This window comes from Homalodisca vitripennis, chromosome 7, assembly GCF_021130785.1.
Source record: "Homalodisca vitripennis isolate AUS2020 chromosome 7, UT_GWSS_2.1, whole genome shotgun sequence".
Taxonomy (NCBI): domain Eukaryota; kingdom Metazoa; phylum Arthropoda; class Insecta; order Hemiptera; family Cicadellidae; genus Homalodisca; species Homalodisca vitripennis.
This window is the reverse complement of record NC_060213.1, coordinates 38368008-39521440: the sequence shown is the minus strand read 5'-3', so window position 1 is coordinate 39521440 and position 1153433 is coordinate 38368008.

Here is a 1153433-nt window from a genome sequence, read left to right as displayed (position 1 = left end):
CGGAGTCTATAATCTAGAAATTATGACAATCTAGTATTGCACATTCCCTTTACCCTCAATGCCGCACAGTACTATTGGATTGTATTATATTCTTATTATAAATTAAAAGCGTATTTAAATTAAATGAAATCTATGAAGTTTAATATCTCTCTATACTATGCCATTCTTTGCCCGTTAATTACAACCTATTTTCTACATAGCACAAGGCTTGGATTTCCGTGTTGGAACTTCGCTAATTCAATAACAAATTTTCGCAGCTATTGTTTTGGGCATATTCCCGTTTCTAAGTGTATGGTAGAATTTGAACGCGTGACATTTGTATATGACATTTGTAACGTACCTAACTTTAACAAAATTTGTTACAGCCAATGACAAATTTGACTTATAAAATTTTTACAATACAGACCTCAAACAAAATATAAGATGAAATAATGTTTAGTTAAACAGCAGAAAAAACGTCGTCAATGACCTAGAAAACAACTGCACATTTTTTAGAAGACTAATAGATTACTGAAATACCAAAAGTAATCTAGTTCAATTGACGATTATTTGTTCACGATTGTGATTAATAATAAATTTCAGCCGTTGCAATGAAATACATAAGAAAAGAACATCCGTTGAATAAAACTACACAACCAGGTTTTAAAAAGTTGGACCAGTGTCAATTCCTGAGGCTTTCATTCCTTTTCAGCAGAAATGTGACGTTATGATAAACTTTCAGTAAGGAAAGGAAGTATGGCAATATATATAAGTACGAAGAGTATATATATATATATATATATATATATATATATATATATATATATATATGTGCATGTATGTATTTATTGTTCTCATATAATATTTATAGTCAATATGTGTGACAGTTACTATAAAAGTTACAAACACAGATCAGAGTTTACTCCGTTACTATGACACAACTGTTCACTCATAAGTTGACATCATTCTTGTTTATGTAACCTTGTGACTGAGGAAGCAACTGACGAAGTCAAGCTGAAGACTAATGCACTTTTCCTGTCACTGTGTTTTTATCAGATCCTCCAATTCCCTTCTGAGCTGATCGTAAATGTATTGAGACAAATGGCAGCTTCACATGTCAGTTCTTACGTCAGCACATACTTACTTTATTCCTCATAAATCAAATATAAAATATAAGTAAAAATATAAGCGTTTTAGGAAAATTATACTGCAGTAACCACTAATAATAAACAGTTTTATATTCGTCATGTTATAGAAACTAACTATAAAAACAGACCTGTAATATGAGATAAAACATAACATAATGTTGTATTAATGTGATAATCCAGCTAAATACAAAGTAATAATAAGTATGTTATGCAATTAATGCAACAATATTGCAGGTTAAATTATTCTTATAACTTTTCAAGGTATCAAATGTGAAAAATGTATAACCATTATTAATGCCACTATTGTAGAATAATAATTTATATTCTTCCTTAAAATACAATTAATTGTAAAACACTTATCAGATATAAAACACGAAAAAATACGTAATTTTATTTCATTCCGTATCATGATGAAAGAAAATTTTACCAAGGTTGGAAAAGGGACCTCATAAACTATTAACTAAAACATTTTCTTCAGCAAAAACTTTTGCATTTATACATTTATAACCAGTTACAGCCTTCCTCGTAAAAACCACTTTATAAACAGATATTACATATTCATTTTATGGTTTATTATATAAATTTCATTTATTTTCATGTTGTATAAATTTTATAGTTTTATTTTATAAATTTCAATTAATTTCATTTTGTAGGGAAATTAATGCTAAATGAGATGGAAAAGATGCAAAAACCATTATATCACGCCAAATTATGATTTTTGTAATAATTATAACCATATATTAAAATTGCTTTGGTTTAATTTATACTAATATTATCATTGTAGCATAACATATTATTGTACAGGGTTTCATCATGTGAGCATTACATTTTACTTTATAAGTGACTGTTTGTTTAGTGGTTTGATAGAACAGTTTGATGTACCGCAGTTGTACAAATAAATAAATTCATATTACGAGTCACTGGCGGAGCAGTATATATATATATATGTATATATCGCATTTGTCTATCGATTGGTAAACACGTTATAATATATATATATATATATATATATATATATATATATATATATATATTTACTGTGTTGTAATAATGATAGTATCTCTTAAACTGATAACTTCCCGTCTGCTGCTGGACTTTTTTGACAGTACAATAACTCACAACAGTTTATTGTTAACTATGGCACTATACTAAATTAAATGGTTTACTCCTCACCTGCCTCTTTTACTTACGTCAGTGTCTCACTCCAAAATATTTAACTAATTAAATTGGTTCTACGAATTTAGTGTAATTCAACTAAGTAATTCCAATTAACAATATTGAGTTGGAACCTGAGGTTTACTGAACTAAAATGGCCCAACTAACTTAGGGGTGGTAATCCCCATGTTATCCCCAAACTGCATTAGTTTACTAACCCGCTTGGCTTCACACCACCACTTCACCTAATATAGGTTCACTATTATGTAATTATATGTTCCTAACATTCCAATATAAGTATCCCACATTAAAAAATTTTGACTTGACTCCCAACCCCCCAATTTGGGTTGAGGGCCTAAGTTTTCATGTAGCGCAAAAATCATCATTTGGCATTATATAACTACCCCCCAAAGGATATTGGTTTGTTTAATTCCGTTCAAAAGTTAGAAGGGGGTGGGACTTTTGGGACATCTGGTATAAGCTCCTAAAGGTACAAGCAAAATAAGAAAGTAACGAATATTGTGTCATATTTAATTTTAAGTTATTATTGTGTTTTTTATTAAATAATAGTGGTGATTAATTTAATTTAGTAATGATTAAATCAAAGAAAAAGTTGAATATAATGTATCTAATGTTCGATCTTCGTGGGTATTCATTAAGTAATTCAATTCAAACCTTTTGAGTTCTACTATTATACTAGATAGTATTGAATGAGTTTCTCGAGAGCATCTTTAATCAAACCTTGCTCTTCCGGAATATTATCTCACGCCTTATTTCTAGGAAATTCTTTTAACGTATCAAATATTATTAAATTCAATCTAATAAATAAGGTTTTACAGTAAAGAAGCTTTAATATTAAACATTGTTTACAGTAATCATATTTAGATTAGTTATAAACTAGTTTATGTGTACTAGGTTTGTGAAAACCTACCTAATATTCTTTCTTATAACAACTGATTAAGTTAGGAGGAAAGAATTACGTTACGTACCACATTTTAATAGATTTCTATGCATTAATTTTAGGCGTTGTAGTATGTGATTTTTCTACATATTGCTTTAAAATAGTTCATACAGACTTTTACTTCATGAATTATATTTTAATATATTATAAAATTGTAAACAAAACTAAGGAAGTATTGGATATAATATTTACAGAATCTTTAAGAAAAGTGTTGATAATGGTTTTAGTTGACAGAATTTAGACAATTAGTTTTTTTAACTCAGAGAACTAAAATTAATGACATACTACTCAAGAAATCTTAATTAAATTTATAACCGATAAAACAAACCGATTTATATCCCTTTTTGAAGGTGTATCCATACAGAATAAGTATTTATAAAATAGTTGTCAATAAATTTAAATATAATTTATAACCGATTACACACAACGATTTAATTTATTAAAAAAAGCGAACGTAATGCCTCTTATGCGAAGATTATTTAGCTCTAGATTATTCTAAACTAGATTATTTACATTAGATTATTCAGTACTTGCAGTTTACAAAACCATAACACATTATCTATTTTAAAAATTCTTTTAATGAACTTTGTGCTCAAAGCTTTAGAAAGAACGTAAACTTAAGAAAATTTGTTGAACTTAAAAATATGGCACATTTGACAACGTCGCAGGTCATTAAAATCAATAGTAATTTTCACCTATGCAAGTATTCGGTTGTTATAGTAAATTTTATTGGAAGTCTCATTTTGAAAATCATACAGTAATATTAAAAGTTTCGGAAATAGTTTATTATATATTAAGCATATATTTATGTTCAATTTTATGTGTATATGTTTGAATATAAAAAAAATCAAATTCCGGACTCTCCCCTAAAGTGGTAGTTTTTTACACAATACTTTTAATGAAGAGACTATGGAAAAAAGAAGAGTGATTCACGAGTGAACGGCAGGTAGTTTTACAACTTCCTTTAACGAAGAAAGGAGGTAGTTTCCATAATACCCAGTGGGAGAGAGAGGATGGACAGCCGCAATTATTGGAAACACATAAAACTCTTTGTCAGACTACATCAGGTGAGGGAAAATCGGTTTGGCTTTGACAATTAACCGGACTTTTTTGCGCCCACGTGGATATTTGTTTGATTCCAGTTTATACACGTACATTGATAGTTTCAGTTTTGTAATTAGAAGTATTAATTGGATTATAATTTATTGGAAGTTGGATTATACTTTAGATTTATTTCAAGTAGCAAGTTTTTCGGGAATAAATTAGAAATATTATAGAAAATCCCTTCATTCAGATATGTGAGCAATAATTAAAAAAAAATGTATATCTTAACCTTGTAAAGATTGTATTAGCAAAGTACTTAATATTACTAATAAAATTGCAAATTTCCACATAAATAAAATGTATAAGCTGTTTAACGTCCTTCTTGACATTAAGCCGACACATAACCGTACATCCTAGTAACGATAAAATCATCGGATACGGATGACGAGAATGTCATGTAAAAATACCCGACTAGACTAAATCCAAATATAATGTGTAGAGTAATTTTCGATTGGAAACATTTTTATGGGGGAAACATTCTAATTTAGAACCTATTACATGGGTTTCGGCTGAAATCATTATCCGGCTTGAAAACATTAAGATGCTATATGTAGACTCGTTATATTTATGCTCGCTATATTTAGGCTCGACCATTTCCGTTTGGAAACATTTCTATGCTCTATTTTACCCAGATTCTCCTTAATTTATAAGGGACTTACTTGGCTATATCTGGACGCCCGGAAATATAATACAAATTTTTAAATAAGGTATGAATATTTTGGTGATAAAATTTCAACGAGACAAAATCTCGTTTTTATTATACATATATGCAATGTCGGCAACTGCATTATTTACAGTGTAATTTCCTTCTCTTTATTCTTTTAAATTACATCTAAAACTTTTATCAACATAACTGTATGTCAAATAGAAAATGTATATAATTCCTTTTTTTAATGCGTTGTTAATTTTTTAATTGCGATATTTTTTTGAATTCTAGTAACATCTTGTAGGATGTGATATGAGTTTTAAATGAAAATAATTACGTGTCAGATTTAATCACTGCACTGTTTATAATCTTTGAATAAGTTGAAAAATTTGGTAAACTTGAGTCCGTAAAACTTTGAAGAGTGTCATTAGGTTGAGATTACATTACAGCGGATGTTATGAAGTCACCAGATGGTAAAGTTAAAGTACCTTGGTAATTTTAATTTGAACTGATGGGATTTTCCTAAGGTAAGTATTTTACTAGTTCTTGTATCGTTTATGTGGTCCTATGCTGAAATGTATTTGCACTTTCTATTTTTGATTATATTATCGTTACATTGAACACGAACAATCGGTTCAACATCATGATTCATTTCCACCTAAACCAAATATTGTTGAAGTCTTCTATTCTAAACTGGCTATCATTTCAAAATACTTTTTTACACGGTTAAAAAATGAAAACTACAACGAAAAAATTCAAATCCGTTTCATACCCAATCTGATACCGAGGACAAACACAATTGAATAAACAATAATTTTCATACTATAAAATGTATTCTATTTTAAGAACGAACGTCCCATTGTATATTTTTATTGAACTCGTGGAATGATTGCTTATTGCTTAAATAGTGTTGTAGTAGTAATAAAAAACAACATAGAAGCAGGAAGTCTAGCTGTAAAGAATGGTATGTTTATTCAAAATTTGGAGGGTAGTGAATAATTGCTAGTTTGGAATCATCAGAAGTAAAATCAATTTCATTTATTACCACTTCTCTGCAAGTATTCACATTAGAGTTGAAAGCAAAGTATCGCTTAAAATGTCAGCGTTTCAATTTTTAATATTGGGACAAAAATTAAATTTAAGTTAAACCTTTTAAACATTAACAGATTCATGAAGAAAGATGTTATAATTACATTTACAAGAATTAGTAATATATGCCTAGTTGGATAGTTTGCATTAGATATAATGAATATGTCAAAGAACTTACAATCTAATTAGTTTTATATCAAAGAAGTTACATGTTGCGAAGTACGTATCATTATTGTTATGTACTGGCAAATACATAGGCTGTAATTGGGTTAATTAACCATCTATACAGGTTTTTATATGGATATTACTGTTTTTATAAAAAAATTAATTTCTTCATTCTAATATTTAATATTAATTATGATCTTTAACGGATTAATTTATTTTTGGTTCACTCTGTAGCAAAACCTATAAGATAATCTTGATAATAATTAGACATTTCAGTCTATTGTAACGTTGTAATATTTCCATGAATTGTTAAAATTTTGAATTCATGTTATATTTTATTAAGTGTAATGCCCACGTTTAATATTTTATTTTTCAGTAAAACCAACTATGACTGAGGAATATGACTGGAATATGTGGAATAAAAGCAAATAGCGTTTGTTAAAATGTGTTTCTGATTCAATATTTGTTGGACATAAAAATAAGTTCTAATATATAGGTATCAGTTACACGACAAACATTTCCAAATTAAAAACTTTCATTAAAAAACTAATAAAACTTCAAATTTCTAAAAATACATTCCTGGAATATAACGTAGGTTTAAATACCGGTTTGTATGTTGCTGTTCAAAACCTAAAGAGGCTGACTGAATAATCTAGTCATAATAACCACACTTCATTGTGTGCTTTAAATATAACAGGAGAACTAACTAACAAATACCTGAAGTAAAAGTACTTATCAGCTGAGAATTGTCTCGTGATTTAGTATATTTCACCAGAATGAATGACTAATATAATTCATATTTTGAATGAAACTTCCTTTCAGGCAACATTGTTTTGGTAGATTATGGTGCGTTCCACTCCTTAGCATTTGGCTGAGCATTAGCAAAGCCTATAACTCGATAATAACAATAAGAACAAATTGAACTATAAAATTTTTTTTTAATTTTGCTTAGCTTCGCTCTTCTTTTTGTCTGTGTATCTGCTTGTGTTTTCAGCTGTGTATGTTACGAAATAATTACTGTAAAACAAGTACATGTTAATCTATGGAAAGTTTACATGTAACTTCATTCCTACATAGACAAGAATGAGTTCATGTTACTGGTCATAAAGTTTGGCTGAGAGACATTGAAGCCTATCACTCATTAGCCTGGCTGTATCCTCTGTCTACCTGGAAGCAGTATTATTTTTATTTTTGTTCGTCCAGAGTCCTGTCAAGTTTAACATGAGTTTTAGACTTAAAATTTCGCATGCAACTTTAATGGGGGTGGTAATGTGACTGTTGGGATTTCTCCAATACTACAAACTTTTTCACACACAAATATAAATATTAACTACATCCTGTCTTTTGAATTTCAGCAAAACTGCAGAATTAATTTTTTTACTGTTGAAATAGTAAGTCACCGCATGATTTAGGTACATTTTAAACGTAATATCTGATTGTATTTAAATCATAATAATTACAAAAACATTCTAAACGGATTATAGTTTGTCCATTAATAAAAACGTATAGTGCTATGAAACTTAAAATTAGATCTATTCTCCACTAAACTATATAGAAGTACATAGACCCGCACTGGAGTAGTATAGAAAAAGTAAATTAAAGTAGTGTCTTATTTTACCAGGTACATTTAATGCTAAGGAGGCCTATATAACAATCAACCTGGAGACCAAAGTATTAAAAGTTACTTCCAAAATACCACTCAATGGCCAGTAGATGTGTAATAATGTGTAATATTCAAAAGGAAATTTTCTCCTGCTATTTTTAAGTGTAACAAAAAAAAAAAATTATAAAAATTAAAAGACAATTAAAAAGATAATTGACTAATATATAATACGCTATTTTTACTATTTTCAGCGATAAAACGCCAACAGCTCAGGGAACAGAACATCGGTATAACGCGATCCTTGACTCATTCATTCTGTTTGTGTTTATTCAGACAATATTGTAATTAAACGTCTCTTTATACCGTAATAGTACGCCGTACAGTACCATTATTGTATAGTTTGTGTATTATGGAGAAATTAAAATTACAATTTCAGACATTGGTCTAACAATCACAATCAAACTATTTCTAACATAGGCGGTGAATCATCACTGTCCATTTTACGACCTATGGACGATTACCACTTACACGTTACGATATTATCACCTTCGAATATACATTTTCTGATATTTCTGTGAGTTTCTGGACTTAATAAATATTTTATAACTACTGCTATCATATTTTGAGTTACATAAGTACTATGATGAAAGTGTCTCTGAAATTGTTTTAGATTATACTTTTTCATTGTCAATTCAGTTAAAATAGGAAATCTCATATTGAAACTGTAAAAAATACACTAATGCCATAGAGTATTTATTAACAGTAACGCATCAGTATATGCTGATATAAATTCCGAATGTTATATGCTTTTCTATATTTCCTCCGGGAGCAATATTACTAATAAGTAAGACAGCGAGATTGTCACGAGTGTACGGGGTATCCCCTAGTGACGTTTATAATTAAACACGGGATATACATTCTAACATACTTTACTCTCCCAGCGTCAAGTTAATGCTCATTTATACTTTTACTTTTTAACTATAATGAGGAAAAAGTTTTCTAATTCCATATTCGTACGGAGATTTATTTACAATGTATCCAGCAATAGCATTATAGGACTTGCTTAAGATGTCCAGGTTATTTCGGAATTTGGTGTACCATACATCTGTTACAAAACACAAGTATGCATACAAAAGGATTTGTTTGTATAAAAGAGAACTAAAATCGAAGAACGATTTTCAAATACATATCACTATAGAATTTACTTTTTTTCAATTTTTCTATTGTTCTTATGAGCATTCCATCTTCAAACAAAAGTTATGAAATAAGAAACGTAACTAAAAGTGTATTGCGTTTTCAAGTGAAAACTAATTATTCTTTCCTAGAATAAATTACATTTTATATTTTTAATGTTAGTATACCACTAATACCCTAATGCTGTGTTTTTCTGACAGAAGTTAAACTGTTTCATAATACATAATTAAAAATTATAGTGCCAATACAAAGTAAAGTAACAAAAGTATAATGGGAATTGTAGGAGAGGTTAATTGCTGAATACGGAAGATGAACAAGCTACAGATAATCTACACGAGGTTGTGACTATAAGGGGGGGGGAATCATTTGATAGAGGGGAAATCCCAAGTGGGAACGTTAATCTGATAGAAAATTTTGATAAGAGTTAGGAACTACTTGAGAAAAACAAAGGGTTTTTGGTAGACGAAACATTTTCATAGCATTATTTGTACAAAATTCTATATAGGTATAACCAAGTACATGTACAGTAGAATATGTTCAGGATGTTTATCTTGAAAAAATACTGTAGATTTTGTACATTGTAAATTTGAGCAAAACCCAGTGTTGAACATTTCTAACGAACACTGTTACAATGGCTGTTTGATTAAAGTACGAGTTCGATATCACGATGTGCAGTTTATCAAAGAAAAGTTCTTAAGTATTTCCAATATGATATAGGCTGTTAAAGGGTTAAAGGGTTCAATATTAAAATTTGTTAAAGGGTTGTGAAAATGAAATATAGATTATACAGGCCGAAAACACTAACCAATAGAACAAATCTAGTGCAAGGGAATCATAATTCCCAGCACGAATGTCATTGTCAGGAGTTGAAGAAGGTTCATAAAAAAGTACGGGTATGGGAATGTATTTGAAGGAAACTCGTAAATAGGGAAGAAGCCCGTTGAATACAACTTCCAGTCTGTGTCAATTGTAAGGAAGGTACTCGCCCCTCTTTCTCAATAGTCATATTGTGAGGCTGTTTCTTGAAGGAATTTGAAAAGGAAAAGGGTTGGTTCTAAGTTGAAAATATGATTTGATGATTATAGCATTCAATAGTTATATAAGTTTTAGGTTTTACGGTTATAGAATTGGCATATGTCATATTGAAAGAATTTTTTATTGTGCTAAGAAGATGAAAATACCTGTAATATTGTATTATCTCATACCTCTTAAAGTGCCGTAACTTTTGTAGGTCCTAAATGAGGTCTCTAATAAGTTAAGAATGTCAAAAAATACAACATTAAAATTGCTAGGCATCAAACACTAACGACTTTTAGAGAGTTCAAAAGTGGAATTACCAAAGTTATAACTAGATACAAGCTGCACTGTGCCTAGGTGTAGAATATAAATAGGCTTGACACACAACATTATAGAATTCCAGTTGCTTCTGATGATTAGATATAAAGTTTAAGTTATCCTAGAAAGAACTGTGTTGCAAAATCTTGAATACATTGAGCTAACTCATGTATAGCATTAAAAGCAATAGTGCGATACAAATTAAAATACTTCTACTATACAATAATTTATTGTATTTAACATATCTAGTTTTTATGCTTACCTTCACAAAGCGATTTCATACAATAATGTATTGTTATACACTCATCATCTAACGACTGATTGTTAAGATTATATAACAGGCTTTATTATTTTATATTAGGTGTTATTTAACACATTTCAATTACAGAGATGATGTTATCATTAAATCACTTTCCTGGAGGAACAATATGGACGCATTTTGTTTCTTATCTATCCTTGTTGCATTTAACTGGCGTGATAGCTCTTATTTTAAACATCCAAAATAAGATCAGTAGAAACTCATTGATTTTGAAACTTCACGTTAGTAGACTAAAAGCAAAGGCAGAGTTTTAAACAGTAAACTGAGTAAAATAATGGGAAAGAATCTCATAGTATTCGCATAACTTTCTTCAATTATGATAAAGCAATAAAATATTTATTATTGTTTAATACTACATAGTTCTAACGTTATATAACATGACCTCCATACTCAAAGATTATATCATTAGTTCAGGCTCTTTCTCAGTTTTAAATAAGTCAATTATTATACTTCGTTGAGGAGGTGACTTATATAAGGTTTTGGATGTTTAATATACAACTTAGTTTTGATAAGAACAGTCTGCTTTCTCTTTAAATATTGGTTATGTGATCAAGTTAAATTTACAAAAGTTTTATTATACTAGATATACGTGTCAAGTAATACGTGATCTATAAATAAGGTTTAGCTCCAGCTTTTAGCCGAATGTCTAACAAGCCACTTAAAATTGCTTGATGTATACCTTTATTATTTTAATATTACATGAAAACCAATGCATTATCAAAGTTTGTATGATAATATCGAGAAATATTGCATACTTAAATATTAAACTTTGTATAAAACAACAATGAATGATTTTTGAAAAAGGAAACTTTATTTCAACAAAAATAAGTTTATAATAATTCTTGTGTCACATTTTTTGTATAATTATCTGTCTGTCCAACCGTCTTAATAGTATGTCAGGAACAAAATGAGCTATGTATTTGAAATTTGCATGCAGCCCCAGTGAAGCATGTTACGATACGTAGAGTGACGAACTTCCACCTTGTTTACGCATTAACGCATTATAAAATTATATTATCAGCCAAGAGAAAAAAAGGGTAGCAAAAAATGTATGAATATATATTTTGTTTATATATAAAAAAAACTAGTATATATAGTATAAGTATATAGTATAGTAGTATAAACTCTTTATCAGATCCTCGGACTTGAAATCTGAGTTAGAGAACAAAAATTTTCAACTCAGTTTAAAACTATAAACTATGCACTCTTTTCAGGAACTTGAACCTTGTAGTGTACTGATATACATATTAGTTTGTTAGAAATGTTGGCTAAAAGAGGTATGATATCTTTTTAAAAAAAGGTAATAATGTTTGCAGTGTCCGGAAACACATAGTTTAAAAACAGGGAGAACAATGCTTGAAACTAAAATCGAAAATATTAAAATACAGCTAAATAGGGCTATAAAAATTATTAATTAACAAAACTCTGCCTTAATCTTTACTATCCATACCATCCCAGACCTTCTCCTCATCCTTATTAGAAAAGAAGCTGGCATGTAGTAGGTAAGGAAGTCGGGCTCTCAACACCCGTGGACGTCTGTGGGAAAACCCCCTTAATGAATAAAATTCTCGTTTGTTTTTCATTTCTAACCTATAGGTCAAACGGATTTGTTCTATATTAAGGCCTTAAATTTGAAGTGTTTTTTACAGTTTATATTATTTGAATATTTCATGAAATTTTAAATCGTATTTTTAATTAGTTTCTACTTTGAAACCGATACTAGTAGTAACAAGTATCTCTCACAGTTTACAATTTGCCAACATAACTTTATTTACACTGTTAAATTCTGGACATGGTTATTAATTTCAGTTGTTCCAACCGAGTAAACCTTTTAAATTTGACAGATTTATATACTTTGTCACGATTTGTATTCATATTAAGAGCAATATCTATGTTAAGTTACATTTAAATTAAACAAGGAAAATAAGTCGATTGAAAAATATTTCTGTAGTGAAATATGCACGTGTTGATTTAACCAAACTTTCATTATCCCTTCTGTGATTAAAAATGTGTTTAAACCCTTAGACCACTAAAGTGGTCAAATGGTCTGTTAATACGATTACACAAGAATGTAAGAGGAATAAACATAAAACTTTATCAAAAAGCAACCAACTTCCATTGAAACCGTTTTTTATCCTCCATTAATATACATCGTAGCATAGTTCATTAATGGTTAAATATATGTTAAGTAACTTTCTCCCGTTAAACTGTACCATTCTGATTAGACGTGTCTCAGGAGTTTCTTCTAACACAAAGGTCACGTGGGAGTGTTAAGAGGATGTAACATAAACTGCAGTTCTACAGTTTGTTCCTGCAGCAGATGTTAAATACTAGAGTTTCATACTGACTCGGTGCACATGTAGCAGAAGAGTTTCAAAACTTCCTCACTTCTCTGACTATTCTAACTACTTCAGAAGTATATAAAAGGCATACTGAAAATTTAACAATACCAGTTTGAATAAGCAACAAGTTTAAAGTGAGTTTTTTACAATGGAATGATTGTAGATGCAACAGAATTTTGTTATTTTTTCAGAACTGGTAACCAAAGTTGCCCAATTTCAACTTATAATTGGCTAATCTGTTGTTTTCCATTTTAATATATGAAACCTCAATTTTTTTATAAATGAGGTTCATGATGTATTATATTAGCTCTATCGCAATTAATACGATGGTCTTTGTTCAAATAATGATATGCAACTTTTAAATTTTCTGTTATCCTTTCTTTTCTTTTCATTGTTTCCTATGAATTCCATATTGCAACTAAATTTTATTCTGTAAATGCGTTTTTTTTTAATACTGTGTCCCATGTTCTGATTTGTAAGCGACTTAATCTAAGATTAAGTCTAAGAAAAAGTTTCGTAAACTCAAAACCAATAAATATCACCTAGAATTCTAAATACTGTGCTAACATTACAAAGTGTAGTTGAAATAGGGAATTCACAGGCGAGAAGAAAGGAAAATAAAAGTAAGTATGAAGAGACACAAGGAAACACGAGAAAAGGTCCAATAGAAAATAAAAAAACATGCACGTCAGCCACTCCGTTAGATTTTCTTGTTGTTGAAAAATTGCATTAAATATGTGATATATATCAATTTCCACACCCATTTGCCACAACGTATTATTATTTACAACTTTTCAGGTAGGAAAAGTCAAAGAGCTACTCCAACTTTCTAAAATCCATCCTCGATCAATATGTATAATCAATTTTTCACTAAATCTGCTTGTAAATATAATAATGTACAGATAATTAGGATAATATCCTTTTTTGAAATTAGGATAATACATTATATTATTTCTTGCAAAATAATTTAGGAGAGTGTATGGATAGCTGTTACCTTTTTACACATACTCTTAGTTTTGCAATCTTCGAAAAAACATATCAAACTGATTTTTTTCAACCTGCCAGTGTATTTCTTAATTTATATCTGTTTTAAAGGCTATTCGTTGGGATTTTCAGCTAGTTAGCTCAATAAGTTTATCTGTATGAAAATTGAGTAGCTAAAATAGATTTGCCATTTAATACCTAAAATATATATGAATTGTGCAGTTGTGATACTTAGTCACTTTTAATTTTACCGTAATTATTTTATACATATTCATATTATTCATATAATTGTAATAAGGAATTTTCTGAATGTTGAAGTCTGATTTGATCACTACATAAAAGTCACTCGTTTAATCTTCCTAACTGATTCTATGTTATCAGAACTGTGTAACGGAATAATCTTCTCCTCTGGGAAGTTGCGACAAGGCACTTTGTGGTTTAATCTCCTTTTTAGTTGATGAACATACACCTTATTATTTTATTTAATGCGCTATTGCGGTTCCTTGTTTTATTACCCGTCTCCCACATAGCGTTGTTTATATTAATGAAATAAATTATTATTGATGTGGCTTTATTATTTCATGTTTAACACGTTTATTTGAATTTAAAATTCGTGAGTTCCCATGTTCCATAAACACTCTAAAATACTCTATTGTTTCCTAAGTTTAAAACTAAGAAAGATGATATGTCAATTTAAACAAACTCTCCAATAATATAAGTTTTATTTTTGTGAGGCCTTTCGTACTCAATAAGAACATCTTCGGACCCACACAACTAAATAACATTACTTTTTGTTTCAGTTGATGTACTTTGTTGAGCTGAGAGGACATGAGTGTCGATGAATACATTCTTGAAGCTCTTTTTTTATTGGAAATTATATATTATTTTAAACAAACTCTCTACTTTTTTGTGGGTCCGAAGATGTTCTCATTGAGTAAGAAAGGCCTCACAAAAATAAAACTTATATTAATGGAGAGTTTGTTTTAAATTAATATATATATATATATATATATATATATATATATATATATATATATATATATATATATATATAATTTCCAATAAGAAAGGAGCTTCAAGAATCTAAGAAAAATGTGTTAAAAGTATATTTTTATTTGAGTTCAGATAATCTAGTTTTAAATGCTAATTGTTTTACGATAGTAACTCAACAGCAAACTGAACCTCTTTCTAATGCTAAATAGTATTTTAGTAGGGAGAGACATCGTGGAACAAACACTCGGATCTCTCACACATAAGTGGAGGGATTGAGACTGGTCTAGTTTCTGCTCTATTAATCACCTAGTTTACTTTTTCAAACAAGAAGTATGTGTAAAATAAAAATGTCTCAGTCAATATAAAAATCGAAATTACAAATGTAATGCAGTGAAACCAAAACTTGTATGTAAATATATTTCATTCGGTTTTACTGAAGGGTAATCTGCATATTTAGTGAAGCAGTTCTCTGGGGAATTTAGAACAATGCTGTGACTCGTAAATTTACCTGCCTCGCCACAAGATAAATATCCATGATTTTTCTGGACTTTATCGCAGCAAATTATAAAAGAATTGTAAACAATACGGAAGTAATACACTGTTAGTTCTTAAGTATAACTAGGAGTATTATTATTTCTTCGTATTACTTACTGTTTATTACATCTATAGATGAGGTAATTTTTCAGCTCATTTTCAATAAAGAGAGTATATTCTAGTTGAAAGATAACATAATACTTTACTGTACACTCTACAAATCTTATATAATTCTATTACACATGCCTAAAACTTTTGTCTACTTCAAAAGGTTCATCTGTGGCACATTTTAAACTGTCAATAAAAGAATTAAACTTAGTAAATTAATGGTAGATAGCAATCTTTTGTAAATAGAAGGCAATGAGCGTATGATGACTAATAAGTTTAACGAATTTTTTACAAATATTGTGTCGGATTTGAGATCAAAAGAATTTGGATATGACCTATTCCTTGAGGATCAGTCCGAGTATAACTGTTTTTTTTTCTCAAAATTTGATTTAATCGAAGAAGAAGTATTATTCAATACCATATTTAAAATGAAAAATAAACCTAGCTATGGCATTGACGGAATGAATATTATAACTATTAAAGAGAATATTGACGTCTTTGGTCCTTTACTTTGTAATATATATATATATATAGAAAATATTTTTTGCAAAAAACGGTTCCAGACGATTTCAAGATAGCTTCTGTGACACCCGTCCTAAGGTCTGGTGACCCGACAGAGGTGTCGTCGTACTGGCCGATCTCAGTCATCAATACTGTAGCAAATATATTTTAAACAATCGCTAAAAATAAGTAGTTGGACAAAATGTGTGTATGTGTGTTTGTGTGTAGCCTTTAGATGTATTTCCTACAACTAATAAAGTATAATACATTATGAAAGGATTATTTTATAGCTTATTAAATGGTTTTAAATGCTACAAAAATGTTTTTGTTCGTTTTGCCAAGACAACTACGTAATTTGTTTAAATACAAAGTCCAATTTAATACGTTAGCTAATCTTATAAAAGGTGATTTATAAGTGATCTCTGTGGTGTAGTTAATAAGTTAATCAAAGAGAGTATTTGTTAATTACAACTGAGCAAGTAAACAAAGATCCAGTCCTCGAGCATGGTAACTATTAATCTTGGGGCTCTACATTTCTGTCTGTTGTCAACTGCAAAAGCAGTTCTTGGGTTTGAACAGTAACTGAATGCTTGAAAACTTCATTGTGTCCGTTTTTAAATGTCTTGTTAAGCTGTACCGATTGTATTAAATAGTAACTTTGGGGTAACTGGATTACCGGTGGAAGGAATAGGCCCAGAAGAATGATAACGACTGGACAGTACAAAAACGCCTTCTGTCAGCGAGGCGCGCATCGTAGATGGGAGAGTTTGGTAACGAAATTGAGAGGTGGGGTGAGGTAGACGTGCCGTACCTCCCGTCTCAGTTGATCGGAAGTAGTAGTAACGAGTATAGTCTTTGAAAGTGCTTAGAGTTATTTTTTTGCTAATCGTCATCGAACCTGCGGATGCTTTCAGCAATATAAAAAATTCTAACACTGAAAAGAAGTAATATTTAAAGTAAAGTAAAGAAAATTAGTAACAAAATAAAATTGAATTTTGAAGATAAATTAAAGTGAAGAATTGCCAGATCAGATTAGAGTGTGAACGTTTTGAATTTTGAAAATTGAATAAAAGACAAGCTGTATGAACTTTGTACATTTTTGAGTGACGAATATATTACAAGTTTGAATTTAAAAGTCATCAAGAAGTTTTTATTTTTATTTTAAATCCAGTAATTATTTTAGTTTGAACTTTATTTATTTCAGAAAATTTTCTTTTCCTTTTTGAACCTTCACAAAAAATTTAAATTACAAAGGTAACCCCTCATGTGCCAGTAAAACGGTACAAAGCTTTATGAATTTCAGGTGGTGAATATAAGACAATTGTTTGAAACTTATTTTACCTAAAATATTATCAACAAAATACTACAATATCAATAACTTCGATGATAGTCGTATGTAAAAGAAAAACACCACCCAGAAGAACACTAATGCTACCTGGCGGACGGCATGATAGGCTACCAAAGAAGATGGCTTGGAGGCATTTAGTCCTGCAGACGAGATATGTGTTTAAGGCGATGCTATCGAAAATTTTGATGGGCTATGCAGAAATTATGAAGCAACAAGTGAACGTAACAAATCAATAAGTTGAGTAACACACATAGTGAGAATTTCGCTCACTTATAGAGTTACATAGGGATCAAACTACACAAACGTAGGAAACATTCAAACAAAACACAAAACAGAAACAAAACAAACGTTCTGACCTACGTAGGACGACCATTATCTAAAAGGTGTTACTTGTTCTTAATCGTGAATAGCCTCAATCGAGGAATGATTAATCCTAGTTGCAAAGTTGGAAAGATACTGAAAGACTTGGGGTTTTGAAACAAGTTTTAATCGAAGGGACATTAGAAAATCTGTATTATTTGTCTATATACTAATATAAACTGATGTAACAAACATCTATACTTGGTTGGATAATTTTAGGTTCAATAGAATATAAAACACAATTACTTGCATTGTAGTTATATTCAAATTAACCTATTGAGTGGGAAAATATTCTGGCTCTGAGATAAAATATTATTAAAGAAATAAACTAATGCAACGCAGCATCAAAAGGCCCCAAAGAGGATAACAGAAGAGGCTTGACTCTGACAGACAGAAATATGAATGGACTGACCTTTCCCTTAGGTACTCTTCGTAGGACCATGAGAGTTCTATGCACCAACTTTTGTGAGAGATCCTTGATATTTAAAAGGATCTGACAAAGGATTCTTTATCTGCGGATAATTGCATGAAACCCGCTTACTATGAAGAGGTTCAAATCAGTAAAGTTCAAAGCTCTTCTAAACTACATGATGAATACTATTAATTTAATGATATAGCTAAAATAATAAAAAATTGTTACCTATTAAATATAAATATTAACCTTAACTAATACTAATCGTTTATTCGACAAATGTAACGGTACGACAAATGTATTAAAGAAAAGGTATATTTAATACCATTTATTACAAAATTACATTTGTAATTACCTCTTTGACGTGATAATTTAAAATTCCAATCAGACATGCAATTGACCTTGCATCAGCAGTACCAAGACAACTTGAGAACTCAGTTGAAAAGAAAAATTTTAATCAGCAGTAATGGATCTAAGACCTGAAATGGATTTTAGAGTGATGCTCTTTGAATAGAAAATGAGAAGCGCTCTCACCACTTTTCTAATCACCCGAACTGCCCTACGCACTGTGTTCCATATTTAAATTATACACTATTTATTTAATTTTCATTTTTATATAATTTTTTTGTTTAAGCTATCCAAAATTATCATAACTATACCTAGACCAAAACAATTGCATTACGTAATACAAAAATAAACGTGGATTGCTTAGAGAAGCAATCTATGAAACCAAATCAGGTTCGTATTATACTGTTTAGAAAAAAACAGAACTGATGGAAGTAATTAATTAAAATTTCATAATTTTCTGAATTTTGTAAGTATGGTATTTCTTGAGATACACTGCACATTTCTATGATATACTCACTTTTCTCCATTTCAATTCCTTCCAAAAGGTTGATTTTTTTACTAAAACCAGGAATGGATAAAACAGCTATTTTACAAAAGCCTCTTTTGTTTACACTTTTCAAGGTTCTTTACTATAAATTGTCTTTTGGTTTTTTAGTTCTCACTTTTACGCTCCAGAAAAGTATCTCTATATTTTTTATTTTAATGCCAACCAGATTTTCCTTTAATTTAATTTAATCTTGAGGGTTAATACCGTACTATAGTTGACTCATTAATTACACATTATTTGATACGGTATACTAGTCAATTATAGTAGACATATTATTTGTATGTTCAATAATGATATATTTTGGTGATAATTTTTCCAAAATTGCTTTTAGATCTATTGAGGGAACACAACATATTCCACATTTGTTAATCTGTAAAAGTATCGTGTAACAATTATTAACTGTCAGGCTAGAACATGTAGGAAAATAGGTAATGTAGAAACTTATTATCACACGTTCATAGTCTATCCTGTGTAAATCATTGATTATCCAACAATAACCTTTTTGTGCCATCTTTGATTCTTCCAGCTGTACGTTGTGAGTACTTAAGTTTAAGAACCCTTGAAAACGATGTTGTATCTGGCAATAGCTATTCCAAGTACGATGAATAATGATTCAGATACAACCAGAGGAGCAATCATCATTTGCAGAGCATCAAAGTTTATTGTAACCGAGCTCTAGTGCAGGTGATATTTTAAATATACAAGCAATTATATATTACACTCACATTCGTTTGAAATGCATAACATACATGAGTAACCGCTGGTGAGACATAAAAATCCTCCAATGTTTTTTATAATCTCATCTTATAATAAATTGCATTCGTTCTGAAATAAAAAATAAAATATTTGACTTAAAGTTTTCTTTACACAAGCTACTTTAGATTATGCACCGAGGATAATAGAATTATAACTAACAACGAAAAGGAGCACGATGTGGAAATGAAATTGCATTATCAAGAGTTGTATTGTGTTATCCAAGAAGTTGAATTAAGTACAATTCATAAGTAGAGGTTAATATGCATAATAGCTCTATGAGAACTTTATAAAATGTTTACCAGATTTGATAAGTTAACCTGTAAGTATATTTAGGCAATGTAAATATACAGAGCCAAGTCTAACGATCTGACAGTCTGTGTAAGCAGACATTCAAGTCGGCTGCCAACTCCAGCAAGGCGTGGCGACAAGGAAGGTAATTTCCCTGTTGAATTGCCAAGATGTGACGTCACTTGGCAAGGATGAACACAATAATCTCCGCTTACTATACAGCTTATCAAGCTCTGTTGCAGATCGATAATTTTTTATAACCCGTTACTTTTATCTGAATATATTGAATAAAATCATACAGCTAGAGAGAACTCAGTCAGCATATTAATCTATTTCGTGTTGTACTCTCTAAGATGTTGGAATTTTTGGAGATATATTTTTAATACTAACTACATGGTTATGATGGCTTTGATGAACTTATATAGAATATATAGAGAATATAGAGAGTGTCTTTCTTGAATATTTAAACTTTTTGTTGCTAGATTGAAAAAAAATATTATTGTATTTTTGTCTTTGCCTTATAAAAACTGGCATCACTACTGGTTACGTAGCCAGTCAATTTCCAGGTTTTGTATTTGTAATTTCTGTTGTATGTTGCTGATGGAAATAAATCATTTATTTATTGACTTTAAACTTGTCACAAAATACGCTCTTCTTTGATCTTAAAATTAATAATTTCCTGATTTGTCCTATGCATGTTTATATACTTTTTAGTGTCTAGACATTTTTTTAAAGGCTAGATTAGTTTAAATAAGACAATATTACTTACCTATTTCCCTTTAATTTGTAGCAGTAGTTTCCAGTTTGGAAATCTTAGCAGGACGTAAGTATTTTACCTATAATACCAATGTAAATATGTACCTATAAATTGAGATTAAGAAAATGCAAATAAATTTACAATACCTAAGCCAACAATATCTTTTTACACTAGAACATATAATTTTATCGCACCAAAGATTTTTAACCAAATACCTGATTATATTAAATATTCATACAACAAAAATAATTTTTTGAATAGACTAAAATCATGGCTCTTTCATTTGGAAGATATTGAGTTTTTGTTTAATATTATACAATAGCTTACTTATTCAGATGATCAGTGTTTATCAGTAATGTATGGTTAATATTTGTATGTAAATATTTATTTATTGTTAATATAGTTGTGAAGTCAATATTTTTGTTTTTATTATGTATCTGTAGTCTATGTTCTGCTTCCTTGTGGATGGTGGTGCGGGAAGTCAGGTGTTGTTATTTTCTCTTGTGGCAAGTTGCATTTGTTTATTTTGTTAACTGTGGATAAATTTTTTGCTAAGGCACAACATGTTTGTTTTTTTGAGACCATCTTTGTCAATTTTCTTAAAAAATAATTTTTTTTGAGTGCTATTGTTTTTTTGTAAGTACTGTAAAGGAACCTCTGAACAGGCTTGCCTTAGAGGCCCTAGATTTTTCTTAAATTTCCTTCTTGTGTCAATATTTACCTACTGTAATATGTACATACTGTATATTGTAATAGTTAAGGCTGTTTTCAATGCAAAACTACTGAGTTAAGTAATAAAATAATGGTCAGCCTGACAAGAGAATTATTAAATGTTGAGATAAAAGTGTACATTTTGTTAACTGTTGAAATTTAAGAAAATAAAATTCTTTATTCTTTCTTTATTTATCAGAGCCTACTTTACGACATAATTTTTTTTAACTGAAACAAATTTGAAGTATGGCGAGAAGTAAGGCATTAATAAATAATGTAAATAAATGAGAATGAATGAGTATTAATTTATAATCAGTTTAAATATGCTTGTTAATATGTGAGGGAACACAGCAATAGTGCTACGACGCGACGGTCATAACGACAGTTCCAGTTTAATGTTTAGACTACTCTAAATCAATTTATTTTCTATATATATATATATATATATAAGGATTTGAGACTAGCAATATAAATTTAAGGACGATTTTCACATAGGTGCTAATCTTATTATTTTAAACATTTAAACGTTAGGGGACATATTTGAACTTTACCATTAGCAACTTTAGCTGATAAAACTAGCGATTGGTTTCCAGTTCAGGTTTGTTGCTGAAACTTGAGCAAACACTTCTAAGAGGTCAATAGTGTAGAAGTGAAACTAGATTATAATTGTATAACTGAAAATCACAATGTAGAAATTATATGACATTGATAATGTGTTAGGACTTTTAAGGTCTCTTAAAAATCTCATTGCCATAACGTACCAGTTCATCTGCCAGCATCACACATTCATAGTCTTAAATATAATGCACTAATTAGATTGATCAAATTGACATACATTTGCAAAATACTGTCACTTATTTGCAGAATAATATTTGAGTACTTACTTTCTATTGAATCACTGTCAACAAGCGAAAAGGGGTTCTCAGAACCACCTTTGAGCGATGGTGTAAACAATTTCTGTGTATGCAGACTGTTTGTGTATGGTTATTATAAACTTTACTTGCCAGAAGAGAAGTCAAACAACTAACTATTCATTAGTTAATGACTTGAGGCACATATTATTAATGGTTGTTTGTATTTGATTTTTATATTATAAAATATATATATATATATATAAAATAATAAACCATTTAATTTTTATATACTGTAAAAACCTTTAGTTTCAGATAATAGAAATATTAAATTGCACAAGTAGTAGATATTATAATTGTTGTAATATCAATCGTAAGGAACTTCAATACTATACTGTATAAGTCTTGGGTAGCAAAAATATAATGTAGTAAAACACACATACCGCTTTTCCTTTATTCATAATCTAAATAATGTAGTCAAATATAAGGCTATCAGATCAAATACATTGTCGAGATGGTATCTCACACGGTTCAATAATAGCCATTTCACTGTTTATAAATTTATAGTAATTTTTGTAGGATCGTGAAATTAGTTCAATCTTCCTTACAAAAGAGTACTATAACTAAATAAAACGTAAGAAAGAAGTAAACAAAAACTGTTTACCAAAATTTAAACAAGACGTGTACCCAGTTAATATAAAAATGGACTAATTATACGAGCATATACTTGCAAATCCAACTCGCTAATATTTGGTTTCTATTTATATTGTTATCAATCTAAAGGGCGGAGTTGTTATTTTTAACACACATAATATGTATTCTTTTTCATATTCAAAGTAATCTACGCTAAATATGAGGCTATTATATCGAATATATCGTCGACATGAAATCTTAAAGGTTTCAAACTAGCCATTTTATTTGTATTAATTACTATACCTAAATATAAAGTAAGAAGGAAATGCAAAACTTAAGTTTAACAAATTAAATCTAGACGTGTACCATATTATAATATACAAATAGACTAATTATTCTATACTTGGAAATAAAGCTCGCTAATATTTGGTTTCTTTACATATTATTATCAATTAAAAGCGTCAGTTTTTTTATCAGGGCTTTTAAAAAACAAGTCTTCAAAATCAATAGAATTTCCGAAAATAATTGGATTAAATATATTAAAACTTCAAATTCAAAACTTTCTTTAATGAAATTGAATCATGATTGTAATAACATGTTCCAAATTACTTTAATAAGTTAGCCTATTAAAAAAAACTCTTCAATAATATACAATAGTAAACAATAGTACTCTATATTAATTTAAACAAATACTCCAAACTATTGGAGTATTTGTTTTTAAATAATATCCAATTTCTAAAAAGAAAAGAGCTTCAAGATTGTAATAGTACTAAATTTCGTAAAGTAACAAACAACAATAAATATTTTAAAAAGTGACAAATAAAAGTAATACATTTTCTTAATGAAATAAATACATGTTTAGAGAAATATATAACTTTTTCAACAAAATTAAAAACTAAACTGTGCAAAAGTATCTAATGAAAAATTAATAAACATGCCCTAACACATTTGTCCAGCTATTTCAACCTCAATATATTAACTTACTAACAAGTTCATAATTGGCTGGTAGGAAAGAGTTGGTTATACAATGATTGAGGATAAAGAAATTTTAACAAACAGGGAAATGAAGTGAACTTATCCTTAGATTTAGAGTCAGTTTTATTGAGATACTGCGACCTCTAATGGCCCCTGCATCCGAGCGAACAGATACTAATCACTAAATGACTTAGATTACAATTGAGCCAGAATGGTAAGTAGCTTACCGTCTTGTCTGGGCTGAAATGAATGGGGACTATAAATGTCTTTTCTTTGTATCAATTTTTTTTGCCATATCCCTTAGCCCATCCTGAATGTTTTCCTCCTCAGCGTCACCTGCTCGGCTACAGTGTATTACCAAGTTTATTCTTTTCTCATTTTTATATAGTTATACAACTTGTTTCAATGCTTTGCACAGGACTTTAATTCTCTTGAGCCTTATTCCTTAGTTGGCTTATTTATTTTTAACAGCATGTTCCTTTATCACCACTCATTTAGTTTGACATTAAATTATTAGACCTTTAAATACTGCGTAAAACATTTTTCATACCAAGAAAAAGGTTACTTTATCTATTATAGGCTTTTATATTCCTAGACAACTAACCTCAAAACCAGGTGCAAATGATGTAGGCAAGGCCACTCGGAGGTATCAGTAATATGAGGTGTATTCGTTCTAGAAGACCTTCCGTATACTTTACCTCTACATGCTCGTCAGTTTAATTTATCTTTTGCAAGTTTGCTCATATTCTTTCATGTTCCAGGCTGGAAAGGCCAAGCATCAAATTGGTAACATAAATAGCTTGCTCTGCAAGTAGCATGGTTACTACGTGTTGGAAGTTCCTTTACACATTTGTCACTTAATTTATACCAAAATGGACTCTTCCTTGCCCGTAAGACTTAATTTAAAGGTTAAAATAAGCGCAACCAAATATTTACATAAATTCAGCTAGCTAAAATGAGTTATATATGCAGATAGTTAACTAGGAGCCACCAGAGTGTTGGTTTTATATCAATTATGTCAAATTATGTCGGTGCCAAAGAATAGCCGACATCGATTTTCGTGATAGTATCCCACTTTCCATTGAGCCGATGTGATGTTGATATTGTGTTTCGCTTACTCGAGACTTGTGCTCGGGACTTGCTTTCTCTGCTGTTACAACGCCTGGACTAGACTCAAAGCAGCTTTTGGCTATGTTTGAACCCCTTTATTTCCCTTCTTTTCTTCGTTCTGTTCTCTATTTTTGTATGTACTAAGACGTCCACCGCCTGACGAAGAGGATAAATTTCAATCTTCGAAACGTATTTTTATACCTTTTGTAACCGTAGCAATGTCAATTGTCCGAAATCCTGTTATTATGTCAGAGTGTTGGTTTGTAACATTACATATATGGTGGTAAAGAAACAGTTTTTATTATTGTTTACACTTGAGCATTGAACATCACATTTACAATTTTAATAACGGTTTATATTTAATTTAACTCCTATTTACTTAATAAATCTATAATATATTTTATTGAATACTTGATAATCACGAGCTTATACATCAGTACTGCTAATTACTTTAGAATACATGACAAATAAGTGCTGTTAAATGACAATAAAATGGTGTGGTTTTCAAAGCAATCTTATATTCGCCGATATTAAATAAAAATGTATGTCATTCAACAGAGAATTGTAAAGTACCAGTGGGTTGTATAGTTAATGCTACAACGGTTGGGGACAGAAAGCTTTTAGCAGACCACAGTTTAAACACTGGCCATACATTGTTGATGTAGTGTCCGGCACGTGATGTGTTGAATGGATGGCCATCGTCAGTCTTTGTCCCATGTGAATAAATGTGATGAATAATTCTACCATGGTTATAGTGAGGTTACCTTGTCCAAGGCTACCCATCAGTCCAAAGAGTCAACCAATTTACGCTCCTAAATATTTTTTTCGTTTGATATGTCGTATAAGCAAAAAAATTATGACAAATTACCACCATCTTCATGACATCAATAAATAAACTTTTTCCTACAAAATTCATTTACCTTTAGACACGCAAATTTTCTTGGAAGTTAAAATGAAAAAATATCAAATGGGTTAAAAATGTGACTGAACAATTTTTCTCAGTTTATATTTCCTCAATTTATACGCTATAAATTAACCATTAGACATATAAATCAATTTGAAATCAGCATCAACAACATATATTCAATTCTATAAAAAAGGGGATATTCATTGTCTATATCTGGTTGTCTGACGATGATATTACTATAATTATATGTGCTTCTTTGTTTTAAGAGTATCAAGCTAGAAACAATGTAATAAATGAAATCATTTTCGTTTTATATATTTACCCCTTTCTGAACCCTCCAAATACACCGTAGCTTACAATTAATTGGTTTATTACCTAGGATATATATTATTATATATTTTATAATCTTAAGGAAAAATCAAGCTATAGTCTCCTACACTACATGTTTTATGATTTTCTTTAGAAAAATGTATTCACATGTTTAGTATCAAAATTTTAAAATTAAAATTATTTTTATAAATACAGTAAAGTAATGTACTTGTATATGCACAAAATATTACACTGTACGAACAACTTTGACGAATATAAAACTATTTTTCTAAAAGTCACATACGGAAATACAATTGGAACTCAAAACCATTTGGGAGATTTTCCTTGGAGTTATTGTCTTGACTTTATATCCTGTACCTTTTCTAAAATGTATAGTGCCTAATGACACACTGTTTACATTATATCTATTATGACCCCTATAATTCTTGGAATAAATATATGAGTTGAAATAAAACTCATGATTCTCTTATCATAGACGATGATGTGGTAAATATTTATTTTTAAATAAAAAGAATTGACTAGGTTGACCTCAAATGGTTACTTACGTGCTGCTCATGGAGAGGCAATATCAAAAGAACTGGTGGCAGTGCTATACTGATTTCCTAGCAATTACAGTGTGTTTCATTTGGTATTAGAGGTTGCAGAGAAAGGGCAGTTCGGACTGTTTTTTTTTTCTATTATAGTGCATTTGTAATGTAAGCTTCTTAAGTGTAGTGTGAAAAATGGGGGCCAAAAACCTATCATTTATTTTAATATAAATGGCATTCATTAAAGACCGTATGGTTATTTCGCTTGAAAAATGCAAGTATACAAATTCATGTAGCATGCAAACTTATGGAAATAAGAAAAATGAGGTAGAATATTAACACTTTTTCGACGTATTTAACTATTGGAAAGCATAATAAATTTAAAATAATCTTTAAATATATCAACCTTATTAAAAATAGTCTACGAATTCGTATTAGTTAACACATTATAAACCATGAAAGCCATATTGGTTGTATATACTGTAATTACGTTAATTTTTATCTATTTTAGCACAAATGTGTAAAAAATTCTGATTTAATCTATTAAAAAACAATTAAAGATACATGCAAATATGGTGGGGCAAAAAATATAAATTGTAGATCCTGTTACCTCTGTTCGGAGGGAATGAAGTACGACATATTAAGATAACGTGTTAAATCGTGCAATGAGAATTAAAACAGCTCCGTAACTGAAATAAAATCTATTAATTGTTCATGTAAATAATAAAAAAATTTAAAATTTGAGATAAAAGTCTTTTTTTTATTTAAATGATGCAATTTTGTTTTGTTTTTATATAATTTTATTTAGCGAATTACGTAAGACACATTAAATAATATCTCCAACAAAGAAAACTATGAAATTGCACGGAACCACGTAAACTATAAACTTCTTAACAGTGGGATCACACAAATAGATAATTAGAAAATCAAAGCTGTGTGCTTTGTTAAGAGCAAACAATGGGTTACTGGTAGACCCAGTAATGACCCTAAAAAAGGGATTATAGAATGGAAAAAAATTTAACCTACCAGACGCAATAAGTTTCATTTACATTCATTGCTTTCTATCTCTGAAATAAATATTTTGTGGTATTGAATTTAAGTTTTTTGGGATCTAATAATAAATCTAATAATAAACGTTTGAAGTAGAATTTACAATTATTTATATATATATATACAAAGAAATCCTGATTGGCTGACTGACTGATTCATCAACGCCCATAATGACAAAGACACGAAATTTATTATTTATTATAAGTTTATTCTGTGCCCTATAAGTGCACTAAGGAATTATTTTTCCTTACAAACTTAAGGCTCCACCTCATTAGCCCCTAAATTTGAGAAAGGTCCCATAAAAAGTGCACTGCATAAAACACGTGGTATTATTTGAGCTTGTTATAATGCAATCAACTTTTTTAATTATTATTATTAACAAATACTAAGGCTTTCTAGACCTAAGTATCTATATTTTTCTTGTTTGGAACATGAACGCAAAGTCAACAATGAAACAGGAAATACTTTACACCAGAATTTTATTACTTTAAGAGCTCCTTCACACTGGCATTAAATAGTTAGAAAATATTTTAAAATATGCTACAAAATACCAATTAATATTGGAGAGAAATACAATTTAATTCACAGGTACTTATAAGAAAATCTCAATCTTTGCTTCAAGGACCTACAACACTACTCTTTAATCTAAAATGGATAATATATTCGAATATCTTTCAGAGACTATCACACGTGATTAGAATGTGAATTTAAAAGAATATGCCCAAGGGATTCTTGTTTTTCAGCCGAAGAATTTAGTGTGAAGACGCGGGTAGCTGCTAGTTTACAGTGAATTGTGATATATGTTTCAAATACGCATACAGTTTACTTTTTCTGTAGCTTCTTGAATCTGTAAATGAAACAATACTAATATTGTCCGTGTCCTCAACATCATAACACTGTTCTAAAATAACTTTCAAAATTTCTCAGTTTTATGTATTGTAATAAACAACTTACAAACGTAGGTAACCGTAAACTTAAAAACTTATATTGAATAAGTGTGTCTGATTAACTACTCTACAGCATTTTGAGCACTATGTCTATACCTAATTTAGTACGAACTAAAACACTCCGGTAGTTATTGATTTAAAACGGCCAAATTATAGTGTTTAGCTCAATATATAAAATTCTTTAGATAGGATAATATTTTGTTCTAGGCAAATAATCAATAGATAGTGCAGTTATTTTCTGTAATTTCTGGACTGATTGTAATTGAAATAGACTTTTCGTTTTTAGTAAAGGTCAGATGTATCAGACCCGTTGATATATTGTATAACAGACTAAAATTAATTAAAAGATTTTTAATTTGGTAGATGCAAAATTCCACGGGTAAATAAGTTTAAGAGACAGCTCAAGTAGACGGCAAAAGCATACAGGTGCAACTTAGTGAGGAGAGGTGAGGCTATATTTTAGCCAGAGTTTTATAGTTGTGGCCCTGAGCCAAATGGTACTCAGCCTGCAGCTGGAGTTACCCGAGGTACGGTATTGTGACTCAATACACATTCATGTTTTTAAACCGTGAACATTACAATATATTATTAAATTTCATCTTTTTTTTACTTGTTAACGCAATCATTTTGTAAAATAGGATTATATTTGGCTTTAGGTATAAGGTATTTTTATACTAAATCCGGCTATTGCAATAGTCCTCTTGGTAACGCTTAACGGAAGTGTCTGCATAACTTCGCTGAGCATGACTATCAGTGTCTTAAAACAGCCGCTGTTCAAAGGTTTATACGTATATTTGACTTAAAATATCTTAGCTAAGCTCGTTGGCCAACTTGATACATCATTTCGTTTTCAGCGAACATTAAAACTTTATAACATTTCAACACTTCATTATTTATAAACTAGAAAATATACAAAGTCTTCTGGAATGCTTATATCAATTCCTAAACATTTTGTACGTACTTTTTATTGTATCGCAAAACATTTCCGAGATATTGAGTAATTGATAATTTCATATGAATAAATAATTACTACTCCCATTTAAGTTGTCATAATTCTTTTCGTCTTCGAATTGACTGGAAGGACTATTCCTAACGTATTTATATTTCAAACAATTCTAAAATATACGAAATTTTGACACGCATATTAAACGCCTGATTAAAAGAAATGGATAAATGTCAAAAATATGTTCCTATAGTTAAACGTTGCCAGCCTATATACTCCCTGAACCATTATGTGTATAGCCTACTCGCACTATAGAGTAGAACGTTTAATATCAGCAGAACGAGAAAACCTCTTAGAATTCATATGTTTTTCACAATATACGAGGGGGTACCCAAAAGTAACCGGAATTGTATTGCTGGCAGCCGGCAGCGTGTAGTACACATTTCTGCCGCTAGGCGTGTGTCGCGCAACCCATTGCGAGCTCAGTGACCCCAGTTCCGTTGTCCTAGTGCATTCTGTTCGTTCGTAGTGACTGTTTTCGCTAACCCTGTTTTGTTCTTGTTTCGTTTTTTGTCATGGCAAGTTTAAGTGAACAACGTGCAGCTGTGAAATTTTGTTTTTTACTTGGTAAAAATGCTGCAGAAACTATTTTAATGTTGAATACAGCTTACAAAGATGATGCTATGAGGAAAACTCAGGTCTCGTATGTTATCTAAGTTTGCAATAAAATGTTTCATTAATGGATGGCTACGTTTTCGATTCATATAATACTATTAGACCATAACACATATGTAAAGAGCTAATTACACTTTGCAAATCAGCCAGGAAAGATTGTCCAGTGAAAACCGCAGCAGAGTGGTGTGCTATTCATGAAGGCTGATTAGTGCCGCTCTGTGACTGGTTAATGTGAGAGGGTCACATTTATTGGTGGTTTAGAGCACTTTACTGGGGTCAGAAATTCGTTTAGTAGAATGCAATTCAGTTCAGCATATTACAGAAACTTCATGCCTATTTAAGATTAATCGTTTGAAAATATTCATTTACATTTACAGTAAATTTAAACAAAAATAACAAATTCAAGTACGATTTTTTTTAGAATTGACGTTCAAAAACGCTAATACTTTGAACGTATGCATACAAACTTGGTTCGTTATTTGGAAGAAAACAACAGTTTAAAGGCAAACCAAAATTTACGAGTAGTTTGTAAGCACAACTATGATACAATTAAATAGGCCGGTCCACTGTAGGGTCTACATGATATAATTGTTAACGTCACCATTTAAAATATTAAGAAGTGTTCTTAAGGTATGTACCAACTTTCTATCCAGTATTTTAAAACCATTTCAAACCGTTCCGAAAACACAGCAAACAGGCGAAGCAATTTCAAATAACGTTTCAGCTACTTTTTCTCATATTTATACCCGCAAAATCTCTTAAATATAGGATCCGTTATCAGTGGCCACCTTTAAAAGCACACAATAAGAACTATTTTGGTAATTTTATACCTAAGATTAGTTATCCAAAGTCGTTATCAATAAAATATATTTAACTTGAAGAAAAATGTAAATTATAGACTTCTTTTCTTCTTGGGTTTTAATTTATATACGATTGAGTTATGCCTATTTACCCATCATCATCGCCGAATTTGTTCCCAAACTAAGCAAAAAAATAATTAAATTATTTGGTTTTAATAGTTTTGGTTTAAGCTATTCAAAATTTTCATAATTTATTAAACCTAGACCAAAACAGTTGCATTACGTAATACAAAAATAAATTTGGATTGTTTATAGAAACAATATATGAAACCAAATCAGGTTTGTATTATACTGTTTAAAAATAAAACAGAACTGATGGAAGTAATAAATTAAAATTTCTTAATTTCCTGAGTTTTGTAAGTATGGTATTTCTTGAGATACACTGCACATTTCTGTGATATACTCACTTTTCTCCATTTCAATTCCTTCCAAAAGGTTGATTTTTTTTACTAAAACCAGGAATGGATAAAAAATATATTTTACAAAAGCCTCTTTTGTTTACACTTTTCAAGGTTCTTTACTATAAATTGTCTTTTGGTTTTTTAGTTCTCACTTTTACGCTCCACAAAAGTATCTCTATATTTTTATTTTAATGCCAACCAGATTTTCCTTTAATTTAATTTAATCTTGAGGGTTAATACCGTACTATAGTTGACTCATTAATTACACATTATTTGATACGGTATACTAGTCAATTATAGTAGACATATTATTTGTATGTTCAATAATGATATATTTTGGTGATAATTTTTCCAAAATTGCTTTTAGATCTATTGAGGGAACACAACATATTCCACATTTGTTAATCTGTAAAAGTATCGTGTAACAATTATTAACTGTCAGGCTAGAACATGTAGGAAAATAGGTAATGTAGAAACTTATTATCACACGTTCATAGTCTATCCTGTGTAAATCATTGATTATCCAACAATAACCTTTTTGTGCCATCTTTGATTCTTCCAGCTGTACGTTGTGAGTACTTAAGTTTCAGAACCCTTGAAAACGATGTTGTATCTGGCAATAGCTATTCCAAGTACGATAAATAATGATTCAGATACAACCAGAGGAGCAATCATCATTTGCAGAGCATCAAAGTTTATTGTAACCGAGTTCTAGTGCAGGTGATATTTTAAATATACAAGCAACTATATATTACACTCACATTAGTTTGAAATGCATAACATACATGAGTAACCGCTGGTGAGACATAAAAATCCTCCAATGTTTTTTATAATCTCATCTTATAATAAATTTCATTCGTTCTGAAATAAAAAAAAAATATTTGACTTAAAGTTTTCTTTACACAAGCTGCTTTAGATTATGCACCGAGGATAATATAATTATAACTAACAACGAAAAGGAGCACGATGTAGAAATGAAATTGCATTATAAAGAGTTGTATTGTGTTATCCCAGAAGTTGAATTAATTACAATTCATAAGTAGAGGTTAATATGCATAATAGCTCTATTAGAACTTTATAAAATGTTTACCAGGTTTGATAAGTTAACCTGTAAGTATATTTAGGCAATGTAAATATACAGAACCAAGTCTAACGATCTGACAGTCTGTGTAAGCAGACATTCAAGTCGGCAGCCAACTCCAGCAAGGCGTGGCGACAAGGAAGGTAATTTCCCTGTTGAATTGTCGAGATGTGACGTCACTTGACAAGGATGAACACAATAATCTCCGCTTACTATACAGCTTATCAAGCTCTGTTGCAGATCGATAATTTTTTATAACCCGTTACTTTTATCTGAATATATTGAATAAAATCATACAGCTAGAGAGATCTCAGTCAGCATATTAATCTATTTCGTGTTGTACTCTCTTAAATGTTGGAATTTTTGGAGATATATTTTTAATACTAACTACATGTTTATGATGGCTTTGATGAACTGTAAACTTGTCACAAAGCCTTTGATCTTAAAATTAATAATTTCCTGATTTGTCCTACGCATGTTTATATGGTTTTTAGTGTCTAGACATTTTTTAAAAGGCTAGATTAGTTTAAATAAGACAATATTACTTACCTATTTCCCTTTAATTTGTAGCAGTAGTTTCCAGTTTGGAAATCTTAGCAGGACGTTAGTATTTATCACAGCCTACTTTACGACTTTTTTTTTTAACTGAAAGAAATTTGAAGTATGGCGAGAAGTAAGGCATTAATAAATAATGTAAATAAATGAGAATGAATGAGTATTAATTTATAATCAGTTTAAATATGCTTGTTAATATGTGAGGGAACACAGCAATAGTGCTACGACGCGACGGTCATAACGACAGTTCCAGTTGAATGTTTAGAGTACTCTAAATCAATTTATTTTATATATATATATATATATATATATATATATATATATATATATATATAAGTATTTGAGACTAGCAATATAAATTTAAGGACGATTTTCACATAGGTGCTAATCTTATTATTTTAAACATTTAAACGTTAGGGGACATATTTGAACTTTACCATTAGCAATTTTAGCTGATAAAACTAGCGATTGGTTTCCAGTTCAGGTTTGTTGCTGAAACTTGAGCAAACACTTCTAAGAGTTCAATAGTGTAGAAGTGAAACTAGATTATAATTGTCTAACTGAAAATCACAATGTAGAAATTATATGACATTGATAATGTGTTAGGACTTTTAAGGTCTCTTAAAAATCTCATTGCCATAACGTACCAGTTCATCTGCCAGTATCACAAAATCATAGTCGTAAATATAATACACTAATTAGATTGATCAAATTGACATACATTAGCAAAATACTGTCACTTATTTGCAGAATAATATTTGAGTACTTACTTTCGATTGAATCACTGTCAACAAGCAAAAAGGGGTCCTCTGAACCACCTTTGAGCGATGGTGTAAACAATTTCTGTGTATGCAAACTGTTTGTGTATGGTAATTATAAACTTTACTTGCCAGAAGAGAAGTCAAACAACTAACTATTCATTAGTTAATGACTTGAGGCACATATTATTAATGGTTGTTTGTATTTGATTTTTATATTATAAAATATATATATATATATATATATAAAATAATAAACCATTTAATTTTTATATACTGTAAAACCTTTAGTTTCAGATAATAGAAATATTAAATTGCACAAGTAGTAGATATTATAATTGTTGTAATATCAATCGTAAGGAACTTCAATACTATACTGTATAAGTCTTGGGTAGCAAAAATATAATGTAGTAAAACACACATACCGCTTTTCCTTTATTCATAATCTAAATAATGTAGTTAAATATAAGGCTATCAGATCAAATACATTGTCGAGATGGTATCTCACACGGTTCAATAATAGCCATTTCACTATTTATAAATTTATAGTAATTTTTGTAGGATCGTGAAATTAGTTCAATCTTCCTTACAAAAGAGTACTATAACTAAATAAAACGTAAGAAAGAAGTAAACAAAAACTGTTTACCAAAATTTAAACAAGACGTGTACCCAGTTAATATAAAAATGGACTAATTATACGAGCATATACTTGCAAATCCAGCTCGCTAATATTTGGTTTCTATTTATATTGTTATCAATCTAAAGGGCGGAGTTGTTCATTTTTATCAAGGCTTTTAACACACATAATATGTATTCTTTTTCATATTCAAAGTAATCTACGCTAAATATGAGGCTATTATATCGAATATATCGTCGAAATGAAATCTTACAGGTTTCAAACCAGTCATTTTATTTTTATTAATTACTATACCTAAATATAAAGTAAGAAGGAAGTGCAAAACTTAAGTTTAACAAATTAAATCTAGACGTGTACCATATTATAATATATAAATAGACTAATTATTCTATACTTGGAAATAAAGCTCGCTAATATTTGGTTTCTTTACATATTATTATCAATTAAAAGCGTCAGTTTTTTTATCAGGGCTTTTAAAAAACAAGTCTTCAAAATCAATAGAATTTCCGAAAATAATTTGATTAAATATATTAAAACTTCAAATTCAAAACTCTCTTTAATGAAATTGAATCATGATTGTAATAACATGTTCCAAATTACTGTAATAAGTTAGCCTATTAAAAAAAACTATTCAATAATATACAATAATAAACAATAGTACTCAATATTAATTTAAACAAATACCTCAAACTATTAGAGTATTTGTTTTAAAATAATATCCAATTTCTAAAAAGAAAAGAGCTTCAAGATTGTAATAGTACTAAATTTCGTAAAGTAACAAACAACAATAAATATTTTTAAAAGTGAAAAATAAAAGTAATACATTTTCTTAGTGAAATAAATACATGTTTAGAGAAATATATAACTTTTTCAACAAAATTAAAAACTAAACTGTGCAAAAGTATCTAATAATAAATTAAACATGCCCTAACACATTTGTCCAGCTATTTCAACCTCAATATATTAACTTACTAACAAGTTCATAACTGGCTGGTAGGAAATAGTTGGTTATACAATGATTGAGGATAAAGAAATTTTAACAAACAGGGACATAAAGTGAACTTATCCTCATATTTACAGTCAGTTTTATTGAGATACTGCGACCTCTAATGGCCCCTGCATCCGAGCGAACAGATACTAATCACTAAATGACTTAGATTACAATTGAGCCAGAATGGTAAGTAGCTTACCGTCTTGTCTGGGCTGAAATGAATGGGGACTATAAATGTCTTTTCTTTGTATCAATTTTTTTTGCCATATCCCTTAGCCCATCCTGAATGTTTTCCTCCGCAGCGTCACCTGCTCGGCTACAGTGTATTACCTAGTTTATTCTTTTCTCATTTTTATATAGTTATACAACTTGTTTCAATGCTTTGCACAGGACTTAAATTCTCTTGAGCCTTATTCCTTAGTTGGCTTATTTATTTTTAACAGCATGTTCCTTTATCACCACTCATTTAGTTTGACATTAAATTATTAGACCTTTAAATACTGCGTAAAACATTTTTCATACCAAGAAAAAGGTTACTTTATCTATTATAGGCTTTTATATTCCTAGACAACTAACCTCAAAACCAGGTGCAAATGATGTAGGCAAGGCCACTCGGAGGTATCAGTAATATGAGGTGTATTCGTTCTAGAAGACCTTCCGTATACTTTACCTTTACATGCTCGTCAGTTTAATTTATCTTTTGCAAGTTTGCTCATATTCTTTCATGTTCCAGGCTGGAAAGGTCAAGCATCAAATTGGTAACATAAATAGCTTGCTCTGCAAGTAGCATGGTTACTACGTGTTGGAAGTTCCTTTACACATTTGTCACTTAATTTATACCAAAATGGACTCTTTCTTGCCCGTAAGACTTAATTTAAAGGGTTAAAATAAGCGCAACCAAATATTTACATAAATTCAGCTAGCTAAATGAGTTATATATGCAGATAGTTAACTAGGAGCCACCACAGTGTTGGTTTTATAACAATTATGTCAAATTATGTCGGTGCCAAAGAATAGCCGACATCGATTTTCGTGATAGTATCCCACTTTCCATTGAGCCGGTGTGATGTGTGATTGTGTTTCGCTTACTCGAGACTTGTGCTCGGGACTTGCTTTCTCTGCAGTTACAACGCCTGGACTAGACTCAAAGCAGCTTTTGGCTATGTTTGAACCCCTTTATTTCCCTTCTTTTCTTCGTTCTGTTCTCTATTTTTGTATGTACTAAGACGTCCACCGCCTGACGAAGAGGATAAATTTCAATCTTCGAAACGTATTTTTATACCTTTCGTAACCGTAGCAATGTCAATTGTCCGAAATCCTGTTATTATGTCAGAGTGTTGGTTTGTAACATTACATATATGGTGGTAAAGAAACAGTTTTTATTATTGTTTACACTTGAGCATTGAACATCACATTTACAATTTTAATTACGGTTTATATTTCATTTAACTCCTATTTACTTAATAAATCTATAATATATTTATTGAATACTTGTTAATCACGAGCTTATACATCAGTACTGCTAATTACTTTAGAGTACATGACAAATAAGTGCTGTTAAATGGCAATAAAAAGGTGTGGTTTTCAAAGCAATCTTATATTCACCAATATTAAATAAAAATGTATGTCATTCAACAGAGAATTGTAAAGTACCAGTGGGTTGAATGGTTAATGCAACAACGGTTGGGGACAGAAAGCTTTTAGCAGACCACAGTTTAAACACTGGTCATACATTGTTGATGTAGTGTCCGGCACGTGATATGTTGTATGGATGGCCATCCTCATTCTTTGTCCCATATGAATAAATGTGATGAATAATTCTACAATGGTTAATACAACAAAGGTTGGCGACAGAAAGCTTTTAGCAGACCACAGTTTAAACACTGGCCATACATTGTTGATGTAGTGTCCGGCACATGATGTGTTGAATGGTTGGCCAACCTCAGTCTTTGTCCCATGTGAATAAATGTGATGAATAATTCTACCATGGTTAATACAAAAACGGTTGGGTACAGAAAGCTTTTAGCAGACCACAGTTTAAACACTGACCATACATTGTTGATGTAGTGTCCGGCACATGATGTTTCGAATGGTTGTCCATCCACAGTCTTTGCCACATGTGAATAAATGTGATGAATAATTCTACAATGGTTAATACAACAACGTTTGGGGACAGAAAGCTTTCAGCAGACCACTGTTTAAACACTGGCCATACATTGTTGATGTAGTGTCCGGCACGTGATGTTTCGAATGGTTGTCCATCCACAGTCTTTGCCACATGTGAATAAATGTGATGAATAATTCTACAATGGTTAATACAACAACGTTTGGGGACAGAAAGCTTTCAGCAGACCACTGATTAAACACTGGCCATACATTGTTGATGTAGTGTCCGGCACGTGATGTGATGTGTCGAATGGTTGGCCATCCTCAGTCTTTGTCCCATCTGAATAAATGTGATGAATAATTCTACCATGGTTATAGTGAGGTTACCTTGTCCAAGGCTACCCATCAGTCCAAAGAGTCAACCAATTTACGCTCCTAAATATTTTTTTCGTTTGATATGTCGTATAAGCAAGAAAATTACGACAAATTACCACCATCTTCATGACATCAGTAAATAAAATTTTCCTACAAAATTCATTTACCTTTAGACACGCAAATTTTCTTGGAAGTTAAAATGAATAAATATCAAATGGGTTAAAAATGTGACTGAACAAATTTTTTCAGTTTATATTTCCTCAATTTATACGCTATAAATTAACCATTAGAAATATAAATCAATGTGAAATCAGCATCAACAAAATATATTCAATTCCATAAAAAGGGGATATTCATTGTCTATATCTGGTTGTCTGACGATGATATTACTATATTATATGTGCTTCTTTGTTTTAAGAGTATCAAGCTAGAAACAATGTAATTAATGAAATCATTTTCGTTTTATATATTTTACCCCTTTCTGAACCCTCCAAATACACCGTAGCTTACAATTAATTGGTTTATTACCTAGGATATATTATATATTTTATAATCTTAAGGAAAAATCAAGCTATAGTCTCCTACACTACATGTTTTATGATTTTCTTTAGAAAATTGTATTAAATACTCACATTTTTAGTATCAAAATTTTAAAATTAAAATTATTTTTATAAATACAGTAAAGTAATGTACTTGTATATGCACAAAATATTACACTGTACGAACAACTTTGACGAATATAAAACTATTTTTCTAAAAGTCACATACGGAAATACAATTGGAACTCAAAACCATTTGGGAGATGTTCCCTTGAGTTATTGTCTTGACTTTATATCCTGTACCTTTTCTAAAATGTATAGTGCCTAATGACACACTGTTTACATTATATCTATTATGACCCCTATAATTCTTGGAATAAATATATGAGTTGAAATAAAACTCATGATTCTCTTATCATAGACGATGATGTGGTAAATATTTATTTTTAAATAAAAAGAACTGACTAGGTTGACCTCAAATGGTTACTTACGTGTTGCTCATGGAGAGGCAGTATCAAAAGAACTGATGGCAATGCTATACTGATTTCCTAGCAATTACAGTGTGTTTGATTTGGTATTAGAGGTTGCAGAGAAAGGGCAGTTCGGACTGTTCTTTTTTCTAATATAGTGCATTTTTAATGATCGTAAGTGTAGTCTGAAAAATGGGGGCCAAAAACCTATCATTTATTTTAATATAAATGGCATTCATTAAAGACCGTATGGTTATTTCGCTTGAAAAATGCAAGTATACAAATTCATGTTGCATGCAAACTTATGGAAATAAGAAAAATGAGGTAGAATATTAACACTTTTTTGACGTATTTAACTATTGGAAAGCATAATAAGTTAAAAATAATCTTTAAATATATCAACACTATTAAAAAAGTCTACGAATTCGTATTAGTTAACACATTTTAAACCCTGAAAGCCATATTGGTTGTATATACTGTAATAACGTTAATTTTGATCTATTTTAGCACAAATGTGTAAAAAATTCTAATTTAATCTATTAAAAACAATTTTATTAAACACACATGCAAATATGGTGGGGCAAAAATATAAATTGTAGATCCTGTTAACTCTGTTCGGAGGGAATGAAGTACGACATATTGAGATAATGTGTTAAATCGTGCAATGAGAATTAAAACAGCTCCGTAACTGAAATAAAACCTATTAATTGTTCATATAAATAATAAAAAAATTTAAAATTTGAGATAAAAGTAATTTTTTTATTTAAATGATGCAAATTTTTGTTTTGTTTTTATAATTATATTTAGCGAATTACGTAAGACACATTAAATAATATCTCCAACAAAGAAAACTATGAAATTGCACGGAACCACGTAAACTATAAACTTCTTAACAGTGGGATCACACAAATAGATAATTAGAAAATCAAAGCTGTGTGGTTTGTTAAGACCAAACAATGGGTTACTGGTAGACCCAGTAATGACCCTAAAAAAGGGATTATAGAATGGAAAAAAAATGTTAACCTACCAGACGCAATAAGTTTCATTTACATTCATTGCTTTATATCTCTGAAATAAATATTTTTGTGGTATTGAATTTAAGTTTTTTGGGATCTAATAATAAATCTAATAATAAACGTTTATTATTAGATTTGAAGTAAAATTTACAATTATTTATATATATATACAAAGAAATCCTGATTGGCTGACTGACTGATTCATCAACGCCCATAATGACAAAGACACGAAATTTATTATTTATTATAAGTTTATCCTGTGCCCTATAAGTGCACTAAGGAATTATTTTTCCTTACAAACTTAAGGCTCCACCTCATTAGCCCCTAAATTTGAGAAAGGTCCCATAAAAAGTGCACTGCATAAAACACGTGGTATTATTTGAGCTTGTTATAATGCAATCAACTTTTTTAATTATTATTATTAACAAATACTAAGGCTTTCTAGACCTAAGTATCTATATTTTTCTTGTTTGGAACATGAACGCAAAGTCAACAATGAAACAGGAAATACTTTACACCAGAAGTTTATTACTTTAAGAGCTCCTTCACACTGGCATTAAATAGTTAGAAAATATTTTAAAATATGCTACAAAATACCAATTAATATTGGAGAGAAATACAATTTCATTCACAGGTACTTATAAGAAAATCTCAATCTTTGCTTCAAGGACCTACAACACTACTCTTTTTTCTAAAATGGATAATATATTCGAATATCTTTCAGAGACTATCACACGTGATTAGAATGTGAATTTAAAAGAATATGCCCAAGGGATTCTTGTTTTTCAGCGGAAAAATTTAGTGTGAAGACGCGGGTAGCTGCTAGTTTACAGTTAATTGTGATATATGTTTCAAATACGCATACAGTTTACTTTTTCTGTAGCTTCTTGAATCTGTAAATAAAACAATACTAATATTGTCCGTGTCCTCAACATCATAACACTGTTCTAAAATAACTTTCAAAATTTCTCAGTTTTATATATTGTAATAAACAACTTACAAACGTAGGTAACCGTAAACTTAAAAACTTATATTGAATAAGTGTGTCTGATTAACTACTCTACAGCATTTTGAGCACTATGTCTATACCTACTTTAGTACGAACTAAAACACTCCGGTAGTTATTGATTTAAAACGGCCAAATTATAGTGTTTAGCTCAATATATAAAATTCTTTAGATAGGATAATATTTTGTTCTAGGCAAATAATCAGTAGATAGTGCAGTTATTTTCTGTAATTTCTGGACTGATTGTAATTGAAATATACGTTTCGTTTTTAGTAAAGGTCAGATGTATCAGACCCGTTGATATATCGTATAACAGACTAAAATTAATTAAAAGATTTTTCATTTTGTAGATAAAAAATGCCACGGGTAAATAAGTTTAAGAGACAGCTCAAGTAGACGGCAAAAGCATACAGCTGCAACTTAGTGAGGAGAGGTGAGGCTATATTTTAGCCAGAGTTTATAGTTGTGGCCCTGAGCCAAATGGTACTCAGCCTGCAGCTGGAGTTACCCGAGGTCACGGTATTGTGACTCAATACACATTCATGTTTTTAAACCGTGAACATTACAAATTATTATTAAATTTCATCTTTTTTTCATTTGTTAACGCAATCATTTTGTAAAATAGGATTATATTTGGCTTTAGGTATAAGGTATTTTTATACTAAATCCGGCTATTGCAATAGTCCTCTTGGTAGCGCTTAACGGAAGTGTCTGCATAACTTCGCTGAGCATGACTATCAGTGTCTTAAAACAGCCGCTGTTCAAAGGTTTACATATATTTGTCTTAAAAATATCTTAACTAAGCTCGTTGGCCAACTTGATACATCATTTCGTTTTCAGCGAACATTAAAACTTTATAACATTTCAACACTTCATTATTTATAAACCTAGAAAATATACAAAGTGTTCTGGAATGCTTATACCAATTCCTAAACATTTTGTATGTACTTTTTATTGTATCGCAAAACATTTTCGAGATATTGAGTAATTGATAATTCCATAGGAATAAATAATTACTACTCCCATTTAAGTTGTCATACTTTCGTCTTCGAATTGACTGGAAGGACTATTCCTAATGTATTTATATTTCAAACAATTCTAAAATATACGAAATTTTGACACACATACTAAACGCCTGATTAAAAGAAATGGATAAATGTCAAAAATATGTTCCTATAGTTAAACGTTGCCAGCCTGTATACTACCTGAACCATTATGTGTATAGCCTACTCGCACTACAGAGTAGAACGTTTAATATCAGCAGAACGAGAAAACCTCTTAGAATTCATATGTTTTTACAGATTTATAAACATTTTATCACTTTTCACAATATATGTTATCTAAGTTTGCAATAAAGTGTTTCATTAATGTATGGCTACGTTTTCGTTTCATATAATACTATTAAACCATAACACGTATCTAAAGAGTAACTACACTTTGCAAATCAGCCAGGAAGGAGTGTCCAGTGTAAAACCGCAGCAGAGTGGTGTGCTATTCATGAAGGCTGATTAGTGCCGCTCTGTGACTGGTTAATGTGAGAGGGTCACATTTATTGGTGGTTTAGAACACTTACTGGGGTCAGAAATTCGTTTAGTAGAATGCAATTCAGTTCAGTTAGCATATTACAGAACTTTCATGCCTGTTTAAGATTAATCGTTTGAAAAATATTCATTTATATTTACAGTAAATTTAAACAAAATAACAAAGTCAAGTACGATTTTTTTAGAATTGACGTTCAAAAACGCTAATACTTTGAACGTATGCATACGAACTTGGTTCGTTATTGAAACAAACAACAGTTTAAAAGGCAAACCAATATGTACGAGTAGTTTGTAAGCACACTATGATACAATTAAATAGGCCGGTCCACTATAGGATCTACATGATATAATTGTTATTGTCACAATTTAAAATATTAAGAAGTGTTCTTAAGGTATGTACCAACTTTCTATCCAGTATTTTAAAATCATTTCAAACCGTTCCGAAAACACAACAAACAGGCACAGCATTTTCAGATAACGTTTCAGCTACTCAGCTACTTTTTCTCATATTTATACCCGCCATATCCCTGAAATATAGGATCCGTTATCAGTGGCAACCTTTAAAAGCACACGATAAGAACTATTTTGGTAATTTTATACCTAAGATAAGTTATCCAAAGTCGTTATCAATAAAATATATTTCCCTTGAAGAAAAATGTAAATTATAGACTTGTAGTAGCTTTTCTTTTCTTCTTGGGTTTTAATTTATATACGATTGAGTTATGCCTATTTACCCATCATCATCGCCGAATTTTTTCCCAAACTAAGCAAAAACCTAATTAAATATTTCTGCTATACAAAATACCTCATAACGCATAATTCAGGATCTCATATAATAGCAAAGTAACATGAGCAATCGAAGCGTTTACTGAAACACTCCATTCACCTTTGTCCAGCATTTAAGTTAGCAATGCTCTTAGCAATGCTAAAAGCGTTTTCCACTCTGTGTTTCGGCAAACATTCTGAGATATTTTAAATATGCTTCTTAGGATGAACATAACCAAAATATTCCATATTATTTAAATTCAGATTTTCGGCATATTAAGTGAGTTGTCGGCACAAGTTACATATGCTCGACACCACTGCAGCATACAAAATGCTTGTTTCAGTATTTTTCCACTGCAAATCCCAAGGCATTTGCTTGGAACTGTGATTATTTTAAAGTGCATCCATGAAGAAGGAATAAGGTGAATTAAAATTATGTTCTTGTTTTGATATTTTCTTGTTTATATTTAAATCATATTTTACACAAGCTAAAAAAATAGCAAACTAGCCAACTTAAAATTGACAATTTGACTATTGACAATTAAATATATTATTTAGATCTGATTATTAAAAAAAATTTATATTAGATATTTATACATACTTTGTTGTATAAAGTGGTCCAATAATAAATACGTTTGTCGTATACAATTGGTTACATTAAACAACACAATTGAAAAGACAATATAGTACAGTAGTAAAAATGTAAAGTTTTATCTCACTGACGTTTCTGACATTCTCATCTAGAGATATTTGACCAAAAATGTCATAATATATGTCAGAGTATACCCCTTACGTGGGTCGCATACCTTGAGATGTATCACACGGCCTGGAATTTTGTTGATGTAATGCTGTTTCATATTTCGTCTTGAATTTTTCCAAATATTATTCTATTATTTTATGATATTTCCTGTATTATGTGATATTATTCCTGTGATATAAGAAAGTCTTTGAATTGGTATATAAAATTTTAAAAATTATGTTATTTACAAATATTGTAAAAAATATCATTTATATAAACAATTATAAAAGACAGTATTAATTATTTATAAATAATTACATACAGTCGTTATTCTTTGTCGTTGATGATTATAGGAACAAATCACTGCAACATACTGCTCGATTTTAGTTTTACGAGCTGCATTTATCTATTGTAATTAGAAGTGTATATTACGAAAGTTTAATTGTAGCCATTTTTTAGTTCACTTAAGGCCAGTTAATTTAAATAATGAAATACTGAGTTAGTAAAACCAGAATGGAGGTTTACATTTCCGCCACATGGTTTGTCCAATTGGTTTAGTTCTTATTCTAGAACTAAATGAGATATTTATATTATTTTTTCAAAATTTTCAGACCATGTTTTCCGTAACTATATACAATGACATGAATAATAACGTGACCAATTAATTAAAAAATGTAACTCACGACTATTTTTTAATTTTAGTTTTAGCTTACAGCTATATAAAATATGATTGAGTAACAACTGTCTTTTTTCACTTGGGATGAGATTTTTCATAAATAAATAAATTATTAATACCTTTATTAAGTTAAGTTTGTAGAGATTCCAAATAATCCACGAAATTCTATAGATAATTAAGTGCAGTTTCACATTTATTTACAGCATTAGAACTAAAATAAAGTTGACACAAGTAGAGAACTCACGACTGATAGTTATCAAGCTCAGGTCCTTGTTTACTTACTAAGCTATTATTACTGTTCCAGTACTAGAACTAGAAACAAATTTGACAAAAGAGAAGAACTCTCAAACACTCTCTTTTAATGGATCCATTACTATTTCGGTTAAACTGCACCGCAGTCGAGCAATTAAAACAAACGCTTGTGTTACTTTAAAAGTTTATCTTATTTGCACTTGCTTTCTAGTTGAATAAATAAATAAATATATTATATAATATATATATATATATATATATATTATATATATATATATATAATATATATATATATATAATATATATATATATATTATTACTACGTAATAGATGTTTGACTATTCCGATATACTAAATAGAAAGTTTCTTGCCATCTGTTCATAGTTATGGATATTACATATTTTCATGTTAAATAAGTCAATTATAAACTCATTTCCAATACAAAGAATTTGGTATATTCACTATTTTATTTAATACAACGTATAGTGGCACTTCCGTAACAGTATTATTACATATAAATTTCACCATCCTATTCTATTTATTGGTATAGTTTTAATTATATTATTATACCTATGTAGTTCAGAATATGTTTTTGCTATACGGCCTTCGAAAAGTTATAATCTGAAATAATTATCGCTCCAAAATCTATTATTGATGACAGTTGATGATCTATCGATTTGTTCAATGCTCGCATTTGAGCATTTAAAAACATTTTTAAAGCGAAAATTGAACTTTTGTAATAATTTTTCAATCTTACTGATTTTCTACGGCGATATCTCATTAAATTCGCTTGTGCTATCGCACATTTTCATAATGCCACAGATGTGTGATTATCAAACATAGTCCCTGGAATGTTCCGGTGTAATTGTAGTGTAAAAGTATTAATCGTATAAGTCTCAGGCGCCTTCTGTTTGGCTCCATTATAATTATGAAAGTCTCACTAAATTTCACATTACTCGTCATTCCTTTATAAAATTTTAGATAAAAAAAACTTTCAATGTAGTCTCTAGAAAACGATATCTTTTTCCTTGTTGCCATTACTTTCTTTATTAAAGAGTTTCTGATTCAGAATGAATTCACGCTGTATAAAGCACAATTAGCAGTTTTAGCATAAAAGTTAAAACTCTGTGGAGAAAATTGTGTTTCATTGAGTACGAACATCATATTAATTAACACTTTTAAATTCTTTCTAAATATTAACTTCAGTTCAGAATTAGTGTAATGCGTTCGATTTTGATGATCAAAGATTATATTATAATTACATAGGCTACGTTTGTTAGAAGTTTTATTTAATTTCAGTTATAGTTATCTGATTATTTAGGGAAATTCTAATAAAATGGAAGTTCTTTTATTTTGGAATTCAAAGGAAATTTTGCGATATTAGAAGGGGTGTGCTCATGACTAGTAGTAAGACTACATGTCATGTCAAGGTAAGGACCATTTTGAAGAAATAAATTAGATGTATTAACAAAAATAAACCACCTTTAACAATATTATTATTATTTATTTGTAATATTTATAGTTTGAATTCAGTGACTTTATCATCTGGTATATTAGTAGGTTAAGGTAAGTTTAATTAAAAATAAAAACAAATAATGGAACTAAATTATTATGGGTTACAGCTGCCTTCATGACTAAATTTGTTACTTAAATTATGTGTGATTAATGTCTAATTTTGTAAAGATGTATAAAATTATACATTATTGTTTGAACATTTTCCCATTCAATGGGAAACCAGGATTAATTTCGAATAAAATTGTATACATTTCAATACATTTCAAAGTTGATATTTCTTGTCTAAAAAGGTAACCTCTCTTGTCTCGTTTGTAGGCTTATAGATTTATTATAACATTTCTTGTAATTTTGGCAAGTATTAAATTATTTACAAGGCATAATATGTGCTAAATATGAGTTAGGCATAATAAATTACTATTTTATGCCCTGAAAGCCTGAAGTTTTCTTTTATTACTGAATCCCCCTTGTGAAATTTAAATTCTTCACAAGAGCACGTATTTTAGATTTCCTTGAAGACGAATCTATGCTAGATTCTACATGAGACTACAAAGTAGTTTTTTTATGTTACGTAACAAATGAACAAGAATAAATATTTAACGGTTTTAAGGTGTTTCTTTATTTAGTACAGACAAGCACACATACGTGGAAAGTATAATACCTGGTTTGGAGTTAAACTTAATTTATTTTATTTTTTTTATTAAATATACGTAACGAGACGTCCTAAAATAAAAAAAAAAAACATAGATATGGAAATGTGACACTCGTTAAGTACAAACATCTTCTCCGGATTTTATCTGATATCACTTTCTTACTAACAACGTGCCTGAAATACCCTCAAGTTCAATGTTTGTGACCACATGAACTTTCCTATATCAGGATACGAACTTCTGACTGTGGTTAGCAACAGATATGAGATCTACGTAGGGTTTGTGGTCGTCTTCCATGTACTCGATTTGTATTTGTTTTTAAGAAAATTTCTGGTTCAGTCATTAATGAATTCTAGAATGATGTAATATAATTAAATATCTCAGAAGAAATGGATATTATCAAACAGAACAAGAGGGAGAGTCACTATAGTTCAGTGTTATCAGTACTGATTTGAAATGCAACTGCCACATTCAGGATGTGAAATTGCGCTATCTCTAACTCTGATCCAAAGACCACCCGGCTTCCGGCACTCTTACAATTAGTCTGAAGGGGAAAAAGTGTCTCTCTACTTAGTATAAGATGCTCTAACACATTTTTTGGTGCTGCAGAGATAGATGTTAAATAAAGATATTACATTACATTTTATCAATAGGTATGCAATCTAATAAAAATATAAATACGGTAACTTCATTCCTAATTTTAATATATTGCAATATAATGAATATCCACTTAAGGGGTGATATAAAAGAGGTAAAACTCTATAACACCTAGATATCATTAGTTAATTTCTTAAGTATACTCTATCCGAAGTCATAGAAACCTTAAACTCCCTAAATAAAATACCGAGTATACGTAATACATAACCAAGCAGGGATCACTTCTCGCTAGTTTAATACCATCCAGTAGAAACTACCACAGGCCACAGCAAAATCCGATGCGTCACTTAAATCTGGGCAACCTTATGGATTTCCAGGAGCAAAATATCACTAACCGCAAAAGTCGAGATTCTGGGATTCAAGGGTAATTGGATAGGTCTAGTCTACGGCGGAAGATGACTGATGGGTTTGGTGGAGTTCGTTCCCTAAGTGTCAGAGGTTCTTGCTAGCCTCAACAAGAGTGTGCCACCCCCTAACTAAATTAACTGGAGAGGCTGTTTCAGAGCTGACCTGACCTTCTTTCGAGGGGACATGACTTTGAGATTAGTACACTAAATCTTTCCTTATGGATCACGATAGGAGGCGGCCCCTACCCCAAACTTACCCACACTGAATATCCTGTCACTCCGGAAGCAGCGCAAGAGTATAGGACAAAGGTGCGATGCATAAGCTCCTTGTCATAAGATAATAAAACAAAACAAAAATGTATAATACATTTTTTTAGTTTTAATATAATATAATATGACCGTACAACCGTTTGCTTATGAGTTGAAAATAAATTAGAACACATTCAGAATATTTTGAGTACCTTTATATTATTTCAATTAAGAAAAGGTTTTGATGTATTATTGCGACTAAACTTGTAATGGCTGATATGGTGGTTTAAAAGAAAAGTTAATTAGAAGAAAGTATTTGAATTTCTAATTAAAGAAAGTGATTCAAAATTATAAATTTAAATTAGAGCTGTGCATTTCGATGAGAAATAGCTTTTTAAATTAAAATCCGTAATTAGGGACTGTGTTAAAAACAATATAGTTTTGTTAATATTACTTAAACTGTATTTCAAAATTAATCGACTTTTTAGAACATCATTACTGTGATTTGAATTATTCAGTTTAATTAACTGTAAGAGTTATAATCTGAATTTATTTTATCAAACAGCTCTTTTTAAAAGGGAGAACTAATTATAATTTATATCTTTTGAACAAGTAGGTATGTTATTTTAATGTTCTACATTTATGATACAAATCAACTTTAATTTAATTAAGTTTGGATTTATTGATAATTTTAAGTTAATTCGTTTATACAGAAATTCGTTTATGTAGAATTCAATGCTACTAAAATTTATGTTATTTTACCTACATAATTAATAACATTTATAAACTTCTTCAAACTGTTGTCTGGTTGTTTAATGTTTTACAAGCATGAGGTATACAAAACTGTTATTGACTATATCATTAATAAACTGTAACTATACATAAAGAATAATTTTTAATTTGCAATGTATCTATCACAATGCATTGACACATTCTGATTAATTTCTGTAATTCCTGTATTTTGTTAGTTTGATGAAATTCCTATCATCTGTGACCCCTTGTTGAACACTACGCGTAATCTTTTATATTTTCCATATCTTATATACTGATGTCCTCACATACGCATCATATAACATCACTTAGGCCCCTCCTGCAATGTATGACAGAACTGTACACCAGAGTATGTCCTCACATATTAAGGACATCAATTCATACATGCTTAGTTTTTATTTTTCGCTAAATCTAACCATCATATACAACATCAAATTAATCATTCTGTTATTTTTTAAGTTTTCAAATTGTACTATGTACTAAATGTATATATGTACTCGTATTATACATTCTCAATACTGCAACTGTATGTTTAGAACGATTGCGTGTGGTAGTACGGGTAAGTTTGGCAAGCAATTCTACAATAAGTCAAAGAGAATATTTTTAAGGAGTTGCCGGTCTCCTCTCGAGGCTTATTCTCTCATCCCCATGGGTCATTGGCCTGTACGAGAATTGATTAAAACGGAATTAAGGGAAAATTGTATACAGTACAAAGTCAAACATACACGATTTGAACAAGGTTATCTCTAGGATCCGACATAATAAAACCGCTCGGACACCGGCTCATCAATAACAATGGCCGAACCCATCATTAAAAATAACAGTCCATTGGTTGTCGTAACGATGACCGTGAAACATTATTCATTTTACTGAATGGTACTCTAAATTTAATAAATCAAATGTAAAATATTTCACCAGTAATTTCAGCTATGAAGCGTAAGACAGGCAACATTAAGTCATAAATGTTTAACCTATTGGTTTTACTTTGTGAATTTAGCTAATAATATTATTGAAATAATAAACAATATGATATTAAAACTGTGGAACCAACCCAATGTATGTCATAAGAAACTATTATCAATGTTATAAATTGTATACAAATAGAACCTTCCAAACTAATTCACCTCTCCTTCATGAATATTAAAATTTGTGATTTGGTTTGTTTTCTGTTTTATAATGATATTAAAATAGAATAATTCTATTACGTATAAATCTTGATAAGAAAATACTTATTTCACCATTTTATTGTAAGTGGTATTTTTTTAATTATATATAACAAATATTAAAATCAATTTGGTGAAATACAATGAAATGGACTCTAGCTATTATCAAGGAGTGTTAAAACGACAACAAAGAGCTGTTTCAGTTGTTCTGAGAATCATTTCCTTTACTACTCCTTTCATAAAGTTAACATTAAAATGTTCATCTAAATAGAAATAATATCGCACAACTACTATTGCGTAGTGTAAACAAGGATAGTAATCTTTTAGTGTGAACTACCACAAGTACTTACTACAATATTGCGTGGGTTAGTGCAAAATCTGGTCACACACGACATTCATATCTCGGTAATCGCTGCTCTCAAATTCCTACTGTTTAATTGCAACGCCACCACTCGAGATACTAGAGACACCCCTTTATACCTCACTGCCATACACTGTTCTCTACTTCTTATGTAGTACAACTGTCCGACACTGGTTGCGGCAATGTTTGCGAGAGCTCTCGATCGTTTAGAATAGCAAATGTTACTGTCGAACACAGGATTTGCGCAACTTCTTGTCGGTGTAAACGACACTGTTTGCGGCAATGTTTGCGAGAGCTCTCGATCGTTTAGAATAGCAAATGTTACTGTCGAACACAGGATTTGCGCAACTTCTTGTCGGTGTAAACGACACTGTTTGCGGCAATGTTTGCGAGAGCTCTCGATCGTTTAGAATAGCAAATGTTACTGTCGAACACAGGATTTGCGCAACTTCTTGTCGGTGTAAACGACACTGTTTGCGGCAATGTTTGCGAGAGCTCTCGATCGTTTAGAATAGCAAATGTTACTGTCGAACACAGGATTTGCGCAACTTCTTGTCGGTGTAAACGCAGCTTAGTACGTGACCATTACAACACCTTAGTGGGAGAGCGGTATGTCAGCACCGCCTCGATGCCATCGGACTTTTTTTGTGTGCTTTACAACAATAGTTTAGGTAAATAGTAATTTGAGGCTTGTATCTTAAGTTTGCGTCATATATCTCGCGTTATTATATCACATCATTCAGGGGTGCTGTACCGTCATTCTAATTGTTTTAGTAACAAAATGTTGAAAGGTATTTTTTATCAAGATTTAATTGTAATAGAATTATTTTATTTTAATATAATGATAAAACAGAAAACAAACCAAATCACAATTTTTAATATTCATGAAGGAGAGGTGAATTAGTTTGGAAGTTTCTATTTGTATACAATTTATAACATTTATAATAGTTTCTTATCAGTAAGTTAGGTTATCTTATACAAAAAAAATTATAGTTGCCTGTAAAGTCGGTTTTACGGGCGAAGATTTTATGTGACAACGTCTTTTTCTCGGTAGAATATTTATTGATATGAATATTATTAAATTGCACAATAGGAACAAGGAATTGAATGAAAATAAGAATTGCACAAATTTTAACTATAGAAATATATTTTGTTTACTAAAACATTGTACATAATTTGAAATTAATTAAAATTTGTTATTGTAAATGGTAAAGTTGAATAAAACATTTACTAAAATTGGAATTTGAAATTTATTCTTGCTAAACAAAGTTAAATTCTAACTCCGCGCGTGGTGATTGGTCGGTTTAGTTCGTTTGTTTGGACGCACTGTTATGACAGGTTAGAGGTTATAATTTGTTATTTTAAATGTTTGACTAGCAATACGCGCTGTTTCTTCTCAATCGACTGAATTACGATTGATTGCATAGTGATTTAAACTAATAATTTACTTAACACTATCAACATTTGTCAATAGTATGACATAACCTATAAACTCAGTTTCTCAACTTTTGTGTCAATCTAACAATTAATCAATCAATCATAGTTTACGATAATGAAATACCAGTGTACAATTATTTACCTTTATTGTTGTAGTTGTTGTAAATGACGAATCTAAGCACTCCACATTTTTCACGAATAAACATAGTTATCTGCTTTATCCCGTGCGGCGGACCCACAGTTATCTGCTTTATCCCGTGCGGATCCCGTGCGGCGGACTCACTGACGGGCATCGTAACGTTACCGGGCGTTACACTTTTTCATGAGTGACTCCGAGCCGCAACCTAATTTAAGACGTTTGTCACGTCAAAAAATGATTCACTAAATATGTTTCTAAGCGCTAATGTCGATAACAATTTTGATTTGTATTCGATTCATTACAAAGAATGTTTATAAAAATTAACTGATTGATCGGAAAAGTTTTTCGGAACACTATTGCATTTTAAAAACTTATGGTAATATTTAGGTTTTGCAATGCAAATTTAACTGATTCTAAACAGCCGTTGACACATTTAAACTTTCTTTGCTGTTTCAGCTGAAGTTCGTCTAAGAAAATGAAACATCTGTTTATATTTTAATATTAGACTATAAAATATCAAGTACGTAGTGATGATATCTGTATATGTATATATATATATATATATATATATATATGTGTGTGTGTGTGTGTGTGTGTGCTGTGTGTGAGTGTGTGTGTGTGTGTATGTATATATGTGTATATATATGTGTGTGTGTGTGTGTGTGTGTGTATGTATTTAACAAAGCAAACTACTTAGCTGTGGTGTTGGAAATATAATTTTGTGGAATCAGAATTGCTCGTTTACTCTCATAACCTGATATAAAAGCCAGTATGAGTAACGGTTCGTTAACATCTGATCGTATTATCAGACTGAAATGACAAATTAAATACCTAATATATTCCTCATTATTTTAGAAAAATAGCATAAAGCACAATCATTATACATATAAGTGGTTCAACTACATATTTCGAGTTTTTTTTTTTTTAATTGCGTGACAAACGCGGGTAACAACTAGCAATACAATAATCATGCAAAATTAAAAACCTCCGACATAAACCTTTTTTTAAAGTTTTGATAAGGAATCATTAGCTCTGACAAAATGCATAGCAATATAAGAGTGTACATTGCGCTATACAAACATCTCTTATAATATGTTCCTTAATGTTCATTAATTATCTAGTGAAGTTTGATGCAGTAATTTCAGAACACTCTGTATAGTGTGCGGAACAACCTACATTCTCCTTGAAAAAATCGTAATTAGGGTGCTTCAAATTGAAGTCAAGAAAGCAATTAGAGTATTGGAAATTCTATTATTTTTTAGAAGATAGGTACACTATCTAGTTATATTGATATAAACACTCAAGCGTGAAAGAGTTTATAATTTAAAAAATCTGTACACTGCATTATTGCATATATCTTGTTCCATAAATGCAAAAAAGTACTATTAAAGTGTTATCACATTCCTAATATAAATCGACATTTTATTTAAATTAAATGAAATCTATAAAGTTTAATATCACTTTCTACTCTGGCATTGTTTACACATTAACTAAATGCTAGTTAAAAAATTAAACAAGGCTCTTTTATAATATCTCGGTGTGCGTCAATAACTAAAAATAATAAATTAAATTTGGATAGCTTAAACTTTTGTCATCTATACATTTTCTAACCATTATATGACAGAATCTATAAAATGTAAACTTTTTTCGTATAAGTAACCTAAGAGTAACAGAAGTATCGTTCGGTCTAAATGCTACTTAACAATAAATTATTTTAGACGAGTATCGATAAAAAACAAACAATAACAACAAAGAAGAAAAAAGCACAGTAACATAGTATAATTGCTGCTATTAACAACTAATCTAACAAACTACGCATTAATATAATGATAAAGATAATGTGAAAGAGATATCTTGTTATTGATGTATGAACAATTTACCTTAGCAATAAGCAACTGAATTCAATAACAGTCGATTTTAGATTTTTTAGATATAAATGTTCTGATTATATTCCTTACACTAATAAACGAAGTGACGGGTAAATAACTTTTTATTTTATTCTTCTGTTATTTCTTATTCTTCAGCTTGGAAGACAGTTTCTATCATAGTTATATTGGTTTTAAGTAATTAATCATTAAACAAGTTGTAAGATTTATTTTTTGAGTTGCAATATCTTTTATCTCTTTCATTGACAAATTCAGGTCTGCTTCTGACCATTAAATCGTGATAAAATTGCTCACAACCCATTTTATAGTTAGCTGTAGCACTAAACTAAATTAAATGCTTTACCCCCTCTCCTAACTCTTACCTTACGTCACTGTCTCACTCCAAATCATTGAAGTATTAAATTTGCTCCATCTAAAGTTTAATGAAACTAAGTTACCCAATTGACAATATTTAATTTTAATACCTGAGGTTCACCGAACTAAAATGGCCCTACTTACTTAGGGGGGGGGGGGGGTTGTGGTAATCTCCATGTTATCCCAAACTGCATTTACTAACCTGCTTGGTGTCATACCAGCACTTTACTCAATATAGGTTCACTATTATGTAAGTAATTATATTTTACTAATCCCAAATTAATGCATACATATATATATATATATATATATATATATATATATATATTTATTTATTTAATTTAATATATATATATATATATATACCTATTTTCTTTTTTTTATTCGTGTTTTCTATTCGGTTTCCACTTTTAAAAATCCTAGAAGCAAAAGATTTGAAAAAAGATTTGTAAAAGCAAACTTTAATTTATTCTTTATTTGAACTGATAAAACGTAAAGAGGTGTCTTGTGTTGCCTGGTAAAGACAATATTAGGGGAAAATCTGAATACTGTACAAAACGAGCTGTTTAAAGGCCGTTTATCGATTATCGATCAGATATTACAGTTATCGATCGCTATTACCGATGGATAAGCAGGAGGACGGTTTGCGAAGAGTAAAGGTGCTCGTTTATCGTATAACAACCACCGAACCCACTAAGCTAATAAGTGAGCCATTTTACATATCATTCTGATATATTAGTTGTTTAATATCCTTAATATCATTTCTTCTTTTAACTTATCGAAAATGAGTCTCTGCAAAAGCTTATAGATTTGTATTAATAATTATCATTAGGTGAATGGGCGTAATATAATTTAAAAACAACAATTTCGTCTTACTATCGTGCTGACATATCATATTTTCCAATTATGAATTTTATGATGGTATTATTTTAACGGGTTGTTAATAAAATGTGGTATTTGGGAAATTACCATTTTAACTTTGGTAGTAATAGTTCAAATATGAATTAATACATAAAAAGTCAACATAAACGTTTTAATATAAGAAGCAAGTTAATAAAATATTGTTACTCTTTAGCAGTCCATATGAGAATAATCTCATGATTTTAGCGACTAGGTTTCAGTGATCAGGTTTTCTTGCATGGACAATGAACCTTTTCACTTATCTACAGAAACATATTTTCACCTAATTTCACTTTTTCTTATATATGTAAATATTCATTTCTATACTATTCCCCGTTTTGAAGAAAAAATTATCAAGTTCCTTCTTTTATACAAAATGAAAAATATCTTGTATATTTCATTTTTTATAATTTTTTTTTTTTAAATATAATGAAAATATAATGATACACTATATAATTGTGTATTCGAAATGGTTCAGTACCTAAACGACTTGAATTAATAGTACTTAACAAGTTAGGTTATTGAATATACAATAAATCTCACAACAGTTTGAGATTCAAACCAATATTCGGAATTGACTTTGGGAGGACATAAGTATCACATCAGTACCACAGTAATGGGGCATACCACGTGTAGCGAACGTGCTTGCCAACTTTAGTGAGTATCTGATCTAGTCTACGTGCCTCTACCCTAAACTGGTCTACAGACTCGTGTGTGGTTAATGGCAAAAACAAAGAATAGATATTGAATATGGCATCAGTATTGGTCTGTAAATTTCTGCTTTCCCAGGAAAGTAATTTGTCATAACGTAAATGTGATGGTCACAGTGTTCGAAATCTTTAATACAACAGTCGTCCCTCAATAAAAATTACACATTATGTGGAGTTGCCCTGCAATCTTATCGGGACAAAAGTTAATTTTATGAGAAACTATTACTGTTTTATGAAATTTATGAAAAACAACCAAGTTTATAGCAATGAATGAGACTAAAATACAAATATATGTAAACGACACGTATTCTGCTGTGACTGGTAAATGTTAAATTTTATGTTTAAACTATATTGAAATTAACATTATTGTATGCCAAGACGTAATAATAGTTTTTATTAAAGATTTACACTAACGATTCTGTCTTTTCATTAATGGTGCATAATATACTGTGTCAATCATGTGAAAAATCTGCATAATTCCTAATATTGATAAATACAACTTATTAACAATGTCACTGGCGAGGAAGTAAACTATCATAATTACGTTTTGTAATGACCAATTGTAGAAAAGGCCTTCAAAAATATCCTTGTAATATCCTAAGGCAGAAGTAGGCCACGTCTCGAACTTGATTTTGCTTATATGGAGGTGAAGCCTCTCGTAACATTTCAAGTATAGAGTATAGAGAATAATGCATTCTTTAGGTATGGTGTGAACAGATTGCAGCCTCTTGAATGATAGCCTCAATTAAATATCAAATACGACGTATTATCACTACTTAAGTATGTAATTTTAATCCTTTCTTTAAATACTTACTTCATAAACCATAAACTCCAATAAAAGCTCTAGTTGGTGTGAACAAATGAGGAAGTGCGCTGATTGCAAGAGATGCCAACTCAGCACTTGTTAAGTTTTAGCTGACGCAGTTGTTCTTATTTAAACTTATGAGGTTGTAGTACTAGAACTGTTTTCACTGTAATTGTTACTTCACTTCAATAGATTGTAAAATAGTTATCACATTTTACTTTAAAGGTCTTTACAGTCTTAATTTATTACAAATATTTTCATAGCCTTAATATAAGTTATGGATCTCATTCCTCATTAAGTAGGTTTAGTGATGAAATTACAGTTTACGTTTGGTAAAAATATGGAATTTAAGTTATTAATTGATTTGTTAAGTAAAACAAAATATATATGCAATTATTGAAACAAAAGTGTATGGCAATGTAGTTCAGTTAAATAACGTTATAAATAATTTCTAATGAGGCATATGTTTTGTTCAGATTAGATAGGCGTTAGCAAATATTATTTCTAGGTATTTCTATAGTATAGGTTATTTTTAGGTAACAAACTGAATCATTTGAAATTTTAAAGAGTTCATCTGCTGACTTTAAAGTTTCATGAAATTTATTTTTTACAAACTCAGGAATGTGTTCTATGATGCTGGGATTTGACCGAGTATTGTACAGTAGGCTGGCTCAATTAGCTTTGAGTCTGCCGGGGAGCTGCGCACATCGAGATGCTGCCAGCCTGCTACCAGTGGAGTCCGTCTGCAGGATGTTGACTTGCTCATTGGTCCACAAGGTCCTATCACACCAGGTACCGCAGTACCTGAGCGAGCGGTTGTTGTTCCGGGAGGGGGTCTCGCAACGCAGTACCCGCCATGGCTACCTTCTTGACTTTCGAAAAGTCAGGCATGAAGTCGGGAGGAAAGTTTTTCGTATTTCGGCCCTAAATTGTACAATGACCTCCCCATTAGCCTTAAGCAATACAGTTGCAATTCTTTTAAATTAAAACTTAAGGACTACATATGTGTTGATAAATAACGTATTTAAGTTGTTAGTGTATAAGTTTTAGTATTTAGTATAATTCAATGTTGTTCCTTTTATCACAAGTCTTTGTTATTTAGTATTTAAGGCCATTAAATGACTTGAGTTGTTCTGCAAAACAGTGTATGTACTGAGAAACGCTTGTAAATAAAGGCATTTTGATTTGATTTGATTTGATTTGATTTGATCTTTTTCTATATGATTGGTTTTCTGTCTGTCCGCAGGTCGTTTCTAAATGAAATAGACCTGCAATTAATAATGCGCTATAGCGCATCCTACTCATGCCTTATTGTAAATAATCCCGATCAGTGACTTTATTAGTAGCAGTGCTATAATCTTATATGTAAACAATTATTCTTACATATATAATGAAAGAACAGTCAAACTAAACCTTTGGATGCGGAATAAACGTACAAAGGCTTGACATTTTCACTGAATAATTAGATTCCTTCTTCAGTTCACGCAGTGTGCTCATTTCTATAGGAAATTACAAATGTCAGGCCTTTTGGCAAGGAGATTATTTTACACGTAATTCTCATTATATACAGGAAACTCAAAGGAAACAAAGCAAATTTACATTGAACATGTCAGAGAACGGAAAGTTTACAAAATTGTTTGCTGCTAATACCTCAATTTCATCGGTAATATCCTGTATTGAAGCGGAATATTTATTATGTGGAACAGTAACAATTACATAGCAAATTTTTCAAATAAGATAGCAAATAGCAATAAGATTCCGTGTCCTTTTGATACTTCAATTATTAGATTTTACGTTCGCTTTTAGCCTCGTATTTAGAATAATCATAAAAGAGAATTAAAAACACGTGTTAAAAAATAAAATCCCATTATAATTTAGTAATTATAATTAAAGCCTCTTTTAATTTACACGGAGCAGTTAACCGCCACAATAGTCGATACTGGTCAAACCAAAACCCACATTGGATGATTGAAAACCACACCCAACATCCTGAGAACTTAAGTGTCTGGGCAGGAAGTTTAGAGAATTATGTTGTAGGACCAGTTTTTATTGATGGACTTTGAACAGCCCACAATTTTTAGAAATTTTGCAACGTAACCTTGTTCCTGCCATATAAAACATAACGCAAGGCATTTACGATCCTTTTTCCAACAGGACGGCGCCGTTAGAACATTCATGGACCAGGTGTTTCCTGAGAGATGGATAGGTCGACGGGGTGCTGTAGAGTGGCCAGCTTGCTCACCCGATCTTACTCCCCTAGACTTTTATTTTGGAGATTTTTGAAAATAAATGTGTACGAGACCAAACCTCAGAACCTTGATGAGTTAAGGATGCGGATTGAAAACGCTTGCCGACTTTTCACACCAGAAATGTTGGAAAAAGTAAGGCATTCATTTAAATCAAGACTTTATTTTTGCCAAGAAGTAAATGGGGGCCATTTTGAGCATTTACTTTGAGTTTAAAAAAAGGGTGAGGTAAGATTTCAACGGTAAGTTTTAATTTTAATTATTTTAAGTTTAATTTAGCACTACTTAGTATTAAGAATAAGTCTGAACAGATGAGTTAAGAAAAATAGTGTTTCTTAGCGTAACTTTTCAATAAAATCTTGACAAGCCGTTGTTTCGTACTGGATTGAGATAGATCCCTCTAGTATGTGGCATTGTTCTTCTTTTATAAAGACCTTTAAAATGAAGTGTCATTTGATGGGGGTTTGCATTTAAAGATTTTGACTTGACCCCCCAACCCCATTTTGGGTTGAGGGGCTAAGTTCTCATGTAGCGAAAAAATCATAATTTGTCATTATATAACTACCCCCCAAAGGATATTGGTTTGTTTAATTCCGTTCAAAAGTTAAAAGGGGGGGGGGTGGGACTTTTGGGACACCCGGTATAGTTATTATAATATGTTATTTATTGTGTTATAGACTAGCTTAATAGTTTTTAATTATTTATGTAACCTGATTAAGCTTCATGAATCTATGGTGGATCTGGTTGCCCTATTATAGATAAAATCAGATTCAGTGTAAATTATATATTTTTGCTGCAAATCCTAACATAATATTGTCAGTTGTTTGTGCTTAAAATATTAGGTGTGATAATGGGATTGTTGTTAAGAAATTGTTATAGATATATTTATAAAACATAGCCTATATTTTTGATGTTGTTAATAATATATAAGTTGTACTTGTCAAAGTTTGTTAGTTTAATTATCATACTTTTTAATATAAACACATACCAAATATAACACATGAATTTTATCAATTCTAGCAATAAACTGTTTGCTAGTGTTTGCCATTGGTGTGAGAGACTAGACTAAAGAGGGAAAGGGCTTCAGTTTGTGGTGGTGGCCGCGTACTATACTGCAGTAATAGAGGTTAGGGAACGGAAATTCGTTACATATGACTAGACAATATGCAATATGATATAACTTACATTTTGGAAGGAGTAGGAAAATGAATTATTATCGACATGAATACGTCAAAACACAATACAATAACACATGCACAATAGCACATACACAACAACACAATACCAAAACACAATTAGGTTAGCACAGGGATAAAACAAACACATATCACGGACTAAATAGGCAAACAGACACGTAGAAATATATTTTGAATGCTGTAAATGTTACACATGGGTGAAATCAATTAACACATTTATTTATTTATTTATTGATAATCTAAAAAACTGAACTTTATTAATTAGAGCAAAATTTATGCTAGATTTGCACGTGCATTGCAATTGCAGAAATAAACACTGGTAGTGGCGGAACAAGGAACACCTGATGGGAGGGGGTATTTATTCTTGTATCATACCGATTGGAATTGGGTAGGACATCTACTGCTTCTGAATCGAAATCATACATATGACAATCACACTATATGACCAGTGCAAATTTGTTAGTTAATAACATGAACTTAATTTTAAGAGTTAAGAGACTGGTTTTAGCAGTGTTTATAATTTGAAATGTAAAGAGAACAAACATGTATGCTGTTATTTTTGCTTGTAAACTTTAACAAAATAATAAGTGCAAATTTTGATACGTAGTTTAATAAATACATTGTATGGTTTAGTTAAAATAGTTTGATTTGGACCCCGCTGACAAGTGCTGTACTTAGCGGGGCCATTGAAATGTAAGATTTTGGAAATAAACCAATTCAATATATATATATATATATATATATATATATATTATATATATATATATATATATATATCAGCTTTGGAACAAAAATACTAAGACGGAAGTAAATTTTAATTTACATATTTTTTATCGTGACAAACATATACGTGACTTGTTGAAACTATAAATATCCAATATAGTCCCCTTTTGAAACTTTATACAAACCTAATCTTATAAATATCTTGGTTAGTCATTGGGCAACTTGGTACAGAACATAATTTTAATACCGTAATCTTTAAAAAAATTAAAACTCTGTTGTTTATAAGAATAGCGGAAAACTTAAATTTTATGAAATTCTTTTATCTATTCCAAAATATTTTGATTTAATTTTTTTTCTTGAATTTGTTTTAGAGATATTGATAAAAATGTAACTTCCATGAACATCCGTCTAAAGCCAGAAGGACAAATTAATTCATGTTTACCAAGCAACACCACATATAGTATATTTCACATGAGTTTAAAACCTTTTTGCAGTTTACCTTAAATTATTAAAGGCTATTTGTCAATAACGCACACTCCTCCGATGTATACATAATTTTAAAAGAGTTTGTAAACATAATATAATATTAAATGTCTGAGATGTTATAATATGTTATTACTTTACATAAAATGATTGCATCAAAATAAAGAACCATTCATTCATAATATTCATCCAGAAAATATCCAGCGCTTTTTAATATCTCTTTTAATCTTACTGTATTTGTGACCATTGAATAGCAATAATTTAATAATAGAATTCATTTTAGTTAAAATAAAAACTCTTGAAAACCTAGAATATTAATGCATCTTGTGTTCGATCTTATTGGATGTTCATTACTTAGTTCAATCCGAACACTTCGAGTTCCGTAATAATTATTATACTAGATAGTACTAACCTATTTTCTTGAGAGCGTCTTTATTCACACCCTACTCGCCCGGAATATTATCTCACCTTATTACTGAAAGGTTTTTAACATCTAAATTCTTACTTAATCCATTTTACTAAATTATGTTTAACGGTAAAACAGTCTTGATGTTTTAAATTTGTTACTGTAGACATATTTATTTTAGCTATGCATAAGTATATGTCAGTCCATATTTAATATATACATACGTAAATATATATATATATATAATTACTTTTTTATATATATATATATATATATAAAATAAGTACTTTTTTGATGCAATGTTTGTTGAAATTATATATATATATATATATATATATATATATATATATATATATATATATATATATATATATAATTTCAACAAACATTGCATCAAAAAAGTACTTATACAATTAAATATATAAAGTCACACAGTAAGCGAGACTGTGGCTTTCTAACGATATGTCATGGTTTCTATTTACTTTGAAGTCATAAAAGAATTTAAAATGGGTATTGATCGTTTTAATAATAAAAATACTATAATAAACTGACGTATATACACCCCTTAAAACGATTCTCGCATTCCTTTTCATTATCTATTGCCAGTATAATCCATATGTATGTGTTTTTACCTTAACTATTTGTTTTAACAGCACTTAGTTGTATCTTATGGTTATGTGTTGTTTAAAGAACAACCATTACAAAAATATATTGTTAATTTAGGTTTTCTGGAAAGTTGTAGTTTAGACCCTTATTTTCTTAAATTTCTGATTGACTATGAACGCTCATCTGTAAAAATACTTTTATTATTGTATCTTATTATTGTATGCTGATGATTATTGAGAAACGCTTACGAATCAAGAGGAAAGGCATTTTCAATACGACTCGTATTGTATTTGGGAATGGAGTACTAAAAAGTAATGCCTCATTCAACGCTAACTAATAAAAACGGCTCTCCATTAACACGACACGATGAAATGAATATTTAGGTGTATATTTCATTGCACAATGTCGTATTTTACGTACATTCCCAAATCAGTAAATAAAACACAAACACATAAATAAAGCACTGTAAATAGGATACATAAACTTAGTCTATAAGTATGAAAGTCTACAATTTGTCAATCTGAGTCAACTTTAAAAATTAACGGTCGGATTTGAGGTATGCATGCTTTGTTTACTTTCTTAGCTATTGAAAAAATAGAAATCAAATTATTGAGATTTTCATATTACAAAGAAACCGGTCATAATCAGTACGCAGTACCTTATACAGAGTATCTAAGCTATTCCAAGTGGAAAATCTACAGAATAGAATACTCTAATTAAATTATTTCATTAACATAAAATCTTACATTATGAAGTTGATGACTCTTTTTGTCTTATATGAAATAAATTTTAATGCTTTAACTTCTCAAACCTGATCAGAGACTCTGTTCTCGATACCATTCTGTCGTACTTCGTATGTTTTAATTCCCATAATACTATGTTACATGTATACATGTCAATGTCGGGAAGTGTTGATAGTTTAGCAAATAAAGAATCACGTTTTCTGTTAAAAATAGGCCTGCATTTTTCTAATTGATAATTTAAACACAACACTACTTGTTATCAATAAAAATGACCACCTTCACGTGTCTGCCTTATTTCAAATAGCTCACTACTACATATACATTCTTTAATTATATATCCATGGTACTTCTTAGCTCTTCAAGCTTGACTTAAAATAAAACATCCTTTACCTTTTACACTCGTGTTAGAAACAAAACCTCAATGCCAGTATGTCACGGCATGATGTTGGTTAAGTCATCGCTTAACTTTGGAATGACGAACTCTGCAAAGTAGTTTAAAATTATAATGGTGTAGTTGAGGCATTTACTTTGGTTGGCTGAGAAAATGACACGGCTGCTGCAGTGTGCGCTATGATTCTAGTTAAGATGTAACACAACTTTTGAATAATGAACTGATCAAGTTGTTAATACTGGTGTTCAGTTGAGCCATATACTTAGGACGGCTGAGTCATTGAAAGACCTCAATTGGGACTTTACCGCCTTGATTACTTTTCCTCTGTAAAATGGAACCCTACTGTTGTTTTAAAAGAACTATAAACTACAAACATATAAACATAAAACATAAAAACATAAAACATAGAAACTACAAAACCCTGATAAAATTTATTCTGAAAGAAACATTTTTACATGTACTTGTTCAACTTTAAAGTGAAAGTATCTGTAGTATTCTGTATTCTCCGATGTTTTGTGGTTAGATGGAATGTGATGAAATTTCAGTGTTCTTCTATAAACTATGCAGGGGACTGTCGGGATAACTTAAACATCAACACAAAAGTGCCATATTACAACAGGTGATTCTAAGTTTGTAGTTCTAACTCATTAATATGTGCAATAACTTACATATACTTCCTTAATATATTCCCCTTGAATATTTCAGTATTTCCTTTCACACAAGCCTTTTGTTTTAAGAACTTGTATACTAGTGGGATAAGATTGCAGAGATATTATTTACAGAAATCGCCATATAATGCTTATATCGCTGGAATATTTAACACTATATTCTTAGCTATATAAATTAAAAGCATTTAACTAGTTGTTTTATCCCATTAAATTATCGTTATTACTGAAATGGTTATCAAGAAATTAGAATTTATTTTAAAACCGATAACACTGAAAAATCTTACATATTTAAATAAAAGTGAAATTCATTGCCTAAACGCTGATATTGTTATATGTTTATCACTAAGAACTGTTAAAACAATAAAACTGTTCCATTCTAACCAATTTCGTAATCAATATTTTTCGTGATCGTAGGGTTTGATCCTGGAATTGCGCTTCGAGTTTATCATTTGGTGAAGAATTGCATATGATTCTGAACGTATTTTATTATACTGCTGTTACTTTGTCGTCATCGGGTGGATGCTTTGGTGTTTATTTGGCTGTTTTTTTTTTACCAGTGTTATTGATGTTTATTCTAGGAACTGTATTTGCACAAAGTATTGTAAAATTACACTATTTATTTATTGTATAATTGTTTACTTATATTTTGTTGTAGTTTATTACGTTTTTGATCGTTTTGTTGATTCTGAAATTTATAGTAACTACTTCTTTACATGCTCTCCTTTGAGGCTGTGTTTTAGATTTAGATGGTAAGTTATTATTGTATATGCTGAGTTTAGTTCAGTAAGGTCAGCTCAGTGATGTTCCTTACCAGAGTTTTCTTAAAATATAATAAAATAAAATCATTTTCTCTCTTACTGTGATGCAGGCAAGGACGCTTGTAGGATGATTTCGTGTTAGACTAGATTATGCTTAAGCATGTTGCACTTGCATGTTGTAATTTATGAATTTAAATTATGAACAGAAATTAAGAATAAAGTTGTAAAATGTATAAATGGCACTGGCCGTTAAAAAATAAATAACAAATATTTTACTGAGATTTTGTAAAAAATATGAATTTAAAATCATTTACGAAGGAATAAAAATAAAAACACATGTCGTAAAAATATGTTACAGCTGAGAATATTGCTGATTATATAAATTTAACAGTATTTGTTACTACCAGTTGTTACTATCTGTATTACACTATTGTAGTAACGTTTGGAGATACTATATTACATTTTTAAGCAAATAATGAAGTTAAATTATACATATATTAGTTTGATATTTTACAAAAGGACAATTTGATCACCCCTCTATACCATTATTGGAGAGATTATAGACAGCAAAACAAATTCTTCACGAGTGAACGGCAGGTAGTTTTACAATTTCTTTTAACGAAGAAAGGAGGTAGTTTCCCTAATTCCCAATGGGAGAGAGAGGATGGACAGCCGCAATTATTGGAAACACATAAAACTCTTTGTCGGACTACAGTAAGTGACAGGAAATAGGTTTGGCCTCGACAAGTAACCGGACTTTTCTGCATCCACGTGGATCTTTTGTTTGCTTCAGATGTATAAGCGAAGGTATCAGTTAATTAGTGACAAGTATAATCTGGTTTTATTGTAAATTAATAATTATTCACAAAATTAGAAATATCACAGCAAACCGACCATTTTATTCAAAAAGGTTAGCACTAAATAAATAATATTATTTATTTATCTCAAACATTTACAAATTTTTAGAATGACGGAGGTTTTGGGTTTGGCAATAAATGCTATATAACTCTTTGCAGGTTAGGGTCATAGTGGTCATCATGTTTAAAATTACTTGAAAAGTAAATTTGCTATTTTAAGGTCAGTTTATTTTTTGAACTAAACAATTTTACAAGTTTTTTATATAAAAACAAAACAACACACAATATTATTTTGGCTTCAAAGTGCAAAAATGTTATATATTAGAGTACAAAGCTGAAAAGGTTAGTAGTATAAAGGTAACTGTATCCCTTGTTAGGTTCAAGACCACGTCGAGTCTGCCATCCATCGTGGTCTCGAACAGAGAAGCGATAGAAAATATAAATAGAACAATTATTTTATGAATGGCTTGGAACTTTTCTGATCTGAGTAAAATTGCGAATGGAACTATAGTTTTCTGATATTTGATCTCGTTCTACTAGGGTATGTTTGTTATTTTTCTATAAAGTCCTGCAATGCCTCGAATTTTCATGGAGAATATAGGTGTAACAAATCCGATGTGTATCTAAGAATAGAGATCAGTTTACTGGTCCAAAAATACTTAGTAATTTCAATATTTTAATAATTTCTTTGGCAAGTTCTTATGAAGCGTGAAAAAGAAAGTAAGCTTTGAAGACATACTCTCATTTTCAGTTTGTATTTAGTAAACCCTTATTACTCTCAAAAGTATCATTCGTACTTCTAGGCTCTAGACAGTCATTTTATTGTTCTATAAAGTTTTACACTTTGAATGGCTATAGCTAGGGGTACGATCCGTTAGGAGTGAGTAATAGTCTTACTAAAAAAGTAATTAAAGTATAAATTAACTGTTAATGAAAGTCTTGCTCTTCATCTTAAATGAAATAACGTCTGTGAAAATATTATCTTGCATTCGAATTTGTTGGCACATTTCTAAACGTTCAAGCCAGATATTCACTAAATGGCAGAATAAGAAAATAATGGCGACTAAAGAGTCAAAAAATGTAAAAAGAATTTCTTACTAAATCCAAAAGTAACATGACTTGTTGAAAAAGTTATATTATGCAGACTTCTGATCCAAAAAGATAAAAATCAAATATTTAAGTTAGTATTTTAAATTATTTTAGTTTTTGACACGTGTTTCGGAAATATTTAGAAAACAAAAAAATAAGGAGTAATATTAATTAATTTAAAGATAAAATAGTTTATTGGTTTAGATATGTTGATAATATCTTATGCCTTTTCAACCGAGATGAGGACCAAACAGAACAGTTTTTAACATTTCTAAATTCTATATCACCTATTACCTATTCTATTTAAGTTAAATTAAAAAAAAAATCTAAATTAACTTTCTCGATATAACCATTTCTAATCCTAATTTAAATCACTCAATTGTTAAATGTATATAAAAACAACCCAAACAGATCTTGTAATACCATCGCCCTCTAACCATCCATGAAAAAACTAATTAGCAGCATTTCACTCAATGGTAAACAGAATGTTGAATATACCAATGAATAATGAGAGCCAAAGGAAATAAACAAAATAATAAAACATGTAGCTGTCAAAAATGGATATCAACCCCATATTGTACACACAATGACTAAGAATAAAACAAGGAAAATCAATAAAGCCAACACAATACGATCTATAATAATAGTAATAATGAAATTCAGAAACATATATGTGTAACTTTTAATCCTAAAATAAACAAAGCTGTTCGAAAAACCTTTCAAAATGTTCTATTAGTTACCAAACAAGAAGTAATATATTTAAATATATTGAAAACAAAGTAAACCAAAAAGATGACAAACAAAAAATATACAAACAATCTGGAGTATACAAAATTAACTTTAGTGACTGTGAAATCTATTGTATTGGAGAAAACTGTTAGAAATTGTAATAAAAGGTTTAAAGAACATACAGGCTTTGAAAACAAATAACGTGTCTACAATAAAATCAAATTTCGCTGAACATTTATTAGATTCTAATCATAACTACACAAATATTGAAAGAACATGGGAATTTTAGATATCGAAAGGAAAAGAGAAAAATTAAACACGAAAGAAGCATAACGTATCTATATTAATTATAATAAAGATCCTCATCACATTTTAAATAGCAATCTGAAAAATAAGACAAACTCAATAAAAAATTTAAAATATTAAATACTGAATACTAATAAAAATTACAACTGTGCCATATAAATTTAACATCTGTTTAAATGGTCCACATATTTATACTTAGTTGTTTATTACTTATTTAGAGGTTAATGAGTGACGAAGGTTGAATACCGAAACACAAAGTTAAAGTTGTGCTTAAAATGTATTAATATTTGATTTCTTGAACTTTTTATCCGCAAAACAGGTACCACCTCGTAAGCCTTGCCCGTAAGTAAAATTTACGTATTAAATTGTGTGTATTATAAATTAACCCTTCCATAAGAGTCATCTGTTTTTAATATAATATAAGGATATTCGAAAACCTAAGCGAAGATTGGATACGAGGTAATTCAATTATGTATTACAATACGACACTTACCTTAACACTATTAAGAAAAATAATTAAATTGTCATTATGTGCTGAATTTAAGATATCTGCCGGTATAGTCGTCTTTTAAATACATATAGGCAATTTCTAAAAGTATTCTTCATACTTTTACTTGTTTATATATATATATATATATATATATATATATATATATATATATATATACTCGCCTTCGCCTCGTTGGGGGCTACGCCCCCGGCCAACAGAGTCAGTGCCTTAAATTTGGGGATAAGAGGGATTTTGTTATTGGTTAAATTCGGACATGAGGTTTTCAAGTTTCGTCTTCCCTACTGTATCCTTTCTCGTGGGTTGTAATGCTTCGCTGACGCTCAGCCAAATGATGATGATGATATATATAAAAATAACTAATGGATTTCGTCGAAAAATTAGGTGACGTGTTAACAAATTTATGAGACGAATGAATTGGGTGATAACTAAAATCCGAGATTAGGTTTTCCAGGAAGTGGAAAATAGAGTGTTTAGTTTTTAACCACACTTTTGAGATAGAGTGCGTTTTGTAGCTTAAACGTTGCAGATAAAACAAAAAGTGACTGGACCTTTTTTGTCGTAAATTTAATTTTGAAGGAGGATATTGTCCTCTGATTTGAGCTACGACCTCTGGTGCAGCCGGTGCAGAGCATGGAAGAAAATCACTGGTCAGCTATCGTGATTTTGTTTGTATAAATATAATAAAAACTGATCTTAAGTCAGTATTTTTAAGTTGTTTAGGGGGTTTAATCTGCTCAGGAGTTTATCTAGTCATGCCAGGAAATTCCCAGGGGGGTTCATGTTACCGGGGGTTAAGACATCAGGGGGTTTAATTTATTCAGTAATTTATCTGGTCATACAAGAAAACTCCAGGGAGGGGGTTAATGTTACCGGGTGTTAAGAAATCAGGGGGTTTAATTTACTCAGGAGGTTATCTGGTCATACAAGAAAACTCCAGGGGGGGTTAATGTTACCGTGGGTTAAGACATCAGGGGGTTTAATTTACTCAGGAGGTTATCCGGTCATACAAGAAAATTCCAGGGTGGGGGTTAATGTTACCGGGGGTTAAGACATCAGGAGGTTTAATTTACTCAGGAGGTTATCTGGTCATACAAGAAAACTCCAGGGGGGGGTTATTGTTACCGTGGGTTAAGACATCAGGGGGTTTAATTTACTCAGGAGGTTATCCGGTCATACAAGAAAATTCCAGGGTGGGGGTTAATGTTACCGGGGGTTAAGACATCAGGAGGTTTAATTTACTCAGGAGGTTATCTAGTCATACAAGGAAATTCCGGGGGGATTAATGTTACCGGGGGTTATGAGACACGTGGGTCTCTTTCGGAGGGTGTTGTGTTTGAGAGCGTAAATACAATTCACTCTGTCCCTAATTACTATTGACTTTCGCTAATTCTCAGCCAATTGCCGAGGGGGTTTCGTCAGCCAGTCACTCGGTAACGTAGTAATATATATTAAATTAAGAACCAGAATTAATTGAACAAATAATAGTAGCAAAACATTTAAAACACCCAAAATGTGCAGTTGTTTTTAGGTGTTCAATAAACACGATAAATATTTTACCATTGAAAGCGATTTTCAGGCTTACTAAAGGATATAAGACAATAAGTTACAATAAGACACAAGATATTCACGTAAAAATCCAAAAATATTTTCATTTTATCACGTTTTACGGCCGAACCATTGAAGATAGGGCAAAACATTACTGAACCTTTTTTGTAGACCACAAGATTTTATAAATCCTGTATCCAGTATGTTTTCAGCTACAACAAATTATTTCGTTGCTATTGGGCTCGGTATCTAAATTATCACAAGAAAATTACAACAAATTTGCACATAATCGCGTTTTTTGGCTTAAGTAATGGAGATAGGGCCAAAAGTTACTAAACCTTTTTTGTATATCACGTCATTTCCTAAATCCCACTTTCGTTTTGTTTTAACCTCCGACTAATAGTTTGGCCGCTATTGACCCCGAAATCTAAATTCTCACGTGAAAATTACAAAATATTTGCACTTAAACGTGTTTTTTGGCCAAACCAATAGAGATAGGCCAAAAAGTCAGTTGACTTTTTTCTGTAGATTGCGCAATTGGCTAATTTGATAGGTCAATCAGATTTGAGCTACGACCAACGGTTCGGCCGCTATCGGGCTCGAAACATTATTTTTAATGAAAAAATCTCTGGAATGTCAAATATTTGAACGTTTTGTCGCTTAACCATGGAAGATAGGACAAAAAGTCACTAGACCTTTTTTCGTAGTTCACTTCATTCCTGACTAGCGAATTTTCGTCAGATCCGAGCTAGCTCCAATGGTTCGACCGCTATCGGGCTTACAAAAAAAGCCTGCAAGGGTAAAAAATGCGCGTTTGTTTGCGAAATTCTTTGAGGGGTTTAAAATTAAACATTCCTGGTTTTCAGACTTTTCCTGTTGGTTACACGGCAAAAGGTACCTCCGTGCCAAATTTCAAGTTTCTAGCACTTCTAGAAGTAGGTTATAACTTGTATACATATATCAGTCAGTATAAAACTGTGAAATCTATTGTATTGGACAAACCTTCAAAAATTTTAATAAAAGTTTTAAAGAACATACAGGCTTTGAAAACTAATGACATGTCAACAATAAAATCAAATTTCGCTGAACACACACACACACACACACACACACACACACACACACACACACACACACACACATATATATATATATATATATATATATATATATATATATATATATATATATATATATATAATATCAATAAACATTCAATCACAAAAAGTACTTGCTCCGCAGGGACTCGAACCCGGATCTCTCACTTGCCGGGTTTATATATACACACACTGTTTATATATAAACACACACACACACACTAAATAACCATATAAAAGAACATAAGTGAGAGTCTAACAGAAAAGTAAAACATTGCATACCATTGCTGGTTTGAAGACCATCAAAAGAACAACAACTGGGATAAAGACAACATGATACAGCGGGAACCTCGTTTCTTTAAAAGAAAATTTATTGAGGCTATATGCATTAAATTGGCAGACCAACCAATCAATCAACCATCAGTCAATGTCAGGCCACTTTGGTTTCCAATTCTAAAAAATGAACTAAAAAGAAAACCAAAAGTATCCAACAGATCAGATATTTATAATAAACCAATGCAAGATTCACAGTATGCTTTTAAGCGTCTAACATGAACCAATAATAAAAAAGGCCCACTCTTGTTCCCTTATGTTTCCGACGTGACGATTGCAATTTACTATTAGCCTCTGGTCATTCGTAGGTGGTTGGTCTTAGAATGCAGACCTATTGTGGCCTGCATTCTGTAGTTCAGTTGTAATAATTAGTGATGTGATTAGTTTTTCATTGAGTGCATGTTTTAGAGCTAATGAAGTTGACACACAACATGGTGGTTGTAATTCATGATTTACGCTTGTCACAACGCTCTGGTATAATTTGTTTATTTTATCGTAGTTTGTAATTATGTGTCAGGTTAGTTATTTACCTGAAGAATAGATAATACGGCAGATCTTGAAACGTAGTGTTACTGATTTGTATCACTGAACGGTGGTAAATTTCTGGAAAAATCCTTTTTCATTCACTATCCTTCTATCGTCAAAAACAAACTTCAAACAAAATACAACCGCTTAGATTGTAAAAAAATTAAAAATAAATCAGGCTGCGTTAATTAAAATAGTATGTTACTAAGAAACAATTTAAAATTTTGCATAATATCCATAGAAACGTAGTTTATTATTAACCGTAAAATACACGAAAACGCTGAAACCATTTGTATTATTAAATTATAGCATTTTGTGTGGAAGGAGTCCGCTGGTGCTAATTAAATACAAGCAGCACGGGATGGGTTATATTAAACAATTATGAGAAGCTTCAAATTCTCCATGAATGTCCCACCACGGGGTTGTGGTTACACATGGGGAATCAGCATTCATTATGCTCTTGTTTTATTCATGTTATAACTGAGGAAATCTGCGCTGTCAAATTTCATCCTGGTACTTTAATATGGTGTTTGTATAGTAGTAATGTATTTTGCATTACTAACATAATGTAATATAACATTAATTTATATTTTGAGAAGCAAAACCAATTTCCTTACTGATATAATCAAATACTATACAAAAAAATATATTAAATGCCACTAAACAATTTGCTGCATATTGCACTAAACCTATAAATCTCAATAATGGTTAGTTCAGAGTATAAAATAAATAAATTTACTATTAAATACCAATTTCAATCTATTGATCATTAGCATTATATTTTGGCTGATGATGAATAGATTATGCTTATTAGAAGAGAGTTTAATCGACCCAGCTCAACCCAATTTAACAATAAATGTAATCTGACCCTTGTTTTTCCTCAAGTATCTGGTAATTCGTTGATGTACTAAATGCCTTTAATACATATACAGGTCCAACGTGATGCCAAGAATGAGTTTTAATATTAGGATTATTACAGATGATGGCTCTACACCTAGAGGCAACGCCACCAAGCCTGAAAACAAGCGCGATAAAGGTATTAGCAGTAAAAACATCTCGCAGGTTATTAGATTTTAGAGGATCCCCGGATCTACAATTGACTGAAGGTTCTCACACGTTGCCTACTCCAAGGCAGTGAAACAGGTGTTGTTGGTTAGACATACGGATACAAGGGTATAACAGAACTATTCTAGTATCTGCTGATTTTAACACCACCAAACAAACTATCATATGTACTGAAACAATAAAAATGTATCTTAATATAAGATGATTTTATAATATTTAATTCAGTTAGGTTACCTTAGAAGTAGCCTTAACGATATAACTAACAAGAAGTCCCCTACATAATTCATCATCAGTTTCTTCAAACCATGAATTACGTACTTTTTAAACCACGAAGATGATTAAATGATGTAATGATCTCAGTTTAGCACAATTGAGTAAAAATTTAATATCTGTGTCATCTCATAGTTTCCTTGGAGCGTTAATTAATTGCTCTCCAAGCTTCTGCGGTTCGGGACATCATCGGACGTCCTATTGATTTATTGATTTATTTATTTAACGGCATTGCCATTTTTACAGTGTTTACAAAGTGTGATGCACAACAATACTATATGGTATTACAATACTGTTTACATGCCTAAAACAATATCAGATAATAAATAATAAATGCTCCAGTATCCATACATACATACATATATAACCAAATAATAATAATAATAGATAATAATATATAGATAAATATAGATATATAAATATAAATAATAATATATAGATGGATATACCCGTAATATATAGATAATAAATAAATACAATATGTATATGTATATACTTACATACGTAACTAAACAACCAACAATAATCAATATTGAATAGATAATGCGCATAACAACAACTACTACTACTACTAGAACAATAACAAGAACAACAACAACAATAATAAATAGTAATAAATAACAATAAATTAAACTCCACAATGCAATACCTAAAAACAGAAACATTTTAACCTAGACATAATAAACTAAACAACAAAATAATAAATGTACAAAATTACAATCATAACAAGTAAATAGTGAAAATAATCGATTACTCAGTTGTGGTTGGGACAAATTCTGTATCCCATCTCACTTCACCAGGGCTTCCGACGTGGGTGTCCTCTGAAACTATTACACGTAGATAACATCTATGTACGACACCCTGTTACAGATAATGACTAGACCAGGTTCACATGTGATGTGTAGCCTGAATCGTTTTTTCATGTGAGAAATCAAAATGGAACTTACATGGGTGTCGCCTACTATCATTACTCATATAGAATAAATCCATATATTACATCTAGGGCCACCATATATCCTTGGGAGAAACTACTTGCCACATCCTATCTCGGTTTTCCCCAGGACAAAAATCGGGGAGGTTTTTGTGTGGGTGTTACTGGAAGCCCTTAACTGGAAATTAATAATAATAAACTTTAATACATCTTTAATGAAAGAGTATTTAACCGATTGGCAATTAATATAACATTAATTCTTGTTGTACAATAAATTTGTATGATATGTATAGTTGCATTATTTACAGAATAATTAACCTCTGTATATTTCTTGGAATTATATATCAAACTATTAAAATCCGAACTGTATTTTAGGTGCCCCATGAATAAAAAAACCGTTAAATTCCTTCCTCAGATGCTTTATAAAGTTTATTAGATTATTTTTTTACGGAATTCGAACTGTATATTATAGCCTATAACATATGACAATAAATAGTGAGGTAAATATCATCACCGCAGTGCTTATGACGTTTTAATAAGTCGGATAACTTGCTAAAGTTAAGGCCGTAAAACTTTGGAAGAGAGTCATTGGGATGAGATTACATTATCTTGGCTATATATTTTACCAGCTTCTTCTTATTGGAAACTAAATGTTTAATTTATGAACAAACACTCCAATAAATGACAAATTTATATTTTTGTGAGGCCTTTCGTGCTCAATGAACACATCGTCAGACCCCCACCATTTCAATGTTTGTTCGTAAATTAAGCGTTATCTTGGCTGTTATAAAGTCACCTAACGGTAAAGATAGAATACCTGGTTAACTTTGTTTGGAACCCCTGGGGTATTCGCTACTGTATGTTTTTAAAACAAACAGCAATGAATTTTGTTGCAATGCACATATTTTATTAGTTTATATTTATAACGCAATGAAAAGCGAATATAAGTTTTAGGATGATAACCGTGATTCGCTGCCACCTAAAACGAATAAAGCTAAGCTATATCCAGGCTGCGAGAGCGAATTACACATGTGTATACCGGGGTTAGTTTAGTACTATGATCAGAGACTATTATCTATAGTTTGTGCTGTGATTGTTACACAATTAAACCAGGTTTTATTGGCTTAGTGCTAGCGAAACCTATCACTAAAGGGACTAAACAAATTGTATTTCTGCTAGTCGGCCAAGCTCACCCGATGCCTCGAGAACGAAAATGTATAGTCCTACATAATATTTTACTTAGTTCGTTTCTAAAAAGACAGCACCAAGTTTAATTATTGTGCATGTCACTAACATAAAGTTTTACCGAAGGTCTTTACATTAGTCTTCTTGGGAGCAATGATGGCTACGTGAAAATTTTAAAATTAACTAATTTTTACTAAATAGTGAGAAAAATAATATGATATTTTAAAACTTGACATAGTAACGCGTGTAACATAATTTTCCTAAAACATACAGCATGATTACTTCGTGATTTCGTGTATATGGTTTTGTTTTCTGTGCTACGAAACCCTACTTATTTTGAATGACATCTCAAGACTGAAGTTATACACTAAGCGATAGTCTGTCTGTCTGCCTGAATGTCTGCTTGTCCTGGGTATGTATTAGAAACTAAGTGAATTTTGGACTTGAAAGTTTCATCTAACTTAATTACCACATAGTCAACGTCGTGATAGATAAGAGTTGAAATTTGACTGAGAGTTTACATAGCCTACAAGAAGGATATCTTCAGAACGATTTTATCTTTACACTTCCATCGTACCATAAATCTTCATTTTTACATAGAAGAAGTCCGCAAATCCAACTAGCCGAGTGTCACCGAAACATATTACCTAGTTGGTGGACCAATTGTATCTTTTGTCTACTTTTGACCAGTAAAAGTTTTCTCTTATGTCTGATTTTCTGCCTAAGCACAGGAAATTAAGAAATTTAAATAAGCTAATAACTTGAAATAGTATGCAATTTAAACGAAACTGTTTCGGGACATATGGTCTAGCGTACACCTAACTTCTAATATAAGAGATTAATTACCACTAAACTGCCGTGGTGCCTCGGTATGTCCTTCGAGAGTAAAGGTGTTGGGATTTTAAATACGTCTATTTCTACATTGTTTAACGTTTCTGTGTTTCTCTCTTCACACTTGAATAATAATAACAACTCCACACGTCTGTTTGTGTAAATGAAGTTTGTGTAAAATTGATGGTTTTGAATATTATAAACGGCTTTAGTGGTAAAACACCTGTGAATTAAACATATTTTAAACTCAACGTCTCGTTGTATTTAAATTCAGATAACTTAAATAAACTTTATATACGGATTATTAGCCATCAATTTAACAATATTTCCAGTAGTGTAACTCGAAAATTTAAGATTAGATCTATTCTCCACAAAACTTCATAGAAAAGTGTAAACAAGCACTGGACCCTCGTAGTTGGAAGATTGTTGAATAAAAAGACTGAAATATTCTTCTTATGTTTTAAGAGTCAATTTTAATATTAGAAACTCAAAATCCAATTAAAAAGATAACATAGGTAAATAAAATGTAAACTATTTCCAGTAAAGGAAATCCCAGCAGCGCTTAGAACAGCACATATGGTGTTAGACACATATTGTGTTTAGTCAGGCAATATTGTAACCGCAACTTAGTTAAACGTATTTTTATACCGTAATAAGGCTCTGTAAACGACCATTTTTGTGGACTTTGCGTAAAATCGACTAAATTATAATTCTAATGACTGCCATCATTCCAACAATCACGATGCGAGTATTCCTAACTATGCCAAGGAAACAACTAGCACTGTACATATTACTATTTAATAAACCATTGTTACTTTCAAGTTACGTCATTAAAGAGTTCTAAAATAAATTTTATGATATTTAATAAGATCTCCACTACTTAATAACGATATCAAAATAGCTGTTATAATCTATTATTCTTTTAAAGGACTGTGATGGAACTTTTCTGAGATTATCTTAGACTATACATTTCCATACTCAATTCAATTCAAATATTAAACCCTGACTTGAAATGGTAAAAATATCTATACCGTAAAATATTTAGTGAAAATACTTATTGGTATATGCTGAGCGAAACTATGAATGGTATATATTTCATACGGGAGTAATATTACTAATAAGTAAGACAGCGAGACTGTCATGAGGGTGCGGTTATCCCCTAGTGACGTTTATAGTTAAACATGAGATATGCATTACATCAAACCAGTCCAATATAATACTCATTCACGCTTTTACCTTTATAATGTAGAAGGGTCGTTTTACTTATTTGTTTATACAAGGGTGTACTTTAATAACTCCTGTCATAACATAGGAACTGTTTAGTAGCAAATTCTACATTGACATTACTCTACAGAATCACAAGAGCATACCAGTGCAGTCATTTTTCTAAGCTCTGAAATGGGAAAACCAGAGGTTGGAGCTCAAATGCAGCAAAAAAGTCCAAGACTAAATTAAATTTTGAACAAGAAAGATTCCGTTACTTGTTGTCGATTTTTAACGTTTAAGTTACCAAACGCCCTCAAACCCAAAAGTTTGGTTAAATCCGGAAAATTAAACAAACTATGGTCTACTTTTACTCCCTAACAAACCTAATCTCGGACTTTAATATTTACAAACCTTTCTTCTCTCCAAATTTTTCTAAGACATCACTAAATTGTCTCAATTGTCTTTGAATTCCATTGATTATTTTTATATATCACACATCAATAGGCTAAGCGTTAGCGAAGCAACATGAACGAATACATAACTATTCCCAAGAACGGATTCAGCTGTGACCACGAAATTTGGAAACCTCATGTCGATATTACCCAATTATCAATTCCTTCTAATCCCTGAATTTGGGAGGAACTATTTGTGGGGTCTGGGCCGTAGCCCCCAGCGAGCCGAAGGCGAGTTTTTGTATATAATACATAATGGGCTATCTGTTTGCTTCCATAATTACTGATGTGAAGAATTTTGTGATTGGTCAGGATATTTGACTAATCCCTCTAGCTAATAACATCACGTCACCAGTCGCACTGATTTAATTAGTTGGCTTGACCGACATTTCAAAATGTAACTTTTAAGTGTGTTCACTTTTCTGGTGAGTGTCGGTGCTCGTTTTGGAGGTAAACACATGTCTGTAGCCCTTCCTTTCCTTAAGATTAAGTGATTATAATGCACCTAAAGTGAGGGTATAAATACCCTCTATAAATAAAACTCCATGGTTACTTTTTAAATATAATTTCGAAATCAGGACTGCGTGGATCTCAATTGCTCCATTTGGGCTGGGACGATGTCGCTTGAATGACGATGCATGACATTCTGTGGGATAGAACTGAACGTTGGCTGAACTTTTTTAATCGTTTTAATAGTATACATGTGCAGCAATTTAATCGAACATTACATACATTTTATACTAAATGAATGTTATAATGTGATGTAGGCTAATGTAATGAGAAGAATATTAAAAACTTTGCAAGCAACCTCATCGAATCATCTAACACGACACACAGGTGGATTATCCATACATTTTAATAGCACTATTTCGGTTATGCATATATTCATTGGTTGATGTATCCTACAACGTAACATCTTGATTTGTTCCTAATAAAGTAGTTTCATCTTCAAATTACAAACAAGAAATCCAATACTTCTTGGTCCTTACAAGAAGACTCTATATAGAGATAAACTCGGTAGCAACATAACAATAACGACAGAGCTCGTCGACCGTAATGGAGAAGCGAAAGGAAAGAGTATCTAATGGAGCGTAGGTCGTTGTTGTCGTACATTTCACCTCGAAATCTCATGTTAATCGAGCTTCCAGTGAAGTCTTCTTCAATTATGTCACTCAATTATTGTTCCATTTATTTCTATGATTTCAAATATTGACAGCTATTCCTCAGTTCTGAATAGAGTGTAATTATTTGTTTACATTTCTTTTTTATGATGAAAGGATTGTGAAGAAAACTGGATTTTGCTTCACACTTAGTTCCATTCTTTTTAATGGCACTAAATTTCACTCTTTTTAGTGAAAAAAAAAACAGTAAAAATACTTTTCGAGATCCGCAATCTGATCTCTTCATCAGTTGAATAACAAATCTAACACATAACATTTTCTAGATGTAGAACAGTTTCTCATTATAATTTTCCTTTGTACAAGACTCTTCGGTTTCTTAATTTAAACCAATTAATTTTTGATATTTTTAATGATAATTTGGAAAATATTTTAAAGATATGCAGCAACCTTTTATTTTGATTTAATTTATTGTTTATTGTAGAAGTGTATGTGTACAATGTAGCAAGTTGTTATTTTTATTTAAATTGTATAGAGTTCATTTATTTATGTTGTGTAAAGAAATTTAAATATTAATTTGTGTAACTGCCAGCAGTTTAGTTTAGTTTGTTATGTAAAGTTCATATTAAGAGTACATTAATTTTAGTTAGGATGGCTGTTTTGGGAATAATTGAACGTTTGGTACTTTGTTTGTGTTATATCTATGGTATCATGTCCTGTAGCTGTCATGTAAAATTGAAAAATAAATAAATAAATAAATAACTCCAATATAGGCCATAACAATAAAATCATTGAATATAAAAACTATCTGGGCTCCATGTTTCAAAGCGGCGTCTCTTTTACGAAATAGACGAGCACATAAACCTCGGCTTCGCTTCCAATTTCTATGCATCAATCTTTGTATTTGATAGAATAGCTCTCACGATTTTAGTATTGCTTGAATTATTTTCAATATAGAGGAAAACCAAAGCCGAGGTTCATAGTTTTATTAGTGTGATCACTTTTTATTTAATACGAGGGGCCTATGATATTTTTAAAACGGAATTAGTCATATTTCATTAGAATTTCATTAGTCATCAGGTACCCATTTTCAATGTTTATGATTAATAGCACTAGAGGTTGTGCCAAACTACGAGTGAGTTAGTTCTTATTTTATGTTTTATAGTTCTAGGTCAAATTAATTATATTTATAACGAGAGTTTGAAATTTTACGCCAAGGAAAATTTATATGTACGTGTGTCTAAAAAGCCTCAGGATGGGTAAATATTTTTCAAATAATTTAAGGTAAAGCTAGAAAACTTGGTACATACTTACTTTAAAAAAATTTCAAATTTCAAGTATATCCAGTGACCCGCTACCACCTATGGGATTCGACTTGTAAATATTAAGAAAAAAATTTTAAATATAAGCATAGGTTGGTATGCACATAAAATAAAAGAACTTTATTAGTAAAGTAAAATTCCTCAAATTTTACCTCAGACGAAAATATCAGCTGTTAAAGATGGCTGGAATTTTCAAAATTAGGCAAATGTAACCAGGGTCATGGTAGTTACATTAATGTATTCACAGGCAAAGCTAAAGTATTTGATGATTACTGAATCCTATTACCATGTGCATAATCTAGGGATGAAATGGCATTGATTTAAGCATCAGTAGGTTATTATTTACATTTCTTAACTGAAAATTCAAGCCATCATGAACGGGTTACTCTTGTCAGCTCATTTGCCCATTTGAGATCAGGTTTGCATTGTTGTACTCTACTAATAAAGACCTTTGATTCGATGAGGATAACGACTTATGCTTACATTTAAAATCTTTATTTGACTCCTTGTGGGCCATATCTCTAATGAAGTAGCACGTCACTGAGTATGTGTAAAATTAGATTTTTAGCCTGTAAGTCTGTCCCAGGATTTTAGTTCTATAATAAATTGTTTCTAAAATATTTAACCTTTCCAGGACCTTTTGGGACACGTTGCATGTACTTCTGTAATTTCGTTAGAATTAAAAAAGTACAGTATTTTATTGTATATTTATTGTATGGATAATAGATATAGTTACTAAAAACTAAAATAATAACTGTAATACTAATACATTTCAATACTTACATTGTGACAGTCATTATATATATGTAAATATAGATACATCACGATATAGCAAATTTCTTGCTTCCCAATCCATATTCACTATACCATTATATTTCCCTGGTCCAGTCTAGGAACTATATCAGTATTTATATGCTTAATCAGCACCGTACGCCTCGTCAGTAAGAAATGGATGCTATATCCTCTCAACGATTTTGTTATCATAAAAATTATTGCATTTAGATTATTATTGTATTCCTTTATGATTTCACCTTACTATAATTAAGGACTCGTTGCCCTCACTCATTCCTTTAATTCGTAGTCACGGAGCGAATGGTTTGTTGAATCATGTTAATGCCTAGTTCATCCTTTTTGTTCCTTCAGCTACTGTAAAATTCCTGTTGTTTCCGTTCTCACAAGAAACTCTAGTGGGCAGTCTGTGCCCTATCGATAGTTATTAGTTGATTCATTTCTTTTTGTTTTAAATCGATTTAATTAGTGACAAATTGGTTTGTCGTACATCAGTAATTATACATGATTTATTATTACGTCTTTAAGAGTAAAGGTTAAGTTTTTATTAAAGCAAATTTTAATGTTCTGGAAATGATAGCAATTAAAACTAACAGAAATTTTGTGCTTAAGTACAATAACAGTAATAGGACTTTCTGGTTTTGGCACTTCCAATTGAGGATTTACAACACAAATCTGTTTTCCTTCACCATAAAAATTAGCAGGAAAATTTAAAATTTAATGACTTTTTTGAAAAATAGCTCATTACATTCAGTAATATGACATGATAGAGGAAAAGAGCGTAATTCCATAGGTGAGTGAAAAGTATCAGTTGTCTCAAAAGTATCGTAAAATAAATACAAAATTTAAGAGTAAAAAAGGAGTAAAGACATCTTTGATGTATATGTATATATATAAATGCGAATGTTTGTTTGTATGTTCCGTTATAACTCTGGAACCAATGCAGGAAACATCGTGAAATTTTGTATAGTGATTCTACACGTTCCTGGAAGTAACATAGGCATACATACTAGAGTAAATTTGGTCCAATTTAAATAGTTTATTTAATTAATTTGTTAATTATAAATCGTTGTTGATGTTAGAGTGTTTTATATTGGATCCGACAGACTGCGCTACGACACATAATACAAAGCGAACTGATACTTAACAGCTGTTAATACCTTCAGCTGAAGTTCATCAAAGAGGCAGAAAAATTTTTTTACATTATTTTAAAATTTAGAAAATTTTTATTGTAAAGTGCTTGATCAGTAGTGTAATGCTGGTTGTATAGAAGACGTCATTGCCTAATTTTAAATTCAGATTGCACCAATGATCAATAATAATATACAAAAATGAATGTTAGTGTGTTTGTCCTTTATAGACTCAGAAACTATTGGACCGATCACTATGAAAATTTTTATTTATTTGTATTTTTCTATGTAGAAGGTTTATATGCAATGCCCATTGATGTAACTCACCACACGGCTGTACTGCAATATATAAAAGTTATCAAAGCGCCTGCACATTATAAACTGCAATTACGACACAGTTACGTATATTAAATAGCCAAACGCTATTTGAAGGCAAAGAAATATACGGGCAAAGCTTAAGAGACACGTGTGAAGCCGCGGGAAACAGCTAGTGAAAATCTAAAGATACTGGAGACACAGATGCGAATATGATTAAAAACTAGTGAGGCTCAGTAGCACAAGGGAAGAATATAAGATGAGTAGTAGGAGGCTATAATGCAGGACACGGAAGATGTGCAAGAGACAGATAATCTATTAGGAAAGGCACTATAATGAATGCAAGAATGAGTGTAAGAGAAATAGAAAAAGAAGCCAAGTAAAAACAACAAATAAGAATGTAATGAAGAGTTTGAAAAAAAGCATTCAGTAGGTATAAACGTATAAAATGGGAAGAAATGTGGTTAAGAATCTCCATCTGTTGTTCGAATGTTGGGACAATATGAGAAATACTTAGAACGGATTTCTTAGAACGATGGGACTTTTTCTTAAAATTCTAAGGGAATACGTATACCTAACCAAATGCTATATGTTTTTATTATTCACAAACTTCCATTAACTAATGCTGTACTGTTATGTATGAGAAATTTAAGTAAAACTCAGTGTTTAAAAAGTTTTTTAAAGATTGCCATAACAAAGTATGTGGTGGAAATCAGGATGCGCATATAATCAAAGAGAAAATCTCAAATATTACCAAAAAGAAGTTACCATTTTTTAGCTAATTTAAAGGTTTTAGAGAGACAAAATAAAACAATCGATTATGGATTATAATATCCGAAAAAGCTAACACATAGATAGAACAAAAATAATAATTGAAAGAGGTGGAAATTATGGCTGCAAGTACTAATGGATTTTCGAGGATTGAAGATGTGAGTTTCACAGAGATTGAAATGTAATTTAGGGCAACCCGGAACAGGAAGGAAAGAGACTTTGTGTGTACAACTTCCGGCTTGTGTCAATTGTTGAGGAAGGAACTCGTCTCTCTTTTGCTCTTGTACTATCGTGAGGCTTTTTTAAACAAGTATAAATATTTCACGATAGATATTCAGAATAAAATAAAGGAGATAGGTTTCAAATGAATTAATTATTTAATTCTCACAGCATTTAGTAATCATATATAGTTTTAGAATTATATAATTGGAAAGATGTTGTACTGAAAAAGGTGTCACGTAAAATAAGAGAAAAATATCTGCAATTAATAATCATTCTGTTTCATCTAACAGTGAAATAGCTTAGTATTTTTCGCTCTATGCGAGATATTTAATAAGTAAAGAATGTAAGGAAACTCAAATTTAAAACTGCTGTGCTTCATGCACTAACTACTTGCCGAGAGTTTCCAAGTGAAATTAGTAAAGTTTTAACTAGATGCAAACTGCACTGAGCCTAGCTATAGGGTGTAAATATATTTATCACACAATATGATTGAGCTCGTGCTGCCTCTGATGACAAGAAGCAATATTTAAGTTATCCTAGAATGACCTATTTTGTAAAAACTTGAATATAATGAGCCAACTCGTGTATTACATTTCTGGCAATACTTTTAATTAAATGAAAATACATCTAAAAGTATACTATAATGCACTTACTTATACAGGTGTAGTTTTAATGCTCACCATCACAAATAGATTTACCGTAGATATGTAGTGCTATTCACTCCTTATCTATAAATATTTTATTGCAGGGTTAAACAATATTTTTGTTAGGTGATGTTGAGCATATCGTGCTGACAGAGATGAGATTTTTATTTTTATTCCAAGAGAACCAAGACAGAAGGCTCTTTAGATTATATATTCTTGTTGCTCTTAAATAGCTTGATTGAACTATTATAAACGACTAAAATAGAGTGAGTGGAAATTGGTTGGTTAACTCCGAGTTAGCAGTCTATACACACACGCAGAGCTAGGTTTAATAATGTAGTATAATAATGGAAACAAATCCCATAGTACAACGGTGACAAAGCTGTAATAGCGTTAATTATTTGAAAAATATTTCTTAATTGTGTAGTAATACACAATTATCACGTCATACCCAATGACGCCAAGTCTATAATTCTTCACGATTTTTTAACGCTCGTCCTCTATTAACTCCTACTTCATCCACTATGTTTTATGTAGCGCAGCGTCTTGTGACTTCTTAAAGCGTTTAGGTTGACAATAGACAACTTAATTGGATAGCAACGAAAGTTATTTGTGGTTGCATACTTTAACCGGACGGGTTATAAGCCATAATTTAATTTTGTATACAGGTTATTGCATATAATTTAAATTAAAGTTCAGAATATTTTATTTCCATTACAGTGTTAGGTTGGCTTAGTACAAATAATACTAACAGCCAAGTGAGCAACACGCATGGATTAAAACAAATAACTTAACTCATACTGTAAAATATAAAACAAAAAACATTTTTGAGTCACTTTTATTTGCAATATTACATTAATAGTACACAAATAAATCATCGTAAAAACAACTTTCCAAATTATATTGGTCGAAGTAATAAAATAATTAAGAGTTAGTCTGCCAAATCAATATGATTAGTTTGTTAATATGTAATATGTTGCACCTGGGATCTACGTTAGAGAACAAGCAAGTTCAATAACAGCGCTTTCTGTGACAGTAGCTCTTTTTCAGGTCTAATAACCTTTTAATGATCTTCCTGACATTCTGTTTCATAACATGCTCGCACAGGCCTGCGACATTTTGTACAGACAGAATATAGCTAAAAGGTTATTGGCCTCTTTTAAAAAGAGGTAATATTAACAGTCTTATACGTTTTTAAGTTAAGCACCGATTTTATACCATATTAGGTGTTTCTACATTTTATCTTGTCTAAATATTTCGTGAAATCTCAAGACTAATAGCGAGATAGCTTTCATTCTAAACCACCTTACTAGTAAATACTAGTATTTAAAGATGTTCCCCTTTAAAACAACGTCAAAACTTTGCTAACAATATTAAATTCTTGAACTAATTTTAGTGTTAAAGTTTAATGGCTCCAGACAAATTAGCCATATTCATTTTATAATATTGATATTCTTTTATGAAACAAGGACAAAAGTTGTAATCTTACGACAAACATGTCTAATTTACGTTAAATTTTTAATCTAAAAATAGAAAAGAGATGATCGCCAAATATTTCTGTATGACAAATTACACTTTTACTATTAGCAGTTGTACAATATTTTGAATATTGGGTAAAAATTTCGAGATATCTTGTATATCTCATCATTATCATAAAAATCAACAATTTTTATTATTCTGCTCGTTAGTGAAAATATTTTTTTGGCCTCAAACTGATACCATGATGGTCCAACGGTCTGTTTCAAGTAATAACTAAAAATATTAGAAACAACATTGCAGTAATAGCAAAGTTCATTACTTAATAAATATATGTTAAGTCAATGTCGTCCCTCGCTAATCTGTTCCATTCTAATTAGACGAGAAACTTCAGAAGTTTCTTCGAACACAAAGGTCACGTGGGAGTGTTAAGAGGATGTAACATAAACTGCAGTTCTACAGTTTGTTCCTGCAGCAGATGTTAAATACAGAAGTTTCCTATTGACTCAGTGCACATGTAGCAAAACAGTTTTCAAAACGAATGACTTGCTTTCTAGTTGGTTTAAGTCCTTCAGAAGTTTCGACGAAGGAAAATCCAAGTTTTAAATACTCTAGTCCGATAAGCAAACAAGTTTCAATTATATACCGTTATTACTAGAAGGTATTATTCATATACTGTTTGTTTAAACGAGGTTATGATTTATTAATATAATCGTTTTAGTTCTGTGCGTCTGCATGGTCAAGTCAACTGTGTAACGCAAAGTCAAAGTACAAATTCGTAGTATCACTATTAAACCGAAGTTAAGGCTTTATGTATTCGTTAAAATTGATACATTTAACGTGATAGTGATCCAAAACTGGTAAATACAAATGATCCTTTACTACACTTTTACTGGCTGTTGTGGAGCAATTATCGGTAGCGGGGAAATCACACAACTTTGCCTGACTTAGCGTCTAAACATGTTTTGTTATCTTTAAATTAACTGCCAGTTTTGTTTGCAGTATTTATTACGTTTGTGTAAATTATTATTGATAGAACGCAATTACTTATCCTACGCATTTAATTAGTATGGTTTATTCGTTATTTGTGCCAAGCTTGCACTACATTTGCATGGCATTGACACGTTTTTCAAATCACGTATAACATTATTAATTAGTTATTATGAATAAGCCCTAATATACTGAACTTACAGCTATTTCCATAAAGTAGATAGAACGGAAAACAACTAAAACAAAACTTTGGTTGATGGTTTGTACAATAAGTTAATCGAGCATATTAACATATTATAAGATTAACTTGACTCTCAGCCCAGTTGCAGCGCCTCGATCTGTATTGTGTCTTCCGAGACCATCAAGGATTTTGCTAAATTCTCAAGTAACATTGTTGGTCAATATTTTCTATACGCCCAGCTACCGGCAATCAATCTCTTCTGTCATGTTATTTCGTTGAGTTTTTGTATTAAATTTATGAAAAACTTGCCATTTCCACATCCATTTAACACAAGCTATTATCATTCCCAGCTATAAGATTTGGAAAGATTAAAGTTACTATTCCACCATTTCCAGTATTAATACTCGTTTAATCTAAACAGTTAAATGTTCACTAAATATAAATCAATTTCGAAATTTCCTTTTATAAACTATGATGACGGAGATGGCGTTTTGTAAAGTTGGGCTAGTATATAAAAATGTTTTGGCATAGTCTTTTATTAGGAGTGTTTAGACGGCTTTCATATATTTCTACAAAAAAAAAAAACGTTTATCCATATCCCCAAATAAAAGACAAGATCATTTTTTTCCAATTCTCTCAGAGTATTTTCCATTTAATTTATGTTTTATGAAGTTGGTCAAAAGGAAGAAGTTAAATCCAAGCCCATTCTTCAAATATAAAAAGTAGTAAGTAAGTAAATAGTAAGAAAAATAGTGTATGGTACTTACCTAATTTAAAAGAATATATAGCATAGGGCGATAAAAATTACCTAACTTTGATACTTTTTGTAGAGGTGAGGGGTTACAGCAAATTTCTTTGCTTAACAATTATTAGCTATAATAAGTCAGTTATTTGATGCAATGTTCATATGCATGTGCAGTTATGACAGTCACATTTTTACTGTGACTGCTCTTTATTTTATAAATATTTATATTATTCACAGTCTTAATTTTGACGGCGAATTTTCCCTATGATTATAAATACCCCCTGTGGATACTGAATAACCCAAGCTCGGCCTATCTTGCTCATAAACGTATGTCAGTACTGCTCATCAGTACTGTGTAAAGAAGATAATCTTCTGTCGTGGAAGTAATTTTATGGTTTCATCTCCTTTGTTAACTAGTGTGTACCGAACAAATTTATATTTTATGTAATGCATATTGAGCCCACTCGTTTTATTACCTGCCTCGCATAGCGCTGTGAGTATTTTTGAAATAAATTATAATTTGATATTTTACATTCAACAAATCAGGTTTAATTTTAAAATCATCAGTTATCGCGACCTATCAACTCATTAAATGAAATAATGAAAAATAAAACCAAGAAGGATGACTGTGATCATATGAAACAGGATCGTATTTTTAAAGTCGTTTCAGATAATCTGGTTTCCAATGCTAAATCCAACGTTGTTAGCTCAAAATCATCTTGAATTTCTTTCGAATACTAAATATTATTACAAAGATATAATCAATTAGAGAGTACGGCTGATCACGGGTAGTTTCATGGGATTCACTGATTCACGGGAAGGCAAAGCCTCCACTCAATCATCGCTAATTCTCCAACTTCTCGATATCACATAAAGTTTGAATTTTGTACGCTTTTTCCTTATAGGCATAATAAAAATAGTAATAAATAGTAAAACTAGTGCGTTTTCATAAAGAACAAATGTCCATAAGGTTAAAAACTCTAAATAATTATAATAACTTTTACAACTTCCATATTACTAAGAGCAATAAATGAATTTGAAATATACATACTCTCAAAATACAAAGTAAACATTTTCCAATACAAACAACCACTCATATAGATTTATAGGTTGCACCCCCTACAAGAACTATACTTATGATGATATTTGAGATACACTTGCCTTATAACTTCCAAACAAAAACAAACAAACAAAGAGACATAATGCTAGTCAAGATCAAAATCTCATAGACGCTGAGATATGATTGCAATCCTTAGAAGAATTATAATTCGTTTTCAAATTTGGACTGTACTAGAACGGTGTAATTTGATATTCAGTATTTTTGGTTCTCAACAGACTACCTAACTGGAAATGGCCTTCGCTTTCACACAAGTTTTTTGCTTTGTGAAAAATTTTTAAATACCTGGTTTACTATTGAAATAAAATAAAAGGGATATTGGATATATTATTTACAGAGATCGCTACATAATGTTTAGGAATGTTTTAGCACCATATTCTTAGTTCTTTTAATTGACAGCATTAATTATTTGTCCTATCCCCTTTTCCCCATTCCCATTTGAACCTATTTAACAAAACATTTCTACGAACTTATTTGTTCTCTACTAGGGCTAAAAGTAAGTCAAGTTTTATCGAAATTGTTATAATATGAAAATATTATGGAGTTTTGAAGAGAAATTCCAGTATTTAATTGTTCTTTACATCAACTGGTTCACTCTGCAACGTTAGAGTCTCAAAAATTTGTCTTTATCTTAGTGTCTAATTATTCTGAAATGAATCCGACGAATGGAATATTTTGTAGTAATCATAAATTAATTTCAGAAACGTTTGGATATGCCTATTATATAAGTGTTTTTTAATACAACATCGAGTGCATAGTCACTGGTAACTGCTTCACAGCAACTATATGTTTTAAAGGAGATGAAATGTGGCGTTTCAGATCAATAATAATAATTGTAACTGCTAAACAGTTAACGTTAATCTCTCAAGGAGCACCATAGCTGTGGACAGTATCAGGCTCTGGACAAACAGCAAAACAACAATATTACGGTAATGATACAATACCTCTCACTCATCATAAATGTCTACGCTATATCAACCAATATTATATGTATACGATGCAATATTGATCACTATAAGTTGTTTCTCTTAAAAATGTGCAATGTTCGAAATTATCCCGTTACCTTCACAAAACCTGTAATTTAAATAGGAACAGTTCACTTTGATTCTTGAACTTTATTTACATAAATCTCACAATTCAAAGGCGAAATAAAACTACTTTCTGAAAGTTAAATAATTTAAAATAATAAAAAATATTGCCGCAGTTAACGTAAAAATCTAAATTATAAAACATATTGCAGTGACAGCTAAATAAATATGTAAATTTATTCCACCCGGTTTAGTGAAGTTAAAAATATCTGTTTTACTCAAGGGTCATCTGCATATTTAGTGAGACTGTTCTCTGGGGAGTTTAGTACAATGTTGCGGCTCGTATATTTAACTGCCTCGCCACAAGATGGACAATTAAGCTTTTCTGGGTAAATTGTAACGAATGTTTTAAATAATTCACTGATTCACGGGAAGGCAAAACCTCAACTCAATCATCACTAATTCTCCAACTTCTCGATATCGTACAAAATTCAAATTTCTTACACGTTTTCCTTATAAGCAAACGAATGTTTTAAATACTAATACGAGAACCGGTTACTGGTAATATAGAGATGTAATAACATCTATATATGCACTCATTGTTCAGCTTATTCTCAAAACTGATAATAATGTCATTCTTGTCAATATATTTTTATTGAACACTGTGCTACAAAATTACTCTATTCATTAGCAATAAAATCCTAAAACTAAAATTATAAAAACTAAACAAAAATCTATATGTTATGCTGTAGACTAGATGTTCACTGTATTAATTTTAAATTACCTAGTTATATAGAGTATTACAACTAAAATAAATAACAAAAGCATGAATAACAATAAACACCGGCACAAAACCACAATAATGTAATGCTTACTTAAAATCCGTTTAAATCCACTGCACGTTCGAATAATAAAGACAATGAAACCTGGAAATTATGATAAATTGGACATTATAGTCTACCGATTGTTTGTAAAAGCCAGAAGTAAGGGAATTAAACTTTCAAGGCCGATAATAATGACTAAAGTTGTTTAATTTAACAACACACTTGACGGCTACTCGTATTTTAAAGCAAGCATTCATTGCTTTAACAAGTTTAAATTTCGTAATTTTATTCGTCAACTTGACATCACCGGAGAAAATCTCAGCACTCAGAAAAACTTTTCTATTAAAAGAGTATTTAATTTCTTTACGCTCCAAAATACATTACATTACAGTGCTGTCTCTATAATCCGGCCGTGCGCTAATACGGCACGTCCAGTAATCCGGCACTGAGCGAGCGATGACTGGTCTGGTCAATGCCCTTCGGTTCATTTCACTGCAAGCACGGATGACTCACCGGCCCGCCGCGCCGTCATTAGTCACTCGTCAGTCGTCAGTTGCTTGCCTACTTGCGCTCTGGCTACAGTACTACTGTATACAGCTTCGTTCCGTTGACGTGATTGCTTGTGTTTGTGTTTCGTTGACGTGTATGCTCGTGTGTGTTATTACGATATTTTATAATAGTTGAGTGCGATGTCGGAAAACGTAAACATGTGACATTAACAACCGATAAAAAAGTACGAAATTCTAAAACGTTTAGAGAAAGGTGATAAGTTGTCTCATTTGGCCAAAGAATACAACATTGGTCGTGCAACAATACACGACATTAAAAACAAAAAGGACAAAATTGAATCGTTCTTCAAAAGTAGGCCTAGTGAAAAATCTGCTGTTGCAAGAAAAACCTTGAAATCAGGTGAGTTCCTCAAGTTGAAGATGCACTTTTTGCATGGTTCATGCAAGAAAGAAGCAGGCATACACTCATTTCAGTTGATACCCTTATGGAAAAAGCCAATTGTACTTTTGCGTTCTACTTATGTTAAACTATGCTTTAACTGGTTTCTAATAAATTTAAATGTACATTTGTATGTTTTTCGTACGTTTTTACCCATACATCCATTAATCCGGCAGTTTCGGTAATCCGACACTACCAATTCCGATATACTGCCGGATTAGCGAGATTTCACTGTACTGTGAGCGTAATATCTGTTTATTATATGATTGATTGAGATCAAGTTTTGAAGGAATAATACACAGTTTCTGTCATCCGTATATTCGCTCAACCTTCACGATCTGTTGCTTACCGATTCACATTAATAATACTAGATTACTCAATACAGACTCATTACTTATCTAAATTGTCATTTTAACTATTCTTTAATGACTGGAACTGCATAGATCACCTAAGTTGTACAATTATTTATAATGTTCCAGAATAACAAACGTTTATGTCACGTTGAGAAAATTCTGTATAAAATAATTGCTACAGGAAATGTTAAAAACTATCCATAGACAGCAGCAGGTCAGCCTTTCGTAGCTTCAGCAATATTCTTACACGTTATTTTTACCCTCTGTACTGCTCTTAAGTGTTGGACTTATTGCATCAGTGAGAGAAACGAGAAATAATTCCTGCCTAGAATTACATTTACAAATATTTCAAGTTTCGAAACGGAACAAATTTTATTGACAGTGCAATTTACAGTTCATTCTAACGCCGACTAAGTGATAATTAACTGTGCTTGCGTTGTATTCTCTAAAGTTATGATGAGGTCTGTCTAAATCACCACATTGAAAGTTATTTTGAAATGTTTAAGGGTACCCTAAATCTGTAGATATTTCAAGTCCCATTAGCAGAGTTCATAATTTATTACTTTGATTACAACTATACATGTAAGACAGTTACTTGTTTTACCGAATAAGAATAGTTATCATGAATGTGTTGAGAGGTAGCGTGTTAGCTATGGAAGAATACAGTCCCCGAATTCCCTCAAAATGACTCATGTCATCAAGTAACGATATATTCAGGACGTGAGCAGGATATCTCACCGCGTGCTGGCCCTCTCTGATATGTCGAATGTAATATTTCAATTGGATTCCGTGATACATTTACAATATGCATTAGTTTAAGATATAACTTAACTTTTCCCTAAAGCCGAATTCAACAATTTAAAGTGACACAACAGTTTTAAAAATGTGGTAGTAACATTATGTTTTTAAGTTTCATATTTTGTCTATTGAAACCTTTTTTGCCTTTTCGGCTGTTTCGCAACTTGCTTGTGATACAAATGTAAAGCAACAGATGCAAGATTCAAACAGAATAAGAGACCTCAGCTACAATATTGAAACAAACGTAAAACTTCTACTGCCATATTTTGTAGATAAAGAATACGAGTATGTTAAATTCATATTTTGAAATACTACTATTATTATTTTTCATAGTACAAATATATGTGTGAACCAGAACATATTAATAGTCTATAAATGTATCTAATTTTATCTACTACTTATCAAATCTTCACTTTTACAAGCCGTCTGACTATCTCATTATTGCGGCCTTCGTTGTAGAAACATTTGAGTTTGGGACGATGAAGTCTGGAAAAGCCCAGGATAGTAATATACGGACAAGACAGGAACAGTAGCATATTACCGATTCCGGGACGATGAAGTATTTATTTATGTATTTATTTCCAACGGTTCCACCATTTATACATGAGTTTACTTAACTAACGATAAACTAATCAAGATGGCATACAATGACTAATAACTGTGGTAACAACAATCCTAGTAATAACACACAAAAGTCAATTCAATAATAAATCATATAACAAAACAACAATAACATAACAAAACTAGTAATGATAACAGACAACACAAGGAAGACATGATACAATAATTTATAACAATACACAGCAATCATACCAAATAACGCAGGAGCAACTAGCAAAGAGAAACAGAACAATGTAGCAATTATGATAATAATAACTTAACAATGAGATAAATATATAAAAACATGCAACGATATAGATATATTAGAATGTAACAATGAGATAAATATGTAACAGTATAAAAATGATAAAAGTATATGTAACAGAATAATAAACAGATAAATAATAACAATTTTACATACTGAAGATGAGGTGTAATTGACTGTGTGTGTGTGGGGGGGGGGGGTAAGTGTGTGATTGTGAGGGTGGATATTCATGCAAAACTACTACCCAATCATGGTTTGCTGCATAACTTCCTTCGCACGGCGTGTACAGTATCGGCGAAGAAGTTAATATGGGTATTATTGGACAATGCCTGGACTGTATGGACAATCTAGGAATAGTGAAGTTTTATGGAAATGTTTTGGGGAAGGGGATATCGAGTTACTAATATTTGCATTACATTTAGTGTGCACAAATTAAAGAGATTTTACCTAAAATTATAATGGTTGTTCGAGGACAGACATTTTATATCATTAGTTTTGTACGATATTGGTACCCCAGACAGAAGGAAAGTTGGCCAGATTTAGTTAAGCTTAAGCTTAAGTTAAGTTAAGCGATATAGCTCTGGAACAAATCTAGCCATAACTTTAGAGTAACTCAACCCAATGTCCATGATAAAAAGCTATAATTGAGTCAACTTATATGTATGCATAAACTTTTGTCTTTATTACTTAACTTTATTAGTTTCAAAATCTCCGCGCTTTATTAAAGAGCTTTACTTAAATATTTATATATATATATATATATATATATATATATATATATATATATAATATAACCATAAATCGTAGGGCAATAATTAGCAGGAAAATATTTCTAGATCATAAAGGACGACCCCAAGGCCTTTCCAGTTGCTTGTAAACAGACCTTTCCTGGTACTCTAGGTAGAGGAACATTTGGTCCGGTCAAATGTCTGCGACGGACTGCCTAAATGTCGGGCTGGGCCTCCGGCCTCCGCCAGCACGACGTACACCTGCCCATGAGCGCTCACCATGTACAGTTAGTTAATCGATAAGCGTGAAGGCTATATACAAGAAAGGGTCAGCGAATTAAGACGGAATCACCCGAAAACTGACGACAGATACCGAAGTGTTCACCGCGACATTTTATAACCCTTATTGGTTCCTACGTATGTTTAACTGTGATTTGCCTCTCGTAATTGTGTTACTGCATGTACATACTATTCATAATGATAATTTCCTTGATTTTGAGTTAACGGCCATGCATTACTGGTAAATACTGTTGCTTGGTTACGTTTTTATTATGCACTTATAGATTAATTAAAAATAAGCTCTATCAACTAATGTACCTACCACGTAATCTTCTAATTGTAACCTTCGACAATCTAATCTTAGATGGATAGTATTTGTACTGTTTTGTAATATGTGCGTAACTGCAAGCGAGAACTGTTATACCCGCTGTTCTAAGTATTTTCACACTTTCACTATCACGCCAGGAAGGGTTATTAATCAGAGGATTAGTTTAAAAAATTCTTGGTAAAGTCCACCGTCACATAAACCCCAGCGGTTATACAACGCTCCCGAGAAGCGCGGGTTTTGCGTCTTGGAACTCAAAATTGCGCAACGAGGACTATGACCCATTACCATGACTCATGGAGTTCTACCGTTAGACATCAATTTCCGCGCTTTGCTTCGCATATTTTACAACCACTTCAGTCATAATTCATACAAACTTTCCAGGCAATACATAAGAAAACAAGTACACAAGAAATCATTTTATATTATGTTAAAATTTTTATGCTAATATCCACGGCCAGGAACGACATGTATGTGAAAGCGTGGTAAACAGAACTACGCATTTTCATTTGTTAGTAGCAGGGAATCTGAATTTCAGTTGATAACAGTACATATTAGAAAAGCAGGGGGTAAAATTCAGAATCTCAGAATTTTTCTTCTAAAACTAATTACTGTGCAAAATAGATCTACTGTCTGACTGATTCTAGATCGAACAACAAAAACAATGGAAGGAGCAATGAAGCGAGAATGTCAGTGAGACGGACCACATTTAAAAGTGGGGTACAGAAGCCCCGGTGACCCTGTTGTGGCCGGCTAGTACCCTCTCTCAACTCTAGCCCCTTGACCATCTACTCCGCCTTGTACAACCCCAGACTCCGCACATTGAAAAGTATGAAGTACTTATTACAGAAAATACAATCCACAGTTTAGGAGCTGTTTACAGGTATAAACTGTGTATGCTGATTATTTCGAATAGTTTGTTAGAGCAGTCATGCAGTGAAAATTCGTTTTAGTTGGAAGGATATAAATATTAATTCTTACATTTTTCACTGAGATTATATATTTAAGCTTTACTTTTATTTCAAACTTTGTTTACAAACAAAAGAATTTAAATTGTAATTAGTAATTACAAGCACTGTATTAATAAAGTTAAAACATTTTACAGTGCGACGAAGTTAAAATTAACCTGTTACTAGTGGATACTATCTGCCTGGATATAAAAATACCTACTCATCCATAATATATCTGGGAATATTTGGAAATAAATATATAAAGATTATGTATTTAGTTTCACTGAATACCTCACAAAAACGATTAATCGACTATTGGTAGTATGAGACTAAGTCTAAATAGAAATTCTGTATATTATGTAATATTCCAGATATAAACACTTAAATCTAGAAACGTGTGAGATCCTTTAAAAGATTAATAATTTACTACATTTTCATCCGTTATGCTGTGAACATATTCCATATGTGAATATTGTTACTGGAAGTTTTGAAAACTACCGATGGATAGCAGCAAGTGCATCTTTTGATAGCTTTAGTAATTTTTACTTGTAGTAGCCCGAGATATCTTTGGACTATTGGGTGTTCTTTGCGTGGTTTGTGGTGTCTAACTACACGTTTCTGCACGATTCAGCATGAACTGGTTTAAGTAAAATAATACAAATACTCTGCTGTTTAGGGGATCTGAGATAATTAAATAATATATCACCAATTTTTACAAATACAAAAATTACATAATGAATTTAAAATATCAAAATTTAGTAATATCATTATTTTGTTTCCTTAATGTCAGTAATATTAACTTATTTGTGTTAGGGTGTCAGTCCCTCAGAGTCTCAAAGATTTTAGAGCATCTTTTAGTGACATTCCTTTTAAACACCTAGTTTCCAGATGTCAGGAACTCTCAAAAGCCAGTTCTCAGAGAAAGGGATAATCTCAGGATCAGGGAGCTATCAGAGAAGTGGCAGAAGTTCTAAAGCATGAAAGCTTAAGGAGGAGAAGTTTTTTCAGAGAATGGTCACTCCTGGGTACTAGATTCCTTTGTATTCCTTGGCCTCATAGACTACACGAAAACACGGCGACCACTGCAATAGACCATGCAAGCATTAAAAAAATTTAATAATTATTATAATAATTATTCTCATAAATTAAATCAAAGATCTAAAACTTGGCCTTGTGTTGTATAATTAACAAATACATAACTAATGAAATAAAGTCATGGAACTTCAAAACATGAATAAAGCTATTACTTTTGGATTGTTACTTCGCCTTATGATACAGTTTGCTGTGTTTATCTATTCTGTCATTGTTGGAAAGAAAATGACATTGCTTTTTCTTTTGGTTTATTGTTCAGAGGAAACTACGAACATTACTATTGTTAATTTTTGAGGTTCGTATTAACCTGTGTCCTTCCTGAAAATATTACAGTTATAAAAATACAGGTTTATATTAGACTATACTGTATGAAAGGAATGTTACAGAAGGTTTTGAAATCTAGACATAAATAGCAGCAGGTGTACCTTTTCGTAGGTTCAGTGATTCTCCTGCCAGTAAGTTCTCCCTGTACTGTTATTCATTTGGGAGCTTTGTTATATAATTGAGTGACATGACAGAATGATATTCCTTAGGGTTAGTGAAGGCAAGTAAGTCTTTTTGTGCATAGACTTGTGTTTCAAGTGATCGGCTTTAGGAATAGTTATCTATTTTATACGTGTTATTGCTTACAAAGTTTGTTATTATAAAAGAATTAAATTTTAAAATTTTAACCATGTAAAACCAACTAAATTAGCCATTACTTTATAAGTAAAGGTAAAACCGTTAAGTCTACATAATTTTAATAATAATAATAGTAATGTTGAATCACTGTATATGTTAATAAAACTCCTAGAATATACAACAATCGTGGAGATTGCACAGGACCATGGAGATTAAAAGTGAACTTGACATCTACACAACTGTTTGAGTTGTACATAATATGTAACTTTTTAGCTCTAATTTAGCATTAGTAAAACTATATATCCTTTAACTTTTCTGCATACAATTGCAACATTTATTTGTACGATGACTAGTATTACTTGGTTTCTGTACCCTGCACTTTACTGAAACATTCCATTAACTTTTCAAATACGAAACTGCAAGTGAGTTTCGGAAGTTTAGTTCATATGTCGTGAAAATTTCTAAGTTTGGAAAGACGTCAGAAAAGTTTATTTCCATGTTGGGTTGCGGAAATGTGTTTACCTTTCCACAACATTGAACTTAACCGAACCGAATGTCAACCACCTTGCTGTTGAAATAATTATTCCCCAGAAAAACTATTTAGAGAGTTTAGATTCCAGAAGAAAACCATTACAATTATTTCAAGATTAAATTTCAGAAAGTCATGTAAAGATGTTTGCTGACATTACCCAGCCTCTAGATTCTCAAGACTATACTATAATGCTTCTCAAAGTGTACTTTGGTGATGGGTATGAAGGAACAACTATCGAGTACACTACAGAACAACAGCTTGATCTTACTCCACAACCAAATTGGTGTTAGTCTAATTAACGGGTTTCCGGAATCTTTAAAAATGTCAAAGATTAAAAAAACACATTTTGGTTCCTGGTGTATTTTATTCTGTTAATGAGTTTATGATGCGCACCGCTACGCTGGGACAGTTAGAAGTCCCTATAAAATCTGTATCAGATAATAGGGCAATAACTCAGTTAATCTTCTTATCACGTATGATTTAATTAATAGGAATTATTTATGTCAATATAAAACATATTCTTATATGTATATTTAAATGCTGGATGCAATACAATTTAAATTGTTTAACGCAATACACTATTGTTGTACTCTTACAAATTCGTTTGTTTCTTTATTTGTCACTGGGAACATATGTGTAAATTTTCAACATTGTGTGTTGGTGTGTGTACATAGGGATGTTGGCAAACAGATTTATATATATATATATATATATATGTGTGTGTGTGTGTGTGTGTGTGTGTGTGTGTGTGTGTGTGTGTGTGTGTGTGTGTATTATTCTAGGATTTCCCACCCCCATTTCAACTCTACATGGTGTTTGATCTCAATGAAAAGTCTCTAGTTTTTCTATTTAAATTATGAGGCATATTAAGCGATGAGTACGTGTGGGGTTTGACTTATATATAGAGAAAGTTATGGCACCAACATCAGAAGTCACATGATGTTCATAGGTAGGACATTAAGCATATATAGGATTAGTGCAATACCTAAAACCATATTTTCTAATATTCTAAATGTGATATACTATGTATATTAAAAAAACCAGTTGATTATTATTTTTACTGAATTTTAGAGGAAAATATTTAAAAATTATTGCTTAGGGTTACATGAATTCAAGAAATGTCACCTTCTTAACTTTAAAGCAGTCTCATGATAAAGTCTAGAATCTTAGAATAAAGTAATAATTAACTCTCTCGCGTTGAAAATAAAATCGTGTTATATTTTGTGGGGCTTTAAAAGTCCCAGTAATAAAAATTAAAAAATATATAAGAATTAATTATTATTTAAATTTGAAATATTCAGTTAAGTTTTACTGGCACAAGTGTCTAATGCAGTAAAAGGTTTTATAGAAGTGTGTATAAAACTGCAATATGTATGGAAATGTGTTCCATTCAGTTTATTGCCGTTAAACTGACCATTTTACTCCAACGGTCAGCTGCATATTGTTGTGTGGGATCTCTGAGGAATTATGAAGTCTCTATTTTCAGCAAGGTATTCTATGTATTTATTTTAATATTTAAAAATATACGTTCAAATAATGTACCTGGAAATTTTGCTCCCGAATCATATTAATAATTGTCTATAATTGGATTTGTAAAATAAGGAATTTTTACATTGTCCTGTACAAAAGGGACGTGGCTTTATCTAGTTGTTTGGAGATGAGTTACTTCAAATTAGATCGAGGTCGGTTACAGTGTAGAGAAAAGTTCTTCAAAACATGTTAGCGAATATTTTATGACGAATTGCATAAGTCCAGTTCGAGACTGGCATTAACTTATTTTGACGTGTAGGCATAGACTGTTCCTTAATAATAATATAAAAACAATGACCAGCGAAGAAATAAAAAAAACATATAACAGTTAAATTAATCGCTTTGCTTGTATCTCTTGATCATCAGGAGTCCATTTAGAAATAGAAGTGTTAAAGTACACGGCAGTTTATATAATCTGTTATTTGTGCTCACCCCCGGAATTGTAGCTGCTGTTGTTAATGAATTCATTAAAGAGAGTGTTTGTTAATTGTAACTCAGCAAGTAAAGAAGGATTCAGACCTAAGACGTGATAATTATCAATTGCGGAGAATCCCGCCTCTTTCATTTGTTATTTTGATGGTAATCTAAGTGGAAATTACGTTAACTGTATTTTAGTAATGTATCTTGAAATCTTCCTGCTTATACAAAATGTTCTGTTTTTTATCAAATACTTATGCTCTACCTCCATAGATGATTCAAAAATAAAATTTAAATTAAATTAGTAATATCAAGAGTTATCATGAGGTAGAAAAATTGCTTTTTATATTTCCATGAGTAGTTAAAGGATATTTTAACTTGATATATAGTTCAATTTATTTAAATTACATAGCTCACGATAAGCAATGGCATGGATTGGTGTAGGTCACATATGCAACGTAAATATGCCAGATCTCAGTTTACTTACGCTAAATATTATACGCTTAATCTTTGAAAGTGATAAACGATGTAAATATTTTGACTGCTACAGCTTAAAAAATCTGGCATCTAGATGTATAAAATAACTTTTGGAGAATATTTTTCATCTCTTACAATAAAACAAAACAGGAGTACACAACACCAAAAATTGCGTAACAGGCTTCTCTAATATCGCATATACTATTTTACATTCATATACCGTTTCATAAATGAGATTTCCTGCGAACAGATGGACAGACATTAAAATACAAAAACGTTTTGGTTTATACTCATTTAAAATGAGACAGTAAACAGCGAATCTATTTCTTGTAAACTAACTGTGTTCAGTTTACTTTAAAATTCGGTGCACCTAGATTCTGAATAAAATATGCGGCCTTGTTGTCAAACACTTTATATACAACCAATATTGCAATATTGATAACCACAATATTTGACACCCTACAAGTAAAAACCTTCGTATTAAATGTTTCGTCCAAAACAACAATCACTATAAAATTAATTAACAACGTGAAAATTTAGAGCTATAAACTTCTAAAATTAATTTCAAAACCAAAAACATAATGTTTTTCATTCTTAAAATATTATATAATTAGTGCGGAATAGAATAGAATAGAAGGTGCACTATTTAATGTAATAATTCGATTTAATTTAATAAACTCAATATATGGCTAACACTCACACTAAATTTGACATATTTATACAACTGCCTATATCTAACTAATATTATGGGACGCACTGCAAAGTTACAGCTACGTTGGATAAACCATATGCTTCGCAAGCCGCAATATAAACAATAACATGAACTGGTTTCAGGAACTAATAGCAACTCAAACACAGGAGATGACGTTACTCAAACATACAAATTAAATGTTTGGTTTACGAAATGAGCTTAGACGATACACGCTCAGATTTAGTTGGATCAGATCTTTGAAAGTATTTCAGGGCGTAACTGTAAGTGGGAAGATAGTTCGTCAGAACCCATGTAAAATCTCTAATTGGAATACTCACGTGCTATATAACAAATATATAGTCCTCTGTCACAAAATGTTATTTCACCACATGTGTAGTCCAGGAGCCTAGAGCCAATTTACACTGTATAAGCACTCAACCTGGTGGTCCTTGAAATCTACAATAAAAATTTCCTGAGTAAGGAATCGATCCTTAAACACCCATGTTTGAAAAGGTTGCAAGTTTGAAGCAATATTAATTCCTCAATTTATATTTGTCCTGGCTTGATGCACAGAAAGCCGACTGTCCGACACACAAGTAACAGTTATCACCGTCAACTTCCACAGGCCTGCCAACGGGTTGGTTCATTTCTGATGAATTAAATATTTAGGAAAAACTGAAATCTGTAGTATCAAGTGTTACGAATTTCTTAATACAAATGGTGAGGGAGGTCACCACCTTGTTTTAAATTGTTTAATTTTTATATATTTTAGGCTTGAGTAAGATCGTTAGAATTACCAGACTGAGAAGTAAACCTGCTTATGGATAACATGCCGGATTTTGAAGTGAGAGTTTTTCTTGTTACAGAGCCAAGATGTGAAGTAGATTTTAGTTTCAATTGAACAACACGGTATTGCTAACCTTGGGTGATGGTTTTTCCTTCTTTGTAAAAATTAGCACAACTGTAGCTGTATTACATAAGTATCTTCCCTACTGGTATTTTTCCATTAGTATTCTGAAGCATCTTCCTCATTTTATTTCATTTATGTTTTTTTCAAATTTTTATCTTGATGGATTCTTCAATGAGTGAACGCAATGCTACACTGCAGTTTCACTCAAACGATTTTAAAAGCTCCTATTAGGAAGGTGCACAATCAATTTTGTTTGCCACTTGTAAAATCAAGTAAAATGTGTTTGTGTATTATCAGAAAATTCTAAAAATTACACCTACACCAACTAAAGCGTTTTTTTTTAGATTATTGGAACATTATCCACGGTAAAACTATTAGAATATTGTAAGTTGTACACTATATTTTAATACTTAATTCAGTGTAAGAATCAAACAAATACTCAAATAAATGTTCACAGATTGATATTTTATTACATAAATTCCGGAATTCCTTTAAATTTGGAGCTCATTACACAATCCAATGGCCAATTCTCTAATAAAAAATGGTATAACTTTTCATAATCTTTAAAATTCCTCAAGGTTGACACGAGTATAATAAATTTGGGATACAAGTCAGGTGTAGATTTACAGGTTTTGTTGTATATCCAACAGATCCTAAAAATAGAAGGGACTTGGTCACGTGAATTCAGGTAACTTCACATGCGGACTAAAGTACCATTTGGCTCAGGTCCACAACGATAAGCTCTGGCAAATATTTCACCGCCCTCTAGTAATTTTTGTACCCTTGCAGCCATTTATCCACCTGATAGATACTTCAGTCCAGTTTCAAGTTACTAGCATTTTTAAATAGTTATTATTTTTACCAATGAATTTAAATCTATTATGTAAAATTAGGAGGTTTATATATAGATGTTTTTATTTATAACAACGAGAAGTGTTTAATATTTCAGCCAATACAGTGCTTTAAGTTTAAATTGGCTGAGTGTTAGCGAAGTTTATCCCTCGAGGGGCTGGAAAATTTTAATCTCTGTCTGTCCGCACGATATCTTAAAAATAACTTGACGTAGGGGCTTGACATTTTGCATGAAAACTCTATATGTACAACGTCAAATTTGAGATAGTGCATGTCACTGGGATTTGGCTGAGCGTTAGCATAACCGTTTATATTGGTCTTATGGGTAAACTATCGTAACGAAAAATTCTCGTAAAATTAAAGGCTACGTAGTGTATTGTGCTTATTGAAATAAAATTGGGCTATTGCCATTTATACAGATTTAAATAATGTAGATAACAGTCGTTTGGCAGGTATTTGGTCTTCCCATCATATGTTAGTTTGGTTATTTAAAACATATGTGACAGATACGGCCAAATACAAAATAATAAAATTGTAAAAATTAAGGGCTCTGTGGTGTTGTAGTATCACATTCACCCGGAAAGTGAGAGATCCGGGCTCGGGTCCGGTGGAGAGCAAGTATTTTTGTGATTGAATGTTTATTAAAATTATATATATATATATATATATATATATATATATATATATATATATATATATATATAGAGTATTATTATTGTCTGATAGTAAGTTACCAAAAGTATATTTATTTATTTAACCAGAAATAATTTAAAATATGAAACTTAGTTTACTTGAAGATCAGTTCTTATTCTGTTACTAATAATTTAACAACCGGTTATTAATAAACCCATACTACCACCTGTTTGTAAAGTGAGTAAAACAGAAAGAATTGGGAATCAGCCTTATCTATGACTTGTAGAGAGGATACTTCTTTAATCTCAACATAGAAGATTATCTTGAGCATAATAGTTGGAGCATTTCGGCCTGTATTGTGTCTTCATGCACTATTATGGATTTTTCCAAGTTCGCAAGGGACATCGTTGGTCGCTGTTACACACCCAGTTACCGGCGCTCAACCTTTTCTAGTCTAAGTGTAAATTTCGTTGAATGTATATACTAAATTTGTGAAAGACTTGCCATTTATATAACCATGTATCCCATATTTACCTATTTCCATTACCATCTCCGGTGGTATGTCCATATCCAGTATTGTCCCATAGCATATCATAGTAACATAGCTGGTTAAATAGTAATGTATCACCATACAACACGACAGTTAGAAAGGTACTACATACAACACGAGACAGCTATTGTGTAACACCGCCAGTATGTCCATGTCCAATACTGTCCTAACACCGAGCTATCGCCATTACTCTAGGTATAATGGTTTAGTATGCTTACAACAGAGCTGCAGTAAACTATCCCTGGAAAGAGAATTAAAAGGCAGTAAATAAATTGCAAAAATAAACCAGCAGTGTGAAAAAAACCCTTTAAGACCAATACGTTTAAAAGTAATCGATTCGTAAAATAATTATGATTAATAATGTATCTGTATGTTAAATTAAGTTTTTTTTTTCGACACCAAAAAGTCGATCCAGCCCCGCTACTATAGTCAGACTCACTTTATACAGTACACTGATACATTTATCAGTTGATTTAGTTTTATGTAGTTGGCTATTCTGCTTGACAGTTGTATTCACTGTCAGTTTCTGTAGCTTCTGCTTCAATCTGCTGTGTTCTTTGTGATTGCTTTGTTTACAAAGTTTTGTTTCAATAGTAACGTGCAACATAATAGTGTAAATATTTTTAGTGTTACTGTAGTAGTGTTAGTACAGATTTGGTTAAGCCTACATTATGGGAAACAAAAAGAAACAAGGAAGATACAGTGTTTATAGGAAGAAGATTACTGCTCAAATGAAAACAAATAAACCTAGGCCCTACCCACACTCCAGAAGCTGTAGATAAACCTATAACAACTTCTAGCTCTAAGGTAAAGTTACAATACAACTTTGACTACTATGATAGTAAAACTGAAAATATGCAGTAATGATGTCATTGATCTGAGTGTTTTCTTAACAATACATTGAAGGATATAGCAGCCTGTAATATATGCAAAGGAGTTCTAAACATTACAAGAAAATCCATTGTTAGGCCTAGCAATTGAAATCAGCATTGCATGTAGTAATTGTGATAACAATAAAACTTTTACCAATTGTAAATATATTTGTAGACAGGAAACAAACACCAAGTTAGGTCTGAAAACTACCCAAAACTTCTTTGATTTAAATATTAGGTTAGCCTATGGCATGAGGGTAATCGGAAAAGGATATACTTCCGCTCAGAGTTTATGCGGCATCTTGAATATCCCTTCTCCACCAACTAAGTATAGAAAACATGAAATGTTTATTAGCCATCACATTGAATTATTGTGTAAAGAGTCTATGACATTTACTGTAGATGAGGCAGTTGCTGAGTGTGAGGAGCCTAATGACAGACATTTATGTGTGGCAGTAGACGGATCCTGGCAGAAACGGGGCCATACTTCCCTAAATGGAATAGTTTCCAGTAATGTCTAAGTATTGCCCAATGCCCAGACAGGACCCAAAATATGCATATTGATTCGTGTACTGCGAACTATTTAGGCACTAACGGAGGGATGGAGGTGAAAGGAGCGATTGATATTTTTGCGCGTTCTGTGTCTTTGTACGATGTAAAGTACACAGAATATATTGGCGACGGGGACACAAATGCATTCAAAGCTGTTTCTGAAAGCCAACCCTATGGCCCACTTACTAATATTAGTAAATTAGAGTGTGTGGGTCATGTCCAAAAAATAATGGGAACAAGGTTGCGCAAAACTAAAAGAAAGGTCGAAGAAAACGTTATTGTCTGATGGAAAACCACTTTCTGGCAAAAACAGACTGACAGATGCTGCTATACAAAAAAATACAAATATTTTATGGTTTGGCTATTTGCAGGAACATTAAAAACCTGGTTGCCATGAAGCAAGATGTATGGGCAAACTTATTTTCATCTTTTGTCCAGCAATGAAACTGCTAGACACGAACTCTGCCCTAAAAACCCGATGACACTTGGTGCAAATTTGTAAAAAGCAAACCGGTGAAAATGATACCTATGACCACACCAAGCACTTCCATTTGCCTGAGGTGATGCTTCAAGAGATCAAAACCTATATTCAGGGATCTTGCCAAGCCAGAACTGTTGCAAAAATTTCTCAGAGGTAAATCCCAAAAACCCCAATGAATCTTTGAACAATGTTATCTGGAGTAAAATACCTAAAAGAATATTTGTAAATCTTGAAACCCTGAAATTTGGTGTATTTGAAGCTGTTTTGACATTCAACAGTGGACACTTAGCTAAAGTAAAATTAATGGAACACTTAGGCCTACAAATTGGAAGGAATTTACTTCAAACTGCAAGACGTCTCGATTTCGACCGTGTTTCCGAAGCTGAAAAAAGCTGTTTCCGATTTGGAAAAAAAATTAGACAGTCAAGAAATGTTGCCAATAGGAAGTTAGAGACTTGTATGAGGCAGAATATGATCCAGGACAATCCTAGTTTCTGTGCTAGACATTATTATAAGTAAGAAAATTTATTTATTACATATATTTTTTTGTTTTTTGCTGTTTACCGAAACTTAAAATTTTTTTAAACTGTATGCTGCATAAAACCTACACCGATTGAGATATCTTAATGGAATTTTTATCACACATTCCTTGGCTAAAATACTAGTGCCCTAAGAGAGGGTTTTTGGGATATAATTATCCTAATTTGATTTTAAAATATTTATATATTAAAATTTAAAAAACACAAAAATTGTAAAAATTCATAATTTATTTATTAAAAACAAAAACTAAAAACCTCTCCTAGGGCACTAGAAAATTGCATGATCTTCAAAATAAAACCAAAATCAGTAAGCTATGCAACATATAGTTAACATTGCGTTCTTATGGGAGTCGTACTCCCCTTAAACGTAAGCCTTTATCAATAATGTAAGAGATTAAATTTTGTTAGGGATAAAAAGCAAAATACACGGACAATGTATTTTTTTTAATACTCTGCATCAGTATTTGCATATCTTAAAAAATCTTTACATGTTAGTTTTTAGTTTTTTAATTCAAAAAAGGATACAAATATATTCATTATATATTCAAATGTTAGGATAAATATAAACCGAGTTGCATATTGTAATGATCCACTATAAATTGAGCTGCAGTACCAAATGTCAGCGACTAAACAAAATGACGAGTTAATGTCAGAACTGTAACACCAGCCGTGACATTCCCACAATTCTGGAATTTTTACTAACTGTGGTATCATTACAATATTTTAAATTTACTTAATTTATTTCGTAACTATTAATTAGTGTAATTCTGAAATATATGTAGCACGTACAAATGCTTTTACGCCATTTATATGTATAACAAGAAGTAGTGAATACACGAATGGTACACAGTTGAAACTGTTTTTTAAAGAAAGTAAAGAGTATCGTTTTGTCAATCTATATTTATAAAGAGCAAACATTCCACTAGCAGGGTTGATAAGAATATATCAAATAGTTTTCTTTCATCTAACATTTCCCAACCAAAGACCATTGAAAAGTCCCTGCAATATCGTTAGACTTTGCTATTAGTTGCAGATAAAATAAAGCTGTCAAGCGAATACTGAATGAAAACACACCAGTGTTACGTAAACATCACATATATGAGTATCTATATTTGTTTTAGTTGAGTTATTTGCAATGTCAGGTGTTATTATTTACAGTGGCATCTGTATTTATGACGGACCTTTTATTGCAGTATGTGTTACTTACTAGTGGTAAATCATTACTAAGTAATGTAGAACATTTTGTATTTACAACTAGCTAATATATATATACTGTAGTTAAAGTTCGAGTTGTTTTAGTTACTAATAAATAAATGGTTAGAAATAACCTGTTATTATGAATATGTCTTAAACTATTTGCTTAGTGTAAAGTTATTTAAGCACTGATTTCGACAATGTGTTTGTGCATGTTTGTGTTTTTGTGGGCAGTCTAGTGGGAATATGGATATAATACAGGTACTTTTATTCAACAACGAAAAACGAATTAATTTTTTACAAATATACATATATATTTTTAAGTAACTGTTTCACTTTATGAAAATCATCTTAAACTTAAGAGCTGATAATTATTAATTTATTATAACCCTGTTATGTGCTGATGTGTTTTCTTAGGCAAATATTACTGAGTGGCATACAGCTTTTACAAAATAATGTTCCTAACCCCTATACATTACCTTTACAAAAACGAAAAATTTTCAAATAATGTTTTAATAAAATAAACCACTAAACTTAAAGATCATAAACTTGACTCCACAAACTAAGGATGGTTTCAATATGTGTCGACCACGAAATAATTGATGCCTTGAATCCTTCATCACGAAATTCTTGACCACAAACCCGCATAAAATTGTACCGTTTTACTGGCACATGAGGGGTTAGCTTTGAAATTTAAATTTTTGTGAAGGTTCAAAAAAAAGGATAAGAAAATCTTCTGAAATAAATAAAGTTCAAACTAAAATAAAACTTCTTCTTGAAAATAATTACTGAATTTAAAATTAAAATAAAAACTTCTTGATGACTTTTAAATTCAAACTTGTAATATATTCGTCACTCAAAATGTTCAAAGTTCTTCCAGCCTGTCTTTTATTCAATTTTCATAATTCAAAACTTTCACACTCTGATCTGATCTGGCAATTCTTCACTTTAATTTATCTTCAAAATTCAGTTTTATTTTGTTACTAATTGTCTTGACTTTACTTTAAATATTATTTCTTTTCAGTGTTAGAATTTATATTATTGCTGAAAGCATCTGTAACATCCACAAAACTGTTTTAGTACTTACATAAAATTTCGTATACATGTGCTCACTGCACCAACAAGTTTTATATTGCACAGATCGTAAGGACAAGTTCCTAAATTCCCATAAAATTTAATTTTTACACTATTTCTTTTCCCAAAATTATTCAAAATAACTAAGAATGAATAATGAATGGACTCAAGTTAAAAGGTTCACTTACCCGCAGGTTCGATGATGAATAGCAAAAAGATAACTCTAAGCACTTTCAAAGACTACTCGTTACTACTATTTCCGATCAACTGAGACGGGAGGTACGGCACGTCTACCTCACCCCACCACTCAATTTCGTTATCAAACATTTCCATCTGCGATGCGCGCCTCGCTGACAGCAGCCTCTTTTGTACTGTCCAGTCCTTATCATTCTTCTGGGCCTACTCCTTCCACCGGTAATCCAGTTACCCAAGAATTACAATTTAATACAATCGGTACATCACCCACGCTCAAAACTGGCATTATCGTGGAAGAGTCATACCAAAAGAAAATTTCTTGTTCGTTACTTTAAACACATACAACTACAAACACATTCACACTTTACTATTATATACAATTTTTATGAATCTTAAATCTAACGAAGCTCCAGATGATGCTGAGTGGAACCATAGTAGGATGCTGACACCCCGAGTGCCCCACTCGGTTCGCCCCTGGGTGCGCCGCTCGGTACGCCCCTGGCTTTATCTCAGGAGGCAACAGCTGGCCCATTGTTTGATTTCCTGATGGCACAGGAATTCTTCTAGCCAGTATATCTACCTGCAGTCGAGACTGAAGTCGATATCATCCTAAACCATATACTCCTCCGAGGAGAGCATTAATTACAAAGTATTAAGTATGTGCACTACATTTGAGAATAAAGTAATTATACAGATACTTGTTCTTCTTCCGCGACATCAACCATCTAGTGAGTGTGCTGTGTCTTGTGCCTATTTGGATTACATATCAATCTTTTATATTCACTGTAAATAAAGATAGCTGTTATTTTAATTTCAAGCCAGAAAATAAGATAGAGCTATTTGAAAATGCCACTATACTCAATAGTAATGTAAGTACAAAAATAAAAATTGGTTGCCATTAAGCTAGTGAAGGTGTGAAGAAATTATTGAAAGATTTTCCTGAAGTTTTCACAACAAAAATAGGTAAGGCTATTGACTATGAAGTTACACTGGAGGTAAGTGATGGAGAACCAGTTAGAGAGAGACCCTATCCTATGTCACCACCTAAATTAAATGAATTAAGAGGCATTATTAATTACCTGTTAAAGCAAAATATAATTAGGCCTAGTGAATCAAACCATGCTAGTCCTACATTTTTAGTAAATAAACCAGGCACTAATAAATCAAGAATGGTTGTAAACTATTCAAAGTTAAATGCAAAATTGAAGAGAGTTGAGTACCCGATAGGTGATGTGCAAGAAACTTATCATTATTTTCAAGATGCAAGTGTGTACAGTACATTTGACCTAACAAATAGTTTTACCAATTAAAAATCAGTGAGGAAAGTAAGCACTTGACAGGTTTTGTGACTCCATTTGCTAGCTATAACGTATAACGTCAGGAGTAAATATACTCGTATCTTTCCTTTTTTAGGCAATGCTGATTGTCGAGTGGTCTAAGACGTCGGTCTTTGGGTCTGAGTTAGATAAAATCCATCCCCAAGTCCTGTCTGTGACCGTATCACTTTATCAGTACCAGGAACCATGTACTTTACCGACTCTTCCATTTATTCCGCTTGATAAGATGGGCCCGCATGCCATTGGCCCATGATGACGGACTGATTGAGGCTTAAAATAGACTCGCTTTCTCCTTAAACAAATTAATATGAGAATTTGATAACGGCAATTATAATCATAACCTGTACCTTAAAGTACTGTATCCGAAATATCAGAGTGGAAAGGTTTTTACATGAAAAATTTGATATGTACTATGAATAAATATACATAATTTTGATATATAAACAACCTCTAAAATGGAGTTTTAAATAATATCTCTAGATATGGAAGTTCGTATATTATTTATTATTTTTGAACTTAACTAATGCTAAATATTTTATTATAATAAAATTATCTTCCAACACCTTGTGACTTCGTCAGTAGAAAGCTAATTAAAATATGAAATTCCACCAGGCCTTAAAACAACTGGATCAGAAAAGAAAACCATTCTTTATGTAATTTACTGATTGAAATTTACAGAGAAAGAGTCTTCATTTCTGTTATAATCAACCTTTGTTATATTCTGTTGTAAATAAATAGTCAGAGGATTAATAATCAAGTTAATGTTTATTAATTAGCAAATATACACATTAAGCACACCGACAATGTAACACGTGGAAGACGTACGGAAAAGAATAATAATAATATTTATCTATAACAGCTGTTGTAAAAGTTGGCGCATGCGCACGTTGATTTCTTTGCTGTCGTAGTGTGTGTCTGTGTGAACCACCAATACACGCGGGTATTGTCAATTATTTATAACACCCCTCCTCAATATCTGCGTGGATCGGTTACTTCAGACCCAAGGTCCCACAATGTTGCCAGTGTTTGATTGATGGTAGTGATTTCGTGAAAATATCGGCTACCATTTCGTCCGTCGGTATATGTTCCACCTTGATCTGGCCTTCTTGCACTTTCTCTCGGATGAAGTGATGACGAATGTCTATATGTTTTGTCCGGGGGTGAAACATAGCATTTTCTGACATCATTTTGGCACTCTGATTGTCGCAAAGAATTGTGCCGTCGATTGACTCCGTTGCTCCCAATTCAACCAGTAGACGATTCAGGAATATTGATTCCTTTGCAGCCTCGCCCAGAGCCATGTATTCGGCTTCGGCAGTTGATTGTGCCACTGTTTTTTGTTTTCTGGCTTGCCAGCTTATGGCTGCGCCGCCCAACAAGAAGGTGTATCCTGTGTATGACCTTCTGTCCAGTGTACATGCACCCCAATTCGCATCAGCGTAGCCTGTCAATTTTCGGATATTTCCATCAAAATGCAGGGAATGATTGGCTGTCCCTTTGAGGTATCTCAAAACCTTTTTAGCCGAACCCCAGTGATGATCGGATGATTTGTCGTTGAATTGTGCGAGCACACTCACGGTGTATGCTATATCCGGCCTCGTACATACCGCCAAGTACATCAATGAGCCTACCAGCTCTTTGTACGGATGATTATTTGAAGATTTTCCTTGGTCTTCTGCTGTTCCCTCGATTTTTGTACTTGGACTTGCTGGTATTTCCACCGGGTTACAGGAATCCATTCCAAATTTCTTCAAAATTTCCAGAACGTATCCTCTTTGTCCCATTTTGATCCCGTTTTGTTGATCAATTTCGATGCCTAAGAAATATTTGGCTTCTCCAAGGTCTTTGATGCCTATTTCTTTATTTATTTCATGTTTTACGTGATCCAGCAGCGCCTCATTGTCCGCAAATACCAACATATCATCTATCCAGACAGCAATTACGATGATATATTATTTTCGTGCTTTGCAGTGAATAAACACGGGTCTGATACCGTCGGTTGCAATCCAATTTTTCTTAAAATGTTTGTTAAATGGTCGTACCACATTTTCCCTGATTGCTTTAACCCGTAGATAGCCTTCTTCAAACTGCATACTTGGTTCTTTTTCTTCAATGCTTTCTGCATCTCCATAGCTGCTTTGTATGTCTTCGAATCACGTCTTTCAGTTCGTACGATGTCATTCACGGCCTCAGCTAGCCCCTCAGGCAGTTCCATGTACAGCTCTTCCTTGAGCTCACTGTTCAAATATGCCGTCTTGACATCCCAATGCTGAACTTTGGTATTCAACCCTGCTGCTAATGCCATCGCAGTTCTAATCGACTCGAATCTTGCCACCGGAGCAAATGTATCGTCGTAATCAAATCCTGGTCGTTGAGTAAACCCTCGTGCGACGATGCGCGCCTTTCTGCGCTCGATTGTACCGTCTGGATTTAATTTATTCTTGAGTACAGTTCGTGTACCGATGACGTTCTTGTTTTCCGGCCTTGGCACTACTTTCCAAGTCCCATATTCGAGATGTGACTTCACCTCGTCCATGATAGCACGCTTCCACAGCTCAGCGTCATCTCCAGTTAATGCTTTATCTGTTTGCACGTCGGCATTGAACACTAACTCCTCGAAGATGTGCCTATCTTCGTTGTTGCATTCATCAGAATCGCAGGAGTCTTTTTGCTCGCGGTGTCTCTTTCCAACTTGCACAAAGGATGATTCTAACGGCCTTTTAAAAACACGACCTTGCTCGTCGTCAATGAATACGTCGTCGTCACCAGTATCCATATCTTTTCCGCGGCCTGATCCAATGCTAGAGACACTTTCGGGTCTACGATACTTTCGTGGACGGCCTCGGCTGCCGGTCCGTATCTTAGGCGGTCTGCCGACTCTTTTTCTACTGATGATGAAGATCTCCCCGTTTTCCTGCTCGTTGATGATTTCTTTTTCTTCTTCTTCTTCGAATTCAAGTGGATCCAATTCGACCTTCGCGTAGATTATCTCTGGCTTGTCCTGAATTTTCGATTGTTGATTCTCAAAATTTTAATTTTTTATCGACTCTTCCAGTGGATCAACGTTGGCTCTCGATGACCCCATATTCTCGTCAAAACGTACATCTCGGGTCACGACCGTTTTTCCAGTATCCAGCCGCACTCTGTACGCTTTTGATTCCAGGTTGTATCCTATAAATCTACCTGCAGCAGCTCTCGGGTCCATTTTTCCAAGTCCGACTGTTTTATCTAACACGTACGCTCTCGAACCAAATATACGCATGTGTTTGAGGTCCGGCAACTTGCCATGCCAAATCTCGTACGGGGTTTTTCCACCGATACATGTACTTGGACAGCGATTCCTGATATAATTCGCCGTCGCAATGGCTTCAGCCCAAAATGATTCTGGCATCCCGGTCTCGATCAGCATGCATCTGGCTGTATCCAGTAGCGTTCGGTTCTTCCTCTCCGCTACACCGTTCTGCTCAGGTGTGTATGGCGCTGACAGTCTTCTCTGGATCCCCTCCTGCTTCAGATACTCGTCGAAATCTCCATTTCGGTATTCCCGACCGTTGTCCGACTGTAAAAATTTAATTTTTCGGCCAGTAAATGTCTCAACAAAAATTTTTATATTCTTTGAACTTACCGAGTACTTCGGATTTCTTCTTCAAGAAATACACCTCGCACCACGTACTGTAGTCATCGGCAAACGTCACCATGTACTTCGATCCGCCGTTGGAATTTGCCCTCATTGGCCCGCAAACGTCGGTATGTACAATCTCTAGTGGCACTCTACTCCTGTCAACCCTTTCTGTGAACGGTCTGGCAGCCTGCTTACCGCGACAGCAAACGTCGCATACTGTTGCTTTGCCCTTGAACGACAAATTTATCCCGGTTGCCAGCTGCTCATCAAATAATTTATTGACTGCATCCATGTGTATATGCCCAAGTCTCCTGTGCCAAATTTTCGGTGAAATTTTTGCCCCTCTCCTAAAAGGTTTTTGACTTGACGTGTCCTCAGAATTTGCTTGCGCTCGCGTAACCACCTGCGCATGTTCAGTATTTTCTTCTCTTACAAAGTACAGGTCTCCCACTCTATCGGCGATAATCACGGTTTTTGCCATCTGTATTACGTACCTCAGCTAATTTGTCATTGAAGATTACTGTATTACCTTTGTCAGTAATCTTCGATACCGACATCAGATTAGTTCTTAATTCCGGTACATACAGCGTGCCATGCAAGTTCGCGGTTGAAATAACTCCACCACTTACATTTATCTTGGCTACGCCCTTTATATTTGCATTTGTCGATGCTTCTGTTGCTAACTTGAACTTGAGCACCGAATCGCACGTCACCGAATATCTTCAAGAATATCCTCGTCCCGCACATGTGAGTTGTGCATCCACTATCCAAACACCACTTGGATTGGCTATGACCTTGAACCTTGTTAACCTCTTCTCGGTTCAGTTCCGAGATGTAAAAATCCTGTGCTACCCTAGCACTTCCTTGTGTTGATCTTCCATCCTCCTTTTCGGGACAATTTTTGGCGAAATGGCTAACCTTGCCGCATTTGAAACATTTTCCCTTGAAATTTCCTTTTTCGCCGCTGCCGCCACGTCTACCAAAATTACGTGTTCTGGATCTGGCCATGAATGCTTTGTCTTCGGCGTCTTGTGAATCGCCTACCCTGGCCAAACATTAATTTAAAATTTTTATCTTGAGCTCTTCCGGCTTCGGCAATTGATCACGACTCTCGATTACGCATCTAAAATTCTCAAAACTTGGTGGCAAACCGTGCAGTATCATAGTAGTTAACAGATCTTCATGAATCTCGATATCCATTTCCGCCAATTTGTCAACTATGTCGAAGAAGTTGTCCAGGTACTGGTGTATACTTTCCCCCTCCTTCACCTTGTGCACGAACAGCGACTTCAATAACGTGGCTTTCCTTGCCGGCCCTTTTGATGCGTAGATCGCTTCAAGTTTCAGCCACAGCTCACGAGTTGTCTTACAATTTTTAATATTTTTCAACTCTGATGGCGCCATCGCCAAAATGATGCTTGCCTGAGCTGATTGATCTCCATCTTCCCACTTGACTATAGCGCTTCCATTTTCAACACTTTCTGCCGGTTTCTGGAGACTTCCATCGGCATACGGCCATAATTTCTCTTCTGAATCAGCAATGCCCGAATCTGAATTTTCCATGTGTCGTAATTGTCCTTCGACAGTGCTTGTATATTGCTACTTGTACCAGCCATCCTTTTTAGGTTATACAAACCACTTTTTAACACAACGTGATACACACACTTAATTTCACTTTTACTGACATTTATTAACTTTTAATGCCCAACGCTATCACACAAACGTTACTGGGCCCATAACCTGTTGTAAATAAATAGTCAGAGGATTAATAATCAAGTTAATGTTTATTAATTAGCAAATATACACATTAAGCACACCGACAATGTAACACGTGGAAGACGTACGGAAAAGAATAATAATAATATTTATCTATAACAGCTGTTGTAAAAGTTGGCGCATGCGCACGTTGATTTCTTTGCTGTCGTAGTGTGTGTGTCTGTGTGAACCACCAATACACGCGGGTATTGTCAATTATTTATAACATATTCGATGCATAGAAGCTTACCGATCCCTACCCTTTATACACGAACTAAAACATGGTTCTCGCTCGACCACAATAACGACGTTCATTTTCGTCACTTAACTTCGTGATTGTTTGATGACACGTATAATTATTGTTCCCAAACATCGAGTTTGCAACAGAACTATACGTTTATTTCCTGGCAAAGTGAATTCGTGTTAGATCGACAGCTTAGTTTTTATATTCACATACCTGTTAAATATGAATTGAGCTAACAAAACTTTAAACTACCAGTGGATTGTATGGTTATGACAATAACCGTCGGGGAAAGCGAGCTTTTAGCGAACCGCTAACACCAACCATGCATTGTTGATGTGGTGTCTATGACCGATGTTGTTGAATATCACCTGTTGCATTGTTTATTGCTTTTGTCAATTCCTGGATACCAACTGTTAAAAGCTATAAAATTCTATTGTAGGATCTATAAGAATACAAAGTAGGAAGTTAACTTCACTGCTAAATAGTGACAAAATAAAATACAAATAGGTTTGTGTTAGCTGCGCTTACGTGGTGTAAACTGGAAAAGAGTAAGTTGTTATTTTACTATTAAATTAGGAAGAGACAAACTTTGAACTCTTGAAATGAAAGCTGGTACTAAAACCACTACCATTATATTAGAAGGAGGCAGAGACTAAGAGGAAATCATTAAATGTTTCCGCTACACTTCATTGCTGACTAAAGCGTTGAACTCGACATTTGTAAAGCTTGGAAACTATTACATTCCGTTTTAATACTATGAAATAACGTTGATGTGAAACTAATAAATTCTTGAATATGAAATACTTTTACTATCTAAAAATTACATTATATGCGACACGTGACCCTCTCCACCATTCAGTTGTAATCGGTGGTTTAGCAGTAGAATATGTTTTATCAAATTATTGTCGCAAAAATTTTATAAGGATAATTTTTTTAAATAAAATGTTATGAATTTATTCCTTTTTACTGAGCAAATCTATAATTTATAGCTGGAACAGTAGTTTAATTCAGATTTTTACATTGTTTAAACACCATATGTACAAGTTTGTGTGAATTGAATTTATAAATGAAACCCCAAGTTATAGACATTTTGCTCTTATTTGTGAAAATAAACTACCATTGTTTCACCTTAACTTGTAATTTTAGCACAGCAAGAACTAAAATTCCCTGAAGTTTATCTTTATATTCGATAATAGTATGAAGTAATACCACGATTTCCAGAGTAAACATTTATAAAAACTCCAAACTACCCGAATTTTTTCGGGTAGATTGTATAACCTCTAAATGGAGTGTTTATTCATGACAGATTAACTGGAATACTGTTATAAACAGCATGTTGTAGAAGACACAGCAGGGAGTACACTATACTATCCATATACAACATTTGAAGTGGGTGATAACGAGGCCCAACGCTGTTATCGTTAACTTGATGGCTCATTGTCACTGCAAACAATGCGGGGGCATCGCGTTGCGTTGGGTTAGGAGGAGCGCCTAATTTTATGGTCTTGGAGATAACATTTTTAACTATGTGCATTTACAAAGGCATTGAATCAATTATCTGTATTAATGTATAGATATCAAGACAAAAATACAGTTTATACAGTTCTTGTACAACTCCTCAAGAAAATAACTCTTCAAGTTTGTGTTTAACATAAATGTGTTATATAAAAAATATAATAAACATATACAATATTTTTAAACTGTTCCAGCTTTAAAGTCAAAAGGCAATAATTTACGTTTAGCAATTCGTCTCTCCTTTGAAATGTTGAAAAATTAAAAACGCAATTAACACAATTATTTGTCATCGTTGTAATAAAAACGTTAGACTGGTAAACGACATTTTGAGAACAAATCCAAAATGTCCAAGGGCTGGGGACTCTTACAGGACAGGACCTCCAAATTTGTAGAGGCTTTGAGAGATCAAAATCGAGTATTGGAGTTTCTAGAGGTTTTATGCTTCTGGAGGTCCTTTGTAAAAATTAATGCCATTCGTCTATTTAACATTATTATGCGCATTTAGAAAAATACATGAATATGCAAAGGAATCATAATATTAAAACTATTGAAAGAAGCTCAAAAGGGGTTGGTATTGACATAAATGGGTATACTGTTGGTGAACTATTACCTAGACTTTGATTCAGATTCACCAATTCGTTATTATAGCTTGAATAAAGATTCACAACCAATATCAACAAGTATTTTTCACTGTTATATGGAAATGGTTCTAGATTATTATTGTTTTGTTATTTGAACTTTTAATATTGAATTGTTAAGGGTTTTCATTTAACGAAGAATTTAATTGTTAAGTTGAATATTGCTGAATGTAAACAATTGAATGAATGATTATTAATTATTAAAATATGAAAATGTCTTCTACACATAACACAACTATGCTGGGTACGGTTTAGTCAATGCGTTGTAGAGTTTAGATTCAGTTCGCATTCCTCTTACGTTCAGCATATGAAATCTGATGCTGTCGCAGACTTGACTCCTCAAATCTAGATAATCAGATTTTTTAGGGTAAGTGCCTCTGATGTCGAATATGAATCCATATTTCAGGAGTCAAGCTGCGACAACATCAGATGTAAGATGCTGAACGTAAGAGGAATGTGAACCGGATCTAAACTCAACATTCGCATTATAATGTCAAATTAAACATTAAATATGTCCATTGAATAGATTTGGTATAGATGATATGTATATAGTTTTTCTTAATATTTCTTATTTTTAGATTTAGGACCTGACTCTAATTAAAAAATATTTAATTTCTTTGTGAGCAAGTTATTTAACCGAGTAAGAAGATAACGAAGGAGGTATTATACGAAGCTATCACGTCGGGATACAGCTTTAACACGATAATGTCTCCTTAGCGAGGGAATTATCTCGGCATTTGTGGTCCAGCCCTCTTTACCGTGATAATGTAGTGTTTAGCCGAAACAAGGTTGTTGCTAGAATATTCTACACTGGTATACAGGGTTATATTTCCATAGTATCTAAACGTGTCTGTTCAATAATTAACTGAAATGTTCATTAAATTTACATAACTGGAATAGTGTTTGTAATTTGTCATCTTTATTGATCTAGATCTTTCTCATTACCTCTCTTATATGCAATATATCTGGCTTATTTAACGTAATAAAAGGTTAAATATATTTTCCATGTTTTAGGAATGACAGGAATTTGATAGTAGTGGCGTTAGATTTTACAATGTAGAACAAAACTAGACAATTAAAGAAAAACAGTAACGAGTTGGCCAGAGTCTAGAACGACTTCACCCCACCAAGCCCTAAACATAAATATCCTTACTTACTGTTTGATTACAAGTACCTTCCACAACAGAATCTCCTCATCCACGTAGTTTTTGCTCTACTCTTGAGAAATTCCACATCTTCAGAAATGTTTTACCTGATTTACTATGTGATATGATGATTATTGTTTACTTGAACAAAATCTAGGAAGCAGATGTTGCCAAAACTAAAATAACCTAACAATGGTCCGATGAGCGATAAAAGCTTGCTTTATATGTACATGAACGTGTAATTAGTTTACTACATTGGTTACTATCGTTTTTCATGAACGAAAGCAAAGTTCGATAATACATTTTCATTATGATCTAAAATACAGAATACAGAATAGATACACAATACAGTGCAGCAATACCACACTCTATCAAGTGCCAGGAGCTAGAGTGATGCATGTTAATTATAGAGCGCTCACGCTGATTGCAATTAGCTCAACTGCTCGGCCTAGCTGTAATAACTAACCGGCTCCTACTCTCCTATCCTGGTCCTAGGGCTAACGTCTACTATTGTTACTGATATCAATTACAGTATCTCAAATTGCTACATACATAGTTTACATATATAGATTCCACTGTTCTTAAAATTCTAACAGTTAAATATGTTCATGTGATATTTTTACATACCTTCATGCATACTATTACTAAGAGTGAGCAATTGAAAATATATTACTATCGCAATTTCTGTAGATATAAAAATATTTTATCAGTATCATAATCATAGATACATGCATATATATATATATATATATATATATATATATATATATATATATGTATATATATACAATAAATATGAACGTTAATGAACTACAAACTTAAGACATGTGAAACTGTCGAAACTCAGGGTTATAATAAAGACATAAGAACTTAGACATAAAACATGATGACATATGAATACAATAGGTGAGAAACAATGGGCAAAAAGAGTCATGAAGTATATTCCAACAGAGAGAAGGAGAAGAGAACGATCCTTTTTATTAAAAAAAAAAAAAAAACAACTTTAGGCCTTTTTATTAAAAATAGAGGACTAAAGGAATGCAATTAAATGGATAGAAAAAAGAAATGATTTGAAATTCGGGAAGGTGCAAGTGCCGCTTAGTGGCAAAAAAACATGGGGTTTCTAGCAAAAATTATTAATCTTAGTTTGCTATAAGATAAATGTAAGTCAGACTATACATAGGCTACCAACATTTATTTTTTTTATTTTTTTTTTATACCAATAAAATGTAAGTAATGATTTAATTCTTATTATTTTATCATAACATGGTGTATTTAATATATCAAATGCGAAGGTTGGATAAGGAAATATTTTCAACTAAATCTTTACTACTGTTACTTTGCAATATTTAGTTAAAAACTATTTCAATGACGTGGTTGAAGTTTTTTTGAAAGATTAAGCATCCAACGATTTTGTTTTTGTTTTGATCTTCAAAATACATTAGTGCAATTTGTCCATTAATAAATTGTAATACTATTTCTTCTCATACCATCACAAAAAAGTTTTTAATCCTTCGATTATAAACTGTTATGTCATTTCGCAAAGCTATTTCTAGTAATATTAGTTTTCATTTGTTATCAATTAAATAAGAATGTCAGGATGAAAAATATTTTTTTAATGATAATCTTATTATTTCTTAAATCTACAAGCAGTTTTAAATGTGTACATAAATTCATTGTACTCATTTATAAAAACTTAAACTTACATAAAATTGACTTTTTGCCACCTTTGTCCTATAATTTACGACATACTCTTTTACTGAAAATTTACATTGAAAAGTACAAACAATTATTGTTGGATTGAGTAATAAAATTTTTTATCCATCAACACTCGATAAGAGTGCTTTAACTTGTGGGATATTTATTATTTCTAACATAATTAATTACACTTCTATATTTACTATATGTATGTAACGGAATGGCAGCAATGATGTTAACTGTATTAAACAATTATAAGCTAATTTTCCATACATCAGGCTTTTATTAAACTTACTGATATATACTATAAGACTATAATTGAGAATTAAAAAAAAATTAAATATTATAATTACTGTTGAATATATAAACACTGTTACTAAAGCAACGGTCTTCATGTGTTTAAATAAACAAATACATAGCATTAATACGTTTCTGTTGACAATTCCAGTATATCAAAAGGGCCTAATTCACATGAATTTGTTTCTTTCATTGTACATAGAATTTTATCGGTCGAAACTTAAACGAAAGCCCAGCTATAGTCGAACAAGTAGGAAGCTGTGCAGACTGTAAATGCTGGCTCAACAATAATTAGGTTTTTGTCGACGTAGTGGATCCAATTTAAAATTTATGAGGTTTCTTGGATAAGTTTTCTTTTTATTTCACTCATTAACTTTGCTTAAAAGGATCACGAAAGAGGCCATATAAAGTAATTATTGGTTTCAGAAAGTTGTGCGTCATCGAAAAGGTTACATATTTAATGTTTCAAATATTCAACTTATACAGTGTAACAATGTTTAGAGTAAAGTTTTATAGCATATTGTCTTAAACTTGTAACCTAAGCTTTACCTATATTCCCACAGAATAGATGCTACACCGTAGATTCTCTTTTATATATATTAACTTCATTCCTGAAACAAGTACAATTGTGGTATATAGTAAATAAAATAATAAACTGTATCATTAAAACATATGCACGAACATATTTAAAATATCTTCCTGAATTTTCAATAGTTCAAATAGCTCAATGGTTCGTAAAGGTTTTTAACTGCTATTAAAATTAGTACATATTTTGAAACAAGGCCGTAAATTTAAATAGGAAATGTAAATAAAAGAAGCTAATTATTACAAATTTAGGGAAATAAGTACTAAAATTAAACCATGTGAACTAACAAAACTACCGTAGGGATATAAAGAATATATTCATTTAAATGATCGATTTACACATCAATATTTATATTATTTATCTGAGTAATTTAAATTCAGTTATCTTTTTTTGTAAGTAATTAAAATTGTCAATATACCAGCTACAGTTACATTTATGTCAATAAGAGCTAAACACACATTTTCTTTTGTTATTCTCTATAATTCGATCAAAGGGAACTATATAAGATTATTTTCAACTTTAAAATTAGCCTCACGATGGCCTAACTCGCAATGAGGTGAGGAGTTTTGAGAAATTATACGTATATTTTTAAAAAACTTTTATTCGTTAGAATATACTTATACATTGTATTTTTCTAAAAAATAACATATTTATAAATTAATGTTGACATAACATTGTCACCTTCAACTGTACTGTAGTGTAACAACCTATTATAGCCGTGTTATGATTAAAAATTTAAACTATTGGTAGCTAAAATTTTAGGCTAATTTTCATCGATGATGGTATCAAACAATGAAAACTTTCACGTACAAAGATATTAGATAGAGCATTCCAGACTAGCAGGGTTTTTATTACAGACGCAGAAGACAGGTTAAGTTAATAACATAGAATAGAATAGTTTACCCTTAAATAGAGACTGTATAAACAGATGAACACCTAGGAAGATTAACACATTAAAGTACGTAAAGAGCCCCTATAACCTTGGAAGCAGATTATACCATTTTAATACAGTGCTGTGTATGTTTGATACAACAATAACATTTTTCTCTTACGTTAAACTTTCACGAGATAATTAACTCAGAGAGGACACCATGACGTCGTTTTGGTCGTACATTGCCTATTTACTTTAAACAGTTTTGGCTGATATATTTATGATATGTTACTGAACTATTCTAATCAAATTGTTTTTAAAAACGTCGAATTTAATACGATATTCTCAGTGGGATCCACTGGTTTGCAGAAATATATGTTTTACTTACATCTGAAGAACCGAATGCATGTGCAGGAGTGGAAATCACTAACGGTAAATGGTGAGATATTCGGATATAAGATTTAAACGATACCTTCAGTTCACTAAGTAGGCAGGCGAGCTACTTGCAGAGACAGGATTGCTCAGCGGTCACTCATCCAAGCAGCAACTACGCTCCAAATAGCTTGAGTCGGTTATCTTGCGATAACCGCCGAAGGTGACACAGAAAAACTCTCCTTGCCCCAGGCGTCATGACTACCTGCACAATTCCTCCTCATGGTGGCTGTGTTGAGAGATCCTGGCATAATTTGGTCTCAATCCTCCATCCTTAACACTTAGTGTAAGTACATGTAACTACAAAAATATATCTCTTTCTTCCCTAGTCCCTAATTCAAATATCTCTCTTTCCATTTAAAAAAGTTAAATTCTTCCATAGAAAAAAACTTAAATTTTTGTAACAGTTACTCCCCATACTAGTCAGTTATCATAGTCTATTTGCTTACAAAACTTTTTTCTCTCCATAGAGGATGTTTTAACTGCCTAAATTAATGAAAAACGTACAACATCTATAGAAGTTAAGAAAATGTGAGTATATATATATATTACATATACATGAGAAATCAGCGATCACGAAACGTCTCTGCCCCTTAACCCTTTGTATAAGCGAATATATATTAGTAGACGATTACACCTACTGACTTAAGATGAACGTTCTCAGCGAGGCACCAATATTTCAAGGCCTTCATTATAATAAGAATGTTTGCACCAGAAAACTTATTTGTATTCTAAAACTTTGCAGCATAAAGCTAAAGTCCCAGATTATATATTCCAGGTTGGTATGTTTCAAGCTGTCAACTAATGGTTCAAGTGAAATAATCCACACATTAATAAAAAAGTCTGATACAAATATCTACCAATAATGTACATAGCAAACATTGCTATCATACATTACAATAAGCTGAAATGCAGTATAACATTTCTAGAAGGTATTAATTCTGTCATTTGAAACAATATGATATATTTTAAATTTTCTTTTAAATCTGACCAGTCGTAGATGGTTAGTAGACAAATGCAGACGTAGACAATGACCTGTATTCTGTAGTTCAGATTTAATGATTACTGTTGTGTATAATTTTTTATTAAGTACATGTTTTTAGAGTTAGTGAAGTTGACAAACAACATGGTAGTTGTGATTCATGACTTAGACGTGCCACAACGCTTTGGTATGATTTCTTTATTTTAACCTACTTTGTAATTATGTATTAGGTTAGTTATACTTGAAGAAGAGATCAGATTGCAGATCTAAAATAATAAATATTAAGAAAAACTATATACATGTTATCTATACCAAATCAAATCATTGGGCATATTTAAACGTTTAATTTGACATTCTAATGCGAATGTTAAGTTTAGATCCAGTTCACATTCCTCTTACGTTCAGCTTCTGAAAACTGATGTTTTCGTAGACTTGACTCCTGAAATATGGATTCATATTCGACATCAGAGGCACTTACCCTACAAAAGTTAGTGCAATCTAAGTGAAGAGGTATTCTTCTCAACAGATGCACAATTGAGTGCACTACGATGATAACTTACACCTTCCCAAACACGGCGGAGTAGCCGAGGCTTCTATACATAACGCAACTTCGGAGGGAAAGATCGATTCAATGCGAATCTTGATTTTAATTTCAGTTCACCTTCCTCTCATGTAAAACATCTGAAATCTGATTCTCTAGATTTCAGGAGTCAAGTCTGCGACAGCATCAGATTTCAGATGCTGAACGTAAGAGGAATGCGAACTGAATCTAAACTCTACAACTCATTGAATAAACCGTACCCAGCATAGCTGTGTTATGTGTAGAAGACATTTTCGTATTTTAATAATTAAAAACCGTTCATTCAATTATTTATATTCAGCAATATTCAACTTAACAATTAAATTCTTCGTTACATGAAAACCCATAACAATTCAAGATCAAAAGTTCAAATAACAAAACAATAATAATCTAGAACCATTTCCATATAACAGTGAAAAATACTTGTTGATATTGGTTGTGAATCTTTATTCAGCCATAATAACTAATTGGTGAATCTGAATTAATCTTTAGGTAATATTTCACCAAAAGTATACCCATTTATGTAAATACCAACCCCTTTTGACCTTCTTTAAATAATTTGCATATTATGATTCCTTTGCATATTCATGTTCTATTGTAAATGCGCATATTAGTGTTAAATATACGAATGGCATTGATTTTTACAAAGGACCTCCAGAAGCCTACAACCTCTAGAAACTCCAAGACTCGATTTTGATCTCTCGAAGCCTCTAAAAAATGGAGGTCCTGTCCTGTGAGAGTCCCCAGTCTCTTGGATATTTTGGATTTGTTCTGAAAATGTCATTTACCAGTCTAACGTTTTTATTACAACGATGACAAATAATTGTGTTGATTGCGTTTTTAATTTTTCAACATTTCAAAGGAGAGACGAATTGCTAAACGTAAATTATTGCCTGTAGACTTTAAAGCTGGAACAGTTTAAAAATATTGTATATGTTTATATAACACATTTATGTTAAACACAAAATTGAAGAGATATTTTCTTGAGTACAAGAACTGTATGAACTGTATTTTTGTCTTGATATCCATACATTAATACAAATAATTGATTCAATGCCTTTGTAAATGCACATAGTTAAAAATGTTATCTCCAAGACCATAAAATTAGGCGCTCCTCCTAACCCAACGCAACGCGATGCCCCGCATCGTTTGCAGTGACAATGAGCCATCGTGCTAACGATAACACCGTTGGGCCTCGTTATCACCTACTTGAAATGTTGTATATGGATAGTATAGTGTACTCCCTGTTGTGTCTTCTACAACATGCTGTTTATAAGAGTAATCCAGTTAATCTGTCATGAATAAATACTCCATTTTGAGGTTATACAACTACCCGACAAAATTCGGGTAATTTGGATTTTTTATAAATGTTTACTCTGGAAATCGTGGTATTACTTCATACTATTATCGAATATAAAGATAAACTTCAGGGAATTTTTAGTTCTTGCTGTGCTAAAATTACAAGTTAAGATGAAACAATGGTAGTTTATTTTCACAAATAGGAGCAAAATGTCTATAACTTGGGGTTTCATTTATAAATTCAATTCACATAAACTTGTACATATGGTGTTTAAACAATGTAAATATCTGAATTAAACTACTGTTCCAACTATAAGTTATAGATTTGCTCAGTAAAAAGGAATAAAATCATAAAATTTTATTACAAAAATTATCCTTATAAAATTTTTGCGACAATACTTTGATAAAACATATTCTACTGCTAAACCACCGATTACAACTCAATGGTGGAGGGGGTCACGTGTCGCATATAATGTAATTTTTAGATAGTAAAAATATTTCATATTCAAGAATTTATTAGTTTCACATCAACGATTATTTCTTAGTATTAAAACGGAATGTAATAGTTTCCAAGCTTTACAAAGGTCGAGTTCAACGCTTTAGTCAGCAAGGAAGTGTAGCGGAACAATTTAATGATTTCCTCTTTGTCTCTGCCTCCTTCTAATATAATGGTAGTGGTTTTAGTACCAGCTTTCATTTCAAGAGTTCAAAGTTTGTCTCTTCCTAATTTAATAGTAGAAGAACAACTTACAACTCTTTTCCAGTTTACACCACGTAAGCGCAGCTAACACAAACCTATTTGTATTTTATTTTGTCACTATTTAGCAGTGAAGTTAACTTCCTACTTTGTATTCTTATAGAGCCTACAATAGAATTTTATAGCTTTTAACAGTTGGTATCCAGGAATTGACAAAAGCAATAAACAATGCAACAGGTGATATTCAACAACATCGGTCATAGACACCACATCAACAATGCATGGTTGGTGTTAGCGGTTCGCTAAAAGCTCGCTTTCCCCGACGGTTATTGTCATAACCATACAATCCACTGGTAGTTTAAAGTTTTGTTAGCTTAATTCATATTTAACAGGTATGTGAATATAAAAACTAAGTTGTCGATCTAACACGAATTCACGATGTTAGGGAACAATAATTGTACGTTTCATCACACAATCACTTAACGAAGTTAAGTGACGAAAATGAACGTCGTTATTGTGGACGAGAGAACCATGTTTTAGTTCTTGTATAAAGTATAGGGAGCGGGTAGCTTCTAAGCAACGAATGTAACAAAGCTGTAAATTTCAATCAGTAAATTACATAAAGAATGGTTTTCTTTTCTGATCCAGTTGTTTTAAGGCCTGGTGGAATTTCATATTTTAATCAGCTTTCTACTTACCATCCAACCCTATTGACGAAGTCACGAGGTGTTGGAAGATAATTTTATTATAATAAAATATTTAGCATTAGGTAAGTTCAAAAATAATAAATAATATACGAACTTCTATATCTAGAGATATTATTTAAAACTCCATTTTAGAGGTTGTATATATGAGGACCCTAGAAGTAAAGGGGTATAAGTGACATTTTTTTTAATATTAAGATAACTGCATCACTGAACTGGAAATAAATTATTCTATTTGGTAGTAAAGAGATCTAAGTGATGAGTCTAACAAGTGCTGCTATCTAGCAGCAAATCACTTAACCTCCAAGCCAACTATGAGTAGGGCTTGGAAGAGAAGAGGTACAAGTGCACTTGTACCCCTGTTCCACTGTGTCAGACTGTCAATTGAGTTTGTTTTTCATTGTAAATGGGTAATGGTATTGCTGCTCTAAAGCAATATTATGATTTTATTTTATTTTTACTTGAAAATATACGTAAGGCGGAAGCCGTAAGAACAGCAAAATAAGAGTGTCATAAGCTAAAGGATGATAACAGAGTTGCGATGATCTTTGACTTGCAAAAGACTATGCAAACTCCTAATGTATCGACTAGCATATTACTTAGGCAACTATGGACTTTTAACGTAGGTGTTCATAACCTACAGACTGGAACAACCCATTTCTTTATGTGGCACGAAGGTCAGGCGTCACGTGGATGTCAGAAAATATCATCTTGTCTCCTAAAATATATCAGAAGCCTTCCGCCATCTGTGAAACACATAACTGCATTTAGTGACAACTGTGGGGGCCAAAATAAAAGTCATCTGACAGTACAATTTTGGCTCTACATTGTCAGAAACACTAATATTAAAAACTGTAGATCATAGATTTTTTGTAAGTGGCCATTCTTATAACGAGTGTGACTAAGCCTTTGGTTTAATAGAGTTGAAAAAGAAAAAACCCAAAAGGACCTGTATGTGCCTCAACATTGGATGGAGCTAGTTACTTCTACAAGTAGAAAGTTCTTTACAGTACAGATGGAAAATGACGATTTTTTAGACTTTCACACACTTGCGCCATTCTTCAAGAAAAGCGTAAATGGAATACAGAGTATGAAGTGGTCACATTTCCAACAGGACAAGCCTTTCACCCTGTTTTACAAGAAGACAGCTGCAAGTGACTTGGAAGAGTTTAATGAGCTATCTATGAAGTCCACTCGAGCTGGCAAAATCCCTGCCATTCTGCTAAATCTGTTGCCAGTACCGATTGAAAAAAGGCCTCGTATTAAGCAAGCTAAATATTCAAATCTACAGCAGTTGCTGAACTATGTACCTCCAATTTACCATGAGTTTACATAACTCTCCGACATGATGGTCAACATGATGAAGAACGAACAAACATAGAAGAGGCTGAACAAGGAGAAGGCCAAACTGAACAGGAAGAAGACCAAATTGAAGATCACAATTATGACACTGATGATGAATCATAGATCAATGACGTTAATTATGTATTAGTTTTATTGTAAATAATACATTTTCACTCAAACTTTATAATCTCTTCACGTTTTTTGGCTTTTATCTTAGAAGTAAAAGGGTACAAGTGCTGCTTAGCAATATAAAAATAGCTTCAAAATGAGTAATATTAATAAAATCATGAGTTTGTTGTACTAATAATATTAGTAATGACTACAGTTACTAAACTGGAGAAGAAAAACTATCATTTAAACATCGTGGCAATTACAGTGAAGGCTCAACTTTAAACAGCGTTTACTCAAATTTAGCTTTTTGTCACTTATACCCCTTTACTTCTAGGGTCCTCATATATCAAAATTATGTATATTTATTCATAGTACATATCAAATTTTTCATGTAAAACCTTTCCACTCTATTTTGGATACAATACTTTAAGGTACAGGTTACGATGTTTATAATTGTCGTTATAAAGTTCTCATATTAATTTGTTTAAGGAGAAAGCGAGCCTATTTTAAGCCTCAATCAGTCCGTCATCATGGGCCAATGGCATGCGGGAGGATCTTAATCAAGCGGAATAAATGGAAGAGTCGGTAAAGTACATGGTTCCTGGTACTGATAAAGTGATACGGTCACAGACAGGACTTGGGGATGGGTTTTATCTAACTCAGACCCAAAGAACGACGTCTTAGACCACTCGACAATCAGCATTGCCTCAAAAAGGAAAGATACGAGTATATTTTCTCCTGGCGTTATACGTTATAGCAAGCAAATGGAGTCACAAAACCTGTCAAGTGCTTACTTTCCTCACTGATTTTTTAATTGGTAAAAACTATTTGTTAGGTCCAATGTACTGTACACACTTGCACCTTCCAAATAATGATAAGTTTCTTGCACATCACGCCCTGGTATCGGGTACTCAACTCTATTCAATTTTGCATTTAACTTTGAATAGTTTACAACCATTCTTGATTTATTAGTGCCTGGTTTATTTACCAAAAATGTAGGACTAGGATAGTTTGATTCACTAGGCCTAATTATATTTTGCTTTAACAGGTCATTAATAATGCCTCTTAATTCATTTAATTTAGGTGGTGACATAGGATAGGGTGTCTCTCTCACTGGTTCTTCATCACTTACCTACAGTGTAACTTCATAGTCAATAGCCTTACTTATTTTTGTTGTGAAGACTTCAGGAAAACCTTTCAATAATTTCTTTACACCTTCACTAGCTTGATGGCAACCAATTTTTATTTTTATATTTACATTACTATTGAGTATAGTGGCGTTTTCAAATAGATCTATCTTATTTTCTGGCTTGAAATTAAAGTAACAGCTATCTTTACTTACAGTGAATATAAAAGATTGATATGTAATCCAAACAGGCACAAGACTCAGCACAATCACTAGATGGTTGATGTCGCGGAAGAAGAACTAGTACTTGCATAATTACTTTATTCTCAAATGTAGTGCACATACTTAATACTTTGTAATTAATGCTCTCCTCGGAGGAGTATATGGTTTAGGATAATATCGACTGCAGGTAGATATACTGGCTAGAAGAATTCCTGTGCCACCAGGAAATCAAACAATGGGCCAGCTGTTTTGTCCTGAGATAAAGCCAGGGGCATACCGAGCGGGGCACTCGGGGGTGTCAGCACCCTACTATGGATCCACTCAGCATCATCTGGAGCTTCGTTAGTTTTAAGATTCATAAAAATTGTATATAATAGTAAAGTGTGAATGTGTTTGTAGTTGTATGTGTTTAAAGTAACGAACAAGAAATTTTCTTTTGGTATGACTCTTCCACGATAATGCCAGTTTTGAGCGTGGGTGATGTACCGATTGTATTAAATTGTAATTCTTGGGTAACTGGATTACCGGTGGAAGGAGTAGGCCCAGAAGAATGATAAGGACTGGACAGTACAAAAGAGGCTGCTGTCAGAGAGGCGCGCATCGCAGATGGCAATGTTTGATAACAAAATTGAGAGGTGGGGTAAGGTAGACGTGCCGTACCTCCCGTCTTAGTTGATCGGAAATAGTAGTAACGAGTAGTCTTTGAAAGTGCTTAGAGTTATCATTTTGCTAATCGTCATCGAACCTGCGGGTAAGTGAACCTTTTAACTTGAGTCCAGTCAATATTCATTCTTAGTTATTTTGAATATTTTGGGAAAGAAATATTGTAAAAATTAAATTTAATGGGAAATTAGGAACTTGTCCTTTTGATTTGTGCAATATAAGACTTGTTGTTAGAGTGGGCACATGTATATAAAATTTTATGTAAAAATACTAAAAGAGTTTTGTGTTGTTACACATTCTTTCAGCAATAATATTTAAATTCTAAAACTAAAAAGAAATAATATTTAAAGTAAAGTCAAGAAAATTAGTAACAAAATAAAATTGAATTTTGAAGAGAAATTAAAGTGGAGAATTGCCAGATCAGATTAGAGTGTGAAGATGAGATTAAAGTTTTGAATTATGAAAATTAAATAAAAGACACGCTGTAAGAACTTTGTATATTTTGAGTGACGAATATATTACAAGTTTGAATTTAAAAGTCATCAAGAAGTTTTTATTTTAATTTTAAATCCAGTAATTATTTCAAGAAAAGTTTTATTTTAGTTTGAACTTTATTTATTTCAGAATATTTTCTTTTCCTTTTTTTTTAACCTTCACAAAAATTTAAATTTCAAAGCTAACCCCTCATGTGCCAGTAAAACGGAACAATTTTATGCGGGTTTGTGGTCAAGAATTTCGTGATAAAGGATTCAAGGCATCAATTATTTCGTGGTCGACACATATTGAAACCATCCTTATTTAGTAGAGTCAAGTTTATGATCTTTAAGTTTAGGGGTTTATTTTATTAAAACATTCTTTGGAAATTTTTCGTTCTCGTAAAGGAAGTGTACAGGGGTTAGGAACATTATTTTGTAAAAGCTGTATGCCACTCGGTAATATTTGCCTAAGGAAACACATCAGCACATTACAGGGTTATAATAAATTAATAATTATCAGCTCTTAAGTTTAAGATTTAAAGATTTTCATAAAGTGATACAGTTACTTAAAAATATATATGAATATTTGTAAAAAATTTATTCGTTTTTCGTTGTTGAATAAAAGTACCTGAATTATATCCATACTCCCACTAGACTGCCCAAAAAAACACAAACATGCACAAACACACATTGTCGAAATCAGTACTTAAATAACTTTACACTAAGCAAATAGTTTAAGACATATTCATAATAACAGGTTATTTCTAACCATTTATTTATTAGGAACTAAAACAACTCGAACTTTAACTACAGTACATATTAGCTAGTTGTAAATACAAAATGTTCTACATCACGTAGTACTTATTTACCACCAGTAATTAACACATACTGCAATAGAAGATCCGTCATAAATACAGATGCCACTGTAAATAATAACACCTGACATTGCAAATAGCTCAACTAAAACAAATATAGATACTCATATACGTGATGTTTACGTAACACTGGTGTGTTTTCATTCACTATTCGCTTGACAACTTTATTTTATCTGTAACTAATAGCAAAGTCTAACGATATTGCAGGGATTTTTCAATGGTCTTTTGTTGGGAAATGTTAGATGAAAGAAAACTATTAGATAGATTCTCATCAACTCTGCTAGTGGAATGTTTGCTCTTTATAAATATAGAACGACAAAACAATACTCTTTACTTTCTTTCAAAAACAGATTCAACTGTGTATCATTCGTGTATTCACTACTTCTTGTTATACATATAAATGGCGTAAAAGCATTTGTACGTGCTACATATATTTCAGAATTACACTAATTAAAATTTACGAAATAAATTAAGTAAATTTAAATTATTGTAACGATACCACAGTTAGTAAAAATCCAGAATTGGGGGAATGTCACGGCTGGTGTTACAGTTCTGACATTAACTCGTCATTTTGTTTAGTCGCTGACATTTGGAACTGCAGCTCAATTTATAGTGGATCATTACAATATGCAACTCGGTTTATATTTATCCTAATATTTGAATATATAATGCATATATTTGTATCCTTTTTTGAATTAAAAAACTAAAAACTAACATGTAAAGATTTTTCAAGATATCCAAATACTGATGAAGAGTATTAAAAAAATACATTGTCTTGTATTCTGCTTTTTATTCCAAACAAAATTTAATCTATTACATTATTGATAAAGGCTTACGTAAAGAATGTTAAAAAAAGCATGCCATGAACTCATGTATGTTGACAGACAAAGCTTGATTTAACATACCGATACATTATTACTCATAATTATTTTACGAATCGTTTTTTTCACACTGCTGGTTTATTTTTGAAATTTATTTACTGCCTTTTAATTCTATTTCCAGGCATAGTTTACTGCAGCTCTGTTGTAAGCATACTAAACCATTATACCTAGAGTAATGGCGATAGCTCGGTGTTAGGACAGTATTGGACATGGACATACTGGCGGTGTTACACAATAGCTGTCACGTGTTGTATGTAGTACCTTTCTAACACTGTCGTGTTGTATGGTGATACATTACTATTTAACCAGGTCCAGGTATGTTACTATGATATGCTATGGGACAATACTGGATATGGACATACCACCGGAGATGGTAATGGAAATAGGTAAATTTGGGATACATGGTTGTATAAATGGCAAGTCTTTCACAAATTTAGTATATGCATTCAACGAAATTTACACTTAGACTAGAAAATGTTGAGCACCGGTAACTGGGTGTGTAACAGCGACCAACGATGTCCCTTTGCGAACTCGGAAAAATCCATAATAATTTTTTTTATTTCCCCACACTCTATATGAGTGCTCTAACTTGTGGGATATTTATTATTTCGAGCAGAATTAATTACACTTCCATATTAAGTAAAAAGCGTCTTGTTTAATAAATATTGTTCTGTTAACTATATTGATTGAATTTACTATATGTATGTAACGGAATGGCAGCAATGAGATTATGTCTAACCTAACGAACTTTTTTTAACTGTATTAAACAATTATAAGCTAATTTTCCATAGAACAGATTTTTATTTAAAGCGTACTGAAAATACTATAAAACTATCATTTATAATTTAACACCAAAAATTAAATATTATAATTACTTTTGAATGTATAAGTAATGGTTTTAAAGCAACGGTCTTCATGTGCTTAAATTTTTATTAAATAAACAAATATATAGCATTAATACGTTTCTGTTAACAATTCCAGTATATCAAAAGGGCCTAATTCACATGAATTTGTTTCTTTCATTGTACATAGAATTTTATCGGTCGAAACTTAAACGAAAGCCCAGCTATAGTTGAACAAGTAAGAAGCTGTGCAGATTGTAAATGCTGGCTCAACAATAATTAAGTTTTTGCCGACGTATTGGTTCCAAATTAAAATTTATGAGGTTTCTTGGATAAGTTTTCTTTTTATTTCACTCATTGACTTTGCTTAAAAGGATCACGAAAGAGGCCATATAAAGTAATTATTGGTTTCAGAAAGTTGTGCGTCATCGAAAAGGTTACATATTTAATGTTGCAAATATTCAGCTTGTACAGTGTAACAATGCTTAGAGTAAAGTTTTTTATATTGTCTTAAACTTGTAACCTTGGCTTTACCTATATTCCCAAAGAATAGATGCTACACCATAGATTCTCTTTTATATATATTAACTTAATTCCTGATACAAGTACAATTGTGGTATATAGTAAATAAAATAATAAACTGTACCATTAAAACATATGCACGAACATATTTAATATATCTTCCTGAATTTTCAATAGTTCAAATAGCTCAATGGTTCGTAAAGGTTTTCAACTTCTATTACAATTAGTACATATTTTGCAACAAGGCCGTAAATTTAATTTGGAAATTTAAATAATAGAAGCTAATTATTACACAATTAGGGAAATAAGTACTAAAATTAAACCATGTGAACTAAGAACCGTATCATAGACATATAACGAAAATATTCATTTAAAAATCAATTTACTCATTATTTATATTATTGATCTGAGTAATTTAAATTCAGTTACCTTTTTTTGTAAGTTATTAAAATATTCAATATACCAGCAACAGTTACATGTATGTAAATAAGAGCTAAACGCACATTTTCTTTTGTTATACTCTATAATTGGATCAAAGGGAACTAAATAAAATTATCTTTAACTTTAAAATTGGCTTCACGATGGCCTAATTCGCAATGAGGTGAGGAGTTTTGAGAAATTATATGTATACATTAAAAAAAATTGTATTCGTTAGAATATACTTACCCATTGTATTTTTCTAAAAAATAAGATATTTATAAGTTAATGTTGAAATAACATTGTCGCCTTCAACCGTACTGTAACAACCTTTTATAGCCGTGGTATGATTAAAAATTGAAACTATTGGTAGCTAAAATGTTAATTTTCATCGATGATTGTATCAAACAATGAAAACTGTCACGTACAAAGATATTAGATAGAGCATTCCAGACTAGCAGGGTTTTGACTACAGACACAGAAGACAGGTTAGGTTAATAACATAGAATTGAATAGTTTACCCTTAAATAGAGACTGTATAAACAGATGAACTCCTACGAAGATTAACACATTAAAGTACGTAAAGAGCTCCTATATCCTTGGAAGCAGGTTATACCATTTTAATACAGTGCTGTGTAAGTTTGATACAACAATAACATTTTTCTCTTACGTTAAATATACACGAGATCATTAACCCACAGAGGACACCATGACGTCGTTTTGGTCGTACATTGCTTTATTACTTAGAAACGTTTTGGCTGATATCATTATGATATTTTACTGATTTAATCTAATCAAATTGTTTTTAAAAACGACGTTTTTAAAAATTTAATACGAATTCTCAGTGGGATCCACTGGTTTGCAGAAATATGTGTTATTTACATTTGGAGAAACCAATGCATGTGCAGGAGCGGGAATCACTAACGGTAAACGGTAACATATTCAGATATAAGATTTATACGATATCTTCAGTTCACTGTGGAGAATAATAGTGGGTGTGGCTTTCACTCCTTTAGTGATCCTGTAGTGAAGGTTTTACAAGCCCTTACATAAGGGAATACCATACTGGTATAGGTAAAGAAAGTCTTAATTTTCAAGGATAATTTAGGGCTATAAAGCATCTTGGGGTCCAACAGCTTAAAGCTGATTTACGAACCACCAACAATAGCCGGATGGTCCACCCATCCAAGCAGCAACTACGCTCCACATTGCTTGACTCGGTTATCTTGCGATAACCAACATATCCGTTATACTACGCCACTGACAATAACACAGAAGGTGACACAGAAAAAACTCTACTTGCCCCAGGTGTCATGACTACTTGCACAATTCCTCCTCATGGTGGCTGTGTTGAGGGATCCTGGCATAATTTGGTCTCAATCCTCCATCCTTAACACTTAGTGTAAGTACATATAACTAAAAAAATATATCTATTTCTTCCCTAGTCCCTAATTCAAATATCTCTCTTTCCATTTAAAAAAGTTAAATTCTTCCATAGAAAATAAAACTTAAATTTTTGTAACAGTTACTCCCCTTACAAGTCAGTTATCATAGTCCATTTGCTTACAAAACTTTTTTCTCGACATAGACATCCTCTGCCTAAATTAATGAAAAACGTACAATATCTATAGAAGTTAAGAAAATGTGAATATATATATATATATATTACATATACATTATACATGAGAAATCAGCGATCACGAAACGTCTCTGCCCCTTAACTCTTTTGTATAAGCGAATATATATTAGTATACGATTACACCTACTGACTTAAGATGAACGTTCTCAGCGAGGCACCAATATTTCAAGGCCTTCATTATAATAAGAATGTTTGCACCAGAAAACTTATTTGTATTCTAAAACTTTGCAGCATAAAGCTAAAGTCCCAGATTATATATTCCAGGTTGGTATGTTTCAAGCTGTCAACTAATGGTTCAAGTGAAATAATCCACACATTAATATAAAAAGTCTGATACAAATATCTACCAATAATGTACATAGCAAACATTGCTATCATACATTACAATAAGCTGAAATGCAGTATAACATTTCTAGAAGGTATTAATTCTGTCATTTGAAACAATATGATATATTTTAAATTTTCTTTTAAATCTGACCAGTCGTAGATGGTTAGTAGACAAATGCAGACGTAGACAATGACCTGTATTCTGTAGTTCAGATTTAATGATTACTGTTGTGTATAATTTTTTATTAAGTACATGTTTTTAGAGTTAGTGAAGTTGACAAACAACATGGTAGTTGTGATTCATGACTTAGACGTGCCACAATGCTTTGGTATGATTTCTTTATTTTAACCTACTTTGTAATTATGTATTAGGTTAGTTATACTTGAAGAAGAGATCAGATTGCAGATCTCGAAACGTAGAGTTACTGATTTCTTGTTTCACTTAACGATGGCAAATGTCGGAAAAATCATGTTTCCTTCTCAGGGTAGTGTAGTAGAATATTGCTAGTTTACATCTTATAACATAGACACTATGAAAGTTTTTTTAAATATGATATTAGAGAAGGATGAACTCTTTAATATTTTATGAAAAGCTTAAAATTAATGGTGGTTTCAAAAGTCTTCATAATAATATGATTGTTTATGCTCCATTTACTAGGAATATGGTCGATTTAGTATTATACATATATATATATATATATATATATATATATATATATATATATACATAATTTGATAAAAAAATCTACATATAAACAGTATAAAAATAAAAGACTTTCAGGTTATAATTTATATGTATAAATTATATGTATAGAATATGTATACTCGCTATGTAGGTACTTAGATACTGCTGGTTGCTGTGAAACTTCAAAAATATAATTATGACAAAATCAGGGATAACTTATTTGAAAATAAAGGCTAAACCTTAATAACACTTAAAAGTTGGTAATAATTAATTTCAACACTCGTTAATACATTACAGTATCAAGATTACGAAATTTGATACTTTAGCTTCAATTCTACCATCCGAATTCCCGTACTTACGTTGCTAATAGTACATATAAGTGTATATTACCAATTTAAATGCTCCATTCCTAAACTAAGGTCTTGTTTAAAACCTTTCTAACCTCTATTGTAAGTCAAACTACAATTAAAGTTTTTTAAGTATTTTTTCCTCTATTGAGTTATTTTTCCGAAATTTTAGTTTAAAAATTTTAACAAATCACTATTTTACTTATTTGTATACATACACTTCAACTGGGCTTCTCGCTACCTGAAAACATAAACTAAATGATGCAAACTGGAAATATAATGATCAGTTGTGTCACTATCAGCTGGCACATATTGTGTATCCAAGATGGCGGCCATTGTGTCACCCTTTGTGTCCCTTTAGTTCGTCCAGTTGTCCGAGAGTCTTGAAGATTTCTGATTTTGTGTCCTCGCAACTTTTTGTAACTTTACTCTACTAACATTCGTGAAGGTTTCGTTGTATAAAAAAACAATTAGTTCTTCTACAGTAAATCTAGGAGTATACTTAGCATTTAGCTTTCATCGATAATTTAAAATATTTAGCCTTTGTTGTGACAAAATATGTGGACCAGCACCAATGTATGATCAGAGTATCATATTGATTTGATATAATTCAAACTTTATATCTGTATATTATTTCCCAACTGTGTTCCTATTGAGCTTAAAGTCCGTCGCTGAAATTGTTAATTAATTCTGTAACTTTGGGTGAACAAATAGAATCCATTTCTTATTCCAATTCAAGAATTCAGGGAAAGGTAACGAACCAGCATCTCCTAAGCTAATTATTATTTGTTTCTCTGGATTACGTAAATTCTTTACGGAATCCTTCATAGCTCCTCGGAAGGCTCCTTAAATTAGGCAATTATCAGAGTTTTTGTAAAAAAGTTATTATGAGTATTACTCACGTCTGTATGGTTAAATATTAATATGAAATGTAATTGTTTTATTATTTTTATTGTCAATGGTTATACTTCGATAGTGATTAACGTATTCTGATTTTTAATTTATATCTCTGCATTTCAGTAGGCTACACATATTTTAAACCTCATTTACAAGAAATATATCATAAAATATAATTTGAGAATATAAATTTTTCAACTTAACAATTTCATTTTAATGTACAGTTGTTTTATAGCTATACTAATTTGCATGTTGAATGACCAAATAAAATATCATTAACACTAATATTTTGTTTTCCGAAATTATATTTATCATGATAGAAACATTTGTTGTATAACTTAATATATCTGCAATACTAACTTTTAATTAGTGACGTAATATTATAGTACAATTATATATTATAGCAACATTTAAGAAATCTGACGCCATGTGATGTGTTTAATAAGGTATGTGACGCTTCCAGGTCTCCATATGTTCCACCACGGAGTTGTGGTTACACATGGGAGAACCCCTATCAAATATTATTTCATTCATTATAAACTGTAAAATTAAAAATCTGCATTATAAGTTTGAATTAAAAAATGTGTTATATATTTTATAAGTTATTTATAATAAATATGTATAAACCATATTTATTTACAGTTGCTTCTACCATATTTCTATTCTTCACATAAATATTATTTACATTAAACCCTTTAAGCCGCTCCCCTCCGAATTCCCATTTTGTGGAATTGGGAAAAGTTCTAACAGTGACTAGAAAGTTCACAATTATTTCCTAGAAAAATTGTTTTATCTCACACTGTAAAAACAGCGTCAAAATGTATTTGTTTAAGAGCTATTATTTATAATTTGTAAGATGGTCTATTAATATTTAAATCAGCATATCAATTTCTAAACATTAAACATACGCTATTCTGTAAATAAATATGATATTAGTGTTTCTAAAATGATAATACATTATTTCTAGCCACTATATAAATATGAACGTAACTGTTAAATCAATATACTATTATAAAACATGTAATGATTTATTTTACTACCATGAGCAAACATGTACTGTTATATATTATTATACCCAAGTTCAAATATTTATGTTTTATATTAAGTTACGAATAATAATATACTTCTGCAGAAACAGTTAAAAACATGAAACTTAATTATTTAATCAGTAACCCTTATTACATTTCTCATTAAAAATTATTTCTTAAGCGATTATTGATTAACCAAAAAATGGTTATTTACCAACTGTTTGTATGTGTGATTAAAACAGAAAACAACCAAACTAAAACATTTCAGAAACAGTCTTAAACATGCATGACCTGTAGAATGACTAGTTCTTTAATATAAACATAAAGTATTACCTGGAGTTCATTTGGAGTTGGAGGATATTATGTCTTCCTGTACTATCAAGGACTTTGGTATTTCCAAAGGACATCGTTGGTCAATGTTTTCCACGTCCACCTATCGGCGCTCAACCTCTTCTAGTATAGGTGTTATTTCGTTGAAGCTCTGTATTAAATTGGACTTACCATATAAAGAAAGATACAGTTTCTATTCCACACTCTTCAGTTTTAATTCTATATTAATACATACATAGTTAATTTTTTACAGAATATTAACGTTTGTAAATTTATTTAACTCCATAACTAAATGTACCTGTAACATTTTGTTATATGTATATATAATTTTGTTCTTTGCATAATTTGTTTCGAGTGCCATTACCCTTTTCTACACAGAGAATATTGACACTTTGCCAGTAACTGCAATAAAACATAGTAAATGTTTTTAAATAAAAGTCTGTCACTGTATTTCCTAATTAAATTTAATTTGATGAGGGTGGGTGGAGGAAGAAAATAAAATCACACCCCATTCGTTTAATATAATTAGTGGTGAAAATATTAGTTTATAGAACGTACAATTCGTTAGAAAACCATAAAAAATTTTTACATGCTTCATAAAGGACCTGTTTTGAAAGCAACTTTGGAGAGTTTTTGGGGATAGAGCTAATTTCTTTGCACGAGAATAAAAAAACTAAACTATATTTTCTATTTCTAGTTTAAAATGCATATATACATTGTGCACAGTACTTATAATTATGAATCGTTATGAAATTCGCATTTATAATTTTAAAGACGAATCTTCCTACTGATTATAAAGCCTTATATGGCTTAAATAAACCACGCTCATTTAATCTTCCTTACATATTCTATGCTATCACAGCTGTGTACCAAAGTTAATCTTCTATATAAAGCTGTGGCGAGGCATTTTGTGGTTTAATCTCCTTTGTTAGCTGATATTGTACCGTAAACCTTTATATCTTATGTAATATAATAATGCGGTTACTTGTTTTATTAGAGTCTCTTACCTGGATTTTTGTATACTTTACAAATAAATTAAAACAAGCACCGTTTTTATAATTTCTGTTTTCACCAATCTGGTTAAATCAGAAAATCTCCAAATCAGCAAATTTCCATAAAATAATATTAACTATCATGATGTTTTAAACCTTAGCGACTTATAACCCATTTTATTTTAATACTATTATCAACTAGTGAGTGTGGCATTCTCAATCAAAAACGGGGTTTTTGATTTATGGAAGAACCCGAAAGTGAATATAAAGTAAATTATATATAGATTATAAATACTCATAGAATAAAAATAAGGCTAACCAACATACAAAAAACCAAACTTTTCACTTCGAGATCAAGGTCACATAAAATTAATATTTTCTTTTCCGTGAGAATGCCAGTAGGAGACGGAAATTGATAGGTACCGAGCGGGCTGCCCTAACTGAGTATTCGTGCTCGTGCCTGTGAGGGTGCGTGCGTGTGAAGTGACTTGCCCTGACCCTTTAGCCGCACTCCCTAATTGATAATGCTATAGTTCTTAAGTCATGTCATGTGAGACAGATTCATTGAAACCAACTTACCAATGCCTCAAACATTCTTCAAAATCCGACCTACGATTACTAACTAAAGATTTTAGCTTAATTCCTGAAATTGAGAAGAAGATTGTGGAATATTATTGATTCCTATTAATGACATAAACTAAAATATTTAAATTTCTGAAATCATCATATCAATTTTTAATTTTTATCAATTTTCAAGAAAACAACTTGAGATAAATATGTTATAACTAAGGATGGAATGAAGTGTATAGAACCATAAAAAAATGAAGAATTCTAAATTTTTCTAACATTTGTTGTAGTTTTATGATAAACGTAATCTCTATATATAAAAGGCAAAAATCTCACTCACTCATAACTAACAGATTAACTTACGATATATAAGAAATTTGAAATTTGGTAAACGTTTATATGAAGTATAGAAAAAGAAGAAATAGGAAAAATAAATATAAAATGTCTACAAAGGAGTCAATATGTTGTTGACACTCCACGATTAATGATAATTTCTTTTACAATTTCTCGATGGTCTTGAACCACTAATTTTATAAAAGTACCTCATGTTTTAAATATAAAAAGTAAGGATTGTTCAAGTAAAACAACCACCTATGAATCTACATATAAGGTTGAATCCTCTAGAAGGACTATATTTTTGATAAAATTTTAATTACACAACCATACCACATGATGATGGTATAAATGCTGCTAAACATTTTCTCAACAGCAGACCCATTGACTCTAAACCTTCTACAAATTTCTTACTAAAACTTATACATTTTGTTTTAACAATGAACTGTTTTAGATTTCACAATAAATTTTATCTACAAGTCAAAGGCACAGCCATGGAAACAGGGATGGCTCCCTCTTTTGCCAATTTATTCATGGGATTATTGGAAGAAAAATTCCTAAATTCTCAGAACCATCTTCCTTTAGTTTGGTTTCGTTTTATTGATGATGTATTTTTTCTGTGGGATCATGGTGAAGAACTCCTTCAAGAATTTCTACATGCATTGAACACGTTTTCAACCCTCAAATTTACTTGGAAATTTTCTCATGAAATTCTTACTTTCTTGGACGTAGATGTTTTTATAGAGTCTGGTTTGTTAAAAACTAAAATACATGTAAAAGACACAAATACTATGCAGTATTTGAAGTACAATAGTTGTCACCCCACTTACATGAAAAAAGTATTCCGAAGAGTCTTTCAATTCGTGCGAAAAATCTTTGCAGTAATGAGGACGATTTTATTAATTATATCAGTAAATTAATTTGTGGTTTTAGAAAATTAGGATATCCCGATAAAGTTATCAAGAACAATTTGAATCAACCATCAAACAAAAATAATAATCCTTCTCCCAAAAACGATCCGAAATTCATAACAAAATTTTATTCTGGCCTTCACAAAATCAACGCAATCATAAAGACAGCCTTTAACCTACTTCAAAATTCTCAAGAAACTAAAGACTTATATTAAAAATCTCCAAGAGTTGTATTCAAAAAGCCCGCCAAGATTAAACAGATGTTGGTCTGTACTGATCCTCTAAAAAAGGAAAATAAGGAATCACAGTCCTTTGGTTGTAAACCTTGCAAAAGACCCCGTTGTGGAACCTGTAAGATCATGTCTACAAGTAAAAATTTCAAAACTAATGTAACCAATTATGTATATCCTATCAAAGGAACTATCAACTGTGACACAAAAAATTTTATTTACCAATTTGACTGTAAATTTTGTGAAAAACAATACGTCGGCCAAACATTGAATCCTTTACGGATACGAGTAACTGGCCATCGATTTGACATTGTCCATAGCGGTATAGAAAAACCTTTAGCCAGTCACGCTATCAATGTCCATAAACAAAATCAGATAGAAAATTGCTACACCATCAAAGGCATAAATAAGATCCCTGAAGATTCAAACGAAAACCTTAATAGATTTAAATTGAAAAAAAGTGAAACTGCACACCAATTGGTGCTTCAGACAAGACATCCAAGGGGTCTTAATTTAAGATAAATTTAGTTTTCGTCAACTTATTCCAACACGTCATACCATGGCCCATCAGCTGCTGATCTGCTGTATTTATTTGTAATGTTTGTTTTTCTTGTTTGAGTTATAACCTAATGTTTTTTCAATTTATGTAAATATTTACACATGTATATTTATCTGAAGAAGTGTACCTAGATACACGAAAATTTATAAATGTTTCAAACCAATATACCGTGGTTTATTTCTTAAGAAGAGAATAATCTGTTTCTGTAAATATATATATATATATATATATATATATATATATATATATATATATACGTATATATTCAATCATGAGTTTTGTAATTATACGTTAGTAATATTATGTTTTTATATAAGAAATTAGCCTGGTTAAATAGTAATGTATCGACCATATAACACGACTGTTACAATGATACCGTATATAACACCGTGACAGCCAATGTGTGTCACCGGCCGTATGACCATATCTAATACAGTTCTATAGCCTACCGTATTAACATATCAGATAAAATAGTAATTTATCGACCATACAACACGACAGTTATAAAGGTACTACATATAACACTCTAACAGCTATTGTGTAAAACCGCCAGTATGTTCATGTCCAATACTGTCGCATAGCATACCGTAGTATCATACCTGGGTAATAAGTGATTTATCAACCATAAAACCGAACATTTAGAAAGGTGCCACATATAACACTGTAACAGCTATTGTGTAAAACCGCCAGTATGTTCATGTCCAATACTGTCGCATAGCATACCGTAGTATCATACCTGGGTAATAAGTGATTTATTAACCATACAACCCAACATTTAGAAAGGTGCCACATATAACACTGTAACAGCTATTGTGTAAAACCGCCAGTATGTTCATGTCCAATACTGTCGCATAGCATACCGTAGTATCATACCTGGGTAATAAGTGATTTATTAACCATACAACCCAACATTTAGAAAGGTGCCACATATAACACTGTAACAGCTATTGTGTAAAACCGCCAGTATGTTCATGTCCAATACTGTCGCATAGCATACCGTAGTATCATACCTGGGTAATAAGTGATTTATCAACAATACAACCCAACATTTAGAAAGGTGCCACATATAACACTGTAACAGCTATTGTGTAAACCGCCAGTATGTTCATTTCCAATACTGTCGCATAGCATACCGTAGTATCATACCTGGGTAATAAGTGATTTATCAACAATACAACCGAACATTTAGAAAGGTGCCACATATAACACTGTAACAGCTATTGTGTAAAACCGCCAGTATGTTCATGTCCAATACTGTCGCATAGCATACCGTAGTATCATACCTGGGTAATAAGTGATTTATCAACCATACAACCCAACATTTAGAAAGGTGCCACATATAACACTGTAACAGCTATTGTGTAAAACCGCCAGTATGTTCATGTCCAATACTGTCGCATAGCATACCGTAGTATCATACCTGGGTAATAAGTGATTTATCAACCATACAACCCAACATTTAGAAAGGTGCCACATATAACACTGTAACAGCTATTGTGTAAAACCGCCAGTATGTTCATGTCCAATACTGTCGCATAGCATACCGTAGTATCACACCTGGGTAATAAGTGATTTATCAACAATACAACCCAACATTTAGAAAGGTGCCACATATAACACTGTAACAGCTATTGTGTAAAACCGCCAGTATGTTCATGTCGAATACTGTCCCAATACATAAATATCATCATTACTCTAAGTATAATGGTTTTTTTTTTATGCATTCCACTGAGCTGCAGGTAACTATAACTGGGAAGAGAATTGAAAATCAGTAAATAAATTCAAAAAATACATCAGCAGTAAAATAAAACCTTTTATACCAATAATTTTAAGAGTAAATGATTCGTACATCACGCAATTTTAGCATAAATGTAATGTAACGTCGAACCACTTTATGCCTGACATGAGTTCTTTGAAAGCTTTTGAACATTCATAATGTATGCTTTTATGAATAATGTAATAGATTACACTTTCTTAGGAACACCAAACATAATACTCAGGAAATTTATTAATTTAAAATACTCTACACCAGTATTTTCATGTCTTGAAAAATCTTTAAATGATAGTTTTTATTTGGTTAATTAATAAAGGATACAAATATATTGGTTAAGAAAGAAATTTTTAATTGTAGGATAGATGTAAACTTGGTTTTTTTTATTCTAATGATCTCTATTAATTGACCTGCATTTCCAACTGTAATCGACTAAAAATTAAATAATGATGAGTTAATGTTTGAAGTGTAACACCAGCTCTAACGTTTCCACACTTCTGGAACTGTATTCTCGTTACAATATGTTAAATTTATGTAGTTTATTGTTTGTTTGAATTTATATTAATTATATAATTATCTTTTCTTTCATAGCAGTGTTTCTGAGACTCACTGAATCAATAATATCAATAGCTAACAAATATTTACCAAGCAAAAGATGCATAACAATACAGTTATATTACAATAAAACAATAACAGTTGTTGATTTTAGAATGAAGTTAGTGAACTGCTGTTTTTAACTACGGCTGATATTGTTCTCGTTTCTAACAACATCCATAGAATCCAAATGAAGTATTGTTTTCAAATATTGCAAAATTGTTTTACTAAATTATTGTACCGATTCAAGTTTGGTTAAAGTAAACTAATTAGAATGAAACTAAAAAAAATTATTTTTATGGAATAGACTCAAGGTAAAGTAGACCTCCAAAGAATATCAGTTTAAGAACCTCATTACGGAACTGGGAAATGTACCTTTTAGAAAATGAAACTGTAACATATCTATTTTATTTCTAATTAAGGTAAGCCCTAACATTTATATTAACAATACATAAATATAAACTAAATTATTCAGTATTAACAATTAACGTATTTTGAAATGGATACTGATTTTGATACTTTAGTATTAAAATTTAACGCATTTTGAAAGCGTAATTGTTATGTTTAAACGGACATCTGATACGTTTTACAGTTTACACGACGTCAGCAAACGGAAGTTTAATCTAAATCCCACAAATAATCACAACATTAATCTTGTCCAAATATACGGATTATTGAATATTCAATTAGTCGTGCTGCCTAAATCTCTGATAAACCAACAAGAAATGACATGAGATTGGTGTACACTCAAAGCCTAGGAAGGTAGACTTTGGAAGATTAACATTGAAATCACAGCTAGATTCCACGTAGATAACAGTTGTAGTCGCATTTTGATCAAGAAAGCTTTTCAGGCCCTTACGAAATTTTAAAATGCTATAAACAGGATGAATGTGAATCTTGTAAGCATGTTTGTCTTAAGCAATATTTATTCGCAAAAAACTATTTGAGAATTTTGCAGACTAACAGGCAATGCTATTTATGAAATACCACACATTGTTACTACCATCGGGGTTCCTCGTGTGTCCTATATACACGTTCAAATGCAAGTTTTTAAATTTTCTATACAATGGATATTGATATTTTAAAGATGAATTTAATAGGTATAGAAAACGATTACTTAGACAAATAATGTCATGGTACTCGGCAATACCGACATTTAAACCACGGTATTTTGGACCTGGTGCATTGGGAAGAGTAAGGGTGCGAAAACGGTGACTTATTTTAAATACATCCCAAATATAAGCGATTGGGAACAGGTTGAGTCGGTCATGAAATCCACAACTTCGTGGTCTCTAGGTTGCGATTGGTAACATTTTACCCTCCAACACTTGAGTAATAGTGACTATTACAGTTCCATGTTTCTTATGGGAATTCTGTTACAACAAGTTATCGTAATTGCCTTATTGACATATGCAAATGTGTGACATATCTGGTGCACATATTTCTAACTCTGCGATGGGAGCTTAATTAATATTACGTGAGACAGCGACGATGTAGCGGGCGTTAGTTCTATTCCCTTGCGACTGTAATAATTAAACCCAATATACAGTTGCGTAGTAATTCCTTTACTACGCAGTCTCTAATTCCTACACTCATTTGCAGTTATTAAATTTTCTTTAAATAGATTTATTCAACGTATAAACAAACAGACATATATTTTTAAAACTATTTGAAAAACTTTGATAAAAGTCTGTATAACATAAAATAAATTTATTTATTAACGAAAGTAAACTATTTTTAACAAACTATTAAAAATCTTTGTAATACGCATGTAATGGAAGTCAATAAATTAAAACTATTATTCACTAAATAATTTAGCTCATCTTTCAAAGCTTTTAATATAATAACATTGTTAATATCAAATATATCTTAAGTTAATTTACTTGTAAATGCAAACATATTTAAACTAGTACAAAGCACATACATTTCTCGTTCTTGTATATAATATATATTGTTTAATAAAATGAATCACTCGGTATTTAATTTCAGGATAAACAATTTTGTGTTTGAATTTAATATTGTAAATAAAAATTAATCCCTTTGAATAATTGTAAAGGTTCAGTAAGAAGTAAGGCGAGGTTTATATGTTCCCCTTATATCGAGGAATAAGATATAAAAGGGTTTGATAAAATGTATTATTTAATATGATTTGTAGGTTCAATGTGTTGCAAAGTCACACTCAGTTTGACTATAGTTAAACTTCAACTAATTTATTAATTTGTAAATTCCTCGAATTTTAAGTAGTTAGTTTAAGAGAGGAAGTTAATTTTCGTTTTATCAATTTCACTGAGGAGTTAAAGATAGTGATTACCTTAATTTTTTATCGTTCAAATTTTTTGTAAGGTCGGTTTAAATTTTTTTTTAAGTTTAAGATCCATAAAGTACTGAAAATAAATAAAATATTTTAATTAAGTTTTGCGAACAAAAATATCTTATAAATTAGCGGGAAAACTAACTAGCCAAAGTAATTATGTAATATATATATATATATAATACTATATACATTTGTGATTTATTTTAAAAAATAAGTTATTTTAACACAGTCAAGATGATATAGTGCCAAATAAAATGTTGTGATCCGTTAATTGATATTCAAAACAAGGATGATAGTTAATTTTTTGTCTCATAAAACTAACATTACTGCCTTACTTGTACCTGTGGATTTTATTAAGTGTTTGTTTCTTACTTGCACCTGTATAAACCATTTCTAATACATCGCATGGGGTTAGCGGTCATTAATAATATACTATTATTTAACATCTAATATATTGTGGACGATTTACAGTACAGATTTAATGTTATTAATTTTTACAGTAAATAGTTTACACTAATAAAAACCACATATTATATGTCAACTTCATCTTGCCATTAAAAAATATTAAAGGAACATTTTTCTTATAAGATTTTCCTTCATACCTAACATATTATGTAAAGACTGGAATGTTTTATAAGAGCTAATTATGACTATAGATAAGTAGATTCCAGTGAAGAGTCTAGAGTACTGTATAATACTTACGAAGTACTACTAAACCTACTACTGAGCGAAGTAACTTTAAACCTACTTAGCTCAATATGTTCGAGGTAACTAACTACTTGAAAAGTTGTCAAGGGGAATTACAGAACTTGCGAAGTAACTGCTATGTGCCAAGTGTAGAATGTAGATAGAATTGTTGTGTAGCGTAATGCATCTTGTACTGTTTAAATGATAAAGTTGTGTATCATGATCTAACATTATATTCTGTAAAAGACTATACTTAACGTCTGTTGCATGTCAAGGATTTCCAATATAATTTTCAATTTCAAGTGAAACTAGGAACGAACATGCGTAAAAGATATAAATTTGTAATACGTGTAATTACATGTAAAAGAATTGCTTACCACGCTGGAACTATATTGTCTCCAGCAGCTAACGAGTGGGTGTGGTGCAATTACAGAAAAATATAGGTGGAAGTGGGAATTTATTACGAGTGACCATGCCTAACATCGATAATATTTTCTCATCACAGTGATATTTGGTTAAATTTTCATCAAGATGACAATTTCTTGTGATACCGTACACAAGACTCTTTACTAGCAATACCTTTCTAATGCTAGCCACTTCTACCAATAATTACACTCAAATAACAATAATCTTCTATCGGCATCTTACCACTTGCACTCTACTACCAATATCTTTCTGTAGAAAACTAATAATACCTCGATAATAATTTCTTTATAATTTAGCGTCATCCTAGTAATAATACTAAAAATACTTTCTAATCAAATTATATACTGCTAAAGATACTCATTAATGATAATTTACCAACAATACCCTTCTAATCCACAGAGCTCCTACTAATGATACCCTACTAAAAATACATGTCCAACGATAGCCTACAAATGATATCCAACTTACTAAAAATAAATACCAATCTAATTCACAAAACCTCATGTCGATGATGCCCTAATAACAATACATATCCAACGATACTCTGTTATTCATGCTAAAGTAAGAATACCTCTAGAACTTTAGCCTATTAAAGATAACTTTCTACAATACCCTTCTAAGCCAATGCATATAGTTTACTCACAATACACTTCTAATCTAACAAAAGCCTACTTATTATATCATCCTTAAAACAGTTTTCTATCAACATTTATTTTATTATTCATAATAAACGAGAAACACTACCTAATCGGATAATAAATCTTCCTGTAAGACAGTTCAAGGAAACCCGGCCAGCATAATTATAGCTATGTATTTTACAGAATAGAAAGATGTCCTAGATAAAAAAGATAACATCCCAAACTAATTTATCGTATACACATTCACTTATTTAGGCCATTATAGAGTCATATACAAAATCATTATTGTCTGACAGTTAGTGAAGCCTTTCACTCGGAGAGCTAAAAAACATTTCAATTTTGTCTCTCTATACGTTAGTCCGTCTACAAGTTATCTCTACAAACATTTGATCTATATACTTGAAATTCTTCTCAAATCTTTACATATATATAAGAAATATTGAGTTCAATGATGTGCTTGTCACTCCATGGAATATGACTGAGCATTAGTGAACATTGTTACGTTGGTCTTACAGGTTACACGATTGCAACTAAATAATTTCAGAATAAATATTTTTGAAACGACAGACTGAATACAGTTATATGGAATTGTAACACGTGATATGGTAAAACATGTAACACAGCCTAATTCTCATATGAAATGAGCTACAGATTTTAAATGTTACCAGTAACTTCAGCAATACTTGGAGTATCGTAAATCTACTTTCTATTCAGAGAAACTGGGCAAGTGAAACAGTTAATGTTTATTAAACCTGTATATTTCATACCATTTTAATTATTATTATTATTATTAATATTTATGATATATTATTTTGAGGCATCATCCTAATTAGTATAAGTACACTTTAGCATGTGTCATTTTGCAGCATTCACTTGCATGCAAAATTTCAAATCTATTTCATTTCATTCTCGAAATGTCCTGTGGTCAGATAGACAGGCAGATATCATACAGAATAGGAATTCTTACACCTCCAAAGCATATAAAAGAGATATTGTGTCAACTTCCTTAATGACTACTTTAATGACGATCATCTCCATGATTGGACATGATCATCATAGAACTTATTATTGTCTATGTAGAAAGTTTTTAAAGTCTGCAGATGAATTATATATTAGATTTCTTGCCACATGGTAGATCATGATAGAACTTATTATTGTCTATGTAGAAAGTTTTTAAAGTCTGCAGATGAATTATATATTAGATTTCTTGCCACATGGTACGTTTTGTTAATTAAATTATTTTTATAGCAATGATCAAAAAATAAAAGATCCGGTGATCCATGGAGAGTAGCACTAAAACGCAAGATATCGCTGAAAACAAATCTTGTCACCGATTTTAAAATCGAAATTCCAATATATTATTTTCCTTTTTATTCCATTAATAAAATGTCACATGTTGAAAGCTCAAATTATTGCACTTAGTTTGCTTACAAATCTATTTATTGAGATTTTTTTTCTTAGCTATGATGGTTACCGACAAGACCAATACAAATGTATTAAATAATGCTGAGCCAAATCCCACAGAAGGACATGCACCACATTTGAACTCCGAGTTTCCTTTATAGAAATGAAGCTTAATGCAAAATTTCAAATACGTAGGCCAGTTTGATTTTTTATATCGTGTGGAGAGACAGATAGACAGAACTAAAAACTTTCTGTTCCCTTGAGAGATATGCTTTACTAATGGTCTGCCAATTATTGTGATAATTGGGATAATAGGTTTATAAATAAAAATTAAAGATTTCTTGTTGGCAGGTTTTATCAGATTACGAGTACTTTTGCAATCAATTTACTGAAATTGCTTCGATTATTTGCCGATTGACTCTAACATTTTGGTCTTTGAATTTAAAATGTATAAAAATGTATATTACATTTTATTTCATTTTTATGTAATAATACAAAGTAAAAAATGAGCATAATATTATAGAGTTATACCATTTTACCCCGAAGAGCGCTTTTTCTCAACAAAACATTATTCTGTAACAAGTAAATGTGCTGAAGTCATTTATATCAATAAATGTCCGCGTAGGAGTGTTGAAATATAACAAATAAAGTGCAGTTCCACAGTTTCCTCGCTGCAACAGATGGTTAATACATGAGAGTATCTGTTGGCGTAGGCACAATGTCACCACAAGTTCGACTTACTTTTCAGATACTTGGTTATATATTTATGGCTTATGGTAAAACACTTTATATAAATTCAGCACACACAAATTGTGCTCAATAACATGTAAATAACCCTATTATCCTAGAGTAAAAATGGTTTTACATATGAAAATTTATATTGTTTAGGGTTCAAATACCTTTGGATGAATGCGACTCTGACCACCTCAGAACATATAAAATCTCTATATGTTTATCATTTTTACCATTAAAGTAAATGCTTCTTAGTTTCTGTATGTGCATCATTTGTTATCCTGCACTTTGAAAAACCTTCTGATTCTCCCTTCTTATATTATTTTTACAACAATTTTAACAACGTAAATACAAATACTAAATAAAAATGCGGGATGACATAACAAAATAAAAAAATGCTCGATACGTCGTGTCTCGGCTGCTCGTGCTGGGAATCAATCATCTGATATGACAATGTGACGACATTACATCAGAGGTGAGGATAGAACAGTGTTACCTTTGATTTTAAGGTTTCATCACAGTGAAAACTTTAAAGTAATATAACTTCTAACCCTTACGAAGATCAAGTTCATAACTATGGTTCTGAACCGTTCGCGAACAGTTTGGTCCGTATGTCTGGACGCACCTTTAACGTGGAAGGTGAAAGCCTCGTAAAGGTCCTGGCCGATTAAGAAATTTGGAAATTATAAAAGATAATATTATTTTAATTAATTACCTTTGAAAAACTCAATAAACCCCCTACAAATGTCCCGCTTTACTCTTAATAAACTCAGAATGAAAACATAGCAGAAAACTGATTCAATCAGCAGAAACAATGTTATTGATATTACAGCAGATACAATCAAGGGAGTTATTTAACTTATGCAGTGGGAAATCAATGATATTAAATTAACTGATTTTTTTACTTACTATTTTAGAAAATATATAAGTGAAGAAATAACTACTACTAGTTTATCTTTGCAAACAAAAAATTGTATGTCACCAAATTTACACCATCGTTGAGTTCAGGAAACTCATGAATGGAAATATTATGGAATTTCATAGTTTCTATTTCAGTTTTATAAAAGCCAAGGTACAAAATATTTATTATGCCATTTGGGGGAAAATGGCATTTCAATCATGACGAAAATCGGTTTTTAAAAAAAAACCCTAAATAGTGTCAGATACTGTATTGTTTGGAAAAAACTTAATGGGGTAACTTTTTTTTTAAATTACAAAGCTATTCTTAGTACTGCTCGTTACCTTTAATTAAAAGATTTCATCGCAGTGGAAACATGCAAAGTAATAACTTCTAAACTTTACAAAGGTCAAGTTCATCGCTCTAGACAGAGAGGAAATGTAGTGGAAACATTTAACGACTTCCTTCTTTGTCTCTGCATCCCTACAATGCAATAGTGGTGGTTTGAGTCGCGGCTTTCATTTCGACATTGTATAATTTATCTCATCCTGCCTTACTTTGGAAATGTTAAACAATCATGTTTTTGAAGGATTCTAAGACCATTATATTTGGACCCTTATTTTTGTCATTATTTTTAATTGAAGGATACTTTTTATTTTTACTATAAAGAACCTATTATCAAAAAAAATCATTTCAAGAAGTTTTTTACAAAGTTATCAATGAATACTGTAAAGATTGCATGACCTGTGGCAGTAATCAGTTATAAATATTTTTTGGCATCATCGTCTATTACATTTACCATACATTTTCACCATGAAGAAGACATCAGATTGAAGATATGGAAAGGTTCTCATTCTGTTTAATTCACTTAACTATAACAACTGTCCGAACAAATCGTGTCATCCTCACTACAATCCATTTAGACAAATGTATTTTGGCTGAATTGTCTTCAGTTATATCTTCTAAGGATGTGGATATAGCAAGAAGTTTTAGTATTATGTAGCGAGAAATCACGTACATATAAGATAATCAATTTCTAGAGAACATTCCAAAAAGTGATTATTCCTTAGTAATTGAACGTGAAATGTATATGAGATGCATACCGTACCGGAAGTCAACTTTAGAATAATCATACCATGCGAAAATCATTTTGCATTTCGCACAGCCTTTCTTGCTATCTCAAATCAGACTTCATTGCTTAGCCCTATTTGCCTTTAAACTTATTGGGTTTTATTCAGGTATCAATGAATTAATATGACGTATTCTCATCTCACATCAAACCGTAATAGACTAGTGTAGCCATGTGGATACATCACTATGAACAATATTTACACACGAGTGTGCTACGCTTTAAAATTTGGAATATTAAGGGTGATCTTACTTACTCGCTGCTCATTGAGAATCATTTTTCTGTTTGGAACTGAAATATTAACCTGTTCGAAGAATGCCGGTGATAGTTCGTTAGTTTCACAACCTAAGAGAAGGATTTACTTTTCGACAGGATGCCTCTATCCATTTATGGCGTAATAAAATATGGGTTTAGTGTTAAATAATAGATCTCTTGAATATGCTAGAAAAAAATATATATTGAGCAGATACATTTTTAACTGGGCCTCTACAAATTATTAAAGTTTAGAAGACTATGTGGCAACTTCTTATAAATCTACAGTTACTTAAATATTTTTAAATGTGAATTCTGTCCTGTCTTCTTTACTGAATACAGAGTGAAATTAGTACTTCAAAGCTCACAGCCAAATATATAATGTATAGAGCTATGTTCGGGTGGAAATTGAATTGAATGGAATCTGAAAATGTGTGTCAGTCCCTTTTATAATGATATTAATGACTTGAGGAAGAAAAATTTCGATAATTGTGAAATTGTAATCCAATGTGGCAAAGAGATTGCACTTGATAACTTATTTAATCAACACTGCGTCAATGACCTATATAATTCCGTATGTATAAACTGTATGCTACCTATGATTTATCAACACATTTTCGCTACTAATTAAACTGGTAAAGTAAAAGTCAGTAAACAAATAAAATACATTTTCAACATTGATTCGTTAAAAAATAAATAAAGGACGTTGGTCAGAATCACAGTCAAGGGATTTCTTTCAATTCTGTAATGAGAAAGCATTGATACAAAATAAACTACATTTGTTTTTTACTTTAGGTTTTTAGACAATATACATGTGACCATATAATTACTATTAGATTACAAAACAAATTGCACGTCGCCATTATTTTAGTGTTTATAACAGCTCAAGATTAGTCATCATTTCAGATTATTTTTCTACCCAATGCTATATTTTAGAAAGAATTCACCTAAAATAAAACTAGTTACAAAAGTGTGATTTTGAAAATGAATCATGCTTATTTAAAGTCTATTCTAATAATTTTACAGATAATTAGAACAACTGAATTATTTTAATACTGATTGTAACGATTATTTAGTGTAGTACTACAATAGTATATTTAGCACGAAAACATGCTTTTACGCAATTTGTATGTATAGCAACAGATCCCACTCTAATACTGAGTACTCGAATGGTACACAGTTGAAATTGTTTTTAAAAGAAAGAAGTAAGTATTGTTTTGTCGTTCTATATTTACAAAGAGCAAACACTCCACTAGCAGAGTTGAGGAAGAAATATCAAATAGTTTCCTTTCATTTACCTTTTCCCAACAAAAACCCATTGAAAATTCGCTGCAATATCGTTAGAACTAGCTATTGGTTGTAGATAAAATAATGCAGTCAAGCGAATATTGAAGGTAAACACACCAGGGCTACGTAAACATCAAGTATATGAGTAACTCTATTAGTTTTAGTTGAGCTGTAGTTTGCAGGGTTAGATATTATTATTTAAATTGGCACATTTATTTATGACGGAAATTTTATTGTAATATGTGTTACATATTACAATAAATGAATTATTACATATTACATGTTACGGTGGTGAATAAATGCTAACTGATAAAGAACATTTTGGATTTACAACTCGCTAATATATAATATAGTTAAAGTTAGAATTCTTTTAGTTACTAATAAATATATGGTTTCAAATAAGATGCTATTAATGAATATGGCTTAAATTTTGTGCTTTTTGGGACAGTCAAGTAGGAATAATAACCTTTTATTTTGAGTATTAGATTCTCCTGAAACGATGTTTCAAAAAAACAAATATACAATTAAAAAACGTGGGTTGTTGTATGTATCCTGCTTAATACTTTTATATGATTCAGATATAACAAACCATTTAACATTTTTTAGATATATATTTTTAAGTAACTTTAAGACTTTGAAAATGAATATACACAAATACAACTTCAATTAAAGTATGCACACAAATACAACTTCAATTAAAGGATGCACAAAAATAAATAAATCTTAGTCTTCAGAGCTGACTTACATAGATTTTACAAAAGGATATTCCTCAGCTCTGAACACTTACTTCCTTGAAGACAACGAAACGTGCCCCAATAATTTTCTTAAATAAGTACTTAACTTTAACTTGTCGATCATAACCCTGGCTCCACAAAGTAAGAATAATTTCCATACGTGTCGACCACAAAATAACTGCTGCTTTAAATTCGTTATCACGAAATCCTTAAACACGAACCCGCCTTAATAACTGTAAAATATTTAGCTTTAAGCTAATTAATCAATAAAATAAAAACAGCTTCACCGTAAGGGTAAGCACGTGCGACTTCATTAGTGGATTTAATCATAAAAAGCAAAAAGGCAAAAACTTAATTACTTTCATAATTTACTGTAAAATACGTAAATATTAATATTTCAAATCAGTGTTTGGCTTGGTAACTATTATTAATACAAATTTAATACTTACTGACACTGCTCACAGAATTTTTATTGTGGTTTAGACATACCAATAAAGTCTAACGGAAATGATTGCACTTATGCCGGAAGTGGGTGTTCAACTCAGCTACGTAAAAAGACGCATTAATGATCAATGTTTTATTTTACTGTCAAAAAATTTTATATATGGTATAAAATATAATTCCAGAAAAAAATATACTCGTATCTTTAATTTTTTTGGAATACCCATAGCAGATTGGTGTAAGACGTCGGATTTTGGATCTGAGTTAGACATAACGCAAGCCCAAGTCCTGTGTGACCGTATCACTATATGAGTAACAGCAATCATGAACTTAATAGACTCTCTCCTCTTTAATCTGCTTGATTAAGATCCTCGCACAGGCCAGTGGTCCATGAGGATGGGCAGATTGAGGCTTACAAAGGGATCGGTTTCTCCTTAAAAAAACATTTACTTAACAATTTTAAAGCGAAAACTATGAACATCATAACCCTTATCATAATGTTTTATTATCAAAAATATCAACATGTAAGATATTTTACATAAAGCAATTGACATATATTAAATAAAAATACACAAGTGTGCTACATAAATGTAATACATATGTATGCTTACTCTTTTGAATCAACGCAGAAGTTATAACGCATGATATTTTATAAAAATGAAGTTATCTTCCAATGCCTTGTGACTTTCTGCAGATATTGTCTCTACTCACTTTGTTAAAAAGGTTGACTGTTGAGTATAAATCTGATTAAAAATATAAAGAAACTCGACCAGGTCTTAACAACTACATAAAAGCATCAGCAAAAACGCCATTATTGATATAATTTACTGATTACAATGTTCGTGTCCTCATCTCTATTATAAGCGACCTTTGTTATATTCGTTGCTTACAAGATTACTGCTTCCTACGCTTTATACACGAAACTAAAATATGTTCTCACTCGTCCACAATAACGACGTTCACTTTCTTCTGTTAAATTTGCGATAGCTCGAAAAACGTATAGTTATTTCCTATAATATCATGTTTGGAACAGAACTATATGTTTATTTCCTAGCAAAGAGAATTCGTGCTAGATCGTCAGCTGTGTTTTTATATTCACAAACCTGGTAAATATGAATTACACTAACAAAACGTTAAACCCCCAGTGGACTGTATGGTTATGACAATAACCGTCGGAGAAAGCGAGCTTTTAGCGAACCGCTAACACCAACCATGCATTGTTGATGTGGTGTTTGTGACCAATTTTGTTGAATATCACCTGTTGCATTGTTTATTGCTTTTGTCAATTCGGGATGTCAACTATAAAAAGCCATAAAATTTTAATGTAGGCTCTATAAGAATAAAAAGTAGAGATAATTTTTCTTTGACTTTACTACCAAACACTGACAAAATAACATACAAATAAATTTGTGTTTGCTGTGTTTACGTGATGTAAACCGGAAACAATTTGTAAGTTGTTTTTTCTACTCGTACTATTAAAATTGTTTATTGCTTTTGTCGATTCGGGATTTGTGTTTGCTGTGTTTACGTGATGTAAACCGGAAACAATTTGTAAGTTGTTTTTTCTACTCGTACTATTAAAATTGTTTATTGCTTTTGTCGATTCGGGATTTGTGTTCGCTGTGTTTACGTGATGTAAACCGGAAACAATTTGTAAGTTGTTTTTCTACTCGTACTATTAAAATTGTTTATTGCTTTTGTCGATTCGGGATTTGTGTTCGCTGTGTTTACGTGATGTAAACCGGAAACAATTTGTAAGTTGTTTTTCTACTCGTACTATTAAAATTGTTTATTGCTTTTGTCGATTCGGGATTTGTGTTCGCTGTGTTTACGTGATGTAAACCGGAAACAATTTGTAAGTTGTTTTTCTACTCGTACTATTAAAATTGTTTATTGCTTTTGTCGATTCGGGATTTGTGTTCGCTGTGTTTACGTGATGTAAACCGGAAACAATTTGTAAGTTGTTTTTCTACTCGTACTATTAAAATTGTTTATTGCTTTTGTCGATTCGGGATTTGTGTTCGCTGTGTTTACGTGATGTAAACCGGAAACAATTTGTAGGGTGTTTTTCTATTATTAAAATAGGAAGAGATAAACTTTGAACTCTTGAAATGAAAGCTGGTACTAAAACCACTACCATTGTATTAGAAGAAGGCAGAGACAAAGAAGGAAATCATTAAATGTTTCCGCTCCAATTCCTTGCTGACTAAAGCGATGAACTCGACCTTTGTACAGATTTGAAACTATTGCATTTCGTTTTAAAACTGTAAAGTAATCATTTAAGTGAAAATAATAAGCTTTTAAATTTTGAATAGATTTACTATGTAAAAATTATATTATATGCGACACGTGACCTGCCCTCTACCCCAATTGTGATCTACTCGTTGGTTTAGCAGTAGGATATGTTTGATCAAAGTACTATCGCAAAGTTGCTTCTTAAAATGATACTCTGATTGCATTATCTCATTAGTATTTTACCCTGACGCGATAGTAGATTATAATCACCACCATTCTTGCTTGCTTTGCCAGAAGCTTAAGTAAGTTTCTTAAGGCAATTATGACTTGAAAATACTTTCGTTAAAAGTGTTACCTTCAAGTAATCTAATGTCAGCGTTGATACAGAACGGATATCTAATCTATAGAGGATCTAATATTTAATTTTTTAATCCTTATAAATATACAATTTTGATTATTTTAAAATGGATGACGCATTTTGATCACCTTCCTAGCTTTAATGAAATGACAATTTATTTGATTTAGTACCTGATACAACAGTAAAATTTAATATTGGGTTCAATAAAAGTGAGCAATGATTGTATTTTAGTAACCATTTCTACAAGAAAAGAGGGCTAATATAAACAAAGAAGATCTTTTAGAAATATACTAAGAATGGTGATAGAGAATTTACAAATTCCGTACCAATACATTTAGATTATGTTACTGAAAAAAACTGACACATTTTATACCCTATTCTTAATGTATGGACTACTTCAATTACTAGAAACTGCGTGAACTATCTATAGCTGGTTAATAAAAAAAGTCCTAGGAGGAAGCTTTCGATGTCCAATGGAATGGAAAGGATCTTTTGAGAATAAAACAATCGTAAAAATTCCGTAAAAGGGATACTTGTCATTGTTTGGAACCAAAAGGAAAATTTGTGTAGGAAACAAACTTTAAAACAATAAAGATAAAGAAAGGTTTCCAAGAAAACTATTCATATTTCCCTAACAGCGAGATCCAATACTACAGAGTGAGTGGAGGTGACAGTGAAGCCTGTAATGAAGCCCAGTTAGATGTCTCAGCCACTCCAAGTGTCTGACTCAACTATGCTACCGAAGTTAACAGCCACTTGGAAACTTCATCTGGCCCAAAGTTCATTAAAGTTCACCAAATATCCCTGCTGTACCTAGTGCAGTATCAATGTTACATTAGCTACGAAATCCCATGAGCTACTGAACTGCTATCTAATTGATATTTAAATAATGTCCCAACTATTATTATTTTATTTTCTGTGTGACTTATTCATCCTCTTCAGTATAATATGGTGTCTTTTCAGCAGAGCATGAGTAAATTCATTATATTTTTCATTATCATAATCAAAATATATTAGTAGAGTAATAATTAAGTTGGTATGGAAGATGTACTTTGGTCAAAAAGAGACTACTTCCGGTCGATGTAATCTACTTCTGGTGCCAGTAGTGTTTGAGAACGTAATAAAAATGTGTTTCAATTTTAGTGGTTCTAGGCCTTTTAAAAGTTGGAAACCAATAACATAGTTTAACAGATGTTGCAAACTCTTTTGATCCACTATGGTTTAACCTATATAAATATTCTCTGGTTTTCTTATTTAAACCTAATGTCACGTGTGTTTGTGTCATATTTCATCTTTATAGATCAACGAAAAGTTAAATAACAAATCATAGATCTTCTAAAGGTTGCTATCCTATATCAGACTCCAATAGGTTGATCTTAATGAAAATCTTCACTTTGTCTATTAAGTGCCTAAGGCAAGTTTATTTTCAATTTCCGTCTTTCTGATATACAATTCGTAACAACAAAGTTTGTATTTTCAATATTTTAAAGTTCTATTAGAACGTCTTCCAGAACATTATTAAGGAATTTTTACTTTAAAACCAATGAGAATATGAAGTCTGAATCTATGTGTAAACAACCTAAGGATTTATATTATTTCAAGTTTTTTTGTAGGATACAATACTCGTATATCTATCTTGTATTTTTTGAAAATTATAAATTGAGAAAATATTTACTTGGAACCAAGTGCGAATGTCCTTTTCCTTGAAAAATTTCAATATAGTAACACATAATTTGGACGACTAAAATTATATTTTTCGATGTTCGCCTGTGAAGTATATTTAATGCAAATATATCGGCATAGCTGGGTTCAGGTTTTTTAGAGTTTCTGTTTGTTTTCAGCTAAATCTCACTCAATAACGACCCAAAAGGTTGTCTAATTCCTTGTTCTTTATAGTTTAATCTTCCAGATTATAAGTTCAAGACGAATAACCCTATCACTCCCCCTGGACATGCCTTTTAAAAACAGCAGTCCAGATCATTGTATCTCTTCAGACGAACATGTCTATGAAACCGTTAGATTCCATATGCCGCACTAATAGGAAGGTGAAATGGAGCTAAACTCAAAATTCTCATCGAATAAACCCTTCTCACAATAGGTACGTTATGTGTAAAGCTAAAACACAAAACTTCAACTATGTATAGATATTTAATGTGCCTTTTGTACTATATCAACAATTTTGCCGCAATTGTTTTTTAACCATAAGTAACTGTGACATTAAAGTCGATGACCTTAACGCCCTATGTCACCGACCTGTCACGAAACAATGGCGGAGCTCCAACACCACATGCGCTTGTCACACGCTTCAATATATGTCTATTCGATTAGTATATCTCTGTTAATTGTATTAAGGTTTTTTTATTGAAGTTAATTAATAATACTTTCCTTTTTACAAAAAATACAAACTACTCTGATCTTAAAACTCTATACGTGGGATGATTTTTTAATGATACTAGTTTTATCTGTAATAACAACTACGATACAATGAGGACTATTCCTTTATGGAAATTTTTAATATAATATATAGTGCTAGTATATGTCTGAAAATATACCTAATAAGAGTCTGAAATTTGTGTGACTAATACAATAGCATTTAGAATCATTGTCGGATGCATTTATTACCTAAATTAAAATTAATGAATAATAATTAATTAAACGTACCAAAAATAAATTACAATAGAAATTGCAAACTGAAAACAATGGTCTAAAGTTATTATAGTATATAAACTTGTTAGCTTCTCAGTTCTAATTCTAAAAGACTAAAAATGGAGGAAAATATATTTGAGTTATAATAAACAACTGTAATTAATTATTAAGTTTATCAATATAACATAATATTTAAACAAGTTGTTTATTCATTTCCACAAGGCAAAACTTTACTTTGCTACATATTTACATTTAAAAACTACACACATCTTCTAAAACCATACAAATCTTATCTAAATATTATGCTGTCTTAGATCTTTAATGTATTATAAATCTTTTATGCATATTTATTAAAAAAATAAAGTTATGGAACCTTAATGGTGCTTAATCTGGTACTTGAAGGTATAATCAACAACGCTGCACTAAGATGAAGGTGATTTGGAACTAAATTTAACACAGTTAATGAAATCTTCCCACCATAGCTTTGTTGTGTACAAAACACTCAGTTGCTCCTGTCGCTTTGATATCTTGTCTAAAACGTCTTAATATACTCAGCTTTGCACCTGATGCTACAATGAGAACTCCTCTTCATCTAGACTACATTAGAAGTCTGCTTACTGATCCAGATAGTCCACTTTTGTAGTCAAAGTTTCTCTGATGTCGAAACTATGCAGTGAGTTCGTTTTCAGAGTCAAGATTGTAAGTCGAGTCGGAGACAGGTTCATATTTCAGGCTTTGTGCAAAGGAAGGTGAAATGGAGCTAAATTCAACACTCACACAATTCAAGATATACACAAAGCCAGTACGTGTATCATTTTGACTTAATAAATGTTTTGGGATCTAGGTGTAAATTATAATTACATGATAGTTAAACGACCTCCATAATTTACTTTTGTCTTATTAATATTTCTTTAGCAAGCCCTTTTTCATTCAAAGAGACCTCAATTAACAACAAAGCGTTTTATTTCATTGATTTTAGAGCATTGAATTCCATGTCTTACCATGCAAAGGCAGGTGGCAAAACTTCTTTACAGCCTTACTGAAAGGTCAAATTCTTCAAAGGATGTAGACGATGTGTTGGTTAGGATGGTTTTTGGAGGATAGAGGACGTACGACTCTACAGTATTTTTTATTATATATGCAAAATATTTTCAGTTTATTAGCTTTTTAGGTTAATTTCTAAGACTGGACTTTAATGCCCTAACCTTGTTATTTAGTAAATTATTTCCATACAGAGTCATTTTTTCCTTTTGTCACTGAAACTTATAAAAATAAAACACATAAATAAATATGTGTTTATTTATATATCCCAGCTAAATTGGTTGTCTAAAATTGACCGCATGACGTAAATATGAATAAGATATCGTTTATTACCTAAAGTAGTAGCTAGAGCACTAAAGTGTTACTCTGAGACTGAAAATAAAATAATATTTCTTTTAAAAAATTAATATAATTCAGGCTACATTAGTATTTTTTATCTTAAAATTAATTATGATATGCTCCAATTTATTGCATTAGCCAGTGTCACTCAGTTACGGATTTCTGTTATAAATTGTAGCAATATAAAAATTTATTTTTTTACAATTTCACAGGAATTAAATAAAACCTAGCAAATGCCTAGCAAATAAAACGTACTCTCGTAGTATTACATGCTTAGTATTCTTTTCAGTATGGGCATCCAGTGCTAATGATAAAATATTTCCCACAAGTTCCTCATTTTTGTCTCCCGCCTGTTTAATTGATAGAACACAAAGTTATTATTACGCTTGGATAACACACGTTACCTTAATAAACATTACCTTAATGAATATTTCTGTTGAGGAACATGTACTAGGTACGTTATACAATATTATAAATAATTTAATTATTAGATTCAAAACAATGGTAAAATTTTTTTATCATTACCTAGATTTTAGATATATAGTAGGTCAGTTATTTAACTGAGGAAGAGACTATGCAGCAAATACTACAATGCTGTTTACTGAAATTTTGCATCGCTTTCGTTGACGCCCATAAAAATATACTAACACTCACATAGCCTTATGATTTAAAATATGAAGATTGGTTTATTATTCAAGAGCTAGAAAAAAATAGCATACATATTCTTAAAGCATTTTAAAAAAGACCAGGCACATATACACTAAACCACTCACAAGGATATCTGCTTTTATTATTATTAGTAATGAGATTTGTCACTTCATTCAGTGATCTAATAATCCCGCCATTTAGCAGTAGAATAGAGAACTAGGTACAATCTATTACTATTTATTTATTGCCAGTGAGAAGACAAATGCTGCTATCTATGAATCGTTCGCAATACAGTATTTTCACAAAGTGACAGAAACATTCTTTTTCTGGAAATATAACATAATAATGTAATAAACAATTGCAATTGAATACAGTTTCATTAATATATGTCGTCATTAATGGCAACTATTTCCCAACTAATGATTCTATGATATGAACATAGTTAAATATTAAAAGTTCTTTGTTGGTTTTATAGTTTTACGGAATAAAATGTCTAATACAAGAAAAAACAACTAAAAAACTATACATAGACGGTTTGGCACTAAAATTATAGGATTTGTATTATTACTGTATTCTCATCAGTATCGCTGATGTCACACATAACACATTGGAATATACTCAATGGCTTTGATAGTTTTTAATATGCTATATTAAGAAACTATAAGATTTTTACATGGACTATTTTGTTATAAAATTGTATTATATATATATATATATATATATATATATATATATATATATGTATTCCTTTTCAGGAAACAAATTTATAACTTTTACCTGCATCAGTTGTTTAATACTGATTTTTATAATGTTTGATTGCCCATTTTTACTAGTTTATTTGAACCAAATTAACCAATTCAACCTCATGTTATAGACATTTTGCTCCTATTTAAGAAAAATAAACTATAATTGTTTACCTTCAACTTTAGCACGAAAAATTAAAAACTAAAATTTACCTGAATTTTGTCTATATATTCGAAAATAGTGTGAAGTAATGCCACAATTTGAAGAGTAAACGTTAAAAAAAACTCCAAAACTACCCAAATTTTGTCATTATGCCCACGAAATAAAGTATTTGTTCCTGTCAGATTGACTAGACTAATCATATAAACAGATTGTTATATAAGACACAACAGGGAGTGTACTATAATATCCTTATACAACATTTCAAGTGGGTGATAACGAGGCCCAACGCTGTTATCGTTAACGCAGTGGCTCATTGTCACCCCCAACGACGCAGGGACATCGCGTTGCGTTGGGTTAGGGAAGCGAGCCTAACTTTATGGTCTTTGAGATAACAAAGTATTTGTATTAATGTGTAAGTATCAAGACAACAATACAATAAATATGATATAGTCCTTGTATAAATGTTCAAGAAAATAATTTTTAAATTTGTTGCATATAAATGTGTTATAAATAAAATATAATAAAAATAAAATATATTTTTAAATCCATCCCAAATTTAAAGTTTACAGGCAATAATTTACTTTAGCAATTCATCATCCCTTTGAAATTTTGGGAATAAAACACGCAATTAACACATTTATTGGCCATTGTTGTAATAGAAAAATTAGACTGGTAAACAAAGTTTTCAAAACAAACTCCAAAATCTTCAAGGCTACGGGTTCTCCTAGGACCTGTGGGAGCTTCTAGCGATCAAAATGGAGTCTTGGATTTTCTGGAGGTTGTAGGCTTCTAGATATTTTTTTAAAAAGCAATGCCGTTAGTCTACTTAAGTAAGTAAATTAATAACTAATACCAACAAGTATTTTTCTCTGTTACATAGAAATCGTTCGAAATTATTATGGTTTTTTATTTCAACTTTTAATTATTATATTTTATTATTCGAATTATTATAGGTTTTCATGCTATGATGAATATAATTGTATAAGTTAAATATTGCTCAAAATAAAAGATTGAGTAAAATGATTATCACTGATTAAAACATTACGGTGTTTTTCACAGATATTGCAGCCGTTGTAGGAAGGGTTTATTTAATGCGAATGTTGAATTTAGCTCATGTTAATATTCCTCTTACGTTCAGCATCTGACATCCGATGCTGTCGCAGACTTGACTCCTGAAATCCGGAGAATCAGAGTATACATTCTACACGTGAGAAGAAGGTGAACGGGAGCTAAACTTATCATTAAGTATAGAATGTCAAATTAAACATTTAAATATGCCCAATGAATAGATTTGGCATAGACGAAATATATATATTTTATTTAATACGAGTATTTCATATTTTTAGATTTAAGACCTTACTCTAATAAAAAAACAATTACTTTCTTTGTGAGCAAGTTATTTAACTGAGTAAGAAGATAACGAAAGAGGTATTATACGAGGCTATCATGTCTGGATAAAGCTTTAACACGATAATGTCTCCTTAGCCAAGGAATTATCTTGGCTTTTGTGGTTCAGCCCTCTTTACCATGATAATGCAGTGTTTAGCCAAAACAAGGTTGTTGCTCGAGTACTCTAAAGTGGTATACAGGTTTAAATTTCCATAATATCTAAACGTCTTATTTCGATAATTAACTATAAATGTTCAATATGTTAAATAACTGAAATATTATTTGTAATCAGGTATACAACTAAACCTAAGGTACAGTTCTTTTGATGAAAACACAGGTCATAGATCTTTATTATTACCTCTCTTATGTGCCGATATCTTGTTTATTTAACGGAATAAAAGTTATATTATATTTACCTGTTTTAGGAATGAAAGGAATTCAATCGTAGTCACGTTATATTTTACTATCTTATAGCAAAGTACCGCAACACTTTTCGCTTTATTGTAAGAGTAGAAATTAATATTATAAGGTAGTTTATCAATATAATTTTAACTACATTTCATTTAATTATTATAATATTAATTATAATACTATTTCAAAAATATTAAATATGTATTAATTATTTTATATTTAACTACATATTAATTTTACTATACGAATTACCAATGGTAATTTATTATTAATAGTTCTGGTATGTTTTTTTTTTACTCTAATTAAAAATTATCATTGTTTATACAGACATACATATGGTAGAAATTATTTAGTCAATGACAACAAACATAATATAATTCCAGTTCTCTGCTTCATTTAGATATTTAAAAGTATAATAGGATATTAATCACCATTGCATGTAATAAATATATATGTATGCTTTTGTAAAATATAAAAATTATAATTTTCCGAAATCCTATTATTATTTCAAATCATCCAACCTCAATTATACACTTTAAACAAATATTTACTTCTATTGTCGCTGCCCACCAAGGCCATGTTATATTTGTCAATAAAACTCTGTTCTAATTTTATTGGTAAAATAATATGTTTGAAAAAGTATTTTAAAATTCACTTGAAATTATATTTTATTGTATATACTCAAATAAACCCTTAAAATACTTGGTTGAAACGTATAAATTGAACCATGATTCGCAAAAACTAACAATTTACACTGAAACATTTAATAATTACCCTGTGGTATGTTCATAACTTCTTAATATAATTGATTCTATATATTTTACTATATTATAAGACCATCCTCAATTTAGATACCATTAACAGTCTCTTAGAACGTGTGTAAAATTTTTTTTTTAAAAGCAACTTGTTTTCACTATCTTTTTTCAAAACCTGAACTTGCGGCTACTTTTAGTAGTATGCATTACTTATAAAAAAATAAATTCTATATTGGTCTTGATTTTAACTATTCATCCCTGGAGTTTTTTCGTCATTCAGTAAAAATGTTGTTTCTAAAGTAACGCAGGAATATGACTAATTGTATATTTGTTTTTATAAACAGGGTTACAAATAAGTTTAACTTTCATTGCAATTGTGGGGAGCAGGTCGATGAAAATTTAAAAAAATTAGAAAAATTTTTTATTGCATATTTTAATAGTTTAAAGTGTGTATTTTAAAAATATGTAAGTATTAATGCTCAAATAAATTTTATAAATTACCAAAAAAAGTTCACAAACAAAAGATGTTCACTAGTTTTTTGCAGCAGTTCGTAAGATGTTGGCTGACACAATCATATATATCATGTGTGTTAGTTATAAGTATGTTATGGCTTTGCTCTGTTGGTCAACCTTGGTACTGACAACTGGGAATACAGATGACAGAAAGAATATTGCTTTATTTGTTTTGATATGCTTAGGAGGTTATGTTATATGTGTTTGTGTCGGATAATTGTGTTTTACTAAAAGTGTTGCACTTTATTCATAGTTAGTGGTAGATTAGGAGTGTGTATTGTTTCTTGAAGTGTTTTACAACTTCTTATAACCATGCCAAGAGCAAAGGTTAGTTACAAAACTAAATCTAAACGTGAGTTTAGAGGAAACAAGTACCGTAAGTTGGACTCTAAATCTAGGCCTACCCAAACAGATTCTGCTAGCCCTAGCCCTAGGCCTACTACTAATGCAAACATTAGCTCTGCTTCTAAAAAACTGTCCTTTGATAAATATGACAATTATGAAGGAACTGGAATGTGGTAGTGTTATTTTGGATCTTAGTTATTTAGTGAGCAAATAATAAAATTTGTTAAAATGTAAATTCTGCGATAGCGAAAGACTGCATAGAACTTTGTACTACGGATAAGAAAAGATTTGGATTGGCTGTGAATATTGAACTGAAATGTTGTGTTTGTTTGGAATCAACTAATTTTTACAACTCTAAAAAAAAAATGAGAATGGAAAATATGAGGTAAACTTGAAATTTATTTACGGCATGAGAACGATCGGAAAAGGTATCAGTGCAGGTAACATTCTGTGTTCATTATTAGACTTACCTTTACCACCTCAAAAAATAGGACCTTGTAGTAACATAATATATCAGGCTGTTGAAAATTGTGCTAGTGAAAGTATGAAGCAGGCAATTGAGGAAGCTGTGTCTGTAAATGAGTGTGAAGAAACGTCAAAAAGAGATTTGACGGTTTGTTTAGATGGGTTCTTGGCAAAGGAGGGGACACAAAGTCACTGAATGGGGTTGTCAGCGTAACATCATTAGATACTGGCAAGGTGTTGGATGTTTCCATAAGTCCAAATACTGTCAAATCTGCACTGTACATGAAAATAAAAAAAAATAGTACCTGATCATATATGTTCCAAAACTACGAAGGGTCAAGTGGCGGCATGGAAGTTCCGGGTGCCCTAGATGTTTTCCGAAAGTCCAGAGATCGAAATGTACGGTATGTACGATACTTAGGAGATGGTGACAGCAATGGTTTTAAAAAGGTGGTTGACGATAAAGCCATATGGAGATGAAGTAGAAGTAAGAAAACTGGAATGCGTCAATCATGTCAAGAAGAGAATGGGGAGCAGACTAAGGGAATTGAAGAAACGGTTGGGGAAAACAAAACTAAAAGATAATAGAGCAATAGGGGGCAAGAATAGGCTAACAAATAATGACATAGACAAGCTGCAAGAATATTATGGCCTAGCTATAAAAAGAGGTGGATCAGATCTTCAAACAAATGGTTTAAAAATGTGTGGGCAACTTATTTCCACAAAAATCGAATGATGACACTCCGCAACATGGCCTATGTCCAAAGGGGGCCGGAGTCGTGGTGCGGTTATAATAAAGCCGAAGCCCTACATCAGACTTTCAGCCATAAGTCACACAATTTGCCATATGAAGTGATGGTACAGATCAAACAAAATTTATAGAGATTTAGCCAATCCGGATCTTCTAAAAAATGCCTTGACCGAAAGACTCAAAACCAGAACGAAAGTTTCAACAATGCCGTCTGGTCTAAGGTGCCTAAAAATGTTTTTTGTAAGGCTAAACACTCTAAAATTTGGCATATATGATGCAGTTTTAACTTTTAATAATGGATTCACCAGCAAATTGGATGTGTATAACAAGCTAGGAATCAAAACTGAGCGAGAAGTCTGTTGCCGCATTGCGAAATTTTGATACAATACGATTGAAAGAGGCAGAAAAATCTGCTTTAGACATGACCAAGGAGGCTAGAGTTGCTAGGAGGAAAAGAAAACTTGCATTAGAAGAGGAAAATGAAGACCCAGATGACCCTGAGTACGGAGCTGGGATGTTTTAGCAGCAAAAGGTTAGTTTAGCAGTCATTTTTGCCTTTACCGGACATTTCCCGGAAACTTGGTTTTTTTCATATAAAGGTACATGTATCTCAAAAACTATAAATGCTAGAGAATTGAAATTTGGTATGCATATAGAACAGTGCAATTCCAAATGGTGTTGCATCTTTTATAATTCTATATAAAAAAACAAAATGAGAAAAAAAAATCTTTTGGTATAAAAAAATAATTTTTTTTTACACACAATATTTAAAAATTCCTAAAAAAAAATTTTTTAAAGAATTTTTTTACTAAAGTTGCAAGAGATGTTTATAAAGGAGTACTCTTTGCCTACAAAAAATTTGAAGGTTGTAACTTACTTAGTTTTGACAATACATGTACCTAAAGTTTGTAAAATTTAACATGCGCGGGATAGGAACGACCCGCTCCCCTTAAATGTTACATTATAGTATTACTACATATTGTGGATCCAGCCATTTAAAACGATTTAATTAGTATATAATTACTGAAAATAATTATAAATAAACGAAAAGGTTTATTTTACATACGAACATGGTAATCTAATTAAATATGATATAAAGGGTGCATTATAATGATAGTGATTCTACCGGAGAAAGAGGGAACAAAAAGAACACTGAGGACATAATCTCACTCTTTTTACGTGACACTCTGAAACATTTGTGGCTGCAGTAATTTAACAAAGTTAACCATCCAACCCCTGCTTACAGCGGACGCTTTTACAACTTAAAATGTCCTGTGTTGCTAAAAGTTTCTAGTCTATATAACGCTCTGGTTATCAGTTTTTTCTGTAAATTGTAGATAATGATATTATACGCAAACATGAAAACAATAGATTTCCAGGTTTTAATTTAATTAGAATAGAATAGGATATATTGATTTCCTTAAAATAAAATAAACATTTACAAGTTATTCATTTTTACATAGAAAATTTCAAAACTAAAACTAAAACTCAAATGTCTTGTTGCCAGGTTTTTTAGGCTACATAAGTCCTACTTAAAAATAAACTTAAATTGAATTAAATACCAGTCCCTTTGAGTGCCACAGCCGTCGCTAATTTTGACGGTACGAAAAGTGCATAAAAGTGCCAGCGTCGCCAATTTTGACGTTTCGTATTTCGATAATATTTTATATAGTACAAGATTATTTTGGCCAAATAATCAGACGGCTGTATTCAATAGGATCCAAACTATCATAAATACGAGTTTTATGTTGTTTCTCTACTTATTTTATCTGTGAAACGTATGTTGTTTGGGTACCTTATCAAGAAGCCACTATTTTTGGACGAGTTTTCCTTATCGGGGACAAAATAAATTACAGTATTAAAAACAAGTGACTTTATTTAACCTATTTTGGAATTTACAAGTTATTACGACAATCAATTAAATAAAAAACTATAAGAACAACGTTTCATTATTCGAAAATGTCAGGTCATTCGTGTGTCTATTTGGAGCCGATTGGAGATAGGAAGTATGACTCATCGAGTATTTCCAGATTCATCTATGGAAGAAGGAACGTATAAGGAAGTTTATTTTTGATCTCTGATAAGGAAAACTCGTCCAAAAATAGTGGGCTTGTGATAAGTACCTGTACGATGATTCTGTCTTCTAGTCACGCGACGTAGCGGACGAGTACCGTGTTGCGTAACGGCATTTCTTGTTGTTTATGCGCCGATAACCAAGCATTTGAGTAAATACAAAATAAAAATATTAACTTATACAGTATTTTACTGTATATCTTTACAAAAGTAATGTATGATTTGAGTTGTGTTCAAGCGAAAAACGTGAATTTTCAGTGGAAATATTATTAGGGTTATTGTTTAGTAAATGTAAAGTTTTATGTAAATATGTTAGCAAGTATTTGTTTTCTAAATTTACTAATCATATTTATTTGCGTTATATTAATGTTTTATTAGATTTATTGGGAAAACTACATCATTACTAAGTACTCTGACAAATGAAGTACAGTTTATAAAATGTCGGTACCGGGCAGCATTTTGTTAATACATATAATGCCATGTTTTTAAAATTCTAGAATAAGATATTACACATGGGTTTTATTTAGAATCATATGGCCTTTATCATGGTATAATGAAAAAATCTTAAAAATTCCGTATACACATAAATTAGGTCGAAAACTTAACTTTCTATACAAAAGTAAAAAACTTGTTTTATAAATACCGAAATTTTTATATTTTTATAAATCAAATTTTATTTGTAACGATATGTATCACATTCTGCATTTATAAGAAAAAAAACAACAACAAAATAATAGAAATCTGTTTGGTAGTTATTTTACAACAGCTTTTTTCCCAAAAGCTTACAAATATGCGAAAAAACAGAGTGGCACTTTATGCATATTGCCTTCGGAAAATACCCGTGGCACTCAAAGGGTTTTATAGTTTTAAAACAAAATAAAAATATGATATTAATATATATGAGGAAATAATAGGGCCTCCAAGACTAAGCCTGTTTGGAGGTTCCATCAATGTATTTTTACAAATGGTTTATCCAGCTTCATAATTACAAAAACATAAAATTCAACTTCTCACTCATAAACAAACAAAACAAAACACGCATCTATTTAATATGGTTAAATTGTGCCATATAATGTAAAATAAAATATAACTCCTTGTAAAATATACATTCACACACATATCCATATATACATACATACATACATACATTACATATATATACATATAACAATAAAATAATATTAATACAGCTACTACGAATATTGAAATATAAGAAATCGAACAATTAAATAACAATACCCTGTTGCAATTTTTGCTAACTACAACTTTAATTTACTTATCCAGGAATCTCGAGCAGTTTTTTAATCTATTTTATACTAAATAACCAATTTTTTAAGTCTTTTTACGAATATATTTACATTTTTAGAAGTTTTAATACTATCCGGTAATTTATTATAAATCCTAGGTGCAACAAAAAAATATAGGATTTTGTAAAAAAGGTTGTACAAGGTTTTGGGACAAAAAATGCATTTCTAATGCAGTCTAGTCTTGTATACATTATTATCACGAGGCATGCTACCATTCTTTTTATAGAAAAGTTTCATTACATTATAGACAAACAAGTAATGGAAGTGTTTTTAAATGTTCAAAAAGAGGACGTGAAAACTCAGTTCTATTTTAAAGGATATTAATCTTATGAAATGTTTTTGCAGAATGTATAATGGCTTAATGTTTGAAAAATATGTCCCTCCCCAAAAAACTATTCCATATTCTAAATCTACTTTGGACCATAGCAAAATATAACATTCGTAACAATGTTTCATTACACATTTCTCGTAAAAAATAAAAGTATCGCAAAATATTGTTTAAATTGATTTTTTTAATTTATTAATATGAATTTTCCAGTAATTCTTTTGTCAAGATGAATTCCTAAATACTTAATGTATTCCGCTCTTTCCACAACAGCACATTTACCCGTCCCACAAACTCCCTGGTAAATAAGACAGTTAGCACACTTATATTCCAGATTAATAATGTTCTTCTTTACATTAAATTTACGTACTTGGTTTTTCTCTGCACTTAACAGCATATTATTATTGGTAAACCACCATTGAATTGCCTTAAAGATCGTTTTGCATTGACGATTGAACCAGATCCCAACTTCTACCAACATAGCAAAGGGCAGGGTCATCGGCAAATGATGTAACTTTTCCTTGAAATCTGGCATTACATAGATCATTTATAGAAATTATGAAATGGGTTTGCTCCCAGAACAGAGCCCTGAGGAACCCTTGCTTTATTATACCCATTTTCACTGATGTACGAATTTATTTTAACACACTGTTTTCTTTCTAGTAAATAACTCCTAAACCATTTAAGACTAACACCCCTTATTTCCACTTTTATAAAATTTGTCTAACAGAATACCATGATCAACAGTGTCGAAAGCCTTTCTTATTCTAAAAAACAACCCACTGACACACATTTGTTTTCATTGATTCCATTATAGGTATCAGTTATAAAATTTGACACAGCACTTTCAGTATTCATCCCTTCCCTGAAACCAAATTGATTCATGCTAAAAAAATTTTTGTTTTCTAAAAACCAATCTTTGCTTCATAATCTTTTCGTATACTTTAGAAAAACATGAAAGCAAAGATATATAGGCCTGAAGTTGCTGCATTTTTTATTCGAGCCTGTTTTGTATATGGGTATGACTAATGCAGTTTTCAGACGCTCAGGAAAAAACTCCAGTCTGAAAACTTAAATTAATTAAATAAGTTAGAATTTGTAATATATTACAAGAAACCTGTTTTAATAAAAAAGAACTAATTCCATCAATTCCTGGAGCTGTATTATTTTTTAGAGATTTTATTACACTTTCAACATTCTGTGGTAAGACGGGATAGATAAATATTGAACTTAGTTGATTGGTTACCGGAAAATAGTCTTTCAATATCAGCGAAGAGAACCCAATAGGCGGAGTATTGCCTAAATCGAGATTGTCTACTATATTGAGAAAATAAGAATTAAATTCGTTTGCCACTATTCTACAGTCTTGTTCAATCCTATCGCCCACCTCTAAACACACTATCCTATTATTTCCTATCTTTTGCCCAGTTACTTCATTAACAATATTCCAAGTAGCTCTAGAATTACCCTTACATTTAATCAAAATTTATTAGAATAATATTCGTTTTTTACTTTTCTAATTTCCTTTTGCAAATCATTCCTAAATCTTAAGTAATATTTATGTAATTTTTTCGTTACTATCGGATGTCTTTTTAAAATTTTAAAAAGTAAATTTCCTTCTCTTTAATTTTGAAGCAGAGTGATGCATTTATCCAAGGCTTAAGTTTCTTATTCTTAGTTTGATTCTGTATAGGATTTTACATTGAGAATAATAAAACAAACGAAAGTGTGAAAGAAAACAATCGAAAGCAGATGATGCATCTGATTGGCGATACACATCAGCCCAGTCCGCACAGACCAACAGACGATTGAGCTTATCGTAATCAGTTCTATAAGCCAGGGCGAGGGCGGGGGAGGCAAGGCCACCGCCACCGTCTCTAGCCTCACACACTCCCACACACACACGCGCACTAAAGAGTGATCAGTTATGCCTGCATGTTCAACGTCTGCCTCCACAGACATCATGTTCTACACGTGAAACCCTCGCAAAGACATGATCGATGTATGTTGCTGTATCTGCTGTTATTCTCGTTGGATCATTTAACAGACATTCAAAAACCATTTACCACCATTACCATTTTATAACTGTCTGTTGCAACTGTGTTCTCTAAAATATTAATATTTAAATCCTCTACAATTAACATGTTTTCTTAGTTTTACTACAATCCCTTAAATAAGATGTTAAATCAGTAATAAAAGAGTCCACTGATAAAAATTGCAATCTGTATAGCGCTAAAATATGGATATCTGTATTGAAGTGTGTTATAACTATACCTACTGCATCAGCTGACGTGAAATGCACCTCAGTTGTATTGAAACTTATGCCATTCATTACATAAATAACTACACCACCCGCTCTATAATAATTATTGCATTTCGCTATCATTGTAAAGTCAGGAATTTCGTATAAATTTATTTCATTAGAATTTATCCATATTTCAGATAGTATAATTATATCCGGTATGTTACCTTTAGCAATCAAGTCTACAATGAATAGGTCAAAATTTGTCCTTATACTTCTAATGTTTTGATGAATTATACTATAATACTTAATAGCTTTAGTTTAAAATATTAAAAAAATAGTAATGAGTAAATTAATTTTTCCCAATGGCAGTATTATAGAATATTTAAAATATTTGTGTTTTGAAAAGAGATCTACTAATATAAGAATATTTTCATATGCATTCACATACACACACGGATAAATATAAATATTTATAATTATCTGTCTGTTTGAAAATTACTACGCTGTATTATGTTTATACATCTGAGCACTAATGGACACTATTTTAACATGATAATTAAGCTGTATTAAGATTAATAATGCAATTTTTAATAATATCTAAATCCTATCCAAGTCCGCCTGGCAAGTCACCTGAAACACCGGCGCCATCTCTTCCTTTCTGAGAAAAATCTTTCCACCTCGAACCCATAGATACTTGAAGCTCTTTTTCTTTCTTGACTTGTCGCGCCGCCGCTAGCAGACGCCTTCTCGCCTGTGATAGAGCCTCATTTATATAAATGGGCTGGTCCATGCTGAGGTTCATGTGTCTGGTGGAGAAGTTGCTCTTGACACGGCGCTTCCTCAGCAGTTCCTCTTTGTCCAGACGTCGAACGAATTTGACCACAATTCCTGGTTTGCGGACTGTTCGGGCCAGGTCCTCCTTCCCAAGCGATGACAGTTGTCAATCATCGAGTCTCCAAGTCGAGCGCCTTTCCAACTTCCTTTACGACCGCCACTACGTCTACGTTCTTCTGTTGAGGGATGCCATGTATCTCCACAGAATTTACTGTAGAGTATTGTTCCAAGTCGTCCGATACGCATCTCCAGACTGCTCACTTTCTCTCGAAGGTTTCTGTTTTCCGCAGCCCAGCTCGTCAATCATCCTGAGGCACTTTTCAAGGGAAGCAGTTTGCTCTTTGACAGCTTTCGTGTTGTCTTTCAGTTTATCTCTCAAAGCTTCATATGATGTATTAACATTTTTTTTCAGCTTGTTTTTGATTTTCAAAAATTTCCGCCACCTTTTTCATTACATCTTCCAGTGTAAGTTTTCCTTCCGTCATTTCAGAGTCGAATCTCATGCTCTTACGTCTCGTCTGAGCACAAGCCTGACACCTCCAGGTTTTTTTTTTTACTCATCCGGAGACAACTGCCGTGAAATTCCTTCTCACAATCACGACATTGTAGCTTTACTTGCTTTTGAAGTTATTGACTTTAGACATACTTCACAGCTTGACATCTCTAATAGTCGAATATATCGAATTGCAGTTAAAAATATTTATTTGCAAAATAAAACTCCGGCAAAATGTTTACTTTTTATATCTGGCACGCACTTATGGACGCGAAATTAATACTCGCGAGCGAGACCGGAGCGTTATCTACTAGATCCGTCTTATCTGAGTGCTGGCTCATCACTGTTATTAGTGTTTATAGGCAAAAATTGGTGTTATGAGTTTTAAAACACACCTTAAATTTTGGAAAACTGTTTTGAATGGTGATGAAATGTTAAGAGCTGATATAGTGAAACAACCCTGAGATCTTTTACGCCCTTACCGTAGCGTTATAGGAAATACCTAATTTTACCAATATAGCTAATACAAATGTAAATACATCGTAATTTTTCTTTAATTGTATACTTTAAGAACATTTTAGAAGATGACGTGTCTTGATGAGTCTACTTCGTAATTTTTCTTGATTTGTATACTTTTTGAACATTTTAGAAGATGAAGTGTCTTGATGAGTCGGAAAGTATGTTTTTAAATTAGATTTAATTACTTTATGTGCTTTTAATATCTCTCAAGACAGTAATAGTTAAAAGTTGGAACGTTTTTATGTTAGATACTATCCAGGGTGTCCCAAAATTACAGGACCAAACTTCACCAAATTGTTTCAGGAGGTCAAACTGAACGAAAAATTTTATAAAATGTATGGTCCTATCTTGCTTCGTTTTTTTGTAGTATTCTAAACATTTTTTTATAAAACCGTTGGTTTTCAAGTTATTTAAGTTTTAATATTTAAAATGGCCGCCATTTTGAAAATACACATAAGATTTTTTTTATAAATTTTTTACAACTTATGTTAATGTTTATAATATTTATGCCAAGTTTCAACAAAATCAGTAAACCCGTATTGGAAATAAAATTAATTGTATAAAAAAAAACAAAATGGCCGATCTAAGGTAAACGAAGCAAGATAGGACTATACATTATATAACATTTTTCGTTCAGTTTGACCTCCTGAACAATTTGGTGAAGTTTGGTCCTGTAATTTTGGGGCACCCTGTATATCAAAATAGAAAGACGGGTTATAGTTGTTAGACGTTTTATAAGAATGTTTGATCTTACACGTGTACTGTAGTACAGGGGATGAACAATACACTAATAAATAAATCTTAGCTCCTCTGGCTGGTAGTACTGTTTTATGTTTACACTCTAATGTAAGATACTGACGTCTTGTCTGGGAAAAATATCACTGACTGACCTTTGAAAAGATTTATTGTCCTGAGCCCGGAAAATTTCGATTATAATATTGCAAACTTAACCAAAAGTTTCCTAATAACAATATTCTCCTTCGATCTTGGCTACACGACAATCTTCAATAATTTCGTTTTTGAAACATCAGATTGTCTTAGTAGGTTTTGAGTATGAAAATGTAGCGTTTATTGCCATTACTTTTCTGAACCTTTCGCGTAGGTGATGTAGGTCAGACATCTGAATGTCAAATCAACTCCGAACTTCGATAATTGTTGTGTTTAGTGCTCAAAATAGGTTATTTTGTTGTATAGAATTAAGAATAGTATGAAGACAAAGCCCTCAGTTTATACCTGGACAATAAACGTAATTATGTCTGGTCTTTTAAATAATTTAAATTGGCGTTCACGTTTATAAAAACACCCACGAGCACAGTGGTCTCAAAGTGGTTTTCATTTCTAAGAAAGTTAAACAAATCAACACTTAAACCAAGTAAATTTATAAGAAATCAGTTGTCCTATTTACATTTAAAACGTAAAATAGACATTTTCCTCACATGTTTATTGAAAACGTGTCGCATAATAGGCTTCGCTGACGCTGTGTGCAAGGTTTAAAGACCATAGCTAAATGTGTGATATTGTACAACATTTTAAAATATGATTGTACTCAGTTTATTTACAAATTTATTATTTCTAAAATGTTATTTCCATCGTGGTTACAAGTAAGACAGATGTAAAAAAAGTTCACTAACGCTTAGCCAAGTCCTGTGAGTAACACGTTCCACCACCAAAATGATGTTTCCATATAAATTAATCTTCATGCGAAATACTTTTACTTCATTATCGAAATATCGTGCGGACAATAAAACAAGTATTTATTTAGAAATGGTGTTTTTCTGTCTCTCTAGTATCCACTAGCTCTCAGCCAATCTTGTCATTCAAATATACGTTTAAAAAATTCATCCAGAATATATCCTAATTTAAAGCTTTTAAAAAAAATTGCATGTAAGAATAATAAATAAAGCTTTTGCATTAACAAGTTGTATACTGATATTATATCTCGTATTTATGGAAGATTTCGTTACTAGTAAAAGATGTTTTGTTTACCACCATATATTCCTTTAGGAGGCGTTAAGTTATTTACATAATGGATGTACACTTGAGTTGTCATTCTATCAGCAGTGCCACAATATTCCTGCCGGAAGTCTTCCTTCCTACCGCCATCTCACACACAATCAGGTGGTATTCATATGACACTCAAGGGCTCTTGTGTCACTTGCGGAGTATATTATCATAATTTATATGGGAAGGGTTTCTGTCCCAACACTAAACACGCGTTATTCTCAGGTTTCCATGATTATATGATTTACACAAAACAGACTTTTTTCTAAACAGTTGTGAGTGAAATGATAAGTGGGAAGTTCACCTATGTTTATTATTTAGAGGTATACAAGATTTATCATGGAAATTAAGGTTTCAGTAGACTTATACAAACCCATAGCTTAAATAAACTTTAACTAAGTATACAATAGCTCTCACAACTTGGCTGATTGAGTATTGTTCTGCTTTTGAATCATTCTACAGAATACAGTGTACAAGGCTGCTTCAGCTTTCTATCTATCAGGCTGTGTCCGTAAATTATCAAACTTTGGCATTATATTGGTAAGATCTAAATAAGTAAGAAAGCTCTTAAAGAATAATGGTACATGTTTCTTAGTTTGTTGTCCAAAGCCGTATATTCAAACTTTACAACAATTTTAGTTTGCCCAGGACCTATTCATTAACAAGTTTTATAAATATTGTAAAGGTTTAAAATTGAGGAACATATTTGTTAAACTCAAAAATATATTTTATGGGAAATGTGTGGCATAACTGAAATATAGGTTATGCTTAAATGAGCATGTTTATTTCGCTATAAGGGAGTAAAGGGTTTACTGAGAATATTTTAAAGCATTCATATATACAAATCAAGTTAATAATGTTGTTTAGGTTCAAAATAATAACCAGTTAAATTTTTCATTCGACAGCTGAACTAATTATCTCATTGTTCTTTTTATTCAACTTGAAATGTTTTTGATGCATTATAATTTCTTTAGTTGTTTGGCAAATAAAATAACTTATAATTATTTGTTTTAAGTAAATACAACTTTAAAACACAATTAATTAGTTTAGACCTTAATATTTATTTTTAACTTAGTAAATGCAATCTAGTAATCTAGTAAATGCAATGTAAATCCACCTTATATTGTGGATTTAAAATTCAACAAATAATAGAAAACTAAATTAATGAAAGCAATAATAATTGACATTATTGAGTAAGTTCAAATAAAAATTATTTACTACTAACGTTGTACAAACCGTTTAACTATGGAACTTTTCTTCAAATTTTACATATCGCAAATAATAAACTACTAAAAGTACTTTGGTCAAAAGAGTTAATGGAATAAGTAATACACGCCTCATAGAAATTACGTAAACTGAACCTACATATAAAATTTACTTTGGCCCTAAAAAGAATCGTTTTGATTTTTGCAGCAGCTGAACCAGTGTACCACAGTATTGCAGCGTCGCAGTAGAGCCTGAAAAGTTATTTCTTTATGACAACCCGGGGAGTACTTACACCGTAAAGACTGCTGTGGTCAAAAAAGCACTAAACCAAGCTTTAAACTTAATAAATCTTATTTTTGTAAAGATTTTCATAAAAAAAATTAAAATATTAAAAACTACTAATCAATAAAAATTAAAACATTAAACAATCGTTTTATTTGTGCACATCGTTTCCTTTTTATGTCATTTGTTTTTTAAACAAATCTGTATTTCATAACCTTTGCCTTTGGCCCATATCGGATAACTAAACTCGACATATCATGTCATTAATTATTACCTCAAAAACAGTTCTTCAATTTCTTAGTACATGTAAAGGAAAAAATAATGATATTTTCGCTCTTTCTTTTAAGCTACATGCATGTTCGGTCCCTGGATCTATTTACATCACGAATGTTTTTGGTTAACATTATATTATTTACTCCACTATTAGGAGTAAAGGCACTCCAAGGTCAAGCGGTTCACCTCTTGCTCCTCGCGGAAGTGAACACCACTGCTGTAGCGAATAAATGTGACGACTTATACAATAACTGCAGCCTGGTTAGCACCAATCTAGGGATAATAAAACTCACATATTTTGACGATTACCCGAGTTCGGAATACTCTGCTTTTAGACTTACAATTTATGTTAATATTAATATAAAAACTTAATATAATTATGTAGGTACTTTAACTAATATGAACCATATATCTTCAGAGACTCACAAAATTGCATTTCAGCCTGTCTTTACGCACGATTTATAAAAAAATGAACTGACCTCTGGACTTTAAATATTGCATAAACCTTCATTTATATACAACTATTTCGATGATATTTCATGTTAATCCATGGGATTTGGTTGAAGATGAGTGAATATTTTAAAATTAGCTTTATGGTTAACCATGATGGCAAGTAGAATATAGCAGAATGGAAAAATATGTAAACAAACTAATTACAGCTATACGAGATTTAAAAATGGTACCTAATAACACATATAGCCTAGCGACGTCAACAGCTATTACATCATTCTTGGTGACTTGGTTTGTACACATTTATTAATTTAAAAACTGCTATGAAACCCAATGTAATAAACAGAAATGTAAATGTATCATGTGGTAAGATGTTTAAAGGAAAATGTCATATGTATATTTTATACTTTGCATTAAACTTCAATTCAATATAGACATGAGAGAGTTGGAAGCCATGTTCATGGAATTTGGCTAGGCGTTATTGAAGCCTATTTCTCAATAGGCTGAAAAACGTTCTTTTTTGTCTGCCAAACGATGTACAAATTAATTTCATAATTGTGTTTATGTCTGTCTCTGCACTGAACAACTCCAGGATGAAATGAACTAAAGACTTTACATTTTGTATGCTACCTCAGCTATTTATGTAGTTTGGAGAACTCATAATTTGTTTAGATTGATATCAATTAAAATATTGTAGACTTTTGAGTTAACCATAAAAATGGGTTTCGTTACTTCTATTGTAGGTGGTGCAATCACATCCAAATATTACTATTAAAACAAATACTGTACTTCATGTTAACATTTTATACTAATATTATTGTTTATTTAACATGAATATTAAGTATACTTGAAAATTTATTTACGCAAGGATATAAAACATGTGTAATTAAAAGTACATAAGGAAAATTACAATATAACGTCTAAGTTTGATTGTGGAAAACATAATTATACTCTACAAACTCCCTCTGCCGTGATTTGGGCAACATGGTTTATGCATTACAAAGTTACCACAGTAAACAAAGTTATGTTAATTAGATCAATAACGGATATTCTAGGATCAAGTGAATAGCAAATAGGATTAGTAATTACATGAGCCGTGGTTGCATGAGTGTTAAATAGTAATCATAGTGTTACATGAGCTGTGGTTAAATGAGTCTTGCATAATAATTACAGTGTTACATTAGATTGGTTGCATGCGTGTTAAATAATGGTAGTGTTACATGAGCTGTGGTTAAATGAGTCTTGCATAATAATTACAGTGTTACATTAGATTGGTTGCGTGCGTGTTAAATAATGGTAGTGTAACATGAACTACAGTTAATGGAGGATACGTAAAAATGATAGTGTTACATCAGGTGTGGTTAGAAGAGTGCCTCATAATAACAATAGTATTCCATGTGTTATTTTACTGTGTGCTGTAACATATTGTTTAAACCGAATTACATTACTGTGATAGGAGGTGTAGAGTCAACTAGTGTAGAATTACTTTGGGTTCTAATACAGGATATTTACGTTTTCCTCTCTCAGTACAGATGTCGTGATGCACGAAGTAGGGATTTGTTGGGAAGTATTCGAGGGATGAATAATCGCGTGATATTGGTCAATATTAAGGAATCTATTACTTTTGAGATACATATATCAGTCTAAAAACACGAATCAAAAACTTATATTGGAACGGATTAATTTTCCTTTAAATCGGGCCAGATATCTACCTAAACTTTCCCGTTCCAATAAAACTAATGCCTTATGCAAATCAAGAGTCCATTATTCTGGGGAACAATAGAGATCGTGACTTACTTACAATTTTCCACAATAATTGTACAGGTTAGAATGTGTATTGCATTCGTCCCTTAAATACCATCAGATTAGTACGAGTTCCCTATTTAACGAGAATATACCAAGTGCAGGAGTATACATCCAGGATTACTCTCATTTTCAATCTACTCTTTCAAGTAACATTTAATTTAATACTTAATCTTGCTATCTGAACTATATGGTTACAATATCTTATAATGTATTGTAGGTTGAACAAATTTGTCATGTGCATTCTGCATATTATAACAAACTAGGATTGGAGAACGCGGCTATCAGGATCTGTAATGTTGTTACCCACAAATCACGAAGTGCTGATGTTAATAGTCTGCCGAGGGCAATTACACTCAGTAATAAATTGCTCTGATTGCGGCAAGGTAATTATCGGCATTAATACGCCGTGCGTTAAGTATTGGATTTATAGTTTTACCAGCACATACCCGCTGCAAACGCCTGCAATGTCTGTTGAACATTCCGTGTATTTTTATTGAATAGTTCCCATGATTTCAGTAACACTTGGAACTATTTTAAACCAATGTGGAGAAACTTCTAAGTCGAAGTAGTATAGCTTTCTTGGTGAAAATACTTACTAAGTACCTATTTTCAGTGTTCATGGTTTAGAAGATCAGAGGGTAAGCAAAATAGCGGGTAGGTTTTATTTTGGGTTTTTGCGGGTTTTAAGAGGGTTTTTAGTTTCAATTATATATATTTCAGACGCCAAATTGGAGTTTGCTATTTCCCCCTCCCACAAGAAAGAATAATTTTAGATCTATACCTAATTTTGTAGTGGAATTCAATTAACAATTACTGGTTTATAAATTTTATAGACAGACATTGATATCAAAAATTTAAAAGTAAAATTAACATAAATAATATTAAAACAATTTTAATAGTTACATTATGACACCCATTTCATACTACGATGGAGACCAGTTATATTTTTTTTAAAGTTATTTCCTTATTCAAGATTTTGAGAAACAATAAGAAATAATAAATGTTTGGATATCATAAACATTATATTTTTTACCAACTGTTATCCTAATAATATTATGAATGTGGAAGTCCCTTGGTTTGTTTGTTTTACTTTTAGGCATAAGCTATTAAACCGATTATACTGAAGTTTTACATCGTCAATTTTTGGGTCTCTGGGATGAATATCGCCTATTTTTATTTCTGAAATTCCTTTAGGCTGCGCCCTACTGGTGTCTGAATCAGCAAAACTCCCAACTTGCTCACCAAAGTAGTGAAATATGAATTGAAGGAGCCTGTTAAATGTTGACTGTTTTGTTTAAACAATTTATTATGACAGAAAAAATATTGGTTTAATTAAATAAACCAATATTTTTCAATTTGTTTATTATAATAAATTAATTGGTAGATTTTAGTTAATGAAGTGTCTACACTTAAGGTATTGAATTTTAAGATTTCCTAAGATTGTGGCATGGTATATTTACAGCAGATGAAGGAACAAAAATGGAGGATTTGGGCATTAGCTTGATTCAACACACAATTCGCTCCACGACAACTGTTAGAGGTAATAAGAGACTGCAGTGATTCCGTGATTACAGCAAGTAGGACAACAAAGAAATACACGAAATCAAAAGAAGCGAATAAAGGCAATTTAAGGTTTATAATATTATTAGGACATTCAAAACCATCCAAATATCTTTAAAATCAGTTTTTTATGTTGTTTAAGAATAAAAAGTCTAATTTTACAATTTGTAACTTTAATACGTGGAGGTAAATACACACACCAAACTATGAACTTAAATATTGAAAGAAGTATACTTAGATTTGTTATTTATTCAATTCTTCTTTTAAGGATTATAATTTACTAGCCGTGACCAGCAGCTTCACACGTAATGTCACAGTTTGCACGTGTATGAGGAATTCTGGTTCTAGTGAATTACATTTCCGGCTCCAATGTTGAGTTTGCCTTGATGCTACGACCAAGAAAATTTTGCAAAAAATTAATATTAAGGCCATTGTAATTTACTCCCGCGTTAGTATTTTTGGTAAATATTTGATTTTTTTCTTGTTTCCTGATCGAAAAAATCCATACACGGAACTTAAGAACCTACTTATTTAAAAATAACAGCTAAGGTGGGATTTTACCAAAAGTCTTTAAATTTATAGTAAAAGTTAGATAGTAGCTTAGTCTATTATATCTAATATTTAATATTTGCTAAATAATTTAATAATGTAATTTAATAAAAAAATGTTTTATTATGATATTTTCTTACTCCATGTTCAAGAGCGGATGCAGAAAAGGTTGAAACAAGACGTTTCGTTAGTATCAAGCTTATTTTATGCTTTCACACTAAATTTAAATACGTTGAAAACAATTGTTATTGACTCTGCCTAAAGAGTTATTAACATTCAGTTCCAACATTAAATAGCAAATACCACAGCAACAATCACAAGTCCGTTTGCAGCGAACAAAACAAACATTACAGCATGCATAAACCACATCATTAATATTCAGTATGGTGTGGACAGTGTTGGGGTATTTATATGACGATAAACAACAACAGTCCATCCTACATGACACAAATGCTGTGCTGTTACAGTGGAAATCTCCTCTGTATGTTACCGTAGAAACCATAATTTAAAACATGTTAAAATGTCTAAGTAATATATTTTATTCCTCAGTATATCATAAAAAAGTATTATTACAAACTATTTGTAAAAGAGTTCTGAGTATTTTTACCTTGATATCTAAGTTGCCTTCATTCATTGCTAGTTAGTTACGCATGCGCTCGTGCTTTATCAGTATTTCTAAGCTGAATATTAGTTTCCTCAATTTCCTTGACAATGTAAGCTTATCTAGTGGGAATAAACCTGCAATAGATAATTTTACCGAACGTAGTGTAGATCTATAGGCAGTAGGCTTACACGTCTAAAAACAACCTTAGTCATTCAGCACAATTTTAGAGACTGCGGGTTCACATGCAGTTTAATATTGAAAACCAGGGAGCTCATGCTTTTTAAATGGCATCTCGAACAATGCTGGGATATGTTATAATCTTTAAAAGATATTAAGTATTAAGACGGGGTCATGAAGTCGCAGAACAAAAATGTTTTTAAAAGTACATATGACTTTTTTTAAGTCTTCAAATATTTAACAATGTTTTATTTCAGAGTTACGCTTTTTGTCACAATACGGGCCAGTGTGGAGTTATCCTGTCTTAAGGTAGACTAAAGAAGTCTTGAGCTTTTAAGTAAACACACTTATGGCGCACTTTACTGCTGCTGATTACAAAAGAACTAGCAAATAAAAGCTCCTTCACTCAAAAAGGCATTTTTAAAATGGTACTGATGTACACATATAAACAACAACAAAGATTTACTAAAATTGTATAAATTATAGTACTTATTATTCTTGACTTTGACGGATGGTAAAAATACTATTTACTATATACTTATTAAGCCATGTAGGCTACATAAATGGAGTTTTAAGACCAGTGAGATGCACCCCAGAACTATTTCCAAAATAAGAATAGGTTTGTATGTCAACCAGTGACCATAAGAGTGCCCAGGTAATATCCGGTAGTTCTTCCAGTAGTGATTTCGTGATTCAGTAATAAACACATAAACACACAAATATCAACTATTAAATTTATATATTGTAGTATATTTGGATATGATTCTGATTGTCCTAAATAAATGAATATTTATTGAAAAAGTTGTGACAAAAGAATATTATAAATAAGAAAGACACAAAGACGATTAATTAATTAGTATTTTGGTTGTTGATTACTTGACAGATTACTGAAATATAATTTTATATGTGAAGTATTATAGTTTAAAACTTAATTGGATTTATTAAATGTATACAGTACGGTAACATTATAATTTCACAACATATATGTACATTTTGTGAGATTATATCTATTATATTACAAAGTCAAAGTCAAAGTCAAAATCTCTTTATTTACAATTTTCATTGAGAAGTGTAATGGCGTCAAAAGTTACAATGGTTATGGATAAAGTAAAGGTACAATACATCATTCGTTTCGGTGTAGAAATTCTTCCAAGGTGTAGAAAGGTCTGGTCACCATCCATCTGTTCAGTGATGTCTTCAAATTCTTCCTCTTCTGAGCCTTGATGTCGACTGGTAGAGCATTGAACAGCTTTCGTCCCATGTAAGATGGCTTCTTTCCATACAGTGACAGATGGTGCGCTGGCAGGATGAAGTTACCAGCATGTCGAGTGTTATGGTGGTGTACATATGCTCCTCGAGGGAGTTCATTCCTGTCGGCGAAAAGGACCACTTCCTGTATGTATAGAGCCACAACCGTCATGATTCCAAGATCTTTGAAGCCCTCACGACAGTTGTCCCTGGGCCCCAGACCCTTGAGAGCTCTTATAACTTGTTTCTGAGCAACAAGAACTCTTTGTAAGTTGCTAACAGTTGTGCCTCCCCATACAGCAGTTCCGTATCTGAGGTGGGATTCGAAAAGGGCATAATAAGCTGTTTTTGCTGTGTTTATGTCGCTGATGTGGTGAATTCCTTTGGTGACAAAGAGGCCGGTGTTTAACTTCTTGCACAAATTATCAACGTGGTGAGTCCATGAGAGAGTTTTCATCTATTGTCAGTCCAAGGAATGTTGTGTGTGATTCTATGTCAACCTCTGGCAATGCTGCAACTTCATCCTTTCTTCTACCGAATGCCATTTGCTTAGTCTTGGTCATGTTGACCAATAAGTCGTTTAAGTGACAGTACTGATAAGCTATGTTTAGTGCTGTGTAAGAGCTCATAGCTAGGTCATCTGTAGAATTTCCAGCAAAGCAGAAGTGTTGTGTCGTCAGCATACATTAAAGTGGAGCAGTGGGTACTCAGGTAATGTGGCAAATCATTAGTAAATTGTTTTACTAACACAATTATAACGCCATATGATGTTGGCAACACTGATTGCCTGAAGAATACAATCATAATTATGTGTCTGAAATTTTATTGATTAAGAGTGGTTTTTTACTCACTGTTGGGTGTTGTATTCGTGCTGTCTGGAACTGGTTATTTATGCACGATCGAAATCTGCTTTAACGTCGATCGGAGGAACTGTGAGTAGTTGGTGCATATTGACTTTGCTGATGGTTGTCTTACGACATTATCACCGATCTGCATGCAGTAGACGGTAGCTGGTATGTTGATCGGCGAAACTGATCTGTGGCGCATGCGCCGCGGTGAACCACTGCTGCCACGCTCGGCCTGACCTGTACCTGCTCAACTCACGGCTGGCGGAACGGAGCATTTACTGCTGCGCCTGCCGCTGACTGAATACGTCCCGCCTGACATCGCTGCCTGCGCCGTGCATCGCCCCGCATCGGGCGACATGGTGATTCATACCCGTTCAACTTTAGCGCAGCTTTCATTAATTGAGGCTGTTCTAAATGACGCAACGGGTTTTGACGACGCTACTGAGTGCGTGATTACTCGTATTTGTACGCAATTAAAAAGATTGCGAGTAAATTTTCCCAACGTAGATTTTAAAGAGCTCGAAACTGATTTTTGCGAATTATTAAAAAAGCTGAATGACTCAAAATATTTTGAGTCAAACCTTACTTTCTGAAAATGAACATTTAAAGTTGCATACTGGTGCCTTGGAAAAAAACTCCAATATGAGAAATGTCAAAGACGTTCTGAGCTGAATGACTCCTTGAACGATCAAGATGTGATTTTAGAAGAGAAAGACGCTATTTTAAGTGAGAACTTAATGTTAAAAACTAGTTCTAGTAAACTTAGGTCTAAGTTAGATGAAACTTATGAATGATTATTCATGTGTAAATGCATTGCAGTCCGAAAAAAGATATGTTAATTAAACAACTTAATTGTAACATTGATGAGTTAAACAGAAAGCACGCAGATTTATCCTCTTTGGTAAATACATTGAAAAATCAACTAAAATCGGCAGAAGCCGGTACGTGGCTAATGAATAGATGGGTAGACGATAGAGTCCTAGACTCATACTTTGAAACATTTGCAAAAGCCTTTTCTGATCTACCTTGGAAAATCTTATTTTTGGGCCCAACTCTTGTTCAGATGGTAAAATTGGGGGCAGAAGATGATGCTAAGGCGCTTCTGTCGCAGGTGTCCCTTTCATCTTCGCATTATGTTTTCTGTTGTGTTAGTAACAACGTCGCGACCCTGAAAGACGACTCAGGGACGCACTGGAGTTTGTTATTTGTGGATGTTCTAAGCTGAGGGAGCAGCTTATCATTTTGATTCCCTAAACCAGTCAAATAATTTATCTGCCAAGTTAACGGCCTCAAAGTTGGGGGTGGAAGAATGTAACTTTACTGAAATTAGCTGTATGCAACAAAAGAACAGTTTTGAATGCGGTATAAGTGTGCTAGTGAACACTAGACTTGTAAACTGAGGGGTTTTGTGCTCGGGGGCCCACGTCTCAATGTTCTTTCATGGACTGGTACAGGAACTTCTTTACGCCGGACTTTACTGCTGACGGGGAGTCTAGTGACAGACTGTCTGATGGTTCTTTAGTGCTACCCCTGCTGAGTTGTGCAAGCCCTAGCAAGGTTGAATCATTGCCTGTAAATAATGTAAATAGAACTGTAGATTTAAGTAAAACACGACCTGAATGTAAAAATAGCCAAAACTATGAGTCATACAATTTAGATCCCAGTGAATGGAATGTTGTCAAACGAAAGCGAAATAAGACTACTAGTCATAAATCCCAAACATACTGTGTAAAAAAGAGGCCTGGGCCGCTATGTAGAAATCGTTATCATGTTTTAGATGGTTCAAATAATATAGCATGTGAAAATGATATTAGAGTTATAAAAAATGTATCAGGTGTATGGAGAGAAAAACCTAAACAGAAATCGCAGTCTAGAAATAGTTTTATAAGCGAATAAAACGACTGAGGGCAAATGTAGTAACAGAGTCAACCGAAAAGCCGGCTTCACCCTATGCATGTTCTGTAATGGGATCAAACGGTGAACACCAACAATTACTTGTAAGTGAGGCTTGTACTCCTGAGCGGTCGCGGGGCACTGATCGGCAGGTTGGCGGGTGGGACATTAAAGAATGTCTTGGTCATCGGTGACTCATTGTTGCGATATGCTGGGAATCTCTGCTTGAAAAATGGGGCCACCTTAGATATCAATCCAGGTGCAAAAATTGAGCATATTAAGCAAAAGCTTTTGAAGTATGTGCCAAACCAGCCAAAAATTATTTATATTCATGTTGGCACCAATAATCTTTTTGATGGTTATAACGGACGACCTGGGTACAATGGCGGTTGGGGGAAGCGCGCGGCACTTCATAGCATGGCGGACCTGTTGAGTACCGCAAAAAAAACACTTTCTAATTTCTGACATTATGTTGAGTAGTGTTTTAAACTAGGCGAGACATTGCACCACTACCACTTTGTAATTTTAATGAACAGCTAGAAGTTATGTGCATTAATTTTAATGTCACTTATGTTGACGCGAACCGCCTGGTGAGGGGGTATCACCTTGCTCGTGATGGTCGTCACTTAAATAGGGCAGGAAATTTCTGGTTCGGGAATTTTATTTTCAGGTGTTTGCACGAGAGAAAAAACTTTTCCGGGTGGATGTTCGCCGGTTTCCGCAGTTCCTGGCGACTTTAGAGCTGTTCCTGAGGTGTCACAGGCTTCTGTTCAGCATAAGGAGTCGGGAAACGGCATCAGAGGGGCGAGTTGTTTTCCAGAGTAGGGCACTTAAATGTGAGATCAATGAACACAGGTTTCCAGGAGCTGTGTGCGGTTATTGATGATTTCAAATTTGACATTCTTGGTCTCTCGGAGACGTGGTTGACTCCAGATGTTTCCTCAGATTGTTTCATTGTAGATGGCTACTCTTTATGGCGCAAGGACAGACAGGGCGCTGAGGGTCTCCCGGGAGCCGCTGGTGGAGGAGTGGCACTCCTGGTTGCAAATCATCTGCAAATGACGCAGGTTTATTTGAACAATGTTGATAGTCGCTTAGAATATATCTGTGGCAAGTTTAGTTTGAGAAACAAGAAGCTGTGTGTGTGCGTGGTATATAAACCACCCTGTGTTATATATTCCACCCTGAGTTCTATTTTGTATTCTTTGTTTATTGATCAGATGTTGGATGTTGATGATGTTGTTTTGTTGGGTGACATTAATGTAAATTTTATGGATACTGGTAAGGCCGATTGTAGATTCCTGAAAAACCTGTATGAATCGTTAGGGTTGGTATAACTCATAACAGAGCCCACTCGTGTCACCGAGAGCTCTTCGACATTGATCGACCATATTGTTGTGAATAAAGGTCTAGACATAGTCAAAGTTGGTTTAGTGGATACGTCCAAAATTCTTGATTCAAGACGTAAACAAATTACGGACCACCACCTGGTATATTGTGATCTCAGGTATGGCAACTATAGGCCAAAGGAGAAATTTATAACTTATCGAAATTTTTCAAATTTCGATGTGTCTCTTTATGTTTCTTTATTGTCACGTATTGACTGGGATGATATTGAGACAAAGACCTCGGTCGAGGAAGTTAGTCAATTGTTAACTACTTACATTGTCCAACTGCTTGACACCTGCGTACCGTTAACAAGAAAGCGAGTCACCAAGAAGAAAGCCCCATGGCGGAGTGACGAGATAAGAGAGCTCACAAAAGAAAAAAATGATTTCAAACGCAGACTGCATGATAGTGATGTTTCGGCTGCTAGAACGTTGTACTGTAAGGCACGAAATAAATTGAACTGCGCCATCAGAAGAGCAAAACGAAATTACTTTCACGACAAGCTGAATTGTAAGGACTCTAAATCATTGTGGGGTGTTTTACGGTCCGGTGGAGTGCTGGAAAATGACCGTAATAGTGACGATATAAGATTCTCAGCTGATGACCTCAACAGGTACTTTGCAGGCATGGGTGGTGGAAGCGCGATTAGCCTCGAGAAACTGAATTTCTACAGAAACAATGTTTGTGAGGATCTAGCGCATGGTTTCAATTTTGTGCCAGTTACTGAGGGTGAGATCAAATGCATAATGAATAACATTACGTCAGTGGCTGTGGGGACTGATGGAATATCTATCAGGCTAGTGAAAGCCATGAGCCCATATTGCTTGGGAGCTATTACGCATTTGGTTAACCTGTCCCTTGCTTCTGGGTGTTTTCCATCATGCTGGAAGCAAAGTCTTGTCACGCCCATACCCAAAATAAAGAATCCAAGTGTGATTTCCCAATTTAGGCCGATATCGATCCTTCCGGCCATGTCAAAAATCCATGAGAATGTAGTGGTGAATCAGTTGACAGCTTTCATTGAGGCTGAAAATATTCTTCCTGTACATCAGTCTGATTTTAGGAAGTCTTTCAGCACTACCTCCGCCTTGATAAACATTATGGATGAGCTGCATGTAGCGAAAGATAAAGGTTTTGGAAGTATTTTGGCGACGCTTGATTTCTCTGAAGCGTTCGACTCAGTGAATTATGAACTGTTTCTTGCCAAATTAAATTTCTATAGGTTTAATGAAATCGCTATAAAATGGTTTGGCTCATATTTGAGCGGACGGAGTCAGGTGACGAAGGTAAAAGAAAACTGCTCTTCCTCGCTGTCGAAGGATACAGGGGTTCCTCAAGGGTCATGTTTAGGGCCTGTTATGTTCATTTTATATACTGCTGATCTTGAACTTGCATTGTCCTCGTGTTCACTCTACTCCTATGCGGATGACTCTCAGATGCTTCTAACATATCCCCTCCAGGTGTCCATGAAGCGGTGCAGTGTTTCAATGCTGATCTGCGTAGGGTTAAAGAGTGGTCGGAGGGACATGGCCTAAAGTTGAATGCAGATAAGTGTTCTGTGGTGCATTTTTGCTCACCATCCATTAAAGAGACCATGAACAGGAGTATTCTCTCTGTTTCTGTTGAGGGTATTTGTTTGGAGGATCGTGTTTTTGTTAAAGTCCTGGGAGTTATAATTGACAATCAGCTAAACTTTCTTAAACATGTTGAATTGATTTCTCAACGTGCAATGTGTAAATTGAGAGTTTTGAATAGATACAGAGCGTTAATTCCAATGCTTTCAAAGGTGCATATTGTAAATTCTCTGGTATTTCCATCAACATATTACGCCCTTCCAGTGTTTGGTAGCTGCTTAACTCAAGAGGCAAATGTCATCCTTGCACGGATACAGAACAGTGCGCTAAGGTTTGTTTATAATCTAAAAAAATTTGACCACATCTCACCTTATCGCAAAAGAGCAAAATTTACACTCTGTTCAAGATATTTGTTGGCTCCAAACTGTGACGACAAGCTGCAACTGCCGCGTGTGCGGTTGGAGGCTACAAAAAGGTCCTTCTCGTACTTTGGGCCCCAGGAGTACAATGCCTTACCACCAGTTATAAAGACTTTGTCTGTTAAAACTTTCAAAAAGGAAGTTAAAACTGTATAGGTACCTTAATGATGTATTGTTGTTTAAGTATGAATTTTCTATGTAAATTACCAGCACGCAATATTTGGGTGTCACAGTTTTAAAATACGAATTGTACTGTTATGACTAGTTTTGACGTGAGTCGATTTGTAAAACAGATTGTAAACTGAAATCCGCTCAAGAATAAAGGCCTTATTTATTTATTTATTTAAATAATATAAATAGAATAGGGCCTAAGACTGATCCCTGAGGCACACCCATATCAGCAGTTAGGGGCCGAGATCTGATGTTCTGTGTTAGTCCTTTGTCATTATGTCTTATTTCCACCACTTGGCTGCGTTCTTCCAGATAACTCTTAAACCATTTGTAGGCGAGGTCACTGATGCCTAGGTTTTTGAGTTTTTGCAAAAACAAGGTCGTGCCCCAGACAGTCAAATGCCTTACTGAAGTCAAGCATTACACCAGTCACGAGTTTACCCACTTCCAGTTGGTCACATATGAATTCTGCTAGTTCGGCAATTGCATATATAAAAGTTTATTAATATATACGTAAAAGTCAGTTAAAACGAAATATCTGTCCTATTTATTTGTCAAAAGGTAGACTGTCCTAAGAAATAGGATATTCAGTATGAAGTCAGCGTTTAGTGTAGAAAGAAATAGACCCCAGGATAAACATCGGTACAGTCTGGTGCAGGATGATCTATGCAAGTCACGTGAACACTCGTAATGCCCCTGGATGACGTATGTTATAACTACATTGTATATCATCTTTATTCTCCAACATGCCTCATATATTTTAATCTTCCTCCAATTTTCTGAATTGCTTGTACAATTTTAAGCAAAAGCTTCTAATACTGAGCTAAATGAAAAATTAAAGCAGTAATATATTATATATTAGAAGTAAAAAATGTTGGATGATTTCGGATTGAGAAACAAATTTTATAGAAGTATATAAACATTTAAGGCGAAATCTTCTTAGACATAGAACTCTTTTTTATTTTGGTTTCTTTTCTTTAAACTCTTAAAAAAAATTGATAACTGGTTTAAAGATTTGTTATATATTTTGTTTCAGTTTTGTTATTGTTATTTGGATTTGTTGATATTTCTATATGTGTTGTTAACTATATTCAATTAATATATTTGTTTATTATACAACGTTACATTATTTATTATAGAACATTTATTTACATTGTTTGTCATAGAGAGTTACAGTTTACATGTTTTAATATAAATAAATTGGTAACTGGTTAAAGTTTTGTTGTATAATTTGTTAAGTTTTGTTATTGTTGTTTAGATTTGTTGATTTTTATATATGTGTTGTTAACTATATTTAATTAATTTAATTTATTCATTATACAACATTTATTTACATTATTTATTATGTATTATTATTATTATTATTATTTATTATACAACAGTTATTTACATTATTTATTATATTTATCTATGTGCACAAGCCCGAAGATATTATGTGTCAACTTGAGGTAGACTGAATAATTAGTTTTTTCATTTTTGTTGCCTAACCATCGATACTGGATAATGATGGTTAGTGGAATTCCGAGACGAAAATGTATTTCTAATTTGTATGTACTTACGGAATAAATATCATTATTCATCATTATTATTATTCATATTCCCCAATAACACAACAGTACAATATTTATAAAAGGAGAATAAATATTACACACACATATTTTTAGATGAAGGGTCCATTTATAACCTGCATATTTGTGACTTTACACGGACCGGATTACTGTGCCCGTGAGAACAGCACATACACTTACACTTAATATATTTCAAAGGCTACCCATTCTACTTCCTTCTGCATACCTCTAAACAAGCACCACATGGACACATTTAACCTATTTTTTTAGTGTTTTCATTACTTGATTAATATTAATTGAATATTGATTTTTAATGATAAAGTATAAAAGAAATGCCCAATGAAGTACGGTATTCTCTAGTACAATTTTCTGTTTAACTGCCTAGTTGTATTTTTATAAATAACATATATTTAGATAAACTCATAATGTGTGTTCTGAAAGTCATTCCAACAAAACAAAAATTCAAAGCACAATTCAGAGATAGTTTACTGTCAAGAATATGCTACACTCAGTTGAATACTATGACAGGGCTCAAGGATAAAGATAAAAATTAATTTAATCGATCCTCTTACACTGATATAAAAAGTGGCAAGAATGTATTAGGGGAATATTGTGGAAGAGAAATAATTGTAATTTCATATGTAATTAGAAACTTTTCTTTGTAGTTCACTATGAAAATGCAATTATTCAAAATGTTAAAATTGACACTGTTGGAAATATATTAGAAGTATTAGTTTTAAAAACATTATATATCTTATGAATTATTTTCTTCTCATACCTAGTTTTACTTTAAAATTTAGAGTTTTTTCTATGTATCCTTTTGAATGAATATGTTTTTAAGTACATGATTACTAACTCGTTCTAATTAAAAAGATTTGATACTTTAACTGTGTATAAAATTCTTTAATTTTTTAATTGTTTAAACCTATATATATATATATATATATATATATATATATATATATATATATTAATAACCTAAACCTAACTATTATAGCAATGGACTGCTACTAAAAAAAGAAAAACGAGGGATATGAATTGACAACTGTTTCGAGTAAAGACAGGAAAAAGTGAAGATAACTTTGGTCCTTTAAAGTTTTAAGAGGTGAACAAGTGCTAAAGAGGAGAAATTAAAAATAAACTTTGAAAACATACCATGATTGTACGCAGTTTGTTTACAAATTTATTTTCTCGTTGTGGTCATTGTTACACATAAGACCAACTTTAAAAATATTTTCTTACACTCAGCCAATGATATTTGACCATAATTGATGCTTATATACAAATGCAAAATTTTAAGTCTGCTACATTTAAATATATCGTACGCACAGACAGACATACAGAAATTGAGTTTATTAAGCATCTAGGGTGATAGGTCTCGCCAAAGCTCATTCAATTAAAATACTGAATATATTAAGATATACTGCCACATTTGTCTTAAAAGTCAATTATTATAAAAGCGGAATATCCTTTCTCGTACTTCATATGAAAATTTGCTTAATTTACTGTGATATATTAAGTAAATTAATTTTATTAGGATACATTATTAAATATATGAGTCTTTACAACATTTCCTTAGAGTGAATGTGCCTGTTGCATGGTACAATATTTTTATTATTTAGTATATGGCAAATGTGATTATATGTGTGGACAATAGTCTATATCATTCACTAAAGTTGCATTTATTGATTGATATCTAAAGATTTACAGAATAATTATTATAAATATAGGTATGATATTCATATGAATTTCTTTGATGATATTCTCCTATTGCTTTTAAACAAAACGTTTTTGAGGAAATTGTAATATATTTTAAATTTTTATCACATAATACTTTAAATTATCTCCAACAATAATCTAAATGTTACATATAAAGCTCCTACACAAATGGTGAGGATAACTGGCATCACATTTTATGACGTTTCCTCGGTCCAATAAAACTTGAGACATTAAGTCTGTACGTTCCTGTAACTTCGGACTAAACTTTTATTTCACAAAAAGTTTTAGGCCTTCTACAATGTTACCAGTTACCTGTCTTAACTCATCTATGAGATTACCAAATTCACAATAGAGACAAAGTGAATACCATTGTATTATAAATAACAAATAGTATTGTTTAGTGTTTTTTTTTTTAAATCCTACTATATTTTCTTCATACGATGAGAGAACAGCAAACTTAAAAGATCAAAACTATTCTGATTAATTAATTAATTTATAATGAAAAGTTTTAAAAGGATTGGACTCGATGACTACGGAGATTACAGTAATACAGAACTGTAATGAATAACAACTGTAGGAAACAAAGATCATCTGTGTCAAGGACAACAGTACAATAAGTATGAAAGCAGAATAAATATGACATGCACATGTTTGTAGCTGAAGGATCCATTTCTTATCTACACACATGTAACTGTACCCAGAGAGAATTACTATGTCTGTGAAAAAACAGCTCAAATACTTACACTTTACATATTTCTAAAAGCTGGTAATTTAACTTTGTCTGCATATCTACAAATATAACTTCTTGGACGGATTTTTAGCTGTTTTCGGAATACAAAAGTTGAACTTTCATTAAATCATCAATATTCGTACAATATTGAATTTTTTTCATTTTATAAATATCACATATTTATATAACCCAAAAATGTATGTTTGAAAATAATTTTAAGGAACCAGCAAATTTAATGCCCAATTTAGTCGTTTTTAATGTTTGATTTTCCAGTTTCTTGAAATTTTGTTTTTATATACACAGTAATGGGTCCAAGGATGCTGGGATATGACCAAGTGTCATTATAACATATATTCAGTAGGCTGGCTCAATTACCATTGTGTCTTCCGGGGAGCTGAACACATCTTTTTCTGTATGATTGGCCGTCTGTCTGTCCGCAGGATATTTAAAAATTAAACTTCAGTAAAGGCTGTTACACAACATGTGCTACAGCGCGGCGTACTCGAACCTTGTTGTAAGTCGTCAGGATCAGGGAATTTATTACGAGCAGTACTAGAGTATTTTATCCAAACAAGTCATCTCACATACGAAATGATAGAATATTCAACCAAAGCTTTGGATGAGGAGTAAACATACAAAGACTTTCAATTTTCACAGAATAATTAGATTCCTTCTTCAGTTCATGAAGTGTGATTATTTCTATAGGAAATTACAGATGTCAGGGCTTTCGGCAAGAAGACAATTTTACGCGTAATTCTCATTATATAGGTATAGGAAAACCAAAGCAATTTTACATTAAACTTGTCAGTGGACAAAAATTGTGCAAAATGATTAACATCTGAATGCCATCATTAATATCCTGTGTTGAAGCTCAATATTTATAAAATTCGTAACAGTTACAATTACATAGCAAGACATTTTATATCCGATCAAGTAATAACATTTTCCTTTTAATGGCTAAAAATTTAAATTTTACCTTACGCTTTAGCCTCGTATTTCCTATAACCATTAAATTAAACACAATTAAAAACTAAAATCCCATTACCATTTTACAAGTTTGGCTCAGAAAATATTACCATACTTATTTCCGTGACTTTTTTTAAAACGACATGAGGGCATAATCGACGGAAGGGCACCTTCTCCCTTAACAGACCCTGCGTACGTTGTTGTCAGAGACTGAAATATTTCGTCTAAACCATTTGATTTCATTTAAAGGCTAGTATATAGCATATCAGACTCTTCACATGATTCAGTAGAACATCTTGTCTTGTTCCCCTAATTAAATAATTTAATAGCTTAAAAGTTCAAAGAAAATTATACCTTTTCTCATATGTACGTATTTAATAGTACAATTTATAACTAGTTATTAATTTTACATATTATTAGGAAGATTCTGTATAAGAAATTAGGTTATTGCAACAAGTACTTATAGTATTTTATGAGATTCTTTTATAAATTCCAATATATTTTGATTTTACATTATTTATCTCGAATGTTTTTGAGATATTGATAAATATGTAACTGCCAAGACGATAAATCAATATTTCAGATATCACAAAATGTACCTACTTCTTCCGTCTTAGCCAAAAGGACTATTTGTTTAATATTTATCAATCACAACCACATATATTGTACAAGATTGTAAAAAATTGTGTCAGTTCACCTCGAATAATTAAAAGCTGTTTGTCAATAAACCACACTCGCCGCATTTATGCATTATATTTACTGACACGTTGAATTTATAAACATTTTATCACGTTACATTTCTAAGATGTATATTACAATTAAATTTCAGTGTTATTTTATTACTTTCCAGAAAATAAAAATGATTACACAAAACTAAGAAACCATTTACAAACAAGCTATTGGAGGCCGCATAACCGCAATGTATAGTACTGAAATCAACCGCTAAAAGCCCCATTTATGTGTTTTCATATTCCATCTTAACTGCAGCTATTCACTCCAAAGCATTACACCCAGGTAATAGAGTCCACAGGATCCTAACATTCTCTATCTGCTTTCCTGTAGACTGTTGAATAGCATTTAAATAGGTCTCAACCAGACCATTCTAGTTTATGTCTTTTCACGTTTTCATTCCAACTTTAACACAACAACTTGTCTTCACTCCCCAAGCCTTACAACGCAGTTACAAGAACACAGAAGTTCCCAATGTTCTATCTCTGATTTCCTGTTGTTTTTTTTAATAACATTGAAAAATCATACCCAGATCACTCCAGGTTTATTCCAAATAGCTCAAAGCGAAATTATTGCATCTTTTCGATATTAGACACCTACACTACAAAATATAGTTTAATCTATGTAAAGAGGTATTCCCACTGACCCATAAGCTTGTGCACCTATTAGGACGATAAGAGTACCTAACCTCGGTAAATTATGTTCAAAATAGAAATAATAAACTACTAAATTTTATGAACAAGCTCCGTACAGTACACGCTGCATGAAAAATTATGTAGTTCTTTTTTATAGTTCTTTTAAGTCTTATTGTATTTGTGACCATAGAATATCAGCAATATAGATAAATATAATGAAATTTAAATCAAATGAAAAGTAGTGAAAATCTAGAATATTAATGCATCATGTGTTCGATCTTACTGAATGTTAATTACTTCGTTCAATTCAAACACTTCGAGTTCCACTGTTATACTAGATATTACTAACCCAGTTTCTTGAGAGCGTCTTTAATCACACCCTACTCGCCCGGGATATTATCTCACCTTATTTCTGAAAGGTTCTTTTACACTTGTACAGTCTCAAGTTATTCAAAAGTTATTTTCCAGTCTCAAATCTTATTAAATCGAAAGTAATAAATACAGTTTCACAGACAAAACTGTCTTGCTGTTACAGTGAATTTGTTACTGTAGACATATTGATTTTAGTTATGCCTAAGTATATACTATTGGATATTTAATGTATGTAAATGAATTGTCCATACATAATTAAAGTAATGAACTCTATACACTCTAATGAACCTAGTTTAATTATATATTTCATGTGTATATATATATATATATATATAATTTAAATAAGAATTTATTCCCAAAAGGTACTTATGTATAATACATTTAAATAGATAAAGTCACACAGTAGTCTAAGAGCAACGCTGTGAATTTCTAACGATAGGTCATGATTCCGCTTAACAGGGAAGTCATAAAATAATTTAAAATGGGTGTGTGGATCGTTATAACAAATTTATGATAAAATGCAAAGACTCTTGCATTCATTTTAATAATTTATTGCCAGTATAATTAATATATATTCCTTATGCATTAACTATTTATGTTTAATTTGTGCTTAATTTTATCTTATGGTTATGTGTTGTAATGAGCAACTATTAAAAAGATATATTGTAAATTTAGGTTTTCCGGAAGGTTTTAATCCAGACTTTTATTTTTAAATTTCTGATTGACTATGAGTGCTTGTGTTTAAGAACACTCTATTTTATTATTGTATTCTGATGATTTATTGAGAATCGCTTACAAATTAAGACGAAAGGCTTTTGCAGTAGGTCTTGGACTGTATTGAGGAACGGAGTAAAAAGAATAATCCCCTCATTCAACGTTGAAAAATAAAAACGACTTTTCACTAAAACGACACGATGAAATGAATATTTAAGTGTGTTATGTCATTGCACATTGTCGTTCCCTAAGCAAATTCCAACATCAGTAAATAAAACACAAAGACTTGGTAAACAAAATTCAAAAACGTGGTCTGTGAGCATAAAAGTCTACTAAAATCTTTCGATCTGAGTCAACTGTGTAGAGTGCGGTATGATGTTGGTTAAGTCATCGCTTACCTTTGGAATGACGAACTCTGCAAAGTACTGTAGTTACAAAAATATAATGCAATAGATGGAAAATTTACTTTGGCTAGGAAATGACACGGCTGCTTCAGAGTGCGGTATGGTGTTGGTTAAGTCATCTCTTACCTTTGAATGACGAACTCTGCAAAGTCGTTACAAAAACCTAATACAATAGTAGGGCCATTTAATTTGGCTAGGAAATGAGACGGCTGCTTCAGAGTACGGCATGATGTTGGTTACTAGTCCGGTTCTAAGTTATGACTTTACCTTAGAATAATGAACTCAGCAAGTTGTTAATACTGGTGTTAAGTTGAGCCATATACTTGGGATAGCTGAGTAATTGAAAGGCCTTAATTGCGGCTTTACCGCCTTCATTACTTTTCCTCCGTATACTGGAGCCCCACTGTTCTGGAAATAATACATTGGATATTTTTGTTTTTAAAGGCACGAAAAAATATTTAATCCTACCACATATATTTTGGAAAAAAGAATTGTTCTTGTACTTGTTCAACTTTCATATTAAAATATCTGAAACGATTTAGTATTCTCAGATATTGTGTGGCTAGATGGAATGTGATGCATTTTTAGTGTTCTCCTATAAATTCCGCAATGGATTATCGGGATAGCTTAGGCATATCGCCATCAACACAAAAGTGTCCTATTACAACAGGTGATTCTACGTTTGTAGTTACTGAATGTGTAATAACATACTTGCACTTCCTTAATATATTCCCTTGACTATTCTAGTATGTTCCTTCCCACAAGTTTTTTGTTTGAGGATAATTTGTAAGATCTTGTATTATACTAGTAAATTAGGATTAAAGAGATATTATTATTTATAAAAATTCGCCATATAATGCTTAAGAATATTTTAGCACTATATTCTTTGCTCTAAACATTAACAGCACAAATTAGTTGTAATATCCCATTAAATTACTGAAATGGTTGTCAAGAAATTGGAATTGATTTTAAAACCGATAACAATGAACAAGCTTACATCTTTAAATCAAAAGTGAATGGTCATTGCCTAAATATGAAATTAGGCGTTTATTTCTAAAAACATTAGAACAATAAAACTATTCCATTCTAACTAATTTCTTAATCAATATTTCACTGACATTTGATAAAATAACACGAATTTAAAATAATTTAGGAAGGGATAAAAAGTGAGAATATATATCATAAAAATAGGTTACATCTGAGAGTATTGCTGAGTTTTAAAAGTAACATTATTTTTTTATTGAAAATTTTATGAGACTGTTTACACGTTGCTTTGAACAACTTTTGGTGATAAATTGTTACATTTTTAGGCAAATAATGAAGTTAAATTATACATAAATTGGTTTGACATTTTTCAAAAAGAACAGTTTAATTGTATCTCAATACAATAATTATTCGGGAGATAATTGAAAGCCAAACAGATGCTTCACGAAGTGAACGACAGGTAGTTGTAATTTATTTTAACGAAGAAAGGAGGTATTTGCCCTAATTCCCAGAGGGTGGATTGCTGAAATTATTGGAAACAAATAAAAAAAACTGTGTTTAGACTACAGCAGGTGATACGCAATTGTCTGGGCTTCGACATCCACGTGGATCTTTTGTTTTCTTCAGATGTATAAACTAAGGTATCAGTTAATTAATGTTAAGTATAATCTGGTTTTATTGTAAATTAAAAATTATTCACAAAATTAGAAATATCACAGCTAATCGACGCTTCCATTTTAAAAGGTTAGCACTAAATAAAACAATTAGTATGATTCAATTATTTATTTTCTTTATTTATTTATCTCAAAACATGGGATTTTTCAAATGCTTCAAATGTTGGAGGTTTTGGATTTGGCTAAGTGTGTAGTGTACAAGACGATAATACTAATAAATACCGTGTAACTACTTGCAGGTTTGGATCATAGTGGTCATCATTAACCCAGCAGGAGTTCACTTCTGGCTGGTTTATACCTTACAGTTGAACCTACCACTGGACACAGCAAAAACCGATGAGTCACTTAAATCTGGGCAAACGTATGGATGTCCAGGAACAGCACATCACTAACCGCAAATGTCGAGATTCTGTGGTGCAATGGTAATTCAATAGGTCTAGTCTACTGCGGGAGATGACTGTTTTAGTTTCGGTGGGGTTCGTTCCATAACTATCAGAGGTTCTTGCTATCCTCAACAAGGGTGTGCCACCCCCTGCTTTGAATGGAGAGGCTGGTTCAGAGTTGGCCCCCCCTTCCTCCAGGGGGACATGACTTTGAGATTAGTACACTAATTCTTCCTCATGTATCTCAATAGGAGGCGGGCGGCCACTACCTCCTAACCTTACCCATTCTCAATATCATGTCACTCCGCAAGCAGCGCTAAGGTTATTACAGAACTAAGTGTAATTTATAAGCTTTTACTTGAAAACTAAATTTCTTATTTTAAGGCAAGTTTATTTGTGGACCAAACAATTTTTACACGTATTTTATATTTAAACAAAATAACACACAATATTATTTTGGCTTCTAAATTCAAAAACGTTATATACCAGAGTACAAAGCTAAAAAGGTTTGGTAGTATAAAGTTAACTGTATCCCTTGTTAGGTTCAAGACCACCTCTAGTCTGCCATCCATCGTGGTTTCGAACAGTCAATCAATAGAAAATACAAATAGAACAATTATTTCTGTGGTTTGTAACTCGTTCTAATGAGGTATATGTGTTGTTTTTCTTGAGGTCTGCAATGCCTCCACTTTTCATGGAGAATATAGGTATAACAGTTCCGATGTGTACGGATGGAAGATCCGTTTATTGGTCCAAAAACCCTTAGTTATTATAATATTTTAATAAGTTCTTTCGCAAGTTCCTATAAAGCGTGAAGAAGAAAGTGAGCTTTGAAGACATGCTCTCATTTTGACTCTGTGTTTAGTAAAACCTTGTTACATTCAAAAGTGTCATTCTTGCAACTAAGCTCTAGACAGCCATTTTATTTTTCTAGAAAGTTCCACTATGCTATGGCTTTAGGAGTGAGTAAGAGCTTTGCTGAAAAGTAATTAAAGAATAAATTAACTGTGAGTACACGTCTTGCTCTTCATATTAAGTGAAAAAATGCCTGTAAAAATGTTATCTTCTATTTGAATTTGTTGCCACATTTCTAAACACTCAAGCGAAACATTCACTAAATTGCTCAACAAGAAAATAATCTAAATAGTCAAAAAATTTAAAAAGAGTTTCTTACTAAATCCAAAAGTATCATCACTTGGTGAAAAATTTATATTCTGCAGACTTCGGGTCCAAAAAGATTAAAAATCTAATATTTCTCTTAGTATAATGAATGGTTAACTGAAACCATTTTTTTATTGTTTTATTTTTGACGCGTGTTTCAGAAATATTTAGAAAACAACAAAATAAGGAGTGATAATAATCATCCACTTAAAGCTAAAACTAATTGATTGGTTTAGATATGTTGCTGATATCTTATGTCTTTTCAACCGATATGAGGACAAAGCAGAACAGTTTTTAACATTCTTAAATTCGATATCACCAACAATTAAATTTTCAAAAAAAGTTTCAAAATTAACTTTCTTGATATAAACATTTCAAATTTCAATTGAAATCACTCATTTGTTAAATGTATAGAAAAACAATCAAAACAGATCTTGTAATACCATCATCCTCTAACCATCCATAAAAAAAAAACAAATCAGCAGCATTTCACTCAACGATAAACAGAATTTTGAAAACCAATGATTAATGAGAACAAAAATAAATAAATAGAATAATAAAATACGTAGCTGTCAAAAATGGATTTCAACCCCATATTGCAGACAAAATGATAATACGATCTAATTATATTAATAATTAAATCCAAAAACATATATGCGTACCTTTCAATTCTAAAATAAATAAAGCTGTTCGAAAAACTTTCAAATTTCAAAATTTTCCATTAGTTACCAAATAAGAAATAATACATTTAAACTTATTGAAAACAAAATAAAACGAAAAGATGACAAACAAGAATTATACAAACAATCTGGAGTATACAAAATTAACTGTAGTGACTGTTAAATCTATTATATAAAAAAAAGTGGTAATAAAATGTTGAAAGAATATATACAGCCGTTGAAAACAAATAACGTGTCTACAATAAAATCAAATTTTGCTGAACATTTATTAGAAACTAACCATAACTACACAAATATTGAAATAACATGGGAAAAGAGAAAAACTAAACACGAAAGAAGAATTACATATCTAGCTAAATTACAATAAAGATCCACATCATATTTTTAAATAGCAATCTGAAAAATAAGACAAACCCGATAAAAAGAATATTAAAAGCTAAATACTAATCAAAATTACAACTGTGTATTATAAATTTAACATCTGTTTAAATGGTCCACATGTTTATATTTAGTTGTTTATTATTCATTTAGAGGTTAATGTACACACTTATGATAGTTGAATACCGAAACACGAAGTTAAAGTTGTAATTGAATAGTATTATTATTTTATCCCTTGAACGTTGTAGCCGTAAGACCAGTACCCATCCTCACATAACCTTGTCCGTAAGTAAAACTTACGTATTTTCATTTTGTTTTACTATTAATTAGCCCTTTCATAAAAGTCATTTATTTTGAATATAGTATAAAGTATATTCTAAAACCTAAAAAAATTTTGGATACGAGATAATTAAATTCTTACAATATGATATTTATCTTAACCACGCTACGAAAGATATGGTTTTAAAAGTGTTTTATTGTAATTTAAAATGTTATATTGTAAGAATTTAATTAACTCGCATTTAAACTTTGCTTAGGTTTTGAAATTTTTTACCAATTATTTAAAAATGTCTTAAATATGTGTACTTTTTCTATTTAATACTAAAATATTACCCAATTTGCAAAAACAATCCAACAAGTGTTTGCATTCATATAATTGTTATCTTAAAAAAGGAAACTCTCACATTTCAGTGGTAAAAATAAGGAACGAACTTTTTTACTTTGTTCTCATAAGTTAAAACGTAAAAAAAATTATATTACAACCAGCTCTCACAATATTAAATGAAAATATTATTACACAGTTTCGAGTCCAAACATTTTCAATTATATAACTAAAAATAATAACCTAATGACAGACACAAGAACAGTAATGATCGGTTGTGTCACTCTCAGTTGGCACATTGTTGTGTATCCAAGATGGCGTCCACTGCGTCACCCTTTGTGTCCCTTTTATTGTTTCCAGCTGTCCAAGAGCTCTAATAGAAAGGGGTGAAGAGTTCCTGATTTTCTGTGAAAGTAATTTTTGTAATTACCTTCGCCCACGATTTCTAACAAGTGCTTCGTAAAACATGTAACGACAGCACTGTATTGTTGTTGTAGATGCCTAACGAATGTAATTGATAGTAATTACTATTCAGTTTGTATATTCCAAGTCAATTGAATTTTAAGAACTTGTAATCAAACGTATTATTTCAACTCATGGTGTTTCAGAATTGAAAAGCAATCAATTTTAAGGAGAGATAATAACGTTTATTCTTTGGTTTGTAGAATTGTGCCACACAACTCCAGAACAATCAAAAGTAAGTAAGGATCATCGTTGTTATTTTTTAGTATAAATATTACCGTCATCTTTATTTAAAATACTCTAACTCTAGAATATTTTCTTAAACCAGAAATCTTTCTAATTCTATACAAGTAGAAACTCTTTAATAAATAAATGTACACGAACAAGAAGAATCATTTCTGAGTCAGAAAAACCGAATAGTGGTACATTTTCGTTTATGTCAATCCCTTATTTGCCGGGATTATTGGAGAGATAATTAAAAAAGTAGGTTAGGATTACAAAATTATAACCGTATTTTGAACACAAAATACTCTTAGATAAGGTCTCTCGTAAAAAACAAAACAAAAATGGCATACAGGATCCTAAAAATTATGTTTGCAGTATAAAATGTAGTTGCAATAGGGAATACATGAGCGAGACAAAAAATCAGGCCACTTCGGTTGCCAATTGTGAAAAATGTACTAAAAAGAAAACAAAAAAATATCAAATAGATTAGATATATATATAAAAAATCAATGCTGAGTCACAGTATGGTTTTAAGCATCTAGCATGAACCAATAATAAAATAGGCCCACTTCTATTTCTGACGTGACGATTGCCATTTGCTATTAGCCTCTGGTCATTTGTAGGTGGTTGGTCGGCGAATGCAGACTTATTGCGATCTGTATTATCTAGTTCACTTGTATTAATTATTGTTGTGCTTAGTTTTTTATTATATGTATATTTTAGAGTTAGTGAAGTTGATACACAACATTGGTGGTTGTGATTCCTGACTTACGCGTGTCACAACGCCCTGGTACTATTTATTTACTTTAACCTAGTTTGTAATTATGTGTTAGGTTAGTTATTTACCTGGAGGACATTCTACTGCAGATCATTTCCTTCACAATCCGTAAATCTTCAAAAAAACAAACTTCACACATAATACAACCTTTTACATTGTAAAAAAATTAAAAATAAGTCGTGCTGTGTTAATTAATATAGTATGTTACTTAGGAACAAGACAATAATATTTAAAAACATTTAGCTTATTTCCATAGAAACATAGCTTACTATTGCACATTTTTAATAAACTTCTAGACTCAGCTCGGACCTTGAAGACATCAAAATTTAAAAGCAAACTGACTTCTTTCCTTTTGGCAAACCCATTCTACAATCAAAGTGTGTTTATTAGTTTATTGCCTTATCTCAGAGTGACTTTAATCCATCCTTCTATAGCATAGAATGCTTGTTAGTATTTATTAATCCTGTGTGTGTGAAAGGAGTCCGCTGTTGCTAATAAATACAAGCGGTACAGGATGTGTTATATTAAAACAATTATGAGGAGCTTCATGAATGTCCAACCACGGGGTTGTGGTAAACATGACAATAGACAACTTTATTAACCGTTTAACAAGTAGAATACACGTAATAGGTTTTGTCAATATAGGCTGAAAAACAAACATTACTAAAATTAAAAACCAAAGGCTTTGTAAGACACATTTAGCCAATGAATTTTATTTGGATGAATTTTGTAAAGTATATGAGTCCTAACACATGTCCTTAGAGTGAGTACTCCTGTTTCCATAAAGTACAGTATTTTTATCATTTTCTTAAGGAAAAACGTGGCAGAATGTATTTATTTATTGGTAACTAAAGACTTACATTATAAGTAGTAAAAATATAAAAATATGATATTCGTATGCATATATATGATGACGTACTCATATTGCTGTTAAACAAAAAGCTCTTAGGAAAATTGTACTTTTACCATATAACGCTTGTCTTTTTGAAATTATGTTTAACGATAAACCTAATTTCAACCAAAAATATAATTTTATCCAAATGGCAAGGGATAACTGGAATCAGATTTAAGATACTTTGTCTGTCCAATAAAACTTGAGAAAATAAGGTTGTATGTTCCTGTAACTTCGGGCTAAACTTTTACTTCAGAAACTAAACATTTGTACAGTTACAGTCCTTCTGCAATGTAACCAGTTACCTGTGCTAACTCATCTATGAGGTTATTTATTAAATTCACAATAGAAATAAAGTAAATACCATTGAATTATAAATTAAAAATAGTTATTGTTCTGTACATGGCCATTAATGTTAAACTATTTGAAATAAATTACTTAAATCTCAGAACACCATAACATTTGACACCACTTTGTAGCAGTTACTTCAATCTCTACCCTCCTGGTGTTTAACGGTACGACCGAATAGAGTTGCGTCAATTTTAATAATAAATAACAGAAAAGTGTTTATACTTATGAAAATCAAAAGTATATCTAAAAAGACCTCAACAGCTGAGCTTAAACTCAATGGCCTGACTTGTTTCAATTGAAACTACTTTAGGTACAAAACAGACAAATTCCATAAAATTGTGTGTTATACAAATGTCCACTAACTAAAACCTGTTTTGCTCTTGTTGTTAAGGGCTCAAAATATTGTCCTATAAGTAATTCAAATTCAATGAGACGAATGTGGTTCCAAGATCTGTATACCTTCCAAGGACTTTCAGAACTAACTGAGAATTGATAATAGCAGTTATAATTTTGAGGTAGGTGCGAATGCGTGGGAATGAAATAGGATTCAACATGTTTAGGGTTTTGATTCAACTCTTTCAGGACTAGTTCAGCAATTATAATAGTAGTTATAGTTTTGATTAAATAAGCACTTAGTCGTCGGTATGAAATTATGATTCTACATTTTTATGGTTTTGATTCAACTCTTTCAGGACTAGTCCAGCAATTATAATAGCAGTTATAGTTTTGAGTAGGTACGTGCTTAGTCGTGGGTATGAAATTAGGATTCTAAATTTTTAGGACTTGGATCCAACTATTTCATTCCTGTTATTTAATGGCTACTTTTAGCTATTTAGTTAAAAATTTAATTATTTTACGTCATAATAATCCAAATCTCTGTAATAACTACACAAATATTATCTTACGTTACAATTAATATTTATTCATTTTTAGTTGAATCTTTATTATCTTTAATCTTTAAAAAGCTATGGAATGCTTTGTGATAAGGCACAAATATGCGCATTTACATGTCTGTTTATCAAATTTTACTTTCATTCAGATAAATTAATCTTCTCTGTTTTTAATTTCGAAAAGAAAGGAAACGAGTACGTAAACATTCCTAAAATTAATAATTCAGCAATTAATAAACTGTACACTGATGAATATTACAAAAGTACGTGACCTAAAATAAATTAAGGTTTTAAAAACCTCTTGGTATAGATAATAATAATAATAATATAGGTAAAATATTAATGTCAACACTTAAGATGACAAACTTCTGTTACAGTGTTTAAAACTGTTTCTCTTCTGATATTGCAGTAAAAAATTACAAAGCCACGGTTTGACCATTACATCACAATAACTGTCGCCGAGCGCTTGATGGATCCCCTGCTGCAGGTGTTCTACTGTGGACGCTATCACAGACAATTGTGTTAAACTCACCTCTAAATGTTTGAGATTTGTCGTGGTACTTCAGTGTGTTATCAAGAAATATTGGGGTTTGAAACAGATTGCAGTTTAAGATCATACAAATGTATTATGCATTATTAAGAAGCCGATATGGTCTTCCCTAAAAATCGTGTGTTTAATCGTACACCTGTCCATCAGTCTATGCGGTAGCTTTTTATATAAATGGTCTTTGGGACTTGATACAGGACATATGGATTCCTCCATTTCCAACGTATAACAAAATTGCATACGAACATTCTCATAGTTAAAACTATGGCCTCCTTGGGCCTAACTAAGTTTTCTTCAAATTTATCTAATTCATCAACTGTTTCACCTTTAAAATATCGATGGACTATCGTTACATTCATATTTTTCTGTATCGATTCGAAGCAGTTGTCGGTTATAATTCCTGTGTCTTCTTGTTTAGTGGTAGTCCATCGACGCAAGTTTTAGGATTGATAAAGAAAAGTACATAAATTAATTGTCCTCAAACTTGTCCTGACGTAGAAATTACATTTCAATCCTAAAAAACGTTGTGTTCTATTTTGTACATAACGATGTAATATGCAAGTAATCCTTTTAATATTTCACGCGTTCCATCGTCAATATCAAACTTGAAACAATAACAAAATAAAGAATTTACTCCACACTTAAATAATCTAAGATATACAAAACATAAAATTTCTTACCGAGACTGATACCGAGTTATTAATCATATACAATACTTAAAAGAATATTCAGTTAAATTTTAAAGCAAACTAATTATGAGAGGAATCTGATTCATAATATATCGAATATTACAAGACTTACACTCCTAATATATTCTTAACACTGTCAATTATCAGGTTATATATAAAATGTATTTGCATAAGGTAGTTAATTATAAGAAAATATAAATGTTCATTAAATTAATTACATATGCACGTAAAATTTCTCTTCGATGATATTCCATACTACATCCTTGTCTCGTTTTATATCAGTTTAAGGAGATCGGTTAAATTATTTTTATCTTTATCTTTGAGCCTCGTAATTCAGCTGCGTATGAAAAATTCTTGACACCAAAATATGACTAAATTAGGATTTGAATTTGTTGGTTCATTAAAGTGATTTTCTAATACAAATATATTTAATATCTACAGTAAATATATTCTTGTTTACGAAAATGCAAACAATGCAATATTCAATGAATATTGAAGAAGTAATGAAAGGTAAACTTGTGTATTCGGCAAACAAATCAGATCAGTTTAAGTGGTTTTATTTTAAGATATGCAGACGAAGGTTAAATTACCAGCTTTAAAAATATGTAAAGTGTATTAGAGATGTTCTTCATAGACACAGTAATTCTGTCCAGGTTAAGTTACATGTGTGCAGATGAGAAATGGACCCTTCAGCTACAAATATGTGTGTGTCATATTTATTCTTCTTTCATATATATTGCACTGTTGTGATAGAGACAGAGGATCTTTGTTTCCTACAGTTGTTCTTCATTATAGTTCTGTGTTACTGTAATCTCCGTTGCTATCATTTCCAGTCCACTTAAAACTCTTGATTGTAAAGAAAGAAAATTAATAAGAATATTATTGATCTCTAATGTTTGTTATCTACGCATCATAAAATTGTCCGAATAATTCAAATACTGTTGAGAGTATGAAAAATAAATAGAACGATTTATTGATAATATTATGTAATAATGTGAAGTGAGTTTTCCGTGTTAAGATGTAATTGCTGTTGCTGACTGAGAAGTAGTAGAAAATCACATCTGCATTAAATTACAATAATTACTTCGTTTTTACTTGCCCTGTTAGAGACCTCGATTGTAATTTGGTGATTCATATTTATATTCAGACGAACCAAAGTATATTATTTTATGTGTGAATTTCACATTGAAATATTGAACTGAAAACGAATTACTGGAACTGAAGTTTAATTTTTGAAACACATGATGACATCAAACCTCTGTGATTGGCAATTTAACACAAAAGTTTAAAATAACTCTCCCGACTCAAACGAAAGAGTGGATTTCAGGTTTAGCCATCATGTCTAAATCTTAAACGAAAGTAATACTCTTATTACTTTAGATATTGAATTTTCACAACACTGATGGCACAATAACTTTCAATTTTTGCATGCTAATCTAAAACATTCAATCATTTTTAAATTCTATACTCTTGATACTTAAAACAATATTGTTCTATGCTTGTAAATTTGTGTATAAAAATGTGATTCGATTTAGTTGCAATTAATCATCAGTTATTACTTAACAATTGTATGATAATATTATTATAAAAATAAAAAAACTGCACAATGTAACCTTAGTAGCATTGGAACCTTAGTAGTTATAAAAAGATAAGTAATAATTAGTGTTGCTTAATAATTGTAAGAAACCTATACATTTTGATTTATGTTACAAAATACTTAAGAATAACGTTTGGCTCAAACGTGAATGACCACCATCTTGAAATGTTTTATTGGTTAAGAAAGGCTAACAAACTTAACTGAGCTATGTGTATATACTGTCTCTGTACCACGTTTAGTCTGAATATATTAAGGACTACTAACGGTAGTCATCGTGTTCAAGTATTCCCGCTAAGCACCACTTAAAACTTTATATACCCGCTATCCTGATACCAAACATTATTATAAATAACAGAATAATTATAAAACCCTTTTTTGTTTTTTCTGATATAATTTATAAAAATTTACATATTCCTTTCCTTTTACAAACTGAATGACCGCTATCTTGAATAATTTTTATTTTTTAAGACTGACGAACTCACTTAAACATTATGTAAGTACTATTTTTGTAGCAAGTTAATTATGGATATCAAAATTCGGATTGTAGTGGTTTAGGATACTGGGTTTATCGAGATACAGTCGACTCTCGATAACTCGAATTTCAAGGGAACGGCTGTTTTCTTCGAGTTACGTATAGTTCGACTTAATAGTAGTTCGAGTTATAGAGGTAATATTTCACTAAATTCGACTTACAGAGGTAATTCGACTTACAGAGGTAATTCGACCTACAGAGGTAATTCGACTTACAGAGGTAAACAAAATAAAATTCGAGTTATAGAGGTACAAATAAACTATGTTTTTTATTCCCTATATCCTTTACAAAACTAATGTATGTACTGTAACTACATACAGCACTTGTACTTACTGTCACACTGCAATGTATGCCTACAATTCATACGTAACCCTTACAATTAAAATTTTGAAAATAATCCGTAATCTTCGTCTGCCTAAGGCTTTTTTTTTTTCAAAATTTAAGTCTATAATGTTCTCAATAACAACAACAGCAGAGAACACTGCGGCCTTGGCTTCCTTGGTTGTTGTGATGTCCGGTGGCTGCTCCATGCCGTCGTCATTGTCATCATCAGAGAAGACGTCTTCACTTGTTACAGTTGCGATGATGTCTTGGTCCGATAATGATCCGTAGACTGAAACACCCCTCGTCGACATTTGCAAAATCATCAAAGTCTAAATTCGGGAGCTCGTTATTTATCACGGTCCACTCAGCTTCAGCGTTAGGATGTCTTGGTTCTAGTTCATGGGTTAGTTCTAGTTCAGCTTCGAGTTAGTGAGGGTTGATCTGAAAATTTCGAGTTGTAGAGGTAATGTATTTAAAGACTTCGACTTATGTACTGAACTTCGAGTTATAGAGGTAATTTTTCTATCACTTCGAGTTATTGAGGTAAAATTCTGGTGCAAAATTAATTCGACTTTTTAAACATGGTTTTTTTTTCGACTTAGGCAGGTTTTCTCAAGGGAACGAACGGAAAAAAATTCGAGTTATCAAAGAATTAGACTTATTGAGGTTCGAGTTATCGAGAGTCGACTGTATATAAAACATATTGCCTATGTATAGTTTTAGTTTAAATTTGCGTGTTATGTGGGTCGTGATTAGAATAAACCTAAATATTTTCCAGAAGTAACCGTCATTCAAAAAGAATATTTCTATTGAATCTGTTAATATCCACGTTGTCATTATTATGTAGTTAATTCAATACCATTAACACAGTCTGAGGTTACAATAAGGGTAGTACATTCATTATTTAATGACACTGTCTGTGGTTACAATAAGCACAGAACATTCATTATTATTGGCACCATCTGTGGTTATAGTAAGAACATCACATTCTCATTCAAAATTCCGTAATTACAATAAATGCGATATATCTATTATAATATCAATTTTATATTCACTATTATTACATCCTAAACTTTCCTCAGTGTTATTTTAAACTAAACATTAATATCTGTTGATAATATTTAGGATTAATAAAAACTATCATGACATAAACTATGCTGCGTTTCTCTCACCGATTGGATACAAATTCAGAGGCTCACTGCCCACGAAAGAGACTACACTTTATCAATTGTAGATATTAAATAATTAGTCTCATTTTTGTCAATTTAATTGTCTAATTACATTTTTTTACTGCTACGTTTGACGAATCTATATTAAATAAATTATTATTGGCTGATCTTCAGTGAGCATGTAACTTGTGGGATAGAATTTCAAGTTTCATTATACAGAGATAAATCATATGTTTCCTTTAAGAGAACATAAAATAAATGTTTTTACAAATAAATGTACCCAAATGAAAACAATCTTAATGCAACTAAACTATGTTTTTGAAATGTCAAAGATATATTTTATTCTATTTCACAGACGTTTTTATACCTCTTTACAGTCAGTATGCAGATTATGGATCGCTATAGATGCAATAATACAGCCGGATACTGACATAATGAGAATCAACAACCCTTTTAGAATCGCTAATTCAGCAGTAAAATCGCTGGGGTTCTGTAGACACAGCAATTATCCATAAATGTGGGCTGAGAAACCTTCTGATACTTAAGTGTTTTGTTGTAAATACTCTCTGCTAAATAATATTGCCAAATAATCTTTATATGTTATTAGCAGTAAACCGTAGCTTCGCATGCAGTTTCTAGTTGAAAAAACAAGGACATCATGAGCATGTTCTTTTCAAATGACATTCTAAACACTTCTGGTTATAGTGAACTATATTTTAGATGCCAATTTCATTGTGACAAGATCAAGAAAAATGTCAAAAAGTGCATATATGTGGCCATTGCAATCTGATCCAGTTTAAATACTTTTCTTTGTCTATAGTTGATTTTGCTTTTTTCCCCGTCGAAGAAAACAAATACATACAGAGGTTTGGGAAGCCTACTTCAGTCATAAAACGGCAATAGCCTACTTTCGGCCACTGTAATCCAGTTCGATTCTAACATATTTCTGGTACCATAATTTAGTTTGCTTGATCAAGAAGATATATACATAAGCAGATCTGGGAATCCTGTCCAAAAATTACCAACTTAGGTTTTATAACAGTCTAAATTTATAGCAAAAGTAAGGTTGTAATTTATATATCTGTATCTTACATGAACTATTAAAAGTATAGTGCTTATTTCTAATAAATCACATAACTTAATGTAATTTCCATATTCAAGTTAAACTAGCTAGTCTATATGTAGCTTTAAACTATCTCATAAAGGTTTCAGTCACTTAGTAACGTATTCACGAATTTTAATGTATATTTTTAATTGTTTAAGATTGTTGTCGATTATTGTTTATCTTTACGCATGTTTCTACTATTTATCTTTTCATGCATGTTGTTAGTTAACTATTGATATTTTTGCATATGGTTATTTGTCAATTGTTTATTTGTTATTTGTTTCTTATTACACATCACATGTTTATTATTGTTCCTCGTTTTGATATTTAACTATATATTATTGTATTTATCTTTTTTACCTTTTTGTTGCTTGTTTGTTAATTAATCTGTATTTATTACCTATTCATTGTTTCGACGTTTCTTTATTTTTATTTATTTTATTTGTTATTTAATTATATAAGTAAATATTATTAGTACTATTAATCGTTTATATACTCTGTTTTAACTTATTTACTTGAAATACTGGTGTAATTCCGTTGGATGAATAAATAAGTATTATTATTAATACTTAACTCGTATGTATGTGTAAGTGTTATAAAGAAAAGATGTTTTAATAAAAAATACATATAGACAGAATTTCAGATAAATAAAACCAAAGAATAGTTAGAAATGAATTTATTATATTTAAATAAACAATCTCTTCAATTATCCGACTTGAGTTTTGACATAACCTGTGTATACACTATATAACGTGGCTTTCAGAAACGATAACAGTCCAAAAATTCCCAACAAGTTAAAACTATATTATAAATTCCTCGGTTTACTACGCCATACCGTTTCAATAAAACATTGACAATTCAGCAGATTGAGAATCTGCAGAAAAATATCAAAGTTTCCTAGAATGCTTATAATAATATAATATTTCGTAAATTGTGTGTAATATTATTTTTTACCGAATGTGAAACATTCTTAGAGATATTTATTGCATCTAAATCCAACAATAAATAAATATTAACATCCCTGTTGTCGAATAAATACGAAACTTTTTACGATTAGGCCGGAAATATTACTAATTTTTGGTTTCATTAAAATTTTATCCGTCCGAAAACCTCGACGAATATTAAGGCTAACCTATTTCACCAAAACTGTTAGTTTAGGCTTTATTTCCATCAAGAATCAATTGGTAGCCATTTATCCTACGTTTTCTGAGTTAAATTACGTTTATGTTATGTGAGTTTCAACATTGGACCTTTTTACTATATCCTCAAAAGAAGGAAGAAATGTAGACTGAAAACTTGATAGGAATTGTATATGACATATTTTATGAATCCATAAAATACTGGTGAAGAAAGCGTTGAAACAAACAAATTATCCCCGTTTGGACATATAAATATCCTAATAGATAAATGACTTAATCTCTATTTATAAGACAACTAGCAGTTACCCGCGGCTTCGCACGCAATTTTCTGTTGAAAAACTGGACAATATATCTATGTATTCTTTTTCTATGACATAATAAACAGTCTAGAGATAATCGATAGTCACTCAAAGCTATTCCAATCTCCTGATCCAATTTAGATCTAAGTTTAAAGAACAGAGGTTTGGGATCCTTCCATGATAATTTATTGAAGATCTTCGATGGCTTCAGTAACAATAAGATTTAGGCTTTTTATCCCAATGACGAAAGTGTATCGTAAAACTAAACAAATTGCTGTGGTCAATATGGGTGTGTTATGGTCGTTTAAATTCACCCCCGGTCTAATATATTTACACTTCCACAATGGATTTATGCTGTTGCACTAACCAAAACAATGGTATCATATGTTGGTTTCGGAATCTAACTTAGGTTAAATTTTGATGATTATGTGATTTTGATATTTTTACCGATCACTAAAAATGTATTAGGGATATATGCTTCAATTATTAGGGCAATGTTATCTCCATTTGCTTTACAATAACTACAGTAAAAAGGCCATGCAAAAAATTAAAGGAACTTACCAGATTAGATTACGTTATGTGCAAACCTTTAAACAATAAGGTAGTTGTTATAACAGCGTATAAATAGCATTTCTCTTGTATTAGACGGATTATTGATCATTGCGCAATCTAAATTTAAAATTAAATAACTTCGTATTTGCAATCTGCATTACAATGATTAAGCACATTAAAATAATTAAATATTTACTAAAATTTAAATGTAAACACATGTTTCTGCCTGATCTTTGATGAACTTCAGCTGAAAGTATCAGTTCAATTTATATTACGTGTCGTAGCGCAATCTGCTGGATCCAATGTAAAACACTCCAATATTCATTCGAATGTACTGTAAATAAACTAATTTTCTCAATTGAATTCGACTTCCAAATTTCAGCACAATCCGTATAGCAGTTTCAGCGTGATTCGATGACAAACCTCCAAACATCTAAACATACAAACATCCAAACATCCAAATATCCAAACATTCAAACTTTCGCATTTATAATATTAGTGGGAAGATTGAGATCTATAAAATAAACTGCATGGTCAAAAGGGGCTTTAACCAAGATGTCACAACAGCTAGCAAAGACCAGAGACATCTTCATAACGTATTTGCATTAAAAGCTAATATTATATATGATTTGGCCAATTACTCACACTATTGGATTATACATTATGCAGCAAGCTTTGTGAAGAGTATATCCAAAGCCTTGTCAACGAGTGGCTGTGGCCAGACCAGTAAACTAAGTCTGTGGTATGTTTGTTGTGGTAAGGATGATGGGCAGGAGATACAGCAAAGGATTGGGCTACTTTCCCTTGCAAAGCGTAAGTTGGTTTGTATAGTGTGGTTAATTGGCTGAATCTTAGCGAAGTTTAAATGAACTGGCTAGAAAAGCTTCATTTCTGTCTGTCTATACGACAGTCTCTCCGCATGATATCTCGATGATGAACTGATTAATAGGCTTGTAACTGTGAAAGAGCTTAACTTATATATGAGAAACACTAAGTTCGATGGGGGTGCATGTCTCCTCATGGAATTTGGCAGAGCGTTACCACATGTATAAAAATATTATTGGTAACCATGATGGGAACGAGAAAATATCAGAATAAATAAATGTTTAACCAAACTCAATACATCCAAACAGGTACAATATTATTTCATAGTGACTTGATGTGTGACTTTTATTAATTTTAACATTGACATGAATATCAATTCTGAATATATTTTCCGCAATCAAATCTGTAATGTTTGTATATATGTTAAGAAACCTATTGAACTGAACGTAGAAGTTAAAATTACTAGTTGAAGAAGAGAAAACATTTAGTTAATGTGGAGAAATGTTAGATTCAGTATGGCAGTTAAAGTACTCTTGCTCTTAAGAGATCTACCAAGATATATTGGAACTACCCACCGTCTATTTCACTATCTATTAGGTTCCGTTTGATGTCTCAAAGATTAACTTCCTTGTGTCCAAGCACAGTCCATTATTGCAGAATGGTCAGAGTTTAAGATTGATCTTACCAGATGGGAAACACTTCAACAATGTTTGGTAATAATTTGATAAAAGAAAATAAAATTTTGATAATGTTCCTGAGGTGCAAGCCTTTTTGTGTGCCAAAACTGTACAAGATCCATGTAGATAATCCTACCATTTTTGTGATTTCTTAATTACTTTCGTGATTTTCCAAACATATTATCTACCATGATAACTACAGAACCTCTTATGAAAGAACTAAATGGTCTAACGCTAAATTGTTTTAGTTCTTAGTTTTATGCAACCGGTATTATAGCCTCTACTGTCTCCAGAAAACATTGCATTAAATACATTGCTATTATATTCATAAATTTCAATATATGACTCAGGCTAAAGTATCTCTCTAGCTTGTATTGCAAATATTTATCAAGGTATGAAACAGAAAAGTTTGAATTATTTTTTTTATTTATGATATAATGTATAACTAAAATTAAATACTAAAAAAATTAAATTGTTTTAATGTGACATTGTAGATTTGTATAAACATATACTACACAGTTTATAGTATGACGATATACCATATATCAGTTTGGATGTATATGTTCTCCTTGAAAGAATATACTACCTTACTAATATCATTTGGTGGACTATTGCATATATAAGTTAAAATTATTAAAGCGATGTGTCAGGCGATAAATAAATGTAAATTTTAATCATTTGTATTGTAAATAATATAAATTATAACTGTTAATTGCAAGGGATTTTATTGTAATCCTTGCTTATGATAGTCACAATGCGTATTGCCATGCGCAATAATGCAAGAGGAGATTACTTTATGGTTTTAATATCCCTATAGTTAGTTTATATTTGCATATATCATATATCTTCGCCAGAAAAGCAAATGATTATGTAATTGCATAGTTTATCAGAAGATTTCATCTCTTGGTGACCGAATGCGTGCAGCGGAGCACAAGTCTTATGTGCCACTTGGTTGAACAGTATGAATATTCACACCAAATCCCACTAATATTATAAATGCGAAAGTTTGAATGATTGGATATTTTGATGTTTCGAGGTTTGTCCTCGAATCACGCTGAAACTGCTATACGGATTGGAACAGGGTGCTGAAATTTGGAACAGGTATAGCTTTTGGTCTCAATTAACATTTAGAGTGCTTTTTACCATCCATAACACATTCATTTCACCAAATAAAGTCGAATTCAAATTGAAAAGTTAGTTTGTTTACATTCGAATGTTATGATAAGAACGAAACGTATTTTGACAGCTGTTGACAGCTATAGTTCGACAAACTTTCTGAAAAATCTGTTTACATTTACATTTTATCAATAACAAGTAAACAGTGTTTGATCTGTAGTGTAATGCAGATAGTAAATAAAATATTAATATAAAAATGTTACTCTAGATTGCGCCAGTGACGAATTAAAATCATCTAATGCATTCAATACTGTTATAAAACTAACCTTAATAAACAAAGTTATGAATGTTTTCACATAAGTTACTTTAAACTGGTGGGCTTCCTTGACATTATGATATTACATTTAACAATGGCTTACGGAAAAACAGAGAAATGAATACTAACATACCCTAACGATTAATTCTTTCCCTGGCTACAGTTTAAAAAACAAGTGTAACGCAAAGTTTTAATAATGATTATTTTGGAATGTTGCATAACCTTAATAAGGATTTCCCCTTTATACCGTAAGTACATAAGAAGTAGGTAGGACTTCCCCCTATGGTCGTAATAGGGCTTTTCAGTCCTAGCAAACTCAACTATGTCAACACGATTTTGACCAAAGTAGATTTCCGAGTACTAGATAATCTAACGTATATAAAATTTGATTGAAGCAATATGGCAAACTAAACTGTGACATAGTAGATAAGTGAATTTAAATGGTCTTAAGTAGGCACTATTTAACCGAAGTATGCATCTCGGTCCTACGTAAGTATATATATATATATATATATATATATATATATATATATATATATATATATATAGGATTCATTCTTAATTTTCATTTCTGTGTTGATGTTTTATTTTTATTATGTTCTTATAGCCCTATTTATATGTTTGTAATTTCCTGAAGACGGCTTAAGCCGTTAAGCCGAAACATAGAAACTGTTAATACATTTGAAGATTTCTTATTGAAGATTTATATATATATATATATATATATATATATATATATATATATATATTATTTCTTCTTCGTCAGAACAACATAGCAAACTCTAATCTAGTACTGGAAATATCTTAGACCTGAAATATATGACAAGGACTGGAAATATACGCTTTTTGACCGAAGTAAGTTTCCGAGACCTCTGTGATCTGAGATTTGTGTTTTCTTGATCGGGATGACAAGGCAGATTCAGCTGTGACGTTATGTATATAATTAATTAGAACCAGAAATGCTCCTACACGTGCCAAACATGATATAATAATTAAGTTAAACTCTGATACTATTTACCACGAGCTTAAATAATATCTACCTGATGTATGCCTACTTACGTTTTACAATTTTTATAGGACTCCCATCATATTAATCATAATTGCTTTTACTAAGTAATATAAGGACTTTGGTTCTAAGATTGTGTGCAAAGCCGCGGATAACAGCTAGTTAGAAATAATTATTCTACTTGGTCAGCTGCGTTTTTAAGAGATTAGAGTAAAGAAAACTTCACTATTAAGTAAAGACCCTTAAATGGATATGCTTCGCTAATTATATATTTTCGACCAATTTTTGATACAACTATGTATACACGAGTGGCAGTGTATAAATAATAATAAATGTAAATCACAATAGAAGTAATTCATGAAGAGCAACAATTACAAGGAAATTGCGAAGGAAGTTAACAAAACTAATAGAGAAAAAAATTGCAATACTATTCACATTCTACATTATATATATATATATATTATATATATATATATATATATATTATAAAAGTTTGCTATTATTATTAACTCATTTGCTATTACTATTAACTCATGTGTAACTTTCACTAGTTAAATCTAAACAAAAAAAATAGAGTAACATAAAACGATGCACCTAAATCAAAATTCTGATAGTGTAGAAATGGGTGAGGGACACACTAGAATAGACGGACTATGAATTGCTTTATGTATAATTGCTATAGTAACAAATCAGAAAATGCCTATTAACAATTATGACAAACTATTTCGGTCCCTCACCGTTATACCGTGCAGATATATCACCTTGCAATGAAACATCACAGATTCTCAGTCAGTTTATAGGTTATAAAAGGTGATACATTACATTTTTTATAAATTATTTCGTAAGTTATAAGATGATATTTAAACGTCTTTACACTTTAGAGTACAAACAACTGAAAACCACTTACATGAGCAATCAATTTATTAACTGTTACATTATGGCGTACGTTATAAGTTAATTTGTAGTTACGTGTATTTGCATAAGTGGATACAATTAAAATATTAGTTACATCCAAACAATACAACGTAAACTTTGTAATAAACGATTGAGGAAGAAAGCCGATCACTAATAAATAAAGGATAGTCTTATTCTGTTTGAATATCATGATACGGAGACACTTGCGATATTGTTAGCACACACTCTTATATTACGTGGAATATCTCACCGTTAAACTAAAGTTAATCCTGTTCTAAAGAAAGCTACACAACCATTTAATGGTTTAATCTCCTTAGTTGCTGACCTCGCCCTCTATTGTTGGGTTGAGACATCGATGAATATGCATGTGTTCATCATGTCGTGTTTTACAATTTAGATCCCATGAACTCTGTACTAAATACATTTTGTGTATTAAGTCAAATAACAATAGATTTTAAATAAAATAAGTAGAAGAGTCTTAGTTCATGAAATAAACATAGCAAGTTCGTACACTATTTAAATGTTAGAAACTAATTATTACGAATAAGTTTATTATAACTATTAGTATATTAACTATTATTATATTATTAAATTTATTATATTAACTTTATTTATTCTACTGAAATGTCGCTGATTGCTAGTAATGTTTTTAGGAAATTGTTGTTTCATTAAAATTTACGACTTTTATTATCATTTCTAACTCCCTGATCACACTAATATAACAGACAGAGAAATAAAACTAAACTATTTAGTAAAACGGATGGATTATTATTTTTGGGTCTAAATTTAAGTCAAATTATAATACAATTGTCAAGAATTGTTTATCCCGTAACAGTAAAACCAAAGACGAAAAAGTTGCTAAATGGATAAAATATAGCTAACTAATATAATCTACTAGTTATAATCCATTTATTAATCATAAACATCACTTGTGAAAATGGAAATCACATGGTTCTGTAGTCTGTCACATAGATAGCTGTACTAGTTACTAGTTTCGTACATGTATTTATTCTTTATATATGTAACTAACTGTGCATTTCATTTAAAAAAGAGCCTTAATTTTGTCTCGTTGTTTAAACCCAAACAAACCGTTTCAAAACGTTTTTAGGGTAAATTTAAAACAAGTTAGTGATTAATTTAATTGGAAAAGCAGAATTTTTAAATAATAAGATGTTTCTTTAAGAAGATAATCAGGGGTTTTTTACTATATTATAAAACCTATCAATTGCAAAAAGTTTCATAGATGTTTTCAACAATTAGTATTATCATAGAATAATAATCTGAAATATAAAGAGTGAAGTATAAAATTGATTGAATTGAAATTTAGTTTTGATATCCAGTCATACTATGATATAGTTACTAAAAAGGGCTTTTACGAGTAATTACTAACGTTCTATTGAATCATTGGAGGAAAACGCTGTTCTTTGAACCAACCTTGAGCGTTGTTGTAAACAAAGTTATGCACAAACAGTCTGTTTGTGTGTCATTATTAACTTTACTTGGTCTAAGAGAAGTTAAACAAATTAGTAATCATTCGTTTTTAACATTATACAAGTATTATTAATTGTTACTTGGGCACCCTCTATCAACTATTAATAATATTGATATTGATATTTTATACGATTTATAATGAACGATCATTATTTTATCAATTCTTTGAAATTGTAGATAGCGAGGGTTTTGGTTTTTCAATAATGTACTGCACAAATGATAGACAGTAAGGGTTTTGAATAATATCAATTGTAGGTAGTATTCATTCAATAAATAACAGTTTAAGAGATCAAAAATATTTTGCAGTGAAAATCTCAGGTAGTAAAAATATATGGCAGTAGCTAAATTTTGGGTCATTATTACTAACTATAGAAACCCATAGCGTTTATTCCCCATTGATATTTCAAATGAGTAAATACGAAATATGAAGCTATCAGGTCCATTAAATAAGCAACTCCTCTTATGGTTTACAATTTAAATCTACTTTTTATTGTGTGACGGTGAGGTCATTTAAGCTTTGAGCTGAGGAACATGGTAGATTGTTTATAACCAAATACTGCTAAAACAACATGTTATAAATGGCTTCAAATATTAATATTTCAACTTATTCTGTAGAAGACATAATTGAAAGTCTTTCAATAATAACTCCTGTGTTAATACTCGTACATCATTTGTTCAATGTATATTAGACATTTGTATACCAAATAAACTGTATTATTGATCAAATACTTCGAATAGCTTTTGGAAGTTAAAAAACCTATTCTAGCCATATCTTTTCCTTTGAATCTAATAGTAGGTCTATGTATATACAAGGTGTTCACAAAAGAGAGCCACAAACTTCTTTGCCTTATTGCACTCATCATTTAAACAAAAAGTTCTATATAAATATAGATTCATGAATGTCTCGTTTAGCCGCTAACCAACATTTTGTTTTTTACAACACAATTATTATCTCTAAAATTATTTAAGCTACACCTATTTAGCTAAACCTATGTTTAGACATTTTTAACAGCACCTTTTGCAACGAAATCTGTCAACGGCTACGCGAGCACGATCACTTTTTTGGTACATTTAAACAGGCCGGGATCAGCAAACATTTTATCTATTGATAGGAATAAGCTGTTTAAGTAGGTTATGAACACTTTACAAGATACTAGCTATTTTTCAGTTTTACAGTAATTCAAACTGACTTTTTTCAGCGAAATCTGTCAACGCATAAGTGAGCACGACCACTTTAAAGGTACACTAGCACAAGCCGGGAGCAACAACCAACTGCAATCAACTGCTACTTCTCAACTTTGACATTTTTGGCTATCATATATCAATATGTCATATACCATATATATTTTGTTTGAATAAATGTAATTAAATACATTAGTTAACGTTTAAGTATACGATAGGTAGATTAAATATTATAAAAGGTTCATCTATTTCATATTCATGCACTGTTATTCATAAAATACAGTACATAATTACTAATAATTATTTTTAAATTTATTAGGAAAAATTGTTCTCTAAGTATTAAATAAAACGGTATTGTTTTAAAACAACCTCATAAACTAAAAGAGAAAATTTATTCATCGATAGAGACTCAAATGGTTTAATATTTCATATCATTCAACGGAGAATGGTAAAGTCCCAGTGGATTGTATGGTTAATGCAACAACGGTTGGAGACAGAAAGCTTTTAGCAGACCACAGTTTAAACACTGGCCATACATTGTTGATGTAGTGTCTGACACGTGATGAGTTGAATGGTTGGCCATCCTCAGTCTTTGTCCCATATGAATAAATGTGATGACTAATTCTACAGTGGTTTATACAACAACGGTTGGGGACAGAAAGCTTAGCAGACCACAGTTTAAACACTGGCCATACATTGTTGATGTAGTGTCCGGCACGTGATGTGATGAATGGTTGGCCAACCTCAGTCTTTGCCACATGTGAATAAATGTGATGAATAATTCTACAATGGTTAATACAACAACGCTTGGGGACAGAAAGCTTTCAGCTGACCACAATTAAACAGTGGCCATACATTGTTGATGTAGTGTCCGGCACGTGATGTGTTGAATGGTTGGCCAAACTCAGTCTTTGTCCCATGTGAATAAATGTGATGAATAATTCTACAATGGTTAATACAACAACGCTTGGGGACAGAAAGCTTTCAGCTGACCACATTTAAACACTGGCCATACATTGTTGATGTAGTGTCCGGCACGTGATGTGTTGAATGGTTGGCCAAACTCAGTCTTTGTCCCATGTGAATAAATGTGATGAAAAATTCTACATTGGTTAATACAACAACGGTTGGGGACAGAAAGCTTTTAGCAGACCACAGATTAAACACTGGGTATACATTGGTGATGTAGTGTCCGGCACGTGATGTGTTGAATGGTTGGCCAAACTCAGTCTTTGTCCCATGTGAATAAATGTGATGAATAATTCTACAATGGTTAATACAACAACGGTTGGGGACAGAAAGCTTTTAGCAGACCACAGATTAAACACTGGGTATACATTGTTGATGTAGTGTCCGGCACGTGATATGTTGAATGGTTGGCCAACCTCAGTCTTTGTCCACATGTGAATAAATGTGTTGAATAATTCTACAATGGTTAATACAACAACGGTTGGGGACAGAAAGCTTTTAGCAGACCACTGTTTAAACACTGGGTATACATTGTTGATGTAGTGTCCGGCACGTGATATGTTGAGTGGTTGGCCAACCTCAGTCTTTGTCCCATGTGAAATAAATGTGTTGAATAATTCTACAATGGTTAATACAACAACGGTTGGGGACAGAAAGCTTTTAGCAGACCACAGTTTAAACACTGGCCATACATTTTTCATGTAGTGTCCGGCACGTGATGTGTTGAATGGTTGGCCAAACTCAGTCTTTGTCCCATGTGAATAAATGTGATGAATAATTCTACAATGGTTAATACAACAACGGTTGGGGACAGAAAGCTTTCAGCTGACCACAGATTAAACACTGGCTATACATTGTTGATGTAGTGTCCGGCGCGCGTGATGTGTTAAATGGTTGGCCAAACTCAGTCTTTGTCCCATATGAATGAATGTGATGACTAATTCTACAATGGTTAATACAACAACGGTTGGGGACAGAAAGCTTTCAGCTGACCACAGATTAAACACTGGCTATACATTGTTGATGTAGTGTCCGGCGCGTGATGTGTTGAATGGTTGGCCAAACTCAGTCTTTGTCCCATATGAATAAATGTGATGACTAATTCTACAATGGTTAATACAACAACGGTTGGGGACAGAAAGCTTTCAGCTGACCACAGATTAAACACTGGCTATACATTGTTGACGTAGTGTGTCCGGCACGTGATGTGTTGAATGGTTGGCCAAACTCAGTCTTTGTCCCAAGTGAATAAATATGATGACTAATTCTACAATGGTTAATACAACAACGGTTGGGGACAGAAAGCTTTCAGCTGACCACAGATTAAACACTGGCTATACATTGTTGATGTAGTGTCCGGCACGTGATGTGTTGAATGGTTGGCCAAACTCAGTCTTTGTCCCAAGTGAATAAATGTGATGAATAATTCTACAATGGTTAATACAACAACGGTTGGGGACAGAAAGCTTTCAGCTGACCACAGATTAAACACTGGCTATACATTGTTGATGTAGTGTCCGGCACGTGATGTGTTGAATGGTTGGCCAAACTCAGTCTTTGTCCCAAGTGAATAAATGTGATGACTAATTCTACAGTGGTTAATACAACAACGGTTGGGGACAGAACGCTTAGCAGACCACAGTTTAAACACTGGCCATACATTGTTGATGTAGTGTCCAGCACGTGATGTGTTGAAAAATTTGGCCATCCACAGTCTTTGTCCCATGTGAATAAATGTGATGAATAGTTCTACCATGGTTATAATGCGGATAGCTGTTCCAAGGCTACCTATCAGTACAATGAGGCAACTGATTTACGCTCAAAGATTTTGTTTGTATGTTGTCACAGACTTGACTCCTGTAATCTCCAATCTTCTTTGTCTGAAGAGATTAAAAAACTGCGACGAAATAACCTCAAAATTAACTTTTTACGTCGCTTTGGGATCAAAGACTCTCACACTAAAAGATATACTGTAATTTATTAAATAATATAGTGTCATTGTCTTGCACAGATGAGAGCACTGCGATATTTATACAAGGGTTCTTAGCACGATGGAGCAACTGAGTTTTCTTCACACAACGCAGCTATAGTGGGAAGGGCTAAATCAATTTGAGTGTTGACATAGTTCTAGTTCACCTTGTTCCTAGTCCAGGATTTTACTTTCACATTCCAAATGTCAGGTCCGTGACACCACAGAATTTAGACGCTACAATAAAAGGAATGTGAACTGGAGCTAATTCAAAGTTCACAAATATACATTATCCTTATATTTAAAATGTATATAACGATAGGATGCGGGGTTACAACCCCTCATTTATTTTCCTCTTTTGGTATGGACATTTTAGTGGATTTTTGCATTCCGGTTTTTTGTTTTCACTATCCCTGGTTTAATGCTTTCAGGATTTGACACTGCCATAGTCATTCGTTCCTACATAGTTTAAAACCTATTTTTTGGGGCTCGAAATACCTTTATTCTTTACATAAGAAGTATTTATGTGACGAGAGAAAATCGTATCTAGACAGTATTTTTTGAAATGAGGTGAGTATAAACTATATAGTATAATACCTCGACCATCTTGGATGAAACTTGCTTCCCTTGGAATTCCAGATTTGAACTATATCGCGAATAAATCAACACCAAACAATAATGTGAGCTGCAAGGTGTGTACGCGGAGTCTTGTTGATAATTTATTCCCCATGTTTCGTAGATTTAAAATAAGAAATAATTAGTTTCGGGATACACGCACTTGTCCAGATAGATGTAGCCGTGCAGAGTTCAATATTCGAAGTATAGCGATGTATTTTCACTTTACCATCGCCCTCAATACAAGCTGATTGAAATCAAATATTGTAATCCCAATCAAAAGTGAACAGACAACTAGGAAGTTTAAATACTCTGTTCAATAGAACGATTTCATCATCGACTTCTGTTCCTTATTTCGCCGTAAAAAGTTTTCAATTAGAGCTGAAGAGGTTCCCTTTTATTAAATTTAACTTTAAAACGATTTAAAAGCCAACAAGTGTACCTCAATGGTTGTTTGGACGTGATAAATAAAACAAACGAGTTATCGGTGGCCTGTGATACATTCTGTTCGAACGCCGTTAACGTGAATCGATATTTCTATTGTTTGCTGCGAGTTATTCTTGTTTGTACGTTATTACTTTTTGGAAAAAATGAGTTTTTAATTTTAATACATAAAAAAGGTATTAAATATATTAAGCCAAACAAATTCCTTTTTACTACTAAAAACTACTAAAGTTTATTTAGTTAAGCATGTGTGTAGTCAAAGTGTCTAGGGTAAGAATCGAGTAATTTTCTTTCCCACAAAAACATCTGCATTCTTTTAAATCAATTATAGGTTGTTAAATGCAAGTAAAAGTTATATTTCTACTTTACTCTTCGTATGCCAATTACAATACATTTATTCCTCTCATTAAGCAGAGAAAACTTTTTGCAGCTTTTAACCTGACATTAGCTTCAACGTATAATGTTGAGGATAGCAAATAAAGCTTATACTGTTTGTAGAGTGCAACACGTATGTTTGAAAGCTAGGATAAGGAGTGAAAGGTTTTTTAATGATATGTACTGTATTATAAATGTGCCCCTATTATAACGCTTGAAAGAATATTTGTGTGGCCGATATATTTCTTCGCACCGAATTATAATTTAAAGGTTTATGAAAGAAAGCTTATACGGGTTTTGGGTGCACAACATATGTTTTGAAAACTAGAATAATAAGTGAAAGGATTGTAAAAGCTACATCTAACAGATATACCACCATCACGAACCACGATAATCTATTTGTCACATCTAAACTATCATAAAAACTGAAGAATAATTATAGAATTTTAAAAAAATCTCATATTGAAACAAAAGCAAAGTAAAAGAAATAAACACACTATGCAAAATTAAAGCATTCCCGCAATAAACTCATGATAAATAATTACCACCCTTCGTACGTGTTTTGAGTTTAGCAGGAGTGCTAATTAAGCAAGAAGTCCTAAATTAACATCACTTACCAGTTGCCTCATGATTTATCATAGTACACATCTCTATAAATAAAATTTAAGAAATTTTTATTTTTTATATTTTAAACTGTTGTTTGTCACTTTACACCCTTATGATTAAATATAATTGAAATTATCTAATACTATATCATACTCATAAAAATTTAATCTACGTACCTCTTTCTTTAGTTAATGAAATGTAACTAATGTTTTGTCTACATTAGATCTCGATGACAGTGCCTAAAACACTGTGTGCGATTTGGCTGAGCGTTAGTAAATATTTTTACACTGGTCTTTTGGATTACCATAATGGCAACGACAAATTTTAATAATAAAACATTTTTAACTAACTGTCTAGTCTAGAGTCATGTGACGAGAGACACAGTAACGCATATAATTATGTTAATTAGTCAGTACTTTAATGGTAAGATAGATCGAGCTATAACTATGGGTTTGGACAAATTTCTCTTGTCTCTTTCTATCTGTGCCTGTGCATCTATTTTTCACTGAATACAATAAGAACTAGGTAAATTATGGACTTGAAAATTGTCATCTACCTTCACTTCTTCCTAATCAAAATCAAAATGGTGGGGAACTCCATCTTAGAAATTTGCATGATTATTTACCTATCCGAAGGATATCTAAAAAAATATTGCATCTATGCACTTCAAACTTCGCATAGATATCCATTTTTACACGGACTGCAATAAGTTTATATTCGCAACCATTTCAATTGGCTCAATTTCATTTCATCCTATTAATTATTTGGTTGACAAATTTTACTTTTATCCACTTGGGATTTTCCTTCTGTAAATTTCGAGATGAAAATGAATTATAGACTTGATATATAACATGCAACTTTAGCAAAGCCTGATACTTTTACAATTTAATAAATGGTATTATTTAAATTCTTATAAATAAAATAAATGTTCTAAACAGACTATAGGCATTAGTTTTAAAGTATTCCCAGTAATTTTATATTATTAGGCAAAAACATTTAAGATTACATATATTCTTCACTAAACTATAAAGACAATAGAAAAAGGTACTGACTCTTATAGTTGGATATTTGAGTGATAATAAAAGTTGAAATATTCCATTTTAAGAATAAATAAAAATATTAAGAAGCTCAAATGTCAATAAAACGATAATTGGGGTTAAATAGTTAAAATGCCATTGTGTACTATTTCCAATCACGAAAATCACAACAGCACTCAGAACAGCATATATGGTGGTATAATCCTTATACCTGACTAGTCACACTGTTTGTGTTTAGTCAACCAATGTTGTTACCGGCAACTTACTTAAACGTCTCTTTATAACGTAACAATGCTCTGTAAAACTAATGTTACTTACCTTGTGTATTGCAGGGAGAATTATAATTTTGATATCAGTCGCCATTCCAACAATCTCCTAATTATGCCATTAATCGACGTTCATTGTCCATTTTACGATTTAATGGATAATTACTATTTTATTATTACGTCATTATCACGTTATAACACAAGTTTTATGATATGCGATATGAATTCCACGACTCTATACGATGTTTAAACGATCAATATAATTTATTAGATTGTGAAAGGACTGTGTCAGAAACTGTTTAAAACTATTCACGACTACTGTACAAGGTGTGTATTGTTAATTTAATTTATAATAATTAAACATTACTGTATCATAAAATATTTAATAAATTAACGTGCCTGTATATGCTGATATACATTCCGAATGTTTTATGTTTCCCTATATTTCCTCCGGGAGCAATATTGCAAATAAGTAAGACAGCGAGACTGTCACGAGTATACGTGGTATCCCCTAGTGACGTTTACAATTAAACACGCGATATAAATTATATCTTACCAGCTCAATATAATACTCATTCACCCTTTCACTTCAAAAATAAAATGAGGAAAATGCTTTGTGTACTACTACAAAGACATAAGTACACTCACAAAAAAGGCTTGGAAGTGCAGATGAACGAAACTAAGAACTCAATTACTAATACATAATACTATTTTAACGACCACAAAATAAATTCACAACAAAAATCACCAATAACAACAATCTGTTCCCAGAATATCTTTGGCTGTTGTGGAGCAGTTCTCGATAGCAAGGAAAGCATACAACTCTATCCGGCTTAATGGCTAAACTAAACATGTTTTGCCATCGTCAGATTAACTGTACTGTTTGTGTTCGTAGTATTTTATATGTTTGTGTAGAATATCATTGTTGGAGATCTAAGAGTACGGGGTAGCAATGATCTGTTCCCAGAATATCTTTGGCTGTTGTGGAGCAGTTCTCGATAGCAAGGAAAGCATACAACTCTATCCGGCTTAATGGCTAAACATGTTTTGCCATCGTCAGATTAACTGTACTGTTTGTGTTCGTAGTATTTATTATGTTTGTGTAGAATATCATTGTTGGAGATCTAAGAGTACGGGGTAGCAATGATCTGTTCCCAGAATATTATTGGCTGTTGTGGAGCAGTTCTCGATAGCAAGGAAAGCATACAACTCTATCCGGCTTAATGGCTAAACATGTTTTGCCATCGTCAGATTAACTGTACTGTTTGTGTTCGTAGTATTTATTATGTAGAATATCATTGTTGGAGATCTAAGAGTACGGGGTAGCAATGATCTGTTCCAAGAATATTATTGGCTGTTGTGGAGCAGTTCTCGATAGCAAGGAAAGCATACAACTCTATCCGGCTTAATGGCTAAACATGTTTTGCCATCGTCAGATTAACTGTACTGTTTGTGTTCGTAGTATTTATTATGTAGAATATCATTGTTGGAGATCTAAGAGTACGGGGTAGCAATGATCTGTTCCAAGAATATTATTGGCTGTTGTTTAGCAATTCTCAGTAGCGGGGAAATTATACAACTCTATCCGGCTTAATGGCTAAACATGTTTTGCCATCGTCAGATTAACTGTACTGTTTGTGTTCGTAGTATTTATTATGTAGAATATCATTGTTGGAGATCTTAAGAGTACGGGGTAGCAATGATCTGTTCCAAGAATATTATTGGCTGCTGTTTAGCAATTCTCAGTAGCGGGAAATTATACAACTCTACACGGCTTAATAACTAAACATGTTTTGCCATCGTCAGATTAACTGTACTGTTTGTGTTCGTAGTATTTATTATGTTTGTGTAGAATATCATTGTTGGAGATCTAAGAGTACGGGGTAGCAATGATCTGTTCCAAGAATATTATTGGCTGTTGTGGAGCAATTCTCAGTAGCTGGGAAATTACACAATTCTACCCGGCTTAGTGACTAAACATGTTTTGTTCTCGTCAGACAACTGCACCGTTTGTGTTTGCAGTATTTATCATGTTTTTGTTGACTATCGTTGATACAGACCCATTTATGAATTCTATGCAAATAATTAGTATATTATACTTGTTTAATTTTGCAATAATTTGTTAGGTTTAGACTCTTTTTCAAATGTATATAACTAATTAAATATAATTTAGTTGAAGTGTCAGTGAAGTGTCATTTAGTGAAGTTTCACTCAGCCCAATTGAAGTGTCTTGGCCTACTTATGTCTTCCTGGAACATCACGGACTTTGCCAAATACCCCTTGATCCATCTTCCCTCGCCCACCCACCGACTCTCAAACTCCCCCTGTCTAAGTGTTATTTCGTTGAATATTTGTAATAAGATTGTGAAAGATTCTTTTAATTGGAAAAGTAAAAGTTACTACTCCGCGCTTTTCGGTATTAATTCCCGTTAAGTATAAACTGTTAATTTTCTCTAAATATAAATCCATTTGTTAATTTATTTATTACCATAAGTATGTAAAAACTACATTTAGTACAAAATTAGGCTACTATATAATTTTTTCCCAAAATCTTTTAATGAGTCATTGGAGGTCCTTTACCGTATCTACATGTGGAATCTTAGGGTTTTCATCGCCTCTCCCCAAAAAAAACACAAGGCAAACTTGTTTTCAATTCTGTCCATCTATTTCCCAATCAATTTCCATTTTATGAGAGTGTGCAAAGGAAGAATGTAAAAACCAATAAATAATGACAAAATTCGTATGTAGTACGAACTTAAATTTAGCAGGAGTCTATAAAATATATAGCACACGTTGCTTTATAAAAATATTGTACAGTAAGCCCTTTTTGAATAGGTGTAGGGTTTAGAACCAAATATTTAACATAATATTGAAAAAATAAACTATAATTCCTATTTGATGCCAAATAACCATCGTGCTGTTTTCGTACATACGTACTTATCTATTGTTAGGCTACTAGTAATTTTTACATCAAAATTCCTATTGTTTTCTAAGCACAATTTGAACGATGAATGTTCCCAATGATTATAAATCCTACTGTGAATATTAAATAAACCACGCTCGTTTAATCTTCCTTACAGTTTGTATGTTATCAGAGCTTTGTACCGAGATTAATCTTCTACCGTGGAAAGCTGAGGTGAGGCATTTAGTGGTTTAATCTCATTTGTTGACTGATGTTACGGTACCTTTATATCTTATGCATTAGCGATTTGATTGAATAAAAATATCGACAGTTATCGTGACCCGTCAACACACAAAATTATATATTTATAATAAAACTAAAGAAGGATGACTGTGGTGATCCTTATTTGTACATGCGTTTGAAATCTAGCTTGCAATGGTAAACTGAATTTCTGTAAAATATTATTCGTTTTTAAAGCAGCTATTATCAACTAATGAGTGTGGCAGGACCCAGGTATTTCCACATTCACACGCGCAGACCTCTCAATCACAAGTGGAAGGGTTTGGGATTTGTGTTTGTCACCTAGTGTATTTCCTCAATTAAAAACGGGATTTTTTTTCAAACTGAAAGTGAATTAAATATAGATTCAGAACTTTATTAGAATAAAAATTATGCAAAATAACATAAAAACGCCAAAATGATCGCTTCGGGATAAAAATCACACACATTTATTAAGTTCTTATAATTATGAATCGTTATATAATTCGCAATTATAATTTTAACGACGAATCTTTCTACTGATTATAAAGCCTTCTAATCAGTAGAAGGCTTTAGGCCTATAACCTGCGCTCATTTAATCTTCCTTACATATTCTATGCTATCACAGCTGTGTACCGAAGTTAATCTTCTGCTGTATAAAGCTGTGGCGAGGCATTTTGTGGTTTAATCTCCTCTGTTAGTAGATGCTATACCGTAAACCTTTATATCTTATATAAGATAGTAATGCGGTTCACTTGTTTTAATAAAAGTCTCACACCTAGATTTTGGTATACTTTAGAAATAAATTACAATGTTCAAGTCCGTTAAATTACAACTCCCTTTTTATCGTTTTTGTTTTAACCAATTTGATTAAATCAGAAAATCATCAGTATCGATTACCCTTCATAAGTTATATATTGTAAATTTATACTAAATAGTGATGACTATCATGATATTTTACACCTTAGCCGAATTCCGCACTGTTAGTCATCTAGTCTATTTTCTCAGTAAAAAATTGTTTTTTGTTTTATGGAAGAACCCTTAAGTGAATATAGTCAAATATATAAATATTCTCAATAAAATACAATACATTCAATGTCAATCAACATATAAAACACGTTTCACTTCGAGATAAAAGTCAAATAAAATCAATATGGTCATTTCCGTACGAATGCAAGTAGGAGACGGAAATTGGTAGGTACCGAACGGGATGTCCCTAACTATTCATCGTGCTCGTGACTGTGAGGGTGCGTGCGTGTGAAGTTATTTGACTTGACCCTTTAGCCGCACTTGTGAGACATAATTGTTAGTACCAATTAACCAACCCCTCAAACATTTATAAAACTCCGATCTACAATAATTACCTAATGAAGATTTCTGCTTAAATACTGAAATTTAAATCGGACGTTTAGGAGATTATTTACTCTTAGTGTTGAAGGAACTAAAATCTCAAAATTGGCTTTCTCGGCCCTCCTTGCACTCAATTGTACATTAGGTTCAATATATTTTTTAATTTAACTAAACTAAAGTTTTTCATTGTTAAGTAAACAATATAGCGTACACAACCAAATAAAGTGAAAAAAAACATGATTTCCAAAAATACTCTATAGATTTAAAAAAATATATACTTTATACGTATAAGGCAATGCCTTCAATCAGTTGTCATTAGTTCTCTAACGTACCGATATATCAGAAAGTTGAAATTTTACACTCGTTCCCCTTATGATTTAAATAGAAAACTAATCAGGTTACATAGAAATAAAAAGTCTATAGTTCGAAAAAATATATACTTTATACGTATAAGGCAACGCCTTCAATAAGTTATCATTAGTTCTCTAACGTACCGATATATCAGAAAGTTGAAATTTTACACTCGTTCCCCTTATGATTTAAATAGAAAGCTAATCAGGTTACATAGAAATCAAAAGTCTATAAAGTTCGAAAAAAGTTTCAAATTTTCAAAGAATTTTATTTTATTTCACAATTTATGGATGACCTAAAGTAATTAAAATTCAATACACCTAGCACTCGCAGAGTTTGAGATAGAGTTACAAACATCCGTAAAAGAACAATATTTTTTTTCAACATCCGGATGTCCTGCAACGATGGAATTTGAAATACACTCGCCTTATAGCTCTTTAAAGACATATAAATGCATTTCATTTAGGATCAAACTTTCATTTGGGTTATGATAGAATTCCATCCCATGAACATTTTTTTTTAATTCAAATTATCTCTGAAAGAACGGTGAGAATTGAAATGTATGCCCACAGCAAACAAATGGCACCGGATATACTTAGGATGGGTGATAGAAAATTGATTTTTTTGATCGAATGAGACTTTCTAGTATATACATTTTTATATACATATATATATATATATATATATATATATATATATATATATGTATATATATTCTTGGATGATAGGTATAAGGCTAACGCTACTATGGGATCGGGAAATGCATGAGACCGGAAGTAGATTACAATAGCCATAATTAGACTCATTTCGACTAAAGAAGGCTTTACCGACCAGGGAATGCACATGTGTCCTTGACCGGGGCAACAATACAAATACTACTACGGCAACAAACATACCATTACCTAATGGACAGTGATAATTTCAATACACGCTTTGTTATCGAGGAAAATATTTCAGTCCTATGTATGTATATATTTTCTTGTTTAGACAAAGATGCAAACACTACTTGCGCACCAGGAATAAGATTACCAGACCGGAATCAGATTACAAGGCCTAAGAAAGACACTTTATTACTAAAATAGGCTTGTATATCCGAGTATTTATACGTTTTTGATCGCTGTGACATGGAAGATTCCATTACAGAGTGTGAAATATAATTAATTTATACCAGAAATGCCTCCTTACTCGCAAACCCTGAAATAAGATACAATGGAAATGTCTTACGATTGAACATTTAATCTACATATTTCTATTAACTTATTAGTCCTCCACTCTAATCTGAGATAGATCCAAAAGTACTGAAATCATTAGAGATATACATTCAGATACTACGATCTGTTGCAGAGAAAGTTTAGTATTTTATTCTAACTCATAAAAACTGTTTCACTTTCTAACGACAGCGCCCCAAAATATTGCTCTCTAAACTTAAAGTACTTATAGTGTTAAATGGACCAAAGGATTGATATAACTTCCAGTGACCATACCTTTTTTTCAGGAGCAGTTATTTAAAAGAATATGCCATTGATGTACATTTTACTCAATAGGAAATCACGTGCAATGTCACAGGCAACTGCAGTCAGTAAATGTTTGTTTCAAAGATTTTTCAGTGTAAAACTATAACTGTTAAAAAGATATCATTATTCTCTCGCATGAGCGCATCTGTTAAAAGTATCAGGCTGATTATGACATCAAAATAATAATAAAACAAACTATAAGTCACTCATCGTTAATATGTAATCTCTCAACCATTAATTTTTGTACTACTAAATGCAATATTGATGGCTCATAGTTTGCTTAATTAACAATATACAATGTTAGCTGATATCCAATCAGCTTCAAAAACCTCTATTGTAAAAACACTATTCACTTTGATCAATGCAATCAATTTACAAACACAATCCGCTGAAAATTAAAAAGAGATTTTGAAAGTTACATAGTTTAAAGTAATGAAAACATATTGGAAAAGTTATTCAAACAAATCAAAATTATAGAAAGTAAATCAGAGAAGCGCAAATTTGTATGTAAATATATTCCACTCAGTTTAGTGGAGTTAAAAATATCATTTTTACTCCAGGTTCATCTGCATATTTATTAAAGCAGTTCTCCGGGGAGTTTTGTCCAATTTTGGGACCCGTATATTTAACTGTCTCGCCATGAGATGAATAGCCAAGTTATTTTGGGGTTTAACAAGTAAATTATGCTTAAAATGCTATCCGAGTATAATACTTTGTATACTGAGTATCGGTTACTGGTTATCAGTATTATGGATGCACTGACTGTTCAGATTATTCTCAATATTGTTTAATATAATACTTCAGTAAAATTAAAACATCTTGTATCTTATAATTGTATATGCCCAAAAGTTATGTAGCCTTAAAAGACCTTAGAGTTCTCCATGGTACATCCAAACCTGACATATTATTTTCAAGACTACCTGAGATATAAGTACCACATATTAATAGCTTAGGCTCACCAGATTGTTCCTAAAAGATTCTAGAGTAATTAGATTAATTTACGTAAATTACGTTAATTTACGTAAATTACTTAAATTAAATATTCTATGAATTAATTTGGTCTTAAAATTTCCTTAACTTCGTCAGCGAGCGAAAATCAGAAGATGTCTCTAAATTGGCATTTATAAATTACAAATTTAAAAATGCAATAGTTTTCCGGTTTACCCTGGACACGGATTGGTATAGCAGAAAACAGTTTTTGGCACAATTATTATTATTATAGAAATATCTTGTTAGGAAGAGGAATCTACAGCAAAAAATCTCACACCGAAACTACAAATAATACATATCCGGCTGTGATTAGTTTAATGTGGAGCAATATTATCATTGGCTATTATAACCCTCGAGCTGTTTTCCCCTATGGCCGATATATCCATATCTATACGTCTGTAAGGTGAGTTTTCGGAGGTGGAGTTATATCGTTATTGGCTGAAGTTTAACCTACCTGCGATATAATGTGTTCCTTTATATCAGATTTGCCATGTCTATACCGCTCATATGCTTAATGTGTTGAACAACTCTTTGTCACCACAAATACATTGAATGTCGTAGTCTCCACACAGTGGAATTCTGTTCTCAACATGTCTCAAACAGTTCTCCAACTTATAAACCGGTTTGAGTACAGTTGTAGTATTCAATTACAAGTTTTTCAATGAACTAACTTTCACTATTAAAACAAATAAACAAAACTTTAAAAGCTTCAATTTCTGATAGGATCATTCTAAATGTTCAGACATTCTTCTCTTATTATCACCTTTAATATTTTAAAGGATATTTCATGGCAGGTCCTAAATCGTTTTTTTCCATTATAAACGGCGAACGAAGTCTGTAGAACAAAATGAGGCCAAGAAAAGAAAAATGAAGAAACGACACGAAAGATAAGGGCATGTTTTTACTAATCCATTTTCTTGGCTCAAATCTAAAATGCAGTTGAGCGATAAAAATAGAAAAATAGTTTTTCATGCAGACTTTGGTGTAGAAAATTATTAAAAAGCTTTTTTATTTGCTTGATTTGATTTTTCATTCGGCATGTATAAAGTCTAACTTTACTATGCTAACTAAAATGTTGGTGTAGTTACATTTACGTGATATCTTGCCTTTTTTAATCACCCCTTTTAGACGCTATTATGGTGTAGTAATTTTAGTACCAAAATGTTTCCATAAAGTGTACATGTAATATTTTTCAATATATTGTTTTAGAACGTTGTTATAAAATATTCTTGTCTTTAAATATATCAACAAATAATTTAAGTTTGCCAATGGAGAGATTTTGTGTTTTATTTGTGTGTGTGTTGAGTTTGTTTCACAATTCAGTCTAAAGTCGGCTAAGTGGCATAAAAAAATCACCACATATACCTTTTTGAGAGTAGCCTGCATCTATACATGTTTGAAGACCCATTAGTAGAATTAATAAATAATTATTTTGGTCACACTTAAACATGACACTCGTTTTGATCTGAATAAGAATTATTATCCTGAATATCTTGAGAGGTAGCGTGTTAGCTATGGAAGAATGCAGTGACCGAATTTCATCAAATGACTCATGTCATCAAGTAGCAATATGTTCAGGACGTGAGCAGGATATCTCACCGCTTGCCGGCCCTCCCTGATGTATCGAATGTAATTTTTCATTTGGATTCTGTGATACATTTACAATATGCATTAGTTTCAGATATAACAACCTTTCCCTAAAGCCGCATTCAAATGTTTCAGATGTTACTTAAAAATTATTTGGCATTAACACCATATGAATAGGTTTTAGATGTTGTATATTGGAAATTTTCTCACCTTTTCAGCTATTCTGCAATACATTTTTGATTTAAATGTGAATCTGACATAGGCGGTGCAAGGAAACGTGACCACTGAACGAAAAAAACATTAAACTCCCGTTCTCCTTATTTAAAAGATAAATAATAAATTAATTTCATGTTTTAAAATACAACTATTTTTGTTCACAACATAAAACGATTTGTATAAGCTTATAAGTATCAGTGTAATTGTATCTGGTCCTAATCAGACCACCACTTGTGCATTGGAAGTGGACAGACTATTGGATTATAGCGGTATCCATCATGGAAGATTCAAGCCTGAGTTGATATGAACAAGGCAGGAAGTAGCTTATGAACGACCACCGGACTGTGAAGAATTGAAAAGCCTGGATTGCTAACTTGTGGACAACCCCGAGACAGTGATCTTTGGACTAACTCGTCTAAATAACAAGTTTTGATTTTTCCAGAATGGAAATTGTTTTCAAAAATAAATGGGACAACAAATTGTTTAGTACTGAAATATAAAAAATTGAGTTGAGAAGGTTAACATTTACACACAGACTTTTGTTTTTTCTTCCTTTATTTTTATAATTTTAAAAGCCCACATGAAGAAAATAGTTTTTTTTTATTTTAAATCTGGATTCTACCCAGAAAATTTGAAATAAATTATTATTATTATAATTTAAACAATTGTACAGTACAAAGACAAAGAACAAGAAAACCAAACGGCCACTGATGAGTACTACCCACTTGTATATAAAACGTCAGCTTATCAGAAAATTCTGGTTTAAACCTTTACATTATAAAAACAATTTAATTGGTTTGACTAAACACCTTACAAAGTTTATAAAGCGACCTTTCGTAGTCATTTATTAAGCCTAAATAAAAACTCTGTGTATACGGAATATTCCTGAAATAAATTCTTCAATTTCAGAATTTTTTTTAGACTAATATTATGTGGCAATTATACTTATAAGCACACCAAATTGAGAGGTATTTGGCATTAATCAACGATATAGAATGGGGGGGGGGGGGTGGGGGGGGGGGGGGGTGGGGGGGGGGGGGGGTGGGGGGGGGGGGGGGTGGGGGGGGGGGGGGGTGGGGGGGGGGGGGGGTGGGGGATATATTAGGTGTAGTGGTTGGTGTGAAGCTAAGCGGGTTTAGTACATGCAGTTTAAGGATAACATGGGGATTACCATCCACTAGATTAGTTGGGCCATTTTAGTTCGGTATGAGAGCCATTGTATCGTAAAATAATGACCATCAACAGACGGGAACTTAATAATGAAAGAGACACAAAAAGTATTACAAAACAATAAATAGATGTTGTCACATGTTTATCGGCCGACGAGCAAAATCAGATTTATCCATAATATACCCACCTCTATGCCAACGAATAAATATGGATTTATGCATTAGCGGTTAAGTTATTAGTCTGATCATCCTGAGAGGTTTATAGACACTGTGTTGCCGGTATGATGAAGTCCCAAGTAATAATATGTTACGTTACAATAAATACGTTAATGTAAATTAAAATAAAACAACTTTCATATATGGTTATAGTAATTACAAAATAACCGTAGTTAAAATTTGTTAATGTTATTTTCTATCTTTTACATCTTTTGACATTCACCTTCCTAAAAAAGTATTTAAAATTTTGGAAATAAAAACATATAATGGATATTAAATATAAATTTAATAAATTTGTTTTGATGAGAAAGGTAGAAACTGGTTATAAATGCTGGATCAACAGTAACTAATATATTGCTGATGGAACACTTTCAGTTCATATTTTATGAGGTTTTTAATATCTATTTATCATATTTAAATGGATTAAACTATGTATTTAGGTAATATTTTTATATTTCATAAGTGTTAAAAAACACACGGAAAAAATAATAACGTTTACTGCCATAAAGGTGGTTGTTAAAACAGTCGTTGTTATTTGTTGACATATGACCCCTTGCAATGTGTAATTTAACTTAATAAATTGCTGGTTTAATTAAATGTAGATTATTTATTTTAGCTAGAAAAATAGGTCAAACACTGCTAGGTTAATTGTTATAGCTTTATTTTATAAAACACTTTATTTTTTAAGTTAATGATGAATGATTTCTTATAAAGTTGTATATAACTTTTGCAAAGGTTAAAGAACTGACATAAAAAGCTGCCATTTGTCTCAATATATTTACGATCAGCTCTGAAGGGAATTGGAGGATATGATAAAAAACACAGCGACAGGAAAAAGTACATTAGTCTTCAGATTGACTTCGTCAGTTCCTTCCTCTGTCACAAGTTTACGCAAACAAGAAAGTTATAAACTTATGGGTAGACCGTTGTGTCAAAATAACGGAGGAAACTCTGATATATATTTGTTTGTTTTATGAACAATGTCACAAACATTAGCTATAAATATTATATGAGAACAATACATATGCTGTTTAAAACACAACTTTCTATATTACACATATTTTGAAATCAAAGTAGATAAGTAATTTCTAATACAACAGTTATATTACTTAGTGATTGTTAAATAGTTTTTTGAGTTATACATTTTACACGATATGTCTGCTCTCATTGCGTTTGAAGTCAGTTTGTCACAATTTTCAATTATATTTTACTATTGAAAGTAAAATAATATTTGAATGTATAGTATAAATTCATAAGATTAAACTTTGTTATAAAAATGATTGTGTATAGTATTATTTTTAACAATCAAAATTGCCTTTCAATCCTATGCTTATTCCATCTACAAACTGATAGCACTAACTTGGACACACATTTAAATTTGGTTATATTCAATAATAAGTGTAACCTCCTTATAATTCTGTTAAATTAACGTAACTAACCTTACTAAAAGTGATTTATTCCCTTTAATTTGTTTTTACTCTCAAAATCTTTCCTTTCAGTTTCGATTGGATTCATTGTATGAGCTATAATTTTCAAGCTCAATAATAAAACGCAATTTTATAAGTTATTTGTATCATCATAATCCGAATAATACATTCTTATTGTGTTGGAGAACGTTTAATTTTAGGTATTTTATTCCATTATATTTGTTGTAGCATTCCGGCATAACAAAAATTTGGAATCTTTTCAACAATATATATATATATATATATATATATATATATATATATATATATATATATATATATATATATTATATATATATATATATATATATATATATATATATTATTAGTGCTGTTTTAATATTCAAACATTTAACAGTTTGAATGACAAACTTTATCACATTGAATCTCTGACATGCATTTCCTTCACTTTTGCTATTTTTGTTTAAATACAAAAAAAAAACTAAAGGTTTTTATACTTAATAATTACTTATTTGTTATTTCCACACTAACAAGGGCTACCAACAATATGAAAGTTTCCATAAAAATGCGTTTTGTGTGAGTTTTGTGGCTAAACCATTACAGATACAACAAAAAAGTGACTAGTCCTTTCATGCAGAAAATTTGGTTTGTCTATTGTGCTATTGGATTAGAGCTACTGCTTCTAGTTCAGCTGGGACAGAGCTTAGGAGGAAGGACTAAGAGTAATTTCAATGCAGAATTTGCTACTATTAAGTGTTTTATTACTAATGATCAGAGGGGTTAATTAACTGTGCAAATTATCATTCCGTGCCAGAGTTTTGACAATGAATCATTATATCACGAAATTAATTAAAAAACACCCGTGACCCTGTCTACTATTGCCGTTACTCTAACGCTCAGCCAATTCCCGATGTGGGCTAGTAATCATATACTAGTCTCTAGCTTACGGAGTTATACAAGCTCAATCGGGATCCGGAATGAATTGCACAAGTTGTAGTCGGAAAAAATAAAAGCACTTACAATTGCTTTTGCAATTCACGACGAAGATTTTGCCATTAAGAGATTAAAAATAAAAGGGTTAAAATGTTGATTTGAGGTATTTATATACAACTTTAATTATGAGGCAGGAGTACATACTTTTGGAGTTGGAGATCTTGGTTTTAATCTTTTGGGCCATTTATTAGTATCTGTAACGTTACATAGAAATTTAGTTTTAAACCAATTAATTTTCAAATTTTCGTAAATAAAAATGAATTATTTATTAAAATGTGATCACTCAGTTATTTCCAGTTACATTTTATTTAAATGCAATATTATTTATCCCTTATGCAAAGTTAGCCCTAGTGCTATTTTATCAGTATGAGTTGACAGTCTCGGTTGATCGTCTTCCGCGTTTGGACTCTCAAAAATCTAATTGTCTAATAGAGCCGACATTACATTAATGAGGGGTATGATACTGATAGGATGCAAATTGATACAATTCCTAATCTAAATAGAAGAGAAATTGAAAAAGAAAATGAACAGATTTCGTAAGACAAACTTGATCGCATTTATATTGCAATAGACTTATATTCAAGACAGAAAGCCGAGAGTACTTTGAAGGATATAATATTTATAAACATCCATCATTAACATAAAGGAACTCGTATTACTAAAGTATTGCAAGTAGATTTTGTCTCCGTAAATCCTATCATATCTGGGAATTTTATAGCCACACATCCTTCATTTACTGAAAGTTCAGGATGACGTCACATATCTGCCGAAAAGGAATGAAAGTCCCAAGAGGCGAAAACGCTCCAGCTTTTTAAAACAGGGGCTGAACAGTTTGCTTCTACGGATATCCTTTGTTCGGTTCATCTTTCCTCCTTATATGTTTATCTTACGTCTAAAGGAATAATTTCTTAAAAATTTTGAAAATATATCTGTCTTGGAATATATTTTTATAACTCTCAATATTTTCATAATTGATAAAACCTTATGAAATTTATGAAGTTGCATTCCAGATTATTTGATAAAACTTCTCAGGTAATTGGGTTAAAAGATATTTACATCTTATTCTGTCTGAGGTTTTATTTATAACGACTTACAGTGGCAGAAATAGTGTTTCAGTAGTTTTCAAATATAACAGTACGTATAAATTATTCTGCATAAAATTAATCTTAACTACTAAGTTTCGTGTTCATTGGTTCATTTTTTCATCAAATTATGCCTGATTTTGTACTCTGTTTTGTTTTTCTATAGCTAATTTATATTTTAATACTGACGTTATTATACTTATTATACTTTCTTTGTTACATTATTTCTTACTTTAGTAGATGTATTAAAATTACGATTTACAATTTATTTTATTTCATTTTTGCTCATCTAAAATAAATTATTGTGAAAAAAACATGTAAACTGAATGAAACATTCCCTAAACTTAGAAATACGAGTATATATGTCATAATACATTATATAACATACGCACGTATTAAAATTCTAAGACATAGTTAGAAACTGGTGATAGCAAAAAGATTAAATGTCAAAATTTGGATGACAATAGACGTAAATCTAACACAGATATCAAAATCTTGTTTAACATAGTACGTAATATTTAAAGAATTTGTAAACTACGTCACAGTAGTGAATGATATTGAATTTCACAGATTTAACTTATTGTAAATGCCATTAATTACAATAAGAATCTGATAAAAAATAGCTCTGTGTAGCATTGATGGAAAAAGTAAATATGCAGTATTACAGTGGAACCATTGGCATCCACGTGATAAATGTGCACGTATAAGTGTGGAGATCAGTACAGCTGGAAGGAGTCTATATAGTAATTGTCGGGACTATACCTATTACCTCTGACTATCTCCTGACACCGAGGTTTTATGTGTTTCCTATACTGTAATTGCTTCTTTCGTTTTCCATTGAAGGAATCAAAGTCCAAGCTATTTTATAGATCGGGATCTCAGATTATCCGCATATTATATAGTTTGCCAAGAATTTACTCCATCAAACTTCACCTTGTGGTTTATTAAGACGCAGTTTATTAAAAATGTGGTTATGACATAATGACACAATGAATATCATTATCGTGCTAAGATATTTGTCAGAGATTAATCAAACCTCTTAAAAGTTTATTTTTAGGGAATAATTATTGCATAATATTTATCATTTAATAACCTAATTTATTGATGATGATTTTTTAAGTATATTCACGGTTTTCAAAAATTGTGTCTGTTTTAATTCTATCACGAGAAATTCGTAAGAATTGATGTAAGAACGAATAATACTCAAAAGCTATAAAATTTAAGTAATAAATAGACCAAACTTTTAGTATGAACAATATTAAAGCATTGGAAAAAATTTAATTTAAAATCTGTGGTAAAAGAATACAAATTTAACATTATGAATAGTTATGAAAACTTTGAATAATATGTTTTGTAAAGTAATATTAATACTGTAATATTTATATTCAAACATAGTTGAATTTAAACGTTTATATATAAGTGAATTATAAAATAATTTTTACTATGATAAATAGAACATACTAACTCTTAGCAATATATAAACTAACTTAAAATGTTATAAAACTATTTTCATTTACCTGGAATGTATTTAGGAACATCCATTTAAATATTAGCTAATGTTAAGATTATTATTCATTATATGAGTTCAATAAATCTTAGGAAAGGGTGATTCTTTGTAATAACGAAAATTAAGATACAAACTAGTAAGCAATCTACTGAACTAACTGTAACCGAAATGTCTGCTGTATTATTAATAAGTGAAGTCAAGTGATAGTTATTACCACAAATTACATTTCATAATATTCAAAAAGCGTTTCACGTACCAAAACATAAATGATAAATACGTTTGTAAATATGTCAGTACTAACAGCCATGAGAGAGGTTTCAAACAGCTAAACCCTCATGACGTTAAAAGTCCTCTACAAGTTTTAAGATTATTTATGGACATTGATTATAGTTAAAGGACATTATTGAATATTTTCCGCAGTTACCATAGCACATCAACGTTTTAAATGGTAAACAAGTAGAACATTCCAAACCAATGTACTAATCCCTGGTGGATATTTAAAATAGTGAGTAGTTTTGTTATATATTTTTGTAATGAAAATAAAAGATTATAGACCGAAACTTTATAAGTACCGCGATTAGTGTCGTACAGTTGTACACGAGAAGAAGAGAGCAGTGTTGTACAGTGAAGCTTCCAAGTGTAACGGTACCGCGATCAGTGTTGTACAGTTGTACTTGAGAAAAAGAGAGCAGTGTTATACAGTGAAGCTTCTGGTTTAGCTGGCAATGTGTGTAATAAACATAACGCTTTGCTTGTAAATCTCTCATAAATATCCCGAATCCGTGTTCAAAAGCGGTATTACCAGCTAATGTATACATTTTCACATAAAAACAAATATACTATATTTACATCTAAAACTCATTATCTGGAATTGTATTTTAATATTCCATAATTTATTTTATACTACAATAATCAAAAGTATAAAATTTTTAGTGCACTAACAAACACAACTAATAATAATATTCAAAAGGTTGCAAGCTTACTTACACTTGCGTACTTACAACTTACACACACAACACACACACACACACACACACACGCGCGCGCGCACGCATACGCGATAACATATATCTTACAGTGCTGTACACTAAGGACTCACTCAGGGAGGAAAATTTTTATAACTGCTCTCGTATTTTTAGTAGCCCATATTAGTATGTAATGAATAAATACATTACTAGTCGGTATAACCACCGGTTTGTTTAAAAATATCTTTACGTTATTGAAATAATTACAAACTTGTTTTATTATGTGTATATTTAATGATGTATATAGTGACTTACAGTGATTCAGCTAGTTATTATAAATAGGGAGATGTGTGGTTCTAAATACATAACTCATTAAATAATATAAATATATAAAATTTTAAGATATTGTTTAATAATTCAGTTACACTCTGATTTTACCAAACACAACATTAATAAAATCATTTAGAATTTAAACTATTTATAGTCAACTTATGAGACAGTATTGTTTTATTACGATAATACAATTTGTTTTTTTAAATATTAAAATAAAAATTGCATTCGAATGATAAGAAACAAATACGAGTATATACACATTAAATAAAAATATTGTGCCATTGCAGTCAAATTAAGAGTCAATCGTTTAATAGAAAGCAAACAAATTAAAGGAAAACAACTATTTTGAGTATAGGTTACAAAGTGTAAGAGTTACGAGAAGGTTCTAATATAATAATGGTTTAGAACCTAATATTAAGGTGTCTTAAAAGTGGTTCTATCAGTTTTTTATTGAGTTTATAATTTTTTTACAAATATCCTGACCTAAAACCCTTTAAAATACTAGATATGCGAACATGAACAATATTGACGTTTTGTTAGATCGTTATGCCAAAGGTAAAAGACGTTTAAATTAGAATTAATGGTAACTATGATTGGGCCCAAAGGAAAACTGTTGAAAATTGTATTGATAGTGTCTGTCAATTAAAAGCTCAGATCAGATATGTATCTACTATTTCTATATAAAAGTCTTCACATACATTTACATCATTCTTGTTTAAGCAGCCTTGTAACAGAGGAAGGAACTGACGAAGTCAAGCTGAAGACTAATGTACTTTTCCTGTCGCTGTGTTTTTATCATATCCTCCAATTCCCTTCTGAGCTGATCGTAAGTGTATTGAGACAAATGGCAGCTTCTTATGTCAGTTCTTAGCTCGGCATACAGTCACTGTAGCTTTCCGACCTTCAAACTTTTAAATTATAAATTTATATATAGTTAAAAAATATTCTGCACAAACAACAAATAATAAACTTATATGTTACAAAAATACAAGATAAATAGTGGATGGTGACCAATGAAGTGGTATAAAATTAGGAAAAACCAACATAGAATAATTTGAAACAATAGACCATCTACATGAAGAACGTAAGTACCTACAAAGCTAATATAGTTGGCACAGTGATGAGTCAATATCTTAGGTAACATAATTCCTAACACATATCAGACTGTACTAAAAATAACCATAACAGCTGTGTTATATATGGTATAATATTATACTTAAGAAACAAGCTTTTATATTTGTCCTTCATATACGACTACAAATATATAACACTTGGAAGATATAACAGACGACTGAATACATAATTTGATCCCGTTCCTTACATTAATACAGAACAAGCCCATATAGGAACCGCAAAGTTATGAATTAAAACCGTTTCTCCAGCAGAAAATTTACTGCTCTTGAACTAATGTTTTACATCTGTTTAAACATTTATCGTTAAAACTCCTTAAACATTATTATATCCCATATTTAAAAAAAAATATTTAGGCTCAATGTACGTGAACGTCTTTAGCAAAGCACATGCCAAGGATTAAGAACACATTTTATGTATGTAATTATTAAACCATATTTTAAAGTTGTTTATTTTATTTACTTTAACGTATCCATAGTAACGTAACATTATTACATGTTGCTTTATCAGGTGACAATACATATTACATTATAGAGTTTTATGTGTTGGTGATTAAAAAAATGACTTAAATTCATTGTAGTTGTAAAGGGTTAAAAGTTTAAGACAGCATAAAATCAGTTTTAATGATTTGATCACCTGATTTGATAAAACAGGTTCACTCGCCACTTTGTGTTCAATTCTGTCAATAAAACAATGGTTTATATTACAGTGTGACAATAATTATTAATCTCTTAATGGTGATGACCATAAGCGGTCATGCATGGTCATTTACAGAGTTGAAGGTAGAGTGTGGAGTAAACTATTTTTCATTATAATAATTCGCTCGGAAGACTCATTCTAAATTAAATGGTTTACCCCCTTCTCTACCTCTATTAGCAAACACCACTGATTCGCTACAAAACATTGACGTAATTAAAATTGTTAAACTTATCAAGCGTAATGCAACTGAGTAATGCCAATTAACAATATTGAATACCTGAAGTTTACCGAACTACAAAGGTTCAACTAACCTAGTGGATGGTAATTTCCATGTTATCCCTAAATTGAATTTACCAACCAGATTGGCTTTACACCACCACTTCACCTAATATAGGTTCAATTTTATGTAATTTTGTATCCATAATATAGCAATTTATGTTACCTCTCATTACTGTTGGTGTATTAACTGGACTACTGTATTCATGAATGCTCTTCTATTCAGTTACTCGTACTAAAATCACAAGAAAAGAAATATTCAAAGGATTTTTTTTAAAGATAAATTTTATTTATTCTCTCTTTTACTCCTAAATCATAAATAAATGTTACCAGGTGAAGTTAGGGTTAGGGGAATTCGGAAATTACCATTTAAAAGATAGTAATATTATTTTAGAAATAAAGAATACATCAAAGAGTGCTTAGTAAAATAATAATTGTAAGCACCTAGTTATTTAAAGTGTTTTATTTTTCAGTTTGTCAGAATAATCTCATAACTATAGTGATGCTGGTTTTTAGTCATCAAAATTTCCTCCCAGGAAAATGAACATAGTAAGCGCTTCAATATTATTATGATAAAATTGGTTTTAAAGAAATAAATACTTTATAAATCCCAATTTATAATTTAAAATCATTGTAGAACCAGTGAACGTTGCATCATAACACATCATATGATAAGTGCTGTAACTAAAATAATTTAATTTTCAATTTATTATTCCTCCACACTGGCCTTAAATATTTTAAGTATTCCTGAATACTTAATTTATTAAGTATTCAGGAATACTTAATAAATTACTTAATTAATTAATTGATTAATTATTGATTAATTGATTAATTGATTGATGAATTAATTAATTTCAGGAATACTTACTGAAATTAATTAATTCATTGTAGTATAAACTGTTTCACTAAGAACTTCGGTTCCTCAAAATAATAATATTTAACCCTCTATGTCAAATTAGAAAGTAGACCGAGAGAATCGTATATCATCTAATAATCATAATTTACCATAGAAGTGTTTTTTTAGGAAATTTGAAAAATATCACTATAACGTCATAGCTTTTATCAGGGAATTGCGTGTTTATCCTCGGATAATTGCTAATTGTGTAAAATATTTAATGTATATTAATTGAAAATTATTTTTACCGCAGTTATTTTATCATGCATGGACAAATAATTTCTATATTATTCCCTATTTTAAAGCGAAATATATCAAGTTACTTCATTTATAAAAAAACGTTTTAGATTTTTTTTTGTTAGTGGATAAATATTTAGTATTTAACAGTGGGCTTAAAACTGTTCAATACGAAAACAACTCTAAATCAAAGTATTTAAAATGTTAATTTATTGAGTATAAAATAAATATTACAACAGGTTGAGATAAGTCCAAACCAATGTTTTTATTGAATTTGGAAGACCATAAATATGTATGACATTAGAAGCACAGTAATGGTTTCAGACATACCGCGTGTAGTGAACGTGCTTGCGAACTCCAGACAGTTTCAGATGTCGTGCTGCATATGTAGTCTACGTGCTTCTACTCCAAACTTGTCTGCAGACTTGTGTGTGGTTAGTGGTAAATATAATATTTTGGGTGTAAAGGTAAGTTTTAATATGGCTCTATGTAGAGGTCTGAAAAATTTATATTATCTCATCAAAGTAATTTGGCTTGAATAACATATGCAGATAACTGTGTACAACATTATATACTACCACAGTCGTTCCTCAATAACAATTACGTGTAAAGTTAATGCTTGGTAAATCCAGATCTGAGGAGTTTACCTGCAAACTGTTCGGAGAGACAAGTTAGGTTTATGACGAACAATGTTTTACTATACTTTATCTTTTCATATCTGTAGCATTTAATAAAACAAAACCAAGTGTCTAGTTATGAATAAAACACAATAACAGCAATTCTCGTTCTGCGACAGATGAATACCATTTAGACTGATTGTAATTAACAGAACTGCACGTAATAATTAATTGTTATAACAGCGTAAACTGACCTACTTACGAGTCAGTCGTTTACATAATGAAGCGTAATAGAATCAGTAATAAAAACTAGAACGATGTAGCAGATAACCTCATTAAGTTTAGGTACTAGTGAGTAAATACATTATCATGATTAATTTCCGTATTGGCCATCCTTAGAAGTGGCATTCAAAAGTATATACGTGTTTCCTGCTTATTTAATTAGCAAAAGCAAAATCAGCAGGATTTGCTGTGGTTGCATACAAATTACAAAAGAATATTGAACTCAGTTTGTGTAAACTAACTATTAACTATAAATTTATTTTGTTTGATAGTTTATGTAATGATTTTTTTGTTTATAATATCTAAAAATGTTTAACATGTTATTTATTTAAATTTAAGTTCACTCTCTGCCAAAAGACGACTGGATAAAAATACATAACATTCTGTTTAAATGTTTTTCAGCAAAAACTATAAGCAAATAAGGATAGTTAAGTAGGAAAACAAAATTACTTAAATACTAGTTAGTATGTTACGAAATTTGTAAATGATTCTAAGTTGAAATTAAGCATGAATTTTTGGTAACATGTCATTGACATAAATCGATATATATATATATATATATATATATATATATATATATCTTCAATAAGAATAGAAAAGAATAGAAGAAAAGAACATAAAAATTCTCTATATTTCGTCATAAGACATTTTCAAGAGATATACAGAAGGTAAATAAGCAAATATATCAACAAAAAACAATAAACAAAAGAAACATCATATGGTTAATAAAACTAATTTTGAATTACGTACAAAGAGTAAATAATTTTGCTTATTCAAGGAATATAAAGTTATAAATTAAAATTGTAACGTGTAATTTTATACATACGGCTATCCGTATCTCAAATTTAGACCATCCGGATGTTTAGTTTGTAGCACCCCTCTGGATGAGCTATTTCTAAATAATTTATTTTAAGTTTATGGGGGTTCTGAATTTTGTTAATAACTTTTTTAGAGAAAAGCATTCATCGAATTTTTTGTTATGCTCCATTGCGTGGGCCGAAATAGGATTTGATTTAATTTCAAGATTTGTATCGCTGCGATTTTTGTTCATTCTAATGTGCAATGGAGTTATAAGTCTGACCAATGTAGTCCCTTCGGACAGACTTTACATGACAATTGGTAAATAAACATTGCTGGGTTCACAAGTCATTTACCAATTATCGGATAATTCCTTTTCGTTGTGCTGCTACAGAAATGTTTTGAAACTTATTATTAAATTACATGTTTTGCAGCGAGGCTTAAAACAGGGTTCACAGCCAAAAGGGTTTGTTTAAATTTTGAGTTAGCTCATCAGAGGGTAGTTTTGGTCTTACTAATATGGGTTTTTTCAAATTTTGAGGCTTTTTAAAAATTACTTTAGGTGGATTAGTGAATATATTTTTGGTTACAGGTGAAGCCTGTAGAATATTGTGTGCAGTTTTTATTATACCATTAATTTTGTATAGCCCTGGATGATAGGTGGTAATAAATTTTCCTTGGTTTTTATAATTCGCTAGGAGTAGAGTTTTTTAATTTTTGCATGTTATCATTTACAATTTTGTTAGGATACCCTCTATTTCTAAAAAACATTTTTTAATTTTTTCAGTATGACAATAATAATCATGTTTATTAGAGCAGAGTCTGTTTGCTCTAATAGTTAGACTTTTCGGAATAGATTTTTTAACGTACCAGGATGGCAGCTTGAGTAGTGTAAATATAGCTATTGGATTTGTATCTTTGACATGGATTTTCGTTTTTAGGTGTCCCTGGTCTAAAAACACATCGACATCTAAAAACGTAACAAGATTTTTAGAAATATTGAAAAAGTGAATTTTAAAACTGAAAATGAATTTAATTGTTGAATAAAATGTGTTAAACTATCCATGCCATGTTGCCAAATAATAAAAATGTCGTCAATAAATCGGAACCAAAACTAACGGTTTTAAATTTTGAGATGTTAAAAAAATTTTGTTCAAGAAATCCAAAAATAAATTTGCATATGAAGGTGCCATTCTGGTTCCCATTGCGGTTCCTTTCATTTGTAAGTAATTTTTGTTTTTAAATCTAAAATTATTCATGGTAAGTATATAAAGGTTACTAGGGCAGATAAAAAAAGAAGTAGAAGGTTTTGGAATTCCTAGGTCTTAAATTTAAAAAAATGTTCTACAGTTCTTATTCCATCGTCATGAGGAATATTTGTGTACAGTGATTCCACGTCAACTGTCGCCAAAATTAGTTCACCGTCCAGGGCTGGGGTATTTCAGAAAGTCTGTCAATGAAAGTGATTGGTGTCCTTTATGTGTGACTGTAAAGATTTGGCCAAAGGTTGCAGATGAGCGTCAACGAAGCTTGAAATTCTTTCTGTTGGTGAATCGTAGCTGGAAACAATGGGTCGTCCAGGCGGAGGGCGAATCGGTTTATGTATTTTAGGTAGCGTGTAGAAAACTGGAGTTCTAGGTGAGTTTTGGTGTTAATAGATTGATTTCTTGGTCGGACAAATTTTGAGTTGGGCCTTTCATTTTCAAAAATTCAGAAATTTCTGTGTTAAATTGTTCAGTTGGGATCTTTTGACAATAATTTGTATGTAGTAGTATCACTGAGTTGTCTTTCAGCCTCTAACGTATAGTCAGTGATATTTTGAATAACAATCGAGTTGTTTTTGTCTGCAGGTAAAATTACTATGTTTTTATTATGTTTTAATGAAGTGATTGCTTTTCTTTCATTATAACTCAGGTTTGGTTTGTTTTTTTGGAAGTGAATCACCAAATGTGGGATTTGCTATATTTGATATTATGGTGTTAATATACTGTTCCACAGGATGATCAGGCGGTAGGTTAGGAGGCTCCCACTCAGAATTTGTCTTGAACTTCATAATCGATTCATGTACATGAGACTGAAGTGGAATTTGGTTTTGCGAGAAGTAAAATTTGACACGGACATCTCTTGCGAAAGCAAGAGCATCAGCTACTAAGTCAATATGATTGAATGTAGGAGTAGGTGAGAAGGTCAATCCTTTAGAAAGCACAGACATTTCAGCTTTGTTAGGTATGTAGCTGGATAAATTTACAATCGATTTGCAGATATCTGAGATATCTTCAGCTTTTTTACAACTTTCACTAACATTTTGTTGCATTTTGTTGATCATTTCTTGCTATGACTGGTTTTACTGTAATTACTGTTGATGGGATTGTTCATTATTAAAAGGATCTTTTGAATTTGGATTAAACATATCCTTAAATATTGTTGGTAAAGAATGACCAAATTTTATATTCTCGAGGCACAATTTTGAAAGTTTTTTTTTAGTTAGTGATTGGGCTTTTTTCGGACATAATGTTGTTAGCTTCATTAATTATTTCATTAAATTGATTATATATATCTGGAAATTTTATAAAAGCTTCGTGTTTAAATTCTTTCACTGTTTTGTTTGTGTTCTTTAAACAATCCTTTATAAAGTTGTAGAACTAGATTTGTAAGCTCAAAACTAGTTTCGTGTAGCAAATACTTTAATTTCGTTGTGCACACTTGGAGGAAGAGCAGAAATGGGAAATTTTGGACGTAGTCCATGCGGAGTAATACCAAAGTTCAAACATGCACTTAAAAATAAAATATGACAGTGTAATACGGCCATCTTTTTTAAGTGATATCGGTATTGTTTTACAAAATATGACTTGCTTGAGTTCATTATGTTTTGTTTATATAAAGGAAAGTTGAAAAAAGATAAGGAATAAGAGTAAAGTTTAAGAAGTAGGAAGTATAGTATATATAAGAAGGTAATATTTACCAAATGGCTTTAACGTTGAATGCTTGATGAAAATCCCAAGTGGGTTATGTATCTTCAATAAGAATAGAAAAGAATAGAAGAAAAGAACATAAAAATTCTCTATATTCGTCATAAGACATTTTCAAGAGATATACAGAAGGTAAATAAGCAAATATATCAAACAAAAAAACAATAAACAATAAACAACAACAAAAAACATATATATATATATATATATGTATATATAAACGAAAATTAGGGTCTTTATTTTGTTATTGTTGTCTTATGTTTATGAAATGAATCTTAATTTCAGAACCTTCAGGTTCGGTACAAACCGGATAACCAAACTGTGATATTCAGCTTTTTAATTATACTAGATTTGTTCCTACGAATTAATAATTTTCCTAATATATCAGTACATTTTAATAATGAAGAAGTATGATGTAAATACATGTTAGATTCTTCTTTTCTAATCAGAAAAACTTGAATATGTTAAATGGCTTCAGCGGATTTAAATGAATTCATCTATGAAGTTACCATATATAAATGATAACGAAAGACCATGTTTATATTATAGATCTTGAAAATATATTAATTATTTATTTTTATACATATTTTTGAAACAACAATTTAACTAACCAAAATAGTTTTGGATTAAAAGAGTGCTTGTAGATATAGTGTTACAAATATAAAAGTAACAGATAAATATTTTTGTAAAAAGCGACAAATCTTTATATATTTTTAAAAATAAAGTTAAAACCAGTTTATCAATGAAGCATGAATCTATTCGGAATTTGCTTGATTGTTAGCGAACATTTTTGTTGGTTGATGAATTTGTATACGCAGAATATCAAACCGCGGAATTACATATTGATAACAATGTAGAAATTATATATATATATATATATATATATATATATATTTCATCTGTTGACTTTTAAATATCATGACTTTCGTTTCTACATAGACAGGAATTAGTCTATAACGCTGGGATTTGGGTGAGCGTCATTGAAACATATATCTCATTAGGTTGGCTCTGTTACCCTTGTGTCTGCCGGGGAGCTGCAGGCATATTTGTCGGTATGATTTGGTGTTTGTTTGTCCACAGGACATCTCAAAAATAAAATAGACCTGCATATTTCCATGCAAATTCAGTGAAGGCTGTTACACTACTTGTGCTACAGCGCGGCGTTCTCACACCTTATAATAAGTAAATACGAGTAGTCCCGATCAGGGAATGCCTTACTAACATTACGAGAGTGTATTACTTAAACAATTAATTCTGCATATTGAATAGAAGAACTGTTAACCAAAGCTTTAAGTGAGGAATAAACGTATGTCAGGTCTTTCGACAAACATGTAAGTTTAGACTTAATTCTTATACATACAGAAACCCCAGGGCAACAAAGTGGTCTTACATGGAACATGTAAGTGGACGGAAAAGGTAGCAAAATTGCTTGCTGCCATAGTTATTTCAGAACGACATGACAGAATCGAGGGTCGTAGGTGTATCTCCTCCCCCTCTATCTACATTATGTGCATACATAGTTGTCCTCTAAGAATTTTCATCGAGCTATATGGTTCCAGCTAAAGACTAGTAGATAGCATATTTGAAAACAAGATTCAGTAGAACAACTTGTATTGTACCCCAAATTACTGAGTTTAAAAGCTTCAAAGTGTTAAGAGACCTTATCTCATATGTGTCGTCTTATATATTAACATTTACATTTTCTTATTAATTTTACATGTTATTAAGTAGACTTGGTATACAGAATTAGGTAACATAAATATAGCTGCTTGTGGAAACCATAACTATATAATTTTTTTTTTAAGTTGCTACGCGATGAAATAATTAATCCTACAAATTGCTCGTTGGTCAACTTGGTACAAAATATCATTTCAAATATGAAAAGCCTTCAAACTTTAAAACATTCAAAATTCCGTTATTTATAAGCTTTTGGAGATTTTAATTTTTTTTAAGAAAAGCTTTTAAAATTCAAATATGTTTTGAGGTAATAACTATTGTCATCGAGAATGGTTTAAAAAATTGATACTATTTATCTCCCGTGACAATAATTTACTAATATTTCAGGTATAAAAACATGTACTACATCTAGTTAGAAGGAATTATATTTTATTTTTAATAAGTAATACCACCTATACAATAATTGCATTCCATAACAATTTGCTAAATTATTTTTTTAATAATAATAACAGCTATTTATCAAAAACGCATATACCTATGTTTTAATGCAGAATTGTTCGTGTTTCGTTGAGTTCGTAAACACAATTTAATATAAAATTTCTGAGATACATAAAAGAAAAATGATTGCATTAAAACGAAGAACCATTACGAACAAGTTATTAGAGGCCGCATGACCACAATATATAATACTGAGATCAACTAAAATCAGCCCGAGCCCCATTTATTTCTTTTCATATATCCATCCAAATTGCAGCTATTCACTCCAAAGCGTTGTTAACTCAGTTGCCACTTTCCTAATGTTCTCCAACTTTGCTTTCCTATTCGCTGTGAATAACATTGAAATAGACGTCATCTACAATTATTCAACTTTATATCTTTTCGTGTTTTTCTTCTTAACTCCAGCTCTTGACACCCAAACTATATACACAGTTTGCTGGAGCCTAAATGTTCCTAGTGTTTCTCTAGGCTTTCTTATCGTCTTTTTAAATAACAATTAATAATCAGATCCAGATTATTCCAGGTCCATTCTACAGAGATAAAAAGCGAGATAACAAGGTCAAATTGAACGTTTTTTATAATTTCGACGTTAGTGACACCTAAACTACAAAGTGTAGTATAATATAGGTAAAGATGTACAATAATCCCTCTATATTCCGGCCTTGCTACAGTTCGACCTCTCCAGTAATCCGAAAAGTTGACAAAGGCAAGGAGTCATTATAGCAGTCAATTTTCGATACCAGTTCATAACGACAGCGTATTTAACAGCATCATTTTCTCTGTTTGAGTAGTGGAGAGGAAGTTTTTGAGATATGTTTGTGATATATTGCTTTTTTGTGTCGTTCATAATTTATCAGTGGTTAGTCTTTGTAATGTGTTCAGTTTCTAAATTTGGTACTGTATGATGGTATGTAATGATAGTAATACAGTGAGGTTGTACTTTTCTGTGACTTAAATTATTTTTTTTAACTATTATCTGACAGAATTAGCATTTTATTACTTATTATGGTTATTGATTTGATACTTGTAAAAATTACATGTATGCATGTGCTATCTTTTTAATTTAACACTCGATTGTACATCTTTATGGTAAGGATTTAATTTTTCAGTAAAAATACACTTTATTGCGTAATTTAAACATGTTTTCCAATTGAACTCCATTAATCCAGATTTTTAACTAATGTGACACATAACTAGTCTGAATCGTGTCAGATTATTGAGGGACTTTTTCTAATTGACTCAAAGTTATGTACCTCAGTAAACTGTGCTTAAAATATAAACTTAATAAGAATACCTATTATATACAAGCTCCTTACAGTACAAGCTATCAGTAAATATCAAGTGCCTTTTTATATTTCTTTTCAGGCATTATTGTAGCCTATTTGTTATTGTAGAATAGCGATAAATTAGGTAAATATGTTACGTTCAATATTCTAGGGTATTCATTAATTCATTCAATTGAAACTTCGAGTTATTATACTATCTAGGTGTTATTAACCTAGTTTCTTGAGAGCGTCTTTAATCACATCCTACTCGCCTGGAATATTATCTCACACAATCAAAGTATGATAAATGAAGTAAAACTGATTTATATGCCCTTCTTTAAAAATCTGGTATTGATATGAATGATTATAAACTTATTGTTGTTTATGCGACAAATCTATTTTATTGTAATACCACTTAGGGTAAGTTAAACGCTCCTATCTCGCCCATGTTAAAAATGTATATATTTATGACCCGTTTCCTGAGCAACCATTTAAGGGAATGTTCTGAAACTTTTACCAGCTGTTTTATATGTCTTTTTGACAGTACTGATCCTGAATTATATTAGTATTGGGACAAATAAAAATTTTGTAAATAAAACTAAAAAAAAGAAATAATTTTTACAATTTTTAAATTTTTTGTTTTTACTTTTTTTAATATTTTTAAAAAAATAGATAGAGATATACCTGAGGATCCACATCATCACCTATATGTAGGGAACATGTGGTAAAAGTTTGGTCAAGATATCTTGTATAGTTTTTAAAAAAATGAGTCATTTGTGTTTAAAACCCGGACTTTCGGGAAACCGCGGTTAAAGTAGGCCTATACCTTTTCCATTGTAACAACTGGCAATTTTATTTGAATATAAGTTATAAATACCTTTTAAAAACCTCCTGGTATGTAATCTTCTTCTTATAATTCATCTTGCTCAAGATTTATTCTCCTTATCTTCAGCCTAGCTTCCTTTCGTAGCATTCCGCTCCGCAATCTCCGCTCGGTTGATTCGCTCAGTGTCCAGTTGTTGTAGCAGACAGATGGTGTTAGATCCTATGTCCTTTATTCCAAGCTGTTCTAAAACTTTAATCCTACTTAGGTTTCCATCATTGAAAGTAGCTATTGCATCATATGTGCCTAACTCAAGGGTATGCCTACCAACAAAAACATTTTTTGGAAGTCTTGTCCAAAGCACGTTGTTTGAACGCCTCATTAACATTTTGTGTCTTCCCATGAAGGCATTTTCTGAGGTGGTCGGGGTTTGGAAAGATCTTTAAATATTGGCTTGATTAGCCTCCATAATAGCTAACGGAATTGAATTTTTATGTTTATAATATTAGCTACTGTGCCTGCTACTTCAGCTTTGCGGAAGGCCGCACCACGTGTCCGGGGGGAAAGGACACAGGTCGTGCTGAGGATTGTCATCACTTGACATTTTATGGTACCAGATTGCCCAAATAGCCCTTCTCATGCCACCAAGATTGGATTGGTTAGACCTAATAGCCCCTCCATAATATCCTTGAAGTTGGTCTATGACTTTATCAGTTTAGTCTACCGGCACCCTTGAGTCCTTTCCCATCAGATAAAATTAAACTTTTGTTCCGTAGTTTATAATTCCTCAGGCGTGTACCCATTCTTTTCTGGATATGCCCAATGCACTCCAGCTTTTTTACTTCCACATCATCATATGGCCTACTACTGACTACTGCTTGGTAGGCTTTAGAGTCCCCATCACCCAGAAAGTACTCATACTTCACTCCTCGCTTCTCCTCTGATCGGCTAAAAATAGACACCGCAGCAACAGTCTCCATACCTCCGCTTGACCCTTCATAATTTTTTTATAGCCTACACTTAGATAGATGGTTTTCTTTGTTGGTTTCACTTGACCCACACTTCACACAACCACTGCAAAATTTTGTCATTACCTCAGCATCTAAAATTTTACCAGTGTCAAGACTTGTCAGAGTGCACACGCCATTTTTTGATTTGTACCCTCTCTTCTGCCAAGTCCCATCATAAGCGACTGTCAGGTTTCTATTATTTTTGATCCGTTTCATTATGAAGCACAGCTTCTTCTGTTGCCTTTTGCATCGATTTCTCCGCAACATCAAAGACACTACTCTCTTACAACATTTGTATACCTTGTGTACGCTGAGTTCGGCTTTGGCAAATTTTAATAATGCACACAACAGCTTTCCAGCCTCACCGCCTTTACCGATACATCTAAGGCCATATAGCATTCTTAGATTTATGTCATATAGGTTGGACTTATTACTTTTATCAGAGGTCCAGAACCGATTTTCCCCATGGCATTTAAAACATGAAAGTGACAAGTTACATGCTAAACCGTTTTCTTTTCTCTTTTTACTTCACCTAAAATTACTTTTCCGCCACAAGATTTGCACACAACATACTTGTTCAAGGCTGTATTCAAAAGAGATAGAGCAACTATAATATTTGTTTCATCACTCGTGTACTGTGTATAGTCACTTTACTTTCATTTAGTTTTGCTTTTGAAGCACTAGGCCTAGATTGAATAGTAACATTAGGTCTACTAACCTCACTTGACCTAAATGATTTGTCTTAAAATGCTGGTTACCCTTGCATTTCCTTTTTTTAAAAAACTCCTGTTTGGTTTAGTAATTAGCACTTCACAAAGAATATGATAATTATTATATAAAAACAATAACAACATAAACACCACTTGATAAACTAAATTGCAGATTTGTCAACAAACAACATTTATTGGTAAGCAACAATAACTGGCAGACAAGTCAGTTGTAGTCTGCTACAGATGTTCACCTGCATCTGTTATGCATTGTTGACAACCTAACAAAAAATATTACACAGCTATTACTTTGCATAAAATACTACTATAACAAGTGTTGAAGCTGAGCGTGGTAGACTGCTCAAAACAATACAAACTCTAGTGGAACATACAATTTTTAAAAAATAAAAAAAAGTACTTCTGGACCTTCAATTGTCTTGCTCTTTTTTTAAAAATACTCAGAAAAGCTTAAATAAAAATATACAAAAATAATAAAAAAAATTAAAAAAAAAATAATTTTTTACCGTTTAACTTACCTTTTAATTACATTAAATGTGCAAGATTTTTTAAAGCACAACAATCAAATAAACATACTAAGCCTTTAGGTATTCCAAAAGGTTAGAATCTAGATACTGGTTTGTTTAAATATATGACTGAATATTTTTTGTCATCTACAATACCCTATTTATTATTGTAAGCTGTTGATTTGTTGAGAAGTCCTTAAAATGTTATTGCGAAATTTACAATAACAAACTATATAATTTAAAGTTAGCAAATATACTGTTGTTACTTTTTCTAATTTAAAATGTTTCAATTACATACAGCTATTGGTTTTTAAGCTTTTCATTAAAACTTAACGATGAAATAAAGGTTTTGAAAGAACAATGTGTTATGGAATAAAGCCCCTGTTATTCCATAACACATTGTTCCTTCAAGACCCAACGCAATAACAGCAAATAAAGCCTTAAATTTAAGTAAATGCGATACAGAAAATGGGGCTTTATACTAGACAGTTTGATAAACATATTTCTGACTGAACTGTGACTTGCTGTATTTTACTCATATTTATATTAAAATAAACCAGCTATTACGTACACAAGTTACCGCATTTTATTCACAGCTGCTTGAGTATTTAAAATGGAAAGCTTACACAAAAGAAGAACACTAACGCAATTTGTTCATTTATATAAATTCTTTGCCAAGTGCATGACGCTTTATTCTTATATGTAATAAATATTAAAGCTCCAGATTGCCTTACCAGATCAGTTACTTCGTTCGTGTAACGATTCGGTCGAACTTCGCTAGATTTCAAATATCCTATTAATAAATAGTATGAAGCGAGCATACAAAAATATTTTGAGCAGTGTTGCTAGTTTAGCCGATAAAAATCGGAACAGAAAGCAAGCATTGTAGTTTTATAAATTAAACATCTAAAAATCCCGATATCTGTTATCAACGTAGGTATAAGACTTATCTTTTAGGATGTTTCAGTTAATCTTATTCATATTAGAAATATAATCTTTATTTAATTTATAAGTAAAGTTATTAGTAGTTTATACTAAAAATGTATTTTAATAAAACTATAGTATGCAATAAATTTAATTTAACGATGTTTTGGATGTAAAATTTATTTTACACAATTCAGATTTTGATTCTATTTGCAAAGTATTTAATTAAACTAACGCAATAATTTAGTAATTTACTTAGAGTCACCGAGAAAATGTTACTGCTGCTGCAGGTACGGCATGATGTTAGACGTGTGATCGCAAAACTTTGAAAACTAGAACTCTGCGAGTATTAAATAGTACTAATGCAATATTTGAGACTTTTACTTGTAGTCACTAATGAAGTTTGTCGGCTACTTTGGTGTAAGTCATGATGTTAGTTAGGTCAACGCTGGTATGACGAACTCTACAAATATGTGCTGATATTAATGTTCAAGTTCAAAATTTCAAGTTCAAAAAACCTTTATTTATTTAGGAATTTACATGTATTACTACATTTCATATGCCAACATGGCACGTGCGAAATGAAAAAAAAAAAAACATAAACAATTTTATACAATTATATTTATCAGAGTCCTTCAGCTGGCTGCGGTTTTACTTTCAGTCTCTAATATATTGTGTACAAGAAAAACATACACTCCCACTTAAACATTCATGTACAGGACGGTAATATACCCATACCTCTATTAAGTATAATAGAGGTATGCAATAGAGGAGAGTTGACTAACAGAAAAACATATAAATAAATTACTAACAATAAATAAATAACTAATTAATGTATATAATCCAAAATGATAATAAATAACTATAAAGACATAACATAACAATAATTGAATGAATTTATGATATAATTTTTGTAATAATCAATAAAATAAATAATTAAATAAATATCCAACAAACATAAGTAACTAATGACCAATACATATTTAAAATCAATACCTGCCAACAAACTCCAAAAATCCAATAAATAAGTATCAACAATTATACCTCATATCCATTATCAACTATTAATGTATGAACAGCTATTCTTGCAATAAATTTATCTGTCTCTATTGGTGTCATCACATGAAACCCAAGCTAACTGTAAATTCCAAGGCATTCATTTTAAATGAAGTAATGTAATAGATTAGACGTTTACTTCGGCTATTTTATGTAGTATTTAGGATGCTGCAGGGTCTGGCATGACGCTAGTTGTCATTGCCAACCTTTACAATGAAGAACTCAATAATACTAATATTCCTAATGTAATAGTTGAGAAATTTAGTAGGTGTAACTGAGAAACGGCATGATGTTAGTTAAGACATAACTAAACTTAGAGTATGAACTCAGTAGGTTCTTAATTCTGGTGTAAAGCTGAGCTATATAATTAAGGTGGCTGAGTCATTGAAAGGCCGTAATTGTGGTTTCACCGCCTTGATTACTTTTCCTCTGTATAATAAAGCCCCACTGTTATGAAAATATCACATTGGGTATTTTTCTTCATACATGTTTCTTGTAAGAATAAATTTTCTTATACTGGTTTAACTTTTAAGTTACACTTTCTGTAGTGATTTAGAATTTTCATATTTTGTTTTACAAAATAGAATGTGATGCTGTGTTACTGTTCTTTTAAATCTCCGCAATGAATTGTCGGGATAGCTTCGACATCTCGCCATCAGCAAAAAAGTGCCCGATTAGAAAAGGTGCTTCTAAGGTTGTGATTCAAAATATGCGTAGTAACTTACTTACAATTCCCTAATATATTTACATCGGCTATTTTAGTATATACTTTTGTTTTTTTATCATAGCTTTTACTTTGTGAGTTTTTTAAAGACCTTGTTTACTAGTGCAATAAAATTAAAGATATATTGGAGATACTACTTACATAAATCGCAACATATTTCCCAGGAATGTTTTAGCACAATAATTTTGATTCTTTTTAACTAATTGAAATAATAGAAATAATTATTTGTCCATCCCTTAATTCGTTGTTACTTAAATCGTTATCAAGGAATTGGAATGGATTTTGAAATTAATAGAACTAAATGATTGTACTACTTTGAAGGAAAAGTAAATGTCATAGCTAAAATTCTGAGATTATTAGTTATATACAGTATAGCTTACAGCTTAAAAAAATAAAACAGTTCTCTTCTAATCAATTTCGTAATCTACAATTTAGTGAAAGTTTATAAAAAAATTAACAATTGAAAATTATTTTAGAAGGATGTATAAATACTGTACAAGTACAACTTTTAGAGATAGGAAATAAAATTCCTGATGTTAAATGATATGTGAAATATTTTGATATTTTACAAAAAGGAAATTGTATCACCCTTCACACTATTATTGGAGAAATTATGTTAAAAAAAGGTAACCGGGTGGTTCACGAGTGAGTGACAGGTTGTTAATGTTTTTTATTTTAATGATGTATTTCTTATAATACCCAAATTGTGAGAGATGATGAACACTTGCATTATTGGATACACATCAAACTCTTTGATTGGCTTCGTCAAGTTCTTTTCTACACCCAAGTTGATGATTTTTTGCTTCGACTTTATAAGCATACTTTTCAGTTAGTTTATGAGAGGTAATTCAGTTAGTGCATTGGTTTTTATTTTTAATTATTAATGTTTCGAGTTAATTAGAATTGTCACAGCAAACAAACCCTTTCATTAAAATAGGATAGCCATACATATATAATTAAATTATAATAAACTTTAAAAAGATTATATCAGCAATAGATAGAATAATACTAATATAAATTAAGATCTCACTATACATTATTAAAATTTAATAATTATTTACGAAATAATATTACACTTATTGAATATTCAAACAGAAGACACTACATTATTTTTAAATCAAAACTCAAAAATGTTGTTTACTAGATTCTATAAGCTAAACTAAAATAGGTAATAAATAACAAGTTGTATGGGTTTAATTTTGGTTTGATACCATCTTCAGTAACCGAACCATCGATGCTTAGAACAGTTAAGAAATCGAAACTGCATAAAGAAAATTTATTTTGAAGTGGTTTGGGAGTTTTCTAATCTAGTTGGAGTAAAGATAAGAAGGAGCTACGGTTTTCTGATATTTGCTCTCTGGGGCGGGTTTTTTGTTTTCATATAATGCTCTTCATCGTTTGGATCTTTTAGGGGAATATAGGCCTAGGAGTTCCGAGATATACCTTTAGCATGAACGATACGCTTGTTAGTCCAATTTTTTTGTATTACTTAACATTTTACATTTGTTAATAAAGGTATTTGGCATTTTCTGCCAAATTTTCTGATCCCTCCCCGAAAATACGAGTATATCGATCCAGCCAATTGCAACACAATGCAGTAGACCTGGAACATGTAGTGCTGATATAAGGTGGACAAACCCATCTGATTACAGATTCACAAGACACCCTGTTTGTTTATTAGTACCACTCTCTATGCACGCAGCCAAATCTCAAATTTATGATGACTGTCATACAAATATTTAGAAAAACATTACATGCTTAAATATATATATGTATATATATATATGTATATATATATATATATTGTGTGTGTGTGTGTGTGTGTGTGTGTGTGTGTGTGTGTGTGTGTGTGTGTGTGTGTGTGTGTGTGTGTGTGTGTGTGTGTGTGCGTGTGTGTGTGTGTGTGTGTGTGTGTGTGTAAAATGTGTTTGAGAGAGATTCTCATTATCTATCACGACGTTTTCTATATAGGAATGCATTTGGAAGAGTATTTCCTATCCCATAAATCATTTCGTTCTTAGAATAAACAGATCAAAACAGAGATAGGCTGATAGATGTACATACAGAAAAATAATTATGTCGAAGGCATAGTGCTGGCTAGGAAAAGTTTTTCAAATTTGGTGCTAAATTCTTCTTGATGTACCACACTAAGTTATAGACTTTGTTAACGCTCAGCTAAGGATAGACTTACAAAATCTTTGAGCTATACTGTCTGTTTAAAAATAATTTGAAATATGGATCGGACAAAATTCAGTAAGTCTTGCTGACCAGTTGAAGAATGTAACATCATTACTTGTGTTATTACATCTCTCGTGAAATGATTGTACTCGGTTTGTAAAAGAAAAATTTACTGTAACATTTTCTCGTTATTATTTAGGTAATCCATACAAACCAGTGTAAAAATGTTTACTAAAGCTCAAACAAATTCCAACGTTTGTATATACACCATCATCGAACTCAATGTAGACTAAATGATCATTTACATTTCACTAACGAAATAAACGGGTAAGTAGATTAAAAATTTGCAAGTATAAATAGCATAGCACATACAGATGCCTGATAAACGTGATAATTTCATTTGAAAGAGGTTTAGTTCAAAGTAAAATAATAAGTTTTGTCATTCCTGTAGTGATGTACTGATTTTCCTCCCAAATGAATTAACAAAACTTATTTTCATTATAATAAAGATTTGAAAACATTTTGCCCAGTTTGCTTATCTTGAAGAGCAGACTTAAAGATATAATTTAACAATGTGCTCCCTAGTAAGTTTATCTTCGTTTACTTCAAATGAATTAAACATATTTTAAAACTCGAACATAATAAAAATTATATAATGCCCTCAGTTTAGTACAGATTATCAACTCATAAAATGTCGGAGATTAAAAAATTAAATTCGGAGTAAAATATACGGAGTGTTATGAAGGAGGAGAAGCACATACACCGTCATCGAACTCAATGTAGTCTATATGATCAGTTTGCGTTTCAATAACGAAATAAACGTGTACGAAAATAAACTTTTTTGAATTATAGAATATTAGAAAATTCTATCGATTCTCAATAAAATAGAAAATACAGGGATATTAAAATGTTTATAATCATAAAAAATACAAAATAATTTCTGAAAGCAACGAGAACTTTTTATTCAAAGTGATGCATATTATGCTAAATCATGAAACGCATGGTAAGTGCTTTTACTTTGGCTTTCATGGGTCGTTAGCTCTCCTTCTAAACTTGGAGCACGCGTCAAGTGTGATTACTATTCATTATGACTAATAATAATAATAATTCAATTAGCCCCATTAGTACGTCAATCATTAAACTTACAATTGGTATTTTACTTTACATGTAAAGTACTAAGCATGTTAGTAATCTTTTTTTATCTGATTTTGTTAGTCCACAATTCTTGTCAAGATTGAAATGAGTCACAGACTTGATATAGTGTGAAACTTTATCACAGCTTGTTAAGAAGCATTTGGCCTCATGTACCTTGTAATATATGAGACCAATTACTACGTAACTGCCGTAATGCTAGGATTATGAAATACGTTCATGTTTTATATTTAACATTAATTAGCGTTTCTTGTATGCATTTACACATGTTTTATAAGTATTATAAACAGCTGTGGTGGTAGACAACTGCGTAAATTTTACACATTTTCATTTCATTATTTATGTCCTGAACATTACCAGAAACTTTTTTAACCCGCTAGTAAACCATTAAGTTAAGAATAATTATAGCAATGATTAAAACATTTAGAATTATATTTGTACTCCGATAAATTACATTTTACATGCATTTTAATCTCATATTTGGAAAATTGGTTTATTAATAAAATCTGCAATATGATTCAGCTGTTTTATTAAATATATTATGAAGCTAAAAGTCGACTACGAAGAACTAACTACAGAAACGGAAACCTTTGGAGCACTGAGAACAGCCTATCTGGTAGTGTAACTCAATCCTTGACTAGTCATTGTTTGCATTTATTACACCAACATTGTTATGGAGCTTAGTTAAACGATTATTTATATTGTAAACATAAATAGTATAATGTTAGTTATTATTCTGTGACTTTGTGATAATGTTTACTAATATAATCTATTAGATCATGGAAGAAATGCGCCATAATTTCTCTTAAAACATCAACACCACAATTTTTCATAGTCTATTGAGCTAAAATAAAAATCCAGTATTAGAACTGTTAAATATAACTAAAATAAAAATTTAATCAAGTCACGTATAAGTATTACCCGAACTAATTTATGACTGTTTTATATCTCCCTATATTTCCACCGGGAGCAATATTGTTAATAAATAAGACAGCGAGATTGTCACAAGTGTACGGGTATCCCCTAGTGACGTTTATTATTAAACACGCGGTATAAATTATACCCTACTTTACTCTGCCAGCGCTAATTCATTGCTCATTCATACTTTTACTTTTAAAATGTAATGAAGAAAACACTTTTTAGTTATATGTTCGTACGAAAATATACTTACGTTAGCTCCTGTCATTTTATGGGGCAAGTAGGTAAAATCATATATGGATATTTTTAATAAACTGAACTTTAGTGAAAATCTATAACTCGATAGGCTCAGAAAATGTTATTTCTGTCCGCACGATATTTCGAGACCAAATTCAGATTAGATTTGACATTTTAAATGAAGCAAACTACTTCACTTTCACTTATGTTTTTTTTACTTTGTTTCTATGTAAGCAAGAAGGAGTTTAAGACGGTGCATGACTTTCAATAAGGTTTTACATAGTGTTAACTCAACATTTTTATATAAAATTTATAGGTCACCGTGATGATAACGTCAGAATGGCAGAATAAATATTTATTTTAAACACCTGAGTATAATTTTAAGATTTAGAGATATAAAGATGTAACATATGTAGGCTAATGAAATGAGCAAAACAATTGTAATTTTGCAGAGAATACTTGTCATGCAACACATGGCGTGGCGTACCCGTACATTGTAATAGAAATATTATAATTATGTATACATAAATTGTTTGATGTACCATAAAATCTAACACCATTATTTATTATTCATTAAGCACATTTATTTTTTAAGGTATCGGTTACAAATGAGAAATAATCCCTAGTATAAACAAGAAGACTCTATATAGAAACAAACTTAGGTAACAACATAACAATAACGACAGAGCTCGTCGACCGTAATGTAGAAGCAAAAGGAAGGAGTACCTAATGGGGCGTAGGTCATTGATCCCGTACACATCTCCTAGCAATCTCAACCTAATCGAACTTTCAGTGAAGTCTTCTTCCATGATGTACTCAGTTGATTTTTACATTTCTTACTATTATTTATATTATTAACAAATATTTTAACGTGTTTAGATAATTTAATTAAATGGGCTCCTAGTGCCAACTTAAGACACTTAAATAATATGATCGTACATGTAACAATATAATTATGTTTTATTATAACCTCTTTCAGATTATGCTTATGTTTTATAACCAAATTGCTTTTAATTAGATTTATAGTAGTTATAGCAATTAAAGGAAAATAAATTTTAATTGATGTGAAGTAGTAAGTGTAGTAGTAATTTTATGTTGTGTTACTTCCAATTAAAGGTTAACAGTGCTACACTGTGGGACATATTTTATAACTTAGTTATTAAAATTGTTCAAAAAAGCTCAGCAACAAGCCATAGTGGAGTTAAGTACAGCATTAAATAAAAAAAATCTTGGAATGAAAAAAGCGTAGTTCGTAGAAATCCGTAGAAAGGTGAAAAATAATCAGGAACGTCTCAAATGGATCAGAGAAGATACAAAATTGTAACAAGTACACAAAGAGAAAAAGCAGTGATTATGAAAAGGAGAACCTGAAGGCACGGGGGATGTATTTGGAAATAGGATTCAATATTAATTAAGGTCAGTTGCATAGTGGGGCGTAGTATAAAAAGGTATAATGCGGGATACAGTACTGTAATAAAGGACAGATACTGTGAATGTAGACATCGCTGTGCAGGAGTGAGTGTAACAGAAATACACAAAGAAGCCAAGCTAAATCTAAAAGAAGATTTTAACAAAGAGTTCGAAACCAAACATATGATACGTTTTAATATATTTGCAGTGGAAGTAAACAAAGGTGGAGATGTACATTTGGCAGGTGAATGAATAATAAACGTTAGGAGCGACTTGAGGAAAACATCGAGGGATTTCTTAGCATTATCAAGTTTTCTCTTAAAAATCTAGGAAAAAAAGTACGCGTGGAAATAACCTGGTGCTACGTGTGTCAGTTATTCCGTAAACTTGTCGTCAACAAATACTGTAATTTTAACTTATTTGAAATTAAAAACCCATTGTCTCGTACTGTACTAATAAACATTGTTATAATGACTGTCTAGTGAAAGCATGGGATGAAAATCATGATATGCTGATTATCAACGGTAAAATCGCAATTATTCTCAATAAGATGAAGAGTGGTACCATGAAAATATTGCAAATTTGTTAAAAGGTCGTAGAAAGAGAATATTAAACAATACATTATAGATTATACTGATAAAATGGTAAACAAATTTGGGGATCGAAGAAGGTGGGAGGGTTACGAAATTATGGCCCTCAGTACTAAGGTAATTGCCAGATGTGAAGAGGTGAGTAGGCTTTACAGGAATGGACATTTATTGAAGGAAATCCGCAACAAGGAAATAAGTCTGATGAATACAAGTTTCGGGTTGTGTCAATTGTAGAAAAAGGAACTTGCCTCTCTTTCTCTTTTGTCATTTTCTGAGACTGTTTTTGAAGAAATATGAATATTTCGTTATAGAGCTTCACAAGTTCGAGTTGAACTGATGCTTTAATTTATATAGTATTCTTTCGTTGTATATAGTTTTAGGATTGAAGAATTGGGAAGATATTATAGTAAAAGATTTATGATGAATAACACAAGAGAAAAACATCTTCAATTAGTGTTTATACCATTCCGACTAACTTTGAATTTTGGGTTGTTATCGAAGTCCTTATATAATGTGAATATCCAAACACTGAACTTTAAAACTGCAGTGCTTCATTCACTATCTACTCGTGGAGAGTTGCCAAGTAGAACCACCAAAGTTATAACTAGGTGCATGTTTCACTGCGCCTAGTTGTAGAATGTAAGTAAACTTGTCACATAACATGATTAAGTTCCGTGCTTCCTCTGATGATAAGACACAATATTTACGCTATCGTAAATTGGCGTATTTTGAAAACTATTATACAGTGACCCAGCTCGTGAATGGCATTTCCAGCAATAGTTTTATTCAAATTAAAGTACTTCTACAAGTATACCATAATATACTTTATTGTACATGTAGTTTTAGTGTCCACCATCACAAATAGATTTAATTTGAGATTGTATTGTTATACCACCTCTATCTATCGGTTTTTTAAATAATTTTGTACTGGCTTTAATGTTTTATCGGTAGATGGTCTTCAACGTATCGTGGTTTCAAAGATGAGGTTCTTGTTGTAACACATCCCAGGGACAAACTGGAAGTCTTAATTGCTTATCTATCCTTGTTGTACTTAAAAGGCTAGGTATATATCATTTTAAAACATCCAAATGGGGTAAAAGGAAGCAGGTTGATTAACTCAGAGTTACCAGTCTAGACACCTACGGAGAGTTAACCGGAGTAAAATAATATGAAACCCCCCGCAGTTAAACTGCCTTCAACTGTGATAAAGGTGTATTAGGAACACAATAATTAATATCTAAAAATAATATTAATTGTTTTAATAATACGGAGCTATTATTTTATACACTAATGCGTCCACGATTTAAATTTATAGCATTAGTTAAGCACTTGCTCAATTAACTTTAATTTCAACCATTGTGCTTTATATAGTGGAAGTGACTACTTAAGCGTTTGGCTGGTTAATGGACAACTTAGTTGGATAAAAACACTCTACTTGCTGTTTAAATGCTAATTACGAGATCAATTGCAGAATTTAAATAGACAAACGTTTCATTATATTTGATTATCTATGACAATTTTTTTAAAAATTGAATGTGTCTGAAGTTTGCTAGAACACAGACACCAACTGATAAGTTTGTAATTGGGTAATGTAGCCGAACATGGTATAAACCATAATTTGTGCCTCGAATTGAGTATTACATCTAATTCAGGTAAAAATCTAAATATATTATTTTCATTGTAGTGTTAGTTTCACTTGTTACAAATAATATTACTAATCAAGTGAACAACAACCTGTGTAGACGAAAATAAATAAATAAACTGATAAAAAATACAATTATTTGTTGAGTCGGTTTTCTTCCTGGAATACTATAACGGCCTAAACATAAATTAATACTATAACATATTGATAAATGAATGTAAACAATTTTTGAAAATTTAAATCGTAAGTTGTAGACGAATTAAATCTACAGCAAAACACATATAAAATTAGTTTTTAACAAGAGTTAGTCTGCTAGATCGCTGAAATTAGTTTGGTAAACATGCAATTTGTTGGACCTGGGATCTAACTTAGAGAATAAACAAGTTCAATAGCTGTGCTGGCTGTGGCCATGGGTCTTTTTTAGGTCTACCAACCTTGTATTGTACTGATGTCATTATTAGTCTAACATTCTCGTACATGCTGTTTCCCTCAAGGACACGAATAATATTTCTAAAATTGGACACTATTATCTTTAAAAAAAGTTTTAATTAGTATACACACATGCATTATAGTGTTTAAAATTTTACTTTGTCAAAATTTTTCGTGATATTTTAAGTTATTTCGAAATCGCAACCTTTCTGAAAGATACTATTATTAAAAAGATTTTCCCATCTACACTACGTGAATAGTATGCTAACACAATAAAATTCTTGAATTATTTTCGGTGAAAACTTTGTATTATTTAAGCCACGTAAGCCCTTGATATATTTTAACACAAATACGAGATATATCTCTATTTTACCTTAAGCTTTTTTAAGCATTAAAAACAGACTATTAACAAATATTAATGTAAGAAACAATTTCATTTTCATTTATTTTAACCACTTGTATCATATTTAGAATTTTGAACCAAAATTTCCAAATATCGTAAATAATTGTATAACATTCAAATTAAAAAGTAATAAATGTTCATTATCTTGTTCCTTATTAAAGCGATGTTTTTGCCTTCAAGTTGAACTTATACTGCTCAAATGGGTCTATTTAGAGTTATAGTAACTATTACAAAGCAAAGCATAAGAATGAGTTAAAGCAGCGTCTGAAATCTGATGCTGTTATTGATTTGATTCCCGGAATCTGAAACCAAGTTCGTCTGAAGAGATCTAAAATAGAACAAGCAATTTACCTCGTTTTCACATCAGATACACATAGATCACAAAGTGCTCGATCTTTTCAGGCAAATATAGCTCCAGATTCCAGAAGTAAAATCTGTAAAAGTGTCACATTCCATACGCTGCTTTGAAAGGAATGTGAACTGGAGCTAAATGCAACATGTATATTACAATGAGTGAGGATAAACTTCAAATATGAGAATTGCAATACGAACTAACTTTAACGTAATAATAATCCAAAAGTAGGACATAACAATGATCTGTTCCCAGAATATTATTGCTTTTGTGTAGCAGTTCTTGGTAACGGGAAATCACAACACGCCGTATATGTTCTGGTATCGTCATATTAACTTCACCGTTTGTGTTTGCAGTATTTATTAAGTTTGTGTGGATTGCCACTAATGGAATACAACTAACAAATACTGTGCAGTTCATTAGCATATTTTATTCATATGAGCTCACTCTATACTTGCATGGCATTGACTTGGTACTACAATTACCTGTAATATAACTAATTATTTGTTACTAATAAACCCAAAAATATTGAATTATCAGCTATTTGCATACATTAAGCAAAACAAAAGATAATTATCATAAATTTTGGTGAATCAATCGTAAGTATGACTTGTATAATGAGTTATTGTTTTAGCTCAACGTGTTAGATTATATTGAATGTCATCTCAGTTGCAAACTTCGTCAAATTGTTAAAGGACATTTTTGACTAATCTTCCCACGCCCAGCTACTGACGATGCTGAATCTGTTCTAGTGAAAGTATTCATTCCTTGAACTTTTGATAGATTGCCATTTTCTCACCTATTAACTATTCTTAACTCTTCGGGTTGGAAAGGTTAAAGTTACTAGTCAAACCTCTCTAGTATTAATTCTCGTTTAATATAAATAGTTAAAATTTCAAAATATAAAATACACTTCCCTTACTTTTTTCCATAACGATGTACAGAAATCATTTTGTTTATATGCATAATCATTTTATAAGGTATTTGGGAAAAGACCTTTGCCTTTTTCTATACAGGGAATCTGGTTTTTGCCATTACCCATAAAACACAAGATAAATTATTTTCCAGTTTTGTTAGTTTATTTCCCAAATAATTTCCTTTTGATGAGGGCGGTTAAAGGAAGAAAATTAAATTCCCACACAATGCTTTGAATACAAATATTTACAAAATTCCTTTATAGTAATATTAGAAAAATAATTATTAATAATAAAGAAGGAATTACTGTGATGATTCCTGTTTTATGTGCATATGAAATATAGTTTCCAATGTTAAATTTGAAAACTTAACAACTTAGCAGGAAACTAAACTTCTTTATAATGCTAAATGTTATTGAAGCGGTATCAATTGGGGAAATCAAACATTATCAATTAGGGAGTGAGGCTGAGCCCAGGTGCTTTCACACTCACTCACTCACTCACTCACTCAAACGCAGATCTCTAAAAAAAGAACTGGAGGGCACTGGAACTGGCCAAATTTCCAATTTGAAAAAGACACTTAGTCTATTTCCTCAATCATAAACTGTGTTTTTGATTTGCGATTATCCTGAAGTTAATATTATAAATATTATTGAAAACTATGCCAATTAATACATAAAATACTAAATGTTTTTAGTATTAATTATGTATTAGTTATAAATTTTAGCAATATTAATTGTGTTTTAATATTAGTATAAAACAACACATAATAAACATTGCATATTGTAATTTTAGGAACAATTTTATTCAGGTACGAAAATTGGTAGGTACCGAGCGGACAGGACCAAATCATTCACGCTCGTGACAGTGAGGGTGCGTGTGTATTGGGGGACTTGACTTGCACATTCAACCGCACTACCTAATTGATAATGGTACAGTAATGAAGTCGTGTGCTATAGACTGATTGAACCCAATCAAATAAATCTTTAAATTCTAAAATCCAAATGATTATTTCAAGGAGATTTATGTTATACCACTTAAAATTGAAAATTTTTTGTGTAGTTGATTCCTATTGATGAAATATTTAAATTTTAAGTCCTAGGGAACTGCTCGCGTACAACTGTAGGGTTGTTATCATTCAAAAACATAACGTGAGCTAAATATTGTAAAACCTATAGAACAATAAAGCTATAGAACAAAAAAAAGTATAGAGTATAAAGACAAAAACTGAGTAAAAATATGCTAGGAAACATTGATCAATTTTCCCTGTCTTTGTAAAGCTATTTAGATCATAAGACACTCCAGACGTAGCCTGGATTTAATTTCTGATCAGAACCTCTGATATGTTGTGTAAAGTGTCGTAATATATGAAGATAGAAAAACATTTAAAAAAATATGTTTTATAACTGTATGTAGTTAAAGATTTTTTGAATAAACAAAGCGAATGAGATGTATTTTAATGTTTTTCTCACATATTCAAGACCTATAATCAAATTTCAAACTACTAATAGAATATCCTGAATTTAAAAAATACAACTTTAGCTTAGTGACGGTTCCAAAACACTACAGAGTCCTTAAGAATGAATTATTCCTATTCCAGTTTAATTCAGAAAACTTAAATAATTCCAAACACAAGGTCGTTGTTAATACGTGAGCTAATCTTATAAAATGATAAGGCGATTCATAATTGCCCTCTCTCACCCCGTGAAGTGTAGCTGATGTTGTTAATGAGTTCATTAATGAGAGTGTTTGTAAATTTCAACTGAACAACCTCAAGCGTTACACCTATTAATATTGGGGCTCTTCTCTACTGACGGGTGTCAACTGTAAATGCAGTTTCATAGCTGGAAATTAAATTTCATCCGTTTCATTGTTTTTTTATTTAAAATGTCGTGCCTAACTTTTTTAGGATTTCAGGTGGCAAATCGGTAACAATTTTTTCAATATATATCTTACCCAAAATGATATTACAAAATACTGCAAAATGAATAATACGTTATTTCTCAACTTTAAATCCAACTAAAATTAGTTAATTACTGCCTTAATCTTGTTGAGAATAACAGTGAAATTATTAGTTTGCGTTATCCCTATATCGGTAACTTGGGAACGACACGCAGAGAGGACTTCCAGAAGGAAGATTTCTGGAATTTGGTAGTGATTAAAAGATAAAAAATCCTGACTAGTGATATATGAGTAGTTGTACAGGAATGGTCATATCCAGTGTCTTACTTTTTTTTAACTGTCATAGATACAGGGAAGGTCTCACTTAAGTTACATTACAATGTATAACAATTCCAGAGGGATTTCGGCGTAGTTGGGGTTTGCTTTCAAAGTGAGGAAAATTATAATGCAGCTTGCTTGCATAGCTTATTGTCTTTCTTATTAGATGTAAGCCCAGAAATACCTCGTGACAGCTATAATGTTAAATTCTATTTAGAAGTGCCATTGGCCTTGTGTCATTAGCAAGACTATTGAACAAATCCCGTTTATTGCTCTAAAATGTTAATCAGCAGTAATGGCTGTAAGACATGAAATGGATTTTAGAGTGATTCTCTTTGAGTAGGCGATGAGAAGCGCTTTTACCGATTATCCAAATTGCCCTTCTTACTGCCCAGTGTACTTTGACTATACATTAATTATTCATTATACTTGTTTATAAAATGTTTTGGTTTTAATCACCTATGATCATTTATTTAGACCAAACTCAGTGTAAAATATATCAGAATTATTTTAAACAACACAACATAATAACAAAGTAGGTGCAAATTGCTTGGAAAAAATATCGGAAACCAAATCTTGTTAATGCTGTACTGTTTACAAATATCACAACTGATATATCCCAGATATATCCTTTTAAACAGATTTTTATTCTAGAAACTAATAGCTTTATATTATTTGTTTCAAGAAGCTTCTTTTGATGGTACATTTTAAGGTACTATACTGAAAAATTTATTTGGTTTTTTATAATGATTTTGTTACCTAGAAAGGTTTATTCGTATTTGTACTTGAATTATACAGGTCAGTGTAATGTAACGTTTAATTCCAAAATATACTTGACACGTTACACTTATAGATATTATTTATATTTATAAACACGTTACATTGTTACAGGAATTTTGAAAAATGTGGCACTTGATCTCCTCATAAGGCCTGAAAATTCTCAAATTACTTAAACTTTAGGTAAAGTTTACGTGACGCTTTTGCTCCCCATAAGCAATTTTTGTTATTTATATTATTATGCGTACCGAACGACTTTTATAACTTAATTTAATGTGAAAGCTTAATACCGAACTATATTGTCACGTTATACTAGTCAATTATATTACGGTTTTTTGACATAATTATGACACATTGTTGTTGAAACTTTCCCAAATTTATATCTGGACTCCTCATAAGGCTACAAAAAGTTCAAAAATTTCGCAGTCTTTTAAAGTCACGTTTCGAAATTAATTCTCACGCTGGAATAAGCAAGAAAATTTTTCAAGTAGAAGCTTATGATCACATGTAAATACTGTGATCCTCTTTCACAAATTAATGATTAACCTGATTATCCATTGATATCTCATTTCGTTCCATCTTTGTTCTTTTCACTTTTAAGATTTTACACACAACTGTAACTGGCGCTCATTAAGGTCAGAAACGTTGTAATGGGTGAGGTTATGATCAAAGTACTATTTAGATTAGATTAATTCTGTACTATTACGAAACCCGCATGTTTAGTGCAATGTAATAAATAATAAAAATGAGTATTAATAAAGACCTACTAAAACTTATATTACCCAATATACTTGCCTGATGACACCACACTTTGAGTCAAGACATGGTACGCTCTTGATTCATTCAGTGTTTATGAATTATTTAATTTATCTTATTTCTCAACAACACCGTGTGTAATAAAAAAATTGGAACCAAAATTATTCTAACTTTAGTTTATAAAATCCTTCTACAACCCATTGCTAAAAGCAAATACTTTAATTCTTATCGCTGTATGAGATATGCACCTACATCATGCATACCATTTGGGTTGAATTATCAGATATAATAGGTTTTATTAGAAGACAGATAACGAAGTTGCCATACTTCTCATCATTATCATCCTTAAAGAAACTGAACTCCTATGTAGGCTATGGCAAACATTTTTGTCTAATTCTAATGTTTGCACTGGTCAGATACTAATTTCAATCCAAAATGCCTATCTCGGCGGTGCGGTGCGCTATAGGAATTACTTTGATTAAAAGTCAAGTAACAGTATGTGAAGTGGCAAATGACACCGGATTGCAGATTAAGCATCATCAGATGACTGATTCGGTTCAAACTGATAGAAAACTATGAGAGACCCGGAAGTGCAAGGGATGACGGGTATGTTTTCTCTTTGAGTCTGAGGAATCGTTTTCAAACATACGTTGAAGTTTGTAACGAGGTAAGAAGAGTTTGTCCCACTTTTTTCTCCACAGTGTAGGGATTGAACTAAAATATATAATTTACTGTCATATTCCTGTTGATAATAATAGCGTAATGCTTATATCGCGTAAGAAATCAACAGAGAACCCCCTCCTAATCAAAAAAGGTCATTTTTGTAGACTGTAATCGTTACCCTACACAGAACACTAAATAAAATTAAAAGAAGCTGATACAACGCATAAGGTTTGCAAAGCAGCTTACAGTCATAATCTTGTTGAGAGTAACGGTGGGTTGCTCCTACAGTTCACTCCCTAAATAAACAAATGACTTCCTTGTTATCATATAAGCATTGTATATTGCACTATAATATAGATGTACATTTTTTAGAGATGTGCACTCTCATATTGCAGGATAATATTATTAAAAGTGTTATGGAATTAATTGGTTTTCAATAAAAATCGATAATCGATAAAATATAAATTGATATAAAGAAAGTAGAATGTGAAGTGAACAAATATTGCATGAGTAAATCGTGTATAAAGATGTTACGAAGTTAATGTGGATATTAATGTTATTGGCACATTTATGGCTTTAACCAAATAACAATATTACGTATTAGAAATTTTTCACAGAATATATGGAAATAAAAAAGTAGATTAATTCTATTTAATTACTGAAAGGAATAAAACTAGAGCATAATTTATAATACCATTCTGTAATTCGTTAGTACTGTAGAGGATTCATGACACCTCTGATCTCCTAGCATCCGATAAATCGAAGTCGCTGGTCGCCTCTATTTAGACTTTAAATGCAATTGCGTGAACTAGTGTTGGAAACGTTTATTGTGATCGAGACTTATAACGATTAAAGTTTTATTGAAACTATTTTATATATTTTAACACATAACACAGCTAATATCCTCTAGCACTTTAATAAAGGTCCATAAGTTCAAATAAAATTCACTTAGCAACGGAGTAGAAAATTAAATGTCAAAACTAAACTAAAATTTACGTTTAACCACTACTTTTTGGTGGTTTAACGTAATTATTCATAAACAGTAAATTATTAAATAACAACTTAGGACAAGTTTGAACAATATTTTTCTATATGTAATAATCCATCATCATGTCTAAAATAAACCTCTTTTCTGTCATATACTACTACGTTACTATTAAGAGGACACTTCCTATTTTTCCAGAGCCACGAATGTTTTATTTACTGTATTTTGTGGTTCTAAATCACTTTTCAAGTTTTTGCAGTCTACGTGGTTGCCATTGACGTATTACGTAACATTTGTTTTTACCAGCACTTCTTATCACAACTCTCAGTTAATCTTCTAATCACTCCTCTATCACCATTACTTACTGTAGTATTAGTTTTTCGCACAGTAGTCATATCGAAGGAAATGACTACTTTATAAGCATGAGAAAATAAACCACGTCAACATAAAAACGGCACGAGCCACTGAAAAAAACTATCTTAAACAAACATTATGTCATATGAAATTAAGTGCAATGTTTACAAATTATTATAAAATATATAATCTGGATATTTATTGTATTTATTTAATGGTTAATAGTTTATTGTTCAACATTTGGAGTAAATAACGTCGTAAAGAATTTATGTTGTTCTCTAGTGTTTTAATATATGTATCAAAATAATTAGCGCCTGTAAAATCTGGTGAATTCGATACAATACACAGATGTCCAAAGTATTGGTCTAAGGGGTCAAATATTGTCTCGTTTACAGTACAGAACAACGTATCAAATTATCAATTATTACTTTTCAAGTTTGATCATACTGCATAAATAAATAGATAAAGACCAGATATGTTTCAACAGGTAATACCATTAAATTAGCAAAACATACACAAATACACATAGCGTTAACTTTTGGCAATATATTTACTGTAGAAATATTTGACATCGCCACTTATAATAAATTTTATTATTTTAGAAATCAGGAATCTTTAGACCTTAAGATTTACTTTACATGCGTCATACTGAAAATGCTTCAATTATGAGTAACGAATAAACAGGAGCCTGAGATAGAAATGAAAATCCTTCATTATCGATTATATTTAATTGTTATCCAACAAATTAGGTTTAATTAAGTACACTTATTCTTATTATTACGTAATTATATCACTATAAACATTCTTTCTGATTTTTATATCGTGGAGTAATCTTTGAGAGAATTCCGAACGAGTGATTTTATAGCAGATTTGATAAGTTAAATTTGTAAGTATATTTAGGAAATGTAAACTTACAGAGCTAATACTAACGATCTGACAGTCTGTGTAAGCAGACATTGAAGTCGGCAGCCAACTCCAGCAAGGCGTGGCGACAAGGAAGGTAATTTCCCCGTTGGATTCTCGAGATGTGACGTCACTTGGGGAGGGCAAACACGATTTCCGCTTACTCTACAACTTATCAAGCTCTTTTGTGGATTGGTAACTTTAGATAATCCGTTACACTTAAGTGAAGGAATGGAATAAAATCATACTCCATGGGAACTAGCTAGAATAGTCAACGAAATTTCAAGTTAACATTAAAGCTTTGGAATACTTCACGTTTGCTGGTAATTAAATCAATTGTCTTTGACATTTATGTCATTGTGTATTAAGACTCTGATTTATAATAAATGGGGTTACAAATTACGAAAAATGATTTTGTTTCTTTAAGACATTGACATTAATAATGAATTCTTTGTCTGTTTTATGCATAAAGTTATTTTATTAAAAATTACTAAAATATCTATAAGTATCAAATTTATATGAACTGTATTTTTCCATAATAAATATACTGAGACAATATTAATAACATTTTTATTCCACAATTAATATGTTTTCGTTCATAACTGTGGTTTTATACATAGCAACAGCCATGACGTGAAGGCTGTGGGCAAAAAGACGTCTGTTTCCTATACATCATATTTCTTTCTTCGAATGACAAAAATTTCATTGTCTGACTGTTTTCTGCTCGACATCTAGCGAACGAATTGATGCATGGACTTGAAATTATGCATGATGTTTCATTTTTATACAAGCAACATCGAGTTGAAGATGGGGCATTATACTCCATTAGGCTTGGGTGAGCATTACTTAAGCGCTCTCACTGGTTTTATGGGTAACTATGATGGTAACGAGAAAATCATAGCGTAAGAAAATTTATAATCGAGTACGACTATTTAAAATTTTAAAGTGTGGCATAGCAAAACTTCAATGAGTTTAATCTGTTCGAATAGTCGGCAATACTTCGTTACATTTTGATGAGTTCTTTAATACACCGTCGCATCGGTTTACTGAAATGTAGAGAATATAGAATTCGATGATGGTGCTCCACGAGATTTGACTGAGCTTTAACAAAACATCTAATACTCAGAGTGAAATCTTGAGAATTATTTGAGTTAACTTGAAATTTTCTTTGTTTCGCTCAACTTTATCAGTAACGACAGCCTGTGCGTTTGTGTTTCAAGAAATTCAGTTGTGGTCTTGGAATTTTGTAAGTAACTTTATTTTTGCATACGAAACATTAGCTGTTACCCGCGACTTCGCACGCAATCTTAGAACCAAAGCCCCTATATTACTTAGTAAAAGCAATTATGATATAATACGATGGGAGTCCTATAAAACTTTTAAAACGTAAGTAGGCATACATCAGGTAGATATTATTTAGGCTCGTGGTAAAAAGTATCAGAGTTTAACTTAATTATTATATCATGTTTGGCACGTGTAGGAGCATTTATGGTTCTATTAAGTTATATACATAACGTCACAGCTGAATCTGCCTTGTCATCCCGATCAAGGAAACACAAATCTCAGATCACACAGGTCTCGGAAACTTACTTCGGTCAAAAAGCGTATATTTCCAGTCCTTGTCATATATTTCAGGTCTAAGATATTTCCAGTACTAGAGTAGAGTATGCCTTGTTGTTCTGACGAAGAAGAAATATATATACTTACGTAGGACCGAGATGCCTACTTCGGTTAAATAGTGCCTATTTAAGACCATTTAAATTTACTTACCTACTATGTCATTGTTTAGCTTGCCATATTGCCTCGATCAAATTTTGTATACGTTCGATTATCTAGTTCTCGGAAATCTACTTTGGTCAAAATAGTGTTGACATAGTTGAGTTTGCTAGGACTGAAAAGCCTATTACGACCTAGGGGGAAATCCTACTTAGGGTGGACCGATGCTTCTAGGTGTCGAACGAGGCTACTCATCTCTTGTGAATTACATTACTGTATTCTCACCCCAAAATTTTGTTAATTAAATGATTATGATTAATGATTATGACATAATGATTAATGGTTACTTCTTCTTTACTTCCGGTTAAGGGGGAAATCCTTATTAAGGTTAAGCAACATTCCAAAATAATCGTTATTAAAGTTTTGCGTTACACTTGTTTTTTTGGACTGGGAAAGAATGAATCGTCAAGGTATGTTAGTATTCATTTCTCCGTTTTTCCGTAAGCCATTGTTAAAATGTAAAATCATAATGTCAAGGAAGCCCACCAGTTTAAAGTAAATTATTTGAAAACATTCATAAATTTTTTCATTAAGGTTAGTTTTATAACAGTATTTTATGCATTACATGATTTTAATTCGTCACTGGCGCAAACTGGAGTAAAATTTAAATATTATTGTTAGATCTGCATTACACTAGCGATCAAGCACTGTTTACTTATTATTGATAAAATTTAAATGTAAACAGATGTTTCAGAAAGTTTGTCGAACTATAGCTGTCAACAGCGGTCAAAATAAGTTTCGTTCTTATCATAACATTCGAATGTAAACAAACTAATTTTTAAATTTGAATTCGACTTTAATTGGTGAAATGAATGTGTTATGGGTGGTAAAAAGCACTCTAAATGTTAATTGAGACCAAAAGCTATACCTGTTCCAAATTTCAGCACAATCCGTATAGCAGTTTCAGCGTGATTCGAGGACAAACCTCCAAACATCCAAACATCCAAATATCCAAAAATGTAAACTTTCGCATTTACAATATTAGTGGGATCTTGTTTGATAAAGTAAAAACTATTGATATGAGGTTTAGCAGACTGTGAATGCTGTTTAGCATGATGTCTTTAGACGATTTAATATCTTGACATTTTGCTTGATACTTACTTTCTTTATAACTAAAATTAAACTTGATTGTGGTGTATGTTTATTAATAGGATCCAACGCCGGCTAATTATCTATTTTGTTTGCCTGGAGCCTGTGAATGTTTATAATATGCAGCTAATAATGAGAATGCAATAAGCTAAAGACTTTAAAACCACAAGAAATATGTGCTGGCGTACTCCTACCCTGTTTTATTACAAGAAAAAAAGAAACGAAAATCGTACAAAGTTCAGAAAAGACGTTTTTCTTGTAGGCTGCTACATAGTGAAAACGAATGCAAATTAGTCTCAAACACTAGAAACAATACATACATGTTTGTAGTAAACATGATTGTCAATATTTGCAACAACAAGTGAGGTTTGCATTTACTGCATTCAATTATAGTGTACAAACCTCTACATGTTACGTAAACTTTTGTTTGTATTGTTATTGATATTCAAAGAATAACAGACCACTGTGAGCTCAATACGTTTTTGGTACAAAGACAATAACTAATATATACACTTATATTTTTATAAGCGTTTTTAGCGTTTATTTACGCATCGTGGTATAAAATATACTTTAACATGTTATTATCTTCAACATATATTAAAATAACTGTAAAACAGCATGTAATATCATTCAAGTTACTTTTGAAAAGTACTTATCCACATGTCGAATACTTTTCCAAGTTTGGGAGCGGTGCCATGGAAACTAATAATTCCCTCTGTTGGCTTACCGAAACGTTCGCCTTTCTACAATATCAAAACTCAAACCAATCGATTGTCAACCTCCTTGTCTGTTTACAACAACAATAAGAATCCACAGTTTGTTCAATATTTTTATCAAGACAAAGGTCTTAAACATTTGTAATGAATTTTAATAGTGTTTTGACCTTACGCACATGAACATAGATTAAACGTATTTTATGTAAATACTAGCGGGCCCGGCGCGCTTTGCTGCGCATTTCAATAATTTTTTGCAAAAGTTGCCCGCGGCTTTCGCACGCAATTTCCTTCCCGTTGAAAACAGTACACTATATTCACTTATTCTTTTTCTATCACATTCTAAACATTGCTGAGATAATTGATAGTCGTTCCATCGTGAGCCTCTTGGGCGTATTATGAAGGTATGTACCATATTCCTGCCTCTATCTAGCTGTTACCCACGGCTTCGCACGCAAATCTTAAGAACCGAAGTCCTTATATTACTTAGTAAATTTTTTTTTTTACTATAATAAATTTTAGATTAAATTAGTTATATCTCCGATGCCACGATTGAGCTTGCTTTGTTGTCTCGATCGAGAGAATATGTTACACACGGAGTTTTGAGAAACCATACTTCTGTCAAAAAAAACAACTAAGGTTGATTTTATAACATTCTTTATATTTGTAGCCAACGTAAGATAGTAATTATGGATATCTGCATTGCTCTTCTGATCAAGCATGAGCATGGTTTATATTAAATAACATATTGCAGTTAAAGGTGAATTTTTACGTCAAATTTGAATTGTATTATCTGGATAGTAAAGTCTATGTTTAACAGTGATTGCAAAAACAGTTTAAAAAACAAAATTTGTCGTTTCTCTTAAGCTTACTCTATGCTTTAAAACTATAAGTGTAATATATGTTTACAAAGAACAGCTGATTAATAAAATTTGAAAAGACGTTAACATATGTTTGCTGCAATGCATTTCTTATGGGTATTTCTGTAACCAGTGGGGCGGAATCCTGAATCGGGAAAGGGATGGGCATAGCTTATAAACCTTCTCCGTGGAAAAATACATATACGTACAAATTTTCATCATGATCGGTCCAATAGTTTACGATTCCATAAAGGACAAACATACAAACATTCATTTTATATATATAGATGAGTGCTTATATTTCTGAAACATGATTTGCTAATACTCTAATGATTTGGTGCTACAAATTATTATCCCAACAGACTTGAGAGGCGGGTTTTAAATATTTACACACAGCAATTTCGCAACTTTATTAGGAGCAAAAAAGTTACAATTATTGAATAACTTACAATTATTGAAGTATTATGGGTTAACTTTATAGAATTAATATATTTTCATAATACTAGTTTTTATTGATTCAACAATTATCCGATTATTTCATTTATAAATAGTCTATAATAACTGAAATTGCATAACTCTCGTGTAATGTGTATGTATAAACTTATCGTGACTGCGTTCAATCAACCCAAAACCATGGCGCCATATGATAAGAGTTTCTTGTATATGAAATCTTACACCTGCTTTAGGGCCTGTTTCCGATATAAGAAGCTTTCAAAGGAAAAAGAAAGAAAGTTTATCGATGTCTTAGTTTATAAGATACAGTTATTGTATGACTAGGAAACTATAAAAAATACAACGAGTTCACCAATTCTTCAAAGTTAATACTAAATCTCTAGCAATGAAGGGCTGTTTGCAAGGACATTATAGCTCAAATCAAAGGAGCAGCCACGCTCATGTATTAATATATATATATATATATATATATATATATATATATATATATATATATATATATATATAAATTAAAGTATTAAATATAGATTACTAATCAAAAATAACAACTGTGCAGTTTAAATTTAACATATGTTTAAATGGTCCACATGTGTATAATTATTTGTTTATTATTTATTTATTTTGAGTTTAATATACACTGATGATGGTTGAAAACCAAAACACGTGTATGTCAATAAAAAGATGTTAAAAGGGTTTTAGTTAAACGCACTCCTGGGTGCTGAGATTTTCCTTGCTTTTTTGAAAAGTGGATATGCAGTCCCAATTTTTAAAAGGTTTTTGCTGTACTGTTATATGTAATTATAGACCTACAGTCATTCAGTCTGCATTGGCAAAGATCTTCGAGGCACTGATTCTCGATCAACCACTCTTTTACCAGAAACCCTTTATACATGAGAGTCAGCATGGTTTTCTCCGTGGCCGCTCTACTATCTCAAACTAGTTTTAACTAGTTGATTTGTTTCTTAAATCTACATGCAGAATTTATTTTAGGTAAAGCTTTTAATTTTGGAATTTATATTGTAGTTGCGCTGATATTTTCAACTACAAATCATCCAACATGGTAGCAAAGTTCATACATTGGTTTCAAATGGTATCTTGCAGACAAAAGGAATGATCTTATGTTCACCACCAATTTGATCTTATATTTTAATTTGGGTATGTTAACAGAGGTTAATCATATTATTATTTTTTTGCTACTGCTTTGTTTGTGAATGGTTTGCTATTTACTAATTTGTTTAGTTTAGTCTATTCAATAGTCTACATATTTCTTTTTTGTATCTTGCTCATCACTTAATGTAAACTCCAAATAAAGAAACCTGTCTAATATACTTTTTTCATCGTTTCCTGATTCTGTAATATTGCATTACTGCCATACTGCTATACCAATACTCGCCGCCATTGACTAAGCATAAGTTTAATTTACAGTAACGTTTAACACTTAATAAGTGTACATCAACTGTGGTTGGGCATAAATTAAAGTTACAATGAGGTCTATCTAAAATTTCCACATCTGAACATCACCATATTGAACTTTATTCTGAACATTCATCAGTCTTACTGTATTTTAAAAGTACCTTACACTGTAAATGTTTAAAGCCCTGTAAAAACTATTTTGAATTTATTAGTTTTACCACAGCTATAAATTAAAAACAGTTACCGGTTTTTTCGAATAAGAATAATTACTATTGATGTCTCATGAGGTATTCATGTTATCTATGGAAGAATGCAGTAATCGAATTTCATCAAAATGGCTCATGTCATCAAGTAGCGATATATTCAGGACGTGAGCAGGGTATCTCACCGTGTGCCGGCCCTCTCTGACGTATCGAATGTAATATTTCATTTTAATTCCATGATACCTTTACAATATGGATTTTTTTTAGATATAACTCAACCTTTCCCAAAAGACTCATTTAACGGTTTGAAATGTCACAGAAATATTAGAACAAACACATTGTGTTACTAATATATTTACACTTTTTATACGTTGTTTTTTAAGAACTTTCTCACCTTCTCTGCTGTATTGCAGCTTGTTTGTGATACAAATGTGACACAGACGCAAACAGAGTAAGAGACCATATTATGGAAAAACTCTACTTGCATCGCTGAAACAGTACTCTTGAAACTTTTATTCCATCGTAGCGAAAAAAATTTAAAAAAAAAAACAGACTGTTAATTTTATATCAATTTAATCACAATAAGAGAAACTGATAACAGTTTCATATCAGTGCGTTGAAGCAATTTTGTAACATTACGATCTATAAGTCTGTTCCTCCGTTTAACCCCTAAAAAGCGATATGTAAAATTAAAAATAATTTGTCATACTACTAAATTGAACTGGCATGTATAACTAGAATAACAAAGTGGGTCTAGGACAGAAATGTACTTTTTAATTAGTCTGTTAAAATTAAGTACTTACATTAAACCTACTGTAAATGTCTTTCTTAATACAAAAAATAATTGATCCATCCTATTTCATTTTCTGGCACTTCACTTACACGCAGTTACAAAAGTCCCATCACAAGAACCACAGATCCGTCAAGCCCGTAATAAAAATTGCTGGCCTTTAAGAAATATAACCTTTATGCAATGCGGTTACCAATATCCATGATATTATATGTGCAAGAGTTCTACACACTACGTAGAGAAACAGTTAACAATTGATTTCATAACGTTGTCTGAAGAGTCGGACTATATATGGACGCACCGCCACGTGTTCTGTGTCCACTAATATGAGACATAAAGACGAAATTTTGGACCAAATCACATGACAGCTACTATGAATTTATGCGTGCCACAAACTAACTAAATGAATACATTGAAGATATTAGGATTAGTATATTGTGTTTTCCGACGAAAATCATAATATAAAGTACTTATTACAGCGTTTTTTGCTTTTAACTATTCTATCATTCTTATGATATATTTTAGTCATTACACATATATTTCTGTTGTGTAATTACTGTTCCCGTATTCAATAATTGTGTGGTTATTATTTATAGTTTTATTATATATTTATAGTTTTATTATAATTTATAGTATTTATTAAATAAGTTATAATATTTTAAAGGCAATATTTGATGGATATAACAATTTCAAACTAAGAGAGATTAAGTGATTTAATTTATATATTTTTGCCGTAGTTTTCGCATAAAACTTTTATTATTTTAACTCTCATTTTATTATGTCAAACGTAACATAGGTGTACGTAGAGGAAAACTACAATGATGTGTAAAAGTGTTCTATCTAATAAGAGAATTTAAAAATGAATATATACGTAACAGATCATATCGATTGAAAATAATTCTTTAATTTTATTGAACTGTCATTTTATAAATTACTTATTGAGTTGAATTTAGGAATACATGTGGCTCAATCAATTCCAAATACTGATCAGAAATTTCTCTGTTACTTTTACGTAGAATTTCATGCATTAATTTACTTTATTCTTGTTTTTGCAACATTCTAACAGAGGAAGGAACTGACGAAGTCAAGCTGAAGACTAATGTACTTTTCCTGTCGCTGTGCTTTTATCATATCCTCCAATTCCCTTTTAAGCTGATCGTAAATGTATTGAGACAAATGGCAGCTTCACATGTCAGTTCTTAGTTCAGTACAGAGTTACTGTAACTTCAAACTGATACGTATATAGAAATTTATTCCATTCAAAAATCTTATTGCCTTACCTTAAATAAACCATAACACTTGGTTCTATAGAGTAAATAAAAAGTAATCTTTTCATACCTCTGTTATATTAATATAACACACTCTATTAAAAGTTATTTTTACCCTTATTTCTTATTTCCTGTAAAAGTGTTTGGTAGCTATGTTGATCAGATTGGCGCAATAATAATTCATCACACATTTATTTTTATGCTGCATCTGTGAACATCTAAACACGATTCTTATTTCAGTTATTTTAAGTCAGGTTTTAACTATCAATTAAAGGCATGCAATATTGTAGTATTAATACAGTGAGTTTTTTTTAAACCAAACAATACTTATCCCGAGTAATAACTTATTTATTACTTAGATCAAACACAAGCTACTAACCATATGACAGTTATTATTAAAGTATCTGGGTACAAATGCACTATTTAGTATTATGTCTTTTTAGAATTATTTGAAAGTCTCTATAATTTTACAATCATGAAGCACTTTTATCCTGTAAAATCTCTGGCAGACGAAAAAAGTGTTTTTTTTTGGGGGGGGGGGGGGTATTGGGGTGGATTCACAGGTCCTCACACGTCAACCTGAGCTTATTGTGTGCCCCTTTGATGTTAGAGGGGTAAGCCTATCTTTGTACCCTTAATTAGGCTAAGAAGCTTTTCCCCGATACTAGCATCTGGTTCGTCGCCTGGTTGCTTATCACCGAAAAGAGCCCTTCTCATTGCTCCCACTCTCTCACAGTCCTGTATTATGTGTTTTGCAGTCTCTTCAGACTTATTGCAGAGTCTACACTCCGAGTCCTCATTTCGTAAACCTAGAGTGTTTAGGTGCTTACACTTGCTTAACCCCGATCCCTGCCCAGCCCCATCAGCCATCTGGTGAAGCCGGAGCTAGAATCAGCAAGCAGTCTTTTGCCGAGTGCTTGTCCTTGGTGACTCTGCCACCGCAAGCGGTGTGTCTTCCTGGACCATTTGTTTATACTTTGGTAAGCGGCTGACTTGCTTATACCACAACTCGGTTCTGGACCAGTGTATGGCATGCTTTCTCCGCTTTTGGCAAGCCTGTCGGCGCATTCGTTGCCACCTATGCCTGTGTGGCCCGGTACCAACCAAGACGCACAAAGTTGCGTGATCCAAGTTTGCAGAGAGTGTTAAAGCACTCCCACACAAGCTTGGATGTAATGCTGTTGGAGTCAAGAGCTTTAAGAGCTGCCTGACTGTCTGACATTATACAGATGTTCTTTCCTTGGTACCCTCTGGTAAGGCCTAGGTTGGCACAGGCCAGGATACCATAGATTTCGGCTTGAAATATGGAGCAGTTCCGTCATAACTGGCCGCAAAGGGCAGTTCTAGGGGATTGACTAAACACTCCATATCCAGTTCTGCCCTTAATAAGCGAGCCATCCGTGTACCAGACAAAGCTCTTTCTTATTGTTGGGATGTTATCTTGCGATTTCCAATCATCTCTGGAGTAGAAGTCAACAGAGAATGGCTTATTGAATACGAACTCCGTTCTCATTATGTCGGAGACCATTTCGAGAATAGCGCTTGGGTTTACAGCTTCAGTGATGGTGCCATGGCCCGCGTTAGACGCGCCATTCCTCCACAAGCCAGCAACCATCAGCCGATAGGCTGACTTACGCGCTTCAGCTTTTATATGGACATCAAGAGGTAGAAGTCCTAAAGCCACCTCGAGGGTCGCTGAGGGACTGCTCCTAAATGCTCCGGTTGCAAAGATTGTGCCAAGCCTTTGTAAGCTTTCGAGCTTGGCTTTAGCAGTTACCTGATTCACCTTTGTCCACCAGACTAATGAACCATAAGTGATTTGAGGCCTTACAACTGCTTTGTAAAGCCATAGTGCTATATGGGGTTTTACGCCCCATGAGATTCCTGCAAGTCTCCTGGACGTCATAAGCGCCCACTTTGCTTTATGCAGGATATTGTTAAGATGATCGTTCCACGTAAGCTTATGGTCTACAGTCAGTCCTAAATATTTGACTGTCTTTGACCACTCGAGCTGTGTGGATGCGAGTTTCAGCCTAGAAAGAGACTCTAGGTTCTTTTTCCTAGTGAATGGTACAACTACTGTCTTAGAGGGATTTACTTTCAGTCCCTCTCCATGACACCAGTTGTGTACATGTTGAAGGTTGGTATTCATGATATCAACACCAACATTTGTATATTTTCCCTGTACCATAAGGACTATGTCGTCTGCATATCCTTGGACATAGATTCCATTGTTAGTAAGGTCCTCAAGTAGACCATCTACTACTAGATTCCACAGTAGAGGTGACAGGATGCCTCCTTGAGGACATCCCCTTGTGGGTGCGATCACAAGCGACTCTTCATTGAGATCGGCCCTGATCCGTCTGGAGCACAGCGGGGCCCTAAGCCACCGGCACAGAGCTGGCTCGAGGCCACGTCGTTGTGCTCCACTTACCATCGCAGTGAATTTAGCATTGTCAAAAGCTCCTTCAATGTCTATGAAGGTGCACAATGCCAATTCCTTGGCGGACAGGCTATCCTCAATCCTACTGACTAGTTGGTGCAGTGCTGATTCACAGGATTTGCCTTGCTGATATGCATGTTGGTTGCGATGAAGGGGAGTGTCTGATAGAACTCCCTTTCTCAGGTGCCTCTCCACCAGTCTTTCTAATGTTTTCAGTAGAAACGAAGATAAACTGATGGGACGAAAAGATTTAGGGACCGAATAGTCCGCTCTCCCTTTTTTAGGGATAAAGACCACCCTGTTGAGACGTCAGACTTGTGGTATGTACCCATAAGCTAGGCTCGCCCTGAATAGTTCACATAGAAGGGTAAGGAGATTCTCCGGCCCTTGTTTAAGCAGGGCCGGAAAGATTCCATCTCCTCCTGCAGATTTGAAAGGAGCAAATTTAGAAATTGCCCATTTGGCTCTAGAGAGAGTGACAATCCTTCTGGCAATGGCCCAGCTACCACGATAAGCTCTTGGCCATGAGCCTGCCTCGTGGTTACCAGACGTTCCGGTGTCGTCATTCTCAAAGATACAATCAGGGAAGTGAGTCTCAAGGAGAAGTTTGAGGCTATCACTAGACCCGGAAGTGTGTTGACCTCCCTGGGACCTTAAAGATCCCAAGTGACCGGTTGGACCTGAGGCTAGTAAACGTTGCAGTCTAGCTGCCGCGCTTAATTCATTTACCTTCTGTGTAAACTGCCTCCAGGAACTTTGTTTTGCCTTTTTAATTGCTAGGCTGTATTCTGTTAGAGCTCTATGATAGGACTCCCAGATACGGCCCCTTTTGCATTGATTGTGCAGCTTCCTAACATTAGCCCTTTTGCGAGCGAGGTCCGCAGTCCACCACTTAGTATTGGTTCGACTCTTCCCCCGTCGCAATGGAAAATTGTCGTGGAAGCTATTGATTATAGCATTCTGCAGGTCAGAAGCTATCTGATCTATGTCTGTGAAGCATCGCACCCGTCCGCCTACCGATCCCAACTGTGAAGGAAGGTCAGACTTATGTCCCAACCAGTCAGTCTTCCTGGGATTGCGATAGAGGACCTCTGCAGCCTCATCTTGCAAGTTTAAGCGGTTATACTTGTGATCCGATAATGAGGCCTCTTCGCTTACGTGCCACTTATCAACCATTCCAAGTATACCTTGTGTGCAGATTGTTATATCAATAACTTCTTGTCTAATTCGTGTTGCGAACGTAGGGCGGTTACCTTTATTACATATAAATAGGTCCCTACTTAGAAGAAATTGTAAAAGTGCCTCACCTCTGGGGTTAGTGTTGGTGCTGCCCCATCCAGCAGAGTGATGGGCGTTGGCGTCACAACCTAAAAGAAGTTGTTTATGTCTGGCTTGTGCTTCTTCCACCAGGAGCTCTAGGTCTCTTGATGGAGGGAGTTCCCTGGCATCATATGGCAAGTATACGGAGCCTACAATTGTGCTCTGTACTATGCCTCCATTCTTCCAGGTCAGTATGCCCACAGTGAGATCTCTGGAGCAGAATTCGTTGAGGGTTAGAAAATCCAAGCCTCTCTTCAACAGGATGCAGGTCCTGACATTCCTTAGAGGTACAGTAAATTAACTTACCTTTGGTTTCATTTAGGCCCGCCACTCTCCCTTGGTGAAGCCATGGTTCTTGAATCAATGCCAGATCAAATCCCTCCTGGAGGAAGAACTGGCAGAAGGCTGCCGAAGCAGCCCTACTGTGCTGGAGGTTGATTTGTAGAACTCGTGGCATTGTCCTTGACTGTCGAGGACACAATTGAGACCTGCCAGAGTCCTAGGTTGGCTCTACAGTTGGAAGCCTTCACAGCCTTGTAGCAGACCTCGTCCAGGAAACAGACGAATCCGTAACCTTTCGGATCTGGCTTGGATGGAAGGATTTTCCACTCGTTTACATTTAGGTTGGGGTTCTGCTTTTTGAACATTTCAAGTACCTTTTCAGGTGTCTTCTTCAGAAGCTTCGGGTGAGCTCTGAAAAACACCCTAGTGGACCTCAAGATGTCCTTACGCAGACCCACTCTCAGAGAGATGTCGTCTCCCAGAGGTTTTATTCTTTGAATAACTTCTTCCAGCCAACGTTTGGTGTGCTCGTTGATGCAGGAAGCAATTAAAACACCTTTCTCTAGGTAGGTGCCCGCAAACGATGGAACGGAACCATCCTCCAGGGGTTGGATTTCTTCCATAATTGCGTCCTCGATGGCTTCTCCTTGCTCTGCACTAAGCTTCGCCTCCGGGTAGCCTTCGAGGGCTATGGCCATTTTGATCGCCGCGACCTCTGTAGGTAGCCTTGGGTGTGCTACCAGAGGCCTCGGGATCGTGGGCTTCCGGCTTTTGGGTTTCCCTCCTAGCCTTCTTTGCGGGCCCCTCAGCGGAGGGTGGGGTGACCAAGGTGCCTCTGGGGCGTTTGGCCGACCCCTCTCCCGCCTTGGTACCCGCAGTTGGGCCCGGAGTTGAGACCTCCTGCCGTTCTGGGTTCTTTTTCTTCTTTTTCCCCCTCCTCCACTTGGAAGGGTCAAAAGCTTCACCCTTTTCAAGAAGTTTAGCAAAAACAATACTTCATTGTGTTAATCTAGGATATAATAAATTGTAATTCGTATGTAAATTACATACAAAATTTGTAAATAAGTTGTTATTCCCATTGAATAATTCTTCACCCATACCATTTTAATATTTTGTCATGTTAAACTGATCAATTTTTTGTATTTGTATAATAAATCTTTCTATAAAGTAGGAAACAAACTAATAAGTGACCTAACCGAATTACCTGCAGTTTTAAGGTTTTTTGGATCAATAATACCTCGGGATTGTAAAAGATATTTAATTGCTTATAAATAAAAGTTCACAAGACTAAAGATTGATCGTCATAGGAAATGACGTATTTTATTACAAATCAAAACAATATATACTACGGATATAAGTGGATATCCATGCCCGCTCAGACACCGCTGCTAAACAAAGAGGAAATTAAAACAAATCGTTATAAACAATTGCACATCAAACATTCTAACACAAAAATTATTGGTGTTCACCAATGACCATGGAGAGATTTGGCACGGGCTCAGTCAGGCGAGTTTGCGGGGAAGACTCCAAAAACCTCAGGACTTGAAATACTATTTGCAGTTCCCTCCAGATTTTTTCGAAGAAAAGAAAATTCGGATGTGCAAGTTGAAGTGTTTGTGTATGGTATAAATTTACTTTAGGTGATATACTGGCGTGTGTTAGTGTACAGTGAAAATAAAATATTACTTATGACATTTTGTATTTAGTTTCAGAAATGTATCATCAGATAATATCAGGGTTTATCGAACATTTTAATAGGTTTCATTAAATGTTTTAAGGTTCTTATAACTAAAGTTATTAGGAAAATAATCAAGTATAGAGATCAAATTAATAGTTTGAAATTTAAATACATGTTTATTAATTTCATATAATTTATGTAAATGTTCTTAGTTTGGAAAAGTAACTAACTCATTTAAAATGAAATTACGGAAATTGTTAGAAAATCGAAAAGAAAGATTTTCCTTCGCTTAGTTCAACGACAACAATGAGAAATAAAATATTTTTTTATATGATGTTCAACTATATAATTTTTCGTTAGAATCAATAAGATATAAATTTTAATATATAAACCAATATCAAATTACATACATGCGTAGGATTAAACTTTCTATCTACTAATTGTGTATTGCTGATCTCTGATGTTATTTACAATGAACAAGTAATTGGATTTTGACATAAGTAAAATATGAACTACTCCATTTGAGTGTCTTATATTGCAAACCAAACTTACTAATAAATCCTCTCACAATTATTGTCCTAGCTTGAGAATAATATTATCTTAATTAAGAGCCAAGTCTTATTTGGAGAATCCCCAAATGAGACACACAGGCTTGTTCTGCTTTCAGTGAATCCTTAGGGTTCAGCACTGTAAGATATATGTTTGTCCCGTATGTATGTATTAACAGATGCAACATTGTAAATAATAATATCAAAATTGCACTAACGTTTAAATGGATTGGAATGAATTTTGAGTAGAAGAAAATTATGGAATATACATTACTATTCCAGATTATGAATACTAGGTGTAAAATACATTATTCTGTGATTTATGTGAACATGTTTACATCAAATTATAATACAGTTTGAACACGATTTCAGAATATTTATGAGAGATTTACAAGCAAAGCATTATGTTTATTACACACATTGCCAGCTATACCGGAGCTGGTGTTCCTAATGCTAAAGTCAGACTCTGATCTACTTTCGATTTCATAAAGTGCTCCTAAGCTGCTTTCCTAAATCGCTCGCGAACTAATATCTTTCTACGACCTAATGGCCTTTCTACTATTGGATTTCCTCAATATAGCTTAGCCACCGTTACCCCAAGTTTCATATTATATGTTATTATATTGTTTTCATCTGAAGCCTTATCCAGCAAATTGTTCCGTTATTTACTTAACCAATAACATAATACATTTTCCAGCTTCTTCTTATTGGAAACTAAATGCTTAATATATGATCAAACACTCCAATAAATGAAAACTTTTTATTTTGTGAGGCCGTTCGTGCTCAAAGAACACATCGTCAGATCCACATAACTGAAATAAAGGTAAAGTAATAATACAAACAATTTAAATTTAAATAAAAAGATATGTCTTGAAAAATACAAAGAGATAAGATTTTAAAGGCCAGGAAGTATGTCTACTGTATATATAAAAATTAATATTTAATTAGATTAAAGGCAATAACGTTGAATTTTGTAGAGGTCCAGGCTCATTATTTACTAAATAATTTTGGTTCTTCCGCAAAAAAATAGTTTCGTAAGCATCTAGGAATTTTTTGTTTTTGATTTCTTTTAATAAAATAAAATAAAATTCACCGTTACTGCCTTTAATCTAATTAAATATTAATTTTTATATATACAGTAGACATACTTCCTGGCCTTTAAAATCTTATCTCTTTGTATTTTTCAAGACATATGTTTTTATTTAAATTTAAATTGTTTGTATTATTACTTTACTTTTATCTCAGTTATGTGGGTCTGACGATGTGTTCTTTGAGCACGAAAGGCCTCACAAAATACAAATTTTTCATTTATTAGAGTGTTTGATTATATATTAAGCAATAACATAATATTAACAAAATTAACTTTAATTTTTCTCCCACAAAGAAACTGTCATACCGCACTTTCTTTCAAGCCTTTATTCTGTTATCGCATTGTTATGCCAGATATCAAGCGTCAATCGATGGGGCTCATGATTTGAAATTTTTTTATAGTTTTTTATTAGTACTTTTCTCAATAAAATTGAGGCATAAACCGTAGCCAGCCTTTACTCGTGTTTATGTCTTTATATTTCCATCCCAACTAAAGATCTTTTCTCTAAAGCCTGGCAACACAGTTACTAGAGCCCACACAATCCTAAAGCTTTCCATCTGCTTTCTTATCGCCTTTTGAATAACATTTAAATAATCCTCACGTAGAAAATTCCAGTTTATTATTTTTTGTATGTCCACCTCACCTGCAGATCTGAAATGTTACATATATCACATGTAGAAACAATTACACCTGATATTTTTAACGCGTTTATATTAAACACATTAAGGAATAACTTATTTATTAATTAATAATTATAAATATTTATTACCGGTCTTAAGATTATTCGATTCTACTCATATCTGAATGCAATACATTCAAACCATAACTATTTTTTAAAATATTGTATACAGGTTACACCTATTTACAGATCCTTAACTAAATTTTATTTTAGTATTTATCATAAAACAATGTCTGTTGCGAATTCACCTCCAAAAATATATTTTATTTTGAAAGATCTCATCTTCAAATATAAATTTAAATTGGGAGATTCTGTACTTTTGTTAGTTGCTTTACATTTAAAAATTGTTTAAATTGCACTAACAATCTTCACTGACAAATAAAACATTTCATGAACCAAAAATAGATTATTGACTGCACTGTGTGGTCTGCGCATCACGATGCAAAGAAATGTGTCTGGTATTTATTGAAGTACTGTCATATTCAAACTATGCTAATAATATAAAACTGTATTGCAAAGATATTTAAATACCACAATAACAGTAAAATTACTTGAAATAATAAGAAACCGATGGTTTTGAAATAACACATTGAAAACCAGTGGGCTCGAGACAAAGAATTTGTATGCGTAAGCCATTCCTATAAAAAGTTTCGAATTTATATTAATATTGTATAGCATTCAGTGCTTCTATGAATCTTCCAATTGCTATTTGAACGAGGTTTATGGGGCTGAGTGATGAAGTCGGAAACGGCAGTCATTTCTCCTTGAGCACCTTGGGCCTCTTTTGTTCCTAGTTTACGTCTGCAGACTGAATTCAGTGATCCAGCATGGAAAACTAGTTCAGTATGCTGACGACACAACTCTCTGTATCAAAAACAAATCAACTCAAGACCTGGAAATCACATCCTTCATGGAACTGAATGCATGCATTCAGTATTTTGATGAATTGAACCTGAAAACAAATCATTCAAAAACAAATGTCATGTGTTTTAGCCTTCGACAAAATGATCACGAAGTTCAGCCTGCCGTGTTTGTGGATGATGTGCTTTTAGAGGAAACTAACTCCACAAAGTTTCTGGGAATGTTCCTAGACAGAGGACTGACCTGGGCTGATCATGTTGACAATGTATGTGCTAGAGTGGCCTCAGGCATATATGCCTTGCGGCACCTGGCAAAGTTCTGTTCCCCCAGAGTTCTGAAAATGGCATATTTCGGCCTGATTCATCCACACTTTGCGTATGGAGTGAGACTCTGGGGAGGTTGTACCAAAAACAAAATGGAAAGAGTTTTCAAGCTCCAAAAAAAGGCAATCAGAATCATTGCAAATTTAAATTACAGAGAGTCGTGTAGTGAATCTTTCAGGGAGTTAGAATTGCTGACTTTGCCCTGCCTTTATATTCTGGAGGTGGTCGCGTACTGCGAATCAAAGTGTGATTTGGTTCGTGGCGGTGACGTTCACCACTATGAAACAAGAGGCAGGGACAACTTCCGAACTCGGCAATACAGACTGACATTATCACAACATCTCCCTCAACAAGTTGGTGTCAGACTAATCAACAAGCTCCCTGAAAGTGTCAAACATTCCCCCAATCAACATCAATTCAAAACTCGTCTTAAACGAATTTTGGTGCCCAAAGCGTTTTATTCTGTCGATGAATTCATGGTCAGCTGCTGGGATGTCTAAATTTAACTTGGATCTGAAGTCAGTTTGAATGTGTTTGAGTGAATGCATGAATTGTAAGTACGAATGTGTTTTGAACGTCTAAGTAAGATAAGCCTGGTTTATCTTACTTACTTCTGACTTTTGCAATACAATGTCCATTGTCAAAATGCAATAAAGAGATTGATTTGATTTGAGCACCAATGACACAGGGAAAATTCACGCCAAGTAGCATTGATATCAAAACAAACAGTGAACTAATTCTGGAATCATAGTCTATGGACTATAACAATGTAAACTGTTTATCTTATAACTCATTAATTATTTCGAACAGATTTAAAACATACAGACTACTAGCTGTTACCTGAGGCATCTCCATCACTTCTTACGGGGTTTCATAGCTTTTTAATAGCATTCCTGGCACACCTGAGATAATTCACATTGCACTACGTAAGATTACGTCAGGGAATGTACCACGTAACAGGCTACGCTGAGTTTGAAGACCATGGATATTTGCTTGGTGGGATATGTATTTACCCCTTTGTAAAAAGAGATGTCTTAGACAGAAAGCACTTGTTTAATAACTGCCGTTTAATTGCACGTCCCTCTTTTTGGAGACCATGGACATATCCTTAACAGCATTCTGGCCAGATGAGTGACCTCCTATTAAGAGACATGCACCATACTAGGAACTTAATTTCCTATGTGACACTTTAGTTCCATATACAGTTTTAAGTCTATAGACCAAATCGTTAATGAGATACCCTGCGGAAAGAGAGAAAAGAAGTTTTGTCAATTCCTTGAGTGATGGGCTTCGCCGAACCAAAGTCCTCTCTGGATTAATAAATCTGTAGATAAGAGCCCTAAAACTGGGGAATAAAGGGATTTCTGTGAACATCAATGATGTAATAGAAGAGATGGTCAATAGTCGATCTTCATGAGAGTTCATTACTTCATTCAATTCAAACTCTTCCGTTTCCGCTATTTTAAGTACTAAGTAGTACTAACCCAGATTTTCGAGAGGGTCTTTTATCAAACCCTACTTGCCCGGAGTATTATTTAACGACTCAAATCTTATTAAACTTAGTTTAATAAATTAAGTTTTATTTAAGTAAAATCTTGTTCTTAAGATTTTTTACCCTAATCATATTTGAATTATTCATTCAATTATCCATACACTAGTATATTACGGAAGATTATTAGGTTGGTGTATCACAGCTTTTAATGGATGTTACATTTTGACGGTTTCAACTTATTTTGGAAAATATCAAAGATAATGTATTATATATTTAAACAAATATAGGTTTTAACATATTTGTGTGTTGGTTATAAAAAACAAAATTTCAATCCCTCCCATAAAGGAGTAGTTTCTCTCTCAATATTATTCATGGAAATCATACGGAAAACTTATGCGAATAATTAACGAGTGAATGCAGTTTGTTACACAAATTTTCCTAACAAATAAAGAAGGTACTTTACATAACACCCTGTGGGAGATAAAAATATGGACACAATTGAACATCCAAAATTATTAGAAACTCATAAAACATATTGTCAGACAGAAGCAGGAGGGGGAATCGGTTTGGCTTCTCTACACCTACATTGACGTTTTGTTAGCTTAGAGTATATAAGTGTATTTTATAGATTCAGTTATATAACGAGAAATATTTTTAGATTATACTTTGAATTTTTGTAAATTACAAACATCTGTGTAATTAAATTAGAAATATCACAGTGAATCGATATATTTTGCATTTATATATTTCAGGCCCTATAAATAAATATATTATATTAAGATCATAAATTTTCTTAATAACAATGTATTAGGTTTCTTTAAATTTATATCACTTAAAATTACCTACCAATACCTGTACCTCCAAAAATATTGTAATTAATACTAGTAACATAAGTAAATTAGGTTGTGAATAAAATAAATTTAAAGCACACGTTGTTATACTTAAAATCTGATGTGTTTAACATAATAATTGGCGATTATTTCTATCATTTGTTTCATTGTTTGTTATTAGAATTCTCTTATGGAACAAATCGATAAATCTAATTTCCAATATTATTGAAGTCAGGAAACATGATTTAATGAACTAACGATGTAAAGGAATAATAAATAGACTAATGGCCTGAGTTGGTTGCATCTTTACATGAAAGCATATTTTCTATGCTTATTTTGTTAATTCTATAAGATTGAAGTATATCTCGCGGACACACATAAACAAAATATACTTAAGTATTATTGCATAGTTTACATTTTACGTTCACGTTAAGCAGGCATTACATCATTTGTCAAGAGAAACAACAAGACAAATATTTATTTTAAACAGATATAATTGACAGATTGTTTTACCTAATAATATTTTTCCTCCGAAATGGGAGCATAATGTCTGTTTGTAAAACACCAATGACATGCCGTTAAATGTAATCTAGTAGTCAATATGATAAACGGGAAAATTTAAATTTAGAGAGATTTATATCAAAGTTACAATTGTGTTTTATAATTCTTGTTGTTATGTAAAGTGTATTTCTCTAATTAAATTAAGAACAGGTTATTTCAAGATAAAATGATTTAATAACATTTTACTTAGTTTGCTTTCCTTTAATAGCAGCCTAAAACAGTATAATTAACAATGTGTTCCGCAGTGGATTCATAATTATTTTCTTTAAACTAATTACTCTTTTCAAAACACAAAATAATGAAGTTATATAATGCTCCCAATTTTCCAGACTTTAGCAATAATGGGTGCATCCATAGATGTATAAACAGTAACCGATACTCGTAATAATATACTCCGATAAAGCCCAGAAAAACTGAACTGGTCAACTTGTGGCAAGACAGTTAAACATACGAGCCACAACATTAGACTATATTCCCCAGAGAACAGTCTCACTGAATATGTAAATGACCCTTGAGTAAAACATATATTTTTAACTCTACTAAACCGGATGGAATATATTTACATATTTATTTAGGTCTCACTGCAGTATGTTTTATCATTTCGATTTTTATGTAAAATGTGACAATATATTTTTATTATTTTAAAATACTTAACTTTTACAAAATTTTTTTTACTTCGCATCGGAATTGTGAGATTTATGAAAATGAACTGCATGAATCAAAGAAAACTTTTCCTTTTTAAATTTCAAGTCTTGTGAATGTAACGGAATAATTTCGAAAATTGTACATTTTTAAGTGAAACAACTTAGATTGATCAACGTTATATCGGATTGTACACAAAATATTGATTGACATAGCATATATAGTAATGATACGTGAGAAGTATTGTTTCATTATTGTAATATTATTGTTTTGATGTCCATCCAGAGCCTGATACAGTCCACAGATATTTTTATGTTGCTCCTCGAGAGATGAACGCCACTTTTTAAAGAGCTATATTGCTCTGAAACTGATATTTCATCCCCTTTAAAACATACAGTTACTGCCTACTTGTTACTGATGTCTTTGCTCTCTATTTTCGATTCCATAACAGGTATATAATAGGCATATCCTTTTTAAATGGCATAATAAATGCTTCCGAAGTTAATTTAGGACCACTAGAAGATATACCAATCTCCTGATTTATTTAAGAATAATTAGACACAAAGTTGACAAATGTTTTGTAACTTTAACTTTGCAGAGTAAACAAATTTTTATAAGGACCAATAAAATACTCAATGCTCTCAAAATTTCCATAATATTTTCATAATACAAACGTTTTTGTAACATTTACATACTTTAGGCCCTATTAGAGAACAACTAAATTTGTATAAATGTTTTCTTAAGAAGTTCGAGTATTAATAAAAATTGTCAGTGTTTTATTTCAGGTATAACTTGGGAAGAAGCATTTACGGTTTACATAAATTATATTATATTTCACATTCTATAATTGGATTTGCCGTGTTTCGATTAAAATTAGATACTCCATATTAATTTAAATGCGGACGTAAGTATTTCCGGTGCGGTAGTCTGTTGAGAGCACAATATACTGTATTTCAAACTTCACCGTTCTAGGACAGTACAAAGTTGAAACACAAATTATAACTCTTCTAGGGGTTGCACTCATATCGCAGCCTCTCTGACATTTTGATTTTGAATGGCATATTATTTTTTTGAGGTCTGAAATGCAAGTGTGATTAAAATAAAATCAAAAATATAGCTCTTTTAGGAGTTTAAACCCTACATAAAGCTATTTAAGTAATTGATGTTTTTGAAAAATGTTTACTTTGTATAATGTTGATAGCACGTATATTTCAAATTCATTGCTATAGGCCATATGGAAGTTGTAAAAAATATTATAGTTCTATTACGGGGTTAAACCTCGTTTGGAGCCCTATGGAAAATTTTTCTTTATAAAAATGCAATAGTTTTACTATTTAAATGCATAATGAAAACGTGTACAAAATTTAACTGTTTGAGATATCGAGAGGATGGAGAATTAGTGATGGGTAAGTGAGGCTTTTGCCCTTAATATATTTAGTTTTTACCCAGGACTGAAAAATGTTATACAAATTATGTTTCCTTTAATTTATTTTGTTCTGTAAGATGTTCACTTATTCAAGAGATAATCAGGTCAAGGTAAACTCCTGAATAATAATAAACCTAAAATAATGTCAGTAGATCACTAATTTTGAAATTTAAGTTCTTTCATTAATAGGAAACAATCAATCTCCCAAACGCCTCTTTTCATTTTCAGTAGTAAAGCAGAAATGGTGAACTAGAACTTTGATTTAACAAATGTTTCATGTCTTGTTCAATAGGTTTGTATCAGTATGTTTCTCATTACTTAGGCACTTCAACATTATCAATTAGAAAATGCGGCTGAAGGGTCAGGTCAACTCACTTCAAACGCACTGACCCTCAAAGTCATGAGCAAAAATGGTAAGGGCAGCCTGCTCGGTACCTACCAATTTCTGTCCCAGAATAAACACATTCATACAAACATGTCCCTCGATTGGCAGACTGACTAGGGACTAGAGATGGACAATTCGAATGCGTGAGAGTGTGACGGCAAGCAATGTATGTATGAAAGAGAATTTTGTGGTAGTGAATGGAAAATTTTAGCTCTCTAAATTTGACGATTCCAATACATTTTCTGTAAAAATGTCTTATGGAATAAAATATTTATTATTATTATAAAATATTTAATAAAATGACCACATGAAGTTTGTATAATTTATACTTCGAAGTGAAATTTTGGCGTTTTATAATATATTGTTGGTATAATTTTTATTATAGTAGTGTTTAAAATCCATGTATAAGTAACTTTCTCCTTAGTTTAGTACTGCAATAGATCAGAAATTTAGACGTTCCCGTACTTTTGAGTTATTAATATTAAAATTTAACTTTGGAAGCTATCATAAATTACATAAATAATATAATCATCACAATCATTTTTACAGTTTTACACCCCAGTATGTTATTTAATGAGTTGACGGGTCACGATAACTGATGATTTTAAAATTCAACCTGATGGGTGGAATATAAAATATCAAACTTTAATTTATTTCAAAAATATACATAACGCTAGGTGAGGCAGGTAATAAAACGACTGGGCTCAATACAGCATTACATAAAATTACTTTATTTTTAAACGACGTATGCTAAATTTTTTAAATTATGTAAGTACCATTAACTAATTTTGTTACTATTTATATTCAAAGAACTGACTTTGATTTGAACTTCATCCTTTTGACTAACCTTGTAAAACATAAATCAATTGGGAAATACACTAAAGAATTAGAAAACAATTCACTTTTTTCTTGAGGAGATGGATAAACAGAGGTGTGTTGTAAAAAAATTGTCAAATCTCTCTAAACACTTTATATTAAGTGAAACTTTAACCGTTTTTACAGTATTAACTTTATAATTTATAACTCAAAGAGCAGAGAATGGTAATTGTGGTAAATTAGTGTGGAAATAGCAATTTTTTTTATAAATTTAAAGCAAATATTCCATAAAATAACCCTTAGACTAGAGTATGTTTACTGGTTGCTGGGTATGGAAGTATAGGCCGACAATGTTCCTGAGAAATTGCCGAAACCCTTGATAGAAGACGCAATACAAGACCGAGGTGCTGCAACTGGGCTGAGATTAAAGATAATCTTATATGTTGATACAATCGATTAAATTATTGTCCAAGTCATTAGTAAGACTGATTTAGCTTTAAGTTTCGTTTTTGTTGTTTTCCATTTTACCCACTTTATGGAAATAACTGGTAATTCAATATATTTGGATTTATTAATAACAACTAATTAATAATGTTATATGTGATTTTAAAAACGTATCAATGACATACAAGTATGGTGTAACTAAAACGGATAAACTATGCTAATTAAATGCGCAGGATAATTAATTACGTTCTGATAATTAATTACGTTCTATTAATGATAATCCACACAAACGTAATAAATATTGTAAACAATCGGTGCAGTTAATCTGACGGTAACAGAACATCTTTAGTCACTAAACCGGACAGAATTGTGTGGTTTTCCTGCTACCGGGAACTGCTCCGCAACAACCAGTAATATTCTAGGAACAGAATGATCATTGTCATTTATATCATAATAATCAGACATAGTTTTAACTTAACTCCTCTGGTTAAACCCGTTCACCTCTATACTCACGTCATTACCAAAATGTATGAGGCAATATTATTGTGAGTAATTAGAAAGTAATAAAATTACATTCAAGTAAATCATTGAGTTTAATGCAGAGGTTATTTAAACGTAGGTGGTCTGGAGGGAATGACTTCCCCTCTCTACACCCCGTGACCAAAACCGTTGTCAGTTTAACTGTTTGGAAAATCACAGATCCGTTTTTACATTATTGCCATAAAGAAACATTTTCAGCTATACTGGGCTAAGATGCAACATATTCTTATTTGTTTAGATATTAAAAGTATTCTCTCTAACAGCCATATTTAACACTGGTTCTCCAAAATTGTATTTCAGCAATGTATTTCTACTCACTATATCTGGTATTTGATCATATTTTAGGTTTATTAATAATGTTACTACATGTAATTTGAGAAAGGGACCAATGCCATACAAGCCTGAGTTCTGCCTAGCTTAAAGAAGTATACTATGCTAATTAACAGGGTCAGGTTCCGTTATTTCACCCCATGTTTTTAAATCGCTACTATAGCCACAGAATTGATTGTTTTAACTATTTATGATCATAGATGAGTACTGAGGTACTAAACTAGATAGACACCGTTTGTTTTCCTTAATGAGGTCTTATCTTATCAGCATCAGGCATGCCCAGACTGGCGCTGTTATCGCTTGCTCATCGGTTTCCGCTGTCGCTCAAGCTATCAGTCACTGCAATATGGATGTACTTAGCAACATTTTCCAAATTTACGATCTTGCGAAGTCGAAAAATGATTGCATTTCGTTTTTGCAAAGAGCACTTATATTGCCCACTGAAAAGCTATGTCCAGCGGGACAATGGTGGTTTCGAGTGTTTCCGACCGTAGCGATCGTTGGCGTTGCAGGAAAGCCGGCTGCCGAGACAACAATGACATTCCACTGCGTAGTAATACATGGTTACAGAGCTCGAAACTTCCTTTCAACAAAATCCTTCTGTTTTTGTATTCTTGGAGCTTTGAACTGACAAGTGTTAAGTTTTGTGAACGCGAGTTGGAAATTAACCACAACACAACAGTTGACTGGAACAACTATTTGCGGGAGGTATGTGCGTCGAAACTGCTTGCTAATCCAAAAGTTATTGGTGGCCCCGGCTTAACAGTAGAAATAGACGAATCGCTGTTTGCTAAAAGGAAGTACAATGTAGGCCGTGTTATCCCGTAACAATGGGTGTTTGGTGGCATTTGTCGAGAAACACGCCATTGCTTCCTGTTCGCCATTAAAGATAGGTCTGCTGCTACACTGTTGCCAATAATTGTCCTACATATTGCTCCTGGAACTGCAATCATGTCTGATCAGTGGGATTCCTACAACGGTATTCGAAATGCAAACCAAAATTACCAAAATTTAACGGTGAATCACAGCAGAAATTTCGTCGACCCAATAACGCAAGCTCAAACAAACACCATTGAGCGTTTGTGGGGGACGGCTAAATCTTCTTTCAGACGAAAACACGGAACCCAATCAAAGTTGTTGGACAGTTACTTATGCGAGTTCATGTGGAGGAAATCATTACAACGTATGGATAACCCTTTCCAAGCAATCCTCCGTGACATCGCCGCCTACTGGCCTCCACAATAAAGGTTAGGTTAGGTTAGGTTAGGTTAGGTTAGGCATTAGTTCACCTCAAACAATCAATTCCGTGGCTATAGTAGCGATTTAAAAACATGGGGTGAAATAACGGAACTTGACCATTAACAGAGCAGTGTTTGATAATCCACATAAACGTAATAAATACTACAAACACGAACTTTGTACAGTAGATCTGACGATAACAGAACATGTTTAGTCACTAAGCCAGGCAGGATTGTGTGGTTTCCCCGCTACTGAGAATTGCTCCAAAACAGCCAGTAATATTCTAATAAAGAATAATTTTTATTTCCCACTTTTGGATCACCATTACGTTAAATTTTATCACCGTTAACGAATATATAAAACTTTACCTTAGGTTTAATATTGGTACTACGAATTTGTAATTTTATGTGTGCGTTACACAGTTGGCGTGAACATATGCACAGATGATAGATGCACAGAAATTAGGCGAATAATAAATCAAGAAATGGGTTAAACAAACTGTATATGAATAATACCTTCTATTAATAACGGTATAAAAATATAAAATTGTTTGCTTATGAGACTAGATTGTATTTAAAACTTGAAGCTTGCTTTGTCGAAACTTCTGAAGTAGTAAAACCAACCAGAAACCAAGTCAGTCGTTTTAAATATTGTTTTGCAAAATGTGCACCGAGTCAATAGGAAACTCCTGTATTTAACATCTGCTGCAGGAACAAACTGTAGCACTGCAGTTTATGTTACATTCTCTTAATACTCCCACGTGACCTCTGTGTTGGAAGAAACGTCAGAAGTTTCTTGTCTACTTCGAATGGAACAGATTAGCTAAGCACGAAAATTACTTAAAAAATATTTATCAAGTAATGAACATTGCTATTACTGTAATATTGTTTTTAGTAGCTTTAGTTATCACTCAAAACAGACTATTATACAATCACGATTTCAGTTTGATGCCACAATAATATTTTCAATAACGAACTGGGTATTAGCAATTACTGATCGTTTAAGTAGAACGTACTACAATTATACAAAATGTTTGTAAAACTTTGCTCAATATTCAATATATCGTACAACTGCTAGAAGTAACTATATTTGATTTTTATATAGACATTTTTGGTGATCTTCTATTCTCTTTGTTAAATTAAAATGTAACGTAACATAGATATTTTTGTCGTATAACTTTAAGGATATAACTTGTGTCTTTAGTTGTTATAATCATACCAATATCATAACATCTCAAGGGCTAAAGTGGTAGGAATCATTAAAATTTAAAGCTGAAAATAATTCATCAATATAATATTGTTAGCAAAAGTTTGACGTTGTGTTAACCCAAAAAATTTTAATTAAGAGTAAAGTCGTTTTGAGCCATCTTGTAATGTCTTGAGATTTTACGAATTATTTAGACAAGATAAAATTTAGAAACATTTAACATTTACGACTTAATATAATATAAAAAGAGTGCTTAACCTATAAGTTCTGAACAAAAACGAATAAAAATGTTAATATTACCTCTGTCAAAACAGGCCAATCACCTTTTAGCTATATTCTATCTGTACCCAAGGGTCACAGACCTGGGCAATAATGTTATCAAACAGAACTACAGGGAGATCATTACAAGGTTGGCAGACCTGAAAAAGTGCTACGGTCAAAGACAGCGCCGTTATTGAACTTGCTTGTTCTCTAACTTACATCCCAGGTCAAACAAATTACGTATTACCAAACTAAGCTTAGTGATTTGGCGGAATAAATCGTAAAACATTTATCGTTCTGAAAAATATTATTTAAAACTGTTTTGATGACGATTTATTTTAATACTATTACTCTAATATTGCAGGAAGAAAACTCACTCGATGGTTATTTTTTTCTAATAAACAGTATGAGTTTATTTATTTATCTCCGCGCGTGTTGTTCACTTGACTGATAATATTGTTTGTAATAAGACAACCTAACACTTTAATTTAAATAAAATATGCTAAAATAATAACACATTAAATAATTTATGTGAAAAATTAAATTATGGTTTGTGTAAAGGCCGGCAAAAGTATGCAACTACAATCTATTTACCAGTTTGTGTCTTACTTCAGACACATTAATTTCAACAACATTTGTGACAGGTAATAAATTTAATAAATAACACGTTTGTGACAATAAATATTAAACCCTGCAATAAAATCATAACATAATAGTCATAGATAATGAGTGCATAGAACTACATTCCAACAGTAAATCTATTTGTGATGGTGAACATTAAAACTACATAATATGTATACTTAAGTACATTATGGTATACTTGTAGATGTATTTTCATTTTATTTAAAATATTTTCATCAATTTAAAACGCAAGTTTTTACAAAATAGGTGGTTCTAGGATAACGTACATATTGCGTCTAATCATCATAGGCTACACGGAGCTCTATAATATTGTGTGACAAGTATACTTACATCCTATAGCTAGGCGCAGTGCAGCTTGCATGTAGTTAAAACTTTGTTAATTTCACTTGGTTACTCTCGACAAGTAGTTAGTATATGAAGCACAGCAGTTATAAAGTTGAGTTTCCTTACATTCATAACTTGTTAAAGATTTCGTATAAAGCATAAAATATTAAGTTGTTGCACCGTTAGACGAAATGAAATAATTACTAATAGCAGATATTCCCCCTTGTTTTATGTGACATATTTTTTAATATAACATCTTTCCAACTATATAATCCTAAAACTATTTACAGTTATTAAATTCTATTAGAAACAAAAACTTCAGTTCAATTAAAATGTATCTTCTTTCCTTTCTATAAATGTCCATCATACAATTTTTTTTTACCGGTTTAAAACAGCCTCACGATAATACAAAAGCAAAAGAGAGACGAGGTCCTCTCTCAACAATTGACACAAGCAGGAAGTTGTACACACAAGGTCACTTTCCTTCCTGTTCCGGGTTCCCTTAAATTAGATTTCCATCTCTGTGAAACCTACTTACATCTTCACTTCTCGAAAATTCTATTAATGCTTAGGATAATAATTTCCTAACTATATCACCTCTTTAAATTCTTCCTTTTTGTTCTTTGAATGTGTTAGCTTGTTCGGAAATCATAACGTATAATCGATTGTTTAATTTTGTTTTTATACTACATGTATGAAAATTAAGAAATTGCACTATCTACTTCTTATTGGTAATATTTTACATTTCCTTTTTGATAATCTTCACATACTCATTTACACCTCATACTTTGGTTAGGCAATTTTTAGAACAGTGTTGAACACTGGGTTTTTACTTAGATTTCCATACATAACAGTAACAGTATTAGTTAATGAAAGTTCGTGAATATCAAACACATATAGCACCAGGTTATGTCTACTTATACTTATTCCCTTAGAATTTTTAGAATACGTTCCGTCGTTCTTAGAAAACCCTCTAAGTTTTTCTTGGGTTGTTCCTAAATTTTATCCAACTTTCGAATAACAGATCTAGATTCTCAACCATATTTCTTCCCATTTTATACGTTTCTACCCACCGAATGTTTGTTTTGAATCTCTTCATTACATTCTTATTTGTTATTTTGACTTGGCTTCTTTATTTCTCTTGCACTCATTCTTGCATTCATTATAGTGCCTTTTTCCGGCAGAGTATATACCCCTTACTCATCTTCCGTGTCCCAAATTATAGCCTCCTGTGACACCCTTTATATTCTTCCCTTATCCTATTGAGCCTCAATAATTTTTAATCATATTCACAACTGTGTCTCCGGTATCTTCGGTTTTCATATACATCCAAGATGTCTTGACTCCTTTTTTATTCTTAAAGTCTGTATTTTGTACGATATTTTTTAGACTTAACTTATACTTTTCACTTACCTATGGATTTACGGGAACTAAGTATCCTTCATGCTAAAATTTACTGACTTTAGGTTTTCCTTCATCTCTCTTTTCCTTCACCACGTCATGTTGCTGACAAATAAGCAAATTTAGAAAAAATGTTAAATATATCCTGTCTCTTTTTTATTGTGAAGGAAAAGAGTTTTGCGCTGTAACCCGCAATTGGAAAGTACCACTAGAAATTGCTATTATTGTTACTGTACGAAAAAATCAAATTGCTATGATTGTATTATTGTTATTTTATCTTTAATTGATATTAATATTATAAAACTAAAATTAGCTTTAATAAAAACTTAACCTTGTCTTGTAAAGAGGTTATAATAAACCAATTACTGAAATGACACTACGTTAATTACATTTACCTAATAACAGAATTCAAGGCATCTTTGAACGCCTGACATTTCAGGCTCGGATGTCCGTTAGAGGTAAAATTTGAGGCATTGTACTTTAGTAATTAAGCCCTTTAATTTGATGTGTATATCTTAATATGCTTATTTTTACAATTTTCTTTTGACTGTTTGCGTATGGTACTCCTGAAGAAGTAATGGGTCACAGGATATATATAGATCAGAATTATTTGTTAATCAAGTAAGTACCAGGTTTTTTAGATATATCTTAAATGTTTTCAAAAATATTTAATCACCCCAGGACCTTTTGGTCATTTTTTTAGGTACATATAAATTTTATTCTCGGGGAATAATTGCAAACTCTAGTTTTTACTTGTAAATATTTATAGTTGTATTATTTACAGAATAATTCCTTTCTGTATATGTCTTGGAATTATATATCAAAGTATTCCTTCCTCAGATGCTTTATAAAGTTTATTAGATTTAATGTTTTTCTAGGCATATTCTAGCCTATGATATATAATAATAATATAAGGCAATAAATAGTGATGTAAATGTCATCACTGCAGTGCTTATGAAGTTTTAATAATTCGTAATCATAAAACTTATATAAAACTTATATAAACTTATATAAACTTATATAAAACTTATGATAACATCATCATAAAACTTAACTTGCTAAAGTTAAGTTCGTAAAACTTAGAAGACTGCCATTAGGATGAGATTACATTACCTTGGCTGTTATAAAGTCACCAGATGGTAAAGATAGAGTACCTGGTTTAAGTTTGTTTGGAACTGCTGGGTATTCGCTATAGTTTGTTTTTAATAGTTCTTAAAGCGTTTTTTGCACTAAGCTGAACGTTTTTGCACTGCACATATTTTTATTAGTTTATAGTAATAACTCATTCAAACTTGAATATTCGATTCCGGATGATAACCGCGGTTCACTCCCATCTAAAACGAATATATTATTAAGAACAACACATGTGGTGTTATAACCTCGTGTGTTTAGTCTGACAATATTGTTACCGTAACTTAGTTAAATGTATCTTTATAACGCAATAATGCTCTGTAAAACACCATTTTTATGTACTTTGCGTACCATGGCGTAAATTATAATTCTAATGTGAGAAGTCGTTCTAACAATCACAATAAGAGTACTGAAAATTATGCCAACGAATCACCTAGCACTATCCATATTAATATTTAATGGAGGATTGCTACTTTCACGTTACTTCATTATCGAATTGTAACATAAATTTTATGATATTCAGTATTAACTCCACCACTTTAGATTTATATTCAAACGGCTGTTATACCTATTATTCTATTAAAGGACTGTGATGGAATTTCTACGAGATTATTCTAGAATATATAAATTTTCATAGTTAATTCAGTTCAAATATAAAACCCTCAGATAAAATTGTAAACATAACTGTACCCTTAAATATGTAATAAAATTACTTACCGGTATGTGCTGAGCTAAACTATGAATGTTATATGTTTCCTTATATTTCCCCTGGGAGCAATATTACTAAGAAGTAAGGCAGCGAGACTATCATGAGTGTACGGGTAGCCCCTAGTGACTTTAACAATTAAACACGCGATATATCCTACCAGCGCAATATAATACTCATTCACCTTTACAATGATGTAGAGGCATTATAATTATATGTCTGTACGAAAATGTACTTACGTTAGCTCCTGCTTAAGAGTTCCTGTTTATTTTTAAGTTTGGTGAAGCCTTGGATGTACAGTTGTGTCTATAATCCATGGAACCTAATTACTCATAACAATTGTTGTAACTCTTGTCTTAAAAATTAAAATGTCATAAGTATTAATTAGGGAATGTGACCAAAAGTTTATTGAGCTTTTATCATATTTATGTATTTATTAGTGTAATATATAAACCTTCTTCCTTATAACGTTATATAAAAGTTCACTGATAGTTTAGTGTTCATAAGTATCTTATATATAATACCAAAAGGGCTGTCTTCTTAACTGCATTGTTACTTTGGTGAAGAATTATGTGATTGGTCAGCGTATTTGACTAATCCCTCTAGTTAGTAATAACACCGCGTCATCGTCAGCAGTCGGACGGCGTCGCTTCGTTGGCTCGGTCGGCATTCTAAAATACAACTCTTGAGTGGGTGCACCTCGAGTGACGTTGCTCGTTTTGAGGCTGTAGTCCTTCATTTCTTTAATATTATTTGATTTTAACTCACCCAAGGTTAGGGTATTTATTGAACTCCATTGTTTCGTTTTAAAAATAATTTTGAGTATCAGAAATGCGTGGATCTCGATCTCGATTACTCGTTTTGGGCCGAGAACATGTCAGTTAAATGACAGCGCATGACATTCCATGGGATAGAACTAAACGTTTGGCTAAACTTTTAAAATGGGTAATATGTTCAACAAGGAAATCGCAAATTAAATACCTTTTTTAAACAATTTAACACAATAACATGCTATTTTATGTTATTTAGGCTAATGAAATGAGCGGCACATATTATAACTTTATAAGTAACCACGTGTAATCCTTTTACACGAAACGTAGTGTGGAGTAAGCATATCTTATAATAGCAATATTTCGCTTATGAAAATATTCATTGTTTGATGTATCCTATAATATAACATCATTATTTGTTCCTAATGAAGTACATTTCTTTTTCAACCAGTTAAAAACGAGAAATCTAACACTTCCTGGTCCATACAAGAAGACTCAATTAAGAAATGAACTTGTTTAACAATATAACATAACAATAACGACAGAGCTCTTCGACCGTAATGGAGAAGTGAAAGGAAAGAGTATATAATGGGACATAACGTCTGTTTTTTTTGATGAAACGATTGTGAAGAAAATTGGATTTCATCCCGGACATTTGCCATCGTTAAGTGATAAAAACCATTAACACTACATCTCGTGATCCGTAATCTGATCTCTTTCTCAGGTGAATAACAAACTACACATAATTGCGATATAGAGTATCAAAACAAATAATTGAATGTAAAAATTACCTAGGCTCCATTTATCAACTTGAGACATGGTATTTCTTCTATGAAAGACACATATTCGCGAGTCCGCTCGTAATTACTGTGCAAAATTTTGTGTACTTTATAGAATAGCTCTCACGATTTCAGTAACACGTGGATTATTTCAAATCAATGTAGAGGAATTAATTAAGTCGAAGTGTATAGCTTTCATAGTGAAAGCACTGTTGACGTAGGCCTATTACTGTAGAGTCCTATGAAATGCAAATAATCGGAATTAGAATTAGTTATCAGGTACCCATTTTTCACTGTTCATGATTAAAGAGGACCAGAGGATAACCACAATTGCGAGTAATTTAGTTGTTATTTCTGGTTTTGTAATTCTAGTTCAAATTATTCATATTTACAAGGAAAAATTAGAGTTTGCTATTTCCCTCCCGAGAATCAATTTATATGTACCTATACAAAATGTCCAAAAGGTCCTGGGGTGATTAACTATTTTTGAAAACATTTAAGATATAGCTGCAAAACCTGTTACTTACTTAATTAACAAATAAATCTGATCTATATATACCCTGTGACCCGCAACTTTTTTAGGAGTACCATACGCAAGCAGTCAAAAGGAAATTTGAAATATAAGCATATGAAGGTATGCACATAAAATTAAAGGGTTTAATTAGTAAAGCACAATGCCTCAAATTTGATCTCAAACTGACATCCGAGCCTGAAATATCAGGCGTTCAATGTTGCCTTGAATTCTTTTATTAGGTAAATATAATCAAGGTAGTTTTATTTCAGTTTTACTATAATGTCTTTACGAGTAAGGTTACGTTTTTATTAAGGCTAATTTTAGTGTTATAATATAAATAGCAATTAAATATAAAATCTCAATAATACAATTATATTAATTCGGTGTTTTCGTACAATCACAATAATAGCAATTTCTAGTTGTGGTGCTTTCCAATTGCGGGTTACAGCGCAAAACTTTTTTCCTTCACAATAAAAAAGAAGCAGGATATATTTAACATTTTTTCTAAAATTGGTTATTAATGTCAGCAACATAACATGATAAAGGAAAAGAGAGATGAAAGTAAACCTAAATTCAGTAAATTTTAGAATGGAGGATAATTCGTTCCCGTAAATTCATAGGTATGTGAAAAGTATCAGTTAAGTCTCAAAAATATCGTAATATAAATACAAAATTTAAGAATAAAAAGGAATCAAGACATCTTGGATGTATATGAAAACCTAAAGATACCGGAGACACAGTTGCGAATATGATTAAAATTATTGAGGCTCAGTAGGATAAGGGAAGAATATAAAGGGAGTCACAGGAGGCTATAATGTGGGACACGGAAGATGAGTAAGGGACATATAGTCTGCCGGAAAAAGGCACTATAATGAATGCAAGAATGAGTGCAAGAGAAATAAAGAAGCCAAGTCAAAATAACAAATAAGAATTTAATGAAGAGATTTAATACAAGCATTCGTTGGGTAGAAACGTATACAATGGGAAGAAATATGTTTGAGAATCTCCATCTGTTATTCGAAAGTTGGATAAAATTTAGGAACAACTTGAGAAAAACTTAGAGGGTTTTCTAAGAACGACGGAACGTTTTCTTAAAATTCTATGGGAATAAGTATAAGTATACATAACCTGGTGCTATATGTGTTTGATATTTACGAACTTTCATTAACTAATACTGTTACTGTTATGTATGGAAATCTAAGTAAAACCTAGTTTTAACACTGTTCTAAAAATTGGCTAACCAATGAATGAGGTGTAAATGATTATGTGAAGATTATCAAAGAGGAAATATAAAATGTTACTAATAAGGAGTATATAGTACAATTTCTTAGATCTTATACAGGTAGTATAAATACAAAATTAAACAATAGATTATAGGTTTATGATTTCCGAATAAGCTAACACATTCAAAGAAGAAATTAAAGAGTTGGTATAGGTAGGAAATTATCATCTTAAGCTCTAACGGAATTTTCGAGAAGTGAAGATGTGAGTAGGTTTCACAGAGATAGAAATGTAATTTAAGGGGACCCGGAACGGGAAGGAAAGATACCTTGTGTGTACAACTTCCGGCTTGCGTCAACCGTTGAGGGAGGAACTCGTCTCTCTTTTGCTCTTGTATTATTGTGATGCTGTTTAAGCCGGTAAAAAATTGTGTGATGGATATTCAAAAGAAAGGAAATAAGATATATTTTAATTGAACTGAAGTTTTGTTTATTATATCGTTCAATGATTGTAAATAGTTTTATGATGTTGTATAAATATTGAGACAAAAGGTATATTCTTAAAGTTATACGACAAAAATATCTATTTTACGTTACATTTTCATTTGACAAAGAGAATAGAAGATCACCAAATATGTCTATATAAAAAATCAAATATTGTTACTTCAAGCAGTTGTACGATATATTGAATATTGAGCAAAATTTACATAAATTTTGTATAATTGTAGTACATTCTACTTAAACGATCAGAAATTTCCAATACCCAGTTCGATACTGAAAATATTATTGTGGCCTCAGACTGAAATCGTGATTATTCTACAATTTGTTCCTGCAGCAGATGTTAAATGCAGGAGTTTCCTACAACACAAAGGTCACGTGGGAGTATTAAGAGAATGTAACATAAACTGCAGTTCTACAGTTTGTTCCTGCAGCAGATGTTAAATACTAGAGTTTCCTACTGACTCGGTGCACATGTGGTAAAACTGTTGTCAAAACGTCTGACTTGCTTTCTAGTTGATTTTACTATTTCAGAAGTTTTGACGAAGCAATCTCCAAGTCTTAAATAATATCTAGACTGATAACTAAACAAGTTTAAATTTATATACAGTTATTACTAGAAGGTATTATTCATATACGGTTCTTGAACCAAATTTATTATTTATTAATCGTTTTATTTCTGTGCATCTACATGGTCAAGCCAACTGTGTAATGCGCAAATCAAATTACAAATTCGTAGTACCACTATTAAACCTAAGGTAAATCTATATACAATCGTTAACAATGGTAAACTTTAACGCAATCGTGATCTAAAAGTGGGCAGTAAAAATTATTCTTTACAAGAATATTATTGGCTGTTGTGGAGCTGTTCCCGGTAGCGGGGAAATCACACAACTCTGCCCGGCTTAGTGACTAAACATGTTCTGTTATCGGCAGATTAACTGCACCGATTGTGTTTGCAGTATTTATTTCGTTGTGTCGATTATCATTAATAGAACGCAATTAATTATCCTGCGTATGTAATAATAGGCACCTTATCCGTTTTAGCTTACACCATACTTGCACGACACTGATACGTTTTTCAAATCACATATATTATTAATTACTTTTTATTAATTAACCCTAACGTATTGAATTACCAGCTATTTCCAAAAAGTGGGTAAAACGGAAAATAACTAAAACAGAAATATCCATAATCAGTTTTAATGATGACTTGTAAAATGAATTAATCTAATTATTTCAACATATAAGATTATCCTTAATCTCAGGTAAGTTCAGCGTTTCGGACTATGCAGGATTTCGGCAATATCTCAGGAACATCGTCGGTCAATATTTCCACACCCAGTAACCAATAAACATACTCTAGCCTAAGTGTTATTTTGTCGACGTTTTGCTTTAAATTTATTAAAAAATTACTATTTCCACACTCATTTACCACAAGATATTACCATTCCCTGCTCTTTGAGTTATAAATTATAAAGTTACTATTGTAAAACACTTAAAGTTTCACTTAATGAAAATAAATTTGTAAATTTATTTGTATTAATTATGACGACGGAGATAACGTTTTGTATATACAATTTTTGCATAATCTTTTACTAAGAGTGTTTGATATTTTTACAACAAACCTCTGTTTATCCATCTCCTCAAGAAAAAAATTGATTTCAAATTCTTTCAGTGTATTTCCCAATTAATTTCTGTTTTACAAGGTTAGTCAAAAGGAAGAAGTTCAAATCAAAGCCCATTATGTGAATATAAATAGTAAAAAAATATTTTATAGTACTTACCGCATTAAAAAAAATTTAGCATACGTCATTTAACAATAAAGTAGTTTTAAAACTTTTACATAGAGGTGTGTGGTTACAGCAAATTCCTTAGCTTTACTGGGGTGTAAAACCATGAAAATGATTGTGATGATTATATTATTTATGTCATTTCTGAGAGCTTCCAAAAATAAATTTTAATATTTTTAACTAAAAGAACACTGAACTTCGTTCGAATGCTAAATAGCATTACAGTAATATTATCATCTAGAGAGTGCGGCTGATCAGGGGTAGTTTTAGGTTCGCACGCGCGCGCGCGCGCACACACACACACAAGTACGGGAATTGGGGACGTCTAAATTTCAACTTATCACCTTGTCTATTTCCTTCATCAAAATCTGAAATTAAGTTTGCAGTACTAAACTAAATAGAAAGTTACTTATACATGGATTCTAAACACTATTCTAATAAAAATTATACCAACAATGTACAAAACACCAAAATTACACTTCGAAGTATAAATTACACAAAATTCATGTGGTCATTTTTGCATGAATGTCTTTATTCTGGGACAGAAATTGGTAGGTACCGAGCAGGCTGCCCTTACCATTTGTGCTCATGACTTTGAGGGTGAGTGCGTTTGAAGTGACTTGGCCTGACCCTCCAGCCGCATTTTCTAATTGATAATGATGTAGTGCCTAAGTAATGAGAAACATATTGACACAATCCTATTGACCAAGACATGAAACATTTGTAAAATCAAAGTTCTAGTTCAACATTTTTGCTTTACTACTGAAATTGAAAAGAGGCGTTTGGGAGATTGATTGTTTCCTATTAATGAAAGAACTTAAATTTCAAAATTAGTGAACTACTGGAATTCAATTTTAGGTTTATTACTATTCAAACATTTACCTTGACCCAGTTATCTCCTAAATAAGTGAACATCCTACAGAACAAAATAAATTAAAGAAAACTGAATTTTTATTACATTTTTCAGTTCTCTCGATATCTCAAAAAGTTTAGATTTTTTAAACGTTTTCATTATGCCTTTACATAGTAAAACTAACGCATTTTCATAAAGAAGAAATGTCCATAGGGGTCCAAATGTTAAGATGTTAAAATGTTTAACCCCCTAAAGGAACTATAATGTTTTTTACAACTTCCATATAGCCTAGAGCAGTGAATTTGAAATATACGTGCTATCAAAATACAAAGTAATCATTAAAAAAAATCAATCACTTAAATAGCTTGATGTAGTATTTAAACTCCTAAAACAGCTTTATTTTCGATTTTATTTTAATCACATTTGCATTACAGACCTCAAAAAAATAATATGCTATTTAAGATCAAAATCTCTAAGAGGCTTCGATATGAGTGCAACCCCTAGAAGAGTTATAATTTGTGTTCAACTTTGCACTGCCCTAGAACGGTGAAATTTGACACACCGTATATTGTGCTCTCAACAGACTACCGCACCGAAAATACTTACATCCACATTTAAATTTTAATGGAGTATCTATGGAGTAAAATATGGAGTATTTTAATCTTAAATCACGGCAAATTCAACTATAGCATGTGAAATATAATATAATTTATGTGAACCGTAAATGCTTCTTCCCAAGTTATACCTGAAATAAAACACTGAAAACTTTTATTAATAATCGAACTTCTTAAAAAAAAGTTTATAAAGATTTAGTTGTTCTCTCATGTATGTAAATTTTACTAAAATGTTTGTATTATGAAAATATTATGGAAATTTTGAGAGCATTGAGTATTTTATTGGTCCTTATAAAAATTGGTTCACTCTGCAAAGTAAAGTTACAAAACATTTGTGTTTAAACTTTTTGTCCAATTATTCTTAAATAAATCAGGAGATTGGTATATCTTCTAGTGATTCTAAATTAACTTTAGAATAGTAATAATAATCTCTTTATTGCATTTTTTAAACAATATAACATTGTATCGCAATCGTCATAAGCAAAAATAAATAGTCCTAACTATACCTTCATACACATTCACACTTACAATTCATACATTCGCTCAGACACATTCAAACTGACTCCAGATCCAAAGCAAACATACACATACCGACTCCAGATCGAGAGCAAACACATACAAACTGATTATTTAAATACAGTGCAAATTTAGACATCCCAGCGGCTCGTCATGAATTCATCGACAGAATAAAACGCTTTTGACACCAAAAGGCATTTGAGACGAGTTTTTAATTGATTTTGATTGATGGAATTTTTTACACTCTCAGGGAGCTTGTTGATGAGTCTGACACCAACTTGTTGCGGGAGGTGTTGTGATAACGTCAATCTGTATTGGCTAGTTCGAAAATTGTCCCTGCCTCTTGTCCCATATTGGTGAACGTCACCGCCACGAACCAAATCACACTTTGATTTGCAGTATGTGACCACCTCAAGAATGTAGAGGCAGGGCAGAGTCAGCACCCCCAACTACCTGAAAGATTCCCTACACGACTGTCTATAATTCAGCTTTGCAATAATTCTGATTGCTTTTTTTTGGAGCTTGAAAACTTTCCATTTTGTTTCTGGCACAACCTCCCCAGAGTCTCACTCCATACGGAAAGTGTGAGTGGATTAAGCCGAAATAGGCCATTTTTAAAACTCTGAGGGAACAAAACTTTGCTAAACGCCGCAAGGCATATATGCCTGAGGTTACTCTAGCACATACATTGTCCACATGATCAGCCCAGGTCAGTCCACTATCTAGGAACATTCCCAAAAACTTTGAGGAAGTATTTATTATGCCATTTAAAAAGGATATGCCTATTATATACCTGTTATTTAATCGAAAATAAAGAGAAAAGACATCGATAACAACTAGGCGTAACTGTATGTTTAAAAGGGAATGAAATATCAGTTTCAGAGCAATATAACTCTTAAAAAAGTTCCGTTAACCTCTCGAGGAGCAAAATAGCAATATCTGTGGACAGTATCAGGTTCTGGATGGATAGCAAAACAATAATATTACAATAATAAAACATTACTTCTCACGTGTCATTACTATCATTCTATGCTATGTGAAACAATATTTTGTGTACAATCCGATATCACTCTAAGTCGTTTCACTTAAAATTTTACAATGTTCGAAATTATCCCGTTACGTTCACAATACCTGTAATTAAAAAAGGAATAGTTTACTTTTATTCATGCAGTTCGTTTACATAGATCTCAAAATTCCGAGGCGAAGTAAAAACAACTTTGTTAAGTATTTTAAAATAATAAAAATATATCGTCACATTTTGCATAAAAATCGAAATGATAAAACATAATGCAGTGAGACCTAAATAAATGTGTAAATATATTCCATCCGGTTTAGTAGAGTTAAAAATATCTGTTTTTCTCAAGGGTCAACTACATATTCAGTGAGACTGTTCTCGGGGGAATACAGTACAATGTTGTGGCTCGTATATTTAACTGCCTCGCCACAAGATGACCAGTTCAGTTTTTCTGGGCTTTATCGGAGTATATTATTACGAGTATCGGTTACTACATCTTTGGATGCACTCATTATTCAGCTTATTCTCAATACTAATAATAATACTTTTCTTTTCAAGAGCCTTTTATTTAACATTGTTTTACAAGGGTACTCCAGTCATTAACAGTGAAATCGTAAAACTAACATTATAAAAAAATAAATAAAAACAATAATCCCAATTTTTCCTAATCCTTGAAAATAAAATTGACAAATTGATTCTCGCGTTAGAATAGGAGTGAAAATCGTAATACAGAAGCTTATTATCTTACGTTCCTACTCTAACATCACTGTAAAACACTATTGGTCAACCTCATTATCCATTGAAATCTTATTTATTGTTATAACAACTGTTCCTTCCATTTTGAAGTTGACAACAGTCGAGCCTAATTGCTTGTTTCATAAATTTGTTTCCACTTGAACACGATTTAACACTTGGTAATTGCCACTCAAATTACGAGGAAAGCTCATAAGCAATTATTATCCGCAGGGTACTATGCCATACAGCATCCGTCCATTTATTTCACCCAAAAGCGCATGAAATGCATGCGTTACATGACTAACTGTCGCGTGATCATCAATAGCTTTCATTATTTTATGGGTGAGGTTATGCTGAAACATTACTTTTTATACTATCATTAAATTACTCGCATACAATGTACTAAATAACATGAAGTTGAGTAATAATGCAGATATAATAAAATTAATATCACAAAATTCTCGTCTATCGTTCCCATGACGGGTTCATTACGCGTTAAATTTAGTATTAATACCTATGTATCAACTAAATATATTTTTCACTCACATAGTCTTGATGAGAGTAGTTTTTGAATGCTTATATAGCTTAATGCCTAGAAATCAAGAGAAGTCTTCTTCATTATCAGAGAAAGGTCTTTGTGTGTAAACTGAAATCTTTACACTATAGAGACTAGTACGAGCTACTAAAGGAGCCAATACCACAAATGGGGTTTGTAAAGCCGCTTACAGTCTTAACTGTTGTAACGGTGGAATGCTTCTGAGGTGCACTCCCTAAGTCAACATGAGACGTTCTTCTTACCAGAAAAACTAAAATACTCGTACTACTTATTGAAACTGTTTCGAGAAAGCCATGACGATATTACATAATTTTAAGGAAAATATTTACAAAATAATGTATTACATTTATCATACTAAGTTATTTATACATATAGGTTAAAACAATGAGTTTATAGGTATTTGTCTGATTAAACATTAGATCAATATTAAAATAATAATATCCTAAATTATATTATGTACCAACACGCATTTGGGATACTGTTAGTCCAGGAAAGCTTACATGACTGAAAGCATCAGATAACTCTGATATAATTGGTTTATCAAGAAAGTAAAACTTAAATTAAGGAATGAATATCTTTAGAAACGTTGGTAACTTATTACAATTTAGACGTATTAATTAATATAACTTGAAATTTATTAACATTTACAATTATAATTTTCTATTGTTATGGTTAAGTTTGATTATACCATACAGTTCAATAGAGAAATATCAGATATAATTTTAAAATAATAACACAACCTGTATAAGCCCATAGGGTCAGTACCGACCCTCTAGTAACAGGTATGTTAGTGTAACAGTTTCTCAGCTGTATATTATGGGTATATATGGGTTATTGGGCAAAACCCAAATACAGAAAGATTTAACTGGAGGAAATAGTTTTCTTGCAGAGTTATTTGCTATTGCCAACTAATAAAATATATAAGTTTTAAAAGTAGGAACATTTATACCTAAAATTTACTTTATATACTATACTAAGGTTGCTTGCCTAAAATGTAGCCTAAGATTGGAAGTTAATTCTTTATGAAGGCTATTTTTTGTATTATACAATAAATTAGATTAAGAACATAATATATTCTTAATCAATGATTATAAAGTCTATCAGATTTAAATATTGTGCAATAATCCTTTGGAAGGTTTACAAACACATTGCTGATGCAGATTTTATAAGTGAATTTCTAAGCAAATGTGGACAATGTAAACCTACAGATCCAAGACTAACGATCTGACAGACTGTGTAAGCAGATATTCAAGTCAGCAGCCAACTCCAGCAAGGCGTGGCGACAAGGAAGGTAATTTCCCTGCTAGATTGTCGAGATGTGACATAACTTTGTGAGGACGATCTTGATATCCGCTTACTCTACAGCTTATTTAGCACTGTTCTTGATTTTTAACTATAGATAACGCACTATGCTTTTTTGAAGGCGTGGAATAAAATTATACACCAATCTACGTAGGTTTATTTACTCTGACAGCAAACTCAAACTAGATAGAATAGTTAACAACACACCAAACAAGGACCAAACCTACTTTTAATTATTTTTATTTATTTTAAGTTTGGTTGCTAATTTTTTAATTAAAAAATCTTTTATCAAGATAGCCACTTAATAAGTCTAATATCTAATCTCTAGTTACTATTTTTTCTACTTCATACAATAATATCTTAAAAATGTATACAAATATTTTTTGGGATCAAGGAATGTGACTAGTGTGATTCTATGAATATTGTTCATGACTAAATCTATTACTTTTTCTCTAGTTTTGTTGATTCTAAAAACCAAATTGCTTTCTAATTAACAGGTTTAATTTTCCAAAACAAAAACTGTATAATCTCTCATACAAACATTTATAAATATCATGCCAATGGTCATAAACTAATTGGTTAAAAATTGGTTGGATCTGTTACAAATTTGTGAATTGGACGAATTTTAAAAATTTTGAAACATTCCAGTTTTAATACTTACATTAAATATATTGTATGCTAGTAGTTCACTAAGATATACATCAATTTTTTTATTATTTTAGTTGGAATTTGATCTAATCCACATGCTTTATCATTTTTCAAAAGTTTACTTTTGTTTTCAATTTCTTGTCTTGCAATTTCATAGAGATATATAGCATTCGGATTGCTGTTACGGTTTTCATAGGACTAGGAAACGTTTATATAAATTCTAAAACAATGTTTTAAAAATTGTTTTTGATTTTGTTTAAACTACCAGTGCATTAAAGAGGCTATTTAGTTTTGTTCAAAACTTTGTTAAAACATCATATATTTTAACGTCAGATGACTTTAGATAAACTATTTGTTTAAGTCATCTTTCAAAACATTGCTACAATGTTTGATTCTTTTTATTTGTAAAACTTTACTAGTTCAATTTTCTTTGTCTGAGTAATGTATTCATAGATGGTAAGCCTGTAGTATTAAATAGTTGTTACTAGTATACAATTACTGCCCGGCTTAGTGACTAAACATGTGTTATCGACAAATAAACTACACTATTTATGTTTGCAGTATTTATTATATTCGTGTAGCATATCATTGATGGAGATCTAAGAGTATGAGATAAGCGATATGTTTGTACGATGTTATTGGCTTTTGTGGAGCTGTTCTTGGTAGCGGAGAAATCACACAACTCTGCCCGGCTTAGTGACTAAACATGTGTTATCGACAAATAAACTACACTATTTATGTTTGCAGTATTTATTATGTTCGTGTAGCATATCATTAATGGAGATCTAAGAGTATGAGATAAGCGATATGTTTGTACGATGTTATTGGCTTTTGTGGAGCTGTTCTTGGTAGCGGAGAAATCACACAACTCTGCCCGGCTTAGTGACTAAACATGTTTTGTTATCGACAAATAAACTACACTATTTATGTTTGCAGTATTTATTATGTTCGTGTAGCATATCATTAATGGAGATCTAAGAGTATGAGATAAGCGATATGTTTGTACGATGTTATTGGCTTTTGTGGAGCTGTTCTTGGTAGCGGAGAAATCACACAACTCTGCCCGGCTTAGTAACCAAAAATGTTTTGTTATCGTCAGATTAACTGCACTATTTGTGTTTGCAGTATATATTATGTTTACGTTGATTATCACTGATAGAATATTATAGATACATACTGTGCAGGTATTTAGCATAGTTCATTCCTTTAAGTGTACACTATAATTGTTTGGCATTGACTCATTTCTAAAATCAGATGTAATGTGATATATTGGTCGTTATTAAAACATGAGCAATTTACCAGCTATTTGCATGTAATGAGTTAAACAAAAAACAACAATTTTAAAAATTAGTTGTAAGGATGGCTTCTAGAGAGAGGTTTTACATCTCAACACAAAAAATTATTTTGAATCTCAGTATTTTGGTATCTCCCTCAATATTGTACAAATTTCGGCAGTTTAAAACTCGGCTAAACTCCGTTAAGGAGCACCATCAAAACATTAATCTAAATTGACATCTGTTAATCATTATTTGTTCAATAGTTGAGTTTTCGGGTTGACCTGCACCGAATAATTACTGATACAAGTTTTTAATATATTTTGGTCTCGTGTGGAGAATCAACAACAGTCAACACGCCACACAGAAACTGCAAATAATGCTTATCCGTCTGTAAGGTGAGTAGTCTGGATGGAGCTGTGTCGTCATTGGCTGAAACTTAAACCATGATAAATATGACGGTGTTATTACTTCGAGCTGTGTTCCCCTATGACCGATATACATACATCACGTGTACGTAGTGTGTTGACTATCCACAAGAGTGAAAGAAATATTTTTGTTTCTATAAATATATGGAATTTTTGTATACTCCAGTGGAGTTGTGTTCTTAAAAGGTCTCAGACAGATCTTCAACTTATAAACTGCTTGAATACAGTTGTAATATTTAATTAAATATGAGTGAATAAACTAACTTGGAATGCCAAAACAAATTAACAGAACTTTAAAAGCTTCCATATTTATAATAGATTTTCATTTTAAAATGGCCATCAACGTATGTAAAACCAAATGAGGAAAGGGTCAACAATAGGGAAAAAATGGAACGTCAGTCAGGTCGTTGACACATAAACAGTGACACATTCTTTTTCACCCAACTCCCAAACGCAGATGGGTGGACGAAATAGTTTTTCGAGCTGACGTTAGTACATTTAAAATGATTGAATCACTTTAAAATTTTACAGATTGATGTAAATTAAATTGAGGAAAATAAATAATAATTAACCCATTTAGACCCGCTGTTCCCAAATGGGAACAAAATTTTGAAATTTTTTAATACTAGTTTGAATGCAACCAGGGAATTTTTGTTGCCTGATCAGTAAACAGTTGGTCACCCTGTAAACAGGTGACATTGCCTTTTTTACTAATATTATTGGGAGCAGTTGTGACAGTGCAGTTTTTTCAGGTTATGTTCGTTGTATCATGGATATTCCTGAAAGGTAAGCGTTATTGATTACAAACAAATGTTTAGTTAGGTATGAAACCTCTAAAATGTACTTATTATAAGTTGTTTTAATGATTTCATATGACTAGAATCAGATTTATTGTATTTTAAAAATCGTAAATAGGTTGAAAATTTGTGTGTTCCCATTTGGGAACAGTGGGCTCCAATGGGTAGGGGGTTATTACACATTATGTTTTGGTTCTAGGTTGACTTTGGATGATATATCCCAATGCTCTGTTGGAGGATGATGATGTTCTTACTGGCTGTATCACTATTATCCCTTCTGGAACACAATCAGATGAAGATAGTGGGAAGAAGATGACAATAACCTAGATCGACTTCCTCGTAACATTCTTCTTTCTCATGCTGAAGCTACAGTAAAGCGATTAGTCGATGGAGAAATTGTAAAACAGGTAATACCTTCACTTACTAGTGCAAATAACGACAGCAGTTCTGTTGAAGGAGATGACAAAGAACAAAATGAAGCTAATAGGCCTATCGGATCTAGTAGTTTCAAAGGTTATAAAACCTCCAGTTCCAAACACACTGCTGACAGTGTAGGCCTAAATCAACCTAGGAAAGCAAAAGAAATTAAAAAGCGCAACTGGTTGCCAACAGATGTTTCTTTACAAATAGAAGAAGAGTTTGAACTTCCTGAATGGCTTCAAAATTTTGAAAGCACCAATCCAAATTAGTTATTTTGAATTGTTTTATGATGAGGAAGTTCTTGATTTATTGTGTGATTTTTCAAATTTGTATGCTCTTCAAAATGGGTGAAACCAAATTTCAAACTCAGCAAAAACGAATTGCGCGTTTTCTTAGCAATTCTTTTTGATAAGTGGGTATAGTCAAGTGCCTAGATTACGAATGTACTGGGATGAAAGGCCAGATACAAACAACAAGGCTATTTCAGAGGCTATGTCACGCAACAGATTCATTCAGATTATGAAATACCTACATGTTTGTGACAACAACAACTTGTCAAACAGTCGTTTTGCGAAGGTAATGCCTCTTTGGAATCTGCTAAATGATAAGTGGTTAAAGTGTTTTCCAAATGAAGTTAAACTTGTGTGTGGACGAGTCAATGATTCCATACTATGGACGTCACGGTGGAAAACAGCACATGCACAACAAACCAATACGTTTTGGGTTCAAGGCATGGTGCCTCTGTACCCGTTTGGGTTATGTTGTTCAATCAAAACTCTATGAAGGATCAAAAACAGGAATAACAAACACAAATGTAGGGCTAGGAGGTTCAGTTGTGTTGGAATCTGATAGAAAATCTAAAAGGCAGCAGTTACAGTATTTATTTTGACAATTTTCTTTACAAGTGTTCCGCTTTTGGAAACACTCAAGCAAAAAGATATTCATGGTACTGGAACCATAAGAGCAAATCGTACCGAAAAAGCCCCTCTGACAGAAGTAAGATCAATGGCCAAAAGAGAAAGAGGAACTTGTGAGTCTGTAACTGATTCAGCCTCGGCGTTACATTGGTGCGTTATATGGACAATAATGTAGTCACAATGGCATCAACAAAAGCAGGTATCAACCCTATGTCTAAGGTTAAGCGTTATAGTCAAGCTTTGAAGAAATATGTGTATGTAAATCAACCTGCTTCAGTAGTTATGTACAACACTTATATGGGTGGAGTTGACAGAATGGATGAAAATGTAGCTAAAATGAGAGTAAACATTAGAGGGAAAAAATGGTACTGGCAACTGCTTTCATTTTACTAAACGTATCCGTCAACAATGCTTGGCAGCTCTACCGTTGGGTAGAAAAGAGTAAACCTCAGCAGCTTGATCTCCTAAACTTTACAAGGACAATAAGTTTAGCTTACTTGCAGAAATACTCAGAACGATTGGCAATTGGTAGACCACCCCGACAAGTACTGGCAGTTCACAAGAGGGTGACATTGGAAGTCCGTTTTGATGGACAGAACCATGTAATTGTGAGTAATAATAAACAATCACGGTGTGGACAATGTAAAAAAAATGCAAGAATGAAGTGCAGAAAGTGTAATATTGCTTTGCATACTCATTGTTTTGAAGTCTTTCACAACAAAGCTTAGGTATTAATTCATAATTACAATAATGTAAATATGCCATTAATAAAATGTGTGTGTTTTTAAATGAAATATTATGTGTTATGAATGGATATGATTAATTTTAATTGCCCTACCCTTTGAAGCCCGCTGTTCCCAAATGGGAACATGTAATATTCAGTATATAAAAATCTAATTGGAACCAAAAAAGGATGTAATTGTGTTCAGTACATCTAATATAAGAAAAATAAACAAAAAATCTATAAGTTAAAAAACAAAAAATAAGTTGGGTCTAAATGGGTTAAAAATGTTGGTGCAGTTCATATTTATTAAATCTTGATCTTGACGTCTTACCGATTACTATATTAAAACTACCAATTATAATCATTTTCTGGAACATAGCAAATTTCAGTGTAATTTATGTATACGAGTATCGGAAAAATTATCGTTAATACAATGAACTGGAATAGAAAGAAAAAAACTGTACAATAATTCGGTAGTATGTTATATTTTACACAGAAAACAATGAATCACCTAGAGCTATTTAGAATGCTAGACCCACCAAATGTAGACTGGACAATATATATAGAACGTGGTAGAACTTCTTATTTGTTGTAAAGGTCATAATGGATGAAGATATAAAAAAAAAATTATGGTTGCCTGTAAAGTCGGTTTTTACGGGCGAAGATTTTACGTGACAACGTCTTTTTCTCGGTAGAATATTTATTGATATGAATATTATTAAATTGCACAATAGGAACAAGGAATTGAATGAAAATAAGAATTGCACAAATTTTAACTATAGAAATATATTTTGTTTACTAAAACATTGTACATAATTTGAAATTAATTAAAATTTGTTATTGTAAATGGTAAAGTTGAATAAAACATTTACTAAAATTGGAATTTGAAATTCTTGCTAAACACAGTTAAATTCTAACTCCGCGCGTGGTGATTGGTCGGTTTAGTTCGTTTGTTTGGTCGCACTGTTATGACAGGTTAGAGGTTATAATTTGTTATTTTAAATGTTTGACTAGCAATACGCGCTGTTTCTTCTCAATCGACTGAATTACGATTGATTGCAGAGTGATTTTAAACTAATAATTTACTTAACACTATCAACATTTGTCAATAGTATGACATAACCTATAAACTCAGTTTCTCAACTTTTGTGTCAATCTAACAATTAATCAATCAATCATAGTTTACGATAATGAAATATCAGTGTACAATTATTTACCTTTATTGTTGTAGTTGTTGTAAATGACGAATCTAAGCACTCCACATTTTCACGAATAAACATAGTTATCTGCTTTATCCCGTGCGGCGGACCCACAGTTATCTGCTTTATCCCGTGCGGATCCCGTGCGGCGGACCCACTGGACGGGCATCGTAACGTTACCGGGCGTTACACTTTTTCATGAGTGACTCCGAGCCGCAACCTAATTTAAGACGGTGTCACGTCAAAAATTATCAACGATGTGTCAAAAAGAGTAATTTGGTAAAGGGTTACCAAATAACAAACAGCTGTATTTTAGTGTTTTACTCACACATCTAGATTTTATAAACAAATTTATTTCTATAAAGTAATAGAATAAAAAAATATGAAAATACAACTTTAGCTTTGTCCCGGTTGTTAAACACTTAGGAGCCCATAAATATTAAGCTATTCTTCCTTCATTTAGAAAGATAATTACGTGGATAATTTCAAATAAAAGGCTGTAATAATTACGTAACCTAATGTCATAAAATAATAAGGTAATTTATAACTGAACCCTTACCCGAAAAGTGTAAAATAATAGTGTTTTTGTAGTGATGGTTTTTAAATACTAAAATAGTCTGTAAGAATAAAACTATTCTACTTTCATTCCGTAAGTGAATTACGTGAATAATTAAAAAATCCTTTTTAAATACGTGAATTAATTTTATAATATAAGAAGGTGGTTTAAAAAGTGCCGCCCCCCTCATACCAATGAAGTGGAGCTGGTGTTATTAATGAGTTCATTAAAGAGAGTGTTTGTTAATTACAACTAAGGAAGTAAACAAGGACCCAGACCTCGAGCGAGATAACTATTAATCTTGGGGCTCGACACTTCTGCCGGTTGTCAACTGTAGAAGCAAGATCTATAAGTGACCTCTTAATGGTTCCATTTTGTTCTGTATAAATGTTGTTTTATGCCTTATAAATTTTATATGGTGAATAGAAACCATTCCCGTCTTAGATTATTCTTGGACCGTGGATAAAACAATATAATTCACCTATTTATAAAACTATGGAGACTATACAAAACTGTTAATATTTTATACTTGAAAAATCTATTGTTATTTACTGCATTGATTTCATGACATAATTTTCTAAATTATAACATTATATGGACTGGGAATTAAAAATTCGTATATGATAGTCCTAAATTTATTTGTGATATTTATTGATTGGGTTTGTATTAATACTCATGATTTATGTTATTCAGTTTTATTTAAGTAGATTAAAAAATATGATTCCATTCAACGATTATTAAGTGTCTAAAAATTCCAGTTACGAGTATAGAACAGTTTCCTTATACATGTAAAATACATTGATATGGTTTGTAAACGTATAAAGGGTTAATTTTCCACATATAAATACATTAAACAGTCATTGTTATTACGAAAAAGAATGGTCTAAAGGTGGCATACAATGGCTAGTGGTGGTTAATGTCATTTGCCGACGGTTTTAGTAGTGAAGAATACAACCTTGAACACTGTTGTATTTTATATTAGTGTAATGCACAAGGATTTCCAATGGGATCACCACTATCTGGATTACTGGCTGACATATTCCTTGACAACATGGAAGACAAATTCATATTAAGTAATAAAAACGAATATCTAAAACATTGTAAAATATGCGTATATTGTATATATGCGTGAATATAAAACAGATTGTCGTACATTAAACCAAAAATATTTCCTTAACAAAATTAATTGTTAATATGATTGATTGAACTTTTGTTTTGGAAGAACATCGAATGTAATATTTCATTTGGATTCTCTGATACATTTACAATATGGATTAGTTTCAGATATACTCTAAGCCGCTTTCAACTGTTTTAAAAAACGTCACTTCAGTATAAAAATAACATTATATTTAAACTTTTTTATCTTATCTATTGAAACCTTTATCGTATTTTCAGCTGTTTCGCAACTTGCTTGTAATAAAAATGTGAAGCAGACGCAAACAGAATAGACACTACGGCCACAGTATGGAGACAAATATGAAAATTCCAATGCTATGTTTTTTAGATAAATAATACGAGTACATTAACATAATATTTTGCTATACTATTATTATTTTTCATAGTACATAGATGTTTGTGAGCTAGAAAATATCACTAGCTATTTATCTAATTATATCTAATCCTTGTCAAATCGCCAATTGTACAAGCCGACCGACTACCGGATTGTAGCGGCCTCGAACATTCGAGCCTGATACAATGAAGTCCGGTAAAGCCCAGGACAGTATGAAAAATCAAGGAATAGTGCAGTTTTAGGTAAGTGTTTTAAGGAAGGAGATACTTAAATACTGACTTTACAGTAAATGTTATTTGCACATATTGAAAGGATTGCACCGAAAATTAAAAGAATAATTATTATTAGGTAAACGTATTTTTCTAGCAATCCACATCCTGTCCTAAGGTGGAGTGTGTTTCAGCTGAAATATGCTGATTCTACACAAAACTCCTTATCTAAAGATACGAATTGAAGTCGAAACGGGTCAAACGCAAAGATAACAAGCCTTACGGCATAGATCTCTTACAGTACGGAGAAGTTAAAACGAACTGGCTACTAGTGGGTATTATTTACCTGTATATAATACCCTCTACTCATCCAAAATATATATCGGAATATTTTTTTATTGAACATTTCCATGAAAAAAAATATGACGACTATTTAGTACTTGGTTTTACTAAACACCTCACAAAAATTTTAAAACGACCATTGGTAGTGACGGACAAAGCCTAAATAAGAACCATGTGTATTACTTATTATTCCTAAAATAAATAATCAAATTTCAGAAATTTTTAAGATTATTTAAAAGAACAATATTTTACTAAGTGTTTATGTGTTTCGCTGTGAACATACTGCATAAACGAATTATCACAAGAATCTTGAAAACTACCCATAGATTATTAGTAAGTGTAACTTCTCGTAGCTATAGTAATTTTTACTTCTAGTAGCCTGAGATACTTTTGGACCATTGAGAGTCCAACAAGAATATACTATTACCTAGGAATGTTCTTTGTGTGGTAGGGGGCTAACTACACTTTTTTGCACGGTTCCACATGAACTGGGCTAAGAAGTATATTACTAACATTGTGCTGTTTAGGCGAACCAAAATATTTAAATTTATATTCTGTTTTCTAATACGAAACGTACATAATTAATTTAAAAACTCAAATTTAATAAGATATTTCTATAAGCTTCTATAGCATCTCTTAGTGACATCCCCTTTGAACACCCAGTTTCCAGATGTCAGGAACTCTCAGAAGCTAGTTCATAGAGCTAGAGACAATCTCAGGAACAGTGAGCTATCAGAGCCTGATAGATATAAAGATAAAGAGATATAAAGTGTCACATGAGAACTTTACACGAGGGAAATTTTAATTTCTTTACAACGTATATTTTTACAAACAGACAATTATTGGTCTGAGTTTTATCAATAATTACGAGTGTATAATTACTCCGATTTTATAATACAGTTACGGACTCATGAATTATTCATACTCTTTTTTCTAAAAACGTATATCTCCGTTATTTCGCGAATACACTAAAATACAAGGATTTTCACAGGAGGTTTTGAAATGTAGAAATAAATAGCAGCGGGTGTACCTTTTCGTAGGTTCAGTGATTCTCCTGCCAGTAAGTTCTATCTCTACTGCTCTTCATTTGGGAGCTTTGTTGGACAATTGAGGAAAATGGCAGAATTATATTCCTTAGGGTTAGTGAAGGCAAGTAAGACTTTCGGTGTGTAGATTTGTTTTTCAATAAAACATCCTAGATAATACAAGAATCAGGGTAATTGCACAGGTCCAGGACGATTAAAAGTGAAGTTGACATATACACAACTGTTTGATTTGCACATTGTTATGTTATATACTTAGACAAGTTTATTCCTTTTTTGAGTCTTCTTGTATGGACCAGGAATTGTTAGATTTCTCGTTTTTAACTGGTAAGTTGAAAAAGAATGTACTTCACTAGGAACAAATAATGATGTTATATTATAGGATACATCAAAAAATTAATATTTGCATAAGCGAAATATTGCTATTATAAGATATGCTTACTCCACACTACGTTTCGTGTAAAAGGATTACCCGTGGTTACTTATAAAGTTATAATATGTGCCGCTCATTCTATTAGCCTAAATAACATAAAATAGCATGTTATTGTGTTAAATTGTTTAAAAATGGTATTTAATTTGCGATTTCCTTGTTGAACATATTACCCATATAAAAAGTTTAGCCAAAAGTTTAGTTCTATCCCATGGAATATCATGCGCTGTCATTTAACTAACATGTTCTCGGCCCAAAACGAGTAATCGAGATCGAAATCCACGCATTTCTGATACACATGTCAGAATTATTTTTAAAACGAAACAATGGAGTTCAATAACTACCCTAACCTTGGGTGTTAAATTCAAATAATATTAAAGAAATGAAGGACTACAACCTCAAAACGAGGAACGTCACTCGAGGTGCACCCACTCAAGAGTTGTATTCTGGAATGCCCTCCGAGCCAACGAAGCGACGCCGTCCGACTGCTTACGATGACGCGATGTTATTACTAACTAGAGGGATTAGTCAAGTACGCTGGCCAATCACATAATTCTTCACCACAGTAACTATGCCGTTAAGCAGACAGCCCTTTAGGTATTATTAAAAGAAAATACCTACACAATATTAAACTATAATTTAAATTTTATTTAACTTTATAAAGAAGGAGTGTTATAACGTTATTTAACACTTATAAATAAATAAATATAATAAAAGCGCAATACACTTTTGTCACATTCCCTAAATAATATTTATGGAAAATAAAATGATAAAGACAAGAGTTACATCAATTGTTTATTAGTAATCAGGTTCACGGATTAGACAAAATGTACGGTACAACCAATCCCAATGTAGGCTTCACGAATCTTAAGCAGGTCCTATATCATGGCAGGAGCTAAATTAAGTACACTTTCGTGCATACATATAATTATAAAGTCTCTACTTCATTGTACAGGTGAATGAGTATTATGTTGGGCTGGTAGGATATATGGCGTGTTTAATTGTTAAAGTCACTAAGGGATATCCGTACACTCATGACAGTCTCGCTATCTTACTTCTTAGTAATATTGCTCCCGGAGGAAATATAGGGAGACATATAACATTCATGGTTTAGCTCAGCACATACCGATAAGTACTTTTTTTACATATTTTACGGTACAGTTATGTTTACAATTTTATCTGAGGGTTTTCTATTTGAACTGAATTGACTATGGAAATGTATATTCTAGGATAATCTCGTAGAAGTTCCATCACAGTTCTTTAATAGAATAATTGGTATAACAGCCGTTTGAATATAAATCTAAAGTGGTGGAGTTAATGAACAATTCGATAATGAAGTAACGTGAAAGTAACAATCCTCCATTAAATATTAATATGGACAGTGCTAGGTGATTCGTTGGCATAATTTTGAATACCCTTATTGATATTGTTAGAACGACTTCTCACATTAGAATTATAATTTACACCATGGTACGCAAAGTACGTACAAATGGTGTTTAACAGAGCATTATTACGTTATAAAGAGACGTTTAACTAAGTTACGGTAACAATATTGTCAGGCTAAACACACGAGGTTATAACACTACTTGTATTGTTCTTAATAATATATTCGTTTTAGATGGGAGTGCACCGCGGTTATCATCCGGAAACGAATATTCAAGTTTGAATGAGTTATTACTATAAACTAATAAAAACCTGTGCAGTGCAAAAACATTCAGCTTAGTGCAAAAAAACGCTTTAAGAACTATTAAAAACAAACTGTAGCGAATGCCCAGCAGTTCCAAACAAACTTAACCAGGTACTCTATCTTTACCATCTGGTGACTTTATAACAGCCAAAGTAATGTAATCTCATCCTAATGGCAGTCTTCTAAGTTTTACGAACTTAACTTTAGTAAGTTAACTGAATTATTAAAACTTCATAAGCACAGCAGTGATGACATTTACATCACTATTTATTGCCTTATATTATTAAGGAATTGTTTGATAAGGAAGGCAGAAATGCAGTCGGTAAAAATATAACTAAAACACACAGATTTTACCATTCGAAAATAGCGAGTGTACGTGTAAAGGTTTCTGAGGTCACCCATGTAAGAAGTACTGCTGAAGCGAAATAGGATACAGAATTTGTCCCTACTACATCTGAATAATAGTACTCAGTGTCCAATGATTATTGGATCATCAATAGAACGTCCGATGATGACCCGAAGGCCAGAAGGTTGTTGAAACAGTGAATCTAGTTATAACGGAAGAGACAGACGGATAGAGAAGGACGCTCCAAAGATATAATCAGATACACACAGGTATTTAATTTTTACTCAATGGTGCTAAACTGAGTTCATTGTATCATTATTTTCGTGGCTTTAAAAAGTACGTAATTCATGCTTTGAAGAAACTGATGATTATTCCTCTATGGAGTGTGTTGTTAGTTATATCGTTAAGGCTACTTATCAGGTAATTAAACTGAGGTAAATGTTATAAAACCATCTTATGTTTATGCACATTTTTATCAATTCAGTACACGCGATAATGTTTGTGGTGGGGTTAAAATAAGCAGATACTGTAAAAGTTCTGTTACACCCTTGTATACATGTGCCCAACCAACATTACCTCTTGCACTGCCTTGGAGTAGGCAACGTGTGAGAACCTCCAGTCAATTGTAGATCCGGTGGGATCCTCTAAAATCTACTGTTCTGCGAGATTTTTCTCCTCCTAAGACCTTTATCGCGTTTTTTTTTTCGGGCATGGTGGCGGTACCTTTAGGTGTAGTCCCAGCATCTGTAATAGTCCTAGTATTAAAACTCATTCTTGGCATCACCTTAGATGTGTATATGTATCCAAAGCATTTAGTACATCAACTCTTTGCCTCATTACTTTAAAGTGTTGCTGATGACAAGGAATTCTTGAATAAATTTAAAAAGTTCCTTATTTTAAAAGAATACTACAGTGTTTGAGAACACCTAGAAGACAAAAAATGTAGACTTCCATTATTAGTTTACTTTATGTTAGATTACATGAATAATTCTGTTTTCATCTATTACTTTTATATATCACATCGTATATAGATGTATTTTTACGATGTCCAGGCATTTTATGTTTTTTTTACAATAAAGGAATTGAGTGGAGTTGAATTGAATAGAACTATTTAAGAGATACTTGAAGAAAAACAAGGATCAGATTACAGTTATTGTTGAATTGGGTTTATTTAGCCCTCATAATAAACATAGTCTATTAATCATCAGCCAAGATATAATACCAATGATCAATAAAATAAAATTGGCCTTACTTTATACTTTAAACTAATCATTATTGCATATTTAAGTTACTCTCCCATAAGTTATCAAGATGGTACTATATTGTTAGGGCCTTGTAAGAAAATGTTTGTTAGTTGTTAGCTTGATGTTAGTTGTAGGTTAAACTGTGATATTATTTAAATTTGTTTTAATCTCGTTTTGCTAATTTATTGATGTAATTGTTGATATATTATATTTTACCTGACGATATTATTGCAAATTGTATTTACCTTTGGTTGATAAAATTCATGATTGAGGTTCATAGGTTCAATAAAATATGCACTAAATTATGATTTTTTAGTGGCAGTTAATATATTTTTCTCTATAGTATTTGATTATATCAGTAAGACAATTAGTTTTTCGTTTTCAAAATATAAATGAATGCTATATTTCATTATTTTAGTGATGCAAAACACATTATTACAATTCAAAAACCATATTAAACTACCAGGATTGAAATGTATAACGCAGATTCCCTCAGTTATAACATAAATAAAACAAGAACATAATGAATGCGGATTCCCCATGGGTAACCACAACCCCGTGGTGGGACATTCATGGAGACTTTGAAGCTTCTCATAATTGTTTAATATAACACATCCCTTGCTGCTTATATTTATTAGCACCAGCGAACTCCTTCCACACAAAATGCCATAATTTACTAATACTAATAATAAACTACGTTTCTATGGATATAATGCAAAACTTTTAAAATTGTTTCTAAGTAACATACTATTTTAATTGTCGCAGCCTGATTTATTTTTAATTTTTTTACAATGTAAACGGTTGTATTTTGTTTGAAGTTTGTTTTCGACGATGTTTGGATTGTAAAGGAAACAGGATTTTTTGGGGTTATTCTACTAGGTAAATACTGATACAAAAAATCAGTAATACTACGTGACGAGGTCTGCCGTATTATTTAATATTCAGGTAAATAACTAACCTAACACATAATTACAAACTAGGTTAAAATAAACAAATCATACCAGAGCGTTGTGACAAGCATATAAATCAGAAATCACAACTAACATGTTGTGTGTCAACTTCACTAACTCTAAAACATGCACTTAATAAACAACAACACAACACTAATCGTTACAACTGAACTTCAGAATGCAGGCAACAATAGGTCTGCATTCGCTGACGAACCACCTACGAATGACCAGAGGCTAATGGTAAAAAGCAATCGTCACATCGGAAACATAAGGGAACAAGAGTGGGCCTTTTTTATTATTGGTTAGATGTTAGATGCTTAAAACCATGCTGTGAATCTTGCATTGGATTATTATAAGTATCTGATCTGTTGGATACATTTGGTTTTCTTTTTAGTGCATTTTTCAGAATCGGCGACCAAAGTGGCATGATTTCGGTTGATTGATTGGGTGTTCTGCAAAATTAATGTGTATAGTTTCAATAGATTTCCTTTTAAAGAAATAAGGTTCCCGCTAAATTATGTTGGCTTCATCCCAGCTGTTGTTTTTTTTTTATGGTCTTAGAACCAGCAATGGTGTGCAATGTTTTACTTTTCTGTTAGACTCTTTATTTTGTTCTTTTATACCGGTATTTTGTGTGTATATATATATATATATATATATATAGGCATTTTATATATATATTATATATATACAAGTGCAAGTATAAAGAATCCTTTTAGAAAATACCTACATGTATTTAAAAGACGACTATACTGGCAGACATCTTAATTTAAGCACATGACGACAAATTTTATTATTTTACCAGGGTTAAGGTAAGTGTCATATTGTAAGAATTTAACTGCCTCGTATCCAAATTTTGTTTAGGTTTTAGAATATCCTTATAGTATATTAAAAATAGGTGAGTCTTATGAAAGGATTAATTTATAATACACACAATTTAATACGTCAATTTTACTTACGGACAAGGCTTACGAGGTGGTACCGCTCTTACGACTACAAAGTTTATGGCTTACAGGAGATAAAATATTAATACTTTTCTATCACAACTTTAACTTTGTGTTTTCAGTATTCAAACACCATCAGTGTGTACATTAACCTTTAAATAAATAATAAACAACTAAATATACACATGTAGACATGTTTATAAATATAAACAGATGTTAAATTTATATGGCACAGTTGTAATTTTGATTAACATTCAGCATTTAATTTTTTTTTATCGGGTTTGTCTTATTTTTCAGATTGCCATTTGAAATGTGATAGGCATATTTATTATAATTTAGATAGATATTTCTTTCTTCTTTCGTGTTTAATTTTTCTCTTTTCCATTCGATAACTAAAATTTCCATATTCTTTCAATATTAGTGTAGTTATGGTAAGATTCTAGTAAAGGTTATTTGTTTTCAAAGCCTTTATATGTTCTTTAAATCTTGCATTAACATTTTTGAAAGTTTGTCCAATATAATATATTTCACAGTCACAACAGTTAAATTTGTATACTCCAGATTGTTTGTATAATTCTTGTTTTTCATCTGTTTGGTTTACTTTGTTTTTAATAAGTTTAAATGTATTGTTTCTTGTTTGGTAACTAATGAAAATTTTGAATTTTGAAAGGTTTTTCGAACAGCTTTATTCATTTTAGTTTTGAAAGGTACACATATATGTTTCTGAATTTCATTATTACTAGGATTATATCGTGACTTTATTGATTTTCCTTGTTTTATTCTTACTCATTTTGTCTACATTTTTGACAGCTACATATTTTATTCTTTTTATTTACTATTTTTCTCATTAATCTTTGGTATATTCAACATTCTGTTTATCATTGAGTGAAATGCTGGTAATTTGTTTTCCTATAGATTTGGGTTCTTTTTCTATACATTTACCAAATTATTGATTACAATAAATTAATATTAGAAATGCTTATATCGAGAATGTTAATTCTGATTTTTCTGTTTTTTAACTTAATTGTTGGTGATATAGAATTTAGGAATGGTAAAAGTTGTTCTGCTTGGTCCTCATATCGGTGGAAATGACTGTCTAGAGCCTAATGACAGCATGAATGACTCTTTTGAGAGTGATAAGGGTTTATTAAATACATACGGAAGAAGAGAGTATGTCTTCAAAGCTCACTTTCTCCTTTGAGGTTCATAAAAACTAACCAAAGGAATTATTAAAATATCTAAACTACTAATTACTTTTGAACCAATAAAGGGATCCACCATACATAGGTACACATCGAACTGTTAAACCTGTATTCTCCATGAAAAGTCGAAGCATGGCAAGACTCTATAGAAAAACAACACATATACCTCATTAGAACGAGTTCAAATATCAGAAAACTATAGTTCCGTTCGCACTGTTACTCCAACCAGATCATGAAATTTCCAAACCGTTTACAAAATAATTGTTCTATTTGTATTGCCTATTACTTCACTGTTCGAGACCACGATGGATGGCAGACTCGAGGTGGTCTCGAACCTTACAAGGGATACAGTTAACTTTATACTACCAACCTTTTTCATCTTTGTACTCTGGTATATACAATTTGTTTAATTTTGAAGCCAGATAAATATGGTGTGACGTTCTGTGTTGTTGTATAAATTACGTATACATTTATTCAGTCCAAAAATAAACATCTTAAACTAGGAAATTTATTTTTTGATGTATTTTATGCATTATAACTTCCTCTGACCCGAACCTTCAAGTTTTTCTATAATAATTAAAGACACCACGTACCTTTGATACAGCTTATAGTATTTATTAGTATTATTTGGCTTGTACACTACAAACTTCACCCAAATCCAAAACCTCCGAGATTCTACATATTTGTAAAACACTATGTTTCAGATAAATAAATAAAATAAGTAAATAATTCAATCATACAAATTACAATACAACCAATGTATACCAATGTATCATAATTTAATTGATACGTACACCCGAACAAACAAAAGGTCCACGTGAACGCAGAAAACTCCAGTCACTTGTCGAAGTCAAACCGATTTCCTCTCACCTGCTGTAGTCAAACAAAGAGTTTTATGTGTTTCCAATAATTGCGGCTGTCCATCCTCTCTCTCCCTCTGGGTATTATGGAAACTACCTCCTTTCATCGTTAAAATAAATTGCAAAACTACCAGCTGTTTACTCGTAACGAATCTGTTTGGCTCTCCATATTCTCTCCAATAATTGTATTAAGGAGTAAAATAAATTATCCTTTTTTAAAAGTATCAAGCACTTTATGTATAATTTAACATCATTATCTGTTTAAAAACTGTAATATAGTATTTCTAAAGCATGTCAAAAGTAACGTGTAATAGTAACAATATGACATTAACACAACGGTCTAAAACACTGTGTAGTAACAAATCACTGTTACTTTTAAAACCCATTAATAACATCAGGTGTAAGATAGTTTTACTATATTAGTTCTTATTTTGTATTTCCTCCTCAATGATTTACAAATCGTATTAATTATCAATTTTCAGTAAAATATTGATTACAAAGTTTTGTGGAATAAAAAGTTTTATTGATTTTAAAACGTTCAGTGTAAAACACAATAATTTCAGTATTTATGCGATGACATTCACTTTTCCTTTAAATATGTAATATTGTTCAGTGATATTAATTTTAAATCAAATCCAATTTCTTGAGAACGATTTAAGTAATAACAACGATTTAAGAGAATAAAACAATTAATTAATGCTGTTAATTTACAAAACTAAGAATATGTTACTCAATCATTCCTAAGCATTATAGAGCGCTTTCTGTAAATAGTATCTTTAATCTTATTTTACTAGTTTATAAGGTCTTTAAAATTATTCACAAACAAAAGTCTTGCGAAAGCACATAATAAAACAGTCGATGGAAATATATTAAGGAGGTGTAATTAAGTTACTACACATGTTATGAGTCACACCTACAACATTAGAAGCACCTTTTGCAATCGAGTACATTTGTGTTGATGACGAGAAGTTTAAGCTATCCCGACAATCCCTTGCGGAGTTTATAGGAGAAAACTAAAATTGCATCACATTCCATTTTGCCAAAAAATATCGGAGAATCCTAAATCACTCCGGTCCATTTAAAATTTTTGATTATAAATTAATAAATTTATCAGAATAGTTTTGATTTTTAAAGTTTGTTGGGTTCTCATCAGAAATCATTTGAAGAATTAAAATACTTTTGAATATATGAAGGATATATGGTATGATTAATTTAAAAACACTAAACAATACTATTTGTAATTTGTAATGCAATGGTATTCACTTTATTTCTATTGTGCAGTTAGTAATCTCATAGATGAGTTAGCGCAGGTAACTGTTTGCATTGCAGAAGACTTACAACTGTACAAATGTTTAGTTTATGAAGTAAAAGTTTAGCCCGAAGTAACAGGTACATACAGCCTTAATGTTTCAGTTTTATTGGACAGACAAAGTATCATGAATCTGATACCAGTTATCCCTCCCCATTTGTATAGGAGCTCTAAGTGTTCTCTAAGTGTTCTCTCTGTAACATTTAGATTATTGTTACAGATAATTTGAAGTATTATGTGATAAAAATTTAAAATATATTACAATTTCCTCAAGAACTTTTTGTTTAGAAGCGACAGGAGAATATTAACAAAGAGGTTAATATGAATATTATACATATATTTTTAATTATTATACTGTAAATCTTTAGATATAAATCAATAAATGCAACGTCTAGTAGTCAGTTATAGACTAATTGTCCACACGTCTAATCACATTTTCCATGTACTAAATAATAAAAATATTTTAACTTAATGAAACAGGCACGTTCACTCTAAGGAAATGTGTAAGGGCTCATATATTTAATAATTTATCATAATAAAATTAATCTGATAAATATATCACAGTAATTAAGCAAATTTTCATCTGAAGTACAGGAAAGGATTTTCCGCTTTTTTTTATATTTTACTTTTAAGTCAAATAAGGCTGTATATCTTAATATATTATATTCAGTATTTTGATTGAATGAGCTTTGGCGAGACCTATCAGTCTAGATGCTGAACGAACTCAATTTCTGTATGACTGTCTGTGCGTACGATATATTAAACCTAACAGATTTAATATTTTGCATTTACATATAAGCAACTACTATGGTCAAATATCATTTGGTGAGTGTAAGCAAATTTTTAGTTGATCTTATGTGTAACCATGACGAAAACGAGAAAATAAATTTGTAAACAAACTGCGTACAATCGTGGTACCTATGTTTTCAAAAATTTCTTAACATTTCTCCTCTTTATCACTTGTTCGCCCCTTAAAACTTAAAAGTACCATAGATACCCTCATTTTTTTCTGGCTTAACTCGAAAAAGTTGTCGACTAAGATCCCTTGTTTTTCTTTTTTTAGTAGCAATTCATAGCTTCAAGTGCTAGGTTTCGGTTATCAATATATATATATATATATAATATATATATATATATATAACTCTCTTAGAGAGAGAGAGAGAGAGAGAGAGAGAGAGAGAGAGAGAGAGAGAGAGAGAGAGAGAGAGAGAGAGAGAGAGAGAGAGAGAGAGAGAGAGAGAGATTATGTCGTATATTATATACATATATATATATATATAATAATTATGTCTCTTCGTCATGTGTGAGGACAATTAATTGATATATCACACATGACGAAGAGAAAAGATTTCAATCCTCAAAACGTAGTTTTCTACGTTTTATAAGATATAACGATGGAATATGACTGAAATCCTATTAATCTTTCATACCTTCTATTGCCAATATGAAAGTTTAAACAATAACAAAATAAAGAGTTTCCTACCCAGTTAAAGTATCTAAGATGTACAAAGTATAACATTTCTTTTTATTGATACCAAGTAAGAAAACATGTACATAAGAGAATATTCTGTCGAAAACGATCAAAGGAACAACTCTAAATTCTAAATTCAAACTAATTATGAGAGGAAACTTATTCATAAAATAATGAATTGTTTAAAACCGATACTCCTAATATATCTTCAACAGTTTTAATTTTTACGTTTTATAAAATTGCATTTGCATATGTAGTAGTTAACTACAAAGAAAGGCTCATTTATCCAATTACATGTGCACGTACAATTTCTCTTCCACAATATTTCCTAAGACATTCTTGTCACGATTTACATCAGTTTAAGATGATCGATTAAATTAATTTTGATCTTTATCTTGGCGCCCCGTCACAAAGTATTCAACTGAGTACCCCAGAGAGTACTACTAAGTACTGAGATTCTTGACACTAAAAGATCTCTAAACTAAGCTTTGAATTTTTGTTTCGTTTAAATGACTTTCTGATACACATAATGGGGTTATCTAAATATGTGTTATTTATAAAAATACAACTAGGCAGTTAAAAAGAAAATTTTATTAGAGAATACCGTTCTCCATTTAACACTTCTTTTGTGTTTTGGTATGAATAATCAATACTCAATTAATGTTAATCAAGTAATTGAAACGACTACCTGTATATTCGGGAAAATAGGTCAAATGTGTCCATGTGGTACTAGAGTAGAGGTATGAGTTGAATGGGTAGTTTTAGAAATATATTAAGTGTAAGTGTTTGTGCTGTTCTCGCGGACATAGTAATCCGGTCCGTGTACAGTCACATGCATGCAAGTTATAAATGGACCCTTCATCTACAAATATGTGTGTGTGTAACATTGTACTCCTTTTATAAATATTGTACTGTTATGTTATTGGAGAATATGTCTAAGCCGATTTCACCTTAGGTATTTATTAACTTCCATAAATTTTGTTTCTCTATCCGTTCTATCATCTAAAATTTTTGTACTTCTAATGTATAATACAGTTTGAGTTTTTCATTTAGCTCAATATTAGGAACTTTTGCTCTAAAATTGTACAAGGAATTCAGAAAGTTGGAGAAATATTAGATATATGTGGCATGTTTTATGAGAATAAAGATGATATACAATGTAGTTATAACATACGACATCCAGCAGCAGTACGAGTGTCACGTGACTTGCATAGATCATCCTGCACCAGACTGTACTGATGTTTATCCTGGGGTCTATTTCTTTCTACACTAAACACTGACTTCATACTGCATATTTGTGTGTCCATTTCTTAGAACAGATTACCTTTTGATAAATAAATGGAACTGTTATTCGTTTAAAGTAACTTTTACCTATATACTAGTAAACTTTTACATATGTAATAAAATAGATCTAATCTCTCAAAATTTACATATATGTTGTAGGATTATAATGTTGTTGTATAAATTTACTGAATCAGAGGTAGTTTTAAACGATAATACTTCATACATACGAGTATATTTCAGTAAAGTGTCAGGTAATAAAATTACAAATGATGATTGCTGAATCGTCTTTGTGCCTTTCTTTTTTATAATAATATTTTTGTCTCAACCTTTTCAATATATATTTATTTATTTATGAAAATCGGAATCATATCAATCTATACTAGAATATGACAATTTAATTGTGTATCTCTGTGTGTTTGTGTCCGTTACTTAATCACGGAAAATCACTACTGGACCAACAACTGAAATTTTACCTGGACATTTTCACGGTCCCTGGTACACATATAGGCCTACTCCCATTTAGAAAATCGCTCCGGGCTACGCCACATTGGTCTTAAACGCTAAATTTATGGACTTGACTTGATAAGCAGAAATAAAATGTGTATTTACCTGTCAAATTCAACATTACTGTAATAAGTACTATAATATTTACACACTTAAGCAGGTGATGTTTGTTGTTAATCTGTAAAAATCAGTGACATATTTACAAATGACTTGTTAAGTGCAGAAGCTTTAATTTGCCAGTTTTTTTTTTTTATTTTAATTAGCACCTGTAAAATTCCATAGTATATTACATTATAAGTGTGTTTACTTAATAGTTATAGACCACTTTAGTCTCCCTTCAGACTTAGGACAATTCCACACCGGCCTCAATTGTGATTAGCTATGTAACAAAACATCACTTAAAAAATTTCATAGGTACTTTTAAGAACGAGTTTCGCTCTCCAACTTCAGGACCCAATCTTTACACTTCGAGACATTGCAGTATATTTTAGTGACTCATCATTTCATCATTGTTTGAGATGCCATTTTGTTTTAAATGTGCTCACGGTGTCCCTGTTTTTCAATATTAAACTACATGTGAATCCACAGGTAACTGCTAGTTTTAAATAGTATAAGACTAGTGTCAGAAATGTGGACTGAATGACTATTTGAAGTTGTTCCAAGAACATAAAAAGTACCTCTCTGAATACGGTTTCTATCTCTACGAAAGGGACTGTATGAGTAGGGTCAACAGTTTTTTTCTGAGATCAATATGACTCTGTTGTTATGGTTATAGCATGTTTAAGCGAAACAAGCTGTATAATGAGGATTTTATTTATATTTCTACGAAGGCCAAGCAAAAATCTCTGTTTCAAAATAACAAACCTAACCCTGGTCAATGTAAACTAATTATAAAAATAAATTTTTACAACTCTTTTATTCATTTTGAATATTATACTCAGTCATCTAAAACTTAAGGTATTAATTTTTAATAAGCTATTCTTCATCGATTACTTAGATAAATGGTAGTAATTAGTATTGGTAATAGTATTAGTAGTAATTAAGAATAATCACATTCGCCAAAACAAACACTTCAAACCTAAAAAATATTTTAAATCTGAAACTCATATTTGCAGATCCTAGCCTCACAAACGCACATGCACATATATTTTTTATTCATTTACACATTCATATAGAGTACGTTCTTTATGAAACATCTGACTTTGTGTAGGCATTATGCAGACTTTATAAACGCTTTTTTAAAATACTCTCTTTCAAAAGTCTTCCCTCGTGAAACCAAACCTATTGGATGATTCTCTCAGACGGCACAATTCAACAAAGAGAAAAGGGTTTGTATGGATGTAATCCATATTTTGTAAATTCTACGAAACACAGAACAATGTATTTTCTTAAATTTAAAGTTCTACATGTACCAATTACTGAGATATTACACATTTAAAGGGTAAATAAAAACTGAGGGCCTACCCTATGAGATTTGACTGTGGTAATGCACTTCTATACAGAATAACGTAGAGAAAATGCAATGAGTTCGTAGTTTACCGTAGTATTATTTTAATAAAATGTTTTAAGAGCTCTTCCTACGCCTACGAAATTTTAGGTGACCGCACTTTACCGCAACACAGTTACAACCCACTTGAAAATTTCATTTGCCTACTCGAGAAACAAACACTTCACTTCACAGTTAAACAGCAGCCGCCTTAACCGTAAATTAGGTTTAAAGTCAATAACTTATTATAATTATCAATAAGTCAACACTACAAAAGTATTGGTTAAATATAATCGCCAGGCTTTTATAACATGTGTTAATAACTAACATAAATTATAATAGTTTAGACAGGAACTAAAACTAATGATAGTGTTTTAGAGCATTTCAGAGTCATAGTCCTAGACGCGTGACTTCTATGATCTCGAATTATTCTAACTGTAACAAATCTAATGAATGTTGAGTTTAGCTCCAGTTCACCTACCTCTTATTGCAGGGCCTAGAATCTAGCGCTGTCACAGACTTGTGTCATATTGAGACGCAGTCACAGATTCCAGACGCCGCACTTTCTGGAAGGTACACTGGAGCTAAACTTAACATTAACATTGAAAAACCCTTCGTACCGTAGCTTCTCTATGTGTTACGTGACCAATTATGTTCATAACCTTTAGAGTCCAAATAAAAAAACTAAACTATTCGGAAATACTTCATTTCTATTTATTTATACAAATGGCAAGTTGATACAATTTACTGTACACAGTGCAGGAAAACTAACTGAAGGTATAAAAACCTTATGTGTACGAGCATAAGATTCTTTTCCACTGGATTATGGAAGACAGTAGTGCTAATATAAACCAGACCTTGTCTTTCTCACATTACCTTAACTTCTGCAAGACTTAAGGTGTAAAAGATTTTAACCAGGTTGTTGCGCATAATTGGCTTATATAAAGATATTCACACTCACATAGCTCATTTTTATGATTACTAAATAACTAATACATATATCCTTTTTCACTTAAACAAGAAGCTGAGGAGTTTCTAGTTGCACTTAGTCCTTGTAGGGCCTCTGCTACAGGATATTTATGATGGGTAAGGTAATGGGGTAGTGGCCGCCTCCTGTTAAGGTCCCATGAGGAGGGATGATGTGATATATTGGCTTTGTTCCAGCCTCTCCAGTCAAAGCAGACAGCTCATGTCCAGGCTAGCAACAGCCTTTAACACTAAGTGATTTCCGCCCTCTCTATTAGTCATCCTCTGCATCAGACTAGACCTATGGATCCATTTGCTCCTGGACATCCATACTCTGCACAGGTATAGGTCACACTTTTTGCTGTACTCACTGAAGGTTCAACTGAAATATGCACCCAGCCAGGAGTAAACTTTTCTTCTAATAGAACAAATAACTTCGTTTACAAAAATATAAAAAATAGGCAATTGGTCTGTGGTCAGCCTGTTGTTTATAAATTGTTACTGCGCTAAGAAAGATTTGAGTGTCTTCTTTGTGGTATAATAATAGTCTATTAATATTACACATTTTTACCTGAAAATGATTACCACGCCTGTAAACATATCAATAAAGGTTTTAGTAACGAAAAGGATGTATAGAAGTCTGTTGACTAGAATGATACAAATGTTGGTTAAGGTATTCATTCATTCATCACAAATCCCACTTGACATGCAGAACAGTACGGACTGTAGAGAGATGTGGTGACGACATGTTCAGAGTATGTATGTGACATCTCACCTTTACTCTGGGTGGGTGAGGGGTGGTCTGTCAGTCACCATACTGTATCATCTGTTTGTAATTATGTATTCGGTGATGGTGAACAGAACTAACCAATTTGGTTTTATAGCATGTAGTGTCTCTTAGTGTATTTGATAAATTTTTAAGCTAAATAATTATCCTACTTTAAATCATGTACAATTTAATCAACTGTCTAACAGTTAAAATCTTACAATTCTGACAGAAAGTCATTGTATCTAGGAGTCAAGTCTGTGACAGCATCAAATTTCAGATGCCGTATTTAACGGAAATTTAAATGGAGCAGAACTCAAACACTCGAGGATTTGAACCAATTTTATTTCTGCCTTTCTGCCTTTCCGGACGATATCTTGAGAACAAACTAACCTATGGGCTTTAAATATTGCAAGAAAATTTTCTACACAGGAAATTCTGAGTTTGATGATCATAGTGCAAGTCTATCCATGGAATTTGGCTGAGGGACATTTAAGCCAGTAGGCCGGCAAAAGTTCTCTAGCTGCCCGAAGGTTGTAGAAATATATCTCTGAGTGGTCATCTGTACCTCCGCATGACGTGACTGAAATTAAAATGAGCTAGACTTGATAATTTACAAGCGACTTCAGGGAAGCCCTGACATGTGAGCTAACGTACTAGTGTCATGTAATTATATTAAAATGTGCAGTAATCGTGGCCTACAGACATTTATCTTTTCACATAAAATATATTACTCTTATTCTAAACGTGCATTAATTTGCAGCTACGAAATCAAAATTATATATTACAGGTTTTTTCTCACTAGATAAGCTGAAGAAATACAAGGAAACTGAAGAAATATACTCATCTTAGAAAAACTGATAAAACACGCTGGCATGCGTAACTGACGCGATTAATGAAGGCAGGTTTAAAACTATATAGCAATTTAACGCTCAAAACACTTTTTAAAATTATTTTTTAAAACAACTTACTACTTACTTACTTTTTTATGATATACAGAGGAATCAAATTATATTATTTACACTTCGTAATATAATTTACATTGCGGTTTCCGCTGTAACATAGCATGCTCTGTGTCATTTAGGATGGACTACTGTTGTTTATCGTAATGTAAATACCCCAACACCGTCCAGCTCATACTGAATATTAATGATGTGGTTTATGCACGCTGTAATGTTTGTTTTGTTTGCTGCAAACGGACTTGTGATTGTTTTTGTGGTATTTGCTGTTTAATGTAGGAACAGATTGTTAATAACTGTTTAAGCACAGCCACTAACCACTATTCTCAATTTACATTTATAGTTTTTAAAGCGTAGTCAGCTTGATACTAACAAAACGTATTTCAACCTTTTCAGCAAGCGCTTTGAACATGGAGTAGGAAAATATCCAGATAAGAAAACTTTTGTAAAAATATATTATTAGTATCGCATTTTTCGCAAATATTAAATACTAGCTGTTTCCCGCGCCTTCGCACGCTTATCGTAAGCTTTGCCCGTGGTTAGTGAATTATGTTTACAACACTGATGTAGATTTTGCCTTGTTGCCACGATCAGAAAAATCTGTCAATGGTGTATGTTTTTATATTTGTATCCTTACATGTACTTTATTATAAAGTGGTCTTCTATTCAAGTTTTAAGTTGAATCAATAATTTATTTTTAAGACAAATATACACCATCTTAGCGCCTTCAAATAGTTTTTGGCTACTTAATATACGTTACTGTGTCGTGATTGAAGTTTATAAGTTGCAGACGGTTTGAAAACTTATATGTTTTGTAGCACTGCCTGGTGGCGAATTACACCAATGGGTATAGAATATAAACCTTCTCCATTGAAAAATACATATACATACAAATTTTTATGACGATCGGTCAAATAGTTCACGATTCCATAAAGGACAAACACACAAACATTCATTTATATATGGATATAGATTACATATATAATATCTAACTTTTACTATAAATATAAAGACTGTTATCAAACTCAGCTAAGTTTTTTTACAGAAGTAAGCTTCTGTGTATGTATTTGAAGACCGGGAAACTAAGCGAAATCAACTGTGGAACAAAAAATACTAACACGGGAGTAAATTATAACTCCCATAAATATGAACTTATTAACAGATTCTCTTGATCGTGGCATCAAGGCAAACTCAACATTGGAGCCGGAAATGTAATTCACTAGAACCAGAATTGCTCGTACATGTGCATAGCCTACGAAATTGCGTGTGAAGCTGCGGGTAACCACTAGTAAATTACAATCCTTAAAAGAACTATTGAATAAGTAACAAGTTCATAATTGGAGGTGTATGTACCACCACGTTTAAAGTTATACATTTTAAAATTATACATTTATCTTAAACAACATAAAAGACTGATTTCAAAGATATTTGGATTGTTTTACCATCTTAATAATATTATAAAAGTAAAAGTGCCTTTATTTATTTCTTTTGCTTTCTTGCGTATACTGATGTTTTACATGGAAATTGTTTGTGTCCCCGATATGAATGTAGGTTTATTCCTATTTGAAAAATCCTTCTAGTCTCATCCCCAGTGGTTTATAAGGGTGCGAAATACTAACTGAAAGGGCTTTTTAAATGCCATCAACTGAACTGTGTTTTGTGAACATTGTTTTATGACAGCACAACCGTATTTTTTATTAATTTAAGAGTTTTTTAAAATTTGACGTTTATAGTATGACGAAAGGATAGAGTAAGCTACATAGAAACAATGCTTCTGAATTCAAACCTTCTTTGCAACCGCTGTTGAGCACAGAGTAAGGAAAAATATGATAATAAATATCTTTATAAGAAAATTAGATGTTTTAGTCAATATATACTTGTAACTGTAAAAATTTTAGAATTGCTCAATATTTGGGCAGGCTAGGTGGCACGCAAAGTAGGCATAAATTTCCTTTTACGACTTACACTCATTGTGAACATTATGAGTAAAAGTTTGAAAAGTTCACACATTATCTCAAAATTCGTTTGACATACTGTGAAGAGATTTTAGCACAAATGTATACCTATTGAAGAGTAAGACACATAAAGTAAAATACAGGAGCGCAGGACTAGTCACTTTTAAACTGTAGTGGTCTTCTCAGCCTAAAGTATGTACAATCTATATATATGAGTACCTATAAATTTGTTTTTGTTTTTAAATGTGTTTTAGGACCAACGAAGATTGTGTTAAAAAACAAATTACTCTTTTAAAAGTAAGTATAACTGATAATTGATTTGATATCGTTTGCCGAATTTCTAAGAGACCCATTATCTGCTCTTACAATTCATTATAACGAAAATCATTTAGAAAATATCTCATCCAAAAATGAATATCTCGAGTTAAGAGTTTCTCCACATTTGTCTATATAGTATTTCCAAGTATTAATGAAATTGTGGTAGTTATTTAGTTACATACACAGAATGTTGCATATAAATTGCGGAAGAAGCTGCTGGTATTTGCTGGTAAAACTATAAATCCAATACTTAACGCGCGACAGATTAGTGCCGATAATTACCTTGCCGCTATCAGAGCAATTTATTACGGAGTGTAATTGCCCTCGGCAGACTATTAACATCAGCACTTCGTGATTTGTGGTAACAACATTACAGATCGTGATAGCCGCATTCTCCAATCCTAGTTTGTTATAATATGCAGAATGCATATGACAAATTTGTTCAACCTACAATACATTATATGATATTGTAACCATATAGTTCAGATAATAAGATTAGATATTAAATTAAATGCACTTGGTATTCTCTTTAAATAAGTTATATATTAATCTGATGATATTTTTTTATCAATATAAAACATTGGGCTTTAAAATTGCGGAAGATTGCAAGTAATTAAAGATCTCTATTCGTTCTTCAGACTAATTGTTGCGCAGAAGGTATTAGTGTTATTGGAAACAGGAAGATTTCGATACCTAGATATCTAGTCTGTTAAAAAAAATCAAGATTAATCCGATCCGATAAAGGTTTTAGGTGACATCTGTCTTGTATATCCATACAGATGTGTATCTCAACAGTCATAGATTACTTAGTATTTATATTGATCACGTGATTATGTACGCCTTGAATACTTGCCAACAACTACCTAATTCGTGTATCACGACATCTGTCCTGGCAGAAGAAGCAGAAATATCCTTTACTAATACCCGAACTAAGTCTACTCTGGTACAAGTCTACCTCTGTTACCGTTGTATCTCCTAATATAATTAGCTTTCTACATAATACGTAACAACACTCAATACAAGATCACATGGGCCGCTGTTGTTGTTATGGAACACACTCATTATACAGAACCCCTGACAAACATAGAAATATTTTTTCTATGTTTTCCAAATTGTGCAGCAAATCTTTGAGATTATCACAATTTCCAACTAATTTATTTTATTAATTAATGACGATAACATGTTAAATATTTGTTGGAATGCAAAACAATGTGTGAGCTAGAACCCTATTAAGTGTTTGTTACCTTATTTGAATGACATTTTCAATAATAATTTGGCCTTTATAGACTTTGAATAATTTTTATCTTAAATAGATTATAAAAGTGCCCATGTATTACCACTTCAATTTTAGAAGAAATTGGATTGGTTGTCTTTAAGGCTGATGGGATTTTAATGTTACCTTAAAAAAGTAGACAAAGTATTTTAGAAAACGCTGGAGAGAGGGCTATTCAAACATATAATACTTTTTGCCTAGTTTTAAATGTCTGCTGGTATGTTTTATATCATAAATAATGCGAAGAAATTGTGCAAAATATGTGAGCAGATTTAATTTATATTTATACACTTTCAAAATAATCTTTGCCTCTTTTATAAGTAATAATACATTGTGATCAGATATTATGAAATGTCATACAGTAAGGAAATCGTATGAGTCTTAATAACAGAACGATAAACATGTATCAGCCACTAACTCTCAAAATATATAATTTCTGAATTTTGACAAATAAGTAGTACTAGTTGCAGAGGTAATTTATCTAAAGAAGTCAACATCGGATAAATGTGTTAATGAAATTCCTGTGAATAGTAATATAATTATGAACTCAATGTTATGCTAGAGGAAGGTCTGTTATGTTTTTTTTTCGGATTTAACACTAAATTAAAAACGATTCTCATTTTATACTTTAATTTATATACATTGTGTAAATGATTGAACATGAGAGATCAAGATAGTACTGTGAGGATTTTATCTAATACATTATATATGTTTTGTATCGTACTTGTATTTGAAGTTGTTATACATTTCTATTTATTTTATATAAATATATTAAGTGGTGATATTTTCGGATTTTTTGACTCAATCAAGCTTGTTCAGGCACAAATACCAGGATTATGGCTTATAATGGCAATGGTATAATTAGAAACTCCTGCTAATCTGTCTGAGCTGTTCACATTCGGTTTGGTAGATTAGGAGGAGACATAGCTCCTCTACTAAAATTAAAAGCAATTTAAATATGGTAAATTCAATAATAAACATTAATCTATTAATATGTTTCTAAGCTCTAATCTATAGAGCGAAATGCTGGATCAACTTGGCTAATTTTTCTTTTTTTATACATTGAAGTGCAAGAAATGTGTATAGAAAAAGAGAGATTATAATATTTTCCAGAAACACTTATACAAATGTTTTACAACACAAATGTAACTGAAATTAGACAATTTTTACACTTTAAAACTTCTTTGATGTTTCAGCTGAAGTTCTTCAAAGATTTTTAATTATATAAAATATTAATACAAAGTGCTTGATAATTAGTGGAATGCAGATAACAAAGGCAAGTTACCCTGTACATTTTATACCAGATGCGTCAATTTTGAATTTAAAACATGAATCCATTGGAACTGATTTATTTAAAATATTTTCATAAATAAAATTAAAGCACTGTTAAAAAGGCCTAACCTAATGAACAAGGCTGTGAATTATAACACATAAGATAATAAAAACTGGTTGGTTTCCTTGAAATTCTGATATTGCATTTTTCACTGGTTTAAATTGAATAGACGAATGAACACAAAAATTCCTAAACGAACCATTCTTTCCTAGAACTGTAGGTACGAAAAACAGCAAGACTTCCATAACGCAAAATCTATTAAATTAAATTTGGAAATGTTGCATTCCTTTATAAGGATTTCCCTCTTATATAAGGATAAGATGTTCTTTTACTGTAGTACTTCTTCAGTCCTAAGTATTTATGTATATTAGTTTCATCGGAACAATAAACCAAACTCAACTGTTGCACTAAAAAATATCTTAGACTAGAAGTACACTACAAGGGCTGGAAATAAACGTATATTACCGACGCTATGGGTAACAGCTAGTATCAAATAAAAATAATTAAATAATATAATAATATTCAATAATTCATATACACGTGTTAACTCCACTTCATTAATATTTAAACATAATATTTAATGTATTTTTATGATGCAACTTCTTTTCCGGGATGCACTACACAATCTTAGCAACCTACGTTTGAATAAGTCTTTGTTTCTCAAATAAAACAAATCTGATTAGAGATCAAATATTGTTTAGTTTCCTTAACTCTATTTATACTCATCAATTTTGACAAACATTAAATACAACGTAACTGACGCTCACCTTCTTCCTTACACTATTACAGTATTAACTTCAAACTGTAATCTGCGAAGTACTGTTTGGTTCCTACAATTTTTAGACATTTATTATTCATTAAAAAGTTTACATTATTCTATATATTTGATTCCATAATATTTACCTTGATCACGTGATTATGTATGTCTCAAATACTTCCTAACAACTCCCTACTTCTTGCATCTATCCTGACGAAGGAAACTGTAATATCCTTTCTTGGTAACCATAGTAATTTTACACTGGTAGACGTCTACTTCTCCTATCGTTTTACTCGTGGTATAATTTGGTTTTTACAAAATATGTAACAACACTCCATACAAAATCACATGTAATACTATTATTAATATATAGCACTCATATAAGCAAAGCTCACTATCACTATTATTTAACACACATGCAACCACAGCTAATGTAACACATCATTATTATGTAAGATTCTTGTAACCACAGCTCGTGTAATTAGTAACCCAATTTGCTATTCAATTGATCCTAGAATCTCCATTGTTGACCTAATCAACATAATTCCGTGTACGTGGTAACTTTGTATGCTATAAACCATGTTGCCCAAATCAGGGCATATCGAGTTTGCAGAGTGTAATTATGTTGTCCACAATCACATGTAGACGTTATATCGTAATTTTCCTTATGTTCTTTCAATTATAAACATGCTGTATCCTTGCGTAAATTAATGTTCAAGTTCACTTTATAAACCTCATGTTATTAATCCATTAATAATATTATTACAGACAGTAAGAGGTGAAATATTCTATTTGCTTTAATAGTAACATTTGGATGTGATAGCCACCATTAGCAAGATTTTATATCCTACACTAAAAGTAAAGAAAACCATTTGTACAGTAAACTCTAACATCTACACTATTTTAATTGATGTCAATCTAAACAAGTTATGAGTTCTCAAAACCACATACGTTGCTGAGGTTGCATACAAAATGTAAAATAATTAGTTTATTCCATTCTGGAGTTGTCCTGTGCACAGGCAGACAGACCAATAAAAATAACACTAATTTGTGCAACTTCCAACAGACAGAAAAGAAATATTTCAGTATGTTGAGAAATAAACATGAATAAAGCTTAGTAAAATTCCAAACTGGAACGTCGCTTCTAAATCTTCATGCCTATATGAAATGAAGTTTAATGCAAAATGTAAAATCTACATATGACATCTTCCTTGAAATATGATACTTTTAAATTTTTGTTTATTAAGTTGGGTTTCAAAGTGGTTTTAAAATATTGTATAGAGCAAGTCACCAAGAATGATGTAGTAGCCTAAGTGTTTTCGCTAGGCTACATGTGTTAGTAAGTTACATTTTTACATCTCGTATGACTGTAATTAGTTTGTTTACATATTTTTTCATGCTGCTATTTTCTCCCTGCCATCATGGATAACCATAAGGAAAATATAAAGATATTCAATAATGCTCAACCTAATCTCACAGATTGACATGAAACATTATCGAAATGCTATATATAAATGAAGGTTTATGCAATATTTCAAGTCCAGAGGTCAGTTAATTTTTTATATATCGTGCAGACAGACATATACATTTTGTGTCCCTGAAGATATGGTCTTCTCTAATACTCAGTAAAAAATTAAACATATATATATATATATATATATATATATATATATTTAAGTTACATAACGATCCTTATTTAATATTAATATTAATACAATATTGTAAGTCTGAGACCACAGACAGCAATTCTTAATTTGTGGGTAATTGTCATTCAAAACATGTGTGAACCAAGATAAAGGTTATGTAATACATATTTCTTTAATAATCCGAAATAATAACTAATCAAAAGGTCTAGTTTTTATTCGGACAAATGCTGTTAAATTTGTATGTTATTAAATGCGTTACCCGACAAAGTACTTAATTTTTATTATTTAGACAAATTTTAAAGTTGCCTAATATGCTTCATTGTGTGTAGTCAGGTTTGTATTACTCGACTTTCGTTTCTATTTAAACTTCAAAGGATAACTGGATTGTGAACATTTGCTAACGTTACAAGTTACAAAAGGTATATCACACAACGTTTCGAGGATTTAAATCTAACCTCTTCGTCAGGAGGGGGAGGTATTAAAGCATGGCACTGCATGCAGTGTCTCATGTGCAGTAAAGCGCCTAAACTGAACTTCAAACAGAATCTGGGTATGTTTGAACGAACCCTACCTTATTTTCTTCCTTGTGTTCTTTATTTTTGTATGCATTATTATCTCCACTACATGACGAAGAGGATACATTTCAATCCTCGAAACGTTTTGTTATACCTTGTGTAACATATAACGATAACTAATTTCCAAAATCCTGTTATCCTTTCAAACCTTCCATCTTTAATTAAAAAAAAAAACTTTAAACAAAGTATTTTAACTTATGCTTAAACTATGCTGACACTTTGGTCGGTTCAGTGACAACAACTTAGGTTATGATATAATAAAACACCTGCCTCCCAGTGTTTTAAATGTGTATTACATAAGCCTGTACGGTTAGATTATATGCAAAACATCAGCATATTTCAACCCTAAATCCATCTGGTAGATTCAATACTTTAGTTCCTATCCTTGAAGATTTAGAGACAAGCAATTGCCGAGTTGACTTTTTCAAAGAGAGACTTTTAACATTTACAGACAGTTGAATCTGAATGGCTACTAAATTTTTGTTTAGTGCTATTAAACCACCCACTGAAACGGTTCTTCTCTAGGCTATAGAAGCGTAGAGGGTACGAGTAAGTCCGCGTCCAGTTCGGTCTGTTATCATCGTAAATGCAAATTTATTAGGACTATTTTAGTAGTTAACTGGGGATTCAGGACATTATTAAATCACTAGTTTAACCAATTACAAATCTGCACTTTATCTTACAACAAACAGTACGCTGAAATTCAACCCTAAACATATTCTCAGTTCTGGCATCTTTGGAGAAAACAGGTACGTTTGCCGTAACTGTAATCAAGACAAAACTATATAATCGTCAAAAACGTTTGTGCCTTAACATCCCCCTGTATCATGGGCTAATTTTTCTTCTCTCGCCATCGTCTTTACAAGAGAATATCGACTTCCCACTTTAGATTTGGTTTGAGTGATGTCCACTGAACACAATTTGTCCTTTCAAGGTTTAAGATCTAAACTTTCAAAATATCTTTGAATTACTCCAATTGTTGATTCACTTGTGGGAGCCGCATGTCCCTCATATGACTATCAGATCTGTAAGGGTTGGGATTAGTCAAAGATGTACCCTCTATACGTACTTTCAGGTAAAACAGGCTTTGAATAACAATATTATCATTCATTTTCCCTTTACTTTACTGATATACCTAAACATATACATAAAATAACAATATAAGTAAATATATAATAATAAATTATGTATAAGTACAAACTTATACGTTTTTTAAACATTTATACATATTATTTTTAACAAAAATTAAGAAATATATTAGTGTTTTAAAACCTAAGGATAAATGCAGTTTTTAGTGTTTATTAACCAAACTTGTACTTAAAACTAAACAAAACTACTTATTAAAAATGATGCAAACATTAACCATCGGTAACAACGTTTCGGGGATTGTAACCTACTATCTTCTTCAAGTATCAAAGTAATTGAATACATAAGGAAGCTAATACGAATCAATTGAATACATAGTGTAACAAATACAAATCAATGTAATGAAGTGGGCTCACCAAAAAACTGACATATTCACACAAAATCAAACATGTTGAAACTTAATCCATTTTAGGAACTATAAGAACACTTACGCTTGACTGCAGAATAACAACAAGTGGTCAAGCATTGCTTACCAAAAAAGTCTATAAACGTCTGGAAGCTCTCCGTTACATTTTTACGTCTTTTAGAATTTCCAAGATATTTACTTCATAGATGCAGAACTACAACTTTACTGCTATCTAATTTACTTCACTCTCAACTAACTAAGTGGAAAATGAAACGATGTGAATAAATTTGTATTATATCTTGTTTTTAATTGATAGCTGGTTTTTATTTGTAATAAGATTTTTTAATGAAACCTTTACAAACATAAGCGTTCTTAAGTTTAAAGTGGATTTTGGTACTTTTCGCAAATACATTAGTCCTTAAGATGTAAGTACTCTCCGGGTGGTGCTATAGAAACAATTTTTGTGGCTGGACTGTAACACTATGATACTGTAATACATAAAGTCAAAACTGTTCTTGTTACGGCCCACGTACTTTTTAGATATAGGTCCAGTTTAAATTATTTATGTATTAGTTCGGTTTTTTTTACTTTTAATTACTTGTAATACTTTTCACTATTGATGATTTATTTATTAACTTTCTTGACCCAAGCACTTTGTATTGTACTATAGCCTACACTCTCAAATTTCAAAATCTCATAGTTAAACAGTTATAAAACGTTAATGGTAAAGAATTTCAATTTGAATTTGAATTACAATAGAGATAATTATTGTAACTTTCTTTAATGTATTTTCAGATAGTCATTAAATTTGTAACTCACGATACAAGTTCATTATTGTTAATTTCATTTACTAATGTAAAGTCAAATGTAAACACTATAGATTAAACCAACTAATTTTGGGTTTAATAAGTGGTATTTTGTTAAAATACATAAGAAAGTTTAATTGTATTTTAATCGGCATAACAAGCAATTAAGCATCTAAAGAATCCAAGTTAAATAAACGAGTAATTATTTTAACTGTCGAATTGAACATTTAACTGATGATAATTCTTTACGTAAACAACATTAATAACTTTACGTATGTATTTAAACGATGCTAAGTAAAACTTTTCCTCCTCACTTACTGTTTATCATAGCGAACTAAACTGAGTATGAAAATGCTTATCTGAGCATAACCTATATGTCAGTAACGTCACAACATTACCTATAATATCTGTAGTTTTTTAATTTGAACATTTATGTTTCTCATTTTGAAATCCGTACAATATTCATGAAACTTGTTAAAGAAAATATTCTAGTGAAACTAAGAATTTTGTAAAGTTTGAATTTGACACCTTTCTTAAATTTAACAATATACAGCTAGTTTTAAACATCTCATACAGGCAAACTAAGAAAGATACGCCATTACTGTTTAATTATTATATTTATGAATTTTGATATCATAATTTACGGAAACAGTCTAAAATATGTTTGGAAACCAGAAGCTGCTATCGCCAGTTCGATAGGAAGCTGGTACAGCTTTTGCAAATGATCTTCTGTAGAACTATTCAAAAGCAGAACAATACTCAATCAGCCCAAGTTGTCGGAGCTATTGTATATGTTCACCTTACTTAGTTGAAGTTTATTTGAGTTATAGATTTGTATCGGTCTACTAAAACCTTATTTGCCAGGATAAATCCTTTATCTCGCTGAAAATAAAACATATTTTAAAGCCGCACTTTTCATTTCACTCACAAATGTTTAGAATAAAAGTATGTTTCGGGTAAATAATATACTCCTGGAAACCTGAGAACAACGCGTGTTTAGTGTAGGGACAGAACACCTTCCCATATAAAATATGGTAATATGCTCCGCAAGTGACACAAGAGCCCTTGAGTGTGATGTGAATACCACCTGATTGTCTGTGAGATGGCGGTGGGGAGGGAGACATCCGGTAGGAATATTGTGGCACTGCTGACAGATGCTCAAGTGTATATCTATTATGTAAATAACATAACGCCTCCTAAAGGAATACATGGTGGAACAACGTCTTTTATTAGTAACTTTATCTTTCATAAGTACGAAATATATTCAGGTAAGTAATGGCAATAAACGCTGCATTTAACACTCAAAACCTGCTAAGAAAAACTGATTTAACGAAAAATTAACTTTGATTTGTTTAGTTCAGCATATGGACAGGTTGACGTGTATAAGACCTAAAATAAATAAAAAAATAAGTAAAGAACAAGGTAAACAAGTAAAAAAACAATTCATGTTTTATCACTATACACTGAAAAATACCATAGTTCTGAATATGAACATTTTGATGTTGAAGAGTATTTTTGTCAGTACATGTCTTAAGTTTTAAATACAATTTTAATTTCTAGCCTTTTTTGATTGTTCATACTTTTTATAAAGTCATACGAATTCAGTGTTAATCCCATGTTTATAATTAAGTTATGCAACCAGACAAAAAACAAACATGGACTATGAAAAGTGATTGTTATTGTTTATTAAGAATAGAAGAAAGCTGATATGGTGAGATATCACTGCTAACTCCGCTGATGTTTATAATTCAATATTTACTAAAATGCACGTGTTGTTTAACGTATATTTATCTGCACCATATACACAAGGTATGGTAACCGTATGAAACGAACTTTTTAATTTGGATTTGTAATTAGTTTATTCAGGAGAGTGACAAAGTCTTCACAACTCAGCCTATAATATCCAGCCATCTATGTATAAACAGTGTTACGTATTTTATACCAGATTTTTAAAGACAGTAGCAAATAAATAGCGCGAAAAGGTTGACAAATTTAACCGCTAACCTTTATTTATGACTTCACATTGAGCGATAAGAAATCACATGGTATTAATGACCAACTGTTATCAGTTAACGGCAAGGCCGGCAAGTGACTAACCATTAGTTGTATCCGGCACATTTGGAAAATTGTTATGTTTACCGTGTATCTGGTATTTATCAAATTAAGTCAAAGATGAAAGTATTTAGATCAATTTAGAAAAATTTCATTGTAATTTTTTAGCTTGTAAACACTAAACATTTAAACAATTCGGAAATTCCACCATCTTCAAACCCCACAAGATTAAAATCTATAAGCACATAAAATAGCTCCTTTACGAGCTTACTTATGTTAGACACATACTTCCGGTATAAGTGTGGTGATTTCCGTTAGGATAATTCGGCATGTGTCAGTCACGATGTGAGATCCCACGAGGTGTGTCCGTGAGTATTAAGTCTGCGTGTAGTGATAGTTATCAAACCAAAAACATCTTGTATATACTAATGTTAATGCATTGTAAAGTGAATGATAAAAGTAATTCAATCCTTACCTTTTAATGTTTATGGTTAATGCCTGCATTGAAAACTGCTTGTGCATAACTCTTCTGATGTCTCATTTCTTTTTTTGTGAATGACTAAACGTAAAACTATTTAATTTGAAGCTGTTATAGGCTAGTTCGTGGCAGCATAATTTCTTGTTCATCATTTTTACTTCGCGATAATCAAGTTTCATGGTAGTTTCATAATCAACAGCAGCCGAGAAGCCAAGACTCGTGATGCAATTAAAAGAAAGTATTGTTATTAGGAAACTCTTTGGTGAAATTTGTGATATTATAACATCAGGTCAATAGGTATTTTTTTTAAATCAGTCAGTGACTGCAAGATTAGGTATTTTTGCAAGATGTCAGTATTAGAGCGTAAAAATAAAGCAGTATTACAATAAGCCATAAAAGCTTAAGATTTGTTTATTAACCTACATCCCGTTTAATACGGTACACGTGTAAAAACAAACATTTTTTAAAACGGTCTAGTGACGTAACCCTTCTTTCTGTTTTTATATATAGTATCTAAAATATAACTTTTCGTCTTGGGAGATATGAAAAGCACAAAAGTAGTTAAACCTAATTAAAAAATATATCTTAATGCTACTACACTTTATCTTTTAAAAACTCAAAAAATATACAATTTACAAAATAAAAACTAGAATGTGTTTAGTTTTTGACTAGTTAAATCGTTAAAATTGTACATTTCCCAGTATCGCTACGATAAAGGTGTGAAAGTGTATTATAACATTGTTATAATGGGGAAGACCTCAGGGTCGTTTCACTATAACCAGCTCTTAATATTTCATCACCACTCAAAGCAGTTTTTCTATTATTTACGGAGTGTGGTAAAGTTAATGACACCAATTTTTACCCGTATACACTGATTACATGACCACCTTTAAATCTATCATCTATCATGCTTGCATCTAACCGCATTCCTACAATTTACAGAAAAATATAACCAGTGCGTTGTATAAACTAGAAACATTTAGCAACACAGGACATTTTAAGTTGTAAAAGCGTCCGCTGTAAGCAGGGCTTGGATGGTTAACTTTGTTAAATTACTGCAACCACAAATGTTTCAGAGTGTCACGTAAAAAGAGTGAGATTATGCGCTCAGTGGTCTTTTTGTTCCCTCTTTCTCTGGAAGAATCGCTATCATTATAACGCACCCTATATATCATATTGAATTAGATTGCCATATTTGTATATAAAATAAACCTTCTCATTTAGTTATAATTATTTTTAATAATCATTTATAGATAAATCGTAGTGGCTAGATCCACACTATTTATAAATAATATGATAAAAAATATTTAAATAACTTTAATGAAAGTCAAATTTATTTTAAACCCTGTTTATAAACAACAAATATGTAATTGGGATTATTGTTGAGTATTTTAAATACCTTTAAAATAGAAAAATTTTACTGAATTACGAAAAAACTTCAGGGGTGAATAATTACAAATATAAATTTTTTACTTAGTATTGTATAATGAAGGTAACCGCAAGTTCAGGTTTAAAGAAAGATAGGAAAAACCAACTTTCTTCTAGAACATAATTATATATACATGTTTTAAAAAGACTGTTAATTGTACCTAAATTGTGGGACAGTGATGAGAAGATACCACAGGAAATTGTTTAAGTGGTTCAGTGTTAATTTTTCATTTCAAAGAAGAAGAGTATGAATTTCAATCCTTGAGACGTAGGGTTCGATTCTTCAGACATATAATTTTGGTAAATGTTCTAGATCCTATTCTACTTAGAAATAACCCGAATCCTTGGTAAAATGTAACAAGTCCTAATAATTTTACATTCTTAAATATATAATTTGTGCAAATATTAACAAATAATGTGCGTTTAGATTCTTTTTAGTTTTTTATGAAAGTTTTAGGTACAATTATGAATGAACAAGTAAACCGGGTTTAACTTGTTGTAACCAGTTATTAACGTCTCCTTCCAGCAAGGAAGCCATTCTTGCAACTCCTCAAAATTGCAGTTGGATTGTTACATCTATTATTTTTTTTAATGGGACAGTAATTATAATAGCTTTTACATCAGTCTTTGGAAGTCAATTCATCAACGCTCAAAATATAGGCAAGGCATTATCTGATAGTTGGTAACCGATGTTTCAGTTAATGCCTTTTTTGTTATTGAAAAAGTACTAGGTATTGATGTATACCTGTTATTGATATCAAAAAGCGTTTACAGTGCATGTCCATTTTGAGCACTGTTTGCTCTGAATTGGAGAAAAACTTATGATATTTAGATATAGAAAAAGTATTAAATATTATACCTGTTATTTAATTCATACACCGGTTCTTTTCACGTGATAAATAGTAATTGCTTGCCCTTTAACTTTATTTTGGTACGATATTAACGTTGAAAGTATCAACGGTACTTCAGTGTAAATTGAAGTTTGAATCAAATATAACATAGTCTTATTGATGATCAGTACCAATATAAGTCAATATCTTTTTTTCTCTTAGGACAAGAAGCTTATCAATTGTGTATACTTAAATTGTTTTGTGGCACTTTTGCTATAAGATTGTAAAATCCTTGCCTACGATCAAATACCTGTAATTCCAAAAACAGGAAAATGTATTTAACCTTTTAATCCATATACGGCATATAAGAGAGGTAATGACAAAATTTAAAACTGTATACCAGAGCAGAATATTCAAGCAACAAAATTGTTTTCGGCTAAACACTACATTATCATAGTAAAGAGGACTGAACCACAAAAGCCGAGATAATTCCTTCGCTAAGGAGACATTATCGTGTTAAAGCTGTATCCAGACGTGATAGCCTCGTATAATATCTCCTTCGTTGTCTTACTATTCAGTTGAATAACTTGCTCACAAAGAAACTAATTATTTTTTAATTAGAGTAAGGTATTAAATCTAAAAATATAGTAAGTAAAACTATATACATTTCATCTATGCCAAATCTATTCATTGGGCATATTGTAATGTTTAATTTCACATCCTAATGCGAATGTTGAGTTTAGCTCCAGTTCACATTCCTCTTACGTGCAGAATCTTCAATCTGATGTTGCCGCAGACTTGACTCCTGAAATCTGGATTCATATTCGTCTGAAGGTATCAACAATTAAGGGTGACGAAGAACAAAGAACTCTTTGCATCGATTCGAGATCAGAGACATCTACACTTCAAAAGTTAGTGCAATCTAGGTGAAGAGGTATTCTCATTTTCTCATCAGGTGCACAATTGAGCGCATTAGTGTAATTTAGCTCCAGTTCACCTTCCTCTCACGTGCAGCATCTGAAAACTAATTCTCCAGATTTCAGGGGTCGAGTCTGCGACACCATCACATTTCGGATTCTGAAGGTAAGAGGAATGTGAACTGGACTTAAAATCTGCATTTGCATTGATAGCTGTACTATGTGTAAAACACATTCTAATGTTTTAATCAGTGATAACCATTCACTCAACCGCTTACATTCAGCAATATTCAACTTATACAATTAGATTAATCATAGCATGGAAACCCATAATAATTCGAGATTAAAAGTTGAAATAAGAAAAACCATAATAATCTAAAAACATTTCATATAACAGTGAAAAAAAAAATACTGGTTGATACAGGTTAGGAAACTTATCTTCAAGTCATAATAAACGAATTGTTGAATCTGAATTACAATCTAGGAAATATTTCACCAACAGTATACCCAGTTATATCAATCTAAAGCCCTTTTTACCTTCTTCCCTTAATTCATGTACTTTTGAAATGAGCATTGCTTTTAAAAAAAGGACCTCTAGAAGCCTACAAGCTCCAGAAACTCAAAGACTCGATTTTGATCTTTCGAAGCTCCCAAACACTAAAAGGTCCTGCCCTGTGAGAGCCCCCACCTCTTGAAGATTTTTGAAACTGTTCAGAAAATGTCATTTTCCAGTCTAATTTTTTTATTACAACGCTGGACAAAATATTTGTGTCAAATGCGTTTTTATTCCCAACATTTTAAAGGGATGACAAATTGCTAAACGTAAATTATTGCCTGTTAACTTTCCAATTGGATTGGATTTTAAAATATTTGATATGTTTATTACGTTTTTATATAACAATTTTATATGTAACAATGTGACACCACAAATTGAAGCTCATAAAGAATGCTGTATTTTGGTAAAAAAAATTAAATCGGCCAAGCCATTTGGTATCAGCAGCCAATAATGTACTTTCTTACACAACAATTATTAGTCTACAAACTACTGTACTACTGCTCGTAACAACAAAATTACTCACTGGAGTCTACTCATAAGGAGAAGGGTGTAAAATGTGTCAGTCGTTAAATATTTATTTTTCAGTGACATTATAAAAATGTGTTGTTACGGAACTTTTAAATTCTCTGTTCCTATTCTTCGTAAGTTTCTAAATGTTGTTTTTGTGTAGGAATGGGTACTAAAATACAATGTCTGTTCGATTTTTTAGGCCCAATATTAAATTTACTGTTGAAGTAGATACTAAGTAAAATAAATTTTCATTTCATTAAAGCTAGGTATGTGTTCAAAATGCGTTATTACCTTCGAAAAGTGTACATTTAGAAGGATTATAAAATGTAAATATTATTTCCTGTATATATTATGTATCCGTTCTGCATAAACGCTGACTTTAAATTACCTGAACGCGTCACTTTTACCAAAAGCAATGTAAAGTGGTAGTTGTCAAAGCAAAGCAAGAATGGTGGTAGTTAATACTGAGATATCGCATCAGGGTAAAGTAATAATAAGATAATGCAATCAGAGTAGTATTTTAGGAAGCAACTTTGCTATAATATTTTGGTAAAACATATCCTACTGATAAACCATTGAGTACAACACAACGGCGGTGGGGGAGGGGGCAGGTCACGTGTCACATATAATGCAGTTTTAAGATTGTAAATGTACTTAAGATTCAAGAGTTTATTAGTTTCACTTAAATGGTTACTTCGCAGTATTAAAACAGAATGCAATAGTTCCAAAGCTTTACAAAGTCGAGTTCATCGCTTTAGTCAGCAAGTAAGTGGAGAGGAAACATATAATGATTTCCACTTTGTCTCTGCCTCCTTCTACTACAATGTTAGTGGTTTTAGTACCAGCTGACGCATTTGTATTTGTATGTATTTGTTTGTCAGTGTTTAACAGTAAAGATAAAGTGAAACTCTCTCTACTCTGTATTCCAATAAAGACTGCTTTAAAATTTTATAGCTTTTAATAACTAGCATCTACGAATAGACAAAAGGAATAAACAATGCAACAGGTGATATTAAACAAAATTGGTCACAAACACCACATCAACAATGCATGGTTGATGTTAGTTGTTCGCTATAAGCTCGCTTTCCCCGACGGTTATTGTCATAACCATTCAATCCACTGGGGGTTTAACGTTTTGTTAGCTTAATTCATATTTAACAGGTATGTGGATATAAAAACGCAGCTGTCGATCTAGCACTACTTCACTTTGACAGGAAATAAACGTATAGTTCTGTTGCAAACACGATGTTTGGGAACAACTACGCTTTTCATCAAACAATCACGAATTAAAGTGAAGAAAATGAACGTCATTATTGTGGACAAGTGAGAGTCAAGATTCCTGTATAAAGTGTAGGAACCAGTAAACTTGTAACCAACGAATGTAACAGAGGTTGCTTATAACAGAAAATATGACACTTGCTCCGTAAATTTTAATCGGTAAATTACATAAAGAATGGTGTTCTTTGCTGATAAAACCTTGCACACGCTGATATTTTTTATAGTAAAAAATTATTGTAGAGGTTATGATGTTTATAATTTTTGCTTTCAAAGTTTTATGTAAATGTTTTTTTTAAGGGGAAAGCGATCCCTTTGTAAGCCCCAATCTATCCGTCTTGTTCGGCCACTGGCCTGTACGAGGTTCTTAATCAAGCAGAATAAAGGGATGAATCGGTAAAGTTCCTGGTTGCTGCACTGATAAAGTGACACAATCACATACAGGACTTGGGTTTGCGTTATATCTAACTCAGATCCAAATTCCGACTGCTTAGATCACTCGGCCATTGGCACTCCCTAAAAAATAAAAAGATACGAGTACATATTCTCCTGGCTTTATATGTTATACCATATATTACATTATTTTATAGTAAATAAAACATTCATCATGAAAGCTTCTCTTTTACGTGTCTGAGTTGCATGCCCACTTCCGGTATAAGTGCATTCACTTCCGTTATACTCAATTTGAATTGTATTAGTAACTAAAAGAATTCGGACTTTAACCACATCATATATTAGCTAGTTGTAAATCCAAAACATTCTACATCAGTTAGCATTTATTCACCACCAGTAATTAACACATACTGCAACAACAAATCCGTCGTAAATAAATGTGCCAATTTAAATAATAATATCTAACCTTGCAAACTACAGCTCAACTAAAACTAATATAGTTACTCGTAAACTTGATGTTTACCTAACCCTGGTGTGTTTTTCCTTCAATATTCGCTTGAATGCTTTATGTTATTTACAACCAATAGCTATTTCTAACAATATTGCAGCGAGTTTTCAATTGTTTTTTATTGAGAAGATGAAAGGAAGCTATTTGATATTTCCGCTCTTTGTAAATAGAGAATGACAAAACAATACTTACTTCTTTCTTTTAAAAACAGTTTCAACAGTGTAACATTCGAGTACTCAGTATTAGAGTGACATCTGTTGTTACACATACAAATTGCGTAAAAGCATGTGTTCGTGCTAAATATATTGTAGTAATACACTAAATAATCGTGCCAATCAGTATCAAAATTATTCAGTTGTTGTAATTAGCTGTGAAATTATTAGAATAGAATTTAAATAACCATGATTCATTTTCAAAATCGCACTTTTGTAATAAAATATTAAAGTTTTATTTTAGGTGAATTTTTCCTCAAATAGAGCACTGGGTTGAAAAATAATGTGAGCAGATGACTTTTCTTGACCGGTTGTAAATACTAAAATAATTTTGAATGAATAGTTTCACAAGATTTACGCTGATTAAACCCGTTAACTTATACTGTTTTCATTCTAAGTTTATAAATGAGTTTATTGCGAGTCTTGTAGGTCAGATGTATGACATTTATTGACCTCGGCAAAGGTGTATAATTAAATTAATTACATTTTTATTCTGTTAAACGAAAAATGTTTCCACCTCACAATGAAATTGTTTTCGCAGGGGCTATACGCAAAATAGAGTGCTATCTTAGTTAAAAAAAACTTAGTAGAGTAGAGGAAAGGTAAAGTAAGGCTTTTAACCAAGCTCATAAATAACATGTTTTTAAAAACATCCACATACAAAAATATAAGTTGGTTTTGGAACCACAATATGTTTAATATGGCCACCGGGAATAATTCTAATCTGTATTATTCTTTGTATATATCTTTAAAGGTATCTAAATATTATATTCAAATTTTTGCAATTAGATGTGTAATTTTCAACGACACAATGTTGGCGTTTTAATAAAAAGAACTTATCATTATTTGGATTGTAAGATTCCTTTACAAATATACAATAAATGATAAAAACGTTATCTCAAATAAATTTACAATCACAGACTGGTCCATTCGCTTTCCCCGTGAGAGACCCACATAAAAAATACATGCCCGGCGTTTATCTGTGGTTCACTAAAAGCTCTCTGTCCTCAATGGTCGCTATATTAAACATAGAATGGTATACGAGGTTTTAACGTACTGACGCTTGACCACCGTCCTTTATTTATTTTTTTTTACGAATTATTGTTGAAAATGTATTTAATTTGCTTACTGACTTTTTCTTTACCAGTTTAATTAGTAGCGAAAATGTTGTAATAAATCATATGTAGCATACAATTTATACATACGGAATTATATAGGTCATTGACGCAGTGTTATAAGTTATCAAGTGCAATCTCTTTGCCACATTGGATTACAATATCACAAGATTCGAAATGTTCTTCCTCAAACGGTCTGGAGCAAATTTTCAGATATCAATTTAATCGCCAACCACAAATACCTCTATACATTTTCAATTCTCTGTGACCTTTGAAGTACTGATTTCAACTTGTATTTCGAAAAGAATTCATATATAAAATATTTAAGAAACTTAAGGTGTTTTTTAAATTGCCACATAGTCGTCCAAACTTTAATAACCTGTATAGTTTAAACATACCTGCTTAACATAAATGCTTCTTCGAGCAGATTCGAGAAATCTCAGTATTTAAGATTAAAAACATTTTTTTCTATTCATGTACAGAAGCATGCTACCGAAAAGTAAATTCCCCTTTTATGCTGTGAAACTAACGAACTATCCATGGCATTTCTTCGACCAGGCTCATGCGATTTCAGTTCCAAGCAGAAAACTGATTCTTAATGAACAGCTCAACCCTTAATATCCCAAATTATAAAGTTAGTGTATCACACTCAGTTGTAAATATTGTCTATATTACTGTATCCGTACGGTTATACTAGTCGGCAGTGGTTTGATTTCAGATAATTTTTTCCAATATGGCGGCCAACTTTAAAATATTTTATGGAACACCATGTATTTTATGTTGTTTTTAGATTCTACTCTACAAAAAAAGACATTTTTGCTTTTAAAAGTTTTTCTATATCTCTAATGGTTCAGGAGCTACGTGGACTGCTTAAGTTTTCATCATCAGTCCGAACAAATCTGAAAATTCCAATGGCGGCCATCTTCAAAAAATTTGAAAGTGTATCCCTGAGTTAAAATAGAGCAAATTCCAAATTTAAAGTGTGGTGCTACGTCGTGTAATTTAAAAGTTAGCTATTGGATCAATTTAAAAAAACTCACCCGGTATACATCTCCTATAATAGTCACGTATGATCATACTTAAGGGAAATCGGTTTTTTTCATGTTCTCTAGAACTTTTTTATCTTATCTCTACCTAAATTCCCGCTATACAAGTATACTACTCGAATTCCTTGCTATATCCACATTCTTAGAAGATATAACTGACGATAATTCAGCCAAAATGCATTTAATCCAAATGGATTGTATGTGAATATGACTTGATTTTGTCCGGACAGTTGCTATCTTTAAGCGAATTAAACAGATTCATAACCTTTCGATATCTACAATCAGGTTTTTTATCAGTTCCTCGGGTTAAAACGTATGGTTAAAGTAATAGACGATGATTACAAAGAGATTCTTAGCTCATTACTGTTACAGGTCATGCAATCTTTATAGTATTCATTGATAACTTTGTAAACAAAGCAATATCTCTGAAATGCTTTTTAGATAATAATTCTTGTAAGTTTTATAAGATAATAAAGTAAAAGTAACAAGTATTCATCGCGTAAAAATAATGACTACTATAAGGGTCCAAATATAGGGGTTTAGAACCCTCCCAAAAATATGATTGTTTAACATTTCCAAAGTAAGGCAGGACGGGATAAATTATACAATGTCGAAATGAAAGCCGCGACTCAAACCACCACTACTGTATTGTAAGGAGTCAGGGACAAAGAAGGAAATCGTTAAATGTTTCCACTACGTTTCCTCTCTGTCTAGAGTGATGAACTTGATCTTTGTAAAGTTTAGAAGTTATTACATTGCATGTTTCCACTGTGATGAAATCTTTTAATCAAAGGTAACGAGCAGTACTAAGAATAGCTTTGTAGTCACAAAAAAAACAAATCAACCCCATTAGGTTTTTTTGAAACAATGCAGTATCTGGCACTATTTTGGCTTTTAAAAACCAATTTTCGTTAAGATTTAAATTCCGTATTTCGATAAATTTTATAGTAACACTTTTTAAACCGTGAAGTTTGCAAAACTAAAATATAAACTATGAAGACACAAAATATTTCCACTCTTGAGTTTTTTGAACTCAACGACGGTGTAAAAATAGTAAGATTACATTTGTGATATGCGAAGATAAACTAGTAGTAATTACTTTATCACTTGCATATTATAAATATTAAATAAAAACAAATATATATATATATATATATAATTTAATATCATTGATTTCCCAATGCATAATTTAAATAAATACATTGATTCTATGTGCTGTAATAGCAGTAACATTATTTCTGTTCATTAAACTCGTTTTATACTACATTTTCATTCTGAGTTAACCAGGACGAAAGTAGGGCTTATATTTAGTTTTCCAAAGGTAATTGATTAAACTAATGTTTTTTTAATAAGTTCCAAACTTCTAGATTTCGCAGGAACCTTTACGAGGCTTCAACCTTCCACCATAAAGGTACGGCCAGACATACGGACCAAACTGTTCGCGAATTTTTCAGAACTACAGTTATGAACTTGATCTTTGTAAAGTTATTACTTAAAACTTTTCACCGTGATGAAATATGTAAATCAAGGTACGTTAACTCTGTTCCACCCTCTGGTGTAATGTTTTCACTTTGTGACATCAGCTGATTTCCAGCGTGAGCAGCCGAGGCACGACGTATCGGACCGGGTGTGTACTTTTTATTGCGTTAGATTATTCAGTGTTTTTATTAAGTATTTTTAATTCTCTTCCTTTGTCGTAGTGAAAACACGTGTTAATTTAAATCGTAATGACAAAAGTTCGGGAAGTAAAGATGAGAAGTGGTCATGTGAGTTGTGAGTATAGATAAACCCTTAGTCTCTACTGAGAATCAAAAAGGTTGGGGAAACATATCTGAGGAATTGAGTCAAAAGAAATCTAGTGAATTTGCTATACATTTTTATAACTTAAGGGAGGATCCCAGAATGATAGACTATATTCATTTTTTCATGTGAAAACCTTACTGCTCATGCGTGTGGTGAGTTTCACAGCATTGTCCAAAAAATAAAAATCTATTCTATGGGATCGGACTTCACCTAAATTTCGTAAATTTATTAGATAAAAGAAATTCAAGAAACCTTCTCGTGTCCCTGCTTTTAATAACATTAATCTTGATCTTGTAAGAAAGTCAGGGTTCTATTTTTAAAAGCAACAATAGCTTCCAAGTGTTGAAAAGGTAAGAGTTGATAAAGTTCATTTTTGGATCTCTTTATGTGCACCCTGAATCACAGTAAAACTCCTCACATCGTCTCCGAGGTCGTAATACCTTGCCTACAATTAGTGCATTGTTTAGAAACCACATACTGAGTCCAGTTATGAAATTTTAAAATATTACATAATTACACATGTAGCCTATTAAATGAGCTAGACACTTGAATTTTTGCATGCATCGTCAGACTTACTTATGTTGCGTGACACGTTGCATGATATACCCATACTTATCGTATATATTACTAAGAGTCCGTTGTGATTCCAATACTAGGATTAGCAGGAGTTATGTTGGTGTAACCCTGACATCCCTAAAATTTGGGATTTTAATTTTAAAAAGTCACCGTTTTCACAAACTTGCTCTTCCAAATGCACCAGGACCAATATATCGTGGTATAAAATATCGGTATTATCAAGTACCATTACATCATTCATTTTAAGCAAACTTTTACAATAGTTAATCTTTCAGTCCATCTTTCTAGTATTTATATCTAAAGTTTAACAATTGTTATTGTTTAATTATAACAGAACTGTATTGTTATGGAATTTTGCTAGGTACATACTTTTTTAGCTATTAATATTATTAATTCAGTCTGTCTCAAATTAACTGTCATGAAAGAAAAGTGCAATTAAGTTTTATATAGTTAATATAAATTTAAACAACTAATAAACGAAGTAAATTGAACATATTGTAACGATATCACAGTCAGTAAAAAGCAGAAGTGTGGGAACGTCATAGCTGGTGTTACAGTTCAGACATTAACTCGTCATTTTGTTTACGTACAATCGACGACAGTTGAAACTGCAACTAAATTTATAGTAGATCATTACAATATGCAATTCAGTTTATATTTATTCTATAATTAAAAATCACTGTCTTAATGAATATACTTGTATCCCTTTTTAATTAACAAACTAAATAAAAACATGTAAGGATTTGTCAATATATTTAAATACTGATGTAGAGTATTTTAAAATAAATAAATTGACCGTACAGCCTATTCTGTTTTTTGTCCCTAAAAAAAGATTAATCTATTAAGTCCCACTAATATTATAAATGCGAAAGTTTGAATGTTTGGATATTTGGATGTTTGGATGTTTCGAGGTTAGTCCTCGAATCACGCTGAAACTGCTATACGGATTGTGCTGAAATTTGGAACAGGTGTAGCTTTTGTTCTGAATTAACATTTAGAGTGCTTTTCACCACCCATAACAAATCCATTTCACCAAATACAGTCAAATTTCGTATTTTGACTGTATTTCATTTTGACTCTGAAACATCTGTTTACATTTGAATTTTATCAATAACTAGCGGGCCCGGCGCGCTTTGCTGCGCATTTCAATAATTTTTTGCAAAAGTTGCCCGCGGCTTCGCACGCAATTTCCCGTTGAAAACAGTACACTATATTCACTTATTCTTTTTCTATCACATTCTAAACATTGCTGAGATAATTGATAGTCGTTCCATCGTGAGCCTCTTGGGCGTATTATGAAGGTATGTACCATATTCCTGCCTCTATCTAGCTGTTACCCACGGCTTCGCACGCAAATCTTAAGAACCGAAGTCCTTATATTACTTAGTAAATTTTTTTTTTACTATAATAAATTTTAGATTAAATTAGTTATATCTCCGATGCCACGATTGAGCTTGCTTTGTTGTCTCGATCGAGAGAATATGTACACACGGAGTTTTGAGAACCATACTTCTGTCAAAAAAAACAACTAAGGTTGATTTTATAACATTCTTTATATTTGTAGCCAACGTAAGATAGTAATTATGATATCTGCATTACTCTTCTGATCAAGCATGAGCATGGTTTATATTAAATAAATATTGCAGTTAAAGGTGAATTTTTACGTCAAATTTGAATTGTATTATCTGGATAGTAAAGTCTATGTTTAAACAGTGATTGCAAAAACAGTTTAAACAAAATTTGTCGTTTCTCTTAAGCTTACTCTATGCTTTAAAACTATAAGTGTAATATATGTTTACAAAGAACAGCTGATTAAAAATTTGAAAAGACGTTAACATATGTTTGCTGCAATGCATTTCTTATGGGTATTTCTGTAACCAGTGGGGCGGAATCCTGAATCGGGAAAGGGATGGGCATAGCTTATAAACCTTCTCCGTGGAAAAATACATATACGTACAAATTTTCATCATGATCGGTCCAATAGTTCACGATTCCATAAAGGACAAACATACAAACATTCATTTTTATATATATAGATAAGTAAACAGTGCTTCATGGGTAGTGTAATGCAGAAATTAAATAAAAAAATTAATACATAAATTTTACTACAGATTGCACCAGTGACAAATTAAAATCATGTAATGCATTAATACTGTTATAAAACTAACCTTGATGAACAAAGTTATGAATGTTTTCACATAAGTTACTTTAAACTGGCGGGCATTATGATATTACATGTTAACAATGGTTAATGGAAAAACAGAGAAATGAATACTAACATGCCTCAACGATTCATTCTTTTCCTGGCTACAGTCCAAAAAACGAGTTTAAACGCAAAACTGTTATAACGATTATTTTGGAAAGTTGCAAAACCTTAATAAGAATTCCCTCTTATACCGAAAGTACATAGTAAGTAGGCAGGACTCTCCGCTAGGTCGTAATAGGCTTCTCAGTCCTACTTATGTGTGTATTTTCTTCATTGAATAAGGTAAACTCAACTATGTCAACACGAATTTCAACAAAGTAGATCTCCGAGAACTAGATAATCGAACGTATATAAAATTTTATCGAGGCAATATGGCAAGCTAAAGTTTGACATAGTAGGTAAGTGAATTTAAATGGTCATAAGTAGGCACTTTTTAACCGATGTAGGCATCTTGGTCCTACGTAAGTATATATATTTTTTCTTCGTTAGTACAACAAGGCAAGCTCTACTATAGTACTGGAAATATCTTAGATCTGAAATATATGACAAGGACTGGAAATATACGCTTTTTGACCGAAGTGAGTTTCCGAGACCTGTGTGATCTGAGATTAGTGTTTTACTTGATCGGGAAACAATGCAGATTTAGCTGTGACGTTATGTATATAATTAATTAGAACCAGAAGTGCTCCTACATGTGCCAAACATGATATAATAATTAAGTTAAACTCTGATACTATTTACCGCGAACTTAAATAATATCTACCTGATGTATGCCTACTTACGTTTTAAAATGTTTATAGGAATTCCATCATATTACATCGTAATTGCTTTTACTAAGTACTATAAGGACTTTGATTTTTAAGATTGCTTGCGAAGCCGCGGTTAACAGCTAGTTATTCATAAAAGCTTACTTACCGAATGTTCAAAACCTGCGTTGTCAAGCAAAACTTTATTTTAACATACCAATACATTTCTCCTCATAACTAATTGATGTTCGAATCGTTTACTTTTACACGTAACCTATTGGTCTAAAAGGGATTGTTACACTGCTAGAGTATTTTTGGCTATTTACCCCTTTTCAATTCTATTTCCAGGGATAGTTAACTACTGCTCAGCGGAAAACATACAAAACCATTAGACCTGGAGTAATGGTGATAGCTCGGTGTTGGGACAGTATTGGACATGTTACACAATACCTGTCACAGTGTTATATGTGGTACCTTTCTAACTGTCGCGTTATATGATCGACACATTACCATTTAACCAGGTCCAGGTATGTTACTATGGTATCCTATGGGACAGTACTGGACATGGGCATAACGACAGAGTTGGGAATGGAAATAGATCAATAGTGGAAATAGTAGAGAATATCTGTAGGTTACAATAAAGACTTTACGCAATCTAGCGACAAAATAATAATTAGCTTAGCAGAAAGCCGGCTCGTTACCTGTCCCTGGCTTATCACAAGAATCAAAATCTGATTGTTGACCCAAAGTTACAAAATTAATTAACAATTTCAGTGACAGTGATATCACATTTGTATAACAATCCCAGATTTACAGTTTGGAATAGATTAAATCAATACAAATCGTAGTTAATACATTTGTGCTTGTCCACATATTTGTTCAAACAGAGGCTAAACACGTTTTTTAATTATTGATAAAAAACTACATACTAAATATAAACTTATAGTTTATGCAGAAAACATTAACTAAATGTTTCTTCTACAACAAAACATTGACGAATATTAGTAGAGTAGACCTAGTTTACAAAAGTTGCGAGGACACAATATCAGAAATATTTCAGCCCTTACTCTCAATACTCTGGGATAACGGGGCAAGCGAAAGGGACACAAAATGTGACACAATGGCCGCCATCTTGGATGCACAACATTGTGCTAACTGAGAGTGACGCAACTGATCATTACATTTCCTACTGATATCCTTTATTTTACGTTTTAATGTAACGAGAATATAATTTCAAGAGGATTTAAATTCTTAAATGAGTAACATAGTGAGTTTATTCAAATGTTCAAATTTAATTGTATGGAAAATAACTCAATAGAGAAAGAACAAAAATTGAAAACAAGTTTTACATATAGTTTTACCTACACTGCTGATTATAAATTTTAAAACGAGGTGAGTAAGTTGGTTGATACTAAGAATTGCAAGCAAATAATAAATAGTAATAACACTTTAGTTGAAAAGCAGTTCATGCAAAATTATGTTTATTTGAAGTAAATTTACATTTAAAAATAAGTATTAAAGTGAATTAAAACTTACTTCTCAACTACTATATATATATATATATATATATATATATATATATATATATATTCATTTATTTATGTATAATATAACGTCATATCCTTTGCTTTCAGAAGGGATACATTTAGGCCATTAACCATATGTACCATGTATACCACACCACGTGTCACGTAACAGGCTTTGTTCTGGTCGCATGCAGTCTGTAGGTCATTTATTTCTCGAGATGTCCTACAGACAAATAGACAGAGTCAGTTATACAGATAATTAAATTTGTAATGCCCTAGGTAGATCCAAGGGAACTTGTGCCAGCCTACTCAGTGATAAGCTTCCATGATGCTTAGCCAAACCTGAAGGCTGGACATGCGTTATTGTCTGTGCTCAAGTGAAGATTCATGCCAAATTTAAGTTTCACTGTTGAAATATTCCTACAGATATTTTGCTACATGATACATTCACAGGTTTCACAGTACTGTCTAGAAATAGAAATTAATTTTCAATTTTGTTGAGCTAGACAGGGTACCACTACGCGTGGGTGTGCTGAAATCAAATGTCCTCACTGTATTTTAAACGTTAACTTGTCACTATTTATTTTTCCTTTATAAAAAATTACTCAGTCTCATTTTATAATCTTATGTGATTGTACTTATTTACCAATTGTTACCAATTTATTTATTCTCTCATGATGGTACCCAATGTCGCCATATATTAACGTAGCTTTAAGCAAAATTTGAAGTCAACAAGTCAGTTCGTTTACGAGGTAACGTACGAGGTGCATACAGACATACAGACAGACAGAAACAAACTTTTTCTAGGCGACCGAGTAATAGGCTTTACTATGTTTAAAGTTTGTTGTTAGCGATGGATGGTTTGACAGGATAACAGAATTGCGGACATTTGCCATCGTTATGGTTACAAACAATACAACACAACGTTTCGAGGATTGTAATTTATTCTCTTCGTCAAGTAGGGGAAGTATTAGTACATACAACAGTAGAGAACAAAAAGAAGTAAAGAAGGGAAAGAACATAGAGGAAGGGTTCAAACATACTAAGCCTAGTCCAGGTGTTGTTACTGCAGAGAATGCAAGTCCCGAGCACAAGTCAAGAGTACGAGAAACACAATCACACATCACACCGGCATTGATGAAAGTGGGATACTCTCCCAATTAATTCTTATTGTTGGTGCTAAGATTTTTTTTTTAACTATCAATAATTAAAATACTTAAACATGTCTTTATTGCTTAATTTTTGTTAATTCGATAGTAAAAAACTGAACATATTTCAAACTTGGTTTTGGCTGCCATGTAACTTAGTGAAATATTGAGTTTATTAAATTAAATCAAGTTATAGAAAATATTTAATTCAATAAGAGTTATACACTAGTAATTAAATATCATTACATCTTAATAGTGGACCTTCACTTAAGCACTAATTTTAAAATATTTACCGATAAAAATAATATGTTTCTGGTTTTGAAATTACTTTTAGAAGTTCTAGCTTTAACTTTTAACGTTGGTGATGAATGTAAGAGTGATTGTTGTTTTACGCGAAACAGATAATATAAAGGTTTTTACATGTAGGTTGTCAAATATTGTGGTTCTCAAATTGCAAACTGGGAAGTGTTGTTTACCAAAGGCCCTTGTTTGTTTTCACCGAGTCACATATTTTTGTGGTAACAAGGCCGCATATTTTATTCAGAATCTATGTGCATTGATTTTAAAGTAAATCCAACACAGTTAGTACTAGAAATAGATTCGTTGTTTACTGACTCATGTTTAAAGACAGTCCAAAAAAACTTTTCTAAGTATGATGTCTGTCCATCTGTCCACAGGAAATCTCGTTTATGAAATGAGATATGGATTTAAAATTGTCTATGGGATCTTAGATAATCTTGATACGCGATATTTGGTGTGTTGTACTCCTATCTTATTTTAAACATTAAGTGTATTATATTTAGCGTTAGTAAACTGAGATCTGACATATTTACCTTGCCTATGTGACCTTCACCAATTCATTCTATTGCTTATCGTGATCTATTTAATTTACATAAATTGAACTATATATCAAGTTAAAATATCTCTTAATATGAGTACATGGGAATATACATAACAAATTTTCTACCGTTATACTTATGATATTACTTGTTTCATTTTTATTAAATGTTTGAAATCATCTTTGGAGGTAGAGCATAAGTATTTAATAAAAAAGAACATTTTTATAAGCAGATGGATCTAAAAGATCAATAAAATACAGTTGATGTAATTTCCACTTGTATTACCATCAATATTTGCTTATTAAAAAAAGAAATTAAAGGGGAATTGATAATTACCACGCCTTAGGTCTGAATCCTTATTTACTCGCTGAGTTGCAATTAAAAACACTTTAGCTAATGAACTCATTAACAACACCAGCTACAATTACGGAGGTGAGCACTCACAAATACACAGATTATCTAAACTGCCAAGTACTTTAACAATTCTGTTTCTAAATGGACTCCTGATGATCAAGAAATATAACCAAGGTAATTCATTTAAATTATTAGTTGTTTCTTTTATTTTCTCACTGGTCATAGTATTTGTATTATTGATACTAATTAAGAAACGGTCTATGCTTAAACATAAAAATAAGTTAATGCCATTCTCGAAATCTATGTATAAAATTTCATTAAAAGATATTCTAATCTAATCTACAGGTTTTGAAGAACTTTCCTTTAAACTAAAAGCGACTTAAATGTTAAATAAGTAATTTCCAAAACAACTAAGTAAAGCCACGTCGCTTTCGTACAAGAAAATTTAAAGAAATTCCATCTTGTACAAACCAAATATTAACACAAGTACATATTATTTGTTTCTAGATAATGATTACTTTCTACGCTTACCAATTTCTAGGTCAATTATCCTAACGTATATTTTTAAATAGTAAAATAAAATAAAATGCATAAAATATCCTCGTGAAAATAGAGACTTCACAATTCCTGAGAGATCCCACACATAATATGCAGATGACCGTTGGAGCAAAATGGTCAGTTTAACGGTAAATAAACTGAATGGAAACACATTTCCAAACATATTGCAGTTTTATATATACTTCTATAAAACCTTTTACTGCATTAGGCACTTGTGCCAGTAAAACTCAACTGAGTATTTCAAATTGTATTTTTCAATTTGTATTACTGGACACTTTTAAAACCCCACTATTAGATAACACGATTTAACTTTAAAGCTTCATTAAAAAGCGAGACAAGAGTTACTTATTACTTTATTTTTAAGAATTTCTAAAATATTTTTTATTTAAATTCAGTAAAAATAATAACCAACTCATCTTTCTTAGTTAGAGTCTTTTAATGCAGATCAAAATTCGGTTCGGTTAAGTTCGATTTTGTGGAAAGGCAAACACATTTCCGCAACCCAACAGGAAAATAAACTTTTCTGACACCTTACTAAACTTGGAACTGTTTAAGATGTATGAACTAAGCTTCCGAAACTCACTTGTATTATCGTATTTGAACAGCGTTTTTAATTAAATGTTTCAATAAAGTACAGGGTACAGAAACCAATTAATAATAGTCACCATAGAAATTAATTTCGTAATTGTATATAAAAAATGTGAAGGATATCTTATTATAATATCTTATATACGATAGCGAATAATACATGTATCTCATATACATGTATTATTGTATCTAGTAGACGTTATATTTGAGATGGAGCTTCTAATTGTATCTGAACACGAACATAAATAAAAGTCACATGTTTACGTACAACTGAAACAGTTGTGTAGATGTCAACTTCACTTCTAATCTCCATGGACCTGTGCAATCTCCACGATTCTTGTATTATCTAGGAGTGTTTATTAAGATAGAGAGTAATTTGACATTATTATTATTATTAATTTACGTAGAATTAACGGTTTTTTTAGCTTTACTTATAAACTAATGACTAATTTAATTAGTTTCATATGGTTAAACAGTAGTAAATTGAATTCTTTTAGAATATCAAACGTTTAAGGCAACAACCTGTATAAAAGAGATCAATATTTCCAAAGCTGTTCACTTAAAACACAAGTCTACGCACAAAAAGTCTTACTTGCCTTCACTAACCCTAAGGAATATCATTCTGCAATTTTACTCAACTTCCAACAAAGCTACCAAATGAAGAATAGTAGAGATAGAAGTGACTGGTAGGAGAATCAGTAAACCTACGAAAAGGTACACCTGTTGCTATTTATTTCTAGATTTCAAAACCTCCTGTAAAAATTCTTGTATGCAGTGTATTCACAAAATAACGGAGATATACATTTTTCTGTATTATAAAATCGGAGTAATTATACACTCGTAGTTATCGACAAAACTCAGATAAATAATTGTCTGTTTGCAAAAATATACGTTGTAAAGTAATTAAAATTTCCCTCGTGTAAAGTTCTCATGTGTCATTTAGGCGATATCTCTGATAGCTCACTGTTCCTAAGATTGTCCCTAGCTCTATGAACTAGCTTCTGAGAGTTCCTGATCTGGAAACTGGGAGTTCAAAGGGGATGTCACTAAGAGATGCTCTAGAAGCTTTGAGGCTTTGGGGGCTGTCTTCTAACACAAATTAGTTAATACTATTACCTTTAATATTATAACAGTATAGAAATAAAATAAATATCTTACTAAATTTGAATTATTAAGCTCATTATGTAGTTTTGTATTATAAAACAGAATATAAATTTAAATATTTTGGATCGCCTAAACAGCACAATATTAGTAATATACTTCTTAGCCCAGTTCATGTGGAACCGTGCAAAAAAGTGTAGTTAGCCCCTACCACACAAAGAACATTCCTAGGTAATAGTATGTTCTTGTTGGTCTCTCAGTGGTCCAAAAATATCTCAGGCTACTAGAAGTAAAAATTACTAAAGCTATGAGAAGATACACTTGCTAATATCTATGGATAGTTTTTAATACTTCCTGTGATAACTCGTTTATGCAGTATGTTCATAGCAAAATACATAAACATATAGTAAAATATTCTTCTTTTAAATACTCTTAAAAATTTCTGAAATTGTATTATTTATTTTAGCATTATTAAGTAATACACAGAGTTCTTATTCAGGCTTTGTCCGCCACTACTAATGGTCGATTTAAAGTTTTTGTGAGCTGTTTAGTGAAACCAAATAAATAGTCCTTATATATTTTTTTATCGAAATGTTCAATAACCAAATATTCCGAGATATATTTTTGGATATGTAGAGGGTATTATATACAGGTAGATAATATTCCACTAGTAGCCAGTTCGTTTTAACATCGCCGTACTATAAGAGATCTATGCCGCAAGGCTTGTTATCTTTGCGTTTGACCTGTTTCGACTTCAATTCGTATCTTCACATAAGAATTTTTGTGTAGAATCAGCAGATTTCAGCTGAAACATTCTACCTTAGGACAGGATGTGGATGGTAAGAAAAATACCTTTACCTAATCTAATCATTTTTTTATTTTTAGGTGCAATCTTTTCAATATGTACAAATTATATTTACTGCAAAGCCAGCATGTCAATATCTCCTTCCCTAAAACAATTACCTAAAACTGCACTAATCCTTGATTGTTCATACTCCTGGGCTTTTCCGAACTTCATCGTCTCAGGCTGAAATGTTTCTACGATGGAGGCCGCTATAATCCGGCAGTCAGACGGCTTGTAAAAGTGGTGATTTGACAAGGACTAGATATAATTTTTTTTCAACATGTTTTTTAACTAAAGTGTCGTTTTAAACAGTTTAATGCGGCTTAGAGTATATCTGAAACTAATACATAATGTAATTATATCACAGAATCCAAATGAAATATTACATTCAATACATCAGAGAGGGCCGGCACGCGGTGAGATATCCTGCTCACGTCCTGAATATATTGCTACTTGATGACATGAGCCATTTTGATGAAATTCGGTTACTGCATTCTTCCATAGCTAACACTCTAACCTCTCAGTACATTCAGTATAAACTTCTTATCCGAGCAAACAAGTAACTGTCTTATATGTGTAGGTGTGGTCAAAATAATAAATTATGGATTCTAATAATAAATTTTAAATATATAGAAATGTAGGCCCTTAAACTTTTTAGAAGAGATTTCAGTGTGGTGATGTTGAAAAAATGTAGTCAAACCTTATCATAACTTCATATGATATCAAAACACAGTTAATTAGCACTTATTCAGTGTTACAATGAACTGTAAATATCAGTCTAAAAAACATTTTCTCCGCTTCAAACCTGGAAATATTTGTAAATGTAATTAAAGTCAGGAATTATATCTCCTAGAGCCATACGCGTGTGGCCATTCAACCAAATTAATTTCTATTAAAGTTTAAATAATTTTATTGTAAAAGGTGAGATTTACAATTATATTTTTTTTACTTAGTTCAACAATTGAGTTAACCTATAACTCCAATATACGAAATAGATGTAGGGAATTTTCTCTTACTATCACATTCCTTGGAAAAATAATAAAACAATATTATTTCGACCCAGTTTTTTATCGAACTTCCAAAGATACACAACAAAATTAGCAAAACCACTTTCAAAGCAATGGATGTCGTAAGCGAATAAACTGATATTTGCCACCAATTGATTACTCCAAGATAAAGTGCAGTCGAAAGAGGGAGGAAATCTCCTCACAAGTCATCTAATGCCAGAGGAAAAAACCATAAACTCCTCTAGAATATCGGCAAATCTGCAGAAAAGGGTTAGCTGAGAACAAACGTTTCCACAATGCTCCATGAACACCGTTATAATACTAATATGATCTGTTCGCACCATTGCGTATATCCAATATCCCCATCGCCTGTATTCCTTATTTGATAGTTGGTAGGTCAGTGTGAACTGGTACAATAAAACGATATGGATCTATTCTACCAAATCATCATTTCATCAACGGTTATTCAATGAAATATTAATAGATGGTTGATGGTTATATTATTATGTCATGTACAACTAGTTGTTCTAACATTTACAGCTAACTTGGACAATAGCGCTTTCAAGCGACTTTCTCGTTTCTATCGCTGATCTAATAAGAACAACAGTTCAGAACAGTATAAAGGGAAAATATTACGTGTAAGAATATTACTGAAGCTATGAAAGGCGGACCTGCTGCTGTCTATGGGTAGTTCGTAACACTTCCTGTAGCAATTCTCGTATAAAAAATTTTCTCAACGTGCATAAAGATTTTAATATTAAAAAATTATAAATAATTTTATATTTTAGGTGATCTATGCAGTTCCAGTAATTAAAGATGTTGAAATTATAAATCAAAATAAGTCAGTGTAAACTAGTATTATTAAAATGTGAAACCTATAGAGATTATATAACATTCTCAATGGTTATTTCAACAATTTAAATTAATAAAGTGAAGGCCTACCTAACATATTTAAAGAAGTCTAGATAGCAATTAGTGTAACAAATTATTTCAGATTTAGCAGACCATTATCCTAAAATATGAGCAATCATGTTTCCATAAGTTACGTTCACATTTTTGTTTAAACGTTAGGTCAAGCACTGTAAGAGATTAATAATAAATTTTTAGAACTCATGCAACCAGCTAAGCAACAGCAGTTCAACATTATTGTAAAAATATCAGGGTAGTTGATAAATAGTTGGTTTGAGGTTTAATGTTGTGGACAAGAAAGACTTTCGGTAAGGCAACCAGGTTGTGACGGTTGAGCGAATAGACAGATGACAATAACACTGTATTATTCCTCCAAAACATGACCTAAATCAATTATATTATAGACATATATCAAGCACTAGTAATGTAATATATTTCGGAGAGAAAATAATTCGCTAAAACGATTGTAATATGAAATAAAACTATTTATGACATGATCCAATTCAGTGATGTTTTTATTAACTTGTTCTTAGAAATCAGCAATTACAAACCTATCATACTAAGGTTTTCTCCTGTTATGTCAAGTTGCCGAATATAATGACAAAATTTAAACTAGTTTGAGGTATCGAATGCTTGCTTTAAAAGACTTCAAGTTTGTTGTTTATTTCAACAGTCTAAGTCATGACTATAGGTTTTAAAATTGTAAATTCCTTAATTTTGCTTGAAAAAAACCCTCGGTACATTGTAACATTCCATGTAATAATGTTTTTCGGCTTTCGTTGTCTTTCTTGTTCGATCATCTCCATCCTATGCTCTGCATAGTTGACACGTGTTATATTTTATCAACATCACGTTGTATATGTTCTCTAAACACCATAAAACACCTATATACTCGTCGCAGTTTCGCCTTTACTTAAACGTTTTATTATGTCCCAGTTTTTACTTAGGTCCTAAAACAACAAATTTACTCTTTTGAAACATCTTACTACAGTATATTAGTCAATAAAGCTTATTCAAGTGGAAAAAAGTAAAAGATGGGATACTACTTCACAGCCCGCTAGACACATTGCGAAATTTAGAGCCTCTTCGCCACAACTGAAACCCGATCAAGTTATGACTTGAAACTCACAAGTGAGAAAAAAAACATAGAGGAGTAAGAGTGATGGAGCGTCAACTGGTCACATTGTAAAATTTACGACGGGGCGGAGTACACTGACTTACCCTCTAAAATAGAGTAAGTAAACAAAGCGAATGAATCACTGCACCTTGAGGAGCATTTTGTTAGTACAGTATTATTATGCTATTACAGCAATGACGGTTTAAAGGTTTGCTGTATAAAAGACCACATTGCATGCATTATTTCACGTCTACAAGCACATTTAACGCTTAGAATGTCATGAATACAAATAATCGATGAGGTATTAAACATAATTTACTCGAGCCATAAGTGCTCATACGCGTGCAAAGCCTACTAATTTCGTGTGAAGCCGCGGGAAAAATGTATTCACATAATTTAAATAAAGGTTTCTTAGGTACCTTAAATACCTCATAATAAAAAAATATAAAACTTGTAAACAGATAAAAATGTAACAGTTGACATAAGTTACAAATAAATTTAGTTTAATTTTAAATAAAACTAGTGTTTTTTTTTATTTAAAATTAATTTGGATTTTTCACTAACTATTCCAGCTAGCTTCTATTGTTCTATAAACCAATAAACTGCTTAGATTCATGTATGATTTCATGCAATGCCTTGTATTTGAAGAGAGTTGTATGTTACCTATCCAAAAAGACCTTGATAAGTTGTAGAGTTTGCGGAAATCGAGTGTCTCCTTGTCAAGTTACGTCACATCCTCGACACTTCAACAGAGAAATTACCTTCGTTGTCACCACACCTTGCTGGAGTTGGCTGCCGACTTGAATGTCTGCTTGACAGACTGTCTGATTGTTAGTTTTAGCTCTGTAAGTTTGCATTGCCTAAATCTGCTTTTAAAGTAGATTAAAGTATCAGCTATAAAATGAGACACGTAGGACTACTTTCATTAATTCGTTCAGAAACCTTCTGAAGGATTATGGCACGATATAAAAATCTCTTAGAGTATATGTAATAGTTAACCATTAATTTAAGAATACATCTACTTAACCTAAATTTTTTTTATGCAACAGATATTTTAACTCTACTAAACCGGATGGAATATATTTACACATTTATTTAGGTCTCACTGCATTATGTTTTATCATTTCGATTTTTATGCAAAATGTGACAATATATTTTTATTATTTTAAAATACTTAGCAAAGTTGTTTTTAATTCGCCTCGGAATTTTGAGATTTATGTAAATGAACTGCATGAATCAAAGTAAACTATTCCTTTTTTTAATTACAGGTCTTGTGAACGTAACGGGATAATTTCGAACATTGTACATTTTTAAGTGAATCAACTTAGAGTGATCAACGTTATATCGGATTGTACACAAAATATTGGTTGACATGGCATAGATAGTAATGATACGTGAGAAGTATTGTTTCATTATTGTTTCGCTGTCCATCCAGAGCCTGATACTGTCCACAGATATTGTTATGGTGTTCTCGAGAGATTAAAGCCACTTGTTGTATTATTGCTCTGAAATACGATGTTTCATCCCTTTAAAACATACAGTTACTGCCTTTTGACTTTGAAATCGTGCAATCTATTTTCTATTATATAACAGGTATATAATAGGCATATCCTTTTTAAATGGCATAATAAATGATCCTGAAGTTAATTTGGGATCACTGGAAGAATATTCCAACCTCCGGGTTTAGTTCAGAATAATTGGACACAAAGTATAAAGAAATTTTTTTGTAACTTTAACTTTGCAGAGTGAACCAGTTTTTATAAGTACCATTGAAATACTCAAATTGCTCTAAAAATTTCAATAATATTTTCATAATACAAACATTTTAGTAAAATTTACATATTTTAGGCCCTGGTAGAGAACAACAAAACTCGTATAAATGTTTTTAAAAAGTTCGAGTAATAATAAAATTGTTCAGTGTTTTATTTCAGGTATAACTTGTGAAGAAGCATTTACGATTTTCATAAATTATATTATATTTCACTTGGTATAATTGAATTTTCTGTATTTCTACGATTAACATTAGATACTCCATATTAATTTAAATGCGGACGTAAGTATTTCCGGTGCGGTAGTCTGTTGAGAGCACAATCTACATAGGCTTTACAATTGGAAATTTCCTTACTTTTGCTTGAAAAGACCCTCTGTAGATTGTAACATTCATGTAATAATGTTTTTCGGGTTTCATTGTCTTTCTTGTTCGGTCATCTCCATCCTATGCTCTGCATTGTTGACACGTGTTATACTTTATCAACATCACGTTGTATATGTTCTCTAAACACCATAAAACACCGATAGACTCGTCGCAGTTTCGCCTTTACTTAAACGTTTTATTATGTCCAGTTTTTACTTAGGTCCTAAAACAACAAATTTGCTTACTCCACACTACGTTTCGTGTAAAAGGATTACACGTGGTTACTTATAAAGTTATAATATGTGCCGCTCATTTCATTAGCCTAAATAACATAAAATAGCATGTTATTGTGTTAAATTGTTTAAAAAAGGTATTTAATTTGCGATTTCCTTGTTGAACATATTACCCATTTAAAAATTTTAGCCAAAAGTTTAGTTCTATCCCATGGAATTTCATGCTCTGTCATTTAACTGACATCTTTTCGGCCCAAAACGAGTAATCGAGATCGAGATCCACGCATTTTTGATACACATTTCAGAATTATTTTTAAAACGAAAAAATGGAGTTCAATAAATACCCTAACCTTGGGTTATAAAATCAAATATTATTAAAGAAATGAAGGACTACAGCCTCAAAACGAGCAACGTCACTCGAGGTGCACCCATTCAAGAGTTGTATTCTGGAATGCCCTCCGAGCCAACGAAGCGACGCCGTCCGACTGCTTACGATGACGCGATGTTATTACTAACTAGAGGGATTATTCAAGTACGCTGGCCAATCACATAATTCTTAACCACAGTAACTATGCAATTAAGCAGACAGCCCTTTAGGTATTATTAAAAGAAAATACCTAAACAATATTAAACTATAAGTTAAATTTTATTTAACTTTATAAAAAAGGAGTGTTATAAATATTAAAACAATTTTAATAAATAAATATAATAAAAGCGCAATACACTTTTGTCACATTCCCTAATTAATATTTATGGAAATAAAATGATAAAGACAAGAGTTACATCAATTGTTTATTAGTAATTGGGTTCATGGATTAGACACAACTGTACGGTACATCCAATCCCAATGTAGGCTTCACGAATCTTAAGCAGGTCCTATATTATGGCAGGAGCTAAATTAAGTACACTTTCGTGCAGACATATAATTATAAAGTCTCTACTTCATTGTACAGGTGAATGAGTATTATGTTGGGCTGGTAGGATATATGGCGTGTTTAATTGTTAACGTCACTAGGGGATACCACGTATACTCATGACAGTCTCGCTGTTTTACTTCTTAGTAATATTGCTCCCGGAGGAAATATAGGGAGACATATAACATTCATGGTTTAGCTCAGCACATACCGATAAGTACTTTTTTTACATATTTTGCGGTACAGTTATGTTTACAATTTTATCTGAGGGTTTTATATTTGAACTGAATTGACTATGAAAATTTATATATTATAGGATAATCTCTTAGAAGTTCCATCACAGTCCTTTAATAGAATAATAGGTATAAAAGCCGTTTGAATATAAATCTAAAGTGGAGGAGTTAATATAGAATATCATAAAATTTGTGTTACAATTTGATAATCAAGTAACGTGAAAGTAACAATCCTCCATTAAATATTAATATGGATAGTGCTAGGTGATTCGTTGGCATAATTTTGAATACCCTTATTGTGATTAATAGAACGACTCCTCACATTAGAATTATAATTTACGCCATGGTACGCAAAGTACATACAAATGGTGTTTTACAGAGCATTATTGCGTTATAAAGATACATTTAACTAAGTTACAGTAACAATATTCTCAGGCTAAACACACGAGGTTATAACACCACTGTGTTCTTAAATATATTCGGTTTAGATGGGAGTGAATCGAGGTTATCATCCGGAAACGAATATTTAAGTTTGAATGAGTTATTACTATAAACTAATAAAAACATTTGCAGTGCAAAAACATTCAGCTTAGTGCAAAAAACGCTTTAAGAACTATTAAAAACAAACTGTAGCGAATACCCAGCAGTTCCAAACAAACTTAACCAGGTACTCTATCTTTACCATCTGGTGACTTTATAACAGCCAAGGTAATGTAATCTCATCCTAATGGCAGTCTTCTAAGTTTTACGAACTTAACTTTAGCAAGTTATCCGAATTATTAACACTTCATAAGCACTGCAGTGATGACATTTACATCACTATTTATTGCCTTATATTATTATTATATATCATAGGCTACAATATGCCTAGAAAAACATTAAATCTATTTAATGTTAATTTAATAATAATTTAATCCTATTAACTTCATAAAGCATCTGAGGAAGGAATACTTTGATATATACGATAGATTTAACCCTATGAAATATGTTAGCCCTAGATGTAACGTGCGTATTTATTCAATCCAAGTAATAGGCGACACCTATGTAGGTTCCCTTTTAACTTCTCACATCAAAAATGAGTCAGGATACACATTATATGTGAATCTGGTCCAGTCGAGTGTTTTTTTTTTTAAGGCACAAATGCTGTCGGTAAAAATATAAATAAAAACACACAGATTTTACCATTCGAAAATAGCGAGTGTACGTGTAAAGGTTTCAAAGGACAACCCATGTCACAAGTACTGCTGAAGCGAAATAGGATACAGAATTTGTCACAACCACATCTGAGTGATGGTACTCAGTGTCCGATGATTATTGGATCATCAGTAGGACGTCCAATGATGTCTAGAAGGCCAGAAGGTTGTTGAAACAGTGAATCTAGTTATAACGGAAGAGGCAGACGGATAGTGAAGGACGCTCTAAAGATATGATCAGGTAGACACAAATATTTAATTTTTACTCAATGGTGCTAAACTGAGTTCATTATATCATTTCATTATTTTCGTGGCTTTAAAAAGTACGTAATTTTTGCTTTGAAGAAACTGATGGTGATTCCTCTAGGGAACGTGTTGTTAGTTATATCGTTAAGGCTACTTATCAAGGTAAGCTAACTGAGTTAAAGTTATATTAAAACCATATTATGTTTATACAAATCTTTATCAATTCAGTACACGCGATAAGGTTTTTGGTGGCGTTAAAATAAGCAGATACTGTAAACTTTCTATTACACCCTTGCATGCATGTGCCCAACCAAACATTACCTCTTTCACTGCCTTGGAGTAGGCAACGTGTGAGAACCTCCAGTCAATTGTAGATCCGGTGGCATCCTCTAAAATCTACTGTTCTGCGAGATGTTTCTACTGCTAAGACCTTTATCGTGTTTGTGTTCGGACATGGTGGCGGTACCTCTAGGTGTATTTCCAGCATCTGTAATAGTCCTAGTAATAAAACTCATTCTTGGCATCACCTTAGACTTGTATATGTATCCAAAGCATTTAGTACATCAACTCTTTGCCTCTTTACTTGACAGTGTTGCTCATGATAGGTAATTCCTGAATAAATTTAAAAAGTTCCTTATTTTAAAAGAATACTACAGTGTTTGAGAACACCTAGAAGACAAAGAAATTTAGACTTCCATAATTAGTTTACTTTGTGTTTAGGTTTACATGAATAATTCTGTTTTCATTTATTACTTTTATATATCACATCGTATATAGATGTATTTTGACGATTTTCCAGGCGTTTTATGTTTTTTTTTACAATAAAGGAATTGAGTGGAGTTGAAATTGAGTAGAAACTATTTACGAGATACTTGAGGAAAAACAAGGATCACATTGCAGTTATTGTTGAATTGGGTTTAACTGGGTATATTTAGCTCTCTTATAATAACATAGTCTAATTATCATCAGCCAAGATATAATACCAATGATCAATAGAATGAAATTGGCCTTACTTTAAACTTTAAACTAACCATTATTACATATTTAAGTTACTCTCCCATGAGTTATCAAGATGGTACTGTATTGTTAGAGGCCTGTGAGAAAATGTTTGTTAGTTGTTAGCTTGATGTTAGTTGTAGGTTAAACTGTGATGTTATTTAAATATGTTTTAATCTCATGTCTGCTAATGTATTGATGTAATTTTTTATATATTATATTTTACCTGACGATATCATTGTAGATTGTATTTACTTTTGGTTGATAAAATTCATGATTGAGGTTTATAGGTTCAATAAAATATGTACTAAAATTCTGATTTTTTAGTGGCAGTTAGTATATATTTCTCTATTGTATTTGATTATATCAGTAAGAGAATTTGTTTTTAGTTTTCAAAATATTAATGAATACTATATTTCATTATTTTAGTGATGCAAAACACATTATTACAATTCAAAAAACCATATTAAACTACCAGGATGAAATGTACAACGCAGATTCCCTCAGTTATAAACATAAATAAAACAAGAGCATAAAGAATGCTGATCCCCCATGTGTAACCACAACCCCATTGTGGGACATTCATGGAGAATTTGAAGCTTCTCATAATTGTTTAATATAAACACATCCCGTGCTGCTTGTATTTATTAGCACCAGCAGACCCCTTCCACACAAAATGCCATAATTTATTAATACTAATAATAAACTACGTTTCTATGGATATAATGCAAAACTTTTAAAATTGTTTCTAAGTAACATACTATTTTAATTGTCGCAGCCTGATTTATTTTTAATTTTTTTACAATGCAAACGGTTGTATTTTATTTGAAGTTTGTTTTCGACGATGTTATAATTGTAAAGGAAACAGGATTTTTTTCGGGATATTTACCACCGTTCAGTGATACAAAAAATCAGTAACACTACGTTTCGAGATCTGCCGTATCATTTATTATTCAGGTAACACATAATATCAAACTAGGTTAAAATAAACAAATCATACCAGTGCGTTGTGACAAGCGTAAATCAGAATTCACAACTACCATGTTGTGTTTCAACTTCACTAACTCTAAAACATGCACTTAATAAAGAACAACACAACACTAATTATTACAACTGAACTTCAGAATGCAGGCCACAATAGGTCTGCATTTACATACTGAAGTACATCACCTTCAGTCTCATCGGAAGCAGACTGAGCCGAATCTTACCAACTCGGGCTTCAGGCTGGAATGATTCTAGGCTCAGTGCTGAATACTTGTCCTTGGCGATTGACGAGGGCAAGGAGACAGTGCTCTCTTTAGCGGGTAGTACCTCAGACATTGTTGACGCCACTATGAGTCTCATTGCGCGCGGTTGTGACGCCGCAATGCCGCGGAAAAGATCCTTGGGGAGAAACAGATGCTCGGCTTACTGGTGGACGGAGGATATCGCCAATCGACGGAGAGTTTATTTCAGGCTTAGACGGAAGGTCACCCGGGGAAGAAGGGGGGGGGGGTCTGGTTCCCGAAGCTCTAATGCAAGAGTACAGGGATGCCCGTAGAGGTCTCAGGCAGGCGATCACGCAAGGCCTCCAGGTGGAAGGAACTCACGGACGATCCTAAACGCCGATCCTTGGGGATTGGGCTACCAAATCGTCATGCGACGGCTAGGTGCCCAATCTGCTAGCCCTAACATGAGCGCAGCCCCAACTGGAGGTAATAGTTGATGCTCTGTTTCCGTCTCACCAGATTAGGCCGGAGGAGCATATCGCAAGTTCGTCCCGAGGAGGTACCTCCGTTCAGTGAACCAGAGCTGAAAAGCGCCATCGCTTCGATGCGCTGTAGGAAGGCTCCCGGGCCCAATGGAATCCCAGCGGAAGTGCTTAGAGTAGTGGCTAGTGGTTCACCGAAGCTGCTGCTTAATATGTATAACCGCTGCCTGCTGGAAGGCGTGTTTCCCTCCTCGTTGGAAGATCCAGCGCCTAGTGTTGGTCAGCAAGGGAAAAGGAGACCCCACAAGCCCGTCCGCAGAGACTAAGCGCCGAGTCCTCATGTCCGTGACGAAACTCGGTTATCCGCTACGGTTGCGAGATATGGGCGGATGCCTTGCGGCAGAAGCGTTACAGGAAGAAGGTCGTGGCGGTGCAGAGGAGAGGAGCTCTCCGGATTTCATCTGCCTATCGTACCGTTTCGGAGCCGGCCGTCCTTGTGATTGCGGGGGTAATTCCCATCGATGTTCTTGCTCTTGAGCGGAAGCGTGTATACGATGGGAATGGCACTGTCAGCCGTGCTACTGCCCGTTTCGAACACAATAGATGAGTGGCAAACTCGATGGGAGACGGAGAGTCGAGTGCGTTGGTCTTTTAGGCTCATAGGTGATCTGAGGGAATGGACCGAAAGAGAGCATGGAGAGGTAGACTTCTACCTTACCCAGCTTCACTGGGCACAGTTGTTTCGGCTTCTACCTTAACAGAATGGTTAAGATCCCGAGTTCGGAATGCCAGTACGGGGATTCGGATGCGGATGATGCCTTGCACACCTTCTTCAAATGTAGAAGGTGGGAAACGGAGAGAAGGGAGCTGGAGGCAGCTATCGGGCATGTTTCGCCGACGTGGAACGCTTTCGCTGCGTTCTGCAAGAGGGTGCTAAGGCAAAAAAGAAGAAAAAGAAGAGAGCAGCTATAAAGCACCAGAATAGCTCATGCTGGTGGATTTTAGAATGAAGTAATTCCCATTGGGCGAACGATGGCACCCTCTTGAAGTAGTTGCAGAGATGCGTTGCCGAGAGGGTTTCTAATGCCTGGACCGGTAGGTTTTTTGTGGGTGAGAGTCCCACACACCAAGGCGAACACCTGTCCCTGACGGTGCATAATGCATTTTCCTATCGTAAAAAAAAGTGTCATATAGTAAGAATTTAATTAATTCGTATCCAAACTTTGTTTAGGTTTTCAATATCCTTATATTATATTTAAAATAGATGAAAGGGTTAATTTATAATACACACAATTTAATACGTAAATTTTAACTTACTGACAAGGCTTACTAGGTGGTACCAGTTGTACGACTACAAAGTTTACAGGCAACAAAGTTTACGGCTTACAAGATATAAAATATTAATACTTTTCAAGCACAACTTTTAACTTTTGTGTTTTCAGTATTCAAACAACATCAGTGTGTACATTAACCTTTAAATAAGTAATAAACAACTAAATATACATATGTGGACCATTTAAACAGATGTTAAATTTATATGGCACATCTGTATTTTTGATTAGTATTCAGCATTTAATTTTTTGTATCGGGTTTGTCTTATTTTTCAGATTGCTATTTGAAATGTGATGAGCATATTTATTATAATTTAGATAGATATGTCATTCTTCTTTCGTGTTTAATTTTTCTCTTTTCCATTCGATAACTAAAATTTCCATGTTCTTTCAATATTAGTGTAGTAATGGTTAGATTTTAATCAAGTTTATTTGTTTTCAAAGCCTTTATATGTTCTTTAAATCTTGCATTAAAATTTTTGACAGTTTGTCCAATATAACAGATTTGACAGTCACTACAGTTAATTTTGTTTTACTACAGATTGTTTGCATAATTCTTGTTTGTTATCTTTAGACTCTACTTTGTTTTTGATAAGTTTAAATGCATTCTTTCTTGTTTGGTAACTAATGTAAAATTTTGAATTTTGAAAGGTTTTTGGAACAGCTTTATTCATTTTAGTATTGAAAGGTACACATATATTGTTACTGAATTTAATTATTACTAGGATTAGACCGTATAATGTTGACTTTATTGATTTTCCTTGTTTTATTCTTAATAATTTTATCTACATTTTGCTCATTTTTGACAGCTATATATTTTACTATTCTATTTATCTAATTTGTTTTCTCTATGGATGGTTAGAGGATAATGGTATTACAAGATCTGTTTTGTTTGTTTTTCTATACATTTAATAAATGAGTTATTTCAATTAATATTACAAAAGCTTATATCGAGAATGTTAATTTAGATTTTTTTGGGTTTCTTAAATTAATTGTTGGTGATATAGAATTTAGGAATGGTAAAAGTTGTTCTGCTTGATCCTTATATTGGTTGAAAAGACATAGATTGATGATATCTTTTACCTTAAATGGATTATTATCACTCTATACTAACATAAATATTTGATTTTTTATCTTTTTGGATCCAAAATTTTCAGAATATATCTTTTCAACAAGTGATGTTACTTTTGGATTTAGCAAGAAACTCTTTTTACATCATTTGACGCTTTATTTGACATTATATTCTTATTCAAACATTTCGTGAGCGTTTAGAAATGTGCCAAAAAATTCGAATATAAGAGAATATTTTCACAGGCATTTTTTCATTTAAGATGAAGAGAAAGACGTGCATTTACAGTTCATTTATACTTTAGTTACTTTTTTAAATAAAACTCTTACTCACTCCTAACGGATGTTACGCCTAGCCCTAGTCACTCAAACCGCAGAACTTTCTAGAAAAATAAAATGACTGTCTAGACTCAATGACAGCATGAATGACTCTTTTGAGAGTAATAAGGGTTTACTAAATACAGACTGAAAAAGAGAATATGTCTTCAAAGCCCACTTTCTTCTTTGAGCTTCATAAAAACTAACCAAAGAAATTATTAAAACTAACTACTAATTATTTTTGGACCAATAAACGGATCCTCCATACTTAGGTAAACATGGGAACTGTTAAACCTATATTCTATGGAGAATATAGGTTCATGGGAAAAGTCGAGGCATTGCAGGAATCAAGAAAAACAACACATATACCTAATTAGAACGAGATCAAATATCAGAAAAACTATAGTTCCCTTCTCACTTTTACTCCAACCAGATCATAAAGTTTCCAAACCATTCACAAAATATTTGTTCTATTTGTATTGCCTATTACTTCACTGTTCGAGACAACTATGGATGGCAGACTCGAGGTGGTCTCGAACCTTACAAGGGATACAGTTAACTTCATACAACCAACCTTTTTCATTTTTGTAATCTGATATATACAATTTGTTTAATTTTGAAGCCAAATAAATATGGTGTGACGTTCTGTGTTCTTGTATAAATTACGTATACATTTATTTCAGTCCAAAAATAAACATCTTAAAGTAGGAAATTTATTTTTTGAGGTATTTTAAGCATGATAACTTCCTCTGACCCGAACCCTCAAGTTGTTACATCATAATGAAAGAGACCACGTACCTTTCTTATAGGCTTATAGTATTTATTAGTATTATTTGGCTTGTACACTACATACTTTATCCAAATCCAAAACCTCAGATTCTACATATTTGTAAAACACTATGTTTAAGATAAATTAATAAAATAAGTAAATAATAAAATCATACAAATTACAATGAAAGAAATTTATACTTATCATTAATTAATTGATACGTACACCCGAACAAACAAAAGGTGCACGTGGACGCAGAAAAGTCCAGTCACTTGTCGAAGGTCAAACCGATCTCCTCCTCACCTGCTGTAGTCTGACAAAGAGTTTTATGTGTTTCCAATAATTGCGGCTGTCCATCCTCTCTCTTCCCTCTGGGTATTATGGAAACTACCTCCTTTCATCGTTAAAATAAATTGCAAAACTACCTGCTGGTCACTCGTAACGAATCTGTTTGGCTCTCCATATTCTCTCCAATAATTGTATTAAGGAGTAAACTAAATTATCCTTTTTGAAAAAATATTAAGCACTTTATGTATGATTTAACATCATTATCTGTTTAAAAACTGTAATATAGTATTTCTAAAGGTTGTCAAAAGTAACGTGTAATAGGTAAAATTATGACATTAACACAAACGGTCTAATACACTGTGTAGTAACAAATCACTGTTACTTTCAAACCCCATTAATAACATCAGGTGTTAGATAGTTTTACTATATTAGTTCTTATTTTGTATTTCTTCCTAAATGATTTGCAATTCTTATTAGTTATCAATTTTCAGTAAAATATAGATTACAAAATTGGGTGGAATAGAAAGTTTTATTGATTTTTAAAACGTTCAGTGTAAAATACAATAATGTCAGTATTTAGGCGATGACATTCACTTTTCCTTCAAAGATGTAATATTGTTCAGTGATATTAATTTTAAAATCAATTCCAATTTCTTGAGAACGATTTAAGTAATAACAACGATTTAAGGGAATGAAACAACTAATTAATGCTATTAATTTACAAAACTAAGAATATGTTACTCAATCATTCCTAAGCATTACATAGCGCTTTCTGTAAATAGTATCTTTATTATATCTTTAATCTTATTTTACTAGTTTATAAGGTCTTTAAAAATTATTCACACACAAAAAGTCTTGTGCTAAAGCACATACTAAAATAGTCGATGGAAATATATTAAGGAGGTGTAATTAAGTTACTACACATGTTATAAGTCACACCTACAACCTTAGAAGCACCTTTTTGCAATTGAGTACATTTGTGTTGATGACGAGATGTTTAAGCTATCCCGACAATCCCTTGCGGAGTTTATAGGAGAAAACTAAAAATTGCATCACATTCCCTCTTGCCAAAAAATATCGGAGAATCGTAAATCACTCCGGTCCATTTAATTTTTTTCATTATAAATAAATAAATTTATCAGAATAGTTTTGATCTTTAAAGTTTGTTGGCTTCTCATCAGAAATCATTTGAAGATTTTAAAATACTTTTGAACGTATGAAGGATATATAGGATGATTTATTTAAAAACACTAAACAATACTATTTGTAATTTGTAATGGAATGGTATTCACTTTATTTATATTGTGAAGTTAGTAAACTCATAGATGAGTTAGCGCAGGTAACTGGTTACATTGCAGAAGGACTACAACTGTACAAATGTTTAGTTTATGAAGTAAAAGTTTAGCCCGAAGTAACAGGTACATACAGCCTTAATGTTTCAAGTTTTATTGAACAGACAAAGTATCATGAATCTGATACCAGTTAACCCTCCCCATTTGTATAGGAGCTCTAAGTGTAACATTTATATTATTGTTACAGATAATTTGAAGTATTATGTGATAAAAATTTAAAATATATTACAATTTCCTCAAGAACTTTTTGTTTCGAAGCGACAGGAGAATATTAACAAAGAGGTTAATATGAATATTATACATATATTTTTAATTATTGTACTGTAAATCTTTAGATATCAATCAATAAATGCAACGTCTAGTAGTCAGTTATAGACCTATTGTCCACGCGTCTAATCACATTTGCCATATACTAAATAATAAAAATATTGCACCTTAATGCAACAGGCAAGTTCAGTCTAAGGAAATGTGTAAGGGCTCATATATTAAATAATTTATCATAATAAAATTAATCTGATAAATATATCACAGTAATTAAGCAAATTTTCATCTGAAGTACAGGAAAGGATTTTCCGCTTTTTTAATATTTTACTTTTAAGACAAATAAGGCTGTATATCTTAATATATTATATTCAGTATTTTGATTGAATGAGCTTTGGCGAGACCTATCAGTCTAGATGCTGAATGAACTGCTGATATATTTTGCCTTTACATATAAGCAACTACTATGGTCAAATATGATTTGGTGATTGTAAGCAAATATTTTTTAGTTCACATGCATGCAAGTTATAAATGGACCCTTCATCTACAAATATGTGTGTGTGTAACATTGTACTCCTTTTATAAATATTGTACTGTTATGTTATTGGAGAATGTGTCTAAGCCGATTTCACCTTAGGTATTTATTAACTTCCATAAATTTTGTTTCTCAATCCGTTCTATCATCTAAAATTTTGTACTTCTAATGTATAATACAGTTTGAGTTTTTCATTTAGCTCAATATTAGGAACTTTTGCTCTAAAATTGTACAAGGAACTCAGAAAGTTGGAGAAATATTAGATATATGTGGCATGTTTTATGAGAATAAAGATGATATACAATGTAGTTGATAACATACGACATCCAGCAGCAGTACGAGTGTCACGTGACTTGCATAGATCATCCTGCACCAGACTGTACTGATGTTTATCCTGGGGTCTATTTCTTTCTACACTTAACACTAACTTCATACTGCATATTTGTGTGTCCATGTCTTAGAACAGAATTACCTTTTGATAAATAAATGGAACTGATATTCGTTTAAACTAACTTTTACCTATATACTAGTAAACTTTTACATATGTAATAAAATAGATCTAATCTCTCAAAATTTACATATATGTTGTAGGATTATAATGTTGTTGTATACATTTACTGAATCAGAGGTAGTTTTAAACGATAATACTTCATACATATGAGTGTATTTCAGTAAAGTGTCAGGTAATCACATTACAAATGATGATTGCTGAATCGTCTTTGTGCCTTACTTTTTTATAATAATATTTTTTGTCTCAGCCTTTTCAAAAAAAAAAAAAATATATATACATACATATATTTATGAAAATCGGAAATCATGCCAATCTATACTAGTATATGACAATTTAATTGTGTATCTCTGTGTGTTTGTGTCCGTTACTTAATCACGAAAAATCACTACTGGACCAACAACTGAAATTTTACCTTGACATTTTCACGGTCCCTGGTAGACATATAGGTGTATTCCCATTTAGAAAATCGCTCCGGGCTACGCCACACTGGTCTCAAACACTTAATTTACGGACTTGACTTGATAAGCCGAAATAAAATGTGAAATTACCTGTCAAATTCAACACTAATATGTATTATAATATATTCAAACTTAAGCGCAGGTGATGTTTGTTGATAGTAAAAATCAGTGAAATATTTACAAATGACTTGTTGACTGCAGAACTTTAATTTGCCTGTTTTTTTTTTTTTTATTTTAATTAGTACCTGTAAAGTTCCATAGTATTAACATTATAAGTGAGTTTACTTAAAGGTTACGGACCACTTTAGTCTCCCTTCAGACTTTTACTCCACACCGGCCTGAATTGTGATTAGCTATGTAACCAAAAAACATCACGAAATACATGATATAATAATTGAAATATATGATAGAAATTTAAAAAATTTCATAGGTACTTTTAAGAACGAGTTTCACTCTTCGACTTCAGGACCCAATCTTTACACTACGAGACATTGTAGTATATTTTATTGCCTATCATTTCAACATTGTTTGAGATGCCATTTTGTAATGTGCTCACGATGTCCCTGTTTTTCAATATTAAACTACGTGTGAACCCGCAGGTAACTGCTAGTATTAAATAGTATAAGACTAGGTCTCCGAAATGTGTACTGAATGACTATTTGAAGTTTTTCCAAGAATATAAAAAATTATCAAATCTCTCTGAATCCGGTTTTTATTTCCAAGAAAGGGGGTATACAATTAGAGTGAACACTGTTATTTTCAGAACAATATAACTTTGTTGTTATGGTTATAGTATGTTTAAGCGAAACAAACTGTACATGAGGATTTTATTTATGTTTCTACGAAGGCCAGGCAAAAATCTCTGTTTCAAATAACAAACCTAACCCTGGTCTATATAAACTAATTATAAAAATATCTTTTTTACAACTATTTTATTCCTTTTTAATATTATTAACTCAGTCATCCAAAATCTTAAAGTATTAATTTTAAATAAGCTATTCTTCATCGATTTCTTAGATAAATAATACTAATTAGTATTAGTAATAGTATTAGTAATAATTAATAATAATGACACTCGCCAAAACAAACACTTCAAACCTAAAAAATATTTAAAATCTGAAACTCATATTTGCAGATCCTAGCCTCACAAACGCACATGCACATATATTTTTTATTCATTTACACATTCATATAGAGTACGTTCTTTATTATACATCCAACTTTGTGTAGGCATTATGGAGACTTTCTAAACGTTTTTTAAAATACTTACTTTTAAAAAGTCTTCCCTCATGATAACAAAACTATTGGATGATTCTCACAGACGGCACAATTCAACAAAGAGAAAAGGGTTTGCATGGATGCGATCCATATTTTGTAGATTCCACGAAATACCGAACAATGTATTTTCTAAAAATTTAAAGTTCTATATGTACCAATTACTGAGATATTAAACATTTAAAGGGTAAATAAAAACTGAGGGCCTATCCTATGAGATTTGACTGTGGTAATGCACTTCTATACAGAATAACGTGAAAAAAATGCAATGAGTTCGTAGTTTACCGTAATATTATTGTAAAAAATGTTTTAAGAGAGCTTTTTAGGTAACGCCTACGAAATTTTAGGTAACCGCACTAAACGTTTTTACCGCAACACAGTTAGAACCCACTTGAAAATTTCTTTTGCCTACTTGAGAAACCAAACGCTTCACTTCACAGTTAAACAGCAGCCCCCTTAACCGTAAATTAAGTTTAAAGTCAATAACTTATTATAATTATCAATAAGTCAACACTAAAAAAGTATTGGTTAAATATAATCGCCAGGCTTCTATAACATGTGTTAAGAACTAACATAAATTATAATAGTTTAGATAGGAACTAAAAATAATGATAGTGTTTTAGAGAGCATTTCAGAGTCATAGTCCTAGACGCCGTGACTTTTATGATCTCGAATTATTCTAACTGTAACAAATCTAATGAATGTTGAGTTTAGCTCCAGTTCACCTTCCTCTTATTGCAGGGCCTAGAATCTAGCGCTGTCACAGACTTGTGACATATTGAGACGCAGTAACAGACTCCAGACGCCGCACTTTCTGGAAGGCAAACTGGAGCTAAACTTAACATTAGCATTGAAAAACCCTTCGTAGCTTCACTATGTGTAACGTGAACAATTATGTTCATAACCTTTAGAGTCTAAATAAAAAAACTAAACTATTCGGAAATACTTCATTTCTATTTATTTATACGAATGGCAAGTTGCTACAATTTACTGTACACAGTGCAGGAAAACTAACTGAAGGTATAAATACCTTATGGGTACGAGCATAAGATTCTTTTCCACTGGATTATGGAAGACAGTAGTACTAATATAAACCAGACCTTGTCATTCTCACATTAGCTTAACTTCTGCAAGACTTAAGGTGTAAAAGATTTTAACCAGGTTGTTGCGGATAATTAGGCTATATAAAGATATTCACACTCACATAGCTCATTTTTATGATTACTAAATAACTAAAACATATATCCTTTTTTCACCTTAATAAAAACTGAGGAATTTCTAGTTGCACTTAGTCCTTGTAGGGCCTCTGCTACAGAATATTTATGATGGGTAAGGTAAGGGGGTAGTGGCCGCCTCCTGTTAAGGTCCCATGAGGAGGGATGATGTGATATATTGGCTTTGTTCCAGCCTCTCCAGTCAAAGCAGACAGCTCATGTCCAGGCTAGCAACAGCCTTTAACACTAAGTGATTTCCGCCCTCTCTATTAGTCATCCTCTGCATCAGACTAGACCTATGGATCCATTTGCTCCTGGACATCCATACTCTGCACAGGTATAGGTCACACTTTTTTGCTGTACTCACTGAAGGTTCAACTGAAATATGCACCCAGCCAGGAGTAAACTTTTCTTCTAAGAGAACAAATAACTTCGTTTACAAAAATATAAAAAATAGGCAATTGGTCTATTAATATTATTTACATTTTTACCTGAAAAAGATTACCATGCCTGTAAACATATCAATACAGATTTTAGTAACGAAAAGGATGTATGGAAGTCAGTTGACTAGAATGATACAAATGTTGGTTAAGGTATTCATTCATTCATCACAAATCCCACTTGACATGCAGAACAGTACAGACTGTAGAGAGATGTGGTGACGACATTTTCAGAGTATGTATGTGACATCTCACCTTTACTCTGGGTGGGTGAGGGGTGGTCTGTCAGTCATCCAACTGTAGTTGGAAATCACCCTGTTTGTAATTATGTATTCGGTGATGGTGAACAGAACTAACCAATTTGGTTTTATAGCATGTAGTGTCTCTTAGTGTATTTGATAAATTTTTAAGCTAAATAATTATCCTACTTTAAATCATGTATAATTTGATCAACTGTCTAACAGTTCAAATCTTACAATTCTGACAGAAAGACATTGTATCTAGGAGTCAAGTCTGTGACAGCATCAAATTTCAGATGCCGTATTTAATGGAAGTTTAAATGGAGCAGAACTCAAACACTCGAGCATTTGAACCAATTTTATTTCTGCCTATCCACCTTTCCGCACTATATATTGAGAACAAACTAAACTATGGGCTTTAAATATTGCAAGGAAATTTTCTACACAGGAAATTCTGAGTTTGATGATCATAGTGCAAGTCTATCCATGGAATTTGGCTGAGAGACATTTAAGCCAGTAGGCCGGCAAAAGTTCTCTAGCTGCCCGAAGGTTGTAGAAATATATCTCTGAGTGGTCATCTGTACCTCCGCATGACGTGACTGAAATGAAAATGAGCTAGACTTGATATTTTACATGCGACTTCAGGGAAGCCCTGACATGTGAGCTAACGTACTAGTGTCATGTAATTATATTAAAATGTGCAGTAATCGTGGCCTACAGACATTTATCTTTTCACATAAAATATATTACTCTTATTCTAAACGTGCATTAATTTGCAGCTACGAAATCAAAATTATATATTACAGGATTTTTCTCACTAGATAAGCTGAAGAAATACAAGGAAACTGAAGAAATATACTCATCTTAGAAAAACTGATAAAACACGCTGGCATGCGTAACTGACGCGATTAATGAAGGCAGGTTTAAAACTATATAGCAATTTAACGCTCAAAACACTTTTTAAAATTATTTTTTAAAACAACTTACTACTTACTTACTTTTTTATGATATACAGAGGAATCAAATTATATTATTTACACTTCGTAATATAATTTACATTGCGGTTTTCGCTGTAACATAGCATGCTCTGTGTCATTTAGGATGGACTACTGTTGTTTATCGGAATATAAATACCCCAACACTGTCCAGCTCATACTGAATATTAATGATGTGGTTTATGCACGCTATAAAGTTTGTTTTGTTCGCTGCAAACAGACTTGTGATTGTTGCTGTGGTATTTGCTGTTTAATGTAGGAACAGATTGTTAATAACTGTTTAAGCACAGCCACTAACCACTATTTACATTTATAGTTTTTTAAAGCGTAGTCAGCTTGATACTAACAAAACGTATTTCAACCTTTTCAGCAAGCGCTTTGAACATGGAGTAGGAAAAATATCCAGATAAGAAAGCTTTTCTAAAAATATATTATTAGTATCGCATTTTTCGCAAATATTAAATACTAGCTGTTTCCCGCGCCTTCGCACGCTTATCGTAAGCTTTGCCCGTGGTTGAGCACTTCTGGTTCAAGTGAATTATGTTTACAACACTGATTTAGATTTTGCCTTGTTGCCACGATCAGCAAAATCTGTCAATGGTGTATGTTTTTATATTTGTATCCTTACATGTACTTTATTATAAAGTGGTCTTCTATTCAAGTTTTAAGTTGAATCAATAATTTATTTTTAAGACAAATATACACCATCTTAGCGACTTCAAATAGTTTTTGGCTACTTAATATACGTAACTGTGTCGTGATTGCAGTTTATAACTTGCAGGCGCTTTGAAAACTTTTATGTTTTGTAGCACTGCCTGGTGGCGAATTACACCAATGGGCATAGAATATAAACCTTCTCCATTGAAAAATACATATACATACACATCTTCATAACGATCGGTCAAATAGTTCACGATTTCATAAAGGACAAACACGCAAACATTCATTTATATATATATATACTAGCGGGCCCGGCGCGCTTTGCTGCGCATTTCAATAATTTTTTGCAAAAGTTGCCCGCGGCTTCGCACGCAATTTCCCGTTGAAAACAGTACACTATATTCACTTATTCTTTTTCTATCACATTCTAAACATTGCTGAGATAATTGATAGTAGTTCCATCGTGAGCCTCTTGGGCGTATTATGAAGGTATGTACCATATTCCTGCCTCTATCTAGCTGTTACCCACGGCTTCGCACGCAAATCTTAAGAACCGAAGTCCTTATATTACTTAGTAAATTTTTTTTTTTTACTATAATAAATTTTAGATTAAATTAGTTATATCTCCGATGCCACGATTGAGCTTGCTTTGTTGTCTCGATCGAGAGAATATGTACACACGGAGTTTTTGAGAACCATACTTCTGTCAAAAAAAAACAACTAAGGTTGATTTTATAACATTCTTTATATTTGTAGCCAACGTAAGATAGTAATTATGATATCTGCATTACTCTTCTGATCAAGCATGAGCATGGTTTATATTAAATAAATATTGCAGTTAAAGGTGAATTTTTACGTCAAATTTGAATTGTATTATCTGGATAGTAAAGTCTATGTTTAACAGTGATTGCAAAAACAGTTTAAACAAAATTTGTCGTTTCTCTTAAGCTTACTCTATGCTTTAAAACTATAAGTGTAATATATGTTTACAAAGAACAGCTGATTAAAAATTTGAAAAGACGTTAACATATGTTTGCTGCAATGCATTTCTTATGGGTATTTCTGTAACCAGTGGGGCGGAATCCTGAATCGGGAAAGGGATGGGAATAGCTTATAAACCTTCTCCGTGGAAAAATACATATACGTACAAATTTTCATCATGATCGGTCCAATAGTTCACGATTCCATAAAGGACAAACATACAAACATTCATTTTTATATATATAGACTAGCGGGCCCGGCGCGCTTTGCTGCGCATTTCAATAATTTTTTGCAAAAGTTGCCCGCGGCTTCGCACGCAATTTCCCGTTGAAAACAGTACACTATATTCACTTATTCTTTTTCTATCACATTCTAAACATTGCTGAGATAATTGATAGTCGTTCCATCGTGAGCCTCTTGGGCGTATTATGAAGGTATGTACCATATTCCTGCCTCTATCTAGCTGTTACCCACGGCTTCGCACGCAAATCTTAAGAACCGAAGTCCTTATATTACTTAGTAAATTTTTTTTTTTTACTATAATAAATTTTTAGATTAAATTAGTTATATCTCCGATGCCACGATTGAGCTTGCTTTGTTGTCTCGATCGAGAGAATATGTACACACGGAGTTTTGAGAACCATACTTCTGTCAAAAAAAACAACTAAGGTTGATTTTATAACATTCTTTATATTTGTAGCCAACGTAAGATAGTAATTATGATATCTGCATTACTCTTCTGATCAAGCATGAGCATGGTTTATATTAAATAAATATTGCAGTTAAAGGTGAATTTTTACGTCAAATTTGAATTGTATTATCTGGATAGTAAAGTCTATGTTTAACAGTGATTGCAAAAACAGTTTAAACAAAATTTGTCGTTTCTCTTAAGCTTACTCTATGCTTTAAAACTATAAGTGTAATATATGTTTACAAAGAACAGCTGATTAAAAATTTGAAAAGACGTTAACATATGTTTGCTGCAATGCATTTCTTATGGGTATTTCTGTAACCAGTGGGGCGGAATCCTGAATCGGGAAAGGGATGGGCATAGCTTATAAACCTTCTCCGTGGAAAAATACATATACGTACAAATTTTCATCATGATCGGTCCAATAGTTCACGATTCCATAAAGGACAAACATACAAACATTCATTTTTATATATATAGATAGATTACATATATAATATCTAACTTTTACTATAAATATAAATACTGTTATCAAACTCAGCTTAGTTTTTTTACAGAACTAGGCTTCTGTGTATGTATTTGAAGATCGGGAAACTAAGCGAAATCAACTGTGGAACAAAAAATACTAACACGAGAGTAAAATATAACTGCCATAAATATGAACTTATTAACAGATTCTCTTGATCGTGGCATCAAGGCAAACTCAACATCAGAGCCGGAAATGTAATTCACTAGAACCAAGAATTGCTCATACATGAGCAAAGCCTACGAAATTGCGTGTGAAGCTGCGGGTAACCACTAGTAAATTATAATCCTTAAAAGAAACAATTGAATAAGTAACAAGTTCATAATTGGAGGTGTATGTACCACCACGTTTAAAGTTATACATTTTAAAATTATACATTTATCTTAAACAACATAAAAGACTGATTTCAAAGATATTTGGATTGTTTTAACGTATATTAATAATATTATAAAAGTAAAAGTGCCTTTATTTATTTCTATTGCTTTCTTGCGTAAACTGAGGTTGTACATGGAAATTATTTGTGTCCACGATATGAATGTAGGTTTATTCCTATTTGGAAAATCCTCCTAGTCTCATCCCCAATGGTTTGTGAGGGTGCGAAATACTAACTGAAAGGGCTTTTTAAATGCCATCAACTGAACTGTGTTTTGTGAACATTGTGTTATGACAGCACAACCGTACTTTTTATTAATTTAAGCACTAGTTTTAAAATTTTACGTTTATAGTATGACGAAAGCATAGAGTAAGCTACATAGAAACAATGCTTCTGAATTCAAACGTTCTTTGCAACCGCTGTTGAGCACAGAGTAAGGAAAAGTATGATAATTAAATATCTTTATAAGAAAATTAGATGTTTTAGTCAATATATACTTGTAACTGTAAAAATTTTGGAATTGCTCAGTACTTGAGCAAGCTAGGTGGCCCGCAAAGTAGGCATAAATTTCCTTTTACGACTTACACTCATTGTGAACATTATGAGTAAAAGTTTGAAAAGTTCACACGTTATCTCAAAATTCGTTTGACATACTGTGAAGAGATTTTAGCACAAATGTATATACCTATTGAAGAGTAAGACACATAAAGTAAAATACAGGAGCGCAGGACTAGTCACTTTTAAACTGTAGTGGTCTTCTCAACCCAAAGTATGTACAATCTGTACATACGAGTACCTATAAATTTGTTTTTGTTTTTAAATGTGTTTTCGGACCAACGAAGATTGTGTTAAAAACAAATTACTTTTTTAAAAGTAAGTATAACTGATAATTGATTTGATATCGTTTGCTGAATTTCTAAAAGACCCATTATCTGCTCTTACAATTCATTATAACGAAAATCATTTAGAAAATATTTCATCCAAAAATGAATATCTTGAGTTAAGAGTTTCTCCACATTTGTCTAGAGTATATTTCCAAGTATTAATGAAATTGTGGTAGTTATTTAGTTACGAGGGTCTTCCAGAAAGTAAAGAACGTTTTGTTATAATTCAATAAAAACAAAAGATAAGAGCATGAAAATTTATTTATAAATACTTATAAACTTACTCTATTTTTCTACAAAATCGCCGGAACTGTCAAGGCACTTGTTGTAGCGTGGCACCAGTTTTTCTATACCGACGTTATACTGTTCTGCCGCCAAGGAATGAAGCCACGTTTTTATTCCTTCTTTGAGGTCTTCGTCACCCAAAAAGTTTTTTCCGCCTAAAAACACTTTCAACTTTGGAAACAAGTGATAGTCACTCGGAGCCAGATCTGGACTATACGGAGGGTGTCCGAAGATTTGCCATTTGAAAGAATTGAGTTCTGCTTTGGTTCGTGCACTGCAATGAGGCCGAGCATTGTCGTGGATCAGCACCACTTTCGACGACAGCATTCCGCGTCGTTTGTTCTGAATAGCGCGGCGAAGGTATTATTATATAGTATTTGTTACGCAGAAGGTATTAGTGTTATTGAAAACATGAAGATTTCGATACCTAGATATCTAGTCTGTTAAAAAAATCAATATTAATCCGATCCGATAAAGGTTTTAGGTGACATCTGTCTTGTATATCTATACAGATGTGTATCTCAACAGTCATAGATTCCTTAGTATTTACATTGATCACGTGATTATGTATGCCTTGAAAACTTGCCAACAACTCCCTAATTCATGTATCACGACATCATTGTCCTGGCAGAAGAAGCAGAAATATCCTTTATTAATACCCGAACTAAGTCTACTCTGGTACAAGTCTACCTCTGTTACCGTTGTATCTCCTAATATAATTAGCTTTCAAATAATACGTAACAACACTCAATACAAGAGTGGGCCGCTGTCGTTTTTATGGAACACACTCATTACAGAGAACCCCGGAATAACATAGAAATAATTTTGTCTATGTTTTCCAAATTGTGCAAATCTTTGAGATTATCAGAATTTCAAATAATTTAGTTGATCAATTAATCACGATAAAATTTTAAATATTGGTTCAAATACAAAACAATGTGTGATCTAGAACCCTATTAAGTGTTTGTTACCTTATTTGAATGACATTTCCAATAATAATTTGGCCTTTATAGATTTTAAATAATTTTTATCTTAAATAGATTATAAAAGTGCCCATGTATTACCACTTCTATTTTAGAAGAAATTGGATTGGTTGTCTTTAAGACTGATGAAATTCTAATGTTACCTAAAAAAAGTAGACAAAGTATTTTAGAAAACGCTGGAGACAGGGCTATTCAAACATCTAATACTTTTTGCCTAATTTTAAATGTCTGCTAGTATGTTTTATATCATAAATAATGCGAAAAAAATTTTGCTGAATATGTGAACAGATTTAATTTATACTTATACACTTTCAAAATAATCTTTGCCTCTTTTATAAGTAATAATACATTGGGATCAGATACTATGCGATGTCATACAGTAAGGAAATCGTATGAGTCTTAATAACAGAACGATAAAAATGTATCATCCACTAACTCTCAAAATATATAATTTCTGAATTTTGACCAATAAATAGTACTAGTTGCAGAGGTAATTTATCTAAAGAAGTCAACATCGGATAAATGTGTTAATGAAATACCTTTGAATATTAATATAATTATGAACTCAATTTTCTGCTAGAGGAAAGTCTGTCATAGTGTTTTTCGGATTTAACAATAAATTAAAAACGATTCCCATTTTATACTTTAATTTATATACATAATGTAAATGATTGACTAGGAGATAACAAGATAGTACTGTGAGGTTTTTATCTAATGCTTTATATATGTTTTGTATCGTACTTGTATTTGAAATTGTTATACATTTGTATTTATTTTATATAAGTATATGAAGTAGTGATATTTTCAGCTTTTTTGACTCTAGTAAGCTTGTTCGCGCATAAATACCAGGATTATGGCTTATAATGTCAATAGTAGGATTATAATCTCCTGCTAATCAGTCTGAGCTGTTCACATACGGTTGGGTAGATTGGGGTAGATTAGGAGGAGACATACTGTAGCTCATCCACTAAAATCAAAAGCAATTTTAATATGGTAAGTTCAGTAATAAAAATTAATCTATTAATGTGTTTCTAAGCGCTAATCTATAGAGCGGAATGCTGGATCAATTTGGCTAATTCTTTTTCTTAAATTCCTTGAAGTGCAAGAAAGAAGTATACAAAAAGAGAGATTATAAATTTTCCAGAAACGCTTTACAAAAAGTTTTGCAATAAAAATTTAACTGACATTAAACAGTTGTTGACACTTTAAAACTTCTTTGATTTTTCAGCTGAAGTTCGTTAAAGATTTTTAATTAAATAAAATATTAATTACAAAGTGCTTGATAATTAGTGGAATGCAGATAACAAAGGCAAGTTACCCTGTACATTTTATACCAGATGCGCCAATTTTGAATTTAAAACATGAAATCCATTGGAACTGATTTATTTAAAATATTTTCATAAATACAAGTAAAGCACTGTTTAAAAAGACCTAACCTAATGAACAAGGCTGTGAATTATTACACATAAGATAATAAAAACTGGTTGGTTTCCTTGAAATTCTGATATTGCATTTTAAACTGGTTTAAATTGAACAGAAGAATGAACACTAAAATTCCTAAACGAGCCATTCTTTCCTAGAACTGTAGGTACGAAAAACAGCAAGACTTCCATAACGCAAAATCTATTAAATTAAATTTTGAAATGTTGCATTCCTTTGTAAGGATTTCCCTCTTACATCAGGAGAAGATGTTTTTTTACTGTATTTATGTATATTAGTTTCATCGGAACAATAAACCAAACTCAACTGTTGCACTAAAAAATATCTTAGACTAGAAGTACACTACAAGGGCTGGAAGTAAACGTATATTACCGATGCCATGGGTAACAGCTAGTATCAAATAAAAATAATTAAATAATATAATAATATTCAATAATTCATATTTACGTGTTAACTCCAATTCGTTAATGTTGAAACATAGTTTTAAATTTATTTCTGTAACTTCTTATCCGGGATGCACTACAAAATCACTGCAACCTGCATCTGAATAAGTCTTTGTTTCTCAAATAAAACAAATCTGATTAGAGATCAAATATTGTTTAGTTTCCTTAACTCTATTTATACTCATCAATTTTGACAAACATTAAATACAACGTAACTGACGTTCACCTTCTTCATTACACTATTACAGTATTAACTTCAAACTGTAATCTGCAAAGTACTGTTTGGTTCCTACAATTTTTAGACATTTATTATTCATTAAAAAGTTTACATTATTCTATATATTTGATTCCATAATATTTACCTTGATCACGTGATTATGTATTTCTCAAATACTTCCTAACAACTCCCTACTTCTTGCATCTATCCTGACGAAGGAAACTGTAATATCCTTTCTTAGTAAACATAGTAATTTTACACTGGTAGACGTCTACCTCTCCTATCGATTTACTAGTGGTATAATTTAGTTTTTTACAAAATATGTAACAACACTCCATACAAAAGCACTTGGAATACTATTATTAATATATGTAACTCATCTAGTCAAAACTCACACATGCAACCACAGCTAATGTAACACATCATTAATTATTAACCTAATTTGCTATTCACTTGATCCTAGAATCTCCATTATTAACATAATCAACATAATTGCTTGTACGTGGTAACTTTGTATGTTATAAACCATGTTGCCCAAATCAGGGCATATCGAGTTTGCAGAGTGTAATTATGTTGTCCACAATCACATGTAGATCGTAATTTTCCTTATGTCTTTCAATTATAAACATGATGTATCCTTGCGTAAATTAATGTTCAAGTTCACTTTATAATCCTCATGTTATTAATCCATTAATAATATTATTACAGACAGTTAGAGGTGAAGTATTCTATTTGCTTTAATAGTAACATTTGGATGTGATAGCCACCATTAGCAAGATTTTATATCCATCACTAAAAGTAAAGAAAACCATTTGTACAGTAAACTCTAACATCTACACTATTTTAATTGATGTCAATCTAAACAAGTTATGAGTTTTCAAAACCACATACATAGCTGAGGTTGGATAAAAAATGTAAAACAATTAGTTTATTTCATTCTTGGAGTTGTTCTGTGCACAGGCAGACAGACCAATAAAAATAACACTAATTTGTGCAACTTCCAACAGACAGAAAAGAAATATTTCAGTATGTTGAAGAATAAACATGAATAAAGCTTAGCCAAATTCCAAACCTGGACGTCGCTTCTAAATCTTCATGTCTATATGAAATTAAGTTTAATGTAAAACCTAAATATGACATCTTCCTTGAAATATGATACTTTTAAATTTTTGTTTATTAAGTTGGGTTTCAAAGCAGTTTTAAAATATTGTACAGAGCAAGTCACCAAGAATGATGTAGTAAGTGTTTTCGCTAGGCTACATGTGTTAGTAAGTTACATTTTTACATCTCGTATGACTGTAATTAGTTTGTTTACATATTTTTTTCATGCTGCTATCTTCTCCCTGCCATCATGGATAACCATAAGGATAATATAAAAATATTCAATAATGCTCAACCAAATCTCACAGATTGACATGAAACATTATCGAAATGCTATATATAAATGAAGGTTTATGCAATATTTCAAGTCCAGAGGTCAGTTAATTTTTTATAAATCGTGCAGACAGACATATACATTTTGTGTCCCTGAAGGTATGGCCTTCTCTAATACTCAGTCAAAAATTAAACATATATATATATATATATATATATATATATATATATATATATATATAAGTTACATAACGATCCTTATTTAATATTTAATATTAATATTAATACAATATTGTAAGTCTGAGACCACAGACAACAATTCTTAATTTGTGGGTAATTTTCATTCAAGATATGCGTGAACCAAGGTATAGGTTATGTAATACATATTTCTTTAATGATCCGAAATAATAGCTAACCAAAAGATCTAGTTTTTATTCGTACAAATGCTGTTAAATCTGTGTGTTAGTAAATGCGTTACCCGACAAAGTACTTAATTTTTTTTATTTAGACAAATTTTAAAGTTGCCTAATATGCTTCATTGTGTGTAGTCAGGTTTGAATTACTCGACTTTCGTTTCTATTTAAACTTCAAAGGATAACTGGATTGTGAACATTTGCTAACGTTACAAGTTACAAAAGGTATATTACACAACGTTTCGAGGATTGAAATCTAACATCTTCTTCAGGAGGGGGAGGTATTAATGCATGGCACTGCATGAAGTGTCTCGTTTGCAGTAAAACGCCTAAACTGAACTTCAAAAAGAATCTGGGTATGTTTGAACAAACCCTTTTCTTTACCTTCTTTTCTTCCTTCTTTTTTTATTTTTGTATGCATTATTATCTTCTCCACATGACGAAGAGGATAGATTTAATCCTCGAAACGTTTTTATTATACCTTGTGTAAAATATAGCGATGGCTAATTTCCAAAATCCTGTTATCCTTTCAAACCTTTCATCTTCAATAAAAAAATTAAACAAATTATTTTAACTATGCTGACACTTAGGTCGGTTCAGTGACAACAACTTAGGTTATGATATAATAAAACACCTGCCTCCCAGTGTTTTAAACGTGTATTACATAAACATGTACGGTTAGATTATATGCAAAACCAGTATATTTCAACCCTAAATCCATCAGTTTGATTCAATAATTTAGTTCCTATCCTTGAATATTTAGAGACAAGCAATTGCCGAGTTGACTTTTTCAAAGAGAGAATTTTAAGATTTACAGACAGTTGAATCTGAATGGCTACAAATTTATGTTTAGTGCTATTAAGCCACCCACTGAAACGGTTCTTCTCTAGGCTATAGAAGCGTAGAGGGTACGAGTAAGTTCATGTCCAGTTCGGTCTGTTAAATGCAAAGTTATTAGTCCTATTTTAGTAGTTAACTGGGGATTCAAGACATTATTAAATCACATTTCACAACACCAATTACAAATCTGCACTTTATCTTACAACAAACAGTAAGCCGAAATTCAACCCTAAACATATTCTCAGTTCTAGCATCTTTGGAGAAAAAGGGTAAGTTTGCCGTAACTGTAATCAAGACAAAAGTAGATAATCGTCAAAAACGTTTGGACCTTAACATCCCCCTGTATCATAGGCTCATTTTCTTCTCGCTTTCGTTTTACTAGAGAATATCGACTACCCACTTTAGATTAGGTTTGAGTGATGTCCACTGAACACAATTTGTCCTTTCAAGGTTTAAGATCTAAACTTTCAAAATATCTTTGAATTACTCCAATTGTTGATTCACTTGTGGTAGCCGCATGTCCCTCATATGACTATCAGATCTGTAAGGGGTTGGGATTAGTCAAAGATGTACCCTCTATACGTACTTTCAGGTAAAACAGGCTTTGAATAACAATATTATCATTCATTTTCCCTTTACTTTACTGATATACCTAAAAATATACATACAATAACAATATAAGTAAATATATAATAATAAATTATGTATAAGTACAAACTTATACGTTTTTTAATCATTTATACATATTATTTTTAACAAAAATTAAGAAATATATTAGTGTTTTAAAACCTAAGGATAAATGCAGTTTTTAGTGTTTATTAACCAAACTTGTACTTAAAACTAAACAAAACTACTTATTAAAATGATAACACCATTAACCATCGGTAACAACGTTTCGGGGATTGTAACCTACTATCTTCTTCAAGTATCAAAGTAATTGAATACATAAGGAAGCTAATACGAATCAATTGAATACATAGTGTAACAAATACAAATCAATGTATGGAAGTGGGCTCACCAAAAAACTGACATATTCACACAAAATCAAACATGTTGAAACTTAATCCATTTTAGGAACTATAAGAACACTTACGCTTGACTGCAGAATAACAAAATTGGTCAAGCATTGCTTACCAAAAAAGTATTTAAACGTCAGGAAGCTCTCCGCTACATTTTTACGTCTTTTAGAATATCCAAGATATTTACTTCATAGATGCAGAATTACAACTTTACTGCTATCTAATATACTTCACTCTCAACTAACTAAGTGGAAAATGAAACGATGTGAACAAATTTGTATTATGTCTTGTTTTTAATTGATAGCTGGTTTTTATTTGTAATAGGATTTTTTATTGAAACCTTTACAAACATAAGCTTTCTTAAGTTTAAAGTGCATTTTGGTACTTTTCGCAACTACATTAGTCCTTAAGATGTAGCGACAGTACGTACTCCCCGGGTGGTGCTGAATAAACAACTTTTGTGGCTGGACTGTAACACTATGACACTGTAATACATAAAGTCAAAACTGTTCTTGTTACGGCCAACGTAATTTTTAGATATAGGTCTAGTTTAAATTATTTCTGTATTAGTTCGGTTTTTTTAGTTTTAATTTCTTGTAATACTTTTCAATTGTGATGATTTATTTCATTAACTTTCATGACCCAAGCACTTTGTATTGTACTATACACTCTCAAATCTCAAAATCTCATAGTTAAACAGTTATAAAACGTTAATGGTAAAGAATTTCAATTTGAATTACAATAGAGATAATTATTGTAACTTTCTTTAATGTATTTTCAGATAGTCATTAAATTTGTAACTCACGATACAAGTTCATTTTTGTTAATTTCATTTACTAATGTAAAGTCAAATGTAAATACTATAGATTAAACCAACTAATTTTGGGTTTAATAAGTGGTATTTTGTTAAAGTACATAAGAAATTTTAATTGTATTTTAATCGGCATAACAAGCCATTAAGCATCTAAAGAATCCAAGTTAAATAAACGAATAATTATTTTAACCGTCGAATTGAACATTTAACTGATGATAATTCTTTACGTAAACAACATTAATAACTTTACATATGTATTTAAACGATGCTCAGTAAAACTTTTCCTCCTCACTTACTGTTTATCATAGCGAACTAAACTGAGTATGAAAATGCTTATCTGAGCATAACCTATATGTCAGTAACGTCACAACATTACATATAATATCTGTAGTTTTTTAATTTTAACATTTATGTTCCTCATTTTGAAATCCGTACAATATTTATGAAACTTGTTAAAGAAAATATTTTAGTGAAACTAAGAATTTTGTGAAGTTTGAATTTGACACCTTTCTTAAATTTAACAATATACAGCTAGTTTAAAACATCTCATACAGGCAAACTAAGAAAGATACGCCATTACTGTTTAATTATTATATTTATGAATTTTGATATCATAATTTACGGACACAGTCTAAAATATGTTTGGAAACCAGAAGCTGCTATCGCCAGTTTGATAGGAAGCTGGAACAGCTTTGCAAATGATCTTCTGTAGAACTATTCAAAAGCAGAACAATACTCAATCAGCCCAAGTTGTCGGAGCTATTGTATATGTTCACCTTACTTAGTTGAAGTTTATTTGAGTTATAGATTTGTATCGGTCTACTAAAACCTTATTTGCCAGGATAAATCCTTTATCTCGCTGAACATAAAACATATTTTAACGCCTCACTTTTCATTTCACTCACAAATTCTGTTTCGGGTAAATCATATACTCCTGGAAACCTGAGAATAACGCGTGTTTAGTATAGGGATAGAACACCTTCCCATATAAAATATGGTAATATACTCCGCAAGTGACACAAAAGCCCTTGAGTGTGATGTGAATACCACATGATTGTGTGTGAGATGGCGGTGGAGAGGGTGACATCCGGCAGGAATATTGTGGCACTGCTGACAGAATGGCAACTCAAGTGTATATCTATTATGTAAATAACATAATGCCTCTTAAAGGAATACATAGTGGAACAACATCTTTTATTAGTAACTTTATTTTTCATAAGTACGAAATATAATATTAGTATAAAACTTGATAACACAAAAACTTTGTTTTCTTTCCCTTACAAGTAATTAGTTACAACTATAAGTTAGGTTATTTTCTGGATAAATGTTTTAAACGTAAATTTTAATGACAATAGTTATATAATTCGTGGCTGAAAGGTAGTGATTACTCGAGGGGCAGAAAAACATATTTTCTATATAACTACTATACGAAAAATTAACTTTGATTTGTTTAGTTGAGCATATGAACGGTTTGGCGTGTATAAGACCTAAAATAAATAACCAAATAAGTAAACAAAAATGTAATTATGTTGCTGAAATAAACAATTCATGTTGCATCACTGTACACTGAAAAATTAATTTAAATTTGTTTAAACCCTTAATGCGAGTAGTGTACAGGACGCGCTACTTCCTTAGTAGACCAGTGAAATCGACACACTGTTTGTTGATTTCAGCTTATCCTTAGCTGAATATGTATGACCCGAGGATTAAAAACTCGAAGACGTTTCGTTTCATTTATGCTGTAAAAAGTAAAGAAAATTCCCAAATTGAGGAAAACTTTGAAAAACACCTGGACCAGTTCCAGGGCTCATTCATGATAAGACTGGTAATTTACGAATAGAAAATGGTACGCAATCAGTATTACAAAGCCTTCGGAATATAAAACGTGCTTGCCCTGGTAATATATCGACTTGGTAATCTAGGTAAGCTTAAGACCTTAAATTTAATATTTCATTTGTGATTATGAAATGAAATTGATACCCCATGAGAAAAGTCTCTATTTATAATAAATAACTTTTTTGTGGCACAGTAATCTATCATTTATTCCGAGGTTTAATCAAAGTAGTCTCTGTGCATAGTGTCTTGTTTATGAGGTAATTTTAGTTATAAAATATAAATATACTAATAAAACTTTGGCATGTTTCATAAACTAGTAATAACTTACTTCAACAGATTTTAAAAGCAAATTGCACAAAACTGTCTTTATGCATTAATTAGTTTTATTCCGAGAAAACAGCAATGAATCATTTTTCTTAGTGTCAAAAGTTTTATTTATTATTTAGTATAATATTTTGTAAGGGGTTTAAAAAATATAATGTCATTTCAGACTATAAAATAAGTGCCTTATTTAAAATCATAATCTTTCACTTATTTTACCACACAGTTGCACAATACAAGAGCACTACACAAAACTTACAATATATATCACAGAATATCTTCAAAGAACCTTTAAATATATTTTTTATTTATATATTTTTGGTCGATTGCAATCAATATACTAAATATTTAATTTTTAAATGTAATTTGATAAGTTGGATTCTATTTAACTCTTAAACGTAGTTTAGTTTTATGTTACCCGGTTACGATACTGTAACAAAAACGATTATATTATATTTTGGTTTTTTAATAGAGGATAAGAGGAAGAGAGGACTTTTTAGTCCTAAGTTCCCTTTATAAATAAACACATTTTTAATTTCATATTTTCATTTTAAAGAAGAATATAAATATACATCCTTGAGATATAGTGTATTTTTATATCTCAATCATATTTCTTGTAAAATATGATTACGGTAAATTTTCTAAATGCTCGTCTCCTTAAAAATAACCCAAATCCTTAGTAAAATGTTATAAGTTCTAATAATTTTACATTCTTAAATATAATTTGGGCACCTATTAACAAATGTTGTGCGTTCAGTTTTACTAAAGTTTTAGCTAGAATTATGAAATAGCTTTATTTAACTAAATTTCTGTAAACCGTCAATTTATATTCTACCTAAATTATTTTTTTTTTTACTGTTCTGTGTATTTAAATTGTTTTGTGGAACTTTTCTACAAGATTATAAAATATAACGCGACTGCGATAAGTTCCTGGCATTCCTAAAACAGAGAAATACAGTATGTTTAAACTTTTATTCCGTTAAATAAGCCAGATATTGGCATATAAGAGACGTAAAGATAAAGTTATTTGATGTTAATGAGTGATATTTTATTTTCAAAAATAAGGCTGTAGCGTAGGGTTAAAGATATTAACAAATCACAAACAATATTTTTATTACAAAACAGTTATTTACAATTTAATGAACATATATAGTTAATACTTATATAGTAACCTGTATACTAGTGGAGAATATTCTAGCAACAACCTTGTTTCGGCTAAACACTACATTATCACGGTAAAGAGGACTGAACCACAAAAGCCGAGATAATTCCTTCGCTAAGGAGACATTATCGTGTTAAAGCTTTATCCAGACGTGATAGCCTCGTATAATACCTCCTTTGTTATCTTCCTACTCAGTTAAATAACTGGCTCACAAAGAAACTAATTATTTTTTAATTAGAGTAAGGTTTTAAATCTAAAAATATGAAATATTAAGTAAAACTATATACATTTCATCCATGCCAAATCTTTGATATTCTAATTTGATATTCTAATACGAATGTTAAGATTAGCTCCAGATCACTTTATTCTTAGATGCAGAATCTGAAATCTGATATTGTCGCAGACTTGACTCTTGTAATCTGGATTCATATTCGACTGAAGGGGTAACAAATTAAGGGTTACGAAAAACGAAGAATTCTTTGCATCGCTTCGAGATCAGAGACACCTACACTCAAAGGTTAGTGCAATCCAGGTGAAGAGTGTACAATCATCAGGTGCAAAATTGAATGTATTAGTGTAATTTAGCTCCAGTTCACCTTCCTCTCACGTGCAGCATCTGAAAACTAATTCTCCAGATTTCAGGGGTCAAGTCTGCGACACCATCACATTTCGGATTCTGAAAGTAAGAGAAATGTGAACTGGATTTAAACTCTGCATTTGCATTGATAGCTGTATTATGTGTAAAACACATTCTAATGTTTTAATCAGTGATAACCATTCACTCACCCGCTAACATTCAGCAATATTCAACTTACACAATTAGATTCGTCATAGCATGGAAACCCATAGTAATTCGAGATTAAAAGTTGAAATAAGAAAACCATAATAATCTAAAACCATTTCATATAACAGTGAAAAATACTGGTTGATACAGGTTAGGAAACTTATCTTCAAGCCATAATAACAAATTGGTGGATCTGAATTAAAATCTAGGAAATATCTCACCAACAGTATACCCAGTTTATATCAATCTAAAGCCCTTTTTACCTTCTTCCCTTAATTCATGTACTTTTGAAATAAGCATTGCTTTTAAAAAAGGACCTCTAGAAGCCTACAAGCTCCAGAAACTCAAAGACTCGATTTTGATCTTTCGAAGCTCCCAAACACTAACAGGTCCTGCCCTGTGAGAGCCCCCACCTCTTGAAGATTTTTGAAACGGTTCAGAAAATGTCATTTTCCAGTCTAATTTTTTTATTACAACGCTGGACAAAATATTTGTGTCAAATGCGTTTTTTATTCCCAACATTTTAAAGGGATGACAAATTGCTAAACGTAAATTATTGCCTGTTAACTTTCCAATTGGATTGGATTTTAAAATATTTGATATGTTTATTACGTTTTTATATAACAATTTTATATGTAACAATGTGACACCACAAATTGAAGCTCATAAAGAATGCTGTATTTTGGTAAAAAAAATTAAATCGGCCAAGCCATTTGGTATCAGCAGCCAATAATGTACTTTCTTACACAACAATTATTAGTCTACAAACTACTGTACTACTACTAATAACAACAAAATTACTCACTGGAGTCTACTCATAAGGAGAAAGGTGTAAAATGTGTCAGTCGTTAAATATTTATTTTTCAGTGACATTATAAAAATATGTTTTTACAGAACTTTTAAATTCTCTGTTCCAATTCTTCGTAAATTTCTAAATGTTGTTTTTAGTTTAAATTAACACTGTTTTTGTGTAGGAATGGTTACTAAAACAGAATGTCTGTTCGATTTTTCTAAGCCCAATATTAAATTTTACTGTTGAAGTAGATACTAAGTAAAATAAATTTTCATTTCATTAAAGCTAGGTATGTGTTTTAGAATGCGTTATTCTCTTCGAAATATAAAACAAGTGTATATTTAGAAGGATTATAAAATGTAAATATTATTTCCTGTACATGTATATTATGTATCCGTTCTGCATAAACGCTGACTTTAAATTACCTGAACGTGTCACTTTTACCAAAAGCAATGGAAAGTGGTAGTTGTCTTAAGAAACTTACTAAGGCTTGTGACAAATCAAGCAAGAATGGTGGTAGTTAATACTGAGATATCGCATCAGGGTAAAGTAATAATAAGATGATGCAATCAGAGTAGTATTTTTAGGAAGCAACTTTGCTATAATATTTTGATAAAACATATCCTACTGATAAACCATTGAGTACAACACAACGGCGGTGGGGGGGAGGGGGCAGGTCACGTGTCGCATATAATTTACTGTATTTTTAAGATTGTAAATGTACTTAAGATTCAAGAGTTTATTAGTTTCACTTAAATGATTACTTCGCAGTATTAAAACAGAATGCAATAGTTCCAAAGCTTTACAAAGTCGAGTTCATCGCTTTAGTCAGCAAGTAAGTGGAGAGGAAACATATAATGATTTCCTCTTTGTCTCTGCCTCCTTCTAATACAATGTTAGTGGTTTTAGTACCAGCTTTCGTTTCAAGGTTCACAGTTTATCTCGTCCTGTTTTAATAGTAAACCCCTTACAGATTCTTTTCGGTTTAAATTTCGTAAACACAGCTAACGCATCTGTATTTGTTTGTCAGTGTTTAACAGTAAAGATAAAGTGAAACTCTCTCTACTCTGTATTCCTATAGAGCCTGCTTTAAAATTGTATAGCTTTTAATAACTAGCATCTACGAATAGACAAAAGGAATAAACAATGCAACAGGTGATATTAAACAAAATTGGTCACAAACACCACATCAATAATGCACGGTTGATGTTAGTTGTTCGCTAAAAGCTCGCTTTCCCCGACGGTTATTGTCATAACCATTCAATCCACTGGGGGTTTAAGGTTTTGTTAGCTCAATTCATATTTAACAGGTATGTGGATATAAAAACGCAGCTGTCGATCTAGCACTACTTCTCTTTGACAGGAAATAAACGTATAGTTCTGTTGCAAACACGATGTTAGGGAACAACTATACGTTTCATCAAGCAATCACGAAGTTAAGTGAAGAAAATGAACGTCGTTATTGTGGACGAGTCAAAGTCAAAATTCCTGTATAAAGTGTAGGAACCAGTAAGCGTGTAAGCAACGAATGTAACAGAGGTTGCTTATAACACAAATGATGACACTTGCTCCGTAAATTTTAATCGGTAAATTACATATAGAATGGTGTTCTTTGCTGATGCTGATAAAACCTTGCACACGCTGATATTTTGTATAGTAAAGAGTTATGGTAGAGGTTATGATGTTTATAATTTTCGCTTTCAAATTTTTGTGTAATCTTTTTTTACGGGGAAAGCGATCCCTTTTTAAGCCTCAATCTAAATCATTCTGTTGGGACACTGGCCTGTACGAGGTTCTTAATCAAGCAGAATAAAGGGAAGAATCGGTAAAGTTCATGGTTGCTGTAACTGATAAAGTGACAATCACATACAGAACTTGGGCTTGCGTTATATCTAACTCAGATACAAATGCCGACTGCTTAGTTTACTCGGCCATTGGCATTCCCTAAAAAAATAAAAGATACAAGTACATATTCTCCTGGCTTTATACATTATACCGTATATTACATTATTTCATAGTAAATAAAACATCCATCATGAAAGCTTCTCTTTTACGTGTCTGAGTTGAACGCCCACTTCCGGTATAAGTGCATTCACTTCCGTTATACTCAATTTGAATTGTATTAGTAACTAAAAGAATTCGGACTTTAACCACATCATATATTAGCTAGTTGTAAATCCAAAACCTTCTACACCAGTTAGCATTTATTCACCACCAGTAAGTAACACATACTGCAACAACAAATCCGTCTTAAATAAATGTGCCAATTTAAATAATAATATCTAACCTTGCAAACTACAGCTCAACTAAAACTAATAGAGTTACTCATAAACTTGATGTTTACCTAACCCTGGTGTGTTTTCCTTCAATATTCGCTTGACTGCTTTATGTTATTTACAAGCAATAACTATTTCTAACGATATTGCAGCGAGTTTTCAATTGTTTTTTATTGAGAAGATGAAAGGAAGCTATTTTATATTTCATCCTCAACTCTAGTGGAGTGTTTGCTCTTTGTAAATAGAGAACGACAAAACAATACTTACTTCTATCTTTTAAAAACAGTTTCAACTGTGTACCATTCGAGTACTCAGTATTAGAGTGAGATCTGTTGTTACACATACAAATTGCGTCAAAACACGTGCTCGTGCTAAATATATTGTAGTACTACATTAAATAATCGTGCCAATCAGTATCAAAATTATTCAGTTGTTGTAATTAGCTGTGAAATTATTGGAATAGAATTTAAATAAGCATGATATTCATTATAAAAATCGCACTTTTGTAAAAAAAAATATAAATTTTTAATAAATTTTTATTTTAGGTGAATTTTTTCTATAATAGAGCACTGGGTTGAAAAAATAATCTGAATTTATGACTTGTCTTGACCAGTTATAAATACTAAAATGATTTTGAGTGAATATTTTCACCTTATTACATCTATTACTTATGGAATTTTCCTCTTCCATGCTAGAGTTTAGAGTTAAGTTCCATCTTTTGTCGTTGACCTAGAAAAACATTAAATCTAATAAACTTTACAAAACAACTGAGGACGGAATAGTTTGATATATAATTCCAAGACATATACAGAAAGGAATTATTCTGTAAATAATACAATAAAAATATCATACAAATTGACTAAACAACAAGTGTTTGTGTGTTGGAATGATTGTCAAAGAGGCTACATAATCTTAAATTATAGATTCCGTAAAGTTTACTATTATTCATTTCCAGCTAATATCTTCAAGAGACCTCCAAGAAATATCCTCTTTGATTTTAGTCCTTTGGAATCGAGGTAGAATGTGACACAGATTTAACTCTATGAAATATGGTGGCCCTAGATGTAAAATGCGTATTTATTCAATCCAAGTAATAGACGACACCTATGTAGGTTCCATTTTGATTTCTCACATCAAACATTAGTCAGGATACGCATCATATGTGAATCTGGTCTAGTCGAGTATTTTTTGAAAGGAACAAATGCAGTCGGTAAAAATATAACTAAAACACGCAGATTTCACCATTCGAAAATAGCGAGTTTACGTGTAAAGGTTTCAGAGGACACCCATGTCAGAAGTACTGCTGAAGTGAAATAGGATACAGAATTTGTCCCAACCACATCTGAGTAATAGTACTCAGTGTCCGATGACTATTGGATCATCAATAGAACGTCCGATGATGACCCGAAGGCCAGAAGGTTGTTGAAACAGTGAATCTAGTTATAACGGAAGAGACAGACGGATAAAGAAGGACGCTCCAAAGATATGATCAGATAGACACAGATATTTAATTTTTACTCAATGGTGCTAAACTGAGGTCATTGTATCATTTCATTATTTTCGTGGGTTTAAAAATTACGTAATTCTTGCTTTAAAGAAACTGATGATTATTCCTCTAGGGACCGTGTTGTTAGTTATATCGTTAAGGCTACTTATCAGGGTAAGCAAACTGAGTTAAATGTTATAAAACCATATTATGCTTATATAAATATATATTAATTCAGTGCAAGCGATAATGTTTTAGTCGCGTTAAAATAAGCATATATTGGAAAAGTTCTGTTAATCTCTTGTATCCATGTGCCCAACCAACAATCACCTGTTTCGCTGCCTCGGAGGAGACAACCTGTGAAAACCTTTAGTCAATTGTAGATCCGGTGGGATCCTCTAAAATCTAATGACCTTTTTAGAGGATTTTTTGTATTCATAAGACCTTTATCGCGTTTGTTTTCGGGATTGGTGGCATTTCCTCTATGTGTATTCCCAGCATCTGTAATAATCTTGGTATTAAAACTCATTCTTGGCATCACGTTGGATCTGTATATGTACCATGGATATTTATTTAGTACATCAACTAATGGTCGCCAGAGGAAAAACAAGGGTCAGATTACAGTTATTGCTTAATTGGGGTCGATTAAACTCTCTTCTAATAAGCATACTCTATTCATCATCAGCCAAGATACGTATAATGCCTATGATCAATTGATTGAAATTGGTCTTTAATAGTAAATTAATTTGTTTTTTATACTTTAAACTAACCATTACTGAGATTTATAGGTTTAATACAATATGCAGCAAATGTGGGTTTTTTACTGCCAGTTAATATAATTTTCTGTATAATATTATATCAGTAAGGAAATCTGATTCGCTTCTCAAAATATAATTAAATGTTATGTTTTGTTATGATAGTAATACAAGACACATCATTACAATACAAACACCATAATTAAGTACTAAGGTGAAATTTGACTGCGCGGATTTCCTCAGTTATAACATGAATAAAACAAGAGCATAATGAATGCTGATTCCCCATGTGTAACCACAACCCCGTGGTGAGACATTCAAGGAAGCTTCTCATTATTGTTTGATATAACACATCCTGTACTGCTTATATGTATTAGCACCAGCAGACTCCTTCCAAATCTTATGGGTTTAAAAATTTCATCTAGCATGAACTAATAATAAAAACAGCCCACTCATGTTCCCTTCTGTTTCTGTTGTGAGGTTTATTATTAATTGTTATTGGCCTCTGGTCAGTCGTAGGTGTTTTGGTCAGCGAATGCAGATCTGTCATCTGTATTCTGTAGTTCAGTAGTAATAATTATTGTTTTGTTTATTTTCTTGTGCATGGTTGGGGGTTATTGAAGTAGACACATAACATCGGGTTGTGATTCCTGAGTTACGAGTGTCACGCTCTGGTATGATTTGTTTATTTTAACGTAGTTTGTAATTATGTCGTTATTTACCTGGAGAAGATAATACTACAGATATCAAAACGTAGTGTTACTGATTTTTTGTATCACTGAACGGTGGAAAAGATCCTGTTTCCTTCACAAATCCTTTTATCCTCAAACACAAACTTCTAACAAAACACAACCGTTTACATTGTAAAAAAATTAAAAATAAATCAGGCTGCGTTAATTGAAATAGTATGTTACTTAGAAACAAGTCAATTATATTTTAAAAACATTTGCATTATTTCCATAGAAACACAGTTTTCCAGTACACATTTTATTTTGTGTGAATGGATTCCGCTGGCGCTAATAAATATAAGAAGCACGGGATGTGTTATATTAAACATATATGAGAAGCTTCAAAGTCTCCATGAATGTCCCACCACGGGGTTGTGGTTACACATGGGGAATCAGCATTCATTATGCTCTTGTTTTATTCATATTCTAACTGAGGAAATCTGCGCTGTCAAATTTCACCTTGGTACTTAATTATGGTGTTTGTATTGTAATAATATGTCTTGTATTACTATCATAACAAAACATAACATTTAATTATATTTTGAGAAGCGAATCAAATTTCCTTACTGATATGATTAAATATTATACAGAAAATTATATTAACTGCCACTAAAAAACCACATTTGCTGCATATTGTATTAAACCTATAAATCTCAGTAATGGTTAGTTTAAAGTATAAAACAAATTAATTTACTATTACAGACCCATTTCAATCAATTGATCATAGGCATTATATCTTGGCTGTTGATTAATAGAGTATACTTATAGAAAAAAAAACACTAATTATTACTACTGAACTACAGAATACAGGTCACACTTCTGCATTCGCTGACCAATCACCTAGGACTGACCAGAGGCCAATAACAAATAATAAACATCACAACAGAAACAGAAGGGAACACGAGTGGGCCGTTTTTATTATTAGTTATTGCTAGATGAACTTCTTATGGTTTTAATAAGTTCATCTAGCATGAACCAATAATAAAAACGGCCCACTTCTGTTCATATACCACGCTCTATAAATAAGGGTACTTTATGATTATACCGACCACACCCGTATGAAGAACACAAAAATGTAAATTTATAGAAACAAACATGATAGAACGAAAAAACAACTTTTAACTACAAAATTACAAACTTAAAAGAATTTCCAGGTATTGTGATCGGTATTGTTGTCGCTGTTATCTTATCTTTCTCGAAAATCCCGATTACCCGATTACGGTAGGCCGCGCGGCATCACATGATTATTTAAGCTTTTTGCACGGTACATAATTGCCTTTCCATTACAATTCAATTTATATTTCTGATCAGCCCCTCTAGAATTTGATATTTTACTGATAGGTACTATCTCGAGGAATGTTTTTCTGTCGTTGACATCAGCGCGGGCTTCGGCAGCACCTTCGGTACCGAAGGTGCTGCCGAAGCCCGAGCTGATGGCCGGAGGCACTCGCATTTTGGGTGGCGGAGTGTGATCAAGAATAAAAACAAGTTTTTAGTGTTTTTTTTTTCAATAAAGAGTTTAGTTTTTGTTGAATTTTTGTGTTTGGAGAAATGTAGGGGTAAAACACGGAAGTACAACAAAGCGACGCACCAGCTGAACGGGCGCGGCGAGACTCTGCAATCACGTTATCTACTAGACCGCTCGACTTTGACCTCTGTCTAAGGATGGGGAGTGGTTTGGGATAAGACAATTCCTGTTTTATATTGGCGAAATATTGTTCTACTCTAATCTAGTAATCAGTAGAAGCAAAATGTCAAATAACGATTCATGTCTGGGTGTGGTCGGTATAATCCCAAAGTACCTAAATAAGTATATGCACAACTAAAAAGGATACTTTTAGAAAATACCTATATGTCTTTAAAAGACAACTATATTGCCAGACATCTTATTTCATAGCATAACGACAATTTAAATATTTTTGTTAATAGGGTGGTTAGTGTCATATTGTGAGAATGTAATTACCTCGTATTCAAACTTTGTTTAGGTTTTTAAAATATCCTTATGTTATATTACAAATAGATTACTCTTATGGAAGGGTTAATTTATAATACAAAAAACTAAAAAGCAAATTTTACTTACGAGCAAGGCGTACAAGGTGGTACCAGTCTTACGGCTACAAAGTTCAAGGGATAAAATATTAATATTTTTCAAGCACAAATTTAACTTTGTGTTTCAGTATTCAACCATCATCAGCGTGTACATTAACCTCTAAATAAATAATGAACAACTAAATATACACATGTGGACAATGTAAACAGATGTTAAATTTATATGGCTCAGTTGTAATTTTGATCAGTGTTCAGAATTTATTTTTTTTTAATCGGGTTTGTCTTATTTTTTAGATTTCTATTTGAAATGTGATGAGGATATATATTATAATTTATATAGATATGTGATTCTTCTTTCGTGTTAAATATTCTCTTTTCCTTTCGATATCTAAAATTCCAATGTTCTTTCAATATTTGTGTGGTTATGGTTAGATTCTAATAAACGTTCAGTGGAATTTAATTTTACTGTAGACACGTTATTTGTTTTCAAAGCCTGTATATGTTATTTGAACCTCTTATTAAAATTGTTGACAGTTTGACCAATACAATAGATTTTACAGTCACTACAGGTAATTTTGTATACTCCAGATTGTTTTTATAAATTCTTATTTGTCATCCTTTTGATTTACTTTATTTTTAATAAGTTTAAATGTATTATTTCTTGTTTGGTAACTAATGGAAAATTTTGAATCTCGACGTGTTTTTCTACCACCGTTGTTTATTTTAGTATTGCAAGGTACTCATATGTTTCTTAATTTCTTTATTATTAGGATAATAGATCTATACATGTAACAAATGAGTGATTTCAATTAATATTAGAAATTATTATAGCGAGAATGTTAATTTTGATTTTTTTTGTTTTTTTAACTTAATTTTTGGTGATATAGAATTTAGGAATTGTAAAAACTGTTCGGTTGAAAAGACATAAGATATCATCAACATAATCTAAACCAATAAATTATTATATCTTCAAATGGATTATTATCACTCCTTATTTTGTTTTTTCCTAAATATTTCTGAAACAAGTGCCAAAAAATAATAATTAAAATAAAATTATAACAGGGTTTTAGTTGACCATTCATTATACTAACAGAAATATTTCATTTTTTATCTTTTTTGGACCCGAAGTCTGCAGAATATAACTTTTTCAACAAGTGATAATACTTTTGGACTTAGTAAGAAACTCTTTTTAAATTTGTTGACTCTTTAGTTGACATTATTTTCTTGCTGAGCCATTTAGTGAACGTTTCATTGAGTGTTTAGAAATGTCCCAAAACATTTGAATAGAAGATAATATTTTCATAGGCATTTTTTCACTTAAGATGAAGAGCAAGACGTGCATTTACAGTTAATTTATTCTTTAATTACTTTTTAGCAAGACTCTTACACACTCCCAAAGCCATAGTAGAACTTTCTCCAAAAAAATTATTGTCTAGAGCTTAGAAGCAAGAATGACACTTTTGAGAGTATTAAGGGTTTGCTAAACACAGACTCAAAATGGGAGTATTTCTTCAAAGCTCACTTTCTTCTTCATAAGAACTTGCCAAAGAAACGAGTTCCAAACCATTGACAAAATAATTGTTCTATTTGTATTTTCTATTGATTCACTCTCCGACACCACGATGGATGGCAGACTCGAGGTGGAATCGAACGTAACAACAGATAATTTGTAATTATTGAAATTAAGGCAATAATAATTTTACAGACACATCGCAGATAAATCAGGCAAAACATTTCTGAGGACATGAAATTTCTCAACAATAGAGCAGCAAAATATGGATAAGCAGATCCTGTTGGGTGTCGAACATTACAAACAGGGAGTAAGGATATTTATGTGCAAGAGTTGGGGTGAAGGTGTAAGTCATCTGTATTCAGGCCAACTCGTTCTTGCTTTTATTTAGTTTTAACTTTATTAAACCTGACAATAAACATTTTAATAAATTAAATAAATACATAAAAAATAACAAATAATAATTTAATCAACATAAATAATTATATAATTAATTATTGTATAAAATTATGTAACTTATAATTACATACATAATTAATTAATTTTCCTGATTGCAAATAAAAATTAATATGATGAACAGTATCCCTCCTTCAATATGTGAGATAATTATTATTCCACAAAATGTATAAAACGTTTTCTCTTTTACATACATTAAACTTCATTCTTATTAGATGAATTACTACCAAAAGGAACTAAGAATAGTGTGACTATTCCGACCCAATTTGTATTAAATGAATTTGTGCCTCAAACCTTTAAGCGCGGATTTCTCAATTATTTGTAGGGAATAAAAATTGAACAAGTTATTGATTACTCTTAAATTGTAATGAGTAACATCAGAAATTGTCCCTACAAATTGACCTTCGCCTTGAGAAGGGGTAAAGACTACTGTTGTTTAACCCTAAGGCCAAGGGTTCTATTCCCGGGGAGGTCAGTAGATGATTGCAATTAAAGTTGGACTGTTCCCAAGTAACATACTTGGTACAATCAATTATGATGCCACTGTCGTTGAAGAAACCATTTTAAATATATTTAAATGAAAATTAAACTTAGCTTAATAAATAACGATCACAAAAGTGATTTACAATAAACAACTCTTCTGATAGGCCATAAGAGTTACTACGTCGCTTGTCATACGATTATATCAGCTTGGTTACACATTTGTTTATTCTGAGAATTTCTCGTTGCCATTTAGTTAACCATAAGAATGCGACGTTGTCCACAAAGAATTTTCATGAAAATTTTCAAGCCTTTGCGTCAATTTATTTTTGGGATATCGTGTAAACAAACAGAAATGTGATTTTTCCACAACCCTGAGGGATATACTTCGCTCAACAAACACTCAGCCAATTTAATCTTAAAGCACAGCATTTAAAAATAATAAACACTGTAACATTTTAAATAAAATCAAATCATAATAACCTCTAATATGATTTTAGTAAACAAATGTATTGGTTAACATATAATCTATTGTAAAATGCTTGAAACTAGATTGAAGTATCTATCAGGCGGATAAAGGGCTGCAAGGGTACGATAAATCACCACAGAGGGGTGAAATGTTGGCCAGAGCTTATCGTTGTGGACCTGAGCCAAATCGTACTTTAGTACGCAGCTGGGGTTACCTGAGATCACGTGACCGAGTCCCCGCAGACTTACATTTTTAGGATCTGTTGGATATATAAAAAATCCTGAAAATCTGCACATGAGTTGTATCCTAACTTTATTATACTTGTGTAAACATTAACATTTTTAAAGCTTATGAAATATTTTTTTGTTTGAGAACTGACAGCTGCATTGGGTATTGAGCTCCATATTTAAAGGAATTTCGGAATTAGGCAATTAAAGATCAATATTTAAACATTTTTGTGAATATTCGTTTGCCTCTTACTCTGCAACAAGTATTAAAATATGTAGTACAAATTACAATAATCTAATCGTTTTATCGTGGAAAATGTGCCAATAATTTTTAAAAAGACGCTTTAGTTGGGTCTCCATGAGCACATCATATTGTAGTGAGGTGTAAATTATCGTGTTTTCTGATAACACACATACACAGTTTACTTGATTTAACAAGTCATAACACATTTATTCTACACCTTGTTAATAGGAGTTTTTGTAAATCGTTTAATTGAAACTGCAGTGAAGCATTTAGTACACTCATTAAAGAATCCATCAATATTTAAGTTTGAAAAAAAAATGTAGAAATTAAGTAAAATTAAGAAGACTCTTCGAAATACTAATGAAGAAATGCCAGCAGGGAAGACACTTATGTAACGCAGCTATAGTTGTGCTACTTTTAACGAAGAGGAAAAAAAAACCATCGCCCATCGTGTTTTTCAATTGAAACTACATTCTTCTTCACAACTTGGTTCTGTAACAGAAAACACTCCCACTTCAAAATCCGGCATGTTATCCATAAGCAGGTTTACTTCTCAGTCTGGTAAATCTAGCAATCTCACTCAAGACTCAATAATCTGAAAATTAAGCAACCTTAAACAAGGTGGTGATCTCCCTCATCCCTTGTATTAAGAAGATCGTACCACTTCTTAGTACAGATGCAAGTTTTTCTAAATATTTAATTCACCAGAAATTAACCAAACCGTTGACAGGACCATGGAAGTTGACAGTGATATCACAATTACTTGTGTATCGGACAGTCGGATTTAAGTGCATCAAGCCAGGAAAAATATAATTTTGGGAATATATCTTCATACTTGTAATATATTCAAACATGGGTGTTAATAATCGATTCCTTTTTTATGAAATGTTTTTCTGTAGATTTCAAGAACAGCCAGATTGTATGTTTATACAGTGTAAGCTCTTGGCTTCTGGACTACAATTTAGTGAAATAACTTTTGTGACAGAGGATTATATAATTGTTTAATGACACTATACGTGTGATTATTCCAATTAGAGATGTTTAAAGGTTTTGACGAACTATCTTCCCTCTTTCAGTTAAGTACTCATGCTTTCAAGAATCTGATCAAACTGAATCTAAGCGTATATCGTCTAAGCTCATTACGTAAACCAAACATTCAATTTGTATGTTTGAGTAACGTCATCTCTTGTGTTTGAGTTGCTATTAGTTCCTGAAGCCTGTTCATGTTGTTATTTACGAGTATATTGAGGCTTCGCAGGTTTATGCAACGTAGCTGAAACTTGGCTGTGCATCCCATAGTATTAATTTGAGTTAGGATGTTGTATAAATATGTCAACCTTAGTGTGAGTGGTATATGCTGTGTCAAGTGGGGTTTTAAAAAGTAATTGAAATGAAAGGAATGATATATTGAGAGAAAACTGTATTCGAAGGTGGAAATGTTATGCTAAATACAAGAAGAAATCATTTCTAGCTGATTTGTGCCAGCTATTAGAACACTTCATACAGGAAGAGTTATAGCTACCACATATGTGCTTCCAGGAGTCGAACATTGCAGTGAGATATAGGTACACAAATAATAGGCAATTCCTTCTAACAGGGAGGCAATGATGGGGTAGTGCCCACAACACCCTCTCGTAGTGACTGTGTTATGGGATCTTGCCAGAACGCATCCTCTGTTTCTTATCCTTGTCAACCTGTACGTCCTTTTATTATGGAAGACGCTAAAAATACCTTAAATATCTTAAGTTAATATAACTTCCATAATGCTTTTGTTGTTTTCAAGTTTTATGTCTAGATAATATTCACTAAATGTTTTTAAAAGTAATTTTGTATAATCTCATAATCACCATGGGTCGGAATTTAATAGGAGAAGCTAATCAAAATTGGATGCTCGTTTTCTAAATAGTGTTTCATTTATTTGCAAAAGTTTGTTATTGGCGACGAATGGTTTGACAGGATAACAGGTTTTAGGACATTTACCATCGTTATGGTTACAAAAGGTAAAACACAAAGTTTCGAGGATTGGAATCTATCCTCTTCGTCAGGTTGTGGAAGTATTAGTACATACAACAGTAGAGAACAGAGAGAAGTAAAGAAGGGAAAGAAAAGGATTCAAACATATTTAAAAGCTGCTTGGAGTCTAGTCCAGGCGTTGTCACTGCAGAGAATGCAAGTTCTGAGCACAAGTCACGAGTATGAGAAACACAATCACACATCACACGACCGGCACGGATGAAAATGGGATACTAACACTAATATGCTCTGTTAACGCTCTCTCAATTTGTTTTTATTTTTGGTGCTAAAACGTTTAAATTATTAATAATCAGAATACTTACACATGTCCTAATTGTTTAATTTGTATATGTAGCAAAAATAAATAAACATATTTTTCATTACTGGAGACACGATTAAAAATTTAGAGAAATTACGTATTAATTTTAAGACATGACAAGATAAACTATGCTAATTCTATAATAAATCGTTAGATGTTTCATACATGGTTTTGGTCACAGTGTAACTTAGTTAAATATCGAGTTTATTACATTAAATCGAGTTGAAGAAAATGTTAAATTCAACACGAGTTATATATTAGTAATTAAATCTCACTAATACTTACTAGTGCACCTTCACTTAAGGACTAATTTTAAAATATTTAGGGATAAAAATATTATGTTTCTGGTTTCTAGTTTAAGTTTCTAGCTTTAACTTTTGACGTTGGTAATGTATGTAAGAGTGATTGTTGTTTTACGTGAAACAGTTAATACAAAGGTTTTTACATGTAGGTTGTCAAATATTGAGGTTATAAAAATGCAAACTGGGAAGTGTTGTTTACCACAGGCCCTTGTTTGTGTTCACCGAGTCACATATTTTCGTGGTAACAAGGCTGCATATTTTATTCAGAATTTAGGTGCATCGACTTTTAAAGTAAATTCAACACAGTTAGTTTATTAGAAATAGATTCGCTGTTTACTGACTCATTTTAAATGAATATCCACCAAAACTTTTCTAAGTATGATGTCTGTCCTTCTGTCCGCAGAAAATCTCGTTTATGAAATGAGATATGGATTTAAAATTGTCTATGCGATCTTAGATAATCTTGATACACGATATTTGGTGTGTTATACTCCTATCTTCTTTTAAACATTAAGCGTATTATATTTAGCGTAAATAAACTGAGATCTGACATATTTACATTGCCTATGTGACCTACTCCAATTCATTCTATTGTTTATCGTGATCTATTTAATTTAAATAAATTGAACTATATATCAAGTTAAAATATCTCTTAATATGAGTACATGGGAATATACATAACACATTTTCTACCGTTATACTTATGATATTTCTTGTTTAATTTTTATTAAATGTTTGAAATCATCTTTGGAGGTAGAGCATAAGTATTTAATAAAAAAGAACATTTTTTATAAGCAGATGGATCTAAAGGATCAATAAAATACAGTTGATGTAATTTCCACTTGTATTACCATCAATATTTGCTTATTAAAATAAGAAATTAAAGGGGAATTGATAATTATCCCGCCTTAGGTCTGAATCCTTATTTACTCGCTGAGTTGCAATTAAAAACACTTTATCTAATGAACTCATTAACAACACCAGCTACAATTACGGAGGTGAGCACTCACAAATAAACAGATTATCTAAACTGCCAAGTACTTTAACAATTCTGTTTCTAAATGGACTCCTGGTGATCAAGATATATAAGCAAGTTAATTCATTTAAATTATTAGTTGCTTCTTTTATTTTCTCGCTGGTCATAGTATTTGTATTATTGATGCTAATTAAGAAACGGTCTATGCTTAAACATAAAAATAAATTAATGCCATTCTCGAAATCTATGTATAAAATTCATTAAAAGATATTCTAATCTATTCTACTGGTTTTGATGAACTTTTCTCTAAACTAAAAGCGACTTAAATGTTAAATAAGTAATTTCCAAACAACTAAGTAAAGCCACGTCTCTTTCGTACAAGAAAATTTAAAGAAATTCCATCTTGTACAAACCGAATATTAACACAAGCACATATTATTTGTTCCTACATAATGATTACTATCTACGCTTACCAATTTCTAGGTCAATTATTATCCTAACGTATATTTTCAAATAGTAAAATAAAATAAAATGCATAAAACATCCTCGTGAAAATAGAGACTTCACAATTCCTGAGAGATCCCACACATAATATGCAGATGACCGTTGGAGCAAAATGGTCAGTTTAACGGTAATAAACTGAATGGAACACATTTCCCTACATATTGCAGTTTTATAGATAGGCTACTTATATAAAACCTTTTACTGCATTAGGCACTTGTGCCAGTAAAACTGAACTGAGTATTTCAAATTGTATTTTTCAATTTGTATTACTAGACACTTTTAAAGCCCCACTATTAGATAACACGATTTAACTTTAAAGCTTCATTAAAAATCGAGACAAGAGTTACTTATTACTTTATTCTAAGAATTTCTAAATATTTGTTATTTAAATTCAGTAAAAATAATAACCAACTCATCTTTCTTAGCTAGAGTCTTTTAATGCAGATCAAACATCAGTTAGAGTTGAAATGAGGTGGTAAACCATAGAAAGCGTATTTATAATATAGAGGCTGTGTAAAGTCAGCAAAAATCTATACACGACTCTCTAAAATGTAATCTTGAAATTATTATAATGGCTTTCTTCTGGAATCACAACTCTCTCAATATTTTTTTCTGGGGAATAATTATTCCAAATCAAACTGGTTTCACAGCAAGATGGTTCAAATTCGGTTCGGTTAAGTTCGATCTTGTGGAAAGGCAAACACATTTCCGCAACCCAACAAGAAAATAAACTTTTCTGACAACTTACTAAACTTGGAAATGTTTACGATTTATGAACTAAGCTTCTGAAACTCACTTGTATTATCGTATTTGAACAGCTTTTTAGTTAAATGTTTCAATAAAGTATAGGGTGCAAAAACCAATTAATAATAGTCACCATAGAAATTAATTTCGTAATTGTATATAAAAAATTTGAAAGATATCTTATTATACGAAAGCGAAGTTAGGGCTAAGGATCCCTCTCTAACACTTATCCTGGGGACCAACGGATTAAAAGTGACTTTCGAACCACTACCAGTGGCCGGGCTGGCGGACTGCTTGCAAGGACTGGATCGCATTTAAGGAGCAGCCACCCTTGATAAACTATGTATTATTGAATATAGTAGGCGTTATATTTGACACGGAGCTTCTAATTGTATCTGAACACGAACACAAATAAAAGTCACTTGTTTATGTACAACTGAAACAGTTGTGTAGATGTCAACTTCACTTGTAATCTCCATGGACCTGTGCAATCTCCACGATTCTTGTATTATCTAGGAGTTTTTATTAACATAGAAAGTAATTTAACATTATTATTATTATTATTAATTTACGTAGACTTAACGGTTTTAGCTTTACTTATAAACTAATGACTAATTTAATTAGTTTTATATGGTTAAACAGTAGTAAATTGAATTCTTTTAGAATAGCAAACTTTTAAGGCAACAACCTGTATAATGGAGATCAATATTTCCAAAGCTGTTCACTTAAAACACAATTCTACGCACAAAAAGTCTTACTTGCCTTGACTAACCCTAAGGAATATCATTCTGTAATTTTTCTCAATTTCCAACAAAGCTACCAAATGAAGAATAGTAGAGATAGAAGTGACTGGCAGGAGAAGCAGTAAACCTACGAAAAGGTACACCTGCTGCTATTTATGTCTAGATTTCAAAACCTCCTTCAAAAATTCTTGTATGCAGTGTATTCACAAAATAACGGAGATATACCTTTTTCCGTATTATAAAATCGGAGTAATTATACACTCGTAGTTATCGACAAAACTCAGACAAATAATTGTCTGTTTGCAAAAATATACGTTGTAACGTAATTAAAATTTCCCTCGTGTAAAGTTCTCATGTGTCACTTAGGCGATATCTCTGATAGCTCACTGTTCCTAAGATTGTCCCTAGCTCTATGAACTAGCTTCAGAGAGTTCCTGTCATCTGGAAACTGGGTGTTCAAAGGGGATGTCACTAAGAGATGCTCTAGAAGCTTTGAGGCTTTGGGGGCTGTCTTCTAACACAAATTAGTTGATACTATTACCTTTAATACTATTACAGTATAGAAATAAAATAAATATCTTACTACATTTGAATTTTTAAACTCATTATTTAGTTTTTGTATTATAAAACAGAATATAAATTTAAATATTTTGGATCGCCTAAACAGCACAATGTTAGTAATATACTTCATTGTGTAGTTAGCCCCTTACCACACAAAGAACATTCCTAGGTAATAGTATGTTCTTGTTGGTCTCTCAATGGTCCAAAAATATCTCAGGCTACTAGAAGTAAAAATTACTAAAGCTATGAGAAGATACACTTGCTAATATCTATGGATAGTTTTTAATACTTCCTGTGATAATTCGTTTATGCAGTATGTTCACAGCAATAGTAAAATATTGTTCTTTTAAATAATCCTCAAAATTTCTGAAATTTTATTATTTATTTTAGCAATATTAAGTAATACATAGAGTTCTTATTCAGGCTTTGTCCGCCACTACTAATGGTCGATTTAAAGTTTTTGTGAGCTGTTTAGTGAAACCAAATAAATAGTCCTTATATATTTTTTTATCGAAATGCTCAATGTTTCTACGATGGAGGCTCCTATAATCCGGCAGTCAGACGGCTTGTAAAAGTGGTGATTTGACAAGGACTAGATATAATTTTTTTCTACATGTTTTTTAACTGAAGTGTCGTTTTAAACAGTTTAATGCGGCTTAGAGTATATCTGAAACTAATACATAATGTAATTATATCACAGAATCCAAATGGAATATTACATTCAATACATCAGAGAGGGCCGGCACGCGGTGAGATATCCTGCTCACGTCCTGAATATATTGCTACTTGATGACATGAGCCATTTTGATGAAATTCGGTTATTGCATTCTTCCATAGCTAACACTCTAACCTCTCAGTACATTCAGTATAAACTTCTTATCCGAGCAAACAAGTAACTGTTTTTAATGTATAGCTGTGGTAAAACTAATAAATTCAAAATAGTTTTTATGGGGCTTTACACATTTACAGGTGTACGGTACTTTTAAAATACAGTAAGACTGATGAATGATCAGATGTGGAAATTTTAGATAGACCTTATTGTAACATTAATTTATGCCCAACCACAGTTGATGTACACTTATGAAGTGTTAAACGTTACTGTAAATTAAACTTATGCTTAGTCAATGGCGCCGAGTATTGGTATAGCAGTATTGCAGTAATGCAATATTACAGAATCAGGAAACGATAAAAAAAGTATATTAGACCGGATTCTTTATTTGGAGTTTACATTAAGTGATGAGCAAGATACAAACAAGAAATATTTAGACTATTGAATAGACTAAACTAAACAAATAGCAAACCATTCACAAACAAAGCAGTAGCAAAAAAAGAACAATATGATTAACCTCCGTTAACATACCCAAATTAAAATATAAGATCAAATTGGTGGTGAACATAAGATCATTCCTTTAGTCTGCAAGATACAGTACCATTTGAAACCAATGTATGAATTTTGCTACCATGTTGGATGATTTGTAGTTGAAAATATCAGCGCAACTACAACATCAATTCCAAAATTAAAAGCTTTACCTAAAATAAATTCTGCATGTAGATTTAAAAAACAAATCAACTAGTTAAAACTAGTTTGAGATAGTAGAGCGGCCACGGAGAAAACCATGCTGACTCTCATGTATAAAGGGTTTCTGGAAAAAGAGTGGTTGATCGAGAATCAGTGCCTCGAAGATCTTTGCCAATGCAGACTGAATGACTATAGGTCTATAATTACATATAACAGTACAGCACACATATAAGACATGTGTAGGTGTGGTCAAAATAATAAATTAAGGATTCTAATAATAATTTTTAAATATATAGAAATGTAGGCCCTTAAACTATTCAGAAGAGATTTCAGTGTGGTGATATTGAACAATGTAGTCAAACCTTATCATAACTTCATATGATATCAAAACACAGTTAATTAGCACTTATTTAGTGTTACAATGAACTGTAAATATCAGTCTAAAAAACATTTTCTCCGCTTCCAACCTGGAAATATTTGTAAATGTAATTAAAGTCAGGAATTATATCTCCTAGAGCCATACGCGTGTGGCCATTCAACCAAATTAATCTCTATTAAAGTTTAAATAATTTTTATTGTAAAAGGTGAGATTTACAATTATATTTTTTTTACTTAGTTCAACAATTGAGTTAACCTATAACTCCAATATACGAAATAGAAGTAGGGAATTTTCTCTTACTATCACATTCCTTGGAAAAATAATAAAACAATATTATTTCGACCCAGTTTTTATCATGCTTCCAAAGATACACAACAAAATTAGCAAAACCACTTTCAAAGCAATGGATGTCGTAAGCGAATAAACTGATATTTGCCACCAATTGATTACTCCAAGATAAAGTGCAGTCGAAAGATGGAGGAAATCTTCTCACAAGTCATCTAATGCCAGAGAAAAAACCATAAACTCCTCTAGAACATCGACAAACCTGCAGAAAAAAGAGTTAGCTGAGAACAAACGTTCCACAGTGCTCCATGAACACCGTTATAATACTAATATGATCTGTTCGCACCATTGCGTACATCCAATATCCCCATCGCCTGTATTCCTTATTTGAGAGTTGGTAGGTCAGTGTGAACTGGTACAATAAAACGATATGGATCTATTCTACCAAATTCAACCATTCATCAACGGTTATTCAATGAAATATTAATAGATGGTTGATGGTTATATTATTATGTCATGTACAACTAGTTGATCTAACATTTACAGCTAACTTGGACAATAGCGCTTTCAAGCGACTTTCTCGTTTCTATCGCTGATCCAATAAGACCAACAGTTCAGAACAGTATAAAGGGAAAATATTACGTGTAAGAATATGACTGAAGCTATGAAAGGCGGACATGCTGCTGTCTATGGGTAGTTCGTAACATTTCCTGTAGCAATTCTTGTATACAAAATGTTCTCAACGTGACATAAAGATTTAATATTGGAAAATTATAAATAATTTTATATTTTAGGTGATCTATGCAGTTCCAGTAATTAAAGATGTTAAAATGATAAATCAAATAAGTCAGTGTAAACTAGTATTATTAAAAAGTGAAACCTATAGGGATTATATAACATTCTCAATGGTTATTTCAACAATTTAAATTAATAAAATGAAGCCCTAACACATTTAAAGTAGTCTAGATAGCAATTAGTGCAACAAATTATTTCAGATTTAGCAGACCATTATCCTAAAATATGAGCAATCATGTTTCCATAAGTTACGTTAACATTTTTGTTTAAACGTTAGGTCAAGCACAGTAAGAGATTAATAATAAATTTTTAGAACTCATGCAACCAGCTAAGCAACAGCAGTTCAACATTACTGTAAAAATATCAGGGTAGTTGATAAATAGTTGGTTTGAGGTTTAATGTTGTGGACAAGAAAGACTTTCGATAGGGCAACCAGGTTGTGACGGTTGAGCGAATAGACAGATGACAGTAACACTGTATTATTCCTCAAAAACATGACCTAAATCAATTATATTATAGACATATACCAAGCACTAGTAATGTAATATATTTCGGAGAGAAAATAAATTCGCTAACACGATTGTAATATGAAATAAAACTATTTATGACATGATCCAATTCAGTGATGTTTTTATTAACTTGTTCTTAGAAATCAGCAATTACAAACCTATCATACTGAGGTTTTCTCCTGTTATGTCAAGTTACCGAATATAATGACAAAATTTAAACTTGTTTGAGGTATCGAATGCTTGCTTTAAGACTTCAAGTTTGTTGTTCATTTCAACAGTCTAAGTCATGACTATAGGTTTTAAAATATTGTAAATTCCTTACTTTTGCTTGAAAAAAACCCTCGGTAGATTGTAACATTCATGTAATAATGTTTTTCGGGTTTCATTGTCTTTCTTGTTCGATCATCTCAATCCTATGCTCTGCATTGTTGACACGTGTTATATTTTATCAACAACACCATAAAACACCGATAGACTCGTCGCAGTTTCGCCTTTACTTAAATGTTTTATTATGTCCAGTTTTTACTTAGGTCCTAAAACAACAAATTTACTCTTTTGAAACATTTTACTACAGTATATTAGTCAATAAAGCTTATTCAAGTGAAAAAAAAAATAAAAAAATGGGATACTACTTCACAGCCCGCTAGACACACTGCGAAATTGAGAGCCTCTTCGCCACAACTGAAACCCGATCAAGTTGTGACTTGAAACTCACAAGTAAGAAAAAAAAACATAGAGGAGTAAGGGTGATGGCGCGACAACTGGTCACTTGTACAATTTACGACGGGCGGAGTATACTGACTTACCCACTAAAATAGAGTAAGTAAACAAAGCGAATGAATCACTGCACCTTGAGGAGCATTTTGTTAGTACAGTATTATTATGCTATTACAGCAATGACGGTTAAAGGTTTGCTGTATAAAAGACCACATTGCATGCATTATTTCACGTCTACAGCACATTTAACGCTTAGAATGTCATGAATACAAATAATCGATGAGGTAGTAAACATAATTTACTCGAGCCATAAGTGCTCATACGCGTGCAAAGCCTACTAATTTCGTGTGAAGCCGCGGGAAAATGTATTCACATAATTTAAATAAAGGTTTCTTAGGTACCTTAAATACCTCATAATAAAAAAATATAAAACTTGTAACAGATAAAATGTAACAGTTGACATAAGTTACAAATAAATTTAGTTTAATTTTAAATAAAACTAGTGTTTTGTGATTTAAAATTAATTTGAATTTTCACTAACTATTCCAGCTAGCTTTCTATTGTTCTAAAAACCAATAAACTGCTTAGATTGATGTATGATTTTATGCAATGCCTTGTATTTGAAGAGAATTGTATGTTACCTATCCAAAAAGACCTTGATAAGTTGTAGAGTTTGCGGAAATCGAGTGTCTCCTTGTCAAGTTACGTCACATCTCGACACTTCAACAGGGAAATTACCTTCGTTGTCACCACACCTTGCTGGAGTTGGCTGCCGACTTGAATGTCTGCTTGACAGACTGTCTGATTGTTAGTTTTAGCTCTATAAGTTTGCATTGCCTAAATCTGCTTTTAAAGTAGATTAAAGTATCAGCTATAAATGAGACACGTAGGACTACTTTCATTAATTCGTTCAGAAACCTTCTGAAGGATTATGGCACGATATAAAAATCTCTTAGAGTATATGTAATAGTTAACCATTAATTAAGAGTACATCTACTTAACCTAATTTTTTTTTGTGCAACAGATATTTTAACTCTACTAAACCGGATGGAATGTATTTACACATTTATTTAGGTCTCACTGCATTATGTTTTATCATTTCGATTTTTATGCAAAATGTGACAATATATTTTTATTATTTTAAAATACTTAGCAAAGTTGTTTTTAATTCGCCTCGGAATTTTGAGATTTATGTAAATGAACTGCATGAATAGGAAATAGGAAAGTAAACTATTCCTATTTTAATTACAGGTCTTGTCAACGTAACGGGATAATTTCGAACATTGTACATTTTTAAGTGCAACAACTTTTAGAGTGATCAACGTTATATCGGATTGTACACAAAATATTGGTTGACATGGCATAGATAGTAATGATACGTGAGAAGTATTGTTTCATTATTGTTTCGCTGTCCATCCAGAGCCTGATACTGTCCACAGATATTGTTATGGTGTTCTCGAGAGATTAAAGCCACTTGTTGTATTATTGCTCTGAAATACGATGTTTCATCCCTTTAAAACATACAGTTACTGCCTTTTGACTTTGCAATCGTGCAATCTATTTTCTATTATATAACAGGTATATAATAGGCATACCCTTTTTAAATGGCATAATAAATGATCCTGAAGTTAATTTGGGATCACTAGAAGATATTCCAACCTCCGGGTTTAGTTCAGAATAATTGGACACAAAGTATAAAGAAATTTTTTTGTAACTTTAACTTTGCAGAGTGAACCAGTTTTTATAAGTACCATTTAAATACTCAAATTGCTCTAAAAATTTCAATAATATTTTCATAATACAAACATTTTAGTAAAATTTACATACTTTAGGCCCTGTTAGAGAACAACTAAACTCGTATAAATGTTTTTTTAAGAAGTTCGAGTAGGTAATAATAAAAATGTTCAGTGTTTTATTTCAGGTATAACTTGTGAAGAAGCATTTACGATTTTCATAAATTATATTATATTTCACTTGCTATAGTTGAATTTTCTGTGTTTCTACGATTAAAATTAGATACTCCATATTAATTTAAATGCGGACGTAAGTATTTCCGGTGCGGTAGTCTGTTGAGAGCACAATTTACTGTATGTCAAACTTCACCGTTCTAGGGCAGTGCAAAGTTGAACACAAATTATAACTCTTCTAGGGGTTGCACTCATATCGCAGCCTCTTAGAGATTTTGATCTTAAATAGCATATTATTTTTTTGAGGTCTGTAATGCAAATGTGATTAAAATAAAATAAAAAATAAAGCTGTTTAGGAGTTTAAATACTACATCAAGCTATTTCAGTTATTGTTTTTTTTTTTTATGATTACTTTGTATGTTGATAGCACGTATATTTCAAATTCATTGCTCTAGGCCATATGGAAGTTGTATAAAATATTATAGTTATTTTAGGGGGTTAAACATCTTAACATCTTAACATTTGGACCCCTATGGACATTTGTTCTTTATGAAAATGCATTAGTTTTACTATTTAAAGGCATAATGAAAACGTTTAAAAAATCTAAACTTTTTGAGATATCGAGAGAACTGAAAAATGTAATAAAAATTCTGTTTTCTTTAATTTATTTTGTTCTGTAGGATGTTCACTTATTTAGGAGATAATTGGGTCAAGGTAAATGTTTGAATAGTAAAAAACCTAAAATTGAATTCCAGTAGTTCACTAATTTTGAAATTTAAGTTCTTTCATTAATAGGAAACAATCAATCTCCCAAACGCCTCTTTTCAATTTCAGTAGTAAAGCAGAAATGGTGAGCTAGAACTTTGATTTAACAAATGTTTCATGTCTTGGTCAATAGGTTTGTATCAGTATGTTTCTCATTACTTAGGCACTACAACATTATCAATTAGAAAATGCGGCTGAAGGGTCAAGTCAAGTCACTCTAGACGCACTCACCTCAAAGTCATGAGCAAAAATGAATGAACACTGAAAGAATTTGACAACAATTCACTGTTTCTTGAGGAGATGGATAAACAGAGGTTTGTTGTAAAAAAATTTCAAGCTCTCTAAACACTCTTAGTAAAAGATTTTGCAAAAATTGTATATACTAAACGTTATCTCCGTTATCATAATTAATCAAATAAATGTACAAATTGATTTATATTTAGTGAAGCTTTAACCGTTTTTACAGTAGTAACTTTATAATTTATAACTCTAACAGCAGAGAATGGTAATATCTTTTGGTAAATTAGTGTGGAAATAGCAATTTTTTATAAATTTAAAGGAAAATTCGATAAAATAACACTTAAAACTAGAGCATGTTTACTGGTTGCTGGGTATGGAAATATTGACCGAAGATGTTCCTGAGAAATTTCCGAAATCCTGCATAGTCCACAACGCTGAACTTGCCTGAGATTAAAGATAATCTTATATGTTGAAATAATTAAATTAACTCATTTTACAAGTCATCATTAAGACTGATTATGGAAAGTTATATTCCGTTTTACCCACTTTTTGGAAATAGCAGATAATTCAATATGTTAGGGTTTATTAATAAAAAGTAATTAATAATATATATGATTTTAAAAACGTGTCAATGCCATGCAAGTATGGTGTAAGCTAAAAGGGATTATTGATGATAATCCACACAAACGTAATAAATACTGTAAACACAATCGGTGCAGTTAATCTGACGATAACAGAACATGTTTAGTCACTAAGCCGAGCAGAGTTGTGTAATTTTCCCGCTACCGGAAACTGCTCCACAGCAGCCAAATGTATTCTAGGAACAGATCATTGGGATGTTATTTATATCCCAATACTCAGATTTATAGTTTTAACTTAACTCCATTCACCTCCATACTCACGTAATTACCACAATGTATGATGCAATATTATTGTGAGTAATTAAAACGTAATAAAATTACATTAAAGTAAATTACTGAGTTTAATACAGAGGTTATTTACAAGTGGGTGGTCTGCAGAGAAGGGCTTCACCACTCTACACCCCGTGACCAAAACCGTTATCAGTTAATCTGTTTGGAAAATCACAGATCCGTTTTTACATTATTGCCACTTCAGATATTACTGGGCTAAGATTCAACATATTCTTATTTGTTTAGATATTAAAATTATTCTCTCTAACAGCCATCTTTAACACTGGTTCTCCAAAATTGTATTTCAGCAACGTATTTCTACTCACTATATCTGGTATTTGATCATATTTTAGGTTTATTAATAATTGTACTACATGTAATTTGAGAAAGAGACCAATGCCATGCAAGCCTGAGTTCTGCCTAGCTTAAAGAAGTATACTATGCTAACTAACAGAGCATTGTTTGATAATCCACATAAACGTAATAAATACTACAAACACGAACTGTGTACAGTTGATCTGACGATAAAAAACATGTTTAGTCACTAAGCCAGGCAGGATTATGTGGTTTCCCCGCTACTGAGAATTGCTCCACAACAGCCAGTAGTATTCTAATAAAGAATAATTTTTATTTCCCACTTTTGGATCACCATTACGTTAAAGTTTATCACCGTTAACGAATATATAACACTTTACCTTAGGTTTAATATTGGTACTACGAATTTGTAATTTTATGTGTGCGTTACACAGTTGGCGTGAACATATGCACAGATGATAGATGCACAGAAATTAGGCGAATAATAAATCAAGAAATGGGTTAAACAAACTGTATATGAATAATACCTTCTACTAATAACGGTATAAAAATATAAAATTGTTTGCTTACGAGACTAGATTGTATTTAAAACTTGAAGCTTGCTTTGTCGAAACTTCTGAAGTAGTAAAACCAACCAGAAACCAAGTCAGTCGTTTTAAATATTGTTTTGCAAAATGTGCACCGAGTCAATAGGATACTCCTGTATTTAACATCTGCTGCAGGAACAAACTGTAGAACTGCAGTTTATGTTACATTCTGTTAATAGTCCCACGTGACCTCTGAGTTGGTAGAAACTTCAGAAGTTTCTTGTCTACTTTGAATGGAACAGATTAGCTAAGCACGAAAATTACTTAAAACATATTTATCAAGTAATGAACATTGCTATTACTGTAATATTGTTTTTAGTAGCTTTAGTTATCACTCAAAACAGACCATTAGATAATCACGATTTCAATTTGAGGCTACAATAATTTTTTCAATAACGAACTGGGTATTGGCAATTACTGATCGTTTAAGTAGAACGTACTACAATTATACAAAATGTTTGTAAAATTTTGCTCAATGTTCAATATATCGTACAACTGCTTGAAGTAACAATATTTGTTTTTTATATATAAAAATATTTGGTGATCTCCTATTCTCATTGTTAAGTTAAAATGTAACGTAACATAGATATTTTTGTCGTATAAATTTAAGGATATAACTTGTGTCTTTAGTTGACCTAAGTATACTAATATTATAAAATTTTAAGGGCGAATGTGGAATCATTAAAATTCAACCCTGAAATTAATTTATAAATACGATATTGTTAGCAAAAGTTTGACGTTGTGTTAACCCAAAAAATTTCATTATGGTCATTTTGAGCCATCTTGTAATAAGTCTTGAGATTTTACGAATTGTTTAGGGAAGATGAAATTTAGAAACATTTAACATTTGCGACTTAATATAATATAAAAACAAAATCAAAATCAAATAAAAAAAATCTTTATTTTAATTATGGTACAAAAACCATTAGAAATCATAGGAGCACAATTTTACATTTATAATATAAAATTACTTTAGTAATTAACACCAAAACATAAAACTGCAAACAAATTAAATACTTATATGTGTGTGTGTGTGTGTGTGTGTGTGTGTGTGTGTGTGTGTGTGTGTGTGTGTGTGTGTGTGTGTGTGTGTGTGTGTGTGTGTGGTGTGTGTGTGTGTGTGTGTGTGTGTGTGTGTGTGTGTGTGTGTGTGTGTGTGTGTGTGTGTGTGTGTGTGTGTTGTGTGTGTGTGTGTGTGTGTGTGTGTGTGTGTGTGTGTGTGTAGACTGCTCTAATGATTGTGGAAATGTTTCCTCACATAGTTGCATAGCACCTTAAAAAATAATTTTCTTAGGGAAATAAGATGTTAAAATAATGTTGTTTAGTAAAAAAAAAATTAATAAATATATATATATATAGAAAAATAATTGATTTAGTAATTATAAATACTGATAACGCTCATAGTGGTAAAGAAGAAAAACAATATGAGGTTACAGAAGAGACGCAATAGCAAACATACTTATCAGTGAATGTAGGTAATTAAAATAAGGATAAACGAGAGTGCTTAACCTATAATTTCTGATAAAAAACGAATAAGGATGTTAATTTTACCTCTGTCAAAAGAGGCCAATAACCTTTTAGCTATATTCTATCTATACCCAACATCTATACCCAACGGCCAGAGGCCTGTGCGACGATGTTATCAAACAGAACTACAGGGAGATCATTACAAGGTTGGCAGACCTGAAAAAGTGCTACGGTCAAAGACAGCGCCGTTATTAAACTTGCTTGTTCTCTAACTTACATCCCAGGTCAAACAAATTACGTATTACCAAACTAAGCTTAGTGATTTGGCGGACTAACTCGTAAAACATTTATCGTTCTGAACAATATTGTTTGAAATTTTTTTATGACGATTTATTTTAATACTATTAGTCTAATATTGCAGGAAGTAAACTCACTCGATGGTTATTTTTTTCTAATTCACAGTATGAGTTTATTTATTTATCTCCACGCGTGTTGTTCACTTGGCTGATAATATTGTTTGTAATAAGACAACCTAACACTTTAATTTAAATAAAATATGCTAAAATAATAACACATTATATAATCTATGTGAAAAATTAAATTATGGTTTGTGTAAAGGCCGGCAAAAGTATGCAACTACAACTTACTAAGCAGTTTGTGTATTACTTCAGACACATTAATTTCAACACTATTTGTGACAGGTGATAAATTTAATAAATAACACGTTTGTGACAATAAATATTAAACCCTGCAATAAAATCATAACATAATAGTCATAGATAATGAGTGTATAGAAGTACATTCCAATGGATACCACGTACACTCATGATAGTCTCGCTGCCTTACTTCTTAGTAATATTGCTCCCGGAGGAAATATAGGGAAACATATAACATTCATGGTTTAGCTCAGCACATACCGAAAAGTACTTTTATTACATATTTTACGGTATAATTATGTTTATAATTTTATCTGAGGGTTTTATATTTGAACTGAATTGACTATGAAAATGTATATTCTAGAATAGTCTCGTAGAAATTCCATCACAGCCCTTTAATTGAATAATAGGTATAACAGCCGTTTAAATATAAATCTAAAGTGGTGGAGTTAATATGGAATATCATAACATTTACGTTACAATTCGATAATGAAGTAACGTGAAAGTAACAATCCCCCATTAAATATTAATATGGATAGTGCTAGGTGATTCGTTGGCATAATTTTGAATACCCTTATTGTGATTGTTAGAACGACGGCTGACATTAGAATTATAATTTACGCCATGATACGCAAAGTACATAAAAATGGTGTTTTACAGAGCATTATTGCGTTATAAAGATACATTTAACTAAGTTAACGGTAACAATATTGTCAGATTCAACACACGAGGTTATAACACTACTTGTGTTGTTATTAAATATATTCGTTTTAGATGGGAGTGAACCCCGGTTATCATCCGGAAACGAATATTCAAGTTTGAATGAGTTATTACTATAAACTAATAAAAACCTGTGCAGTGCAAAAACATTCAGCTTAGTGCAAAAAACGCTTTAAGAACTATTAAAAACAAACTGTAGCGAATAGCCAGCAGTTCCAAACAAACTAACCAGGTACTCTATCTTTACCATCTGGTGACTTTATCACTGCCAAGGTAATTTAATCTCATCCTAATATCAGTCTTCTAAGTTTTACGAACTTAACTTTAGTAAGTTATCTGAATTATTAAAACTTCATAAGCACAGCAGTGATGACATTTACATCACTATTTATTGCCTTATATTATTAAGGAATAGTTTGATAAGGAAGACAGAAATGCAGTCGGTAAAAATATAACTAAAACACACAGATTTTACCATTCGAAAATAGCGAGTGTACGTGTAAAGGTTTCTGAGGTCACCCATGTAAGAAGTACTGCTGAAGCGAAATAGGATACAGAATTTGTCCCTACCACATCTGAATAATAGTACTCAGTGTCCGATGATTATTGGATCATCAATAGAACGTCCGATGATGACCTGAAGGCCAGAAGGTTGTTGAAACAGTGAATCTAGTTATAACGGAAGATACAGACGGATAGAGAAGGACGCTCCAAAGATATGATCAGATAGACACAGGTATTTAATATTTACTCAATGGTACTAAACTGAGTTCATTATATAATTTGATTATTTTCGTGGCTTTAAAAAGTACGTAATCTTGCTTTAAAGAAACTGATGATTATTCCTCTAGGGAAAGTGTTTGTTAGTTATATCGTTAAGGCTACTTATCAGGGTAAGCAAACCGAGTTAATTGTTATAACACCATCGTATGTTTATACAAATCTTAATCAATTCAGTACACGCGATAATGTTTTTAGTGGCGTTTAAAATAAGCAGATACTGTAAAAGTTCTGTTACACCCTTGTATACATGTGCCCAACCAACATTACCTCGTTCACTGCCTTGGAGTAGACAACGTGTGAGAACCTCCAGTCAATTGTAGATCCGGTGGGATCCTCTAAAATCTACTGTTCTGCGAGATTTTTCTACTGCTAAGACCTCGATCGTGTTTGTGTTCGGGCATGGTGGCGGTACCTCTTGGTGTAGACCCAGCATCTGTAATAGTCCTAGTATTAAAACTCTTGGCATCACCTTATGTTTGTATATGTATCTAAAGCATTTAGTACATCAACTCTTTCCCTCTTTACTTGAAAGTGTTGCTCATGATAGGGAATTCCTGAATAAATTTAAAAAGTTCCTTATTTTAAAAGAATACTGCAGTGTTTTGAGAACAGCTAGAAGGCAAAGAAATGTAGACTTCCATAATTAGTTTCCCTTATGTTAGATTACATGAATAATTCTGTGTTCATTTCTTACTTTAATATATCACATCCTATATAGATCTATTTTGACTGTTGTCCAAGCATTTTATGTTTTTTTACAATAAAGGGAATTGAGTGGAGTTGAATTGAGTTGAACTATTTACGAGATACTTGAGGAAAAACAAGGATCAGATTACAGTTATTGTTGAATTGGGTTGAACTGGGTATATTTAGCTCTCTTATAATAAACATAGTCTATTAATCATCAGCCAAGATATAATACCCATGATCAATAGAATGAAATTGGCCTTACTTTATACTTTAAACTAACCATTATTACATATATAAGTTACTCTCCCATGAGTTATCATGATGGTACTGTATTGTTAGAGCCCTGTAAGAAAATGTTCGTTAGTTGTTAGCTTGATGTTAGTTGTAGGTTAAACTGTGATGTTATTTAAATATGTTTTAATCTCATGTCTGCTAATGTATTGATGTAATATTTTATATATTATATTTTACCTGACGAGATTATTGCAGATTTTATTTACCTTTGGTTGATAAAATTCGTGTTTGAAGTTTATAGGTTCAATAAAATATGCACTAAATTGTGATTTTTTAGTGGCAGTTTATATATGTTTCTCAATAATATTTAATTATATCAGTAAGAGAATTCGTTTTTGTTTTCAATATATAAATGAATGCTATATTTCATTATTTTAGTGGTGCAAAACACATTATTACTATTCAAAAACCATATTAAACTACCAGGATGAAATTCTATAACGCAGATTCCCTCAGTTATAACATAAATAAAACAAGAGCATAATGAATGCTGATTCCCCATGGGTAACCACAACCCCGTGGTGGGACATTCGTGGAGACTTTGAAGCTTCTCATAATTGTGTAATATTACACATCCCGTGCTGCTTGTATTTATTAGCGCCAGTGGTCTCCTTCCACAGAAAATGCTATAATTTAGTAATAAAATAATAGTTTCAGTGTTTTCACATATGTTACGGCTAATAATAAACTACGTTTCTATGGATATAATGCAAAACTTTTAAAATTGTTTCTAAGTAACATACTATTTCAACTAACGCAGCCTGATTTATTTTTAATTTTTTTACAATGTAAACGGTTGTATTTTGCTTGAAGTTTGTTTTTCGACGATGTTAGGATTGTAAAGGAAACAGGATTTTTTTCGGGACATTTACCACCGTTCAGTGATACAAAAAATCAGTAACACTACGTTTCGAGATCTGCCGTATTATCTCTTCTTCAGGTAAATAACTAACCTAACACATAATTACAAAATACGTTAAAATAAACAAATCAGACCAAAGCGTTGTGGCACGCCTAAAGTCCGGAATCACAACCACCATGTTGTTTGTCAACTTCACTAACTCTAAAACATGCACTTAATAAACAACAACACAACACTAATCGTTACAACTGAACTTCAGAATGCAGGCCACAATAGGTCTGCATTCGCTGATCAACCACCTATGAATGACCAGAGGCTAAAGGTAAATTGTAATCGTCACGTCGGAAACATAAGGGAACAAGAGTGGGCCTTTTTTATTATTGGTTAGATGTTAGATGCTTAAAACCATGCTGTGAATCTTGCATTGGTTTATTATAAGTATCTGATCTGTTTGATACATTTGGTTTTCTTCTTAGTGCATTTTTCAGAATCGGCGACCAAAGTGGCATGATTTCGACTGATTTCAGTTGATTGATTGGGTGTTCTGCAAAATTAATGTGTATAGTTTCAATTGATTTCCTTTTAAAGAAATGAGGTTCCCGCTGAATTATGTTGGCTTCATCCCAGCTGTTGTTTTTTTATGGTCTTAGAACCAGCAATGGTGTGCAATGCTTAACTTTTCTGTTACACTCTTTCTTTTGTTCTTTTATACCGGTATTTTGTATGTGTGTGTGTTTATATATATATACAAGTACAAGTATAAAAAATACTTTTAGAAAATACCTACATGTATTTAACAGACGACTATACTGGCAGACATCTTAATTTAAGCATGTACCGTAAATTAGTTAATTAAATTTCATACAATGTAAATTTCGCAACCTAATCAGCCAGTATAATATAATATTATTTTACATCCAATGTTCCGGAACTAAATTATTGGGCGGAGTAACTACCTAATTGGCACGCGTATGAATTTTTTCTTCTAACCCTTTGTAGCAGCCCAACTACGTAACCGATCAGACCTCGCGCGCTTTGTCCGTAAGTAAAATTTATCTTTTCGTATTATTAAATTAGCCCTTTGATGCCAAACGTATAAAATGAATGTAACGTAAAGTAAAGATGTGAATAGTAAAGTAACTTACCCTTGAAGATCTTTTATTTGCTTGATGGAGATAGATAAAGGTTGTGGCGTCGTCCTTATGGCGACGAGCACGTTGTTATAAATAGTAATTTGTATCATTAAATGGCTAATACCGTCGCGAATTTGTTTTAGGCGAGTTTACGTAGCTGATGTATCTCACGTGTTGTTTGAATAGATGGCTACCACTTCCCAACTCTACTCCTCTTCTAGAAATTACCGTCCTTAGACTACAGCTTCAATGTCTCGTGCCAAGACGCCGACACCCGGGTTGTGAGTCTACCTATTGCGAAGGGAAGTGAAATATTATTGTTTTGTAAAGAAATATTATTGTTTTGTAAAGTAAAACGTCGTACGCATAATTCAGTAGAACATTGGATATTTTAGGCCCACCTAGAAGATATATTTTTTAGTTATTATATTCTAATTGGCAGCAACGTGGCATTACATAACTTTTCCTTTACCATCTAAAAGTGGTGCTTTTAAGTTTTCGTAATTAAACTGAACTTATAAGTAAACTTTGTATTTCTAGTATTTATTACTATGACCTCAGAAGTCACCACCCCCATGTGTTATCGTCATACGGTACACATATTTATTGCGCAACTCTGCTATTGATGTGCCTACTCTGCCATCAACTGGGTGAAACTGAGTGAAAACGCCACGATGCCTGCCATTAAAATAGGATATTTGTCTAAAGATGAGTTGGTATTTGAACTGATATCTAGAGGTATTAAATTAAATAGTGACAGTACAGTAAATGAACTCAGAAAGTCCTTAAGACAGTGTTTGAGAAACAATATTTTACCTACTCCTAGTAGCCTATTAAAAATAGACCACAATCAGGAAGTAAAACTTCTCAGTGACAAAGTGATATTATTAGAACATGGGTGCAGTGAATTGAACAGTGCTAGTTCACCTTTAGAAATCACCAAATTCCAAGAAAAGTGTAAACATTTAATAAACCGTTTATTTTTAGACAACCAGCTTGAACTAAGTTCTGTACATAGTGAAACTTTATCAGCTTTAAAGTGTAGGCTAGTAAATGTTGAACAACAGTTAGCTAAAAACTTGCTACCTACAGTGAACCTAGAACAGCTTAAAGTGTTAGAAGCCAATTTAAATGAATCATTAGAACAAGATGAGGCTATGGAACAGGCAGTGAAAGAACAAATAGGCCCTATTTCTGTACAACCACCAACAATATCACAGCCTACTGCCAGTACCCCCAATTTGCCTATAATGCCTATTTATAATGCAAACAATGATTGTATTAGTCAACCTATGTCTGGTTTAAATATGTTTAATAAGTTAAACAACCCTGTAGAATGTTATTTACAAAATTTTACAGTAACAAATGGCTTAGTAGTACCTGAGCTAATAAACTTTTTGAAAACTTTGTTAAAACTAAAATGTGAAAACTAGCCTATCAGAAAATGAAATTTTAGCATTGTTACCATGTTATGCAAAAGGTCCACTTTTAGCCAAAATAATACAGTGTAAGTCTGTCATGCCAAATGTCAACTATCTACACAGGGAATTAATTAGTGCTTTTATCCCTGTAGGCCTAATTGAAAGACTGAGACTAGATTTAGTTTATAGGCCACAAAGGTTTGATGAGCCACTGTATGAATACATCTATGACATCAAAGAGCTCAGTCAAGTTTTATTGTGTAACATAAGTGAACAGGACTTGGTAACTTGTATAAAAAGAGGTATTAAGCCTACAGATAGAAATAAGTTGATTTTTGAAAACAATCCCATTTGTTTTACAGATTTGGAAAAATTGTGTATAGCTAGTAACAATATAACCTTTAATGATAACTTAAGGGACAATTTAAGTAAGACATATGTTAACAACATGTATCCACCACATGTTGAACCTAGGAATAGTAGGCCTACTATTAAAAACCCAAAGTTATGTTTCAATTGTAATAGGCCTGGTCACTTAGCAAAAAATTGTTTTAGGAATCCAAAAAACTAGTTGATAGGGGAGTGGTATTACACACAACACCTAAAAATATCTCTCCCCGGTTTCATAAGTTTAAGAATAATAATTTTATAAATAGTAATACAGTAAGAAAAGAAAAACACTATTTTATGAGAGTCTATGGTAAGGTAATTAAAAATTGGAGTAAATTAAACTATAGAAAACCTAATTTAAGACTAAATGTTAGACAGTGTAACAATATGCCTTTAATTGAAGCTATAGTAGGTAAAAATGTAAAAACAAACTGTTTATTAGATACTGGTGCTACAAGAGATATAATGAGTAAAGAATTTTATGATAGCCTATTGTTGAATAAAAATGTTTCTAAATTAATGAAGTCAGATGATAGAATGTTTGCTGCAAATAACACTGAAATAAAATGTTTTGGTTACTGTTATGCTAAGATAAAAATTTCTAAATTTTGTTGGAAAGTAAAATTTATTGTATTGGATGACTTAAAATGGGACATTGTATTGGGAAACCCATTTATATCTAATAGCAAATTAATTTTAGATCTTGATGGAGATTCATGTTATTTTAAATTCAATTGTAATGAGAAAATAACTATTGTCAGACAACAGCCTTTTGAACATGAAGTAAACAGCATTGATGTAAAAATGGGGTGCACTAGAGCTGAGACTGAGATACAAAACCTTATAGGGGATTTTCCAAATGTTTTTAATCCAAAATTAGGAGAGGCTCTAGATTTGGAAGTGAGATTAGTTCTAAATGACCCCACACCTGTAAATATTAGGCCTTATTTTATGAGCCCTCCTACTGTAAATAAGATGAAAACAATAATACAGGATTGGTTGGACCAAGGAATAATTGAACCCAGTACTTCAGCCTACTCCAGTCCAGCCTTTTTAACCAAAAAAGGACAGACTTTGTAGTCAATTATACCGAATTAAATAAAAAGTTACAGAAAATTGATTTTCCCATTGGTGATTTAAATAATTATTATCAACATCTTAGTGGAGCCAAATATTTTTCAATAATAGATTTAAGAAAAAGTTTTTTGCAATGTCCATTATCACCTGATAGTCAAGATCTCTTACCTCATTTAGCACTATATTTGGTAAATATAAATTTAAACGAGTACCCTTTGGTTTACATGTTGGTAGTGCTGTATTGTCCGCCTATCTGGACAAAGTCCTAGACAATATAAAATTTAAATATGTGATAAATTTTTGTGATGATATCTTAGTGTACAGTAAAGACCTTGATTCGCATTTAGTACATGTCAGAGAGATTGTAAATAGACTAAGCAAACATGGCTTAACGGCAAACCTAGAGAAAGCAAAGTTTTGTTTTGAGGAAATCTCCTTTTTGGGGAACTTAATAAAAAATAATACAGTAACTATAGATCCCCGAGCGAACAAGGAGTATAAGAGAATTTATGCCGCCTAAGAACGCCAAACAAATTTCACAGTTTTTAGGTATGACCAATTTCTTTTCAAAATTTATAAATAATTATGCCGAATTATGTAATCCTTTAAATCGTTTAAGAAGGAAAAACGCTAAATTTGTTTGGACAAGTGAATGTCAAGATTCGTTTGTAAAGTTAAAAGAAGCTATAATGAATCCTCCTGTACTCCAGTTAGCCGATTTTTCAAAGCAATTTATAGTAATGACAGATGCTAGTGGAATAGCCGCAGGTGGTTGTTTGTTACAGGAGAACGACCAAAATGAATTAATGCCAATAGCCTATTACTCTAGGAAATTTACTGATGCCGAATTAAAATATACTGTTTATGAAAAAGAAGCTTTGAGTGCACTAATTTGCATAGAAAAATGGCACGAATTTTTAGAAGTAAGAACCTTTAAATTAATAACTGATAACCAAGCTTTATCCTATGTCCTCAATCACAAAAGGAAGGTAGGAAGACTTGCCCGGTGGATCGAGAGGATTTTGAATTTGCCATTTGAGGTGGAATTTAAAAGTTCCACCGATAATGCGCTGGCAGACGCCCTTTCACGTATGTTTGAGGGCGAGTCGACGGGAACAGCTGATCCGAGCCCCAGTGACTGCCGGAACGGTCCTGACCAGGATAAAAATAGATTATCGATTTCCTTCTGCCATTCAAACTCCTCCCGAAGGCAAACATGTAAACGAACATCTAATGTAAAGCCTAACATGCAGATAAATAATAAGTGCAATAACAAGGATAATTTGTGGTTGTTAATTAATGATTTGCCATTAGCGTTTAAAGATTTAGAAAAATATCAACTTCAAGATAAAGAAACTCAGCGAATCATTCAATCTGTAAAAAGCAATAGTAACAATTTATGTTATTTTATAAAAAACAATTTACTGATGTACAAAAGGAATGTAAAAAGTAAGAGTAAGATATTTTTTGCCTGTACAGTTAGTTGATTTAGTATATGAATTCTTCCACAGTTCTTTAATAGGAGGTCATTTAGGCATTGCTAGAACGCAAAGAAAAATTAATCAGTATTTTTATAGACCTGATTTAGACGAAATTATAAAGGCAAAAGTCAAAGAGTGTAATGTTTGTAAAATGAGTAAAGTGTGCCAAAGAAAATATGAAGGCGAATTAGTATCTGTGCCATTTAAGAACAATATGGATTGTTTATTCATAGATCTTTTAGGTCCCTTAGTGAGAACTAGAAACAGCAATGTATATTTACTTGTAGTTGTAGATGCCGCCAGTAAATTTCTATGGCTAATCCCTTTGAGGGAATGTAAGAGTGCTGAAATATGTAATAAATTAGACCGCATAATTTTTAACAACTTTTCTGTACCTAAAATAATAGTGTCAGACAATGCCGCATATTTTACATCACTGTATTTTAAGAAGTTCTTATTTAAGAATTTTATTGAACACCGTAGACTAGCGCCTTACAGGGCTAATGGAAATCAATCAGAAAGGCATATTAGAAACATATCTACATTATTACGTAGTTTCTATCACAACTGTCATAGTAATTGGGATAATGACCTAGGCTATATACAATTAAGTTTAAACACCGCCCATAATGAAAGCACAGGTTTTGCTGCCTTTGATTTAATGTTTAATCATTCCTGTAATAATGCTTTATCTAATTTATGGAAGCTAAATGATCTAATTGGTGAGAATTTGTCCAAGGAAACTGTTGTAAACAATTTAAAGAGAGCTGTGGTGAATGTAAAAAGGAGTATAGCACATAACAGTAATAGACAAAAGTACTCAGAGCAAAATGTAAAACATCCCTTTAAGTTACATTCCTTAGTATGGATTAGAACCCACTATTTAAGCAATAAGGTAGAAAAGTTTTGTGCAAAATTAGCACCAAAATATGTAGGAATTTATAGAATTTTATATTTTTTAAGCCCTGTAACTTGTATTGTACAACACACTGAAAATGTTTTGAATGTAAAAAAGGTTCATATTGTAGATTTAAAATTAAATTAAGACCTGTTCTGTATAAAAAAAAAAATTGTAGCATCCCTAGCTTAAGGAACCACTTGCTGCCAAATTTAAAAGATAAGATAAAATCCAGGAAGTTAACTGTTTGGTGAATTCTTAACGAATGTGTCAATGGAAATAAAATATAGAAAAAGAATTTGTAAATAGACTTAGTATAAAGAAATGAGACAAAGTTGATCCTGACTGTTTGTAATGAGGGAATCAAATATAAAAAATTGTCAGTGTTTTGTATGTATGCCGAAATGTTGAATTTTGAATTTTGTAGATATATTTGAAGTGTTAAAATTCATGTAAATGTAAGATGTATAGGATGTTGTATGTAAATATATATATTAAGAGTGATGCAGTATTAATAAGAAATGTGAGACTTAGCTTCTCGTGAGGGGACGTTTCATTCCAAAGTATTCGATCCATATTGGTAACTTGTCCGCAAGTCTCAGGGTATTTAATGGCACAACACTATACACAAAACACTGGTATGAATGCAAAAAAGAAGTATGGATGTGGCGCCTATATAACAAAACACTACACTACACTTGTTTACGATTTAATCGCCTTAAATGCCCTTATTCTTGCAACGACCCGCAAATTCTAAAACGCTGCAACGTGCACTGCATGAAAATAGTTTGCCTAAATTGATTTTTCTATTTTTGGTCCCTTAGCGAGCAGTCATAGAACTGCATTGGCATGCGATCTGGCGGATTTCATAGGAAACTTTTGAAACCCCGCGCTATCGTATTGTTATGGTTGAATTTGAATTTATGTAATGAATAAAAGGTTGAATTAAGTTTTGTTATTTAGAACATGTTTAAAGTAAAGCGACTAATTAGGTTGCGAAATCAAAACAGGGGGGATATTCTGTACCGTAAATTATTTAATTAAATTTCATACAATGTAAATTTCGCAACCTAATCAGCCAGTATAATATAATATTATTTTACATCCAATGTTCCGGAACTAAATTATTGGGCGGAGTAACTACCTAATTGGCACGCGTATGAATTTTTTCTTCTAACCCTTTGTAGCAGCCCAACTACGTAACCGATCAGACCTCGCGCGCTTTGTCCGTAAGTAAAATTTATCTTTTCGTATTATTAAATTAGCCCTTTGATGCCAAACGTATAAAATGAATGTAACGTAAAGTAAAGATGTGAATAGTAAAGTAACTTACCCTTGAAGATCTTTTATTTGCTTGATGGAGATAGATAAAGGTTGTGGCGTCGTCCTTATGGCGACGAGCACGTTGTTATAAATAGTAATTTGTATCATTAAATGGCTAATACCGTCGCGAATTTGTTTTAGGCGAGTTTACGTAGCTGATGTATCTCACGTGTTGTTTGAATAGATGGCTACCACTTCCCAACTCTACTCCTCTTCTAGAAATTACCGTCCTTAGACTACAGCTTCAATGTCTCGTGCCAAGACGCCGACACCCGGGTTGTGAGTCTACCTATTGCGAAGGGAAGTGAAATATTATTGTTTTGTAAAGAAATATTATTGTTTTGTAAAGTAAAACGTCGTACGCATAATTCAGTAGAACATTGGATATTTTAGGCCCACCTAGAAGATATATTTTTTAGTTATTATATTCTAATTGGCAGCAACGTGGCATTACATAACTTTTCCTTTACCATCTAAAAGTGGTGCTTTTAAGTTTTCGTAATTAAACTGAACTTATAAGTAAACTTTGTATTTCTAGTATTTATTACTATGACCTCAGAAGTCACCACCCCCATGTGTTATCGTCATACGGTACAAGCACATAACGACAAATTACCTCAAGACCTTACCTTACCTTACCAAATAAGAATTTAATTACCTCGTATCCAAACTTTGTTTGGGTTTTAGAATATCCTTATATTATATTTAAAATAGATGATTCTTATGAAAGGGTTAATTTATAATATACACTATTTAATACGTAAATTTTACTTACGGACAAGGCTTACGAGGTGGCACCGCTCTTATGACTACAAAGTTTACGGGTAACAAAGTTTACGGCTTAAAAGAGATAAAATATTAATACTTTTTCAAGCAGAAATTTAACTTTGTGTTTCGGTACTCAAACATCGTCAGTACGTACATTAACCTTTAAATAAATAATAACTAAATATACACATGTGGACCATTTAAACAGATGTTAAATTTATATGGCACAGATGTTTTTATTTTTGATTAGTACTCAGCAATTAATTTTTTTATCGGGTTTGTCTTATTTTTCAGTACAAGTATAAAGAATCTCGCAGACATCTTAATTTCAGCACACGACAAATTTTAATTGTTTTACTAATCAGGGTTAAGGTAAGTGTCGTATTGTAATTACCTCGTATCCAAACTTTGTTTAGGTTTTAGAATATACTTATATTATATATAAAATAGATGACTATTATGAAAGGATTAATTTATAATACATACAATTTTACTTACTGACAAGGCTTACTAGGTGGTACCAGTTGTACGACTACAAAGTTTACAGACAACAAAGTTTACGGCTTACAAGAGATAAAATATTAATACTTTTCAAGCACAACTTTAACTTTGTGTTTTCAGTATTCAAACAACATCAGTGTGTACATTAACCTTTAAATAAGTAATAAACAACTAAATATACATATGTGGACCATTTAAACAGATGTTAAATTTATATGGCACAGATGTAATTTTGATTAGTATTCAGCATTTAATTTTTTGTATCGGGTTTGTCTTATTTTTCAGATTGCTGCTTGAAGTGTGATGAGCATAATTATTATAATTTAGATAGATATTTCTTTCTTCTTTCGTGTTTAATTTTTTCTCTTTTCCATTCGATAACTAAAATTTCCATGTTCTTTCAATATTAGTGTAGTAATGGTTATATTTTAATAAATTTTATTTGTTTTCAAAGCCTTTATATGTTCTTTAAATCTTGCATTAACATTTTTGACATTTTGTCCAATATAACTGATTTCACAGTCACTGCAGTTAATTTTGTTTACTACAGATTCTTTGCATAATTCTTGTTTGTTATCTGTAGAGTTTACTTTGTGTTTAATAAGTTTAAATGTATTGTTTTCTTGTTTGGTAACTAATGTAAAATTTTTAATTTTGAAAGTTTTTTCGAACAGCTTTATTAATTTTATAATTGAAAGGTATACACATATATGTTACTGAATTTCATTATTACTAGGATTAGACCGTATTATGTTGACTTTATTGATTTTCCTTGTTTTATTCTTAATAATTTTATCTACATTTTGCTCATTTTTTAAAGCTATATATTTTACTATTCTATTTATCTAATTTGTTTTTCCATGGATGGTTAGAGGATGATGGTATTACAAGATCTGTTTTGTTTGTTTTTCTATACATTTAATAAATGAGTTATTTCAATTAATATTAGAAATGCTTATATCGAGAATGTTAATTTAGATTTTTTGTGTTTCTTAACTGAAGAGATGGTGATATATAATTTAGGAATGGTAAAAGTTGTTCTGCTTGATTCTCATATCGGTTGAAAAGACATAGACTTCATGATATCTTTTTACCTTAAATGGATTATTATCAAATACTAACATAAATATTTGATTTTTTATCTTTTTGGATCCAAACTTTTCAGAATATAACTTTTCAACAAGTGATGTTACTTTTGGATTTAGCAAGAAACTCCTTTTACATCATTTGACGCTTTAGTTGACATTATTTTCTTATTCAAACATTTAGTGAGCGTTTAGAAATGTGCCAAAAAAATTCGAATATAAGAGAATATTTTCACAGGCATTTGTCACTTAAGATGAAGAGCAAGGCATTTACTGTTCATTTATACTTTAATTACTTTTTTAAATAAAACTCTTACTCTCTCCTAACGGATATTAACCCTAGCCCTAGTCACTCAAACTGCAGAACTTTCTAGAAAAATAAAATTACTGTCTAGAGCCTAGAAGCATGAATGACACTTTTGATAGTAATAAGGGTTTACTAAATACAGCCTGAAAAGGAGAGTATGTCTTCAAAGCTCAATTTCTTCTTTGAGCTTCATAAAAACTAACCAAAGAAATTATCAAAACTAACTACTAATTAATTTTTTGGACCAATAAACGGATCCTCCATACTTAGGTACACATCGGAACTGTTAAACATATATTCTCCATGAAAAGTCAAGGCATTGCAGGACTCAAGAAAAACAACACATATACCTCATTAGAAAGAGATCAAATATCAGAAAACTATAGTTCCGTTCTCACTTTTACTCCAACCAGATCATAAAGTATCCAAACCATTCACAAAATAATTGTTCTATTTGTATTGCCTATTACTTCACTGTTCGAGACCACGACGGATGGCAGACTCGAGGTGGTCTCGAATCTTACAAGGGATACAGTTAACTTTATACTACCAACATTTTTCAGCTTTATACTCTGGTATATACAATTTGTTTAATTTTGAAGCCAAATAAATATGGTGTGACGTTCTGTGTTGTTGTATAAATTACTTATACATGTATTCAGTCATCAAAAATAAAACATCTTAAAATAGGAAATTTATTTTTTGATGTATTTAAAGCATGACAACTTCTCTGACCCGAACCTTCAAGTTGTTACTTAATAATGAAAGAGACCAACGTACCTTTCATTCAGCTTATAGTATTTATTAGTGTTATTTGGCTTGTACACTACAAACTTTATCCAAATCCCAAACCTCTACATATTTGTAAAACACTATGTTTCAGATAAATAAATAAAATAATTAAATAATTAAATCATACAAATTACAATAAAACCAATGTATACTTATCATTAATTAATTGATACGTACACCCAAACAAACAAAAGGTCCACGTGGACGCAGAGAAATCCAGTTACTTGTCGAAGTCAAACCGATTTCCTCTTACCTGCTTGTAGTCTGACAAAGAGTGTTATGTGTTTTCCAATAATTGCGGCTGTCCATACTCTCTCTCCCACTGGGTATTATGGAAACTACCTCCTGGCTTCGCTCAAATACGTTGTTAAAACTACCTGCCGGTCACTCGTGAAGAATCTGTTTCGCTCTCCATAATCTCTCCAATAATTGTATTAAGGAGTGAACTAAATTATCCTTTTGTTAATATCAAAGCAATTTATGTAAAAATTTAACATCATTATTTGTCTAAAAATGTAATATAGTATCTCTAAAGGTTGTCAAAAGTAACGTGTAATAGTAAAAAATATGACATTAACACAACGGTCTAATACACTGTGTAGTAACAAATCACTGTTACTTTTAAACCCCATTAATAACATCAGGTGTAAGATAGTTTTACTACATTAGTTCTTATTTTGTATTTCTTCCTAAATGATTTACAATTCGTATTAATTATCATTTTTCAGTAAAATAGTGATTACGAAATTGGGTAGAATAGAAAATGTTATTGATTCTAAAACTTTCATTGCAAAACACAATAATGTCAGTATTTAGGCGATGACATTCACTTTTCCTTTAAAGATGTAATATTGTTCAGTGATATTAGTTTTAAATCAATTCCAATTTCTTGAGAACGATTTAAGTAATAACAACGATTTAAGGGAATAAAACAACTAATTAATGCTGTTAATTTACAAATCTAAGAATATGTTACTCAATCATTCCTAAGCATTGGCATAGCGCTTTCTGTAAATAGTATCTTTATCATATCTTTAATCTTATTTTACTAGTTTATAAGGTCCTAAATCACTCCGGTCCATTTAAAATTTTTGATTGTAAATAAATAAATCTATCAGAATAGTTTTGATCTTTAAAGTTTGTTGGCTTCTCATCAGAAATCATTTGAAGAATTAAAATACTTTTAAACGTATGAAGGGATATATAGTATGATTTATTTAAAAACACTAAACAACACTATTTGTAATTTGTAATGTAATGGTAATTCACTTTATTTCTATTGTGAAGTTAGTAATCTCATAGATGAGTTAGCGCAGGTAACTGGTTACATTGCAGAAGGCTTACAACTGTACAAATGTTTAGTTTATGAAGTAAAACTTTAGCCCGAAGTAACAGGTACATACAGCCTTAATGTTTCAAGTTTTATTGGCCAGACAAAGTATCATGAATCTGATGCCAGTTATCCCTCCCCATTTGTATAGGAGCTCTAAGTGTATCATTTAGATTATTGTTACAGATAATTTTGAAGTATTTTATGTGATAAAAATTTAAAATATATTACAATTTCCTCAAGAACTTTTTGTTTTAAAAGCGATAGGAGAATATTAACAAAGAGGTTAATATGAATATTATACATATATTTTTAATTATTATACTGTAAATCTTTAGATATCAATCAATAAATGCAACGTCTAGTAGTCAGTTATATAGACATCTAATCACATTTGCCATATACTAAATAATAAAAATATTTTACCTTAATGCAACAGGCACGTTCACTCTAATGAAATGTGTAAGGGCTCATATATTTAATAATTTATCATAATAAAATTAAATCTGATAAATATGTCACAGTAATTATGCAAATTTTCATCTGAAGGACAGGAAAGGATTTTCCGCTTTTTTAATATTTTACTTTAAAGACAAATAAGGCTGTATATCTGAATATATCATATTCAGTATTTTGATTGAATGAGTTTTGGCGAGACCCTATCAGTCTAGATGCTGAACGAACCCAATTTCTGTATGTCTGTCTGTGCGTACGATATATTAAACCTAACAGATTTAATATTTTGCCTTTACATATAAGCAACAATTATGGTCAAATATCATTTGGTGAGTGTAAGCAAATATTTTTTAGTTGATCTTATGTGTAACCATGACGACAACGAGAAAATAAATTTGTAAAACATACTGCGTACAACATTTCTCCTCTTTATCACTTGTTTCGCCCCTTAAAAGTTTAAAGGACCATAGATACCTTCATTTTTTCCTGGCTTGACTCGAAAAAGTTGTCAACTAAGATCCCTTGTTTTTTCTTTTTTTAGTAGCAATTCATAGCTCCAAGTGCTAGGTTTTGGTTATCAATATTTATATATATGGCTATTGCCATTTATACAATTTAATGTAGGCAAAATAAAAGTCGTTTGACAGGTATTTGGTCTTCCGATCATATGTTAGTTAGCTTATTTAAACACATATGTGACAGATACGGCCAAACACAAAATAGTTGAATCGGAAAAAGTAAGCGCTCTGTGGTGTAATGGTAGCACATTCACCCGGCAAGTGAGAGATCCGGGTTCGACTCCCGGCGGAGCAAGTACTTTTTGTGTTTCAATGTTTATTGAAATGAAATAAATATAATAATAATAATAATGTATATATATATAGGATTGATATCTGTCTGTTCTCTCTCTCTCTCTCTCTCTCTCTCTCTCTCTCTCTCTCTCTCTCTCTCTCCTCTCTCTCTCTCTCTCTCTCTCTCTCTCTCTCTCTCTCTCTCTCTCTCTCTCTCTCTCTCTCTCTCTCTCTCTCTCTCTCTCTCTCTCTCTCTCTCTCTCTCTCTCTCTCTCTGCCCCCACCATGGCCGGGGAGGATCTGGAGAATAGGGCCTGGAGCGGTCCCCTGCTTGTCGTAAAAGGCGACTAATTGGGGAATAAAAAGGGAGAGGCTCGTACTTCAGGCGCCTCTCCTGTAAAACTGTGAGACCTACTACCCTATCTCAGTCGGGTCATGTTTTCGCTGAGTAACGGGCGTAACTCACAGTAAGAACTGAAGTAGAGGTTGGCGTATGTCACCTCGACTCTGGGTGGTAGGCTAGGGAGGAGTCCCTAAAAACCATCTACATGCCCAATCCCAAGGTTATGGCAGAACTGTGCTGAAGGGATGCATGGTGCCAGGCTTGAGGCATCACGAGCAGTAGATGCCCTGGGATACCTGCCGTCCTCCCTTGTATGTAGGCTTGTCAGCGCAAGAGGCTCTGCGTTGATCGACGTATAGGACCTCAATACTCGTGGGAATAGTATGGGAGACAAACAAACAAAACAACAAACAAACTGAATTTTCGGACACGAAATATGGCTGGTACAAGGACTGAGAGGAAAAGATGAGGGTGATGGAGTGGTTTCGGAGGGGGAGAGGAGGAGGATGGAGGCGGAAAAGGAGTTCTTAGAAAGACAATACAAGGAGAGAAAACTAAGCAGAACTGTCAGGGGAGACGCGGACTCGGCAGCCAGTAGTCAGATGGAATCAGAGTCAGAAACAGACACTTCTAAAAAGAGGACCAGGTGGAGCCCAAATGATGGGGGGAATAAAGCGAAAAGTAGGAAAGTTGAGAGGAAACAGAATATGATGGACCCTGAAGGAAGTGATGATGACGATGAACTGCATCTTGGGCTGGACCCCCTGGAAAACCTTGGAAAGACATTAAGGAAGATGCGAAACTGGTTTAAGCTGCCACAGATTGTAAAGATGGTAAAGAAAAGCTATGCCAGCAAGTTTGAGGAGTACATGGGATGAAGTCCAGGAGCAGATAGTATTGGCGAGGGAAGAAAGAGCAGTCTTAGGGACTAGGGTGGAGGAAGAGAGATAGTGAAAGATTAGGTGTGGTATATTAGGAATTTTTAGTAGGATGCTAGGGGTAGTAGGATTTGTTCAGGATGGTTCCTTAGGAAAGGATGATGGTGCAGCACGAGATCCCTAAGGACAGCAGTCAGGGAAGAATTGAGAGTGGGGCAAGAAGGGAACGAAGCAAGGAATCAGGCTACCTTTGCTCAGGCCCTTGGAAGAAAGGAAGTGCCTAAGATCACGGGGGGTGAAGGGCCCAGTGCTGCCAGTACCATACCAAGTTGGTCGTAGTAAAGCAGGAAAATAAGGAAAGCGAGGAGATAAAAAGGAAGTTGAAGGAGCTTGTGAAGCCTTCAGAAATAGGGCTTAAGGTTAGAAGACTGAGAATGATCCGAAACGGAGTCATAATAGAGTCAGAATCTGAGGAAGGGGTGGAAAAACCTCCTGAAAAGTGATGCGCTGAAAAGTGCGGGTATGACAGTAGAAAAACCGACAAAGAAGAACCCCATGGTAATGGTCTACGATATTAATCCGGCATTAAGTAATGAGACAGTTAAGGCAGAGATCTATAAGCGGAATATGCAGGGAAGTGAGATTGAGGAAGAGGACTTCAACACAGAATTCACGGTGAAGCACAAATACCAGGAAAAAAACTGAAAGGAGAAACGAAGTTAAGAGGAACCATATGGTAGCCGAATGTTCAGTGAGGGTGAGGAACTGGCTGAGGAGGAAGGGTAGGGTATACATTGAGTGGGAAAGCTGCAGGATTAAAGATTATGTGGATTTAGCACGGTGCTACAAGTGTCAAAGGTTTGGACATGTGGCAAAGTTTTGCACAAATGACAAGCCAAGTTGTTCGCACTGCGCGAAGGAGCATGTCTTCAAAGACTGTAAGAATACAAAAAAGGAGGAGGCCAGGTGTGCAAATTGCAGCAGAGAAGGCAGGCTAGACGCGAGACGCGAGACACCCTGCAAGCTGGAGAGGATGCCCAGCGTATGAGAAAGCAGTAAAGAGGTACAATGAACAGATCGACTATGGAATATAAACTGGGACAGATAAATGTGGGAAGAGGAAGAATAACTATGGAGGAAATGGTGAGAGTGAGAGTTAGTTAGCCGGCAGGAGGGTCTTGAGGTGTTGCTCGTACAGGAGCCTTATGTGTGAAAGATGGACAGATTAGTGGATGCGGAGGGAGGTGGTTTTTTGAAAGGAGAGCAGAGCAGGAGTTGAGGTAGGAAGTGCTATTGTGGTATTGGAAGATTCGATCGATGCCATGCTAGTCGCCCGAGAATCTGATAATACTTGCGTGAGTGTGATGCTAGAAAGAGGAAGGAAGTCACTGAAGGTTGTCAGCTTATACTGTCGGCCGTCAGAGGGAATTGGACGGTCATCTGAGAAAAATAGTGGAGATCATCCGGAAGAGCAAGGGAAAAGGAGTCGGTCATCGGTGGGGACTTAAACGCAAGATCCAGGTTGTGGTGGAGTGACAGGACGGATAGGAGAGGGGAGAGAAAGTAGAGGAAAGTAGAGGAAATGGTGGAAGCCTGTGAGTTAGAGATAGTAAAACCGGTGGAACCGTTGGAACCGTTGGACAACCTTCGAGAACACCCAAGGAGGATCTTCAAACATCGATGTTACTCTAGGAAACAAGGGACGTAACGAGAAAAAATTGTCAAACTGGGAAGTTGTAGAAGAGTCACTGAGCGACCATCGACTTATAAAGTTTGAAGTGAAGGAAATGGAGGTAGGAAGAACTTACAGAAATGAGATGACTGAAGGATCGTGGAACCTAAGAGAGGTTGACTGGGTGAGATTTGATGGAGTTCTGGTTGAGGAGGTTGAGGGGCTGCAGTGGGAAGGAAAAAGAAGCAGAAATATGTGCACAGGAGCTTCAAGATGTGATAAAAAGGGTGATGGAGAGGACGGTGCCCAAGTCGAGGGAAAAGGTCAAAAGAAGGTGCATTGGTGGACAGAAACAATAAGTAAGATGAGGCTAAGGATGAGAAGATATGGTAAAAGATGGAGAAGGACACGGACTCAGGAAGACAGAAGAGCTTATGTCACAGCGAGGACAGCTTATGTATGGGAAATCAGGAAGGAAAAGAGGAATGCGTGGCAGAAGCTTCTGGATGAAGACGGTGATGAAAAGGACCCTTGGGGGAAGGCCTACAGGATCATTATGGAAAGATCAAAGAAGGAAACAACATTGGTTCAGTATGAAGAAGGAGGATGGAAGTTTCACAACGACGATAGAGGAGACGCTGAGAGTAATACTGCAAGGTCTGTTTGCCAGATGACAATCAGGGACGAGGATACTAATGATCAAATAACTGTAAGAGTAGAAATGGAACTAGTTAGCGAGGGGTTTGGAGGAACCAGAATTTTCAGAAGAGGGGTTGGATGCGGCGGCAGTAAAAGCAAATGAAGAACAGAAAGGCTCCTGGGGCACGATGGTGTGAAGATAGAGGTAGTAAAGAGGATGTACGGAAGGATAAAAGGGCATCTGCTCATCCTATACAATAAGATGTTGGCAGAAGGGAAGATTCCCATCAGTGTGGAAAAAAGGAGTGGTAAAAATATTCTTAAAAAATAAAGACAAGAATCCCAGTGAGGTGAAATCGTACAGAACCAGTGACACTACTTTCAGTCTTGGGAAAAGTTAGGCGAAGAAAAAAAGTTTGATAGTAACAAGAATGAAAAGATGGCTCAGCGAAGAAGACTTGTTAAGTGATAGGCAGTTCGGATTTAGGGAGGGAAAGAGGAACAGTGGATGCGTTGATGAAATTGAAGAGGGATGTGGAGGAGACCGTAGAGAAATACGTGCTGGCCCGTCTCCCTGGACATAGCGGGTGCATTCGACTCGGCATGGTGGCCAGAATCAGAAATCTTAAGGGTACTAAGGATGTGGAATTGTTCGAGGAGCTTGTATTGCCTAATTAGAGATTACTTCCAAGGTAGAGATGTGTTACTCAGGGTAGGAAATGGAGAGAAGCAGGGAAGAGGATGACTCGAGGGGTGCCCACAGGGATCAGTTGTTGGACCACTCCTGTGGAATGTGATGTTCGACAGCCTACTGAGATTAGATCTAGGGGAAGGAGTAACAATCACTGCATATGCTGACGACGCACTGCTGTTAGTCAGAGGACAGAGTACACAACAGTTGGCTGATAGAGGGTAGTAGGGCCGTAGAAAAGGTAATAGAATGGGGACAACAAAGGAAGCTGAAGTTTTTCAAAAGCAAAAAAAACAGTGACAGTGATGTTGTTGAAAGGAAAGTTGATAAGACCACCTAGGCTGTTAGTGGAAGGAGAATATATACGTTGCAAGAAGGAAATGAAGTACTTAGGAGTGGTAGTTAGTAGGACAGAGGATGAGTTTTGAGAAACATGTGGAGGAGGTGTGCGAGAAAAATGAAAGGGGGTCTACGCCAAACTGGCAGGACAGGCAAGAGCCAATAGGGGTTATGACAGGGAGGCACCTTATGATGCTATACAAAGGTTGCGTAGAGCCGGCGATGTTGTACGGTTGTGAGTTCTGGGGGGAAAATGCCCGAAAGATTGCACTGAAGAGGAAATTGCTGAGGCATGCAAAGAAGAGTTCTACTGAAGGTAGCAAAGGCATACAACACGGTCTCACATGACGCAATCAGAGTGCTGGCAGTAGGAGTAGTAACACCGATTGACCTGCAAATAGAAGAGAAGGTGAAGAGGTGGGAGGATAAGGAAGAAGGAAGGGACGCCGCTGAGAGCAATGCAGCGAGACGAGAAGAGACTTTGGAAAGAATGGCAAGAGGCGTTGGCAGAATACCGAAAAAGGTAGGGAAACCTTCGAATACATGCCGGACATCAGAAGGAGACTGCAGCAGAAGTGGGACATGGGACCATTACTTGACACAGTTCGTCCACTGGTCATGGAAATTTCAAGGCGAACCTCAAGAGGTTTAACCTGGTGGAGGAGGAGAGGTGTGAGTGCGGAGAGCTAGAGACCGCAACAACCATGTGCTCATGGAGTGTGAACTGTTTGAGGAGGAAAGAAGAGACCTCAGGCAGGTGATGACATCGAAGCATCTAGAATGGAGAAGAGGCAACTCCATTATTAAAAAATTATTATTTCTCTCTCTCTCTCTCTCTCTCTCTCTCTCTCTCTCTCTCTCTCTCTTCTCTCTCTCTCTCTCTCTCTCTCTCTCTCTCTCTCTCTCTCTCTCTCTCTCTCTCTCTCTCTCTCTCTCTCTCTCTCTCTCTCTCTCTCTCTCTCTCTCTCTCTCTCTCTCTCTCTCTCTCTCTCTCTCTCTCTCTCTCTCTCTCTCTCTCTCTCTCTCTCTCTCTCTCTCTCTCTCTCTCTCTCTCTCTCTCTCTCTCTCTCTCTCTCTCTCTCTCTCTCTCTCTCTCTCTCTCTCTCTCTCTCTCTCTCTCTCTCTCTCTCTCTCTCTCTCTCTCTCTCTCTCTCTCTCTCTCTCTCTCTCTCTCTCTCTCTCTCTCTCTCTCTCTCTCTCTCTCTCTCTCTCTCTCTCTCTCTCTCTCTCTCTCTCTCTCTCTCTCTCTCTCTCTCTCTCTCTCTCTCTCTCTCTCTCTCTCTCTCTCTCTCTCTCTCTCTCTCTCTCTCTCTCTCTCTCTCTCTCTCTCTCTCTCTCTCTCTCTCTCTCTCTCTCTCTCTCTCTCTCTCTCTTCTCTCTCTCTCTCTCTCTCTCTCTCTCTCTCTCTCTCTCTCTCTCTCTCTCTCTCTCTCTCTCTCTCTCTCTCTCTCTCTCTCTCTCTCTCTCTCTCTCTCTCTCTCTCTCTCTCTCTCTCTCTCTCTCTCTCTCTCTCTCTCTCCTCTCTCTCTCTCTCTCTCTCTCTCTCTCTCTCTCTCTCTCTCTCTCTCTCTCTCTCTCTCTCTCTCTCTCTCTCTCTCTCTCTCTCTCTCTCTCTCTCTCTCTCTCTCTCTCTCTCTCTCTCTCTCTCTCTCTCTCTCTCTCTCTCTCTCTCTCTCTCTCTCTCTCTCTCTCTCTCTCTCTCTCTCTCTCTCTCTCTCTCTCTCTCTCTCTCTCTCTTCTCTCTCTCTCTCTCTCTCTCTCTCTCTCTCTCTCTCTCTCTCTCTCTCTCTCTCTTCTCTCTCTCTCTCTCTCTCTCTCTCTCTCTCTCTTCTCTCTCTCTCTCTCCTCTCTCTCTCTCTCTCTCTCTCTCTCTCTCTCTCTCTCTCTCTCTCTCTCTCTCTCTCTCTCTCTCTCTCTCTCTCTCTCTCTCTCTCTCTCTCTCTCTCTCTCTCTCTCTCTCTCTCTCTCTCTCCTCTCTCTCTCTCTCTCTCTCTCTCTCTCTCTCTCTCTCTCTCTCTCTCTCTCTATGTTAAAATAGTTAACAATAATATAACCTGAAATTTAATATTTCTTTTTTAAATTTGTTTTAAGGTAAATTAAAACAAAGTTCTTAACCAATTGTGAATCCTGGTTTTTAAATCTAAAAAAAATGTTAATAGGGCTACGTTATGGTTGGGTAATAGGGATTTCTTACATGGCAATTGTGTGAAACAGCGTAATTAATTCAATGTGTTTGAAAAATTTTATTGAACATGATATTTTTATTAAGAAATCAATGATTTACATTACTTTAAAACTTTCATAATCGTTGCTCAAAGTGGCGTCCTTGTAACTCGTTGCAGATTCTGAAGCGTCGTAAGCACGATTCTCTCACCCCTTCAAAAGGGTTACTGTCTTGAATAACTACAGCAGCCTCAACAACTCTAGCTACTAGATCCATTTCATTCTGTATGGGAGTGGTATACACTAATTGCTTTATGTGTCCCCACAAGTACAGATCAATATGTGTGAGGTCAGGTGACCGTGGAGGCCAAGGGACGGGACCTCCACGTCCAATCCAACAATCTCCATACACTTCATTCAAATGTTGTCTAGCAATCAGGGAAAAAGTGGACCGGTGCTCCATCGTGTTGGAACCACATTCTTCGTCTAGTTTCAATAGGAACATGTTCCAACAGCTCAGGTAAGATTTCCCTCAAAAAAAACTTCATAAGTAGGTCCGTTCAGTCTGTTTGGTATAATGTGTGGCCCAATCAAATATCCGTCTACTATTCCAGCCCAGATATTGACAGAAAATTTGTGCTGAAACTTACGTTGCACAATTTCATGAGGGTTCTCTTCAGCCCATAAATGGCTGTTTCGGCTATTAAATATGCCATCTCGAGTAAATGACGCTTCGTCAAGAGAACATACCTTAAAAAATCGGGTTCATCAACTAATTTGTGAAGGAAACCAACGAGAGCAGTCTACCCTGATAGGAAAATCTGCAGGTTCTAAGGCTTGTACTTTCTGATGTCAACAGTTCTTCATTTAACACTTTCCCACACAGAACTTTTGCATACATCCAAATTATGAGCCATAGCGCGAACACTGGTGGGGGGGTTTTCTTCTACGAATAATAAAACCTCTTCTTCAAAATCAACAGTCCGTACGGATTTTTACCCGTTCCACAACACTATTTTTCAAATGTCCAGTTTCCCTAAGACGAATATGAACGGCACTGAAGACGCTATGAACTGGGTGCAGCCTATCTGGAAAGCGCTTTCTGTACAATCTGCTAGCTAATCTGGCATTGCCTCCAGCAAGTCCGTACACAAAGTGAATATCAGCATACTCTTCAAAAGTAAAACGGTTCATATCGTACAAGAAACCAAAGTAATAAAAGAAATTTAAATTAACAGGAAAAACTAACAGGAATTACAAAGAAGAACAGAACATTCAAACAGTGACAATCACGTTCAAAACATAGACTTGCTCAACAATGTCTTGATAGTTTGTCTATTAGTTTTTCTTCATTTAAAACACCTGATGTTGGTCAGCTATTTTTCATGTAATATTATGCTATTGTTTTTTTTAAGAGCATTGTGAATAGTTTGTTTCTTTTTTATTTGTGTGTGTGTAACACATTGATTACTGTAAATGTAAGAAAAATGATAGTAATATTTTTTATAGGTTATAATTAATTGTTCAGTATTTTAATAAAGAACCTTAAAAAGTTTATTCGTAAAAATCCACCACATTGTTGTATGTACTTGCAATGCATGGATTTAACCTGTTTTTACATTTGGTGCTATAACTCAGTTATTTGTTATTCAATCTTTTTGAAACAAAAATTGTTGAATTGGTAATAAAATACGCTAAAAAAGTTAGCCTGGTGAATTTTGTTGTGAAAGTAGCAGTTTCAAAGCTAATACAATTTGAAAATTTTGAACGGCCGCCATTTTTAAATGCAATGAGATATTTGTTTTATTTTTTTCACTGAAAAGGACCAACACTAGGTTAACATAACTGTTAAGTTTGAATTCTGTATCTTAAGTGGTTTTAGTAATTTTTTTCTAAAAAAAACACAAACAGACAGACAGACAGTAAACGGTACGTTTTCCAGACCCATGTGCAATGGGAGTTTTTTCCTTGTTTTGATGACCTGTATCAAGTCCTGAAATATTGCACACCTTTTATGAATCATCCTGTATATAAATATAATAATTTTGTTTCTTCGTTATGTGTGAGGACAATTAATTGATAATATCACACATGACGAAGAGAAAAGATTTCAATACACAAAACGTTGTTTTCTACGTTTTATAAGATATAACAATGGAATATGTCTGAAATCCTATTAATCTTTCATACCTTCTATCGCCAATATCAAAGTTTAAACAATAACAAAATAAAGAGTTTCCTACCCAGTTAAAGTATCTAAGATATACAAAGTATAACATTTCTTTTTATTGATACCAAGTTAGAAAACATGTACATAAGAGAATATTCTGTCGAAACGATCAAAGGAACAACTCTAAATTCTAAATTCAAACTAATTATGAGAGGAAACTGATTCATAAAATAATGAATTGTTTTAAAACCGATACTCCTAATATATTTTCAACATTTTCAATTTTTACGTTTTATAAAATTGAATTTGCATATGTGGTAGTTAACTACAAAGAAAGGCTCATTTGTCTAAATTACATGTGCACGTACAATTTCTCTTCCACAATATTTCCTAAGACATTCTTGTCACGATTTACATCAGTTTAAGATGATCGATTAAATTCATTTTGATCTTTATCTTGGCACCCCGTCACAAAAGTACTCAAACTGAGTACCCCAAAGAGTACTGAGTACTGAGATTCTTGACACTAAAAGATCTCTAAACTGAGCTTTGAATTTTTTGTTTCGTTTAAATGACTTTCAGACACACATAATGAGGTTATCTAAATATATGTTATTTATAAAAATACAACTAGGCAGTTAAACAGAAAATTTTATTAGAGAATACCGTTCTCCATTTAACGCTTCTTTTGTGTTTTGGTATGAATATTCAATACTCAATTAATGTTAATCAAGTAATTGAAACGACTACCTGTATATTCGGGAAAATAGGTCAAATGTGTCCATGTGGTACTAGAGTAGAGGGATGCAGAAGGAAGTTGAATGGGCAGTTTTAGAAATATATTAAGTGTAAGTGTTTGTGCTGTTCTCGCGGACATAGTAATCCGGTCCGTGTTCAGTCACATGCATGCAAGTTATAAATGGACCCTTCATCTACAAAATATGTGTGTGTGTAAACATTGTACTCCTTTTATAAATATTGTACTGTTATGTTATTGGAGAATATGTCTAAGCCGATTTCACCTTAGGTATTTATTAACTTCCATAAATTTTGTTTCTCAATCCGTTCTATCATCTAAAATTTTGTACTTCTAATGTATAATACAGTTTGAGTTTTTTATTTAGCTAAATATTAGGAACTTTTGCTCTAAAATTGTACAAGGAATTCAGAAAGCTGGAGAAATATTAGATATATGTGGCATGTTTTATGAGAATAAAGGTGATATACAATGTAGTTATAACATATGACATCCAGCAGCAGTACGAGTGTCACGTGACTTGCATAGATCATCCTGCACCAGACTGTACTGATGTTTATCCTGGGGTCTATTTCTTTCTACACTAAACACTGACTTCATACTGCATATTTTGGTGTCCATTTCTTAGAACAGGTTACCCTTTGATAAATAAATGGAACTGATATTCGTTTAAACTAACTTTTACCTATATACTAGTAAACTTTTACATATGTAATAAAATAGATCTAATCTCTCAAAATTTACATATATGTTGTAGAATTATAATGTTGTTCTATAACATTTACTGAATCAGAGGTAGTTTTACACGATAATACTTCATACATACGAGTATATTTCAGTAAAGTGTCAGGTAATCAAATTACAAATGATGATTGCTGAATCGTCTTTGTGCCTTTCTTTTTTATAATAATATTTTTTTCTCAAACTTTTCAATATATGTTTATTTATTTATGAAAATCGGAATCATATCAATCTATACTAGTATATGACAATTTAATTGTGTATCTCTGTGTGTTTGTGTCCGTTACTTAATCACGAAAAATCACTACTGGACCAACAACTGAAATTTTACCTTGACATTTTCACGGTCCCTGGTACACATATAGGCCTACTCCCATTTAGAAAATCGCTCCGGGCTACGCCACATTGGTCTTAAACACTTAATTTATGGACTTGACTTGATAAGCAGAAATAAAATGTGTATTTACCTGTCAAATTCAACACTAATAAGTATTATAATATTTACACACTTAAGCAGGTGATGTTTGTTGTTATTTATTTGTAAAAATCAGTGAAATATTTACAAATGACTTGTTGAGTGCAGAAGCTTTAATTTGCCAGTTTTTTTTAATTTTAATTAGCACCTGTGAAACTGCATAGTATATTACATTATAAGTGTGTTTACTTAATGGTTATGGACCACTTTAGTCTCCCTTCAGACTTAGGACAACTCCACACCGGCCTGAATTGTGATTAGCTATGTAACAAAAACACGAAATATTTTTAAGAACGAGTTTCGCTCTCCGACTTCAAGACCCAATCTGTACACTTCGAGACATTGTAGTATATTTTAGTGACTATCATTTCAGCATTGTTTGAGATGCCATTTTGTTTTAAATGTGTTCACGGTGTGTCCCTGTTTTTCAATATTAAACTACATGTGAACCCGCAGGTGCTAGTATTAAATAATATATGACCAGTCTCTAAAATGTGTGTTGAATGACTATTTGAAGTTGTTCCAAGAACATAAAAAGTACCTCTCTGAATACGGTTGCTCTCTCTACGAAAGGGAATGTATGAGTAGGGTCAACAATGTTTTTCTGAGATCAATATGACTCTGTTGTTATGGGTATAGCATGTTTAAGCGAAACAAGCTGTATATGAGGATTTTATTTATATTTCTACGAAGGACAGGCAAAAATCTATGTTTTCAAATAACAAAACCTAACCCTGGTCAATGTAAACTAATTATAAAAATACATTTTTACAACCCTTTTATTCATTTTGAATATTATACTCAGTCATCTAAAACTTAAGGTATTCATTTTTAATAAGCTATTCTTCATCGATTACTTAGATAAATGGTAGTAATTAGTATTGGTAATAATATTAGTAGTAATTAAGAATAATAAAATTCCCCAAAACAAACACTTCAAACCTAAAAAATATTTTAAAATCTGAAACTTCATATTTGCAGATCCTAGCCTCACAAAACGCACATACATGCACATATATTTTTTATTCATTTACACATTCATATAGAGTACGTTCTTTATGAAACATCTGACTTTGTGTAGGCGTTATGCAGACTTTATAAACGCTTTTTTAAAATACTCTCTTTCAAAAGTCTTCCCACGTGAAACCAAACCTATTGGACGATTCTCTCAGACGGCACGATTCAACAAAGAGAAAAGGGTTTGCATGGATGCAATCCACATTTTGTAAATTCCACGAAATACAGAACAATGTATTTTCTCAAATTTAAAGTTCTACATGTACCAATTACTGAGATACTACACATTTAAAGGGTAAATAAAAACTGAGGGCCTATCCTATGAGATTTGACTATGGTAATGCACTTCTATACAGAATAACGTAGAAAAAATTCAATGAGTTCGTAGTTTACCGTAGTATTAGTGTAAGAAAATGTTTTAAGAGAGTTCTTCCTACGCCTTCGAAATTTTAGGTGACCGCACTAAACGTTTTTACCGCAACACAGTTAGAACCCACTTGAAAAATTTCTTTTGCCTACTCGAGAACCAAACGCTACACTTCACAGTTAAACAGCACCCGCCTTAACCGTAAATTAAGATTAAAGTCAATAACTTATTATAATTATCAATAAGTCAACACTACAATAGTATTGGTTAAATATAATCGCCAGGCTTTTATAATATGTGTTAAGAAATAACATAAATTATAATAGTTTAGATAAGAACTAAAAATAATGATAGTGTTTTAAGCATTTCAGAGTCATAGTCCTAGACGCGTGACTTCTATGATCTCGAATTATTCTAACTGTAACAAATCTAATGAATGTTGAGTTTAGCTCCAGTTCACCTACCTCTTTATTGCAGGGCCTAGAATCTAGCGCTGTCACAGACTTGTGACATATTGAGACGCAGTCACAGACTCCAGACGCCGCACTTTCTGGAAGGCAAAACTGGAGCTAAACTTAACATTAGCATTGAAAAACCCTTCGTAGCTTCACTAAGTGTAACATGACCAATTATGTTCATAACCTTTAGAGTCCAAATAAAAAAAACTAAACTATTCGGAAATACTTCATTTCTATTTATTTATACGAATGGCAAGTTGATACAATTTATTGTACACAGTGCAGGAAAAACTAGTTAGAAGGTATAAAAACCTTATGTGTACGAACATAAGATTCTTTTCCACTGGATTATGGAGGACAGTAGTGCTAATATAAACCAGGACCTTGTCATTCTTACATTAGCTTAACTTCTGCAAGACTTAAGGTGTAAAAGATTTTAAGAAGGTTGTTGTGGATAATTGGGTTATATAAAGATATTCACACTCACATAGCTCATTTTTATGATTACTAAATAAACTAATACATATATCCTTTTTCACTTAAACAAGAAGCTGAGGAATTTCTAGTTGCACTTAGTCCTTGTGTAGGGCCTCTGCTACAGAATATTTTTGATGGGTGAGGTTAAAGGGGTAGTGACCGCCTCCTGTTAAGGTCCCATGAGGAGGGATGATGTGATATATTGGCTTTGTTCCAGCCTCTCCAGTCAAAGCAGACAGCTCATGTCAAGGCTAGCAACAGCCTTTAACACTAAGTGATTTCCGCCCTCTCTATTAGTCATCCTCTGCATCAGACTAGACCTATGGATCCATTTGCTCCTGGACATCCATACTCTGCACAGGTATAGGTCACACTGTCTTTGCTGTACTCACTGAAGGTTCAACTGAAATATGCACCCAGCCAGGAGTAAACTTTTCTTCTAATAGAACAAATAACTTCGTTTACAAAAATATAAAAAACAGGCAATTGGTCTATTAATATTAGTTACATTTTTTACCTGAAAAAGATTACCATGCCTGTAAACTCATCAATAAAGATTTTAGTAACGAAAAGGATGTATAGAAGTCTGTTGACTAGAATGATATAAATGTTGGTTAAGGTATTCATTCATTCATCACAAATCCCACTTGACATGCAGAACAGTACGGACTGTAGAGAGATGTGGTGACGACATGTTCACAGTATGTATGTGACATCTCACGTTTACTCTGGGTGGGTGAGGGGTGGTATGTCGGTCATCCAACTGTAGTTGGAAATCACCTGTTTTGTAATTATGTATTCGGTGATGGTGAACAGAACTAACCAATTTGGTTTTATGGCATGTAGTGTCTCTTAGTGTATTTTGATAAATTTTTAAGCTAAATAAATATCCTACTTTTAAATCATGTTATAATTTGATCAACTGTCTAACAGTTTCAAATCTTACAATTCTGACAGAAAGTCATTGTATCTAGGAGTCAAGTCTGTGAAAACATCAAATTTCAGATGCCGTATAAAAGGGAAGTTTAAATGGAGCAGAACTCAAACATTCGAGGATTTGAACCAATTTTTATATCTGCCTATCTGCCTTTACTGCACGATATCTTGAGAACAAACTAACCTGTGGGCTTTAAATGTTGCAAGAAAATTTTCTACACAGGAAATAATGAGTTTGATGATCATAGTGCAAGTCTATCCATGGAATTTGGCTGAGAGTCATTGAATCCAGTAGGCCGGCAAAAGTTCTCTAGCTGCCCGAAGGTTGTAGAAATATATCTCTGAGTGGTCATCTGTACCTCCGCATGACGTGACTGAAATGACAATGAGCTAGACTTGATATTTTACATGCGACTTCAGGGAAGCCCTGACATGTGAGCTAACGTACTCGTATCATGTAATTATATTAAAATGTGCGGTAAATCGTGGCCTACAGACATTTATCTTTTCACATAAAATATGGGTGTTGCAATAAATGGCAAAAAATAATTCTTTTTAGATATTACTCTTATTCTAAACGTCCATTAATTTGCAGCTACGAAATCAAAATTATATATTACAGGTTTTTTCTCACTAGATAAGCTGAAGAAATACAAGTAAACTAAAGAAATATTACTCATCTTAGAAATACTGATAAAACACTCTCGCATGCGTAACTGACTTGCGTTTAATGAAGGCAGGTTTAAAACTATATAGCAATTTAACGCTCACAACTCTTTTTAAAATATTATTTTTTAAACAACTTACTACTTACTTACTATTTTATCATTACTTTTTTATGATATACAGAGGAATCAAATTATATTATTTTACACTTTCTTAATATAATTTACATTGCAGTTTCCGCTGTAACATAGCATGCTCTGTGTCATTTACGATTGACTTCTGTTGTTTATCGTAATATAAATACCCCAAACACTGTCCAGCTCATACTGAATATTAATTGATGTGGTTTATGCACGCTATAATGTTTGTTTTGTTCGCTGCAAACGGACTTGTGATTGTTGCTGTGGTATTTGCTGTTTTAATGTAGGAACAGATTGTTAATAAACTGTTTAAGCACAGCCACTAACCACTATTCTCAATTTACATTTATATAGTTTTTTAAAGCGTAGTCAGCTTGATACTAATAAAACGTATTTCAACCTTTTCAGCAAGCGCTTTGAACATGGAGTAGGAAAATATCGAGATAAGAAAACTTTTGTAAAAATATAATAGTAGTATCGCATTTTTCGCAAATATTAAATACTAGCTGTTTCCCGCGCCTTCGCACGCTTATCGTAAGCTTTGCCCGTGGTTGAGCACTTCTGGTTCAAGTGAATTATGTTTACAACACTGATGTAGATTTTGCCTTGTTGCCACGATCAGCAAAATTAGTCAATGGTGTATGTTTTTATATATTTGTATCCTTACATGTACTTTATTATAAAGTGGTCTTCTATTCAAGTTTTAAGTTGAATCAATAATTTATTTTTAAGACAAATATACACCATCTTAGCGCTTCAAATAGTTTTTGGCTACTTAATATACGTAACTGTGTCGTGATTGCAGTTTATAACTTGCAGGCGCTTTGAAAACTGTTATGTTTTTATAGCACTGCCTGGTGGCGAATTACACCAATGGGCATAAAATATAAACCTACTCCGTTAAAAAATACATATACAATACAAATCTTTATAACGATCGGTTCCAAATAGTTCACGATTCCATAAAGGACAAACACACAAACATTCATATATATATATATATATATTATATATATATATATATATATATATATATAGATTAAAATATATAATATCTAACTTTTACTATAAATATGAAGACTGTTATTAACACTCAGCTTAGTTCTTTTACAGAAGTTAGGCTTCTGTGTATGTATTTGAAGACCGGGAAACTAAGCGAAATCAATTGTGGAACAAAACATACTAACACGGGAGTAAATAATAACTGCCATAAATATGAAGTTATTAACAGATTCTCTTGATCGTGGCATCAAGGCAAACTCAACATTGGATGGGGGGGGGGGGGGGTGGGGGGGGGGGGGGGTGGGGGGGGGGGGGGGTGGGGGGGGGGGGGGGTGGGGGGGGGGGGGGGTGGGGGGGGGGGGGGGTGGGGATACAAATTCAAACGAAATAACACTTATACTATAAGAGGTTGGGCGTGGAAACATTGACCAACGAAGTTCCCTTGGAAATACGGCAAAGTCCTTGATAGTACAGGAAGACACAATACAGGCCGAGATCATCCAAACTCCAAATGAACTCCAGATATTATTTTATGTTGAGATTAAAGAATTAGCCTTTCTACAGGCCATGCTCAAGACTGGTTCTCAAAAAGTTTTATTTTAGTTATTTTATGTTTTACTTACACATACAAACAGTTTTTAAATAACCATCTTTAGTTTATTTATAACTGCTTGAGAAATCATTTTGAATTACAAATTTAATGAAGGTTGCTCATCAAATAACTAAGTTTCATATTTTTAACTATTATCTGTTTACATATATTTTTGGTAATTTACTATGAAACCTAAATAATACTTCATATAAATGTATGATCATGAAATATATTAACAATAAATATTTCCTCATGGTAGCAAAATAATTTACTAGATGTTTATGCAGTAATATCATATATTATGTAAATATTGTATTGAATTCAAATTTTTACGTTCATCATTATATAGTGGGTGGAAAAAATGTATTCTCATTTTAGAAAAACCCTAATATCATATTTCTATAAAGATTAGCGTATTTTTAATATTTAGAAATTGATATTCTGGTTAAAATATGTACAGGCCATCTTAAAAATCATCAATAAATGCTCTTGATCAAATACCTTTTGAAGCTTTTAAGTTAAAAGTATGGATTTAACCTCTTTCCTGCACGATATTCTGAGGTCTCTGTGACCCCTAGCTGCACGGTAAAGGTTACCGTTAAAAATTAGCATAAAAACTTATTTATTAGTCTTTATTCATCTTTTATTTTAATATACATTTTGAAATTTTTAAATCATTAATTTTTTATAATTGGGTGGTGCATTTTTGAATCACTATGCAGCATAAGATTTCGTTGTGATGCATATTTGCATCACTATGATACCTGGAATCCCTTTTTCATTGAAATGGTGCACATAACTCTAAGTTGAATAAGTTTTTCTAGGTAGCTGTATATAAAACACAAATAAGATAGAATTATTTTTAATGTGACAAAGGTAAAATTGGAACATAATATCATGGTATATAAAGTGTCATATTGGAATGATGTCATTACAGTTCAATCGTAAAAATAGGTAAAACACACTTATATTAGATCTCTCTACTTGTGAAATAACTGAAAACAGTTTCTCTTCTTATTTTAGACACAGGGGCACATTGCACACAGAACACACCCAGAATGTCTGAGCAGATTTAGCCTTTGTGCTATAAAAAGTACAACGCCTTCTTGTGCCTCTTTTGGGTTGGGTTGGTGCTTTGATTTTTGCTTGTCGGACTTCTACTGGGATCTTTACACATCTCCAGTTTGTTAGTATTTCGTGGTGTTGTAGGTTGTTATCTTATATCTGCAATCTTTTCGCTGACAAGACCAAACACTATTCTCCTGCGAAATGTTTTTAGGTCAAGGAGAGGGACTGGTAGACACTTATGCAGGATGTAGGCATTGACAATGGCAGCATCAATGAAATAAAAAAATATCCTTGCCCACCAATTTTTGCTCTTTCTGTCCAACCCATACACTGCCTTCATTTGGTCGAATCGATCAACACAATTCATGTGTTGATTGTAGTCAAATATTGCTTCTGGGCAGCTGACATCAATTCGCTCACCATTTTTTGTTCTCCTTTTTACCTGAACGACTTGGCGAGGATCATGAAAATTATTCAAGGCATGGACTGGTTTATTGTCAATCCACTTTATTGCTGCAACCTCTTCATTGGTTGAGAACCATTCATGCTCTCCTCGTAGCATTTGAGCTGTTTCTTTGAAATGAGGCAAGTTTTTTCGTTCAATATTTACAGTACCACAAGCATTTATATTATCTTTTTTGAGGTCTTTCATCAGGTTGTAGCGTTACTCTTTTTACAACAGATTCTCCCAAATTCAACTCCCTCTTGTCACCAACCTTACCTGTGTACACTTCAAACTTAACCATATAGGCAGATTTATCAGCCATCACCCACAATTTATAGCCCCTTTTTATTAGTTTTTTTTTTGTTTTGGAAGGTACTGTTTCAAACTGCTCCTCCCTTTGAACTTTATCATAGATTCATCGACTGCAAGAACAGCTCCAGGATTAAATTTTTTTTTTCAAAATTTTCAGCAACCCTATTCAAAAATGGCCGTATTTTGTACAACTTGTCATACTCTGAGCTTTCTTTATTTGGCATCAAATTGTTGTCATTGATATGAATATGAACTAGAAGTCAACTGAAACGGTTCACTGGCATTAATTTACTTATATAAGGATCATTAAGATCGCTGTCGACTGACCAATAGTCGCGATAGCTAGGGAGCTTTTTATTCCCAATCAATATGTTTATGCCAAGAAATACTTCCACTTTCTTCAGTTGTCTTTGGTGTATATCTTTTCCCTTTTTGCTGCGCATAGAGGTTTGTTTGAAATACCAAATTTCGAATTAGTTCCTCGTCAATCATAGTTTTGAAGAGATCAATTAGTTGATGGCTCAGCATATTACAAATACACTGTGAAGGTCCAGCATACCCCTCCATTATACCTGAAGGAGATGGAATATCAGTTTTACCATAAACAGGAGCTGAACATTCATTCTTTTTTGAAGTATTTTCTCTATTGGAATGCTGAGATTTTTTTCTGGTCACTACCTTTTTTCTTGGTTTCTTTCCTACTTTAGATTTTTCATATTTTCTATAGCACCGTATGTGAGGTGGGACAGAATCCTCTTCTTCCGGTCCAGAATTCCAAGCTGGAGGCTGATTTTCAACTGGTGTATCCTCAATTTCTGAAGAAGGTGGGACATTAATTATTATTTCATCGCCAAGTCAAACATTAATAAACTGCTGTATAAAAGTGCGCCCTTAAAAAAATATATGGTACCTACTGTTTCTATTGTGACAAACAAAATAACGATTTTTGTGAGCAGTTTTTTTCTTTCAATTTTAATGGTTTGAAAAACTTACAAAACCAACTAGCAAAACCTGTTACTGTTTTATAAATTAATGTCCAATAAAGATAAATATAAATATAGATAGCGCACAACCTTGGTTACACCAAAACCCCTTGTTGTAAATCCAACTACCCCAATGTTTATAGACAGGCCGATGCTTGTAATCAGATTACGTCACGTGTAAGGAATGATTATGTTTTCCCGACCTCATAATACATCCTCATTGGTTTTGAATGTAAGAAAAAACTAAAGGAGTCGTAGATATAATTCAATAGATGTCATGGATATATTATAATTATTATTCACATTATACTGTACGTGTTCACTACAAAATGGGTTTACTCTCTGACTTCATGATTCAAACCATAGAGTTTTTAATTGAGTTATATTTACTGAACTTAGTTTACAATAATTACCATTTTGCATGTTAATTGTACCTTTAATTTTGATTATTGCTCTATTTAATGAACGGTTTTCTAATGTGTAGACACATCTAGTAGGCCATCAGCTAATATCCTGTGGTGTATATTTGGGAATTCATTCTTATCATCTCAGTGATACTCAGCTGGGGTTTAATTAGGTGATTACCTAACAAGAAATGAAGCCTTCACGTATGATTTAAACAAAATTAAAAATATTTTTTAACTTATAAAATATATTACATATTTTTTTATTCAAACTGACAACGGAGATTTTCAATGTTACAGTGCATAATGAATGAAGCAATATGTGATAGGGCTTCACCCATGTGTAACCACAATTCCGTTGTGGAACATATGGAAGCGTCACATAACTGTTTAATAAATCACATAATGTGTTTTTTTATTTTTAAATTTGCTACAATATATTGTACTATAGTATTACGTCACTAATTAAAAGTTAGTATTGCAGATATATTAAGATATACAACAAATGTTTCTATCAAGATAAATGTAATTTAGGTAAAAAAATATTAGTCTTCATTGTTTTTAGTTTGGTCGTTAAACATGCAAATTAGTATAATTTAAGGACTTAACTGTAAATTAAGATGAAATTTTTGAATTGAAATGTACCGATTGTATTAAATAATAATTCTGGGGTAACTGGATTACCGGTGGAAGGAGTAGGCCCAGAAGAATGATAAGGACTGGACTGTACAAAAGATGCTGCTATCAGCGAGGCGCGCATCGCAGATGGCAGTGTTTGATAACGAAATTGAGAGGTGGGGTGAGGTAAACGTGCCGTACCTCACGTCTCAGTTGATCGGAAGTTATTGTAACGAGTAGACTTTGAAAGTGCTTAGAGTTAATTTTTTTGCTAATCGTCATCGAACCTGCGGGTAAGTGAACCTTTTAACTGGAGTCCAGTCAATATTCATTCTTAATTATTTTGAATAATTTTGGGGAAAGAAATATTGTAAAAATTAATTTTAATGGGAATTTAGGAACTTGTCCTTTTGATCTGTGCAATATAAAACTTGTTGGTGCAGTGAGCACACGTATATAAAATTTTATGTAAAAATACTAAAAGAGTTTTGTGGTTGTTACGGATGCTTTCAGCAATATTTTTTAATTTTCTAACACTGAAGAATTTTTAATTCTCTAACACTGAAGAATTTTTAATTCTCTAACACTGAAGAATTTTTAATTTTCTAACACTGAAAAGAAGTAATAGTAAAGTAAAGTAAAGAAAATTAGTAACAAAATAAAATTGTATTTTGAAGATAAATGAAAGTGAAGAATTGCCAGATCAGAGTAGAGTGTGAAAGTTTTGAATTTTGAAAATTGAATAAAAGACAACTGTAAGAACTTTGTACATTTTTGGAGTGACGAATATATTACAAGTTTGAATTTAAAAGTCATCAAGAAGTTTTTATTTTAATTTTAAATCCAGTAATTATTTTCTAGAAGAAGTTTTATTTTAGTTCGAACTTTATTTATTTCAGAAGATTTTCTTTTATTTTTGAACCTTCACAAAAGTTTAAATTTCAAAGCTAACCCCTCATGCGCCATTAAAACGGTACAGAAAAATGTACATTCTCAAAGTTTATTTTATGATATATTTCTTGTAAATGTGGTTTAGTAGATATGTACTGATATGGAGCTTTATATTTTAGAAACCAGGATACTTTAATCACTATGGAAGTATGTTGTTCATGATAAACATTATACAACAATATCATTCTATATTAACATTTAACTATACAGACATGAGTAATACTCCTAATCACTTTTATTATAAAATTCTGATAATTGAGTAATGTAGGGAGCCTTCATAGAAGCTATAAAGGATTCAGTAAATAATTTACGTAATCCAGAGACACAAATAATAATTAGCTTAGCAGATTCCGGTTCGTTACCTTTTCCTGAATTGGCAGAAGAAAAGGAAACTATTTGTTCACCCAAAGTTACAGATTTAATTAACAAATTCAGTGACTGACTTTAGGTTCAATAGGAACACAGTGTTGTAAATAAGTTCCAGATCTACAGTTTAAAATAGATTAAATCAATACGATAATCATCGGTGCTGCTCCACATATTTGTTCACAACAGAGGCTAAATATTTTAAATTATTGATGAAAACTAAAGGCTAAATATAAACTTAGATTTACTGTAAAAAAATTATCTAATTATTGTCATACAAAGAAACCTTAACGAATATTAGTAGAGTAGACCTAGTTACAAAAGTTGGGAGGACACAATATCAGAAATCTTTCAGCCCTTACTCTTAAGACTCTCGGACAAAGAAAGAAACGGAAGGGACACAATGGGTGACACAATGGCCGCCATCTTGGATACACAACAATGTGCCAGCTGAGAGTGACACAACTGATCATTATACAACTGATATATTTTTTTGTTTATATCCTTTAGTTTATGTTTTCAGGTAACGAGAAGATAGGTTGAAGAGTATGTAAATACTTAAATGAGTACAATAATTATTTGTTTCTTTTTTTTTAAACAAAACTTATAGAAAAATACTCAAGAGAGGAAGAAATAACCTTAACTTGTAGGTTTACTTACACTACGGGTTAGAAAGTTTTCAAACATGACCTTGGTTTAGGTACGGATCATTTCAATTGGTAATACACACTTATACTGCAACGTAAGTAATGCAATTCGAATAGTATAAATGTAGCTTAAAGTATTTAATTTTTTAATCTTGATAATCTACTGTATTTACGATTGCTGAAATTAATCATTACCAACTTTTTAGTGTTATTAAAACTTAGCCACTATTTGCAAGTTATTTTATCCCTGAGTTAGTCATAAATTTGAAATGGTTCACCATGTCCAGCAGCGTCTAAGTATCTACATAGCGAGTGTGTGTGTGTATATATATATATATATATATATATATATATATATATTGTTTTTAAATTATACACTGAAATTCTCTTATTTGCCTAGATATATATATATATATATATATATATATATATATATATATATATATAAGTATATATATTGGTTAGTTAAAATACTCCATTTACTAGGATTACAGGATTATATATCCTCCTAAATCGACTGTAATCCTAGTAAATGGAGTATTTTAATTAACCAATCATATTATTATGAGGATTTTTGAGACCGGCGTTAATTTGAAACTTTTCATACATTATAAAAGAGGTGACCCTTATCTAATACCATATTTATTATAACATTCAACATTTAAATTTTCTGCGTAGTAAACTAGTAATATTCTACGGGTGCAAGTTGTTTATTATTAAGATTAGCAAGCAAAAATATTGCATGCAAAATTATGTTTACTTTATTTTGAATCAAATTATGATAATTCTAAATATGAATTTTGCAATCGAACCTCTTAAGTTTCAACTACTTAATATAATATATATGTAATAATAATATAACGTCATATCATTTGCTTTCCGAAAGAATACATTTACAGCCATTGACTTGTACATAGGGTCCGTAAAAGAAGACAATATCTTGTGTGACAAAAGCATCTGATAATATAAGAGGCAGCCAGGTATGAAATTGTATCTTACAGAATGATGTTATCAGTCGTTGCTCTATCTTTTAAAAATAAATCTTATCTTTTACATATCCTTAAATGAAAATTGTTAAGACTGCTGATATCCAAATATAAATATTGATTTGCAACTCTGTTAGGATATATTAGTAAAAATCAACATAAACTGTGCAACTCTGAAGAAGTGTGATTGTGTACGTTTGTAAATAAAGTTTGCAAATTTAAAATATGTCATATTTTTCAAATGACAGAATACACTAAAACTTGTTGAATTCGGACATTTTATAATGGATTTGAGCTTACTGTAATGTGCAATAGCAATGTTTGGCATGTACATTAATAAATAGAAGATATTTGTAGCAGATGTTTCAAATTATTGTATGGATTATTGCGCTTTAACCATTAGTTGACAGCTTGAAGCATACCAACCTAGGTTACCAAATCTGGGACCTTAGGGTTACATTGTGGTGTTTATGAATACAAAAATGTTTTCTGGTGCAAATAGCGTCAAACGTTCTTATTACGATTAAAATATTGAAATATTTGTTTGTGTCTCGCTGTGAAGGTTCATCTAGAGTCAATAGGAGTAATCATCTAGTAATATATATTCGCTTATACAAGAGAGTTGAGGGATGAAGTCGGTTTGTGATTAGGTGAACCCTAACCAATGCGACGAAACAAAGATTAGTATAGTTTTTTTATGCTGACTCCTTTGTTACATTACATGTATGTCGTTTTCGAAGTTTCCATTATTATCTTTGGATGGAACCTTATGGACTATTTTTTTTATTAAATGTTTGGTTTTAAAATCGTTTTTGGTATTGTCTGATATCTCCTGTATTCTGATATATGTACTCATACTTTCTTAACTTCTATAGATATTGTACGTTTTTCTTTAATGCAGACTGTTACAACCTCCTGTATGTCGTGACAAAAGTTGAGTAACAAAATGAACTATGATAACGGACTTGTATAGGGATTAACTGTGAAAGAAATTTAAGTTTTGTCTATGGACGAATTTAGCATTTTTCAATGGAAGGAGATATATTTTAATTAGTGTGTAAGGTTGAAAACAGATATCCTTTTCTGTTTACATGTGCTTACACGAAGTGTTAAGGATAGAAGATTATGACCATTTTATCCAAGGATCCCTCAGCACAGCCACCACGAGGAGGAATTGTGAAACACCTAGGGGAAAGGAGAGTTTTCTCTGTGTCACCCTCTATGATATTGTGAATAGCGTAGAGTATCGGCTATTGCGGTTATCGCGATATAACCGAGTTAAGCAACGTCGAGCGTGGCTACTCTTGATGGTTGACCGCTAAGCAATTCAGCCATTGCAAACAGCTCGCTTGCGCTACTGTTGATGGTGGTTCGTAAGTCACCTTTAACCTGTTAGTCTCCAGGTTGTGTCAGAGTGGGCTTCTTAGCCCTAAATTCCCCTTTAAAATTAATACATTCTTAATTTAAATTTTACTCTTAAAGAATACCTCTACCAGTATGGCATTCCCTTAAGTAAGGGCTTGTAAAACATTTATCACTAAATGCATGAAAGCCACTCCCATTATTATCCATCACAGTGAACTGAGGATATCGTATCAGTAGTATACCTGAATATCTCAACATTTGCCGTTAGCGATGTCCCGCTCCTTCACATTTTTGTGTTCTCCAGATGTAAGCGACACATCTGTTTCTGCAAACCAGTGAATCCCACTGGACTATCGAATTTTTAATAATAACAGTCTATATTTAATTAAATTTCACGTTTTAAAAACAATAAGATTAGAATGGTTCAGTAACATATCATAATGATATCAGTCAAAACTTGTTTTAGTAAAAAATCAATAAACGACCAAAACCACGTCATTGTGTCCTGTGTATGTTAATTATATGAAATATTAAACGTAAAAGAAAAAGGTTATGGTTGCATCTAACATACACAGCACTGTATTAAAACGGGCATAACCTGTTCCGAAGTTACTGGAACACTTTACGTACTTTAATGTGTATATCTTCCTAGGTTTTCATCAGTTTATACAATCTCAACTGTTTAACGGTAAACTATCCTAGTCTTCTATGTTATTAACGTAACTAGTCTTCAGCGTCTTTTATCATACCTTAGTATTCTGGAATGCTTCATCTAATATCTTTGTACATCAAAGTTTTCATTGTTAGATAACTTCATAGATGATACATTTATAATTTAGGTACCAATAATTTCAATGTTTAATCATAACACAGCTAGAATAGGTTGCTACTGTAACTTATGAAGGGATAGTTTTATGTCGACATTAACTTATAAATATGTTCGTTTATAGAGACATACAATGAACAAATATATTCTTGCGTATATAATTTTTCGTTAATATATACATATAATTTCTTAAAAGTCAATACCTCGTCGCGAATTAAGCCATTATGAGGAAAATTTTAAAGTTTAACATAATCTTATTTGGTTCCCCAGGCTCAGATTATAGAGTATATAAAAAGAAAAAGTGTTACTTAGCTCTTATTTACGTAACTGTTGGATTTACATGACTGTGGCTGGTCCAATCACTCTTTATAATTACTTACAAATTAAGAAAACTGTATTTAAATTATTCAGATCAATAATTTAAATATTTATGTGTAAATTTATAAATTAAATTAATATATTCATTATATGTCTATGAATATTTTATTAGTTCACATTGTTTAAATTTAGTGCTTATTTTCATAAATTTAAATTTTCTGTTCAAATTTACGACCTTATTTAAGAATATTTACTAATTTAAATAGCAATTGAAAACCTTTATGAACCATTGAACTAATATTGAACTGATGTATTTCAAATATATCCGCGCATATGTTTTGATGATACAGTTTATCGTTTCGATATCACAATTTCACTCGTCTCAGGAAGTTATTTAATATATAAAAAAGAATATTTACGATGTATCTTTTATACTGCGGGAATAAATGTACAAAGCCTGGGTACAAGGTAAATAGCAATACAAAACTTGTATCACTTTTAGCCTGTATAAGCTGAATATTTACAACATTAATTATGTAACCTTTTACGATGATGCACATCTTTCTGAAACCGATAATTACTTTATATGGCCTTTTCGGGATTCATGTGATCGAAGTTAATGAGTAAAATGAAAAGAAAACTTATCCAAGAAAGCTCATAAATTTTAAATTAGGACCGCTACGTCGTCGGCCAAAACCTAATTATTGCTGGGTCAGCATTTACAATCTGAACGGCTTCTTACTTGTTCAACTAAAACAGTGCTCTCGTTCAATTTTTTTACCAATATATGTATTCTATGAAGTACATTAAAGAAAACAAATCACGTGAATTAGGCCCTTGTGATAAACTGGAATTCTCAACATAAAACTTATCAATGCTATATTTTTTAATTTAATTAAAATAATATTTAAACCCATAAAGACAGTATTTATACATTCAAAAGTAAATATAATAGTTTTTTATTACATTTAAATTTTGGTTTTAAATTATAAATGATAGTTTTATAGTATATTTCAGTACGTTTTAAATAAAAATCTGCTTTATGGAAAATTAGCACATAATTCTTTAATACAGTGATCAAAAAGTGATTAAGTTTGACATATTTTCATTGCTGCTATCCCGTTACGTACATATAGTGAATTTAATCTTGATGTTAGTTCATAAAACATTATTTATTAAACAAAACGCGTTTTACTTAACATGAAAGTGTAATTAGTTCTGCTTGGACACACACATATCCCCAAAGCTAAAGCACTCATATACAGTGTGGAGTGATCTCAAAATTGTATTACTCAATTAAAAAATAATTGTGTGAATTTTAAAAGGAAAGATTCAGCAAACCAAAACGTGGTATAATATGGGGCAAAGGTGGAAAAATGTCAACTTTATGTAAGTTTAAGTTTTTATAAATTAGTACAATGATTTTTATGTACACATGTACAACTGTGTGTAGATTTACGAAATAGTAAAAGTTTATCGAACAAAAACAATTTTCCATCTTGAAATTCTTACTAGAAATTGAGAAAAAAATAATATTATAGTAAGTAGCTTTACAAAATGACATAATAATGTTTAATCGAAGGCTTAAAAACATTTTTTTCAGAAGTTATGATAAGAAATAGTATTAAAAAGTTATTAATAGAAGAAATGCACTAATTGATTTTAAGGATGAAAACGGTAACAATTTTGCTAGAAATATTTGCTTATCCATATCTTTATATAAATATTTACTTCGCATTTGATACATCTATAAAGGACAACGTACTATGATGATAGAATAAGAGTTAAGTTACTACTTACATTTTATTTCAACAATTATTTTACTTCTCACGTAAATATTGAATAATTTCAATAATTCTGGTTCTAATAATGAATACTGTACCCTTATTTATAATATGGATTACATTTATCTTATAGCAAACTAAGATTAATAATTTTTGCTAGAAACCCCGTGTTTTGCTCTAATGTACGGTAGTTGCCCCTTCCCGCATTTCAATCCATCCGCCTTTTTCTCTCCATTCAATTGCCTTTACTTTGTACTCTATTCTTCATGAAAAGGTTTGAAGCTGCTTTTCCAAAATAAAAAGAGTCGTTCTCTTCTCCTTTTTTTTGTTGGAATATACTTAATGACTCTTTAGGCCATTGTTTGTCACCGATTGTATTCACATGTCCGTAACACTGAAGTTTTACGTCAAGTACAGTTCGAGGACTTTAGCTGCGCGCGTGACCTTGAGTGTGTGGTGATAGGCGGGAGGGGTGGCGTAGTAGCATTATGCGCTGCGTCCCGAAAATATTTCCTGTGACTCATGGGTTTCAGGAATCGTATTGGCCCAAATAACTCATCACGCGCTAAGATCAGTCTGTTTTGTGACAGTGCTGATTGTGGTGGAATTAAATAATAAGAGAATACCAAATAATCTCAATAATAGGACTTATCCTGGTTTTTCAGTTGTTACAGTGTTGTTTAACATGTTTTTGAAAATAACGTATTTGTGTAAGCAACCAATACTAATCTGCAAATCGAAATCGTGAGTTAAAAGTAGTTAAAGATATTGTTGCCCCTTCATCTCAGCGGCTAGCACGTTAACGCAACCCGCTACACAGATAGCGTTTATTTGTTGAAAGGGTAGTATTTTGGCCCTACGAGCACAGCTAAATTCCTCCAACTGTACTTATGTCTTTATATCTAACTCTGTATTTTGACACTTCAACATGATCGTCTTAGGTTTATATTTCATTCACACAAATATTTCATTAGTATATTTATTATATATTAAATTTATATAAATCTCTGATTATGTTACTGATAAAATATGATTCTCTCTACAAAAATGTCAAATGTGAATTTTACACTTAAGCAACCATAGTGGAACTCATTTAAACTGCTACAATATAAAAAAGTGAAAACTAGATATGTATACCTAGTATAATTTGTCCCCATAGTACATAAGTTACTATAATGAGATAATTGCTATCAGCGGCAATAGTAGGCGTTATACCTAGGACTAGGATAGGAGAGTAAGAGCTGGGTAGTTATTACAGCTAGGCAGAGTTGTTGTGCTAATTGCAATCAGCGTGTGAGCTCTATAATTATCATGCATCACTCTAGCTCCTGGTACTTTATTGAGTGTAGTACTGTAGTGCTGCACTTTATTCTGGTATAATCAAGGGTTTTAGATAATAATGACAATGCACTATCGAACTTTGCTTTAGTTCATGAAAAACAATAGAAACAAATAATTATAATAAACTAATTACATGTTCACGTAAATGTAGAGAAATTATATGCCTGCTGAGGTCTCCATTTCAGCGTCTGAAAAGGAAGCAAATTTCTCTTTTATTACGTTAATTGAAATTGAAACTAGCAGATAAATAAAATATTTTTCAAACGAGAATTACCTTTCTAAAAACGAAATACTGTTTGGTTTCTTCCTGGTAGGCTTTCTTAACATTTTCACTAGCAATAATTACTGCAAAAACCATTTTATTTGACTTCCTAACGCTTACATATTTGGCATTCAGCTTTATTGTGTAAGAGCGACTAGAGACTTTTAAGGGTTTATGAGCATTTTTATCTAAATACATTCTATCTAGAGCTTCTGTGAGTTCAATTATAGTAAATTTTAAATAATTGAAAGTTCAGCACTTAACATTTACTCAAGTAGAATATTACTGGAAAAATCTGTATTAAAAAGTTTTTCTTGAGCATTGTTTGGAAGGAATTTATATTAATGTCTTTTTTCACATAATACATAAGAATATTGTAACTAAAAATTTTAACAAGTTATTTCAGTTAACATGTAATAATTTATTTTATTAACCCCAGTCACGTGATAAAAAATAAACCGTGCTGCCTGATCAATGATTAAATTCATTGGTCAACATAAAAACTATTTCAAAATGCTTGAAACTAGATTGAAATATCTATCATGCAGATAAAGTGCTGCAAGTGTACGATAAATTACCACAGAGCGGTGAAATGTTGGCCAGAGCTTATCGTTGTGGACCTGAGCCAAATGGTACTTTAGTCCGCGGCTGGAGTTACCTAAGATCACGTGACTGCTCTCCGCAGACTTCTATTTTTAAGGTCTGTTGGATGTACAAAAAACCTGTAAATCTGCACCTGACTTGTATCCCAACTTTATTATACTCGTGTCAACCTTCAAGAATTTCAAAACATATGGAATGTTAAATAGTTTTTTATCTGAGAATTGGCCACTGCATTGGGCAATGAGCTCCGTATTGATAGGAATTTCGGAATTAAGGTAATTAAATATCAATCTGTAAACATTTTTGCGAATATTTGTTCGACTTCTATATTTCATCAAGTATTAAAATATGTATTAAAGTATTAAATAACATATATCTAATAATCAAATAGTTTTATCGTGGAGAATGTTTCAATAATCTCAAAAAACTCTTTAGTTGGTTCTTATAGCAGTGAGATGTAAATTGTTGCGTTTTCTGATAATTCACATTCACAGTTTACTTAACTTTACAAGTCATAAACACAATGATTCTCCACCTTCTTAATAGGAACTTTTGTAAACCGATTGAGTGAAACTGCAGTGTAGCATTGAGTACACTCATTAGGAAATCTATCAATATTAAAGTTTGAAAAAATGAAAAAGTAAAATGAGGAAGATACTTCGGAATTTTAATAAAGAAATACCAGCAGGGAAGGCACTTATGTAACGCAGCTATAGTTGTGCTACTTTTTATGAAGAGGTGGTCCAAGTTTAGCAATATCGTGTTTATCAATTTAAGCTATATTCTACTTTACAACTTGGTTCTCTAATAGGAATCACTTCCACTTCAAAATCTGGTATGTTATCCATGAGCAGGTTTACTTCTCAGTCTAGTAATTCTAGCAATATTACTCAAGCTTCAAAAATCTGAAAATTACAACAGTCTGAAACAAGGTGGTGATCCCCCTCACCACTTGTATCGCAACACTTCATACTACATATTATGCAAGTTTTTCTGAAATATTATTAATTCAGCAGAAATGAACCAAACAATTGGCAGGCCTATGGAAGTTGACGGTGATATCACTGTGTCGGACAGTCGGCTATCAGTGCATCAAGCCAGGAAAAATATAATTTGAGGAATTAATACCACTTCATTGTTGTAACCTTTTCAAACATGGGTGTTTAAGGATCGATTTTTTTCTTTAGGAAATATTTGTTCTGTAGATTTCAAGAACTACATATTTTGTGCTTATACAGTGTAAATTAGCTCTAAGCTCCTGGACTACAACCTGTGGTGAAATAACATTTTGTAACAGAGGACAATGTATTCGTTATATAGCATGTGAGTATCCCAATTAGAGATTGTATAGAGGTTTTGACAAACTATCTTCCCACTTTCAGTTAAGTCCTCATACCTTCAAGAATATGATCCAACTTAACCGAAGCGTATATCATCTAAGCTCGTTACGTAATCCAAACATTCAATTTGTATGTTTAATTAACGTCGTCTCCTGTGTTTGAGTTGCTATTAGTTCCTGAAGCCTGTTCATGTTATTGTTTATATTGCAGCTTGCGAAGCATATGGTATATGGTTTATCCAACATAGCTGAAACTTGGCAGTGTGTCCCATAGTATTAGTTAGATATAGGCAGTTGTATAAATATGTCAACCTTAGTGTGAGTTACAGCCATATAACATAGTTAAATATTGAGTTTATTACATTAAATCAATTTAAAGAAAATATTAAATTCAACGCCAGTTATATATTAATAACTAAATTTCATTAAGACTTAATTTCCTTAATTGGACCTTCACTTAAGCACTAGTTATAAAATATATTACGGATGAATAACACTATGTTTTTGGTTTTGAAATTACTTTTAGAAGTTTCGAGGTTTAAATTTTGAAGTTGTTAATGAATTTATTGGTGATTGTTGTTATATGCGAAACAATTAATATTAAGATAGTTACATGAAGTTTTAAAATATTGTGGTTTTCAAGTTGCAAACTGGGAAGTATTGTTTACCACAGGCCCTTGTTTGTGTTTGCCTAGTCACATATTTTCGGCGGTAACAAGGCCGCTTACTCTATTCAGAATCTAGTTGCATTGATTTTAAAATTAAACTCGAAACAGTTAATTTACTACAATTAGATTTGCTGTTACTGTCTTATTTTAAATGAGTATCCACCAAAACAGTTTTTCATTATAATGTCTGTCCATCTGTTCGCGGGCTGCCTGACGGTAGATCTATCGCCTCGGGTAGTTGACGTTCAGGTAGTCACGGGCAGATAAGTGCCAATGTGGTGGCGCTCCATCCTCCTGAAATATGAATTGGCGTGCTTCTTGTTCGAGCTGAGGGAACAGCCAATTCTCCAGTTACTGTAGTCCAGTTACAATAGTACCTTCGAAAGAAAGGGACCAAAAGGTTTCTTGGCTGAAATCGCACAGAAAACGTTCACCTTAGGCAAGTCATTTTCATGCTCAATTGTTTCCCGCGGATTATCAGTGCCCCATATACGGAAAGTTTCCGGTTGACTTTCCCGTTAGTGTGGAAAGTAGCTTCATCCCTAAACACAATCATTAAAACGAAAGATTCATCTGTTTACATTTAAGCAAGGAGAAACTCACAGAAATCGATTATTTTAATCTTATCAGCTGCAGAAAGGGATTGCACCAATTTCAGACGGTAAGGTTTCATTACTAACCTTTTTTTGTAGGACTCATACAGTTGTTTGTGGAAATTGGAGCTCTCTCTCCTAGCTCTTCGAGTCGATTTACCTGGGCTGCGAACAAATGCTTACTTTATGCGTGCTACATTTTCATCACTCGTGCGCGGCCGTCTAGAACTTTTCCATTTGCAGAAACACCCATTCTCTATAAACTGTTTATACCAACGTTTGATACTCCAGGTATCAGTAGTTTGAACACCAGTACTTCGTTCAAAATGCGCTCTGAACAACTGTCGTCGATTCACTTCTGCCCTACTCAATAAGACAAAAAAGCTTTCTGTTTATCAGTCACCATTTTAGCATCAACTAACACTGTCTTCTTTTCAACAGCGCCTCAAGCTTCCTTAATTCGCCGACAGATAGCGCTTAGCTCTCCTTTTATTCTCTGCAGAGTTATAAATTTCTAAAGTTGTGGTATTCTTTTTTAATCACTCTGTATGTAGCGTAAGTAAACTGAGATCTGGCATATTTACGTTGCCTATGTCACCTACACCAATTCATGCCATTGCTTATCGTGAGCTATTTAATTTAAATAGATTGAGCTATATATCAAGTTGACATATCAGTTAAATGATCATGGGAATATAATAATTATTGTTATACCGTTATACTCAAGACATTACTAATTTAATTTAAAGTTAATGTTTTGAAATCATATGTGGAAGTAGAGTAGTGTATTTAATAACGAATTAGAACATTTGTATAAAGCAGACAGATCTCAAAGATCAATAAAATACAATTGAATTAATTTCCACTTGGATTACCATCAATATTTGCTTTTGAAAATAACAAATTATAGAGGTAAATAATTATCACGCCTTAGGTCTGATTCCTTGTTTCCTTGCTGAGTTGCAGTTAACAAACACTCTCTTTAATGAGTTCATTAACAACACCAGCTACAATTCTGGGGTTGAGCACTCACAAATAAACAGATTATCTAAATTGCCGATTAGTTTAACAGTTATGTTTCTAAATGGACTCCTGATGGTCAAGAAATACAAGCAAAGCGATGAATTTAAACTATTATTAGTTTTTTTTATTTCCCCGCTGGTCATAGTATATTTATGATTATGAACAGTCTATGCTTAAACAACAGAATAAGTTAATGTTATTCTCGAACTGGACTTATGCAGTTCATCATAAAAGATTCACTAATATACAGTTTTGGAAGAACTTTGCTCTACACTGCAACTGACCTCGATCTAATGTGAACTCATCACTAAACAACTAAGAAAAGCCACGTAACTTTCGTACAGGACAATGTAAAAATCCCTTCTTGTACAAATCCAGTAGGCATAAGTTCATTTTATTTATTCTTATATAATTGTTACTTTCAATGCTTAGCAATTTCCAGTTACATTATACTAACGTATATTTTTATATAGTAAAATAAAGTTAAATACATAAAATATCCTCTTAAAAATAGAGACTTCCCAATTTCTCAGAGATCCCACACATAAATATGCAGATGACCGTTGGAGTAAAATGGTCAGTTTAACGGCAATAAACTGAATGGAACACATTTCCATACATATTGCAGTTTTATATATACTTCTATAAAACCTTCTACTGCATTAGACACTTGTGCCAGTAAAATTGAACTGAGTATTTAAAATCTGAATAACAAGTCTTATATATTATTATTTAATTTTTATTACCAGACAATTTTAAACCCCCACTATTATGTAACACGATTTTATTTTGAAGCTTCATTAAAATGCGAGACAAGAGTATTGATTACTTTATTCTATAAGATTACTAGACTTTATTCTGAGACTGCTGAAAGTTAAGAATGTCAAATTTCTTAAATTCATGTAACTCTAAGCAATAAATCTTCAAATATTTTCTACTGAAATTCGGTAAAAATAATGAACAACTGATTTTTTAAAATATACATATATCAGATCCAGAAAATTAGAAAATTTGTTTTTGGTTTTGTACTAATCCTATATGTGTAACATAATGTCACTTCTGGTGTTTGGTCCCATTAATATCTCTATGTATAAAATACAAAACCCCTCACATACTCATCACTTACTCTCCAGCATTCCAATATCTCAGAAGTTTAAATTTAGCATACGTATGCCTCATTATTTAATTAGAAAAACTAAATTTTTTTCATGGAGATCCAACATCGGAGTTGAAATGAGGTGGAAAATCCTAAACAGCATATACACAATATAATATGTATTTATTTGTTAACATCCCTATGTCCTACAAGGGTGAAAATGTACATATACGCTTCTTCGTGACTTAAATAAAGAAATAAACAAATTGGTAAGAATTTAATAATAATTTATTTCGTTAAGACAATTTACAGTGCATTTCATGCAGAATTAATATATAAATATTAGAATCTGTTTCATATTCAAATAAACAATTCATATTAATTTAATCTTACTTCATAAGAAGATTCATTGAGTCATTGCACTATTATCAGATACAGATTGTATCTGGAATTCTAACTGTCCTTGAGCAGTGGTGCACATCAGAAACTAACCAACAGAATAAAAAACACTTGGAACCAAAACGCTTCCTTGGTTTGACACGGTTCCAACTGCATTTTTGCTTATTTTGAGAAAATCGCGTTCAAAGTTTTGATATTGTACAAAACGTACATTAATTGTAATTACTGCGTAATTTTCAGTAGGTTTCTTCTTGAGGTCAATAGCTACACCTTTCCACTAGTAAAATAAAATTATTTTAAGTAATTTAATGGTTTTTGGATGTGCAATTTTGCAGTTGGAACCTTGTCACTTTTCTATGACCACAAAAGAAAAGTTACAAGGTTCCAACTGCACTTGGAACCTTGTCATATTATAATTTCTCAACTTTTTGGGATAGGAATTTCCAGAAGGATGTAAAGTAAACAGAAACCATGTAAGACTATGTTTTATTTATTTAAATATTGTGCACAAAAACTTTTCTCAGAAGAATATTTTTGCGCTTGCAATGTTGTTCCCACTTCTTCCAGCCATTGTCTCATTCCATATAGCACAATATACTTGCTTGGTTACACTGTAGTAAGCTGTCATATTGTACACATTCAACTTTATTGTATAGAAAAATGAACTTATTGATGCTCTGGGACATGTAATGACATTCTCTTCTAAGTCAAAAAGTGATACTTTCTTTATAATATTTTTTTTATTTCTCCAAATAAATCACTGGATGAATTACTTTCTAAATCACTCTGTGCCATTTTTTAATTTCAAAAATTAAGAAATATTCACATCAAAATCAACTGGACTATCATCAGTATACATAACCTCAATGTAAATAAATCGTCAGAACACAATAAGCAGTATGAGTCAGCTGATGCATTATTATTTATAATAGACAGTAGAGCTGACACCAACAGCTGATCATGCAGTTGGAACTTTGTCACTTTCGTATCTTTATTATTATTAAACATACGAAAATGAGAGTTAGTGCATTAAATAGAGGGCGTTTTAAATAGAATAATTGCAAAATAAACTCAATTTTCATAAAAATTTCAGTTGGAACCTTGTCAAGCCAAGGTAGCGAAAAGGTGTTTTTAAACAATTTATTGGAAATTTTAAAGTTTCTTAGCACTGAAGAAAACCCGTTAACTAGAATGACACCGAATTGGTTGGGGAGTTAAGATAAAGCTGTTGCACTTTGTTGTACTCGATAGTTGTTTCTCACAACCTTGTCTCGTAATTGTGACCTTCATACCCCTCAGCAAAGTACACTCTGAGAATCAGCACAGAATCGCCTCGAGAATATAGAGGCTTGGTAAATTCAGAAAACATCTCTACAAGTCTCCCTGAAATGTAGCCTTGAAATTATTCCAATGTCTTTCTTCAGGAAACTAAACTCTCTTAATAATTTTTCTAGGGAATAATGATTCCAAATCGAAGTAGTTTAACAGCAAGGTGGTTGATATTCGGTTCAGTTAAGTTCAATGTTACGGTAAGGCAAACACATTTCCGAAACCCAACAGGGAAATAAACTTTTCAGACACCTTACCAAACTTATGCTTACGACATATAAACTAAACTTTCGAAACTCACTTGCATTTTGGTACTTGAACAGTTTTTTTAATATGAAATGTTTCAATAAAGTACAGGGTGCAGTAAATATGTAATAGTAGTCAGCGTACAAATTGATTTTGAAATTGTATTTATAAAATTTGAAAGATATCTTATTTTACGAAAGTGAAGTTAGGACTAAGAACTAAGAAGCCCTCTCTTACAGTTAACCTGGGGATCAATGGCTCAAGGTGACTTCCGAACCATCAGCAGCCGGGCTGGCGGGATGCTTGCAAGGATAGGATCGCTCATTGGTCATCCATTTAAGGAGCAACCACCCTTGATATACCGTGTATTATTGTATATAGTAGTCGTTAGATCTGACATGAAGCTTATATTGTACAAAAATTAATCCATTCTAAATCGTATCTGAACACGAAAATAAATAAAAGTTAAGAAGTTTTTATGTACAACTCAAACAGTTGTGTAGATGTCAACTTTACCTTTAATCTCCATGGACCAGTGCAATCTCCACGATTCTTGTATTATCTAGGATTTTTTATTAACATATAAAGTGATTTAACATTATCATTATTATTATTAAGTTACGTAGACTTAACGGTTTTAGCTTTGCTTATAAACTAATGACTCATTTAATTAGTTTTTTATGGTTAAACTGTTATAAATTTAATTCTTTTAGAATAATACTTATTATGGTTATTGATTTGATACTTGTAAAAATTACATGTATGAATGTGCTAACTTTTTAATTTAACACTCGATTGTACATCTTTATGGTAAGAATTTAAGTTTTCAGTAACAATACAATTTATTAAGTAATTTAAACATGTGTCATATTGAACTCCAGTAATCCAGCTTTTTAAATAATGTGACACATAACTAATCTGAATCGTGTCAGATTATTGAGAGACTTTTTCTAAGTGTCTTAAAGTTATGCACCTCGGTAAATTGTGCTTAAAATATAAGCTTATAATGAATACCTGTTTTATACAAGCTCCTTACACTAAAAGCTATCAGTAAATATCAAGTGCCTTTTTATATTTCTTTTAAGTCGTTATTGTATTTGTTACTGTAGAATAGCGATAAATTAAGTAAATATACTACGTTCGATATTCTAGGGTATTCATTAATTCATTTAGTTGATACTTCAAGTTCCGAAATTATACTAGATGTTATTAACCTAGTTTCTTGAGAGCGTCTTTAATCCACATCCTACTCTCCTGGAATATTATCTCACACAATCAAAGTATGATAAATGAAATACAACTGATTTATATGCCCTTCTTTTAAAATCTGGTATTGATATTAATGATATTATACTTATTGTTGTTCATGCGACAAATCTATTTATTGTAATAGCACTTAATTACAATAAATGTGCAAGTTTTTTTAAAGCACAACAATAAAATAAACATACTAAGCCTTTAGGTGTTCCAAAAGGTTAGAATCTAGATACTGGTTTGTTTAAATACACGATTGAATATGTTTTGTCATCTACAAAGCCCTATTTATTATTGTAAGCTGTTGATTTGTCGAGAAGTCCTTAAATTCTTTTGCGAAATTTATAATAACAAATTTATTAATTTAAAGTTGGCAAATATACTGTTGTTACTTTATCTAATTGGTTTTTAAGCTCTTAATTAAAACTCAATGATAAAATAAAGGATTCAGGGGATTTATTTCATAACACATTGTTTTTTCATTACCCAACGCAATAACAGCAAATAAAGCCTTAAATTTGGATAAATTCGATACAGAAAATGGGGCTTTATACTAGACAGTTAGATAAACATTTTTCTGACTGAACTGTGACTTGCTGTATTTTACTCATATTTATATTAAAATAAACCAGCTATTACGTACACAAGTTATTCAGAGCTGCTTGAGTATTTAAAATGGAAAGCTTACACAAAAGAAGAACACGAACGCAGTTTGTTCATTTGTATAAAATCTTACATTGCCAAGTTGATGACGCTTTATTCTTCTACGTAATAAATATTAAAGCTCCAGATTGACCTACCAGATCAGTTACTTCGTTCTTGTAACGATTCTGTCGAACTTCGCTAGATTTCAAATATCCCATTAATAAATAATATGAAGCGGGCATACAAAAAGATTTTGGGCAGTGTTGCTAGTTTAGCCGATAAAAATCGAAACAGGAATCAAGCATTTCCGTGATTTACAAATTAATCATCTAAAAAACCGATATCTGCTATCAACATAGGTATAAAACTTATATTTTAAGATGTTTCATCTATGTGTAATTCATAATTAAAGTTATTAGTAGTTTGTACTAAAAATGTATTTTAATAAAACTATAGTATGCAATAAATTTAATTTAATGATGTTTTGGATGTAAAATTTATTTTACACAATTCAGATTTTGATTCTATGTTTAAAGTAGCCTATTTAATTAAACTAACGCAATAATTTAGTAACTTACTTAGAGTCACCGAGAAAATGTTACGGCTGCTGCAGTTTAGATGTTAGACGTGTGATCGCAAAACTTTGGAAACACGAACTCTGCGAGTATTAAATAGTACTAATGCAATGTTTGAGACGTTTACTTGTAGTCACTAATGAAGTTTGGTGTCTACTTTGGTGTAAGGAATGATGTTAGTTAAGTCATCGCTAAACTCTGGTATGACCAACTCTGCAAATAGGTGCTGATATTAATGTAGTAGTTTAGACGTTTACTTCGGCTAGCTTATGTAGTATTTAGGATGCTGCAGGGTCTGGCATGAACCTAGTAAGTTATTGCTACCTTTAGAATGAAGAACTCAATAATACTAATAATTCTAATGTAATAGTTGAGAAATTTAGTTGGTGTACCTGAGGAAGTTATACGGCTGCTACAGAGTACAGCATGATGTTAGTTTGTAAGGGTTCAAATTTATACCCCGTTTTTTTTTTTTGTTCTTAAATGAGAAAACGTTTATTTTGACGAGTAGATGTGTCGATTTATTTTCGTCGATAGTCGTCGTCGTCGTAGTCCTTCCATTAGAAGGAGTTAATTTGAGGTTAGGTAACCTCTCTACTCGGGGCAGTGCAGTAGCCGGAGTTCCGATGTAGCCGCTGCAGCGTATGCCGACAGACTGACGAAAACGCGTTTCTGCGCATGACCGGCTGGCGGTCTACTTACACAGCCGACCCGACAAGGGACAGAGAGTTTGCCTGCGGACGTCGTGGTGTGAAGTTGATTCGAGGAGAGAGTGTGCCTGCTGACTTCGTTGTGTGAAGTCGATTCGAGGAGATGAGTTTGCTTGCGGACGTCGTGGTGTCAAGTCGAGTCGAGGAGAGGAGCCTGGTACGGAGAATACGCATTCGCCATATATCGTATATTTGGTGAGTCACCACAATTTGTAATCGTTAAGTAAATTTAATAATTCGGTGCGTAGGATAGGTTAGCAGCGGTTTATAGGTTATCGCAGTTAGTGATAGTAGTGTATCTATTAAATATAGGTTCAACTACCCTTCACTACCTTTCCTAGTTTGCAAACGTATATTTTGCATCCTATAAGCCGTATAAGCTTGTTATCCTATTCCTAAGATTAATAATTCGGTGCGTAGGATAGGTTAGCAGCCATTTATTGGATATCGCGGTTAGTGATAGTAGTGTATCTATTAAATATAGGTTCTACTACCCTTCACTACCTTTCCTAGTTTGCAAACGTATATTTTGCATCCTATAAGCCGTATAAGCTGGTTATCCTCTTCCTAAGATTAATAATTCGGTGCGTAGGATAGGTTAGCAGCCGTTTATAGGTTATCGCGGTTAGTGATAGTAGCGTATCTATTAAATATAGGTTCTACTACCCTTCACTATCTTTCCTAGTTTGCAAACGTATATTTTGCATCCTATAAGCCGTATAAGCTTGTTATCCTATTCCTAAGATTAATAATTCGGTGCGTAGGATAGGTTAGCAGCCGTTTATAGGTTATCGCGTTTAGTGATAGTAGTGTATCTATTAAATATAGGTTCTACTACCCTTCACTACCTTTCCTAGTCTGCAAACGTATATTTTGCATCCTATAAGCCGTATAAGCTTGGTATCCTCTTCCTAAGATTAATAATTCGGTGCGTAGGATAGGTTAGCAGCCGTTTATAGGTTATCGCGGTTAGTGATAGTAGCGTATCTATTAAATATAGGTTCTACTACCCTTCACTGCCTTTCCTAGTGTGCAAACGTATATTTTGCATCCTATAAGCCGTATAAGCTTGTTATCCTATTCCTAAGATTAATAATTCGGTGCGTAGGATAGGTTAGCAGCCGTTTATAGGTTATCGCAGTTAGTGATAGTAGTGTATCTATTAAATATAGGTTCTACTACCCTTCACTGCCTTTCCTAGTTTGCAAACGTATATTTTGCATCCTATAAGCCGTATAAGCTTGTTATCCTATTCCTAAGATTAATAATTCGGTGCGTAGGATAGGTTAGCAGCCGTTTATAGGTTATCGCAGTTAGTGATAGTAGTGTATCTATTAAATATAGGTTCTACTACCCTTCACTGCCTTTCCTAGTTTGCAAACGTATATTTTGCATCCTATAAGCCGTATAAGCTTGTTATCCTATTCCTAAGATTAATAATTCGGTGCGTAGGATAGGTTAGCAGCCGTTTATAGGTTATCGCGGTTAGTGATAGTAGCGTATCTATTAAATATAGGTTCTACTACCCTTCACTACCTTTCCTAGTCTGCAAACGTATATTTTGCATCCTATTAGTCGTATAAGCTTGTTATCCTCTTCCTAAGATTAATAATTCGGTGCGTAGGATAGGTTAGCAGCCGTTTATAGGTTATCGCGGTTAGTGATAGTAGTGTATCTATTCACTATAGGTTCTACGACCCTTCACTACCTTTCCTAGTTTGCAAACGTATATTTTGCATCCTATAGGCCGCATAAGCTTGTTATCCTCTTCCTAAGATTAATAATTCGGTGCGTAGGATAGGTTAGCAGCCGTTTATAGGTTATCGCGGTTAGTGATAGTAGTGTATCTATTCACTATAGGTTCTACGACCCTTCACTACCTTTCCTAGTTTGCAAACGTATATTTTGCATCCTATAGGCCGCATAAGCTTGGCATCCTATTCCTAAAATTAACAATTTGTTGCGTAGTACAGATTAGGAGCAGCTAATAGTTTATCGTAGTTAGTGACATGTGTCTTTCAGGTTAACTTTATATGATAATTTTATGTTATTAGTATAAAGAAGGAATTTGTTTGGTTTGATATATTTAATATTTATTTTGATATTTGTAAAGCCAAATCATAACCTCAGCTTAACACAGCACAACAACACACTGAAGAAAGAAGAAACGAGCAGACGATACAGAGACCGGTTCGAGTCAACGGCTGTGGAATAAAGATCTCGCGGACCACCGATATTAAAAATCTGTTTTCTCGCGCACAAAAAATCGCCAAATAGTCGTCGTCACAATAGGAGTTATTTCTAAACGTCACATTTTAGAACGGGGCATTGACAGTTCTAATCGACATTTATTTACGTAAAATCGCGAGACATAGAACAGAAAACTGTGATGATATCGTTCTATTGAAGAGTGCGAATAACTGAATTCGCTCTGAACGAGTCTGAGATTTTCTGTTCACTTACGTTAAACCTTGTGTATCACATCGATCTCTACCAGCGCACAGTGAGGGCGCGGGTAAGATAAAATTATAAGGCGATAACACAACCCTGGAATAGAACCCAGCACGACTGCAACTATCAGGGCAGACGATATAAAAAGCGATTTCACCGAAACACCTCACATAAAATGGCGCCCAAACAATTGGACTGAAAAGAATAGAAATCGAAAGACAAAATACTAAGTGATACGACAGAGACAACTTAAAATACACAAACTTACTGCGAATAACTATTGAAAATGGATCTATACATTTTAAGGTTTCTGAGAACCATTCTAAACCTTCTTGGATGGAACGTATTTTGGATGTATATTAATGGAGGAGAAAGCGGTACTACAAGCGATACAAAGAAAACAGATTTAAAAACAACGAAGCCTCCGCCTACGACGTCTACTTCTACTGGAGTAATACCAAAGACCATTCAAACAGGACATCCAATAAATCCTCAGACTTTGGTAACTCCAAGCGCCGACGACGGCAATATATCAACCGACTTGGATGCAAGGGTCAGCTGGGTTTATAAGCTCACCAAACCGCAGCTACAAGCTGAACTTAATAAATATGGAGTACCGAATGACGGAAATAGCCAACAGTTGCGAGCAGAATTAGTGCGATTAGCACGAGGTGGGATTGCGAAGAGGCCTTCCCTCGGATTTGCTCCTACGGAATATGGAAGTGTGAGCCGAGCAACGAGCGGCGAAACTCTCCCAAATAACGAAAATGTGCAATCGAAGACAGGAACAGAGATGGATGTTATTAGAGAGATGCTTGGTCTCCCGCCTACCGCTACGTTTGAAGAAGTTAAGCGAATCATGTCAGGAGCTGTACGACCACAGTCCCAACTCGTAGCGACTAAGAGCAGCTACTTTCGAACAAACAACCCCGAGAGAGTTGGGCCAGAATTCAGAGTATGAATTGATGGCATCCCGGAACGTACATCCATCAAACTCGCTACCACGACGGTATTACGAGTTCACTGATACGCGGTCAGGAAACATGGCGTCTGGTTTCGAGAGTAACCCACACAGCATTTCAGACACCGCTACATTGTGCAATATGGTGCGCAAATGGAATCTTCGTTTTGATGGCAGGAGAGATACTGACGCCATATCGTTCTTGGAACGACTACACGAATTGATGGATGCCTATGAAGTCCAACAAGATCGAAAGCTCTACCTGAACTGCTAAAAGAGAGTGCACTTTTGTGGTACAGAAATAATCGAGATATTTGGGCAAACTTTGTAGATTTTCTTCGAGACTTTCAGATACAGTACCTGCCACCGGGGTATATCGTTCATCTGGATGATGAAATTCGAAAACGAACCCAAGGCGATGGAAAACTGTTTAAACAATACGTTGTTGCTCTGTCTACTCTCATCAGAAGAAGAGGAGGATTTTCGGAGACTGAGAAGTTAGAGAGAATCTACAATAATACGCACCCGACGTATAAAATGTATGTTCGAAGGAGAGATTTCGTGAACTTAGCCGGACTAATGAAGGTTGCTGATGAGTATGAAACTTGTCTACGAGAAAAGCTTAATTATCGCCCTCCACCGAGTCCTGCTCAAGCGCTAGTTCCGGAAACAGCATTTCAAAGCAAAGGTAGATCTCAGCAACTGAAAGAAAGTTTTCAAGCATATGCCGTGTCTAGGACTGCACATCCCAGAACGGAAACTCGGAATAAACTTGAAACTGCGCAAACCGGGCCATCCGACAGCGGGCACCGGAAAGTATCTTTCAATGAACCGTCCACCGATCAGAGAGCCACTACACACAAGCAAACTTGTAACGACCAAAATAACCCGTCAAAGCCTAATAGTATACGAGGGATAGTATGTTGGAACTGCGAAATACCAGGCCATCTCTATAGAAATTGTAGAAAACCAAGGAATTTGAAATGTTTCAACTGTAAGAAGCCAGGTGTTAAAACGACATCATGTGATTGTAGGCAATCGGGAAACGAAGCGAGGACTTCGGGAGTTGGGGGTCACCGGAGTCCAAACCGAAGTCAAAACTGACTACCCCAAAAGAATGGAATGAATGGCTCGACAAAATTAAAAATTCTTGTGGCATGAACAATCGAATCGATATTGATGACCCAAGACCGTACACGAACGTGGAGATTTACGGAAGAAACTTCAAAGCGTTGATTGATACCGGTGCAGTGGCGTCACTCATTAATGAAGAGGTAGCCGATTTACTGGGGAAAGTAGGCGTTCTACCTGCGAGGAAACAATTCAAAATCTCACTAGCCGACAATACTCAAGTGTCCGTCTCGAGCATATATCGCTTTAAATGCAGAATCACCGATCACGAGCTGGACGTAGCAACTGCGTATTTGCCGTCGCTGACTGCCCCGATCATCCTGGGCATGGACCTGATCCGACCATTAAATTGGGTATCAGTTAACTGCGGCGGAGATCTATATGACAGTCGTGTGACCGACGTCAGCTGTATGAATAGCGACAGAGTACCAGAGGAGGTTAGTTCACTAGATGACGAAGAGAGACACAACGAATTTTTACAGGAAGAGCTTCCTAAATTCGAGTCCTGCTCGGGAAAAACAACTTTGGTGGAGCATCGAATCAAACTCAGCAAGAACGAACCGATAAAACAACGATACTATCCTAGAAATCCGGCGATGCAACAGATCATTAACGAGGAAGTTCATAAGATGTTACAAGATGGAGTTATAGAACCATCGTCGAGCCCGTGGAGTTCTCCGATAGTGCTCGTGAAGAAACCCAGTGGGAAATATCGTTTCTGCATAGATTTTAGAAAATTAAATGGCGTCAGCGAGAAAGACGCGTACCCGTTGCCCCAAATAAATTCGATTTTGGAGAAATTGAGAGAAGCCTCCTTCATCTCTACCATCGATTTGAAACAAGGATATTGGCAGGTACCCCTTTCGCAAGAAAGCAAACCTCTCACTGCTTTCACCGTACCTGGCAAGGGCCTGTACCATTTTCGGGTAATGCCGTTTGGATTGCATTCTGCTGGAGCAACGTTCCAACGATTACTACACCAAATTATAGGTCCCGAGCTAGAGCCAAAAGCATTTGCTTATTTAGATGACCTAATTATTGTCAGTAAGACGTTTGAAGAACACTTAACGCTTCTCAAGGATGTCTTCAATAGGCTACGAGGCGCTGGTCTGAAACCAAATGCAGAGAAATGTCAATTCTGCAAACGAGAATCAAAATATTTAGGCCACGTTGTAAATAAAGACGGAATTCGTACAGACCCAGAAAAGGTACGAGCCATCCGAGAGTTCCCCACTCCTACTTCAGTTCGCTCTTTGAGAAGCTTCCTAGGACTCGCTTCTTGGTATAGAAGATTTGTGGAGAATTTCGCCAAATCAACTAGACCTCTAACCAAACTTTTAAAGAAAAGAGAAAAAGTGGGATTGGGACGGACGAACAATAGAGTGCGTTTCTCGAGCTTAAAGATAAAGCTTTCCGATACACCAATACTAGCGTGTCCCCGATTTTCAACAAACGTTTTGGCTAGAAGTAGATGCTTCGAATGATGGACTGGATGCAGCATTGACTCAGAAAATCGATAAGAGAGAACGCGTTATAGCATTTGCTAGCCGATTGTTGACCGACGGTGAGTGAAAAAGTTCACCGTTACTGGGAAAAGGAATGTTTGGCGGTTAGTATGGGGGGTAAAGAAATTTAGGCCATATCTGGAGGGGTACAAATTTATCGCCGTTTACCGATCATCAGGCTCTCAAATGGCGGATGAATATTCAGCAGCCGACGGACGACTAGCTCGGTGGGTGCTAGAAACGTCAGCAGAACGATTTTTGAGATTCATTACCGAAGGGTACACTAAACAGAGTGGCAGATGCTCTGTCTCGCTACCCCGTAGAAGGTGCAAACAGCGCTCAGTTTATGCTCTACTAGCGCAGGAGTTTTGGGAAAAGGAATCGGATTTAAAGCGAGATTGGTACCACAAGATGTTCGCTAGAGTTACCTCCAAGCCCGACACGTGCCGAAATTTAAGGATTGCCGGAGGAAACCTTATGAAGTATAAGCCCCTAGGAAGGGCGAATAGGTTCGAACGACTCTCTAAATTGGAAACTGTGTGTGCCAAAAGACAAGCGAGAAGCTGTGTTGAATGAAAAATCACGATCGCGAAACGGCCGGCCATCTTGGAATAAGAAAGACAGCAAAGCGAGTCCAAGAGAGGTATTAATTGGCCGGGATTGCTCACAGATGTGAAGAATTATGTTAGAAGATGTCAGTCTTAGTCAGGCGCACAAGGTTGAACAACGGAAACCAGCAGGAAAGATGTACTTTTCGGAGACCAACTGGTCCATGGTATAAGGTCACAGCCGATAATAATAGGACCCTTGCCACGTTTCAACGAAGAGGTGCGAGGGTTTTACTCCTAGTCGTACAGGATATCTTCAAACGAAATGGGTAGAACTGTGTTCGTTAAAATCAGTGACCGCGACGAATGTGGTGAACGCATTTCAAAATTTGGTGCTTTTTCGCTTCGGCGCACCAGAGGTCACCATCCCACCGATAATGGATCGCAGTTTACGGCCAAGCTATGGCCGTAATTTACTGGAGAGTTGGGGAATCGAAACATCAACTGACAGCACCCTACACGCCTCAAGAGAATCCGGTGGAGTTCGGATCAAACATCTATAGCCTCTGTGGTCGAAAAAGGAATGTGCTACGAGCTCACGTCAAAGACTTAAAGAAATATGTCAAATAAGAAGCTGTACCAAGAAAATCCAAATACCGGATACGTCACGGAAGAGAGTCAATGTACGGAAATTGGGTCTCTCCGTCTTCCCGAAGAAAAAGAAAATGGGAAAGAAATGCGACCGTTTTTGGAAGAATTCTCTTATTATCTCCTACAGGGCGGTAGGGAATTCGTTAATGGGAGAACGAAGTGTACTATTTTAGTTTGCCTTCATTATTTTACGTTCAACTTATGAGAAGTGCAAGTTTTTATTTTGTTTCGTTAATCCGACTTCAGAGTCTTTTTTTCAGTTTTTTATTTTCTCCAGGAAGTAAGTGGAGGGTATAAGGGTTCAAATTTATACCCCGTTTTTTTTTTTTTTTTGTTCTTAAATGAGAAAAACGTTTATTTTGACGATAGATGTGTCGATTTATTTTTCGTCGATAGTCGTCGTCGTCGTAGTCCTTCCATTAGAAGGAGTTAATTTGAGGTTAGGTAACCTCTCTACTCGGGGCAGTGCAGTAGCCGGAGCTCCGATGTAGCCGCTGCAGCGTATGCCGACAGACTGACGAAAACGCGTTTCTGCGCATGACCGGCTTGGCGGTCTACTTATACAGCCGACCCGACAAGGGACCAGAGTTTGCCTGCGGACGTCGTGGTGTGAAGTTGATTCGAGGAGAGAGTGTGCCTGCTGACTTCGTTGTGTGAAGTCGATTCGAGGAGAAGGAGTTTGCTTGCGGACGTCGTGGTGTCACAGTCGAGTCGAGGAGAGGAGCCTGGTACGGAGAATACGCATTCGCCATATACATCGTATATTTGGTGAGTCACCACGATTTGTAATCGTTAAGTAAATTTAATAATTCGGTGCGATAGGATAGGGTTACAGCGGTTTATAGGTTATCGCAGTTAGTGATAGTAGTGTATCTATTAAATATAGGTTTCTACTACCCTTCACTACCTTTCCTAGTTTGCAAACGTATATTTTGCATCCTATAAGCCGTATAAGCTGTTATCCTCTTCCTAAGATTAATAATTCGGTGCGTAGGATAGGTTAGCAGCCGTTTATAGGTTTATCGCGGTTAGTGATAGTAGCATATCTATCAAATATAGGTTCTACTACCCTTCACTACCTTTCCTAGTTTGCAAACGTATATTTTGCATCCTATAAGCCGTATAAGCTTGTTGTCCTATTCCTAAGATTAATAATTTCTCGGTGCGTAGGATAGGTTAGCAGCCGTTTATAGTTATCGCGTTTAGTGATAGTAGTGTATCTATGTAAATATAGGTTCTACTCCCTTCACTGCCTTTCCTAGTGTGCAAACGTATATTTTGCATCCTATAAGCCGTATAGCTTGTTATCCTATTCCTAAGATTAATAATTCGGTGCGTAGGATAGGTTAGCAGCCGTTTATAGGTTTATCGCAGTTAGTGGATAGTAGTGTATCTATTTAAATATAGGTTCTACTACCCTTCACTGCCTTTCCTATTTTGCAAACGTATATTTTGCATCCTATAGAGCCGTATAAGCTTGTTATCCTATTCCTAAGATAATAATAATAATAAAATTCTTTATTTGCATTTTGTTACAATTTTACAATTGTGGTGTTGCAAGCGTCATATTCTTCCTAGCCATTCATACACATTGAAGCTCACTCAAACATACATATATCTCTCAACAATCATGCAAACAATCACACTCCCAACACCATAATATCGGGTAGGGGGAGTTTACTAATTGTCCCAGCGGTATTGAAAAAACTCCTCAATCGTGTAAAAGGCACTAGACACCAAAAGATGCTTTAAAACGAGTCTTGAAAAAGATTCAGGTTTTGATTTTTGATGCATTCAGGAAGGCAATTGATTACTTTGACACCAACTTGAGATGTCAGCCGTTCAAAGGCTGTACTTTCTTCTGTGTGGTTGAATTCTGTAGTTGTCCCTACCTCTAGTATCATATGAGTGAACATCCCTGCCTTGAGTCAAAGTGCACCTTGACCTGCAGTACAGAGCGACCTCCAAGATATAGAGGGAGGGTAAAGTCAATAATCTAAGCTCCCTAAACTGCTTCTCTACACGACTCTCTTGTTTTCAATTTCAAGATGGTTCTGACAGCTCTTTTCTGAAGTCTAAAATACCCTTTCCAGCTTGTATTTGTAGAGCAGCTACCCCAAAGTCTGATTCCGTACTCCAAGTGAGTATGGACCAAGCCAAAATAGGCTGTTCTTAAGAGTTCAAGGGAGCAGAATTGTGCTAGGTTACGCAAAGCCATAAATGCCTGAATTAAACTCTAGAGCAAACACGCTGTCAATGTGACCGTTCCAAGTCAACTCCTTGTCAAGATGTATTCCAAGGAACTTTGTGGAAAGATGTTTCTTCAATGTGTTCATCATCCACCATCACAGTGATTTTGTTTTGTTCCTTGCGCTGCTGAAAACAAAATTTGATGAAATTTGACTTTGAATTGTTTGTTTGCAAGTTCATTTCATTGAAATGTTGAATGCAAAGATTTAGATCAAGAATGATTTAGTTCTAATTCAGCAGCTGATTTTGCCTTTACACAATAGTCGTGTCATCAGCGTACTGAATCACTTTACCATGCTGGATAGATGATTTCAGTCTGTTGACATAGAGATTAAAAAGAAACTGGGCCAAGAATTGATCCCTGGGGAACACCACTTGGGTTACTTGTGTTTTGTTCTGACAGGACATCTCGATCTGTACACACTGGACCCTGTCACTGAGATAAGACGTGACCCATTTGTGCGGCAAACCTCGAATGCCGCATTCCTCTAACTGGTGCAGCTAGTGTCGCATGGTGCACGCAGTCAAAGGCTTTGGAGAGGTCAAGAAATATGCTGAGCACATGTTCTCTTCTCTCCAACCCATCGACAACGAGTTCAACAAGGTTTGTGACTGCATCGACTGTTGATCTGTTTTTTCTGAATCCATATTGTTTCTGGATCGAGAATTTCAAATCTTGAGAGGAAAGTTTCCAGTCGTGCCAAAAATATTTTTTTCAAAGACTTTACTGATGGCAGGCAAAACAGAAATTGGACGATAATTGCTAGTCACACAAGGATCGTCCTTTTTGAAAATCGGAGTGATTTTCGCAATTTTTAGTTTGTCTGGAAAGGTGCCTGTTTCAAATGAAAAATTGATCAGTTTGGTCAATGGTGCCAACAATTGCTTGGAGCATTGTTTAACTAACCATGACGATACTCCATGGATGTCACACAGGGACTTTTTCGCCCTGAGACACCGGCAAGACGCGAGCCACCTCCCCCTCACTCACAGGGGCCAAAGCCATGGACGTCATCGCCGCCGGGGGAAACTCTTAAGCGGGGGAGAGGTCCCTCGGTGCCTCCGCCCATCACAGTCATCGAATCGTAACAATAACGACTGAATAATCCAGCAACCACCGAGGGATCCTCTACTTTTGTGTACCGTTGTCGATAATTTTGATTTTGTTGGGTTTTTTTAGAAAGGTTTGATGCATTATTAATAATTGACCAGGCCGTTTTAGAAAAGTTGTCACATGTTTTTTAAGGTTTTTTTCAATGTCATAGGCCTTTGCGGCTTTAATTACTCTTCTATATACACTCTTCTGTAATTTCGGAAAAAAAACTTTAAAAATTTTCATTTTCAGTGCATATATCGTTGGTGTTATGTAAAAAATGGCGAATAAACCAAAAAGGCATTTTTCAGGAGAGCGTTTTTAAACATTTGAACCTACAAAAAAAATTAGATAATAGCATTCTACACTTGTGTAATATTAAATTCAAATAAACAATATATTTTTCTTAGTATTTGCAAAGTTTCAATTAAATAAGCTACATTTTTAAATTAATAAAAATATTTTTTAGCATCATGTAGGCTTATTTGCCCTTTCTTACATACTTAAATCTGAATAAACGCAAGTTGGTTATTTGCCTTTTTATTATTATAATTATTTTTAGTATTATATTTAATACAATTAATATAGTTTTTTATTCGAGACTATGAATGGAAATTAATATTACGTAGTAGTACATGGTGAAAATAGTTTCAAATGAGAACAAGTAAAACTCCTTTTATTAGATTTTAAAAAGTACAAATTTATTGAGCCATACAATTACACCATCATGAAAAAATATTTTAGTGTCCATTTACTAACATAGAATAAAAGGAAAACGTTAAGGAAGCACTTATGTTTTCTTTTTTTTTTGTCCATCCGGCTGGTGGTTTTCACTTCTTTAGGAAGTTCTTCAAAAAACTTGTGGTGGTGTACAGGAAATACTCTTGATTTTACAGAGATCCATTAGATCTTTATATATTAGCTCCGATATTGGTAGACGGGTTTTTTAGGCCTTAGGAAGGTTTCTACTTTCAAGAGATGTGGCCTACCAACACTTTTCATTATTATCTCATGAAAAAGCTCATCATTGCATTCGTACTTAAAAAAAAATTGAACTGGTTTACTTTTCAAATACCAGAAACCATTTTATTTTCCTCCACTGTACAACTTTACCAGATAAATGTTTTTTATCTTTGGGTATCTTTGTTTGTGCTTGCCCAATTCAGTCCAGTCCAATAAAAGTCTCATGATTAAAATACACAACTTCGTAAGGTTCCAGTGTTTTTCTTGCAGTCTGACAAATAATATCCCATTCAGAAGGCACATTAAACCTGTATGTTTTTTTGAAGCCCTTTCTATGGTAAGAGTGCATCGCATCATCACCCTCTTGTTGTGAATGGCCTGGGTTCATAAAAACACATGATCTATAACTTGACAACTTGTTATCGCACAGCATGCAAAAGTGCAGTAGAAAAATACTGGTTTAGATTTTGACCACCACAACTATCACTTAAGAAAAAGAATTCTTCTATGTTTGGGTGGTCTTTAATATAATTGAAGATACATGGTTCCTATCTCTGTTGAGCCTCTGTTTCCTTCAGTCTCATCCCATTAGTTGCATGTTCCTTCTTTGGATGTAAGATCAAATACTGTTAAATTATACACGGCCAGTTTTCTTTTATAAAAAGTAGAAGACACTTGGCCTTTAGGACACTCAAGAACTGCCTGAAGATCAAAATTAGCAAAAGTATTTTTTTCCCATTACTATCTTAACATTTATTGATTTTTTTCTTTTTTTATTTCACGAACACTCTCTTTGTTTTTTCAAATGTTTATTTATGTTGGTCTTCCTCAGTTTCTTTCTCTTCAACAGACAATGATTCGTAACGATTGCAGATGTTGCACTGGTCTTTTTTAGTTTATGAAACCTAAGATTACCATACGAGTAAAAGTAAACTTTGTACTGTGATTTTGACACAGGCTTTATCAGTGACTTTTACAGTTTCTGAGTCAGAGTTTTCATTTTCAACCGTTATTGCTAAGTTATCCTCTTTACATTTTTCCTCATAAAGAGTATACAATTTTTCAATATTTATTTGAGATGATAAATAAAGCTTATTGCTCGATTTCCTACAGTAGTGTAATTCCCACTGTAGTAAATGAGAGGATGTGCTTACGAGCATGTTCTTCAATCCATGGAGGAATTTTGTTGGCAGATGATTGTTTACCCCTTCCATCCTACTGACACAATCCCATCATTCTTTTTTTTCTAGACTGACTCTTACAACTTTTCCAGTTTATTGAAAAAAACTGAGAAAAAAGAATTTGCGACAAACATGTACACGCTCGGTTTATCCTTTTCTAAGTAGTAGTGGAGGCTGCGTTTTACTGTCGTTGTCTGTCTTGATTCTTGTCATCTTCGCCCATTTTCCAAAATGCTAAGAAAAATTCATCCTTTGTCGGTTTTTCAGAAAATTTGGTACTACATTTTAGAGGGTGTATGAAAAAATTGGTTTTTCTTTCTTTTTTATCACGTTTCCCTTCACACTTGCGTACGATTTTCCTGCAACCCTTAAACATTTTCTTTCTTGACGCTTTTTCATAGTAGTCGCCTTGTTTTGATTGTTAATTTTTCTCTGTTTTTTATGCTGAAGTCCTATTTCATCATTTTGTTTTTTTGTTTTTGAATCAAGTTTATTTCATTTTCTGATTCAGATTCTTCTAAAACCATATGTCGTTTGGTTACGTGTTGTCCTTAACACTTTTTTTGTTTTAAAAAACTATTGAACAATGATAGCACATGAAACCCTTTCTAATCAGAGTCTCTTCATGCAGGCTTTTGTCAAACGCTGGTCATTTTCAACAAAATTCTCAGCATTGCCTGATGAGATAAATAATGGCCCAAATCAATTTTCATTTATTGTTAATGAATCATTGCTATAAACATTCATCAATGAAGTTTTTAATGTTGATGTAGAGAGGTTAAGTATGCCTGTTTCATTAGTATATGTTCGATGGTTTGACAACTCTTCCATATTATCAAACGAAGTTGATGGCGAGGGCTGTACAGGCTGCAAAATTGTAAAATTCTTTAGTACTTTCATTATTTACAAGACATATATTGATGATCAATACACAAGGATTGCAAGATATTCCTGGCAAGAAATACTTCAATAATAGCCCGTGATTGTATTTTAATTATTATATAAGATCAGAGGAAAATACAATAGGTCTTAACCTAAAAAACTAACAAACCTAGGTTCATTTTAATAAACGATCATTTCTACTTAATGGATAAGCTAACACAACTTTAAGTGTACTCACCTCTAAATAGTCTTAAGTTGCATCACTACAATTCAACAAGTAAATTATAAATTGAAACAAAATTAAAATCTTTTCAGTATTAAACCACTGTACAGTTTCAGACTGCAGGTGACCGCTCAGGATTTTTTTTTATTAGCAACGTCTGTTTCAGTTTCAGTGGTGCCAATCTTACTTGTAACACAAAGACAAATTGTGTTATAAAAATAAAGTAGAACAAACTAATTAATATATCATGTATTATACAGGGTGTTTGAAAAGTATGGGTACGGCTTAATATTTTAAAAACCATAGGAGGATAACATCTATAAACTTTGCACAGTGTCATATGGCTATGTAAACTATTTTTCCTTGCTATTACCATGACATGCCAACAATGGGGGGACGGCCCACAGAGGAAAACATGGAAATCTTAAATTGAAGCATGGGTCGAGTGATACCTCATTTGAAAGAGCTCACTTAGTAGAGTTGAATTCCGCAAACCGCATCTCAAAAGGTTTTATACAATCAGAAATGGCGGGTTATTTTAGGTACAACATTGTGAAGTACATTATGCGCTGCCATTTCTGACTGGATCGTCGTATTCTGATGCGGTTGGCGGCGTTTAAACTCTACTATCCAAATGTGTTTTTCACTGACTTTTTTTAATTAGCAAATTATTGATATAAATTTATAACACAATAAATAAAACACAATAAATACCGATGTTTTTTTTAGTTTTTAGTAAGAATATTTATCAAAAATGTTTCAAATTGCATTGATTAGTGTTTATTGGTGATCTCCGTATTTTTGGTTTTTTTTGTTTTTGCATGTATAAATTGATTATCAAGTTCTATAAAAATATTTCCATTTTGATAGTTTGTATTTTGTCATCTTCTTCGATTAAAATCGGTCATGTTGTTATTTAGTATTTAGAGTATTTTGACTTTAGTTGTTGTTCGTGGTTTACTATTTGTCTATTATATTGTTCTTGTTATTATTACTATTATTTGTTTAAACTTATACTATTTCGTTATGAATATTTTATATACTTATGTGCCTATATAGTATTCTCTCTGTATTTAATTAATTAATATATAATTTAATGCTGCATTGTTAATTGGGGAAACCTGTAATGTAAGCATAATTCTTAATAAACGAATTTGAACGAAAAAAAAGGGCGAATAGAACTATTTGCCTTTTTAACACAACCAATATTATATTCGCCCTTTTGTCATTTGCTGTTTCCAAGGGAACGAACTATTCTACAGATATGCCGTTTTTACATATCGATAGATTTTAATACCAGGAAGGCAAATCGGCGCAAAAACATGAAAATCACACTTTTGGTGAATTCGCCCTTTTTACATAACACCGACGATATAGATAGAGTGATAGAACCTGATTTTTTTCTCTGGATATCTGAATACCTGAGTAAATCCATGATGTTTTATTGAAATTTTGAAACCTTTTTGATTTTTTGAAATGGCATGAACTGTTCAGGTTAAAATAAGAAACGTTCGTTAAAAACGCATTGAACATCCCATTCGCATCACGGAAATGACCCAGAAATGTCCAGGATTCACCCCCGAGAAAAACTTCTGAGCTGTTCAATGTTCTGCTGTCGAGTTACTCTTAGAATTTTTGGAGCCTGGCCCTCGACATCCGGGGAACACCCGATGACCTCGACCACCTGAGCGCGGTGGTCCGAGATGGCGGCATCAAGCACGGAAACTCTGACTTGTGAAATGTTAGTGACAACATTGTCGATGGCTGTACTCGTCGTGCCAGATACACGAGTTGGGGAGTTCACTGACCAGATCAAGCCAAATGAAGTCAATAAATCGCGGAAACCGCTGGGTAAGGGGTGGGTATGATCTAGCACGTTTATGTTTAAAGTTCCCCCAAAATAAAGGAATTTTGTTTGAGATGTGTTGAGGAAAATTTAAAAGAAAATTTCAAGTTTTTCAAAAAAAAACATCAACACAACCATTGGGTGACCGGTAACAACCCAAAGACCAAGATTTTCCCGAACTGATTTGTTTTTCTGAGATTAAATAATTCGGTGCGTAGATAGGTTAGCAGCCGTTTATAGGTTATCGCGGTTAGTGATAGTAGCGTATCTATTAAATATAGGTTTCTACTACCTTCACTACCTTTCCTAGTCTGCAAACGTATATTTTGCATCCTATAAGTCGTATAAGCTTGTTATCCTCTTCCTATAGATTAATAATTCGGTGCGTAGATAGGTTAGCAGCCGTTATAGGTTATCGCGGTTAGTGATAGTAGTGTATCTATTCACTTATAGGTTCTACGACCCTTCCCCCCCCCACCCCCCCCCCCCCCACTTCACTACTTTTCCTAGTTTGCAAACGTATATTTTGCATCCTATAGGCCGCATAAGCTTGGCAATCCTAATTCCTAAAATTAACAATTTGTTGCGTAGTACAGATTAGGAGCAGCTAATAGTTTATCGTAGTTAGTGACATGTTTCTTCAGGTTAACTTTTATATGATAATTTTATGTTATTAGTATAAAGAAGGAATTTGTTTGGTTTGATATATTTAATATTTATTTTTGATATTTGTAAAGCCAAATCATAACCTCAGCTTAACACAGCACAACAACACACTGAAGAAAGAAGAAACGAGCAGACGATACAGAGACCGGTTCAAGTCAACGGCTGTGGAATAAAGATCTCGCGGACCACCGATATTAAAAATCTGTTTTCTCGCGCACAAAAAATTGCCAAATAGTCGTCGTCACAATAGGAGTTATTTCTAAACGTCACATTTTAGAACGGGGCATTGACAGTTCTAATCGACATTTATTTACGTAAAATCGCGAGACATAGAACAGAAAACTGTGATGATATCGTTCTATTGAAGAGTGCGAATAACTGAATCGCTCTGAACGAGTCTGAGATTTTCTGTTCACTTACGTTAAACCTTGTGTATCACATCGATCTCTACCAGCGCACAGTGAGGGCGCGGGTAAGATAAAATTATAAGGCGATATCACAACCCTGGAATAGAACCCAGCATGACTGCAACTATCAGGGCAGACGATATAAAAAAGCGATTTCACCGAAACACCTCACAAGTTAAGACATACTATGAACTCAGTCAGTTCTTAATTCTGGTGCAAAGTTGAGCCATATAATTAAGGTGGGTGAGTCATTGAAAGGCCGTAATTCTGGTTTCACCGCCTTGATTACTTTTCCTCTGTATATTAGAGTCCCACTGTTATGGAATTATCACATTGGGTATTTTTCATCATACACGTCTCCTGTAAGAAAAAAGTTTTCTTATATTGGTTTAACTTTTAAGTTACACTTTCTGTAGTAATTTAGTATTTTCATATTTTTTTGGACAAAATGGAATGTAATGCTATGTTACTGTTCTGTTAAATCTCCGCAATGAATTGTCGGGATAGCTTCGACATCACGTCATAAGCAAAAAAGTGCCCAATTAGAAAAGGTGATTCTAAGCTTGTGATTCAAAATATGCGTACTTACACTTCCTTAATATATTTACATCGACTATTTTAGTATATGCAATGAAATTAAAAATCTATTGGAGATATTACTTAAATAAATCCCAACATATTTCCCAGGAATGTTTTATAGCACAATAATGATGGTTTTTTTAACTAATTTAAATAATAGAAATACTTGTTTGCCGATCCCTTAATTCTTTATTACTTAAATCGTTCTCAAGGAATTGGAATAGATTTTGAAATTGATAGAACTGAACGATTGTACATCTTTGAAGGAAAAGTAAATGTCATAGCTAAAATTCTAAAATTATTATTTATACCTGTATATAGCTTACAGCTGTAAAGAAATAAAACAGTTCTCTTCTAATCGATTTCGTAAGCTATAATTTAGTTAAATTTTATAAAAAATTAAGAATTGAAAATTCTGTTAGAAGGATGTAAAAATACGAGCACAACTTTTGGAAATACGAAATTAAATACCTAGGAATATACTGATGTTAAATGATATGTGAAATATTTTGATATTTTACAAAAAGTAAATTGTATCACCCTTCATACTATTATTGGATAAATTATGGTAAAGGTAACCGGGTGGTTCACGAGCGAGTGACAGATTGTTTAAATTTTATTTTATTGTAAGGATGTAGTTCTCATAATACCCAAATGGTGAGAGAGAATGAACACTTGCATTATTGGATACACATAAAACTCTTTGATTGGGTTCGTCAAGTAACTGGACTTTTCTACACCCAAATTGATGATTTTTTGCTTCGACTTATAAGCATACTTTTCAGTTAGTTAATGAGAGCTAATTCAGTTAGTGCATTGGTTTTATTTTTAATTATTAATGTTTCGAGATAAAATTAGAATTTTCACAGCAAATAAACCCTTTCATTAAAATAGGATAGCCATAAATATATAATTAAATTATGAGAAACTTTAAAAGATTATACTAGCAATAGATAGAATAATACTAATATAAATTTAGATTTCACTATACATTATTGAATTTTGATAATTATTTACGAAATAATATTACACTTATTGTATATTCAGACAGAAGACACTACATTATTTTGACATCAAAACTCACCAATGTTGTTTACTAGATTCTATAAGTTAAACTAAAATAGGTAATAAATAACAAGTTGTATGGGTTTAATTTTTGTTTGACACCATCTTCAGTAACCGAACCATCGATGCTTAGAACAGTTAAGAAATCGAAACTGCATAAAGAAAATTTATTTTGAAATGGTTTGGGAGTTTTCTAATCTGGTTGGAGTAAAGATATGAAGGAGATACGGTTTTCTAATATCTGATCTTTGGGGCGGGTATTTTGTTTTAATATAGAGCTCTACATAGTTTGGATCTTTTAGGGGAATTGGAACCTAGGAGTTCCGTGATATACCATTAGCAATAAGGTCCGCTTGTTAGTCTAAATTCTGTACCGTAATACTTAACATTTTACATTTGTTAATAAACATATTTGGCACTTTCTCACGAAGCGGGAAGATGTAAGCTGTGACTAAGACGTTCCTTCATACCATTTGCAGTGCAAATTTTCCTTTAGATTTAACTAATCTGTATTGAGGATATCCCCACCATGCGATTATAAGAGAAGCAGCGTCCACGTGGGTATTGAGGAGGGGCGTTATGCTTACTTTATTGGGGGAAAATATATCGATACAGCCAATTACAACATGATGCAGTAGACCTGGAACATGTAGTGCTGATATAAGGTGGACAAAACCCATCTGATTACAGATTCACAAGACTCCCTATTTGTTTATTGGTACCACTCTCTATGCACGCAGCCAAATCTCAAATTGATTATGATTGTCATACAAGTATTTAGAAAAAGATTACATGCTTAAATATATATGTAAAATGTCTTTGAGAAAGATTCTTATCATCTGTCACGACGTTTTCTATATAGGAATCAATTTGGAAGAGTATTTCCAATTCTATAAATCATTTAGTTCTTATAATAAACAAATAAAAACAGATATAAGCTGATATATGTATATACAGAAAATGAATTTTGTCGAAGGCATAGTGCTGGAAAAAGTATTTTTAATTTAGTGCTAAATCCTTCTCGATGTACCATACTGAGTTATAGACTTTGTTAACGCTCAGCTAAGGAGAGCCTTACAACATAATTGAGCTATCCTGTCTGTATAAAAATAATCTAATAATAGGCTATACGGATCTGACAAATTGCAGTAAAATTCTTGCTGGCCAGTTGAAGAAAGTAACATCATTACTTGTGGTATTACGTCTCTCGTGAAATTATTGTACTCGGTTTGTTAAAAAAATGTCTCGTTATTATTCTGGTAACCCATACAAACCAGTGTAAAATGTTTACTAAAGCTCAAACAAATTCCATGTTTGTATATACACCATCATCGAACTCAATGTGGACTAAATGATCATTTACATTTCACTAACGAAAAAACGGGTACGAAAATTAAAAATTTGCAAGTATCAATATAGCATAGCACATACAGATGCCTGATAAACGTGATAATTTCATTTGAAAGAGGTTTATATCGAACTAAAACAATAAGTTTTGTAATTCCTGGAGTGATGCAACCAGTTTTCCTCCTAACTCAATTAACAAAACTTAATTTCAATATAAAAAAACATATTTTCCAGATTTCTTATCTAGAAAGCAACCTTAAAGATATAAAATTAATTCTGCTATCTGCTCCCTAGTAAGTTCATCACCGTTTACTTAGATCGATTAAACATATTTCAAGACTGGAACATAATGAAATTATACAATGCCCTCCATGTAGTACACATTATCAACTACTAAAATATCGGAAATTGTCTTATAAATCCGTAAAAGGAGGAGGAGAAGGACATGCACTATTATCAAACTCAATGTGGACTGAATGATCAGTTACAGTTTACTAACGAAATAAACAGGTACGAAAATAAACTTTTTTGAATTATAGAAATTTTAAATTCTATCGATTGTCAATAACATAGCACATACAGGGATATTAAAAGGTTTGTAAACATAAATAATATAAAATAAGTTCGGAAAGCAACGAAAACTTTTTATTCAAAGTGACGCATATTATGCTAAATCATGAGACGCATGGTAAGTGCTTTTACTTTGGCTTACATGGTTCGTTAGCTCTCCTGCTAAACTTGAACCACGCACCAAGTGCGATTACTGTTCATTATGACTTAATAATTCAATTAGCATCATTAATACGCCAATCATTAGTCTTACACTTAGTATTTTACTTTACATGTGAAGTACTGAGCATGTTAGTGAAATTTTTTTTATCTGATTTTTGATAGTCCACAATTCATGTCAAGATTGCAATGAATTACAGTCTTGATATAGCATGAAACTTCATTGAAGTCTTTTGAGTAACATGTGGTCTAATGTACCTTGTAATATAAGAGACCAATTACTACGTAAGTGCCGTAATGCTTCGGCATTTCCTTCGTAACCGATAGTGCTAGGATTACGAAATACGTACATGTTTCATATTTAACATTAATTAGCGTTTCTTGTATGCATTTACACGTGTGTTATAAGTATATACAGCTGTGGTGGTAGATCACTGCGTAAATTTTACACATTTTCATTTCATTATTTATGTCCTGAACATTACCAGAAACTTTTTAACCCGCTAGTAAACCGTTAAGTTTAGAATAATTATAGCAATATGATTAAAACATTTAGAATTATATTTATACTCCGCTAAATTACATTTTTACGTGCATTTTAATCTCATATTTGTAAAATTGTGTATTAATAAACTCTGCAATATGATTCAGCTGTTATAATAAACATATTAAGAAGCCAAAATTCGACTACGAAGGACTAACTACAGAAACGGAAACCCTTGAAGCACTGAGAACAGCCTATCTGGTAGTTTAACTCAATCCTTGACTAATCATACTGTTTGTATTTATTAAACCAACATTGTTATGGAACTTATTTAAACGATTATTTATATTGTAAACATAAATAGTATAATGTTAGTTATTATTCTGTGACTTTGTGATAATGTTGACTAATATAATCTATTAGATCATGAAAGGAATGCGCGAGAATTTCTCTGAGATTATCCAACACCACACCTTTTCATAGTCTATTGAGCTAAAATATAAATCCAGTATCAGAACTGTTAAGTAAAAATACAGTAAAAATTTGTACTTAAATAAAAGTCACGTATAAGTATTAGCTGAACTAATTTATGACTGTTTTATATCTCCCTATATTTCCTCCGGGAGCAATATTGTTAATAAATAAGACAGGAGATTGTCACAAGTGTACGGGTATCCCCTAGTGACGTTTATAGTTAAACACGCGGTATAAATTATACCCTACTTTACTCTGCCAGCGCTAATTCAATGCTCATTCATACTTTTAATTCTAAAATGTAATGAAGAAAACACTTTTTAGTTATATGTTCGTACGAAAATATACTTACGTTAGCTCCTATCATTTTATGGGGCAAGTAGGTAAAATCATATATGGATATTTTTAATAAACTGAACTTTAGTGAAAATCTATAACTCGATAGGCTCCTCAGAAAATTTTATTTCTGTCCGCACGGTATTTCGAGACCAAATTAAGATTAGATTTGACATTTTAAATGAAGCAAACTACTTCATTTTCACTTCTGCTTTTTTTACTTTGTTTCTATGTAAGCAAGAAGGAGTTTAAGTCGGTGCATGACTTTCAATAAGGTTTTACATAGTGTTAACTCAACATTTTTATATAAAATTTATAGGTCACCGTGATGATAACGTCAGAATGGCAGAATAAATATTTATTTTAAACACCTGTGTATAATTTTAAGATTTAGAGATATAAAGATGTAACATATGTAGGCTAATGAAATGAGCAAAACAATTGTAATTTTGCAGAGAATACTTGTTATGCAACACATGGCGTGGCGTACCCGTACATTGTAATAGAAATATTACAATTATGTGTACATAAATTGTTTGATGTACCATAAAATCTAACACCATTATCTATTATACATCACTCACATTTATTTTTTAACGTATCGGTTACAAATGAGAAATAATCCCTAGTATAAACAAGAAGACTCTATATAGAAACAAACTTAGGTAACAACATAACAATAACGACAGAGCTCGTCGACCGTAATGGAGAGGCAAAAGGAAAGAGTACCTAATGGGGCGTAGGTCATTGATCCCGTACACATCTCCTAGCAATCTCAACCTAATCAAACTTTCAGTGAAGTCTTCTTCCATGATGTACTCAGTTGATTTTTATATTTTTTTCTATTATTTATATTATTAACAAATATTTTAACGCGTTTAGATAATTTAATTAAGTGGGCTCTTAGTGCCAACTTAAGACACTTAAATAATATGATCGTACATGTAACAATATACGTTTTATTCTCTATCAGATTATGCTTATGTTTTATAACCAAATTTCTTTTAATTAGATTTATAGTAGTTATAGCAATTAAAGGAAAATAAATTTGAAGTTGATGTGAAGTAAGTGTAGTAGTAATTTTATGTTGTGTTACCTCCAATTAAAGGTTAACAGTGCTACACTGTGTGACATATTTTATAACTTAGTTATTAAAATTTTTCAAAAAGCTCAGCAACAAGCCATAGTGGAGTTAAGTACAGCTTTAAATAAAAACAATCTTGGAATGGAAAAAGCGTAGTTCGTAGAAATCCGTAGAAAGTTGAAAAATAATCAGGAACGTCTCAAATGGATCAGAGAAGATACAAAATTGTAACAAGTACACCAAGAGAAAAAGCAGTGATTATGAAAAGGAGAACCTGAAGACACGGGGGATGTATTTGGAAATAGGATTCAATATTAATTAAGGTCAGTTGTATAGTGGGGCGTAGTATAAAAAGGTATAATGCGGGATACAGTACTGTAATAAAGGACAGATACTGTGAATGTAGACATCGCTGTGCAGGAGTGAGTGTAACAGAAATACACAAAGAAGTCAAGCTAAATCTAAAATAAGATTTTAACAAAGAGTTCGAAACCAAACATATGATACGTTTTAATATATTTGCAGTGGAAGTAAACAAAGGTGGAGATGTACATTTGGAAGGTGAATGAATAATAAACGTTAGGAGCGACTTGAGGAAAACATCGAGGGATTTCTTAGCATTATCAAGTTTTCTCTTAAAAATCTAGGAAAAAAAGTACGCGTAGAAATAACCTGGTGCTACATGTGTCAGTTATTTAGCAAAATTATCGACAACAAATACTGTTATTTTAACTTATTTGAAATCTAAAGCCCATTGTCTCGTACTGTACTAATGAACATTGTTATAATGACTGTCTAGTGAAAGCATGGGATGAAAATCATGATATGCTGATTATCAACGGTAAAATCGCAATTATTCTCAATAAGATGAAGAGTGGTACCATGAAAATATTGCCAATTTGTTAAAAGGTCGTAGAAAGAGAATATTAAACAATACATTATAGATTATACTGATAAAATTATAAACAAATTAGGCGAAGAAGGTGGGAGGGTTACGAAATTATGGCCCTCAGTACTAAGGTAATTGCCAGGTGTGAAGAGGTGAGTAGGCTTTACAGGAATGGACATTTATTGAAGGAAATCCGCAACAAGGAAATAAGTCTGATGAATACAAGTTTCGGGTTGTGTCAATTGTAGAAAAAGGAACTTGCCTCTCTTTCTCTTTTGTCATTTTCTGATACTGTTTTTGAAGAAATATGAATATTTCGTTATAGAGCTTCACAAGTTCGAGTTGAATTGATGCTTTCATTTATATAGCATTCTTTCGTTGTATATAGTTTTAGGATTGTATAATTGGGAAGATATTATAGTAAAAGATTTATGATGAATAACACAAGAGAAAAACATCTTCAATTAGTGTTAAAAACCATTCCGACTAACTTTGAATTTTAGGTTGTTATCGAGGTCCTTATATAATGTGAATATCCAAACACTGAACTTTAAAACTGCAGTGCTTCATTCAATATCTACTCGTGGAGAGTTGCCAAGTAGAATCACCAAAGTTATAACTAGGTGCATGTTTCACTGCGCCTAGTTGTAGAATGTAAGTAAACTTACCATAACATGACATGATTAAGTTCCGTGCTTCCTCTGATGATAAGACACAATATTAAGAAGAAGACACAATATTAATTGATAAAATACGCTATCGTAAATTGGCGTATTTTGAAAACTATTATACAGTGACCCAGCTCGTGAATGCCATTTCCAGCAATAGTTTTATTCAAATTAAAGTACTTCTAAAAATATACCATAATATACTTTATTGTACATGTAGTTTTAGTGTCCATCATCACAAATAGACTTAATTTGAGATTGTTTGTTATACCACCTCTATCTATCGGTTTTGTTAATAATTTTGCCTGGCTTTAATGTTTTATGGGTAGATGGTCTTCAACGTATCGTGGTTTCAAAGATAAGGTTCTTGTTGTAACCATTCTGGTTGAATAATGCAGGGACAAACTGGAAGTCTTAATTGCTTATCTATCTTTGTTGTACTTAAAAGGCTAGGTATATATCATTTTAAACATCCAAATGGGGTAAAAGGAAGCAGGTTGATTAACTCAGAGTTACCAGTCTAGACACCTACGTAGAGTTAACCGGAGTAAAATAATATGAAACCCCCGCAGTTAAGCAGCCTTCAACTGTGATAAAGCTGTATAAGGAACACAATTAATATCTAAAAATAATATTAATTGTTTTAATAATACGGAGCTATTATTTTATACACTATGGCGTCCACGATTTAAGTTTATAGCATTAGTTAAGCACTTGCTCAATTAACTTTAATTTCAACCATTGTGCTTTATATAGTGGAAGTGATTTGTTAAGCGTTTGGCTGGTTAATGGACAACTTAGTTGGATAAAAACACTCTGCTTGCTATTTAAATGCTAATTACGAGATCAATTGCAGAATTTAAATAGACAAACGTTTCATTATATTTGATTATCTATGACAAATTGTTTAAAAAATGAATGTGTCTGAAGTAAGACACCAACTGATAAGTTTGTAATTGTGTAATGTAGCCGAACATGGTATAAACCATAATTTGTGCCTCGAATTGAGTATTACATATAATTCAGGTAAAAATCTAAATATATTATTTTCATTGTAGTGTTAGTTTCACTTGCTACAAATATAATATTAATATAATATATAATATAAATATAAATATAATATTACTAATCAAGTGAACTACAACCTGTGTAGACGAAAATAAATAAATAAACTGATAAAAAATTAATTATTTGTTGAAGTCGGTTTTCTTCCTGGAATACTATAACGGCCTAAAGGAAAATTAAGAACAATATATTGATAAATGAATGTAAAAAATTTTTTGAAAATTTAAATCGTAAGTTGTATACGAATTAAAATCTACAGCAGAACACATATAAAATTAGTTTTAACAAGAGTTAGTCTGCTAGATCGCTGAAATTAGTTTGGTAAACATGCAATTTGTTGGACCTGGGATCTAACTTAGAGAATAAACAAGTTCAATAGCTGTGCTGGCTGTGGCCATGGGTCTTTTTTAGGTCTTGTATTGTACTGATGTCCCTATTAGTCTAACCATCTCGTACATGCTGTTTCCCTCAAGGACACGAATAATATTTCTAAAATTGGACACAATTATCTAAGTTTTAATTAGTATACACACATGCATTATAGTGTTTAAAATTTTACTTTGTCAAAATTTTTCGTGATATTTTAAGTTATTTCGAAATTGCAACCTTTCTAAAAGATACTATTATTAAAAAGATTTTCCCATCTACACTACGTGAATAGTATGCTAACACAATAAAATTCTTGAATTATTTTCGGTGAAAAATTTGTATTATTTAAGCCACGTAAGCCCTTGATATATTTTAAACACAAATACGAGATATATCTCTATTTTACCTGAAGCTTTTTTAAGCATTAAAAATAGACTATTAACAAATATTAATGTAAGAAACAATTTTCATTTATTTTAACCACTTGTATCATATTTAGAATTTTGAACCAAAATGTCCAAATATCGTAAATAATTGTATAACATTCAAATTAAAAATTAATAAATGTTCATTATCTTGTTCCTTATTAAAGCGATGTTTTTGCCTTCAAGTTGAACTTATACTGCTCAAATGGGTCTATTTAGAGTTATAGTAACTATTACAAAGCAAAGCATAAGAATGAGTTAAAGCAGCGTCTGAATTCTGATGCTGTTATTGATTTGATTCCCGGAATCTGAAACCAAGTTCGTCTGAAGAGATCTAAAATAGAACAAGCAATTTACCTCGTTTTGACATCAGATACACATAGATCACAAAGTGCTCGATCTTTTCAGGCAAATATAGCTCCAGATTCCAGAAGTAAAATCTGTAAAAGTGTCACATTCCATACGCTGCTTTGAAAGGAATGTGAACTGGAGCTAAATGCAACATGTATATTACAATGAGTGAGGATAAACTTCAAATATGAGAATTGCAATACGATCTAACTTTAACGTAATAATAATTCAAAAGTAGGACATAACAATGATCTGCTCCCAGAATATTATTGCTTTTCTGTAGCAGTTCTTGGTGACGGGAAATCACAACACGCTGTATATGTTCTGGTATCGTCATATTAACTTCACCGTTTGTGTTTGCAGTATTTATTAAGTTTGTGTGGATTGCCACTAATGGAATACAACTAACAATTACTGTGCAGTTCATTAGCATATTTTATTCATATGAGCTCACTCTATACTTGCATGGCATTGACTTGGTACTACAATTACCTGTAATATAACTAATTATTTGTTACTAATAAACCAAAAAATATTGAATTATCAGCTATTTGCATACATTAAGCAAAACAAAAGATAATTATCATAAATTTTGGTGAATCAATCGTAAGTATGACTTGTATAATGAGTTATTGTTTTAGCTCAACGTGTTAGATTATATTGAATGTCATCTCAGTTGCAAACTTCGTCAAATTGTTAAAGGACATTTTTGACTAATCTTCCCACGCCCAGCTACTGACGATGCTAAATCTCTTCTAATGAAAGTATTCATACCTTGAACTTTTGATAGATTGCCATTTTCTCACCTATTAACTATTCTTAACTCTTCGGGTTGGAAAGGTTAAAAGTTACTGTCAAACCTCTCTAGTATTAATTTCTCGTTTAATATAAATAGTTAAAATTTCAAAATATAAAATACACTTCCTTACTTTTGTCCACAACGATGTACAGAAATCATTTTTTTATATGCATAATCATTTTATAAGGTATTTGGGAAAAGACCTTTGCCTTTTTCTATACAGGGAATCTGGTTTTTGCCATTACCCGTAAAACACAAGATAAATTATTTTCCAGTTTTGTTTAGTTTATTCCCCAAATAATTTCCTTTTGATGAGGGCGGTTAAAGGAATAAAATTAAATTCCCACACAATGCTTTGAATACTAATATTTACGAAATTCCTTTATAGTAATATTAGAAAAATAATTATTAATATTAAAGAAGGAAAAACTGTGATGATTCCTGTTTTATGTGCATATGAAATATAGTTTCCCAATGTTAAATTTGAAAACTTAACAACTTAGCAGGAAACTAAACTTCTTTATAATGCTAAATGTTATTGAAGCGGTATCAATTGGGGAAATCAAACATTATCATTTAGGGAGTGAGGCTGAGCCCAGGTGCTTTCACACTCACTCACTCACTCACTCACTCAAACGAAGATCTCTAAAAAAGAACTGGAGGGCACTGGAACTGGCCAAATTTCCAATTTGAAAAAGACACTTAGTCTATTTCCTCAATCATAAACTGTGTTTTTGATTTGCGATTATCCTGAAGTTAATATTATAAATATTATTGAAAACTATGCCAATTAATACATAAAATACTAAAACTGTCACTTAGCAATATTAATTGTGTTTTAATATTAGTATAAAACAACACATAATAAACATTGCGTATTGTAATTTTAGGAACAATTTTATTCAGGTACGAAAATTGGTAGGTACCGAGCGGACAGGACCAAATCATTCACGCTCGTGACAGTGAGGGTGCGTGTGTATTGGGGGACTTGACTTGCACATTCAACCGCACTACCTAATTGATAATGGTACAGTAATGAAGTCGTGTACTATAGACTGATTGAACCCAATCAAATAAATCTTTAAATTCTAAAATCCAAATGTCTATTTCAGGGAGATTTATGTTATACCACTTAAAATTGAAACAAATTTGGTGTAGTTGATTCCTATTGATGAAATATTTAAATTTTAAGTCCTAGGGAACTGCTCGCGTACAACTGTAGGGTTGTTATCGTTCAAAAACATAACGTGAGCTAAATATTGTAAAACCTATAGAACAATAAAGCTATAGAACAAAAAAAGTATAGAGTATAAAGACAAAAACTGAGTAAAAATATGCTAGGAAACATTGATCAATTTCCCTGTAAAGCTATTTAGATCATAAGACACTCCAGACGTAGCCTGGATTTAATTTCTGATCAGAACCTCTGATATGTTGTGTAAAGTGTCGTAATATATGAAGATAGAAAAACATTTAAAAAAATATGTTTTATAACTGTATGTAGTTAAAGATTTTTTGAATAAACAAAGCGAATGGGGTGTATTTTAATGCTTTTCTCACATATTCAAGACCTACAATCAAATTTTCAAACTAGTAATATAATTTTCTGAATTTAAAAAATCTAACTTTGGCTTAGTGACGGTTCCAAAACACTGCAGCGTCCTTAAGAATGTATTATTCCTATTCCACTTTAATTCAGAAAACTTAAATAATTCCAAACACAAGGTTGTTTTTATACGTGAGCTAATCTTATAAAATGATAAGGCGATTCATAATTGCCCTCTCTCACCCCGTGAAGTGTAAGCTGATGTTGTTAATAAGTTCAATAATGAGAGTTTGTTAAGTATTATTGCATTAAATAACTTGTTTTTTATTGCCTAATATGAAAAGGCTACTTTTATTGAATAATAATTAATGTATATATTTTTTGTGCAACTTATACTCTATATTTGCCCTTTATTTACTAACCTGTATATACTACATTAATTCCATATCTCTTTCTGCGGCCTAGTGCCTACAATACCATTCCTTACTGGATTAAAAATATACACGTACAGTGACAGACCAATGAACCATTGTTTCCCGAATCAGCCGTTTACTGTAAACTTCACCAACCAATCACAACGGTTTGACTTATCAATTGCCCACCTTGCAAGCGTAGGCACGCTTGCTCATTATACTCTCGGTCCCCGCCTGGGGCACTTATGTACTCTCTAGCCACTGCTTACCATACTTACTCTCTCCCCCATGTGTTACTCTCTCATTTAAATATTAGTTTATTCTATTTGTTTGTACATTTACATTAACATTAAAGTCAGTGCTCTGGATTGGCAATCTCTACCAGAACGTCTCTGCTCCCGGACACCCGCGTCTACCGTTGCTCTACAGGACTGGCCACAGTGTTATGAACTATTCGTTTGCGGTCGTATTGTGCGTGAGTGAATCCGTGAAGGACATCTTCCGTCTTCACGCCTGCCTACAAGACAGCAGCCTATTTCCAAACACTTACTGATCACAACCTGGCCCTCAACAACAGCAGACTACGGTCAGGTACCTCTCATGAAAATAAAGGTAACTGTTTATTTTATACACTTTATTTTGAATATGCACTGTTCAATAAACTCATTATGTGTAACCTAGTGAACTCTTGTTAAAAATCAGTGTGTTTCGGCGTCTTCACTGCCTAGTGTGAAGTGGTCCTTCTTAGTCGAGCCTCTAAAATATTTATTTCACGGTTCTATAACCAAAATCCATTCTTTTCATGGTCCTTAGCGAGCCGGATAATAAGAACTTTAGTCCATTGGTGAATAATCAGTGCAATCTCAAATCTTATAAGCTATATACAGTGCATATTTCAAAGTGTGGTTTCAGGTTCTTTCACGATTGCAAAGTCCCGTGCATATCGATTTTCCAATCCCCTCTCCAGTCATATCAGCTGTGATCATATCAGCTGTGACGTCTGATCATATCAGCTGTGGTGCTCTGTCGACTGCATTGTTTTGTTGACAAACAAGCTTTCAGACTGTTACAGCACAGGTGAACTGATTACTGTGTTTAATGGTTACCGCTTCTCAATACTTGTTGGTTATCAGCCCTACTTGTAATACTCATTATTCTAAGCAGGTTACGCGAACTTAAATATAAACAATCTTGGTTATTGACACTTTACCTTGAGCAGGACTTGCACCCTTATTGCAAAATTAAAATGTTTATTTTGTCAACACTATATTCTAGTCTCAGCTTAAAAAGAAAAAAAAGCTACTTACTGCTCACAATTGTTTATTATAATTTCTATTTGAACATTGCTCACGCATATGTATGCATGGTTTATGGTTACTGTCACACAACACTACCCATACTTTTACCACTGACAGTTTACATGTAGTATGTGCTCATAATGTTTCCAGAGCCTCTGCTACATTATAGCTGAATTTATCTCAACAGTAACCTTAATTTGTTGTTTATTATTTAATAAAAACTTGTCTTGTTTACGTTTTTGCCATAATTAACAGTGTATTTTATTTTCTCAAAACAAAAACTATACTATAGGCCTATACGAGCCTACTCTACTTATTGCATTATTATTGAGTTTTTACCTCAAAAACCAAACAATATTTTTTAAAGTGTATTTCATTGTATTATATTGTTTAGATACTTCTTATTTCTTGGGGAAAATACTTCAGAGGAAAATAATTTAGTTTCTATTTTTATCACTGTCTCAGTTCAGAGGACAATATTTTGTTTAATTTTTCTCCTTTGAAAGTTTTACTCAAATTGATTAATTTTCTACAAACACTTTCAACATGGCGATGTCTCTTAAAAGTGGCCAATGCAAAAGCGAGAACAACCTCTTTTCTCAGATACAAAGTATCTATGATTTAACTAAGAAGACTTCCGACCCAAATATACTTCAGCAGTTGCTTGTCAGAGCTAAATCTATTCAGAGACTTAGACAGGAATTTTCAGCAATATTAGACTTGTGCCACGAGTTGGAATTAAAAGTGGATGCCGACTATACACCTAACTATTCCGCATTAGCGAGCGTGGACGAGTTAGTTGATTACATTTCTGCTAACGTGCTTATGATTGAGACCAAGAGACAAGCTAAAGCTAATAAAAAGCGAAACTATTCCGCCTGCCTCCCCTCAAGTCAACGTCCGGCTACCGAAATTGGGAATTAAAAACTTTTGACGGAGCTGCCTTGGACTTCTGTACGTTCATCAACGTTTATTAACAAGCCGTACACAACAATGCGCACTTAAGCGATGTAATGAAATTTCAATATCTCTTGAGCGTGCTTTCAGGCGAACCACTCGCTCTGAATAAAGTCGCTAAATATAACTGAGCAAAATTATGCAATCGCTTATCAGCTGCTGAAGGATCGCTACCATAATACTAGGCGTCTACTCACACTACATTTAAATCAAATACTAGACCTTCCTGTCATCTCCAGCACATCTGTGAAGAATATCCGTGCTTTCCTTAATCTTTTTCACGAACATACGCAATCACTTAAAGCACTAAACAATGACATCACTAGTAACAACCCACTTCTCTCAGCCTTGTTATTACGCAAGATTGATAATCGGATGGTCACACGCCTAGAACAGTTTCGAAAAAAGGAAGAGCTTCATACTTTGCCCTCGGTTGAACAAATAATTGAGTTTCTCAACCTGGAATGCAGCCACATTGAGGACAGTAGTCTACATGACAATATTGTGGACCCCAAGAACGCTTCAAGTTCTTATTTTGGGTCAAAACCCAGATTTGATATACCCAAACCGTCTCTTAAAAACGTGAGCTTGTTAGCGGCTTCCTCTCCACCCTCCTCGGCCTATAAACAAGGCCCATCATGTTTTTATTGCCATCAGAGCGGTCATAAAATTTATGGCTGTCCCAGCTTCGGCCAAAAGACACCTCAAGAACGGCAACGGGATTATTAAACAACACAACCGCGGTTCTTCTTGTTTGGGGACGCACAGATTAAGTGAATGTCAGTCTAAATTCACGTGTCGAACATGTCGTGGTCGTCATCATACCTTGCTACACTTCAACTGATCGGCCAACTCGGTCCAGTGTTAGTACGTCGGACCGCGTTCGTCCCGTTGTGGAGAACGGCCGTGACGGCGGCCGGTCTGCGCAGAGCAGTGCAACACCTACACCTGCTGTCCGCCTCCGCCTGCGACCACAGCGCTCTCACCTCCTAGCCCGGCCGAACATGGGGGGGGGGGGTGGGGGGGGGGGGGGGTGGGGGGGGGGGGGGGTGGGGGGGGGGGGGGGTGGGGGGGGGGGGGGGTGGGGGGGGGGGGGGGTGGGGGGAATTTTTAAAATTTAATCATATAAAAACGAAAATGCAACGTTAAAACATTTATTATTAAACAATCGAAATGTTTTAACGAAGGCGGGTATATTAATTCTATCCACAACATTACTCAAAGTGGTCCAGTTTAAAGAGCAGCTGATACAAGAAAGATTTAGAGTCACTAACCGTATGTTTTTTCACAAACTCCCGGATATCTGTGGCTGGAAACCCGGGAAGATCAACCAGATTTTTAAATATTTGGGTTCGTTAATAGAATGGTTTGCTTTTTGGCATTTCTATTTTAACGACTATGTCAGTTAAAAAAAAAGGTTTATTGTTTATAATTACAATGTAGAGTTAGTCAAGAATATATCAGTAAAATTTTTGTAATAAATTTTAAGAAAGTGTGTAGAGTTTATACAAATACATTCCTGGAAAAATGCAAATTTCCCATAGTATAAAAGGACATTACTCACGAAAATGTTAAAATTTATCATTTTTGAATGAATTTATGTTTATGGTGTATGAAGTATGGAAACATAAAACTAAGCATATAGCTAGCGTGCAAATAATGCAATGTGATAGGAAACATGTTCTAACACCTAGGTATACGTTCAAACTTACTATGGCGCTTTCAAGAAATCGGTTAGCGTGTACATTATTGCCTGTTGTGATCAATAGGCGGTCTGTTTGCCTGGTCAAGCAGGACCATCTCGTACTGTAAATCGAAAAATTTAAATTTTTATAAACTAAGCGATGCTTGTTACGTCACGATCCCGTAGGTTTGGCGTATTAATAATCCGTAATTTTTAAAGGCTGTAGTAACCATTATTTGTTTTTTAGTTTCGATTTTAAGAAATTTTTGTTTGCAGATCAATTTAAAAATAATCTAAAATTATTGTTAATAGAAACTTACCGCAAAACATTGTTTGTAAATTTTCAAGTGGAATTTTTGTTTCTGAATGTAAGGAAAGCCGTTACTTAAGGCTGGAAAAATAAACCTTATAAATTTTTATATATATATATATATATACAGTTCATATATGTATTAATAAGGTACAGTAATTTTTAAAAAAAAATTTATCTCAAACTTTCCAAAATTTTTATAAAATAGGGTCCAACAACTAAATTTTATTCATTTTGTTTAAATAGATAAATTTTTTACGTGTTAAATTTTTAAAACCAATAAAAAAGCAGATAAAAACATTTTACTTAACCATTTATCCCCTATATATAAGGAAAGTTGTCGAAAAGGGCTCGCCAACTTGTTATAATGGAAGTGGAGGGCAATTTTTTTACATTAATGTCTTTAAAACTCGTATGCCTTCTTAAAAAGGTTACGAAGCCCCTGTATTACCCTTGTAATTGATATTTACTGTTGGAAATTTATTTCCTGCAGATTTGCCCTGATTACATAAATTAAAATAGCCTAATGTCTCTTATGCTTACTAGTATGTTGGGTTAACTGATGTCGTGTTTCTATACAAGTTTAATAAACAATCATGATTGAGCTGTTTTTCCTCCCCAAACACGCGTCATACAACTCGTTTTCTCCTTGTATTTAAATGACTAAATAAACCGTAAAATGTGTTTTTAATTATAAACGGTACAACGCTATTGGAATGATTTGTTTATTTTAACCAAGTTTTATAGTTATATGTATAACGTTTAGTTAAATTACCTGAAGAAGAGATCAGATTGCAGATCTCGGTAACGCGTAGTGTTACTGATTTTTTGTTTCACTGAACGATGGCAAAATTATCCCGGGAAAAAATCCTGTTTTCCCTTAAAAAATGCTACAACATCTGGACATCCTTTTCAAAATAATGTACTCGTAAAATAAAACAATTCAAGCGAAGGATATATTTGAATGCTTTCATCAACAATGTCCGTGTTCAACCAGTTTCCCTATAAGTCCATGAATGTTCATGTTTTCATGTAGCAGTTTATAACAATTCCACATTTCACAAGGCAATCCTCTTTGGGTGTCAATTCGCTATAAACTCTCGGTAGCTAATTAATGGTAAATTACAGTAATTTACATCAAGTTTAATTTCCCCATCTGGACTTAAGTGCTATTTTTTGTCCAAAATAAGACACATACCTAATATAATGTAAAAAGTTATGTTTTCCCCTTTCCTAAATGCCTTTTAATGCAATAAAAAGACTAAGGAATATCGAAAGTAAAACTGTTAACTCTTAAATTGTCATAACAAAATATTTGAGATAGACGTAATGGCAAATTAGATTTTTATTAAAAATTATCCTTTACAAAAAGCTTGATTAATAAAATTTATGTTTGTTAATTTGCTTCTAAATAAATAACTGTGATTTTTCATAAAGTTTTTAAAATTAAATGGATTTTATTATGTTTAAATTGTAAAGCAACGTTTAAAAAACATTATATAAACCACAGAAAAGAGTGAGGTAGGTAACGATTGTTTTGAACGGAACCAGAGTGTTGCCAAATTTAGATGTAATCGATTCCTTTATTTAGTTTGTTTTGGGAAATCCGTTTTCTTCATGAACGTTTTGGTTGTGTTGTTTTAAGTGAACAATGTTTAGATTTGTCTCTATGTTGTTATATTATCAGTATAACCACTTTTCCCAAAAATAATAATGTATATATGAAGAATGATTTGTTAATTCGGAGCGTTTTTCGGTTTATGTCGGAGACCATTAGAAATTTCAAGCAGTATTAAGTTCTTTATAATCCTCGTAGTAAAAAAATAAATTGTCTTTATAAGCGATTTACTTAGGTAACTTGAAGGAAGTTCAACTAATTCAAATAAAAATGTTAGTTTTCACATGGTCATCTGTTAAGGGGAATTTAATACATAATTTTATATTGTATTGAGGAGGAGGGATACTTAGTTTACAAATTAAATACCTTTTGTACCGAATGTATATAGTATCAAAAGTACGCTCGTTGACCAACCACTTGCGTTTAATTTTAAAACCGGGAAATGTTATTGCGGATATATAGTTGTAACTGTTAATACTCCACTAGCATGTCCCTAAAAATTTTAACGTGGTCGAACTAGGCCAATCAGTTTTTATTCAAACCTCTCTCAAAAATAATCGATTCACAATACAAAAAAATACGTATATAAATATCTACATACATTGTTTTATGAAGTAAGATATCTCAACGAGTCTTCGTTTGGTCGTTAATAAAATAGTTTAGTAATAAATTGCCGCGTTTATCATTATATCGCACACCTAATAAAATCCATAATTATTAAATAACGTACGTTTTGATTGTTGCTTTTTAAAGACTTATCGACTAAACTTGAGCATTATTCCCATGTCCTCCTAAAGCATCTTTTGAAATCCCGTACCATTGTTAAGTTTGTATAGAACAGATTAAAATCCATTTGTATGGTTTTTTTTTGCCTGTAATTTAAGATCTCATTGAGGTAACTATGCACATCTATTATATTCCAAGTAATTCAAGGTAACAACTTTAAACAAACTTCTTTTTACTAATATGCCATGAAATTTTCTAGCAGTATATTCTAGCAGTATATATAAATGTAATTATACATATATAGACAAACTACAAATCGAGAATTTCAATCTATTCTTCTTCATTTGATTTCCATAACTCCTGATTATAACTATAAACATGCAACTAAATAAATTAAAACTAAGAAAATACTTAAGAAACTGTGTTGCTATATTTTGAAAGGACAATGTTTGTTGCTATAATTCATACGGTGAACCTACAAAAAATTTTTTTCAAACGTACCTACTAATCCTTTCAATTTCCAAAAAACTCTAATTTTTTAAGATTACAAAATATTACAATTTATTGAGAATTTCAAATAAGCGCATGGTGAATAAATAAACTGTATCAATGATTAAGAAAATAATTGTTTTTTTTATGATGTAAACAGAACTTTTATTATTATGCCTCACCACAAATATTTATAATCATAGCAATAATTAAAGACACAGATTATAAATGTATTTATTTCTTACTTTTACTCTGCAATGTGAGGTACAAAAACGAAAAGTCAATGATGAAGTTTTAAATTCATAAGGGAAAAATCATTTTATCAATATGACAACCCTATGAAGTGTTATTGGCAGTAATAATGTCTATTGGTAATTTTTTAAAGGAAAGATTAAATATTACAATAAACGTGCCTAGAATGACAATTATAAAATGATAGATATAATGAGTATATATGTGTCAGTCATCACTAATATATGCATATGTGCCCGAAACTGACAAACAGTACTCCGAGTCCATATCCAATAAAACCTTTACCGTGAATGATCGACTTTCCATAATTAATAGCAAACTTATAGAATATAGTATTTTTTTGTACAAAGTATTTAATGAGGGGTCCCTGCAGTAATTGTTTGAACATTAGGACTTTAGCTATTTATGTCAAGTAATAATGTTATTACAAATGGTAAACTGGTCCTTGACAGTAAGTCCCTCAGACGAGAGGAAACACAAAACAGTCTAACGGACTAGCCACGGATATATTTTTGGCTATAATTAAATTATGTATAAAAAATACTATATATTTTTTAAGGTTTTATTCTATTTTTGGCTGCAATCACAATTCCTCATAAAATCAAATCCCGTAATAGTGTTGCGACCTATCATTTTATTCAAATAAAAATAAAAATTATGCCAAAACTGTTTAACTGGATAGGATTAAGTTTTACAAGATATCGCGGCACGGACGACAGACCACAGATAGTGATAGCAATTCTCAAGCCACTGGTGTGATAATATTTAGCGATCTCTCGAAAAAAAAAAATACTTATATAAACATATTCGAAACCTATAAATTTTAATAATGCAATCGATCAAGATAGAATCTTTGTATCAAAAGATATAACTTATATGAAATGTATTTTAAATGAATATTAAAATTTGTTTTTTAAGACTCCTCATTTTACTCAAAAATACGGTAAAAGCAATTAAATGAATAATGAAAAACAATACAAAATATAACATTTTGTAATAAATGTTGCAATACATTTTGTACATATAAAAAATTGTAGAAATATGTAATGAACAGCAATTAAGCCTTAAAGCCTTATATAAAATTTTAAGTTTTTAAATCATTGTAACACATATTAACTAAAATAATAAAATTATCATATAATAATTCTCATGCAGGGGATGAAAATGTTTGTTATTTCTCTCCTTCTTCTTGATATATGCCATGTGTAATTACACCGTAATTGCGATTTAGCCACATTTTTAGCACTTTCATTCGACACACAGGTGATTAAATATTTACATAGAGTATTTATGATTTAATTACAAAATATTGTTTCAAGTAAATATGAAGTTGAAACGTAGTCAAAGGCTAGAAATCCATAGTATCCATAGAAAATCCATAGAAATCCCTTGGAGTTTTGGACACTAAAGGAAAGGAGATTAAATTTACTGACAGATAAAGGAATGTTAAAATATTAGACAAGGATAAACATCACTAATTATGGAACATTAGGGTAAGGTTTTTAGTAGTTAAATTGACAAAATAGGAAGATTATATTTTTTTAATTTGTTATAACATATCCATCTCCCTCCCGCTATTAACATGGCTGTCCAACAACACTATCATAAAGCTAGTATACAAAATGGATAAATCGGATTGTACAAAAAAATATAGAACAAAAACGCGTTGAGCAATGGTTTTTACTGTTAATCATTCCACCAATTATACCTTTGATTTTCGTTCGTCAATACTAAAAGAACGGGTAACAAATGTCTTCTCGTGAATAAATCCTGTGTTGGGACCAAATTTTTTAATTTTATGTGTTAAGGAAACAAAATCATAAAATATATTTACTTATATAAAATATACCTTATAATCGATAGGTTTGTGCTAAAACAATTTACAAGGAGTTATTTGTTTCTAATAGAAAACCTAAATCTTTTAATATGAATTAGTTTCTTAAGTTTGTAGTTGTAGTACTTACTATGAGAAACATATTATTGGTACGGGGATCTGCTGCCAAGATAGTTTGTAAAAACGTATATTTTACCATTTAATCCAAACATTTAAAAATATTACAATTTTATAAACTACAAAAAATTGATACATTGTTAATAAATATAACAACACGGTAATTACCAACATAACTGAAAATGGAATAGTTTTAGAATTATAAATATTGAAAATTAAAAGAGAGAGGATGGAGAGTTTTCAGTTATGACGTAGAGAATGAATTTAAATGTGGCGGGACCACTTTCGGTTGTGTTGACAGAATATTTAATTCCATTTAGACAATCTATCAGTTAATTTTTTGAGGCTGACCAGTCACGGTTAAATGGACGAGTAAAAGGTTCCGTAGACCGGACAGTACTTTGCTAAACTTACTTGCTCCGAACTCTCACTTATATATCATATTTAAATAATAGCTAAATATATTTTTTAATTTGTTATTCTTTGTAATCATATAATGACATGTTTTTAAATAGCTATTTATTACATTTATAAATTACGATAATGTCCATGTTATAAAACGAATTATTAAAATCTATTCTTCAGTGCAAACATTGTATTTTCTTAGTATTATTACAAAATCATCGTAGGCTAATAGAGAAATCATCATTAAAACGTCATTAAATATTTATAATAGCAATTTTACTCTTATGTATTGTAAATATTTTAACATTTAAATACGATATTACCATAATGTAAAGATCATTATATTATCAGCCACTGTACCATCGTGACGTAAAAAATAATTGGGACCTGAAGTATCTTGAAAAATTAAGACAAAGTATAGTTTAACATGCCACAGAGATTTCAAAAGGATTTATGGTATTAAATTCAGCTTCTTTGGATCTATATCCGTAGGTTTAGTTGGGAAACATACTTCAAGAAATACATATTTAACATAGAAATTCCATTACTAACAATGAGAGTTTTTCAGCTAACATATATTACTAATAAACTTAACTGAGTAACCTTCCAATCAGTGGTTTTTGGGACGGTGTATAAATATCAACTTTAAGGTTAAAATGAAGTTTTTAGTTAGTATAATGTGTTTTTTTATTATATTCTTAAATAATTTTGATAAAATGTTCTTAATAAAGAAAAACAATGTTGACTTTTGAGGAATTAACATATATTCTAAAGTTAAGAATTGTGGGTATTTGTAGAAGGCCCAAAATATCAAATGTTGTAAAATAAAATGGTTTAAATTCCGACATTGTGTTAGTGTTTTTCCTGATAATACGTATATATAATATATATATCTAAAAAATATAGTATATATTATATAAAATATAAAATCCCTTTTTTTGGAATCAATGTATACATATTTGTTTTCAAATACAGAAATTTTATGGTCTGATAAAAATAATTCATAGGGTCCTGTGTGAAACTTATGTGTAAAATCAACTCTTATTCATTTATATATGTGTATATGCATCTAGATTGTGGGATAAAGTTTGTAATTGTATGTAACAGTATTATGTATTATAAGCATAAAAATCCAACATGTTAGACAGTGTATTATTGCGATTTCTTCAGAACATATATTAACACTAAGTGTGCCAAATACTAACAAGACCAACGTCGAGTTTAATATCCTCAGCTCCTGGTTATTAAATCCCCATTTTGAAGATTTATTTACTCATACATCCTACGTCTCACCAATGCTTAAGTTTAATATAATATCTTTTTAACTATCGTAACGCGTCAAGAATCTGTTAAAGATTTAAAAGAGGGTAAAAATAAATTTTTTTTTCTGTTTATAAAATCCTTGTTTTACTGATAATATTACTCGAACACTTTACTGAATGTCTGTTTACGAACTTATTTGTTACGAGTATTTCTTGTTTGCTAGCAAGCTTATCTAAGGACAATGTAACATTTTTCAGAAACATATATTAAACAATAAGCCTTATAGAACCAAAACAGTTTATGTATAGTGTCAAACCACATTCTAACCCTCTAAAGTGATCTCATATAATACGTATCGTTGATTCAAAACGCCAACAATTAGATTTCATCATCAGATACCGGCCGATAGAGGCTCGCCAACAAGGAAGTGTTCTTTTTATAGACAAGCTAACGCCATATTATACCATAAAAAGAATATTCTCGTTTTTTCGCTTCATAATAGAAGCAAATAGTAACGTTGGTTTATTGTTTAAGATCATAAATGAATTAACTAGTTATTGCTTTACTTTAAATACTCCATTATAAGGAAACTAAAACAATAAGGTTTAATGTAGTATGCATTGATGGAACAATGCAGTAGTTTAATAGATTATTCTACTATTTCCCCTTTAAAACTAAATATACAATAATTTACAATAAATTGAAATATGTTCAAAATAGTTACATTCAAAACTTTTATCACTAAATTAGATATATATTTTGTTATTGCTTTATTGTGTTTGCCACTTACTAACTTGTGTGACCTAAAAGAACCATCAACAAAGTGAAAGTTCCAAATAAGCTTATCTAAGCGTAGTTTATGACTTTGTTTTCTGCCCTAAAATACTGTCCTGATGGGACTCGGTTTGTTGGGTTACTCTGAAAATTAACTTCCTAAGACTTCTATTTAAATGCTTTTTCATATTTAGATATTATACAGTAGGAAAAATGAAAATTTGTGTATAAAAAATGACAGTTACCCTACGGCTTAGCATGCATTTTATTAGGTTTTTAGACTTGGGTGGGAACATCTAGTATGAGTGAATGATATTTTCGACGCCTCGATCAAGAAAATACATAAATTAAATTTATGATTAAGGTCATTGCAATTTAATTTATTCTTAGTTCGTTTTGTTTCATATGGCCCTGTTTTTCCGGATCATGGAAAAATACATAGGATGCTGACAAAAGTGTGTCACAAACTTTCCGGAAATTATATTGCTCATCTTTAAATTTAGAGTGAAACTTAGATTTAATATTTTCAATACTCAATATACATAATTAATTACAGATTATAAATTTGAGCTTTTTATTACTATTCAAACTTTAGGGAGACATACATTTTTGGTAATTTAGAGACCACCATTGAATGACATTACAACCATTTATTAGGTCAGTTATTATGAATCATACACAAGATGCATATTTTCATAAACTTTAATAGATTGGTTTTATTAGTAAATTAAATAAAGGTAAAATTAATTGCACGAGGATTATATAAACTACAAGGAAACATTTATACAAGTATGTAACTGAATGCGCAACCAACATACTAATTATAGTAATATGCAAATCTCCAGGAAAGCAATTTCACAGTAAATACCGGTACAGTATACAGGAACAACAGTAATAGAATTTATACAACATAAATTTAAAGAATCCTCACGATTAAGAAAATTAATGTAAAAAGATCATCCACGTTCATTGTAAAAGTTGCCAGCGCATTGTCGGCAACGTTTACTCCCTAATATAAGGAATAAAATGGCCATTTGCATTATTTTTCTGCTTTTTATTGGTTATTAGCATTATAACATAATACCAGATGCAAAAATATACTTATTGTTGGATAACATTATTAATTATCTATGGAAACATTTATTTGTATAGCTGTTGAAATACAATTTGGGAACTACTGTACCTACTTAACATTTATACGACGATTTTCCATCTGTTACTCTTAATCTGTCATATATGGTTACAATTATTTTTAATATTAGTTGCCTAATTAAATTTGTTTTGTAGCAAATTAGATTTTGTATTCAAATATAATTTTACTTAACATGCCGTTATAAATCAAATATTTTTTATTTTGGTTTTTATTATAAAATAACAAAACGCGATAAGTATTATTTTTGTTCATTAATATTTAATAAGTGCCATTACATGAACTTTTTATGGCATCGATATACATTGCTTTCAGTATTTTTCCGGCCTTAAATTAATAGGCTTTGCTAAAGGTCAGGAAATAAATTCCACTTGAATTACCAACATTGTGTTGGGAATGAGTTTCCGTTAACATTAATTTTGGATTATTTTTAAATTTATCGGCTACAGTAAATCTAAAATTTATTATTAAAAACCTGGAACTGAATAATCAAATAAGAATATTCCAGCTATATTACGAGGTAGTACGCCACATTACGTGTCGCGTACCAAGCTTTACTTAGGTTCAAGCTAAATTCCTTGCAAATCCCATCGGAAAGGCGGACGGACCGTCAATCTCTCGCAGAAGAAAAAAGCAGACGTTAATTTTCCAGCTAAACAAATTTTGAAAGCGCCAGAATAGTTTGAATAAGTACATCAAGCTGTAGAGAATTATTTCCATAACAACTGCATTTATTCGAGAATCCCACTTGCTATAGTTAGTTTTTATGTTTCCATAATTCGTACAGAATACATTTTTCATTAAATGACAATTATATTTTTACGTAGTTATGTCTCTTACAAATAAATGTAATATTAACTTATTTTTTTGGAATTTACTTGTATGGTTGTACCCACCTTCTTAATTTATTACAATATTTGGTAATCTTTTTTATCAATTTACATAATTATAACAATAAACATAGATTTTTTTTAACTGACATAGTCGTTAAAATGGAAATGCAAACCCAAACCAATCTGTAGCAAATCAACCATTAAACAATATTGGCTGATCTCCCGCTCCCAACACAGATATCCGGAGTTGGGTGAAACAAACAACGGTTCGACTCTAAATCTTTCTTATCAGCTGCTCTTTAACTGGACCACTTTGAGTATTTTTTGTGGATAGATTTATATCCCGGCTTTGTTAAAACACACAGCTTGTTTTTAAAACAAAAGTTAAAACGTTGCATTACATTTTACATGATATTATAAATATTTACAAAGTCTAATAAACACAAACCTAGTAATATAAGGTATAAGTATTTACACATTGCTCACAATTCTATACAAGAAATTATGCAATTATATATTATCAATTCAAATTGACTACTCAAATTACGAGTTTTGTATTAAATACTGTATGTGCATTCATAAATCAACAATTGTGATTATTGTACACAATAATAAAGGAAATGAAATTTTTAATTAATAGTAATGAAGACTATATCAATTAAATTAAATTTAGTTTTAATATTTTTGCAAGATATAGTTTAAGTTTTTGTAAGTCGTGTAGTAACGATTCTAATAATTAAAGTAATGACTCGATGTAGAAGACAATCTTTCTGTTTGGGGCAAAAATATTATAATTATTTTGTTAAGTATTATATCAACTATAACTAAAATATTTGGTTATAAATATTTAAATACGAGATATAGTTATTACGTTGTTACGTTATTCGTGGTGTAGTGTATTGTTAAACAATATTATCGTAAATATTATTGTTTTCTTTTAAAATCTTATAACGATCAAATAAATAGAAAAAAATTATTTTTTACCAAAAGCAATTTATGAAGGCTTAGCACACGTAATTTTGTATACCAATTATTTTCATCGAGTGGCTTACCCGTACGTAGTACAATAATAAGTGTTATGATAAGCATATTGTTGTATATATCATTTATAAGGTTGTTCGTGTCACTAAGCTTTATTTCAAGAATTAGTTAAGTAAGCGATAAATTATTAATAATTTAGTTTTAATAAGTAAATAACATATAAGTTGTATTTTTATGTATGTGATAATCGTAAATGGCAACATGGTTTCCCATAGTTTTTATGATTTTTTTCAAATCTATTCTTAAAATGTATTACTATTTATTACTTTTAGTAGTCTCCATAAAAAGCATGAAGCTTACTATGAAATATAAATACTTAATTATATATTGACTACAGATAGGGAAATAAAAATAATTATAACAACCAATGTAAAATGTCAAGATTTATTACCTACATGTTCTCTAGACAGGCCGGCGAGTATAAGTAGTGTCGCATCTTGGTTGGATCGTAAACTTAAGAAATACTAAATAAGACAATACCAAGTTTTAAAAAGGATCCTTTAGTAGGAAAGCTACCAAGAAAAAGATTGTTGTTAGTGTTTCATTGGGAGCTGTTCCTTTTTTCGGTGCAAATATGGGTAGTATTAATTTTTTACTAAATCGTAAACCACGAAATATATACAAACCAAGCATTCACCTCTTAAAATTTGTATTAAAGAGCCCAAAAATATAAGCAAATGGAGAACAGAATTTAATATCCATTCAGGACACAAATAGCGTTAGTGCCAAATTTTTAAAAGGAGCAATTGCACCATTTAGGATTATAGTCTATACGCAATAAAGACGATCCATTTTTATAAGTAGAATATTTATACGTGTGTTTCAGTAAAGGAAAACAACCATTTCAGTTCCATACAAAACTGTAAAGAAAATTAGGTAAGCGATCATGTTAATGGTACAATTATGATAATTGCTGTAAAATCATACCTACAAGACCTTTAGACTGTGCAATCAATACTACTTTCACTTGCCGCATATTAAGTTCTTATATAGATCTGTAATCTGTATTGTTATCAATCTGTTACAAAAACCCAGCATTTACAGTATACACAATTGGACAGAGGACGTAAAATAAATTTGAAATGGCTGGGTTTTAAACTTAAACGTAGTAAGATTAGAGATGAGAGAATACATTTCAGTTTTTATTTATTGTCTACATTTGAAATGCCTTTAACAGAAATTATGACCCATAACGGTGTAATAGGTGCATATTGTTTTTTTAAGTTTACTATAAATTTGAATGGTTCTTGAAATGATTGAAGATGGCAAATGATGCAATGTCCGGAAGTATCAAAATATATCTTTACAATTTAGTACTCATAATAGAGACGACGGATTTTTAATGCTCAATTATATATAAAAAACCATTTAATCTAATTTTAGTTTTAATAATTGAACTATGGCTATTAATTATTGTGCAATATTTACTAAAAACTCAGCCTTGGGAGGATTTACCCTCACCACAAAATGTCGCGTGTATTCCTTACCTCTGTGGGCTATAACAGTATCTCTTCTCACGTAAGTTTTATTTTATTCAAATGTTTGTCTCTCCATGTAAATATTATCTTAGCTCTCTATTTATTTTCAAGTTTTTACAAATATATTGTGGCTACTATATTTAAAAAAAAGCAATTATATTTAAAAAGTAAAATTTATGTAAAAATACTAACTCACTAATCCTGTACATTATAACTTTGAATGCAATTTAATAACTAATCCACGCTGACCAAAAAAACCCATTGCTTTTAAATAGTATTACCAGATTTAAATCTTAGGTAGGTATCAAATAAGCATCACGATATAAATATGCTATATTTTTGCCTGCAAAATAAACAGCGTATATTTGCACATAATTGACAACGCATAACTGTACAAATGATAAGAAGATTTTTAAAATTACAGCAATACAAATTGGAACTATATGATACCCAATGAAGACAGTTAACGAAAGGAATCAGTCAGGTGCTAGAAAAATTACTTGAATAAAACCAAATTTTTTCGAAGTCTAAAGAAAAATCCAATTAAAATATATTTATTTGCAGCAATGTTAATTTTAGTGGTTACTGGAATTAAATTAAATTGCATTAAAAGGGTTTAAACATATAATATGGTAATTATTTTACCTCTATCACATTTTCTTGGCTTCATATACTTAAACCAGCTGTTAAACACGTAAACTAAATTTAGTCTGCAACTGCCCATAGGTTCGTGTAGAGATGAGTCTAATTGTGTTTTAACTAAACACTGTGGTCAACGTGGTGTTTGTGTATCCAGTGAAGCTTACAATTCGGAAACAGTTCTAAATCAACTGGGCTCACCACTACATCATTTAGGGATGAATCCAGTTTTAAATAATTCACTGTGGACAATATAATAGTTGTGTATCAACTGGAGTGCACAACGCGGACACATTTTGGTGGACACCTAATAACTGCACAGTCGTGTGTAGCGATTAATCGAAATTAAATTAAATTTCTGTGGACAACATGGTTTCATGTATCAACTAAAGTGTAAAATACTGACACAGTTCGGGTACTGCTACTGTCAACATAGCAGTGTAGGTATGAATTGAATTTCGCACACCTAAACCACTGTAGACAACCTGGTGTTTAGTATCAACTGAAGCGTACAATGTGGACACAGTTCGGAAACCGCAACTGCCAGCATATATCGGTACTGTATCCACAACTAGGGTCACGTGATTTAATTTAGTTTAACATCTACCGTGACAGTGGAAAGTAGTTTAATTTTTTCACACAATAGCTTTCCGATATCCTGGGAGTCCAGTACGCTCAGTGGTAATTTTTTTTTTAGTACGAACTTATTTATTTATTTTTTATATATCTCTGTGTAAACATGAGGCTTTTGAATTTTTTTTGATATTAGGCTTAAAACTCGAAACCTTTAACCTTAATTTCATACATTATTTATATTTTTAATTGACACGAAAAATAATATTCGTTTATCCATTTCATATTCATAATTTATATTTAAATTTTACAGTAAACCCTTTAATCATCTTAATAATAATAAATATAAGATAGTTCCTTTGTTTTGTTTGTTTTGCTTAGACGTTTATTAGACTCTTCAACGGAGTGTACTGACACTTTAAATGGATATTATTACGGTCTCTGAGATGTATATAGGGCTATATTTAATTTCCAAAATCCCTGCAAGCTATGCCCCCCCCCAACCAATCAATAAATTATCGAAATACCCATCTTTTTGTATAAAGTTGTTACATATTAATTGAAGGAGTATATATAATGTAATAAACCGTTCTGTAGTATTATTTTAACATTTGTTAACATTTATAGAGAATAAGTTCTATAAAGAATAACAAATATTTTATCACTATTTCAAATTTTAGCGATAAGTAAAGTACTCACCGACATTAAAAATGTCTTTAAACATAAGATGGTCAGAATTTGATACCGAAGGCTCTCTTTCAAGCAGTTAATAAGAACTGTTTTTGTATGAAAGTTCGCTGGATTCTGCTTTTGGACTAATGTCCCACTTTCAGCTCTAAATGTTCTAAGATTTCAACAATATTTTTCAGTGTAAAAGAACAAAAAGGTACTGTTATTGTTAATGTACATTACTATTATAGTTAACAGTAACAGATAATAATATATGAACCAAACATAGTGGATCAATGTTCTGTCTAACTACTTTGTGTTACTATCATTACGCCGACATATAATGACACTCCTATATTACTTGAAATACGTAATGACCCATTTGCATAATTTAAATATATGCAATTAACGACATAATTGAGACTACGGACACTTAACCGAGCCAATTATGAGACATGGTCTAGCGTACTCCTATCTTGTTACATTATTAATTTATAAATTTATATTGCAAAGAAGACATTTAAAAGTATTTTGCGTTTTTACATTCATTTATACATTCTTTTAGTTACTTATTTTACATGGAGCAGAAACAAATTTAATTTGAATGCATGAACTTGGGTATCGCAGTAAAAATTAATATAACATGATTTTTCAATAAAAAACGTATGTAAATGGAAACAACGATTTTTAATTGTTTCTTTTTGAAATTAAAATGTTCTGTCACTACCTTTACTGTTTCATGAACGTAACTTAAACAAGGTAAGGTGGCAAGGATTATAGGATTTTTAGACAATGCCATTCGTTATATAACACGCAAAAATTGGCTACTTCCTGACATGCACGTCCTAATTGATATTTACTTCTTATGATACCATGAAGCAGCGCATAAAGGGTTAGCTTAGTATTTGCCCCAATGTTCTATCATGCCCTTTTTCCATGCATCATGAGTGCTCAAGTTTCTGCACAGCGACATACCTTAAATTCGAACTCACTAGTCTGGATTTCTGCTGTTATTTACCAGTAAGGTTTTATTTTTTATGTACAAAAGCTAAAATGTCCATTGCTTCTTTTATTTTATATATGTTTACAATTATATCTTAGGGTTTTTTATACTAGAGGAAGAAGGTTGATTTCTTTGATCAAAAGTTATTGTTGATTTTCATTTATACCATACACTAATACTAAATATCTGAAGTCCTATCACACTTTCAAATCGTCTATCGTCAATATCAAACTTTAAACTAAGAATACACTTTGTTAAGCTGTCCTCAATTTCACGCTCACTGCATCTATTTCATGAAGGTTCATGATTCATGTTGCAGTTTATACATTCCACATTTACAAGGCAATCCTCTGTGATGCCAGTTCGCTATAACTCCACGGTAGTCTACTTATGGTAATTACAGTAATTACATTTAATTTGATCCTTTCTTAACTTTTCATTATTTTTTGCAGAAATAAAATATACACAATATAATATAAAGTTATTTGGCTTTCGCATAATGCTTTTAATTGGACTATAAAAAATCTAAAATAAAATGATTAAACTTAAATTGTTATATACAAATTTTAGATAACGTATGAAAATTAGCTTTTAAGAAATGTTCCTATACAAAAGCAGTAATAAGCATAATGGGTCTTTTAGGTCACTTAGAAATAATAAATATAATTTAATAAAGTTTTAAAATAAATTGATTCTCTTATGTTTAAACTGTGAGCAATGTTTAAATCTCCACCATTTGAACAGAAAAGAGCGAGGTAGTATTATCTGAACGAGCGGAGTGTTGCCAAGTTTAGATTGAATTGATCCTTTATTGGTTTGTTTTGGATCTGTTTCCGTGACGTTTTGCTATGTCGTTAAGTGAACACTATTGCTTTTGTCTCTATATTGTTTTGTTATAGTACAACACTTGTTGAAAAATTATAATCTGTGATTTATAAGTTTATCATTAATATGTCTGAAACTATTAGTAATGCCATGTTGTGTATGCACTAATAATCCTCTCAATGAAAAAAATATATAAATGAGGTGTAACATTGGAACTGGAAAAATGTTTATTTGTCCTAAAATGGTTAATGTTTAGTACATGGCAATTTTAGAGGAGTTAATGTAAACAATCGAATTTATTGAAGGTAGCGATACTACTGATGGAGGAAATCCTTTGCACAGAATGTATATGTATCAAAATGCGTTCGTTGACTAACCATTGCGTTCAGTTTGGCACGGAAATGCCATGCGGATATCGTAGTAACTCTTAAAAACTGAACATCTTCCTAAAACGTAACACCAAAGTGGGATTTAGTTAATTAATTTCATTGAATTCTCTCTGGATTAAAATGCAGATAAAAATTCAATTATGTATACATATATAGACATATATTCATTAAAATTTTATACGTAACAAGAGCCTAATATTATCTAAATAAACATAGAATCACAAAAGGCACATGATCAATTAGGACTCGAACCCGACCTCTAACTTGCCGGGTATTATTTTTATGTTGTATACAAAATTACTAGAGTTCTATTTTGTAGGTGGAATTTCAGCAAATTTCTTTTGACTACTATTCATGACAATATAGAAATTAAATTATAAATATATAACGTTCTGGGAATCTAAATCTACCTTCTTCTTACGGTTTCATAAACCCTGATTTAACTATAATCATGCATAAACAGTTTAAAACTAAAAACGAAGTTTTTATATTTTTGTAACATGAGTTTTCAATGCCAAATGTCCTTAAAATATTTCTAAATATTCTATTAAATACTTTAACTCGTAGAATTTTGAATAATCTTTAATAAATACAAACTTGTAGCAATGTTAAAAAAATGTTCTTGTGTTATAATATGAACAGGTCTTTTATTGTTGTCGTCTATATAGAAATTTTAAATCACATTGCTAATTAGGATTCAATTATGTATTTATTAACTCTCTACTAATCTACAATGGTACAAGGGACAAGATTTAACTGTCATTGAAAAATATTGACGGATTCTTTGAAGAAAGATTGAGAGAAACTAATCGAGGGATATTAAAACACCAATCATAAATATTAGTGAGTATGAATGTGTCGGTCATAACTAAAATAGGCGTGTGCACAAACTGACATACAGTCATTGAGCAATCTAATGTATACTTTACCGTGATGACCAACGTGCCGTATTATTAGCAAAGTTATAGAATAGAGTATTGTACTAAGGGATTTAATGAGGAGTTCAACAATGTTTAAGGGACTGGCTAATTATGTCTTAAAATAATTTATTACAATGCCAAACTGGTCTTGACAGTAACTGCATGAAATCATTCACGCAGAGGAGCCTAGTGTATTACAGTAATTGTAATTTAGCATTTAAATTTGGACAGGGTACAAAATACTTACATAAAATATATGATTTTAAATTCAAAATATTCTTGAAATAAATATGAGAGTGAACTCGTCAAGGCTAGAAATCCATAGTATGGAACTTTGGACACTGAAAGGAATGATGATTTACGACAGGGAAAGGATAAATTTGTAAGAAGGATAAATCGTTAATAACGGAACTTTAAGTTGGATTTGATAATTTAATTCACAACGTAGCATAATATATATTTTATCCTACATAAATTTACATCTATCTCCTCATAAAATTGCCGTCGATAAAACTATCTCAAAGGTAGCATAAATGGTTGCATCCGATGATCCAAAAAATACTAGAACAAAACTCTCGTGCAAAGGTTTGTTATTGTCACTCATTCCGTGATTAATTATTGTATTCATTCGTCAATAATATAAGCGTACAAATGTCTTATCAGTAAATAAATCTAATTGGACATTTTTAATTTTATGGTTTAGGGAAACAAATCATAAGATATATTTAATTATATAAAATAATTATATAAATGTTTGTCCCAAACAATTAACAAGAGAAATTTCTTGAAGAAGAAAACTAAATATTTTATATATGTATTAGTTTCTCATTTTTGTAGTACTATGAGAAACATATTATGGTATAAGGATCTGCTGCAAGTTTGTTAAAACGTATTTAACCATTAGTTAAACATAAAATTAACATTTTAACTATAACTTAGATATATCCTTGTATTATAACAACACGATATTATCATATAAACTAAAAAGTGATAAGTTCAAAATGAAATTAAGAGAATTTAAGAGAGAGATGAAGAGATCAGTTATGACAAGAGAATAATTAATTGCTGGGCACTTCGTTGTGACAGATAATAATTTCCAGTTAGACAATACCAGTTTAATTCTCGAGCTGACAGTCACGTTAATGGACAGTCAAAGGTTCGTAGCCGAACAGTACTTACTTATCTTACTTGCTCAGGAACTCACTTATGTGTCATATTTAATAATAGCTAAATAATTTTTTATACTGTTTTCTTTTAATTACAATAGAACTGTTTTTAATAGCTACGTATTACATATATAATAGGATATGTCCCTTTTAAAAAACGTATTATTTTAATCAGTGTTTATGCTACAATTTTATTTCATATATTATTACAAATTATCGTAGACTAAAAGAATCATCATTATATTTAACGAAATGTATACTTACCATAATTTAAATCATTACATCTGTCACTGCAATATCGTGTCGTAATAATGTCAGAGTATCCTAAAGTCATGTCGAAGTATATTGAACATACCAGGGAATTCAAAGGCAGTTGCATTATTCGTTTCATTCTTGGGATCTTTAGCCGTAGGTTTAGTCGAAAAAATACTTCAAGATATAGTTACTAACTTCGAATATCGTCACTAACAACGAAAGCTTTTAGGTAACAACTGTACTGGTAAACTAAACTAAGTAGCGTTTCAGTCAGTAGGGTATAGGTGTACTAATATCAACCTAATGAAGTTATAGTCAGTAAATTATGCTATGTAAATTTATATTTATAACTGTTAAAGATAAACTTCCTGAAGATAAATAAAAATATAGAATCAATTTACCGTTAGGAATTACATAAATTTAAGGTAAGAAATTAAGGGTATTTTGTAATTAAGCCCAAAGAAATACAGTTAAATATAAAAATTTAAAATTACTGTACATGCGGTACAAATTTCAGATTTATATAGGCTCTGATATATATATATACATTGGACGCTGAATATTCCTAAAAAGTTATATCAATATTTTTAAAAGTTTGTCGGGACATTATATAAAGTATTAAGGTGTAGGATAAGAAATTGATGTGGAGGCTACCTTATTCTTGACTATTCAAATGTTGCTAGATAAGATTTTGTGTGTAAGTGTACGATTAGGTATATTCTCCATGAAGTGCTTATTTGCTGAAGAAACATTGTCAAAAATTATTAATATTGGAATCATTTATACTTGTTTTTTACTACAATACTGAATTCATGGTCTGATAAAATCAGTTAATGATGGCTTTTCAACTGATTTATAACAATAAATTCTCATTAATTTATATATGAGCATGTGAATGTAGATTGTGAGATAATTTTTGCAATTATCAAGTATTATTATAACCATAAAATCTATATGTTAGACAGTGTATTGTTCGGATTCTCAGAACAGATATGAACACCGTGTTGAAGACTTAAGTGCCAAACGTTACAAGACGCGTCGAGTTTAATATCCTGCAGCTCCTGGTTATTAAATCCCCATTTTACTGATATATTACTCGTACACGTAACATCTCAATTTGTGTTGGTATATTCTTGGGACAGCAACGCAAACAACAATTATTGTCCAGGTGTAGGAAAAGAAAATCAGGCAGAGCTTACTATAATTAACAATTTTAACGAAAAATTACACGTTACATTTTTACAATATCAGTAATAAACGCAAAGCTTTGTGTGATAATATATTATAATTTAAAAAAAAAAAAAAAAAAAAAAAAACACTAGTGTTACTAAGAAAGTACTATACACGTGTCAGGGAATTTTTACCACAACTGTGAGCCGTCAACTATCAGTTTGAAGAAAATAGTATTTCTCAATTAGTGAAAACACTAGGCATCAGTAGTGCAGTATTACATTTTACACTAATTATTGTTTAAAAATAATATTTTTGCGCAGACTTGGAAATAATGTTGTTAACGGTATCTACGTTAAACCTTTTTATGTTAATATTTCATTATTCCCGTTTGCATATGCTCCTCCTTGATATCCATGATGTTGCCCAGATGTAAGTGACATTTCGGGTTTACATACATCAAGTACAGGTCCACATGGAACTATTAAACAACGGGAAATGAAAGTACTAGTATAAATTAGTAATTAAAATCCATATTTATATCTATTACTTAAAGAATTATATAATTAGTATTAATCCTGATAATCAATAAAAGTTCATTATCACTTTAGTTTTTAGTTTCTGCAATTTAAATTAGGTCACGAATAAAAGTACATAAAGTTTAAAAATTTAAATTGTACTCTTAGCACATACAAACTGTTTTAAACATACAAGTATACCTTAATCATTTTTTATGGTTTAAAAGTTTTAAACATGCCTCTTTAATATAGTAAGTAACTTTCGTCTTCTTAAGACCACATAATATATTCGACCAAAACAACTTGACAACTATTGGTACGTAAACTCACACATGTGTGGATGTAAATGTCACACTGATGACGGTTGTCACGGAATCGTGAGACAGGTGACAGATCCAACATGGCGGCATGTGCGCACTTACACCGAATTTTGTCATGTAAACGTCTGCAGAACAATAATGAGGCACAGCTAATGTACTACCTTAACTTATTAATAGTGGGTAGTGTGTTTTATACGGTGGAGTATATGAGGACTAAAAGAAAGAAATGGAACAGTGAAATTTAGTTTTAATATTGTATTTGATGATTCGATGAATCCATTCTTAAAGGTATTTCATTAAAATTACATCACAGGTCAATCTAAAATAGTAACATTTAAATGGAAACCAATTTTTACAAAAAGAAATTATGACTTCAAAATGCCCAGACGTGCACAAACATTTATTTACAAGTTTGTTTCTTACGGGTCATTCTCGTTGCTGGAAAGAACATTTTTAGAGACATTTATCAAAAACAAATAACTATGGAACTATTTCAGATGGCGATGTACAGATACAAACTACATTTTAACCCTCTAACTGACCCTGGTCAATACGTATCGTAGATGTAAACATACAAGAATATGATTTCATTATTAGAAACTGGTGATAAATGCTTTGCCAAGCGCTTAGCTAACAGAAAGTATTGTTTTTAAGGAAAGGCTAAAGTCATATTTCACAAATACAGGATTATTCTCGTATTTTCGGTTATAATAGAAGAAATAAAGCCTGTGGATTATTATGTAAGATCATATTTGATATAACTAGTTATTGTTTTAATTTAAATGCTCTAGTATAAGGAAACTAAACAATAGGTTTTGATTTTGCATTTATTGATAGGAGGTAACAGATTATTCTATGACTCTCTGTAACACTAAAGATGCAGTATGTTCAAAACACTGAAATATGTTAGAATATGACAGTTAGAATTTAAAACTTGTGTAAGTAAATAAGTTTGACAATTTGTAAGTTTAACTAAATATTCATATAAATTAACAAATAATAAACAAAATACTGTACTTCGAGAGCTACGTGCGTAAATATGTAGCTGCTTTATTGTGATTTCCACTTACTAACTTTTTTGTGTCTTCTCGGACACAAACGTTAGTAGTAAGTAAAATTTACAACTTATCAAACTTATTCACTTATACAAGTGTTAAATTCTAACTGTCATATTCTAACATATTTCAGTGTTTTGAACATACTGCATTTTTAGTGTTACAGAGAGTCATAGAATAATCTGTTACCTCCTATCAATAAATCAACGAAGGTAAAATTCTAAATAAGCTTATCTAAGCGTAGTTTATGAGCTTTTTTCTGCCCTGAGTCACTGTCCTGATGGGATTCGGTTGTTGGGTTACACTGAAATTAACTTCCTAAGACCTTTATTTAATTTTTCTTTCTTGTTAGATATTATACATTAAGAGAAATGTAAATTTGTAAATACAAACTGTCCCATTCCGTCACACGAAATTTTGTACAATTTTGACCTGTATGAGCACTTCTAGTTCTAGTAAAGTACATCTCCAACGCTAATTTTGAGTTTGCCTCGTTGATATGCCGTTGATATGATCAAGAAAGAACGTCAAAATGTGTTTTGTTCCTTACTTGATTTTACCTTGTTTCCCGATCGAGAAATTACATATAGGTGTTCACAAAGGGGTGTCTCAAACTGCTATTGATGATATACGCATCTTTTAAAACAAAAAAGTTATATAAAAATAGGTAGTTTAGAGTTCCGTCTTTAAATTTGTAGGAAAATGTATATAGTAACACTATCTACACACAATGATAGTACGTGTTCGTTTCTTTATAAACTGAAAAAATTGGTAATAATTTATAATTTTTGAGCTGGAATTGCTACATTACCTCAAAAGCACAATCCAGCGCAATTTTTTCTAGTATAGTTCTTACCTACTGTTTTAAAAGGGGTCTCATTGTCAAATTGTGACCATCTTATGTTTTAGTGCAATTTTTAAGGTTGATGAGTACTTAACTAATCGCTAGAATCTAAAACGTTGTTCAGAATATTTGTTATTCCTTATAGAATGCACGCGCCATAATAGTAAGAAAATTTTAAATAAAGAAATATTTTCACAAATAACAGTATATTACATTTTAGACATGCTCGTTTTAATAATATATAAAAATTTTAGAAATAAATGAGTGTAGTGGGGCATAGTCCGGAGAGCTTTCACGAAATAAGAATATGCCTATCTATATTAATCCCAGGGAACGTAATAAAGTCCACGTAACATTTTAGTACAATCTGTTAATTATTTTACGCGTTAAAGCAAAAAAGACAACATTGCATTTTTAAATTTTATGATTAATACATGTCGTTGTTCTACTGTAAAATTTAAATATACAATACAAATTAATATAAAGCGTATGAACAAAAACAATTTTGTTATTTAATCGCGTACAAAGAAAAACGATTGAAGAATAAAATTATGGTTAAAATTGGCGAATTTAAAGATCGCATAAAAACTAACACAAAAGTCTCATGTTTACAAAAGATATGTTAAAAATTATGAGGCTGCTACTAAAAACAAACGTCGAGTGTGCTGGAGTTCCAGGATATCGGAAAGCTTTTGTGTGGAACAATGAAACTACTTTCCTCTGTCACAGTAGATGTTATACAAAATCAAATCACGTGACCCTAGTTGTGGATACAGTACCCATATTTGCTGCACCCTTATGTTGGCAGTTGCGGTTTCCCAACGGTGTGCGCGTTGTACGCTTTAGTTGATACTAAACACCAGGTTGTCTACAGTCGATTAGGTATGCAAAATGCAACTCATCACTACTCTACTACGTTGGCAGTTGTGGTACCCGAACTGTGTCAGTAATGATACATGATGATACACGAAATTATGTTGTCCACAATTATTAAATTTTACTGAATTGGATTCATCGATACACTGCCGTACAGTTAGTTCCTGTCCCTCAATTTCGCCCGCGTTGTACGCTTCAGTTGATACACAAATATTATATTGTCATAGTGAATTATTGAAACAAAATATGATTCATCCCTAAACTAAACGATGGCAGTGATGATCCCAGAACTGTGTCCGAATTGTACGCTTCAGTTGATACACAAACACCAAGTTGACCACTCTGGTTTAGTTAAACAAAATTAGACTCAACGCTATACAAACATGTTGGCAGTTGCTGACCAAATGTTACTTATATTTTAACCAGTTGGCTTTAAGTAAGTGAAGCCAGGAAAGCAAGCGGTATGCGTAAATAACTACCGTATTTTATGTTTAACCCGTTTAATATAATTTAATTCCAATACCCACTAAAATTAACATTGCTAAAAATCTATTTATTTTTTAATATAATCTTTTCTATCGAATTTAAGAAGAAATCGGTTTAATTCAAACATTCTTCTGCAACCTGAATTAGCACTTTCGTTAGTGGTCTTTATTTTGAATCAAATATGTCCAGTTTGTCTAGCACTAATTTAAAATTATTCATAACCTTTACAGTTATCTGTGTTGATTTTGGTCAAAAATGTGCTGCATATTAGAGATGTAGCCTCAAAAATGGTTTGATAAATATTTATATAATTATAAACCTTGTAACACTTTTTAAACTTTTTTATTTTCGTACAATGTTGCAATATTGCATATTGTGCAAGTAAAGTGTTACTTATTCGATACCAATCTAAGGTGAAATCAGGTTATACTATTTAAAAGCGATGGGTTAGTTGGTTAGCGTGGATTAGTTATCACATTGCAATGTTATAATTTATAGTATTAGTGGAATAGTATTTTTACATCAATTTTCGAGATAATACGTTTTTAAATTTACTAGGCACAATATGTTTGTAAAAACTGTAGAATATATAGAGCGCTAAGACAATGTTTACATGGAGAGAAAAACATTTGACTAAAATAGAACTTACCAGAAGAGAGAAACGTTTTATAGCTTCCAGAGGTACGAAATACATACGAAATTTTGCGGTGAGGGTGAAAACCTCCCAAGCTGAGTTTTTGGTATACGTGGCACAACGGTGAATGGTAATTGTTGAATTATTAAAGACACAATTAAATTAATTGGTTTAATATATAATTTGGAAATGAAAGTCCGTTCTCTATATTAAGAGTGTTAAGATGTAAAAATTTACTATGATCATTCTAGCCATATCATTATCTGACATCTTCAAAAATTTCGATAACCCTCCAAATTGATGGTAGGTATTTCAAACCAGACGTACCTGCTACCCTCGTTACGTGTAATAATCTCTTTTAAAGACATTGAAAATCATGACAAACAAGGAAAACTGGAATATTTTATCTTATCTCTTATCTATCTTTTATTTTACTTCCTTTCCCCTATTCTGTATAATGGCTGGATTTTGTTTAGACATATAACAATTTACTGATTCACATAGAAGTTAATTTGTAGCATTTGACAGTATTATTGACAGCAAAATCCTAAGGTCGTTAATGTGAAGAATTAACATAGTTCTACCATTTACATGATCCCTTATATAATTTTCTTATCAATTTTGTACGGGGACCGAAATGGTTATTTTCTCAATTTAAATACACGTATAAACATACTACTAAAAATTACTCTTCTATATTGCTTACAGAATAGAATTCTATGTGTTTAATAATTGCTCTACTTTAGTTCGAACTGAAGTTATTTGTGTCGGGAATGGATATTGCATTATTTTTTCAATTGATTATCTTTTTAAGACCATTTAATGCAAAGTTGAAGAGGTGAATGCTTGGTCTATATATATATATATATATATATATATATATATATGTGTGTGTGTGTGTGTGTGTGTGTGTGTATATTATGGTTTATGAAGAATTGAAAAACTAGTACTAAATGTATTTTCACCAAACATAGGAGCAGATAACTAACACTGTTCATGGTAGCTTTACTAGTAAAACATATTTTTCAAAACTTTCAATAGTATTATTTGGTATTTCTTAAATTTGCGATTTAACCGAGAGGTGACACTGATTATAATACACCGGCCTTTCTTCTTGTTAATATAAAACTGCATTAGACTTATGACCTGTAAGAAAAACTATTGTGTTTATTTTGGCTAGTAAAATCATATAAAATGAAATTGGACGTTTGAAAATATGGTTTAAAAAGAAGTGTTTTAACTTAGGTTGGATATAAATCTATCCACGTTACTCAAAGTGGTCCTGCTAAAGAACAGCCGATAAGAAAGATTTAGAGTCGAACCGTTGTTTGTTCCACCAACTCCGGATGTTGGAACCGCGAGATCAGCCGAGATTGCTTAATATTTTTTCCCAATGAGTTGATTTGAATTTTAATTTCCATTAATAACGCCACCATTGGCTGAATGTAAAGATGTTTATTGTTATAATTATGTAAAATTTTACAAAACATGTGATCACGTATTATATTTAACTATCAGACTTGTAGAATCATATAATAAACATGAAAATTTATTATTAATCAATAAAAATTTATCACGTAAATATGATTTTTATTCGATGAAATGTTTATAGTTTAGGAAGTTTGTTTTGTCACGATGCAAGGATAAAATCCAAATATAGCAAAGCCTGATACTTTAATAAATGCAAATGTTTTGAGAAATGACTCTTTAAGAGCTTTATGAACTGTTTAAGAGAAAACTAACCTAATTAAAAATCTAAATATGTAAATATTTTACCTCTATCAAGTCTCATACGATCCTTGGGGTCAAGTAAGAAGTGTTGTAAACATTGGAGATGTAAAACTTAAATGAAATATTTCTAAAGACTTAAACCAATGCCGAAAAGTTTTACAAATATTCTTTTAAAATTTTATATCTTTGGAGTCAAGTGAGACTATTTTGAAATTATGGGTCAAACCTTCATATTAAACTTATATAAAGGATTCCTTCATATTGCAATGATGCAGATTTTACAAATATTCATGTTAAAATTTGGTTACCTATCATTTTTATTACTGATTGCGCTGAGTTTTCACGTACGATAATCCATTTTGACATTTTGAAATGACATTTTAAAAGTGGCATAAGGAATATCAGAGAAATAAATACTAGCATTACTTAAAGCGCACAAGACAGTATTAAAAAAAAGACTCCACAACACAAAATTACAAACAATTATTTTAGGTAAATGAATGAACTTAATATACCGGAAGTAGATAGGAAGTAGTTTATTTTCTAATCTACAGCAATAGGCTTTCGGTACTACGTTTATATTTATAATTTCTTAGGACTGCAAGGAAAACCCTACTATGTAACAGGTTATATTTTAGACAGTAAGTACACAAGTATTGAAGTAAAGTCATTTTCATTGAAGTACGTTTCCGAGGTCTATGTATATGTATTGTTGATTGGGGCAACAAAACAGACTATTCGGTGGTTTTAAAAACATAATTAAATTGAACCAGAAATCCTACACGTGCAAAACATGACATAAAAGTCAGCTCCAACTCTTAAGCGCTTAAATAATATATACCTGATTTATGCGTTCTGAATTTTGATTTTATAGGACTTAATTATATTACAACATTAGTTTTACTTAATATTAAATCATTGATTATACCACATATTAGGTGCTTTTAATTATAATTAAAAGGCCATAATTTTTGAAATTTGTGTATGAAACCACGGGTAACATCTAGTTCCTGGTAAAACAATTGCTTTATTATAATCTATCTGTTTAACTGATATAGATGTAGTTTCGACAAATTTAGGTTGAACAATTCATATTTCCCTGTTGTAAGTTATATTTATATTAGTATTAGTAGATCCCGTTTACAACTATGTCACTTTAGAGAAATCACTACTTATTGTTTAGAGTTGGTAGTACATTAAAATTCGAAGTGATTCTTTATCGAACATTCTCACTAATTATGAACTTAAAAAAGGTGCTGGATTATTAGAAAGCCTAATTAATATTCAGCGTAGGTCAGACCAAGTTCTGCAAAGTTAACCAATACAACTTGCCGTAGGGTGGGAGAGGTGTGGACTATTTGGCGTTTGCTTTTACAAACTGCCAATACTGTATGAAATAGATTTTTAGTACCAATTTTTATATAATTTATTAAATGATTGGGTTATTAGGGTATCGTACAGGATAATAATAAAAATGTTCATTTCGAATTTGGTGAAGATAGGTCATACCGATTAAAATTTAGGATTTGGATTTCATACTATATATTTATATTCCACATTAAAGTTGACATTACGAATAATTTCACTTTGTATGATTTTAGTAAAGCAAAAATTACGTGTGAGTATTATATAATTGAAGATACAATTATGTAACTTCCTATTTTTCTGTAGCAAAACAGAACAAAACAATGTTGAGTAATAATTTGTGTAGCCTTCGGTTGGTACCGTGTTAAAGTATACTATTATACATTTTATTTTATTTAAATAACAAAGTTTAGAAACACTAATCGTATATCAAAAGTTTCCTAAACAAAATTAAGTGCATATCATGTAATCTTATAAAAAACCAAATACATTAATGACCTGGATTCCTTAAGATGAGTTAAATTTCAATTTTCCACGATTTAAGCGTGTTGAGAAAAAAAAATATTTTTCAGGCTACAGCCAAATAATTTGTTTATTATTAACTCAATAAATTTACTATCTCTTCTAAAATTTATTATCTAGTTTATAAAATATAAAATTATTTCTAAGTGATGGAGAATCGATATTGCTAGCTATATAATCCCATTCATCGGTAAAACAGGTTAAGACCGATAACCAAGTCAGCAGTAGTGTATTGAGTGAATCTAACAAAAAAAAATTTTTATCTAGTGTAATCAGACAGATGTATGACAGTAAGAGTAAAGCGAGACGGTTTAACGATTTAAAATTGTCCCTGTTGTATTCTGAAACATGACATAATATATTATTGGATTCTTATTATAGTAATCAAATAGAAAGAACTCGATTTTTAAACACTAGTTTTGTTGGTAAACAGCAGTGAACAGATATTTAACAAAAATCTTTATTGTAGGATGTGCCAATATACTATATGAGGACCAGCGTATGTCAAAAGCTCAGATGTATTCTCACCAAAGCTAAGTAAGAACTAATGTGCAGACCACTTGCTCACTCTCGTGTAGTACCTCGTCATGAGCACTCAATCTTTATTCACTGCATACGTTGTGTTTGCACATTATACTAGATAAGGACCAGCTCATGTCAGTAGCTCAGATGTATTCTCACCAACGCTAAGTAAGAACTAATGTGGAGACCACTTGCTCACTCTCGTGTAGTACCTCGTCATGAGCACTCAATCTTTATTCACTGCATACGTTGTGTTTGCACATTATACTAGATAAGGACCAGCTCATGTCAGAAGCTCAGATGTATTCTCACCAACGCTAAGTAAGAACTAATGTGGAGACCACTTGCTTACCCGCGTGTAGTACCTCGTCTTGAGCACTCAAACTTTATTCACTCCATACGTTGTGTTTGCACATTATACTAGATAAGGACCAGCGTATGTCAGAAGCTCAGATGTATTCTCACCAACGCTAAGTAAGAACTAATGTGGAGACCACTTGCTCACTCTCGTGTAGTACCTCGTCATAAGCACTCAATCTTTATTCACTGCATACGTTGTGTTTGCACATTATACTAGATAAGGACCAGCTCATGTCAGTAGCTCAGATGTATTCTCACCAACGCTAAGTAAGAACTAATGTGGAGACCACTTGCTCACTCTCGTGTAGTACCTCGTCATGAGCACTCAATCTTTATTCACTGCATACGTTGTGTTTGCACATTATACTAGATAAGGACCAGCTTTATGTCAGTAGCTCAGATGTATTCTCACCAACGCTAAGTAAGAACTAATGTGGAGACCACTTGCTCACTCTCGTGTAGTACCTCGGCATGAGCACTCAATCTTTATTCACTGCATACGTTGTGTTTGCAAATTATACTAGATAAGGACCAGCTCATGTCAGTAGCTCAGATGTATTCTCACCAACGCTAAGTAAGAACAAATGTGGAGACCACTTGCTCACCCGCGTGTAGTACCTCGTCTTGAGCACTCAAACTTTATTGTACGATGTGACTAGCGTTTTGCTATTAGTAGTCAAAATAATCCTTAAATTTACGTTATAATAACAGTATTGAAGATAAATATTGTAAGAAAAGTAATAAAACAATTTATCGTATTTATATTGTCGTGAAGAAATTGACGTAATATTTTGTAAAGGTAAGTAAACAGTTCGATTTATTGTTCCAAGAAAGAATATGAAAATATTTAAACTAAAAATACGAAAATACTTTAGTTCACCAGCAACATTTTTACAGATAAAAAATTGATATCCTGTCTTTTAGTAAATCTAAAACAGTTTTGTGATCAGTTAATAAGTTTACCTCAGGAAACTATTTACTTCTAAGATATAAATAATGAATCATGTAAAAAACATTTTTAATATGTGTTAATTTAACTACTTTTTTAAGATTTAAACACACCTTATTTAAGATTATACGTCAAATGTATTGTACCACCGTTACGGATTCGATTATTCCTCAAATTACTTCAAAATCTTCTTCTCTAAATTAAAGTAATCATTAAATGTGTTAACTATTTTTATATTATATTATAAATTATATTAATTCACTTTATTTGTTTGTTTTTCTTTTATTTGCTCAGTAATAATATTTTATTCATTTTATTTGTAACTTTTATGATTGCAGTATTAACCCTTAAATATTTTAAAATTTTTTTATAATACGGTTTAAATATTATTAATATATTCTTAAAAAGTTAGTGAAAACTTTAGTTCATTTATTATTTATTTATAGAGCTTTATTTGATGTATTAGTGAATTCAACATATTTCACTTATTGCAACGAAAAGTAATGTATTTATAATAGGACAAATCTCGCTGTTATGGAGATATATGAAGCCACAGAGACAAGTGTGAAAGTGGCTGGAAGGAGAGTAATGATATGTGGGAGAAGATTATATACTCTCTGAGGACATCTAAGTGAAACGTCCTACCCGTGAATAGGACTTTGTGGTATCAATAACTTTTGGAACGTTCCCTCAGAGGAAAAGACAGAAAATCGTTTATCAGAAACCGTTTGTCTATTTATTCTTTTAAAGTAATTTTTTTATCCTGATTTCAAGTTTCCTTTAGCCTACTTTACTATTAAATATAGCAAGAATACCAATAGAAAGCGTTTTGTTTCGTTTGTCCACATTAATTTTTTATTGATTACGAATTGCTAAAGTGGCATAATTTAGTATGTGTATTCTTTTTGAAACTTAATAATGCCACATTAAAAGAATTCCGATATTTAACTTAAAGAAATAAAAGTTTATTATAAATATTATTGCTAAATTTAATATAATATAGTTTTAATTATAAAGCTACATAATACAAAGCATAACTTATTGAGAAAGTTATTGACTACAATTACGTTATTGATTATATGTGTATGGAAATATCTTGGATACTTGTGAAGTGGCGTATTTGTAGCTTTTAAATACTGATGAAAGTATAAAATGCAAAGATTTACAATTTCAAAATTTAAGGTGACATTCTGGGAGTGCAAATATTGACCTCAATGTTATTCTTATAGGAACCTCCTCAGGTACAATGTTAGGATAAGGCCAATATACGTAAAACAGTTGTTACGGATTTAGTTCTAACTTTTACTAAGGCTTAGAGAGCAAAGAGTTACAAATCAATATGGCATACGGCATAAACTAAATTTTCCCCAGAACATAATTTTACGCCCGGGAAGAGACCTACCCAAGCGTACATCGTTTTCTCAACATCGAAATATTATTCACGTAAATACTGTGTTCTCAACAGGAGTTTGACATAACTTTGCAGGTGAAAACACATCGAGACTTGTTTGATAAACACGTTATCAGCTGCTTATATTACAGCAATGTTTGACTGTTTATTTGCTTGGTTGGTTGCCAGACCTCATGTACTTAGTAACTTGCAAGTTCAGTAAAACCGTTCTTCGAATGTTACCTTCCACTTTGTGCTCACTTTTCATTCTTAGTCATTTTCAGTACATTACTGATATTTGTTAATATATCTCAGATTATACTATTTCAAAATAATAAAAAACCCGTATTAATTATAATAATATAATAGTTCTTTAAGTGTTAATAATATAATATTTAGATTTCTCGTTTGTTTCCAAATTGTAATTTCCACGATTAGACATTATAACTATAGAACTAGTTTAATGAAAACGCAAATAATTACCTATTATAAATATTGAAAGATTTCATAAATTTCTACGTTCTAAATATTTTCAGACTCGCATTATTTTAAACTCACATCTTCATCCGTCCTTGTCTGAAATAACTTTTATCGTGAATATTTTTAACGCTCAGAAACAATTTAAAATGTTCAGATAAAAGTCTTAAAGAAAGAAAAAAAATTATTTTACATGTAACTTAAATGCATCTCACACCATATTAGCGAAGACTTGAACATCAGTGACGACTAGGCTGCTTATCGCTTTTAGCTAATTAATTACACAATGGTCAGATATAAGTATTAAATAAAGAAGACACCAATACCTAGTAAATAAAAGCCATGTTTGGACTTACTAGTAAAGTAATTAATATCAATATTGATTAGGCTACTTGTCACTTGGAAGTCATCGAGTTTCGGAATTCCGTCCTTTATCGCCTTGTTGACATTCCTTAGAGTAAGGAGAGCCTTGGCCATCTCCTTCAAAAGAGTTTTCATTTTATTCAGTGACAGGTCCTCCTCCTTTCTGGCATCCTCCTGTTGCTGCCGAAGCATTTGCAGCTCGAATGCCGCACGAAGAGGAATCTTCCTGGTAGGAATTCCTTTTCTCTTGCCTCGTGCAAAGAAGAAAGACTGCACCTCGAGTCTCTCCTGTTTCCTCTGCAAGGAGACAGGTTCTGCTGGAAATGCTCTTAGTCACTTACCTGGTTCTGGTCAGAGCGGTGTTTTTAGATCCACACTGAAACATGCACAAGGCAGAGGCCAATAATCCGTATACTCCAGGCCAATCTTCAGAGATCGTGGAAGGCTGATAATCTTCTAAATCAGCTCGTCCGAGAACTCGGTGCCGAGGCGCTCCTGGTCAGCGAACAGTATCGGGACAGGGACTCAAGCATTTGGATCCCAGACAGTCTCGGTACTGCTGCCTTCTGGGTCGGAACTCAAAGGATGTCATGGTGCGGAGTCACGGACGTGGTCAAGTTCACCGAGGTCATCTCTCGGGGAGCGCAAATCCTGGCAAGGCTGGCGCCAAGGCATTAGTCACATCCCCAATGGAACTTATTTTCGCGGCCTGCGACCAGTTCATGCCGCAAAGGAAACTCCGCCTTGACAAGCAACCCGTCTACTAATGGACTGAAGAGATTGTGGCACTCAGAAGAACGTGCCTTATAGCAAAACGTGCCACCTGAGAGAGAATTCCTGCAGACAGAATTCGTAAGTTGGATGTCTACAAAGCTGCGAGAAAGTCTCTCCGCCGAAACATCAACAGGATCAAAGCGAACAGCTAGAGGAAACTTTGGGACGACGTCGATTCCGATCCTTGGGGTTTGGGTTACAAAGTTGTGACCCAGAAACTTGGTACCCGCTCACCACCTTCCATCATGGAGAGGATCGTCACTGCCCTGTTTCCTTTATATCCACAGCGATCACTAGTTGACTTACGGGTGGTGAAGGAGTGTTTCCATCTCCCTAGAAAATCGCTAGGTTATAGCCTATTAGCAAGGAAAAAAGTGATCCTGAGATGCCGTCGTCCTACAGATGATGGAACACGGATGGAACACCGTCTGCATGCAGGAGACGGCTGGAAAACCTTTAGGAAAGTTGATTCGTTCCCGACTGATTTCTGCCGTAGTAGCTGCCGGGTAATTTTGTCCTCGTCAGTACTGCTTCAGAAAGGGACGATCAACAATCGACGCGATCGCCGAAGTACAGAAAAGTAAGAGAGCAGAGACCATTTCTCCCACCGCGTGGTGCTTCTTGTTACGCTTGAATTCAAGAATGTTTCAACTCGGCGAGATGGGTCGATATGTGGGATGCGCTTTGTGACACCTTCCGAATTCCATCGTATCTGTTGCGGCTCATCGAGGACTACCTCCGTTCTAGGCGTTTGATATACGAAACCCGAGACGGAGCGCGGACGGTGGCATGTCACCTCTGGTGCCGCGCAGGGTTCAATACTCGGCCCGGATCTCTAGAATATAGCTTATAAAAGCCTCCTGACATCCGAGATGCCAGAGGAAACCATCTTAGTTGGGTACGCTGATGATGTTGCGGCTCTTGTTGCCGCACGCAACGTTGAGCTAGCCCAGCTAAAGTTGAACCAGGTCATGCGCGTGGTCAACGCCTGGATGTCCGATCACGGTATTTCGCTTGCTCTGAGCAAGAGGGAGATCGTGACCCTCACAAAGAAGAGAATTAACACCATCGTCCCACTCCGAGTGGGAAGGGAAGTGGTCCAGTCAACGCGTGCCACCAAGTACCTCGGAGTCATGGTGGACAACAAGTTAAGCTAGAGAGACCAGATCTTCCGTACGGCAGACAAGGCTGCTAAGGTGGTCTCATATATTACTAAGCTGATGGCCAGTGTCGGGGGTCCTCGGTCCAGCAGAAGACGGTTATTGATGTCTGCAGTCCAGTCCGTACTAATTTATGGGACAGAGGTGTTGGCAGACGCTCTCACCAAGGAATTCTATAGTTGCGACTCGCCCGGGTTCAGCGTCAAGCTGCGCTCCGGGTGTGTTCCGCTTTTTGGACAGTATCCGAGCCTGCCGTCCTGGTGGTTGCCGGAGTCATCCTTGTCAAGCTCTTGGCAGGGGAGAGGAGGGCGATGTTTTAAAGACAAGGCGAGATCGGCAAGGACGCAGCAAGATCCGCGCCCGAACCTTCCAGCAGGGGCAACTATTTCAAGTCTACTGCCCGGGCGTTTCCGACAAAGTGGAACACACCTTCTTCAGCTGTCTAGCTGGGAAAGCCCCCGCCTGGAGGCGAGAATAAAACTCGGTGTTTTTTCGTTAGACACGGTGTGCGAAAAGATTATGGAGGATGAGGGGAAATGGGATTGTTTGTCACAGTTGGTCCGGGGCATCCCCCTTGAAAAGAAACCCGATATGGACCGCGAAGTGGCCTAGATCGCTTGACTGAGCGGCTGTATAAGGAGTGAACCACACGGGCTTAAGCCAAATTTAGGCCTAGGCTGACGTAATGTGATAAACGATTCCATGTTAGAATCCTAAAGAGTAGATGAGGTTTTTTAGTGGGTAAATCAGTTTTTAGGTGTGTCCCACACTACAGGCTGGCCACCTGCGTGCGTAATTGCATTTTTCCTGCCTATCCCTCAAAAAAAATTATGGTTGCCTGTAAAGTCGGTTTTACGGGCGAAGATTTTACGTGACAACGTCTTTTTCTCGGTAGAATATTTATTGATATGAATATTATTAAATTGCACAATAGGAACAAGGAATTGAATGAAAATAAGAATTGCACAAATTTTAACTATAGAAATATATTTTGTTTACTAAAACATTGTACATAATTTGAAATTAATTAAAATTTGTTATTATAAATGGTAAAGTTAAATAAAACATTTACTAAAATTGGAATTTGAAATTCTTGCTAAACACAGTTAAATTCTAACTCCGTGCGTGGTGATTGGTTGGTTTAGTTCGTTCGTTTGGTCGCACTGTTATGACAGGTTAGAGGTTATAATTTGTTATTTTAAATGTTTGACTAGCAATACGCGCTGTTTCTTCTAAATCGACTGAATTACGATTGATTGCAGAGTGGTTTAAACTAATAATTTACTTAACACTATAAACATTTGTCAATAGTATGACATAACCTATAAACTCAGTTTCTCAACTTTTGTGTCAATCTAACAATTAATCAATCAATCATAGTTTACGATAATGAAATATCAGTGTACAATTATTTACCTTTATTGTTGTAGTTGTTGTAAATGACGAATCTAAGCACTCCACATTTTCACGAATAAACATAGTTATCTGCTTTATCCCGTGCGGCGGACCCACAGTTATCTGCTTTATCCCGTGCGGATCGCGTGAGGCGGACCCACTGGACGGGCATCGTAACGTTACCAGGCGTTACACTTTTTCATGAGTGACTCCGAGCCGCAACCTAATTTAAGACGTTGTCACGTCAAAAAATAAATAAATAACTTGTCACTTGGAGGCGATCAGTTACATAATGGTCAGAAAGAAGTCTTAAATAAAGAAGGCCCCATTGTAATCGTAACTTAAATTGAATAGCATAATAAGAGTACTGACGCATCAAACCAAAGTCTGTTACAGGAAAAAGTTAAAATTAATCCAAGTATTACAGCAAAGAAGTAAAAAACTAATAAGTACTTAATCGTTGCTTACTTTGTGTTACATTTACTAGAGTAAATATGTTATTTTTTTAATAGGTTACAAAGTAATGATTAATTGAAATAATTTTCATAAAATGATTACATTTTAAGGTACTTTAAATTTTTGTAAGAGATTTAAAAGTTACCACAGAGAAAATTAGGATTAGGCCTACATCTGCAATTGATTATACATATATACGATACTTATTATATAAGTACCAACAATGACTCCAGTTGATTTAGAATTTACGTAACACACATCCATGTAGCGTTTAGTGGTTTTTTATGTTTTATATCGTTGGAAACCAATTGAAGCATTCATGTGTGATTATGCATAGTAACCAAATGTTTGGGAAGAATAAAGGTATAATAGATCATTAAAGACTTTTAATTTTAAAGGATACATACCAAAATATAAATTGCCTATAAGACTTTTTAGGTTACGTGATACTTCGTACGCAAAATTAATATTGTGGTCCTAAGATTTAATATATTTAAAGGCGTTTGTGATAAATGTTATACATTGCAGAATATGAAACTTTAATGGGTCTGAGATTTACACGATATCACAGTTTAAAGTTTTTTCCTTGTTGAGAGAAAAGATCTATCTGTCAATAGTTTATGGCAATTTTTTGTTAGTTTCCTGGGTGTTGGTGAAGATATTAAATGTATTAGACGAGAATTCCCACATACCAGTAGCTCCCAGGACTATGAAGCTAAATCCAGCCACTAGTGTTTCTCTTAAATGAAGGTTAAAAGTTTTAGTTCAATATGAAGTAATAGGTTAGGTAGACCAATAAAAGGACGATTGTTTTAGAATCTCAAAGATTGTAATCTTCTTCAGCCTTTGAAGGTTAAATTTATCCAAAAATAGTAGAATACACTGACCACAGAAACTGAATCTAGAAATAGATGCGTCTAAGAAATCATGTATATCCAATCATCAGTGAATCGAGATCTTGGAGGTTCCAGATGCTGAGTAGTTTCCTTGACCTGGCTAATTCTAGCATCCAAAAGATTGTACAATTCATGAGATTCTCAAAGTTATATTTTGATCAAAAATGGATTATTCCAGATAACAATCCAAGTCCGATAGCTTAAGAGTTGAGGAGCTTTGTTCACTTTTAAAATATTCTGTTGACGTTCGTGGATTCCAAAAAACGATTAATCTTATATGCGGGGTCTTTGGACACGCGCGCGCGCGCGCGCGCGCGCGCACACACACACACACACACACACATTATGTATATGCATATGTATATATTAGCATATTCTTTGTTTTGAAATTCAATGTGCACCAAGTCATTATCCTTGCAATTTTATTGTAACATATGATTAAAATGTTTTGGTATATTATAAAATGTTTAAAAATTTAAATGTTGCATTTGATAAATTTAAAATAGTATTAGATATTAGAGTGATAGTTATTTGAATAACATAAGCTTATCATAAATTAGTACCAATTATTATGCAATTTATTCCAACGAGTTACATCAATCGAAGCGAGATAGTACATAAGGTCCTCTAAACTTGTTTGCTTTATTTAGGCTACTATTATGTTTATCTTGAAACTGTGCCAACCTCTTACAAAAATCATATATATATACTATGCCTATATATAAAAAATAATCCCATGTTTTATCAAACCAAATTTAATCTGAAACAAGAGGCCCCATTTTCTTTACTAAAAGTATTTCCCTTTATAGTCAAATGTGTTATTCACAAACAACGGTAAAGGGTTTTGTTTATTTTACTGCCCCACGGAGTAATAGACGTCTGTATTGTACCCTGGGGAAATGAGGGGTTAGTATATTATCCTGCGTTTATCCACTTATACAGAGTATATTCTCTATAGACTTAGGTTCATCATATCTAAGTATCATATTACTTTTGAAATAATCACACCTTTCTATTATCTTTTAATATTTGAACATCGGTGTTATAAAAATAATGTGTGAGTGGCTACACCAATTAAAGCAATGAATATTACCAGACACTATATTTATATATAGTAATAGTATTTTTTGAAATTAATTAATTTTGTTACGTCTAAAATGGTAGCAGGCATTCTCATAATCCATTTTCAGGTTCGTAATTGAAAGTAACAACAAATAATATCCAATAAGAAATTGTGCCAACCATGTTAATAACTAAAATGATTTTAATTCAAATTTCACGACTTTAACTAGCTGCTAGAACTGTGATATTTGTTAGACAGAAGTGGATGTAGGCAAACCTAACAATGTAGGTAAGAGACAACGAACTTTGTATTTTTTCCAAGTCAGTGTCAAGTGTTGTTTCCGTGTTTGGTGGTATGTCCTCTACTGTACACTGAAAGAGGACTCTGTAGGCAAGCGTAATGTAGGACTTAAAAGATAAAGCTCGTCTATATTGCTGCATAATATCCGTAATCCTGTATTTTTAAGTCATCCGTCGTCAATAAAATTGAACTGAAAGACGTTGAAAAACTATCCCTTTACAGCACTTTGCCATTGGCATATTGTGTAATGTTGACTGGTAACCTTCTTAAATTCATCATTTTATTCATTAATTCATCTCTTAGGAATTGCCATAGTTTAGATATTTTCTACCAATGATATTTCATGAGCTTCTTCTGAACCTTTGGCCAAAATATTACGGCAAATGTACACATATAAAAATTATTTAAATTTAAATGTATATATATATATATATATATATATATATATATATATATATATATATATATATATATATATATATATATAAAATTCATTAAAATCCTCCTCTGTCTGCCCTATCCATACACCCTTTTATTTCGGCTTACACATAACATTTTGCAGTATAATATAAAAGTTTAAACAAACGTTTTGTTTACTTTTCCAATAGTTATGCATTGGCAAATATAAGGCGATGAGCCCAAATTTGCAAAAATTTTTCTAATCATTGCTAATTAAACCTAAGTTTGATTTTTCTGCACTTTTTTACATTTATCAAGTTTTATTTTACTCTACTTGCATATTATTATAGTATTAATAATAGTATTATTTATTTTCAAAATTTACCATTTTGGGAGTATTTATTACTTTTATTAGGTAACCGTATAGTATTAAAAGTTTAATGTAGAAAGGGATCTTTTGGATCCCCAACGTCATTTATGAGTTTTTATGTTTGTTTCGATATTTAAAGATTGCTCGATTCAATCAATCAAATACACACACAAAAATGTGAACAAACAAACATATGTCGCCTTTACTCTAGAAGAAATTTACTGACCACGCGAGGCGAATAAAACTGTGTATAATGTGAACATTATTTATTTTAAACGAAAAATGTTGTGACATCCTTGGTTTCTGTGGTTACAAGTACTTTGTGGTAACAAGTTCTGCTAGGAATACATTGCAATTTTCAATGTGACCCGAGCAGAGACCAACGTGTCAATTTGCATTTGTGTAACACCACGTACACGTACACATGCACGTACAGTTGTCACGAATGGAGAGACAGGTGTCACATCCAACATGACAGCGCCGCACACGCTAACAATGTCAGATGTCATGTAAACGCCATTGGAATAGTGATTTAAGCCTATAGTTAGAGAGGGAATAACTGTAGTTCAACCGTCTATCAGTGCACCGTTACAGGTTCGCATTAAATGCATTGGCATAAAATATATGGTTTGTTTCAATTAAAACTTATAATGTATAGTATATAAGTATATTAAAATAAATTCAATAATTCAAAAGAATACAATTAATTCAAATTTATTATAAATGTTATAAGAGAACCAAACAAAGAAATATCTGCAAAGTTGATTTTGATTATATTTTGGTAAATACAAATGATACTAAATGTAGGTTAAGTGTACCGATGAATAAAAATTATTCTACAAATATTGTGAGTGCGATTGAGATTGTTTTTGTTATTTAAAAAAATATTATTTTTTAAGTAATTCGGTAAAGAAGTTTACATAAATTTAATATTTATATTTTTTTGTACCGGGAGGTACTATACACAAGGCAGGACTACGTCACACCACTTGTGTCGTAACATTTTCTAAATTTAAGGCCTCTTTTCATTTTATTACACTACGTGTCCTTCTAAGTAATAGGTTAAATCGCCTATAATGTTACTACATTTTATATACAAATATATTTATTCCTTGATATTATCGTTCTATTATAGTTTACTATAAGACCAATGTAAAATGTTCGCTTTGCCCAATACCATGGAGTAGCATGCACTGCTATCAACTAATAGTTGCTTAAACTGAAAATTATATAATGATTGGAGTTGTGTATAGTTTTTTATTAAGTGCATGTTTTTAGAGTTAGTACAGTTGACAAAAAAAATGGTGGTTGTTTCTGACTTAGACGTGCCATAATGCTTTGGTATGATTTTTTTATTTTAACTTAGTTTATAATTATGTATTAGGTTAGTTCTTTACCTGAAGAAGAGATCAGATTTCAGATCTCGAAACGTAGAGTAACTGATTTATTGTTTCACTGAACGATGGTAAATGTCCAGAAAATTCCTGTTTCCTTCTTAATACTTCCATAGTAAAAATAACCTTCAAACAAAGAAATATATTGAAAAAATTGCTTCATTCAAATTAGGAGGCCATAGGTAAGTTCTCTCTCGAGATATCATGCGGAAAAACAGGAAAATTTTTAAATGTAAATCCTCTATTGATATGCCTCTCTAATCTTGAGCCAAAATTAGGAGGATCATCATTGTAACCTAAACTAAGGGGAGTCCGACTCCCATAAGAACGCAATGTTAACTATATGTTGCATAACTTGAAAACTATTTAAGATAGCTTACTGCTTTTGGTTTTATTATGAAGATCACGTATTTTTCTAGTGCCCTAGGAGAGGTTTTTAGTTTTTTGCTTTTAATAAATAAATTATGAATTTTTAAAATATTTGTGTTTAAAAATTTAAAATTTAAATATATAATTTGTTATGTTATTAACTCCACTTATAGGGTTATCTATATATATATTAATGTAATGAAAATAAATAAAACCCTTTAAATTAAAACGTTTTATTACATACACGTGTTTCGGTTTGTAACCATCATCAGTGTACATTAACCTCTAAATAAATAAAAGATTTTTTTTAGGTGTAGGTTTTATGCAACATACAGTTTTAAAAATTTTAGTTTCGGTAAACAGCAAAAAACAAAAAATATATGTAATAAATAAATTTTCTTACTTTTAATAATGTCCAGCACAGTAACTAGGATTATCTGGATCACCTTCTGCCTCATACAAGTCCTCTAAATTCCTTTTGGCAACATTTCTTGACTGTCTAATTTTTTTCCATATCGGAAACAGCCGAAGTATATTGAACATACCAGGGATTTTAAAGGCAGTTGCATTATTCGTTTCATTCTTGTGATCTTTAGCCGTAGGTTTAGTCGAAAAAATACTTCAAGATATAGTTACTAACTTCGAATATCGTCACTAACAACGAAAGCTTTTAGGTAACAACTGTACTGGTAAACTAAACTAAGTAGCGTTTCAGTCAGTGGGTATAGGTGTACTAATATCAACCTAATGAAGTTATAGTCAGTAAATTATGCTATGTAAATTTATATTTATAACTGTTAAAGATAAACTTCCTGAAGATAGATAAAATATAGGATCAATTTACCGTTAGGAATTACATAAATTTAAGGTAAGAATTTAAGGGTATTTTGTAATTAAGCCCAAAGAAATACAGTTAAATATAAAAATTTAAAATTACTGTACATGCGGTACAAATTTCAGATTTATATAGGCTCTGATACATTGGACGCTGAATATTCCTAAAAAGTTATATCAATATTTTTAAAAGTTTTCGGGACATTATATAAAGTATTAAGGTGTAGGATAAGAAATTGATGTGGAGGCTGCCTTATTCTTGACTATTCAAATGTTGCTAGATAAGATTTTGTGTGTAAGTGTACGATTATATTCTCCATGAAGTGCTTATTTGCTGAAGAATCATTGTCAAAAATTATTAATATTGGAATCATTTATACTTGTTTTTTACTACAATACTGAATTCATGGTCTGATAAAATCAGTTAATGATGGCTTTTCAACTGATTTATAACAATAAATTCTCATTAATTTATATATGAGCATGTGAATGTAGATTGTGAGATAATTTTTGCAATTATCAAGTATTATTGTAACCATAAAATCTATATGTTAGACAGTGTATTGTTCGGATTCTCAGAACAGATATTAACACCGTGTTGAAGACTTAAGTGTCAAACATTACAAGACGCGTCAAGTTTAATATCCTGCAGCTCCTGGTTATTAAATCCCCATTTTACTGATATATTACTCGTACACGTAACATCTCAATTTGTGTTGGTATATTCTTGGGACAGCAACGAAAACAACAATTATTGTCCAGGTGTAGGAAAAGAAAATCAGGCAGAGCTTACTATAACTAACAATTTTAACGAAAAATTACACGTTACATTTTTACAATATCAGTAATAAACGCAAAGCTTTGTGTGATAATATATTACAATTTAAAACAAAAAAGACACTAGTGTTACTCCTAAAGTACTATACACGTATCAGGGAATTTTTACCACAACTGTGAGCCGTCACTATCAGTTTGAAGAAAATAGTATTTCTCAATTAGTGAAAACACTAGGCATCAGTAGTGCAGTATTACATTTTACACTAATTATTGTTAAAAAATAACATTTTTGCGCAGACTTGGAATTAATATTGTTAACGGTCTCTACGTTAAAACTTTTTATGTTAATATTTCATTATTCCCGTTTGCATATGCTCCTCCTTGATATCCATGATGTTGCCCAGATATAAGTGACATTTCGGGTTTACATACATCAAGTACAGGTCCACATGGAACTATTAAACAACGGGAAATGAAAGTACTAGGATAAATTAGTAATTAAAATCCATATTTATATCTATTACTTAAAGGATTATATCATTAGTTTTAATCCTGATAATCAATAAAAGTTCGTTATCACTTTATTTTTTTGTTTCTGCAATTTAAATTAGGTCACGAATAAAAGTACATAAAGTTTAAAAATTTAAATTGTATTCTTAGCACATACAAACTGTTTTTAAAACATACAAGTATACCTTAATCATTTTTTACGGTTTAAACGTTTTAAACATGCCTCTTTTAATATAAGTAACTTTCGTCTTCTTAAGACCACATAATAAATTCGACCAAAACAACTTGTCAACTATTGGCACGTAAACACATGTGTGGATTTAAATGTCACACTGATGACGGTTGTCACGGAATCGTGAGACAGGTGACAGATCTAACATGGCGGCATGCGCGCACTTATACCGACTTTTGTCATGTAAACGTCTGCAGAACAATAATGAGGCACAGCTAATGTACCATTTTAACTTATTAATAGTGGGTAGTGTTTTTTATACGGTGGAGTATATGAGGACTGGAAGAAAGAAATGAAACAGTGAAATTTAGTTTTAATATTGTATTTGATGATTCGATGAATCCATTCTTAAAGATATTTCATTTAAATTACATCACAGGTCAATCTAAAATAATAAAATTTAAATGGAAACCAATTTTTACAAAAATAAATTATGACTTCAAAATGTCCAGACGTGCACAAACATTTATTTACAAGGAAACTAAACAATAGGTTTTGATGTTGCATTTATTGATAGGAGGTAACAGATTATTCTATGACTCTCTGTAACACTAAAGATGCAGTATGTTCAAAACACTGAAATATGTTAGAATATGACAGTTAAAATTTAAAACTTGTGTAAGTAAATAAGTTTGACAAGTTGTAAGTTTAACTAAATATTCATATAAATTAACAAATAATAAACAAAATATTGTACTTAAAGACGTGCGTAAATATGTAGCTGCTTTATTGTGATTTCCACGTACTAACTTTTGTGTCCGTGGAGACTATCCAGAAAGTGAAAGTTCCAAATAAGCTTATCTAAGCGTAGTTTATGTGTTTGTTTTCTGCCCTGAGACACTGTTCTGATAGGACTCGGTTGTTGGGTACACTGAAATTAACTTCCTAAGAATTTTATTTAATTTTTCTTTCTTGTTAGATATTATACATTGAGAGAAATGTAAATTTGTAAATACAAACTGTCCCATTCCGTCACACGAAATTTGGTACAATTTTGACCAGTACACTTCTAGTTCGAGTAAAGTACATCTCCAACGCTAATTTTGAGTTTGCCTCGTTGCTATGTCGTTGCTATGATCAAGAAAGAACGTCAAAACGTGTTTTGTTCCTTACTTGATTTTACCTTGTTTCCCGATCGAGAAATTACATGTAGGTGTTCACAAAGGGGTGTCTCAAACTGCTATGGATGATATACGCATCTTTTAAAACAAAAAAGTTATATAAAAATAGGTAGTTTAGAGTTCCGTCTTTAAATTTATAGGATAATGTATATAGTAACACTATCCACACACAATGATAGTACGTGTTCATTTCTTTATAAACTGAAACAATTGGTAATAATTTATAAATTTTGAGCTGGAATTACTACATTACCTCAAAAGCACAATCCAGCGCAATTTTTTCTAGTATAGTTCTTACCTACTGTTTTAAAAGGGGTCTCCATTGTCAAATTGTGACCATCTTATGTTTTAGTGCAATTTTTAAGGTTGATGAGTACTTACCTAATCGCTAGAATCTAAAACGTTGTTCAGAATATTTTATTCCTTAGAGAATGCACGCGCCATGAATGTAAGCAAATCTTAAATAATGAAATAATTTTACAAATAACAGTATATTACATTTTAGACATGCTCATTTAATTAATATATAAAAATTTTAGAAATAAATGAGTGTAGTGGGGCATAGTTCGGAGAGCTTTCACGAAAAAGAATATGCCTATCTATATTAATCCCAGGGAACGTAATAAAGTCTACGTAACATTTCAGTAAAATCTGTTAATTGTTTTACGCGTTATAGCAAAAAAGACAATATTGCATTTTTTAATTTTATGATTAATTCATGTCGTTGTTCTACTGTAAAATTTAAATTTACAATACAAATATAAAGCGTATGAGCAAAAAGTTTTTTTTTATTTAATCGCGTACAAAGAAAAACGATTGAAGAATAAAATTATGGTTAAAATTGGTGAGTTTAAAGATCGCATAAAAAGTAACTGAAAAGTCTCAAGTTTACAAAAGATATGTAGAGATTATGATATTGCTACTAAAAACAAACATCTAGTGTACTGGAGTTCCAGGATATCGGAAAGCTTTTGTGTGGAACAATGAAACTACTTTCCTCTGTCACAGTATATGTTATACAAAATCAAATCACGTGACCCTAGTTGTGGCTACAATACCGATATTTGCTGCACCCTTATGTTGGCAGTTGCGGTTTCCCAACAGGGTGCGCATTGTACGCTTTAGTTGATACTAAACACCAGGTTGTCTACAGTCGATTAGGTATGCAAAATGCAACTCATCACTACTCTACTACGTTGGCAGTTGTGGTACCCGAACTGTGTCAGTAATGATACATGATGATACACGAAATTATGTTGTCCACAATTATTAAATTTTACTGAATTGGATTCATCGATACACTGCCATACAGTTAGTTCCTGTCCCTCAATTTCGCCCGCGTTGTACGCTTCAGTTGATACACAAATATTATATTGTCAGTAGTGAATTATTGAAACAAAATATGATTCATCCCTAAACTAAACGATGGCAGTGGATATCCCAGAACTGTGTCCAAATTGTACGCTTCAGTTGATACACAAACACCAAGTTGACCTGTCTGGTTTAGTTCAACAAAACTAGACTCAACGCTACACAAACATGTTGGAAGTTGGTGACCAAATGTTACTTATATTTTAACCAGTTGGCTTTAAGTAAGTGAAGCCAGGAAAACAAGCGTTATGCGTAAATAACTACCGTTTTTTATGTTTAACCCGTTTAATGTAATTTAATTCCAACACCCACTAAAACTAACATTGCTGACAATCAATTTCTTTTTAATTAGAATCATTTCTATCAACTTTAAGAAGAAATCAGTTTAATTAAAACATTCTTCTGCAAGCTGAATTAATACTTTCATTACTTGCCTTTTTTGAGTCAAATATGTTTTTCTAGCACTAATTTAAAATTGTTCATATCCTTTACAGTTATCTGTGTCGATTGTGGTGAAAAATGTGCTGCATATTAGAGATGTAGCCTCGAAAATGGTTTGATAAATATCTATATAATTATAAACCTTTTAACACTTTTTAAACTTTTTAATTTTCGTACAATGTTGTAATATTGCATATTGTGATAGTAAAGTGTTACTTATTCGATACCAATCTTACTTGACCCCAAGGATCGTATGAGACTTGATAGAGGAAAAATATTTACATATTTAGATTTTTAATCACGTTAGTTTTCTCTTAAACGGTTCCATAAGAGTCATTTCTCAAAACATTTGCATTTATTAAAGTATCAGGCTTTGCTATATTTGGATTTTATCCTTGTATCGTGAAAAAAACAAACTTCATAAACTATAAACATTTCATCGAATAAAAATCATATTTACACGATAACTTTTTCTGATAGTTAAATATAATACGTGATCACATGTTTTGTTAAATTTTACATAATTATAACAATAAAAATCTTTAAATTCAGCCAATGGTGTCGTTAGTAATGGAAATTAAAAATCAAATCAACCCATGGGGAAAACATATTAAGCAATCTTGGCTGATCTCGCGGTTCCAACACAATTATCCGGAGTGGGTGGAACAAACAACGGTTCGACTCTAAATCTTTCTTATCGGCTGTTCTTTAGCAGGACCACTTTGAGTAACGTGGATAGATTTATATCCAACCTAAGTTAAAACACTTCTTTTTAAACCATATGTTCAAACGTCCATTTCATTGTATATGATTTTACTAGCCAAAATAAACACAATAGTTTTTCTTACAGGTCATAAGTCTAATGCAGTTTTATATTAACAAGAAGAAAGGCCGGTGCATTATAATCAGTGTCACCTCTCGGTTAAATCGCAAATTTAAGAAATACCAAATAATACTATTGAAAGTTTTGAAAAAGATGTTTTACTAGCAAAGCTACCATGAACAGTGTTAGTTATCTGCTCCTATTTTTGGTGAAAATACATTTAGTACTAGTTTTTCAATTGTTCATAAACCATAATATACATAGACCAAGCATTCACCTCTTCAACTTTGCATGAAACGGTCTTAAGCAGATAATCAATGGAGAAAATAATTCAATATCCATTCCCTACTTTACTTTTACTTCAGTTTGAGCTAAAAATTAGAGCAATTATTAAACTCATATAATTCTATTTTATACGCAATATAGAAGAGTCATTTTTAGTATTATGTTTATACGTTTATTTAAATTAAGAAAATAGCCATTTCGGTTCCCTTCAAAATTGATAAGAAAATTATGTAGGGGATCATGTAAATGCTAGAATTATGTTAATTCTTCACATTCACGACCTTAGGACTTTGCGGTCAATAATACTGTCAAATGCTACAACTTAACTTCTATGTGAATCAGTAAATTGTTATATGTCTAAAAAAATGTAGCCATTATACAGAATAGGGGAAAGGAAGTAAAATAAAAGGTAGATAAGAGACAACATGACATATTCCAGTTTTCATTGTTTGTCATGATTTTAAATGTCTTTAAAATAGATTATTACACATAACGAGGGTAGCAGGTACGACTGGTTTGAAATACCTACCATTAATTTCGAGCGTTATCGAAATTTTTGAAGATGTCAGATAATGATATAGCTGGAATGATCATAGTACATTTTTACATCTTAACACTCTTAATATAGAGAACTGACTTTCATTTCCAAATTATATACTAAACCAATTACTCTAAATATATCTTTAATAATTCAACAATTGCCATTCACCGTTGTGCCACGTATACCAAAAACTCAGCTTGGGAGGTTTTCACCCTCACCGAAAAATTTCGTATGTATTTCGTACCTCTGGAAGCTATAAAACGTTTCTCTCTTCTGGTAAGTTCTATTTTAGTCAAATGTTTCTCTCTCCATGTAAACATTGTCTTAGCGCTCTGTATATTCTACAGTTTTACAAAAATACTGTGCCTAGTCAATTCAAAAACGTATCTCGAAAATTGATGTAAAAATATTATTCCACTAATACTATAAATTATAACATTGCAATGTGAAAACTAATTCACGCTAACCAACTAACCCATCACTTTTAAATAGTATAACCTGATTTCACCTTAGATTGGTATCCTATAAGTAACACCTTACTTGCACAATATGAAATATTGCAACATTGTACGAAAATAAAAAAGTTTAAAAAGTGTTAAAAGGTTTATAATTATATAGATATTTTATCAAACACTTTTCGAGCCTACATATCTAATATGCAGCACATTTTTCACCACAATCAACACAGATAACTGTAGAGGATAGGAATAATTTTAAATTTGTGCTAGACAAACTGGACATATTTGATTCAAAATAAAGACTAGTAATGAAAGTATTAGTTCGGCTTGCAGAAGAATGTTTGAATTAAATACATTTCTTCTTAAAGTTGATAGAAATTATTCTAATTAAAAAGAAATTGATTGTTAGCAATGTTAATTTAAGTGGGTATTGGAATTAAATTGCATTAAACGGGTTTAACATAAAATACGGTAGTTATTTACGCATAACGCTTGTTTTCCTGGCTTCACTTACTTAAAGCCAACTGGTTAAAATATAAGTAACATTTGGTCAGCAACTGCCAACATGTTTATGTAGCGTCGAGTCTGATATTGTTTAACTAAACCAGAGTGGTCAACTTAGTGTTTGTGTATCAACTGAAGCGTACAATTCGGACACAGTTCTGGGATCATCACTGCCATCGTTTAGTTTAGGGATGAATCATATTTTGTTTCAATAATTCACTATGGACAATATAATATTTGTGTATCAACTGAAGCGTACAACGCGGGCGAAATTGAGGGAAAGGAACTAACTTTACGGCAGTGTATCGTTGAATCCAATTCAGTAAAATTAAATAATTGTGGACAACATAATTTCGTGTATCATCATGTATCATTACTGACACAGTTTCGGTTACCACAACTGCCAACGTAGTAGAGTAGTGATGAGTTGCATTTTGCACACCTAATCGACTGTAGATATCCTGGTGTTTAGTATCAACTAAAGCGTACAATGCGCACCCTGTTGGGAAACCGCAACTGCCAACATAAGGGTGCAGCAAATATCGGTATTGTATCCACAACTAGGGTCACGTGATTTGATTTTGTATAACATCTACTGTGACAGAGGAAAGTAGTTTCATTGTTCCACACAAAAGCTTTCCGAAATCCTATAACTCCAGCACACTCGACGTTTGTTTTTAGTAGCAGCCTCATAATTCTTAACATATCTTTGTAAACATGAGACTTTTGTGTTTAGTTTTCATGCGATCTTTAAACTCGACAATTTTAACATTAATTTTATTCTCCAATCGTTTTTCTTTGTACGCGATTAAATAAAAAAATCTTTTTCTTCACATGCTTTATATTTATATTGTAAATTTAAATTTTACAGTAGAACAACGACATGTATTAATAAAAAAGCAATATTGACTTTTTTACTTTGACACGTAAAATAATTAACAGATTGTACTAAAATGTTACATGGACATTATTACGGTCCCTGGGATGAATATAGGCATATTCTTATTTCATGAAAACTCTCCGAACTATGCCCCATTACACTAATTTATTTCTAAATTTGTTACAAAGCAATTAAACGAGCATGTCTAATGTAATATACTGTTATTCGTGAAAATATTTCATTATTTAATATAGTACTCATCAACCTTAAAAATTGCACTAAAACATTAGATGGTCACAATGTGACACTGGAGACCAGGACACTTTTCAAACTGTAGGTAAGAATTATACTAGAACAAATTGCGCTGGACTTTGCTTTTGAAGTAATGTAGCAATTCCAGCTCAAAATACTGAAAATTATTACAATATTTTTCAGTTTATATAGAAACGAAAACGTACCATCATTGTGTGTAGAGAGTATTACTATATAACTGTTACTATAAATTTAAAGACAAAACTCTAAACTACCTATTTTTATATAACTTTTTTGTTTTAAATGATGTGTATACTATCGTTAGCAGTTTGTGACACCCCTTTGTGAACACCTACGTGTAATTTCTCGCTCGGGAAGCAAGCTAAAATCAAGTAAGGAACAAAACACATTTTTATGTACTTTCTTGATCGTGGCAACGAAGCAAACTCAAAATTAGCGTTGGAGATGTACTTTACTCGAACTATAAGTGCTCATACAGGTCAAAATTGTACAAAGCTTCGTGTGACGGAATGGGACAGTTTGTATTTAGAAATTTACATTTCTCTTAATGTATAGTATCTAATACGAAAACGCATTAAATAAAAGTCTTAGGAAGTTAATTTCAGTGTATCCAACAACCGAGTCCCATCAGAACAGTGTCTTAGGGCAGAAAACAAACCCATAAACTACGCTTAGATAAGCTTATTTGGAACTTTCGCTTTGTTGTTAGTCTTTTCGGACACAAAAGTTAGTATGTGGAAATCACAATAAAGCAGCTACATATTTACGCACGTAGCTCTTTAAGTACAATATTTTGTTTAATATTTGTTAATTTATATGAATATTTAGTTAAACTTACAACTTGTCAAACTTATTTACTTACACAAGTTTTAAATTCTAACTGTCATATTCTAACATATTTAAATGTTTTGAACATACTGCATTTTTAGTGTTACAGAGAGTCATAGTATAATCTGTTACCTCCTATCAATAAATGCAAAATCAAAACCTACTGTTTAGTTTCCTTATACTAGAGCATTTAAATAAAAACAATAACTAGTTAAATCAAATATGATCTTACATAATAATCCGCAGGCTTTATTTCTTCTATTATAACCGAAAATACGAGAATAATCCTGTATTTGTGAAATATGACGTTAGCCTTTCCTTAAAAACAATACTTTCTGTTAGCTAAGCGCTTGGCAAAGCTTTTATCGCCAGTTTCTAATAATGAAATCATATTCTTGTATGTTTACATCTACGATACGTATTGACCAGGGTCAGTTAGGGGGTAAAATGTAGTTTGTATCTGTACATCGCCATCTGAAATGGTTCCATAGTTATTATTGTTTTTAATAAATGTCTCTAAAAATGTTCTTTCCAGCAACGAGAATGACCCGTAAGAAACAAACTTGTAAATAAATGTTTGTGCACGTCTGGACATTTTGAAGGAATAATTTCTTTTTGTAAAAATTGGTTTCCATTTGAATGTTATTATTTTAGATTGACCTGTGATGTAATTTTAATGAAATATCTTTAAGAATGGATTCATCGAATCATCAAATACAATATTAAAATTCATTTCCTTCTTTAAGTCCTCATATACTCCACCGTATAAAACACACTACCCACTATTAATAAGTTAAGGTGGAACATTAGCTGTGCCTCATTATTGTTCTGCAGACGTTTACATGACAAAAGTCGGTATAAGTGCGCACATGCCGCCATGTTAGATCTGTCACCTGTCTCACGATTCCGTGACAACCGTCATCAGTGTGACATTTACATCCACACATGTGTGAGTTTACGTGCCAATAGTTGACAAGTTGTTTTGGTCGAATATATTATGTGGTCTTAAGAAGACGAAAGTTACTTATATTAAAAGAGGCATGTTTAACACTTTTAAACCATAAAAAATGATCAAGGTATACTTTTATGTTTAAAACAGTTTGTATGTGCTAAGACTACAATTTAAATTTTTAAACTTTATGTACTTTTATTCGTGACCTAATTTAAATTGCAGAAACTAAAAGCTAAAGTGATAACGAACTTTTATTGATTATCAGGATTAATACTAATCATATAACTCTTTAAGTAATAGATATAAATATGGATTTTAATTACTAATTTATCCTAGTACTTTCATTTCCCGTTGTTTAATAGTTCCATGTGGACCTGGACTTGATGTATGTAAACCCGAAATGTCACTTACATCTGGGCAACATCATGGATATCAAGGAGGAGCATATGCAAACGGGAATAATGAAATATTAACATAAAAATGTTTAACGTATAGACCGTTAACAATATTAATTCCAAGTCTGCGCAAAAATGTTATTTTTGAACAATAATTAGTGTAAAATGTAATACTGCACTACTGATGCCTAGTGTTTTCACTAATTGAGAAATACTATTTTCTTCAAACTGATAGTGACGGCTCACAGTTGTGGTGAAAATTCCCTGACACGTGTATAGTACTTTCTTAGTAACACTAGTGTCAGTTTTTAAAATTGTAATATATTATCACAAAAAGCTTTGCGTTTATTACTGATATTGTAAAAATGTAACGTGTAATATTTCGTTAAAATTTTTAGTTATAGTGAGCTCTGTCTGATTTTCTTTTCCTACACCTGGACAATAATTGTTGTTTGCGTTGCTGTCCCAAGAATATACCAACACAAATTGAGATGTTACGTGTATGAGTAATATATCAGTAAAATGGGGATTTAATAACGAGGAGCAGCAGGATATTAAACTCGACGCGTCTTGTAACGTTTGGCACTTAAGTCTTCAACACGGTGTTCATATCTGTTCTGAGAATCCGAACAATACACTGTCTAACATATAGATTTTGTGGTTATAATAATACTTGATAATTGCAAAAATTATCTCACAATCTACATGCACATACTCATATATAGCTTAATGAGAGTTGATTGTTATAAATCAGTTGCTAAGCCATCATGAACTGATTTTATCAGACCATTAATTCAGTATTGTATTAAAATTATAAAATATTCCTATATAATTAATTGTTAACAGTGTGTCTTCAGTAAATAAGCACTTCATTGAGAATATAAGCGTATAATTAAACATAACATATTATCTAGCAACATTTGAATAGTCAAGAATTTAAGGTACCTTCCACATCAATTTCTTATCCTACAACTTTGTACTTTATATCATGTCCCAAAAAACATTTAAAAATATTGATATAACTTTTTAGGAATATTCAGCGTCCAATGTATCAGAGCCTATATAAATCTGAAATTTTTATCATATGTACAGTAATTTTAAATTTTTATATTTAACTGTATTTCTTTAGGCTTAATTACAAAATACCCTTAAATTCTTACCTTAAATTTATGTAATTCCTAACGGTAAATTGATTTTATATTTTTATCTATCTTCAGGAAGTTTATCTTTAACAGTTATAAATATAAATTTACATAGCATAATTTACTGACTATAACTTCTTTAGGTTGATATTAGTACACCTATACCCACTGACTGAAACGCTACTTAGTTTAGTTTACCAGTATGCTACAGTTGTTACCTAAAAGCTTTCGTTGTTAGTGACGATATTCGAAGTTAGTAAACTATATCTTGAAGTATTTTTTCGACTAAACCTACGGCTAAAGATCCCAAGAATGAAACGAATAATGCAACTGCCTTTGAATTCCCTGGTATGTTCAATATACTTCGACATGACTTTAGGATACTCTGACATTATTACGACACGATATTGCAGTGACAGATGTAATGATTTAAATTAAGGTAAGTATACATTTCGTTAAATATAATGATGATTCAATTAGCCTACGGTGATTTTGTAATAATACATGAAATACAATGTTGCACTGAAGATAGATTTTAATAATTCCTTTTATAACATGGACATATCGCATTATAAATGTCATACATAGCTATTTAAAACAATTTTATTATATTGCAAAAAATAAAAAAAAACAATATATTTAGCTATTATTAAATATGATATATGAGTGAGTTCCTGAGCAAGTAAGTTAAGCAAGTACTGTTCGGCTACGAACCTTTGACAGTCCATTAGCGTGACTGTCAGCACAAGAATTAACTGATATTGTCTAACTGGAATTAAATATCTGTCACAACAAAGTGCCCTGCAATTAATTATTCTCTTGTCATAACTGACCTCTTCATCGCTCTCTTAAATTCTCTTAATTTCATTTTGAACTTATCAATTTTTAGTTTATATGATAATATCGTGTTGCTATAATACAAGGATATATCTAAGTTATAGTTAAAATGTTAATTTTATGTTTAACTAATGGTTAAATACGTTTTAACAAACTTGAAGCAGATCCTTATACCATAATATGTTTCTCATAGTACTACAAAAATGAGAAACAAATACATATATAAAATATTTAGTTTTCTTCTTAAAAGAAATTTTCTTGTTAATTGTTTGGGACAAACATTTATATTGTACCGTATGACGATAACACATGGGGTGGTGACTTCTGAGGTCGTAGTAATAAATACTAGAAATACAAAGTTTACTTATAAGTTCAGTTTAATTACGAAAACTTCAAAGCACTACTTTTAGATGGTAAAGGAAAAGTTATGTAATGTACTCCGCCCAATAATTTAGTTCCGGAACATTAGATGTAAAATAATATTATATTATACTGGCTGATTAGGTTGCGAAATTTACACTGTATGAAATTTAATTAACTTATTTACGGTACAGAATATCCCCCCTGTTTTGATTTCGCAACCTAGTTAGTCGCTTTACTTTAAACATATTCTAAATAACAAACTTAATTCAACCTTTTATTCATTACATAAATTCAAATTCAACCATAACAATACGATAGCGCGGGGTTTCAAAAGTTTCCTATGAAATCCGCTAGATCGCATGCCAATGCAGTTCTATGACTGCTCGCTTAGGGACCAAAAATAGAAAATCAATTTAGGCAAACTATTTTCATGCAGTGCACGTTGCAGCGTTTTAGAATTTGCGGGTCGTTGCAAGAATAAGTGCATTTAAGGCGATTAAATCGTAAACAAGTGTAGTGTAGTGTTTTGTTATATAGGCGCCACATTCATACTTCTTTTTTGCATTCATACCAGTGTTTTGTGTATAGCGTTGTGCCATTAAACACCCTGAGACTTGCGGACAAGTTACCAATATGGATCGAATAGTTTGGAATGATTCGTCCCCTCACGAGAAGCTAAGTCTCACATTTCGTATTAATACTGGATCACTCTTAATATATATATTTACATACAACATCCTATACATCTTACATCTACATAAATTTTAACACTTCAAATATATCTACAAAATTTAAAGTTTAACATTTCGGCATACATACAAAACACAGACAATTTTTTATATTTGATTCCCTCATTACAAACAGTCAGGATCAACTTTGTCTCATTTCTTTATACTAAGTCTATTTACAAATTATTTTTCTATATTTTATTTTCATTGACACATTCGTTAAGAATTCACCAAACAGTTAACTTCCTGGATTTTATCTTATCGTTTAAATTTGGCAGCAAGTGGTTCCTTAGGCTAGGGATGCTACAAAAATTTTTTTTATACAGAACAGGTCTTAATTTAATTTTAAATCTACAATATGAACCTTTTTTACATTCAAAACATTTTCAGTGTGTTGTACAATACAAGTTACAGTGCTTAAAAAATATAAAATTTTATAAATTCCTACATATTTTGGTGCTAATTTTGCACAAAACTTTTCTACCTTATTGCTTAAATAGTGGGTTCTAATCCATACTAAGGAATGCAACTTAAAGGGATGTTTTACATTTTGCTCTGAGTACTTTTGTCTATTACTGTTATGTGCTATACTCCTTTTTACATTCACCACAGCTCTCTTTAAATTGTTTACAACAGTATCCTTGGACAAATTCTCACCAATTAGATCATTTAGCTTCCATAAATTAGATAAAGCATTATTACAGGAATGATTAAACATTAAATCAAAGGCAGCAAAACCTGTGCTTTCATTATGGGCGGTGTTTAAACTTAATTGTATATAGCCTAGGTCATTATCCCAATTACTATGACAGTTGTGATAGAAACTACGTAATAATGTAGATATGTTTCTAATATGCCTTTGTGATTGATTTCCATTAGCCCTGTAAGGCGCTAGTCTACGGTGTTCAATAAAATTCTTAAATAAGAACTTCTTAAAATACAGTGATGTAAAATATGCGGCATTGTCTGACACTATTATTTTAGGTACAGAAAAGTTATTAAAAATTATGCGGTCTAATTTATTACATATTTCAGCACTCTTACATTCCCTCAAAGGGATTAGCCATAGAAATTTACTGGCGGCATCTACAACTACAAGTAAATATACATTGCTGTTTCTAGTTCTCACTAAGGGACCTAAAAGATCTATGAATAAACAATCCATATTGTTCTTAAATGGCACAGATACTAATTCGCCTTCATATTTTCTTTGGCACACTTTACTCATTTTACAAACATTACATTCTTTGACTTTTGCCTTTATAATTTCGTCTAAATCAGGTCTATAAAAATACTGATTAATTTTTCTTTGCGTTCTAGCAATGCCTAAATGACCTCCTATTAAAGAACTGTGGAAGAATTCATATACTAAATCAACTAACTGTACAGGCAAAAATATCTTACTCTTACTTTTTACATTCTTTTGTACATCAGTAAATTGTTTTTTATAAAATAACATAAATTGTTACTATTGCTTTTTACAGCTTGAATGATTTGCTGAGTTTCTTTATCTTGAAGTTGATATTTTTCTAAATCTTTAAACGCTAATGGCAAATCATTAATTAACAACCACAAATTATCCTTGTTATTGCACTTATTATTTATCTGCATTTTAGGCTTTACATTAGATGTTCGATTACATGTTTGCCTTCGGGAGGAGTTTGAATGGCAGAAGGAAATCGATAATCTATTTTTATCCTGGTCTGGAACGTTCCGGCAGTCACTGGGGCTCGGATCAGCTGTTCCCGTCGACTCGCCCTCAAACATACGTGAAAGGGCGTCTGCCAGCGCATTATCGGTGGAACTTTTAAATTCCACCTCAAATGGCAAATTCAAAATCCTCTCGATCCACCGGGCAAGTCTTCCTACCTTCCTTTTGTGATTGAGGACATAGGATAAAGCTTGGTTATCAGTTATTAATTTAACGGTTCTTACTTCTAAAAATTCGTGCCATTTTTCTATGCAAATTAGTGCACTCAAAGCTTCTTTTTCATAAACAGTATATTTTAATTCGGCATCAGTAAATTTCCTAGAGTAATAGGCTATTGGCATTAATTTATTTTGGTCGTTTTCCTGTAACAAACAACCACCTGCGGCTATTCCACTAGCATCTGTCATTACTATAAATTGCTTTGAAAAATCGGCTAACTGGAGTACAGAGGATTCATTATAGCTTCTTTTAACTTTACAAACGAATCTTGACATTCACTTGTCCAAACAAATTTAGCGTTTTTCCTTCTTAAACGATTTAAAGGATTACATAAATCGGCATAATTATTTATAAATTTTGAAAAGAAATTGGTCATACCTAAAAACTGTGAAATTTGTTTGGCGTTCTTAGGCGGCGTAAATTCTCTTATACTCCTTGTTCGCTCGGGATATATAGTTACTGTATTATTTTTTATTAAGTTCCCCAAAAAGGAGATTTCCTCAAAACAAAACTTTGCTTTCTCTAGGTTTGCCGTTAAGCCATGTTTGCTTAGTCTATTTACAATCTCTCGGACATGTACTAAATGCGAATCAAGGTCTTTACTGTACACTAAGATATCATCACAAAAATTTATCACATATTTAAATTTTATATTGTCTAGGACTTTGTCCAGATAGGCGGACAATACAGCACTACCAACATGTAAACCAAAGGGTACTCGTTTAAATTTATATTTACCAAATATAGTGCTAAATGAGGTAAGATCTTGACTATCAGGTGATAATGGACATTGCAAAAAACTTTTTCTTAAATCTATTATTGAAAAATATTTGGCTCCACTAAGATATTGATAATAATTATATAAATCACCAATGGGAAAATCAATTTTCTGTAACTTTTTATTTAATTCGGTATAATTGACTACAAGTCTGTCCTTTTTGGTTAAAAAGGCTGGACTGTAGTAGGCTGAAGTACTGGGTTCAATTATTCCTTGGTCCAACCAATCCTGTATTATTGTTTTCATCTTATTTACAGTAGGAGGGCTCATAAAATAACTACTTCAAGATATAGTTACTAACTTCGAATATCGTCACTAACAACGAAAGCTTTTAGGTAACAACTGTAGCATACTGGTAAACTAAACTAAGGAACTAATCTCACTTCCAAATCTAGAGCCTCTCCTAATTTTGGATTAAAAACATTTGGAAAATCCCCTATAAGGTTTTGTATCTCAGCCTCAGCTCTAGTGCACCCTATTTTTACATCAATGCTGTTTACTTCATGTTCAAAAGGCTGTTGTCTGACAATAGTTATTTTCTCATTACAATTGAATTTAAAATAACATGAATCCTCCATCAAGATCTAAAATTAATTTGCTATTAGATATAAATGGGTTTCCAAATACAATGTCCCATTTTAAATTATCCAATACAATAAATTTTTACTTTCCAACAAAATTTAGAAATTTTTATCTTAGCATAACAGTAACCAAAACATTTTATTTCAGTGTTATTTGCAGCAAACATTCTATCATCTGACTTCATTAATTTAGAAACATTTTTATTCAACAATAGGCTATCATAAAATTCTTTACTAATTATATCTCTTGTAGCACCAGTATCTAATAAGCAGTTTGTTTTTACATTTTTACCCACTATAGCTTCAATTAAAGGCATATTGTTACACTAACATTTAGTCTTAAATTAGGTTTTTTATAGTTTAATTTACTCCAATTTTAATTACCTTACCATAGACTCTCATAAAATAGTGTTTTTCTTTTCTTACTGTATTACTATTTATAAAATTATTATTCTTAAACTTATGAAACCGGGGAGGGATATTTTTAGGTGTTGTGTGTAATACCACTCCCCTGTCAACTAGTTTTTTGGATTCCTAAAACAATTTTTTGCTAAGTGACCAGGCCTATTACAATTGAAACATAACTTTGGGTTTTTGACAGTAGGCCTACTTTTTCTAAGTTCAACATGTGGTGGATACATGTTGTTAACATATGTCTTACTTAAATTGTCCCTTAAGTTTTCATTAAAGGTTATATTGTTACTAGCTATACACACCTTTTCCAAATCTGTAAAACAAATGGGATTGTTTTAAAAAATTAACTTATTTATATCTGTAGGCTTAATACCTCTTTTTATACAAGTTACCAAGTCCTGTTCACTTATGTTACACAATAAAACTTGACTGAGCTCTTTGATGTCATAGATGTATTCATACAGTGGCTCATCAAACCTTTGTGGCCTATAAACTAAATCTAGTCTCAGTCTTTCAATTAGGCCTACAGGGATAAAAGCACTAATTAATTCCCTGTGTAGATAGTTGACATTTGGCATGACAGACTTACACTGTATTATTTTGGCTAAAAGTGGACCTTTTGCATAACATGTTAACAATGCTAAAATTTCATTTTCTGATAGGCTAGTTTCACATTTTAGTTTTAACAAAGTTTTCAAAAAGTTTATTAGCTCAGGTACTACTAAGCCATTTGTTACTGTAAAATTTTGTAAATAACATTCTACAGGGTTGTTTAACTTATTAAACATATTTAAACCAGACATAGGTTGACTAATACAATCATTGTTTGCATTATACATAGGCATTATAGGCAAAGTGGGGGTACTGGCAGTAGGCTGTGATATTGTTGGTGGTTGTACAGAAAAAGGGCCTATTTGTTCTTTCACTGCCTGTTCCATAGCCTCATCTTGTTCTAATGATTCATTTAAATTGGCTTCTAACACTTTAAGCTGTTCTAGGTTCACTGTAGGTAGCAAGTTTTTAGCTAACTGTTGTTCAACATTTACTAGCCTACACTTTAAAGCTGATAAAGTTTCACTATGTACAGAACTTAGTTCTAGCTGGTTGTCTAAAAATAAACGGTTTATTAAATGTTTACACTTTTCTTGGAATTTGGTGATTTCTAAAGGTGAACTAGCACTGTTCAATTCACTGCACCCATGTTCCAATAATATCACTTTTTCACTGAGAAGTTTTACTTCCTGATTGTGGTCTATTTTTAATAGGCTACTAGCAGTAGGTAAAATATTGTTTCTCAAACACTGTCTTAAGGACTTTCTGAGTTCATTTACTGTACTGTCACTATTTAATTTAATACCTCTAGATATCAGTTCAAATACCAACTCATCTTTAGACAAATATTCTATTTTAATGGCAGGCATTGTGGCGTTTTCACTCAGTTTCACCCAGTTGATGGCAGAGTAGGCACTTCAATAGCAGAGTCGCGCAATATAATTATGTGTACCGTATGACGATAACACATGGGGGTGGTGACTTCTGAGGTCGTAGTAATAAATACTAGAAATACAAAGTTTACTTATAAGTTCAGTTTAATTACGAAAACTTCAAAGCACCACTTTTAGATGGTAAAGGAAAAGTTATGTAATGCCACGTTGCTGCCAATTAGAATATAATAACTAAAAAGTATATCTTCTAGGTGGGCCTAAAATATCCAATGTTCTATTGAATTATGCGTACGACGTTTTACTTTACAAAACAATAAATATTTCACTTCCCTTCGCAATAGGTAGACTCACAACCCGGGTGTCGGCGTCTTGGCACGAGACATTGAAGTTGTAGTCTAAGAACGGTTATTTCTAGAAGAGGAGTAGAATTTGGGAAGTGGTAGCCATCTATTCAAACAACACGTGAGATACATCAGCTACGTAAACTCGCCTAAAACAAATTCGTGACGGTATTAGCCATTTAATGATACAAATTACTATTTATAACAACGTGCTCGTCGCCATAAGGACGACGCCACAACCTTTATCTATCTCAATCAAGCAAATAAAAGACCTTCAAGGGTAAGTTACTTTACTATTCACATCTTTACTTTACGTTACATTCATTTTATACGTTTGGCATCAAAGGGCTAATTTAATAATACGAAAAGATAAATTTTACTTACGGACAAAGCGCGCGAGGTCTGATCGGTTACGTAGTTGGGCTGCTACAAAGGGTTAGAAGAAAAAATTCATACGCGTGCCAATTAGGTAGTTACTACTCCGCCCAATAATTTAGTTCCGGAACATTGGATGTAAAATAATATTATATTATACTGGCTGATTAGGTTGCGAAATTTACACTGTATGAAAATTTAATTAACTTATTTACGGTACAGATTAACTAATTTATATAATTAAATATATCTTATGATTTGTTTCCCTAAACCATAAAATAAAAAATGTCCAATTAAATTTATTTACTGATAAGACATTTGTACGCTTATATTATTGACGAATGAATACAATGATTAATCACGGAATGAGTGACAATAACAAACCTTTGCACGAGAGTTTTGTTCTAGTATTTTTTGGATCATCGGATGCAACCATTTATGCTACCTTTGAGATAGTTTTATCGACGGCAATTTTATGAGGAGATAGATATAAATTTATGTATGATAAAATATATATTATGCTACGTTGTGAATTAAATTATCAAATCCAACTTAAAGTTCCGTTATTAACGATTTATCCTTCTTACCAATTTATCCTTTCCCTGTCGTAAATCATCATTCCTTTCAGTGTCCAAAGTTCCATACTATGGGTTTCTAGCCTTGACGAGTTCACTCTCATATTTATTTCAAGAATATTTTGAATTAAAATCGTATATTTTATGTAAGTATTTTGTACCCTGTCCAAATTTAAATGCTAAATTACAATTACTGTAATACACTAGGCTCCTCTGCGTGAATGATTTCATGCAGTTACTGTCAAGACCAGTTTGGCATTGTAATAAATTATTTTAAGACATAATTAGCCAGTCCCTTAAACATTGTTGAACCCCTCATTAAATCCCTTAGTACAATACTCTATTCTATAACTTTGCTAATAATACGGCACGTTGGTCATCACGGTAATGTATACACATTAGATTGCTCAATGACTGTATGTCAGTTTGTGCACACGCCTATTTTAGTTATGACCGACACATTCATACTCACTAATATTTATGATTGGTGTTTTTAATATCCCTCGATTAGTTTCTCTCAATCTTTCTTCAAAGAATCCATCAATATTTTTCAATGACAGTTAAATCTTGTCCCTTGTACCATTGTAGATTAGTATAGAGTTAATAAATACATAATTGAATCCTAATTAGCAATGTGATTTAAAATTTCTATATAGACGACAACAATAAAAGACCTGTTCAAATTATAATACAAGAACACTTTTTTAACATTGTAATACAAGTTTGTATTTATTAAAGATTATTCAAAATTCTACGAGTTAAAGTATTTAATAGAATATTTAGAAATATTTTAAGGATATTTGGCATTGAAAACTCCTGTTACAAAAATATAAAAACTTCGTTTTTAGTTTTAAACTGTTTATGCATGATTATAGTTAAATCAGGGTTTATGAAACCATAAGAAGAAGGTAGATTTAGATTCCCAGAACGTTATATATGTATAATTTAATTTATATATTGTCATGAATAGTAGTCAAAAGAAATTTGCTGAAATTCCACCTACAAAATAGAACTCTAGTAATTTTGTATACAACATAAAAATAATACCCGGCAAGTTAGAGGTCGGGTTCGAGTCCTAGTTGAGCATGTGCCTTTTGTGATTCTATGTTTATTTAGATAATATTAGGCTCTTGTTACGTATAAAAATTTAATGAATATATGTCTATATATGTATACATAATTGAATTTTTATCTGCATTTTAATCCAGAGAGAATTCAATGAAATTAATTAACTAAATCCCACTTTGGTGTTACGTTTTTAGGAAGATGTTCAGTTTTTAAGAGTTACTACATGGCATTTCCGTGCCAAACTGTACGCGATGGTTAGTCAACGAACGCATTTTGATACATATACATTCTGTGCAAAGGATTTCCTTCATCAGTAGTATCGCTACATTCAATAAATTCGATTGTTTACATTAACTCCTCTAAAATTGCCATGTACTAAACATTAACCATTTTAGGACAAATAAATATTTTTCCAGTTCCAATGTTACACCTCATTTATATATTTTTTTCTTTCATTGAGAGGATTATTATTAGTGCAGACACAACATGGCATTACTAATAGTTTCAGACATATTAATGATAAACTTATAAATCACAGATTATAATTTTTCAACAAGTGTTTGTACTATAACAAAACAATATAGAGACAAAAGCAATAGTGTTCACTTAACGACGTAGCAAAACGTCACGGAAACAGATCCAAAACAAACCAATAAAGGAGCAATTCAATCTAAACTTGGCAACACTCCACTCGTTCAGATAATACTACCTCGCTCTTTTCTGTTCAAATGGTGGAGATTTAAACATTGCTCACAGTTTAAACATAAGAGAATCCATTTATTTTAAAACTTTATTAAATTATATTTATTATTTCTAAGTGACCTAAAAGACCTATTATGCTTATACTGCTTTTGTATAGGAACATTTCTTAAAAGCTAATGTTCATACGTTATCTAAAATTTGTATATAACAATTTAAGTTTAATCATTTTATTTTTGATTTGTTATAGTCCAATTAAAAGCATTATGCGAAAGCCAAATACCTTTATATTATATTGTGTATATTTTATTTCTGCAATAAATAATGAAAAGTTAAGAAAGGATCAAATTAAATGTAAATACTGTAATTACCATAAGTAGACTACCGTGGAGTTATAGCGAACTGGCATCACAGAGGATTGCCTTGTAAATGTGGAATGTATAAACTGCAACATGAATCATGAACCTTCATGAAATAGATCCAGTGAGCGTGAAATTGAGGACACCTTAACAAAGTGTATTCTTAGTTTAAAGTTTGATATTGACGATAGACGATTTGAAAGTGTGATAGGACTTCAGATATTTAGTATTAGTGTATAATATAAATGAAAATCAACATTAACTTTTGATCAAAGAAATCAACCTTCTTCCTCTAGTATAAAAAACCCCTAAGATATAATTGTAAACATATATAAAATAAAAGAAGCAATGGACATTTTAGCTTTTGTACATAAAAATAAAACCTTACTGGTAAATAACAGCAGAAATCTAGACTAGTGAGTTCGAATTTAAGGTATGTCCCTGTGCAGAAACTTGAGCACTCATGATGCATGGAAAAGGGATGATATAACATTCGGGCAAATACTAAGCTAACCCTTTATGCGCTGCTTCATGGTATCATATAATATATCAATTATATGGTAAATATGGTAAGTATGGTAAATATCAATTACGACGTGCATGTCGGGAAGTAGCCAATGTTTGGGTGTTATATAACGAATGGCATTGCCTAAAAATCCTATAATCCTTGCCACCTTACCTTGTTTAAGTTACGTTCATGAAACAGTAAAGGTTGTGACAGTAAATTTTAATTTCAAGAAGAAACAATTAAAAATCGTTGTTTCCATTTACATACGTTTTTTATTGAAAAATCATGTTATATTAATTTTTACTGCGATACCCAAGTTCATGCATTCAAATTAAATTTTTTTCTGTTCCATGTAAAATAAGTAACTAAAAGAATGTATAATTGTAAAAACGAAAAATACTTTAAATGTCTTCTTTGTAATATAAATTTAAAGATTACTAATGTAACAAGATAGGAGTAAACTAAATCATGTCTCATAATTGGCTCGGTTAAGTGTCCGTAGTCTCAATTATGTCGTTAATTGCATATATTTAAATTATGCAAATGGGTCATTACGTATTTCAAGTTCTACAGGAGTGTCGTTATATGTCGGCATAGTGATAGTAGCACAAAGTAGTTAGGCAGAATACCGATCCACTATGTTTGGTTCATCAATTATTATCTGTTACTGTTAAATATGTTACATAGATAGTCTACAAATATTAAAACAAATATTTCAACACTCAATATACTTTAATAATTAAAGATTATAAAATAGAGCTTTTTATTAATATGTAAACTTTAGGGAGACATAACTTTTTAGTAATTTAGTTCCACCATTGAAAGTCGTAACAACAATTTAATAGGTCAGTTATTAGGAATTATACACAAGATACACATTATCATAAACTTTAACAGAATGTTTTGATAAAAAACTAATTTTAAATGTGATTAAAGAACGAATATACTGTAGATATTTGCATTGTTAGAACCTACAATATATAGCATTGGAGTATAAGGATATACAAAATGTAAAAAGGATATACCTTACATAGAATTAAAACACAATTAAGGTTTATTAGTCGTTTAAATATAAGGGAAAATGAGTTGCATGAGGAGTATAGGATCAACATTCAAACATTTAAACAAGTATATAACTGAATGCGCAACCAACATACTAATTATAGTAATCTGAAAATCTAAAGGAAAGCAATTTCACAGTAAATACCGGTACAGTTTACAGGAACAACAGTAATGTTTGTATAGAACATAAATTTAAAGAATACTCACGATTAAGAACATTAATGTAAAAGAAAGTCCACTTCCATTAGAAAACTTGCCAGCCCTTTGTCGGCAACGTTTACTCCCTAATGTAAGGAATAAATGGCCATTTGCATTATTTTGTCTGCTTTTTATTGGTTAATAGCATTATAAAACTATACCAGATGCAAAAATATACTTATCGTTAGCATTATTAATTATCTATGGACTCATTTATTTGTATGGCTGTTAAAATACAATTAGGGAATTACTGTACCTACTTAACATTTTTTATATGACGAGGTCCATTGTTACTCTTAATAGTCATATATGGTTACAATTATCTTTATAACATTAGTTGGCAAATTAATTTTGTTTTGTAGCAAATAAGAATTTGTATTCAAATATATTTTACTTAACATGCCGTTATAAATACAAATATTTTTTATTTTGGTTTTTATTATAAAATAACAAAAAGCGATAAGTATTATTTTTATTGATTAATATTTAATAAGTGCCATTACATGAACTTTTTAAAGCATCGATATACATAGCTTTCAGTATATTTCCAGGCTTAAATAATAGGCTTTGCTAAAGGTCAGGCAATAAATCCCACTTGTGTTAACAACATTGTGTTGGGATCATTTCTATTAACATTAATTTTGGATTATTTTTAAATTTATTGGCTACAATAAATCTAAAATTTATTATAAAAACCTGGAACTGAATAATCAAATAATGTTATTCCAGCTATATTACGAAGTAGTACGCCACCTTACGTGTCGCGTAACAAGCTTCACTTAGGTTCAAGCTAAATTCCTTGCAATTTCCAACGGAAAGGCGGACGGACTGGCAATCTTTCGCAGAAGAAAAAAGCAGACGTTAATTTCCAGCTAATTTGATTTTGAAAGCGCCATAAAAGTTTCAATAAGTACATCAAGGTGTAGAGAATTATTTCCATAACAATTGCATTTCTTCGAGAATTCCACTTGCTATAGTTAGTTTTTATGTTTCCATAGATCGTACACCATACATTATTCATTAAATGGTAATTATATTTTACGTATTTATGTCTCTTATACATAAATGTAATATTAACTTATTTTTTGGTATTTACTTGTATGGTTGTACCCAGGTTCTTAATTTATTAAGATATTTGATAATCTTTTTCATCAATTTACATAATAATAACAATAAACATACTTTTGACATAGTCGTTAAAATGGAAATGCAAACCTAAACCAATCTGTAGCAAATCAAACATTAAACAATCTTGGCTGATCTCCCGCTCCAAGCACAGATATCCGGAGTTTGTGAAACAAACAACGGTTCGACTCTACATCTTTCTTATCAGCTGCTCTTTAGCTGGAACACTTTGAGTATTGTTGTACTTTATATATATTAGTAGGTATTGTTGTACATATTAAATGTTTCCCTTTTTACATTGTGGATAGTCTATTTGTGTTATCTTCTTCATAGTTTGTATGTTATAACAGATTTTATTTTATTTTCTTATAGTCTATAAACAATGCTTGCTAATGAAAAAAAAGCAAAACATTTATGAAGTGAACCTGTGCTGTCACCTGCTATGAACTCTATGATGAAGAACATTTGAATACATCTGTTCTCATGCGCACTATTTTGTTGCTTGGGATACATATTTATTCATGTTTTTGTTATATTTTTTTAAAGAAATTTGAACTTGACCTTTACGTAAAGGAAATGGTTATGTGTAACTAGCAATATGCGAGAGTTGTTTTGTTTGCTTGTTTATGTCCACGTGTATGTAAGTAAGTATGCGGTTACTTATTTACCTAAGTTACGTGGCGGTTTGTGGATATAAGTAGTGGCATAGTAAGTGGTATATTTGCTTCAGTCCATACGAGATACGTTTGCGTGTTCCAGTTGCTTGTGAAACGATACACTATAGTTACTTGGTTAATAAGTAATATAACTATAACTAGAGTATTTGGTTATAATTATGTAAATACGCGGTATTATTATTACGTTGTTACTTTATTCTTGGTGTAGTGTATTGGTATGCAATTATATCGTAAACATTATTGTTTTGTAACAATCCTATAACGGTCAAATAAATAAAAAAAAATATTTTTAACAAAACAAATTTATGAAGGTCCTGCATACATAATTTTATATGCCAATTGTTTTCATCGAGTGGCTTACCCTTACGTAGTACAATTATAAGTGTTATGATAAGCATGTTATTGTATATAATTTATAAGGTTGTTTGTGTCACTGAGCTTTATTTCAAGAATTGGTTAAGTAAGCGATAAATTATTAATAATTTAGTTTTATTATGTAAATAATATATAGGTTGTATTTTTATGTATGTGATAATCATGAATGACAACCGGGTTTCCAGTGTTTAAGATTTTTCAAATCTATTCTTAAAATGTATTACATTTTATTACTGTTAGTAGTCTCCATAAAAAGCATGAAGCTTATTATGAAATATAAATACTTAATTATAAATTGACTACAGATAGTGAAATAAAATTAATTATAACAACCAATGTAAAATGTCAAGCTTTATTAACCTACATGTTCTCTAGACAGAGGCCGGCGAGTATAAGTAGTGTCGTATCTTGGTTGGGTCGTAAACTTAAGAAATGCGAAATAAGAATATATCAAGTTTTAAAAAGGATGGGTAGGAAAGCTACCAAGAAAAGAGTTTTGTTAGTGTTTCATTGGAAGCTGTTCCTATTTTCGGTGCAAAAATGGGTAGTATTAATTTTTGACTAAATCATAAACCATGAAATATATATAAACCAAGCATCATCTGTATTAAAGAGCCATAAAAATATAAGCAAATGGAGAACAGAATTTAATATCCATTCAGAACACAAATAGCGTTAGTGCCAAATTTTAAAAGGAGCAATTGCACCATTTAGGATTATATTCTATACGCAATAAAGACGATCCATTTTTATAAGTAGAATATTTATACGTGTGTTTAAGTAAAGGAAACAACCATTTCAGTTCCATACAAAACTGCAAAGAAAATTAGGTAAGCGCTCATGTTAATGGTACAATTATGATAATTGCTGTAAAATCATACCTACAAGACCTTTAGACTGTGCAGTCGATATTACTTTCACTTCCCACATATTAAGTTCTTATATAGATCTGTAATCTGTATTGTTATCTATCTGATAAAAAACACAGCTATTATACAGAATAGGACAGAGGAAGTAAAATATATTGTAAATGGCTGGGTTTTAAACTTAAACCTATTAAGATTAGAGATGACATATAACATTTCAGTTTTCATTTATTGTCTACATTTAAAATGCCTTTAACAGAAATTATGACCCATAACGGTGTAAGAGGTGATTATTGTTTTTCAAAGTACTATCAATTTGAATGGTTCTTGAAATGATTGAAGATGTCAATTGATGCAATGTCCGGAAGTATCAAAATATATCTTTACAATTTAGTACTCATAATAGAGACGACGGATTTTTAATGCTCAATTATATAAAAAAACCATTTAACCTAATTTTAGTTTTAATAATTGAACTATGGCTATTAATTATTGTGCAATATTTACTAAAAACTCAGCCTTGGGAGGATCTACCCTCACCGCAAAATGTCGCGTGTATTCCTTACCTCTTGTGGGCTATAACAGTATCTCTTCTTACGTAAGTTTTATTTTATTCAAATGTTTGTCTCTCCATGTAAACATTGTCTTAGCTCTCTATTTATTCTCAAACTTTTACAAATATATTGTGGCTACTATATTAAAAAGCATAATATTTAAAAAGTAAAATTTATGTAAAAATACTAACTCAATAATCCTGTACATTTTAACTTTGAATGCAATTTAATAACTAATCCACGCTGACCAAAAAACCCATCGCTTTTAAATAGTATTACCAGATTTAATCTTAGGTAGGTATCGAATAAGCATCACAATATAAAGTTGCTATATTTTAGGCTGCAAAATATACAGCGTATATTTGTACATAATCGACAAGGATTACTGTATAAATGATAAGAAAATTTTTAAATTAGTGCAAGACAAACTGGAAATATATGATACCCAATAAAGACAATTAACGAAAGAATTAAATCAGGTGCTAGAAGCTTATTTAAATAAAACCAATTTTTTTCAAGTCTAAAGAAAAATCCACTTAAAATATATTGATTTTCAGCAATGTTAATTTTACTGGAATAAAATTACATTAAAAGGGTTAAACATATAATATGTTAGTTATTTACCTTTATCACATTTTTTGGCTTCATATTCTTAAACCAGCTGTTAAACACGTAAACAAAATTTTGTCTGCAACTTCCAATAGGTTCGTGTAGAGATGAGTCTAATTTTGTTTGTGACACTGTGGTCAACTTGGTGTTTGTGTATCCAGTGAAGCTTACAATTCAGAAACAGTTCTGCATCAATTGTGATCACTACTACATCATTTAGGGATAAATGACATTTTGTTTAAATAATTCACTGTGGAAAATATAATAGTCATATATCGACTGAAGTGCAAATCGCTGACACATTTGGGGGACACCAAATAACCGTAGATATGAATTGAAATTTGCACACATAAACCGCTGTAGAAAACCTGGTGTAAGTGTATCAACTGAAGTGTAACATACTGACACAGTTCGGGTACTGCTACTGTCAACATAGTAGTCAAGGTATGAATTGAATTTTGCAGTTTATGATGAATTAATATTCCAAGCAGTTTTTGAACAATTTTTGGCGTTTTTCAATTTTAAATCTACGTCATAAGCTTTTGCGGCCTTTATGACTTTTTTGTAATTTCTTTGGTAATTCTTGTAAAAAGTATTTAAATTTTCATTGTGAGATTGGCGATATATTGAATGAAAAAACTTTAATTTTTCTCGCGTACAAGAATTCCGCGGGTAATCCAAGAACTTTTGTATATCTTCGCTTTTACTTTTAAAGCATTAAAAGTACATGAATAACCTAAGTGACACAAGAGACATTCATGAAAAGCTTTAGACATATCATTGAATGCATTTCAATGGTTAAAAAAATTCCAAGATTCATTTTCAAGCCTTTTATTGAATTCTGTAATGTTTTGGGCCAAAAATACTCTTTATTGACAAGTCAGGGCCTCTCTACCAGCGGGTGACATCCCAAGACGAATACCTCCTGTGCAAAATGGTCGGAGATAGTGGAGTCAAATACAGATACGCGATAATCCTTTAGATTCGTAATCACATTATCAATGGCGGTGCTCGATGTTTTGGTTCTCTCAGGTGATAAGGCGAGGGACATTGCCACAGGTGGCGAGGCGGTTGCAGTCGAGATCGATAACTAGACTATTGACGTCGGGGTAGAAGACAAGTTGGTGAGTTTACTGACATGCGACAAACACTGCGACGACAGGCGCCTCATGGTGACCAGGTAATATGCCCGTTTTTCAAAATTATATACTGTCTGTATTTATTCCCATTATAAAGGATACAAGGCTTCACAGTTTTTGTACTTTCGAGTGAAAATTCCATTGCAACTAGCTATTTAAAACCTTAATGATTAAAAATATTTATCAATCTATTACAAATAAATATATATAATTAAAATAGTTTAAAATATCAATGTTTTAGCTAAGATCAACAACTTAAACAGCAATGAGACAGTATAACAAGGAATAATATTGCTTTTATATGTTATAAAAATATATACTCTAACGTATATTTTCTAACACGATTAAAATATTTTTATAACAATAAGTAAACAATAAATAAGATTTAAACTGTTAAAATTATATTAACTTAAGCTAAAATAAATAAAACGACAAGTATAACATTAACATTAAACAAAGTTTCAGTAAAAAAATGTACAATCATCGAGTTTATTGATAGTCAATTAATAATTATTGAACTTGTACTTTCATGTGTCGATCAGTAAAAAATTTAGTAATAATAGGATTAAAACTCGTGAACCCCACCTGTTCAGTTCGGTACGTTAGCCACTAGACTGACAGAGCGATGTTGATAAGCTATCGGAGCGTGCATATAAGGTGCGTGATCTGCAGAGTGACGAAGCGAAGGGACATGTATGTTCACTTGGTTTGGACAGTTTATTATTAGTTCAGTTGTTAGGTTAGGCTACGAACACATTACATACCACAAAACCATCTCCTCTTGATTTAAACAAAATGTCAACTACCAACCACGGTTCCAAACTTATTATGCACAGAATAAATAAAACACAACAAATTTTATTAAACTATTTAAAAAACTTGATTAAAAAAGAAGACGTATTGAGATGAGACATTACATGCTAGCGCCACTAGCGCTCTTTCCGCTGTATATTTCCGATATATCCTAATATACCTGTATTTTATTAGTGTACATCCTCACATATCTCTGCAGATCTAATATAAAATCATTAAAGTTCCAACGAGAAATAATTTTGATTCTTTGTTATAGCCAAACTAATAAACGGAGCAAAAGTTATAGGATAGGGCCATTTTTATACCAGCACACAAAAATTTTTAGTGCAGAAATATTTTTTTATAATTTTTTACATATTAATGAAAACGTGTTTTACATAAATAAAATATTACACTTTTTAACTAGGGGGCAGACTCTCTGAAGTTAAAACCTTTTATACCACAAAAATCCTGAAAGTTCTAGGAATTGTTAGGTTTTCCTACATTCTTATTCATTTATTGATTTTTATGGGAATGTTTGATAGACTAATATTAATTTATATTGCTAAACATTAAAATAAGTTTGAAAATAAATATGTTGGACTCTAATATTTTAGCTATAATATCTTATTATTTGAAATTTTTAAAACATTTTAGCCCATACGCATTCTTATCTTAACCTTTTTATTCCTAATATATTAGTAACTTATCATTGATATAATTCCAATTAGTAATATGTATTCTTCCCGTGATTTCCAAAGTTTACTATCGGCTTAAGTTCAATCAGCAGGTTTTGTATTTATATCTAATATTTTTTTTAGGGAGAGGCAGGAAAAATGCAATTACGCACGCAGGTGGCCAGCCTATAGTGTAAGACTCCCCTAAAAACGGGTTTACCTACTAAAAAACCTCCTCTACTCTTTAGGATTCTAACCAGGGATTGTTTATCACATTACTTAAGGCTAGGCCGTCCAGATCGGGTTTCTTTTCCAGGAGGATGCCCCGGATGAACTGTGACAAACAATCCCAGTTCCCCTAATCCTCCATAATATTTTGCAGACCGTATCCAACGAAAAAAACCGAGTTTTCTTGTGGCCTCCAGGTGGAGCCTTTCCCAACGCGGACAGTGGAAGAAGGTGTGTTCCGCGTCGTCGGGAACGCCCGGGCAGTAGATGCAATCCGGTGAACCGGTCTTGCCCATCCGGGTCAGGTAAGACTTGAAATAGCCGTGACCTGTCAGGAACTGCGTGACGTAGTAGTCCACCTCGCCATGTCGCCTTTTGACCCATGGTTGAACATGCTCGATGAGTCGCGCAGTCCATCGTCCTCGGGTTTCATGCTCCCACCTGTGTTGCCACTGCTGGAAAGTTCGGACACGCTCTTCGGATCTTGCTGCGTCCTTGCCGATCTTGCCTTGTCTCTGATAAATCGTCCTCCTCTCCCCTGCCAAGAGCTTGACAGGGATGACTCCAGCAACCACCAGGATGGCAGGCTCGGATACTGTCCGATAGGCGGAAACACACCCCAAGCGCAGTTTGACGATGAACCCGGACGAGTCGCAACCTATAAAATTCCTTGGTAAGAGCGTCTGCCCACACCTCTGCCCCATAAAGGAGCACGGACTGGACTGCGGACATCAATAACCGTCTTTTGCTGGACCGAGGACCCCGGACATTAGCTATTAGCTTACTAAAATAAGAGATCACTTTTGCAGCTTTGTCCGCCTAACGGAAGATCTGGTCTCTCCAGCTTAACTTGTTGTCCACCATGACTCCGAGGTACTTGGCGGCACACGTTGACTGGACCACTTCCCTTCCCACTCGAAGCGGGACGACGGTGTTAATTCTCTTCTTTGTAAGAATCACGATCTCCGTCTTGTTCAGAGCTAGCGAAAGACCGTGATCGGACATCCAGGCGTTGACCACTCGCATTACCTGGTTGAATTTTAGCTGGGCCAGCTCAACGTTGCGTGCAGCGATGAGAGCCGCAATGTCATCGGCGTACCCAAACAAGACGGTTTTCCTCTGGCATCTCGGAACTCAGGAGGCTGTCATAAGCTATATTCTAGAGATCCGGCCCGAGTACTGAACCGTCCGCACTCTGTCTTGAGAGTCGTATATCAGACGCCTAGAACGGAGGTAGTCCTCGATGAGCCGCAACAGATACGTTGGAATGCGGAAGGTGTCACGAAGTGCATCCAACATATCGACCATCTCGCCGAATTGGAGGCATTCTTGAAATAAAGCGTAACAAGAAGCACTACTTGGTGGGAGAAATGGTTGTGGCTCTCGACTCTTTCAACTGCTTTCTGTACTCCGTGATCGCGTCGATTGTTGATCGTCCCTTTCTGAAGCCATACTGACGAGGGCAAAGGTCCCCGATAGCTACCATGGCAGAAATCAGGCGGGAACAAATCTACTTTTCAAAACGTTTTCCAGCCGTGTCCAGCATGCAGAGAGGTCTGTAGTACGACGGCAGCTCAGGATCACCTTTTCCCTTGCTAATAAGCACCAGCCTGGCGGTTTTTCCAGTGAGATGGAAACACTCCTTCAATCAAGCAGGCATAGTAAATTCTCAGCAACAACTCGGGATTGATAGTGAAATCTTCTTCAGACCCTCGATTGGAATCCCGTCCGGGCCGGGAGCCTTGTTGCTCTTCAGGGTGAGAACGGAGGTTTCCAACTCCTCAATAGTAAAAAGCGGAACGTTCTCTACCCGTTCGAAGTTAACTAGTGGTCGCTGTGGATGTGCAGGAAACAGGGCAGTGACGATACTCTTTATGGTGGCGCCCTCCATGATGGAGGGTGGAGGTCGGGCCCCATTGTAATATTAAATATAAATATCATATTTATATTTAAATTACAATATGTGTTATTTATGGTGATATAACTGAACACATCCTTTTCATTTTAGAAAACAAATGCGTTTATTGCATGTGTTTTTTATGGCGAGTAGTAGTTGTTTTATAATTCTTTTCATCCTAATTCTGTTTGGATTGGAAAACAATTGAAAAGTAAATAAATATACATGCGTTTATATTTAAACAATATCAGTTGTATGTTTCAGTTAAAATTTATATTTAATTTTAATCAATGTCGAAAATTATGCAACATTTATAATTGAAAGTTTTTACGTTATTTATACATATACAAATGTTTAACACCAATATGATATAAATTAGTCTACATTGTATATTTACCCGATATATTTATATGTCTTACAATAATAACTTGTTAGCAAATAGTATAATTTTAAAAAGCGTACAATTGCAGTAACACAAAAGTTTATACTGTATAACATTATGTCAGTTATATGTTTTATAAATTTATTGTAATTGAATATGCCAGGTTTGTAGGATAGATAAAGTATACAGTAACGAATGCTCTCTCCGAATACGAGCTGACATTACTAGGGGAAATGCAAACGTAACCTCGTTATGAACGCTCTAACTAGCAGACTCAGCATCTAAGCGCTGACTGTTCCTGCTCGTCATGGACGCTAGTCAAAATACAAAAACTAACATTTTGTTTTTAAGTTTGAATACTTATACTACGTTGTATAACAATAAACATGTAAATTGTAAAATACTTCCATTTATGCAATAAAATAATAGATTGTTTAAACGAATTTCGATATTGTTTAAAGTCGATTTTAATTTTAGTCCTACCTTTAGAGTGTATTCCATTATATTTCTAGGTTCTAACTTACTATAAAAAATAACTACAACATATCAAAATGACAAAAACCAATCTCTGATTTACTTTACCCTTACCTCTTTTTCTGCACTACTCGCATCATTTATATTATGACTACAATAGGAGTGCCGTATACGATTTTATATTAAATCCTAAAGTATACATTACCTTGGTCCTGTTACAAATAAAAATTCTGTGGTAGACTATTAATGGAATATCTTGAAGTATTAGATCAAAGTGTTACCAATATAGGAATTTATTTATCTTTTTGTACATCTAATTATGTTCGTTTTATATTTTCTAGCTATTAAAAGCATATATTACAGTAAGAAAGTATTTAATACATTTTATATGTAGATTACACTATAGTACACCACCCTAAATTGTTAATAATATAGCCCATCTATTTCCTAAAAAATATAAAACATTAACAATAAAAAACTTAAGATCTGTGGTAGACTATTATTGGAATATCTTGAAGTCTTTGATCAAAGTGTTACCTTTGTAGGAATTTATTTATGTTTTTGTACATCTAATTGCATTCGTTTTATATTTTATAGCTATTAAAAGCATATATAAGAAAGTATTTAATAAATTTTATATGTATATTACGCTATAGTACATCACCCTAAATTGATTTATTAAAAATGTAAATGTTATAAAACATAGCTTAGTTATAGCCGGTAGTTTTTACAGAAGGATAACAAAACAAACGATTTACATATTTGTAATCAGTCTCACAGAATGAGAACTACTTCTTCATTTGTGGAAAGGATACTATATTTAATAATATAGCCTATCTATATCTATTTCTACAAAAATATATAAAACATTTACAATAAAATATAGTAAAATTTTCTTATTAACAAAACATATTAAAGGAGAAGGGCATAAGTGACAGTTCCAATGTTATGTCATAGTTTAAAATTGCAGTACACTCATATTTAAATCATAAAATACAATCTGAATTCGCTTTATTAAACGTCACTGCATTAGGTGGGTTTCTATCCCGTTAAATATGGACAATTTTTCTACTGTGAACACGAGCAGTAAAAACATAAAAACAATGGTACTGTAGGAGGTCAATAAGCTAAATTTTATTAACGATGGTTATTTTGTAGTTGAAATAAAAATTAAATAAAGAGGAGAATATATTGCTAGGTGTAAAATTAAAATACCCATTAACATATCGCTGACAACAATATATCGTTTAAATTAAAACCATGTAGCGTAGGATTGTGTTGTAAGACAGCTTTCTTGAAGAGGAATGGAAGAAAATTAGATTACTAATTCTTTTAACAGACCTTGACAGAGGGAGCGAATTCTTACTAAACTATTTATAGCGGTTTCTGTAAACCTGACTTTTATTTATGTCAAGTATATTAACACTGTAAGGCAATATTAATCGTTGTACTCCATGTAAATCTTTGAAATAATTATAATATATCTAGTACTTTGACTGTATTTTATACAACTATTAGACAAAGTATAATGAAACACAATACTCTTATGAGATTTTTCCTTTAAACAAGAGTATCAGCTGTGTATTCGGGAGCAATTAGTTTAGGTTATGAGGAAGGCAATCGTTGTAAATACCCCAATTTTATTATTTATGCTGCGGTTTAAAGTTAGTTTTTAGGGAAATAATTCAACCTAGGGCAAATTAAGAGATTTTAAGTTAGGTTACAATAATGATTCTCCTAATTCTGGCTCAAGATTAGAGAGTCATATCAATAGAGGATTTAAATTTAAAATTTTTCCTGTTTGTCCGCATGATATCTCGAGAAAGAACTTACCTATGGCCTTATAATTTGAATGAAGCAATTGTTCAATATAATATATTTCATTGTCTGAAGGTTATTTTTGACGATGGAAGGATTGTGAAGGAAACAGGAATTTCCGGACATTTACCATCGTTCAGTGAAACAATAAATCAGTTACACTACGTTTCGAGATCTGAAATCTGATCTCTTCTTCAGGTAAAGAACTAACCTAATACATAATTACAAACTAGGTTAAAATAAATAAATCATACCAAAGCATCATGGTACGTCTAAGTCATAAATCACAACCACCATTTTGTTTGTCAACTTTACTAACTCTAAAAACATGCACTTAATAAAAATACTATACACAACACTAATAATTATATAATTTTCAATAAAAGCTACTATTAGTTGATAGCAGTGCATGCTACTCCATGGTATTGGGCAAAGCGAACATTTTACATTGGTCTTATAGTAACTATAATGGAACGAGAATATCAAGGAATAAATATATTTGTATATAAAATTGAGTAAAACCATTGGAGATTTGACCTATTACTTAGCAAGACACGTAGTGTAATAAAGTGAGAAGATGCCTTAAATTTTGAAAATGTTACGACACAATTGGTGTGACGTAGTCCTGCTTGTGTATAGTACCTCCACTGTACAAACAATATAAATATTAAATTTTTGTAAACTGCTTAACCGAATAATTACATAAAAAATAATTTTTTAAATAACCAAAACAATCACAATCGCACTCACACTATTTGTATAATAATTGTTATTCATCGGTACACTTAACCTATATTCAGTATCATTTGTATTTAACAAAATATAATCAAAATAAACTTTGAAGATTTTCCTTTGTTTGGTTCTCTTATAACATTTATAATAAATGAAAATCATTTGTATTCTTATTTTATGTTTTCATTTTAATATACCTATATATTATACATTATAGGTTTTATTGAAACAAATGATATTATATTCCAATACATTTAATGCGAACCAAATAAGGGTGCTGTTGATAAACGGTTGACCTACAATTATTCCCTCTCTAACTATAGGCTTAAATCACTATTCCGATGGCGTTTACATGACATCTGACATTGTTAGCGTGTGCGGAGCTGCCATGGATGTGACACCTGTCTCTCTGATCCGTGACAACTGTACGTGCATTTGTACGTGTACGTGGTGTTACACAAATACAAGTTGACACGTTATTGTCTGCTCGGGTCACATTGAATAATGCAATGTATTCCTGGCTGAACATGTTACCAAAGAAAATTTGTTACTACAGAAATCAATAGGCTTGGAAAATCTCAACATTCTTTGTTTAAAATTTATAATGGCTATATATATAGACAGTGTTATTCAACTCGCGTGGCCAGAAACTTTCCTGTAGAGTAAAAGTGGCATATGTTTGTTTGTTCACATTTTTGTGTGTGTATTTTATTGAACGAAGCGAGCAAAAATTTAAATGTCGAAACAAACATAAAACTTATACATGACGGTGGGGATCCAAAGGATCCCTTTATATATTAAACGTTTAATATTATGCAGTTATCTAATAAAAACAACAAATACCCCCAAAATGGTAAATTTTGAAAACAAATAATTATATTATTACTACTCAAGTAGTATGCAAGTAGAGTAAAATAAAACTTTATAAATGTAAAAACAGCTCTGAGAAATTAAACTTTGGTTTTATTAGTAATAATTAGAAAAATACCTGCAAATTTGGGTTAAACGCCTTGTGTTTACCAATGCTTGGCTATTGGAAAAGTGAATTTGTATATATTTGCCGTGATATTTTGGGCAAAGGTTCAGAAAAGACTCATGAAAACGCATTGTCAGAAAATATCAAAACTATGACAGTATCCAGGAAATGGATTAAGGCATAATATGCTGAATGCAAGAAGGTTACCACTCAACATTACACAATATGCCAATGGCAATGTGCTGTAAAGGGATTTTTTTCAACATTCCATCATTGCAATTTTTTTGACAGCGGATGACTCAAAAAACATGATTACGGATATTATCCAGCAGTATGGAAGAGTTGTGTTGTCTCTTTTACATACCACATCTAGCTTGCCTACATTGTCGTTACGCTTCAGTGTAGAGGACATACCATAGACCTACCACCGAATACGGAAAGTACACTTACGTCGGCTTGAAAAAAAAAACAACAAGATTCGTTGTTTGTTTCGTACATTATTAGGCTTACCTACAGCCGCTTCTATCAAACACATAACACAGTTCAAGCAGATTGTTGAACGTGTACCCTTTGAATTGATATCATCATCGTCGTAAACGTGGTTGGTACAATTTATTGTTATATATTATTTTTTATTACTTTAAATTGGCAACTAACCTGGAATCGCACTATTATAATGCCTGATACCATTTTAAATGTGACAAAACGTAGGTATAATTTCTAGTACTATATTTAAAAACAATGTCAGTTAATAGCCATTGTTTTTATTGTTATACCGACTTATAAAGTGTTTTTATGATACCGATGCTTAAATAATAAAAGATAATAGAAAGGCGTAATTAATTTAAAAGTAATAAATATGATACTTAGATATACTCTTACCTATTATGAACCTAAGTCTATAGAGAGTATGCTCTGTATAAGTGGATAAACGTAAGATAATATACTAACCCTCATTTCCCCAGGCTACAATACAGAAGTCTATTACTCCGAGGGGCAGTAAAATAAACAAAACCCTGTTTGTGAATAACACACTTGACTATAAAGGGAAATACTTTTAGTAAAGAAAATGTGGCCTCTAAGTTCGTTTCTGTACAAATTTGGTTTGATAAAGCATGGGATTATTTTTATATTTAGGCATGCCCCATATAAAATATATATATATGGGATGTTTCGTAAGAGGTTTTCGCAATTTCAAGATACATATAATAGTAGCCTAAAAAAGCAAAAAATTTAGACGAACTTATGTACGGTCTCGCTTTGTATGGTTTAACTTGTTGAAATAAGTAACATAATAAATAATATTTAAGATAACCTTATTGAATAAAAATAACAAACATTTTAACACCTAGTATTATTTTACATTTATAAAATGCGACATTTAATTTTTCTTACTTTGATATATCAAAATCTTTTAATCCTACGTAACAATTGCAAGAATAATGACTTTTTACACATTGAACTGCAAAACTAATAATATACTAATATATATATATATATATATATATATATATATATATATATATATATATATATATTGTAATCTTAACTTAAATGGAATAGCATATATAAATATGTGTGTGCTTTTGTGTGTGTGTGTGTGTGTGTGTGTGTGTGTGTGTGTGTGTGTGTGTGTGTCCGCGCGCAACGTGCTGCGGTCAAGGACAGGATTCGATACAACATTTTAAAAGTGTACAAATTAAGCTCTTCAATTCATAAGCTATCGGAGTTGGATTTGTATCTTGAATAATCAATTTTTGAGCAAAATATGACATTGAAAATCTCATGAATTGTACAACCTTTTGGATATTAGGAATACCCAGGTCAAGGAAACTACTTAGCATCTGGAACGTCCATGATTTCGACTTACTGATGATTCGATATACATGATTACTTAGACACAAACTATTTCTAGATTCAGTTTCTGTATTCAGTGTATTCCACTATTTTTGAATAAATTAACCCTTCAGAGTCTGAAGGAGATTACAATCTTTGAGATTCTAAAATAATCGTCCTTTTATTAGTTTACCTAGCCTATACCACATATTTAACTCAAACTTGTAACCTTCCTTAAAGTGAAACAGTAGTGGCTGGATTTACTTAGCTTCATAGTCCTGGGAGCTACTGATTCTCGTCTAACCCATTGGATATATTAACCAACACCCAGAATACAAACAAAGAATTGCCACAAAATATTGACAGATAGATCTTTTCTCTCAGCAAAGAAAACACTTTAAATTATGATACCGTGTAATTCTTAGACCCATTACAAGTGTTATATTCAACAATGTATAACATTTATCACAAAATTACAATGGGGCCTTCTTTATTTCAGACTTCTTTCTGACCAATATGTAGGCCTAACTAATCAGTTGCAAGTGACAAGTAACCTAATCAATATTGATATTAATTACTTTACTAGTAAGACCTTACATATCTTTTAGTTACTAGTCATTGGTGTGTTCTTTATTTAAGACTTATATTTGAGCATTGTGTAATTAATTAGCTAAAAGCGATAAGCAGCCTAGTCGTCATTAATGTACAAGTCTACGCTATTATGGTTTAAGGTAAATTTAAGTTACAGGTACAATAATAATTTCTTTCTTAAAGTCTATTATCTGAAATTTCCAATTGTTTCTGAACGTAAAAAAATTCATGATAAAAGTTATTTCAGATAAGGAGAGATGAAGATGTGAGTTTAAAATAATGCGACTCAAAATACCATTAGATCCAAAAATTTATGAAATTTCTCAATATTTATAATATTTAACTCTTTGCGTTTGAATTAAGCTAGTTCTATAGTTATAATGTATAATCGTGGAAATTACAATTTGGAAACATACGAGAAATCTAAATATTATATTATTAGCACTTAAAGAACTATTATAATATTATAAGTAATACGGGTTTTTTATTATTTTGAAATAGTATAATCTGAGATATATAACAAATATCAGTAATGTACTGAACAGGACTAAGAATGAAAAGTAAGCACAAAGTGGAAGGTAACATTCGAAGAACGGTTTTACTGAACTTGCAAGTTTCTAAGTACAAGCAGGTCTGGCAACCAACCAAGCAAATAAACAGTCAAACATTGCTGTAATATAAGCAGCTGACAACGTGTTTATCAAGCAAGTCTCGATGTGTTTTCACCTGCAAAGTTATGTCAAACTCCTGTTGAGAACACAGTATTTACGTGAATAATATTTCGATGTTGAGAAAACGATGTACGCTTGGGTAGGTCGCTTCCCGGGCTTAAAATTATGTTCAGGGGAAAATTTAGTTTATGCCGTATGATATATTGTTTTGTAACTCTTTGCTCTCTAAGCCTTAGTAAAAGTTAGAACTAAATCCGTAACAATTGTTTTACGTATATTGGCCTTATCCTAACATTGTACCTGAGGAGGTTCCTATAAGAATAACATTGAGGTCAATATTTGCACTCCCAGAATGTCACCTTAAATTTGAAATTGAAAATCTTTGCACTTTATACTTTCATCAGTATTTAAAAGCTACAATTACGCCACTTCACAAGTATCCAAGATATTTTCATACACATATAATCAAAAATGTAATTGTAGTCAATACCTTTCTCAATAAGTTATGCTTAGTATTATGTATATTTATAGTTATAACTATATTATATTAATTTTAGCAATAATATTTATAATAACCTTTTATTTGTTTATGTTAAATATCGGAATTCTTTTAATATGGCCTTATTAAAGTTCAAAAAGAAAACAAATACCAAATTATGCAACTTTAGCAATTCGTAATCAATAAAAAATGAATGTTGGCAAACGAAACAAGACGCTTTCTATTGGTATTTTTGCTATATTTAATAGTAAAGTAGGCTAAAGGAAACTTGAAATCAGGATAAAAAATGTACTTTAAAAGAATAAATAGACAAACGGTTTCTGATAAACGATTTTCCGTCTTTTCCTCTGAGGGAACGTTCCAAAAGTTATTGATACCACAAAGTCCTATTCACGGGTAGGATATTTCATTTAGATGTCCTCAGGGAGTATATAATCTTCTCCCACATATCATTACTCTCCTTCCAGCCACTTTCACGCTTGTCTCTGTGGCTTCATATATCTCCATAACAGCGAGATTTGTCCTATTATAAACACATTACTTTTCGTTGCAATAAGTGAAATATTTTGAATTCACTAATACATAAAATAAAGCTCTGTAAATAAATAATAAATGAACTAAAGTTTTCACTAACATTGTAAGAATGTATTAATAATATTTAAACCGTATTATAAAAAAGATAATACAATATTTAAGGGTTAATACTGCAATCATAAAAGTTACAAATAAAATGAATAAAATATTATTACTGAGCAAATAAAAGAAAAACGAACAAATAAAGTGAATTAATATAATTTATAATATAATATAAAAATAGTTAACACATTTAATGATTACTTTAATTTAGAGTAGAAGATTTTGAAGTAATTTGAGGAATAATCGAATCCGTAACGGTGGTACAATAAATTTGACGTATAATCTTAAATAAGGTGTGTTTAAATCTTAAAAAAGTAGTTAAACTAACACATATTAAAAATGTTTTTTATATGATTCATTACTTATATCTTAGAAGTAAATAGTTTCCTGAGGTAAACTTATTAATTGATCACAAAACTGTTTTAGATTTACTAAAAGACAGGATATCAATTTTTTATCTTTAAAAATGTTACTGTTGAACTAAAGTATTTTTAGTTTAAATATTTTCATATTCTTTCTTGGAACATTAAATCGAGCTGTTTACTTACCTTTACAAAATATTATGTTCAATTTCTTCACGACAATATAAATACGATAAATTGTTTTATTACTTTTCTTACAATATTTATCTTCAATACTGTTATTATAACATAAATTTAAGGATTATTTTGACTACTAATAGCAAAACGCTAGTCACATCGTACAAGAAAGTTTGAGTGCTCAAGACGAGGTACTACACGCGGGTGAGCAAGTGGTCTCCACATTTGTTCTTACTTGGTGCGTTGGTGAGAATACATCTGAGCTTCTGACATACACTGGTCCTCATATAGTATATTGCCACATCTTACAATAAAGTTTTTTGTTAAATATCTGTTCACTGCTGTTTACCAACAAAACTAGTGTTACAAAATCGAGTTCTTTCAATTTGATTACTATAATAAGAATCCAATAATATATTATTTCATGTTGCAGAATACAACAGGGACATTTTTAAATCGTTAAACCGTCTCGCTTTACTCTTACTGTCATACATCTGTCTGATTACTCTAGATAGATGTTTTTGTGTTAGAGTCACTCAGTACACTACTGCTGACTTGGTTATCGGTCTTAACCTGTTTTACCGATTAATGGGATTATATAGATTTTAATTTCGATTCTCCATCACTTAGAAATAATTTTATATTTTCTAAACTAATAGATAGTAAATTGATTGAGATAATAATAAACAAATTATTTGGCTGTAGCCTGAAAATATTTTTTTTCTCAACACCTAAATCTTGGAAAATTTAAATTCAACTCATCTTAAGGAATCCAGGTCATTAATGTATTTGGTTTTTTATAAGATTACATGATATACACTTAATTATGTTCAGGAAACATTTTATACACAATTAGTGTTTCTAAACTTTGTTATTTGAATAAAATGAAACGTATAATAATATACTTTATCACGGTAACAACTGAATGCTCCATAAGTTATTAATCAACATGGTTTTGTTCGGTTTTGCTACAGAAAAATAGGAAGTTACATAAATGTATACTTAATTATTTAAAGTTCACACATAATTTTTGCTTTATAAAAATCATACAAACTAAAATTATTCGTACAGTAATGTAAACTTAAATGTGGAATACAAAGATATAGTATGAAATCCAAATCCTAAATTTTAATCAATATGACCTATCTTCACCAAATTCGAAATGAACATTTTATTTTTATCCTGTAGGATACCCTAATAACTCAATCATTTAATATATTGTATAAGACATGGTACTAAAAATCTATTTCATGCAGTATTGGCAGTTTTTAAAATCAAACGACAATAGTCCACACCTCTCCCTCATTAAGGCAAGTTGTATTGGATAACTTTGCAGAACTTGATCTGACCTACGCTGAATATTACTTAGGCTTTTTAATAATCCAGCAACTTTTTTTAAATTCATAATTAATGAGAATGTTCGATAAAGAATCACTTCGAATTTTAATGTACTACCAACACTAAACAATAAGTAGTGATTTCTCTAAAGTGACATAGTTTGTAAACGGGATCTACTAATACTAATATAAATATAACTTACAATAGGGAAATATGAATTGTTCAATCTAAATTTGTCGAAACTACATCTACGAGTATATCAGTTAAACAGATAGATTATAATAAAGCAATTGTTTTACCAGGAACTAGATGTTACCCGTGGTTTCATACACAAATTTCAAAATTTATGACCTTTTAATTATAATTAAAAGCACCTAATATGAGGTATAATCAATGATTTAATATTAAGTAAAAACTAATGTTGTAATATAATTAAGTCCTATAAAATCAAATGTCAGAACGCACACATCAGGTATATATTATTAAGTGCTTAAGAGTTGGAGCTGACTTTTATGTCACGTTTTGCACGTGTAGGATTTCTGGTTCTATTGAATTATGTTTTCAAAACCACTGATTAGTCTGTTTTGTTGCCCCAATCAACAATACATATACATAGACCTCGGAAACGTACTTCAATCAAAATGACTCTACTTCAATACTTGTGTACTTACTGTCTAAAATATGTCCTGTTACATTGTAATTTTTAATTTATTTATATATGGATAGCTGCCTTTGTCTCCCATACGATATATATATATATATATATATGGTAGTTATTTACGCACACAACTTGTTTGCTTGGCTTCAAATACTTAAAGCCAACTGGTTAAAATATAAGTAACATTTGGTCAGCAACTGCCAACATGTTTGTGTAGCGTTGAGTCTAATTTTGTTCAACTAAACCAGAGCACTCAACTTGGTGTTTGTGTATCAACTGAAGCGTTCAATTCGGACACAGTTCTGGGATCATCACTGCCATCGTTTAGTTTAGGGATGAATCATATTTTTTTTTTCAATAATTCACTATGGACAATATAATATTTGTGTATCAACTGAAGCGTACAACGCGGGCGAAATTGAGGGAAAGGAACTAACTGTACGGCAGTGTATCGTTGAATCCAATTCAGTAAAATTAAATAATTGTGGACAACATAATTTTGTGTATCATCATGTATCATTACTGACACAGTTCGGGTACAACAACTGCCAACGTAGTAGAGTAGTGATGAGTTGCATTTTGCACACCTAATCGACTTTCTAAAATTTTTATATATCAAATTAACGAGCATGTCTAAAATGTAATATACTGTTATTGTGAAATTATTTCATTATTTAATATTTGCTTACATTCATGGCGCGTGCTTTCTATAAGGAATAACAAATACTCTGAACAACGTTTTAGATTCTAGCGATTAGGTAAGTACTTATCAACCTTAATAATTGCACTAAAACGTAAGATGGTCACAATTTGACACTGGAGACCCCTTTTCAAACTGTAGGTAAGAATTATACTAGAAAAAATTGCGCTGGATTGTGCTTTTGAGGTAATGTAGCAATTCCAGCTAAAAAATTATAAACTATTACCAATTGTTTCAGTTTATAAAGAAACGAAGACGTACTATCATTGTGTGTAGATAGTGTTACTATATACATTTTCCTACAAATTTAAAGACGGAACTCTTAACTACCTATTTTTATATAACTTTTTTGTTTTAAAAGATGCGTATATCATCCATAGCAGTTTGAGACACCCCTTTGTGAACACGTATATGTAATTTCTCGCTCGGGAAGCAAGGTAAAATCAAGTAAGGAACAAAACACATTTTGATGTACTTTCTTGATCGTGGCAACGAGGCAAACTCAAAATAAGCGTTGGAGATGTACTTTACTCGAACTGAAAGTGCTCATACAGGTCAAAATGGTACAAAGTTTCGTGTGACGGAATGGGACAGTTTGTATTTAGAAATTTACATTTCTCTTAATGTATAGTATCTAATACGAAAACGCATTAAATAAAAGTCTTAGGAAGTTAATTTCAGTGTACCCAACAACCGAGTCCCATCAGGACAGTGTCTTAGAGCAGAAAACAAAGCCATAAACTACGCTTAGATAAGCTTACTTGGAACTTTCGCTTTGTTAGTCTTTTAGGACACAAAAGATAGTATGTGGAAATCACATTAAAGCAGCTACATATTTACGCACGTAGCTCTTTAAGTACAATATTTTGTTTAATATTTGTTGATTTATATGAATATTTAGTTAAACTTACAACTTGTCAAACTTATTTACTTACACAAGTTTTAAATTCTAATTGTCATATTCTAACATATTTCAATGTTTTGAACATACTGCATTTTTAGTGTTACAGAGAGTCATAGAATAATCTGTTACCTCCTATCAATAAATGCAAAATAAAAACCTATTGTTTAGTTTCCTTATACTAGAGCATTTAAATTAAAACAATAACTAGTTAAATCAAATATGATCTTACATAATAATCCACAAGCTTTATTTCTTTTATTATAACCGAAAATACGAGAACAATCCTGTCTTTGTGAAATATGACGTTAGCCTTTCCTTAAAAACAATACTTTCTGTTAGCTAAGCGCTTGGCAAAGCATTTATCGCCAGTTTCTAATAATGAAATCATATTCTTGTATGTTTACATCTACGATACGTATTGACCAGGGTCAGTTAGACGGTTAAAATGTAGTTTGTATCTGTACCTCGCCATCTGAAATGGTTCCATAGTTATTTGTTTTTAATAAATGTCTCTAAAAATGTTCTTTCCAGCAACGAGAATGACTCGTAAGAAACAAAATTGTAAATAAATGTTTGTGCACGTCTAGACGTTTTGAAGTCATAATTTCTTTTTGTAAAAATTGGTTTCCATTTAAATGTTATTATTTTAGATTGACCTGTGATGTAATTTTAATGAAATATCTTTAAGAATGGATTCATCGAATCATCAAATACAATATTAAAACTAAATTTCACTGTTTCATTTCTTTTTTCTAGTCCTCATATACTCCACCGTATAAAAACACTACCCACTATTAATAAGTTAAAATGGTACATTAGCTGTGCCTCATTATTGTTCTGCAGACGTTTACATGACAACAGTCGGTGTAAGTGCGCACATGCCGCCATGTTAGATCTGTCACCTGTCTCACGATTTCCGTGACAAACCGTCATCAGTGTGACATTTACATCCACACATGTGTGGGTTTACGTGCCAATAGTTGACAAGTTGTTTTGGTCGAATTTATTATGTGGTCTTAAGAAGACGAAAGTTACTTATATTAAAAGAGGCACGTTTTAAAACTTTTAAACCATAAAAAATGATTAAGGTATACTTGTATGTTTAAAACAGTTTGTATGTGCTAAGAATACACTTTAAATTTTTAAACTTTATGTACTTTTATTCTTGACCTAATTTAAATTGCAGAAACCAAAAAATAAAGTGATAACGAACTTTTATTAATTATCAGGATTAATACTAATTATATAATTCTTTAAGTAATAGATATAAATATGGATTTTAATTACTAATTTATCCTAGTACTTTCATTTCCCGTTGTTTAATAGTTCCATGTGGACCTGTACTTGATGTATGTAAACCCAAAATGTCACATCTGGGCAACATCATGGATATCAAGGAGGAGCATATGCAAACGGGAATAATGAAATATTAACATAAAAGGGTTTAACGTAGAGACCGTTAACAATATTAATTCCAAGTCTGCGCAAAAATGTTATTTTTTAACAATAATTAGTGTAAAATATAATACTGCACTACTGATGCCTAGTGTTTTCACTAATTGAGAAATACTATTTTCTTCAAACTGATAGTGACGGCTCACAGTTGTGGTAAAAATTCCCTGACACGTGTATAGTACTTTAGAAGTAACACTAGTGTCTGTTTTGTTTTAAATTGTAATATGTTATCACACAAAGCTTTGCGTTTATTACTGATATTGTAAAAATTTATCGTGTAATTTTTCGTTAAAATTGTTACTTATAGTAAGCTCTGCCTGATTTTCTTTTCCTACACCTGGACAGTAATTGTTGTTTTCGTTGCTGTCCCAAGAATATACCAACACAAATTGAGCTGTTACGTGTACGAGTAATATATCAGTAAAATGGGAATTTAATAACCAGGAGCTGCAGGATATTAAACTTGACGCGTCTTGTAATGTTTGACACTTAAGTTTTCAACACGGTGTTCATATCTGTTCTGAGAATCCGAACAATACACTGTCTAACATATAGATTTTATGGTTATAATAATACTTGATAATTGCAAAAATTATCTCACAATCTACATGCACATACTCATATATAGATTAATGAGAGGTGATTGTTATAAATCAGTTGATAAGTCATCATTAACTGATTTTATCAGACAATTAATTCAGTATTGTATTAAAATTATAAACTATTCCTATATAATTAATTGTTAACAGTGTGTCTTCAGCAAATAAGCACTTCATTGAGAATATAAGCGTATAATTAAACATAACATATTATCTAGCAACATTTGAATAGTCAAGTATCTAAGGTACCTTCCACATCAATTTCTTATCCTACACCTTTGTACTTTATATCATGTCCTAACAAACATTTAAAAATATTGATATAACCTTTTAGGATTATTCAGCGTCCAATGTATCAGAGCCTATATAAATCTGAAATTTTTACCATATGTACAGTAATTTTAAATTTTTATATTTAACTGTATTTATTTAGGCTTAATTGCAAAATACCTTTAAATTCTTACCTTAAATTTATGTCATTCTTAACGGTAAATTGATTCTATATTTTTATCTATCTTCAGGAAGTTTATCTTTAACAGTTATAAATATAAATTTACATAGCATAATTTACTGACTATAACTTCTTTAGGTTGATATTAGTACACCTATACCCACTGACTGAAACGCTACTTAATTTAGTTTACCAGTACAGTGTTTACCTAAAAGCTTTCGTTGTTAGTGACGATATTCGAAGTTAGTAACTATATCTTGAAGTATTTTTTCGACTAAACCTACGGCTAAAGATCCCAAGAATGAAACGCATAATGCAACTGCCTTTGAAATCCCTGGTATTTTCAATATACTTCGACATGACTTTAGGATACTCTGACATTATTACGACACGATATTGCAGTGACAGATGTAATGATTTAAATTATGGTAAGCATACATTTTGTTGAATATAATGATGATTCTTTTAGTCTACGATAATTTGTAATAATATATGAAATAAATTGGTAGCACTAAACACTGATTAAAATAATTACGTTTTTTAAAAGGGACATATCCTATTATATATGTAATACGTAGCTATTAAAAAAAATTCTATTGTAATTAAAAGAAAAGAATATAAACAAAATTATTTAGCTATTATTAAATATGACACATAAGTGAGTTCCTGATCAAGTGAGATAAGTAAGTACTGTTCGGCTACGAACCTTTGACTGTCCATTAACGTGACTGTCAGCTCGAGAATTAACTGATATTGTCTAACTGGAATTAAATATCTGTCACAACGAAATGCCCAGCAATTAATTATTCTCTTGTCATAACTGATCTCTTCATCTCACTCTTAATTTATCTTAATTTCATTTTGAACTTATAAATTTTTTAGTTTATATGATAATATCGTGTTGTTATAATGCAAGGATATATCTAAGTTATAGTTAAAATGTTATTTTTATGTTTAACTAATGGTTAAAAACGTTTTTACACACTTGCAGCAGATACTTATACCATAATATGTTTCTCATAGTGCTGCAAAAATGATAAAATAATACATGTTTAAAATATTTATGGTTTCTTCTTAAAAAAAAAATTCTTTTGTAAACTGTTTGGGACAAACCTTGATATAATTATTTTATATAATAAAATATATCTTTGATTTGTATCCCTAAAACATAAAATAAAAAAATTTTCAAATTAGATTTATTTACTAATAAGACATTTGTACGCTTATACTTCTTACCAGTTATCCTTTCCCTGTCGTAAATCATGCTTCCTTTCAGTGTCCAAAGTTCCATACTATGTATTTCTAGCCTTGAAGAGTTCACTCTCATATTTACTTCAAGAATATTTTGAGTTAAAATCATATAATTTATGTAAGTATGTTGTACCGTGTCCAAATTTAGATGCTAAATTACAATTACTGTAATACACTTCTCTGCGTTAATGATTTTAATTATTTATATAAATTCATTCTAGTAAGAATGTAACATGTTTTAAACTAAATTTCATAATACGGTTTAATTGTTGTTGCCAAATATTCTCACACTACGGAGTTACTGTCAAGACCAATTTTCCATTGTAATAAATTATTACTAGACATTATTAGCCAGCCCCTTAAACATTGTTTGAGCCCCTCATTAAATCCCTTAGTACAATACACTATTCTATAACTTTGCTAATAATACGGCACGTTGGTCATGCACTGTAAAGTATACATTAGATTGCTCAATGTATGTCAGTTTGAACAAACGCTTATATTAGTTATGACCAATAATATTGCCAGAAAGTAGTTTCAACTAAAAAAGTATACAACATTATTGGACATTTGACATGTGATACAAAAAATGTAGTATATCAAATTCAGTGTAAACCATGTCCTAAAGACTACATCGGCTCTACAACAAATAATTTAAGAATAAGAATGACAGGTCACTGTTATGATTTTAAGCATAATGATGAATCAAAACCATTAGTTATTCATAGTAAAATACACAAAGAATCTTTTGAAAATTTATATACAGTAAAACCAATACGATCAATACAAAATTCAAATACATCAAAATTTAGAAATTTAGAACAAGCATGTCAAATTGTCACAAAATCTAAATTCCCCTATGGATTAAATCTTTGATAAATTTGAATCATCTGGACATTCATCACATCTTTACACCCACAGTCTGAACATATGTTTATCATTTCAAGAATATTATGCTTATTAATTTATTTATCTGTTTACATGTATGTTTTTGATTATTTTATGTGTTTCGTTATGTTGTTTTGACCTGAAGAAGCGTAATGCGAAATATAGTTAATCAATATTAATATGTTGGCCTTTTTCTACACACACACACATATATATATATATATATATATATATATATATATATATATATATATATATATATATATATATATATATATATATTATTTCTTTGTTGTATACTTTATATAAATATTAGTAGTTATTGTTGTACATATTAAATGTTTCCCATTTTACATTGTGGATAGTCTATTTGTGTTATCTTCTTCATAGTTTGTATGTTATAACAAATTTTATTTTATTTTCTTATAGTTTATAAACATTGCTTGTTAATGAAAGGAAAAGCGAAACATTTATGAAGTGAACCTGTGCTGTCACCTGCTATGAACTCTATGATAAAGTACATTTGAATAAATCTGTTCTCATGCGCACTATTTTGTTGCTTGGGATATATATCTATTCATGTTTTTGTTATATTGTTTTAAAGAAATTTGAACTTGACCTTTAAGTAAAGGAAATGGTTATGTGTAACTTGCAATATGCGAGAGTTGTTTTTTTGCTTGTTTATGTCCACGTGTATGTAAGTAAGGTATGCGGTTACTTATTTACCTAAGTTACGAGGCGGTTTGTGGATATAAGTAGTGGCATAGTAAGTGGTATATTTGCTTCAGTCCATACGAGATACGTTTGCGTGTTCCAGTTGCTTGTGAAACGAAACACTATATTTACTTGGTTAATAAGCAATATAACTATAACTAGAGTATTTGGTTATAATTATGTAAATACGCGGTATTATTATTACGTTGTTACTTTATTCGTGGTGTAGTGTATTGGTATGCAATTATATCGTAAACATTATTGTTTTTTAACAGTCCTATAACGGACACATAATTTTATATGCCCATTGTTTTCACCGAGTGGCTTACCCTTACGTAGTACAATTATAAGTGTTATGATAAGCATGTTATTGTATATAATTTATAAGGTTGTTTGTGTCACTAAGCTTTATTTCAAGAATTGGTTAAGTAAGTGATAAATTATTAATAATTTAGTTTTATTATGTAAATAAGATATAAGTTGTATTTTTATGTATGTGATAATCATAAATGGCAACCGGGTTTCCAGTGTTTTTAAAATCTATTCTTAAAATGTATTACATTTTATTACTGTTAGTAGTAGTCTCCATAAAAAGCATGAAGCTTATTAAGAAACATAAATACTTAATTATAAATTGACTACAGATAGTAAAATAAAATAATTATAACAACCAATGTAAAATGTCAATATTTATTAACCTATATATTCTCTAGAAAGGCTGGCGATTATAATTAGAGTTGCATCTTGGTTGGGTCGTAAACTTAAGAAATACCAAATAAGAATATATCAAGTTTTAAAAAGGATCCTTTAGTAGGAAAAGAAAAAATTGTTGTTAGTGTTTCATTGGGAGCTGTTCCTTTTTTCGGTGGAAATATGGGTAGTATTAATTTTTGACTATCATAAACCATGAAATATATATAAACCAAGCATTCACCACTTCATCATTATTAAAGAGCCATAGAAATATAAGCAAATGGAGAACAGAATTTAATATCCACTCAGGACACAAATATCGCTAGTGCAAAAATTTTAAAAGGAGCAATTGCACCATTTAGGATTATATTCTTTATATTATATTATAAAGACGATCCATTTTTATAAGTAGAATATTTATAGGTGTGTTTAAGTAAAGGAAACAACCATTTCAGTTCCATACAAAACTGTAAAGAAAATTAGGTAAGCGCTCATGTTAATGGTACCATTATGACAATTGCTGTAAAATCATATCTACAAGACCTTTAGACCGTGCAGTCAATACTACTTTCACTTCCCACATATTAAGTTCTTATATAGATCTGTAATCTGTATTGTTATCTATCTGTTTCAAAAACTCAGCTTTTATACAGAATAGGACAGAGGAAGTAAAATAAATTTTAGATGGCTGGGTTTTAAACTTAAACATGTTAAGATTAGAGATGACATATTACATTTCAGTTTTCATTTATTGTCTACATTTGAAATACCTTTAACAGAAATTATGACACATAACGGTGTAATAGGTGCATATTGTTTTTTAAGGTACTATCAATTTGAATGGTTCTTGAAAGTATTGAAGATGTCAAATGATGCTATGTCCGGAAGTATCAAAATACATTTTTACAATTTAATACTCATAATAGAGACGACGGATTTTCAATGCTCAATTATATAACAAACCATATAATATAATTTGTTTTAATAATTTAACTATGACTATTCATTCGTGTGCAATATTTACTAAAAACTCAGCCTTGGGAGGATTTACACTTACCGCAAAATGTCGCGTGTATTCCTTACCTCTAGGGGCTATAACAGTAGCTCTTCTCACGTAAGTTTTATTTTAGTCAAATGTTTGTCTCTCCATTTAAATATTGTCTTAGCTCTCTATTTATTCTCAAGTTTTTACAAATATATTGTGGCTACTATATTAAAAAAAGCATTATATTTCAAAAGTAAAATTTGTGTAAAAAATACTAACTCACTAATCCTGTACATTTTAGCTTAAAATGCAATTTAATAACTAATCCACGCTGACCAAAAAACCCATCGCTTTTAAATAGTATTACCAGATTTAATCTTAGGTAGGTATCGAATAAGCATCACAATACAAAGATGCTATATTTTATGCTTGCAAAATATACAGCGCAAATTTGCACTCAATCGACACGGATAACTGTACAAATGATAATAAGATTTTTTAATTAGTGCGAGACAAACTGGAATATATGATACCCAATAAAGACAATTAACGAAAGGATTCAATTAGGTGCTAAAAGCTTATTTAAATAAAACCAAATTTTTTGAAGTCTAAAGAAAAGTGCAATGAAACAAATATTTATTTTCAGCAATGTTAATTTTAGTGGGTACTGGAATTAAATTACATTAAACGGTTAAACTTATAATATTTTAGTAATTACCTTTATCACATTTTCTTGGCTACATAAACTTAAAACAGCTGTTAAACATGTAAACAAAATTTAGTCTGTAACTGCCAATAGGTTCGTGTAGAGATGAGTCTAATTGTCTAATTGTGCGTTTAACTAAACGCTGTGGTCAACGTGGTGTTTGTGTATCCAGTGAAGCTTACAATTCGGAAACAGTTCTAAATCAACTGGGCTCACCACTACATCATTTAGGGATGAATCCAGTTTAAAATAATTCACTGTGGACAATATAATAGTTGTGTATCAACTGGAGTGCACAACGCGGACACATTTGGTGGACACCTAATAACTGCACAGTCGTGTGTAGCGATTAATCGAAATTAAATTAAATTACTGTGGACAACATGGTTTCGTGTATCATCTAAAGTGTAACATACTGACACAGTTCGGGTACTGCTACTGTCAACATAGCAGTGTAGGTATGAATTGAATTTTGGACACAAAAACCACTGTACAAGCGTACAATGCGGACACCGTTCGGGAACCTCAGCTGCCAACATAAGGGTGCAGCAAATATCGGTACTGTATCCACAACTAGGGTCACGTGAGTTGATTTAGTTTAACATCTACCGTGACAGTGGAAAGTAGTTTAATTGTTTCACACAATATCTTTCCGATATCCTGGGAGTCCAATACGCTGTGTGTTTTTTTAGCACGAACCTCATTATTTGTTATATATCTCTGTGTAAACATGAGACTTTTGAGTGTTTTTTGATATGATGCAGTAAAACATTTATTAATCTTAATATTAATAAAAATAAAATAGTGACTTTGTTTGTTTGTTTTGCTTAGACACTTATTAGACTATTCAACGGGGTGTACTGAAACCTTATTGGACATTATTACGGTCTCTGGTATGTATATAGGCCTATATTTATTTTAAAATGACTGCAAGCTATGCCCCCCCACTAATCTATAAATTAGCGAAAATCCCATATTTTTCTATATATTTGTTAAATATTATTTTAAGGAGTATATCTATCAAACCTTCTATATAAACATTGCGTATTATTTAAAACTTGTTAACATGTATAGAGAATAAGTTCTATAAGGAATAACAAATATTTTATCGCTATTTCAGATTTTAGCGATAAGTAAAGTACTCACCGACCTTATAAAATGTCTTTAAACATAAGATGGTCAGAATTTGATGCCGAAGGCTCACCTTCAAGCAGTTAATAAGAACTGTTTTGGATGAAAGTTCGCTGGATTCTCCTTTTGAACTAATGTACCAATTCCAGCTCATGTTCTAAGATGTTAACAATACTTACTAGTGTGAATAAACTAAAAGGTACTGTTATTGTTAATGTACATTAAACTATAAATGTTGATATACTTATTAGTGTGAATAAACTAAAAGGTACTGTTATTGTTAATGTACATTAAACTATAAATGTTGATATACTTATTAGTGTGAATAAACTAAAAGGTACTGTTATTGTTAATGTACATTAAACTATAAATGTTGATATAATATTAAGTATTCGATTTCAAAGACGGTGTTACTATCTAACCTTCACTATAAATTTAAAGATGAGCAATGTAATTTACAGAAGTTTGTGACACACTTTTGTAAGCATCCTATGTATTTTTCCATGATTCGGAAACAGGGCATATGAAACAAAACAAACTAATAATAAATTAAATTGCAATGACCATAAACATAAATTAATTTATGTATTTTCTTGATCGATGCGTCGAAAATATAATTCACTCAAACTAAAAGTTCCCACCCATTTCTAAAACCTAATAAAATTCGTGCGAAGCCATAGGTAACTGTCATTTTTTATATACAAATTTTCATTTTTCCTAATATATAATATCTAATATGAAAAAGCATTAAATAGAAGTCTTAGGAAGTTAATTTCAGTGTAACCCAACAACCAAGTCCCATCAGGACAGTGACTCAGGGCAGAAAACAAAGCCATAAACTACGCTTAGATAAGCTTATTTAGAACTTTCACTTTGTTGATAGTCTTTTAGGTCACACAAGTTAGTAAGTGGCAAACGCAATAAAGCAATAACAAATATATATCTAATTTAGTGATAAAATTTTTAAATGTAACTATTTTGAACATATTTGAATTTATTGTAAATTATTGTATATTTAGTTTTAAAGGGGAATAGTAGAATAATCTGTTAACTACTGCATTGTTCCATCAATGCATACTACATTAAACATTATTGTTTAGTTTCCTTATAATAGAGTATTTAAAGTAAAGCAATAACTATTTAATTCAAATATGATCCTAAATAATAAACCAACGTTACTATTTGCTTTTATTATGAAGCGAAAACACGAGAATATTCTATTTATGGTATAATATGGCGTTAGCTTGTCTATAAAAAGAACACTTCCTTGTTGGCGAAGCCTCTATCGCCGGTATCTGATGATGAAATCTGATTGTTGACGTTTCGAATCAAAGATACGTATTAAATGAGATCACTTTAGAGGGTTAGAATGTGGTTTGCCACTATACATAACTATTTTGGTTCTATAAGGCTTATTGTTTAATATATGTTTCTGAAAATGTTACATTGTCCTTAGATAAGCTTGCTAGCAAGAAGAAATACTCGTAACAAATAAGTTCGTAAACAGACATTCGGAGTAATTTACCAACACATGCAAAAAAGTTACTTTTTTTGAAAGAATTGGATTTCTTTTCAAACTGTTCTGTTTTAGCTTGACCTACAATGTAATTTTTATCACATGCTTTTTTAAGAATTACCAATCGTTGAATCATCAATAACAATCTAAAACGAAGAATCTATGTTTCATTTCTTTCGTTTTGTCCTCAGATACTACTTTACAGTAAAAAACACACTATTTATTTATAAGTTCATATTTCATATTATTCTACAGACGTTTACAACAGCCGGTGTAAGTATGTACATGCCGCCATATTGGAAATGTCACCTGTCCCACAGGTCCGTGACAACCGTCATCAGAATGACATTTACATCCACACATGTGATTTTACTTGCCAATAGTCAAAAAAGTAGTTTAGGTCGAATATATACGTCTTATTACAACGTTATTATTTTACGTCTGATGTATATTTAACGCTCTTAAACCGTATAAAACAGATTTAGGCACATACATTTATAAAATGTGTTTGTATGTTCTAACGAAAGAATCAGAATATAAATACTATATTTCCTTTTATTTATTACGTAACTGCAATTGAAGAAACCAAACGATAAAATATAACCCATTTTTTATGTTTTGATAACCAAGATTGATACAAGTTTTATAGATATTTAAGTAATAGACATACATTTTTATATAGATTTAAAATACTGATTTATCTCAGGATTTTTATTTTTTGTTGGTCAATATCTTCCATTTGTATCTTTACTGGATGCATGAACACACGACTTGTCACTTACATTTGGGGAAAATAACGGATATCCAGGAACGGAAATGCAGACGGGAATATTGAACTATGAGCTTTAAAAGGTTGAATTTCTAGGTCTTTTACAATACAAATCAAAGTCTGCGTGAAATTATTATTTTAAAAGTACAATTAGTGTAAAATATAATATTACAAACATTTTGCCCAGTGTTTCCACTAATTAACACTATTTTCTTTAAACTGGTGGTTGGTGGCTCAAAATTGTGGTGACAATTTACTGACACGTGTATAGTACTTTCATAGTAACACTCGTGCCTATTTTTAAGTATGTTACGAGTGAATTAGCACACAAGGCTGTGCATTTACAAATTTATTTTAAATATGTTGTGTAATTTTTTGTAACACTTGTTAGTTATTTTTAACTGCTACGTTGCAGATACAAAAAGTGTTACAGTAAGCTCTGCCTTATTATATTTTCATAAAACTAAACAATAAATGTTGTTTATGAGGCTGTCTAAAGAACATACCAATACAAATTGATATGTAAAGTGTACGAGTAATATATCAGTAAAACAAGGATTTTATAAACAGAAAAAAGAGGTTATTTTACCCTCTTTTAAATCTTAACAGATTCTTGACGCGTACGATAGTTAAATTGTTAAAAGAATATAAAGTAAGCATGTGAGACGTAGGATGTATGAGTAATAAATCTTCAAAATGGGGATTTAATAACCAGGAGCTGCAGGATATTAAACTCGACGTGTCTTGTAATATTTGGCACTTAGTGTTAATATATGTTCTGAGAATCGCAATAATACACTGTCTAACATGTAGATGTTATGCTTATAATACATAATACTGTTACAAATGATTACAAATTTTATCCCACAATGTAGATGCATATACGCATATATAAATGAATAAGAGTTGATTTTACACATAAGTTTCACAGTCCTCTTTAATTATTTTATCAGACCTTAAATTCTGTATTGGAAAACAAATAAGTATACATGATTCAAGGGCATTTATATATATCAGAAACTTTAACACATGTACTGAATTTAAACCATTTTATTTTCAACATTTGATATTTTGGCCTGATTACAAATACCCTACAATTCTTACTTTAAATATATGTAATTCCACAAAGTCAAATTGTTTTTCTTTATTCAGAACCTTTATCTCAAATATTTAAGAATATAAATAAAAAACTCGTTTTACCAGCTAAAGCTACATTATCTTAAAGTTGATATTTCTACACCGATAACCACTGATCGGAAGGTTACTCAGTTAAGTTTATTAGTAAAGATGTTAGCTGAAAAACTCTCATTGTTAGTAATGGAATTCTATGTTAAAGATGGATTTTTGAAGTTTTTTTTCCGACTAAACCTACGGATATAGATCCAAAGAAGTGAATTAATACCATAAATCCTTTAAATCTCTAGCATGTTAACTATACTTTGTCTTAATTTTAATATACTCAGACATTATTACGCCACGATAATACAGTGACCGATATAATGTTTTAAATTATGGTAAATCGTATTTAAATGTAAAAATTTACAATACATAATAGTAAAATGTGCTATTATAAATTTAATGAAGTATAATGATGGTTCTATTAGCCTACGATGATTTTGTAATAATACATTATTATGTCACGATAGTACAGTGACAGATATAATAATTTAAATTATGTTAAATCGTATTTAAATGTTAAAAAAAATTACAATACATAATAACAAAATATGCTATTATAAATTTAATGAAGTATAATGATGATTCTACTAGCCTACGATGATTTTGTAATAATACATGAAATACAAAGTTGCACATGTTGCACTGAAGATAGATTTTAATAATTCCTTATATATCATGGACATATCGTATTATAAATGTCATAAACAGCTATTTAAAACAATTTCATTATATTACAAACAATAACAAATAACAATATATTTAGATATTATTAAATATGATATATAAGTGAGTTCCTGAGCAAGTAAGTTAAGCAAGTACTGTTCGGCTACGAACCTTTGACTGTCTATTAACGTGAATGTCAGCTCGAGAATTAACTGATATTGTCTAACTGGAATTAAATATCTGTCACAACGAAGTGGTCGGCAATTAATTATTCTCTCGTCATAACTGAACTCTCCATCTCTCTTTTTAATTTTCAATATTTAATTTCTAACTTATCCATTTTAAGTTCATGTGGTAATAACGTGTTGTTATATTATTACAATGTATCTGTTTTTTTAGTTTAAAATTGCAATTTTAATGTTTGACTTATGGTAAAATACGTTTTTACAAACTTGCAGCAGATCCCCGTACCATAATATGTTTCTCATAGTACTATACAAATAAGAAACTAATACATATTTAAAAGATTTAAGTTTTCTTCTTGAAACAAAACTCCTTGTAAATTGTTTAGCACAAACCTCGATATAAGTATTTTATATAAGTAAATATAATTTATGATTTGTTTTATTAGTACATAAATAATTAAAAATTGTCCCAAACAGATTTATTCACCGAGAAGACATTTGTACCCGTACAGTATGACGAACCAATTCAAAGGTTAATAGTGGAATGATTAACAGTAAAACCATTGCTCGAGCGTTTTGTTCTATATTTTTTTTTACAATCCGATTTATCCATTTATACTAGCTTTATGATAGTGTTGTTGACAGCCATGTTATGGGGAGATGGACATGTGTTATAAAATAAAATATAATCTATCATATTTTGTCAATTTAACTACTACACTTAACCTTATGTTCTATTATTAATAATGTATCCTTCCTAGCATTTATCCTTTACCTGTCGTAAATTATCCTTCCCTTTAGTGTCCAAAGCTCCAGGGATTTCTATGGATTTCTATGGATACTATGGATTTCTAGCCTTGAAACGTTAAACCTCATACTTACTTTAAAAAGTGATTTGAAATAAAATCAAATACCTTATGTAAGTATTTATCACTGTGTCTAAATGAAAGTGCTAAATTGCAATTAATGTAATACACATGGCATATATCAAGAAGAAGGAGAAATAACAAACATTTCATCCCCTGCATGAGATTATTATATGATTGTTATTATTTTAGTAATATGTCTAACATGATTTAAACTAAATTTTATAATAAGGCTTAATTGCTGTCATCACATCACATGCAAATGTATTGCTACTATTAAACAGATGTACGTTTTTATTTTTAACATTTTTCATTAATATTGCTTTTACCGTATTTTTGAGTAAATGAGAGTCTTAGAAAAATAAAGTTTTAATATTCATAAAAATACATTTCTTAAAGTTATATCTTGTGCTAATAAGATTTATCTTGATCGATTGCATTATTAAATTATAAGGTTTTGAATATGTATATAAAGTATTTTTTATCGAGAGATCGTACATATTATCACACCAGAGGCTTGAAGAATTGCATCACTATCTGTCTGTCCGTCCGCGCCTTATCTTGTAAACTTAATCCTATCAGTTAACAGTTTGCATAATTTTTATTTTTATTTGAATAAAATGATAGGTCGCAACACTATACGGGATTTGATTTTATTAACGTGAATTGTGATGCAGCAAAATAGAATAAACCTTAAAAATATATAGTATTTTTATACATAATTTAATTTTAGACAAATATATATCCGTGCTAGTCCGTTAGACTGTTTGACCGTTTGTTGTTTCCTCTCGCTGAGGGAGTTACTGACGAGACGAGTTTACCATTGTAATAAATTATTACTTGACATAACTAGCTAAAGTCCTTTAAACAATACTGAGCCCCTCATTAAATCCTTAGTACAATACTATATTCTATAAGTTTGCTATTAATATGGCAAGTCGATCATCACGGTAAAGTTTTAATGATATGGACTCGAGTACTGTTTGTCAGTTTGGCCACATATGCATATATTAGTGATGACTGACACATATATACTCATTATATCTATCATTTAAATTGTCATTCTAGGCGTTTATTTAATATTAATCTTTCTTTAAATAATTACAATAGACGTTATTACTGCAATAACATTCATAGGGTTGTCATATTGATAAAATGATTTCCTTATGAATTAACTCATCATTGACTTTTGCCTTTGTACACATTGCAGAGTAATAGTAAGAAATAAATACATGTATAACTGTGTCTTAATTATTGCTATGATTATACATATTTGTATGTGGCATAATAATAGACGTTCTGTTTACATCATAAAAAACTATATTGCCTTATTCATTAATAAAAGTTTTATTATTCACCATGGGTTATTTGAAATTCTAAAATTGTAATATTTGAAATCTTAAAAAGAGTTTTGAAAATCGAAAGGATATTAGGTATGAAAACACATGTATCAAAATATAACAACATTGTTTCTTAGTATTTCCTTAGTTTTAATTTATTAGTGCATGTTTATAGTTAAATAAGGAGTTACGGAAACTTGAAGATAGATTGAAATTCTCGATTTGTAGTTTTCTATATATGTATAATTACATTCATATATACTGCTAGAAATTTTCATGTATAATAGTAAAAAAGAAATTTGTTTAAGTGTTACCTTGAAATATACTAGATGCATCGTTACCTCAATGAGATCTTAAATACGGCAAAATAAACATACAATGGATTTTAATCTGTCTATACAACTTAACAATGGTACAGGATTAAAAATGTTTAGGAGACATGAATAATGCAAGTTAGTCGATAAGTCTTTGAAATGCAACAAAACCTACGTTATTTAATAGTCATGGATTTTATTAGGTGCGATATAATGATAAACGGCAATTATTACTAATTATTTATTAACGTCCAACGGGCACGTTGAGATATCTTACAAAAAATTTATGTAGATATTTATTACACATTTTTGTATTGTAATCGATATTTTTGAGAGAGATTTGAATGAAACTGATTGCCTACTTCCGACGACGTAAAAATTTAGTGAAATTCTAGGAGTTTAAGAGTTACAACGATATCCACATAACATTCTCGGTTAAATTAAACGCAGTGGTTGGTTAACGAGTACTTTGATACTTATACATTCGGTACAAAGGACTTTAATTTGTAACTAATATCACTCCTCTCATTACAATAAAATTATATATTAAATCCCCTTAAAGTACCATGTAAAACTAACATTTTTATTTGATCAGTCAACTTCCTTCAAGTTCCTAAGTAAATCCTTATAAAACAATTTATTTTTTTACTACGAGGATTATAAAGACATAATACTGCATGAAATTTCTAATGGTCTCCGACATAAACCGATAAACGCTCGAATACAATCATTCTTCATATATTATTATTTTTGAACACGTGGTATACTATAATACAACAACATAGAGACAAAATCAACAGTGTTCACTTAAAGACACAACCAAACGTCACGAAAACGGATCCAAAACAAACTAATAAAGGATCCATTCAATCTAAACTTGGCAACACTTCGGTCGTTCAAGCAATCCTACCTACCTCACTCTTTTCTGTTTATATAATGTTTTAAAACGTTGCTTACAATTTAAACATAATAAAATCCATTTACTTTACAACTTTATGAAATTACAGTTATTATTTCTAAGCAAATTATAAGATAAATTACTTAATCAAGCTTTTGTAAAGGAAAATTTGATAATATCTAACTTGCGTACGTTATCTCAAATTTGTATATAACAATTTAAGAGTTAACAGTTTACTTTCGGATTCCTTAGTCTTTTTTAAAAAGTCATTAGGTGTAAGAAACCCACCTTTTACATTATATTAGGTATGTTCTCATTTTTGGACAAAATTGCCTTAAGTCCAGATGGGAAAATTAAATTGAATGTAAATTACTGTAATTACCATAATTAGACTACCGAGAGTTATAGCGAACTGACAACCACGGAGGATTGCATTGTAAATGTGGAATGTATAAACTGCTACACGAAACATGAACATTCATGACATAGAAACAGTGAACATGAAATTGTTGAAAGCATACAAAAATATCCTTCGCTTGAATTGTTTTATTTACGATACATTATTTGAAAAGGATTCCAGATGTGTAGCATTTTTAAGGAAACAGGATTTTTCCGGAAATTTGCCATCGTTCAGTGAAACAAAAAATCAGTAACACTATGTTCCGAGATCTGCAATCTGATCTCTTCTTCAGGTAATTAACTAACGTTATACATAACTACAAACTAGGTTAAAATAAACAAATCATACCAAAGCGTTGTACCGTTATAATTAAAACACATTTACGGTTTATTAGTCATTTTAAATACAAGGGAAAACGAGTTGTATGACGAGTTTGGGAACAACAGTCAATCATGTATGTTTATTAACTTGTATATAACCGAATCAGTAACCAACATACTAGTAAGCTTAAGAGACATTAGGCTATTAATTACAGTAATCAGCAAATCTGCAGGAAATAAATTTCACAGTAAATATCAATACAGTATACAGGGAACATTCATAACTTTAAAGAAGGCATACGGTTAAGAACATTAATGTAAAAATGCCCTCCACTTCCATTATACAAGTTGCCAGCCCTTTTTTCGACAACCTTTCTTATATATAGGGGATAAATGGTTAGTAAAATGATTTTATCTGCTTTTTTATTGGTTATTAACAGTAAAATATTTTAACAAATGAATAAAATTAGTTGTTGGACTATTTTATAAAAATGGGTTTGAGATACATTTTTTTTAATTACTGTACCTTATTAATACATATATGTACTGTACATATATATATATATATATATATATATATATATATATATATAGTTATTTTTCCAGCCTCAAGAAACAGGCTTTCCTTAAATTCAGGAATCAAATTCCACTTGAATTACAAACAATGTGTTGCGGTAAGTTCTATTAACATTAATTTTAGATTATTTTTAAATTGATCTGCTACAATCTTGAAACTAACTAAACAAATATGGTTACTACAGCTAATTACGGATTATTACGCCAAACTACGCGTGACGTAACAAGCTTCGCTTAGTTTTATAAAAATTTAAATTTTCGAATTTACAGTACGAGATGTCCTGCTGACAGGCAAACAGACCGCCTATTGTTCACAACAGGCAATAATGTACAGCTAAACGATTTTGAAAGCGCCATAGTAAGTTTGAACGTATACCTAGGTGTAGAACATGTTTCTATCACATTGCATTTATTTAACGATCACGCTTGCTATATGCTTAGATTTTATGTTTCCATACTTCATACACCATACATAATTCATTCAATGATAATTAAATTTTACGTAGTAATGTCTTTATATATATATGAATTTAATGTTAGTACATTTCCAGGAATGTATTTGTATACCTCTACACACTTTCTTAATTTATTACATTACTTGATAATATTCTTGACTAATCTACATAATTATAACAATAAACCTTTTTTTTACTGACATAGTCGTTAAAATAGAAATGCAAAAAGCAAACCAATCTATATGAAACCAAATATTAAAAAAATCTTGGTTGATCTCCCGGTTCCAGCACAGATATCCACAGTTTGTGAAACAAACAACGGTTTGACTCTAAATCTTTCTTATCAGCTGCTCTTTAACTGGACCACTTTGAGTATTGTTGTGGATAGATTTATATCCCGCCTTTATTAAAACATTTCGATTGTTTAAAAATAATTGTTTTAAACGTTGCATTTCGTTTTTATATGATATTATAACATTTTATTAGGTTTAATAAACACAAAGCTGCGTGTACTGGTCACAGTTCTGAACAAATTCCACTTGAATTACAAACAATGTGTTGCAATAAGTTTTATTAACAATAATTTTTAATTATTTTTAACTGATCTGCTACAATCAACCTACTATTTACTATAATAACCTTGAAAGTGAATAATCAAATATGGTTACTACAACTAATTACGGACTAGTACGCCAAACTACGTGTCGAGAACAAAACATTATTGAATTACATATTATCTAGGAATAATGACTCAACTTACGGGTTTACTTTGAATACTGTATATTCTTAAATAGTTTAAAAATTGCGGGACATTGTATACAATTTGTACAAAACAAATAAATTTAAGTTAATTATAATAAAACCTATATTAATTAAATACAATTTTATTGTAATGTTTTAACAGTTATATGGTCATTTTTTAAGTCGTATGGTAAAGCTTCTTATAGTTAAGTTATTGACTTCAGTGTAAAGAAAATGATTATGTGTAACTCACTATACACAAGTATCGTTTTGTCTCCTTGCGTATGTCCACATTACATTTGCATACATATGCGAGTGAAAGTAACATATATGGTTTAATTATTTACGTAAGTTACGAGGTGGTTTGTGGATATAATTGGTGGAATAGAAAGTGGTATGGTTGCTTAAAGTATATATGAGATACTGTTGTTTGTGTAATTAAACGATATAGTTATATAGTTACTTGTTTAACAAGTAATATAATATAACTAGAGTGTTTGGTTATAAGTATGTAAATAAGAGGTATATTTATCTTGGTATGTGAACTAATTGGTTAATAGTATTTCAAAAACAACAAGGTTATAGTGTAGTTTTAAGTCGCCAGGGTAACGTTTCTAATAGGTAAGTTATTGATTTCGGTGTAAACGAAATGATTATGTGTAACTAACTATACACTAGAATTGATTTGTCTCCTTTGTATATATTTATTTTATAACCGGAATCAAGTTTACGTTACAATATTTTCCAATCGACCACTTCAAGAGATTCCACTTTTATCATAGTCAGTCCTGAGTGTTTTCCATTGAATGCAGAAAATTTATATTACTCGTGAAAAAGGTGTTGCAGGTAAATTGTGTTAAAAGGATCTAAAGTCCAACTAAAAAGAAAACCAAATATTTTAGTCTCTAAGAAGATATAGGGTAGGGGGTTTCTAAAAAGTCATTGTTGACGTTTTTAGAAACCCAATAAAAACAGTAATTATAGAATTAAAAGTGAAATACTAGGGATTGGTTTTGTCTGCGACATGTATTAACTTAGAAATTATTTCAGTAATAATAAGAGCTTTAGCATAATATTTACCTCTGAAAGTTTCTGATATGTTTTTGGAATAAAACGTTTTATCACATAAGGGTTTTAATCTTACGGAATACATGGGACACAGCCTACATGAGGAGAGCCTATTTGCATGTGGAAGCATTAATCTGGGGTTTTGAAATATGTACTAAATATATTTTAAGATCTGAGTCATAAACTTACAATGGAAGGATCCTGCACCATATTCTATGCGTGCTAAAGCTTACATATCTTTCAGATAGAGAGGGGTTTTTAGGATGATCTACTGCAAGCAATAACCTTCCAAGCTGCTCTCATGGAGGTCAGGTTCCTCTGATAGAACTAGTGCCTGGACTTTAAATATCTTATACTTTTCATAGTCGATGCTTCTAAATTATGTATATAAGTGTTCGGCTATCTCCAGATCGCTAGTGTCCGTGGTCAGCCACATGGAGGATACATTGCTGCCTCAGATACATGAGCTGACGTTGATTATATACTGAGGAAATTTAAATTTTTTTAAATAACGATCGTGTGAGGAGTTTAATTACTGCTATACACTAATTAATCCTTAGAATTCCCTGTAAATATTTGTACATAAGAAATGTACATTTTTTGAATTAAAAATACTCTCAATAATTTAAATGCGCGTATTTAAGTTAATTATTTGTATTTATTTTGTATTCAAGAATTTGTGTCGTTCAGATCAATGTTGAGAATTAGTTATATTAATATTTTTGCATAAATGCGACTAACATATATCTCAAAAACATTTACTGTAAATACTAGCTAATAGAGTCATCAAAGCTACGTACAAACACTGTCTCTGTACACACGTAGCCTCAGCGAATGTTTAAAAAAAATAAAGAGTTGGAAAGATCATTTAAAGCATAGTTACCAAATAGTTAAATGATAGTAACAATGGCATTGAAAAATATAAACCATTATATGATAGCCTGTTATCACTAAATTTCAATGTAAACTAATATTAATTGTATTACTTTTTATCGTCCATTAAAACAAATATGCGTGTCTGTATTTTTATATAATATGATTTTTACCTAAAATATGATATTTCTATTACGTTATACATTTTTGTACTGTACAACAATTTATTAACATAATAAACAATAATATGTGCAAAGTTTGGTAAAAACGACTAAGTTAATTTTGTTAAATCTGATAAGTTTCCTATAGTATTACCTATATTATTTAAACATATGTATGTGGATGGGAATATTTTACGTTAGATTTTCATTAGTTAGGAACGCTATTTCCTTCATGATTACATTCAACCCACAACATCCGGTTGCACGCCTCGACAGGTTATTCGTGATGTACAACCACTTCCGGCGGATGAACACTGTGAAATTGCATACAAACCTCGCAATTGCATTTACGTGTACCGTTAGTTTATTCATTGTTGTAGTGAAATATTATTTAATAATGGGATTATTAAAGAGATATTTAGAAAGTCCATTTTGTTGACAGTAATGTATTTGTTGTATATATCCTCTAGTTTGGGTAACGGGCCTTAGGCTGTTTTGTGTCTAGGATATACATTTTTTAGATGTAATAAAATAATTTCGAAAATTTGGTAATGACTTTCATAGTTACTTCTGGAAGGCGACTTAAGAGTGTTAGGTATTGATATTTTGCATTGAATTAATATCTCAATGTAACTTGTGTAAATGTAACTCAATGTATCAATGTACGCATTGTGCTCTCTAAAATAATGTATATTGTTTAGTAATTTATTTTTGGCATTTTTCTGTAAGTTTATAACTATGAAATGTCATAAAAGGATCATAAAAAGCACTATAATATAAAAATAGATATAATTGTATGATAATTAAAATCCATTGAAAAATATGCATAATTTTATGTTGCAGAAATTATTACCGAATTAGTATAGAAAATTATATTGCATGTATTATACTTTATCGGCCACCAAAACACACATACATATGTGTGTTTTGATGAGGATTTCTATTATAAATTCCACTACGTTAAACGTATTGTTCCATACATGACAATATATAAATTTAATGGACAGTTTTATGAGTAAAGCTCGTTAAAACCAAGTGTGTAATTATATTTTTACGGTAGAATGCTATAAGCTAAAAGCTCTAATTACATCATGATTACATTCAACCTACCACAACCGGTTGCACGCTTCGATGGACACTAAAATTGCATGCAAATCTCGCAGTTGCATCTACATGTAGCATTAGTTATTTTATTATCGTGATGAAATATAATTGATGAATGGGAATATTCAGATAACCTAACATAATTTAATTTCAATACACAATGAATCAAAAAAGGTATTGTGATTTTGATTGCGGAGCAAGTTCTTTTTGTTAATGAGTGTAAATAAAAGTCGTTTGACGGATATTTGGTCTTCCGATCATATGTTAGTTTGGTTATTTAAAAGCATATGTGACAGATACGGTCAAATACAAAATAATTAAATCTTGAAAAGTAAGGGCTTTGTTGTGTAATGGTAGCACATTCATCCGGCAATTGAGAGATCAGGTTTCGAGTCCCGGCGGAGCAAGTACCTTTTGTGATTCAAAGTTTATTGAAATTAAATTCGGCTATTACCATTTATAAAAGTTTAATTAAAATATATATATAAATACACAAACACACACACATAATTAAATGTGTGTGTGTGTGTGTGTGTGTGTGTGTGTGTGTGTGTGTGTGTGTGTGTGTGGTGTGTGTGTGTGTGTCATAATTATCGTTAAGTTGACATTCTTTCAGTTTCTAAGGCTGGTAGTTTTGGTACTTTAAAATTAACATTGTAATTACCTTTTAAACTTATATATTGTTAATATATCTGTTTAAAATATTTTATATGGAAATGGACTACTTAAAGAATCTAAGTTTTCGTCTTCAAGAAAAAAACGTCTTTGGTTATTGCTATGATGGATTTATTTGTGGATACAATTCATATTCGGTTGAAATTATTTGTTTTTATGTATCACGATAAAATTATCGTAAATATTTAATTCACAAACATGCTGCACAAATAGAAACTATGTATTATAGTATAAAGATAATGTAGAAAATATTGTATACTGGTTTAATATCAAGAATTATGTACCAGGTAATATTTACAAAAATACAATATTTATAGTCCAAACTAGATTTGAGGACATAATGTTATCACTGATATCCATAATTTCATATTGCAACCAGTTTGGAATCTCGTAGATCTCAGTGCGTAATCCTTGGTACAGTGCGTATTATACAATTGCAAAACCATCTTTCAGTTCGAAAAATTCGTCCTAGACTAGTCCTTCTTTGCACATCATCTGTCTTGATAATATACTTTTAATCCTTGCAGTATGGTTAGACATCTTCATGTGATAACATTGGTGTTGCATATTATTGAGTACTTTCTAAATTAGTGAGGATCGTTTATCCAACATTGGATCTAAAGTGACAGGATTATTTTTATAGTGATACTTTTGGTTTATTAGCTTGTCCAGAGTTAAATTTAGAATGTTCTGAAAGACACATAATAAAATGATAACCACGTATCTTTTACAATGTATCTAAATATTCCCCCTTGTCCACTACACTAGGTTATTAAGGAGGCACGTGTCTTTTCGGCCGTAGTCATTTATCTTTGCATAGATACCAGATGCATTAAACACATAAGATGTCATTTATAATTGGATGAGATATAGTGAACAGTTTTGTAAACTTTATTATTTAAACTTTATTGTATGCATTATTAAACATATTTCTTTTGTCTGTGATGTTAATATTATATCAATAATTTTTATTATTAAATAATATTATTAGTTGGTTTATTTACAAAAATCTTTCAGATTAATATACGACTTAATTAATTGCATTTGTTTTCATAGATTTAAGATTTTAAGTGGTAATTTTAAACGACACAACTGTATAGAGATAAATAACAAATTGTTAATTAATTCAGTGTGTGCAAGTTATATACTCACAGTAGGTATTTTTTGACTTCCCATGTCAGTGAAATTCTGAAAGTAACTCGTGTACAAAATAATTATATAAATGATTTACAAAACAAACTGCTTTATAAAGTTATTCTTAGTAATCTTATATAGTTCACGGCATGCCACATTTAGTTAGTTGTGCTACTAGGCAAAATAGTGAGATAGCACGTTCAAAGTCAACTCATTGCATGAGTTAATGTAATGAAACATTACTATTCATTGCACTGTTTACTTTAGATACATACTACATTATTATAAGTATCCTCTTATAATTGAGTAACATGCTACAATTTTATTTTATTCGTCTCTTGGATAGTGGCATGCCACATACGTTATCTCTCCGTATAAATAAGTGAAATGCTACTTTAGTTGCATTTTCCTAGTGTAGTTAATTACTATTCCACATTAAAAATAATTTAACGTGTTTTACGAGCTGCATGCCACATCCGTATTCGTTTTCTCGTCTATTAAAATATATGCTAAAATTATAGTAAAAACCTAGTAAACTAGTGATTTTGTACATTCAAACAAAATGTCGCATTATCTGTAAACTCCTCGTCTAAATCGTTACTTTCAAAATGTTTCTTTAAATTGCACATTTAAAAATATTGTCATGTTACATTTATATTTTACTCTTCCACTAGGTAGTGATATGCTATATTGTTAGTCACCTTACTATGTAAGTTATTGTAATGCCACAATTATGGGTATATCCTTATATAAGTTTGTAGCATGCCACTTTACACTCTGTGAATATTAGTGATATGCCTCGTTCATAGTCAATCACATTTTATACATGTAAGTGCGTAGAAAAATCAAAGAATAAATTATCACACATGTCATTAAAGCAGTCAGATATAAATAGAGATGAAGTGATAAAGACTCATAAAAAATTCATCTGCACGTTTAGTTTTAATTTTTGAATAAAATCTAAATTAAAATAAAAACCTTGTCCTACGATAATGAACTAAATCACTCTTTTTGTAGAAAATAAAATACAATTGAGGCATTTTTACGGATAAGGAATTCATAATTTAATTCACTCTTCTCATTGAAACACGCCAAAGCTCTGAAAGGCGAGATCTCAAGGAATATCAGCAATTTTTACCACCCCCATTGTGTACCTCTAATGAATTCTGAGTACTGCTGTTTTTTTGTTTATTAAGGACTTGAGTTCTTGATTAATGCTCCTTAATAATTCAATAGAATTTTTTTACGGTGAAATATAATAATAGGCTTTGGAGGAGGAACTTTAATTAAGCTTGTGTGAAGGTCAGTGGTTGGAAAACTTGCATCTCGTTATACAATCATTGTTTTATGTCTTATTTTTAATACTAAGGGCAAAATTAATCTAGTGAAAACATTCAGTGATTACAGCCGCATCTGAACTGTACATCCGTGCTATACTACACACTCTAATAAATTTTGAATGAGCTAATTTATACGTAGTAACAATAAGACGATTCAGAAAATGTTATTGGTTAATTTCATCAACGTCAGTGATAATTTACAGTTAATGCACTTATTCTTGAAACAACAAATTGGTCACACTATTGTTTGTTTCTTCACTTTAGTGTTACGGAGATACTACATCATTATATCATTCGCATATAATAACCTGCAGATTTAATTTTATCAGGCTCATTAATATCAATAATTGTCACTGATAATAAAGTTATAAGCAGAATGTTCGAAGTTTTTTAAATCATAAAGAAAAAAAATTGCTAAAATCTACCAACGGATTGGAAACAATAAATTAAAAACAAAAACATTGAAAACAATGGTTAAAATAATCAAAATGTGGTTATACTGTCATTAAACTATTTTGAAAAAGGACAGTTAATTTCATTTGACAGGCTCTTTTAATTATATTTTACACATTTGGGACAAAGATGGGATGTTTTAAAAGTTTTAAAGACCAGTATGTCGTAGTACGGAAGGAAGTTCGAAATAAGAATAAGCTTATGCATAAAAGGTACCATAAATACGTCTACGTAAAATTTCAAACTATAGTAGAATCAGTTGAATTGTTTATACGTTAAAGCGAAATAAACAAGCAAAGGCTTTTTCGCTTTTAAGATAATATAAGGTGTAGGTTATTTAATTATTAGCAGAATTTTTGTTTTTTTTTAAAAATAAAAAAAATTTAAAATTCTGCTAAAAGTAAATAAAACAATTTTTCAATTTATTCTGTTATATTTATGGATGATAAGAGGAAGCACTGTTAGGTATACAGCTGACGTCTTCAAATATAGATATTAAAAAATAGATTCAAGAAAATCGTATTTATATCGATAATTACTAATACAATAAATTTTGTAATCATGTGGTAGTTAGTTACACATAAATATTTAAAAAATGTCAATATAAACTTGTGTTACATTTAAATAAAAGTAATTGAGTTTATGCAATATACAAGAAATAATAATTTAATTTGCAGAATATTGCTGAGTATCAGGTAAATTAGTAGAGCATTTACAAGAGGGACATTTTTACCGGGTGTTCATTTGAAAACTTCAAACTCATATTAAAAGACTTATATCTCAAGTATCAAAATATGTAAACGGGAGTGTATAGTTCTAATTGGGGGAAAAATATATACACACCCGATTACAGAATTTCGATACTTGAGCTAAGTCTTTTAATACGATTTTGAAGTTTTCAAATGAACACCATGTACATATAAAATTGCTTGATTTCGGTATAAAACAAGTATATAAAATTACCCTAATAGGCAACTACAAGATTATAAATTGTTATGTCACTAAGTGAAGTTATAAATGGAGAAAACTAATAAGAAACTCTTATTTATCTGTTGCTTCTTATATAAGGCATAGGGAAAATTGCGCCTGCAAATAACTGTTATCATAACTTGTGCTTACCGAATATAATTTATTTTCTAAAACTTTATTTATAATTTGTATTGATTGGAAACACGTTAAATTCACAAGTATTTATATAGTGAATATTATACTTATATATCTTAACATCTAACATTAACATTCAGGAAACCGCCGTATATTTGACTGAAATGATTCACAAGTTGATAAATCGTACGGTAACAACATTAGCACCTTTTTTTTGGAATATACTCGTAGATTCATGTATTTTCAATTTAATTATAATTGTATCAACAAAATATTTACAACAAATACAACTACTTTGATTGGAGTTTCATTCACGTATAAAATTTAATGAATGAACAGTAATGATTTACAAACATGTGGAAGCTGTGTAATAAAGAGCTGGTCGAATTGCCATATAACACCGATTCAGTGTTAAAAATTCATTGCCTGTAGATTTGAATACGCTGGTTATTAAAAATGCAAGGATTTAAAAGATTTTAATTAGGCCCATATGTGAGTATTTTTTATGATTAAAAACTACCTTTGTCCTAGTAAGTGATTTCAAGAACGGGATCAAGAATTATTTTTAGTCCACTGTGTACGCTACACTGAGATACTTTTTTGTTGAAGTTCAAAAAATAGGGATTAAATTCTACATACATATAGATAAAGTGCTTATAAAATATATAATAAGATTAAAATACTCAATTTGTTTCGATACGTACATTTAATATTTTATTATTTGGTTGGATTCGGCTTATTACTGTCTGTCGTCTACTTAGTTGATCCGTATTTGGCTTTATAAGGCAGATTTATCATTTATTTACATGTGCACTGAAAGTTTTCAAATGTGTTTAGCGAATAAAGCTTTCTTTTTGAATAAAAAAATTATCGTTTTATACTTTTACACTTTTGAAACCTTCCCTTTTTGACATCCATCACAACTAGTGTGGCTTATCTTTCTTAGGCCATATTTCTCTATCAGTGTCAAGAAAACCAGAAACCATAGTGTGTTTATACAATACACACTCGACCCGGCCTTGGACTATAAGACTATGTGAAACAGTTAAAATACTTCAATAACATTTCAATGTACGTTTAGTAATTACTTCTTGAAAATATGTAAAGTCTGAAATGACCTTTTTCACGTAGCTAAAGTGAAATACTCTTTTATTTCATTTTTATTGAACCAGGACTGTGACACGAACTGTGCATACAAGTTTACTTGTTTTAGTGTTTTTGGATAAAAAATGTTTTGTTACTTATGAAATAAAATAAATAAAACCGGAAGATGCATGGGAATTCCCTATATTACGATAAGTGAAAAATATAATGTTTATAACAATGTGACAGCTGAAATGTGAAACAACAGGAATGTGACATTCAGCGGTTTCCTGTTTTATTTGTTATTCTTGTACAACTGACATTTGTTTGTTTACGTCATTATTATGCTGGACGTGTCAATTATTTCTGTCATATAGTTTTTTTGTCAGTTGCCAACCACTACAGTAATTACAGTATATACGTTGTTAACTGTAATGTGGTTGTCTTCACTGCTATGTTTATAGCAATAAAACCTAGTAAACTAGTGATTTTTCACATACAAAATCACAGTTTCGTAAAATTAACACCTACATTATACCTATTTATGCTACATTTATAATCGGTACACAAGGATTTAATCAAAATTTCGCATTATCAGTAAACTCCTCGTTTAACTTAATCCTTATATATATTTTCTTTATTGCACATTGTAAAATATTGTCATGTCACATTTATATTTTACTCTTCCACTAGGTTAGCGATTTGCTACGTTGCTAGTCACCTTACCATGTAAGATAGTGTAATTCACTACCATAAGCATATCCTAATATAAGTTCCTAATATGGTATATAATATGCCATATTACACACTGTGTATATTATTGATATGCCATTCCCATAGTCAATTACATTTTATACACATAAGTGCGTAGAAAAATCGAACAATAAATTAGCACACATGTCATTAAAGCAGTCAGATATAAATAGAGATGAACTGATAAAGACTCTTAAATAATTCACCTGCACTTTTAGGTTTCATTTCAAATAAAATCTGAATTCAAATATAAATTTTGGCCATGGTGATAAACTAAATCACTCTTATTGTAGAAAATCAAATTCACTTGAGGTATTGTTACGGATAACACATTCATAATTTAATTCATTCTTATCATTGAAACGCGCCGAAGCTCTTAAAGGCGAAATTTCAAGGAATGTCAGCAATTGTATCGCCTCCCATTGTGTACCACTAATTAAAACTGAGTACTACTGATTTTGCTTTATTAAGGACTTGAGTGCTTGATTAATGATCTTTAATATTTCAATAGAATTTTTTTGTGAAATATAATAAGAGGCTTTGGAGGAGGAACTTTAATTACGCTTGTGTGTAGGTCAGTGATTGGAAAACTTGCATCTCGTTATTCGATCATTGTTTATGTTACTTTTAATACTCTTAAATACTTAATCTTTAATACTCGCTCACTTAATACAACATGTGCAGCGATATATGAGTTGCACATTCTGGGTATACTAAATATGGCAATAAATTTTAAACCAGCTAATTTATACGTATTAACAGTACGACTATTCAGAAAATACATTTGGTTACTTCTGTCAAGCTCGAGTGATAATTGTAAATTAATGCATTTATTCTTCAAAAAGTTTGTCTCACTATTGTTTGTTTCGTCACTTTTTTTACGGAGATACTACTATGTCATCAGATCATTCGCATATAATAACCTGCAAAATAATTTTTTCAGGTAATTAATATCAATAATTAAAACTGATAATCAATTCATTAGCAGATTATTCGAAGTTTTTAAATCATAAAGAAGACAATTTGCTAGAATATACCAACGGAATGGAACCAAAAATGAAAACAAATTAAAAACAGTGGTTAAAATAATCAAATATGTGGTTATACTGTCATTAAACTGTGTTTAAAAAGGAAAGGTTATTTCAATTTGACAAGTTTTTTAAAATTATATTTTACACATTATGAACAAAGAGGGAATTTTTAACTATTTTAAAGACCAGTTTGTCCTATTCCAGAAAGAATTTCGAAATAAGAATAAGGGTATACATAAAAGGGACCATAAATAGATCCACGTAAGATTTTAAATTATAGTACAATCATTTGAATAGTTTATTCGTTAAAGCGAAATAAACAAACAAAGGCTTTTTCGCATAAAAAATAATATTAGCGTTAGGTTATTCCATTATTAGCGGAATTTAAATTTTTTTATAAAACGAAAAAAAGTTAAATTCTGCTAAAAGTAAAGAAAACAATTTCTCAATTTATTCTTTGTCTTTATCAATGGTAAGAGGAAGCATTGTAAGGTCTACGTGGTCAACCGTCTTAAATGTATAAATATTAGAAAAAAAGACTAGAATAGAATCGGTATTTATATAGCTTGCCAGCAACAAGAATGCCTTGTAACAAACAAATTCGTTAATAGACATTTGAAGTAATTTACCAATACATGTAAAAAAGTTACTTTTTTGGAAAAAATGGATTTTATTTAACTTTTCTATTTTAGCTTGACCTACAATGTAATTTTTACCACATGCTTTTTTAAGAAGGACGAATCGTCGTAAAGAAACTATCCACTATTTATAAGTTCAGATTCCATATTAATCTACAGACGTTTACATGACAACAGCCGGTGTAAGTATGCACATGCCGCCATGTTATAAATGTCACCTGTCCCACGGGTCCGTGATAACCGTCATCAGATGACATTTACATCTACACATGTGATTTTACTTTTCAATAATCAAACAAGTAGGTTAGGACGAATATATACGTCTTAAAACAAGGTTATTATTTCACGTCTAAAGTACCAGAACCGTATAAACCATATTTAGGTACATACAATAAGGTACTTAAAATCTGTTTGTATGTACCTAATTACAATTGAAGAAACCAAACAATAAAATATAACCTTTTTTTAATGTTTTGATAACCAAGATTGATACAAGTTTTTAAATTCTTAAAGCAATAGACATAAGTTTTCGTATGGATTTAAAATACTGATTTATCTCAGGATTTTTACTTTTTGATGGTCTATATCTTCCATTATTGTATCTTTACTGCATGCATGAACACCCGACATGTCACTTACATTTGGGCAACATAACGGATATCAAGGAACAGAAGGATGCAGACGGAAATATTGAAATATGAGCATAAAAAGGTTAAATTTGTAGGTCTTTTATAATACAAATCCAAATCTGCGCCAAATTATTATTTTAAAAATTCAGTTAGTGTAAAATATAATGCTACAATAATTTTATCCAGTGTTTTCACTAATTGATACAATTTTCTTTCCTTTCCTAGTTTGCAAACGCATATTTTGCATCCTATAAGCCGCATAGGCTTGTGGTCCTATTCCTAAAATTAATAACTCGGTGCGTAGGATAGGATAGCAGCAGCTTATAGGTTATCGCGGTTAGTGACAGTAGTGTATCTATTCACTATAGGTTCTACTACCCTTCACTACCTTTCCTAGTTTGCAAACGTATATTTTGCATCCTATAAGCCGCATAGGCTTGTTATCCTATTCTTAAAATTAATAGTTTGGTGCATAAGATCGGTTAGGTGTAACTACATGGTCCATCTACTAGAAATAGCCTATATAAACCTTTCTATAGCTCACAATCATATGTTTTGCGTACTGCAAGTCGTGTAGGCGTAATAGCCTAAACTTAAAGTTATTGATCGACTCCAGGATAGGCTAGGAACGTAAGTAGCCTATCTAGGTAACAGCATTGTTAACCTTATACAATAACGTTAGTGTTATTATTATAGAGAAGGAATTTGTTTGGTTTGATATATTTAATATTTTATTTTGATATTTGTAAAGTCAAAACATAAACCCAGCTTAGCACAGCACAACAACTGACACTAAAGCAACTAGCAGACGATACAGGGACAGGGTCGAGTCAACGGCTTTGGAATAAAGATCTCGCGGACCACCGATATTAAAAATCTATTTTTATCTCACGCACAAATAATTGCTGAATAGTCGTCGTTACGATAGAATTTATTTCTCAACGTCATATTTTAGAACGGGGCATTCCAGTTCTAATCGACAATTATTTACGTGAAATCGCGAAATATAAAACAAAAAACAGTGATGATATCGTTCCACTGAAGAGTGCGAATAACTGAATTCGCTCTGAACGACAGTCTGAGTTTTTCTGTTCGCTTACGTTTAACCTTGCGTATTATATCGATCTCTACCAGCGTACGGTGAGGGCGCAGGTAAGACAAAAATATAAGGCGATATCACAACCCTGGAATAGAACCCAGCACGACTGCAACTATCAGGGCAGACGATATAAAAGCGATTATACCGAAACACATCAAAAAATATATTAGCACACAAGGCTGTGCATTTATAAATGGTATTTAAAAAAAGGTTTCGTGTAATATTTCGTAACAATTGTAAGTTGTTTTGAACTGCAACATTTGTTGCAGATACAAAAAGTGTTACAGTAAGCTCTGCCTTATTATATTTTCCTAAAACTAAACAATAAATGTTGTTTATGAGGCTGTCTAAAGAACATACCGATACAAATTGATAAGTAAAGTGTACGAGTAATATATCAGTAAAACAAGGATTTTATAAACAGAAAAAAAGAGGTTATTTTACCCTCTTTTAAATCTTAACAGATTCTAGACGCATACGATAGTTAAATTGTTAAAAGAATATAAAGTAAGCATGTGAGACGTAGGATGTACGAGTAATAAATCATCAAAATGGGGATTTAATAACCAGGAGCTGCAGGATATTAAACTCGACGTGTCTTGTAATATTTGGCACTTAGTCTTCAACACGGTGTTCATATCTGTTCCGAGAATCGCAATGATACACTGTCTAACATGTAGATTTTATACTTATAATACATAATACTGTTACAAACGATTACAAACTTTATCCCACAATCCAGATGCATATACACATATATAAATTAATATTAGTTGATTTTTACACATAAGTTTCACAGGCCCCATTAATTAATTTTATCAGACCATAAATTCTGTATTGGAATTAAAATAAATATACATGATTCCAAGGGCACACACACACACACACACACTCACTCACTTATCGCCGTTTGAGAGAGCCAAGCTCTACGACGCTAAAGAAAATTGTGACAACTCCACGGAAGCAAAAACAAGAATAAAAAACGAGACGTAACAAGAGTGGCAGAACCGATGTACGTCGGGGGAGACAGGCAGATGGACGGAGCGCCTCATTCCGAACATCGATGTCTGGGTCTCTCGGAAGCACGGGGACACGGACTTCTTCCTGACCCAGTTATCGACGGGACACGGGCAGTTCAATGCTTATCTGTTCAATATGGGCCTGCACACCACACCGACGTGCAAATACTGCCCTGACAAAATTGACAACGTCGAACACACATTCTTCGAGTGTGCTCGGTGGATTGACTATAGAAGCACCACTGAAGAGATCATAGGCACCAGGCTCTCCCCCTCAAGCCTGGTGGCCTATATGATCAAAAAAGAAGAAAACTGGTCAGCTGTTGAAGCTTACGCACAGCGCCTCCTGAAAGCTAAAATCGCAGAAAGGGGACCAGTAACCTGGAGTAGGCGTTGCAAGACGCAGCACGGACTGGATTGATGTAATGCTAACGCGGTTCCAATCCTGTCCCCCCCGTACCATCTACGGGGGGAGGAGAGAGGAATGTTTTATTTTTTTTTTAGTGGTTAGGTCTGCCAGTCTGGCAGGAATCCCACACTACCCCCACGTATATCTTCCGGAAGATGGACGGTGGAGTTTAGCGATGGCGGTGTCTTTTGAAGATCTTTATTCAAACCTCTACAAAAAAAATCATATATATATATATATATATATATATTATATATATATATATATATATATATATATACGTACAGGTATGTATATCTGAAACACTAACACATGTACGGAATTTAACCATTTTATTTTCAACTGTTGATATTTTGGCCTGATTACTAAATACCCTAAAATTCTTCTTTAAAATTCTACTACTCTAAATATATGTATTTCCTCAAAGTAAAATTGTTTTGTTTTATTCTGAAACTTCATCTCAAAAAGTTAAGAATATAAATAAAAAACACGTTTTACTAACTAAAACTTCATTGTCTTAAAGACGATATTGATACACCGATAACCACTGATTGGAAGGTTACTCAGCTAAGTTTATTAGTAAAGATGTTAGTTAAAAAAAAAATATCATGGTTAGTAATGAAATTCTGTGTTAAAAGTGTATTTCATGAAGCATGTTTTCTGACTAAACCTACGGGTATAGATCCAAATAAGTGAATTAATACCGTAAATCCTTTTGAAATCTCTGGCATGTTAACTATACTTCGTCTTAATTTTAAGATACTCCGACAATATTACCTCACGATAGTGCAGTGACAGGTATAATGATTTAAATGATGGTAAATCGTATTTAAATGTTTGGGAAAAAGTTAAAATACACTATTGTAAAAAATTCTATCATAAATTTTATGGAATGTAATGATGATTCTATTACCTTACAATGATTTTGTAACGATACATGAAATACAATGTTGCACTGAAAATAGATATAAATAATTCGTTTTATAACATGTACATATCGCATTATATATGTCATACATAGCTATTAAAAAAATTTTATCATATAAAAAACAATAAATAACAATATATCTAGCAGTTATTAAATATGACACATAAGTGAGTTCCTGAGTAAGTAAGATAAGCAAGTACTGTTCGTCTACCAACCTTTGACTGTCCATTAACGTGACTGTCAGCTCGAGAATTAACTGATATTGTCTAACTGGAATTAAATATCTGTCATAATGAAGTGGCCCGCAATTAATTATTCTATCGTCATAACTGGCCACTCTCTTAATTTCTCATAATTTCATTTTGAAAGTAACCATTTTCAGTTAATGTATTTAATATCATGATGTTATGATATCAGGATATATCTAAGTTATAGTTTAAAATGTAAATTACAATATATAACTAATGGTCAAATACGTGTTTAAAAACTTGCAGCAGATCCCCATACCATAGTATGTTTCTCATAGTACTATAAAAATGAGAAATTAATAAAATTTAAATATTTAGTTTTTCTTCTTGAAACGAAATTCCCCGTAAATTTTTCAAAAACAAAAATCTCAAACCTCGATATATGTATTTTATATAAGTAAATATATTTTTATGGTTTGTTTCCTTAAAACATTAAACTAAAAACTGTCCGAAACAGATTTATTAGACTGAGAAGACATTGGTACATGCATTTTATTGACGAACGAATACAAATATTAATCGCGGAATGAAAAACATTGAAAACCTTTGCTCGAGCGTTTTGTTTTAATATTTTTTTTGTAGCGTCAGATTTATTTATTTATGCTACTTTTAGGGTAGTTTTGTTGACAGCCACGTTATAAGGAGATCTACTTGTTATGTAGGCTAAATTAAAATATACACTATCGTATGTTGTCAATTTAATTACTTAATCCAATTAAATTTTCCATTATTCTTTAGGTATCCTTTTTACCAGTTATCATATCCCTCTCGTAAATCATCCTTCATTGAGTGTAAAAAACTCTATACCATGGATTTATAGCCTTGACACATCCTCAAATTTACTTAAACAATATTTTGAATCACATACTGTTTGTAAGAATTTATCATATTGTCTTAATAAAAATGCCAAATTAAAATTACTGTAACACACGTGGCCTTTTTACAGGAGAGGGATAAAGAACAACATGTCATCCTCTGCGTGAGATGAGTGAATGATTGTTATTATTTGTATCAATTATAATAATATGTGTAACATGATGTAAACTATATTTCATAATAAGGCTTAATTCCTGTCTTCAAGTATCCCTGAAATATTTGAAATGTACAAATGTCTTGCACTATTAAAAATATTTTTATTTTTAATACTTAATTGCTTTTATCCTATCTTTGAGTAAAAGAGACCAGATATATCTTAGAAACAAACGCTTATACAAACATTGAAAACAAAGGTTTAATATCCATTAAAATACAATTCTTAAAATTATATCTTCTGTTACTAAGTTTTATCTGTGCTCGCGAATATTATCACTACATAGGCTTGGAAAACTGCATCACAATATGTCCGTCCGTCCACACGATATATAGTAAACTTATTGTCCTAATAGTTAAATGTTTGCATGGTACTTTATTTCTATTTGAGTTTAATGATGGGTCGTATCACCTAATAGGATTTGCCAGAGTGTTGGTGAATATCTTTAATATGATCTTATCAGTAACAATAATATCATCAAAAACTTTCGGAATAAATACATTGTTTAAGTAACTGAGTAAAATCTTATAGCATTTGCTCTTTTGAAATTTGTATGTTATTATATCCTACTCACAAAAACTTCAATTATTTAAAACATTCTCATCTTAAAATTCACCTAATACAACAATTTTAATTTTACATGTAGAAAAATATTTAAAGAAGGATTTCATTCAAAAATTTTAAGTTAACATGCAAATACATTTTTACATTTTCATTCATGTGAATTGTGATGCAGTAAAATAGAATAAAACCTGAAAAATATATAAAATTTTTATACATAATTTAATTTTAGAAAAAACATATATCCGTACTAGTCCGTTAGACTGTTTGACCGTTTGTTGTTTACTCTCACTGAGGAAGTTACTGTCGAGACCAGTTTGTGATTGTAATATATTATTATTACTAAACACAATTAACCAAAGTCCGTTAAACAATACTGAGCACCTCATTAAATCCTTAGTACAATACTGAATTCTATAACTTTGCTACTAATATGGCACGTTGATCATCACGGTAAAGTTTTAATTACATTGATTCTCTAGAACTGTTTGTCAGTTTCAGCACACATGCATAAATGTTTGAAATGTAACAAAACTACGTTATTTGATAATCGTGGAGTTCATTTTATTAGATGCGATATAATTATAAACAACATTATTGTTAAAATCTGATTTTTTAAGATCTGATTTTCTATGACATAACTGTTAAAATCGTGATGTTAATTATTACTAATTATTAATGACGTCCAAAAAGCTCGTTGAGATATCTTATACAAATATATATGTAAGTATTTATAATTATTGTCGTATTGTAAACGGTAATTTTTGAGAGAGATTTGAATAAAACTGATTGCCTACTTCCAACCACGTTACATTTTAGGAACATGCTAAGAGTTTGAGAGTTGCAATGATATCCGCATGACATCCCCAGTTAAATTAAAAGCAATGGTTGGTAAACGAGCGTAATTTGATACTCATACATACATACGGTTAAAAGAATTTCCTTTCTCACTATTATCACTACTCTCAATACAATCAAATGTATATATTAATTTCCTTGAAAGTGCCATGTACTACTAACAATTTTTTAAGGGTCAATCAACCTCCATCAAGTTCCAAAGTCAATCCTCGTTTATAAAATAATGTGTTTTTTATTAAAAAGATTATAAAGACATAAAAATGCATTAAATTACTAATGATTTATGATATAAACATAAAACGCTGAAATATAATCATTCATCATAAATTATATTTTTTGAACAAGTGGTGTTCTATAGCAAAACAACACAGAGATAAAGCAACAGTGTTCACTTAGAGACACAACCAAGCGTCACGGAAACAGGTCCAAAACAAACCTATAAAGGATCAATTCAATCTAAACTTGGCAACACTCCGCTCGTTTAGATAATACTACTTCACCATTTTCTGTTCAAATGTTATTTTAAACTTTGCTAACAATGTAGAAATAAGAGAATCTATTTATTTTCAAACTTTATGAAATTACAGGTATAATTTCTAAGTATCCTATAAGATCCATATTGCTAGTTAAAATTTTTAGTGTATAGGAACATTTTATAAAACCAAACTTACATACGTATCTCAAATTATTATATATAAATTTAAAGGTCAACCATTTCTTATACTTTAATTAAAAACATTAACCGAAAGAAACATACCGTCATATAATATTATGTATGGTTTTATTACTGCACAAAATAGAAAACAATAAGTCAAGAGAGGAAATTCAAATTTTATATAAATTACTGTAGTTACCATAAGTAGACTACCGTTGAGTTAACTGGCACAAGAGACGATCACTTAGTAAATGTGGAATGTATAAACTGCAACATTAAACATGAAAATTCATGAAATAGAAGCAGTGAGCATAAAATCGTGAACAGCTTAACAAAGTGTCTTCTTTATTTAACGTTTTTATTGATCATATACGATTTAAAATGGTTAAAGTCTGTCAAACATTTGGCATTGTTATATGGTATAAAAGAAAATCAACACTGCGTTTATATATAAGAAATCAACCTACTCTATCTGGTATAAAAAACCTTAAGGAATACGTTAAAACATATAAAAAATAAAATTGAAGTAATGGACGTAGTGGTTATTGTACTTTAAAAAAATAAACCTTAAAGGTGAATAACAGCATAAATCCGGACCGGGGAGAATAATTCCAAGCGATGTCGCAGTGCTGAACCATGAGCACTCACAATACGTATTGCATGCACAATGCATTATGGGAGAATGGGGCGAAAAGTAAGTTCACTCTTCTTTTTAACGTCTTCATGGCGTAATTAAAGAAAAGGCAAGTAAATTTTGGAAAGTGGCAATTTTTTATATTATATAACAAATGGCAAAGTCTAAAAGACTATTATCCTTGCAAAATTAACCTGTTTTAGCTACGTTTATTAAATAGTAACGTTTATGATAATAAATATTGATCGTTGAGAAAAATCACCGATTCTGTATCAAAATATCTTATTACATTCATTTTAACTGTAATACCAAAATTTATATATTCAAATTAAACTTGTTTTTTGTTCAATAAAAATAAGTTAATAAAAGAACCTTTAGATGTACAAACGGAAAATGATTCCAAATGGCTTCTGTGTCATACATAATATATAATAAATTGTGACTGTTACAACAAAGTAAGAGTACGCTAAACCATGTATCATAATAGGCTTTGATAAGTGTGGATACTATCTTAAATATGTCAATAAATTTATGTACTTAAAATATGGAAATGTGACATTTCATATTTCCAGTATTATAAAGAGTGTCATTGTATCTAGATGAGTTTATGGTTGCACACAGTAGTTAAGCAAAACATCGCTCCTCTTTGTTTGCTTCCTCAATTAATATATGTTACTGTTATCTATCTTACATTAGTAGCGTACAAATTAAAAAGAAATATTATTACACTCTATATACTTCAATAATTAAGGAATTAAAATGGGATTATAAGTGTTTATTATAATACCAATCATAGGCAGAAATCAGTTTTCTTTTATCCAAAACGTTTACCTTATCACTACAAATTATTCAATAACATACGAGTAATTTAGTTTCACAATTGAATGACATGACAACTATTTCTCAAGTCAGTTATTAGGAATTATTTAAATGATAAATATCCTCATAAACTGTAATAGAAGCAACAATTGTTTGGTTTAAAAACTGATTCAAAATGTGAATTCAGAAAGAATATATTGTAGCTATATGCATTGATTAGAAGCTACAATATATAGGTATTCCAGTTAAAAGGTGTTTTAGTTAAGTTTGTGTTCAAGAATTCCAGTTAATTATTTTTATTAATGTAGTATTCAAGAATTTTAGATTTCTTGTAAATACTAGGTAATAGAGTTATCAAAGCTACGTACAAACACTGTCTCTGTACACAGAGAATGTTTAAAAAATAAAGATTTGATAAAGATCATTCAAAGCATAGATCCCAAATAGTTAAATGATAGTAACAATGGCATTGAAAAATACAAACCTACTTATGATGGCCCGTTATCACTAAATTTCAATGTAAAATAATGTTTATTGTATTATTTTTTATCGTTCTTTAAAACAAATATAGGAGTTTGTACTTTTATAATATGATTTTTACATAACATATGATATTTCTATAACGATATACATTTTTGTATTATATAACAATATTTTATTAACATAGTGAACAATAATATATGTAACGCTTGGTAGAAACAATTAAGTTAATTTTGTTAAATCTGATATGTTTCCTATAGTATTACCTATATTATTTAAACGTGTATGTGGATAGAATTATTTTACGTTCGGATTTCATTTGCTAGGAACGCTATTTCCTTCATGATTACATTCAACCCACAACATCCGGTTGCACGCCTCGACAGGTTATTCGTGATGTACAACCACTTCCGGCGGATGAACATTGTGAAATTGCATACAAACCTCGCAATTGCATTTACGTGTAGCGTTAGTTTATTCTGTTGTGTATAAAAATGAGTTAATAATGGGATTAATGAAGATGTCTTTAGACAGCCCATTTGTTGAAAGTAATGTATTTGTTGTATTTATCCTCTAGTTTGGGTAACGGGCCTTAGGCTGTTTTGTGTCCAGGATATACATTTTTGAGATGTAATAAAATAATTTTGAAAATTATGACTTTTATAGTTACTTCTGGAAGGCGACTTAAGAGTGTTAGGTATTGAGATTTTGCATTGAATTAATATCTCAATGTAACTTTTGTAAATATAACTCAATGTATTGATGTACGCATTGTGCTCCATAAAATAATGTTTATTGTTTGGAAATTACAAATGGCATTTTTCTGTAAGTTTATAACTATGAAATGTCAGATAAGGAGCATAAAAAGCACTATTATATAAAAATATATATAATTTATGATGATCAAAGTTCATTGAAAAATATACATAATTTTATGTTCCAGAAATTATTACCGAATTAGTATAGAGAATTTTATTACATGTATTATACCTTATCGGCCACCAAAACAAACATACATATGTGTATTTCTATGAGCATTTATATTATAGATTCTCCTACGTTAAATGAATTGTTCCATACAAGACAATATGAAGGGCTTATATGCCAAGGGGTACAAGTCCAAAAATTCTGAGAAAATCATGGTTAAAGTCAGTGTTAAAAAAAAAAATTATTACCATTGTGGTAGATCTACAAAAATATTGTTTAGTGTTTGATTATGTAACTGAAAAGTTTATTCATGCTTGTTTACATTTTTAAATGCTTTGGGTGTAAAGTTATTATTAAAATAAAAGTTTAAGTCATGACTTGTACCCCTTGACCACAAACTAAATAGATGGTTTAAAGAACATGGAATGAATAAAACTAGTGTAAGTAAGAAAGTTTTGTTTTATTGATACAAAGTAATAATTTATTTTGTTTTCCTCTTCTGAATAGTCACGATATATAACAACCAGAGTGTTTTTTTACTTAGTCAGAGTCTGTTTCATAACAATTCCCACACATTTTCTATAGAGTCTGCTCTTTCATCGTTTGGCTCTGATACTTGAGGCTGTGGCACTTCAACTTGTATAGTTTGACTCCTGGTTTTTAGCACGGGGGTTTCCTTCATAGTCCAGTTTTTTGTAAAAACTCATGATGGATAGGAGGAACGTAGGGTAGAAGTTCTTGAAGGTCTTTGTACTTGGAAGCTTTAATTTCTTTCCTTTCTTGTTTTGGTTTCTAGTAAGGGTAGTTTCAGTGGGAGTTCTACCAGATGACTTTGCTTTCATGTCATAGGTTGAGAATGGCATAGTATCATTAAAAGTTGTTTTATAAAACAATGTCCATGGTACGTTTTTCTGTATTGAAGCCACTGCATTTGTCTGATTCCAACAACAGATCTTTTAAAAAAGATGTTGTACCCCTTCAAGTGTAATGAACTCTTCCTCTTCCATACATTTTACCATGAACCTTTTGCAACTTTTAGCAATGATTCCAGCCCAGTGGTCAGGAACAAACACAGATGTATTCGTGTTTCTTTTAGCTAACTCTATAGTTCCAAAATCACGATCACAGTTGTTGTACGAGTGGCCTGGCAGCAAAAACTTGTGGTCGACTACTTCAACTTGGGTTTTTTGAGCAACATACAGCCAAAATTTAACTACATAATGACTTTTGTTTTGTCCCCCACAGTGTTATCACTAAATAATGTTAAATGATTAACGGTGGGGGGCAGTGCCTTCACGTACTGAAACATGCATGACATAATTTCCTCACAACCTCTTGACGCTTGGCCCTCATGCCACAAATACATAGAAGCTTGTCCTGAGCTTATGTCATGGATACACAAGTTATAAGTCCACAACTGTCTAGAATAGTAGACCTTAGAACACGTCAAGACTGGAGTTGGCAGCATTTTTTGTAAGTCAAAACAAACCGCCTTGTGGCTTGAATCATTTTTGGCTTGTTCTTTGGCTTTGTCTAATTGTGCTTTAAGCACTCTCTGCCTTTGCGTAGGTGGAGTTCTTTTCTGTACTGTAGCTGCCTGTTTTTCGTCAGGTGATCCATGTACAATAAGCTGTTGGAGTCTGTCACATGTAGCACATGTGTCTGTTTGTGGCCTGTGAAAACTTAAATTGAATTTAGTATTAAAAACATACCTGTAGTATGGAAGCGTTACAGGCTCCTTACCTTTTTCTTTACACAGCTCCTTGTAAAAATCATACATTTTTTTACTTTAAGGCCGAGGATTAAGATACTTTTTATTTGGATTTTGTTGACGTGAGTAGTGGCTAGTGTATCTAGGAAATTTCATAATATGCTCCTTGACAAACTCCAACTTTTTCTGGGTTGGTTTTGTTCGGAGGAAATTTTTTTACCTCGCTTGTCTCTTGGTGAAATAGATGTTCCTGATAGTTGTTTTCTTTTTACAATATTCATAACTCTTTTGTTGGAAATGTCAATTGTTTTAAGAAAAAACTCCTTGCATACTCTTTTTCCTACCAAAAAAACTGGAACGAAACAGATTTATTGTAATGTTCATTGTTTGCTTGGTCTGATGTGGACTATGGTGTAAAATTACAGAATTCAAGAAAGCCGACTGCAACTCCCAGTTTCCAAGAGCCCCAATACTCATTAAATATTTCTTGGCGGTTCTCTTGAGGAATATCACTGCACTCATACCTACAATTATGGTTAAAATCTCTGACCTGCTTTGGTTGATGGTTTTTCCCTGTTCTGTCAGTGTACCCTTCCCTTTATTGCGAGCAATCGACCCCTTTTTTCTCTTCCACTGATCAGGCCTTCTTGTTTTCTTCTTTCCTTCATGTTTTGGTCTTTTTGCAGGCGGTCCATTTATTTTGCTCTTCTACAACCACGCCACCTGGAGAATAGATTTTGGGATTAGAAAATTAGTATAAAGTTATGACTTTGCTAAAAACTTTTTTAATTATTAGACATTGTAATGTATTTGTATAAGCATTTATTGTCCACGATTATTTAATTGTATGGTCACCTTGTTATTAGTTAGAAGAGATGTGGTTCACAATTCTTTTCATATATTTTTTTTCCTTAAAGGTGAACTAAACAGAAAATAAATAATGCAGAGTGGTAGTTTATTTTTTCCAGTGGATAAATTATTATGGTTATTATAATTGAGGCAAGACTAATGTAGTACTACTATGCAGCTGATATAATGTCTTTGAAGGCTAACTAATGTGACTAGGCCTAATTCAGAATTGTTGTGTAGCCAGGAATTTTGGCTGGTCTGTGTAGCAACAAATAACTTACTTCTTTTACTATATTTCTATATCCTCAGTTTGTTGATTGCTTTTCTTTCTAATTTACTTACATGGAGAAAATATGGTAGGCCTAGCTTATTAGATAAATAATACAAAACTTACTTGTTGATGGGCGGATTTCTGAAAAGATCTCTTGCAGAATTGTCTTCATTTCCACTTGGCAAATAGTCAGGGTCTGCGTCTGTGTCATCTGCAGAAAAAAAAAAAAACAAAATTAATTAACTTGATGTACATAAGCCTTTGTCTTCAACAAAAATTGTGTAAATAATTCATTAATTAATAATAGAAGCTGATGTTTACAATGGCCTAGCCTACTTCCAGAATAACTGTTCTTTAAGAAGCAGAAAAGGCTTTGTCCTTTAAGAAGAAAGTGTGCATAAAATGATCTTGGTAGTACCATATTTGTTTGTTTAAAATGTAAACTATTCATCTCTCAAACAATGAAACAGGTTTTAATTACTTATTAAGTAAACAACTTACCTTCAAAGAGGTTAGGATCACTTCCATCAGAAGAACAATTGTCTGCCATTTCTTTCTATCTAGTTGTCTATTATCCAAATATTAACAAAATATTACAAAAATGAATTCTCATTTCATTAATATTAACAATATAAGCAATATAATTGTTATTAACAATATTTAATAATAACAATAATAAGTTCTTCCCACCACAGTAAACTTCACTGACAGACAGAGTAATGAAAACAACAATGTGCCATGCAGCTGTTTCAACCTCCTGCTCAGTAGTCAAGGGGGTACATGTGACTTGTATCTCTTGACCACTCATCAAAATAATGTTATTGTTCAGTAGTCAAGGGTATTCACTGCTAGAGCTCAGCACCTGATGGTGACTGACTTGTACCTCTTGGCCACCAACTTTTTATTATATTTAGCTACAAGAATCTGTGTCTAACTCATTTCACCAAAAAAATGGACTTGTACCCCTTGTCTTCTAACCCCTTCATATATAAATTTAGTGGACAGTAATATGAGTAAAACTTGGTAAAACCAAGTGTGTAATTATATTTTACGGTAGAATGTTATAAACTAGTAACTCTATATACTTCATGATTACATTCAAAATACCACAACCGGTTGCACGCATTGATAAACATTTTAAAACTGCGTACAAATCTCGCAGTTGCATCTACATGTAGCATTAGTTCATTAATTGTTGTGATGAAACATAATTTATGAATGAGAACATTTAAGATAACTTAGTACAGTAAATGTAGTATACTTTAGGTGGTATTTATTGTAGGGTTTTTACCCAATGTTTTTTTAGATTTTGTACCTACTGTATAGCCATTGGACTTTATGTTTATGTTTAAATACCAAGCAGAAACCCCCCTACAAACCTTCAGGTCTAATGATCTGTGTTCGGGTTAAACATGAATTATGGTATTTGTCTAAATATCTTTATTGTACTAAAAACGAATATGGAATATAACTTACATTCGTGTTCGTTAAAAAGGACTTGATTTGGTAAAACAATGTAAATAAATATACAACTGTTCCTTAGTTATTAAATATATTATAATAATCTTTAAGTTGACATACTTTGGCTAGTTGTTGTTGTAGGATAGTAAGGCTAGTTGTTTTGGTTCTTGAAATGATTATCGCTTTAAAATATCTATTTGAAAGATTTTACATAGAAATGGACTATTTCAATGATCAGAGTGTTCTTGAATCTCAAAAAGCGTCTTCCCTCGATACTGTGATGGATTGATTTGTGGATAAAATTTACATACGGATATTCTTTTTTTTATCTATATCATAATCATAAATCATTAATTCACAAACATGCTGGGCTAACGGAGACTATGTATTTTAGTATAAAGAATATGTAGAAAATATTAATAACTATATATTAGTTAATATGTAGAGAAATGCATTCTTTAGTTCACACTAAATTTTAGGCCAACACATCATCACTGATATCCATAACTTCTTATTGCAACCAGTTTAGAAACTCCAGATCTCAGTGCCTAATCCTTGGTAAAATTCTACTTGTATGATTTTCCAACCATCTTTCAGTTGGGAAAATTCGTCCTAGACGAGTCCCTCTTTGCACGTAATCTGGTTTTGATAATCGACTCTTAAACCTTGCAGCATGGTTAGACATCTTCATGTGATAACATTAGTGTTGCATATTATTGAGTACTTTCTAAATTAATCAGGATCATTTATCCAACATACGAGCTGAAGTGACAGGATTATTTTTATTAAAACAATTTTGGTTTAGTAGCCAATCTAGAGTTAAAATTAAAAACTTCTTAAAGATACACAATAACATGATAACTACATGGTTTTTATATATATTTAAATATTCCCATTCTCCTCTACAACTAGATTATAAAGGAGGCTCGTGTCTTTTCGACCGTAGTCGTTTATCTTTGCATAGTTTACCAGATCCATCACATACATCAGATGTCTTTTATAATTGGATGAGATATTGAACAGTTTTGAAAATTTACCTTGTATGCAATATTAATGAAATATATTTGTTTGGTCTGTGATGTTAATATTGTTATAATACTTTTTTATTAAATAATTATTAGTTGGTTTATTTATATAACTCTTTTGGATTATATATCACTTAATTTTATAGATTTCATATATTAAACCGTTAATATAAACGACCCACTGTATAGAGATAAATAAAACATTGTTTAATAATTCTGTGTGTTTCAAGTTATAGTCACAGTATGTATTCTGTGACTTTCCATGTCAGTGAAATTCAGAAAAGTAACTCGTGTATAAAATAATTACATGGGTGATTTACAAAATAAACTTATTCTTAGTAATCGTATAACTATCAGCATGCCACATTTAGCTATTTAAGCTACTAGGCAAAATAGCGAGATGACACGTTCAAAGTCAACTCGTTGCATTAGTTTATGTAATGAACACATTACTATTTATGTATCTGTTTACATTAGATACATACTACAATATTATTCGTATCCTCTTATAATTTAGTAACATGCTACAATAATTGTATTTTATTCGACTTTTGGATAGTGGCATGCCACGTACGTTATTTCACCAAATAAATAAGTAAAATGCTACATTAATTGTATTTTCCTAGTGTACTTAGTAACTATGTCACATTATAAATAATTTTACGTGTTTAAGAGCTACATGCCACATCCTTATTGATTCCACCGTCAATTAAAATATGTCCTATATTTATAGTAATAAAACCTAGTAAACTAGTGATTTTTTAAATTCAAAATAATATTTTCTGTAAATTAATATCTTAACACATTTATAATCATTACACAATGATTTTATAAAAATGTCGCATTACCAGTAACTTCCTCATCTAACTTAATTCCTTGCATAATTTTTCTTTGTTGTACATTGTAAAATATTGCCATGTCACATTTATATTTTACTCTTCCACTAGGTTAGCGATTTGCTACATTGCTAGTCACCTTAATTCCACAATCATAGGCATATCATAATATAGTATATAATATGCCACATTACACACCGTGTATATTATTGATATCCCACGTCCATAGTCAATCACGTTTTAAAAATATAAGTGCGTAGAAAAATCGAACAATAATTTAGCACATATGTCATTAAAGCAGTCAGATATAAATAGAAATGCACTAATACAGACTCATAAATAATTTATCTGCACGTTTAGTTGTAATTTAGAATAAAATCTGAATTCAAATAAAAATGTTGTTCAACGATAATAACCTATTCAATCTTATTGTAGAAAATCAAATTCACTTGAGGCATTTTTACGGATAAGGAATTCATAATTTAACTCATTCCTCTCATTTAAACTCTTCGAAGCTCTGAAAGGCGAGATCTCAAGGAATCTCAGCAATTTTACCGCCTCCCATTGTGTACCTCTAATGAAGACTGAGTACTACTGTTTTTTGTTTATTAAGGACTTGATTAATGCTCCTTAATATTTCAATAGAATTTTGTATAATAAAATATTATAAGAGGCTTAGGAGGAGGAACCTTAATTACGCTTGTTTGTAGATCAGTGATTGGAAAACTTGCATCTCGTTATACGATCATTGTTTTATGTCTTATTTTTAATACTTAAGGCAAACAAAATTGAGCGAAGCATTAAGTGGTTACACCTGTACACAGATGTGTCTGAACTGTACATCCGTGCTATACTACACACTCTAATAAATTTGGAATCAGCTAATGTATACTTAGTAACAATATGATGATTGAGAAAATGTTATTGGTTACTTTCATCAACGTCGAGTGATAACTTACAGTTAATGCAATATTATTCAACAAATTGTTCTAATAACTGTTCGATTCGTCACTTTTTTGTTACGTAGATACTACATCATCAGATGATTCGCAAATAATAACCTGCAAAATAATTTTATCTAGCTCAATAATATCAATAATTAGCACTGATAATCAGTTAATTAGCAGAATGTTTAAAGTTCTTAAATCATAAAGAAAACAATTTGTTAATTTACCAACGGATTGGAACCAAAAATTAAAAAAAATGGAAAAAAGTGGTTAAAATAATGAAATATGTGGTTATACTGAAAAACTACATATTTATATCTGTGTTTAAAAAGAAAAGTTAATTTCATTTGACAAGTTTTTTTGTATTATACTTTACACATTATGGACAAAGAGGGTATTTTTAACTGTTTTAAAGACCAGTGTGTCTTAGTCCGGAAAGAATTTCAAAATAAGAATAAGGGTATACATAAAAGGGGCCATAAAAATGTCCACGTAAGATTTCAAATTATAGTACAATCATTTGAATAGTTTATGCGTTAAAGTGAAATAAAGAAACAAAGGCTTTTTCGTATTAAACATAATATTAGGGTCAGGTTATTCAATTATTAGCAGAATTTTAATTTTTGTATAAAACGAAAAAAATAAAATTCTGCTAAATGTAAAGAAAACAATTTCTCAATTTACTTTTTGTCTTTACCGATGGTAAGAGGAAGCATTGTAAGGTCTACTTGGTCAAACGTCTTAAAAGTACAGATATTAAAAACACAGCCTAAAATAGAATCAAGTAAATGGTATTTATATAGATTAATACTACTACAATACATTTACAATCATGTGATAGTTATTTACACCTAAATATTTAAGAAATAACTGTTGGTTACATTTAAATAAAATTAATTGAGAAAATGTAATATACAATAAATAGAAAATAAAATTTGCAGAATAATGCTGAGAATCTTGTAATTTGGTATAGAATTTTTAATTTTTTACAGGGTGTTCGTTTGCAAAACTTCAAACCCGTAGTTTAAAAGACTTATAGCCCAAATATCACAATTTTGAAAACGGGAGTGTATAGTACTAATTATTGGAACATAAAAATTATTTTCAAAACGGGGGTGCTCATGCTTAACCACAGAAAGGTCAGTAAGGTTTAAGAAAGGTCAGGCAAGAATTTGAAAATAGCAAGAATGATTACTTTTTGCTTGAGAAAAAATAGCTACTAATATTAACAGTTGATTTGAAGTTTACAAAGGATTTGCAAAATTTTCAATGAGTAAGTTAGTGAGTAATAGTTAGTTATAACTATTTGACTAAACGGATTCACAAGTTAATAAATCGTGTGGTAATAAAACTATCGTCTCTGTTTTGCAATATAGATTCATGTCATTTTCAATTTAATTATGGTTGTACCGCTAAACCTTTTAAAAAAATAAAACTACTTTGATTGGAGTTTCATCCACATGCAAAATTTAATAAATGAATGGTAATGATTTACAAACATGTGGAATCTGTGTAATAAAGAGCTGGTCAGATTGCCATAAAACACCGGTTCAGTGTTAACAATTCATTGCCTGTAGATTGGAATCCGCTGGTTATTAAACATGGAAGGATTTAAAAGATTTTATTTAGGCCCATATGTGAGTATTTATCATGATTAAAAACCACCTTTGTCCTAGTAAGTGATTTCAAGAACGGGATCAAGAATTATTTTTAGTCCACTATGTACGCTACACTGAGACACTTTTTTGTCTAAGTTCAGGAAAAGGAGAAAATTATATATATAAATAAAGTGGTAATAAAATACGTAATAGGATTAAAATATTTACTATGTTTCAACACGTACATTTAATATTTTATTATTTGGTTTGATTCGGCTGATTACTGTCTGTCGTCTACTTAGTTGATCCGTATTTGGCTTTATAAGGCAGATTTATCATTTATTTACGTGTGCAGTGACAGATTTCAAATTTGTTTAGCGAATAAAGCTTTCTTTTTTAATAAAAAATTATCGTTTTGTACTTTTAAGACTGTTGAATTCTTCCCTTTTTGACATCCACTACAACTAGTGTGGCTTACCTTTCTTAGGCCATATTTCTCTATTAGTGTCAAGTAAACCCAGGATGTGTGTTTATACAATACACACTCGACCCGGCCTTGGACTATAAGACCATGTGAAACAGTTAAAATAATTAAATAAAATTTCAATGTACGTTTAATAGTTATTTCTTGAAAATATGTAAAGTATTAAATGATATTTTTCACATAGCTCAAGTGAAATATAGTTTTCTTTTATTTTTATTGAACCACGACTGTGACACCAACTGTGCATACAAGTTTACTTGTTTTAGTGTTTTTGGATTAAAAATGTTTTGTTACTTATGAAATAAAATAAACCAAACCGTAAGATCTCTGAGAATTCCCTATATTATGATAAGTGAAAAATATAGTGTTTATAACAATGTGACAGCTTAAATGTGAAACAACAGGAATGTGACATTCAGCGGTTTCCTGTTCTATTTATTATTGTTGCACAACTGGCATTTGATTGTTTACGTCATTATTATGCTGGACGTGTCAGGTATTTCTTCAAATAGTTTTTTTGTTAGTTGCCAACCACTACAGTAATTACAAACGTTGTTACTTGTGATTTGCTTGTCTTCAATGCTAATTATATTATTTGAAATTGTTTTAGATGTCAATTTTTACGGTTAATTTTACCAGTACAGATAATGATCAAGGGTTCAAAAATAAGGGCGAAAAGATATACATTTAAAAAATCTATAATAATTAGTCTTGGTATTGATAACACTATAGATTATTGAACATATTCAAATGTGTTACCTAATAAAATTTACGATGGTTTTTCAAACTTCTTTCATTACCCATAAATACAAAATATCAATAATGCTATGCCTCGGATTTACAATTTCATATCCTTAGTTAAAAACCAAAGTAACTTAAACTGAAATTTGGGAAAAAATAAACAAACAATGCCAGAATTAGCTGATATTTCACTAACAATTTCAGAGAATTTATACACTAGCATTTAAAAAAATTCTAACGGATGTCTTTGAACTTATAGTAATACACACATTTAAGATAGCATAAAAAGTATTTCTCACAACCAAAATTCACAACTAATTCTTTTGAATTTTATACATGCTGTACTTCTAAATATCCACAATTATCCCTTCCCGGTAAATAATAATAAAAAATATGGAGAATCTAAATTGACCTTTTAGGAGATGATTTAAAGTTCTTTAGACTTTTTTAATTTCATTACAATGATTTACTAATTAATAGAAAATTGTGAGCCTTTTTAAAGAATTCAAAAAGTCTCAACTTAACAGAAAACGATATATTAGTACATTTTAATATTAAAATACAATTTTCAGGAACTCATAAAGTAATTTGACTTCGTCTCAAAGCAGACAAAACTTCCAGTCGCATAAAGAACAGGACTAAACTTCCCGTACCACTAATTATATAAACTTGCTAGAACTATACCCTCAATTTAATTATTTCATTCCTGACTATTAAATCCACTGTCACCTTACAACAAATTTTTCTAATATCGTTCTGAAGGATCTTTATCAAAACTACTTATAATTTTATGTATGTTTAAATAAATATTTATTGGAGGAATATGTAAGAAACCGGTGTTGTTTTTCTTCATGGAGACATTAAATTGAACGCATTGTATGGTATTAATAGCATTACATCTTCCATAAGTCTTACAATGGAAGTTTTGAGTGTGTTTATTATAAAAATATATATTCCTAAATTGTAGATTTTAAAATGAAACAACACACAGGAAAGTATTCAAACATCTAAAATCTATTACATTAGAGATTGCCTACTCGTTGTTTGAGTCGATTCTTAAAAACAGATAGATTATAAGGGGACATAAAGAAAATAGTGTAGGATCTCGCACTAATGGATATTTCAACTGCACAACTAACAAATCGTTATTTCAATTGAATATTAGTATTTTATATAAGAAGGCTATTGAATGTAAAATACATTGCTTACACAATGTAAAGCTAATTGTGTTGTTGACTGGATTCAACATTATTAACTGTACAGGTTAAGAGTAAGAAAATACAAAATAAATATTTTTACAATAAAAAGACTCTTATAATTATTACTGCAAGTACCGAGAGCCTATTTGCTTTCACAATATTTTCTAGAACTGTATAAAAATATGTCTAATAAGAAACAAATTAATGATGGTTCGTTTGAAAGTATATTAAAATGTTAATTAATAACAAATAATAATTTTTGAGTCGTTAATATATTTTTTAGCTTAACATATTTAAAACTAATTACTAAATTAAATTATGTTGAAACCGTAACTGCCAGCTTTGTAGTGTGGTGATGAATCCAACTCTGTTTAGCAAAAAAAGTTTGTATACCAGTACCCAGTAGGGATCACTTCTGGCTGGTTTATACCTACCAGTTGAACCCACCACTGGCCACAGCAAAAACCGATGTGCCACTTCAATCTGGGCCACCTTATGGATGTCCAGTAGCGGCACATCACTAACCGCAAATGTTGAGATTCTGGGGTACATGTGCAATTCGATAGGTCTAATCTACTGTGGAAGATGACTGTTGGAGTTGGTGGGGTTTGTTCCCTTACCTCAGAGGTTCTTGTTAACCTCAACAAGAGTGTGCCACCCCCTGCCTACTTTACTTTGACTGTAGCGGCTCGTTCAGGGCTGGCCTCCCCTTCTTCTTCCAGGATGACATTGAGATGTAGTGCCCTAATTCTTCCTCATGGATTTCGATAGGAGGCGGCCCCTACTCCATAAACTTAGCCATCCTGAATATCCTATCACTCCAGAAGCAGCGCAAAGGTTCTTACAGTTCTAAGTGAAATTTTTAAGCTTCTTGTCCTAAGAGAAAAGAAAAATACCAACAGAAGCGTACAGTACGCACACAGTTTGGGGACAGCCACCGCCAATACAGTAGTTTAAATATGAATTCAATTTTATTCACCTATAATAATGTAGACAACACAGTTTTACTCTCTTAAGTGAATAATATTTAACAAGAGCACAGTTCGGGGAGGAATCTACAGAAATGGTAGTCTAGCGATAAATCAATTTTGCATACCTAAGCGAGTGTAGGCAATCTGGTGCTAATGTATCAACTGAAAAGTACAATGCGGACACAGTTCTGGAACCGCAACTGCCAACATGTGGGTACAGTAAACATCGGTGCCGTACCTTAACCAGAGTCACGTGATTTGTTGTAGTCAACTTTTACTGTAGGAGATGAAAGTCGTCTGATTGTTCCACACAATAGATTTCCAATATTCTGAAATACAGTACACTCAGTGTTTGTTTATGGCTTGCTCATATTGTTACACATTTATGTACAACTATAAGGCTTACAGTTGGGACTGCTATATTGGATTAACTTAGAAATTTTAAGCCTGATTTGATCAATTATTTATATTTCACTTGAATCGAAAAAGTTTTTATCTTATAAACTTCATGCTTATTCTTTATATATAGATTGTAAGTAAAATAAATATACGTATGAATTACGTGTAAAATTATATTAAGGTATAATGTGTAACACAAAATAAGCATAATAGTAAATAAAGTTCTTAAGTCAGTTAATTCAGTGTACCCCAACAACCGAGTCCCATCAGAACAGTGTCTCAGGGCAGAAAACAAACACATAAACTACACTTAGATAAGCTTATTTGGAACTTTCACTTTGTTGATAGTCTCCAGGGACACAAAGTCACTAAGTTGTAATCGTAATATAGCAGCCGGCTTGGTAACTATTTACGCAATGTGCTCTCTAAATCCCGTATATTGTTTAGTATTATGACAATAGTAACTTTTCTGTAAATTCGTTAACATAAAATGTCAGGAAAGCGGCATTGAAAGACTATAATATAAATATAGTTTTAATTAAATGATATAGTAACAATCCATTGAAAAATATACATAATTTTGTGTTGCAAACATGATTATAACTTTATTAATCAATATTATATTACATGGATAAACATGATTATAACTTTATTAATCAATATTATATTACATAAAAGTGTATGTTTTTATGAACATATCTATTATAGATATGACAAAGGTATTGTTATATACATAACAATATATTAATTGGACAGTATATGAGTAAAGCTCGTTAAATCCCAGTTTGTAATTATATTTTACGGTAGATTGTTATAAGCTATAAACTCTATTTATCTCATGATTATATTCAACCTGCTATATCCGCTTGCACGCTTCTACAGGTTGCCAGTGATGTACAACTACTTCCGGCATATGAATACTTTAAAACTACATTCAAATCTTTTAATTGCATCTACAAGTAGTATCAGTAAACTCATTATTGTGATGAAACATAATTGATGAATGGGAATATTTCAGATATCTTGAGAAATTAAATTTAGGAAAAGTATCTTTTTATTTAGTGTAGAGTTAGGATAACCAAATTTTACCATTTGCATCTATTGCTTTAGACCTTCTTCTGTAATTTTTAGTTGGTATTATGAAATGTATGGGGTAATAACATTCTGTTGCACATTTCGGCAATGAAACGCACTGTTACTTCTGAAGTGCAATTTGAGCGTCCTAGGTATTGAGATGTTGCATGGAATAATTGTAACAACATTTATTTTGATCAAGGTATGCATCTGATTTCAGGCTAGATATATACTATAATACATATTGGTCTTTTAATTATTGGACTAACGTTGATATTTTTTTATACTTGCCAATTAGGATAGCTTTGATTTCGGAGGATAATCTACTGAATTCAAGTTTTGTTCTACGATTAACGAAGAATAGTTAATACGTCATTCATTACTTTTGTAATGGTAAGGTAATTAAGAATATTTTTGGTAACAAATCTGTTTCAGACATTTTATATAAAAATTGACTATTACAGGGATCTGAGCTTTCTTGAATTTCAAAAAATCTTTTTACTTCAACTCCATGATCGATTTGTGGATTAGGTTCAGGTATGATTGAAGTTTAATGTTGTAATCTATTATATTTCTATAATAACTCTTTAAGTTATAGACATACAAAATAGATTATGTAAGATATTACCAAGACAATATAGAATATATCTTATAATGGTTTAATATCAAGAATTATATACCATTTAACAGGCAAGGGACCAAAATATTTGTAATCCATACTATATTTTATGACAAATTATCTTCACTGAGATCTATAATTTACTTATAGCTTGGAAACTCGCAGATATTTCGTAATATGTGATAAATTTCGACTCATATAATTAGCCGTAGATTGTAGAGAATTTGACAGGGGGTAATACAATTTACGCTGCTCAATAACGTGTGAAGAAGAACTGTGCATTTCACTACCCTTTATGTGGCCTTCATAATTTTATTTGCATTTACAGCAAGATTATGGGCCTATGTGGTTCAATCGAAAGGCTTAATATAATAAAATATCGATGTACGTATGATATTAAACTATTGAAAATATTTAAAGTCTTTTATAATCTTTTTCCAATAGCTAAATAAAGTGAGTTATTGTTGTATTTCATTTCTTTAAACTAGGACTGTGACGCGAATTATGCATACATATATAATATAGTTTTGGGTTTTGGATTTGACGATTAAGAACTGAATGTTGTTTGTGACCTTAAAATAATACAAATCAAACCATATATTATTCCGTATTAAACGCGAAAATATAATGTTAATAACAATGTGACAGCTTAAATGTGAAACAACAGTGATGTGACATTATTTTTCGGTTTCCGGTTATTGCGGTGTGTTTGTTATTGTGGTAGAAAAGGCATGCTTTAGTTGACGTCATTATCGTGCTGGACGTGTAAGTTTGTGTGAAACACTTTCAAATTGTGTTTTTTTCGGTTGTCAACTACAAAGTAATTGTACACGATGTGAACTGTAATGTAGTTGTTATATATAGTCCTCACTGCTAATGCCATTATTAAAAATTGTTCAACATGTTTTTTTAGTTGATTTTACCAGTACAGATAATAATGAAGTATTATAAAACAGGACTAATTTACGCGCGCGCGCGCGCCCACACACACACTCACACACACACACACACACACACACACACACACACACACACACACACACACACACACACACACACACACACACACACACACACACACACACACACACACACATATTTCAATATTATGTAACAATAATTATGCCTTCTTTTCCCTTTATTAACGTTAATATCTCCTAAGATAAATCTTTATATTCCAGTGTGTCACCTAATACAAATTGTGACGGTTTCTAAATTTTTTTCGAAAATTTTTCATCATTTAATAATGCAAAATATCAATGAACTTACGCTTCGAGATTTACAATATTATTGTTCTTAACATAAAAATAAAATATAGGCAAATGTAAACAAATAATACCTTAAGCAGCTGGTCTATCTTTGCTAGCTCCTAAATATAACCCTAATGTTGCAGTTAACTCAACACTTTATATAGATAACGTTACAGATTTAATATACTATACAGCCGCATGTGAAACTGACTGACTGACTGATATATGTATACAAATTCTAACCTAGAAGTGTAGAAGAAGAAGTGCTAGAAACTTGAAATTTTGCCCACAGGTACCTTCTGCCGTAAAACCAACAGGAAAATTCTGAAAAGCGGGAATTTTTAATTTTAAACACCACAAAAAAATTCGCAAAAAACGCGCATATTTTAGCCTTGCAGGCCTTTTTGTAAGCCCAATAGCGGGCGAACCGATGGAGCTAGCTCAGATTTGACGGGAAATTGTTAGTCAGGAATGAAGTGAACTACAAAAAAGGTCCAGTGACTTTTTGCTCTATCTTCCATGGTTAAGCGACAAAACGCTCGAATATTTGACATTCCATAGATTTTTTCGATAAAAATAATGTTTTGAGCCCGATAGCGGCCGAACCGTTGGTCGTAGCTCAAATCTGATTGACCAATCAAATTAGTAAATTGCGCGATCTATAGAAAAGGTCCAGTAACTTTTTGCCCTATCTCCATTGGTTTGGCCGAAAAAACGTGATTATGTGAAATTTTTTTGTAATGTTCACGTGAAAACTTTGTTTTTGGGGTCGATAGCGGCGAAACAATTGGTTGGAGGTCAAAATAAAACAAAGGTTTGATTTAGGAAATAATATGATCTACAAAAAAGGTTAAGTGACATTTTACTATATCTCCATTAGTATGACCGCAAAACGCGATTAAGTGAAAATATTTGGAAATTTTCGCCTACAAATTTACATTCCAGGCTTGATAGCGGCTAAACAGTCGGTCGTAGCTCAAAACAAATTTTCATTGGGATTTAGGAAATCACGTGATCTACAAAAAACTTTCAGTAACATTTTGCCCTATCCTCAATGGTTTGGCTGCATAACGCGTTTTAAAGTTTAGATTTTTTGAGTTTTTCGTGAGATTTTGTTTTCTGGGCTATATTTCAGACAAAATCTTAGTTCTAGCCCAGATTAAATATTTTGATCTTAATACAAAATAATGCGTTTCACACAAAAGGTCTAGTGACCTTTTACTCTATCTTCCATTATTTAGCCGTAAAACGTGATTATATTGAAAACTTCACTTAAAAACTTACTTTTCGTGCTCGATAGTGGCCGAACTAAATGCCCTAGCTTAAATGTAAAACTTTTTGTCAGTATCAATTGATAGGATCTACAAAAAAGGCGCAGCAGCTTTCTATCGTTTATATTTCCGTAAGCCTGATAAATGCTCTAAATGGCTAATTCTTTGTCGTCACTTTTAGGTGTTTTAAATTTTGCAACTATAATTAGTGCGATTCATATGGTTCCAGATTGACTTTGTATTACTACGTTAACGAGTGACTAAAACCCCCCTCCACATCGGGAGTTGGCTGAGCGTTAGTGAAGCTTTAATAGTAGATAGGGACAGAGTGCCTTTTAATTAATTTAATGAGATAGTTATTCCTTATCAACACTCTAGTATGGAATTATAATTTCCGAAGTAATTTAAACCCCCTGATCAACGTTTTATTTCTATAAAAATTACTGTACACATATCCTCGTGGCCCAGACACACATTTCCAAGAAAAGTACCACGCGTTCTTATAACCCCCGAGAACATTAATCCCCCTCCGGGAATTTCCTGGTTGATGAACTCCTGATTAAATTAAACCCCCTGTTTAACTTAATACTCTGATAAAGGTAGTTATTAATTTATTTACACTAAATCTGTTTACACCATGGCTGACCGGTGCAGTCTTTTGTCCTAAGCTCTGTACTACCTAAAATATAGGTCGTAGCTTAAATCTGATGACATAATCGAAAAATAAATTAAATTTCCGACAAGAAAGGTTTAGTCACTTTTTGTCCTATCTCTAACGGTTAAGCCACAAAATGGCCTTTGAGTCAAAACTTTGATAAAAACTGGAAAATTCAAAAAAATAGGTCTAATACTATTCCGAATTCCGCTTATCCCCGAATTTGGCCGACACCACAAAAGAGGGCCTGGGGTGTGTCACTAACCCCCGGTAACATTAACCCCCCGGGATTTCCTGGTATGACCGGATAACCTCCTGAGTACATTAAAACCTCCTGAAGTGTTAACCCCCCCTGTAACATTAAACCCCCCAGGGAATTTCCTGGCATGACCTCATGTCCGAATTTACCAATCACCAAATCTCTTAACCCCCCCTTTGGGAAGTTCCTGGTATGACCTCATGTCCGAATTGTCACCAAATCGCTCTTATCCCCGCATTTAGCCAACTTCCCAACTAGGGGCCTGGGGGCGTAGCCCCCAGCGAGCCGAAGGCGAGTATTTTATATACTGGAAACTATACAATTTGTAATAAAATAGCAACAGATGTCTTTGTGCATAAAGAAACACACCTTTTAAAATAGCATAACAAATATTTCTCATATATTATAACCCATATTCACAACTGACTATTCGGAACTTGTACACTCATTGTAATTTCGCAAACATCCCTTCCCGGATAGTGGTTAAGTATCGAATTTACCTTTTATGATATTATATAAAGCTTATTAAACGTTTTAACCAATATAAAAAGAACTGGTTAGTATAAAAAATTGTAAGAAACTTTTCGAGAATTCATAAATTAAATTTCCCTAGTTGGGAGATGTTTATACGCTAAATATGAAATCGATGGTTTAAATATAGAAATAACATTTCCAGAACCTCATGTAATCATTAGAATACGTCTCAAAGAAGACAAAAGTTCCTGCCGTTTTATAGGGTAAGACTAAACTTCCCGTACCACTGATTATGAACCTACGAGAACTATACCCGCAATTTAATGATTTTGAGGGTAAACATTAAATTTATCGTCACTTTACGACCGATTTTTGTCATTAGTTTATTGAAGGGACGTATAAACTAATGGCAACTAATGGGACGTATAAAGTTATATGAATACGTATATAAAATTCGTATTTATATAAGTTTTAAAACTAAATATTTGGTCCTGATATAAGAATGAAACCTGTCTTTCCTCGTGGGCATATTAAGTTGAACAGTTATTTATTATTTTAATATCATTACCTTTTTTATACGTTTTACAATTGAATTTTGGGTGTTATTATTAAGAAATTGAGACCTTCCTAAATTGTGCGTTTTTGAAAGAAACTAAACACAGGAAAGAAGTTAACCATCGTAATCTGTTTTGTTAGGGATTACCCACTCAATAATCCACAGAGCAAAGAGTTCATTTAAAAATACGGATAGATTAGAAGAGGAAATTGAGTAAATGGTGTCAGATCTAACTCACGATAGATACCCTCATTCAGTTATTTATAAGTGGAAGCAAAAGTTTTAAAATCGTTTTTGAATTTTATGGCTATCCCTAATATCCTTAATTATTAATTTATCTGCATTTTGATTTAAAATTTTAAAAAGTTGTAAATGTAAATATTGAAATTATTAACTATTATTTTATAAGATCATTCACAGTTCAAGGTATTGAACAAATACGAGAAGACAGAGATCACAATCACTTAATGTACCAATAAAGAAGTAAAATTATGTTGTTATTTTTTAAGTACGATGAAAAAAGTATTATTATCCTCAACCTACCTTGAGTCCCAAATATTTATGGAGCAAATTGGACCAAACGCCTAAGTGCCTTTTTTTAGGCAATCATTCCGACCCCACTTGAGTCCCAGGGTAAAAAAGTGTTAATTCTTTTACAATTAAGGTTAAATTATGTTCTCATATCATTGTTGTTTCTGAGAAAAATCACATTATGTATTTTTTACGTTATTACAAATGGTGTTATAGATGTCCTAAAAATAGGCACTTAGGTTTCTTCAGAGGAAAAAATATTAACGCAGGACCTTAATTGAAAATGTTTTATTATTACATGTATAAGTATAAAAAGAGTTGTTTTTAGAAGGCATTTTACATTTATTTGTAAAAGTTCATCTTGGAGTCACTGTGAAAAGTTCACTTCGAATGGAACTTTCGGAAACAATTCCGCCCACCTACCAAACAAAGATACACATTACACTTTACACAATATACAGTAGATTTTTTCTTGCAATTCTGCATAGCACACCTTTTTTGAATTCCTTTTGTAACCTCAGGTAGATGAGCTGCTTCTTCAATTCTTTTTTCTGGAGTAGGGTCAGCCCGTACTCGTCTGTCTCCAAATGGGTTATCCACCTTATCTTCTAGATCTTTGTCATTCGAAGCAACAGCTTCATTGGCTGAGTTCATCTCAATTAGCAACTCCCCAAATTTAAGTTTAAAAGTCCTGAATTGCGGAATTCTTTGGCTGGAATTTGTATTTTTTTGTTTGGTTTCCCGCATCTGAAGCCAACTGTTACTAAGGCTCAAATCAAAGAAATGAAGGATACATCTCAATGTCCATTTCTTTGTCCGGGCTCGTGAGGAGCAATACGATAGCATTCTATCAGCTAAGTCTACGCCTCCCATTTTTTGCATTATATGCATTGATAACTTTAGGTTGAGAAACATTGATAAACTGTTTGCTGGCCTTAGACCACCTTTTTACTTCACACAAAGGCTCGATTGACTCAGCAGTAGATATCATACATACACAGTTGTTGTGTCTAACCACTTTGTTATAGCTACTTTTCCCTCTGTCTTTGTTCCATTTTTATCTTTTTCTTCTCTTACAGTGCAAAAACTGGTGCCCCTTTCATTTGCTTTCTTAAACTCTTTGTCACTTGGAAGGTCAGTAGTTTCGGGAATTCTGTCTTTCCTGATTGTTTCCAGTTAATCTAAAACCTTTTTTCAGGAGTTCGTCAGCAAGCCTAACTGAAGTGAAAAATCTATCGGCATAACAATGTGTGGCCGGGAACTAAAGACCTAGTAAGCTGAAGGACAGCTGATTCACACACTGCCAGAATTGCTCAAGTTTCTGGGTTTTCTACGTATGTGGCTGGTCCTTGATAAACAGTAAAATCACAAACAATTCCGTTTGGATTAGCAAGAACATAAACTTTCAAACCCGTTGGGTTGGGTTTGTTGGGTATGTGTTGCTTGACTAGACACGTTTCCAGAAAAAGGCACTATCATCTCGTCGATACTCAATTCCTGTGGTTTGTTCTGTTTCAAACAGCCCTCTAAGATTCGGTCAAGTAAAGGTCTTACCTTCCACAGCCTATCAGCTTTTCTTTCGTCTGCTGTAATTTCGTTATCAAAAACAAGTTTTATCCAGTTCCTAATAAGGAAAAAGCGATCTCTCGCCATGTTGTTTGCTACAAGTGGAATCCTCCACTTTTTTTTCCCAACACATTCTAATCAATGGTACTTTGTAGAGCTGAAATCACAAAGTTTTATGCCTAGCCAAATTTTTTAACTCAGGTAGTCTTAGTTTTAGGTCCTTTCCTGTTTTCAACAAGTAGTTCTGATTTTGATTTCTCAACTATTTTTTTAAGAATATCATCGTCGAAATACTGCTGTACATACTGTTCAGCTGTCCAGTCATCACTGTCGATAGGTAGGTATGCTGGTTGAGCAATCGTCAAAGGTGTCGGATTGAATGGTCCTGTCCTCCATGGGGGTGAAAAATCCTTGTCCTGATTTTTCGTTTTTCTCGATTTCTTAGCCCCATCTCCCTTTTTCTTAGTAGAGCGCCTTCTTCCTCTTTCCCTGGAACAAAACAATTCCATAATATTTTTGCTACTTTCAAACAATTAAATAAAAAGATTGTTAAATAAAATAATCTTGAAATTACTAAACTTTTCTCCTCAATGGTTCCAGAATTAAACAACCTGACATACATATTTTTTTACTTCCTTTAAATGTACTAAGCTTTGTTATAGCAACCTTATTATAAAATTACAAGGACTATAATACATATTTTAGTAATAATTTCAAATACATGAGATAATAAGTAATTTTGGAATTCAGGTAGTTATCTTACTTCTTTTCGCTGGATTGCTTCTGGTTGTGGATCCTCTTCTGACGTGTCTTCCTTACGATCCGGCTCATTGGGAGGCTCGTATGTGGGGTCTCATCGGTGTCATCACTCCAATTTCCAATAACTTCATTCACATCAAAAAAGCGGTCTCTGTGTCTCAACAAGTCCCCTTCTTCATCATCATCATTTAACGCGCCCTCAATCTCAGAATCATCTAGATTGACTGGTTCGTAGTGAGGGTTTTGATTGCCTTGACCTAAAAAACACATAAATAATCAACTACATTATATATTTGTCAGCTGTTATTATTTTTTTAAAGAAAAACATTTTAGCTAACGACCTAAGTGACTAAAAAAAGGAACTATAAAAATATGGGTTTATAGTCTATAGCGCCTAAGTGCCTATTTTTTAGGAACTACAAAAATAAACCTGTTATAGCTACTTTAAACAAAAGCCGATTGTCACAATTTATCGTTTAAAATGCAGACATAGTTCTTATCTAATGATATCCGTACGAGCTAAGGCTAAAATATATTAATAAAGTACTTACATGAACGTTTTGGCCGGTCACGTTTTTCTGGAGGGTCAGTCATTTTTAGGTTAAGAAGACTGGAGCATACCTAGAGCATTCTGGTGGCAAAACTTTGCACTACTATGGCCAAAAACTGTTCTTTCTATCAAGTGCTGGCGACCTGAATGGGAATAACACAACTAGGAGGGACTCTGTGAATTTTTTTTTGCGAGTGGCTAAAAATAGCCACTTAGGTCTTTGACCCACTTTAGAGGGATGGTTGTCCAGGACTCAAGCACAGTCAGCACTTGTACTAAATATAGCCACTTAGGATTTTGACACTTTAAAAAACACAGATTTACTCTGGGACTCAGGAGGATAAAGGGAACTTTTGTATAATGAAGGTTAAAATCGTTTTATACATTTCTTTACTTATTCACAGAGTACTAGTTAGATATTTTAGAGAATCTTTTGTAAATTAGTATTACTACATTTCTCAGCATTTAAAATAAAATTTATTCAAAACAATATCTACGCTGTTTTTATATCTCTATACTAAGTGATTAAAGTATATATTTAACGATTTTTATAAATTTGAATTTATTTTATAATATTTGTGTTCAAAACTACTTCCTCATTCGTAGTATTATTTTACACAGAAATTAACTGTTCCTATAGCAGTCTGGTACAGACACTGAGAACAACTATCCGAGCTATTAGGTTACAGTTTCAGAGTTAACTTGAGTACTGTGGCCCAACGTGTCCTTCCTACAGTTGGTAATTTAGACCAACACAGGATGTGCTTAGAGTAATAATGTACTTAGGGGACGTGTATCCACATTACTTTAAGGTATAAGTCGAAATTGATGAAGAAAGTCAGAAACCCATTGTTATGTACCAGAAACCATTTTGATAAAAAACAAGAAACTTAAAAGTAGATGAACAAACGATTAATAATAAATATATGAAGTTAAGAGGCACAAATATACAACAATACATTTTAAATTTGTAAATAATAAATATTTCTCATTAACCTTAACAAGTTAGTTCAATTTGAGGTTTGTGAAGTAAATAGTTTTCTTTCGTCGGTTCTCTTAAAGCAATTGAATATTCAAAATCTTTCACAGTTTAAAATCTCTTCAGGAGTGAGAAATAGTTAGCTGTGAGAATATTCAGCAACGATTGATTGAACATAAAGCCTTTCCGATTCAAGCCGCGTCAAAACATTGATTACGCAATTAACATTTTAAATATTTCGGCCGTATTTTACACATTTATTTATACTCTGTTTCGGTTTAAGATCCTTAACTGAAGAGTTCATGATAACATACTTTTAGACAGTAACAAACAACAACCAATCAAATCTAGAAACGATTCAATATATTACACGCTCCTTGCAAACTTTTATATTTAAAATATTACAATATCATTCCAACTACTAATGAGCTACCATACTATTTATAAAATAATAATTATACTTAAAAACTCTGTATTTTCGTTTATATATTTTTAAAAAAACATCAACACACCTCGGTAAACTTTGATATAAAAATTAAAATATTTTGCGTGTATTAATGTACAATGAATGATTCATATAATATTATAGCTATTATATGGAAAATTTGTTTTTTGGGCATTAGTATTAAACTGAACTCTGCACAGAACTTATGCATGTTATGCAATAAAATAAATACATTGAAAACGTTATTACTCAATTAAGTAAAACCTTTCACCTCAGTATTAATGTAGTTTACAAAGGAGTCTTCGATAATTTAAGTTTATATTACAGAGTATTCACAAAATTTGTAATAAATATTAAAATTTGTAACCATTAATGTCACTAAAATTGGTTCTTTTCTCATTTTATATAAGATGTTGTGTTACATACTTTTTTATAAGGAAGGTGAGACGATTTTGAATCGTTAAAATGAAGGTGGAATTCTTTAAGGTAAACTGCGAATCCATACCACCACTCTCTTAATATTGGAAAAGTGTTATATTCTTTTACAGCTGAAAACATCTCTACTTTTTAATCTAACCCATTCCTTTGTCACATAAAGGTTTGAGTAAATTTCAATAGGACCACAAGACCTATTCCTGACTTTGTATGAAAAGTCAAATACAAACAAATAACTTAGTACACGTCATCCTCTGGTATCTTAACAACCATTTATATGCAGTAATAACTATAATTTGATAAAACATACTCTCTAAATAAGGTTCTCTGAATTCAATGTATCGTACTTTATGGCATTATTATAAGTATTAGTAAACAAGATACTTCATTTGTTAGTAATAAGTCAATATAATAATAAATAAACAAAATGTTCCGTTGAGTTATAGTACATTATATTGGGCATAAAGAGATTTTAAATTCGTTGCTACACAGGTTAGTCTGTGGTCTTACTGTATACGAAGCATGTTCCTTAAAAATGTCCAATAATTAACTGTAAAGATTCTAACGTTTTAACCATAAATCGTAGTAAGCGTACAATTAAAAAAATATTATGTACATATTGTAAAGGATGATCACTTTGTATAGCATGTTATTTGTAGTGGTATTTAAATTATGGAATCTTAGTTTGTTATATTTACTATGAGATTACTCCTGAGTAAGATATTATTATAATTTAGGTTTTTTATAATGTCTGCTATAACTGAGACACATTACCTTTTATACATTTTACATAACATTATTATGTGTATCCATAACTTGTATATGATCGGCGAGCACTACATTAAAAATTTAATTCAAAATTTTTAATGATCCTAATGTAATAGTGTATTAGATACATAATTACTTTTTATACATTTTACATCAATCTGTTAAGCATATCCATAACTTGAATGCGATTGACGAGCACTAAATAAAAATTAAATTCAAATTGGTTAATGTCCCTAATTCAGTATTCTATTAGGTATTTCACACCTTCAGTGTCTGACGCAGTCCAACTTGTTGGCATAATTTATGCATTAAGTGGAGCAAACTTGGCCGAAATGTGGAATGTTGCGTTAATAGAATTTCCCTTGTGAATCAAGAGAACCCTGAAAATGACAGTTTTCTGTAAACTCTGACTTCCGCATTGCTTAGTTAGTTCACATATAAAGTATAAAAATATAACAGTTTCCTTCGTTACTATTTTTAAAGTTAGCGTTTTAATAATAATAAAATTAACTAATACTTTGTTTAATAAGGCCCTTTTTGCAAAATCTTTCAGAATAAAAAATTTGTTTTATTTTCGTACGTTCTCCAAATTAAACAAAACTTTATTGCAGTAATTTGTAGCTACAGAATAGCCATAGTACATTCTTTTCTGCACAGCTTTGACGTTTACTATTAGAATAAAAAACACAAATCTTATTCAGGCTCTTTATTTTTACTCATAGATTTACATTTCTCAGCAATATTGCAATCAAACGTGACATATTTCTTACAGTTACAACCCTAATCAATACTTTGTACACAAATAACAATTTTACGAGCACTTTAAAGGTGAATTTACTTCAATCGAGTGAACATCCCGTCTCGTTTCCGCGCCCAATTTCCTGAGTCCAATTCTCTTCAGCCGAGACTGCTTCAGTTTTTTTTTTCTCTGTGTCTGATAGCAAAATTAAATATTTCTTCCTTTTAATATTGTTTGAAGTTTTTATAACAAGAACCATTTGGAAACGTTATTTTTTCTTTTATAATAGTAATCATTAAGAAAACGCTTGAGGTTTTATCGTTTCACGAGTCGAAGGATATTACTTTTTGTAATAATTAACTGTATCGGGAATGATACAAATACATTTTGCGTATAAATAACTTTGTTATGAGCACAGACCTTAGTACATTTTAACTAGCCATAGTAATGAAATTAATTAATTTCTTACATGCAATGTCCACTAAAGCTGCTTGTTTTAAAAATAACTAAGATAATCAGTAATTATTATTAAATTAGGAGAATAGGTTTCTCAGAAGGTGTTTTCATAAAATACTGAGAGATCACAGCAACCTTTACTTTAGACTGATTCTTTATATAAATATTTCTCATATTAAAACTCATTTCTAGTTAATTTAAACTGTTAACCACACTAAAATTGCATTTGAATCTAAAACTGAATGTGTTGTTTACATAATGATAATTTATTTCAGTTTTTTACTCATGTTGAGTGACTATGTTTTTATTTTTGAATGTTGGTTTACTAAAGCCCACTGGACGCAAGGAGCCAATTCCTCTCGATGGAAACAATGTTACAGAAATAATATTTGTTTGCATTATTCATTTTGTTTGTACATATCATTTTAATAAAACTTCAACAGGGCGTAGCTCTATGCTAGGGGAACCCTCTGTGTGACTTTTCAAACTTTTATCAATAACAATGACTTTTAACTTTTAACGTTGACCATGTACTATATGAAGCCTCGTCTTCCTTTAGTTTACAAGATTGCACAGGCCATTAGTCCATGGACAGGCGGGTTAAAAAGGATAAAATATTACCAATAAAAAAGGCTTCCATAGTTTCAAGGCTTATCGACAAGGAAATACGCAAATATTTATGGTCATAGAAAATGTTGTTTCAGAAGTGAGTGTTTGGTTCTAGCATAAGTTTGTTTGTGTTTAAAAGGGCAAGATGGTGTTATGGATTGCGAGATAGATGTTTGGGGGTGGAGCGGGTTTTTTTTGTTCATCAGTAGGTAACCGATTTCATCTAAAACTACTGTACGTCCTGCCGAGCTAGCTCATGTATAAGACCAATCATTTGATGACCCCACTCTAGTTTACATTTTTATTATGGTTGTATTACAAAGTTGTATTTGTCTCACCTTCTCACATTTGCAGTTTAGGAGCAGAAAGTTAATTTCATTATACAAGTACACCACCTAAATTTACTTGAAATCAATATAAATATATTTAATAAAAGTATATCCATCAGCCCAGCCACGTTCTGTGTAGGTTAACATGGAATAAAAATTTGTGACAATTTATTCGGTTGTGGAAATATTGAAATAAACTTAATAAACTATATAAATTAAGTAGCATTTTTATTATATGTTATTCTACCTCCAGGTATCAATAATTTCAGCCACGTAGTTGGTATATATTGTCCGTATTTAGTTTTATGACGCTTATTTAACATTTATTTATGTATGCAGCAATAGGTTTTAAGTGGGTCGAGCTAAAAAAACTTTCATATGAATAAACATTATCGATTCATGCTTTTACCTCTCCCACTCAGACGTCAACCTAAATTAGCGCAACTTACAATCAAGTTTTATCTTAAGGTGTATTCATCATTCGGTACCAAGAAAAACCCAGGTTTTGTGTTTATGCAGTACAAATCGGTTGTTGGCTCTAAACTATATTAGTTTTAAAGCTTAGGAATCAAATTTTTCGTGAAGATTGATATAAAATATTTCACACGAATATAAGAAAAGTCCGTATATTATGAAATGCGAATAATGTGATGTTTATAACAATGTGACAGTTGAAATGTGAAATAAGGGCAATGTGACATTAGAGGTTTCCTGTTAAATTTTTTATTGTGATACAATTGGCATTTGTTTGTTTACACCATTATTGTGCTAGACGTGATAGTTATTTCCTTCTAATTGTGTGTTTTGTATCAGTTTTCACCCACACAGTATTTATAAACGTTTTTAACTTGTATGTATTTGCTATAGGCCTTTACTGCTAATGACATTATTTACAATAATTGTAAATATTAAATTAAAGATTAAAACAATTATTGTTTTAGATGTCATTTTTTAACGATAATTTAACCAGAACCAAATAGGAATGAAGTATTTAGAAATAAGGAACAAATATCAATAATTTATAGCAGTATGTCTTATTTTCTCTTTCTTGGTAATGATAACTACATAGATTAATTATCATATTATTATGTTTTACTTAATCAAATTTGTGACGGTTAAGATATTCTTTTGAACTATTTTCATCAGTAAAAAATACTAAATATCAATAATAATACGTCTCGAGATTTACAATTCAATCACTTCAGTTGAACAACCAAAGTAACATAAATCTACAATTTGGGAAAAAATAATGCCAGAATCAGCCGGTATATCTTGTAAGGCTTATGAAGAAAAACGCTACTATTATATCTAATTCCACAGTGTTTTAAAGAAAAGTTTACATAGGTTTTATATACTGTCGAAAATAATATTTTATTACAACTTCTAAAAGAAGAATAAGAAGAGTTTGGTTCGTGCAGTTGAATCTAAAACGAGATTGATAAAATTTAGGTTCTATATATTTTCTAGACAACCCTTAGGAAAGTATTGGACTAAAACAGAACAGATTTATGATTCAAATTGCACAGGCACAGGTATTCATGTACTGAACTTTAAGTAAAAAGCTGTTCAGTTGTGTTGTGTTACTAATAGAGTACGTAAGCACAACATGTAGAACTACACGAAAATTACCATAATGTGTAATCCACGGCACGTAATTCGTGCCGTGTGTTGTCGGAACGTTTGCGACATACTGGAGGCGAGGGACACTGAGCAAACAATGTCCAAAAATTGTACAGAGATATGATTCATGCGCTGAACTGTATCTACGTAAATAGCTGGTTCAGGTATATTTACTAGTAGGGTACATAAATACGACATGTAGAACTGCAACAAATGAAACTAAACTCACCGCACGTAATTCATGCCATGTGTTGCCGGAGGTTTGCTGTAACTGGAGGTTGACACTGAACAAACAATGAGTCCAATCATTGTACAGAGACTTCGTGCGCTTAGCTTTAACTAAGTCATAGCTGTTAATGCTAGTGTTGAGTTTACCTGTATGACACCTTCCTCTTAAGTGTAGCATTTGAACTGGAGCTAAATCAACAATTGTATTGAATAAGCCATTTCCACAATAGCTGCATTATGTGTAGCTGTTAACTTTGTAGTTCTTCAACAATTCAAGTTATATAGAATTCTTCGGATTTTTTCTCAATTTGAGTAGCGTAGTTTATGTTTCTTCAGATCTAATTTAACTCGGTGCGTGTACTGCGTGAATTAAGTTCACTCTTTGATAAGTAATTTTCTATAGCGTGACTATGAAGTTAACATCTTATTTATTGATGTTAGTATAAAACTTTTACCCAAAAGAAGTTGTCAATAATCTGAACTCATATAAAATCATGAAACCATGAATGTTTTAATACATTTCTGTCGCTTTTAAAATAAAATGTTCCAAAGTATTTACACTCATCTATACCTGTTCTAACTTTAAATAGCAATGACTTTACTGTTAATATTAACGCAATTGAATAATAGCATGATTTCTTGAACTTGGCAATAAGCGGGAAACACAATTTTTATTGTATAAGTAACGCAAATTCAATATAATCAGGCCTCAACAGTTAGATTCCGTAGGATAGATATATTGGACTTAATTATTTAACTATAAAACAATTTCTCAGCTTGAAAGAAACATAAATTCTTTTTTTTTAAAATAAAAAATACTGATATCTTAAGGCAAATGAGATCACTATTGTTATATTAAAGGTTACAAATATTGAATATTTCTTGAGGCCGTCAACGTTTGGATTTATGAGACAGCAGTAGAAAAAGGCTATTTAACTAGAAAATTATTTTTTCACATTGGAATAAATTGATATCACTATTTTGGCTCCTTTTAACAATTCCAACATTTTTAGGAAACCTTGTTTATAATCATTAAAACAGCAGAGTCCTGCCTTATATGAAAAAGTTTTTATATAAATTGTTACATATACGAGAAGGGGAATTTAAGCCTAATGTATTATCCCATAAAGTGATCTTCGAATCTGCAAAGTATTTTTCCGAGGAAGAAATACTTTCTCTGTAAATAGTGATTAGATAGTCACCACTTATTTAAGTGTTTGGAGAGGTTATTAAATACATTGTTCATGAAATAAACATCAACTATTAGGATTTGTTATGAGCTTACGTGTAAATATAATTTATTATTTAATATATAGGACATGTACGAGTATATCTTATATACCAAATTTTTTCTTAAACTCAGTTTCTTTTAAAAGACATACATGATTTTTTAAATTAAAGCTACTTATTGAGAATATAATATGACAAGTATTAGTGCATAAGACGATACAGCAACAATAAGAAATACTACGATACAAAATACTAAAAGGCAACAATTAATAAAGCCCATCACTCAAAAGGCTAAAATATTTTATATCTGTCATTCCTAACGATAAATCTAACATGAACGGACCCATAGAGTTGAAACATATCATGGAAGCTGTATTTTCATATCATTGTTTTCAATAATAGTGCATTACAATCCATGGTTATTTTACAATGGTATTAAGAGTAGCAATGATAGAGAAAATAGAATAAGTTAATTTTTAAATAAACAGTGCACAATTATATTGCATTTTAACATGTAACAGTAACATATGAAGATTATAATAATTAAATGATCTATAGAATTCTTCATGCAGTTTGTGGGTGTGGGATGTTCCTAACTTGTTAATGTATAGTATAGAGTGGTGAACATCTTTTATTAGCAGGTCTAATTTAATTCATGGTTTGTAAAATTAGAATTTAATAAAAATTTAAGGCTTTATAACAGTGGCAATGCCTATTCACAGACTTTACCTTCATATTCTACGTACCTATTGGACATTGGCGCCATCGGTGAATTGTATAAATGTACACTTTAAAGTTATATAAAAACAGGTGAATGTTAAATCCAACTATTTCCATTTGGTAATTTGCCAACCTCGCTCTTGTGAAAATTGTTTCATCTCTTACAATTAAGAAAGAGTCTTTAAGTACCTTTAAGCTGTACTGAGATATTAAGTAGTAGTTATGTCCTCTAACAACACATCTATTGAAAATGTTGAATTTAGAACAGTGAGATATATATATTTGAATTTATGTTTGTTTTAACATAAAACCAGAATAAAAATCAAGACATATTATTATGCTAGTACTACAGTTAGTATTATTGCTATAAATAGCTTACTTTTTAAATACATTATTAAAAAGATTTAATGTCTTTAAAAATGTGCGATGATACTGACACAAGGAAACAGCTAGAAACCATATTATTTTGCAAGAATTGTGTATTTAATAGTTAATATCATTTTCCTGGTATCCGAAGGTTTTGTTAAAACCTAACAATAATCACGGATGGAACCACAATCCGTGATGTGGTTCCATACTATAATTTTCGAAATATAGTGTTGTTATATAATTTCTTTTGAAATTTGAAGTTTCCTTATTACGTTTTAAGATGTTCAGTTATTGAATTTAGTTCCTTAATACCTGGTACTATTCTCGAACTAAAGCTGTTTATCACTGATTATTGAAAGGTTTCATTTAATTAGCAATACATAAATTATACTCCTATAATATTTCTAACATGCACTGTGAGTTACAGATGATCAATAGTTTTGTAAAGATTTCTTGTTATTTTCAATAGCATTTTTATATTTTTTCTAATTAAACTGAAAAAAGTCTTATTCATTTTACAAAACATTACAGGCTTGTTGGTTTCCACGTGCCATGCGAGGTACTTTGGACCATGGAGCACATTTTACTTTAATTAACGAACATTTCTATAACTAAAACAAATCACTTGGTCCTTTAAAGTTAACTTTTATACATTGCAACAAAATTGTTTTAATGTATATTTTTATTTATTATGAATTAAACATTATTTTATGAGATAAATTTAAATATTATTAATAATTAAATATCTGGGGAACAAGAAGAATCAGAATCGTAATAGACGCTCGTATTAAAGCACAGTGTGTGGATGGTTTTCATTAATTCAAACAAAATGTGATATTACTATATAGCGGTGATTTAACGAGATATAATAGAAGGCCTTAGATCTTAAATGATGGTAAGTGCGAAACATTCATTAACACTGACAGTTGACACCACATGAAAGATAGCTGTCGTCTCAGTGACAGTGATGAAGATTTGCGACGTGTTCAAAGACTATGTATTAACAGCCCAAAACAAACACGAGTTGTGCAGCACGTGAGTTAAACTGAAACACTCAACTGTAAACTCGTACAAAGTTCCGTGCATGCAAACTAATAATTTGACAAATTCTGACCCTATAGTGGATGAGTGGATATTCCGAAAGGAAAATAATTAATTATACATATAGGTATATAATAAATTTGACAATTAACTAAATACTTTTTAGTTACAAGTTTGACTTTTCGATATATAAATAAATATATATACGAGTATGTGTGTGTGTATGTGTGTGTGTGTGTTACGTTACTTGAATTATTGTTTGTTTTTAAAATAAGCTACATTTTTTCGTACCTTACATATTCGAAATTTTGCAAAAGATGATTCTGTTTTTGTTACGAAAACATTGTTACATATACGTACACAATCTTCAACCGAGTGAGCAGAAATTTGGCATGGCCATTCTTAGGAGCCCTGGGATGGATATAGGCCTATTATTATTAAAAAATCATCACGGGCAATGTACTAATGCAATGTTTAAAATGTTCTAACATATTAAAAATAATTTTCTGCTTATAAAGAAACAAACACTTAGTTGCATTGTTAATATAAATTTTAGCTGTAAATTTTTATCAAATATTAATTATTGGATCTAAGAAAACAATGTTAATATCTAACAAAGTAAACTAGAATAGCCATAAGTATAAAATGTTTGACGTATTTTCTAGATTGCGTATAAAAAAACTCAACGTTGGCGTCAGAAATACAATTGACTTGAACCATAAGTAGTCATACACGCGCAACGCCTAATAAATTGCGTGTAAAGCAGCGGTAGTTACCTTTTGACGGATTTTCAAAATTAGAATAGGCATATATTGATCCTAGAGACCTTAACCCTGCGGTGCTCGCGCGGGCTACATGTGTAGCCCAGTGTAATTTGTTCACCTACTACTAAGAGTAATGTGTTCCTAGGAGGGTCGGAGCCTCATTACCTTCAAACCAATAGCTGCTCAGTCCAGTCAGTATGCTCTTGCACTGCATAGAGTAAAGGTGTCCGTGTGGTTTTACTTCAAAGTGATCTGGGCTACAACTGTAGCCCGCGCGATTGTTTGTGTCATGAGTAATCCGAAGTGTGCCAGATTGACCAAAGGAGATATTCTTGATGAGTTTGACAATCCTTTAAGTTCTGATGAGGAGGATTGCGTTGCCGTGGACAGTGATGATGGAGAAGTAGATCATATGGAAGAAGAAATCCATTTACCCCATGAAGAAGATGCAGAAATGGCGCCTACTTCCCCTTCCAGTCCACAGGATATGAGTGAGTGTGATAATGAAGATAATACTCCTTTAGGTAATGTTTTTTATTCAAAGGACAAACAGAAGAGAGTGATGAAGTGGACTAAGTATCCTCTTGATCCATCTAACATTCGTACAAGGGCATCAAACATTGTGTTGCGATTGCCCGGGCCTAGAGGTGAGGCTCGGAACACTAAAACTGAGATTGATTGTTTTAATTTATATTTTGATGATGATGTTATAGAAATGATAGTAAATGGAACTAACATTTACATATTAGGTATAAAAGACCAATTTGAGCGTGAAAGAGATGCAAGACCAATATATAAGACTGAAATTCGTGCTTTTATAGGAATTCTACTTCTCTCTGGTTGTTTGGGCAGTTGAAGGACACACACAAAGCATATTTGGGACAATAATCGTGGAAGTGGCGTAGAATCGTGTTACTTGACAATGAGTGAAAATCGTTTTCATTTTCTAATGAGGTGTATGCGATTTGATGATATTCGAGATCTTTCACAAAGAAAAGCTGTAGATAATCTAGCACCTATTAGATCGTTTTTTGAGGTAATTGTGCAGAAATTTAGGACGTTCTTCACACCCAGTGAGTATTGCACTGTTGACGAACAATTGTTCAAGTTTACAGGCAACTGCCAATTCAAGATTTACATTCCAAGTAAACTAGGAAAATATGGGATCAAGGTTTTTGCCTTAATTTGTGCAAAAACCATGCATGTGTGTAATTTAGAAGTTTATGTGGCTAAGCAGCCTCTAGGACCTTTCAATTTGTCACAGTCTGCAGAGGACGTAACAATTCGAATTTGTGAGCTAGTTGCAGGAACAAATTGGAATATTACAATGGACAACTGGTTTACCACAATACCTTTGGCTGAAAAATTATTTGAATAAAAAAGTTAACTATTGTTGGTACTTTGAGGTCAAACAGAATTGGCATACCCGAAGATCTTAGAGCAAATAAAAGCTGAGAATTATATTCCTCAATATTTGCACACCACATAAAAAAGACTTGTATCTTATTTCCCGAAGAAAAAAAAGGGCAGTCGTCCTACTCTCGACAATGCACAGTGACCAAACCATTGGTCTAGACAATGGGGAGTTGAAAAAGCCAGAGAATAGTTACATTCTACAATCGTACATAGGTTGGAGTCGATGTAGTTGACCAAATGTGTGCTAAGTATGATGTATCAAGAAACACCAAGCGCTGGCCTATGGTAATTTTTTTGGGCTTGTGAATAATGCAGCAATAAATGCTTCACGCATCTACAAGTTCAACAATATGGACACTTCAATGCCTAGAAGGGAATTTCTAGACCATCTTGCTTGGGAACTTTTTCATCATCCCCAGATCAGAAAACGCCTGGAATCCTCAGTGTTACCCACTGAAATGAAAATTCGATCTAGGCGAATTTTGGGAATATAAGAACCTAGACGTCAACCTATCCCACAAGACATCAGAGTGGGCCGTTGCTATTTATGTGGCAGAGGACGTGATAAATCTGCACGGAAATGCTGTGACAAATGTGGCTACAAGATTTGCCCTGACCACTCTTCGCTTGTTTGTCATTCCTGTCGCAACAGTGAATGAAGAGTTTTTATGTTATAGTCAACAACAAATGAACCTTATAATGTAAATTCAAGAGTTTTTGTAAAATGAAAAAGATTCAGAAATGTACATATAATGGTAAGATATTGACTTTTATGTAAATAAGCAATTTAAAACTAATTTTATATATTTTATTGATTTTGTAATAAACATGTTTATAAGTGAAGTATTTTTCCATCATTCATGTCCTGTACTTTTTTTAAGTTTTTACGACCTTAAAGATAGGCAATTTTAAAAACCAGCAAAATACAAAATAACGTAACTTTACAATTTTATTTTTTTAATTTAAAAATTTTTGTTGTGTAATAAATTGAAATATTAATTTAAGTAAGAATATATGTTTTAAATAATAAAAAATATGTAAAACAGTGCTAAAGTTAAATGTCCTTGTACAAAAAATAAAAAAAAGTCGTGGGCTACAACTGTAGCCCATGCGAGTATTGGCGTAGCAAAACATCACGCGAGTAGCGCAGGGTTAAGAATGTCAATGTATAATTTTTAATGTTAATTTAGTACATATATATGTTCATTATTTTAAAGTAAACAGCTACGAAGGTAGATATAGGTTTACGTAACCTTAGGACAAATCTAACGCACTCGTATAAAAATAAATGGTAACTTCAAATCTTTATCGAAAATGTACATATACACATTTCACTTTGTCGAAAGACAAGCATTTTGAGTTAGAAAGGAGAACGTAAACACTTGTTGAATAGACATGAAACTTTTTCCTAACCAAGCTTAGGCTGAGGCTCCGTTATGGAATAGGTATGGGTTCAACTCCAGGGGATGGTTAATATATAAATTAACAACATACATTCTTAACTTAACACGGTTTTAAATATACTTCAGTATATAATTGTGTGTTCTATGTAATTATATTTCATTTTACCCATCCATCAGTTAGCTATTAATAGTCAATAAAGAACGCACGGTCTAGAAGGTTGAGGTTATAAGTGAAACAAACAAATAGAACTTTTAGACTTCTTACGCACACAGAATATTAATTATTACATTTATTTCAGTTAATATTATTATATTCATTCCTTCACAGTCACAGATAAACTATATGGTAAATTCGGTAGATTTTTTTTAAAGGGGTCACGTGAGCCAGTGTAAGTTTTACTATATAATTACCATTAATATAAACATAAATTTTGATGCGAGTTTTAGTGAGACTAGGATACTGCATAGCTATTTGTGATATGTACGGCAAATAACATACAAAACCAACAAACTGATTTAAATTTGATATAGACAAGATCAATATCTTCATAGCTTACCAAACGTCAGATGTTACGAAATTAGACATGGACTAATTATAAATATATAATTAATGTTAAGTATAACGTGAAAAACGTACATGTATAAAAAAACGTTACGTATATGACAAAACAAATAGTTAAGACTCGTACATATAATAAATTTATTAAAGAGCAACATTTATTAAAGAATATTAAAAATCTCGTACATTATTTCCTTTTTTCACAATAATAAACAAGATAGATTCCAACTTTATAACTGATATTTATCACTCTTCCAAATTATTGACCATCAAAAATAAACTTTAAAACAAAGTACTGTGTGTTTAGTTAAACCGTTTTGTTCAGTAGTCTTGTGGTTTATTATTTAATATAACTAATATTAGTCTACAAGATAAATATACAGCAGCCTGTGAGTGTTAAATGTTTAGATTGGGTTTAACTTGTTTGAATACATCTCTGAATGCATATAGATTATATTTAGCACACCCTTTAAGAATTGACATGACAAATACATTTACGTGATATCTTTTTCATTTTGACTCAAGCTCCTTACGATAAGGCTTGTATTAAGAGAAACTTTAAACTCTTATTTAAAAACATGACATGGTCAAACTGTACCAGAACAGTATCAGATATGACATTCAACAAGTTACATCATAATCGATATTTCGTGCAACATTTCTATAAACCAATTGGCCGATCGCTATGTCAAGTACAGATATGTCTCCTGTACTCGTATATCAGCTCAAATTAGCAGTGGTGTGAGATGGCTTAGAGTATCAAGAGCTTAACTGTCCTCATCATTCCTATGTGTCGGTGAACGCTGTTCCTGGATAACGAGATAAAACACTCACTCGCCTGTTTGTTACGTTTTTATAACGTGGACCTAATTACTCAAAAGCATCATAATACTCTTATGGACAGTTAATATTGATTTTGCTATGAATTATTAAAGCAATCTGCCCTAGGTATCACTGTGTAAGCGTACATATTGTTTTTTTTTTTCATTTTAAACGAAAGAGGAAATATAAAGTCAATAAAATATGTTCTACCTTAAATACACGTCACTTAAAACGTACATTATAGAGAATTTTAAATAAAGGTAGCTGGTTGTAATATTTGATTTACGATAAAAGGTAATAAAATTAATTGCACACAATTAAAGTCAATCATATTCAATACAAGACAAATTTTGAAAGCCACCACCATCTGGAACATAATGTGTATTAGAAATATTCCAGCAACAAATCTTAGGTACCATATGGTTATTGAAAAAAAGTGCAGTATCCACAGTCAATCTTTTCTCAAGTACCCATTGCATTTGGTACCTCTTGCATGAAGTACCCATTTCTCAGTCTTCGTGATTAAGAGGAACAGAGATTAAGCATTTCTTGTTTGAATTTTTTATATTCCTGACGCCAAATTTTTGTGGAGTTTGCGAATTTGTCCAGAGAAATAATATTTGTAGACTTGTCCTGTATTTGTATATGTAACTAAACAGCGATGTTGGATTAAAAAACTTTTTTCAAAATTTCATGCATATCGTTAGTGAAAAATAAAAACTAATATCAGCATCAATAATACCAACACATCAAGATACGTTTTCCTTATCGGGGACCAAAATTAATTATAATTTTCAACAAAAAGGACTTGATTTAACATATTTCTACGTTTAAAAGTTATTACGACGAACGGTTATCGTATTCTGACACTGAAAACATAGCGTTTTCGTTGGGAATTGAGTTTAACGCATCGCCATCAGTCACCGCTAGTCCCCGTTCGCTACGTCATCTACGAGTACTCTGCCAAAAACCTTATCAGTACGAGGCAAATATCAGAGGCGAAGATAATTAATTACTCATGATGAAACTATACAATAATCAAGCGCACGATAATCAATAAAAAAAGTAAAAAGTCGTGCGTCTAGGCTTTGTTGAAGAGTCACTTGTCTATTTGCAGGAGATTTTGCGACAATGAAGTATAACTCAAACGGGTATTTTTCGATCCATTATTAAACAAGGAAAGTACTAGTGACATATAAAGAAGTTTATTTTGGTTCCCGATAAGGAAAACTCGTTCAAAAAATAGTGGCTTCCTGATAATACCAAAATAAACACACTTCATTACTTAGAGTATTGGGTCTTCATATACCTGATACTACGATGGTGTAAAATAAAGTATTTCAGTGTTAAGTGTTAAGAGAAATAATAATAAAAACAATAAATACATGGGTATTATATAAATTAAAGTAAAGTTGTAATTAACTGGTAAGTATTATATTTTTGTGCGCCAAAGAAATAAAATGTAAAAGTAGGAATACAAAACTAACTTTTTATTTTGGACCATCCAGTTGCCTGGATTTTTAAATGAGCTGATGTACAATTACAACATGTATTACACTTAAATTAAGTTAAAAAAACTAAAAATTTCTTTTTGGTTGAGATAATTTCGAAGTTATTTTAGTTATTTTTAATTCCATTTGCAGATAATGGTTTCTGAGACGTTCAGTAAACGATATAAAAATTTGATATTTTTACACTTTAAAGAGGTGTTTTCTTAAAAGGAGCAAGTATATATAATATATATATATATATATATAATATAATTTCAATAAACATTGAATCACAAAAAGTATATATATATATATGAATATATACAACCTATTTATACATTGTACATACATTGGACTGTTAAGCCCAAGAGGAGCTTATTCCATGATAAGCCTAGTACCTCCGTTTTACTTGTTAAACATACTGTAAATATGCCGTCATACAAAGTAAATGAAAAAACAAAATTGAGTCAAACCTCAAACTACCTAGCAGAGCTAAAACAGATGTGATAACATAATAGCGTGTTTTTCAGTTTTTCCAGACATAAATCAAATTATTTAAAAAAACAATAAATTCTAGTTTGTATGTCGATATCAATTAAAAACGTAACAATTCTTACCTCCTTACAACCAAACTGCTAATTTCCACATTCCATAACTCGGAAAATTGTGATTTTATATTTTTTTTTATAAGGGCATAAACCACGGTGGTTATCAATGCCCGTGGAAAATTGTGATACAATTTTAGACTACATTTTAAGCAAATTAGCTATAACTGTGTCGTTTTTATATTGAAATTTAATAAATTCAGGAAGTTATGCAAAGATTGTTGTAAAAAAACGAATTTAACTTGTGGTTATCCTTTATCAGGTGATGTAAGTTATCTAGCATTGGTTTATTTTTGACACTTTTAAAGTAATTATCATGTGCGTTTAATTTTGTGTATCACTGTCAAATATATAACATTTTTAATACAGATTTCATTGAGCAGGTATCGTACAATTTATGGACAAACCGTGAAATCGCTAAGGCAACGGTTCAAAAATAAAAGTAAAGATACTTAATAGCATCTTTTTTCAAACAATTAAAGCATTCATTACTTTGAAAAAGTACTGTTGTAACAATGTTTCAAGAAAGTTTTATTTATTACTGAGATAAGAAGATTTAGAGCTAGAAATTATCATATTTGTACTTTGTTTAAAATAGTGCCTAAAGCTGATAACCTTTTATAGTCCTTTGCTATGGACATAAGACTAACTTACTACAATTTAAGGGTTTCGTTATAATTAAATCATTGCAATGGCTTTCAACTTATTTTTCAGTATATTTTAACTGCTGTTACTCTATATCGGAATAATTAAAAAGTCACAAATGAACCAAATATTAAATATAAGACCTTTTCGAAGTTTGATTAGACCTAAACTCGCAGTGAAAAATCAAGAAACTATTTTCACTGCGAGTTTAGGTCTATCAAACTTCGAAAAGGTCTTATATTCAATATTTGGCATTTGTGACTTTTTAATTATTCCGATATAGAGTAACAGCAGTTAAAATATACTGAAAATTAAGTTGAAAACCATTGCAATGATTTAATTATAACGAACCCTTAAATTGTAGTAAGTTAGTCTTATGTACATAGCAAAGGACTATAAAAGGTTACCAGCTTTAGGCACTGTTTTAAACAAAGTACAAATATGATAATTTCTAGCTCTAAATCTTCTTATCTCAGTAATAATAAAACTTTCTTGAACATTGTTACAACAGTACTTTTTCAAAGTAATGAATGCTTTAATTGTTTGAAAAAATATGCTATTAAGTATCTTTACTTTTATTTTTGAACCGTTGCCTTAGCGATTTCACGGTTTGTCCATAAATTGTACGATACCTGCTCAATGAAATCTGTATTAAAAATGTTATATATTTGACAGTGATACATAAAAATTAAACGCACATGATAATTACTTTAAAAGTGTCAAAAATAAACCAATGCTAGATAACTTACATCACCTGATAAAAGGATAACCACAAGTTAAATTCGTTCTTTTTACAACAATCTTTACAAAACTTCCTGAATTTATTAAATTTCAATATAAAAAACGACCAGTTATAGCTAATTTGCATCAAATGTAGTCTAAATTGTATCACAATTTTTCCACGGGCATTGATAACCTTTCCGAGTTACGAATATGGAAATTAGCAGTTTGGTTGCAAGGAGGTAAGAATTGTTTCGTTTTTAATTGATATCGACATACAAACTAGAATTTATTGTTTTTTAAATAATTTGATTTATGTCTGGAAAAACTGAAAAACACGCTATTATGTTATCATATCTGTTTTAGCTCTGCTAGATAGTTTGAGGTTGACTCAATTTTGTTTTTTCATTTACTTTGTATGACGGCATATTTACAGTATGTTAATAAGTAAAACGGAGGGACTAGGCTTATCATGGAATGAGCTCTCTTGGGCTTAACAGTCCAATGTATGTACAATGTATAAATAGTTGTATATATTCATATATATATATATATATATATATATATATTTGCTCCTTTTTAAGAAAACACCTCTTTAAAGTGTAAAAATATCAAATTTTTTATATCGTTTACTGAACGTCTCAGAAACCATTATCTGCATATGGAATTAAAAATAACTAAAATAATTTCGAAATTATCTCAACCAAAAATGAAATTTGAAGTTTTTTAACTTAATTTAAGTGTAATACATGTTGTAATTGTACATCAGCTCATTTAAAAATCCAGGCAACTGGATGGTCCAAATAAAAAAAGAAAAAGTTTTGTATTCCTACTTTTACATTTTATTTCTTTGGCGGACAAAAATATAATACTTACCAGTTAAATTACAACTTTAATTTATATAATACCCATGTATTTATTGTTTTTATTATTATTTCTCTTAACACTTAACACTGAAATACTTTATTTTACACCATCATAGTATCAGGTATATGAAGACCCAATACTCTAAGTAATGAAGTGTGTTTATTTTGGTATTATCAGGAAGCCACTATTTTTGAACGAGTTTTTCCTTATCGGGAACCAAAATAAACTTCTTTATATGTCACTAGTACTTTCCTTGTTTAATAATGGATCGAAAAATACCCGTTGAGTTATACTGCGTTGTCGCAAAATCACCTGCAAATAGACCTAGGCAAGTGACTCTTCAACAAAGCCTAGACGCACGACTTTTTACTTTTTTTTATTGATTATCGTGCGCTTGATTATTGTATAGTTTCATCATGAGTAATTAATTATCTTCGGCCTGCCTCTGATATTTGCCTCGTACTGATAAGCTTTTTGGCAGAGTACTCGTAGACGTAGCGAACGGGACTAGCGGTGACTGATGGGGATGCGTTAAACTCAATTCCCAACGAAAAACGCTATGTTTTCGGTGTCAGAATACGATAACCGTTCGTCGTAATAACTTTTAAACGTAGAAATATGTTAAATCAAGTCCTTTTTGTTGAAAATTATAAATTTATTTTTGGTCCCCGATAAGGAAAACGTATCTTGATGTGTTGGTATTATTGATGGCTGATTTTAATTTTAATTTTTATGTTTCACTAACGATATGCATGAAATTTAGAAAAAAGTTTTTATTCCAACCTCGCTGTAAAGTTACATATACAAATACAGAACAAGTCTATAAATATTATTTCTCTGGACAAATTCGCAAACTCCACAACAATTTGGCGTCAGGAATATAAAAATTCAAACAAGAAATGCTTAATCTCTGTTCCTCTTAATCATGAAGACTGAGAATAGGTACTTCATGCAAGAGGTACCAAATGCAAGGGTACTTGAGAAAAGATTGACTGTGGATACTGTACTTTTTTCAATAACCATATGGTACCTAAGATTTGTTGCTGGAATATTTCTAATACACATTATGTTCCGGATGGTGGTGGCTTTCAAAATTTGTCTAGTATTGAATATGATTGACTTTAATTGTGTGCAATTAATTTTATTACCTTTATCGTAAATAAAATATTATAACCAGCTACCTTTAGTTAAAATTCTCTATAATGTACGTTTTAAGTGTATTAAGGTAGAACATATTTTATTGACTTTATATTTCCTCTATCGATTAAAATGAAAAAAAAAAAAACATTATGTACGCTTACACAGTGCTACCTAGGGCAGATTGCTTTAATAATTCATAGCAAAATCAATAATTAACCGTCCATAAGAGTATTATGATTGTTTTAATTAGGTCAACGTTATAAAACGTAACAAACTGGCGAGTGAGTGTTTTATCTCGATATCGTCTCAGCAGTCACCGACACATAGACCTGACGAGGATAGTTAAGCTCTTGATACTCTAAGCCATCTCACACCACTGCTAATTTGAGCTGATATACGAGTACAGGATACATCTCTGTACTTGACATAGCGATCGTCCAATTGGTTTCTAGAAATGTTGCACGAAATATCGATTATGATGTAACTTGTTGAATGTCATATCTGATACTGTTCTGGTACAGTTTGACCATGTCATGTTTTTAAATAAGAGTTTAAAGTTTCTCTTAATACAAGCCTTATCGTAAGGAGCTTGAGTCAAAATGAAAAAGATATCACGTAAATGTATTTGTCATGTCAATTCTTAAAGGGTGTGCTAAATATAATCTATATGCATTCAGAGATGTATTCAAACAAGTTAAACCCAATCTAAACATGTAACACTCACAGGCTGCTGTATATTTATCTTGTAGACTAATATTAGTTATATTAAATAATAAACCACAAGACTACTGAACAAAACGGTTTAACTAAACACACAGTACTTTGTTTAAAGTTTATTTTTGATGGTCAATAATTTGGAAGAGTGATAAATATCAGTTATAAAGTTGGAATCTATCTTGTTTATTATTGTGAAAAAAGGAAATAATGTACGAGATTTTTAATATTCTTTAATAAATGTTGCTCTTTAATAAATTTATTATATGTACGAGTCTTAACTATTTGTTTTGTCATATACGTAACGTTTTTTATACATGTACGTTTTTCACGTTATACTTAACATTAATTATATATTTATAATTAGTCCATGTCTAATTTCGTAACATCTGACGTTTGGTAAGCTATGAAGATATTGATCTTGTCTATATCAAATTTAAATCAGTTGTTGGTTTTGTATGTTATTTGCCGTACATATCACAAATAGCTATGCAGTATCCTAGTCTCACTAAAACTCGCATCAAAATTTATGTTTATATTAATGGTAATTATATAGTAAAACTTACACTGGCTCACGTGACCCCTTTAAAAAAAATCTACCGAATTTACCATATAGTTTATTTGTGACTGTGAAGGAATGAATATAATAATATTAACTGAAATAAATGTAATAATTAATATTCTGTGTGCGTAAGAAGTCTAAAAGTTCTATTTGTTTGTTTCACTTATAACCTCAACCTTCTAGACCGTGCGTTCTTTATTGACTATTAATAGCTAACTGATGGATGGGTAAAATGAAATATAATTACATAGAACACACAATTATATACTGAAGTATATTTAAAACCGTGTTAAGTTAAGAATGTATGTTGTTAATTTATATATTAACCATCCCCTGGAGTTGAACCCATACCTATTCCATAACGGAGCCTCAGCCTAAGCTTGGTTAGGAAAAAGTTTCATGTCTATTCAACAAGTGTTTACGTTCTCCTTTCTAACTCAAAATGCTTGTCTTTCGACAAAGTGAAATGTGTATATGTACATTTTCGATAAAGATTTGAAGTTACCATTTATTTTTATACGAGTGCGTTAGATTTGTCCTAAGGTTACGTAAACCTATATCTACCTTCGTAGCTGTTTACTTTAAAATAATGAACATATATATGTACTAAATTAACATTAAAAATAATACATTGACATTCTTAACCCTGCGCTACTCGCGTGATGTTTTGCTACGCTAATACTCGCATGGGCTACAGTTGTAGCCCACGACTTTTTTTTGTTTTTTGTACAAGGACATTTAACTTTAGCACTGTTTTACATATTTTTTATTATTTAAAACATATATTCTTACTTAAATTAATATTTCAATGTATTACACAACAAAAAATTTTTAAATAAAAAAATAAAATTGTAAAGTTACGTTATTTTGTATTTTGCTGGTTTTTAAAATTGCCTATCTTTAAGGTCGTAAAACTTAAAAAAAGTTCAGGACATGAATGATGGAAAAATACTTCACTTATAAACATGTTTATTACAAAATCAATAAAATATATAAATTAGTTTTAAATTGCTTATTTACATAAAAGTCAATATCTTACCATTATATGTACATTTCTGAATCTTTTTCATTTTACAAAAACTCTTGAATTTACATTATAAGGTTCATTTGTTTGTAGACTATAACATAAAACTCTTCATTCACTGTTGCGACAGGAATGACAAACAAGCGAAGAGTGGTCAGGGCAAATCTTGTAGCCACATTTGTCACAGCATTTCCGTGCAGATTTATCACGTCCTCTGCCACATAAATAGCAACGGCCCACTCTGATGTCTTGTGGGATAGGTTGACGTCTAGGTTCTTATATTCCCCAAAATTCGCCTAGATCGAATTTTCATTTCAGTGGGGTAACACTGAGGATTCCAGGCGTTTTTCTGATCTGGGGATGAAAAAGTTCCCAAGCAAGATGGTCTAGAAAGAAATTCCCTTCTAGGCATTGAAGTGTCCATATTGTTGAACTTGTAGATGCGTGAAGCATTTATTGCTGCATTATTCACAAGCCCAAAAAAATTACCATAGGCCAGCGCTTGGTGTTTTCTTGATACATCATTACTTAGCACACATTTGGTCAACTACATCGACTCCAACCTATGTACGATTGTAGAATGTAACTATTCTCTGGCTTTTTCAACTCCCCATTGTCTAGACCAATGGTTTGGTCACTGTGCATTGTCGAGAGTAGGGACGACTGCCCTTTTTTCTTCGGGAAATAAGATACAAGTCTTTTTTTATGTGGTGTGCAAATATTGAGGAATATAATTCTCAGCTTTTATTTGCTCTAAGATCTTCGGGTATGCCAATTCTGTTTGACCTCAAACGTACCAACAATAGTTTAACTTTTTTATTCAAATAATTTTTTCAGCCAAAGGTATTGTGGTAAACCAGTTGTCCATTGTAATATTCCAATTTGTTCCTGCAACTAGCTCACAAATTCGAATTGTTACGTCCTCTGCAAGACTGTGACAAATTGAAAGGTCCTAGAGGCTGCTTAGCCACATAAACTTCTAAATTACACACATGCATGGTTTTTGCACAAAACTAAGGCAAAAAAACCTTGATCCCATATTTTCCTAGTTTACTTGGAATGTAAATCTTGAATTGGCAGTTGCCTGTAAACTTGAACAATTGTTCGTCAACAGTGCAATACTCACTGGGTGTGAAGAACGTCCTAAATTTCTGCACAATTACCTCAAAAAAACGATCTAATAGGTGCTAGATTATCTACAGCTTTTCTTTGTGAAAGATCTCGAATATCATCAAATCGCATACACCTCATTAGAAAATGAAAACGATTTTCACTCATTGTCAAGTAACACGATTCTACGCCACTTCCACGATTATTGTCCCCAAATATGCTTTGTGTGTGTCCTTCAACTGCCCAAACAACCAGAGAGAAGTAGGAATTCCTATAAAAGCACGAATTTCAGTCTTATATATTGGTCTTGCATCTCTTTCACGCTCAAATTGGTCTTTTATACCTAATATGTAAATTGTTAGTTCCATTTACTATCATTTCTATAACATCATCATCAAAATATAAATTAAAACAATCAATTCTCAGTTTTTAGTGTTCCGAGCCTCACTCTAGGCCCGGGCAATCGCAACAAAATGTTTGATGCCCTTGTACGAATGTTAGATGGATCAAGAGGATACTTAGTCCACTTCATCACTCTCTTCTGTTTGTCCTTTGAATAAAAAAACATTACCTAAAGGAGTATTATCTTCATTATCACACTCACTCATATCCTGTGGACTGGAAGGGGTAAGTAGGCGCCATTTCTGCATCTTCTTCATGGGGTAAATGGATTTCTTCTTCCATATGATCTACTTCTCCATCATCACTGTCCACGGCAACGCAATCCTCCTCATCAGAACTTAAAGGATTGTCAACTCATCAAGAATATCTCGTTTGGTCAATCTGGCACACTTCGGATTACTCATGACACAAACAAATCGCGCGGGCTACAGTTGTAGCCCAGATCACTTTGAAGTAAAACCACACGGACACCTTTACTCTATGCAGTGCAAGAGCATACTGACTGGACTGAGCAGCTATTGGTTTGAAGGTAATGAGGCTCCGACCCTCCTAGGAACACATTACTCTTAGTAGTAGGTGAACAAATTACACTGAGCTACACATGTAGCCCGCGCGAGCACCGCAGGGTTAAGGTCTCTAGGATCAATATATGCCCTATTCTAATTTTGAAAATCCGTCAAAAGGTACCTACCGCTGCTTTACACGCAATTTATTAGGCGTTGCGCGTGTATGACTACTTATGGTTCAAGTCAATTGTATTTCTGACGCCAACGTTGAGTTTTTTTTTATACGCAATCTAGAAAATACGTCAAACATTTTATACTTATGGCTATTCTAGTTTACTTTGTTAGATATTAACATTGTTTTCTTAGATCCAATAATTAATATTTGATAAAAAGTTACAGCTAAAATTATATTAACAATGCAACTAAGTGTTTGTTTCTTTATAAGCAGAAAATTATTTTTAATATGTTAGAACATTTAAACATTGCATTAGTACATTGCCCGTGATGATTTTTTAATAATAATAGGCCTATATCCATCCCAGGGCTCCTAAGAATGGCCATGCCAAATTTCTGCTCACTCGGTTGAAGATTGTGTACGTATATGTAACAATGTTTTCGTAACAAAAACAGAATCATCTTTTGCAAAATTTCGAATATGTAAGGTACGAAAAAATGTAGCTTATTTTACAAACAAACAATAATTCAAGTAACGTAACACACACACACACACATACACACACACATACTCGTATATATATTTATTTATATATCGAAAAGTCAAACTTGTAACTAAAAAGTATTTAGTTAATTGTCAAATTTATTATATACCTATATGTATAATTAATTATTTTCCTTTCGGAATATCCACTCATCCACTATAGGGTCAGAATTTGTCAAATTATTAGTTTGCATGCACGGAACTTTGTACGAATTTACAGTTGAGTGTTTCAGTTTAACTCACGTGCTGCACAACTCTTGGTTTGTTTTGGGCTGTTAATACACGGGCTTTGAACACGTCGCACATCTTCATCACTGTCACTGAGACGACAGCTATCTTTCATGTGGTGTCAACTGTCAGTGTTAATGAATGTTTCGCACTTACCATCATTTAAGATCTAAGGCCTTCTATTATATCTCTTTAAATCACCGCTATATAGTAATATCACATTTTGTTTGAATTAATGAAAACCATCCACACACTGTGCTTTAATACGAGCGTCTATTACGATTCTGATTCTACTTGTTCCCCAGATATTTAGTTATTAATAATATTTAAATTTATCTCATAAAATAATGTTTAATTCATAATAAATAAAAATATACATTAAAACCATTTTGTTGCAATGTATTTGTTTTAGTTATAGAAATGTTCGTTAATCAAAGTAAAATGTGCTCCATGGTCCAAAGTACCTCGCATGGCACGTGGAAACCAACAAGCCTGTAATGTTTTGTAAAATGAATAAGACTTTTTTCAGTTTAATTAGAAAATATAAAAATGCTATTGAAAATAACAAGAAATCTTTACAAAGCTATTGATTATCTGTAACTCACAGTGCATGTTAGAAATATTATAGGAGTATAATTTATGTATTGCTAATTAAATGAAACCGTTCAATAATCAGTGATAAACAGCTTTCGTTCGAGAATCGCACCAGGTATTAAGGAATTAAATTCAATAACTGAACATCTTAAAACGTAATAAGGAAACTTCAAATTTCAAAAGAAATTAAATAACAACACTATATTTCGAAAATTATAGTATGGAACCACATCACGGATTAAATAACAAATCTTCGGATACCAGGAAAATGAGATTAACTATTAAATACACAATTCTTGCAAAATAATATGGTTTCTAGCTGTTTCCTTGTGTCAGTATCATCGCACATTTTTAAAGACATTAAATCTTTTTAATAATGTATATTTAAAAAGTAAGCTATTTATAGCAATAATACTAACTGTAGTACTAGCATAATAATATGTCTTGATTTTTATTCTGGTTTTATGTTAAAACAAACATAAATTCAAATATATATCTCACTGTTCTAAATTCAAAATTTTCAATAGATGTGTTGTTAGAGGACATAACTACTACTTAATATATCAGTACAGCTTAAAAGTACTTATACATTCTTTCTTAATTGTAAGAGATGAAACAATCTTTACAAGAGCAAGGTTGGCAAATTACCAAATGGAAGTAGTCGGATTTAACATTCACCTGCTTTTGTCTAACTTTAAAGTGTAATTTTATACAATTCACCGATGGCGCCAATGTGCAATAGGTACGTAGAATATGAAGGAAAAGTCTGTAAATAGACATTGCCATTGTTATTAAACCCTCAATTTGTATTAAATTCTAATTTTACAAACCATGGAATAAATTAGACCTGCTAATAAAAGATGTTCACCCCTCTATACTATACATTAACAAATTAAGAACGTCTCAAACCCGGATACTGCATGAGTAATTCTATAGATCATTTAATTATTATAATCTTCATATGTTACTGTTACATGTTAAAATGAAATATAATTGTGCACTGTTTATTTACAAATTAACTTATTCTATTTTTTCTATCATTGCTACTCATAATACCATTGTAAAATACCCATGGATTGTAATGCACTATTATTGAAAACAATGATATGAAAATACAGCTCCATGATATGTTTCAACTCTATGGGTCCGTTCATTTTAGATTCATCGCTAGGAATGACAGATATGAAAATTTTTTAGCCTTTTGATTGATGGGCTTTATTATTAATTGTTGCCTTTTAGTATTTTTATAGTAGTATTTCTTCTTGTTGCTGTATCGTCTTATGCACTAATACTTGTCATATTATATTCTTAATAAGTAGCTTTAATTTTAAAAATCCTGTATGTCTTTTAAAAGAAACTGAGTTTAAGAAAAAAATTGGTATATAAGATATACTCGTACACGTCCTATATATTAAATAATAAATTATATTTACACGTAAGCTCGTAAAAAATCCAAATAGTTGATGTTTACTTCATGTACAACGTATTTATTAACCTCTCCAAACACTTAAATGAGTGGTGACTATCTAATCACTATTTACAGAGAAAATATTTCTTCCTCGGATAAATACTTTGCAGATTCGGACATCACTTTATGGGATAATACATTTGGCTTAAATTCCCCTTCTCATATATGTAACAATTTACATAAAAACTTTTTCATATAAGGCAGGACTCTGCTGTTTTAATGATTATAAACAAGGTTTCCTAAACATTTGGGAATTGTTAAAAGGAGCCAAAATAGTGATCCAAATTTAGTCCAGTGTGAAAACATAATTTTCTAATTAAATAGCCTTTTTCTACTGCTGTCTCATAAATCCAAACGTTGACGGCCTCAATAAATATTCAATATTTGTAACCTTTAATATAAGAATAGTGATCTCATTTGCCTTAAGATATTAGTATTTTTTATAAAAAAAAAGTAATTTTTGTTTCTTTCAAGCTGAGAAATTGTTTTATAGTTAAATAATTAAGTCCAATATATCTATCCTACGGAATCTAACTGTTGACAGCCTGATTATATTTAATTTGCGTTACTTTTACAATAAAAATTGTGTTCTCGCTTATTGCCAAGTTCAAGAAATCATGCTATTATTCAATTGCGTTAATATTAACAGTAAAGTCATTACTATTTAAAGTTAAAACAGGTAGAGATGAGTGTAAATACTTTGAAACATTTTATTTTAAAAGTGACAGAAATGTATTAAAACATTCATGGTTTCATGATTTTATATGAGTTCAGATTATTGACAACTTCTTTTGGGTAAAAGTTTTATACTAACATCAATAAATAAGATGTTAACTTCATAGTCACGCTATAGAAAATTACTTATCAAAGAGTAAACTTAATTCACGAAGTACATGCAACCGAGTTAAATTAGATCTGAAGAAACATAAAATACGTTACTCAAATTGAGAAAAAATCCGAAGAATTCTAAATAGCTTGAATTGCTGAAGAACTACAACGTTAACAGCTACACATAATGCAGCTATTGTGGAAATGGCTTATTCAATACAATTGTTGATTTAGCTCCAGTTCAAATGCTACACTTAAGAGGAAGGTGTCATACAGGTAAACTCAACACTAGCATTAACAGCTATGACTTAGTTAAAGCTAAGCGCACGAAGTCTCTGTACAATGATTGGACTCATTGTTTGTTCAGTGTCAACCTCTAGTTACTACAAACCTCCGGCAACACATGGCATGAATTACGTGCGGTGAGTTTAGTTTCATCTGTTGCAGTTCTACATGTCGTATTTATGTACCCTACTAGTAAATATACCTGAACCAGCTATTTACGTAGATACGGTTCAGCGCATGAATCATATCTCTGTACAATTTTTGGACATTGTTTGCTCAGTGTCCGTCGCCTCTAGTTGGAGCAAACGTTCCGACAACACATGGCACGAATTACGTGACGTGGATTACACATTATAGTAACTTTCGTGTAGTTCTACATGTTGTGCTTACGTACTCTACTATGTACACAATACGTACACAACTAAACAGCTGGTAACTTAGTTAAAGTTCAGTACATGAATACCTGTCCCTGTGCACTTTGACTCATTGCTCTGTTCTGTTTCAATTCAATGCTTTCCAAAGGTTAGTCTAGAAAATATATAAAACCTTAATTTCAATAACCTCTTTTTAAAATAAAATAAATCTAATAGTATTTTTAATAAGCAAAATTTTACATTTGTCATTATATAAAGCCTATGTAAACTTTTATTTATACACTATGGAGTTAACTTAAGCAGTAGCATTGTCTTTATAAGTCTTGCAAGATATACCAGCTAATTCTGGCATTATTTGTAATTTTACCTTAAATTTTTGTTTTATGTTACTTTAGTTATTCAATTGAAGATATTAATTTAAATTGTAAGAGTAGTATTATTGATATTTTGTATTTTTGACTAATAAAAAACAGTTGGACACAACATCGTAACTGTCAAAAAGTTTATTAGGTAACACATTAGAATGTAATAATTATTCTATGTAGTTATCATTACCAAGAAAGAGAAAATGAGACATACAGTTATGTAGTATTGATATTTAGTCCTTATTTCTAAATCCTTTATTCTTATTTGTTCTTGTAAATCGTCGTTAAAGAAGGACATCTAAAACAATAATTGTTTTAATTTTTAATTTAATATTTACAATTATTGTAAATAATGTCAGCATTACAGATTTAGCAAATACATAACAGTTAACAACGTATATAAAATACTTTGTGGGTGTCAAGTGATAAAATCACACAGTTTGAAGGAAGTAATTGTCATGTCTAGCATAATAATGAAGTAAACAAACAAATGCCAGTTGTACCACAATAACAAATAAAACATGAAGCCTGTAAATGTCACATTGCCCTTATTTCACATTTCAACTGTCACATTGTTATAACCATTTGTATTTCATAACATACGGAATTTTCTTATATTGTGTGAAATATTTTATTTCAATAAAAGCATATTTTTACCGCATAAAGACAAAACCTGTATTTTCGTAGTACCGATTGATGAATACACATTAAAATACAACTTGATTGTAAGTCGCGCTAGTTTAGGTGGAAGTCTGAATGGGAGGGTTAAAAGTATGAAACGATAATATGTTTATTTATATGAAGTTTTTTTTAGCTCGACCCACTTAAAACCTATCGCAGCATACACAAATAAATGTGAAATCAGCATCATAAAAAATACGGGAGTCATATACCAACTATTAGGCTAAAATTATTGATACCTGAGGTAGAATAAGATGTAATAAGTATGTTACTTAATTTATATTTATATTTAGTTTATTTAAATATTGCCGTAACTGAACAAATTGTCACAATTTTTATTCCATGTTAACCTACACAGAACGTAGCTGGGCTGATGATACATTTTTTATTAAAAATATTATTATTGATTTCAAGTAAAATTAGGTGGTGTACTTGTATAATGAAATTAACTTTCTGCTCCTAAACTGTAAATGCGAGAAGGTGAGACAAGTACAACTTTGTAATACAACCATAATACAAATGTAAACTAGAGTGGGGTCATCAAATGATTGGTCTTATACATGAGCTAGCTCGGCAGGACGTACAGTAGTTTTGGATGAAATCGGTTACCTACTGATGAACAAAAACCCGCTCCACTCCCACACTTCTATCTCGCAATCCATAACACCCTCTTGCCCTTTTAAACACAAACAAACTTATGCTAGAACCAAACACTCACTTCTGAAACAACATTTTCTATGACCTTATATATTTGCGTATTTCCTTGTCGATAAGCCTTGAAACTATGGAAACCTTTTTTATTGGTAATATTTTATTGTGAGGTGTTTCGGTGAAATCGCTTTTTTATATCGTCTGCCCTGATAGTTGCAGTCGTGCTGGGTTCTATTCCAGGGTTGTGATATCGACTTATAGCTATTTCTATCTTACCCGCGCCCTCACCGTACGCTGGTAGAGATCGATATGATACACAAGGTTAAAGGTAAGTGAACAGAATGTCTCAGACTCGTTCAGAGCGAATTCAGTCATTCGCACTCTTTAGTAGAACGATATCATCACAGTTTTATGTTCTATGTTTCGTGATTTTACGTAAATAAATGTTGATTAGAGCTGTCAATGCCCCGTTTTAAAATATTACGTTTAGAAATAAATTCTATTGTAACGACAACTATTTAGCAATTATTTGTGCGTGAGAAAACAGATTTTTAATATCGGTGGTCCGCGAGATCTTTATTCCACAGCCGTTGACTCGAACCAGTCTCTGTATCGTCTGCTCGTTTCTTCTTCCTTCAGTGTGTTGTTGTGCTGTGTTAAGCTGAGGTTTATTGTTGTAAATAATTGGCAATACCCGCGTGTATTGGTGGTTCACACACAGACACACACTACAACAGCAAAGAAATCAACGTGCGCATGCGCCAACTTTCATAACAGCTGTTATATGTAAATATGATTTATTCTTTTCGTACGTCTTCCACGTGTTACATTGTCGGTGTGCTTAATGTGTATATATTTGCTAATTAATAAACATTAACTTGATTATTAATCCTCTGACTATTTATTTACAACAGGTTATGGGCCCAGTAACGTTTGTCTGGTAGCGTTGGGCATTAAAAGTTAATAAATGTCAGTAAAGGTGAAATTAAGTGTGTGTATCACGTTGTGTTAAAAAGTGGTTTGTATAACCTAAAAACGATGGCTGGTACAAGTAGCAATATACAAGCACTGTCGAAGGACAATTACGACACATGGAAAATTCAGATTCGGGCATTGCTGATTCAGAAGAAATTATGGCCGTATGCCGATGGAAGTCTCCAGAAACCGCAGAAAATTGTTGAAAATGGAAGCGCTATAGTCAAGTGGGAAGATGGAGATCAATCAGCTCAGGCAAGCATCATTTTGGCGATGGCGCCATCAGAGTTGAAAAAATATTAAAAATTGTAAGACAACTCGTGAGCTGTGGCTGAAACTTGAAACGATCTACGCATGAAAAGGGCCGGCAAGGAAGGCCACCTTATTGAATTCGCTGTTCGTGCACAAGGTGAAGAAGGGGGAAAGTATACACCAGTACCTGGACAACTTCTTCGACGTAGTTGACAAATTGGCGGAAATGGATATCGAGATTCATGAAGATCTGTTAACTACTATGATACTGCACGGTTTGCCACCAGTTTTTGAGAATTTTAGATGCGTAATCGAGAGTCGTGATCAATTGCCGAAGCCGGAAGAGCTCAAGATAAAAATCTTAAATGAAATGTTTGGCCAGGGTAGGCGATTCACAAGACGCCGAAGACAAAGCATTCATGGCCAGATCCAGAGCACGTAATTTTTGGTAGACGTGGCGGCGGCGGCGAAAAAGGTAATTTCAAAGGAAAATGCTTCAAATGCGGCAAGGTTGGCCATATTGCCAAAAATTGTCCCGAAAAGGAGGATGGAAGATCAACACAAGGAAGTGCTAGGGTAGCACAGGATTTTTACATCTCGGAACTGAACCGAGAAGAGGTTAACAAGGTTCAAGGTCATAGCCAATCCAAGTGGTGTTTGGATAGTGGATGCACAACCTCACATGTGCGGCGACGAGGATATTCTTGAAGATACGGTGACATGCGATTCGGTGCTCAAGTTAGCAACAGAAGCATCGACAATTGCAAATGTAAAGGGCGTAGCCACGATAAATGTAAGTGGTGGAGTTATTTCAACCGCGAACTTGCATGGCACGCTGTATGTACCGGAATTAAGAACTAATCTGAATGTCGGTATCGAAGATTACTGACAAAGGTAATACAGTAATCTTCAATGACAAATTAGCTGAAGTACGTAATACAGATGGCAAAACCGTGATTATCGCCGATAGAGTGGGAGACCTGTACTTTGTAAGAGAAGAAAATACTGAACATGCGCAGGTGGTTACGCGAGCGCAAGCAAATTCTGAGGAACACGTCAAGTCAAAAACCTTTTAGGAGAGGGGCAAAAAATTTCACCGAAAATTTGGCACAGGAGACTTGGGCATATACACATGGATGCAGTCAATAAATTATTTGATGAGCAGCTGGCAACCGGGATAAATTTGTCGTTCAAGGCAATAGCAACAGTATGCGACGTTTGCTGTCGCGGTAAGCAGGCTGCCAGACCGTTCACAGAAAGGATTGACAGGAGTAAGAGTGCCACTGGAAATTGTACATACCGACGTTTGCGGGCCAATGAGGGCAAATTCCAACGGCGGATCGAAGTACATGGTGACGTTTGCCGATGACTATAGTACGTGGTGCGAGGTTTATTTCTTGAAGAAGAAATCCGAAGTACTCGGTAAGTTTCAAAGAATATAAAAAATTTTGTTGAGACATTTACTAGCCGAAAAATTAAATGTTTACAGTCGGACAACGGTCGGGAATACCAAAATGGAGATTTCGACGAGTACCTGAAGCAGGAGGGGATCCAGAGAAGACTGTCAGCGCCATACACACCTGAGCAGAACGGTGTAGCGGAGAGGAAGAACCGAACGCTGCTGGATACAGCCAGATGCATGCTGATCGAGACCGGGATGCCAAAATCATTTTGGGCTGAAGCCAATTGCGACGACGAATTATATCAGGAATCGCTGTCCAAGTACATGTATTGATGGAAAAACCCCGTACGAGATTTGGCACGGCAAGTTGCCGGACCTCAAACACATGCGTATATTTGGTTCAAGAGCGTACGTGTTAGATAAAACAGTCGGACTTGGAAAAAATGGACCCGAGAGCTGCTGGAGGTAGATTCATAGGATACGACCTGGAATCAAAAGCGTACAGAGTGCGGCTGGATACTGGAAAAAACGGTCGTGACCCGAGATGTACGTTTTGACGAGAATATGGGGTCATCGAGAGCCAACGTTGATCCACTGGAAGAGTCGATAAAAAAAATACAAATTTTGAGAATTAACAATCGAAAATTCAGGGACAAGCCAGAGATTAATCTACGCGAAGGTCGAATTGGATCCACTTGAATTCGAAGAAGAAGAAGAAAAAGAAATCGTCAACGAGCAGGAAAACGGGGAGATCTTCATCGTCAAGGGAAAGAAAAAGAGCCGGCAGACCGCCTAAGATACGGACCGGCAGCCGAGGCCGTCCACGAAAGTATCGTAGACCCGAAAGTGTCTCTCTAGCACTGGATCAGGCCGCGGAAAAGATATGGATACTGGTGACGACGACGTATTCATTGACGACGAGCAAGGTCGTGTTTTTAAAAGGCCGTTAGAATCATCCTTTGTGCAAGTTGGAAAGAGACACCGCGAGCAAAAAGACTCCTGCGATTCTGATGCATGCAACAACGAAGATAGGCACATCTTCGAGGAGTTAGTGTTCAATGCCGACGTGCAAACAGATAAAGCATTAACTGGAGATGACGCTGAGCTGTGGAAGCGTGCTATCATGGACGAGGTGAAGTCACATCTCGAATATGGGACTTGGAAAGTACTCAAGGTGGAACATATACCGACGGACGAAATGGTAGCCGATATTTTCACGAAATCGCTACCATCAATCAAACACTGACAACATTGTGGGACCTTGGGTCTGAAGTAAACACCGATCCACAGCAGATATTGAGGAGGGGGTGTTGTAAATAATAGGCAATACCCGCGTGTATTGGTGGTTCACACAGACGCACACTACGACAGCAAAGAAATCAACGTGAGCATGCGCCAACTTTCATAACAGCTGTTATAGGTAAATATGATTTATTCTTTTCGTACGTCTTCCACGTGTTACATTGTCGGTGTGCTTAATGTGTATATATTTGGCTAATTAATAAACATTAACTTGATTATTAATCCTCTGACTATTTATTTACAACAGTTATGTTTTGACTTTATAATATCAAAATAAAATATTAAATATATCAAACTAAACAAATTCCTTCTCTATACTAACAAGACTAACGTTAACGTATAAGTTTATAAGTTAAGCTGGAAGCAAAATGTCTAAGGCGAGTCTTGTGTTATATCCCTCCCCTGTGAAGCAGCTAAATTCCTTCAAGCAAATATATTTAGGTTATTTAATACAAGTATCCTAGTTCAACTATAATACAGGTATTTCGTGTGTACTACTTTCCTCTTTAGACCCTTAGTATCAAATCTATTAATACTGACAAGCATTAAAAATTTGTTATAGCCTAAAACCTAATATTCACTTTGAAACATACTCTTCGAAGTAGGAAGAAAGCTTATACGGTTTACAGGGTACTAAACAAATATTCAGGAACCGGGCTGAGAATTCAGAGGTTTATTAAGTCAATGAATAATATATTTGTAAACAAGGCCTAGATATAAATTAAACCTAGATAGTTTAACTAAGTTCCCAGCCTATCCTAGCGTTGATCAATAGCTTTAACCTTAGGCTATTAGGCCTACACAACTTACAGTAAATAAAATATATTATCGTGAGCTATAGAAAGGTTTATATAGGCAACATCTAGTAGATTGACCAGGTACATACGCCTAACTTATCTTACGCACCAAACTATTTTACTTTTAACAATAGGATAACAAACCTATGCAGCTTATAAGATGCAAAATATGCGTTTGCAGACTAGGAAGGGTAGTGAAAAGGTAATAGGACCTACAGTGAATAAATACACTACTGTCACTAACCGCAATAACCTATAAGCTGCTGCTAACCTTTCTTACGCACCGAATTATTAATTTTAGGAATAGGATAACAAGCCTACGCGGCTTATAGGATGCAAAATATGCGTTTGCAAACTAGGAAAGGTAGTGAAAGGTAATAGAACCTATATTTAATAGATACACTACTATCACCAACCGCAATAACCTATAAGCTGCTGTTAACCCATCCTACGCACCGAATTATTAATTTTAGGAATAGGATAACAAGCCTACGCGGCTTATAGGATGCAAAATATGCGTTTGCAAACTAGGACAGGTAGTGAAGAGTAGTAGAACCTATAGTGAGTAGATACGCTACTGGCACTAACCGCAATAACCTATAAGCTGGTCTTAACCTATCCTACGGACCGAACTATTAATTTTTCAAAGATTCAGAATTCAAGGTTAACGAATCAATACTAATTTCTATATTCAACCTTCAATATTCGATATTCGTACTGTTTTTAAATTCCCTTAATGATTACAATTCGGGGTGACTCACCAAAAGATGATATATGCCGACTGAGTATTCTCTTGTACAGGGCTTCTCTCTTCGACTCGACTTCAGACTTCACAAACAGACGTCCGCAAGCAAAAATTCTTCTCCTCGAATTGACTTCACTACACGACGTTAGCAAGCAAAAACTCCTCGTCCCTTGTCGGATCGGCTGTATAAGTAGACCGCCAGCCGGTCATGCGCAGAGACGCGTTTTCGTCAGTCGTCGCCAGACGCTGCAGCGGCCACATCGGAGCTCCGGCTAACTGCACTGCCCCGAGTAGAGAGGTTCCCTAACCTCAAATCGACTCCTTTTAATGGAATGACGACGACGACGACGACGACGACTATCGACGAAAAAATAAATCGACACACCTACTTGTCAAAATAAACGTTTTCTCATTTAAGAAAAAAAAAAAAAAAAAATGGGGTATAAAATTGAACCCTTACATTATCCTTTTTACCCGCCTGTCCATATACTAATGTCCTGTGCAATCTTATAAACTAAAGGAAGACGAGGCTTCATATAGCACATGGTCAACGTTAAAAGTTAAAAGTCATTGTAATTGATAAAAGTTTGAAAAGTCACATAGAGGGTTCCCTTAGCATAGAACTACGCCCTGTTGAAGTTTTTTTAAAATGATATGTACAAACAAAATGAATAATGCAAACAAATATTATTTTTGTAATATTGTTTCCATCGAGAGGATTTGGCTCCTTGGGTCCAGGTAGGCTTTCGTAAACTAACCTACAATAATAAAACATCGTCACTCAACATGACTAAACAACTGATATAAATTATTATAAATAATAAACAAATAAACAAATAACTGAAACAACTGAAATAAATTATCATCATGTAACCAACACATTCAGTTTTAGATTCAAATGCAATTTTAGTGTGGTTAACAGTTTAAATTAACTAGAAATGACTTTTAATATGAGAAATATTTATATAAAGAATCATTCTAAAGTAAAGGTTGCTGTGATCTCTCAGTATTTTATGAAAACACCTTCTGAGAAACCTATTCTCCTAATTTTATAATAATTACTGATTCTCTTAGTTATTTTTAAAACAAGCAGCTTCAGTGGACATTGCATGTAAGAAATTAATTTCGTTACTATGGCTAGTTAAAATTTACTAAGGTCTGTGCTCATAACAAAGTTACTTATACGCAAAAATGTATTTGTATCATTCCCGATACAGTTAATTATTACAAAAAGTAATATCTCTTTGACTCGTGAAACGATAAAACCTCAAGCGTTTTCTTAATGATTACTATTATAAAAGAAAAAATAACGTTTCCAAATGTTTTTTTTATAAAAAACTTCAAACAATATTAAAAGGATGAAATATTTAATTTTGCTATCAGACACAGAGAAAGAAAAAAAACTGAAGCAGTCTCGGCTGAAGAGAATTGGACTCAGGAAATTGGGCGCGGAAACGAGACGGGATGTTCACTCGATTGAAGTAAATTCACCTTTAAAGTGCTCGTAAAATTGTTATTTGTGTACAAAGTATTGATTAGGGTTGTAACTGTAAGAAATATGTCACGTTTGATTGCAATATTGCTGAGAAATGTAAATCTATGAGTAAAAATAAAGAGCCTGAATAAGATTTGTGTTGTTTATTTTAATAGTAAATGTCAAAGCTGTGCAGAAAAGAATGTACTATGGCTATTCTGTAGCTACAAATTACTACAATAAAGTTTTGTTTTATTTGGAGAACATACGAAAATAAAACAACTTTTTTATTCTGAAAGAGTTTGCAAAAAGGGCCTTATTAAACAAAGTATTAGTTAATTTTACTATTATTAAAACGCTAACTTTAAAAATAGTAACGAAGGAACTGTTATATTGTTATACTTTATATGTGAACTAACTAAGCAATGAGGGAGTCAGAGTTTACAGAAAACTGTCATTTTCAGGGTTCTCTTGATTCACAAGGGAAATTCTATTGACGCAATATTCCACACTTCGGCCAAGTTTGCTCCACTTAATGCATAAATTATGCCAACAAGTTGGACTGCGTCAGACACTGAAGGTGTGAAATACCTAATAGAATACTGAATTAGGGACATTAACGAATTTGAATTTAATTTTTCTTTAGTGCTCGTCAATCGCATAAAAGTTATGTATACGCTTAACAGATTGATGTAAAATGTATAAAAAGTAATTATGTATCTAATACACTATTGTATTAGGATCATTAAAAATTTAATTCAAAATTAGTAGTACTCGCCGATCATATACAAGTTATGGATACACATAATAATGTTATGTAAAATTTATAAAAGGTAATGTGTCTCAGTTATAGCAGATATTATAAAAAAACCTAAATCATAATACTATCTTACTCGTGAGTAATCTCATAGTAAATATAACAAACTAAGATTCCATAATTTTAATACTTCTACAAAATAACATGCTATACAAAGTTTTCATCCATTATAAAAAATTTTAATTGAATCGTTAACATGATTTATGGTTAAAAAGTTAGAATCGCTACAGTTAATTATTGGAAACGTTTAAGGAACATGCTTCGTATAAGACTACAGACTAATCTGTGTAGCAACGAGAATTTAAAATCTCTTTATGCCCAAAATAATGTACTACAACACAACGAAACCTTTTGTTTATTTATTATTTTATTGACTCAATACTAACAAATGAGGTAACTAGTTTACTAATATTTATATATATATATATATATATATATATATATATATATATATATATTGATATTTATATATATATACTAATACCATGGAATACGGTACATTGAATTCAGAGAACCTTATTTTGAGAGTATGTTTTATCAAATTATATTTATTACTGCATATAAGTGATTGTTAAGATACCAGAGGATGACATGTACTAAATTATTTGTTTGTATTTGACCTTTCACACAAAGTCAAGAATAGGTCTTGTGGTCTCATTGAAATTTACTTAAACCTTTTTGTGACAAAGGAATGGGTTATATTAAAAAGTAGAGATGTCTTCAGCTGTAAAAGAATATAAAACTTTTCCTAGATTAAGAGAGTGGTGGTATGGATTCGCGGTTTACCTTAAAGGTATCCACCTTCGTTTTCACGATTCAAAATTGTCTCACCTTCCATCAAAACGCATATGTAACACAAAATCTTACATAAAGTGAGAAAAGAACCAATTTTATTGATAATATTGGTTACACATTTTAATATTTATTACAAATTTAAAGAATACTCTGTCATATAAAATTTATTTATCGAAGTTTCGTTAGTAAACTACATTAATACCGAGGTGAAAGGCTTTACTTAATTGAGTAATAACGTTTTCAATGTATTTATTTTATTGCATAACATTCATAAGTTCTCTGCAGACGTCAGTTTAACATTAATGTCCAAAAAAATAATTTTCCATACAATAGCTATAATATTATATGAATAATTAATTGTAAATAAATACACGCTAAATAGTTTAATGTTTATATCAAAGTTTAACTAAGTGTGTTGAAGTTATTTTAAAAATATACAAACGAAAATACAGAGTTTTAAATTATAATTATTATTTTAGATATAGTACGGCGGCTCATTAGTAGTTTGCATGATATTGTAATATTTTAAAGTTATAATTTTGCAATAAGCGTGCATATATTGAATCGTTTCTAGATTTGATTGGTTATTGTTTGTTACTGTCTAAAAGTATGTTATCATGAACTCTTCAGTTAGGGATCTTAAACCGAAACAGAGTATAAATAAATGTGTAAAATACGGCCGAAATATTTTAAATGTTAATTGTGTAATCAATGTTTTGACGCGGCGTGAATCGGAAAGGCTTTATGTTAAATCAATCGTTGTTGAATATTCTCACAGCTAACTATTTCTCACTCCTGAAGAGATTTAAACTGCGAAAGGTTTTCAATATTCAATTGCTTTCAGAGAACCGAAGAAAAAAATGTTTACTTTACAAACCTCAAATTGTACTAACTTGTTAAGGTTAATGAGAAATATTTATTATTTACAAATTTGAAATGTATTGTTGTATATTTGTGCCTCTTAACTTCATATATTTATTATTAATCGTTTTTTCATCTACTTTTAAGTTTCTTGTTTTTTTTATCAAAATGGTTTCTGGTACATAACAATGGGTTTCTGACTCTCTTCATCAATTTCGAATTATATCTTAAAGTATTGTGCATACACGTCCCCTTCATCCATTATTACCCAAAGCACATCCTGTGTTGGTCTAAATTACCATCTGTAGGAAGGACACGTTCGGCCACAGCACTCAAGTTAACTTTGAAACTGTAACCTAATGACTCGGATAGTTGTTATCGGTTTCTCTACCAGACTGCTATAGGAACAGTTAATTTCTGTGTAAAATACTACTACGAATGAGGAAGTAGTTTTGAAACCAAATATTATAAAATAATTTCAAATTTATAAAAATCATGAAATATATACTTTAATGACTTAGTATAAAGATATAAAACAGCGTAAATTTTGTGTTGAATAAATGTTATTTTAAATGCTGAGAAATGTAGTAATACTAATTTACAAAAGGTTCTCTAAAATATCTAACTAGTACTCTATGAATAAGTAAAGAAATGTATAAAACGATTTTAACCTTCATTATACAAAAGTTCCTTTTATATAGGATTAAGAAACCAGGTATGGAAAAATATTCTTTATTCCCTATTATTCTCTTAAAATGCATAATTTTTGCAATGAATCAAAAATAAGCACTCTTGGGTGAAAACGAACAAAACATGGAGAATATGCTAATAAACAATGAAAAACTTCTACTCCATTGCAATATTTAACTAGGGTGTTTTGTTCAGATAAAATATTGTAAAATATCCCAAAAACCACCATTAGCATGATATAATAATTCTTTTAAATACTTTTTTCATCGCACTCCAAAAATAACAACATAATTTTACTTCTTTATTGGTACATTAAGTGATTGTGATCTCTGTCTTCTCGAATTTGTTCAATACCTTGAACTGTGATTGATCATGTAAAATAATAGTTAATAATTTCAATATTTACATTTACACCTTTTTAAAATGTTAAATGAAAATGCAGATAAATTAATAATTAAGGATATTAGGGATAGCCACGAAATTCAAAAACGATTTTAAAACTTTTGCTTCCACTTATAAATAACTGACTGAGGGTATCTATCGTGAGTTAGATCTGACACCATTTACTCAATTTTCTTCTTCTAATCTATCCGTATTGTTAAATGAAGTCTTTGCTCTGTGGATTATTGAGTGGGTAATCCCTAAAAAAACAGATTACGATGGTTAAGTTCTTTCCTGTGTTTTGTTTCTTTAAAAAACGCACAATTTAGGAAGATCTCAATTTCTTAATAATAACAACCAAAATTAAATTGTAAAACGTATAAAAAAGGTAATGCTATTTAAACAATAAATAACTGTTCAACTTAATATGTTCACGAGGAAATACAGGTTTCATTCGTATATCACGACCAAATATTTAGTTTTAAACTTATATAAATACGTATTTATATAAGTTTATACGTCCCATTAGTAGCCATTAGTTTATACGTCCCTTCAATAAACTAATGGCAAAAATCTGTCGTAAAGTGACGATAAATTTAATGTTTACCCTCGAAATCATTAAATTCCGGGTATAGTTCTCGTAGGTTCATAATAAGTGGTACGGGAAGTTTAGTCTTACCATATAGAACAACAGGAAGTTTTGTCTTCTTTGAGATTTATTCCAATGATTACATGCGCTTCTGGAAATGTTATTTCTATATTTAAACCATCGATTTCATATTTAGCGTATCGATATCTCCCAACTAGGGAAATTTAATTTATGAATTCTCGAAAAGTTCTTACAATTTTTTTTAACTAACCAGTCCTTTTTATATTTTTACAACGTTTAAAAAGCTTTATATAATATCCTAAAAGGTAAGTTCGATGTTTAATCACTATCCGGTAAGGGACGTTTGTGAAATTAAAAAGAGTGTACAAATTCCGAATAGTCAGTTGTGAATATGGGTTATAATATATGAGAAATATTTGTTATGCTATTTTAAAGGGTGTGTTTCTTTATATCCAAAGATATATGTTGTTGTTTTATTACAAGTTGTATAGTTTCCAGAATATGACATATCTGTAACCTTTTCTGTATACAGTGTTGAGTTAACTGCAACTGTAGCGTTAAATTTATGAGCTGGCAAAGTTATACCAGCTGATTAGGGTATTATTTGTTTATTCTTGCCTATATTGTATTTTTATTTTACGTTGGTTATTTTCACTGAAGAACAATTGTAAATCTCGAAACGTAGGTTTATTGATACTTTGCATTATTAAATGATGAAAATTTTTCGAAAAAAATATCGAAACCGTCACAATTTGTATTAGGTAACAGACTGGAATATGATATTTTATCTTAGGAGATATTAACGTTAACAAAGAGAAAAAAGACACACACACTGTGTGTGTGTGTGTGTGTGTGTGTGTGTGTGTGTGTGTAAATTAGTCCTTTTTTATATTCCTTCATTATTATCTGTACTGGTTAAATGAACTAAAAAATCATGAAAACGATTTTTAATAACGTCATTAGCAGTGAGGATTATATATAACAACTACATTACAGTTCACATCGTGTACAAATACTTTGTAGTTGACAACCGAAAAAAACACAATTTGAAAGTGTTTTCACACAAACTTACACGTCCAGCACGATAATGACGTCAATAAAAGCATGTTTTTTCTACCACAACATCAAATACACCGCAATAACCGGAAACCGGAAAATAATGTCACATCGCTGTTGTTTCACATTTCAGCTGTCACATTGTTATTAACATTATATTTTCGCGTTTCATAATATACGGAATATTATATGGTTTCATTTAGTTTATTTTAAAAGTCACAAATGACATTTAGTTCTTAATCGTCAAATCCAAAACCCAAAAAATATATTGTACATGTATCCATAATTCGCGTCACAGTCCTAGTTTAAAGAAATGAAATACTATAATAATTCACTTTATTTAGCTATTGGAAAAAGATCAAAAAAGACTTTAAATGTTTTCAATAGATTAATATCATACGTACATCGATATTTTATTATATTAAGCCTTTCGATTGAACCACATAGGCCCATAATCTTGTTGTAAAAGCACATAAAATTATGAAGGCCACATAAAGGGTAGTGAAATGCACAGTTCTTCTTCACACGTTGTTGAGCAGCGTAAAATTGTCTTACCCCCTGTCAAATTCTCCACAATCTACGGCTAATTATATGAGTCGAAATTTATCAAATATTACGAAATATCTGCGAGTTTCCAAGCTAGAAGGAAATTATAGATATCAGTAAAGATAATTTGTCATAAAATATAGTATGGATTACAAATATTTTGGTCCCTTACCTATTAAATGGTATATAATTCTTGATATTAAACCAATATAAGATATATTCTATATTGTCTTGGTAATATCATACATAATCTATTTTGTATGTCTATAAATTGAAGAGTTATTATAGAAATATCGTAATAGATCACAACATTAAACCTCAATCATACCTGAACCTAATCCACAAATCGATCATGGAGTTGAAGTAAAAAGATTTTTTGAAATTCAAGAAAGCTCAGATCCCTGTAATAGTAAATTTTTATATAAAACGTCAGAAACAGATTTGTTAGCAAAAATATTCTTAATTACCTTATCACTACAAAACTAACGAACGACATATTAACTACTGTTCGATAATCGTAGAACAAAACTTGAATTCAGTAGTGTATCCTCCGAAATCAAAGCTTTCCTAATTGGCAAGTATAAAAAAATATCAACTTTAGTCCAATAATTAAAAGACCTATATGTATTATAGTATATATCTAGCCTGAAATCAGATGCACACCTTGATCAAAATAAATGTTGTTACAATTATTCCATGCATACATCTCAATACCTAGGACGCTCAAATTGCACTTCAGAAGTAACAGTGCGTTTCATTGCCGAAATGTTCAACAGAATGTTATTACCCCATACATTTCATAATACTGACTAAAAATTACAGAAGAAGGTCTAATAGCTATAGATGCAAATGGTAAAATTTGGTTATCCAAACTCTACACTAAATAACAAGAAACTTTTCCAAAATTTAATTTCCCAAGATATCTGAAATATTCCCATTCATCAATTATGTTTCATCACAATAATGAGTTTAATAATACTACTTGTAGATACAATTACAAGATTTGCATGTAGTTTTAAAGTTTTCATATGCCGGAAGTAGTCATACATCACAGGCAACTTGTCGAAGCGTGCAAGCGGATATGGAAGGTAGAATATAATCATGAGGTAAATAGAGTTTATAGCTTATAGCATTCTACCGTAAAATATAATTATAAACTTGGTTTTAACGAGCTTTACTCTTATACTGTCCAATTAATATATTGCTATGTATATAACAGTACGTTTATCATATCTATAATAGATATGTTCATAAAAACATACACTTTTATGTTTGTTTTGCTGGCCGATTAAGTTTAATAGATGTAATGTAATTTTGATTACTAAAGTTATAATAATTTTTGCAACAAATATTATGTATATTTTTCAATGGATTGTTACTATATCATTTAATTACAACTATATTTATATTATAGTCTATTCAATGCCGCTTTCCTGACATTTTATGTTAATGGATTTACAGAAAAGTTACTATTGTAATGATACTAAGCAATATACGGGATTTAGAGAGCACATTGCGTAAATAGTTACCAATCCGGCTGCTATATTACGATTACAACTTAGTGACATTTGTGTCCGAGAAGACTATCAACAAAGTGAAAGTTCCAAATAAGCTTATCTAAGCGTAGTATATGTGTTTGTTTTCTGCCATGAGACACTGTTCTGATGGGACTCGGTTGTTGGGTTACTCTGAAATTAACTTACTTACTGAAATTAAGTACTTTATTTACTGTAATGCTTATTTTGTGTTACACATTAAACCTTAAGAGAATTGTACACGTAATTTTTACGTATATTTGTTTTACTTATCTTTCTATATATATATATATTTCTTGTATTCGTGTGTATGTAACTGAAATTCTCCTAAATGACTGTACCGATTTTGATGAAATTTTGTGTGTCTGTTCGATATTAAAGAGATTCGATAATGGTTTAGATTCATGATTTGATCCGATTTAAATAGTTTATTTAATTAATTTTTTATTTATAAATTGTTGTTGATGTTTGAGTGTTTTATATTGGATCCGTCAGATTGCGCTACGATACATAATACAAAGTGAACTGATACTTTTAGCTGTTAACACTTTCAGCTGAAGTTCATAAAAGAGGCAGAAACATTTGTTAACATTGAAATTTTAGTAACTATTAAATTACTTTAAACTGCTTGATCAGTAGTGTAATGCAGATTGCAGAGATGAAGTTATTATCTAATTTTAAATTTTGATTGCGCCATTGATCAATAATCCATCTAATGCCATGAAAATGCTATTTGTACGCTGTTATAAAAACTACCTCATTAAATAAAGCTGTTTGCACATGTAGTACTCGAATCCGGTTAGCTCCTTTAACATTGTCTGGCATTTTTACTGTAGTTATTGAAAATCAAAGGGGATAACACACTCTTGCCCTTATACTAGAAGCTTATACCACTTATACATATTTATTGATCGGTAAAAATATCAAAATCACTTAATCACCAAAATTTATTCTAAGTTGATTTTAAAAACCAACATATGAAACCATAGTTTTGGTTAGTGCAACTTTTTAGTTGGACGATACACTCTAGTCATTGGGATAAAAAGGCTAACTCTTATTGTTGCTGAAATCGTCGGAGCACTTCAATAAATTATCGTGGAATGTTGGAGGAAATACGAATCTTATAAAAACTGTTTCACTTTACGACTTCAGGACCCCAAAATACTGTTCTTTAAACTTAAATATAAAATGGATTAGGAGATTGGAATATATTTGAGTGACTTGATTATCTTGATTATCTCAGGAGTGTTCATTATGTCATAGATAAAAAATACATGAATATATTGTTCGAGTTTTCAACAGACAAATGCGTGCGGGTCATGGGTAACTGCTACTAATTTATTTATAAAGAATAAGTATGAAGTTTATAAAATAAAAACCTTTTTCGTTTCAAGTGAAATATAAATAATTGATCAAATTAGGCTTAAACTTTCTAATTTAATCCATTACAGCAGTCCCAAATATTAAGCCTTATAATTGTACATAAATATGTAACAATATGAGCAAGCCATAAACACTGAGTGTACTGTGTTCCAGGATATCGGAAATCTATTGTGTGGAACAATGAGACGACTTTCATCTCCTAAAGTAAAAGTTAACCATAACAAATCACGTGACCCTGGTTCAGGTACGGTACCGATGTTTACTGTACCCACATGTTGGCAGTTGTGGTTACTGAACTGTGACCGCGTTCGTTGTACTCTTCAGTTGAAACACAAACACCATATATTATAGTCGTTTAGCGATGCAATATTCGATTCATCGCTACAACATCATTTCGGTAAAAGCCTCCTTCAACTGTGCCTATGTTATACTCTTTAGTTAATAGACCAATACCATGTTGTCTACAATTGTTTAAGTAAACAAAACTCGATTCAACTATTATGTTGGTAGAGGTAGTCCCCAATTTGCGTCCGTTCTGTACGCTTCAGTTAATACACAAATATCACCTTGACTACGTTGTTTTAGTTAAACAGAATTTAATTCATCATAACATTACCATATTGGCAGTTGTAGTCCCAACATTATTTAAATTAGTAATTAATTAAAAATATGTTAAACTAACAAAAAATTAAGTACTTAATAATTATCATTAGTTAATTATTAAAATTTTAATATACTTTCAAACGAACCATAATTAATTTTTTTCTTATTAGACATATTTTTATACAATTCTAGAAAATATTGTGAAAGCAAATAGGCTCTCGGTATTTGCATTAATTATAAGTCTTTTTTATCATAAAAATATTTATTTTGTATTTTCTTACTCTTAACCTGTACAGTTAATAATGTTGAATCCAGTCAACAACACAATTAGCTTTACATTTTGTAAGCAATGTATTTTACATTCAATAGCCTTCTTATACAAAATACTAATATTGAATTAAAATAACGATTTGTTCATTGTTCAGCTTAAATATAAACATTAGTGCAAGATCCTACACTATTTTCTTAATTTCCCCTTATAATATATCTGTATTTAAGAATAAACTCAAACAACGAGTAGGCAATCTCTAATGTAATAGATTTTAGATGTTTGAAATACTTTCCTGTATGATGTTTTGCCTTAAAATCTGCAATTTAGGAATATCTCTTTTTTATAATAAACACACTCAAAACTTCCATTGTAAGACTTATGGAAGATGTAATGCTATTAATACCATAAAATGCGTTCAATTTAATGTCTCCATGAAGAAAAAACAACACCGGTTTCTTCTATATTTCTCCAATAAATATTTATTCAAACATAAATAAAATTATAAGTCGTTTTCATAAAGATCCTTCAAAACGATATTGGTTGGAAGGTGACAGTAGATTTTATATTCAGGAATAAAATAATTATATTGAGGGTATAGTTCTAGCAAGTTTATAAATAGTGTTATGGAAAGTTTAGTCCTGTCCTTTAATGCGACTGGAAGTTTTGTCTTCTTCGAGACGAAGTCAGAGATTACTTCATGACTTTCTGAAACTTGTATTTTAATATTAAATTGTACTTATCGTTTTTTGTCATGTTAAGACGTTTAGAATTCTTTAAAAATGCTTAAAACTTTTCATATATTAGTAAGTTTTTTGATGGAATTAAAACGTCTAAAGAACTTTAAATCATACCTTAAAAGGTCAATATCGATTCATTATAATTTTTATTATTATTTACCGGGAAGGGATATTTGTGGATATTTAGAAGTACAGCATGTATAAATTCAAAGAATTAGTTGCGAACTTTCGTTTTAAGGTTTTAAGGAATACTATATCTTAAAGTGTTTATTATTATAAGTCCAAAGACATCACTTGGAATTTTTAATAAATGCCAGTATATAAATTCTATGAAATTGCTAGTGAAATATCAGCTAATTCTGGCATTGTTTGTTTATTTTTTCCCTAATCTCAGTTTTAAGTTACTTTGGTATTCAACTAAAGATGTAAAATTTTAAATCTCGAGACGTAGCATTATTGATATTTTTTATTTACAGGTGATTGAAAAAGTTCGAAAAACCATTATACATTTTATTAGGTAAAACATTGGATTATGATCAATAATCTATAGTGTTATCAATACCAAGAAAAATTATCGATTTTTTAAATGTATATCTTTTCGCCCTTATTTTTCAATCCTTGATCATTATCTGTTCTGGTAAAACTAACCGTAAAAGAGTGACATGTAAAACAATTTCAAATAATATCATTAGCAGTAAAGACAAGAACATTACAGTTAACAACGTATATAATTTCTGTTGTGGTTGGCAACTGACAAAAAAACTATTTGAAAGAAATAACTGACACGATCAGCATAATAATGACGTCAACAATCAAATGCCAGTTGTACCACAATAACAAATCAAAAAAGAAACCGCTAAATTTCACATTCCTGTTGTTTCACATTTCAGCTGTCACATTGTTATAAACATTATATTTTTCACTTATCATTATATAGGTAATTCTCATACATCGTACGGTTTGATTTATTTTATTTTATAATTAGTAACAAACATATTTAATTAAAAAACGCTAAAACTAGTAAACTTGTATGCACAGTTGGTGTCACAGTCCTGGTTCAATTAAAATTAAATAAAACAATATTACACTTTAGCTATGTGAAAAATATCATTTCAGACTTTACATATTTTCAAGAAATAACTATTAAACGTACATTGAAATTTTATTTAAGTATTTTAACTGTTTCACATAGTCTTATAATCCAAAGCCGGGTCGAGTGTGTATTGTATAAACACACAACCTGGTTCTTCTTGACACTGATAGAGAAATATGGCCTAAGAAAGATAAGTCACACTAGTTGTGGTGGATGTCAAAAAGAGAAGGTTTCAAAAGAGTTAAAAGTATAAAACGATAATATTTTATTAAAAAAAAGCTTTCACTGCACATGTAAATAAATGTTAAGTCTGTCTTATAAAACCATATACGAATCAACTAATTAGTCGATAGACAGTAATAAAACCATTCAAACCAAATAATAAAATATTAAAACGTACGTATTAAAACAAAGAGAATATTTTAATCTCCTTCTATATTTTATAACCACATATATGTATATAGAATTTGGTAATTTTTCATGAACTTAGACAAAAAAGTATCTCATTGTAGTGTACACAGTAGACTAAAAAGATTCCTTGATTCTATTCTTGGAACCACTTATTAGGAGAAATGTGGTGTTTATTCATGATAAATACTTACATAAGGGCCAAATTAAAATCTTTAAATCCTTCCATTTTTAATAACCAGCTTATTCCAATCTGCAGGCAATGAATTGTTAACACTGAACCGGTGTTTTATGGCAATCTAACCAGCTCTTTATTACGCAGATTCCACATGTTTGTAAATCATTACCGTTCATTTATTAAATTTTATATGTGGATGAAACTCCAATCAAAGTAGTTGTATTTTTTTTAAATGTTTTAGCGGTAAAACCATAATTAAATTGAAAATGACATGAATCTATATTACAAAACAGAGACGATAGTTTTATTACCACACGATTTATTAACTTGTGAATCCGTTCAGTCAAATAGTTATAACTAACTATTACTCACTAACTTACTCATTGAAAATTTTGCAAATCCTTTGTAAACTTCAAATCAACTGTTAATATTAGTAGCTATTTTTTTCTCAAGCAAAAAGTAATCATTCTTGCTATTTTCAAATTCTTGCCTGACCTTTCTTAAACCTTACTGACCTTTCTGTGGTTAAGCATGAGCACCCCTGTTTTGAAAATAATTTTTATGTTCCATTAATTGGTACTATACACTCCCGTTTCCAAAATTGTGATATTTGGGCTATAAGTCTTTTAATACGGGTTTAAAGTTTTGCAAACGAACACCCTGTAAAAAATTGAAAATTCTATATCAAATTACAAGATTCTCAGCATTATTCTGCAAATTTTATTTTCTATTTATTGTATATTGCATTTTCCCAATTAATTTTATTTAAATTTAACCAACATTTATTTCTTAAATATTTAGGTGTAACTAACTATCACATGATTGTAAATGTATTGTAGTAGTATTAATCTATATAAATACCATTTACTTGATTGTATTTTAGGCTGTGTTTTTAATATCTATAGTTTTAAGACGTTTGACCATGTAGACCTTACAATGCTTCCTCTTACCATCTATAAAGACAAAAAGTAAATTGAGATTTACATTTAGCAGAATTTTATTTTTTTCGTTTTATACAAAAATTAAAATTCTGCTAATAATTGAATAACCTGACCCTAATATTATGTTTAATACGAAAAAGCCTTTGTTTCTTTATTTCAATTTAATGCATAAACTATTCAAATGATTGAACTATAATTTGAAATCTTACGTGGACGTTTTTATGGCCCCTTTTATGTATACCCTTATTCTTATTTTGAAATTCCTTCCGGACAAAGACACACTGGTCTTTAAAAGAGTTAAAAATACCCTCTTTGTCCATAATGTGTGAAGTATAATAGAAAAAAACTTGTCAAATGAAATTAACTTTTCTTTTCAAACACAGATATAAATATGTAGTTTTTCAGTATAACCACATATTTCATTATTTTAACCACTGTTTTCAATTTTTTTTTATTTTTGGTTCCAATCCGTTGGTAAATTTTAACAAATAGTTTTCTTTATGATTTAAGAACTTTAAACATTCTGCTAATTAACTGATTATCAGTGCTAATTATTGATATTATTGAGCCAGATAAAATTATTTTGCAGGTTATTATATGCGAATCATCTGATGATGTAGTATCTACGTAACAAAAAATTGACGAATCAAACAGTTATTAGAACAATTTGTTGAATAATATTGCATTAACTGTAAATTACCACTCGACGTTGATGAAAGTAACCAATAACATTTTCTCAATCGTCATATTGTCACTAAGTATAAATTAGCTGATTCCAAATTTATTAGAGTGTGTAGTATAGCACGGATGTACAGTTCAGACACATCTGTGTACAGGTGTAACCACTTAATGCTTCGCTCAATTTTGTTTGCCTTAAGTATTAAAAATAAGACATAAAACAATGATCGTATAACGAGATGCAAGTTTCCAATCACTGATCTACAAACAAGCGTAATTAAGGTTCCTCCTCCTAAGCCTCTTATAATATTTCATTATACAAAATTCCATTGAAGTATTAAGGAGCATTAATCAAGTCCTTAATAAACAAAAAACAGTAGTACTCAGTCTTCATTAGAGGTACACAATGGGAGGCGGTAAAATTGCTGAGATTCCTTGAGATCTCGCCTTTCAGAGCTTCGACGAGTTTAAATGAGAGGAATGAGTTAAATTATGAATTCCTTATCCGTAAAAATGCCTCAAGTGAATTTGATTTTCTACAATAAGATTGAATAGGTTATTATCGTTGAACAACATTTTTATTTGAATTCAGATTTTATTCTAAATTACAACTAAACGTGCAGATAAATTATTTATGAGTCTGTATTAGTGCATCTCTATTTATATCTGACTGCTTTAATGACATATGTGCTAAATTATTGTTCGATTTTTCTACGCACTTATATTTTTAAAACGTGATTGACTATGGACGTGGGATATCAATAATATACACAGTGTGTAATGTGGCATATTATAGACTATATTAGGATATGCCTATGATTGTGAAATTAAGGTGACTAGCAATGTAGCAAATCGCTAACCTAGTGGAAGAGTAAAATATAAATGTGACATGGCAATATTTTACAATGTACAACAAAGAAAAATTATGCAAGGAATTAAGTTAGATGAGGAATTTACTGGTAATGCGACATTTTTATAAAATCATTGTGTAATGATTATAAATGTGTTAAGATATTAATTTACCGAAAATATTATTTTGAATTTGAAAAATCACTAGTTTACTAGGTTTTATTACTATAAATATAGGATATATTTTAATAGACGGTGGAATCAATAAGGATGTGGCATGTAGCTCTTAGATACGTTAAATTATTTACAATGTGACATAGTTACTAACTACACTAGGAAAATACAATTAATGTAGCATTTTACTTATTTACATTTGGTGAAATAACGTACGTGGCATGCCACTATCCAAAAGTCGAATAAAATACAATTATTGTAGCATGTTACTAAATTATAAGAGGATACGAATAATATTTTAGCATATATCTAAAGTAATCAGTGCCATCACTAGTAATGTGTTAATACGTTAACTTATGCAATGAGATGACTTTGAACGAGTCATCTCGCTATTTTGCCTAGTAGCTTAAATAGCTAAATGTGGCATGCTGATAATTATACGATTACTAAGAATAAGTTTATTTTGTAAATAACCCATGTAATTATTCTGTACACGAGTTACTTTCTGAATTTCACTGACATGGAGAGTAACAGAATACCTACTGCGACTATAACTTGAACACACAGAATTATTAAACAATGTTTTATTTATCTCTATACAGTGGGTCGTTAATATTAACGGTTTAATATATGAAATCTATAAAATTAAGTTATATATAATCCAAAAGAGTTATATAAATAAACCAACTAATAATTATTTAATAAAAAATATATTATAACAATATTAACATCACAGACCAAACAAATATATTTAATTAATATTGCATACAAGGTAAATTTTCAAAACTGTTCAATATCTCATCCAATTATAAAAGACATCTGATGTATGTGATGGATCTGGTAAACTATGCAAAGATAAACGACTACGGTCGAAAAGACACGAGCCTCCTTTATAATCTAGTTGTAGAGGAGAATGGGAATATTTAAATATATATAAAAAAAAAAACATGTAGTTATCATGTTGAAAAGAATGAATTTTGGTTATGAGAACCGTGAGATAATATTTTAGAGGCTCGATTAAGAAGGACCACTTCACACTAGGCAGTGAAGACTGATCAGGTTTAGAATTAATGCAGTATATACAGTTTAGTAAAATAAAGGTAAATATAGAGTATAAATTGCCACAACAAATATATACATAATTATTTTTCAATAAAAGTAGCCTTTTCATATTAGGCAATAAAAAACAGTTATTTAATGCAATAATACTTAAACACATGTGTTATTGTGTATCTTTAAGAAGTTTTTAACTTTAACTCTAGATAGGCTACTAAACCAAAATTTTTTCAATAAAAATAATCCTGTCACTTCAGTTTGTATGTTGGATAAATGATCCTGAATAATTTATAAAATACTCAATAATATGCAACAATAATGTTATCACATGAAGATGTCTAACCATGCTGCAAGGTTTAAGAGTCGATTATTAAAACCAGATTATGTGCAAAGAAGGACTCGTCTAGGACGAATTTCCCCAACTGAAAGATGGTTGGAAAATCATACAAGTAGAATTTTACCCAGGATTAGGCACTGAGATCTGGAGTTTCTAAACTGGTTGCAATAAGAAGTTATGGATATCAGTGATGATGTGTTGGCCTAAAATGTAGTGTGGACTAAAGAATGCATTTCTCTACATATTAACTAATATATAGTTATTGATATTTTCTACATATTCTTTATACTAAAATACATAGTCTCCGTTAGCCCAGCATGTTTGTGAATTAATGATTTATGATTATGATATAGATAAAAAAAGAATATCCGTATGTAAATTTTATCCACAAATCAATCCATCACAGTATCGAGGAAAGACGCTTTTTGAGATTCAAGAACACTCTGATCATTGAAATAGTCCACATTCCCATTCACAGTCCATATTCATACCATCCATATTCATGTTTAACCCGAACACAGATCATTAGACCTGAAGGTTTGTAGGGGGTTTCGGCTTGGTCTTTAAACATAAACATAAAGTCCAATGGCTATACAGTAGGTACAAAATCTAAAAAAACATTGGGTAAAAACCCTACAATAAATATCACCTAAAGTTTACCACATTTACTGTACTAAGTTATCTTAAATGTTCTCATTCATAAATTATGTTTCATCACAACAATTAATTAACTAATGCTACATGTAGATGCAACTGCGAGATTTGTACGCAATTTTAAAGTGTTTATCAATGCGTGCAACCGGTTGTGGTATTTTGAATGTAATAATGAAGTATATAGAGTTACTAGCTTATAACATTCTATCGTAAAATATAATTACACACTTGGTTTTACCAAGTTTTACTCATATTACTGTCCACTAAATTTATATATTGTCTTGTATAGAACAATTCATTTAACGTAGGGGAATCTATAACATAAATGCTCATAGAAATACACATATGTATGTTTGTTTTGGTGACCGATAAGGTATAATACATGTAATAAAATTCTCTATACTAATTCGGGAATAATTTCTGGAACATAAAATTAAGTATATTTTTCAATGAATTTTGATCATCATAAATTATATCTATTTTTATAGAATAGTGCTTTTTATGCTCCTTTTCTGACATTTCATATTTATAAACTTACAGAAAAATGCCATTTTTAATTTCCAAACAATAAACATTATTTTATGGAGCACAATGCGTACATCAATACATTGAGTTATATTTACACAAGTTACATTGAGATATTAATTCAATGCAAAATCTCAATACCTAACACTCTTAAGTAACTATGAAAGTCATAATTTTCAAAATTATTTTATTACATCTCAAAAATGTGTATCCTGGACACAAAACAGCCTAAGGCCCGTTACCCAAACTAGAGGATAAATACAACAAATACATTACTTTCAACAAATGGGCTGTCTAAAGACATCTTCATTAATCCCATTATTAACTCATTTTTATCCACAACAGAATAAACTAATGCTACACGTAAATGCAATTGCGAGGTCTGTATGCAATTTCACAGTGTTCATCCGCCGGAAGTGGTTGTACATCACGAATAACCTGTCGAGGCGTGCAACCGGATGTTGTGGGTTGAATGTAATCATGAAGGAAATAGCGTTCCTAGCAAATGAAATCCGAACGTAAAATAATCCTATCCACATACACGTTAAAATAATATAGGTAATAGTATAGGAAACATATAAGATTTAACAAAATGAACTTAATTGTTTTGTACCAAGCGTTACATATATTATTGTTCACTATGTTAATAAAATATTGTTACATAATACAAAATTGTATATCGTTATAGAAATATCTTATGTTATGTAAAAATCATATTATAAAAGTACAAACTCCTATATTTGTTTTAATGAACGATAAAAAATAATACAATAAACATTATTTTACATTGAAATTTAGTGATAATGGGCCATCATAAATTGGTTTTTATTTTTCAATGCCATTGTTACTATCATTGAACTATTTGAGATCTATGCTTTAAATGATCTTTATCATATCTTTATTTTTTAAACATTCGCTGTGTACAGAGACAGTGTTTGTACGTAGCTTTGATAACTCTATTACCTAGTATTTAAAAAAAATCTAGAATTCTTGAATACTACATTAATAAAAATAATTAACTGGAATTCTTGAACACAAACTTAACTAAAAACACCTTTTAACTGGAGTACCTATATATTGTAGCAGATAGCTACAATATATTCTTTCTGAATTCACATTTTGAATCAGTTTTTTAACCAAACAATTCTTGCTTCTATTACAGTTTATGAGGATATTTATCATTTGAATAATTCCTAATAACTGACTTGATAAATAGTTGTCATGTCATTCAATGGTATATATATATCGTATGGGGACAAAGGCAGCTATCCATAAATAAATAAATTAAAAATTACAATTATAAAAAAGTACGTAAGAACAAAGTTCTTGAGTCATAAATTAAAAATAATATTAAAATCTCCCGTCACAAAGCTAAATCCAAATTACTGAGCCTCTAAACCACTCAGACCAGCCAGACCACCAGAAAACAATCGCAAAGGGCAGTCGTTTACAATGTGCTCAATTGTCTGAGAGTTTGCGCCACAATCACACGTCTGGTCGTCAGTAATACCCCACTTGAATTTCCAGTGATTGCTTCTCCCAACCCCAGTTCGAAAACGATTCAATAAAACCCATTCCTTTCGAGGAATTTCCAAGCCACCCGCTGCTTTCGTAGGATCGGATATCAAGAACTTGTTCCGTCCATCGAATGATTCCCAGGATGACGCCCAGTTAGCATTAGGCGTAAAGTTCTCCTCTATCAACTGGGATGCTGTTCGTAGTGATGGCTTGCGTGATTTGAGCCGTCTATCTTGCTGAGGAAGGTCGCGCGTAACGGGCAATTCGGGATTGGACACGATCTTATTGAACTCTCTCAGAAGATCCTCTTTGCGTCTAATCTCAGGTGGTGCTATATTGCTCAGCACTGGGAGCCAAGGTGTTGGTGTTGCCATGAGAGTTCCAGTAATTGTCCTCATGGCCCTATTAAGAACGACATCGACCTCTCGCACATGTGCACTATTAAGCCACACAGGAGCACAATATTCAGCAGCGGAGTACACAAGGGACAAAGAAGTGGTACGCAGTACTTTAGCGTTGGCTCCCCAAGTTGATCCAGCAAGATGCTGTACTATATTAGCCCTTGTTTTCAGCTTTGCTGCTGTCTTTTGAAGGTGACTTTTAAAAGTGAGAGATCGGTCTAAGGTAACTCCCAGATACTGCGGATGTTCATTATTTTTCAATTTGACACCATCAAGAGTTATATTTAACTTGTAGTTCGCCAGTCTGTTATTTAGGTGGAAACATGATACTTCAGTTTTATTAGGATTTGGATTTAGCTTCCAGGCTCTAAAATAATCTGCGAGGACTGAAAGATCATCAGTGAGTGCCTGTTCTGTTTTCTTTATGTCATTATGTTGGTAGGCTAAGGCAATATCATCCGCATAAATAAACTTTCTGGATAACGTTGTTGGGATGTCGGCAGAGTACACGTTGAACAACAAAGGAGCAAGTACTGAGCCCTGTGGAAGGCCGTTTTTAAGTTGCCTGAAAGAACTTTCCTCACGGCCAAGGCATACTTTTATAAGCCTGTCGCTAATCATTGAATTAAGAAGCCGCAGAAGGAAAGGGCAAGGAATTAGATTATAGAGCTTTACTAAAAGGCCTTTTCTCCAGACAGTGTCGTAAGCTGCAGTAAGGTCTATAAAGGCTGTAGAGGTTTTCGCTCTCCTTTCAAAACCATTCTCAATAAAAGTTGCTAGTGCAAGCACCTGGTCACAGCAGTTACGACCAGGTCTAAAGCCAGCTTGATCTATAGGAATGCTGGCATTGAGAATGGGAAATATTCTATTATAGATCAACCTCTCCAGCAGCTTATAACACACACTCAACAGGGCTATGGGCCTATAGCTCTCAATACGCTCTGGGTCTTTGTTGGGCTTCAAAACTGCGATTATTTTAGATCTTTTAAATGCTGCAGGCAGGTTACCTGTAGCCAGTATTTCGTTGAACACTGTAAGAAGCCAGTATTTAACTTTGATTCCTGAGTACTTTAGGAATTCTGGGAAGACGTTATCGATACCGGCTGCCTTCCCAACTGACAGAGCGGAGATGGCCACTTCAATTTCATCAAGTTCAAATGCTCTCGATATTTCCAACGGAGCTTGCCGACTGCTTTTAAATTCGTTTAACTTGTAGTTAACCAGCTTGTCAGATGGGTGGCGAACTGACTTGGACAAAGCAACAATACGCTTTGCTATTGCACAGGGTTTCGGATGTGACAAAGAACTGTTCGTCGAAGGCTTGCCGGTGGAGAGCTTTCTCAAGAGGGACCAAGCTTTACGGCTACTATGGGTGAAGTTAAGATTTTCCATTGTGTGTACCCACTTTTCTCTTCTTGCTTTGTCAAGAGATTGTAGCAGCCGATCAGCTGTTTCTGTGTTCCCGGTGTCATTGAACTCACTGTAAAGGTCCTCACACTCTTGACTCCAACCTGGCACATAGCTCTTTCGAAATCCTCGTGGAATGCACAGTTTAGCAGTAGCCAGGACTAGCTTTGTGAACCGGTCATAGTTTCTTATCGTGGGAGGGATGAACCTGATACCATCATCAAGTCTAGATGTAAAGGCTTTCCAATCAGCTTTGTTAAAATTCCAGCGAGGCCGAGGGAAGGATCTTACAAGAGGAATCTTGATTCCGACTGAAATAAGCACAGGCCTATGCTGAGAATGAGGAAAGGCACCAAGAACTTTCCTCCCAACTGCTAAAGGCTTAAGAGAGCGGGCACAAGAGCAAAAACATAGGTCTGGAGTATAACCACGACGCCAGCGGGCTGAATAAAAAGTGTGGGCGTCTTTGGCATCATGTATTAATATTACGTTGTTATTTTCAGCCCAACTAGTTAAACTCGTACCATTGTCATCATCCGATGAGTATCCCCACGAGCTGTGATGACTGTTAAAGTCCCCAATGTAAAGGACGGGGTGTCCAAATATGGGAAGTACTGTGTCAGACCATTGTCTATTAGGTGGTTTGTAGACATTTCCTATAGTTGTTTCTGACACTTTCACCACCAGTACAAAAATATCGTCATCACAGCTCTTGTAAATCGGGGACACATCATCGATGCCCTGCCTAACATAAGTTGCCACTCCGTATTTTCTGTGGCCAATGGCTTCTACAAGTGTATATCCAGGGATATTGCCTCTTGCACAGGTGTTAGAATTCTAAATGTGAGTCTCCTGGAGTGCTAGGACATCTACGTTGTTCTTTATCATAATTTTGCTTAGGCACTCACATTTAGGTCTGCTCAGACCCTCTGCGTTAAAATAACATATATTTAAAAGAGAGCCAATATTTAAAAAATCAGTATTTGTTTGGCCCTGAGAAGGACCGTTTGTTTGGTCTTCGATAGCTGCCATAACTGGGAGATCACAAGAGTGACGGTCCAGCTACCAAAAATTGCTGTTCGTTTAGCGTTACCCAGGGAGCACGTGTAGCAAGCTACGGACGCGAACAACTTCACCCCCCATTCAATGGTGAAACTAAATTACTTGTATGTTATTGAATAATTTGTAGTGATAAGGTAAACGTTTTGGATAAAAGAAAACTGATTTTTCCCTATGATTGGTATTATAATAAACACTTATAATCCAATTTTAATTCCCTAATAATTGAAGTATATAGAATGTAATAATATTTCTTTTTAATTTGTACGCTACTAATGTAAGATAGATAACAGTAACATATATTAATTGAGGAAGCAAACAAAGAGGAGCGATGTTTTGCTTAACTACTGTGTGCTACCATAAACTCATCTAGATACAATGACACTCTTTATAATACTGGAAATATGAAATGTCACATTTCCATATTTTAAGTACATAAATTTATTGACATAATTAAGATAGTATCCACACTTATGAAAGCCTATTATGATACATGGTTTAGCGTACTCTTACTTTGTTGTAACAGTCACAATTTATTATATATTATGTATGACAAAAAAGCCATTTGGAATCATTTTCCGTTTGTACATCTAAAGGTGCTTATATTAACCTATTTTTATTGAACAAAAAACAAGTTTAATTTGAATATATAAATTTTGGTATTGACCTTTACAGTTAAAATGAATGTAATAAAATATTTTGATACAGAATCGGTGATTTTTCTCAACGATCAATATTTATTATCATAAACGTTACTATTTAATAAAAGTAGCTAAAACAGGTTAATGTTGCAATGATAATACTCTTTTAGACTTTGCCGTTTGTTATATAATATAAAAAATTGTCACTTTCCGAAATTTACTTCCCTTTTCTTTAATTACGCCATGAATACGTTAAAAAGAAGAGTGAACTTACTTTTCGCCCCATTCTCCCATAAAGCATTGTGCATGCAATACGTATTGTGAGTGCTCATGGTTCACCACTGCGACATCGCTTGGAATTATTCTCACCGGTCCGGATTTATGCTGTTATTCACCTTTAAGGTTTATTTTTTTAAAGTACAATAGCCACTACGTCCATTACTTCAATTTGATTTTTTATATGTTTTAAAGTATTCCTTAACGTTTTTATACCAGATAGAGTAGGTTCATTTCTTATATATAAACGCAGTGTTGATTTTCTTTTATACCATATAACAATGCCAAATGTTTGACAGACTTCAACCATTTTAAATCGTATATGACCAATAAAAAAACGTTAAATAAAAAAGACACTTTGTTAGGCTGTTCACGATTTCATCTCACTGCTTCTATTTCATGAATTTTCATGTTTAATGTTGCAGTTTATACATTCCACATTTACTAAGTGATCCTTTCTTGTGCCAGTTAACTCAACGGTAGTCTACTTATGGTAACTACAGTAATTTAGATAAAATTTGAATTTCCTCTCTTGAGTTATTGTTTTCTATTTTGTGCAGTAATAAAAACCATACATAATATTATATGACGGTATGTTTCTTTTGGTTAATGTTTTTAATTAAAGTATAAGAAATGGTTGACCTTTAAATTTATATATAATAATTTGAGATACGTATGTAAGTTTGGTTTTATAAAATGTTCCTATACACTAAAAATTTAAACAGCAATATGGATCTTATAGGATACTGAGAAATTATACCTGTAATTTCATAAAGTTTTAAAATAAATAGATTCTCTTATTACTACATTGTTAGTAAAGTTTAAAATAACATATGAACAGAAAATGGTGAGGTAGTATTATCTAAACGAGTGGAGTGTTGCCAAGTTTAGATTGAATTGATCCTTTATAGGTTTGTTTTGGACCTGTTCCGTGACGCTTGGTTGTCTCTAAGTGAACACTGTTGCTTTATCTCTGTGTTCCTTTGGTATAGAACAACACTTGTTCAAAAAGTATAATTTATGATGAATGATTATATTTGAGAGTTTTATGTTTATATCAGAAACGATTAGTAATTTAATGCAGTTTTATGTCTTTAAATCTTTTTAATAAAAATACATTATTTTATAAACCAGGTTATCTTTGGAACATGATGGAGGTTGATTGACTCTTAAAACATTGTTAGTTGTACATGGCACTTTCAATGAAATTAATATATACATTGGATTGTATTGAGAGTAGTGATAATAGTGAGAAAGGAAATTCTTTTAACCGTATGTATGAGTATCAAATTACGCTCGTTGACCAACCATTACGTTTAATTTGACCGGGCATGTGATGCGGATATCGTAGTAACTCTTATACTCTTAACATCTTCCTAAAATTTGACGTGGTCGGAACAATCTATTGAAATCTCTCTAGATAAAAATACCGATTAAAATACAACAATAAATATTTATATGCATATGTGTATAGGAGCTCGTTGGACGTTAATAAATTATTAGTAATAATTAACAAAACGGTTTCAACATTATATTAATACTGTCGATTATCATTACATAGCACCCAATAAAATCAACCCTACTATTACCAAATAACGTAAGTTTTGTTCCATTTCAAAGACTTATCGAATAAATTTCATTATTTTTGTTAGTCTAGTTTATAATTATATGTTAGGTTAGTTATTTCCAGAAAAAGAGAGCACATTGCAGATCTCGAAACTTAGTGTTACTGATATTTTATGTCAATGAACGATGACAAATTGTACGGAAATATTCTCTTTCCTTCATTATTTATGTCTCTGAAGCATCCTTTAGTTCTGTATCTTTCTCGTGTTGTATAAGAAGGTTAAACTCCATTGTGTGTTCATTTTTCCGTATATAAGATCCCATTGAGGTAACTATGTATCTATTATATTTGTAGGTGACACTTCAAAATATTTCCTTTTTCCTATTATGCATGACAATTTCAAGCAGTATATAGGAATATAATTATACGTATATAGAACACTACGTTTCTAGAATTCCAATCTATCTTCTTATTTAAGTTTCATAATCTCTGAATTAACTATAAACGTGCACATACAAATTACAAGTAAGAAAAAACAAGAAGCCAAGTTGATATCTTTGAACATACGTTTTCAATGCCAAATACCCTTTATATTTTCACAAATCTATTTATAATTTAAAATATTACCATTTTTAGAATTTTGCATAATCCATGTTCTATAACAAAATTTAACGATGATTTAAAAATTATTGTAATTTATGATGTAAACAGAACTTTTATTATTGTACTCTATACAGATATTTAAAAACATACTGAAAATTAAGATTGTTATATTTATTTATTTATTTCTAATACCCTGCAATGTGTACAAAGAACAAACGTCATTGATAATTTTAAAACAATTCATAAGGACAACAATTGATTTTTTTAACATCAATGTGAATGTTATTGCAGTAAATATCTTTTCTGATTAATTTGAAGAAAGATTAAAAGAATACGAACGATAGATATAATGACTATGAATGTGTCAGTCATCACATATATATGCATATGTGCCGAAACTGACAAACAGTACTCGAGTTCATTTCATTAAAACTTTACCGTGATGATCGACTTGCCATATTAATAGCAAAGGTATAAATTACAGTGTTGTACTAAGGATTTAATGAGGAGCTCAGCATTGTTTAAAAGACTGTAGCTAATTATGATAAGTAATAATTTATTACAATGATAAAGTGTTCTCGACAGTAACTCCTTAAGCAAGAGGAAACAACAAACGGCCAACAGTCTAAAGGACTAGTACGGATATATGTTTGTCTACAATTAAATTATGTGTAAAAATGTTGTATGTTTTTAAGGTTTTATTCTATTTTGCTGCATCACAATTCACATTAATTAAAATGTAAAAATGAATTTCTAGTTTAAAAGTTTAATAATGAAATCCTTCTTTAAATATTCTGCAACGTGTGAAATAAAAATTTGTTATTAGGTACATTTTTAGATGACCATTTTTCAAATAATTGAAATTTTTGTGATTAGGAAATAATACTGCGTTGAAAAAGTAGCTGAAATCAAATCTTTAAACCGATTGTGAACATTGAATTTCCAATGTATTATCTTTTATTTTTCCCTTTGCAATAACAATTTCACAAGAGAAAATGTTATAAGATGTTACTCATTTACCTAAACAATGTATTTATTCCGAAAGTTTTTGATGATATTATTGTTACTGATAAGATCATTTTCAAAATATTCATTCATATCGTGAGTTAATATTGTCGGATTATCTTAAAACTAAGGCGAAGTATAGTTAACATGCCAGAGATTTCAAAAGGATTTACGGTATTAATTCACTTATTTGGATCTATACCCGTAGGTTTAGTCAGAAAGCATTCTTCAGAAAATACACTTTAAACACATAATTTCATTACTAACAATGATATTTATTTAGCTAACATCTTTACTAATAAACTTAGCTAAGTAACCTTCCAATCAGTGGTTATCGGTGTATCAATATACAGTTTTAGACAATGAAGCTTTAGTTGGTAAAATGTGTTTTTTTATTTATATTCTTAACTATTTGAGATGAAGTTTCTGAATAAAACAAAACAATTTAACTTTGAGGAAATACATATATTTAGAGTAGAAAAATTTTAAAGAAGAATTTTAGGGTATTTAGTAATCAGGCCAAAATATCAACAGTTGAAAAAAAAATTATAAAAATTCCGTACATGTGTTAGTGTTTCAGATACATATACCTGTATATATATATATACCTATATATATAAAAATATGTATATATATATATATATATGTGTGTGTGTGTGTGTCTGTGTGTGTGTGTGTTTGGAATTATGTATATTTATTTTTATTCCAATACAGAATTTATTGACTGATAAAATTAAGTAATGGGACCTGTGAAACTTATGTATAAAAATCAACTCTTATTAATTTATATACGTGTATATGCATCTAGATTGTGGGATAAAGTTTGTAATCGTTTGTAACAGTATTAAGTATTATAAGTATAAAATCTAAATGTTAGACAGTGTATCAAAGGGATTCTCGGAACAGATATGAACACCGTGTTGAAGACTAAGTGCCAAATATTACAAGACACGTCGAGTTTAATATCCTGCAGCTCCTGGTTATTAAATCACCATTTTGATGATTTATTACTCGTACATCCTACGTCTCACATGCTTACTTTATATTCTTTTAACAATTTAACTATCGTATGCGTCTAGAATCTCTTAAGATTTAAAAGAGGGTAAAATAACCTCTTTTTTCTGTTTATAAAATCCTTGTTTTACTGATATATTACTCGTACACTTTACTTATCAATTTGTATCGGTATGTTCTTTAGACAGCCTCATAAAAAAAGTAAAGTAAAGAATGTCTTATATTACCAGGCGAAGTTAGGGCTAAGAAGCCCTCTCTAACACTTAACCTACAACAACAACAACATAAACAACATTTATTGTTTAGTTTTAGGAAAGTATAATAAGGCAGAGGTTACTGTAACACTTTTTGTATCTGCAACAAATGTTTGCAGTTCAAAACAACTTACAATTGTTACGAAATATTACACGAAACCTTTTTTAAAATACCATTTATAAATGCCTTGTGTGCTAATATATTTTTTGATGTGTTTCGGTATAATCGCTTTTATATCGTCTGCCCTGATAGTTGCAGTCGTGCTGGGTTCTATTCCAGGGTTGTGATATCGCCTTATATTTTTATCTTACCCACGCCTTCACCGTACGCTGGTAGAGATCGATATAATACGCAAGGTTAAACGTAAGCGAACAGAAAAACTCAGACTGTCGTTCAGAGCGAATTCAGTTATTCGCAGTCTTCAGTGGAACGATATCATCACCGTTTTTTGTTTTATATTTCGCGATTTCACGTAAATAATTGTCGATTAGAACTGGAATGCCCCGTTCTAAAATATGACGTTGAGAAATAAATTCTATCGTAACGACGACTATTCAGCAATTATTTGTGCGTGAATAATATTGCTGGTCCGCGAGATCTTTATTCCAAAGCCGTTGACTCGACCCTGTCCCTGTATCGTCAGCTAGTTGCTTTAGTGTCAGTTGTTGTGCTGTGCTAAGCTGGGTTTATGTTTTGACTTTACAAACATCAAAATAAAATATTAAATATATCAAACCAAACAAATTCCTTCTCTATAATAATAACACTAACGTTATTGTATAAGGTTAACAATGCTGTTACCTAGATGGCCTACTTACGTTCCTAGCCTATCCTGGCGTCGATCAATAACTTTAAGTTTAGGCTGTTACGCCTACACGACTTGCAGTACGCAAAACATATGATTGTGAGCTATAGAAAGGTTTATATAGGCTATTTCTAGTAGATGGACCATGTAGTTACACCTAACCGATCTTATGCACCAAACTATTAATTTTAAGAATAGGATAACAAGCCTTTGCGGCTTATAGGATGCAAAATACGTTTTCAAACTAGGAAAGGTAGTGAAGGGTAGTAGAACCTATAGTAAATAGATACACTACTGTCACTAACCGCGATAACCTATAAACTGCTGCTATCCTATTTATGTATACTCTTATTCTTATTTCGAAATTCTTTCCGGAATAGGACACACTGGTCTTTAAAATAGTTAAAAATTCCCCTTTGTTCATAATGTGTGAAATATAATAAAAAACCTTGTCAAATGAAATAACCTTTCCTTTTTAAACACAGTTTAATGACAGTGTAACTACATATTTGATAATTTTAAACACTGTTTTCAATTTGTTTTCATTTTTGGTTCCAATCTGTTGCTATATACTAGCAAATTGTCTTCTTTATGATTTAAAAACTTCGAAAAATCTGCTAATGAATTGATTATCAGTTATAATCATTGATATTAATTACCTGACAAAATTATTTTGCAGGCAATTATATGCGAATGATCTGATGAAATAGTAGTATCTCCGTAAAAAAAGTGACGAAACAGACAATAGTGAGACAAACTTTTTGAAGAATAAATGCATTAATTTTAAATTATCACTCAAGCTTGACAGAAGTAACCAAATGTATTTTCTGAATAGTCGTACTGTTAATACGTATCAACTAGCTGGTTTAAAATTTATTGCCATATTTAGTATACCTAGAATGTGCAGCTCATATACCGCTGCACATGCTGTATTAAGTGAGCGAGTATTAAAGATTAAGTATTTAAGAGTATTAAAAGTAACATAAACAATGATCGTATAACGAGATGCAAGTTTTCCAACAACTGACCTACACACAAGCGTAACTAAAGTTCCTCCTCCAAAGCCTCTTATTATATTTCACACAAAAATTCTATTGAAATATTAAAGATCATTAATCAAGCACTCAAGTCCTTAATAAAGCAAAATCAGTAGTACTCAGTTTTAATTAGTGGTACACAATGGGAGGCGATACAATTGCTGACATTCCTTGAAATTTCGCCTTTAAGAGCTTCGGCGCGTTTCAATGATAAGAATGAATTAAATATGAATGTGTTATGCGTAACAATACCTCAAGTGAATTTGATTTTCTACAATAAGAGTGATTTAGTTTATCACCATGGCCAAAATTTATATTTGAATTCAGATTTTATTTCAAATGAAACCTAAAAGTGCAGGTGAATTATTTAAAAGTTTTTATCAGTTCATCTCTATTTATATCTGACTGCTTTAATGACATGTGTGCTAATTCATTGTTCGATTTTTCTACGCACTTATATGTATAAAATGTAATTGACTATGGGCATAGCATATCAGTAATATACACAGTGTGTAATATGGCATATTATATACCATATTAGGAACTTATATTAGGATATGCTTATGGTTGTGAATTACACTATCTTACATGTTAAGGTGACTAGCAACGTAGCAAATCGCTAACCTAGTGGAAGAGTAAAATATAAATGTGACATAACAATATTTTACAATGTGCAATAAAGAAAATATATGCAAGGATTAAGTTAAACGAGGAGTTTACTGATAATGCGAAATTTTGATTAAATCATTGTGTACCGATTATAAATGTAGCATAAATAGGTATATTGTAGGTGTTAATTTTACGAAACTGTGATTTTGTGTGTGAAAAATCACTAGTTTACTAGGTTTTATTGCTATAAACATAACAGTAAAGACAACCACATTACAGTTAACAACGTATACAATTACTGTAGTGGTTGGCAACTGACAAAAAAACTATATGACAGAAATAATTGACACGTCCAGCATAATAATGACGTATACAAACAAATGTCAGTTGTACAACAATAACAAATAAAACAGGATACCGCTGAAGGTCACATGCCTGTTGTTTCACATTTCAGCTGTCACATTGTTATAAACTTTATATTTTTCACTTATCGTAATATAGGGAATTCCCATGCATCTTTCGGTTTGATTTATTTTATTTCATACGTGACAAAACATTTGTAATCCAAAAACACTAAAACAAGTAAACTTGTATGCACAGTTCGTGTTACAGTACTGGTTCAATAAAAATGAAATAAAACAATATTTCACTTTAGCTACGTGAAAAAGATCATTTCAGACTTTACATATTTTCAAGAAATAACTGTTAAACGTACATTGAAATTTTATTCAAGTATTTTAACTGTTTCACATAGTCTTATAGTTCAAGGCCGGGTCGAGTGTGTATTGTATAAACACACAACCTGGTTTTTCTTGACACTGATAGAGAAATATGGCCTAAGAAAGATAAGTCACACTAGTTGTGGTGGATGTCAATAAGGGAAGGTTTCAAAATAGTTAAAAGTATAAAACGATAATATTTTATTAAAAAAAAGCTTTCACTGCACATGTAAATAAATGTTAAGTCTGTCTTATAAAACCATATACGAATCAACGAATTAGTCGATAGACAGTAATAACCCCATTCAAACCAAATAATAAAATATTAAAACGTACGTATTAAAACATAGAGAATATTTTAATCTTCTTCTATATTTTATAACCACATATATGTATATAGAATTTGGTAATTTTTCTTGAACTTAGACAAAAAAGTATCTCATTGTAGTGTACACAGTAGACTAAAAAGATTCCTTGATTCTATTCTTAGAACCACTTATTAGGACAAATGTGGTGTTTATTCATGATAAATACTTACATAAGGGCCAAATTAAAATCTTTAAATCCTTCCATTTTTAATAACCATCGTATTCCAATCTGCAGGCAATGAAATGTTAACACTGAACCGGTGTTTTATTGCAATCTGACCAGCTCTTTATTACACAGATTTCACATGTTTGTAAATCATTACCGTTCAGTTATTAAATTTTGTATGTGGATGAAACTCCAATCAAAGTAGTTGTATTTTTTTAAATGTTTTAGCGGTAAAACCATAATTTAATTAAAAATGACATGAATCTATATTCCAAAACAGAGACGATAGTTTTATTACCACACGATTTATTAAATTGTGAATCCGTTCAGTCAAATAGTTATAACTAACTATTACTCACTAATTTACTCATTGAAAATTTTGCAAATCCTTTGTAAACTTTAAATCAACTGTTGATGTAGCTATTTTTTTCTCAAGCAGAAAGTAATCATTCTTGCTATTTTTAAATTCTTGCCTGACCTTTCTTGAACCTTACTGACCTTTCTGTGGTTAAGCATAAGCACCCCCGTTTTGAAAATAATTTTTATGTTCCATTAATTAGTACTATACACTCCCGTTTCCAAAATTGTGATATTTGGGCTATAAGTCTTTTAATACGGGTTTGAAGTTTTGCAAACAAACACCCTGTAAAAAATTGAAAATTCTATATCAAATTACAAGATTCTCAGCATTATTCTGCAAATTTTATTTTCTATTTATTGTATATTGCATTTTCCCAATTAATTTTATTTAAATTTAACCAACAGTTATTTCTTAAATATTTAGGTGTAACTAACTATCACATGATTGTAAATGTATTGTATTAGTATTAATCTATATAAATACCATTTACTTGATTCTATTTTAGGCTGTGTTTTTAATATCTATACTTTTAAGACGTTTGACCATGTAGACCTTACAATGCTTCCTCTTACCATCGATAAAGACAAAAAGTAAATTGAGAAATTGTTTTCTTTACATTTAGCAGCATTCTATTTTTTCCGGTTTATACAAAAATTAAAATTCTGCTAATAATTGAATAACCTGACGCTAATATTATGTTTAATACGAAAAAGCCTTTGTTTCTTTATTTCACTTTAACGCATAAACTATTCAAATGATTGAACTATAATTTGAAATCTTACGTGGACGTTTTTATGACCCCTTTTATGTATAACCTTATTCTTATTTTGAAATTCTTTCCGGACTAAGACAGTGTGAAGTATAATAAAAAAAACGGATGTACAGTTCAGACACATCTGTGTACAGGTGTAACCACCTAATGCTTCGCTCAATTAAGTTTGCCGTATTAAAAATAAGACATAAAACAATGATCGTATAACGAGATGCAAGTTTCCAATCACTGATCTACAAAACAAGCGTAATTAAGGTTCCTCCTCCTAAGCCTCTTATAATATTTTATTATACAAAATTCTATTGAAATATTAAGGAGCATTAATCAAGAACGCAAGTCCTTAATAAACAAAAAAAACAGTAGTACTCGGTCTTCATTAGAGGTACACAATGGAGGCGGTAAAATTTCTGACATTCCTTGAGATCTCGCCTTTCAGAGCTTCGACAAGTTTAAATGAGAGGAATGAGTTAAATTATGAATTCCTTATCCGTAAAAATGCCTCAAGAGAATTTGATTTTCTACAATAAGATTGATTAGTTTATTATCGTTGAACAACATTTTTATTTGAATTCAGATTTTATTCTAAATTACAACTAAACGTGCAGATACATTATTTATAAGTCTGTATTAGTGCATCTCTATTTATATCTGACTGCTTTAATGACATATGTGCTAAATTATTGTTCGATTTTTCTACGCACTTATATCTTTAAATTGTGATTGACTATGGACGTGGGATATCAATAATATACACAGCGTGTAATGTGGCATATTATATACTATATTAGGATATGCCTATGATTGTGGAATTAAGGTGACTAGCAATGTAGCAAATCGCTAACCTAGTGGAAGAGTAAAATATAAATGTGACATGGCAATATTTTTACAATGTATAACAAAGAAAAATTATGCAAGGAATTAAGTTAGATGAGGAACTTTACTGGTAATGCGACATTTTGATAAAATCATTGTGTAATGATTATAAATGTGTTAAGATATTAATTTACCGAAAATATTATTTTGAATTTAAAAAATCACTAGTTTACTAGGTTTTATTACTATAAATATAGGACATATTTTAATAGACGGTGGAATCAATAAGGATGTGGCATGTAGCTCTTCAACACGTTAAAATATTTATAATGTGACATAGTTACTAAGTACACTAGGAAAATACAATTAATGTAGCATTTTACTTATTTATTTGGTGAAATAACCTACGTGGCATGCCACTATCCAAAATTCGAATAAAATACAATTATTGTAGCATGTTACTAAATTATAAGAGGATACGAATAATATTGTAGTATGTATCTAATGTAAACAGTGCAATGAATAGTAATTGTTCATTACATTAACTAATGCAACGAATTGACTTTGAACGTGTCATCTCGCTATTTAGCCTAGTAGCTTAAATAGCTAAATGTGGCATGCTGATAATTATACGATTACTAAGAATAAGTTTATTTTGTAAATCACCCATGTAATTATTTTGTACACGAGTTACTTTCTGAATTTCACTGACATGGAGAGTCACAGAATACCTACTGTGACTATAACTTGAACACACAGAATTATTAAACAATGTTTTATTTATCTGTATACAGTGGGTCGTTAATATTAACGGTTTAATATATGAAATCTATAAAATTAAGTGATATATAATCCAAAAGAGTTATATAAATAAACCAAATAATAATTATTTAATAAAAAAAATTATCATAACAATATTAACATCACAGACCAAACAAATATATTTAATTAATATTGCATACAAGGTAAATTTTCAAAACTGTTCAATATCTCATCCAATTATAAAAGACATCTGATGTATGTGATGGATCTGGTAAACTATGCAAAGATAAACGACTACGGTCGAAAAGACACGAGCCTCCTTTATAATCTAGTTGTAGAGGAGAATGGGAATATTTAAATATATATAAAAAATATGTAGTTATCATTCTATTGTGTATCTTTTAGCATTTTTTAACTTTAACTCTAGATAGGCTACTAAACCAAAATTTTTTCAATAAAAATAATCCTGTCACTTCAGTTCGTATGTTGGATAAAGGATCCTGAATAATTTAGAAAGTACTCAATAATATGCAACAATAATGTTATCACATGAAGATGTCTAACCATGCTGCAAGGTTTAAGAGTCGATTATCAAAACCAGATGATGTGCAAAGAAGGACTCGTCTAGGACGAATTTTCCCAACTGAAAGATGGTTGGAAAATCATACAAGTAGAATTTTACCAAGGATTAGGCACTGAGATCTGGAGTTTCTAAACTGGTTGCAATAAGAGGTTATGGATATCAGTGATTATGTGTTGGCCTAAAATATAGTGTGGACTAATGAATGTATTTCTCTACATATTAACTAATATATAGTTATTATTATTTTCTACATTTTCTTTATACTAAAATACATAGTCTCCGCTAGCCCAGCATGTTTGTGAATTAATGATTTATGATTATGATATCGTAATAGATAAAAAAAAATCTCCGTATGTAAATTTTATCCACAAATCAATCCATCACAGTATCGAGGGAAGACGCTTTTTGAGATTCAAGAACACTCTGATCATTGAAACAGTCCATTTCTATGTAAAATCTTTCAAATAGATATTTTAAAGCGATAATCATTTAAAGAACCAAAACAACTAGCCTTACTATCCAACAACAACAACTAGCCAAAGTATGTCAACTTAAAGATTATTATAATATATTTAATAATTAAGGAACAGTTGTATATTTATTTACATTGTTTTTACCAAGTCAAGTCCTTTCTAACGAACACGAATGTAAGTTATACTCCATATTCGTTTTTAGTGCAATAAAGATATTTAGACAAACACCATAATTCATGTTTAACCCGAACACAGATCATTAAACCTGAAGGTTTGTAGAGGGGTTTCGGCTTGGTCTTTAAACATAAACATAAAGTCCAATGGCTATAGGTACAAAATCTAAAAAAACATTGGGTAAAAACCCTACAATAAATATCACCTAAAGTTTACTACATTTACTGTACTAAGTTATCTTAAATGTTCTCATTTATAAATTATGTTTCATCACAACAATTAATTAACTAAAGCTACATGTAGATGCAACTGCGAGATTTGTACGCATTTGTACCACAATCAATGCGTGCAACCGGTTGTGGTATTTTAAATGTAATCATGAGGTATATAGAGTTACTAGCTTATAACATTGTACCGTAAAATATAATTACACACTTGGTTTTACCAAGTTTTACTCATATTACTGTCCACTAAGTTTATATATTGTCTTGTATGGAACAATTCATTTAACGTAGGAGAATCTATAATATAAATGCTCATAGAAATACACATATGTATGTTTTTTTTGGTGGCCGATAAGGTATAATACATGTAATAAAATTCTCTATACTAATTCGGTAATAATTTCTGGAAAATAAAATTATGTATATTTTTCAATAAATTTTGATCATCATAAATTATATCTATTTTTATATTATAGTGCTTTTTATGCTCCTTTTCTGACATTTCATAGTTATAAACTTACAGAAAAATGCCATTTTTAATTTCCAAACAATAAACATTATTTTATGGAGCACAATGCATACATCAATACATTGAGTTATATTTACACAAGTTACATTGAGATATTAATTCAATGCCAAATCTCAATACCTAACACTCTTAAGTAACTATGAAAGTCATAATTTTCATAATTATTTTATTACATTTAAAAATGTATATCCTGGACACAAAACAGCCTAAGGCCCGTTACCCAAACTAGAGGATAAATACAACAAATACATTACTTTCAACAAATGGGCTGTCTAAAGACATCTTCATTAATCCCATTATTAACTCATTTTTAACCACAACAGAATAAACTAACGCTACACGTAAATGCAATTGCGAGGTCTGTATGCACTTTCACAGTGTTCATCCGCCGGAAGTGGTTGTACATCACGAATAACCTGTCGAGGCGTGCAACCGGATGTTGTGGGTTGAATGTAATCATGAAGGAAATAGCGTTCCTAGCAAATGAAATCCGAACGTAAAATAATCCTATCCACATACACGTTTAAATAATATAGGTAATACTATAGGAAACATATCTGATTTAACAAAATTAACTTAATTGTTTCTACCAAGCGTTACATATATTATTGTTCACTATGTTAATAAAATATTGTTATATAATACAAAATTGTATATCGTTATAGAAATATCATATGTTATGTAAAAATCATATTATAAAAGTACAAACTCCTATATTTGTTTTAATGAACGATAAAAAATAATACAATAAATATTACTTTACATTGAAATTTAGTGATAACGGGCCATCATAAATAGGTTTGTATTTTTCAATGCCATTGTTACTATCATTTAACTATTTGGGATCTATGCTTTAAATGATCTTTATCAAATCTTTATTTTTTTAAACATTCGCTGTGTACAGTGACAGTGTTTGTACGTAGCTTTGATAACTCTATTACCTAGTATTTACAAGAAATCTAAAATTCTTGAATACTACATTAATAAAAATTATTAACTGGAATTCTTGAAACACAAACTTAACTAAAAACACCTTTTAACTAGAATACCTATATATTGTAGCAGATAGCTACAATATATTCTTTCTGAATTCACATTTTGAATCAGTTTTTTAATCAAACAATTCTTGCTTCTATTACAGTTTATGAGGATATTTATCATTTGAATAGTTCCTAATAACTGACTTGAGAAATAGTTGTCATGTCATTCAATGGTGAAACTAAATTACTCGTATGTTATTGAATAATTTGTAGTGATAAGGTAAACGTTTTGGATAAAAGAAAACAGATTTCTCCCTATGATTGGTATTATAATAAAACACTTATAATCCCATTTTAATTCCTTAATTATTGAAGTTTATAGAGTTTAATAATATTTCTTTTTAATTTGTACGCTACTAATGTAAGATAGATAACAGTAACATATATTAATTGAGGAAGAAAAAAAGAGAAGCGATGTTTTGCTTAACTACTCTGTGCTACCAAAAACTCATCTAGATACAATGACACTCTTTATAATACTGGAAATATGAAATGTCACATTTCCATATTTGAAGTACATAAATTTATTGACATAATTAAGATAGTATCCACACTTATCAAAGCCTATTATGATACATGGTTTAGCGTACTCTTACTTTGTTGTAACAGTCACAATTTATTATATATTATGTATGACACAGAAGCCATTTGGAATCATTTTCCGTTTGTACATCTAAAGGTTCTTTTATTAACTTATTTTTATTGAACAAAAAACAAGTTTAATTTTAATATATAAATTTTTGTATTACAGTTAAAATGAATGTAATAAGATATTTTGATACAGAATCGGTGATTTTTCTCAACGATCAATATTTATTATCATAAACGTTATTATTTAATAAACTTAGTTAAAACAGGTTAATTTTGCAAGGATAATTGTCTTTTAGACTTTGCCATTTGTTATATAATATAAAAAATGGTCACTTTCCGAAATTTACTTCCCTTTTCTTTAATTACGCCATGAAGACGTTAAAAAGAAGAGTGAACTTACTTTTCGCCCCATTCTCCCATAATGCATTGTGCATGCAATACGTATTGTGAGTGCTCATGGTTCAGCACTGCGACATCGCTTGGAATTATTCTCCCCGGTCCGGATTTATGCTGTTATTCACCTTTAAGGTTTATTTTTTAAAAGTACAATAGCCACTACGTCCATTACTTCAATTTTATTTTTTAGATGTTTTAACGTATTCCTTAATGTTTTTATACCAGATAGAGTAGGTTGATTTCTTATATATAAACGCAGTGTTGGTTTTCTTTTATACCATATAACAATGCCAAATGTTTGACAGACTTTAAACATTTTAAATCGTATATGATCAATAAAAACGTTAAATAAAGAAGACACTTTGTTAAGCTGTTCACGATTTCATGCTCACTGCTTCTATTTCATGAATTTTCATGTTTAATGTTGCAGTTTATACATTCCACATTTACTAAGTGATCGTCTCTTGTGCCAGTTAACTCAACGGTAGTCTACTTATGGTAACTACAGTAATTTATATAAAATTTGAATTTCCCCTCTTGACTTATTGTTTTCTATTTTGTGCAGTAATAAAACCATACATAATATTATATGACGGTATGTTTCTTTCGGTTAATGTTTTTAATTAAAGTATAAGAAATGGTTGACCTTTAAATTTATATATAATAATTTGAGATACGTATGTAAGTTTGGTTTTATAAATTGAAGAGCACTTTTCAAAAACCTGCTAAGTCCAAAAAGGTAATTTTTCAGGAAACCCGTTTTTTGAACAACCGCTCATTTAGCAGATTACTATGCACCATATTAAGTTAAAAGAAGTACTTACGTATTTAAATATTTGAAAACACTGATTTTTTTAAATTTAAATGAATGACGTCAATTTTTGAGAAGGCTTTTTTCCAAACACAGCTAAGTCCAAGGACTTAGTGATGTTTGGAAAAAAACGTGGGACTTAGAAGTATTTGGAAAAAATGTTTTAATACTACATTAGGTGTTCCCCAGTAATAACATATGTTCACATTTTAATATTAACAGGATTTATTTAAAAAAATTAAACTAAGCTTATACAATATAATATTTCATTGTCAAAGATTTACAGAAACGGTTCCTGTTCGTCATAAACTACTTCGGAATGATCTTGCACTGCCACATCTGAAACTACGTCTTGAAGTGCTTTACCGTAGTATTGCTGGTCCTCTTCAGATAATTGAACAAATTTCAAAAGTTCTTGCACATCCTTTTTCTTTTTTTCACTGATGTGATTGCTTTCATTTACAACATTGACCAGCCTGTAGAGTGAATTCCAGTTTTTTAAGAAATTCTTCTTTTTTATTTCATGCTTACTGTAATCTCTAGTCTAGCTATTTTTAACAAATATACAGCTTTCTCCCTTTTCATATTTGAAAACACGCTGTTCTCTCATTGAAAAAGGCATTTGTGTTTTAAAAATGGTATCTGCAATCTTTTTCAAATTTAATACCTTCCAGTCTCTACCTAAAAGTTTTAGAGTGCCATGTTCCTTTAAATGACCTTAAAATTTATATATAATAATTTGAGATACGTATGTAAGTTTGGTTTTATAAAATGTTCCTATCCACTAAAAATTTAAACTAGCAATATGGATCTTATAGGATACTTAGAAATTATACCTGTAATTTCATAAAGTTTTAAAATAAATAGATTCTCTTATTTCTACATTGTTAGCAAAGTTTAAAATAACATTTGAACAGAAAACGGTGAAGTAGTATTATCTAAACGAGCGGACTGTTGCCAAGTTTAGATTGAATTGATCCTTTATAGGTTTGTTTTGGACCTGTTTCCGTGACGCTTGGTTGTGTCTCTAAGTGAACACTGTTGCTTTATCTCTGTGTTGTTTTGTTATAGAACACCACTTGTTCAAAAAATATAATTTATGATGAATGATTATATTTCATCGTTTTATGTTTATATCATAAATCATCAGTAATTTAATGCAGTTTTATGTCTTTATAATCTTTTTAATAAAAAAACACATTATTTTATACACGAGGATTAACTTTGGAACTTGATGGAGGTTGATTGGCCCTTAAAAAATTGTTAGTATTACATGGCACTTTCAAGGAAATTAATATATACATTGGATTGTATTGAGAGTAGTGATAATAGTGAGAAAGGAAATTCTTTGAACCGTATGTATGAGTATCAAATTACGCTCGTTGACCAACCATTGCTTTTAATTTAACTGGGGATGTCATGCGGATATCATTGCAACTCTCAAACTCTTAGCATGTTCCTAAAATGTAGCGTGGTTGGAAGTAGGCAATCAGTTTTATTCAAATCTCTCTCAAAAATTACCGTTTACAATACGACAATAATTATAAATACTTACATATATATTTGTATAAGATATCTCAACGAGCTTTTTGGACGTCATGTAATAATTAACATCATGATTTTAACAGTTATGTCATAGAAAATGAGATCTTAAAAAATCAGATTTTAACAATAATGTTGTTTTATAATTATATCGCATCTAATAAAATGAACTCCACTATTATCAAATAACGTAGTTTTGTTACATTTCAAACATTTATGCATGTGTGCTGAAACTGACAAACGGTTCTAGAGAATCAATGTAATTAAAACTTTACCGTGATGATCAACGTGCCATATTAGTAGCAAAGTTATAGAATTCAGTATTGTACTAAGGATTTAATGAGGGGGCTCAGTATTGTTTAACGGACTTTGGTTAATTGTGTTTAGTAATAAATATATTACAATAACAAACTGATCTCGACAGTAACTCCCTCAGTGAGAGTAAACAACAAACGGTCAAACAGTCTAACGGACTAGTACGGATATATTTTTGTCTAAAATTAAATTATGTATAAAAATTTTAAATATTTTTCAGGTTTTATTCTATTTTACTGCATCACAATTCACAAGAATGAAAATGTAAAAATGTATTTGCATGTTAACTTACATTTTTATGAATGTAATCCTTCTTTAAATATTTTTCAACATGTAAAATTAAAATTGTTGTATTAGGTGAATTTTAAGATGAGAATGTTTTAAATAATTGAAGTTTTTGTGAGTAGGATATAATAACATACACATTTCAAAAGAGCAAATGTTATGAGATTTTACTCAGTTACTTAAACAATGTATTTATTCCGAAAGTTTTAGATGATATTATTGTTACTGATAAGATCATATTAAAGATATTCACCAACACTCTGGCAAATCATATTGGGTGATACGACCCATCATTAAACTCAAATAGAAATAAATTACCATGCAAACATTTAACTGATAGGACATTAAGTTTACTAGATATCGTGTGGACGGACGGAAACATGGATGCAAACATTTAACTGATAGGACATTAAGTTTACTAGATATCGTGTGGACGGACGGAAACATGGTGATGCAGTTTTCCAAGCCTATGTAGTGATAATATTCGCGAGCACAGATAAAACTTAGTAACAGAAGATATAATTTTAAGAATTGTATTTTAATGGATATTAAACCTTTGTTTTCAATGTTTGTATAAGCGTTTGTTTCTAAGATATATCTAGTCTCTTTTACTCAAAGATAGGATAAAAGCAATTAGGTATTACAAATAAAAATATTTTTAATAGTGCAAAACATTTGTACATTTCAAATATTTCAGGGATACTTGAAGACAGGAATTAAGCCTTATTATGAAATATAGTTTACATCATGTTACACATATTATTATAATTGATACAAATAATAACAATCATTCACTCATCTCACGCAGAGGATGACATGTTGTTCTTTATCCCTCTCCTGTAAAGAGGCCACGTGTGTTACAGTAATTTTAATTTGGCATTTTTATTAAGACAATATGATAAATTCTTACAAACAGTGTGTGATTCAAAATATTGTTTAAGTAAATTTGAGGATGTGTCAAGGCTATAAATCCATGGTATGGGGTTTTTTACACTCAATGAAGGATGATTTACGAGAGGGATATGATAACTGGTAAGATGGATACCTAAAGAATAATGGAAAATTTAATTGGGTTTAGTGATTAAATTAACAACATACGATAGTGTATATTTTAATTTAGCCTACATAACAAGTAGATCTCCTTATAACGTGGCTGTCAATAAAACTACCCTAAAAGTAGCATAAATAAATAAATCTGACGCTACAAAAAAAAATATTAAAACAAAACGCTCGAGCAAAGGTTTTCAATGTTTTTCATTCCGCGATTAATATTTGTATTCGTTCGTCAATAAAATGCATGTACCAATGTCTTCTCAGTCAATAAATCTGTTTCGGACAGTTTTTAGTTTAATGTTTTAAGGAAACAAACCATAAAATATATTTACTTATATAAAATACATATATCGAGGTTTGAGATTTTTGTTTTTGAAAAATTTACGGGGAATTTCGTTTTAAGATGAAAAACTAAATATTTGAAATTTTATTAATTTCTCATTTTTATAGTACTATGAGAAACATACTATGGTATGGGGATCTGCTGCAAGGTTTTAAACACGTATTTGACTATTAGTTATATATTGTAATTTACATTTTAAACTATAACTTAGATATATCCTGATATCATAATATCACGATATTAATGCATTAACTGAAAATGGTTACTTTCAAAATGAAATTATGAGAAATTAAGAGAGTGGCCAGTTATGACGATAGAATAATTAATTGCGGGCCACTTCATTATGACAGATATTTATTTCCAGTTAAACAATATCAGTTAATTCTCGAGCTGACAGTCACGTTAATGGACAGTCAAAGGTTGGTAGCCGAACAGTACTTGCTTATCTTACTTACTCAGGAACTCACTTATGTGTCATATTTAATAACTGCTAGATATATTGTTATTTATTGTTTTTTATATAATAATTTTTTTTAATAGCTATGTATGACATATATAATGCGATATGTACATGTTATAAAACGAATTATTTATATCTATTTTCAGTGCAACATTGTATTTCATGTATCGTTACAAAATCATTGTAAGGTAATAGAATCTTCATTACATTCCATAAAATTTATGATAGCATTTTTTACAATAGTGTATTTTAACTTTTTCCTAAACATTTAAATACGATTTACCATCATTTAAATCATACCTGTCACTGCACTATTGTGAGGTAATATTGTCGGATTATCTTAAAATTAAGACGAAGTATAGTTAACTTGCCAGATATTTCAAAAGGATTTACGGTAATAATTCACTTATTTGGATCTATACCCCTAGGTTTAGTCAGAAAACATGCTTCATGAAATACACTTTTAACACAGAATTTCATTACTAACAATGATATTTTTTTTAACTAACATCTTTACTAATAAACTTAGCTGAGTAACCTTCCAATCAGTGGTTATCGGTGTATCAATATAAACTTTAAGACAATGAAGTTTTAGTTAGTAAAACGTGTTTTTTTTATTTATATTCTTAACTTTCTGAGATGAAGTTTCTGAATAAAACAAAACAATTTTACTTTGAGGAAATACATATTTAGAGTAGTAGAATTTTAAAGAAGAATTTTAGGGTATTTAGTAATCAGGCCAAAATATCAACAGTTGAAAATAAAATGGTTAAAATTCCGTACATGTGTTAGTGTTTCAGATATACATACCTGTATATATATATATATATGTGTTTTTTTTTGTAGAGGTTTGAATAAAGATCTTCAAAGGACACCGCCATCGCTAAACTCCACCGTCCATCTTCCGGCACATATACGTGGGGGTAGTGTGGGATTCCTGCCAGACTGGCAGACCTACCCACTAAAAGAAAAAAAAAAAAAAGAAAAACATTCCTCTCTCCTCCCCCCGTAGATGGCACGGGGGGGGACTGGATTGTAACCGCGTTAGCATTACATCAATCCAGTCCGTGCTGCGTCTTGCAACGCCTACTCCAGGTTACTGGTCCCTTTCTACGATTTTATCTTTCAGGAGGCGCTGTGCGTAAGCTTCAACAGCTGACCAGTTCTCTTCTTTTTTGATCAAATAGGCCACCAGGCTTGAGAGGGAGAGCCTGGTGCCTATGATTTCTTCAGTGGTGCTTCTATAGTCAATCCACCGAGCACACTCGAAGAATGTGTGTTCGACGTTGTCAATTTTGTCAGGGCAGTATTTGCACGTCGGTGTGGTGTGCAGGCCCATCTTGAACAGATAAGCATTGAACTGCCCGTGTCCCGTCAATAACTGGGTCAGGAAGAAGTCCGTGTCCCCGTGCATCCGAAAGACCTAGACATCGATGTTCGGAATGAGGCGCTCCGTCCATCTGCCTGTCTCCCCCGACGTCCATCGGTTCTGCCACTCTTGTTACGTCTCGTTTTTTATTCTTGATTTTGCTTCCGTGGAGTTGTTACAATTTTCTTTAGCGTCGTAGAGCTTGGCTCTCTCAAACGGCGATAAGTGAGTGTGTGTGTGTTGTGTGTGTGTGTGTGTCCTTGGAATCATGTATATTTATTTTTATTCCAATACTGAATTTATGGTCTGATAAAATTAATTAATGGGGCTTGTGAAACTTATGTGTAAAAATCAACTCTTATTAATTTATATATGTGTATATGCATCTGGATTGTGGGATAAAGTTTGTAATCGTTTGTAACAGTATTAAGTATTATAAGTATAAAATCTACATGTTAGACAGTGTATCATTGCGATTCTCGGAACAGATATGAACACCGTGTTGAAGACTAAGTGCCAAATATTAAAAGACACGTCGAGTTTAATATCCTGCAGCTCCTGGTTATTAAATCCCCATTTTTATGATTTATAACTCGTACATCCTACGTCTCACATGCTTACTTTATATTCTTTTAACAATTTAACTATCGTATGCGTCTAGAATCTGTTAAGATTTAAAAGAGGGTAAAATAGCCTCTTTTTTCTGTTTATAAAATCCTTGTTTTACTGATATATTACTCGTACACTTTACTTATCAATTTGTATCGGTATGTTCTTTAGACAGCCTCATAAACAACATTTATTGTTTAGTTTTAGGAAAATATAATAAGGCAGAGCTTACTGTAACACTTTTTGTATCTCCAACACATTTTGCAGTTCAAAACAACTTACAATTTTAGAGATGTAGCCTCGAAAAGTGTTAGAAAATCTATGTCATTTTAATAATATATTATAATTAATTTTGGCACTTTTGTAAATTTCAAATTGTTCTAAAAGTAGATAATAAGCGACTTATTTTGCTTTGTGTAAAATTTCAAGATTAGTTTCGATGTTAGTGTATGTATGGCCGGTTGTTATTTAAATGGTCTGCATATTTTGAATTTAATGACGTTTTCAATGCTTTTATGTGTTCATTAAATCTAATTTTGAATGATCGGCCGGTTTGTCCAATATAGTGGGATTGACAATCGTTGCAATTTAATTTGTATACTCCACTAATTGTTGAATTTTAATTTTTGATTTTGGTTTGTTGAATTGCTTTTGTTTTTGATTAAAAATTTCAATGTTTTTTCGATGTTTTGAATGCCAATTGATATCCTTGTTTATAAAATGATTTGTTAATTTTGTGACAATGTTTACCAAGGTAGTCTGATTGAATGTATTTGATATCTCTTTTTTCTTTCTTCTTATTTTCTTTCTTTTTGTAGTTCTTCAATAGTAATATCCAATAGTATATTCAATCATGCTTGGTTTTATATCCATTATTTTGGGCTATTTATTTAATAATGTTTAATTCTTTATAAAAATCTTCAGTTGTCATTGGAATTTTGTGTAATCTGTCGATCATTGATTTGAATGCAGCAATTTTTTGAGTGATATGGGTGATTCGATGAGGAAGGAATAACTAAATCTGTGTATGTCGGTTTTTTTTAATTTTGAAATTGTGTTTTTGTTGATCTTGGTTATATAGTCAAATCAAGGTAGTTTGTTGCATTATTTTCTTCAATTTCACTGGTAAAATGTAGATTATGATGGATTTGGTTTAAGTAGTTTTTGAACATGTCTATTTGTCTTTCATTTCCTTTGAATAGACATATTATATCATCAACGTATCTGTAATAATAAATTATTTGTGTTTAGAAGTTGGTTTTTTATTGCTTAGTATGAATTTGTCTTCTATGTTGTCAAGGAATATATCAGCCAATAATCCGGATAGTGGTGATCCCATTGGTAATCCTTCATGTTGTATGTAGTAATTGTTGTTAAATGTAAAGTAATTTTGTCTTAGAGTTATTTTTGTGACTTCTAGTATTTCTTCAATTTCTTATGTATTTAGAATGTTCTGTTCTGTTACATTATTTTTAATTATAAGCATTGTTGTTTCTTGGATTGGAACATTTGTGTATAAATTTGTTATATCGAAGGATACAAACTTACTGTTGTTTGGTATATCTATATAATTAATTTTGTTTACTAGGTCAATGTTGTTTTTCAGTCTTATGTCAGTTTTAAATTTGTAATGTTCTTTAATTTTGCTGTCAAAGTATTTTGCTAAATTATAAGAAGGTGCATTTTGAAAATTTACTAATGGTCTTATTGGGTAGTTTTCTTTGTGAATTTTTGGCAAACCTTTTGAGGATTGGTGCAGAAGGCTTTCATCATTATTAATTTCTGTTTTTTGTTATTCGGATAATAATGATTAATTTTGTTTATGCATTTCTTGATATATTTTTGAAAAGATTCTGTAGGATCATTATTTAGTTTTGTAATATTGTTATAAGAAATAATGTTGTCTATTTTATCTGTATAATCAGTTTTGTTTAAAATTACAATTGAATTACCTTTGTCAGCTTTACATATAACCAAATTATTATTTTCAATTTTTTTTGTTTATTGATTTTATGCTTTGCCAATCATGTTTGTTTTGTATTTTGTTCCGTATGTTAAGTTTAAAGACTTTTCTGAATTTTTTTTCTATTGTTTGATCGACTAACACTCTTGATTGATTTTGTTTTGTCTGCAGGTAAACTTGTAATTACTGTTTCACTATTCAGTATCAGTTTCCTTATATAATCTTTATTATTTTGTTTGGTGTAAATTATATTACAGTCCCCTTGTTAAGAAGTTCTGTTTCATGTTTTGTAAATGTAGTATTTGATTTGTTAATAATACGTGGGTGGAAATGTGTGTCAGGGGGTAAATCAATTACTGGTTCTGTGGGATATTGAGTACATTTTAGTTGATTAAGTTTCTTCTCAATTTTTTCTTTTTTTATTATTTTTTTATTTTCTATTCTTTGATCAATATTGTCAAATATTCAAAAAGTTGTTGAGGGTATAAGAGATTTGCAAGATTGAGATGAGTATCATATAACAGTTTATTTAATGTATGTTTTTTCTTGTAAAGTTCATCTATTTCTGTATTTAACCACGATCTCTCAGCAGCAATTTTTGGCTTTGGTAGCTGCTTTCGATTTACAATTTATTTTGACATTAAGAATTTTGGAATAAGATGGTTGTTTTAAGCATTGTTTGTTGAAATGAATGTCCAATGATATGTTGTGTATTTTTAACTTTACCTCTTTGTATTTGTAGGCTATAGTCTAGCTTGTTGTGCTTGATCCATGTTAGAGATGTAGCCTCGAAAAGTGTATATATAATAAATAACATAATATGAATAAACTTTTAACACTTTTAAACTTTTATTTTTCTTAGTATGTACATTTCCGAATCATTGATTTCATTTTCAGGTACAAAATAAGATTAAGATAATTATAAAATAAATAATTAAAATCAGTTTGTCATGTGTTTTTTTTACTACCTTGTTGGCTAAATTTGTTGTATTTTATTTTTCGTGAGGTCATTTTATATTGTTTAAAAATCTATCGAATAATACATTTTTTGTTAGAAAATCTTTGTCATTTAATAACATTATTATGATTAATTTTGGCACTTTTGTAAAATTTCAAAATGTTCTAAAAGTAGATAATAAGCGACTTTTTTTGCTTGTGTGTGTAAAATTTCAAGATTGTTTTCGATGTTAGTGTATGTATGGCCGGTGTTATGTAAATGGTCTGCATATTTTGAATTTGATGATGTTTTCAATGCTTTTATGTGTTCATTAAATCTAATTTGAATGATCGGCCGGTTTGTCCAATATGGTGGGATTGACAATCGTTGCAATTTAATTTGTATACTCCACTATTGTTGAATTTTTAATTTTTGATTTTGGTTTGTTGAATTGCTTTTGTTTTTGATTAAAAGTTCAATGTTACCAAAGGTAGTCCTGATTGAATGTATTTGATATCTCTTTCTTCTTTCTTCTTGTTTTCTTTCTTTTTGTAGTTCTTCAATAATATATCAATCATGCTTGTGTTTATATCCATTATTTTGGGCTATGTATTTAATAATGTTTAATTCTTTATAAAAATCTTCCAGTTGTCATTGGAATTTTGTGTAATCTGTCGATCATTGATTTGAATGCAGCCATTTTTTGGTGATATGGGTGATTCAATGAGGAAGGAAATAACTAAAATCTGTGTATGTCGGTTTTCTGTAAATTTTTGAAATCAATAACTTTAAGTTTAGGCTATGACGCCTACACGACTTGCAGTACGCAAAACATATGATTCTGAGCTTTAGAAAAGTTTATATAGGCTATTTATAGTAGATGGACCATGTAGTTACACCTAACCGATCTTATGCACCAAACTATTAATTTTAAGAATAGGATAACAAGCCTATGCGGCTTATAGGATGCAAAATATACGTTTGCAAACTAGGAAAGGTAGTGAAGGGTAGTAGAACCTATAGTGAATAGATACACTACTGTCACTAACCGCGCGATAACCTATAAGCTGCTGCCATCCTATCCTACGCACCGAGTTATAAATTTTAGGAATAGGACCACAAGCCTATGCGGTTTATAGGATGCAAAATATGCGTTTGCAAACTAAGAAAGGAAAGAAAATTGTATCAATTAGTGAAAACACTGGGAAAAATTATTGTAGCATTATAATTTACACTAACTGAATTTTTAAAATAATAATTTGGCGCAGATTTCGATTTGTATTATAAAAGACCTACAAATTTAACCTTTTTATGCTCATATTTCAATATTTCCGTCTGCATCTTCTGTTCCTTGATATCCGTTATGTTGCCCAAATGTAAGTGACATGTCGGGCATTCATGCATGCAGTAAAGTTACAAATGGAAGATATAGACCATCAAAAAGTAAAAATCCTGAGATAAATCAGTATTTTAAATCCATACGAAAACTTATGTCTATTGCTTTAAGAATTTAAAAACTTGTATCAATCTTGGTTATCAAAACATTAAAAAAAGGTTATATTTTATTGTTTGGTTTCTTCAATTGTAATTAGGTACATACAAACAGATTTTAAGTACCTTGTTGTATGTACCTAAATATGGTTTATACGGTTCTGGTACTTTAGACGTGAAATAATAACCTTGTTTTAAGACGTATATATTCGTCCTAACCTACTTGTTTGATTATTGAAAAGTAAAATCACATGTGTAGATGTAAATGTCATCTGATGACGGTTGTCACGGACCCGTGGGACAGGTGACATTTATACCATGGCGGCATGTGCATACTTACACCGGCTGTTGTCATGTAAACGTCTGTAGATTAATATGGAATCTGAACTTATAAATAGTGGATAGTTTCTTTACGATGAGTCGTCCTTCTTAAAAAAAGCATGTGGTAAAAATTACATTGTAGGTCAAGCTAAAATAGAAAAGTTTGAATAAAATCCAATTTTTTCCAAAAAAGTAACTTTTTTACATGTATTGGTAAATTACTTCAAATATCTATTAACGAATTTGTTTGTTACAAGGCATTCTTGTTGCTGGCAAGCTATATAAATACCATTTACTTGATTCTATTCTAGTCTTTTTTTCTAATATTTATACATTTAAGGCGGTTGACCACGTAGACCTTACAATGCTTCCTCTTACCATTGATAAAGACAAAGAATAAATTAAAAAATTGTTTTCTTTACTTTTAGCAGAATTTTACTTTTTTCGTTTTATAAAAAAAATTTAAATTCTGCTAATAATGGAATAACCTAACGCTAATATTATTTTTTATGCGAAAAAGCCTTTGTTTGTTTATTTCGCTTTAACGAATAAACTATTCAAATGATTGTACTATAATTTAAAATCTTACGTGGATCTATTTATGGTCCCTTTTATGTATACCCTTATTCTTATTTCGAAATTCTTTCTGGAATAGGACAAACTGGTCTTTAAAATAGTTTAAAATTCCCTCTTTGCTCATAATGTGTAAAATATAATTTAAAAAAACTTGTCAAATGAAATAACCTTTCCTTTTTAAACACAGTTTAATGACAGTATAACCACATATTTGATTATTTTAACCACTGTTTTTAATTTGTTTTCATTTTTGTTTCCAATCCGTTGGTATATTCTAGCAAATTGTCTTCTTTATGATTTAAAAACTTCGAACAATCTGCTAATGAATTTATTATCAGTGATAATTATTGATATTAATTACCTGAAAAAATTATTTTGCAGTTTATTATATGCGAATGATCTGATGACATAGTAGTATCTCCGTAAAAAAAGTGACGAAACAAACAATAGTGAGACAAACTTTTTTAAGAATAAATGCATTAATTTACAATTATCACTCGAGCTTGACAGAAGTAACCAAATGTATTTTCTGAATAGTCGTACTGTTAATACGTATAAATTAGCTGGTTTAAAATTTATTACCATATTTAGTATACCCAGAATGTGCAACTCATATATCGCTGCACATGTTGTATTAAGTGAGCGAGTATTAAAGATTAAGTATTTAAGAGTATTAAAAGTAACATAAACAATGATCGAATAACGAGATGCAAGTTTTCCAATCACTGACCTACACACAAGCGTACTTAAAGTTCGTCCTCCAAAGCCTCTTATTATATTTCACAAAAAAAAATTCTATTGAAATATTAAAGATCATTAATCAAGCACTCAAGTCCTTAATAAAGCAAAATCAGTAGTACTCAGTTTTAATTAGTGGTACACAATGGGAGGCGATACAATTGCTGACATTCCTTGAGATCTCGCCTTTAAGAGCTTCGGCGCGTTTCAATGATAAGAATGAATTAAATTAGGAAGGTTTTATCCGTTATGATACGGACTTGATAATTTTACTACATGCTAATTGAGGTATAATTTAAACTTTAACACAGGGGTTTAAAATAATTGGCTTAGTTTTTATTTTACATGCCAAAACGTATTAAATTTTAAAAAATTGTAATTAAAAATTAGGGATAGATAAAAGAAATTGCCCGTGTTAAAGTGTTAATCATAACTCATATATAATGTGTAAAACATTTCAGTCAGATATTTCTAGTAGTTTCTAAGAAAACGGGTCATCAATATAGTAAATTTAGCATTGGCAAGATAAGGCCTACCGAACCCCCTTAAATTATGAATGTGTTATCCGTAACAATACCTCAAGTGAATTTGATTTTCTACAATAAGAGTGATTTAATTTATCACCGTGGGCCAACATTTTTATTTGAATTCAAATTTTATTTGAAATGAAACCTAAACGTGCAGTTGAATTATTTAAGAGTCTTTATCAGTTCATCTCTATTTATATCTGACTGCTTTAATGACATGTGTGCTAATTTATTGTTCGATTTTTCTACGCACTTATATATATATATATATATATATATATATATATATATATATATATATATATATAATGTAATTGACTATGGGCATAGCATATCAATAATATACACAGTGTGTAATATGGCATATTATATACCATATTAGGAACTTATATTAGGATATGCTTACGGTTGTGAATTACACTATCTTACATGGTAAGGTGACTAGCAACGTAGCAAATCGCTAACCTAGTGGAAGAGTAAAATATAAATGTGACATGACAATATTTTACAATGTGCAATAAAGAAAATATATACAAGGATTAAGTTAAACGAGGAGTTTACTGATAATGCGAAATTTTGATTAAATCATTGTGTACCGATTATAAATGTAGCATAAATAGGTATATTGTAGGTGTTAATTTTACGAAACTGTGATTTTGTATGTGAAAAATCACTAGTTTACTAGGTTTTATTGCTATAAACATAACAGTGAAGACAACCACATTACAGTTAACAACGTATATAATTACTGTAGTGGTTGGCAACTGACAAAAAAAACTATATGACAGAAATAACTGACACGTCCAGCATAATAATGACGTAAACAAACAAATGTCAGTTGTACAAGAATAACAAATAAAACAGGAAACCGCTGAAAGTCACATTCCTGTTGTTTCACATTTCAGGTGTCACATTGTTATAAACTTTATATTTTTCACTTATCGTAATATAGGGAATTCCCATGCATCTTCCGGTTTGATTTATTTTATTTCATAAGTAACAAAACATTTTTAATCCAAAAACACTAAAACAAGTAAACTTGTATGCACAGTTCGTGTCACAGTCCTGGTTCAATAAAAATGAAATAAAAGAGTATTTCACTTTAGCTACGTGAAAAAGGTCATTTCAGACTTTACATATTTTCAAGAGATAACTATTAAACGTACATTGAAATGTTATTAAGGTATTTTAACTGTTTCACATAGTCTTATAGTCCAAGGCCGGGTCGAGTGTGTATTGTATAAACACACAACCTGGTTTTTCTTGACACTGATAGAGAAATATGGCCTAAGAAAGATAAGCCACACTAGTTGTGGTGGATGTCAAAAAGGGAAGGTTTCAAAAGTGTAAAAGTATAAAACGATAATTTGTTATTCAAAAAGAAAGCTTTATTCGCTAAACACATTTGAAAACTTTCAGTGCACATGTAAATAAATGATAAATCTGCCTTATAAAGCCAAATACGGATCAACTAAGTAGACGACAGACAGTAATAAGCCGAATCCAACCAAATAATAAAATATTAAATGTACGTATCGAAACAAATTGAGTATTTTAATCTTATTATATATTTTATAAGCACTTTATTTATATGTATGTAGAATTTGATCCCTTTTTTTGAACTTCAACAAAAAAGTATCTCAGTGTAGCGTACACAGTGGACTAAAAATAATTCTTGATCCCGTTCTTGAAATCACTTACTAGGACAAAGGTAGTTTTTAATCATAATAAATACTCACATATGGGCCTAATTAAAATCTTTTAAATCCTTGCATTTTTTAATAACCAGCGTATTCAAATCTACAGGCAATGAATTGTTAACAATGAATCGGTGTTATATGGCAATTCGACCAGCTCTTTATTACACAGATTCCACATGTTTGTAAATCATTACTGTTCATTCATTAAATTTTATACGTGGATGAAACTCCAATCAAAGTAGTTGTATTTGTTGTAAATCTTTTGTTGATACAATTATAATTAAATTGAAAATACATGAATATATATTTAAAAAAAGTGCTAATTTTGTTACCGTACGATTTATCAACTTGTGAATCATTTCAGTCAAATATACGGCGGTTTCCTGAATGTTAATGTTAGATGTTAAGATATATAAGTATAATATTCACTATATAAATACTTGTGAATTTAACGTGTTTCCAATCAATACAAATTATAAATAAAGTTTTAAAAAATAAATTATATTCGGTAAGCACAAGTTATGATAACAGTTATTTGCAGGCGCAATTTTCCCTATGCCTTATATAAGAAGCAACAGAGAAATAAGAGTTTCTTATTAGTTTTCTCCATTTATAACTTCACTTAGTGACATAACAATTTATAATCTTGTAGTTGCCTATTAGGGTAATTTTATATACTTGTTTTATACCGAAATCAAGCAATTTTATATGTAACGTACATGGTGTTCATTTGAAAACTTTCAAAATCGTATTAAAAGACTTAGCTCAAGTATCGAAATTCTGTAATCCGGTTTGTATATATTTTTCCCCCAATTATAACTATACACTCGCGTTTAAATCTTTTGATACTTGAGATATAGGGCTTTTAATATGAGTTTGAAGTTTTCAAATGAACACCCTCTAAAAATGTCCCTCTTGTAAATGCTCTACTAATTTACCTGATACTCAGCAATATTCTGAAAATTAAATTATTATTTCTTGTATATTGCATAAACTCAATTACTTTTATTTAAATGTAACACAAGTTTATATTGACATTTTTTAAATATTTATGTGTAACTAACTACCACATGATTACAAATGTATTGTATTACTAATTATCTATATAAATACCATTTTCTTGAATCTATTTCTTAATATCTATATTTTAAGACGTCAGCTGTATACCTAACAGTGCTTCCTCTTATCATCCATAAATATAACAGAATAAATTGAAAAATTGTTTTATTTACTTTTAGCAGAATTTAAATTTTTTTTTTTAAAAAAAACAAAATTCTGCTAATAATTAAATAACCTACACCTTATATTATCTTAAAAGCAAAAAAGCCTTTGCTTGTTTATTTCGCTTTAACGTATAAACAATTCAACTGATTCTACTATAGTTTGAAATTTTACGTAGACGTATTTATGGTACCTTTTATGCATAAGCTTATTCTTATTTCGAACTTCCTTCCGTACTACGACATACTGGTCTTTAAAAACTTTAAAATCATCCCATCTTTGTCCCAAATGTGTAAAATATAATTAAAAGAGCCTGTCAAATGAAATTAACTGTCCTTTTTCAAAATAGTTTAATGACAGTATATAACCATATATTTTGATTATTTTAACCATTGTTTTCAATTTGTTTTTAATTTATTGTTTCCAATCCGTTGGTAGATTTTAGCAATTCTTTTTTCTTTATGATTTAAAAAACTTCGAACATTCTGATTATGACTTTATTATCAGTGATAATTATTGATATTAATGAGCCTGATAACATTAAATCTGTAGGTTATTATATGCGAATGATATAATGATGTAGTATCTCCGTAACACTAAAGTGACGAAACAAACAATAGTGTGACCAATTTGTGTTTGAAGAATAAGTGCATTAACTGTAAATTATCACTGACGTTGATGAAATTAACCAATAACATTTTCTGAATCGTCTTATTGTTACTACGTATAAATTAGCTGATTCCAAATTTATTAGAGTGTGTAGTATAGCACGGATGTACAGTTCAGATACCGTACATCCGTATCGCGGTGTAATCACTGAATGTTTCACTCAATTAATTTTGCCCTTAGTATTAAAAATAAGACATAAAACAATGATTGTATAACGAGATGCAAGTTTTCCAACCACTGACCTTCACACAAGCTTAATTAAAGTTCCTCCTCCAAAGCCTATTATTATATTTCACCATAAAAAATTCTATTGAATTATTAAGGAGCATTAATCAAGAACTCAAGTCCTTAATAAACAAAAATACTCAGCCTTCATTAGAGGTACACAATGGGGGTGGTAAAATTGCTGATATTCCTTGAGATCTCGCCTTTCAGAGCTTCGACGAGTTTCAATGAGAGGAGTGAATTAAATTATAAATTCCTTATCCGTAAAAATGCCTCAATTGGAATTTATTTTCTACAATAAGAGTGATTTAGTTTATCACCGTGGGACAACATTTTTATTTGAATTCATATTTTATTTGAAAAGAAACCTAAACGTGCAGGTGAATTTTTTAAGAGTCTTTATCAGTTCATCTCTATTTATATCTGACTGCTTTAATGACATGTGTGATAATTTATTCTTCCATTTTTCTACGCACTTACATGTATAAAATGTGATTGACTATGAACGAGGCATATCACTAATATACACAGTGTGTAATGTGGCATGCTACTAACTTATATTAGGATATACCCATAATTGTGGCATTACAATAACTTACATAGTAAGGTGACTAGCAATATAGCATATTCTACCTAGTGGAAGAGTAAAATATAAATGTGACATGACAATATTTTAAATGTGCAATAAAGAAACATTATGAAAGGAAATAAGTTAGACGAGGAGTTTAAATTTTGTTTGAATGTAGAAAATCACTAGTTTACTAGGTTTGATTACTATAAACATAGCATAAATTTTAATAGACGATAAAAACGAATACGGATTGGCATGTAGCTCGTAAAACATGTTAAATTATTTTTAATGTGGAATAGTAATTAACTACACTAGGAAAATGCAACTAAAGTAGCATTTCACTTATTTATACGGAGAGATAACGTATGTGGCATGCCACTATCCAAAAGACGAATAAAATAAAATTGTAGCATGTTACTAAATTATAAGAGGATACTTATAATATTGTAGTATGTATCTAAAGTAAACAGTGCAATGAATAGTAATGTTTCATTACATTAACTCATGCAATGAGTTGACTTTGAACGTGCCATCTCGCTATTTTGCCTAGTAGCACAACTAACTAAATGTGGCATGCCGTTAACTATATAAGATTACTAAGAATAAGTTTATAAAGCAGTTTGTTTTGTAAATCATTTATATAATTATTTTGTACACGAGTTACTTTCAGAATTTCACTGACATGTCACAAAATACCTACTGTGAGTATATAACTGCACACACAGAATTAATTAACAATTTGTTATTTATCTCTATACAGTGGTGTCGTTAATATTACCACTTAATATCTTAAATCTATGAAAACAAATGCAATTAATTAGGTCGTATATTAATCTAAAAGATTTTTGTAAATAAACCAACTAATAATATTATTTATTAATAAAAAATTATTGATATAATATTAACATCACAGACCAAAGAAATATATTTAATAATGCATACAAAAAATGTTTACAAAACTGTTCACTATATCTCATCCAATTATAAATGACATCTGATGTGTTTGATGTATCTGGTATCTATGCAAAGATAAATGACTACGGCCGAAAAGACACGTGTGCCTCCTTAATAACCTAGTGTAGTGGACAAGGGGGAATATTTAGATACATTGTAAAAGATACGTGGTTATCATTTTATTATGTGTCTTTCAGAACATTCTAAATTTAACTCTGGATAAGCTAATAAACCAAAACTGTTACTATAAAAATAATCCTGTCACTTTAGCTCCAATGTTGGATAAACGATCCTCACTAATTTAGAAAGTACTCAATAATATGCAACACCAATGTTATCACATGAAGATGTCTAACCATACTGCAAGGATTAAGAGTATATTATCAAGACAGATGATGTGCAAAGAAGGACTCGTCTAGGACGAATTTTTCCAACTAAAAGATGGTTTTACAATTATATAATACGAACTGTACCAAGGATTACGCACTGAGATCTACGAGATTCCAAACTGGTTGCAATATGAAATTATGGATATCAGTGATTATGTTATGTCCTGAAATCTAGTTTGGACTATAAATATTGTATTTTTCTAAATATTACCTGGTACATAATTCTTGATATTAAACCAGTATACAATATTTTCTACATTATCTTTATACTATAATACATAGTTTCTATTTGTCCAGCATGTTTGTGAATTAAATATTTACGATAATTTTATCGTGATATATAAAAACAAAGAATCTCAACCGAATATGAATTGTATCCACAAATAAATCCATCATAGCAATAACCAAAGACGTTTTTTTTCTTGAAGACGAAAACTTTGATTCTTTAAGTAGTCCATTTCCATATAAAATCTTTTAAACAGATATATTAACAATATATAACTTTAAAAGGTAATTACAATGTTAATTTTAAAGTACCAAAACTACCAGCCTTACAAACTGAAAGAATGTCAACTTAACGATAATTATGACACACACACACACACACACACACACACACACACACACACACACACACACACACACACACACACACACATTTATATTTATGTGTGTGTGTGTATTTATATATATTAATTAAACTTGTATAAATGGTAATAGCCGAATTTAATTTCAATAAAACTTTGAATCACAAAAGGTACTTGCTCCGCCGGGACTCGAACCCGGATCTCTCAATTGCCGGATGAATGTGCTACCATTACACAACAAAGCCCTTACTTTTCAAGATTGAATTATTTTGTATTTGGCCGTATCTGTCACATATGCTTTTAAATAACCAAACTAACATATGATCGGAAGACCAAATATCCGTCAAACGACTTTTATTTACACTCATTAACAAAAAGAACTTGCTCCGCAATCAAAATCACAATACATTTTTATGATTCATTGTGTATTGAAATTAAATTATATTAGGTTATCTGAATATCCCATTCATCAATTATAATATTTCATCACAACAATAAAATAACTAATGCTACATGTAGATGCAACTGCGAGATTTGTATGCAGTTTTAGTGTCCATCGAAGCGTGCAACCGGTTGTGGTAGGTTGAATGTAATCATGATGTAATTAGAGCTTCTAGCTTATAGCATTCTACCGTAAAATATAATTACACACTTGGTTTTACCGAGCTTTACTCATAAAACTGTCCATTAAATTTATATATTGTCATGTATGGAACAATACGTTTAACGTAGGGGAATTTATAATAGAAATGCTCATCAAAACACACATATGTATGTGTGTTTTGGTGGCCGATAAAGTATAATACATGTAATATAATTTTCTATACTAATTCGGTAATAATTTCTGCAACATAAAATTATGCATATTTTTCAATGGATTTTAATTATCATACAATTATATCTATTTTTATATTATAGTGCTTTTTATGATCCTTTTATGACATTTCATAGTTATAAACTTACAGAGAAATGCCAAATATAAATTACTAAACAATATACATTATTTTAGAGAGCACAATGCGTACATTGATACATTGAGTTACATTTACACAAGTTACATTGAGATATTAATTCAATGCAAAATCTCAATACCTAACACTCTTAAGTCGCCTTCCAGAAGTAACTATGAAAGTCATTAACAAATTTTCGAAATTATTTTATTACATCTCAAAAATGTATATCCTAGACACAAAACAGCCTAAGGCCCGTTACCCAAACTAGAGGATAAATACAACAAATACATTACTGTCAACAAATGGACTGTCTAAATATCTCTTTAATAATCCCATTATTAAATAATATTTCACTACAACAATGAATAAACTAACGCTACACGTAAATGCAATTGCGAGGTTTGTATGCAATTTCACAGTGTTCATCCGCCGGAAGTGGTTGTACATCACGAATAACCTGTCGAGGCGTGCAACCGGATGTTGTGGGTTGAATGTAATCATGAAGGAAATAGCGTTCCTAACTAATGAAATCATAACGTAAAATAATCCCATCCACATACACGTTTAAATAATAATAGGTAATACTATAGGAAACCTATCACATTTAACAAAATTAACTCAATTGTTTTTACCAAGTTTTACACATATTACTGTTAACTATGATAATAAATTGTTATACAATACTCAACATTTATAAGTATTAGAAATATCATATTTTAAAAAAAATCATATTATAAAAATACAGACACGCATATTTGTTTTAATGAACGATTAAAAGTAATACAATTAACAATTATTTACATTGAAATTTAGTGATAACGGGCCATCATACAATAGTTTATATTTTTCAATGTCATTGTTACTATCATTTAACTATTTGGTAACTATTCTTTAAATGATCTTTCTCAACTTTATTTTTATACATTTGCTGAGGCTACGTTTGTACAGAGACAGTGTTTGTAAATAGTATTTACAGTAAATGGGTTTTAAAATGATAACTGTCAGTCGCATTTTAGGCAAAAATATATCTAATTCTCAAAATTGATCTCAACGACACGAAATTCTTGAGTAAAAAATTAGTACAAATAATTAACTGGAATATTTGCGTTTAAATTTTTGTTAATAATCTTTAATTCAAGAAAAGTACAATTCTTATGTACAAATAGTACAGGGATGTTTAAGGATTAATTATTGTATAGCAGGAATTAAACTTTTCCAACACGAATATCATTCCAAACGAATTTAAATTTTCTTAATTTATTGTTCTTAATATAATCAACGTCAGCTATTCTCAAAATTGATCCGAACGACTCGATGTACTTGTGCACGAACTTAACTAAAACACTATTTAACTGGAATACTTGCATTTAAATAATTGGAAATAACTTTTAATTCAATAAATATACAATCATTAGGTATAAGTAGTACATAAAATGTTTAAGGATTAATTAGTGTACGAGTATAGCAGTAACTAAAATATTCTGACAAAAATTTAATTTCAAATAAATTTAAATTTCCTTTCAATCAACGTCAGCTCATGTTTTTGCAGCAGCAAAGTATCCACCATGTGGCGGACTGCGGGTACTTGTGATCTGCATATAGCGGAACACTTATATACATCATTTTTATACATCGACTATGAAAAAGTATAAGATATTTAAAGTCCAGGCACTAGTTCTATCAGAGGAAGCTGACCTATATGAGAGCAGCTTGGAAGGTTATTGCTTGCAGTAGATCATCCTAAAACACCTCTAACTGAAAGATATGTAAGCTTCAGCACGCATAGAATATGGTGCAGGATCCTTCCATTGTAAGTGTATGACTCAGATCTTAAAATATATTTAGTAAATATGTCAAAACCCCAGATTAATGCTTCCACATGCATATAGGCTCTCCATGTGTCTCATGTATTCCGTAAGATTAAAAAACTTATGTGATAAAACGTTTTATTCCAAAAACATATCTGAAATTTCAGAGGTAAATATTATGCTAAAGCTCTTAATATTACTGAAATAATTTCTAAGTTAATACATGTCGCAGACAAAACCAATCCCTAGTATTTCACTTTTAATTCTATAATTACTGTTTTTATTGGGTTTCTAAAAACGTCAACAATGAAATTTTTAGAAACCCCGCTACCCTATATCTTCTTAGAGACTAAAATATTTGGTTTTCTTTTTAGTTGGACTTTAGATCCTTTCAACACAATTTACCTGCAACACCTTTTTTACGAGTAATATAAATTTTCTGCATTCAATGGAAAACACTCAGGACTGACTATGATAAAAGTGAATCTCTTGAAGTGGTCGATTGGAAAATATTGTAACGTAAACTTGATTCCGGTTATAAAATAAATATATACAAAGGAGACAAATCAATTCTAGTGTATAGTTAGTTACACATAATCATTTCGTTTACACCGAAATCAATAACTTACCTATTAGAAACGTTACCATGCGACTTAAAAAACTACAATATAACCTTGTTGTTTTGAAATACAATTAACCAATTAGTTCACATACCAAGATAAATATACCTCTTATTTACATTGTTATAACCAAACACTCTAGTTATATTATATTACTTGTTAAACAAGTAACTATAACTATATCGTTTAATTACACAAACAACAGTATCTCATATATACTTAAGCAACCATACCACTTTCTATTCCACTAATTATATCCACAAACCACCTCGTAACTTACGTAAATAATTAAACCATATATGTTACTTTCACTCGCATATGTATGCAAATGGGTAATGTGGACATACGCAAGGAGACAAAACAATACTCGTGTATAGTGAGTTACACATAATCATTTTCTTTACACTGAAGTCAATAACTTAACTATAAGAAGCTTACCATACGACTTAAAAAAGTACCATATAACTGTTAAAAACATTAGAGAGAGAGAGAGAGAGAGAGAGAGAGAGAGAGAGAGAGAGAGAGAGAACTTTATTACAATATAATTGATATAGGTTTTATTATAATTAACTTAAATTTATTTGTTTTGTACAAATTGTATACAATGTCCGCAATTTTTAAACTATTTAAGAATATACAGTATTCAAAGTAAACCCGTAAGTTGAGTCATTATTCCTAGATAATATGTAATTCAATAATGTTTTGTTCTCGACGCGTGGTTTGGCGTACTAGTCCGTAATTAGTTGTAGTAACCATATTTGATTATTCACTTTCAAGGTTCTTATAGTAAATAGTAGGTTGATTGTAGCAGATCATTTAAAAATAATTAAAAATTATTGTTAATAAAACTTATCGCAACACATTGTTTGTAATTTAAGTGGAATTTGTTCAGAACTGTGACCAGTACACGCAGCTTTGTGTTTATTAAGCCTAATAAAATGTATAATATCATATAAAACGAAATGCAACGTTAAAACATTTATTTTTAAACAATCGAAATGTTTTAACAAAGGCGGGATATAAATCTATCCACAACATTACTCAAAGTGGTCCAGTTAAAGAGCAGCTGATAAGAAAGATTTAGAGTCAAACCGTTGTTTGTTTCACAAACTCCGGATATCTGTGCTGGAACCGGAAGATCAACCAAGATTTTTTAATATTTGGTTCGTATAGATTGGTTTGCTTTTGCATTTCTATTTTAACGACTATGTCAGTAAAAAAAAGGTTTATTGTTATAATTATGTAGATTAGTCAAGAATATTATCAAGTAATGTAATAAATTAAGAAAGTGTGTAGAGGTATACAAATACATTCCTGGAAATGTACTAACATTAAATTCATATATATATAAGACATTACTACGTAAAATTTAATTATCATTGAATGAATTATGTATGGTGTATGAAGTATGGAAACATAAAATCTAAGCATATAGCTAGCGTGCAAATAAATGCAATGTGATAGAAACATGTTCTACACCTAGGTATACGTTCAAACTTACTATGGCGCTTTCAAAATCGGTTAGCTGTACATTATTGCCTGTTGTGAACAATAGGCGGTCTGTTTGCCTGTCAGCAGGACATCTCGTACTGTAAATTCGAAAATTTAAATTTTTATAAAACTAAGCGAAGCTTGTTACGTCACGCGTAGTTTGGCGTAATAATCCGTAATTAGCTGTAGTAACCATATTTGTTTAGTTAGTTTCAAGATTCTTATAGAAAATAGTAGGTTTATTGTAGCAGATCAATTAAAAATAATCTAAAATTAATGTTAATAGAACTTACCGCAACACATTGTTTGTAATTCAAGTGGAATTTGATTCCTGAATTTAAGGAAAGCCTGTTACTTGAGGCTGGAAAAATAACAGGCTTACCTAAAGGCATATATATATATATATATATATATATATATATATATATATATATATATATATATATATATATGCATATATATATATATATATATATATATATGCATATATATATATATATATATATATATACAGTACATATATATGTATTAATAAGGTACAGTAATAAAAAAAATGTATTTCAAACCCATTTTTATAAAATAGTCCAACAACTAATTTTTATTCATTTGTTAAAATATTTTACTGTTAATAACCAATAAAAAAGCAGATAAAATCATTTTACTAACCATTTATCCCATATATATAGGAAAGGTTGTCGAAAAAGGGCTGGCAACTTGTATAATGGAAGTGGAGGGCATTTTTACATTAATGTTCTTAACCGTATGCCTTCTTTAAAGTTATGAAGGCCCCTGTATACTGTATTGATATTTACTGTGAAATTTCTTTCCTGCAGATTTGCTGATTACTATAATTAATAGCCTAATGTCTCTTAAGCTTACTAGTATGTTGGTTACTGATTCGGTTATATACAAGTTAATAAACATACATGTTTGACTGTTGTTCCCAAACTCGTCATACAACTCGTTTTCCCTTGTATTTAAATGACTAATAAACCGTAAATGTGTTTTAATTATAACGGTACAACGCTTTGGTATGATTTGTTTATTTTAACCTAGTTTGTAGTTATGTATAACGTTAGTTAATTACCTGAAGAAGAGATCAGATTGCAGATCTCGGAACATAGTGTTACTGATTTTTTGTTTCACTGAACGATGGCAAATTTCCGGAAAAATCCTGTTTCCTTAAAAATGCTACACATCTGGAATCCTTTTCAAATAATGTATCGTAAATAAAACAATTCAAGCGAAGGATATTTTTGTATGCTTTCAACAATTTCATGTTCACTGTTTCTATGTCATGAATGTTCATGTTTCATGTAGCAGTTTATACATTCCACATTTACAAGGCAATCCTCTGTGGTGTCAGTTCGCTATAACTCTCGGTAGTCTAATTATGGTAATTACAGTAATTTACATTCAATTTAATTTTCCCATCTGGACTTAAGGCTATTTTGTCCAAAAATAAGAACATACCTAATATAATGTAAAAGGTATGTTTCCTTAATGCCTTAAAAAAAGACTAAGGAATCCGAAAGTAAACTGTTAACACTTAAATTGTTATATACAAATTTGAGATAACGTATGAAAGTTAGATTTTATCAAATTTTCCCTTACAAAAGCTTGATTAAGTAATTTATCTTATAATTTGCTTAGAAATAATAACTGTAATTTCATAAAGTTGTAAAGTAAATGGATTGTATTATGTTTAAATTGTAAGCAACGTTTAAAACATTATATAAACAGAAAAGAGTGAGGTAGGTAGGATTGTTTGAACGACTAGAGTGTTGCCAAGTTTAGATTGAATGGATCCTTTATTAGTTTGTTTTGGATCCGTTTTCGTGACGTTTGGTTGTGTCTCTAAGTGAACACTGTTGATTTTGTCTCTATGTTGTTGTATTATAGTATACCACGTGTTCAAAAATAATAATATATGAAGAATGATTGTATTCGAGCGTTTTCGGTTTATGTCGGAGACCATTAGAAATTTCATGCAGTATTATGTCTTTATAATCCTCGTAGTAAAAAAATAAATTTTTTTATAAGGATTTACTTAGGAACTTGAAGGAAGTTGACTGATCAAATAAAAATGTTAGTTTTACATGGTACTTTAAGGGGATTTAATATATAATTTTATTGTATTGAGAGGAGTGATATTAGTTATAAATTAAATCCTTTGTACCGAATGTATAAGTATCAAAGTACGCTCGTTGACCAACCACTGCGTTTAATTTAACCGGGAATGTTATGCGGATATCGTTGTAACTCTTAAACTCCTAGCATGTCCCTAAAATTTAACGTGGTCGGAAGTAGGCAATCAGTTTTATTCAAACCTCTCTCAAAAATATCGATTACAATACAAAAATACGTAATAAATATCTACATACATTGTTTTATAAGATATCTCAACGAGCTCGTTGGACGTTAATAAATAATTAGTAATAATTGCCGTTTATCATTATATCGCACCTAATAAAATCCATGATTATTAAATAACGTACGTTTTGTTGCATTTCAAAGACTTATCGACTAACTTGCATTATTCATGTCTCCTAAACATCTTTTAATCCTGTACCATTGTTAAGTTGTATAGACAGATTAAAATCCATTGTATGTTTATTTTGCCGTATTTAAGATCTCATTGAGGTAACGATGCATCTATTATATTTCAAGGTAACACTTAAACAAATTTCTTTTTACTATTATGCATGAAATTTCTAGCAGTATATATGAATGTAATTATACATATATAGAAAACTACAAATCGAGAATTTCAATCTATCTTCAAGTTCCATAACTCCTGATTTAACTATAAACATGCACTAATAAATTAAAACTAAGAAAATACTAAGAAACAATGTTGTTATATTTTGATACATGTGTTTTCATACCTAATATCCTTTCAATTTTAAAAACTCTTTTTAAGATTTCAAATATTACAATTTTCGAATTTCAAATAATCCATGGTGAATAATAAACTTTTATCAATGATTAAGAAAATATTGTTTTTTATGATGTAAACAGAACGTTTATTATTATGCCTCATACAAATATTTATAATCATAGCAATAATTAAGACACAGTTATACATGTATTTATTTCTTACTATTACTCTGCAATGTGTACAAAGGCAAAAGTCAATGATGAGTTAATTCATAAGGAAATCATTTTATCAATATGACAACCCTATGAATGTTATTGCAGTAATAATGTCTATTGTAATTATTTAAAGAAAGATTAATAGTAAATAAACGCCTAGAATGACAATTTAAATGATAGATATAATGAGTATGTATGTGTCAGTCATCACTAATATATGCATATGTGCCGAAACTGACAAACAGTACTCGAGTCCATATCATTAAAACTTTACCGTGATGATCGACTTGCCATATTAATAGCAAACTTATAGAATATAGTATTGTACTAAGGATTTAATGAGGGGCTCAGTATTGTTTAAAGGACTTTAGCTAGTTATGTCAAGTAATAATTTATTACAATGGTAAACTGGTCTCGACAGTAACTCCCTCAGCGAGAGGAAACAACAAACGGTCAAACAGTCTAACGGACTAGCACGGATATATTTTTGGCTAAAATTAAATTATGTATAAAAATACTATATATTTTTAAGGTTTTATTCTATTTTGCTGCATCACAAATTCCACATTAATAAAATAATCAAATCCCGTAGAGTGTTGCGACCTATCATTTTATTCAAATAAAAATAAAAATTATGCAAACTGTTAACTGATAGGATTAAGTTTACAAGATATCGCGCGGACGGACAGACAGATAGTGATGCAATTCTTCAAGCCTCTGGTGTGATAATATTTACGATCTCTCGATCAAAAATACTTTATATACATATTCGAAAACCTTATAATTTAATAATGCAATCGATCAAGATAAATCTTAGTAGCAAAAGATATAACTTTATGAAATGTATTTTAATGAATATTAAAATTTGTTTTTTTTTTTAAGACTCTCATTTACTAAAAAATACGGTAAAAGCAATTAATGAATAATGAAAACAATAAAAATATACATTTTTGTAATAGTTGCAATACATTTGTACATATAAATTATTGTAGAAATATGTGAATGACAGCAATTAAGCCTTATTATAAAATTTAGTTTAAATCATGTTACACATATTACTAAAATAATATAAATAATAACAATCATATAATAATCTCATGCAGGGGATGAAATGTTTGTTATTTCTCCTTCTTCTTGATATATGCCATGTGTATTACAGTAATTGCAATTTAGCACTTTCATTTCGACACAGTGATAAATATTTACATAGAGTATTTGATTTAATTACAAAATATTTTTCAAGTAAATATGAGGTTGAACGTGTCAAGGCTAGAAATCCATAGTATCCATAGAAATCCATAGAAATCCCTGGAGCTTTGGACACTAAAGGAAAGGATAATTTACGACAGGTAAAGGATAAATATTAGGAAGGATACATCACTAATAATGGAACATTAGGGTAAGTTTTAGTAGTTAAATTGACAAAATAGGATAGATTATATTTTATTTTATATAACATGTCCATCTCCCCATAACATGGCTGTCAACAACACTATCATAAAGCTAGTATAAATGGATAAATCGGATTCTACAAAAAAATATAGAACAAAACGCTCGAGCAATGGTTTTACTGTTAATCATTCCACTATTAACCTTTGTTTTCGTTCGTCAATACTATACGGGTACAAATGTCTTCTCGGTGAATAAATCTGTTTGGGACAATTTTTAATTTTATGTGTTAAGGAAACAAATCATAAAATATATTTACTTATATAAAATACTTATATCGAGGTTTGTGCTAAACAATTTACAAGGAGTTTTGTTTCAAATAGAAAACCTAAATCTTTTAAATATGTATTAGTTTCTTATTTGTATAGTACTATGAGAAACATATTATGGTACGGGGATCTGCTGCAAGTTTGTAAAAACGTATTTTACCATAAGTCAAACATTAAAATTACAATTTTAAACTACAAAAAATTGATACATTGTAATAATATAACAACACGGTATTACCACATGAACTGAAAATGGATAAGTTAGAAATTAAATATTGAAAATTAAAAAGAGAGATGGAGAGATCAGTTATGACGAGAGAATAATTAATTGCGGACCACTTCGTTGTGACAGATATTTAATTCCAGTTAGACAATATCAGTTAATTCTCGAGCTGACAGTCACGTTAATGGACAGTCAAAGGTTCGTAGCCGAACAGTACTTGCTTAACTTACTTGCTCAGGAACTCACTTATATATCATATTTAATAATAGCTAAATATATTTTTATTTGTTATTCTTTGTAATATAATGAAATTGTTTTAAATAGCTATTTATGACATTTATAATACGATATGTCCATGTTATAAAACGAATTATTAAAATCTATCTTCAGTGCAACATTGTATTTCATGTATTATTACAAAATCATCGTAGGCTAATAGAATCATCATTATACTTCATTAAATTTATAATAGCACATTTTACTATTATGTATTGTAAATTTTTTTAACATTTAAATACGATTTACCATAATTTAAATCATTATATCTGTCACTGTACTACCGCGACGTAATAATGAATTATTACAAAATAATCGTTGGCTTATAGAATCATCATTATACTTCATTAAATTTATAATAGCGCATTTTTACTATTAGTATTGTAAATTGTTTTTATATTTAAATACGATTTACCATAATTTAAATCATTATATCAGTCACTGTACTATCGTGACGTAATAATGTCTGAGTATCTTAAAATTAAGACAAAGTATAGTTAACATGCCAGAGATTTCAAAAGGATTTATGGTATTAATTCACTTCTTTGGATCTATATCCGTAGGTTTAGTTGGAAAACATACTTCAAGAAATACATCTTTAACATAGAATTCCATTACTAACAATGAGAGTTTTTCAGCTAACATCTTTACTAATAAACTTAACTGAGTAACCTTCCAATCAGTGGTTATCGGTGTATCAATATCAACTTTAAGATAATGAAGTTTTAGTTAGTATAATGTGTTTTTTTATTTATATTCTTAAATATTTGAGATAAAGTTTCTGAATAAAGAAAAACAATTTGACTTTGAGGAATTACATATATTTAAAGTAAGAATTGTAGGGTATTTTGTAATCAGGCCAAAATATCAAATGTTGAAAATAAAATGGTTTAAATTCCGTACATGTGTTAGTGTTTCTGATATACGTGTATATATATATATTCATATATATATATATATATATATATATATATATATATATATATATATATAAATGCCCTTGGAATCATGTATACTTATTTGTTTTCCAATACAGAATTTATGGTCTGATAAAATAATTAATGGGGCCTGTGAAACTTATGTGTAAAATCAACTCTTATTCATTTATATATGTGTATATGCATCTAGATTGTGGGATAAAGTTTGTAATCGTTTGTAACAGTATTATGTATTATAAGCATAAAATCAACATGTTAGACAGTGTATTATTGCGATTCTCAGAACATATATTAACACCGTGTTGAAGACTAAGTGCCAAATATTACAAGACACGTCGAGTTTAATATCCTGCAGCTCCTGGTTATTAAATCCCCATTTTGAAGATTTATTACTCATACATCCTACGTCTCACATGCTTAATTTTTATATTCTTTTAACAATTTAACTATCGTACGCGTCAAGAATCTGTTAAGATTTAAAAGAGGGTAAAATAACCTCTTTTTTCTGTTTATAAAATCCTTGTTTTACTGATATATTACTCGTACACTTTACATATCAATTTGTATTGGTATGCTCTTTAGACAGCCTCATAAACAACATTTATTGTTTAGTTTTATGAAAATATAATAAGGCAGAGCTTACTGTAACACTTTTTGTATCTGCAAACGTAGCAGTTAAAAATAACTAACAAGTGTTACAAAAAATTACACGAAACATATTTAAAATAAATTTATAAATGCACAGCCTTGTGTGCTAATTAACTCGTAATATACTTAAAAATAGGTACGAGTGTTACTATGAAAGTACTATACACGTGTCAGTAAATTGTCAGCACAATTTTGAGCCACCAACCACCAGTTTAAAGAAAATAGTGTTAATTAGTGGAAAACACTGGGCAAAAATGATTGTAGTATTATATTTTACACTAATTGTACTTTTAAAATAATAATTTTACGCAGACTTGGATTTGTATTGTAAAAGACCTACAAATTCAACCTTTTAATGCTCATAGTTCAATATTCCCGTCTGCATTTCCGTTCCTTGATATCCGTTATTTTCCCCAAATGTAAGTGACAAGTCGTGTGTTCATGCATCCAGTAAAGATACAAATGGAAGATATTGACCAAAAAAAAAAATAAAAATCCTGAGATAAATCAGTATTTTAAATCTATATAAAAAATGTATGTCTATTACTTAAATATCTTTAAAACTTGTATCAATCTTGGATATCAAAACATAAAAAAATGGGTTATATTTTATCGTTTGGTTTCTTCAATTGCAGTTACGTAATAAATAAAAGGAAATATAGTATTTATATTCTGATTCTTTCGTTAGAACATACAAACACATTTTATAAATGTATGTGCCTAAAAGTCTGTTTTATACGGTTTAAGAGCGTTAAATATACATCAGACGTAAAATAATAACGTTATAATAAGACGTATATATTCGTCCTAAACTACTTTTTGTTGACTATTGGCAAGTAAAATCACATGTGTGGATGTAAATGTCATTCTGATGACGGTTGTCACGGACCTGTGGGACAGGTGACATTTCCAATATGGCGGGCATGTGCATACTTACACCGGCTGTTGTCATGTAAACGTCTGTAGAATAATTTGGAATCTAAACTTATAAATAATGGATAGTTTGTTTTCTACGGAAGAGTGTAACTGGTGACTAAACGAATGAAAGTTAACAGAGACACTTCGTTTAAAGATTGTTATTCATGACTCGACAATTGGTCCTTCTTAAAAAAGCATGCGATAAAAATTACATTGTAGGTCAAGCTAAAACAGAACAGTTTGAATGAAATCCAATTCTTTCCAAAAAAGTAACTTTTTTACATGTGTTGGTAAATTACTCCGAATGTCTGTTTACGAACTTATTTGTTACGAGTATTTCTTGTTGCTAGCAAGCTTATCTAAGGACAATGTAACATTTTCAGAAACATATATTAAACAATAAGCCTTATAGAACCAAAATAGTTATGTATAGTGTCAAACCACATTCTAACCCTCTAAAGTGATCTCATATAATACGTATCGTTGATTCAAAACGCCAACAATCAGATTTCATCATCAGATACCGGCGATAGAGGCTTCGCCAACAAGGAAGTGTTCTTTTTATAGACAAGCTAACGCCATATTATACCATAAAAAGAATATTCTCGTGTTTTCGCTTCATAATAGAAGCAAATAGTAACGTTGGTTTATTGTTTAAGATCATAAATGAATTAACTAGTTATTGCTTTACTTTAAATACTCCATTATAAGGAAACTAAACAATAAGGTTTAATGTAGTATGCATTGATGGAACAATGCAGTAGTTAACAGATTATTCTACTATTCCCCTTTAAAACTAAATATACAATAATTTACAATAAATTGAAATATGTTCAAAATAGTTACATTCAAAACTTTTATCACTAAATTAGATATATATATTTGTTATTGCTTTATTGCGTTTGCCACTTACTAACTTGTGTGACCTAAAAGACCATCAACAAAGTGAAAGTTCCAAATAAGCTTATCTAAGCGTAGTTTATGACTTTGTTTTCTGCCCTAAAATACTGTCCTGATGGGACTCGGTTGTTGGGTTACTCTGAAATTAACTTCCTAAGACTTCTATTTAATGCTTTTTCATATTAGATATTATACATTAGGAAAAATGAAAATTTGTGTATAAAAAATGACAGTTACCTACGGCTTAGCATGCATTTTATTAGGTTTTAGACTTGGGTGGGAACATCTAGTATGAGTGAATGATATTTTCGACGCCTCGATCAAGAAAATACATAAATTAATTTATGATTAAGGTCATTGCAATTTAATTTATTCTTAGTTCGTTTTGTTTCATATGCCCTGTTTCCGGATCATGGAAAAATACATAGGATGCTCACAAAAGTGTGTCACAAACTTCCGGAAATTATATTGCTCATCTTTAAATTTAGAGTGAAACTTAGATTTAATATTTCAATACTCAATATACATAATTAATTACAGATTATAAATTAGAGCTTTTTATTACTATTCAAACTTTAGGGAGACATACATTTTTGGTAATTTAGAGCCACCATTGAATGACATTACAACCATTTATTAGGTCAGTTATTATGAATCATACACAAGATGCATATTTTCATAAACTTTAATAGATTGTTTATTAGTAAATTAAATAAAGGTAAAATTAATTGCACGAGGATTATATAAACTACAAGGAAACATTTATACAAGTATGTAACTGAATGCGCAACCAACATACTAATTATAGTAATATGCAAATCTCCAGGAAAGCAATTTCACAGTAAATACCGGTACAGTATACAGGAACAACAGTAATAGAATTTATACAACATAAATTTAAAGAATCCTCACGATTAAGAAAATTAATGTAAAAGATCATCCACGTTCATTGTAAAAGTTGCCAGCCCATTGTCGGCAACGTTTACTCCCTAATATAAGGAATAAATGGCCATTTGCATTATTTTGTCTGCTTTTTATTGGTTATTAGCATTATAACATAATACCAGATGCAAAAATATACTTATTGTTGGATAACATTATTAATTATCTATGGAAACATTTATTTGTATAGCTGTTGAAATACAATTTGGGAACTACTGTAGCTACATTTATACGACGATTTCCATCTGTTACTCTTAATCTGTCATATATGGTTACAATTATTTTTAATATTAGTTGCCTAATTAATTTTGTTTTGTAGCAAATTAGATTTTGTATTCTAATATAATTTACTTAACATGCCGTTATAAATACAAATATTTTTTATTTTGGTTTTTATTATAAAATAACAAAAAAGCGATAAGTATTATTTTTATTCATTAATATTTAATAAGTGCCATTACATGAACTTTTTATAGCATCGATATACATTGCTTTCAGTATTTTTCCGGCCTTAAATAATAGGCTTTGCTAAAGGTCAGGAAATAAATTCCACTTGAATTACCAACATTGTGTTGGGATAAGTTCTATTAACATTAATTTTGGATTATTTTTAAATTTATCGGCTACAATAAATCTAAAATTTATTATTAAAACCTGGAACTGAATAATCAAATATGGCTATTCCAGCTATATTACGAGGTAGTACGCCACATTACGTGTCGCGTACCAAGCTTTACTTAGGTTCAAGCTAAATTCCTTGCAAATCCCATCGGAAAGGCGGACGGACCGTCAATCTCTCGCAGAAGAAAAAAGCAGACGTTAATTTCCAGCTAAACACATTTTGAAAGCGCCAGAATAGTTTGAATAAGTACATCAAGCTGTAGAGAATTATTTCCATAACAACTGCATTTATTCGAGAATCCCACTTGCTATAGTTAGTTTTTATGTTTCCATAATTCGTACAGAATACATTTTTCATTAAATGACAATTATATTTTACGTAGTTATGTCTCTTACAAATAAATGTAATATTAACTTATTTTTTTGGAATTTACTTGTATGGTTGTACCCACCTTCTTAATTTATTACAATATTTGGTAATCTTTTTTATCAATTTACATAATTATAACAATAAACATAATTTTTTTTAACTGACATAGTCGTTAAAATGGAAATGGAAACCCAAACCAATCTGTAGCAAATCAACCATTAAACAATCTTGGCTGATCTCCCGCTCCCAACACAGATATCCGGAGTTGGTGAAACAAACAACGGTTCGACTCTAAATCTTTCTTATCAGCTGCTCTTTAACTGGACCACTTTGAGTAATGTGGATAGATTTATATCCCGGCTTTGTTAAAACACACAGCTTGTTTTTAAAACAAAAGTTAAAACGTTGCATTACATTTTACATGATATTATAAGTATTACAAAGTCTAATAAACACAAACCTAGTAATATAAGGTATAAGTATTTACACATTGCTCACAATTCTATACAATAAATTATGCAATTATATATTATCAATTCAAATTGACTACTCAAATTACGAGTTTTGTATTAAATACTGTATGTGCATTCATAAATCAACAGTTGTGATTATTGTACACAATAATAAAGGAAATAAATTTTAATTAATAGTAATGAAGACTATATCAATTAAATTAAATTTAGTTTTAATATTTTTGCAAGATATAGTTTAATTTTTGTAAGTCGTGTAGTAACGATTCTAATAATTAAGGTACTCGATGTAGAAGACAATCTTTCTGTTTGGGGCAAAAATATTAATTATTTTGTTAAGTATTATATCAACTATAACTAAAATATTTGGTTATAATTATTTAAATACGAGATATAGTTATTACGTTGTTACGTTATTCGTGGTGTAGTGTATTGTTAAACAATATTATCGTAAATATTATTGTTTTCTTTAAAATCTTATAACGATCAAATAAATAGAAAAAAATTATTTTTTACCAAAAGCAATTTATGAAGGCTTAGCACACGTAATTTTGTATACCAATTATTTTCATCGAGTGGCTTACCCGTACGTAGTACAATAATAAGTGTTATGATAAGCATATTATTGTATATAATTTATAAGGTTGTTCGTGTAACTAAGCTTTATTTCAAGAATTGGTTAAGTAAGCGATAAATTATTAATAATTTAGTTTTAATAAGTAAATAACATATAAGTTGTATTTTTATGTATGTGATATAATCGTAAATGGCAACATGGTTTCCATAGTTTTTATGATTTTTTTCAAATCTATTCTTAAAATGTATTACTATTTATTACTTTTAGTAGTCTCCATAAAAAGCATGAAGCTTACTATGAAATATAAATACTTAATTATATATTGACTACAGATAGGGAAATAAAAATAATTATAACAACCAATGTAAAATGTCAAGATTTATTAACCTACATGTTCTCTAGACAGGCCGGCGAGTATAAGTAGTGTCGCATCTTGGTTGGATCGTAAACTTAAGAAATACTAAATAAGACAATACCAAGTTTTAAAAAGGATCCTTTAGTAGGAAAGCTACCAAGAAAAAATTGTTGTTAGTGTTTCATTGGGAGCTGTTCCTTTTTTCGGTGCAAATATGGGTAGTATTAATTTTTTACTAAATCGTAAACCACGAAATATATACAAACCAAGCATTCACCTCTTAAAATTTGTATTAAAGAGCCTAAAAAATATAAGCAAATGGAGAACAGAATTTAATATCCATTCAGGACACAAATAGCGTTAGTGCCAAATTTTAAAAGGAGCAATTGCACCATTTAGGATTATAGTCTATACGCAATAAAGACGATCCATTTTTATAAGTAGAATATTTATACGTGTGTTTCAGTAAAGGAAACAACCATTTCAGTTCCATACAAAACTGTAAAGAAAATTAGGTAAGCGATCATGTTAATGGTACAATTATGATAATTGCTGTAAAATCATACCTACAAGACCTTTAGACTGTGCAGTCAATACTACTTTCACTTGCCGCATATTAAGTTCTTATATAGATCTGTAATCTGTATTGTTATCAATCTGTTACAAAACCCAGCATTTACAGTATACACAATTGGACAGAGGACGTAAAATAAATTTGAAATGGCTGGGTTTTAAACTTAAACGTAGTAAGATTAGAGATGAGAGAATACATTTCAGTTTTCATTTATTGTCTACATTTGAAATGCCTTTAACAGAAATTATGACCCATAACGGTGTAATAGGTGCATATTGTTTTTTAAGTTACTATAAATTTGAATGGTTCTTGAAATGATTGAAGATGGCAAATGATGCAATGTCCGGAAGTATCAAAATATATCTTTACAATTTAGTACTCATAATAGAGACGACGGATTTTCAATGCTCAATTATATAAAAAAACCATTTAATCTAATTTAATAATAATTTTAATAATTGAACTATGGCTATTAATTATTGTGCAATATTTACTAAAAACTCAGCCTTGGGAGGATTTACCCTCACCACAAAATGTCGCGTGTATTCCTTACCTCTGTGGGCTATAACAGTATCTCTTCTCACGTAAGTTTTATTTTATTCAAATGTTTGTCTCTCCATGTAAATATTATCTTAGCTCTCTATTTATTTTCAAGTTTTTACAAATATATTGTGGCTACTATATTTAAAAAAAGCATTATATTTAAAAAGTAAAATTTATGTAAAAATACTAACTCACTAATCCTGTACATTATAACTTTGAATGCAATTTAATAACTAATCCACGCTGACCAAAAAACCCATTGCTTTTAAATAGTATTACCAGATTTAATCTTAGGTAGGTATCAAATAAGCATCACGATATAAAGATGCTATATTTTTGCCTGCAAAATAAACAGCGCATATTTGCACATAATTGACACGGATAACTGTATAAATGATAAGAAGATTTTTAAATTACAGCAATACAAATTGGAAATATATGATACCCAATGAAGACAGTTAACGAAAGGAATCAGTCAGGTGCTAGAAAATTATTTGAATAAAACCAAATTTTTTCGAAGTCTAAAGAAAAATCCAATTAAAATATATTTATTTGCAGCAATGTTAATTTTAGTGGTTACTGGAATGAAATTGCATTAAAAGGGTTAAACATATAATATGGTAATTATTTACCTTTATCACATTTTCTTGGCTTCATATACTTAAACCAGCTGTTAAACACGTAAACTAAATTTAGTCTGCAACTGCCCATAGGTTCGTGTAGAGATGAGTCTAATTGTGTTTAACTAAACACTGTGGTCAACGTGGTGTTTGTGTATCCAGTGAAGCTTACAATTCGGAAACAGTTCTAAATCAACTGGGCTCACCACTACATCATTTAGGGATGAATCCAGTTTAAATAATTCACTGTGGACAATATAATAGTTGTGTATCAACTGGAGTGCACAACGCGGACACATTTGGTGGACACCAAATAACTGCACAGTCGTGTGTAGCGATTAATCGAAATTAAATTAAATTTCTGTGGACAACATGGTTTCATGTATCAACTAAAGTGTAACATACTGACACAGTTCGGGTACTGCTACTGTCAACATAGCAGTGTAGGTATGAATTGAATTTCGCACACCTAAACCACTGTAGACAACCTGGTGTTTAGTATCAACTGAAGCGTACAATGTGGACACAGTTCGGAAACCGCAACTGCCAGCATATATCGGTACTGTATCCACAACTAGGGTCACGTGATTTAATTTAGTTTAACATCTACCGTGACAGTGGAAAGTAGTTTAATTGTTTCACACAATAGCTTTCCGATATCCTGGGAGTCCAGTACGCTCAGTGGTAATTTTTTTAGTACGAACATATTTATTTTTTTTATATATCTCTGTGTAAACATGAGGCTTTTGAATTTTTTTGATATGAGGCTTAAAACTCGAAACTTTAACCTTAAGTTGATACATTATTTATATTTTAATTGACACGAAAAATAATATTCGTTTATCCATTTCATATTCATAATTTATATTTAAATTTTACAGTAAACCCTTTAATCATCTTAATAATAATAAAAATAAGATAGTGCCTTTGTTTGTTTGTTTTGCTTAGACGTTTATTAGACTCTTCAACGGAGTGTACTGACACTTTAAATGGATATTATTACGGTCTCTGAGATGTATATAGGGCTATATTTATTTCCAAAATCCCTGCAAGCTATGCCCCCCCCCAACCAATCAATAAATTATCGAAATACCCATCTTTTTGTATAAAGTTGTTACATATTAATTGAAGGAGTAAATATAATGTAATAAACCGTTCTGTAGTATTATTTAACATTTGTTAACATTTATAGAGAATAAGTTCTATAAGGAATAACAAATATTTTATCGCTATTTCAAATTTTAGCGATAAGTAAAGTACTCACCGACATTAAAATTGTCTTTAAACAAAAGATGGTCAGAATTTGATACCGAAGGCCCCCTTTCAAGCAGTTAATAAGAACTGTTTTGTATGAAAGTTCGCTGGATTCTGCTTTTGGACTAATGTCCCACTTTCAGCTCTAAATGTTCTAAGATTTCAACAATATTTTTCAGTGTAAAAGAACAAAAAGGTACTGTTATTGTTAATGTACATTACTATTATAGTTAACAGTAACAGATAATAATATATGAACCAAACATAGTGGATCAATGTTCTGTCTAACTACTTTGTGTTACTATCATTACGCCGACATATAATGACACTCCTATATTACTTGAAATACGTAATGACCCATTTGCATAATTTAAATATATGCAATTAACGACATAATTGAGACTACGGACACTTAACCGAGCCAATTATGAGACATGGTCTAGCGTACTCCTATCTTGTTACATTATTAATTTATAGATTTATATTACAAAGAAGACATTTAAAAGTATTTTGCGTTTTTAAAATTCATTTATACATTCTTTTAGTTACTTATTTTACATGGAGCAGAAACAAATTTAATTTGAATGCATGAACTTGGGTATCGCAGTAAAAATTAATATAACATGATTTTTCAATTAAAAAACGTATGTAAATGGAAACAACGATTTTTAATTGTTTCTTTTTGAAATTAAAATGTACTGTCACAACCTTTACTGTTTCATGAACGTAACTTAAACAAGGTAAGGTGGCAAGAATAATAGGATTTTTAGACAATGCCATTCGTTATATAACACCCAAAAATTGGCTACTTCCTGACATGCACGTCCTAATTGATATTTACTTCTTATGATACCATGAAGCAGCGCATAAAGGGTTAGCTTAGTATTTGCCCCAATGTTCTATCATGCCCTTTTTCATGCATCATGAGTGCTCAAGTTTCTGCACAGCGACATACCTTAAATTCGAACTCACTAGTCTGGATTTCTGCTGTTATTTACCAGTAAGGTTTTATTTTTTATGTACAAAAGCTAAAATGTCCATTGCTTCTTTTATTTTATATATGTTTACAATTATATCTTAGGGGTTTTTTATACTAGAGGAAGAAGGTTGATTTCTTTGATCAAAAGTTATTGTTGATTTTCATTTATACCATACACTAATACTAAATATCTGAAGTCCTATCACACTTTCAAATCGTCTATCGTCAATATCAAACTTTAAACTAAGAATACACTTTGTTAAGCTGTCCTCAATTTCACGCTCACTGGATCTATTTCATGAAGGTTCATGATTCATGTTGCAGTTTATACATTCCACATTTACAAGGCAATCCTCTGTGATGCCAGTTCGCTATAACTCCACGGTAGTCTACTTATGGTAATTACAGTATTTACATTTAATTTGATCCTTTCTTAACTTTTCATTATTTTTTGCAGAAATAAAATATACACAATATAATATAAAGGTATTTGGCTTTCGCATAATGCTTTTAATTGGACTATAAGAAATCAAAAATAAAATGATTAAACTTAAATTGTTATATACAAATTTTAGATAACGTATGAAAATTAGCTTTTAAGAAATGTTCCTATACAAAAGCAGAAATAAGCATAATAGGTCTTTTAGGTCACTTAGAAATAATAAATATAATTTAATAAAGTTTTAAAATAAATAGATTCTCTTATGTTTAAACTGTGAGCAATGTTTAAATCTCCACCATTTGAACAGAAAAGAGCGAGGTAGTATTATCTGAACGAGCGGAGTGTTGCCAAGTTTAGATTGAATTGATCCTTTATTGGTTTGTTTTGGATCTGTTTCCGTGACGTTTTGCTATGTCGTTAAGTGAACACTATTGCTTTTGTCTCTATATTGTTTTGTTATAGTACAACACTTGTTGAAAAATTATAATCTGTGATTTATAAGTTTATCATTAATATGTCTGAAACTATTAGTAATGCCATGTTGTGTATGCACTTATAATCCTCTCAATGAAAACAAAATATATAAATGAGGTGTAACATTGGAACTGGAAAAATGTTTATTTGTCCTAAAATGGTTAATGTTTAGTACATGGCAATTTTAGGGGAGTTAATGTAAACAATCGAATTTATTGAGAGTAGCGATACTACTGATGGAGGAAATCCTTTGCACAGAATGTATATGTATCAAAATGCGTTCGTTGACTAACCATTGCGTTCAGTTTGGCACGGAAATGCCATGCGGATATCGTAGTAACTCTTAAAAACTGAACATCTTCCTAAAACGTAACACCAAAGTGGGATTTAGTTAATTAATTTCATTGAATTCTCTCTGGATTAAAATACAGATAAAAATTCAATTATGTATACATATATAGACATATATTCATTAAAATTTTATACGTAACAAGAGCCTAATATTATCTAAATAAACATAGAATCACAAAAGGCACATGCTCAACTAGGACTCGAACCCGACCTCTAACTTGCCGGGTATTATTTTTTTATGTTGTATACAAAATTACTAGAGTTCTATTTTGTAGGTGGAATTTCAGCAAATTTCTTTTGACTACTATTCATGACAATATAGAAATTAAATTATACATATATAACGTTCTGGGAATCTAAATCTACCTTCTTCTTACGGTTTCATAAACCCTGATTTAACTATAATCATGCATAAACAGTTTAAAACTAAAAACGAAGTTTTTATATTTTTGTAACATGAGTTTTCAATGCCAAATGTCCTTAACATATTTCTAAATATTCTATTAAATACTTTAACTCGTAGAATTTTGAATAATCTTTAATAAATACAAACTTGTAGCAATGTTAAAAAAATGTTCTTGTGTTATAATATGAACAGGTCTTTTATTGTTGTCGTCTATATAGAAATTTAAAATCACATTGCTAAATAGGATTCATTTATGTATTTATTTACTTTTTACTAATTTACAATGGTACAAGGTACAAGATTTAACTGTCATTGAAAAATATTGACGAATTCTTTGAAGAAAGATTGAGAGAAACTGATCGAGGGACATTAAAACACCAATCATAAATATTAGTGAGTATGAATGTGTCGGTCATAACTAATATAGGCGTGTGCACAAACTGACATACAGTCATTGAGCAATCTAATGTATACTTTACAGTGATGACCAACGTGCCGTATTATTAGCAAAGTTATAGAATAGAGTATTGTACTAAGGGATTTAATGAGGGGTTCAACAATGTTTAAGGGACTGGCTAATTATGTCTTAAAATAATTTATTACAATGCCAAATTGGTCTTGACAGTAACTCCGTAGTGTGAGAATATTTGGCAACAACAATTAAGCCGTATTATCAAATTTAGTTTAAAATATGTTACATTTTACTAGAATGAATTTATATAAATAATTAAAATCATTCACGCAGAGGAGCCTAGTGTATTACAGTAATTGTAATTTAGCATTTAAATTTGGACACGGTACAACATACTTACATAAAATATATGATTTTAATTCAAAATATTCTTGAAATAAATATGAGAGTGAACTCGTCAAGGCTAGAAATCCATAGTATGGAACTTTGGACACTGAAAGGAAGGATGATTTACGACAGGGAAAGGATAAATTGGTAAGAAGGATAAATCGTTAATAACGGAACTTTAAGTTGGATTTGATAATTTAATTCACAACGTAGCATAATATATATTTTATTCTACATAAATTTACATCTATCTCCCTCAAAAATTGCCGTCGATAAAACTATCTCAAAGGTAGCATAAATGGTTAAATCCGATGATCCAAAAAATACTAGAACAAAACTCTCGTGCAAAGGTTTGTTATTGTCACTCATTCCGTGATTAATCATTGTATTTATTCGTCAATAATATAAGCGTACAAATGTCTTATTAGTAAATAAATCTAATTGGACATTTTTTATTTTATGTTTTAGGGAAACAAATCATAAGATATATTTTATTATATAAAATAATTATATCAAGGTTTGTCCCAAACAGTTTACAAAAGAAATTTGTTTTAAGAAGAAAACTAAATATTTTAAACATGTATTAGTTTATCATTTTTGAAGCAATATGAGAAACATATTATGGTATAAGCATCTGCTGCAAGTTTGTAAAAACGTTTTTAACCATTAGTTAAACATAAAATTAACATTTTAAACTATAACTTAGATATATCCTGTTATTATAACAACACGATATTATCATATAAACTAAAAATTTATAAGTTCAAAATGAAATTAAGAGAATTTAAGAGTGAGATGAAGAGATCAGTTATGACAAGAGAATAATTAATTGCTGGGCACTTCGTTGTGACAGATATTTAATTCCAGTTAGACAATATCAGTTAATTCTCGAGCTGACAGTCACGTTAATGGACAGTCAAAGGTTCGTAGCCGAACAGTACTTGCTTATCTTACTTGCTCAGGAACTCACTTATGTGTCATATTTAATAATAGCTAAATAATTTGTTATATTCTTTTCTTTTAATTACAATAGAATTGTTTTTAATAGCTACGTATTACATATATAATAGGATATGTCCCTTTTAAAAAACGTATTATTTTAATCAGTGTTTAGTGCTACAATTTATTTCATATATTATTACAAATTATCGTAGACTAAAAGAATCATCATTATATTTAACAAAATGTATACGCTTTACCATAATTTAAATCATTACATCTGTCACTGCAATATCGTGTCGTAATAATGTCAGAGTATCCTAAAGTCATGTCGAAGTATATTGAACATACCAGGGATTTCAAAGGCAGTTGCATTATTCGTTTCATTCTTGGGATCTTTAGCCGTAGGTTTAGTCGAAAAAATACTTCAAGATATAGTTACTAACTTCGAATATCGTCACTAACAACGAAAGCTTTTAGGTAAAAACTGTACTGGTAAACTAAACTAAGTAGCGTTTCAGTCAGTGGGTATAGGTGTACTAATATCAACCTAATGAAGTTATAGTCAGTAAATTATGCTATGTAAATTTATATTTATAACTGTTAAAGATAAACTTCCTGAAGATAGATAAAAATATAGAATCAATTTACCATTAGGAATTACATAAATTTAAGGTAAGAATTTAAGGGTATTTTGTAATTAAGCCCAAAGAAATACAGTTAAATATAAAAATTTAAAATTACTGTACATGCGGTACAAATTTCAGATTTATATAGGTTCTGATACATTGGACGCTGAATATTCCTAAAAAGTTATATCAATATTTTTAAAAGTTTGTCGGGACATTATATAAAGTATTAAGGTGTAGGATAAGAAATTGATGTGGAAGGTACCTTATTCTTGACTATTCAAATGTTGCTAGATAAGATTTTGTGTGTAAGTGTACGATTATATTCTCCATGAAGTGCTTATTTGCTGAAGAAACATTGTCAAAAATTATTAATATTGGAATCATTTATACTTGTTTTTTACTACAATACTGAATTCATGGTCTGATAAAATCAGTTAATGATGGCTTTGCAACTGATTTATAACAATCAAATTCTCATTAATTTATATATGAGCATGTGAATGTAGATTGTGAGATAATTTTTGCAATTATCAAGTATTATTATAACCATAAAATCTATATGTTAGACAGTGTATTGTTCGGATTCTCAGAACAGATATGAACACCGTGTTGAAGACTTAAGTGCCAAACGTTACAAGACTCGTCGAGTTTAATATCCTGCAGCTCCTGGTTATTAAATCCCCATTTTACTGATATATTACTCGTACACGTAACATCTCAATTTGTGTTGGTATATTCTTGGGACAGCAACGCAAACAACAATTATTGTCCAGGTGTAGGAAAAGAAAATCAGGCAGAGCTTACTATAACTAACAATTTTAACGAAAAATTACACGTTACATTTTTAAAATATCAGTAATAAACGCAAAGCTTTGTGTGATAATATATTATAATAAAAAAAAAAAAAACACTAGTGTTACTCCTAAAGTACTATACACGTGTCAGGGAATTTTTACCACAACTGTGAGCCGTCACTATCAGTTTGAAGAAAAGAGTATTTATCAATTAGTGAAAACACTGGGCATCAGTAGGGGAGTATTAAATTTTACACTAATAATTGTTTAAAAATAATATTTTTGCGCAGACTTGGAATTTATATTGTTAACGGTCTCCATGTTAAACCTTTTTATGTTAATATTTCATTATTCCCGTTTGCATATCCTGCTCCTTGATATCCATGATGTTGCCCAGATGTAAGTGACATTTCGGGTTTACATACATCAAGTACAGGTCCACATGGAACTATTAAACAACGGGAAATTAAAGTACAACTAGTATAAATTAGTATATAAAATCCATATTTATATCTATTACTTAAAGAATTATATAATTAGTATTAATCCTGATAATCAATAAAAGTTCGTTATCACTTTATTTTTTAGTTTCTGCAATTTAAATTAGGTCACGAATAAAAGTACATAAAGTTTAAAAATTTAAATTGTACTCTTAGCACATACAAACTGTTTTAAACATACAAGTATACCTTAATCATTTTTTATGGTTTAAAAGTGTTTAAACATGCCTCTTTTAATATAAGTAACTTTCGTCTTCTTAAGACCACATAATATATTCGACCAAAACAACTTGTCAACTATTGGCACGTAAACTCACACATGTGTGGATGTAAATGTCACACTGATGACGGTTGTCACGGAATCGTGAGACAGGTGACAGATCTAACATGGCGGCATGTGCGCACTTACACCGACTGTTGTCATGTAAACGTCTGCAGAACAATAATGAGGCACAGCTAATGTACCATTTTAACTTATTAATAGTGGGTAGTGTGTTTTATACGGTGGAGTATATGAGGACTAGAAGAAAGAAATGAAACAGTGAAATTTAGTTTTAATATTGTATTTGATGATTCGATGAATCCATTCTTAAAGATATTTCATTAAAATTACATCACAGGTCAATCTAAAATAATAACATTTAAATGGAAACCAATTTTTACAAAAAGAAATTATGACTTCAAAATGTCCAGACGTGTACAAACATTTATTTACAAGTTTGTTTCTTACGGGTCATTCTCGTTGCTGGAAAGAACATTTTTAGAGACATTTATTAAAAAACAAATAACTATGGAACCATTTCAGATGGCGATGTACAGATACAAACTACATTTTAACCCTCTAACTGACCCTGGTCAATACGTATCGTAGATGTAAACATACAAGAATATGATTTCATTATTAGAAACTGGCGATAAATGCTTTGCCAAGCGCTTAGCTAACAGAAAGTATTGTTTTTAAGGAAAGGCTAACGTCATATTTCACAAATATAGGATTATCCTCGTATTTTCGGTGATAATAGAAGAAATAAAGCCTGTGGATTATTATGTAAGATCATATTTGATTTAACTAGTTATTGTTTTAATTTAAATGCTCTAGTATAAGGAAACTAAACAATAGGTTTTGATTTTGCATTTATTGATAGGAGGTAACAGATTATTCTATGACTCTCTGTAACACTAAAAATGCAGTATGTTCAAAACACTGAAATATGTTAGAATATGACAGTTAGAATTTAAAACTTGTGTAAGTAAATAAGTTTGACAAGTTGTAAGTTTAACTAAATATTCATATAAATTAACAAATAATAAACAAAATATTGTACTTAAAGAGCTACGTGCGTAAATATGTAGCTGCTTTATTGTGATTTCCACATACTAACTTTTGTGTCCGTGGAGACTATCCAGAAAGTGAAAGTTCCAAATAAGCTTATCTAAGCGTAGTTTATGTGTTTGTTTTCTGCCCTGAGACACTGTTCTGATGGGACTCGGTTGTTGGGTACACTGAAATTAACTTCCTAAGACTTTTATTTAATTTTTTTTCTTGTTAGATATTATACATTAAGAGAAATGTAAATTTGTAAATACAAACTGTCCCATTCCGTCACACGAAATTTTGTACAATTTTGACCTGTATGAGCACTTCTAGTTCGAGTAAAGTACATCTCCAACGCTAATTTTGAGTTTGCCTCGTTGCCACGATCAAGAAAGTACATCAAAATGTGTTTTGTTCCTTACTTGATTTTACCTTGTTTCCCGATCGAGAAATTACATATAGGTGTTCACAAAGGGGTGTCTCAAACTGCTATGGATGATATACGCATCTTTTAAAACAAAAAAGTTATATAAAAATAGGTAGTTTAGAGTTCCGTCTTTAAATTTGTAGGAAAATTTATATAGTAACACTATCTACACACAGTGATAGTACGTGTTCGTTTCTTTATAAACTGAAACAATTGGTAATAATTTATAATTTTTGAGCTGGAATTGCTACATTACCTCAAAAGCACAATCCAGCGCAATTTTTTCTAGTATAGTTCTCACCTACTGTTTTAAAAGGGGTCTCCATTGTCAAATTGTGACCATCTTATGTTTTAGTGCAATTTTTAAGGTTGATGAGTACTTACCTAATCGCTAGAATCTAAAACGTTGTTCAGAATATTTGTTATTCCTTATAGAATGCACGCGCCATGAATGTAAGCAAATTTTAAATAATGAAATATTTTCACAAATAACAGTATATTACATTTTAGACATGCTCGTTTAATTAATATATACAAATTTTAGAAATAAATGAGTGTAGTAGGGCATAGTTCGGAGAGCTTTCACGAAATAAGAATATGCCTATCTATATAAATCCCAGGGAACGTAATAAAGTCTACGTAACATTTTAGTACAATCTGTTAATTATTTTACGCGTTAAAGCAAAAAAGAAAATATTGCATTTTTTAATTTTATGATTAATACATGTCGTTGTTCTACTGTAAAATTTAAATTTACAATACAAATATAAAGCGTATGAACAAAAAGATTTTTTTTTATTTAATCGCGTACAAAGAAAAACGATTGAAGAATAAAATGATGGTTAAAATTGGCGAATTTAAAGATCGCATAAAAACTAACTCAAAAGTCTCATGTTTACAAAAGATATGTAGAGATTATGAGATTGCTACTAAAAACAAACATCGAGTGTACTGGAGTTCCAGGATATCGGAAAGCTTTTGTGTGGAACAATGAAACTACTTTCCTCTGTCACAGTAGATGTTATACAAAATCAAATCACGTGACCCTAGTTGTGGATACAATACCGATATTTGCTGCACCCTTATGTTGGCAGTTGCGGTTTCCCAACGGTGTGCGCGTTGTACGCTTTAGTTGATACTAAACACCAGGTTGTCTACAGTCGATTAGGTATGCAAAATGCAACTCATCACTACTCTACTACGTTGGCAGTTGTGGTACCCGAACTGTGTCAGTAATGATACATGATGATACACGAAATTATGTTGTCCACAATTATTTAATTTTACTGAATTGGATTCATCGATACACTGCCGTACAGTTAGTTCCTGTCCCTCAATTTCGCCCGCGTTGTACGCTTCAGTTGATACACAAATATTATATTGTCCATAGTGAATTATTGAAACAAAATATGATTCATCCCTAAACTAAACGATGGCAGTGGTGATCCCAGAACTGTGTCCAAATTGTACGCTTCAGTTGATACACAAACACCAAGTTGACCACTCTGGTTTAGTTCAACAAAATTAGACTCAACGCTACACAAACATGTTGGCAGTTGCTGACCAAATGTTACTTTATATTTTAACCAGTTGGCTTTAAGTAAGTGAAGCCAGGAAAACAAGCGGTATGCGTAAATAACTACCGTTTTTTATGTTTAACCCGTTTAATGTAATTTAATTCCAACACCCACTAAAATTAACATTGCTAACAATCTATTTATCTTTTTAATTAATCATTTCTATCGAATTTAAGAAGAAATCGGTTTAATTCAAACATTCTTCTGCAACCTGAATTAGTACTTTCGTTAGTGGTCTTTATTTTGAATCAAATATGTCCAGTTTGTCTAGCACTAATTTAAAATTATTCATATCCTTTACAGTTATCTGTGTTGATTGTGGTGAAAAATGTGCTGCATATTAGAGATGTAGCCTCGAAAAGTGTTTGATAAATATTTATATAATTATAAACCTTTTAACACTTTTTAAACTTTTTAATTTTCGTACAATGTTGCAATATTGCATATTGTGCTAGTAAAGTGTTACTTATTCGATACCAATCTAAGGTGAAATCAGGTTATACTATTTAAAAGCGATGGGTTAGTTGGTTAGCGTGGATTAGTTATCACATTGCAATGTTATAATTTATAGTATTAGTGGAATAGTATTTTTACATCAATTTTCGAGATAATACGTTTTTAAATTGACTAGGCACAATATGTTTGTAAAAACTGTAGAATATATAGAGCGCTAAGACAATGTTTACATGGAGAGAGAAACATTTGACTAAAATAGAACTTACCAGAAGAGAGAAACGTTTTATAGCTTCCAGATTTACGAAATACATACGACATTTTGCGGTGAGGGTGAAAACCTCCCAAGCTGAGTTTTTTGTATACGTGGCACAACGATGAATGGTAATTGTTGAATTATTAAAGATGCAATTAGAGTAATTGGTTTAGTATATAATTTGGAAATGAAAGTCCGTTCTCTATATTAAGAGTGTTAAGATGTAAAAATTTACTATGATCATTCTAGCCATATCATTATCTGACATCTTCAAAAATTTCGATAACCCTCCAAATTGATGGTAGGTATTTCAAACCAGACGTACCTGCTACCCTCGTTACGTGTAATAATCTCTTTTAAAGACATTGAAAATCATGACAAACAAGGAAAACTGGAATTATTTATCTTATCTCTTATCTATCTTTTATTTTACTTCCTTTCCCCTATTCTGTATAATGGCTGGATTTTGTTTAGACATATAACAATTTACTGATTCACATAGAAGTTAATTTGTAGCATGTGACAGTATTATTGACAGCAAAGTCCTAAGGTCGTGATTGTGAAGAATTAGTTCTACCATTAACATGATCCCTTACATAATTTTCTTATCAATTTTGGGGGAACCGAAATGGTTATTTTCTTAATTTAAATACACGTATAAACATACTACTAAAAATGACTCTTCTATATTGCGTATAGAATAGAATTATATGAGTTTAATAAGTGCTCTAATTTTTAGTTCAAACTGAAGTAAAAGTAAAGTAGGGAATGGATATTGAATTATTTTTTCCATTGATTATCTGTTTAAGACAGTTTAATGCAAAGTTGAAGAGGTGAATGTTTGGTCTATATATATTTTATGGTTTATGAAGTAGTGAAAAACTAGTACTAAATATATTTGCACCAAACATAGGAGCAGATAACTAACACTGTTCATGGTAGCTTTGCTAGTAAAACATCTTTTTCAAAACTTTCAATAGTATTATTTGGTATTTCTTAAATTTGCGATTTAACCGAGAGGTGACACTGATTATAATGCACCGGCCTTTCTTCTTGTTAATATAAAACTGCATTAGACTTATGACCTGTAAGAAAAACTATTGTGTTTATTTTGGCTAGTAAAATCATATAAAATGAAATTGGACGTTTGAACATATGGTTTAAAAAGAAGTGTTTTAACTTAGGTTGGATATAAATCTATCCACGTTACTCAAAGTGGTCCTGCTAAAGAACAGCCGATAAGAAAGATTTAGAGTCGAACCGTTGTTTGTTCCACCCACTCCGGATAATTGTGTTGGAACCGCGAGATCAGCCAAGATTGCTTAATATGTTTTCCCCATGGGTTGATTTGATTTTTAATTTCCATTACTAACGACACAATTGGCTGAATTTAAAGATGTTTATTGTAATAATTATGTAAAATTTAACAAAACATGTGATCACGTATTATATTTAACTATCAGACTTGTAGAATCATATAATAAACATGAAAATTTATTATTAATCAATAAAAATTTATCACGTAAATATGATTTTTATTCGATGAAATGTTTATAGTTTAGGAAGTTTGTTTTTTTCACGATACAAGGATAAAATCCAAATATAGCAAAGCCTGATACTTTAATAAATGCAAATGTTTTGAGAAATGACTCTTATGGAACTGTTTAAGAGAAAACTAACGTGATTAAAAATCTAAATATGTAAATATTTTACCTCTATCAAGTCTCATACGATCCTTACGGTCAAGTAAGAAGTGTTGTAAACATTGGAGGTGTAAAACTTAAATAAAATATTTCTAAAGACTTAAACCAATGACGAGAATTTTACAAATATTCTTTTAAAATGTTATATCCTTGGAGTCAAGTGAGACTTTTTGAAATTATGGGTCAAACCTTCATATTAAACTTATATAAAGGATTCCTTCATATTGCAATGATGCAGATTTTACAAATATTCATGTTAAAATTTGGTTACCTATAATTTTTATTACAGATTGCGCTGAGTTTTCACGTACGATAATCCATTTTGACATTTTGAAATGACATTTTAAAAGTGGCATAAGGAATATCAGAGAAATAAATACTAGCATTACTTAAAGCGCACAAGACAGTATTAAAAACAAGACTCCACAACACAAAATTACAAACAATTATTTTAGGTAAATGAATGAACTTAATATACCGGAAGTAGATAGGAAGTAGTTTATTTTCTAATCTACAGCAATAGGCTTTTCGGTACTACGTTTATTATTTAATTTCTTAGGACTGCAAGGAAAACCCTACTATGTAACAGGACATATTTTAGACAGTAAGTACACAAGTATTGAAGTAAAGTCATTTTCATTGAAGTACGTTTCCGAGGTCTATGTATATGTGTATTGTTGATTGGAGCAACAAAACAGACTAATCGGTGGTTTTGAAAATATAATGAATGAATTGAACCAGAAATCCTACACGTGCAAAACATGACATAAAATTCAGCTCCAACTCTTGAGCACTTAAATAATATATACCTGATAGTCCGGTCAATTTAGACATTGACCTTTGAAAAATTTAATATTAAGTAAAACTAATGATGTAATATAATTAAGTACTATTAAATCAAACTTCAGAACGCATACATAATAGTACGGTCAATTTAGCCAAAAAATAGGGGTAACTTTGCATTAATTCCCAGAAAGCTGAAAATTTGCATAGATGTTAGGGAAACCATTGTTATGAAATTGTGAAAAGTCCCCATCAATCCCATGTCTGCAAAATGTTTTATTCAAGGTAAAATTTCACAAAAATAGGTTTTTTGAATTTTTCAGCGAAACAGTTAGTTTTATGAAAAATATATTTCAAACAGAAATTGTAGATCATGCAATTACAAAAATGCGTCTTATGCTTTTTTTAATAACATTAACCATTTTTGAGAAAAAACAATTACAACATTTTCTCACGCTGTATTGTCTATAATACGGACACGTTTCCACCGGTAGGCCTATTTCACAGTAAAATTTAAGGAATGTTTGGTTATTCTTCTTCTTTTCAGTCGTTGCACTCTTGTTAGTGTGGTCGTTGTCGATCAGGTACAGCTCGAGTGATAAGTCCCGTTATATTTGATTGTAAACATATTTTATTCATCATCATCGTCACTAATTATTTTCTCTTCTTCCCCTCCATCTTCTTCTCTCTCTATTTTCTTCTTCTTCCTCATCTTCTTAGGTAGACGTAAATTGTACTAACAGCGATACATCAGTTGTATCGTCGTTCATGTAAAAAACCTTATATTGTTAGAGATTCAACATTTGAACCCGATTGGCCTTGACAATTGGTGCACGCTAATGACCAAAATAATTCTACTTTTTGCAGCCGCATCTTAAGTTACATCCCTTTTTTCAGTTGCAAAAAAAAAACAGAATTAAGGAGGTTTTCTGGTGCAAGTGGAAGAAGCGTGTGGGTTGGTTCCAATGCATTATTGACATGCTTCCAACCCCATTGTTCTGGGTCTAGTTGATTACCAAGCCACACCTGAACCTAGTAATATATACGGTAAAACTGTTGGTGAGCGGATGCTGCGGTTGGAGGAAGACAAGCTAATTGCTCACATGTTTTATTACGTGTTTGTTTTGCAAAAGATAAGTAACGTAATTGTCTATCGAAGTAATTTTTTGGAGCTCCATATACAGAGAGAAGAAAGCGAGTTTCTGGCGAAGAGTTGATATCTTGGAAAGCTTATGCACAAGTAATAACATTTTATTTTTCAAACAATAAAAAAATTGTTTTTTCCCCTTTCGAAAAATTGCTGATGTTTTATCACAGCCAGTCATAGCATGTAAAAACTGTATATGATGGAACCGATTGATTATCTTCCCGAAAATTGCTGCTGCAGTTGATAGGACTTTCAATTGTTCTTCTTTGCCTTTATGTTTTTTCACTCTAGCTTGATTGATAATATCATGATAATTAACAAGAAAACATACAATGTTAATTGTCCTAGTTTCTGAGTAATAATGACTATATTACTATAATTTAACTTCAATCGTGTTCAATCCCGATGGGAGCAACACTAGTTTTTGCGGTGTCATCAGAACGAGACTGAGCTGCTTTCATGACTGAGTCTTCAAATGAAAGAGTTCTAACGTTACAAATTTTACGACGAGATTTCTGTGCTTGTTTCTTTTTGTATTCCTCACTCAACTCGTCGCCGCAAAATAAACAACAATTTTTAAAAGAAAAATATGACACTTACATATGCTCTAGTAAGAGGAGGACTTTTTGAGAGGTACTAGCTGATTCTTCTTCATGTTGCCGTTTTGCTGCTGCAATTGTACTCTTTCTATTGTATTGTTTGCGACACTGCACATGAGTTGTCGCTGAATTTACATTCTTTAAGTAAACAGTAAATTAATTCCCTTGAATACTCGCGTTAAGTAACGTCTTCATGCCGCGATCAACAATAACACATTCACTTGAAGATAAAAGTTTAGTGTAAATAAAACATTATTGCGACATATTTTCTACAAAAAGTGAATACAGCACAAAATTTAGCAGAGAATATTTGAAATAACTAAGTGTTTTCGCTACGAAGGAGTTTTCAAGACTAACGGTAATTTAGGTTCTACCTCAGAAAAGCAGTTGGACGGAACGGCCACTCGAACAATGGAATGACAGGCAGATGTTGTTCAAAGAGCACATGAACAACATCCCTTAAAATTAGGGGCTCCGTTTTTTTTAAATATCATATTCTCAGAGTTATCGGTCAATATGAATGTATTAGTCACACAGACTTATAGTCTTACTTATAAAACACGCCCAATGATGTCATAGGCAGCTTAGTCGTGTTTATTATGGACAATACAGCGTAAGAAAGTTTGTAATTGTTTTTTCTCAAAAACAGTTAGTGTCACAAAAAAAGTATAAGGAGCATTGTTTTAGGTAATTGCATGTTCTACAATTTTTGTTTGAAATATTTTTTCATAACACTAACTGTTTCGCTGAAAAATTCAAAAAACCTATTTTTGTGAAATTTGACCTTGAATAAAAAATTTTGCAGACATGGGATCGATGGGGACTTTTCACAATTTCATAACAATGGTGTCCCTAACATCTATGCAAATTTTCAGCTTTCTGGGAATTAATGCAAAGTTACCCCTATTTTTTGGCTAAATTGACCGTACTATGATGTATGCGTTCTGAAGTTTGATTTAATAGTACTTAATTATATTACATCATTAGTTTTACTTAATATTAAATCATTGATTTTAATACATATTAAGTGCTTTAATTTATAATTAAAAGGTCTTAAATTTTTAAATTTGTGTATGAAACCACGGGTAACATCTAGTTTCTGTAAAAAAATTGCTAAATTATAATATTTATGTTTAACAGATACAGATTTAGTTTTGACAAATGTAGGTTGCACAATTTATATTACTCTGTTGTATGTTATATTTATATAAGTTTTAGTAGATCCCGCTTACAACCATGTCACTTTAAGGAAATCACTATTTATTGTTTAATTTGGGTAGTACATTAAAATTCGACGTGATTATTTATCGAACATTCTCACTAATTATGAAGGTAAGAAAAGTTGCCAGGATTATTAGAAAGCCTAATTAATATTCAGCGTAGGTCAGACCAAGTTCTGCAAAGTTAACCAACAACACTTGCCGTAGGGTGGGAGAGGTGTGGACTATTTGGCGTTTGCTTTTACAAACTGCTAATACTGTATGAAATAGATTTTTAGTACCAATTGTTATATAATTTATTAAATGATTGGGTTATTAGGGTATCGTACAGGATAATAATAAAATGTTCATTTCGAAATTGGTGAAGATAGGTCATACCGATAAAAATTTAGGATTTGGATTTCATACTATATCTTTATATTCCACATTAAAGTTGACATTACGAATAATTTCACTTTGTATGATTTTAGTAAAGCAAAAATTACGTGTGAGTATTAAAAAATAAATTAAAGATACAATTATGTAACTTCCTATTTTTCTGTAGCAAAACAGAACAAAACAATGTTGAGTAATAATTTGTGTAGCCTTCGGTTGGTTACCGTGTTAAAGTATACTATTATACATTTTATTTTATTTAAATAACAAAGTTTAGAAACACTAATCGTATATCAAATGTTTCCTAAATAAAATTAAGTGCATATCATGTAATCTTATAAAAAACCAAATACATTAATGACCTGGATTCCTTAAGATGAGTTAAATTTCAATTTTCCAAGATTTAAGCGTGTTGAGAAAAAAAATATTTTTCAGGCTACATCCAAATAATTTGTTTATTATTAACTCAATAAATTTACTATCTCTTAGTTTATAAAATATAAAATTATTTCTAAGTGATGGAGAATCGACATTTCTAGCTATATAATCCCATTCATCGGTAAAACAGGTTAAGACCGATAACCAAGTCAGCAGTAGTGTACTGAGTGACTCTAAAACAAAAATTTTATCTAGTGTAATCAGACAGATGTATGACAGTACGAGTAAAGTGAGACGGTTTAACGATTTAAAAATGTCCCTGTTGTATTCTGCAACATGAAATAATATATTATTGGATTCTTATTATAGTAATCAAATAGAAAGAACTCGATTTTGAAACACTAGTTTTGTTGGTAAACTGCAGTGAACAGATATTTAACAAAAAACTTTATTGTAGGATGTGCCAATATACTATATGTCAGAATCTCAGATGTATTCTCACCAACGCTAAGTAAGAACAAATGTGGAGACCACTTGCTCACCCGCGTGTAGTACCTCGTCTTGAGCACTCAAACTTTATTGTACGATGTGACTAGCGTTTTGCTATTAGTAGTCAAAATAATCCTTAAATTTATGTTATAATAACAGTATTTAAGATAAATATTGTAAGAAAAGTAATAAAACAATTTATCGTATTTATATTGTCGTGAAGAAATTGACGTAATATTTTGTAAAGGTAAGTAAACAGCTCGATTTATTGTTCCAAGAAAGAATATGAAAATATTTAAACTAAAAATACGAAAATACTTTAGTTCATCAGCAACATTTTTACAGATAAAAAATTGATATCCTATCTTTTAGTAAATCTAAAACAGTTTTGTGACCAGTTAATAAGTTTACCTCAGGAAACTATTTACTTCTAAGATATAAGTAATGAATCATATAAAAAAAATTTTTTTAATATGTGTTAGTTTAACTACTTTTTTAAGATTTAAACACACCTTATTTAAGATTATACGTCAAATGTATTGTACCACCGTTACGGATTCGATTATTCCTCAAATTACTTCAAAATCTTATTCTCTAAATTGAAGTAATCATTAAATGTGTTAACTATTTTTATATTATATTTTAAATTATATTAATTCACTTTATTTGTTTGTTTTTCTTTTATTTGCTCAGTAATAATATTTTATTCATTTTATTTGTAACTTTTATGATTGCAGTATTGACCCTTAAATATTTTATAATTTTTTTATAATACGGTTTAAATATTATTAATACATTCTTAAAAAGTTAGTGTAAAACTTTAGTTCATTTATTATTTATTTATAGAGCTTTATTTGATGTATTAGTGAATTCAACATATTTCACTTATTGCAACGAAAAGTAATGTATTTATAATAGGACAAATCTCGCTGTTATGGAGATATATGAAACCACAGAGACAAGTGTGAAAGTGGCTGGAAGGAGAGTAATGATATGTGGGAGAAGATTATATACTCCCTGAGGACATCTAAGTGAAACATCCTACCCGTGAATAGGACTTTGTGGTATCAATAACTTTTGGAACGTTCCCTCAGAGGAAAAGACAGAAAATCGTTTATCAGAAACCGTTTGTCTATTTATTCTTTTAAAGTAATTTTTTTATCCTGATTTCAAGTTTCATTTAGCCTACTTTACTTATAAATATAGCAAGAATACCAATAGAAAGCGTTTTGTTTCGTTTGTCCACATTCATTTTTTATTGATTACGAATTGCTAAAGTTGCATAATTTAGTATGTGTATTCTTTTTGAAACTTAATAATGCCACATTAAAAGAATTCCGATATTTAACTTAAAGAAATAAAAGTTTATTATAAATATTATTGCTAAAATTAATATAATATAGTTTTAATTATAAAGCTACATAATACAAAGCATAACTTATTGAGAAAGTTATTGACTACAATTACATTATTGATTATATGTGTATGGAAATTTTCTTGGATACTTGTGAAGTGGCGTATTTGTAGCTTTTAAATACTGATGAAAGTATAAAATGCAAAGATTTACAATTTCAAATTTAAGGTGACATTCTGGGAGTGCAAATATTGACCGCAATGTTATTCTTATAGGAACCTCCTCAGGTACAATGTTAGGATAAGGCCAATGCACGTAAAACAGTTGTTACGGATTTAGTTCTAACTTTTACTAAGGCTTAGAGAGCAAAGAGTTACAAATCAATATGGCATACGGCATAAACTAAATTTTCCCCAGAACATAATTTTACGCCCGGGAAGCGACCTACCCAAGCGTACATCGTTTTCTCAACATCAAAATATTATTCACGTAAATACTGTGTTCTCAACAGGAGTTTGACATAACTTTGCAGGTGAAAACACATCGAGACTTGTTTGATAAACACGTTGTCAGCTGCTTATATTACAGCAATGTTTGACTGTTTATTTGCTTGGTTGGTTGCCAGACCTCATGTACTTAGTAACTTGCAAGTTCAGTAAAACCGTTCTTCGAATGTTACCTAACACTTTGTGCTTACTTTTCATTCTTAGTCATTTTCAGTACATTACTGATATTTGTTAATATATCTAAGATTATACTATTTCAAAATTAATACAAAAAACCCGTATTAATTATAATAATATAATAGTTCTTTAAGTGTTAATAATATAATATTTAGATTTCTCGTATGTTTCCGAATTGTAATTTCCACGATTAGACATTATAACTATAGAACTAGCTTAATTCAAACGCAAATAGTTAAATATTATAAATATTGAGAAATTTCATAAATTTTTGGATCTAACGATATTTTGAGTCGCATTATTTTAAACTCACATCTTCATCTCTCCTTATCTGAAATAACTTTTATCATGAATTTTTTTACGCTCAGAGACAATTGGAAATTTCAGATAATAGACTTTAAGAATGAAATTATTATTGTACCTCTAACTTAAATTTACCTTAAACTATAATAGCGAAGACTTGTACATTAGTGACGACTAGGCTGCTTATCGCTTTTAGCTAATTAATTACACAATGGTCAAATATAAGTCTTAAATAAAGAACACACCAATGACTAGTAACTAAAAGATATGTAAGGTCTTACTAGTAAAGTAATTAATATCAATATTGATTAGGTTACTTGTCACTTGGAACTGATTAGTTAGGCTTACATATTGGTCAGAAAGAAGTCCTAAATAAAGAAGGCCCCATTGTAATTTTGTGATAAATGTTATACATTGTTGAATATGAAACTTGTAATGGGTCTAAGAATTACACGATATCACAATTTAAAGTGTTTTCTTTGCTGAGAGAAAAGATCTATCTGTCAATATTTTTTTGGCAATTCCTTGTTTGTATTCTGGGTGTTGGTTAAGATATCCAATGGGTTAGCCGAGAATCAGTAGCTCCCAGGACTATGACACTAAGTAAATCCAGCCACTACTGTTTCACTTTAAGGAAGGATAAAAGTTTGAGTTAAATATGTGGTAATAGGCTAGGTAAACCAATAAAAGGACGACTATTTTAGAATCTCAAAGATTGTAATCTCCTTCAGACTCTGAAGGGTTAATTGATCCAAAAATAGTGGAATACACTTAATACAGAAACTGAATCTAGAAATAGTTGTGTCTAAGAAATCATGTATATCGAATCATCAGTAAGACGAAATCTTGGAGGTTCCAGATGCTAAGTAGTTTCCTTGACCTGGGTATTCCTAATATCCAAAAGGTTGTAAAATTCATGAGATTTTCAATGTTATATTTTGCTCAAAAATTGATTATTCTAGATAAAAATCCAACTCCTATAGCTTATGAATTGAAGAGCTTAATGTGTACACTTTTAAAATGTTGTGTTGTCGTTCGTGGGATAAAAAAAAACGAGTTTGGTGTTGCTTACTGTTGGATAGAGGTAGCACAAACTCAAATCCTGTCCTTGACCGCAGCACTTAGCGCGCGGACACACACACACACACACACACACACACACACACACACACACACACATATATATATACTCGACTCCCGGCGGAGCAAGTACTTTTTGTGATTCAATGTTTATTTGAAATTTATATATATATATAATATATATTTATATATATATATATAATATATATTATATATATATATATATATATATATATATATATACTATGCCTATATATAACAAATAATCCCATGCTTTATCAAATCAAATTTATACAGAAACGAAATAAGTGGCCGCATTTTCTTTACTAAAAGTATTTCCCTTTATAGTCAAGTGTGTTATTCACAAACAACGGTAAAGGGTTTTGTTTATTTTACTGCCCCTCGGAGTAATAGACGTCTGTATTGTAGCCTGGGGAAATGAACGGTTAGTATATTATCTTGCGTTTATCCACTTATACAGAGCATACTCTCTATAGACTTAGGTTCATAATAGGTAAGAGTATATCTAGGTATCATATTACTTTTTAATTAATTACGCCTTTCTATTATCTTTTATTATTTAAGCATCGGTATCATAAAAACACTTTATAAGTGGGTACAACAATAAAAACAATGGCTATTAACTGACCTTGTTTTTAAATATAGTACTAGAAATTATACCTACGTTTTGTCACATTTAAAATGGTATCAGACATTATAATAGTGCGATTCCAGGTTAGTTGCCAATTTAAAGTAATAACAAATAATATATAACGATAAATTGTACCAACCACGTTTACGACGATGATGATTTCAATTCAACGGGTACACGTTCAACAAGCTGCTTGAACTGTGTTATGTGTTTGACAGAAGCGGCTGTAGGTAAGCCTAATAATGTACGAAACAAACAACGAATCTTGTTGTTTTTTTTTTCAAGCCGACGTAAGTGTACTTTCCGTATTCGGTGGTAGGTCTATGGTATGTCCTCTACACTGAAGCGTAACGACAATGTAGGCAAGCTAGATGTGGTATGTAAAAGAGACAACACAACTCTTCCATACTGCTGGATAATTTCCGTAATCATGTTTTTTGAGTCATCCGCTGTCAAAAAAATTGCAATGATGGAATGTTGAAAAAAATCCCTTTACAGCACATTGCCATTGGCATATTGTGTAATGTTGACTGGTAACCTTCTTGCATTCAGCATATTATCCCTTAATACATTTCCTGGATACTGTCATACTTTTGATATTTTCTGTCAATGCGTTTTCATGAGTCTTTTCTGAAACTTTGCCCAAAATATCACGGCAAATATATACAAATTCACTTTTCCAATAGCCAAGCATTGGTAAACACAAGGCGTTTAACCCAAATTTGCAGGTATTTTTCTAATTATTACTAATAAAACCAAAGTTTAATTTCTCAGAGCTGTTTTTACATTTATAAAGTTTTATTTTACTTTACTTGCATACTACTTGAGTAATAATAATATAATTATTTGTTTTCAAAATTTACCATTTTGGGGGTATTTGTTGTTACTTTTATTAGATAACTGCATAATATTAAAAGTTTAATATAAAGGGATCTTTTGGATCCCCACCGTCATGTATAAGTTTTATGTTTGTTTCGATATTTAAATTTTTGCTCGCTTCGTTCAATAAAATACACACACAAAAATGTGAACAAACAAACATATGTCACCTTTACTCTACAGGAAAGTTTCTGGCCACGCGAGTAGAATAACACTGTCTATATATATATATTATAGCCATTATAAATTTTAAACAAAGAATGTTGAGATTTTCCAAGCCTATTGATTTCTGTAGTAACAAATTTTCTTTGGTAACATGTTCAGCCAGGAATACATTGCATTATTTAATGTGACCAGAGCAGACAATAACGTGTCAACTTGTATTTGTGTAACACCACGTACACGTACAAATGCACGTACAGTTGTCACGGATCAGAGAGACAGGTGTCACATCCATGGCAGCTCCGCACACGCTAACAATGTCAGATGTCATGTAAACGCCATCGGAATAGTGATTTAAGCCTATAGTTAGAGAGGGAATAATTGTAGTTCAACCGTCTATCAACAGCACCCTTATTTGGTTCGCATTAAATGTATTGGAATATAATATCATTTGTTTCAATTAAAACCTATAATGTATAGTATATAAGTATATTAAAATAAAAACATAAAATAAGAATACAAATGATTTACATTTATTATAAATGTTATAAGAGAACCAAACAAAGGAACATCTTCAAAGTTGATTTTGATTATCTTTTGTTAAATAAAAATGATACTGAATATAGGTTAAGTGTACCGATGAATAAAAATTATTATACAAATATTGTGAGTGCGATTGAGATTGTTTTGGTTATATAAAAAATAATTTTTAATTAATTCGGTAAAGCAGTTTACATAAATTTAATATTTATATTGTTTGTACCGTGGAGGTACTATAAACAAGGCAGGACTACGTCACACCACTTGTGTCGTAACATTTTCTAAATTTAAGGCCTCTTTTCATTTTATTACACTACGTGTCTTTCTAAGTAATAGGTTAAATCGCCTATAATTTTACTAACTTTTATATACAACTATATTTATTCCTTGATATTCTTGTTCCATTATAGTTACTTATAAGACAATGTAAAAATGTTCGCTTTGTCCAATACCATGGAGTAACATGCACTTCTATCAACTAATAGTTGCTTAAACTGAAAATTATATAATTATTGGAGTTATGTATAGTTTTTTTATTAAGTACATGTTTTTAGAGTTAGTAAAGTTGACAAACAAAATGGTGGTTGTGATTTCTGACTTAGACGTGCCATAATGCTTTGGTATGATTTATTTATTTTAACCTAGTTTGTAATTATGTATTAGGTTAGTTCTTTACCTGAAGAGCAGATCAGATTTCAGATCTCGAAACGTAGTGTAACTGATTTATTGTTTCACTGAACTATGGTAAATGTCCGGAAAAATCAAGTTTCCTTCACAATCCGTCCATCGTCAAAAATAACCTTCAAACAATGAAATATATTTAAAAATTGCTTCATTAAAATTATAAGGCCATAGGTGAGTTCTCTCTCGAGATATCATGTGGACAAACAGGACAAATTTTAAATTTAAATCATCTATTTATATGCCTCTCTAATCTTGAGCCCAAATTATGAGGATCATTAGTGTAACCTAACTTAAAATCTCTTAATGTGCAATAGGTTGAATTATTTCCCTAAAAACTAACTTAAAACCGCAGCAAAAATAATAAAATTTTGGTTTTTAGAACGATTGCCTTCCTCATAACCTAAACTAATTGCTCCTGAATACACAATTGCTTACTCTTGCTTTAAGGACAAAAACTCATAAAAGTAATGTGTTCCGTTATTGCACTTTGTCTAAGAATTGTATAAAATAATGTCAAAATACTTAATATATTATAAATATTTCTAAGATTTACATGGAGGACAAAGATTAATATTGCCTTACTGTGTAGATTCTTGACATAAATATAAGATAGTTTACCATAAACCGCTTTAAATAGTTTAGAAAGACTTCGCTCCCTCTGTCAGGGTCCTCTGTTAAAAGCATTAGTGATCTAATATTCTTCCTTTCCTCTTTACCAAGGCTGTTTTACAACACAATCCTACGCTACATGTTTTTAATTTAAACTATATATTGTTGACAGCGATATGATACTGGGTATTTTAATTTTACATCTAGCAAATTATTCTCCTCTTTATTTAATTTTTATTTCAAATACAAAATAACCATCGTTATTAAAATTGAACTTATTGACCTCCTACAGTAGCATTGTTTTTTATATTTTCACTGCTCGTGCTTGCAGATGGAAAATTGTCCAAAATACATATTTAACGAGATAGAAACCCCCCTAATGCAGTGACGTTTAATAAAGCGAATTCAAATTGTATTTTATGATTTAAATATGAGTGTACTGCAATTTTAAACTATGGCATAACATTGGAACTGTCACTTATGCCCTTCTCCTTTAATATGTTTTGTTAATAAGAAAATTTTACTATATTTTATTGCAAATGTTTTGTATATTTTTTTACAAATAGATATAGATAGGCTATATTATTAATTATAGTATCCTTTCCACAAATGAAGAAGTACAGTAGTTCTCATTCTGTGAGACTGATTACGAATATGTAAATCGTTTGTCTTGTTATTCTTCTGTAAAAACTACTGGCTGTTACTAAGCTATGTTAGATAGTATTTAAATTTTTAATAAGTCAATTTAGGGTGATGTACTATAGTGTAATCTACATATTAAAATTATTAAATACTTTCTTACTGTAATATATGCTTTTAATAGCTAGAAAATATAAAACGAATGCAATTAGATGTACAAAAACATAAATAAATTCCTATATTGGTAACGCTTTGACCAAACACTTCAAGATATTCCAATAATAGTCTACCACAGATCTTAAGTTTTATTTGTACCAGGAGCAAGGTTACGTATACTTTAGGATTTAATATAAAATCGTATACGGCACTCCTATTGTAGTCATAATATAGATGATGCGAGTAGTGCAGAAAAAGAGGTAAGGGTAAAGTAAATCAGAGATTGGTTTTTGTGATTTTGATATGTTGTAGTTATTTTCAATAGTAAGTTAGAACCTAGAAATATAATGGAATACACTCTAAAGGTATTACTAAAATTAAAATCGACTTTAAACAATATTTAACATTTTTTTAAACAATCTATTATTTTATTTCATTAATGGAAGTATTTTACAATTTACATGTGTATTGTTATATAACGTAGTATAAGCATTCCTACTTAAGAACAAAATGTTAGTTTTTGTATTTTGACTAGCGTCCATGACAATCAGGAACAGTCAGCGCTTAGATGCTGAGTCTGCTAGTTCAAGCGTTGATAACGAGGTCACGTTTGCATTTCCCCTAGTAATGTCAACTCGTAGTCGGAGAGAGCATTCGTTACTTTATACTTTATCTATCCTACAAACCTGGCATATTCAATTACAATAAATTTATAGAACATATAACTGACATACTGTTATATAGTATAAACTTTTGTGTTATTGCAATTGTACGCTTTTTAAAATTATACTATTTACTAACAAGTTATTATTGTAAGACATATCAATTTATCGGGTAAATATACTATGTAGACTAAATTATATCATATTGGTGTTAAACACTTGTACATGTATAAATAACGTAAAAACTTTCAATTATAAATGTTGTATAATTTTAGACATTTATTAAAATTAAATATTAATTTCAACTGAAACATACAACTGAAATATAGTTTAAATATAAAGGCATGTATATTTATTTACTTTTCAATTGTTTTCCAATCTAAACAGAATTAGGATGAAAAGAATTATAAAACAACTACTACTCGCAATAAAAAAACACATGCAATAAACGCAGTTACCATAAATCACCATAAATAACACATATTGTAATATTAAATATAAATATGATATTTATATTTAATATTACAATGGGGCCCGCTCTCCACCCTCCATCATGGAGGGCGCCACCATGGAGAGGATCGTCACTGCCCTGTTTCCTGCACATCCACAGCGACCACTAGTTGACTTCGAACGGGTAGAGAACGTTCCGCTTTTTACTATTGAGGAGTTGGAAACCTCCGTTCTCAACCTGAAGAGCAACAAGGCTCCCAGCCCGGACGGGATTCCAAGCGAGGGTCTGAAGAAGATTTCACTATCAATCCCGGGTTGTTGCTGAGAATTTACAATGCCTGCTTGGTTGAAGGAGTGTTTCCATCTCCCTGGAAAACCTCCAGGCTGGTGCTTATTAGCAAGGAAAAAGGTGATCCTGAGCTGCCGTCGTACTACAGACCTCTCTGCATGCTGGACACAGCTGGAAAACGTTTTGAAAAGTTATTTGTTCCTGCCTGATTTCTGCCGTGGTAGCTGTCGGGGACCTTTGCCCTCGTCAGTATGGCTTCAGAAAGGGACGATCAACAATCGACGCGATCACGGAAGTACAGAAAGCAGTTGAAAGAGCCGAGAGCCACAACCATTTCTCCCACCGAGTAGTGCTTCTTGTTACGCTTTATTTCAAAAATGCCTCAAACTCGGCGAGATGGGTCGATATATTGGATGCACTTCGTGAAACCTTCCGAATTCCAACGTATCTGTTGCGGCTCATCGAGGACTACCTCCGTTCTAGGCGTCTGATATACGACACTCGAGACGGAGTGCGGATGGTTCAATACTCGGGCCGGATCTCTGGAATATAGCTTATGACAGCCTCCTGAGTTCCGAGATGCCAGAGGAAACCGTCTTATTTGGGTACGCCGATGACGTTGCGGCTCTCATCGCCGCACGCAACGTTGAGCTGGCCCAGCTAAACTTGAACCAGGTAATGCGAGTGGTCAACGCCTGGATGTCCGATCACGGTCTTTTGCTTGCTCTGAGCAAGACGGAGATCGTGATTCTCACAAAGAAGAGAATTAACACCGTCGTCCCGCTTCGAGTGGGAAGGGAAGTGGTCCAGTCAACGTGTGCCGCCAAGTACCTCGGAGTCATGGTGGACAACAAGTTAAGCTGGAGAGACCAGATCTTCCGTTCGGCGGACAAAGCTGCAAAAGTGATCTCTTATTTTAGTAAGCTTATGGCCAATTTCGGGGGTCCTCGGTCCAGCAAAATACGGTTATTGATGTCCGCAGTCCAGTCCGTGCTCCTTTATGGGGCAGAGGTGTGGGCAGACGCTCTTACCAAGGAATTTTATAGGTTGCGACTCGTCCGGGTTCAGCGTCAAGCTGCGCTTGGGGTGTGTTCCGCCTATCGGACAGTATCCGAGCCTGCCATCCTGGTGGTTGCCGGAGTCATTTCCGTCAAGCTCTTGGCAGGGGAGAGGAGGGCGATTTATCAGAGACAAGGCAAGATCGGCAAGGACGCAGCAAGATCCGAAGAGCGTGTCCGAACTTTCCAGCAGTGGCAACACAGGTGGGAGCACGAAACCCGAGGACGATGGACTGCGCGACTCATCGAGCAGGTTCAACCATGGGTCAAAAGGCGACATGGCGATGTGGACTACTACGTCACGCAGTTCCTGACAGGTTACGGCTATTTCTGAGTCTAAGTCTTACCTGAACTGGATGGGCAAGACCGGTTCACCGGATTGCATCTACTGCCCGGGCGTTCCCGACGACGCGGAACACACCTTCTTCCGCTGTCCACGTTGGGAAAGGCCCCGCCTGGAGGCAACAAGAAAACTCAGTGTTTTTTTCGGTGGATACGGTCTGCGAAATATTATGGAGGATTAGGGGAACTGGGATTGTTTGTCTTAGTTCATCCGGGGCATCCTCCTGGAAAAGAAACCCGATCTGGACCGCGAAGTGGGCCAGATCCCTTGACCGAGCGGCTGGATAAAGAGCGAGCCCCACGGGCTTAAGCCAAATTTAGGCCTAGCCTGAAGTAATGTGATAAACAATCCCTGGTTAGAATCCTACAGAGTAGAGGAGGTTTTTTAGTAGGTAAACCCGTTTTTAGGGGAGTCCTACACTATAGGCTGGCCACCTGCGTGCGTAATTGCATTTTTCCTGCCTCTCCCTAAAAAAAAATTAGATATAAATACAAAACCTGCAGATTGAACTTAAACCGATAGTAAACTTTGGAAATCTCGGGAAGAATACATATTACTAATTGGAATTATATCAATGATAAGTTACTAATATATTAGGAATAAATAGGTAAATATAAGAATGCGTATGGGCTAAAATGTTAAAAAAAATTTCAAATAATAAGATAATATATCTAAAATATTAGAGTCCAACATATTTATTTTCAAACTTATTTTAATGTTTAGCAATATAAATTAATATTAGTCTATCAAACATTCCCATAAAAATCAATAAATGAATAATAATGTAGGAAAAAATAACAATTCCTACTACTTTCAGGAATTTTGTGGTATAAAAGGTTTTAACTCCAGAGAGTCTGCCCCCTAGTTTAAAAAAGTGTAATATTCTATTTATGTAAAACAAGTTTTCATTAATATGTAAAAAATTTAAAAAAATTATTTATCCACTATTAATTTTGGTGTGGTGGTATAAAAATGGCCCTATCCTATAACTTTCGCTCGGTTTATTAGTTTGGCTCTAACAAAGAATCAAATTGATTTCACGTTGGAACGTAAATGATTTTATTTTAGATCTGCAGAGATATGTGAGGATGTACACTAATAAATACAGGTATATTAGTATATAGCGGAAATATATAGCGGAAAGAACGCTAGTGGCGCTAGCATGTAATGTGTCATCTCAATACGTCTTCTTTTTTAATCACGTTTTTTAAATAGTTTTATAAAATTTGTTGTGTTTTATTTATTCTGTGCATAATAAGTTTGGAAACGTGGTTGGTAGTTGATATTTTGTTTAAAGCAAGAGAAGATGGTTTTGTGGTATGAGATATGTTCGTAGCCTAACCTAACAACTGAAATAATAATAAACTGTCCAAACCAAGTGAACATACATGTCCCTTCGCTTCGTCACTCTGCAGATCACGCACCTTGTATGCACGTTCCGATAGCTTATCAACATCGCTCTGTCAGTCTAGTGGCTAACGTACCGAACTGAAAAGCTGGGGTTCACGAGTTCAAATCCATCCTATTATTACAAAATTTTTTGCTGATCGACACATGAAAGTACAAGTTCAATAATTATTAATTGACTATCAATAAACTCGATGATTGTAAATTTTTTTACTGAAACTTTGTTTAATGTTAATGTTATTGTTGTCGTTTTATTTATTTTAGCTAAAGTTAATATTATTTTAACAGTTTAAATCTTATTTATTGTTTATTTATTTTTATAAAAATATTTTAATCGTGTTACAAAATATACGTTAGAGTATATATTTTTATAAAATATAAAAAACAATATTATTCTTTGTTATACTGTCTTATTGTTTTAAGTTGTTGATCTTAGCTAAGTCATTGATATTTTAACTATTTTAATATTATATATTTATTTATAATAGATTGGTAAATATTTTTATTAATTAAGGTTTTAAATAGCTAGTTACAATGGAATTTTCGCTCGAAAATACAAAAACTTGGAAGCCCTGTATCCTTTATAATGACAATAAACACAGACAGTATAGAATTTCGAAAAACGGGCATATTTCCTGGCGCTGCCTTAGGAGAAATTGTGGCGCTTCCCTAAAAACTGATCCCGACATCAAGTCCGTGATTGTGAGTAGTGGAAGACATACAGGTCCACACCCGGTCACGCCTGTCGTCGCAGTGTTCGACGCCTGCCAGTACACCCACCAACTTGTCTTCTACCCCGACGTCAACAGTCTCGTTATCGATCTCGACTGCCACCGCGCCTCGCCGCCTGTGGCAATATCCCTCGCCTTATCACCTGAGAGAAACCAAAACATCGAGCACCGCCATTTGATAATGTGATTACGAATCTAAAAGATTATTGCGTATCCGTATTTGACTCCACTATCTCCGACCATTTTGCGCAGGAGGTAGTCGTCTTTGGATGTGACCCGCTCGTAGAGAGGCCCAGACTTTGTCAGTAAAGAAGTATTTTTGCCCCAAAACATTACAGAATTCAATAAAAGGCTTGAAAATGAATCTTGGAATTTTTTTAAACCATTGCAATTCATTAAATGACATGCTAAAAGCTTTTCATAATTGTCTCTTGTTCCACTTAGATTATTCATGTACTATTAATGCTTCAAAAGTAAAAGCGAGGATACACAAAAGTTCTTGGATTACCCGCGGAATTCTTGTATCGCGAGAAAAATTAAAAATTTTTCATTCAATATATCGCCAATCTGACAATGAAAATTTAAAATACTTTTTACAAGAAGTACCAAAGAAATTACAAAACGTCATAAAGGCCGCATAAGCTTATGACGTAGATTTAAAGTTGAAAAACGCTGAAAATTTTGTAAAAACTACTTGGAATATTATTAACACATCAAAACCCACAATTCAAAGTAAGATGAGAAAAATAAACGAAATAAAAGTTAACGAGTCAGTAATTACTGAGACTTCTGGACATTGCTCAACAGTTTTTATCAGTTTTTTTCCTCTGTTGGAGTTACCTCTCCTGGATTTAAATATCGGGGGTCAAAACATGTGCCATCCAAAGCACCGCGACATCCGTGGGCGCTGACTCCTGTGACTTGCGAGGAGGTTGATTTGATTATTCGGGATTGCAAACCCAAAAATTCGGATGACATTAATGCCTATAGGCACTTTTTAGAACCACTAACAAAATTGGTTAATATATCATTTGAGATGGGTATTTTCCCGACAGATCTAAAGCTCTCAAAGGTAATTCCAGTATTCAAAAAGGGACATCCTTGCCTGACTAGCAATTATCGACCAATTTCAATCTTGCCTATATTCAGTAAAGTATTTGAAAAACTGTTTCTGGAGAGATTATTAGACTTTGTGGAACAGTTTAATATATTTTCAACTAGCCAGTTTGGCTTCCGAAAAAATGTTTCCACAATTGATGCAATAAACAAGCTTGTGGACCTGATTGCGGAGGGCTTTTATAGATGAGAGTACTCACTCAGTGTCTTCTTAGATCGTACATCATGATACACTACTGTCTTAGCTTGAACAATGCGGTATTAGGGGGCTGCTACACACGAGAATTAAGTCTTTTCTTTAAGGCAGATATTAGTGTGTTCAAATTGAAAACCCAATCTCACCTAAAATAAGAATGGACAGTGGGGGGCCCCTCAGGGATCCGTTCTTGGCCCCCGTTCTCTTTTTGATTTAGGCTAACAATTTGAACAATACTATTCAAAGTGGGCATCTTGTTCAATATCCGTTCAAGTCAAAAAATACTTGGAAATAGAGACCTACATGGTAATTATTGAATGCATTAATTTATTTGAAGAAAAAAACCTTGCACTAAACAATCAAAAAACAAAGTTCATTAATTTCAACATGCGGCAGCACGAAAATTAAAACTTACCAGTGGTCATAGTGAACGATTCTCTTATAGAGAAATTCGATTCTACTACATTCCTATGAATGCACCTCGATAGAGGGCTGATTTGGAGTGACCACATCGACGGGCTATGTTCCAAAGTTTCCAATTGTATCTTAGCTCTGCGGAACTTAGTAAAATATTGTTCTGAAAAAAAATATTAAAATGGCCTATTTTGGGCTAGTATTCCCACACTTTTTCTTATGGAATAAGATTGGGGCGTGGCTACGCAAAATAAAAATTTGAAAGAGCCTTTCGGCTACGAAAGAAGACAGTCAGAATCATCGCAAATTCAAAATGTAGAGAGTCGTGTAGAGATGCCTTCAGGCGTTTGGGATTACTGACTTGGCCCTGCCTCTACATCCTGGAAGTTGCCCTGTATTGTAGATACAAATGCGAATTGACACATGGTAGTGATGTCCACGTATATAATACGAGGGGAAGGGACAACCTGAGAGTTCAGTCTCAAAGAACGATGGCTTATGGACAACTTCCATTGCAGGATGGTGTTAAAGTGATCATACTCCCGGAGTGCATCAAAGAATTTGCAACAAAGAAACGTTTAAAAGCTCGATTACGAGATCTTTTAGTGTCGAATGCGTTTTATTCCGTTGATGAGTTCATGAAAAATCGCTGGGAATGATACAATTACATTGTTAACTTTGTTACTTTGTTAACTCTGTTGCCGAAATGAATAACAGTTTTGTGCTGACGATTGTAAAAGAATGTTTAATCAATGTAACATTGTTAAGATTTATTTTTTTAAACACAACTTTTATTAGAATAAGTTAGACGCATGCAATACAATTGTAAAAAATTGTCTACTGCAATAAAGATAATTTGAATTTGAATATAAAAAATAAACGCATATAAGTAAATTAAAATTTAATTAATAAACAAAAAGAAATAGGTTTTAAAAACCTAATATATGCTAAGTGAAATAATTAACAAAAACAGACTTATAAAAGAATCAATTCAAGGCAAAACACCTAAGAGAAAAACCAAGTTTAAATAAAAAAATTACTTAACATAAGTTAAACTCACAATTCTAATATGGTTTGTTATAACAATGCAGTAAAATATCTAAAAGAAATCGAAATGGAAAGACATTAGGCGTGTTATAATTTAAATTTGGGCTTTTTATTTGTTTTGCGCCTTAAGAGCATACAGAAATACAAGACAAGTTTCGTATATTTAAAAAAAATTAGTTTCATAATGCGAAACGTATCCATGTATTAGGTAAAAATATAAAATTTAGCCATTTTGTGGCCCTGTAACTTCCAATCCTTAGGGGGGTTATCTATTCCATGGATGAGACTAGGTTCTAGCGTTACAACCCCCAAGGAGTGACGTCACATCCTCCAAGTGGTGTTGTTCCCGGGAGGGGGGCAACCCGTTACAAATTTTGAGCTACCTCTTCACACGTGTTTAGGCACAGGGAGTGCTGAATAACTTTGAATCTTGTGTATAGGAATGGCAGAATCTTAAAGTTCCACTAAGGCGAATCAAACGACCTCCAGAATCTAACCCAGCTGGCTGTAGCTGTCTAGAAAATTCGAGGCAAGATTGAATAGGACGTTATCAACCCAGAAATAACGCTACAGTTGGTCCTATGAAATAATAATTATTTATAATTTATAGGGAAAGCTGACAATTTTGTAGATATTTTTATTTCTAGAAAAAATGTATTTTGTATTTGAATTTTTAATTTATTTGTAAAAACGATTAGAGATGACCTCACAACCTACCATAATTCTTTTATCCTTTCAATATTATTCATTACAAATATTTATATAGCTGTCAATGTTCAGTTTAAGTGACTCACACTTCAGTTTAATCAGCGGTTTAGTGTACTTGCTTCAGGAATTAAAGACTAAATCAATTACAGATTTTGTAAGAGTTAACTATCCACTTAGATTGGAAGCTCAGTAGTCATTTACATATGGGTACTCTCATGGGAACTAATATCTCTAGATAGTCTTGGTCAACTTTTGTCCCTGAACAGTTTCCAACACTGCTTGTAGTGGTCACTCCTCTTGCATGGTTGCCAAATACCAACTACAAAATGTAGATATGTAAATGGAGGTTTTCTATCAAATACTAACATTTAACGTAATTGTAGAGGTATTATTATACGTATAGGTGGCTTATAGGAACGTTGGGTTGTTCAAGTTTAATTTCCTCTTAGTGCAAAGTCTGGAATCTGATGACACTATACTCCTGAAATCTGGAGTCATATTTTAATTGAGTAACCCAAGAATTTAAAAAAATAAGCTGAACATAAACTCTTCATTGTTTTTACATCAGAGACACGTATACTACAAAATATAGTGTAATCTAGGTAAAGACATATTTTCATTATCTCATCGGGTGTACCATTAATAGAAGACACTTTTAACTCAGCTTTATAATTTTTGCAATTATTTCATATACCAAATTGTGTTGAAAAATCTAAGTGATTACGTATTATCACATTACGCTTGTATACCAAAAGTTAAATAATTCTAATTATAAGTTTTACGTGGCCGGATCATGACCAGTCTGCTCTTTAAAGAGGCGCTCTAAGCAGCCAGAATTTTCTTTCTTGAAATAAACAAATATGAACCTATTAAATCTGGGATGAATTATATTTATTGAATATCTACATCCTGAGAAGGTAGGTACGAAGGGGTATCATAACACGTTTTGCTTATGCTGCAGGCAAAATTTCAAATCTATAGATTATTTCAAGTTCAAGATAATGTGGAGAGATATATAGGATCATACAAAAAAATTCCCGAAAATGGTCGCAAATCCAGCTCATTCTTGTAAACTTAGACTTTTTGCGAAATTTCCAAATTTGTAGAAAACTAAAGAAATATCTTGCCACATATACATTCACCTTTTTTCATTAATTTTGTTTTCAAATAAACGTCTAAATAAAAAATGTTCTAAACACCAATTCACTGTAAAAGTATTGTATGCTACTATGTACATGTTTGAATTTCGTATTGATGTATTGAGATTGTATACAAATTTATTTATTCTGCTACTTCCTTGTTTTCATCGTAGTTCTCCATTAGAGCAATATCAAATCAGTCGCTAACGATCAGCCAAATCCTATGGAGTGATATGTAACATCATTAAATTTAGTTTTTCTCGCTTAACATGAAGATTTATGTTTAATTTCAAATAAATTTCGTTTTCGAGATATCGTCTGGGCGGACTCAGAAATTATACTTTCCAACAACACAAGTGCCTGTCAAATAAATAGTGCACGCGGTGTAAAGTTTCAAGAAGTATGGCTGATTATATAAAATTTATTAACTGCAATGGGGTAAAGATTTGTACACGAACTAAAATACACTATTACAGAACAATCTCCTCAATGTTATACCTAAATTGGCATACTTTTGGGTTTTTCTGTTTAAGATAAAAAAACCTAATCAATTAGTAATACGTGGTTGGAAACCTCTAAACCACATCCCCGTGTCACGTATCAGGTTTTGCTTCTATATTATATGAATGTAAAAATTTGTCTTTGATATACAGTAATAAATTCAGTGTTTTTTATAGTTAGATGCGTTTTGTGAGACTTCTGCGAAACCGAGGAAGAAAATAGATTTTTAACTAATAGACTAAAACATTTAATAATATTAGGTGTTCACCTAATACTAGTTAGGAACTGCTTTAAGCTGTTTTTAGTTCACGATAGGATAACAAGATTTAATGCTTATAAATCGCTTTCTATAACAGTTAAAGCGTTAATTTCAGAACCAATATTATATAATCACAAAACCTATGTTTTTGTGAGTACGACCACCTACGTGAATGTTCATTAAGTTCCAAATAAAACAGGTATCAAAAGGTTACAATATAACAAACAATGACTTTTTTGGCTTTTACATCACCTTGAAATCCTAAAACAGCCACAATATATGCAAATTCTAAATATATCATGAAGAACAAACGAGATAAAAACTTTGGTCATTTTCAGCGTTTGTAACGATCTTAACAAGGACGTCACAAATATATCTAAGGAATACAGGGGTCATGCATGTACATTATTTATTCAAACTTTAATTTATTTTTTGTAGTTTGAAATACGCTTAGGACGTACATGAAGATTTCAATATATCAGACGTCTGCGATAATTTTTAAAGACTGGAAACTACCCCATATATAAAAAGCTTTTGAAGTTAGTTTTGAGTCTACGTTTTCAAGCGTGAGGAAGGAATTCTTAGTCCCGGGGTTCTTAAAAAGATAGAATGCTTAAAGTATGAGTATACAGAGTCTAAACGCCAACTCCTTACACAAAATTCTCATTCTATTAAAGAACTGAGATTGATTTTTGTACAGAAACACTCACCTAAATTTTCTGGCCTTACAGGCTAGAAGAAACAGCTTTAGGTTGCGGGTTACATAACAAAAATCTTAAATCTGAATAGATTTATTCTATTATCTCGTAAAATAAAGTTTACTTTAAAGACACGTTTGACATACCTTAATTTATATATTAATTGAGTATCGTGAAATGAAATATGTAACATGTAAAATATATAAAATATTTATTATATATTAAATAAAATAACTGAAGATTCGATCTTAAGTTGATTGTTTGTAGTTTATTACATTTTATCCTGAACGGTCGTTTCTATATCCCGTACTCTACATATCTAATGTTTATTAATAATAATAATTTTTTATTACTTTTATATTACTAGAGGGATAGCTGAATTAAAGTGGAAGAGAAAAATGTTTCAGAGTATGTTACGTATTAGATAGACATTATTTCAACTGAATATTATCAAAGGAGCATTTTTAGACTCACGATACAATACTCTAATCTAAATATTTAAGTATTGTAACAAAATTCTCTTAACTCAGAGTATTCTAAAATGATACAAATAACTTTTTAGAATCCTCATGGTTCAATGGCCGATTTTAAAAAATCCATGTATGTTATACAACTGCAACCACATATAATTTTAATCTAGTTCTGCAGAATGGAAATTTTGTATTTAATTTATACGGGAAAGTGTCCTTTATTAAATAATATACTCCTCACGTCAGTGTTAGTTAAATAGGGGTTAACCTATATTAAAAGTAACAAAGCTAACATTGTAAATTATAGAAGGAATAATGTTTCCGAGGCATGTGTATATGTATATTTTAACGGGCCTATAAGGTAGGCTCAGCCGTCGAGTTCAAAATATAATTAATTCGATCTATAAATAACCCTACAGCTTTAACATATTATAAAATAGTGCGGTTAAACTCTGATAACCTTAAGAATAAACATAAAATATTATGTACCTAATGTTGGCCTACGTTATTACAAATTTAACTGGACTCAATAATATTAGATGATAATTGCATTTATTCAGTATTATAATGAGTTCAATTTTGAAAATTACGAGTGAAACAGTTAATTTGTTGAAAAGAAATGACATTATATCCGTTTAAAAGATATTACTTGGTATGTGCTAATTTGGTTGATAAATTTCAACTTATTTACAAGCTGGATGTCATCCTGAGAATTTACAAGAAAATATGAAAGCGCGTAAATAAAGTCACAACAGATTTTAGCGTTATTTCGTACAAATTAAAAAAAGTGCGCATACTTAATTAATTTTAAATATTATACATCGTAACTAAATTATGAATGTAAAGAGTCTGTGTATGTTTTATATTCACGCATTAACTATTTAACCGATTGTATTGAAATTAAACGCGAATTTTCTTAGAGACCCTGGGATTCATATAGGCCTAAATTACTTTCTAAAATAACTATAAAAAAATCCCATTTTGGTCTCTAAGACTGCGAAATATGAACTGAAATAGCCTATCAAATCTAATCAACTCTTCAGAGTAAACATTGTAAAATAGGAGTATGACTATTTGATTATGTCGTGAAACCAGTATAATAAATCTTTTTTATTTATGTAAAAATAAAAAAAACCATGAAATAAACAATTTTACAATAATAAACCATATTATTTCAATATTGCAGCAAAAACGAAAACCAAATAATTTATCCTGGATTTTACTTAACGAATCAAGTAAAACTAATTTCTAATAAACCTTATAAAGCTTTTTGATACTACGTTTATATACATATTTTCTTGAGTAGGTCGGCTAGGAAAACTCTTATGACACTGGAAATAACTTAAACTGGAAAAAAATTACAAGGAAAAGTTTAAGTTCCGGGTCATGTTTATATGTATAGTCTAACAGGACCATAAGGCAAGATCAGCTGTGGCGTTGGAAATATTACTAATTCTAACCAGAAATACTCCTACAGGTGTAAAAAATTATAAAATATTCAGATTAAACTACTTTATTAAAAATTTCTTAGGAGTCAGTCATTTAACATAATAAGTATATTTACTCAGTGTTTTGAGGACTTCAATTTTGAAAATTGCGAGTGAAGCCACTAGTAACGACTAGTTTGCTTCATACAATACTATTATTTCTTTTTAATAGATTCAGATTTTGTTTTGACAACTTTTCTTGGCAATATTTCTGTAATTATTTTGCAATTTGGTTTGTAGAGGTTTTAACACAATCCGTTAATAATTGTATATCGTTTAGGAACCTACAACTTATTTTTTAGTTTGGTCAATAAATCTAGATTCGAAGTGATCCTTTATTAAACATTCACACTAACCATGGTGTGAAAAAAGATCTCGTATAATTATAAACCCCAATTAATATTCAGCTTGGGTCAGACCAAGTTATGGAAAGTTATCCAATACAACTTGGCCGTAGGGTGAGAGAGGTGTGGACTAGTTTAAGTTTACTTTTGCAAATGGCTTATAATGTATGAATTAAATTTTTAGTTTTAATTTATATAAAATTATTATGATTATTGATTTTATTTGGGTATCCTACTGTAATATTATAATTTTAATTCTTAAAATTGTTAACTATATGTCTTGTTTCCTAATATTTACAAATAGGATTAAATATTACATCTTTATATACGAGATTTACGTCAACAAGTAACTATTTTAATCCGTATAAAGCTTGTATTATTAGTATTAAGAAAACAATCAGTCAGATTCTACATCATTACAGACCATTTTACCCAACCTGCTGTTTATATGTACCAAAGCATATAGGCATAGCATACTTGCCAATAGTACTAACACACATATCAAACTATTTCGTTACCCAGACTATTTCGGAAAGCAACAGTTGTATACTGTACAACATTCAACATAATACTAGATTGTAAATGGTATATTTGCTAAACGATAAATAAAATTATTAATTTTAATGTAGAGTTTATACATACATACGACATTTGTAACATCACAATGATAGAGTTGTATTCTGCCAAAGTTACATAATGCCACTTTTTACAATTACTTTGATATTACAGTAGAGTTTCAAAAATTTGGAACTTCTAAATTTGTCAAAGGACGTACTGAGCGGGAGCAAAGCCTAATTATAATACCAAAATGAATAAGGAGGATAAGTATTTGATAATTAGTAATAATGTAAAATGAGAATGAAATGAAATGAAAAATGACTTTATTAGAGGCGAAGTTAGGGACTATAAAGTCCTCTCTACCAACTTAACCTCATAAAAATTAAACTAACATATATATATGAATATATTTATAACTAAAACTTAGTCTATTTATTTACACTATATATTAAATGAATCTTAAAATAAAAACAATCATCAATAATTAGTGTAACTATATACAAATTTACAATAATATCGCAAGACACACACTCGCATTCATTCAACTTGCATGCAATTGCCCTAAGTACCGCACACCAAAGCCGCCAATCGCTATACCCCCTGAGCCCCCAGCATCAAGGCCCTGACCTCCTGGTTAATGTAGTATGATAACTGGAAAAATTGTTGAAGCCAGATGATAAATTTCGTCCAAGAAACCTTAAATTAAAGTTTATATAAACAGTATGAATTAATTTCGAATTTTTAAATCTTATACACTCTTTAGCTTTATGATACATTTCGTGTTACATAAATACTTCATATTAAATTACTTTTAACTTGTTTGTATTAATACAATACTGTAATGTCTTATTCTAATGTTTAGATTTATATGAAATATCTAATAGAATGTTACCAGTAACGTCAATATATTATTGAAAATAGATATAAGATAAATCTCGAATACAAAATTTACTGCATTAAAGGTATTGCAATAAAAGAGTTACATTAAATGATATTATTGTGCTTTCTTAGTAAAATGGTATATTTAAATAGAGTTTATGCGTACACTGTTCATTAAATTATAATTTAAAGAGAACTGTAATAAGAACTCGTCTGAAAGAAACGCAAAGGAAGAGCAAGGGTTATCTCTAACAACTGGACACCCTTGTTTAATGAAGGGTCCGATGTAATAACTTGCAGGAAGTTTATAAACTGTTACAAAGTTTAACTTTACCTGCTACTACCAGTTAATGATAGTTTTATTGGAGCTTTACTAAAAATGTACATAGGAATCTAAAACTAGAGATTTATGTACATTAGTTTTTGCCCTCATAAAAGAATTCATTCTGTATAATATGTTCAATTTCTGATTGCAATAACTTTATATTTATCTATCTATAAATTCTTTTATTTTATTCAATCTTAATGCAGTACCTCAGCTTTATTCTCACTATTACTATGTAAGAACTTATGTGTGGATACCACCTGCTTATTGTCTCATTGAATTCCAGCTCATGTTACAAACTCAAATGTATTCAGGCCAAATCTAAGTAATAACTCATGAAGTAACCACTTTCCCCCTCATATCCATGGAGTACTAGGTCATGTTAGTAGGTAAAATGTATTCACACCAAAACTAAGTAATAACTCATGTGGTTACCACTTTCCCCTCATATCATGGAGTACTAGGTCATGTTAGTAGGTAAAATGTATTCACACCAAATCTAAGTAATAACTCATGTAGTAACCACTTTCCCCTCATATCATGGAGTACTAGGTCATGTTAGTAGGTAAAATGTATTCAAACCAAAGCTAATTAAATAACTCATGTATTTACCGCTTGCTCCTGGTCGTAAGGAGTACTAGGTCATGTTAGTAGGTAAAATGTATTCATACCAACGGTAAGTAATAACTCATGTAGTTACCACTTGCTCTTCATCTCACATGGACTAATAGCTTATGTTATTAGCTCACATTTATTTACACCAAAGTTAATTAAAAACTCATGTGGTTACTAATTGGTCCTCGTCATAGAACACCAGCTCATGTTAGTAGCTGAAATGTATTCACACCAAAGCTAATTAAATAACTCATGTATTTACCGCTTGCTCCTGGTCACAGGGAGTACCACCTCTTGTTAATAGCTTAAATGTATTCCACTAAAGCTAATTAATAACTTATAAAATAGATTAATGCAGGAAATAACATTACGCGTATTGCTAAACAAATTTAAATGTGTAATAATATTTAAGGCACAAAATATCACAAACTACTAAATACATTTTAATTACTTTATAAAAAGATAACAATTGAATTGTAGCAATGTATTTTTTAAGTTAATTTAGGTTTTTATAAAACGTTTTAATTTATTCCCTGAATGCTTTAGCTAGAAGCAGTAACCGGAAGGTTTTGAGGCCTATTGTATGCGTTTTACAATATATTTTCAGTTTCCGTCACGTCCCATTTGAAATATTTCTCGGAATCAATCTCAATTATACATTTTAATAACCGTAAAACCCTTCATTATTATTGTTATGAACATTGTTTAATTCGTCAACATTGTTTATATTATTTAATATAGTTCTTTCTAAAATTGCACTTTATTATTCTCGTTACATTCCTGCCAATTGTATTATTAAACCCATTGCTTGTTTATATATTGCACGAGTCAGAATGTATTCGCAATTTTTAAAAATGTAGTTTAAGTAATGCATATGTTTATAAAGCATTGAAATTTTGCAAGTCCAATAAATGAATTGAATTTTTTATCTTTAATTTTGGTACTGTACGGAAGGAGTGTACCACACCACGAGTCATTTCATGCAAAGTTTTAACCTTGTTACCCATTTAGTTCTAGAGATGTCCTGTGGTTAGATAAATAGTCAAAATCACACGGAAAACAAATTCTACAGATACATTATTTTTACCAAAATATTAGGATAGGATTCTGATAAATTACTAATTGTCAAGTTCTCTGTGAAACAACAAGAACACCAGAGATGCAGTTTCAAATAATCGGATTAAATAAATCACGTGAGATATTTCTTAAAATTAATGTGATGCATTTTCTAAGCGTCTTATACACGTATGAACGTTGTCAATTTGACCGTTATAAAGAAATACTATAGCTTAATGCACATATTATGTTTTACATTATTCTATGTAATACTAAAAAACCTACATATTTTGATACATTTTGTGACGTCCAACATTGGATAGGTTGAAAGAAGCGAAGATTATTATTACGTACTATTTCTCTAATACTTATGAATTTACTAATTTTAGGTCTCTTTTGTCATGATTGTATAATTATATGGTGATTATGTTAACATCCTACTTATTAAAATACGATGTACAACATTAAATTAAAACGTTGTTTGTCAACTTTGTTGTTAGTAGTCATGTTTGGAGACGAAAGCCGGTTTCTTATTTCAGATAAAACACAAAACATTTGTGCTCTTGAGATGATTTCATGGCAATTGTCTAAAGTTCAATACAAAAAAAGTATGGAAGATTATTTAATACAAGCAAAAAGATCAACTTCATAGTCAAATTAAACTCAACGGTAATTAAATTTAGCAGGTCCCTTTATTCAAATTCCTTGGTTTCCATGTTAATGAAAAACTTACGTGGCATATTTATGTTGATCAGATCTGCAAGAAGCTTGGTCAATGTGTTTTGCTCTCAGCTGTGTCGCAAAGGTTTTTGTTCCAGATATCCTCCGTACCGGCTATTGTGCACGTTGAATGTACCTTTAGGTATTGGATTTTTTTCTGGGATAGTTAAGATTCGGTAACTTTAAAAGAGTTTTTATTCTACAGAAATGGTGCGTTCGTTCTCTCGACAGGCGTAAGCGGGCAGAGTCCTGTAAAACGTTGATTGGAGAGCTTGTTTATATTGACTCTCGCAGGCCAGTAGGGGATGAGGCCTTTATGTATGTCACACATAATGTGGCTGACTTTCATGCGAATGAATCGTTTAAGGAATACACTGTAAGAGAGCGAGATATGTTGTCTGTTGCCAGGAACTTAACAACTGTGTTTAAGAGGGATCCGTATCATATATGCCTGGCAATGTTTAACAGGCTGCCACTATGTATCCTTGAAATATCAACGACTAATAAATTTAAAATTAAAGTATTTTATACAGCATGCCTACCCCATTGACGAATTATTATTCTTGTTTTTATTATGTTCTATCAGAAACTGACATGACCTGCAAGTTTATTTACTATAAATAACTTACGTATTTATCACATGTATTATTGTATTATGTTGACAAGTTAAAAAATATTTATATAATTAAACGAATTAAAATGTAATTGAAATGAATTGAAAGAGCGTTTTACTTGAAAAAAAAAAATAGGATATAAACACTGCTAGTGTGATTTAGTTGTATGTACAAAAAACATGGTTTCACAGAACATACTTTTACGCCCAGGATGTGGCCTTCTCATACGTAAGAACATACGTTGTGACAACATTGAAATATTGCTGAAAAATTTTATTACCTCGGATACAGAGTTTTCAAGTGGAAATTTGACATAACTTTGCACCAGAAAATACATCGCGATTTGTTTGATAAAAACATTGTCAGCCGCTTAGATGACAGAAATGTTTGACTATTTACTTTCTAGGTTGGTTGCCAGACCTGCTTGTACTTAGAAACTTGCAAGTTCAGCGCAACTTAACTTTCCATTTCTGCTTGCTTTTCACTCCTTGACAACTTAAGTACGGTACAGTTATTTTAAATACCTTTCTGATTGCTTAATTTTAAAACATTATTATCAGAACTAAAAATAGTATTGATAATAATAATATATTAATAATATATATTTTAATTTTATATTTCAAAAATTTAATTTTTATATAATAATTATATCTCATTTGGAATTACTTGAATTAAATATTACAAGTACACGCATTAAGTTATTTCAAATACAAAATTCAAGTATTACAAATAGCCAAGCCTTTAGTTATTTTAATTTAATAAAAACTTACTGAATTATGAATATGCAATATCTTACACTGATTTCATCTCTTCTTATAAAAATACTTTATACTGTGACCATTTTTAAAGTTATAAAGAATTCATATACAAGTGTTGAAAAAAAACAAGATATTATTATACCCATAACTGAGGAACCATTATTCTTACACTATATTTTTATGGAAAGAGGTTAAAATAATTTTTACGCCCACTGAGAGGCTTGTTGTCTTCCCAACAATGCTGGACTTCCGTAGGCTCGCTGTCCCATTGACTATCGGCTAAGATACCCCTCATTACCGGAGAAACTAGTCTGGAAATGTTTACCACATTCCATCGGGATAGGCCTGCTAAGTTACGCTACTAGGGCTTTCCTCGTCGGGGGAACAAGAGATATAAGGCCGATCAACGTTGATGTACAGACTAGACACAGTTCTTCTTACAGTTTGTTTTCTCCCTGGAGCATAGCCGATGTTCACGGGTGTGACTGCAGATAATTATTATACATTAATATTTCTTGACACAGTTGTTTTGGATGAGGTAGTGGAACAAAGAGTAGTTTATTTCTAACATGAACAATTTTCCTGTTATGGCGAAATATGAAGCCACAGAGACAAGAGCTGAGAAGAGAAGAATGGTATGTGGGGGAAGATTGTATACTCCCTGAGGACATCTAAGTGAAACATCCTTTCCCATGAACAGGAATATGTGGTAGCAATACCTTTCTGACCGTTTCCTTGAAGCAAAAGACACTGAACATATTTTTTAAAAGAAACTGTCTAGTTTTTTGGTCTATTTATTCAAATAAGAATACAATATTACTCCAATTTACGCCCTCCAAACTACTTTATCATTTTAAAAAGTACTATATACCGTTTTACACATATATGTTCTTATATAAATCACTATTAATGTTAAGTTGATTAATCTAAAATATCTCAATGATTAGGTTCTATCTTGTTAGATTACTAACAAGATTATTACACATTTTTAATCATCCTGCGCTACAATCACTAATGATTATTTTTAAATATATTCCTAGTCATGCTTTCTGTTATGTGAAATAATTAAGACCTGAATTTATTTAGCCATTTATTTCACAGGCTAACTATCTTTTCAGATACATAACATGGCATGATATACAATTTCAAATATTTTTATAAAAAAAGTAACAGTTGATGTGCTGTGCTATATAACATTGGAAGTTTAAAAACTATGCTTATTTTAAAATTATGTGTAACAAATGTGGTTAGTGAAACAAGCGGGCACAATATACCTTCTAAGAAAGGTCACACATTTGTACTCCAATAAGATTCTGGAGTATAGGGACATTTGCAGTTTCAGGTATCTTTTCTGTAATTTATTTTATGTATATAACACTTTTGTTTTCCATCACTAACTGATTGCTATAAAAATACTTACGTAGAGTTTATAAATTGTTATGTACTAATTGTTCCTTGCTGTTTTGGTTTATATGTATACCCTTTTTAATAATCACATTGAGTTAAAGTGTTATTGTTTGAGGTCTTTTAGTTTCTTTACATCGCTTGAAATGCATTGCTCAATTCCTTTTGGAATGCAGCAGGTATAGTTTTTCCCACATTTTATTGTTATTGTTAGTTATTTTTATTTATCATTGTTTAGCTTTATATATGCATGGCCTTTGTATTTTTCTGACCTCATCTTAAATTCTTTTTCTTTTACATATTTGCCATATACAAACGCATAGTTACTATATTTGTAATAATAAAAATTAATATAGTTATATATTATAAAGCCAGACGACATAAAACATTACAGACGAAGGAAGACATAGATTATTATTAGAAGAATGATGATAATAAGTGTAACTTTAAAACATTGATCGAAATAAAAATTGCCAAACTCAATTTACAATGTATGGTGGGCGCCCAAGAGTCTAAATATTAACCCTGATGTTATAGTAAATATCCCCAAATATTGCATTATATGGGAATATTGATTCGCAATAATCTCAGGTAAAATTTAAATACGACCCGATACCAAAATTACTACTGAGAAGATGCCTAAGTTATAAAAAAGAATAGTAATTAAATATATAATACATAAATAATACATTTTTATGTGTGTTGCTATACTTTAACAATACGAAAATACATAACGTATGTAATATGGTTTATTATGCATTATATATAATTTGATTAAAAAATTTAAATATGACAACATTTAAAAATATCAACCTGATCACAAGCAAAGCATGACCATAGAAAAACAAACAGACACACCCAAGTTATTTTTGGCCACACAATTTTATTACAAGGTAAGAACAAAAAAAAAAAAACAAGCACCTCGTAAAACTAAAACTAATTTTAAAGACTAAATTAAAAGCACAGGGTACTCGTAACGATAAAACTTTGGCAACTGAATATCAAAGAGAAAAATGGATTCGTTCCTCTCTTAATTGTTCCTGATTATGTTCCGGACTCAAAAATGGCACTTTGCGCTTAAATGTTCAATCTAACGTGGGTAGGGAAATTGTGGGTAGGGAACAAATGGCTCGTTGAGTCATTTTATTGCCAGGTCTCTTACTTCAATTTCTTCGGCTACTATATATACGTCGATCTACAATGTTGAAGGAAGACAATTTTCTAACTACGTACATGAATTAAAATTTGTTTAATAAATTTATTTCTATAACATGTTTTATAAAAAAATATTTAAAATAAATTTGATTATTTGTATCCGTCACTATATAAAAGGTAAATTATAGTGCTGTTAATGTTATTTTCAGAGCACTGCATATTGATATTTCTTCACGCAACGTCTTGATCGGATCCGCTATAAAAATATTAACGGCTTGAATATGATTTCAGTAAAGCTTATGTACCCTGTTGTGTTTTTTTATGGTTCAATTTTGCAATTTAAGGAAAGTATTAAGGTACACTGGATCAGATAGGAGGTTTATAATTAAATTCACGGCATTGAAAAGTTACTATCACCTACTTCCTTAACATGTGAGCGTTTTTATAAAAGTAAAAACATGCTGTGTAATTCAGTTTTCGTTTAGCCTGCCCAAGCGTAGTTAACATAAATCGCAAACAGATTTGTATTCGTCGTTTTGGAGAAATCCATAATTTATTTTCTCTGTAACCCCCCTTCCCCCAACCACTAATAACTAAATAATGCATTAACCTAGGTATATTAATTCCTTCTAGACTCTACCATCGAAATACCATCATACATTTTATTAAGTAACAAATTGGAATATGTTCAATAATCCATGGTGTTCTCAATACTAAGAATAATTATCGATTTTTTAAAAAATGTATATCTTTTTTCGCCCTTATTTTTTAATCCATGATCATTATCTGTTCTGGTAAAACCAACCGTAAAAAAGTGACATCTAAAACAATTTAAAATAATATAATTAGGAGTAAAGACAAGCACATTACAGTTAACAACGTATATAATTACTGATGTGGTTGGCAACTGGAAAAAAAACTATTTGAAAGAAATAACTAACACGTTCAGCATAACAATGACGTCAACAAACAAATGTCAGTTGTATCACAGTAACAAATAGAACAGGAAACCGCTAAATGTCACATTCCTGTTGTTTCAAATTTTAGCTGTCACATTGTTATAAACATTATATTTTTTACTTATCATTATATAGGAAATTCTCATACATCGTACGGTTTGATTTATTTTACTTCACAAGTAACAAAACATTTTAAATCCAAAAACCCTAAAACTAGTAAACTTGTATGCACAGTTAGTGTCACAGTCCTGGTTCAACTAAAATTAAATAAAACAATATTACACTTTAGCTATTGAAACATTTCATTTCAGACTTTACATATTTTCAAGAAATAACTATTAAACGTACATTGAAATTTTATTTAAGTATTTTAACTGTTTCACATAGTCTTATAGTCCAAGGCCGGGTCGAGTGTGTATTGTATAAACACACAACCTGGTTTTTCTTGACACTGATAAAGAAATATGGCCTAAGAAAGATAAGTCACACTAGTTGTAGTGGATGTCAAAAAGGGAAGGTTTCAAAAGTGTAAAAGTATAAACCGATAATATTTTATTAAAAAAAAGCTTTCACTGCACATGTAAATAAATGTTAAGTCTGTCTTATAAAACCAAATACGAATCAACTAATTAGTCAATAGACAGTAATAGACCCATTCAAACCAAATAATAAAAATATTAAAACGTACGTATTAAAACATAGACAATATTTTAATCTTCTTATATATTTTTATAACCACATATATGTATATAGAATTTGGTAATTTTTCATGAACTTAGACAAAAAAGTATCTCATTGTAGTGTACACAGTAGACTAAAAAGATTCCTTGATTCTATTCTTGGAACCAATTATTAGGACAAATGTGGTGTTTATTCATGATAAATACTTACATAAGGGCCAAATTAAAATCTTTAAATCCTTCCATTTTTTAATAACCAGCGTATTCCAATCTGCAGGCAAGAATTGTTAACACTGAAACCGGTGGTTTTATTGCAATCTGACCAGCTCTTTATTACACAGATTTCACATGTTTGTAAATCATTACTGTTCAGTTATTAAATTTTGTATGTGGATGAAACTCCAATCAAAGTAGTTGTATTTTTTTTAAATGTTTTAGCGGTAAAACCATAATTAAAATTAAAAATGACATGAATCTATATTCCAAAACAGAGACGATAGTTTTATTACCACACGATTTATTAACTTGTGAATCCGTTCAGTCAAATAGTTATAACTAACTATTACTCACTAACTTACTCATTGAAAATTTTGCAAATCCTTTGTAAACTTCAAATCAACTGTTAATATTAGTAGCTATTTTTTTCTCAAGCAAAAAGTAATTATTCTTGCTATTTTCAAATTCTTGCCTGACCTTTCTTAAACCTTACTGACCTTTCTGTGGTTAAGCATAAGCACCCCCGTTTTGAAAATAATTTTTATGTTTCCATTAATTAGTACTATACACTCCCGTTTCCAAAATTGTGATATTTGGGCTATAAGTCTTTTAATACGGGTTTGAAGTTTTGCAAACAAACACCCTGTAAAAAAAAAAAAATTCTATATAAAATTACAAGATTCTCAGCATTATTCTGCAAATTTTATTTTCTATTTATTGTATATTGCATTTTCCCAATTAATTTTATTTAAATTTAACCAACAGTTATTTCTTAAATATTTAGGTGTAACTAACTATCCCATGATTGTAAATGTATTGTAGTAGTATTAATCTATATAAATACCATTTACTTGATTCTATTTTAGGCTGTGTTTTTAATATCTATACTTTTAAGACGTTTGACCACGTAGACCTTACAATGCTTCCTCTTACCTTCGATAAAGACAAAACGTAAATTGAGAAATTGTTTTCTTTACATTTAGCAGCATTTTATTTTTTCCGTTTTATACAAAAATTAAAATTCTGCTAATAATTGAATAACCTGACCCTAATATTATGTTTAATACGAAAACGCCTTTGTTTCTTTATTTCACTTTAACGCATAAACTATTCAAATGATTGAACTATAATTTGAAATCTTACATGGACGTTTTTATGGCCCCTTTTATGTATAACCTTATTCTTGTTTTGAAATTCTTTCCGGACTAAGACAAACTGGTCTTTAACACAGTTAAAAATACCCTCTTTGTCCATAATGTGTAAAGTACAATACAAAAAAAAACTTGTCAAATGAAATTAACTTTTCTTTTTAAACACAGATATAAATATGTAGTTTTTTCAGTATAACCACATATTTCATTATTTTAACCTCTTTTTTCAATTTTTTTTTTTTTAATTTTTGGTTCCAATCCGTTCGTAAATTTTAACAAATTGTTTTCTTTATGATTTAAGAACTTTAAACATTCTGCTAATTAACTGATTATCAGTGCTAATTATTGATATTATTGAGCAAGATAAAATTATTTTGCAGGTTATTATATGCGAATCATCTGATGATGTAGTATCTACGTACCAAAAAAGTGACGAATCGAACAGTTATTAGAACAATTTGTTGAATAATATTGCATTAACTGTAAATTATCACTCGACGTTGATGAAAGTAACCAATAAAATTTTCTCAATCGTCGTATTGTTACTAAGTATAAAATTAGCTGATTCCAAATTTATTAGAGTGTGTAGTATAGCACGGATGTACAGTTTAGACACATCTGTGTACAGGTGTAACCACTTAATGCTTCGCTCAATTAAGTTTGCCTTAAGTATTAAAAATAAGACATAAAACAATGATCGTATAACGAGAATGAAAGTTTTTCAATCAATGATCTACACACAAGCGTAATTAAGGTTCCTCCTCCTAAGCCTCTTATAATATTTCATTATACAAAATTCTATTGAAATATTAAGGAGCATTAATCAAGAACGCAAGTCCTTAATAAACAAAAAAAACAGTAGTACTAGGTCTTCATTAGTGGTACACAATGGTAAAATTACTGACATTCCTTGAGATCTCGCCTTTCAGAGTTTCGACGAGTTTTAAATGAGAGGAATGAGTTAAAGTATGATTTCCTTATCCGTAAAATGCCTCAAGTGAAATTTGATTTTCTACAATAAGAGTGATTTAGGTTATTATCGTGGAAAAACATTTTTATTTGAATTCAGATTTTATTCTAAATTACAACTAAACGTGCAGATAAATTATTTATGAGTGTATTAGTGCATCTCTATTTATATCTGACTGCTTTAATGACATATGTGCTAAATTATTGTTCGATTTTCTACGCACTTATATCTTTAAAATGTGATTGACTATGGACGTGGGATATCAATAATATACACAGCGTGTAATGTGGCATATTATAATACTATATAAGGATATGCCTATGATTGTGGAATTATAATCTTACAAGTTAAGGTGACTAGCAATGTAGCAAATCGCTAACCTAGTGGAAGAGTAAGATATAAATGTGACATGGCAATATTTTACAATGTACAACAAAGAAAAATTATGCAAGGAATTAAGTTAAATGAGGAATTTACTGGTAATGCGACATTTTGATAAAATCATTGTGTAATGATTATAAATGTGTTAAGATATTAATTTACCGAAAATATTATTTTGAATTTGAAAAATCACTAGTTTACTAGGTTTTATTACTATAAATATAGGATATATTTTAATAGACGGTGGAATCAATAAGGATGTGTTTCATGTAGCTCTTAAACGCGTTAAATTATTTATAATGTGGCATAGTTTACTAACTACACTAGGAAAATACAATTAATGTAGCATTTTACTTATTTATTTTGTGAAATAACGTACGTGGCATGCCACTATCCAGACGTCGAATAAAATGCAATTATTGTAGCATGTTACTAAATTATAAGAGGATACGAATAATATTTTAGCATATATCTAAAGTAATCAGTGCGATCACTAGTAATGTGTTAATACGTTAACTTATGCAATGAGATGACTTTGAACGTGTCATCTCGCTATTTAGCCTAGTAGCTTAAATAGCTAAAAGTGGCATGCTGATAATTATACGATTACTAAGAATAAGTTTATTTTGTAAATCACCCCATGTAATTATTTTGTACACGAGTTACTTTCTGAATTTCACTGACATGGAGAGTCACAGAATACCTACTGTGACTATAACTTGAACACACAGAATTATTAAACAATGATTTATTTATCTCTATACAGTGGGTCGTTAATATTAATGGTTTAATACATGAAATATATAAAATTAATTTATATATAATCCAAAAGAGTTATATAAATAAACCAACTAATAATTATTTAATAAAAAAAATATTATAACAATATTAACATCACAGACCAAACAAATATATTTAATTAATATTGCATACAAGGAAAATTTGCAAAACTGTTCAATATCTCATTCAATTATAAAAGACATCTGATGAACAATGCAAAGATAAACGACTACGGTCGAAAAGACACGAGCCTCCTTTATAATCTAGTTGTAAAGGAGAATGGGAATATTTAAATATATATAAAACACATTTAGTTATCATGTTATTGTGTATCTTTAAGAAGTTTTTAACTTTAACTCTAGATAGGCTACTAAACCAAAATTGTTTTCAATAACAAATATTCTTGTCACTTCAGCTCGTATGTTGGATAAAGGATCCTGAATAATTTAGAAATTACTCAATAATATGCAACACTAATGTTATCACATGAAGATGTCTACCCATGCTGCAAGGTTTAAGAGTCGATTATCAAAACCAGATTATGTGCAAAGAAGGACTCGTCTAGGACGAATTTTCCCAACTGAAAGATGGTTGGAAAATCATACAAGTAGAATTTTACCAAGGATTAGGCACTGAGATCTGGAGTTTCTAAACTGGTTGCAATAAGAAGTTATGGATATCAGTGATGATGTGTTGGCCTAAAATATAGTGTGGACTAATGAATGTATTTCTCTACACATGTAACTAATATATAGTTACATTATTCAAATGTGTATACATGGCAAAAGGCTTATTTAATTTTTCAATAAACATTGAATCACAAAAAGTACTACTTGCTCCGCCGGGACTCGAACCCGGATCTCTTACTTGCCGGGTGAATGTGCTAACATTACACCACAGAGCCCTCACTTTGTACGATTAAATTATTTTGTATTTGGCCGTTTCTTTCACACATGCGTTTAAAATAACCAAACTAACATATGATCGGAAGACCAAATACCTGGCAAACGACTTTTGTTTACATTATTCAAATGTGTATAAATGGCAATAGCCTTATTTAATTTTTTCAATAAACATTGAATCACAAAAAGTACTTGCTCCGCCGGGACTCTAACCCGATCTCTCACTTGCCGGGTGAATGTGCTAATATATATATATATATATATATATATATATATATATATATATATATATATATATAATATATATATAATATATATATATATAATTATTATATATATTATTATTATTTATATATTATTATTATAATAAATAACTAATATATAGTTTATTGATATTTTTCTACATATTCTTTATACTAAGTTTCCCGTTAGCCCAGCATGTTTGTGAATTAATGATTTATGATTATGATATCGTAATAGATAAAAAAAGAATCTCCGTATGTGAATTTTATCCACAAATCAATCCATCACAGTATCGAGGGAAGACGCTTTTTGAGATTCAAGAACACTCTGATCATTGAAATAGTTCATTTCTATGTAAAATCTTTCAAATAGATATTTTAAAAGCGATATTCATTTAAAGAACCAAAATAACTAGCCTTACTATCCCACAACAACAACTAGACAAAGTATGTCAACTTAAAGATTATTATAATATATTTAATAAGTTAAGGAACAGTTGTATATTTATTTACATTGTTTTACCAAGGGAAGTCCTTTCTAACGAACACGAATGTAAGTTATATTCCATATTCGTTTGTAGTACAATAAAGATATTTAGACAAATACCATAATTCATGTTTAACCCGAAAACAGATCATTAGACCTGAAGGTTTGTAGGGGGGTTTCTGCTTGGTCTTTAAACATAAACATAAAGTCCAATGCCTATAGGTACAAAATCTAAAAAAAACATTGGGTAAAAACCCTACAATAAATATCACCTAAAGTTTACTACATTTACTGTACTAAGTTATTTTAAATGTTCTCATTCATAAATTATGTTTCATCACAACAATTAATTAACTAATGCTACATGTAGATGCAACTGCGAGATTTGTACGCAATTTTAAAGTGTTTATCAATGCGTGCAACCGGTTGTGGTATTTTTGAATGTAATCATGAAGTATATAGAGTTACTAGCTTATAACATTCTACCGTAAAATATAATTACACACTTGGTTTTTACCAAGTTTTACTCATATTACTGTCCACTAAATTTATATATTGTCTTGTATGGAACAATTCATTTAACGTAGGGGAATCTATAATATAAATGCTCATAGAAATACACATATGGTATGTTTGTTTTGGTGACCGATAATGTATAATACATGTAATAAAATTCTCTATACTAATTCGGTAATAATTTTTGGAACACAAAATTATGTATATTTTTCAATGAATTTTGATCATCATAAATTATATCTATTTTTATATAATAGTGCTTTTTATGCTCCTTTTCTGACATTTCATAGTTATAAAACTTACAGAAAAATGCCATTTTTTAATTTCCAAACAATAAACATTATTTTATGGAGCACAATGCGTGCATCAATACATTGAGTTATATTTACATACACAAGTTACATTGAGATATTAATTCAATGCAAAATCTCAATACCTAACACTCTTAAGTAACTATGAAAGTCATAATTTTCAAAATTATTTTATTACATCTCAAAAATGTATATCCTGGACACAAAACAGCCTAAGGCCCGGTACCCAAACTAGAGGATAAATACAACAAATACATTACTTTCAACAAATGGGCTGTCTAAAGACATCTTCATTAATCCCATTATTAACTCATTTTTATCCACAACAGAATAAACTAACGCTACACGTAAATGCAATTGCGAGGTTTGTATGCAATTTCACAGTGTTCATCCGCCGGAAGTGGTTGTACATCACGAATAACATGTCGAGGCGTGCAACCGGATGTTGTGGGTTGAATGTAATCATGAAGGAAATAGCGTTTCCTAGCAAATGAAATCCGAACGTAAAATAATTCTATCCACATACAGTTTAAATAATATAGGTAATACTATAGGAAACATATCAGATTTAACAAAATAAACTTAATTGTTTCTACCAAGCGTTACATATATTATTGTTCACTATGTTAATAAAATATTGTTATATAATACAAAAATGTATATCGTTATAGAATTATCATATGTTATGTAAAAAATCATATTATAAAAGTACAAACTCCTATATTTTTTTAATGAATGATAAAAAATAATACAATAAACATTATTTTAACATTGAAATTTAGTGATAACGGGCCATCATAAATTGGTTTGCATTTTTCAATGCCATTGTTACTATCATTTAACTATTTGGGATCTATGCTTTAAATGATCTTTATCAAATCTTTATTTTTTAAACATTCGCTGTGTACAGAGACAGTTGTTTGTACGTAGCTTTGATAACTCTATTACCTAGTATTTACAAGAAATCTAAAATTCTTGAATACTATATTAATAAAAATAATTAACTGGAATTTTTGAACACAAACTTAACTAAAAACACCTTTTAACTGGAATACCTATATATTGTAGCAAATAGCTACAATATATTCTTTCTGAATTCACATTTTGAATCAGTTTTTTAACCAAACAATTCTTGCTTCTATTACAGTTTATTAGGATATTTATGATTTAAATAATTCCTAATAACTGACTTGAGAAATAGTTGTCATGTCATTCAATGGTGAAACTAAATTACTCGTATGTTATGGAATAATTTGTAGTGATAAGGTAAACGTTTTGGATAAAAGAAAACTGATTTCTCCCTATAATTGGTATTATAATAAACACTTATAATCCCATTTTAATTCCTTAATTATTGAAGTATATAGAGTGTAACAATATTTCTTTTTAATTTGTACGCTACTAATGTAAGATAGATAACAGTAACATATATTAATTGAGGAAGAAAAAAAAGAGGAGCGATGTTTTGCTTAACTACTGTGTGCAACCATAAACTCATCTAGATACAATGACACTCTTTATTATTCTGGAAATATGAAATGTCACATTTCCATATTTTAAGTACATAAATTTATTGACATAATTAAGATAGTATCCACACTTATCAAAGCCTATTATGATACATGGTTTAGCGTACTCTTACTTTGTTGTAACAGTCAAAATTTATTATATATTATGTATGACACAGAAGCCATTTGGAATCATTTTCCGTTGTATACACCTAAAAGTTCTTTTATTAACTTATTTTTATTGAACAAATAAGCAAGTTTAATTTGAATATATAAATTTTGGTATTACAGTTAAAATGAATGTAATAAGATATTTTTGATACAGATTCGGTGATTTTTCACAACGATCAATATTTATCATCATAAACGTTACTATTTAATAAACGTAGCTAAAACAGGTTAATGTTGTAAGAATAATAGTCTTTTAGACTTTGCCGTTTGTTATATAATATAAAAAATTTGTCACTTTCCGAAATTTACTTCCCTTTTCTTTAATTACGCCATGAAGACGATAAAAAGAGGAGTGAACTTACTTTTCGCCACATTTTCCCATAATGCATTGTGCATGCAAATACGTATTGTGAGTGCTCATGGTTCAGCACTGCGACATCGCTTGGAATTATTCTCCCCGGTCCTAATTTATGCTGTTATTCACCTTTAAGGTTTATTTTTTTTAAAGTACAATAGCCACTACGTCCATTACTTCAATTTATATTTTTTATATGTTTTAAACGTATTCCTTAAAGGTTTTTTATACCAGATAGAGTAGGTTGATTTCTTATATATAAACGCAGTGTTGATTTTTCTATTATACCATATAAACAATGCCAAATGTTTGACAGACTTTAACCATTTTAAAATCGTAATATTGATCAATAAAAACGTTAAATAAAGAAGACACTTTGTTAAGCTGTTCACCGATTTCATGCTCACTAGCTTCTATTTCATGAATTTTCATGTTTAATGTTGCAGTTTATACATTCCACATTTACTAAGTGATCGTCCTCTTGTGCCAGTTAACTCAACGGTAGTCTACTTATGGTAACTACAGTAATTTATATAAAATTTGGAATTTCCCCTCTTGACTTATCGTTTTCTATTTTGTGCAGTAATAAAACCATTACATAATATTATATGACGGTATGTTTCTTTCGGTTAATGTTTTAATTAAAGTATAGAGAAATGGTTGACCTTTAAATTTATATATAATAATTTGAGATACGTATGTAAGTTTGGTTTTATAAATTGAAGAGCACTTTTCAAAAACCTGCTAAGTCCAAAAAGGTAATTTTTCAGGAAACCCGTTTTTTGAACAACCGCTCATTTATCAGATTACTATGCACCATATTAAGAAGAAGTACTTACGTATTTTAAAATATTTGAAAACACTGATTTTTTTAAATTTAAATGAATGACGTCAATTTTTGAGAAGGCTTTTTTCCAAACACAGCTAATTCCAAGGACTTAGTGATGTTTGGAAAAAAACGTGGGACTTAGACAGTATTTGGAAAAAATGTTTTAATACTACATTAGGTGTTCCCCAGTAATAACATATGTTCACATTTTAATATTAACAGGATTTTATTTAAAAAAAATTAAACTAAAGCTTATACAATATAATATTTCATTGTCAAAGATTTACAAGAAAAGGTTCCTGTTCGTCATAAACTACTTCGGAATGATCTTGCACTGCCACATCTGAAACTACGTCTTGAAGTGCTTTACCGTGGTATTGCTGGTCCTCTTCAGATAATTGAATAAATTTCAAAAGTTTCTTACACATCCTTTTTCTTTTTTTTTCACTGATTGTGATTGCTTTCATTTAAAACATTGGACCAGCCCTGTAGAGTGAAGTCCAGTTTTTAAGAAATTCTTCTTTTTTTATTTCATGCTTACTGTAATCTCTAGTCTAGCTATTTTTAAACAAATATACAGCTTTCTCTCCCTTTTCATATTTGAAAACACGCTGTTCTCTCTCTCATTGAAAAAGGCATTAGTGTTTTTAAAAAATGGTATCTGCAATCTTTTTCAACATTTAATAATACCTAAAAGTTTTAGAGTGCCGATGTTCCTTTAAATGACCTTTAAATTTATATATAATAATTTGAGATACGTACGTAAGTTTGGTTTTATAAAATGTAAAACTAGCAATATGGATCTTATAGGATACTTAGAAATTATACCTGTAATTTTCATAAAGTTTGAAAATAAATAGATTCCTCTTATTTCTAAATTGTTTAGCAAAGTTTAAAATAACATTTGAACAGAAAATGGTGAAGTAGTATTATCTAAACGAGCGGAGTGTTGCCAAGTTTAGATTGAATTGATCCTTTATAGGTTTGTTTTGGACCTGTTTTCCGTGATCGCTTGGTTGTGTCTCTAAGTGAATACTGTTGCTTTATCTCTGTGTTTGTTTTGCTATAGAACACCACTTTGTTCAAAAAATATAATTTAGTGATGAATGATTATATTTGAGCGTTTTATGTTTATATCATAAAATCATTAGTAATTTTAATGCATTTTTATGTCTTTATAATCTTTTTTAATAAAACACACATTATTTTATAAACGAGGATTGACTTTGGAAACTTGATGGAGGTTGATTGACCCTTAAAAAAATTGTTAGTAGTACATGGCACTTTCAAGGAAATTAATATTATACATTGGATTATATTGAGAGTAGTGATAATAGTGAGAAAGGAAAATTCTTTTTAACCGTATGTATGAGTATCAAATTTACGCTCGTTGACCAACCATTGCCTTTTAATTTAACTGGGGATGTCATGCGGATTATCATTGCAACTCTCAAACTCTTAGCATGTTCCCTAAAATGTAACGTGGTTGGAAGTAGGCAATCAGTTTTATTCAAAATCTCTCATCAAAAATTACCGTTTACAATACGACAATAATTATAAATACTTACATATATATTTAGTACAATATATCTCAACGAGCTTTTTGGACGTCCATTAATAATTAGTAATAATTAAACATCACGATTTTAACAGTTCTGTCATAGAAAGTTAGACCTTAAAAAAATCTGATTTTAACAATAATGTTGTTTATAATTATATCGCATTTAAATAAAATGAACTCCACGATTATCAAATAACGTAGTTTTTGTTACATTTCAAACATTTATGCATGTGTTGCTGAAACTGACAAACAGTTCTAGAGAATCAATGTAATTAAAACTTTTACCGTGATGATTGACTTGCCATATTAATAGCAAACTTATAGAATGTAGTATTGTACTAAGGATTTATTGAGGGGCCTCAGTATTGTTTAAAGGACTTTAGCTAGTTATGTCAAGTAATAATTTATTACAATGAGGTAAACTGGTGTCGACAGTAACTCCCTCAGCGAGAGTAAACAACAAACGGTCAAACAGTCTAACGGACTAGTACGGATATATTTTTTTTTTATAAAATTAAATTATGTCTAAAAAATTTTATAATATTTTTCAGGTTTATTCTATTTTACTGCATCACAATTCACTGGAATGAAAAATGTAAAAATGTATTTGCATGTTAACTTAAAATTTTTATGAATGACATCCTTCTTTAAATATTTTTCAACATGTAATATTAAAATTGTTGTATTAGGTGAATTTTTAAGATGAGAATGTTTTAAATAATTGAAGTTTTTGTGAGTAGGATATAATAACATACAAATTTCAAAAGAGCAAATGTTATAAGATTTTACTCAGTTACTTAAACAATGTATTTATTCCGAAAGTTTTTTGAATGATATTATTGTTACTGATAAGATCATATTAAAGATATTCACCAACACTCTGGCAAATCCTATTGGGTAATATAGACCCATCATTAAACTGAAATAGAAATAAAGTACCATGCAAACATTTAACTGATTGGACATTAAGTTTACTATATATCGTGTGGACGGACGGACATACGGTGATGCAGTTTTCCAAGCCTTTGTAGTGATAATATTCGCGAGCACAGATAAAACTTAGTAACAGAAGATATAATTTTAAGAATTGTATTTTAATGGATAATGTTTTTCAATGTTTGTATAAGCGTTTGTTTCTAAGATATATCTGGTCTCTTTTACTCAAAGATAGGATAAAAGCAATTAAGTATTAAAAATAAAAAATATTTTTAATAGTGCAAGACATTTGTACATTTCAAATATTTCAGGGATACTTGAAGACAGGAATTAAGCCTTATTATGAAATATATAGTTTACATCATGTTACACATATTATTATAATTGATAAAAATAATAACAATCATTCAATCATCTCACGCAGAGGATGACATGTTGTTCTTTATCCCTCTCCTGTAAAGAGGCCACGTGTGTTTACAGTAATTTTAATTTGGCGTTTTTAATAACACAATATGATAAATTGTTACAAACAGTATGTAATTCAAAATATTGTTTAAGTAAATTTGAGGATGTGTCAAGGCTATAAATCCCATAGTAATAGAGTTTTTTACACTCAATGAAGGATGATTTACCGAGAGGGATATGATAACTGGTAAGAAGGATACCTAAAGAATAATGGAAAAATTTAATTGGATTAAGTAATTAAATTGACAACATAACGATAGTGTATATTTTAATTTAGCCTATATAACAAGTAGATCTCCTTATAACGTGCTGTCAACAAAACTACTACTCTAAAAGTAGTATAAATAAATAAATCTGACGCTACAAAAAAATATTAAAACAAAACGCTCGAAGCAAAGGTTTTCAACGCTTTTCATTCCGCGATTAATATTTGTATTCGTTCAAAATGCATGTACCAATGTCTTCTCAGGTCAATAAATCTGTTTCGGACAGTTTTTAGTTTAATGTTTAAGGAAACAAACCATAAAATATAATTTACTTATATAAAATACATATATCAGAGAGTTTGAGATTTTTGTTTTTTGAAAAATTTACGGGAAATTTCGTTTTCAAGAAGAAAAACTAAATATTTGAAATGTTATTAATTTCTAATTTTTTTATAGTACTATGAGAAACATACTATGGTATGGGGATCTGCTGCAAGGTTTTAAACACGTATTTGACCATTAGTTATATATTGTAATTTACATTTTAAACTATAACTTAGATATATCCTGATATCATAACATCACGATATTAATACATTAACTGAAAATGGTTACTTTTCAAAATGAAATTATGAGAAATTAAGAGAGCGGTCAGTTATGACGATAGAATAATTGTTTGGCGGGCCACTTCATTATGACAGATATTTAATTCCAGTTTAGACAATTTTAGTTAATTCCTCGAGCTGACAGTCACGTTAATGGACAGTCAAAGGTTGGTAGAGCGAACAGTACTTGCTTATCTTACTTACTCAGGAACTCACTTATGTGTCATATTTTACATAACTGCTAAGATATATTGTTATTTATTGTTTTTTATATGATAAAAATTTTTTTAATAGCTATGTATGACATATATAATGTCGATATGTACATGTTATAAAACGAATTTATTTATATCTATTTTTAGTGCTACATTGTATTTCATGTATCGTTACAAAATCATTGTAAGTTAATAGAATATATCATTACATTCCATAAAATTTATGATGGGCAATTTTTTACAATAGTGTATTTTAACTTTTTCCCAAACATTGAAATACGATTTATCATCATTTTAAATCATTATACCTGTCACTGGCACTTGCACTATCGTGAGGTAATATTGTCGGAGTATCTTAAAATGAAGACGAAGTACTAGTTAAACATACCAGAGATTTCAAAAGGATTTACGATATTAATTCACTTATTTGGATCTATAACCCGTAGGTTTAGTCCAGAAAACATGCTTCATGAAATACACTTTTAACACAGAATTTAATTACTAACCATGATATTTTTTTAACTAACATCTTTACTAATAAACTTAGCTGAGTAAACCTTCCAATCAGTGGTTATCGGTGTATCAATATCAACTTAAAGACAATGAAGTTTTAGTTAGTAAAACATGTTTTTGAGATGAAGTTCCTGAATAAAACAAAAACAATTTTACTTTGAGGAAATACATATATTTAGAGCAGTAGAATTTTAAAAGAAGAACTTTAGGGTATTTAGTAATCAGAGCCAAAATATCAACAGTTGAAAATAAAATGGTTAAAATTCCGTACATGTGTTAGTTTTTCAGATATACATACCTGTATATATATGTTTTTTTTGTTTTTTTTAAACTGCACCGTTCATCTTCCGGCAGATATACGTGGGGGTAGTGTGGGATTCCTGCCAGAAAAAAAAATCCTCTATCCTCCCCCTGTAGATGGTACGAGGGGGACTGGATTGGAACCGCGTCAGCATTACATCAATCCAGTCCGTGCGCTGCGTCTTGCAAACGCCTACTCCAGGTGACTGGTCCCTTTCTGCGATTTTATCTTACAGGAGGCGCTGTGCGTAAGCTTCAACAGCTGACCCAGTTTTTTTTTTTCTTTTTTGATCATATAGGCCACCAGGCTTGAGGGGAGAGCCTGGTGAATATGATCTCTTCAGTGGTGCTTCTATAGTCAATCCCACCGAGCACACTCGAAGAAATGTGTGTTCGAACGTTGTCAATTTTGTCAGGGCAGTATTTGCACGTCGGTGTGGTGTGCAGGCCCATCTTGAACAGATAAACATTGAACTGCCCGTGTCCCGTCAACAACTGGGTCAGGAAGAAGTCCGTGTCCCCGTGCTTCCGAGAGACCCAGACATCGATGTTCGGAATGAGGCGCTCCGTCCATCTGCCTGTTTTCCCCCGACGTCCATCGGTTCTGCCACTCTTGTTACGTCTCGTTTTTTATTCTTGATTTTGCTTCCGTGGAGTTGTCACAATTTTCTTTAGCGTCGTAGAGATTGGCTCTCTCAAACGGCGATAAGTCGATGTGTGTGTGTGTGTGTGTGTGTGTCCTTGGAATCATGTATATTTATTTTTATTCCAATACAGAATTTATGGTCTGATAAAATTAATTAATTAATGGGGCCTGTGAAACTTATGTGTAAAAATCAACTCTTATTAATTTATATATGTGTATATGCATCTAGAATGTGGGATATAGTTTGTAATCGTTTGTAACAGTATTAAGTATTATAAGTATAAAATCTACATGTTAGACAGTGTATCATTGCGATTCTCGGAACAGATATGAACACCGTGTTGAAGACTAAGTGCCAAATATTACAAGATACGTCGAGTTTAATATCCTGCAGCTCCTGGTTATTAAATCACCATTTTGATGATTTACTACTCGTACATTCCTACGTCTCACATGCTTACTTTATATTCTTTTAACAATTTAACTATCGTATGCGTCTAGAATCTGTTAAGATTTAAAAGAGGGTAAAATAACCTCTTTTTTTCTGTTTATAAAATCCTTTTTTTACTGATATATTACTCGTACACTTTACTTATCAATTTGTATCGGTATGTTCTTTAGACAGCCTCATAAACAACATTTATTGTTTAGTTTTAGGAAAATATAATAAGGCAGAGCTTACTGTAACACTTTTTGTATCTGCAACAAATGTTGCAGTTCAAAACAGCTTACAATTGTTACGAAATATTACACGAAACCTTTTTTTAAAATACCATTTATAAATGCCTTGTGTGCTAATATGTTTTTTTATGTGTTTCGGTATAATCGCTTTTATATCGTCTGCCCTGAATAGTTGCAGTCGTGCTGGGTTCTATTCCAGGGTTGAGATATCGCCTTATATTTTTGTCTTACCTGCGCCCCTCACCGTACGCTGGTAGAGATCGATATAATACGCAAGGTTAAACGTAAGCGAAACAGAAAAACTCACACTGTCCGTTCAGAGCGAATTAAGTTATTCGCACTCTTCAGTGGAACGATATCATCACCTTTTTCTGTTTTATATTTCGCGATTTCACGTAAATAATTGTCGATTAGAACTGGAATGCCCCGTTCTAAAATATGACGTTGAGAAATAAATTCTATCGTAACGACGACTATTCAGCAATTATTTGTGCGTGAGATAAAAATATATTTTTAATATCGGTGGTCCGACGAGACTCCTTTCTTTATTCCAAAGCCGTTGACTCGACCCTGTCCCTGTATCGTCTGCTAGTTGCTTTAGTATCAGTTGTGCTGTGCTGAGCTGGGTTTATGATTTGACTTTACAAATATCAAAATAAAATATTAAATATATCAAACCAAAACAAATTCCCTTATCTATAATAATAAACACTAACGTTATTGTATAAGGTTAACAATGCTGTTACCTAGATAGGCTACTTACGTTCCTAGCCTATCCTGGAGTCGATCAATAACTTTAAGTTTAGGCTATTACGCCTACACGACTTGCAGTACGCAAAACATATCATTGTGAGCTATAGAAAGGTTTATATAGGCTATTTATAGTAGATGGACCATGTAGTTACACCTAACCGATCTTATGCACCAAACTATTATTTCAAGAATAGGATAACAAGCCTATGCGGCTTATAGGATGCAAAATATACGTTTGCAAACTAGGAACAATAGTGAAGGGTAGTAGAACCTATAGTTAATAGATACACTACTGTCACTAACCGCGATAACCGATAAGCTGCTGCAAACATATACTACGCACTGAGTTATTGCTTTAGGAATAGGATCACAAGCCTATGCGACTTATAGGATGCAAAATATACGTTTGCAAACTAGGAAAAATAGTGAAGGGTAGTAGAACCTATAGTGAACAGATACACTACTGTCACTAACCGCGATAACCTATAAGCTGCTTCAAACCTATACTACGCACCGAGTTATTGCTTTTAGGAATAGGATCACAAGCCTATGCGACTTATAGGATGCAAAATATACGTTTGCAAACTAGGAAAAATAGTGAAGGGTAGTAGAACCTATAGTGAACAGATACACTACTGTCACTAACCGCGATAACCTATAATCTGCTTCAAACCTATACTACGCACCGAGTTATTGCTTTTAGGAATAGGATCACAAGCCTATGCGGCTTATAGGATGCAAAATATACGTTTGCAAACTAAGAAAAGTAATGAAGGGTAATAGGACCTGTAGTGAATAGATACACTATTGTCACTAACCGCGATAACCTATAAGCTGCTGCTAACCTATTCTACGCACCGAGTTACTGCCTTTAGGAATAAGATCACAAGCCTATGCGACTTATAGGATGCAAAATATACGTTTGCAAACTAGGAAAAATAGTGAAGGGTAGTAGAACCTATAGTGAACAGATACACTACTGTCACTAACCGCGATAACCTATAACCTGCTTCAAACCTATAATACGCACCGAGTTATTGCTTTTAGGAATAGATCATAAGCATATGCGGCTTATAGGATGCAAAATATGCGTTTGCAAACTAAGAAAAGTAGTGAAGGGTAGTAGAACCTATAGTGGAATAGATACACTATTGTCACTAACCGCGATAACCCATAAGCTGCTGCTAACCTATTCTACGCACGGAGTTACTGCCTTTAGGAATAAGATCGCAAGGCCTATGCGACTTATAGGATGCAAAATATACGTTTGCAAACTAGGAAAAATAGTGAAGGGTAGTAGAACCTATAGTGAACAGATACACTACTGTCAATAACCGCTGATAACCTATAACCTGCTTCAAAACCTAATACTACGCACCGGAGTTATTGCTTTTATTAGGAATAGGATCACAAGCATATGCGGCTAATAGGATGCAAAATATGCGTTTGCAAACTAAGAAAAATAGTGAAGGGTAGTAGAACCTATAGTGAATAGATACACTATTGTCATCTAACCGCGATAACCTATAAGCTGCTCTGCTAACCTATTCTACGCACCGAGTTACTGCCTTTGCCCTTTAGGAATAAGATCAACAAGCCTATGCGACTTATAGGATGCAAAATATACGTTTGCAAACTAGGAAAAATAGTGAAGGGTAGTAGAAACCTATAGTGAACAGATACACTACTGTCACTAACCGCGATAACCTATAACCTGCTTCAAACCTATACTACGCACCGAGTTATTCGCTTTTAGGAATAGGATCACAAGCATATGCGGCTTATAGGATGCAAAATATGCGTGTGCAAAGTAGGAAAGGTGGTTAAAGAGTAGTAGAAACTTATAGTGAATAGATACATTACTATCACTAAACGCAATAATTTATAAGCTGCTCTTTACCTATCCTACGCACCGATTTATTAATTTTAGGAAAAGGATCACAAACCTATGCGGCTTATAGGATGCAAAATTTTCGTTTGCGAACTAGGAAAGGTAGTGATGGGTATTAGAACCTATATGTAATAAATACACTAAACACTACCATCACTAAACGCGATAGACCTATAAACGGCTGGTAACCTATCCTACTTATCAGAATAGTAAATTTTCCTTTTGATTACAAATCGTGGTGGACTCACCAAATAGATGAAGAATATGGCGACTGATATATTCTATCTCCGATACCGGGCTCCTCTCCTCCTCGAAATCTACTTCACACATCGACGTCACCAAGCAAACTCCCTGTCCCTTTGTCGGGTCGGCTGTATAAGTAGACCGCCAGCCGGGCATGGCGCAGAAACGCGTTTTCGTCATTCGTCGGCAGAGACGCTGCAGTGGCCACATCGGAGCTCCGGCTAAACTTGCACTGCCCCAAGTAGAGAGGTCACTTAACTTCAAATCAACTGTTTCTAAAGGAATGACGACAACGACGACTGTCGACGAAAATAAATCGACACATCTACTTGTCAAAATAAATGTTTTCTCATTTAAGAAAAAAAAAACGGGGTATAAAATTGAACCCTTAAACTCAAAAATAGGAACAAGTGTTACTATTAAAGTACTATACACGTGTCTTGTTTTGAGCTATCAAACACCAGTTTAAAGAAAATAGTATCAATTTGTGAAAAAAATTGGGGGGGGGGGGGGGTGGGGGGGGGGGGGGGTGGGGGGGGGGGGGGGTGGGGGGGGGGGGGGGTGGGGGGGGGGGGGGGTGGGGGGGGGGGGGGGTGGGTGAAGTCGTTTGTTCGTTATTGGTTTAGATTCCCGTGCGGTCAAGCGGATAACTTCGGGACGTGGCCTAGAAATATATCCTGTTTGTGTTTCTCAGAGCCCTACACTCTGCTTGCATCGCAATTCACACCAATGATTTATTGGTGAATTCCAATAGAGGAAACCATCCCCTTGCACTGATAACCAAACCAGAGACAGTTTATATGTACCGGTGCCCTAACCCCAAGAAGACGTGTGTATTTTAGAATGGTGGGGGATTTTTATGTAAAAAGTCCTACACAATTCTTTGGATTTACAAAATTGTGCCTTTCGTATTAATAACATTTTCGGATTTGCTTTAAAAAATTTATTGTATTCTGCTTTTACACTTTTTAATAACTAACTCCGTAATTTATAAATTATATTAAATTTTCTAGAGTACAAAATTGGGAATATCTAAGGGATATAATAGTTACACATTTTAAACTCCATGCCAGTAAAATGTGACTATTATAAGGACTGTGTAGTACTGCATAAATTAATTACTCAAGTATTTGTTTAATCGACAAACCGGATAGGCGAACACCTGCAAATATGAATATGTCTAGTTTACTTGTAAACTATACATCAAAGTATGTAATCAAATATTGTAAACTTATTATAGTAAATCTCATAAAATTTTAACTACCTCAGAATAACCTGTTAATAATGTTAGGATAAGTAAAAATTTAAAACAAACAAAGTTTCATTATTAACGTCTTTGCTTTTCTTGTATTTACTGTTAAGGTAACTTTAATACGATTTAAAACTTTATTCTGTTTTTGGTTTATAGGCAGGAATGAATAGTTGGCATTGAGAAGAATATATATAATAGTGTATAGTGATGCATAACTTTAATATGTATACGCCCATGGACTAATATTGTGACGGCCCATTAAGAAAGCCCCTGACCATTTTGACACTGTGAGGTTAATATTATTATTATTGACCAGTGAAGTACTACAGTATTTATATTGTAGTATTACCAAACCAACGATTCTTCATTGTTTCCTAACAGTAAAATGTAAGTACTATTACTTACAAAATATCTACCGCCACCTAAATTATTAAAAGGAAATAAGGAACAGTGATTATTATATATATTTATTTAGTAAGAATATAAGTCCAAGTAATAGTTTGCTCGGAATATTCTAGTTGATCTCAACTGAGTTGTTAAGCGGAAGTAAGCCCGATACCCGTGGCAGCTTAGCTGCAGCTGGCTGAGGAATTTACTGATTCTGCTGACTCCAGACTGTGTCTGGCCAAGACTGTGTCGTTTCTAGACTCTGTTACGCCCAAGTAAATCGTTTGGGAGCAGCACCGTACGGAGTCTAGTCCGCCATTTCAAAAAAATTTGTTAGCGAAAAAGTATGTGCGTAGAGTGAGTTGATCGATCGCCGGTACTCGAACGTAACGCGTCGCTCCGTGTTTGCCCTTCCCTCTAAAATCTCAAATTTTTAACCTACTGTTTCGCTGATGAGTGATTAATATATTTTAAAATTACAGTTTAGGGAATGTGAATAGTATTGTAATAATTATTAATGTGAAAGATTAAATTAAAATCAGATTTTTTGCGGCCAACTAGTTCTGATTTATCTGATTCCCAAGTCCCGTCTCGTCCGTTACAATATTGTATACTGCAAGTCCAAACTGTGCATTTTTATGTTCTCTATAGTAGAAAAGAATTTATTTATAACCATATAATCCGTTCCATTTATGAAGCGGCGGAAGTGTTGATATAAAAAGGTCAGTAAACTCAAAAACGATGAGACAGAATCAATAATCTTATCGACACTCCAATTACTTTCGTGACAAAATAAACGCATCGATCAGAGAAGAGAGAGATACACTCTTTAGTTTTTTATAGAAACTCCATTCTCGTCTTATTATTCACATGGCCAGTGAAGAAAAATTGTTATGAAATCTCCTTAATAAAATGTTCGTTAACGATCAATTCGTAGTTGGCTCTACATAAAAAGAAGCTGGATGCAAAATTCCAAGTACACAGGTCAGTTCTTTTTCGAGATATCGTGCCAACACACAGACAGATAAAGAGAAATGAATACTTCGAAACCACTTGAGATCAGCTCAGAAAAACATGTACTCTTAAGATAATCAAGATTATTAATAAGGTATCAAAGATTTTAGCTAATTTAATTTTTATAGAAAGGCGATTCTTAGTTATATTAAATTTATTTTAAAACTGACATCTATTGTAGGTTTACCTTGAAAGATATTACAAGTTTGTGTTCTGGAAATGCATCGCTTTATTTTCTTGTTATCAAAACCTCCCCAGAACATGCTGTAATGCCAATTATACCATTTTTGGTAAGGTATTTTGCGTTTTAAACGTGCTGATAATTTGAGGTTTTTTCATTGTAAAAAAAAATAATTTGATATTTATTTTCTAGAATACGAAAGGATGATAAAGAACTCTAGTGTCCGCCAAAACGCTTAAATGGGGCATTGATTCTTTCAATACTTTATTACACTGGGAGACCATTTAAAAATTTGAGTTAAAATTACCATCCAACTTTGGGGGATATCTATTTAAATTTTTGAACATACCAAATCGCTGATATTATTGTCAGATAAAGTCCATTCAGCACTTTACTTCTAATGTCATCGTTTTGAAACCAACCGACACAACGGTGTAGAAAAATTAAAAGGCTTTCTAGAGAGCAAGTTAACCTCCTGGTTTCTTTGTCCTCATATCAATTAACTAACTATGCCGGAGCTCTTCAATTAAAATGCAATGCAAACATGTATCTTGGAGGTCTAAGAGTTGGAGTAGAAGATTTACAGCACGGGATGAACTGTTATTGTCACCGGTTGCACAGCAGTATTGTACTTGGAATTGGGTTGTGGTCGGGCATAACACAAGTTTGGTGATTATGAAATGGATATTACATTGTTAAAGTTAAGAAAAAAGTTAAAGACAAGAGTACAACATTTTAATTCAAACCATATCAACAGTTTACTCAAAAACATTTATCACCCTTATCCTTTACGGCATGATGGTAATAAAGTTAGAGTGCAGTGATAAATGTTGTATAAATTTACTTCGGTTATCAAGACCACATTACATTTATACTAATTAAATTATGAACTAGATGTGAACTAATTAAATCATGATCAAGTGTCTTTTTAAAACAGCCAGTAATAATAATTCCTCGTTAATTTACATTTCAATTCAACTTATATGTTTTTATATTGAAAGTTGTAACTATACCGCTATTTTTTAAAAAGTTATTCATGCAGGTTTCGAAGAGATTTAATAAATAAAAGTTAGCAATGAGGTGTAATTAAGTATAGAAGTTAAATTCACCACAAGCCTTAGCCGATCCTTACTATTGGTGCCGCAGAACTTAACTTCAACTTGCTGTCACATCCTCTAAAGGCCAACTGTTACTTTAAAACAAATTCTGTTTAAGTTGTTTTATAGGATAATACATGTTTACGAGAGTTTAGTAATAGTAATCAGTAATCCTACATTGCATTTGAAACAGGAATTATTAACAGAATTTAATATTTGTTAATTTTTAAAATCATTTGATTTTAGCTATTTCTGTAATAATTGTTCTTGAATATAGATCAGCATTCAATAACTTTACAACACTAACTTTTAGAGTCTTTTATATAATGATTGTTCCAAAATGGACCACAAAGAACAAGTCAAGGGACGAGAAAATAGTAACATGCCAACGAGATTCAAAATGAACGTTTTGGGAGGAAATATTCCACTGTACATTATTTGATGCTTACTTTTAATACATTTTAGAATTTACAGCAAGGAGATTAAGTACAATTTATTTTATACAAATATCAAAAAGAATAAGAAATTGATACTTGTGTTTGAAATACTTATTTTAACTGAATAACACACGCATCTAGTGTTACAGGAGCTAGGAGTGTTGCGTTTAAAATAACTATCAACAATAGTAAATATAAATGACATTACAATATAATATATAGTATAATACAAGAATTACACTCCTATATAAAACATATAAACACTCGTATATAAACATTAGCTATTAAATATATTATTACTAAAACACAGAAAACCTTGAATTGTGAACTGTTTTGACTTGCATAGAGTATCAAACAGCGTCAGCGTTTTCAATATATCTGACATCAATTACTTAAACGGGATATTCAACACCATCGGCTTATACGAAAGCATTGGAATGCAGGGTATGTAGCAACATTGGATTGCATAGTTAATTTAATAATATAGGTTTTAAAAGTGCATGAGATAGAGTTTGGTCACACAAACATTAAACAGCATGTCAAACGGTCCAAAGAACTTTTCAGAGATAATTTATGAGATCGTTATTCGTAACAAGCTTTTACGTTTTTTCCCTTTTTAGAAAATTGTTCTTTCTGCATGCCACGCTATATGATATGTGTATAGAAATTGGAACGGGATTTGCGGGCGGTGTTTTGGATGTTTGAAAAAGTTATGTCTCTTGTGTACTACTATGATTTTGTACCTAAGATAATAAATTTTGTAGAACTTTCTTAATACAAATTCCTTAATACTGTAATTTAAACGTGAAAGGATCTGCATTGCTTACAGGTCGCGTCTTCTATTCATCCCTCAATCTGTTTTATTCCGGGGCGTGAGCAGAGCAGCTATTGTCAGCATTGAGACGGGAGACAATAGCAACAACTACTCTACAGACGTTACACAATTACAATTCCACCGTACCCCGGGGTATTGTGAGAGGTGTACGTGTCACGGTGAAATACTGTACTTCAGTTTCCCAACTAACACAATGGATTGTATTGTATGTTACTGCTGTATTATATTGTATTGTATTTATATTATATTCTGTCTAATCCGAGAACAATACAAAATAATATAGAAATATATGTTCAAAAGTAATCATTATTAACCAAGATCGTAGTTTTGTCTTTTTATATTATTCGTGTACTGCTCTTTATTCATTCTAATTCGATGTAATTTGAGGGTGTATAGTAGGTTACTTATTGGTTGTAATACTTTTAGGATTACATAATATGAGGGAAATAACAGCACTCTAAAAAAATTAAAGGAACTGGATTAAGAATAAGAATAATTTATTCACACCATAGAACTCAAAGGTTTCTGTGCAAGTCAAAACATTAGTATCAAAAGTAATTATAAAAAGCAACGGAACAGCATACAAATGTAAACACAATAAATTCTTGTAACATTTTTTAAGTTATTCCTACTGCACAGGCAATCCATTAGACACTGACAATAGACATGCAATTCTGTTTGAGGGTAATTCAAGAAGCAGCTTAATATAATACACACTATGCATGTACAGTATGGGCAAATTTTATCTCCAAGACAGCTCACTTCTAGTTAAATTTTACGATCGTATACAAGGTAGAACAAAAAAGGGACCCAATGGATTTCCAGAACTGATACATCTTTAACCAAAAATCTCGGGATAATGGGGTACAAAGTGCTGGATGGTATTTCTAGTTTTATGCGGAAACAGAATTTGGAGTAAATGGGGTTTCCTTAGGTTTAAAGGTTTTTTCAAACACAGGGGAGTATTGTCTGCCTTACACGATTTTTACTGTAAGGAACTGGAATAGAGATAGCCTACAATTCTTCCAAAGTGAGAAGACTGAGATAGAGCCCGTTATTTTTCCTCGTGGCATCTTGTAAAGAAGCGATCCCATCCTGAATATCCTGTTACTCTGGAGGGAAGATTAAAAATCCTTGGGGTTTTCACATATTGCCCCTCAATGATAAAAAAGTATGAATTATGACTTAAGGAAATTACATTAAGTGTTTTTAAATAAAGAGATGTCTCTCCCTACTGCCATATCTACTGTCACATAACAATCTAATTGTGCTTGTTTGGGTATGTTTTCGTGAGCGTGTGTGTTACTAAATACACTAATGTAAAAAACTACTGGACCGATTGAACTGAAATTATATATGGACATTCTTAGAATCCCCGGTTATCAGGACTATATTTATTTCAAAAATCCCTGTCTAGTTAATTTACCCACTATTTAAATTTTTTTAACTGTTAGTTTTTAAAGAAGAAAGTTTTGCAACAGCTGTTTAACACAAAGTAAGAAAATATCCAGGTAATAACATCAAAGTTTTAGTAAAAATATACTTTTAATGTACATTATGGGAAATACTAACCATCCAATATTTGGTCACTACTGTAATGCAGATATCACAGAATAAAACCCACGTTAATTGTCTTTTGACAGAATTAGACTGCCCTGAACGCAGTTACTATGGATTTTTTTGGGATAAAAGTAAAATCATCTACGGCACAAAACATATAAAGACTAGACACATTAATGACCATAAATATCCAATTTTTGCTATATTTCCCTTATCCTTTTGAAAACCCTAAAACTCCAAATGTAAAATAAAATAAATAATTTATAATCGTTCTTTAGAAAAATGTTTTTTACATTGCTTAGAAATAGATCTAGTTTTCAATAAAAAAAGTATAAATGAATAACACATATGAAGGTTAGGATAAATCTGTGTAACAAATTTATAATAAAACCTATTTTATTCCAGATTCAAATAGTGTTTTCTTACTGGACATCTAAGATATTGATTTAATCGAATGTAAACTAACGTATATTTAGTCTCTTTATATTGTGTTTTGTTTCCAACTAATACGTGTGATAAATATCGAATAATTGAGAACTAAAATAAAATTACACAGTTTTGTTTTTATATTGAGCAGTGTTCTACTCTAGTCTGTTTTAATCATTGAATTGTAATATAACCTGCGAATTTGCAGAGAGATATAATGAAGTACTGTCTCGGCTTATCTCAAATTTCACAAACAGTTATCCGGAGTTGGTGAAACAAACTATGACTCACCGGTAAACCTTCTTTATGAGATTTATTTAACTCGGCTTTATCCTAACCTCAACTATGTTTGGTAAACAAAAATAAAATTTGGTTTTTGGACCCTTATAACTGGGTGAGCATAACTGAAAGTTATAATTACATGTTTATAGGTTTTTTGAAAACAATATGTTATCAATTATTAAAGAATTATAGTGTTGAGTACAGATCCATTTCATCTTCCGTATATTTAACGTCTACAATCTGATACACACATAGTTAATTCCTCCATCTCTAGTCTAAAGAGATCCAGTAATCTTCTGTCTCAACGCTTTAGTTATGCTGGTACGTTTCAAGAACACCGAATAATCAAGTAGTATTATCACGTTATTATACTGTTTAATTGTTGCTATGGATACAACCTGAGTGAATAAAATACCCCTTTGATGCAAGACTTCAATAGTTTCTACTTTAATAACATTTAAAAATATGAACAGCTGAAGGATTCAAAATTCCACAGTGTTTGTAGCCAGGTTAGATAATTTAGATAGATTACTAAAACTGTATTGTTAACTTCAAAATTGCTTTTCCTCACAGTATGTTTTAATCTTGGTTCCACGCCTAAAGGTTTACAAACCCGCTTTTGCTGTTTTTGCTTTGTCCTATGTAATTAAGAACTTATTTTCTTTAGTTTGAAGTACAAACTAGCTTTCAAATTACTAGATTTGTGCTTAATATTATAATCTCCATCAGATATTCAGGCCACGTACATGTATATAACCGGTACTTCACGCCTTAGCAGACATAATGCCAAGTTCTTAAAGTTAATGGACTGTACTTTCACCAAGTAATTCAACGCAAGTATTGTAATAACACTACTGAAGGGTTGCAACACTGTGTATTTAGGGCGTTGTACGTGTCCAGAGCCTATCGTCTTTGGGAGTTAAACTAAACCTGTTATAAAACCACTAAAGACTTTAACGCTAAGGTTAAAAGTGTACAATGACTAAGGTCATTTGTGAACTACAGAAGTGTAGAAAACCAAGCCTTGTAATACATATGAATAATAAGCCGTGTGTAATAATGTCACATGTTAAAACCTCATATGATTGTACTCAGCTTATTTAATATTTTGTATTCTGTAATTTTCTTGTTGCCTTTCATAATATTAAAAATATTATCTGCAGAATTTGACAATTTAATAATAAGTTTAACGATGAGAAATAGAGAATGAGTGAATCTGTAGCATTTTAGACGTTTGTTTCTATTTATCTTGCATTAGTTTTGAACTGTAAACTCATTATATTCTGAAAGCAATATTCACTTAGAAATTAAAATAAATATAAGATCTCTCATTTTTAGCACGAAATTGTTCCGACTGACCGCTAATTAAAACATGAATTTAAACCATATTGACTTGTAAATTTAACTAAAATAGAAATAGGTCAATTATCTGCAATAGGCCTATTAAAAAACTACTTGTCCTATTTTCCCGAAACAATCATCAGTTAGTTGTAAAATTCAACATTTTGTGAGAAACCCCAAATTTTTAACTAGTCCGGGTGAGTCAGATTTAATGACAGTTAGGAATCTTTAACCCCCCCATTTTTCTAAAAAAAATTTCAGTAATAAGATACTGTGTTCCTTCTAAGAAAGATATCCTAATTGTACGAAGTATAAACTACTAAGAAGTAAAATAAACAAAACACAATAAAGCAATACACTTTCATTTTGGAATAGATCTTCAGCTGGATTCGAAATTGGCTTAAAAGTGTTTAATGAAAAATAACGCTTTCTATAACTAAAATATTTGGAAGATCACCACACATATATCTCACACACATTTTAGATAGGAGCATTTACATTAAATTGTGTTGTTACTAGTGGTTTCTTACTAAAAAATATAAAATTAGCAATTACCCACGGATTTTCTCGCGATTTTCCATTGAATAAGTCGCAAGCTTATCCTTTTTGAAATACATAATAAGCGCTGCTGAAAATAAATTATGACCAATTAAAGATATTCCAATTTCCATAAATATTTCAGAGAAATTGTAATTTTAATTTAACAGGAAAAGGGTTAAGACCCTGAAAAGTCAGAGAGTGAAACAGGTTTCGTGAGTACCAATAATATGAGTTTTTCTGCAATATTCCATAATAATTGTAAGAATAGCTCTAAAAATTTCAGCACACGATTACAGTGGAGAAATGCAATATTCGTAGTAATCTTAACCAGAGTACCTATGATGTAATATAATGAAGTATTACGGTAGGTTTGATTCGGTGGTAGGCATGTCCAGGTATATATCATTCTGAAAAGTATACTTTGGTCATTAACATCCACTTCTGGATGCCTGATTGAGTTTCAGGTCTAAGGTAAATTCTGTGCTGTATTAGCATTTAGATTATTGGCCTGATCAAGAAAATTTCAATGTACGTGTTTGTAAAGTCTTCTTTGGTGAAAAATTGTTTAAATTCTGACTATTTTCATCTACTTTCGATCTAATGTATTTCCGATGCCGGTACTCTATCATGTGCAAAATACGCATGTTTATATAATTAAACCTTTTTAGCACAATAAGTTAAAAAAACATAAATACGGGGTTTCTAGAAGTTAAGCCCCTTTTAAAATCCCATATGGTGGTAGATTTTGATTGAATATCCAGCTGTTTTGCTTTGAGGTAAGTTATATGTCTGTTGAAAACATTTTATCTTTCTAGGACATCCAGAAATTAAAGAACAAAAAATATTCTAGGTGTTTCTACCCAGTTTCAATCTCTATGCATTGAAAAATATTAAATACATGCATATATTAATATGCATTAAATATACACACACACACACACATATATATAATATATATATATATGCCATTCAATCTCTATGTCTTTTTGAATATTTTGTGTGGGAGAGCATGTGAGTCAAAAGTGTTTAGTTGTAAGACAACGGGAGTTTAAAAATAAAAATGGCGTTCTTATAAGGGTAGTAACCCCATTTCATTTTAACTTCCTATGGATGTTTTGCACTTAATTAAAATACTTCATTTTTCAATTAAAGTACTAAGATATTCGAGTTACAAAATTTTACCGTTCTGTGTTATCGGGAAGTTCGATAATTAGTGATAAGTGAGTGAGGGGTTTGCCTTTTATTTATAGAATTGGAAAGGAAGCTTTAATTAAAGAACAAGTTCAGATAAGAAAGTTTGTTAATAATAAACGATGGCAGAGAGAACCTACCATACCCTGCAGATTTATGCTCAATAAATAACGGAGAAAAAGAAACTAAAAACTTGAAGTCGTTTGTTCGTTATTGGTTTTAACTTCCCGTGCGGTCAAGAGGATAACTTCGAGACGTGACCAGAACTAAAACCGCAATATTTCCTGTTTGTGTTCTCAGAGCCCTACACTCTGCTTGCATCACAATTTACACCAATGATTTATTGGTGAATCCCAATAGAGAAAAACCATCCCCTTGCACTGATAACCAAACCAGAGACATTTGTACGTAACCGGCCCTAACCCCAAGAAGACGTGTGATTTTTAGAAGGGTGGGGGATTTGTATGTAAAAGTCCTACACAATTCTTGGATTTACAAAATTGTGCCTTTTGTATCAATAAACATTTTCGGATTTTGCTGTAAAAATTTATTGTATTCTGCTTTCAACACTTTTTTAACTAACTCCGTAATTTAGAAATTAAGAATTAAATTTTCTAAGTACAAAATTGGAATACTAAGGGATATAATAGTTACAAATTTTAAACCCATGCCAGTAAAATGTGACGCTTATAAGGACGGTGAAGTACTGCATAAATTAATTACTCAAGTATTTGTTTAATCGACAAACGGATAGGCGAACACTTGCAAATACTGAATATGTCTAGTTTACTTGTAAACTATACATCAAAGTATGTAATCGGATATTGTAAACTTATTTAGTAAATCTCATAAAATTTTAACTACCTCATAATAACCTGTTATTATGTTAGGGATAAGTAAAAATTTAAAAACAAAACCACCCAAAGACGACTTTAACTGAATTTTTTACTTTGTGTCAAAAATCTGATGGTGTTTGGCCAATTCGCAAAAACATTATTGTATACCGAAGTTCCATGCTTATTTTACGTGGAATAATGTAAGCAAAAAATGGGAAACCACGTAAAAAATGAACACCACATCCATCAATACCAGGTTTATTTAAAGCCCAAGACATTGGGACGGCTTTACCACTGTAACATCCCAAACAACGTAAATGTTTCTTTTTTGCGTTTGTTGTTGGTAAATGTTCCTGGACCAACATCTTTTGAATTTTTGCGCACAGTTAATGGTCGCGTGTTCAATACATATCAAGATGCATGTTGTGAATTGAAATTATTGGAGGCAGACAATCATTGGACTTGACACTTGCTGATGCAGCGGTTAACATCCACACACCCAATAGTATGCGTCAACTATTTGCAATAATCTTGACGACATGTTATCCAACACATTCATTGACCTTTATGGGAGAAATATAAAAATTATATGAGCTGAAGACATTCCTGTATCGAGCCAAACAAACAAATCAATGTCCAAATCTAGATTTCACACACCAGAGAGAAGCATTAGTGGTTGATTGAAGATTTATGTATTTTAATTGCAAAATTTACCACTTAGTCATTATGGTATGCCAGCACCTAATCGTACCCGGCCACTGACTTACTTAACACTGATTTACAACGAGAAAACACATTACAATGAAATTGATTTAGCTTCAATTATTTCGAATAATGAGCCATCATTGACAACTGAACAAGAAAATATTTTATAATCGAATTATAAGAACTGTTGATGCTAAACAAGGTGGATTTTTTTTCTTAGATGCACCAGGTGGAACCGGGAAAGAACATTTTTAATATCATTAATCCTTGCAAAGATACGGTCGCAACAAAAAATTGCATTGGCAATTGCGTTCGTCAGGCATTGCTGCCACATTACTTAGATGGTGGACGAACAGCACATTCAGCATTGAAAGTTGCCATTAAGACATTCACAACAAAACCAAATGCAGTGTGTAACATTAAAAAAAAAAGTGGAAATGGCTTCAGCTGTTGCAAAAGTGTGCAATTATAATTTGGGATGAGTTGTACAATGGGCCCATAAGCATTCACTTGAAGCATTGGATAGAAGTATGAAAGATTTGAAAGGCAACGATAAACTTTTCGGTGGTACTGTTTTAACTATTGTCTGGTGACTTCCGACAGACATTACCAAGTTATTCCTCATTCTACTTTTGCCGACGAAATTAACGCATGTCTAAAACAATCGTTTTTATGGCGAAACGTCGAGACTCTTCGATTGACCGTGAATATGCGAGTACAAATGCAAAATGATCCATTGGCACAAGTATTTTCTAAGCAATTGCTGGATATTGGAAACGGTGAAGTTGAACTGTATCAAGATACTCAGTATATCAAACTACCAGATAATTTCTGCAATGTTGTTGAGACGAAAAGTGAACTAATTGAGAGTGTCTTCCCGGATATATTAAAATAATTATTTAGATCATGATTGGCTCTGTAATCGTGCTATTTTAGCAGCAAGAAACGTTGATGTCGACAAAATTAACTTCCAGATACAACAATTATTACCCAGTGATTTGATGCCTTTTAAATCAATCGATACAGTTGTTGACGAAAACGAAGCCGTAAACTTTCCCACCGAATTTTTTAAATTCTCTGGATTTACCAGGAAATGCCACCACACAATCTGCAATTAAAAATTGGTTCACCAATTATTCTTCTCCGTAACTTAAACCCGCCTAAATTATGCAACGGTACACGTTTAGTTATCAAGAGGATCACTGGAAATATTCTTGAAGCAACAATTTTGACTGGAAAGTTTAAAGGCGAAATCATCCTGTTGCCGCGAATTCCATTAATAGCGTCAGAATGTTCAATACCATTCAAAAGGCTTCAATTTCCCATTCGTTTAGCATTTGCGATGACCATAAACAAATCGCAAGGTCAAACAATATTGACTTGCGGTTTAGATTTAGAAAATACGTGTTTTTGTCATGGACAACTGTATGTGGCCTGTTCACGTGTGGGAAAGTCATCAAATTTGTTTGTATTAGCAAAAGACAGATTAACCAAGAATATTGTGCACAAATTAGTATTGAGATAATTGTCAATTTTAATAATTTAAGAAAAAAACTTTAAATCAAAACAATTGTTCAAGAATCAATGTTATCTACCTCATTTATAGATTTAGATTTAAATTATTCTCAGCTTTATTAGTGAATAATAATTTAATTGTATTTAGATAATGAGTAAAATATTAATTTAATCTATAGTTACTGAGCCACAGCAACGCGTGGCCGGGTCAGCTAGTATATATATATATATATATATATAAGTTTACTAAAATTTGTTCGTTCTTTAATCATAATCACAATCATTTTGGCGTTAAAACGCGTCTTTGAAGGAAGGGTGAATATATCTTGAACCGTAAAAGCGGAGGGAGATTCTTTAAGGAAAATGAAACCACGAATCCACACCAATGCTCTTATAAGCAAAGACAAGTTTTCATTTCGTTTACCACTGAATCTCTTCAACTTTGACATCTATCAGATGGTTTTGTCCCATAAAAGTTCAGAAAGACCTCGAGACTTATCATTCTCTTTGTGTTGTAGAAACAAATTGCTTAGTACATGTTACCCTCTGATATTTTGACAAACACATTTATGACTACATTACTAAATAAGTGTTGTCCAGTATTCATTATATGATTGGTGCATCAACTTGTACACAAGACCCAATTTAGTTCACTGATCTTACATGAAATGGTGCTAGAGACTATTTGAATGTTACTTGATAACTCCATTGAAAGCCATGAAATTAATTGTGAAACGAATATTGAGATTTTAATTCAGACGCAACCTGTCATATATAAATACATCTTTTACCATTGTTAAGGACCTAATTTTAGCATATTAGGAAACACTTACTCGAAAAGTTCATATCTCGAATGACTTGAATGAATTATAGTGTTGCCTTCCCATTGCGTAAAGTAGATCGGGATAGTATGTCAATTGTTCATTGTTTAAATCAACGAAATTGTTGATTTGTTTTGTTATCATACTTGAATTTAAGGCAACAGATTACTTTTTTCCATAATTATTGTTATTATACTGGTGTTTATCTACACAAATAAAAACATAGTTTAAGTAGCAGTGAGAATTAACTATCTTTATGTTCAAAATAATTTACTATAAGTCTTTGAAATATATTGTCAATAGATTATTTTTTTATGTGTGGTTTACTAACGTGCATGATGATAGCCTACAATAAAGTACGATACGTTTAAAATCAACTTATTTAAAAATTATTTTTACCAACTTTTCATATTTTCATTGTATTTATCAATATTAATAATTTAATAATTATTCTCACTTAGCTCCATGATATAGGTTCCGAAAACAGTACCCAATAGTGATTTGGAAGGGGTTTTTAACTTTTACCATAGATAAACACTATTCCTTATATAATTGTCATATAGGTTTCACCACTTTCTATAGCAGTTAGTTTATTACACAGTTTCAAGAGACTATATGATTGACATTTCTTTAGCTGTAAAACTGAAGGTCATAGCGACTTAATATTTTTTTTTATGAAATAAATATGCGTATCCATAACTTGTATGTGTTCGACGAACACTAAATTAAAAGAATAAGGTTACAAAGAGTCATGTTCCTAATTGAGTAATGTATTAGGTATTTCATACCTACAGCGTCTGACGCAACCTTTTTAGCATAATTTATGCGTTAAGTAGAACCAACCCTGCAAAAGTGTGGAATGCTGCATTAAGAGAATTCCCTTTGTGAATCTAGAGAACACTTTAAACCTGAGACTGAACGTTTTCTGTAAACTCTGACTCCTGCATTGCTTAGTTAGTTTACTCCCTGGGAATGGTCTTAAAGAAATAAAACATTGTTACTTCCTTCGTTAAAGCTCTCATAATTATTGCCTTAATGATAATAAAATTACGTAACTTATAAAAGTTTTACATAATATACACTTGTGCTAGAAATATCCAATTGGTTAATAGTAATTATATATGCAATAATAAACCTTATTAACTTTTTTATGTATTTTTTATTTCGTACAATGTACATTTCAAACTCTAAGAATTAATCATCAAAAAGTACCTGATGATGAATTCTTAGAATTTGAAATGTACATTGGACAAAATAAAAAATACATAAAAAATTGTTGAAAACGTTTATTATTGTATATAAGTTATTAGAAACTTTTCAAAGCAACATCTGTAAGTAATTTTATATTCGTATTTTCAACTATATATATACTATATATATATATATATATATATAGTTTTCCGGCTCTTTTTTATTGCAACTGTACACTCGTCAACAGTTATCGAATATAAGATGACAATTTTATTGTAGTTAAGAACTTTATCAATAAATTTGTAAAGATATCTAAATTTTACCTCCCGTTTAAAAGTAAACTTTACCTGGATCGGCGGAACATCGCGTCAAGTTTCCGACTCCAATTTCCTGAGCCATCGCTCTTCAACGGCGACTGCTTCACTTTTTCCTTTCTTTGTGTCTGGTACCAAGTTCACTAATTTGGTACTTTTACTACATGCTGGATTTTTTCATAACGAAAACATCAAGTAACGAAGTTTTTTATTTAGGTAAACATAAAGATTTCGAAGTTTTATTGGATCGTAATACTACTATTTTATGACTTATCTGTATTATGAATGGTACGAAGCTATCACCTTACATACATCAGTGTGAGTTAGTAATTTTGCTATAAACATTGAGTTTACTGAAATGTAGTGAGCAACAGTGCTAAAATTAAATTTTAAAACAATGTACATTTAAATTACGCTATGTCCACTACAATATCATTTGTAATTACAATTAAATGTAAGTATTAAAATAGGATGGCTGAGTTCAGTTTTTACTCAATGTTAAGTGTTTACTTTCTAGTACTGGGTATGTCTGACTGTAAAAATGTCAGGAAAGTATAAAATTTATACTATGGAATTTTGGTTTATCAAAGCCTAATTGGACGCAAGGAGTCAGGCCCATTGTTGAAAATTATTTCTTTGAATGATTTCTACACTTATGCGTATGTTTTTAGAAAATTATACCAACGGAGTTTTGTATTGATTATTGAAGAATTAAATTTTTATTTATTATTGAAAATTGTGCTTATGATCACAGAGGTGAAGATTTCGAGTTCACAATTTTTAGTGAAGTGTGCTAATATAATTTAACATTGTGATTTTAAGTGTTCACGCTAAAACTAATGCTCTCTATCAATCAACCATAGATAAGGAGAGCATATCCATTAGCATAAGTGAATCGAGCATATGGTCTATGCATCTTATTACTTGCAAGATCTTTCCAAAGCCTGGTGTATATTCTCTGGCTTACATTTCAAGTAATAAGTCAACACGTTTAAGCCTAGGGATGTAGCATTGTAAGGTAAAAAACTTTAAATACTTACATTAAAGTAGAAGGATTGTTGCCTAACTCTAATTCTTTTATTAAACGCATAATATGGGCTAATAAGACTATTATGAGCCGTGCCTAACATCATTTATTGTGAAAACTGCGCGACGTTTCCTTAAATAGGACGTAGCCAAAAGATAAATATACTTTATATATTATATAATATTTAATTATATTATAAGTGAATAGTGTTGGAGATCAAGGATTTCATTTCGTATTATTTATATATGCTTACAATATTAATTGTTTCTGGTATATATAAATTATATATTAAACATTATACACATTATACATTTTTATACATTAAAATTAGTATTGTATACAAATATATAATGCTAAAACATGTATCATATATATTATGTGATAGCAAAACAATTTTCGTTTTTTAACTTAAGGCAATTATTTAATGCGGGTCACTCAGACATAGAAGTCCCGGAGGAGAAAAGATAAGACAACTTGGCGAGAATATCGCCCTTGTATCCCACGAGACCGCTGGAAAATTTTCTTAGCCCGGATTTTAGGCTTAGGGTCCAATATCTTTTGCTCCACTGTCAATAGTTTACTACCATTTATCTCTTTCATTCTTTTTCATTAATGTTATTTAAATACTATATTCAATAAATTTTTATATAGAATACAATGTATTTAAATATTATATATAGTTATAGTTAGTTTGTAGCTTTTATTATCCTATGCTTATAATTAATGTAACATTCGAGTTTGAGTGTTACACACAAAATAACTGTTCCTGAACCGCCTGTTAGAGAAACTATGAACAACTATCTGAGCCATTAAGTTACAGAGTTAACTTGAGTTTTCTGGCCGAACGTGACCTTGCTACAGATGGTAATTTAGACCAACATTGGCCGTGCTTAGGGTAATAATGAATGTAGGTGACGTACATGGACCAGACTTCGGGTCAGAGTGGAAGGCATTGTGTTCACCCTATATCGGACGACAGCCTGGGTCACTGAGCGACACAACTCCCAATGAACAACTGATCAACGGTTTCAACTTGTCATAAACAGAGTTTCACGTTAAATTTAAACTGTCTAAGTTAACTCGCTCAACGGTGATCAAGCATACAGATGGACACAAAAAGAGAAAAATGTGATTTCATCATCAACATGTGAGAAAGACTTCGCTAAAAGCTCAGCTGAAATTTCTTACTAATTAAAAAACCTATATGAATGCGTTTTAAGGAAAAACGTTAGATTTCATAATTAAAAACAATGTATTAAAATATTTCCTTCCACTTGTTCTGTACGAAAATAGAAAAAAACCAAATTTAATTGCGTCTGCAAAACTAAGTAATAGTAGGTTTAAACACTAGGAGCCAAAGTGGTGGTTCTCGGTGCGCAATGGTATTTTACATACAATGCAATTTCTAGTTCTGAAATACGATTAAGTGCCTAAGGACAGGTTTGTTCCGTGTGGTACAACGATAGTTATAATACAGGAAACATAAGTAAAAATTAAATTTTTTATTTCATTTCTATAACATAAAAATAAACATATTATTTATGTTTTAATATAAAAACAGCTATATTTTATGCCTTTATTTCAAATGATGAAAAAACTTTAAAGTTTGAGCTTATTGTACTGAAGAGATATTAATTATTGTGAGCAATTATTTGTATCATACAGGAAGCAAAATTAAAACTTACACGTTTGTTAAAATTTTTTATTACATAAAAAATTAACATGTAATTTCCGTTTTTATATAGAACGTCTGTGTTTTATGCAGTTCCTTCAAGTGATGAAACAATGCCAAGTTTGAGCTTAGCGAACTAAAGAAACATAATTGTGAGCCAGCTTACTTTTCAGATATGTGTTATAAGGAATCGAAAAAACACACTTAGGACCAACTTTAATATAGAAAAAACGGCTTTTAAAAACCTTTGCAGTATGATATGAATTAATTTTCTGCCACCAGCTGTTTCAGGTATTATAAAATATTGTCACCGTTTAAAAGCAACTATAAATACAAAACATATCCGAAACATTCTTAGGAGTATAAATACATGTATATATATATATATATTTTATATATATATATATATATACACAGACATAGTATATTCATCTTATATCACTTTAATTCAGCTCCGCGTTATGCTTAAAACTATAAATATTCTAAAGTTTTTCGAAAAGATTTATATAATGGGAGAATAATCTTTATTTTATCTAGTTACCAGTTATGAAATCCATGCTCCGTCGATCCCATTTCACATATAGAAATCTCACTAAAATCACAGTTTAGGTCTCTTTGGAATTACCTTGCTCTGAAGGTGGCATTGCAAGCTAGACTCATATATTATGGTTTTTAAAACCAAACAAATTCAACAATGTAGTATCATTGTAAATGCCACTTCATGAAACGTTAACACATACGATTAATCTTCACAATATACTACTCTAATTGTTTACTAATTAGTTTTTCTGTGTCTGTTTTGTTTTTGTTCCTGACATCGTTAACCAAGAGATCAATATGGACAGGATCATTTCGAAAACGTAAGTCGTGACTTTTGATGGACTAACATACAGGTATTCAGTTTCTATTTAATATCTATTCGAATATATATTCGATTTATTGTTGGTAGAGGTAAAGATAAAAAGATAATAAAGTTAGTACATTTACCCAAACACTATGAATATAAAGCAGTAGAATAACTGCTCCTACAATTAATGAAGGTCAGCTCCAAGCAAACCTTGTTAGCATCCAAGTCTAAAACCTAAGCAGACGCATTGCACGTTACAATTTACTTAATTTTATGTTTCCCAACAATTCAACAAAAGTAATTAGTTTATTATACCAATTGAATTTTTAGTTCATACCGCTCATAACTTATTTTTTAAAGTTACCAAATATTTTTCATTATTTAAATCCCATACGTTATACGTGAAAACCTGTTTGTCATGATTTAACAATAAATACAATATTCATAAAATTGTGACAGTTGTAATGACCAACTGTACCACTGTGACGTTTAGAGGTTTCCTGTACATTTTGATGTCGTGAAATAACAGACATTTGTTGGGTTTTATCATTATTTTTTGTGGTTGTTCTTTAAATTCATTTCAACTTGTGTCACAGGCTCCCTTACTTGTGTTGTCTCATATCTAATTTTCAATAAATATTTATTTGTAATAGCTACAAAATGTTTTTGAATGATATATTAGCAAAAGCAACAATTTTCGTTAATATCTTATTTTGCGTTTATAGATACTAAATGACTGTAAATAAATATTACATGTTAATCATATTGGATGTGTGCATCTCATAACAGTGCAAAGACCTTCTTGATTACTTACGAATGTTTATGTGTGTATTTTTGTTACGTACTTAGTGTTTTGGAATAGGTACATTTCCAACTTTACTTTGGAATAACAGAATCTTTCACAAAGCACCTGAGGATCTATGAGGACCTGAACCAACCATCCACTAGCATTGGCCTCGCAGATCTTCCAATGACCACCACTCTGCAAAACATCAAGTATACATTTTACTACCAACTTACTATTGCTGCATGCATGGATTTTGTCATGGTTTTTAGGTAGACAAGGATGTTATAGAGCTATTTGTGATTTGAAAGGAAGAATAACAAGCAAAACCGACAACTCTTTAAATTTTATATAAACTAGATAAATCTATGCGTACTTTTAAACGGACGTCAGATGGTAGGAGATTAGTGATTGAGTAATTGTAAATATACAAATAATCTTAAGTTTGTCGTGATTAATAAACGTGTGTATCATCAATTTTACGTCAGTGCAGCACAATGAATAGAGTAAGTAGATTGAAGTAAGTAATTAAAATTATGAATGCTTGTGTCAGAGAGCAAGCTAAAAGAATTTTCCTGCATATAACATTTTTATTGTCAACAACAAACAAGATAGAATGCAATCATTGCTACGCGGTGGTCTATTTTTAGTCATATATAACAATAACAAAACACAAAATTAGATTATCTTTCAATCATTTACAGTAAAACATTTTTTTTTCTGTGTCATAGTCTGGTATATTTAATGTTTAGTGGTCGTTAAAACTTTTTGAACTTATCTTAACTCCACCGCATACATACCGAATACACTGAGTACACCCTGTATCAATTCCTATGACTTTTATTTATGACTTATGATTTATTTTCTTATTTTGACAGATGCTCTTACTGTACTTGCTTTAAGATAACCTTTTTTAAAACAAAACATGGTTAAGGAGAACCCAACTTATTTTATATCAGCAAGAATAACAGATATGGCATTCACCAAGTTGCAACGTCCTGATGGATACATAGCACTGACTGAACGATCGTTATGTCAAGTACAGATATGTCTCCTGTATATCAGCTCAGATTAGCAGTGGTGTGAGATGGCTTAGAGTATCAAGAGCTTAACTGTCCTCGTCAGGTCTATGTGTCGGTGACTGCTGGGACTGAATATGGAGAAAAAACATTGACACAAAATTGTATTACAATATAATCTATATGCCTTGCAGGATATGCTGCTACTGGACGATCGCTATGTCAAGTACAAAGATGTCTCCTGTATATCAGCACAGATTAGCAGTGGTGTGAGATGGCTTAGAGAATCAAGAGCTTAACTGTCCTCGTCAGGTCTATGTGTCGGTGACTGCTGGACTGAATATCGAGATAAAACATTGACACAAAAGTGTATTACAATATAATCTATATGCCTTGCAGGATATGCTGCTACTGGACGATCGCTATGTCAAGTACAGAGATGTCTCCTGTATATCAGCACAGATTAGCAGTGGTGTGAGATGGCTTAGAGTATCAAGAGCTTAACTATCCTCGTCAGGTCTATGTGTCGGTGACTGCTGGGACGATATCGAGAAAAAACACTCACACACAACTTTGTTACAATTTAATTGTAACTTCATGAAAGATGTTAAGCAACCGATTTGGTGATCGCTATAACGAGTTCAGACATGCATGTTGTTTATGATTTCAGATGTTTACAATGAATGCATCATTTACTAGAGATAATTTAAAACTTAAAACAGAATCGTCTCTGATTAGTGAAAAAAGATCACAATTAACATATAACCCAGTTGAAAATCAATTATAGAAAAAAGGTACTGAGATTTAATAGGTAATAATACCTTGTTGTCAAAGAATAAACCTATGCATATTTTATGACCTATAAACACATAACGATAGTTTGAAAGATTTAACGTATTTTTAAATCGGTTTTAATAGACGGAAAACCGTGTTATTGGCATTGCTGTACGTTGAGTTTTCAGATAATAAATCAAAGGAATGTACTATAATCTCATTTAAAAAATAATAAATAAATAAGTAAAATCTTTTAGGATTTACAGATCGTTTATAAATCTCAAACTTTAAGTTATTTTATTTTTCTTCGTCACTATTGTAACTTATTCATCAATTTACTACTGAGAGAAAACAAGATATTATAATATATTTATTTGGTATTAATAAAGTATATCAATGATACTTTTTAAACGAAGGCAACGTCTCAATAATACAAGTCAATTCACAATATACCTATATATATATATAGACTCAATAGAAAGTTTATTATAAAACAATATAACATTGCGCTTGGACTATATCCTAAATTGTGTTTTCTAGTTATACTACTTTTTCAAGATATTACAGTAAAGGTTTGTCAGAATAATAAATACATAATAATCATTCAATAATGTTAGTAGTTAAACCAATGTTAAGGAGACTGAGGGCACAGACTAACTTATTCGTGGTTGAAGCGAGGACGATCAAGTCGTCTTTGTGCAGCAACTAATAATTTAACAGGGTTTGGGCACCATAACTCCAGTTTTTTATTGTTGAACTTAAGTGGACATTGTGTTTTAATTTATGTTCACTTTATCCACTGTATATTTCAAGAATAACAGTAAAGGCGGCAAAGTTATTTCTTTCTTTAACTCACGCTTTATCGGATGAGTTTTATTGGCCGTTTTGGTTGATATTTTGACTGAAGATGGCTCTCCTCATTGTGATCAAAATATTAAAAAAATTTTGCAGTGACAACATTGTTTAAATGCGTTGTGATCATGAAATTAGATATAGCTCATGAATGATACTGATGGCCAAAGGCTAAGAATTAAAAAAAGCAGAAGCAGTAACTTAAGTTGTAATACATGGAATCTTAAAAAAAGTGTTATATATCGATTTGAATTACCTTAGTGTGTAACATATTGCTAGAATAAAGTAGTATATTTATTAAAATATCTAAGAAATATGTTTTGATAAATCAACTGTACTTCGAGAGCAACTAGTTCAGCAGCGAATTTTCTGGAATACTAAAGGAATCCGAGGGAGGACATTTGCAGGGTTATAAAATATATACTTTGCTTTGGTTTATCCATGATTGTACACTAAACAATGCTATTTAACAGGCGGGTTACTCGAGGAGATGTATAAACTAGATCTGTCTAAGCGAAATTTCGAGTAAGTGTAAATATATATCCAGGATTATTTCAGTATTTATGGTTAGTCGATCAGGAGTTTTAAAATCTTTTAATTAATATTTCAAAACTTAATACGACAAGGTGGGATTTTTCGTTACGTTACTGATTAGTGAGGCATAGCCCTGAACTATTTTTGAGGTAGAAGTTTACCTTTACTAATACCACCTACCTTAATAATCCATGTAAAATTTAATGCAATCGTTAAAATATTTTACTGGTGAAAGCAAAACAAGCAAACAATGGCAAAATATTAGATACATTTAAACAATTACTATTAACTTCTTTTATTTTGTTAAATCCTTTGAAAGGATTTAAAAATGAATTGCAATTTATATTGCTGTTTTAGAATAATAACGAGGAATCTATTTAGGAAATTATTATTAAGAAATAAAATTATTTTATAATTATTTAGGAATTCATTTATTATTTAATAAACAAATAAATTTTAGGAAAAATACTATTTTATTGTTTATCCCCTAAATTAGGTTTGTCACAGCGTCTACGTAAACATAAGCACTAACTTGACAAAATATTATTGCTTTTTTATAGTTAATAATACCCTAGTACCAAAGTGTGACAAGAGTAAGAAAAATATTAATTTTGAAGAGACTGGTTGTCACCTTACTTACAATATGTACATATGTGCGTATATATTATAAATACCAATAAAGTTACGTAATAATAATAATAAAAATATTGAATATTTTCACAATTTAAATTATATTGCAGTTGTAAACTTGGTAACTCTAAAAATATATTAAGCAATACAGTACGCACATGGTAAAATTTGTAATAGAATAAACCAGACTACTTATGTTTAAGTGGTAGCTGAGGGGTAGTTGACTAAGGTTACAAAGCTAACAAGCCTTCTTTGATGAAAAACCTCAAAAAAGACTCACAAAACTGGTTCTAAACACTTTCTCTACTCTTTCTCTAAAGTCGTGAAATATTTCTTTCCACACTACTCTACAAATATAATGAATTAGTGATTGAAGGAGTTATTTATAAACCTGAAATCCCATATTTATTGAATTCTAGTTCTAATTGTCAGGAAATACTAGGTAGCCTATTAAAATACCTTAAACACTATCTATGATTTTGATATATTTCATTTCGCCACATATAATTTAGGAATAAATAAGGAAATAAAATTAAAAAAAATTTCTCTCAAGTGAAATAGTGTGCAGCTTTGGACTCGCCTGTGTACTGAACTTGTGTAATCTTACTATTTTAACGTGTTCGGGAGATGAATGTAAAAATTATCTTTTAGGTCTGCTAACAAACTTATGTACAATAAATTACATGATTTTTTCAATATATTTAGAAAAATCTGTATCTGCTCTCTTTGTATGAAGAAGAAAAGGTTTCGGAATATAAACTCGTAATCGCTAAGGTGAAATATTATCCAGATATCATCCCCAAAGGTATTTGTTGAGAGAAAACTCTTATTTTAATATGCTTTACGACGGGGAAATCGTTACGTAATAAAGAAATAACATTGTGTCAAGCTATGAAAATTGGGGAATATCTGGCTTAAATAACTAAAATCCAATGATAAGTTTTGTCAATCTAGGTTGAAAGCAATTTAGTGACATTCCTAATACAAGATTTGCCCATTTACTACCGTTATATTATAAAAGAGAGAATATATCTATCGTCAACTATTAATTTCAATATACGTATGCATAATAAACTTTCATATGGACAGCCTGGACTTAGGCGTTAGACAATTTGAAAAAATAATTATTCTTATTATATACATACAACCCCTAACTTAATTTGCGATACGTTTAAGTTATTTTCATGTACTATTACTACTTGCGATTTGAAATGTTTATAATTTAAAATGATAAAACAACGCAAAATATGTATTATCTGAAGTTAATAACAATATATCCGTACTATACGTATAATACACATTTTATTACTTTTATGAATGAAAGAATTTGTATTGGGGTTGTTTTGTACCCAATGCTTGAGTTATAACTAAACCATGCACAATTTATCGCATGAAAGTGAAGCATTCATTCCCCGAAACACAGCACGCAAGCAATTAACTCCGCACCCAATTCCAGCAGCAATTAAAATTCATTGGCTCTAACGAATTTCCACGAATCGAACCGGAAAACCCATGGGAAAAATTAGGGTAAATAGAACTATAAATATGCAGATTTACATATAGTTTTGTAATTCATTATGATTATATGATCTTATAAACATATAATGTGAAATATTTCTAATAAGAAAACTTGTTTGCCTTGTTTATTTTTTATTTAAAGTAACACCACACAGTTTTTGTACATGGATGGATTACTTCTCAGTTTTAAAGTGTTATGCTTAATTGGTATTGCTGAACGTTGTAGGGATTTTTTCATGGATGAATTTTTTTATATTTACAGGGCTTATAAAAAACCATAATTATGTAGCGAACTCGTTAAATTAATTTAAAAAATTCATCGTCTACAAAACACCTTTGAAAGACTAACATTAATGGCACGTCCATCTCTTGTACTATTTATAGGACGATATACACCTATAAGTAACAGTAAGTTACTGTTGTTACGTTAAATTAGTGACCTAATGTTTATTTTCCATAAATATGTTTTGTGTTTTAACTAATACAATGTTTTTCAATCAGCCTTCTGCACACGAATGTGCTTAGTTCTCACGATTTATAGCCATTTTTAAATTATATGAAAAGTAGTGAATGCGTAACATGTTATAACTTGCAACAATACAAGACCACAAATCCACTCTTATTAGGACAGTATTAGTACGATGTTGGACTCAAGAGCGAGATATCCTCACTATTGTTGTCACTGATGAGATTTCCGACTGTCTTTGTTCCGTGAGATACGGAGTCGTTGGCGAAAAAGATAATGAGTGTGGATAGAAGCTTATTTCCTGTTATCGAATTGAAACCACGTAATTTCGGCAACGCACCTATATTACATACAACAATAACATTAATAGATTGTTAATTTAAATAATATTATTTCAGATACGGTATTTCTAATTTATCTTTACCCCAGGAATCAGCGGTTTTTTCTTCCCCGTTCACAAGCGTTTTGGAACGTTCGTGGCACTAATGAATATCGCAACTGAGCACTATATCCGATGTTTCTTCACGTATATTTCTATAGTGTTTTCTAGGTGGAATAATTCTGGGACTCAATTTTGATATCTCTGACTCGGTGATTTATATTGTGTCAACATAATTAAACCTAAAATTAGATTATTTGAGACTTATGCTTAAAATCGCAAGATAGTTTTAAGTTTACGTCCATGTTTTTCGTATAGGAGAATCAGTCGCCAAGTGGTCAAGACGTCGGATATCAAGTCTAAGTTGTCTAAAACGCTATCTATAGCCTAGGTAGCCTAGGTATGTTGCGGTGTTTATCATTACTGTCTACTTGTTCTGTGCCGTCGCTTCTCTTTGTCCTTCTTTGTTGATAAGATCCTTACACATACCTTTGGGCCATGGGGACGGGAACAATAAAGCAAAGTATGGCACCAGCCACAGCTTTTCTAAAACACTTTTATCTAACCCGGAATTTATTTGAATGTTTCCTTTCAATAATTTTCCAAATTTATTATACCCTAATATTATTTTATATCAATGTTAAGTGTATGTATTTAAATAAAACCCTTAAATAATAATCATCTGGTTCCAATATTCATTATGAAGAAAGCACCTAACGGGTATACCTATATCTAAGAATTAGTTATTCCTTAAATTAGACAGCGCGTGTTAACTAAGGAAGCATTGCGAATAGTAACACAGTTCTATGCTTCGTGTTACCACATATCAATGGATTTTAATGAATACAGTGTTGTGGTCTGCCTGAAGGAGTGTTCCGACTTTTGAAGATACAATATCGCGTCCGATACACTAAATAGCAAACTTGGCTCTGTTTCTATGACATTAAAAGTTAGGGTAGCTACGTTTTATTAACTATAATAAATTGCAATATAGAATATAATGACTAATATCATTTTTTAACAACTTGCATTTTTTATGAATCATTGCGTTAAACCACCACTTCCGGTTTAAGTGTACTGATATATGATAGACTAATTAGGCTGTCTCAGCTTTGGGCAAATTTCCTGCTAACTCATACATATAAATATTTTGTACAATAAATGATTATAGTTCTATAGCACCTTTCACTGGAAAATGTTGTAATAAATTCAATACCTGAAATTGGGAAACACTCACAAAAACAACAGTGTGGTAAAAACAACAACAGAACAGCTGAAAGTGTGTTAATTAACAGAATTTATGTGTTTGTTTTTGAAGTGGAATTGTTATGGAGCTCTACACGCATTTACAATATGAGAGAACCGTCTTCACTGTTGTGTTTGAGTTTCTCTGTTAATCCTTTAAACATTGGTTGTAACGAACGACTGTATTTATCTTGTTTGTATCACAATATATATATATATATATATATGGAGTTTCCCCATACACTTCATTTGTAGCATATTTGTTAGTTTAATTTTTGTATTTTCTTCGTTTTATGTTCTACTAGCCATCTAGAAATATGAATATTAAGCTAACGCTTGTCCCATCAGTACAGTAAAAATTTTCTATACATACATTTTTAAAATTTTCCTTTCATTTTATACTTGTCATAGAGGCATTATAATATCACTTTCTATTATTTCTAAATAGTCACATTTATATTGTTTTAATTCAATATTTCCAAGATTGTTATGCACACAAGCATTTTTCATCAACAATATGTTGTTTCAAATTAAATTAGAAATCCATGAACATTCTGTTTGCTTAAATTGGCCCTACAATGTAATAGATATTCCTGTTGTGTGTATGACAATTTTTTCCCCCTTAAGATAGGAATTTATTTTTTTATTAAAAGATACGTTTCTGATGCTGAAATCAATAAACTTGAAAAATCGGCACTTAGATTTAAGTGATGATTTCTACCTGAGAATAAGTATAAACATTGTCAAATTGTACTGAAAATAAATGTAGCTGTGCCGGAATAATACGAAACTCTCAAAATATCATCTTGTATGCCTATTATTGTGAAGATGTACCCATAGATGAAACTATAATATAAACAATGATTTATTTCCCAACGTTTCAATATTCACGAGTTATTGTACTAATATAATTAAATCCCTTACTAATTTATAAATTCTAATTTTTATATTATATTTTAGTACAGTTTTTCTAAATTAAATTGTTTATACATTACTTTATTAAAAAGTTACAGACGTTTCCAGGCAACCACATTTAAGAAGCTATGCTTACGCTCAGCCAAGAGAACCAACCGTACGTGTAATACTATCCAATCATTATGGGAATACTCGTATAAGTCAGTCTATGTGAGCAGGTTATATTTTTTACAATTTTATTAATGTTTAGTATGTTTTATTTACCTTTAACTGAAATAAAAGAGTAAAATAATTATTATATCGCACTCCATCAGTTAGCTTTATTTAGCGACAAGTGATTGAGTTTATATTAGGAAAACTCCATTATTGTAGTGGGTGTGTATTACAAACAGCTGTTTCTGAGTAGTTCAGAGTGATGGGATTCTCAGAAGTTCAGTCAATTACAACTCCTGGAGAGATTATTTTAGGCGGCAGCGTCCAAAGTGTTTCTTGGCTTACAAAACAACTGTTAAATTTCCGTGCCCGATTTCCTGAAGCGAAGTTCCGCACAAAACGCCTTCCTGCTGAATACATTTGAGCATCTCTCTTAGTTTTTAAATTTTTCACAAATGTGGTTTATAAAGCTACGTGCCCTACGACAAGCACGCATAGATAGGCATTGATTTCTGTACATTTTTTTCTACTGATATTTAACATTCACAATAAACTTTAATAAGTAAAAAATAAAAACATGTTTAATTAGTATAACATTTTTGCAACTTTACTTCAATGTGTTTGTAGAGTTATATAGTTTATAAAGCTTCTATGATTCCAATACTTCGAAGAGGATAGACGTTAAAATTATAAGACGAAAACAAATAAATACATTATAATCACAGACATTATAAGACGTGCAATTAATGTTCGAAGAGTAGTTTGTAAAGGTAAATTTAAACTACTTATCAATTTAAGTTTTTGATTAAAGCAATATAAAAATACGTACAATACGGAACACTAAAAATTGCAAATTTAATGTAATGTTTTTGAGAAACTATTATTTTTAAAGTTTCTATATCTTTAACGTATTATATTTAACCTTTTTACTAACCATATTTGCTGGACATCAGTAATGCCTACTACTCGAGCGGCTGGATAAATATTATTTATGTCTGTCTGTTCTCCTTTATGTCTATGATTCACTGACATAAAGACTTTGAATTTTGTATGAACCTTCATTTCTTTATAGGGAATATCGAGTTTAATAATGGTGCATAGACCTATTTTTAGTTTTTGACAACAACTATCTGCTCTACTACTAAAACTACACTAATATTAGGGAGTACTGCAATAAGATGGTTGCCGTGTAATTTGGAGGGTAAGTAATTCGTATGTCTGAAACTAGCAATTGCACTGAACTACATTTATTTAGGACATTGAATGTATTTCTCATTTATTAAAAATATTTTAAATAAGTTATGAATTGCCAATGGATTTAGGGTTTTAATTCTTTTATCTTCGAAACTGAAGATGATTATTTATTTTGTTCAATAATAAGTTTCATACTGTATGACTTTGAAAACTGTTTAACCCCTGGTAGAAATTAATTGATTTCACTCACTGAAGTGAAACTGTGCACAGGTGTATTTATATTTTGTGACCATTTGATCGCACTTCTAACCACAAAAAAATCAGCCAATTTACTATCACTATAATATCTCTGAGAGGAGCAATCATGAATAATGTTTATGAAACTATTGAACCCTATCACTTGTCAATGCGACCGAGTATTAGAGAATGTCACACCCGACAAGATAACACTTTAAACTGTCGTGTGTAAGGCTGAAACCAACAAAGAAAGCTTCCTCGTTCTTTTGGACTCCAGGAATACAATGGCCTTCTACCCACCATTATGGTATTGTGCTATAAGAGATTAAAAGGCTTCAAACTTTGTACTCTTCTATACCTTTTTTATTTTCATATTTTGAATAATTTTATTTTAAATTCAAACTATAGTCCTAGATATAATTACACTCTTTGACATAGTTAGTCTTAGTTATAAGTAATAGTCTTAATTTTGCAAATTACATCAGGATTTCAATTCATATTTTAATAATATTTTTATCACAAGGTACTGACTGATATTGTATACCTGTGCTGTAGGGGAGTTTGATTAATACATCTCAGCCCTAAGTGCTTAAACAACAGTTTAATAGTATATATAGTACTTTCCTATATTCAGAAATAATTTAAATTACTGTGATAAAAATATTATTTGTACATTTAGTTTACTCTGAATGTTATCTACGTTACAAAATTAAAATTTTCGAGGCTCAATGAAAGTAAAAATCAAATAAAACTGTAATATAAAAATATTTTCTATGTATATCTAAATAAAAATGTTTTTCTTTAAATTGAATCTCAGTTACAATCTCTTTGGATCAACGTAGGTCTAGTAATCACTAAAATTCTTAAAATAACAATATAAAAACAGTAATAAATCAAAAAAGCAAATTAATAAATATATACAACTGAAAAAAAACTAAACTTAATATAAGCCAATTTTATATATGTGAATGATATTTTACACCCTTGGGGAGACCAACACTTTTTAGACTGTACTGTAATTTGGTATTACATCAGGAAACTAAGCACTACTTTAAACTGCAATGAAACTTTTTCTTTCGGATGAAGCCTGACTTAAACGAAATGAAGCTTTCTCCCGTAGCAGATGCTACACACTATGTTGTGCATTTGTTGCTCACAATGAACAGAGGTTGTGAAACAAAACATATTAATGAAGTACGGTATGTCTCACAGTTTAGATTACATTCCAGCTGCTTCTATCTGAGTGGTACTGCATAGGAAGTCAGAAATATGATATCTTCTGTATCATAACAAGAGCGAAACCTTGTTTCTAAATGCATAGGCTGAAAATCTTATCTTATTGCTTGGAAATCAGAAAACTATAAGATCATATATTTTACGTTTTATGTCATCTATAAACTTCAGTTTTTTATTTGTATATAAATAATACATTACAAGTATTGCAAAACGAATCCTCCAACGTGGAGTTGAATGATTAGTGTTTATTAATTACGTGCAATTTAAACGTGTAAAATAATCAAATTATGTCATGATATACAGGATGCTTAGGACAAAAAGGGATAATCTAATGGAAAAGGCCAAGAGTAAAGTACGGTAGCCTAGTAAACTATTCACAACGCTTGATGAAGGCTTATCCAGTGTAAAGTTTGGCTTCGTCGTGTTGATTTCCTTCTTTACATTCCGGAGCGAGTTTTTCGCCTTAACTTTCAATCTTGAAAAATATTACATAATCATTATTCTTATTCGACATTTCCTTAGTGCATAACTACGAGTACACTTACATGACATGCATTTGTTCAGTTATTATGTAAATAATTGAATTATATATCATAGTTAAACATTGTATTTTTACTTTAATAATATGTATTTTTCACTTTCACACAGAATAAAGTGATCATGAACCTTGTAATAAGTACATTACAAAGTACGGTTACCACTTAGAACGAGATTTTGGAGGGAACAAGCATCGGTAGCTGCAACCCATGGCATTAAAGTGGTAAAAATATACAATACTATGAATCATGGTAAATGTTAATCGTAATGATAAGTGAACTGTAACTTTGTTTAAGGATCAAGAAGTACGCCACGCCACGTATTCTTGTCGGCTTTGCATAAATCACTAGTTCATGTAACTCTGAAGTCCTGCGGTAAACAGGCTGAGAGGCAATCAGAAAGAAAAGAATCTTTCACAACCATACATACAGTAGATAAATTACTGCAACCTACTGATTATTATACTTCAAAGTCACTCACAGAAACTCTCAGATAGAAATGCACATTATTCAAACTAATTCTAGTCTATGTAAAGATGGAGTCTCGTACAAAACTTAAACTCTACAGTTAAAATAGTTTGCAAGATATCCTGCGAATAGTTACGCAACATAAATAATCAGCCACATACCCACCATCAAACATGTATAAATTATGTCACGAAAAATATGTAAAGTCAATTCTTTCTTGAGATATACAATTGGAAAACACAAAGGAAAGTAGACAGACAGAGAAGAGATTATCCTGAGGTATAAACTTTCCTAATGTTCAGACCAATCCCTTGGAGGAACATGCATCATTATCGAACTCTATTTTAAATGCAAATGAATAGATACAATGGATTACAAAAAAACCTGATAGAATGTTAGAGGTGTTATGAACCAATCAACAAAATACCACATGTTATGCGTCAAATGAATGTGCTCATTCTGTCGATAAAATAATGTCTTAATTGTATTTCCGTTCTCGTTGTCTTACAGGTTACGCATAAGACTAACGTGACAATTTTTACTATCGCTCAGCCTACTTTGTCTTTAAATGAAGTATTTATTTACCATACAAAATTGCAAGTCGCGCGATAAGTCTGCTGTATTAGCCTCAGCAGAAAGACGAAATATTATCGTTGATTTCCCCAACTTCAGTGCCGGAATAGTAATAACTGATATATTTTTAATAAATTAGGTTTCTAAAAAAAAATTTAAATATTTTTGAAACGTTACAACAATGCAAAATGTACTGTAGTGTTATAAATATAATTTTATATTATAGAAATGTTGTTTACTTTTAACCTCTCAGCAATAACCGCTATATGCCCTAAAAAGCTCTACATCTGATTCTAAATTATCATAGGACTCTATATTATTAGATTATAAGTGATCTTGATAGGAGTACTACAGAAATAATTTTCCACTCTGGCCTAACATATTTGAAGTTTTACAGCTATTCATTCAAATATTATAGAATGTTTTAAAAACATGTGTGTATTTCATTGGTACTCGTAACAACTGTTTTACCTTTCAACTGAACAACCAACCAACATGACTGTAAAGATTATATGAATATGACGTACCTGTCATTCAATAAGAAATTACCCACTAAACCTTGTGTAACTGCTATTATTTCTATACTTGGAAACAATAATACACATTTATTTTGTTTGAGGAAGTATAATTAGATATACAAATATTTCAAACATATTAGTCTTTTCCTTTAATCTGAAGGACGTTAATTTATTGCTATACGTATCGTATTATAGCTAGGTGTTACTCAACACATACGGCTATGACCGCACAAATCAATACAGTATGTCTTGCATATACATTGATACATATAACACATATGCTTGTAATACATAAACTAAATGAAGTTGTTCGTATAACTGATAGATCAATTTCCAATTCAACTTTTGGCCACTATGGCACTCTAATGAAGAAACCATTACTAATGAAAGCTAAACGAATTCTAACAATCGATTGAACCTGAGCAAGTACAGTTCGAACATACTCAATGACTTTGAGATCAAGGATAAAAAACTTGAAATAGAATGGGTCAATAAAGCCATCGCCATCCGGTTTATTGTTTACAGATGTACTGCATGCAATGTAACGCAAAGATATGGATTGTTTCCTAGTCTCTCACCTTCTCTAGTATAGACCGACTGATTTATTCAGTGCACCTGTATTGTGTAGTCTTATGATTGGTGTCTCCCTTCATGGTTTTGAGCCCAAGGTATACTTGTGTAATTAATTCTTGATTGTATAAGCTCAAAGTAAAATTTATATTAAAAGACCTTCATAAATTCAATATATAAATCAGACAAAGTTAGCTACACCAGTTTTGATACTGTACCTTATAGAAATGAGAGATTTAGCTAATAATGCCTGAGTCATATCTTACGTAACTGAGTCTGGTTTAAAAGTATCAGCATAAATATACGGTCTCTTAACGAAATGAGGCTTTTAGGTAATAACAACGTTTCCAGGAGTGGCAAAGATTTGCTCACGCTCGTCCCATTTCCTGAATTACAAACATTACTCTCACCGTGGTTTCCACTATAATCAGCTAAAGTTGATTTTGTTGCTATTTTATTCTCCTTTGAGCTTTGTAATATGGATGGATTACGTATTTACTAATCAAATTAGAAAGTTTATTTGAGTGTGTTCTCTAAATACAAATTTTTAATAAAAGTGAAAGAGATATTTCTTTTATATTAAAAAACGTAATATTTAACTTTTTTTTTAAGGAGAGGCCGATCCCCTTTTTTTAATAAAAATATAATCAAAAATATGAGGAATAATTTAAAATGAGTTATTAAGTATTATTACTTGTTTCATGCTTTTTATGTAGCATTAATTAGTAAAAACTAGTGGGATCTAAGAATTTCGTATTCAGTATTATTTTAATACAAATATTGCTTTGCCAGAATATAATGTTTCCATGATTTTGATCTATATATTAAACCATCTATACTATACATTAAGAACTACAAAAAAATATTTATGTATTAATTTGTATTTAAATCATAACATGTAAAGTACAGAATCTACATCCTGTATATCCTAAGTAGTATTAGAAATGAAAAATTAAGATTGTTTTCTTGTTAACTATTCAACCGATTGCACTAAAATTTTTCATGGAAATTCATAGGATACCGGGTTAACATATATTCCTATTTTTATTTCAGAAAACTCTCCGGAATACATCTTACTGGACTCTAAGGTTACGAAAACTCTCGTCTTGATCTCTAAAGTTGCATTACAGCAAAAGAGTATTATTAGTGAAAAGACCCTGTTAAATGGAATCATCTGATCAGTCTAAAAATTGTATTAGAAAATCATGATAGTTTGAAAAGTGCGTCTATTTCTGTCTTTGTGTGTTTGGTCGCATAGATTGTGTATACATCACCTCTCAAACCATTTTAAATGTATAATACACTTGCACATTATAGGTTTGTTGAAAGGTAAGAAACAGACAGAGATAGGAAACCATTCTAAGTTTAACACTCGAAACGGAACACAAGCGTAGATTTAGTCACTTTTTGTTTATATTCAGGTTCTCAGTCTAACGCATGGACTCGTATATATATATATATATATATATATATATATATGGACATGTAAAGCTTCTTCTAAAGATTATATTGGCATGTCAAACACTCTTTTAAGAGTGATAATAGCTATCATTGTTATGGTTTGAATTGTTCACAATCATTCTTAGAAACCAATATTTGCTCATAAGATTCGACATGACCAAAATAGTTTCAAAAATGTTTCAAAATAAAATGGATCATTTGGAACGTAATTCTCAACCTATTTAAAATGTATCTGTTGCTCAAACATGAGCCTTTAATTAATTTAAGGAGTAGTTTTCAACAAAGTTACTTGTATATCACTGTAGTGAAAAAACAGGTTGGCTGTGGCCAAAACTAGATAAACTTGCCAGGTGTTCAAAAGGTCCTTGATTTTGCCTTTGGGATGTAATTATTAATCAAATTTACTTGCATATCACTAGAGTTGGAAAAAAAGTTGTCAATGGTAAGAATTAAACCTATTAGTCAGTTGCTTAAACATGGGTATTTTATTTGCCCTTTGGGATGTAATTATTATTCAAAGATATTTTTACATCACTATAAATGAAAATAATTGTTCAGTGGTCAAAAATAGACAAAATTGTCACAAGTTGTTGTTTTACATTGAAACTTTTTGCCTCTGTGATACAAGTATTATACAAAGTTGCTTTTATATCACTGCAGATAAAAAAAGTTCTTAATGGCCGAAACTGGAATGTAATTACTAATCAAGGATTTATAATACTGCATTAAGTTTTTAATTGAGAAACAAATTGTCAACTATCAGAACTAAACAAACTTGTCAGTTACTCAAACATAGATCTTTTATTTTGTTTGTGTGAAGTAATAATTATTACTCAAACTTACTTATATATCACCGTATTAAGATAGTTATTGGGAAACACGTTATCATTGTTCAAAGTCAGACGACATGTCCGACGCTCACGCTTGTTTGTTTGACTTTGACTTTAGGATTTATTTATTAACCAAACCCTATTTTATAACACTGTCTTAAGTTATTTATTGTGAAATCAAGTTTTTTGAGTACAGAAAACAACCCTTTTTTGTGACTTGCATATTTTTCTCCATAATAACCCGCAACTATTGTTGAATAAAATCTGTTCCATGGTTTATATTCATATTATCTTCGTTCTGTCATTTTTAACTTGGTACTATGTCCTTGTTTTGTTTTGAAAGTAATGTAAATGAAGGATTATATTTATATCATTGTTATTTATATATATATAAATATAAATATAATCCTTCATTTACATTACTTTCAAAACAAAACAAGGCCATAGTACCAAGTTAAAAATGACAGAACGAAGATAATATATATATATATATATATATATATATATATATATATATATATATATGTATATAAATAATGATATTTTTTCAGACTTCCTTATTGGAAAACTCAACTCGAAAATGTAAATAGTTAGTTGGCTGTATTTTTGTACTAAATTCTTATGCTAAGAAAAAAAATATCACTGACTGTACATAGATGGTAAAGTAGGCTACTTAAATAATATACCAGTAATATTTATTTATTTCTTATATTGATATAACTTTATATGGTAACTAAAAAACAATCCGAAAAACCTAACGAATAATAATTAGTTAAACATAATTATTAAACGCAAAAATGAATCATTCTACAAGAATGGTACAGTACTTTTATCTCGTCTATATGATGTTCTGATGTACATTTTCAACTACGATTAAATTTATAGTACTTTCTATAAGCTTCAGTTCACATAATATTTTAAAACTTTTTGCATAGACTAGATAATCTGTAGCGATATCTCCTTCGTCTTCCAATTCTTCAAAAGTGATTTCAAAGTGATGAGACTTCCTCCGATGTTGAAATAGGTGAAATTTGCGTTAGTCCCCAAATTGTCCTCAAATAATTTTGAGGGTCCAACGGTGCATGCCTTGAATTTTCCCACCATATCTTTTCATAGTCTCATTACTTAATATTCCAGCAGCCGAGAGCCAAGTTGCATTTTATAAGCACTGTGTTTACCTCAGACCAAATTTTCCCTTCCATGGTATACTTTAAAGTGACCGTCAGGCAACTAGAAAAAGAGACTAAAAGTCTCCACTTTATGGGTCTGCACATTGCTATATTGTCAAATGATATTAATGTAACATTAGTATATGTGTCTACCAATTGCTTTAAGTTAGTCATTCAAAGTGGAAAACTATCCCATTTCGACTTCTCCGGAAATAAAAAGGCTTTCATAGGAAACATTCAACATCTTATTAGGAAACATTTCTGAGGTTCTCGACAAAAACAAGGTTCTGTTCATACACTGAAAACTGGCCCCCGGCTATAAGACTATAACCCTATTTCCATCGTTTTTTGGTATATATAGTTTGATCCATGTGTGAATAATCTCACTGACGTCATCATACTATTGACTTTGATGGTAAAATACTGTTATTTATAACAAAATATGAAGACTTGAAGGTTAAAACTTGATAAAGATTGAATTCAGTAGGCAAAGATATGCATATGACATCTGCCATATTAAAAAAAATAATCGATGAATGATAATACATTTAAATAGTGTCTGAACTCGTTCAATAAACAAAGGTTAAGAATCACTGTATATTCAGATCACAGTTATTCTGTAATACAATTTTATCTAAATTCAGACAGCTAGATTTAAACTAGTTATCCAAGCAGTTTAATATTCAATACAAATCCAGTTGTTTGCACTGTTGCTTGATAAAGCAGTTCAATATTATAATCCCGTGCAACAAGCTGAACAATATAAAAAAGATTTTCATTTGCAATTGTAAATATTGAAATTAAAAAAAGGCCTCAAGAAAGTTATGCCACACGAATTTTTTCTTGTTAATAATATTCGGAGGTAACAATTCCAAGTATGAACTAAGATCTCAGAGTCTATGTAACGTTAGGCATAAAAGGTCCCAATTTAATATTGATTGAGAATAATATTAAAACAATTTAAAACTATTTATAGATTAGTTTTGTTCATGTGTATTTAAAAACTTCTGAAGTGGATAATTTAATATTCTCTACAAAACATTGAAAATAGAAAAAAGAAATGCTCAAATAATGTAAAAAAGAATTGACTGAAACTATATTTAAGTAAAATACAACGCAAAATATGGTGAATAAATAAAGCAACACTCTTCGTCTCAGTGACTTTACACAAATGCAAAAAACTTTCCGCTAAATATTTTATCTTTCTTCCTTCCTGCCCAACTACGTCATTTCCTCATCATCAGATCTATTGATCGCTACCAGAACAGTTCATACAAACCCAACTGTATCAATTCCTTATATTTTAGACATCTTCTAATGCAACAGCACTTGTGAGTTAATCGTCGAATTTATGTTACTTAGTAGATCCAATGTCTGTCATTTTAAAAAAATTACATAGAGTAAATTGTGGAGACAAAATCTACGGTATTTATAATCCAAAAAAGATATGTCAATAATTTCGGTTTTTATAGGCATATCACAGTTCTCTTTGAATATACCCAAAGACTTTATCAATGGCCTCTTTACTACTAGATTTCTACAAAGCAAGTACGATATCTATGAGTAACATAGTTTTATTATTTTAAACATACTGTGTATTTTCACATAAATTTAAATAAGCAAACCAATCTTAGTCAACAAATTTAGATTATAGCAAAAATCTTCATGCACACCATAGTAATGCATAATTTAAACACTATACGTATATATTAAATAAATAATGTTTTTTTTTCCACGAAAAATTAAATAAGCAATCTTACTCTTGGCTAAAAAACATACATTAAGATAAGTGTATATTAACCATATAACAACGTGTTAAATTTCGAACCAAGTAAGTTTACATGAGCCTTCCCCATGATAACTATTAAGAGGGTGTTAAAAGTCTCGCACGGGCTTGATGATTCCCAAAAGAATACCGGTAAAGCAATCAAACTTGATACATAATTACTACACCAATAAATCTACTTTTAGAAGGGACTACAATTTTGTTCGTGTCAGAGAGATGGCCCGCAAGGATTGAGAAAGAAATCCTATATGAGAGCATAGGTCTAATAGTGTATCTAATTAAACGTCTTTATTAGTAGAGTAAAGTCCCGCAAATCCAGCCTAGGAATAGAAAATGTAATAGGAATGTTTATATATAATTTTACTTACATTTGTTTAGGGATTAGAGAACGTTTTAGTCCTTACTTTTCCTTTTTTAGTTATTTTACATTGTGGCATAAATCTCCATTGACACTATAATAAAGTATAATTTAAACTATATAAATATATTTGAGTGCAATACGTATTTAAACGAAAACAAATCAGAAAGCCTGACCAAATATATATCATGAAAATATTTCAAATTTACACTATAACAATGGATGTTAAATATCTAGCCAAGAACTTCTACAATAAGCCTTCTCAATTTATATTACATACCAAGTACGATTTGTATTAGCATCTCGTATCTGACTCTTCTCAAATATATTTCATATTTACACTATAACAATGGATGTTAAATATCTAGCCAAGAACTTCTATAATAAGCCTTCTCAATTTATATTACATACGAAGTACGATTTGTATAAGCATCTCGTATCTGACTCTTCTAAAATATATTTCGTATGAAATTGAATTATTATAACTACAGATTGAACATAGTATTACAATCATTCACAGACAATCACGTGCACAATTCATGTAAAATATTTCACAGAATAAACTAAAATTCGAATTGAAATTTCTTTTGCTTTCAGAAAGACGTACTCCTGTATCATACCTTAAAATGATTCATAGTTATTTCAAAATATACTTTCCAATAATTAGGTTTGTAGGTTATGATGACATGGGGAGAGACTACCACAAAAGGAACAGGAATACTGCTTGGAAAGCAAACAGCACTTGGTGGAACAACAGTGATGCTACAAAAAAGCTGAGGACTGTGGTTACTAGCTTAGTCAGTTCACATAGTTAAACTAATTCCTTTTTTGTTTCAATTACTTTCGTTAGTAGTATTTACTGTTGTAATGCATATTTTTGCAATACTTATATACATTTTTTTATTTTTGAGATTCTTTTAGCCTAAGTTTGTTATAGAAATATACTACGAATAAAAATATTCACTCCTCTCTGATTAAATATAGTAAATACAGTAGCTTAAACGATATCATGTTATATTATATCAATCACTTTTGGTTGTTTGGTTTGTACACTTGTTTATTGTTAATTATTTATTTATTTGTTTGTTTATAATAATATAAAGATTTAGTTATACCTTAAACTTGAATTATAGAAGTAACACCTACGAATTTTGCCACTTAAAAAATACTGTTAATTTTGATATTAATTGATTTTATTGTTTTATAACAATCCTCCTAATCGAAAATTACAATTCCTTAATAATGCCAATATTGTAAAGCACACGTGAACTAAAAAATAAATAAATATGCGACAGCCAATTTGGACAGCTATTAAAGCCATTAGGATTGAATAAGTAACTCCCCTTCATTATCATTTTTGTAATATGGTTGTTAAAATCATAATTCTGTAAAGAAAATACTAGGTATTTCATTATAACATAATACATAATCTTTATTTATTTTAATCATTAGCTTTATTTAAATTGATAGCCCTCTTTTTTACGGCGTGAAGCAAAAATGATGACGTTCAAACACCAATATACACACAGTAGGTATACACCACCTACACTGAATACGTACAAACAGGCATTCCAAGGTTGCTTGGTCGGGTTTGGTGTATGATTATTGTGTAGTTATACATTGCTTCTGGGTGTATCTTATCCTCGTTAAAAGTTACAATCGTGATGGCAGATACCTATTAAGATAGCCAAACTGAAGCATAATAAAAGTTATTTATAATTGAGGATTTCGCTTTAGCCTTGGATTTTCACTCTCATCCTTGTTCTTTCTGCCTTCCGTACGTCTTCCTTACTTTTTCACCATTTAAGTTTAACTTTAAGTTTCACACACACACCACACACACACACACACACACACACACACACACACACACACACACACACACACACACACACACACACACACACACACACACACACACACACACACACACGAACACACACACACAGTATATTTGATGCTAACCGACACTCATTAGCTGCGTGAGTCCCGATAAACTGTTCGATTCAACCTGAAACAAAAGCCAGACAGTTACGTCTGTAACCATGAAATACTAGGTAGCATTGTCGATTGCTCAATTACTAATTAATGGTGTTGAGTATGATTTCTATAGCGAAGATGAGTTAAACTAGAGAATATAATGGAATATTACTTTTCCTGTGTATTACTGAATTGATAAATATGCATCAATGAGAACGATAATGGGCACATAACAAAATTTGGTTTAAAATATAATAAATGTGTGTTTGTTCAGTTGAAAAATAACGTTTTTAATGTACATACGGTGAAAAATAGATACAATATTATCTCATCGAATCTTGTAGTTTTACCGCGATGATCTTGCAGGGTAATAAATCAGGTTTCAAACCAATCTTTGATAAAAAAAACTAAGCGTAATGACAAACGGCAAAAGCCGTACAATCGCTGCTTAGATTGTGCGGGACAAACACGATTGGGCGGTAAATCTCCCTTATCGCACACTCTTTGCTGGACCGCTTTGAGCAATGTTTTGCCAGATTTATTCCATCCTTTCGAGTGTAACGTTGACCGTGATTAAATATTGAGATGTCTACCGTAAATCGTTTACGGTAAACTGTTAGTCCTAAAACATTTCTAAGAGCAGAAATTCGAAGTGGTTACTCCAACGACATAAATTGTAACACTTACTCATGAACTTGACTTAATTAAATAGTTTCCACAGATGGGAAGCGGTACCATCATTGATGGATGCAGGTTTCTACCATCTTGTAGTCTAGGAGCTGAGAGCTACACTTGCACTGCACGAACATACAATCTGGGATTTCTCAAAAGCAATAAAGAAAAGTCGCCTTAAATGAGTAATAGATTGTCAACCACCCTAGTTTTAGTGTAGGTCAAAATGGGAAGTTATGGAATGGTTTGATAATATAAAACTACATTTATTTTCCAATCTAATTTTCTTTAACTTGGTAGGCTTAAAACTAGCCACCAGAAACACAAGTAATACTATTTTGAGTTTAGCTCCAGTTAATCTTCCTTTTTATTTTAGCGTATGGTATCTGACGCTTTCTCAGACCGGATGACGCTGTCGTAGTGCACTCAATGAGTACCTGATGAGACAATGAGACTACCATTGCACCTATTTATAGGAGTCTCTGCTGCCGAAACGATGTAGATGTTTCGTTTTGAACTTCTTTGTTGTCTACTTTCTTTGGATCTCTTCAAACGAGCATGACTCCAGATTTCAGCAGTCTTGTCTAAGACAGCGTTTGTTCCCTTTGGCCAGCCTCCCATTTTACCTCTATCTACACTAGTCTGGCTTACGATAAATTATTTCTTCAGGGAAATTTCTTTATCGAGTTTAAATAAACCCGGTTCTGTTGTTGATCGTTATAAATTGACTCTTGTCTTCTAGACCATAACTTCCCTCAGTTAAACCAAGACGTGTGAAATGCCTTATAGACGTTTTTACTATCACTAACGGTACGTTTTTTTACTACTCTTGGAATATATCCTTATATCCATAAATTAAAATAGTATGCAATATAGTAGTACAATAGTACAAAATAGTAAACAATATTAAGACTTATTGTCTCAGTGGTGTTTTATAATATAAAAATATAAATTAATAATGTATCTTCAGTTTGATATTTCGAATTTAACGGCCACATGTCAAATCTACCTTTCTTCCGGCTCAGTCGGAAGTGGCACCTAAAATTAGAAGCACTCAACATTATGTTAGTAAGCAAAATCACAGCAGAGATAAAACGCATGCAGCGAGAAACATTTCAACGTTCCCATGGGTGTGGAATGTGCACAACAGTCGAGGGAAGTAAAAAGTTTTATGGCGTTCTTTTCCTCTTATAATAAACTCGACTGCGCATGGGAATGTTTACATGAATATTAAAATCATTTTTGTACTTTGCTGTTTTTAAATTGCCCTTAATATTGCTGTTAAATCACTATCTGAACAGGAACAAATTAATTCCACTTCCATTTTAAGAGTAATAATAATAATATAGAAAATAATAAATTGTCACCACCATTTAGTTATAAATACAATTTAAAAACGGTTAATTTTTAGACTGGTTTTAAGGCTTTTTACCGGATATGCACTGGCCTTTGGGCCTACATGGTTAAGAAAAGCGTCATGTACAGGTTTTATAATTTTCCACACAATAAGAAGGAATAATTAGTAACATACCTTGTGAGTTTCCATGAAATAATGTGCCTTGTTTGTGCAGTGTCAGACTACGTCACAATAATGAAAACGCTTATTATTTAAGAACCTCAAATTAGCTTATAACTGAAAACAGTTGATATCCTGTAATTCCCTTGCAATATATATTACAAGGTGTTTTGAAAAATCTGGGTACGGCTTAATATTTTACAAACCATAGCAGATAACATCTATAAACTTTGCACAGTGTCATATGGCTATGTAAACTATTTTTCTTTGCTAATACCATGACATGCCAACCATGGGGGGACGGCCCACAGAGGAAAACATGGAAATCTTAAATGAAAGCATGGTCGAGTTATACCTCATTTGAAAGAGCTCACTTAGTAGAGTTGAATGCCGCAAACCGCATCTCAAAAGGATTATCCAATCAGAAATGGCAGTTTGTTTTAGGTACACATTTTGAAGTACATTATGCGCTGCCATTTCTGACTGGATCGACGTATTCTGATGCGGTAGGCGGCGTTTCACTCTACTAACCAATGGTTTCATTCACTGATTAGTATTTATAAAAAATAACAAACAATTTTAATTCAAAAATTAAGTAGTTAGTTAACTATTTCACCAACAAAGAACAATGGTAGAACTTAATTAATTAACTAATATAAAGACGACGACGAATTCATTTAAGTTTTATTTATTGTGTCATAAATTTATGACATAATTTGCTAGTTAAAAAAAGTCAGTGAAAAAACACCTTGTGTATATATATATATATATGTATAAAATTATTATTATTATATATATATATATATTATTTTTATTATTCATATATATATATATATATATAATATAAATATATAAATAAATATATATAAATATAGCACTTTGGAATAATTATAATTCATTTTAACGATTGTGTTAAATATATAAATGCCTACATTGAAAAAGAGATTCTATTACTTGCTCAATTATCAATCTCTTTTGAAATTCTCAAACAAAAGCCTTATATAGATTGTAAATGCTACTAAGTTTTAGATACACAGTCAACTATACCTTAGATAACTCAAAGAACTTTTATTAGGCAAAAACTGTAAATCTTCAACAATTCATTAAAATTATAAATCTGATCCAAAACTTCTTTTACTAGTTTGGTAAAAAAATATATGAAGTTTTATAAAGGTGTTAGCTATTTTCTGTCAAGCTCTTCGTTACTGTAATGCATTGCTTTATTTTGAGTTATTTTTTAAAGTTAATCTACTATATATATATATATATATATATATATATATATATATATATATATATATAGAGAGAGAGAGAGAGACAATTTGACAATTTGTTTTATTTATCCTGCCCAGGTTTAGACCGAAGGTCCACTCTTCCACCTAGACAGGCTGAATATATAAGTACAGAACATTCTACTCTGCAATTGAGTTGCTATTGGTTTACAGCATTACATATTCATTCCTTCTACCAACTACATGCACATGCATTATTATATTATACTACTACATGCATTATTCTAACTCACTAAGTCAAACTTTGTCAATACACTTTTTCTTTTTTTTCTTTTTAACTCCTGTATTTCTTACATCCAAGATTACTTCAACTACATGCAAATAAGGTACTTATTATCTTAAAGTCTACTCATACCTAAGTAACAATGAATTTCTCAATTTTCTCGCAAAAATCCTCTCTTTTTCAGCCTTTTTTATATCATGTTCCAGGCCATTTATCAGTCTTATTTATGTGACAAGAAATGACCTATTGTATACTACAGTTCTGTGGATTGGAAACTGAAACAGTTCTTCACCATACCTCGTATTTCTAACATGAACACTATGCATTACATGGTAAAGCTCATACAAATAGTCTGGTTTATTGTATTTTAAAATTTTAAAAACTAAATTCAATACACCAAATTCCCGTCTTTCCTTCATTTTTAACCATTTTTACTGCTTGTAGTATGGTGTTACATGCTCATCATATTTTAAATTAAAAATGTAACGCATACAAGAATTTTGGGCTTTTTGCAATTTATTATTTAGTTCCCCATTGATATCACAATATGCTGCAATGCCATAATCAATAAATAGGAAATATCAATGACGAGACAAGTTGTTTTTTTACTTCCAAACAAGGTTGAAATCGAAGACGTCCTAAATTGGTATAAACATTGATAAATCTTTTTGGTCACGTATTCAACCTGATTATTCCAACATAAATTACTATTAAATCTTAATCCTAGGTTTAAGATCCTAGGTTAGAGAGAGAGAGAGAGAGAGAGAGAGAGAGAGAGAGAGAGAGAGAGAGAGGAGAGAGAGAGAGAGAGAGAGAGAGAATTAGACAATTAGACAATTTCTTTATTTATCCTGCCACAGTTTAGACCTACGGTCCAATCTCCCACTGTGACAGGCCAACAATACATATATTACCATATATAAAGCGAGTTGTGACTCTTACATATTCAACAACAATAACAAAATTATTAATATGTTAATTACATTACTTTCACTATTATTACTATGAAATACCTTGATAAATATTACACTCTATCATACAGATAGTTTATACAACAATGTAAAGGTTAAAGTAAACATTTATTAATATTAAGCTATTTAAGTTTAAACACTACTATTTCACTACTGTCTTACAAATATTTCCATAATCTAAAGACAATTCTATTAAATACTTTGATAAATATTACACTCTATGGTACTAATAGTTTATACAACAATGTAAAGGTTAAAGTTACACATTATTTATCATAATTAAGGTGTTTAAGTTTTTAACAATTACATTGAGATTTCCTACTTTCATTGTTCATATCTTTTCACGAGATTACATTTGAGCTTTTTCAAGAAATTTTTGATACTGGTACTATCTTTAATACTATTATCTAGGTTATTTAACAATCTTATTGACTGAGTGTGAAATGCCTTGCCATACACAACAGTTCTGTGTATTGGAAACTGTAAAATTGTACTACCAAAACGTGTTTGTCTCAAATGTACATTTTCCATGAATCTGTATTTTTCATATAAATATTGAGGCTCTCTATTATTTAAAGTTTTATATGCTAATGATATTATATTATATTCTAAACGTTCTCTTATTTTTAACCATCCTAACTGTTTGTAGTAATTAGTCACATGGTCATCCCAAACGTAAGTTAAAAATAAATCTAATACAGGCGTTTAAAGCCTTTTGCAAACGATCAATCATCATGTTATTCATGTCACAATAAGTCACCAAAGCATAGTCAAACAATGGAAATACCAAACTAGAAATTAACATGATCTTAATCTCAACAGATGGTCTGAAACATAGACGTTTGAACTGATATATGCATTGAAAAACCCTTTTATATACATAGTTAACCTGTTCTGACCAGGATAAAGTATTCATTATTCTAATCCCAAGATTTAACACCATATTCTCATACTTTAGAAATCTACCATTGATAGATACACGATTGACACTGTTTAGATCTATAGTGTTTAACAGTCTACTAGTCCCTAAAATTATTGATTTACATTTGGCAATATTTAAGCTCAAACCATGATCATTACACCATTGAAATAATGTGCTTAAATCAGCATTCAAACTTGCCACTGCATTGTTTATATCCTTAACATTAGTGTGTACATACAATTGTAGATCGTCAGCATATAACATTGAATTACTAAAAACTAACGATTTACATATTTTATTTATACACAAAGAAAATAGCATTGCAGAGAGAGTTGAACCTTGCGGAACACCCACAGGATTATGCCTCCAATTAGACAGTAAACCACTCACAGTTTTTACCCTTTGAACCCTATTTGACAAATATGACTGAAACAATTTGGTAGCATTATCACTAAAACAATATGATTTAAGGATTGATAACAACAATTCATGATGGACGCAGTCGAATGCACGTGTGAAATCAAGTAGAACCATCACAGTTAATTGACGTTTGTCCATAGCAAAGCGCACATCATCAGTAATACGGACCAGGGCAGTTTGAGTACTAAAGTTGGTTCTATACCCAGACTGATACTTATACAGTACATTAGTATTGCAAATAAATGTATACACCTGTTCATAGATTAACTTATCAAATACTTTACCGAATACACATAGAATATTTATTGCTCTGTAGTTGTTACAATCAGTAGGATTCTGTACTTTAGGCAACGGTAAAATAAGAGCTCTTTTCCATTGCTGGGGATAAACGTTTGTTCATTAAACAAAAATTAATAACATGTCTCAGGATAATCTTAATTTCCTCAAAAATTATAACTAGAAACTTAACATGAATTCCATCGCTGCCTACCGCATTCGATGAAATATTCAGTATAGCATGATGTATAGCTTCACAATTAATTTCATTAAAACTAAAACAATTATTTTGATCATTTGGTCCCAGACTATTATAATAAGCAATTAAGTCTAAATTTACATTATTACTTATGCCACAGAAGAACGAATTCAAATCATCAACCGAAACAACTGGATCAGAAACTTTTTTAGGTTCTTTTCCTACGCCTTGATATTTTACTATTTTCCACATAGACTTATTATTTAGATCAGATTGAAAACAGTTCTCAAAGTAACTATTTCTAGCATCCCTAATTAATCGTTTAATTCTATTGCGTAACAACTTATAGTTATTAAATACAACAGGATCTTTTGTTCTAACATACCTTTTATACATAGTGTCTCTTTCTTTCATCAGTAATCTGAGCTGACCATCAATCCAAGGACATGGATTTTTGTTTGTGTAAATACTTCTCTCAGGAATATATTTATCGTACAAATAAACCAACCTATTACACAGAATATCAACTTTGTCATCTATATTCTCACATAAATATACCTCGTTCCAATTCAACATGGCACATTCGTTTTTCAAATGATTTGTATCAATATTTTTAAAATCCCTAATAGTAATAAAATCCTTTTTCAATCCAAGTCTTAACTTTAAATTAAGTTCAAAAAATATCAAATCATGGTAAGAAATCCCTGACACTGCTAACTGTCCGTGGTTTTTTACTCTAAAAGTGTCTTTACAAATAATCAGATCCAACAGAGTATCGGACGTAGGCAGATGATAAGTCGGGTTGAGAGGCAATATTTGCAAATTTAACAGATTAACCAACTCCAGTAACTGAGTTTTATCATAGAACACTCTATTACTACTTAAATCTATATTTAAGTCTCCAATAATAACTAAATTATCATACAAAGGTAACAAGTTTGACACTATATCGAAAAATTCAGCCAAGTGACCAGCTTTAGGGGGTCTGTACATTACACAAAGCAAAAGTTTCCACCCATGACATACCTCCAAAATTAGAAATTCTGGTTTTTTGCAGTACTGGGCCTGGGATCTTGCTAAAACATTACATTTAAAAAAACTCTTATTATATACGGCAACACCGCCACCCTCCTTGCCTTCCCTATCGTGTCTAATTAGTGTATAATTTTTTACATTAAAAGGCAATGACAACAATTCGGGTTTCAAAAACGTTTCTGTAACACATAAGATATCAAAATTATTATCCTTAAACAAACTAAAAAAACTTTCCCAGTGTACTCTAATATTCTCAACATTTACATGAGCTATCTTTAAACAGTGTTTTTGAATTATTATTAACTAAATTGACTTCCTGATTGCCATTTACATATAATGTGTCATTATTGACTGACATTTCTAGGGATGAACATTTGAATGTCGATTCTCACACTAAACAAAAAGCTCAAAGGAAAACCCAACGTACACCTGATTATAGGCTTATCGGTAAAAAACACAAGTATTGTATTTCTAATAACAAAAATGAATAAGAAAATAAAATTAATATGCAGTAGAAGTACCTCCACATTGCTGTCACACAACCTTCACAAGAGTTTCTGGAGATCAGCTCGGTCGCCGATTAACACTGCTCGGTCGTCAGGATTCTTCCTCATGAAGATACGCCCGTCTTTCACCCATAGAAAGGTGTACTGCCTCTCCCTCCACACGTTGCGCGCCTCTCTGAGTAGATTGCGACGCTCCTGGGTCAGTCCTTCATTGACATAGATCACATTTGATGGTCCTTCCATGTATCCCAGATCTCTAGAATTTAGATTTCTTTTCTCTTTCCTTTTAGCCAAGAACTGCTGCTTGTCAAGTGTACGTACAAACTTAACAAATATACCTCCAGGCCTAACATCCCGCGATTTGTAGCGGTAACAATTGTCAATTTGGTTCTCATTAAAGGGGAAACCAATAACGTCTGCAACTTTATGAACTATGTCCATAACATTTTCCTTTCTCAATTCCGGCACACCATTGATTTCAATAACGTTGTCCTTGGTTCCTTGTTACAACTCGTCAATTTTACTCTTCAAAACTGTGACAGAGAGAGAGAGAGAGAGAGAGAGAGAGAGAGAGAGAGAGAGAGAGAGAGAGAGAGAGACAATTTGACAATTTGACAATTTCTTTATTTAACCTGCCCTGGCTTAGACCAAAGGTCCACTCTTCCGCCAGGACAGGCCTAATGATAACATTTTACAATTTTATCATTAATTATTACAGTTGTTGTGGAAAAACATGTCTTACTTATACACAAGCATTTTTACATTCCATTGTATACATGTCTGTACATTACATGCTTGTAACAAGGTTATTCCTGCAATACACAGTGATATTATAAATTCTAAATATTCAATAATAAATATATATATATCTATTTTTATTTTATTTTATTTTTTAGCATTGCACACTCAACAATACATATTAGAGATAAAGTGCAAGTATTACATGCAATAAATATAACTATTCCTCTCAAACTAACCTAGACACCGCAAACACTTTAATAAATCACATGCATTTAAACATGCATAATAAAGAGTTTAATAAATATTCATTATAATGTATACAAAACAAAAATAAAAACAACACAGAACAATTATTTACATGCAGAGTTTAATAAATATTCATTATAATTTATACACAACGAAAAGAAAACAACACAGAACAATTATTTACATGGTAATCTAAATTTAATTTAATTAATCACATATATTATGTTTACAGCAGTGATGTATTAATTACTCATATCTAGCCAACAAATGATTATTTAGCCTTTTTTTAAACAAAGAAATACTAGGAGCATATTTAATACTGTCATCCAAGTTGTTTAATAATCTTATACTCCTTACATGATAAGATTTATTATATGTTACAGTTCTATGAATTGGAAACTGTAAAGTAATGTTACCAAATCTTGTTTCCCTACCATGCACACGGTTCATCATTATATATTGATGGAATAAATAGTCTGGTTTCTCATACATCAAAATTTTATACATCTGTAATAGAACACTGTACTCAATTCTTTCATTGATCTTTAGCCAATATAGCTCTTTAAAATAAGCAGTAATATGCGCATCTATTGGTAAATTGAAAATATAACGAATACATGCATTTTGTGCACTTTGTAGCCTTTGCAGTTTTTCATTGTTTATATCACAAAATACGGCATTGGAATAGTAAAAATATGGAAAAATAAGGGTAGATACAAGCGTTTTTTTTTAATGTACATTTGGATTGAAACAGAGCCTCTTAAGCCTATACAAACTTTGGTATACTCTCTTATGAAATATAATTAACTTGTTCCGACCATGACAGCGTATTACACACTCTAACACCTAGGTTAACAACAGTATGCTCATAATTAATTGCAAACCCATTTATTGTTACATGCAAAATCTCATTTAAGTTAACATTAGATAAAAGACGAGGTGTTCCTAATATTATCGGTTTGCATTTAGCTGCATTCAGGCTTAGCCCATGGTCAGTGCACCACTTATACAACATTGTAATATCAGCGTTTAGGCGGTCAACAGCAATATTAATTTTATCCAACTGACAGTGTGTGTACATTTGCATGTCATCAGCATATAACATTGTCTTACAAAAAGTAATAGGTTCATCTATTCTATTTATGTACAAACTAAATAACAATGCCGACATTGTTGACCCCTGAGGCACCCCTACAGGGTTGCACCTCCATTCAGACAGTACACCACTTTGAGTTTTAACTCTTTGAACTCTATTTACTAAATAAGAGCAAAACCACTTAATAACTATGTCATCAAAATTATATGATTCGAGTACAGACAATAGTAGCCTATGGTTGACACACTCAAAAGCTCGACTAAAGTCCAAGAGCATTAATATTGTTAACTTCCTCTGATCCATGGCTAGTCTGATATCATCTGTTACTCTTATCAGGGCAGTTTGAGTGCTGTATACAGGGCGATAACCAGACTGGTATTTGAACAGGATATTATTTACATTAACATATTCGCTGACCTGTTTATATGCAAGCTTATCAAGAATTTTCCCTAGGACACACAGAATATTTATAGACCTGTAGTGTTTGCATTCTAAAGGATTAACAATCTTTGGTAATGGCAGAATTAATGCTCTCTTCCACTGACTAGGATAAACACTATTATTAAGTGAATAGTTAAAAATGTAACATAAAACATATTTTATTTCATCATACACTAATTTGATGAATTTTAATGGTATGCCATCATTTCCCACTGCATTAGAGGAAATGTTTTTAATCTCACTATGAATTAATTCTACAGTAATATTAGTAAACTTAAAATTATTATGAGTATCTCCTAGTTCTCTCATACTCTTGTAATATTCAATCAGGTTATTGTCTATACCATTATTAACACCACAAAAATAGTTATTAAGGTCATTGATGTTAACAATAGGGTCTGAAATATGTTTCTTTTCCTTACCAGCACCCTGACTATTTAAAATCTTCCATATGTCTTTGCTCGACTTTTGTTCCTCTAGTAACAAACGAAAATGACGATTCCTCGCATCTCTCTGTAATCTCTTAATTCTATTTCTTAACTGTCTGTACTCTTCCCAGTCCCCCACATTTTTTGTTCTAACATAACGCTTATATTTAGAGTCTCTATGTGTCATCAACCCTTTCAGTACTTCATCTATCCAAGGACAAGGTTTTCTTTTCTTACGAATAACTCGTTCAGGTACAAATGTATTAAATAATTCTAACAATCTCTCCTCAACCACATTTACCATTTCATCAATATTATTACTACTATACACATTGCCCCAATCCGTATTTAAACATTCATTTTTTAAATTAATGATATTCACATGCTTAAAATCTCTTATAACTAATCTGTTCTTATTTACATTTAACTTAATTCTTAAATTTTAATTCTACGTAAATCAATTCATGGTAAGAAATCCCTGAAACAGCCAACTGACCATACTTTTTTACCTTATTTACATCATTCACTATAATTAAGTCCAACAGCGTATCGCTATTAGGTAAATGGTAGGTTGCATTCAGTGGTAAGATATTTAAATTAAGAGCATCAACATGATTCAATAATGCAGTTCTATCAGCAAAAACTCTATTAGAGCTGAGATCAGTATTAAAATCACCTAACATTAATAAATTATCATGTGTGGGCATTAAATTAGCTATAATATCAAACAGCTCGGTTATTCCAGAACGCTTTTGGGGGGCGATATACTGCACATAACAACAATTTCCAGACACACACGTAACTTCTAACACAATATACTCTACTTTCTTACTATATCTAGAGTCGGATGAGGCTATTATTCTATAACTTAGATTACTTCTAAGGTACACAGCTATGCCACCTCCTTCTTTTCCTTCTCTGTCATGCCTTATCATATTATACCCATCGATCATATAAGGCGCTGATTGCATAACTGGATCTAAAAATGTTTCTGTAGCTACTATAATATCAAACATGTTATCGCTGAATAACTGAAGGAAAGATTCTCTGTGTGCTCTCAAACTTTCAACATTGATATGTGCAGTTTTTAACGTTTTTTTTAGACGTACGAAAATAACTTTTAAGTTCATTTAAAGAATTCATGCTATCATTCAAAATTTCATCACTTGTTTCCATCATCAGTGAAGAAAAAAACTATACCATAAATAATGTACGCTTCATATAAATAAACACAGAACAAAAACAATAAATAACAAGTATACAAATAGTGTGACGTTTGAGAGGTATAACACATAAACAGCATTTTCGAGTGCAACCTAAAACTAAACATACAAATAGACAGTGTACAGCAGGACGAATAAAGTCAAATGAGTCTTTGAAGGTCAGCTTCACAGTTGATGATTACATAACGCTCCCCTTGATTCTTCCGCATAAAAATTCGCCCATTCTTCACCCACAGGAAAGTGTAATGTTTATCTGCCTTCACTTGACGCGCCGCATTCAGCAACAGTCTCTTCGCCTTTGTAAGACTCTCGTTCACGTACACCGGTGTGGACTCGCCTGCCAGAGAGAGAGAGAGAGAGAGAGAGAGAGAGAGAGAGAGAGAGAGAGAGAGCGAGAGAGAGAGAGAGAGAGAGCGAGAGAGAGAGAGAGAGAGAGAGAGAGCGAGAGAGAGAGAGAGAGAGAGAGAGAGAGAGAGAGAGAGAGAGAGAGAGAGAGAGAGAGAGAGAGAGAGAGAGAGAGAGAGAGAGAGAGAGAGAGAGAGAGAGAGAGAGAGAGAGAGAGAGAGAGAGAGAGAGAGAGAGAGAGAGAGAGAGAGAGAGAGAGAGAGAGAGAGAGAGAGAGAGAGAAGAGAGAGAGAGAGAGAGAGAGAGAGAGAGAGAGAGAGAGAGAGAGAGAGAGAGAGAGAGAGAGACAATGACAATGACAATGACGATTGGTTTTATTTATCCTGCCCTGGTTTGGGCCAAAGGCCCACTCTTCCACCAGGACAGGCTCAAAGATTTACAATTCTTTTTACATTTGTTGAGGGTTATATTACACAAATAGTATTAATAATATCATTTCTAATAACTAATAATAACTAAGAATAACACACAATTTACGATTACATTATTAAAGTATTTTACCTATTATTTTCATAAACTAACAAGATTTGTTAAATCGCTAATTATAAATATAAATATTATTATTTTTATCTCTCCAAACTTCTATTAAGATACACACTGTTGAATATGTTTTATTTCGATTAATCTCCATTTATACAGAAATCACATCTTTTCTAAGTACATTTTAATAATCTATTAATATCTTCTTAGCAATACCTCTTTTAACCTTTTGCCAAAAATATTGACACTAGGATCATCCTTAACATAATTGTCTAAAGAATTCATAAGCCGAACTGATAATACATGAAAAGACCTATTATAAATTAATGTTCTATGAATTGGAACTCTCAACACTACTTCACCATATCTAGTTTCCCGTTGGTGCCCTTCTCCTAACCTTTTATAAACTTCATATAAATACTCTGGCTTTCTATTGACTAACAATTTCTTGCACAGATTCAAAACACTATACTCCCCTTTTTTCTTTAACTTTTAATAGTCTTAGTTCCTTGTAGAATCTAGTTACATGGTCATCTAATCGCAAATTATACATATACCTAATACAAAAACACGCATTTTGTGCTCTTTGTAGCTTAGTTGTTAAGGTTTCATTTAAGTCACAATAGGCTACATTAGCGTAATCAAAATAAGGAAAAATTAAAGTAGTAACTAACATTTTTTTAATCATAAAAGTTGGTTTAAAATTCAATCGTCTTAACTGGTACAAACATTGATAAACTTTCCCATGTATGTAATCCACTTGTTCCGACCACGATAAATTTTTGAGTAATTCTTATCCCTAAGTTAACAACAGATTTTTTCAAATTCTAAAACTGTACTATTTATTTTTATAGGTAACACAGTATGATGCTCTATGCTAGAAAGTAAGCGAGAAGTGCCCACAATCATAGGTTTGCATTTCAATACATTTAAGCCTAATCCATGGTTTGTGCCCCACTTAACAAGGCTTTCTAAGTCAGCATTTAAATTAGTGATAGCTATGTTAATATCCTTTATACTAGTGTGCAAATACAACTGTACATCATCAGCATATATATATGGATTTCACTAAATGTAATGGATTCTATTATTCTGTTAATATACAATGAAAACAACAACGCAGACAGAGTGGAACCCTGAGGTACACCGGAAAGGTTAACTTTCCAATCTGAAAACAAGCCTCCTACGGTTTTTTAATGCGCTGCAATCTATTGTCTAAATAGGAACTAAAACCATCGAACAACATCTGAACTAAAATTATAGAGAGAGAGAGAGAGAGAGAGAGAGAGAGAGAGAGAGAGAGAGAAGAGAGAGAGAGGAGAGAGAGAGAGAGAGGAGAGAGAGAGAGAGAGAGAGAGAGAGAGAGGAGAGAGAGAGAGAGAGAGAGAGAGAGAGAGAGACAGAGAGAGGAGAGAGAGAGAGAGAGAGAGAGAGAGAGGAGAGAGAGAGAGAGAGAGAGAGAGGAGAGAGAGAGAGAGAGAGAGAGAGAGAGAGAGAGAGAGAGAGAGAGAGAGAGAGAGAGAGAGAGAGAGAGAGAGAGAGAGAGAGAGAGAGAGAGGAGAGAGAGAGAGAGAGAGGAGAGAGAGAGAGAGATGGAGAGAGAGAGAGAGAGAGAGAGAGAAGGAGAGAGAGAGAGAGAGAGAGAGAGAGAAGAGAGAGAGAGAGAGAGAGAAGAGAGAGAAGAGAGAGAGAGGAGAGAGAGAGAGAGAGGAGAGGAGAGAGAGGAGAGAGAGAGAGAGAGAGAGAGAGAGAGAGAGAGAGAGAGAGAGAGAGAGAGAGAGTGAGAGAGAGAGAGAGAGAGAGAGTATATATATGTATATAGTAGATTAACTTAAAAAAAATAACTCTCAAAATAAAGCAATGCATTTCAGTAACGAAGAGCTTGACAGAAAATAGCTAACAACCTTTATTAAAACTTCATATATTTTTTTTTACCAAACTAGTAAATGAAGTTTTGGATGGATCAGATTTATAATAATTTTTAAATGAATTGTTAAAGATTTACAGTTTTTTGCCCTAATAAAAGTTCTTTGAAGTTATCTAAGGTATAGTTGACTGTGTATCTAAAAACTTAGTAGCATTTACAATCTATATAAGGCTTTTGTTTTGAGAATTTCAAAAGAGATTGATAATTGAGTAAGTTATAGAATCTCTTTTTCAATGTAGGCATTTATATATTTAACACAATCGTTAAAATGAATTATAATTATTTTTAAAAACGATTATATTTTAAACGAATCCTTACCGTTAAGATATTTGTGAAAATAACCTTACACATAACATTTGTGTGTTAACCTGACTAAAACTAAAATAATTCATCAATAAGGGTAAGGAACGCACGCACGCATTTTTTCATATGAGGAAAAAATCAAGGTGACCGTTTTGTTACAATTGAAAGCATTTAAGGATGTCAACAAATTGGCCTGAGGATGCGCAGTCAACGAAGGAGTATGGTTTCGATCTATTATTAGGTACGGAAAGTAATATAAGGTTAAGTCTACATATCTCACTGAAAGTCTCTATTTGTATTTTTATTGTAAAAGTGTTTGATAATACCAATTGTTAAATATTAATGTGTTACTTTCTTGGCGTTTAAATTTTATTAGTGGTGTGTTCTTAATTGGCTTATTGTTAAATACTTGTTGTAGTTTCCATTTGGTTATTTGTAATACATATATATAATTGATGGCCAATGATAACTTTAATCATTCTCAACATGTTGCTATTGATAATGGTCAAAGACGAGGTAATTTAATTAGGGGTTTAAAAGTAGCACACACGTTTAAAACGTAGAAAACCTTAGAGTTCATCGTGAAAAGTTTTAATTACATATTTTCAGAATGGTTTATATGATATTATAAGGGGTAAACGGAAAGCTTCTTTGTAAACCAGAAATATTGTCTCAGCCATATCAGTTAGAAGGTTATTCCCCTCATAAGAACATGATAGAGAGAAACAAAGAGGGAGGAGGTGTTGTAGTATATATAAGAAATTTTTTCAATTACAAAAGTGCTTGCCCTCTCTCCAGGCGAATCCAGTACACTCCGCTGTAAAAAAAATAAAAAACCGAGTTCATTGTTTTAGAAAAGTGGGTTCGTTTCGGGCTGGAAGCTTTTGTTCTGTGTTGTTTATCGTCCACCAAAAGTGGGCTTTCTTGTAGAATTGTTTGATGTATTATATAATTTTTTACCAATTTATGATAATGTTTTAATTTTTGGAGATTTTAATATTGATTTAAGTAGTGACAAAGTGTTTTATGACAAAACTCAGTTCTTGGGTTGTGATAATGAACTTGAGCTTTGAGCCTACATTTTGTTGCCACTACAGACAACGTATCATTTACCAACATCGGACACGCCGTTTACTAGGTTAACTACTCATTTAAATTTTAATTCTGTGTAATGATTTGTCTAAAGTTATTGATTATGGTCAAATAATGCCATCTGTGTCAGGGCTTTCATATCATGACTTAATATATGTGGAATTAAACTTTAAAATTTAAGCGAGGAAATGAGAAAAAAGCTGTTTAAATGTTAAGAGATTTTAAAAAATATTGATAAAAGGATAAGCTCAAAGATGAATGTTTAGCATTAAAATGGAGGACTCCTTTATAATAACGATTCAATTGAAGATAAAGTTAATATTTTATGTGAAAGGTTGTTATCTTTGTATAATAGGTATATTCCATTTCCAGAACGGCGTATTTGTACGAAGAGAAACCCCATGTCAATGGATTGATGGGAATTTAAAAAAACATTAATGAACCAACGAAACTCTCTGTACAAGCGCTATGTACTACGTACTAAAGATCCTGTTATATGGGAGCATTACAGAGTGTTACGAAATAGTATTAAGAGACAAGTCAGAGACGCTCGAAATAAACACTTTTGATGACTTTTTTTTTCAAAACAGACGTTTCGAGTAGAGTTCTGTGGAAAACAATTAGAGATCAGGGTGCGGGTAAAGAGTCTAAAAAATTGAGTGATCCTGTTGTTTGATATTCATGAATTTAAAATTCGTTTTTTTTTGTGGAATTAATAATAAATGATATTGATGTTTAAAATATGATTGATAATTATAATGGTTTTTAAGAGAATTTTGAATATGAGAATTGATGGATTATTTTAGTTTTAGAAGTCAGGTTAACACAAATGGTTATGTGTAAGGTTTATTTCACAAATATCTTCAAAATGCCATTTGGGAGTGATGGGATAAACACTTGAAAGTTTTTTTAAAGTTAATTTTTAACGAAGTTAAGATGTCATATGCCATGTGTTTAATTTTTCTTTAATGAATAGTGTATACCCTCAGCAATGGAAACTTTCTCTTGTATTGCCTTTGCCTAAGATACCAGATCCAAGTGAATGTAAGAACTATAGAGTTATAAAATATCCTGTGTGTATTTGGAAAAATAATTGATAAGATAGTGTACCAACAAATGTGTAAATTTGTGTGTGTGATAACAATTTATTGTAACAAATATCAGTCTGGTTTTATAGACCTAATTTTAGTACTAAAACGGCCCATGTAAATGTAACAGATGATATAAGATCGAGCAATGGGACAATAAGGCAATTAAACCGGTGTTAATATTATTACTAGATTTTTCTTCCTCGTGCTTTTGATTGTGTTCGCATCATCAGTTAATGTTAGCAATAATTGCGTTCCTATTGTTTTAGTGATAATGTAGTAACATGGTTTATTTCATATTTAAATAGTAGGTTTGCAACAGATTACAACCGGAAGTGGCCGATACTCAGACTGGAAGAGTAACACAGTCGGTGTACCGCAAGGCCTCAACCTTATCAGCTTTGTTGTTTTCTCTGTATATAAATAGAATGTGTGATTCTTTGATGTTTTTGTAAATCCATGGCATATGCAGATGATCTGCAGTTGTACATTCATGCTGATGTTAATAACATAAATAATGCTATACAAGGTTTAAACTCAGATTTGAACACACTCCTTATTTGGTTTAAAGCTCATGGTTTTATTAGTTTAAATATTGCAAAGTGGCAAAAAAACCAATTATTTTTAAGGAACTAGTAGACATTTTTTAAATACCTTGGATTACAATAATAATCAAACAATGTGGTCATAGATTGGTGTTGTTTTTGGCCATAGGATGAGAAAAAAATGTTTTGAATCTTGGATTAAGGATTTCCAAAATAGTTTGTCATGGTCAGATCAGATTAGTTATATATATAAATATATATATAAATATATATATATATATATATATAAATATATATAATATATATATATATATATAATTAATAAAGAGAGTTTGTTTGTCAATGTTTGTACCAGTTTTAAGCGGTTGAGTTTCAATCCATTCTATTGTAGTTAGAAAATTTGTTGGTATCAACATTGAATTTCTTCTCCATTTTTTTTTTCCATTTTTCGACTATGCTAGTATGGCTTATTTGTGTGATATAAGCAGTACTTTTAGTGGAGAAAATTACAAAGAGCACAAAATGCTTGTGTTTAGGTTTATTTTTTCAAGCTCAGATTTGGATGAACATGTAACAGGTTACTACAAGCAGTTAGGATGGCTAAAAAATTAAGGAGAGGTTAGAATACAATATGCTTTCTTTGTCTTTTAAAATTTTGAAAAGAAGAGAGCCATCAATATTTACATGAAAAATATACGACTATGAGAAATGTACATTTAAGAGAAAACACGTTTTGGTAATGTAATTCTTCAGTTTCCTAGACATAGAACTGTAATTTATTCAAAGTCATTCCTGTGAGTCTATTAGAAAATTAAATGCATTACAGATTGAACTTAGAGATTGTAACAGTGAAAAAGTGTTTTTGAAAAAAGTAAAGAAAAACTTACTGGCAAGATATAATTGATGTATTTGAGATGTAAGAATGTATTTGTTGGTACTTCGTTGACTTATTGGTCTTATTTAAATGTTTAAAATGTAAAATCCATAAATCTAAACATAAATTAATCTATAATCAAACATGTAATTGTTAGTAAAATATAATAACTCATTTATAAATGTATAACCACAACTCAAATGTAAAAGGGATTGTATTTATTTGATGCCTGTTCCGGTGGAAGACTGGACCTCTGGTCTAAACCGGGGGCAGGTAAAATAAAGAAATGTCAAATGTCTCGCTCTCAAATGTCTCCCTCTCTCTCTCTCTCTCCCCCCCCCTTTCTCTCTCTCTCCCTCTCTCTCTCTCTCTCCCTCTCTCTCTCTCTCTCTCTCCCTCTCTCTCTCTCCCCTCTCTCTCTTTCCCTCTCTCTAAAATAAACCAATATATTACAGTACCTAAGAGCTTGACAGAAATTAGCGAACACCTTCATAAAAACTGAAAATATTGTTTTGCCAAACTAGAAAAAAGTTTTTTGTTAATCACTTTTAATTAATTTATGGATAATTTTCAGTTTTTTTAAACCTAATAAAATCCCTACGAGTTATCTAAGTTATAGTTTAACTGAGTATCTATCAACTTAATAGCGATTAAAAGATATATAAGGCTTTTTATTTTGGAATTAAAAAAGAGATTAAAATTTTAAATAATTTTATCTCTTTCTGCTTTGCCATTTATATATTTTAAAACAGAAGTTAAAAATTAACTATAATTCATATCATACAAAGTTATATATTTACAGAGTATTAAAATTTACTTTAATATATTAGTTGAACAGAAAAAAAAGAAAAATTATGTTTATTTTTTGTTTCCAAGATTAAGCTTTGGATCAGCTTTTTATTTGGAGATGCCCACTAAAAAAATATTACTTGGCACGTTTTTGTTTTCACCTAGTTATGCATAGAACCTCTGTTATAAATATATTTACAGTTAAATAATAAGCCCAATTTGTACAAGAAATATATTTTAAAAACGTGTACAAGGCTATGCATGCTAATGCAAAATCCTCACTAACTTGATTTTCCTTCCTCCGCGTAAAAATTTCGCCAATATTTTTATAGCAATTGATTGTCAAACTTTTCCGATCATAATACAAAAGAACATCCAGAGTAGCTGCTTCTTGAATGGGTGACTGCTAAGCGATCCTTTCGCACAAGGAGCCCGTCTATTGGTGGTGGTTCAGAAGTCACCTATAAGCTGTTGGTAGGTAAATTGTTAGAATGGTCATTCTCTAGCCGTGCCTTCGCTTGATAAATTAGGAAAATCCTTAGCTTAAATTTGCTTACGAAAATTTCTTTTTTTAGTTATACTTTAATAAAGAAATAGCATTTCAATAATAATTGTATGAATATCATATCAATAATATTAGATTTATCATATTATGGTAATATTATTTCACTGATGTCAAATGTTAGTATAGTATAGTATAGCTTGTGCTACCTATCATATTTAGCTGGTTAAAATATTGTAAAAAATAACATAATACTAATTAATTAAACTTAATCCACGAATTGGTCTACTATATTTTAGAAATAAATTTTAAAAAGCGGATATTAACAAACCGAAAATATTTTATTTAATAAATTAACCGTAACCTAATCACAAATAGACTAAAAACGCTGGTTCACCAAAAGAACTTCCGTTTGTTAAAAGGCAACCGGAAGCCACAAGACAACAGCCAAGGCTTGGTTAAGGACATTCATCTCGTTACACGGTTTGTTCCTCTGAGACGAGCAAATTCCTTGTACCAAATCGTTTTAGATGGATGCGATACACACGTTGATTTACCTAACATTTACAAAATGTAAATTAGTAAGCTGTTCATGTAGCACCGTGCGACAGATTTAAAGAACTGATTATCAATGCGTTTAATTAATATAACATTCCGTTGTTTCTAGTTTTATACGTTCATAACATATATCTTCTCTCAAATGGGTTATTCCTTATTGGTAAGGTTAAAAATTAATTTATTTTGGATTTTTAACACTAATATACTTAGTGCAGTTAAGGTAACAACTCAAATTTATGTTTAGGAAATATTTTGTTTTAAATTAATAAACACTGAAGATAAATTCCCCAAATACAGAAAAAAATAATTAATATTCTATCACTGTAAGTGATACTAGGGCATTCAAAATTCCAAGCTCAGAGACTTTTGACATTTTACTCTAAAAACAGCTGAAGATAAGATCTTGAAATTTTTATGCCGTTCACTTGAACTATATATTCGGTTAGAACCACGTTTATTAATCATGTATCGATTAAGCTATAATTTCATTAAATTTAACTTGAAAAAAATAATAATATGTTCTTCACTGCTCGCAAAACACTACTTATATTTTTAACAAACGTCAATACAGTATTTATATAATTTTACAAGTTACCTCCTTTATTAATCGTTATTTGTATTCAGGAAAATAGGCTATGTTTGAACGGACTTCATTTTGATTTGAATCTAATAGCAACATATTTCGACACGTAGCTTTTCATAATTTGTTTACGAAGTATTTTCTTTTTTGTGTTTTACGTGTTTTATTTGAATTCTATTGGCATATATTAATGCATTTCTTTAAACTAATATCATTCCTTATGTTTTCCTGTAAATCGAAATGATTACATAAATTCTAGGCTGGACAATGGTGAATTTTAAGAAAAGTATGTGTGAGTTTAAAAATCTCTTCTAGAACACAGTGTATCACGGAAAATAGTAAGAAAGCCTAAGAAATTCATACAGTTCTTAAGAAAACTATTCCGCATATTTATTTATAATATTTCCTCAGTGACACGCCTACTAATCTATATTTCGAAAGCCCTGATTTAATTACAGCTAAACCCACAAACGGGTTATCTGCTATAATGAACAGAAACTCTACTTAACTGATATGATTATATTCGATGAACACTATAATGCAACATCTAAAAGCACTATGGTGCCACAGTGAGTAGTATACCAGTGACATATGTAACAGTAATTACTGTAAACATTGACTAGTGTAACACTAAGTAGTGTATTACGAAACTATTGTACATTGATTTTATTATTATTATTTTTACGAACCAAAATATTTGTACTTTGTAATTAAGTACTAATAATATAAAATATGATACTATTTATACAATAAAAAAGTTTTTATGTTGTTAATATAATGCTGTTATTGACTAGTGTAACACTAAGTAGTGTGTTTTTACGAATTATTGTACATTCATTTTATTATTTTTACGAGCCGAAATATTTGTACTTTGTAATTAAGTACTAATAATATAAAATATGATACTATTTATATACTATAAAAAGTTTTTATGTTGTTAATATAATGCTGTTATTGACTAGTGTAACACTAAGTAGTGTTTTACGAATTATTGTACATTCATTTTATTATTTTTACGGAGCCAAAATATTTGTACTTTGTAATTAAGTACTATTAATCCAAAATATATAGATATTATTTTTACAATAAAAAATAGATTTTTATTTTTATGTTGTTAATGGCTTTTGCAATTAAAGATTAGAGCTATCCATATAAGAGAGTACATAGTTTGCAATCTTTTAAAATGAATAAATAAAGTTTGTTGAGCAAATTAACAACGAAGAAGTATATTATGACTGTAAAGCTGGTGACCTGCTGAGAGGAAATTACATCTTCCTTCATAGCAGCAGTGAAGAGAAACACGACGTTTAATGGCATAAAGGAAATTGTTAAAGGTTGTCGAGATCATGTCGTCCCGAGGTTTAATTATGCCCTTAATGGGTTTTTCGAACAACTTTGTCTATGACACGCTTTCGTATAAATTATTTCTGGAAATGATTAAATATATACGTTATGAACGTTTAAACGTTGCAATTTCCTTACTTTCTTTCAAGAAAATTTTATCAACAAAACGTACTTTGCTCCGCAATGACTGGAAACTGGATATATCTATTGCTGAACGAGAATGCTGACAATTTATAGTACAAAACCCTTGCTTATTTTCTACCAATGATTTTGTATTTGGTTCTATTCTGCACACATTTGGTTAAATAAATAGAATAATAAATAATCGGAAGGTTTATCAACCTATTTTTAATATTTATAAAGTTTTTATACATCCCAGTAGTGTAAAAACTCAACTCAGGAAAGATCGATAAACAAAAAGTACTTGATCCGTTTTGACTAGAAAATAAGAAATAAGTTTAAATATATTTTAAGGAAATAATTTCATCCTTAAAAATAAATGGCAAGAAATATTTATTTCTGAAAACTAATTAAAACACGTTTAATACCTTTGGAATATATTTTAAATTGGTTTTGCTTGTGTTTATATCAAATAGGATGGGTCCCCTTACAAGTTCTTCCGCAACATTTATATATTTATATAATATATATATATTAATATATATAATAATATATATATATATGATATATATATAATATATATTTGTTTAAAAAAATAAATATAAAAAAACGATTCAAAAAAAACCGAGTATTTATTACCGGAGCCTGTGAGGACGACACGAATTGTCCGTGTTAGTGATAATTAACTTATCAATTATAGCTCCCTAACTGGAAAAAAAGCATTATTAAATTCCAAAAGGTAAAACCATGTCACTGTTCTGAAGATATGTTTTTAGCCTCTTCAACCGCTTTTCATTCCATTAATTTATTTTCCAATTATATATATATATATATATATTTGACAAAACATTAACGTCAGTGAACCACAATACAGCTGAAACAACCGGAAGTAGAGCGAGAGAGCCCTTGAATGGTTCTATATACTATTGGCTTTTGGTAAAAGTTTACCACTCCTATAGTCAATAGTTAATCCTATTTGATTGCAGTATTACTTTCATGGTCTCAGCTGACATTCACACAACTAAACAGCTGTATCCCATTATTTTATCTCTCACATAACTTCACTAAGCTTCATAGCGTGGATACATCTCTCACCCATTCCTTCATAGGGAAGCAAACTCAAAAGTTTAAAAATATGTGTTTTCTATATATTGATTGGGACGTGATCCTTATCTCAGGGTCTAAGACAGTGATCTTTCTTGCACAAAATGACAATTCCAAATGACCATGACTTAAAAAAAAAACCACAACAGAAACTCTTGTTGTTATTTATAACTTGTACAGGTTTTTTTTACATTTTTTTTTTAATATACGTATTGCAATGCCTTTACACAAGCAGTGAATACAAACTATTTACAAATCAATATATTGCTTTTTATGTCTACAAATAGGGTATGCAAATCAATCATTCAGCACAAAATCAATAAATGTGTCCCAGATCAATATTACTTACATTCAATGTCTAATATCAAATCAATTGAATATGAATAGTAGAGACTGCTAATTCATATTAGTTATATTAACTGGAAAAGTAATTATTAATAAAGACAAAAGTCTTATACAACTATTTCCTACTGTATAACATTTCATTTTTATACTGTATGCAAAATCTATTACCATTGTAACAAAGTTAAAGTATTTAATTTACAAAAGTAACTTTAAAAAATGTCTAATATGTGAGAATGGCTAGTCGTTTATACAACACTATATCATCCTAGTAAATATTTACATTGTTTTGACAAGGTTAATTACCAATTCTGGAGGTAATATATATTTAGTAGACGCTATATTATTAATCATAAGAAACTTTTGTGATTAATTTTAATAAAATAAAAATCAGTGCGTCTTTACAAAAGGAAAAACCGACCACACAGCGTCTTGGAGGAGGCAACACTGTCTCATCATCTCATCTTCTGTGTAAGATTTACTCTGCCGTGGTCTCTATATATCTTGTTTAGAGCAGTTATCAGCTCTAGTAGTGGAGAATATAGAGTCCCAGATGTGGGGAGATGACTTTCAAATGAGCACGATACTGTCTTGTTCATAATCGTACAAAAACTGATAGGTAAAACCAATTTTCGTAAACAGTTAGCATGACCTGATTGTTTAAAAAAGGATAAATCCTTTTGTCCATCAGCTGCACGCAGCCAAGTTTTTTCTCTTGGAAAGGAATGGTTTTTACAGAGAGCAGTTTTATGTACAAAATAAATTTTTCCCATTAAACATCTAGTCTTCCGTAAGTAAAAAATCTCATAGTCAGCTTTACACTTACTCGACATGCTACATAAACAAACTTATATGCATGTGTATTTAAAATCTACTATATGACATATCTCTAATATATTATGTAGTGTTGTTATATAAATGAAAAGTTTTGAATTAATCTTCCAATCTAAAAGATTGATGGGCTTACGTCTTCTACCTGGATAATGTAATGACGTAAGTTAATGACCTGGATTAAACTACCTGTGTCGTTTATCCATTACTGATATTACATAATAGTTCATTAAAAACCTCCTTATAATCAACCACCTGTAGGTTTTTCCTAATAAAAAAGCAGATCAAGATTCTCATTATTATTTAATAATTAACCGGTCTTCAAGTAATAAAAAAATATTATATCTTAAAGCTATTAACATAATTTATTTGATTAATTTAACGTATATAAAGTGACTCCTTAAGAGTATAGTATCCTAATTGTTAATTGCGTCGACCATACAGAGTTTTTTATTACTAACACAATCTTAACTCGATTATTATTAAAAGGTAAGTTCAGTTATCCCAGCCCATGTATGTATGTGTAGCCTTTTCCATCTAATTTTTTAAACCCAACCTTAATGTTTACTTGAAAACAATATTCATAAAGTTACATGTGATTTATTAGGCATTAATAATTGGCACATAAATGGAGTTAGTTTTCCCTACGAGCAAAAAACTTGAGGTTCATAGGTAATTTCCAACATCAATATCACGAATATAACAGTTTTTACAAAGCGGCGAATGCCGAAAGAGCCAATACAGGAAGATTGGCACCAGTGTGTGATGAAATATCAAGCACATGGCATCAAAAGAAATAGCAGGAAATGAATGCATTCAATAAAATAAGCAATAAGTCTTTCATATACTGACCTAGATTGAAAAGAGTGGAGCAAAGCTGTATCAGTAAAGCGATGACATAATCAAAAATGACTGCAGTCAAAGTTATCGCTCTGCTTATTGTTTCCATTGGAAGATTGTTTCACTTGATAGCATTAAATTTCAATAATGTTGTTTTAGATATTATATTAGGGAGATTTTAATTCAACAATATACATTAGGATATAGTAGATTTTTTACATACTCTGCACAATTAATGATATATCAACAGTTTTTACTTAGGTAGAATGCAATTCTATTTATGTGTGTTTGATATGATAATTGATTCACTTGACAATAGATGTAATTTTCATTTTAAAAAAAAATATCATTTTTAGCTTAAAAAGTATTATAAAAGCATTTAAAGTTATTATATGGTTCATTGCACAGTGAAACCTAAAACAATTGATTTTACAAAAGTTAAAAATACTGCACTGTCTTACACGTTCATCAAAATTTCCGTCTCTTTTATTCCTTTGGACGTAGCATCGATGTATGAGTAACTAATTAAAAAACTCTTAATGCTTTATCCTGCAGTATAAATGATCATGAAAATCCTGTTTTAAAACCACCAAATACACAATATCTGAGTATTCAGTTGTACCATGAGTTGTTAGTTAATGTAGAAATTCTTTTTAATAATATATGTTCGACTGAGGGTAGGGGAGTGTATTAGAAACGCTAGAGTGAGCTGAAACCAAGCCCTTGTAATACATATGAATAATAAGCTGTGTGTTAATAATAATGTCACATGTTAAAATCCTCATATGATTGTACTCAGCTTATTTAATATTTTTTATTCCGTAATTTTCTTGTTGCCTTTCATAATATTAAAAATATTATCTGCAGAAGAATTTGACAATTTAATAATAGGTTTTACGATAAGGAATAGAGAATGAGTAAATCTGTTGCATTTTAGACGTTTGTTTTCTATTTATCTTACATTAGTTTTGAACTGTAAACTCATTATATTCTGAAAGCAATATTCACTTACAAATTAAAATAAAATATAGATTTCTTATTTTTTAGCACGAAATTGTTCCGACTGTCCGCTAATTAAAACTTGAATTTAAACCATATTGACTTGTAAATTTAACTAAAATAGATAATAGAGCAATTATCTGCAATAGGCCTATTAAAAACACTATTGCCCTATTGTCCCCGAAACAATCATCAGTTAGTTGTAAAATTCCAAAACATTTTGTGAGAAACCCCACATTTTTAACTAGTCCGGGGTGAGTCAGATTAAATGACAGTTATGAATCTTAACCCCTATTTTTCTAAAATGTCCTTTATAGAATTAGGTAGAATTTAAGTAGTCTATTTTAACCAATGATATACTGTGTAAGTTCCTTCTAAGAAAGATATTATCCTAATTGTACGAAGTATAAACTACTAAGAAGTAAAATAAACACAACACAATAAGGCAATACACTTTCATTTTGGAATAGATCTTCAGTTGGATTCGAAATTGGCTTAATAAAAGTGTTTAATGAAATATAACGCTTTCTAAAACTAAAATATTTGGAAGACCACCACACATGTATCTCACACACATTTTACATATGAGCATTTACTTTAAATTGTGTTTTTACTAGTGGTTTCTTACTAAAAATATAAAATTAGCAATTACCCACTGTTTTGCTCGCGATTTTTCATTGAATAAGTCGCAAGCTTATCTTTTTTGAAATATATAATAAGCGCTGCTGAAAATAAATTATGATCAATTAAAGATATTTCAATGTCCATAAATGTTTCAGAGAAATTGTAATTTTAATTTAACAGGAAGGTTTTAAGACCCTGATATTCAGAGAGTGAAACAGGTTTCGTGAGTACCAATAATATGAGTTTTTCTGCAATATTCCATAATAATTGTAAGAAATAGCTCTAACCATTTCAGCACACAAATTATTTTCGGTTACAGTGGAGAAATGCAATATATTCGTAGTAATCTAAACCAGAGTACCAATAATATTAATGCAGTATTACAGTGATTTGGTAGTAGGCATGTCCCCCGGTATAATATATCATTGCAGTGCTCCTTTTGCTAGAGTTTGAAAACTCTCAAACAAAATTTCAACGGGTTATAATTTCAAGTTAAGCACACGAAGAAGAATTTCCGATTCGAACAAAATATATTTCATTACGCCAAAGTAGAGTTCCCCTTTGCTGCCACAATCAATAAAGTATTTACATACGTTCTGAAAAGTATACTTTGGTCATTAACAATCTACTTCTGGATGCCTGAATTAAGTTCAGGTACATTAATACATATATTAATGGCGTTCTTATATATATTCGTTCTTATATATATAAATGGCGTTTCTTATAAGGGTAGTAACCCCATTTTAAACTAACTCCTATGGATGTTTGCTCTTAATTAAAATACTTCATTTTTAAATTAAAGTACTGAGGTATTCGAGTGCCAAATTTCAACGTTCTGTGATATCGGGAAGTTGGATAATTAGTGATAAGTAAGTGAGTGAGGGGTTTGCCTTTTATTTATAGAATTGGAAAGGACGCTTTAATTAAAGAACAAGTTCTGATAAGAAAGTTAATTAATAATAAACTATGGCCGAGAGAACCTACCATACCCTACAGATTTCTGCTTAATAAATAACGGAGGAAAATAAACTAAAACTTGAAGTCGTTTCTTCGTTATTGGTTTAGATTCCTGTGCGGTCAAGCGGATAAACTTCGGGATGTGACCAGAACTGAAACCGCAATATTTCCTGTTTGTGTTCTCAGAGCCCTACACTCTGCTTGCATCACAATTTACACCAATGATTTATTGGTGAATTCCAATAGAGGAAACCATCCCCTTGCACTGATAACCAAACCAGAGACAGATATATGTACCGGCCCTAACCCCAATAAGACGTGTGTATTTTAGAAGGGTGGGGGATTTTTTATGTAAAAGTCCTACACAATTCTTGGATTTACAAAATTGTGCCTTTCGTATCAATAGCCTTTTCTGATTTGCTGTAAATATTTATTGTATTCTGCCTTCACATACTTTTTAACTAACTCCGTAATTTATAAATTAGAATTAAATTTCTAAGTAAAAAATTGGAATACTAAGGGATATAATAGTTACAAAATTTTAAACCCATGCCTCTGATTTATTTATATATATATAATACGGAAAGTAAAATGTGGACTATTATAAGGCTATTGTTATAAACAACACTATTAGTATTGTTAAAAAAATTATGAAGTACACGGTGTAGTACTGCATAAATTAATAACTCAAGTATTTCTTTAATCGACAAACGGATAGGCGAACACCTACAAATATGAATATGTCTAGTTTATTTGTAAACTATACATCATAGTATGTAATCAAATATTTGTAAACTTATTTAGTAAATCTCATAAAATTTTAACTACCTCATAATAACCCGTTATTATATTAGGGATAAGTAAAATTTAAAACAAACCAAGTTCATTTTAACGTCTTTGTTTTTCTTGTATTTACTGTTGAGGTAACTTTAATACGATTTATAATTTTATTTCTGTTTTGGTTTATAGACAGGAATGATAGTTGGCATTGGGAAGAATATATATATATATAATATATATAAATAGTGTATAGTGATGCATAACTTTAATATGTATACGCCCATGAAGGAAACAGGATTTTTCCGGACATTCGCCATCGTTCAGTTGAAACAATAAATGAACCAATAATAACGAAAGGGCCCATTCCTGTCCCCCTTCCTTTCTATTTCCGCCATCTTGTTTTAGTCTGCCGTCAATGATTACCATTGGCTAGTCCCTTTGGTCAGTCGTAGGTGGTTAGTAGAAGAATGAAAACGTATTGTGACCTGTATTCCGTAGTTCAGTTTTTAATGATTATTGTTTTGTATGGTTTTTTTTATTAAGTGCATGTTTATAGAGTTAGTGAAGTTGACAAACAAACATGTAGGTTGCGATTCCTGACTTAGGCGTGCCACAACGCTTTGGTTTAAGATTTGTTTTATTTTAAACCTAGTTTGTAATATTATGTATTAGGTTAGTTCTTTACCTGAAGAAGAGATCAGATTGCAGATCTCGAAACGTAGTGTTACTGATTTATTGTTTCACTGAACGATGGCGAATGTCCGGAAAAAATCCTGTTTCCTTCACAATCCTTCCATCGTCAAAAATAACCTTCAAACAAAGTATACGCCCATGGACTAATATTGTATACTGCAAGTCCAAACTGTGCATTTTTATGTTCTCTATAGTAGGAAAGAATTATTTATACCATATAATCTGTTCCATTTATGAAGCGGCGGAAGTGTTGATAAAAATAAGGTCAGTAAACTCAAAACGATGAGACAGAATCAATAATCTTATCGACACTCCAATTACTTTCGTGACAAAACTAACGCATCGATCAGAGAAGAGAGCGATACACTCTTTATTTTTTATAGAAACTCCATTCTCGTCTTATTATTCACATGGCCAGTGAGGAAAAATTGTTATGAAATCTCCTTAATAAAATGTTCGTTAACGATCAATTCGTAGTTGGCTCTACATAAAAGAACCTGCGTGCAAAATTCCAAGTACACAGGTCAGTTCTTTTTCGAGATAACGTGCGAACTCAGACAGACAGATAAAGAGAAATGAATACTTCCAAAGTAATTGAGAGCAGCTCAGAAACACATATTTTACTCTTAAGATAAATTAATAAGGAATCAAAGATTTTATCTACTTTTATTTGTATAGAAAAGCGATTCTTAGTTATATTAAATTTATTTTAAACTGACTTCTATTGTAGGTTTTTGAAAAGGTTTTTACAAGTTTGTTGTTCTGGAAATGCATCGCTTTATTTTTAAGTTATTCAAAACCTCCCCCCAACATGCTGTAATGCCAATTATGCCATTTTGGTAAGGTATTTGTGTTTTAAACGTGCTGATAATTTAAGGTTTTTCATTGTAAAAAAAAAATTTTAATTTACTGCTACAGTTGTCCCATTCACGAGGTTTCTATTTGAATTCAAATTAAGATAAATTAATAAGGAATCAATGCATCTTTTGTAATCGACTTCATATAAAAAGCGATTACTAGTTATATTAAATGTACAACAAACGGAAAACTAACTTTGTCTTTGTCCTTACCTTGAAAGATGTTAAAATGTTTTCTCAGGAAATGTATTGCTTTATTTTCCTGTTATCAAAAACCTCTCCAACATGTTGTAATACCACTTCTGCCATTTTGGTAAGGTATTTATATCTAAAACGTTAGTTAGCTACCAGTAGATTACTACTGTCTGACAGTGTAACAGTGTAACTACACAGAAGTAAACGAGGTCCACACAACAATCAGGACAGCGGACTGTGCTGCACACAATTAACCTGTAACATTAAATTACCCGCTATAACCCAACCCAAGGTACTCATATTGCCGTAACTGGTGATTACTATATATTAATCCCACACTCTAACTCTTCAGTAATTTAGACATATAATTGTCATTAATAAATTACATTGTCACAACTACACATTTATTTCAGTACAATGTGCAGTTTTAAAGTTTAGTACTTAACTTTTACATACAGGAGCACATCATTCTTGAAAATGAAATGGATATTACATTGCTAGGTTGAGAAAAAAGTAAAAGACAACATTTAGCACACTTATCCTTTACGTCATTATGGTAATAAAGTTAGAGTGCAATGATAAATGTAGAATAAATTTACTCGGTTTTTAATGCCACATTACATTTATACTAATTAATTATGAATTATACTAATTAATTAATTATGGAGGCAAGTGACGTGTCTGCTTAAAATTGTCACTAATAGTAATCCCTCGTTAATTAACAATTGCATTGCATCTTATACGTTTTTATTTTGATAGGTTGTAATATTACTGCATTTTTTTAAGTTAAAATTCGTGCAGGTTTCTATGAGATTTAATAAATAAAAGGTGAGCAATAAGATGCAATTAAGTATACAAGTTAAATTCACCACAAGCCTTAGCCGATCCTTACTATTGGCGCCGCAGAACTTAACTTCAACTTGCTGTCACATCCTCTAAATGCCAACTGTGACCTTAAATCATTTCTGCTGTTTTTAAGTTGTGTGTAGGATAATATAAGTCTACGTGAGTTCAGTAATACCTTTCCTAAATTGCATTTGAACAGGAATTATTGACAGAATTTAATATTTCTTAATTTTGATAAATAATTTGATTTTAGCTATTTCTGTAATCTTCGTTCTTGAATATAGATCAGCTTTCAATAACTTTACAATACTAACTTTTAGAGTCTTTATAAAACGATTGTATCAAAATGGACCACAAAAAACAAGTCAGGGACGAGAAAATAGTAACATACCTACGAGATTCAAAATGAACGTTTTGGAGAGGAAATATTCCACTGTACATTATTTGATGCATACTTTTAAAACATTTTCGAATTTACAGCATGAGGATTGAGTACAATTTTATTTTATAAAAATATCAAAAAGAATAAAAAATTGATGCTTGTGTTTATAATACTTATTTTAACTGAATAACACACGCTTCTAGTGTTACAGGAGCTAGGAGTGTTGCGTTTAAATAAGTATTAACAATTGTAAATATAAATGCCGTTACAATATAATATATAGTATAATACAAGAATTATACTCCTATATAAACACTCCCGTATATAACATTCGCTTTTAAAATATTATTACTAACCACAAAAAACCCTGCAGTGCGAAATGTTTTGACTTGCATAGTGCATCAAACAGCGTCAGCGTTTTCAATATATCTGACATCAATTACTTATTGACTTACACGGGATATTCAACACCATCGGCTTATACACACCCCAACGAAAGCATTGGAATGCAGGGTATGTAGCAACATTGGATTGGATAGTTAATTTAATAATATAGGTTTTAAAAGTGCATGAGATAGAGTTTGGTCACACAAAAATTAAACAGCGTGTCAAACTGTCCAAAGAACTTTTCGGAGATAAATATGAGATCGTTATTCGTAACAAGCTTTTACGTTTTCCCCCTTTTTTTTAGACAATTGTTCTTTCTACATGCCACGCTATATGCTATGTGTATAAACATTGGAACGGGGTTGCGGGCGGTGTTTTGGATGTTTGAAAAAAGTTATGTCTCTTGTGTACTACTATGATTTTGTACCTAAGATAATAAATATCATCTTTATTTATACAGAAGAATGTATTAAGATTATATTAAGAAGGTAGAACTTTCTTAATAAAAATTCCTTAATACTGTAATTTAAACGTGAAAGGATCTGCATTGCTTACAGGTCGCGTCTTCTATTCATCCCTCAATCTGTTTATTCCGGGGCGTGAGCAGAGCAGCTATTGTCAGCATTGAGACGGGAGACAATAGCAACAACTACTCTACAGACGTTACACAATTACAATTCCACCGTACCCCGGGGTATCATGAGAGTTGTACGTGTCACGGTGGCATACTGTACTTCAGTTTGCCAACTAACACAATGGATTATATTGTATGTTACTGCTGTATTATATTGTATTGTATTTATATTATATTCTGTCTAATCCGAGAACAATACGAAATAATATAGAAATATATGTTCAAAAGTAATCATTATTAACCAAGATCGTAGTTTGTTTTTTATATTATTCGTGTACTGCTCTTTATTCATTCTAATTCGATGTAATTTGAGGGTGTATAGTAGGTTACTTATTAGTTGTGATACTTATTAGGATTACATAATATGAGGGAAATAACATCACTCTACAAAAAATGAAAGGAACTGGATTAAGAATAAGAATAATTTATTCACACCATAGAACTCAAAGATTTCTGTGCAAGTAAAAACATCAGTATCAAAAGTAATTATAAAAAGCAACGGAACAGCATACAATGTAAAGGTAAAACACAATAAATTATTGTAACATTTTTTAAAGTTATTCCTACTGCAAGGCAATCCATTAGACACTGACAATAGACATGCAATTCTGTTCGAGGGTAATTCAAGAACCAGCTAAATATAATACACATTATGAATGTACAGTATGTACAAACTTTATCTCTAAGACAGCTCACTTCTAGTTGAGTCTTACATTCATGTAGATCTTATACAGGGTAGAACAAAAAAGGGACCCAATGGATTTCCAGAACTGATACATCTTTAACCAAAAATCTTGGGATAATGCGGTACAAAGCGCTGGATGGTATTTCTAGTTTTATGCGGAAAACTATTTTGGAGTAAGTAGGGTTCCCTTATTTTTAAAAGTTTTTTTCAAATACAGGGTAGTATTGTCTGCCTTACACCCCTTTACTGTAAGAAAACTGGAATAGAGACAGCCTCCAATTCTTCCAAGGTACGATGACTGTGATAGAGCCCGTTATTTTTCCTCGTCGCATCTTGAAAAGAAGCGATCCCTATCCTGAATATCCTGTTACTCTGGAGGGAAGATTAAAAATCCTTTGGGGTTTCCTCATATTGCCCTCAATGATAAAAGCATATGAATTATGAATTAAGGAAATTACATTAATAAGTGTTGTAAAATAAAGAAATGTCTCTCCCTACTGCCATAATCTACTGTCACATAACCATCTAATTTTTGCGTGTGTGGGTATGTGTACGTGTGCGTGTGTATTACTAAATACACTAATGTAAAAAACTACTGGACCGATTGAACTGAAATTATACATGGACATTTTTAGAATCCCTGGTTGACATATAGACCTATACTTATTTCGAAATTTCCTGTTTAGTTAATTTAACCTCTATTTAAATTTTTTTAACTGTTAGTTTTTTATAAAGCAGAAAGTTTTGCAACCGCTGTTTAATACAAAGTACGAAAATATCCAGGTAATGACATCAAAATTTTAGTAAAAATATACTTTTAATGTACATTATAGGAAATACTAACCATGCAATACTTGGTCACTAGTGTAATGCAGATATCAAAGACTGTTACCATCTAACATTTACTATACATTCAAACACTGTTTAATAAAACCCATGTCAATTGTATTTTGACAGAAGTAGACTGCCCCTGAACTGTGTGTGTATGTATATTTTCTTTATTGGTGATAAAAAGACAAAATCAACTACGGCACAAAAAATATAAAGACTAGATACATTAATGACCATAAATATCCACTTTTTGCTATATTTCCCTTTATCGTTTTGAAAACCCTATAACTTCAAATGTAAAATAAAATAAAAATTTCTTATCGTTCTTTAACAAGATGTTTTTACATTGTTTAGGAATAGATCTAGTTTTCAATAAAAAAAAAATAAATGAATAACATATATGTAGGTTAGGATAAATCTGTGTAAAAAATTTATAATAAAACCTATTTTATTCCAGATTCAAAGAGTGTTTCTTATTTATTTCTTACTGGACATCTAAGATATTGATTTATTCGAACGTAACTAACGTATATTTAGTTCTCTTTATATTATGTTTTGTTTTCCAACTAATACGTGTGGTAAATATCGAGTAATTGAAAACTAAAATAAAAGTGCACAGTTTTGTTTTTATATTGAGGAGTGTTCTACCCTACTCTGTTTTAATCATCGAATTGTTATATAACCTGCACATCTACAGAGAGATATAATAAAGTACTGGCTCGGCTTATCTCATATTTCACAAACAGATATCCGGAGTTGGTGAAACAAACTACGACTCGACGGTAAACCCTCTTTATCAGATGTTTTTAACTGGGTCACGATTTAGTGATGTTGGGCAATGGATTTAAGCTGACCTTGACTTCGTTTGTTAAATCCAAAATAAATTTGGTTTTTGGATCCTTATAAATGGGTGAGCACTAAAACTTATATATATATTTTTTAAAAACAAAATTTTAACAATTATTAAAGGATTTGAGTGTTGAGTTCAGATCTATTTCATCTTCCGCATAGTTTAGCGTCTACAATCTGGTAGACACATAATTCCTCAATCTGAAGTCTAAAGAGATCCAGTAATTCCCTATCTCAATGCTTCGGTTATTCTGGTACGTTCAAGGACACCGAAATCACCAAGTAATACTAATAAGTTACTCTGCTGTTTATGTCTTGCCATGGATACAATCTGAGTGAATAAAAAAATCCTTTTGATGAAAGAATCCTACTTCCTAGATTAGTAACATTTAACGATCATGGACAGAAGTATTCAAAATTTCCACAGTATTTTTAGCCAGGTTAGATAACTTGGATAGATTACTAAAAACTGTATTGTTAACTTGAAAAATTGTTTTTCTTACGGTATGTTTTAATCTTGGTTCTAAGCCTAAAGGTTTACAACTCACGTTTGCTTGTGTTACGTAATTAAAAACTTATATTCTTTCTTTTGAAATAGAAACTAGCTTTCAAATTACTAAGATTTGTGCTTAATTTATAATCGCCATTATATATTATTCAGACCACACACATGTATAGAACCGGCCCTTCACCCCTTAGCAGACATAATGACAAGTTCTTATAGTTCATGGACTGTACTTCCACCGAGTAATTCAACGCAAGTGTTGTAAAAAACTACTGAAGGGTACAACACTGTGTACTTAGGGTGTTGTACGTGTTCAGAACCTTTGGGAGTTAAACAAAACCTGTTGTAACACCACTAAGACTTTAACGCTAAGGTTAAAAGTGTACAATGACTAAGGTCATTTGTGGTTAAAGTTCTACTTCATGAACGTGAACAGACTAGTATAACACCAGCGAATAGTGCTCTCATAGCCTCGGGCAGTGTACCTACAGAAGGGAAATGTAATAGGGAAGGGAGATAATTAATAAGAACAAGAAACCATCCAACAGAAAAAGGATGAGTTTTTAATTTTTGTGAACGAAATCTAAGGTATTTTAAGTCTATAGCTATTAGAAATAGTAGTTTGGAATTGCCAACTACAATAAGGATTTTAGTTAAATCCGTTGACGGGAATCGGAAAATGTGGTTTTGCGAACTATTTATACAATGACTGGCCAAGAATTGTTCTATAAATGTTTATACTTATTTTTAAACACGTTTTATGCAAATTTTAATGTACTTGAAGTTAGATTTTGTTTTTATTTTAAAGTAACTATGTGTTAAACGATACCTAAATTAATATCGCATATTATTTACAGGAATTTATTATTTTATATCTATATAATATAGTGAACAAATTTATATGAATAGTAATATACATATTTAGCTTGCCTCTAAAAAACCATCTTCAATCACTAAATTAACAATAAATCATGATACTATTATGGTTTACGGAATATTCAAGACACAAATCTTACAATTTTGAACTTTAGGAATTGTTCAAAACCTTAAGAACCCTGGGAAATGGTTTTTTGTAATTTTAATTTTTATAACTTATATAACCATCTAAGATATTAAATTATCGGGACGTTTTTCATGGTCAAAACGAAAAAAGAATTCTACACGACTAAAATTATATAACTCCAGATTTTAAATTAATTTCCCAGAAAATGCATCGTTTTATTTTTTAAATTTTTGGACTCTTTTGTTAGACAGCATTTATGGTATAAATGTTTAAAAACAATTTTTCTGAACAAATTACTTCCTTTGAACTGTGAAATATATTATTAAAATAGTCGCATTAGTTTCCCAAGCATATAAGTAAATAAAAATAATGGTAGATTGTATTTTAGAAGCGCAATGATAGAATGGGAAATGTGGCTTAAGTACGTCCCATTTAACTCTCTATGGCAGAAAAGGCTCTGTATTAAAGAAGTGCCTCGTGTTTAAACATCAGGTGTTGAAGAGATTGGCTCATATATTTCGTACCTTCACAGTACACTCTATCGTACTCGTACTCCAGTTTATATGCTGTACGAATTTTACCTCCTTACATTAATCGATACTTTATTAAATTTATTATATACATAAAAATAATTTAATCATATGTTCAAACTAATTAACTATTAAATTCTCATTCTAATTCCCAAAAGGACGAAATAACGTAGAATTATATGTACGATATAGGTTTTGTGGTTCAGTTAAACGTCTATATAATTTGTTGTTGTAAGATTGAATGAAAAATCAACTTCTTCTTATAAAGTTATTCATACTCAGATATCAATCGAACTGTAAGACCATCTCCTTTCTGTACGTCTGTCCAAACGATACCTCAAAGAAACTAATGTACAAACTTGAAATTTGTTTCATGAATATTTATATCTATATAGGCAGAATTGATGATGGTGCACGTCGTCCCCATCGTTATAAACATATTGAAGGTCGTTCCACAGCATTTGGCAGAGCGTTAGTGAACAGTTTTACACCTTTTTGTGGTAACCAGGGGCAATGGAATATAAATTAATTAATTTGTAATTAACAAACTGAATTATATGATATTATAGTAACACAAGTCGCTATAGACTTAACATTTTCATACAAACACAGCGTAGCTTGATACGCAACGCGTGGTGAGGCGTACTCATACCGTAATTATATTATTGATAGATACGTCGGCATGCAACGATACGGCAAAGACAAATTTTTTACGTCCTGCAGCAAACAGAAGATAAATAATGCCTGTCCACTGGGAAATAGTCTTTAACGAAAAGAAAAATATCAAAACAGCGAAATTCCATTGCTGGAGTTGGAAACACCACATAACCCATTCCTGTCTAAGAAGAAATGAAGTTACATAATAAATTTAAAGTATAGAGATGAAATATTTATCGATATATCCAACCGCATGAAACACTTACATTTATATTAATAAAGATAGTTTCCATATCAGCGTTTTAATAACAAACGTTTTGGTGAGCTAGGTAGGGTACAAAACACAAAAGAGCTGAAAACATATAATTTTCACCAACTTCGTCTTCACGTGTTATTTAGTCAATTGTTATATTCTAGGAATATATTTTATTTTTTACAATCTACTTTTTTTTTGTTCTCTTAGGACAAGAAGCTTATAAATTGCACTTAGTCCTGTAAGAAGAATCTTTGCGCTGCTTCCGGAGTGATAGGATATTCAGGATGGGTAAGGTTAGGGAGTAGGGGCCGCCTCCTATCGAGATCCATGAGGAAGAATTAGAGCACTACATCTCAAAGTCATCCCGGAAGAAGGGGAGGCCAGCTCTGAACGAGCCTCTACATTCAAAGTAGGCAAGGGGTGGCACACCCTTGTTGAGGTTAACAAGAGCCTCTGAGGTAAGAGAACAAACCCCACCAACTCCAACAGTCATCTTCCAAAGTAGACTAGACCTATCAAATTGCCCATGAACCCCAGAATCTCAACATTTGCGGTTAGTGATGTGACGCTACTGGACATCCATAAGGTTGCCCAGATTGAAGTGGCACATCCGTTTTTGCTGTGCCCAGTGGTGGGTTCAACTCGTAGGTAGGTATAAACCACCCAGAAGTGATCCCTGCTGGGTTTGCAATCTACTTATCCATATATTTTGATGTTTTCATCATTGTTACTTATAAGATCAATGTAATATTATTTGCTTTTATACCTCTATTTATATTGACATTCACTATAATAGAACTCAGTGTTCCCGCTTATAAATGAAGCTTGTATTCAGTTTATAGCCTATAGGTTAGCTAGATTTCGAGAAATAGCAATGTTGTAATGTAAATTTAGGTGCTAATAAAAATACAATGGAAGAAGCTAAATATGTGTTTCAACATTGGATGCTGCTCAGGTGTACTATCTGGAAACTCTACCATCTGGACGCAAATTTAAACATCGCTTAAGGTTTTTACCTGTATAAAAACAACACAATAAGGTGTTAGAGCCATCAATCTATCTGATGGCCTGGAGCGGACAGCGAGTTTACTCGTGCGATGGATCACTTCAGAGTAAAAACAAAACCAAGAGTTGACGTTTACGTTAACAGTTCAAGTTTGACTTGGTTATTACACTAATTACAGCACGAAAATCACGTTAATATACATGTTTTCAAATGTATTTGATATATGATTATTTATTCAAATTATTAAACATTTCATACAAGTTTACTATATCATATAGCTTGTAAGTAAATGTTATACGTCCTCTTTATCATTTTCCGTCGTGATTTTAAATGAGAGAGACCTGTCAACTTTTAAGCTTCATTCTATCAGTCCTTATAGGCCAATGGCAAAGATCTTAAGAATCATAATAGGGGGTAACCGATACAGTACAAGGTCAATAGTACGGATAAAAAGTGCTACGATCATAGACAGAATTAGAACCTTTGTTATCTCTAACTCAAAGGCAACTTCCAGCGTCTTAGACCTCTCGGCGATCGGCATTTAGTCTAACTAATATGATAAAGTGTTTGGTAGAGAGAGTTGAAACAGTTCCAATTCCACTTACAAAAATTACAACATTTTTCATTTTATTTGAAAGTGCTAAAACAACAATGACAATGAATAGTTGGAAATTATTAATATTAATTATTCATACACAATTAAGGTTTTTAGTAAAATATTTGCAGATTTAATTTTTTATAATAAAAATACATTAGGCTGTAGCTGATTAGTATGGAAGAATAGTTTAATCAATAGCAGTGATAAGCCCAGCCTTAAGTACACGACTAGAATCAGGAACGGAATTCATTGTTTAACTAAAAATATAACAATATTTAATATTTATAATCATAGAAAAATCACCACATGCGTCTTTGCAGATCTTATTTTGCCAAGTATGTGTTATTCATACTGTATATGATTGTGATAATTATTGAACCATAATTCTGCAGGAAATCATATTGTTAGATAGTGTGTTCAGTTATGCTGAACTTCAAATCATGCTTAGCCTGAGCAATAACGACTAGACTTTTTTGAAGCAGTAATAATATGTGGAATAGTAAAATATATTTTCAATATTCATTTTACTAATCTTTTCAACTGAAAACACTTGTTTACATTAAACACCGATAAAGTTAAATCTCAACGAGTAAGAATTCTTACAATCAAAATGTGTAGTACTCGAAATTATAAATATTTATGACTTAACATCATGCTTACGTCAGAACTATCCTTCACTGACCAAAGTTCTACATTAAATCTCTAAACTCAGTAATAGGTTAGGATGTTCGATCATTATAAACAATATAAAGGCTTCTTTTTATTTACTTGCACCGTAAAATAATAAATGTTTTGTGATTATCCTCTTTGTATATTTAAAATCCCAAAATGGGTAATGGAAATGTAGTATTCTAGATGTTAAGTTAACTTAAACCTACAGTTTTACACCATGCAATTGCACACTAATATAGCAAATCAATTAAGGTCTGCTGGGACCGTGGTAGTTAACTAATAAATAAAATATTTGTTTAAATATGTTTCTTCATATTAAAATTCCCCCCTCTCCCCGTCAAGACCATCACCTCGCTATTATCTTTGTGACAGACGCCACGTACAATATCGCAAGAAATGCCGACGTTGAGTTCCTTGGAATTGCTTCACTTTCCCTAGTTCTGGTGTGACTTGTTTGTGCTCTTCGCTCATGTGCAGTGACTTCACTTAATTCTCTAAAGTCTGTACTTTAAGCAATTTGTCTGGTATCACTTAATTATTTTAATTTGGAGTGACAGTCTTTTGTCACATATCTTAGAATTTTAATGCCTTAGGGGGTTTTCATTTGTAGAAGTAAATAGATTCCACTCCTTAAAACTTAGAGTTATAATTTGTTGTAACATTTAACGATGGTAAACATCCTGTATCCTATTATCCATAGTAACTACACGTACTTGAAATGAGGTGCACAAAATAAGAACTAACTAAACTTTAATAATTCCTTTACAATATCAGTACATGACTTACAGGCCTTAGGAGTGCTGTGCAAATTTATTAATTCTATGGCAAATTAGCAGCTAATGTTGAAATAAGCCCTTAAATTCAACATTGAACAATTGTATCTCGACTTAAAATTACTTTTCGTAAAATGTATAGTTTAAGAAATTATGGTAGAAGTTAATATCCACGATTACATTCTTTTCTATGCTACTGTCTCATTTCTCACGTAATTAGTTTTATTAAATAAATTTTTATACACTGCTTAATTTACTAAATTTTGAAGGCACACTGTTCAAGATTATTAGAATCGGAATTTAATTTAACTAATTATATTAATTGTTGCAATAGCCAACTAAGGTCCAAGCATTGAAAAAAATGGTGCCTCTGAAAAATAAGAACGAGAATACAATCTTAGCTTTTTATATATGAGTATGCAGATTTAGAGGCTGAGATAAAGGTTATAATCATAAACCTTAATTATAATCAAGACATTTAATATGTTAAACAGTGTATTATTACAAATTCAGAGGGCATTTATGAACAAAATGTTGAAAACTATAAGGGCCAATATTATAAGACGCGTAGGGTTTAATATCCTGCAGCTCCTTGTTATTAAATCCCTATGTTTATGATGTATTACGCGTACATCCTACTTCTCACCTCTCTTTCTTTACTGTTTCTAAAGGGAAAATACCTTATAGCTTAGTAATATATTAAATAATAAAAGAGAGTCAAAATCCTGCATTTTCTGGCTAGTAAATCCTTACTTCCTTATATATTAGTCGTACACTTTACATCCCTCTTACTTGGTCCCGGTTTGTATTTGTTTTGTTTCGACAACATAACATTATTTTAGTTAGAAATTAAATTGAAATTATAGTAATTGCTCTTTCTGGGACTTCATACGTGACAGTTTATGACAATCTAACATTTAAGTGAAAAATTACATGTTGATATTTTTCTAATGGAATAGATGTACCACTTTGAGTGTCAATATTTAAGATAAAAGGAAGCCTCAGGTGTCACTATGAAAGTAATTTACACGTGTCGGTAAATTGACAACATAATTAATCGTTTCGCTATCAATTAACAGTTTCAAGATAATACAAACTCAACTTTATAACAATCCTTTTTATTCTACGATTTGTATTTTAAAAGACTTATATATCAAACCTTTTATACTTATATTTTAATATTCCAGTATGAGCTGCTCCTTGATATCCATGGGGTTGCCCAGATGTAAGTGTAATAACGAATTTCGATACACCCAGTATAAAATAATGACGATATTAAAAACGGGAAATAAATCTTCCTGAGGTAAATCAGTGGTTTAAATTATATGAAAATGTACGTTTATCATTAAAAGTATAGAAAGGTTTGTACCAGAATATTATAATATTTGAAATTTTAGATTAGACTATAGTATTTTGGTTTCTAAAATTGGTATAATGTAAAAAATAAAAAGTAAACACAGTGCTGAAATTCAGATCTTTGATGTATCTCAGTTAGTTTTTTACGATTTTTACGAACTGTTACTCAGGCGTGTAGTTGCCCAGATGTAGAATGATATAATGTGATATAACTTATCAGTTATATCATTATCATTATATCATTATCGATACACCCAGTATAAAATCATATGAAGATATTAAGCAACGGGAAATGACACCTCCTGAGGTAAAAGCATTAGTTTAAATTAGATGAAAATTAACGTTTATTATTAAAAGTATAAACAGGTTTGGACTCAGCATATTTGAAAGAAACATTTGAAATTTTAGATTAGACTATAGTATTTTTGTTTCTAAAATTGGTATAATGTAAAAAATAAAAAAGTACACACTGTGAAGAAATGCAAATCTTTGGTGTATCTCAATTTGTTTTTTACGATTTAAAACTGTTTCTCAGACGTAAATGAAAGTTACCTTTGTTTCATTAAGGCGTATATTTCATCCTTGTATAATTTTTAGGTTATTGGCACGTGAAATGACAAATGTGTGGATGTAAATGTCATACTGATGGCGGTTCTCACGGACCCGTGAGACAGGTGACAGATCTAACATGGCGGCATGTGCGCACTTACACCGACTGTTGTCATGTAAACATCTGCAGAATAATGATGAAGCACAGCTGATATGACACATTAACGTATTAATAGTAGATAGTTTGTTTTTTACCGTAGAGACATATTTACCGTTTTCTTATATCTTAAGACTAAATGAAAATAAGAAAACAATTAATCGTTGTTTAAAGGTTTTTGTAGACGATTAATGGTTTGAAAGGATGAAAATATTTCGGAAATGTGTCATCTTTTGTGTTACAAAAAGAAAACACTATGGTTAAAAAATGTATTATTAATCCATTACAGCATAAGATTATGCGTGAACAACATTTACACGTATAGAAAATATCTTGTGATGAACTCACACTATTCTTGGGTAACAACTAAAAATATTCTATGTCAACAAACTAAACCGTAGGACAGTTCAATAACAGTTTTAAAAGGATAAACGTCCGCAATTCTAATTAGACATAATACTTAAATACATGATATCTCGTCTCACGCCCGCCACTTGCCTATCTTTTGACTACAATGCGACAAGTATTCGACCTTAAGAGTTTTAAGTTTTTGTACAAATTACTTCTGCATGTATTAATTCATTTTTGAACAACAGAGTCAAAAGATATTTTTTGTTGAAATGGTCATTTTATAGCAAGTAAATAATCCCCTGTGAATAATAAAGTTCATGATTCAAATATTATAGTATTATTAAATAAGGAGTACTTAGTAAATAGCAGCTCAATTACTGATAGTAAAAAATATTCAAAATGTACAAACATGTTTAAATCAAAACACTTGCTCACAATTTGTCACGACTTAATTCTTTACTTTTCTGTCCGTTAACACGTTTATGCCAAAATTTATATATTTTTTCCCCTCTTTTAAAATAAATGATAGTATAAGTTTTGATAATACAACTATGAAATAAATAGTAGGAAATTCTAACAAAAAGAGCAAACTATTCACGCACTCAAACAATTGTTTACGAATATCATACAAAACAGACACTATCTACCTAAATTCTGTGTTTAACCTTGCCCATTATATAAAATTTGTATTGTATTTTAATATCCATTCTCTGTTAAATATAGCAGGCATTCTGTAATAGGAGAAAACATTGTGCATAACACAAAGCAACAAAAGAAAATTGCTTTAAAATACTATATTTGTGAAATGATTAAATGTATTTTGTTATGATCCGTGGTCCGATACTGTAAGCAAACATACACTGTGTTTATCAGACAGTTTTTTTTAAAATTTCTAATGTTTAGTATTTTTAATAGTTTTGTTGAACACAACATATAAGTACAACTTATTATTCGTCTATTAAAGTTTCATGCATAGGTTTCAACATTCTCTTGCAACACGCGGCAACACATTCCAAAGCATTCATAAAGAAAGGGTAGTGAAATTCGCAGTGGTTCTGTACACATTGTTAGACAGCGTGAAAGTATATTATCAGTTGTGAGGCCTTCCAAAGTTTATCGTTATGTATTCGTAGAGCTATTCAATCTGATTAAGACCCCACATATATCTGTGTATGAGATTCATATTTCTAAACAGTTACTTATACTTTGCTATTAAATCTTTTATTAATACTTCCTAACGCTATAAAATGGTTAAGAAAATATTACTAAAATATAGAAGCGTAAATATAGATACTGTACTAAACCTTTGAATAAACATAGTGATCGACGATATAGTCTTTTGTATACAGGGTGATTCATGAAGTTCTCCCCCCCTTCTACAGCACATTTTACTAGTAAAAATAATGAAAAAATGTTATATAAACATAGGTCCGAAAACGCTTCGTTAGCGAGTTACAGCTAGCGAAAGATTTCACCTGAATTCCTGGGTAAAGAGTAAAATAAAGCCATACTGAACTTTTGGAAAGGTTAATTAAGTAAGAAATATCATGGATTCTTATGTATTTTTACCTGATAAAGCTAATAAAATAGGTTTCAGAACTGTACCTGTAGTAGTTTTTGAGGGATTCAGGGTTAAATGCAAAAAATTGGGGCACGAAACAATGTTTTTTTAAGTTTGATGTACAATAACTTTGTTAAATTGGTAATAAATACATAAAATCAACAAACATTAATTGTAGAGAATTTAATTCTGAGAAAATTGATATAATCAAAGTCTAAAATAAAACAGAAATAAGTACCAAAAAATTGATTTTATTCAGTATAATACATTATTAGTTTTAAGCAAAATTAATCAGGTTGTGCCAACCGTACGCACCTTTTTATAATAGACGTTCGAAAATGAGGCAATCATTATCAATACATTTTGCAGCACGTTTGTGTATTGCTTTTGTTGCGTTTCTTAATTTTTCAGGACTTCCCTGTATCTGCACAGCCGAATCCATAATACGGGCAATTAATTCATCACGAGAATTCACTTTTGTCTTGTATACAATGTCTTTCATCCATCCCCAGATGCAATAATCCAATGGAGATAGATCTGGTGATCTTGGTGGCCAAGGGTGAGGCCCTCCACGACCAATCCCAGTGTCCAGGAAATTGATGATTTAAGTAAGCAGAAACGGCACGTGAAAAGTGGGGAGGTGCTTCGTCATGCTGGAAGTACAAATTTTGTCTGAGATGTAAAGGAACATTCTCTAACAGCTGCGGCAACTCTTCTTGAAGGAAATGCAAATAGAACTCAGCATTTAGGCGTCCAGGTAATATGAAAGGTCCAATCAGCCGATTGTGCAAAAGGCCACACCAGACATTGACGCTAAATCGGTGTTGAAAGTTCTGTTCCACTACCTCATGTGGATTTTCTTCTGCCCATGAGTGTTCATTGTGCAAGTTATTGACACCATCCCGAGTGAATTGTGCCTCATTCCGTAAAAAAAATACGCTTGTAGAGTTGATTATTAATATTCAAAAAGTTGCAAAACTCCAAGCGAAGCGGACCATCCCCTAACTGTAGATGTTGAATCTTTTGTTTATGAAACGGATAAAATTTGTTTCGATTAAGTGACCTCCACACCGTTGACTGCGAACCTCCTATCCGCTTAGAAATACGTCGTGTACTTACACCTGGACTGCGATGAACAGCATTAATAAAAATAGCATCATCAAGTTGGACAGCTCGTTCATAATTGGTTCTAGTACTTGGTAGTGATCCTGTTTCCCGAAGAGTACGAAAAGTTCCTGAAATTGTTTTGGTATCTGGAATCCTCCTATTAGGGTAACGTAGTTCATATTCTCCTACAGCAGCTCTAGCATTAACATTACAATAACCCAAAATAAAAACCATATCAGCGTATTCCTCTGATGTAAATAAGTAAGGCATTTTTTTCGCTAAATAAACAATCGAATTATAACTCACAGAAAAATTGCATTTAATAACACGATTCACAGAACCCGATCTCCTGCTGTAGCTTGCAAAACACCACTAATACACAGTTGTAACGTAACAGTACAGTATACCATTGTTGATCAGCTGTTATTCATGCGTTACCAACTTAGAAATTAATAAAACAAAAAACTGCATTTCGATGATTAGTAAACAATAATGGGAAAATGTTTGCTTCATTTATTTTCGAACATTTGATGAAAAATTTTAATTAAAAAAAAATACAACGTAATAAAACATGATATTTTTATTTACAAACAAATTTATTTAACAGTTAATCTTGTTTTCTCAATTTATCTCATCATTAAGGAACAAACATTTTGTTTTTGTTTTATTTTAACTAAATACCGTACGGTATTTCTTTACAGCTAGTAATGTATTATACTGAATAAAATTGATTTTTTGGTACTTATTTCTGTTTTATTTTATACTTTGATTATATCAATTTTCTCAGAATTAAATTCTTTACAATTAATGTTTGTTGATTTTATGTATTTATTACCAATTTAACAAAGTTATTGTACATCAAACTTAAAAAAACATTGTTTCGTGCCCCAATTTTTTGCATTTAACCCTGAATCCCTCAAAAACTACTACAGGTACAGTTCTGAAATCTATTTTATTAGCTTTATCAGGTAAAAATACATAAGAATCCATGATATTTCTTTACTTAATTAACCTTTCCAAAAGTTCAGTATGGCTTTATTTTTACTCTTTACCCAGGAATTGAGGCGAAATCTTTCGCTAGCTGTAACTCGCTAACGAAGCGTTTTCGGACCTACGTTTATATAACATTTTTTCATTATTTTTACTAGTAAAATGTGCTGTAGAAGTGGGGGGAGAGAACTTCATGAATCACCCTGTATACAATGTGCAAATTGTGCAGTGTAGCGTGAATATAGTTCAAGTGCTTAAACATTTATCTTGCAACATGATCATCAGGATAGTCGATGGTACATATGAGGCTGGACATTGTGCAGTGTAGCGTAGATATAGTTGTATTGCTGAACATATAAAAAATATGTTGTCATAGAGATAAGACACGAGAATGTAAAATCAGTAACAGCTACCTAGATACAGTGTTAATATTTACTTTAAAATTGGTGCCTTTCAGTGCCTTATATTATATATATATATATTATATATATATTATATATATATATATATATATATAATATTCTATATATATCGTCTTGTATTTATAATCCGTCGTCAGATGCATTCTATAATATTGTTATTCACTGCTAGATAAATAAATTATAGCTATTCACCGCCTAACACATAAAATTAGATAAAGACACAGATATTTTATATATATAGCTATATTTAATATATAATTACAAATCTAGATCTATTGAAAACCATGCTGTTTTAACCTCTACCATAATTTTTGTGGCTGATAATTCCTTCCTTTATCAGGGAGCATATCTCTATCAACATGAATTAAGGCTAGGATATGTTCTTGTACAATACTAAGTGGTTTTCGGCTCATGATCTGAGGAGCAATACATTTTCGATCAGAAGAAACCAATCTATATTCCAAAATATTAACATGAAGTGGTTGAACCAAAAGAAACATTTTAATACCTTACTCTTCCCATTGCGTCGTAATTGTTTTAATTCATTACCAGACTTAAATTGCAATTTAAATATTTGGTTATTTATTTCTAACTAAGCCATCGAAATATATTATCACAGTTTAGTGTGCAAGTTTAAATAATATAAATTCTTTGAATCATTTTGTACAACAAAGGCAAAATTTATTAGGAGAAAATACTCGCAAATTACCCATATTAAAATCTTTTAAACAATGTTTTCCAACCTATAGGTAATGAATTGTAAACCTGAATCGGTATTATATGGGAATTGGTCTCCCTCTTTATTAATCGGCTCCCACATCCGCTTGAAGAATGTACTGTCCTCATCAAATACATTCTCTGCTGGGATAAAATATCTATAGTAGGGATATTTTGCCACACACAACTAAGTGGTTAATACATTAAAGGTTTTTGGTGATATTAATATAAATAAATTTAAAATTACACGATTTTTATATCCTAAAATATAAAAGTGATAATTTTATTGAGATTTGAATCACTCTAGTTCAATATATAGGCAGTTACCAGGATAAGATATATTACCATAATATTTATCTGCTAGCAAACTAAAGACAAATTTAATCAATACAACATTATATTTATAAATGTTTCAACTGGATTTCCAATTGAAATTATGTAATAATTAACTAATTACTATATGAAAATAGTAAAACCTTTAATTTCATAACCTGTTTTCAATGTATAAGACTTTTATTTGATAAAAATTATAAATAACAATTTATACAATTTTTAAAAGTTTTAGGGATTAACCCGTGATATTGTAAACAAACACTGTGAAATACTGAAAATTTAATACTAATAAATATAATTGAATTCTTTATTCTATAAATAAAAGAATTATTTTACTGTGCAGACATCTATTTCTTATATGTTAATTTTCAATACCCACACAAGTAGTGTGTTAATCTCTCAAGTCTTTATGTATATTTTAACAGAGTAAAAAAATGTTCCAAAATTGTAAATAATAATAACAGCAACAAATAATAACCATTAAAATCTGCTAAAGCCTAGAAGCAAAGAGCCGTCATAATATTACGACAGTATTAATTATCCTTAACAATTTGCATTTTTTATGTAATATTCATTGGATAACTACCACACAGTTCCGGATTTAAAATAACATCAAACTATTTCACAAAGATTTTGTTTAAGGAGTTCATTCGTATATTATGATGAATTGTTATATGGAATTTTATTTCACATGACGGTTACAACGAACTTAGGTATTTTATGTAATAAAATAAATACATATGTGTGCAATTGAATGGAAAAAAACCCTTTAAATCTCAATAATAATGTAATTAAATATATATTTTTGTTATTAAAATGTATTAAAAAACTGAATTTATATAAAATAATATAACTAATTTTAATCAAAATTGGATCTTTAATCATTATATCATTATATTAAGATTTTGGCGCTAAAAATGCGTCTTTGAAAGGAGGTGAGAATATCTTGAACCGTAAAAGCGGAGGTAAATTCTTTAAGGAAAATGAAACCGTGAATCCACACCACTGCTCTTATAAGCAAGGAAAGGTTTTCATTTCTTTTACCGCTGAATCTTATCAACTTTGACATCTATCAGATGGCTTTGTCCCATAAAAGTTCAGAAAAGATCTCGAGACTTATTCTTCTCATTGTGTGGTACAAACAAATTGCTTATTACATATGATGTCCTCTAATATTTTGACAAACTCTATTATGACTACATAATTACTTGCATACATTACTGAATAAATGTTGTCTAGTATTCATTATATGATTTTTGCATAACCTTGTACTGCAAAACCTAATTTAGTTCACTGATCGTACCTTAAATGGTGCTGAAAATTATGTAAATGTTACTTGATATCTCCATTGAAAGCCATGAAACTGTGAAAAGAATATTGAGATTTAAATTGAGACACAACATGTCATATATAAATAAAATCTTTCATCATTGTTAAGGAACTTAATTTTAGCATATAAGGAAACACTTACTCGAAAAGTTTATATCTCGAATGACTTGAATGAATTATAGTGTTGCCTTCACATTGCGTTAAAGTATATCGGGATAGTATGTCAAATGTTTATTGTTTAAATCAACAGTATTGTTGATTTGGTTTATTATTGTACTTTAAGGTAACAGATTACTTTTTTCCATAATTTTTATTATATTGGTGTTTATCTACACAAATAAAAACATAGTTTAAGTAGCAGTGGGAATTAACTATCTTTACGTCCCAAAATAATCTACTATAAGTCCTTGAAATATATTGTCAATAGATTATTTTTTTATGTATGGTTTACTAACGTGCATGATGATAGCCTGCAATAAAGTACGATACGTTTTAAAATCAACTTATTTAAAAATTATTTTTATCAATCTTTTTATATTTTCACTGTATTTATCAATATTAATAATTTAATAATTATTCTCACTTAACTCCATGATATAGGTTCCGAAAACAGTACCCAATAGTGATTTGGAAGGGGTTGTTAACTTTTACCATAGATAAACACTATTCCTTATATAATTGTCATATAGGTTTCACCACTTTCTATAGCAGTTAGTTTATTACATAGTTTCAAGAGACTATATGATTTAAATTTCTTTAGCTGTAAAACTGAAGGTCATAGCGACTTAATATTTTTTTTATAAAATAAATATGCGTATCCATAACTTGTATGTGTTCGACAAACACTAAATTAAAAGAATAAGTTTACAAAGAGTCATGTTCCTAATTGAGTAATGTATTAGGTATTTCATACCTACAGCGTCTGACGCAACCTTTTTAGCATAATTTATGCGTTAAATAGAACCAACCCAGCAAAAGTGTGGAATGCTGCGGTAAGAGAATTCCCTTTGTGAATCTAGAGAACACTTTAAACCTGAGACTGAACTTTTTCTGAAAACTCTGACTCCTGCATTGCTTAGTTAGTTTACTCCATGGTAATGGTCTTAAAGAAATAAAACATTGTTACTTCCTTCGTTAAAGCTCTCATAATTATTGCCTTAATGATAATAAAATTACGTAACTTATAAAAGTTTTACATATTATACACTTGTGCTAGAAATATCCAATTGGTTAATAGTAATTATATATGCAATAATAAACCTTATTAACTTTTTTATGTATTTTTTATTTCGTAAAATGTACATTTCAAACTCTAAGAATTAATCATCAAAAAGTACCTGATGATGAATTCTTAGAATTTGAAATGTACAGTGGACAAAATAAAAAATACATAAAAAATTGTTGAAAACGTTTATTATTGTATATAAGTTATTAGAAACTTTTCGAAGCAACATCTGTAAGTATTTTTATATTCGTATTTTGAACTATATACAGGGTGTAACTGAAATACACCGAACAAACTTCAGGAGGTTGTTCCTGAGGTCAAAACGAACCAAAAAGTTCCAAATCAGACAACAACCTACTCATTCAACATTTGCTGCTGTTTTCAACCGACTTCATGAGACTGGCACTTTGTTACCTTCTACTGCAGACCGAGGTGTACAGAGACAGCGTAGAACTCCTGATTTGGAAGAAAACATCTTACAGCGAGTAGAGGAAGATCCAGGCGTAAGTACTAGGCGGTTAGGAGCAATACTCAACGTAGACCACATGACAGTATGGCGAGTTCTACATGAGCAGATGTTATATCCGTACCATTATCAGCGTGTACAAGCCCTTGGTCCAGCTGACTTTCCATTACGTTTTCAGTTTTGCCAATGGTTTTATCAGCAAGCTAACAACCCTGGTTTTACATCATTAGTTGTGTATACAGATGAAGCTTGTTTTAATCGAGATGGAATAATCAACTAACACAATATGCATTCAATGGGCTGATGAAAACCCACAAGCCATTCATGAAGGGAGACATCAACAGCAGTTTAAAATAAATGTTTGGGCAGGGCATCATTGGAGACTGTTTATTAGGTTCTTTTGTTATTACCTGACATACTAAATGGTGAAAACTACAAGACATTTCTTACAACACGAATTGCATGAAATTTTAAGATGATGTTCCCTTGGGTGCGAGAGAGCACTGTTTGGTTCATGCATGATGGAGCTCCCGCGCATTTCAGACTAGATGTCAGGCAATTTCTGGACCAAACTTATGGGGGAAAGATGGATAGGCAGAGGGGGACCTGTATCATGGCCGCCTCGGTCGCCAGATCTAAATCCAATCGATTTCTTCCTTTGGGGCCATTTGAAAACTCTAGTTTATGAAAGACCAGTTAATACCAGGGATGACCTTTTACAGCGTATCACTGCAGCCTGTAACACTGTAAGAAATACACCAGGAATACTTGAAAGAACTCGGCAATCAATGACCAGACGTGTTTAATGCATGCATCGCATCAAATGGAAGGCATATTAAACATTTGTTGTAAAGTGATCCCTAATATTTTGAAATAAATGTTGCTCTGTTAAGTTATTCCGTATTTCTTAATAATGACCAGCTTAAAACTCTTTTGTTTAATGTGAGATATTTTTGTTGAATGTTTCTAAACAATTGTAGGCTACTGTAGTTTTTTGAAACAAGAAAAAAACTTGTAAATGTGTATATGTTACTAGGTTAAGAACAATGCCATAACTTTTTTATTTCTTGAGCGATTTCAAAAAATGGAGGGTACCGTTCGTTTTACACATATATTTATATTTTTTTTATTATTCTAGTAAATTTTTTTATACAGGAAGTAGTTTTTGAGAAATTCACCATCAAAGATTTTAACTAGCCGCCATTTTGAATTTTGTTGAGTAAAAATTTTCAATTTTTTTTTTAAGTTGACAATCTTTACTAGATTAGTAATATTGTTGAAAAGTTTAACTTTGTACCTTTAATGGTTGTTTAGAAAAAAAATTTAATGTAATAAACACAAACAGACGGACAGACGGAAAACGATGCATTTTAGGACATACATTTATAGGAACTTTTCGGTTCGTTTTGACCTCAGGAACAACCTCCTAAAGTTTGTCGGTGTATTTCAGTTACAAACTTTATCAATAAATTTGTAAAGATATCTAATTTTACCTCCCGTTTTAAAAGTAAACTTTACCAAGATCGGCGGAACATCGCCTCAAGTTTCCGACTCCAATTTCCTGAGCCATCGCTCTTCAACGGCGACTGCTTCACTTTTTCCTCTCTTTGTGTCTGGTACCAAGTTCACTAATTTGGTACTTTTACTACATGCTGGATTTTTTTAATAATGAAAAAATCAAGTAACGAAGTTTTTTATTTAGGTAAACATGGAAGATTTCGAAGTTTTATTGGATCGTAATATTACTATTTTATGACTTATCTGTATTATGAATGGTACGAAGCTATTACCTTACCATACATCAGTGTGAGTTAGTAATTTTGCTATAAACATTGAGTTTACTGAAATTTAGTGAGCAACAGTGCTAAAATTAAATTTTAAAACAATGTACATTTAAATTACGCTATGTCCATTACAATATCATTTGTAATTACAATTAAATGTAACTATTAAAATAGGATGGCTGAGTTCAGTTTTTACTCAATGTTTAAGTGTTTACTTTCTAGTACTGCGGTATGTGTGACTGTAAAAATGTCAGGAAATTTGTATATAATGTATACTATGGAAATTTGGTTTATCAAAGCCTAATTGGACGCAAGGAAGTCAGGCCCATTGTTGAAATTATTTCTTTGAATGATTTCTACACTTATGCGTATGTTTTTAGAAAATTATACCAACGGAGTTTTGTATTGATTATTGAAGAATTACATTTTTGTTTATTATTTGAAAATGGTGCTTATGATCATAGAGGTGAAGGTTTCTAGTTCACAATTTTTAGTGAAGTGTGCTAATATAATTTAACATTTTGATTTTAAGTGTTCGCGCTAAAACTAATGCTCTCTATGAATCAACCATTAGATAAGGAGAGCATATCCATTAGCATAAGTGAATAGAGCATATGGTCTATGCATCTTATTACTTGCAAGATCTTTCCAAAGCCCGGTGTATATTCTCTGGCTTAATTGTCCTCAACTAATTGTGAGGGTCCAACGGTGCCATGCACACTTGAAATTTCCCACCATATCTTTTCATAGTCTCATTACTTAACATTCCAGCAGCCGAGAGCCAAGTTGCATTTTATAAGCACTGTGTTTACCTCAGACCAAATTTTCCCTTCCATGGTATACTTTAAAGTGACCGTCAGGAAACTATAAAAAGAGACTAAAAGTCTCCACTCTATGGGTCTGCACATTGCTATAATTGTCAAATGATATTAATGTAACGTTAGTATATGTGTCTACCAATTGCTTTAAGTTAGTCATTCAAAGTGGAAAACTATCCCTTTCGACTTCTCCGGAAATAAAAAGGCTTTCTTAGGAAACATTCAACATCTTATTAGGAAACATTTCTGAGGTTCTCGACAAAAACAAGGTTCTGTTCATACACTGAAAACTGGCCCCTCGGATATAAGACTATAACCCTATTGCCATCGTTTTTTGGTATATATAGATTGATCCATGTGTGAATAATCTCACTGACGTCATCATGCTATTGAATTTGATGGTAAAATACTGTTATTTTATAACAAAATATGAAAGACTTGAAGGTTAAAACTTGATAAAGATTGAATTCAGTAGGCAAAGATATGCATATGACATCTGCCATATTTAAAAAAATAATCGATGAATGATAATACATTTAAATAGTGTTTGAACTCGTTCAATAAACAAAGGTTAAGAATCACTGTATATTCAGATCACAGTTATTCTGTAATACAATTTTATCTAAATTCAGACAGCTAGATTTAAACTAGTTTATCCAAGCAGTTTAACATTCAATACAAATCCAGTTGTTTGCACTGTTGCTTGATAAAGCAGTTCAATATTATAAACCCGTGCAACCAAGCTGAACAATATAAAAAAAAGGTTTCATTTGCAATTGTAAATATTGAAATTAAAAAAAGGCCTCAAGAAAGTTATGCCACACGATTTTTTTCTCGTTAATAATATTTGGAGTTAACAATTCCAAGTATGAACTAAGATCTCAGAGTTTTTAATGAAACGTTAGGCATAAAAGGTCCCAATTTAATATTGATTGAGAATAATAATTAAAACAATTTAAAACTATTTATAGATTATTTTTGTTCATGGAGTATTTAAAAAACTTCTGAAGTGGATAATTTAATATTCTCTACCAAACATTAAAAAATAGAAAAAAAAGCTCAATTAAATGTAAAAAAGAATTGACTGAAACTATATTTAAGTAAAATACAACGCAAAAATATGGTGAATAAATAAAGCAACACTCTTCGTCTCAGTGATTTTACACAATTGCAAAACAAACTTTCCGCAAAACACTTTTATCTATCCCTTCCTTCTGGCCCAACTACGTCATTTCCTCATCATCATCAGATCTATTGATCCCTACCAGAACAGTTCATACCAAACCCAACTGTATCAATTTCATATATTTTAGACATCTTCTAATGCAACAGCACTGGTGAGTTAATCGTCGAATTTATGTTACTTAGTAGATCAAATGTCTCATTTTAACAATATTGCATAGAGTAAAATCGCGATCGCGTAGACAAAATCTACGGTATTTATAATCCAAAATATATTTACGATAATAATTTGGATTTTTATAGGCATATCACATTTCTCTTTAAATATACCCAAAGACTTTATCAATGGCCTCTTTACTACTAGATTTCTACAAAGCAAGTACGATATTTATGAGTAACATAGTTTTATTATTTTATACATACTGTCTATTTTCACATAAATTTAAATAAGCAAACCCAATCTTAGTCAACAAATTTAGATTATAGCGAAAATCGTCATGCCCACACATAGTAATGCATAATTTAAAACACTATACGTATATATTAAATAAATAATGTTTTTTTCCACGAAAAATTAAATAAGCAATCTTACTCTTGGCTAAAAAACATACATTAAGATATGTGTATATTAACCATATAACAACGTGTAAATTTTAAATTTCGAACCAAAAGTAAGTTTACATGAGCCTTCCCCCCATAAGAACTATTAAGAGGGTGTTAAAAGTCTCGCACGGGCTTGATGATTCCCAAAAGAATACTGGTAAAGCAATCAAACTTGATACATAATTACTACACCAATAATAAAATCTACTTTTAGAAGGGACTACAACAATTTTGTTCGTGTCCGAGAGATGGCCCCGCAAGGATTGAGAAAGAAATCCTATATGAGAGCATAGGTCTAATAATGTATCTAATTAAACGTCTTTATTTGTAGAGTAAAGTCCCGCAAATGCACAGCCTAGGAATAGAAAAATGTAATAGGAATGTTTATATATAATTTTACTTACATTTGTTTAGGGATTATAGAACGTTTTAGTTCTTACTTTTCCTTTTTTAGTTATTTTACATTGTGGCATAAATGTCCATTGACACTATAATAAAGTATAATTTTGAACTATATAAATATATTTTGAGTGCAATACGTATTTAAACGAAAACGAAAACAAATCAGAAAGCCTGACCAAATATATATCATGAAAATATTGCACATTTACACTATAACAATGGATGTTAAATATCTAGCCAAGAACTTCTATAATAAGCCTTCTTAATTTATATTAAATACCAAGTACGATTTCTATTAGCATCTCGTATCCTACTTTTCTTAAATATATTTCGTAATAAAGTTGAATTATTAATAACTACAAATTGAACATAGTATTACAATCATTTGTGACAATCACGTGCACAATTCATGTAAAATATTTTCACAGAAGAAAACTAAAATTCGAATTGAAAATTTCTTTTGTTTTTCAGAAAAGACGTACTCCTGTATCGTACCTTAAAATGATTCATAGTTATTTCAAAATATACTTTCCAATAATTAGGTTTGTAGGTTATGATGACATGGGGAGAGACTACCACAAACAGGAACTGGAATACTGCTTGGGAAAGCAAAACAGCACTTGGTGGAACAACAGCGATGCTACAAAAAAGCTGAGGACTGTGGTTACTAGCTTAGTCAGTTCACATAGTTGACCTAACTCCTTTTTTGACGTGAAAAACGTCTTAAATTAGGTTGCGGCTCGGAGTCACTCATGAAAAAGTGTAACGCCCGGTAACGTTACGATGCCCGTCCAGTGGGTCCGCCGCACGGGATCCGCACGGGATAAAGCAGATAACTGTGGGTCCGCCGCACGGGATAAAGCAGAATTAACTATGTTTATTCGTGAAAATGTGGAGTGCTTAGATTCGTCATTTACAACAACTACAACAATAAAGGTAAATAATTGTACACTGATATTTCATTATCGTAAACTATGATTGATTGATTAATTGTTAGATTGACTCAAAAGTTGAGAAACTGAGTTTATAGGTTATGTCATACTATTGACAAATGTTGATAGTGTTAAGTAAATTATTAGTTTAAATCACTCTGCAATCAATCGTAATTCAGTCGATTTGAGAAGAAACAGTCGCGTATTGCTAGTCAAACATTTAAAATAACAAATTATAACCTCTAAACCTGTCATAACAGTGGCGACCAAAACAAACGAACTAAACCGACCAATCACCACGCGCGGAGTTAGAAACTTAACTGTGTTTAGCAAGAATTTCAAATTTCCTATTTTAGTAAATGTTTTTATTCAACTTTACCATACCATTTACAATAACAAATTTTAATTTAATTTCAAATTATGTACAATGTTTTAGTAAACAAAAATCTATATTTCTATAGTTAAAATTTGTGCAATTCTTATTTTCATTCAATTCCTTGTTCCTATTGTGCAATTTAATAATATTCATATCAATAAATATTCTAAAGAGAAAAAAGACGTTGTCACGGTTAAAATCTTCGCCCGTAAAACCGGACTTTTACAGGCCAACCATCATTTTTTTTTGTGTAAATTACTTTCGTTAGTAGTATTTACTGTTGTAATGCATATTTTTTGCAATTCTTATGTTAATTTTTTTATCTTTGATATTCTTTTAACCTAAGTCTGTTATAGAAATATACTACGAATAATAATATTCACTCCTCACTGATTTAAATGTAGTAAAATACAGTAGCTTAAACGATATCATGTTTATATTATATCAATCACTTTTGGGTCTGGTTTTGTATTGTTAATTATTTATTTATTTGGTTTTTGTATAATAAATTAAAGATTTAGTTATAGCCTTAACTTATAGAAGTAACACCTGCGAATTTTGCCACTTTTATATTATTGTTAATTTTTATATTAATTAATTTTATTATTTTATAACAAACCTCCTAATCGACAAGTACAATTCCTTGGTAATGCCAATATTGTAAAGCACACGTAAACTAAAAAATAAACAAATATGCGACAGCCAATTTTGACAGCTATTAAAGCCATTAGGATTGAATAAGCGACTTCCCCCTCATTATCATTTTTGTAATACGGGTGTTTAAATAATAGTTCTGTAAAGAAAATTACTAGGCATTTCTTTATAACATATCACAGCATCTTTATTTCATTTTAATCATTAGCTTTATTTAAAATAAATTGATAGACCTCTTTTTACGGCGTGTAGCAATATACATTGCTCCTGGGTGTATCTTATCTTATCCTCGTTTAAAGTAAACAATCCTGATGGCAGATACCTAGTAAGATAGCCAAAATGAAGCATAATAAAAGTTATTTATAATTGAGGACGTCTTCCTTACTTTTTCACCATTTCAGTTAACTTGGGTTTTACACACACACACACACACACACACACACACACACACACACACACACACACACACACACACAACACACACACACACACACACACACACACACACACACACACACACACACACACACACACACACACACACACACACACACACACACACACACACACACACACACACACACACACACACACACACACACACACACACACACCACACACACACACACACACACACACACACACACACACACACTTCAAGCCTACTTTATGTCTGTAGCCTGAAATACTAGGTAGCATGTCAACTGCTCGATTACTAATTAATGCTGTTGAGTATGATTTCTATAGCGAAAAGGAGTTAAACTAGAGAATATAATGGAATATTACTTTTCCTGTGTATTACTGAATTGCAAAATATGCATCAATGAGAACGATAATAGGCTCACAAAAAGATTTGGTTTAAAATATAATAAATGTGTGTTTGTTTAGTTGAGCAATAACGTTTTAATGTACATACGGAGAAAAATAGATACAATATTATCTTATCGAATCTTGTAGTTTTACCGCGATGATCTTTCAGGGTAATAAATCAGGTTTCAAACCAATCTTTGATAAAACACGAAGCGTAATGACAAATGGCAAAAGCTGTACAATCGCTGCTTCGATTGTGCGGGACAAACAAGATTGGGCGGTAAATCTCTCTTATCGCACACTCTTTGCTGGACCGCTTTGAGCAATGTTTTGCCAGATTTATTCCATCCCTTCGAGTGTAACGTTGACCGTGATTAAATATTGAGATTTCTACCGTAAACCGTTTACGGTAAAAACTGCTAGTCTTAAAAACATTTCTAAGAGCAGAAAATTCGAAGTGGTTACTCCAATCGACATAAATTGTAATACTTACTCATGAACTTGACTTAATTAAATAGTTTCCACAGATGGGAAGCGGGCCTATCATTGATGGACGCAGCTTTCTACCATCTTGTAGTCTAGGAGCTGAGAGCTAACTTGCACTGCACGAACATAAAATCTGGGGATTTTCTTAAAAAGCAATAGAGAAAAGTTGCCTAAATGAGTAATAGATTGTCAGCCACCCTAGTTTGTGTAGGTCAAAAAGGAAAGTTATGGAATGGTTTGATAATATAGAAAACTACATTTATTTTCCAATCTAATTTTCTTTAACTTGGTAGGCTTAAAACTAGCCACCAGAAACACAAGTAATACTATTTTGAGTTTAGCTCCAGTTAATAATTCCTTTTTATTTTAGCGTATGGTATCTGACGCTTTCTCAGACCGGATGACGCTGTCGTAGTGCCACTCATTGAGTACCTGATGAGACAATGAGACTACCATTGCACCTATTTATAGGAGTCTCTGGTGCCGAAAACGATGTAGATGTTTCGTTTTGAAACTTCTTTGTTGTCTACTTTCTTTGGATCTCTTCAAACGAGCATGACTCCAGATTCCAGCAGTCTTGTGTTAAGACAGCGTTTAATCCCTTTTGCCAGCCTCCCATTTTACCTCTATCTACACTACTCTGTCTTACGATAAATTATTTCTTCAGGGAAATTTCTTTATCGAGTTTAAATAAAACCCGGTTCTGTTGTTGATCGTTATAAATTGACTCTTGTCTTGTAGACCATAACTTCCCTCAGTTAAACCAAGACGTGTGAAATGCCTTATAGACGTTTTTACTATCACTAACGGTACGTTTTTGTGCTGCTCTTGGAATATATCCTTACTTACTTACTCCCAGGGCCATTTATATCGGAGGTGATATTTAGCCGCACCAACAAAGCTCCTCCATCTTGAACGGTCCTCTGCATCTTCCGCTGAAGCGCCCATCTTCTCCAAATCAGCCTTCACCTGGTTTCCACCATCTCACTTTTGGTCCTTTTCCCCGGGGCCGTCTTCCTTCTGGGTTTACCGTAACATTTACCCTCTTCAGTTTGCATTCCGGAGTCTTCTGCACTTTATTTCTCCTATTACATCCGTACTATTGTAGAGCTCCCTGATTTCTCTACGTTTTCTTCTTCATACCCCCTTGTTCATATGATGGCCCATAAATTTTACGTAGAATTCTATTCTCGAATATATCCTTATATCCATAAATTAAAATAGTAATGCAATATAGTAGTACAATAGTACAAAATTGTAAACAATATTAAGACTTATTGTCTCAGCGGTGTTTTATAATATAAAAATATAAATTAATAATGTATCTTCAGTTTGATATTTCGAATGTAACGGCCACATGTCAAATCTACCTTTCTTCCGGCTCAGTCGGAAAGTGGCACCTAAAACTAGAAGCACTCAACATTATGTTAGTAAGCAAAATCACAACAGAGATAAAACGCATGAAGCGAGAAACATTTCAACGTTCCCATGGGTGTGGAATATGCACAACAGTCGAGGGAAGTAAAAATATTTTATGGCGTTTCTTTTCCTCTTATAATAAAAAACTCGACTGCGCATGGGAATGTTTACATGGATATTAAAAATCATTTGTGTACTTTGCTGTTTTTAAAATTGCCCTTAATATTGCTGTTTAAATCACTATCGGAACAGGAACAAATTAATTCCACTTCCATTTTAAGCGTAATAATAATAATATATAAAAATTATAAATTGTCACCGCACCATTTAGTAATAAATAAAATTTAAAAACGATTACTTTTTAGACTGGTTTTGGCTTCTTACCAGATATGCACTGGCCTTTGGGCCTACATGGTTAAGGAAAGTGTTATGCACAGGTTGCATACCTTTCTACACAATAAGAAGGAATAATTAGTAACATCTCTTGTGAGTTTCCATGAAATAATGTGCCTTGTTTGTTTGCAGTGTCAGACTACGTCAAAATAATGAAAAACGCTCATGATTTAAGAACCTCAAATTAGCTTATAACTGAAAACAGTTGATATCCTGTAATTATTTTGCATTATATATATATATATATATATATATATATATATAGTACATTAACTTTAAAAAATAACTCTAAATAAAGCAATGCATTACAGTAACCAAGAGCTTGACCGAAAATAGCTAACACCTTTATAAAACTTAATATCTTTTTTTTACCAAACTAGTAAAAGTAGTTTTGGATCAGATTAATAACTTTCATGAATTGTGAAAGATTTCTAGTTTTGGCCTAATAAAAGTTCTTTGAGTTATCTAAGTTATAGTTGACTGTGTATCTAAAACTTAGTTGCCTTTAGAATCGATATAAGGCTTTTATTTGAGAATTACAAAAGAGATTTAAAATTGATTAAGTAATAGAATCTCTTTTTCAATGTAGGCTTTTATATATTTTAAACAAACGTTAAAATGAACTATAATTCTTAAGTGCTATATTTCAGAGTAATCAAACGTAATAATAATGTAAACGCTCATTAATTACGCTCATGTAAAGAGAACAGTTGATACCCTGTAATCTCTCTCTCTCTCTCTCTCCCTCTCTCTCACTCAACTCACTCACTCCCTCTCACTCACTCACTCCCTCTCACTCTCTCTCACTCTCTCTCACTCTCTCTCCCTCGCTCCCTCCCTCTCTCTACTCTCCCCCCTCTCTCTCTAACTCACTCTCTCTCCCTCTTCTCTCCTTCTCTCTAAAATAAACCAATGCATTGCAGTACTAAAGAGCTTGACAGAAAATAGCGAACACCTTTATAAAAACAGAAAATTTTGTTTTGCCAAACTAATAAAAGTTTTTGATTAGAATTATCGCTTTTATTAATTTATAGATAATTTTCACTTTTTGCCTAATAAAAGCCCTACGAATTATCTAAGTTATATTTTACTGGGTATCTATAAACTTAGTAGCGTTTAAAAGCTATATAAGGCTTTTGTTTGAGAATTAAAAAAGATATTGAAATTTTAAATAATTTGATCTCTTTCTATTTGCCATTTATATATTTTAAACAGAAGTTAAAATTAACTATAATGCATACAAAGTTATATTAAAATTTTACATTAATATATTAGTTGAACAGAAAAAAAGAAAAATTATGTTTATTTTTAGTTTCAAAGATCAAGCTTTGGATCAGCTTTTTATTTGGAGATTTTATATTGCCTAAAAAATCTTACTTGGCAAGTTTTTGTTTTCCTAGTTATGCATAAAACCTGTGTTATAATTAATATATTTACAGTTAATAAGCCCAATTGTACAAGAAATTATTAAAATATACAAGGCTATGCATGCTAATGCAAACCTCAATTTGATTTCCGCATAAATTGGCCAATATTTTTTTTTATAGCAATCGATTGTCAATCTTTCCGAACATAGTACAAAAGAACATCCAGAGTAGCTGCTTCTTGAATGGGTGACTGCTGAGCGATCCTTTCGCACAAGGAGCCCGTCCTATTGGTGGTGGTTCAGAAGTCACCTTTAAGCTGTTGGTAGGCAATTGTTAGAAAGGGCATTCTAGCCGTACCTTCGCCTGATAAATATTAGGACATCCTTACCTTAAATTTGTTTACGAAAATTTTTTTTTAGTTACACTTTAATAAAGAAATTGCGTTTTCAATAATAATTGTATGAATCTTATGAATATCATAGCAATAATATTAGATTATCATATTATGGTAATAATATTTCATTGATGTCAAATGTTTAGTATAGTTGAAAAGAATGAATTTTGGTTATGAGAACCGTTAGATAATATTTTAGAGGCTCGATTAAGAAGGACCACTTCACACTAGGCAGTGAAGACGCCGAACACACTGATTTTAACAAGAGTTCACTAGGTTACACATAATGAGTTTATGAACAGTGCATATTCAAATAAAGTGCAGAAAATAAACAGTTACCTTTGTTTTAATGAGAGGTACCTAACCGTAGTCTGCTGTTGTTGAGGGCCAGGTTGTGATCAGTAAGTGTGGAAATAGGCTGCTGTCTTGTCGGCAGGCGTGAAGACGGAAGATGTCCTTCACGGATTCACTCACGCACAATACGACCGCAAACGAATAGTTCATAACACTGTGGCCAGTCCTGTAGAGCACGGTAGACGCGGTTGTCCGGGAGCAGAGACGTTCTGGTAGAGATTGCCAATCCAGAGCACTGACTTTAATGTTAATGTAAATGTACAACAAATAGAGATAAACTAATATTTAAATAAGAGAGTAACACATGGGGGAGAGAGTAAGTATGGTAAGCAGTGGCTAGAGAGTACATAAGTGCCCCAGGCGGGACCGAGAGTATAACGAGCAAACGTGCCGTCGCTTGCAAGGTAGGCAATTGATAAGTCAACCGTTGTGATTGGTTGGTGAGTGTACAGTAAACAGCTGATTTGTGAAACAATGGTTCATTGGTCTGTCACTGTACGTGAATATTTTAATCCAGTAAGGAATGGTATTGTAGGCACTAGGCCACAGAAAGAGATATAGAATTAATGCAGTATATACAGTTTAGTAAAATAAAGGTAAATATAGAGTATAAATTGCCCAAAAAATATATACATAATTATTGTTCAATAAAAGTAGCCTTTTCATATTAGGCAATAAAAAACAAGTTATTTAATGCAATAATACTTAACATACCTGCCGCCTTGAATCACCTTGGGATTTAATGAGAGAAAGAGCAACATAGGCTCAAATTACAAAGGTTATAGGCGGTGGTAGAGAAACAGTTAATTAATTGTAGAGGTGAGGTAAGAGAAACACTTTCACTGCTGGACGAGTGAGAGTTCCACTTGAGGTCTTGAGATGTACCACTCGAACTGTACCATCTTGTCCTGGAGTGACATCAGTGACCCGTGTAAGGGGCCAAGAGAGAGCGGGAGTATCCTGATGCACCAGGACGAGGTCTCCAGGTTGGAGGTTGCGGGAAGGAGTGCTCCACTTGAGGCGCTGCTGAAGAGTCTGGAGAATAATTCTCGCTGCCAACGCTTCCAGATACGTTGGTGCAGCGCTTGAACCAGCTGCCAGTGAGAAAGGAGGTTCGTGGGCATGTCCAGCAAGTTCTCTTCAGGCACGGAAACCAGAGGAGAGCCAATCAAGAAGTGTCCAGGCGTCAGTGGGAGAAGGTCGTTGGGATCACTGGAAGAGAGCGGTGAGCGGGCGGGAGTTGAGCATCGCTTCAACCTGACTTGTGAGCGTCATGAATTGTGACAAAGTTAGTATGTGGAGTCCCATGACAGGTTTTAAATGGTGTTTTGCACTATTGATGGCACTTTCCCAAATTCCACCTTGATGGGGAGCAGCAGGAGGGTTGAAGTGGAATCGAATTGAACTGTCAGCAGCAAAGTCTTGGACTTTGCGCTGGTCAGCCGTGAGGATTTTGTGTAGGGCATTTTTAGCACCTACGAAGTTTGTGCCACAGTCACTATAAAGGTCTGTGCCTAGGCCACGACGAGAAACGAAGCGAGTGAGAGCACCAAGGAAAGCTTCGGTGTACAGGTCCGTCACCACCTCAATGTGAACGGCCTTCGTAACCATACAAACAAAAATACAAATATAGGCCTTAATAAAGCGGACAGAGCGTAAATTATGGACCTTGAGCGAAAAAGGGGCCACCATAGTCCATGCCGGTGGAGAGAAAAGCTCGGGCTGGAGTAATGCGAGCTTTGGGGAGGTCGCCCATGAGAGGGGCGTTATTTTTAGGCCGATTCTTAAAACATGTGAGGCATCTAAAAATGCGAGATCTCACCACGCTGCGTGCAGAGAAGATCCAGACTTGCTGGGAGAGCAGAGAGAGTAAGCTGCGCGCCAGCGTGGAGATGTTTGACATGGACATGGTCAATGAGGAGGTCCACGACAGGGTGCTTCTTGGGCAGGATGCACGGGTGAGACATGTTCGGCGGGAGGTCAGCGTGGCGCAGTCTGCCGCCGACGCGGAGAAGTCCATCCGGACCCTGGAATGGGGCGAGGCGTTGAAGTCTGGTAGAACACGTCTTTCGATCCCGCAGTAGAGCCAGATCTTCAGTGAAAGCTTCCTCTTGCACGGTCTTGAAAATTCGCAGCTGGGCGGAGTCCCGTTCTGTCTTGGAGAGAGGTCCGAAGTGGCGGTTTGGTGAACGACAGGTGTGGATAAAACGCAAGACGTAGGCCATCACGTGCAACAATTTCCTCCAGGAAGAGTACTGGATGAGGAGGTCCCACGTAGGCGGTGCTGTGGCCAAGGCAATGACAGGAGTGGAATGCTTCAGCTCCCCTAGCTCCTCCAGAGAGACCGAGTACAGGCTGGAATCAGTATCTGGCCAGGCCGAGGAGGGGAGACGCAACCAGTCGGGTCCATGCCACCAAAGGGGATGATCCACCAATTGAGAGGGAAGGATCCCACGGGAGGCGCAGTCAGCAGGATTGGAAGCACTAGGTATGTAGCGCCAGCAATCCACAGCCACAAGCTCTTGAGTTTGCGCCACACGATTAGCCACATAGGTTTTGAGGCGATAAGAAGGTGTTTTTGATCCACGCGAGGGTCACAGTAGAGTCGCACCAGCACACAATAGAACCAAACTTGCGGGTGGGAGCTAATTGAGTAACACAATATTTCACAAGTTGGGCCAGGAGATGAGCTGCGCATAGCTCCAGTCGGGGCAGCGTCACTCTTTTGAGAGGAGCGGCGCGGAGTTTTAGCCATAACTTGGCTTACGTGCACCGTGTCATTGGAGGTAGAGCGGATGTAGACTACAGCAGCATAGCCTAGTTCTGAGGCGTCAGAGAAAACCGTGCAAGTCCCAGTGAGTAGCAGCAGAGTAGGGGATAGCACGAGGAATTGTAATAGTAGCAACGTGCTTAAGTTCAAATAAAAAGGCGTGCCATTTTTGGTATATTTCTGGAGGGAGCGGATCATCCCAATCTATACCAGACATCCATACGAGTTGCATGATATTTTTTGCGAGCATTAATACAAGGCGCCAAAAAACCACAGGGGTCATAGACTTGAGAAATGAGACTTAAAACTTTACGCTTAGTGGGGTTTTCACAAGAAAAATTAAAATTAAACGTAAAAGTGTCAGTCAGAGGGGTCCATTTTAGGCCCAAAATAGAAAAATGAGGCTCCTGAGAGGGTTGCAGAAAAAACTGGGATTTCCCGATGATCTTCAGGAAGGTGTTGCAGAAGTCTCGGAGATTTCGAGACCCACTTCCCGGAGCTCAAAGCCACCGAGCCGAAGGAGTTTGATGAGTTGATCTTGAAGTTCAGCGGCGAGTTCTTTCAGTCTCCAGCTCCGCAGATCAGGTCGTCGACGTAGCTCTGGTGCTTGAGAATCTCAGCAGCATGGGGGTAGCGGTGACCTTCGTCTTCTGCCAATTGATGTAGCGTTTTGATGGCCAAGTAGGGTGAACAGTTCAGGCCGTAGGTAACTGTCGTGAGCTTGAACGTGGACATCAAGTCGGTAGGGTGATCACGCCATAATATCAGTTGAAAATGTTGATTGTCAGGATGCACCTTGATTTGGCGGTACATCTGTCTGATGTCACAAGAGAACACTACGTTCTGAAGGCGGAAGCGCAGAAGAATGTCACAAATATTATTTTGCAGCTTAGGTCCGGTCACACAGAGTGTCGTTGAGAGAGAGTCCGGAATATTTGTCCAATATTTGCACTCGTGGGAGGTCTACAGTGATTTGTGGCAATATGTGGAACGAGTGCGGGGCGGCAACTGGGTGGCCAGCAAGAGTTTCCACGCCCAGAGTTAAAAATCCGCGTGTGTGAGCAGAGGTTTGAGAAAGGCCGGCGACATTAATAGTGGCCGGACGGCGCTGTGTACCCAACAGTTGGGAGGCTTTCTCGCTAATAAAATTTAGCATGCTTCCTGAATCAATTAACGCACGAAAGACATAAGCTTCTCCGTTAGAGGCGGTGAGCTTGACAAGAGAAGTACCCAGAAGAACCGTGGTACTAGGGGCGAGGTCTCGATGCAGTGTGCCATGAGCGTGTAGTGTGGTGTGTTCGGCCGGGCTAGGAGGTGAGAGCGCTGTGGTCGCAGGCGGAGGGCGGACAGCAGGTGTAGGTGTTGCAGGCCGGCCGCCGTCACGGCCGTTCTCCACAACGGGACGAACGCGGTCCGACGTACTAACACTGGACCGTGTTGGCCGATCAGTGAAGTGTAGCAAGGTATGATGACGACCACGACAGGTTCGACACGTGAATTTAGACTGACATTCACTTAATCTGTGCGTCCCCAAACAAGAAGAACAGCGGTTGTGCTGTTTAATAATCCCGTGCCGTTCTTAAGGTGTCTTTTAGCCGAAGCTGGGACAGCCATAAATTTTATGACCGCTCTGATGGCAATAAAAACATGATGGGCCTTGTTTATAGGCCGAGGAGGGTGGAGAGGAGGCCGCTAACAAGCTCACGTTTTTAAGAGACGATTTGGGTTTATCAAGTCTGGGTTTTGACCCAAGATAAGAACTTGAAGCGTTCTTGGGGTCCACAATATTGTCATGTAGACTACTGTCCTCAATGTTTCTGCATTTCAGGTTGAGAAACTCAATTATTTGTTCAACCGAGGGCAAAGTATGAAGCTCTTCCTTTTTTCGAAACTGTTCTAGGCGGGTGACCATCCGATTATCAATCTTGCGTAATAACAAGGCTGAGAGAAGTGGGTTGTTGTACTGGTGATGTCATTGTTTAATGCTTTAAGTGATTGCGTATGTTCGTGAAAAAGATTAAGGAAAGCACGGATATTCTTCACAGATGTGCTGGAGATGACAGGAAGGTCTAGTATTTGATTTAAATGTAGTGTGAGTAGACGCCTAGTATTATGGTAGCGATCCTTCAGCAGCTGATAAGCGATTGCATAATTTTGCTCAGTTATATTTAGCGACTTTATCAGAGAGAGTGGTTCGCCTGAAAGCACGCTCAAGAGATATTGAAATTTCATTACATCGCTTAAGTGCGCATTGTTGTGTACGGCTTGTTCATAAACGTTGATGAAACGTACAGAAGTCCAAAGCAGCTCCGTCGAAAGTTTTTAGTTCCAATTTCGGTAGCCGGACGTTGACTTGAGGGGAGGCAGGCGGAATAGTTTTCGCTTTTATTAGCTTTATCTTGTCTCTTGGTCTCAATCATAAGCACGTTAGCAGAAATGTAATCAACTAAACTCGTCCACGCTCGCTAATGCGGAATAGTTAGGTGTATAGTCGGCATCTACTTTTAATTCCAAACTCGTGGCACAAGTCTAATATTTCTGAAAATTCCTGTCTAAGTCTCTGAATAGATTTAGCTCTGACAAACAACTGCTGAAGTATATTTGGATCGGAAGTCTTCTTAGTTAAATCATAGATACTTTGTATCTGAGAAAAGAGGTGTTCTCGCTTTGCATTAGCCACTTTAAGAGACATCGCCATGTTGAAAGTGTTTGTAGAAAATTAACCAATTTGAGTAAAACTTCAAAGGTGAAAAGTAAACAAAATATTGTCCTCTTGAATTGAGACAGTGATAAAAAAAGAAACTAAATTATTTTCCTCTGAAGTATTTTCCCCAAGACATAAGAAGTATCTAAACAATATAATACAATGAAAAACAATTTAAAAAATATTTATGATACAATATAAATAAATCTTTTAACACTTTTTGTAAACTTTTATTTTTGTTACTATGTACAATTTCGAAATCATTGATTTCATCTTTAGGTACCAATTGTTTTAGTTTCTTGAGGTAAAAACTCAATAACAATGCAATAAGTATAGTAGGCTCGTATTAGGCCTATAATATAGTTTTGTTTTGAGAAAATAAAATACACTGTTATTATGGAAAAACGTAAACAAGACAAGTTGTTATTAAATAATAAACAACTATTAAGGTTATTGTTGAGCTAAATTCAGCTATAATGTAGCAGAGGCTCTGGAAACATTATGCGCACGTACTACATGTAAACTGTCAGTGGTAAAGTATGGTAGTGTTGTGACAGTAACCATAAACCATGCATACATATGCGTGAGCTATGTTCAAATAGAAATTATAATAAACAATTGTGAGCAGTAAGTAGCTTTTTTTTCTTTTTAAGCTGAGACTAGAATATAGTGTTGACAAAATAAACATTTAATTTTGCAATAAGGGTGCAAGTCCTGCTCAAGGGTAAAGTGTCAATAACCAAGATTGTTTATATTTAAGTTCGCGTAACCTGCTTAGAATAATGAGTATTACAAGTAGGGCTGATAACCAACAAGTATTGAGAAGCGGTAACCATTAAACACAGTAATCAGTTCACCTGTGCTGTGAAAGTCTGAAAGCTTGTTTGTCAACAAAACAATGCAGTCGACAAAGCAGAGGACAAATAGCTGATATGATCACGTCACAGCTGATATGAGTGAAGAGGGGACTGGAAAATCGATATGCACGTGATATTCACTTTGCAATCGTGAAAGAACCTGAAACCACGCTTTGAAATATGCACTGTATAGAGCTTATAAGAGTTGAGATTGCACTGATATTCACCAATGGACTACAGTTCTTATTATCCGGCTCGAAGGACCATGAAAAGAATGAATTTTGGTTATGAGAACCGTTAGATAATATTTTAGAGGCTCGATTAAGAAGGACCACTTCACACTAGGCAGTGAAGACGCCGAACACACTGATTTTAACAAGAGTTCACTAGGTTACACATAATGAGTTTAATGAACAGTGCATATTCAAATAAAGTGCAGAAAATAAACAGTTACCTTTGTTTTAATGAGAGGTACCTAACCGTAGTCTGCTGTTGTTGAGGGCCAGGTTGTGATCAGTAAGTGTGGAAATAGGCTGCTGTCTTGTCGGCAGGCGTGAAGACGGAAGATGTCCTTCACGGATTCACTCACGCACAATACGACCGCAAACGAATAGTTCATAAACACTGTGGCCAGTCCTGTAGAGCACGGTAGACGCGGGTGTCCGGGAGCAGAGACGTTCTGGTAGAGATTGCCAATCCAGAGCACTGACTTTAATGTTAATGTAAATGTACAACAAATAGAGATAAACTAATATTTAAAATAAGAGAGTAACACGTGGGGGAGAGAGTAAGTATGGTAAGCAGTGGCTAGAGAGTACATAAGTGCCCCAGGCGGGACCGAGAGTATAACGAGCAAGCGTGCCGTCGCTTGCAAGGTAGGCAATTGATAAGTCAACCGTTGTGATTGGTTGGTGAGTGTACAGTAAACAGCTGATTCGTGAAACAATGGTTCATTGGTCTGTCACTGTACGTGAATATTTTAATCCAGTAAGGAATGGTATTGTAGGCACTAGGCCGCAGAAAGAGATATAGAATTAATGCAGTACATACAGTTTAGTAAAAATAAAGGTAAATATAGAGTATAAATTGCCCAAAAAATATATACATAATTATTGTTCAATAAAAGTAGCCTTTTCATATTAGGCAATAAAAAACAAGTTATTTAATGCAATAATACTTAACAATAGTATAGTATAGCTCGTGCTCCCTATCATATTTAGCTGGTAAAATATTGTAAAAAATAACATAATACTAATTAATTAAAACTTAATCCACGAATTGGTGTACTATATTTAGAAATAAATTTAAAAAAGAGGTTATTAACAAACCGAAAATATTTTATTTAATAAATTAACCGTAACCTAAGCAAAAATAGCCTAAAACGCTGGTTCACCAAAAGAACTTCCGTTTGTTAAAAGGCACCGGAAGCCACAAGCCAACAGCCAAGGCTGGACATTCATCTCGTTACAGAGTTTGTTCATCTGAGACGAGCAACTTCCTTGTACCAAATCGTTTTAGATGGATGCGATACACAAGTTTATTTACCTAACATTTACAAAATGTAAATTAGTAAGCTGTTCATGTAGCACCGTGCGTCAGATTGAAAGAACTGATTAGCAACGCGTTTTAATTATTATAACATTCCGTTGTTTCTAGTTTCATACGTTCATAACATTATATCTTCTTTCAGATGGGTTATTCCTTATTGGTAAGGATACAAATTAATTAATTTTGGATTTTTTACACTAATATACTTAGTGCAGTTGAGGTAACAACTCAAATTTATGTTTAGGAAATATTTTGTTTTAAATTAATAAACACTGAAGATAACTTCCCCAAATACAGAAAAAATCATTAATATTTTATCACTGTAAGTGATACTAGGGCATTCAAAATTCCAAGCTCAGATAATTTTGAAATTTTAATCTAAAAACATCTGAAGATAAGATTTTGACATTTTTATGCCGTTCACTTGAACTATATATTCGGTTAGAACCACGTTATTAATCATGTATCAATTAAGCTATAATTTCATTAAATTTAACTTGAAAAAATAATTGGTTTATAAGATCTTTCCTTAGGAAATTAATTTTTTTATAAATTACATATAACTCCCTGTACGTGGCCTCGTATACTTCATGTGTGGCAGAGTAGAATATGTTTCTTCACTACTCGCAAACACTACTTATATTTTTAACAAACGTAAATACAGTATTTATATAATTTTACAAGTTACCTCCTTTATTAATCGTTATTAGGATTGAGGAAAATAAGCTATGTTTGAACGGACTTTATTTTTATTTGAATCTAATTGCAACACATTTCGACACGTAGCTTTCATAATTTGTTTACAGTGAATTTTCTTTTATGTGTTTTATTTGATCTCTAGTGACATATATTAATAATTTTTTTAAAGTAATTAACATTCCTTTCAGTTAAACTAATGCTATATTTTCCTGTGAATCAAAATGATTATAGAAATTCTAGGCTGGACGATAGTGAGAAAAGTACTTTATTAAAATTATCTATGTGTGTTTAAAGTTCTCTTCTAGAACACAGTGTATCACGGAAAATAGTAAGAAAGCCTAAAGAAATTCATACAGTTCTTAAGAAAACTACTCCTCATATTTATTTATAATATTTCCTCAGTGACACACCTCCTCATCAATAAATCTGAAGCTCGGATTTAATTACAGCCAAACCACAAACGGGTTATCTGCTATAATGAACAGAAACTCTACTTAACTGATATGATTATATTCGATGAACACTATAATGTAACATTAAAGCTTCTCTATGGTGACACAGTGACTAGTATACCAGTGACATATGTAACAGTTATTACTGTAACATTGACTAGTGTAACACTAAGTAGTGTATTGTACATTGATTTTATTATTTTTACAAAAAAAAATAGTTGTACTTTGTAATTAAGTACTAATAATATAAAATATGATACTATTTATACAATAAAAAAGTTTTTATGTTTTTAATATAATGCTGTTATTGACTAGTGTAATACTAAGTAGTGTTTTTACGAACTATTGTACATTGCTTTTATTATTTTTACAAACCAAAATATTTGTACTTTGTAATTAAGTACTAATAATCCAAAATATAAGATACTATTTTTACAATAAAAATAGATTTTTATGATGTTAATGGCTTTGCAATTAAAGATTAGAGCTATCCATGAAAGAGCTATACATACTTTTGCAATCTTTTAAATGAGTAAATAAAGTTTGTTGAGCAAATTAACAACGAAGAAGTATATTATGACTGTAAAGCTGGTGACCTGCTGAGAGGAAATTACATCTTCCTTCATAGCAGCAGTGAAGAGTAACACGACATTTAATGGCATAAAGGAAATGGTTATTCCTTAAAGGTTGTCGAGATCATGTCGTCCTGAGGTTTAATTATGCCCTTAATGGGTTTTTCGAACAACTTTGTCTATGACACGCTGTCGTATAAATTATTTCTGGAAATGACTAAATATATACATTATGAATGTTTATACGTTGAAATTTCCTTACTTTCTTTCAAGAAAGATTTATCAATAAAACGTACTTGCTCCGCAATGACTGGAAACTGGATATATCTCTTGCTGGACGAGAATGCTGACAATTATAGTACAAAACCCTTGCTTATTTTCTACCAATTATTTTGTATTTGGTTCTATTCTGCACACATTTGTTTAAATAAGTAGAATGATAAATAGTCAGAAGATTTATCAACCTGTTTTTAATATTTATAAAGTTTTTATACATCCCAGTAGTGTAAAACTCAACTCAAGAAAGATCGATAAACAAAAAGTACTTGATCCGTTTTGACTCGAAAATAAGAAATAAGTTAAAATATATTCAAGGAAATAATTTCATCCTTAAAAATAAATGCCAAGAAAGATTTATTTCTGAAAACTAATTAAAACACGTTTAATACCTTTGGAATATATTTTTAATTGGTTTTGCTTATGTTTATATCAAATAGTCACAAGTTTCCGCAACATTGATATTATATTTGCTTAATTATAACGATTCAAACCGTTATTATTACTAGCCTGTGGACACGAATTGTCCGTGTTAATGGTAACTAACTTATCAATTAAACCTCCTTAACTGGATAAAAGCATTGTTAAATTTCCAAAAGGTAAAACCATGTCATTGTTCTGAACATATGTTTTAGCCTCGTCAACCGCTTTTCATTCCATTAATTTATTTTCCAATTAATATCTATATACTTGACAAAACATTAACGTCAGTCACCACATATAGCTCAAACAACCGAAAGTAGAGCGAGAGCCCTTGAATGGTTCTATACTATTGGCTTTGGTAAAAGTTACATATTTACAAGAATTTCTGAAGAGTTTGGGTAATGGTTGAGTTGATAAGGAACTTTGAGAAGTTTTACATTTAATAAGAAGTTTTTTTGAATTAAATTTAAATCATCTTATCTCCTGTATCTATTTGAATATATGAACACTTACAAGACAATCGTTATTTTTCTGCATATATACTCAAACCCATAACAAGCTTAAGGACAAGACAGTTTAAGAAAGGGGAGATTTTAAGGAGAAGCAATCCTTAGATTAATCCTAATCCTATTTGATGCAGTATTACTTTCATGGTCTCAGTGACATTCACACTGCTGTATCCCATTATTTTATCTCTCACAGAACTTCACTAGCTTCATCGCGTGGATACATCTCTCCATTCCTTCATAGGGATCAAACTCAACAGTTTAAAAATGTTGTGTTTTCTATATCTTTATAAATGTTTTGATTGGGACGTGATCCTTATCTCAGGGTCTAAGACAGTGATCTTTCTTGCACAAAATGACAATTCCAAATGACCATGCCTAAAAAAAACCATAACAGAAACTCTTGTTATTTATAATTGTACAGTTTTTTTTTACATTTTGAAAGATACGTTTGTAATGCCTTGCCACAAAAAGTGAATACAACTATTTACAAATTAATATATTTGAACATATATATATAAATAAAATAAAATATTTAATAGTATTATAATAAATAATGAAAATTGTGAAAATTGGAAGTGCCATCATATATTTTTTACAATAAAAATGCGCAAATGTGAAACCTAAGAGATTTTTCTATCTTCAAAATTAGTTCTTCTTGATTTTAAAAACGCTGATTGAAAACTATAAAGGAGATATATTTGAGTTCATCAAGTGAAAATAGAAAAAGAAAAAACAGCCTAAGCAAGCGGTATATGTCAGTTAATCAAGATATGTCGTTGTTTTAATTATTTGTGGTTGATATGTTAAGGTTTTTTATGAAATTTGTATTCGCTACAAGTAAAATATTCACCAACCAAAATATGAGAACATATTTCTAGCATTGACTTGACGGCCACAATTATAGTTGTTGGCTAAGCCATCAACTGCTATTTCGAAACCTGTCACTCGAAAGGCTGGAAATTTCATTTATGTCTATCCGTCAGCACGATATCTCGAATGAAAACAAACTTAACTATATACTTTAAACAATGAATGAAGGGTATTGAGGTAAAATAGTTCGCTGATACTACATGTCACACCATGAATTTTTTCTGGAGCGTTACAGAAAATTTTTATAATGATTTTATAGTTGACCGTAATTATAAACAAATTGCTAAATATATTAAATTGTAATAAAACTGAGTACATTCATATGGCATTGAACATCAGAGAAGACATGGGATGGCTACCTCTTACCTTGTTTTACAAAGTAACAAATTCACAACAAAACCTCTTAAGTGACAAAAATAACGACTACCTCTTGATCTCATACATTCTACGTTCCCAATACTATCATACTAGAAACAAATTTTTAGTCTTTTAATAATATATTTCAACGGCAGGATGACAGTAAACATTACAAATCTTCTTAGCTTGTATTATATAAGATGTTTGAGTAATAAAATGTCCATTTAATTTATCGGTATGCCTGGAAGCATAAAATGTGTTTAGTGCATGTATTTTAAAAGTTATTCAAATTTACTTCGTAAATTTTAAAGTAATTCAGCATAAATGAACTAGATACCAATTAAAATAGTTTTTAGACTCGTAAAACTCTAAAGCCTAACACAGCCTAACCATTGTCAACAATTCAAAACTATAAACTAAGTTGGCAACTCAGCAAGTAAGTCTACAGTAATTTGGATAACATTTTACGTGAAAGCAACGTTTAATTTATACTGTATATTGAAAGGAGAACGTTTTGTTATGTAAATATTGACTGTTAAAACTACTTGTTGTTACCTGTTCAGACACAAATAGTGGAGCGTCTAATTCTTTCATTCATGAATGATATGTTGGTTGTAAATAAAATATAAACACAATTAAAACATTTTTATAATTAAGATGTCAATTATTTTTAAGAGGGAATGTTCAAATAACTGTATAACTGTATTTTAAAAGCGTAGCCATGCATATGGGAGTAGACTTACATGCATGCAACATTTTTGAAAATATTTGATAATATATACCTATGCATTTATAGATGCCACAAATAAAGTCGATTATAATGAATAAAAATAAAAAAACTTTATTTTCAGTACTTTTCAATGTCTTAATGCCAATAAAAATAATTTTTTTTTGAACAAGTTTTAATTAAATCCACATCTTCTCTTCTAAACTCAAGACAAGTTGTATTACATAAGTTGTCACGACTTGATCAGGCACTTCCTGAATATTAAATACAAGCTGCTATCTGTCAGAAAACTTCGATATGACGATCTAATGTTGTAATAAATTTTATATTACATATAAAAAGTATATGACACAAATATTCATTTCTATTCAACAATATAAGAACGAACTTTAGTTTCCTACATATAGCATTTTCTTTTGAAAAAATTATAAATACTTACAAAGATAAAATAAGGAATTAACATATTATAACTGTATTTACTACTTTATCTATCTAATTTTGTCTTTAAAAAACTGAAATTAATTTTTAATAATACTAATAAATATCCGATCATTGCCACGATTAAAAATATGTTAATACTTTTCCCTAGTGTACGACGTTGTTGCGACAAGTAACTTCAATTTACAGCCAAATACAAATAGGTTGCTGGTTTGTACAAGAAGTGAGCCGTACCGAGCTTAAAATACATTAGTAAATAACTGGATATAATATAATATTCATTACATCAAAGTGCTATAAATACATTGTAGATAATGAAATAAAACTACTGAGAAGTCTTAGTTTACATAGTAGTAGCAAATAAACCCTATAACACTTTTAGAGTGACGATTAATTATAACGCTATGTTTTATCTATATTACTCTGCTTCTTTAGATAATCCGCAGTTCCTTGGATATATTAATCTTTTTATCCCAATATACGAGGGATAGTTGTAGTATACAAGCTACTCGATGACAAAAACGAAAAAGACACTAGAGGTTTCTGAATTAAATTAACAATAAAATATTTCCTTAATTAAGTCTTGTCGCATAGTTATCACCTTCCACACTAACAGAGAAAATTGCTTTTTACATCGATATTACCACCCTGAGTACAATCGCATCTCATATTTATTTCTTCTCTAAATAACCAAAAAATCTAACATCTGACTAATGTCTAAACTGATGTGACAAGAGTCAGATTCAATCAAAACTAAATTGCTGTATTCACATCGTTATTAACACCCTGAGTACTATCGCATCTCATATTTAATGCTTCTTTAAATAACCAAAAATCATAACATCTTACTAATGTCTAAGCGCTGATATGACAAGTGTCAGATACTAATCAACCTACCATGGAAAGAAATCTTGCTTGATTACTATTATTCAGATGACGCCATTAAATTTAAAATAACTTTATTTTTTGTATAATTATAGTATTAATTAATAATTAACGGAATTCCGTTTTCCTAAAAATATTTTAATGTCCATTGCCTTTTCTAAAAAACAATATCCTTGCAATTATTTCAAACGTCGCACTATTCATTAATTGTTAAGACGTTTCTAGTGATAAATTATACCAAAAACCACTTCTCCAGTTATCACCTTGTGTGGTGAATGTATAGGATGGTCTACACAATTTGTAATAATCCACTTCTTAGTAGTTGGTTAAGGTACTTATATTTTTAGAACTTATCCTACATTTGAGAGATATTTATGAATTGCCCATGTTTACTGTAAACCATGATACAAAATTAATAAATGTTTTGTGTTCTGTATAATATTTAAAATAAAATGATCATTAAAATTTTTTTTTAGTAATCATATATTTTGTGCAATGAATTCCACACTTCAAAACTATAAATTAAATAAAATTTAAATTATTGTTCAATGAATCACTTTATTACAACGTTGGAATTTGAAGAATTCGTCTACTTTAAGTTCTTAATATTTCTGATTGAAAATCTGTATTAATGACAAAGTAATATATTGAAATAATATATAAAAAGTTATATTTTATTGATATCTTAGCTCCTATTTAAAAATGCGATTTTAATTAATAATATTAACAGTTATTAATTATTAGGACTAACATATAGTATTCAAAATTCTACAATATTTTCAAGTTTTTTGTATTCATTTATTATTATTGTTTTAAACCATGTGAATCATTAGATTATTGCAGATTCTAAATTAATTGCATAAACCATTTTATTAACACATCGCTGTATTAGCAACAGGTGTTAATAAGTATTCATCAAACTTACTTAAAGTTCAAAAATAGACACGTGGCGCAAATTTTGGTTTTATTACAAAATAATCCGTCAACATAAAATAAGAAATACGTTTTTAAGCAAGTGTCAAAAATTCCATTTCACTATTCGCCAATATTGAGAAAACAATATGGATATAATTTTTTTTGTTATTTGAGTTTTTGTGTCTCAAATGGAGGTAGATAGTGTCTAATAATCGTAAAAGCTAAATTACCCTTTAATTTTCATCAAAATTTTATAAGCTAGTCACAGTCAATATTGTACTCACAATAAATAAGCAAAAAATAAGCACCTCAATGAATTAATCTAGATCTGAAATATTGTTTTGATTTTAAAACAAGTAAAACAGCTTATTTATTACTTATTATATGATGTAGAATAATATGAGATGAAACACGCTAATGAATGTTTATCATTACACCACAATTTTTATTGCATTGAAGTTGGTCACCCACTATATTAAACCACTGCCGTAATCCATTTCTAGTTTTACTTATCAGTAAATTCCATTTCCTTATTACCTTTTCAATATAAACACAACTTTTGCTACAAATATCTATATACAGCACTATAAATTCATTACTAGTTTATAGGTGATACATATTGTATATAGGTTTGCCAGATCCTTTTCCCAAATAACGTTATACCAATCAGGTGGGTACAGAATTAAATTAAATGGGCACAGAAAGCTCTTACTTCTGACTTTAAAGAGGTATTTGTATCAATTCTCTGATGCGAGAAAAGTATTATTGGATTATTTCTTTAGAGTGATTTATATAGTGTGAAAGTAGTCAAGAATATAAACAAGACTTTTAGCTGCGCGCGCTATCGGAGTAGAACAAATACAATCAGTCATGAAAACATCGGTCACTGCAAGCAACGAATGGACAAGGTAGCGGTGACCTGAAACTGGCCTATGTTTGCAGAAACGCTCTTAGCTCTTTTTCAAGCAATGAGGCGTTATCACCTGCTCTGCCGACATACATGGCAGATTTGGTTATCTCAGTACACGGTGTTCTTTAGGCTGGTCTTCACGATGATCAGCGATAAAATATTATTATTTATTTTACATTTCATATCGCTTAATTGGCTGAGCCTTAGCCAAGCCTATAACTCTGGAAGCAGAAAACACTAAACTTCTCTTTGTCTGTACGTATAATTGTCTGGAAGTCTCTGTATATGTTTGTTTGCACGATACCTCGAATGAGAATTAGCCTATAGACTTTAAATTGTGAATGAAGCTTCATTTCCATACAAGCTATATCTAGTTCTGTGATTGCGAATGTCAATCCATGGTACTTGGCCGTGGGTTAATAAACATTGGCCTATTTGGTACTCATATAGGAAAAGATAAATTTACAAAATTGTTACATTTGTAAACAAACTAAGTTAAGTGATACGGAGACATGCAATTGGGTTTGTAGTATGAGGTAAATAACATCTATTGTATTTTATTACGATTCTTTAAATTGTAAATAGTTGCGCCTGTCAAGAATCCGGATGCCTCAAGCTTGAAGCTCCAGTTCGCGTACTACATTTTTAATAATCCTATTTCATTTCCTTTACTAAGAAGTTGTGAATTATATTTAAACTGACTTTCTCATGAGTTAGAAATTGAAAACTAACTAACAGTCAAAATTCATCCAGTTTTGTCACATCGCTCAGAAATGGATGTACGTGAGAGAAAGAACATAAATTATCTCCTAAGTGTAATAATAACCTATTTTTTCAATCCTGTTTTCATAACAATTTTAAATTTTTCTTAACTTTCTGTTGAACATAAACATAATAATAATCAATGAGAAAAGATAACTTACAGAAATAAATAGTAATCCATAATAATAATAAATAATGATAACACGTCTATTTTAAAATTCCCCTAAGATAGTTAAGCACTATTATCCACGGCCCACTCTACAATAACTGCAGGCACGCAATGGCAGTCCTTACCCTTCATTAGTGGAACACAATGGTAGGCGGCAAAATTGCTGACATTCCACGAGTTCCCACCTTTCAGATCTGTGGCGCGTTCATTGAGGGGATTGATTAAATTTAGAACTGCTTTCTCGAAACAACTTATGAAACTAGCAATAATATAATATATAATAATGTATGTCTACTGTAATATGTATTGATGATACTAACAATTTTTGATAGTTACCAATCTATAAACTCATTCTGAATATTACGGTCGCCTTGGATGTATCCCAATAGTGTTTCAAAATTGTCTTATTCTTTGTTTGTTCATTTAGCGTTATCACGCCTGTAACTCAAGAGACTGAAACATTTTCATTCTTGTCTGTCCACTCGATATCTCGAAAGCGAACAGTCCTGTAGCTTTGATACGCAAACCTTTGACTCATATGCAAATTCGTGTTTGATGATGATGCATATCACTCAATTTGAAGCAGCTAAGCGTTAGCAAATATATATTTACTAGACGTATGAGTGCCTGTGATGCTAAGGAGAAACTCATAACATACATAAATCATATATTAAAGAATCAATCCAATATAAAATATGTTTAACACCATATTTTAAATTATGATTTCAGAAAAAAAAATCTTTTTAAACACCAACAAAACATAACACTAGATTGAAGACATACGTTAGGCCTATTCCCAAAGTAAATTGCAAACACAATCGGACATGTGGTGAATATGGTCTGGTATTGAACATTGAAATTGGAATTGCTGTTGATATTCAGTCTTGCTAGTTGTGTCTGTCCGTGATGTGTTTTACCTTGCTGACTACCACCTGTCGTCATTAGCAGTCTACTGCACACACTGTTACAGATTACGTGTATTTTCATGTTGTATCAATGTTACAGTAAACATTGGCTTAATACAAGTCAAGTATCCCCAGAAAAAAGTTAAAGAAAAATGTATGTAAGTGAACAATGAAGTTTGTATGTACAGACATTATTTTGATTGATTAATAATTAATCAATCAAAATAATTATTGTAGACTCGTTTTTTATACGTAGTACAAGTGAAATTATTATTATATTCATTTTAAATATTTTATTTCAATATTGATTACAATTCATATGTAATATTGATTAAAATATTACCGTATTTCAATATGTCAAAGCTTATGTGGCATTCTCCCTTTCTTCTAAAACCACTATGCATTGACGTAATCTATTTATTGATTCCAGTTTAAAATTGTTTACTAAGGTTAATACTAAAATACAAATATAAGAAACCATTTTAAGCGCTCGTCAGACTTCGGGAGAGCTCGGTAAGTTTTACGTTCCCACCACTATCGACACTATCGTGACTCGGAAAGTGACTAAGAAACACAAATGATTAACATCTTAAATTCAAATGAACAGATAACAGATATAGAGTTTCACATCGAATTTCAAAACACTGCAAATTAACTAATTCGAAAGGTGCCGTTTATACAAACGTGTACACATAGAGAAATAAAATTATTTTAGTTATTAACTTGTTATTTCAATCAAGCAAATATTGTTATTTCATCTCAGGCTATTAAACTCGTGGTAGTTAATTTGAAATATTTAAATACATTTAAAGAGCATAATATTTACCCCTATATTTTCTTCGAAATATTATATACACCATCAGACACTAACTTAGTTTACTTGCAACTGCAAAGCCAGGTAAATAAAAAGGCATTGATATTCAGGTGCAAGAAGTTATTTCTTTTGATTTACGGGACTAGCCGAGGGTATAAGTACATAAAAACATTTAGGGTATAATAAATGCTATGGTGGTTATATAGCTAATTATTAACAACCATACGTGAGATCCATCCTCCGTCACATTATCAGTAATCCTAATAAACGTCACACAGTAAAAAGCCCTTAAGCATTTAGCTCGTTAAAAAACTAATATTTTAGATTCAACTAAATTCTTGTATTAAATCAACCTATTTAGAAAATTATCTTAATAGCGTTTGTTAATAACTTACTGGAAGTCTTGTAAAGAAAGATCTTTACATAATACTAATTCGTTTATTCCTTATTTGTGTCGTTAGTTCTTTACATATTTACCAATAGCACTAATATATAACCATAGTAAGTTTGTCATAAAAATAAAGCAAGACCTCCTATAGTCCGATATTTACCAATTAGAAAACGTTGGTTTTTGACGACGAAAATGTTTTACACCATATTTTTAACCCTGTATTTTAAACTTGATCAACGCTTTTCGTACGTACACACAAAGATAAAGTGGCTATCGTTCATCAGCAACTGGCAGGAGAGACTTAGCTAAACGCCCAGCGAATAAATGTAACAAGGGTTGGAAAATATATGTATGTGGTACAATAAATTTTACGATAAGATACGATGGCTGCCCGAAAAAAGTATTACACTGACATACGAATTTCCTCTTGGATTTGCGAATATATTCTTTTTTACTTAAGACTGAACATGTTTAAAATAATTTCCTTACGTTTTTGGGAACTACTATTCCGTATTTCGGTATGCGTTTGTTACAGTAGGGATAAGCAATACATCGTACACTGCATATTTCCTGTTAAAATAATTTTCTATTTTCGTACGTTTCTATGACCAAAGGAGTAAACCCAGTTACTCAGTAGTTACAGTTACTCGGTAGTTATAAAGTAAAACGAAAATTTTAAAGTAACTAAGCATGGTTTTCCGGGAAATAGTTTTCCTTGCTTAGTTTTAACATTTGTAAATAATTAGTCATAACATTTATCTTACATTTTTGAAATACCCATCACTTTCAAATCTCTAATGACTCACTTTGTGTTTTAACTTAGTGTGTCAATAATTAACGCCAAAGTGCATATCTACAATACTAAAGTATAAACTGTTGTAAAATATTCACACAGTATATTGGCTGGTGTGATTATTAATTTACATATAAACTTATATTTGAAAATATTTTGTTTAGAAATAACTCTAAAACGTATATCCAGAGATTATTTACAAGACAACCTATTGCGTGCTAACTGTAAAATGCTGATTAAAAGTTTTACTAATATTTATAGTCTAACGTACAATAATTAGTGCAATACTAACTTTCAAAGACTGCAATAATAATTTTGTTCCAAAAAACGAACACTTTTTTAATTAAGTATAATTGTTCATACTTATAATCTTCGACTTGTTGCTCTTGCACAGAATAACCTTTACCATACACAGTCAGTCAGTGTTTCTCTCTATAAATAGAAGTGCAGGAAATGCAGTCAGGAGGCTGGAATGCAATTTCACGCTTCACATCCGCCGGAAGTGGTTGCACTCATGAATTACCTGTCTCAGTACAGGAACTGGATGATGTGAACTGGATCTAATCACAAAAGAATTTCCTTCATAAAACCTGACTTCCATATACTCACATACACAATGTTATTTAGCGAATATATGTTAATGTAGGATATATGGTGTGACAGATTAGATCATTTAGCGCTGCGCCATTCTTTCAGTTTTGAATTATTTTTAATTTCAAAATGTTGATTTTTTATGTTAGTAATAATATTTTACTTATTTAATACTAATTTATTCATTAATATTTTGTACCTCTTGCAATCCAACGACGCATTTGTGAAAATATACTTGAAAAATAAATATCTCATTTTGATTGAAATATCTAATAATTATTTAAATTTTTTAACCGTCACGTCATAAATATTAATGTTTACTTAATAAGCATTTCTAAGACACCTATGCAGGTCATAATAGGCCAGTAGCAAATATATTCACAATAAAAATTTAATACGCCTTGTAAAGAATATTGTTTTTTTTTAAGAGGGATTGCTACTAGTATATGATAGTAATTAACTTAGGATATGTTTTAAAGGGAAATTGTAGAAAACTAAGAAAACTGTAGAAATGAGGATAGCAGCTAGCTTTTAATTGAAAATAAAACAGGTAAAGTCAGAGGAGAATGCGGTTGCAGGCCATTAATATTCGAAAATATGGAAATAGATAAAGGTAGACAAAAAGCCCTTTGACTTTGTGTCGTACAAATATAGGGTGTATCCTTGGACCAAGAGTAGTCAGATACAAAGTTTTAAGTCTTTAGGTGCTTTTTGTTATCTCATAGACGATTAAACGAACAGACATACAGACATCTGCCATTTGACTCCAGATTCAATAATGTTCTTCATTTGACCAATATGAACATATATTTAAAAACTAAAACAATTATTTCCTTAATACTAAAAATGTTAACTCACCGTTTTACCCAACTCAAAAAAGTAATTGTATGTAACTTAAATACCATACAGAAATATTTCCGTCGTGTTTTAATTAGCTTACCTAAGCTAAATCTAAAAATGTATAAAGTCTGAAATAAGGTTAATTATTTTCAAACCACAGAGCCGATTTAATGTTTTACACAAGTTGTATAACATTAATTTTTCCTATTTTAATTGTTTACATTCGCAATAAAAAATTGGGAAATGGTAGCTCTTAATTAAAACTCTTCTGTTATTTCTTCAAGTATTAATACAAAGTTCATACCTGGAATTGTAGTAAAAAGCGTAGAAAACCGTACAATTCCCTTTTAATATGCAAGCTTGGGATTTATTTAAGTATAAGTATTTAAAATAAAGTTGGTTCGTAGAACTGTATGCAAACTCTGAAAACGTGTCGGAATTAAACCAAGTGTACAGTTGCCTACTCCATTCTAGGAATAGTATTTCCGAGAAATTCTAAGAAATGAAGAACAAGAGACGTAATTAAAACCATTAGTAATACCAGTAGATGAGTATTAAATCACATAAATAACGTATAATTAAAGTGAAATATCACTTTCAATCAACTTCTGATTTACATCAAACCAATCAGTATTAACGTGATATATGTTACAAATATCTACATTGAAGTATAATGGTTGTTTCACGTCACCCAGCCACAATCTCCTGTGGTTGAACCGTTTGGCTTAGAGGAATAAAACGAACTGTAACCTTAATAAATTGTATGAGGCTATAATTAAACATCGTTTTAAAGTACATAATATAAAAAATAAGTATATGAATGTGCAATATATTTAAATGCAGCTTAATTTTTTGCATATAACTATAAAACATTTGATTCATTATTGCCGTCTGTACTAGGTATTCTGCTGTTTGTTATAATTATTTTTAATACAACAGTATATTTTTGTTACATTTATTGTTGAGTTACAGTTGTATTATCTTATGCTTATCTCTGCTTGATGTACATAATTGTATATCCTTGCTTATTTATTTATTTTTAAGCATAAGTAACTGTAACATCAAAATTATGATGTTTTTTTGACAAGTAAAATGCACTGTATAGCAAAATTACATTCTCCTTATTTAAATGACTTTCCGTTTAAATAAATAACTATTTGCAGCATCACCAACGCGTGCTTAATGAAACAAATATGTAATAAAAGTGCATCGACATATTTCTAGCAGTTTTGGAAATTTGGCTCTAGTTGAAAATTGTTACCAAACGTACTGAGATGAAGTTATTAATTGAATACCTTTTACCGTAAGAGCCGTGCCAACTTCTTCAATCCAACTTTTAACGAGAAGTGACGATATACTACGTAACTGGTGTAGGAGGTTTTATATACTCCTTGAATTCTGTGGTCTTATATTATTTGTTCTAGAAGGTAAACATTTTATTTATTAATCAACAAACACTAAACCGTTTGATTGTACCTTTACATAGGTCAATAAGTTAGTACAGAGTCCTTAGGAGTATAATTTATACGTAACTTACACTTATTATTATATAGGTCAATAAAGAAAACTTAATTTTCCATGACCAAATCTGCACCTTTCTTCAATTTGTAAGTGAAATAAAAGTGCACTTATCTTAAAATTAATTTTGCAGGTAAAATAAAAGTTACCAAATAAAATATTCATCAGTTGCAATATTAGATTCAAAAAGATTACTGGTTTTGAAAAATACACTCGTTATGCAATCTCTTAAACATAAAAATGTTTAAATAAGTTCTGATATAATAATTTTCACCAAAATGTAATTTAAATTATCATTTGTGTAGTTAATATGTATATTTCGAATCCTTTAATAATACTTTAGACTATACAAAGAGAAATATGAATAAATAATTTATTTATAAATAAATATATGGCTGAGCTCTAGTGAAGTCAATCACTCGTAGGTAGGAAAAAGGCATTTCTCTCTGTCTGTATGTTTATCTATCTGCAATATACAAGGTGTTTGAAAAGTATGGGTACGGCTTAATATTTTATAAACCATAGGAGATAACATCTATAAACTTTGCACAGTGTCATATGGCTGTGTAAACTATTTTGTCTTGCTATTACCATGACATGCCAACCATGGGGGGACGGCCCACAGAGGAAAACATGGAAATCTTAAATAAAAGCATGGGTCGAGTGATACCTCATTCGAAAGAGCTCACTTATTAGAGTTGAATGCCGCGAACCGTATCTCAAAAGGTTTATCTAATCAGGAATGGCGGGTTGTTTTTAGGTACACATTGTGAAGTACATTATGCGCTGCCATTTCTGACTGGATCGTCGTATTTTGATGCGGTACGCGGCGTTTCACTCTACTAACAGATGTGTTTTCACTGACTTTTTTTAATTAGCAAGTTATGTCATAAATTTATGACACAATAAATAAAACTAAAATGAATTCGTCGTCTTTATGTTTATGAATTAATTAAGTTCTACCATTGTTCTTTGTTGGTGAAATAGTTAACTTACCACTTAATTTTTAAATTAATTTTTTTTGTTATTTTTTATAAATACTAATCAGTGAAACCATTAGTACCATTAGCCATAACCATTAACCATTAGTTTTATATATATATATATATATATATATTATATATATATATATATATATATACTAGCTGTTTCCCGCGGCTTCGCACGCTTTTCGTAAGTTTTACCCGCGTATGAGCATTTCTGGTTGAAGTAAATTATATTTCCAACCCCGATGTAGATTTTACCTTGATGTCACGATCAAGAAAATATGTCAAAAATGTATTGTACATGCATAATGTATTTTATTACAAAGTGGTCTACCACTCAACCTTTAAGTTCAACCAAAAATTTAGTTTAGACAATTATACATCATAACTTAGCGCCTTCAAATAGTGTTTCACTGTTTAATATACGTATCTATCCCGTAATTGCAGGTTATAATGTGCAGGCGCTTTGAAAACTTTTCTTCATTTTATTCGTTTATATTCACGACATAAGCGAATAATTCAGATAATAACTATCCTATCTTCTAAGTTAGACTAAATTACAGATACATGTGAAATTTGATTGAAATTGGTTCAGTCGTTTTGGAGTTTATTGGCAACATACATCGTGACTCAAGATTTTTATATATATAAGATATATATATATATATATATATATATATATATATATTATATTATATAAATATACCAAAAACACTGGTCTTGTCCGTTTTCGCCTACTGTTTCCCATCCTACGGGAATAGCATTTATGGAGAAGACATGCATCGTAAAAAAATTCGTATAAAAAATCAAAATTTAAAAAACTGTGCATTTTTAATTTGAAACGATTTGAGCATGTCTCTCCTTACAGAACTTACAGAACCCGCCAAGGGAATCTTCTTCACTTTCCCAAAGTTAGCCTGGAGTTCGGAAGGAGGAGCTTCTCTTATTTCGGCCCGAAATTGTACAACGATCTCTCACCTAACGTGAAACAATGTTCAATAGCTACATTTAAGAATAAGATGAGGCAGAATTTGCTTAATGCATAGATTTTCTTTATTTATTTGTATTTCATTTTCAATGTATATGTTGTATGTGACGATAGTTCTGAAAAGCAGTTGTTCTGTATGTAACTGAGAAACGCTTGATGAAAATAAAGACATCATTATTATTATTATTTCAGGCTTAATTATCAAACAATAATGTATACAAACAAAATGTCTTACTCATCTGAATTTTTTTTTATTTTTTTATGATTTTGTCTGTAGGAGCAAGTATAATTATCGCCTGTTGAAACAAATACATGTTGTTTCTTTAATTACAATCATATTACATTGTGTTAGCCACTGGGAAGCGTGGAGTAAAAATCCTCACTTTTACCTACAAACTGATCTTTGTTCCACGATGTAAAAGCGGACAATATCAGAAGAGAACGCTTCGAGTGATACATCGGCACAGTAAAGATTTAATAACGGGGAGCGGCAGGATATTAAACTCATGATATTTGGAGCTCAAAGTTAATGTTCATAACAGGTTTCTTTAGCGTTATATACAAATACGCAACGGTACTTCATTCCAAGTTAAAATGTAATGGTATGAACGATCATAACCAAACATATTCGTTTTATTGTTGTTGTTGGTAAGCGTTTTATTCAGTTATTTCTCTTGATAATCAATGTATGTCCAGACAATTAATATAGAAACTCATCATATTCCATAATGTCTTTATAAGATTATAACAGAAAGCATAATTCCTATACAAAAATATAATACAATAACAACATTTTAAACACCAGACCTTCAAATGTAGATACCTTTCTTTCTTAAACTTGAAGTAGAATAGAATTTTTCACTAGAAAAATGACACATTGTAAAGGTCTGCCTTATTTATAGATTCTTAACTACTTTTAATCATGAGATATATGTTTTAATTATCGAAAATATTTAAATTGAACTATATTTTAAACTAATCACATTCTGACCTACTTCCTCCTAAACAAAAAATATGTATCTGAGATTAATACCCGCTATTAGTCAAATGGATATTCTCATACTTCCTTAACCATTTTGCGAGACTATGACTTAATTTGTAGCTTTGATTTGGGTAGCAGTAATATGTCATTGAATACTTATAGTTACAAGGTAGAATTAGCCACAACATGTGCTACGTAATAGGCTTCGCTGAGATTCAATACACTTTTCACGTCTTCAGCTCGTTTTTTTATCTACAGTCAGTCACACGGTAAATAAATCTGTGCATTCCCTGAAAAAATAAATAAATTGAGTCAACCTACTAATTTTCAGGCATCAATGACGCTCAGCCAAATTCTATGGTTGGATATCCACCATAATATAATTTATCCTTGTCCATTTAAGATTCAAAAAAGAAATGTACTGCCACATTTGATACATTCCCTTGATGCATTTATTGATTAAATAATAGGTCATCATTGCAAAACATGTCATCATTAAATAATATTGTAAGTCTTTGAATAGTTAGGCTACATTAGTTATTTGTCACTTGTTTAGATCTCTTCTAGGTGTACTGTGTTTGTTTTCAAATATATATTTTTCTATTTTTTCGTTGCTATTATAAGACCTGTAAATATTTTCGGGAACACTCAATCAAACCCAGGTAGATATAGTGATATGTACCATCTTCGAACTCATTTTTCCTTATATATTTCATGCTAAATTGCAAGTCTACATGTCAATTGAATTTTTAGATACCATTTGAACATACATACAGGCAGTTATACACATAGACTAACGAAAATCACAAAATCTACAAAAAATCAGCGTTAGTCTTTATTATAACTCAACCAAATGGAAAGTAAATAATTAAAATGCTGTTATAATATTTTTTTATTAGTCGTAAAATACATACAGTAAGAATTTATGTTAAAGGTAGAAAAGGTTTTATAACTATGGACCTTGAAATTTAGCCAAAAAGATATTCATGTAATTTCGAAACTTTCATTCACTGAACAATGTAAACTATAGATGTTCAACGTCTATAATATGTAATATTCTTCTAAGATGACCTAACTCTATAGAACGGAATAGAATTTTGAAAAATCTAATCTAAATAATAACTAATAGATATTTTAATCTCATCCTGTAAAATAAAGACCGGGACAGGGACAATTATCTGAGTTGTAGAGTGTATTCATTTGGCTTACGATCTATGATAAGTTTGGTAATGGTCTTTAGAATTACGGTGCTCCTAGAGTTCCCTCTACTGAGATGCTTAAGTTTGTTTTAATTGCAAATACCGGCCCTTCCAGGCTTCTGAAAATCCAAACGTTTTAAGCATTTGAGAGCTCTAAGTTTTTTAGACCTGTCAGCCTGCAAGAGGTTTTTGATAAACCCCAGAAATATAAACTACTAGGCTCTAGCAAATCAGAATATCTACATGTCTTGGTTTTTGAATACCCCAAAACTTTAAAAAATCTTCTTTTGTAATTTATCCCCAAGGTTCTCTTTTATTTATCATCTCAATTATAGTATGTATGATTGACAATCTGTAAGTGCCGTCACAAGATATATAGGTACTCTCAGTTGACTCCCATCTTATTTATCATTATTAGGTTTCTTATAACTGACTTACACACAAAATAGCATTTGATAACATAAAATGAATGTTTATTGATAGAAACCATATTTGGATGAGAGGAAAGAATACATTTTAACAAGCAGGGTCAATACAAAAGGTGATCGACCGATTGATCATATTTATCCCTACTCTGTCCTATTCCGGTCTGGCATATTGCTGTTGCGATCTACACAGTTCAGGGTACTGCTGCAATCAAGTAACTGGCTGGGGTAGTAGTTTTTACTGATCCTACACATGATGCTACAGGTACATAATTGTTTTAAATGTTTAAAATTAAAACGATAAACCCTAAGAAAATATATTTGAATTCGGTATTTTTAAAATTTTAAACACATTACTTTATAGCTATAATTGCGAACAATTATTTCTTAAGGAAAAAACTAAAAAGTGTTTTTTTATGAGTTATAACTTTGTATTCAACGACCAGACTTTAAAATAATGAACTTAGAGAAAAAGTCAATTTATTGGGTCAGTTGTTGTCGTACACAATGTTAAATAGGTCATGAATCATAACACTGAACGTACGGGAAATGGTGTGTCAGCAAAGAGTGCTCGAATTACGAGTATTAAAGTCACATTGGAAAGATGCTCAGTGCGTAGTGAATTATAAAATGAAGAGTGTTGCTGACTCTATCACTTTCAGAACTACCGAGTTTTTATCGTACGGTGGTGACCTTTGTTTACAATTTGTTCATTTTGGTTTTAAACCAGTGAAAGCAAACAAACCAGCCCAATAGATATTACAAAAACTAAAGATTACTAAAGATTATTATTGGAATAACTATAGTGGCAAAGAATTTGCTACAATCATTGAGAACTAGAATATAGTACTATATTCTCAGTACTAGAACAAAACACACACAATCGAAAAAGAATAAATACTGAACATAAAACATGGAAGTAACCGTTATCAAAATATTGTTTGCTTCAGTTACTGAGTCTATTTAACTTCTTTCAAAGTATGGGATAAATATGATTCAAAATTTTAATAATACACCTACTCATTTTGAATTAAAAACCAAATAGCACATATTTTTTGTTATCAAAAAAGTTTAATGTTAAAGATATGCTCAAAGCGAATTGCACATAACGTTACTGTTACAAAACAAAACCAATAAATGCCCTTTCAATGTAGCTAATTGTAAATATTTACTAAACATAAAGCTATTAATTGTGCATAATAACAGATTGGCACGTATGTGTAAGAGAAGAGACTAAAGTATAATTGCAGTTTCTAGTTATTAAATATATATACAAGAATAACAGGCTCTGTTGAATTGTACAGGTAAGCATATCCTTACGAATATGTAAACGTTTCAATGGTCAAAGTTAATTTAAACTAATGTATATGTGTATAGGTATAATACAGGAAGTTAACATCTTCACTAGGGCTGTACATGGAGGGACGTATCTTAAGTATGCCTCACACTAGACGACGCGCACTATAGCACCTGCCGCATTCACTTAAGAAACATTGTATCGATTAAGTGATTTTCGAGCCAAATTGATCTTACAACGCATAAGCACTTGGCTTAATTGAAATTACTCTTTCGACAGTTTTGTAACGATCGCTATAAAATTTTGTCTTAATCGACATTTACACAAATTTTAAAATAAAAGGAAAAGAGACGGGGTATTTAATGCACTAGAAAAGAAATTTCAAGATATAATACAAAAAATAGTACAAATATACCCAACTCATCAAACATTCCATACTGTATATGCAGTTCCATTGTTACTATGTATTTGAACTAATGTAATATTGTTTTTCTAATGAAAGTGTTACATACAAGAATATATTTACGGAGACAGAAAAAGCCATCTATTGTACCATAAATATTTTAGTATCGTGGCTACAGATCAGATGATTTATTGAAGTCAACTTTCCCAGTGTTCCACACAGTTGAGTCCCAATATCTCGGGAGTCAAACTCAACAAATATGCAGTACATTTATTTAAACAATTAAGTTCTTCCAGTATTTCTCTAGTATTGTAAACAATAAGAGTTCGGCGTTTCTTGAAAGCTCATACGCACACACCCATTCTATATTATCTATACACACTGTACTCAAATATATAATATATACATAATTCAAATGTATGTAATGCTTGTTATAGTTTATATACTATTTTAAAAATACAGCTATTACTAATTTATTCTACTCATAAATACTTATTACATTATTAAATAAAAAAAAGAAATTAGGGTAGATTAATGATTGATATCATTCTCTTTATAATTATTTATAAAAATAAGCTCAACTATTTTAGTAGTTTAAAAAATCTCAATCACAGAGGTTAGTAAGTTGTGAATAACATATTTTCCAAAGGGATGTTTACATTACTTAACACTACAATAAGTTACACATTTACTTTCCTATAGTATAATATGGACATGATTTTTGACTCAATTAACAAAACTCCACACGATTCCAATGTGTGCACATAAAATATGGGGAACTCCATGCAGTGAAGCAAAGGTGACATAGGGGAATATCAAAACAATGAATAACTACTTGAGTTAGTGAACACCTTACTTCTGGCTCAAAAGAAATCATTAAACTGAAAATCGGGCATGGAAGAACACTGTACTAAACTAAACAGGAAATTCGAGTAAACAAATGTAGTATATTTAAGTACACATATTATCCTAGGTCGATAAGATAAAAAAAATTAATTGATACGATAAATTTAGCAATTAAGGAGCACTGAATATTGGGAACCTGACCGCCACATTGATTACCGTATTGATTGCCGATTGATTCAGCTAATCACGATGCAGGTTCGCCTTTCACCTGCAGATGTGCACCATCCCATCCGGTTTAGTTTTATTATTTTATAACAGAGATGGCTCTCCATAGTGATGACAAACTATATAAAATGTCAATTTTTCATTTGTATTATTTGATCTGTTTACCAGCGGCCAAACCATTATAGAATAGAATAGAAACATTTTTTATTTCCAAAAAATATAAACCAAGATATTAGATTTATTTACAGTTGATAAATAGTAAATTACCATTTAATATACTTACTAAGTGGCGATAAAATAAAACAATTACATTTTAAGTACAGTAATTGGATAAATATTATTTATATAATTTAAGTACGAGTTATTAAACTATATATTACAGATTAACATATATTCTACAATGGAAATAAGCTTAAATGGGCAAACAGCCTGTGCGTAGGCTAGATTCGTACTATAAAGTTTATGTTATCTAGATGTCGAAAAAAGTGTTACTGTTACGTATCGGTGTGTTTTAATGCATAAAATGTAGAAGTTGAGTTGTGTGGTGAACGACATAAGAGATAATACTGTCGTATTATCGTATATTTTAAATGTTCAAAAATAAGTGTATTTAAATAAATAATATTTAAATGACAAAATGCAACTGATAGTTTAAAACATAAAAATGCAAAATTATTCATTCAACCAACATAATTGTAGTTTGTAACAAAGTACCTAACAATAAATATGTTAATAGTTAAAGTTAACAACAGCATACATATAAATGTACACAAATATACCAATACTTAGTATATGCAGGGTGATTGATATAAGTATGCCAGTTGTTTTAGCTGAAAATTACAAGATATATTACCTTCTATAAAAGGTTCAATGGACACCTCCCCTGATATTCTATTCTAACCAATTTTCTTGCTTTAAAACTATTGCTGTATCAGCATTTCTTTTCAAAATGGCAGTCACCTAAAAACAATTTGAAAGTTCTCAGGTATAAAATACAATTTTAAGACGTTTTTATTCATATGCTATTTTCTATAAACCTAGCCGTTTCATAGATATTAAAGGTTTGAATTTGAATCCTTTTTCCACTAAATTGATTAATTTATGAGGTATGTATGCCTACTTAAACAAAAACTGATTTTTTAGACAAATTCTCCTATAAAATTTAAATTTTAAGAAGCTCTGAATTTATGCAACCATTTATAAATAGTAAAATTAAAGGGCTGACACGCTTCTCAATAAATTTCTTTTAGAAAAAGGATTTAAAAAATTAAGCAGTTAAATGTACGAGTATACTAACAAAAATATATCCCAGCCCTTCTGGGTTAATAATTATACTTTATTATGCTTCACTGATTATTATTAAGCAGATACGATACTACGCATTAAAAGAGTTCCTAACTAACTTTCTGATCTGTTGTACATGTTCTAGTTTCATTTGGTAAGTGCTGTCATAAGTGCAGTCTTATTCCTTTTCATAAACACTTCCTCGCTAATATTTAACAGTGCGATTTTGTCCTTTCCAAGTAGCCCGTCAGCCCAGCTATTGGTGATGATTCGGCAGTCACCGTTAAGCCGTTTGTCTGACGGATAAATGCAATTTGGTTTTCTTAGTCATATTTGCGCCTTCTAGAATGAAACTTTTTTAAACTTTAATTTTAACTTTATTGAGGTTGTTTGGTAGAGAAGGACTGATAGCCGTAACCCCGCCATTAATATAAAGAAATCTTTTAATTTCATTCATTCGTTTCGTTTTAACTTTAAAACCAGTGCAACATAATTAGCTTATGCCGAGACATTAATTAGTTAATAAACTTTGCTTCCCATGAATAATTAAGTACTTGAACAATATCACTACTGATTTGAACTTGATTACATTATAATTAATTGTATAACTCATTAATTATAATAAATTATACTGAATTGCTGATTTTCAAAGATTTCTTGCCTTAGTAACTATTATAATACCAAAAAATAAATACGGACAAAGACCATACACATATTTTGTTAGGTTCGACACGAAGAACAAATTTCAAACATATTTTGCCACATTTCATAAACTCCCTGAAGAGTGGACCAAATTAAGTTCCGAAAATGTTTATTGATAAAAAAATTCTGACCTAAATATATGAAATATCTAGAAGCTACAAGTGTTAAGTAAAGAATTGCTTAATACAATACGTGAAAGTTCAATTAATATATTTTCTTATGGGATTCTAAACTTCAGTTTTAAACTTTTAAACAAAATCCAATTTTTTTAAGTTTTAATCATTAAATTTATATAATTCCCTGTTAATACTGGAAAAAGAAACAAATACTTTAAAAAGTTTAAATTATATTATATATTTAGTATATATATATATATATAAATTTTGTAATTTAATGTTTTTAAAAAAAATTTAATTCGGCTATTGCCTTTGATAAAAGTTTTATTCATGTATATTTATATATATATATATATATATATATATATATATATATATATTGATTATTATTTGCTTAGACAATTATTCCAGAGCTGTTTACATGACATCTGATATGTTAATGTGATTCAACGCTAAACTGTCATGTGATTGGGTGAGACATCTGTCTAACTAGCCATTACAACATCTGTCATTTATACATATTTATAACTCTCAATCGTCAGTCCTGAATAAATAAAAATATACTATTGTGATCGCTTTTTATTTAATTATTACTCTCTATGACCGTAGACCAATTTTAAATATTACATCTTTGGTACAATCAATACGTCATATAATAGTAATAACATTTATTGATACTAGAGAAAATATATATCCTGAATCCAAAATAATGAATAGACTATAAATTACAACAATTAATTGCAAATTTACCACCAAATTCTTTGTTATTGGTATATTTTATTGTTGTTACATTGCAGTCATAAAAGCTTACCTTAGATAAGGGGGCACAATGGTTTCAATCAAAACAACAATGTCCTAAAATAAAGTAGTACTGGTTTACAAAACCTGTTAATTTTAGAGTTAAATTAATTTGAACTTTAATATAAAGCAGTTATTAAAGATTTTTGGAACATAGTTTCTTGTTTCTAATGGTCGGATTAGTCTCAGTGGTTTATATTTTGCAATATCTGGTCACAGACGTTTTCCGTATAGCCATTTCCCATTCATTTATTGTCGCTAAAAATCTGTATTTCAGCTCATTTTATTTTTTGACCCAAGTCGAACTTTAATCAAGAACTCATTTCATTGAGAAAGTCACGAGTAACATTGTAAAGTGTAACGTAAGCTTCTAAATTAATAATTAGTGTGAGCGGGTATTTCTTGTTGGAAAGTTTTGGAGATGCAAAAAGTTTTTGAAATGGGAAGTTCTGGCTTTTGTATATACCTTAACCAACATTAATATATTGTTTCCCTTCCCCTTCTATTTATCGTCAGCAAACCATTATATCGCTGAAAATATGGACCAATGACCACAATAGTTCTTGTTGTGAAAGCTCTCTCACTCTCTTCCCCAAAAAACTACTTCAATCTAAGACTTTACAATGAAAAGTTTCAAGATAGTGCCTATTCACATTCAAGTAACTGATTTCTATTCAATTGAATTCCAGCGTAGGCCCAGAACGATACATTTTTAAATATGATAGTTAATTAATAAAATATATTCATTCAAATTTATCGATATGACTTAAGCTATAAAGATGGTGGCAAGTTTTGGAAAAAGAATGGTTTTATATACGTGGTTGTTTTGGAATTTTCAGGTCCTTTACAAAAGTTTTCGTTGATATGTGTTTTATATATCTCGTATGATTTCCAGGTAATAAGTGTACAAAGTTTGAATTATATAAAAAATTGCAGGGAAATAGTTGATAACAATATAATTTCCGTAGTTCTCAATAGGTTCAGACCAAACTACGTAAATAAGAAGTATTTTTACCTAGCTTGGATTAATTCGCTAAACAGTCTCATCCAAATAAACCATTTCAAGTTTGGCGGCCTTTCGCATCTAAACCAATTTTAATCTTAGGCATTTTACAACATTCATCAAACCGAAAACGATGTAGCTCTTATGATTTTAAGGTGATGATCATTTTAATTTATATAAGTATGCATCTGAATAAAGTAGGTTTTACAAATGCCATGAATTATCGCAAATTTGGATAAATAATGACATGATATTAATGACGTCATCTCCCATTATTTTCTACTTTAAAATAAATATCGTTAGCAATATACATTATTTATTTTCGTATCTTAAACAACAGTGATAAAAAGTTCAACAGCTATTTCTTTTTAAATGACGGTAAGATTCAAGGTCCGCTAGCAATCTAGTTGGCTAGTAACCTGCATGTTATTTAGACTAAAAGAAAGAGGGTTGTTGTCAAACACGAACTTTGGTTACACTAAATTGAAAACACCTGCTTCTTTTATACTGTGAAAAAAGTTAGCTAATATGGGACAGAAGTTTACATATTTGGAAATTCCGATAAACTAATCAAGTCTTATGAACAACAAGAACATTGATTTTAGTATACAAAATTTTTGTACACAGAAAATATTGCAGTCACGTGTATAATTATAGGTCATTACTCTGTCATCATTGTTGACCTGCGACACGCAAAAAACCAATCGGTGTGAAAGCCGACAGCAGCTTGGCGTGACTCACGATACCGACGTCTCCGTCCAACCGTCATTTCTTCCTTGGTGCCACTTAACTGCTGTTTTTCACCCCGATACTAAACTACCCACTTTTAATGGGACGAAAGGACTGAACTGCAATAAAACCTTACACAATTATAAGTAATGAAGTACATTTATTTACAGATTCGTAAATCAATATCTATTAATTAATTTTCATCTAAGTATATTTTTTTATAAAACCCAGTGTTTTTAAAAGTTTTGTTTATGATTTAAAAGTGTGTTACTGATGATAATGCACAAAGACGTTAGTTTATTATGTAATTCTTACTACATAAATATGATAAAATGAAGTAGCATAATCTGTAATCTATAAGTTTTTCAAGTATGATTCAAGCATTTTTTAATCTGTACTTAATCACTTAATACTTAAATAGTTAACTAAGTTTTCTCTTTTTTCATTTGACGAAGAGATCACATTTCAGGTTATCGTATAGGTGTGTTTCATTAATATGGATTTAAACTAAAGATTTCTTAAATTTCAGTTTGTGATCGTAGCAAGATGACTTTCGCCCTCCTTCTTTTTCATAAGATGAGGCCATGAGGACGGGATGAATAGCGCTTTAAGGGGACTCAGTCCCCAACTAATTGATCAAACTATTACCTTCACAACGAATACCTCTACTATAGATTAACCGGTGCTTAATTTACAAATATCTTAAGACCATGCTGATGTTTGATGGCTTTAGTATTTTAATTACATTAATCTTATAAGTCTGTTCAAGCAGAAATAACAATTTAGCACGTACTTTTATTAATTACATATAATATATGCCAATGTATCACTTATTTAGTATTGTGTTTCTTCTTGCATATGCAGCTAAATAGTAGTTAAGTGTGTGTTGATTTGTTATAAAACTCAACTGAGTCTTTGCGCGCATTATCCTGTCGAGTAATATTATGTAGATGCCACACACATTCAATTTAGTTTATCTATATAACGCTCTAGAGAAAATGTAAAGGTGACTAAAAATGTTCCGATTTTCTTGAAAAGCAATCGAAGTTAGACTTAAAATTTGCAGAGCAGTCTTTTGTGGGACTGAATTGAAAGGATTTAAAACAAATTTAATAAATGCCTACCCACAAAATATTAAATCGAATTTCTCTGCATTCCAAGTATTCCTTCAAGGATCAACTGTGAAATAAGTTTCATAATTTACATTAAACCTAAGGCCACTGTTTGTTTGACAATTACGATGTAAGCTTAAGATCAGCCATATCTAAGCAAAAGTCTGGAAACAACTGGGGAGTTTAGAGGTGTTACTTTTTGAAAAAACACGGAAGCCAGGCAGCTTCCTTGAGAAACTCCTTCAATGTTTAGTTAATGCAGTTGAAGTCTCCCATGTCTTGGTCAGATAGATCATCTCTGCCATGTCTATTACTCTTTGCTTTTTCCGTGACAATATGCAATATCATAATATGTTATATCAGGTGCAAAAGCTAACACCTACACACTACCTTTAAAAGTCTATTTAAAATCTTTAAGATAGATATTATAGAATTATACATTTTGCTAAGCAAAAACCAGTAAGATTGATGAGTTGAAATGAAATATACCTAATATTGTTGTACAAGTTGAGAGGCGGGCAAAGTTAAAGATAGTAAGGATCAATATTTGTAATAGCTATATCCTATTTATTACAATTAGGAGTACGCTACACCATGTATCGTGTAATACGCTTCACTGACGTTGCTTCAAAAATTTAAAATCTGTAGCTCATTCGATTCACGAGATGTCCTTCGTATACAATACAATCAATCATAGAAAAATTGTGTTATTTCCAGAGTGATAGTCTTCAATGCCACTTAATCAAATAAAACGGTGCGACATGCACAATCATTGAGCTCATTTTTTGTACATTACAAGTGAAAATTACATGGAAAAATTCACGTTTATAGATTACATCATTCATAACATAACTTTGCTCATTATACATTCACAGTTTTTGTTGTTTTAGATAGGTCTCATTTTCAAATGATGAAAGTTTCGGAGAGCTAGGGTGGATACTACAACGGAGAAGTGCAACTGGAAATCAAATTTTGGTCCTTTTCAACATGGTCTTTTAACTCAATGAACAAAGGATGAATTCACATGTTATTCTGATACAATATAAAATTAGTTTGCCTAAAAACACATTAATTCTGACATTTTCTAACTGATATCATAGTTACCCATAAGAACAATGTTAGAAGTATTCGCTAACGCTCAGCCAAATCCCATCAAGTGACATGCACCGTGATAGGACTCATCGTTCCTCATATATAAATAAATAAAGGTTCATGGAAAACTTTTAAAGGTCAGATCGTTTTCGATGTATCGTTTTGGTCTGACAGAGAGAAGTTAAATTTGTCCAAATTTCCAATCTCTCTTACCCCTCGCTAGGACTCAACCTACTAAAACAGGTAAAATAATTTCCTTAGTGTTTATTAAAAGAAATATAATATATTCTAGATTGTGGTGATTATGATGAATAATTTGTTATATGTTGCACCATATTAAAATGCCTTTAGTTTACACAGGGCAAATTATATATTATCTAAAGGGCCAGAGAAGAATAAAAGCTTTTAGTGGTTCAGCGGCACAATGCTTTCCTAATCCAACTTGAGTACACAGACGTTCACAACATGAGGCTTTTAGTTAATAAACGAGTTACCCCTGACTGAGTATTCTTCTCGCCATTTCGCCAAAGCTATTTGAAAACTGTCAGTCTATAATGTTTGCCAAGGCATTAGAAGTGGTAAACTATTAACTAAGGGAGAATAATAGAGAAACACTGGTTCTCATATTATCTGCTTTCAAACTCATATGATTGACAGTTATTAGCAAGAGTGAAAATGTAGCCACTGTTACGTGTAATATATCCAATCCAGGCCAAATAAATAAATAAAAGACCAAAATTCCTAGTAGCAAAATGACGGCTGCAATTCCTTTTTCTAAACTAAAAAGTCAATAGACAGAACGTAAAAAGGAATATTTTTGTAGATTACTCCTTAATTTTTATAAAATGTTTAGAGATACAAAATAATATTTTAAAAGAATTTTTATGTAGCTTTTTTGCATCTTGTAAATTTTTCTTTGTAATGGTAACTGATTGCAGGCTTAACATAATTAGTGAATTTAGAAGCAAGATTTTGTGTGTCAGTAGTTATCAAATACTTGGGGGGGGGGGGGGGTGGGGGGGGGGGGGGGTGGGGGGGGGGGGGGGTGGGGGGGGGGGGGGGTGGGGGGGGGGGGGGGTGGGGGGGGGGGGGGGTGGGAATTCACAAATATAATATGTGTGTTGCATAAATTAAAAATTTAGATATGAATTTTACAGTGTTTATATATTAATTGCTTGGTTTTTTATTATTTAGTAGTCTAAAGTTTTATGATATATTTTATGGATAATCCTTAGTGCGGTTAGAGAAAGTCCAAAGAGTTTTAAAACGAGAATCCACTTGAAAAGAAAGGAATTTGTATTTATTTATAATTTAGAAAAATATTTTTTATAATTTTACACTTTTATTTGACTTTTATTTTCAATGAGCCTCTAAATTATCGATTTTGTGACGTAGGCAAAATTCAGAATAAACTAAATCTACAAATAATATTGTCACCATACTTATTTAGTATTCTCTGAATAAAGTAAACTACTTTATATAAAATATCCTATAGAAAGTTGAGAACGAATAGTTAAATAAATAACGATTTTGAATTCTACTATTTTTTATAAACTTACTAATTTTTCAAAACATATTTATAGTAAGACTAATTGATAAAAATCATTACTAATGTATTATTGCATAAATAATTCATGCAGGAAAGCATATTTCATATTACATATACATAGTGAAAACGGTGAAATTCATCATTTTAATTCACTTTTCGTTACGTGAATATTATTTTTTACCTACAGTTAATTTTAAATTAGTAAAACCTTTAAATTAAATCTATATAAATATTTTTTTTATTTCAGTCTCCTTGCGTTTTTCAAAAGTAAATAAAAATAATTAGAAAAGCAAAAAAATACTCATATATAACCGGAAATTGCAGCATAATTGACATATTCTTCATTTTTGCAATTAGAACAATATTTCCATATTATTTTACATAAAAATGTATTTTATTTAAAACCCGTTATGAAAAATATTGAGATTTGATCTTCTTGCTTTATTACGACTAATCAATAATTTAATTCAGCGTAATAAAGTACTGATATTTGCTATGAGAAATTAGTCATCAAAGCTATACATAAATCTTCAAGGAAAACAAAATACATTAAATATGAAACTTTTCAATATTTCGGCTAAATAGACTTTTTAGAGATAGAAAAAAGGTTGTATCTAAACTTAAAAAACACAAGAAATAAAATAAACAACTCATATTATATATTAATAAAATTAATTTTGAATTTAGCCTACAAAGAGTAAATAATTAAGCCTTATGCAAAAAGAATTATTAACTAATTTAGTTTTTTATGTTACTTATTTAATTGTATAAAATTAAAAATATAAATAGGTAATTTTATATATATGACTGACCATATCTTAAATTTAGACCATTAGGATGATCAATTTGTAGATCCATCTCATGAGTTATTTCTAAATTATTAATTTTAATCTTGTGTGGATTTTGCATTAGGTTTAAAAAAAACATTCGTAGCAATTTTTATGCTTTATTGTATTAGCTAAAAATAGGATTTTATTTAACTTTTAGACTTTTTTCATTCTAATATGCAGTTAAGTTATTTCTGGCCAATGTAATCTTTGGAAAATTAATACATGGCAGTTATAAAATAACATTTCTGGATTAAACAAGCCATGTTATAAACTGTTCGATAATTTCTTTTTGTGGTACTACAACAGAAAAACTATTCATATTATTATAAAATTGCAACGTTTTTGTTATTTTATAACTTTTTTTGGTAATTCAATAGATTGGTCCAGCATATAAACAATTTAGTTTGCTTAGCCTTAAATAAGTCTGAACACATTTTTTTCAAATGTTCGCCTGCTATACCAATGTTACAAGAATCCCATCGAAATAGATAGTTAAATATTGCAAAAGTAAAATTATGCTAACTAAGAAAACGAAAAATATGGAACTAAAAATGTGAAATATTTTAATATTTTACAGGATTAATCTCATATAACGGTGGGGTGAAAGGCCATTGTTTTCCTGGAGGCTAAAAGAACGACGGAGCTTTGTTGGTTCCAGCCTTATACACGACATTTTAGAGTGTTATCTTGTCGGATGCGACATTCTCTAATACTTGCTCGCATTGAAAAGTATGAAAGGCTAAACCTTATACATGATTGCCTCTCTCAGAGACATTATAGTGATAGTAAATTGGCTGATTTTTTATGGTGAAAAGTGCAATTTGAATTTTATTACAATATAAATAAACCTAAGTGAACAGTTTTGTTTTAGAGCGAAATAAAACTTAACCCTTCGCGCGATGTTGACAAATATAACCGCCAATATTTACTTTGCTCAAAACGCTGTTGACAAATATATTCGCTTTTTTTAACATTGCGGTTATTATTGGGTAGTAAGTAGTTCCCAGTTTTGCCGGTGGAGTGCAGCAACTGCTGGAGCATATATCCCTCAATAGAAAAGCACAGATAGTTGGTCCCCGCCTCCCGGTTGTTCCCCAAAGCTGCAAAATGGCGGGGCGCACTACCCATGCCACTGCCTGTTTTGCCAGACACAAGCGCTACTGACGAACTAACTCGCCGGTTTAGTTCGTTCGCGGACTGCGAGTGGAAACTGTTGTGTTTACGTTGTCAAATTGGTTTTTGACATATTGGGAAGATGTGTTGTGTGTACACGCAACGGTTTACGCAAGGAGACCATTTACGTGTGCGAGACATGCACCGCCCGGCCGAACCTGCACCCGGATACGTGTTTCAAGACGTACCACACGTTGACGTTATCTTGAACACCGTGATGGCTAATTTTAGATCTTTTTATACCCATTAATGTTTTATTTTAATTGTATAATATACATACTATACATATAATATACTATAATATATTATTATACACGATAGTAAAATTTCGTTCAACATTTCGTTAAATTTTGTGTATTTATATTGTTTTATAATTTAAATAAACGTATTAAAAAAATTATACTTTTTTTCGTTCCCAAAGTCTTTTTATATGGTAACAATCTCAAATACAACATTAGCGTTGACTTTATGGAAAAAAATGTTTTGAGGTATATGTAGCGTTTAGGTATGGTGCGTCCCAAATTGCCGTAGCGCGGGAAGGGTTAAGAAGTTTAAAACTACCAGAAGTTTTAAACGGTTTCCAAAGGCATAAAGAGTGAAACTTATTGTTGGAAAAAAAAGAAATACTCATCTTCAGTTTCTATGGTAAAGGAATTACAATTATTATAAATCCATTCAAAATTTAAAATTTATTTAAAAATTTCGAATTATGAAGTCCTTAAGAAATGTACTTCAGTGCACTTGTCAGTTTCAAACCTACAAACGTCTTATTATAAAACAAATACAACAACACCGCCATTTCATTACTTCCTAATAGTAGGTAGTTTTAGTAGTAGAACAGATAGACAGCGGCCAAAAAATATGTCTATGCATCTTCATCGAACTCGATATTCCCTGTGTAGATTTGAAAGGTTCGTATGATTTTATTATTAGCCAGGTTATTATTGACATATAGTAGAGCAGCCCAAACAGTTATATTTATCCAGCCCTTAATGTGGTAGACCCTTACTGATGTTCCGCCAATGTAGATAGTAAGCCAGGTGCAATATAATATGTTAACGGTATAGAAATTTCGCAAATAATAGTTTCTATAAAACATTAAAAAAAATTTACCATTTGTACTGTTTCGTATTGCATATTTACTATTAAAAACAATTCTTCGACATTTGTTGTACGTTCTTATAATGTCTTATACCGTCTTATAATCCATTTATTTGGTTGTGAAATCATTATTTGAACATCATCACTCTTCGATGTATTGGAATCATAGGAAACTATATAATATAATTATAAGCACTTTGAAAAAAAGTTTTAATTTATATTAACCAAAAACGTTTTGTAAGTTTTACTTATTATAATTAATGTTTATCTGTGCGTGCCCATAGTATCAGACGTAGCTATAAAAAACACATTTGTAAAAACTGTAAGATTGCTCCTCAATTGAGATTCAGGAGGAAGGCCTTTTGTACGGAACTTCGCTTCAGGAAATCGTGCACGGAAATTTAACAGTTGTTTTGTAAGCCAAGAAACGCTTTGGGACGCTGCCGCCTAAAATAATCTTACCAGGAGTTGTAATTGACAACTTCTGAGAATCCTATCACTCTGAACTACTCAGAAACAGCTGTTTGTAATATACACCCACTACAATAATGGATTTTTCTTAATATAAACGCAGAAAAATTGTCGCTAAATCAATTAGTTGAGTGCGAAATAGTAATTATTGTACACTTTTATTGCAGTTAATGGTTAATTAAACATTTAAAAATTATTTAAATTGTCAATGAATGTAACCTGCACATTTGGACTGAATTATATTTCCATCCTGATCTGGCGATACGAGTAATATACATATGGACTCTTGGCTTAGCGGAAGCATAGCTTCCTAAATATGGTTTCATGGAATCGTCTGAATCTGTTTGATAAATTAATGTAGAAAGAATTTAATTTAGACAAAAATTGGAGTCATGGTCATTTATAAAAATTACAATCTATAAATTTTAAAGGTATTTAATTATTTTAATATAATAACTCGATAAGGTTGACACGTTCAGAAACAAATAATTGTTTTTATTATAGTCTCATCCATGGATACATCTTTACAATAATGGGCATAACAGATTATATTTTAAGAGTTTGATATTTTTCAAATTTAGCTACTTTTATTTTTAGTAAAATTTGACAAATTTTTATTATTTTTCTCAGTTGGAAATCGTTACTTAAATCTAAGTTACTTAAATGTACATTTATTGGATTTCAGCATTCAGTAACAAGTATTTTAAAAAAAATATAATTTTCTGTCCAAAAAGTAAATAATGTTTTATATAAAACACAACAAAATAGAAATTTTGCATTGTAGGGCCAATTTAAGCAAACAGAATATTAATGGATTTATAATTTAATTTTAAACAATATATTGTTGATGAAAAGTGCTTTTGTGTATAACTAACTTTGAGATACTAAATTAAAACTATATAAATTGGACTATTTAGAAGTAAAAGAAAAGTAATATAATAATGCCCCTATGATAAGTATATAAAATTAAATTAAAATTTTAAAAATGTCTGTATAAAAAATACTGTTAACAATACTGATTGGAGAAGCGTTAGCTTAATCTTCATATTTTCTACATGGCTAGGGTAAGAACAGAAACACGACATAAAATACAAAACTAAACTAACGATTAAGCTACAAAATGAATTTTATGCGGAAAACTACATATATATTGCAATACAAACAAGATAAATAGAGTTGTTGCAACCAATGTTTAAAGGATTAACAGAGAAACTCAAACTCAACAGTAAAGACGGTTCCCTCATATTGTAAATGCGTGTAGAGTTCTATAACAACTCCCGCTACAGAAACAAACTCATAAATTCCGTTAATTAACACACTTTCAAATATTCTGTTGTTGTTTTAACACACTGGTTGTTTTTTCAAGTGATTTCCAATTTCAGGTATTGAATTTATTAGAACTATTTTCCAATGCAAAGTGCTATAGAACTATAATCATTTAATGTACAGAATACTTATATGTACAAAAACTCTCTTATATGTATATTTGAGGGTATGGTCGAAGGCCACACTAGAATCCCAGGGCCTCGCTGCTGCCCTGCCGCTGGCTGCGTGACGTCACGGTAAGGGGCGGGCTCCGGCTCAACCGGGTGTGGCCTTGGCTCAACCATCTGGGCGTTTCGCACCCTCATACTTTTACTTATTTTCACTTGTCATTGACACCAGTCTATTGTGAACGTTTGTTGACTACAGGACACATCTGTTGGGGATACTGTGTGTGTGTGTTGGGGATTTTGTCGGAGCTGGTTTAAATATGCCGAGTAAATGTTGCGTTCCAGAGTGTAAAAAGCAATTATGTTAAGCCATTTGTTAATGTTTTTTTCATTTCCGAAAAGATCCTGAGACATTCCGTCACGTGGCTAAGAGCGATTTCACAGAGATAGTTATGAGGTTACGTCCAACTCCCGCGTGTGCATTAAACATTTTCTGACGAGGCGATTATATAATAAAGGAAGACAACTGTAACTCGACCTGACGGTCACCATTTTAACAGTTATAGCGGGATAGGCTAAAGTTAAGGAACGATGCGGTTCCAACAATTTTTGAAAACTTGCCTAACTACATTGGAAAAGGATCTGGCCGGCTGAGAGGAAGGATCCAGAAGAAAGAAGAAGGGAAGCAGAAAGAGCGGACACCAAAAACAAATCCAAGAGGAAGAACGGCGGGGACACAATTGACTCCATTCAGCTGTCTCACAAATAATTACAGTAACATGTGTAAACTTAGAACTTAACAATGTATATTCTCAACAGGACAACAACCAACTATTTTTATTTTTAGTTTCCATTAAAGACAATATTTACCCAATAGTTACATTGTCCTTAAATATTAAAGACGACTTGTCCTTTTATTTAGTTAAAAATAATAACTTGATCAAGAATAGTAGTTATTTGCGAACGTTTTCACAGAACTTAAAAATCGACAGTTGGTCCAAGCTAAGAAATATAATTAAAAAGCTATCCTCTGAAGTAATAGACATACCAAAATCAGACAAAGTAGAATGTATAATGCAGTTTGTTGGATGGGATGTTAGAAGAAACAACAGACACTAATGTTGCAGAAAAGTTAACTTTCTTTAAAGAACAAATTAAATTAGCAGCTTCAGTTAAAATTTCATACTGTACCGTCTTCCTTAATATGGTTTGCAAACGTTATTCTTTTGTTTTCCAGACTGCATACAAAAAGATTAGAGATGCCAAAGTTTTGACTATGCCCCATCCACGATACTTGCAATCTTTTACCTCAAACTTGGGAACTGGTAGCTCTGGAATAGATACTACTCATATTAGATATCTAAAAAAAAGTTATCCTGTATGAAAGAAAATGAAAATGTATGTAGCTTACTTATTGATGAAATTTATGTAAAACCAGAAATGAGCTATACAGGTGGTAAATTGGAAGGACTAGCTCATAATCAAAACCAAAACTCTATTGGATTAGCAACAACCATTCAGTCATTTATGATTAAGCTCACTACTTTCACACAATAAAGATGTTGTAGGGTTATTTCCCTGTAGAGATTTAACCAGTGATTATTTGTATAGTCTAATTTTACAAGTATTGAAAATGTTAACTGATGTTGGGTATATAGTGTTAACAATTATTTCCGACAACAATGGTGTTAACAGAGCTATGTTTACAAAGTCTTTGTGGTGGAACACTTAAGAGTAGTTTTTTCAATCCTTACAACAAACAACAGGAAATTTTTGTTATGTTTGACACTGTTCACCTTTTTAAATGTATAAGAAACAACTGGCTGAACCAATCAGACAGTAATCAATCATTTATCTTCCCTGACTTTTATAATAGTAAAAATACTCATTTTGCAAGTGTTTCACATCTAAAAATTATTCAAAAATTAGAAGAAAGTAATGTTGTTTTAAAACAGCCCCATCATTAACAAAAAAAGTGTTATTTACAACTAATATTGAGAGACAAAACGTTAGATTTATGTGTGAAACTGGTTTGATGTTAAGAACATAGCTGCTCTAAAGCACCATGCTACTCAAAATAACAATAATGCATTTTTTTTGGCACAACAATGTTTTTAGAGATAATTCTTACGTGGTGGAAGATTGTTAACGTAAAGAACCCCTTCAAAGGTGTGAGGTTTAATGATAAGTTTTGTAATCCAGTGCAAACGTTGACGGATGAAAGCGTGTTATATTTAATGAAGTTTGTTTGAGTGGTTAGAAGCATGGGGGACAGCTTACCAGTTCAAGGGGAGAGTAAACGGGTAATAGAAGGAAACGAAATGGCAAACTTACTTTGGACACTCAAACTGCCTTGGTTCACAGTGTAAAGACTATAATAGTTGTAATTAAGTACTTATTAAATAGTTTAAAGTATAAATATGTACTAATAGGTAAATTTCAAACAGATAACTTAGAAGCGAGGTTTGGACAGTACAGACAAATGTGTGGAGGATGCTACAATATTTCTGTTGTACACAAGTTCTTGAAGCAGAAAAAAAAAACTGAAAGCTGTCAGCCTAATAAAGGTTGTATCAGCTTCTAATAAGGTATTTTGAGATCAAAGATTTATTTTTTACAGACCAAGACCTTGTTGAAAGAAAGTGATAGTTTTATGATTTTAATGATTATTGATTTTGGAAGATGTAATTAAAGCATTAAATGATGTTGCCATCTCAGAGAATGAACTTAGGTAGCCTTAGTTTTACATAGGTGGGTACATATGTTTCAAAATGCTAAAATCCAATAATTGTAAACAATCGTGAAAAAATGCTTTGTAGAATACAAAGAGCTAGTCTCTAGCAACAATGTGTACAGTTCTTATTTGCAGGTCATTGACAGGGGAAGTTTGAAGTACCCATCTAGTTTAGTTGTTAAATATTTTAACTGATTGTCTTAAACTCTTTAAACTTGTTGTAAGCGACAGGTATGAAAAAATGTTTCTAATGTTGAAACATCAGAGAAAAGTTTTGAGCAATTTAATGTTAGATCACCTTAGCGACTCATACATTTTTCCATGTAAAACTTGTTCTGTTAGTTCTTTGATTTATGTAAAAAAGTGCATAAATATCTTTACTAATATTCTTTTAAATAACTATAGCAAACAAACAAGGGAAAAAATTGTAGAAAAGGAGCGTGGCAAATGTAAAAAAAGAAAGATTAATAAGTTAAGCCAATAAATAGTAACTTTTATAAAAAGAATAACTTTTGTATTGCTTATTTCATTTACCTAATAATTCCAAATGAATTAAATATTTATGTACTATGATGAAGTATTTGTGCTAAAAGGATACTCCTGAGATAGGATAATCTACCTTCACCGGTTATGCTGAAATATTGATAAGTTTCACGGTGAGTCCTGGCGGCCAATGCTATTCTTACGAGACGAGCGCTGCTCGCCCGCCCCTTACTGTGACGTCACAACATGAGCAGCGCGGCCTGGGATTCTAGTGTGGCCTTGGTATGGTACGCGATACTGTATTTTCAAAAGACGGAACACCCCCCTCAGGCAGTCCACTACACTGTAATCATTAAAATCCATTGATATGTGGCAACAAGAAGGACAGAACTGTTACTATTCGCAAGGCTTCCTCAGTTAACCCTGTTGTATAAGTTTAGAAATAACTAGTTCTTAGATATAGACCTGTCTGGTGCCTTTTTTATATTGAATATTGGAACCAGATGAATACCATTTGACTTAGATAAAATAAACTTTACATTGATATAACATCACAGTAAAGTATATTATAGCTTGAAAATTGTTCAAAGAAACCATTCTAAATGAATTCTGTGATAGATAAAATTTTTGTGGAAAAGCAGGGATTGATCCTATTTTTTTTCTTTATTGTTTCTCGTCCTCAAGGGCCTCATGTATATGCAAGGACCTTATCAATTGACCAGAACAAAGAGAAGGCATCGTTACAGTACAAATAGACAGTAATGATAAACATAACTGTGATATCTACAACTGAATCTCAATATCTGACGTTTTAGACCGCTAGGAGACCGGTTCTCTTATACAGTACGTAAACATGAACGTAACACTGTAAAACTATCTTGTGATTTTAATCGTATGTCTCAAATCATCGCCTAATTGTAGGTTTGGTTATGTTGAGACGATTGAAATAATCGATTCAAAAATCTCAAAATACAGTACTGGTACTATTTCCACCTAGAAAACACTAATGAAATATACGTTAAGAAACATTTGATATCGTGGTCATTGCCGAAATTCATTACTGCCACGAAAGCTCAGATAAATACTGTGAAAGTTTAGAAGCTCCAGGTAGCTTATGAAGATTTAAAATTCAGGACACATCTCCTTACGCCCTGATCCCCATATTTGGTTAAACTGCCTTCAAAAATTATAGCATCAGCATTCAGCGAGTTTCTTTTCAATCATATACTTTATCAATAACAGAATAGCAAACACGATAGTAACTTGGTTAACCTCCTAAGTACCCTATGAGAAATAATTAAAAAGTTTTACTAATTACTAATCGATTATAATAAAAATATTTTCATGTCCCCAGAAATGTAATGGACATTTTCGTTTTAATGTGCACGTGGACATGTTTAGCTTTCAATTAGACTTGCCTTCACAAGCCTTCAAACTTACAATACGTACGGTTTCGATACCTGAGGAAGAGGGTATTGTTCAACCCTCTACGTGCATTTTACTTTGGTTACATAACGAGTTCCGAATTCCTACCATTCATTTCAACTGGAGTTATGTCTCAGGACTACAGCATTCCTCTACAATGCGTAGTAACAAGATGAATTCAGTAGGTATATTAATGTGTCAAACTTCGGATACACCAATCATTCTCACTCAGTACAGACGCAGAGCAAATGTGTTAAGTGGACTAATTACCTATGTGTCAGAAACAATAGTTTTCAATTAACAACCACCCTGGGCCACACGCACATTGTTTTCACCAAGTTTCCTGTAATATATCATGATTACTTAGTGTAAATTTATAAATGTTTTTATATTTTACTGTAATTGTCACTTTCTTTATACATCTCAAAATAATAAATGCAATAACACAAATACGCACATGTAATTACTATGAGTGTTTATACGGCCAAATGCAAATCAGCTGAGAAAAGTATAATAAACAAGCACGACTTTAATAAATTTATGACATCCTAGACATTATTAGATTATTTTGTGAAATTAAATAACATTAAGAATAAATAGGCCTTCTCAGATACTAATGTTTACTGTACTATCCCGCTTCTACAGGTACGTCCTAACACTTAATATATATATATATATATATATAATATTATATATATAATGTATAAATGTAAATATTTCAAACTAATGGTAATCTTTATAAGAAATGAAGCCTTCCGTATTTTATTTGGACTTTTAAAAATATCTTAATATTTCTTACAGCGAATCTGGATACCATCATATACTCTCTAAAACTAGAAAGAATTATTATTAACATTAACATTAAAACAATAAATATTACTGCGTTGTCTAAAATACTTGGTTTCAATTCTATAGCAGAAATAAGCTTCTCATTATCTTTATCTTTACTAAGCACTCATTATCTTTTTCGCCAACAACTCCGTATCTCACGGAACAAAGACAGTCGGAAATCTCATCAGTGACAACAATAGTGAGGATATCTCCGCTCTTGAGTCCGACATCGTACTAATACTGTCCTAATAAGAGTGGATTTGTGGTCTTACATTGTTGCAGGTTTCAACATGTTACGCATTCACTACTTTACATACCATTAAAAATGGCTATACATCTTGAGAACTCAGCACAGTTGTGTGCAGAAGACTGATTTAAAAAATGTATTAGTAAAAACACAAAACATATTTATGGAAAAATAAACATTAGGTCACTAATTTAACGTAACAACAGTAAACTTACTGTTACTTATAGGTGTATATCGTCCTATAAATAGTACAAGTGATGCACCTGCCATTTACGTAATTCGTTCAAAGGTTTTTTAATACACGATTAATTTGTTTTTAAATTAATTTAGTGAGTTGTCTACATAAATGTAGCTTTTACAAAGTTCTGTACATAAATATGACAAAATTTACATACATGAAGAAATCCCTACAACGTTCAGCAAAACCAATTAGGTATAAAACTAAGAGGTAATCCATCCATGTACAAAACTTTTGTGATGTTACCTTAAATAAAAATGAACAAACAAAAATAGTTTTTCTATTATACATAATTCACATTACATGTTTATAAGGTCATATTTTTCATAATGAATCACAAAACTATTTGTTATCATGTATGTTTATAATTATTTAAGTAAAATATTTTACCCTACTTTTTTCCTATAGGTCTGCCAGTTAGATTCGTAGAAATTCGTTAGTTCCAATGAGTATTACTTGCTGCTGGAATCGGGTGCGGACTTAATTGGTTGCGTGCTGTGTTTCGGGGAATGCAATGCTTCACTTTCAAGCGATAAATTGTGCATGGTTTAGTTATAACACAAGGCATAGGCACAAAACAACCCCAAAAACAAAGTTTTTGATTCATAAAAGTAATAAAATGGGTGTTTTACTTGCAGTACGGATATATTGTTATTAACTTTAGAAAGTACATATTTTGTGTTGTTTCATCGTTTTAATTTAGAAATATTTCAAAACGCAAGTACCATTCTTTAGGACGAAAATAACCGAAACGTATTGAAAATTTAAGTTAGGGGTTATATATGTATAAAAAATTGTCTTATGCCTATGGTCTAGCTGTCCTTGTAATAGATAATATGCATATTTTGAAAGTAATAGGTAACGATGGTTATTTTTCTTTTTTATGTTGTTACGAAAATAAATGGGAAAACCTGTACAGGAATTTCATCGAATTGGTTTCACCTTGATTAACACAACTTATTATTTGGATCTTAATTATTTAAGACATACAATCCGCAATGATCATAGCTTGACACAATGTTATTCACTTTTACATAACGATCTCCCCGTCACAAAGCAAATTAAAATAAGAACTCACTATCAACAAATACATTTTGTGGAATATACGTTGTTAATATTTTACCATAGCGACACCGAAACCCTGCGTTCTTCATAAAAAGTATGGCAGATTTATATTTTACCTAATATATTGAAAAATAGTGTCATTTGATTTATATTTCAAAAACTTGTAATTTGAAAGATCAATATTTTTTAAACATTCATTTCCTAAACACGTTATAATAGTAAGATTACACAAGCTCAGTACACTGGCGATCCCATTTCTTCACACTATTTCAATTAAAAGGTAAAGGTTTTACTTTATTTATTTATTATTAAAATTATATGTACACCATAGATAATGTAAAGCAAAAACAAATATATATTTTATAACACTGCAATTGTTCTCCTCGAATCTCTTTAGTATTCGAAGGCTATTCGCTGCTGGTCTAGTTTCCTTTGAAGTAAAGTTGATTTATCAAAAAATATATTTCATAGTTATTTTAATAAATATACTGCTTTATTCCGAGAATATTTTGTACACTAAGGTAAATCCAAATCGATATATATAACTTAATAAAAATTAATTAAAAAAACTATTCTATACATTAAAACTTAAATGGCTGCTTCTGCTATTTTTGTTACTTATTTTATACAGTTCAGTATCCTTTTAAAGTTATATCTAATTGCAAGGTTGCAAAGCATGTAAACATTTTTATTACAGCAAAAACATCTTCAAATATTTATAACTTACTGAGAAGAGCTATCTTCAGTCAAAATATCAACCAAAGCGGCCAATAAAATTCCTAAACCTTAGTTAAAGGAGGACAGAACTGTGTTGCCCTGTTTCGTTATTCTTGCATTATACAGTGGACAAAGTGAATAAAAATTAAAACATAATTTTCACTTAAGTTGAACAATAACTAAATCGAATGTATGGTAAAAAACAGTGTTTAAATTATTAGTCGCCTGCACAAAGACGAAATAACGTCCTCGCCTCAATCACGAATAAGTTAATCTGTGCTCTTAGTTTCATTTACATCGGTTTGGATATTAACAGCATTGAATGATTATCAAGTATTTATTATTCTACCAAACCTTTAATGTAATCTCTGGAAAAGTAGTATAAAGAGAAAGGACATTGTAGGATAGATTCCAAGCGCAATGTAATATTGTTTTATAATAACTTTCAATTGAGTTGATATATATTATGAAATGACTTGTGTTATTGAGATATTTGCCTTCGTTGATAATATCTGTTATAATAATATAATATTATATGTTGATAATATAATATTATAATGTTAATAATATAATAATATAATATAATATTGATAAATATATGTTATAATATATTTTAACAATATTTCATGTTTTTTTCTCAATAGTAAATTGGTGAGTAAATTATAAAAATTACAAAGGAAAATAAAACATGTAAACATTTCTCATTTATAAATCCTAACAAACATTTTACTTATTTATTTAATGTATTTTAAATGAGATTATTGTGTATTCTTTTGAATTATTCTCTTAAAATCCAACGCATATACAATGCATATAGCAATACCAGTTCAACTTGTTCCGTCTTGAAATCGATTTAAAGGTACATGGAATCTTCTATACAACGTTATGTGTTCTGTGTTGCTATGACAACAGCGGATTGTTACTTTTTAGATCTCAGTAGCTTTTTTCAATAATTAATTTTCAAGTGGGTTTATATGTTAATGGCGATAATATTTTCAATAATAATTGTAGAGGATTCTGTTTTAAGTTTGAAAGTATCTCTAGTAAATGTGAAAATCTGTCAGAACTCGATCTAGCGATCACTAAATTTGTTGCTATATATCCTTCTCGAAATATCGATTATATTGTTACTAATATTTGTGTGAATTTTTTTCTCGATATAAACTCCCAGCAATCGCTGACACATATAGCTGATGGTAACAGTTAAGCTCTTGATACTGTAAGCCATCTCACACTGCTGTAATCTGAGCTGATATACAGCAGACATTATCTGTACGTCTTGATATAGCAATCGTCCAGTCAGTGCTATGTATCCTTCAAGACATAGATATTATGTTATAATAAACGCGTGGGTCAATGTTTTATGTCGATATCCAGTCATAGCAGCCATCGAAACATGAGCCTGATGGGAAAAGCTAAGCTCTTGAAAACTCTAAGCCATCTCACACCATCCACTGTTATCTGATCTTAGATATCTCTGTAATTGACGTAAACGATTGTCCCGTACTTTTTTTAGCAAGCTTTCTAATAAACATTCATAATGTAAATTACTTATTCAATCTACATACTCTATTCTTATGGTGCGCCACTGGCGTAAAATTGGTGCTACACGCGCTTATTAATCAAGTCATACTTACGATTATTTGTATATTTACAATTACTCAATAACTAATCTCCTACCCAATAAAAATCTGCCCATATTGGATCCCATAGACCTTAGTAGTAAACCAATTAGTGTATATTGTTAAGGTTTAGTTGGTTTTGATATGCTTTGTTATGTAATAAAAATTTGCAATCATAGTACTTTGTTGGATTGGTTGTTTTTATACATTGAACTGAACAATTTAGTTTGCATTGTCACATTAGGGGCTTTTTAGTATTGACTGTACGTAGTAATGAGTTTACCAATTTCTTATTGCAATGAAACTTTTGTCTCAATATATCGTTCATGTACGTCACCTACATTCATTATTACCCAAAGCACGGCCAATGTTGGTATAAATTACCAACTGTAGGAAGACCACGTTCGGCTACAGCATTCAAGTTAACACTGTATACCTAATGGCTCAGATAGTTGTTCACAGAGAGTTTGTTTCTGTACCAGGTGGTTTAAAAACAGTTATTTTCTGTGTGACATACAACTTCGAATAAACATAGTTATGATCATAAATAATATTATTGGTATAATAAATGCTAATAAACAACAATATCTAATAATTTAGATATATTGATTTATATTTAAAAACTTATTTAATACAGTATTTAATCTTATAATCTTAATATTAATAATTAATATTATAGTCTAAAAGAAAAAACACTACAAAAGTAAAAAAGATGGTAAACTATTGACAATGGAGAAGGCTTACTGTCATATCGGACAGTAAGCCTAAAATCCTGTATAACAAAATTTTCCATCGGTCCCACGGGATGCAAGGAAGATATTCTCACCACTTTGTCTTATCGTTACTCCTCAGGGATTTCTATGCCTGAGTGACCCGCATTAAATAATTTTTGTTATAACATAATATGAAGAACATCAATAGCTAAAGGAGCTAAGAGCCAAAATGTAAATTGTTGGTAATTAAAAAAAAACACTGCAACTTTCTTAAATAAAGTAATTTTTATTTTACAAAAGTATTTTTTTTACAAGTTTGAAGTAAAGTACACATCTTTGCAAACTCTTGTTACCATTAAATAAAAAGTTTCAATTTTATTTTTTTTTTTTTTATTTTCATTTTTTACTTAGATTGTTAATTTGTTTATTTTTAACAATTTATCGAACAAGCTGACGAAAAAAGTGTTTGTTTTTCTCATCTAGATACGGTATCATTTTGGAAAGGTCAGTTTTCTTGCTTTGAGTTAGTTCAACGCCATCATCAAGTTTTCTTAGACAAAAGGATGCAATGTCTTCTATTTTGACCCCAGCCCAGCCTTCAAAAAAACGTGTTGACTTCATTCCACGTTTGCAACTCACCGAAGTTGTTCTTGTAGTACACAGTACCTTGCTTTCTGTTGGTAAACTTCATGCTACTTATCTTAGAAATTTTCAATGCCTTTGTGTCGAGATATTCTGATGAGGCACTATCAAAATCGAAAAAATCTCTCTCTTTCATGTCCAAAACTTTGAATGGCTTTGCTGATCTAGATGACAAAATAACTTCTTTTACATCTTCCACAACTTGCATCTTGCACACCTTAGCCCTTTTCTCTCGATTATAGCAAAGTCTCTGTCTGCAGATGAAAAACTGTGACCCACTACAAGGTAGTTATGTTGAATTGTATCAAAGAAAACCTGAGTTTGTCAGCATCATGTAAAGGAAAACAAGCATGCGATTTTTTAACTGCCCCCCACAGTTATCACTCCAAACAGTCAAATGTTTTTTGTTGGAATCCAAAGTACCAGAAATTGATCGCTTCTAGCAGACATGACGCCATCTGGTTTCCACCTCTCCCGGATATGCCCTCGTGCCACAAGCACATGATACCATCTCCAGTATTGGATACGTGAAATACCAAAGTTGGAAGCACGAAAGCTGCCTCGAATAATACATTTCACTGTGGGTTTAGTTTTGGCAATGGAAATACTTTTTGCAAATCCATTACGACATTGACTTTCGTGCTACTAGGCAAAGCACTATCCAAAGCATCTTTTTTCATTGCTTTCAAAATGCACTTTCAGCTTGTAAATGATGCAGTTTTAAATCTCTTTTTGCTTTATTTGCTTCCACAGCATCAAGAGATTTGGACTGAATGTTGAGCAAGTCGCATGTTTTACAAGTATCTACTCGTGGGGACCTGAAAGAGAGATTAAAATCTTTCCTAAAGACTTTGCGATAAAACTCAATTTTAATTTGAGAGTCAGGAAATTTGATCAAGAAAGCTTTGTACATCTTAGGTACATTTAAATCACTGCTCAAATACTCCTTATTGGACTTTTTCCGCCCATAGTGGCTCTCATCTCTTGGAAAAACTGTTTACATGAGCTCTAACAATTTTACGGTCTTGGAAAGTGTATTTGTAGGTCTTCAAACCTCCTCGATTATCTTTGAAAGTAGTTTCACCTGCTTTTTTTCTTTTTTACTATATTCTCAAGCCTCTTGCTTGATTGAATACCAAATATGTTCATAAAAAGTCTGTTTAATCACATATGCATTGATTAAACAGACTTAATCCCATATGTTTCAACCTTATGAAATCCTCCTTCACCGTTCGGCACTGTGTAACTTACAGTAACTTGTCTCCTACTCTGTCCAGCTTCTTCATACGTCTTAAATCTTCGTCTACCAATATGTAAAACATCAACAAGGCCGAATAAATAATTTCCTTGGGCGTTTCCATCGAGCTGACTGAACTCTTGGTGGAGCTTTATCTTCATGTGAGAAATATCCCGGCATGATAACTTGCATTTGCATATTGTCTGGAACAAACAATAATCATTAGGCTTAATAATAATATGAAAAGTAATTTATGTGGGTACACGCTTTTATATGAGATAGAGGAAGTACGATTAAGCACTATAAAGCAACGTTAGAAGTCATAGGATTAGGCTATAACATGTTAGGCTTGAAGTAAAGTGAGGTTAGATTTAAGGTTATTGTATTTTTAAACATATAAGTTTTAAGTTATAGTTTGTTAAAAGTTATACATTATGCTTTAATAATATGTAAGCCTAAAAAGCTTCAATAATAATATCCATAATATAGTTTAAATTTTTATAAACTAACCTCATTGGTCGGTGGCAGTCTTCCAGGCTTCAATTTCTTCTTCTGAGTTACGTATGGTTTCTCCTCTTAATCTCGCTTTCCTCATCCTTTCTCTAAAAGGAGCTGTTTTATGTTCAATCTCAAAAGCAGCTGAATCATTAGGATCAACATTCATCTTATTAAACTACAATAAGAACATCTGAGATGTAAACAAGCTCTACAATGCAACAGTGATGTCGAAATACACCACCTCAGCTGATTGGTTCTTAGCTCCTTTAGCGCGCCCAAAGCCATGGTTCTTACTGCGCATCCAGTTTGCGCACGTTGTTTCCCCTGTTTATAATGGCGTTGGACCTTAGCTCTTTTAGCCATGCATGGGCATCCGTTCATACATCCCTTAGGTATCAATAACTCGAAAATGATAATTTTGGCTCTTAGCTCCTTTAGCTATTGATGTCTTCAATATTATACATGGGTTAGCATGATATTTATATACGTACATAATATTAATTGTTATGGTATTTTAAGATTATAATAATAATTGGAAACTGCCTAAAACAATATTATATGCATATATCAATAATTCTAAATCAAAGCCTCTTCTAACATTATAATAAACATAATACATAATTGGTCTTACTAATATATATATAATAATACAATACATTATAATTCTATATGAAATGGATTGATTTTCAATACTTTATCCACACATAATATAATATATGCAATATATTATTTTAAAACAAACGTTTAATTTAGAAAAAAGTTTATGCACTTTTCAGACAGCATAAAGTTAGGCTTTGGTCGTGATAACCTTCTTAGCTCATATTATGCGTTAGGTAAGAATCAGAGTTAAGGAACAATCATTCTACTTAAAGGTTAATACGTTTCTGTTCTTACCTTATATCCTACATCCGTAGCTTCACACGTGTTTCGCTATTAACTGTAAATGTAAGGCACAGATCTATAACCGACCTTGGAAAGATCTGTTCAGTAGTGAGACGCATAGGCCTTATGCTCGATTAAATATTTTAAGGGCTATACTCTTCTTGGCCATATTTGATTTGATATAGAACACTAGTTTTGGCAATAACACGTAAAACAACAATCTAAAAATTGTATTTGCACACTTTACTAATTCATTTTCATCTCAGAGATTTTTATCCTTTATCATTAAAAGCATTATTTAAATACTTAACAGATCTAAATTTCTTAGTCGTAAAAAAAAAATTTTGGTTAAGTTCCATTCAATACTCAGTAGGTTTAATTTAAGAAAATTTGCAAAAGATTTTACGAATCATACAAAAAAGTAGTTTCCACCAATTGGCTTTGACTCTTGCATCCAAGTGGGCTTGGATAAAAAAACCTTCAATAATATAACATGCTATACTTTAATGCCATTTTCAAAGTACTGGAGGGGGACACTGAAATCAACCACCATCTTTTAAAAAGTCACATTTAATTTTAATTACAAAATGTTATCCTAGCGAAAGTAGCGTAATTTAAATTTATTTATAAAAACATTGCTATATATAGTAACAATATTTATCTAATTGTCAGAGTATTACAGTGATTGCTGATTATTTATTATTATTTTATTTATTAAATCCTCTTTTAAGTAATGTGTTAAAAAAAATTTCAGGTATTTACAGATTCTCTAAATTATGTTTAACCAAAACCTGCTCAAGTGAGTATTAAGTTGTAACATTTTCTTTTAGTACTGTTAGCACATTAAATTTAACTAAAACTCATTTTTTATATCAAAGTTACTAACTCACATTGCTGTGCCGTAAAGTGATAACTTCGTATAATACAGGTAAGTAATTAAATAATAATATTACGATGCTATGAAACTTCAAAACCTATACTTTAATCTAACTTAAAACATTAACGTTACTTGATTATCTCGTTATTTAAAAAAAATCACCATGAAGTATAAGTACTACATTTTTCAACTTGTTACCAGACACAAAGAAAGGCAATTGTGAAGCAGTCGCCGCTGAAGAGCGATGGCTCAGGAAATTAAAGGCGGAAACGTGACGCGATGTTCCGCCGCTCGAGGTAAAATCCACTGTTAAAAGGAAGGTAAAAATTTTGATATCTTTACAAAATTTATCGATAATGATTTTAGCTATAATATATATTTCATCTTTTATTGGATAGTTGTTGACGAATGTTAAGTTAGAATTAACTAGAGAGCCTGAGTAGGTTTTGTATTGTTTATTCTGTAGCGAGGTCTTTGAAGACCTGTATTTTCAATATAATAGTTTTATTACATTACCAGGCAAAAACAATATATATATATAGCTCACTATGCTTTAGAATGTTGATGGTTTGTCAAGCAGACCTAAATAGACTAACTATTAACAATGGGATATTTCTAGCACAAGTGTACAATATTTTCTGACAATTTTTTAACCTACGTAATTTTTAATACCATTAAAGCAGTAACTTTGAGAGCACTAACGAATAAACTAACAGTATTTTATTCCATTAAAACAATTCCCAGGAAAGTGAACTAACTAAGGCAATGCGGGAATCAGAGTTTACAGAAAACTTTCAGTTTCAGGTTTAAAGGGTTCTCTAGATTCTCAAAGGGAATTCTGTTACCGCAACATTTCGCACTTCTGCCGGGTTGGCTTTACTTAACACATAAATTATGCGAACAAGTTTGCGTCAGATGCTGTAGGTGTAAAATACCTAGCTGTAACAGAATTAGGAAGATTTATCTTTTTGAACTAATACTTTTAATGTATTGTTTGTGGATCACGTAAAAGTTATGGATACGCTTATTTTTTCATTTATAATTATAGAGTGACTATGACATTCAGTTAAAACAGACTTATGCAAAAACATTAAATCAAATAGTATCTTAAAACTATGTAATTGATTGAGATTGCACAATATAAACATATAGTGCATAACACGCTAGTGGTGAATAACACAGAAATTTACAGTTTTATTACCCTTACATTTTATTATTGGGTACTGTTTTCGGAGCCTATGTCTTGGAGCTAAGTGATAATCATTATATTTTATAAGTTGGAAATCCAGTAAAACCAGTAAAAAGAGAAAACAAATGAAAACATGATTTTTAAATAAGCTTATTTAAATTCAGTGTATCATTCTGTATCATATTATCATGCTCGTTAGTAAACCAGATACATTATTGTTTGAACAACGTCAATAAATTGAACAAATATTCAGAAAAGTTACAGTACATTATTTTGGACATAAAGATCATTATTTTCCCGACATTTCTATATTATGTCTTTATTTATGTAGATATGATGAACGCCATTATAATAGCTATTATAGAATTTTTTTTAGTTCTTTATCTTAAAATAAAGTAGGAAAACAAACCAATCAACAAAAGCAATGACTATAAACAAAAGAAATTATCATAATATCTCATTCTACCTCGTCTTATTAGGTCTTTAACAATGATTTTATTTATAAATGTCAAGTCGTGTCCAAATCCGAATTTCTATATTCGTTTACATGGGTTTCTATGGAGGTATCAAATAACATTCAAATAGTATCTAGCATTTATTCAGGCATGATCAGTAATTTAAATTAGATCTTGAAGTACGTTATGTGTATGTATTGATACACCTATCATATTATGATTACTAGACAACACCTTTTACTAGATAACAGTGTTTGTCAAAATATCAGAGGGTAACATGTACTAAACAATTTGTTTGTATTCGAGTTACCATACAAAGACACGAATAAGTGTTGTGGTCTTTCTTAACTTTGCTTAAATTATCCAAAAGTATGTGGCTGTTATCTAAAACATATTAAAACGAAAATGGTAGTTTTTAAGTGTAACTATTAATAAAGAGCTGTTACGGCAGCTCTTAGTCCATTATAATCGTTATTATTTAGTAATGTAAAGAATTTTACTATTAATAAACCTTTTAATTTAGTTTGAATCACCGAAGGACTTAAAGGATTAACTTTATACTTTTGTGTATATTGAAAATTGAAAGTTAATGAATAGACATCGGCACAATAAACAATTATTTTATTCTTAGAATACTATTTTAAAAATTAGGATTTTATATTGTGGGTTAACCATTCATAGTCAACAGCAATCTTTAAACAATCATTCATTGTTTTTCTTTCTTCATCAAATGCTTAACTACGGTAAGAATTCACTATATACTGTTAATATGTTAATGTGCCACATTAGTTGTGGACATCGGCACGATAAAACAATTATTTTATTCTTGGAATACTACTTCAAATTAGGATTTTACATTGTGGGTTAATAATTTCCTGGGTTTATCCCTGAAACTTAAAAAAAATGTAGTAAATTGGATTTCTCAGTTCTAAAAAAATTTAAATCTTATAGATAGACAATAGTGGTATAAAATAAATATTGCACTATTTTTATATAATAATTAACATTAAATTGTATAAATGGCAATAGCCTAATTTCATTTCAATAAACATTGAATTACAAAAAGTACTTGCTCCGCCGGGAGTCGAACCCGGATCTCTCACTTGCCGGGTGAATGTGCTACCATTACACGACAGAGCGCTCACTTTTTTCCGATTCAATTATTTTGTATTTGGCCGTATCTGTCACATATATAATATTGAAATTATATATTAATTAATAAATTTTACATAATTTCAGTTTCAAACCCAAGTGAAACATTTTCATATATAATGTTTATCGAATAAAAATTTCTTTATTCTGCCAGCAGCTAAATATTGTGATTATATATCTCATTCAAAGTATCATTACACTGTGGTTACTGTTTATATATTGCACTATTGGGTTGAGTGATTTAAACCCCAATAAAATTATCATTTGTATATTTTGGGATATATATAAAGAAAATAATTGTATACCTATTTATAGTAATATCAGCAAAACACTTTGTTGTATCAATCAATTAGGGATGCGTGACAAAATATTTCAGGAATTGGCATTTAATCCATCCAGATAATGTATTGAGAGGACAGTAATTATTTACTTGGATGTGGGAACCGAGTAATAAAGAGCAGGACCAACTTCCATATAATTCCGTTTCGGGGTTTCCAATTCATTGCCTATAGATTGGAACACGCTGGTTAATTTAAATAAAAGGTTTTGAAACATTTAAATATGGCTTATTTCCAAGTATTTTTCTGCATATATTATACTGAATGTTTCAAAGGATTGGCTTAAAATAATTTATACTGATTAATTATGTACACTGAGATATTATTTTTCTATGGCATAGTTATTCAAAAATAACCAAATTGAAATAAAATTTAGTTGTGTTTATGAAATAAAATAATTACGGTGCAGTGTAAAGAGAACGGTATTAAAACGATTACTTAGTTTCGACAGCTTCACGTTGACATTTGGGATTGCAAATTCTTCCGATTGAAAATTGATTATGAGCTCTTGACTATGAGTTGAAAAGCATCATTGTCCAAGAGCATAACCTGGCCTTAATTTTACGTCGATAATAAAATTTCATCTAATAAAGAAAGGAATTATTAGCTACGCTAATTATATTAGAGGTTAAAACAGGATGGTATCGAAAGATATAGAACTTTAGAACAATAATTGTTTCATTTAAAATTTTCTGATTATTATTCTAATCCATCGTCAGATGTATCTATAATAGTTATTCAAAGCTAGATAATTGTATTATAGTTATTCACAGCTTAACACTTAAATTACGGAAAGCCACTGGAAGTCACCAATTCAAAGCAGTCGTACTGTAGCGATACCTTACAGCGGTTGAAAATGCATCTGTGAATAATTTATATAATTATAGATTTTCATGTTTTCATTACACAATATGCAGAACTGTATGTAAAATCGACAATGCTCATGATCAGATTGCAAGATGAATAATCAGCACTTATTATTATAACTATGCAGCACAGTTTTCAGTATCGTATGTTACCCACGAATAGCGAAAGTTCACCACAAGATAATTCTTGTACTTGTAGATGGTGTACTAGCTTAATCCTGTACCGGTATTTCTGTAACTGATCAAGAGGATGGATACTAATTCTCGAAACATTGTGTTCTATTTCTATATTTTACGATTACAAATGTCCAAATGCTAGCTATCCTTTTAAACCATTCATAGTCAACAACAATCTTATAACAAAGATTCATTGTTTTCTTTATTTCTCAGATACTTATCTACGGTAACAATTACACCATATACAATTAACACGTTAAGGTGCCACATCAGTTGTGATTCATCATTATTCTGCAGACGTTTACATGACAACAGTCGGTGTAAGAGCACATGCCGCCATGTTGGATGTGTCACCTGTCTCACGGGTCCATGAAAACCGTCATCAGCGTGACATTTACATCCACTCGTGAAATAGTCATGCAGTTATATACAGCCGTTTTTATCGTAAATAATGATTTTATATTTTAATAAAATCTACATTTCTGTAATGTTTGTACTTTAGATTTTTTACATAATTCAAATTTTAGAAATGAAAATTTTAAAGACTGTAATTAATTTTCAAATGTTTTAAAACATTTTGATTTGTACAAACCCTTGAATTCTTTATCTTTAAGTAATAAAATTCGATTTTCATCTAATTTAAACTGATTTACTTCATGATGTTTTCTTTTCTAGTCACTTAATATCTTCATATGGGCTGATATTGGGTGTATCGAAATCCAACATGTCACTTAAATCTGGGCCCATGTATTATTACGAGTGGCTTATTACTAATCAGAATATCAAAATATTTGTATAAATGGGCAGATTCATAGTTCTTTTAAAAACAATCTTATATAAAACAAAAGTATTGTTATAAAGTAAAGTTAATAAAAATATAGTACTTCTGCTGCTGCAGTGTTTTAATTAATTAAGAACCACTATTTTCTTAAAATTTTCAATTGATGGGTCAACAATTAATTATGAAGTCAATTTACGGGCACGTGTACATTATTTTAATAATAATACCTGAGGCTTATATTTATTGTTATATATATATATATATATATATATATATTATTTGTAGTAAATTACTTTACATTAAAAACAAAGTATTTTTAAAACATTGGCACTATATTTCGGTAAAAACCTATATATATGAAATATATATATATATATATATATATATATATATATATATATATATATATATATATATATATATATTCAAAGTAATACATTTATTGCTTGTATTAGAAGAGGATAAAAATTGTAATTTTCTACTATTGTATTAGATTGTTTTAGACTGCTACATCCTAGGAAGAGCACTTGTTAAAATAGGCCTACAATTAATTTTTTCACTTCAAAGATTTATCCTGGTTTCCTTAGTTGTCGTAAAAAAACACAAATAAACACAGGGACTTTATGAGAGAGATGTAAAGTGTACGATTAATATATCAGTAAAGTGAGGACTTATTTACCAGAACATGCAGGATATTTAACTATATTTTACAACATAACGGGTTTTAATGCATCAGATACTTTAACTGTCAAAACGTACACCGAGAGAAAGTGAAAAGTAGGACCTACGAGTAATACATCAACAAAATAAGGATTCAATAACCAGGAACTGCAGGATATTAAACTCGGAGCGTCTTGTAATATTTGGTACATTTAGTCTTCAATATTGTGTTCATAAATGCTCTGTGAATTTTATCAACAACGGTTTAGCATATTATATGTTTTATTATAATAGTTCTTTATGATTATAACGTTTATCTCAGCATCAACATTTACATACTCAAATATAAATGACTGATAGTATATTTTTATTCTTATATTTTACAGATATCTTATTAAAATTTTTATCCTTAGTTTCTCTATTAGAATTAAAACCCAACAGAATTAATTAAATGAAATTCGAATTATAGTAACATTTAACAGTGTGCCTTGACGTTGCAAATCAAGGAGTAAATAAAAATGCATTCAATATTTCTCAATAAATGACGAATGACACAGTAGTATAGACAAGAATATAATCGTGCATATTAACTTTTATAATAATTTTTTATGCTATAGTTTTTACTTAGAGAAATTTAACATGTGTAGGTATAATTTTTTATAGTTGAAGTTGTTTAATAATGAACAACATTTTCTTACTCTTCACTACGACAATAAGATCTGAAATACATCAAGTTCAACTTTTAATAAATAGAGTCAATTGTGTTACGTAATATAAGACATACACATGGCTGGACTATGTAGTAGACTTAAGTTAGGTGATTTATTTAATAAGTCTTCGAAAAGCAATGCAAGGTCACTTTAATTGACAATAATGGTTTTTTCTTTCTTTTGTGTGATTTCATAATAAACTACTGCAAGTGTTATAAATGTGACATTTGTGTCACTATTTGAAATTTTCGTATTATATTTAAATAATTATTTATTAACATTCGACAAGAACTTTGTCAATACCGATGACATATTGTTGTTTCGATACCAGTAATGTTATCAATAAAACAGTTGACTCCATCCAGGCACTTCGTGGTTACTTTTTAAAGACAGGTTAGTTTTGAATATTTACAAATACGGTTGAATATCCGCATTATACCCTGGTCAAGTTGAACGCAACGGCTGCTTAATGAGCGCATCTTGATCCTTATAACTTCGGTCACACTAAATTGTCTTAGTAAGTAAAATCTTTATTCTCTTTACTTTAAATGTGTTCTTTTACTTTCCTTCAAAGTTTAACTGATTCCAAACTATTTAGTAGGACTAATCAACTTTAAATAGTAACATGTTCAAAGTTCGGCCTTACTTATAAAATATTGAATTTATTACATTGATGGATTGTAAATACAGAAAACAGCATGAAAGTACTACTGCTCTCCGACATAAATAAATTAACCTCCAAGGTATTGGACACGTGTTTCTCTGCAAATAATCAACAAACTAAAGCAACTGTGTTCACTTAAACCCAAACAATCAAACGTCACCGAAACAGATCCAAAACAAACCAATAAAGGATCAATTCAATCTAAACTTGGCGACGCTCCGATCGTTTTGATATTACTACCTTTCCCTTTCCTTCTCATATGTTGCACTTTTAAACTTTTCTCACGATTTAATAAAATATCAGCCTGTTTATATTAGAACTTTCTAAAATTATATACATTACTCCTACGATCAATAATAATAAAACATGCCACTGTGTATAAATATTTCATAAAACCTAAGGCGTGCACACACACACACACAATCTAAAAATTTCTATTCAATTTCAAAAACAATTTAGGGAAAACCTCTTTAATTTAAATATTTCAGATTTTAATATCCTATTTTTAAAACCTTTGGAGAAGACCATGAAGTCCTTTTATGGTTGTAATATAAACTAATGTAATGTAAAGAGTATATTAGTTAGTTCAATCAAAACTAGCAAAATATAAATTTGATTACTGGTAAATAAATTAAATTAGGAAACATAGGTCGTATCATATTTCGAGTGAGTTAAGAAATGCCATTGTATGCGCTTATAATGATGGGAGATCACAAGGCAATAATGCAGAAAAATCGATCCACTATGCAATTCCTCAATTGATATATTTTACTTATAATTATCTTTTATTGTTAATGTACATATAGTTTTTAAATATAATATTAATATTCGGTGTACTTTAATTAGTAATATTTATACAATTTTAGTATAAATATTTAATAATATATCAACGATGGGGTGGAACTGTTTCAATCCATTTACTAATCTGCTTACTTCTTCATCATGTGATTTTCGATTTCATATAAGTAGTTTTGCATCCACCAAAAGTGGATGGTATGACTAATATTAATGGAGTCAGTTATTAATATTTACATAGGTTTTAACCAAACCCATTACATTAATAATTACAAATAAAACTAAACAAAAGGAAGTTTCAAGTTATTTTACGGAACAGATTCATTCTACGTCGCTTTAGTGCATTGGCTAGAAGATAACGTTAGAAAACAACAATACACAAATGTTAAATACTTATTCTCAAAACACATTTAAAGTTTATTAGTTAAACACGCATACCAGGAAAAATAGTAGCATGACGAGTATTGGAACAACAATTAAATATTTATAACTGAACGCTATACCAGATAGTATTACGATTGAGAGGCGTTATTCATGATAGTGGTTTACAAACCTCCAGGAAAGCAGTTTCACAGTAAACACCTGTAAAGTTTAATGGAACCAAATAATATCAAATGGAATAAGTATTTGTCATTGAACGATAGTATTAACTATTTTATTGACTATATTTTATAATATTTAAATTTATTTTTTTTAATATTATTTTTTATTTACAAAATTAATGTTAAAATAAAATTTTTCGTGTACGTACATAAGAAGTATGAGTTTGCACATTAGTTACGCTTAATCATTTCAGCTGGTAATAAGTCTACAAGTAGTATACATTATACATATGTCAAATTAAATTAATTTTAATTGCAATTAACATTTTCAAGCAAAGAGTATAAAGCTTGAAAACAAATGCTAACATTTATTAATCATTATGTTTCACAATAAAATAAAAAACTGTTAATTAAATTAAAAATATTTTCTTTATGATTTATTGTTGGTAGTTGTTGGAAATGTAAACAACAGTATTTTATAAATTGGTCTTAATAATATGGTATATACATAAAAACACAACGATAATGACTCGAGCTGTGCGCTTGAACTTTTGACGTACAAAATGTTCAATGACCTAATGAGAAACTATGATAGCATCGAGAAAAACGTAGAAGAAATGAGATTTTAAAGGACAGCTATACACTAATTTAACATACGACAATAAAATATTACACCATTTATCCATAAGATTATTACATTTAAATGTTTTTGCACATAAATAAGAATTAATTTAGTTATTGTACACATGGATTCATAAGATTAGTTCCTTTAAAGGGGGGCTTAATAACATATAGCTATGTTATTAAGCTTGTACCGTTATTATTTTTATTTATTTTTCAATTTTACATGACAGCTACAGGACATGATATAGCACAAACAAAGTACAAAACCTTCAATTATTCCCAAAACAGCCATCCCAACTAAAAGTAATGCACTCTTAATATGAACTTTACATAAAAAAATAAACTAATCTAAACTGCTGGCAGTTACACAAAATAATATTTAAATTTCTTTACACAACATAAATAAATGAACTCTATACAATTTAAAAAAAATAACAACTTGCTTCATTGTACACATACACTTCTACAATGAACAATAAATTAAATGAAAATAAAAGGTTGCTGCATATCTTTAAATATTTTCCAAATTATCATTAAAAATATCTATTTTTGATTGGTTTAAATTAAGAAACCGTAGAGTCTTGTACAAAGAAAAGTTATAAACTTGTTTTGTGTTTTGGGCCTAATTAATACATAAATATATAATCAATTCTTGAGGTTAATTTAGAAATAATTATATTGCCATTTTATTGTTTTAGACCCATCTTCTGTTCCTTTTCGACAATATAATTGTCCTGAAAATAAAACATACAGACCTGTGCGCGGGCTATTGTTTATGGAGTTCTCAAATTTCACATTTTGTATTTAAATTTTAATTTAGAAATATGCACCTTCTAAAAAAAAGAAAACAAACTATCTTTATTTTAAAACAAAAACACATTTAACCAGGATCGATATTTCCTTATTATTTCCGATAAGCATTTAACACCTGTATGTTCAATCAAATTGCCCAGTCCTATCTTTACTATCGAGTCATAAATACTTTCTACTATAACTATAATTATTTTGTTTACTGTTTCAGATTACTAGCACTGTCCCTAATAATTTTCAAAGGGGACCTTCACATTTTTCTAAGATTCTGACGGTGCCGTTTTCGAAAGCATTTCCGCCCCTAAAGTTTTATTTCAAATATTAATTCCTTTTTGAGCAACAGATCCACATGCGCTAGCTCCATTTTATTTTAAAATAATTTACTTAAAATAAATCAAATATTCTAAACTCACAATACTATTCTAAGTCCTAAGTCTTACACAATACACACAATTATTCAGGTTTATACACACTATTCAAGTTTATACAAGTCTTACACAAGTCTTATACAAGTTATACACACGTGCAGGAATCCAACAAGTTTATGCAAGTTCACAAGTTCTTTCCTGTAAGTAACCTGTCGTACAAGTTTAATGCTCAAAAAGAAATAGCAGATTGGCGCAAATTATGTACCGTTATTATAGTACATATATTAAATTTATATAAAGCTAATACTTCGTAAATCAAAAAAACTTTTCGGAAATACTTGATTTATTTCGAGATTAAATTTCACTCAAAAATTTGACAAAGTTTACAAACTTTTAGATTCGATTTTCTTCAAAACTTCACACAATCGAACAAAATCTAATTAAGAGTCTGATCAAAAATGAATTAAAATTAAAATGAAACTAAAAATGTATACTTCTCCAAAAATGGTTTAAATTAACAAAATAAAATAAAAAGTTCTCTTCTCAAAATATTCAAAAAATCAATATAACACAAAACTTGATACTAACTTTACGACCAAAAATTTAATTCACAATACTTCAAAAAATTTAAATAATTCTCAAACTCTGTAAGATGGGAAACTTTAGAAATTTTAATTACAACAGTATAAAAATAAAAGATATTAACTAAACGCTGGTACGGGACTTACTACTTTGAAGATTACGGAGGCTGATAGGGATTTAATACGCACTGAAGAAAAATTAAATACTTGAATTAAATTTACACGCGATAAAAGAATTACTCTAAATCCCAAACTATAGGGTTAGAGGAAGAGCTGCCGCTTCTGAACAGGACGTGTGCACCTTCTCGTGGAAACTCCAAGACTGATCTGATCCCCCTCTCTCTCCAGCAAGCCGGGTCGGAACGTATCACCGTAGATATCTCGATCAGCTGATTTACCGGTCTAACTAAACAAACAATGTCCACGCACCGCGTCTAGTTAACAAAGAACCTACTTCCTACCGCGATTCAGCATAAATAATTACGACTACGGTACAAGCTTAAATACTAATAAACTTATTGTGTGTTTTTTAAGTCGTCTGTTCGTGTCTGTTCGTAAAATAGTATACAAGTAAAGTAATTTAAATTTATAATATAATTATTTTATTTCTCAATACTTAGAAGGTAGGAGTAAGCCACACAACTACCGTGTAGCATAACAGTTTCATTGAGTTGTATGCATGATATAAAAGGTCATAACTCATTTCATTGGCCTTTGGATAAACAGACAATCGTACAGGAAAGGAGTTTTACCACCCCCGGTTATTAAAACAATAATGTTTCAGCCTATTAATGACTTCAATAAAGGCTTAAATGAACTGCCAAAATCCAATGGCTGGACAAGCTCCATAATGTTTCTCACTGATATGAAGTAGAGGTGAATATTCATTCGAACTTGTCATCTACATGTAAAAAAGTTATTGATATCTTAAGGATAGTCAGGCTACATGAGGTACTAAACAATCTGTTAAAAGTTCATATTATAGCAGTGAAATTAATTACTTGTTTCTTTAATTAACGATTTTCCAGTTGCCATCGTGGTTAACAATGTTACTAATGTAAAGATATACTACAAGGTACAGTCAAATCTGACAGTATAACATGCACCATTATTTAATTCAATACTGGTTATGTCGAAATGTAGTTTTTGCCAAACTCGAAGCCTATGGGTTAGTTAGTTCTGGAGATATTATATGGAGCTTCATAAAGCAGACCGAAATTCAAGTTTTTCAGCACCTCAACCAATAATTGTTATCAAAGACAAATTCCGATCTCAAAAGGGTGACCGGGCTTTTAAAAGCTTTCGGATCGCAAAAAAGTCAAAGACAAAGTAGGATTTGCTAAATAAGTTACTTTGGCAAGGTTATTGTTTACATTTTACAATTTGTCTTTTGTAAATACCAGTTGACAGTACCAGCTGTAATGCAAATTTTCCAAATTTCATTGCTACTTCGCTATGCCGATGAGTTCCGAAAATTGGATCAGGCGCAAACTGGGTCATAAATGATTCTCCCATTTTGCAAGACACTTTGTCCAGGCGACAAGGCTTTGTCACAAAGAGATCGGTTACCTTTTTGGATCCGAAAGCTCGTAGAGCCCGGTTACCCTTTTGGGATCCGTTACTCCGTGACGGCCAAAACGCTTTTGGATTGCGTGTCAAAAGAAACTTATTCTTAGAGCTAACGCCCTTATTACATATTTGCGGGTTTTTGTTTCGATTTCAAGACGTGTCTTCAGCTAAGGAGTTCGTGTGTAGAAGCAGGAGATTGTCGCTGCAACACACACACACCTAATACAGGATGTGGATGGTAAAAAGTAAACAATAACATTACTCGGTCAATAACGGTTTGTATGAAAACCAATAGACCCACGTCAACAAACTCCACTAACAATCTAGAGTAAAGAACCAGCACATACGTTTAGATAACTGTACGTTACGTACCGTATCTGTACTGTATATCAGTTGGTACAATAAATATTCATGTTTAGGGATTTTCATCCCATTCTAAAAATGTAGAATTTTCACTAGAAGTACAACGCGAACAATGCATTCCTGTTTTATACCTTTCATTCACATGTAAATTCGAACGTTTCCTCTGTTACCAGTCTTCAGTTCAAAAGCATTTATGTTTCTATGCTCTATTACAAACGCATCGATCACTACCAAGGAACCCAAATATAACGGATTTTTCTTTAGTCATATTAAGTATATTTTTTATTCTAAAATTTATCGTGATAATACTTAAAAAAAAAACAAATTATAATTTTTTAATGAATATAAATTTTTAATTAAATCTGCTACCCGTATCATTACGAATAACTTGGCCGTGTATATTACTACGCTCTTTTAAATACTGAAGAAATACATCAAAATAATTATTAAAATCATAATTTTGTCGGATTTCAAATTTTTTTTAGTTTCTCTAAGGACAAGGAGCTGAGATTTTCTTTAGTTCTAAAGGGACATTTGCTCAGCTTCTGGAGTGACAGGATATTCTAGCTTGGTAAAGATGTGGGGGTAGAGGTAGCCTTCTATTGATTTAAGAGTTAGCATCTTGTTCATTAATCTGAGTCATGTCTCCCTGGAAGTGAAAGTGAACAGGTGTGGCACGCCCTTATGTCTAGGCTAAAAACTGAATGGAATACAAAGGAATCCTATAAACTCCAACATCCATTCCCAACGGTAAACTACACCTATCGATATACACTTGAAACCCTATATCGCAACATTTAGGGTTAGTGACGTGCCGCTCCTGAACATCCATATGTTTACCCTGATTTAAATAACGCATCTGATTTTGCTGTACTCAGTGTAGGTTCAGCTGAAATGTATAAACCAGCCAGAAGTGAATATTTTGGACAAGTTACTATTTGGAAAATGTTATTTTTAATTAATAAGTTAAATTTTTAATTAACAACAATCATATTTGGAATTATTTCCCCACACGACTACTATTAGCACTACTGAAACCAGCCCTAAGGACTGCGTGTAGTTGGCGAATAAATACAGACGGAAAGGTTTTTATTGGATTTAGAGTTTATGTTAAAACTGTAAGGAAATCCGAGGTGGGAGGGAGTGAATTTCCTACAAGAATTAATTTCATGTGGATAACAGCGTATCATTGGATGGAAGCGCTCCAGGGTTCAAAGAATTTATTATTAGGAACAGGGACACGGTTTTTGTTTTTATAGGAGGCTCAGACTTCATTATTACTGAATGACTTGCATGTGGGCGTAGAGATTCATAATACACGAAAGTTAAGGGGTGCGATCTATAAATATAGGTATGAACGTGAGTATATTTCAACCGTGTAGGGTCGACTCATGACCCCAATGTACCAAAGCCTAAAATAATATCCTGAAACGCGATATTACATGGAGAACGCTATGTAAAACAATTAGGGGCGTGATTCTAATTCAGGGTATCAATTACTACACTGGGAAACTAGGTATTAAGGCTCTAATTTATCTGCTACCAACGTGAAATATTAAAATAAAACTATTACCGCTTACTAAACCAAAACCATAAAAAATACAACACTCTTAATACCTATTCATGTACCATTAGATCTAGGGAACCTGCTGGGGAAAACTAAATATAATAACTTAATTATTGGATCAGTTGTACTAATTCTATTGCACTATATTCATGATGATTGAGTAAATACCAGCAATATGGCTTACTATATACTCAATTTGCCGGAGTATTTACCTTTACCTCCACCACTAACGTATTATCATAGAAAGTAAATATCTATACAATGCTGTATCAAGTATTTTGACTTAAGATTTCGAAGTAAATCTGCCCATATTGGATCCCATAGCCCTTAGTAGTAAACCATTAGTGTATATTGTTAAGGTTAGTTGTTTGATATGATTTGTTATGTAATAAAAATTTGCAATCATAGTACTTTGTTGGATTGGTTGCTTTTATACCTTGAACTGAACAATTTAGTTTGCAATGTCACATTAGGGGGTTTTTAGTATTGACTGTACGTAGTAATGAGTTTACTAATTTCTTTATTGCAATGAAACTTTTGTCTCAATATATCGTTCATGTACGTCACCTACATTCATTATTACCCAAAGCACGGCCAATGTTGGTATAAATTACCAACTGTAGGAAGACCACGTTCGGCTACAGCATTCAAGTTAACACTGTAACTTAATGGCTCAGATAGTTGTTCACAGAGAGTTGTTTCTGTACCAGGTGGTTTAACAACAGTTATTTTCTGTGTGACATACAACTTCGAATAAACATAGTTATGATCATAAATAATATTATTGGTATAATAAATGCTAATAAACAACAATATCTAATATTTAGATATATTCATTTATTTTTAAAACTTATTTAATACAGTATTTTATCTTATAATCTTAATATTAATAATTAATATTAGAGTCTTAAAGAAAAAAACACTCTAAGAGTAAAAAGATTCCATCGGTCCCATGGGATGCAAGTAAGATATTCTCACCACTTTGTCTTATCGTTACTCCTCAGGGATTTCTATGCCTGAGTGACCCGCATTAAATAATTTTTGTTATTACATAATATATGATACATGGTTTAGCATAATATTTATATACGTACAAAATATTAATTGTTATGGTATTTTAAGATAATAGTAATAATTGAACTGCCTAAAACAACATTATATGCATATATCAATAATTCTAAATCAAAGCCTCTTCTAACATTATATTAACATACTACATAATTGGGCTTACTAATATATATATATATATATTTATTATTTACCTAAAAAATTAATATTATACGCATATAATAATACAATACATTGTAATTCTATATGAAAGGGTTGATTTTTAAAACTTTATTCACACATAATATAATATATACAATATATTATTTTAAACAACGTCCTATTTAGAATAAAGTTGATGCAGTTTTCAGACAGCATAAAGTTAGGCTTTGGTCGTGATAGCCTTCATAGCTCATATTATGCGTTAGGTAAGAATCAGTATTAAGGAACAATCATTCTACTTAAAGGTTAATATTTTCTGTTTTTACCTTATATCCTACATCCGTAGCTTCACACGTGTTTCGCTATTAACTGTAAATGTAAGGCACAGATCTATAACCGACTTTGGAAAGATCTGTTCAGTAGTGAGACGCATAGGCCTTATGCTCGATTTAATATTTTTAAGGGCTATACTCTTCTTGGCCATATTTGATTGATATAGAACACTATTTTTGGCAAGAACACGTAAAACAACAATTTTAAAATTGTATTTGCACACTTTACTAATCATTGTCATCTCAGAGATTTTATCCTCTATCATTAAAAGCATTATTTAAATACTTAACAGATCTAAATTTCTTAGTCGTAAAAAAAAATTTGGTTAAGTTCCATTCAATACTCAGTAGGTTTAATTTAAGAAAATTTTGCAAAAGATTTACGAATCATACAAAAAAGTAGTTTCCACCAATTGGCTTTGACTCTTGCATCCAAGTGGGCTTGGATAAAAAAACCTTCAATAATATAACATGCTATACTTTCCTGCCATTTTCAAAGTACTGGACGGGGACACTTAAATCAACCACCATCTTTTAAAAAGTCACATTTAATTTTAATTACAAATGTTATCCTAGCGAAAGTAGCGTAATTTAAATTATTTATAAAAAACATTGCTATATATAGTAACAATATTTATCTAATTGTCAGAGTATTACAGTGATTGCTGATAATTTATAATAATCTTATTTATTAAATCCTCTTTTAAGTAATGTGTTAAAAAAAAAATTCAGGTATTACAGATTCTCTAAATTATGTTTAACAAAACCTGCTCAAGTGAGTATTAAGTTGTAACATTTATTTTAGTACTGTAGCACATTAAATTTAACTAAACTCATTTTTTATATCAAAGTTACTAACTCACATTGCTGTGTGTAAAGTGATAACTTCGTATAATACAGGTAAGTACTTAAATAATAATATTACGATGCTATGAAACTTCAAAACCTATATTTTAATCTAACTTAAAACATTACCGTTACTTGATTATCTCGTTATTTAAAAAAAATCACCATGAAGTATAAGTACTAAATTTTTCAACTTGTTACCAGAAACAAAGAAAGGCAATTGTGAAGCAGTCGCCGCTGAAGAGCGATGGCTCAGGAAATTAAAGGCGGAAAACGTGACGCGATGTTCCGCCGCTCGAGGTAAAATCCACTGTTAAAAGGAAGGTAAAATTTTGATATCTTTACAAATTTATCGATAATGATTTTAGCTATAATAGATATTTCATCTTTTATTGGATAGTTGTTGACGAATGTTAAGTTAGAATTAACTAGAGAGCCTGAGTAGGTTTTGTATTGTTTATTCTGTAGCGAGGTCTTTGAAGACCTGTATTTTCAATATAATAGTTTTATTACATTACCAGGCAAAAACAATATATATATATATATATATATATATATATATATATATATATATATAGCTCACTATGCTTAATGTTGATGGTTTGTCAAGCAGACCTAAATAGACTAACTATTAACAATGGGATATTTCTAGCACAAGTGTACAATATTTCAGACACTTTTAACCCACGTAATTTTTAATACCATTAAAGCAGAAACTTTGAGAGCATTAACGAATAAACTAACAGTATTTTGTTCCATTAAAACAATCCCCAGGAAAGTAAACTAACTAAGCAATGTGGGAATCAGAGTTTACAGAAAACTTTCAGTTTCAGGTTTAAAGGGTTCTCTAGATTCTCAAAGGGAATTCTGTTACCGCAACATTCCGCACTTCTGCCGGGTTGGCTTTACTTAACACATAAATTATGCGAATAAGTTTGCGTCAGATGTTGTAGGTGTAAAATACCTAGCTGTAACAGAATTAGGAACATTTATCTTTTTGATGTATTGTTTGTGGATCACGTAAAGTTATGGGTACGCTTATTTTTTCATTTATAATTAATTACATTTATAATTATAGAGTGACTATGACATTCAGTCTCGTAAAACAGACATATGCAAAAACATTAAATCAAATAGTATTATAAAACTATGTAATTGATCGAGATTGCACAATATAAATATATAGTGCATAACACGCTAGTGGTGAATAACATAGAAATTTACAGTTTTATTACCCTTACATTTTATTATTGGGTACTGCTTTCGGAGCCTATGTCATGGAGCTAAGTGATAATCTAGTAATCATTATATTTTTTAAATTGGTAAAACCAGTAAAAAGATAAAAAGAGAAAACAATGAAAACATGATTTTTAAATAAGTTTATTAAAATTCAGTGTATCATTCTGTATCGTATTATCATGCTCGTTAGTAAACCAGATACATTATTGTTTGAACAACGTCAAAAAATTTAACAAATATTCAGAAAAGTTACAGTATATTATTTTGGACATAAAGTTCATTATTTCCCGACATTTCGATATTATGTCTTTATTTATGTAGATATGATGAACGCCATTATAATGGCTATTATAGAATTTTTTTAGTTCTTTATCTTAAAATAAAGTAGGAAAACAAACCAATCAACAAAAGCAATGACTATAAAGAAAAGAAATTATCTTAATATCTCATTCTACCTCGTCTTATTAGGTCTTTAACAATGATTTTGCTTATAAATGTCAGGTAGTGTGCAAATCCGAATTTCTATATTCGTTTACAGGGGTTTCTATGGAGGTATCAAATAACATTTAAATAGTCTCTAGCATTTATTCAGGCATGATCAGTAATTTAAATTAGATGTTGAAGTACGTTATGTGTATGTATTGATACACCTATCATATTATGATTACTAGAAAACACCTTTTAATAGATAATAGTGTTTGTCAAAATATCAGAGGGTAAAATGTACTAAACAATTTGTTTGTATTCGAGTTACCATACAAAGACACGAATAAGTCTTGTGGTCTTTCTGAACTTTACTTAAATTATCCAAAAGTATGTGGCTGTTATCTAAAAAATATTAAAACGAAAATGCTAGTTTTAAGTATAACTATTACTAAAGAGCTGTTATAGCAGCTCTTAGTCCATTATAATCGTTATTATTTAGTAATGTAAAGAATTTTACTATTTATAAACCTTTTAATTTAGTTTGAATCACCAAAGGACTTAAAGGATTAACTTTATACTTTTGTGTATATTGAAAGATGAAAGTTATTGAATAGACATCGGCACAATAAAACAATTATTTTATTCTTGGAATACTACTTCAAATTAGGATTTTACATTGTGGGTTAATAATTTCCCGGGTTTATCCCTGAAACTAAAAAAAAATGTAGTAAATGGATTTCTCAGTTCTAAAAAATTTAAATTTTATACATAGACAATAGGGTATAGCTAAATATTTCACTATTTTTATATAATAATTAACATTAAATTGTATAAATGGCAATAGCCTAATTTCATTTCAATAAACATTGAATTACAAAAAGTACTTGCTCCGCCGGGAGTCGAACCCGTATCTCTCACTTGCCGGGTGAATGTGCTACCATTACACGACAGAGCGCTCACTTTTTTCGATTAAATTATTTTGTATTTGGCCGTATCTGTCACATATATAATATTGAAATTATATAATAATTCATAAATCTTACCTAATTTCAGTTTCAAACCCAAGTGAAACATTTTCATATATAATGTTTATCGAATAAAAATTTCTTTATTCTGCCAGCAGCTAAATATTGTGATTATATACATCATTCAAAGTATTGTGACGTCGGGGCCCATGTTCCCGCCGTCTGGAAAGTACTGGAGGGGGAGGTCAGCAAGGTGAGCGCCCGAGGCGGTGTGTACGTGAGAGGACTCCGGCGCGAGCGGACGTCCGAGCTCCCTGAGGGCCGATCTAGTGTAGGGCTTAGCCTAGTGATGGTCGTGACGCGTGGTGTCCGTGGGTTCGGAAGTGTTGTCGTTTTAATAAAGTTGCTGTAATCTGAGCTGCGTTTGGTTCCTGAGTACACCCCCTTCGCCCCAGCTGAGCAGGAGGCGTGACAAATTGGTGGAGGCAGCCGGGTATCCTGAGGTGATCCAGAACCAAAGACGGATTAACGATCCCAGGTTAGTAATATAATATAATAGTGAATATTTCTTTTTAAAATTCGGATTGTTTTTTAAGTAAATTGATTAAGTTGAAAAATGTAGATTGAAAGAACAAGAGAGAAAGTTAGTTTTTGATCCAAATAATTGTAGTTAACTTTTGCAAGCAAAGTGTAATTTGGAGTAAATAATTTTATTTGTTTTCTCGTAGCTTGTAAGCCGAACATAATTTTGTAGTTGTAAGAGTAGCCTATTTAGCAGCCACAGTGCGTCGAACCAAGGTACCGGTAAGGGAGGCAACCTACCCGTGATGTAAACAAAGCTGTTTCTTTTTATTGGTGAATAGAATAATTTTGAGAAATAGTTTTTGTTTTTATAAAGTAGTTAAAAAAAAGAGAGCTTGTCCATGGGTAGGCCAGGTCAAACCCAATTGGTACGACGACTGTCGCGGCATTGAAATGTTGTGGTGTTTTGAATAACCCTTGTGTTCAGGGGAATATGTATATTTAAATTGTTGATTTGATTTGGATTGTGATTGTGATTTTGATTTTGTTTTGATTTAATTTTGTTCTGATTTGGTTTTTTATTTAAATCTTAATTCGTGATAGGGTGGAGCAATCGTATGTCGTCCCCAAACATCAAGTTTAGTGTAAAAACAAGAAGTCAGTCAAGGCTGACATCACTTAGTGAGGTTCCCGAAGACCCAGGACAACCCCAAAGACATCTTGAGGAAGTAAGAACCGTAGCTGAAGTCGATTTAATTCCCCTACCTGGTAGTGGTACTGACGGTGAAGAGGAAGTAGAAGCTATGGCTGAAGCCAGGGGGCCTGTTATTACTCCAGGAAAGTTCAGGGGCGGAATGGAGGACAACGTGGAGGAGTATCTAGCCCAATTTGGGAGAGTGGCAAAGGCCAATGGCTGGAACGAGGATAAGATGTTGGTTATTCTCCCCTGTTACCTGGAAGGGGCAGCTCTGAAATGGTACGAGAACCTAGAGCAATCTTTAGGAGCCAATATCACCTGGGAGCGGGTAAAGAATGGAATGAAGGATACGTTTCAAGCAATCGCTTGGGATGAACAGATGGAGTTCCGACTGCGGATGCGGATGCAAGGGGAGGAGGAGCCCGTAGAATCGTATGTACAAGATGTGTTAAATTTATGTTCAAAAGTGGACCCCGGAATGAACGAGAGAACTAAGATCAAACATGTTTTAAGAGGATTAAGGCCATCTCTATTGGAGAAAGTGATGGTGATGACCAATGACACTCTAGAAAGCCTACTGGCTAACGTAAGGAAGATCCAGACCGCACGTTTCATGGCTGGACAGCGGGTAGACCACCTACTGGGGGAAGTCTCATCAAAGGCGACAACTACAGGGAACGCCAGTCAGCCATCCAAGACGGAAAGAACACAGGAGCTAGAAAGCAAACTAGAAAACTTAACATCTGAATTTGCCAAGTTAAGCATGCGTCTTCTAGAACAGCAGGAGAAGAATCGAGATACACGAGGCCGCATGACGGAGAACAATAAGCAACAGCCAAGGGTTCAGTTCGAAGTTCCGAGGGAAAGAAGAGCACAAGATGGTGAACAGTATGGAAGGTGGAACCGAGGGAGAGCAAGAGGAGCCTACTCCACCTCGAATCGTGGAAGAACTAGTGACGGTCGAGTGATATGCTACCAGTGCAATAGACCCGGTCATTATGCTGTTTCCTGTCGCTCAGGAAATCAGGGAAACGACAGAGGGAACCACTAAATCAGGGAGAGAGTGGTTCCGCTAGAATGAGCTCCCAACAACAGAGGATGAGCGTCTTGTGCCAAGAACATGAGCGCCGAGAATGGTATGACACATGGAGGAGATACAACCGTAATCCACGCCATGAGTATCGCCGTGGAGATTTTACCCACGCTATACCCAAGGAATTCCCTCGTCCCGAGGCCAGTACTGTTAGAACCGTGGGAGTATTGGAAATAAAAGGAAAATTAAATCAGAGGACAATGCCAATAATATTAGATACTGGGGCCTGTGTGAGTTGTGTTGATGAGAATCTGGTAGCCAACGTGAGAGACAGGATTAAAGCAGTACAAGGAATGAATGTTAAGACAGCCACCGATGAGCCGGTACAGATTTTGGGTAGAATAGAAATTATCTTAGAAAATCAGCCACTGTGTGATATTGTTCCCAGTGTTTGTGGCCAAAGGAGTGGGTGACTGTTGTATCCTGGGTAACGATTTCCACCTGAAGTTTGGTACAACAATAGATTTCTCGAGGAGAAGAGCCCAATTTATAATCGCCAACGGAAGAAGAATCTCAGTAGATTTCCTCAGCGCGGAAAAAGACGCCAAGTATTTGCGTCCACCTCCAGACCCCTCGTGGTTGAAGCACATACAGTTTGAAGAAAGACAACAGATACAGGCGAGAGTAATATGTGATGATTCTACTGAACTCCCTCCTAGAAGTCAGAGACTCCTGAAAATTAAGTACGAAGGTTTGTTGCCCACTTTAGGAGTTATGGAACCAAAGGAAGGAATATTTAGAGAAAAATCTGTTCTATTGCCCTACGGATTGACTCACGCCGAGCCACCTAACCAAGTATTGGTGATGAATCTGGCAGATGATAAAAGGTGCCTACAAAGAGGCGAAGTGTTAGCGGAGGTATATGAAATCTGTGAACTGCGAGAAGAACCGACCAGCGAAGTCGAGGGAGCAAGACAAGAAAAGAGCGAGCTTGAGGAGGCGAACATAGATATTAATCCGCAATTATCCCCAGAGAAAAGAAAAGCCCTACTTAAACTGCTGACAGAGTTTAGAGACCGCTTTGCCTGGAAGAAATCTCAAATAGGACGAACAAACGTGTGTGAACTGGCCATTCCGCTCACTGACGATACCCCAGTGCATCAACCTCCCTATAGGGTGTCGCATCGTGAGCGAGAGATTATCAGGGAGCAGGTGGATGAAATGCTAACGAAAGGAGTCATCCGGAAAAGTAATAGCGCTTACGCATCCCCAGTTGTACTCGTAAAGAAGAAGAGCGACACATGGATGTTCTGTGTAGATTACCGTAAATTGAACCTATGTATCCAAGATCTAGCGTATCCCTTACCATTAATTGGAGATATATTGACATACTTGAACGGATGTCAATGGTTCTGCACCCTCGACCTGAACTCTGGTTATTGGCAAATACCAATTAAGGAGGAGGATAAGCACAAAACTGCTTTTATAACGGCAGACGGCCTTTGGGAGTGGGAATGTACCCCCTTTGGACTCAAGACTAGCCCAGCGGTGTTCCAGAGATGTATGGACCAGGTACTAGCAGGGTTGAAATGGGGGAGCTGTCTGGTTTACCTTGATGACGTATTGGTCATGGCACCAGCATATGATGACATGCTGAGCAGATTAAGGCAGGTCTTGGAAAGGCTTAGATCAGCCTCTATGACTCTTAATCCAACCAAATGTTCGTTCGGGTATAGCGAAGTCAAGATCTTAGGACATACGGTAAACGCCCAAGGTATAAGTCCCAACCCTGACAAGATTCAAGTAGTAAAAGACTTTGAGGCTCCAAGACGACTAAGAGCTCTGCGATCCTTTATTGGTATGTGTAATTATTACAGATCTTTTGTGCCGAATTTCTCTAAGGTAGTTGGTCCTTTAGTCCATCTTACCAGGAAGGATGTAAGATTCCATTGGCGTCCTGAACAGGAGGCAGCCTTTGTAGATCTGAAGGAGCGCCTGACATCAGCTCCAATTCTGAGACATTTTGACCCAAAGTTGCCCATTGAGTTGCACACTGATGCGAGTGACCAAGGAGTAGGCGCAGCCCTTATGCAAAAGGATGGAGAGACAGTGCTTCCAGTAGCGTATGGGTCGCGAAGGTTATCGGACGCCGAGAAGAAATACACTACAACTGAGAATGAGTGCATCGCTGTGGTCTGGGCGGCGCAACATTTTAGGCAGTTTCTTGTGGGGCCGAAAGTTTACTATAGTGGTGGACCACCACGCGCTATGTTGGTTAGACAAGAACAGAGACCTATCGGGCAGACTGGGCCGTTGGGCTCTCAAACTTATGGAATTTGACTACAAGATTAAACACAAGCAAGGGAGATTGCACGTGGTACCAGACTGTCTATCAAGGAATCACGGAGGGGTAGACGATCCGGAGGATCAGGACAAGACCAATGATATCCCAATGTTAGCAATTAACCTGAAAGATCTCACCAGTCTACAGAGAGAAGATCCCGATTGCAAGAGGATAATAGAAGCAGTTTCAAGACCCCGACGGAGCAGCTAGCGCAGATCGACGGTTGGCTAAGAGCTTTATGGTTGAAGACGGGTTACTATATAAGAAGAATGTCGCACATGTAGGTCACAAGAAGTTACTAGTGATCCCAAAAAGTATCAGAGATGAGGTGTTATTTGAATGTCATGACAGTCCGTTATCTGGCGGCCATCTGGGGTTCAGTAAAACATTCTTCAAGATAAAAAGCAGATACTACTGGCCAAAATATGGTTAAGGAAGTTGAACGATACGTAAAAACGTGCCCGGACTGCCAGAGTCGCAAGACACCCAAACGAGCAGCCGCAGGGCTCTTACAACCTATTCCCGTGGGACAGCCATTAGATACCATAAGAGTGGACTTCTTGGGACCGTTTCCGAGGTCAGCGAAAGGGAATGTGTATATAATCGTAGCAGTAGACTACGCCACAAAGTGGGCAGAGGCCGAGGCAACGAGAACCACGACTGCTGAAACAACAGCGAGGTTCCTAGTAAACAGGATAATCTGTAAGTTCGGATGCCCAAAGAAGATATTGTCAGATAGAGGGACGAATTTCACATCCTCCTTGGTGAAAGAATTATTAAAAGGATTGGGAATACGACCAGTATTTACAACTGCCTACCACCCCATGTGTAATGGACTGACAGAACATTTTAACGGTACTTTGGCCCAAATGCTGTCGAATTATGTGTGCACTAACCAGAGAGACTGGGATTTGTATGTAAGCCTTACTTGCTTTAGCTATAACACATCTGTACAAGAGACCACTCGACACACACCCCTTTTTCCTTATGTATGGTCGAGAAGCACGACTCCCCATAGACGTGTCCCTACGCCAACATGCGTCAGAGGACCCACAAGTCGAGGAAGTGCTGGAGAGAGTTCAGAAGTGCCGTGAAGACGTACAGAAGATAGTCAGCGGTACACAGAAGAAGCAGAAACAGAGGTTTGATAGGACCCATCGACATGTGGAATTTGAACCAGGGGAACAAGTAATGGTGTGGACTCCCATCCGCAAGAAGGGTAGATCGACTAAGCTGCTACACAGATGGTATGGACCATACCAGGTCGAGGCTAAGCTATCGGACGTGAACTACGTGATACTAGTCACCAAAGGAAAGAAGCCTCCGTTCCAGGACACAATTCACGTTAGTCGGCTGAAGCGGTACTACCCTAGGATACTGTGAGAGGGTTATGGTAAAAAAAAAAAAAAAAAAAAAAAAAAAAAAATGGACTAAAAGTAGTTGTAAATAATATTTAGTAAAAGGTAGATTAATAATTATTAATGTAGGACCATGTTCAATTTTTGGACTTTCCAATTTATTGTGAATTGTAGTGAGTGGTAGTAAAACCTTAACATTAGTGCACGAAATGAGGAACTCATGAAGGTGTGCTTCACGACAATCAATAACCGGTGAATGAACTATGAACGTGCCGTCAGCAAGATCAAAGTTCGAACGGAAGGGGAGAGTGTAAAGACCTTGCTGAGGACAATTCGTTCGGTTAGTGTCAGTGTCGCGTGGACATAAGTGAACTGAAGACAACCTGAGTCCCATAATCGTGGTTCATGATATATATATTCATATACGTTTATTCTCAGAACTGATTTAATAATTTTCAAATAATTGCTATTTATCGTACAGTGTTTAACATTTTATTTCTTGTTTAATTGTGTTACTTGTGTGTGTACCTAAGTCCTGACAGAGACAGGAACGAGGTGAGCGGCTATGGAATACCAGATAGCGGTGATGTATCTAGTTACGTGTAAGTGTATTTTGTTTGCAGTCGCAGTTACCGGGATGCACAGCGACACCCGGGTGCCGATATCTGTAACTACAGGGGTGTACTGGAAAGAGTTACCCGAGATGGTGATGTACGAGTCATCAGTTCCTCTAGTGTATCAAAGTGTGTTGCCAGAGGTCGATATGGCTCATTTGTCACTGCCACAGAATAATGGTTTTTGTAACAGAGTATTAAATGATCCCCAATGTATGTTGTTCGCATGGATTCTTCAGGCCGATAAAAGAATAGGACAGCAAGTGAAATGGCTGAACTCGAGCCTCAGTGGGAAATCCGATGTATATGTAAAGTCTAATAGTATGTCTGCTAGAGTCCAGAGGAGTTTAAGTGTGATAGGAGATTTCGCCCATTGGTGCTGTGGAGTAACGACTAAACGACAGTTAAAACCTTTATTCACTAATCAATATTTAATGTCAAAATTTGAAAATAGCTTAAGTGAGCAAGTAACTGAAGCCTTTTCAGAAATAGAGAATGTCAATTTAGGTATGAAGAATTACAGTGCAGAAGTAGAGAGGACCTTCGCACGTGTCGTGGATGTTGGCGTTAACATAACCAAATTAATCGATCGATTTCAGAAGCAGGAATTCACAAACGAACAGAGAAATGATCACAAGAGTTTTAGTTTGTTACAGGTGAGCGCGCACCATACAGTACGTCAGTTACAATTGTTACAACTTGTTACACGCCTAGAGATATTGAGTCAATGTCGAGAGGGGATGATCCCGAATTCTATAATAACTGTAGATAAGCTAAGAGAGGATTTAACAAAATTGACAGTTGCATTAAAAGCGGACAGCTATGACCTAGCGATACCAGTGGAGGAAGTGTCTAAATACCTTAAGTTAGAAATAGCTGATTGTGTAATTTCTGGTAACTCAATCTTAATAAATTTGCAGATTCCAATCAAGAAACTTACGTCCCAATGGAGATTGTATACCCTTATAATAATACCTTTTGCGTGGAATAACCAGACTTGTACCATTAAGCAGGAAACGTCATTTGTGGTTAACAGTGAAGACAGTATGGTAGTGATACAGGGAGCAGCCTTGCAGCACTGTCAGCCGAATATTAATCCACTATGCTATGTCCCTAGATACGCCGGTGATGCTGTGTCCGGATCACGTTGCCCTAGAAAAACATTTATGGGTGCGACCATACAAGAGCTGAGCTCACTATGTGTATTTTCATGTGTGTCAGGTGACGTGCCACTTATCACCCAGATAGACGACTTCACCTACGTACTAACCCATATTGTTGAGCATTTAGAGTTTGTGTGCAGATACACTTCGAACACTACAGTTAAGATAACAGAGCGTAAAGAGCCTGGGTGCACTACACGTGAGAGTGCCGTGTGATTGTAGCTTAGTCGCTGACTCCCACATTTTGGTTTCAGAAAGCTATCCGTGTAGACAGGAAGCGGATAAGTTAGCTGTGGCACACATACTTCCAGCTTCGTGGTCAAAATTAAAAACTTTGAAAATCACCTCTAAAATTAATCATGTTTCCAGCACTTTCGAGACACTAGACGAATGCTTAGACAACGAATGGCCTAGTCAGCTGCCGCACTGGAATTTATCTTTTTCAGAACATAGAAAGTTAGAGAGCCCGACGCTTAAGGTTTTGTCAGTGGAGAGGGACATGTATACATCACTGTCAGCCGTGCTGCACTCCATTTATTTTTGTTTACTAACCATAATTGTTGTGAGAAATCCCCATCTAGTATGCTTAGGTATAGGAGCATTTGTGAGAGCAGAAAATGAAATATTCTCCCCGAATCAGGAACAATTTATTGTGGATTTATTTTGTGGCATTATAATAATATTGGTTCTGATTGGTTGTCGGTACGTCGTGGGATTATGGGTAGACTGGAGATCCAAGGTATCGAGACGAAAAGGTGACGACATAGCGATGACCGCCAAACGTGACGTCAGAGACGATGGCTTGCCAAAGAACTTACCTATCACGGAGGTCGATGGAAAGGAGCTGAGAATCACTCTTGAATGGTGGGACCGAGTTCGTGATCAGGTATAAAGGATACCAGGTAATCGTTGTAACCATAGGTAAACTTCGAGGTAAACTGTATAACTGTGAACGTTATAGTGTATGATTAATAAAATGTATAAAATATATTATTTCAGGAGATTATTATTATCATGAATTCGTAAACATGTAAGTCCAGTGTGTGAATGAAAATGTGGGGAGTGAGAAAGTTTGAATGAAAAAAAAACTGAGTGGCCACTCAGAGTGAATGTAAGCTAATATAAGAGTTTATATTCAAAAACTGTTTATTATGATTGACTAGGTGAAATACATGTTCTGTTTTCAGCGGTACGTATACATACGCCAATATCAGCGTGGAATGGTTAGAAGTTGATTTTGACTAATAATAATTAAATTGTAAACTCATAATTATTCTGTAAATACAGGGGACCCTTGAAATAGTTTTAGAATTCCTAGATTTGGTTAATACTTAATGTTTAAGAGGATTGGTACGTCGCCATGACATAATAATTTGTTAGTAAAATATAATTGCCTATTGTATTATAACACTGATGTAAAACAGTTAATAATAATTTATGTTGTTCTTCCAGTTGTCATTAACGTAATTATGAATTAAGCGTTGACAAGTTAGTTTCTAAGATTGTAACACTGTATACGAAACCAAATGTTGTATATGGTTATGCTAACCAATGTTAAGAAATAAGTATTTGCTTTTGTAATTTGTTTGTAAATTGGGGAATAAAAATAATCAAGTATTAGCTTGTCAATGCATACAACATAACTTATAAGATGTTCGGGTATAGTCAGCTATTAACATATTCTTGTGTGGTGTTGAGGTAGTTATGTTGAAAGGTAGTTAGATGTGTGTAAAGAATAAAATTTAAGAGATAAAAAGCTTTGTTGAAAAACGAAGTCATTTCATGCTAAGTCTTAGAGCACCGGTGGGAAGTCCAGTAGCTCAGAGCCAGGCCGGTGACCCGAGAGGTCAGGTGACCAGAGAGGCCGGACGGCTACTGCTGACCACAGCTACTTTTGTCACGTAGACACTGCCGCTGTGCACAACTTCAGTTACAAAACTTTGTACCACCTCTTGCACTGTAAAATATCTGTATCCTGTAGTACATGGTTACGCTTATAATGTCCTGCTATAGTTTTGTTTCACTTGTCTATGTTAATGAGTAGGAAGATGTCAAATATCTAGAATAGCCTTTGTCGTGGAATTATAATTACAATTATTTAGTTTGGGTCCCTATAATAATATCCACTTTGTAAGGTTATTATCTATAAAAAAAAAGTGTTTTTGCAATAGTAAGTTATAGTATGGGTAGATAATAAGGATTAATGTACTAGTTAGTAATTTGGTAAATAGTTCTGATAATAATATTGTCATGTTTGAATTGGAATATCGTCATTGTACTAGATCATAAGAAAGGGCAATATAGAGGATTAATATATTTTGTTTTGTATGACTCGCACAGAACAGCTGAATGGTTCCGGAATGTGTCATGAACTCATCTATTCATATACAATTATAATTTCTCGCTTCAAGTAGTTATAAAGACATGTAAAGTTGATTAAGGTATTTTAATATAAAATGTCGAATATACCTACACGTAAGGATATATGTATAATATAAGGGAATGGACACCACCGCGGGTATTTAAGAGTAAGTTTATATGAACTAATGTTTCTGTCAAATAAATGCGATTACACCAATAGCAAACATTGCTAACTAGAGTAGGTAGATAGGCTCTCGTAGGACAACATGTTTTGTAGAAGGCAAACCTTTGTGAGGAACGATTCATTGCCTGTTGTTCCAGCAGGAATAACATTAAAATTAATAAACTTTCCCTGGAAATGTATTAGTGAAGCGGTACCGATGGGAGCGAACGACTGAGGCTCGTGATCGGGCCGTCCCAACGCCAGAGACTTTATGTGTGATCGAGCCGTCCCAACGCCAGAGACTTTATGTGTGATCGAGCCGTCCCAACGCCAGAGACTTTATGTGTGATCGAGCCGTCCCAACGCCAGAGACTTTATGTGCCAGTGTAAATGACTGTCCCTGAGAAGTGGCTGCCGCAGTGTCGTTGTTCCCCATGTGTTTCCCTCCACATCTAAAGACAAATATTGACTGTTGGAGAACCCCGACCGCTAGCCACACTGTTAGCAATACGCGGCGAAACGTGAGGGTAGACGCCATGGTGACTTGTGCACGTGACCCAGCCGCCCAGCTGAACACAACCAAGGGACCAGCTGCCAGGGCCTGGAAGAATGAAGAAGACGAATTCCTAGAGGGTATCCACCCCAACAACCACCCTTAATTTGGCTGGGGGTGTGTGTGTGACGTCGGGGCCCATGTTCCCGCCGTCTGGAAGTACTGGAGGGGGAGGTCAGCAAGGTGAGCGCCCGAGGCGGTGTGTACGTGAGAGGACTCCGGCGCGAGCGGACGTCCGAGCTCCCTGAGGGCCGATCTAGTGTAGGGCTTAGCCTAGTGATGGTCGTGACGCGTGGTGTCCGTGGGTTCGGAAGTGTTGTCGTTTTAATAAAGTTGCTGTAATCTGAGCTGCGTTTGGTTCCTGAGTACACCCCCTTCGCCCCAGCTGAGCAGGAGGCGTGACAGTATCATTACACTCTGGTTACTGTTTATATATTGCACTAGAGTGATTTAAATCCCAATAAAATTATCATTTGTATATTTTGGGATATACATATAATTGTATACCTATTTATAGTAATATCAGAAAAACACTTTATTGTATCAATCAATTAGTGATGCGTGACAAAATATTCCTGGAATTGGTATTTTATCCATCCAGATAATGTATTGAGAGGATAGTAATTATTTACTTGGATGTGGGAGCCGAGTAATAAAGAGCAGGACTAACTTCCATATAATTCCGATTCGGGGTTTCCAATTCATTGCCTATAGATTGGTACACGCTGGTTAATTTAAATAAAAGGTTTTAAAACATTTTAATATGGCTTATTTCCAAGTATTTTTCTATATAAATTCTGCATTTGTTATACTAAATGTTTCAAAGGATTGGCTTAAAATAATTTACACTGATTAATTATGTACACTGAGATATTATTTTTCTATGGCATAGTTATTCAAAAAAAATAACCAAATTGAAATAAAATTTAGTTGTGTTTATAAAATAAAACAATTACGGCGCAGTATGGAGAGAACGGTATTAAATGATTACTTAGTTTCAACAGCTTCACGTTGACATTTGGGATTGCAAATTCTTCCGATTGAAAATTGATTATGAGCTCGTAGACTATGAGTTGAAAACCATCATTGTACAAGAGCATAACCTGGCCTTAATTTACGTCGATAGTAAAATTTCTTCTAATAGAGAAAGGAATTATTAGCTACGCTAATTATAGTAGAGGTTAAAACAGGATGGTACCGAAAGATATAGAATTTTAGAGCAATAATTATTTCATTTAAAATTTTCTAATTATTATTCTAATCCATCGTCAGATGTATCTATAATAGTTACTCAAAGCTAGATAAATATATTATAGTATTCACCGATTAACACCTAAAATGACGTAAAGCCAATGGAAGTCACCAATTCAAAGCAGCCGTACTGTAGCGATAACTTACAGCGGTTGAAAATTCATCTGTGAATAATCTATATAATTATAGACTTTCCTGTTTTCATTACACAATATGCAGAACTGTATGTAAAATCGACAATCCTCATGATCAGATTGCAAGATGAATAATCAGCACTTATTATTATAACTATGCAGCACAGTTTTCAGCATCGTATGTTACCCACGAATAGAGTGAGTACACCAGAAGATAATTCCTGTACTTGTAGATGTTGTACAAGCTTAATCCTGTGCCGGTTCAGGACTGATCAAGAGGATGGATACTAATTCTCGAAACCTTGTGTTTTATTTCTATACTATACTATTACAAATGTCCAAATGCTGGCTATCCTTTTAAACCATTCATAGTCAACAACAATCTTTAAACAAAGATTAATTGTTTTGTTTCTTTTTCATATACTTATCTACGGTAACAATTACACTATATACTATTAATACGTTAAGGTGCCACATCAGCTGTGCTTCATCATTATTCTGCAGACGTTTACATGACAACAATCGATGTAAGCGCACATGCCGCCATGTTGGATGTGTCACCTGTATCAGGAGTCCATGAAAACCATCATCAGCGTGACATTTACATCCACACGTGGAATAGTCAGGTAGTTATATACAGCCGTTTTGTATCGTAAAAAATGCTTTTAGATTTAAATAAAATGTACATTTCTGTACTGTTTGTGCTTTTTATTTTTTACATAAATCAAAACTTAGAAACGAAAATTTTAAACATTGAAATTAAATTTCAAATGTGTCAATAAATTTGATTTGTACAAACCTTTGCATTCTTTATCTATATGTAATAAACGTTGATTTTCATCTAATTTAAATTGATTTACCTTATAAGCTTTCATTTCTCGTTACTTAATATCTTCATATGGGCTGATACTGGGTGTATCGAAATCCAATATGATGTCACTTACATCTGGGCAAAACCATGGATGTTAACGAGTGGCTTATTTCTAATCAGAATATCAAAATATTTGTGTAATTGGGCTGATCTATCGGTCTTTTAAGAGCAATCTTATGTAAAACAAAAGTATTGCTATAAAGTAGAGTCAATATAAAATATAGTACCACTGCTGCTGCAGTGTTTTAATTTATTCAGAATCACTATTTTCTTAAAATTTGGAACTGATGGGTCAACAATTAATTATCTAGTCAATATAATAACAAGTGTACATTATTTTATTAATAATACTTGAGGCTTATATTTATTGTTATATATTGATACTCAAAGTGGAACATTTATTGCTTGTATTAGAAGAGGATTAAAATGTAATTTTTCACTACTGTATTAGATTGTTTTATACTGTTTACATCCTACGAAGAGCTCTTGTTAAAATACAATTTACTTTATCACTGAAAGGATTCATCCTGCTTTCGTTTGTTGTCGAAACAAAGGGAATAAACACCGGGACTTAGTGAGGGAGATGTAAAGTTTACGACTAATATATCAGTAAAGTGAGGACTTATTAACCAGAACATGCAGGATATTTAACTATATTTTACAACATAATGGGTCTTAATGCATCAGATACTATAACTGTCGAAAACGTACACCGAGAGAAAGTGAAAAGTAGGAGGTACGAGTAATACATCAACAAAATAAGGATTAAATAACCAGGAGCAGCAGGATATTAAACTCGAAGCGTCTTGTAATATTTGGTACATTTAGTCTTCAATATTTTGTTCATAAATGCTCTGTGAATTTTATTAACAACGGTTTAGCATGTTGTATGTTTTATTATAATAATTCTTTATTATTATAACTTTTATCTCAGCATCAACATGTAAATACTCAAATATAAATGATTGAGAGTATATTTTTATTCTTATATTTTACAGATATCTTATTAAAATTTTTATCCCTAGTTCCTCTATTAGAATGAAAACCCAACAGAATTAATTTAATGAAATTCGGATTCTAGTAACATTTATCAGTGTGCCTTGACGTTAAATCAAGGAGTAAATAAAAATGCATTCAATATTTCTCAATAAATGACGAATGACACAGTAGTATAGACAAGAATATAATTGTAAATATTAACTCCTATAATAGTTTTTTATGCTATAATTTTTACTTAGAAAAATTTACCAAGTGTAGATATATTTTTTATGGTTGAATTTGATTAAAATGAATAACATTTTCTTATTCTTCACTACGACGATCAGATCTGAAATACATCAAGTTCTACTTTTAATAAACAGAGTCAATTGTGTTACGTAATAAAAGGGATACACAGAGCTGGACAATGCAGTAGATTTAATTAGGTGATTTTTTCAATTAGACTTTGAAATGCAATGCGAGGTCACTTTGATTGACAATAGTGTATTTTCTTTCTTTTGTGTGATTCAATAATAAATGTCAGCAAGTGTTATAAATGTGACATTTGTGTCACTATTTGAAGTCTTCGTGTTACATTTAAATAATTATTTATTAACATTCGACAAGAACTTTGTAAATACCGATGACATATTGTTGTTTCGATACCAGTAATTTTATCCAGGGAGACTTGAATAAAACAGCTGCCTCCATCCAGGCACTTCGTGGTTATTTTTAACGACATGTTAGTTTTGAATATTTACAAAGACGGTTAAATATCCGCAAGATACCCTGGAACGGCTGCTTAATGAGCGCATCTTGATCCTTATAACTTCGGTCACACAAAATTTTCTTAGGAAGTAAAATCATTATTCTCTATACTTTAATGTGTTCTTTTATTTTCCTTCAAAGTTGAACTGATTCCTAACTATTTAGTAGCACCAATCAACTTTAAATAGGAACATGTTAGAAAGTTCGGCCTTACTTACGAAATATTGAATTTATTTCATAGATGGATTCTAAATACAGAAAACAGCAAGAAAGTACTACTGCTCTCTGACATAAATAAATTAACCTCCTATATCATGATAAATAAAAAGTATTGGACACATGGTACTCTGCAACAAACAAACTAAAGCAACAGTGTTCACTTAAACCCAAACAACCAAAAGTCACCGAAACAGATCCAAAACAAACCAATAAAGGATCAATTCAATCTAAACTTGGTGACGCTCCTACCGTTTTGGTATTAGTATCTTTCCCTTCCCTTCTCATATAATACACTTTTAAACTTTTTTCACGACTTCATAGAATATCAGTCTGTTTATATTAGAACTTTCTAAAATTATATAGATTACTTTGTTTGGAGGTTATTTTGACGAAGGATTGTGAAGGAAACAGGATTTTTCCGGACATTTGCCATCGTTCAGTGAAACAAGAAGTGGCAAGGTAGTGTTACTGACTTCTTTTGTCACTGAAAGATGGCAAATGTCCGGAAAATCGTGTTTCCTTATATACATTACTTCTAAGAAGAATAATAATAAAACGTGCCGCTGTGTTTATACAATAATTCATAAAACCTGACGTACGCACACACAATCTAAAAAGTTGTAATAACAATTTAGCTGTTTAATTTAACTATTTCAGATTTTAATATCCAATTTTAAAAACATTAAGTGAAGACTATGAAAACCTTTTACGGTTGCAAAATAAAGTATTGTATTATTTAGTTTCATTAAAACTAGCAAAATATAAATTTGATTACTGGTAAATAAATTAAATTATGAAATATTGGTGGTATCTTATTTCGATTGAGTGAAGAGAGGCCATTGTATGCGCCTATCATGATGGGAGATCACAAAGGAATAATGCAGAAAATCGATCCACTATGCAATTCCTCAATTGATATATTTTACTTATAATTATCTTTAATTGTTAATGTACATATATTTTTTAAATATAATATTAATATTCGGTGTACTTTAATTAGTAATATTTATACAATTTTAGTATAAGTATTTAATAATATATCAGCGATAGGTGGAGCTGTTTCAATCCATTTACTAATCTGCTTAATTCTTCATCATGTGATTTTCGATTTCATATAAGTAGTTTGCATCTACTGAAAGTGGATAGTATGACTAATATTAATGGAGTCAGTTATTAATATCTACATAGGTTTTAACAAAATCCATTACACTAATAATTACAAATAAAACCAAACAAAAGGAAGTTTCAAGTTACTTTACGGATCGTATTAATTCTACGTCGCTTTAATGAATTGGGTAAAAGATAATCTTAGAGAACAGCAATACACAAATGTCAAATACTTATTCTCAAAACACACTTAAAGTTTATTAGTTAAAATCGCATACGATGAAGAAGTATTTGCATGATGATTATCGAAACAATAATCAAATATTTATAACTGAACGCTACACCAGATAGTATTACGGTTGAGAGGCGTTATTCATGATAGTGGTTTACAAACATCCATGAAAGCAGTTTCCCACTAAACACCTGTACAGTTCAAAGGAATAAATAATTTGTGTGAAATGTGCATAACATTATTTTACAGAAGGTATCGCGGAGAAGAACATCAATGTAAAAGTCCGTCCAATTAAATTTTTAATTTGCCAAACCCTTTGTAGGTAATCATTCCTCCCTAGTTTTAGAGTTGAATAACCAGTTGTAATATTTTATCCTGTTTCTTTATTGGCAGTTAGCAAAATAATACCAAATGGAAAAAAATTTTCATTGGACGATAGTACTTTATTTATTGACTATATTTTATGATATTTTAATTTATTGTATTAAATTCTAAATTTTATATACAAAATGTTAAAATTAAGATTTTCGTGTACGTACATAAGAAGTATGAGTTTGCACATTAGTTACGCTTAATAGTTTCTGCTGCTAATAAGTCTGCAAGTAGTATACATTATACATATGTCAAATTAAATTACTTTTAATTGCAATTAACATTTTAAGCAAAGTGTAAAGTTTGAAAACATCGTCCATCGTCAGATTCATCTGTAATAGTTATTTACAGCTAGATAAATAAATTATAGTTATTCACAGCTTAACACCTAAAAGTAAATAAAGGCACTGAAAGTCGCCAATTCAAAGCATCTTTGTCGGTACTTTATGTCTGTCACAGCGATATAAACCTAGTCTGTGTCTTATCTCTAGAATTACAGATTTGGATGTGTTCTCTGCACAATATGTAGCATTGTATGTAAAATCGACAATCCTCATGATTATGTTGTAAGATACATTATCAGCACCTGAACTATATCAACACTACTTTGCACAATTTGCAGCATCATATTTATAATAGACTATCTCGTCAATCAGCTTTTTTTCAATATTTAACCACTGGAACAATTTCCATGTTACACTGAACAGTTTATAGCATTGTATGTGCACTCGACTATTCTCATGATGACATTACAAGACAAATGATCAGCACTTGAACTATAGCAACTATATACTCGTAGACTCATAGCCAACAACAATCTTAAAACAAAGATTCGTTGTTTTCTTTCTTTCTCAGATACTTATCTACGGTAACAATTACACTATATACTATTAATACGTTAAGGTGCCACATCTGTTGTGATTCGTCATTATTCTGCAGACCTTTACATGACAACAGTCGGCGTAAGTACGCACATGCCGGCATGTTGGATGTGTCACCTGTCTGACGGGTCCGTGACTACCGTCAACAGCGTGACATTTACATCCACTCGTGAAATAGTTAGGTAGTTATATTCAGCAGTATTGTATCGTAAAAAATGCTTTTAGATTTTAATACAATCTACATTTCTGTACTGTTTGTACTTTTGATTTTTTACGTAATTAAAATTGTAGAAACGAAAATTTTTAAGTCTGAAATTAAATTTCAAACGTTTTAAAAAATTTGGATTTGTACAAACCCGTGAATTCTTTATCTTTAAGTAATAAAAGTCGATTTTCATCTAATTTAAACTGATTTACTTCATGATGTTTCATTTCTAGCCACTTAATATCTTCATATGGGCTGATACTGGGTGTATCGAAATCCAACATGTCACTTACATCTGGGCAACACCATGTATTATTACGAATGGCTTATTACTAATCAGAATATCAAAATATTTGTATAAATGGGCTGATTCATAAGTCTTTTAAAAACAATCTTATATAAAACAAAAGTATTGTTATAAAGTAAAGTTAATAAAAATATAGTACTTCTGCTGCTGCAGTGTTTTAATTAATTCAGAACCACTATTTACCTAAAATTTGTAATTGATGGGTCAACAATTAATTATGTAGTCAATTTACGGGCACGTGTACATAATTTTAATAATAATACCTGAGACTTATATTTATTGTTTCATATATATATATATATATATATATATATATATATATATATATATATATATTCAAAGTAATACATTTATTGCTTGTATTAGAAGAGGATAAAAATGTAATTTTCTACTATTGTATTAGATTGTTTTAGACTGTTATATCCTAGGAAGAGCACTTGATAAATACAATTTATTTTTTCACATAAAAGATTCATCCTGGTTTCCATTGTTGTCGTAAAGAACGAATAAACACCGGGACTTAATGAGAGATATGTAAAGTGTACGACAAATATATTATTAAAGTGAGGGCTTATTACCAGAACATGTAGGATTTTTAACTATCTTTTACAACATAATGGGTCTTAATACATCAGATACTTTAACTGTCAAAACGTACCTGTACACCGAGAGAAAGTGAAAAGTAGGATGTACGAGTAATACATCAGCAAAATGAGGATTAAATAACCAGGAGCGGCAGGATATTAAACTCGAAGCATCTTGTAATATTTGGTACATTTAGTCTTCAATATTTTGTACATAAATGCTCTGTGAATTTTATTAACAACGGTTTAGCATATTATATGTTTTATTATAATAATTCTCTATGATTATAACCTATATCTCAGCATCTACATCTACATACTCAAATAGAAATGACTAAGAGTATATTTTATTCTTATATTTTACAGATATCTTATTTAAATTTTTAACCTTAGTTCGCTATTAGAATAAACACTCAACAGATTTAATTTAATAAAATTCTGATTATAATAACATTTAACAGTGTGCCTTGACGTAGCAATTCAAGGAGTTAATAAAAATGAATTCAGTAATTATCAATATATGAGAAATGACACAGTAGTATAGACAAGAATAAATTCGTGCATATAGAAAAATGTAACAAGTGTAGATATAATTTGTTTATTGTTGAAGTTATTTAATATTGAATAACCTTTTCTTACTCTTCACTGCGACAGTAAGGTATGAAATACATCAAGTTCAACTTTTAATAAATAGAGTCAATTGTATTACGTAACAAAAGAGATACACAGGACAGGACAATGTAGCAGACCTAAATTAGGTGATTTAGTCAATAAGATTTCAAATTGCAATGCAAGGTCACTTAGATCGACAATAGTGGTTTTTTCTTTCTTTTGTGTGATTCAATAATAAATGTCAGCAAGTGTTATAAATGTGACATTTGTGTCACTATTTGAAGTCTTCGTGTTACATTTAAATAATTATTTATTAACATTCGACAAGAACTTTGTAAATACCGATGACATATAGTTGTTTCGATACCAGTAATTTTATCCAGGGAGACTTGAATAAAACAGCTGCCTCCATCCAGGCACTTCGTGGTTATTTTTAACGACATGTTAGTTTTGAATATTTACAAAGACGGTTAAATATCCGCAAGATACCCTGGAACGGCTGCTTAATGAGCGCATCTTGATCCTTATAACGTCGGTCACACAAAATTTTCTTAGGAAGTAAAATCATTATTCTCTATACTTTAATGTGTTCTTTTATTTTCCTTCAAAGTTGAACTGATTCCTAACTATTTAGTAGCACCAATCAACTTTAAATAGGATCATGTTAGAAAGTTCGGCCTTACTTACGAAATATTGAATTTATTTCATAGGTGGATTCTAAATACAGAAAACAGCAAGAAAGTACTACTGCTCTCTGACATAAATAAATTAACCTCCAATATCATGATAAATAAAAAGTACTGAACACGTGGTACTCTGCAACAAAGAGACTAAAACAACTGTGTTCACTTAAACCCAAACAACCAAACGTCACCGAAACAGATCTAAAACAAACCAATAAAGGATCAATTCAATCTAAACTTGGCGACGCTCCTATCGTTTTGGTATTACTACCTTTCCCTTCCCTTCTTATATAATGCACTTTTAAACTGTTTCTCAAGATTTAATAGAATATCAGAGTGTTTATATTATAAGTTTCTAAAATTATATACATTACTTCCAAGAACAATAATAATAAAACATGCCACTGTGTATAAATAGTTCATAAATCCTACCTTACGCACGCACAGTCTAAAATTGTTCAATAACAATTTAGAGAAAACCTGATTAATTTAACTATTTCAGATTTTAATATCTTATTTTTAACACATTAGGAGAAGAACATGAAAGACTTTTATGTTTGCAAAGTAAACTATTATATTAGTTATTTTTATCAAAACTAACAACATATAAATTTATTAACTGGTAAATAAATTAAATTAGGAAACATTGGTCGTATCATATTTCGAGTGAGTTAAGAAACGCCATTGCATTCGCCTATGATGATGGGAGATCACTAAACAACAATGCACAAAATCGATCCACTACGCACAATTCCACAAATCAATCAATCAATCAATCCAACGCAATCAATTCCACAATTGATATATTTTACTTATAATGATCTTTTATAGTTAATGTACATATAGTTTTTTAAAATAATAATTTGCAACACACACACCTTAATACAGGATGTGAATGGTAAAAAGTAAACAATAACATTCCCTGGTCAATATTGGTTTGTAGCCAAACATTAGACCACGCCAAAAAACTCCACTAACAATCTAGAGTAATGAACCTGCACATACGTTTAGATAACTGTACGTTACGTACCGTATCTGTACTGTATATCAGTTGGTACAATAAATATTCAATTTTAGGGGTTTTCATCCCACTCTACACATGTAGATTTTTCACTAGAGTACAACGCAAACAATGCATTGCTGTTTTATACCTTTCATTCACATGTAAATTGTAACGTTTCCTCTGTTACCAGTCCTAAGTTGAATAGCATTTATGTTTCTATGCTCTATTACAAACGCATCGACCATTTCCTAGGGACTCAAATATAACGGATTTTTCTTTAGTCATATTTATTATATTTTCTATTCTAAAATTTATCGTGATAATACTTCAACAAAACAAATTGTAAATTTTTAATAAATATAAATTTGTAAATAAATCAGCTACCCGTATAATTACGTATAATTTGGCCGTGAATAGTACTACGCTCTTTCAAATACTAAAGAAATACATCAGAATAAATATTAAAACCATAATAAAGTAGGATTTCAAATTTCTTTGAAATAGTTTCTCTTAGGACAAGGAGCTGAGAATTTCCTTAGTTCTAAAGGGACATTTGCTCAGCTTCTAGATTGACAGGATATTCTAGCTTGGTAAAGATGTGGGGGTAGAGGTAGCCTTCTATTGATTCAAGAGGTAGCATTATGCTCATTAATCTGAGTCATATCTCCTTGGAAGAAGTGGAAGCCAGCTCTGTTCCAGCCATTCCAATAAACGTTAAGAGGGGTGGCACGCCCTTATGTCTTATAAACCACCGAGAAATTTATATTTTGTAAAATTTACTATTTGGAAAATGTTATTTTAATTAATAAGTTAAATTTTTAATTAACAACAGTCATATTTGGAATTATTTCACCACACGAATACTAATGACACTGCTGAAACCGGTGGTAAGGACTGTGTGTAGTTGGCGAATAAATACAGATCGCAAGGGGTTTGTTGGGTTTAGAGTTTATGTTAAAAGTGTAAGAAAATATAAGGTAGGAGAGAGTAAATTTCCTACAAGAATTAATTTCATGTGGATAACAGCGTACAATTATAATTAGCTGGAAGTGCTCCTGGGTTAACAAAATTCAATATGTAGAACACGAAATCGGTTTTTTTTATAGGAGGCTCAGACTTCATTATTACTGAACGACTGCATGAGGGCGTAGAGATTCATAATACACGAAAGTTAAGGGGTGCGATCTATACATATAGGTATGAACGTGAGTATATTTCAATCGTGTAGGTCGACTCATGACCCCAATGTACCAAAGCCTAAAATAACATCCCGAAACGCGATATTACATGGAGAACGCTATGTCAAACAATTAGGGGCGTGATTGGGGTTTAGGGTATCAACGATTACACTGGGAAACTAGGTATTAAGGCTATAATTTATCTGCTACCAACGTGAAATATTAAAATAAAACTATACCGCTTGCTAATCCAAAACCATAAAAACTACATCACTATTAATACCTATTTATGTACCTATAGATCGAGGGAACCTTCCGGGAAAAAACTAAATATCAAACTTCAAACTAAATATGATAAGATTTGGCTTATCACCAAAAGTCTTAACGGCCCTATCGGGGTTCAAAGTAAAATTAAATATCCCACAATTTGTTTTATTACCAAAAGCCTAAGGGTAATATTGGTATTTAGGAAATGCGATGTTATGTATGTAGAGCTTCAGAAGGCTCTTTCACTTTATACTAAACTTAAGTGATAAAACTTATGTGTAAAAATGCCGACTGGTGTATAGTAAAAAAAAATAAAATATACATTAGAGGGTATGAGATAAAAGTCATTTCAAAGATTTGCTTTTCACGCACTTCGATAATACATAAAAATTCCAATTTTTTACATAACAAAAAATTAAAAAATACAAATTTAAAAAGTCACAGCAATAAAACTTTGGACACGATTAATACCAAACCCTCATGCATAAATTATACAACAGTTATTTTGTCAAGCATAAATTATTTTTGTTGTGTGAAGAAAGATATTATCAGATATATGATCTTTTCTTGCTGAGGCAAGTGAAGCCTCAACAGGCTAAAAATTTGTGCGTAACCAATGAAATAGGTATGACAAGTTTTACTTAAAAAAAGTTTTTTATCTAAATTACATGTCCCAGATGACTTTAGGAGAGCCATGATGAAACTAGTGCCCCAGATTTGTAAACCAACTAGTCCAAAATAACCCCTGATTAAGATGGTAAATTCATAACACATTGTCCAATTAAATTCTTACATCCTAGAGTTTTGCCTTAAAAAGTATATATCTATAATTTTAGTTCCGATAGTTTCTAGTTTTACGTAGGCTCCACATAAATGTTTTTGTACCATTAAAGTTTGCAAAAAAACCAGTACATTAGAGAAATACGTATATCATGACAAAACCAGGAAGTTAAAAATCTGCTGTAGCAAGCACTGCATCGAATCAGGACACGGAACATCGATTAAAAATCTAAAATTAACAAAATAATTAACAAAATTAATAAACCTTAATGCTTTTAAAACACTACACGTAAACATAAATAAAGAAAAAACTCATAATCAAGGCCCTATTTAAAATTCAAGTAATCTTTTATCTCAATTTATTTATAAATTATACTGTAGTCATATCTTATTTTTCATACTGACTTAGATATTTCAAAAATGTTCGTATTTACATATTTACACCATACAGTATTTTATTGTAATAAACATTATGTAAATATTTATTTTTTATGATGAAACCTTTGGTTTCGAAAGGCCTCGTTAAAAAATAAATAGTTTGGAAAATTATTATATTATTTACATTTATTAGTCTTTATACTTTTTTCCAATTACTCCAAGAGTCTTCGGAAACCCAGGAGTGGTAACTTGGAATAATCTACAAGGGCAAATACAAATATCACTAAGTTTTTGAACTATAACATGAAAGATGAGTCCCAACCATTTAAATGTGAGCTCCTCCTTGATTGGATCACCTTACCTCTTTATTTTTAAATTTCTGTGACGCACCATCTGCGACGCCTCGTTTTCACTTGCAGGCTTCTATGTCTGCTCAGTTTTTTTCTGTTGTTAGTGTTCATATTACATTGTAATATAAGTACTGCTATTCTTGCATTAAAAAGTAGATAAAATGAACAACAATAAAACATGTTTTCACGTAAGTTAAACAATAATCAACAGGAGTTGGGTGCCACAACCGTGTTAAATTATTAGTTGCTGCACAAAGACGAATTAAACGTCCTCGCCCCAACCACGAATAATTTAGTCTGTGGCCTTAGTCTCCTTGACATCAGTGTAACTATTAACAGTATTTAATTATTATTATAGATTTATTAATGTAACAAACCGAAAATTAGTATAATGAAAAAACACAATTTAGAGTATAGTGCAAGCACAATCTAATATTGTGTTATAATATATATACATTAAATTTGTATAAATGGCAATAGCCTTGTTTAATTTCAATAAACATTGAATCGCTAAATGTACTTGTTCCGCCGGGACTCAAACCCGGATCTCTCACTTGCCGGGTAAATGTCCTACCATTACACCACAGAGCCCTCACTTTTTACGATTTTATATATATAAATATATATATATATATATATATATATATATATATATATATACTACCTATATATATGTATATATATATACATATATATATATATATATATATATATATATATATATATATATATATAGGTATAAAAGAAAACAAAAAACGGTCCTTCAACTCGAAATGCTTAATATTTCGTTACTTTTCAGAAACATTATCAAAAGCATGTGAAAAATCATCGGTTTTAAAAAACATTTTAAACGAGATTATCGTTCACCATTATCATATGAGATTTATTCCCATTTAATAGCACTTATTTGAACGCTTTTCCAATTGTTTTCCATCTATTAGAATCTATTTAAAATATGTGACATCTACCATAATACTGTGATCTATTGCTAGAAACATGCATAGTTTAATTTTTTGATACCAGACCAGAGAATTATTACTTATTAGATCTCAGTAGCTCATTGCTTATAGCTTATTATCAGCTATAATTATTGAAATTTATTGTTAGCTGGATTATATAACAGTGATTAAAATTTTCACCAGACAGACAAGGTTCTGTTTTAAGCTTAAAATGATCTCTTGCAAATATTGCATTGTGCAATTCTGAAATGACATACAGGATACATATATGTACTCAATGTAGCGGTCGTCCAGTCAGTTATAATTTATGCACAGCAGCATATCCTGCAAGGCATATAGATTATGTTTTAATAAACGTATGTGTCAATGTTGTATGTTATGTGTCCCGATATCCAGTCCTAGCAGTCACCGACATGTAGAACTGACAGGACAGTTAAGCTCTTGATACTCTAAGACATCTCACACCACTGCTAATCTGAGATATACAGGAGACATATATGTACTTAATGTAGAGATCGTCCAGTCAGTTATAATATACGCACAGCAGCATATCCTGCAGGTATATAGATTATATTTTAATAAACGTATGGGTCAATGTTGTATGTTATGTGTCCCGATATCCAGTCCCAGCAGTCACCGACACGTAGAACTGACAGGACAGTTAAGCTCTTGATACTCTAAGCCATCTCACACCACTGCTAATCTGAGATATACAGGAGACATATATGTACTTAATGTAGAGATCGTCCAGTCAGTTATAATATACGCACAGCAGCATATCCTGCAGTTACATAGATTATATTTTAATAAACGTATGGGTCAATGTTGTATGTTACGTGTCCCGATATCGAGTCCCAGCAGTCACCGACACGTAGAACTGACAGGACAGTTAAGCTCTTGATACTCTAAGCCATCTCACACCACTGCTCATCTGAGATATACAGGAGACATATATGTGCTTAATGTAGAGATCGTCCGGTTAGTTGCTGCTTATCCTGCAAAAAATATTGATTATGTTGTAACTTGCGGAAAGTTGTATCTATTACTCTTACAGTTGAAAAAACTAAATACGTTTTATTCAACTTAGTCTTAAAGCTAGTACCGTAAAGAGCATGAGTCAAAATGTGAAGAAAATCATAAAGTTGTACGAAAAGCATTTAACATGTACGGTTGGATTATACTGCATTTTTTCTTTCTAACTAGCACAAAACGTAAAAATTACCAGGCTATGAAAGTGAAGAATGAATGTTTGATAATAAATGGTTTAAAAAATTATATATTTTTTATATATTTGTTATCGTTATATCTGAATAAAAAATTGAACAAAGCGTATTAATAATTGCAAACCCATCTGATTATTATTGACAATAAAAGTTATATATACACGAAATAACCGATGTTTTAGTTAGTATTAATCGACACAGATTTTAGCTATAATAGACATCAAATCTTTTATTATATATTGTTGCCGAGTGTTTATTTACAATAAAATATAGCCTGATTAGGCATTTTAATGTTTATTTTGTCAATAACATTACGAGACAAAAACTATACTTCTCGATTACAAAGCCTTAATTTTGATAGTTGAAGAATAGAATCTTAAATATAATAGTTTTATTAAATTACCAGACAAAAACCATACTTATCGATTACAAAGCTTAATTTTGATAGTTGAAGAATAGAATTTTAAATATAATAGTTTTATTAAATTAGGAGAAAAAACTATACTTATCGATTACTAAGCTTAATTTTTATAGTTGATGAAAATAAAAAATCACTATTAGATAATGGTACATTTCGAGCACAATTATCTATCTAACTGTAAATTTGAGAGCATTAACGAATAAACTAACAGTTTTTTCACTCCATTAGGATAATTTCGAGGGAGTGAACTAACTAAGCAGAACGGGATTCAGAGTTTTCAGAAAATTTTCAGTAGCAGGTTTTAAATGGTTCTCTAGATTCACAAAGGGAATTCTGTTACCGCAACATTCCACACTTTTGCTGGGTTCACTGTACTTAACGCATCATTATGCTAACAAGTTTGCATCAGAAGCTGTAGGTGAGAAATAACTAGCTGTGACTGAATTAGAACAATAATATTTTTGATATTATAGTTTTTATGTACTGTTCATCGATCACATACAAGTTATGGATACGCTTATTTATTTCTTTAAAATTTAATACAGAGTTTCTATGACTTTCCATTATGACAGAAAAAGCAAAAAAAAAATCTAATAATAAAATAGTGTCTTACAACTAGGATAAACTAAGATTGCACAATATAAATATCTCTGCAACCAACGTGCTATGGAAAGTAGTTAATCGTCTATGACATTTATATAACAAACTGGGTTTCTCTATAGTAAAAGTTAAGAACCCTTAAAGTTGATTTTTGGGTACTGTTTTTGGAACCTTTGTGAGAGAATCTAGTAATCATTATATTTTTAATATTATGAAAAAATGTTAAAAACATAAGATGTTGAAAAAAGATACGTTTATAATTAATTTTAATTTGAATTCAATGTACCAATACTTTATTATTTTATGAAGCATATTAGTAAACCAGATAACCTATTTTTTGAATAATAAATCAATAAATTGACAAAATGTTTCGAAGAGTTATATTAGAATATTTTAGTCATAAATATTTTAAATTTCGGGTAGTACGTTTATTATGTATATATTTATGAGAATACGAGAAACGAAAGTATTATAACAACTATGCAAAAAAGAAAGTCTGGTATCCTAATTGAAGTTCTAAAATAAACCATATCAACCATAGTGTTGACTATAAACAGTAAACGATGAATATAGTTTCTTGTTCTACATGACGCGATGTGAAAGCAACACTATAATATATTCTAGTCAATAGTGATATGAAATTCTGGACAGGTGTTTCTAATATGCTAAAATTAGGTCTTTTACAATGATGAAAGATTTTATTTATGCGTGTCAGGTCGCGTCTGAATCCAAATCACTATCACACTCGTTTCACAGCGGTTTCAATGAAGATATTAAGTTACATTCAAATAGTCTATAGTTCTGTTTCAGGTATAATAAATTATATTGGGTCTAGAAGTACACGTTATATGTATGTATTGATACACCAATCATATTATGAATACTACCCAACACCTATTAATACATAATTGTGTTTGTCAAAATATCAGAGGGTAACATATACTAAACAATTTGTTTGTATTCGAGTTACCATACAAATACAAGGATAAGTCTTGTGGTCTTTCTGAACTTTACCCAAACGTTTTTTTGACAAAGGCATATCTCAGATGACAAAGTTAAAGAGATTCATCGGTAAAGGAAGTGAAGACTTTTCCTTGCTTATAAGAGCAGTAATGTGGATTCTTGGTTTCATATTTCTTAAAGATTCCCCTCTCCGCTTTTACGGTTCAAGTTATTCTCACCTTCTTTCAAATACGCACTTATAACTCCAATATCTGATATATATATATATATGTTATATATATATATGATATATATATATATATATATATATATATATATATATATATATATAATGTTACAAATTAAAAGGCATCAATAATGTTCCATTGCATGGCAACGAAAATGTAAATAGGTATTATTTGAGAAGGAGCGAAACTGCTCGTCAACTTTCCTTTTCGGTTTGAACATTCGTTAATTTCTTAAATATTTTACTCTTTGGTATTTGTGATGAAACATCAGCTGTGAGGTATTTTTCGCCTGTTTATTATTCTATTTCAGTTCCATTTTCTTGTTTGTATTTAGTTAGTTTCATTATTTACTTTTGTAAATATTTATACACTGTTATCTGAAGAAGTATGCTGACATACGAAAATTTATAAAAAGAGTTTACCAATATTTGGTTTTTTATTTCTACATGAAGAGAATACATATTGATATATATATATATATACACATAGAATATATATATATATATACATGGTGTCAATTAAGTCTGGAACCTCTTTCTTAATTTTTAAACCACAATATAAAAAAATACCAAAATTCACACGTGCTTACTGGTGATAATAACGCACATATCTGCCCAATTACCGACCAAATAATCCCTTTGGGGGACGCTCCACAAGGAGTCAAACAAAATTTTTAAATAGCAGCATAGGTCAAGTTTGGTATCAATTTAAGTTATAGCTATTTGAATTTTAAAAACAATTGAACAATGTAAATTATTAAGTATTACAAGTAAACACCAATTTTTAAGTACCTGTGATCAAAGTAAGTGTTCAAAATGTTCCCCTACCATCGTCTGGCAATGTCCTAGGCGGTTGTAAAAGCCATCCACTGCATTTTGAAGATAGTCACGAGGAATATCTTGAGCTTCTTGGACTATGAGATTTCTTAGGTGCGCCAAATCTCGAGGCTTAGTACGATAAACTTTATCTTTGAGGTATCCCCAAAGAAAAAAAATCCAGCAGAGATAAATCAGGGGAACGAGCAGGCCACTCTACTGCACCACGTCTTCCAATCCATCTGTGAAGTAATATTGTATCCAAGTATTCTCTAACAAGGAGAGCAAAGTGTGGTGGCGCGCCATCTTGTTGGAAATAAATTCTTTGAAATTGTCGACCAAGAGCAGCTTGTAGTGCAGGAATTATCTCATTTTGGAGCATTGCTAGATACGAGTCACCATTTAAATTACCATTGATAAATAATGGGCCCATAATTTGATTTCCTATAATACCTGCCCAAACGTTAAGTTTATGTGTATGACTCAATCTGCCACTTTCACATTCTAACAGTAGTTGTGTTATTGGTAATAATTATTGATTCCTGGCTTCGATTACTACATTTTCAGATGATGGGAGGGGAACATTTTGAACACTTACTTTGATGACAGGTACTTAAAAATTGGTGTTTACTTGTAATACTTAATAATTACATTGTTCAATTGTTTTAAAATTCAAATAGCTATAACTACTGAATGAATCTACCTTTTGAAGTCCGGTTTGCGGCATTGTACTCTGCTAAGTAAGACCTTTAATTTGATACCAAACTTGACCTATGCTGCTATTTAAGAATTTTGTTTGACTCCTTGTGGACCGTCCCACAAAGGGATTATCCGGTCGGTAATTGGGCAGATGTGTGCGTTACTATCACCAGTAAGCACGTGTGAACTTTGGTATTTCTTTCTATTATGGTTCAAAAATTAAAAAAGAGGTTCCAGACTTAATTGACACCCTGTATATACATCATATATATATATATATATATATATATATATATATATATATATATATATATATATATTCTATGTAAGAGTATATATATATATATATATATATACACATAGAAAACATAAAACAACCAATTAACTCATAACTCAGTTTTAATGAGTTTTGTTGATTCATATCTCAGTAAAACTATTATTTTTACATTTTAGGATATAAAAATAATTTAGATTCAAATTTTTTTATTGTAATATCAGCAAACAACTTTATTGTATCAACCAATTACTGATGCGTGAAAAAATATTCCTGGAATCAGTATTTTATCCACGCAGATAATGTTATATAATTATATAAGCGGATGTGGGAGCCGACTAATAAACAGCGGGACAAATTCCCATATATTACCGATTCGGGGTTTATTCATTGCCTATCAATTGGAACACGCTAGTTAATTAAAATAAAAGGTTTTAAAAGATTTTTATACGGGTAATTTACGAATATTTTCTATGAATAAATTCTGCCCTTGTTTAAGTAAATGTATAAAATGATTGGAACAATGAATTTTTATTAATCAACACTGTACACTAAACGAAGATAAAATGTTTCGATGACTTCGTTAGTAAAGAAAACCAAGTTTAAATACAATTTAGGTCTGTTTATGAAATAAAACAGTTACAACGCAGTTGTGGGAAGAATGGCATTAAAACGATTACTTTGTTTCAACTGCTTCGTGTACACATTTGGGCTCATAGATTGCAAATTCTTCCGAATGACAATTGATTATGACCTCCTAGAATATAAGTTGAAAACTATCATTATACAAGAGCATGACCTGGCCTTAATTTACGGCGATAGTGAATTTTTTGTCAAATAAAGAAAGGAATTATTACGCTAATTATAGTAGAGGTTAAAACAGGATGGTATCGAAAGATATACAATTTCAGAACAATATTTTTTTTCATTTCAAATTTTCTGATTATTATTCTAATCCATCGCCAGATGCATCTATAACAGTTATTCGCCACTAGATACATATATTATAGTTATTCACTGCTTAACACCTAAAATTACGTAGAGGTACTGAAAAGTCACCAATTCAAAGCAAATAGCCGTACTGTGGCGATAGCTTACAGTGATTTAACATTAATCTTTGACTAATCTTTATAAATTACAGATTTTTTATGTTTTCATTGCACAATATGCAGAATTGTATGTAAAATCGACAATCCTCATTATAAGAACGCAAGGTAAATAATCAGCACTTATTATTATATTTATTCTGCACAATTTTCAGCATCGTATGTTTACCCACGAATAGCGAGAGTTCACCACAAGATATTTTCTGTACTTGTAGATGTTGTACACGCTTAATCCTGTGCCGGTCTTTATATACCTGATCAAGAGGATGGATACTAATTCTCTAAACATTGTGTTCTATTTCTATACCATACGATCACAAATTTCCAAATTCTAGCTATCCTTTTAAACCATTCATAGTCAGCAACAATTTTTAAACAAACATTCATTGTTTTTCTTTCTTCCTCAAATACTTAACTGCGGTAAGAATTACACTATATACTGTTAATATGTTAATGTGCCACATCAGTTATGATTCATCATTATTCTGCAGACGTTTACACGACAACAATCGGTGCGGTGTATGCGCACATGTCGCTTTGTTGGATGTGTCACCTGCTTCACCGGTCCGTGAAAACCGTCATCAGCGTGACATTTACATCCACACGTGAAATAGTCAGGTAGTTATATTCAGCAGTCTTTATCTTACTTTTACTGTTTAGTCTTCAATGTAGTGGTAAATGCTCTGTGAATTTAATTAACACACTGATTAGCATATTATATGTTTTTATTATAATAATTCTGTATGTTTATTACCTTAATCTCATTATCTCAGCATCTACATCTACATACTCAAATATAAATGACTAAGGTTATACTTTTTATTCTTATGATTTAAAAATATGTTATTTAAATGTTTAACCTTATTTCACTATTATTAGAATACACACATAACATAATTAATTCAATGAAATTCGGATTCTAATAACATTTAACATTATGCCCTGACGTAGCAAATCAAGGAGTAAATAAAATTGCATTCAATATTTCTCAATACACGACGAATGACTCAGTAGTATAGAAAAGAATATAATTGTGCATATTAACTTCGATAATAATGCTTTATGCTATAATATTTACTTAGAAAAACTTACCAAGTGTAGATATATTTTTTTATTGTTGAAGTTGTTTAATAATGAACAAACTTTTCTTACTCTTCATTACGACAATAAGGTCTGAAATACATCAAGCTCAACTTTTAATAAATAGAGTCAATTGTGTTACGTAATATAAGAGATACACAAGGCTGGACAATGTAGTAGACTTAAATTAGGTGATTTAGTCAATAAGACTTCAAAATGCAATGCAATGTCACTTTGACAGTAGTGTTTTGTTTTTTTTATTTTGTTTGATTTAATAATAAACGTTAGCAACATTTGTGTCACTATTTGAAATCTTCGTGTTATATTTAAATAATTATGTATTTTCATTTGACAACATCTTTGTAAATACCGATGACATATTGTTGTTTCCCGCAGTTAATACCAAGATATTCATTTTTTCATATTAACTTTGTTGTTTTTGGAAGGAATAAAATAATTTATTCATTTAGTTTCGATACCAGTAATTTTATCCAGGGAGACTTGAATAAAACAGCTACATCTATCCAGGCACTTAGTGGTTACTTTTGAACGACATGTTAGTTTTGAATAGTTACAAAGACGGTTAAATATCCGCATGATACCCTGGTCAAATTGAACGCAACCGCTGGTCAATGAGTGCATCTTGATCCAAATAACTTCGGTCAGACAAAGTTGTATTAGTAAGTAAAATCTTTATTCTCTATACTTTAAATGTATTCTTTTTGATTTACTTCCCTTCAAAGTTCAACTGATTCCTAACTATTTATTACAACCAATCGTCTTTAAATAGTAACAAGTTCCAAAGTTCAGCCTTACTTATAAAATATTGAATTTATTTTTATAGATGGTTTTCTAAATACAGAAAACAGCAAAAAAATACTACTGCTCTCTGACATAAATAAAACCTACTATATCATGATAAAATTAAAAGTATTGGACACGTGGTACTCTACAACAAACAACAAACAGACTAAAGCAACTTGTGTTCACTAAACCCAAGCAACCAAACATCACCGAAACAGATCCAAAACAAACCAATAAAGGATCATTCCATCTAACCTTGGCGACGCTTCCTATCGTTTTGGTATTACTACCTTTCCTTCTTGTATAATGCACTTTTAAACTTTTGTCACGATTTAATAAATTATAAGTCTGTTTATATTACAACTTACTAAAATTATATACATTACTTCTAAGTATATAATAAGAACAATAGCAGTAATTCATTCCACTGAGTATAAATATTTCATAAAAGCCAACGTACACACACACTATCTAAAATATTTCAATAAAAAGTTAGGGAAAAATCTCTTTTATTTAAATATTTAATATAATTTTTAAAACATTAGGAGAAGACCATGAAATCCTTTTATGGTTGCAAAATAAACTATTATATTAATTACTTTTATAAAAACTAGCTAAATATAATCTCATTTACTGGTAAATAAATTAAATTAGGTAACATTAATAGTATCATATTTCGAGTGAGGAAATGCCATTGTATGCGCTTATGATGATGGGAGATCACAAAGCAATAATGCAGAAAATCGATCCACTATGCAATTCCTCATTTAATATATTTTACGTGTAATTATCTGTTATTGTTAATTACATATAGTATTTAAATATAATATTCATTTGCAACACACACACACACACACACACACACACACACACACACACACACACTAATACAAGATGTGGATGGTAAAAAGTAAACAATAACATTACCTGGTCAATAACGATTTATAGAAAAACATTAGACCACGCCAACAAACTCCACTAACAATCTCGAGTAATGAACCAGCACATACGTTTAGACAACTGTACGTTACGTACCGTATCTGTACTGTATATCAGTTGGTACAATAAATATTCATGTTTAGGGGTTTTCATCCCACTCTACACATGTAGAATTTTCACTAGAAGTACAACGCAAACAATGCATTCCTGTTTTATAACCTTTCATTCACATGTAAATTCTAACGTTTCATCTGTTACCAGTCCTCAGTTGAAAAGTATTTATGTTCCTATGCTCTATTACAAACGCATCGATCAATACCAAGGGACTCAAATATAATGTATTTTTCTTTATTTATATGTAGTATATTTTTTATTCTAAAATGAATACATCATCTCTAAAGAAATGCATCAAAATAAATATTAAAACCATAATTTAGTCGGAATTCAAATTTTTTTAACAGTTTCTCTTAGGACAAGGAGCTAAGACATTTCCCTTAGTTCTAAAATGAATTTTCCTCAGATTCTGGAGTGACACGATATTGTAGCTTGGTAAGGATATGAGGGTATAAGTAGCCTTCTATTGATTCAAGAGGTAGAATTTTGTTCATTAATCTGAGTCATATCTCCTTGGAAGAAGTGGAAGCCAGCTCTGTTCCAGCCTTTCCAATAAAAGTTAACAGGGGTTGGCACGCCCTTATGTCTAGGCAAAAAAATTAATTGAACACAGAGGAATCCTTTAAACTCCAAAATCCATTCCCAACGGTAAACTAAACCTATCGATACACACTTGTGACCCTGTATCGTAGCATTTAGGGTTAGTCACGTGCCGCTCCTGAACATCCATAGGTTTACCATGATAAAAATAACGCATCTGATTTTGCTGTACCCTGTGTAGGTTCAGCTGAAATGTATTAACCAGCCAGAAGAGAATATTTTTGAAAAGTTACTATTTAAAAAATGTTATTTTAATTACCAAGTTAAATTTCTTAATTAACAACAATCATATTTGGAATTATTTCACCACACGACTACTATTGGCTCTGCTGAAACCGGCGGTAAGGACTGTATGCAGTTGGCGAATAAATACCGACCGCAAGGGGTTTTGTTGGGTTTAGAGTTTATGTTAAAAGTGTAAGAAAATATAAGGTGGGTGGGAGTGAATTTCCTACAAGTATTAATTTCATGTGGATAACAGCCTATAATTATAAATGGCTGGAAGTGCTCCAGGGTTAACAAAATTCAATATTCGGAACAAGAACACGGTTTTTGTTTTTATAGGAGGTTCAGACTTCATTATTGCTAAATGTCTGCATGTGGGCGTAGAGATTCATAATACACGAAAGTTAAGGGGTGCGATCTATACATATAGGTATGAACGTGAGTATATTTCAATCGTGTAGGTCGACTCATGACCCCAATGTACTAAAGCCTAAAATAAAATACCGAAACGCGATCTTACATGGAGAACGCTATGTCAAACAATTAGGGGCGTGATTGGGGTTCAGGGTATCAATGACTACACTGGGAAACTAGGTATTAAGGCTCTAATTTATCTGCTACCAACGTGAAATATTAAAATAAAACTATACCGCTTACTAATCCAAAACCATAAAAACTACAACACAATTAATACCTATTCATGTATCAATAGATCTAGGGAACCTGCTGGGGAAAACTAAATATTGAACTTCGAACTAAATATGAAAAAGATTTGCTTATCACCAAAAACATACATGGCCCTATCGGGGTTAAAAGTTAAATTAATCTCCTACGATTTGATTTATTACCAAAAGCCTAAGGGGTAATATTTGGTATTTAAGAACTGCGATTTTATGTATCTAGAGCTTCAGAAGGCTCTTTCACAGTATATTTTATTATGTGATTATAAAAATGCCGACTATATGGTGTATAGTAAAAAATAAATAAAATATACATTAGAGGGTATGAGATAAAAGTCATTTCAAAGATTTGCTTAACACGCTCTTTGACAACACATAAAAATTCCAATTTGTTTCATAAACAAATAGAAAAAAATACAAATTAAAAATTCATAGCAATAAAACTTTGGACAGGATTAATACTAAACCCTTATGCATACATTATATTGTTATATATGTTACAGTTATATTGTCAAGCATAAATTTTTTTTTTTTGTGAAGAAAGATATTATCAGATATATTATATTTTATTGCTGAGGCCTGTGATGCCTCAACAGGCTAAAACTTTGTGCGTAACCAATTAAATACCTATTAAAAGTTTTACTTATAAAAAGTGTTTTTGTCTAAATTACATGTCCCAGATGAGGAGAGCCATGATGAAACTAGTGCCACAGTTTTGTAAACCAACTGGTCCAAAATAACCCCTGATTAAGATGGTAAATTTATAACACATTGTCTAATTGAATTCTTACATCCTAGAGTTTTGCCTTAAAAAGTATATATATATATATATATATATATATATATATATATATATATATATATATATATATAATTTTAGTTCCGAGAGTTTCTAGTTTTACGTAGGCTACAAATAAATGTTTTTGTACCTTTAAAGTTTGCACAAAAACCGGTACATTAGAGAAATACGTATATCATTACAAAATCAGGAAGTATTAAAAATCTGCTGTAGCCAAGCACTGCATCGAATAAGGATACAGAACACCAAATAAAAATCTAAAAGTAATAATATAAGTAACAAAACCAATGATCTTAAATGCTTATGAAATACTACACATAAATATAAGTAAAGAAAAACTCATAAACAAGGCCCTATTGAAAATTAAAGTAATCTTTTATCTCAATTCATTCATAGATATATTATACTGTAGTCATATCTAACTTTTAATACTGGCTTAGATATTTCCAAAATTTATGTATTTGCATATTTACACCATTTATAGTATTTTAATTGTAATACAAATTGTGTAAATATTTCTTTTTTATGATGAAACTTTTGGTTTTGAAAGGCCTCGTCCAAACAGTAAATAATTTGGAAAGGTATTGTATTATTTTTAGTATTTATCCGTTTTTTCTAATTGCTCCAATATTCTTAAAAAAACCCAGGAGTGTTACCTTGGAATAATCTACAAGGCCAAATACGAGTATCATTAAATTTTCTAACTATAACATGAAAGATTGGTCCCCTCCACTTAAATGTGAGCTCCTCCTTGATTGTGTCATCGTATCCCTTATTTTAAAATTTATGTGACGCGCTAGCTGCGACGCGACGTTTCCACTTGCAGGCTTCTATGTCTGCTTAGTTTCTTTCTGTTGTTAATGTTCATATTACATTTTAATATAATTACTGCTAATCTTGCATTATAAAGTGGATAAAGAGAACAAAAAAAAAAAAAAAACATGTCCACTTAATATCCACATGTGAGATATAATTTTTAAGCTGTATTTTTAAAGTATTATCACGATAAATTTTAAAGTAAAATCTATACCAAATATGAATAAAGTAAAATCCGTTATATTTGAGTCCCTTGGTATTGGTCGATGCGTTTGTAATAGAGCATAGGAACATAAATACTTTTCAACTGAGGACTGGTAACAGAGGAAACGTTAGAATTTACATGTGAATGAAAGGTATAAAACAGGAATGCATTGTTCGCGTTGCACTTCTAGTGAAAATTCTACATGTGTAGAGTGGGATGGAAACCCCTAAACATGAATATTTATTGTATTAACTGATATACAATACAGATACGGTACGTAACGTACAGTTATCTAAACGTATGTGCTGGTTCATTCCTCTAGATTGTTAGCGAGTTTGTTGGCGTGGTCTAATGGTTTGCTACAAACCGTTATTGACCAGGTAATGTTATTGTTTAATTTTTACCATCACAACCTGTATTAAGGTGTGTGTGTGTGTGTGTGTGTGTGTGTGTGTGTGTGTGTGTGTGTGTGTGTTGCAAATTATATTATACTTAAAAGCTATATGCAAATTAACAATAAAAGATAACTATACGTAATAAATATTAATTGAGGAATTGCAGAATAGATTGATTTTCTGCGTTATTGCTTTGTGATCCCCCATCATCATATGCGCATGCAATGGCATTTCTAAACTCACTCGAAATATAATACGACCAATGTATCCTAATATAATTTATTTACCAGTAATCGAACTTATATTTTGCTAGTTTTGATAAAACTAACTGATATAATAGTTTATTTTGCAATCATAACAGGATTTAATGGTATTCTCCTAATGTTTTTGAAAAGGATATTAAAATCTGAAGTATATAAATGAAAGTGGTTTTCCCTAAATTGTTATTGAATAATTTTAGATTGTGAGTGTGTACGTTAGGTTTTATGAAATATTTATACACAGTGCTATGTTTTATTATTATTGCTCTTAGAGGTAATGTATATAATTTTACAAAGTTCTAATATAAACAGACTGATATTCTATTAATTCGTAAGAAAAGTTTTTAAAGTGCATTATATGAGAAGGAAAGGGAAAGGTAGTAATACCAAAACGATAGAAGCGTCGCCAAGTTTAGATTGAATTGATCCTTTATTGGTTTGTTTTGGATCTGTTTCGGTGACGTTTTGTTGTTTGGGTTTAAGTGAACACAGTTGCTTTAGTCTGTTTGTTGCTTTTTTGCAGAGTACCGCGCGTTCAATACTTTTTATTTATCATGATATAGGGGGTTAATTTATTAATGTCGGAGAGCAGTAGTACTTTTTTTGCTGTTTGCTGTATTTAGTATCATCTATAAAAATAAATTCTATATTTTACAAATGAGGCCGAACTTTGGAATATGTTACTAATTAAAGTTGATTGGTTCTACTAAATAGTTGCAATTGAGTTAAAATTTGAAGGGAAGTAAAATCAAATAGAAACACATTTAAAGTATAGAGAATACAGATATTACTTCCTAAAAAATTCTGTGTGACCGAAGTTACAAGGATCAAGATGTGCTCATTGACCAGCCGTTGCATTCAATTCGACCAGGGTATCATGCAGATATTTAACCGTCTTTGTAACTATTCAAAACTAACATGTTGTTTAAAAGTAACCGCGAAGTGGATGGTGGCAGCTGTTTTACAAATCTCCCTAGATAAAATTACTGGTATCGAAACAAAAATATGTCATCGGTATTGGCAAAGATCTTGTCGAATTTTAATAAATAATTATTTAAATATAACACGAAGACTTCAAATAGTGACACAAATGTCACATTTATATCACTTGCTGGCGTTTATTACTAAATCGCACAAAAGAAAGAAAAACCCACTATTGTCGATCAAAGTGACCTTGCATTGCATTTCGAAGTCTTAATGACTTAATCACCTAATTTAAGTCTACTACATTGTCCAGTCCTGTGTATCTCTTATATTATGTAACATAATTGACTCTATTTATTAAAAGTTGTACTTGATTTATTTCAGATCGTATTGTCGAAGTGAAGAGTAGGAAAAATTATATCTACACGTGTTACATTTTTCTTAGTATAAATTAGGGCATACAAATTATTATACAGTATAAGTTAATATGCACGATTATACTCTTATCTATACTACTGTGTCATTAGTCAAGTACTGATAATTATTGAATGCATTTTTATTTACTCTGATTTGCTACGTCAAGGGCACACTGTGAAATGTTATTAGAATCCGAATTTTATTAAATTAAATCTGTTGAGTGTTTATTCTAATAGCGAAATGAAATTAAAAATTTAAATAAGATATCTGTAAAATATAAGAATAAAAATATACTCTTAGTCATTTATATTTGAGTATGTAGATGTAGATGCTGATATAAAGGTTATAATCATAAAGAATAATTATAACAAAAACATATAATATGCTAAACAGTGTGTTCATCAAATTCATAGAGCATTTTTGAACACAATATTGAAGAATAAATGTACCAAATATTACAAGACGCTTCGAGTTTAGTATCCTGCAGCTCCTGGTTATTTAATCCTCATTTTGCTGACGTATTACTCGTACGTCCTACTTTTCACTTTCTCTCGGTGTACTTTTTTGACAGTTAAAGTATCTGAAGCATTAAGACCCATTATGTTTTAAAATACAGTTAAAAAATCCTACATTTTCTGGTTAGTAAGTCTTCACTTTACTGATATATTAGTTGTACACTTTACATTTCTCTCAAGTCCCGGTGTTTATTTGCTTTGTTTTCGACAACAAACGAAACCAGGATGAATCCTTTCAGTGAAAAAGTAAATTGTATTTTAACAAGTGCTCTTCGTAGGATGTAACAGTATAAAACAATCTAATACAGTAGTGAAAAATTACATTTCTTTTTCCTTTTTCCTTTCCTTTATGCTTTTCTAATACAAGCAATAAATGTACCATTTTGAGTATCACAATATACAAATAAATATAATCCACAGGTATTATTATTAAATTAATGTACACGTATTAGTAAATCGACTACATAATTAAATGTTGACCCATCAATTCCAAATTTTAAAGAAAATAGTGATTCTGAATAAATTAAAACACTGAAGCAGCAGTGGTACTATATTTTATATTGACTCTACTTTATAGCAATACTTTTGTTTTACATAAGATTGTTCTTAAAAGACCTATAAATCAGCCCAATTATACAAATATTTTTGATATTCTGATTAGTAATGAGCCACTCGTTAACATCCATGGGGTTTCCCAGATGTAAGTGACATGTTGGATTCCGTTACACCCAGTATTAGCCTATATGAAGATATTAAGTAACGAAAAATGAAACCTTATGTGGTAAATCAGTTTAAATTAGATGAAAATCAACGTTTGTTACTTAAAGATAAAGAATTCAAAGGTCTGTACAAATCAAATTTATGAAAACATTAAAAAATTTATTTCAGACTTTAAAATTTTCGTTTCTAAAATTTGAATAATGTAAAAAATAAAAAGTACAAATAGTAAAAGTACGATAAAGACTGCTGAATATAACTACCTGACTATTTCACGTGTGGATGTAAATGTCACGCTGATGACGGTTTTCACGGACCGGTGAAGCAGGTGACACATCCAACATGGCGCCATGTGCGCATACACCGCACCGATTGTTGTCGTGTAAACGTCTGCAGAATAATGATGATAGTGTAATTCTTACCGTAGATAAGTGTCTGAGCAAGAAATAAAACAATGAATGTTTGTTTAAAGATTGTTGTTGACTATGAATGGTTTAAAAGGATAGCCAGTTTGGTTATTTAAACACATATGTGAAAGAAGCGGCCAAATACAAAATAATAGAATCGTAAAAAGTGAGGGCTCTGTGGTGTAATGGTAGCACATTCACCCGGCAAGTGAGATATTTATACAAATGCCTTGCCACTTATACAAATTTAATTAATGTAAAAAGAAGTCATATACATATACATATATATTCGTATATATATATATGTTCGTTAACAGTAACAGTGTTTATATGTTTTTATTAATATAAATTAAATATAATATTAATATATCTAGTGAATTTGTAAATCAATTTTTAAAAATGTCAAGAGGAAATTAAATGAATTGAACTCTTTTATTTAATAATTACTTATAATTCCTAAGAACATTTAACTTATTAGTTTTTTCTATTTTAAACGACATTATTGTACATCAATGTCATATGAGATTTATTTCAATAAAATACAACTTATTTAAATGCTTTTTACAACAGATTTCCGTCTATTATAATCTAATTAACAATATGTGACATCTACCATAATGTTGTGATGTATTGCTATAAACATGCATAGTTTAATTTTTTAGACACCCGACCAGTGAATTACTACTTATTAGATCTCAGTAGCTTATTGCTTATAGCTTATTATCAGCTATAATTGGTGAAATTTATTGTTAGCTGGATTATATAACAGTGATGAAAATTTTCACATGACGGACAAGATACTGTTTTAAGCTTGAAATGATATCTTGTAAATATTGCATTGTGCAAATCGGAAATGGCATAAAGGATACATGTCCTTACTCAATATAGCGATCGTTCAGTCAGTTATAACGCACAGTTAGCAGCATATCTTGCAAGGCATATAGATTATATTGTAATAAACTTTTGTGTCAATGTTTTATCTCGATATGTAGTCCCAACAGTCACCGACACATAGACCTGAGAGGACAGTTAAGCTCTTGATACTCTAAGCCATCTCACACCACTGCTAATCTGAGCTGATATACAGGAGACATATCTGTATTTAATGTAGAGATCGTCCGGTCGGTTGTTACCTATTCTGTCGAATATTGATTATGTTTCAACTTGGAGAAGGTCGCATCTATTACTCTTACAGTTTCATTTAACATAAATAGGTTAAAACTAAATAGGTTTCATTTAACCTTGTCAAAGTTTAAAACAATTGTTTGAAACTTAGTCTTAACGCTAGTACCGTAAAGAGCATGAGTCAAAATGTGAAGAAAATCATAAAGCTGTACGAAAAAAATTTAACATGCACGGTCAGATTATACTGAATTTTTATCTTTTTAATTAGCACTAAACGTAAAAATTACCAGGCTATGAAAGTAAAAGAATGAATTTTTGATAATAAATGGTTTAAAAAATTATATATTTTTATATATTTGTTATCGTTATATCTGAATAAAAATTGAACAAAGCGTATTAATAATTGCAATCCATCTTGATTATTGTTGACAATACAATATATATGTATATTAGTGTGTGAGTGTGCGTGCGTGCGTGCGTGCGTGCGTGTGTGTGTGTGTGTGTGTATGTGTGTGTGTTTGTGTGTGTGTGTGTGTGTGTGTGTGTGTGTGTGTGTGTGTGTGTGTGTGTGTGTGTGTGTGTGTGTGTGTGTGTGTGTGTGTGTGTGTGTGTGTGTGTGTGTGTGTGTGTGTGTGTGTGTGTGTGTGTGTGTGTGCAAAATATCCGAAATTTTAGTTTGGTTAAATTTTAGCCTGCTCTCTGACAAGCCTTAATACTGTTATTTACTTCTCCAATCTACTTACTCTATTTATATGTTGCACCACTGACGTACAATTTGTCATACACACGTGTCTTATTTAAGATTACTTGTATATTTACAATTACTCAATAGCTAATTTAAACCAGTAAAAGTTCTGTAAAAGTACATATATAGGCCTTTAGTTCATTTATAAGATATAAAGAGTTGTCTGTTTTGAATGATATTTTTCCTTACATATCACATATAGCTCTGTAGTATCCTTGTCTACCTAAAAATCACAGCATAAAACATGCATACAGCAATTTTAATGGTTAGTAGAATGTATTTTCGATGCTTTGTAGACCTCGAACTCGTTGATGACCTTTGGAATGATCTACTAGGGCATGGCTGGAGGTTGGCTGGTACAGCCTCATCTACATCTGGTTATATAGAGCCTTAGGTGTTTTGTGAAAGATTTGTAGTTCAAAGTAAGGCTTGAACTTTACTTATCCCAAACCACTAGTTACACATGTACAAAAGTACACACTTAAACATTTGCAAGTTAGCAAGGAGGCTTTTGAACTGTTATGAGACGCACACATCCAATATGAATATAACTTAATATTTAATTTCACTCGTTTAATGTAAACAAAATGAAAGTAAAAACCTAACGACATTTAATCCTGTTGCTCATAAAACATTCAAACACATTTTGCAGTTGTGACAAATAAATTCTTGTTACAAATTATATATGACACTAAAATTAAGGGAGCCCGTGATAAAATGTAAAATGAATTGATTGAAGAAATACAATAATAGTAATAAAACCTAACAACATTTTTTATTTCACGACTTCAAACACTACATAAAATCTCTAAATGTCACAATGGTACATATAGTTATAAGACTGTCATAATGTTGTAGATATTGTATTATATCATGAACCAAGGTTTTCGCCTTTGTTGTATGGAATTGAAAAAAATAATATGACTGTTTATAAAATTACTAGACAACAAATATTATATAACTTTAAACAAAAATGTATTAGCAGTAAGAACTGAAAATACGTTTGGTGTGATAAACTAATTACGTTTGTTTTAGTTTTGAAAAACATAAGTAAAGTAAAATGTGCTATGCGTGTGTATGCGTCTGCTTAGTCTTTAGACTTAGATGCTAAAAAGGTTTGTTTAGACCTAACGTCCATTAATTGTTGGAACAATTATTCTACCTCCTATTGCTTTATATTTATGGTGTTTATGTAAATATACTCACTTTATTACCACTATGCCAGGGGCTTTTACCTTTACCTGTACCACCTCTAAATTTTTATAGGAAATGAATACTTGTGTATCAGTCCATCAAGACTCATGACTTATGTTTCCAAAGTTATCCTGCCTATATTGGTCTTTTGGTAACGATATTAGCAACGAAAAAAACTCAAAAAACTTATTAGTGAACAATTAGAGTATATTGTGAAAATTAACAGTCTGATATGTTTTATCAAGATGCATTTTACAATGATAGTAAATTGTTGAATTTTTTGGTTTTATACAAAATTAAACATTTTAGCTTGTATTGTCACCTTCAGAGAAAGGTAACTTAAGCGGAACTTAAAGTGTGATTGTACTGGGATTTATGATGAAAGATATAGATATTATGACTTGCAACTTCGTTGTTCTAAAATAAAAATGTTTGTTTTCTATTGTATAAATTATTATATAGATTTTTAGAATTTATAAAAAGACCTAGAATCTTTATTGTTTCAGGCATAACACAGAGCAGATTTGCAGTCATATAATATAAAAACATATCTGCATATATGATAAGAAACATGTATGTATACTCATAAGAGTGTAACATCATTAAAAGTTTGTTACTGAATTGTAGGAATTTAATTCATTTGTATCATACTGCACGGATGTTTTTGATACTTAATTTGGTCCTAAAAGTGGTTGTTTTTCGATTCCTTACGACATATATTTGAAAATAAGCTAGCTCAAAGTTAGTGTTTCTTCAGTGCGCTAATCACAAACGTTTTCATTCAAGTGAATACATAAAACACATCTTTACTATTCGTAAACAGAAATAGAAATACAATGTTTATTTCCTATGTAATATTAATCAAATAAAAAGTTTAAGTTTTAAATTTGTCTTCTGTATGATAAAAATCTTTTTTCTCACACGGAACAAACGTTGTCCTTAGGCACTTATTTTACTATCATATTTTTACTATAAAATCTAATGATGATCCTTAAAACGCCTGGTATATTTACAATGAGTTACTGCGAATTTCGCCTGAGCTTTAGGCGAAGTCACTCCTACCTGTCGATGGACGAAACCACATTTCTCTCTTTGTGTATCCATTTTAATGTATAATCTCGAATCTATAGACTTAGCTGGTTTTAATTTAATTTTAATTTTTTTGATACTACTTTTATGACTAGTTGATAATGTTGATCAATTGGTCATTGGGAGTCGAGTTGCTCACTGAGGCAGGTTGTTTTCCACTATGAGGTGAACGCGAAACATTCCACTCTGACCCGTAGTCGTGTATTCTTTTAACCTTGAATATCTAGTAGTATTTGGTTTTCATATATTGTTATGCTAATTGGTTATTATTATGGTACTACTAATTTTTATAGTGTGGACTGTATATACTAATGAAATACGACTTTTATCTCAGTATATTCTACATGTACTTTACCTACATACATTATTATCCAAAGCACAGCCAATGTTGGTCTAAATTACCATCTGTAGTAAGATCACGTTCGGCCACAGTACTCAAGTTAACTCTCTAACTTAATGGCTCAGATAGATGTTTACAGTTTCTATAACAGGCTTAGGAACAGTTATTTTGTGTTTGACAAACAAACCCGAATGTAATATTAGTTATGAGAATAATAAAAAGCTAAAAACTAACAATATATAATATGTAAATATATTGATTTCTGTATAAAAATTATTTGAATACAGCATTTATTGAATGCTTGCAATGATATGCAATTTAATGAAAAAAGAATGAAAGAGATAAATGGTAGTAAACTATTGACAGTGGAGCAAAAGATATTAGACACTAAGCCCAAAATTCTGGATAAGACAATTTTCGAGCGGTCCCGTGGGATGCAAGGGAGATATTCCCACCACTTTGTCTTATCGTTACTCCTCAAAAGTTTTATGGCAGATTGACCCGCATTAAAAGACTGCCTTACGTTAAAAGACAATAAAGGTTTTGTTATCATACCATATACATGATTGTAAATTTTACATTTTCGATATATATATATATATTTATTTATTTATTAATTATAATAACAATTTAATGGTGTTTTAGATGTTTTATATATATATATATATATACATACATGTACATACACATGTATATACATATACACACACACACCCACACCCACACACACACACACACACACACACACACACACACACACACACACACACACACACACACACACACACACACACACACACACACACACACACACACACACACACACACACACACACACACACACACATATATATATATATATATATATATATATATAATTTCAATTAACATTGAATCGCAAAAAGTACTTGCTCCGCCGGGAGTCGAACCCGGATCTCTCACTTGCCGGGTGCATGTGCTACCATTACACCACAGAGCGCTTACTTTTTTCCGATTCAATTATTTTGTATTTGGCCGTATCTGTCACATATGCGTTTAAATAAGCAAACTAACATATGATCGGAAGACCAAATACCTGTCAAACGACTTTTTATTTGCATTAAATTGTATAAATGGCAATAGCCTTATTTAATTTCAATTAACATTGAATCGCAAAAAGTACTTGCTCCGCCGGGAGTCGAACCCGGATCTCTCACTTTCCGGGTGAATGTGCTACCATTACACCACAGAGCGCTTACTTTTTCGGATTCAATTATTTTGTATTTGGCCGTATCTGTCACATATTCGTTTAAATAAGCAAACTAAGATATGATCGGAAGACCAAATACCTGTCAAACGACTTTTATTTGCATTAAATTGTATAAATGGCAATAGCCTTATTTAATTTCAATTAACATTGAATCGCAAAAAGTTATTATATATGTATTATATATATAATATATATATATATATATATATATATATATATATATATTATATCTAATATCAAAAACACCATAAATTTGTGTGTGTGTGTGTGTGTGTGTGTGTGTGTGTGTGTGTGTGTGTGTGTGTGTGTGTGTGTGTGTGTGTTGTGTGTGTGTGTGTGTGTGTGTGTGTGGTGTGTGTGTGTGTGTGATAGAGGTGGAAATCAATATATAATGCTAAATAAAATCCTTGGTTTCCAACACTCTATTTACATACAATATAATATATCAAGTATATTAATGTTTTAAAGAATGTTCAATTCCTATTTTAATGTATGTCAATATAATTTTCAGAATGCATAATGTTCGGCACGGTTTGTAATAGTCTTTTTAGCCCATATTATGCGCTTAGTACAAGAATTAAATTATATATCCACACAACACTAAACATTTTGAACTCGAAATTTTCGCCTCTTTGATCATAACCACCATTTTCAATAATAAATTGACAAAAATCTTGAATAATCCCTAAGGAATTCTGTTAAAATTCATTCAATATTCCTTTATTTCATTTTCTAAAAATATGCGCTTAAAACTTACTAATTATACAAAGAAATAGTCTTCATCCATTGGCTTTGACTCCTTGCCCCCAAGTAGGCTAGAATACACCAACCTTCAATTAATATAACGAGTTATAACTTCCTGACAATTCTCAGCCAATCATATCCAATACTGGAACGTGCAAAATGAAAACTATGTAACTCTTAACTCAACCACTATGTTATAATCGTCACATTTAATTTTCATCGCTAATGATATTTTACAACAGTAGCTCAAATGACATAAAAAATGTACAATCGCAATATTTATCTAAACAATCAGAATATTAGAGTGATCGCTGATAATTTCTTATTATTTTATTTTACTAAATCCTCTTTTGAAAAACCTGTTCTCTAAAAATATTGTAGGTATTATTGGTTCTATACATTATTTTAATAAAAACCAGCTCAAGAGTATATTACGCATTTATAATTTATTTTAATAAAATTTCACTAAATGCATTGGTGATGGCCAAATTACTAACTCGCATTGATGTATATAAGGTGATAGACTCGTATTATTTCTAATACAGATAATTTAATAAAGTCATAATAATTATAAAGATCCAATTAAACTTCAAAATCTTTATGTTTACCTACATTAAAACTTTTGCGTTACTCGATGTTCTGGTAATAAAAAATCAGCCTGACGTAAAAGTACTAAATTGTCAACTTGCTACCGGACACAAAGAATGGCAAAAGTGAAGCAGTCGCCACTGAAGAGCGATGGCTCAGGAAATTGTAGGCGGAAACGTGGCGCGATGTTCCGCCGATCGAGGTAAAGTTCACTTTTAAATGGGAGGTAGAACTTTGTTATCTTTACAGACTATAGAATATATCTCATCTTTCATTGTATAATTGTAGAAGAGTATGAGTTGCAATAAAATAGATAGCCTGAGTAGGTTTTGTACGGTTTATTCTGTCACAAACATCGCAAGGACTGTGAATACAGGAATTTCTTATAAATAACATTTTATTAAATTACCATAAAAAACAATACATATATAGTTACTTTACGTATATTTTATGTATACATAATTTTATTACCACTAAAACAGGAATTTTGAGAGCATTAAACGAAGGAACTAACAATACTGTATTCCATTAAGACAATTTCCAGTGAGTAAACTAACTAAGCAATGCGGGAATCAGGGTTTACAGAAAACTTTCAGTCTCAGGTGTAAAGGGTTCTCTAGATTCACAAAGTGAATTCTATTCATGCATCATTCCACACTTCTGTTAGGTTGGCTCTACTTAACGCATAAATTATGCTAACAAGTTTGCGTCAGACGCTGTCGGTGTGAAATACCTAATAAATGACTGAACTAGGAAAATGAAACTTTTTAACCTTATTCTTTTACTTCAGACTTCGTCGATCTCATATAAGTTATGGATACGCATATTTATTTCATTTTCAATTAATATAAAGTGGCTATGACTTTCAGTTATAGCAGACATAAGCAAAAAAAATACAAAAAATAAAATAATACAGTCTCTTAAACTATGTAATAAATTAACATGATACAGAAAGTGGTGAATCATATACGAGATTTATATCAACCATTGTGTTTCTCTGTGGGAAAAGGTAAAACCGTTACAATTCATTATTGTTTACTGTTTTCAGAACTTATGTCACAGAGGTAAGTGAAAAAAGTAGTATTCATTGCATTATAAATATTGATAAAAAGAATTAAATCGGAAAAGATTGATAACAATACTTTTTTAATAAGTTAATATGTGTTCAATGTATCGTACTTTATTATATAATCATGCACATTAGTAAACCCCCACAATTTTAAAACAATGAGTCTATTAACACTATGTTTCTACGACTTATATTAGATTATTTTCGACATAAAAATAACTAATTACCGATGCTACATACACTACGTATTTATTTGTGTAGATAAGATAAAAAGTAGTACAATAAAAATTATGGAAAATGTAAAGTCTGGTACCTTAAATTAAGGTATGAAAACAAACCAAATCAGAAATAGTGTTGATATAAACAATAAACAATATCCCGATCTACCTCACGCGATGTGAAAGAACTCACTATTAATTCCAGTCATCAGAGATATGAACGTTTCGCATAAGTGTTTCATAATATGCTAAAATTAGGTCCTTACCAATTTGGGGAATTCAAATTTCAATACTCGTTTCACAGTTTCTCGGGTTTCAATGGAGATATAAAGTACGAGGAGTATTAGAAAGATAAGGTTCTCTGTGCCGAGACAGAATGTGATATGTTGGGAGAAATCTGGCAACACTGCTTTACTCACCAGCTGTCCCTCTCTCTATCCTTACCACTCGCGCCTCGCTACGTCCAACAGTGCCGGCCTAGCTGCCTTCGAAGATGGAGTTACCTATCGTTGTTACCGCCAGATGCAAAATTCATGCTGTGATACGTTTTTTAAATGAAAAACAGATTTACCTATTGAAATTTAATCGTCAGTTAATTGAAGTTTATTGGGAAAACTGCATACGTTCGGAAGTGGTGTAGAGAATTCAGAGAAGGCCGCATGGAAATTCACGATGAAAACCGAAGTGGGCGGCCTTAAGTTTCAGATGGCGTTGCTGAAAAAGTTGAGACAATATTGCTTGAAGACTTTTAGCCTCATGGAACAACAGTAAACTTTTACAGATATTGCGACACATTAACAAAGCTGAGACGCGCGATCCAGAACCGCCGGAGAGGAAGATTGTCCAGAGGTGTGAGGCTCGACCTCATGTCTCACGTCAAACTCAAGAACTGCTGACAAATTTTGGCTGGACTGTTGTGCCCCATCCCCCCTACAGCCCAGACCTAACCACCAAGTGATTATCACTTGTTCCAAAAATTAAAGGAACACTTGGGTGGCCAACGTTTCAGTACCGATGATGAAGTCAAGGAAGAGGTTACTCGATTCATCAAAGGATTAGCGGCAGAATTCTACAACATGGGGGTAGAAAAGATGGAGCATCGTCTACAAAAGTGTTTGGACAGAAACGGTGATTATGTGGAAAATTGCTTAACTTTTAAGTTTTAAATTGATGTATAACACTAAGTAGAAATATAGAGCTGTCTATTTAAAAAAAATCATGGGAACCTTATTTTTTAATACCACTCGTAACATTACAATAGTCTCTAGCATCATTTCGGGTATTATGATTATTAATCTAAATTGTGTACGGAAGTACATGATATGTGTATACATTAATGCCCCAATCATATAATGAATAATAGACACTTATTAATACATAATCGTGTTTGTTAAAGTATTAAAGAGTAACATATACTAAGCGATTTGTTTGTACAAGGTGAGTTTTAAGTCCCTTCCCCCTATTTTTTTTAAAAAACCGTATAATTTAGGAGGTGTAAACTCCGTACATATTCGTTAGACCTAAACATCTTGTTTTTCATGGGTTCATTGACTCTCCACCTCCAATGGGGACGGTCCACGAGGAGTAAGCCGAGATTCTTAAATGTAAGCATAGGTTGATATGCACATCAAATTAAAAGTCTCTGTAAGTAGAATACAATGCCGCAAACCGGACCTCAAAAGGTTCATCCTAATGAAAATTACAGAGTGTTAAAATGTACAAAATAGTAGTGTGCTATTATCTGCGTTTTATCGCGCAACATTTTAAAAGTTCATTTCAAATCAATTTTTCTATTGCTGTTTATTCTTTAAAAGAAACTTTATTTTGTTGTGTTTAATAATTTTAAGGGATCACTGGAAGTCCGAGATCTAGGAGTTAACTAAAGGATTTAATAAGAAGTCGGTCATGTGATGTGTCGTTTAACATTGCCTTTTAACGCTGGGAACGGTGCTAAAATCTGAATTAAAAAAGGATAATTCGTAATTTTGTTAATAATAATTTTGTACAGAATCTGTGGTCTGCATTTTTAAATGTAATCTTTGACATAGTCCCTGTGTGGTTGTAAAAGTGAAAGTTGTTTGTTATCTGGGTATTCCCAGAGACTTGTTATGTTTGGTTTCAGTTACTTGGGCCATTAAGTATCTGACCTTGTTAGTTGCAATGTGGTTACTGACCTTGTTAGTTTTTAGTGCTGTTAAAGTTAGAAAAATGTCTCGCACTCTTCAAGAAAAAGTTGACATGGTGTTTATTTTTGGCGCTTCTGGGAATAATTACCACGAAACAATGAGACGATTTAATGAAAACCATCCAGAAAGACCTGTTAGCAGAACCTATTTAAGGCAGTTAATAACAACATTTAGAGAGACTGGTAGCGTTACTGATTCAAAACGTTCAGGCCGTCCTCCTTTGTCAGAAGAAGTTGATTTTGATGTTCTTTGTACAGTTGTGGAAAATCCTCAAACCTCTTCGAGACAAATAGCAGACAATATCGGGGTATCACAACGCAAAAGCAATAACTACCCTGAAGAAGCACAAATTTCATCCCTACAAAATTATGCTACATCACGCTGAAGATGACCCGGACAGAAGATTGCAGTTCTGTGAAACTATGGATAGAGTAATTATAGCAAATCCAACAACCGTAAATAATATCTGCTTTAGTGATGAGAGTACATTTTACGAAAATGGTTTAGTGAATAGACACAACTGCCGATACTGGGATAACTCTAATCCCCATGTTCACAGAGAACATCATACCCAGTATCCCCAGAAAGTAAATGTTTGGGCAGGTCTCTTTGGTAACCACGTGATTGGACCACTGTTTATTGACGGAAATTTAAATGGAGAAAGGTATTTACATATGCTCCAAAATAATATTCATCCATTAATAGAAAATACAATTCGCACTAATGGTGGGGAGTTTAATCGAGAAAGAAGTAAGGTTGCAGCAGGACGGTGCTCCTCCACAGTACGATGTTAATGTTCGTAGTTACCTTAATGTACATTTACGTGAGAAGTGGATAGGACGACGCGGGTCAATAGAATGGCCGGCACGGTCCCCTGACTTGAACCCACTGGATTTTTCTTTTGGGACACTTGAAGTCTGTGATTTATTGTACACCAGTCGCATGTGTGGAAGATCTTCGGAACAGAATTACTGAGGCCTGCAGGAAGGTAACACCCGAAATCCTAACCCGTGTAAGGGAGTGAATTTTTTAACAGACTATACTACTGTCAGGAAGTAACAGGCAATCAGTTTGAGCATCTACTACAATAAAAGGGTAAGTAACAACCTACTAGTATCGGAATCGTACAATATTAGAACCGGAATCGCTGTTGAAATAAAAATAAATGGGTCTAAAACCTTTGTAAGACAACAATTCTTTAAATAAAAATACTTACAAGGCGACACAACACATGATCGACTTCTTATTAAGTCCTTTAGGTAACTCCTAGATCTCGGACTTCCAGTGATCCTTTAAAATCATTAAACATAACAAAATAAAGTTTCTTTTAAAGAATAAACAGCAATAGAAAAATTGATTTGAAATGAACTTTTAAAATGTTGCGCGATAAAACGCAGATAATAGCACACTACTATTTTGTACATTTTAACACCCTGTAATTTTCATTACAATGAACCTTTTGAGGTCCGGTTTACGGCATTTTATTCTACTTACAGAGAACTTTAATTTGATGTGCATATCAACCTATGCTTACATTTAAGAATCTCGGCTTACTCTTCGTGGACCGTCCCCCATTGGAGGTGGAGAGTCAATGAACCCATGAAAAACAAGATATTTAGGTGTAACGAAATATGTACGGAGTTTAAACCTCCTAACTTATACGGTTAACAAAAAAAATAGGGGGGAACGGACTTAAAACTCATCCTGTATTTGACTTACTACACAAAAGCAAAAATAAATCTCGTGGTCTTTCTGAACTTTACTCAACCATTATGTGGCAAAGGTATCTGTTAGATGACAAAGTTGAAGAGAATCAGCAGTAAAAGCAATGAAAACTTCTCCTTGCTTATAAGAGCAGTGGTGTGGATTCTTGGTCTCATTTTTATAAAGAATCCACCTCCTCTTTTACAGTTCATGATATTCTCACTTCCTTTAAAAAGACGCACTTTTAATGCCAAAATCTTATACATAGCGATTAAAGTGTCAATTTTACTAAAATCGCTTATACTGTTTTATATAATTTAAATTTTATATAAATTATATAATAAACCAAAATCTTACAGTGTGTTGTTGTGATTACAATTTTTTTAAATTCAATTAAATTTTTTTAATGCATTTATTTTACAGCAAAATAATATAAATAAATTCGTTGTAACCATCATAAAATAACATTCCCGTTTTATAAGGCTTTATATTATAGGAAATACGGACCAAGCCTCATATCTCGTTAACTGAATTTATGTGTAATTTTAAATATCCTCGTTAATGTTTCGCCGTTATCTAAAAATAATTAAACCAAAAATGCAGTTAAAGTATTATTATTAATATTAAAGTATAATTGTAGACATATTATGACGGCTCTTTCGTTGTATGCTTTCTTAGATTTTATGAGTTATTATTCAGTGCTGTAAAGAATTTTAAAATGTAAACAAATTTCATTTAGTACATTTATAAAATACTAGCGGGCCCGGCGCGCTTTGCTGCGCATTTCAATAATTTTTTGCAAAAGTTGCCCGCGGCTTCGCACGCAATTTCCCGTTGAAAACAGTACACTATATTCACTTATTCTTTTTCTATCACATTCTAAACATTGCTGAGATAATTGATAGTCGTTCCATCGTGAGCCTCTTGGGCGTATTATGAAGGTATGTACCAATATTCCTGCCTCTATCTAGCTGTTACCCACGGCTTCGCACGCAAATCTTAAGAACCGAAGTCCTTATATTACTTAGTAAATTTTTTTTTTTACTATAATAAATTTTAGATTAAATTAGTTATATCTCCGATGCCACGATTGAGCTTGCTTTGTTGTCTCGATCGAGAGAATATGTACACACGGAGTTTTGAGAACCATACTTCTGTCAAAAAAAACAACTAAGGTTGATTTTATAACATTCTTTATATTTGTAGCCAACGTAAGATAGTAATTATGATATCTGCATTGCTCTTCTGATCAAGCATGAGCATGGTTTATATTAAATAAATATTGCAGTTAAAGGTGAATTTTTACGTCAAATTTGAATTGTATTATCTGGATAGTAAAGTCTATGTTTAACAGTGATTGCAGAAACAGTTTAAACAAAATTTGTCGTTTCTCTTAAGCTTACTCTATGCTTTAAAACTATAAGTGTAATATATGTTTACAAAGAACAGCTGATTAAAAATTTGAAAAGACGTTAACATATGTTTGCTGCAATGCATTTCTTATGGGTATTTCTGTAACCAGTGGGGCGGAATCCTGAATCGGGAAAAGGGATGGGCATAGATTATAAACCTTCTCCGTGGAAAAATACATATACGTACAAATTTTCATCATGATCGGTCCAATAGTTTACGATTCCATAAAGGACAAACATACAAACATTCATTTTTATATATATAGATTTAAGGGGCTATATGTTGGTTTACTTATTTCTATTGTGTTTATAGAAAATTTAAAAAATATGTGTCTGCACTTTAACATTATTTATTTATTTGTGGGATACTACTTCAAATAATGAATTTTATTTGGGCATTTTTAGGATTTCACAATGTGAATCTACAATTTCGGGGGTTAATCCTGAAATTTTTAAACAAATTTTAGAAAATAGTATTTCTCACTTTTATAAAATAGAAAGTCTTAAACTTATAAAATAGAGTATGCAAATAAGTATTGTACGGTTTTTATATAATAATTTATACTATTTTTAAATCATTTAAATTTGCGAACACAAACGAACCGTCTTCATATATAATGTTTATTGATTAAAAATAATTTTTAATTTTGCTATAAATATTAGGATTATTATTTTTTATTAATAAGTAACATTAAAATTCTAATAACTGTCTGTATATTACACTACAATGATTCACATGCAATAAAATTATGACGTTTATATTTTAATATACACAAATCATGTAATTTTAAACTTAGTATTACAAATATTAGCAAAGCACATTTATCAGCAACCAATTAGTGATGCGTGACAAAATATTCCTGGAATTGGTATTTTATCCACGCAGAGAATTTATAGAGAGGACAGTAATTATATATGCGGGTATGGAAGGCGGTTAAAAAAAAAAAGCAGGACCAATTCCTATATAATACCGATTCGGGTTTACAATTCATTGCCTATAGATTGCGACATGTTGGTTAATCTAAAATAAAAGGCTTTCAACGATTTTTTTTACGGATTAAATACGAATATTTTCTATGAATAAACTCTTCCTTTGTTTTCGTTTAATGTTTTAAAAGTATTTAGCTCCAAAATTTCCATTTGTTAACCCCGTACTCTTAAACTACAATAATATTAATTTATTGCGGAGTTATTTAAAAAATTTCCAAATATTAAATACAAGTTAGGTCTGATTATGAAATAAACAAAATACGTCATTGTGTGGAGAGAAAGGGATTAAAATTATTATTTTTAATTTAACAGCTTCGTGTTAACATTTTGGCCACATTTTTATTGCTTCTTCAAGTTAGCAGAAACCATTTTACATTGCACACGAACACAACCTGGCCTTAATTTACGTTGATAGTGAATTTCCTTTTTAATAAAGTAAAGCACATTCAGCCCCGCTAATTATGATAGAGATTAAAAGCAGGATAGTTTTAATATATATATATAATACATAAATATATCATAATTATGTATATAATTAATTTATATCAATTTATTATTCATTTGTTGCGGTCTAAGTTTACCTGTGCAATAAGAAAATTTTCCTTTAATGCATTGTTCTCTGCAATAATGTTTTTTACTATTACAGAATGCATGCTATGCTTAAACAGTATAGTAAGGTTATTAGAAATGCAGTACCATTTTTATACAATGAACCATGGTTAAACACCGCTTTAGGTAGATATTGTCTTTTTGTATGATACTCGTAAACCATTGTTTTAGTACGCAAATACATTTAATTATTCAGAAACTATATAATTTTGTAAAGAATTTTTGCTGTAAAGTATTGTTATTTTTGTTCTAATTTACAGCAATTTATTTCATAGTTTAATTATAAAAATTTCATATTATCATTTAGTTGAAAAGGAGGAACATTTTATATAATATTTTATACTGCTATACGAATTTATTAGATTAAACATATAGTACTTTTCGTATAAAAATGTTAACTTTTACTACTGTTGTTACTATTGTTACTTTACTTGAGAGTAAAGTAATTAAATAAGTGTTGAAAAATAGTGATAAAGACTTTTGATTTAAACATGTTTTTTTTACTACGACTAATTGAACTGATATGTACTTTTTACTACTTATTGAATAATACTATAGTATTTTAATAACTTATTTTATCATTCATAGGAGAATATTTACTAGCTATAATATGACCATTTCAACAAACAAATATAGCTTAATTTTGGTGTTGAAAAATATGAAATAATACGTGTAGAAGTATTTTGCTAATCGCATTGTAGACAAAGATAGGCAAGTGATAGGTGTGAGACGAGATTATCATGTATTTAATTATTATGTCTAATTGGAATTTCTGATGTTCATCCTTTTAAAACTGTTATTGAACTGTCCTACGTTTCAAGGACTGTAATCTATCCTCTTCATCAGGTGCAAAAAATCATAAAGGCTTAGGATTAAGCATGCATTAAACGCTAACTAGAAAGCACACGTATTTCGCTATTGACTACCAGGTGTGTTATTTCACGGTGTGGTATTCAGCGTAATGTTTGTATGAAGTGACAAGGTTGGTGATTGCTGTAGTCACTTTGAACCCTCAGGTGTACGCTTTAGTTTTTTGACATTGAACATTTTTACTTGTTATCCACGAATAGTGTGAGTTCATCACAAGATATTATATATACTTACAGATGTTGCACACGATTAATCTTTCCCGGTTTTATTACATACTGAGGATGGATACCAATTCATGATCCGTAGTGTTCTCTTTCTGTAACACATATAGATGATACATTTCCTAAATATTTCCATCCTTTCAAGCCATTCATTGTTTTCTTTCTTTCGTTTAGTCTTCAGATATTCCTTTCAGACAGTCAGTGTAAGTGCACACATGCCGCCATGTTTGAGGTGTGACCTGTCTCACGGGTCCGTGACAACTGTTATCAGTGTGCCATTTACATCCATCACATGTGTGATTTTACGTACCAATAGCCGAACAAGTAGACTGGGACTTTATTTTACGTCTGAGTCACAGTTTTACATCGTAAAAAAACTAAGATATATCAGAGATCTGAATTTTTGCACTTTGTTTACTTTTTATTTTTTACATAATTAAAATTTTAGAAATAAAAAATTTTAAAAAATCTAATCTAAATATTTTTATGTTTTTAATATTCTGATACAAACTTTGTATACGTTTTAATAATAAAGATCATTTTCATCTAATTTAAAGTACGTACTTATTTACCACAGGAGCCTTTATTTTCTCATTGCCTAAAATCTTCTTTTGTTTTCATACTGAGTTTATCGAAATCCGATATATCAATTATATCTGGGCAGCCCCATGGATATCAAGGAACAGCTTATCACTAAGATAAATATCAAAATATTAGTGTAAAAAGGTTGATATGTAGGACTTTTTAAAATAAAAATCTTAGGGCTAAAAAAAGAGAATTGTTATAAACCAGGGTTTTGCATTTCTTTAAAAAACTGTTAATTAATGGCTCAACGATTATTAATTTGTCAATTTAATGACACTTGTACATTACTTTCTTAGTAATACCTGAGTCTTATTTTTACTGTAATATATTAATACTCAAAGTGGTCACTTTCTTCCTTGTATTAGAAAAATATTAAAATGTAATTTTTTGCTAAAATAATAGATTGTTTTGTACTGTTACATATAAAGTCCCAGAAAGGAGAAATTTATCCAATACTATTTAATTTATAACTTAAAAGCTTCTTGCTGTTTCAATAAGTTGTAGAAGCAAAACGAATAATGCCGGGTACCTAGTGAGAGAGCTGTAAAGTATACAAGTAATATATCCGTAAAGTGAGGATTTATTTAAAAAATGCAGGTTTTTTAACTCTCTTTTATAACTCAATATTTCCTTAAATGCATTAGGTATTTAACAGTCGAAATAGTACTCTGAGAGAAAATGATAAGTAGGATGTACGAATAATACATCAGCAAAATGAGGATTTAATAACCAGGAGCTGCAGGATACAAAACTCTCTTTAGTATCTCAATAGATACTTGATTCATGCGGTAGTTTAATCGTTGAAAAGAATATACCAAGAGAAATTGAGAAGTAGGATGTACAAAGTAGTGGGACATTTAGTCCTCAAACATAGTGTTAAAATGTCCTGTGAATATGTTTTACACTTTACATCCTTTATGAATATAAACTTTTTTCAACATATCCATCTAATATACTCACATTTAAATAACTAGGGGCATATTTTCATTCTTATTTTTCAGAGACACCATTATTTTAATTTGTAGACCTTAGTTCGCTCTTGAAAAAACAATCAATACAATTAATTTTAATTCCTATTCGAATAATATTCAACAGTATGCCTTGAAAACGTAGCAAATCAAGGAGTATATGAAGATGCATCCAATAACACTAAAGACATAATTGATAGAGACATTAGCTAAGAAATGAATAAAAATTGTGGATAATAACTTCTACAATTACTTCTTTTTACTATGCATTTTACCTAAAAGAAGTTTAAGTCGAGATGTAATTCTTTATATTTATTTTAATTTAAATGGTAAACCCAATGTAAAATAATAGTAAAAAAATATAATAATATCAATATAATAATTTTTTGTTAAATAAGAAGTAAAAAGGTAACCAAAGTACAAAAAATCTTAGCAAAAAAGCATAAATGTAGTAATGAGTTAAATAAATCCATATGTGAGAAATAATTAACATTTCTGAATAATTTCTTTATAATACAGTAATAAGTTATAATAAAAAGTAAGTCATAACGTAAAGTATAGGTACAAAATGTGAAATTACAGTGTAGTGCTGTATATATAATATACTTTAAATCAATGTCATTATTAAATAAATAAAACAATTTAGTATTTAGTATAACATAGGTTCAACAAGAAAACAGCGAGTAAAGAAGTACTAAACTATACAGGACATGCAACTAAACCAGTGCTTGACAGCTTCACATATCTTATGGTGTTCCTATCATGGCCACGTTTGAATTACTAAAATTAATAAACATAAAAAGAAACGTTTGGACCTATCGATAAAACAGTTTCATTTATTCAAGAAAAGTTACAGTTAGTTCAGTAATGATTTCGTTGTTTTCTGACGATTTCTTCAATATATTTTTTATAGTGGTTTATTCTGTTAAAAATATTTTGCTTATAATTAACAAGTGACGTTCTATTTATTCATCTGTTAACACAAATATTTTAGTTACAGTTTCGTATTAGAAATGTAGCATCGAAACGTGTTTAATAACATATACAATTGTAAACTTTAACACATTTAATAGATTTTATTTGTACAATGAATTAAAAACGAATTCATCATCAGGTTAAGTTAATGAAGTAACAAAAAATGTTATTAGATAGACTGTTAAACGATATAAAGTGATCGTATAAAATTAAAAACAACAATTTTTGCCACCAAGGTAGTTAAAACATATGAAAAAAGTATATAAATCATAACGGAAAGAAAATCTGAGAGCCTACTGAGTGATAAGACTTAAGTGACGCTAGATCAAATACCATGGATAGACAAGCACCTTTAATCTAGATACAGTAGACTAATAGAAATTACTTTCTTTTTCACCTCCTCGAGTGATAGTCCTCTCCCAGGAAATTGGTATTTTTCAGTGCTGGAATGAATTAATTATGGTTATGTAAATAAAAGCCATTGTTCAATGTTATTTTGTCATACTAGTTCCTTAGTTTTCAAACGTATATTATTACATAGTAAGCTATAAAGGGTCACTATATAATATAGGCTACAACTATTACGGACCAAGAGATGACACATAATAAATAGGGCAATCACAAATGAGACAAACTTGCCCGTATACTTAATAACATTTTAGCGTATACGCTGGGTCTCCTTTCAGGTACACTTGGGAAAGTTTCTTGTGTTATAAATTTTACTACGTTCAATTGTAGAAACTTAATTAGACAATTTGTGTTTGAACGTAAAAAGAAAAATATTGAGGATAGGTCTTTGAATTAATATATTTCTAAGTTTTTGTTTAAAGTTATTTTATTAATAGCACGTTTTAGTAGATAAATTATGTAGAAACAAACAGAAATAAAAATGTAAATGATCCTATATTATGAATAATATTACTGAACCCAACTTAATGTTCCATTATTAATGACGCGCCTTTCTTACCCGTCATCCTTTTTGCCTCGTAAAATAATCCTTCCCTTCAGTATCAAAGTCTCTAAACCCTGGAGCTCTACCCTTGTTATATCAAATCTCAAAGTCGCTTGAAGAATATTGTGAAACAAAAACGACAAACTCTGAGAATGTTGTTATTTTTTATATATTTAATTACTAAATTACATATTATTACATACAATTTATTACATAAATTACAACATAGATAATTTAAATACTTACCTTCAAAATACAATTTAAGTTTTGTAATCCGTTAAACATACATACAACAAGAAAGTAGTTCCATAACAAGTATTAGAATAACAATAAAATATTTATAACTGAATGCGGTGCAAGATACTAGTACAAATGAGAGGAGTTATTCGTTTTAGCAATATGCAAATCTCCAGGAGAGAAATTTTACAATATATACCGTTATGAGTATGAATGGCCCAATAAAATTGTGGGAAATGTGCAGAACACAACTTTACAGAAGGCAGCTCGGAAAAGAACATGAATGTAAAAGTCCATCCACTTCCATTTGATAACTTGCCAACCCCTTTGTCGGTAACGTTTTCCTCCATAATTTAACGGCCAAATAGCCAGTTAAACTATTTTATCTATTCTATTGGTTGTTAGCAAAATAACATCTAATAAACAATAATTGTCCTTGGACGGTAGTATTTTATGTACAAATTAATTAAATAACGATTTAAATAAAGTTTTGGATTTGTAGGTAATTATAATGTGTAAATGCAACAATTAGTATATACATATAAGAAATTAAATCAGTTTCTTATTGCAAATAACACTTTTAAGGGAAAACTATTATGTTCCAATTGGAAAAATAAATACAAATATATTATTTACATAGTTTAATTATAAAAAAGCAGTATGTACATTTAAAATAGTTTTCTTAATATTCATTATAAAGTATTGTTGTATAAGTAAAAGTCGTTTTTTACATTTTGCCGTCTTAATAGCGTATATAAATAAAACAGGTTTTATGATTCTTGGCTTGTTGGCAAATGTTTGGCGCAAAATGTGTTCTCGTGTAAGGTCATACTTTGTCGCGTTCATTGCCGTATATTATGTATGATTTAAACAAGCATCTTTATGCCTTTAACTTTCTGAAACGGAAAAATAACTAAGATATAAATGATGGAATATAAACTTTTATTTTTTGAAATGTATATTGTAGACAAATGTTTTAAGTCCTCTCAATAATTTAAATTTTTTACCATCAAATATTTTTCATTTTTACTCGAGTTAAAAAAATAAGTGTCACAAATATCACATCCAGTACAATCATAAGTGAACAATTCCGGCAAGTGCTATGCGGTATCACCCCACGGTAAGGAATATGATACACGATGTGAGATCTTTAGCTACAGACAAACCATTTAATTGTTTCCGGTTTTGGTGTTAGACCACTGGAACATGCGTTTCTTTCTTCTTCCTTTCTCCCATCAACTATTTAGTGGGGCTTGGAGCGAGTAATATGGACGCAGAAATCTTGTACCTGATTAAATGCTGCTAGGATATTCCCATAAATCGGTAATTTGGGTAACCATTATAAATAAATGTTTGATTTATTAATGTTCCCAAATTTTATTTTTATTAGATCGATATGTATTTTAATTGAATAAGCGACTAAATTATGAATATTTTAAATTATATTTTACGTAATCCTAAAGTAACAAAAATTTAATTTGTAGATGTAGACTAAGTTTCAGTTATTGATAATATTCAGTTTAAGTATGAGAATCATAATATAATATCCATTAAGATTGAGTCAATGATCTTATAAGGGTAGGTCAGTTTGTCCAGTTTATTGTTATTTTAACTGTCCTGCTCAGATGATTCTTTCTTATGTATCACCTATTAAAAAGTGTATATATGTGGCAGGTCTTTTCCTTCTCATTATATGATATAGGAATTGTACGTGGAAAATTTGAGATTTGGTAAAATAAGATAAAGTCATATCTTTGTTTTGGATTAGTCTTGGCACAATGATTACATTGCGGATTTTTTATGTTCATGTGAGTTAGGTTTCATAACCGTGTTTGAAAATAAAAAAAAACTTGTCGTGTGAACTTGGTGGAGGGTACTGACAAGAGTTGCGCTGAACTTAAGATCTTAATCACCGAATTTAATACACTGAATTTTCAACTCTAATTTGTTGTTTTTCTTTCACTCTATAGAATAATAAAATGGCAATGTTTTTTAAACTGTAGTGCAGTTCGTTAAAAATTAATTTTGTTCTATATATTTTCTCGTTTAAAGCCCATCATGGTTTTACGCCCCACACAGGCCAACTTTTTGAGTATTAGATAACGACTCAGCAAATTACCCTGTAGAGTGATATATCATCATTATTATAACTAAAGCGTTGTTTATAAGGAAATGAAAGACTTAATAATCATTTTCAATTTATAGTCTGGCTTTATATTGGTTTATTTCAAAGATATCATGGTGGACACAAGAGGGAAGTATTATGCTTGTGCATTTTTATTTCCACGCAACGCGTCGCGGTAAACATGGCCACGTTTGAGATTTCATGGTTAATTATAAAGTTCCCAATTTAAATAGTGTAGATGTCCTACGGACAGACATTAACAGACGTGTAACAATCTATAGAAATAAGAAAGAAAATTTATGGCATTAATTTTACAGTTTATTCCAATTGTAATGCGATAATGATAAAATTATGCAATTAGTTACACCATTTTAGAGTTTTCTTCTTCACAACACTTGCATGTACTGTCAAGGACTCGCCATTTTTAAATTTTTTCACCTGTGTTAAAAAGACAAATGTGCCTCCATGAAAACTTTTTGTTCATCGAATGTTATGCACCTTATTATTTTACCTAAGTTATTGTGTTATCCCTATTTATAACTGGAATGTTAATGCTTATAAAGTGTTCATTGATTACTCAATAATTGTGATGATTCTAAAAAAAAAGTTTTGATAGTTTATTGTAATATCCGCGCACCTATCTAATTTATACAATTATAAACACTAAACATATTTTTATTTCCTGCTAATATAGTTGTTTAAAAAGTGGGAAAATTCCAAACGTAAAAACTATTGTATTAAACCGAGATTAGAGAGAGACTATTAATACAATCTTGGCGGCTGATCTCCCCCGCTTCTAACACAGATATTCCCGGACTTGGGTGAAACAAACAAACGGTTCGTGACTATAAATTCTTTTTCTTATCGGCTGTTCTTTAACTTAGACCACTTTGAGTAATGTTGTGGAATAAGAGTTTATAACCTACCTTTGTTAAAACGTTTGACTTTGGGGGGGGGGGGGGGTGGGGGGGGGGGGGGGTGGGGGGGGGGGGGGGTGGGGGGGGGGGGGGGTGGGGGGGGGGGGGGGTGGGGGGGGGGGGGGGTGGGAAAATTTTGTTTATTACACCTAAAAGAAACTTTATTGGTAAACATAACTTTTATTGAAGACAGGCGAAGTTTCCCAGAAAAGGTTAAAATTCAAGCTTAATATTTTGTGAGTTAGCTGGAACAGTACATTGTGTACAATAAATCTACTAAGACTGACCACGCCATGATGTAATCATGCCGTAATTATACGTTCCAAGCAGTGTGTAAGTATTGGAGTATCTGTTTTTGGTATTGGAGCTTCAACTACTAACTGCTTTGTGTTCGCGGTGGTATTTAATACTCGGTAGCAAACAAGTAAGAATTGTTTGTTTGATATAATGTTTTTACATGTTATATATCATATAATCTACAAGTTTATCTAAATTAACAGTTTTATTTTCATTAACTACAAATATTTAGGTATAAAACCTTATTAATTCCGGTAATTTAATAATTCCATTTCAAATAGTAACAACTACATGGTAATGTTAAATTGTTAAATCTCATGAGCCAGATTAGTGTTTTACAGGAAATAGAATAAATATGACGTTTTATTTATTTAAAAAAATCCACAAAAAATTATTACTTTTATGTATATTTTTATTTGTTGCCTATTGATGTTCAATGTTGAACATGTATTTAACGTTCATGTTTATGAACTATATCAGTGAGTTCGTAGAAAATAGTGGTTTTAGTTTTATTTGAAACAAAATATATTCTTAATTATATATTTATATAGTTTTAAAACAGTAAACTAGTGATTTAAATAATGCAATTGAATGGAAAATGATTTATAATCGTAGTATTACAATAAATAGAAATACAAGTTGCTCTTATTTTATTACTGTAAATAATCACCACACATCGTTCGTGTTCATCTGATATGTATTTTGGTGTTTAAATAAAACTGTAAACTATTTCTTAACATTTTATTCAGAACCAAATTTCCTGAAAATGATAAAAAGCTTATTACTAAATGGGTTGCCTAAATCTACCTTTTGGGCATATGTTGGTCAACCGGATATTTCAAGCTTGCATTTTTTTTATTTACAGTTTATTACACATTTAAATTTCATTTAATTGCTACATAAGAAATATCGGAATCGATGTCGGTCTATGTGTTCCTATGGTATTTGCCCATTTAGCAGGTAGATATTTGAAAAAAATGCATTGTGGAAATAAAATATTTAGATCCAGATAGCTCACTATTCAGTGGGGAGGCAAAATGTTCTACTTTTAATTAGTCTGTTTCTTTTGGACATATAAATTGAGCTTGCATGAGCCATAGATTGCATTGAGCTATAGACCTCAAATTTAAATGTAAATTCATTTATACATAAGAGAGATCGGTTTTTAGGATTTTTCACTGTTCTTCAAAGGAACCTTGAATTGAGAGAACAAAAATAAGCTGTGGACTTTGAGGTTTTCTATCCGGGTAATATTCAGTGGGGTTTAACAGAATTTTAACTTTTTTGGTAGTATCTGTGTCTTCTATAGTATATTTCAGAAATAACTAAAACGTTAGAGTTAAAATATATCTACAAACCTAAGTTTTCCGTTTACAACATTGACGTAAATAATTTCATGATTGAGGAATTGGGCTAAGTACTAGCTAAATGTATCATTAAATAGCCCGTAAATAATCAGATTATGTCTGGTTGTATATATTTCTATAAAAAAATTAAATAAAAACTCACTATTTAAATCCTATTTAATAAATTAAAAATAAAATGTTTTGCTATAGGCATGGGAATTCACTTTCTAATAGGCAAAATTGAACTCGATTATGATGAAAGACTTTTATACTATTTTTAAGTAAATTCTGCTACTTGACTCTTAATTACGCTGATTTATTGTTTAATGCTAAATTCATATAACGCTTTTATCTTTTTTTCCTCAATATGTAATTTTTACTCTTTGCACTATCTTTATAATCTGGTTGTGAAATAATAAAACATTCATCGGGGAAAACCTATTCTCAACTAATTCTTACATTAAGCAAAAAAACAAATTCAGTAGTTTTTGATTTTATATCAAGATTGCAGTTTAATTAATGTCACCCCAACTTTTTAAGCTTGATTCTGTACATTGAAATTTATCACACTTACAATGAAATATTTCTTGATATAGCAATTCAATTAATCTCTAATTATAATCTAAATCTCAAGCTTTGGTGTTTGTGTAGACCATTCCTGCACGAAGACAAATATAACTGATTAAAAGTAGTGGCCCTTTATGCTGTAGTCCTATGCCTATTTCTTCATCTCACCTATAATATGTTTTTTCCATATACCCTCTCTCATTTTGACACAAGAATTAAACAGGAACTGTTACATAGTTTTGAGAAAGGAATATTAGAGTACAGTAATAAAATTAATACAATACTATATTAGTAAAATTACGAGCTGAAAACGTAGATGTATTTTCTTATTATTGTCATTGAAATGCGTTTCCAGCAGTAATACCATATGCAGTAAATCTTTTTCGAGGGAAAATGCTGGTAGTACACTGATTTAATGTTTATAGATAAAATATTGTATGGAAACATAGACGTACAATAAATGAAGACGTAGTAATTAATTCATCATAAGGTTAGAATTTTAAAAGACTATTATAGTCCTGTAAAAAAAGCTTAGGAGGATATTAAGAAAACCAAGCTTAGATACGTCTTTTAAATACTCTTCTACTGAATAGTCCAGAGTATTCTTTAAGGGACAAAACCCGAGTTTTGTAATGCAGTTACGCTTTTTCATCTAGAAGGCTGTTAAACAGTTCGGGTCCAACATACTATTTTTTTTTTTTTAATATGCTATTCCGGAACACAGGTATTACAAGATTACACTTGTGCCTAGTTTTAACTCTTTATTTATGAATAGGAAAATTGGTAAGACTATTAGCCCAAGAAGCTTTCACGTTTGCTTACTATCGTGAACAGAGATTAACGGTATTAAGGATCGTTCATTTTCTTTCTTTTGAAATCGTTCTTGAAAAACGAAGAAGTTTTCCTATTCTTTTCAAGAAAGCCAGTAATTGTGTGACTGCAGTCTGACCTTTGAAATTTCCGATAACGGTTTACAACTGTCTTCATGAAAAATCCATAGCTCATACTCAAAAAACGTGTGGCGAACATTCTCATGGATGGAGTCCCCATACCTCCATACCGGGTTCCTGAGTTTACTTAATGTGTGAAGCAGGCCCAAAAAACCATGATCGGTCAGAAAATAAGTGGTTATAAATATTTCATTGGGAGAACCCACACAGTAAGATTATCAATATAGTAAAAAGAATTCGTGTGGCTTTACTGTATTTATTTTGGTTTTTTCTCATAACAATGAGCAGTGTAAAATGAAATAAAATAACTTAAGTAACGTCTTTATCAAGGTTATAAATATCTGGTAGATTCAGTGGTGTATTGAATACAAATTAATAAATGAAAATAACAATAGATTATATACCTCTTCTGGCTTAATTGTAGGAATGAGCCGATGTAAAATAAATACATTTAATGACTTTATTTCAAAAAAGTTGGTTTTAGGATATATTATGTGTATATATATATATATATATATATATATATATATATATATATATATATATTAGTTTTATTATTTTTACGAGGTTTCATCCCTCTCCCTTAGCTACGCTACTGTTTTAATACAAATATTTTAACTATAAATCATACATAGTACGTAATATATTCCATATGCTTTGTTAATAAAATATCTTTACTCGACTGATTAATTTAGTCAGAGTAGATTTTATTACTTCAAAAATTTGTTATAGTTTAAAAGCAAAGTTTTGGTACAGTAAAATAATCTAAAATAAAGAAGGTGCAGCAAAACTCTGTAGCTTGACTAATATCGGCTGATGTTTCCTTTATATTCTAGTTAACTCTCAACTGCTGGTGTTCGGGTTGTTTACCTTTACATTTACATTCGATTTTAGGCAAAGGCCAATATTAAATCGAAAGTGCCTTGCCTAAGGAAGTAGTAATTTTAACCTATTGTTCAATACATTGTTTTGGTGGAATACAAGGTTAATAATTGACATTTGAATTGATTTACTAAACCTGAATATTTCTAAAAGGGTGCAGTTTTAATTTCCACCAGTATCTACTTAAATCTTATGAGTTCGAGACTATTTAGGGTCATCATAATAAAAAACAAAAAATTTTGTATATTAACATTCAGTAGACAAATAAGTGCGCCACTCTGCTCTATTCTGGTGAACCTTAATAAAATTGAACTTAGTGGTTGTAAATTAATAAGTGGCTTGGATACTGGAAAATTATAAAGTGTTTAATATTAAACTTTTAAAAATGGCACTTAAGGTGTACTTGTTAACCAAGGAGGAATTGGACTATGAAATTAGGTTAAGAGGTGTGGAAGTGTCTCCTAGTCTTAAGGTGATAGATTTAAGGAAAAATTTACGGCAGTTAATAAGTCTTGATGTAAATAGTAATTATTTGAACCTGAGTGGAAAGGTCGCTTTCAAGGAGGAATGGGATAAAATTAAGTTAGAAACCCAACTATTAGGAACTAGACTGGAGGAATCCATTGAACAGGGACTAACATTGGACATAGTTAGGTGTGAAACAAAAACAAATCATTGGCAGCGCCGTCTGACTAACTTAAGTAAATTGTTTAAAATCGAAGAGAAGGATATAGCTAAACATGTTGAAAACCGGAATAGTATATTAAGTGAACTGTTGTTAAAAATAAAAAACCTAAAAATTGACAAGGAAACATCTGATAGCTTGGTGCGCAAGTTATCTGATTCCAATCTGGAAATAGAAGGTGAGCTGGAAGAGGCTGGTAAACCGGAAGTGAAAGATAAGTCTGGTCTAAATATGAGAGATGATGTGTTTGTTTCGGGACGGCCACATTTAAGTTATAATAAACTACCAAACCCCATTGAGCGTTATTTGAAGGAGTTAAAAATCTGCGATGGATTAAATGTTCAAGAATTATTAGAACTCTTTAAAATAATCTTGAAAACATAAAAAGGAAACTAGATGTACGGAAGAGGATATTATGGAGATTGCGATTTCACATAGTCAGGGAGCTCTTTTGTCGAAACTATTGGAAATAAAACAGGACAATGTCACGGTCAAATTAATGCTTGAAATATTATTGAATTATTTCGTGCCATATCATCAGCGTGAACTTTTGAAATTTGAAAAGGTGCACCGTCCCCAAAGATATAATGAAAGCTTATCCAACAACATTATAGACATTAAGGAATCAGTAGAAGTACTTTGTTGTAATATAAATGAAAGGGATGTTGTGGAATTAATTATAATTAAGGTGGGAATTAATCCTGAAACCAGAAATAAACTAGTGTTTATGGGAAATCCGAGCACATATTCCGAACTGAATGAGATGTGTATAAGGGCGAATAATGTAGGTTATGCTGACAACGTGAGGAAAACAGGGAATAATTTGAATGTGATTAGGAAGTATAATGTACCGGTTAACAGCATCAGGGCGAGGCAAGAAACAATAACTTGTTATAAATGTAATAGACCTGGTCATTATACTTATCAGTGCCGGGAGCTAAACAGGAAACCTGTTGTAAACCAGCGGAGACCTATTGTAAACCACACTCCAGCTATTAACCCCGAAAATGTATGTCGTAATGTACAGGAGTCAAAAAAACTAGTTAGTAGGGAAAGTTCGAACAATGAGTTAAGGAAGGGCGAACTTTCCCGGTTACCTAAAATTGTGTCCAACAAAAATTCACATGAATTATCTGCTAAATTAAATCATACTTGGCAAAAGAAAAATTCGGAAAATATCAGTTCATTGCCCAGCTTAGAAATAGATTTTGGCAAGAATATATCATTAAATGTATTATTAGATACTGGTAGTAGTATAAATATAATAAGTGATAGACTGTATAAACTATTATTAGAGAATAAGATTGTAAAGTGTTACCAGTTATCTAACCTGACATGTATGAGTGCTGAAAATAAAAAAATGTCCGTAATCGGCAGAGTAAATATAAAAATTAAAATAGATAGGTTCACCTGGAAAGTGGAATTTCTTATAGTGAAGGACTTAGCCCAAAAGGCAATTTTAGGAGCGAACTTTATAAAACATTCTGGTTTGTTAATAGACTTGAAAAATAATTGTTGTCGATTTGACTTTAATGTAGAGAAGTGTATAAAATTTGTGCAAAATATTACATTAGCGTGTATGAACACCAATCACACTTATAAAATAGGATGCGAAGAGGCCAGCAAGGAAATAATAAAAATTATAAAGGAATTTCCAACGGTATTTACCGACAAAATTGGTAAAACTCTAGATTATGAGTATAAATTAAAAGTTAAAGATCATGAACCCGTAAAACTTAGACCATATCCATTGAACCCACCTAAACAATTAAAAATAAAAAAAATTATTGACGAATTATTGGAACAGGACATTATTCATCCAAGTGTGAGTCAGTACTCGAGTCCAGCCTTTTTAGTAGGTAAGGAAGATGGAAAATCGGAAAGATTAGTAGTTAATTACAAGGAGTTAAACAAGAAGTTGGAAGGAGTGAGTTATCCTATAGGCGACATGCACGAACTATATTACCATTTGAAGGGAAACAATTATTACTCAGTAATAGACTTAACCAAAAGTTTTTATCAAATAAGTTTAGCGAAGGACAGCCAGGAGTTAACTACGTTCTCGGTACCTTTCGGAAGTTACAGCTTTAAAAGAATTCCTTTTGGATTATTAATTGGAAGTGGGGTATTGTCGTCATATATGAATAAAATCTTAGGAGAATTGAGATTTACTTGCACTCTAGCCTTTTTGGACGATATTATTGTGTATTCGAAGACATTGGAGGAACATTATATGCATTTGAAAACAAGTGTTAGAGTGTTTAAAGAAAAATAATCTTACTGTGAATCCGGAGAAAGTAAAATTTTGTTATAATTAAATTAAATTTCTGGGACATTTGGTTTCCAAAGACACTATAAGAATGGACCCTGACCGTACACGGACGTTATTACAATCTCCGAGACCCCGGGACAAGAAAGGTATTGCGAGGTTCATAGGGATGACTAGTTATTTCTCTAAATTTATTCCAAATTATGCGGAAATAGCTCATCCACTCAATGAAATGAGGAAGAAGTCGACCAAATTTATGTGGGACCAAAAATGTCAGGAATCGTTCGATAAACTGAAACGAGCGGTTACCCGTCCCCCCGTATTAGCCATCCCTGATTTTAACAAGGAGTTCACAGTCCAATGCGACGCGAGTGATAAGGCCCTCGGTTCCTGTTTATTACAGGAAGCGGACAATGGACATTTAAAACCGGTGGCCTATTATTCGAGGAAATTTAATGAAAGTGAGGTGAAACTTACTACCTATCAAAAGAAAGCTTTGGCAGTAGTCTGTTCAATAAATAAGTTCCGTAATTTAATAGAAATGAGACCATTCAACTTAGTGACCGACAACTCAGCATTGGCTTGGGTATTTTCGTAAATTAGGAAAATTAGGGCGCTGGGTGGAGGTTATATTGTCTCTACCATTTAAAATTACGCATGTTAAAGGTAATCAGAACCCAGTAGCGGACTATTTATCTAGATTATTTCAAGATAGTGAGGTTGACAACAATGTGTTACATGAACTAGAAAAATTAGTGAATAAGGACAAGATGAACGATAACTCTTTAAAAATGAACAATGAAACTGTAAATAATAAGGACTTAGTAATAAGAGAGGAAACAGTGTCTATAAATAGTATAAGTACGATGCCTTTTAGCTTTATGGACTTAAAAAACGCATCAGAAGCAGGATGTAAATATAACTAAAATTATGGAGGGTGTATTGAACTATACCAATAGTGATGTTTACAGTGTGGAAAAAGGGGTGTTATTTTATGTGAACAATAAAAACAATTCTAAAAGGATCTATTTACCTGAGCACTTATTCAAGGTTGTATACGAGTATTATCACAACTCATTGTCTGGCTGTCACTTCGGCATTTTAAAAAACACAACAGAAAATAAATGAAAGGTTTTATCACCCTAAACTAAATGATTATGTGAAAAATAATGTAAAATGTTGTGAAGTATGTTTGAAAGCAAAAAGTAGCAACTGGAGGGACCAAGGACCTTTGAACAGCAATCTGAGCAGTCGTCTAATGCAGAAGTTATATATGGATATTTATGGGCCATTACCTGCATCTTCCAATCGAATGCAATACATCCTGATAGCAGTAGATGACTTCACCAAATATAATTGGATAATGCCACTTAGGAAATGCACCTCAGGTAATGTAATTAATGCATTATAAAATAATATTTTCAAAAATTTTTCTTTACCTGAAGAATTCGTGACGGATAATGGAACATATTTTGTCAGCGAGGAATTCAAAAATTATTTGTTTAATTTGGGCATAAAACAAAGGACCATTATAACTTATACTCCTCAAGGAAATAAAAGTGAAAGGCAAATTCGAAATTTAAATCAAATTCTGACAGCTTATTATCATAACTGTAAAAAGAATTGGGATAAGGATTTGTACCATGTGCAAATGGCCCTAAATACTTGTCACAATGAAAGCATAAAGTCGTCTGCATTTGAATTAATGTTCAGTTTCAAAGCAAATGATGGTTTGTCACTAAAATGGCAAATTAAAGATATTTGTGATGAAAAATGGAGCAAAGATAAGAATGCAAAGATGGTTGAAGCTATTCAAAATTTAAAAAGACAAAATGAGCTGAATTCGAGAAGAAACCGATACAACCGAAATCACAGACAATTAAAAATGTATGATGTAGTCTATTGTAGAATTACAAATCAGCGATATAAGCTAGATCTGAAATATGAAGGACCATTCAGAATAATTTCAATTATTAGCTCCAACTCATATGTAGTTCAAAATTTAAAAGAATTGAATGAGTTCCGTAGAATACACTTGCAGGATGTGAAACCCACTGGGGAAAGAAGAATGCATATTTAAATATAACAAAACAAAATAATTACCGAGGGGTAAATAATTTGAATCACAAAAAAAAATTTTAAAAAAGGAACTGATTAAAAATTATGACGAATTAAATTAGTTGTAAGAATGAAGAAAAACTATATTAGATGTACGCTGTATGTATGTATGTTTGATTTTAGAAATTTCAGTGACAAGGAAGATTAAATTAAAATATATTGAACAATTGAGGAAATTCTACAGCCCTGTTAAATTGTAAATATTAACTTGAATTGTAATCTTGTAAAAAATGTATTTTTAAACGTGAAGAAACCTCAAGAGGAATAAAAAGTTTATGATTTAGATAAAAGGGCACAGGTGAAGTAAACAGTTGCGATAACTACATGGTTTGGGAGAGGAGGAGTGTATTAAAACAATTCAGTATTTATTTTTCTGAATAATGCACAAATCCGAAACTTATTGTCCGTAATTAATGTTATTAACATGTGTTATTTATGTTTGTATGTAAATTAATAACTAACACGAATGTTGGAATATTAATTTAAACTTGTTAGTTTGATAAAATTTATGCCAAGGAAGAGGGGAACAGAAGAAAAAAGACTGTTATTTCTATGATAAACAACGGTATAGGTAAAAATAATAAAATAAGAACTGACACCCCCGTCTGGGGATATGTTTTAATTCTATATGAAGCTGCGTCAACCAGTGAATGGGCGAGCCAAGGAAACACAGCCGTGCAGGGCAAAGGTTCCAAGGACGACCCAACTAATAACAGACCGGACCTGCAATAAACATCCCACAACAACAATCACCGTCTACCTCATTCGACCCATTGTGAAGGATTATCTGGATGGACTATCTTTATGGTAGGACTTAGAATTAAAAGGTAGGTGGCAATTGTACTCTTAATATTTGCCATAGTTTAGGTCAAGGTTTCTATTGGGGAAACTTAATTGTTTAAGTTTTCAAAAACAATCTGATAATGTATGGACTCTTTTAAAAAGAATTTATAATAATTAACGCTTGGTTAAAATAACTTGATAACTAGTATGCTGCCACTTCTTACAACTATTATAAAAAATAAATTAAAACAAATATTATAAATAAAAAAAAAGGTTTTGTAGATTTTATGATGCATGTTAAAGCTAGGTGGAAATACAATTTCTAAAGGATGTGAGATAAATTTTTTAGATTTAAGTATTAAACTTGGCAGATACCAAGCGCTTTAAGGGGGGGGGGTGTGTATACCAATTACATGGTATACTTTAAATAAAAATAAAAATTTAATAAATAAAAATATATTTTAGAATTGTAAATTGATAGGGAATAAAAAAGTAAATTTATATTGTAATCCAGCGGCAGGCACAAAGCGCTTGGAATCTGGTCTAGACCTGACTTGATGGCAGTGAATGCTAAACAATAGTTTACAGTGGACTCTATCTTGGTTAGGCGGCCAACCTGCGTTGGGAGAGATTTTAAACAGAACCCTGCTAGCAGGAACAGGAGCGTAGTCGGTGCAGGCCGAGAAACCACGTTCTGCTACCATTCCGAGTTGAGAAGCGAGAGAGTAAAGTCATTTTAGTGCGAGTTTAAAACTAGTGTCGGGCGTAGGATCCGTCAGTATAAATTATATTAATACCGAACTCCAAGACCTTCACGACCAAAGAGCTAAGTACTTTGACTGAATTATTAAATTTTTCTAAATTTGAAATTTTCAATATTAAGAAGTGAATTAATTTAAAATTGGAATTGAAAATTTGAAATTAACGATCAAATTCTGTTGAGTGAGGACTATAATATATATATATGAATTGTAAAGGAGTAATTTATTAAAGTCGAACGTAAAATTTAATTGAAATTCTAAGGATTGTAGTACAAATTAAGAGCTGCAGGTGCTGCACCATATCCTGTAGGAACTTATGAAAAATTCCTGTTGAGAACTGTTTAGTTTTGTTTGAGAATTTAATTTGAAAGAAGTTTATTATTATTATTTTTATTAGTTTGAGAAGAAGCCTATTTAATTTATTTCATTCAGATTTATTCAAGATTATTATTTTATTTTTTATATTTTATACTCACGTATTTAGAGGACAGTGAGCCAATATTAAATCGAAAGTGCCTTGCCTAAGGAAGTAGTAATTTTAACCTATTGTTCAAAACATTGTTTTGGTGGAATACAAGGTTAATAATTGACATTTGAATTGATTTAATAAACCTGAATATTTCTAAAAGGGTGCAGTTTTAATTTCCACCAGTATCTACTTAAATCTTATGAGTTCGAGACTATTTAGGGTCATCATAATAAAAACAAAAAATTTTGTATATTAACATTCATTAGAGCAATAAAAATTTATCCATAGCTACAAGGAATTAATATTTTAGAAGGTATTTTACTCATATGTTTCCTGTGGCTAAACTTTCAAAATTGCCCACGAACGTGTCACTGTCACAAATGCTATCTTCGGTTATTGATTAACTGCAGGGTGCGTGTCACGTGGTCAGACAGGCTGACAGTTTCAGACAAAGCCTAAAATAGACTGTAACAGCTGACATCTGCCTGCAATTATGTCCCTTTTTATTTCGACCTTCAATGTCATGTTGTATCTCATGTGAAAGTTCCTAATGTTTTTTCCTTGGGTGAATAACTTTAACCGAAAAACAACTAGTCATATTTTTATTAGATTTATATTTGCAATTCAAACTATATAATGGTAGATTTGTTGCATACTTTATCTAGCAAGCAATATTCAGATAAAGGAACAACTTTCAGTAACCAACATGTTTTGCATCAATTTCTGAATCACATAAGTATACTTATACTACAAAAAGCCTAAAACATTTCATATGAAACAAACATAGAAATAGGCCCATTTAGGATGTACCATATTAAAAAACTCATCTAATCGTCAATGACATAATATCATAAAATATAATGTTCTGTAGATTCCTACCTGACTAAAGTCACATGTAAAATAACAATATACAAATTTTAATGTGTCATCCAGTAAGAAAGAGAAGTAGGCTATTTGTTATCCTAAAAATACAATAAGCCATAATCAGTAGCTTGTTTACAATTTTGCTTCGTAAAAACAGCATTGTAGTCCTAGGTCGTTCAAAAATCACACTTGTTCATAAATTTCTTTCATAAGTGCCTTTAATTACAAACGTGCATATTGGGACACGTCAGCAATATAAATAATTAGTAAAATATCAGTTTACATATTCAAGATAACTATTTTTAAAATGATGTGTAGTATACTATGTCTGGTTTGAGAGGAAATGGTACTTAAGGGATGTCTACAGGACCGATTAGTAAAGAGAAATATATACTATCAGGAAACACTGGAGAGTGTGGTAATCGCTGGTAATCATGACACTGTGGGGAGCCACAATCATTGATTACCACTGATTTCCCGAGGGAACCCTCAAACACCTCCCTTACCACCAGCTACGGAAGGAACGTTTGCTGTAGGAACGAAGTGACGAGTCAAAGGTGTAATTTATATGCACTTATTTTTTTCTAAAACACGATATTTCATTTTTCTTTAAAGCCATTAATCGTTAATGATTTAATAATAATACTTGTTTTTAATGCGAATAAATTACTTTAAAAATAAATTTAACTATTTGATACAATACAACAGAAATATAAAGTTAAGAATTTAAGTTAATAATGATAAACTAGGGATCACTTTTACTTATATTAAACATCTTATATTGGAATATTTAATATAAGTTTTCCTATAATTTTTAGTTAATGCAATCCATCATCGATAAGTGGACTAACACGGAAAGTGAAAAAGGAGTTTTCTAGTCGTATATAATAAATAGACAGTTGTTGAAGCAGTTTCGAGGTGACAAGGAGTCTACTTGAGAATTTTATTTCTGAAAATATTGTACATTATGGTAATATAATTATACCTAAATAAATTCATGTGTTATTATTATCATCGTATTCAAACGATAAAGTTGAAACATACCTATTATCGGAATTGTTTTTTTTACAATAAACTTTTCTCTGCATAATATACCACCTGAATGTGGAAATTGTTGTAAGATTAATTCAGCAAATAGTAACGCCTATCATATAATAAAAAAGGCATAATATTACGAGAATATTTATAAAACAATTAATTATTATTACGTACTGTAATTAATTAAAACTGATTATATGCAGTAATAAAGAGCCTGACAGGGCATAGCAACTCATCGTGGTAACAGATTACTTCTGATAGTTTAACTCAGCGGTAGCGAGTAAAAATACTGGTCTAGATACTGATTTACCGAATATCTCCACTCATATAGGTAGGAAAATTTAAATCAGTGATTCCGTATTGGAAAGATTTCAAGTATCTAGAGACTTATAATCTGTATTTAAGTACTTCTAACGTTTTAAATACTATCTGATATTAAATTAATATTTCAGTACTTGTAGTACTTTAAATACTCCCAGATTTTAAATCAGTATTTTCCGCACCTGTAACGTTTTAAATACTAGGAGACCTTACATCAGTAATTTTTTATATCAAATAAATATAAAGGAAAAACACGCTGAATTATCGTAACTATAGAATAATATTATATAAAACTATATTACATCTAATCACCTTTAACACAATATTGGAGACGAAATAATACATTATGTACGTTGCATAATATACAAAAAACTATGAAATTTTCCAACAGTAATTACGTTGCAATAAAAAAGGAAAGTTATAAACCACGCAATCATATGGTATGTTATTGTACTACTTTATATTAATTTAATAATTTATAAATTTATTAAAACACTTAGAATTATTACAACTGCACTATAATAGTTACTATAAAGTAAAAATAAATCAACTAATAAACTAATACAGTTGAAAGTTTTCCAGCAACTTCAATAAAGGCTACATGTGGGGATTACTATACTATAATGTAAAACATCATTTGACTTTACTCACTCATTTAAGTCATGATTATTCACTGCACCAATTTAAAGCTTTTCGAATTTAATTATTTCCCTGGTTATGATATTTTGTTAGGAAAGTAAAAGGTTATGCCTCCGCTATCTCAATGTGAAAGTCATACTTGGTTTTAGCTATATGTTACATAAACTTTGGAATGTATGTTTTTATATAATATTATAATAAAGCCGACACCGTACAGCAAAGCTTGCGTAGTGGTCGCAAATACATCAATAATGGATGGATTTAGAGAGGTACAGCTTTGCATCGGATTCAAGGTATAGCTGCTATGGAAAGGGTTAAGTTCCACTATCTCTGTCACGTTACCTTAAAAGACTGGGAAATTTCCAACCCACAAATGGGGATAGGGAGCTGTACTCCCTCACGATAGCGATTAAATTCTTTTTAATCCTCATTGGCTCTAACATCATCATTAATATTAACCAATATCTATCCGCCTATTTCAGTTAACCGTTAGCGATGTGACATTTACTGATTTTGCCATGGTGTAGATAAATATAATACGCCTTTGTTATACTTACTTTGTTATACAATAACAGTGAACACTTTATTGGAATGTATAATATTTTAGAGCATAATCACACCGCTAATAAAATATAAAATTCTATCAGCTAACAGCACCAATCAAAGTTATATAAAGGAACTAGTATTTATTTTGCATTGAATATAACACAACACAGTAATGTAAACAATACAAAAGTTATTGGCAGAAGGTGCAATTGCCCTGGCAGTAGCAATATTTACGTAATGTATGAAATCATTAGAGTACGATTAAAATATGAAATTTTACAACTAGTGATGCACCGCTTTGTTTATTCAACTATGTAAATAAATATTCAACAATTTCAATGTGTATATAATAAACTACGATTTTTTATTCTGTTTGTTTTGTAGAAGTGAAATTTCTTTTCAAATCTCCACGAAATAACAGTGACTTTATTTCGTATTAACAAACAATGTTGTGAATTGATATTCTAAAACACAATAAAGGTTATATGGCATCAAATGTAATTTTAAAATAATTTATATCCTATTTTAGCATATGTTTTAAATGTAATTAAATATTCAAGATAGATGAGTTGTAACAAGTGAAGAAGTATCTAAGAGATAATGGTATCATTAGATAAAGTGTTGGGTACATTATGTTGATGTGTAGTAATATTATATTTATGATTATATTTATATAAATCACAGTTTTTTATGTATAGACAGATATTTTATTTCAAAACTAAGTTTTACAATTATAATATTAAATAATTTTATTCCTACTAATTTTCAAAATGGGAGAGTCTTGCAACAGTATTACATATATATTTATATAGTTCCAAACATTTAGCAACTGTTTTGTTTTAATTATTTTTGAGGACTTCACTTTAACGTTATATACGACAAGGAGTTTTTTTTTCTCTCAAATTTAATCAAATTCATAAAAAGACTTATCCTCATGCAGTAATATCTTTGATTTACGATATTGTCTTCACAATTCCAAAGAAAATTTCTATTTATTAAGAGAAGGAAAATATAAATAATGTTTACGAAAACATATTACGCACGTAATAAATGTTACATCAACAATATATACAAAAAGAATTAACGTTTAAAAATGGATTTTTTCCGGTTTTTTAACGATGTCTATTAATATTACGTGTACAGAATTAGGCTCTTAAAAAATTGATCTCTTCTTTATTTTGACTTGTTTTAGTTGGTGGCAAAAAATATTTTACCCTTATAAAATATATTATTCCACTTGACTGACATCCTAGTTAAAATAAATTCTAATTGAAAAAAAATTAAAAAATAAATAAAACAGGAGAGCTGGAACATCACTGATTGTTTAATTCAAAATCTAAAATTTAAATTCATTGTGCTGGACTTAGTCGTCACAGTTTGGATTCTTAATACTTATATTGTTTATTCATTTATCACCGTTAGTAATTTTGTGGAAATTAATGAAAATAATGTTGTTTAACCGACTAATGAGCCAGACATTGTGAGATATTACGGGTTTAATCTTTCCACCTGGGGAGTCTTAAAACAGATCGGTAAATACAAATAAATGTAATCGGGAAACACTAGGAAGTCTAATAATAGCGGGCAATCAGGACACGGTGGGGAACCACAATCACTGATTGCCATAATTTCTCCAGGGAACTTTTCCACATGTCCCTTACCATCAACTTCCTGCAGGTTACATTTGGATTATTGGAAATGAGTGTCATAGCACCTAATAACATCTTATAATATAAAATATATAATTTTGTAGAAAATAGATCATGAAACAATAAATAAAAACTTTTCTGATATGAAATTAACTTTAAAATTAGCAAAGACTGTTTGTACTCTTTATGAAAATGATTTCAGATTTTGACTTTTTATGTTTGATTAGAATATAAAGACACTTTTTCAAACAGCATGTATTAAGGACAGATTTAATGTCCTAGCAAAGCTCTAGCTTTATATTTTAGGAGCTTGCAAGACCGTATATCCCCTAAGCCTGACCACGCCAAGATGTAACAATGACGTAATAATACGTTCCAAGCAGAGTGCCAATATTAGCGCCGTCAATGATATTGGAGCTTCAACTATTCACTGCTTTGTATGTTTTTTGATACTCGATTGCAAATATGTTCCTATAACCATTTATATGATGCAATAATGTTATAAATTTAATTAAATATTTATATAACACATTAAACGTGAGGTTTTGTATCATTAATATGTTGATTTTGAACCACTTATGATTGTTCAACCCTCATAAATGCAGTAATATAGAAATTCCACTGTCAATATTTCTTAACAGAAACTGAGTAATATTCTATGTGGTAACTTAAATAAAACATTATTATACAATTTTTTAAATATAGAGAAGAAGTGGGAAAATAATTTTTGCTAAAATTTGTTCTTTTTCGTTCATATTACAATTTGTGTAGTTTTTTTAATTTTAAATATGTAATTAACGTTAATGTTATGAAATTAAAAATGAAGTATGAATAAATGAGAAAAATACTTTGATATAAATTTAAAACATATATACAGGGTGACGACGTTTTTGGAATTGCTAGTACACGCTCAGCCAAGATGGGAGAGGGGGGAGAGTGTGGTGAATGACTTCGCTATACAATGCCATTTCAGTAGCCATGGAGCAGTGGACAGTGGAGCATCGCATGTTTGCATACGACGCGTATGTGCAAAATGGCGAATCTGTTACAACGGTACAACGGATTTTTCGCACTCATTTCAACCTTGGACGCCATGGTACGGTTCCTACCCGCAATACTATTCTCAGGTGGGTTCAAAATCTGAGAACGACAGGAGTTATTTTAAAGAAAAAAATCTCCTGGCCCAAGGAAGACCGTAAGGACGCCGGAAAACGTCGAGAGGGTGAGACTAGCCCTCATTCGGAGCCCAAGTCGTTCAGCAAGTAGACATGCAAGTGAACTAAGGTTAAAGCATGAATCAGTGCGGAAAATTTTGCAAATTGATTTAAAATTTCATCCCTATAAAATGTGTGTTGTTCAGAATCTATAGGAAAGAGATTACGCTCAGCGAGAGGACTTCGCCGTTCACATGCAAGTGTTGCTCGAAGATAATGACAGCACAATAATCATTATGAGTGATGAGGCACATTTTAATTTAAATGGAGAAGTTAACAAGCAAAATCCTGTTTAGAGGTCTAGACAGAAATGAAACACGTTTATTTTAACAAGATGGTGCCACACCGCATACTGCTCGCTTGTCAATGGCTGTAGTCCGTCGGATGTTTCCAGGAAGGCTCATTTCCCGTTTTCGGCGACATCCAGTGGCCCCCAAGGTCACCAGACTTGACGACTTGTGATTTTTTTTGTGGGGGTACCTCAAATCACAAGTCTGCAACAACAAATCTCGCACCTTGGCAGAGCTAAAGGATGCAATCAAGACCAAAGTGGCAGCAATTGATCAAGAGCTGTTCGAACGTGCACATGCGGATTTTCTTAAAAGTTTAGAAACCTGCATTCAAGAAAATGGACACCATCTATTTGACGTTATATTCCATAAGTAACATTGTTCTTAAATGGCATGTAATTACAAACATTTCTATGTAATAAAATGAGTTTTATGTTAAAAAATAAGTGGTTTATGTTTTTTCAAAAACGTCCGGTTCCCGGTGGTCACCCTGTATAATCTCGAACTGAAAATCTTATATAAATTGAGAAAGCATAAAGGAAAATTATTATAATCGTTGCATTACATTAGGTAAAAAGAAATCAATACAACAAAGTAAAACATTTAACAACTATATTTCAAACCAGTTAGTTTTAATTTAATTTTGTTTTCCTTAGAAGTTTTCATCTCTCTTATCCTGATCTCTTAGTTAGTCTATTGGTTTAAAAGAAACAACTTAAAATATTTAGCTTACATAGCACGTAATACATTCTATATGCATTGGTAATAACATATTTTTACTCAACGTGTTAATTTATTCAGAGTAGATTGTATCACTTTTAAACCTGCGTCATAGTTTAAAAAGCTAAGTTTTAATGTAATCAAGTAATCAGCATTAAATGAAATGCAGCAAAACCCAGTAACCTGACTAATATTGGCTGTAAAGACGGCAGATGTTTTTTTTATATTGAAATTAACTTTCAAGTGACGGTGTTTGAGGAAATACCGTTCATGGTTTGCTACTTTAGAACTCCAACACAGAAATATCTAATGTTAATACAAGGTTTTTTACTAAACGTGCTTCATTGTTTGCAAAATCATTGGGACAGGTTGGTTTATCCAGTAATTATATGCTAGTTTTTCATCAGTTAACACAATTCCTGAAGAAAACGAAAGGAAGATCTACAACTTATTAAAATAGATGATTTAAAAACCTAATAAGTTTTAAATGTATTGCCCGGTTGTCTTAGTAAAAACTAAAATGATGAAACTAATTATTAAAAAAAATTATGGTTGCCTGTAAAGTCGGTTTTACGGGCGAAGATTTTACGTGACAACGTCTTTTTCTCGGTAGAATATTTATTGATATGAATAATATTAAATTGCACAATAGGAACAAGGAATTGAATGAAAATAAGAATTGCACAAATTTTAACTATAGAAATATATTTTGTTTACTAAAACCTTGTACATAATTTGAAATTAATTAAAAATTTGTTATTGTAAATGGAAAAGTAGAATAAAAACATTTACTAAAATTGGAATTTGAAATTCTTGCTAAACACAGTTAAATTCTAACTCCGCGCGTGGTGATTGGTCGGTTTAGTTCGTTTGTTTGGTCGCACTGTTATGACAGGTTAGAGGTTATAATTTGTTATTTTAAATGTTTGACTAGCAATACGCGCTGTTTCTTCTCAATCGACTGAATTACGATTGATTGCAGAGTGATTTAAACTAATAATTTACTTAACACTATCAACATTTGTCAATAGTATGACATAACCTATAAACTCAGTTTCTCAACTTTTGTGTCAATCTAAACAATTAATCAATCAATCATAGTTTACGATAATGAAATATCAGTGTACAATTATTTACCTTTATTGTTGTAGTTGTTGTAAATGACGAATCTAAGCACTCCACATTTTCACGAATAAACATAGTTATCTGCTTTATCCCGTGCGGCGGACCCACAGTTATCTGCTTTATCCCGTGCGGATCCCGTGCGGCGGACCCACTGGACGGGCATCGTAACGTTACCGGGCGTTACACTTTTTCATGAGTGACTCCGAGCCGCAACCTAATTTAAGACGTTGTCACGTCAATAAAATTAAGCTATGAACACCATTTTTACCTATTAACTACAAAGCAGTTTATTGATTTTTATATAGTACTCCTTTCAGATATTCAGTGAAAAAAACTGAAACGTCTACGAAAAACCACTTTATTTCACAGTTACACAGAAAGGAAATTAGAGTAATAAGAATTATACTTTATAAGAATGGCAGTATTATTAACTTCGATAACCTACCATCATGATAGCAGAAAGATATAATAAGAATGATTCTATGAAGATTAACAGTTTTATAAGACGGATCTTTCATTCTAGTACTTATAATATATGGAGTCTGCTTGATAACGATAAAAAGTTCTTTTAATATTTGAATACTATTATTGCAGTCATACTTGTAGTATACCTACCTAAAATTGTAAGTAACTAAGCTAATTCATGTTGTTTGCTATATTAGTAAGTGTTCGTTTCATAAGTAAATAGTATTTTTAATTTGGTTTTGACCTATTGCACAGCAACTGAGATAATTATTATTTCAATTTTCTTTATGATTTTCTCGTAAGTAACCATAAAAAACAATCTAATTTTATGAACTTTCTACTGACGTGTGCAGCAATCTTAAGTGAAGAGGAGTCACAGCTGCAGACGAAGCTGCACATAAGTGATGAGAATATACCAGCCGGTTACACGCAAATGATACATTGCTGAAACATGATGAAGGAACATTAAAAACATACTTCAACCGAACCCCGCCTATGTACGTAACAAATATTTTATTATTTATCCTTAAAATATATATCTTTAATATCAATATATTCTAGTTCAGGAGCCATGGTAAGAAATGAGTTTATCAGAATGTTTGATATTAATATTTGGCTTTAAAGTTGTACCTATTTTTAAATTCCGTTTTTTTTTTCAAAAAATATAAACCTATTTCATACGTTGAACTGGATAGGTGTCTGTGCTCATATATAATTTATTATTGATTAATCAGTAACGAAGTAAAATATAATTTTTAAATTCCGTTTTTTTTTTAAATATAAACCTATTTCATATGTTGAACTGGATAGGTGTCCGTGCTCATATATAATTTATTATTGATTAATCAGTAATGTAGTAAAATATAATTTATAAATTCCGTTTTTTTTTCTAAAAATATAAACCTATTTCATACGTTGAACTGGATAGGTGCCTGTGCTCGTATGTAATTTATTATTGATTAATCAGTAACGTAGTAAATATATAAAATATTTTGCCATTTAACGTATGTTTATAAGACATTATTTTATCAAATATAAATAAGTCAGCACTTTTGTTATTCTTGGTGCTCAATGCCTTCTAAAATATTGGGTATGTTTTAACAGAATGGGGAAGATCCTGAGTCCGGAATGCTAGTACGGGGATTCGAATTCGGACGATGCCCTGCACAACTTCTTCAAATGTAGAAGGTGGGAAACGTAGAGAAGGGAGCTGGAAGCAGCTATCGGGCGTGTTTCGCCACAGACCCTTATAGATGAGATGTTGTCTAGTCCCGAATCGTGGAGCGCTGTCACTGCGTTCTGCAAGAGGGTTCCAAGGGAAAAAAGAAGAGAGCAGCTATAAAGCACCAGAATAGCTCATGTGGGTGGATTTTAGAATGAAGTAATGCCCATTGGGCGAACGATGGCACCCTCTTGAAGCAGTTGCAGAGATGCGTTCCCGAGAGGGTTTCCAAAGCCTGGACAGGTAGGTTTTTAGTGAATGAGAGTCCCAGACACCAGGGCGAACATCTGTCCCTGACGGTGCATAATGCATTTTCCTATCATAAAAAAAACACGCTATGACTGAAAAGGACAGATCGTTCTCCTTTTGTTATAAAAACAATAGGAAATGTTCTAAATCCTCACGTTTTTATGTACTCGTACTTTATAAATAAACAAAGAACACAAGTTTATTTATTTCACAAAATAAGACAAAAACTGGTGGTAGCAATGAAAACGACAATAAAAACCATTTTACAAGGCTTTCTTTTACTTGAGTGTTCCCTGTGATCAAAAGTTGATAAATATCAACGAACTCTCACATCTGATATCTTCAGTTATTGGGCAACAGCAGGGTACGTGTCACGTGGTCAGACAGGCTGACAGTTTCAGACAAAGCCTCCCTGAGGGAGTGACAACTGCAATTATATGGTTTTCCTTCCGCCCTTCGATGTCTTGTTGAGTCTCTAGTGAGTCATCTTTAGAACAAATGTTAACTAACTTTTATTATTTTACTCCGACTAACTAAACTAAGCGTAAAACACTACAGTTTGACATTGTGTGAAATATTTTCACTTTGACCTACGACTAGTTTATAATTTGACGTAGCTACATTGCTAGAATTGTATATTGTAATTAGTATAAAGTTTTGATACGTCATAAGAATATTTACGTATAAAGTCATAATCATCCCTCTGCAGTCATTCGTTATGTTCTAATGTCTAACGTAATTGATCGTTGTTATTTAAAACATCATGCACACATGTTTTACAGCGCTACAGATGGGAAAAAATAACAATATTATTACCTTTAAATATGTAAATAATATAAATTTTTATTTTTAACATCTAACGCAATACTACAATTTCATCAAATTTAGGCGAATTATATATTACATAATTTTTATATATATAATATGGATACCTTTTTTCAAACACTTCACATTTATTAATATTACAGCTGGCACTGACCAACAATCGTATAAAATTTGGAGATCAATATAACCAGAAACCAGATATTGAAGCAATACATCTAAAAATAAAACTGTAAAAACATATGTAAACTAATCGAATATTCCCTTGTATTTTTTTATACCCTGCAGCAATTACTGTGATATTGCAGCTCAGCATCAGCAGTTAATGGGAGAAGTACATGAAATATGGAGTTAAACAAACAGGAATATAATTTAGTGTATGAGTTAAAGCAGTTTATTGTTTTTAATATGGTTATTCTTGAAATCATTTGAAGAAAAACAAGCTATTACATAAAAAAAAAGTACTGAATCTCTACGCAAAGTACGAGATTTCAGTATAACATAAATTATTATAAAACTTTAAAATGTATGAAGTACAGTAAAATATTAATGGTAAGAAACATCATTTATTGAATGAAAGTACGATTTACGCGTTAAAATGTATCTATTTAAATATTTTATTAATAAAAGCAGAAGATTTTATATTAATATAGTCAGAGTTCAGACATTTTAAACTTTTCAAAGATGGTAAGTTTATTTTAAGAAGAAATCAATTTTGGTTGTTTTTCTATTATGCTAAATGCGATTTGTTTATAACACAAATTTAATTACATTAATATAAACCCTTAAAACATGTGATATTTTCTTAAAATCATTTTTTTAAACATAATTTCTTCAAATCTTACATATATATAAAATGTAAGTACCCCATTCAAAGTATAAATCATATAAAAATGTATAACAACACGGTTTTAACATCAGCCTTATTTATTTGTGCCTAAGATACAGCTTCTTATATTTCTACTTTGAATACCTGATATTAACTTAAAATAACAATTATTTTCGGTAAATTTTTTATAAGAATAAGTAAAATCTATAATTGCATTATTTTAAATCACGTTATGTATATTTAAGATCGCTGATTTTCTTCTACAAAACAAGCAGGTGGTATGATGGTAAAAGGGTCATTGTATAAAACCAGTATAACAAGAATGCACTAGGTACGTAGTAATATAATAAGCAATAAACCAGCAATTACAAAGCAGTTATACTCTTTATTTTAATATTCACAGCCGACATATGAGAGTTTTAGAATAATATAAAAGAGGAAATAAACATTTTCGTAAAGTATTTATGCTCATTAATTGTAATTATATTACTTAGTAGTGATTTAATTTAATTTCCCTAATAATGGAAATTTATACTACAAAAAGGAATGATATCTATTGATTGATATTATTTATGTAATTGTTAACATCGGAAGCGTTACTTCTATTAATAATGCCACGCGTAATATAATTTGATAAAGCCTAATCGCATTATGCTAACATATGGCTTTTATACACTCCGTTTATCCATGCTAGGTAAATATAACGTTTTATCCAATAGCCATAACACCATAAAGCAATAGCGTTATAAAAACGTTTATCGCTTTTGTTCGTTCTGGGATTTAATCACTGACCAATGATACATTCCAGGCCGTATGCTAATATTGGCATTGCATGTACAGCAGTGGCCTATATATATATATATATATATATATATATATATATATATATATATGCTGTGCTTGTGTAGTATGACATGTAGTAGCAAACAATTAGTAGTTAGACATAAATACGTTTAATCAATATTATTTTTTTTTTAGAATAATATGTAATTTATCTATACAATAATATAAAAGTGTTTATTTTTTCTGTGTTCGTAGATTTTTGTGTATTACTATAGCGTAAAAAGTCCGGGATTAATCTTATCACGACCTAACATGGATATTTTTAGTATTCCTAGTTAGTTGTGCCCTTATTACTACTTCCATAAAAAAGCTACACTCCATGGTACCTAAAGTAGAAAACTATCTTTTAAAAGACATGCATTACAACAAACAAACATTAATTATTGAAAGAGTCTGTTAAATATAAGTCATCGTTGTGTGAAAATATTAAATTACACAAAACGCAATTATATGATTAATTTAATAAGTACCGTTTTATATTTCTATATGTGTATAGCATTGAAACAGATTTATAATAACTTACTTTTAATTTTAAACCATCTCTGTAATTACTGAAAAAGACAAATACTCTGTAACTGTTTCTACACATTTTAAGACTATAGTAAAACACATAATATTCGTCTTTTGAGTCAATGTATAAAAAAAGCTTACTCTCGTGGGCCCCAAAAAACCTCCTCTGTAAGCTTAAATCTATCATGGATTAGAAGATTGGAATATATTTTAGTCACGATCTCCTAACTCAGGAGTGTTCAGAATGTCATTCAAAAGGAATATTCCCACGACGTCTTTGATTTTTAGTACGTAATAATCGTGACCGTCTATAAACCTAAGAAATTTTAAAAATTTAGGAAAAATGATGAATTATAACTGAATTTTATTTTGATTGTCTTTTAGGTCACATCAAGTTCCTAAATATTATAAGTTTACCTAAATATATTATGTTAAGTGATTTTTAAATTAGCTCAGTATAGAATGTAATATAAATTACGTTATAATTACTTAAAACATTTTCATACAACGCTTTTCATTTTCAGTATATGATTTTCTCATGACATTAAATTGAAAGTCAATCTTTTTGTTCAGTATGTAAATGAATTGTCATTAAAATTATTATCACATTGAACCGTAACTACTAGAGGATGTTATATGTTAATCATCCTCTTTACATATATATTAATTAATATTAATAAACATTAATTTTAATTATTGTAAGTTTAATATAATTACACTGCTTATTATTAAGAATAAGTCTAAACAAATGAGTCAAGAAAAATAGTGATTTTTAGCGTAACTTTTCAATAAAATGTTGACAAGCTGTTGTTTTGTACTAGATTGAGATAGAGACCTCTAATCTGTATCATTGTTCTTCTTTTATAAAGACCTTTAAAATGAGGTGTTATTTGGTGGGGGATTACATTTAAAAACTTTTGACCCCCAACCCCCAATTCTGGGTTGAGGGGCTAAGTTTTCATGTAGCAGAAAAAATCATCATTTGCCATTATATAACTACCCCCCCAAAGGATAACTTCTAATTTCGTTTAAAAGTTAGGGTGGGACTTTTGGGACACCCGGTATATATGATTAACAGAGAACATCCTCTAGTAGTTACGGTTAATTATGATTATAATTTTAATAACAATTAATTTTCGTACCAAATAAAAAGACCCAATTTCAATTTCAGAAAAACAAAGATACGTAAATTTAAGAATGAAACATATATACATATTGTAAAAATAATTCTCTTAAGCACCGTAGAGCAAGACAATCATTAACGCGTTCTCAATGTGTTTGTAGATGGGAATGGCTTGTTCTAGAGCCCACAAGAAGGACAATGGTTGGTCCACTAGGGATTTAAAGACTAATAATTTTAATCGGGAAACAATGGTCAGTCTAGGTGGGGAACCACAATCGCTGATTGACAAGGATATCTCCAGAGAACGTTTATATACCTCCCTTGTCGCAATCTGTGTGCCATAACATGTGTATTGTGTGACTTTAGCATTAAAAACAATGCAGTGCCACTTAACTGATATACTACGGAAAGCATCTTTGTTCTAGAAAATTTAAACATCATTGGTGTAAATAAATAACTTATAATTTACTATCAACTGATTGTAAGGAATCTAGACATTTGGTATTTACAGGATTAGCGTAATATATGTGTGTTCAGAAACGTTACAGTTATCCTGTTACAGAATTGTTTTGTATTTTATCAAATATATCACATTTATATCTGTCTTCTCTTATAAAATATAGCATATAATTTTGTAATTAATACATTCACCTATTTTTAAATAATAAAATAAAAACTACTTATTCTTGTACTTTAAAGTCATAGAAGGTTAACAAAATTCACTAGATATTGTTCAAGTGTTACTGTTAAAAATGTTTTAATATTGCAACAAACTGTTTCTCTGATGATAAAGACAGTTTAAGAAGTAGAAATTAATTAAATAAATAACAATTATTCAATATTTTTATACATTTCTATAATGTAACGTTAACAACAGTTTTTTTTTCAATAAAAAATTAATTTGAATATTTAATTTTCGATTTGAACGTTTTGCAGATCTCGATAACTTTGTATCTATACTATTTTTATATATAAGAAAAATTGTTTTATGACATTCGTAATTACATAACGAAAAGCAGAAATCTAGTATTAAATTCTTAATATAATTTTGTTTTTAATTTGCACCTTGGTGCACCGTAAAAGTAATATATATATATATGTGTGTGTGTGTGTGTGTGTGTGTGTGTGTGTGTGTGTGTGTGTGTGTGTGTGTGTGTGTGTGTGTGTGTGTGTGTGTGTGTGTGTAGCTCCTAAATTGATATGAAAATGGCTTTGCAATCGTTCGTTCATCTGTGCATCATAACTGATTTTTTGTAAAGTCCAATTATGATATCGGTCGATCCTCATTATAATTTGCCCAAAAGAGTGGGAATCTGTTCTCACCAAAAGTATTTACTTCAATATTTATCCCTGTAGCTCCAAGTCCTGTGTCGCTTTTTGCTATATACGTCCAAAGAAAAGCAATTTTCAACGGAATATGCACTTCCTAATCACAAACCTCCTTGCTTATAAATTACACACTTGCTGATAAAATAGCTTTTATCTCCATGTTATCATGAAATATGAACTCAAAATTATAATATCATACATACTCTAAGAAAACACTAATATTATTATTGGACAATATGTTTACAGTTGTACCGTTAGTTAGTTAGATTTTATATAATGTAAATTTCACAACCTAGTCAGCCAGTATAATTTAATATTATTTTTTCTATACAATGTTCCGTTACCAAATTATTGGCGAGTAACTACCTAATTGGCACGCGTATGAATATATTATTCTAACCATTTGTAGCAGCCCAACTACGTGACCGATCTGACCTCGCGCGCCTTGTCCGTTAGTAAAATTTATCTTTCTGTATTATTAAATTAGCCCTTTGATGCCAAACATATAAAAATGAATATAACGTAAATTAAAGTTGTAAATAGTAAAGTAACTTACCCTTGAAGATCCTTTATTTGCTTGATTGAAATAGATACAAGTTGTGGCGTCGTCCTTCTGACGAGCACGTTGTTGTAATAAGTTTTTTGTATCATTAAATGGCTAATACTGTCGCGAATTTGTTTTAGGCGAGCTCACGTATCTCACGTATTATTTGATTAGATGGCTACCACCTTCATAACTTATACTCCTCTTCTAGTAATTACTGACTAGAAATAACCCTTCTTAGACTACAGCTTCAATGTCTCGTGCCAAGACGCCGACGCCCGGGTTGTGAGTCTACATATTGCGAAGGGAAGTAAAATCTTAAAATTTATAAAGTAAAATATCGTAGGCATAATTCCATAGAACAATGGATATTTTATGCCTACCTATCAGATATACATGTTTACTTCTTGTACTCTAATTGGCAGCAACGTGGCAAGGCATACATTTAATTTACCAACTAAAAGTGGTGCTTGTAAGTTTCATTAATTAAATTGAACTTATAAGTAAACTTTTCAATTCGAGTATTTATTACTACGGCCTCAGAAATCACCATCCCCATATGTTATCGTCATTCGGTACACATTGTTTGAAAGAAGCGATAAAACTAGGTTTGGAAAAATTCTAACTGTTTTAGAATACGTAATTAGAACGATTTTCATGGAGTCAGTAGAAAAAAAGAGCTAGCCAGATTATACGTTCTCCTGTATCAAATACCTACCTTCCACTTCATGCGTCCAATGTTTACAGAAAAAGCGATATAGCTAATATTACCCTAAAACATCAATCAAAGTCGAGGTTTTACTGGCCTTTGGTCTAGAGAGACTTTTAAGTGGCATGTTTTGTGTCAGCATATGTGGTGTAATTTATTGATTGTGACAGTGAAAGTGTTATTCAAAATTAGTCATTACCTTTAAGACAGAACATATGTATTGATGATATTATACTTTTATGTAGCACCTTATTGTAGAAAATATTTATGTTGCAACCCCTATCAAAAGTCTTATCTTTATATTTGAATTGGAACCGGAAGATTGATGGAATAAAATCAGGTTAATTTACTTGAGCTAGCATTAGTTACATTTATTTCACCTGCAGCGTTTAAGATCTGTTCCAAAGTTTAAAAGCAAAACATAGTCTTCATGGACGCTTCAACCCCGGGTTTAATCAATATGGGTGGATGATCTTCCTAAAAGATCTTCTAGATGTCTGTTAACAGCATATGATAAGGTTGTGTAAACCTTCACCCTTCTAGGATATCAAGAAGTTAAAAAAATATAGTTCCTCTATGTTAGCAGCATCAATTTCAACCCCTGTGAATATTTTATCTTTTTTCTAATGTTTTGATTTCTCTATTTGTGTTTGAAGCACACGTGTGTGCCAAATTTCAAGTTTCTGGGTTATCGAAAAGTTGAAGAATTAGTAATGAGGAAGTTCGTGCGGCTTTACCGTTTATATATTAATCTAGTCTTTTTTTACAAACTGCGTCATGGTCTGAATAAGATTATTGGAAAATCGAAACCTTCAGTAGAAGGAAGTAATTTTTTTTGAAGAAAGCAATATAAACTAAGTAAACGTTATAATATTGCTTGTTAATAACAGCAGATGTTTTATTAAAATTCAAATCAAGTCTCTATACCACCGGTGTTTAAACAATAACTATTTTATATTTCAATGCTTTAGTATTGCAGTCCTATACATTAAGAGACATAAAACTAGCCGAAGTAATGTTGATTTCATTTTGTTTTTATAATTAATCTAAATGACATTGCCTTAGTAGGTGGATTAAAAATATCTGCAGAGTTGGTCTTTAGAGTTGGATGTAGTTGAAATTAAAAAAATTCACATCTACAGTATAAGTGCCTCCAATGTATGCCACATACATATATTGCGGTGAGTGTCACTGTAGGTTTGAAATTAACGTGTAAGCTATCAGTAGCAGCTGAACCGATCAACAGGAGCCTCAGTTCTAACAGAGATTTCCTAAGATTTCCCTTAGAGAGAATGGGAGATTAGTTTTAGTTCATGACTGGTTCTGGTAGGCATATCCAGCCAACTATAGGCAAGCTGCCAGAGCAGATGCTGTGTCGGAATGCTGAGTCATTCGGCTGTCGTGTAGGATAGGATGAGTAGCATGTAGATCGTTTAGCCCCAAGTTTAATATTACAGAACGTTAAAATTTATAATTATTAACGTTTATTATTATCATCAAAGGTGGTTATGTTTGGATAGAGGAAATCTAGAGGCGGATCCGTGTTATATATAGTCCTCTGGAAAGACAGCTCTCTCACATCGCAACGTCACAGGGCTAACAGCATAAATTAATAGTTTTAGTTACCCAGACTTGCCGTCAAACAACTATATATTATTTCAATAATATAAATGCCTTTTCAAATCCGAAATATCTTATAATATGCCTAGAAAGCGCATTTATCTTAAATAATCGAGAGAAGACCGTAATGCAACAGATTATAAGGTATATACAGTTTACACAAAAAGGCCATATACTTTTATTAAATAGGTATACGAATTTTTTAATTCTCCAACCACTCTATAACATATTTCGTATATTGAAACTGAGGTGCGTTGACGAACTTTCGTTTCAAACAAATAAACCTGATCCTTTATCAACATTTTAAACAACTAGATTTCATGCGAGCCATATTTTTTTTGTCATACATTACTGCATTATTTTTAACTTTCATATCCAGCTTTCATGCCCTCAGCCATTATTTATATTGGGATTTAAAAAATGCCGTTTACATGAACAGTTAGCGACTTATCTAGTTATTTGCTTATTGCCAGTATGGTGTCTTGTATGTTGAATAATGGAGATCTTGGGTTTTACATATAGTATTTATGAATTATATACAAATTACCTTGTTTATTATGTCCATATTAGAAGTTTGTCCACTGCTGATGGATATATCAAGCTATTACAGATTTACTCCTGGAATCTATAGTGATGTTCGTTTGAAAATAAAAAAGAAGTTGGTGACAAATATATCAAAAATGAACTCTCTACTTTGTTTTCGGCATCAGAGAAACCAAGACTACAAAACATAGTACAACGTAAGTGAAGAGATATTGTACTTGCCTCTTCAAGTGCACAATTGAGACACTGTAGAGTGCACAGTTAATGCTTTAGCTGGTTTAACACTTTTTAGGTTTTTCATGGACACGTGTTATGAATAATTAAAAATAAATCAAATCAATTCAGTTACTTTGTCAGATACTGGTGTTATACAAACTCATTAAAAGGAGGTTTATCTTAGAATATTACATAATAGCACTGTACCATCGCATGTATGGATACGTACAAAAAGTTTTACCTATTCATAAGATACGAGTATTAGAGTTAATATAATAAATTGCGAAATATATAAAGTCATTTGAATGATCTACGTGTATTTAAAATCCGGCACAAATTTAATTTGTGCAGTGAAATTTTTAGATTTTATTACATTATTTATTCTTATTTTATTACCTTTTTCTTGTTTCATAAAATAAGGAACACAGTTCATAACTTAGAGGTAGTATAAGTTGAAAAAAGCTTGAATCTTATTAATTTTGTAAGAACTTTATAATTGATTAACTCTCTCGTGAAATTTGTTTTCTTTTTGGTTTTAGCCAGATACGCGTTTCATTAATTAATCATTAGCTGTGGTTGTCCTATAAAAATAATGGTAACACTGTTTTCTTATCACTAGGAATTTTTTTACCGGTAGACCCCGCCTCCCTGTACTTTCACTTCAGATTACATTTTTTAATATTTCACAAGAATATCCACTATATAAAACGTATTTTTGTATAGTTTTTATGAATTTCTGGAACACAATTTAAAGTAGAATGACTTACTGAGTGTTAGTTGAATAATTTAAATTTATTTTAATACAATTGGATTCACTAGAAGTATATTAGAAGTTAAAATAAAAACTTTTTAAAAATATTTATGTTAATAGGAAGGTGCTATCTATAAATATAATATTGATACAATATTTTATAGATAAAGTTTGTAGTAATTTAATTATATGTACCCATATTTAATTTAATAAGTGTTAGCGAAGACTATTACCACAGGGGTTGGAAAAAATATCATTTCTGACAGTTATCTGCACGATATATCAATGAAAACATGGTGGTTCATTTCAATCCATAACATTTGCTTAACGTTAGCGAACTCTTTTACAATGACTCTATGGGTAAATATGATGGCAACGACAAAACCACTGAATGCATATAACTGTGAACTCAGTAAAACCGCATGGCATTTAAACCTTTTACATAGTAACACATGTGCCTATAGACCACACCTGTATGAGGTTTGCGTGACACCTCGCAGATTTCAGAATTTTATCGCACGATATGTGGAGCTGTGTACTCACACCCTGTACTGCTATTTAATAATTATATTTTCAAAGCAACTCTTTAATTGTTATTCCTTACAGCATTAGGAAGATTCAGATATAATAATTTAGTAGCATAATATTGTCTATTTTCTCCAACGTGACTATCCTCGTAAATTTACATTAGACGGATGCAGTAGTGTTATGTTAGTAAGAGCCACAGCTGCAGACGAAGCTGATGTATACAAAAGTGATGAGAATATCCACGCTAGTGATACATTGCTGAAACATGTTGAATAAACGTTAAAATAAATGTCCTCTGTTATGCAGTATTTTGAAACGAACCATATATGGACAAACTTTCAATCATTGTAAAAAATTCAAATA